General features: G+C 39.5%; 1 protein-coding gene across 5 annotated transcripts; it reads left to right on the top strand.

Annotated features, from left to right (window-relative positions):
* The first annotated feature begins 14,476 nt into the window (after positions 1–14,476).
* Positions 14,477–634,658, top strand: PPARGC1A (PPARG coactivator 1 alpha). Of its 5 annotated transcripts, XM_036921007.2 has the most exons (14): positions 14,477–14,776; positions 198,804–198,868; positions 541,542–541,721; positions 590,054–590,248; positions 592,039–592,161; positions 593,018–593,222; positions 597,177–597,222; positions 597,332–597,405; positions 613,968–614,886; positions 615,427–615,531; positions 615,676–615,796; positions 625,022–625,143; positions 625,476–625,627; positions 630,782–634,658. In XM_036921007.2, exons 2-14 carry the CDS (start codon positions 198,851–198,853, stop codon positions 630,883–630,885), a joined length of 2,364 nt encoding a protein of 787 aa, XP_036776902.1. In that variant the 5' UTR covers positions 14,477–14,776; positions 198,804–198,850; the 3' UTR covers positions 630,886–634,658. The 5 variants fall into 5 exon arrangements, with proteins under 5 accessions (XP_036776902.1, XP_057358116.1, XP_057358117.1 ...); XM_057502133.1 differs by lacking the exons at positions 198,804–198,868; positions 625,476–625,627 and adding an exon at positions 344,892–345,059; XM_036921005.2 differs by lacking the exons at positions 14,477–14,776; positions 198,804–198,868 and adding an exon at positions 523,669–523,795.
* The last annotated feature ends 345,611 nt before the right edge of the window (positions 634,659–980,269 follow it).

Genomic DNA, 980,269 nt, shown 5'->3' with positions numbered 1-980,269 from the left:
ACTGAGTAACCCTTTAAGTAAACTTTTCTTTTTTCAGGGGTATTGAAATATAATTGACATACAGCATTATAGAAGTTTACGGTGTGAGGCATAATGACTTGACACACACACACATATATATTGTGACATGGTTATCACAATAAATTTAGTTAACACCCATCATATAGTTACCAAAAAGATTTTTCCTCCTTGTGATGAAAACTTTTAGGATGTACTTACTCTCTTAGCAACTTTAAAATATACCAGACAGCAGTGTTAACTATAGTCATCGTGTTCCACATTACATCCTTGGTACTTATTTGTTGTGTAACTGGTAGTTTGTATTTTTTGACCACCTTCCTTCAGTTTCCCCTCCCTGCTAACTCCTACCTCTGGCAGCCACAATTCTATTTTCTTCATTTTTTAGATTCCACATTTAAGTGAGATCATATGGCATTTGTCTTTCTCTGACTTATTTCACTTAGTATGATGTCCTCAAGATCTGTCCATTTTGTCACAAGTGGCAGGATTTCTTTTTCGTGGCTACATAATATTTCATGGTGTGCATGAATGCGTGCACACACATGTATGTGTGCTGCATTTTCTTTATCCATTCATCTGTTGATGGATGCTGAGGCTATTTCCATGTCTTGGCTATTGTAAATAATGCTGCAAGCACTGTACTTTTCTAAACCATTTTAATGTAGAACCACAGCAAAACCTCTGAACATAGCAATTTCACGAATAAACTTGCATTCCATGCTAAGATCTTTGCTGTGACCATGAACTAATAAAATACAGATTTTGTACGCTGGGGTGTGAAACAACTTTGTTGTCATTTTATTTTGTCTTCTGGATCATACTGGGGAGTCATCCTGAATGCTGAGATGGTTTTGCATATCATAAAGACTTCAGGTTTCCTTGTGTTTGCTTTTGTTTCGTAATTCATACTTTCTGTAAGTATTTGGCTTGGACACATTTTCCTCATGTCTTTAAGACATCTATGTTGCTTGATTATTCAATTATGTGGAGTCCCATTTCTTAATTTTCATTATGTTTCTTATTTACCAAAACCAGCATTTCTAAAAGTGAACATTAATAGATGTCACACACATACATATACATATAAACCCTAACATCAAATAGTCTGGGGAAATGCAGACTATCTTGAAGTCGAACAAACAGGGTTCTTTACTTCAGAACTTCTCAGAGCCTTTAAAAAACTAATGTGTACTTTGTATTTCAGATGGAATAGTGAAGCCACATTTTATGGACTTATATGACCCTAGCCCCCTTTTAGAGAGCAATTCTCAGGACTTATGTTCCATGCAACACACTTTGGGAAGGGTAGGCCTAAGCCTATGCTCCTGTTTTGTGGAAGATGCACATGACCCACTCTTTTGACAGTGTCCACATTTCAAGTGCCTGCATAACTTCCCTTTTCTCTCTTTTTCCTCTCCTGGGATCCTAGGGGCAGCCTGGTAGAGTAAGAGAAATCTGGGTTATGTGGCAGTTTCTTCTCTTAGCTCTGTGATCCTGGGCAAGTTAGCTCGGATTTCTCAGGTCTAATATGGATTAATGCAGCATCCTGAGCCCGGGCAGTTGAAGGCTTATAGAGGGTAATGCACACAGAGATGGGGCTAGACTAGCAGGTGCCCTGTTACACACTCCCTTTCCCTTCTGGTTCTGGGACTGATCCACCGCAGGGAACAACGAGTGAGCGCGCTCGCCCCCTAGTGGGCACTTCTGCCTCTGCCACCTAAGTTGACCCATCCTTAAAAGAGGACTAGATGGTTTCTGTTGTTAGCTGGTTAGCAACTGTTTTGAACAGGTGTGTGGAAAATTCGTTTTAGACTAACAAGTCAAGAAATTATTTGAATGAAGGTGATGGACTTGAGAAGAGATGTTGTGGGTTCTTTTCCCAGAAGAGACAACATACTGTTGCCGTTTTACAGATGCTGTCCTTGAGGTTGCACAGTGACAAGGTGACACTGGGAGTCATGGATGGGCCATTTCCACACAGCCGAGTGCTCGTGTAGACAACGAGGAACAAGATCGTATCACCTTGATCATGTGAGGTCCTTACTGTTGAGCGGGGGAGAGGGAGGATTTGCCTGGCTCCTTCTGGGATTCAAGGCAGTCTCAATGTCTTAAAGTCCTACAAACAGTAGACAGCCCAGTAACAGCTGAAGTCACTGTTCACTGAGACCTTGTTCTGCCAGGAACCACCCAAAGGGCTTTACCTGTTTAATCCTTGCAATAAACCTTGGAAAATGGTAGAATGACTCTCTTGCCCGTTCTAGAGCTGAGGAAATGCAAGCACAGAGCATTTGAGTGACTTGCTTAAGGTCACACGGCTTCCATGGGCTAAAACCAGCACTGAAACTCACATAGTCAGATTTCATGCCTATGGATATAACCAGCACACCATCCTGCCTTTCTAAAAGCTGCTTGTTGACCACCTTGGTCGCAACAAGTATTTATTTAACAAGTGCTGTGTGCCCACCCTTGTGCCAGGAGCTGTGGAGGCTACATAAGATTCATGAGACTATTTGGTATCTATGATTGCTCCAAAATTGGGTTTGACTTCTTAATAAAGGGCAAAATCCCCGAGGAAAAAAACTGAATGATGAAATTTAAAAGAGCAAGTTTTTCAAAGTAGGAAGAAACTGGTTAATAGCAGGCTGAAGGGCAAACGTGTTTAAAAAAAGACCCAACGCAGGGAAAACCAACACTGTATTAGTGACACATATGATTTGTATGCCTGGGAAAATGTGAAAGGGAGAGAGAGTTGTCTTCTTGAGGAAATGAAACATAGAAGTTCATTAGGACTCTGAAGAAGTGTTAAAAGAGGAAACCCCGCCTAAAGAGCATCAGTGGTTGTCATATAAACTATGTCAGGTAGGTGCAAATTGGAAACTGGAGATGCAAAGGCACGATCTGAGGAACACATTTATAAAAATATCAGATAAATAATAAATTATTAAATATGTTAAAAGCTAAAAGGATCTTCATGTCTGCCAGGCTCTTAAATTCAAGAGAAGAAAATGCCAGCCTGGTCTGGTCTGAGGGGGTGAAGGGAAGAGCATGGAGACGGTCTGGCTGGCTTAGTCCTTCCTCTGAAGACACCGGAAAACACCCTGGGTCCAGCTTCCACAGGAAATCATTAGGCCTAGGCCACATGCAAATCCCCTGGGGAACTGAGGGAACAAGTTAAAATCCCAGGGCATCTGAGAGATGGAGCTCCCCATCTCTCCTCCTGTGCCCAGAACCCGGAGCCCGGCGGGAGATCAGCTGCCCAGTACAGGGAGGTCTGGGCCACCAATGGCTCTCTCTCCCCTTCCCAGGAGGGCTCTTCAGCCTCTCTGCTGCCACATGGCCTCTCCCAGCTGCTCAGGACAGCCGGGCTGAGGTGGAAATCGGCAGGCTTCTGTGGGCAAGGCTGGGGAGGGGGTGTGAAGATGTGCCTACCTTGGGAGATTTCCTCTTAAGCTCTTGCAATCTCCCTGCCACCTCTCCCACCTGGATTGGGGGTGTTTTACCCTACACACAAGAAGGAAAGGCCATGTGGCCAGTGGAGTGGAAAGTGGGTGTGAGCACAGGATCTGGAGCCAGTCTTAGCCTGGCCTCTTAACCAGCTGGAAGACCTTGGATAAGCAACCCAGCCGCTCACTGGCACTGGGAGAATGGTGGCCATCGTAGTTCCTCACTGACTTCTACAGAGCTAATTCACTCTGAATTTTGTATGTAAAGACACTTCTGAGTACCATTCCCTAGAGTTACCATTAAGCTTTTGTTTTATGTTGAGAGATTTAAATACATCTGATTTGAGATTACTGTGTGATTACCTCCCCCTCATCATTTGTGTATCGTTTCAAATCAAACCTCCACCCCAGCTTCCTAAATTATCACTGCCACTCCCATTTTTCATACCTCAGGTGGAATTGTTTCTTTGGCACTTATGAGATCATCTTGTTTATATATTTGCCTACTTATTTTGTGGAATGGTTCAACTCACTAGGCAGAAGTTCTGCAACAGGAAGAGTCATATTACCCCATTCTCCACTGAGACCAGTAACTCCCCTGTGTGTGGTGGGCGCCCGTGGCCCCTGTTTCTGAGAGCATGGCCAGGTGGACAGAACTCAGGCTTCTGGGAAGGTCACGGTTGTTCCTCTGCCCACCCAAAACTAAGCCTCGCTTTTCTCATCTGTAAAATGGAGATACCAGAAAAATGGAACACAACGCAGCCACCAAAAATGATGTACAAAAATATGCCTTGGCAAGGATGGATAATCGCGATGTGGTAAGTGGGACAGAATCAGCAACAGGAGAGCAGGTGAGGATGAGCCTGTGGAGGGCATGGGGCATAGAAATCAAATGCTCAGGCTGTGTTTCCAGGCTGCCTGGTTGCCACCCTGAATTCCCCAGTTACTAGTGTGTGACCTGGGTAATTCCACTCTCTATGCCTTGGTTGACTTGTCTATAAAAGAAGGAGGGTAAAAGTCCATGTCAAAGTGTTGCTGTGAAAATTAATGAGTCATGGCGCTTACTGGGTGTGAGGGGGTGTTTTGCACATAGTTGGAGCCCAATGAGGGGAGCTGCTGTTACTGATATTACTATCACTGCTTCCAGTGCTGCTGTGATGTGTCAAGTGGAAATAAGAGATTACAAAACGGTGTGTGCGATATAGTTCCATTATTGAAAATAATGTGTATATATGACTGCCGGTATATAGACCCAAATGCCATGTGATCTCTCTGGTAGATATACTTTTTCTCATTTCATTTTGTTCTTTTTTCCTCCCTCCGTCTATCCCCTCCTTTTTAGCTCCCTTCCCATCTTCCTCCCTTTCTTTCTTCAGGCAAACATGAATTAGTTTGTGTAATGAAACAATAAAACCAAGAAAAGTCATTTAATACTAAAAGTAATGAAATAATAAAACGAGCCAGGCACAGTTTCCAGGGATGGGGGGAGGTGGGCTGTGGTCTAATTCTGTCACTTTCGATAAAGGGGGCCTGTGAACCAGGTAACAATAAGCAACACTTACCAAGTGCTTTTATAACACTCCAGGCATTGCACTCAGCCCCTCTCATGCATTACACAATTTAGTCCTCTCAGCAGACCTGCCTGATAGATGCTATCATTGCTGTTACACAGATGAGGAAGCAGGGTCCAGAGATGCCAAGTAATTTATCCAAGTGCCCAGCTACCAAGGAGGCAGCTCCCACCAGACTTATCTGACTTGGAGCCTGAGGTCTAAAGCCTTATTGCTCAAATTGAGGGGCTCTGACTAGCAGCATCAGCAACCTCTAGGAGCTTGCTAAAAAATGCAGAATCTCACCCAGCCCTACAAAGCCAGAATCTGTATTGTGATGAGATACCCAGGGGGTTCATGAGCAGGGTTAAGCTCAAGAAGCCCTGGTTGAGCCACCGTGCCGCATGTCTCTCTCAGGCTTTCCCCACCACCTACCTTCCCTCTTGCCTGGCCCTAAAGTGCTCTTACTCTTTGCTGGGATCTCACCTCCAGATCTCAGCAGGGGTGGCCAGTAGAAGTGGCCTCCAAATCCCTCTCTGTTAGTCACCACTTAGCAGCTCTGAGGCAAACGATTGAAGAAAAAAAGATGTTTGAATCCGTAGACCTAATGTGGGAATTATTTATGGAGTGTTTGTCCATTTCCAAACAGTGGACTGTGAATGGATACTTAGGTTATTTCAACAAAACTAAATACTGCAGGCTTCATAAGCAGAGGCCCTTCTGATGTGCTTAATGCGGTTCAGGATGCCCTGATTTAAGGATCTAGCGATAGAACAGCAGAGGTGAATTATCCTGGCCTGTGGGTGTTTATATATGATGATGGAATGCAAACAAGCGTTATTTGGCTCTGAAAGCAGAACCTGAGAAAACTTCATCTAGGTATTTAATTATACAGGGCAGAGTGGATATGGTCTTTTGTTTCCTTACTGACCTATGGTTGGAAACCCATAAGTCACTTTAAATCAAAAAGCACAGCAGTGTTTAAGAAGGAACTGGAACATGACGTTTGGCAGAAGTTTTCTGCATTTCTGGTTGTGCTGTTCACTGCTAAGGCTTTTGCACGGTGTAATTCATGTATGGAGCTGCATAATATGGTCGGGGCATGTGCATCTGCACGGTCACACACACACACACACACACACACACACGTGCTTTAGGGTTTACATGAGGAAACAAAATGATCAAACAGTAATTTGCTGTTTAATTCTGCTTAAATGAAAGAAGGTCTGGAAATGAACACTTTTCCTGTCTGTGTGTTTATATAGTTTTCACAACCAGATAAAGTCAAGCTACTGGGCCATAGCTTTTGTTTTTGCCAGTTTCTTATGAAATATCAGGGCTTTTTCCACTGGTGTTAGAGCCAAGGCAGAGAACAAGAAAGATAAATGATTTAATTCAGGCTGTCAGGTTCTGTTTGCTTGGAAGCAAGGATTCACAAGGAGAAAAGCACATTAATTGAGGTCTCCAGGTGGTAGTAGAACACATTTTCTTTATTACTGCTTTTTGTGTAGGGGGATTGCTTTTTTTTTTTTTTTTAAGTTTATTCGGTCTTGTTCAGTCAACTTTTATCGAGTAGATCCTGTGCAAGGTGGGGAAAATCAAAGTAAATAAGACCAGTTGTGGGCAATGGCCTCCAGGAGTGGTAGAAACAGGCAGAAGAAAGACACGTGGACCTTCCTCTGAGGCCTTTATAAAAGGGCTTTCCCCAAAAAGGTTACTTCAAGCTCAAGAAGTTCTTTGCCAGGCAGAAAGGGTAGGAAAAGCATTCCAGGCAGATGGAACAGGAGGGGCAAGCTATACTGATGTGGAAGAATCTGATGCTTCTGGAACTTTAGGGTGTTGGCAACACTGAGGCCCCATGTGGCTGGGAGACCCACAAGAAGGAGCAGAGGAGAATGGTCCTGGAGATGAGACTGGAGAGGTACATGGTAGGAATCCGAACACGAGAGGACTTGTGGCTTCTTAGTCCACATGGGATCACAGAAAATGATGTCAGACTTGGGATGGGGAGCAGATAGCTAGATTGGAGATATTGGACAGGGTTGTTTTAAGGATTTGGGCTTTGACCCAAAGAGTAATGGAAGCCACTGAATGGAAGCCATGATTACATTTGTGCTTTGAAAAGATTCTTCTATTTGCAAGGTGGAGGAAGGCTAGTAGAGGGCAAGAATGGATGCAAAAAAACCTAGCAGGAGTCTACTATTAGGCCCTGTCAAGACAGGAAAGTGGTCTGGCCTAGGGTGGTAGAGTGGAAATGGAGAGAAGTGAGAGTATTTAAGGGGAAGAAACACTGCATATGGGTGTTGAAGGGAATCTTCTTACGAAATGGTCCCAACTTCCTCCTGATTGCCTCCCACAGGCAAACACCGCATGCCATCGTCTGTCTTCAAGGCGCACAGCACCCACAGGTATGATCCAAAGGTGGTTGTGTGTATCCGTTTCTGTGGATGTCTTACCCCCTGGAATCTGGATCCTCTAATGTTTAGGTCAATGTCGGCACCAAGACAGATGAACCAGTGTGACAGATGCTCAGATCTTGAGTCCAGCCTTCATTATGTTCTCTTCCACTGAACTCCTATAATCTGCTCTGTGGCAGATATTGTCGGTTAACTCACTTGAGAACCACTGCAACATCTCCTAATTAACCTTTTGGTACCTAGAGGTCAGAAAGCTGGAAACTACACTTCCCAGACTCCTTTGCGGTTAAGAGAGTGCATGTATGTAATCAAATTGCCCCGAGCAAACACACCTGCTCCAGACTGCCAGAAGGAAGTGAGCAAAGTGCCGTGGCTGCTAAGTGCAGGAGATCAGATATTCCGGCCGTTGAGGCGGCAAAGGCTCCTTGTTCTTCCACGGCAGTGCGTGGTGAGTTTCTGGTGTCCAGTCCCCACGGTCTCGGAGCTTCTTTTTTTCCGTTTGCTTTGTTCCTATTTGTAGCTTCCAAACCCAATTCCCTGGCCCTCTCGGGAATTATATGAGTTACCTCAGACTATCTGCTTACAGTAGTGAGGTGAATTCTGTTGCCTACAAAGAAGAACCTGCATTTATAATTTATTATTATACATTTTCTTTGTTGTTCTACTTGTAGTGTTATTTTTTCTAAAAGTAGTACGAGCTCCTTAAACCTGAGGAGGCGGTCATGTGTCCTCTGTCATGTCCACCAGTATGGATGACTGCCATTTTTTGCCTGCTTCACAGCCAATCAGCATTCTTCCAGAAATAGGAAATTACCAGATAGTGCCCCGTTTCCAGAGGGGAACCACATCTTCTCCAGTCTCAGTTCGCATGCTTTGGTGTTGACTCCACCAATAAGGCAAGGATGGGCATGAGACTCAAGTCTGGTCAAAGCATTGCATCCCACTGGCTACCATAATTAGTGTAGAGATGGGACGTGGCCCAATCAGAGCTAATGATTTGGAATATCAGCGTTTTTGCTGGGACTCTTGAGAGACAGAGGCATCTACATACTCTGTTTCTGTTTGGACCACTGTTAAAAAGGAAGAGGTGAGCTAGGCACTGCTGGGGGCTCCATGTGGGACTCAGAATGAGGTCAATCCAAAGGCAAGCAAAACCAAGGAGCTGTGTTGATGCTGATCGAGCCTTGCATAGATACAGCCCTCTCTGAAGGCAGCCCTACTCTTGGCCTCTTAGGGAAACCAATAAGGCACTTTTTTTTTCTTTCTTCAGCTGGAGAAGTGGGATTTTTGTGTTTTGCAACTAAGAGTCCTGACTAAAATGGAAGGTGTCCATAAATACCTCCTGAATGGCTCATCAAAACAAAAAAAACAGAACCAACACCAACAAAACACTGAAGGTCTTAATTCCCTATTTTCATTCTCCTTTAAAAGTTTCTGTCACTTCTATTCTAGCCCTTCTTCAGGTGACCATCACTAAGACTGCACTTTTAGTGATTTGATGGAACAAATTCAAATAAAGCTGAGATGCACCCTGATCCATTATCCTCTTAAACAGATTGGCAGCTGTTTATGGAAGGAAAAAAACTCCAAGTGAGGGCCAGGCCATGAGAAGAGTAATGTAGCTGTGAGCTCTATCCTGAGGTAGATGCTAATTGCAACTGTAAAGTATGACTGGTAAAACCATGGACCATCGTGCCATATGGAATTAGGGCTACTTGGGTTTGGGTATTACTTCTACACTCATTAGATGTGTGATCTTGGCTGAGTTGCTTAATTTCTATGAATTAAGGCTAAAGTGCTTTAGAATTAAAGAGTTTACTGGCTTATGTGCTTGGAAAGTCCAGGGAGGTGTCTAGCTTCAGGTTGGGCTGGATCCAGTTGCTCAAAAGATGTAAGTCAGGAATCTGTGGTGCTTTCTTTCAGTGCTGGCTTTTCAGGCTGGATTTCCTCCAGGCTGACTTGATTCTCAAGGACTTAGGTTCTTCTTGTACCTATGGCTTGGAAGAGCTCCAGGTGTATGTCCTCCCAGTTTTGCTCTCCCAACAGAAAGAGCACACCTCTTGGCCTATAGCTCCAGTGACAATCTGAGGGACAGCTATTATGAGGTCAGCTTGCATCCCCTGCACATCCCTAGAGTGAGGGAGTTAGGTCAGATCACTGAGACAGAGAAGGAAATTTTCTCAAAGGAAAAGCAGGGGGCTGGTACCAGAAGAGGGAACTTATACTAACTCAGTAAAAACAACAGCTGCCACTTCTTACTCTCCTAGACTTTACTTTCTTGGGGAAAAGGGGAATATAATATTTCCCACTTCATAACGTTTCTGGAAAATGAAATGTGTTAATGTTTGGGTAGCAGGTGCTCTTGATGGCCTACTCACATCCGCGCAGCCCTAACCATTGCCCATATACATGGATCCAGATGCTGACATCAATCTCTGCATCCCTCAGCCTGGACACTTTTTCTGGATGCCAGAACCTGCTTTGTGCTTGCCGCAGGTCAGACGTGCTGGGAAGTAACAATGCCTGGGAGCAGCCTCCAGTTGTGGAGTTGGAGCATCAATGCCCCAGCCTTGTGAATGGGGTGATTCTCCACTGCCTCCCAGAGGTTTGTTTCCAGGTAACATTAAGCTCCTGTTTGCCATAGTTGAATCCTTTGATGCATCCTTCACTTCCTTTTTTCACTTCTCATACTTCACCTGTGTTCCCTAGGATCTCCTCCAAGTAAACAACTTGTGTTCCAATCCTTGTTTCAGAGAAGCCCAAAGTAAGATTGTCCTGTGCTTAAGATCATGCCTGAAATATTATAAGCATTCAGTACATATGTTATTATTATTGTCATACTTACTTTGAGGCTCATTTTCAGCCTTAGTTTCTTTCTGCATTGACTGTCCTTGTCTTTCTGCACTTTCACAGGGTATCGTCTCCTCTGCCCTCTCAGCTTCTCCTTGTCTCACTACTTCTTAATTTTAACCTTTTCCCAGGATAATTATAATTGATGAGAGGATGTATATTTTTAAGCAATTACAAAGAAAAATTGGCAACTAAAACTGATAGAGCAAACAACATTTACTGGAGACTGTAAACTTCTTGAAGGCAGGAGTGCATAGAATTAACATATGAGTTTGTATTCAGAGGGCTTTTTAAAATAAGACAAATTAGCAGACTTTATTTTAATAAAGGAAAGAAACTGAATGAAATCTACTTCCTCTGTACATTACATCTGCTTCCCATCTGCAGTTTTAGCCAAAACGATCATTTTTTATCCACATCCACAACAATTTGGCCTCTCGCATCTGCAGAGCAGAGCAGCCATTCACTAAATGATACTCTAGTGGTCTGAGAGTGTTAATGCACCTCATTTATAAACAAGGAAAACACCCCAGCATCATCTGGACTATTAACCAATTTCCAATATGAGGTTAATGCAAAACTTATTTCTTGGGGGGAAAGTGTTTATGAATAAAGATGGATTTTCTCATCAATGGAATGATATCCGTTCAACAAATCACATATTTTCAGTGTGACAAACTGTGTCTTGGCACTATGACAGAGGAGTGCATGCAGAAGAAAGTTCAGTTTGTCTTGAGAGAACCAAGTATGGTGTATTTGGAAATCAAAAGCTTTCCATTTGGGGTTTCTGTCTTCAGATTTCTGAACACTGCACAGCAAGGAGTTGGCAAGGTGGCTGGGGTGATCTTTTCTCAATGAGTTTGCAGCTTCCTCTGCTTCCCAAGGGGTTGTCTCCATCTGTTCAGGGCCCCATTGGGGGTAAAGGGGGGTGGTGGCTTGTTTCTATGTTGTTGGGAACGAGCAAACAAACCTCCATGTTACTGTGCTAATGCCAGGTGAGCGAACCTGCTGAGGAAGAATTCTTTCAGGGGGGGCAGGGCCTCCCCAGGAGAGGAGCAAGTTAAGCAAAGCAGGAGGCATTTGATCAAAGTCTGTCCAGGTGGCCCTCCTTGGGCCTTCCCTGTTTAAAAAAGAAAGAGGAGGAGATCTTAGGGGAGCCAAATGTTTGTGGCTGGAGGCCAAACTTCATTTATACAAATGTTCCTGTTTGTTGCTCAGAGGAGATTCTTCCCACCTGTTTCTGCCTCTCTCTCCCTGGAGATCTTTGCAGGTCCTGGGCCTGCTGCGTGAATCCATGAACCTATTTTACTGTATGTTTGGAGATGGGAAAGACCCATTTTCAGGGAAGGAGAAGTCACAAGCCCAAAATCTTTGGTTCAAGACCAAGTTCTACCACTTACTAGTTGTGGGTAGAATGGGGAGTTGCGAGTCTTTCCCCAAGCCTCAGTTTCCTCATCTATAAAACGATAACAACAGCAGCCTCCTAACAGGGTCCTTGTGAAGAGTGGATGAACTAGTGAACTTGCAATCAGTTTTTAAGTGCACACATCTCACTAATGTACATTTATCACCAATTTGGGCAGTTAAAGGATGGAACCACTGACTGTTCTTGGGGGCATACGTGAAATCGTCACATAAGAGCACTGTTGTCCAGTTATATGTGGTAGAGAGAGAGAGGTGGAGTCACAAAGTTGGTTCAATTCCTACTACTTTGTAGCTGGGTGACCTTGGGCAGGTTATTTAGCAGCCCTGAGCCTATTTCCATTTCTGTGAAATGGGGATGAAGACTCCTGATTCTTCCAGGACTACCGTGGGGAAATACATCCATTCACTCAACAAATGAAAAAGGAGATCATGGGGACAGAATTAACTTCCTTTGGGAGCTGAAGCCAGGGTAGCAGTAAGTGGCTGCAGGCACAGCTTGTAAACTTGAGCTAAAATATATGTGAAAAGCACTTTACAGTTTGGATTTCTGTAGTGCTTGGTAGAAATACTATCTAAAGGACCTTATTTAGACAGGAAGCCTAAGAAACTCTAGGCATTGGGCCTAATTTTTTATTTTCTGGTCCCTTTACATTTAATATTTATAGGAGTGGGCCTGCAGGAGGATTAAAATGGGGGCAGCATGAACAATGCGTCCCTCTTTCTTCCAGCCTGGAGATATAGAAAACAATAGAAGGAATGATGGAGAGAAGGCCCTCTATTCAATGTTGGTGAGATCAGCACTAATTTTGATAACTGAATATAATTTCTGTGGGTCTAATACTTCTTAAAAACTATTGTATTTTTGAAGCCAGGTCAGTCAGTATTATTTGGGTCTGAAGTTAGTGCATTAAATTTCATCTCTCAATGTTCTTTCTGACATCATTTTTTAGAAAAAAATCATTTTCTTTATTAAAATCTATAGTGGCCAGCGTGGTTAGGGACTACCGATTTGAAACACCATTCTTCACAAGCCCAGAAAAGGGGATGGTGATCTATTAAAAAAAAAATCATTTTACATCTTTTTGAAAAATAAGTCAATCTCAGAAAAAAAAAAACAGGTGATTAGCCAGAAATCTAGTATGTTTTCTGAATCTGTACCAGGAGTGATATTAATTACAAGAATACAGAAGCTGTCTTTCTAGAGAGATCCTTCTCTCCTGCTTTATTTCCCCTCTGAAATCATGAGCCCATGTTTGTGACATCACTGGGTTGCTGTGGAAATGTTTACTTCACAGAGGGTTTCCAGCTCAAGTGGGGAATTGTGAGAGGAAGTGTGAAGTCCTGGAAAAACACAATTGGTTGGAATAAAAATGGGGAGCATTTGGAAAAAGGATTCAGAAAGGAAATAATATAAATTGCCTGTAACAGGTTGTTCCAAGTTCTCCTGGAAGGATTCAAATACTTGTAAGAACTTCTTACACCGAAATGCCTTTTTTAATTGGAATTGTACTTGCTATAAATATCGAGTATGAAGAGTTGGGCGGAGCAGGTAAGGAATAGCTTTCAGGAAAAAAAATTTTTCAGCTACTCAAATCTTAAAATTGAGAGAAGAGTTGGGCCCTAAAATACCATCTTGAGGTGTGTGTATAGGGGATTATATCCGCCTACGTTTTTATAACATACAATAAACTTAAGAGAATATAGCTCCATTTAAAAAATTGTGACTCAAGAGGCTTGAGTTTTAGTGCAGAAGCTACAAAATTCTTCTGCATTTTGAACTGTTAAATCAACAGAATGCCAACCTAGAGCCTTTCTTCCTGCTGGGGCAGTATTGTCCCCTAAATCCACTTTCCAGTTTTCTTAGCCTAGCCTAGTTTGATGTAGCATTGACTTAGCTTAACTACAGGAGCCGGCTAAAGGAAGTGGTTTTGCATTTGGGATGGGAGGAGGCGGCCACGGGTGTGTGTGTGTGTGTGTGTGTGTGTGTGTGCCTGCGTGTGCGCGCGCGCGCGGGGTACGAGGGGCACCGGGGAAGAAAAAAAATCGAGACATAGCAACTGTGTGAAAATGATTTCCCAGAGACGGGAAGAGGGGTCTATGCACGGGAAAGCATTTTGAGGAATTAAGGGGAAAAAATCTTCAACGAGGCTGGGAAGAAGCCTTTGCCAGGAGGGTGCGGGGCGTAGCGGGAGACCTGTGCGTCTCCGTGGGCATCTTTCTTTCCCTTCCCGGGCGCGGGTCGACCCCTCCCCGCCCAGCCACCTGCGCGCGGCCGCTCCCGCGCCCCCTGCCGTCCCGGGCACGCACGGCCCAGCCGGGAGGGCCGCCGGCCGGCCGAGGCGGGGCAGCCCAGGTCTGGCGGCGCGGGCTGATTTAGTGGCCGGGGCTGTAGTACAGGCTGTCCCCGGCAGCCGGCGGAGTCAGCGCGCCCACGTGACGGCCCCGGCTCACCGGTGAGCTCCCCAAACAGACGCACCCCCGGCCACACGCGCGCACACACACACACACACGCACGCACCCCCGCGCACCCGCCCGCCCGCCCGCTCTGCCTCTGCGCCCTCCATCCCGGCTCGCTCATTCTCTCGCCCTCTCGCTTCCCCTGCGGTCTCTCGCTCTGCGCGCACACACCACACACACGCACACGCACACACACGCGCGCACACACGCAGCCGGCACAGGCGGCGGCGGCGGCTGCCCAAGTCAGGACGAACCTCTCTAGGTACCGTCTTGAGAAGGCGGCGGCGGCGGCGGCGGCGGCGGCGGCGGCGGCGGCGGCGGCAGCCCGAGCATCCCTCCTCACCCGGAGAGGGAGCACCGCCGAGAGTTTCCGTTCCCTTGGCCGTTCCCTTCCCCCTCCTTTCTTTATTTTCGAGAGAATTTCTCTTCGCTTACTGGTTTAATTTGATTTAGAAAATTTTGGGTTGCTTTTGTGTGTGCTTTTTTTTTTTTTTTTCCTTTTCCTCATTTTATTTGCATCCAGAGCATGGCGGGCTGCGGGCTGTCGGAAGACACCTTCTTCTCTTCCTTCTTTTACAACTACGGCTCCTCCTGGGAAACCCCTTCCAACCAGGTAAGGGGTGGCTCGGTGCCGGGCGGCGTCGCGCCGTGTGCCCCCCGCCGCGCGCTCACTTGGCACTCGGCGGGGAGGCACAGGCTTGGGAGGGGGTGGGGAGGCCGGGGGGCCAAGTGGGTCGCCCTGTCTGGGTCAGTGCCAACCGGCGAGATGAGGTGCCCCCCTTTCCCAGTACTAGCTCTCCAGTGTCCAGGAGCTGTCCTCCTGTGCCCAATCTGCCATCGACACCACCCCCACCCCCCACCTTCCAACCCAGCGGGTACCCGAGAAAGAGGCAGGAGCTGGCACGTTACCCCGAGCAACTCCAGGCAAAACCGGGGAACTCGAGCGCAACCTTCCCCAAGTCGCCGCGGGCGCCGCGCCCCTGTGCGCCCGGCGCCTGCCCGCCCTCCGGTTGCGCCGAGGGGCTGCGGAGCTACGAGTCCCTCGCGACGTGCTGTTTTCCCCTCCACTCCCCTTGGGCCCCAAGCAACCTCTTTCCCTAAAATGGCTGCAATCTCAAGTGGAGGCGTCCCCTGACCCCGCGGCAGGAGGGGGGCAGAGTGGATGCTCCTGTGCCCATGACCCGGCGCCTCCCCTGGCGCGCACAGGCACCCCACAAACACACACACTTAACTTTGATGACTGTGCAATGCAGTCCGGCTGCATCGTGCCCTCGACGCTCCCCGCCGCTGGCCTCTAGGTGTGCATGTCGGTGTGACTCGCGGGTGGGGGGTGGGCAGGAGAAGCTGGAGGTAGACGCCGGAAGGGGGGGGCGTGGAAGGAGATGGGTGTTAGTGGGCCACTGATAACCTGGAGAGACAGGCGTGTGCTCAGGGTCGAGGGGTGCAAAAGCTATTCTGGGAGCCAGAGCGAGAGAGAGGAAAAATGCCTTTTAATTAAATAACTGTTGTAGTCTGCTGCCCCCACCGCTTGTTTGGTGAAAGTCTACAGGCATCTGTCATCTCCAAACTACACGGGGAAGTGGAGCTGGAGTCGAGGGAGAGGAGAGAGGTGTGTGTGCGTGTGTGTGTGCGTGTGCGTGTGTGTGTACGCGCGGGTGTCCAAGCTGGGGAAAGTTGGGGCCGGAGGCGAGCCGAAGGGGCAATGGGGGAAATGCAGCAGCAACTCGGTGGGCTGCCCAGGGCGCGGGGGATTCCTGGGCCCGGCGGAGCGCGCGCCGGTGTGGAGCGGGCAGGCCGGCTGGAGGGTGTGGAGGAAAGAGATCGGTTCGGCCCGGCTCGCCGGCAGCCGCGGCGTCTCTTCTCCCCAGCCCGCCCTCCAGCCTCGGCCGCTCGCGGGGCTGCCCGCCGCGCTCGCCGGCTCCGGCGCGCTCCCTCGGGGCCGGAGGGGCAGCGCGCTCCTGTGAGCTCCGGTCAGAAAAGCCAAACCCCCAATGCAAAACAACCGAAAAATACGCATCACCCCCAGTTTCCAAGAAACTGAAATGCCAAACTAGTAGTTGCCCGGCGAAGACCTCGCGTTTCCGGCGTGGGCTTTCCAGAACGCGCCGCGGCCATCGGAGTGAATAATACATAAGGGCGGCCCGCGAGCCTTGGAGAGGCTCCTGCCGCGGCGGCAGCAGCTGCGGGGACGGCGGCGAGCTCCGGCCAGACTGCCGGGCGGCCGCCGCGGGTGGGGGCATCTGGGCCCTCCCCGGGAAGCGCGCCGGCCTCCCGCGGGGCGCGGAGCTGCGGGTGGGGCGAGAGGGCAGCCCTGGCGCTCGGACTGGGGGTTCGGAGCGAGGCAGCGGGGAAACGCGAGGCCGGCTGTGAGTAGAAACTTGCAGGAACTGCCGGGTGGTCGGGCCGGCGCCGGAGTTAGGGACTCAGGGGTTCCCCGGCTGTGTGTGGCCGGCGCTGGGGGCTTTCTTTAGGCCACCCAGCCCCGTCTGGCGGGCTCCGGGTGCTCCCCATGCCTTCTCCGACTCCTCCGGATTGCAGAGAGCCAACGGCTCCTCTGGCTCGGCAAACTCCAGCTCTCCAGGAGCGGGCGTCCGCGCGCCTCTATGTGTGTGTGTGTGTGTGTGTGTGTGAGTGATTGTCGATGACTCAGAAACCAACCCCAGCTCGCCTTTAAGGACCGATGCGAGTAGGAAAGGCTTGAACCACACACCCAGCACAGGCCCGGCGTGGATTCGGGGTTCGGGATTCCTGGGCAGCGCCGCGCTCCTCAGTCCTGGTATCAGATGCGTTCTAAGTTTCCAGCACCTGCACCTCGAGGCTGCAAAACTCGGGCACTTTCTTTCCCTCCTAAGGAAGAGAGAAAGGAGACCCGAGTGTAAGGAAGCATGTAGTGAGTGATGCAGCTTTACAGCGATGGGAGGCTTGGCAACATCTTCAATGAGATAGGAAACAAGTCGTTTAAGAGCGTTTAAAAGCGAAGGGCTGAGGCCCGATTTTTTAAGACAGGCAATCACGTGCAAACTCCTTGGAAACCAAAGGAGGTGGGCGAGAGGGATGGGTGCGGGGCAGGGTTGGAGTAAAGGAAGGAGAGAACTAGAGAAGGGGGGTGGGGGAGAATTAAAAAGAGGAAAACTATCGGCTACTTCCGATAAAGTTAGTTTAACTTGACTTGGGAGAGCCTTTTCCCAAAAGGCAAGATCTTTCTACTAGAAAGGGAGACTCATTTTGCTAAGAAAATCGAAAGGATTTCTGATAAAGCAGCTGGCGCTGCTCTGTGGAGGATGGTTAGCTGACAGGCTGGTATTGGGTGGCGTGCCACTCAGTGCTGTGGGATTGTATGGTGGGGAAAGGGAGATTATCTGAAATATTGATTTCTTCTAGTGGTGCGGCATAAACTTTAAGACAAAGTACAGAAGCAAATGAGAGATGTACACCGTTAGAGAAAGGTGCCCTCAAGTGCTACCGAAGCTTTAATCTCTGGTGGTAAATGCAGGCAGGCAGTGCGTCTTACCAGGATTTGCAGTTTCCAAGGCCGCCGTATCACAGTTTTCAGGGAAGAATATAATGTGCATAGGATCTAGGTTCTTACCTCCAGTTTGCCTTTTCAGCGTTTGAGCATGGGCAAGTGACTGAGAAACCTAATTCTAAATGTTCCTTCGGAGAAAAAGCATTAAACAAAGGCAACAGTAAATCTCGTCTTGGGCTGTAAATCCCATAGCAGGGCTGCTATGGGGAGGCCTGGGCCAAATTTGAAAGAGTGAGACTTATTCATGATTTTTACCTGAATTGCTGCCAAAAAGCTTACAAATTCTCCATTCCCTAAAAATAGCAATGCTCTTCAAATATAATTTGTTTACTCTACCTCAATTAAAAATAAAACCCTCTTCCTAGTGTTATAAAGTGCTTATGAAGGTAAGGGTTGACTGAACTAAAAAAAAAAAATCAAGCTTTTTATTTCTAGATCAATATGATGTGCTCTCAACATCTAATACCATGTAAAAGGAGCCTTTTTACAACATCAATAGCAGGCAGGCATGTCTCCTAAGAAGCTCTTTTCCTGGAATCACAAGGCATTTTGATTACTTTCATTTTCACAAGAAACATGATTATGACACCTCTGGTTATAAACAAGCAAGTAAAAAAAAATGAGGATGGGGGTTCTTTATATAGAGACCTGGAAATCTGGAACCAACTGGGGCATTTATGCATTACTGAAAACAAAAACAAAAACAAAAACCCCAACTAGGAATCCTGTTGACCGGAAGGTTTTTAGTTGTTTTGTGACATTTTATTACTAAAGCTGGGGGTGGAGTGGATTGGCGTGATTTTTTTTTTTGGAGAGAGCCCAATGTGTATTAGAGCCGAAACTGCATCTGTTACCATTTAAAAACTGGGAAATTCTATCCTATATCTGAATAGACCATGTTTCAGATATTTTGCACCCACTTGCCAATGTGCAAAACATACCACAGTGAGAGTGTGTGTGCGGGGGGAAAGCATCTGCTTAGGTGGAATTTATTTCTTCAATTAGAATGAAAACCCCAATTAAAGTGTGTATGTGAAATGTCTCTGATTTGGCTCAATGCAGCAGACAACAGACCATTCTTTAATTTACAGTTTCACGCCTAGGGATGGCAGTAGTGCAAGCTTCCAAAACCCAGCGTTATCTTTTTATACTGTGCTTTTCATCCCCCTCGTCTCTCCTGTAGTTGTTTAAGCTTTCTGTCTCCATCGTGAAGCTGCCCACGGAGTGGTCATTACAGCTTGCAGTTTAGACCTGGGTCACCTTATTCGTTGTCACTATGTAAGCCCAGATCGAAGCAGGCCAGGTCTGTATGATATTGAATCAATCAATTGAAAGTGAAAAATGGAGCCAATTAGCTGACTGCTTGGGTGTCCATAAGGCCAAACATCATGACTTTATTCACCGATTGACCAGTTTTTGGTTCCTGGGTAGCTTAACCTGAGTTTGTGAAAAAAGACATTACCTCCAGGCTTGACTAGGTTTTTTTTACTTTTTCTTTTCCCACCCTGCCACTCCCTCAGAATTTTCAGATTAGAAATATACAATAGCATCCTTATAATGACATGCACTGTCAAGAGTAGGAAGTGACTGTTTTGAATTCAACCCTGTACTTTTGTTGGCCCGTACCTGTAATTCTGTGTACTCACTCTATCTTTCCATGCAGGATGCAAGTTTCAATGCAGAATTGTTAGTGGATGTGGGTGAGTTGTTGAAAGCTTGTGCTGACTGCCTTTTTTTTTTTTTGGCTTGGCATGACTTCTGTGAATCTGGATAGCCAAAGCAGAATCGAGCAGCTCATTGAGGAACACTTCTTTTCCACTCAGCTCCAAGTACTTCAAGAATTCAGTATTTCTTTCCCCTCTTTTCTGGGTATTTCATAATTCTTCAAGTGGTAACAATGTTTGGATCCACAGAGATGAGCCAAGACTTGGGAATGTCCTCCATTTACAAGGTTGTTAGAAAACCAATATCTTAAAGTCCAAAAAAAAATAATAAACTGGGTTTCTACACATTTTAAACATTTTATTTTCATGTGGATACGTGTATGAGTTGCAAAATAGTTTTTAGGTACATTTCTGTATATTTATCTGAAATCAATTTTAGAAATGCACCCATAAATCCAGCTCATGTAACCCAAGTTTTTCCAAAGTTGGGTTTCTCCTAAGTAAAATACAAAAGTGAAAGGGACTTGTCATTACTTGGGTTTGTTGTAGATCTTCCAGAAAGGCTCACTTCCTTTTTTTCACTCAGCTTGAAAATATTGCTTGCTTTTCTTTATAAAGTTCTGTTGACCTAAACCTTGGGAACCAAAGACTAGTGACAGTAGCTACTGTTTATTAATGCTGTTCCAAATGTTTTGCATGTATTTAACATACTTAGTTTCCATGTCAACATATGAGTTAGGTGTTTTTATTATTATTCCCATTTTATAGATGGGGGAAAATAAGGCACAGAGAGTTAAGTACCTTGCCTAAGATCTCAGTGTTCTCTACTTACTCTGCAGCACAACATAAAGACATCTTGTGGTCACATGTACATTTCTAGCAACTTCGTAGTGATGATGTTCATTTGCCAGCTTCATGAAATAGGGGAGATCTCCTTTCTTTGTCCAAGTTTGTCCATTTTTCTAGTTACTTATATAACCAGGTATAATTCTCATTGGGAAATGAAGTTTTCTGTTCTGGTGAAATCAACCATAACTACCTGTTGCTTTCTTTTTTTCTTGGTGATGGCCTGTTTGAGTTTACCATTCTTTTTGGTTTGAATGGTTGGTCCAGTTTGAAACACAGACTACGTCTTCAGATTGCCAGCTCCTGACATCATAAATAATTATGATTTAGTGGAGGACTCATTCCAAATGTACGCATCAGTAAAATAACACTTTACAGAAAAAATGTAATTTTAAGATACATGAATAGAATATTTGATAATCATTCAGATGCATCAAAACCCTATCATTCATATGTATGTATATGTACATATATAAAACAGAAATATATATATGAAAAATACATACATATAAAACATATCATTTATAATATGTATTTACATACATTTTATATACACATAAAACACATATATATAAAACATATATATTTGCATAAATCCACTCTTATAAAATCCATATTATTTGGGTTTGTACTGTATATGTACATATGTTTGCAGTTTAGTCTGGTTTTCTCATCATGGCTGTGTTGGAGCAGGTGTCTTCTGTATCAGATCACGCTCCTAACCTTTATGTCCATCATGAACTAATGCCTTTTAGTGGTTCATCCCTTGTATTGTGATCTTCCAAAACATAGTTGTGGGAAAGGGAGGAGGGAGAACATTAAATGTCAGTAGTTACAGCACGACAGTCTCTAGGAAGAGGGCAAAGAGTTTCTGGCTGCTTTCACTTTCCTGTGGCCCTAGCGGAAATGTAAAAGAGCAGGGTTTGCATTGGAATGAGAATGGGGTCACCCACCCTTTGTAGTCATCGTCAAGGAAGCAGAACTTCCTTCCAGAGAGACCATAGGAAATCGATGATCACACTTAGCCAGTGAAGAGGTAACCGGACAGCACGGCACTAAATGAAAGGGCAGCAGAAAAGTGGTTTACCCCAGAAGGCAGGGTGACTTTTTCGTCTTTTCAAAGAATTCACATTTTTGATACAATAATTTTATTTGAATATTTCTTTCTTTTGGGTTATATGCTTTTTTAAAAAAGGAAAGGAGAAAATGCCATTAGGTGATGTTACCATCTTTTTAGTTAATTTTTTAAGGAAAGCAGACTATGAATATGGTACCAGAATCCCCCATTCCCTTACTTTTTTTAAATACAAATTGACCTAATTTATTAAAGCTACCAGATTTCTGTTTGTTTGTTTGTTTCCTGTTGTCTCAATGCAGAGGGGGAGCTCTCCATGGGGGAAGGCCCGCCTTGACAAGATGTAGCCGAGAGATCCTCATACAAGGAGAGGTGTGGAGGGGGTGGAGGGTGATCGCTGATGTAAAGGGAGCCGTAGGTGTGGAAGCTTAATGAAATGTGGAAAAGCAGGTGTGCGGTTCTAATATGCGTCCTCTCTTTAGTGTGCACTGCTGATTGCTTTGCAAGCACTCTTCTTGGAGGTTTGAAATATAGAGAACTTCAGGTAATAGCTAAGGAGAAAAGTGAATGTCTGGCGTACATCTGGGTGAAGACAAAACATCCATGTAATCTCTTGCCTGAAAGAGTATAACAAAGTGTGTTAGTTGTGTAACAGCAAAACAAGAAGAAAAGGCACAAAGAGAAAGAAAGCTCTAACCAACACCCCCTACCACATTTTGCTCCAATTTATTATTTCCAGTAGCAGTTTAGTCCCTAATGTTAACAATGAATGATTATGATTCTGTAGTTTTGTTTACAGCATGAATTAGCATTTTGTTTTCTGTTACGGCTTTTGAATGAAGAATTATAATGTATAATTTGCTGAAAATAGATGTTATCATCTCTTAGGATGGGAACAACCACATAAACTTGAACAAATGATAAAAATGGAATCAATTACATTTCGAATGGAAGTAGTTTACAAATCTCCAAATACAAAGTGGCAATAGTAGCTGGTTATTGTAACAAATAATTAGTTTTTTTAAACAACATTTATTGAATTCCATTGACAATTTGGTAATTGTTCACAGTCGACTGTAGCCCTCCCTCTTCCAAAATGAAATGCGGCGTGGAATGACTGCATTTTATGAATTGCAGTTTGCCTCATTATTTAGCGTTGCAACCAGAATGTATATTTATTTGTGTATGTAACCCTTTCTGAGCAATTGCAACACTTAGCCAGTGAAGAGGTAACTGTGGACAGCACGGCACTAAATGAAAGGGCAGCAGAAAAGTGGTTTACCCCCAGAAGGCAGGGTGACTTTTTCGTCTCTTCAAAGAATTCACATTTTTGATACAATAATTTTATTTAAATATTTCTCTTTTGGGTCATATGCTTTTTAAAAAAGGAAAGGAGAAAATGCCATTAGGTGATGTTACCATCTTTTTAGTTAATTTTTTAAGGAAAGCAGACTATGAATATGGTACCAGAATCCCCCGTTCCCTTGAATTGAATTAAATGGTGTCACCAAGCCTAGTTGGTAGCTTACGATAAATACCCAAAAGGTTGACGATCAAGAGTGTTTTCAGGTTTCAAAAAAGAAAGGAAATAAGTAGTCGAGATGGGTATGTGTGAGTGTATGTTGAAGGGGGAAAGATTTTAAATGATTTATCAAATAGGCGAATCATATTTTAACTTCAGCAAGAATTAATTTTTCCTTCCCAGTGCCATCGCTCTCCTTCCTAAAGCCCTTTCTGTCTTGCATTGTTGTTGAAGTGTAAGTCATACCCTCATCCTACTCCAGAAGCTCCTTTCTGGGAAGGAGCCCTGCTTTCCTCTTTGCCGGATCCCTCTTCATGTCTGCTTGTAGTAGCCAGACAGAGCACATGCGTTGGATAAATGGCTGACATCTTAGAAAACAACTTTATACCATTATATGTGTCACTTTATTTATTGCTTTTTGTCCCATTTCTTAGGATGCTGGGGACAATTCTGCAATGTCATTTTTGAAAATGGGAATCTGACTTGCAGAATAAATGAATCCTGCCTTCATTTAAACATCTTCAGGGAAGAACATGATTGGTTTACCATAGGCTCACTAGACCTCTTAATTTTTAAAAAGAAAAATTATGAAGTATATACTTAAATTAATAAATTCTGAAAGGATAAAGGAGGAAAAGTGGGAATCTGAGGGTTTTTAATCTTTTTTTTTTTCTTGGTAACTGCTACATGCTGAGTGGATCATTCATTTTTGATTATTTCTAAAAGATTAATCTATTTCTTTAAAGTTAATATGCAAAGAAATATGTTCTACATCACTTTATTTTTAGATCCCACGATTTAGTCTGAAACAAATCAGTGGTGCATTATAAACACACAAGAATGTATCTAATGACAGGAGTCAGGCTGAACAGATGCTAAAAAAGATGCTTCGTGTGAAGTCGAGGAGCTGCAGGAGGGAATGGGAAAAAAAATCTCTAGAAGTTGGAGGGCTTGTGAGGTGAACACTAGAGAGACTTTTCACCCACCAAATATGTGCTTGTTGCAGTTCAGAGCAGAAAGGACTGCATTTGCTCCTGCATAAAAGTAAGAAAGATGTCATCCATCCCCTAGAATTGTTGTGAAGATTTAATGAGACCTTGGACCTGGAAAGACTAATAAAGTGTTAGGTCTTATCAGTCAGTCCTCAGATCTTACAGAGTACCTGCTTTGTGACAGCCTAGCAGAATGTGTCTGGCACGTAGTAGATTCTCAATAAATTATAGTGAGTCAATAATAATGGAATCCATGTATTGGACACTTAGTATAACATTTCAGAAAACATAAAGTGCTGTATATGAATTAACTCAGTTAGTCATCAAAGTCACCCCAAGAGGTGGACACTATCAGCAGTATTACTTGGTATCTTAACTAAGATCATGCAGCTGGTAAGCGGTACAATCAGAATTGGTATCCATAGTGTCGAGCTTCCAAATCTAGGTTTTAGCCCCCATGCAAGGCTGCCTTCAGATGAATGAATTAAAGGATGGCGGAGGGGAATCAAAGATGAATAGAACATGCTCCTTGAGGTATGAGCGTGGGTTACAAGTGGAGTCTCACCTCTATGCAGAGAAGGTCAGAAAAGGGCTAGTGCGTTAAGGAAGGAGCATCTAACAGTACTATGGTCATTTGGGTGAGGGGGAGTTTACTTTGCACTAGAAGAATCACAGAAGGTTTTGAGATGGTAATTTGGGCAGGTGAGTACAAGGGTGAGAATGGAGCAGTGGGGGCATTCCAGCAGAAAGGAAGGGAGGAGGAATTTGTCCAGTATTTGCCAAAGCTTGTGGTTTTGGGTTTTTTTGGTCAATTTTTTCATTCAACAAGATTTACTGAGCACCTGAAATGTGCTTGTCCCTTTCCTCAAGGAGCATTAATTTAGTAGGAAGGATATAGATCACATGACATATATGATATATCTATATATATATAAGCATTATATATATATATAAATCCTTTTGTGTCTGTATTCATATATATACATGTATCATCAATCTGTCATCTGTCTACCCTTCCTTCCATTCATCCATCCATCAGTCAATGATCATCTCCTTTAAACTGTGTGAAGTACCAAGAAAACCATGGTACACGGAGAGAAGAATGGGTAAGGGGGCAGGGTCTGCCCTGTTCACTGTTTCAACTTTGGAAATTTGCAAGTAGGGACTTCTGAGAGTGAATCTGCAGTCCACCCGCAGGCCCTCCCTCTCTCTTACTTAGCAAAGGAAAGGAGCGAGCAGAGTTGGGATCCTGTGAGTTAATAATTTAGATAGGACAGTTGTTTTCCACCGTTATTTTCCATCTGTCACAAGCTTGCAAAAAATCTTTCGATCTTAGCTGAAAGTTAACATCTTTGCATCATTTAAAAATCTCTGTTGACAATGTCAAGAGAACAGTTTAAATTAGTAAATCAAATGTAAAGTTTTATTTTGGATCTTATTGCACTTTAATAGATGATTAAAGTTTTCCTGGGTTAAAATTAGTCACCCAAGTTAGAGAGTGATGCAACATCTAAAGTTGGAGATGCACTCTGAGGCCCACTCAGCAGTGCTAATGAAATCCTTTGCTTCTTTGTGTGATGTCAAACTAAAAGGGTTACATAGCTTTGTGAAAAGAGCCAAAAAAATTGTTAAAAGGAATGGAAACATCTCCACAATGTTTATCAAAGGCTTGTTATTTTAGGAAGTAGGACTCTATTGGTAATTGATTTTTTGACCCTGCCAGTAACAGTTGCATTAGAAATAATTTTAAAATTGTCTTAGAGAACATGTTGCTAAAACACAATGGGTTGATTTTTACATGCACTAAAATAAATGCTGGCTCATCTTTCCAAAATTTTGGTCATATCCATTCTTTTACTGTACTTGTGTAATCAAATATGATGATGGTTTGGGGAGTGTTTGTAAACTGTTAAGTGCCCTCATAGTCATCGTCATGGTGGAAAGGGAATTTGCCTTCTTGAAAGAGAAACTATCTTTGTAGTACAGTAGTATTAAATACAGACCCAGAAGTAAAGTATATGTTAAATAAACAAATATATGCATTATTCTCACTTAGGTAGATATTTTTAAAATGCTCGTTTACAATGATATTCAACATTTGTATTGTGGGATCTCACTCCAGGAGCAACGACTAAATCCGTATGCAATGTCTGCGTCTTCTGCCACAGACTCTGTCAGCTGACCTCTCAAAGCATCCCAACGAGCATTGACTGAGGTCATTTCAGGCTAATGAGTCTTCTCCAAGAATTACTTCGTTGTTTAAATAAAGTAATTAGACAATGTCCTGTAACATAAGTGCCTTCGAAAATACTTAAAGACACCCTTTTCCCAGAGAATTTTGGGAAAATGCCTCATCTTGTATTTGGGCATATAGAGTATTTAAGAAGGCTTCTAAAACAGTAAGCACTGCTTGAATGCTGGTGGTAATTATTACTTCTTTATGCTGATACTGTATTTAGAATAAATAGCCACAGTTTTTTTCTTAGTTGATTTATAAATGCCTTTTTTTAAAAAACATTATTCATACCACCCAAGACATGAGATACAGTGGGATACAGAAAAGATTGGGTATTTTAGTTGTTGACTAACATCTTTACTGACCATCTGAATAGCAAAACCACCTTTGACTCATTCTAGAAATTTAAAGAGATCAGCCCCTAATTCAAAGCGGGTCAGAAAACAGAAGGGCAGGCATGTTCCTTTAAGCACCAACTCCAAAAGACATTTGCTAAAAAGGGAGTTTCCCTTCAATACTAGGATGAATAGCTCTTTTGTCCTGCATTTTCAAGTATAGGGAATACTTTCCTTGTATGTTAGCACTTAATTTAAAAAATATATTTAAATTGGATTTTCTAGGGCACTGTTTTTGAATATCATATGCCAGAAAACTGATGAAAGAATATTATTGATTTTTTTATTACAGATGTGATTCATTTTTGTTTTGGAAATGTTTTTAGGAAAGTTCAGCAAAAAGAGGCAAATCAAGAGCATACATAATACATACACTAAAGATAATCACAGATTAATATTTTAATGTATATACTTCCAATGTTTGTTCTAGGCCTTTGTATTTCATTTTTTAAACTGGTATCCTATATAAGTATAACCTGATTTTAGCTCTGTAAATCATTACCAACATGCTATGTGGTATTTCATATGCCTCGATATCCCCTTTAATGGTCTGTAGCATTCTATTGTGTGAATATAGGATCATTTATTTAAGCAGCCTCCTAAAGGTGGATATTTAGGACGTCACCAATTATGACTAAACCTGGTGCCTATCTATGATGATTTCTGTAGGATAATACCCAGTAGTCAGAACTGCTGGGTGAAAGGGCATGAAATTTTAAGACTTTTTTGTTAAATGTCTCTCAATAAATGTACCAGCTAACACTCCCAGTAGCTGCTTGTCAGGCTCCCTGGGGAGGCTATTAGGAAATGAATCCTCATATTACAGTGTTTTCTTTGTCCTTATGAAAACTTCAACACAAACCTTTTTAATGGCCATATCCGTCAAGAGGTCATATTTATAACCATGATGCCCTTCTTTTGTCTTCAGTTGCAGCGAATCCTTTGGGCTGCTAGAAAAAAATGTGGCGCCCGTCACCCAAGGAAGCAGTTGATATCAAGAGTTTAACTCTGGTTATCAGATGAGCATTTTCTTTCTTTCTCCAGGGCAGATCTCTGTAAACACCTATCAGCTTATGTTTCTGTTGAGATCTACAGAGAGAAAAATCTTTCTTGTTTCACTCACTGAATCACTTAAACTTCCAAACCAGGAATAAGTCTGGACTCTGAGCAGTATCTCTTACCATTCCTGAAGTAATTCCAATGGAAGGGGAATATCGACGCTATACTCATGGGTCATTATTTTTGGTATTGGAAGTATTTGTGGCCATGAAAACTCTTGTACTAAAGTAGAAATGATTGCATTCCACCATGAAGGTCACTGTCATTTCTCTCTGGCGTGCTCCACTTGCTTCCTCAGGTGACCGCCTCACAGCTTGGTCAGTTGTGCTTTTGGACCCTTAGTCCATTAAAAGTATAACTGCCTTTTCCCAGATCTTGCCTTTACTACAATCTGATGCCTCCCTAAGAAAGTGAATTTTTGAGGTACAGTGGCAGTCCATTTGCTCACAGCCCTGCAGCCCAGAGGGGCTGTGGACATTGTTGTTTCTGGAACATTACTTTACCATTAGCAGGTAACACTGTATGATCCCTGTCGCCCCTGGGGAAGTCTGTGTAGACATATCATATCCTTCTTCCTGGCCATCTTATCATCTCACTGTTACTGTACCTTGTCCCCTGAGGGCTCAGACACCTGGCTCATGTCTCCTCTCTGCCCCAGCTGCCCCTGCCAGGGTGATTAGCATCTGTGCATGTGGGTGGTACCCATGGCTTGGCTCATAAATTACAACACTTCACCCTCTGCTATTCTTTGGCAGCCCAGTCACATTGCTCACACCCTGGCCTCATCCTTTGGAATGGCTGTATGTCTGGAACCTTTAACTCCAGGGTAATCATTATGATTATAGCCTAAAAGCCTTTCTGCTCCCTCACCCATTTATTTCCAAAATGGCTGGTCCCTGTAATCCTCTCCCTTTTCCCCAGCTCATCCCCGTGCTTTCCCCATCGCTCCTTTTTAGCCAGCCAGTCTTCGTGATACATCACTTTAACCACTCTTTTGGCAAAACCACAAAGTCCTTCATCTCTTGCTCTTTTCTATTGGTCCACAAAATGGATCAGTCCAACCAATTGCCTTGCTTCCTTCTGCATGCAAGCTGTTGCCCACTGCTGGAAAAACCCAGTCATGCTAGAGAATGCCATTATAATTTTATTGTCCCCAGCCTCAGTGCCATTAAATGAGCGTTGTACAGGTCATTAAGCTCATATCTTCAACTCCAGACACTGCTGTTGTCCTCTACTCCCCGGCCCAGCATGAGCTCCCTTCCCAGGTGAGGATTTGTGGTCACCCACGGTAAATTCCCTCAACCTTTCGTCTCATGTCTGGAAATCTCCATCTTTCCACCCCTACTTTCTTGCACTTGTAGATATTATCCCTCCCCTATGTATGTAGATATAACCCCTCAGCTATGATTTTGTGACTCCATACACTTAGAAATACATGTTCTAAAGTCTCTACCAACTTGAAAAATTCCTCCATCAACCTTTCACTTCCCTTTAGAGGTTTCCTGTCTCCTCTTGTTGAATGGCACAAAAGGCCCCGTTGACGTTGGGGCTATACATTCTAATGACACAAATATGCATGACTCTTAAGGTTGGTTTCCCACAGTTGCTCACACATTCCTGGACCGAGGAGGCTGACAGTGGTCCAGGGCAAGTGACTTACCTACCAAACTCAGCTAGAGACTTGTAGGTGCTCATTGTTGCCATGTGCTCCCCTCCCATTCACTTTTTAATAACCTCCGATAATTGTTTAGCTTTCACACTTCGCCAAAACTCTTCTGGCAATGATTTTGTAATTCCCAAATGCTGGGGACTCTTATGAGTTCTGTGTATGTTTTTTTTTTTAAGACATTTCTGCAACTTTGGTTCTGTCAAGAAATTTCCTTTTACTTCGGTGGCATCTTCCTGTCTTTCATTGTGTCTCCTCCTCTCCTTCCTTGACTCCCTCGTGTTGCTTTACCTTAAATGTGATGCTCCTTGGGTCCCAACCTCCATCTCTTCTTTTTTCACTCTGTTTTTGCTCTCCTGTGCAATCTACCTGCACGGGAAAATCAGTCACATGCCTGCCTTTCAGATTTGTATTTCCAAGCAAAATCTCCCTCCTAAGCTCCAGAATTTTTTTAATCAACTGGCCACTTGACAGTCCCATTGATATTTCAAGCACAGTAGGTCAAAAGTAGAATTCCTTATCCAGAATGCATTGCTCTTGAATTCCTTATCCGGGTGAAAGGCAACAATACTTATCCTAACTTTTGCAGTATATCAAATCTTATGGCTTCAAAACAACCATTCATAAGTGCAAAATTATATAGGTCAGGGATGTGGGTTGAGATCAGCCAGGTACTTCTTCTGCTGGATTCAGCTGGGTTCACCTAGGTCCACAGTCAGCTGGCAGCTCATGGCCTTCCTCATATGTCTGGCAGATGGCTGGCTTTTGGCTGGGTGTATGGGACTAACTGAGCTATGTTTCCATCCTCCAGCACGCTAGCCCAGGCTCATTCACAGAGTAGTGATCACAGGATTCCCAAGGAAAGCAAGAGAGAGGAAGCTGCAAGGTCTTTAGAAGCCTTGTCTTGGATGTAAAACATCACTTCTGTCTTATGCTTTTGGTCAGAACAAGTCACACGGCCCACCCAGATTCAGGGTGTGGAGGCACAGATTCTACCTCTGGTAGGGGGAGTTGCAGAGCCATGCATGTGTGTGGTGGGAGACAATCAGTGGTCACATTGACAGTTTCCTATACCCATAACTCATGTCAGCCTGTATCTCTTGCCTTCCTTCTCCTTTCACTTCTAGTCAACCATTAGGTCAGACTGATTAGCTTTTATGGTAACCCTCTTAATTGGGCCTACCTTCAACAAGTAGTCCACATAATTCTTAAGTTTAACCTCTGTATTGGCCAAGTCTGCTGTATAAAATACCACAAAATGGGTGGCTTAAACAACAGAAAATTATTGTCTCAGTTTTAGAAGTCCAAGGTCAAGGCGTGAGCAGTGCTGATTCCTCCTGAGGGCCATGAGGGAAGGATCCATTCCAGGCCTCTCTCCCAGGCTTCCACGAGGCCATTTCTTTCTGTGTCTCTTCATGTGGTCTTGTCTCTGTGTCTGTATCCAAATTTTCCTCTTATAAGGACACCAGTCATAATGGATTAGGGCCCACACTAATGACCTCATTTTAATGTAATTGCTTCTGCAAAGACCCTATCTCCAAATAGAGTCACATTATGAGGGGCTGGTGGTTAGGATTTCCACGTGAATTTTTTTGGGAGAACACAGGTCAGCCTGTAACAATCTCCCCCCCACCATTTTCTACCTTGCAGCATTATTATAATGATAGGGTTGAAATCTCATGCCCTTTGTTAGGTTTGTTAATGCCAAGTGATATTATATTTTTTGCCGTTTTTTCATCTCCCTCACTAGAGTGTAAGCTCCATGAGGGTAACATACTATGTCTTCTATCTCCAGTGCCTGACAGTACACCTCCAATAAATAGTGGTTAATTTAGATGAATGATTGCCTGCTTGTGAAAAAATTAGTAAAATTAACAACCCTTGGTGATGGTCTTCAGTGATCTCAGGCTTTGTCATTTAGCAGTGAGTGGTGAATGTGGCCTTATGCCTGTTGGCTGACCATAAACAAGGTAGTAAGATGATTCTAGCTGTCACATTCTTTTAGCTAGAGAAGGAACTGAGACTGCAAATGACAGCTACGTTGGACTTCTCTGAAACAGCCTGTATTGGACTTTTCCAGAGGAACAGAAGAAACAATGTGTGTGTGTGTGTGTGTGTGTGTGTGTGAGTGTGTGTGTGTGTGTAGAGACACAGAAAGAGAGGAAAGACAGAGAGAGAGAGATTGATTTTAAGCAATTGGTTCATGCACTTGTAGAGGCATGGTAGGTCCAAAATCTGCAGAGCAGGTTGGCGGACTGGACACCAATGGAATAATTGCCATTAGAGTCAGAAGGCCATCTGCTGGCAGAATTCTTGCTCAGGAGAGGCCAGTCTTTGTTCTATTAAGGCCTTCAACTGATTGGAGAGGCCCACCCACATTATGGAGGGCAATCTGCTTTATTCACATTAACCAATTTAAATGTTAATCTCATTCAAAAAACACCTTCACAGAAACATCTAGAATAATGTTTGACCAACTGTCCAGGCACCATGGCCCAGGCAAGTTGACACAAGAGGTTATCCATAACACAATCCAGTTCTCCTGGTTTCATGAGGCACTTCATGGTATCAAGTGCAATGATGGCAATGTACGCAGAAGGATTGGGATACAATTAATAAGTGGTCTATGTGCACATGTAGAAGAGACTTTTGTTGAAAATGCCATTAGGGTCATGCCTGATATAGATATTAACCAGCATTTAAAAAGGTATTCTATAGTCTAAAAAGGAATAGTCATATGCTTTTCTGTAGCTAGAGTAGAAAATATGATGAGCCCTGAGTATTTAAGAAAAGCTTAAAATCTTTATTTGGTGGTGAATTTAATTCCAGTCAGTAAGATGCAATACAAATATAGATGCTGGAGTCATTTTTATGCAAACATGAAATCAAAGTTTATGGTATATGCTGGGAAGGGGTATTACAGATTAAACAAAATCATGAAAGTCAAAGAATTATTTGATTAGGAACCCAAGCTGAAATGCTGATTTCATAGCTTAGTTATCTTCCACTACTATTACTCTTAGAGCTATTTGTGATTCTAATCAAATTTCCTGTAATTTCTTGTCTTTGAGCAGACTCAAGAAGAGTTATGAAAATAAATAATTGTTTTCTTAGACAGTTTTTGGATTCTGAGAAAATCTTTTATAACAGAAGAGGCCCTTGTGGGGTCATTTAAAGGGCAATAACCTGGTGCTACATTTCCATTAAGCCTTAAAAACATTTATAAGGGTGAGGAATTTGGTGCAAGCTATGTTTTTTTCCTTCAAATGGTCAGATAGTCAGATGATGAAATACTGTCTTCAAAGATGTTTGTAGGCATCTGGTCCAGACTTAATATGCAGTGTTTATGAAATCAAGAGAAGAGAGAAAGGTTGCTTATAATGAATTCAACACAGTGATTATTAATACTGCCATCATTTTTACTAGTGAGTATAATTCAGGCTTCAGGTTCTTCCATTTTTACTGGGAAGAAAAGAATCTCTGAAACATTTATCTCTTCCCAGGTAGGTTTGCATTAGAATTCTACACTGCTTTTAGTTTCTACCTCTCCATATTGAAATTTATCCAAAGAGAAATTCTAGAAGAAAATACAAGAATAGTGTGATAGTGAAGGTCTGGTATTCTATAACTAGGTCTGTAAGTCTAACCTTCAGTTTTCTGATCTGTATATGGATTTTGTAATATCTACTTATTGAGGTTATTGCTAAGAGTTAAGTGAGATAATACATCTGTAAAGCTCAGGGCAGGGCTTGGCATGTGGATGCAAACAGAAGCAACAACAATGATGTTGATATAAAAAGAGAGGGAGACAGATGTGGCACATGTGGCCAGACTCTTATCAGGTACACAAGAGACAACTTTAGGGAAACCATAATATCAGTTTAACCTTATTTTTCTCTGTCTCCCTCTGGATTTGTTCCCACAGACCATGTTGGTGATGAGGTAAGTTTCCATAAAGTATTGTCTAGGAACAAGCACTTTTATTCCTTTGTTGAGAAGCCTTGTGCTCTAATACACACCAGTCAGTTCATTTCCAGAAGGTCTGTTGTCTACTTCAGATTTTAATATTTTTTTCCCTTGATTTGCAAACAAAATGGAAAAAACTGCCCATTTATTTGCAGGGAATAAGAACATGTAATACCATAGAAAATTAGAAGGTAAAACTCTAGAATAACATGATTCTTCAGTAAAATACAGTCCAATTACAGGAGACAGGTAATACCCAGTTCTTTTTGGTTGACCTATAATAAATGCAGATTCCTTAGGTATTTAACATAGAGTGGTATTTCAAAACCAAATGGTGACTATATTTCCATTATCTGTGGAAAAAATAATGTTAAGATAGAAAATCGTACTTTGGGCTTTAAAAATGGGGAATAAATATTTTGAACAAAATTCCCTGAAAAATTGTGAATCTTTCAATCTCATGTTAAAGGGTTATTCTTTCAACAAATATTTTGGGAGGCTGTCATGTTCTAGGCACTGTTTTAGAACCTGAATATAGAGCAGTGAGCAAGAAAGAAAGGCCCTGACTTTGGTGGAATGTATAATCTGATGGGAAGAGAGAGAATGAAGACCATGAAATTGAATGCTGGTTTATTTCTGAAATTAATTTTGGAAAGTAGTAAGTGCTATGAAGATTATGAAAGAGGACTGTGATGGGACCAACAGTGATGGGATGGGGTGTGTGTGAGGCAGAGGGGATGGTCAGGTGGCAGGGGGGGACAGGGTGGATTGCCGGAAGAAATCCCTGTGGGGTCTCATTGGAGCTTCTTTGGGGTGGCATGGCCTAGCCAGAAGTGGATGGCACTGGCCATGTGGCTGCAGTTGGATGAGCTAGGTGATGTGACTGAGATAGGGATGGAGGTAACAGGTCAGACCCCCTGAGACTGCAGGTGCCATGGGAGGAGTTTAGAATTCATTCTCAGTGATGGGGGATCCACTGGACATTTTTGTGCAGGTGAGGGACGTGGGCTGATTATGTTTACAAAAAGATTGATCTGGCTGCTTCAAGGAGGATGGGCCCTAGCAGAGGCACGAATGAATAAGGGGGCAAGAATGAGCAGTTGGGGGCTCCTATGTAAAGCAGGTGAGAGACATGATGGAAGCAGGGACTGAAAATGGACATCATTACTGTAAGTGGAAAAGAATTTGGGCAGCTGTCTCTGTTCACCATTGTCAGTCATTTGAGTTTGGGTACGAAATGCCAATGGCAGACCTGCTGTGGGCTCATCAAACACTGGACAGTGGACAAAGAGTTCAGGTCCAAGGCACAGCCTGCTGTTTGGTGAAGTGGGGTTATTGTAAAGTGTTGAAAAATGATGTATCCAGTTATATAGGAAAGTAATGTCTGGGTTAAAGGAGAACTTTCAGAAAATTTAACAGTAGGCACTCTAAGCACCCTTGCCCACCCTCTGGTCTTCCTAGAAAATGCTCTAAATGTCTAAATGAGCAGACCTCTGGGTGCTTGGTTGCTGTAAAGAAGGCTTGCTCTGTTAGAAGAACAGCTTGGTGCTGAAGTCTCTTGGGGCTGCCGGTCATTGCCTTGGTGACCTCAGTTCTGTGGGGACGGATGTCCTCTGGGCCTGTTTCATGCCAGTGGTCTTCCTTTTGATTGCAAGGAAGAAAACCCACACAACAAACACACACATATGGCTTTGGTGCATAGCAAATGTAGGGTGAGGATTCAGACACATCATTCAAGGGATTCAAGGTAGGAAAGTGAAGTGAAGCCACATCTCACAGGAAGCAGGACCAGACACTGCAGAGCCAGAACAAAGGCTGCCTGCCCTCACCATCTTAGCAGCCCTTTCAACTCTGATTCACGTGGCCTAAGATTCAGCCCAGAGGCTGCCAGTCCTGATGCTGCATCACCACCTCGGCTCTGGTGCTGCATCCTGGCTGAGGTCCCTTCTCTGCCTTTCTTCGCTCAGTTTTTCAGATGGCAGTTCTGTTTGGCTCAGGCCCTGGACTTACCTGTCTGGCCTGGTTTGTGGTGGCCTGGGGCTGGTTAATGTGGCCCCTCATCCATGCACTGGTGCTGGGATGGATCCCCCTTAGCTGTTCTATGAAGAAAAGCCATGTTCGGTTTCTCCACAGCCTTGGGGCCACTTGCAGCGGGGAAGGAGGGTGCCTCTGTCCTGTCGTGGAGAGGGTGAGAAGGCCCTGTTGATGCAGAGAATGTGGGTCATCTCTAGGCAGGACAGGAGGAAGGTGTGCGGTGGGGGAGCGGTAGTCAGATAGGAGCTGCTGCTGGCGGCTGAAGGGCCTGCTCTAGAAGGGTGTGTTCTAGATGCAGTGGTCTGCATCTTATACTTGTGAAATAAGCAGAAGAATGAGACAGTTCTCCAGTAAATTCCACCTTTACCTATCAGTCTTAGTGAGTTTTGGCTGCTCTAACAACATGCCATGTACTGGATGACTTTCAAACAGCAGAAACCTATTTCTTAGAGTTCTTCAAGCTGGAAGTCCAGTATCAGGATGCCAGCATGGCTGGGTTCTGGTGAGGCCCTCTTCTGGGTTGCAGGCAGCTGGTTCTCACTGTATCCTCATGTGCCTGGACGGGAAGACCTCTGGTCTCTTCCTGTGGTTATAAGGGCACAGATCCCATCGTGGAGGCCACTCCCTCATGACGTAAGCACCTCCCAATGGCCCCATCTCCTAATTCCATTCATTGGGGATTAGATTTCAGCATATGAATTGGGGTGGCACAGTCATTCAGTCCATAACACCACCTGAAATAATGAAAGTTTCACTTTTTATCTAGCAATAAGGCCTTTCCTTGGCATCTTTCTGTGTTATAAGTGTCTTTGTCTCTGTCTTAACCTTGAGGGAACTATAATATATAAGGGACATGTACAACTCTGTAGCAAAAAAACTAATAACCAGATTTAAAAAATGGGCTAAAGATGAATAGAGGCTTCACTAAAGAAGACATACAAATTGTCAGTGGGTCTATGAAAAGATACTCAACAGCACTAATCATCAGGGAAATGCAAATCAAAATCACAATTAGATATCACCTCAGACCTGCTGGGATGACTAGTATCAAAAAACTAAAGAGCATGTATTTGTGAAGATGTGGAGAAGTTCAACTGTCCCTTTCCTTATCCTGGCTTTGCTCTACTCTGATTTCCAGAACAAGGTTCAGCTGGGAAATAGAAGATGTGTTGGGACAATCCTGCATCACCACTCTCTTAGCTTGGCTGCTATAACAAAAATACCTCAGACTGGGAGGCTTAAACAACTTTTATTTCTCACTGTTCTGGAGGCTGGAAGTCTAAGATCAAGGTGCTGGCAGATTGGTGTCTGATGAGACCCTGTTTCCTGGTTCACAGATGGCTGTCTTCTCACCATGTCCCCCTCACATGGCAGAAGGGGTGAGAGAGCTCTCTGGGGTCTTTTTCTCAGTGGCACTAATCCCATTCATGAGAGTTTCACCCTTATGACCTAGTCACCTCCCCAAAGCACCAGCTCCTACTATCATCCCATTGAGTGTTAGGATCTTGACATATGCCTTTAGAGGGGATGCAAACACCCAAACCATAACAATATGGACAGAATCATTTCAATGATATTGAATGAGTATCTTTTGCCCAATAAAGTTCTCCAGATTCTCAGAATATATTTGCCAAAGGTGGGCACTGCCTTTCCAATAAACTCAGAAATGCGTAATTGTGAAATTTGGGAATCGTTTTCATCTCTCCCACGCCCTGACAGATTTGAGGACTTCAGAGGGGCTACAGACATGACCCTAACTAAACCTCTGAAATGCTTTAAGTTCAAAGCTTAAGAAATACCAACACATTTTTTGAGAGGCTTGGAAGAATGGAGCCCTATGGATACAGTTGTTACTATTTTATAATGTTAAAACGCACTGCTGGTACTCTGAACAGGGCCCCTATAAAACACATCCAGTACTGACAATCTGGTTGTGTCATTGTAGACAAAAAGGAATTGTGAAGATATTGATTTTATATCAACCTGGGCCTATTGAAACATGATTTAGGAAACATTTAAATGAAAGACCAGTCAGAGAAAGAAGATTATATAAATCTTCAAGACAGATCATCAGTCTTGAGATCTTACTTAATGTTCACACCTGTGAATGCTGCTGACTGGATAGGGTTGGTCCTAGAAAATAGGGGAAAATGTCTTAATATTTCTGGGTTTTTGTACAGAGCTGGTCATTTAGTCATGGGGGTGTTTTCTGGAGGGAGGATTAGTTGAAGACTCGCTGAGTGACTACTTCAATGTGAAACTACTCTGTGCAGTCAGGCTGGTCAGAGCAAGCAGTGGCCCTCTCTCTTTTTCTCCAAAACTGACACAGACTAGCTGCTCACCAGATATTCACCAAGGCCACTGTCTCCTGAATCACTTCTTCCCAAGTATAAGTCTCATCTTCTCAAGGGAGTCACTCTGACTTTCTGATTTACACCGATCTCATCCTCCGTGATGTCCACACAGCATTTGATTGTGAATGACCTTGTGCCTTTCTCTGTTTTCCTGCATTTTATTTCATTCATCTTCCAATCTAGATGGTAGGCTCTTGAGGGTAGAAACAACTCTCAAAACTGACCTTTCCTCTTGGCTACAACTTTGGCTCACATTTTCATCAATTTTTGCTTGGATGAATACAGTAGATTCTTAATTGTTGAGCCACTAGAACTGCCTAGAAATGAAGTTTCTAAAACACAAGTGTGGCTGTGGTCATCCCTTGTTAAAGAACCCTTCAGAGTCCCATTGTCTTTCGCTCACCTTGGTATGGTCCTCTCTGACCTGTCAGGTAGCCAGCTCTTCCTGGTATCACCTCTTAGAGCCTTCACACCTTCCCTTCCCCACCACCAGACCTGTTTCTTGGTGTTGGAGTGCGATGAGATCTCTCATTCCACTGAGCCGTTTCTCCTACTCATCCCTTATCCAGACCTTCCTTTCCAACTCCTACAGTTCTGTGATTGTAGCTTATTATAAAAAACAATGTACATATTTTGGACTAAAATAGTGACAGTAAAACTGTAGGAAGAGAGGCAAAGAATGTATGTAATAATGAACATTATTTGACCAACCAGACAAACATATAATTTGTGCAGGTTAAAAAAGCATATTAATAACTTCTTGAGGTTAACCAATTTAGGACTCAATTAGAAATGTGATCCCAGGAACTACGTACAAATTATTATAATTATGGTGACAGGAAATGGCACTCCTAGGAAATGGTAGGAGGTAGAAATTTAAAAGGGGAATATATTATTTAAAAGTCAGGCAGCTTGTCTTTGTGGCCCTACAAGTTGAATTGGGAAAATTAAAGATCTCAGATCATAAAACTACCAGCAGAATGAAGTACTAAGCTAATCCACTCAACAAAAAGCAGTTCACCACTATAATTGGAAATACAGGCTTGTGGTTAGTTAATAGAAGTGAACATTTAATCATGTCAGGGCCACTGTGTGCCATAGATTTAACATACCATCCCTAACATATTTTGCAACTTGGACAATTAATTCCACACCTGTACTGTCCCGTATCCAGCTTTATAAAACATGTCCTCCCCATAAAAATAAATGTATGTGGCAAATAGCCCTCTCTCTTGTTTGCCAAATAACAGATTACTATCAGGAAGGTCGAATTATCACCTGCTGTCAACAAATGGATTACCCAAGTTAAGGTCATTATCATTGCTGTCATTATCTTACGTATTAAAGCTGTTATGTATGAACACAGGGGTGAAATGGATGATCTTGAATTTATCTAGGGTTTCTATTAGACCTTTGTGAACTTCATTTTGCATGCTTGTAAGATTATGAATTAAAACTACCCATGCAGCCCCACATTTTTTAAAAAGAGAGACTGCCTCTTTAAATGAATTTTTTTCCTTACTGCTAAAGGTTTTAGATTAACTCAGCATCCCATGAACCTTTTCATGGTGTCATCTACTGACATTTTTCTTTCTGGATTTTTAGAAGTATAATACAAGATAAAAATGCATTTGGAGGTGAATCAGCAAGAGGTAGAGATAATAAGAATATTTATTTGGTTTACTCTTCTGCTTTTGTTTTTCCCTCATGACTAATGTAATTTCTGATCCTACTTTTTTTAACCCCTAAAGTCTGTTTCAGCTAGCTTTGATTTCCAGGATTGTATTTTTTTAAATTAACTTTGTGAGGACTTTTCCCCAGTCCATTTAAATGAAACACAACTGAGGAGAGTAGATACAAACATCTTTGCATAACGGTCACATTGAAAAATGCATGACCACTTAAATGCCACAACTCGGTGAAACATTTCTTTTTCATTCTCATGCTATTGAATTTTAAGGACAAGCTGAAATTTGCATTTGTACCTTTGCTAAACTCAGGTCCTACCATATTCTTGGGCTAAGAATCATCTCCACGATGAGCTGGTTGTTGAGATCCCAAAGAGATTCTCCCTTCCCTCTCCTCCCTCTCTCCTTTCTCTCTCTTTTCCTTGTTCTTCTTCCTCCCTCCCTCCCTCCCCCGACTCCTTTCTTCCTTTCTTCCCTCCTTCCCTCCTCCCTTCTTCTTTCTTTCTTTCTTTCTTTTCTTTGGCAAGTAGCCAGGGCTGTGGGCCTGACGGATGTGAGGCCAGCCTTGGGCCGAGGCAGCAAAGTCCGCAGTTGGGGCAGCTGCCCCACCTCCTCCATCCGGCGCCTCCAGGGCCTCTTCCTGAGTGAGGCTTCAGTGCTGCCAGGTCCAGCAAGCCTTGGGAATTAATTTTGCTTTGGGTGGTAGCTCTTCCCTGACCACACTTGCTCATTCAGTTGCTCTTTAGCAGTCAGGCTGCGGTAGCTTGGACTCCAAGAATGAGGTAAGGTCTGATTCAAATGTCCTACCAGCAGGATCCCATGGGTGGAAAGGGGCAGGGAATACAAATCTGAAAAGGAATGAAAGGACACAGAAACAATTAGGTTATTATGAGACAAAAAAAAAAATCAGAGCTAGAAGAGTGTAAGGGCACAGGAACTGGGTCAGGAAACTACCATTCATTGAGCACCTATCAGGGGCAAGACACAAATGACTATAGGAGCTACGCAGGGAAGGACACGAATGGATTACACTGGGAGGGTGGGGACTGTGGCATGTCCTTGTCAGTTTGTCACAGTCTCCACCATTCCATAATGTCTAATAAACAAGTGATAATTGTTTTTAAGGAACAGGAATTTTTATGCTGTTTCAAATCTTAACTTACTATTGCATTAGACTGCTTGGGAATGGTGAGGACACTGTGAACCAGAAAATCTGTGCTTCTCTGGAGAAGACAGCTCCTTCTCCACTTGTGTCAGTTGTTGCCATGTAAGAATACATATGGAGTGAAAAGCTCTGGTTTTTCAACTGAAGTGGATGTGCTAGGTTTGTGTGTGTGTGTGTGTGTGTGTGTGTGTGTGTGTGTGTGTGTGTGTGAAATCACCTGATTTTTAATGTTGACAATGAAATAAAAACTTTAACAATAACAACACCATCAAATAAACATATCTGTGAGTTGAATGTGTCTGGAGCTGGTGGTTTGTGACTTGTGGCCTGAGCTGTACATGAACTAGCTGACTCACTCTGCTGCCGAGCCCTGGAAGGTGTGGATGGCTACTGCCTTTCACAGGAGTGAAAGGCAACTGACAATGAACTTGGAAGAAAACTGAATTCACCTAATCTCTCCTGGCACCTACCATGTGCCAAATGCCATATTGTTCCCTGTGGGAAGACGTACAAGAGTTCCTGCCCTGTAGACACTGCGGGTCTACCTGGAGATACCAGAAGGATATATGAGAAGTTAACCACCGCTGCGATATTTAAATAACAGTTCAGAGCAACAGTGCAAGACCTTCCAAGATAAACTGTCAGATGATTCTCACAGACCATCATTGTTACAGGAACTCCTGGGAGAAAGAGAAGGAAGAGAGACAGACCTCTCTTTGATTTTGAAAGAGGGCAAGGAATTTGAACAGAGACGAAAAGATTAGGAATATTCTCCAACAGATTGGTTAAGGGGGAGAGAAAGAGTGAGAGACTGAGGAAGCCACTCTTTTGGAAGAATTCCTTCTGGTGAAAATGTCTCCTTGGAGTTATGAGATTTTGCCCAGACGTTTAGGTCACTTGCCCATGACTAGACAGCAAATGGCAAATCCGAGAAACTTAGAGGCTGTTTCCATAAAGGGGTCATTTTGTTGGAGTAGATCTTGGGTCTTTGATGGGCAAAGATCAGAACATTAATAGCAGGAGTCTCTAAAGAGTGGACACGGAGTCCCTGTGCCTGCTGGTTAGAAGCTATCTAATGCTGCCTTGGATTTTTCTTACTTTCTTATGGAAATCTTTTTTCAAGTGAAAGCAGTGGGCCTAGCCCCTAGATGGTGGCCATATAGTTCCTAGGTATGAGAGTCTGCCCCAAACCAGCTGAACATGTATAAATAGCCATTGGGGGCTGCTTTAATGACTTCTAGCCTGGAAGAAGTAAAAAAGAGAAATAACAGGAAAAAATTACAGCAAGTGTAGAGAATGGAAAGGAGCATGCAGATACATTCTGGCTGGCATAAATAAGCAGTCCTAGCTGCTCTGTAGTGATTTTTCAAACTTGATTTTATTAATACAAACCTTTTGTTCAATTGAACTTCTCACTGAAAAAACCCCCAAATTTAAAGCAGATGAACATGGTCCCCCCACACCCGCTGTACCTAAGTCTTCCCTTAGGGTGATGCATTTAGCCCTAGGGGTGGGAAATCCATTATTGAATCAGTTCACTCAGAACATGAGAAAGATGGCTAAGAGTCTGAGGTGAGGGAGGGATCGGGGTCAGAGAAGGACCACGGTCTAGGAGCTTCTCTCCCAACTGCCAGGCATTTGCCCAGGAGGTGTGCAAGGACGATGGGAGAAGGATGGAGATAATAGAATTTCTGAGTCTTTTTCTTTTGTATCACATCCTCTCCGGATTTTTTGGTTTCTGTGTTATATGATATATTAGTGCAGTAGAAGTAATTTCTATACTTATAAATTAAAAAAACACATTCTCGGGGTATGTGCCCAATTTTATTTTTATTTTACTCATGAGGTAAGGATCAAAAACGTCTGGAGACCACTATCCTAGACCATGACTTTCAATGTTTAGTACTTCAGTTGTCTTCTACGAAAGGATCTAGAGGCCACCGTGATAAACAAGAAGCCCAGCTTTTCCAAGGGTTCGAGAACCAAACTGCTCACAGACATTCTGTAATTTGTCATTTGTGGCAGGTTTTGAGGACATTAACATTGCAGTGGTATTTTCGGGAGGGAGTTTTTATCATTATAGTTCCAAAACATCACCAACAGAAACAATAATTTCATTAGCAGCTGAAAATTGTAATAATGCTGTTGAATATAAATTTCACTGCTATGGTAATTTTAAAACAAGGATGATGAATAAAAAATTGCAGCAGTGTTATTGGGAATAAACTTTATTGCCATGAGTAAGACACAATTAGGAGGATTGATGGAGACTAAAATTGGGGGTGATTGTTTTCAGTCAGTGGGATAGTATTACCAGTAGGAATATGTATGTTTGTCCAGTATTGGACCCTCACCGCTGGTGGAAAATCCTCGCTCCGTGGAGAATGGGATAGGGCTCCCTTCACTCCAACATGACTCACATCTGTTTCTTACTCATTCTTTTATTATCTCAGTAATTCTCCCCTTTACTTACACCAAAACCAAAGGTCATCTTCTCTTTCCCTGTTTCCAACACCAAAGCCATCGCCAAGAGTGACTGGTTCTATCCTGGTTCAAGTCCCTTTCCACCTTCTCTGCCACCCCTGGTCCAGCTCTGGACATCACAGTCTTCTCTTACTGGACCTACTGATTCCCTGTACTGCTCCCTTCCATACAGTTCACCACCCAGGACCTGAGTGAGGATCGCCCTATGGTCACTGACTCAGCTGCCTGCCAGCTAAAGCCTTCCTGGAGCTTTGCCTTACTTACAGATTTCAACACCAACTCCACACTGTGGTCTTCAAAGCCCTGCAGGATGGCCAGCCTCATATCCTGCAGGCCTGCCTCTGGGTCACTATGTCTAGCTATTCACATCTCCTTCCTAATTCTTGGATGCTGCTATGGGCTCAGTTGTGACCCCGCCAAATTCCTGTGTTGAAGCTCTAAGCCCCCCAGTGTGTGGGTGGTGTTTGAAGGTGGGGCCTGTGGGAGGTAATTAGGCTTAGATGAGGTCACGAGGTTGGAGCCCTCACGATGAAATTAGTGCTGCCGTAGGGAGAGGCGCCAGAGAGTTTGCGTCTGTCTCTCTGGACGTGAGGGTACAGCAAGAAGACGGCCTGCTGGAAGCCGGGACGCGAGCTCTCACCTGGAACTGAACCCGCCAGTTTACTTAACCCGACTTCTCAGCCTCCAGAGCTGTGAGCAATAAATGCCTGTTGCTTAAGCCACCCGGTCTATGATGTTTTGTTATGGCGGCTCTAGGACACTCCTGTTCCCCCATCTCTTAGCTGGCTCGTGCCCACCCTCCAAGTTCTCAGCTGTTGGTCCCTTCCTTAGAGAGCTGTCCCCCACCACCCCAGCAAGAGCAGCCCTTGTGGGCCTGTTTTATCTCCACACCAGAGCTGTGGCCTCCGCTTCTCCAGGGGGTGCTGTTCACATGGAGGGGGTGGGGTGGGGAGGCACTCCTGCCGCTGTGCAATGAAGCTGTCCTTCCTCTTCTTTCCTTCACCGACATTATCCCCAGCTGACGTTACCTTGCACATTTGTTTGTTAGCTATTGCTTGGATAGACAAAAACCAAGTCTTTAAAGAAAAGGAGATGTGTGACTTTCAGTGTAGTTCCCACACTGGCAGACAAAGTACGCACGTGTTCATGTTGCTCTGCTGAGTTCTCCACAGAGCATGCCAGACAGAAATTCCTCCCTGGGCTGGTGTATGCGCTGGGTGGCGACTAGGTGTCGACTTGTCTGCCACCTCTGCTCATCCGTGAGAATTGCATGGAACAGTTCCTCCCGGAGCCACACTGCAGCCTGAGGCAGGGGAAAAATCAGGAAGACCCACTCTGTTTTAAATTTTTGACATTTTGCTCATCATCAATCTTTTCCTTGTCAATTTTTTTTTAACATATTGCATTAAAAATATTACCTTGAGTACTGAGATTTTGGGGTTACTTCCCTCAAGCGCATCACCTGCCCCACCCTAGTTCTGGCCCTGGCTGGGAACCTTAACTGATCAGGATTATAGAAGGAGGATATAAGGAACCAGAGGCCTTATTTTGGCTCGGGGCAATGAGTGACTGATTAGGGATGTGGGTGGTGGTGTGTGTGGAGCTGGGTACTGCAACCTGGTTGCCCACCCTGCTGAGCTGACAGACAAAAACTGTGCTTGTCAAGGGCTAAGAAACTTCTCACTGTTATTTTCCACCAGTCCCGCACTGACTGAAGACTGAGAGCAGGGTCATAATAAAATGATGGGAAGAGTGGAACTTGGGAGTCTCATGGCCTTGGGCCCAATTTGCTTTTGCCAACTGCTTAGCCTGTGGTTTGGGGCATGTGGCTTACCTTCTTTGAGCCCTAGCATCCTCCTTAGTAAAATGGAGACTTAAAAATAACCCCACTTTCGTCAGGTTGTTGTGAATGGTAAATGAGATCATCGAATCACTCACTGCATCCCCACTGGGTGCCCACAGTGTGCCAGCTCTGTGCGTGGTGCAGGATCCAGTGATGAGGACCAGAAAGGGGGAGGCCATCTGGTCCCGCCTGGAGTTTGCAGACCAGAGGGGAGGTGGACAGTACCCTGAGTCATGAATGTGATGAGTATCTGTGCTATGGCAGGGGTAGTTGCCCTCATCAGAGAGGCTAGGATGGAGCAATGATGTTGGTGAGATCTGGAGAGAAAAGAGTTGTTCACGAGGCACAGCCAGTAGAAATGGCTTCCAAGTAAAGAGTTTGTGCAAAGACCCAGTTTTGGGGAAAAGGGCATGGCCTGCGTGCAGATGTGAACACATGCCCACGTGGCTGCAGGGCAAAGCTTTAATTTATGTTGTTTTTCCACCATCATCAGCCATTCTGCTGGGCTCTAGGCAAAATGGAGAGGATAGGATCCAGAAGGTTCACTGAGCTACTCATGACCACCACAGGAAGGACAGCTCTGACCCCAAAGGCAGGAACTGAGTCTACATAGCAGGCTGTATTCCTGTATTGGAGATGTTCCTTCTCCTGTATTGGAGAAGTTTCCAATAGGGGTCAGAGAAACCCAACAGGCTGAAGAAAGAGGGAAAGAGTCATACCCAAAAGAGCCAAACTTAGGATGGACAGTGGATAAACAAGAAAGGACGTTTCTGTGTCACCAGCCATATTTCTTTGGAAATAAAAATTATTTTTCCAGAAATAACTTAAGTATTCAGCAAGACAAGGTCCTGAACTGTGAAGCACCAGGGCTGAGAAAATTCGCTGGCGTGTTAGCAGTGCTGAGCAGAATGTACGGGGAGCCGTCCCTGATGCTGCCCCTTTCCCCCGTGAGCTAGTTGAGTTCTGGGGGAACCATAAACATTTCAGCTGCCAGCATGTTTCCACAGGCCTGTCATGAGTGGACAAAATTTGGAGAGAGGGAGTATAAAACTGTTGAAGTTTTAAAAGTAATTTAAAAAATGTGTTGAGTAATTTACGTTTGTGAATGTTCTGATGTCCCCTGGAGGTCACAGAACAGGTGGAAAAGGGCCGCTAATTCTGTCCCTCAGCCTCATACTTTCCCAAGCCCGGCATGACCTCAGAGAGTGTGAGTTTCCAAGCTCTTCCTTGAGACACTGTGCAGTGAGTGTTTGTCACTCCAGTGCCATTTGTGGCAGCTGATAACGCCTGGAAACTTTCCCAGGGTCCACCGGAAGATAATGGTTTTTTGTGGCCTTTTGCATTTGAACTAGTGACCCAGAGGTGAGAAATTCTATATTCCATTACCAACTCCCTCAGCAATCCCAGGCAGCCTGATATAGCCGTGACACTTAGAGTCATGTGTGGCATGTTGCATCGGCTCATGATGTAAAGCTACACCACCCTGAAAGCAGATCCTCCATGCAAGTTCCACAATGCCAGCTTAGCCATTAACAGCTCTGACTTTGCTGGGGTGGGGGTGGGGCTGCCTAAAACTTAACCATTGCCAAGTAGTACAAAATCCCAAAAAGAGGGGTTGTGAGTTCATAGCAAAACCCCATCTGTAGTCTGTTGTTTATGCCCCTCATTAGCTTCTGTGCTTTCTTTCCTTTTTGGGGGAGAGGGGGGCAGTTCTAATCAGTGCCCTGCAAGGGGTCAGAGGGACTCAAGTGAAGATTCAGGGCAACTCAGAGGTCACAAAATGTTTTGACAATGATGACAAGAAAAGCAATCAACAGGTTGTCCTCCACATCTAGGGGCTTCCGTGGGTTGGAAAAAAGCAGTCATTATGGAGGCCAGTGAGGCTTGGTGTCATTTTGTTAATAAAGGCTTTATAAGAACTAGGAGAGCACCATCTGGTCCTGGGGCTCTGCCAGGTTGAGGAGACTTTAATAGCTTCTTGAGTTTCAGCAGTAAAAATTGGGCTATCCAGGGAACAGAACATGTGCTCAGGAATGGTGAGAGTTAGAGCTTATTTAAAAAGTGAGGGAGGCCTAGGATAACCCTTTACATTGGTGCAGGTGAGAGATGCGCTGTGTGGCCTGAGCAGCTGCTCCGGTGATGCAGAAAGGAACAGTTTGTGGCTGCAACTTAGCATCCCAGAAAACCCCGTGGTCTGGGATCTGTGAACCAATATGAGGAAGGGACTCATTATGTAAAAGTCTGTCCAGTCATCCTTTAGGCAAGAGACGTCATTCATAAACTCAATGCCCAGAGAAAGGAGCTTTTAAGGTGAGGTATCCGTTTTGCAGATAATGGTAATTAGCATTGGTTAAAGGAGATGTGGATTTTTCTAGTTTATGAAACTTGTAGGCTAAACTAAAATCCAGTGACCTATTTCATGAAGCAAACTGTCTAAGAGGTGACAGTCACTCTCCAGAGAATAGCTCATCCCCCTCAGAACAAAGAAAGACAATATTTATTCATGGTATTAAAAAATTTCAATGAAATCATCTGGAAGCAGCCTCCTGAGAAAAAAGGAAACACATATAGGGACACTGGTTAGAAATGTTGCTATAGATTCAGATGATGGAGGCAATTAATATGGGAAAAAGTCAGTCTAGCAAAGTAAGAAATAGAAATATTTATATCAAAAGTGAAAAAAATCCTATTAGCTATCGCCCAGGTGGACACATCTCCATGTAATTATGGAGTCCGCTAGCAAAAGCAAATTTCTCTCTCCTTGGTTGCCTCTCTAAGGCATTAGAGTTGGCAAAGGTTCTTTTCATGAGGAAGTAATTTAAATAGATACTGAATGAGTTAAGGGTCTCCCCTGTAAATTGTTCTTAGTCTATAGGTAAAAAATGTGACTCCCATGGGGCAAGGAGAGTAGTAAGAGAGAAGGAGACAGCCAGGTGTCTAGTAGGATTCAGTATGTCTTCCCAGAACTGTATTATAAAATATGGCAGAAAACTGGTTTGGGGAATGGTAAGTAATTGAGTAGTGTTGGAGAAAGTCATTCAAGTGGATTGTCTTATTTGAGCCCCAGCACAAGCCAGTGTGACCAGAGCTATTACGGGATCCCACCTTACACGCAGTTTCACTTTCTGCAATATCAGTTACCCATGGTCAACCGCAGTCTAGAAGCAGATGATCCTCCTTCTGATGTATTGTCAGGAGGTTAATGGTAACCTAACACTAACGGTGTCACCATGCCTATGTCATTCACCTCATTTCATCTCTTCATGTAGGCATTTTGTCATCTCACATCATGATGAGAAAAAGGGTGAGGACAGGACACTAAGGTATTTTGAGAAATAGAGGAACCACATTCACATAACTTTTATAGTATGTTGTTTTAGTTGTTCTATTTTGTTATTAGTTATTGTTGTTAATCCCTTGCTGTGCCTAATTTGTAACAGGTATGTACATATAAGAAAGTATGTAGTGTTTGTAGGGTTTGGTACTGTCTGCTGGTTCGGGCATCCACTGGGCATCTCCGGAACCCCTGTGGATAGGGGGGGCTACTGTCAATCCACAGTTGTAGGTAAAATCTCATAGAAGTATGATGACACACTCAAGATCCTACAGCCTTGAAGGGATGGAGGGGCTAAAACTGGGGCTACTTGCTCCTACTGGTAGAGAAGAAGGGTGGGTAGGCTTTCTTCCAGGGCAGTTCTCAGTGGACCATGCTAGGAATGTGTGGTGAGTTCGATTCCTGCGGCCCCCCGACCCCCCAACGTCTCCTGCTCTGGGGCTATAAGCATTCTAAGGGCAGTTCCATGACTATGCTGATGGGCACCACCACAAAGGTACCCAGTTTTGGTTGGATCTTCAGTGCTTCTTGAAATCCCTTTGCTTTCCTCTAGTTAGCCACCTTTCCCACGTGAAAGGAGCTACTCTTTATCTTATGCAAATTACATAGATGATCTTGCCTTATCTTTCATAGAGAAAAAAGAGTCAATCACTTGGAGATTCCCTCATTTTCCTTGAATATACCTGAACATTTGCCCATGGTGACCCATATCTTTTCCTCTCCTTTTATGTAACAGACAGAGCTTATTTAGGTCAGCTTCTGCTATGCTCTGAATATTGGTGTCCACCCAAAATTCCTATGTGGAAATCCTAACCCCCAATGTGATGGTGTTAGGAGGTGGGGCCTTTGGGAGGTGATTAGGTCATGAGGATGGAGCCCCCAGGGGTGGGATTAGTCCCATATAAAAAGGGACCCCCAGGGAGTCTCCCTGCTCTTTTAACTCTGTGGGGACACAGCCAGAAGGTACTGTTTTTTACTGAGTCAGAAAGTGGACCCTCACCAGTCACTGAACTTACTTGTGCCTTGATCTTAAGCTTCAGAACAAATATATCTGTAGTTTGATTTAAAATGTATGTCTTATCTATGTAGCACCAGAGCAGTTAAAAAAGTGCTGCCATCTAAGGTGTAATTAAATGCTTTTGCTTGGTGTATAAGTCCTGCCAGAGTCTTCCTCAATAGGTTCTTACACAGGGTCCAGGGCAGGAAAGCTCTCCAGGTCACACGTGAAATAATCTCGCCATCGCTGAGCATGTCTGTTTCTGTCTCGATGCACCTTTGCCTGTGCTGCTTTCTGAACTTCTCTTCTTTTCTGCAGGCAAACCTCTCCTTGCTTTTCACGTCTCAGCTTCAGGGTCACTTCTCCAGACCCTCCCTCCCTGCCTTCACTGGGAGATCCCCAAGCTTCCTGGCCTCCCAGCATGGCTCTGGTCTCTTTGGAATGTGATTTACCTGGTGACACTGTCTCGTTTCGCTTATTAGGTGTAGAGGATGAACGTGAGGCCAATTCGTCTTTGATCTTTGGTATCTAGCATGGGGCCTGGTGTACAAAAAAGCTCAGGAACTGTAGGAAAATGTGAATGTGCCTAAGAAGAAGTACATTTGTTTCACAGCACTTACAAGTGGGTGCGCGTGTGTGTGTATGCAGCTCACCTTTGAGACCCTGGATTACTTTTATATATTTGCACCCTGGGCTGTGTTTCCCCGAGGCCAGACACTGACAGCAGTGTACTATGCCACTGTCCCAGGCTGAAGAGACAGGAGATTGGCATGAGATCCACTTGCATTTTGCCATGTGTCGGCAGCGATAGGACACCAGTCTCTGCCCTTACGTTGGTTCCCTCATCACTTACTGGGGTCAGTGGCTTGCAGTATTGGGCCCAATGTCAATTATGCTCTGCCCTCAAAAAGCCTGAGATTCTCCTCTGGCTGGAGGCTCTTCAGGCATTTGTATAGCTGATGTTAGGAAAGATACAATTGCTGTTTCAGCCTCGGAGTGAATTCGGCTTGCAGTCACCACAGGAAAGAGTCGGGGGTGTTGGTCTGAAGGGAAGTTTTCCTCCCGTTACATGAGTCTTACTCCTCAACTACTCATGAATATTTTTCAATTTGTTTTAGACCACGAGTCAGACACCTCCTTGACGTCTGATCAAATAAGGGCCCAAAGTGTCCGTCCTTGACCTTTACTTGGCCCCAGGGCTGGATGCATGATTTGGTTTCACCTTTATTATAATTTAGTAACTTGGGTGGCCTTTGAAAAATTTCTTACATTCTGGGAGCTTTTGCTTCACCATTTCTCTTATAAGGTTGTTTGGAAGGTGTGTCCATTCAACTGCTCTGGAAACTATTAAGGACTCTCCAGATGTAGCCTTTCAAAGGGCAAAGAGAAAAGTAAAAGTGCTCAGTGGGGGAGCGCAAAGCACATGGGGAAAGAGACAAAAAGAAGAAAACAGGTCATCAGGTGGGAAGGGAAAGACTGGGCCCAATTCTTGGCTCTCTGGCCTTTGGTGGTTCTCCGCCAGCACTGGTTAAGGGCCTTGTACACTAGGCACTGGGGAGGTGCTGGGGATGCCTGCGTGTATCAGGGAGACATCTGTCCTAAACAGTCAGGAATATAGACCAGGGAGTCTAAGCTTTGGCACTGTTGACATTTGGGGCTGGATAATTATTTGTTGAGGGAGGAGGGCTTTCCTGTGTGTTTCTTGGCCTTTACCCACAAGGTGACAGTAGTCTACCCTGCTCTGCTCCCCTAAATGATAACCCAGATTGTCTCCAGACATTAACAATGCCCCCTGGGGGGCAAAATCACCCCCACTGAGAACTGCTGTTCTGGACAGGTATTTGCCCACATACCTACGGCCTGGTCGGCTGTGATGCTGCTCTAATATTGTTGGGTGGATCGCCACAGGCATGTAGACCCTGAGCTCTGCACCTGGAAAAGCCAAGTAAACGAAGGCGTGAAAGAATGTTGACTTTCAGCTTCCATGATAAAGACCCTAGCAAAAACCAGTTATGTGAAATTGTTTTCCATATGGGCAAGGAGAGTCAGAAAGCCAGGAACAAAGAGGGCCTTGTGTTTATTTAGTGAGCTGTTCCACACTTCAGGCCAGAAACTTGGACCCAAGGCATGAGGACCTGGGTTTAATGGTGGCTCGAAGGAACCCTGGCAGATGCCTGCTCTGGGTGACTAGCTCCCTGGAGGCAGCAAAGAAGAGGTGGGAGGGCTGGTGTCAGTGTTCTCCTTCTTACGTGTCAGACAAATGAAAAAAAAAATTCTTGTTTTCACTGCTTTCATTTCATCTGTTTTCTAGGAAGGGCCCAATTTTCTGTGCTCCACTCACTATTGCTTTGCCAAGAAATAACCAGTATGCTTCTTCAAGAGCTGGTAATTCTTGATAAAGCAAGTGGACCTCTTCTCTCAAGTCTCAGGGTGGAGTATCTAAGAAGGCTTTCAGTAACTGCTCCCGGACTGTGCAGTTCCTTCCTGCTTCTCAAGAGATGCATTAGAAAAGCTTACTTCACGTAAAAAAAAAAAATTGGTTGAGCAGAAAAATTACAAAGAAGAAATAGATGCAACATTCCCTGTGTATTTGAAGAAAACATTTAAAAATATACAAGATTCCCTAGTTTACAGGAGGCAGGAAAGAAATACAAATAGAACTGTGATGCAGGTATTCAAAAGTGATGAAAAATTTCCCTTAATGCAGGAGGTCCAGCCTACCCAGCAAAGTAGTTAATTCTTAGCACCAAGACCTTGCTTTCTCCTGGGCAGGTCATTTGGCTCACCAGTTCTTTACTGTTTGGACCTGCAAAATGGGAATATAGATATTATGCCATTTTGCAGAGGTGGTGCATATATTAACTAAGTTCCTTGCAGCTTTCCTGACGGCTGAGGCTTAAAAAGGTTAAAATGTTTCTCCCTGAGTCTTTGTGTTATAAAAACATCTACCTGCTTCATGGAAACCTGATTTCTGTGCGTGTTTTCGATTCCATCGGCCTGGGTGTTTATCTTTGCTGTCTAGCACTATTACCCTAAGATACATATTTTTTAGATCATTATAAGATTCCTGGTGTGATAACACTAGAGAGGGAAAAATCCATGCATGCAAGCCAGCCTTGGAACAGTTTGAGCATTTACAGCCAGATTGTGTTGCTTCTTTCTAAGCTACACATCTGCCATGAGCGCTAGACCATACTTAAACCATAATGTACGGTTTGAAGGTCACTGCCGGTTATTATCTGACCGGTAATGACCGCAGAAGTATACATTATTGCTATTAGGAGCCATTTTTGTACTATTTTCAGTTTTCCTCTTTATTGAGTAGCTTCTGACACCCCCCCGAGTTCCACAGAGTGAGATTACAGTAGCTGAAATGCTCAGTCGTTTCACTGGGTTTGTTTGGGGGAGAGGCGGGTATATCGCTGCTGTTTTTGTTCATATGCTGTCAAGGGGATGAAAGTTTATTGGAAATGTTCCTTTTATTTTGAAATGGCATTTGGGACTTCCCACCCTGAAAATCCATATATTTTCCCCCTTTAAATTAGAGACTAAGGCTGGAGGAGGAGTTGGATTTGTTTGTTTTCTTCCTCTTTCTAAATAATTAGTTATTATGTCTCAGAAATAATCACAATGTTAATAAAATATACTCTGGGATCATAAAGCCGTATATTAGGGGCTTTACCTCTCGGAGTCCAACGTTAACTGATTGTGTTTCCCCAGAGGTGTAATTTTGAATCATATTTATGATTGTGTGACTGGTTTTACTGAGAAAGCACTTGTGCTGGAGTTGGAACTAGTAAGATCTTTATTTTTCCAATGTGTAAGCATCCTGTTAGAGCAGACACCACAGAGTGTAAAAGCTCCTTATTTTGTGGCTCGCTTTAGCCAACTTGAGTTATCTGTGCCGATTCAAACAATTATTTGGAAAGTAATACAAGGGGAAGGAATCAGAAAGGCGGCACCATTGCCAGCTGGATCTCAGATGTGAATTCTCTCCCTAAAAGTGCACAAATGATACGAAAGGTTTTATTCAGCTGAGCAGTTGGACATAAAGGTCTTAATAATGAAACCTCATTTTGACAGCTTTTACTGTTGGACAGCAGGCTTCATTATATTTGCCATGTCGATTTATTACTTTCAACATCTTTTACATATGTATGCATGCTCTGTAGCACTTTCATCTGTATCTCTTCTACCCATCGCTGTGTGGCCTTATGAAGGGATGTATTACCATTTTTAATGGGGAATTTTATGTAGGAATAAGAAACACAAACGAACATTAATTATTATACTTGTCTAAAATAGAGAAGACTCTTTACCATGTATCTTTGTCTATTTATGTAAGTGTCTAATGGTGGATAAATTATACCCCAGTTGCTGCAATAAATTAAAAAATAATAATAACCCAAGCTAGAGAAGCAGTTGTATAAATCTATGGTTCTCCAGAAATATTTCAGGAAGTGATGAAGTTTCCCCAAGACTTTGTTATTGTGCCATGCACAGACCTTTGCTAATGGGTATCATTGTGGTCTAGCTATTGGGACAAAAATGATGGCCTGTGATATTTTACGGTATCTTTTATAATCTTATCATCATAGTTTTTTCTTCTGTAAGAGAAATGAGATGGGTGGAAAGTTATGCTCCGCCTGATTCTTTGCCCAACTGGAGCATTTTTGAGTGTTTGGTTGGTAACAGAATGATCTCTTTTATATCCTTAAATGCACAATCCCAAGAAGGCTTAAATCAATGTGTTAATTGGTAAGTGATACTGTAATTATATGCATAATCAGGGAAATTTTGAATCCAGATTATTTACTTGCTCTCAGGAAATTAATCTGCAGAGGTCATATATTAGATTGCTTGTTTATTAAGTGGAACCCCTGTAGTTAAAAAGTGTCGACTGGCTCTGCCCTCCATGAAACATTCTTCTAGATGTTCCCAGCAGGTGTCAACGGCACAGAGCCTCGAGTACTTATTGATCCAGATTCAAACAGTTCATTAATCTAAGCACACATTATATAGATTTTTCAATGTGATTTTGAAAGGGTTGGAAAACTATATTGAATGATGAGAGATAATACTCAAATTATGCTTTTTATAGCGCCATCTCCCTTGGGATTGTGGCATTCTAACTGGGATGCTCCTGGAACACAGAGTATATAGTTCCCTCTGGTTTTAATATGTCCTCAACTGCCCTATTACTAGTTGGTTATTTAAACAGTTTGTCCAGCATTACTCTGTATAGTTTCTTTTCCGTTTCCTATTTAGCATAATCAGGGAGGTTTCCCCCAAAAGTGACAAAAAAGTCACCCATGGTCATGTGAATGCTGAAAAAAAATCATATAGGGGCCAAAACATTTTTTAGTATGTTTTTGTCTTTTACATGAGCACAGTAAAATTTTCCTTGATGTTTTTCATTTCTTCCCAAGATCTTTGCTTTTATACATATGCATGATAGTTTCAAATAGTATGTTACTATGCTCTGAAATAAAGAAAGTGACTGTAAGATCTGGAAGGGATGCTAAAAATAGTCACTGCAAGTTTTTCAATCCCCACCATCACTGCTGCCATTTTGTACATCTCTAATTAAGCCAACGTGACATTCAATCCAAACAGGCTTGACATAGTTGGTAGTGTTTGACTCTTCCTTGGCCTGTTACACAGGTTGCCAGTTCCTTTAATTTGGGATAATGCCTTTACAGCCTCTGTTAGAACTGAAGCTGGGAGAGGTAACTAGTTATCTTATTCATACTAATGTGCAAATGACTGATACTTGCTTATTTCTTAAGAGAAAAGGGAGCAGTAATAGGCCTATAATAAGAAATCGATGGGAAGAGAAAACGTACAAAAGAAGGAAGGCTTGAGGTCATTGAAAGGCCCCCTCTTCTGTCAGAACTCATTATGTTTCTTACCTCGATAGTTATAACTTGTCAATCAAACTGGATTATGAAGAGAATGTTTCCTTTGAATTACAGAAATATTTACTTAGCTTTGCTTTATTCTGCTAGTTTAATAGAAATGTGTGGTCATGTTCTTGGATCTCATTTGGAACAACTTCGGGAGTTTCATCCCTTCTTTTAGTCAAGACATATCAAGCCCTATCATGTGTTAGGCACTGGAGAAAGCAAGTCAAACATAGGCCTTGATTTAGAGGCAACCAGGTCACTGATCTGTCACCAGGTACGTGATTATGGCAAGTTGGTGGGTATTGGCCTTTCAAGAGCAACCAGAGTCTACAGATATTCAGAGGGAGGGGCAACAAATTTTGTCTGGGCCAGTGTGGAAAGGTTTAACAAGGAGATGACATTGAGCTAGAAGTCACACATGCACACAAACACATACATATGGTATTTTCCAAGGCAGGGGAACTCTAGAAATCTTCATTATCTGTAACAGCACAGTAGGGGCTATATTTTAATTTTATTTTAAATCTGACGTGTCTGTGTCTTCTCTTCTTAGTGAATTGGCTTGAGATACTGCAATGATGCTGACCTGTTGGATTAGAATGCTGTCATGCTTAGGGATGCTTAACTAGTGGAATGCAATTATGCTTACTCAGACATTTGCAGTTGATTAGAGCTTTATTTTCCAGACCTTACCCATTGTTTCAGAAGTATTTGTGCATGATTATGGAAGTCATTCTGTTACCTACGTATGCTAACTTTCACATATTCTGAACTAAAGTATTCAGTTGTTGAATTAACAGACTTGCTTTATATGGCTATAGTTCTCTGTAAGAACGGATTATTTTTTCATTTTTAAGGAAAATACAGGGCATGTTGGTGTATTTCACTTAGCATTACCTAGTTCAGGGTGTAGCTGGGTCTGAGTTAATAAAGGGAAGGATTACTGGAAGAAGCAGATATTATTCCAAATCTAAGTTTGAGAATGAAGGAGGGACAGCCTCAGCAGATCTAGGCATGGGGCACAGGTCAATCAAAAGAATCTGAAATGGGAAACGGAGGTCCATGTCAGCTTTGGGCTTTATTGTGTCATGTTTTCACTCTGTCCAAAAAAATCTCTGTCATGGGGACTTTCAAAGTTCTGTCTTTTCCTTTGACTGTATTGGATAAATGGTACTTTAGCACAGGGAGCAACAAACTGTTTTTTTGCAAAGAGCCCGAGAATAAATATTTTAGACCTTGTGAACCATGTGGTTTCTTTTGCAACTACTCAACTCTGCTGTTTTTGCATGAAAGCCACCATAGGCAACACAAAAATGAATGCTTGTGGCTGTGTCCCAATAAAACCTGACTTGCAAAAACAAGCAGTGGGCTGAATTTGGCCAGTGGGCCCAAGTTTGCTGACCCCTGCTCTTGCTCATTGTTTTCTAAACTTTAGTCCTTTTGTTACCACTGTCTTGATATTGTTACTCTGAGTAGTGTCTGCATTATCATTTACTTAATTTTATCCCTTTTATGGATCTACCTTCAAAGAATGAACACTTAAAATTATTTTTAAGAGAATTCTGTATCATTAACAGAAATGGAAATACAGCAGTATTATGTGTTCTTACTAAGGGATCATCGAAAAATAAATACAATGAAAACAAAACAATAATACAAAACAACATAATAATGTACTGCTAATTATAGGCACACCATGTTTTAGGACCCACTGACTGAGGCTATTGTCAGTAATGAACAAGGCAGCTTAAAATTAGTTCCTCAATTTGATGATTGTTCGCTTAGATATGTTAAAAGAGTATAAACATGTATGCTCATGTGAAACCTTCATAAGGTTATGTATCAATTACCTTATGAAGGTTAATTGATACCTTAATAATAATAAAAAAAGAGTGTGAACAGATAGGCTTCATCAGGGAGGCGAAAGACCAGGTCATTCTGTGACCCCCCCAAGAGGCCTCTAGGCTGAGGTTGTCAGATGAAATACAAAATAACCATTACATCTGAACTTTAGGTAAACAGCAAATACTTTTTTAGTATAAGTCTGCCCCATGTAATAGTTATGACTTGCTTATGCTAAACATTTACTTGTTGTATGTCTGAAATTCAAATTTAACAGGGTGTCTTACCCTTTCTATTTTTTATTTTTCTAAATCTGGCAACCCTACCCTGGCCCAACAACAAGGGATCAGTGCAAGGACGTGTGAGTGGTGGGGGGTCGGGGATGCTGGTGGGCGTGGAAGGGATGCAGGAAAGCAGCAACTCAGCCTACTTAAAATGTAGTCTGTGGTAGGTCTCAGCAGGGGACAGTAAGTTGGCCTGACCAGGAGGTGTGGGTCAGAAATTAAGTCAGCTTCTTGTGACTTGAAGTCCCAGCCAGGTGTCTGTACACAATCCATTTCTGCCCCAGAAAACCACTGGAGGGTTATAAAGAAGGACATGTGTGATAGGACAGAAAATAATCTTTCAAAGAACTTTACTGTTAGCCTATTTATGTTCTTATATCTTGACTTCAGTGTGCTGAAAAAATAATCAAAGGAGAATTTAGAACTGTTCTCAGATTGTCAGTTTTTCATCTAAAAATGTTAATGTACATTAAACTTTTAATTAAAAAAAGCATATCCCATCACAAACTATTTTTAATATGGAATATTTAGCGGTGGTGCACACATTCTGTTCTGCACTCCATCAGGCTATTAACCAGAATAATCTGGATCTTAAAATGAACTGAATTAGGTGGTACACCTCCAGGTTAAGTCCAAAATAAAGTACATTTTTTAATATTGCCATCCTTACAATATACAGGTGTGTTTTTGGTTCTATGCAGGATAAAGTTGCAATTCAGTTGTGAGTTTCTGATGGCATCAGAAATCTCAGCAGTTGACAGAACCATTTGTGGAAAGGAGAAAAGAGGAATCTCATTTCAGGTCTTTAGACTTATTTTCCATCATCCTTTTTGTTTTAGAATGATTTCATGTATATAATTGCAGGCCTTGAAGACGTTAAAGGTCACATAGTTGCCTGGATTTAGACTAAATAGTTGTGCAAGTTTGTGAGTTTGTATGAGGATGCATTTGGACATGAAAATCTAATGCTGGCAGGAATTTTCTATTCTCTTGTCTCTTCCCGGTGATTTGGGTGTGATTATAATCAGGAAATAGTTTGAATGTGATAGAACCCTGGTGATTCCTAATTCTAGCCATCATGTGCACCAGCCACTTCTGTTTCTCTTTGGAAAGGATCAAGGAGTCAGCGGGTAAAAGTTAGTTTTTCAGACTGATGAGAATGAGCACATGCCTAGGCCACCTGGTCACTAGGTGGCGCTGCATGCATAAGGAAGTGTGGTCCCAGTTACACAGTTTGGCTGTGGCATTAAGGAAGTTCTCCAAGGCTGGAATTGGGAGAGGATGGCTTTTTGTATCTCTGGCTTCTCTGGATTCCGCTGCATGCTTTGTGTTTTTAGGCTGTTGTTGAAAGAGGAGAGGATTATTTGATTAGAATGTGATGCTTCCTGTGTTTGCACTGTAATATACACACACACACACACACACGCGCACACACACACGCAGCTGAAGATAAGCTAGAGATTGGTGTTGGTTGGGGAGTGGGAAGTGAAGGAAAATATCACACTACTAGAATTTCTAAGCAGGGTGGTCTGTTTCAACTGAACAACAATATTGTCCTGATCTGTGGCCTCCGAGTGAAGAGGGAATGCCCTTGTCTTTGTGTTTATCTGCTGGAGAAGGTTGGGGACAGTGTGCTCTTACATGGCATGACCAAATTTCTGGACGATGGTAGGTCTCACAGCATCTCTTTCTCTGCCAGCCTCTTCTTTTAGCTGTTTTTTTTCTGTTTTTAACCATTGAGAAAAAAATCAGTGTCCAAAAACATATTTTTTGTTTTTCCTTTCTGAACAGAAGCCAAAAATTTGAAACCTAGACACCCCACTGTCACCACAAAGAAGAGAAATCAAGCAAGCATCTTGTACGAGTGGCAAAAAGTGAAAACTGAATCACAGCACTCAAAGATGCTGTCCAAATATAAGAATTCTGGCAAATTAACAAAACTATCTCCTAACTAGTGAAAGATGTGGTATTGATTGAAATTGAAGTGTGCCTGGTAGAATAAAATTTACTAACAAATGACTTAAGTATTTGTGGAGGTCATATTGGGAGTTTAATCAGCAAACAATGAGATTCATGCTGAAATGATAGATGCTATGCTTATTGAGGTCCTACTATGTGCCAAGTCCTGTGCAAGATTCTTTTATAGAGTTGTTTAACCTTTCAAACAGGCTTCTGAAGAGGATATTATCACCATATTTGGGACATAAAGAAATGGTGGGATTGATAGATTAAGTACCTGAATTGGGTTCTAACATCTTTAAGAGATTTAATTAGAATTAGATCTGTTAGGTTCCAACACTGTGTCTTGGTGTTTAGGGAATGACTTGTTAATGGAACTTAACATGGAGATAATGTCTGTATTGCTTCTCATTGTATCTCCAGGACCTGCACAGTGCCTGGCTCACAGTAGGACATCAGTATCATTTATTCAACCAATAGGTAAAGGTCAGAGGACTAAAAGTATTCCATGGTGTTAAATTAGAAAACTGGTTATCCCTTCCAGTACAGAATGGACAAATAGCTTCATACTTAGGTGGCCTTTTACAGTTTAGAACTGTTTTGTTTCTAAACCTTGGTAGTTCCTAGATAAAATCTGAAATTGGCCCAATACACGGAGGGTAAGGAGAGACCAAGAAAGAGCAGGCCACTTCAGATTGGCAGGTGGTAGGTTCAGTATGCAAGGGGTCTCACAGATGAGGCTTGTCTTGGATGGCCACAAGATGAGTATATTTCCATACCTGCCCCAGATTCTTGAGTTTATCTAGAGGCTTTAGCTGTCATGTAATCAGTCTAGAGAGTGCCAACTACACGTTATTGTCTCAAAGTAATGTCCTTGAAGCAACTCCTAGTGTGGAAATGGTGGACTGAATGCACATTTTGAGGACAAAGGAGGGGTAAGGAGCTGCCAATTGCCTGGGTTCAGCTCGTGGGTCAACCAGTGGTGATGCCCTCTTGATGACATCCTCCAACAGCCTGGCACATACTTTATTTTATATAACTAACCTCAGACCTTGAGTTTACTGGAGTGGGAAGTATTGAATTTTACAAAATAAAGAAGTTGGAACTCTTCTGGGGTGAAGGAACTTTCTCAAGTTCAGGTTTCCTGATTATAGAGTGAAGGATCTTTTACTGCAGCCCTACACCCCATGGATGGCCACATGATTTTGTAAATCAAAATTATGTATGACAAATAACATTCCTAATATTTTTTATTATGTATATATAATAAGCATTCCTACAGAAAACTTAAAATACGTAGTCTGGGGTAAGTGGGGTAGGATTTTAGCCATATAGAGGCTATTTCACTTAAAAAATAGCTGTTTTTTAAAACCTTTACCTGTAATAAATACTTATTCTAGAAAACTTAGAAAATACAGAGAAACAAAATAAAATATAATGAAAATCATCCCTCATTTCTCTACTTTAGAAACAGAGACATTTCTGTCATCTATACTTTTTTCTATGCATATGGTTTTTGAAAAGACATGTTCTAATAATTTGCTTTTGAAGTTTAATATTCTGCATACATCTTTAGGTGTCTTTATGTGTAAATGATTTCAGTACCATAACTTCTAATGGTTGCAAGGTGATCTGCTATATGAACACACCATAATTTATTTAACCAATCCTTTATTTTTGGACATTTGGGTTGTTTATAAATTTTTACTATAATGAAGCAGACTATACATCTTTGTGCAGTTAATCTTGACCCATCACTTTATAGATGAACCTTCAGAGATCCTGAGAGGTATGAATTTATCTGAGAGGCAGAATTTAAACACGACTTAAAGGCTTTTGGGTCCATGAACAGCTCTTTTCCTGTTACATCAGTGGAGGCCACTGACCTTGTCTGTTGGCTGTGGCAATGCCCTCCTGTGAAAAAGGAGGGATTCATGGCTTGTGCTTCCACCATTAGAGCTAGGCTACCCCCAGAAAAGAAGTCAAGTTAAAAAAACACAGGTACGGTTATGTTATTGCTTTAACACTGTTAGTACAACTCGTTCCTTAAACTGTTTCTTCTTTTTCTTCTATAACATTATATATTCCCTAATTTCCTTCCTGCTTTTCTGATTGACTTTCGCTTCCCTCTCTCCCTCTCTCCCTTCCTTCCTTCTGTCCATCCACCAATTGTTGATTTCACTCAAGTTTCTATCTCAGATTTCTTTCCTCTCTACTCTTTTCTATTTTAATGGCTTCATCTATCACTTCTAGTCAAATGAATCCCAGATATGAGACTCCACTCGTGATGTCTCTCCCACCCGCCAGTTCTATACTTCTTAACCCACTATTAGAATCTCATGTGCCTGGAACCAGGACTTCTAATGAACGCCACTCATTTCCTCTGGCTAGAACCCTGAGCCATCTGATTCCTCCCTTGCCTTTGTCCAATCTCTCACATCTTTTCTTCAGGTCAGTTCTGTTTCTGGCCTTTAGCTTTCCTCTGCATTCCCACTTCTGCTCCAGTTCTGATGTGCATTACCTCTTGCCTGGACCATTGTGAGTGACCTCTCACATGGTCGCCTGCCCCCTTCTCTCCTTAGCCAATGCATCTTGCTGGAGTTTGGCAAATTAATCATCTGAGGTCTCTACTGTGATCCACTGTCTACTGAATAGATTCCAAAGCTAATAGCCTGGCCTTTAAGACTGTAATTTGACACGGAACTACCTTTCCAGCTTCATCTCCTCTCTTTCTCTAGCATAGACACTGTGCTTCAGTCAAACTGGACTCCTTGATGCTCTCCTAACCCACCCAGCTCTGAGTCTTGGTCAGGCTAGTTCCTGGGCCTCAAGGGCCTGTCCCACTGGCATTTTGAGATTTTAAAACATGAATGCCATCTCTTCCATGAAGCATTCCCTGGTTCCTTAAGCCAAAGGTGATCTGATCTTGTCCTTCTTTGGTTAACCACAGCCCTTTTCTGTCAATACTAAGATCCACTGTGGCTAATAGTGTACATGTTTTATGTCCCACTCAGATTTTAAACTCCTTGTGACTAGGAACATGCGTCTTTCTCAAATCCCTGGAATCCTATCCTTCTCCTCTTAACATAAGTGTGTCCCCCATACTAGTTCTTAAGTAGTATTTGTTGAGGAAATAAATTAAAATAATTTGGGATTTATAACATTTTATTTAAATTTATCAGGAATACAACCATTGCATAAACCATTTTTAAGGGCTTGTTCTTTTGGCAAAACAAACTTTACATGTATTCATAATAGCTGTTATTATCAAATCTTCTTGCTCAATGTTCTGGCAATACATATGAATGGAATAAAAAAAATAGCTGGTCAAGTCAGTAGAATTGTCTGGGACGACCTGCTTTTGTAAATGAGAATCCTTTTCTCTATCTTTAAAATATACTCTGCCCCATTACCTCTAAGAGAAAGGTTGTAGGACTAGAGCCAGAATATTCGGCCTCTGTTACTTATCAACTATGGTACTCTGGGGTAATTGTTCTCATTTGTAGCATAGTAATGTCTACTGTATTACCAAAGAATTGCATTGGCTATTGGTAACAGACATTTGATATGGTTCCTTGAAAAAAGAAAGATGTATTTTTCTTTCTTGTAAATAAAGTCTATAGTTGGTGCACAGCTGTACATCTATCATGATCCCAACTCTTACTTTGTTTTCCCTCTTGTGTGGTTTTCATCTTCAAGGTATCCTCAAAGACCAAGATGGCTGCTTGAGCTCCAGCCATCATGTCAGCATTTCCATCCAGAAGGAGGAGTGCTGAGCCACCTACTCTTAGCGGTGTAAGCACCCTTTAAGCAGTTCAAAAGAGTTTTTCCAAATGTTCAACGCAACAATTTTGACTTAGAGCTGGTGCATATCTCCCACATTGCCCACATTCTCAGTCCCAGCTGCATATTTGAAACACATGAAGGCTTTACAAGAGCAGCTGTACTTGGGCCTTACTGCAAATGAATTAAATCAGAACCTCTATGCTTGGGAAAAGGACAGGATTTTGTAATTATCCCAGGGGATCCGATTGTATAACCAAAGGTGAGGACCACCAAGCTAGGGTGACCATATAACTGATAACTCTTGAGTCAGTGAAAGACTCTTGAGAGTGAAAGAGGGACAACTGGCTTAAACCTGGCCTGCCTCAGGCAAACCCAGAGGTCTAGTGACCCAGTGCACTTCATCCTCTAGCCCTAGCTATAAGGTGGTGAGGCACATAATTTTCTAGTGCTCTGGAAGAAGAAGAAAGATGGGGACAAAAAGATACTGGTTAGGCACTCAGCATTTCCCTTCCCTTCCTATTCAAGCCTTTGGGTAAGATTAATTGAGATAAATGTACATGAAATCACTTTGTAGTCTTTCAAAGATGTGTTTACAAATTAGATTATCATAATTTAGTATAAATAAGTACACTAAATGGCCAGAGGAACCCAGTTCGGATCACTTAGTACATGCTTGATTAATCTGGTTCCTTAAGGTCATTTTCTTCACAACTTCTCACTCAGAGAGGGTGCCTCATGTTAATTTCAGAGTGTGGACTTTGGAGGCTGATAAAATCACTCTGGGTTAGAATCCCAGCTTCTTACCAGCGCTGCTTTTTGACTTCTCTACGTCTCTTCAAAATCTGCTAAGCTCAAAAGGGGTGTTACAAAGATTAAAGAAGTTAACATGTGGAAAGGATTCAATCTGGGGCCGGGCTCATGGTAAATGTTCAATAATTGGCCCCTCTATTATTCATAAGATTACTTTGGGAGATGGCAAAAAAGGGTAATTTTTTTTCTGCCTCTTAAGAGTCTGAAGTAACCTGGGTGTTTTCAGGCTGCCACTGGCTGGGAGCCCTTTCTCTGTGCCTTCTGGTTGGGAAGTGAGCAGTGGAAAGAAGGAATTGCAATTGCAGATTCAAAATGTCTTCTGATCCCCAGTGGCCCCTTGTCCTACCTGAACCCCCAGCAAAGGTCTGGCTTGAAATACCAGTGGGGAATCCCAGTAGGCTAAAGAAGCTAATAGCCAGAATTAAGTGTATTATTTCAGTGACTTGATTCACATGTTGGGAGATTTGTTCATTTGAAATAACCTTTGCCTGCGGCAATATTGTCTCCAGTGATTCTTCCTTCTGGCCACTGTGTTCTGCTGTAATCTTCCTTTCCATCCACTCAGCTGCTAACTTGTAAACTTTCTTCCCTGGGGCTTGCTCCTCTAATCTTGCCTTCTCCGTTTTTTGCTGTAGTCTTGTCTTCCTTTATTCATTCTGCATTGCTTTTATCTCCTTACCTTTCCTCCTGCTGAGTGTAAACAAACCTTAAGGCAAAAAAAATTGAAGCCAGGGAGGATGCTGCCTAGCTCCCTTGAAGGGGAAAACACAGTCTAAATCTTAGAGACGGTGCACTTTACAGTTGGCAGTCAAAATTCGATACTTTCCACTTGTAGCATCACTGACTATGCGATGCTAAGATACCTGGAAAGAGTAAGGAGCAGAGTTCTGTGGGGAGAAGAGCCACATAAAGAAACTGCTTTTGAACAAATTTTCAAGTTTGTTGATAGAAAACCACTCCAAGAGTCTCAAAGCACCTTCAAAGAAATGTTATTTCTAATTGGGGCTGATTCTTCTGTGTAGGGGTTTGGCAGACTTTTTCCATAAGGGGCCAGTTAGTATTTCAGGCTTGCAGGCCATGCTCTCTTTGGTGACTACTCAGCTCTGCTAGCTCAGTGCAAAAGAGCCATAGATCGTGGCAAACAATGAGCATGTCTGTGTACCAATAAAACTTTCTGTATAGATGCTGAAATTTGAATCTCATGTAATTTTCACAGATCATTATGTTTATTCTTCTTTTGACTTTCTTCTCCCCTGACTAGATACAAATATGAAAACCGTTCTAAGCTCACAGGTTGTAGAATGATAGGTGGTGGGCGAGATTCGGCTGCTGGGGTTAGTTTTCAGACTTGTTCCTAAGGAGAAGGAGCACATGATTATAGTTAGAAAGCCTTGCTGCCAGTCACTTCATTCGGAGTCTAGACTCAGTTCCCTCATTTAGAATATCATGTTAAGTTGTGACACCACGTTCTAGAGAGGATACGGAGCAATGAGAACTCTCCTTCATTGCCTGTGGGAATGCAAATGGGACAGCCATTTAGGAAGACAGTTTGGCAGTTTCTTACAAAGCTAAACCTACTCTGACCATATGATCCAGCAAATTACCTTCTCTGGTATCTTCTCAAATGAGTTGAAGACTTATGTTTATGTAAAACCCTGCCCACAGATGTTTATAGCAGCTTTATTCATAATTGAAAAACTTGGAAGCAGCCAGGATGTCCTTCGGTAGGTGAATGGATAAATAAACTGGTACATCCAGACAATGGAATATTACTCAGTACTAAAAAGAAATGAGCTATGAAAAGATATGGAGGAAACTTAAATGCATATTACTGACTGAGAGAAGCCAGTCTGAAAAAACTACAGATTGTAGGATTCCAGCTACAAGACATTTTGGAAAAGGCAAAAGTATGGAAACAGTGGTTGCCGAAGGTTGTGGGGGGACGGGAGGGGTGAATAGGTGGAGCACAGGGGATTTTTAGGGCAGAGAAATTACTCTGTATGGTACTACAATGGTGAATACATGCCATTATACATTTATCAAAGCCCATAGGATGTATAACACCAAAAGCCACCCCTAATAAAAACTGTAGACTTTGGCTGATAACGATGTGTCAGTGTAGGTCCATCTAATGTACCAAAGATAATGCTCTGTTGATAGCGGGGGAATCTGTGTGCATGTATGTGCGATAGGGAATATATGGGAACGCTCTATTTTCTGCTCACTTTTTCTGTTAACTGAACGTAGCTCTAAACAAAGCATCCATTAAAAAAAACAAGGTTATTGATACGTGCTCCATCTAACTCACAGCGGGCTAGCAGATTTGATGAGTTGGCCGTAAAGCACTGAGTAAACAGGAAGTTGCCACCCTGAATATTAGTTCCTGAGTCGAAGTCAGCTCCCCTTCTTCCCTTTGAGGTGTTCGAAGTAACATGAATCTGCAGAGAGGTCTTCTGAATAAAACGTTTCTGAGTACTTCTTAGAAAACCATAATGTAGGCATGAACTTCTGAGTGGGCGTTGTCATTATGAACAACTGCCACCCAGTGCGTGAGCCTGATTGACCCAGCAGTTCCCAGACACATGCATGACTTCGGAGGCCCTTAGCAACACAACACCATTTAAGGTAGTGGGGATGGGGGTCTGCAGATTTCCCACGGAAATTCTAGTCTGAGCATCTCAGTTAATGCCATAGAAAAGGGAAACATGCAAGAAACTTACCTTCAGTGAGCTGCAAATCTAGTAGTGACAGGCAAGGACTTGTCTTATACCGATATTTGTTTTACTGGTATTTGATGTTACCTATCATGTTGTTATATTTTACTAGAAAATTATGAGCCATTAGCAAATGTGTGGATCTAAGCTGCCTTTTTTTTTTTTTTTGAGAGGGCATCTCTCATATTTATTGATCAAATGGTTGTTAACAGTTAACAACAATAAAATTCTGTACAGGGGACTCAATGCACAATCATTAATCCACCCCAAGCCTAATTCTCATCAGTCTCCAATCTTCTGAAGCATAACAGACAAGTTCTTACATGGTGAACAAATTCTTACACAGTGAATAAGTTCTTACATGGTGAACAGTACAAGGGCAGTCATCACAGAAACTTTCGGTTTTGATCACGCATTATGAACTATAAACAATCAGGTCAGATATGAATATTCGTTTGATTTTTATACTTGATTTATATGTGAATCCCACCTTTCTCCCTTATTATTATTATTATTATTATTATTTTTCATAAAATGCTGAAGTGGTAGGTAGATGCAAGATAAAGGTAGAAAACATAGTTTAGTGCTGTAAGAGGGCAAATGTAGATGATCAGGTGTGTGCCTATAGGCTAAGTATTAATCCAAGCTAGACAAGGGCAACAAAACATCCATGGATGCAGAAGATTTCTCTCAAAATGGGGAATGAGGTTCTAAGCCTCACCTCTGTTGATCTCCAATTTCTCACCTGATGGCCCCCCTGTGACTGTGCCTTTCTTAGGTTGTTCCTCCCTTGAGGAATCTTACCCGTCTCTGGCTAACCAGTCATCTTCCAGGGCCATACAGGGAAATGTAAAGTTGGTAAGTGACAGAGGAGAAATATTGTTTGAAAAGGTTAGCTTTTTACTTCTTTGCAGATTTATGCCCTGTGGGTTTTATGCCCAGCATTTGTCTTGAGGTATCTTTACCACTTGGAAGAATTATGATACTCAGTAAATTCGATATGAGGCACGAATTCTATTTAAGAGTTGTAATTAGGAAGGAAGAAGAAAAGCTATAGAAGTAGCAGACAGAAGAAAACATGGGAAGATTCGTTATTTCTTTGACATATCTTCTTGTAGAGTAACTTCAGCATGTATAGGTTTTAAACTACTAATTAAATTGCACACACACATTAACATAATAGGAGTATTGTTACATAACCAAAGCAGACCTACAATTACCAGCCATCTCCAGTGAAACCAAGAAAACCAGTTAGGCACCCTAAGCATTTGTGGAAACTTATCTATGATATGATGGATATTGTCTAACTGAATTTGAAGTTTGAGAAAAATCAGACAATTTAAAACAACACATTCCTGGAAACTGTTCACATCCCATATGTTCTTTTAACAGTAGATAGTCTGTAGTCTCAAGATTTTGGAACGCTGCAACTTGCACTTCTCCTAATTCTTGGTTGAGTTCCAACAGTATAGAACCAGTCCAATTTGTTATTTTACTGTATGCACAGGCCAGCTTAGATATCTCCTTCTTCATTCCAATGGCAATTCCAGGAACCAGTGGGATGAATGCAGCTACAACTGCAACAGTGCCAGGATCTTTGTTGACGTTTTTTGATGATCATCTTCTGGAATGACTTAAGCTGCCTTTTTAAGTTTGATTATTTTATTAGTTTTTTTCACAATTTATTTCAATAGTCACAGATCACTGAAATGGAAAGGCAAGTTAATGGAGGAATCTGCTTCAGTTACAGATACTTGGTTTTCTCTTTACTCACTGTGTCAAGATATGGACATGGAATTTTAGTTCTCAATATAGCAGCACACATATTAGGGGATTAATTAAATTTCATAGTGAAGTTAATGACTTGTTAGACTGTTTGGTGTTGTTTGGGGGAACAATCAACTATCCTAAAACAGACGCATGTCTGAGTTGCTTATTCTGCAGGATGCTATGCAAATGAGAGGTCTACCAAACATAGCATCTCATTTCTGATACCCTGGGTAATGAGTGACTATGTCTTCAGGAATACCCCCACTCCCAAATGAAACTTATATACATACATGGCTTATATTTTAACCAGGCCATCCCAAATGCATCCTACAGCATGAAGGAAGATCTGTCTAGCACGTGAATGTGGTGTGATACAAGAACAGAAATTTAATATAATTTGCACTGGTAGGCAGATATAATATCACCAGGGCCTTGAGAATAAATGGTTTCTTTTCTGTTACAGCTTGCAGCAATAATATATATATATATATATATATTTATAGTACTTAAGAGCATGTATTGCCCCTTTAACTGTTTAAGAGTTGGGCAACTTCATCAGGAAAACAAAACACTGCACATGAAGCAGTGAAGCCCAGAGACATTGAAGAACATGCCCAAGGACTCCCAGCTAGAAAGAGGTGAGTTGAGATTTAAATTCCACTCTCAATTCCAGGTTCTTTCAACTCTATTTGCTGCCTTCTCAGAGATGGATGTCCTGTGGTTGGACAGGTAATAATGAACTTATCAATACTATACATTTAAATGACATCTGTGATGCCTACTTCATAGAATCACCTGATTGCTAATCTTTTTCCTGTAGTCTTGAAACTGTGTCTTGATAAATCCAATGCTTTTACAAAAAACATTTATTAGAAAACATTTAAAAAATATTCAAGAGAAGATTACAGTGTATAAATACTCCCTATGATTCAGTTTCCCAGTTCTAACAATTAGCAGCACATGGGCAAGCTGGTTTCAACTATACCCCCCACCTCAACTGGATTAATTTGAAAATCCCAGATATCATACCATTTCTTCTGTAAATGCTTAAGGATATGCCCCAAGAGATAATATTTTCCGATTGTTTTTGCTGCATAATAGAGTACCTCCAAACTTAGTGGCTTAAAACAATAGTGTGTTGTTATTTCTCATGGTTCTGTGGGCTGACTGGGCTCAGCCAGGCAGTTTTCATTTGGGGCATCTAATATGATTATAAGCAGATTTCAGCTGGGGCTGCCGTCGGCTGAGGCTATGACTGGGCTGGATACAAGGTGGGTCACTCATGACTCTCATCTGGGAACTTAGGTGGGGCTGTTGACAATTTAGTCCCTACAGGTGGTTTATTGATGGGGCTTGGGCTTCTCCAAGCATGGCTGCTGGGTTCCAGTTCCAAGACGGGATGTCACAAGAGCATGAGAGCTAAGGCACTTGGGTAGAAGCTATAAGGCTTCTCATGACCTAGTCCTGGAGCTTATGACCTTCGCGTCCATGACATTCCGTTGCGGGAGGGAGTCACTAGGGCCGCCCCAGAGTCTAAGGGGAATTAGACTCCACCTCTCAGGTAAAAAAATTAAGAATAATTCCTTAATATCACACATATCCAGTTAGTGTTCAATTTTGCCTTATTTGAACTATTGGTATTGTATTTTACATTTGGTGTGTTCAAAGTAGGATCAAAATGAGGTCCACAGATTTCGTCCAGTGGAGATGACTTCTGTTTCTTTTAATCTAAGATATTCCCTGTCTCGTTACCCTTTCCTTGAAATTTATTTGTTGAAGAAGCAGGTCATTTGTCCTTTGAATTTCCCAGTCTGGATTTTGTGGTTTGCATCCCTTATGTTCCTCTGCCCCCTTTACAGTTCCTCGAATAACAGGTTTGAACTTCACGGGTCCACTTATATGTGGATTTCTTTTCAATAAATATATTGGAAAAATTTTTTGGAGGTTTCCGACAATTTGAAAAAAATATTTTCTTTTCCCTAGGTTACTTTATGGATAGAATACAGTATATAATACATGTAACATACAAAATATGTGTTAATAGACAAAATATATGTTCTTTGTAGGGCTTCCAATCAATGGTAGGCTATACTAGTTAAGTTTTCAGAGAGTCAAAATTTATATGTGGATTTTCAATGGCAAGGGAGGCGGGGCCAGTGCCCCTAATTCCCACGTTGTTCAAGGGTCAACTGTATTTTTCTCTTGCAAACTTGTAGATGCAGAAGCTTGATCAAGTTCAGGACTACAATTTTGGTAAAAACCCTTCAAGGATTGAATGTTGTATGTACTGAATCACACCAGGAGGCACAAAACCAGTTTGTCTCTCTTTGATGATGCTCATATTGATTTGTGGGTTCAGTGTTGAATCAGAGCTCCTTACTTCAGTTGAGCCTTTTTAGAAAAAGCTTTTAAATTGTTGCCTTTTGTTTCGCAGGCTCAGGAAATGGAGTGAAGTCTATATTTATATATATCTGTGTCTGAATTTACTGTGTGCTAATCATGTGCCGGACGTCATATCAGATACTTTACATCAATCAACTGATTTATTTTTTATAACAACCCAATCAAAGAGGTATTATGATTTTCCCCATTTTATAGAGAAGAAACTGGGGCAAACTCACCCTGTTCCTGGCAGCCAGACAGGAGATGCTTTCTGATGAATTCTCACTTACAAAAGGGATTAATTTTCATTTTCAAAATTCCTGGAGGACACTAAGTTAGGTCCCTGAGAAAGGGAACAAGCCAGGTGGTGGTGGTGGTCGTGGGCTGGGGGGGAACAACATGAGGGATTCATACATTTAGTTGTCTCCTCTTAAAATCCAGAGTCCACTGAATGCAGAGGCTTGTGAGGCAGGTTCTGCCCCACCTTCCCAACGTAGGAGAATGAGTTATTTAATGATAGCATTCCCCCCTCTGCAGTATTCATTGCATAACAGGGTCAGCAGGACGTGGCCTGTTGCCTCGCAGAAGATGTGGGGGATGCTCTGTTTTACATTTGTGCTATTTGCTTTACTCAGACACTGGGTGCTAGCAGGAGGCTCAGAAATGACAATTTTATTTTAAAGAAAATATTTTCAAATGCAATTTGCAGTTTATACATGAAGAGTAATGAGCAAAATGGATGCAGCTGTCTTTTAAATTAACCCTGCAGTGCCACCCTGGTTTGCTTTCCTACCAAAGTGATAATGTACACAGCTTTTGGGTCTTTCTCCAGGACTGTGGAGCCCTCCGGCATTTCAGAGAGCGGAGGCGGGCTAAAAGACAGGTGCATGCCAGGTGGTAACTGGTATCTAGGGCTGCCATAGCTGCAAAAGAAAGGCTTCGGAAGAATAGAACCCCAGAGCACAATGAAATTGTTTCTACTTGAGAATGAGCAGCAAGGGCCAGATAGTGGAGCCCTGAGGATGCATCTGGTAGCAGAAATGCATCCCTTTCTCTGGGGAGCATTACTGAAGGACATAACAGCATTTCTTGCATCTCTGTGGAGCTATTTAGACCTCTCTTGGTGCTGGATGTCCAGTTTCAAGTGGTCTACAGCAGATTCCATGCTTTGTCAATGTCATGAGGTTGTTCTCTGCCTTCTCGTGAGAGTACTTCTGCATTGTCGGGGCTGACTGGAGCCAGCGCTCTCATCCCAGCGGGACTCAGCATTCTGGAGAACCGGATCTTCACCTGTGGTCATGTGTACCCGGCTGGATGGGCCTCTAGGCTTATAGGCCTGGCACACTGACAAAGCCAATTTCTTCATAGTGCTTGAAAGGGGGAGACTAGTTCTAGTTTAGAAGATGCCATTTTTTAGCATTACTACAATTTGCTCTTAGTTATTTTAAAGGACACTGGATGACAACGCAGGGTAAGTCTACACCCTATTACAAGGAGAGAGACACATGCAGACATCCACACAACTTATTTTTTCGATATCCTGATGTCCATCCCTCCAAGCACGCCTCAGTTGTGATGCAGGGATACAGTTTCCCAAGAAGTTTCATAGTCCAATAAAAGAGACAGGATTCATTGGAGGCATATAATGGTTTATGGAATTGCACCCTATTTTTTTTTTTTTTTTTTTTTGGTGGGGTGATGGCTGTGGCCGCCACATGGAGCCTCCAGGTTAACTTGAACATATTAGTCATGCAGGACATTTTTAATGACCAAGCAGTTGCCTCCTTAAGAGCACGAGGCAATTTCATGCAAAGCATTGTGGTGGTTACTTCTTAAAATACTTTTCTGTGGCATGTGCCTTTTTTCATGGGCAAAGAGCCCTGGGATGCATTTTCTTGCCTGGTGTCTTGTGACTTGGGAATCGAGCCTTGTACTCTGTATAAGAAAAGGAGGGGAGGAAGGAATGATGGAAGGAAGGGAAAAGGGAAGAAAGGAGGAATAAATGAGTCAGGAGGAGGAAGGAAAAACAGGCGGAAGACTTATAATAACTGAGACTGGGCAGTTCATTGGAGTTGACTTGAATAAATCATTTTTGAAAGGTTTGTTTTCCTCACCTGTCTTTTTCCTAAGTGAAGAGGATTGGCTGCATTGGCCAGTCGGAGGCCGCCGTGAACTCTGTCTCCATCCTGGGGTGTTGATGGGAAGTCTCAGGCAGGGGAGAATCTCCAGCCATGATGTCAGGATAGTCTCTACCTCACGCTTGTGTGTCATGCACGCAAGTGGAGCATCATGGGAGCTGGACTAGATTGATGTCCCCTCCAAGAATAGCACTGATTATAGAACAGATTTTCCCATATACAGAGCCATTTTTAATTCACTGCCTACCACAGCTGCCAGCCTGCGGAGATAATTCCTTCTAGCAGAATAGCTCTAGATTATTATAGGGAAATCAAATTTGCATAAAAGCTCACGCTCTCTCTCTTTTCCTCTCTAAGTTGCTAAAGAGACACTGTCAGTTACTTTTGTTGGAAAAGCTTTTTTATGGGGAGGGGAAAATACACTTTTTTGGGGGGGAAAAATTCCGCATAAAAACTTTCAATACAACTTTTAAAATATTTTGAGGACTAGAATATTGTGTGATACTTCACATTTGTTAGATGTTTCACTGTTTTCAGAGTGCTTTTCAGTTCATCAAACTTTTATATCTAGTTTATTTTGATAGAGCACAGGCCCTAGGGACATAAAGATGAATGGCCCTTGCTTTTATGAACTTAATTTTATTTAATTTGGGAACATTTATGTGAAATAAACAAGGCAGATCTCTTAGGTCCTTTAGGCCTATTTTGTAGATGACTAAACTGAGATTCAGAGCAATTTCAGACCTTTTGAAAATGTATATAACGAGTAAGTGAAGGTGGAGAATCCAGGTGTTCAGAGGCTTGACTGGGTTTGGTGTGGGGTAATGTCAACTGTCATGTCATTCAGGAGGGGAAAGATTGCATTGGAAATTGGCAGCTTACAGTTGCCTGGCCAAACCTTTTAATTTAACATTAAAAAATCAGAGTGTTTATTTCTCCTATTCCCACCCAAAAAGAAAGGACTTCTGGCTTTTTAAAATAACATACATAAAATATGGCAACACCAAGCCTGTGTTCCATCAAAGTGAGACCGACCACTCCATCAGACCGAGACACAGCCAGTGGCCCCCACACCCCACATCCCGATATCCGAGGCACTCATTTAAGTCACCAGCTTTTGGTCCAGATGGCTGCTGAGTCTGGGAGAGAATAGGGATGCGGGTGTTTTGTCCTGGGAGCAAGATCCTTGCACTGTTTTTTAAAATAATCTTTTAGTTTTTCCATTGCCAAAATTTTTAGGCTTTAAAAAAACTTGGCAATTTTTCAGCTTTAAAAAAAAAGATCGTCCCCCGTGGCTTCCCAATCCTGATAATTCAGGATTTGGAGACTCATGTGAGATTTTTACTTTACTAGCCACCATAGGCTAATATCCTACTTGTGTTCTTAAAAAGGCTTTCGAGGCTATTATTTTATTTAATTGCTTTCTTTTTTCTGATCTGTCTTGAGCCGCCTTTTGGGGGAGGAATAGTGTGAAGGCAGAAGTCTGTGTTGCCCTCACTTTTGCGTTTGGCTTCAATTTACTGATATTGTTGAGTAGATTCCTATGCTGAATATAGGTTCTTCATATTAGGAAAATGAAGAAAAGGCTACTATAAAAGATGAAGAGAGAGATGATCATGGTGTTGAAAACTCCTTAGATACAAGGTGTTGTTAAGTTCTTAGTTAGTGAGGAAGCTTAATTAAATCATTTGATTTAACCAGGGAGTAACAAGTTAGGTGGGTCACCCAGGAATCGAAAACCAGCCCTGGAGCATAAGAGATTTTCTGGCAAGGGATTGAATGCAACAGGCTGTGTATATGCAGTGGGTTCTGAGCCCCATCTCTGGCATACCTTGTCCTGAAGTTGTGCTGTCACTTTTTTTGTTCCATCAGAGTCGAAGTGACAATCTGTTGATGGTCCTGCCTTGGGTAGAAGTTTGTTCTGGGAGCCCACCCTATAATATTGCGACTCTGCAATCCCAAATCTGGGGATTCTGTTTACCACCTACCTCCTGAGAAGGTGGCTAGGTGCATGCAGTATGGCTGGATTTTAAAGCTGGTGACAGGGACAGACTTCTTGTCCCCCAGATACCCCCATTTCTTCTCAGTGATTAAAATTCCACATAAGTTGTGCTGTTTTGGCTTTAGGCTTTGATTTTGTGTTAAAAATCAGTTGTCAGCCTTTCCAAGCACAGACCTTGCAAAACACACCCATATACCTTATCCTAGTTGATCTGCACAATAGCCCTGTGAGGTAGAACGGCATGTTCTCCTTTTGGGAAAAAGAAATACACAGCAAAGTGTATGATTTGGGAGCTAGAGAGGCTTGGTTTGAGTCCCAGCTCTAACCCATTAACTGTGTGACCTTGAACAGGGAATATGACCTCTCTGAACTTAATTTTTATATATATAGAAGATAAAATTGAGTACTTGTAAGGATTAGAGAGAATGTTTTCATTCATTTATTCATCCACCCATTCAGTCATCATTTATTTATTTTACAAATATTTATTTAGCCCCTATTGAGAGGTAGGCACTGCGCTAGGCTCCGGAGATACGTCAGTAAATGCGACAGACCCTTTCCTGTCCTCATGGAGCTTGCAGTCCAGCACTGAGCAGTGTTGAGAACATGGTAGTTCCTCAATAAATGGTGACCCCAAACCACTTGATGAGGGCCAAGCAAAGAAGGAGGGGCATTCAGATGTTGGTAACTTCAGCTCCAAAGTCTTTGATTCAGTGGGCAAGAAGAGCTTATTGTCATTGCCACCTGAGCCACTTTCTTCCAACCATCATGTCTGGTGCACAGGAGAGTGTGTTAGTCCGCTCAGGCTGCTGTAACAGAATTCCATACACTGGGTGGCTCAGACAATAGACATTTATTTCTCACAGATCTGGAGGCTGGGAATTCCAAGGTCAAGTCACCAGCAGATTGGTTGTTCGGTAAGAGCTCACTTCCTAGTTCATGGAGAGCTCTTCTGGTTCTGTCCTCACCTGGCAGAAGGGGTGAGGGAGCCCTCTGAAGTCTCCTTTGTAATTTCCTCATGAGTGCTCTATGCTCATGACCTCCCAAAGGCCCCACCTCTTAACACCACCAGGTTTCCACAATGAATCTGGGGCTGGGGGACACAAATATTCAGTCTACAGCAGAGAGCCGAGTTAGATGGATTAGACCCAGCTCTGGGCTGAGCTGGGCTCTGCTGTTTACCTGCGTGCCCTTGGGCAATTTAATTGAGCTCATGAATCCTCAAATTGCTCATCTGCAGAGAGGGCAGAGTGACAGCACCTGCCTCAGTGGTTGTCACGTGGGGATCAGATGGAGACATTCCTGGCAAGTGCCCACCACAGTGCTTGGCACATCATGAAGTGTTCGTTCAATGGCAGCTGTGGCTGTTGCTGGTTGGACTCTCAAACAGTGTACATGTTGGTGGGGAAGACATATCTGCTCCTGCTGTTCATTACTGGTTGCCTTTTCTGTGTGGCCTTTTCTGTGGCACTGCAGCAGGTGCCGAGTTGTGGCTTATCTCTCTTCTCCCAGACTCAGCTGTTGGTCTACATCCTCCTTGGCACTGTGCTGGACCAAGGCGGGTCACGGCGTGGGGCAGGCTCAGAGGACAGGCCTTCCTTGGTATATTCTGGTTCCCTCTAAACCAGCTAGAACTCCATTTGGCAGTCCTACCCTTGCCTGGGGTTGGGGGAGACCACTACGTTGGAGGAAGAGGTTTCAGAGCTGCCGTGGAGAGGGTGCTGTGTGTCTGCTTCACATCAAGCGCCTGAAGTCAGGCCGCCTGGGTTCAAGTACCAGCTCTGCCTCTTTTGGACCAGGTAATTTGATTTCTTTAAGCCCCAGTTCTTCATCTGAAAGGCAGGGATAATAATAGCTAAGGCTTACATAAATTTACTATGTTCTAGGCGCTTCACGTATATCATTTCACTTGTCCCACCTCAGCTCTGTAAGGTAGTTACTATTTTTAGGCCCATCTGTAAATTAGGAGACTGAGGCATAGAAAGATGAAGCAGCTTTGCTCAAGGCCAGTTACAGAGCTGGGATTCTGAGCCAGGCTCACAGATTCTAGGGACCCACGTTCCTAACCACTGTGCTGTCTCCTTCGCTAATGGAGTGGGCTAATGGACGTCAGTCAAGCTCAGCACATAGATGTGCTTAGCAAGTATACATCTTTTTTTAATGAACATTTTTGATTTTGTGTTATCAAATATTTACTTCTTTCTTTACAATTTCTCCCTATCATTTATACTTAGAAATCCATCACCCTTTTACATTTCAACTCTATTTATTCTTTTTTCCTAATGTTTTAATCATTTGAATTTTTATACTTCATTATTTCAGCCACAAAAAGTATATATTGAAATAAAAAAAATCTATTTGCCACTTTATGGTGTTAAGAGCACTTAATGCAAGATCTACCCTCTTAACAAACTTTAAAGTGAACAAGTTTTTGACAATAGGTCCAAAGCTGCAGAGCAGATCTCTAGAGCTTATTATTCATCTTCTTGAATATTATTCATCTGAAACTTTGTTCCTGTTGGTTAGTGTCTCCCTGTTTCCCTTACCCTGAGCCCTTGGTAATAGGACGTGCTCACTAAATAATAACTGTCATTCTCAGTTGTGAAGGTGGGTGTGGAGCTCTCTTTCTGGAAGTGTAAGCAGCAGGGTCTTAGAACACTAGTTGTGATCTTCAGAAATCTCCGACTCATGGGTACACATGTCCATCTTGGCTTCATGCTGGAAGTTTGAAACCTAATGCTCATGAGTTGTCCAATAATAATACTGTGATACCCTTGTGGCAATAGTAATATTTACTGTAAATATGAAATATTTATTAAGTACTTACTTAGATCTGATACATTTTCTGATGCTCCGGATACAAGTCAACAGCCCTGAATCATGCCCCTCTGGAGTTTTAAGTCCAAAAAAGAAGGCTGCATTTGTTCTCCACTGATTTTACTTTTCAGTGACTTGGCATATGTACCTTACATTTTATGTAGATGCTTTTAAAAATCATCATCATCATCTTCATTATTGTCATCTTCTCTGCCATCATCATAAAAAGCTTTTACTATGTGCTAAGTGCCATGCACTTTGCCTGAACCATCTCATTTAATTCTCACATTAGAACATAAAATGAAGATCTCTGCAAATTAGTCACCTACAAATTAAAGCAAATTCTCTGTAAATATCATTGCTAACAATAGTTACAACAGAGGAGGGTGAGGAAAGTATATCTCAGCTCTTTGAGTATTTACGAATTGCTCTATAGAATATTCAGAGATTCCTTTGGTGTAAATGTCTGTATGCTTAGAATAATAGGATATGCTGAATATAAAAAATTGACAAAACTCTGCTGGTATGCATTTCCAGAGTACTGCCTGGTAGACACGGGTATTTTAATTTTGTTAATATAAATGTTTAATGAACACCTACTATGTTCTGGTACCTCAGTGTTTTCCCACACCCCACTTTCTCTGCTCACCTGTGGAAGTTCTGGACTTATATATGACGTCCTCACACTCTGGTAGTGAATCAACAGTTAGTCTCAGTGAGGTGTAGGGAATTTCCTAGAGCGACCTCTCAGTGCTGAATGATTTTTAGTGATAGAAAAAGCAAACTGTCAGGAAAGTTTTTGGATAGTCAACTAGCAAGACTCACTATTTTATAGGGATTGGTTCTTTTGTACTTAAAATTTTCTGATTATAAAAGTTAACATCAATCCCAATTTCCAATTATGGCTATATGGTGGGTAGATGAGATACTCTAATAAATCTTCCTGTTCAAATAAACTAAGAATGCTGGATAAAGTATAACTAACATATTTTATCATTATCTGCAAAAAAGTGAGTGCAACTTCCAGAGGAAAAAAATCAATATGAATAGGAAGCTAGGAGGTGGGTATGAAGCATGAGCTGAGGCTCTGCCCTGAGGGTGTTTGCTCATAGCAGAAACTTAGGTTCTTAAGCTTTACCTTGTGCTAGAGACCAGAAGCCAGGCTTTGGTCCTTGAAAAATGGGAAGCTGAAATGGGGATCCTAATGTAAAGCTCAAGCCCTCAAGTGGTTATACCCTTCATGAAAAAGTGAGTTTGAAAAAAATTCCTCTGTTGGCCAGGACAGATATCTTCACTTTAGCCTTAGCTCCATTGGGGAAAAATGTCTCTTTCCCAGAATTTTAACACAGCCCTGCACTCAGTGGCTTTACAGGTTGAATTTATACTACCTGAGTAATCTAGATGAGATACTAACTTTAGAGATCCTGGATTGGTGGTGTTCAGAGTGCCTAGAAGCTGCAGATGCAAATGTTCTCTGGAGAAGTGCATCTTTTCCCAGGTCCTAAGGCATCCCTACAGTTTTAAAACTAGTCTCATATAATCTCATAATCCAGGATTACAAACACACAAAGAATTTAGTTGTCATGTATTTAAGAGTCAAGGGAAACAACAAATAGCAGAATGAGACCCTCAAGTACTTCCTATATTAGAGTTATGATGATACAGAAGAGATACAGAAATAGGTAAGTTAAAAGGTTCAATGAAATAATAGAACTGAAAGCATGTGCAAAGGAATTGACTAATTCCAAATAATATATATACCAAAAGTCTATGAAAAGGCATAGATTTGATTAAGTCCCAAGTAGAACAACTAGAAATAAAAATAGAATTGGAATAGAAAGTTAAATATTCTGTTTATAAAAAAATGTGGAAAGAATAAAGAAGCCCCATAAATTAACCATTATCCTATAAGTAAGGATCAAGAAATATTTCTGTGTTATACAATTCATTCAAGTCTTTTTTTCTATGCATTTTTATAAAGTAGATATTATATTCTATGTATAATTTTTGTTATGATTTTTTCTAATAATCATTTCTCATCATATATGCTGTATGTGAAAATAAATACCATATTGTAGATGTTCCCCTATAATTCGATTTATTCATTTAGTTACTACTATTTATTTATTTATTGCAAAGAACATCTTAGCAAAGCTGCTAGACCTTCTTATGCTTAGGCTAGCAACTGGCACAATTTTACTTTATCCATATTCCACTGGTTTAAGTCAGTCCTATGGCAAGCTCAGACTCAGTGTAGGAAGGGACTATATTATAAAGGTATGGATAATAGGAGGCATGGTTCTTTAGGGACCTAATAACCACAAAAATAGTGCTTTTCTTTTACCTTTTTTAATATAATAATAACATACACTGTTCTGCATCTTTTTTCAATAAAATATTTTGTAGAACATTCAGTATTAATATGTATATTATTTAGGATTAGGATTGGCTGCAAGTCTAACTCCCATTAGAGTGGCTTAAATTAAATAGTTTGTCTTCTGAATTTAAGAAATTTGGAAGTAGTTGGTCTAGTTGTTTCTGTTTTGTTGCTCCACCTCCTGTGACTTCTGTTCTCAAATTACCTCAATATCCAAGATGGATGCTGGAGTTCTAGCCATCCAGCTACCTTCCATCCAGCACAAAAGAAGGAGAAAGAGGGAAGAAAGTTTAGTCTTTAAGGATACCAACTGGATTTTACACTGCAGCAATCATTCCTATTTGCATTCCATAGCAACATAATCACAGGACCATACCTAGCTGCAAGAGAGGCTAGGAAATACAATTTTTGTTACAATTGGACATGTGTCTAGCTAAAAAAAACTGGGGACTCCTTTTCTGAAGAGGAAGTAGAAAATGGATGTTGGGGGACCATGGTACATTATGAATTTCCTCATGTTTTGTACATATGTCCAAAAACAAGACTTTTGACATATTCTATGTTCTTTTTAGGAAGATTGTACCAATTAAAGAGTACTAAAATGTCTGTCTTATGTCACACTCATCAGCATTGAGATAATGAATTTTATAATGATAGTAGTTAGAATTTTGTCATGTTTTAATATATTCTTCTTTAATTACTAGTGTGAATTGATATTTTATTTGATTTTTTCTTAGCCTTTTATATTTTATCTTCTGTGAACTTTTCATGTCCCATGTCTGTTGAGTAATTGGACTTATTTGCCTTTCTCAATTGTTTACTAGTCACTTTATATTAAGATTTTGACCCTTTATTGTGTTAATTATAAAGCAGAAATAATGTTTCTGAGAGTCCTGAAATAGGGGATATAAGAGAATCCCATTTTGTAACTGTGATGAGTAGTGACGAACTCTCTTCATCATACTATAAAGAGACGACTAAGATTTGTGCAAGTTCCATGTTTGCATTAATAGGGTTCCTCTGTAGTGTTTTAATCGCAGAAATTAGAATATCTTTCTGTGAAAGAATCAGAAGACTCAGGGCATGGAGAAAGGGGTTCCATGCAAAGGTCCATGTGTGTTTGAAGCATGAACTGTGGGGACCAATGCAGTGGTCTTACTCTAAACTAATTGCCAGGGCTTCCTGAATCCTGCTTTGTCAGGTCTCAGAAGGAAGAGATAACTTATTTCAAGATACGAATTCTCTCATTCTTTCAAGATAGAGTCGGTTGTAATGATACCACCTACCCATTAGAGGGTGCTCTAGAGACAGCCATCTTGGCTCTCTAGCAGTTGGGAGTATTTTATAGTCACTGTTTTATTTAATTTGCACTGGCACTCCCTCCACAGTAAGAATACTGTCAGAGCTCTTTAGCCCTGGAATCTAAAGGTCAAGAGTCAACAACTGTTAAAGAGAGGTCTGCCCTTCGACATGACTAGCTCAAACTCCTCACTTAACAGGCAGGGGAAGCAACTTGCCTAACATTCCCCAGAAGCAAATCTAGAATTCTCACTTCCACTCTTATATGAGGCCACCACACTTTACGTGCCTAGCTGCCTCTGAACCTCCTGTGCCTGCACTAAGGGTCTGGACCACACACACCCTGGAGTAGCCCACCTTCCTGGATCACTCAAAAAATGCAGGCACAGCTGGATACTGTGTCGGCCGGCCCCCTTGTGACTGTACCTGAGAACAGCACGCTCCTGGCCTTCCCAAGGTACCAGTTCTACTCAGCCCAGAAAGTGCAGAAACAATGATAGATACCCGGAGTGTCCCAGAAACTTGTTTCATCTCAAGAACAAAGAGGTGGGCGAGAGATTATGAGTTAGTGTGAAAGCTTGGAGGACCAGCCATACACCAAAAATGAGAAGGTAGATAGTAGTGCTGATGAAGAACAAAATGGTGTATTTACTTTCTGTTTGTCTGTTTTTTTGATGTTTTTGTGATGTGAAAGCATGGAGTCTGTAGGATGAGCACCACAATGAGTCCACATTTGGGCTTCCTCCCAAGCCCTATTATATACAATGGTGTGACCTTGTACAAGCCCCTTAGTGACCTCTCTGAATCTCAATTTATTCTTCCATGAGTTGCAGCAATGCCAGGAGGTCCTAGCCTAACACCCAGCCTTGGTATGAGGTACCAATTGTGTTATAGCTTTGAAAGCATTGGGTAAAGTAATAACCCAGAACCAAAAGAGATGTTTGCTTTGCCAATAGGAGGAACAGCTTTTCTTCCCAACAGGTGTACTGGAGTAGATTATTCCCCATTTTCTCTTCAGGACAATTCACATTTACAGACTTGTTAGTGTCTAGGAGGAGCTATGGAACAGAAAATCATAAGGAACTTGAATCTGGGATTATAAATTAATCAACCCAAATGACTCCACCTATAGAGGACATAATTCTGTGCTTGACCAGTCCTCCTATACTATCCTATGTAAGTGAGTATCAATAAATTAAATTAAATGAGCAGGCAATATCATCCAAAGCCAGTTGGCACTGTGGTTCTTTGGGTTGTCAAAAGTAAAAGAGAAAAAAATTACTAACTATAATACCATAAAGGATCATTAGTGTTCATTAAAAATCATTTCTGACAAATCTGGTCAGAAAAATTCTCAGAATTCTCATTTTAAGTTTTCCACTGGGGGTTTATGTTTAAACATTGAAAAATACAAAGAGCATTTTACAGATGAACCAACTGAAACTTTCAGGGTTTGTTATTCACTTTGCATGCCTTATCTAGTGAGAGCAGTAGGACTTGAACCCAGGGTCTTCCTGGCTGTGCTCTGAATCACTGTTTTATATTGTCTTGTCTCAAAAGGATGACAATTTACTGTTCTAGTTATCAAGTAGGACATTGTAGCAGATATGCTTTTTCATTTTCTTCTGAAAACCAATTTACTTCCAAGCTCTATGTTATTTGCTTTTAAGCAATAGTGATTAATAATGTGTCTCATTGATTCCAAGACAAGCATTTTTTCCTACATTATAGCGTCTCTGAAATTGGATGCTTCTTACAAGTGATGGTGTATCATCATTTAATTGGCAGCAGTTTTCTTTCTTAGTGGCATATAAAATAATGGTGCATCTCACAACTGATAGTATCTTAGATTTGATGAGATGCAGCAATAATGACTTGTTCATATGAAGGATGAAGTAGTATGGAGAAACATGCAGATAAACACAGGGCATAGTGGGATGCCATTGGGGAGCGTTACCCATTTCCCAACCTTTCCCTGTTGTTCTAGTGAAGACCCTTGGCTTCTCTTAAATGAACCGTCATCTCAGTTTTTCATCTCCTCTCTGTCCAGTTATTTTTTGTGCCACAGTCTTCTTGAGGAACTACCTGTAGTGATTTCCCGATACCTCATAGGAAGGCCAAATACTTGGTGTGAACTTCAGGGCCCATATAAGTCTCAAATCTATTTTCTTCCTTATGTTCCACTATATCTTTCTCTGAATCTCATTTCAGAGATTTGCAGTTAGTGGCAGGGACCACTTTTCAGTCCATCTCCATGACTTGATCTATTCCAGTGTTTCCCAGAGTGAAAGATGATGATTCAAAATGACTTTAGGTGGTACACTAACATGACATTGAATAACCTTGAGTCACCCCATGAGGGATTGATGCAGTTTAGAATTCTCTTTCAACCCTTCAGGAAACATTGAGGAGAAAGTCTTCAACATCTTGCCACACTAGCGTCACTTTGTAACAAAGAGAGGGCAGGCTCAGACAACAGTATTTAGCTAGAATTTCATTGTTTTGTTTTCATTTATTTACTCGTATAGTTATCTTATACCTGGGGCAAGTGGCACTGGATTTCCATTTATAGTAGTGAAACAAAATTCCATTAAAAAAAATAAATTTATTTCTGAAAAATGGAGTCAGTTAAAAAGAATATTAAGCAAATACTAGTACAGAGGATATACAGATATGGCAAGAATTATGAATGTGATGCTCACATGACAAGTAATGTGGGCAGCAGTGATCTGTGCCAAGCACTTCACTTCTCTGTGTGCATGCTATTCCTTAATTCTAGGTGCTCTTTTCTTTACTCACTAATAATTGAATGCCTTTGCTTCCTCCTTGAAGCTTTCCATGATTTCTCTATTCTGAATTAATTGTGCATGCTCATAGGACACTGCTTAAAATTTGATTTAGTGCTTTCATTATTCTAATCTTATCATAGAAAAAATATTCACATTCTCATATATATTGTGATTAGAAGCCTTTATGGGCAGGGATCACTTCCCAATCCATCTCCATGGCTTTTGCAATGTCATATGTGGCTGCAGGAAAGAATGAATGGATGGATTTGAAATTCATATTAGGAATTATTTTGTACAATTTCCCCCATTTTGCAGAAATCTAGCCTGATTTTAGACAGCTCATTTGCTTGGCTTACATTTTAGCTTCAGTGTAAGTAGTAGTTACTGAGGCATTTGTAGAACCTGCATTGTTCTACAGCATAAATATTTTTCAAAGAAGGTCATAGAATCATCTGAGACCATTCATGAGGAAGTTAACCTTAGGGTAAAGCCAAAGAAAAGGACAGAAGGAGGTGTGCATGCAGGTGCATGCATGTGTGTGTGTGTGTGTGTGTGTATGTGAGTGGCAGAGCTGGGGCGGGGAGCTGATGGGGCAGTAATCCATTGGGGTTAGAGCTGTGCCTTCTGGTTGACTTGCTCTTCATTTGAAGCCCAAAAGACAAAATTCATTGACCAAAGATAATGGTAATCTAAGCAGAAAGAAAGAGAGATAAATAAAATACTTGCAGTTTTTATACTTGAGCAGTCCTGTTATCCTTTTCAGAGTCTTAGATAAGGAGCTTTGCTCAGCCTGCATGAGCTGAGGCAATGGGAGAGTGTGCAGAATTGCAAAGATAGGTGCTGTTTCTGGAAAGAAGTTCAATTCTGCTACCAATGTTGTCCTCTGAAAAGACAAAGCAGAGAAAGAACTGGTACCACTACACCATCAGTTAAGTTGGATTAATGGCATTCTAAACAACTCCTAATAAAGCCCACTGTTTACTATCTTATCTCTACTAAGGAGGAATGGTGTCAGGCTGCACCCAAGGTTGGGGAGGTGATAAAAATGGGAGGCAGCTTTATGGGACTGCACCTCTTATCTTCTTAAAAGACTTTCAAAGCGTATCTGGCTGCTTTCTATCAAAAATAGTGCTTCTCAGCTCATAGTATCTTCTTAAAAGTATGATAGCAACTGGCATAAGGTGTCATGGTTAGTCATCTAGTTTTTCTTTGCCTCCTTTTAGGATTCAACTGCATTGAGGTGCACTCAACATGATAGTTTAATTGTACTCCAAGGAATGCTCTAGTACAATCAAGACTGACACATGATGGTCTGTGGAGTGAGAATCTTTATTAAAAAAAAAAAATCTTTGCTTAGTTGTCAGTCATTTACAAAATGAGAGTCTGGTTTTAATGATTGATGGCAATTGGACACATCTAACTGTCCATCCCGTGCTGAATTTTTCTTGGATTTTAGTTGGCAGATTTAGGGGAGGAGGGAATGGCAATAAAAATAAAGATAAAACTCAGGTTTTCCTAGGATATCCTGAGTGCTTTGGTAAACTAAATCGGAATAATTTATTTTATCAATTTGACATTAAACACTAATTTCTGCTTGTATCTTTTGTATCCTTTTTTAGAGTACAACCCTGTGGTCTGCTAATCTGTAAAAGAATATAGTGTATCTGTTTCAGAGTCCATTGAAAGCAATTTAATCTTCACATGTTAAATATATGGGACAGTTGGTCTTGCTGCAGCAATACAATTATTCTGGAAAAGAATTTTAAATAATGAAAATGAAAAAATTAAAAATAGTCATAATTTACTGCTCCAGAGTGCCAGGCGGCTGTTTTCTGCCTCGATCTGTATTCTAATAAGTCTTTTAAATGAAGAGATTTATGAGATTATTTTAATTTTGATGTCTTTTTAATGCTTCATGCATTTTAAATACAACCTTTTAATAGTTTTTGAGATTGAAGAATTTAATTTTGTTTTATACTGCAGAAATAAATGTATTCTCAGGAGGCCACACCATTATTGTAGTTCTTTCTTTCTATTTTAAAATCAGCGTGTCTACCACGTACAGTCAATTGCCAACCAGAACCAGTGAAATCTTTCTTTAGTTGCAGAGCCAGCAAATTAGAAGAAAAGTGCTCAATGTTGTGTTAGAATATAACTGGTGCTAATAGAATTTCTTGGGGGGGTTTAAATATGTATTTACCCCCAGTGGGGGAAACAATTCTTGATGAAGATGACTCAACCTTATTTAAATGAGTATGGATGTGAATGGAATATATATGTAATGCATCACTTGTGAATGAAGAATGGCCAAGTCAAACTCAAATTATAGATCATTGTTGTGTGTATATAACCATAAATTGGTTTTGAAACAAATTATGGACAATATTTACCCAGAAACATATTTTAGAAAAGTAATAGCAGTGTGGCACAATTAATTTTTTAAGGCATTGAAGAAGTCATAGAAATGGGTTGAGAAGTAGTCTCTGCCTGTTGAAGGCTTCCAATCACAACAGATATTACATGTGAACTTCATAATAATATTTCACATTTACCTTCATTTTTATAGGCAGGGAAAAAACCATAAAGCTAAGGAAAGCTGTTTTAGCCAAAAGGTTGGGAGTACTCAAAACAGTTCTGTTCACATGCAAATACAAAGAATTACCCCTGACTAAAAGCTTTCCCTAATATTTTAAGGCAAATTTAATTACATTCCTGATTTGGTTTAGACAACTTTTCATGTGTTAATCGGAGTTTTCAGGGGGTCATGAAACTTAGATCTCCATGGCATGTCAGAGGTTTGAAATGCATACAATTCTTGAATCTATGCACTTGAATCCAAAACCTAAGAAGTCACTAAAAATACCATTTCAAACAATGTTAAATAACACAGGAAATGCTCCTAATGTAATAATGTTAACTGAAAAGTGAGCAAGAGAAAACTGTAAATACAGTATTCCAGTGATGAGAGGGAGCGGTTTTTGTATGACATGAAGACAGTTACAATCCACACAAAGTTAGAAATAAAATGTTATATTGGGGGCCTGTGAATAAGTGGATGTGCACATATGCATATCACACATATATATAAAACATCACAACACTAAAAGAATGTATTTTAAAGTTGTAGAATTTAGGATGATTTTTTTCACAATTTTCCACAAAAACATGTTTTTATGTAGTACCAAAACCTAATGAACATACATCTAGTTGTGTCAAGTAATGCATAAATGGAGGCAGAATTTATTACATAAGTTGCTGAAAATCCTACCTGCTTGTTGCAAGTGTAGGTGTTTTCAAATAGCATTCTCCTTATTTGTACCTGAGGATAAAAGAACGCTTCCTGTCTTGTGAGTGATCTATTTTGAAGCTGGAAACATGGACTTGTCTGAGGAGTAATCATATTCCATGAACTTTTAGGGTAGTCATGCTGACTTAGTTTTCACTGTTGCATTTTGCAGAATTTTTCTATCATTTTTCCTGAAAAAATAAGTTACTTTCAGTTCCTACTCTGATTACTGATTACTTGAGTTCTACTATCCTATTTAAAACCCAAACCCATCTAAATTGCTTTGTCAGCAAAAAGGCAGCCTAAACCCTCAATCTGTGTTTTATCCCCTCAGTCATATCCTTTGCTCTAGTCTGCAGCTTTAGGAAAAAACCCTACCAACGCCCTTAACTAGTATCCCTATTTGTGGGCAATTTAGTCAATGCATTGTTCTCCTGGGCCTCAGTTTCTTGAGGTATATAATGGATCTAAAATTGGTATTACAGAGTATATGAAATCAGAAGAGGTAATGCATGGAAATGATGGCATGCATGTAAGAGGTTTATCTTTGTTTTTGTCATTATTATTATTATTATTATTTTTTTTTTAATAATTATTTTTTATTGAAGTGTAGTTGAACACAGTATTACATTACATGAGTTTCAAGTGTACAACACAGTGGTAGAACATTTATATACATAATTCTAGGTTCCAGCTATCACCCTACCAGGCTGTTACAATATCTTGACTATATTCCTTATGCTATACATTACATCCCGGTTACTAATTTATTTTACCATTGGAAGTCTGTCCTTTTTTTTTTTTTTTTTTTTTTTTTGTGAGGGCATCTCTCATATTGATTGATCAAATGGTTGTTAACGACAATAAAATTCTGTATAGGGGAGTCAATGCTCAATGCACAATCATTATTCCACCCCAAGCCTAATTTTTGTCAGTCTCCAATCTTCTGAGGCATAACAAACAAGTTTTTACATGTAGAACAAATTCTTACATAATGAATAAGTTACATAGTGAACAGTACAAGGGCAGTCATCACAGAAACTTTCGGTTTTGCTCATACATTATGAACTATAAACAGTCAGTTCAAATATGAATACTGATTTGGTTTTTATACTTGATTTATATGTGGATACCACATTTCTCTCTTTATTATTATTATTTTTAATAAAATGCTGAAGTGGTAGGTAGATACAAGATAAAGGTAGAAAACATAGTTTAGTGTTGTAAGAGAGCACATGTAGATGATCAGGTGTGTGCCTGTAGACTATGTGTTAATCCAAGCTAGACCAGGGCAATAAAACATCCACGTATGCAGAAGATTTCTCTCAGAACAGGGGGGGTGAGGTTCTAAGCCTCACCTCTGTTGATCCCCAATTTCTCACCTGATGGCCCCCCTGCGACTGTGCCTGTCTTAGGTTGTTCCTCCCTTGAGGAATCTTACCCGTCTCTGGCTAACCAGTCATCTTCCGGGGCCATACAGGGAAATGTGAAGTTGGTAAGTGAGAGAGAAGCCTTATTGTTTGAAAAAGTTAGCTTTTTACTTCTTTGCATATTTATGCCCTGTGGCTTCTATGCCCAGCATTTGTCTTGAGATATCTTTACCACTTGTAAGAATTATGATACTCGGTAAATTTGATATGAGGCACGAATTCTATTTAAGGGTTGTAATTAGGAAGGAAGAAGAAAAGCTATAGAAGTAGCAGGCGGAAGAAAACATGGGAAGATTGATTATTTCTTTGATATATCTTCTTGTAGAGTAACTTCAGCATGTATAGGTTTTAAGCTACTACTTAAATTGCACACACACATTAACATAATAGGAGTATAGTTACATAACCAAAGCATATCTGTAATTACCAGCCATCTGCAGTGAAACCAAGAAAACCAGTTAGGCACCTTAGGCATTTGTGAAAACTTATCTATGATATGGTGGATATTGTCCAAATGAACTTGAACAGTCTGAGAGAAATCAGACAAATTAAAACAACCCATTCCTGGGGACTGTTCACATGCCATATGTTCTTTTAACAATAAATAGTTTGTAGTTGTAAGACTTTGGAGCGCTACAATTTGCACTTCTCCAAATTCTTGGTTGAGTTCCAACAGTATAGATCCAGTCCAATTTTGTTGTTTTACTGTATGCACAGGCCAGCTTAGATATCTCCGTCCTCATTCCCATGGCAGGTCCAGGAACCGGTGGGACGAGTGCATCCACAGCTGTAGCAGTGCGTGGATCTTTGTTGGGGTTTTTTGATGATCATCTTCTGGCATGAGTCTTCCAGAGGGTGCAGATGTTGGAAGTTCTTTTTCATATCATATCTTAGTTCATTTTCGGGGTAGCCCAATTAGGCTTTGATCCTCTGTATAAACACAAACAGACCCTTTGCCTACACTTTTATATGCCCTTTATACCCTTGTGTAGAACTCGTTGGAGGTTACCACACAGGAACTGCCCTTTTTTTTTTTTTTTTTTTTTTTTTGCTATCACTAATCTACACTTACATGACGAATAACTCTCCCCTATACCAGGTCTCCCCTATAAACCCCTTTACAGTCACTGTCCATCAGCATAGCAAAATGTTGTAGAATCACTACTTGCCTTCTCTGTGTTGTACAGCCCTCCCTTTTCTCCTACCCCCCATGCATGTTAATCTTAATACCCCCCTACTTCTCCCCCCCTTATCCCTCCCTACCCACCCATCCTCCCCAGTCCCTTTCCCTTTGGTACCTGTTAGTCCATTCTTGAGTTCTGTGATTCTGCTGCTGTTTTGTTCCTTCAGTTTTTCCTTTGTTCTTATATTCCACAGATAAGTGAAATCATTTGGTATTTCTCTTTCTCCGCTTGGCTTGTTTCACTGAGCATAATACCCTCCAGCTCCATCCATGTTGCTGCAAATGATTGGATTTGCCCTTTTCTTATAGCTGAGTAGTATCCCATTGTGTATATGTACCACATCTTCTTTATCCATTCATCTATTGATGGACATTTAGGTTGCTTCCAATTCTTGGCTATTGTAAATAGTGCTGCAATAAACATAGGGGTGCATCTGTCTTTCTCAAACTTGATTGCTGCATTCTTAGGGTAAATTCCTAGGAGTGCAATTCCTGGGTCAAATGGTAAGTCTGTTTTGAGCATTTTGATGTACCTCCATACTGCTTTCCACAATGGTTGAACTAACTTACATTCCCACCAGCAGTGTAGGAGGGTTCCCCTTTCTCCACAGCCTCGCCAACATTTGTTGTTGTTTGTCTTTTGGATGGCAGCCATCCTTACTGGTGTGAGGTGATACCTCATTGTAGTTTTAATTTGCATTTCTCTGATAATTAGCGATGTGGAGCATCTTTTCATGTGTCTGTTGGCCATCTGTATTTCTTTTTTGGAGAACTGTCTGTTCAGTTCCTCTGCCCATTTTTTAATTGGGTTATTTGTTTTTTGTTTGTTGAGGCGTGAGAGCTCCTTATATATTCTGGACGTCAAGCCTTTATCGGATGTGTCATTTTCAAATATATTCTCCCATACTGTAGGGATCCTTCTTGTTCTATTGATGGTGTCTTTTGCTGTACAGAAGCTTTTCAGCTTAATATAGTCCCACTTACTCATTTTTGCTGTTGTTTTCCTTGCCCGGGGAGATATGTTCAAGAAGAGGTCACTCATGTTTATGTCTAAGAGGTTTTCGCCTATGTTTTCTTCCAGGAGTTTAATGGTTTCATGACTTACATTCAGGTCTTTGATCCATTTTGAGTTTACTTTTGTATATGGGGTTAGACAATGGTCCAGTTTCATTCTCCTACATGTAGCTGTCCAGTTTTGCCAGCACCACCTGTTGAAGAGACTGTCATTTCGCCATTGTATGTCCATGGCTCCTTTATCAAATATTAATTGACCATATATGTCTGGGTTAATGTCTGGATTCTCTAGTCTGTTCCATTGGTCTGTGGCTCTGCTCTTGTGCCAGTACCAAATTGTCTTGATTACTATGGCTTTATAGTAGAGCTTGAAGTTGGGGAGTGAGATCCCCCCTACTTTATTCTTCTTTCTCAGGATTGCTTTGGCTATTCGGGGTCTTTGGTGTTTCCATATGAATTTTTGAATTATTTGTTCCAGTTCATTGAAGAATGTTGCTGGTAGTTTCATAGGGATTGCATCAAATCTGTATATTGCTTTGGGCAGGATGGCCATTTTAACGATATTAATTCTTCCTAGCCACGAGCATGGGATGAGTTTCCATCTGTTAGTGTCCCCTTTAATTTCTCTTAAGAGTGACTTGTAGTTTTCAGAGTATAAGTCTTTCACTTCTTTGGTTAGGTTTATTCCTAGGTATTTTATTTTTTTTGATGCAATTGTGAATGGAGTTGTTTTCCTGATTTCTCTCTCTGTTGGTTCATTGTTAGTATATAGGAAAGCCACAGATTTCTGTGTGTTGATTTTGTATCCTGCAACTTTGCTGTATTCCGATATCAGTTCTAGTAGTTTTGGGGTGGAGTCTTTAGGGTTTTTTATGTACAGTATCATGTCATCTGCAAATAGTGACAGTTTAACTTCTTCTTTACCAATCCGGATTCCTTGTATTTCTTTATTTTGTCTGATTGCCGTGGCTAGGACCTCCAGTACTATGTTAAATAACAGTGGAGAGAGTGGGCATCCCTGTCTAGTTCCCGATCTCAGAGGAAATGCTTTCAGCTTCTCGCTGTTCAGTATAATGTTGGCTGTGGGTTTATCATAGATGGCCTTTATTATGTTGAGGTACTTGCCCTCTATTCCCATTTTGCTGAGAGTTTTTAACATGAATGGATGTTGAACTTTGTCAAATGCTTTTTCAGCATCTATGGAGATGATCATGTGGTTTTTGTCTTTCTTTTTGTTGATGTGGTGGATGATGTTGATGGACTTTCGAATGTTGTACCATCCTTGCATCCCTGGGATGAATCCCACTTGGTCATGGTGTATGATCCTTTTGATGTATTTTTGAATTCGGTTTGCTAATATTTTGTTGAGTATTTTTGCATCTACGTTCATCAGGGATATTGGTCTGTAGTTTTCTTTTTTGGTGGGGTCTTTGCCTGGTTTTGGTATTAGGGTGATGTTAGCTTCATAGAATGAGTTTGGGAGTATCCCCTCCTCCTCTATTTTTTGGAAAACTTGAAGGAGAATGGGTATTATGTCTTCCCTGTATGTCTGATAAAATTCCGAGGTAAATCCATCTGGCCCGGGGGTTTTGTTCTTTGGTAGTTTTTTGATTACCTCTTCAATTTCTTTGCTGGTAATTGGTCTGTTTAGATTTTCTGTTTCTTCCTGGGTCAATCTTGGAAGGTTATATTTTTCTAGGAAGTTGTCCATTTCTCCTAGGTTTCCCAGCTTGTTAGCATATAGGTTTTCATAGTATTCTCCAATAATTCTTTGCATTTCCGTGGGGTCCGTCGTGATTTTTCCTTTCTCGTTTCTGATACTGTTGATTTGTGTTGACTCTCTTTTCTTCTTAATAAGTCTGGCTAGAGGCTTATCTATTTTGTTTATTTTCTCGAAGAACCAGCTCTTGGTTTCATTGATTTTTGCTATTGTTTTATTCTTCTCAATTTTATTTATTTCTTCTCTAATCTTTATTATGTCCCTCCTTCTGCTGACCTTAGGCCTCATCTGTTCTTCTTTTTCCAATTTCGATAATTGTGACATTAGACCATTCATTTGGGATTGCTCTTCCTTTTTTAAATATGCTTGGATTGCTATATACTTTCCTCTTAAGACTGCTTTTGCTGTGTCCCACAGAAGTTGGGGCTTAGTGTTGTTGTTGTCATTTGTTTCCATATATTGCTGGATCTCCATTTTGATTTGGTCATTGATCCATTGATTATTTAGGAGCGTGTTGTTAAGCCTCCATGTGTTCGTGAGCCTCTTTGCTTTCTTTGTACAGTTTATTTCTAGTTTTATGCCTTTGTGGTCTGAAAAGTTGGTTGGTAGGATTTCAATCTTTTGGAATTTTCTGAGGCTCTTTTTGTGGCCTAGTATGTGGTCTATTCTGGAGAATGTTCCATGTGCACTTGAGAAGAATGTATATCCCGCTGCTTTTGGATGTAGAGTTCTATAGATGTCTATTAGGTCCATCTGCTCTACTGTGTTGTTCAGTGCTTCCGTGTCCTTACTTATTTTCTGCCCAGTGGATCTATCCTTTGGGGTGAGTGGTGTGTTGAAGTCTCCTAGAATGAATGCATTGCAGTCTATATCCCCCTTTAGTTCTGTTAGTATTTGTTTCACATATGCTGGTGCTCCTGTGTTGGGTGCATATATATTTAGAATGGTTATATCCTCTTGTTTGACTGAGCCCTTTATCATTATGTAGTGTCCTTCTTTATCTCTTGTTACTTTCTTTGTTTTGAAGTCTATTTTGTCTGATATTAGTACTGCAACCCCTGCTTTCTTCTCACTGTTGTTTGCTTGAAATATGTTTTTCCATCCCTTGACTTTTAGTCTGTACATGTCTTTGGGTTTGAGGTGAGTTTCTTGTAAGCAGCATATAGATGGGTCTTGCTTTTTTATCCATTCTGTTACTCTGTGTCTTTTGATTGGTGCATTCAACCCATTAACATTTAGGGTGACTATTGAAAGATATGTACTTATTGCCATTGCAGGCTTTAAATTCGTGGTTACCAAAGGTTCAAGGTTAGCCTCTTTACTATCTTACTGCCTAACTTAGCTCGCTTCTTGAGCTGTTATATACACTGTCTGGAGATTCTTTTCTTCTCTCCCTTCTTGTTCCTCCTCCTCGATTCTTCATATGTTGGGTGTTTTGTGCTGTGCTCTTTCTAGGAGTGCTCCCATCTAGAGCAGTCCCTGTAAGATGTTCTGTAGAGGTGGTTTGTGGAAAGCAAATTCCCTCAGCTTTTGTTTGTCTGGGAATTGTTTAATCCCACCGTCATATTTGAATGATAGTCGTGCTGGATACAGTATCCTTGGTTCAAGGCCCTTCTGTTTCATTGTATTAAATATATCATGCCATTCTCTTCTGGCCTGTAGGGTTTCTGTTGAGAAATCTGACGTTAGCCTGATGGGTTTCCCTTTATAGGTGACCTTTTTCTCTCTAGCTGCCTTTAACACTCTTTCCTTGTCCTTGATCTTTGCCATTTTAATTATTATGTGTCTTGGTGTTGCCCTTCTTGGATCCTTTCTGTTGGGGGTTCTGTGTATTTCCGTGGTCTGTTTGATTACTTCCTCCCCCAGTGTGGGGAAGTTTTCAGCAATTATTTCTTCTAAGATACTTTCCATCTCTTTGCCTCTCTCTTCTTCTTCTGGGACCCCTATAATACGGATATTGCTCCTTTTAGATTGGTCACACAGTTCTCTTAATATTGTTTCATTCCTGGAGATCCTTTTGTCTCTCTCTATGTCAGCTTCCATGCGTTCCTGTTCTCTGATTTCAATTCCATCAATGGCCTCTTGCATTCTATCCATTCTGCTTATAAACCCTTCCAGAGTTTGTTTCATTTCTGCGATCTCCTTTCTGGCATCTGTGATCTCTTTCCGGACTTCATCCCATTTTTCTTGCGTATTTCTCTGCATCTCTGTCAGCATGTTTATGATTCTTATTTTGAATTCTTTGTCAGGAAGACTGGTTAGGTCTGTCTCCTTCTCTGGTGTTGTCTCTGTGATCTTTGTCTGCCTGTAGCTTTGCCTTTTCATGGTGATAGAAATAGTCTGCAGAACTGGGACGAGTGACGGCTGGAAGGACTTCCTTTCTTGTTGGTTTGTGGCCCTCCTCTCCTGGGAGAACAGCGGCCTCTAGTGGCTTGTGCTGCGCAGCTGCGCGCAGACAGGGTTTCTGCTTCCTGCCCGGCTGCTATGGAGTTAATCTCCGCTGTTGCTGTGGGCGTGGCCTGGCTCAGGCAGCTACTCCAAAATGGTGGAGTCGCGTTGGAGCAGGAGCTGCTGGGAGGCTATTTATCTCTGTAAGGGGCCTCCCTGCTCCCTGCAGCCCAGGGGTTAGGGTGCCCAGAGATCCCGGATTCCCTACCTCTGGATTAAGTGGCCCGCCCTGCCCCTTTAAGACTTCCAAAAAGCACCCGCCAAAACAAAACAACAACCACAAAAAAAAACAAGAAAAAAAATTTTTTTAATTAAAAAAAAAAAAAATTTTTAATTAAAAAAAGAAAAGGTGGTCGTTCGTTTTTCTTTATTCTCCGGTGCCAGCCTCAGGCCTCTGCTCACCGGTCTTTCTGCCCTGTTTCCCTAATATTGGGGTCCCTGTCCCTTTAAGACTTCCAAAAAGCGCTCACCAAAACAAAGCAGCAAAAAAGCAAAAAAAAAAAAAAAAAAAAAAATGGTCGCGTGCTTTTCTTATGTCCTCTGTCGCCCAGCCTCCAGTGCCTGCTCACTGTTCTTGCTGCCCTGTTTTCCCAGTATCGAGGGCCCTGCACTCTGGCCCGGATGGCTGGGGCTGGGTGTTCGGCAGCCCTGGGCTCCGTCTCCCTCCCGCTCCGCCTGCTCTTCTCCCGCCGGGAGCTGGGGGGAGGGGCGCCCGGCTCCCGCGGGGCCGGGGCTTGTATCTTACCCCCTTCGCGAGGCGCTGGGTTCTCTCAGGTGTGGATGTGGTCTGGATATTGTCCTGTGTCCTCTGGTCTTTATTCTAGGAAGGGTTGTCTTTGTTATATTTTCATAGATATATGTTGTTTTGGGAGGAGATTTCCGCTGCTCTACTCACGCCGCCATCTTCCGCCCCGCCTCCTATTATTAATAGTGATAAATGTAGTCCCCTCCAGGCTAGCGCTCCCATGCTTCCGTGTATCCTTGCAACATTTAATAATAATAATAACTAACATGAGCTGTTATGCTTATTATGTTCCAGGAATATTGCTCAGTACTCAACATACATTTAATCTCCCTTAACAAGACCTCATGAGGTAGACACTGCAATTATCCCCATTTTGCAAATGTGGAACCAGGGGCACAGAGCATTCCTGTAACTCATTGAAAAGCTCCATGCAAATAATGTTGGGGCTCCCATGCAAACCCTGCTGATGCTGGAGTCACTCTTTTAACCATTACTGACCCTTAAAATTGTAAGCAAAATAAATAATTGTTATGTGAAGCATTATTTTAGGTGGGAAGGAGTTCAGTTCTCATGGAAATGTTGGGAAATAGCCTCTGTTAATCTAAATCGCTTAAAATTGAAGCAAGGCCTGTTAGCCGCAGGGTGACCCAACTCTGCCTTAGTGTTGTTATTTAAGCATATTCCAACTTTTACTGAAAATATTTTAAAAATAAAATGAAGTTTGTGGTAAATAGTATTCAAGTAAAAATGCAGAGAAACTTCGTGACTTTAGCACTGCACGAGCAGTTCACTTACACTGGAATTGTCTACCATCTTTGTTGCTTTGTTTCCAGTAAAATAGGTAAAAAAAAAAGTGTTTATATTTACAGATGCTGACTTTAGAGATAACAGGGTATTGTCAGTAGCATTTAAGTGATTCATACTTGCAAACGGATGACTCCATCTAACCTTGTATCAGTTGTAGGCAGGGCTTCAGAATCTGGAAATGAGTCACAGTCCACAAATAGTCTGCAGACATGTGGAGATACATTTCAGAGTTCCTGTTTTCTTACTTAGGACTTTTCTTTCCACTGGTTTTGATCTCCAGTTACTTGCCTCCCTTCTTTGTAATTTCTGAAAGTTCTCGTGAGAACATTACAGGAGAATTTGAAAAAAAAAGAAACAAAACACTTCCTGATTCCTTCCACACAGCTTTTTTTTTTTTTTTGAGTTTGTGTGTTAGATTACCTTTATGATTTTTTGGTTTGCACATACAGTGTATGATTGTGGTCAAAGTGAAAAAAGAATTTTATTCATGCGATTGATGATTATATATGCTATTCCATTAAGTAGCTGTCCATAATTCATGCAGTTTTCTTCTTGTTGGATTTTTGGGTTGTTTCTATGTTCTAGTTCTTCTAGATAATGTTGTAGTGAGCATGTTGGTGTATATAGCATTTTTCTCCTATTTATCATCTGACAAATGCCTAAAAGCAGAATTTATTGGGTCAGAAATGATGAATCTTTTTATGGATCATACACATAGGATGAATTTTATCTTTCTAGGTGAACTGAAAGAAAGATTGGTATAGACTTTAACTCCAATGTGGGCTAAAGTTCCTACCACTAAGTTAAATAGCCAGTGAGAACCACAACACGAATGAAGTTTCTTAAATTTCATGCAAACTTCTTCAAATGGTGTATATTACACAAGTGAATTTTTATCAAATCAGCCTCAGGTCTACTTAGTGTTGAGTTATCCAGCTAATTTAAAACATCTTGGCCATTCAATAGATGATTTTAGCCCAAATTTAATTCATTCCTGGTTCTGCATTATTTATAGTTATAAATTGTATCCTTTATATCAGTCAACTCTTTCAATTACCTGAGTAACAGAAAAATTTAAGGTGAGACTGGAAATGGGATTTTAGGATATTTTTTACTTTGATGAAAGACCTTCGAGGGTGCATTTTGGTTGAGTAAGGATGATGTTTTAAGAGCAAACATTTGGATGAGTGCTGTCATATCTTTGTTTAGTGACTGTGTGACTATATTTTTATTACATGAAAACAGGTGACTTCATTTCTTTGGTTAATCATTACTGCAATCACAGCGAAGCATATATTAATAAACAATCAGTGCCCTTCTTTCTTAGTCCTGTGTTCACCTCTGATTTTGGCAGCCTCATTGTTCTCTGTTCATAGTCAAGTTTGTGAAAGGAGTTGCTACACTCACTCTTTCCTCAAATCTGAATTATTCCTCTATCTGTCATAAGCTTCTGTCCAGACTGCCCACTCGAAGTGCTCCAGCAATGGTCAAATCAGGAATTTTACTATTAAACCTAAATGATGAATTTTGACCTTTTCTTATTTGACTTCTGTAGCCTTGCACAGTTTTGATCTTGCCCTTCTTGAAATCTCTGTTCCTTGACTTCCATGACCTGTTCTTTCTGACGATTCCATCTTGGTTGCTTTTATTAGCTCTGCATGCCTGTCCCCAAATGCTGATGTTTCACTGATTTCTAGGTTTCTCACCTTAGTCAATCTTCTAGGATGGTTCCATCTATTCCTATTTTCTTAAGCACGTAGCTATGTGCTGAGTATTCTCAAGTCTGATTTTCTATCCTTTATCTATGACTTGCATACAAACGCATGCAGCATCCCGTTCATTCTTATCTGGATGTCCAGAGTCCTCTTTAATTCTGCATGTCCAAAATCAAATTCACTGGCTTTTTGCCCAGATTGGCTTCATTTAAGTTATGGAACCACTTTCCACCCAGTTATTCCATCTTGAAATCTGAAACTTCCCTTGGACTTTTTCTCATGCACCCACATCTAGCTGGCCACTAAGCTATGTGGATTCTATCTCCAAACTATCTCTGTAACTCCTCTCCTTGCTGCTTCCGTCCAGGGATAAAAGTATAAGAATCTCCCACCTGCAGCATCTCTGACTGCAGTCTTGCTCTCCAATAATCCTCTGCTTGCTGTAGTCAGTAATCTAAATAATTCATGTATTCTTTTCTTAATTGACATATCATTGATATCCAATCTTTTATTGGTTTCAAGTATACAACAGAGTGGTTCAACAGTTACCCATATTATTAAATCCTCACCCTCACTAGTGCAGTTAATGTCAACATAGGAAGATGTTACAGAATCTTTGGCTGTATTCTCTGTGTTGTACTACTGTCCCCATGACCAGCTTATATTGATTGAGAATTTTTTGCCCCTTTATTGCCACCCACCCACCCCAGCCCCTCCACCATAGTAAGTACCAATCACTTCTCAGAGGCTATGAATTTACTGCTGTTTTGTTCATTTTGTTTTGTTTTATTTTTATGTTCCACAAATAAATGAAATCATATGGTATATGTCTTTTTCTACCAGGCTAATTTCACTTAGCATAATACCCTCTAGTTCCATTCATGGTGTTGCAAATGGCAGGATTTCCCCTTTTTTGGCTGAATAATATTCCATTGTGTATATGTACCATATCTTCTTTATCCATTCATCTACTGATAGACACTTAGGTTGCCTCCATATCTTGGCTATTATAAATAATGTGGTGATAAACATAGGGGTCCATGTATCTCTTTGAATCAGGGATTTTATTTTCTTTTGTTAATTTCCTAGAAGTGGAATTGCTGGTTCAAATGGTATTTCTATTTTTAGTTTTCTGAGGAACCTCATGCTGCTTTCCACAATGGTTGAACTAATTTATATTCCCACCAACAGTGTAGATTTCTTCCCATCCTCACCAACATTTGTTATTTCCTGTCTCTTGAATAGTAGCCATTCTAACTGGTGTGAGGTGATATCTTATTGTGGTTTTGATTTGTGTTTCCCTGATGATTTGCGATGTGGAGCATCTTTTCATGTGCCTGTTGGCCATCTGTGTTTCTTTAGAGAAATGTCTGTTCAGGTCACCTTCCCACTTTTTAATCAGGTTGTTTTTTTTGGCGTTGAAGCATATAAGTTCTTTATGTATTTTGGATGTTAACCCCTTATTGGATAAGTCATTTATGAATATATTCTCCGATACTGTAGGTTGCCTTTTGGCTCTGCTGATGGTGTCCTTTGCTGTACAGAAGCTTCTTAGTTTGATATAGTCCCACTTGTTCATTTTTTACTTTGTTTCCTTTGCCTGAGGAGATGTGTCCAGGAAAAAATTGCTTGTGCTTATGTTCAAGAGATTTTTGCCTATGTTTTCTTCTAAGAGTTTATGGTTTCATGTCTTACATTTAGGTGTTTGATCCTTGCATATTATCTGTGGAGTTTTCCCAGCACCAGTTATTGAAGAGGATGTATTTTCCCCACTGCATATTCATGGCTCCTTTATCATATATAATTGATCATATATGCATGGGCTTATATCTGGACTCTATTCTGTTCCATTGATCGATGGGTCTGTTATTGTGCCAGTACGATATAGTTTTGATTACTATGGATTTATACTCTAGCTTGAAGTCAGACAGTGTAATACCCCCAGCTTTGTTCTTCTTTCTCTGGATTACTTTGGCTGTTCTCGGTCCTTTGTGGCTCCATATGAATTCTAGAATTATTTGCTCTAGTTTATTGAAAAATGACATTGGAATTTTGATAGGGATTGCATTAAACCTGTAAATTGCTTTGGTCAGGATGGTCATTTTGAGCCCATGACAGATTTCCATTTATTTGTGTCTTCTTTAATTTCTCTGATGAGTGCCTTATAGTTTTCAGAGAACAGGTTTTTCACCTCCTTGATAACTCATCTATTCTTATTAGTTTCTTGATCTAATCCATCTTCATGTTTCCTTCCCCAGCAAGCTCTACCCATCATGCATAAAGATGGAAGTTGGATTCTTTTCCACAGTACTCAAGGTCTTCTGTGAGCTGGCATCTTCTGCGATGCCTGGCCATATTCTTTGACCCACTGAAGCATTCATTTTTCCTGTTGCTTCCATGTCTCATGATTCTGTGCCTTTGCATATGCTCTGTCTAGCCTGCTCTCTGGTATTATTGAATACCTGCTTACTTTGAAAGGCCAAGTTCAAGGTTCTCCTCCTTTTATTCTGAACTTCTATCTTGGGTTACTCCCATGGTACTCTGACCTCCCTATTCTCAAAGAGATTATCACACTGTTTGAAGTTTTCAACCTCTCCCATAGAGTGTGAGTTCTTGAAGGTAAGGACTGTGGTTTTGATTTCCTTTACATAACATTTTTATCCCATGATTAAAAAAATTTATTTCATCAAGAATTTAAATAATAAGTTCAAAGAAGGAAATAAAATCATAGCACCCTCATCACTCATATTTATTTCATCCAACTTGCTTGTGTGCTTATATTTATTTCTTCTATAAAATTAGTATGATAGGGTATAGGTAGTCTTAAAACCTTTTTGAAAAACTAGTATCATGTTGTACAAATATCATTATTTCCTAAAAACATTATTTTTAATGGCTATATTATATTTGATAATATGTCATAAAGATATGCCATAATTTAACCATTCCCCATGATGCATGTTTGATTTTTCAATTTTATTATGACAAAACTTTGTTAAGCATCCCTTTTTATTTTTATTTAAAAGCTTTCATGAGTTAGAAGAAGAGGACAAAGATGATCTATAATACAAGTCTAATTTCCTCAAGCTTTAGAAATTTAGTCAAAGGGAGATTTTTATGAATAGTAAAAACTGTCTGGTATAAGTAAAAGCTCTGTTTACCCTTTGGACAGTTTTGTTAACAGTACTGAGAATTAAACATGTTTTTAAAACATAACCTTTCTTGTAGATTAAACATATATGGTGTGTGAGAATGACTGTTGCTAAGAGAACCTCAGCTTTCCCATTTTCTGATTTTGCAGTAATATCACTTTTTATGAAACTAGTTCATGTTTGTGAAGTGCTTTGAAGATGAAAGCTATTATGTAAGGGCAAAATCACTTCATAAAAATGTCACATATAAAATACAAAAATCCATAGACAGACTTTAAGATTTTCAAAGTAACATAAACTCTTTCATGTAATCACTTAAAACCACCATCTTTAGACTAGTAATCCAGGATTCATTTGTAGATTATTCTTGGAATATTTTAGTGTTACTGTTATGATGAAATTGTTTTTATAGTGAAAGGCTGTGGTAAGGAATGATGTTATACTTTTTAACCATGGCTATTGAAGTTGTAGCATAACTTTTCAATGGGTGAGGATAAATAAAAATTGGCCATAAATATAAATCTTTCTTTCTGCCATTCAACATTGCAACCACACAGATTGGTATTTTAAAGAAATAGATTTCATCATGTGTTGTTTATATTTTAAAGTTGTAGCAATCGTGAATTACAGATCATCTGATTTCTGTAGCATATTTAAAGGAAGAGTGTACAGACTGTGTGAGTAATGGGCCTGGGGAATTAGCCAGATGTGAAAATAAGGATTTTCCCTTTGTGCATCTCTAAACAGTATTCTACATGAACAATGAGTAATGCCTAAAGGTATTCTGATGTTAACATTTGACTTTTTTATTTACATAGTAATTTTCACTTTAAAATATTTCCTTTAGAGTTTCTCTGGATTTTCCACATCCCTTCCTACATACATATGACTAAAATAAAGTTTGACTGCTGTGTCCTAAAACTGAAGCTACGTATTTTCAGTGATGACTTTTAAGGACAGTAGCTCTCTTCACAGAGACACATCTCAACCGACTGACTTTAGATGCCCACCAAACCATCCCATGATTCATGCTCTTTATGGCCAGAATTGGAACTCAGTTATGGTGAACTTAAGAACAGGAGTCCAGGATTGTAATAGCCTAAGGAACCAAGAATCAGGCCAAACTTTGGTCACACTGGGCATGTCATGGTTGAAGTCCAGTAATTTTGCTTTTGCTTTTATGCCTTTCAGCTGGTGTTGATGTACATTTATGCAATATGACTTCAAGTTTGGAAATTAAAAATGAGTGGACTCTTCTGTCTTTTTTTTTTCCCTCTGAGTTCTTACTTCTTCATATTCTGGGCCCTTCCTCACTAGTTTTCCCCTTCATCCTTACCCCTGCTCCAACCTGGGCCTGGTTGGTGTCTAGGGGTATTTAAGCATACATGAAGTATGAGAAAATTAAAGTTTTTCTAGAAATCTTTTTTTTTTTTGGTTTCTAACCTTTTTGTGCACTTGAAATTGCATTTAATATTTCATTACTACAGGTCTTTCCATTTAATTTCCTGAACTTTTTTCCACTTGAAAAAAAACCTACAAATTTGGTTTTGCAGTACTGAATTACAGGATCTAATAATTCTCTAGCCTATGACAGTTCAGTAACTGGTGCCCTCTAGCATTTTTATTGCACACAATTTTATTGCTGAAAGGTTAGGTCGTTTGACCATTTTTTTAAGACTTATCCATCAAACATTGCTCAGAGAGAACTAAAATCATGCACAATTTAAAATGTAACCAACATTTAGTCATTTCTTTGGTATCCTTAAATTCATTATGAGAAGAACCCAAACTACAAACATAACAGATGGGTTCATGAACATAGAAGGGTGGGTAAGGATGTAGTACAGGTATGACTAGTACTTCATGCAGCTAACCATGTAATAGTGAAGGGCAAGAATAAGTATTTCTGTAATGCTCTTCCCCTTTTAGTTACCCACAAATATTTCTAGAACACTGACCTTTAGTCAAATGGTGAATTTTTTCATCCTGATATGACAAGGAAAGATCAGTGAGCTAGTTAGGAAAACTCACTTGCAATTCACTTTATCTTCTGAATGGCTTAAAAATGATCAAGAGAACTATAAGATTGGAATTTTACCAAGTTTGTAGCTTTTCTGGTTATTGGGAAAGGGAAGGGTGCTTTGTATCATTCAGCACATCCTTTTGTGTCCCTAAGGATTGACTTCTATTCAGGTAACCGAATGGGTATATCCTGAATGTGAACAGCTTTTATGGAGAGCTGACCACTTCTGCAGTCCCTCCTCTTCACCCTGTCCTCTTGACCCACCACGGGCTGAAGTGCCCAAGTACCATTTCCTCCATAGGACATGCAGTGAATACCTGGTTGCTTTTGGAATTAACTGACATGTTGGAAGGCTCTTCCACTCTTTTTGGTGAGAAATTTGTATGCTTCTGTGCGCTAAATGCATTGAAGAACTCTGTATCACACTTAAAAGTGAAGTTGATGATCATATTGAATGATAATTTCCAAAGGAAACTAACATGCATGAGCTGTTAGGTATTATTTCATGTGTAAATGGAAAGCCCTTAAAGAGAAGAAAGGCAAGATGTGCAGTTTTCATTCAGGTGTAACATCCTTCATGTTGTACAAATTACACAAATGATTTCTGACAGCGTTACTCTTGACACTGCCAGTAACCGTCTGGCATTGCAGGTCATGGAGAGCTTGCGCTGTCCCTCCTCCTCATCCCTGGACACCTGTCTGTCCATGTCCATGGTGGGTCCCACTTAGGATCTCGAGGTTTGCTCTTTCTCTTGTGTAGGACACTCCCTCTTGGCTCTTAATATGGCCACCTCCATCCCATCCTTCCATCTCAACCTAAGTATCTCCTGAGAAGACTTCCCTGCAACCCCTTCTTTATTTTCTATGTCTCAACATCCTTTTAGTTCCATGGTGTCTCTAATCTCAGTTTTTAATGATTTTATTTCATTATTCCCTCAGCCCCCCACCACAATATAAGCTCTACGAGGACAAAGACTTTGCCTTGCGATGTGCATGTCACTAGCTTCCCTTCTGGACCCAAAAGAGTGTAGATGCTCAGTGAATATTTGCTGAATGAATGATTAGGTCCACAAATGACCAGTTTAAGCACAATTCCTGCTTCGACTAGTTGACATGACATTTTCCTTTTTAACGGTCTTTTTGGACTAGCCCATGTCCAATTCTTAAATAAGCTGACTGATTTTGATAAAACTTGGTATATTGCTCATGTAAGTCTCATCTTGAATTGAATTTATAACCCAGTCTGTCATCATGAATCCAAATGGTGGCAGATAAAACTTGACAAATGGGACTTGGAGCAGATTTCAGGACTCTTTGGTACATGGGTCAATGTACCATTTAATTGAAATATGTGTAGTCTGAGTTTCATAAACCCTTAATCCTGACCTTAACCTACCCCAACTTTATTTTCCTTTTTAATGATACTGCTTTCTTCAAAACCTAACACTTGTGGCTAGATTAAAAGTGTATTGGGAGGTGAAAATCCATGAGTTTTAATGCTGGGTATTTAGCTGTTTTCTCTAAAAGTCCCTACATTGCCTAATCTGACAGGGTTGATGATAGACACAGATTTCTTCATGACTTCTGGCAGCCAGATCACATGGGAAGGCTTCTAAAGCTAGCATAGTAGGGGTTTGGGTAGATTGTTCTCTAACTTTCCCTGAGTGGGTCTATGTTACCAGGACAGCGATAGATATAGACGGAAGAAAATAAATACTGACCTGGGGTTAGTAAAGCAAGGCTTTCCCATATGGAGAATATATCCCTCCACTGGGGTATTAACCATCATTTTTGCCACAGGAAACATTTTGAATGTTGTTGGAAAATTTTAATTCAAATCTGGGATCACCTCTTAGAAATACATGACATCCTGTATGAGGTTGCATGTATTTTTAGGTTGGAAAAATACTGACTAGTGATGTCTTGCAAAATATAAGCTCCTCCTTGGTGGTTGTGTTTTGGTTTCTGTATGCCTTTGCTCAATGCTGGGTTCTTTGGCTTGAGAATTTGCATCAGTGTTCCTCCATGATTTATTTGTGTTTGCTATCACATAGCAATTCCCAGGCTCCAAAACATTGGAAAAGCCAGTGTCAACACTGCAGGCAGAAAGGTTAAAATATGGACTGCAGACTTATTTGCTATTTGCAGTGGCAAATTCTGACCCAGTCTCCTAGAAAACATGGTCTCATGAATGGTTAACCCACCAAATTCTCATTTGATCTCTTCTTAAACACACAGCTCTCTTCTTTTGGTATCTTAATCGTACATTCTTTGCCACCCCCACCACGTGCCTCTTTCCTTCTATCCCTCTTCTCTCATTTGTAAACTTGTATGACATGCTTCATTATTCCTTTCATTTTTTTCCCTGGTAATAAAAGGCATTCATATTCATTATAGATTTGCAATCTGCAGACATGTATGTCGAAGAGACTAGAAATGACTCACTAATTTATTACCAAGGCAAACCATGTTAGCATTTTAGCATGTTTCCTATTTTTAGCATGTTTAGTTTTTTGCCTATACTTATGCATGGAGAGCATAAAGCTGATTTTTAACAGCAGTCTTACAGCCATGCAGAACATTTTCCTTGCTGCTTATTCTCAGTGGTCGGAGATATTCACTGCATGGCCCTGCCAAAGCTAGGAAGGGCAAATATCTTTTATTTTCTCATCTTTTCCCTCTTCCATCTGTTGCAGACAGCTCTTTGCCTCAGTATCACTAGACTCCACTGTTCCCTCATTAGCTTCCTTTGACCGTTTGCCTCTCTCTTCCTGTGCTCTTGGCCGCAGGAGTCCAGGACTGGCCTACTTATCTCGTGGCCTGCAGTTCTGTTAGTTCACACTTGTAGCTTCTCCCTTCCAGGGCGTAGAACTGGATTGTATTTCTGCTTCTCTGCAGCTGACAGGAGGCAGGACGCTGCTGCTCATGGTAGGGCGGCAGAGCTTTGATGCTCTGAGTGTGTCTCTGGCTACTGTTGATCTGCTCCGCCAAAGGCTGCCCTTCCTCCAGCTCTTTTCTCTGTGAGCAGAGATTCCTCCCCGCCCTGCCTTACAGATTGTAGGAAGGGCGTCGTAACTAACATTTGTTCTACATTGTACATACAATGTACTTTAATACATTCATTCCTCACAGTGATCCATGAAATAAGTGTTATTCCCCTTTTAGAGATGGGAAAGCTGAGGCTTAGAGAGAATAAGATGTTTGCTCAAGGCTAGGATTCAAAACCAGGTCTACATAGCTACAAAGCCTGTTTTATCACCAACCTATAAAGTCCCCTTTGGAAGAAGAATAAATTTTAACTCAGGTGTGGGTAGTTCTCCAGTTAAAGCTAAGAACTGCAATTGTAGCAAAGATAAAAGTATTTGCAGATAGACTGGGTAGAGCAAATGGAAACAAAAAAGGGCCACCAGCTCTGAAGTGAGGTTCAGAGACTCAAAGAATGTTCAAACTGGACAGGCCCTTAGAGATCATCTATGCTGGGAGCTTCAAACCTGGCAGCACAGTAGAACCACCTGGGAAGCTTTAAAAATACAAATGCCCAGCATGTGCTAACCTATGAAACAGTTCTAGAGGTGGGGCGCACCTTAGGCAAGATAAAGCTCTTGCTTTATCTTGAGATTCAGTTCTAGTGTGGACCCAACTTTGTGAACCACTGATTTAAGCCAATGCCCTTTATTGGCAGTTACATGAACCCAAAGCCAACAAGTTAAGTGACAAGCCCAAAGTCACAAGTTGAGAAGGGGATTGTAGCCCGTGGAATTTCCTGTAGCTGCTGCCTCAGGGTAAGTAGAATAAGCCTGGAGCTCTGTATTAAAACTTGATCAAATCATAAATGCACATACTTCTCCCAAACTCTAGAGGCCAAGAGAGATATATCTTTTTTTTACGTGGCCTTTCCGTAAGTTGTACCAGCCAGTTTCTAAAGACAGGCAACCTTACATAAAAATGAATGCATCATATACTAGCTTTCCATGCTCTCTGTTGGAGGGTGAAGGAAGTTAATTTTTTATTATCTTATTTTATTTATTTATTAAGTTTATTCTGGGTCCTAGAGACAGAAAAGTGTGTAAGGCTTGGAGGCAGGATGAAATTGTTCCTGATAGATTAAAGGTGGCCCATGTGTTTCACATGTGGTATAACATATCTTACATAATGGTGATGAGAAAAAGCAAGAGAAAGCTGATGAAAGCAAGCAGAGTGGGGTGTCCTGTGATCTTGTTTTTACTCCCTGGCTCAATTGTGTAATGAACTGGGGTACATGCTTCTCCTTTGTGGCTGGCCATGGGCCTCAGTGAGGGCCAGTCTAAGTGAACCCAAAATTCCTTTGACTGGATCAAGAGTCTAATTGTCATGGGCTAAGGGTATGGCTATTGTAGAATGAGATTCCAATTTAATACAATGATGGTCCCAATAACAAGGCTTCTCAAACTGAAGTCATTTATCTATTATAATTTTGGGGGAGGTCATATCTAAATATGTTTATATTTATCATCTCTTTCTCTATAAATATATCTATACGTTCTGTCATTATCAATATACTGTCACTATAATTTACCACTCTTGTATCATGAATCTATCCCTTAGGCCAAATCATATGAAAGTGCCAAGTTTTGATAATTTTTGATCTAAAAAGCACTGCCACTGGTTTCACACTGTTCAACCTAAAATATTTATCTCACCTTTTTTCACCTCCAGCAATTTATTCATAGCAGAAATTTTACTTTACCATTTTAAATGGAAAACCAGTATTACTTCTCTAAGTAGGATACCTAAAAAAGTTAAAAGAACACCAAAAAGTTAATATATCTAGCTAGACACTGTTGCTTGCTGAAGGCTATGAGCCTGCGATCTGTTTCTCTGTCGTTAAAAAGGGGGTATTAACAAGACAGGGAGGGCTAAGGGAGGTGGTAAAGGTTTATTATCTCCAAGACAAGGCTTTCTCTTTGATGGAATCACAGTGATTGAAAACAGGATTGAAGAGAGAGAGCACGGCATTTAATGCTGTGCTTGTCTCCCTAACATCATCCACTTTCCTGGGGAAACCATTGCACACAGTGGGTGAAGGGAGCGGTGGTTCTTGGCTGTGCCTTACTAAGTCCTTGCTGATTCGGTGGGTGGGTGGGCACAGAAGTCTTGGCTGCCTGTCTTCATTGTGCCTGAGTCGAATGTGTTGACAGGGCACTTGTGCCTTCTTGAATAATTATGCAACAGCAAATATGCCAAAATTCTTCTTGCTGCATTTATAGCTACAGCTTTGCAGGGTGTTAAAAAAGCATGGCTTGCTCCCAGTTAGATGTTTTTAAAAAGTGAATGAGTTTGATGTTTTATGCTTCTTTCTCTGTGTGACCCTGAGCAGTTTTTCTCTTCCCCTCACAGCTTCAGTTTTCTCATGTAGAAATTGGGGATCACACTCTCTCTTTACCTACTTCCTAGGATATAATAAGGACAAATGAGACAGTGACCGGAAAGTGTGTTTGGGATGGAAAGTGTTGCTATTATTCTAATTCAAATGAATTTATTTGTGAATTTACATGTCGCTGGAATGTTCCCCTCACCTCTTGCCCTTAGCAGTGAAAATGAACTGTTAGAAGGAAAATGTTTCCTTGAACATGAGGTGGGAAGCTGTTAGATTTTAATTTTGTTTTTAAGAAATAACTTTGATGGCTTTTTGTCTCATGTTAAGTGATGTGCATGTTCAATGAAGACATTTACAAAACAGAAATAGGCAAAAAGAAGGAAATAATGATTACTCACTTTCTCACCATACCCTTCCAGTCTTATTTATCATTAATACTGATGCCATTTTACATATATCTTTAAATTCAGTGGCCTTAGGAAGAGATAATACGCTTGCCCAGACTTCAGTCCTCTTCTGAAACGGTGCTTGTCAGGCCAGCTGGGGTGCTCGCAGGGGGTTGAAGATACTGCAGAGTGAGGACAGGATTACAGGCTTAGTCTCCATCCCACTGTCAGAAGGGTTTGCATGTCTTCTCGTTTCAAAGGAGAGAATAAAACAGTTTGAAAGAAACTGAGTTAACAGGCCACGAGAAAATCGCCACCTCCTGATTGTTTCCTCTCTGTTTTTTTATGCATCCCCTGGTCGTTATGCCTTTCTCTAGTTTTTGTTTCAGGAAAGTTCTGCCTTTCATGCATGCTAAGTTTCAACTACCTGCCTTTAGCGTGGTGCTTAAGAAATTAATTAAAATACTAATCATTTTATTGCACAGCCTAGTGGGAACAGGACACTTAAAGGTCTTTTTCACATTTTGTGTGGTATAAATTATATGATACAAATGGAGAGAGTAATGTATTGATATTTTAAAAGCCCTTGTTCAGAGGATCTGCCTTAAAGTGACTAAGCTCCATCTGGAAGACAGAAACCCCCAAATTAGGTTCCATTATTGTTGGGATCTTAGTTATCCAGCTTCAAGTGAGAATATAGAAAGAAAAAAAACTGGAAGTGATATCGGAGATGGGGAGAGAAGATTTAAAAAAAGTGTTCTAAATTTGCATGCAGGTTACCATGACTACAAAATATCTTTATCACTTATTGAAAGTATCTGTTAACCTTCTATGGCTGTCCCATCCACAGCTATATTTCAGGATGGCTACCCTAAAAGTGTAGAATTCTTCCAAACCACTCCTCTAACAGATTGCTGAGCCTGGGTTGGAGTTGCCCACGTGTCATGTAATTGGAGCTCAGAACTTACTCCTGACGGCAGTTTCCAGCTCACCTTTGACCTAGATGTTAAAGACGACTCGTGTCTGACATCTTAACATACAGCAAAGCATTTCAGTTGCTGTGACTTGAAAGTGAATTAGAAATATCTCAGTCATTTTGGCAAGTTGGGGGAAGGTATTTTTAGAAAACCTTACTTATATAATTTTGATGTCTTTTCCCTTCTCTCTTCTCCATGTAGAAACCACAAGTGCGTGCATGAAGTGTTGTATTTTGGAGGGTGAAGATGTAGGTGTCCCTTCAATAAAAGGTTGAAATCCAAGTCACAGTCCTTGAAGGGCTGGAATGGTCGTGGTGATTATCCCTGTTTATAAGAGTGTTTTACATTTTCTGGTCGTGTCAAGTTGTTCCAAAGCACCACCTACCTCTTCAAGCACAAAAGGAGCCTGAATGTGACTCGATTTGCCTTCTTGTTTTCCTAGAACAACGAAGAAACAACAATGCCTTCATTAAGGCAGTATAGCTATTAATATGTGTCTACTCAATAACCATGTTTATAAAATTAACTTCTATTTCCAAGCCAGCAAGAGAGGAAAAGGCTTCTTTCCAGGCATTTTAAGGTGTCCCTGACATCTTCCCACTGTTTCCTCTAAATTGCTTATTATTTGCCTTAATCTGGAATTGCAATCTTCTTTCATAAATTGAAGCCCCTGGAGTTGTTTGAAGCCAGGGGTGGCTTAGCTGACCAGATTCCTCACATATTTGCTCGTTGCAAAGCCCATTTTCATTTGGAATTTTCTACTATGTGAACCTACTCTACTTAAGCTGTTAAATAAGTGCCTTTTAAATCAAGACAGATGTTGAGGATCAGAACTTTTCTTTCTGTGTCTGCGCTTTCAACCTTGATTCTAAACAAAACCATATGATTCTCATGACTAATGTGGCCTAATTATGGCTATTTTGTGTTCGTCTCCCTGCTGCTGGAAACTTGGGCTTATCCTTTTCCTTTGTGGTTTTCCCGAGGACCCCATTTTTCCTCCCGATTTCTTTCTCAGGCACCCACTTTTCCTTCCACAGAATGGTTACTAACCTGTAGACCCCTGCCACTGACTGTCAGCCATTAACCCAAATGCTTCTTTGACAGCAATTGCTTTCCTAAAGGACTAAGGCCACATGTCAACAATTTTATCCGTTGTGACCTGTTTTGAGCATACACACTGGAAGAGAAAAAGGGTCTAAAATCACACAGCCTTGCAGTTCCTCCACAGGTGTGAGCATCAAATAATGATCCCTCCCTCAGGCTCTTCTCCCCTCCTAAAATGTTCCTGGATGAAATCCCGATGTAGTTGTCATCTTGTGAGCATGATCGGAGTTGGAAGGTAGCAGAAAAGGGAGGAAAATACTTATTTTTATTTCTGAGAACAAAAAGCCCTACGCCTGGCTGGTATCTTTGGAATTCTTCCGCGAATGACGTCGGAGAAGGGCCTGCCCAAGTTAGGGTCTGCTGGCTCCACATTCATCACGGTGGAGTGTTGACTGAAAATAGCCCAAGAATTTAGATCTTGGAGAGAGAGGGCAGAGTAGACTGCCTTTGACCAAGGTCGTCTTTTGAGTAGTGTCTGTCTGGACAGGCACGGCTTCTGGCACTTTCATAACATCGAACGCTGCTGGCTGAATTGGTATGAGTTCCGTGTCACCCAGTTCTTCTGAAGCAGGAGAAACATGTTTACTGTTGTCCTGGTGTGAGGGGGTTTAAAATAGTAGATAAAGTCAGTAGGGGGAAAAAAAGAAGAAAGAAGGAAAACAACCCAAACTCCTTTTCTTAGCTAGATCACTGGTAGTTGAGTCAAATATTAGAGTTTAAAGTCATCAACCAATCCCTTCCAGAATGGAAAGGCTTCAGGTAAATATCAGCTCTCACATAAATTGTACAGAGTCAATAAAATTGGCCTAATCATTTCGATAAACATGACATGATTTCTTTTCTCATTAAAGATTTAAGGAGCAATGCTACATAAACTATAACTCTCTTCAGTGAATGAAACTGAATAAAATATGTCAGAAGACTATTTTGGCTGGCTCTAGGAAGGAGAGGCTGGTGTGTTGGTTTAAGTGCTGAAGAATCATATTTTCGACTTAATATTTTGATGGTGTGAATTTCAACTCTTTCCAACTGGTTTAAGCCCAGTGGTTTTCATCCAGGAGATCAGAGAGTGAGGAAATATTCAGATCCTCTCCCTCCCTTATTCTCTTTCCCTCCCAAGTTGATGATTATGAGAGAAGCCAAAATTGGAAAAGTGTAGCATACTAAGTGATCTGGCTGTTCTGAATTTTTCACTGTATATTCTCTAATTTTGAACCTGTCAAGTATTATCTGTCAATCATCCGCATATAGCTTGTTAAGATTACAGAGTCATGAATGTGCATAGGAGACTGACTTAATCCTGTGATTAGCAACAAAACTTATAAGGAAAAAGTTGAAGCACACATTACAAAAATAGAAAACCTATTGCCAATAAAGACTTCGATGTTTACTTATGAAAAATAGAAAATAAGTGTTGGGGGAAAAAAGGTATTTTGGAGAAGGCAGCACAATTGGAATTTATCTGATGTACACTTAATAATATATTAACAATGCTGCCGTACGCGTGATGCTTAAGAACAAGAGGGATTATTAGATTTGTGCATGGAAAGTAAAACACTGCAAAGAATTGCTTTGGGGAATATACAAGATACAGGAAATGAAATGAAATAAAATAAATACAGGGCAGATGACTGGTTTCTCTGTACTTTTGGGTAGATTTAATTAATTGCTAATATAGCACTGAGCCATGAATTACTCAATCACTGCTATTGTTCAATTTGGAATTTTCCTTTTAAGTACGGATTCATTAGAAAAGAAGAAAATGTCACCGGGCAGGGAATAAGTCTATCATTTCGAATGCTAACTTTTCACAGTCAGCTGTAAACTGTGGAGATATTTTTAAATAATTTGGATGATTTTTTTTCCTTTATGTTGGTGGGAGGCTTTATTGTCTTCAGAAGTCCCATTGAAATCTGAAGTAAATCCATGCACTTTTTAATTATTCAGTGCTATCTCTGTGTAAGTTTGTTCTTATAGGTATTTGAGAATCAGCAGGCTACAGGGAAAAGGGCCAGGGTTTTAGATTCAAACAGATCTAGTTTAAATCTGAGATTTAGTGTTTGTCAGAAATGTGACCCTGGGCAAACCACATAAGTTCTCTGAGCCTTAGTCTCCTGCTATGTATAGGCATATTGTGAGCATTAGCAATAATTTATTCATCTGCTATTGTTGAGAACTGACAGTATACTGAGCACTGGGCTAAATTCTCTAGCTATAACTCAATGATCAGAATTGTAACTAGCACTTATTGAGAGCTTATTAAGTATTAGCTGTCACTCTACTCATTTCATGTATATTATCTAATTCAATCCTCACAGCAAAGCTATAATATATACACTATATAGGTATACACATACACCCTCACATATGTATATACACACCAAAAATATGTATATATATAAATAATTGCATACTATGAGTGGAATAATTTGCTCTCTGGAATGATCAGTTTCCTCCTCAGAGGCTAGTTTAAAAGTCTTTGATTTTTTTCTTCTTTTCTTATTCTTAGAAAGAAGAAAGGCTCAAATATTACAAAGTTGAACAATTACAGAAAAAATAATGTAAGAACATGGTGTCAAGAGTGTGAAGGAGAAGCCCAAGACCTTCATCTCTTCTAGAGCTGGGTGGGGGCGGGCCTTTGAGGCAACTTCCCTGGAAGTGACATGACAAGAATATGTGGCTAAGTGCTTGTGACTATTAATGTACCACTCTGTGTCTGAACATCACTTCTGCTGAGGGGTCTGCCATTTGAAAAGTCATGCCACTAAAGTTTGCCATGTATGCATTCATAGAGAAAAGGGACGATGTAATTGCCACAGGAAATCCATTATGGAATTTGAATGTCTTTATATAAATAAGCCTCAAGTACTTTAACTGGACATACTTTACATTCACCCGAATGGCCTGCTTCTCTTTACTTTCTTGAAAGCAGAGACCTATGGATCAGACACTGCTGATGTTTGCAAGCCGTTGATTTTTGCAGTTGTAGCTGTTGTTAATAGAGGTGGACTTATTCTGGCGATCTTGGGCATCTAAAGCTTAATCTCATAAGAAAATCTTTAGCCAAGTCAGGGTTTTAATCGCTGTGTTAGTCATCCTACTGATTACATAAGGAACACTGTAGGAGCATTTCAAATGCCATCAGGTCTTGGCAGCAGAATGACAATGAGGATGAAGTATTAAAAATGAGGTCCCCATAAAGGCAGACCTGGAGAGAAGGCCTCCAACTCCCTGCTCCTGAATATGCCTCTACATTCATTCTGCTCCTTTATAAGAAAACTCCCTGGAAGAAAAACATAATTTGAATTAATTATTTGCACATATGGTGTGTTCCTGATGTCAGCAAATGCTACATTAAGGACAGACGTGCTGGGCACTCATTAAATAATCAAGTAAATATTTGTATTGTTTATGATAAACTGGTTCTTTCTGTGGGTATTTTCCAAGCCTTTGTAAACATTCCTTTAGTAGATGGACTTTGTTTGCTGGGGTTTCATAGCAGGCTTAAATCTGACAAAGAGCGCTGTTTAAATTCCAAATCCGACAAAGAAACCTCACACCAACTGTGTTTTTAGGAGCTAAATGAATATTTAGTGACTCTTTAATATAATAGCCGGATCATTATTTTATATTACTGAACTGAATGCTATGTTAATAACATTAATCACACAGACTTATTCTTGTCCTAGCCTGAATGTTGTAAGTTACTGCTATATGATTTCCACTATAACTCAATAGTAATTAGTGATACAATTACTTCAAGCTGGCATCAAATGTTTATATTGAACCAACATGAATGTTAGGTCTCAACATGTAAGTGAGGCCAGCCTCTGAATAAAAGCCTGGGGCCGAGGTAAGTCAACCTAATTCTTTGGGAGAATGTGTTATAGAACTGAACTGGACACAAGGCTTATAAATGCTCTGAGTACATGAAGGGGATAGATTTTCACGCTAGTCCCCCGCGGGTCACACCCTCTTAGGGGAATACATGAAAGGATCATCTGTGGGCACATTTTTCTGAAAACAATCCAGTGTTTGGGAAAAGCTCAAGGTGAGACTGGGAGAGAATGACATCTAATTGAGGAGATGACTTAGGATTCTGTACTTGGCAGTTGTCTAAATATAAATTCCTAATGCTTGTTGGGGCCTTCTGGAATAAGGTTCTTATAATTGTTCTTTTTTGATGAGCTTGAGGACATCTTGATTTTTTTGGCAGATTTGATATTTCAAAGGGCCTCTGTACATGTTCTTGAATGCCCCTTTTTGTATCCTAAAAGGAAGGTTATCATATGCTCAGCATTGTTCTACTTAAATCTGGAAGTGAGTGGCAGTGCTTAACCAGGATACTTGGGAACAAATGGTGCCTGACTATGTCAGCTAATGGAGATTAGTTTAACTGTTTGGATAAACAGACTTGCAAACAACCTCCTGACATTTCTTGGAAAGTCAGAGGCAAGGATCTCATTCCTTTTCTGAAAGTGAGGTGAATGGGCCAATAAATACTTCTATTTACTGTAAGACAATGTGGCTTCTAATTGGCTACTTCTTGGCTTAGAGTTTAATTTGTGGAGGACAAACAATCTAATCATTTTACCCTCTGTACCATGCTTTGAAAAAAATAACAAACAAACCTCTAAGTGAATTGACTTCTGTAACCCCAATGGCAGATCTCTGATCTCTTAGTAAGTGAATCTGTTCATTCATTCATTCACTTGTTCAACAAACTTTTATTGACTGCTTACTAGGTCTCAGGAATTGTGCTCGATGCTGGAGTTGGTGCAGAACCTGAAACTTCTCTTTTGGGGCAGTCAAATGAAATGTTGGGAGACATGTTTTTTAAAAAAGGAGGATGGTCACATTAGTATTTGAGGTGGGTATGCTTCTGAGAGGGCAGGCACGAGGAACTTGGAGACCATGACTGGAGTCCGTCTCTTCAGAATAGGACACCAGGGGCAGGAATGTGAGGAATATCCTGGATAAATTGCCACACTGAAGGGAAAGGAGTCTTGCACAGGACTTAGTGTTCTATTCTTGAAGTTACATTATTTATTATGACAGAAATGCTCCCCCTGAATGTCTGAATTGTGCTGAAGTTCTGTTTATCTCTCTCTGTCTTTATTCCCTCTGTGGAAAACCCATCTGGACAATGCATTTGTGTTTTAGGAGACTTTTTGGTCCAAGGAAAGGAACATGCTTTATGTTGTTCTTGCCTGAAGACTGTCCTTTTCCCTCTGCTGCCTCTTGGACTTTCTAGATGTCAGGAGGTGGGTTCTTTAGCTGATCATGCCATCTTTTCCTGCTCAGCAACAGAAGGTGGACATTGTTAGGAATGCAGCTTCTTTCTTTGTGTCGAGGTCCTGAGTGTACATTCCTGTAGCCTTCACCTGGGTCTCTTGCACTTAAAAATAACTCTAGATTTTTCTAAGCTAAAAAAGCTAAAACAGAGACATTCCAACACTAGATTATCAAACTAAGGGTGTTACATATACAACCTGTCTGTAGAAAGGAGATTGAGAGACAGAGAGAGACAAAGACAAAATCACAAACAGACAGACAGACACGCACAGACACACACGGACACACACACACACAGGCAGAGAGAATGAATTAATCTCCTTTGGAAGAAGCTCCTAAATTTCTTGCAAATAGTGGTTGGGAAAGAAAAATATTCCGCATTTCAGGGCTTACTGACTGTATTTCTATAGAAACTTAGTTATACTCTCCAAGGTAAACTAGGAGTTTGAGGTTTTCACCAAATCCCTGATGTATTTTATATGTGCTGTTTTCCTGTCTGTCATTTAAGTCAGATCTGTCTTTCCCCATCCCCTGGAAAACCTTCTGGGATCTGGCCTCTGCCGCATCTCTCGGCTGTCTCTGAGGCCCTGTCTCCCTTGCTTTTCCTTCTCTTCCATGTCCCTGTGCAGCTGCCACCTTCACTAATCCACGCTAGTGGTCCAGCTACACTAATCAGAAGCAAATGGTTGTGTGTATACCGTACAAGTCCCTGCCTCATTATTTGCTCTTATCCACCTGTAGATTTCTGTTCTCCTTACCCTCCAAGAGCTAGTTCAAGGTACACTTTCCTTGTGAAGTTTTCTCATTTTATTGAAATTTTACCATGCTGTAAACCCTGGACACTAGACACTCCTTACCTTCATTTAAACTCTATTTAGGCTATATACCTATATATCCATGTTTAAGCTCTATAGTATAGGTGATTCAAACTATGCTATGTTATGGTATATATAAGCATTGCATTACTCCAGGGGAGAGATGCTACTACTGCTCACCTTTGGAGATGCAAAATAAAACTGAGCCCTAAGGTAGAATTATTCACTGCCCCTTTGGCACCACAGCTACTGTGTATGTGCTCCCCAGTGCTTCATTATTTCAACGGATACACTGAAGGTCTTTGACCAGCTGGGTACTGTTCTAGTGCTTAGCAAACAGTGGTGTTGAGACATCGCACCCCGTTCTCCTGGAGCTCTTATTCTAGGGAGGGAGACCAAGAATACAGAGGCAGATGCATGACATGCCAGGCAGTGGTGGTGATAGGTTCTAAGAAGACACACAAACAGAATAAGGGAGAGTGAAGAGGGGTGCCATACAGACAGACTCGGATCAGATGGGAGGTCAGTGTGGCTGGAACAGGGTGAGGGATGGACAGAGGCCAAGGATGAGTTCAGGGAGGGGAGATGAGGCTGTAAGAGGAAGGGCTTTGAAGCTGTGGTATGGAATTTGGATTTAATTCTGCAACCAGAGGATGGCTGAGCAAGGAGTGGAATAATCTGGTCTAGGTTTTTAAGAACACATGCCAGCAGTTGTGTGGAGCATGGTCTGCAGCTGGCTGAGGGTGGCAGCTCGGAGACCCGTTAGGAGGTTTCCGCTACGACCTAGGGAGAGTGGACGGTGGCTTGAGCAAGTGGGAGCTGTGCACCTGAACGCTGAGCTCATGATGTTTCTTGATGGACTGAGTGTGAGCTGTAAGAGTAGAGAAGTGGCAAATTGGCCACTTCTCCAATTCTGTTCTTCTTCTGGTGGCCATTTTTTTAAAGAGGAAAATGGGTTTACTTTCTACCCTGATGGAAAGTGTAGGTGTGGGGGGATGCATTCGTTTCCTAGGACTCCTGTAACAAATTACCACAAACTTGGATGGCTTAAAACAACAGAAATGTATTGGCTCATGGTTCTAGAAGTGTCAGAATTAAGATGTCAGCAAAGCTACATTTTCTCTGAAATCCCAAGGAAAGAATCCTTCTTGCCTCTTGTAGCTTCTGGTAGTTGCAATCCTTGGCATTCCTTGGCTTGTAGACACAGTACTCCAATCTCTGCCTCTGTCATCATGTAGCATTCTCTCTGTGTCTGTGTCTAATTGCCCTCTTCTTATAAAGACACCAGTCATTGGATTAGGGGGCACCCTAATCCAGTGTGACCTCATCTTAACTTGGTTACATCTGCAAAGACCCTATTTCCAAATAAAGTCACATTTATAGGTACTGGGAGCTAGGACTTGAGATACCGTTTTGGAAGACACAGTTCAACCCCCAACAGGGGGATCAAGAATTTGGTTTTAGTCAGGTTAAGTTTAAGATGCCATTGAACACCCAAGGAGAGATGGCAGTGCACAGCAGAACACAGGGGTGTGGAGTCGGCAGGGTCTGGGCTGGAGGTACAAAGGGGCACCATCTGCACAGAGCTGCTAGTTCAAGCTGCAGGACCCGATGGGACTTGTAGAAGAGTGTATTTTCTGAAAGACGCAGTATAGGGGCTGAGTGGGGAATGCTCCAGTGTTGAGATGTCAGGAGAGGGAGAGGAGGAGGATCTGTCTGGAGCTTCTTTGGCCATGTCAGTCTCTCCTACAAGCTCTGTGCTCCTGGAGAGCAGCGACCGTCATTATATTCCCAGCTCCTGGCACTGGCACTGCCATAGAGAGGCTTTCCGTAGATTATTATGAAATAAATGGATAGTGAAATTTCTCTGTTTTTTAAACCATAAATAAATGTACAACCTTAGTGGAAAGATAATATGTGACAATTGAGCAGTGGCCTGTTTGTAGCCAAGCCAACGTGTTTGCAGCTATCTGTGCTCTTCCGTGTTGTCTGCCTGGTGTGGATGAAGAATGTATGTGTGAAAGTGGGGGCGGGACAAGAGGAGAACATCTCTCCTTTGCTGAGCTTCTCTGTGGGAGTGCCAAAAAAGGCCAAGCCACCCTTAGGAGTCACTAAGCCATCAGGGGATGAGACGTCATCTTCATTTTGTGCTGTGCAGTCGTCCTGCCATGCCTGGAGGATGTCGGGTCTGAGAAATGGGCAGTTGGGATGGGGTTTCCATAGCACTTGGATGATATGGCAAAAGGTTCTCAAGTCAAGTTGTTTTAGAGAAAAACACAATCACCGTCTTTGACCACTTATAGTTTTATCAAGGGGAAAGGGATGAGACTGGTTTTGTATTCTGGAAGCCAAAACTAAGAACAATGGGCAGAAGTGACACGGAGGACATCTGAGTGGAGCGTAAGGATTTGTGTCAGAATAGAGCATCATGGTAAAGAGAATCAACAAAAAGTGGTGTTTGAGAGTCTGACTAGAAACCAGTGTGCCTCTGTTTGACTCTGACCTCTGCCATTTACTACATGACCTTGGCAAGTTATTTAATCTCTCTGTGCCTCTGTTTTCACATCTATAAAATGAGGACTATGATAGTATCTATTTCATAAGGTTATTTTAAAGAATAAATAAGTTAGTATTTTAATATCTTGGGGGAGTACCTGGCACATGTAAGCACTACTTTTTGCACAGCACAAAAGAGCTTGGACTTTGGGGTCAGAAAGACCTAGATTTCAATTCTGACTCAGCCACATACTAACTGCATGACCTTGAGAAGGTTACCATCCTCAGTTTACTCATCTGTAAAATGGGATAATAACTCCTTCAATGTGCTATTGTGAGGATTAGTGAGATGACACCCGGGGACATCTCTTGATATTGTGAACACTCATAAATGTTAGCTTTCTACTAACAGGAAGGACTCAACCATCTCTAGAGATAGCTCAGACGATAGGATGGCTATATCAGTGAGGTAGCAATGGATTGGTTGCATTAGGAGGAAGGTCAGGGTTAATGCCTTTTACAGCCTTCCACCCAGACTATTTTAATAAGTCCAGTTGCTGGAAACAACATAGGCAGAAAGAAAATAAAATGGAAATATGGAAAAGCCTAATTCCAATTTATCACTTGAATGCATTGACTAAATATGATGCCAGATATAGGATGGTGAATTTTTGATAAAGACACCATGCAGCACACGATGAAAAGAGACAGTGTAATCTCATCTAGATGAGGGCAAGAGTGTGGACTTTAGCATCAGCCAGCCTGTGTTTGGTTTCTGTTGTGCCATTTGTTGGTGACCCAGTTTTGGGCAAGTATTGTAGGTTGGCCTGTCCTAGAAGCTGACTCTGAGTCTTAGACTTTCAGTTTCTCATTCAGGTGCAAATTTATTTGGCTGCTCCTGATCAGCTTGGGGAAGAGGGTCAGGAAGCCAGTACAAGGTGTGTCATGTGCAGGTTACTGCTGTGGGCAATGAACCCCATTGTTCTGGGACCTGTGGGTGGCCTTGTGGACCTGCCTCAGCCTGGTCCCACTCGAGAGGAGAGGAAGTTTAAGTATTATCTACCAACTCCCATCTGTCATTATTGGAGGGCTGCTCCTGACTTAGGGAAGAACAACTCCTTGGCACTTCCACACCACCCCACTCACGGGCCCAGGTGCTCCTCTGAGCAGAGAAAGTCCTCAGGCAAAGAGAGTAGGTGTGTGGAGAGAGCTAAGTGCGGATGCTAACTTGTAAGGGTGGAGGGTGTCTTAGTCAGCTTTGGCTGCTATAATAAAGTACCATAGACTAGGTGCCTTATAAATAACAGAAATTTACTTCTCAGAGTTCTAGAGCCTAGAAGTCTGAGATCAGGGTGGTTCTGATGAGAATCCTCTCTGGGTTGCCGACTTCTTTTATCATATGGTGGAGAGAGGCTGAGAGAGCTCTCTGGGGTCCCCTTTACAAGGGAAGTAATCTCATTCATCTGGCCTCCACCCTCATGACCCCCTGAGAGCCCTATGTATGAATATCATCACCTTGGAGGTCAGTATTTCAACATTTGACTTTTGTGGGGACACAAATATTCAGTCCCTTGCAGAGGAGATATGGGTGGGCACTAGCAATATCTGCCAAGACACGTCACTTGAACTCTCTAAACTTTGTTTCCTCCTCTCTAAAATAGCTTTAATAATAATATAGATCTTATAGGTCTCTGTGAGGCAAAGGGATATAATGAAGATACAGTGTTTAGCTTATACTACTTGGCCTATGGTAAGCCAGCAATGGTAGCTACTATTGTTATCAGAGAGAAATGTATCAACAAGGAGATTGTGCCTTTCAAAGAGTAGTGCCTATAGACTCTACTGAGGAACTAAATTATTAGAGGCAGTTTGTTCCATTTAATTTATTTAGAGAAGTGCCCATAATAGAATCTTATATATTTGGTCACTTAAAATAATTATGTGTGGCTGACACACTAAAGTCATATTTATCCACTTGGACAGAAGGTTCATCTTGCGTATAGAGCCTGTAATTTACTTACAGGTATATATACAGGTTAATGTCCATGAACAGAGACTAACAATTAGCAAGTTAATTAGGGTCCTGATTTTAGTAGCAAAGGATAATCATTTATTAGCTTAGGTCAGACCCTGGGCCTTCCCGTGAAGTGACTTCCTATGAAAATATTGACTGAGAGGGTCTCCCTGTAGCTTCCCTAGTACAGTTCACACATGCTTTGGAACTCATTACCTCTTACAGAGATACTGGTGAGGATTACAGTAAATTTAGGAGGCCTGGCTTCAGCTGGCCTGTTCTGAGTTGATGGCCAAAATATCAATAGGATTCTAATATAACAGTAGAAATATTGGTTCTTCCTCAGCCACCCATGCTCTTCAGGGGCTGCTCTGCTGCTCTGGGACTGCTGTGTGCTAGCACTTTGCTCTTTTCCAGCCAACAATTTCAGATAAATTAACACTATTATTTCAACTGAGGCATTTGTTGAAAAAAAGTAAAAAGGCACCATTGTGCCTTAGGCCTAACAAGCATGAGGAAGTGGTAAGCGTTTCCTTTTTCTTCTTTTTCACAGTGACAGCCATTGACCTGTCCCTGGGATTCCATATAAGAGGCTGGAGATTATAAATCCAATTTAGAGAAGGGGAGAGGGCATGGATTGAAGGGGCATCTTGCCATGAATGAAGATATACCCAACGGCCATCTTTTTGTTAATAAAAGCTGTGGGGTCCATGGTGTTGGTTTTGTCTTCTTGCTTTTTCTTGGCTCTGGTCCCTGCTTAGTGTGGTTGAAAAGTTACTTAGAATGTCTCCTGCCTAATAAGGTGGAGGCTTGGCCATGCCTCATAAGCTATCGAAAGGATGTTGGACAAGGCTTTTAAAATCTGTGTGGCTCCTGTTTCCTATGCCATCCATCATGAATTGTAAAAGTGAATTGTTTCTGTTTGTAAAATAGGACCAAGGATGAGGTCATGAAGAATGTGGCTTTGGTAATGTGGCTTCAGCTTTCTGATGGAAGGTGAGCACGCCTTGCTGGGGGCAGATTACCTCAACCGTTTTCCCATTTTTGTTTGAGATGAACCTGCCAGACAGAGAAAATGCTTACTATTAAAAGTCCAAGCCAACAACTTGGAGGGGTGGTTTTAAATGCTATGTCACTGTTCTTAACATTATGTAGGTGAACTAGTTAATAAAACAGACTAAATGGTGGAAATATTACACATTTCATTTTTCACTGCCCAGGTCCCAGCATTCTAGGTGTAGACTGGTGCACCTTTTTATGAATTGCTAACATTTAACAAGTATTCTTGTGTGGTAGGCAAAACAGTGCTCCCATCTGCTCCAAAATGTCTACTGCCTGATTCCCCAGAGCCTGGGAATGTTACCTGACCTGGGCACAATGCACTTTGTAGATATAATTAAGGTTATGGACCTTGAGATAGAGAGATTCCCTTGGATTCTCTGAGTGGACCCAGTCTAATCACATGAGTCCATAAAGTGGGAGAACTTTACCTGGCTGTGGTGAGAGAGCAAAATGGCAGCATTTGATGCCCCATTGCTGATTCTGAGGTGTAGGGGCTGTGTGCATGGAGCTAAATTCTGCCAACAACCTTAATGAGTGAGGAGATGATCCTCCCCTTGAGCCTCCAGAGAGGAAATCAGTCCTGCCAGTGCCTTGATTTTAGCCCAGTGAGACCTGTGTCAGAATTCTGACAGATGGAACTATGAGATGATAAAGTTGTTTTTCTTTAAGCCAAAGAATTTGAGGTAATTTGTTGTAGCAGCAATAGCAAGCCACTACATCTCAGTTTCTCTGGTCTAGAATTTTCCTAATGATAAAGTGGTTTCTGAACCCAGCCTGTGCTCTGCAATCAGGAAGGGCTGAATCATTGCCTATCAAAATAAAAAACTCTGTCTCCAATGTTTTAGAGAATTCCAACCTGTGGTCCTGCATTGCTAGAGTGTCAGAAAGCTTGGGTGGCAGAGAACCAAGAGGAAATTAGTGAGTATTAATGGAGCATCCGCCATGTGCCAGGGGTGTTCATGATTTCACTTAACCCTGTAAAACTCTGTGAGGTGGAGATGATCATACTTTCCAGATGAGGAACTGGTTCTTAAAGGTTAAATGGCTTTCCTGAGTTTATAGAACTAGTAAGTGACATAGCAAGATTCTGAACCTCCAAAAGACACATTCTTTCTATCTTCTACACCATTCTTGCATCCTTTTTAGTAAACCTCAGGAATCAAGACATCAAAAGTGTAGTGACTGAGTCTTCTGCTATAGAAAAAAAAATAGAATCACTTGTCAGTCTCTTCTTAATGTTTCTTCAGTTGATAAAATATTGATGAAGATGGAAGACATAGCCCCTGCCTTTTATTTTCAAAACCCACAGTGGGAGAGGGAACCCAGATGTATTGGCCTATCTCTCAATCTCCATTCAAGTTTCCTTCTATGTACATGGCTTCCTGATTGCTAATCAGCAGTGCTTTGTGGCTTGCACAATAAGCACCTAGTTTGTTAGCAGAGGAATCAGGTTGGTATTTAAGACGAAAGAGGATTTGGAAAAGTGATTGATTATTTTAAAGGGTCACTTGGGACTGGCTTTGCAGATCCTACTGCATTAAGCTAGATTTTGGTTTGATTGCTGGCAGCGCCGGGTGGATTAGATGTGTGCAACATGCCCCTAAAATCCCAAGACCTTCTGCCAGCCATTAAACAGTCCTACACATTGTCCAGAGAGTAGATTGACTCTCAGCTAACGAACTCCAGCTCCCACTCCCCGCCCCCTGCTGGAAGACAGGCTTCTTTAAATTCTGCTGTAATGCTGACAGAGACCTCCAGACAAGATTCGTTTAATGGGCGGTTTTAGAGCATTCACTCTGCAGCATTAAGTTCCACGAGAGTGGGAAGGATGCATAAAAAGTACTACCTGCTTCTGAGGAGCATCTGGATTAGAGGAAGTGAGAAGGCTGCTTAAAAAGATGAACAGGTTTTGGTAAACAAATAGTCCTGTGCTCCTTGGGTGGGGAGGAAACCCAGAGGTCACCTGGGTACATGCCAGGTTTGGGGCAGGCAGTTGGATGATGGTGGCATGTGTTTGCTCCTGGTTGGTGGGTGAAGACGCTTAAAGCTGCCCGGCATCCTCTGTGGCTTGAGAATCAAGTCCTTAGACCTTGGCCAGGGGTTGATGGCTGGATTTGCTGTTCTAGAGTCCTGTGTCCACCTACACCCCACCCTTGATATCTGGGGAGTGAGTTTGCTCAGAAGGATGTTGAATACTAGCTAGTCCATTAACTTTTGTAAATTCCCTTCCCTAAGCTGGATCATGCTTCTAGAACCTTCTCTTCTGTCAACTGCTAGAGTTCTGCCCACTCATGTTGGCCATTCCTGTCCTAGATGCCTCCTTAGCTAGCTTTTGGCTGGAACCAGTGCCTCATATCTCAGTGCTATCTCTTGGGTTGATGTCTTTGTGCTCTTTGCCCCAGCTTGCAACTTGCTCTTCAGACTCAGAGCTCTCTCTCCTTACCCATCCCTGCCTCTGGGTTACTTTCTATCTCTCCATGCCCCTCATACCCCAGGCTTTTTCTGGCCTCTCTCCTCCCACTCTCTGGTGGCCTGTATTGTCAAAGTTCCAATGTGCCTCATTTGGGAGTTGGAATAGCAACAGAATGAACCTCAAATTCAACCCTGTGGGGCCTCCTTGATTTATGCCCATCAGCTTTATAACTCCCCTGTGAGCCTTTAGCTGTGAGTCTAGAGCCCAACCAACATATACTCAGCTCTGCAAAATTTCACAGAAACTGCTGCACAGGATAGAATAAAATCTTACAGAAGTAAAAAAAAGAAAAATCTGAAAACTCCTTTCTCCTTTGTCTACTGCAGGAAATCATTTTTTAGAAGACCATATTAAAAAAAAAACTCTTTGGTTTTCTTGTTTTTGTTAGAAAATAATTTCAGAGTACACCTGACCCCAAATCAGGATGCTGTATATTTTCTGTACCATGAAATCATTTTTCCCATCAGCTCAACTGGTAAAATAAATAATTTTAAATACTTTAGACTAAACACATCTTATATTGCTTAGTTAGGGTCTTTTTGGGAAGTGTTTTGGGTTATATCTGGGTTTATTTTTGTGAACAATTTTTTTTATATTGAAATTTTTAATGTGCATTTTAATGGTTTTTCATAAGTACTCCACATTCAGCTAAATATCTATAAGAAGAATAATCTGCCTTAAGCACTGATTTTAGCATATCACAATTCTGCTCAGAAATTTTGGATTGTTCCCTAATTTCTTTTTTCCTCTCACCTAAGTTTGAGTTTCCAAATTTCTAGGTCGACTATCACCTCACCCCACCTGGACCTTTCTTTTCCAACAGTTCTTTTTCTTGTTCTTTCCTCGTGTTCTGCTCATAAAGAATGAGAGGCTGAAGACCCTGAGCCAGAGTTCCAGGTTCAAGTCTATTAGCCGATGACTTTGGCAGGTTGCTTAACTTGCCTGCTTCAATTTCCTCCTCTGTAAAATGGGGTAACAGTATGACATACCTTACAGGTTTGATATGAAGATTAAATGTGTTCTGGTGAAAACCTGAAAGTATGTTTCTAGCACACAGTAAGTGTTCAGTATGTGTGAGCTACTATTTTATACCCTTTCATGAAGGGATGGGTGATTTCAGTAAGGGAGTTATTTATACCTGTTTCTCCTTTCCCTTATACCTCAGTGTAGGCATCCTTGCACTTGGTTTAACCTGAACTTGGAATTCCATTTGGCACATTTAATTGTTTTCTATTCTTTATTTTTTTAGGTATAAGGCAGATTTCAGGGCAGCTTTGCTCATTCAGATTGTACTGACTAAAGGATTTTCTGAGAAATAACACATACACTGATGCTCTACCGGCACCCCTAACCACTTGCATATGCATACAAGGTGTTACCTTGACTCCAGAAAATCAAATAAGTTGTAGATTTGGGTTGTGTTTTCTTCACTGCCATATCATTGAGACTAGCTTAGGAGGCATGTGTGAGAGTCATTCATCTCTGAATAAGGGTTTGGCTTAAATGAGGATTACTTTTAAATCAGCGGAATGTTTTAGTGGTGGTTTTTGCTCTTCTGAAGCTTCTTATTCTGGTTCTCCAGCCCCTTCCCTCCAAATAAACCCCACAAATCAACTGACTTTCAGAGTTTAGGTTGGAGCTCATTGAGAACATCAGAAAATGAGAATGCCACAGTGAGTCAGATCATTACTCTCCCTAACCCAGTTTTCTGTCATCAGTGTGGTGGGTGGGGGAAGCATTGGCTTTTAGGAAAAATCATAGATCTATGATAAAATTATCTTCAGGAAGTCAGGACTCACTCTAGCTGCTGGCAAAACAGAGCACCCAGTGGGTCAGATCGGGTTGGACACCACTGATGGAACCTACAAAAGAGGTCAAAGGCTCAAAGTCAGACTGTAAAGTTTTGAATTGTTCCAAAACAGTTGAATTAAAAGAAAGTATACTTGTTTTTTATCACTACACCCATTTAAAGAACATTTCTGTTTAAAAAATATTTTACACCATGAATTTAAGTCTTGGTAATACAATAAAGGAAAGACTGCTTTTTTTATCATTTGGTAGCCATTATACATTTGACCCTTGACAACACCTGGGGTGGAGTCGCTGACCCCTCTTGCAGTTAAAAACCTGTGTATAACTTTTGACTCCACCCAAAATTAATTACTAATAGCCTACTGTTGACCAGAAGCTTTACTGATAACATAAACAGTCGATTAACACACAGTTTTATGCTGTATGTGTTATATACTGTATTCTTACAATAAAATAAGCCAGAGAAAAGAAAATTTTTCAAGTTTTCCAATTGTCTCAAATCTCTAAAAAATATTCCCATGTATTTGTTAAAAAAAATTCAGTGGAAAAATGGATACAAAAGAAAGAAATCCTGCCATTTGCAACAACATGGATGGACCTAGAGGGTATTATACTCAGTGAAATAAGCCAGGCAGAGAAAGACAAATATAATATGATTTCTCTTATTTGTGGAATCTAAAAACAAAACAAAATGAACAAAATAGCAGTAGACTTCCAGACACTGAGAAGTGACTGGTGGTTACCATGGAGGAGGGAGTGGGGTTGGTGATAAAAAGGCACAAAAATTCTCAATCATAATATAGGCTGGTCATACAGATGATAGTGTAGTGTGGAGAATATAGCCAATGATTCTGTAACATTTTTCTAAGTTGACAGATAGTAACTGCACTAGTGGGGATGAGGATTTAATAATATGCCTAACTGTTGAACCACTTGAAACCACTCTAAGATTGTCTATCAACTATACTTAGTTAAAAAAGTCTGCATATAAGTGGACCTGTGCAGTTCAAACCTGTATTGTTTGAGGGTTAACTATGTATTTTTCTCTGAAAGAGAAATCAATGGGGTTCTTATCTTTATATCTTAGTTGAGGGAGGGATCATGGTGTAATAGATAAGAGAACAGATTCTAGGGGTAAAAGATGTGGTAATTGTCAGCAATATAATCTTGGGTAAGTTCCCTGGTTAGTTTTCTCATTGTACTTGAAACCAAAAAAATAAAAAAATATACTCTTTCCCTCACCTCTCTCTCATTCTGTCTCTTACAAGTAGACATATACACACACATACTCACTACATATTTTTTTTGAAAAACTTGAATGAACCATTGTGTACAAAGTGTCTATGATACTAACTGGCTCATGCTAAGGACTCAGTAATTGGAAGTTCAATCAATAAGTGCTCAAGTACCTTTATATTCATGCCTATGAAAGGCACAGGGGCCACAAAAATGAGTTAAGAAATGACTTCTGACTTTGAGAATCTTACAATAAAGATACAAGGCTTAGGAAGTCTGTGAGTTTAGTCAAAAGAGAGACATTGGGTGTGGGTTTGTTGGGTGCTGTGGAAAGATGATAGATCTACCTTCAAATGGCAGCAGGGCCTTCCACGCAGCGGCTTTGGCCTGTGTGAACAGCCTCCTCTTAAGGTGCTCCTCTGTGTGCTTGCTGAACTCCAGCTGCACTGGCCACGTCTACTCACTCAGCGACTGTTTAGTAGATATTTAGTGAGCATCTTCTTTTTTTAATAGTTGATATACAATTGTTGTGATTCAACAGTTACCCATATCATTAAATCCTCCCCACCACTAGTGCAGTTATTATCTGTCAACATAGGAAGATGTTACAGAATCACTGAGTATACTCTCCATGCTGCACTACTCTCCCTGTGACTAACATTATGATTGAGAATTTTTGTGCCCCTTAATCCCGCTCAGCCTGTCCAGTTCCTCCCTCACGGTAACTGCCAGTCACTTCTCAGTGCCTGTGAGTCTACTGCTGTCCTGTTTAGTTTAGTTCATTCCGTGAGCATCTTCTATGAATGGGTGGTAATGAAGCAGATCAGAACCCTGCTCTCCTGGAATGTATGTGCTCTGCTGTCTGAAATGCAGGGCCTTTACTCATGCGTTTTCTCTACCTAGAATGTTCTTTCTTTGATGCCTTCTTCATACTAACTTCCATACATCCTTTATGGCTTCAATTTTCCTTCCTCAGATGAGCCTTGCTGATCTCCTTCCCCAAATCCAATCCAAATTAAATTCTGTTATCTTTTCTCAAAGTATCCTTAACTTTTATTTCAAAACACTTATCAGAGTTTATTTGTATCATTGTTTACTGCCTCGTCTACTAGACTGTAAGCTCCATGAGTTCACAGACTGTGCTCTTTGTTTATTGTTTTATCTATCACCTCTAGGACTTAATATGATTCAAAATGGGTTCTTAAAATATGTTTGCTTATTAATAAAAGGATCAACTTCATATTAAAATATATTTTCATTTTATAAGCACTGATGGAAAATGTGTGTAGATTTTTATGATAATAACACATGAAGATTGGAAGGTTTACTTTGGTTCTATCAGCTGATTGTATGTGTATATGTATATGTAATTTTTTAAATTGCCAAGTTGTGGTCCTGGGGAGCTACTCTTTATATTTGAAAAGCTTTCAAACAGTTTTCTTTTCTTCCCCACAGGATTAGCTTTTAGAGTGAATTTTTCTTGGGATTTTGTCATGTTCTTTAATCTTGATAATAGCATGGGTCACTCAGTATGAAAGTCCTTGGGTGTTTCAGAGGCTCATTCTTCAGATGGAGAATGTAAATCTGCTCCCTTGATTGCCTGTGCTGTCAGTGTAAAACCCCATCTCTGGAGATAGTGTTTAGAAGAAAATGAAGAAATGGATATTTCACCAAACAAATCTTACCCTGGTGCCTGCTGGAGTAGGGAGGACATGGGACAGGAAGTAGGGTGGTCTTAGCTGATATTAGTTTGAAGTTTTGGCAAACAGAAACCTCCCTGTTTGGTGGAGTTGACTGAAGCCAGGACTCCATGTTCCCCCACTTCTGAGAAGTGTTAGTGCAAGCTCCAGTACTGCTTCGGAAAAAAAATCTGCCATCACTGCAAATGATAATGTTGGGTGTGGATGGAAACCCCATAAAATTGTATGGGTGATATTAATTTAGTCACCTAGGGCTTAATAGTCATTTTATGGACATTAAGAAAAAAAGTTTTGTAGCCATAATGTTTTATCTATCTTTATGGTCTCTTATGCTGTGTTTAATCAGTGTAATTATGGGAGAAGATAATTAAATATAGTACTATACAGTTCTTAAGATTTTAATGCTGTTATTACTAATTTAACCACAAAAAGATATGGAAAATCTAAGCCATTCTTAAAGAGAAATATCCAGTCAGAATTTTCAGTAAGCAGTGTAAATAATAGAGGTGCCATTGTGCTTTCTTTTTTTTTTTTGCCAGTTTATTTATGTCATTTAATATATTTTTACTTTATAACTGAGAAGGAAAATCAGGAGGAGCATATTTGTATGATTCTTTGAACAAAAGTGATCTCTCTTTAGCTCAAAATGGTTATATGAGAAATAGTCTATTGCCCCAAAAGGCGGTTTAGGGCTACATTTTAAAACTGAGATTATACATGCAGTACATTTCATTGTATATGTGTACTCAATACATATAAGCCATATTAGTATTTTTTTCCTGGGCATAAATAAAAAAACATTTCTGTTTTTTTTTTTTTCTCATTTTAACAGAAAGAGGGATCGTCAAAAAGTTGACGAATGTATCCTGAGCTATCTTGCTTTAGTGAAGGCAGCCCTGGAGCTTCCATTTGCTGTTTGGAAAGCATACAGTTCACAGCTGGCCTGGCTGGTTGTAGGGTGCCTTGCACAGAGTGGAGCTGAGTAGATCTCTCTTGATCTATGCTCATGTAGATCTCTGTGGTGGAGCAGGCATTGAATTAAGCTCATAGGACAGCTAGGATTTGATTAGAGAAAGCAGGGTGGCAGGGTGTGCTGGGATGGAAAGCCCGTATGAGCAAACGCCAAAAGGCTTGAAATTTCTGGGAAAGAAGCAACTGCTGTCTTTAGTTTCTCCGCCCTAGGGCATGCAGTGCTAGAGGAAGCAAAAACACCAAGCCAGATTGTAGAGGCATAAAATGTCACTCAACAAATATTGAACTGAGGATAATGAAATATTATTCAGCCTTAAAAAGGAGTGAAATTCTCACACCTGCACAAGATGGATGAACCTTGAAGATATTAAGCTAAGTGAAATAAGCCGTTCACAGAAAGACAAATATTGTATGGTTCCACTTATAGGGGAGACCTAGAATAGTCAAATTTATGGAGCAAAAAGTAGAACAGAACTTTCCAGGGGCTGGGAGCAGGGGGAATGGGGAGTTATTTTTGAGGGGGTACAGAATAGTACTGATGGTCATATGGCCATGCGAATGTACATAATGCTACTGAACTGCATGCTTAAACATGGTGAAAATGGTTAATTTTATGTTACATATATATTTTACTACCATAAGGAAAACTTTAAAAGTACTGTTCTGGATTGTATACACAGTGGGAGGCATTGAAGATTCTTGTGGAAGGGAAGATAAGACCCAAGTGGTATCTGTGGAATTAAGCATTTTTTTTTTTTTTTAGTTTTGTGTTTCTGTTGACAGACTATGTCTGAGACTATCTTGTTTGCTGTCACATAGGAAGATGGGTCCTCAGTCTCTATAATTTCATAAGAAAACACTTAGGGTCAGTGGACGGGAGTTTCTAATGGAGAATGTATGGTTGAGATCCTAATTGGGGCAACAAAAAAATGACTTGAAACTGCAGTTGGTATCCCGTATTTAAAAGACTTCTTAGCAAACCCAAAGAAATTTTGATTTGCCTGTGTGCTTCTAGGAAGCTTGAGTTGGATGAAGCACTGAGGCTTAATGTTGAAAGTTTATCAGCCTGGAATTAATGAAAAATGTGAGAGCAGGCCCTTAGGTTTTAGCGAGGTTTTGCGCACGAAATTGATGTTGTGTTCTTTTTAATTCTCAAGCAAATATCTTCCTATTGCATGCTCTGAGGAAATGATTAAAAAACATCATTAAAATACTTCTTCCCCTTTCTTCTTCATTGGAAGAGGCCACGAGTGTCTGCTTTTTTCAATTGGAACCAAACCCTCGCCTTTGTGTTCTAATAGAAGCTCTAAATGCTGATGGTGTGGTTCAGTGGCTTGGGGGATTTTACACCATGAGACTTGCAAAGGGACTCATACATCATCATTTATGATCTTTTTGCTTAAAGAGTGAAAAGCTGGGGCCCAGAGAGTTATCATTGATCTCTTAAAATTCCATCAATTTTCTGGCAGTTAGAATGAATTTATACTGAATGGCAAGACTAAGCAACTCCAGGCATGTCAGGTGCACCAAGCTCAAGAGAAAAGGAAAGTCTACCATGGGTGATGAGAGAGCCAAGGAGTGAAGCCACCCCTTGCAGGACAAAGCAAGGGGGGTGACCTGGAGGAGGCATGTCTGCAGTGAAGGCACCTCTGTCATCCCAGCTGGAACTGGGGAGTCGGAGCTCAGGCCTTGGGGAGCTTTATCTGGGCTGATGGAGCCTCATTGTGGGCCTGGGAAGAGTTGGATGTACAGCTTTGAAGTTAGATCAGGGTTACCTTTGGCTTCACCCTTTATTAGCTTTGTGATTTTTGGACAAGTTATTTATTTCACCAAAGCTCAGTTTCTCATTTGTAGAAGGGCAATAATGTCTCCTTAATGGAGGTGTTCTGGGGATAAATGAAGCAATACTTGTAAGTACAGAGTAAGTGCTCAGAAAGAGTAACTAGTATTATATCCTCAGGGGGATGGTCGAGCATCATCTGCACTGGGAGGGTTTTCTGACTCCCCTCCCACCCTTATAAATGCCCTTCTAGACATGCTGGATGTATCTGGCACACCCAGGCCTCCCTCTGTGGAGCTCTTGTCTCCAGGTGCTGTCATTTGTTTATGTGTCTGTCTGCCCCACACCGCCAGTGTTCCCATAGGTTAGGGATAATACCCTCCTCGTCTTTGTATCCTCAGCACCCGGCAACAGGGCTTGGAAAGCTAACTGCTCAACGGCTGCTCTGCTGGCTTCACTTGACTTGTCTTGCAAAAAGGAGGGACAAACTCGGAGGGCAGCAGGTGCTGGCCTTCTGGATGTGCCAAGGGAGAAGGATGTGAGAGTCAGAGTAAAGACAGATCGCAGTTTTTCTGGCCTTCTTACGAGTGGCATATCAGGAGGTGACTATTTGCTTTGTAAAACTCCCTTATAAAATTTATAAAAAGACCCTTTGCTAGATAAGGGATTTGGAGAGAGTATAAACTTTTTGGAATATGCGATTTAACAATTTAAAGAAACTTAAAAGTGCTTAAAAGAATCTTCCAAGTGATAACCTGTGATCCAATAATTTTATTTTTGAAATTATTTCCTAAGGAAATAATTGAAAATTGCAAGATGAACTTTTTCCATGAAGTTGTTCACAGTAGCATTATTTATAATAGAAAAAAATTGAAAAAAAAAATGCCAGCTGCTTACCAAAAGCAATATGAGTCTGTATTTTGGTATAATCACACATTGGAATAAGATGCAGCCATTAAAAATGATGTTGATGAGAATTATAGTAACATGGACAATATATGGAAATATGTAAAATTCATGATGTATGCAAATTTACTATATATGTTAAAATATAAGAATAAAATCATGCATACTTAGTAGTAATTGCTTCTATACTGCAATAATAATGGGTGATTTCTTTCTTTTTTCATATTTTTCTATCTTTTTAGTCAACATTTATTATTTCTATAATTAGAAAGAAATCCCTGAAAATATCCATAATCCATTTAAAAAGAGACACTGGGGACAATTTTCAGTGAGCATTTCAGGAGGAACTATCCTTGCTTGAGGGGCCCTGGCACCATCCTTATCTCCTCCTAGGAGCAGGGGAGGCTGATAGGATCAATGTGTCTGAACTGACACGGTGACACAAAGCCCTTGCCAACAGGAAGGTGGAAATGCTGTCAGGCTGATAGCTCCCCTTGGAACCAGACACAAAATGCCAGGGAAAAGGTGCTCTGGAGACAAAGGACCAAAGACTCCTTGAAGAGAGGGATAAAAATTGAGATTTGTCCCTTTCATTGCTCTGGGCCTCCATTATATTCTGATCAAAATAATAAATGGAGATGTTTGACTTTGATTTATTTACTTCCCTTTACTTAGCCATGGTATCATCAGGCAATACAGACATACTTCGGTTTCATGGGACGCTGATGACACTGTGTTTTTTACCCATTGAAAGTTGGAGGCAACCCTGAATCACTCAAATTTATTGGTGCCATTTTTTCAGCAGCATTTGCTCCTTTCATGTCTCGTGTCTGTCACATTTTGGTAATTCTCACAAAATTTCAAGCTTTTTCATTACTATTGCTTTTGTTATAAATGGTCTGTGATCAGTGATTATGACTTGTTGAAAGCTTGGATAATAATATTTTTTAGATGTATTTTTAAATTAAGGTTGTGCACATTGTTTTTTAGACATTATGCTATCGCCCACTTAGTGGACTACAGCATAGTGTAACCATAACTTTTATGTGCACTGGAAACAAAAGAATTCATTTGGCTCCTTTTGTTGGGATATTTGCTTTATTGTGGTGGTCTGAACAAAATCGACAGTATCTCCGAGGTATGCTTGTAAACAAATGGGCATATCCACCTGCCTTCTGTCTCCAGGAAGGATTTGTAATTCAAATTGGAAGCAAGACCATTTTTTCCTCCCATGTATGTATCTCTGTCACCTTGAGCAGCTGGTTCATGCTGTGCTGGGAATCTCGACCCTGGGTGATGAACTGTCATGTGACTATTGTCTACCCACAAACACTTTGTTTTCCTAAATAAAGGATCCTCTGAAGTGTACCCTGGTGCTTATAGCTGAGGCTTGAGGGATAGATTTAGGAATGTGTTTCGTATTTTATTCCAAGACCTCTAAGAGGTGTCTTGGAGGAATCGCTTTTTCCTACTCTGAACCAATCCATAAAATGGGAATACCTTGCCAACATTTGTCATTGGCTGACATTTATAAAGGCTTCTGGTATCTGCGAAAAGAACCTGAGAGAGGAGGGAAGACAAAAAGGAAAGAAGGAAAGAAGCAAGGAGGGAAACAGCGTAGTGTAGTGGGAAGAAAATTGCTTTTGGCATCAAGGACCTATGGGGCTGGCATCTTACCTCACCTACTTTCCTAATGACCTGGTAAACATCACTTAAGCTTTTATGAGTCTCAGTCTCCTCATCTATAAATGAAGATAGGCATACCTAATTTAGGGGTTATTATGAAGACTAAATGACATAATATGTGCAAACACCTAACACTTACTAGATGGTCATTTACATGACTCCCTGTTCCATTTATTGACTGCCTACCTTATGCCAAGAATTATACTAAGTGATTTCCAGGGCTCCTGCCTAGTAATTTAGACAGACAATTCCCATTATTTCCTCCGAACGTAATAAAGTTGTTTTGAGTATATCCTGATAAGTAATTGCTTCCCTTAATGATACTCTAGTGGAATACAATATGGAAACCTCTGAAGGTTTTTATTCTTGAAACGAATGTTTAGGTACAAGTGCTACAATTAGTATTGCCTCGGTGTGATATACAGCATACCAAAAACGCCCTGGGTTTCTAAATACAGAAATCAAAATACCTTGAATCCTCTGAAAGCCAGATCAGAAGGGGAGGATTCGCTCATATTATTCTCCAACATAACTATATATCACAACATAGGGAACATTAGCTATTCTGTTAATAAGTATCTCAGAAACAGACTACTCGATTTGCTATTAACTAACCCCCATCCGGCCCCTACGCCCAGAATACTCATTACAGCACATGAGGGAATTTCTTGGAAAAACAACCCCTGTATTGAAAAAAAAACAACAAAAAAACCCCAAAACCTGTGGTTAGTAAGCTTGGATGGTGGAATACTTTGCCAAGCTGGTGGTTAAAAATTTCCATGCAAATAGAAAAATGACAAAAGTATGAACATGTGCTCGGTGAGATTCCTGGAATTGTCCCTCAGTTAGTTATCCTCCAGCCTGTTGAGTCCAAGCGAGAGAAGAGCTTCTGGGGTCTGCACCTGCTTCTGACTTTGCTAAGCACTCTTTAGACATCATGTCTTTTTAACCTTCACAAGATCTCTGACAGTATTTTTTCACTGACTGAGAAAAATGGGCCACAGAGAGGTTAATTGACCTTCTGAAGGCTATACCGATTTAGTTAATCTGAAAGCTGGAATTAGAGCCCATCTTATGATACTTGGGGCCTCATTTTCCCAATGAATAAAATGGCTGTAGTAATACTTCGTTCACAGGACTGTTGGGGGAAAATCGAAAGAGTTAATGTATAAGAAGGTGGAATGTTGGTGCTCAAAGTGAGGCCCTTAGACCAGCAGCATCAGCGTCACCTGGGAACTTGGGAGTAACGCAAAGTCCTGGGCCCCATCCCAGACCTTCTGAATCAGCAACTCTGGGGCTGAAGTGCAGTACTCTGTCTTTAACAAGCCCTCTAGGTGATTCTGACGCCCTGCCTGCCCCTTCTTGAGAACGATGAGGCCAGTTTCCTTTGTGCTGACTTTTATTTCTGTCACTACTGTGTAGGCCTGGTGGTTTTGGCTCTACTAATATAATCCACAGACCAAATGCTCAAGAATTTTGATTTTTATTCTGCCAGTCTACCTTCTGCCTCTGATAAGATCTCTATGTCACAGGATCCTTTGTTAAAAAACAGGGAGAATGGAGTCAAAATATTGGGGAAGAATTATAAAATGATGGAGAAAAATTTTGCGTATGGGACATTTTGAGTAAGCATGTAATAGTCATTTGTGAATGCACCATGAAATTTAGAGATGATGAAACATATTAAATTGATTTTTAATATTTCAAATGTATTTTAAGGCTTTGAAATGTCAGAAAGATGGCAAGATAGAAAATGTCAATCAGCTCATATCCTTACCCCACTCTTAACTCTGCAAAATATTTACTCACCTATTATTTTATTTTTGACTCATGATTATTTCAGGTTGGTAGATAGGCAAGAGATTGTCTTCACTGTAAAAATGAGGAAACTGAGGTTCAGTGAAACTGAGCAAGTTTCTGCAGTTCACAGTGAGAAAATTAATTGATGTTAAGAGTGTTACATCTACTAACCCCCCAGCCTATAGACTTTCCTCTGTGGACTTTAATGCTTGCACATTATCTATGCTGGGGAGCATAGGGGTTCATTTATATTTCAGTTTTGCCTTGTGCCAGTTGGTGTAAATGATTTTACAACTCTTTAGCTACTATTTCTTGGTAAGTTTTCACATATACAAAATGAGAGATGTGCTCTGGGTTCTTGTACATATTGAAATGGTAAGTGGCAAATGATAAGATACAAGACCAAGATGTTTCATTCATGCCACGAATTTTTATTGAGGGTTTACTCTGTTCCAGATATTGGGTTGAATCTCTGTGTTCACAGGAGTGAGAAAAACTGACCTCCATTAGATTTCATGCTGCCATTTCATCATCTCCAGCTAGGTGGCCTTTATTAACGCATGAAGTGGTATGAAGTAGGACAGTTCAGCCTTCCTCTTTCTTTGAGATCATCCTAGAAACATCTCCGAGGATCAGCTTTAAAACTACCTATCTCCAGAGAATTTCAGTCATAAAGGATATTCAGTGGCGGTTTGAGCAACACACCCACATGTGAACTACTGCCCAACACCAACCAACTGGCTAATCATAGATTTTCCCTTAGGGCCCAGTATAGGTGTTTGTCCCTTAGAAATGGAAGGTTGTACATTAAAACAGAGATACAGCTGACATGTTAGAGGAAAATGCTTTAGATACATTAGGAAGCCTGCTCTGTGTTAGAACTTCTTATGAAATGAAGATTCAATGAGCAAATAGTCATTCATTTATTCAGCAAATATTTTTCAAGAAGGTGCAGTAGGACAGAAACTGTCCTAGGAACTGGAACTACAGCAATGAGCAACGTGGGTAGGTTCACTATCCTATGGAACTTCTTTTCCAGATAAGGAAATAAATAAATAAGTAAATAATAGAATGCAGGGTAAGGAGGTAGTGAGTGACTGTCTAGGAGTGGGGAAGGGTAGTTTGTTTAGACAGGGTGCCTGGGGAAGCCTCTTGGAGGAGGGGAGGTTGAGCTGAGATGGGAATGCTGTGAACGAGTGGCTCAGGCTGACAGCTAAGAAAGAATATTCCAGGGAAAGGGAACTGTGAATGTTGAGGCTCCAAGAAGGGACGTGCTTGGCTAGTGTGGCTGAAGAGTGTATTTACTGAATGTACAGCATTGTGCTGGGCAGTGTGGGGCTGGGCAAGGTTCTCCTGAGAGGTAGACAAAAACAAAATAAAAGATTTGTTCTCAGTCTTCAAGAAGTTAGTATGTGGCATGAAGAGTAATACCAGAATGGGTAAAGGGGAGACTGCATGCCTATTTCTAAATGCGCTAAAGAATTTCAAGGAGGAGACATGGGTGGAGGATGCAGAGAGTGGATTATGACAGAGGTGAGAAATTAGAAGGAAAGGGAAGAGGACACTTCCAGAGGTGGCAGCATCTGGAGAAAGTAGATCCAGGAGTCAGCTGGAGAAGATGGTCCTCCATGGAGTGGTATGGCAGCATGAGGGGGAGAACCTCTGTTCTCAAACCAGGCTGCCTGTGTTGGACTCCCACGTCCACCCCTTACCACCTGTGCAGATGTGGGCCTTCTCAGTTTCCTCATTTGTAAAGTAAGGGTGCTAATAGTGCCTATGTACTCTGATTATCTATTGCCACATAGCAACCCTTCCCAAAATTGGTGGTTTAAAGCATCAATTTATTATTCTCTCTCACAATTTTGTGGGTTAAGTGGGATCAGCTGAGTGGCCTTGCATGGGAAATCTCATGGAGTTACAGTTACATGTCGACTGGGGCTGGAGTCAACTGAAGGCTCTAATGGGATGGCCTGTGCAAGATGGCGTCTTTACTTACACAGCTGACACCTGGGCAGGGTGGATGCAACGGCTGGGGGCTCGCCAGGCATCCTCTCCCTGGGGCTAGCTGGGGCTTCCTGTCTGCACAGCCATCTCAGGGGAGTCTGACCTCTCACATGACAGCTGGCTTCCCCCAGAGCCAGCGTTCTGGGACAGAAAACGAACATGTGCATAATGTGATTCCCAGTGTACTCTTCTGGTCAAAGCTGTGTCATGCCAGCTCAGATACAAAGGGAGGGGACCAATAACACACCCCTCAATGAGAGGAGCATAAAAGAATTTGTACTTCTGTGACCATTTTATTCTGCCACACTATTTAATGGGTTTGTAGTGGGGATTGAATAAGCTAGAACACACATCAATGCACGTGGAACATAGAACACATTCAATAATGTTAACTGGTATGATGATGGTGATAAAGGAGGGTCTTGAAAGCCAGGCCAGAGATTTGATAGGACAACCCTGGTGGGTTGGCACGGTTGTCTGAAATCCTTGTTGGAATGGTGGGAAGGAGGGGTTGCAGAGAAAACTCTTTCCCTTGTTTGTGCACATTTAAAATGGAGTCTTGGTTCTATTGGATTTGCTTTGTTAGGCTCTCTCATAGGCCATCCGTGTCTCTCGTGTACCTGCTTCATTCATTCATTCATTTGATTGGCCTTGGTGGGCATTCAAACCTCAGGCATTCCAATGCTTGGCATTGCCCGGAGTGCTAGGTGCACAGACACTGTCCCTGCCAGTGGGGCCGTGAATTTTAAAGTAATAGTCACCAATAATTCTTTGTGATTGTCTGAAGGACTGTGAAGAATGAATACACAGGGCCCCAAAAGATTGTAACAGGGGATTTAGCCAAGTATCTGCAGATGACATTCAAACCGGAACAAGAAAGTTGAGGAGGAAGTGCTGGGTAAAAAGCCCCAGGAGGAGAGCTTGGCACAAGCAAAGGCTGAAGGTGGAGAGGAGGAGCGGTGGCACCTGGGGTTGTGCAGGGGGCCGTGGGGCCGGTGGCAGGGGCTGGGGCTGCTGAGGCAGGTGGGACGCCATCGGGGCCTTGAACGCTAGTTAAGGATTGCAGAGTTTATCCTGAGGGTAATGGGGCTCACTGGGATGGTGGTATGTGAAGAGTTCCCAGAGTTATTCAGTCTTTCGCCTGAAGAAGAAGAAGAAAAATATCTTAAAGTGATGGGAGATGGTGTTGAGGGATGAACTTGGCTGGTTTCACTTGAACAAATAAATCACCAGGTGCCATTTATCCGCAATCAGCAATAATCCCAGCAGTCACACTGGGTCGGGGGTGGGGTGGGGGGACGCAAGCTGCCCACTCTGCTCCTTTCCACATTTGTCAGCCTGTAATAACATCCTTATCTTAGGAGATCTCTAGATTGGTCCCTAACATAAACTGTTTGCTGGGCAGCCAGGTCAGCTGTGCCTGCTAAGCTTGCAGAGTGACCTAGGTGCCCCACTGGAACGGCAGAGGGTTATACGGAATTGAAGTGGCCGGTCTGAGGCTGTGATGTTTACTGATAGAGGTTTGGGTCTTGGACGGTAATTTCCCGGCACCTGTGAAAACCACCCACACGAACCAGTTCATAGGCTGCCTGGCCAAGCAATGTGTGCAGCCAGACGGGACGTCGCTTCCCCTCCTCCATCCCCCCACCTCTTGCCCTTGGAGAATCAGACCATTGAAAACAAGCTCCATTCATACAAGGAGGGGGATTTCTCGCAGACTGGCGTGGGTGGTGTGGGAAAAACCCCTCAAATGACAAAACAAAACACAAGATAAAATACGCATGGCCTTTATTTATTCATTTTTTTTGTGTGTGTGTGTGTGCCAGCATTGAAACAAAAATAGCCTCCCTTGGAAAGGGAGGTGATTTTAGTTGGTAAACTGTATCCACTAGATAGAGCTTAAATGCTTGAAGTTTTTTTAACGAGACGTTTGGGCTGAAAAAGTCCTCCTTGCCCAAAGGGGTTAAAAATGTGGAACATGTTTCTGAGTGCCTCTTTTCTTTTGTTAATGGGAACTGACATTCCCTACAATCAAATGGGACTGAGCCTAATCATATTCTCCATGACAGAAGAAATTAAGGTCTGTGGTTGAAGACATTATAATCCTGACAGAATTTTCATGCTCTCCAAAAGCCCAAATTACTCTGTTTACTAAAATCACATGTTGGAGGATCTTTGTTTTAATGCTCTGATTTAGGGGCCTGCTAATTTCCATTTTGTGGGGAGGGGGTAGTCTTCAGTGCTGTCAGTAGCTTCCCATCATTTATCTTTAGATGTGCTTGAGCAGATAAGTGGCTCCATCCTACAATCTTTGACTAGAAAATCTCCCCCACGCTGTATGACTTCAGGGTGTGGGCTGGCCAAGGGCAGCAGTAGGAACTGACTCATTTTGTTTTTCTCTAAGGCCCAGCATGGTTTCTTCCTTCCCAAATGATCTGTTTGGGATCTACCAGCGGTTGAGCTGTAGAATTTATTCAGCTGAGTACCTGAGGTCTAACCCCAGGCTCAAAAAAAAAAAATTATGTATATATATATATATGATGATGAATGATATGGTAGTTTATACCGCTTTCAATTACTGCATCCAAAGAAAAGTAGGCATTGCAATTAGATAATTTGGTTACACAGGTAGGAAGGTGGTATCCAAAATATTACACATGAGCAGTCAAAGTGGATACTGCAGCCAATCAGGATGAATGCCTGTGTAAACAACTGGTATAGCAGTAGTCAGTGGTCGGCTGGCACATGTTTAACAACCGACTGTCTAAGAAACAAAGCAAAACCACGTAAAGCCGTAAGTCCTGACTTGTAGTGCATGCCAATTTAAGTGGTGTAAATATTCCCAACACAGTCAATTTCAAGCTGCCAGTGTGATGTCAACTGGCTTGCAAAATTCCTGCAGATTTCACACTCAGCCTTTGTAGAGCCAGTATGAGCAGGTACATGCCACTTTGATATTATCCTTGCACACGCAGGCAGATATACAGGCATCCAAGAGACACTTCTCTCCCTCCAAAAAATGTGAAGTTAAAAATGACATATAGGAATAACTCAGCTGGGAATAAAGTATCTGAAGTGTTACCAGATGACCCACAGGGTTGTCAAGAGGAAAGCTATAGTTTGATTATTTTGTGCTTCTCTGTTGTAGTGAAGCTACAACTCAAGCTTCATTTTCAAAATGCATTTCTCACCATTTTTTTTTTAATACACTTCATCTGAGGGGAGAAAATAATTTTGTACCCTGGCCACCAGTGAAGCTAGCTCAGAAGTCATCAACTTAAAGAACCATTTTCAGATGTGGTATGTGGGCAAAAGAAGTGGACAAAATAATGAGAGAATCCTGCATAACGGCAAATGGATTTGAGCTGATTTTAACTCGGTAGGTAATGATTTCTACAACATCATTTGAAATAATTCCTTACAAGCCTTCTTGGGGCAGCTATACTCTAAAAAAGGTTGATACTTCTGTAGGGCAGTGTTTTCCATTAATCCATGATCTATTTTAGAAGGAAAAACCATCCCAAACAGCCGTTGTGATTTTTGATTTGAACACTTTGGTCAGAGGCCGATTATTTCTCCTTTCTGGACAAGTCCAGAGCTGTTCCTCGTAAGAGCAGTCCTTACGAAGAATTCTAATAGGCATCCTGCTGGGTGTTGTCTGTTCTTAAGTCTCTTTTCAATTAAATTGGAGAGAAACAGCAGTCAGTTGAAATACTGGTCTCTTTGGCACTGGCCTTTGCAGAGCTAAACAATACAAACCAACGTCCATCATCACCCATTACGACTAAATCATTTCAGCCAAGTTGCATAGAGCAGATAGATGGAGATTTTTGCACTGTACAGCTTCTGACACATATTTATCCATCCACAAACATCTCTATTGGTGCCTCTCTGGGTTCTGGCAAAGTGGTTCCAGCCAGATACTGCTATGAAGAAATTAAAGTCGGAGAAATACTTGTATTACCCTTTTTGTGTTGATTTCTTTGCATACTGAGATTAGTGTCTGATTTCCACTTGGGAGAAAATAATACAGCAGCTCCTAGTGGAAAACTTGCCTTCAGTTATATTTAGCAGGGAAATGAGTCAAACTATTGAGGGGCTGCCAGCTTTATCATTATGGGATTACGCATTTTAATGGGACACAAGTTCGAAGGCCTTTGGGTTTAATAGTGGCGTCATACACATTTTATTTTCCCAAGGATTCTGAGGCCTGGAATCTACCTAGTTCTTAAAAGCCAGGTGTTGGGTGACCTCTGTTTCTTTTTGCTTCATTTTAGTCACTTGATCCTCCTTACATGGCATCATTTAGTATGAGGGAATCGACACTAGCACATTTAATTCAAAGGGCACCTCTATTTTGGAAGCTTTACATGATGACTTAGCAGAGAAATGTATTTCCTTCTCTTTGGAGCTCGCTTGGGTAATTCAGGCCTACTCTAAGAGGAGTCAGGCCCTACATGTAGCAATTCTTCATGAGTACAGCTGGGACTAGGTGAGAGAAAATAGGGGCCTGTTATCTTCATGGCCTTGTAAGGCTGATTTCCTGCAACTGCTGGAATGGTGGTGTGGTTTCAGAGGACTGTTAGGGCTCACTTTTTGGGAGTCATTTTCTGGCTACTGATCTTGTTTACACAAGTGCAATCTTTATCCAAATAACAAGCAGGTATTCTGAAGTTTATTACCTCGCTCCTGTGGCTGTCTGTGTGTTTCTCTTGGCTGAAATCTGTAAATCTGGTTGATCTTCATGATGCGTTGAGAAGTGATCTTATGTAAAGCCTTTACATAGATTGCCAGGAGCTTTTCCGGGCTTTTTGCAAGGGGCACACCTGTTTACTGGCTTAGGCATCAAAGTCTCTCTGTTTTTATATACGGATGTCCATTGCTTCCAAAGGACATTCATTACCTGGCAAAATATTTTTTTGTTGCTCAAGCTATTTAATACATTATTCCTAAAGCTTAAATATATCTGAAAATGTCAAAAAGAGTGAAAACCAAGTCTTCAATTTAAGTGCAATGCTTTATGGCAAAAAGGGAGAAAGGAGGAGTATATATGTCATGACTAATGAATGTTAAGTCTGTTTACTTTCCTTTGGGTCTTACCACATAAATGGAAATCTAGTAGAACAGAATCTGTGAGGCATATTACTAATGGTGGTGCTTATTTTCTGTGAAGAAAATATATTATTTATTCTAGAATAAAGAAAGATGTAACATTTCCTTCCTTCCTTTCTTTTTAAGATATAGAAGATAGAGGATAGAGGATAATTTCAGAAAACATTGCTTAAACCTGCAGGAAACAAAATGCCTCAAGAAGGTTTAAGAGAGTTTGTGGCAGTGGTTCACAGCAAGGAAAATTTTTCTAAGGAAATCCACTATTTAGAAACTTAAGTTTACCAATAGAAATTGCCTCCAGTGTTCCCTGAAGTGGTGCCCTCTCCTGGAGTGCTCAAAATTCAATGTTAGCTATTCTAGTTGTCTTGAACATGGGCATTTTCTAGAGGCCTTGTCTTATATAATGTGAGATACACCCACGTCCAGAATGACTCTTTGAGAGCAATTGTCTTTCTTTGTGGTGAGTCAGTTTTTGGGCAACAAACATGAAGAAGTAACCCCCACCCCCCGCCCCCACCAAAAAAAAAATTACTATGAAATCAGAGATATCCCTGTGGACAGAAACAGGTGCTTTAGAGAAAAGTAACATATCCTTATAGTGCATTCAACTCATTCTGCAACAATTTAATGGAAGGAAAACATTTCTTCTGGACCCCAGATGTCTGCCTTGAGTTATGAGTATCAATAACATTAGCCATAACTGCAGATAGAACTGTTACTTGTATGAACATCTAATCCTATTAAAAATAAAGCTCACTAAGCTACTTGGGAAAACAGTTTCTATTGCAGTGAATCCCAAAAGTTAATTATGTTATGTTAAAAGCATTTCCTCAACTCATCTCTTTTTTTTCTCCCTTGAATTTTATGGAGTGGACCCTTGGTCTCGCCTGTGGCACAAGGTAACTAAGAATGTTCACCTGGTATATTCCTGGACCTTCATGTATTAATTACTTCATTCCTAGTTTTTATCTTTCTTGATACTTCTCTGTTTTCACAAAGTAGTAACTCTCATCTCAGGACAAACTAGGTCTTTTGTCAAATGAATGGCTTCATTTCTGATCTCCTCTTACTTCTCCCCTCCCAAGTGATTCGTTTCCTTCTTCTCTGACTCTGGAATGATCTCCCTGTTCCTCTCCATCCCCAGGAAGAGTACTTACCCTCAAAGGTGACACTCACCCCCTGTCTTGTCTGGGTTGTTCTTCAAACTTCATTGGCTGAGTTATGAATGTGACACAGGCAGAAACACTTAGTTCTCTTTAGTGTTTGTAAATTCACTGACCAGATTGCAGATTGTCCAGGGAAGGGATTCAGGGGCTCCCCAAATGACACACCCTAGGCTTAATTAGTATTTGTTGTTTGGTAGTAGAGACTATTCTGGCAATATCAGAGACAATATTAGGACATAAGGCTGACTTAGGTCAAAGCCTAAAAATACTTTCTGTGTATTTTTCAGTGCTTTAAAAAAAAAGCTGCATACGGTTTATTGGCACTTTTGAGGATGCCAGAGGAAGAATGGATATTCTCATGCAGCTGTCCGCTGCCACGTTCACAGCTTTCTCTGAAGAAGTTACCTCTCATTCTGAACCAATCGAGACACACAAAATTAGGAGGGTGGAATGTCTCCTTCACCTTTTCTTACGCTCCTTTTGTTCACAGACCGTTCAGGTTTTATTCCTTCTGTTTCTACCTTTATTTCAAGTTGGAGAGTTTTCACTATTTTCACAGAATGTCTAGGAGCTCTATCTCCTGTGATCCTGTCATTTTACAGATAAGTAAGTCGAGGCACAGAGAAACGCACTAATGCGTCCAGGCTGGGGCAGGTTCCCTGATCCTCTGCCAGCCCAAAGCTTTCTCCCATATACCATCTCCTGTCATCAGCTACCTGTGTTTTTCTATTTACTGTCCTTCATTTGACAAATCATTAAAAATAGATAGCACAACATTGGCCTCAGGACTAATCTTCGAGCAGCCCCATTATTTTTAGCTTCCCATGTAGAGAATTGGCTATTTATTCCTGCTCTTGGTTCCCTCTCGGTTAAGAAGCCTTTAATCATGACAGAACTTTACCTTTCACCCTGTAGTTACCGACCTGCCTGCCTGCCTGGCCTTAATAGCCTCCTATGAGAGAGACCTTCTCAACAGCCTTTAGAAAGTCTAAATAAATTATGCCCACAGATTCCTTTTTATCTGCTGTTTTTAGAACACAATTTTCCCAAACAAAAAGCCAGGCCAGAGTGCACGTTCGTCTTGGTAGGTGCCTTGAAAGGCCTTTCTGTGGAATTTATTCTTTTCTTGTGTTTAGGTAAAGATGGATGCTTGTCCGTGTCTGGCTGGGGCTGTGGAGTGCAGCAGGCAGCTCGGAAGTGACGGATCCAGCCAGACACCTGGTTTCTCTGTCTGCGAGATGCCACATAGCCAGTCTGGCTGCACAGTTTTCAGGGATGGCCTTTGGTGTTTGTTCTTTCCTCTTCTTGCTTAAGTCCTCCTGAAACTGGACTCTTCAGTGTCCCTCCTGCTCTGAAGCCTTTTTGAACCCCATTCTTTAATCCTCTTCCCTCCTTCAGTGCCCAAAGCACGTAGGGCTTCCACTGGCTTGGGGTTCCCTGGTTTCCCTGATGCACTTCCACCATGGAGCCCCACTGCTTTGACATTCCCTTATTTACCCGTCAGTGTCACCCCACCGAACTGGCCATATTCCCTGGCTGAATGCAGGGCCTAGCACGGAGACTGACAGACAGTGAGTACTCAGCCCCTACCTGCTGAAAGAATGTCTTCTGTATTCCAGGTGACTGGCCTAGGGTTAGAATATAGCTAGACTTCAACAAATGTTTGTTAATCAATGTATAAATGGATGAACTAATGAATAGGCTTGGGTAGCCATGGTTAAAGGTAGCATGTTCCCCAACTAGCTGAGTGACCACAGGTAAGATACTTGCTTAACCATTTAAAGCCTCATTTTCCTCATCTTCATAATGGAAATAATAATGTTACCTACTACTTGGGTAATGGTGAGGATTAAGCCATAGGTGCTTAGAGCAGTCCTCAGCTACAGTTTGACACCTTCATTTTGATTTTTAGTTATGGATCAAAATAAAGTAATTGTCTTCTTCCTCCACATGTACATGCAGAAGAAATCATCGTGGGCTCTGTTGGAGGAATGGTAGAAATGTTTGTAGTCATGACTGGACTGAGTTGGCCTGAGACATGATGGCTTAATGATACTTACCTTGCCAAATGGCTATTAAAAATTAATTTCCAGTTTTAGACTTCTTACAATATGCCAGGCAAGTTACATGTGTGATTTCAATTCTCAAAACCAGCCACTAAGGTAGGCATTATTATCCCATTTCACAGAGTGAAACAGAAACTCACAAAGTCAAAGGCAAGATCTTTCATGAGTGAATGGCACAGCCACGTGTGACCGGAAAGACATTGTTCCAAAAACTGACACGGAGGACTCTGAGAAAGTGTTCTCAGATTCCTGTTTGAGGAACAAGTTCACTTGCAGCTAAGGCCTCTCAGCTGTATAATCACACCTTTTTATTTTTACTTCAAGAGGCTGCTAGGACTACAGGCTGTTGAATTACAGCCCATGAAATAATAAGCATTGAAAAGAAAGCATTTGGAGTTTGTGCTGAGTGCTCAGAATCTCGATGTGGACCCTAGACTGACTCAGCAGCCACAGAGGTGTGGTGGGTTCCTTTGGCCCCGGTCTCTGTCTCTCCTTAGCCCTGGTGCCCAAGACAGAACTGCTGGGACAGGTACGTTTGGTCTTGACAAATACAGCACTGCTTTGGCTGGCCCCTGGCACCGGGAGAAACTGTGATCTTCCAGCTAGACCATGATGGATGAGAGCATTAATGATCCTGAAAATTGTTCTGGAATCAAAGAGAACAGCCAAATTGAGCAGAGCCCCCAGCCCACAAAGGTCACCATGAAAAGTGCTGGGTTCAGAAGTGGCTCCCTTGGCCTGACTTCTGTGGGCATGGGGTGCATGCCAGCCCATGGTTCTTCATGAAGGTCAGAGCCCTGGGCTATGAAGTGTCCTTTCTGAAGAGGAGGCACAGAATGGAACCTTTAGATTTTCCCCACATGATCTAGTTTTGGGCTACAGAGTTACTTCAGGGGCTGTCCTACATTGCACTGTAGGATGTTTACCAGAATCCTGGGCCTCTACCCACTCGATGCCAGTAGCATTGCCCTAGTTGTGACAACCAGAATGTCTGCAGATATTGCTAAGTGTCCCTTGGGAACCCCTTGCTGCAGGGTCACTGGCATGTGAGTCCTGGCCCTGGGCAGAACTAGTCAGCGAAGACTTGGTTTATTGATGTATTTCATATCCCAGGAGTGATTTGGAATGTGCAGCAGCTACCACTGTCTCTTCCTCTTGGACGGAATTCTGTAAGATGTTTGGAGACTAAAAATATAAAACACTATGCATTTTCAGGTTTTGCATATCAAAGAAGGCCATTTCTTCAAGTGGCTAAACCTGGGATGGCAGATCTATGGCCTACAACCTCCCCACCCCCACTCCTTGCTCATGGCAGGCACTGAGAATCCATCAAGATCCTCTTTCCTACTGACTTTAGTGGCTTCGGCATCCTTTCAACATGGGCTGTGGGGTTGTCTATCATTGTTCACAGTTAGTAAGCAAGATGTAACCTATTTGTTTACTATGGGCTGGACCCCATTAAATAAATTCAAAGAGAATTGCCAAATACTGAGATTGTGGTGGGAAGAGGGGAAGATGGTCTTCTTGACATAAGATGATCTGGACGCTTGATTTCTTTTTTTTTTTTCTTTTTTCTTTTTCTTTCCTTAATATTCACAATCTAAGTTGTTTGTTTTTTAAAATGGAATCAAATTTTCCTGGCAGAAAAAGGAGTGTCTTAGGAACTGTTAATTATTCCTCATGGATTCTTAGATGATGGAACGCAGGCAACCTTAGGGACTGAAGGCATACTGTCTATGTTATGATCTAAGTTAGCAGGAGAAATTGTTTCTGCCACCACTCTGAAGTTTTCAAGGTAAGTTTTGAGTTTGTATTAATAATAGCTCTCAGTACATTCACTAATAATCAATTTAATAAAGCTAAGTTTTGTTCCCAGGTGATGGATAGTTTTTTTTTTTTGAAAATTAGGAACAAATGGAATCTTAATCATAATATAAATTACTCATGGGGATGAAAGTATAGCACAGAGAATATAGTCAATAGTTCTGTAATATCTTTCTATGTTCACAATAACTATACTAGCCGGGGTGAGGATTTGATAATGTATATAACTGTTGTACCACTACGTTATATACTTGAAACCAATATAATATTGTATATCAACTATATTTCAATAAAAACATATCAAAAACAAAATAAAGGAAATGAAAGAAAAAAAAAACAGATGAGAAAATAAAGTACTATAACAGAAACTCTATTACAACCACCCAGAATTGGTAATTGCTTAATATTTTGTCATATCTGCCTCAAATATTCTCTTAAAATTAAGTAAATAGACCTTCACAAAGAAAGTGGAATATTCAATTCATCTGTGGTTCCATGCCCTTCCCAATATTTTCAGAGGCATTCCATAATACGAATTTGTTTTATATCCTACGAGTGTATTTTATTTTTACATACATATGAATCTATTAACTATGGATTCCATTATTTTAGATGTTATTGCAAAGCTTTTACATAAAGTTTTTCATGCAGTTTGTCTCCTGTTGGTTTGCTTTTTTCATTCGGTGTTGCGATGTTGATGCCTGTGCAAAGTTGGGGCAGATAGACCTAGTTAATTAGGGGTTGAAAACTTTTTGTATTTCATTGTATGAACATATTTCACTTATCCATCCCTCCATTTTATGGACATTTTTGTTACCAATTTTTTTACCTCTACAAATAATCTTGCAGGGAACAATCTTGTAATTCTCGTAGTTTCTTTAGTATGAGTACCTCTCTGTAAAATCAGTGGTTCATTTGGCATACACATTTTGAACTTCACTAGGTATTACAAATGTTCTCTAAAGCTGGTGGTCCCAGATTATACTCCCACTGGCAACATAGGAGAATCTCCATTTCCATATATTCTCAGAAGGGCTGGACTAAAGCCACCTTCTCTTTGAACTTTAGATCAACCAGCCAGTTGGGTTATAATATATTGGCTGGATGTTTTGCAGTATGGAGATCATTCTACCATAGAAACTGAGTAAATATTCCAACTGTGGTGGAATATCACCTGCTTCCAGCCCACCACAGTACGAAGCCTTTTAAATGGCAAATGATAAAGCTATAAGGAATCAGAGATTACAGGCATTCTGAGCTTCTGGATTCTGCAGTGAATGCCTCCTGCTCTGGCTGAAACATGGTAATACCTCCTTTCACCATTTCATTGATGTCTCAATCTGGGCTGGGCGTCTCTCTCACATAATAACGTTTCCCTTCCTTTCCTCTATTGCTGTATTCTCCAGTGTGAAAACTGATGCAAATACATTATTTAGTTTCCCTGCAATCTCCTTATCCTTTTCAGTATCTCCTTTGTGCCTGCTTGTCTACCCGACTCACTGATCCCTTTGCAGCAGTCTTATTTCTGATGTACTTAAAGAATTTAATATTATTTGTTGTGTTATCATTGGCTGTTTGTTTTCAAACACCATTTTTAATCCTCTCTAATCTGCACTTTACATCTCACCTGCTAAAGTTTATTCTTCTGTAAGCCTCACACTGGAATGGATTTCAATTTTTTGAAAGATCCTTTTTCTTTGGTCTCAATAAGCTTCTGAACCTTGCTGGTTTTCTGAGCGTTTTTGGCCACTGTTTTAGTTTTTGGTTCTGATGTGACTTCTTTTCTGATTATAGATGGAAATTTGGAATCTCTCTTTTTCAGGGGACTTTTCATGATAGAATTCCTGGAAGACACACAGTTTCTTTGTGGAATGAAGCAGTAAACATACCAACAAAAAACTTCTAGGAAAGGAAATTTCTTTATGTTTTAACAAATCACTGCCCTTTATGCTATTGGTTAGGTATTAGTAACAGATAGAGGTATTCACAGTGGGTCAGTAAGTTGCACCTTAATTTTTTTAGTAGATGAAAATGTCCCCTCACTACCCACTTTTTTGGTGGCTGGATTTGCAGAAGATGAAAAAACAAAACATTATAGGTGATTTTCTGATGAATGAAAAGAATTAAAGAATTCCTTCTCCATTTTCTTTGTCGACTCTTTCTTTGGTAGAACCCCTTAATATTGCAATGTTCCAGGGTGTGGTCCTCCAACCCTCCTCTTCTCTGTCTGCATAGGTGGTCTTATCTAACATTTCTAATTATATGTAGGTTAGATCTTTTGAAATTGCCCCATAGGTTACTGAGGCTCTGATCATTTTCAATCATTTTTTGCATTCTTCAAATTGTGTAGTATCTATTGATCTATATTCAAGGTCATTGAATCATTTCTCTGTTATCTCTTTTCTGCTGTTAAGCTCAATCTGATGATTTTTGTTTTAAAAGAATTTCAGACATTCTATTTTTGGTTCTGGAAATCCCACTGGGTTTCTTTTGTTTTGTTTTAGTAGTACTTATTTTGATTTGGGAGATGTCCTATCTTCTGATTCATTACCAGCATGTTTTCTCTAACCTCACTGAGCAAATTTCTAATGGTTGCTCTAAAGTCATAGTCTATTAGTTCCAACATCTGGGTGATTTTGTGGTTGATTTCCATTGATAGTTTTTCACGTACTGGGTCACACTTGCCTAGATTTTTTGTATGTTGAGTAATCTTAGATTGTATCCCAGATCTTAGGAATTTTATGTTGTAGAGATTCTGGTCCTCAGAGAGTGTTGATATTTTTTGTTTTCATAGAAAATTAACTTGGTTGCATGTAGACAGAAAATGGTATTTCTTGGCTGGCAGGAGCTGAAATCTCAGTTGAGATATTTTATCTTCAGCTAAGCTGCTTTCTGCCGGCTCCACGCAATTGGGGTTCAGAATCACAGAGATTTGCTATCCTCTGAGTCTCTAGGCCAGGAAGACAAGGATTTTTTCCTAAATAAGCTATAAACCATAAAATTGGGAAACTCATCTATGACAATATCTTTTTCCAAGTATAAGTCCCTCTCCAGTAGCTGCCTGCTTTTATTTACTTTTCAGAGCCTTTATGTAGCTGTTCTGGTATTTTGTCCAGAGTTTATTGTTATCTGTGGGATGGTCAATCTAATAGGAACATTTTCAGCCATATTAGAGATAGCTCTTGCCCCCAATTTCATATTTCAAAATACCATTTTCATGTTATAAATGCCTCATTTTCAACTCTAGCTGTGAATACTCTCTTGATTTCTATGTGTATATAGCCAATGGCCTATTCCACTTGGGTATCTAATATCTCCATTTGGATATCTAACAGTCATCTCGACTACAATATACCTAAAATGGGTTTTTTGCCTTCTCTATGTAAAGTGTCCCTCCCCCATTCTCAGTAAGTGGAAAGCCATCCTCTTTGATATTCAAATAGGAGCCACTCTTGACCCACTTTTCCTCACTACTCCTCCCCATTCAGTCTTTCAGCAAATCCTATTGGCTTTACATGCAGCATATCCTTTGAATTCATCCACTTCTCTCCATGTCTAATATTATCACCTTTACCACCATTATCTCTTTCCTTGATTAATGTACTAGCCTGTCAATACTTGTGCTCATCATACCTACTCCGTATCCCCTACGAACTGATCATCACACATCAGCCAGAGCATTTTCTTGAAATACAAATCAGATTATGTGACTTCTTGGCTAAAAACTCTTCAGTGGTCTGGATTTGTTGCTCTTAGAATAAAATCCAAATTTATTAGCATGGCCAATATGACCATGTGTGATCTGGTTTCTGTCCACCTCTCCAACCTTATCTGTGACAGGTTCCAGCCACACTGTCCCCCTTTTTATTTCTTGAATAGGTCCCAATCTTTCTTGCTGCTGAGATTTTGCACTGACAGTTCTTTTTATCCGGAATGCTTTCCCTGCACTTTTTACCTTACTGGCTCCTTCTCTTCCCTCTGCTTAAACTCAAACACCACCTCCTTAAAGTGACCTTCCCTAACCAATCAGGAGAATTACCTTCTCTCTCATTACCTTGTTTATTTCCCTGATGATGTGTATCACATTATCACATCTGTAATTATTTTACTTATTCATTGGTTTGTAATCTTGTTTTTCTGCCACACTGGATTGTGAGCTCTGTGAAGGCAAAGTCCTTTTCCATTTTAACTGCTGTTCTTCCTCAGTGCTTGACACATCTTCTGGTGTATAGAAGGTACTCAGTAATATTTGTTGAGTAAATGAATGAAACCCAGGGTACAGAACTTTTCTTTCTTAAACATAGTAACTCCTTAACTCATTTAAGCAGTTTCCCTTTTCTGACACCTCAGACTCAGAAAAAAAATAATTGATATGACAATGATTTTCTCTATTTGTATCCACCCCTTTTGAGATTTTATCCTCATTACATTGCCAATTAAATGGATGATCCTGGGTTCGTCTCCCATCTTCTTGGGATCTAGTTTTCTCTACTGTGAAGTAAGAAAGTAAAATGAGAACAAGTGGTTTTCAATTATTTTTTAAGTAGCAGGAAACCTTCCCCTCTTTCAGTTCCAATGAAGTCTTATGCAGAACCTCAAAGAGCTCCATTTAAAGTGCGATGGGAGGCCTGGCGCCCTTGTTCTCACCCTCACACTGGACTCCTGAGGCTCTGTAGAGCCTAAGGTCTTCAGAATGCAGCCTGAAAATCATGGTCCCTTCAGCTTAAGCAGCCTCTGACCCTATAACACGATCAATGTTCTGAGATGAACTATAGGTGAGTAAATCCCTCACTGTCCACCTTAGTAAAGAGTATAATTATTCCCTCTGCTACATAATAAGAAAAAAACATTTGCACTTGTTAAAAATGAAGGCAAGAAAAAATGACCTCAAATCTAGCAAACTAATAAATGTTAACTTGACTTAAATGTACCTCAGAGAAGACATGTTTTTAAAGCTGCTTTTCCCCCCTTTCCTCCTGAGAGCCTCGCTGTACTTCCTGTTGGGAAAGACAGGATGTTTGGGTGTCAGAGCTCTGGAGCCAGGCCTGTCCCTGCGCACTCTCTAAAGGGAGAGGCAGAGAATATCTCCGCAGTTGTACTGTCTTGGGTATTCATTAAAGCAGGCAGGGCCGGCTGGGGGAAAGAGCCAGGACTTGACATGAGGGTGGGCTCATGGGTCAGCTGGGATTCTGGTTACTGTTAATTAACGGCTCAAGCAACTTGTTCTTTTCAACCAGCTCCTCTGCTGGTACTATATCAAGACTTTCCTTTGTATGTATATGTATATACATACACACCTACACCTGAGCTCCTCCGAGAATCTGCCTTTATCAACACATGCTAATTTTTAGTCTTTAACAATGACTCTTCACAAAGACCTTAACTCTCCTGATTCTTTTGGATTGTGTCTGGTAGCAAAATATAAGTGTTTTCAGCTTCTTCCTTGCTTTCCCTTATTTTGGGGGAAAGTATAAGCTTCTTGAAGCCAAGGAAGGGGTATTAGAACTGCTTCAAATTTACAAGAACACCTAGCACAATGCCAGGCATATAGCTTGTGCCTTTGACATTGTTCAGTTCAAATAAATGTTTAGAAAACTGTATTTTCCTCTTTACTAAAATAATATTTATTTTAGCATGTTTCATATAAGCAGAAAGAAAGAAGAGTATTCAAGTGTCAATGGAGAGAGCTGTCTCCAAGGACTTGTAGTGGTGACACCCCACTGCACCACTGGTGGGGCCCTTTTCATGGCACTGCTGTCTTCAGAACAGGGAGCTACCTTATGGCTGTCTTCCTGCTTTGGACTACATAGACCTGGAAGTGAACTTCTTGTCCTTTGACTCAATTCTCTCTCCACTTTTCAACCAACCCACCAACCCACCTACATCCATGCATGCAAGAGATTTATATATAGCAAACTTTATTTAAGGTTTGGGAGATGAAAGAGGTTTATGTCAGAGCAAAACAACCTGAAAGTGAATATTAGACATGCCTATTTGTCAGAGCCATTTGACATCCTTGCCATATTGCTTGGCCATTTTTTTTCTTCTCCAACAAGCCTCCTCCATTCCCCTTTGCTTCCTTCCCCACATGCAAATTTCTGTTAGTTTTTCCAATACAGAGCACATTTAACTCTTTTCTTTGTTTTGTTTTGATTTTGTTTTTTAAAATGTGGACCCTATCACAGGGGTAATCTAAAATGGGTTTTTCAAAATGGAGTCATGAAATAAATTTTTATTATTTGATGAGGCAGGGTGAGGCGTGACAGAGTAGAAAGTTTTCTTGAAACTTTCATTTCAGGTGTGTGTGTGTGTGTGTGTGTGTGTGTGTGTGTGTGTGTGTGTGTGTGTGTGTATGTACTGGGTCACTGACCAGCCAGGGACCCAAGAAGATAAGGAAGACACTTAAGTTAGAATATTTTGAACAAGGTTTAATAGACTGTTTACCAGAGTGGAGATTAGGGAAGCCATTGATGCAGGACCCAGGGGCTAGTGGCAGCAAAGTTGTTGTTAACTAGTTCTTTTTTTGGGGTGGGGGTGGGGGTTCTTGCTGGGGCATCCCCACCTCTTTGCCCTAAGAGACTTATCTAGGAATAGGACTAAATTAAAACAATTCTCTTTTTAAAGGGAATCTTGAAAAGATTTTTTCTACCTTGCTGCAGAAAAAAATAAACACCCCACAGAATACCACCACTAGAATAGCCACTATTAACATTTTGGTGTAGGTTTTCGTTTTTTGTTCTTCTTCTGTATTTTTTCTTTCAAAGAGAAAGCACAAATTTTAAGCACCTCCTATATGTAAGTGGCTGAAGTGTTCGTTTTATAGTATGGAAAGGTGAGTGAGGCAGTGCTGGAAAGCAGCTTTGGTGTACTGGGTGCAGAACTGAGTGGAAACAGTGATGACAGAAACCTGAAAATCATTTGGCAGGTGCCATTGTACTAGTTTCCTATTGTTGCTGTACAAGTTACCGTAACTTGATGGCTTAGGACAATGCAAACCGATCTTGCAGTTGTGGAGAGCAGAAGTCTGAGATGGGTCTCAGTGCTAAAACCAAGGCATTGGTGGGACTGTGTTCCTTCTGAGGCTCTAGTGCAGAATCTGCTGCTGTGCCTTTTCAAGCTTCCAGAAGCTGTCTGCATGACTTGGTTTGTGACCTCGTCCATCTTGCAGCAACATTATTAAGCTCAGTCCTCATGCTGCCGTACTTCTGGTTCTGTCTTCTAAATCCCTTTTCCGCTGTGATTAGTGATTAGGCACATTTGGATAATCCAGGATAATCTCTCTTTTTAAGGTCAATTTATTAGCAATGTTAATTCCATCTACAACTTTAATTTCCCTTTGCCATGTAACCTAACATAGTCACAGGTTCTGGCAAATAAAATGTAGACAACACCTGGGGGGACATTTTCCGCTACACAGCTGCAGTCACAGCTATTGGACAAGACTCTAAGGGACACATCTTGGATATTACAGCAACCAGAAGCTGCAGCATGTGATGAGCATCAGGTGGGGAAGAAGGTGGCTCTTTAAAAGGAAAAGCAATAGAATTTGAATTCTGGACCAACGTCCTGATTTGCATAAGGATGATGATGAAAGGATAGACTTATTGCTTGGTGCAGGTAGTGGGCAAAGAGGATGCTAATCGCCTCATTTCTGTTTACTTTTGTGATCAAAGGTAGTGACCTTCACACTGAATCTGGTTGCTCAGTGGTAATGAAACTGGGGTGATTATGGATGTGACCCAGCCACTGAGCCACCCCACAGTACAACAGGGACCTGGGGATGTGTTGCTGGACCACTGTGGGTGGTTGTAGGCATATGTCATAGAAAGGGAGTCAGGCCAGAGGACTGGAAATTTGTCGATGAATTAATTTTTTTAAAGAGAAAGTATCATGTGGGTTTTGGAAAGCCCACAAGCCTGTGGCTATTCTGTCAATCCTCCTAAAAAAATCCTAGTAAAATTCTGGAGAATTAAATAGCTGGCTATTGAACACAGAGAAAAAAGGAAAGATCACTAAGGTCAGTGAAAAGGAAGCCAAGCTCACCTGATTTCTTTTCCGTTTGTCTATTAAACTGATAAATCAGGACATGCTGAAGATTGCTTGAATACTGACTTCAACAGCGTGTTTGACCAAGACTCTTAAGATTTTTTTTTTCAGTTGGGAGATTAGTAGCTGAGGTGAAGAACTGAACTGGAGGGTGACACTTAGAAGAATTTATTGCTGATCAACAAATATGTCCTTCATATTTGTTACCCCTCACCCCTTAAACCTTCTCTGGTTCATGTCATCATCGTCCTTCTAGATGCTAAGGCTTAACACTGTAGGGGCTAATTCAGGGTAAACTTCCTTCTTATCGTCTACATGAAACCCCCTCATTCTAATTCTAATTCTAATATGTTTTGACTCTGTACTCTGCAACATCGCTGCCACCATACTGGTTTATGTTCCTGTTTCTTTTTACCTAGATTAACAATTTCCTTGTTCTTAGGCTTGCCTCCCTCCTGTATTATACCTAAACGTATTACTTCCTTAATACTGATCTGATCATTTCACATCCATTCTCAAAAACATTAGCTAACTTCTCATTCCCTACAGTTTGGGTCTTTCTCACCTGTTTATTGCTAGTGCTAAGTCCTGCTGACTTTTCTCTCCTCTTTCTTCTATCATGAACCTGAAAATACCTACTACCCAAAGCAGTGCCCCTGGGATCTTCCAAAATAGACCTTCGATTTATTAGCCATTCATTCATTCCCCTACTCACTTATTTATTTGTTAAGTCCATGATTTTTATTGATCACACTGAGTTGAGTGTTGGGGAGATGATAATAAGACATAGGCCTAGTTTTCAGCAATATTGCCAACTGACCTCAAATTTACTGCCTTTGATTGATTCTGTGCTATAATGACAGATTTGAGTAGTTGCAACAGAGACTGTATAGCCTGCTAAGCCTAAACTGTTTACCATCAAGTCCTTTTAGAAGATGTTTGCTATCCTCTTGCATAGGTCATCACTGAGAATTTGCAGAAAGGAGAACTAGTATCTGGATGTTGACTGTGGTCTTAGGGGATCTGAACCATGTTGACTGTGGTCTTAGGGGAAATCTATGACCCCACCAAGAACCCTGCAAGCATATTGACCTTATTCTCTTAGTTATCTGTTTCTGTGAATCCTTTTCTCTTAAGTTATAGGCACAGACTGTTCCTTACTTCCTCCATTTTTGGTTTCATTCAGATTTCTTCCACAGGACAAGGACATATCCCTAATCTCACTATGCTTATCTGCTTCAGGCTACCTTCAACTGTTGTACAAATTTAGCCTTTCAGTTCTGTAGACCTTCTGGATTTTGAATCTATACAGGACATGAGGACACAGACATCCCAGTAATGATAATGGCCATCATCTTTAAGCAGAGGCAAACTTTGTGCTAGGCATGTAATATACATTATCTACAATTCTCAGTACCACTTTGCAATGAAGATATTATTATTCACACTTCATAGATAAAGAGATGGAGATTCAGAGTGGTTAACTAATGTGCCCCAAATCATACCGATAGTAAATGAGAAAGGCCAAGTTAAAAATCCAGTTCTATTTCACTTCCAAATGCAAGTCCTTTCCACTATAATGCCCTGCTTCATAGCAGCCTCAGACAGCCATACTGTGTATATTATCTCATTTAATTGATTTTGAGTCCCTCAACAACCCACTAGAAGGTAAGCTTCAAGAGTATAAGGACCTTGTCAGACTAATTCTTAGCCATAATTTTAGTACCTGGCACAGTATTTGACACTAGCAGGTGTTTAATAATATTTTTTTGATTGAGTCGCCTCACCTTCACTCTACTCTTTCATCAAGGCCAATAACACATGACTTTTGCTTAGGTCTTCCTTTATTATTCAAATGCTATCACATGTGTGTCTTTATAATTAAGGGGGCTACATTTTCCTATTTGCCAGGGACAGTTTCCGTTTGCTCCTGCTGTCTTGGCAATTATTAATAGATCCCCTTTCACTCTCAGAAGCATCCTGATGTAGTTATTCAATCATATGGTCATCCACATAAAACTCTTAAAACATTGTTGAGCTTAGGAGAGTTGAATCTGGAAGGCTGGTGGAGAGGCGATTTTAAGTACAGACCTCTCCATGCTTCCATTCCCTTACAGAGATAAGACTAAGACCTACCTTGTAGGGTTGCTGGTGAGGATTAAAATAAATTTTTACCCAAAGTACTTAACAACAGCACCTGTGTCATAGTTAGGGATCTAAGTGATAGCTATTAGGTACTCCATCCTTTAACAAGTTATAAGTTTGGGGGCCATTTCTGGAATCTCTTTCCTTTAGCATATTCATTAGAAGTCAAAGAAAATGTGTAAAGCTCCCCATCCAAAAGGCTGCCCCATTGCAAAACAAGCTGGTAACCAGCAAGCATTTATTAGATCAAAATACCCTTGCACTGAGTGAGCAATTTACTGCAAGCTTTCCCAGTCATTCTGGGTTCATCAGCTTGTCCTCTGGTTGATCGAATCTTCCAGAACAGAAACTTGTCTTTCCAGATTCTCCTTACATTTCAAAGGAATTGAAGCAGGGTCTTGTTGAAGAGTGTCCCCTTTCAAGGTCCGCCACGGAAGTTGATTCATAGTCTCTATGTAAATTTCTTGTTGGGACTAACACCACAGTAGAAAGAATTTCCCTGCTACATTTTCCCCCGTTTCTGGCATTTGCTTTTAAAGTGAAAGTATCTGAGCAACACAGAGTTCAGTTAAGCTGGACACGAGGAGTCTCTCTGGTTTAAAAGGCACCAGAAATGAACAACAACCAATTTCAGTTTTTCTCTCCTTTTTCTGTAACAACACTGGTTATTAGACCAGATGATGTACTCAACTCCAAAACATTCATATTGAAAAAAAAAATTGAAGAATTGTGATTAAAATTGATTTTTTTCCCTTTGGGAAGTTGGAATCAAAAATGGTTACCTGCTCATTTATGAAACAGATTTATTCTGTTGACATGAAGGCTTGTTTGAAATGTAATTGAATTTCTGTTACCTAATGGAAAGTGACAGTTAACAGTATTTATTTTCCATTTGTGTCTCAGTAGATAACATAACACAATTTTGATTTGTAGTTAGCTTCGGAATCTGAGATTGTTCTATCTCTGTAATTGAAAAGATGGGAGTGTGATGGCCCCAATACAATCCTTTTTTGTTTTTATACAACCAGTAAAGGTAGCTTAATACAGTAAGCAGCCTCTCTTCCATGATGCTAATGGTTATATTCAGATGTACTGTGTGCAGCATGTCTTTCTTATTAGACTCTAACACATCTTTCTATGTTGATAATCTCTCCATTTAGAGTCCTATTTTTTTCTCTTTGCAGCTAATTTCTGTAAATAACCTCTCCTCTGTCTTTTCTCCCTTCCTTTTATGCAAAAATAACTTCTATCCTAGAAATAAAGTGAATATTCTCCATGAGGATTTTAACTGTTCCAGTCTAGCTAACATTTCTGGGAGCTCTGTGTACAGTATACAGGAGCTGGATGTTGTGGAGAAGGGGGACTTTTGAATGTAGTGGTAATTCAACACATGGGCCTGAGTTTTCGCATTAGGGAGAGGAATGCTCCTTTTGACATGATATACATTTCCCTTTGAGTCTAGATCAAGAGGTACAAGAATATAATGACTTCTAAAGTAGACTGAAAATGGGAAAGAATGTTCATTAAGGTGATCGTCTTCATTTAGTGAAGCTGGAAGCAGATCATGAGTGTATCTGCTCAGCAGAGATTCATGTATCTTCCTATACCTTTATTCCTTGGACCCCCTGCTTTCCCAGGAACCCTTCTAGATGGATAATTCCTGACTGCCATTTGGGAAGCATTGAGTGTGCATGACAAATGGCAGAAAAAGAGGCTTCAGGGCCGTTGGACTTGATTAAGGAATGCCCTGCCTGGCCCTTGACTTGCTAAGTGACCATGGGGTGTTTCCTTCACTCACCTGCTGTAAACAAGGGCCTCAAAGGCCTTCGACAGTGGTTGGATGAAAGGTCTTCAGCAAAGCTACAATGTTTTGATTCAATAAAACCAGCCTTCTGCCTCAGGGCCACCTCCATCAAATACCCTGTCAAAGTGCCCAAGTTTAAGACAAGCAGCCAAGATGGCCTGAAGAGCAGGGCCGAAGAAGAAATTGGCCAGATGCCGACCATTTGTAACAGGAGCCTGCAAGGGGAGAACAGACATTTCGGTCCTTACTAATTTAAAAGTTGCTCATCAGTCTCTATGGGCAGCATAGCTCTCTTCTAGAAATACAGTATTCCAGCAGGGATATTACTAAGGACATATATATGTACACATAAATATTTTTTGGTACATGGTTTTTGTAAATAGTTATGTGATCATAAAATCAAACTTTTTATACATCAGATATTCTAGCCATCACTTATTATTCTATTATCAAACCAATTCCTGTTCATGTTGAAAAATGAGTCAACAAAGAAGATGGATTTTTGAAGGTGGCTTGAAACCGGAGTGGCAAAGGATTCATGAGAATGCAAAGCATCTGCCTGGAGAGGGACAACTTAAGGGGGATGACGAAGAGAATAGGAAGTGGATGCCCCAGTGCAGGAACAGTGTTATTCCCAAGTGAATATTGAATTTCAGAAACAACGTGCTCCACAGGGTGATTTTAGAAAACGGCTAGTCATCCAGTAAACATGTATTGGGCATTGATCACATGCCCAGCACTGTGCTAGGTTAAGGGCAAATAATAAAAGACCTCAGAGAGGATTTTTGCATTAGCGGGAGTCACTGGTTTTAAGAACCAAGAAACCTAAAACATATGCTTCCTCTGAAAACGCATACACACACACACTTTTTAAAAAATTTTATCATGGGGTTGAGGAGGGTGATTTTAATCTTCTCATTAAATGCTGACCCTTAAAGAATCCACTTTGATGGCCCTAGAAGCTAACTTCAATCTCAACTGATCTTACTATTCACTACATAGACCCCAGGCTACTTAATGACTTGATGACTCAGTTTCTCTGTCAATAAAATTATGTCATCAATTTTACCTACCCCGTAGGGCTATTTGCAATTTGCTACAAATTTCAGGGATGAAAGGCTCTAAATCACTACTGGTGTTATTATTTACTTAACAGCTAGAGTTCAATTCTCATCAACATGAACCTCATTAACCCTGGACTTAGATGGTTTTGCCAGATAAAATCTTTCCAAAATGGGGTCTGAAGGATCTGTTGTTTCTTTTTATGATAATTATTGAAAAAAAAGCTTTTATTAAGGCAAAATCTGAATTACAGTCATTTATTCACCATTAATGGGCTCATAAATGATTGTTTTGACTTTTAATGTGATATCCTTCTTACACACTGAATTAATAGCAAATAAACAAATTAGGGGTTGATTTTTTTTCTGTTAATGAATGAAGACTGGAAATAGGCACTTTAACACTGGTCTAATAGCTCCAAAAATTTATTAGGGACCCAAGGTTTCTTTCTTTCTGTTGTTTCATTTGTAGTGTTTGGGCTTTCAGCCATTATTTCCATATTTCAGACAGGAAGACGAGGGGTGAAGGGCAAAAAAGGGTGAGTTCCAATCTTGTGTCATCGTTTAAGGAGTTTCTTGGACATCCCAGTCAATGACCTCTGCTTGCATTTCATTGGCAAGAACTTACCCACCTCTGCACGTAGCTGCAAGAGAAGTTATAAAATGTAGGATCAACCAGGCACATGGGTGCTTCAAATTAAATTGGGGCTTTGTTGTTAAGGAGAAGGGAAAATGAATATTAGGTAAGCGGTCTACCAAGTAGATATTAGGTAGATATTCTCTGTGGTATACATGTACCAGTTTATATGCCGAGGGGTCAATTTAATAACAAGTTTATTGTGGATGTCGATTTACTGCCAGATGCCAAAGGTAAGTAAGTTTGTCTAGCTGGAAATCTATATTATGCATTCGTAGTTCAGTATGTGAGTCTATACATACTTTTTCTCACACAGTCATGTATTTTGATATATGCTGATGCAATGCTTTCATCTTATGCCAATGTGCCTATATCATGTATATTTTTAATATGCAAAAATGCTATAATTTGGAAAAATACCCTTGCTTGGAAAAAAAAAAGGAGTAATATGGTGGTTTTGCCTTATTTCTAGACCATGACGTCCTATATATCAAAATGTGGCAAATTGAAGAGTGAAGGAACTGATGCAAACTGTTTCTGCAAAGAAAGCTGAGCATTGATAACAGAGGCAGGAATGCCAGAGTTCTTATGTTTATTTCATGCTTCCCTCATCTGATCAGACCTGACCTTTAGAAGGCCTCAATGAATGGGACCCTCATCAGATTGGAAATGATGAATTAAGTCAATGCTTATATTGCAAATATAGAAACGTTTAATTTGTGCATCATAAATAAAAAGCCACATGATTTTTTGATGCAGACTGTCATTTCAACATGCATGGCTCTTATAGATGAGGTTGACTAATACAAAAATTTTATATTTCTCAAAAAGGGGCTTTCTTGCCTGAACTTTCTGGCCTGGATGTTGGCTCTGATGATGATGCTCATATTGTAGTGTAAGATGGGCTTTTCCTGAAGGATCCAAACAGCTTAGCTAAATGTTCTTCTTGTGGTAGTCCCTAACATAACTAAATATTAGTTATTTATGTATTAGGAGTTGACATGTCCTTAGTTTGCTATGCTCTGTGCCACAGAGATTTAACTGGATATCAGTCCATGTCTACATAGCCATTTAAATAAGAGTCATATTTTTACCTATGTGGAGAGGAGTTAAACTGTAGCCCACATATGTGAGACTCCAAGCAGTGAACAAGCTCTTCAGCTTTACCAGGGCTGAGCTAGGTGGTTAACCATTTCAGGCCCACAAAGAGGCCTTAGTAAATTACTGCTAAAGGGTGCTCTGCACCTTAAAAAGTCTGTATACTAACTTCCATGGACCAGCCTACGTCTCAGATAGAACTCAGTCCCTTCTGTCACAACTGCTTAGGCAATAATGCTTATGCACAGGACATGGACTTTGGACATTGCGACGTCAATACATCTTTATTACACTGAAAACTATGGCTTTGGTGGATAATTTTTCATATCAAAGTCCCATTCATCAACTAGGTTCTGTGGTCGGCTGTGGCGATCCATGCTGACAAATGAGGAAATCAGTGACTGAATTTAAAATCGGGTCCTTAGAGAAGTTGTATAATAAACAGCATGAAAATTTCACCGCAGCTGTTCTTTGTGTTCAATCTGTGTATTTGGCTGTGACTTTTGGCAGCATTTGTGCATCGGTTTTGGTATAGAATATTTTATCCTCTTCTTGATAATGAGACCTATGGATTTAGTTGACTCCATTCTGTACTTCTTTTTACTGCTCAGTTCCACCAGTGGCCTATTAGCTGTTATACTACTGCAGTGAGAGGAGTTGTTTAGGTGCTTATCATTAAACATTTAGTAAGCACATTTATTAAACACATATGTAGTACAAATGCTATCTCACAGAAGAGAGGCATAGGTGTTTCTAGATGTTTGCCTTTTGAGAAGAGTATATTTGTGTGGCAGATACCTATAAAACCCAAGAACTTTATAGGAACATGTCTCTTGGACATCTGTTTCTAGCTTTTGTTTTTGATGTAGAGTTGAACGTAGTAAAAGCAGTGTTTTATGGAGAAGCTTCACACTTTATACTACATTTTAAGCTCAGACAGTTCCTTTTTCTATGAGTGTTCAATGCCTAACCCAGAATCTGGTAAGTGCTTAGTATGTATTGGTTAAAATGAGCTTAATTGTCATGATGGTAAAATATCAAATTAGTTAGGATAGGGTAGGTTGTGATACATCAACAAATACTCTGCAAATCATGGCAGTCAGTGGTGATCATATCATATAATCAATAAGAATGATGACCAACATTTATTAAGTATTTACAACATAGTAGACACTATTCTAAATAGTTTGTACAGATTAACTCTTTTAATTCTCACAACTAAATTATATGTGGGCTATTATTATTATTCCCATTTTATAGATAAGAATGCAGAGGCACAGAGAGGTTAAACAACTTATCCAAGGTTATTCAGTAAATCTCAGAGCCAGGATCCTAATCTTGGTAGTTGATTTCAGAATCTAAGACTGTAACCACTATACCATATTTTTGTAACCATTTAATATTTTTGTCTGCTAAAGCATCTATCCTTCCCACCCTCCCTCTATTTGGTTATAGCAGCTGAATTTTGCTTTTCCTTCAGCTGTCTATGTGATTAAGATTAGGCCAAGCAGTTTCTCTCCCAGGAATTGGAATACTGACTACAATTGGAACTAAACTGTGTTTCTGTGGAGGTGGTTAGTAAGAAGGTCTGTTATTTCCTGTCATCTAGGTCTCTGTCCTTTCTGAAACCTGACTCTACCATCTTTTCTTGTGTACCATGGGTTACCATGACTACTTATTTTCTCTTTGTAAAAAAGTATTTGGGTTTGCATTGCCAAAGATGGTTTCTGTTGCTTATAACCAAAGAACTCTGGCTGACCCAGAGCATAGATGGCAGGAAAGTTGTCACATCTTAGTGACACCTGTCTCTTCTGTCTCCATCTTTCTAGGTATGGAGCAATAGAGGCTTTGGATATTGGCAAACTAGGTTGTTTCAGCCACTTTTATCTTGTGTACAAATGGGATACTCATCTGATGGTGACTGAGTTGAATTATAGTATGAGGGGATCTTACTTTTACCTCCCTCAAAGCTCATGATGAGCTCCAGATATAAAGTTACTGTCTGACTCCTGGGATGGGAACAAATAATCGAAGTTGGCTTTTGTTGACCTTTTGGTAATATATCTTTTTTTTTTTGCAGTTACTCTTTTCTTCTAGATATAAAGGCTACATATGGTTAAACGAAATCTGTTCATTGGCTTTTGTGGAGTATTATACATCTCCACAATGGCCCATGAAGGTAAATTGTGTGTTTGTGTTATTCGAGGTGAGCTGAAGGCTATAAGCACCTGGGCAGAAAGGAGATGATCTTTCAAGTACACGTTTGAGAAGAATGTATTCAAATCATCACAGCCTAGGGTTCAGAATAAGGGATTTATGGGAGAGGGATCACAGCACTCCTAGCTCTACTATGTGGTATCGCTGGGAAAGCTATTTTCTCTGCCTCACTTCTCCATTTGTGCTAGGAAGGTTGTAATGCCTACCTGAGCCTGGTATATAGTAGGTGTTTATTAAACGATGCTCATTATTTGTAATATTGATTTGATGTCCAGCATCCTTTCTACTTTCAAGTGGGAGTCATTTTGACACTTCTTTACTGTCTCTTATTTTTGTGCTTCAGTGTGTTTATCTTGTTTTCTTAATACTTATGCCCTTGATGTCTTCTTCCTTCACTTTCCACCTGCATCAATCCCCAGTGTCTAACACAGTCCTCCATACATTACACATTTACAGCTGAAAAAAATAATGTGTTGATTTGAATGGTGAGATGGGAGGACACACACCTGGGGGTAGGACCGACCTTGGTATGCATCCTGGCACCTCCATTTACCAGCTTTGTGACTCTGGACAGTTTCTGCAGCTTGCTAAGTGGCAATGAATACAGGCTTCAGAGAAATCTGAGGATTAAATGAGCTCGAGTTATAAGGGCCTAGCACAGAGGCTGGGCACAAAAATTGATATATTCTTGATAATACCACTTTCTGCTTGAAACGTGATTGGGTCCCTACTTTAAAGGATGTAGTACAAACAATGCTGAAGTAGTAAAATTCACAAAGGTGGTGGCCACGGACCATGTTGCCATGAAGGCGACGTCCTGAATAATTCAAGCAAATATTCTGCCAGTCAAATTGATTCAGATGAAGTGGCCAGACTTTGAGCTAGTTTACCAATAGGACTTAACTCCTGATTTTCTCAGAACCAGTTTAAGTTCTTCAGGGCTAGGTTTGCCAGAGAAAATACTGGACAACCAGTTAATAAAAAATTCCAGATAAACAATGAACACTTTTTAGTATGAGCATCTTCCATTCAGTATTTGTGACATATTTATACTAAACAATTATTTGTTATTGGCATTCAAATTCAATTGAACATACTATATTTTTATTATCTAAATCTGGCAACCCTCTGTGGGGTCATAGAGCAACTTCTATTAATCTTGCTAGTAAAGGCAAAGCAGGCCTTCAAGATACAGGCAGGTTTCTGTCTCCACTGTCTGGTGCCCTGGATTCTAGCAAAAGGCTCTTTCTGATGCTTTTCCCACAAACTCCAATAGGACCCTGTTTTACCTTAATTTTGTCCTTATCTATTTTAATTTGTTTTAGCAGATGAATAGTATTAACTCATCCTATTTATATATAATCTATTTATAAGCACTGAAAAAAAGAGGGCATATTTGGCAGGAAAAACAACTTCTATTTAGCAATTGGCAAAAGTCAGGAGAGGTTTTGGCTTCGATAAACATCTCTGAAGTTGTGATGGAGGGGATGAAATTATTACCACCCTCTTCCTTTTGGATAAACTTAAAAGATGAAAACAAACACACAAAAACATCTCGTGATAAGAAATGGAAAGAGGTTTTGCTTTTACCCTTCTAGAATTTTCTTTGAGGCTACTTCTCAGTCCCAGCTCTCAAGGCACTAACTTAATAGCTTTGCATTAATTGGAGAAGCAGCTGGGTTGAAAGCAGCAATTGGTGCCTCTGATTGACCATGGCATGGCCAGTCGCCCATGAAACTGCCTCCGTAGAAGCCTCCCCATGGGCTTGCCGGTGCAGGGTGGCCTGAATGGGGCAAGGGGCCCCAGGGCTGTGCCGTGTTACGGCACAGCCTCTGAAGCCAGAGCTGCCACCCTCAAAAAAGCCTGAGGAGTATCTTCCAGAGTCACAGACGTGATGGTGCCGAAGAACTGGGAGCTCCTGCTTGTCATTGCAACACTGTGGGATCACGGGGAAAAAAAGACAAGGAAATCCTGTGCCTGGTTTCTTATCTTTCAAAGGGAGATACTAAATTTGACTGCATAGTGATTTGGTAATCCACGGATGAAGAGACCCCTGTGAATGCTGACTCTTGTTAGAAATCTGCAAAGGCCAATGATTCTTTTCCCGCAGAAACCTTGCTCTGGGGGCGGGTGTGTGTGTGCATGTGGTAAGGCTTCCCTAGGTTTTTTTGGTGGTAACTTAGCTTGTTTGTGCTCATTCTCACTGATATTTAAATTTGTAACCTAACCGTGCTGCTGCATTTGCTTCCTGTTTATTTTAAAAAAGAGAATTTGTGGCAATAGATATGCAATATTTATTCCCTGAGGGAGACTTCAGAAATGAAAGCTCATAAAAATTAAGCCGTCCATAAAGAAACTATAATATGCATTTTAGGGACATTACCTGTGTATTAATAGACAGTGAGGCATCACCGAAGTTTATTTTTTGAGCATCAACTATGTACCAGGCAAGGCACTATAGCTATTAAAATAACAATAATAATAATAACTAGCCTTTATATAGGTTTTTCTACCTGCCAAATTCTATTCTAGAAGTTTTATGCATTCATATATTTATCTCTCTCCTCATTCTCACCCTGGAAATAGCCTGAGCTTTGGCCCCAGCCTTCTCTAAGGAAATGAAGTAGGGAAGAAATACAGAAAACATAATTTCTGTACAAAAGACCTGGATTTAAATTCAAAAGAAAAGGCATGTGTATCTGTAACAATAAGAAATCTGTCTAGTGTGACTCATAATACCAGAAATCAGGACCAGGGGAGGAAGGCTCTTGGGGACTAAGATCATTCGAGAAAGCACTGAGGAGAACTCTGACCCCTGAGTTAGGCCTTGAAGAAGGGTTGGGTTCTGAAGTGATGGCAACATAGGAAGAGCATAGGCACGTGGGGGGTGGGACAGGAGGCAGGGCAGGCTTGACTGGGTGACATTTCTGAAGCTTCCCTGGGAAAGAGCACATCGAGGAGGTGTATCATCAGGCCCTGGCTGCGTGCTCATTTGTACCTGACATTTTCCACAGAACAGGAGACAGCAGTCCTGACCTCTTACCTCTTCATAGCCCTTCTCTTCTTGAAAGTGACCAGAATTGATAAAATCAGGCAATTAAAAGCAATTCATAACAGTTCCCTCTTTCTGGGCAGGGAGTGTTTGTTGAGTGGCTATTTTGTCCCTGGAGATTAATAAGTGTTCTCCAGGGGGATCATCTGTATTCAGGCATGAGGAGAGCGCACAGATTCTGAGGACCGTCCCCAGGTGACTGGGGCGTATCAGAGAGCCCTGTGTGCTGACGGATCTGTCCAGTCGCCCTCCTCCTCCTTGGCCTCTGCCTCCTCCTCCTTCACCCACTTTCTGTCTCTGAGGAAGCACGGGCTCTCTCACCAGTTTTCGGTGCTTGCTACGGCCTCATCTCCAAGGTGATGACCCTTTTTGTTCTGTGTCCACAGGAGTCCTAATTATTTTTTTCCAGCTGCTGCAGCCATTTTCTCCTCAAATCCACATATGTCTTCATTTCTCACATTCTCCAATGAATTCTCTTTCCAGCTCCTCCACTCTTCACTGATTTCATGCCAGATGTTTCTCTCTGACTTACTGCTTTCTTCATGCTCCTTTTCTCTTTTAATCTATTTATTTATTCTACATGTTCTGGTCTCCACCCCAGGCACCCCAGCCCCTGAGCTTAGCTGAAACGTTCTGGCTGGTCAAGTGCGCGGGCATCGGGACCAGCTGGACTTGGGATAGAAGCCAGTTCTGCTGCCTCAGTAGCTGTGTGTCCCGGGACAAGCTGCTCAGCTCTCTGAGCCTCAGGCCTCTCATACGTGGGGATAAGACTCCACGCCTTTTATGGGTTTTGTGAAGATTACATGCAATACTGCAGGATTTCAGCAACATGCCTGGCGGAAAGCAAGAGCCCGGTGAATAGCAACCATGTCTATTATTCACGGTTTAATGCCATCCTAATTCAAGTTCAAGGAGTACTTTTTAATATTTACATCATACATGCATTGATATAAAATGGCTGTACTTGACCTCTTGTCCACTACAAAACCAAGATTGGGGAAATGGTGGGAAGAAGTTAATTTACTATGTCATTAAGAAATACTGAGACAGAGAGGGAGAATTTTAAATAGGCAGTTTTGCCAGGCTTAGGAGTTTGGACTTGTTATAAGAAGCAAAGGGGACAAACTTCTTAAATGAAAGAGTGATACTTGGGCACCTATTTCCAGGGGATTCATCTGGCAGTTGGGTGGAATATTTTAGGAAGACTGGAGACTGGGGAATCACTTAGGAGGCCACACTGATAATTTGAGATAGAAAATGGGATGAAAACCCATATTAAATTGACAGCAGAGAGGAAAGGTGAATGGGTACACAAGACAGTAGGGATGCAATGGAGGGGAGGAGAGAGAGGGTGTCGTGAAAATGTTTCCAAATCAATAAAAATGAGGACATTGCAAAGGGGAATCAGTAGGAAAAGAGACATTCAATTAAATTTTAGGCAGACTATTGATTCTAATGTCATTTCAAATGGATCTCAAAATCAAAATCAGATTCAGAAATCAGGGTCTGTATTTTAGACTCATTTGTATTGAGTCATTAGCTGAAATGTTTCACTTCGTTAGTTCAACATATAGTTAAATTTGACATTCCATACCTACTGTGTGCAAGTTCTATGAGCTAGAGGCTTAGGTGAACAAGCAAAGTCCTACCCCGCCAGGACCTTACATTCCAATGCAAGACGGGGGTGGACATTCAAGAAAATCATGATCTTAAATCCCACTGTCTTTGAGATGGCACTTTGGGATGGGATGGCTCAGCACTTTACTTGGATTATTTATACTATTTATTTCTCAAGATAACTCAATGAGATAGAAGCTACTATAATGTCCATTCTATAGATGAGGAAATACAGGTTTAGAGAGGCTAATGCAGGAGGAAAAGTAGAAGGTACAAGACTGAGTTTTGCAGGATATTGACCAATAGAGCTAGTGGGAGAAATGGAAGATAAGGAAGAAGGCCAAGATGGAGTCAGAGAAGTGGGGGAGAAATCAGAAGTGACTGGCTGGTTGCAGTGATCAGTGTCAAGTGCCCTGGGAAGTTAAGGAAAATAAAAAATGAGAAAAGTTCTAGGATTTAGCTGGAAAGATACTACAGATGGCTTCCCAGGGTTAGTCTCCCCAAGTAGTACAAGTAGATGCCAAATGTCACATTTCTCCTCAGATTGAGGAATGTCTAGTGAGAAAGTGGACATAGACCACTCATCCCACGAGTCAGGAAGATACGTGAAATAAAATAGCAGTTAACAATCAGGGAGAGCTGAAGTTACTTTCTATGTGAAGACCACTTCCTTCGCGGGGAGGGGCAGTAGAGAAAGTAAGATGCTGGTGAAGTAAAGCGGAGGAAGGGGCTCCAGGTGCCTGGAGGAGATGGGATGGGGAGCAGCGGTTCAGGGTCCAGCTTTTTGGGGAGGGCTTACCTCTTGAAGAGCGCAGGGGAGGATGGGCACGGAGATGCAAGGCCTGAATTTGCCAAGATGGAGCAACGAGTAGGGGGGACTCATACTTTGGAGAACTTTTTCTTCCAACAGTAAGACTCTATGTTATCAAGCCTTGGTCAGCAGAAAGGACTGGGGATTACGAAGAGGGAGGCATATTTTCAGTCATCTTTCAGGGGAATTCATCTGAGTGGATTTAGTATTCAGTTGGTTGTATTACGGATGTCTACTACTGTTTATTTATTTATTTTGGATTTTAAAATAGCTGTTCCTCTTATCCTGTTGGCGCATGTCTTGTTCTTGTAGAAAAACGCTGGTGATATTTAAAGGAAATTTGTATTTGCACTTTTGTTAGTCTTTCACATCCTCTTCCTGTCAACTTTATTAGTGTGAAATGCCATTAATCATTACAGTGCCATGAAACACATTTTACAATAATGTTATTTCCCCCCAAGGTTTATTTCTACCATTCTGAGAGATATTTGTGTTGGAAATAGCTTTCATTGTGAGCCTTTCATCTTGAACTCCATTAGTTATTCCTGGGACTACTGCCCCTTAGTTGATAATTGGTTTCAGAAGCCTGCTACAGACTTTGTAATCTCCTGAGGGAGCTCTGTAAAGGGATGGGTGAGGCCACGAGAAAGACCCTTTGTTTTTGAGCAAAAATCATCATGTGGTTTTTTCCTAGGACCATGCGTTCAAAGCCTCAGGGATTGGAAAACACAGCCGGGGTCATCATAAGATCCAAAGGAGCTCTTTGTTTCGGGGAGACTGTAAAGAATGGTCAGCTCCTGCAGGATCTGAAGAATGAAAACCAGGGGTGTTTGTAAATTGAATGGGCTTATATAGCTCAGGTTTGGGGATGCAACAGTAAGGTCAGCCAGAGAACGGGAATGACTGGAGGAGGAATCCAAGAGTCGTTAGGTCCCTGAAGAGCACTTAACTTGGAAGGTGCCCCAAAAAGGTGGAGGTCATGTGTGTGTGGTGAGCAGGCACAAATATGAGAGGAGATGCTGCGGGATCAGCTGATTGCTGTCCTCCTTTGCTGTGTGGGCTGCTCTGAAGTCTTTGCAATGGTAGATATCTCTTCTCCATCTCATCTCTGTACCCAGACTGGTCAGGAGCAGTCTTTTTCTGAGCATGTGATGTTTACTACATGCTTCAGGAACCCCGAATTGGTGTAATATGGTCATTCCTGTTCTGAAAGTGACAGCATTTTTTTTATTATTCTCTTTTATGTTCTGACACTTGTGTCTTCTCCAACCAATGAAAGTGCAAAGGATGGGAGCAGTTGATGACTTCCCTTTAGAAAGGTGTGTGTGTATTTGTATATGGTGAACATTTTTTTGGTCTGAAATGGAAGATATTGATTGGTTCTTTCCCAGGACACTAGCCCTGAGTCATTTCATGATAAGCACAGTGCTTTGCTTGACTTTTTACTTAGCACTCTTGAAAGACGGGAAAAGTAGCAGTTATCTTAGGTAAAGTAAGTGGCTAGTCCCTTTGTAAAAGTTAGGGAGCTTCAAATAACTGAAGGACCAACTTTAAATGGCTTGACCATTGAAGAAGTTGATTATGATATAAAGCAAGATGTGATATGTAGCCTCCAAGATGGCTCCCAGTGATCCTGGCTTCTTGTTGTTCATGCCTTTGAGTAACCCTCTCTTCTTGTTGTGGGCTAGATTTGGTGACTCAGGGTAAGTCAGTGGTTCTCAAAGGGGGATGATTATTCCCCAGGGGACATTTGACCATGTCTGGTGACTTCATTTTTTGTTACAACTGGTGTGGTGGTGGTAATTCTGGCCTCCAGTGCATAGAGGCTAGGTGTGCTGCTGGCTACCCTACAGTTCATAGGACAGCCCCCCACAGCAAAGAATCATCCAACCCAACATGTCAGTGGTGCCAAGTTTGAGAATTTCTGCATTAAAATAATAATAGAATATAGCCGAGAATAATAGGATGCCTCTTCTAATATTAGGTTATAGAAAAGACTGTGGCTTCCACGTTATGTCCTCCCCCTCGCTCTCTTTCGGATCACTTCTCTGGGGGAAGCCACCTGCCAGGTCGTGAGGCAGCCCTCTGTTGGGGCCTGAGTGAAGGAGCTTAAACTGGTCTTCTGAGGACCCGAAGCTGCTACATGAGGAAGAAAATCCTTCCGCTGTTGAAGCTTGAGATAACTGCAGTCTCGGCCAGCACCTTGACTGTAGCCTTGTGGAAGACCCCAGCCCAGAACACTTACCTACACCACTCTCAGGTTCCAGATCCACCGACATTGTGAGAAAATGTCTGTTATTTGAAGTTGCTGAGCTTTGGATGCAGCAATAGAGAACTGAGACCCAAGAAATCTGGAGGCAGGGTGATCCTGGAATTGGATCAGAGATTCAGGGATCATCCCAGCCCAGGCTCTGCCTGTGTCTTTACCAGCCACCTTCTCAAGGGCTGGTCCCTGGGCTTTCCCTTCATGATCACGAGAGGGGTGCTGTAGGCATCCTACGTTCACATCCAAGGGCAAGGCAAGTTCCTTCATGCCCATCTCTATTAGGGGCGAGAGCTTCTCTCAGAAGCCACCATAGGACTCTCCCCTCAGATCTCTGTGGTGGTGGTCAAGCCATATACCAACGTCTCTGTCATATGGCAGGCTGGGAAAATGAATATTAGGCTTTTTGACCTTTATGATGGGAATGGTCTCTATGAGAAAAAGAAAAAGCAAGGCTGCAGGATGACAATTCTGAATGTTTCCCTAGTGAACAGAAGAAGCCTGTAGCTTTGGGCAACTTTCCTCTGGTGGCGGTAGTCATAGCCTCAGTGCAGGATTCCATTTAGGTCTCTGGGCACTGATTTCTTGGGTAATTATATGTCCCATTCATCCCATCCCTTTGTGTAGCCAATATTTTCCCACTGAGACATACTTGTGCGCAGGGAGCTGGTAAGGGGGGAGAGAAGACACGGACTGGTTCAGGTATTCTGCTCTTGGCTGGAATCTCAGGGGACGGCTGCTGTAATAGGAGGCATTGTTTCCTCTGAAAGTTTGGGCAGAGTTGTTGAGGAAGGACAAACTGTGTTCTAATAGTTCTTCTTTTCCTTAAGCTTCACTGCAACCCCTTTTGCTTCTGACTGTGCCCATAACCTTCTAAAAGAGAGATTATGGAGGGAAATAAAATCACACATTTAATCCTCATGGCTGCATTGGAGGTGGTGGGCAGATGAAGAATACCTACGAGGGGGGAATGTCTGTAAACACGATGACCTGCAAAGATCATTTGAGCATGAATTCTAGTTCAGAAAAGAGCCACAGTCATATGTGAGTTGCAAAAGCATGTAGTTTAATATAGAAATGCACAGGGTGTGGGATTTGGAGATGTGTTCAAATCTCAACTCTGCTTCTCTGCTGTGTGATCGTAGGCAAGTCATTTAACCTCCTGAGCCTCAAGGCCATAATCCAGAGTGTGTGGAAAGCACCCAATGTAGTAAGCACTGCATTTCCTTTTCCCTCATGTGAAGTCAAATCAAGTTACTTCAGTTTGATAGACTCTTGAAGCTTATTGTTTCCCATCCCCCAGCCTCTTTTTCAGAGTCCCCTGTCACCTTTTCATTGCTCATTCTTCCCTGAGGGCATCCATGTGCCTGTATCTCACCCTGTGGAAAAGGTATCTAAGGAACACAGGCATCAGTGGGGGGGGTGGGGGGTGGAATTTGATTTCTTACCCATTGCAGATATTTGCATTTTGAAAGGAGGCCTGTGTGGATACAGGTTAAATGGAAAGCTCAGAATAGCAGGGCATCAGTAGGTAAACATTTTTTGGAAAGCTGCATCTTTCTTTGGCATCTTAAATCACACAATTTAGGCACAGTCTCTCCTGCTCTGCCCAAGACCAACGTGAGAAATGCAGAGTTCCCGTTAGAGTGACAGGGCTGTGCACAGCATGGCTTATCCCCAATTTCCCTCTGTGGATGATTTGTTACTTTTTTTTCTTTCCCTTCTAAGGGGGATAAACAGGTCTGTCACCTCCCATTTCCAGGCAGGAACAGACTGGGAGAGTTCCTGCCTCCTTCGTGAAGGGTTGGAGGGGATGGGGCAGAGCTGTTCCCGGGGGTCTCATGCTTTGGGAGCCCCTTCTCTGCTGGTCCTCTGGAGACCCCGGGAAGTGCACCTCCCTCCAATCTTGTCAGGGCTTCGGGCTGTCCTTGTGGTGCCTTCCCTTTCAAAGTATTTATTTTCGACAGATTTCATAAGACTAAGGAGAACTATGGCCCCAGAAACTCCCAGCTAAAAACTGATGCCAAGAAGAAACTAATGAAGTGGTTAAGAACTTGACTTTGAAGTTAGACCGCCAAGGTTCAAATCCCTGCGCTTCCACTCAGTAGTCACGACCTTGATCATGTCATTTCATTAAACTCCCAAAGCTTCAGTTTCTTCTTCTGTAAAGCTGGGTTATTAATAGTAATGATATACAATGCTTACCTGAGCATGTATCACATGTCCAGACCTAATACTTCGTATGAATTGACTCATTTAACACAGCAGTCTTAAGAGTTGAGAGTCATTATCCCGAGTCTGTGTGTACAGAGCTGAGGCAGGGCAAGGTTAAGTGACTTGCTCAAGGTCACTCAGTCAGTGGAAGAACCATGAGTTCAGCTTTAGTATGGGTTCAGAGCCCCTGCTCCTAACCACTCCTGTCCTGATTTCATTGTCAACCTTTGAGGTCACACTGAGATGAGATAGGCAAAGTGTTACACTGGCTTCTTGGTGCTTGTTGTTTTCTATTTATTGGGTTACTTTCCAAAAAAAAAAATCTGAAGTGGGTTCTTAAATGTTGATGAGGTTAAAGAGTTATCAGTTAGAAGTTGCCAGAGAAAAATTTCAATGATGACTTGTTCCTTCTTTTGTTCCCTCTTTCAAGTTCAAATGCTACCAGCCAGAAGGAGAACTTTAGTATTTTAAATATCTGAAGGTGGACAGGTGGATTTTATGAGCCCTGTTTTAAACAGGAAAAGGGGAAGCAGTATGGATCACATGGCTAGTTAGTAGTGCTGCAAGGATCCAGGTAACCTCTTGCTGGACCCCAGAGGAAGGCTGTTGTGGGTATGGTAGGAAAGTAATTAATAGAATCTCAGTTGAGAACAATCATATGTGATGGTAGATAATGATCATTTTGGATTTACTACCAATACCACATCTTTATCACTATATAATGAGTGTCACAAGGGGGTGGCTTGTGGAGGAGTCAGTCTTATGTCTTGGCCTTAAAACTGCTGTAAAGGAGGAGTCAAGGCCAACAGCCGAGTTGGTTCGTAAGGATCATGGGAAGTAACAGCCATATTATTGAAGCTAACCTTCTGCTTAAACTTGTAGCTATTTCATCAATCACCCACCGGTTGGGTCTCCTGAAGGTCAGTCAAATGATTCCGTTAAAAGCCCACTCATTCTCAGGTTCTTGCTTCAGAAGTAATAAATTTTTAAAACTTTTTAAAAAATGAAAAGTTGGGTGACAGGTGTGTATGGAAGAAAAATAATCAGATGGAAGAACAGTCATTTCAGGGCAGGCAGTCAGAGCGAGTGCTGGAAAAAGGCAAAAGTTTTCCACAGCTGAGGAAGACCACACTGACTCGCAGGATTGTGCGGGGGTGAGCATGGTCCTCCAGAGATGGGACCAGGGCCTTCATTTAGCCAGGCTGTGTCATCAGCGCCACTCAGTTCTGACCACTTGGCATCAAGTGTTTCCAATACTAAGGAATGTCCAGAGCCTTGGGTGGGGACGTTCATCACAAAATTAACCACGCAGATAAGATCCTCATCAGGGACAAGCTGTGATGCACAGGCTCCCTTGAAATCAAAGAGCTAGCGGCCCGACCCACTTCTCACTCTTTATCTAAAATATCAGCCTTTCTTTTGTTATAAAAATTATTGGGGAAAACAACACACACACATAGACCCATAAGGAAATATATTTACTTTATTATAAACAAGTTTCTTTGTGTGCAAAAATAGATGCTATTATTGATAATGTGAGGGAAATGGGGCCACTGAATGAAAACACTGAGCAGGGAATTGCTTGGTCATGTGGATTAAAAGACTCCAGTTGTTTCAAGATCACAGGCCTCCATGTTGGCAAGACCTGAGTTGGGTCCTCATTCTGCCCAACCAGCTGTGTGACCTTGGGCAAGTTACTAAAGCACTCTGAGTCTCTGTTTCCTAATTTGTAGATAAGGATAGTCGTATTTATTCCTCAAATTTGTTTTAATGCTTACATGAGCACCTTCATTTGTTCAAAAAGTGTTTATTGGTACAATAAACATCTTGTGATAGCATAGAGATTAAAAGCAGAGATTCTGGAAGCAGAATATCTGTGTTTGAATTCTGGTTTCTCCACTTACTTGGACACATTGCCTAAGGCCTCTGAGTCTTATCTTTGCATCTGTTAAAAAATAGGGATAATAACAGTGTCTATCTCATGGGATTGTTGTGAGGATTTGATGGATTTCTATATGTGCCACCCTTAGAACAGTGCCTAGCACCTAGTTAGTGCTGTGTAAATGTTAGTCATTATTATGTGGTGTGGACAATGGCAAAAGAAAAACAGGGATAAGATCTTTGCCATTTACGGAACTCCTAGTTTATTGGGAAAAGACAAAACACATAACGTGCTATATAGGACAGGGCCTGGCATTTAAGTAATCAGTAGATAGCTGCTATAAGCATCATTATTATTACAGAATTTACTTGGCTTGAGCCACCAAAAGCCAGAATCTGAAAGGCAGAGATGAGCTGTAAGTCACATCTAGTCCATATGTCATATGTCATGCGTGCACCTCCTTCTAGTTGCATATGGGATGGATGTATCCTTTGAGACAGGCAGGGAAATAGAGGTGGCTGCCTGACAGCCCACTTATAAAGTATGTTTTTACCCATGAGGAGCAATGTTGGGCTTCTCCAACTTTGGTTGGTTGATTCAGCTGTGCGTTACCTGTGCTCAAGAGAGCCCAGAGTGCAGCATGCCAGAGTGTCTTGAGTGATGAACTCCATAATCCTTCAGCACGAAGTTGCTGTTGAGAAACATGTCCCTTGAGGCCAGAGGGCCAGGAGCAGTAAAAGGGCCTGCCTGGCAATGTCTTCATGTATGCAATGGACACTCACCTGAAAAGTTGAGGATGAAGTGGAATGAAATCTGCTTTCTCATTAACTTTCACTGCATGATTAGAGATGAAGTCCATTGAAAAGAATTAACTCCAAAATCTCTAATTTCCATAGAAATGCATGCTCTAAGAAATAATAAGACTGTGTATTGTCCTCCAGCCAACATTTTTACTTATTAATTGGAGCACAAATAATAGGAAAAGCTTTGTTATCTCTCCTTCATTCCCCGCCTTTCTTTCTCCCTCCCTCCCTCCCTGCCTGCCTGCATGCTTTCCTCCTGCCCTCCTGCCTTCCCCTCCCCTAGGGGTAAGAGAGCATATAAGACGACAGAGAACAGAGACACACGGAAGCTGCCAGGGCGCAGCTCCGAAGCAGGTCACAGCATATTTCTGAGAACAAAAGCTGTGATCTCCTGCCCTTTCCGCTTCCTGGGAAGTTGGTTTCTTTATTTGGCATTTGTTTAGCATTTATTTACAAAGTTTAGAGAGCAGCTGCGACTTCAGCAGGTACACTGAGAGAAGAGCTAGCAGGTTGCCAAATTCCACGAGGACAAATCAAACGTACTGCGGTGTTCTGTGAGTTCTCGGCATTATGTGAAATTAAACTTTGGACCGTCAAGTTGCTACATGAGAAGGGATGCTTCCACTGATCTCTGCAAGCCAGTGGTCAACATTAAAGATGAGATGTGTGTCTGGCTGGGAAGCACTGGGGCAGTCCTATTTGGGAGGGGGTGGGACTTGTGGGGCATTGTGGCTGGGGGAGAACGGAAGGGCTAGAAATTGGCTTTCTGGTTGAATTGGGCTGGGCCTCTCTAATAATAGCTCTCCGAGGGAAAGGCCAGTTTGCTCTCCTGCTGTTTTCTAGAATGCTTAAATTCCTTTTTCTCTGTGGCCCAGTTATGTACCTTAAGCATATGGGAACTCCAGCAACTATCTGCCCCAAATCACATATCCCGAGCACATTTCTAACAATGTGCCATTTTGATGGGGAACAGAGAGAAGGAGAAGGGGAGGCAGAGATTGCCACTTGGCAGCTGAGAGGGGGAGCAGTCAGCTTCCCTTGCAGACGGCTTGCAGAGGAAGTTTCAGGGTCTGCGGGCCCCGCGTGTCGGTGGGGCTTTGCCACCATCTGCGGTGCGAGCGGGAGTGAGGAGACCATGTGTGAATCCGGGCAGGAGAGTCTGCCTGGGTCTGGCTGGTGAACTGTTTGTTTGTTTGATTCTGCTTTCTTTGGTTTAGAGAGATAGACACAATGATAGCAAATGCTTGGCCTAACTCTACAGAATAGAAAGATTATTTTTTCTCTCTCTCGTTCCTTCTTTCTCTATCCTCTTGACCATTTCCAAGTTCTCTTTCTCCAGTTTCAAACTTCCCTCCAAGTGACTCAAGGTTGGGGACACTTGAGTAGATTTACCTTCTTTCTTTCTCAAGATGCCTGTGAAATCACTCAGCCTTGCTTCGCTCTTTGCCTGACATTTGGTCAATTCAAAACTTCTTGTTCCTCTGCACCATATATTTGTAGGGAAAAAAAAGTGAGAGCAACAGGCTATGGGTGTGCCCAAGCCAAAGACCATTTTACTGTGCAAGCACGTTGGAAGAGAGTGGAATGTGGTCAGGTCGCAGAAGTATAGCCCTGGAAGGCCAAACGGATCAGATGGCTGGACCAGCACCAATGTTTGCTGGCCAGTTGGAGTGAAAATGCTAACACCAGCATTTTTCTCAGCCTTGTAAGCTTTTCTTCTTGTTCTAGGAACAGTGTCTATTTGCCATTTTTTGCTGTGGGAATATATCTGGAACTCAGCTGCTTAAGCTCAGGGACAGCCTTTCTGGTCACCAGGAGTGACCTGAGGGTGTGGGAAGGATGTCAGTAGTGAGGCTTTGTGTTCTAATACTCACAGGTGCAGTTTGACTGCTATGTGCAGACAGACTCTCTTCTGGTGAGAGAGGGAAGTAAAAAGATCACCACGACTTTGTCCCTTTCCTTGTAAAGCTCACAGTGTAGGGATCTGTCACTTTGTTAAATCACAATTGCAACACATTGTGGAAATTCAGAGACTGATCCTCACTCAGGAGCTAAGACAACCCAGGGAGGAGCTGAAGGTCTCTGAGGGCTTCCGAGGGGACTGACACACTTCTTCAAGATGCATGAAGGACTCAGAGGACTGAGCCTATGTGTAATATATGAAGTTTCAGAAAAAAAATTAATATTTTCCCCACCACCTGTTTTGTCCTGGTATGTCACCATGTTGGTATAATAACCTTTTAAAATTGTTGAGCCTGGAAAATTCTCAGGACAAAGCCCAGCACATAGTTGGTGCTCCATAAATGTCAGTTGAATGAATGAAAACATACTATGGGCCATCACTTGGACTTGGAAGAAAGTATGGAGTTTTTTGGTGGGGGGGTGGGTAGCCAATTCTTTTCTCTTTTGTTGTTGTTATTAATAACATTAAAATGTTATTAAGAGGAATTTTAAAGGTAGAGATGTGCTGTATGCAATAGTTACCATCTTGAGCTCCTAATGTATTGGTATAGTATATCAAATTTGATCTCAGAGCAGCCAGGCAAAGGAGTTTATTATACTTATTTAAGAGATGACAAAACTGAGGCTCCCAGAGGAATAGTTGTGTGGGTGAGACATAGCTGGTGAGTGGCACAGGGACTGTTTGTGCTCCTGTCTGCCTGACCTGCAGCCTGTGCTCTGGCCCTGTCCCCCTGTCATCTCATGGTAATGCTCATAGCCGATTGGAAAATCAGTCTTTTAAACAAGGGAATAAATGAAATGAGGGAATTTTATTTCCCATCAGATTTCATGTCTCTGAGAGAGATTTATGTCCCTGGACTGTATTTCATGGAACCTTTTTATGGGTAGCTAGATTTATAGGTAATAATCAATAGAGTGCTGAGCTGGGTTTCTGTTGCACATGTATACCTTTCACAAAGAGCCCATGAAATGGTTCAGGGAAGAGATGGTCTTCACAGTCCCCAAGCATCCTAACTGCGCTGACATCAGTGGAGGGATGGGTGAGGGAGGTGGATTCTACAGTAGGAAGGATGCTCTGGAAACAGTGGGGGTCCAGTTGCATGTTTGCAAAAGGCAGAGGAGGCCCATCTGTCAGGAGAGAGCATAACTGTCACACCAAAGTCTCCATGTGTTTATTTTTGAAAATGGATACCCATGAAGGAATGCCCATTTGGAACTGAACTCATCCTTGAACACTTTAGGGGCCTGAATGTGAACTCCTTCTGATGTTAGACTGTACTCAGCAGAACTAGATGAAGCCAGGACACCTGACCCTTGATACCATGCATTTTGCTCAGAGGTTATCTGTGATCACATAACCCATGTGTGTTTATGTGTGTAGGACTGAGTCTATTGCTGTGTCTTGATATTTTCCTTCTGTGGGTCATTTTCGTGCCCTTTTGGGGATGGCTCATTTAATTTTCGCAGGGTATTAGTTTCTTACATGACATCAGTGGGTAAGAGTACCTAGGCTATTTCTTCTTTTAGGTATATTTGAGTTTAATTGCAGTACCCTTGGAGATCAGAACACCTTTAAAAGGCAGAAGAATGAATTACTGATTATGAGATTCCAGGGTACTGAGATAGCAGTGTTATAATAATTTCCAGGGCAAAGGACTGCTCCCAGATGCCTTTCAAATTTGATCACAGAGGCCACTGGTTCCTAAACTTTGATGTATATCAGAATAACCTGGGAGCTTCTTGAAAATACAGGAGGTCTAGAGGAGGGCTCATAATCCACACCTGCAGTTTTGAAACAGGCCCCAAGAATTTCAGTGTTTGAGACCCTGCAGTGCCCAGATCTGCTTACTATCTTTCTTGTGGGGATTGGAAGTCACCAGCATGAGTATGGGTGTCGTGTGCCTGCGTCAGTGGGCACCTGGATGCACACCTACCTCGGGACCTCTAGCCAAGGTGACTTCCGGCGTGCTGCCACCTAAGCTGTAAACAAGGCCTCTGTCTCAAGGAAAAACAAGAAGTAGGCATTTCTCTTATGTACTGAAGGGATTCAGGCCCTGCTGCCCTTTCTGAGTCTTGGGACTCTCCTGTAGATGTGCTGTGGAGCCCCACTAGACTTTGATCAAGTCATCCCCTGCTTCTTGGATGGCTAGGAGCACCCAGAAGTAGCAGATAATTCTCACCTCAAAGTGTTTTTATATTTATACTCCTATGGCTTTGCTTCTTCAAATGTCAGAATATCTTCCTTCACTCCTTTCTTTCTGTCTTTCCTTTCTCTCTTCTTAGCTTTTTTCCCTCCTGTCCTCTCTCTTTTCTTTCCTCTTTCCCTCCCTCCCTTTCTTCCTTTTGTCTTAAGATAAGGTAATCAGTACGAAACTTACTATTCTGAGAACATCTCTACGTTTCTTTCCATTAGCCTGCGTGTATTATATATGTGCGCCCCAGTCGTTCATCTGTTTGGCAGTGCATGCTTGTAAATGCTGCCATAAACTCAGTTCTTCCATCCAGGATGGGAATGGAGTTGTTAAAGACAGTTGATGAGGTGGCATCTGTTGGCCAACAGTTTTATGCTGCAGTAGTTCTGAGCAGATAACATTAATAGGAATCACATTTTAAAGTTGTAAATTTGATGTAAAATACTAAATTCGACAATAATTGCAGTATAAAGCAAGAACTGTATTTAGTAAAGGGCTCCCGTCTCTCCTTTGTGTGAGAGGCTCTGAAATTCTTGCTCATACCTGCCCCTAGCAATTATCATGCCTTCTCTAAAGTTCTGTTTTATTTTTCCATTTTCATAACAACTACATTATGATGTGACATATTTTTTTCCAGATATTTTGCTTGAATAAATAAATAGGATATTAAATTCAACTGGGGTATTAGATTATAAATTAGTTCTGTAATAGGCGTCATAATGTTATTTAGATTTTCAGTTTACACAGACCTTGTAGCAACTCCCCAGAGCTATGCTACAGAATTAGAAGTAGATAGAAGTTGATGTAAGAAAATTGGTTTTTGTAATATGCTGATGTCAGTAGAGTTGTGCTGTGTGTAAAGGTATTTAAATGGAGCATTCCTACTTCCTTCCTTGTACAGACAAAAGACGGATAATGAGTTCAGTGGCAGAGTCCTTGGTGCTGATATTGGCCACATAGGGAACTAAAATTTTTCTTTCCAAAATTAAAGCAGTATTTACATATAAAATCTAAAAATACATTAGTAGAACTTAGATCAGCTGGCCCATGGATGGATGTTTTGCTTTCATCCAACCAGCATAAGAATGCCATAAAACCACAACATTTTCTTGGTGACCAAGTTAATCCTTTCAGTTATGCTCCACATCAAGGAAGATAACCCATCTGGCAACACTGTGTGATTATTCAAGTCACCAGCAAGCAGGACAAAACCTTACTGAACTAATAATATCCATTGCACACCAATGGAAAAACATGCACATTGAATAAAAAATGTGGATTAGCCCAGCGAGTGCCTATAGTAAGTTATAAAAAGAACACTTGGGTAGCAAAAGGAATTTTTCATTGTAGTGGAGCTTTCTTAACTCTAAACCAGGGCTAGACAAGCCATGACAGGGGCCAGACAAATCCAGCCCACAGCCTGCGTTTGTAGAGCTCATGAGTGAAGAATGGTTTTTGCATTTTTAAATGGCTGAATAAAAATTGAAAGAAGAATAATGCTCCATGATACGTGCAACTAATATGGTGTCCAATTTCAATGTAGAGGAATAAAGTTTTATTGGAACACAGCCATGCTCATTTGTTGATGTAACGTCTATGGCTGCTTTTGCCTGGTAGCGGCAGAACTGAATAGTTCAGACAGAGGCCAAATGGCCTGCGAAGCCTAAAATCATCCCTATTTTTACATAACCTTTTACAGAAAAAGTTCACTGACTCCTGCTTTAAACCCAAACCTGGGTAGACTACTGTGTTGTCACTGTCTCAGATAGCCCTGCACTCGGTGTGGGGTGCAGATTGAGCTAAGAGGTGGGTACCTTCTACTTGGGAACTCTGCTCACTAGTGAATGGAGGTGCTTTACCTGAGAGGGAGAAACTGAGTTAACAAGTGAGGATTGTACTCATGAGCCTTGGTTAAAAAAATGCCGAATATAAAATCAATTCAGCTAACTTCTGTTGTGTGGTTAAAAATATCCTATTGGGTCAAGCTCACTTCTGTTTTCTGGAAATTTTATCTAAATACCAGAAGGTTGGTGCCCCTTGGGACTTAGGAAAGTGCTCCAACAGCGCAAAGTCTATTTTAGAGCCTTGTCAACCGTATGGCGCGAGTGGATGGCAGCTGTGGGGTGGCCAGGCCAGACCTGGGCCTGGGTGTCTCTCTCACTCACCAGCCCTGACATTTTGGAAAAAATTTTGTTCTTTTTCAGGCTTCAGTCTCTTCATCTCTAAGCTAAGGTGGCTCGTCTCAGTGACCTCTAAAGCCCCATTTGGCTCTGAGATGATGTAGTATCTCTGATAATGGGAACTTTCACTAGCATAGAAGGTCCCAGGAAAGGAGCTTTTTCTTTCCGGCATCTTTGTAGCTTCCTCTTGCCTCTGAAGTGCTGCATTTCATTAAGGGTTCACAAGTCTTGACATGTTTGTAAAGAAAGACATGGCAGGAATTCATATGCCTTGCCTTATAACAAACATGTTGCGAATAACCTATATTTGGAATACAATTTGTCATAGGGATGCAGGCAGAGTTTTAAATTTGAGCAGCTTCTGAAATGCGGCATTTTATTCTTCTCAAGCAGATCCCTGAGCTCTTGCACTTTACACCTTGAAGGGACTCTTTATTGGAGAAGCTGCTCTCCATTTCCGAAGAATGGGAACATTTGCATTAAACGATGCAAGAGATGCCATTGTAATTTCATGAGAATTACCCTTTCCAATGAATGTTAGATTAAGAACCAAGTAAAATCCCTTGAAAGTGGCTGGAAGATAAATTAAAGCTGAGCTGCAGTTAGGTAGAACTAAATTTTATTCCTTCCCTTTAAAATGGTTTTTAATTGATTTGGCATACTTTTTAAGTTAATAATGAATACTGTACCTGGGTCTGCATGATCACTCCTGTGAATTAGATCTATTGCACTCGATACAGCTTTCCCTTACAGAAGACAGTGATTTTAATGAAGAGTCTTTACTTATTGCACCGATGGAAATGTGGTTCCTGGTGGCTTCAGACAATTCTCTAATTAGTAGTCCGGTCTGTTCTCCTGAATATTTTACCTGAAACAGTATGGAAATGTAGACAGGAAAGGTGCTTTATCATAATGCTGGGAGTTCTTCCCCACTTTGCCGGACACCATGTAATGGATGGAGATCTTGGAGCTGGAAGAGTTCTGAAAAGATGTTGCAAAGCCCAGAGATCTTTACAAGGGATGGAAATACGTAATTCTGAATAAACAAATGGTTTTTATGTTAGAATAACAATTTTGTTCTTTTTGCAGGCTGGAGGGCACCCAAAGGGAGGGAAGGGCATTGTTGTGCTGAATTAGGAGCTAGTCAAGTATGTCAGGTATGTCAAGGTGTAATGCAGGTGGAGGTGGGAATCTCCTGGCTGTTACCCCCCTTGTTGGGAAAGGGAGTTTCTGTGTATCTCCAGGGTTATCATTAATAGAGCATAGTTCGGTGGGGTAGGTAAGCTGGAACCATGTTTACAGGACATGGTTAAAGTCCACATGGAGAGACCAGAAAAGGATGAGCCAAAGAAATGAAAATATAAAGAACAAGGTCTTTCCATTGACTTATGACATAGAGTGAGTGAAAAGAAAGGGAGAAAGCATGGAAGGAGAAAAGAAAGGAGAAAGACTACATTTTGCAGAATATGGTGTCCTGAGAGACAGCTAAAAATGGGCACATTCCTATTTTAAATAGAACATATGGTCCTTGTTTTAAGATCATGGTCTTAAAAATTTGGGGAGAATGGTTGATACGAATATTAATATTAAATGCTGATAACAACCCCTACTATGTATTGAAAACTTCACCATGTTCTAGGTGCTAGGCAAAGCATTTTTACCCACAGAATGATCTAATTTAGCTGCTATTATCACTCTCTGAGGTAGGTATTACTATGTTTCCCATTTTAAAGATGAGAAAACTGAGGCACAGAGAAATTCCTATTAGCCAAATTCATATGGCTATAAAGTGCTAGAACAGGGATTTAAATCCTGGAAGAACAACTCCAAACCCTGCGATAATACTGATTCTGCGGAAGGAACTAGGTTTGCTATTTAAAGGTAGAGAAAGAATTATGCTTTTCCTGAACTCCAACCACGGGAGTCAGATCTGAGGCTACACTGAGGAGCTGCTGGGTTCCCATAATGCACTGAGAGCCAGGGCCCGCTGCTTGCTCTCTCGCTACCCAACTGTAATTAAAATTATCATACAGTATAATGATTTCTAATACATTTCAGAACAAATCACCATCTTATATCTGACATGTTGTTAATGTTTACTACCATAATTACTAATCTGAAATATAAGGCAGCGATTTTTATTAGTGTTTGGTTATGTGTAATTATATCAAATATGAGACTGCAATTTAGGTTGAACTGTGTTAGCAGTGATCATACAAAATGACTATACTGTATACTTGACACCCTAGATGTTTATGTATGTTTCTAAAGATTTTTTTTCCCTCCAAACCATAAAGAATTATTTAAAGATCATCTAAAGATTATTTATAATGCTTTTCATTTAAAGAGTTTTAGAGCATGGGAATATACGTACTGAAAATGGAATATACTGAATCATGGTTTAACAGAAAGGAATGGAAGCTCAAGTCCTTGTTCTTCTCGTACTAACTGGTGCAAATGTGGATGATGCACCTAATAGAACTTACTTAATGAGATGATATAGAACAAAGGACCAGCATAATGTGGTCCTTTGTTCTATATTGAGGAAAATGTCTAATGTGCCAGACCCTCTCCCAGGCACATTGCACAACTAATTTCTAATTTTCACAACGGGTATGCTATTTTCCTAACCAGAAACCAGGGCTCAGAGAATTTGAGATGTTATCCATCCGGTGAATGGTGGAATTGAAATTCAAGTTCATGATCATTCTGGGAGTTTCTTCCTGTGTGGTTAAAAAAGAGATCATTTTATGGTAGATTATTTTTGCAATGTGCTTTCCTATAAAATTGGTAGCATCCTGTATTTAATGAGATGATTTATGTGCTGGTCCTTTGTTCTATATTATCTCATTAAGTAAGTTCTGCTAGGTCCATCATCCACGTTTGCACCAGTTAGTACGAGGAGAGCAAGGACGTGAACTGAGGACTGCTGCCCTAAATTCTAGTGTTTTCTCAGGAGAGGTTGTGGCCGACTTCCTTTGCGGTCACTGCCAGGATGCTGTGCGGCTGCTCTGTATCACCGCAGACCTTGCACTCTTTGTGGTGATGTTGCTGTGATGTGACCTGATGATGCAGGTGGCCAGCAGTGATCACGCAAGCTATTTACATTTCTTACACTCATTTAATTCTTGTGATGACCCTTTTTATGGATAGCGAAACAAATGTAGAGAGGTTCTCACTACACAGTGGTGGAGCCAGGACTGGAAAACAGACCTTGTCTGATTCCAGAGTTCACTTTCTAACATGTTCATTTCCCACAGAGATAATGATCAAGTTAGTTCTTGGGATAAATGACCTTGATGCTGTATCCTTCCCTAAGAAGGCCCATTTTCCACCCCTGAATATGTTTTTGCTGTGTTGATCTCATGAACATTCTCTATTTTATGAACATATTTCAAAAATTCCATGATCAGATTTTCTTTGAGTGTTAACATTTCAGTGACCCCAAAAATAAACATACAAACAAACAAAAATAGAAGACAAAAATCCAAATCCAGAAAAATTACTTCCTGGACCTGCTATGTACCCAAATTATTTAAAGGACATAAATGTTTTAGATTTTAAAGGCAATTAAACTGTTGCTTTTTTATTAGAGAGGAAAATAGGGTAACCACAAACCTTAATTCAGTCACTAATATGTGGTGATTTTCCCCTCAACTGCTCATTCACGCATACTTTTTAAAAAAGACAGTAAGCTTCATGAGGACAGGGACTAAGCCTGTTCTCTTCACTGTACCTAATTCAGTACCTGCAATATGATAGGACTCCATGAACATGTACAAATTAGAGAACCAATCAGTGAAATATAAATATTAGTTTGTGTTGCTTTATGATTTTGTTGGTTAGTATGTCATACACATTTTTAATCATAATCCTTTTAAATTTTGCTTGACATTAAATTTACGAAGTAACCGATTATTAGTGGAGAAATTTGCATTTTAACCAAGAGTGAGATTTTTGTCTTTGATTGATACTTTCAAACTGCACCTTGCTCTTTTGGATGAACTGGAATAATAGGCCTTTGTAAAACCAAAGGCTGTTCTCTCTCAGGTCCAGTTTGGTAGTCACAGAAACCCTTGAAGCAATCTCCATGTTTTGTCACTCATCTATGAAATCTGGGCCCACTGGAAGGGCATCTATTATGAATTCTTATTCCATCGGCAGAGAAGGGTTTGCTGGCCGATTCCTCCTAGCACGACTAGCCGGCGCTGGGCCAGTGACTGGCCCTTGCGAGGCCAGCTTTAAGATCCAGACAAGGCAGGGTTTGACCATATGTCATAACTGAGTGAGCTGGCTGGATCCTGATTGCTCTCATCGCAGTGACCGTGACTAATACTGGGTTCTGTCTGAGCCATAGGGCATCACATCAGATCACACTGAAAACGAACCTGCTCTTTCAGCCAAAAGGGAAACAAGAAAATATTTTGTCTATGACTCATCCTGCTGGATTAAAAAATGTGCATGTCAAGATCCAGAATCTCGCATTTTAATAAATCGAAATTATATTTTGTTGTTGTTTTCTTTGTTTCCAGTGTTTTCAACATCACCGAGATGTGTGAATAAATCCTTTCACCCAATTCTAAAATTGATCCCCTAAGAAAAGTTAAATATCACCGTTGTTTGTAGATTGCCAGATCACCGCAAAGATAATTCTTTTATAAATACAGATGGTGCCCTTATGGAAATAACATGACAGTAAGTAGATGCCAATAGAAAAAAATGACACATTGATTAGCTAATAAAATGGTGTTCAGTAGAATTATGCTTCTTTGTCTAATTTATGGCTTATTGAACTTGTGATGCCCTGTTTTCATTTTGGCTTTTACTGAGTGTTCCTTTAAAAACTTTTAAAATGTGAAATAATATGAATTTGATGGTCTTGAGCATCAAATGCTAATCATCGATTAGCAGTGAATCATGGCTATGAAGTTTCCACCTCCTTACCCCCTTCTCACTCCAAGACATTCTTATGAACTGATGAAGCTCAATCAATTGTCAGCAGGCTGAAAACACAGCACTAGACTGACAATTATAAGGAAAGAGCCAATGACTATATTATTGGCAAATTATTGATATAAAAATCAATACTCAGGGTTTTGTCAGGAAAGGGGGAGGGGGAATGGTGAAAGGAACCTATCATTACAGAGTTCTTCGTGTCTGTCAAATCATAGAAAGAATCTCACGTTTGGGACCATGTGGTGCCTTTTCTTCCCTCCTAGCTGAGCCGTGTTGTGCCAAAATAACCACACCCCCTTTCCTTTTTTTAACATTAGTTGAAAAAGAGTGCAGAGGAATTTTATTATGGCGTCAGGACAAGGAGGGCATTTGAATATTAGCATTACATTTTCCACTTTCACTGCTCTGTTTGTTGGTAGGTGGAATGTTGAGAAATGTTGCCCAACTGCTTTGAAACGAACGTGAATAATCCCGTAATCAGTGTAATGTATTCTGTTATGGGAGTAATCAAGTCATTCAGCTTTGAAGTAAGATCCAATTTTTAAAAAGTGGCTGATGAATGCAGTTTCAGGTCTTCAGAGGAGGCTGATGTACCTGGACTATTTGGGTCTCTAGTTGAACAGGGGTAAACAGTACCTGGGGAAACTGAAGTGGACTGTTCTAAAATTATCTGAGTTTCAGGATGTATTTTCCTAGCGGGCATAGTATGCATGCAATTTAAGATGTTAAAATTAAGCATGTCTGTGTGCTTTTGAATTTAGTATTGCTGAAAGCATCAGTATGGAGTGAGGCACGAAGGTGGGCTAAACTGTCCCAGGGAAGGCCGGTCGCTGTTCTTGCCTTGGATCTTTGCAGGGTGGGGTCCTCCTTATTATTCAAATCCTGGTTTACATGCTCCTTCTTCAGAGATGCCTTCCCAAGCATGTTTTCCATGCCCTGGAAGCACAGTTTCTTTCTCTCTCTCTCTCTCTCTCTCTCTCTCTCCCTCTTTCCTTTTTGATTTCCTTCATGGCTCTTATAACCAATAGAAATTTTTATTTACTTGCTGGCTGTCCCTTGTCCTCCTGGAGAGTGTAAGCATCTTGAGAACAGGGACTTTGTATTATTCATCGTGGTGTCCGTGAGACCCCAAACGGTTTCTGGACACTTTGGAGGCACTGATGAAAGACTTGATTGAAAGGGTGAATGCTTGATTCTAGAACAATGGCTCCAGGATTCCGAGGCTCAGAGGGCCCCCTCCATGTGTCTTACACAATGATTCCACGGAGCAGCTCATTCTCCCTGCACAGCACAGACCAGCTCCTCGGGGCACACCCTGGGTTCAAGCTCACCCAGTGGATCCTGTCCCAGGTGGAAGGCTACTGCTAATCGGCAGCTCCCCTTCCCAGCCAGGCCACAAGCCGGCAGCAGTCATGCAAAATGCTGCCAGCGTCTCTGCTAGTTAAGCTTCCTATTACTTAAGACATCCATTTCAAAAATAACTTCGGCATCTATGGTTGTGTTCTGTACTGGGTTTGCAGGGTTTTAGCAGTCCAAATCCCATTCACGCCAGAGCCCTTGTGCAAAGCCTTTTGTATTGACTTGGGTCGACTTAATCTGTGGGCTTGTGTTCCCCTCCCCCACCGTAGTTAGGCTTTTCAACAACTCTTACCCCTCTCTCTTGCTTGCTTGCTTATTCTTTCTTTCTCTCTTCCTTTCTCTTTTCTTTTTCTTCTTCTTTCTCCTTCCCTCCCTCTCTCTTTCTTCTATCTCTCCCCTTCCTTCTTCCCTTTCTCCCCTTCCCTGCCCCCATCCCCCTTTCCGCATCCCTTTCTCCTCTCTTTTGCCTCAGAGAATGTGGGTGAGTAATACAACTTCTCTCTGCTTGTGATTCAATTCTAAGCCCTAGAGGAACAAGTGGTGTCCTCCTTGCCTACCCCTTTCTCTTCATATTTATCCAGCGCTCTAATATTAAGATCTTCATAAAAGCCCCATATAAAAAATCTTCATGTGCAAATAGGCAATTTTTGAACTAATCATTAGTGTATCAACACATCCCTATAGAATTTCTTTTCTTTTTTTTCTACCATTGATTTTCTGTTTATGAAAGTAATGCACGCTCACTGTGAAGTGTTCAGATAATAAAGAAAACCCAGGTTGACTTTAAGCAGCAGGTTTCCCCACCGTAGCCAGAAGAGGATTTGGCTTTCAAGAGAGTAATTAACAAAGCTCGTTTTAAGAGCCCATTTATAGCAGAAAATAGGGGAATTACCTGTCTAAGGGAATGAGAAGTGTTCAAATGTTGCCGACATTTCCCCCCAATGCATTGCGGTCCCAGAATAATGACTTATTTTATAGGAAAAGGAGGAGAAGTTGCTGTGGTCCAGTGAATAGGAAGCACAGCTACTAGGCTTTCTCCGTTTACAGAAAATATGCCCAAGCCTGCCTTTTTCAAAGAAAGCCATCAGACCACATCAGAACCAAATAGGGTGTACTTACCTCATCTTTTGATTCATTTGTTCTTATAGCAAACTCACATTTCCCAGAGTCTGTTCCATTGAACAACTGTCACGTGTGATTTTCCATGCCAAAGGGTTCCACAGTCAAATTAGCTGGGAAGTATTCGCCCATTGTCCACATTCTTGGAGATCTGTGATGCACATTAGCATGTTAAAGAATAGGAAGGCCAGAAGCAAAGAGAGACCTGTGTTATCATTTCATTCGTTGTTTCTACACCTTATTTGACTGTGGCTTTTTTTTTAAGTAACACCTATTAATATTCTCTAGAACAATTTGATTAAAAAACAAACAGATAAGCAGCTATTGTATACTACCTCAGGGCACATAGTCTTTCGGACTTTTGCATTTCTGGTACCTTTTTTTTTCCTGGACGGGAAGCTGGGTGAGGCAAGGAATTGGTTATCGATTGCCTAGTGCCAGGCGTTGTGCTGGGCACTTCCTTGCATTATTGTATTTGAATCCCACAGCAGCTTGTGATCATTTTGTAGATGAGGATCTTAAAGCTTGAAGAGGCAAGGTGACTTGCTTAAGGTCACTCAGCCGGGTTCATGGTGGAGCTGAGTGCAGACCATACTTGCTGACCGCTTGCCAGGGCTCTTGGATGCTCTGAGCACTCATGCCCTTCAGTAGAGCACACACAGACCCCACTGTGCCCTTCCCACTTTGGGACCCATCCATGGCATTCACTGGTCATGCGTTTAAAAAGCTGCTGTCAGCAGCGTGTCATCACACACAGATCCCTCTTGGTGAAGACTGCATACCTCACAAGCAAATAACTTGCAATCAGGTGTGTGATGTGTTTATATCCACTTCTGTTTCCCTCTCTCCCTCCCTCTCTCTCTTTCTCTACATATATATATATATATATATATATATATATACATACACACACACACACACATACCACCCACCCACCCTCACCCCAAGCACACACATACCTATTTCCCAGAATCTGTTCCAGGATGTAAAACATAGTAGGAGCTTACTGATGAATATTTATTGACATGAAATGGGGAAATAAATGCTATGTGTATGAAATATGAGTTCATGTCATTATGCTGCTTAGCCTCCTCTGCTTTGTTTTTCTCCATAGCATTTATCACCATTGGACATATATTTACTTATTTATTTGTTTTACATTTACTTGTTTATCTGCTTACAGGGTGTCTCCCCATATTTGGATGTGAACTCCTTGGGGGGAATGCTCTTTTGGTCATTTATCAACACTGTGAACCCAGAGTAGGTGCTCAGTAAATATTTGGTGAAAGAATAAGTGGTCAAATACAAGTTTTTCCATCACTTCTACTCCTCCAAACTCCTCAAATTGCTTTCTTTATTCATCTACTTCTCTCTCAGGAGTAGTTAAAATCTACTTAGGGCTGTAAATAAAGGAAGTCTACATTCTTAGCTATTCCAGTGTAGCAAATATTGAAGGGCTCTGGGTTAATGGGCATGGGGCTGTTTGCAAGGCAGAAAAAACTACAAAGTCTAGCGTACAGGAAGATGCATAGTCGCAGGGACAGTATATAAAGTCGCCACTTAATGCCTTTTTGCTATATCCCATCACTCTCATGGCACAAATTTCTTCTTCTCAGGTTAAAAAAAAAATCCAGACAGCAGCTCTATATTCTGTCCCCTAAAACCACACCCTGCTGGGCTCCTTAACCTGGGATGGAAACATGTTTCAAAATAATGAATCTCCTTTTAAACCATTGTTTTCAGATGGGGTTCCATAGATTTCATCACATAGCCAAAGGGATCTGGAAAGGGTAAGAACCCCTGAGAAACCCTGACTAATAGACTCGGTGAGATATCTTGGTTGGTGCTTAGGTATGGCAAAAGGTTGAAAAATGTGTTTCCTTTAATTGTTGAAGTTAAAAAATATCCATGTGTTTGTTCAGAATTTGCTCACGCCCGGCCCCTTCCTGCCTGTCCGTGGGGACAGTCAGAGTGTCTTTCCACTCTTTGTGGCAGTAGTGTTTCTCATATCCCTCGGTTCAGGCAGACACCCCTTCACTTCTGCGGAGCACGGCCATGAGGAATGCAGAGTGTCATTGAAAGGCATCCTGCCAACATATTTTCCACCCAATGGTAGAGACTGAAGCATGTCCAGCCCTGATTGGATTACCAAGCACTTTAATCTCAAAGTGCTGCTCCTTGGCGTGGGGGGAGCCGGGGTGCTGGGGAGGCAGTGACTGCGATGCGCTCTGCGGGCTCAGCTGTTGGAAGCTGGAGTCCCTAGCCCTGGGGCTGGCGCTGGGGATAGGAAACCGCTTGCCACAGAGGTAGAGCAAGCGATTCCTAAGTACGGGTCTGCTGATACCTTCCCTTTAATTTGGATTCCGTTGTATAAAACCTTTGTCTAAACATGCTTTTAGCACACACAGCCTGGTGGTGGTAGATTGTGTATCAGTAGCTGGTTGTGTTCAGGGAACAAACCAAAGCTTTAAATAGGGATGCACTTACATAAACGGTGTGTGTTGCGGGCTAGGGAGGTGAAGGAAAATAAATAGCTGGATTGTGAAGAAAGAAGGGACCCTTTCATAGCCAGAAACAGCAAAGTAGAAGGAGAAAGGAATGGAACAGAGCATGAATGCAATAGAATAACCAGAAAAATGCTGTCACTGAAATGAATGGTGTTCATCCGATTATAGTCATATTGAACGTTAAAATAGTTGAAAAAATTTTAAAGCCCTGATTTGAAGCACATTTATTTTCTTAGGCCACACTGAGTAGAGCGAATCATAGTAGGTTGTGATGAGTTACACCCAGAGTTACAAATGAGAATGAGCTGGGCTTTCCGCTCATGTAGGGCCCAGAGCCCATACAGGAGGAAGGGGTCCTGTGCTTAGAGGCGAGAGGGACCAGGTGACCTCGGGGAAGGGCGGGGGTGGGGGCTGAGGATACAGAGGCTTGTGGGCATCTCGAGAGGTCAAGGCTCTGAAGGTCATTTGCACTTTAGGCTGAGGCAAGCCAGGGCAGGGCTTCAGGAATGTGGTCTGAGGGGAGGTAAAGATAGATTTGCCTGGCATTGGCATTTTAAATGGACTGTGGTGATGAGAGATGAGGGCTGGAAAATGGAAGGCAGAAGAGTACCACTGGAAACATTCCCTATGACTCAGAGGCTTTCCCAGGAGGGTGGAAAACAAAGGGGGGAGAGCTGGTTTCTAGAGTGATACTTATGAAGACAGGGTAGGAAAATTGACAAGAAGGCAAGCATAGAGCTCACCGGAATAGGAATGCCGTGTCTTTCTGTGTACGAGGGAAGTATGAACTCACGTGCATGCAAGTAAGTGGCAAAAGTTATTGGGGAAGCGTCAAGGTGGAAATTCATAGCTATTATTTTTGTGGCCTCTAGCAACAAGAGCTAACAGGTGAAGCTAGTCTAGAGACCCGAAGTGGGAAAAAATGACATTTTAACATTTTTGTCAGGCAGGCAATTTAAAAATAAACTTGAATTCAATATATACCATTCATGCTAGAGGTTCTGTTATAACGATGCAAAAATGCCTTCTTTTAGATAGCAGTTAAAAAAAAAAAGTATGTCATAGGGTGCTGGGAACCATATATAGAAGTGGCGTATGTAACTGTGACAGCGGCCCCACAAAGCTATTGACAACATACTATGAGTCTGCCCTCCAGAATTACCACCATAACCTATGTTGGGGACTCACTATTATCCTAATATCTGCTTTTGGATTCTGTCCAGTCCCATTAGCAATTCCCATGTTGATTGCTCTGTTACTCATGAATGTTAATTGCTTCTAAATCTCTTTGGATGTTCAGATGCTTGGGAAAAAAAAATTCAGACTGGCGAAGGTGCGAGTTTTATTAACGTGCATATACACAAGAAATCTGTTTAGAGACCTCAGCGAGGTGTCTGTGACTCAAGATGTCATAACCAGCTGACGTGGCATCTTTCTTTGCATTTGCGTGCCTGTCCTCTATTGGTGGTATGGTGGTGGCAGGTAGTTGAGGGGGCAGCTTTTCAGGGCTATCTGTGGTGTTTGTCCAAAATCGGCATGCTTATAAATAATCAAATCTTTTCCTTTGGGATTCCTACTTGCTTAGTATGAAATGACCTTGCTACTTTTGAGATAAGCTTATACTTAGTGTGATTAAATCAGAAGATGTAAAAATGTGAATGTAGTTGTACCCATCACCTATATATGTTGATCTCCATGGTTTCTGAACCAGAAGGAACCTTGGAATAAGCTTCTTAAGCTTCCTTATTTGTCCACTGGGAAACAAAGGCCCAGGGTGTGAAGTCAGGGCCACCGAGCAGCTCACAGTAGCGCCGGACAGAAAGCAAGGTTACCCGACTCGGGGTAGGGCTTGAGCCATCAAGAGAAGGGAAAATGATAAAACCTGGTGTCTACTATATTTTTCAGAAGCATTTCACTGACTGTGAGGTTTTTGTTTTTTGTTTTCCTTTGGATGGAAAAATCTATTACCATCCACTATTGAAATCCATTTATTAGTAATTATTAGTGTCCCAGTGAGAGTAAAAGGAAATATGAGAGGCTGGAGCACCCAGTTCAGCATTGTGAGTCATTCATTCAGCCAATATTTTGGAGTGTCTTGACCCTGGGATATAGCGGTGAACAGAAAGGCTCCTGCTGTTACGGAGCTTGCCACCTGGTGGTGGGGAGGGGCACAGGAAGACAGAGCTGGACCGCATCCCGTGAGGGTGTGTGAGCATGATGAAGAAAGAGAGCGTGAGGGGACAGAGTGTGATGAGTTGCGGCTGTTTTAGATAGGTGTGCAGGGGAGACTGAGGAGGTATGTGAGCAGAGATCATGGGAACACCCGTACCGAGATGGTCGCATGCAATGGAAGCAACTGGAAGGCAAACGTCCTGAAGTGGGAATGTGCCTGTGTGCCTGAGTTGAACAGAGAAGGCAGTGTGACTGCAGAGAGAGGATGGTGGCAGAGCATGGCTCTCAGATCAGAGGCTGTGGGAAGACTCCGGGAAGACTTCTAGGAGACACATCTCTTAGCATTTCTGTAATAACAAATAGCAGAGCTCATAAACGATCCCAAAGTCATCTTTACTGAGAATGTTCCCCAAAGGAGCTGTCCATCTGGGCCTGGTGTTTATGACTCACCAGGAGTGTCCAGAAACGATCTTTCTGGAGGATTTTGGATCAGGGGGGTTGTCACTCTGCTCTAAAATCACTGAACCATAAAGTGTTAAGTTTCTTGATGGTGGGACTGTGTCAGACACATTTTTGTGTCTTCCAGGAAACCACATGCAGTGCTAGATTTACTCATTCCACACCGTTAAGAACTCACTAAGTATTGATTATTTGTTCAATGCATGAATAAATGGCCTGAGAGTGGTAGAAAGGAGGGGTGTCCTAGAAAGGGTCGTTAAATATACACCCTTCTAAAAATGCTGTTAGTGAGATTACTTTTCAACTGTTCTGATTTCCTTGGAATAATTTTTAAAGACAAGTCCATATGCTGTCATGTGAACATAAGTATATAACAAACTGAACAGTAGTAATGTTATTTTCAGGCCAAATGGTAGTTGGCTGGTTGTATTTTGTCAATTTAAGTTTTTTGCATGTTTTAAACTGAATGTGGGAAATTTTTCTCACCTTTCTCTCATGTTAAAGGAATACTGGTATCTGGGTTCATAAGACCAGAGGGTAACACTCAGCACTGTCTTATTCTGGGTAAAATTTGTTTCGTACATTGAAAGTGTAGTGGAAATTTCATGGGAAGTATCAGTCCCTATGGGAAGGATGGGTGGTCAAGTTGCATGGTGATGGGGAAGATAAAAGTTGTAATTCTTATCTTCTATTACTGAATTTTCTCACTATAATGGACCAAATATTTATTCTCCTGTTGCATTTCAATATCCCCATCTGCAAAGTGGGGGTAACACAAACTTACCCTCTGCCTTTCAGGTTTTTTGCGAAAATCAGTGAACTAAAATTGGTAAAATTGGAGCCCCATGGATGAAGGGTACTTTGTAAGTATAACACATTATTGTCATGTTATGTTCTGTTACTCTAAATTGCAAATACCAGCTGTCTGCTCTTGCCATATTAGGAGACTAGTAGCACCAAGTTCCACATTCAAATATTGATAATATGACTTCCTTTCAGGAATTTCGTATTTCTGGACTCTCAAATGTTTGTCATCATGTTGGATGTCGAAAATCCTGACCCACCTCATAAAAATATTCAAGCAACGTTTACTAGACAATTTGGAAAAAATACATGTTTGCCTATTGCATAAAAATGTTGATATCAACCCTGGATATAAATGCAAGGTGTCTTTATTTCTCTCTCTCTACCTCTCTTCCTTTCTTTTTGATTTGCATGTAAGTCTGTGTTGAGCAGTCAGTTTGTGTGTCAAAGAAATGGTTGGTTTCAAGGAGAGACTGAATGTTTCACTTAAGTGAGTGATGTTTGGTTAGTGATGCAACTAAATTAGACATCCCTAGACAGGCTGCTAAGTATTGTACTTCTAGACCTGGGGTGGAGGAAGAAGGCCACCTAGAAAGGTGAGCTAAGTGTGGATCACTCCTGTACATGCTACAGCCTAGGGCACTTGGGAGTGGCCTCCTGCCCAGGGAATGGCCAAGGACTGCAAGTCACAAAGCCAAAGAGCAGGCAGAAAGTGTACAGTCCTAAAGCAACTGCTTCAGCGGCCTTTCCTCACTGAATGGCACATTTTTTTTTTTATTTCACTAGGTCAATCAGTGCCATTGCCTTGTTTGAATAACCTAGCCTGGTGATGTGCTAGTGCTTAATCCATGGTGTTCCTTTTCTTTTTAAAAGAATGGCTGTTACCCTTTAAAAACTTCAGACATAGAGAAGTTTAAAAAGTTTGTGACTGCGTACTGAAGCCCATTTTAGCAAGTCACCCTGAGGTTCACGGGACTGTAGGAGCTTAGGTCTGGAAGGGAACTTACATGTCCCATTTAGTCCTTTTCCTTGGCAAGTTCTAAAGATTCCAATTGCTGGGAGCTCGAGAACCTCTAAAGGCAGATTTACTACTTTGAGAGGTAACTCTTCAATTACAGCATTTTTTCTAGAGTTGAACCCAATCTACCATCTATGTATCTTTCACCCTTGGGTCCTAATTTTACTATCCATGCCTACAAAGAACAAGTCTTCCTCCCCCAAAGTGACACCCTTTTATGTATTTGGTGGCATTCATTGGGTCCCCTTAAAGTGGTCTCTTTGTCAGTTTCAGCCCCCTTAATAAGCAGACCTTGAAGGCCAAGACTTCCAACTTCAGCCCTCTGGAAAGGTTCTCATTTGTCTGTATCTTTCTTAACAAGCAGCACTGAGAATCTCCCTTCTCCAGGCCCTATTCTGCATCTCAGAGGCAAGAGATCTAACCAAAGGTCCAGCAGAGAATGACCTCGAAGAAATCGTCTGGAATCATGTGCTCCTCTGGATTGGCCTGAATAATGAGACAGCAAAGCCCACATCCCTCTGTGAGGTGCATATGATTGACAGGGAGAAAGTTGTTTTGGTTAATAATACAATCTACTTGCCTCCTGGAGACACAGCAGTAGCCTACTAATTCGTTAGAAGTGAATTAAGGTTGTTTACCAATGTTTTAAAGTAACTGTCAGAGTAAAAAAAAAGTTCGTACTAGATGAGAGCACTCACCTACTTGGGAGTTGCTGTTTATTTTAAGCTGAGTGCATAAATAATATATTGAGATAGGAAGGGTGATTTCAAGCATTAGAATACGAAGCCTCCTGTTTACTAACTGTCATTGGGCTGAAGAGAATTTAAACAGCCCTGAACCTTTTTGTCTGTGAATGCAAGGCATGAAATTAACTTTCATTTCATAGTTAGCAGAAATCATGATTAAGGCAGTCTTGTTGATGTGTCTTCTGCCGATCTGGGTCTCTTTTGCTATGCAAGACGGGCCTTGGCAACAGAACGCTTCGCACGTCATGTTTGAAACAGACCCCCTCCCGCTCAAATAAGCAGGGATCTGTCTGGGGCACGGAGTCAGTTTGTTTTGGATATAAGGATAAATAGAGAAAGAATACTAGACTAGGTTCCAGGGGGTCTAGTCCTGACTGCCAGTAGCCTTCTCCGAATCTCACTCTCTTCACCTGTAGAATGAGGATTATAGCACCTGCTCCCGCTGCTTCACAGGAAGACCCGAGACCCTACTGAGGTCACTGCTTGTGAAATGGCTTTGGAAGGCATCAGGTGCCATATTTGGGGAGGACACGATAACAACAGTGAATGCTATTAAGGCTGTGTTCTACGTGACTTACATCTGTTAACTCATTTCACCCACCTGGTGGCCCTGTGAGATAGGGACTGGTCTGATCCAATTTCACTGCTACAAAAACTGAAGTCCAGGGAAGTGAAGGAACCTGCCTCATCATCTCACAACCACAAGGTGGCAAATCGGGTTTCAAACACCAGGCTGTTGGGCTCCAGTGTTCGTGTTCTTAACTATTTCTTACTGATCTGGGAGAAGGGGCCAGGTTTTCCTACATATGATGGTGCCTTTCAGTCATGCTTAAGTAAATGAAACATCATTCTTAAGAGCCTGGACCAATTTAGCTTGAGAAAGGGAGGTATGGCTTCTCCACGAGTGATCCTCAGCAAGGAGGATTCCCGTTGGGTTGGGATATAGCAGACTGTATGGATTAATTACATTTTATGTGTAAAGGGCCTGGTGATTCTTAGATGAAAAGCCCTAAGTGAAAAAACCTATTACTTGTAATGCTTTCAGAAACAAGGAGTTTGATTCACTTTTTATCCCTGTAAACTTGAAAGTGTGATAGCCTATTTTGGAGTATAGGGAGAATGTTAGAGAGTGAATAGAAAATGTATGAAATGTTTAATTTTGCATGATTATATTTCATATTTGCAGAGGTAACTGGGGCAAATAGAATGCATGATAATATCGTATCGTACCTATTTTTGATGTTTTGATGAAGTACTCTGGATTTTCCAGCCTGCTACATGAACACTTTGAGATAAATCCTTATGGAGCACGTGGATGATAATGTATTTGTGTTCACATTATTGAAAATACGTAATTTGTGTAACTGCTTTTTAATTTACATTTACGTTATATTTATTTGGATTTCAGAAAAGGAAAGAGCCTGAAGTGATTAATGAAAACAAAAAAAAAATGCTGTGCTTTCACAGACTTTTTCCCCTGACACATGCTCGGGCTGGAGTAGAGTCATGCCGGTGTAGCAAAAGTGGGTGTCTGGTTTGTTTTGGATTCCTGAATGAAGCAGTTAAAAAATAGGATCATTTCCATAATCCCAGAAAAATGGACGGACTCATGACAAGTAATCAGCTGAGGGAAAAAATAAATTCTGCACTCCCCACGTTGCAGAAATCTCAGCGATTGCTGGTGTGTTCTAGCACTTGTTAATACAATAAGATAATTGCATAATTAAATACACTATGGAATTTCAATAATTGGAAACTTTGTTTTCTCATCACAATGAGACTTGCTGATGTGGAAAGCATCGCAGGCCTTTCCGGGGGCCGGGAGCTCTCTCTCGCATCATGTCCTCTGCACTGTTCTGCGGCTCCTCTGGCGGTTCTGAGACACTTCCCTTTCGGGTTATTTTTAGTTGGTTATATTTAGACAAGGTGAAATTAAGCAGGAAGTCCCCCAAAGTCTGACTTGCCTGCCCAGGTCCTGGGATTTGAGGATCATCTTACTAAAAGTGTCCCCGGTGCCCTCTAGCACTTTCTAGGTAATAGTGGGTGAAAAGCAAGCTGAGGATGAGAGCTGTGTGGAGCTGGGGAGCCCCTTGTTGGGCCATATTAGTGAGGGAGAGTCGCTGGGGGTGTAGGTGGCAGAGCTGGGCTCCTGAATTCAAATCCTGGCATGACGTCTTGCCTGCTCTGTGACCCCAGGAAAGAGACTCAGTCCCTCCTGTTTGCTTTTCTGTGAAAGGAGAATCTTAGCTTTGGTGCAAGATTTTAGTTAATATTGAGAAGAGCTTAGAAAACACAGGGGCAGGTTGAAGCACCCAGTAAAGGTTAGTTAGTGTTGTTAGGCAATCCAGTAGGAAGTTTCAGATTCTTCTGAACATGGCAAATCTTTGAGGAAGAGCAAATAAGTAGATTTATGGTTTTGTCTATTCAAGAAATATTTACTGAATACTTTATCTACCACCATCCTGGATGTCGAAGAAACACAGATGAATAATACCCATTCCCTGCCCTGGAATAGTTCAATTGAAATGGTAAAATAGACGCGTAAATAGATGATGGTGATGATAAAAATAATAGTATTAAACAGTGTCTGACAGATAATAAGCTATTTTTTGCAGGGACTGGCCTGTCATCATAGTATCTCCAGTACTGAATACACAGATGCATAAATGAATGACAGGAATTTGGTCTAAGATTATTTTGCCTGTCTAAGATTATTATTTACCCTAGCACAGAGTGGGTTCCTAGCTGGATAGTGACTTAGCATGTAGCTGGGATTTAGTATATGCTTCGAGAATAAATGAGTGAATGAATATGTGGATAAAGTTGATTTTAAGCTGCTTCTCCTTAGGACTACTACAGTCAGCTCGAGAAAACAGGTGTGAATTTGCTGTTGTTTAATATTAGGGCCCACTCAAAGGTGAAACAATTGAGTTACCTACTGTGCAGAATTTAAGAAGGTGATCATCTCTCAGAGTTGTGCCTATGCTGAAGAGGCACTCACTCTCTGGTCCTAAGGGAGCTTCCTTAAATTTTGCACCATAGATGCTTCACCTTCCTCACCCTCCTTCAGGCCTGTTGATTACATTAGTCTTACAAGTAGGATTGTGCTTTATTTGCACATTGTTTGAAAATTGCCCTCAGATTTTATTTCAAGAAATTTCAAAGCTACAGAAGAGTTGAAAGTCTAGTATGAAGAACACTCTGATTACCTTTTACCTAATTCATTAATTGTCAATATTTGGCCACATCGACTATGTCCCTCTCTATAGATGTAACTTTGAACCTTGTCCTAATTCACCAGAGAAATCATGCACCCTCTGCTTAACATCATCCTCCCACCTCTAGTGCATGGAACACATAAATGAATAAATGAATGAGAGAAATTTGGTCTAAGATTATTGTCTGAGTCAAAACAGTTCACGAGCATAGAGTGGCTTCGTAGCTGGGTTAAATTTTCTTCCTAAATCCTGTGTCTCAAAATTATAAATTCTGGATGAGAAAGTAAAAAAGAGGATGAAGAGAACTTCGCTTAAATATTTTTTTTCAAGTTTAAAAATTGCTGCTTAAAGCTAATTTTTAGATTATTAATATACTAATGTACTTAGAACATGGCCAATATAGGATGTCTAAAATTGTAAAGGTTAGAAAGTTTTTCTGAATGCTTCGACGTTCTCTTTCACAGAGGAGAGAATTTTTTCAAAAAGGCAAATTCCCTTGACCATTTTTTTTTTTCCCCTGAGAGCTTTCAAAAGTATATGGTAGTCCAATTACTAATACAATGAGATCATTGTTTTCCCTGTTAGGAATATTCACTGTAAGGTGTGATTTTGCAAATGTAATTAGGGGCTATTTATGAATCTGGTGATATGCTCTCAAATAAAAAGGACTATACACTTAGCTTTGGACTACACTGACAAACTTTTGTGAAAATTATCCTTTTTTGATAATCTTGAATGTATATAAAAATATGGCATCTGTCACCATACAAGAGTGGCAAGATCTGCCAGAAGGTTACAATATTGCAGTGTTTTTGCAAATGCTTTCTGTGAAGTCGAGGGTACCTGGGAAGAGGCCTCAGGGCCACATAGAAGGTGGGGATGGGCAGCAGAGGGAAGGGAGGGAGGCCAGTGCTGGAATCCAGGTCACTCACTCATGTTGATCTGAATAGCTCTGATTTTATGTGTGTTATGTTGGCATCTGCCAGGCATCAGTGCTCAGGAAAGTTCTGAAGTTAAAAAGGAGTTGGGAGACCACAGCGCTGACGGCTAGAAGATAAAACAGAAAAAATTCATGCAGCAACGTGGCTTGGCAGTGAGAAATGAGAGCTGTCGAGTTGCAGGGTGGAAGAGGTCAGAAACACCATGAAAAGCAGACCCAAGAACTAAAATGCAGTGTCCAGGAGTGCTGGGCAGGGTCAAATGCCCATACATAGCCCAAGGCAGTGATTCTGCTACTTAAGGCACTCCTGGTTCTTAACGCAGAGATTCTCATTCAACAGATCCAGGGAGGGGCTCAGGTGTCTTACTTTTTAACAGTCACCCTGTGCCACATAGAGAAAAATTGCCTTAAAGTCACATTTATATCATAGAACCTTACAGTATTTGGTATTGATAAAGGTGACTGGAGTTGTAAAGAAAATATTAAATTCAGCCCAGTATAGTGTAACCCTTTTTCAAATTCAGGGACATTTTAGAATGACTTCCTTCCAAAATGCTTAAAAGAGAAAAGATTATCCTGAATAATGGAGAGGAGAGAGACAAACAGGTCAATAATTTTATTAAAAAGTGGTTACTAAGTCCAGTGGGAGGTGTGCACATAGCGGGAGGGGAAAGCAAGCTTGTCAGAGGGACCCGGGTTTGAATCCTGACTAATTCTGACTTTCCCATTTACCAGTAGTAGTAGGACCTTATGAAAATTGTCTAATTGCTTGAAGCCTGGGTCTTCCTCCTAAGGAAGAATGCAGATTGACTTACATGATGTGGTTAAAGTTCTGACCACAGTGCCTGAAAAATAAGGTGCTCAATAAGTGAATATAATTACTATTATTACCTATTCAGGATAGACCTTAAGATGGGTAGGTTTCCAAGAGGGCAGGGATGAAGAGGGTGTCATCTGTTGGTTTTGTGTTTGGTTTTTAGATGGGATGGGGGTGGAGAGTAGCAGAACATCTTGAGGAAGAGGAACAGTATAAGCAAGCTTGAGGTAAGACATGCTGTATGAAGGGTTCATGTAGAAGGTTCCAGATGGCACAAATGTTTTACAAATATTACTATTTTAATTCTTATAGTGACTCTATGAATTAGTGTTGTTATTTAACAGACCATGAAGCTGGGGCACAGAGAGGTTAAGTAACTTGCCCAAGCTCACACAGCCAGTAGTAGCAGAGCCAGGATTTCAATACCATCAGCATCTGTACTTCTAACCACTGTGCTATAATGATGATTTATGTTAATGTGGATTAGCAAAATACAACCAACAGCATAAAAACTGTGGTTTTACAGACATTATTGCCTAGAACAATCGTAAAATTTTTAAAGGTAACATGATTTATATGAGTTATATAAAAGAAATAATAGGGGTGGCATCTAGTATGATGCAAATCCTGTAGGTAATTCCTAGAGGATGTTGGCCTGAGAAGTTCTGGGACAAGGATAGATTAAGCTTCCTTGGGGGACTGTTCCCCCCTAATAATTTCCCCATACCCTTCCCTTCCTTTGCCTTCTCTTTTATGTTCTTTTCTTTTTAAATTATTTATTTCCTATTTATTCATTTAATTTTAAATTTTCTTATTGAAGTATAGTTGATTTACAATCTTATATTGGTTTCAAGTATACAACACAGTGATTCAACAATTACCACATTATTAAATCCTCAGCCCACTAGTGCAGTTACTGTTGGTCAACATAGAAAGATGTTACAGAACCGTTGACTATATTCTCCATGCTGCACTTCCATCCCTGTGACCAGCTTACATTATGATTGAGGATTTTTGTGCCTCTTTATATCCCCCACACCTACCTCACCAACCTGCTCCAATTCTTCTCTGTTGGTGGCCACTGGTCACTTATCAGTGTCTATGAGTCTGCTGCTATTTTTCTCACCTTGTTTTGTTTTTGTATTTTACAAATAAGTGAAATCATATGGTATTTGTTTTTCTCTGCTTGACTTGTTTCACTTAGCATAATACCCTCTAGGTCCATCCATGTTGTCGCAAATGGCAGTTCTTTCTTTTTTATGGCTGAATAATACTCCATTGTGCATATGTACATCTTCTTCTTTATCCATTGGTTGCTTCCATATCTTGGCTATTATAAATAATGTGTCAATAAACATAGGGGTGCATATATCTTTTCAAATAAGAGATTTTATTTTCTTTGGGTAAATTCCTAAAAGTGGATTATGGCTGTATGGGATTTCTATTTTAAGTTTTTTGAGGAACCTCTATACTGCTTTCCGCAGAGGCTGTACCAACTTACATTCCCACCAACAGTGTAGAAGGGTTCCCTTTTCTCCACATCCTCGCCATGCCTTCTCTTTTTCTCTCTCTATGTGTTCCCCTTTCCTTCTTTGTATTGTGCATGAGGACAGATTTCAAAGAGGCCATGCCCCAAGAATGCAAATGGGTAATGCAATTCAATAGAAAAAGAGTTTAATATTCTGCATGGCATTTTAATTTACCTTCAGCTTTCCAGGATGACATTTTTGTATGCCCCTACATCTCTCCTTTAGATGTGGTCAGAAAAATCTAAAAGCCAAGATAATCCTAAACCAATCCATGCTTAGGCTTTTATATCTGCAGCAGATTTGCCTTCCAAACAACCTGTTTGAGGCTAATGCCAAAATGAGTTTGCATTCTCTGGGCAAATGAGCACAGGAGTTTGTCTGTAAGTTGCAGGAAACCAGAATATATCCAGCCAGCTTGGGGCAAGGGCATTGATGGATAATTCCACCATCTCCCAAACTTACATTTGGGGTGCCTGCCCTTTAGGCTTCAGGTCTGGGTCTCATATGTGCAGACGAGTAATGTCTTTATCCAGTCCTGTGCATTTCCTATATCTTATTGGGGGTACAAGTGTTATAATTGATTCTTCTTACCTCTCTATCCCCACCATTTAGTGCTTGGCATACAGTATGCTTTTAACACATTAACTTCTGCCCAGATTAGTGAATGATACCAATAATTCAGTATTTCTTGTTTCAGAAATATTTATTGTTTTCAATAATTATTAGTGAATATCTGTTCTCACAAATGTTTATTGAGCAGTTACTCTGTGATAGGCATTGTGCCAGGGGTTTCCATGCTAATTGATGCTCACCACAGCCTTCTTCACCTTGCTGATCATGGGGAAATCGAGGCTCAGAGAGGCCAAAGAATTTTACCAAGCTCAGATATCCCGATTTTTAAGCTCAGTTTTCTGTTTTCCTTCTGCTCCTCTCCTGGGCCTTGGAGACATTGAGCAGGTTTCCCCACCACCTATTAAACTGAAATTTCCTCACGGCCAATTCCCCAGGATCTCAATAATCAACCCACAAGTGGAAGGAATGTTTCTTCCTCTCTGACTGTAAATAAAGAATCTTCATGCCATGAGACCCTGAGTGCCATCAAATGCCACCGCCCCCAGTGAGTCCAGGAGCAGAAGCTGCTCTTTCTTGCAGGGGATGCACGTGGAAGCACCACAGATGAGGCCAGTGTGCTTGCCCCCAACACAGTTTCACAGATGGAAATAGTTGTCACAGTGGCCAAAAAATTGAATTGGTTAAACCTCCTGGTTTTAGATTGTTTTTGGAGAGTAACTCTATGATTTTTACTTGTCACAGGCTAAAAGGAAAAAAAAAAAAGTAAGAGTGAAACTTCGTAGCTATTTTTCTTCCCTGTACGTTCATAGTGGTTATTTATATCTGGGAAGTTTCCATTGGGATTTAGTTCAGGATATAGACTTGGCAGGGTGGCTTCAGCACTCTGTGGTGACGTTTGACAGACTGCAGGCAAAGCGGGATGGATTTCTAATATCTAGATGGATGGATTTGGGGGCAAAGCATTGGGATCGTACTGTATTATGAAATGGATTTATTGATCTGAATCCAAAAGGGGCCCATTGCCTGTCAATACCAGATCTGTATCAATACATTTGATAAATTAGGGCTCCCAACCCTTTGCTTTGTTTGCTTTATCAACTCCACTTGGCAATAACAATAAAAGACTCCAGGTGGCATATTGCAAATGGTTTACTGCATTCGTCGTGTGTGTTACTGACCTTAGGGCCCAGTTTTGCAATACTGCATGTGTTATAACCACCCAGAAGTGCACTGCTGTGCCTGACTTCCTCCCTCAAATTAGACATTTCCCCACAATGTTGCATTTCAATATCAGCCTCATGCATTAACCTTGAAACACTGTGCCCAGGCTGTAGGTAGCATCTTCATTTTCCACATGAAGAAATTAAGAGACTTTGAGGTTAAATGAGCTGCCCAAGGCCACACAGTAAATCTCTAAAACAGCTGGGACCCAGGCAGAGGTGTCATGATTCCTGGGTGAGGGTAGGACACTTTCCTTCTCTGTGGTTACAAGGTAAAAGGATCTGAATTTGCAAAAAGCTTGCTGATAATATACTTTCTCCCCAGGTGTGGTGAGGCTGCCATCTTATTTTTGAGTCTTTTGGGGAAGAAATCCATGTCCCTGTGTAGCAAGCAGAGGGTTCAAAATATGCTTTATTTGGTCTTCAGAGCCACAGACCGAGGTTGGATGCCAACACTCAGAGGATGGTTTTTATCATGACACATTGTAACTCCGGGTGAAAATCCTGGGGCAAAGTACCTGTGAAACCGAAATAAGTCAAAGGGAGAAATAAAATTTATTTCTTACAAGCAGTTGTCCACTTCTGCTCCCCCATGTCTCTTGTGACCAGGAAGTAGCCCCCACCCAACCTCTCAGGTCCAGATAAGCCCTTGCTCGCCCTTGTAACTACCTACTAATGTGGAGATGGCTACTCCTCTCCACCCCCAGAAATACCCATTGTATGGAGATGCACTGAAGCCAGGCAAGAGATTCTGGAAATATTGCAATTTTATCCACACATGTGTATCTGATCAGATATTGATGGGGGTACATAGAAGACACAGTTCTTTCTCCTAAAGTGCTTACACTTTAGTTTGGTGGAAGTGACTGGATTCTAGTCTGTATTCCCATATCTTGTCAGTTGTGGGCTGGTAGAGGTTCTTGGTAGGTGGAACAGGCCCTCTGACTTCATTCATATGACCACAGCCACATATACAATCATAATGAATGATTACACTGTGTAAAGTAAACACAACTGACCCACTGCTTGGCCAGTCCTGGCAACTACCTAGAATAAGGTTAACAAAGGTGTTTGAAGTTGGCAGTCCCTCTGTGTGCCATGTGGGGTTCAGCTATAATTTTGAATATATAGCTGACCTTGTTAGTCTAAATTATGTTACTCTTACTAGTTAGACTTATCTGGAATTTTGAATTCAAGGCACTTTACTTTGTCGTCACAATGATGATAAGTTGAAATAGAAAACCAAAGCTAATTATCTAGCAAAATATTGCAAATTCTTTAAGAACTAGAATGCTTGGGAGGTAAATAGAATTTTATCTAGGACAACTTTTTTTTTAAACCTTTTTTTGGTTACAAATTCTTCTAATGTTTATCATGGAAACATGCTCGTATCTCTGTTTTCATGTCTTACTATAAATGATAACGCTCATTTTTTCTCTTTGTAGAGCTTCAGGATTATCATTCTGAAGACTGGATTTGTTTTGTGGATTGAGAGGATATAGGACATTAGCCAACTGATGATCTTTGGCACAAAATTTTGGACATTAGTTTATTTCAAATGCAGTGAGTTAACGAGGGCATTTTCCACCATCTCATTTACTTCTCTTGTTCCACGGAATATTGTCTAATAGTATGATTTTGCTTTCTCTCCTCTACCCCTCAATCCATATTCCTCAAGACTCAAAGAAGAGAGCCAGTTTTCACTCGCACATATTGTGAGAAGTACAGATTTCCCCAGTGATACACATTTAATCTCTTTGGAGTAATATCTAGGAAATCTCCATTTCTAATACGCACGTTGTGCCTTTCTAACAAGCATCCTGACAAACTTATGAGGACCTTTATTTCTAATAAGCAGGTGTTCTGAGGCCCATGTTTTGAGAAACAGTGTTAGAGGCAGAGGGGTTGGTTCCCGAGGAGACTCCAAGTGGAGTGGGAGAGAAGATGTATGTATTAGAGGATAGTGTTCCTTTTCCTGAAAGCTGGCTTCATGGATGATTTGGTGGTGGCTTTTAGTCAATGACCAATTAGTTGTAGAATCTTGTAGGAAATTCAGACCATGCCTTTTACCCCAAATTCAAGTTTACAAACACTTATTGAAGACATTCTCTTGGGATCCCAGAATCTGAATGAGGAATAGTGATCACTGGGAAATATATTTATTATGGGAGCTGGGTTTTTTTTTATAGTAGGGATAATTTATTTCATACAGAGAATATACTATTTGATTGATATCAGATTACAGGAAGTCTATGAGAAAAGAAACACTAGCAAATTATCACATTAGAGTTATTCATCCAGCCATTTGTATACCATATGAATAAGTGCTCTTTGGAATCTTTTGTTATTCTATCAAATAGAGAAATTATGCACAGAGAACATTTTCATTACTTTCAAAGCAACACTAGTATGACTGAGCATAAGTGTGCATGTGTGTACGTTTATGTGCATGCATGCACACACACTCTGAACTAATAATAAAGCAACAAATTAGCAACAATTTAATTAAGCACAATTTAAGTCAAAGTATCGGAATAGGGATATGATCACATAATTGCATGTAAAAATTTGAGGGAAAGAATAGACAATTTTTTTTCTTATATTTAAATCCACATTCCACCATTGTCAGGCAGCTGTTTTTTGAGCTGCCCAGCTGGGTCACGACTTGGGCCAAACCTTTTCCAAGGGAATGGTGTTTATGAGCTGGAGGGCTGTCAAGCTGTGTGTGGTCCTTGTACCAGCAAATGAGTAAATCAGTTATAAGTTGCAAATGGGCCTCAAATTAACTTCTGCCTGGTAGGGAATGAGCTTAGCAGAATTTCCAGTCCAGCTCAGTGACAGCCTTCTCTTGTGGCAGCTGAATCAAGGAGATGATGGAAAATGAAGGCATGGTGGGCCATGGAGCATCCGCAGGGCATGGACTCAGTGTACTGTGCTTGAAATGTCACATTCCAAGAGGTCCTGGAATTAGCAGGCTCAGTGTCATATCGCGCTGTGGCTCTGTTCACATGATACAAGCCTTTGCTTATCTGACCTGGCCTAAAATAAGACTCTGCGATCTTTATTTATGAGCTCCGGGCCACCCAGGCCCGGGCTGTAAGCAGCCTTGGGGTCCACAGCATTTGATCACTTCTATTCTCATTAACTACCTGTTTCTAAATGGGGAAAAGCATTTACCCAGCACATTGCGTTATTCATGAAGACACAAAAGCAGCCTGTTGTGCTGTCCCTGGGACTGATTTCCATGTAATGTGATCCAGCTGTTGAATACTGCAGTGAAGGTTTCTAATGTTAGTTTTCTCCTTCTCTTTTTCTTTTTCTTTCTCTCCCTCCTTTCTTTTTCCTCCTCTTCCTTTTCTTCATTTTTAAAAAGAATTGGGCAATTCCAGACTGTTAAGCACATAACCATATATATCAAGAAGTTACAGGCTGTGCCTCCTTTTGACACAGGAGGTCATAACTTGGTGGCAGAGAACCCATTTTACATAATAATGGGAGCATCTGGTGCAAATTCTCAACTTTGACACAATTAATATTTCAGACCTGATCGTTTTTTGTTGCGGGGGCTGTCCTATAAACTATACGCTGTTTGGGGGCATCCCTGACCTCTTCATGAGGTGCCTGTAGCACCTACCTATTTGTGACAACCAGAAATATCTCTGGACATTCCCAAATGTCCCTTTGGAAGTGAAATAGCCCTTGGTTGGTATAGTGTGACAGTTAACTGGGTCTTTGTTAATGAAAAAGCTCACTGACTCTGAGATTGTACAGATATGGTTATGTGGTTATCAGATCTGGATTTGGAGGTAGAAAACTAACTGGCACTAATCAGTGTGATTTTTGGGCAAAATATTTAGCTTAGCAAAGTCTTAAATTCTTCACCTATTAAATAAGGATAATACTTATAAGGTAACTGAAAATCAGTAAACTAATATGTATGAAGAATATGGCAAAATTTGATCTCATTATATGACCCAGTGTATGAAATCTTGTTGTCAACTTAGATATACAGTGAAAGAAAAGGCATCCCGTGAGCCCCTTTAATCCTGTGTTGCTCAATTCTGGTTTCGTCCTTCTCTTTCCTTCACTTCCATCCCCCAGCTTTTCTTACATTCCAGAAACTGACTAATTATGGCCAAAGATATGAAACTGGGAAAATGGAAAGAAAAATGGCAGGGTGAGGAAGAGAACAGTTTCCCAGTGGGATCCTTCTATTAGGAAGACCCCGTGCAGAGGCGTGGGCAAATCTTTAACTTCTTGAATGGGAAAATATAGAAAGATTGTAAAAAACAAAGAAACCCTCAACATGCCCTTTTAATCTGAACCTCTCTTCCCTCAACAAATGCCAAACCCACCTTGTGGTTTTCGCTTCAAGAGAAAGTGAAATCGCTTTCTTTATTCGGGAACGTGGGTGACAAATGTTAAATCTGTTTTCTTAGGAAACAGCTGAGAAAACAGTCAAAATGATTCCTTGTGACTAGCACCGTTTTCTGCCTGGGTTCTTCAAAGTCTGGGTCCCTTTTGAGCTGTAACTAAATCTAGAAATAAGGTTCCGGCTAAAAATGAGGGAGTAGACATCAGACAGGGAGTTAAAACTGTAATCTTTGATATCTCTCTTTCAGCCATCACATGCATATTTTGCAGAGCCTCTAAAGTCTGCTACCTCTCAGCAATTAAGAAGACCATGGCAAAAAATAACCCAAACAAACCGTACTCTTCCCATTTGTTCTGAAACTCTCCTTTCTGGGGATATTGCAGTTTCACTCATGTTCTGTAGATCTCTCTTCTTTCTAATCCTTTCTAGTCAAACTGTAGAACACAAGGGTTGGAAAGGATATGAGAGACCACCAAATCCATTGGTTGAATTGCTTCTAGACCATTCCTGCCATGTTCTATCTGACCTCTCCCTGAATAATTCCAGAGATGGGGAGCTCATTATTATGCGAAGGAGGCTGCTTAAATGCTGAACCACTCACTCTACTTGCTAGAGGAATAGAAATCTGCCTCTCTGTAACTGAACTCAATATTCCCTCAAACAAGGACATCCTGAAGACCCACTGTGTGCCAGGACCCAAATAAGATATAGCTTCTGCTCTAAAGGAGCAAATTTTGGTCATGGTGATATGTTGTATGGCTGTAATTCATTTATTTATTCATTTGACAAACATTTGTGAGCAGTTATGATGAACCAGGTATGTTGCTAGGGGCTGAAGACACAATGGAGCAAGAACACCATCTCTACTCTCAATGGATCTTGCAGTCTAAGGGAAGAGAAAGGCATTAATCAAAAGTTCACTTTATTGAATATATGATTGCACTGACCTAAGTGCAGTGAGAGAAAGGAGTGTGTTTCATTTGTATGTAACCATGACAGCAGACTCAAATTGGGTGGGAAGGGGGATTGGGAAATGTTTCCCCACCAAGCAGTCTGTTTTCTCTGAGCTGTGAAGGATGAGTGGGAATGAATAAGGCTGTGTGGTTGGCCAGGGAGGGGTGGGCTTAGCATCCCAAGGAGGAGGATGGCAAATGCTGCAGCCTGGAGCAAACACAGGGACCGGGGAGTGGTGGAGCCAGCAGGACTGGAGTCCTGACAGCAGGGGTGCATAGGGTCAGTGGGCTTCAGGGGCTATAGATTTTGGTCTTTATCTTTAGATCAAGGCTGTTGAAGGGATTTTAAGAGCTCTTTAGGGGGTAAAATAGAGAAAGTTAGTTGTGCTTAGATAGGGGCCAGATCAGATCAGTGGGTAGAAAGGGCACTCTGAGAAAAATGCCATGGGAGCACTTAGGATGGGACAGCTGACCCTGCTGGTGAGGCTGTGAGCACACTTTATGCAGACAGTAACCTCTGAATCCTTGTGAAATAAGAGTGCATGTCTTTCAAACTGGTGGTCCAGGTGGGAAATGGCAACCACATACATAGGCAGGCCTGAAGATTTACAGGAATATTCCAGAACACAGCAAGTTATCATTTATAGGCTGGAGAGCACAGGGCCAGTGTCTGTGGTGAGCCTCAGGCCGTGAGCTGGAAGTGGGGCATGGCCAGCTGGCCAAGAGCCTTGCAGTCTGTGTGGAGATGGTGAGCTTTGTCCTGAAGAAGAGGCTTTGGGGAGCTTTGAGAGGAAGATTGAGATCCTCAGTGGCAGTTTTAGAACAGTCACTTGGCTGCTGTGTGGAGGTGGAAACTGGAAGCTGGGACATCCAATGGAAGGGCTATGCAGTGGGTCAGGGAAAGGAATAAAGATCTTTTGCCAGGGCAGCAGCGGTGGGCTGGAGCTATTAAAGAAAGAGAATCAATGTATGACTTAGTGTTGGGGCTCTAGAAGGCCACAGATACCCTGACTATTGCTTCCCTACTAGCTGGGGAAATGCTGGCTAATGCTACCATTACTCTGGACAAATGTAGCTTGGAAGAAAACTTTACAGCAGAGCAAATGACAAGAATAAAATATTTCCACACGTACAGAAACAACAGTGAGTAGTTCCCATTTTATCTGCTCCTTTGGATTGTTCACGCACCTGTTCATTTTCTTTGTCAAAGGCAGAGTATTATTTATAAAGTGCTGTTCCTCCCCCCTCACCCCCCTCTGTGAACATCTGGATGTTTGGAGTTGTACCAATAAAACACCTGGATTTAGGCCTGAAGTTTTGCCTCTTCTTCCAGATGTTTGGTGTCCCATTGACAAAGCCCATGAGTCTTTGTGAAGAGCCATCTCATAAAACTAGGTGCTAAATACAGCTTGAGCCTGTAGATGAATTTTAAGGAGTACATGAATAAACCCCCTGTAAATGTGCTATAAGTAACCAAGCTAACTAAGAATCTGAGGGAAGTCAGAATTTTTCTGGATGACCAAAAGGGATACAAAATAGGGTCTGAAGCCTTTTTGGGAATATATTTTCAGGTGAGTATTTGCTATGAACAACTGGGGGTGGGGAGGTTGGGGGGGCTGAAATGTTATGCATTTGGAGGGGTTCTCCAGCTGAATTAAAGTCTATCATTTAACTTGGCTGGTCCACAAAGAGCCAAAGAACTTGAAGGTTGAACTTATTCTTTCCTAAATAGCACATTTTGTTATAAAAGTATTTTTTAGACTTTTTGATTAACCCCTTGCAATCTCTGTAAAAGAGTGCTCCACAAAGGGTTTGTGCAATTATTTCAATACTGGAATTATACACAAACTTTAGAAAAGTACAGCTCCATTGTAATATCTGGGCAGGAGAAATCACATGAGAGGATATGCAAACTGTGTCAATACACTGTGAGCAAACTCTCTGGGTTGTTTCTGGAACTAGAGGTAGGTTAGTTCAGTTTGTACCCCCTCCCGGCATCCCTTAGCATCACACTTTCTCTTGTATCCTCAAATGCTTTTAGCTTTGGATGGGAACAGAGATGACAGTGACAGCTTACGCGTTGGATGGTTCCAGAGTCCCATGAGGCTGCTCCATGGACTGGGGAGATGCCCCTTCCTCTCTCACCCTACCTTGTGTGTGTCCCTCCTGAGAAATGTCTCTGCTAAAACACCACTTCCCCTCTCCAGATGGAGAAGTGCCTTAAGGCCACGGGTGTATCTGACTGGGGACATTCCTGGGCTGGAACCGCCTCCATTTGAACTACTGTCAAGGCAAAATTGCTTTATTTTCTAATTTTGATGATATTAGCAAATACATGTAATGGGAAATAAAATTAATCAGTTTGTGCTTGTGAAATTGCCTCCTGTTTACCTCAGCCTTGTAGCGATTTTTCCCCCTCCTACAGGGGTTATTTTAATTAACAGCGTGAATTTTTGGTAGTTTAATTTATTTTATGATTGCGTAAAAATACTCCTTTGTAAGGGTTTATATATAACTAGCCAGCTAATTAGCAGTAATATTTTAACAACAGCTGTAGAGGCAGGGAGTCCCATGAAACATGGCTTCTCCCTTCAGACCGCCAAGATATTTATTGGTGTCTTTCCTTATCAGCTCTAGCTGAAGGCAACAAAGGAGGGTAGTGTGAGCATCAGATAATTAAAAGAGAAGTAAGCATTCAAGTCCTCCTCTCACCTGACACACAGAACTTCCTAAGGAATTCTGTGTCTCTAAGCCTCTGATTTAAGACTGTCTCCTTGGCTTCTAGTTCTTCCAAAGTCTGTTATATATTCCTTGTGGGCCTCAGCATAAGACATATCTTTCTGTAAAATTACAGGGAGTCTTTTAACTTTTAATGGCACTAACTTGAACTAGTACCAGTCACTGGCATTTGTACTACACTTTCCACTGATGCAAAGCATTTTAACATAAAGTGAAGTCCACCTCCCTTTCAAGTGTAAAACTAAGGAACTGAGTAGGGGTGCAGGGACTGGGGGAGAGGCTTTGAGAGGGATGATGCAGAGAAACAGACATGGAGAGGCAGAGAGAGAAAAGGCCAGACACACAGAGACAACCCTTCCTTCTTTAGCCAACACGGACCCAACAGTCTGCTCCCCGCCACTTGCCATGGTCACCAAGCACCTCTTTGGCTGTTTTGGTCTGAGTTTGAGGACAGGGTGCTGGAGTGGTGGAGAAGGCCAAGTGTGTTCAAGATTGTGCAAATGGAGATGCACCGGGGACCCAGCAGACTCAGGGGTCTCCACTGCACTTCATTACAGGGTGTGTCCTCACTGGCCACACCGGGTGAGATTCCAGAATTCAAAGAAAAATGGTTTGTTTTTCACACCACAGTTTTACTCTCAAAGGCAAGCCAATCACTTCCTCTGGAGCTCAGCATGAATTCTATCTGCACAGCTCTTTTTCCCTTATATCTGTGGATTTTAGATTCTGACTCCTGCACAAGTGTGTGATCCTTATAACCATGTGAGGGTGGGTGTTCTGAACCTTAATTTATACCCCTAACCTTGTTTTAGAGATAGGGCCACTAAGGGCTAGCAAAGTCAAGTGACTTGCCCAAGACCACATGCAAAGTTAGCAGTAAAGAGGCAACTGACACTATGCCCAGGCATTAAATAAGCATGTGTGCTGTGTTCTTAGGTAATGCTTGGAAGCCTTGCCCTTCGCCTCACAGGGAGCACACTTACCTTTTCCCTGCATGTCCCAGTGCTTCGGCTCAATGATAGCACCATCCCAATTTGCTTGCTGTGGTCCATGGGCTTGTTTGTTCCCCTCATTGGACTGTGAGCTCCATGTGAGCAGAAGCTCTGTGTCTGCCTTGGTGCTTGTCTGCAGTAGATGCTCAGTAAATAATTACCACCTGGATGAAAAATTCATAAGGAGTTGAATCTGATCTTCCAGTGTAAACATCTTGAGAGTAAGGAATCTACATTTCTGATTAAGTTCTTGATATTCAACTCCTTATACCCATACTGTATCTATAATACTCCTTGTGCCATGGTGGCACAGTGCCTGCAACACAGTAAGGGCTCAAATGCCAGCTATCATTATTTCCTTAACTTAGTAAATTAGAGGGAAAGTGTCTATAGAAAGTACAAGGTAAATATTTCCAAAGAGGGTCCAAATCAATAAAACGTGGGTAATCAGTGACCACATACACAAATGCCCACACACACAACCATGATTTGATCAGATTCACGAAAGCCATCTGCCAGAGAGGGACAATGCTAAGTGGCAGGGTAAGTCAAAGTTTCCTAAGCAGTGGAAACCTGATTGTACTATATGATCACTCCAGTGACCAGTATGATGAGTGACATCTGCAGAGCACTTTATATTTCACATACGTGTGGAGAAAACAGTCATGGAGAGTCAGAGAAAGAAAACAGCAGCCAGCCAGAGAAAACCTCTGCCTCAGTAACTAACACAGGCCCACAGTCTGCTCCCTGCCACTCCTCCATTGTCACCAAGCACCTATTTTGCTTTGTGTCCTGGAGAGGGCATAGGAGCTACTGCTCCTGCACACCCAGCACTTCAACAGTGCCTGACACATAGTAGGTTCTCAGTATATATTTGATGAATGGCTGAGTGATCTTATTTGGCTTTCACCATAGCCATTTGGGGTGGGTATTGTGATTATCTCTATTTGGCCAATGAGGAACTCTCAGAGAGGTTATTGGTCCTGGTAACAGTTTCCTAGCTAATCAGTGACAGAGCCAGAAATTAGACCCCTGCCTTTTCAATTCAAAGTCTATGCTTTATTTTTTTGTAAAGTAACATCACCAATGATGTATTTATTTAGGTGGATCTATAATAACTCAGTATAAGGGCAGCTCATGGTAAAATTGAGAAGATAGTGGTTAGAAGAAGGTTCTGCAATTAGACATGCTTGTCTTTAAATCTTGATGCTGCCACTTACTATCTGTGTGTCTTTGCGTGAATTACCCAACCTCCCTGTGCATCAGTTTCCTCACCTTTAAAATAGAAGAAGTATTAGCACCTGTGGCATGAGGTTGCCTTGAGGATTATGGGAGATGATGCCACTGGCTGAGTGTTGGGCTCAGTCAGGGCTCACTACCTAAGACATAGGTGGCAGGTCCTGACTTCTCTCCCTAGCTGCTGTGTGATCTTCCTAGCAGAGTCATACTGTTCTCATCTGGAAGACGAGGGGCTGGATGACATGATCTCTAAGGCCCCTCCCAATTCTAAAGTCAGTGATCTGAGCATAATTTTGCGATGTCTCACATGTGATTCCCCTCAGTATTTCTAAAACATTTTCATTCTCTGATGAAGAGAGAAAATAATAGCATGAAGTGGAAAGAGAGAGGAGAAAAGAGGAATTGTAAGAGCATCGGTAAGGGATGGAGGAAGGAGTGGGTGTCATATGCCAAGCAGTGAAATTGACCATTACAGGTATTGAACTCCATGTGGTGTGTAATAGTTGGTGAGCACTTGGCCATATGAAACTCATATCTATATATCAACTTTCCCCAAACACCGCCTCCATTAATGAGCACTGAATGAGGAATGGAGATGTGGCTGGGCAGAGATAACAGTAGAAAATATGAGAAATATAAGTATAATAGTATAATTAAAGAAAAACCGATGTGACTTATGGCCTGCATCTCAATTCTTTTCTCTTTGTCATGCAGCATAAAGCAAGAACTATTATGGAAAGCAGGTAGAGGAAGAGACATTTCTTTAAAAGTCTAAAAAAAAAAAAAAAATCCAAACTTGGGATTTCTTTTGATGGGGAAACAATAAAGTGTTAGATAATTTTGAGGTTCTCACTGCAAGAAAACAATAATTGTATTTTGTATTTTATTATAATAATAGGTTCCCGGCTAAATGCACAAATCTAATAAAACCATGATACCAAGCTACAATGGGCTTCATGAATTGGAAATCGAGTGAATTTAAATGTTTTTGGCACCTGCCACCCAGTTCCCCTATAATAAGATCTATAATTTCCTGATAAGGGCATGCACCACTCTTGTGAATTTAGCTCTGTAGAAGGACCAAAGGCTGTTCTCAGTGTTCGCGTTAATATCTTACTGGTCTTGCCAGGCCCACTCCTTCATGGCTAAGCCTTTTGCTGTTGAAAAGCCTTGGGAGTGTTGAGAGAGATTTTGTGACTTTTAAAGGGATTTTTGAACATATAATTAGCTGTACGGGACCAGAAAATGATGAGTCATTCTGGGCTTATTTAAGAGTGTTTCAAAAGCACTGGGTGTCACTTATACACACTTAAAGAACAGTGTGTTTGCAAATGGAGCAGGAAATGTTAATATGTGTTGGGAAGGCTCAGGGCGCAGCGGAAGAGAGCTGCGGCTGCTTTGATCTGAGCGTCCGCTGTGAAGAGTTCAGTGCAGTTTCCCTAGGGCCGGATACAGGTGTGACCAGAGACTGATGTGGACGTGGTGAGTGGGTTAAGGGAGATAGGATTTCGTTTCTTTGCTCAGGTTCATGGTCCCTGACAAGGTCTCTGGGCTAAAAGCAGATGCTGCTTGGGGCCATGACCCACAGCATATCCGTGTACAACCTGAGGGAATCCCCTGGGGCAGACTTCAAGTTGGACCCCATTTTATGACTATCTTCATACCAGGTCCACAGGGAATACAGGAAAAAGCCGCCAGGAGCGTCATTTGCCTTTAGATCTCTCGTTTACCCCTTCCAGACTCACATGGCCCCACGTGCTGATGGTCTGACTCAAGACTCTGGGAACTGCAGTCTGCTTAGAAAGCTTCCTGGTACATGAAAGATTTTAAAACTGGTGGCTTTCCACTAGACATACTCCCCACCTCTTTGCCTCCAGCCACGAGCTCATCTGCACCCCACAGCAAGCATTTTGTTCCTTCAGGCTCATGCTGACCCTTTGGGTGTTGATGGTGACTTAATTTCTGGTGGTGAGAGTTTAATGTATTTATTAAATTTACATATTACATACAGTACCAGGACGAGGGAAAACACACCTTTGAAAAACTTGCCGTTTCCCCCTCTGCCTCTCAACTCCGTAAAGCATTCTGCCCTCCCTCCCAGCGAGGAACACGCAGTTCAGTAGAGCTGAGTCACCTGCCTCTGATCACTTCCTTATCAGCTGCGGATGAGTCTACCTTGACTTTGCCCCCAGTCTCATTTAATTAGATATAAACCTACCTCAAAGTCAATTCATTCTGTTTCTTAACATTGACCGCAGTTTCTCTTTTGGCTAACTCCTTGCCTTTCTCTGTGATTGAAGCAGTGGAGGTTGATAATTCATTTTGTTCCGCCATTATTGATTTGGTGGCTCTGGTCCAAAATTTGAAAATTTCTCTCCAGGTTGTTCTTGCCCTTCGTTTTTACAAAGACATTGCATAAAATGAAGGGTGTAGGTAAGAAATAGAAGCATCAGTGCTACTTTAGGGTATGAGGGTCCACTTTCAATTGTGAAAGAGGCTTATTGTTAATTACAGAGATTTCCAAGGGCATCACACACTTCTCATGTGGTGGCTGGGAAAAAATCCTCCTTACAAATGCTTTCTAAACTGAGAATGGATTTGAAAGACCATTGTCTGCTCTAGCTCAGAAATTATTCCCTCATAAAGGACTTGTGTAAAGGTTTTCAAGATGCCTTTATGTGAAAGATAAACTATATTAAGGGTCCAAGAGCTTCTGCTCACCACATTTTTACTGAAGGTTTCCTTTCTTGATTCTTATAAATGTCAGTTTCACCTAAGAGTTTCTTAAAGTCACCACCTCTCTTGGATTAAGGATTCTGAACCTGAAAGTGGATGCTTCTCTGACATCCTTTCTTTTTATTCTGGGTATCTTGGTGGGGGTTAAGTGGCCAGTGGAGTTTTTCTTGATGGGACATAATAAGATTATTGGTGGGCTCTGCTGTTGCCTTAACAAAAGTCTTCTTAAATGAGCATTGCTGAAACCCCAGGAACCAAGAATTTGTATTGTGGGGCTCTTGTAGAAGCTTACATTTCTCCATTGTTCCTCTAGCCTGTGATGTTTTATTTTCATGCTGCAAATAGTTGTAATAAAAGCCTAGCCCTTAAAAAAAAATGGGGGTGGGGGGAAACCCTCTCTTTCTTTGTTTCATTTTCCCCAATTAGTATGGCAAGCTGAGTCAGGGACCCCAAGGGTCTATTTATTGGATTGTATGAAAGAGCAGTGAAAATGAACAGAATGCATTATTTTCTTCAGGTAACTTCACTTCCAGATGAAGATGGGTCTTTTGAATTAGCTCATAGCCACAGTTGTGTGTAAGCATCTTGCTTTCCTCCCCTGAGTTTTGTGTGTAAGCATCTTGCTTTCCTCCCCTGAGTTTTTTAAAGAGACAGTACCCATGACATTGTCTTGTATCTTTAGAAAACTGGTAGTAGATGCCTTCCAGAGACACTTATTCTAAATAAACTAAATTCTTCCCTCTCTTCCTTTCCATCTAATTTGATATCGTGGGTCTCTATAAATAAAACAAGCCTCTCATGCCAGTTTATCATTGGCTTAGAGATCAACTTCAGCCTTGACCTCAATGTCTGTAATAAACTCAGTTTCCTGTGATCAGATAGTGAAATCATAACCCAAAACATGTATTTTCCTGAAGCTAGACAGAGAACCCAAAGATGAAACCACCATCTAAGGACTTTTAAAATATTTCCCTTCTGTCATTCATGACTATTAGGAAATAGGAAGTGCAAAGATGTTTGTAAGCCTCGCTGGCTGTCAGCTACCAAAGCATCCAGCCAAAATTGGGGAAAACTCTTACTGCGTTAAGCATTCTGGCTCCATGCAGCAAAACCCAAATCTGCCCATTGTGCTTCATTTCAATAGGCCCTCTAGATTCTTAATTACAACACGGGCTAATTATGCAGTCAAAGTTCTAAATCACAAGCACTAGATTTGCACAGCACGTTTTCCCTTCTCTCCTTCTCCCTGGCATCATTGTATTGGTTTTCCCAACCCTGTCAGACTGAGATTTAAATCCTTAACCTGACATTCATTGTGTTCTGCGTATCAGCCTTTCCTGCCTTTCTGAATTACGTGCCCAATAAAGTTCTCATTTCTGTCATAGGTCAGGACTTGGTCTTTTATAAATTCTTAAGCTGGGGCCATTTAAATCTGTTTTTGATTTTATCCTGCCTCTTCAAATTATTTGCCTTGTAAGCGCTTTAAGTTTTTGGTCTTTAGCCCCAGCTTCTGAGGCTATTAATTTTTTTTTTTTAAACTTGTGTGACCATTGAAGCAAATTTATAGAAAATCTCATCGACAGTGAGGTAGCTTCATTCCGGACAGAGAAGAGAAATGTTTGGAAGGTCTTCAGTGGGAGTATTTGCCAAGCCTGGTGTGTGTCTTTGTCCCCAGGGCAGGTCACCCAGGGAATCTCTAGCTGTTAGCCTCCTGAGAGTGGCACGGATAGGATATTCATCTGTGCATTTCCTCCGACCACTTCTTTGGGTGTTTGGTTGAAGTTTCACTGGGACAATGGCTTCATTGTCTCTGAAGACAGCTGAGAGAGAAAGAGGGAGAGGGAGACAGGGAGAGGACAGGAAGGGGAAGAGGGGCGAGAGTGCGCCCTCTCCAGGACTATGTGTACTGTGACGGGCATGTGATAATGAACAGATCAACCTCTCACATCATGTTGGCTTGGTTATTGGGTGACTTCCGGGGATGTTTTGGTTTCTTTGTTTTGAGCTGGAGGGGAAATTTTCCAATCTCATTTTATTTGTATGAACCTCTGAGTGAGACTCTGGGCTGTGCCTACATATTCCAACCATACTTCGGAGACACATTGTTTCTAGGCTTCCTACAAGAAGAGTGGGGGCCCAAGGCACCTCTATGGAAAGGCGGGCAATGCTGGGAGTCTCCCGCCCCAGGGCCTGGCTGCAGCCTGGGGGCACCTCTTGTTAGGTATTTCAGCCACCACTGGACAGTCTCTGTCCATTCTACCTGCCCTGCATTCCCTCTCCATCTATCTCCTTACCGCACGTACCTGTCTCTGACCCCTGTCCTTGAGGATTTGCTTTTAGCTAGCTAGATCAATAAACATATCCATGCAAAAATTTTGGAAGCTCCAAAGTATTCAGTAGTTATCCCTTCTAAATAAAATATTTTCATTTTAACAGAATCCTTCTAGGCACAATGCCCTAGGTCAAAAAGATAGTACTCATGGTAGGAATTTCATTTGTCCTGTGGATATTTCCCCATCAGGCCAGGCTGAGAGTCAGCATCTGTGCACTAGCACAAGGACTAAGCCAATTCTACTTAGTAGCATCGAGTCTTTGTGGATTTTTTAAAAAGCATATTCCTATTTTATATACATATGTTTAAGTGTGTGCATATATATACATATATATATTTTTCTGGGTGGACAGCTTATTGATCCCAGGAGCTGTTGAATTTTCATATGCCATTTATGAATGTTCCTGTGATAGAGTGAAATATTCAATGCAAATGTGATCAGTGTTTCCTAAAAAGGTCAAGTACTTCTATATAACTTGTGTCTGAAGACATTCGAAGGTGTTCCCTGCCAGTCCAAAGGGAGCTGGACAGGTAGAGGTAACTAATGGAGTCACAAATTGGAGGCTGGCAAGGTGGTAACAGAGGATTTTAAGCAAACCTAGTTCTGCATCAGTAGTTCTACTGACCTGAGATCTCTCAGAGAAAGGAACAATGTAATTCCACTGCATAACTTCACTTGTACAAATCATCAGGTTTGATTCTGTTCCAGGCCTTTTTTCCAGTGATTTCCCACCCCCCCATCTCAGGAAGTAAAGAATGGAGTATGATAAGGAGGCAGTTGGTCAGCTACAGCCTAATTCAGTCATGTCACAGGCTGAACTGTCTGGTAATTTCATTGTCACGCTGAAAGACAGATTGAGACGTATTTCAAAAATGTGTTTCATGGTGACCTGAGAGGTTACATATTTGAAGATGGCCACAGAAAAGCAGACCGTGTATACCATTTTGGGTGAATTTGAAAAGTTTTTCTCTTAAATTGAGGGGAAAGCAGGAAAAAAAAAATGACCAAATGCAGGGCTATTTTCTTTGCTAGAATAGTTGTTACTTTTTTTTTCCTCTGGAAAATAAATAGGTTACTATCTAGGTCTTATGTTTCTCTTCCTCAACTTTATTGTATGTCTTGTCAGTTTCACTCTGGCAGTATTATATTTGACAAGAAGGGGACTGGATTTTGAGTTGGCAGAAAATAAAAAATTAAAAGTGCATGCCCCAAATACCCAAATAGTGTTTAGTGGCACACTCATTCTTTGTGTTCCCTTATGGAAATATAATTTCTTCCTGAGTGGAAGTTTCTGGAAATAGGTATTTGACCTCCCTTACAAACTGCCACTTGACAGCTAATTTGGGGAGGATTACAACTCCATTACAGGTCTTGGTCGCTGGGGTAAAATCCCCAAATGGGAATTCTGCCTCCTATGTTTTCTGGTATTGAGTTCTTTAGGATGGGCCATTCTCGTTGTCTTAGGGAATCCTTTTATACTGGGAACCCTTAGGAGAGAGAGAGGACCAGACTGGAGAATGTTTTATATCTGTTTGGAATGTTAGATATGGGAATTCTGAATGGTCTGGAATATTTAGTGGAATTCACAGGTCCAGATCTCAAGAGATATGATGTGCAGGGAAATAAAGTTGCCACCCTGGTGTCACAAAACAAAGGAATGGTGGAACCTGATTGTCAACCCTGACACTATTGCTCCTGACCCCCTTCATTAGTGCTATAGTCCACAGCTGCAGAGAGGATTTTGGTTGTGGAGTGTGAGGTTAAGGAGACAGGCAGCGGCTGAGTCACAAAGGGACTTCGGTTTTAGGCTATGGACTTCAGACTTTCTCTTGAAAACACTGCAGACAGAGCCTTTTTCCTATAACTGCTCAACTATGCCTTGCTTTAGATTGTTTGCTATTTGTTCTCTGTTCCTCTTCCATATCTGAGGAGAGCTTTCAATTAAAAGTTGCAGAGACATCATCCCTTGTCAAACAATAACACTTTTTCTTCTTTTCTGTAAATTTGATGAGCTGTTTCCTTACCCTCCCTGAGAGTTTCAGCCTCTTGATCAACACGCCCCCTCCCTATTTCTGTATCATATTTTGAAATCCATACTGAGCTGATTTACTTGACATGTACAGTTGGCAGTTGTCTCTGTCAAGCCTAACCACACTTGTCTTAAGATACCAAGATACAAAGAGCCTTCTTTGATTTCTTCCACTTTTCAGTTCTTTCCTAATGTCAACTTTGAGCTCTTTCTCTTCTCACACTGGCCAGAGTTATTCTACTCTGAACCTGGTCTACTGTTCCCAGATTTCCTCTCTTCTTTTGGAGTGTTCCAGTTAGAGACCAAATTTTGGAACAAAGAAGGTGCTGTATGGACTGGGTCCAGATAGGGAGCAAGAAAGAGTGTGGTCTACTCACTTCTCCACTAGGAACCACCTGAGGACCTTAGGTAAATTAATTTATGTCTCTTACCCTCACATTCCTCATCTTTAAAAATGGAGCAGTCCATATAAGGTGGGAACTGACTTCTATTAATCTTTGTCTCAGATCTTTGCCTAATACCATGGCTTTCCCCTAAAGGAAAATCCACAAGATCAAGAGAAGAATCCCTGAAGTGGGGGAATTTACTGTTTTGGGTTCATTTCATAGGCAAGTTAGGGATTTGAAGATGATCCTTCTTAGCCCAAAATATGTGTTAGTTTAATTACCAGGACTTGTTTATACACATGTAGTCATGCAAGAATGACTAAGGATGATAAAATTGGAACATGTTGCTAAGAGCAGCATTGCAATCAACAGGATTGCAATGGTAGTAACGACAGTATGTCTGGTTAAAGAGATGTAAATTGCACTTCATCTAAAAGCAACTTTGAACCACAGTGGGGCAAGGTGGGATGAGGAACCATGGAGTGGTTCTCTTTGATGCTGGCACTGGGACTTGGAGATTCTGGTTGGCATTTCTCAAAATGCCTTCAGCTACCATGTTGTCTGCTGCAGAGGAATAGCCACTCCAGAGACTAGGAGGTGTCCAGTGACCAGAAAGCCTTTCTAGCATCAACTACCACCATAACATATGTTTTCAAGAAAGATTTCTTTTGAGGGGATGAACCTATGGGTCTCACATAGGCTACATATTAGAATCACCTAGGGGGCTTTTAAAGGTCCAGATAGCCAGGCTTTATCCCTAACCAATTAAATCTGAATGTTTGGGAGTGGAACCCAGGTAATCAGTATTTTTAAAAGCTTTCTGGTTATTCCAATGTGTAGCCAAGCTTAAGAACCATCAGTTATAGACCTTGTTTCCCAAAGTGTGAGAATACCTTGGGGTGCTTGTAAAAGATACAATTACCGGTCAGAATTCCAGGGGTTGGAGCCTGGACATTGGGATTTTCAGCAGATTCCCCAGGCGACACTGACACAACAGGAGCTGGAAGGTCTACTGGCAAACCAAGAGGTGAACTTTGGTGAGCAGTATCTACTTTCGATGATATGAATAATCATTGTCTTCATTGGTTAGTGATAATTCTTGTTAATTGTGATGGGTGCAGTTAGGCAGCATTAGATCAAAGACCAGGATGGATTTTATTGCTGGGGGTCTCTGAGGGTGGCCTACTTTTATTCTTCTGTTGAGTTTTGAGCAGATTGAGAAATACAGCAGTCAAAATGGGGGCCACATCTCATCGTTATTTCCCCTGGAGCTGATGCTCAGTTTAGCCAAGAGAGGCAAAAAGCCCTGTAACCCTGGATGAGGTAGATTTCTTTGTCTCTTTATCACAGGGTGTTCCCACCCTGCTGGTGCCTGCTGGAATTAGCAGGAATGCCAGCTTCCTGCGGGTCGCTCCTGGCCAAGATGAGAAGGATGGAGCTGAGCTGAACTCGGCTTACTTGGTTGTTCTTCCCAAATTCAAGCAAATGAATCATTGCATGGTCCCATTGTAGGAAGGCAGCTATTTCTTAGGCAAGTTTTTTCCTCTTTGTTAACAGGGAGAAGGGAAAAGATAGTTCAGTCATTAGGCAACCCTGTAAGTTATTTTTGGCTTGCATCCCCATTTTGTACTTTCACGGTTTAGGGGCTCACTGCCTTCCTCTCTGGGATTCTCCCTTAGATTTTTCATTCACGTCCAATTTCCTCTCCCAGATATGGAAGATCCTGGAGTGCTAGAACCAGGCTGAGGATTGGAGTTCTGGAGCCTGAGCTACTGTGGGGATGCTGGGGACTCTTCTGTCACTGGAGTAGCCAACCAACCAAGTCCCCACCGTTTACATCCCCAGAGTGAGCTTTGTTTCTGTGGCTGGCTTGTGACTGACAGAGTTGGTCCTTTACAGTTATCATCTTATTTAATCTTCCCAGCAGCACGGACATCTTTGCTTTATTCTATATCCAATTTATAGTTGAGTCCAGGGAGATATAAAAAGGTTAAATAATTTGCCTCAGGTTAGATTTCTAGAAGCATTGGAAACAAGAATTCAAATCCAGTTCTGGCTGAATGCAGAGGATATGGTTTTCCCACTGTTGCATGGTCCACTCCCTTGCACAGAATAGAGAGCCAGGATGGGGGTTTTCTCTTTTTGCTAAAGATCCTGTAAGAAATTCCACTCCAAGAAGGTGTGCGAGGGTGACCGAGCACATCTGTTTCTAGCACACACCCCTAAACTCCTGCCCTTGTGCATTTCACTGTCTATAAACATCACACAAGCATAGGCCTTATGCTGGAAGGGCCTGAGCCAGATCATCTGGCCAGGCATCTTGCCTCCTGGCAGGGAACCGCTAATTATCTTTACTTTTCCAAATGAGACTGCTGAGCAGGGAGGTTGTGTGACTTGCCCAAGATGATACAGCGAGGAGGTGACAGTTCGGGCTCAGACCCTGGGACATCTTGGGGTGACTTCAGCTCTCTCCAAATATAGACCCAGAAAAATCAACCCAAAAGGAAAGGCTGCGGGATAGTTTTTCCCAGTTCATTCTAGGGGAGCTAGTTCTCTGCTTTGCCTTAGGCTTCCCATCTAACTCTGAAGACAGGAATAAGGAAAGCTGCTGCCCAGGGAGAGTCCTTCCCCATCTATCCCTCTTCTGCCCATGTCTTACTTCTGCCTAATCCTCCATATTAATGGTGAGCAGCCTTTCCCAACCTGCCTACACCAGGAGTGCAGAGGAAGGACCTTGGAGAAATCTCTTTTCCGCTGCAAACAGGTATTAAGACTCAAGCTGAGTTGACAACAGGTGATGCACAAGGCGGGATGCTTCTGCCTTATGACCAAATTTCCAATTTCCAAGGATCCTACAGCCTGGCTGGAATGAGCACATTTCAGACAAACGTGTGGGAAATCATCCTGTCACTGGTACTTAGAGTGTCAGACAACAGGCGGATTCAGACACATGAGCATTACTTAGCAGGAGTGGCAAAAGCAGGGGTGGGAGGAAACTGGGGCCTTCACAGATGGGACAGGTGCATCACAACCTGCTCTCTCTGCTCCTCGCTCAGCCTTCCCTGCTGTGTAAGCTGATTCCTCCTCTTTGTTTCCCTCTCTCTTATTTTATTATCATTTATCTTTTTCCCTCCTTTCTGCCCCATTCTTGGTTTTAATTTTCTGTTTTTCTGCTCTTTGACCACTTGTTCAGATATTGGCATAACCTGGACAATTCTGTGAGAATATCTAGCAATTTCCCAAACTGGATAGTGGACCCCAAAGTGGGCTCCTGATCTGCTCCATCCAAAGCTACTGCTGCACAGACTTTCCCATCTCAGCACATGGAAGCTGTGTTTTCCATTGGCTCAGACCAAAATGCCTGGGCTCATCCTTGACCTCTCTCTTTCTGTCACACACCATATCCAATCCATTTTTGCAAATCCCATAAGATCCATCTTCAGAGTATCCCCAGAATCTAATCACTGTTTAGTGCATTTCAATTATCACCTTGGTCCAAGTTTCTTAGCTGGATTATGAAAATAGGCTTGAAACTGGTCTCCCTGATTCTTTTCTTTTCCCTAAGGACTATTCTCAACACAGCCGTAGACCCTGTTAAAATCGGACAGACCGTGTCACCCTTCTGCTCCGGACTCTTCATTGGATCCCCATCTCACTCAGAATAAAAGCTGCAGTCTTAAGAGGGTCTCTAAGATTCTCAGCTGCTCTACTTCCTCTCTGAGCTCATTGCTGCTCCATCTATTCTGGCCACCTTGCTGATCTTTGAACATGCTCTGCATACTCCTACCTCAGGGCCTTTTCATGTGCTATTTCCTCTCCTTTCCTCAGATATCCACAGGGCTTACACTTGTAGTTCCTTCAAGTCTTTTCTCAGATATCACCTTCTCAGTGAGGTCTTTTGGAGCACTCAAAGTCCCAAGCCTGTCTCTCACTCCCGTCTACTTGAATTCTTGCATTGCCTCCACAGCACACATTATAATCTAGTGTCTGGTATGCATCACTTAGTTGTTTACCATAATCACTCATCTCTACAGACCCTTTGCTCTGCCCCATCCGCACCCTAATGTAAGCTCCTAGAGAGCATGGATTTCTGTCTGTTTGGCTTTATCTCCCTTGCCTAGACAATTGCCTGCCGCATAGCAGATGCTTAGTAAATACTGTTAAATAAGTGAATTAATTATTGAGCATGCACCATGGGCCAGGGATGGATATTGGACATATCTGAGTCATTCCTTTACTTCATTCTTTTAACAAATACTTGTTGAGGACCTGTATGACGTGTCTTTGAGGATGTTCTGGTACATTCTCTTTTTTCTCATTAACTTACTTTTCCTCCCAGGGCTCTCTGTTTTCCTGGCTCCACATCAGCTCCTGAAATCTTTCTTATATTTGACTGCTTGCCCTATTCCTACCTCCTTATCTTCATTCTCCTCCTCTTTTATGGAGCCCAACTGCCTTTGGTCTGATGTGGCAGTAGGTATACAGTCTGAACAGTCGCATATCTACCTTAGGGGTTTGGTTTTAGGCTTTCTCCCAACCCATGCCACTCCCGGGGTGAATGTCCTTAGTGATGACACTGCCTCTCTCCTCTGCCTCCCTGCTCCCAGACAGCCTCCACTGGAGGGTAAGGAGGAGGCAAGGATCACAAACTCTTATGCTTCTGGTTCTACAGTGAACAGGGCATTTAGGTGACCTTTCACTCCCGTCTTGTTTATAATATTTCTGCTGTGATTTCGTGGGAATAAGAGCTCAAAAAGGATATCTCTTTCTTAAAAGACAAATAAACAAAACCAAAGAATAATGTTAACATATGTATAATATAATAGTAACATTAATGGAACTCTAAGTGAAAGGAAGAAAAACATTACTAGTAAATCAAACTGTACTTGTCCACATTTCCTTTCTGGTCTAGTTCCCAATCATACAAAATTTAATGTGGTTGTATCCTATGTTTTCATGTTTTCACATAACTCTATAGTTACTGTTTTTAATGACTGCATACTGCTACATTCTTCTGATTATAAGATGCTACTGATTTTAAGATGCACCACTGCTTCCATAACAGCTTTTCAAAGAAAAAAAGAAATATTACCACTTTAAATATATACATTGAATACAAGATGCAGTCCAATTCCAGGCTGAAAATTTACTAAAAAATGTATCTTAAAATTGAGAAAAATAAGATAGTTCATAATGTGTATGCTTATTTTGCATTTATATTTTCATAATATACTTCATTACAATAACCCTTTTGTAACAGTTTTTGTGCCTATAGCTTTTATCTTTTGAATCATTTCCTTGGTATAAATTAATAGGGATACAAATATTTTTATGGTTTTGAATCATATTGCCATGATGTTTTTCAAAGGGTTAAAACATTTTAGCCTGTTACCCAAAATGTGTGCTTGAATATATGTGCTTAATTGCAACTCTACCAGCATTAGGTTTTATAGTTTTTGTTTTGTTTTGTTTTTTTTGTTAATTTTATGTATGTAGACTGTATTTGCATTGTTATGAGTTTTGAGAAGTGGTGTAAGATATATTAGTAACAAATTTAGTGATGTGTTTGAACTGCAAGCAAAAGGTGTTGCTATTGACATGGTGATATAACATTATTTTATTTAGGTGCAGAGACTAGAATTTGTTCTTCAAAGTTCTGGCCTTTGGCTGGGGTGGAGGAGAAGATTCAATTAATAGAATTATTGAAAAAGAAAATCAATTTCTGTTTCTGAGAACAAATCTAATTAGACTTTTGCCATTTCTCAAGGACCTTTAAAAGAAGGTACTACAGTCTAACCTTGGAATTTTTAAGAATTTCTGTTGGGAACTTTGTTGCTTGTTTCTGTTACAGAATCTGTAAGAAGGGATTCAGTTTACTAACTTGGAACACATGATAATAATAGCAATAAATATTTACATATAGCATTTATCATTTTCTGGACAAAGTTCCATTCACTGTCTGTACTCGTTGAATTCTCACAATGACCCTGTGAGATAGGTATTACCATTATCATTCCCACTGATGGATGAGGAAATTGAGATACAGAGAAGTTGATATATCAAGCAAGGTAAAATACTGGGAAACCAAGCCAAGCAGTTTGGCTTCGAGCCTACTTAGTTAACCACCTCAAGGTACTGCCTTCTATGGGCATAACACACTGCAGTGTAGACAGGAGGCTGAGGAAGTTAATGGACGGGCTTGATCCTTTTTGCTAACTAGCTCACTTTCCACATCTAGGGTGGGAGGATGAGATTTATTTTCTTGCCAACTGGAAGCACATTTTCTAGCTGCCTCTGCCTTTCCACTGAAGTCTAGAGCCAAACACCCTGACGATATCTTTTACCCTTGGAGATAATCCTTGAATTTTACCCTTGCCTTGTACCCTTTACCTACCCCCCTGAGTTATCAATGGGTGTCTTTCAGTGAGGCAGATGTTCAGAACACTGGGACTTGCTAAAATTAATGCAAACGTTCCAAATGCTGCAGCATCTGGGATGTTTCTAGAACATTTTTTTCTCTACCAGACAGAATGGCGAACTTTGAGCAAAGAAAGGTCTTATTGGAACAAATAAATCATTTCAACTAGCTAATTTAATTACAACTCTTCCATTGCTCTTCAGAACTTACCATTTTATGCATTTCCTCTGCTTTTATTTCACATGCAAATATGTCCTCTGTGTTGGGTTGTCAAGAATTAATAATATGTTTTATTTATATGAAATTTGATTCTTGATTGGATAATTTAGCCCAGTGATTTAAAGCTTAGGTTTTGAAGTCAGAAAGACCTGCCTTCTCTCTTTCTGTGACCTTAGACAAGTTGTCCAATTTCCTTAGGTAAGCAATGAGGATGATACCATCCTACCTGATGGGCTTGCTCTGATGATTAAATAAAATTAATGCTTATAAAATGCACAGGTAGTACATGGTACATATGAAATGTTTAGTAAATTAGTTGTAAAAATATATATGTAATACAATTTCAGTAAAATGTAATAAACATTTGGGTAATGTCCAAACTCAATTTTTTTCAGGGAAATGTTTCATTTTTTTCTGGCTTCCTTTTTTCCAAGTCAATGACTCCCAGTCTCTCTCACTTTCATTTTTCCTATGAAAGTAAGAATTCAAAAATTTCCCCTCTGAAAATTTCCTATGAAAAGAAGAAGAATTAAGACTTGTTTTATCTATGCAATTAAAAAAAATATTTAGCATGGAGAATATAGCCAGTGATTCTGCAACATCTTTCTATGTTGACAGATAGTAACTGCACTAACTGGGCTAAGGATTTAAAATGGCATAACTGTGGAAATAGTGTGTTGTATACTTGAAACCAATATAAGATTATATATCAATGATACTTCCATAAAAAAAATAATGCTGTAGTTTTTTAGTGAGCACTGGAGACATCCTTTTACTCTTCTTCCCCTGAATTTGGGAGTAGGATGTGCTGTTTCTTTTAGAGGACTTATTTCCAAGGAGTGAATTTTTCAAACCTGTCCAAAGAGAGAAATCACTTCTCCTTAAAGGTGGGGCACTATTACTGGGTATTATCATTAGGAAGGAATGGAGCCTCTCAACAGGTGACATGGGCAGTGGAGGTGTGAGTCTCAGACTGTGGCAATGACTTTTGTATTGGCTCATGTGTCAGAATGGTCTCCAGTGCCAGGTCCAGGGTACCACTCACAGAACATCAAATAGCAGAGCATCGCCCCTACCTCCACATTTTTTACTAGTCTCAAAAGCATCCATATTTGGGGGGTGGGGGAAGTGGGCCTCTGGAGTCTAACCAGTGTCTGAAGGTGATTAGTGAAGACAGGTAAGAGTTAAGGGAGTAATGGAGACAACTCATTGAGATCGTTAACTCAGCAGGACCCTTTCCCTGAGGCTTTATCTTGACAGTGGCTCTCATGGGGTGGAGGCAGTGATGCAGGTAGTAATAGAAAAATTCCTCTATCGCTGAACAGTTTAGGGCAGGTAAGAGCCCAGGATGGTGGAGCAGATAACCTGGTTACTCTTTGTGAGATTCTGCCTGGGAATGGAGCAATCCCAGCCTGTGGGCCTTGGTCTGGCAGCTGATCTGAGTGTTGGAAAGAGACTCTGGATGGTTGCCGCCAGACAACAAGAGTTCAGAGCATGCTGGTCCAGGTGTGACTGCCCCCAGTGGGATTCTGGCACTGGCAGAAAAGCATAGCAGTCTCCCTGGCTCCATTTCCAAGGGTCATGGGGCTGTGAAACATCTCCAGGACATTTGGCCTAGTACCACTCACACTTTCTAATGCTCAACTTTCTGCCATCCCTACTTATAAATCAGCTGAAAAGTTGAACTGTAAGGGGAATGTAAGTACCCTTCTCTTAACTCCATCCAAAGAGCACTACAGTTGTTTTAATTGGAAGAGGATTGTGTGTTCCCATCTTGGACTTGGTCATTGTGGAGGGACAGGACTGACTTTGTGAAGGTGCATCTCAGCCAAAGCACGTTCCAGCTGGGCCACCAGGCAGGTCACTGGGACCCCAATCTTGAAGGGACATTAAAACGGCACTGGGAGTGAAAGGGAAAAAAATGTTAAGTTTCTTAGAACTCTACTGGGGTAAAGACTAAAATGTGGATGGAAGGAATGGCACGATTGTGCTGCTTGGGGAGAGGACTTGGTCTTCTCAAGGGGCACAGCTGAGTAACCATGGATGTTTCTGGAACTGCCTTCTGAGGAGGATGGAGGCAGTCACCTGGTTTGCTGAGTTGGATGTGAGAGTTTGGGCCAGAGCTGAACTGCTGGGGACATTATAGGGAAGAGCCAGTACTTCCACCTCTTGCGTCCTTCCTTTTGAAACTCTTCTAAATATTTGACCAACATCTTACTACCTTTTTGAAAAGATGACAGATTACAAGTCTGTTTGCAGGATGCCATGACTTGGTCCAGCCCTTCATCCTGGCTGGCGCCACCTCCTCCTTTCCTTCCTGGCTGCCTCCTTGACTCACGGCTCATTCACCTGTCAGTTTCTCTGTGAATGCCCCTAATGCCCTCCCAAAGTGTGAAGACATTTGTGTGCTTGTTTTTACTCAAGATTTTGCAAACTCATTATGAATCTCTTTTTCCTGCAACAATCATTACTACTTAGTCTTTTGTGTACCAGGCTTTGTAAGAGTCTGGTCTAGCTGCTTTATCTGGTGCTCCTTAATTCTCAGAAAAGATGGTCTGGGCCATTTATTTATTCTTTCAACAAGCATTTATTGAGCATTTGATATGTGTCACTCGCTGTGTGCCCTACCAACATTTCAGATTCAATATGCCTCTGAAGAAAATCACCATTCTCCAATCCCTATTCTGGAAAACCTGTTTATCTTGATTTTTTAAAGTTTGTATGAATTCTGTTAGCGTTCTCTAATACTGCCTTTGCATCTCTGCTCGTTAAAGCAGGGATATAGTTCTTTAATTAACTTAAGAACTTACTGTTTCTTATGAATGTGAAGGTGCTGCAAGCCAGCTGAAATTTTGCTTGAGATCTCTGGGAGAAAGTACCTAAGGGACAAGTAAACTCTTCATTTCCATAGATCCTTAATGTAGGCTTCTCCCTGCTTCCACATTTTACATGCTATATTCACACACTTTATCTCCATTCCAGACTATGGACCTGCTACAATGAGGACCTACTGTGTGTGAGGCACTTTGTATGTGTTATCTCTTATGTGGTCTTTACTAGTATTTATATAATTTAGTTCTCTTTCAAGATGATGGAGAAGCATGGAGAGCTTAAACAATGTGCCCAGGGTCACAGTTTCAAAACCAGGTCTTGATGTCTGATGAACCATCCCTTCTCAGGGAGAATCCTGGGGGATCAGAAAATCTAAGGGGCATTTCCCAACTTAATTCTTTCCTAGGTAAGATTTCCTTCCTACCCCTTTTCTGGTAGTAGTTTGTTTGTAGGTTTTGGAAACTTATCTCTTTCAACCCACTCAAGTATTTGAATCAAAAGAAGCTGGGACTCCTGAATTATTTTTTTAAATCTATGTGTCATGGAAAAAACAATTTGGGCCAGGAAAAAGACTGAAGGGCAAAAGAAGTTCCTAGTAGTTCTTTTCAAATATTGAAGAACCTATTGTCTCCTCCTAAAGAAAAGCTGGTTTTGAGGAAGTCAGCTACATGACATACCATCTTACAAGAAGTTAGCTGCAAAATGGATGGGCCTGTTCTGTGAGGCAGCTCTCCTCCAGCAGGAAGGCCTGCTCAGACTGGATGAATAATGCCACGTGAAAATACCTGCCTCGGAGGTTTATACACAAATTTAAACAGAAGCTGGGACAAAGTTGATTGATTTGCACTGTCCACAGCACCTACCACCATGCTAAGGACTTTTGCTTACCTTGCTTTTTCTGGCCTAGGGTAAATTACAAGAATGATAAGACATCTGCCCTTTCCATATAAAGCAGATTCTCACTGACATATCCCAATGAATGAAAATCCAACCTGCTCAGTACAGTAAATGCTCATTTATGTTTCTTACATTATTTCAATGTGGATGCTGCCCCACTATGGCTGTCTTGGTCATTCCCCCTGTACCTGCAGGAGAGAGGAGAAACACGTGTTCACGTGGCATTATTTCATTTTTCTCTCCTGCCTCTTTCCTGTCAAACCTTTCTAAGTTTGCTTCAAAGCTTCTTCATTCATATCTTTTTTTTCCGGTAATAAATGTAGCATTATTTTAAAGTTGCACATAAACTCCTTTAAAAAGATACCAACCTTCATTGATAAAAAAGTAAACTTAAGTCTGATAAGATCAAGGAAGTGGTCATTAGCAAAGGCAAGATTCACTACCAGGATGGTCTGATTTCAAATACTATTTTTTCCTCTGTCAAGAAGGACCTTAGTAAATTCTTCCAAAGATCATTTAATGAGGCCAACAAGCCGTTACCTCAGTGAGTGAAATTCAGCTCCGTTTTCTTAAACCTATCAGATACCAGCATCCTCTATGTCTCATGCGAGCCATTCTCTCTGCATGTGGCTCTCTGATTCTCTGTTCCTGTGCTACGTATGAGCTGGGGAGATACTGGTGGAGATGCTGGTAGAGTCACAGGAAGGTCTGAAGCCATTTAATTATTTATAGCCTGGGCATATCCTGGGGAGACCGACCCCTTCTCTCCCCAGACTAGAGCCAGCGCCTTTGGGGCGGAGAGCCAGGGCGGTCGTGGCATTTCCTTATCCTCTGGCTCTTGGGTTTGCTGCTCACAGAAAGTACATTTAGAGCTCCCTGTAATGTGACTGTGATTGTTTTTTTTCTTCTGAATCTCTCACTTGAAGCCACCAATTTGAAGACCCATGATTCAGAGCCATTCAAGTATGCTGCTTACAAAGAGTGAGGGGCAGCATGGTTGGTGTGCATAAATGCTGAGTACCCAGCCTCTCCTGTGCAATTTCTGCCATTTAGGTACTTTGCCTTCTCACTTCTGCTCTCAGGGTAGGCATTGCTTTTCTGCTTTCAAGCTTTACCTCCTTTGGAGTGAGTTTCATTGACAGCAGGAGAACTAAGGATTAGCGTTCTGCAGTTTACGCTCTCTCCCTTCAGCACTCCTGCTCCTTGTCCTGCGGCAGACAGAAACGGACTGGAGGGGCCATCCACACACTAAAGACAGCCTGCAAGGCTTGGAGAGTGAGACCAAGGACGCAGCACACTCTTGTCAAGGGAGTGCTCGCCGAGAGTCTGGGGATCTTTGTCTTCACTGTTGTGTAGCTGTCAGTTGGGGTCCATCTTACGCCTTGTGTCTCTCACATGGTAATATTACCCATTTCTTAGATGCTCATGTTCACTTTCTCCTCTCTGTTGCCAAAATCCTCCAAAGGCCTTTTTAGAACCCTTTTCTGTAATTCCTTCTGCTCAACTTTTCTACACAGGGCAAGGTTTTAAAGGAGTGTGTAAAACCCCTCTACCCACTCCAGCTTTCCTAAATCCTTAGGAAAATAATGTGAAATAATGCTGTTGTTTTTGAGGAAGCATGTCATTTGTTTTCCCGGTCTGTAGTTGATTAATTTGCAAATGATATTCCCAATAAAGTGCTTAGAAGTAGATAATTACAACTATATTAACAGTTCCCGGGGAAGCAGATGGCATTCTGAGGAGCTGCCATGTAGCATTAGTGCTGACGCTCCACTGTAATGTACCATCTACCCCAGAAAACCACAGACAACAAGCGCAAATCCTGCTGATATTCCAGATTGGGAGGAAATTGTGCTTTTGCCTCACATTCCACTCTTATCGGAATTTTTATGTGTGTTTTCTTGATCGCTACAGTGCTCAGTGAACTGGTACATTTTATGTTGAGTCCCATAACTCTCCAACTCTGTAATTCTGAATTAGCCCCGTATTAAGCCTGCATGAAGCAAGTTTTCAACTGCTCATCAGTGTTCCTCCTACCATGCCAGATAGTTTTAAGTATAGATTATCTCTGTGCAAACATATAATTTCAATTTCCTAAATTACCTGAGCCAACACGCCATGTTGGATAATCAATTAAGAATTTTTGGATGCAGAGGAATCTCTTCCTCTTCTTTTCTCTTTCTGTGTCATGTGCACACCTACACATGTGCATGCACACACATACACATGTGTGCACACACAGGCACTGTTTTTAGTTAGCATCATATCTTATTAGGCTATCTGATTAAGAAAAAAGAGTCTACATGTCAGGAGTTGTTCCTCTTAAGTAGTCTGGGGCTATAGAAGTGTTAATGCCTGCCAGGGCATGGGGGGGGTAGAGTCAAGCACTCAATGGTGTCCTGGTCAGCTGAGGCCTGGAGGGCCATGGAGGAGAGACTGCGGATCACCAAGAGCAAGATGCAAGTGTGACATGAGCCCTCCTTGCTGACCTCTGCTGGATCTTTGCTCTTGCTCAGGCTAGCAGGAGGCCACCAGCAAGGACTGGCCTTGTCATGTCAGCAGTCTACCTTTAGTTGCTATCATCTCTGAATCACTGCTGGCCTGGAGAGGCTAAACCCAGACCATTGCAGTTGACCTGGCATGAGCACTCTTATACTTGTTCAAGTCCGTAGTCATTTCCTCTAAAAGAGTAGGACAGGATGGTAAGCTTTCTCCACTTTTCTTGGGTGACAGTGGGCTAGGAGAATATGTGTGGGTTGCTGAGTGCTTTGTGCTTATTTAAAGCTGCCTCAGAGCATATGCTCACTGGCTTTTCTAGAAGCATGCCTTGTGGTTCTTTCTGGGGGCTACGCATTAGGGGGCTTAGTTTGATATGCAAGTAGTCTCCAGGATTCCCAACAAGTTGCCCAATTATCACCATAAGCCTTTTTACTGTTGATGTACACTAGCTTTTAGTTTTAGCTGCCACGTTTTCAGTGTACCATGTACCAGGCACTGTGAGAAATACTTTGAATGCATCATTCCATTTAATTCTCACAATATTCAGTAAAATGGATGAGAGCTGCATGTCACCAAAGAAGAAATAGAGGCTCAGAGAGGTTAAGCAACTTGTCTGGGGTGACAGAGCTAATAAAGGATCAGAGTTGAGATTGAAACTCTAATCTGCCTGCTGTCAAAGCCCAGGCCCTTGTGACATTATTAATTATTCAGTTATTTTATGAAGTTAATTCAATGGACATTAAAAAGATTCCCCTAGAATGGTTTTATAGTTCTGTGCAGGTGCATGGATAGGCAAATAATGCACATCTATGATTTTACATAAGCTGTGCTCAAGGACCAAGGAAGCAGAACAGGGGGAGGGTGCGAGAGATGTTGCTTGGATGAGGATAGGTCTTGATAGTCATATGAAGGGGTCTGCATCTTATAGGTTGTGGAGAAGCCATGGACATTCAGGCTAGGGAGTCACATTATCAGATGAGAATTTGAGAACGAGGGTGCTTTGGGAAAAGGTGGGACAGTGCACAGACAATCTAGGAAGACTTTGGAACAATCTAGCTGAGGAAAGCAAAGGTGCTGGTTGGCATAGATGATGAAGCAGTGGGAAATAGCATCATGGGGAATATGCCAATGCGAGAATAAGAATAGCTAATATTTGTTGGTCTGTGGCCATGTACCTATCATTATTGTAAGGCTTTAAAAAATGTATAAAATCACTTAATCCTTGCAACGTGCCTACAAAGAGAGCTACATTATTTTCCCCATTTTATAGATGAGGAGATGGAGAAATCAAGGTGACATCATTTGTAAGTGGCTGAGCTGGATTCAGTCTCAGCCCCTCTCACTTCAGGTCTTGAGATCTGGCAAGCATGGTGTCAGACCTGGACTGAGGTGAGGTCTCAGGGTCCCACTCATCTTTTCCTAGACATGCCAGCCATCCATGCACATAAGGACACATCAGGACACAGTGCATGTAGGATACAGGGGAAGGGAATTGGCATTAATGAGTTTGACAGCTCTGTTTGTGTCCCTGTTGGTGTTCTGACAGCTCTTTCAAGCCTATACTCAGGGGAGCAACATTCAGCTTTCTTTTTATTTATCTCACATAGGTAGGAAATACCTTCTATATTGGAATCTCTTGTGAAACTGAAATCAGAGGATCTGGGTTCAGGACTGTCTCTGTAACTTCGAAAAGCATGATTTTGGGCACATGAGTTAAGGTCTCTGAGTGTCAGGCTTCTGATGGTTAAGGTGCAGATGATATTCACTCACCCGGTATGCTTTGAAGGAATAGCTACTGAGCACTAGCTCTGAGCTATGCACGTGCAGGGAAGCATCGGGGATACCAGCACATGAAAAAAAATCACAGTGCATGCCCTTAAGGGGTTCAGAGTCTACTGGCCGATACAAGTAAGTAAATAAATAAGCAATTGCAGATCAAAGATTCAAGGAGATAATATTCATTACAGCTTTTAAAAATCTAAATGCTTTAAAATGATGTGCTATTATTGTTATTAACTCTATTAGGGAAAGTGAGAGGGGAAAGTCAGAAAATGCCAGAGAAATCTAGGTTGGAATTGAGCTCCCTGTGTCTCCAAGGCTCCCACTGGGAGAGGTTCCAAGTATGCAGCCCCTCTGATGAGGGTGCTGTGGCTTCTACCTGCTTTTGACCTTTGTGGAGAGTGCTTGTGTGAAGACACTTCATTTTCAAAAGTTTAAAAATATGCACTTGGAATGGTAGGTGATCCAGCATGAATCCCAGGCCGTGAGTGTTTGGGAGAGTTGTGCTGATCTGGAGGCATGCAGAGCCACGTGCCCCTGCACTTTGACGTCAGCAGGGCCAGCAGGCACACAGCATCTAGGCCCTCTGTGTGGTCATTCTGTGATGCAATGTGTTTCCACAGCCTGTGAATCAATTGCATCTAGGAAAAGAAAAGAAAAAAACAAACAAACATTATGCTGATTAACTGGATATTCTACTGTTGACATTCCTGATTTTGCAATATTTAAGCACTTTCCCAGCAAACATGATGAGTAGAGTAAGCAGAAAATAAAAAGCCACATGGACATTAGATTCAAGCCCTTTCCTTTTTGAATGTTGACCTTTGAGTCTCCAAATTGAGCGAAGGCGTAATTATCAGGAATATCTTGATAAAAGGTTGTATGATCGCAATTTAGAAAAACAACTTTATATTTATAAATCCTCATTTTTTGTTCACTTTAATATCAGTTATCTAATTTAAACCTTCATGCCAACTCTGTAGAGTAGATGGAGCATTCATAATGGGACTATAGATGAAGACTCTCAAGACAGAATCTGTGACCTGTGGAAGGCCCTTACACCTAGGACAAAGGGGAGAGGAGAGAGGGTAAAGTAAATGAATATTTATTGAATAGCTGCTATGCGCTAGGTGCTTAGTACACAACTGAATTTAATTTGTCACATAATCCTGGGGAATGAGTATTCTTATTCCCATTTTACAGATGGTTAAACCAAGACCATACATTTAATAATTAGAGGCTGAGTTGGATATTGGATCTCAGATTGCCTTGATTCCAAATCAGTAGCTCTTTCTTTACATTCCTAACATTCTCTGATTATATCAGTAAACTGTTCTGAGCATTTACTTCCAATAAATATGTATTTGTTTACATATAAATTATTTGTTCGTACTATTGAACTACTACATTGTGAACATTGTAAAACATACACAGAAAATGAAAATATAAAGATGCATGAATATGAACAGAAGACTTATGTTTCTGCTCCCAGTTTGAAGCCTGCCATTAAGGCTATGCTCCTTTTTTTTTTTTTTTGGCAAGTTAGGAGCAAAAGTTCATTTCTGTGGCTCATTCTTTTAGAGAAATCCACTTGACCACATAGGGACACTTTAGGGTAGGGCTTCTCAGCGGTGGCACTATCAGCATTTTAGACCAGATAATTCTTTGTTGTGAGGGGCTGTGTGTTGTAGGATGGTTAGAGGCATCCTTGGCCTCTCTTCACTAGATCCCAGGTGTACTGCTTCCCCAGTATGACAACCACAAATGTCTCGAGACATTGCCAAAGGTCCCCTGTTGGTGAGGGTGGGGAGCAAAATCACCCTCAGTTGAGAACCACTATTTTAGGACAATCAGTAGGAATGTTCTCCTTCTTGCTGATGCCCAAAGAAGCTGACATCAGGCAGCACGAGTTTGGAAGATGTTTTTATTTGCCCATTTAAGTTCATCCAGAGGACTCTTGGGCTCAGTTCCAACCTGTGTCCAGCAACTCCTGAGACTGGCCAGCCAGCGCAAGGTCGAGCTGCCGAGTGATGATATCAGCCTCAGGATGGCTCCTACCCCTGTGAATATCACGTCTGATTTTAACATTTTGTGCTTCACTGAGAATAGACTTTGACAAAGCCCAGTGTGGAAGACCATGGTACTCCCGTGTGGGGCATTGTAGTTTATAGAGCATGGGCTTTGGAATCAGGGAGACCTGTGTTCAAATCTGTGTTACTCCATTGCTATCTGTGACCTAGCACAATCCCCTCGACCTCTCTAAGCTGGTCTTTCCTCTTGACGGTAAGACATAAAGGAGGAATGTCTTAACTTAGGGTCACACTGTTTAGCACAGTGACAGTTACTGGCTTTTAATAAACAGTAGGACCTATTGGATTGTGGTGATTATATAAAACACTTAGGCTTTTGCCTGGCACATAGTAAGCACTCAATGAATGATACATATTATCATTATGTGTAATATAAATATATGCTTCTGAGTTTGGTGAGTTTGATTACATATTCCATGAAATAGGGGTGGACTTGTCTGATTTGTCACTTGCTCCCCATCGCCTTAGTTCAGCTGCCCTGTACTAGGTAGCCAGTAGTTGTGAATCCATGTGCATGTGCTCTTCCTTGTAAGCCATCAAAAATTGATCAGTATCTTTTTTGGTCTGCTTTAGTATGGCGCATGATGGCCCTGGCTGGGTAATGTGCTCAGAAGCTCTGCTCACTTCACCGAGTACAGCTTAATGTGAATAAATATGTTTGGTTCGACCATGGAAGGAAGAGAGGGAAGGCATTTCAGACTTTTCTTTCTTATGACTTGAAGTTCAAGAAGAGGGAATTCTTCCTAATTTTATCTAGTCATTGGAAATGCAGAGACTTAGTCATCAGGTTTGTCTAGTTGTTCCCTTACGTTTGACTGAGGTGCTTGCTGTCATGGTACATCTCTGAATTCATAATGCGAGTTTGCTTATCTGGTTTCAGGTTTTTGATTTATTCTTTGTTTCCTCTGCCTAGTTTTAGAGAAATTAAAACTCTTTTGGGCTTTACAAAAAAATAATGAACGAGGTTGGGGACAATTTTTTTATTGGAAATGTATCAAAAATCATCAATAAATCAGACATAACAATGCCTGAAAAATTTAGAAGATTGATTGCAGCAGCAATAGCTGATTTAAACTAATGCCTGATTGCGTCATTACTCAAACAAACACAGGCGCTGCATCAGTTTTAATTTCTGTCTTGTTTAAAAATGAGCAAATTTCTTTTCAGCAAATGACTGTTGATGATCTGTATCTTTACATTAAAAAGGGGGGAAATTTTCCACCATTTTCTGAGTTGTTGATGTTGTATGTTCTTCAAATGTTCAGCACCTCAAACCTATAATTTTCAGAATATGTTTTATAAAAGCGGAATTAGCAGTATGGGCTCATTTTTGTGTTTGTATGGGTACTGGGAGTGTGTTAGAGAGGTGTGTACATAAGTATGCATGTGGTTTTTGTTGTTTAACCTAAATGAGATATGCAAGTGGAATGTTCCTTTTGTTCAAAAGGCATGTATTCAAAAAATGTATTGCCTCTCAACTTCATTGAGTTACTTCTCTTTAGGTATTAATGGAATGAGTGAATAGAAGCTTCCATTTTGCCTTGTCTAGTATCCCTCAAAGACTGATTTTATGTTAAATTATATGTAATTGCTTAGCCACATCAAAATATTAAAGAAAAAAAAATTGAGAGCAAGAGTAGCCAGCCCCATTATTCCCACTGTGTCTAGGAAAGGGTGTTGAGATTTAAAAGAAGTAGCAACTAAGAAACTGGGGTTTTCACGTTCCTTTTTTACTCCTCAATTATGATGTCTGTGAAAAATGCAGGAAAAAAATTAAAAAATTCAAAGGAAATATTCAAAAGTTGTAGAAAATGCTGCCATCTAATCTCAACCACTGTGAGCACTTTTACCTCTGGTCTTTGGCACTTTTCTGTACATGGGTTCAAATAAAAGAGTTGACAATACTGCACATACATTTTTTTGTTTCCTGATTTTTCTTTCATGTCACTTATAGTCATGTGTTCGTGTGTTTACAAATTTATAGCAGTTTAATACCTTGATTGGTGAATAAACTGTAATTGACTTACCTGTTGCTCCTCTATTAGATATTTAGGTTGTTTCAATTATTTTTGTTACACAAAATTGTGGGCTTCTTAGTTAGCTGAGGGTGCTCTGGCCCAGGTATTTATTTATTCTCCTTTTCATACTTTTGTGATTTGCTTATACCTGTTGCTGTGGTATCTTGACTTGGCTTTTTACCTAAGCCAAGTGGCTTGGTCTATTTGGCCTGCTCTCTTTTTAATAAAATGTCCACGTCTTTAACAGGGGTGGTCTTAGACATCAGGGACCCAGAACCCAAACTGCGATTGATTTTTCAAGTCTTAACTCCAGTATGGAAACACTATTGCCCTGAGCCCAAGGCATGGAGCTGTAATTGCTTTCAGCTAAGAGAAGAACTTGGCTGGACTTGACCTTGCCTCTTAAAGCCGAGTTTTAATAATTTAAGGTGTGCTTCCCCCCAAAATCTACCTTAAGTCTTGAACTGTCAGAAGTTTCTTATGTTTAGCTATATATTGCTCTTACTGAGCACGAGTTACTTTGTACAGAAAATGTATGGCTTATCAATAGTAATGGGCTTTGCAATATGAAGCTGCAGCAGAATGAGTCCTAAATATCCCAGCTCTGACTTTAGTGTTTTCTACAGAGGTATTGTGTTTAGAGAAAAAGCACAGTACACTGTATCATACACTGATTATGCTTCTGTGGAGAAAATTTCAGTTGTTCTTACCTAGGTTGGAAGCATAGAATCACATCCGTATGTGTAGATCTAGTGTGTAGAGAGGTCGGGATAAGCATTTTGAGCATCTGCTTCTTTAAGTTACATATTTTCCTAATTCTGCATTATAATTTTCATGACAGATATCATTTACTAAATGTCTGTGTGTTACATTAAATCTATATCTGTATGCATGAATCACAAAATGGAAGGTAGTTCCATTTTTTAGCCAAAGTTCTCACTGCTTAATGTCTTCCTTTTGGGCTTGTTGACTACCTTGATCACACTGGTGATGACTATTGCTAGTCTGTAAGGACATTTTCATGCATTTAAAAGGTATGTATTGAGCTCTTTCAATGTTCTAAGGGATGGCAAGTATGAAGGAAATAATTAGTATGGTATATGAAGGGTGGGTGATGCCTTTAAGATGCTCCAGATCAATATTACTAGATATACACATGGCCAAAGCCATCAAAAAATAAGACAAAAACTCTATGTCCTGGAGTTCTCTGCCATTAATATTCAGTTCTGAACTCCCGAGGCCGATGTATATGTCTCTGTCAGGCCCCATTCATCCGTAAGCAGGATCAGGTAAGTAAACTCATAAACCGCTAATAAGGCACAGAGTAGTGGTAGGTGCTAGAGAGGAGTTGGGAACAAAATGCTATTGCTTTGCCGAGGGGAGTGGTGAATTTGGTGTCCAGACCCTGATGTGCACAGCCCTCCTGCCACCTCTGATTTTCTGCTTCCATCTTTCAGGATGTTGAGGGGTAGGTGGCTATGCGAAGGAATAGTTTTCAGGAAAAGTATCCCAGGAGGCCTATTCATGGAGGTACACACACAGTCATCCCTATTTTCGTTTCTTTGAGCTCTTCCTTCCTTCCTCCCTTCCTTCCTTTCTCTCATTTATTATGTGATGTATTCAACAATACTTAAAGCAGCTATTATTGGCCAGGATGGAGACCCAGTGGTGATGAATATGACAAGGCTCCTGCCCTCACAAAGCTTATATCCACTGGATCAGCCTATTGGTGCTGAGTGAAGGAGTACGTTACAGTGCTCCAGACGTAAATGCTTCTGCTGCAATCAAACCATGCTGTCTTAGCAGAAAAGCTCCGTTTGGCCCTTCAAGTCCTTTAACTCTTTGCTGGCCCAGTGTGAATTTTATTAACATCATGCTGTGCTTATGGTAGGCCTTCATTAAGTACTTGTTGATCAGCACTTGGCTGATTCTGCAAGTTTCCAAATCAATATTCTAGTTTTCCTTTAAAATTTCATTTTCTACATCTTTGACTTATCTCATTTCCAGGTGGAATCTCTGCAGGAATTGGCTCAATGATGGTTTCAGTTCTACATCTATAATAAGCAAATCCCTTAAACATTTATTTTTAGAGGTCATGCTCTACTCCAGCAACTTAATTTCATAATAACGATGAACAGTACATTTTCCAATGAGCACATCAAAGCACCCATAGCCATAGAGTCAAGTTCACTGCATTCAAGTAATCCAGAATTTAACCCCCTCCAAGTCAGTCCTTTTTCTTTCAAAGAGCTCGGAGCAACTTGCCTGCTTCATCTCCTTGATCTTCACATTAACCATCAGATGTTCATGAAAGGTTTCATCACTGCCACATCCTGTGAGTCTGCAGGCAAAAGGAGAGATTTTTGTATTCAAGATATTTTGTGCTTTTGCATTTTAAAGCCACACTCACAAATACTTCATTCTTTCTTTGTTTTCTTTTTCTTTCTCTTTAGTTTTTCTTCCTTAACTTTGAATAGTTCCTGTTTTAAAAGGATGAATCTCAAGTATTGTCCATTCTTAGTGAAAAGCAGCCACGGGGGTGGGGTGGGGAGTGGATTTCTGTGCTCCCACTGGTCAGTGATCCATTACCTCCCATCACGAAGTCTTCCTGTGTATGGACCACTAGTTGGAGTTTAAAAGCCGTGCCCGGCTAAATTGATAATGGTTCACTTTCAGAGATGCCTCTGTGGGTATGGATCCCCAGTCTCTCTTGTAAGCCCTTTCCAGGGCCACAAACCTTTTTCTGGAGAGAGGGCTGACACCTCCCCAACCTCCTCCCTGCTGATTTGATGACTTGGCTTCTCAAAAGGTCACGCACACAGTGGCTTCTTTAAAGCTTGTTTATCTGGGAGAGGGCTTTAGAAGGGAGATTGAATCCCTGCTGTCAATGACTCTCCTGAAACAGGGCCAGGGAGATAAGGAGAGTTCATGTTGCCAGGTAATGACCTTGCCTGGACCCACTTGAGAGAGGAGCCCGGCAGGCATCTTGTTTGCCGGGGCCTGGCAGAATGATGAGTGGGCTGACCACCTGCCCAGGGGTGAAAGGGCTGGTGTTCTCTCTGCCTCCAAAGGGCCAAGGAGGGAGAGAGTTGACTCGCAGGGAGAGTTTTCTAACTTTCTGGCACAATGCTTTTGTGTAGGCAAGCTGTTAGGGTCATTTGATATTTATTAAAGTGTCTACTATGCATGAGATGCTAGTCGTCAGCTTTCACCCCAGCATATCCCACTCAGCAGCTGGCTTGAGATGGGAGGGGCACCGGGGTCACAACTGTACTTAATTTGTGAGCCTCTCTTGTACCTTGAGTGTATATATCCTTTATCTCTTGACAAATTATATACTCATTGAAGTTGGGGATTTTGTCTTCTGAGCTCATAGGTATCCCCTACAGTTATGTAGAATGGTAGGTTTTTACATAATGAATGGAATAGTCTATGACTTTTTGTTTTAATATAGAAAACAGAGTCAATTCAGTACAAATGAGGCATTGGACTGAAAACTATGTAAAATAAGTCTGCCTTTCAGGAGAAGTTCCTTTGGCCATTAAAAAAAATATGGAATCTTTTTGAATAGTAAGGAGACTCATCTAACAAATGCCTAAGAAATACCCATGTATCTAGTATTCATATTTAACAAATGCCCACACTATGTCATGTTTGCATCAGACTTATTTTTTTGGCCTAAGAAGGAACACATTTCAGTTACATTAAAGCTCCATTTGTCACCGTTCCGCATCCCATTAGCCTATCTTACCTCTCTTAGGTAACCACTATAGGATGCTCTTCCTGTTTTTGTACTTTTACTTTTTATGTAAGAGTACACTTCACAAGCAGTCTAGAGTTTTGTAAGCCTTAACATTTACATAATAGTATCATGATGCATGTACCCTCCTGTGATTTTTCTTTTGTCAGTATTATAACAGAGCTTTCTTCAGGTTGATAACAGAGATCCAGTTCATTCATTTTAACTCCCCTATAAATAAGTTCCATGATTTATTTATTGCCTACTGATAGATGATAGATACCTATTCCCCTATTGATGGAGACCTAGGTTTCCCCCCACTTTGTCACAATTATCAATAGCACCGTTAATGACATCCCCATGGGTGTCCCCTTTTACTTGTGAGTGTGTTCCTCTTGTGCCTGTAACTAGAAGTGAAATAGCTCAACTGGTGAGTGTGCATGGGAAATTGTATTTTCATCTTTACTAGATATCAGTAACTTGCCCTCCAAAAAGGTTCTCTTCATTGGTATTCCCACCAGCAGTGTGAGAGAATGCCTGTTTCTGTACATTTTCACTAACATGCTGTATCAGAGAGAATCTCTCAGTTTTGGTGTTTTAAGGGAGCTTGTTTCTGGCTGATGAGGGCTCTGATACAAAGTTCAACCCCTGCCAATGTGCTTTGAGTTCCAGGCTTGTGTAAGGTCACATAGCTAATTTAACTTTCTAAAAGCCATCCCCTTTGCCAGGCAAAAAAAAAAAAATTATTTATTGCTTTTAAGTATCAAACTCTTACTCATTCTTCAAGTCCCAATTACAACGTCCCTGCTTCCATAGTACTTGCTCTGATTCCCCCAGATCATTGGTTGTTCCCTCTCCTTGCTCTCATAGATCTTACTTGTTGTACTTAAGATGTATATTGTTATTACTTTCTGTGGCTATTTCCATCACTGAACTGGGAGACTCTGCAGGGCAAAGATTATTGACGTGGGGCTCAACTCATGACCTAGGTCTGCGTTCACTTCCATGGAACCACAGCAGTAAAATCCACAACCTAGTCTCTCCCTCCTGTGAAAAGGGAGCATCATATTAGGGCCCAAGGCAGAGATTTATGAAGCATCTAGAAAACAGTGCCTTCTGTGTTGACCTAAGTTTCTGTCACCCTAGCCTTTAGCCCAGGTGTAGCTCAGTCAATGTTGACTTACATAAATACTTGAGCAAATAAATGAATACATTAATTCATCCAACAAAATCTTCTAAGCATTTTCTAGGTGTTGGGAATATGGTAGAGAGCCTATCTGTTAACTCTGTGCTCTCATTCAGCTTACCTGTATGCCTCCACCCAGAGCACTGGGCAGAGCTCTTTATATAGTGACTCAGTCAATAATAATACTTCATTGCCTGTGGGTGTGGAAGCATCAGCCTAGCAGTAGGCCAGTTACATCATTAAGTAGTGTAGGATCAGGTGAGGATCCTGGCCATAGGAACTCCAATTTCTGCCACAGCTGGGTTCCATAGAAGTTTCTTCATGGTAGCACCTTCCTGCTTCATTGCTGGGATTTTTGAAAGAGGCATTTAAGGTATTTATTTATTGCTCTCTTGAAAAATGAACACTCTGATTGAATCATGGAATGAGATGACTCAAGGAAAGGATTTCCCTTTTTATTTAAGTCTTAGGAGCAAAATGGTCTAGTGGGGTAGGAATACAGAAAGAATGTAGAATTACTCAGACCAAGTGGTAAAGATGTGGGCATTAAGCTGTGACCCAGAGGCAGGAGGATGATGAAAGTTCTAAAGAGAGAAATGCCCCTTTCCCTTGTGGAGACTCAGGAATGAATAATCCCACACTAATCGGAGTTCCTCTGGATCTCCCATTCATTTGCTCTGTGTGCATTAAATTTATCATTCAGTGGCATTGCTGGAAAATGGAGGTCAAATTTCATTTTGGCCTGTAACATGATAAAAATGACCTGCAAAAGGTAGATGGCAAGTAGTTATTTTATGCCCTGGAAAATAGCAAAGATCAGATAGTGCTTCCCTTGTGTCCTATTTTTTTTTTCTTCTTCTTGAATGGCTGATACCAAATTTCCTTTGTGATGCATCATAAATGCACATTCAGATTTGTTAGAAGGGTGGTCAAGGTTTAAAACAAAAACAATCTATTTCTAACTAGCAATTTCAATCAGTACAGGTTGACTAGGCACCCTTCTCTGTGTGAGTTCTTTACAGAACCACTGACAAGTCATAAAAATATCCAGAGCACAAGCATGACATTCATACACAGTGTCTTTTCTGCTTATAGTTCGTTGACTCCCAGAAGTCATCTGTTTTTAGTGATTAATGATTTCTAAGCAATTAAATCCCCCTGTTTCAACAACTATTATGTTGTAGGATAAATCCTTCACCACAGAGATGCGTGTGGCAGGCCATTTCAGATCTGGAAATTGAGGCCAAAGTCGGGATGGTGCAACAGGAGAAGAAATCTTTTACTCTATCACTAGAGGTTGGTAGGATTCACATCAAATAAGGAATATCAAGAATTGTCTTTACCTCAGTAATATGTTAAATTTAGGAAGTGCTTAACCTCCACCTAGCCTTGCCTTGAAGGATGCGAGCAATAGCACCTACCTGTCACTGTTCCAAGGGACAGTCTGGCTACTGCACTGCAGCCTTCTCCACTGGAGGTCCTTCATGAGTCAGGACTATGTGTGCTGCGCTCTGCTTTGTGAAGATCATTGCAAGGGCTTATCTTGGGTAATTGTTATTACTACCATCTGCATTATGGTGTAATTACCTTTTCAAAATGCTAGATCTCTTTAGCTGATGTTTAAAGATAAGTAAGAGTCAAATAATTGCAAAGCCTTTGGATGCAGAGCAGGAGCTCTCCAGTAAGAGGTGGGCTGTGTTTACAGCATGTACTTCTCTCTCCCAAGTGTACTGTTCCTTCCTTCCCTGGGAGTGGTAGATGGGTGACTGATTTTCCTCCCTGGCTCTCCTTTATTTTTACACAGACTGATGACTAAGTCAATGTTACAGAATTTGTCCTTATCCCAATCTGACATACACCCAACACAACCAGCGAGATGCGGATTGTGGCATTCAATAAAGTTAACTTTCGTGTAGCAGAAAATCATGGTGGGGAAAGTCTCTCTCTATTCCTGGGAACTGAAAGCAAAGAAAGCAGATGAGATGGATTAGAGAGAATTGCCACGACTTCCTTCAGGTCAGGCAGGCAGATTTGGTATATCTTTTTCCTGACTCCTTAACTTTTAAATAAACTGTTAATTGGAACTTCTTTCTTTGTGATCCCTGATGCTCTGAGGGTCAGGCTACACTTTGGTGATTGAACCTTGAGCATATATTTTTATTAGCATAATCAATCAGCAGAACCTTAGCTACATATGAACCTGGTGCTTCTGCTATAAATCCTTGAGTATCTAAGATGTGAAACTATGGATGGTGGGCATAAAAATGAAGAGAATGAGGAAAATGAAGAAAATGAGGTGAAAAATATGAATTAATTGATAAGTCAGGGAGGAAAAACATTGGCAATATCATGGTGGTTTGTATAGGAAACAATAAGGAACTTACGGTTTTAAAATTTCTACTTTAAATTCTTACTGCTGTTTGACAATTTTGTTGTTCTGGAAATTCATTCAGTTAAGCATATCTGGTCCAAATATTTACCTCCCTAAATCCTTAAACAGCCTTAAGGCAGATGATTATTTTGAACCATGTGGATTAAAGGAGTAGGTGCCATGTGCCCACAAAATTTAGAGTAAGTACTACCTTATAAAATACTATCAGTTCCCAAACTCATCTTTTCAAAGAAAACTTATGGCAGACATTATTATTATTATTATTATTATTATGAAGATACTTAAAAATTGGAACTATGTCACTTTGTGCAATCACCTGTAGTAGGCTTTTTATTAGCAGTCTCTCATTTAATCTACACAACAGTCCTGTGAGTTAAATTATAATCTTTTCAATTTTACAGATGAGAAAACTAAGCTTTAGAGAGTCAAATAACTTGTCTAAAATCACTTTAGTTAGCAGAATTGGGATTTGAATCCAGGTCTATCTAAGAGTCTGTGCTGTTAATTACTTACATATGGCATATGTACTCTCCTTATCTAGCAGAATAGATATCTATATATTCATAACTATATATCTATATGGTTATAAATAAACACAAAATATAGCTGTGCTTGTATAGTCTATTGGATATCTTAGTGATTAGTGTGGTATAAGCCAGGATTTATATTGTACAAGTCAGAAAGGATGCTAGTTTTTAATCTCAACAGCTAACCATATTCTCCATTCCAGCAGAGAAAATATGCTATAGAAGATTTTGGTGTCTTGGTATAAAAAGATAAACCGATACCCAGTTGAAACACCATCCCCTTTCTTGTTGTTCACACCAACCAATTAAACAATGTATAGCCCCATTTTAAGAAATATCTGCACCCATCAGAGCTGACAAACAGGCAAACCATGTAGCCTGCTGGCTGTGCTTGTGTGCATGTGCATGTGTGTGTGTGTGTGTGTGTGTGTGTGTGTGTGTGTGTGTGTGTATGAATGTGTGTTTTAAGGCAAACTAAACACACACCTCTCTCCCTAAAATACATACCTGGCCAACCAGTGTCTGAAATTCCTCTGTTAGAGCTTGGTTCCTTCGGCATAGCATTTTATTCCATGTTCAAGGACAAAACTCCTGGACAGGGTGCTTTGGGAAATCCTGCCACTTATCGTAAGTGATTTTATCAGATGTTTTCTCAAGGAGCAGACTTGGATGAAGGCAGGTTAAGAAAGCATGAGGAGCATGGAAATCTTGTGGGAGCTGGTGGGGGCAGTGGGTTGGAGATTAGAAAAGGAATGTTAAGCGATACTAAGGTAAACTCCATCTTCTTTCCCATTTTTCATTAAACCAACTCTAATTTTGGTTATTTAATTGGATTAAGCAAGGAAAGAAGTTGAATTGGTATTGGCTGCTCTAATGCAAGTTTCCATGCTTTGCACTGAAAACACGCATTCTTCCTAGTAGAGGGTTGTCTTGTCTGGCTTATGGCCTTTCTTCTTCTTTACTGTTGTTTATTGGTGTGCTGTGGAGAGTCTGCTTTGTAGGAGTCACTGTGCCTCCCTGGAGCACGAACAGGGAAAAGGCCCTGTGCCTGCCCACATGGAGCAACTAGGTGGGGCTCATGGGTCACACACTATGAATTAAGATGCCCCAGACTTCAGAAAGCTCAGACAGGGAGTTACTTGGCCTAGCGTTGTTGGGATAGTTTTTATAGACGTTATTGAACTCATGAATGGCATCCCCATGTGTGGAAAGGAGGCAGGGTGTGGAAACTTCTCAGGAAATAATCATTCTGGAGTCAGAATTTTCAGGCCCTGATGAAGCCACAGATGGTTTGCAATTAGTAGGCATAAAACACATCAGTCTCCATGGGGTTTCATTTCAGGACTGTCCGCACCAGCATTCTCTTCCCTGGAAACCTGGGGAGAGGTGAGCTGTGGCTGAGCTGAGTCCTGTGTCCCTTTTCCGTGCATTCCTGCAGCATCTCTGGAATTGATGCTAACTGAATTTCAAAGCAGAAGTATCACTCCTCTGTTACTGGGGTGGATATCCCAGTCATTGAAAACTGGCATCACCTTATGTACCTTCCTAGCCTTGTCTCCTGCTATCTGTTTGGGAGTTATAGCCCGGGTAAAGACAAATTCACCCCAACCAGATAGGTTAATTCATTTTAAACAAGGAGAACCAGGAAGACCTATAAATCACTGAAAAACCAAAGAGTTCAATATTTTTGAGAAAAGTTACTAAACACTCTTAAATTACATTACAACTTAACTATGCTAAAGCTTTTGCATTTATAGAGTCAGTATTCGATCTAGATCTCTTTTCTTGCTTTCTCTTTTCTAATGTTCTGGTGCTCAGAAAAACAGCATTTCTAATTTACATGTCCAAATTAGTTTCAACTTACTTATATTGAATGATAATAGGTTCCTTTTTCTTATAATTAATGTTGTCTGAAAACATAATACAGATTTAACTTATCATTGTAAAGATCTTAAGATTTTAATATTTTTGCAGAGGCATAAATACAGTGTAGCTATAATTATTTCATTATGTATGTATAAAAATAGGATACGGCAAAAAGTACATGCTTTCCTTCACTGATTACTCTTAATGTCTCCCAAATTTCCTGATTTACAATATTCTCTAAGGATGTAGATTTTTCTAATTGAAGTACAGTAATTTGCATATTTTTAGACCTTGTTGACACAGTTAATTGATATGTCATTACTTATATCATGCTGAATGTAATTTACACTCTTTATTCGTGGCAGACTTACAGTGCTGTCCTTTTGGGGAAGAATTCACAAAGTCGTGCTCTTTGTCTTGCTTTTCTCTTCTGCTTAGCCAGCTTGGTCCAAGGAAAACCAAAAGGAATAATGGCCAATTGGCAGGGTTTCCTGTTCAGTTAAATATTAAGCATTCACTTGATAATCGAATCAATCTTAGCACTTGTGGTAAAAATGTACATTTTTCTAGCAGCTTGCTGTTTTCAAAGAACTTTCACTTATTATCTCAATTAACCGTCCCCTAATTCTTGAGAGAGGGATCGTTACATTTCCTTCACCCATGAGTGAACGGAGGCTCAGATAGACCTGCATGCTGGTCTCACAGCTGGAAGGCTGCGGAGCTGGGACGGGACACAGTTCTTCTGTCTCCAGGACGTTTTCCCACCGCGCTGCACATTCCTCCAGAGAGAAAAAGAAACAGGACTAGAGGGGTGTGAAAGAAAGGACAGGAAAGCAAGGAAGAAATTCGAGGGCAGCCGTGGGCCAGACATGTAAGCTTAGAGACGGGGGATAAAAGTTCACCTCAGTGGTGTCTAAGGAGGTGCGTCTGAAAAATTTAATGCTGCTTGTTACGCTTGCCCGTTTCCCACTCTTGCTGAGAACTCTGAATGGGAGGGTTTTGTACACCCCACAGGTCGGGCCCAAGCTTTTTGCTCCTTTGTCACTCCCACAGCGCTTTGCTATGTTCAAAGGAGGCACTCAAAAATAATTGTTGAATGAGTGAATGGCATTCTTCAGAAGCTGGAGTTATGAACTCATTGTTCTCCTGATGGGCTGTGACTGTATCTGTGCCCCTTCGGCCACCCACACCCATCCAAACCCCACGGGCCTCCTCTGTGAGGAAGAATGACTTTTTGCTGTTCTCCTTTTCTTTCCTTTTTTTTTTAAAGCCTTATTACTCAGGCTGGAGAGTTCTCTTGTTAAAAAGATGGTTGGAATTTGGCCTAGGGTTTACATGGCTTGCTAAAGATGTAGAATCTGCTTTTGGTGGATTTCCAAGTGTGCAGTCCATCCAAGCAGCTGAAAATGACAACAAATAGAGTTCAGAAAGCATGCAAAGGTGAGACATTATTGTGTAATGGAAAAAACATCAGCCTGGGAGTGAGACAGACTCAGGCATACATTCCAAATCTGCCGTTTGCTAGCCATGTAACCTTTTGCAAACCACCTCCCTGAGCCTCAGTTTACTTTTCTGGACAACAAGACTCTAGTTAATGCTTTCCTCTGAAGGCGGTCCAGAGGTAAGGTATGTAAAATGCCTGGCCAGTACCTGCTGCCCAGTGGGTGTTAACTTCCCTTCCCTCATTCATGTTTCAGCTGATGTTGACCACCATTGAGTTGTTAGCTTCTGCTCAAAAAACATACACAGCTCAGTTCTTCATTCATGTTGCAGGATCATGTGACTTTTTCATGCCTCGTTCATGTCTCAGGTTTGTGTTGAGAACAGTGGAGCCCTGCCACTAGGAACACAAATAAAGGGGCCGCCGCTTTCTTTCCCAGGTGGCTGTGGGGGCCATTCATCTCACAGAATCGGGGGTGGGAGAGGTCACTGAGCTGCCCTGTTCTGCAGAAGAGGGCAGTGTTTGGGAGCTGGGTAGGACTGTCCTCCTCTTCACTGGAAAGCTCTTTTTCTGATGGAAAGGCTAGTCTTCCTCCCGAGGGTTGCAGTGGGAAGTATGCTGGGTGTGAGGTGAGTGTGGCGCCTGGCCACTGGTTGTAGTTTTCCATTGTATCTAGAGGAATGAGGTGGTAGAGAGAATCCAAGTTACGGAGACCCGCATCTGAGTTCCGACTTTGGATTTCAACTGTATGACATGCAGAAGTCATTTCATCTCTTTGAGGCTGTTTTCCTTTTGTAAAGTGGGGCTAATAAAGCCTAATATATATGACTTTGAGATGATTAGAACCTGGGAATTAATAGGGTTTGAGGAAATCATGGAGATCAATATTTGTATTGTTTTCATAAGATTACTTACAGCCCAGTTGTGTCTATGAGTGGAGTTGACTGATTTTACTAAAGACCAATCTGCAGCAGAGGACCCCACTACTGGCCAGGGGTTCACAATTTTTATAAGTCCTCTGTACCTCTGGACATTTTGATTGGGTTATGGTATGAGGCTACCTGGTCGGGAGCCTCCTTGGCTAAATACCTTGTTAGCAAGGATTTCTTTGTTGGGTCAACCAATTCCCATCCCTTGTGACTTAGCAGGAAGTAGCAGAGACAGAATACGTGCTTGGGAAGAGGATGCTGGGAAATGGCAGGAGGAACAGTGCTGCTCAGTGAAATCCTTTGGTGGGGAGCTCAGGGCAGTCTGGTAGGGGTGGAGCATTAGGCGATTGAAGAGAGTTAGGGCTACCCATGATTAAATCCATTAAACTAAGTGCATGACAAGTGAGGGTCTCCTCTGTGCCGGGTGCTAACAAGGAGACCTTTGACTAAGTCAGCTCTGTTCTCAAGACGTTTGCCACCTAGTGAACAAACTGTGAATGCAAGTCAGAGAGATAACCACCCTAAGTAAGATAACATAAATTACAGGTACAATGCAAGAACTATAGGTAGTCAAAGGAGTGAGTTCTCACTTATAGCAGGGACAATTAGAGAAGGCTTCCTGGAAGAGGTGATGTTAGAAAGACCTTAAAGTCCAAAGAGGACAAATTGCCAGCTGCTTATTTCATAGTCTTGCCAGAAGGCAGGCTACAGCACCTTGTTAGGGAGTTTTCTCAGGGGTTCAGCAGAACTTCCGGGTGGGTTTGATTCTGTCCAGATACACAAAGTGAAATGGAGAATCCAGGCAGCTCTTTGGACCATTCACGTCAGTTTTCAGGCAGTTTTGGAGACTCTACTTGAATGATCCAGGTAGTTGTTCATGTTTTCCTTCTTAACTCTATTTCCCCCAGCACTGTCCCTGTGGGTGGAGAGAATAATATAGGTAAATGTTGTCAAAGCATTAATGGTGCTGGGGGTTCCTTAAGAGTTAGTGCCTTTGCCTGATCCCCCAATTCACCTTCCCTTTCCTTATAGAAAGCCTGACATTGAGATGGAGGCCTTGGAGATGGGGACAGGAGACACTTTTCTCCTGTGGCAGTTATTTGAGTCCTAATGTAGCCTCAGGATATGGACACGGAAGGACAAAGACACCAATGATCTGAGCCTTGCCTGCCTCACAGCTATCTCTGGGTAGTACGCTTCTCCCCTGCACACTATGTCTTAGCTGCATAGCCTTTTCTCAGTTTCTGGAATGCACCATATTCATTCCCACCTCAGGCCTTTGCACATGCCCTTCTCTCAACCTGAAATGCCTTCCTTGCACACTTGAACCAACTTCTACTCATTCTGCAGTCCTTATTTTAAACAGCACATCCTCAAAAGATCCCTCAATCTAAATCAGGTTCTTCATGTTATTCTCTTCCACAGAACCCTGGTACTTGTCCTTTAGGAAGCTTATAAAATTTGTGATTATGTATTTACTTGTGTGCTTATTTAACATTATCTCCTCTGCTAGACTCTGAGCTGCAGAAAAGAGGGAAACATCTTTTTTTCCCCACCCCTGTTGCTTAAGGACTATTATACTGCCTACAACATAGAAGATGCATAATCCCCAATTACTGTTTACTAGATGAATGAATAAATCATAAAATTGTTGATCTGGAAGAGACCTTAGCACACATCAAATGTAAGAGCTTCTCCTTTTTAGAGAAAGATACTGAAACCACAGATGCAAAGTGACTTAAGCCAGGTTAGGTTAAGCCGATGAAAAGATGGCTGGGCAGAACCAGGACCAATCTAGGTTTCCCTGAATTCCAAACCTGTGATTTTTCTATCAGACAATTTTAGAGGTTGCCTAGTGTGGTAATTAAGAGTGAAGATCCTGGAGTGACTAGTTGTAGGACCATGAGAAAAGTACCTAATTGCTTAGCATCTCAGTTTCCCTATCTGTATAAATGGGTACAAATAAAGACTCCCCAACTCATAGGGTGGTCATGAAAGATAAAAGAGACAATCTAGGTAAAGCACTTGGAGAAATACCAGCCCATGTGGAGTGCTCAATAAATGTTAACCATCACCTTTACCTCACTGCTGTCATCACCATCATCATCATCGTCTTCAGTCTGTGAGGGCATTTGCAGATGACGAGTGGCATCATCTTAAGTTGCATAGACAAAGAGGACTAGTATGCATGGCATTTTATTGCCCTAAGACCCAAAACCCCTAAAGAGACAATGCCAGTGGTTAGCACTGAAGTTATATGGTCCTTGCCATGGGTGGTGCAGTGTTTGGCCGTGTTTGAGTCCTAATGTAGCCTCAGGATATGGACACGGCCGTGAAAAAAACAAGTGTATTTAAAGAAAAGGCACACCTAATTTTACTACAAATAGATGTTCATCCTGAAAATGCTCCAGGCTGCACAGGTAGAAGCAGCCTCAGTGGTCACAGCAGTTATATGCTTTTTTTTTTTTGCTGGCTATCAGCTGCTGTCTTTCCTTGGCAGGCCTGCCCGCAGGTCTGGTGACCTGCAGCACAGAATAAGTTAGAAGAGCAATCCTGTCCCCATGCAAAGGAGCACATGCTCCAAGTGGCTCTAACTGGGTCTCAACCTTTTTTGCAACCTACCTGCAGAGACTACAATGCGATAATAAGCTGTGAGTAGCAGCTGCGGATGTTTACGGAGTCCTTCTTATCACATGCCCAGCACCATTCTAAACGCTTTACCTGAATTCACACTCACTTAATCATTCCAACAACAAAATATTAGCTGGGCCCCGTTTACAGACACCAATGCCACGGAGACCCTGAGAGTGTGTGGCCTGAACATGTGGCAAGTTATAGATCTGAACCTATGTGGTCTGACCCAGGAGCACCCTGATCTTAATAACTGGGTGATCCTGCCTCATGAGGCACAGCTCTAGTTGGTGGCAGATGGACTTGTTTGAAGCCCAGATACTCACTCTGAAGTGGCTTGAGTGTAAATGGTTTCACAGAAGGTTCCTCTTTGCATTCTGGGACATTTGGCTCTGTGTGTGCCTGTCTCCATCCTTCTGTCTGTCTCTTTGTCTCTATTTATGTGTATGTGTCTCTCTTATCTCTTGCTCTCCCTATCTCTCCCTCCATCCTCTTTCCCCTATGCTCTCTCTGCCTTGTACAGGGCTAAAGTCTCCAATTTGCACACAGTCTGATAATTGACATGTTCAGCAGAGGTATCACCATGCCACAAATTTATGAACATTCAAACTGAACTTGCTGTACATGAGTGACTGAAGATTAGTTTAAGAAATTTTTTCTCCCCTTTTTTACCCTTCCTCCTCCCAAATATCTGTAAATAGAATCTGGCCCAGGGATGCTTCTTCACAGATATAATGCTTTTGCTGCTTTAAAGGAGAAAAAAAGGTAAAAATTCCAAAGCCCTTAAAGAAAGCAATATTCTCAACTAAAAAAAAAAAAAAAAAAATCTGTTCTCTCCAGCTATAAACATGCAATAAATCACCCATACAAAGGGCCTAATCTTTAAACTGAGAGTTGGCAGCTTTTCTAACTTGCTTCTTGGACTGGTGAGGGGAGAAATACAACGTCAATGTCACTAACTTTGAGAAGGATTGGTGGGGCTACATGTTGATTGTGTCCATTCAGAACACAGCAGTTTCACAGATGAGCATTCCCGGGGTTCTGGAGGCATGCTTATCTTAGGTTTTATTGGAGAATTCTAAGGTTTGCTTTGTAAATATGAGCCTGATTTAGCCCTCAGTTTTAAGATGAAAAAATCATCCACCTCTTGGTTTCTCAGGTATATGACTTAAGAATTTTAATGATTCTGGAGTTACATTGTGACAGGCTGAGTTCTTTTTTGTGGAGGGCGGTGAAGGACGTAATTACCCAAGTTTCAGGAAATATCTGGTATTTCAGGAGGGAAAATGTCAACATTTGGTACATCTGATGATTTCATTTTATATGTGTGAAAACAGAGGCAAATGTCTGTATTTGAGAAGAGTAATTGTATAGATCAGTGTCTGTACTTTTCTCGAACACACTGTTAAAATAATAATTAAGCCTCCACACCTGTTAGACTGTGAACAAAATCCTCTTCTCAGAAAACAGTGCCTTTCAAGAAGCCCACAGTAACACTGAGCTGGGGACAGAGGGGCTGCTTTGCTCTCCGGGTCCTGGTGCCTTTTTTGCCACCTGTCTCCTTTTGTCTATTCTTTCTCCTTCTTCTGCCTCTTCTCATCACTGTCTCCTTCTTCCTTGTCATTTCTTTTCTGGGGAAAGCTATTTCCTGACCCTGAGAATGATTTTAGCTGGGATATCTCTGAGCTGGGCTGGGATTCAGCACTTCCTTCTATGTTTCTTGAGCCAAGCGGCATGTCAGGTGGGCTCTGAAGGACAAAACAGGGTAGGTGAAGGAGGAGAGAAACCATCACGAGTACTGAGCCTGGGATCCTCATTTTCATCTGCCCCAAGCTGACAGGGACACTAATCAGTCAGCAGGTATTTACTGGGCACCTACTATGTGCAAGGCACTCAGCTAGGTCTGAGGGGAAAACATTTTTGCCCTTGGAGACCTGATGCAATTGATTTTTGCAAAACAACACTACTTCCCACTGTACCAGGCATGGGTTCAGCACTGGGTAAGGCACTGGTGAATTAATTTCTCAAACCGCCTTCAGTGTTACTTTCAGAGTTCCCAAAAGACCTGTGGGAGGTCAGAAAGAAAAATATAGTTCAGTGCTCACCATTAGACCATCCCTTGTCTCACCCAAAAATAGATTCCTTCTTCTCTTTTTTCCAGTAAATTTACATAATCTCCTTAAAAAGTCAGTTTCTAAACTGGGGGTACTAGAAGTACCAAATTCCAAGTGAAATACTTAGAACAGTGCCAAACATGTTGTGATGTTCAGTAATTGTTAGCTCCTATTATTATTAGTCCATAGGTTTCCTAGAATTTGCAGCACCTATGCTGGGTAGCTCAGTAATAATTTTACAAAATCAACTTCATCTAATGCTATCAGAGGACAGAAGTACAACTAAAAAAGTTGGACACCAGATGTTAAGTGCATTTTTTTTGTAGGAATGTAGCAGAGAAAGATTCAGCAGGTATTTCTTTTCTTCTTCTTCTTTTTCTTTTTTTGTAGGCAAGTATTTTTCACACCAAGCCTGTGTACATAGAGTTTGATACCTTTTCTAACTGATCTTTTCCCAGGAGCTAGACTTCTATAACATTTCATTAAAAAACATCTCCACCAGGCGAGACACTAAGTCGCGTCTTGCATTTTTCCTCTTATCACAAGCAGATCCTTCTCAAGATCTAATGTTCCTGATATGGGAAACAAAGTCATTGAAGGGTGAGTGAAAGGGTGGGTAAGGAATGAGAACCAATGCACACATAAGATTATTTTATATCATGGAATGCTTGTGAGTCTGTGCTGAATATTAACGTGTTGTTTACACCACAATCTAGTGCCTAGCAGAGTGTTGGAAACATGCCAGGTGTTCAATGACCATTTGTATATTGATATTCACAATACTTTTTTTCAACACCTTAAAGAAACTTCCCAACTTTGATTCTATTTCTGGTCCCTGGTCCACCTCAGGACATAGACTCTCCCTTTCAATGAGGTGACGTTTCAGAACTTGGAAGGCATAGAAGCAAAGAGCCTAGGCTTTGAAGCCTGGATCTCACTAGCTGATAACTATTATGATTGTAGGCAATTTACTAAATGCTCTGTGCCCCAGTGTCTTCATCTGTAAAATGGGGTAATGAGGATTCCGACCTGACAAAGACGACTTAATATATGTAAAGTACTTAGAGCAGTGTCCAGCCCTCAGTGAGTGCTGTAGAAGTATTTGCTCATGTTATTGTTGTTACTACTGCTAAAAATCAGGTCTTACTAATATGCCAGGCACTTCGATAAATGCTTTGTATCTAATATATTTTAGCAGTTCCATTGGGTGTTCTTCTTCTTTTCTGTGAACAACTGTCAAGGTAGCAGAGGTCCAGACATGAGGCTGGAGGAGTAAGGCAGTGGGCACCTTACCTGCAAGCACCACCCCTCCATGACCTTGGGGGAGGGGAGAAAAGCAAATGGAAGCCCTACCTCTATTGTGGGTGAGTAAACAGTGTCATCTTTCTGTATAAAGCTTACATCCTTAAGCGTTTGTTCTATGCGTGTTCTAGATCTTTTGCAAGGTTATAACCTAGGAATGGGACTGTCTTCTCAAGGAAGCAAGGTCTTTTATATATTTGTAAATGTCCTTAGACAGGTCATCTGGGATCACTGGGCCATTGTGATGGTCACATGGTCTTTATATCATTGCCGCTTGGACACATCTACCTAGAAAGGCATTGCATAAGCTGTTTTATCTTCCTTGCTGCACTTCTCAGGGTCCAGAGTCGTTTATATTGTTTCATTGATTATGTGTGTATTGTGTGACTCTCTGCACTGGGGTGTACGTTTATTGAGGGCAGAGGTACTGCCTGTCTTGTTCACCATGTGATCCCTGGTGCCCAGAACAGCCTGACATGTAGTGGGTACTCATGAATACTGATGGATTGACTTGGTTCTCCTGCCGGTGGCACCATCTCTAAGACTGTTAGCTGCTTCTCAGGTGGCTTGGTTTCTCCACTCTCTCCAACCTGCTGTTCACCATATTCCCCTTAAAACATAAGGACTGAGCAGCATATATCGGATGTGATCTTGTCAGGCTGAAGGGCTGTGGAAGCATTCCTTCCCAGAAAATGGGGCTTCGTTTGGTGTTCTCAGAGTGCGATTCCATTAGCTTTTTCATTTCTTTTTCTGCCAGGTAGCACACATTTGCTACTGGCCAACTAGACTTCATGAAGAAGGTTTCCTTGCACAATTGGAGTTGACCATGCAGGACTTTAGTTCTATTCTCAAGTTTTCTTTTGTGCAGAAGGTTCTGCTTGTCAAGGTTCCCGTCTTTCACCTATTGCATGAGCTCTCTCTCTGTTGTCTTCATGTTTTATGATTTATGTTAATCAGTATGATTTATCCATGTTCCTTCAAGGAACTGGCAGACATGTGGAGCTGGATAGAGTCTGTGACACCCAAAGTAGACACCCTATATGGACATAGAAAAGAAATAATCAAAATTACCTGTGACAGTAATAGCTAATGTTAATTTGGTGCTTTGCAAAGGAAAGGTTTTGTTCAAAGGGTTTTAAATGAATTAGCTCATTTAACCCTCACAAGAACCCTGCAAAGTAACTTCCATTGTTATCACCATATATACATGGAGAAAATAAATAATGAATGAAAGAGAATAATTTACCCAACATTCCCAGAGGTGGGATTCAACCTGGCAAGGATTTAAATCTGTGTTTTTCACTCTAACACAACTACCCTATATTACTCTTGTAGATACTAATTCATTCATCAGTATTTCCTGGTTATAGTGATTTTTAGCTATTACTAATTCGTTTAAGTCTAGCATCTTATTCTCAAAAAAGCCATGGAGCATTTTATCCAATGTTTTGATTAAGTTAAGATTTACTCTGTTTATGGCATTTCCTTCATATTGTTTGTGGGCAGTAATTGAAGGGGCAAAAATATGTTTTCAAGGCTGGAAACTGTTTTTATTGTGAACTGGCAACTATCTACTTGGATGAGGCAGAGTTACTTCTTTGGACCAGAGAGGTCATTTTTTGAGTTTTGATTTTATAAATGACACAGGAATGATGGCTTTAAATGCTTCTCCTTAAAGGTTTATGTTGAGGATCAAACATATTAAAAATTGGTGTGGAGCACTGGGAAAAGTCTAGCAGCTTTGCACATCCATTTTCTAGTCCATGTGGATGGGAATAAAGAGTTTCGTAGCCTCAAAGCAATCTGATGACCTATTGATATTTACCATGCCCAACCTCAACCTGCTTATTCAGATCATGAGTGCTGAGAAGAGTAAAAACTCAACTGGATCCTAATAAATAGTGTCTGATTGTTAGATCCAGGGCTAGAACACTTGTGTACGGTTCTTCAGATGGCAGAGTGTTGCTCAAGGAAGTGAACAAAGGAATTATCATCTCTATCAGAGTTCTCTTTGACCTGTTAAAGCCTTGTAAGTTGCCCTTCCCTTACAGCTGATACTCAAAGGTAAAGAGTTGAAGAAAATCAAATATAGATAATGCAGTGTTTCTCAGAGTAGAATAAGCAGGATGATTTTTTAGGTGGTTCATAGATGAATATATGCATTTTTAAGTTATATAGAAAAATAAATAAATAGTTTATAAAACAAGTGATCTGTTATTTCTTAGATTAGGCAAAGTAAAAAATTGTGGGTCCACTGAATTTCATTTAAAGAAAAATAGTCAGTAAATAACAATATAGATAGTTTGCAGATTAGCAAAAATTGTAGAAGTGATATGTAAATGAATAAGCTTTGGGGAGTATCGGGGCTAATGCAATGTTAATTAAAAACATAATGTTATGTTTGTAAATGCCACTAAAAGATTTTCATGCTCATTATATTTTCAGACTCAAATTGGGTATGTAGTCACAGTGGATGCAGTCATTCTTTGAAGGAAAAGGTATTGAAAGATTGCAGAAGTAAGGTAAATGATGGTAAATCCTAGAGCGACATTATTCTTTGTCAGCAATAGAATGGTGGGTAGGATCTGGTGATGAAACACATAATTAGCCCTTTCTCATTGTTTAAATAAAATAATTCCATGTTTTTGTCTTTTCATGTTGCTTTACTCATCCCATCCATAACATTTGCTTTTTAATTACGAAGTAATCTACTTTTTCTCTAACAAAAGAAAATCATACCAGCTGAGACAGCCATGACTGTCATCTGTCTCCTGCCATGCCACTGTGGTGGTCAGCTCTTGCTGTGTAACAAACTGCCCCCAAACTTAGTGGCAAAAATAACAAACATTTTTTTTTTTAGCTCACAGTTCTGTGGTTCTGCAATTTGGGCTGTCTCATGTAGGTTCATACACATATTTATAGTGTGCTGATGGCTAGCTAGGCACCTTTGATTTGGGGCCAGCAGCCTCTCACCTGAGGCAATGAGGGTGGCTGGGTCACATGTTTCTCATCATCCATCAGGCTAGCATGGGCTTGTTCTCTTGACAGAGTGAGCATAGAAGAGTGCAAGACCTTTTGAACCTGAGAACTGGCCCATTACCACTTCTAACACATTGGGTTGCTCAAAGCAAGTCCCAGGGCTTGTTCAGATTCAAGGGGAAAGAGACTCTACCTCTTGATGGGAGGAGCTGCAAAGTTACCCTGCAAAGGCAAGTGGTTTCAGGAAAGGGAAGCATTGTGGTCATTTTTTGTCTATTACAACCACTTGGCAAACATTTCACCCTAGATAAGTCACTTCAGTTCTCCGGGTCATGATATCCTTGTGTCTAAAAAGGAGATAAGCATTCAGAGTTGTATCCAGGTCACACACATCAGACTGTTGTTGTCAAAACAATTTGAAAATTACATAGTTCCTTAAAAAGGTGTGATTCTGTGCTTACTTTGTACAAATTCCTCTGTACAACAGGACATCATGATAGAACTTGCCTCATAAAGAGAAACAAAGAGTCAATAAGATGATGACCTCAAACTGCTTAGCCCAGTCCTGGCACAAAGAAGGATTCCATAAATGACAATGGCTCATTTTTTTTTATTATTAATAAAAGAAAAATGAAGGTAAGCTAAAGGTGGAGAATACTGGGTAGGTTGCGATTACAAAAGAAACAAAAACATAAGACAAAACAAGCCCATTGTAGTGAAATATGAGCTTCCCCCCAAATCTCCAACCGCTTTACTCTAAAATGTATTTGTTCATCACCAGTTGATGGCTTTTGAAATTATTTATTTTCATTGTCTAACAAAGGGCACTTTGTTGAGTGCTTCATTATCTGTAAGAACGCTTTAACATTTGCACCAAAACCCCATGCTCAAATGCTGGCACCACAATACCTCTTAGTGATAATTTTCGAGTTAAGTATTATGCATCAGGTAAATGATTGTGCATATAAACGGTCATTTTAGATTGTGCATTAGCACGTAGAAATGAACCATCTTTTCTAAGAAATAGTCAACTTTTTTTCCTCCCATAGTTAACTGCTTCAAGCAAGATTTTAGAGCATGCTGTATTGTTGTACAAAGTCTGATTAAAATGAATAACAATAGAGATCTTAAAATTGTTCGGTAGCTCTTCCAAGAAAGGAGTTGGTACATTTGCTGTTTTTCTTTTTTCTGCTGTACAGCTTCGTATCTGTTTACCATGTTACTTGAGAAATGTGAATTTAGTACACTAATAGCAATGTGCTGTTTAAGACTTGTGGCTCCTACTCATCATAGGCAATGTTTTAAAGTACAGACACTAAGTATCATAATAGTACACACCCCCTCTAGTGAAAGTGCTTCTTGCTTGCTGTTTCCAGCATTGTATGGCTCTGGAAGCCATGGGTGGATTTTACTTAAATCCCAGTGAGTTGCAAATCCTAGGTGCTAAATAAATATGTATTAAAATGAATATTTCAGGTGCCATTGTGAGACTGTTCACTCACATTTCTCCAACCTTTTTGATCCAATCCTGCTTTTTTGGCTTCTAACAAAACAGCCTGATGAATAAAGAGATGTATTTCAGTTGGAAAAAATAAGTTATTAATGAATGGTGGTGGTTTATGGAGAACATGAAATATTCTCAAAGGCCATTGTTTAACCAATTCTCACATCGTTTATTAAAGACACAAGAATACATCCCACTGAGGATGTTTTCAGTTCTACTCTTTTCGCTCATGCTGTTTGCAGGAGTATGCCTCTATAAGATAATCGGTATATGACATACAGAGAAATCAATTCTCCAATTCTCAGGCAATCTAATTTAATTTAAGTGACCCGTGTTCCTGTCGGGCCCTTTCCTTAGGTGATGGACTCCTTGCAGACAGAGCAACTGTGCTTGGTCACCTGTGTGAGTCAGCTCTCAGCATGCCTCGTATGTGCTAGGCACTAAGAATTCCAAGACTCTTCAGGCCTGAGGATATTGCCCAAGCCCTCCCCTAAAGGAGCTTCCCATTGGCTGTGGAGGCAGCAGAGTCATAAAGATTGAATTTTAAGACCTGTTTCCAAAAATCATGAGGATCTTTAACTGAATTCTGGGCAAAATGTGTAAAGTAGAGCAAACTGGCATGACAGCAGGGGTTTGAGGTGCGTTGCTTATCCTCCTCACCTCTGGAGTGCTCTTTCTTCTTTGGCTCTGCCTCCTCATTTTTTCCATGTGGTTCTCTGAGTCGGCATTATTATTATTAGTATTTTTCCTAATCTGGGGTTGTGCTTCTCTGAGGACATAGGCAATTGGGAGGGTTGCGGGGCCTTGGCTAAGAAGTGATAACTGTTCACAGGGGTGTGTCGAGCACAGGGCTTTGCATACTCCACATGTTCAGGAAATATATTTTAAGTGTCTAAATCAACTCCATCTCCTGTTTTTAGGTGTCTTCTAGTTGCTCATGACCCCGCTCTGTTGTTATGTTCGTGACCTTCTGCTTCCTTTGAACGACATCTCATTGCTCTCCTTTGCCCCACGCTACATTCAAAGGTGATTCTTTTGTTATAGCCCCATTCCCCTTTTCCCATTACACTTTTTTGTTGTCTGTCAGAACAATGCAAGGCGTCGGAGGCTCAAGAAATAAAGGCCGTATAAGAAAGCAGTTGAGGGATGTTCCAAAAGGGGGAAAAAAAATCAACAGCTAAAAAGGTACTTGTATTCTGTGTCAGCACTGGGACAAACAGTGAATAACAGTGACTGAGTTACAGGATATTAGAGATGGAAGAAGGGACCTCCTTATATAGCCCATGTTTATTGCATATCCTCAGAATGCCAGAAACTGTGGTAGAGCTCAGGGCTGCAGCCATACTCCAGCCTAAGGCTCTAAAGAGGGGCTTTCTGGGGAGGAGGTGAAGTCCCAGCCCAGTGATCCTCAAGATCTGAGATGACTGGAGTGGAGGTTAAGTCGTTGTTATTCACTGTGTTTCTAGTAGGAATCCCCAGAGTGGTTGCTTTTGAGGGTGGGTCAGTTGACTGTGTGCCCATCCCTCTAAGCTTTGAAAGTCCCTGTGAGATGAGAGATGCCATATGCTGCCTGTTTAAGTGGTCATTACTGTCGTCGTCTAATAAATGAGATTTCTGAGGGTTTTGTACTCCCTTCTGCTAAATAAAGCTATGAATGGGATCACAAGGAATGTTTTAGGTATTTTATTATTTATGGTTGGCTTGGAGCCATTAGTTATATGTAAAATAAATGCAACAAAAGGATTTTTAAAATGTCCCAGAAATCAGAGTAGGCTCAATGGTTGTTTTCACAAAGTGGGATCATCTCTTTATCATGGAGAGCAGGGCTGGACCTTCATGCCTCCCAGGGCAGCATTCCATTTTCTCTAGTAAATAATATACAGGGTTCCCCCATAATTACCTGATAGACTGGAATAGCTCCTTGGGATCCGTTTCAGTCTATTGAGTAAATGATATGTTTTCTAATGGCATTTTTACCCAACAGTGAAGCTTGTGAACTAATGATATATATAGTCAGGCCTCTGTAGGGAGCCACGTAGAGGAAGGCGTTACTTTTATAAAGTTATACATAGGCCCCAAGCTACCAGATTCCAGGGAGACAACATTTGTATTTAGTATTACCAGAGAAAGTAAACATTTTGCAGGAGCATTCTTAGAGCATTTTCGCAGGATGTCTAAAGAGGCCATGCACTGGGCAGGGTGCCATTTCCAGCCAGTGACATCCCATTTGCAATGCAGCTGCTGTTTGCTGCTATGAAAGACATGTCAGAATTAGTCTAGGACAATCCCATGACTAGTCCCATATGGCTGCCTGGATCATCAGTCTTGGAGCTGTTGATAGAGGAGTGATTTAGATTACTGAGGCAACCATGAGATCATGGAAAAAGGCCTCCAGTGGCAGTCATAAGATGCGGGTTGGCATCCCAGCTCTAACACTTACAGGGCAAGCTACTTACCTCTCTCAGTTTCAGTGTCTGCCTTTAAAATGGGGATAACCATTAGTACATGACACAGGATGCACAGTCTGAGGACAGAGGCATGCCTCATGTACAATACTGTAGGAAGGTTCAGGCTCTTAATGAGTGCTTTCTGGCAAACCAAACCACTGATAAATGGCTTGGCATTAAAACAAGTATTCTCCAAACTTGACTGCTCCCATGAATCACCTGGGGTGCTTGTTATCATACAGATTCCTATGCCTTTCTAACTGACCTATTAACTGAGATGCTCCAGAATAAAGGCCTGGGGACCTGCATTTAATAAGCATCCCAGCTGATTCTTATGGTCAGACTAGGAGAAAAAATAGGAAGATAAAGAAACTGTGATGGGCTCATGTGATGGATTTTTTGTTATCCATAGGGCTGAATCAGACACATGATTTGGCTGTCTATCCCATTCCCATGGCCCTTGATTGCCACAGGTAGCAATAGAACTGACCATTATGGTTAGTTATATGTTGACTCAGTTATATGTGTGCAGACGTGGCCCATGACTCTATGGTGACCATCTCAGGGCGGCCGAGCTGCATTTCTTTGACAGAATGAAATTTTTCTTTTTGCACATTTCCAAATCGCAAGGCACATAAATATATTCTAAACTTCGAGTGAGTATTAGTCCAAGAAGCATGATTTTCCAAAGAGATGGAAATCGGAGTGGCAAGTCTGTGCAGCCCTCTCAGCGCTGACCCAGCCCACTCCATGCTGGTTGTCTGACAGGGCACAGCGATCACTGACATGCTCTCCCTGAAGTGGTAATGAACCTTTTGAGGAGTTTGCTTAGCCACACATCTTTACAAGATGCCTCAGAGGTGCCCCATGCGTTAGAGCTACGGTTTAGTCAGCCTGGCATTTTATCTGGGCTGCACATCTCGTACAGTTTCTTGGGCATTGGACAATCCTTTTCCATGCCGATGATCTAGAAAACTAGATACTTTAGTGGAATAAGAATGAACAATAATGAGGCACCACATCTGGGAGGATTCATGTGTGTGTGAGGGACTTTTAAAATGTTTCCCCATTAAATCTTCCTAACATTTAATATTACCCCATTAAATCTTCCTAACAACCCTCTGAGTTGTTCCCATTTTACAGATGAGAAAATTGACGTTCAGAACTTGCACAAGGTTGCTGAGCTGCTATAGTGCATGGCAGAAGTGAAGCTGGGGCCCCGTTTCAGCCTCAAACTTTCAGCCGTCGTGCTGGGATATTCTCCTCACAATGTACCAGACTTTTCCAGCTGCTATGTACAGATGTAGCCCCATTGATATTAACATACCCAGGCTCCATTTCCTTGACTTCTGTTTGTCTGGTCTTTGATAATCTGTCTCTCTCCAGATGTTTAAGACAACTTCTGCAGAGAGGGGTCTCATTTGCCCAGTCCAATACTGACCACTGCTCTTTTGCTTTTATAATATCTTATGGATCTGTCAGCCCCATTTTGAATAACAGAATTGCAGAATTAGAAGGGGCTTTACTGGTCTTTTAGACCAACCCTTGAACCATGTCAGAATCTTGACTCTATTATCTCTGACACACAGTGAGCCCCGTGTCTGAATGCCTCAAGGATAAAGAACTTGTTACCAACACAGGCATCTGTGGCCACTCTGTTCATGTTTACTGCCATAGACAGTCTTCTGTTGGGCTGATGCAGAAGCTCAGAGGTGCTAAAACACAATGTATAGTACGTAGTGGTCCACTGAATGCAGGACACAGGGTCCCCAGGTTTTGGAATAGTCACCTTCCTTGGATAAATGACAAGCAGCTTCACCGCAGAGCTGAGGAGAATGGTAAGTCGGCAAAAACCGAAGAGGCTTTTATGTTACCAAGGGGACTCGTGTAAAAGAAACACTGTGGTGTTTTCAGGATTGAAGGGAGAGAGTCTAAACCAGCAAGGGTGAAGTGCCATGTTTGCATTTTATTGATTTCCTACCTATTGATTTCAGTGGATGAACTGTCTACCGGAGAGAAAGAGACTGACAGGGAAGCAGAAACCCAGACAGCCGGGCCTTCAAGGGAGGGAGAGAATCACACTGAAAACACCCCAGACACTCACTGCTTTCATGGCCAACCGGGAGCACATTCCAGGGCTTTAATCCTCTTCTCGGAGGAAGGGAGATTTGCGGACTTGCCAAGCCTCCTCTGTGATCCTCCCTGGAATCTCAGTTTTAGGGAAAGAGGACGAGGGATTCTCATTTGGGTCTTAGTGAGCTTCTGGTGGCAGGATCAGAACTATTCTGGGCTTCCTTGTGTCTGATGCATCTGTGTGTCCCCATCACCTAGCAAGTGATTGCACAATAGGCTGTGTGCAAATTAGGTGCTCAATAAACAAGAGGTTTGGAAAATGAATGAATGGATGCTTGCTGAATTGTTCCCTTTCTTTGGGGCTTAGGTATGAGAATGTCCTAAGCTAGGAGTTTATCTAAACATCTCATTCCCTCCAGTCAGGAAATACCCAGAGGGGTGGGGCCCACTCTTAAGCTTCTTTTTCAGTGCTCTGCTGTGATACTCTAATACATCTGGGAGGACTTGGGGTTCAGTATCAGTCTCTTTTCCTTTGATAAGACTAGACGTAGTTTTTGCCCAATCAGGACTGCTGTTGGAGGGTGTTCTTCCTATGCCTCTGTCCTCTGTATTGACTTGAAATAGGAAGATTGCCCCTGACTGGTTCCTTTTTTCTTTTTCATTTTAAAATATCTATATTGAAGTACACTTAACATTTAATAAAATTCATCTGTTTTCAGCATACAGTAATAAATTACAGAATTGTGCAACCATTGCCCCAGATTTCAAATATCTTTATCACCCAGAAAGATTCTCCTGACCATTTGCAGTCAATCCTCATTCCCACCCACAGTTCCAGGCAATCACTAATTTATGTCTCTATAGATCTGCCTTTTCTGATTGTTTATATAAGGAAATCCTATAGTGTGTGACTTTTGCTGCTTTCATGTAGCAGAATGTTTCAAAGGTTCATCCATGTTGCAGTATTATCCATAGAAAATTTCTTTTTATTGCTGAATAATTTTCCATTGTATGGACACACCACACTTTGTTTTTCCATTTACTACCTGATGGACATTTTGTATTTTCAAGTGATGTGATTAGATGGCAGAAGAGCATTCCAGGTAGAAGAAAAAACAAGTGCAAAGGCCCTGTGGTAGGAGTGTGCACAGTGTGCATAAACAATAGTAGCGAGGTCAGATGACTGGAGTGGAGGGAGTAAGACATGATATCAAAGAAATGGAATCCCGGAGAGGCAGTGATGCACTCAAAACATGCCTAGAAAGGTTGTGAGGTTCTCCTACAAAGGAGAGGCTGAAGGAATCCTTGGCAGGGAGCCTGTGGTGATGGATTAGGTGCCAAATGATCAGCTGGATACAATAGCTTTTCAGGTTCCTTGCAATAGTGAGGCAACCCCATGATTCTTTGAGATAGAAAATGGCTTTTCTCTACTAAACAGGTAGGATGTCTGAGTGTGTGAGATTCCAGTTCCAGAGCCTCCACTCTGTCAGCGAGTTGATAGGATCTTGCCCTGCTGTTTGCTGTAGATGGGTGATGTGAACAACATCTCATTTCACTCCCTGGAGCCTTGCTTGGGCCTCCTCCTTGCCATGGCATTGCCACTTAGCTCAATTTAAAAATCAAGAATTATTTTTTCCTCTCAGTAGATTATACCTTCTTGGTGTGTAGTTAGGATGGAAGATAATTCAGTTGTGAGGCTCCAACAGGTAGTTTATAGTACATTAATGTCTACTAAGCTGCCACATGGATTGCTCTGTCAATACCCAAAGCATTTAAAGATGCAATTTAGGATGTCTTTCACACTGGGTCCAGACCATCTCAAGCTGAAGTTGTTGCCTTTTACTTCCCCAATTATGAGTGACTCCCTGCGTTTTCACCCTTCACCACCACTCAGCAGAGGATTGCTGGGGTTGGAACCAGACAGCACAGGTGGTACCACACCTGCCACACTTTTTTATTTTAAAGCTTCCCTTGTTTCTATAGCAGCTGTTGCCTCAGGTCTGTCACTAGTGTGCTGCATGGTAAGGAAGGATGGACCGTAGATTCTGGATGAGCTTATGATTTGTTAACATTCATCATTAAACATTTAGGAGGCTGAAGCATTTGGGCTGCCATGGGGCCAATGTATAGAGAGAGATTCCTTGTTTACTCTGAATTAGGGTCCACACTTTGATCATGGTGGTGGGTCATGTGTATGTATGCCTTTGGTGCAGAGGTTATCTCTTTTTAAAATAAACATTAAATTTTAGGACAGTTTTAGATTTATATAAAAATTGTAAAGATAATATGAAGTTCCTATAAACCCTGCACTAGTTTCCTCTTTATTAACATCGTACATTAGTATGGTACATTTGATACAATCAATGAATCAATATTGATATTTTACCAGTAACAGAAGTCCATACTTTATTGAGAGTTCCTTGATATTTTTACCTCATGTCCTTCTCTTCCAGGATCCCATCCCGGCACCACATTGCACTGAGGTGTCGCATCTTGTTAGGCTCCTCTTGGCCGTGACAGTTCCTCAGAATTTCTTTGTTTTTGATGACCTGGGCAGTTCTGAGGAGGACTGGTCAGGCCTCTTGTAGAATGTCCCTCAATCGGGATTTGTCCTATGTTTTCCTCATGATTAGATTAGGCTTACACTTTCTTTGTGAAGAAGACTTTGGGGCAAATCACATCAGACCGAGTGAATACTATCAATATGACTTACCACTGCAAATGTTGAGCTTGATCATCTAGTAGAAGTGGTGTTTTTCAGGTTCTGCCACTGTAAAGTTACTCTATTCTTTTCTCTTTTCCCACATTATACTTTTTGGAAGGAAATCATAATGTGAAACTCACACTTGAAAAGTTAGAGTTACACTCCACCTCTTTGAGGGTGGCATATGTACAGAAATTATTTGGCCTTTCACTGCATTGGAGATTTGTTTCTTTTTCTCTCTTTTTATTTGTTTAAATCACTTACTTTTATCTGTATGGACTCATAAATGTGTGTTTTATACTTTGAGCTATAGTCCAGTACTATGTTATTCACCTTTTTCCAGTTTTGGCGATTGGGAGCTCTTCCAGGTGCTGCCTGAGTCCCTTTGCCATGCTCCCATCATTGTGTGTGTGTGTGTGTATGTGTGTGTGTGTGTGTGTTTGAGCATTTCTTTACTTTCTGGCAGTGCAAGATACTCCAGAGTTATTTTTTATGTTTCTTGCCTCAGTCCAAGAATCAGCCATTTCTGTAAGGAGCCGTGGTTTCTCCAATGGTATTAGAAACCAAAAACTAGGTGCTGGGAGTTCTCATCACTAGTGGGATGTCATCTCTTCTATGCCTGGAGGGTTGGCTTTGACACAAACATTGTTTTTGAGGAGACAAAGTTGTAAAATGGTAGAAGGGGTTCAAAGAACACAAAGTTGCTATCTGAGGTTCTGGCTTACATTCATCCATGTAAGAACTGTGTGTGTGAATGCTATCAAACTATCTTGTGAGCCTCATTTTCTTCTGTGATATATAAAATGGGGACATTTGGAGTCTTGCACACCTCATTTCCAGGTTTCAGTAAAGATCCATAAAGTTCATATCATTTGAAAATATTTTGTAAATTGAGTTTTTATACAAAGATTTATTTTCATCACCCTAATACTTTTGTATATATTGTACCTTTTTGTCATAATTTTAGTTTGACTAAATTTTGCACCTTTTCAAGTACAAGTTCCTCAATACCAGCATTCACTTATTTTTTAAAATGAAAAATAGGTAGTTTTTAGCCTTAGAATTTATTTGATAATTTGTCCATGAGAAATTTCTGTTATGAAAAGAAGCTTCTAATATTTTACTTAAACTGTTGAACTTTCCTCAAATGTTCTCATGTATTAAGAGGTTTAAAAGGAGTCAGATAAATCAGATACTAAGAGATAATGCTGATAGTTGTGTCAGAGTAGCTTGGAGGGATTTCAAAGCTTCAGCCTTGGCAGGCTCCCCTCCCATACCAAGTGAGTGTGCTAAGCTGAAACATTGCACTTGCCATTCCAAGTGTGACATTGAGACAGGTCCCTTCGCCCCCGACTCCCCTGCTTGCCCACCTCTGCCCTCTTACAGAAATTCTGGGTTTGCCAATGTGGATAGCCGGAAGGTTTATTTACCCTCCAATCTGTGCTCTAGGAACAGAGAAAAGACTAAATCATGCTTTCCCAATGTTCTGCAAACTGAAGGCTGTACATTGTACGTAATGTGTGGAGCTCACAGTAATTTAAAAAAATAGATCTTCCAAGGCCACTAATTTGAATGAGTACAATGAAATCAAATCAACTTTTTCTATTTGATGTCCCTTGTGTAAACCAACTAGATGGCGCACACACACATGGCACCATGGAGATACAGCCCGAGTTTGAGGATGGGAGGCTCAGCTCAAAGCTGTCAGTCTCTGGGTATTGGTCCCTGGCCTGGCGACCCTGTGGAATAACCCCCAGCTGTGGCCCATAAATGATGTAGAAGAGGCAGTGAGCCATCTCAGCATGAAGGGAGACACATTTTGCTGGCACTGCTGTGTTTGTGCTGCTTATTGGAATTTTAAAACATGGTCTTATCCTGAAAAAGGATCCCCTGCTCATCCCACAATCGACGATACTGAGATTTTGCTTCTGTGCTCGGTGCCAGCTTGACTCTGCTACTGCCTGACTCAACTTTGTTTTCCTCTGCATGGAGCTCAGCTTGCTCACAACACCTGTTTAAATCAGTTTATTTGTCTTTCCTTTTCATTAAGAGCTAATGTCAGGGAGAGAGAAGAAATAAACATGCAAGATAGTTGTCTGTTGTACTATGGACACAGTACAGAGATATTCATTTTGAAAATGCGAATTATTTAGTGCAAGCAGGTTTTCATTTTGCTGTAAATAAACTAGCCTAAAGTGAAATGACCAAGGAAAGACAGGGCAGGGCGATGGAAATCCAGTCTGCTTGCAAATGTGTCTGTTTAAATGAACAGTCATGTTGTCTCAAGTCTGATGTGGGAAGGAGGGCTTCTCTTTGGTTTGGGAAAAGCTCCCTGTGGGCTGCTCATCTCAAACATAGCCTAACGGAGTGCTGCTTAATGAGAGTGATGTAGATCTCAAATTCAATTTTGTTTCTAACTGGTTAAAGCCTGTATTTAACTTTGATCTGTAAGTAGGAATCAAGAGCATGATTGGCTAATGTTTATTTCCAGTTGGCCTAATGAGACTTTATAAATATCAATATTGCTACAGCACCATAATGTATTTGTTGGCTTTTTGTGGCAGTGAAAAAATACTGCTATTAGTCAAATAACTTGGTTTCATAATGCCACAATAATTATTTCAATTTCCCTTTGGTGAGTGTGGGACAACTGCTTCTTAATATTTGGGGAGGTCAGCATATTTTTTAAATTGATGCTTAGTTTGACTACATCTAATGTCAGTCAACTGTTGTTAATAGGCTCTATTATAACACAAAAGTGCTGATATTTTAAACATGGTTGATGAACCCCAACAGGGCTGGTGCATTCAGGACCGCTCTCCAAGGTTGCATTAGTCATTCAGCAGTGGTGCTGAATTTATGTTGTTAAATTCATTTCAGCCATTGAAACTTGACAACTAATTTTGGATAAGAATGATTGGAATTGATAAACTCTCTTATTTTTGGAAGTGGCTGTTTTTCAAAACAAATCTTTTATCTAGTATGGCACATAATTTAGTGGAAACATACACAAATCGGCATTGCTGTTGATCATGGGGGCAGGGGAAGCATTCAAATCATTAAATCCTTTATTTCTTCAGAAGAAATAAAGAATATTGGATGAGGGCCACGATGCTCCCCCCACACAGTACACATACACCAATAGTTTGTAAATTATTCATTTTTAGAAAGGGAGTTGGAAAAAAATACACTTGGTTTCTGTTTTCCATAAATCTCGTATTACTACATTTAGGAAAAAAAACTCTCAGACATGGCCGAAAACCCCAGTAAGAAGGAAATACAGAAAGTCGATTCCATGAGTGCTTTCTCCTGTAGGAAAGGCTTGTTATGTATGTATTCCACTTAATCTTTACAAGAATTCTGAGAGGTAGCTAATATTAACCTCATTTTGCAGCTAAGGAAATAACTTTGGTGAGATTGAATCACTTGCCCAAGACCAATTTCTAGAATATGGCTGAGCTGGAAGTCACTCCCAGAGGGGCCTGGCTCCAAAACCCATTTCTTTTCATTAAAATGGAAGCTTCATGAGCGAATGGGTTGTATCATTTTTGCTCACCTCTGCATCTCCCAATGCCCTATAGAGTGATTGGCACTCAGTGACACGAGAACTTCCGGCCCACCCCTTCCTCGACCACCAACTGTACCATCTGAGCCTCTGCAAACTGCCTCTTCCCCTTAGCTACTCCTTTGTATTTTATCCTCAGTTAAGTCCAAATGTCCTTGAAGTGCTGATTTATAATTGCTTCCTGTCCAACCATCCTTCCTCTTTCTAATAAACTTCTCATGTTTTCTTACTGCAATCCAAGGCATAAGACAGGTTCTGTCAGCTTCATTTTCCAGGTAAGGAAACTGGCTCAGGGGAGTTAAGTGACATATGTACACATCTCATAAGGATGAAGATGATATCAGATTCCAGATATTTCCTACTCCAAAGCCTGGGCTCCTTTTGCATTGAATCCTAGCTGGGGCTTGAAGGCAGGCATAGAACTGTGTGGATTTGGATCTTCTAGGTGGGAACATGCTAGAATTAATAAGTGTGAGTGAAAGCTCAGAGGTGTGAGAACACGCAGCCGGTCCTGAGAAGAGGAACCCTTGAATAAAGTCATTGGGATTCTGGTGTTTTAGATTTGTTTGCTAAGGGGCGACCCGGGTCATTTAACAATGCTGTGTTCTTCCTTCCTGACCGTTGCAATCCTGAATCATGCCCTTCCTTATTTCAGACCAGCCTGATCTGGGAACCATTAGCTGGAGGGTAGCTCTATCTGTTTGACAAATTCCTTTTCTGATTGCTCATCCTCTAGCTGCCTCCCTCATGTTGGAGGGACCCACACCCACATCTTTCCTGTTATTGCCTTCTAGGCAGATAGGAAGATTAGGCTCAGTACCCATTTTGAGTTTTCACTCCATAAAGGTGCACTGGTTAAAAGATCTTTGCTCTCTCCTACCATGGCTTCCACAGTAACTCTGCCTAGTGAACACCTGGGTTTTGGCATTAAGTGGGAGAACATTTGACAGAGCCAGAGATTCTCAAAAGCACATTCCTGATGAAACAGTTTTGCTTTTTCTCCCCTCATTCTGTGGTTTAAGTTCAGGGTTCTTTCTAGGGATCCTCTTGAAGTTAAGAAATTAGACCACAAACAGTGTTGCCACTGAGCTTCCATGACAAAGTGGTGTAATATGAAAGACCAGTGATCTCAAGCTTATCAAATGTTTATTTTAGATCATGCAACAAAGGGAAACCCTTAGCTGTTCAGGTCTTGCATTGCTAGGATGAGGAAAGCAGGGGAGTCCTGATTTTCCAAATCTTTTTACCTGACAAAGGCATCTTGCGTTGGCCATTTTGTCCACGCTTAAAGTTACTCACCTTCTTCTCTCTGTCCTGCTGCTTCCTCAGTGTCATGAGAATCAGAGGCCTTGACTGTTGTCTTGGCAAACAATCCATTGTCTGCTCACGACTGAGGAAGCAAGGCTGGCTAGGAGCACATTTTTGCTGCTTGTCCTCTTATGCAATGCCTCTCCCACCAGTGCCTTGAAATACAAAAGAAGGCACATCCTAGCTGTCCAGTGCCTTTCACAAAATTAGCACCTGTTACATGCTAGGCTGTGGTCTGGATCTGGGGATGCAGCAAAAAGATAGATAAGGCCCTTGCCCTTCTTGACCTTTCAGTTTATTATTCCTGTGGGGGCTCTTGCCAATTCAAGACAGTTTTATACACTCTAGAGCTACTCCATTGCTATTCTTTAGAGCATTGGGTAGCATCATGAACTCTTTTTGCCCTTTTATTCAATCAACTCAACAGTTCATTAACCTGAAGAGTTTGTTTTGCTCAGCAGAGCTGGAGAATTGGGTGCATACTTCTATTTAGATCATTTATAAAAACATTAAAGACCAATACCAGCACAGCCACCAGCACCTCTTATAGTCATATTATCTTTCAGCTGGCTCAGCTGACAGAGGTCAGCTAGACTGTAGGTGTTCAATAAATGTCTTATTGATTCATTGATCCTCTTTCCTTGTCAGGCTATTCCCACAAATTCCAGGGTGACTCAATGTTTTAATGGCCCTGAATTTGAAGTATTGTCAGAAGTTTTTTTTTGAGGCTAAATAAACCATGTGAATTCATTTATTCTCATTCCCATACTTACCTTCTCAGAGGAGGTACATGCTTAAGCAGACCCAAATTCACTGCCTCCTACCTCAATTCCATTCCTATTCTCCCACTGGGTTTGTTGTCATCAGTGTTCATTGATCTGAAAACTTTGATTCTAAGAGTTTGCAGGTCTCAGAATGGAATGAGTGATTTGTCTTTCAAGGGTCTGGACACTAGCCCCCATAGCCTTCTGCCAGTCGTGTCTCACATTGGCTACTGGCAGGAAGAGTTTCAGTGTTTTGTCCAGGATGTCAACATGTTAATAAGTTGTGGTTGATATCACTGATGCTCATTCATGCAACTGTTAAGGGCCAGGACTTGTTTAGGTACAGAGAGCAAGGGTCCCATGCTTGGGGAGCTCAACATTCTAGTAGAGGATAGGAAAATGTATAAGCAAAAACATTTAAAAAATAAGAATTTCAGACAATGATGAAGCCAATAACTAAGGTGACGTGATTGAGACATGAGGCCAGACAGGGAGGAAGGGGATGGATTAGAGAGCATCTCAAGAGGTCACATTGGATTGATGAGGCATGATGAGGCAGACATGATAAAGAAAGGTCTTTGCAGAGGAGACCTACATGAGGACTTGAGGTGGGAGCAGGTTGTGCTTTATGAAGAATTCCTGGGCAAATTTCATCTGAAACACCAGCACCAGTCAAAATATCTGATGTGAATACTTCTACATAATAGTTTTAATAGTGACTACTATTTATGAATCACCAAATGACAAGCTAGATGCTTCACATCCATCAGCATTAGTTGCTGAAATATAAGCCAAATGTTGGCAGGGAAATTTATCTGTTTTGTTCAATGATGTATCCCAAATGCACATAGAAAATGCTCAGTAAATATTTGTGAACTAAACAAATCCTTACCAGAAGCCTTCAGAGGAGGTAGCACCTTGCCTAATTTAGAGATTAGAAGACTAAGGTCCAGAGATATTAAGAAGGAGAGTAGGGTTCTGAATCTGAGACTGTCAGGCTCGAAACCAATGCATTTCTCACTGTGCCGTATCGCCATGCTAATTCTAGTATATTCAACCCACCTGCTTCCAAAGTTTAATCTAGTTAGCATTCCTCTGAGTCAAGACTGAGGCAGGGAGTTAATTTGGTTGTTCTGTTCCCTTCTGTTCATCAGGGAGTGGTCCTCTGGCAGCCTGATCATTATATGGTCCCACTGATTTCTGAGCTAACTTGCTGTCTTTGATATTGGCTCAGATCTTTTCAAAAAGCCAGACCTCAAATTCTGACTGCCAAAGCTTGCCCTCTAAGAGGTTTTACATAAATCATGGAGTCAGAGCGTGGTTCATGCTCTTATATTCAGGCAAATGAAGGGAGCAGGAAGGAAGAGAAACTCACATCAACTGAACACCTGCTCTGTGACTCATTTGTGATGGGCATTTTGTTTTTCTCTGTACAGGACCTAATTTAATTTAATAATTAATAGTTATTATAGCAGAATGGTGACAAGAATTGGTTTGGGGATCAGACAGATCTGGATTAAATTCTGAGATTAAGCACTTAGCTGTCTGACTTTAGAAACGTTATTTAACCTCTCTGTTCCTTAGTTTCTTACTTATAAAATAGGTGTAATGTTACCTATCCGGTAGGCTTACTGTCAGGATTAATAAGGTAACATTTGCAAACTTTCCCAGAGCCAGCATTCAATGGTTATAATACCTTGCTATGCTTTATTGAGTGTAAGATGCCATATATTAAGTACCATTATTTTAGATGCCTCTAAGAAAAGATGCTACCAATTTACCTATCATGCACTAATCAATTGTAAGATACATTCTGATATCAGAGATGGAATGTGGGAAAATGTGCGTCTTAGAATGGATGAAATATTGTGTATGTTATAGGTTATAGAAGCCATTAATAATGACAATAAATGAATGAATTACTGAGCATCTAAAGCAAATCACCCAGTATTGTTTGTCAGATGCTTTAGCAATCAACTGCTGCCACCTTTCTTTACAGCCTCTCTCAATTATTCATGACTCTCAAAATCAAAAAGATTTTCCTTACATCAAATCGAGCTGTCCCACAACAATTTCGGCCAGCTTCTGCTTGTTTATTCCACTCTGCAGATAATAAACAAGTGGTCAGTGTCCTCAGAACACTCATTTATCTGCTTGTTAACTTACAACTTAAGTGCCTTTCTTTCAGACTAATTACAATATAATTATCTAGGCCTGCAGAACATCTCTTCAGTGTAATGTGGATGAGTTAGGGAATTAAGAGAGATCTGAAATGTTTGTTCTTCATTCATTCATTCATTCATTCATTCAACAAATACCTATCTAGAGTATAATGTGTGCCCGATCTTTTTTAAATATTAGAAATAGGACTGTGAACTAGATAAGGTGCCTGCTCTCATGGGATTTGGGGGAAGACAGATAATAAGCAAGAAACAAAGAAATATTATTTCTAGTAGTGATGAGGTCTATAACAAAAATAAAGCAGGATAATGAGCTAGAAAGTGACTGATGCTGAGGCCTTTGTGGGTAGAACACTAGGGAGACTTCTCTGGGGAGGTGACTACTTACTGAACAGAGACCTGGAAGGGAGGGAGAACATTCTGCTCCAAGGCAACAGGTATTGCGAAGACCCCTAAGGTAGAAATTAACTTGGTTTATTTACAAAACAGAAATATGAGGAGAGTGTAGTAAATGTAGAGGAGAGCACGGGAAGGAAAGTGGAGAGGTCGGCAAGGGTTAGATCTTGATGGGCACTGGCAAGACCAGGATAAGAGAGAGGAGCTTATTCTAAATGTAACAGGAAACTGGTGGGGATGGTGGGGGTGGGGGTGGTGACATTCAATTGGGGAGTGATAAGATCTCATTTATTTTTAATGTTTTTCTGATTTCTCTGGCTACAGAAGAGAGAAAATTGTGGGGTAGGGGATAAGGGACAAGAATAGAAGCAGGGAGGCCGGTTAGATGGATGTCAGAGATTGAGAGCCATTCTCAAAGGGCAGGGACCGCAATGGGAGATGTGATCAGATCAGGGCAGAGTTTGGGGGTGGAGTTCTAGGGGTGTGGATCTGGGAGGGGTAAGGAAAGAGAATCATCAAGGTTGACTCCTGTGCTTTGGGACTGAGCCACAGAATGGATGGTCATGCCACTTCCTGAGGCAGGAAGGGATGGGGAGGTGGGCATTCAGGGGGACATCTGCAGTCAGGTTACCCCTGAGATGTCTGTTAGTCATCTAAGGACAGGGGGACAGGAGGCAGATATGTGAGTCAGAAGTTTAGGTGAAAGTCCCCGTTAAAGTTATAAATTTGAAGTATTATTTAAAGCTCAGATGAATTTTCTAGGTAAGGAGATACAGTTGAGAAGATGTTTGTTTAGAGAAAGAGGAGAAGTAGCCTGGGAAGCAGACTCAGAAAGAAGCCCGATGGAGGGTGGTGCTATGAGTAGAGTCTTGGAGATCAACTGAGAGAAGTAAAATAAGCAAAGGATTAAGGACACTGAAGGCTGGATCATGTTTGCAGAGTGTTGGACCTGTTTTGGGCTGGAAGTCTGGAAGAGAGACTTTTCCTAGGAACGATAACTGATGGTGACCAATGGGGCAAGCTACCTCTCATTTTGCAGAAACTGAAGCACAGAAGGGTTAATTGACTTGGCCAATGGGATGAAGGGATAGAGCTGGAATTTGAATACTTAGATCTTGGCTCTACTACCATCCATCTACATTCTTAACCACCAGACATGTTGCTCCTGTGTGGGGTCCTTGACGATGTTTCACCGAGGAAAATAAAGAAGAAGGTTGTATACCTCAAAGGAGCAGCAGAATGGGAACTGTGGATTGCCTTAGTGAAAAGGTATTTCAGATCCCTTTGCCATTTGGGTCACAGTGCCATTTTGAAAGAGGCCAGAAGAAACAGACGTAGTAAAAATAAATGTTGTTTGGAACACAGACAGCAGACAGGCTTCATTTTCTCTTTTTCCTTTCAGGTAGTTCTGAGCAATAAGGGCCACCAACTACTATTCATATCTGATTAAACAGAAGTTAAAAAAAAAAAGCAGAGGAAAGACTGCAAGTGCAAGTGGCAAGCTTAATCTTTGGTATTTAGAATGATGAAGAGAAGCAATATGTGAAATCCACTTAAAATATGATTTCATGTTCTAATATACATTTTGAATTTATGGGGAACTGACTTCTGCCATTTATTCAGAGAGCAAAAAAAATGCATATGCTCTGCAGCTGAACTTATCATACCATAATGGGACACCTAGCATTTTTCACAAGTGATTGATCTTCCCCACCCCTTAGCGGTTCTTTCCTAACTGTTACAAAAAAATGGAATACATTTCAAGCTTCTCTTGAGTTGAATTGAGCAGAAAACCAAAGAAGCCACTAACATTTGCCAGCTTTAGTAAGAAAAAAAGGAAAAAAAAAAAAAGAGGTAGGGGGTAGGGAGAGTGTCTTCTTCACTTTATTAAAAAGGAAGAAAATTTCAACTGGGAGAAACATCCTGGGGGTGAATATGTTAATTGGGATATTCCCCACTAAGGTTAAATAGAACTGAAACACTGTTTGAAGCCTATGTTATATATCCCAAAATACATACTGAACCAGGAGGTAAAGAAACTGGGTTTTATTTCCAGCTGTGTCGTTGATTTGAACAAGTTGTTTAACCTGTCTGTGGAGCTCAGTTTATCCATCTTCAAAATGAGAAAAACAGTTTCTGCCTATACCTAGCAGAACCTGAAAGCTGGGTTTCATATTCAAAGCTCAGGGTCCTATTTAAATTTGAGTTTTAAGGCGAGTGTATATTTGAAAAAAAAAAGGTTCAGAATTCTGAGAATAAGAAGAAAGAGAAACAGCTGGATATAGGGTCTAAAAAGTCCTTCTTTTGCACAGATATGCCTCCAATTATACAGATCCTACTGCTTCTTCCTTTCTTGGAACTCTTGTGGAACTTGTAACTTGGGCTCATCCACTAGGGTGTCCAACTCGTGATGATTTGCCCAGGACTTGCCTGGTTTTTTATCACCAAAACTTGCTCAGTCTGTGTCAAACCCGGATGATCGGTGTCCCTAGTATCCACTGAGCCCTGGGCCACACCTGCCTCGGTGTTCATATGTTTATAACAAGACTATAAGATTCATGGAGGCACAGGAAGTGAAATATACTGATGGTCCTATTCCCCTGGTATTTTGGCAGTGAGTGTGAGTGAGGTCCATAGTATGTCCTTCTTGAAAATTCTTCATTGATTGATTGGTTTCCCCAATGCTCCCTAAGATCTTTAGCGCCTGCCTTCTGCAGAATGCTTTGCCAGGCAATTTCAAAGACAACATCATTTAATATAAGAGTCCATTGAAGTTAGCCCTGAACTTCCTACCTATAGATAAATAAACTGGGGTACAAAGAGCAGAGTGATTCACACAGTCCATCTGTTTTATAAGTGGCTGACCTTAAACTAGCACCTAGATCTTCACTGATCAAAGCCAGACTCTTTCACTACATCATGCTGGTTTGAGGTCTGGAACAACCTTGCCATCCACTTGGTGGGTGGGTATCTAATATGTTTCTCAAGGGTTAGCTTAAGACTTAGCAACTATTCCAAAGGACTTTCCCCCATATTCTGACCTGTTAGAATGTCTGTTTTTTTTTTTTTGAGTCAATATCATTCTTTTTTCCATTGAGACTTAATCTTATCCTGTCTTTTGTAATATTGGTTTTCATATTTGTGTCATGCTTCGTGTTTCCTGGGTGACCTTGTGCTTTGTGAGGGCAGGGATGAGAGCTTCACCCACTTTTGAATTCCTAGCTCCCAAGTGCCTGCTTACTCATTCATTCACTCATTCATTCAAGGTTTGATGACTGTTTATCAATATCTTGATTGCAAAGGAAATGGGTGTACATTTCACCTGGCTTGAAGTCAGTGGGAAAACTGGATACCAGAAAGTAGAGGATGACTTTAATCAGGTTAGCTGGTCATTTATTTTAAATTTTAGTCAAGTGCCAGACCACCATGACTTGCAAAAGCTTCTTCCATAGCATTTGCCCCAAGTCTTTTGGCAATGTTTCAAGCTCTGCCAGTCAGACAACAAAAATATTCAGATTTTATGAATATTAGGAAAAGGTCACTTGCTTGATTAATGTTTTTGATTGGCATTTCTTGAGCATCTGCTGTGTGTGGGATGTTATGTCCAAGTCCTGTGTGGGATTTGAAGAGTGTGAAGTTCAGTTCCTGCCATCCAGAAGTTTGCAGGAGAGCCAAACAGACACATTAAACAGTGTGTAGAAAGCAGCTTATGAGTTCATAGGATGAGGGGAAACACATCACATAGGTAGTGACACTGGATAACTTTCTGGAGAAGATGGGACTCAAATTTGGCCTTGAAATTAATGAAATTAAAAGCAATAGTGATCATCAATCTCAAGCATCTCAATGGGAAAGGTGGCTCCTGAGTTTGGGTTTGTGAGTTCCCTGTCTTTGCCACGTGGTCCACTATCTTTCCTGGTGAGAAAATCTGGCCATCCTGAGCCAATTGTCCTGTTTTCTCTTCTCCCTCCCCTCCTTTTCACTTATGTTCCCTACTGTTTTGTGTCCCCCACCCCCTTTATCATTTGGTGGAAACTTTTTGTTTGGCAAGCCCAGCACTCCTCTGGGGCCAATGGCCCATCCCAGGCTGGTTTCTCTCAGACTTTGTTTCCGTGTTTGTGGTGACGGACATGCTACAGCGCAGCCCATAAAAATGAGATCTCACCACCTCCATTCATCGTCAGAGTCACCGTCAGCCTCCATTAATATGGCAGAGGAAATAATATTAGGTTTTCGTGTGAATGAAGAACATGGGGAAATGTTTACAGCATTTTAGGAGACTTTTATGGGCTAAGTAGTGATTGACATGTTAATAAACAGTAGAATTATATTTTGGTTTGCTTTCTAGTTAGCCTCAAATTTCCTATTGGAAACCTGTTTTCCATTGGCGTATGTCTTCATGGCCAGTGTACATATGTCTGCTTGTAATTGCTATTTTTACTTCATTTATAAAGAAATCCTGAAGGAACTTTGGAACACCAATCTGCACCATCTAGTTTCTTTTTTTTTTTTCAGATTAAATCTTCTGTTGCTGAAGGAGGCAACTGCTAATGTTTGATACTGTTTACAAAGCATGCCAGTTTTTTGTGATGTTTATTATTTAAATTATTATTATTTCTGAGTGCTGAGAGCCTGGCAAAAATAATTGAATTGTCAGAGTTTGGTACAAATTCTAATATCCACTGACTAGGTTCTTTTCAGTTTATCGGTTTTCCTGATTCTCTTCCATGTGACCATATAAACAGAGTGATCATGTGATCTGTGTTCCCAACACTCTTTGCTCCTCTTCAGTACCTTCTCCATATTTTAGCTCATTTTGCCTTCTGTATCCAAAGTGTCTTCCTAAAATCAGAGTCAGTGCTATTATTACTGTTGCTAACAATAGCTCCTGTCCGCAGCAGGGAAGAACAATTAACAAATTCATGAATTGTGTTTGTTTACATGTCTGAGCTCAAGGCTAATTATTTAATTAATGTCTTCTGTCTTGAGCAGAAGTGTTAGCACATGGAAGTGTTGCTGAGTGACAAGGTGAGGTTTGAGAAATTTCACCATATTTGTGATACATAAATAGACATTTCTGCATTGAAGACCTAGAATTAGGGTAGGAGTGTTTAATAGGTAGGAGTGCTTAAATTTCAACAGTTAACTTTAGGAAGGCTTGGTGAAGAGTTGATTAATGAACTTAGCTAATGCCTTTTGTAGTCACTAGACGATAGTTCATCGCTGACTCATCATCCTCATAATCATAATAAATGGCAAACTATTCAAATATTTCGACAAAGGCTTTGTCACATTTCATGTTGTAGTATTAGACAAATGTAGCTACTGATTATTCTCAACCACTAAGCCCAATTGGATCTCTGACTTTTCTGTGCACTTCCGTAACTTCTTACTTATATTTTGCATATAGTGGTGTACTTTGCCTCATGGGAAGAGCCACCCTCGCTCTCTGTGGGTGCTGACTCACATCGTGATGGCCCACGACCACTCACAGCATTTCACACACTTCGAGTGCTCCATAAATGTTTGCATGAGCAGAAGGCTGATTTTCAACGTTTCACTGAGTTTACTACCAACCAAAGAAATAGTTTACCCTTGGGGAGGCTTCTTTTTTAAAGATGTTAAGTACAGATAGAAAAGGGAGACAGTTACCAGGACTTTGTAGTTAATAAAAAGCTTCTTTTAAAGTTTATCTGGTTTGGGTGGAAGTGGCTTAAAAAGGAAAAAACAGCAGCTTGAAGCGTCCAGGAGTCCTCTTGTTGAGGAGCAGTGCCTTTCTTCCTTGGTTTCCTCCCCAAAAGATGAGCTCTGGCACCAGGGCCTTGTTGTTTAAACAAATGAACCAGAGGCTTCCTGGTCCTGCAGTTGCTGCGTTTTGTTGAATTTGATTATTCCAACCGCTGTGCAATTATTTATTTGTTTCTGCCTATGCCTGAGGCGCGCTGCTGGGGGCCTTTGCAGAGGCATTGGCGTACGTGGGTACGCCACCATGTCAAAGCTGAGAGTGTGACCTCTGGAGCTGTGAGGCCTGTGCTGTTCATTTGTTAGCTCTGCAGTGTATGGGCTGCCTTACTCATCCCCCTGTGCCTTCGCATTCCCATCTGTAGGACGGGGATAGTTCTCATAAGAGATAATAACCCTATTCATAGGACTATTGTGGTAAATAAGTGAATGAATTCATCTAATTAGTATAAAGAGCTTGGCACAAAAATATGTGCATGAAAAAGATACAGCTAGATGCTGTGGACTGAATGTGTTCCTCCAGAATTCACAGGCTGAAGGGCCTAATCTCCAATGTGATGGTATTTGGAAGGTGAAACCTTTGGGAAGAGATTAGGCTTAGATGAAGTTGTGACGGTAGAGGCCCTGTGATGGAATTAGTGTCCTTAAGGGAAGAGGAAGAGACTAGTGGCCTCTCTCTCTCCACCATGTGAGGACACAGCAGGAAGGCTGCCCTCTGCAAACCAGGAGGAGGGCCCTCACCAAGAACTGAATCTGTAACACCTGGATCTTGGACTTCCTAGCCTACAGAACTATGAGAAATAAATTTCTGTTGTTAAGCCCTCTGGTCTATGGCATTTTGTTATAACAGCCCAAGCTGACTAAGATGTTAGGTGCACAGTTGCTGCCCTCTGGCAACATGCAGTTTGTGATGGGGAGGAGGGACAAGGTACAGAAATGTGAAAGGGTGACTGACATTAGATCCGTAGAAATGCCATGTTGGCAGGAACATGAGGCAATAGGAATTTAGGGGAGACAGTGCTTACAGCAGAATCTTGAGGAGTGGTAGATTTTAAAGAGTGGAGGGGATTCCAGAAATGGGGAATTACAAAGGGAAAACTGCAAGTGGCAAAGCATAAGGCATAATAGGTAAATAAAGGAGATAAGTGACAATCAAGAGAAGGAGAAGGTGGGTGGGGAGGCAGTGGAAAATTAGGGTGGGCAAACTGTGGCTTGTAGTACCCAGCCACAGAGGATGCATAAGGGAATGGGCTTTGGAATTATCCTGCTTGATGTGATTCCCAACCTTGCCTTATTCAGTTGTGTGACCTTGAGCCTGTTGATACCACACCTTTCTGAGTGTTAAGAGTCCTCATCTATATACCAAGCCCAGTTTATAACCCTAATGCTCCAGGTACTCAAAAGATGGCTGCAAGTACCTGTCTCGTGTGTGCAGTACACACTGGGGTTTTTGCAGTTGAGGAGTTACACTCCAGCACCAGCCTTTTAGAGTTAACTGGCACAAGAAAAGAAAGGATCTCCTGGTTGGAATATTTCAAAGGAATTGGACTAATTGGGGTGGGTCAAGCCCTCTAGTTTTAATGTGGAGGGTTTAGTCTATGTTGATAGGTTTTCTTCTGAACGTGATTTAATCAAAAGCTAAAGCAAGAGGTCTCATTCTTACTCCCACGAGAAGCACAGAGGCTTCAAAGCCACCAAAATACTTGTTAAAGGAAGTTTGTAGAAGAATAATACATTCATTGACATTTGTGTAGAGTACCCTTTTATGTTCCACCCGCTTGTCCTTTCTGCATTGCAAATCCCACAGCCAGTTGGTCTCCACTGACCTCTTCTTACTCAACAGTTCACCAGTACACCATCCTGGGAGCAATTTTTAATCACGGAACACAGCCTGGTGTATCGCTTCAGTTCGTGACTGAAGATGAAATAAGGTTCTCTCCTCTTGTTTGCACTGCTGATTTGTTAGCTCTCTATTGATTAAAGATTGCAATGCACAATTTGTTTTTCATCTTAAGTAAGGATATTCTGTATCTGTCATCCTGTCTATGAGTTATTGATTGACTATGATCTGTAAAAACTTGTTTTGTCCCCAAAGTTGGGGGCATGCCACCTTCTTGAAGGGTTTTGGAAGGATAGTCATCCATCCTATTCCAAATCAATGAAGTTCAACTTCTCCCGTGAGGTTTGCTGTTAAAGAAAAATCAGATTTAGATTTAGATGAAAAGAGTCAAGGTGAAGAAGGCCCCTCTTAATTTCTATTATTTCACAACTGGCTTATGGTGGGAGGATCTATAAGTATATAGAGCTGCTGAGCATAGCTTTGACACTTCTCAGTACTTTTTTTCCCCCTTTCCTGAGGGCAGTAGGCATCATGGCATTTCCATTCTGTTTGTAAGTGCATTTTAAGAACATGCGCATCTATTGGACCATTGGAGGATAGCTTGTCTGAACTCTTACAAACTGCATAACTCATTCACATCAGGAAATGTGTGTAAATTGTAAAATATATGAAACCCAAGCCTTTAATGGCAGCAAATTGATTCTCCAAATGAACAAAACAAATTAGTAATAAAAATGGTAACACAATAGGCCTTTTTGCTTTAACCCCAGCCCAATTCTGTAGAAATAGGTTCTGTCTTTTCACTGCCAACCTCTTTTTTTATTAGCAGATTGTCATAAAAGATGCTAGATATTAAAATATTTTTAAAACTTCTATATCCAACAACTCATTAATACTGCTTACCTTGGTTTTATCTTTTAGAAATATTGGCTTTAGGGGCAAATAATGAGTTATGGAAATATATACAGGTGGCATATCATCGTTATTCTTGATTTATCATGCAAGACAGAGAGCTGATAATAACTGTACTCATATAGAAAGCACTTGATCAGAACTACTTTATCCTTTAATTCCGTGCCATCGTGAGCATTCTCTTTGTATTTTACCAGTTATTTTTTTGCCATTCATTTCTCTGTGCTTCTCCCCTACCCCACATTTAAAGATAAGTGCAGTAATAATTGTAATGGGCATGTTGAAAGGGAAGACCAATCCGAGATTAATATTTGGATACAGCATGATTTGAATGCAGTCTTTGATGCTATTGAACATGTCAGAGTTTTGACTGATAAATCAAGCACACGTGTTTACACTGCATTTAGAGAGGCATTTATTCTTATGTTATTAATGGATTGTCTCAGCTACTCTTTGTGAATATTCTTAGTTATGAAGAGGAAGTATTTTTCATCTGTCGTGACAAACGTATCATGTCCGTGTCTACATGACAGAAGCATTTCTAGGCACATATTTGTCTGTGTTGTACACACATCTTTAGCTTTGATATGGTGATACGGTGAGCTACTAATCTTTATCCTAACTTGGCCACTTTGAACTTTGGATTCATTACAGATACAGTGGCACCTGTTCTGACCCTGAACCTGTGCAGGAGACCTCAGACCTCTCAGCCCATTTGTTGCTTTGTTTAGTTCTTAACACTTGGTGCTGTAATTTATGTTGATGTGCTGGTTTCTTTTCATCCTGCCAGGAGCTCATGGAGACCTTATCTCCCCCGTCATCACATATCCAGAACCTGACAGAGCACATAGTAGATGCTCAACATGCAGGGAAGGAATCTCAGTAGTTGCCACATGGAGCTGGTGATCATGACTGAGTTTGCAGGGGGTGTGGTCACTCTACTGGGACTCAAAATAGCCTTTAAAAGCAGGTAGGATTAGAGCAGGGCCATGAAAACACAGTTTTTATGGATAGCTCTGAGTACACAGGTAAAGGAGCAAGATGTCAAATGTAAATTCAATGCATTGACCCAAAGTGGGTGTGTATTTGATTGTGAGGTAGGAAAATCCACGCAGGTAGTTTAAGTAAAGGGGGTGTATGTGGTGGGGTGGGAAGCAAAATCACACAGGCAGGAGGTGAAAACTGCTCAGACCTCAGGTGAGTCAGAATCAGGCATCTGTCAGGAGTGAAGAACGTGTCTCACACCTCCAAGAGGGTGGGCCTGGCTTTTCAAGTTTCTGAACTACTAAGCCACTTAGTGTCTTGCTCCAGCTTCTCTCTGACTCTACTGGATTTGGATTGGTTGTTTTGATGGGTCAGTGTGGCTGCACACCCTGATTTGCTGAAACCTCATAATTTTATCACCCATAATCAGTAGATGGTGGGTCTCTGTGGCTTGTAGATATTCTCTTAGGAAAATTTGAGCTGACTGGCTCCAGTGGGTTGGTTGGCTGTGACCTTGTGGCTATTTCTCATCCAGTTGGCCAAGACTGGGTAAAGGGTCAGGTAAACCCTAGCAGGGTGTTGGGGTGATACAGGATCTTCAGAAGGAGCTATGTTAGGGCAGGGATTCCATGTGCCTAATGGAAGCAAGAGCACAGGGAGGAGGCCTCTCAGGTGTCAAAAGGCTTTGCCATGCCCGCTGTGGCAGAGAACAGGTACAAATGCTTGGCCTTCTTTATCCTTACGCAGAGAGCTGGGAAACAGCTCCTCTTTCCTGATACAAGTTGCCATCAAGTCCTTCTTAAAGAGCCTGACCTCTGGTTAGAGCATGAGCCCAAGACATGTGATGTCTGCGTCTACCCAGACCTCTGCCTCCTTCACCGTAGGCCCCTTGTTCTTTACTTCTCTTGCCCTGGGTCAGGCTGTGACTGATAGGACTGTAAGGACGAGAGACAATTGTGTCTCAACACAGGACAGGAAATTAAAACCCAGGACTGTCACCTGCCAAGGCAGGGTAGCTGGCCATCTGAATCAAAATTTCCTAAAAGCATGACATTCATTCAATGTTCAACAAGTACTTACTAAGTGAAGACTGTGTGGCAAGAAGTGTTCCAGGCCTGCCTGGGGGCTATGATGGTGAATGTGACAGATATGCCCCTGACCTCATAGAACTTAGTTGGGGGGTAGGCAGATAATAAAGAAGAAAAACAGCAAGATAATATTAGAGAGTAAGTGCTGTAGAAGACAACAGGGAAATGGCACTGTGAGTGCTTCATTGGATGAGGTGGTCAGGGAGGACCTTCTCCGATGGGGGACACTGTCGAAGGTGCTCAGGTCTGTTGCATGAGAATGCCCAAGTGCCCCGTCCCACTTAGCCTCATTCTGAGCTGCTGTTAAGGTCCGGTGTTGGTCATTGTATTGCTTGTATCTTTCAGGCCTCATTTAGGTTTGTCTTTGGGGAAATGCTAATCTGACCAGGAGCTCTACTTCATCCTCCTAAAAGGATCTACAGATGCTGTGCTTACCTAGTCGTGGGCAAAGACACTGTGGACCCAAGTGTAGGGATACTCGAGGCTATGTGAAACTTCTGTGCACACTGACACTGGGAAAACACTCATGCAGAGTTTTGGGGTTCTTTGTTGAAACTTCAACACTAACTTCAGTGAGTTCTTTTCAATTAGGACTTCACATTTGCAGAAATGTGCATTCTCAGTAACACATAAATCATCAGGAATACCAATGCATGAGGACAGAAAGGCATGCATATGGCTAATGCTAAGTGATAAACCAATGCATGCTCTGTTTATACTTCGTTATGATGTAAATACTGATTTTTGCTCTAGCTCTTTGATTCAACATCCATTACACTAGTGTCTGAATGGATCAGGAAAGTCCTCTTTGAAGATTTCTTTGATCAATATTCAGAAGATCTGACCAAGTGCTTCCCATCTTGGAGAGTCAGAGGACACATTAACATCTTATTCCATGAGAGAGATTTTGAGGTAAAATGAATCTATTTAATTCTCTTTAATTCACATACCCAAACTTGTTTGGCCACTAGGCTACTTTCTGGGGCATAAGACCAAATAGTTCTAGGCATACATATGAAAATATTCACTGGACCTGCATTCCAAATGTAAGGCACAGAGAAAGCTTCTTGTACTTGTGGAAGTTTTAAGCACATTATCACTCACTTACAGGCACTAATGACTCCGATAATGTAGTGAAGTTTAGCATAAATAGGCTCATCATTAAAGTTGATGGCAGAAGTATAAACAAGGCCCACACTATTAAATTTGCTATTTGTTCGTTATGCATCTGGAATTATCTTCCTGTCTCTGGCTGTCTCCTACTGGGTGTTTCTAAACCTAAAAAGAATGCAGTATTATTTTGTTTTTCTGTGAGTGAGCTGATTTTTTTAAACATCTTTCCTACAAACGGGATTAGCAAATCTGGGAAGGATAGATTTTTGTCTTTTCCAAGGTGGTGATGTGTGCCATTCTGGTTATAAGGTCTTTTAAATGTTGTGATTTTATAGAAAAAAGCTCATCAGTAGATTCAGGGAAGAGGGTGTGACCTTGGCAAGACACTTAGGCTTGTTGTGTCTCTGCACCATTCTCTGTTGGTAGAGATGATAAATGCAGCATAATCTACCGTAAAGGGTGGCACAAGGCACTGTGCTGTCACAGGCTCGGGGGGTGGGGTGGGGGGTTTGGAGCCAGGATGGCTGGTTGTGGCCGCTGGTATTGGCTGAGTGACGCTGGGCAAGGTACTTCACCTCTTATAGATGGAGATGATAATAAGGGAATTGTGAGGGTTAAATGTGTAAAAACGTATAATGTATTTAGGCCTGTGCCTGTCTATATATATATATATAATATATATACATACACATGCACATAGCATTTATTTGAATATATATACTTAAAAAACACCAGCTTTTACATAACAAGATGTACTTGAAAGAGTGAAAAAATGTGGAGTCATGCAAGATGTTAATTATTCCTGGTTCCCGAGGATCCAGAGACTAAAAAGAAAACTGGAAACAGGTTTATTACCCTCCCAGAGCTTGGGAGTGTGTATGCACTGGCTGACATACAAAATAACACTTCGGTTATTTCACCAAGTGTCGACATCGGAGGAGGGCTAACATATATTTGAACAGTGCGTCCATTTCATGGGGTTGCTGGCTCTGTTCTTCTAATGTCTGGTTGACGTGACGATGAGGGTACAAAGGAGGCCAGAGCGAAAGGGAGGAAGTGGACGGAGAGGAGACAGCCTGGTGAGGCATAAAGGAGGAATTTCCTAGTAACTCTGTCTCTGCCTTCATCTGATCATTTGACCTAAACCCAGATTTCTCTTCTGTGCAGTTCTCTAAAGTGAGGAGTAGGCTTCCCTTGGTGAATACCTAAGGCCAGCAGTGGTCTGGAGAAGGGCCCAGGGGTGGCTGCGAGCGTCAGCTTATACATCCATAAGTGGGAGCTCCAGGCCTCTATCTAACTCCTGCTTTCTTTTAAAACTCAGTTTCAGTATCACTTTCCCCAGGAAGTTATCCTTAAATGTATCAAGTAGAGTTGTACCTATTTCTTAATCACAGATCTGTGTATACGTCCATGTATGTATTCTTTAGATGACCAAGTGTCTTAATAATAATAATAATATGCACCTTTGGGAACTGACATATATGCTGGCACTGGTGAGGGCTTTGAATACTTATGACTTTAAGGTAATCAAAAGAGTTAATATCTGTCCATTCTATTTGCTAAAATACATGTTAATCATCACAGGCTAAATGTACAGACACCTTGGGAAGCTCTGTATACTGTAATTGTTTGCCTATCTCGTGGAATAGGCTGCAAGCTCTGTCGGGGGAAACTTTCTTCCACCTCTATGCTTTAACCTCTTAGCACTGTGTCAGCGTAGAACATGTCGTCAATAGGGCTGGTTGAATGTGAATAATTAAAAAACACATATACTCATTATTCAGTTAAAAGCATGCTTAAGAAAACCAGTTCAGCTGCTATTTTTACTTGAAGCTTGCAGCAAACTTGGAGTTTAGACTGCCAGGTTCCTGAAATTTGTCACTGGCTCCTCCCGGTTTGCTGTAATGCCATGGGGGAGTTGTGCTATCTGTTTTTGCCTCTGATTTGACTTCAGCCTGCCTGAGAGCTGGGACCATGTCTGTGTTATTTACAACACTATTCCCAGCTTACCTATAATAGATGTTCAATAAGTGCTTGTTGAATGAATGAGTGATCAAAATAAAACAAAACATTGTCATCATCATATGACCATGTAAGACTATATATACACAGGTTTCCCCTGCTATTTAAAAGCAGAGTGCTCCTATGAAACCATTTGTAAGCCACAATGGTGTAAAGTGGAGCAGCAGTTATCATTAATTTATATGGAAAAATTTTGAGCATTCCCAGATCCCTCAGAGTCACCTCTCTTAGGCTTTTCTGATTCCTTAGGACATATCTTGCTAACAGATGTGTAAAACAAACAAGATAAAGCACGCATGCTCACAGACACAGTGCAGAGCTCTGATGGGTTGATGCTGAGATGCTGATGTGGTTCCTGGGGAAGGAGCTTGGCGGCACCACTCTCTTGGCTCTGGGTGCGAGATGCCTGTATAAGACTTGCTGCAAAACAAATGCTGAGCATTATTTTTGCTTTTCCCATTTTTTTCATAAAAGCAAAAATCCTCTTAGGATTTTTTTTGATTAGTGAAAACAGATAGTAATATAAGAAGTAGCATAGTGTGAACTTTCAAAAAGCTGGGGATAACTTTATACATATTTCAGGGGATAACTTTATGCATATTTATATATATACACATTATAAATCACAAACATTGTATTATACATATGTTTTATAAGTATCTCTATCTCTATAAAAGCTATTCATATTCACATCTTCTCATGCTTTTCTAATTTACATTTCTTCATTTATTATACCTTTACTCTAGTTCCTCAATCACACCTCTTTCCTGCCTCAGGGCCTTTGCATATGCTAGTCCCTTATTTAGAAAGCTCTTTTAGCTACTCTTGCATGCTCAGCTCTTTCTAATCCATTGGTTGAGCCTCCTCACTGAGACCTTCCCATACCACTGCCTCCCAAACCTGTTACTCTCTCTCTCAGTGGTGTTTGATGCTTAATAGCACATGCCACAACTTGCAATACTTTTGCCCATCTCCTGTTTATATTGCCCCTCTCCCCTATTAGAGTATCATTTCAGGAGGGAAAATCCTCTGTCCATTCACCATTATATCTTCATGTCTGGTACACAGTACTTGCTGCATAAACATTGGCTGAACAAACAATTGAAGGAATCTAAAAGAAGGGAACAAAAATCACTCTTAGTCTTCATAATTCTTTCCCCCCAAAATAACCACTGTTAACATTTTTGCTATATATTCTCCTATTTTTAAAAGATACATATTACACATGTATTTTTAAATAAATAATGTTTCACCCTTTGCTGACAATTTTCTTGCCTTCTTCCTCACATAATAAATGTTAATTATGCATAGTCATAATAATTGCTATATTTTGCCCCTTTCTGTGTTCCTATTACTAGCACTTCATTATAGTCAAAGTGGCCTGTTTCTTGCTTGACCATCCCAGGCACACTCTAGCCTCAGGGCCATTGCACATCCCACGTCATCTGTCTGGAAACCAATGTCTTTGGATTTCCACATGACCAATGCCCTTATCTCCTTTAGGTCTTGTTCAACTATCTCTTTCTCTGTGTAGTCTTCCATGACCAGCCCCTTCCTCTGCTTCAGTTGAATTGTGGTATATTTCTTTCTCTCCTCTTTGCTTTGTTTTTCTCTATAGTATTTACTGCTGTCTGATATCATACATATTTTACTTATTTATTAGAGCTTAATTTCTACCCCTTCTAAAAGGTATGCTCCAAAAGAGCAGAGAATTTTGTCATTTTTCTTCTTTGCTGTATCTTCAGGCCTTAGAACAGTACCTGGAATACTTCATTGATGCTAGTCTCCATAAATCTTTGTTGAATGAATTACCCCCACAACACCATCATTTTAGGTGGTTGAACTGTGTGGGCCATGATGATTTAATTTGTTGAGTGAATGTAATGCTACATGCTGACTCTCTGAGAATAGAATAATAATATAATGGAAGTTAAAGAATTCTTTGAGCATCTCAGAAAAGGATCATAAATTAGTTTCATGGGTGATCATTTTTAGCATGATGCCAGGGTTTTGAGCCACTGTTTGGTAGCAGATTTTGTGCTCTAATTAGAAGCGTGGTTGCTTTTCTTGTTAACTGTTCTTGACCCTCTCGACCTGCAGTGTCCTATTTTCACTGAAAGAAACTGAGTGTTTCTTTCTTTGCTTCAGATGGTCACATCTTTAGCTCCTGAGACAAGAGATGCAGTCCGTTCTCTCAGGAGCCCAAATGCAGCAACAGATTTTGCCTACAAGCAAGTACATTATGCCATAAAAACAAGCAACTTACCCTCTCCAGCCCATCTCTCATTTGAATTTTCGATGTCTCGGTGGTCACTTCGAGATGATAGCTAGTAGTAGTGAAGTCTCTGCAATGGAAGGGGGAACATGTACCATTTTTCCAAGGGCCTCATGCTTTTGCTTGATAAAGTAATTCCTTTGATTCCATATTCTCTGCCTCTAGCCACTTTACCTGGAGTCTCTGCTGGTTCCTCTGAGAAATGCATAATTTGGCATAGCCAGTGAGCAAACCCCAGGTCCGGGGTCAGAGTCTCAGTAGCCCAGCATTTCTTGAGGACAGGGCCAACCCTGAGGGTGTTGGCGAGACTTGACAGCTGCCTATGACAGCTATCTAGATGCTTCTAGAAATGCATTTGCTGAAGGGTGGGCAAGCTCAGGATAGATAGGGGACTGACTGTGGACTCTGAGGCCAGCTGACCCTTGTCTTACTCTCTGTGCCTCTTTAACATGCTTGCTGTCTTGTGAACCACAGAAGGCATTTCGTCAAAGCTGTGTTGAAGCTCTTCTGGAGGGAGGGATTTTGCCTGCTTCTCACTTCCCTACTTCTCTCCCCAACTCACCGCTCTAAGGATCCTGGACCAGCATCCTCTGGTGCCTCGAATGGCTGTGAAGCCTGTGTTTAGTGATCAAGCACTTCCTAGAGTTCTCCCAACTCCTATTCGTCCTTTTGTTATCTGGACAACTCTTCAGGACAGTTTGGAGGAGGAAGGACAGAACTGCCGAGAGCACCCTACATCATTTTTGGGTGGCACTATCTCTTTGCTTCCTTTTGGGGAGCTCCTGGGTGGGAAGGAGGCGATGTCTCACAGGGGTCTGAAAGAGCTAGTGTTTCTCAGTGGATTTGGAGGATAAATACATTCCTCAAGAACTGGGGTCTGAAAGAATCCTACTAAGTCACGTGTCTCTCAGGTAGGTGAGGATAAAGACAAAGATCCACCTCTTTTTGTCTCCCTTTTCCTCAGCAGAATCTTATTTTTAGGTCCTTGGCATATAACACAGCTTCCCTTAAAGCAGGGTCCTGGCATTCCTTTAAGGAATTTCTGGAGTCCTTAATAGAATGTGACTAAGTTGAGGGCAGAGTGTATTGTCTCTGTCCTCTCCTGGCAGTACATACATTTGAGGAGCGTGCTATTTTCAGAAGCTTTCCAGGGTGGCGCTGGCCGATGATCAGGCCACGAAATCACAGTTCCTAGGCATTGTTATGAACAAAAGAAATTCTTGTTCCTGTTTCAGGGCAGTGTGATTACAGGGCCCGTGATCAGATGGGTGACCCAAGATGCATGCCTTCCCGAACGTGAGGCAAGTTTATCTCTACCTGTCCTACCTTTATCTCTGCATGTGTCCTTTGCATTTGATGATGGTGTGGCTGTTGGATTTATTTTCAGGCCTGCCTGCACCATGCCTTGTGCTTACCCTTGGTGCTGTGCTGAGGGTGAATCACTCTCTCGCCCATGGCTCTGTGGCCTGGTGTCACACACAGACAGATGGCAGGCAGGCGTGGAGGGCCATTTGGCTACTGACCCGGTGACGCTCTCTATAGGACCTCTGCAGTGGCGACTCTTTGCGTGTTACCTGGATATACCCCAGTGCTTCCCCATTCTCCCCTGGAAGGTGCAAGCCTTGTTTTTGATTGTTGTTCAGAGCGGCTTCCAGTTGGGCCTTCAGATGAACTTGTTCAGAGATGTTGCCTTTTAGATTTAATCCTGTGGATGACTGAGCCGTGATGGACCAGTTTTACAGACCTCCTTTTCTGAGTGTTCAGTTCCAGCATTTAAGCTTACAATTGAGCACTTCCCCTGTGAGTCACTGAGTGTGCAGTTTGCTTGGTGTCCATGCTGAACTGCTTATCAACGTGTAGAAAGGAGGAAGTATATCCTCAGGTGGGACATGCACAGGATCCTACAGGCACTGTTAAGAGTCCTCGGGTAGCCCCAGGGCCATGAGAATGGGAAGCAAGTCAGGGTGTCAGCGATGATCTTCATCTAGAGATTTTGTTTATTTCTCACTAAACGGGATCATTTGGATGATATTTCATCAATTAAGAGCAAAAGTCTGTTTTTCTCTCCACATAACACTCTGTAAGAGAAAGTGCTGTTTACTCAAGCAATCTGTGTATTTCACACTTAGAGTCATTAATGTCAGTTGATTTTTTTAAAATAACTATTTAGCAAAAATTCACTAGTAAACATATGTAATTAAAAGTTGCTGATGGTTGAGAAAAACAGCTTACTATCTTGCTTCTTTTGAAATAGCTTAACCCACTTTGCATCCACCATTGATTCAAAGGAAGAAAAACTACACTGGAGAACTCCACAGTTTACAAGGAGATATTACTCATGGAAACAGGCATCCCTCGGTAGATCACAATATATGGCCCAAAACACAGAAGTTCAAAGTGGTGCTGGATGGACGCTACAAAGTGCCTTGTAGGTTAAAGGAACAAGTCTCCAAATCAATACTCTTGCTTAACAGACAGTTCCTGTCGTGTTTTCAAGCAACATGAAATGTATTCATATGCACATGTAGGATCTTGGCATTCCTGTGGGTTTTCCTTGATGTTTCTAGTTGAACTGAGTCGGTGGTCTAATGGTAGAGCTGACCATTTGAATGACCAAAGGCCTTCACTGTCGTGGAGAAGAAAGACAATACTACTCTTTTGCTTCTTAACAGGAACAAGCAGGAACTGAATCCTGTTAGGCCTGGTAAGACTTCAGAGATTTGCAGAAGCGAATGCATCTCATGTGACGGAGCTGGTTATTCCCAGGCACGTATTTTGGGATTTCACCAGGAACAACCAGAGGCCCCAAAACAAACAGCCCTAAAGGATTTGTGAACAGGAAGTGTTCCTTCCCTTGTTGACCTTAACTTATATGTTGAGTAAACAAGTCCCTGTTCTGTATACCCTGGTGTATCTAAGGCAGCTTCTAATTTCACTGGTATTGGACTGTGTCCAATTGTCCCATTGGTTCTGGTTCTTAAAACTGCCAAGAATTGGAGGTTAAGAGAGAGACCCGGTTTAACTAGAGAAACGAAATCGGATCAGGCTGTGTATGGGTGTGCATGTTTCTCAGGTGGTGTGTGAGGTGTCTGACCTTCAGCGGGGATTAAGAGGGGCAGCACATGACTTGGTGGCCCAGACTGGCTGCAGCTCAGCTGTAAACTTGGCAGTGTGTTCGGAGCTCTAACTTTTAGGTATGTTGTAGCTGGTTTAATCTGGTAATTATACAGACCAGGGGTGTGGGTTGTATGCTCAGAATCTTGAGTTCAGCTCTACATCTGGCCTCCTGGTGCCCTGGTTTGCTCTTTGGCATGGAGGTATTCAGATGCTTGCATGACAGTCTGTGTACACGAGTGAGACAGGTTTTCACAATCATGTTAGATGGGTTTTTTTTTGGGGGGGGTGGTAGTCAGAAAAAATCGTCAGGTATTTTAGTCTGTATAGAAGGGGAAAAAGTGGGTTAGACATTTCTCTTGTTTGGCTGGCACTTCAGAGAAGGGATTTTTGAAAAAGCTGTTTACTTGTATGTAGGGTCTCCCGCTGACCCCTTGTTTGTGGCTGAGAAACACTGAAGTTACATTGAGATATGAATCTGCCCTTGGCCGGAAGTCGCAATGTCATCTAGGCCCTTTGTTTGATGAGATTCCCTGGGCCCACTCTGCTTCCATTTCTTATGGGAGGCAGTTAAGGTCCAGTAGCCCAGGCGTGGACTGGGAGTCTGGGTCTCTGAATTTTGGAAGGTGACTTCCTCCTTTATCACCAACTCTACCGCCTTTAGACAACTCATCTTAATTGGTCTGTTTGTATTTGTTAATCTGTATAATGGGTTGGGGAGAGTAGAAAGGGAGCTCCTGTTTTCTGACGGCGTGTGCTACCTGACCCTCTATGGTATGTGATGGCACTGGAGACTCAGACCAATCTGTATTCGTTTGCTAGGTCTGCCAAAACACGGCATCACAGACTGGGTGACTTAAACAACAGATCTTTCCTTCCTCACCGTTCTGGAGGCTAGAAGTCTTAAGCCAAGGTGTTGGCAGGCTGACTTCATCCTGAGGCCTCTCTCCTTGGCTTGCAGATGGCCATCTTCTCCCTGTGTCTTCACATGGTCTTTCCTCTGGATGGGTCTGTATCCAGTTCCCTTTTTCTCATAAGGATGGCACTCATATTGTGTTTGGTCTCCCGTATGTCTTCCTTTTACCTTAATTACCCCTTTGAAGGATTTGTCTCCAAATACAGTCACATTCTGAGGTCCAGGGGATCCAGCATCTGAACCTGTTAGGGGGTGCAGTGGGGGGGAGGACACAGTTCAGCCTATAACATGGCCTTTCTGAGGTAAGTCTAATATTATAGTGTTTAGGTGAGAAAGCAGGCTAGAAAAGGCTGTTTAACTTGACACAGAGAGAGGCAGATCCCAGACTCGAGTCCCTCTCTGATTCTACATTGTTTGCTCTGTTTTGTTTCTCTGCTTCTGTGTAAGGAGACCTCCCTCCTGGGGGCAGTTGGTCCAATGACTGCACAAGTCCAGCATTTCCCTAGCACAGCTCTCACGGTTCTTCACCTCTGATTCTGACATCCCAGAGAGAGTTGGATAACTTCAAGTCTGCTTAGCTTACACTCGAGCCATGAGATCTTATTACACCTGTTCACATGTTTAGTACCACGCTGTAACTCATAGTTTTCCTGTGCTCCATCAAAAATCCATCTACAGAAACATGGATTCTGGGATTTAAAAGATCATTCTTTGTGAAAATGACAATTGGTATTACCTTTGAATCACCTCTTCATAGCCTGAGTTCACAGAATGAACACTCATTGACCCAGTTGACTATACCCTTCATAATCTTGAAACAGTTCAATTAAGTGCCTGTACAGTGACTCCATATGTTGGCTGGATGTGAGGTGCCAATATTTCGACACTGTTCTCTCATTAAAATGATCAGGGCATAAACCTGGAAGATTCTAGTGTGTGCCTCACCTGGGACCTCCCCAAGGGAAACGTGCCTGCCAAGCAAACCAGAAATAGTGTCAGAGAGGAAGCACACCCCCTCCATCGGCTCCCCTCTTGGATGGAGTCATTAATGAGCACTTTTTACCCTTGGCAGGACCAGGTAAGTTTGAGAAGTGTACCTCCTGTGGCGTTTAAACACATTCCAGTTACTCCCACGGTAGCAATGCATGAAGAATCAACATTTGACCCCCCCAGAGTATATATTAAATTCTGAAGGATTAATCAAAACTGCACCATGTTGTGTGCAATTAAACCCTTGAAAGGCAAAATAAATTTGCTGGAGCAGTAGCAGCTCGCATACCACTTCTAGCTGGAATGAGGCATTTTTCAGTTCTATTACTAACAGATGAGTTTTTGCTCAGGCGCATTTTTCAGGACGTGGGAAGGGCCAGAAGGAGGCATCTGCAAAACATTTTACGGATGGGAGGAGAGCAGGGAGTCAAGCTCTTCAGCACTACCTTTTGGAACTGGGTAAATACCAAGCAAAATCCAGCCACTGGAAGGAGCACTGGATTGTGTCATTTTTTTTTATTAAAGGAGAAAAATGCCAAAGAATTGTCTCAGAAATACTGGAGGGAGGAGTACCTCAACTGTCTGCCAAGGCCCTCAGTGGTGATGGGTGTGCCCCGGAAGCAGGGCCATGGGGAGGGTTACTCTGCTCACTTAACCTGGCTCTTATCCTTCATGAAGATGACAATTGGGTATGCATTTCCAAATCAGGTGACATCTTGGAGAAAACTCCTTTTGGAGAAAAAAAAAAAAAGAGTCCTGGAGAAAACAGAGGTACCTCGGCACTTCCATTTAAATGTTGCAGTGGTTCCAAATTGCAACATTATGTAGCCATTTTCGTTTATTGCATTTTATAAAAAGTCAATTAGATTTTGTTGCAAAGAGTGGGAAGCTGTATATTCAGTTCACCAAGGAGTGAACGAGGTAAAGGTTGGCAGGGGATTGCTCTGGAGTGACACATTATAGCCACAGGGTCACAGAAATAGTACTCCCCAGCTAGCGCTGTGTGCTGAAGGAGAATCAGAACAGTGTGAGGTCTACAGGTAGGGAGTTAGTTAAGAAGTGAAAATAGTCTTAATAAAGGCATGAATGAGACCAAGTTTACATTTTTCTTTGTCCACTTTGGGCAATAAATTTCCTGTGCCAGCCAGAGTGCCAAGGCTCAAGAGAGACCCGTGAGGATGGAGAGGATAGCACCCTGCTAATGGTACAAATTTGCCCCCATGTCTCCTGTTCTACCCGAACAAGAAAAATCAGCAAATCAAGATGCCTAAGTTGCTCCCATAAATAATCCAAAATTATATTCATTGCAAGAAAAAAATATTATGTAGAATGATGTGAAATTCTTGAATTAATAAAGTCAGAAGCCCTCACTGTTAAATAGAGCGATTAGGAAAATAAGGATAATGTGCTTAATTCATACAAAGTACATTTGTGTTTTTTTTCAAAGTTCGGAAATAAATTTTATTGGGAGATGCATCGAAAACTCTTATGACATCTGGAATATGGAGATTTAATTGCTGATTCAATGGCATTGCGAACACGCAAACATATTTCCTTGGTGAAATGTCAAAAAGGCAGCAATCAAAATGAAGCGTTTAAGCATTAAAATGAAGAAATGATGACTGGGTTGATTTGTAAACATCTATCTCTAAACTTACTTTGTGAAAAAGAAGGAATAAGTTTAGGAGCATGATGGTAAATTTTTGCACATTCTAAATCCTCGGCATGGTGAGGGCATGGAAGTCTCAAGATGCGTGGTGGATTCACTCACAATTTGTATTTCCCTGAATTCTGACAACCCCACTTCGCTTTCTGTGGGGGGTTTATTGCACTTTAATGAGCAGCAAGAGGTTGCAAGGGGGTTAGGGAAGGAGTAGGTTTATTTTCACCTCCAGCTTAGTTATTGTGAGACACAACCTTTCTGTATCTTTGAAATAATCACTTTTTAATGTGTTAAGGAGTCATTTACTTGTCCTGTGATATTGGTTGATGACAATGTCTGCTTTCACTTGTGTTACTGAGTGAGGTTGGGAGCTTCTGGTCCTGGCTTCATCAGACTTTGGCCTGACTGTGTAACCTTGATTGCTTCTTAGAGCTAATCATTCTGAGGGCTAGCATTTGTTCAATTTCATTATATTTGAATAGAATATAGGAACAGAACAAGAGGCAGAATATGATTTCAGGATATGTCTCAAGTTTGCTGCTGCTGATAGAAGCACCTAACAACTGTTAACTGGGATATTAACTATAAAACCAAAACGTGTCAAGCCACCTTCCAGAGAAGGCCAAGTAAACCTGTTGCTGAAGCATGCTCCTTTGTGCTTGTCTATATGCAAAGCAGCTCTATCTTCTAGGGCACTCCAGAAAGAAATTCCCACGAAGGGGGGGAATTATTAAGTCAACAAAATGCTCCATTTAGGGAGGGACTTAACAGTTATCTTGGCCACTAATTGAATAACCCACCCCAAATGAATATATTTTCAGGGTCCCAAATTCTGCCAGTATACATATACAATGAAATCGCTCTCTAACGAAGACCCGATAAAGAAATAAAATCTGCTGGAGGAGTGACGTCACCTTCCACAGAGGCAGTGCCTTTGTAAGGTCTCTACTGTATTGTGCTTGCAAATAACATTTATTTCTGTAGTGTAAATATGCAAGAGTTCATTTTAATAAAGAGTAAGTCCTAAAATAAGATAAAACCCATGACTAGACTTGCATTTGAAGATTTAGAGTGTATTCATCTGCCGGTTTTCAGTATAAATATTCATTGGTTTTGAGCTCTCAGGTGTTGGAACTTTTAATCTGCATTCAGATAGAGGTACTTTAATCAGAGAGTTCATAAAAGTCTGCAACTTTTCCCCCCCAAGAAAAAGAAAAACAGAGTAACAGAATAGAGGGTGCTAGGGCTTCAAAATAACCCACCAAAGCTGAACTGTATTGCTAGAGGGGGGAAAATAAACACCAAATGCCATTTTGTACCATAATATCAATATTCTATTAAAAATAAATCTCTTGCTGTTAGACTGAAAAGTCTCAAAAACCTGTCACTTGACTGCAGTCTTCAGAGATGACTGATAATGGGTAAAAAATCCCATAGCATCTGTTTACCATGTACTCACACAAACTGTTAGGAATGTTTTTAAATGTCAGCAGTAATGTATGCTGTGTATTAGCTCTCACAGAGCACCAGGGACACCACCAAGACGGCACCAGGGACAGCTCTAAATTAGGTAGGTCAAATGAAGAAGGTACCAGAGGAACTCTTTGAAGGGATGCTATTTGTCTGGAAAAAAAAAAAAAGCCTGAACTGCAAATGGTAATACATGAATACCTGGGAAATCCCCTACCAGATTTTAGGTCAAGCTTTCAATCACAGGAAAGCTTATCAAGACTCCAGTGCTAAGGTCAGTTTGGGCAGAGCAGAGGGTGGAGGGAAAACATTTTGCATTAGATATATTTTGCATTAGCAGGCACTCAGATTTCTCTTGGTAACCTAAGCACATTGTCAAGAGAAGAAAGTCATTGAGGTACAAATGCTGACTAAACAATATAATGGTGACAGTGTTGTTAGCAGCTGCTGTATTGCTTGAGAATTCTGCACTGTTTAACTGCTTAAAAGGGGACACTGCATATTGTCCCAGCAAAGTCATTGGGACTCCAAGCAGTCTTCAAAATGAGCTTTGCAGCAGTTCTCTCTTTCTTCAAAGAATAAAAAAGGCTTGGTAACGATTTTGATAATGGATTTTATTTTTTCTGATGTGGCAGAATCCCACAAAAGTGATATGGCGTAATGGTAACAGGAGGATGGAGGAGTCAGAAAGAAGAGAGGATGAATTTTGATTCCACCACTTGCAAGAGCGTCATGTTGGATATGTTTAATGGCAGATATGTTTAATGCTTTTGCCTCAAGTTTCTTCCTTGTCAAAATAATGCCATACACTCATGGGGATGTCTATGGACTCAGTCAGATAATGCATACAAAATGTCTTCCTCAGCCCTCAATAAATGCTCCAGACCAATTCAGAGGAAGGCCAGCGTGCATTTGTGAAAAACCTAAACTATGCCATGTTTAACATAAATGTGGGTTTGATATTTTCAAGTGTGTCTGAGAATTATTCTATGCTGTCTAGAGAGTTTTGCCTTTCATGATCTGGTGGCAGGATTCGTAATTCACATATAAGAGCTGCTGGCCTCTGCTAACATGAGAGGTGTGTCTGTATACAAACTGGTTCCTGCTGCAGGGTTTCTAAGAGGTGACTTCCTTTCTGGTCTTGTTTTCAACATTAGTTGACTTACTAAATTCTTTTTCCAAGAAAAGAACCAAGGTTACCTTTAGAATACCTCACATTCAGCTTTATATTTTAAATTGTGGTGTTTTAATGAATGTGTTTTCTTTTGGTTTGGTTAATCATATAAATTGCAGAAGGGAAAAGAAAACAGAGAATCAATATAGGTGGTTTCTTTCCTTTTGTCCAATCTAATTAGTTGGGGAAGTATTCAGAAAGATGCTTAACCTTCTGTTTTTTGTGGCCCAGTATAAAATTCCTCTCATACCATATATCTTATCTCAGTATAGTTACTGATGTACACTACACATATTTGTCTTCCCAGCTAGCATATGATTTCTGCCGGGGCAGGGACCAGACCTTATTTTTTATATCTCTATACAGTCTCAGAACAATGCTCGGCACTTCAAAGAAACTCATTTATCATTTGTTGACTGATCAGAGTTGTAATGGTAGAGTGGTAATGGAATTAGTGAAGTAAGTTCTTAATACTTTTAGAGCCACAAACAGATTGTGCTTGGGTAATAGACATAACCTTGGTGTTCAGATGAAAACTGTTTACATTTCCTCAGACTACAAGTTTATCCCCTGCTCATTCAAGAGACATTTTTCCACCAGGCCCTATGTGCATGGCACTGTGCTACGTAATAAAGATAGACATAGTCTCTGACTGCCTCTGAGAGAGGTGGACATATCAGTCAAGAAATGCAATAAAGTGCAAGAGGTTCTGTGACAGAGGGAGGACAGGGCTGGAGATGAGGAAGCAGTCAGTTCTCTTTGAAAGGCACAGGAAACATTTTCAGCAGTAAGTGAGTGGGAAAATCCCAGCAGGTTTTTGCTGGGCAAAGAGTGCTTGGTGGGGAAAGAACATTCTAGGCTGAGGGAACATGGTGCAGACCACATTGCTCAGCAGGCTGGAATTGGGTGGGTGTTTGAGACATGAGTCTAGATTGCAGAGCAGAGCCCATCACCTGTACTAAGGAGGCTGGACTGCACCTTACAGGTAGTGGGTAGTTTCTGATGGGTCTCTAGTAGGTTGTGGTGTGAGTTGATTTTCATTTATAGAAGCATCAAATGATAGAGCTAGAGGTGGATTAGAAAATATTTTAGAACACATGTATTCTAAATCCACCTATTTTACAGAAGAGAAAATTCAGGCCTGGAGACATGAAGCATTTTGGGTTTCATTCTGCATAATAGGGAGATTGGGGGTGCTTCTATGGGGACAGTTTGTGGTCAATATTGAGTTTAGCCATCTTATTAATTTGCATTTCATCCAATAAATCATGTAATCTCTCTGAGCCTCAGTTTTTCCATCTTTAAAATGGAGATCTTAAGTTGACCTGCCCTACAGTTATGTAGGCAGGTATTGTTGTGAGTCTCAGTTGAGGCAGTGCATGTGTAGACCAATGAGAGCCTGATGGGCATGAACAATGTGAATGTTACTCATTGGAAGCCTATGGACTTTGGCCTCAGGTTGCCTGGATTTGAACTTTGGCTCCTCCAACTAATTGGACAACATTGGCCAAGCATCTTAACCTCTCTGTTTCTGGGTTATACATGGAGAGGATAATAGTACCTACCTCGTTGGTTGTTGTGAGTATTAAATGACAATGCATATAAAATGCAGTTCCCCGCCCATTAACAAACTCTTAATAAATGCTATGCATTATTAATTTATTGTTTTAATTATTATTAGTCTAATAATCTTTCCAATACACTCTGCTGCTTTCCTTTGATGCTCTGCAAGACAGCTTTAAAGCCACAGAGATTGTGGAATTGATCAGATGTATGTTCTGGACATTATGACGAGCTGCTTGCTAGGAGATGGCATGTTGGCTTTGGCTATTCAGTCCTAACCCATGGAACTCTGGGTGCCATCTAGAGATCTCCACCCATGAGTTCATGGAGGCCTTTGGGTGATCCTAGCTAATGGGTTATCTAACATTGCCCTCATCACCTAGGTGCACCATCTAGGTCTCAGTGGTTGAAATCTGGAAGATTAGATCTTCCACCTGCCACTCCCATTACCATTACTTAGATGCAGTCTTATCCTATTATATGTATTTGCTTTATAATATCTATGTATGCTTCAGATGACTAGAGCACCCCGATAAGTTCATTTTAACCTTAGTATGAAAAGTAGGAGTCCTTAAAATACAGAGTTGCTTTTAAAAGTCTTGTCACGCTAACATGATACACTTCTGTCATTTGCCGTCCTGTGACTCCTTATTGAAGTGTTCTGCTCTTCCTGGGGAAGTACTCTGGGTGGCCCACCTGCCTAGAGAGGGAAGAGTGTTCTGTCACTTTCTGCAGTCACTTACTGGGTGAGGCTTCAGCAGGTGTTAAGGGGGACATTGCTTCATCTTACCCCAGACTTCAGATCCTTTTCTTAAATGAGAGGTGAGTAGCGTCCTATTTGGGATGGAGAGAATATGTCTGGCTTCTCACCTACCCAGACTGAAGTGTTTTTGAAAGGGGATGGGGAAGATAATTGCTTCTGTTTTTCTAATTGCTATGCATCTAGCATAATGTTTTTAAAATAAAGGTAGAAATCATCTATAACCCCACACCCACGCTTATACTGGTTTTGGATTTGCTTATTCCCTTCCTATCATTGTACACACACACACACACACACACACACACACACACACACACACACATTGACACAGTATGACAGCCTTAAACATTAATTTTGGCTCTGGGAGCTGAGATTAACTTTTGTTCTTTCTTTTAATTGATATGCAACTTCTCAGGACTGTATCCATGATTCACTCTTGCAACCTTATAATAGTAATAATAATAATAATAATGATAATAATAGTAATAGTCAGCTATTTTGTACTTAGTACTTATGAGGCATTATTCCAAGAGCTTTATACATTTACTAATTCATTTAATTTTCACAATGCCCCATATGTGATATGTCCTGTTATTATCATCTCCATTATAACGAAGAAATAAAAAAGGAGTCATAGTGAAGCTAAGTGGTGGACCAGAGCTGGGAAGTTGGAGAGCCAGGATTTGGACTAGGTTCTCGAGCGGCACACTAGCCTGCCAGGCGGTGGTGGGCCTGAGCACACCTCACAGAAGAGGCTGTGCCAGAGGGCGGAAGCCCGGCCTCTTCCGACTGACTGTCCCTAGGACACTAACGGAACTCATTCCAATGAGATGCAGACACACAATGACTCGGGTGCGCGGAAGTTTAAGAACAGTGCTCAGCATTTGTGTTGTGTGCGCACACTAGTTACACAGCTATCACAGGCACAGAAAAAAACTGGGAAACTAGTCTCTGTCTGATTCTATTTTGGGGGACTCATTGGTCTTTCGTGGCTTCTTATTTACCTTAGGGCTGGATTTTTATGCACTCCTTATCTTAAGTTTTTTTCTATACGGCACCCTTCCTGTTGTACTGATGTCCTAGTTATGTTGCTGTAACTCCTTCCACACATACTGATGTTTGTGTAGCCCAGTTTGCATCCTGGATTATGGACAATTTCTCCTGGAAAAAATGGAAAGTTGCCATAGAACTTGAGTTTTTATGAAGTTGAATCACTGTGTATATATATTGTGTGTGTGCATATATAATAAATATATATATACACACACACATTTATATACATAATGTCATATACAGTTGAAATGTATTTATCATCTGATTCTTGAGAATTATTGTACTGAAATTCTAATAGCCAAAGGATGATCCACCCCTATCTCCATCCTTTTCCCTACCAGATAAAAATGTTTCCAAACAAAGGCTTTGATGTGATTGAACTTCTTCAAATTTGAAATAAAACTTTGGTGTTCTGGTTTATACTGTTGAAAGGTTTCTGATCCCTCCACCGCTGTCCCAGTTTTTATCAGTTGAATTTTCTAAGTGCAGGGCACCTCTGTAATTTTCCAAATACTCTGGCCATGGCAGCTAATGGTTGGCGGTGCCGTGGTTAGGAAGTTTCTCAAGGCTAACCATTTTTCAAAGGGTGAAAATAAAAACAAAGAACCAGGTAGACTGATAAAAAGGGCATAGTGTTCTTGCTGAGGCAGGCAAAATCTCAAGGCCTGGCTCATCCCCTCTTCTAATTATCCAGTTCGTTTAGTCAGCTGTGACCCAGGACTTGGGGAGGTCACCCACAGCGCAGAGGGAAGGCATTGCAGCTACTGACCCACAGTTTGGTTTCGGGATGGGAAATGGCTGCCTAGGCTGCCTCGTGCTTTTACAAATGGAACCTGCAGAGAAGGACTCCGGTGTGATGTGTGGTGCGGAGAAGTCCTCCAGATGCTCTGAGCTTCCTTGCGCCGCATCATAAAAAAGTAATTGTATGTGAAACACCAGCTTTTGTGATGGCCCATTCACTTGAACAGCACACCTCCAGAATTGAAAGTTAACAGATAATGTGACTGGGATGCAGCCCTCGGGCAGTCGTAATTAATGTCAGTGCTGCTGTCAGACCCCTGAGGGCTGCCCCCCATCTTTTCCCCACCTCTGTGGTTATTTGATATACATGGGGCAACCTTTTGGGGCTTCCTACCATCACGGCTAGACAGCCTCTGAGATGTCATCTTCAGGCAGGGGGAAGTGGCCAGGAAAACTCACCCCATTCCCGCCTCGTTGTCTCCGACATGCACCTGTCCCAGGGTGACGAAGGTGCTCATCTCATCCTGCTACTGGGCTGCTGCTCAGTCCCCTGGAGGTCACACATCCCAGTTAAACCACCCACTGTCTCAGAGCCGCGTGAAGTGTGTTTCATCTGAGAAACTAGAGAAAAGAGTTTATCCCTTGTGTATCTTCAGACTGCCAAGGGCATTGCATTACTGATTAGTTCACTTGAAGCACCTTTACAGTCAGTTTACCCATGTAAAAAATGATTGTGTCTGTGTGTGGTGAGAAGCCAGGCCCAGCCGATAATTTGCATCACTACGTGAACACTCACCAATGGGAGAGAAGTTAGTCACTGTCAAGTGGTGCACTGCTGGCATCTCTACTGGGTGGGTCTGGCCCGGAGTCTGATACTGTCACTTACAGTGAATGGGTAGGCACTGCCCTCTGCTCGCCACTTGACCTTTTTGATCCTCAATTTTCTTTTCCTTATCTGTAAAGTGGGGATGATGACTACCTCACAAAGTCATTGTGAAGATTCCAGAGTGACCTTCATTTTACGGACGGCCAAGGCTTTAAAAAATTACTCTTTTGAGTTCATCCTCTCCCGGTTTGGTTTCAGTCTCATGGGGGCGAGGAAAGGTGTTCACTGATTTATCAGGAGCCCTGTGTGATCCCTCTAGAGAAGTGGGTGGGTCAGATAGATATATAAGCCACAACCCCTCACCCCAAGGAACCGAGGAGCCAATTGCCCTGCTGTAGAAATATGCCACATTTAGTAAATTTGGGGTGTGAGGCCTTTCTTCTCATGTGAACTGCTAATATTCTATAAAGCTTTCAGCAACTTTGCAGATTTGAGGTCATTATTTGTGAATTGCTGGCCTCTCCTACAGAGATAATCACACATAAAGGGGATTAGGATGTAGGGAAGGAGAAGAGAGGAGGGTGGAGTCATTCTCTGCTGAAACCTGATGGCCTCACTCATGACAGGTTGCTGGGCTTGCTGAGCTGTTTCTGTGAGGAGAGGGTGGCCAACCAGGTATCTTTGAAACTAATGGAAGATGCTATGCGGGTGTGTGTGGCTTCTCTGGAAGACTCAGAGTCCGCGTGTCCACACTCCATATCTTATAATCACAGAGGCAGTTGAAATTTGCCTGGAGACCATCCTGGAGAAGGCGATGGGGAGGAAACCTTTTTGGGTCTGTGATAAAAATGCCTTTATAAGTATTTTGTTGGCACTCTAGCAGAGGAGGACCTGGCAAGCTTCTCAAAAGCCCCGAATGATAATGGTAAGTGGGAGTTAATTATGTGATCCCCATCGCGATTAATTTAAGATGTGTAACATACCATTTTTGGACTCTCTCTAGCAGGGGATAATTATTCTGCAGGCCATTTGTTTGGTCATAAAACATATTTTGAGAACTTTTCACAGTGCTGCCCTCACCTCAGCCTGTCTAATCTAATAGTTTCTACAAAGCCTTAGGTTCCTGACTGTGAATTTCAGGAGTTTCTGGACTAACCTGTATCCCATGTTTTCATTCTTTGTGGTGGTGGCAGGGGGGAATATAAAGTATTTACTCTGAGAAATTGCAAGACCTAAGGAGGTTTCCTGAAATTCTTGTGCTCTCCTGTGTTCACCATAAATCAGAGACAGTGATGCAATCACACGTTTATTTATGTCTGAATACAAAACATAAATACAGTTGAAACAGAGCAGTCTCTCACTCTGGCATCTTGGATCACAGGTTGAACATGCCTCTTCCAACCAAGGTGGGCAGTCACTCGCACCATCAGGTATTGATTAGTCATTTAGTATGTAGTAAATTATTCTCTGGACTAACATTTGCATCCCTTCCCTAAAAAAAAATTCCCCAATTCTTTCTACCTTCAGTTCCCTCTCCAATATCATTTGAAGACTGCATCTGGCCAGCAAGTGAGGGCTCCCTCCTCCCTGACTTTCCAGAAAACAAGTCACTTCTGGCAAAGACTTGTGACTCGGGGTTTCCGTGCTGCTCTGGAGTGACACCCGCATTGCAGGCCATGCCGTGGACTGTCAATGTAAGGTGTTTGCTGGCATCAATAGGATGACTCTTCAGGAAGTGATAACTTTAAAAATGTATTATGAGTACCACTGAATTAAGACAGATGGGCTGATTTGTGTTATTCCTAAAATAACTGGCAAGTAGGTGTTTATCTCATTTTACAACAGGACAGAATTGCTTTTGGAGTGATTCATTTGCGATCCCAGCTAAGCTGTACTATTAATTTACTTGACTTCTGACTGGTGTGTTTGCCTCAGTGTTTATTGTGTTTCCCATCAGTATTGTCAAACCGTGTAGCTGCTGTGACACCTCGACATTTGCATTTAGATTGTGGGGTTATGGGTTAGTATTGTAAGACAGTGCACACAGCTACAGTGTGGTTACTGAAGGTATATTCATAGCCGTTTCTGACAACTTTCTTTGGGTTCTGCATGTGGAGCCTTGATGATTATTGTAACCCTCCAGTAGGTTCTCCTGACTCCAATCTCTCCCCATTCCTAGCACCCATTCTGGACACCATTGCTGGAGTGAATTTTTTTGACATGCAAATTTGACTCTTTCAGCTCCTTCTTTTAAAAGCAAACCTGGACTCCTGCAGGGAGCCAGCTAACCAAAGGCATGACTCTGACAAGGTGTGGTGGGGCCTGTGAGGACTAGGGGAGCATCCCCTCCTAAAAGAGCAATGCTATTCCAGCTCATGGAAAAGTCAGCCCAGCCTCTTAAGGGAAGTCAGAAATCCAGGTTCATGCAGAATGTCTTGATTCTGAAGACCTTGCATAGGCTGAACAAATTGCATCTGTGCCCAGCCTCAACCTCTAATGCCTGGCTTATAGTCACTTGCTAGAGTCTGCACTGGACCTCATGATAAGGTCCAGGCTCTCACACAAATACACAACTCTTAATAAATTGGGCTTTGTTTCCATGTTTATCTTTCTACGTTGCACTTCATTCCTACTAATCTCTATGCTAGTCACACTGAACCATTTATAGAGTAAATACAATAGTGGGTTTCCAAAAAGTTAACTGTGTAGAATGAGAGGGGCAGGGGTATAGGCTAGGAGGTGGGTGAAATGACTGGGGGAAGCCTATGCAGCTAGGGAATATACTGCAAGAGCCAAATTCATTCCAGCCCCATCTGTAGTTTGCCACATGGCAGGAGAGGTCTGTTGCGGCCTAGATATTGATAGGAACTGTTCTGGTTGGCTAGAACTTTCAGGATAGTGGCAGTGATTCCAGAAATCTCTAGCTAGTTGTCATCTGTTGTGGTGGACTGCTCTGGAGCAACTGGGATGAGAGATAACGTGGTAGGCAGGTCTCAGTGTCAGTCTCCCTTTGTGTGCATGAACACACGTGTGTGTTCATGTACACATGCACCCAGCACCCTGAGAGGCACACATGTACATGCACAGAGCAAAGAACTCGAGCTGCCCCCATCTGAGAACTGGGGCTGGTTAGAGGAGCCGATTCTTAATTATGTCCAAATTACAGCATTGCGTGACATGTTATCCTGGGGTTTTCCTGTACCTATAGTTCCTCAAATGCCAGCACAAAGCTGTGTTTAGCCTCTGGGCCTTTGTAAGGACTGTTATCTCTGGTGCTGTCACTCTCCTTAGCTTCTCTTAATCTTTGAGATTCAATTTTTATTCAGCCACCTCTCTGAAGACCTCTCTGCACCCCTAGGAGTCAGGCTCTTTCTCTTCACAATTCTTGGTACATCTGCACAACTCATCACATCTTGGCAACTGTTTCATTCTACTCTGGGTCCCAGGCTAGCCCTGCATTGCTCAGGGACAGGGACCATGTCCTCCATACCTTTTCTTTTCCCACTACTTTGTGCCTAGCAAGTATTCACTAAATGTTTGCCAGGTGTCAGGAAGAATGGAAATAAAATGCAGCCAAATGGCTGCAGACAAGTTTGCCAAGCAGGAATGAAGCAATTTTGTTTGAAATATATATATATATAAATATATTAACCTATTTTATATACAAATACATTTATTTTTATTATTTGTATTGATATCATCTCTATTTATAATATGTCCTGGCTCCTACAGAGTTGCTGAGAAGTTAGCCTACCTTCCTCTCCGCCCCTCCACTAGGGACATTATTCCATGTTTTAGTTTTGCTCTAAACTTCCTGGCCCAGAACGAAGGTCTCCATGAGTGAGGCCTTTCTTGCTGCTTCCTGGCTTGGCCCAAAGTCAGGTGCAGCAGAAAGGAGCCTCACAAATAGGTCTGCTCTTGCCAGGTCGCCAGCCAAAGTGAGAGGACTTGATATGCTCGTTGAAGTTCTAAGCACACCATCACACCGACCCCAAACTCTCTCTGCCCGTCCTCGTGCCTTCCTCCCCATTGCGAGTATTAATGTGCTTTGGTTCATTTCCTTATCCCTCAACTTTTCCACTCCCTTTGAGTCAGCGTCAGTGACGTGCTCTTCGAGCCTTGAGTCTTGCTAAAATGAGGTTCTCAGGAACAAAAGGAACTCAAGTTCAGGGTTAAGATGCTAAAATCAGATTGTTCTCCTCTGGCAGTAAATTGGTATGCCACTCTCACCACTGCCGCAGATAAAATTAACCATGCGTTGAAATCATTGCAATAGGCAGTGTCATCAAAGCTTATTTGTAATGAAAATATGATGTTTCAAACCTAAACTCAGGAGTATAATGAATGTGGGACCATATGTTCCCCTCCTACGTAGGGCTGCAGAGAGGAGATGCTATTTAAAATATATAGCTGTGGATGGGCTCATGGTTTTCTCTGCGTGCCTCACCCCTGGCCACCAGAAAGAGTGGGAAGCAGATCACAGGTGCCCAGGCCTGGCAGGTGGTGCCAGAGGGGTCTCTCACTTGCTCAGCTTCCCTCATTCAGTGGCAATTGTCTCAGTCTTAGTGATCTTTCTCTGGTTGCCATAGGGGTTGTGCTTAGGTGACTGTTGTAAGGAGGAGGTAAACACTAGTGAGTGGGACCCTTGAGACCAATGACGATGCTTAGAGGTTCCTGAGGGGGGTGTTGGTTGGTGTTCTAACTTGTCTGAAACTCAGGGGTGGAGAAAGAAGTCTTCACTCTGCTAGCCAGAAGCCCGTGTTCTCTCTCGTCAGCCTTTTCCTGGCTGGAGCTGGCTCTCAGAAGGGGCTGACTCTGCCACGTAACCGAGAGCTTCAGCCACCCACGTGCTTGGGCTTCTGATGCAGCCCCACTGGAGGTCCTGGATGTAACCTTGAACGCTCGTGGTAACCCTGACTGGCTGTCATTACCACCCCTGTTTTTCAGATGGGGAAACAGGATAAGAGAGATGATGTCACTTGCTGGAATGATGACCAGTAGGCTGAATTATCTCTTGCTTTAGGAGCAGGAGACAGTAGAGAAGCCTGTTTGCCTGGTTTGAATCCTGGCTTTGTCATTTAACAGCTGGATGTAAGATGTTGGGCAAGTGACTTAGTCTTAACCTTTTCATCTTTACAATGGGAGCATCATGTATCTCAAAAAGTCTTTATAGGGATTAAATGAAGAGATTGCATGTAATGGACAGGAATCAATCCATAGTAAGTGCTCAGTAAATCTTGTTTCTGAATATCCTGCTTTTGTCTCTGCCAGCATCCCTGGAGTGACTATCTGCTGTCTGTGAGCCATCCCTTTCCACACCCCTACTGGCCGGCTTTGCTGGGGTGGGACCAGATGGTTAAATCTCTACTTCAAAAGAGTGTATTTTGCAAAGATTAAGTGAGATAATATCTGTAATGCTCCTTGCGCATAGCAGGCATTCCACCCCTGTGAGATTTTTCCCTGACCACACTCAGCTGCCTTCCTCTCAGGCCCCTTGTAGTGTCATCCATCCTGGGTATCCTTGTAACCCAAGAAAGGACAGAGGACCAGAAAACCTTTTAAGACTCAAGGCATATGTTTCTGGTGGAGGAATTTCAGTCCTGTTCTACAAATACAAGAAGGTGATTTTGAATGTGTTTAAGAGTGAGCGAAGAGGGGGTGGGTTTCTGAGGGTTTGTGGGGCCAAGGATGGCTCAAGCAGTCATTCATGTCTCCCCAACTCATGCCAGATTAATGGAAATGGATAAAAACATTCATTTCTTCTTTCTTCCTCTCTCTACTAAAACAATGCACCATAGTATCCAAATTCAAACCCTCCAACCAGTTGTTATTTGTGATTTTTTTTTTCACCAGGTGTGCATATACGGTGTTATTGCGAAGTTGGGCAGGCCTTGCCTTTCTGGTAGGCTTGTTAGAATAATGAGGTGCAAATGAAGTGCTCGGCTAGGGTTAGTTCCCTAGATGCTACTTTGATCTCCTGACAGTTTGCTCAGTGGCCACAGAGGAACTCCTGTGTCTTTTGGCCCTTCAGTTTTTACAGCTGAAAAATTTGGCTGGGCACATTTCTGCCCTCTAAACCTTCAGCTCTAGTGGTGGCACAGCTAATTTGGGGGGAACATTCTGGGTGCTTCTGAGGAAGTGGCGGCATTGACAGTCAAAGGGGCCCTGCTTTGTTTGGACTGGACTCTTAGCTCTCACACTGAGGTCTTGTTACCCGGCTGGGGCAAGGGGCAGGATGAGGGGGGCATCATTTGGAGGTGGGAGGAAGAAAATGTCTCTGTCTCCTCTACTTGGTTTTGATCAAACGTCTTTTAGAAAAAGGTTTCCTGACAAAAGCGCCTCCCTCAAGCCGTCAGGGAAAGCAGGCTTGGCATTCCATTTAATGTTGAGACAATGCAAAACAAAATCCCTCCCCAGTGACTGCCTGATAAAGGAATAAATTGACTGTACAAGGTGATGCGTTTGATAGGTCATTCTCACCGATGCACCAGAAACTCCTTCTATTAAGAACAAAATGAGGACAAATTTGTTATGCACCTTTTGTTATTTTTAGATTGCATTGACTTTTTTTTTTTTTTCAGGTTGGAGCCTATTATCCTGAACTTCCTCATAAACAGGAGTGACTTAGGAAATGTTTCATTGTGTTGACCTTTACTTAATTTTCTATGCTAGTGAAAAAACTATTCTCAACACTTTAAATATCCCATGTGTGTATATTATGCTTATAAATAGATGTGAGTAGGGCTTTTGAGTATATTTTTATCAGCTTGGGTAAGGGTAAAGGGCTTATTTAAAAAAATTATATATGTATGTGTGTGTGTGTGTGTCTATATTTATCTGTTTCTGAGAATGGGGTAAAATGGTTCATTTAGGACCATTGTGGGTCTACAGATCACGTGGCTGCTAAAATGTTAAAACCGGTAGTGTTCTAAAAATAATAATATTCCGCTGTGGCTTGCCTTTGGTAAGAGCTCTGTGTAGGACAATTAGACACAAACGATATTCTGTGGCTGATTTCCTCTTTAGCAGAAAGCAGTGGCCAGCAGTGGAATTAAAAGTTGTTGGCAGGGTCAGAGAAACATCACAAGAAGCAGCACAGGGTGGGAGCGGCACCTTGTAACATTTGGGGATTTTTCTGTTAATTTTCTTCAAGCGTTCAAACTGTAGGGGGGGTGGGTAATGCAGCTGTTCTTTGTAGCTCCTCTCCTGGCAGCCCGACAAGAAAATCAGAGAGCTGCTGGAGTCCCTGACTTGGCTCATAAATAGCGGCAAAGTGCTCGGTTTTGAAATGCCTGCGTAGCTCATTGACCGCGCGCGATGGCTGGGATGCTAATGGTTTATGTGGCCTGCAGGTGACAGGAAGATTTCTGCAGGCAGGGCTTTGTTGTAAATTCAGTCTCCTGCGCCGCCTCCCACCATCAGAGGTGGTTTCCGAGTGATCACAGGCTTTTTTGAGTTATGGCGAGGGACGCCAAGATGAATGATGGGGAGGCCTAACACAGCTGTTGCTCCCGTCATGTGGGATTCCAGAGGACGTGGAAATAGAGATTGTGCCGTGGAGATGGGGGAATTCGAAATGAGGCCCAACTTGTGCGACCCAGCAGCGACTTTTGTGATGACACTCTAAAAATTGCTTAGGACTTTGAGGTTACTGTTCCAGAACTGCAGTGGGTGTGAAGATAACTCATGCAACACATATTGATCTTCCTTATTATTACTGTTTATTAGGAATAGCAATTATTCTTGTTCGTCTAAAGGACTTCAGTTCCACAGTGTCCTTATATCTGTCATCTCATTTTATCCTCAAACCAAGTGGCAGAAATTTATAGAGGGGAGGAGTTCTTTCTGGGGGAGCCACTGGGCTTCTTTGAAGACTGTTGTGGGCCAGGTGCTGCTGAAAGTTAATTAAAAAGACACATTCTTTGCCCACTAGGCACTTCTAGGCAAGAGAGATGAGAAAACTGCAAATGCTAAACATGGAAGTGCCAACCTCCAAAACCTACCACAATCTTGATGGACTTGCTCTTAAAGGGATAATGATAAACAACACCACACCAGGGACATTAGTATGCTCGTGGCCCTTTGCTAGCTGGCCTTTGCATGGATTCCCTCATTAAACACTCAGAGCAACCAGACAATGTTGGTCCCACTCTTAGCTCTGTTTTACCAGAGGAAACTGCAGCATAGAATGAGCCCAAGGCCATGCAGCTAGTAAAGGAAGGCATTGGCAGAACTTGCATCCAGGCCGTTTGGTCTTCTTGGAAATGTATAAAGCTCTCTATTTATGGGGATATTATTACTTTATGGTTCTAGAGAGCCTTCTGGGAATCCCCTTGCTCAGTCGAGATGTAATCCTTTCAGAGGAATCAAAACCATTTATTTCCCAGGACTATTTACCAACTTCACTGCATAGTCATCAATTTTTTTTTTTTTTGAACTTTGTGACGGGCAGAAGAAAACTGCAGTGGGGAACGCAGCACAGCTCTGAAGGGGGGCTCCCAAGGGCCAGCCTGAACTCTATACAAAAGGATGGGACATGGGACACAATCTTTTAACCTACTAACAGCAGGGTTCTGGTTTGGGGGACAAATAGGATTATGAATCTGAAGGTCTGAGTTTGAGACTCCAGGAGTATTTGGGACTATCACACTGCTTTTGCCCATTCCGTTATGTTCTTTGCTCCTACTGAGCTAATTCTCCTCTCTGAGCCTTTGTATGTGCTATTGCTTCTGCCAGGAGTGCCCTTCCCAAATCTTTGCATTGGCTGATTGTCTCTTGTCATGCTCACAAGTCAGCCTCCAGAAAAGTCTTCCTTTGATCACGTTACTGAAGTGGCAGCTCTCTGCTCTTGAGTTTCTATTGCATTAATATCTTTCATATTTTTATTATGCTTAGTATATTATCAATATACTTACTGCTTTTAGAAATGGGCTTTTTATTTGCTTACTTGTTGATTGTCCATGACCCCAAATGCACTAGTGTCAGCTCCTGAAAGCAGGGACCGGGACCATCTTGTTACCTATGTAATTTCAGTGGCTAGAACTGTGCCTGGTGCAGAGAGGTCACCTCAGTAAATATTTATTGCAAGACTGAACGAACAAATGACCAAGTCAGTTATCTAGTTGGAGGGTTATTTGCAATAAAGTAAGTGAATATCATATAAACAAATTATTGTAAATATCAAAACAAGGGAGCAGATCTGCTTAGGGTGTTTAGATGCAGCCAGGTGCTCTACCAGGAAACTTGCCTAGGTGGCTGCCTAAGGGCTATTCTCTCCTCTGCTTGTGTCAGGTCCAATCACTGGAATGCAAGAGAACAAAAAACTTAGAACTAAAAAGCTTCTTCCCCCCACTATTCTTATCTTCGTGTTGGAATCGAGTAAGTAAATTTCTTGGATGTATTCTTGATTGGAATTGAATAAGAATCAATGCAAAGTGAAGCCCAAAGCCTTCCTTTAGATCTTCCTTCAGACGAAGTTTCATGTCTCTGATCTTATCAGGAAGGACAGTCAACGGGGGATGCGTAGGGTCGGTCTTTGGATAAAAAGGGGACTCAAGAATAGCCATTAATGATTTTCTAATACTTGGTCAGCATTAAAGCATCATTGTTATATAAAAACGATTGCATTTCTGGTAGCCATACCGAGTTCTCGTTTTACTGGGACCTGTTGGGGAACCTCTTAGGTGCACTGCCATTTGCGTTGTGTTTGAACTGGAATAATATGAATCCTCGTGGATAATGTTTGGAATCAGAAAACCCTCCAAATATGACATACACTTTCAAAAAAGATTGAAACTGAGATACTTGTCTCCACAGAGCACGTGGGCAGAATGATGAATGCCACGATATTCAGTTTTTTGCAAGCCACAGGCTTTTTTCCTAAGCATGTATGGCTGTCTTTGCCACCTACCCTTTACCAGAAAAATGTTTATTTAAATATTGTACCATCCCCACAAGCACTTTTATTATTTACTGATTTAAAAAAATGACATCGTTACTTTTCTTCTGAATTTTTTAAAGCGACAATTGTGCAATTAAATTACTGAATTCATTTATATTTAATTGTACTTTTGGTTTTAATGTGCTATTGGACGACATTTCTTTCTGAGGCTGTTAGTTTTCCACGCAACACGGAGAATCTAAGGCTATATCAAGGAAATATATTACATGGGCAAGACAAAGTCTCATTAGTGTTATTTATAGCATGCCGAAACCTCATTAGGGGAAGGTATGCTGGATTCAAAAATGCATTACCGGGAATGCTTTATTTTTTGTACCGGAGAAATTGCTTTTAGTGTGTTTCTTTGTCACAAGCATAGTGGCTACTGGACATTTTGGTTTCTTAAAGTATGAAATAAATTAAGTTAGAAGAAAAGAGTAATTAATCCACTAGCAAGTATAGCCTCATCATATTAGCAGAATGGCCTCCACATGGTTCTAAGGAATTTCTATTTACCCACACACCTTACCCTCCAACCAACCATTAATTTATAACTTGTTTCACCTCAGGTAAAAAGCAATATTTTTCAGGGCAGTAGTTTGCATCTTAAACAGTAATAATGTGCTTTTAGTGCATTTCAAATCAGGGATGAGTGAAACTTGAGGTGTAAAGTCACAAATTGCCCAATTTAGGAAGTCCTATTTGTTCTAATGTGAGCCATATATTCAACCCTGCGTAAATACTGTCCAGGAGGCATGCCAGAGGACTGTGATTGGAGGCGAATGGGAACAAAAGAATGAGTCCCTGAGTTGTCAGTCTCAGGAATGAAACTCCTTTGGAGTGTGTGGTTGCTTGATGAAATGGAGCAAGTAGACATCTTACTACTGCAGTTACATTCTGCTTCTTTCCGAAACTTCCCCTTGCTGAAGGGCGGGATAGTGGAAGTAATTCAGACCCAGCCACTGATTTCTCTGCTCCATTATCATCCTGATTGGGGTGGTTTGTCGTCATCTGTCTTTGGGTGAAAGGCTATATTCAGTAGAGATTCAGAAAATTTAACTAACAGTTGTTTACCACATTAAATATGTTTATTATTTACTTAACAGGAGAGATGGATGTTCTCGGGGTTTGTTCGGTAGCTCAGCCATGTCGTAAGAATCCAGATTCTTTCCATTCCTTTTCTCTGTTGTTCTCAACCTTTCTCCTCATGTTTATTGCCACATGGTCTCAAGATAGCTGCCACAGCATCAAGTATCACATCCTCACACTAAATGTTACAAACAAAAGCGTATGGCAGGAGCAAAAGTCTTTAATTTTGTTGTTGATGTTGTTTGTTTCCATAGAAAAGAAGCTCCTTGCTCAAACTCTTCAGGCTTCCCCTTAGGGTTCATTAATCAGAACTGGTCCACTTGACCCTTTCCTTCCCCAAACAAATTACTAATGATTGATAAAATTACCTGGATTGGACTGAGGCATTGAGAGGAATCCCTGTTTCCTGAGGTCAAGGGTTCTCCCTGCAAGAAGAAAGTAGAGTTATGGTTACTGGGTAATAAATACCCTCTTTGTTGTCTCCCACAGGCAATTTATAAGACTTTTTTGCACAGTGAGTATTTCTACCAGTCACACTTGAGGTCATACTCTCTGGGCTAAGAGAGGTTTTCTCATCCTTCTTCTTTCTCTCTAGCTATCCATCTACTCACTATCCACCTACTAAATATATGTGCTTACTGCACATATTAATTGCACTGTGGGATAGAGAGATAAACCAGGCATGAATTATGCTCTAAATGGAACCTTGATATATTCTGGAAATTAGACAAATGTCCATGTAATTGTAATTAAAGTTAGAAAGTATGACTTGACTTGAGAGTTCAGAGGTGGGAGAAACAGGGAAGCTTTCTGGAAAAAGGTAGCATTTGAGCATTTTGTATCTATCTAACATCCATATTAAACATAGCAGCCCTCTCTACAACTTTCTCATTGGAAAAAATTTCCATGATTCTCTCAGGAGTTGTTTTTGACTGCTTTGCTTGCCCCAGCTTCCTGTAGCTGCCAGTGACACATCTACGGGCGGCATGGTCTCTGGTTAAGAAAGAAGGAGTGACAAGACAGAGATGGGTCTTGAAGTTCCTTTGCCTCACTTGATAATGAGTGCATTTGAATTTGTGGATGAATTGGGTGGCTGGTTTTGATGAGATTGCTATTGGAATTATGTCACCAGTGACTCCAAGTAATGCATCCAGGGCAAGATCACTACAGCAAAATCCACGAAAAGAAATAGAAACCATCAGCCACATTAACAGTGATGAATGATCATGGCATTGACATGGTCTTTCTTGGAAGCAGACAGCCCTTCACCTGACTACATTTCCAAGACCTAATGACATAAATAGCTCCTAGGTATGCATCTACAAATGGCCTACCTGCCAACTTAGACTTGAAGACTTGAAGTCATAAACCATTTAGGGCAGAAGGACAAGCTTGAGGCTTGTGGGTCAAATTCAGCTTGTGGTCGTATTTTGTTGGGTATAGACGGTGTTTAAAAAAAAATCATGAAATAAAAAAAATAATAATTCAGGTTTGGGGCCTCTCTTAAAAAAATGGTAAGATATAGAAATTCTGGGTCCACATCCCACATGGCAACAATTGCCTGTTAAGTTCCAACTGCTTTAATGAGGGCATGCCCTCAGCAGTTTGCCACAATACCTACTATTCCCTATTGCCTCACACTGGACCTACCTGATTCACTTATATTCCCTGGTGGATGATGGAAATTTTGGAATTTGCCATCCCTGATTTATTTGTTGTAGTTCGGATTTAGGCAACACAGAACAGATACACTCCATCCAAAATCATTCTGCTTATCTTCCAAAGGCTTCAGAGAAAGCTTACTACTATCATCTAATGGTTTTATTGTTTATTTGTTTATTTTGTCTAAAGTCATGAATAGCTGCATATTTGAATTGCTAATAGCCCTCTTTACAATGTGTTGACATTTCAGTTGGTTTTAAATGAAGTAAAACTATCTGGGCCGCGTTAATCTAGCTAAGTGTAAATTAATATGTTTCTTTAGTGCTATATACTATAGATATATATGCAGTATAGAACATCTCCGCTGGGAGGCATTTTGGAAGACAATTAACTCTTTCAAGAACTATTATTACATTATCCCAGGTGGCTTGGAAGAATTAACCTACCTCCTAAAATATGCAATTAACTTCTTTGGGGCACTGCAAATTACAATCCTGGAAAATTTGGTTGAGTTATTGTGGTTGTTACTATTGCTGTTAAATAGTAGTAACAATAGATTTATGTAGTACCTTGACACCACAGAGCTAAAAACAATTATGTTTAAATATCAATTTAATTTAATGTGAAACCATGTTTTGTCTAATCATTGTAGCTAATTGCCATCCTCTAGAAGCAGTTTCCACAACATTTTTATTAATGGTCTGCTAGCAAGTAAAGCTGTTTGAAAGTTTCTTACATGAAGTATCATGCAGTGTGAATTTATGTGTGTCAAACATATCTTTTTAAATGTATTTACTAGCTGATGTGTACATAATGTATGACCTCTTGAAGATTAGAAATGTCAGTGGAGTGAACATGTCTTTGAATCAAATATGTCTGGAGAATGTTCATGAGGATAAGATGAAGGCCTCAAATAATGAAGTCAATTATACAAAGCAATGAAAAAAGAAGGTTGGCCCTCCTCTGTTTGTCCATGAGGAAACCCTATTAACAATCAATATTAACAGTTGATTAACAATCAATAATTGTTCAATGAACATCAGAGATACAGTATTGTAATAAATAATGTTTGCATTAGTCTCCCTGGGGCACTGCACGATGTGTGATGTCAGAATAACACCAAAGAAAATTAAACACTAAATGCTTTTTTCTTTAAGCCCCTAAAACAAGAGATGATGAAAAAGTCAAAGTCAGTGGGAAATTAAAAAAAGAAAAAGTTGCATTTATATAACAACCAGACAGAAGGGCTTAAACATCAGAAGATCTAGTTTTCAGATCTGATGCTTCCACTTTTTTGAAGTTGTTAGATATTTCTGAGCCTTTTTAATTTTACCTTTTTTAATGAAGATAGATATTACAAATATCTCACAGAGTTTTTGAGAAGTTGAAGAAGGTGGTTTCTGATGTAAGATGAATTGTGCACCTTGTGTGTTAGGAATTTTCCAGAAAGAGTCAGTATTATTGGATTGAGTTCATGAGAATGATCTCATTATTGCTATCTGCATTTTGTGCCTCGTCTGAAAATGCCTATCTGGCTACCTACCAACACGTGGACCACCTTTCCTGCTGGTTATTTTCCTGATGACTGCTGATTCTTGTTGCTGAGATGGGGAAGGAGTTAGTTGGTTTGCAGCTGAGACTTTAAGTCCCATCCTACCAAATTAAGTGATTTAGACAGGTGTTTGTTTAGAACATACAGTTCAGGCAATGTAACAGCATCTACTTGATTCCACATTCAGGTCAACCTCTTCCTAAAAGCCAAAGGGATGAGATATTTGTAAATGAAGTGGGGGCATATCAAGCTCTTAAGTTAAAATTTGGTGTTTTTTTTTATACCCATACTTGGGTCATCTCTATATAAATGTGCTCGCTGGTCTTCCTACCTATGGCTAAGTCATGTGGTAGAGAAGGGAAGGATAGGTCAGGTGGCCCAGTTGCTCAGGCTTGCTGGGCCAACAACAGGAACACTGGGTGAGCAGAGAAGTGGTGTGGAAGAAACTGCAGTCTGGTTGCCACCTGGAAAAGGATGGAGAGCTCAGAGGACAGAGTTGGAGCCTCCTGCTGGGAGATGGTTGCTGGGAGTCCCACCTCCCCTCATGCCTCACCTCTCTAGGCCCCTGGGGCTGCTTCTTTCTCCTCCTCCTCTGTGGAGATGCTGAACTCATCTATAGCACCTGGAGGGGAGGATCTCTGGCTTTGTGCCACCGCTTCTAGGGAGGCAAAAGTAGAAGAGGGAATGGAGTTTCAGCTACAAGGGCTCCATGTGCCTCCTTTCCCACCCCTTCCCACCTCTTCCCCTGTCTCCCACATCCTTGAATTTGTTCCTCCCTCCCACCCCATGGCTCACATCTGTTGTGGAAGTGTAGAAAGGAAAAGAACTGTGGGTTACACCACTTCTCAGCATCTGTTTTCAAAGTTGATTTTGGGAATCAATAATTGAACAGTGAGTTTCAAATATGAAGTGCCATATAAATGCTAAATAGACTTGTAATTGATGGGGACTCTAATGTTGCAGATACCAGAAGTTGGGATGGCAATGAATAAATAGAAAGGCTTATTCCGTAAGTGTCATGGACAAAGGAACACATTCATATGCTCAGCAAATATTTATTGAATGCCTGAGTGTCTTCTAGGAGCCAGACATTATGGTAGGTGTTAAAGATACAGAATGAACAACCACAAAATCTACAATAAACTTTCCCCTCCATCTCTGCCCAAGGAACCTATGTACTGATCAGGAGAGATAGGTGATAAGCAAAGGGAAAAGATACATAGCAACACAACATAGTGTTAAACGCTACAGAGAAAAAATAAAGCAGAGAGGTGGATAAGAATTTGAGGAGAGGTGCAGTTTTAAATGGGATGGACTGGATTATTATATTTTAGTAATTCTTATCAAGGAGTTTAGATTTCCAAATTAAATCTATTTCAACTTACAGTAAAGAATGCCATTTCCATTATGTAGCTATCATTTCTAGAAATGGCATTTATGGTTGCAGGGGTCCGTGTATGTGTGTGTGTGTGTGTGTGTGTGTGTGTGTGTGTGTGTGCTTATGATTTTTTACTGCTCCAGAGTCAGAATTCTGTTTTCACCAATACTTCCAGCCTCCACTAACTCACTAATCCTTTTTTTCAAACTCTTCCCAGTTCTTTCAACTTTTCTTTCCCCATCTTCTTGATATATCCATTCTTTTCCCTAAGTTTAGTAGCATCTTCTGGCCATAGTCACCCCTCTTTGTGCTCCCAGAAATTCAAATTCAGAGGCCCTTGGGAACCCATGGGTGAGCCCAAGGCTCTGCTGGGTGTGCACAGTGGTGGCACTGTGGTCCAAAGCCCAGGCACTGCAGTCAGCACTTGGAAAGTTATTTGATCTTTCTGGGCCTTAGTATCCTCATTTGCAGAATGAGGATAATGATTCTTCCTTCGGAGAGGTGGGGTGTGAATTAAATGAGAGAGCCCAAGGGAAGTGTGTAGCACATTGCCTGACCTATAATATACTCAGGAGGTGTTAAGTGCTCATCTCCTGATTTTTCCTCATTCTAAGTTTTAGAAGATAATTAGGAGAGTATTTTCATCTTAGAGTTAGGATAGATCATGGAAACCATCTGCTTGAATGTTTTTCAAATTGTTATCTTTCAAATCATAGAAGGAACCCTATTTTTTGCAGATGAAATCTGGCATGGAACCTCAGTACATCAGGAAGGTAAATGGGATTAAACTTGTTGAATTGGGAGCTGGAAGGCTGGATCCTGCCCACTCAGCGAGTGCCTCTTGAGACCTCAACATTCTCTTCTTTCCCAACGACAGCCTCTAAGGCATTTCTGAAAACTCTAGGGTTTCTTTGTTCTTTTAGACCAACTGAAGTGTTTATCAGAGGGAGGCAGACTCTAATCTTCCTTCAAACACTCTGCATCCTTAAATTCTCTTTGTAAACAATCAGCCAACCTTGCCTCCTCCCTAGAAATATTTGGTATAGGAACTGGCAGTTTGAGTTTCCCATGTACCTGCACCATCTCTTTCTCCTTTGTATCCTACTGACTTTTCCTTTCCAAGGTCACTAGAGGCTGTCTAGTTGGCAAACCCAGTGGATTTTTCATTCTGTTTTAACTCCATGCAGCACCTGCTACCGACCATCTCATCCTTCCTGAAACTCCATCAGCCTGGGGCCTCCATGATCCTTCAGTAAGAATCTGCGTCCTCTCAAGAATGATAGATTTAATTATGTCACTCCCTTCCTCAGATGCCCTCCATGGCTCCCATTGTCTGGAGACTCAAGTAAACACTCAGCAACTAAAATGCAAGGCCTTTCATCATCCATCTGATGTAAAACTTCCTTTTTAACCTTAAATTTTATGACTGTTTTGGATTGTCACCTGAACCTGCTCTAGACCTCCCAAACTGTGTTTTTAGAGTTGAGCAAGTTTACTTACAGCTGAAGAAAGAAAAGTTAATCATGGGATTAGGGAAGACATAAAGGAGAAAGGACCCTTCATCTGAACCTGGTAAGATGAATGAATTTAATATGGTGGCAGTGACAGCAAGAGTGTGACATGCTTCCCGCTGTGCATTAGCAGTGAGTGGGCACCTTGGTTGTCCTTACTAGGTGGGAGCAGTTTGAAATCAGGGACTCATGTGTTATTTGTCTTTGGAGTCCACATACTATACTGGACACACAGACCTGCTTATCATAATCCTCACCAAACAAATGCACAAAAGAAGGAATAACTGACTGAGTTTGAAGTCTAGCAAACTTAAAAAATTTGTACAAGTTAATAGAGCCTGTTAATGAATAGACTAAACCCTTTGAAAAATGAAAACTAATATAGAAATATGTTTTTATTATCTAATTCCCTAATGTGTTTTTGTTTTCATTTTATAAATGATGCAATTACATTATTACAATGTATTTGTGTTCATTAATAATTTTGTCAGAGAAGAGCCAGGGTCTTGTTGGAATTATTTGTATACCTGGACTTTTATCACAGCTTTTCCAAAGGTGGCTCTATCAGGTTTTTTTTTCTCCCCCCAAATAATGTCATACAAAGCACTCCAAAACTTAGTGGCTTGAAGCAACCTCTACTTTTATTTCTCTTGAGTCGATGGGTCACCCGTGCAGTTCTGCTGGTTTAAGCCAGGCTCCGATGATCTCAGCTGGGTTCACCCTCATGCCTGGGCCAGCTGGGGGTTCAGCTGAGGGTTGGCAGCTTGGAGGACTACCTTGGCTCTGCTCTAAGTGGTCTCAAGCTAGCCCAGGTTTGTTCTCTTAGTGAAGGGAGAGGAAAAAGAGAATGAGCAGATGCATGGAAGTCCAGTAGGCTCAGGTCACATTCACACTGTCACTTCTATCACATTCCACCAGCTGAACATGGCAAAGGGTGGGGGGATGGCATGGGGATGCGAAGAGAACTGGGGACATCTATCTTTGCAGTCAGTCTACCACAGAACATACATGCTTTGTCAGTTTTTCTTGAGATTAAGAAGGGGATCAGGGAATATGCACATTATTCTTGCTTGAAAGACCATGGGCTTCCTTTTGCTCCCTTGATACTCAAGCTGCTACTTGAAGGTGCTCAGAGGATTACCGTTCAATCTGCCCCTGAAGCTGATTTAATTCTTTAAAGGCTAATTCTATATTCTGTCCTTTTCATGCCCTCTTAGTTTCTTATCTTCTAACACAGGAAATGATAGATCAGTTGATTTGTTGCCTTTGTAACTATAATGAGCGGAGAAAATAAAAGACCCTGGGACGTTCCTAGGAAGTAGACACATGGAGAAATGTAAAGAGCTGTCTTTGGTTTGCCTCTCTCTTGGCCTGTATTTTAAAAACAAAATCTGGAAGAAAGTAGAGTGAAGTCCTGGTGGATATTTTTTGGTTTGGGCAGGATCTAACTAGGTGTGCAAGGGCATCTGTGTGGGGGGAGTGAATGGAAGTGCTGATCTGGAGTATTGGAAGGCATGAGAAAGAAGGAACTGATCAATAGCTATTTTTCAAGCGCGGAACATAATTTGTGTCAGGCTGCTGAAATGAGTTAGTGCTTCATAGTTAATGGCTGTGAGCACATTCCTTTATCGCAGCACTCTCCAAAATGTTTGCCATCAACAATTCTAAAAGGCTGTGAGTGACTCACAGCTGCCCTGGAGCTTTGTGAGCTGGGGCATCTTTTCCGAAAAGCCTTCTCCCTGGACATCGTGTATCTGTATTTACATCTCTGGCTTGGCTCTCCCTCAGATCATCTAAGTACTCTTACCATCTTTTTTGGACAGTACTGTTTTTCAAGTTGCCCTTCTCCTGGTTCCCCCACTCAATTCTTTCTTGACCCCTAAGGAAATACCATTCTCTTGCTATTCAGTGTGATCCGTGGACCAATAGCACAGATCCCACCTGGGACTTTCAGGCTCCCCTCCAGACCTACTAAATCAAAGCCTGCATCTGAACAACATCCCTAGAGGATTTGTGTGCACAAAAGTTTGAGAAGCACTGCACCACTCCACAAGCATTGATTTCCACCTTTGCTGTCTGTGTTCCCTCACTGCTAACCTCCCCAAGGCTCTTTTTTGTTTCTTACCTTATGTTAGAAAATGCTTCTCAACTTTTCACTGATCTCTGTATGAGTGATTCTCAAGTGTCGTGAGCTACACTAGCATGGATTGAAATTAAAGTCCCATTAAAATATTTTCTTTTAAGTTTGCATATTTACTGTGGTAATTGGAAACTAGCAGTAGCTGTGGGGTCTTCTTCCTCCTGGAGTATGAGCCATGAAGTAGGCTGAAAATTAGATTTACAAAAGCAAAGTCATGCCATTTTAATCTTGCCTGACCCCCAATATTAATCAAGACATTCTGCCAGAAGAGTGGGTACTATGTGTGATTAGAAATAGGACTCAATTTAAATGGTTCCCACTTGGGTGAGTGACATCCTTTCACTGAATGTTTTGCTTGAACCACATGTGACACACAGAGCCAAGTGGTCTATATTCATGATGAGATTTAACCAACACATCAGCCCAGTGGCTGATTACTCTATCCTCTATGATCCCCATTGTACAGATGGTGAAAGTGAGCCAGGGAAGGGAAGGAAATTGTTACACAGCTGGTGAATTGCAGGGCTTGAAAGAGGCTGCATTCTTAAGTTCTATGGGATTTCTTCAACTGGAAACTCCTTTTTCTGTTCTAAAAGGTGTTTTGCTCTGGGTTTACCAGATGTGTATTTTTGAGAACAGGTATTACACTAAGCTAATTCTGGACCTTCTTCCACACCTGGGCTCAGGTATTTTGAGCCCTGGATCCCCAACCTTGTCTCTATTGCCTGATTCGGATAAGCCACCTCCAGCATGATGTTCATCCTGATACTTCCTATGGGATGTCACCTCTCTATTCGAATCATGTTGCCTCTGGTCCTCCAGAAGCTTTACTGACAGGTGGAATTACCTGCACTTTCTCTAATAAGGACGATCCATCCTTGGCTCCCCTCTATACCCTTTGTCCTGCCTGGCACTATGCCTACACATCACAGACAACACACATTTGTTCAGTGAATTGAATCTGAACTGAATTCTCCCTGACAAGGACCCAGGGCATGTCAGAGAACTCTGGGTGGAGGAAAGGTTGTAAACAGAGGAGAATTTCTCTACACAGACTATTTCACACTTTTTGCCAAGGGCCAGTCCAGATTTCTCTTAAGTCCACAAAGAACCGAGGCTGAGGGGTTGACGAACCGAAGTCTGTTACAGTACCCCAATAGCCACTCTGGCTGCCTTCCTAGGAAGGGGGAGCCCCCTCAACTTCTTTAGCCCCTTAAATATCTCACCGAGAAAGAAAGCAGAAAACATTTAAAACTTCCTCTTGGAAAGCTATTCTGCCTTTGATTTTTTTTTTTTTTCAGAATGTCTTCAAGTGATTTGGGTCTATTTTTAATACCCGTGAGACATGATGTTGTAAGGAGAGCTAAATATAGGGGCCACATCCCCCTTTCTTTTATTCCTTGGCCTTAATCTTCCTAGGAAGAAAAGAAAACACGTACGGTATTTCACCACGGAGTTGTGACGTTTGCCCTGAGGGGCCCTGTGGAAAGGATATTCATAAACACGGTGTTGGAAATAAAGATAATGAATGGATTCTTTTTGGAGAAACATTAAGTGGGAGTTTTTTTATGTTCAGCCTCCCCTGTGTGCTGAAGGCTATGAGATAGTTCCTCTTGTTTTCCTTGGGGTCCTTTGGGGAGAGCAGTCAGCCTGTGTTACTAGAACAAGCTTCAGCACCCTACCACCGGAATCCAGAAGAGCAGGACACCCAGCCAAAAATAACACACAGCCTCAGAGCAGCAGCTATAATTCCAGTTCATTATATACTTATGAGGCTTCTTGTTATTATTTTTTTTCCTTTTTTGTAAAGAAGGCACTAAGCCCACGCTAAAAACACACAACTTTGTGAGTACCCATCAGACCAGAAGGAGAGACCGCAGCTGCGTGCACTGACCGTCGCCCTGGGGATCTGTGGTGGAGGGCTCCGCTCTCTGTCTTAGTGTTCTTTCACATCTTTGCATTTCCCACACACCTTCACGATCCATCCATTTGTTGTGGGTGGAGCCCTGTATTATCAGCATCTGTGGTGTGGCGTGGAAAAGCCCCCTGGGTGAGTCTTCAATCTGGTGCAGGGTGCCACACTGCCTTTAGCTGTTGTGGAGGCTGATTTAGAAGGGGAGACAGGAGGGAGGGTGGCTAACAAAATGGGCTCTGGAATCACCAGCTTGGTGCCCCTTCTACCCCTTAAAGGTCATAAGAACTTTGGAAGGTCATTGAACTTTTCCATGCTTCCGTTTCCTCATCTGTAAAAGAAAGATAATAGTAATACCTCACAGAATTGATGGAAAGATTGAAATATGGCACATCACACAGGCTAAGCACTCAACAGCCTTTAGCCTCCAAGTCTGCCATTGTAACAAAGGGAGGGGTCAGTGAATCTTCTAGATAAGTGACATGTTACAAGCCCCTGGTTCGATATATTTACTATGTCTTAACAACCATCTGCAGGACCATCTTGGCTTAACTGGGTTTCTAAATCTGACTCCCAGTGCCGTTTTAGGTCAGGTAGCAGTGTCAGCTTTAGATGAGAAGTTGCGCTTGCAAGTGTTGAATCTATGCTCTGTGCGGCTGCCTCTTGGAGAGAGCATTCTCTGCCTCCTCTGCTGTTCCTCGATAAACAAGAGCAGCGCCGTAACCCCCGTCTGAGAGAGGGGATGCAGCTGGATTTCTTCCAATGAGGTAGAAATCAAAAGGTCCTAGAGACCACTCTTTCTGCCCAAGGCCAAGAAATCCAGTCCCCACCAACTCCCTGAAACTTCCCACCCAAACTGACCTTTTGAATTTCTTTGCTCCTGTGTACTCCCGTCCCTCTGTCTTTAAGGAATGCAGCTCTCCAAAGGAAGAGACATCTTTGTAAAATGCCATTCAAAAGACCATTAAAGTCTCTGCTGATCTCAGATTGGTCTGCTTCTGAAGAGGACCTTTGAAGAAACAGGGCATTGGAGCTACTAGGTCAGGAGGACCCTTGTCCTCATATTACTCTGTTTATACAAATCGTTGACTGGAATCTGGCAGAGAAGAGTTATTTTTTCTTTGTGGACATCAGTGTGTTGTAGGTCTCCATGGGTATTGGGAATTTGGAAGTGAATTTAATAAGAAAAAAGAATCCATATGTCAAAGTACTGTGAAGTCCTGGTGCTGTGGCTCATATTGCCATAGGAAGATTTCAGTAATGATGTTACTTAAAAACACTGACACCAAAACCCTTAAACCTAGATTTTGTGCTTCAGGTTGGGGCAGGGTCTCCATATTGCTAGAGCTGAGCTATACTGGGGCCTGTCATTTGGATGGGATGGATCTTGGGGTAGTGGGACCATATTGCCTTCTCCATAGCTCAGATATTACTTGTGGATGAGATTTGTCTGCTTGGCTGTCTGCTGCCCAGGATGGTGAGGACACGGATATGTTTACTCATCTCTCAATGACTAGTACCCAACACCATTCTTAGCATAGTTGGTGTCTAAAAGCTTTTAGAATCTCTGCACAAAAAAGTGATTCAAAAACGTGACTTTGCATCTGTTTACTTATGAAGAAAGACATTTATCTTGATTTCTTTTACAGGACTGGATTTATCTCTGATGCCAGCTGAGAACTCAGAAAAATATTTGAATTTGAATTCTGACATTTGGTCTGTCTATAAATTTATGGTTTATTTGATAGTTCTGAGAAGCACATTTAACATACAGAATTAAGGGAATTAAACACATTGTAGAATTTGTCTCCATCCTCCTACATCCAAAGACTGGAAGTGTTAAATAAATGGGTGCATAGTTCCGTGGTTGCTATCTTAATACATGATCTGCATCTTCAAATTGGATTCATCTGTTGTAGAACCTTAAACAATTATGGCTGTTCAACAGAGGCTCGAAAGTATGAATTCGGCTCTCATTTTGTAGTTTGTCATAATGCTTTTCTGGAAAAAAAGAGTTTGTTACAAGTGACCTTACCTGTAAATTACAGGTGGTTCAGGTGGTTGGTCCCCTACTTAAAATGGTTCCAGTTAAGCCTTTTTTGCAATGGTGTGAAAGCAATGCACATTCAGTAGAAAACCATACTTCAAAGTTTGAATTTTGATCTTCTCCTGGGCTAGTGATACGTGATACATACTCTACCGTGATGTCACAGCTTCTGGTCATGATTATGAGAGTTAACAAGCAATAGATCCACTTACAACCATCTGTACTCACATGTCCTTTCTCTTTTTCATATTCTGTACAGCATTCAATAAGATACATGAGATATTCAATACTTCATTATAAAATAGGTTTTGTGTTAGGTGACTTTGATAAACTGTAGGCTAATATAAGTGTTCTGAGCACATTTAAGGTCGGCTAGTTAAGCTACGATGTTCAATTTAGCTTAGTTGTAGGTTAGATGTATTAAATGCATTTTCAACTTAGGATATTTTCAATTTCTGATGAGCTTATCTGGGCATAACCCCATCATAAGTTGAGGAAGAGCTGTTGAAATTTTTTTGTGTGGTTTTTAGCCAGATCCATGATGTTATTTTAACTTGTTTTTTATGGTTTAATTTATTTTAGTTGGTAAAGATTATTCATCACTCATTTAATTCCAGGGTTATCTATTGATTCTTTTCTCCTCATTTGGTATTTTCTGACATTTTGTGGCACTCAAAATTGATTTATACAAGATCAGTCATCTAAATGTCCAGAGGAGGCATCGTTCACATGTCATCAGCTGTTTTTCTGAACTCGTAAATGGGATAGTCATGTATATCGAAGGTGTTGAGGAATTCAAGGGCCTGGGTCCTGCCCTTCACACCACTGGATCATGCTTATAAAAATACTTGCAGATATTACTGCAAAGTTCTCCAGTGGTAGAAACAAGCAGTTTCTTGGGGGTGGGGGTGGGGTGGGGGGGCTAAAGTCTTCCCTGTAATATTTATCAGTCATTCTGTCCCTAAGCTGCTCTAAACCTACACTCCAAAAGAAATTATAATAAAGCTTTCTATGCAAATAGATATTTCAGGTAAGTCTCCCTTGCCCACAGTTTCTTAAACTTCATGAATCAGCCTTGTTGAAATGCAAACGAAGTTCTTTAGATCTAGAGTGGGACCCGAGATTCTGCATTTCCACCAAGCTCCTAGGCAATGCTGGTCTGGACACTTTGAGTAATAAGTGCTCAGCCCACCTTCCGAGTTTGTACCCTAATTCCCTCCATTTTGAAAATTTCAAGTGGTCTGAGGTTCCTCTTGCATTAAGACGTTAGTATTGGGAGCAAATGTAGAGGGAAGAGATGTTCCCCCACCTCAACTTGCATGTTATAGCACGTTGTGAGAACCTAGGGATGTGTTACAAGTATGTAAATCAATTGGGCAGTTTTTAATAATCTTCAATCAAAAGAACTTGACAGTTGATGAAGTCCAAATTCATGACTCTTTGAATTCATATTTCCTAAGTTTACTTGTGCCTGAAGGACTTTGAGAATCCCTCACCTCTGTGTCTCTCTTCTGAGGTTCTGCTTGTCCCCCATCCTTTTTCTTTGCCTGGTTGCAAAGTGTCTTACTCCCCAAGCTGAACTGAAAAGTAACTGTGACACTGTTAGGAGATAAAGCTTCTGGTCACTCCTCCTAGGGGTATTTGCAAGTTCATAGAGAGTGACAGAAAAGTTTTTGAACCGAAAGATGTGACTGGTGGAATTTTTAGCCCCAGAAGAGACTACTGGAGGGAGGGCTTTTGTTTTTTTTTTATGGGGGTGTGTGGGAAGAGAATAAAGAGGGAAAGAAGTTTCCAGCCTGCCATATAGCCTATTTCTCATTTGGTCCGCTCATAAATTCTACCTTTCCCACTGCTCATCAGTCCATTGGTTATTATTTCTGAAGCTTAGGATTTCAGATGGTATTTAAAATAAACTCTTTTAGGAAAGTATTTTGTAATTCGTCTCTGCTGTGCTTAACATGTGCTAAGGCAATGATCTGTGTCTCTGGGCTTTCTTGATGTCCAGGATATCACCAAATCAGGAACAGTCTATAAGCATACTGGAAAGGAAAATATTATTTTTATATTGAATTGGGAAGGGTGATGTATGGAACATTTTCACCTGGTCGGACTTAAATTTGATTCTTCTCAAATCAGTGACGGATTCATATGTAGAGAAAAATTGAGGTTCTCATCTATATGTTGTTTTTTATTACATTATTTTGCTTCAAGCTCAAACATATCGAAGTAATTCAGACACTGTGGGCGAAATCATCTGATTTCCATCAATAAATGTCTACTAAATCCTTCCGATTATAGGCATTTGGTATTATTACATAGTTATAGAAAGACATGGTAATGCTATGCAGTAATTAATCGGAGTCTACATGGTTCAGATTTATGCAACGTTTAATGTTTATAGTTATAGCAAAGCTATTCCTCACTTAAGTGTTATAAGTAGGCTTAGGTATTGAGATGGTTTCCAATTTTTGGTTTGATTTGAGTCTATTGCTTTCTATCTCTGTTCATTATGTGTAGGTTAAAAAAAAGTCCTTCCTGGTTTAGCATTTTCTTTTTTATCATTGAAGTCTTTTTATTCCATATGATTGAAAATGGTCACTGACTGATTAATCACGTAAGTTGGTTAAGTTGGGGAAGCATACGTGATGTAAGTACACAAAGCATTTGATTTTTGCTTAAAATTCACAAATGCCTGTGAATTCAACACTCTGTTGCTGTGGATCCAAGGCCTTTTCTGCAAGTAGGCATCCACAGAGTGGAATTCAGAGCCCTTTATGTGTCAACTATAGTGTCTGAAGGAACCTCTACAGATTCAGTTGCAGTTTCTTTAAGGTGAATTAAGAATTTGAAGATAATGAACAGCAACTTGAGTAGAGAGTCTGTGTAGATTTCTATGATCCCTGTCCCACACAGCAATTTTTTTAAAAGCAATTTTTCTTTAATGGATCTTTCCAAAGTATTTGACTAGTTTCATGGAAGCAACAACTTCCTTTCCATTGAAACTTCTATTTTGGAGATATATTATTTAATTAAATTATGCAATTATATTAACAGACACAGCCGGCATAAATAGGACTGGGGACAAATGCAAGCGAATGTTGGCAGCATACAACTCAGCTACACGGGAGGATCCGAAGGACCTGGGTATCTGAGAGTAACCTACCAACGTAGTGGCCACAGTCGTGAGGGCATCACTGTAGCTCAGTTCAGCTGTTTTACAGGGGGAATGGTAAGCATTAATTACTCTGGCAGAACAGTGAGCTGGATCCCAATGCTCTGTATTTTCTTCCTTTCTGAAATACCGCTACAGTATCCAACTTCATCCTTTTCATATTTAACAGTCTCATGACATCTATTTTTGTTTTGTTAGAGTTAATACACAGACGTCTCTGGTGTTGCGGGCTGGATACATTATTACAGTTTTTTGGTGAAGCAAATTTCTGAAGATAAACATCTTACTACTAGCTTCCGATTAAAAAGGCAAAAACAAAAGTAAAAGTTTGTGCGAAATGTCTTGGAAAATTTCATTGAGAATGGATTTCACATGAGAGCGTATAATAAGATGGGCGATAGCAGCTCATAAAATTCTAGCCCAGGTTTTAAGCAAAAGTATGTACAAAATCCTATCTGTGGGTAAAAGACCATCACATTTCTTCCATGCCTGGGGACTCTTGGCTCTGTGCTTCTTTTCAATCAATGTCCCCCTCTGCCCCCACCCTGAGCCTCCTTTCATTTTCTTTTCTAGGCTGAATATCTGCATCTAATAGAACAGACTAAAGTGCCATATTCTACTATCATGGAACACTGCGGAATGCATGGTTTAGCTCACTTGGGAAACTCTTTATTTCCTAGTCTTCTGATTCTTAAAGTGAATACATTTTTACTGTATAATATAAGTTAAAAGAATTTTCCTTAAAATCAAGGGAGGACTGACTGATGATGCATTTCGTATAGATTTTCCTTTTTTTCTTTTTATATAGGACTTTCCCATAAGGAAAATGTTATACATTCTAAAACTCTTTCTGTTTCTTGTTAGTCAGCATATTTTTAATAAGTGGCATATCTTGAGGGAAAAGTAGTGATTTGCCGCCAATGCTCAGCATTCCTTGACTTGCAGATGAATCAGCTTCGTCTCTGCCTCCATCTTCACATGGCGTTCTTCCCGTGTGTGTCTGGCTTTGTGTCCACGTTTCATCCTTTGTTAAGGACACTGATCATATTGGATTAAAGCCCACCCTAATTATTTTGTTTTAGCTTGATTAACTTTGTAAAATCCTTATGTCCAAAAGGGATCCCATTCTATGGTACTAGGGATTAGGACTCCAACATTTCTCTTTGGGAGAACACAATTCAACAGATGATACAACAGTTATTAAAAACCATTAAAAAAAAACCCCAAAACCCTCCTAGTTGTGTCCCAGAACATGTTTGAGTTTGTGCCTTTTAATGTCAGTGCTATGATCTGGCCAGGATGTTATCAATACTTTCCTTACACTTTATTTTCATAGTTGAACCTTCCTTTAATGAAAATATTAAACCAAGACAGAAACAATAGTGATTCTGTTTTGACTGCTTGATTTAAGAATAGTGAATAAAAGCTATGCTATTTAATAAGCTCCCATATTCATGTATGTTCTCATTATGTTTACATTTTGGAGACATGTACCTTCCTTATTTTATCAGGAGTGAATTCATACTGAGCTCCATTTATTATTTGATGCTTCATTTTGCTTTCACTAATTTCTTTGCTAATTGATAAGTAGCTTTAAAGTCATGCTATTCTGAGTTTTCATTCTGAGACAGAGTGACGCTGCATTATTGAACACTTTTACCCTTTCTTTTTAAAATTCATATTTTACAACATCTATGGAAATTGCTACACTTAATGGGACTGAATTATGAGCAGGAAAAACCCAGGCTGTAAAGGAAGGGGAAATAGCAGAGTATGCGGGACATGAGTAAAACAGACTTGGCTTGTAACAGAATCTATTGAAAATAATTTTGCAGACTTAACTGGAGGCTTGTGGTGAATGCTCTAGCTCTGGTGCTTCATGTTATTCTTGTAATGACTCTGTATAGTAAGGACAGTGGTTTGGTCAAGGCAGGCAGGGTTATTCTGAGGGAACAAACAACCCTGAAAGTTTATTTTTTGTTCTCACAATATCTGTGGCTGGTCCAGGTGACACTCTAAGGCAACTCTTCTCCTTGATGTTAAGGCATGTCTTATCAACACATGCTTCACCTTCGCTGTAGCAGGGGGAGAGTGGGCTGAGAGACAAGTACTAGTGAGTAAGGCGCCCCTTCCCCAGAAGTGATGCCCATCATTTTTCTTACACTTCATTGGCCAAAACAAGTCATGTGGTTATGGCTAATTTTAAGGGGCTTAAGGAAATGCAGTGTGTCTAAAACAGAGGCGCATCAGATATTGATGAAAAATAGTATGCCTAATTGAGACAATAATACCTAATTTTTACTGATGTGGAAACTAGGGTTCAGAGAGGTTAGATGACCAGCCCAGGGGCATAGGGCTAGATATTAATGAAGCTACTAATCAAACCTAGATCTCTGTGACCTCAGAGACTACTTTCAACCACTTTGTATACTGTTTCCTATGAAAACTGCTTCATCTACCTTGAACATGATGTGAGTCAAATGTTAAAACTGATTGCTCCATTGCTCCCAGATTTTTGATGGAGTCCTAGTGACTAGAATTTGGAGGAAATGGAGAAGAGCTGATGATTGGTGGGGCATGCACTGAGTCTGATCTCTGGAGAAGTTTTCTGGACGTGTGCTCCTTCAGCCTTTCTCCCTTATACCTCAGGATAACTTCTGAAGAAGTGTCTGAATATTCTCAATAAAAAAGAGAAGCCAAGAATGTAAAGGAGGAATTTGCATTTATCTGCTTTGCTAGAGGTGAGGTGGAAGGTATAGTCAGTCTTGTAATTATTAGAAGGATTATAATGGCAAGGCAATCTACAAAACATGTTCCCATATAATCTGAAGATGAGAGCAAACCCATGTACACTGACTGTGACATCATATCAGTGAGGTGGGATTGTCAGAACAGCTGGTGGGACCTGAGACTGCACCGGTGAAAGGCCATCGATGAGCATGAAGTAGGGATGAAGAACACAGGCCTTGGAGTCAGATCTGGGGTATTTTCTGGCCCATCACTAGGCAAATGTCTTTGTATCTCTTGGTTTCTTCATCTGTAAATCAGGGGCATAATGAAGACTTCATAGAGTGTTTATAAAGAATAAATAAATGTTTATAAAGCATAAATAAATCCTGGGTATGCATAAATGTTAATGAAGCACCGCACCCAGTGCCAGGTCCCTAGGTCCATGCTCAGTAAATGCTGGCTGCTTTTATTATTATTGTGGTGGTTGTTACTGTGAGGATTTTTCAAGTAAGATGTGATCATTAGGCTCCCTGTGCAGATCTCCATAGCGACATATTATAGTCGGTTCTAGAATATTACAATCACTATCACTAGAGAATGTGGAATATATTTGGAAGCCAGCAGCCAGGATAGAGAAATTACTTGAAACCGTATACACGGTTTGCAAAAACAACTTGCAAGATCTAACCTGGAAAAGTGAAACTTTAACAGACTTGGGGACATGGACCACTACTGGCTTTGGATTTCTGAAGGGTTGTCCTACAGAATAGGGTTTTGTCTTATTCCTCATGGAATTAAGAAACAGTGTAGCCGTGGGAGTTTCAGGAAGAAGGATATTGATTTATTTTGAGGCAAAGCTGTCAGCCACGGGACAAGCTGTGCTGGGAGGCAGAAAGTCTGCCGTCATTGGTGGCATAAGCATTGTTTGGATGTATATTGGCATGTGCAGGGTGGGAGTAGGGGTTCAAGCATCAGATGAATAGATTAGAGAAACCTTAAATCCTTAAATGATACTCAGTACTGATCTTTGTGATTCTAATCCTAGCCACTCAGTAGAATCCTTCAGAATCATCTACATCCAGTGAGATTCAAAACAAAAAGAAAAGCAAAAAACAGTGTCTTTGGCCCCACCGTAGACCATTAAGTAGCGATCCCTGGGATGAATCCTCAGGTAACAGTATTTTTACAAAGCTTCCCAGTTGATTCTATTGTTCAGCCAAGTTTGACAACCATTGTTCTAATTGAAAAGAAGTAAGTGCCATTGACAGTAGCCCCAGCTAGTATCTCAAAACCATAGGTAATCGATTCTGGACAGCAGGGAAGAGTATTGCTCTATGTGAGAAAAAGTAATGAGGCAGGACAGAGTTCGGTTGAATCTGTCTTGGTTGGGCCCTAAATTTAGAGGAATCCATCCAAATTAAGCCTTTGATCATTTTGGATAATGTTTCAGAAAAAAGTTGAGGTCCACAGTCAGGTTGAATGTTGGCTGCAGAACATCCTATGGAGTGAAAACAGGGACTATTGAGATTCAACTATAGGAATGAGTCTCTTTTCACCCAAACGAGCTCACTATTATTCAAGTTACTGGCTGCTGAGTGATTCATAGAGTGTTGGGGGAGATGTGTTCAAATGAAATGTGTTGCTTTTATGTAAGAACCTTATTTCTTCGAGGACACTCCAAAACACTGATGCAACTCTGCAGAACAATGCAAATTGCAAATTCTGGTGTGAGCTTGTGTGTGTGTGTGTGTGTGTGTGTGTGTGTGTGTAGTGTGGCAAAGGGAAGATAGAGCACACATGGAAATGCATATTTCTAGGGCACAGAGCATGCCTTCCCACTTCCCTCTGACCTTTATGCCAGAAGCATAAGAATGACCCATTGTGCACTGGCCCTGGAACTTAGTTGTTCCTAATCTCTGGATGCTCAGTGGCTGAGCTGGCCTCCCGCCTGGCCAGTTGGCAGCTGTCAGGATAGCCCCATGTATCCCAAATTTGTTCCCATGTGGCTTCTTCCTGCCTGATCCCTCATCCTCTGGCATGGCATTTTCTCCATGACAGTCTGCCCCTGAGCTGCCCTCGCTGCCGCTTTGGTAAAGGCTTGCAACGAAAGGGAGTAACAGCTACTGGCGAATCCAGTTTGTGCAAGCAGCATCGGCAATGGATGAGACCTCCCCCAGGCTGGAAGAAGACTGGAGAAAAGGACTTCAGCGAGAAGCGAGCTGGCCGGTAAGTGATGTCCTCAGCTTCAGACAGACCCAGATCTCTGTCTCATCTCTTTTGGCAAGTTTAGATAGTTTACCCCAGTCTATTTGCAGAAGTGTATTATCTGCAGGCACATCCACTTGGGAAAAAAATCATCATTAGTTTCCATTTCTTTGTAAACCATGCAAATAAGACTCCAAGTGTATTTACTCTAGATTCTTGAGCAAGCTAATAGGGTTTTAAAAATCTATAGATGTTGCTAAATTTATACTTTCTTAATAAAGGCCCTTGAATTAACAAGTTGCAGGTGTTTATCAAAGGAAACATGCAGATTTGGTCTGTGTGAGTACAAGTTCATTGTAATATAAAAATTTAATACAACACCTGTCATCGGACTTACTTTATGGTGTTATAGTGGCTTGGAACAAGGGGCTTGGTTTTAACCTATTTTAATGAGGTGACCCTTCTTTTAATGCAGCCTGTGTGCCTTTCTTATTTATGCTGAACTCATAATAGGTAGAAGCTCTGTGGTATGCAGAAAGTTCAAGCTAAAAGATTCATTTTGGTATAGAGGCAGTTTCATTAAAATATGCAAAGCAGTAATGTTTATACATTACAATACCTATTTCAAATTAGCAAAATTATATGCTCCTGTCTTGTAAGCTGCCAACTGAAATCCCTTCCTAAATCCTGTTGAATGGCTTTGATTACTCTTCTTCACATTACACATTACACACCTCTAATGCATATTTTTACGCATCCACTCCATTGCCATTTAATTAGACAACAGTATTGAAGAGGGATGCCAGAGGTTTTTTGTTGTTGTTGTTGTTGTTGTTTTGATAGTACTGCTGCCTTATGGAAAGAGGATGCGTCCATCCATGAAAAATTTCTTATGGGTGGTGTTGGACAAAGCAAAACTGTGATTTTCCATTTGGTCTATAGCAGAAAGTTTCATATAAAAATGGTGATTTGGAATTAGTTGCCTTTCAACATCAATTTACAAAAATAATTCTCCCTTTTTTATAATAAGAGGCACTCTTTCATAAAATACCTCCTCTGCAATAGACATTTTAGTGAAATGTAATACTGATATTGACAGGTATGTTCTGTTCTAAGCAATGTGATGTTAAGTAAGGAGCTTCAGAAAAAAACATCCCCCAGGCTGTCATGAAATTGGAATCCTTCCACTTTGAGTGGGAGCATTATTTTGGAAGTAGGAAGGGATACAAAATAAACCTCTGCATGCTGTTTTAAGGACGTCATGCGGTGGTCTCTAGGGGGTAAACAAATATTCAGATGTTTTATGGTAAGTGGATATGAATTTTGGATTTTTGACTTTTGATTATATGTTTTCCTTTAGAAAGTTGGCATCTTAAAGATAGTCTTCATTTCAAAGGAGTTAGAAGGAAGGAAGGATGTGAAGAGATGACTCAAAGATCTCTATGGACAACATATTTAAACTAGAAACATGAAATCTAAATGTTTATGTAAAAAAGCATGTGTCCCATCAATGTTAGCATCCCATGAACCTTTAGCTTAGTAATTTCCCAAAAAGTAAGTAATCAAAATGTTCTCCATGCTACTTGCCTCCAAATATGTGATCCTGCACAGCTGGTCAAGCCCTGGTGTTTCTATTGTGATAACTGAAGCTCTCTCTATAGCTAGTGGAGGGAGTGGTTATGAAAACGGCATCCTAGTCTCTGATTTGGTCTCCCTGACTCTAGGTAATGCATGCCGTTGAGTGCAAAGGATGTTAAATGTGTCACCTCCAACTTTACCTGCTTCTGGCCCTCTGCTTCCCCAGTAAGGGCTGCCAGGTGCCCCCACTCTCCAGTTATCTGTATTGCCATACTGGGTTCCCACATACACAGAGTCACCCAACTTCAGCTGAAACTCAAGCTGACCCAAAGGGAAGAAGTCAAATCTAATGGTGCCGGATGCAGAGCTTTGTCATGAGAGCGACTCCTTTTGGCCATCCACTGTAGTGATAGAGTTGGGGAAAGTCTTAAAAGCAAGTTGTGACTGATTGTAGCTCTGGAGAGAAAGGGGTTCCTGGTCTGGAGCAAGTTACCTGTGAATCTGAGGAAACCAGAGGAGGACAAGGAGAAGGGCAGGTTAGGAGAAGGAGTTTTTGTTGCTCACAGCTTGCTTGGGTTCGCTAGCCATGCCTTGCTCCAGCCATCCCCTCTGGCCCTGGCCTGCACTCCCTTCCCTCATCCACCTCTTTTGGGAGGAACTCCATGGGCGGGTCCTTAGTGACTGGTGAGCGCCAGACCAATTACATACCAGGAATGGAGGGGAGGAGAGAACGGCTGTTTTCTCTCCACCCCTTGCCCAGGCTGCTGTGTGGCTGTGGCCTATTGATATGAAAATAGGGGAGGAAATTCTGGGTTCAAATTTCTATTTACCCCACACTGATACTGAAGCTTTAGTTTAACCAAGTACTGTATTTCTTACCAAAAATGATCCAGTACTTCCTACCTACCCACTATTGACTAATCACAGGGCTAGGGTGTGTGTGTGTGTGTGTGTGTGTGTGAGAGACAGAGAGAGAGAGAGAGAGAGACAGAGAGAGACAGAGAGAGAGAGAGGGAACAAACACATACACACACTTTCTAATCTTCATGAAAAGACTAGAAGGTATATAGGATGGCCCCCATCTTTTAGATGAAAAAAATTAAATTAATTCTCAGTGAGGTTACATAACCAGTTCCCAGCCATCTAGGGTTCAAGACCAGGCCTGTTTGACTCCAGTGCCAATCCCACTTTTGTTACTATGTTAACTGAACTGAATTTCATCTCATTTTTTAATCTCATGGAATAATAGTTTATGAGCAGCTGGGATGTGGGCAGGCAGGAAGCAAGGGGAAGAAAGGGAAAAAAGCATGACAATCTCCTAATGGAATAATCAATCTCTGAATCATTAAGACTTTAATAAAATGTTTTTTAATAGTTTGTTTTTTAACCCTTACTCTATACCAGGTCATAAGCTACATTTTTAATTCCTACAAGTCCTCTCACAGACAAATATTATTTATTCCTATTATACAGATGGAGAAGCTGAGACTCAGTGGTGTGAGGAAGCATCCCAAGGTCCCACAACTACTGGGGCGCTGAAAAGGGGTCTGTACTCTTATACAAAGCTGCCTCTCAGAGCGTTTGTTCAAATTATATTTTGATTATACTTATTTTAGTTATCTCATCTCACAATGCTGTGATGGGATTTGGTCTTGGAGAAGTTTCCTTCAAAGTTTTCTTTTGTTTTTTTTTTAAATAAATTAAGAGGTGGGCAAAAACGCTTGCCCACTCACTTCCTCAGAATGTTTTTTGATTGGATGCTGTTTGCCTTAAATGAAGCAGCTTAACCATGGAGTTTGAAATGAACTAGACGCAGTTCCTAGTATCAACTTCAAATCTGAAAATCCATTGAAGCATATAAACTATCCTGAAAAGCCGGTAGCAACTGTGTTAAAGTTTATGCCCCTGTCTTCCATAGCCCAGCTGTGAGGGAAACTTGGAAACAGAGATGGCAGAACTTATGCCACCAGGTGACCATCTGACCACGGGCAAAGTGACTTGAGGCAGTGCCTGGGCTTCCTCACTTGTAAACCAAGGTGACTATGCCGAGTGGGGCCTTGGAGGGAGATGGCAGGAGGCTTGTGGCTGCTCTATTATTCTGGGCAATTGTCGGTTGAAAGACGTTATGGAGCTGCAAATGACTCATTTCTGGATAGCATTTTATCTCGGGGTGGTTCCCTTGAAAATAACCCATGTGAGTGAAGTGTGGCCAGTTTGAACTAGACCATGGAGTTCATATTGTCTGTGTGTATTGTCTGTCTGGGCCAGTCCCCCTATCAGAAGATCCTCAAGGGCAGAGATGCTCCTTGTTTGTCTCTGTGTCTCTGCACTTAGCACTGAGCCCAGCACACACCCACCCTGATGATGTTCACTGAAATAAGGCAATTACGAATTTGAGCTGGAAGGAAGCCGAGGCATGATCTAGCCCTGATTTCACACTTGAAGAACCGAGGCTGAGGGAGGCTGAGTGGCTGCCCTGAGGTGCCCTAACAGCTAGTGAGGAGTAAGGATTATTTCTCTATTTAGCTTCTTCCTTCTCCCTGGACTGCTTCTCCATAAACTTCCTATACCTCAACTTTCTCATTTGTAAAATTGGAACTAGAGCAATCACCTGTGTGTATTTAGCTGTCTTGATTTATTATGGTTCCCCTATCTGGGCAGGTGCTATAGTGTAAAGGTCAAGAACACGGGATCTAGAGCCAGGCCTCTGGGTTCAAACCTTGGTGTCATCAATTCCTAACTATGTAACGCTGGTAAAATTTTAACTTCTCTGTGCTTCAGTTTCATTTTTCATTATTTCACAAAATGGAGATAACTATCCTAGCCACATTATAACATTGTTGTGAGGATTAAATGAGTTATTTTATGGAAAATGCTAAGAACACTTCCATAAGTACTGTTTAGTGACCCACAGTGTGCATTATATATGCCAACTACTATTTATTATCTATGTAATGAGATCAGCAATTCAGTGTTTCCTTGAATACCTACTATGTGCAAAGCACATTCATACTTAGGGGGATGAGGAAATGACCCAAGATATTGCCCTTGAGTTTGGGGTCATGGTGGGGCAAGTACAGTGTGTCATCATAATTATAGGATAGCCACAAAATGCTGCATGTATCATGGAAGCACTAAGGAGCAGCCCCCAGTCTACCTAAAGGGTTGCATGTAGGAGGTCATCCTTGAGCTAATTAAACACAGAGAAAGAGTTAATTCAGACAAAGAACTGGGAAGAGGATTGAGGCCATGAAAGAGAACATGTCAGAGACAGGAAGAGGAGAGACTCCAAAGCATATGTTGAGCAGCTAGTTTTCCTGTGGTCCTAGCCTCTCAAGGGTAGGCAGGAGTGGAGGGAGATGCGTCTAGAGAGGTAAGGAGGAGAAAGGTCCTGTGTGCCTGGACCAACTGCTTCAAGGGGCCGTGGCGAGCAATTGACAGGTTGTAAACAGAGGCATGACATGGGGATCAAAACATTCTTTTAAAGAAAGATCATTCTAGCTTCAGTGTGGAGGATAAATTGGGATGTGACAATACTACAGGCCAGAAACCCAGTTAAGAAGTTGCTTAACTCACTTTAAGTGAGGGTTGGCTGGACTGTGGAAACAAAAATGGAGATGGAGAGGTGGAATCAGAAATATCTAGAAGATACCAACCTCAGTATTTGGTTATTGATTGATGCAAGGCGTCTAAGGGTGAGGGAAGAGCCAAATGGACCCTAGATTTCCCTTTAGGGTAGCTAGCTGGATGTGGGTGCCATCATCTGAAAAGGAATGACCAGAGAAGATGGTCTCTGGGCTTGTGCTACAGTGAATGATAGCTAACAAAGTGGTGGAGAGTCTACAATAAATATGAGTAATATAGTATTTTAGTAATACTATTGAGGATAAACAAAACCCTGTGAGGACTTGGAAAACTCCAAGGAGTTAATCATATCAGGAATAGTTGCATTGATCAAGAGCTTACTTTTTGCAGAGAGCTCTTTTAAGCATATTCCTTATAGTAACTCTTAGCATCCTTACCACATGGCATTAGGGAGACTGATAGGAGTTGCATCCTCATTTTGCAGATTAGGAGGTTTCAGAGAGGTTAAGATCACTTAACTAGTACTTGGGACCTGGGCCAAAGTAGTCCAGATCTAGAATCTGTAAGCAACCCAGAATTATGTCCATCTACATTGAGCTAGGGGGCCAGGGATGCTTCACTGGGTAGATGGCATTTGAGCCAGGTTTTTATGGAGGAGTGCAATTTTCAAGTAGTGAAGACCTGACTTAGAATCCAGGTTCTTCTACTTCACTGCTGGGAGATATGCTGTACTTGGGGCAGATAGAACAGTTTCTTGCACATGTCTCCAGGCTCAGCAGGTCTCCTAAGGTCATTCACCTAGTTGAGTTTCTCAGAGTGGTGCAGGCCAACTCCATAGCTCTCAGCAGAGGTTGCACATGGTGAAGGAGGCCTCTGGTAAGGCTGGCCCAGTGCCCAACAGGCCGTGGTGTATGACAGTCCTGGAGAACAGAGGCCTTGACTGGGAAAGGTCTCCTGATCCTAGATATGTGACCTGAGGCAAGTCCCTCACCTCTCTGAGCTGTTTCCTCCTCTGTAAGATGGAAAGCAAAATAACCACCTCCCAGGTGAAAATTCAGTGAAATAATATGCATTTAAAAGAACTTTGTCTGCTGTCAAGCATTATACACATGTAAGATTTTATTTCTATTAACTGAGAATAAGGCAGAACCATATCTTTGAAATAATACCAAATACAAAAATAGTTTTGTGTACTCCCTCTTTCCCTTCCAATTCCATTACTATTTTGTGTTTCCATTTCCATGTAGGGAGGAAAATAAGTAGGTTTGATGTCGTTTCCTGCTTTCAGGAAAGGATTCATTTCTTCATGTTTAAAGCACCTTACACTGGAGTCAATGGAATAGTGGTTCATGTTTAGAGAAATCTGCTGCACAATACTAATGTCATCTATCAAGTGAGTAAAGCTTGACGATGGGTCAAAACCAGCACCTGAGGATGTAGACTGACAAGTTCTAACTTTATGATGGACATAGCAAGAAATGGTTTGAATGTAGAGGCTGTAAGAGTTTAGGTTCATCAGAAAACAAGTTCCATTTTTTCTTCTATTGTTACATTTCTGGCACAATGGTATGTTTGAGAAGATCACTTTTCTTGCTGGTTATAATTTTTTTGTTGTTACCTTTTAAATTCTGTGGGACTCAATTATGCATTCATTTGGTCAAGGAAGGCAAAGTGTTTGATTTCTGAGATCCAAACACCATGGTTACATAAGGCTAGAAGAGCCCTTGGGATGACATGTCATTGTTTGTTTCATGCTCCTCATTCTGTGCAGAAGCAAGTCCAAAAGGCTGGGGACAGGTGACCTTACATAGCTTCTCTCCGTAACTCCTCCCTAGGTCTAACAGATAATTCTTAGGCTAAGCAAACGCTCCCTTATGGAGGATTTAAACTGTGCCCACTGCAGCTTAGGACCAGTTCTGCTTCTTCATCCTCCCTGTAGGTGGAGAAAAACAGCTCAGTCACTGTCCTCGGGTATCAACCCTTCGAGCCTTGAAGATAATTATGAAAGCAGCCCTCAGCTTTTACTTCTCAGGCTGAGCAACTTAAATCCTTAGATATGATTCTTCATTTCCATCTTCATGAGTTTCTCTGAACCTTCTCAAAGTCTGCTCATTACCCTTAACTTCAATAGCCTGGGACTCTTCAAGAGGATCTAGTTAGGGCTAACCAGTCATGATAGTCTGCTCATTCATTTAATCAGCGAATACACTTTCATTGAGCTCCACATTTTAAATAGTAGGCCCCTGGGCAAAGCCCTGAGGGCACAAAGATAAGTAAGAACAGCACAGTGCAGCACTTAAGAGTCCAGTTCATATCATGGATCACTGCTTACCAGCTGTGTGATTGTGAGCATGTTACTCAAACCCTCACTGTCTCACTTCCTACACGGGCAAAATAAGATAATCATAGCATCTATCTCAGGGTTGTTGTGAGGATTCAATGGATAAATATATGTAAGGTACTTGGAATAGTGGTTGACACATAGTTATGGCCATGTGACTATTTGTTAAATAAAATATAAATTAGATCTGATGCAGGTTTGAGCTGTACCTACTCTCCTTAGAAGGATACACTAATAAATACACAACCAATTACACTTCATTATGTTCAGTGCCCCAGTAACAGTCTCAGCCCGTGGGACCAAAGTTCACAGGACCAAGAGGAATTATGTTTCAGGCCATCAAGAATGGCTTTCTGGGTTCCAGAAAGGCAAACTATTTCATGTACCTGTTAAATTCACATATCATTGACTTAATAGGACTGGGAAAGGCCTTGGGATGACATCTCATTGTTCACTTCCACCCTATAGATCACTAAGCTGGGTCTTAGAAGAGTAAGGGCTTTCTAGGCGGTGGCGGGGATGAAGAGGCCTTCTAGTCAGAGGGAGCCTTGTGAACGAAGAACAAGAAGAGTGAATGTTCGGCATATGTTTGAAAAATGGTCAGCAGCTCGCTGTGTCATGGGGTGTCATGGGCAGTGAGCCTGGGAAGAGGTTCTCTTATCTGAGTGGCATCAGACTGAGTGGAGCTGGGTGCCTTGCTAAGGCCTTGGCCTTACCCTTAACTCCATTCGTGCACACAGGGCTTTATTTTAAGCTGCAGATCAGTTAGGGAAGCTGCCAAAATATTTGATGTTTCTCTTCTAGTAGTTTTCTTACTCTTTCTTGGATCAGAGTTATGTGTCAATCCCTGGAGGCCAGAATCTGAATCTTATTCATTTTCCTATTTCTCTCAGGGGTTAGCATAGTATCTACCAGGCATGACGTTGGCTTAAGTCATGTGTATTGAAATCAAGTTTGCCGTGTATAACCACTGCCCTCATCTGCCTGTTTGAGGACAACCAATTGTGCTTATGCATGAATGAACAAATGCAAATAAATGAATCCAGGGATTTTACAGTTTTCAAATTTGACTCAATTTCAAGCACCTCTTGGGAAGGGAACAGTTTTGTGTAAAACCCAAAAAACCAGTATGAGAAGCAAATACTCCCTGTGGTGTCTTAGTCTTTTCCATTCAGCTTCCTGTACTCCTGTGCACTGCATTCATGGCTCATTATTCTGATTGGGGCCTGATGAACCTTGAGTGAGTTTAAGACTTACACTGTTCCCTTCTCGGATTCCTTCTTGAGCAATAACTTACGTAGGTCACAGTGCGCACTGATGGTGGCTAAAGAACATTCAAGATTGGAGGGCAGCTTTTAAAAGAAGCTTGAGGGGAAACAGCAGCTCTAACTTACCTAAAGAGACAGATATATTTTACATCAGTTTTCCCTGTTGAAAAAAATGTCAAAAGAAGTAAGAAATACTCAAATTGTAGCAGCTGGTGGAATACAGTGATTCTCTCACTTATGGCACAAAAGCTGCAATTTTCTAACTAATTCACTACTCAATCATTCCATGGCCCCGGTCTCAAGCTCAATTTAAGCTCAGTCCCCAGTACGCAGAGCCACTATACAGTGTATAAAGAAATGACTGGCCGAAGGGACTGAGGGGAGGAAGGAACCATGTGGAGACCCAAAGTTTGAGTTACCAAGTAGTCCTGGGATCACGTGGCATCTCTCTCCAATGCTTCTCATAAAATCCATGCAAAATAGGTCGTTTCTCCTTTAGCCTTTAAATTGTGATTATCACCGCCTGATGAGATAATATGACCAGGCATAGCCTGATGCTTCTGTTCAAATGCTCACCACATGTATTGGGGAGAAAGACAAATTTACTGGAGACTCATAGGTAGTGCCTGGATTGAAAGTTTGCTGCCTCAAGGGCTTTGAATTGAAATGGAAACAGGCTGGCTCTGCAGAACTCCATTATGGTTGATGACTATTTGTCTTTTTCAGAGGAGTTTGGGTGAGCAATAAATATGACTGCTCTTTAGGGAGCGTGTCCTGGAAACTGTTGGATCTTTTCTTACACATGTCAAGTGTATTTCAGTTTTCAGAAACACTTTTCCATTTATTTTACTCCTTTTTCAATCTCATAGAAGCCCTGTTGAAGGAAATAGCAGCAATATTATTATTACCAATTGTCAAATGAATAAATTGAGGACTGACAGGTTAAGAGCTTTGCCCAGCAGGACGAGGACTAGAACCGGGGTCTGAAATGCAATCCCGTGCTTGTTCATTCGGATTGAGTTGCCTCTTTGTTCAGTGGTCAAATGTCAACTCTCCTAAAGATTGAAAAAGTTGTGTTATTAAATGAAGACCTGATTAGCCCCGATCAATTGTCATCTTTCTGGAAAAGTATCACATTTAAGGCCAAAATCTTTGATGTAATTGTTTCTGGAGAAGGGCTTCTCCCCCCAACCCCAGCAATGAAATTTTCTGGTGGAAAAGCAAGATATTCATGTTTTTTTCTTTGCTGATCATAATGCTTCAGGCACAGGCTTCTTGCAGTGGTGGGAGTCCAGCAGGGCTATTACACAGTCAGTAATCCGGGGATGTGCTGCCGAAATACATAATTTTGCGTAACACTCTAAGAGACTTTATTTTTAGCATTGCTGGATTGCTTTTTCACCCTGCGAAAGGAGGCACACCATCTCCTGCAACTCAGCTCCTTGCCAAGATGTGACTTAAATAGCATGAATCAAAGTTTCAGTGAATCAAAGATCTGAACTAATGAGATCAAAATGTTTTCTCGAGAAGTTTTTGGAAACTGAAATGGCTGAGAGGTTGCATGATACAGCATTGTTATTTGTGGGGGAATACTAATAAGCTCTTAGATGCATTGGTCTTTGAAATATACTGTTTTCCTTTGTAATTGATCTTGGTGTTCACGTATAACTTGAGGAAATACGAGGAAGCATCCTACGGTGTACTTGTCTTGCATCATTGATGTACTCTTCATGTCTGTGTTTCATCTGCCTAGAATCAATTTACTCTTCTCTCTCCCATCTCCTTCACAACTCCCAAAATGCAAAAGACCTCACAGTTATCCTTAAAGTCTCCTATCATCAACTCATACTTTCTTGAAATTCTAGAATATTATACCAGTTGTATTACTTACAAGCATAATCTCTGTAGTCAAACCAATGTGAGATAGAATGCTGCTTTTCCATTAGTTAGTTGGATAACTTTGGATTTATTTCTGCCTTAAAGCTTCAGTTTCATTACCTTTAAAATGGGATTACAAGAGGAAGTTTCTTCTAAGGTTATATGAAGATTAGAGGGAATTATATACCCAAATCCCTTGGTAAATGGTTAGCATATAGAAAGCACTGAACACAAATGAGCAGTTATTCTCATTGTAAATGTGTTTTCATTAAGACCAGGATCATGACAATGCTTTTCATAATCCCATTCATGCAACCTACTAATACATGGGACACAAAAGATATAGAAAAGAAGAGAAAATAATTATATTATGAGATAAAATTATGATCTACCTAGGAAAACAAATTTATTTAGAAAAACTGAAAAGTTATTAGAAAAAATTGAAAGTTGAGTTTGTTGATTCAATATAAAATAAATATACAAAAATTAACTTTCTAGTATTATAGTGACAACCAGCTAGAAAATATGAAGATAAAAATTCCAAATATCACCAAAATATAAACTAATAATAAACTTCTTGAGTAACAACACACACTGTATATGAAGAAAACAATAAAACTAACACAAAACATAAGAATTAGATATTTGGAAGTAGGTGTCATCTGCCTAGAAAGGAGGAATGAATACTGTCCACCCTTAATATTTCTCAAATGAATACACATCTTTAATGTAGTGCTAACCGAGCTCATGTTGCTACTGTTGTTTTCTGGAAACTTGACCAAATAGTCTAAAGTTCATCTTGAATGATAAATGGAATGAAAGAGCTAAAAAACTATTTAAAAAGAAGAGCAGTAAAGCAGGTTTTTCCTCTGGTAACTATTGTAATGTTTTTTATTATTATAAAGTTATGGTAATTAAAATAGGATGTTTTGGAGTAAGAATCAACAGACAAATGGAGTTAAAATAGCTCAGAGGAGACTTTAATAGAGATAAGAGTTTAAGATGTGGATGTGGTCAAGGTTAGATTTCATATCAGTTGAGGAACTGACAACTATGCAATACATGGGGTTCAGTCACCTGGGGAACTGACTGGGAGAAAGTAGTACAAACAAAATTCCAGACTGAAAGCATAAAATGGGAAAAATTCAAAATACATAAATAAAAGGAAAAAATACAGAATAATATTTATCTAATCTTGGAATGGGGAGACTATCTGAATAAAGGAAAAGTGATCATTTTGATTATGTAAAAATTTAAAAATTATCTATGTCAGAAATGTAATAAACAAAAATCAACAAATAATAAAGTAGAAATTTTTTTTGACAAATCTGGTCTAAAAGGCATGGTATCTTTACCAAATTAAGAGTTCATACAAATAAGAAATAACTTAATATTTCACAGGGAAAAAAGGACTTTGGTCTTTGAGCAATTAATAGGAGATATGTATTACCAATAAACACATGAAAAAGACTTGCAGTCATATTTTTCAGCAGATATATACAAATTAAAAGAATAATGGGACACAACTGGTAAAGCTTTTGAGAAGCAATCATGTTGGTGATGATGTTGATGCTAATAGGATGACTCTCATGCAGGTACTGTCTCTGCCTTTTGAGGAGAAGGGTGAAATTATAACCACCTTTCTAGAAATTAACTGATAATATGTATCAGTAGCTTAAAGTTAAAAAAAACTTGACTTAATATTACTCTAGAAATGGATCTTAAAGTTATCAGAAACAAAACTTCTTGTAAAGAGATTCTTATTTTGATGTTCACAATAATAAAAATTGAACTTGTCCAAAATTTCCATTTATAGATTAATGATATGATAGAGCCATAAAAATAGTGTTTTTGATATTTGATATAGGGGAGTATGTTTTTGATATAATATTAAGTGAAAAGAGAAGAAAATGTACTTTGGATTAAATATGGTACCTGAAAATCAACAAAAGACAGCTAAGACCTAAAAAAAGTTTAAATCCCAAAGGACAAAGGGAATGAAAGAGGAGATGACATTGGTGAAGAAATGTCAACTACATTTTGAAAGCTCCAAAGAGAATAAACAAATGATAACTGATTGGACACAGCATTAAAATATTAGTGAAATTTAAGTTGGTAGGGGGAGGAATCAAAGTACAGAGTTTTTTACGCTGCCAGGTACTGGAAGTACTCAGAAATTGGATGTGCCAAGTATCTTTGAAGGTGAAGATGTGAGATAGGATAGAAAATAGGTGAATAGGCTGGAGGTATACAGAAAGAGATGACCATATATCCTTTTTTTCCACTGGACCAATGCAGAAAACAAATAGTTCATATCCTAACAAAGTTGAATTAGGAAACATCTGGGTTTGAGGATAATCAGGTATATACAGTAATGAAAATAATGAGGTTCCAAGTGAAAATCTGCTTACTGAACTTACTAGACCCCAGTTCTCTCATCTCTCCAAAGTGTTGGCAGCTTGCTTTATTTTCTGCCAGACAAGACAGTGAAGGAGTTCTTTGTAGAGTAAGTGACCAGTCCAATAGAAAAGGCCTCCTATGTAAAGGTCAACAACTCTTGTCCATGTCATACTGCAGTAACACCCACCACTTGTAACTCCTTCCCATGCTCCTGGGACTTCCAGTTAGCCTTGGATATTTCACTCTCAAATGGAGCAGATAACCAGATATTACTGGATGACCTCTAATATGAAAGAAAAACTAAAAGAGAAACAAAAAATACTTGGAGTAAACTAAGGCATTGCAGAACAGATGAAAACATTAAAAAATATTAATTTATTTTGAAGGTAAGAGAACATATTGCATTCGTGAAACAAGAACAGACAATGGGAAGGAACACTCAAAAAACCAGAATGAGCTCTTGGAAATGAAAAATATGAAAGCAGAAATTAAATTTAATAGAAGTGTTGGAAACTACATTTGAGAAAAATCTCTGAGAAATGAGGTAAAAGACACAAATAGATGGAAAATAAAAGAAGGAAAAATCCAAGATAATTCGAGGAGCAGTCCAGGAAATCCAACATTACAAAAATAGGAATTTCAGAAAGAAATACCAGATAAAATGAAAAAAAAGGTTGCTGTTAAAGAAATAATACAAAAGAATTCCCTTGAACTGAATGACATGAGTTTACAGATACAAGGGCCCACTCATTTAATGCAGTATAGTGAATACAACACATACACACACATACATACCCACCCCACCCCATCCCATTACTTACCCAGAAACATCACTGAAAAATGTTAGAACATTTGAAATAAAGAAAACTTACTAAATGATGCCAGGAAGACCAAAAAATAAAGCCAAATGCAAAGGATTAAGAATCAAATTGGAAAACACCACCTGAACTTCGAAGAGACTAGGTTCTATTTACAATTTTAACTGAATCTCAACCTAGAAGTCAATATCCTGCCACTGCCTCTCACTGACAAGGGAATAAAAATAGCAGGTATTTCATATTATTAACTAAGATAATGAATGCAAAGTCGATCACATTTTGGAGTAGAATAACATTTTCAGATTATAAGATCTTTACAGTTTTCAGAAAGTTACTAAAGATTGCACTCCATAAAAACAAGAGAGTAAACCTAGAAGAAGGTATAGACTCTAGGAAGTAAGAAATCTAAACCCAAAGAGAGGCAAAGGATATTCCTTGGATGATGGTAAAAGGGAGCTTTGGGATATCAGCTATGCTGAATTCCTGAAGGGAAGCCAGTTCAGATCAGAGCAAGAATAATAAGGACTCCTCCTGGAGGGATGCTTCCTAGAAAAAATGGAATGAAACAGTTGTCTGATGTGAACATATTGAGCAGTATTTTTCAGCTCTGACAAAGAGCCATATCAAAAAAAAAAAGGGAAATAAAAAATATAGACAGTTACTGATTCCAGAGGAATAAAAAGTATGTAAAAAAAGAAAATTTAATTATGAGAAACTACATAGTTCAGCAGTGAACAAAATTTAATTACAATGACATAAACATAATGTAATTAACAAAAACTAAGAAATATTGGGAGAGGAAGTGTGTGTGTAAGTAGCGATGGTGTAAGACCTAATCTTCCTCTTCCATGTAGAAAAGTCAGTAGATGATACCTGGTGTAACAACCTGGTTAGATGGACTATTATAATTTACAAAAAGAGAAATGAACCCAAGGGTTGGATGATTTGTTCAAGGTTTCACAGCAAGCCTGCGGTAGAGCCAGAACTAGAACCTAGCTGTCTGGTCCCCCAGGCGTGGTGCTGAACTATATGGCAGGATGGTTGCTCAAAACACATCCTTTGCCTTTCTCTGGCTCTTCTCATGCTTCCAAGTTGAATGAATCAATAGAAATTCCTCCCTCCATATACTTGGATTGAATTAAAATAGATAACCAATTATTTTTAATATGTATTCCATTTGAGTTTGATTCTAAGACGCAGGAATGGAGCTGTTAAGAAAATGTTTAGTAGGAATAGGAGAATTTATATATAAATTGGTTTGAGTGAGCTGGCTTTGTTGTTACTCTGGGTTTGAGGGCTGACTTCCTTTTACTGATTAGCTGACTGACCTCGGGCAACCTACTTCATCCACCCATGCTTTGGTTTTCTCTTCTGCAAAATGGGAATAAAAGTAATAGGCATCTCATAGGGTTAAACCAGTTAATAAATGGAATAAACAAAGTGCCTGCCTCGTAGAAGAGCTTATAGCATGTGAATAATTGTGGCAGCCGTAGGAGTGTAGTTATGGGGTAGAGAGCAGGAGAGCAGTTGACCCCAGTAACCCATTAGAAATATTCCTTTGGAACATAGTTGCAATGTTAAAATTATATTACGTGGCTCTTGGAAACTATGACATAAAAATGTGAAAGGAACCTGGAGATATGTAGTGAAATGAGTCAAACTGGCATGGTACCAATTTTAGGTCTCATGTCTTCACCAGCCACTTGTATGGATTAAACTTCAGCTCTGGTAGTGGTATTTAATAACTGGAGTGGAACAAGTAAGAGTCATATATTACAAGCTTTGTTATTTCTCCCAGTTAGCCACAGAATATGAACATGGTTTCATGGGACATCTCAGAATATGAAAATGGTCTGAAGAATTATTTGAAAATTTCATGGGTGATTGTTCTGAGAAATTGCTACTCTAAATTGAGATTCTTGACCTTGATTCCTGCTTTTAGAGGTAGTCCTGGTGGTCAGACATTTTTACAGGGAAACTGAATGGACCACTAGGTTGCTTGGTCTACAGTGTGAAGCCTACTTGGCAATTTCCTTATTTTTAAGAAACACACCAGTCATGGTACAGAGTATTTTCAAAACATGGTGTATTATTCAATGACAAGCCCTGTTCTCTGACATATGAGATGGAGATGGACTAATATAAACCTGAAGAGGGGAGTGTTTGTTTTTCCCTCTAGGGAAATCATGCATTTGTTTCTCTCACCTGGGACTGCTACTTGGCTTCTGGGACTTGAAGGGAAGGAAGGGGAGGCTTAGGGCTCACCTCAAATCTCTGCAGCAAAGAGCTAGAATCTCTGAGGGGTGCCAGGAGGATTTCCCTTCTGCTTTCAGGAAAGTACTCTGTGGCTTAGGGAAGGTAGGAGTTTCCCATTCACTGTACTCTGTGTTTGTGGTTCAAAAACCCCAATACCTCTCTGTGCAGAGTTAGGGATGTACGAAACACTTGGTCAGGCAGATGCTTAAGGGCCAATGCATCCAATTATTTGCATCTCACTGCATGGAGCAAGGGTTTGCAGTCAGTGGGGGTTCCCACAGGGAGAACACTTTGTCCAGAGTTGCAGAGAATTCTATGATGGAATGAAAGAGTGAGGCTGGTTTCACAGTAGAAAGATTAGGGGGTGTAAGGGAAAGAAAAGGGTCATGTGGGAGAAATGACTTCCACTGAGAAAGGTGATATAAAGAAGGAAATCATCAGGGAATTGGGGGAAGACATTTTAGGTAATAGGCTGCTGATGCATATGTGGTAATTTACATGTAATCTTCACAGCAAACCTGCATATATAATTTTATAATTACTCCCATTCACAGATGAGTTGAAGGTGGAGAAGTTGGTTCTCTGTAGGGTGCCCAAGCTAACACAGGTAGACTTTTTAACCTCATTTTCCTTCCTCATGTCAGAAGGAAGTTAATTCTTTTACTTCCAGGTATTTTACAGGTACTGGAAATCCTCTTTGCTGGGACCCTTCCCTCCCAGTGTCTGCTGGGCCGATCCACTTTTCCTTCTGGTAATGATTTGCGGTTTTGGAAAACCTCTGCGCGGGTGAGGAGGAGCCACTGGGCATCCAGGCTGGGAGCTGTTGCCATGTCTCCCTGGGCGTGGTGCTGGGCGCCCACCAGGAGCCGGAAATGGGGCCAAAGGCATCAGAGCTCCCTCCGCCCTCTCCCCTCCACCCCAACACATCCACAGGCCACAGACTGAGACACACAGTGGGTAGGGAGTTCCTCGTGATTGACTCTAAAGAGGAGAGACCAGTTTAATGCTCATCAGCAAATTAAAAGGTCCAAATCCTGGCTTTCCCGCTAGTAGCTGTGAGAACTTGGCAATTAATGTAACCTTTTGTTGCTAGCCCCTGTGTCTCCCCGTTTGTAAATTGGTGGTAATTACGGTAGCTGTCTCACAGGGTTGCCGTGATGATTAAACAAGACAGTCTCACCTTCACCATCATTATTGTCATCATCACTACCACCCCCAAAAAGCCTGTACAGAGAAGGTGCTCAGGGCATGTTGGCCCTTTCCCCCTGAGATTGGTTTCAGCTATTGAAAGTTTGAATTTGCAGGAATAGGGGTGATCGAAGGGAGGGGTCAGGGCTTAAGGGAAAGAGAAGCAGAACTAGGAACAGTGCTTGTGAACAGAAGCTCCTTCTGAGGCATGTTTCTCCTCTTGACTCCTATGAACTGTCCACCCACCTCCCTCACACATAAAGACATATGCACACTTGCTTCTCTCCATTTTTATTATGGATAAAATCTACCATTCACCAGCATACTCTGAAACCTGTTTCTGAGAAAAACTAGAAGTTTTCTGGATTACCTTTCTATATTGAATCAAAGAAGATGCCAGGGAACATTTAAAAAGACATCTGGGCCCCCATGCTATCCTTAGAACTACTACTATTCTTGCATATCTTTAATGCACCTCTAGCTGAACTTAAATTTGCAACTAAATACATATTAGTCATGTGACTCTGAGTGCCTTGAGGCACTTCTACCCAATGACTTCCCTTTAGCAAGTCTCACTTGGCCTGCAATTCCTGGCCTATGTTTCTACCTGGTTTTGTCTCCCTGGTGCCAGTAGTTTTTTCCAGGAGTCACTGAATTGCTCTAGCATCTCTGAGCAAGGCCAAGAAACCCTCAGCCTTTTAAAATACCAACAACCTTTCAGACAGTTATGGTTCAAAATATTGAGGCTGTTTGGGGTTGCCTGAAGTCTGTGTGTGCATTTCAAGAAGGGTAGTTGAGACATCTTTGATCATCGGGTGCACCGGGACTGCAGATTACTACCGAAGGGATGACAGTGTACCAGGGAAATAGCTAAGCCATTAAGAATTAACTCTCTCTTTTTGTGTGTGTGTTTGAATTCCTAATTTTTAGATTTATAAGAGCAAATAATTATATCACCAATTAAATGAGTGAAAAAAAAAATCTATAAAACTAAAGAAACGCTATTCTTGTTGAATAATATATGTACATAAAATCGGAGCAATCCACAAATGTGGAATTCTAATGCTCTATTAGATAGTTGCAACTTCAGAGCCTGCATTCATATTTCCATTACTGCTCTGTTTTCCTTCAGTTTGAGGAAATGTTTCCTTTAACAAAAAACTCTAATGCTTTATTTTGGCCTAAAGGGATAAACCTCATACAAGATCTGTTTTAAATGATATTTTGAAGTTTTGAAGAAATAAAATAGTTTTATCTTAATCTCATTATTTTGTTTTTCTTTTTGTTCTGGGAAGACTCAGACATAAATGAACTTTAAAAGTTAAAACTTCCCACCTGCTTAGGTCCCAGTGAAGAGATTGCTTATGAATTGCGAACCATCCAGAGAGAAAATGAGGGAATTAAGAGGAGGCAGAAATACAGAAATCTGTCATTGGAAGGGACTTTAGGTTCATTTAGCTCCACTTGGTCCTCTCTGTGATCCTTGGAAAATGTGTGTAAAAGCAATGCACATGTCTAAAGTTCAGTAGTATATCTAGCCCATCGATTAAGATATGAATTGGAAGTAAAGTCCCTTCTAACTTTAATTTAAAAAAAAATAAATCACAATAATATGTGGTTGTGACATTTTCTTTAAAAAAAATCCAGTGGTTCAAAGGGACTTGTAATAAAAACAATTGGCTCTCCTCTCCCCACTTTGAGCCCTACTCCCTGGAGTCAAATACCATGTCCCTTCCTGCCTCTCAGGCCATAATAACAACATAAAACCAACCTTAAATACTCTGAAACTGCCACTTGATATTTCAAATTCTCATATGATGCTGAAGTGGGATGCTGAATAAGTAATTAGAATTGATAGGTGAGTTATCTTCATATAAGTATGGGATGTGATAATGAGAATATGATCTAAACTAGCTCCCTTATATCATAAATGTAGAAAACTGTCTATAGAGATATTGTCCAAGATCAAACCATTAATTTGTGACACTCTATGAAATAAAACCTAGATCTGCTGCCCTTTCCTTTCTACCATACTGCTTCTCAAAATGTGTTCTGACACAGTTCAGGCACACACCAAAGAATGTTCTGACAAACTAGGTCTCTTCTTTAGACAGATTATTTTCAAATGCTAGTTAACGTGACTGCAATGGGAGTGATGCATATGCCATATAAAGATGAGTGCAAAGTATAACGTATCTATAAAAACTATAATGTACCTGTAAAACAAACCCAGTTTGGCAGGAAAACAAGAAAGAAATGGGCAATTTGGAACGGGAAAAAGCATTATTGATACAGGGAACTATGTAATATCAGGAAGTATAACTGGTAGCAGCTTGCCAGTATTAATGTTAAGTTCAGTAAGATCTTTCCACACTTGATGTTTCCTTCAGTTTGTCATTAGATTAGGAAACAGAGTACCGGTGGTCTGGGGATTATGGAAGACAATGTAATAGCAAGCAGAGGAAATCTGAGAATATAAAGACTGGGAAAATAGAAATCAGAATTTTGGGTGTGTGTGTGTGTGGGAGAAGCTGTGTAAAGTACATGGAGATGGTGATGGTAAATTAGAACAAGAGGCAAGAGAGGGCTCCTGCAGTTCTAGAACCATCTTTGACAGAGGCTGACACATTTGAAAATCTAGTCTTAAGGTCAGAAAGAGTTTGATCAGGTGGTAGCTAGGCCAGTTAGGTCAGTTTCACAGACTGAAAGAAAACATAACTGGCCTAGACAAGGGGTTAGCAAAATGATCCGGAAAGGGCCAGAGTGTAAATATTTTGGGCTTTGCTGGCCGTAAGGTCTCCGTGGCTGTTACTCAACTCTGCTGTTGTAGCCCCGAAGTGGCCACAGACAGAATGTGAACAAATGGTCATGGCAGTGGTCCAACAAAACTTTACTTACGTTCACAGACATTCGAATTTTATATGATTTCCATAGGTCACAAGATATTATTCTTCCTTTGATATTGTTTTCAACCATTTGAAAGAATAAAAACCATCTCAGCTCATGAGCTATATAAAAAATGGATGATTGGCTAGATTTGGTCCCCAGATCATAGTGTGCTGACCACTGGGCTAGACAAACTCAAGGTTAGGGTCGATTATTTAAGAAATGACTCGGCTGTCCCAGCAAACAAGTAGAGAAGAGCTGCCTCCTTTCTTTCTCCATGCTTTGTGGTTTCCGGAACTTAAGTGTTCTCTGTTTTGCTTTGCTTTCTGTAGACCAGCAGTCTTGCCAGAAGACAGAGTAGGATCTGTGTGTGATCTTTTCACTCTAATACCCATTTCCTGATCCACAAAGCATTCCAGTGGAGAAAACAAAGAGGGTTCTTTACTGCATTGTACAGACCTTTGGCGAATAGGTTTGCCATCGTGACTAAGGTATAGCACTTTTATTAAAGATTTTTGTTATTCTGAAGTGCATTCTGATACAGTTCTATATAGGATATTAACTGGTGGGAAAACCTTTCCATGTGTTCCTTGGGTTCTAACTTCCTCCCGTGTCAGAGGGGCTCTGCTTTGTCAGCAAACCTCGGAGGTACACTTAGTGAAGAGTGCCTGGTTACCTCCCTCACTGGTTACTGACGTCCCTCACTTGGCAGAATTTGTATTTCTAATCCCTATGCTTTTGACTGGTTGCTGGCCCTTCTTATGACAGTAGTACCGTATACTAATGGTGTGCTTTCAAGGTGACATGTTTCTTCCTTTCAAAAACTATGATACAGAGGGAAAAGTGATACTCAGGGAAGTCACAGACAGAAAGTGGCAGAACTATAGCTCAAAGCCAAATGGGATTCCAGATGCATTGTTCCTTCTGCTCAGCCATGCAGCTTGCCTCTCATTTAGTTTATAGGGTTTGGGATCTAAAGCCACTTGTAAAGTTTGGTTTGATGAGGTCAATTATTCTTAAAATTTATTGCTAGTAGAGAGTGTTTATGCATTTTATTAATGTGTTTGTTTCCTCCTAAGTGAAAGTCATTGACTTGAGTGTAGGAGGGGATCTTATGCCTTAGAAAGTGAAAATGGATACTCATCTCCAAATTTGTTAAGCAATTAGCTCCTTTTGACCTGGGGATTTTTGCTTTTGGACATTAAGAGAAAATGAATACATAAGGAGAAAAGAGAATTTAAATAAAAGATTAAAACATACCTTGAAAATTAACTTTCTTAAATTTAAAGGATGGATGGAGATAGGTGCAAATTCCTCCTATCTCAACTAATTTATAAATGACTTGATTGCCTTCCCAACATGTATTTATTCTACATGTGGATCCCTACACATAATCACTGATTCTTCTGCCAATCCACTTTGAAAACCCGTGCCCTTAGCAATACCCTGGCTCCTGGTGAAGATACTGGGGAAGACAAGATTTGATTATTGGCTGAAGAAACATGCAGTCATGTTGGAAGAATCAAAAAAGCTTGAAATAATTCAATAAAAATATGAAACTATATGACCAGTGTCAATGTGAAAAGTAGATATGCTAAGCTGGAGAGGATTTCAAAAGAGGCACATATCAATTTAGGCACAATGTCTGGAAAAGACTTCATAAAAAAGTACATATTTGAAAAGGAAATGGGTGGGATTGGGAGAGACAGAGAAAATCAATATTCCATGAGTGCGTACTGTGCTGAGTACTGAAGTTACTCATTTAATCTTTACCAAACATCAATATCACTCTATCTACTTTGAAGTTGAGGAAGCCAAGACACCCAAGAGAAGTAGGGTGGCTTAGGGGTTACATCTCCTTGGGGTGGCTCTAAACACTACTATTTGACTAGCTATGACCAGTGCAAGGCACTGTACCCTTCTTTGCCTTAGTTTCTTTCTTTGCAGAGTGGAGATCATAAAAGTACCTTCCTTGTAGTGTTATTATGAAGTTTGAATGAGTTAACACATGTCAAGTGCCTGGCACATATTAGATGCTCCATAGATGCCAGGTATGGTTATTACTATCAGTACCAAGCATTGCACCCAGCAGCAAGGCCAAGATTAGGGTGCAGGTCTGACCCTAATTCTGTGCTCATTTCTCTAAAGCCCAGGTGTGGAAGGTGGTCCTACTGGAATCAGCACCAGCAAAAGCCTGGAAAGCAGAGGGAGGTACCACGGTGGTACCATGAGGTCCATGGGAAGGGGCCAGTGATGAAGGAGAGGATTTGGGGTGATGAATGGCAGGAGAGAAAGTTGGGTGTGCAGGAGAAGTACTAGTGTTGCTCTCTAGGGCAGGATACATTGCTCACATAGGCAGTTTGGCCAGGCTATGACTAGGTAAACATTGCTACATACCGTTTCCTGTGACTTCAATTCAGGCCAGGTCTGTGTGTGTTATGTTCTGATACCACACTCCTTCTACAGTATAAGTACATGTGCTTCCATTCACACACACAGTGGTGCTGGGCATAGTCCAAATCCTAAGTGTGATGGGGACTGAGCTGTGCATATGTCTCCAGCCTTCCCTCTTTATCATCCCCCCCACTGTGCTCCAGTAACACAGAACGAATTTGCAATTCCCAGAAGTCTTTTGGAATGCAAGCCCTGCAAAGGCAGGACCATATCTGTCACACACCACTGTAACCCTACCACATGGGTAGTGCCTAGTACATAGTACATGCTCAGTGAATGACTGGCAAAAAAGGGAAGGGAAGGCAGAGTAAATGAGGGTTCTCTTGCACCTCTGGACTTCTGCATATATTGTTCGCTCTCCCTAAAACTGTCTTCCCACTTTTCCTTACTTGTCTGTTTTGCCAGTCACCTCTTCCAGGAGGCATGCCCTACTTCTTTCCCCATTAGTCATTCCTTTCTTGGCATTTCTCACACTGTACTGCAATTTCCTCTTTGTTAGTCTGTTTCTCTCATTAAACTGTAGCTTCTGGAGGGTGAGGTGGAGGATTTCTTACTCAGCAACACATGCCCTGGGCCTAGCAGATTGTCAGAATCACAGGAGGGCCTGGGACCTGTCTGCAAACATAGGGAGCACGCACGCCCTGTGCACACGCACACAGATCCTTTCAGGAGCTGTTTGGGTCTGGCCCCTCTGGGAGAATGAGTCACCAAGGTAAGTAACAGGTGAGTCAGGACAGTGGCAGATGTCTCTCTCCTTTGCTGGCAGCAGGAGAAAGCGCAGCTCAGCCTCCACAGTTACTGTGGCAGTTGGGATTCGGTGAAATCAGCAGCTGACAGCACAAGTGAAGTGGTGGAGACGGGAAGCCCGTAATCAGCCTTGGGACTTTTAATGAGTGTTCTCTAGAGCAGAGTCACTAACAAACCATCCTGGACTCCCCTGATCAGTTTAATTGGAGGACAGACGGTCTTAAACATTTTAAAAAGCTGACAGAAGGATCTATTCCCAAGGCTTCCCCTTGAGCTAAACCTGGGCCTCCAAAGCTCACTTTCTTGGACATGGGCAATTCTTGCATTTTGACCTCTAGTGGATTCTAGATCGCTGTGTTTCCAGCCCTGTTTCTGAGCATGATCTTAAGTTTGTTCTTTTGCGCACACACAGCATGATACCAAACTCTCTCTTAATTCTGATGTGTTGCTCCTGGGAATGTATTTGCGAGAGGGATCACTGTGAGGGCATTTCAGTGCTTGGGTACACCACAGATTTTTGTTGATCTGTTTTTATAAAGCATATTTAAAGCTAACTCTGTTTTTACTCCCTGCCTGTTTAGGAATTATTAGAGAATTTCCTAGTAACCAAGATGCTTCTTTGCATTAAATGTGTTTTGTTTTCTTAACAAATTTAAATACTTGGAAAATTGAATTTTCATATTAATAAATTTTGTATTATAGAAGCTGATAAATGTGAGATTAATGGACAAAAAGAGACATTTCAGATGGATAATTTAGATTTTTATCATTTATTAATCATGGAAAATAAACCTGCTGTATAAGTAATTTTAGTTTTATCAAGAAGATAAATTGTTCTGGCTAATGAATGTATAGATATTCTATGCCAAAGGCATTTGGAGTAATCTGTTAATCATTTAACTGTGTCAGGGCATATGCTATGTCTCCATAAAGCAATTAAAACAGAACTTTCTCCACTGAAATGTGTGTTGGCCTTTATGGCCTAAAGCAAATACAAATGGCATTTGTCTTAGGCTCGGTTTTGGTGGTACAATACCTAAAGGCAAAAAGCATGGGAGGCTATAGATGTCATGGCAAAGAAAGACTAGTTCAACCTCTCATTCTTTGGGTGAGGTTGCATATCACTCCTGGAGTGGAGCCGTACTAAAGAGGAAGGACTTTTTGGCCCCCAAGTACCTACCACAGTAGATGAATTCTTGGCAGAAACTCCCGGGGGACCTCGTCCTCTACCAGTGCCTGGGGATTTACATCTGTAGCTCCCATTAGCATTAATGGGTGCTCCCCACATGCAAACTGTCCTCTCACTGATGGAGGAGCAGACCTCTGCATAATATGCTTGCTCCATTTATCTGGTGTTTGGAGATGGACAGAAGGCTGCATTAACAGGGCCTTGATAGCATCGTGGTGCCATTATGCTAATAGAGATTTGTGTCAGCTTCTTTTTGGAGGGTCATAATTCTGCGTTTTAAACTCTTTAGACTGAAACAAATTTTTAAATATTAATATTTGTTTTTTTTCAAACAAACAATCACTACTACCAAGAAATAAATGGCTATTTTCCTCACTCAGCGATAGCTTATGAAAGGCAATTTGCACTCCACTTGTTTTCCAGACATCCTTCTGCCCGATTTGCCCCGAGCTCAGGGCTCAGCTTCAGTCACCCTCAGCTGTGGGGCTCTGTCAGTAATGAGTCTTAGAGGACCCCCACGAGGGAGGCACATGGCGGAAAGCTTTGGTTGGCCCCTGAGGAGACCAAAGGCAGAGAGGTGAAGTAGTAGCTTGAGATTTTGTTTAGGCTGGAGGCTGAGACCCACTTGCATTGGAAATCAGATTTCCAACCCTGCCACTCAGGGTTGGTGGGAACCCACAGTCTGGCTTCATCATCTTACCATGGGCCTGGTGCAGTAGCTTCTCAGTAAATGAGTAATGAGCCAGCAGATGTAGGGATGGACATCTGAACTTGAAATTGGCTTTTGTCCTTCTCTTCCTGTCTTCATAACCCCCTGGATCTTAGTTTCCTCGCCTGTAACCTAGGGAAGGGGGTCTGCTCAGACCTCACAGTACCTTCCTGAGCAGTCAAAACACATAAAGGCTTTAGCTCAAGGCCCAGCCTGAGGAGACACCCCATTAGTGGTTCACTTTGGAGCAGTTCTTCCTTCTGGTGTTTCTTCTTCAGACTGAGGGCCATTCGAAACAGGGGCAAACCGTAATACAAAATTGGCCTGCCAGCAATCCAACTCTGGTAATGGATTCTACTAAAGGCACTACTTTTCTTAGGGCACGGCACAACAGACAAGCTGGGCTGCATTGGGGTTTTGTGGGGTCGCTTCTTCACCTGAGTTAGGTGGGGATGAGAGGTGATCAACTAAAGATCAGGGTGTGTGCAATTATTGGTAAAAGCTTGAATGAAGAAGGCAGCATAGATCTATGAGGAAGGGTCTGCACACCAGAAACGAATTGACTGCCAACACTGGCAGAGCAAGACTCTTGCATTGGGGAGCAGATGCAGTAGGCAGGTCCCGATGCGAGGACCCAAAGGAACTGACCTATGCCCACTGGCTTTCTTCTTCCAAACCCACCAATCAAGTAGATCCCTTCCCCAACCCTGGAAAGGAGGGAGGCATGGGGTGGAAAGAGCAAATACAAATGGCATTTGTCTTAGGCATTTGTTGCTCTAAATAACACCTCCCCCCCCCCCAGAAACAAGCTCACAACTTCTTAACAATATTCTAGGACAAAGTCCCCCAAACCTGTACATTATAGAGTGATAGTCTGTTTTTCCATATTTGTTTTGAACCCCACCATCCACTAACCTGGACTGTCTGTGAGGCCCATGAGGGGCAGCTGTGAAAGGGAAAGAGGGAAGGGCAGTCATTTCATAGTTAGCAAGTCATTACATGTTAGCACTTAAAAAATCCAGTAAGGACAGTGTTTTATGTAGATGAAATCAGAAAAAAAAAAAAAGGAGGTACAGAGGGCAGTTGGAAGGAGAGAGTTGTTTCGAAAGGACAAGGGGCAGTGGAGGGGTGCAGGGGAGAGGACAGCTGCCTGGTGACTATGTAGGAGAGCATCTTGAGCTGGCCTTTTGTCACATTTCCTGGCAGAGACCAGCTCTGCAGCTTCTCCTGCAAACCCTGGCTTCTGCCTTCTGCTCCCTGACAGCTCTAACCAGGTCCAGTTGTCCTGGACTGTCAGCCCAAGGGTCAGCTCTGACTCCCCAGTGCATATCCAGGTGTGGAGGAGGAACCCCTCCTGTTCCCTCCCTTCCTGGACTCTCTCTCCCTGTTAGCCTGTAGCCATGTCCCAGGCAGTGTAACTGTTGCAACTAGCCACCGTCTCATTGCCTCTGAGCCTACACAGTAGCATCCCTGTGGGTCCAGCCAAGCCTTGGGAGACCCTCTGAGCACGTGGGAGAGTGAATGGAACGGTCCCTGCCTTGTTATAGAGCCAGGGTACCTCGTTGTTACAACACCCCTCTCCTCCTTTCTTATTGCCACTGAATTATCTTCCCAATTCTTTGTCCTAATTGGCTTCCTCTTCTAACTTTTTAAGCCCCAAATAAACCCAGCTTCTTTTCTGGTCACGGAGGTCTGTGTGCAGCAGTGTTCACTCCTGTTTGGTGCCTGGGAGCCTGGGAGGCCTCTCCTGGGAGGGGAAGGGGAGAGGGAGTTGCTGCTCGGGCCGGGCCATTCAGATGTGGGCGCCTGGCCAGCTCTGGAAGGCTGGCCCACTCCAGAGTCTCGAACACAGATTCCCTCCTGAGTAGCATGTTGATGCCAGCAGACTGCCAGGTGGGTCACCCGATGTTTGCAATACACAGATCCATATCGGCGTTATGAGGTTCCATATTAATATGATGCTAAATAGGGATTCCAACACATGCAAAGGGGGAATGGGGAAGCGTCAAAGGAGGTCACCAGTAAAAATGAAAGCCCTGAGACTGGAAGAGCTGCAGACTTTCAGGTGACTGTCGAGATGCATTAGCATCAGGGGGAAGCTTGAACAGCATCTGCCTGCATTATTCTTGGTTCCAGCCCAGTGCCCCCTCTCTCCTCTTTCTCATTGAATTTGATGCTTTATGGGAGCTGCAACGTCATAAAAATAACACTCTGCTGCATCCTTCACCCCAGGATCTCAAAGCCCTCTATGGATATTAATATTTATCGCTAGGAACCTGGGATGTCGGTTGAGAAATATTATCTCAATTTTACAGATGAGGAACTTGAGATTGGGCGGTTAAGTGACTTGGCAGAAGTCAGTCCCTACCTACTGAGTGGTGGGGCCATGCCCTGGGCCAGATCCCAGAAAAATATTCTGAGCCTTTGGCAGAATGGGAGAATGCCCTTTGTTTAAATGAAAGAAAACAGACTGTGCCCTGAACAAGCTGGAGGAAGGTGGGACAAGGGGTCTCACCTCCTCTCTTGACTTTGGTTCCTGCCTTGTCAGGCTTGAGGGAGTCCATGCTCGTGGGCTGTGTAGTCAGCACTTCTCTGCTAACCTTTCCCTTTAAACCTGCCAGCTTGGAATCTATGGCTGGAGCGTGGTGGGTAGTTTCAGTTACAGAACTTTCAGGACGTATGAAAGGGCCTGCTTAGAAGAAGGACATCTATAATGGTTAAGAAGAAGGTGGACCTGCCATGGAACCGCAATAAACCCACCAACCCCTCTGAAAGGACGGAAGCCGAGAGGAGAATAACACCCAAGTTAAAGGAGTCTTGCGGACTTCAGAGAGGGTGGACCATTGGTAGGAGGCCCAGAATCCTAGAACTATGGGCACATTTTCTTCTTTACCTTGCAGTTGTTCAAGAGGAATAAAGGGTAGATCTATATTTTTCTGTGTACACGTAAGGACTTTTTTGAAAAACAGATCACTTTAAAAAAATGGCTTAAAGACACTTGTAATTGAGGCATCCATTTTGAAGGCAATGTCTGGCTATTTGGGTGGATACCAGGAGACAATGCTGCAGTTTTAGCTTCCAGCACTTAGTGTCTGGCTACAGAAGAAAACTGTAATAGTGGGTGGGATGGTGCTTTCCTAAGCATTTGCTAAGCATCTGTAAAGCTCTGACAGTGGGCCATAGACTGCAAGGCACCAGCGATACAGAACCGCCTAGAATGGAGCTTCTCCCCTGCCAATGGGGGCCCCCAGGCTAGCTGGGAGAGGCAGATGTGCAAATGAATAATCGTGGAGTTGTGGGCTGAGCTGCTGCAGGGACTGGTAGGCTGGGCTATGCGAGCACAGAGGAAGAGGTGATGCATGTCAGGGAAATTATATTCTTCCCAAACTGGCTTCGATGAGGCTGGCACATTCTACCTATTAGGAATTGAATGGTGACCACCTGGTTCATTTTATGGGTAAACAAAAGCTGTTCTGAAACACTTGATCTGGTTGAGTATTAGTCATGTCCTGTGGAATTTTAGGAGGCATCAAGAGTTCCCTGAAGAGTCCCCATGAGAATTGTGCTCTTGTCACCTGTAGCACATCCTGAGTACCACTGGGTAAGGACGTCAGTGTTGTTCTCTTAGGGTGAAGCCATGCTATTTCCTTGTTTCTCAGGTTTTTATTGGTAATGTTAGAACAATATCCTAGGATCAAGTCTGCAAAGGGCTTTGTTTATTGCTCAGAGTGCAAATAGGTAGTGGCATCTGTTTTGTGGCATGGTGTGTTTGGTAGAATCCAGGGTCCTGTGTGCTAAAGTGCTGTAGCCATGATAATTTCTTTCCATGAACTGCCAGAAGATTATATAGATGATGAAGTAAAGGACATCATATTAAATTAAAAACTGAGGCTGTGCCCCCCACCCACCCCTCAAACTCTGTGGAACCCAAGCTTTGGTCAGCTGGCTGGGCCAAGAGAAGGTGGCTGAGGTTACCTCTACTCACACTGGGGAGACCTAAGTGGTGCCCTTTCTTCTGGTTTCTATTTCAACCCTAAGCCTGTCCTCACTGATGTATGTGAGCATCAGTTTAGAACAGCAGTTCTGAGGGAAAGGCCATGGAGACTAGGACGCCTGATGCCTGGGTCCAAAGGGGCCACAGCACCTGTCTGAGCAGCTTGGAGCCTCCCCCTTCATCACACCTTCCTGTGCTGCCATGGCTCAGCGTGTGGTCTCATCCTGACGCTTCTCTGAAGGAGAAGCCAACTGGTCCACAAGTATTTATTGTGTGGAGGACAGTACTTGCGGCTTGGAGGGATAGAGGATCTCCATCTTACTCTGGTGGTTGCTGTGGGCCCCAAGGAAATAGAAATGGGATGGTTCTTGCCCTGAAATTTGTGAGGTTTCTAAGATACTTGTCCAGGTTCCCTTGGGCTGAACTTCCTAGGTCAGTGTACACAGCCTCTCCCAAGTGGCCTGTGTGAGTGGAATCCAGTCACCAGGCCAAACCTGGATCCCAGCCAAGGCCACTGTTTGTCACCCATTTAAGCCTGAGCAGTGAAAACTGGGTCAGTCTGTAGAGCAAGTTTATCAGCACCATGTTAGCACGGCAGTTAACAGGTGGATTCTAGAAGGAGGTGGCTCTGAATTGAATGCCTGTGTGAGGTTTGACACATCCTGTGACTCTTTGATCTTCTTTCTCTTCATTTTTCAGAACAAATAAAGTTGTTTATGCCTTGAGGATAATTATGAGAGTTGCAAGGACTAAAGTAATAATGTATGTAAAATATTTAGTATTGTGCCTGGTATACGGTAGGTACCTTCCAGTCCTCATCTGTAAAATCAGGTTACACATAATACAGACCCCGTAGGATTTTTGTTAGGATTAAACAGGTGGAATGTAATGATCACTCAATAAATGTTATTTTTACTGATGTGTCATCCTGGTATTATTTTTATTTATTTATGTAAAGATCTCCACGGAAGACCTCATGAAACACTGCCCTTTTCCCCTCACCGGGCAGAAAGAAAAATTTGATTTGAAAAGTCCAAGTGGCCACTGGTCCAAGTGGACATTGTGATCAACTGACAACCTGAAAGCATTTTCCTAAAATCTCCTTTTTAAAAATAATGTCTTTCCTCAACCATAAAAAGGCTTAAATATTAAAAGGCAGTGCTAGGGTGCTTTTGCTTTTTCATAGGGACATTTTTGCTTTTGTTGTTCCACAAAAGTATCTTTAAAAATAGCACAACCCAATATTAGACAAAGGTTTGTCTGATTATATAGGCACATCAACCAAGAGACCATAATGAGGTAGAGTTACCAGAAATTCTAAATGTGAAAAACAGGCATATTAAAATGAATGAAAAATTACAGGTATTACTTTGGTAAGCTGCTTGTAATATTCCTTAACAGCATATATTTCCTGAAATTGTACTGTGTCGTGGTTGGCTTACATAAATGAAGGAAAGCTGCTTTGCAAGGTCTGCTTGTGTGGCAGTACGTGTAACCAGCAAATGCTAGCAACTTCTGTGTTTGTTTATTTTTTATTTTTATTTTTTGTTCATTTTTTTTACCTTTCTGAGCTTTAGTTGGATGAAGTTCAGTCTTTCTCTATTTGGATCTTCAGAGCTTAAAGCCACGTGCTGCTGGTAAACTCAGGAGTCTGGAAACAATAGCTTTGCGATGAGCCCTTCTGGAAAGCAGAGGCTCGCTGCTCCCCGGTGCCAGGCTCAGAGGCAGAGTTTAAATTGTTCTGGTGCGTAGTGGGGTGGAGGGGCAGAGAGGAGACCCCAATATTCACTTCTAGGGTCGTGAGAGATGGGACCCACAGGGCTTTGGGATTTCTTATAGCTTTGAAGGAAATGATCATTTTAGGCCACATTGCCCGGATCTTGGAGGCTACTGGGAATAACATGGAGAAAAGAGATCTTTGTTATAAGGGCTTAAGAAAGCTGGGGGACCCATAGGGCATGCTAGGAGACTTCACATAGGATACCAAACCCAGATCGTGAGCACAGTGCGGGGAACTGGCAACATTTGGCTACTGTTCAACACTGGAGCTTGTCTGGAAGATGCTATTAAACTTTGCGGGGAAGTGACCACTGTCAAGAGTGTGAGACAGCCACAGCTGTGCCCAGGATGGGGAGCTGGGGAATGGAGAGTGCGGGTATAGAGTCAAATGCAGCTGGCACTTTGGAAGAGGAAAAATCACTATGGCTGTTCTTCCTTTTCTCTCTCTCCCACCAAAGAACACCTTCTGAGAGACTTGGGGCTTGTCAGTAAGATGAATTGCTAAGTATGAAGTTGACTGGCTGTTCAGAGTAATGTTCAAAAGCAGTTTGCTCAGCCTTGTCACGGGGACAGTGCATTCCGAGGCACACCTGGGTGAGCCTAAAGCCTCTTACATTGCAGTTCCCACCTAACTGACTGATACTTGGAGTGGATTTGCACCGAAACGTTGGATAAATTCTGAGGGAAGTCCTCTAATCCGAAAGTCTGGTGAGGCCAGCTGCTGCTCTCCTTGGAAAGGTCAGGATAGCATTGCATTAAAAGCACAGTTTTACTTTTTGCTCTTGGTAACTCATTATGCATTTTGTTCAGATATTTCCCCCCGTCGGAGAGCCACGGTATTGGCATGCTCTCTTTGGTTAACACAGTGGGGCTTGATTGACATAAACAAGGAAAAGAGCTCAGGAAGAGATCTTTTGATAGACTTTATTGGTAAAATACAATAAAAAACCATTTCCAACACCACTACCCCCACCACACAACACATACAGCTATTTTTCCTTCTTTTGGGTCAACTGTATCCTAGAAATTCACAGTCCTCAGTTCATACTCGAATCTGTAGTTTTCTATGTTTTTCCTCTCAGCCATACTTTTCACCAATCGCCTTGGGCTCATCCTTTTTGTCTCCCTTTCCAAATTCATCGGTATGGCGCGAACAGGAGGAGGGGGCTGCCAAATCAATGTCTGCTGGGTATGTGGTGGACAGAGGGGCCCCTGATTCAGGGTGGGCCGCAGGAGTAAATGAGCTTGCAGATTTCAGGAAAGCCTGTTACCAGGGTCCTCTGCCAGGGCTCATGCCGAGTGCCAATTACAATTGATTTCTCAATAAAATTGTGTTCAAACTTACCCAGCGTAAGCCGTGACAGAGCTGACAGAGAATTGTAGAGAACTGTCTCCCTTTAAAAATTTTATTCTTTGCAGTCGGTTTTGTTCTTGGAGGTTTATTATTGTTATTAGCCTTGGACCAAGAAACACTCACCTCACTGGCCTTCGTAGATGTCACAAAACAGGCCAAGTATGTGGAGGAAGTGTGGGAGCGATGCTCCAGGCCCCCAGGCTATCCCTTGGGGCCAGGGCTTGACACTGGGTACCACAGGAAGATGCCACTGGCTCCTAAAATCCAGAAGTGCAGGAGTTTGCACTCTACATTTGGAATCACATGCTCAGAGCCTAAAGGGCTGTTTAGAGCAGATCGGTTCCCTTCTTCCACTCAGTTGCTCTCCTCTCTCCCTTAGTCTCTCTTTCTCTCATGCATGTGCAGCTCAACACAGACATGACCACCCTCTGCTTTCCATTCAGAGCCCATTACTTTGAGAACCACCAACCAACCAACCTATTAAAACACGTTTTTGCAGTTGCTGGAGCAATTCCCCCAATGCTGAACCTTTCCACCACCACACTGGGCGCCCTCAGTTCTCCACCTATGTTAAGCTCTCAGAGAGGCCCATCTTGTGCACAAGATGTTAGTCTATTCAGTGTTGCTTTGTATTCTGAGGTTTAAAGCATGCATCTTTCTCTCAGGAAGCCAACCTATTCTAAGGGGGAGAGATGTATGCACACTTCATTAATATCCCAGCACTGCCTCCACCAACTCACCGCCACCTTTCCTACCATCTTTGCAAGAGGTTCTGCATTCATCGAACAGTTCCAGTGAGCCAGTACTATTTTTCCTTTTTTCATTTCAGGCATTTGGATTTATGTTATTGCTCCCCTTCCTCTAAGCTGGCCATCCCCCTGGTTTATTTTTTAAATTATTTTTACTATGTTAACCATTTTTAATGTGTCTTCTGTGGTATTAAGGAGAATCACAACATTGTGCAACCATCACCACCATCCATCTCCAGATATGAGATGAATCCCATAAAACTGAAACTGTGTACCTATTAAACAATAATTTCCCACTTTCCCCTCATTCACCCACTGGCAACCACCACTGTACTTTCTGTCTCTATGAATTTGACTCCTTTTAGTATCTTGTGCAGGTGGAACCATACAATATTTGTCTTTTTGTGACTGGCTTATTTGACTTAGCATGATGTCCTCTGAGTTCATCCATGGTGCCGTGCATGTCAGAATTTCCATCCTTTTTAAGGCCAAATAATATTCCATCACATGTGCCTACCACTTTGCTTCCTCTTTCATCCATGGATGGACACTTGTGTTGCTTCTGTCTCTTGGCTGTGAAGAGTAAAGCTGCTATGAACATGGGAATAAAATAAGTCTTTGAGGTCCTGTTTTCAATTCTTTTGAGCATATGTTCAGAAGTGGAATTACTGGACCACACAATGATTCTATTTTTAATTTCTTCAGGGACTGCCATACTGTTTTCCACAGCAGTGGAACCATTTTACATTTTCACCAAGAGAGCCCAAAAGTTCCAGTTTCTCCACATCTTGGTCAACACTTGTTATCTTTTTGGTAGTAGCCATCCTCATGGGGGCAAGGCAGTCCTCTCAAGTACTTCATGTGCCTCACAATTACCCTATGCAGGAGACAGTATCATTTTCCTCATTTTAAAGATCAGGAAATTGAACTTAAATGTTTCACGCACACAAAAATGTAAATACAGGAGGTGATGTATGTGTTAGTTAACTCAGTGGGGGGAGTTCTTTCACACTGTAAATATATACCGAATCATCATGCTGTATACTTTAAATGTCTTACAATTTTATTTGTCAATTATACCTCAATAAAGCTGGAAAGAAAAAGATCAATAAATTGAGGTTTAGGTATGCCAAATAAATTGTTCAAGGCTACACAGCTGGTTACACATTTTTAGCTGGCTCTAGAGCCCTTCTAAGGAAAATAGGGTCTCTATTCTATAACGTCTGTTGTGCTGGCTGTATTGACAGTGTATCAGCAAAGAATTGGAGGCTTTTCATTTTCCATTTAATGACTAAAATTGCTGTACACCTTCTCAGGGTAACAGAGCTCTGCACATTGCATATGAGCACAAAGAAGACATTGTTCCTTTGTTAGTCTAAGAAAAGCAAAAGGAAACATAAGCTAAACAACAATGGGCAATTTATTCGCTATGCCATAATAACTCTCCTAATTGGCCAGGTAAGAACCGACCTGGTGACCCCTCCTAGGGTTGGAAGGAGAATGGCTATTTTCTGTCAGCCTAAGAAGAACATGCCTTTGTGAAGAAGAATTGGTGGCATGGAGGGTAAGTACTATCCTAGATCTAAGGGGAAAGGCATAGACACATGAATGTATGCATTTCATTGATGCCAGTGAAATTTCTGTGCAGCAATTCTATAGCTGAGCCCTAAATCTACGAACTTCTAGCTAAGTAAGTTTAGGCCAATTTATTCATCTCTTTCAACTTTAGTGTTTTCATCCATTAAATCAGAATAAAAAATATCTAGCTCATAGCATCTGTTCTCTTCTGCCTAAAGAAAGAGTGAGAACAAATAAAATCTTTTATGAATGTTAGGAAGTCATCCTGGTACCCACCACTGTCCCTTTAGTTCAGTGTGACAAGGGGAATCCCTGATTCAGATGAACGGCTTTGTCACTAATCAACCCTAGATGTTTCAGCGGAGATGTGGTCTCGTGTCAGACACCAGTGGGCAAGCAAGAAGGCAGAGCAAAAATGGCCTCTCTGGACTGGATGCCAACGTGCAGACGTGGGCAGAGGGAATGAGTAGATTGGTCCAGTCTCATATTAGCATAAATGTGTGGCTTGGGGCATGGCATTGAAGCTCTCCCAACAAAAGTACTCTAATCTGCAAGACAAAGAGCTGACTTTTGCTAATAAGTCAATCTAGTTTTCTTAATTTTCTGTAAGTTAACGAAGCTCTTTTGATCTCATTTGTAGCTCTTTGTCTGAAGTCTGCTCTGATGAGACGAGTTCTTACATGTAAGAAACTCAGCACTTTTGCTGGGACTCTGTAGTTGTTAATTAAATATATTCTCTTGCCTTTCTCTTCTACCTCCCTCCTATTTACGCTCCAGAAATGAGCCAGGTTCTCAAGTAATGGCTATGGAACCCAGAATCACTTTCCTGATGCCTAGTCAGTTTATTTTCCATCACTACTCAGACCTAATTCATAGATACTTCTTGGATGAAACTGGCTGGTCATATTCTTGGAACTCATGAGATGGGTTCTTCAGGACAATATTTGCCTGAAGGACATGGGGGCCTCTGTATAAAGAACTGTGGTCTCAGAATCAGACATAGATTAGAATCCAAGCTTACCTTTCTTGTAGTCATGCAAGGGAGATGCATTCTAGAGAAGTATTAAAAATCTCAAATTCTTATGTCTTTCTTGGTTTAAATTCTAGTTCTGCCACTTCGATAGCTGTGTGATGTGGAGCAATACTCAACCTCGTAACTGTGCCTCAACTTCCCCTTTCTGGAAAAAGGAATAGCAGTAGAACTTAATTCAGAGGTGTGTGAGGATCAAATGTGATAAAACACATAAGACACATTTAGAACAATGCCTGGTGCAATTTAGTAACATGGTGACTATTAACTACTACTATAATTAGTGTTCACTGTTTTTACAGTCACTACCACCGCTATGATGGAATCACCTGACTACTTAACAGCACTACTTATTTCATGACTCTTTCTCAGATTAAGGTATAGCTCATGCAATCTACCTTAAGGCACAATTGCTAGGTGTTATGTACTGATTTCAAGTTCCAAAGGGATTACATTTCTTTACTTAAGTAGGATGTCTCATATTGTTGATACAGTATGTTAATAGTAACTCATTTGCCAGTTCAATGAGATTATGTTTTTACCATGAGAGTTAAATATGTATGTGAAATGTAAATTATGTAAAAATTTTACTCCATTGCAAAGGTATCTTCAAGCACCCACCACACACTACAGAGTAACTTTTTCCAGAGCACGAATAAGACTAGTGACAAAGAGAAGAGGGTAACATTTAAAAACTCTAAATAGACATATGCAAAACATAAAGTTGAAAATTCAAGTGCAGTGAACTCCAAAAAACTCTCCTTTTTCACAAGGCATCAGTAATAGGCTATTACCTCAGATAGGTTATTTCTTCTCACAAACATGTGTTCTAAGCGCCTATATAGTGTTTTTTTTAATAAAAGATTATATTAAGGGGAAACACATTTCATTCTTTTCCAGAAACCACCTATCTCAGCGGCAAATAATACTGTACATATAAGAATGAGTATTTCTTTTCTCCTTAGGATATCTCTTCTTAAAATCACATTCAGATTCTAATTCCAATACTTTTAACAGCTGGTCTGTCCTCTAATCCTTTCTCCATTAGAAAATTCAACACTATTTTGAGCAACACTGGTTAGCTGATGACCCAAATCTCCTTAATCCAGAGCAGCCTTAATGCTAGACCAGTAACTAGTGTATGTTTTTCTAATTTACTCCACACATTTTCTGTTCCCTTCATGTCTTCATAGTGTTCTCATGATGGACGCAGTGTCACATAGAGAGGCTTGTTGGCTGAGGCTGATATGATAGGGAGAATGGGGTTGAAGGAGTGAGTTTCAGATTTCTTTAGATTCACCTCAGTACCTAGCATGGTATTATAATGTTTCAAATAATACCTGGGGTTTACTGAGACATTTACTGTGCCCCAGTCAGATGTTAAAAGTTTAAGCCCATTACGTTGTCATTTTATCCTCACAACTAACCTGAGGCTTTATCTCCATATTACAAATGAGGAAACTGAGGCAGAGAATGAAGCATCTGTTACCGCATCATTCAGTTAATGGCAAGATGGCTGAAACTCAAACCCAGATCTGTCTGGTTTCAAAACCTTCATTCTTATTCACTGTAAATACAGTGTTTGGATGGATGGGTGGCTACATCTAAAATTCCATTATTAATGGCTTCAGAGGGCTAGGATTGATGAACCCTGAATTATCTTGTTGCTCCTCATCTTTTATCTTTCATTTGAGCTATTCCTAGGATCGCAGTGGCCCTGTGTCGTCAGAGCTGTGCCCTAGCTTTTCATGAACATGACCATTTCCTCTCCTGTTGGGCCCTTTCCATGTGTCCTATATGTCCAGTGCATGACATAAGACTAACTCCTTAGGTTATTGGGGTAGCCCTTTGGGCCCCTATTTGACTTAAATTCTGATGTAGTTTAAAAACCTTATGTTAAATGGATTGATATTGTGGTTGGGTCTTTTAGTTATGAGAGAACTTGGAGAATAAAAAGTCTTTCTGATTAAAAAAAAAAATTCTGGCAGCATTCAAAAAATTCCGACAGGAGACTTTCCTTGGAATCACTTCTGTAAATCTGAAAGTTTACTTCATTATCTAAAATAACTCAGAGGACGAATTTAAAGAGAATGTGGAGAAAGGGAGGAACCATCAGTCTGCTTGGCTACAATAAGGGCAAGTTAAAAAAATAAAGAAAGGGTACAGGGAATGCAGATTGTTCCAGGGACGAGTCTATGGGATCTGATTCTACCTGGGAGGCTCTGCCATCCCCTCAAGCTCAGCTTTTCTAAAACACTTCGTTTATTCATTCATTCTCTCAGTCATTCATTCATCCTTTTGTTCACTGTGAGAACATTGGAGGGCCTAACCCCTACTATTTTGTCAAGCTCAAATGGACGACTGTTCCTGACTTGTATGTTTTTCAATAATAGTAGTATTAGTTATCAGCCTCGGAACCTAAAAAACATTGTTCCCACCCTCCAACAAAGTCTGATATCCTTATTTCACCCATTGTTTTTCTGTAATACCCATTCTCCACACTCTATTATTATCCCACCCATTGAGTATGGGTATTTTCTTCTAGACTTCAGGTTTTCAGTTTTCAGTTTGTTGTACATTGCACCCTGTCGCTGAGTATAGCTGCCCCTAGTTAACATGCTCACCAAGTTTCTCCCCTGCTCAAAGCCTCCAGCACCTTCTCCTTCTCTTCTGGTTTCAATGCTCACTGTGGAACCTGGCTTCCCACAGAACGCCGAGGCCACTCCCTTGGCCTGCATGTCCACTCCATGCTTCCATTGCTCCCTGACTAAAACTTGTTTAAGCCACCCTGCTGTCTTCCCAGCCCCTCTTTTTACTACAGTTCACCAGGCATGGACTGTGTGCCTATATACCCATGCTCATTGGACATTTTTAGACTTAAGAATGCAGACACTGTAGATAGGAATTCTGGGTCTTCCACTAGTGAGTTGTATGATTTGGGCTAGTGCCTTAATTTCCATTATCCTCAATTCTCTTATCTGTAAAATGGAGATAACAACAGCAATTAATTTATAGTATCAAAATAATGAACGTGAAGTCCTTAGCACAGAAAGAACCCACATCGAGTAAGGGCAAAATGAATAGCTGCCATTATTATTGCTTCTACTTATGATAGAACATGGCCTTTAAAAAAAAAATGTGTTCCATTTTTCTCAAATGCAAAAATATTTCCTTTGAAACCCTTTTCCAGATGACCATATCTCTCATTATAATGAACCGTATCTTTTACTATATTCCCCGCTCTTCATATACTACCTGGCATCAATAAAATATTTGAATGAGTGCATGATGTTCTATGAAGAGACTAGAGTCTAAATAAAATGTTAATTGGATTTGGTAGCAAGGCTGATAAAACTGCTTTTGAAATAAGCTGGTTGTCAATGAGTATTTAAGGATTAGACTTGCCTCAGACAATCTACACTTTGCAGAGATAGATTCCACAATGCCCAAACAACCACAACTGAAATGTTTTTTCTAAGAAATCACATTAGAAAGTGAAGGAAACAAGAGGCCAGAGAGGCCGCTTCATGAGAAGAAGGAAGCCAGACTACTAGAGAACTGTGATATGAAGGGATTAATTGACAATTACTTGGCCTAACCCTTTAACTAAATTGTGGAGAGGAGAAGCTTAGAGGAGTCAAAAAGTCAAAGAGATTTTTGGTAAAAGTGTCAGAAAGCTACATCTGAGACTAAATTAAAAAAACTCTAGCCACTAAACTCTATCATATAAATCAACAAGATCATATAATCTATTCTAAGCATTCTTAAAGCTAACAAGGAAGTAGTTGCCAACAAAATCTTCAGAAAAATAACAGAATACACACAAGCAACCATGGAAATACATAGTTCTCCACAAAGTCATTCCTTGATTAAGCACACTAATGGAGGAGGATTCAGATAAATCAAATTTGTGGATAATTCTCAAACTATTAGTTTGGCTTTGAAGTGCTTGTACACTCCTCCCCTGCACAGAGAATGAACCTTCTAACTGCATTTGCTAATGTCATTCTGAAATCCTTTGATGTGCAGTTAGCTAAGTAAGGGCCAGTAAGTCAAAAGGACATGCAAAGGTTGAAGTGGGCAGTTCTGGATTTGGGAAGGTGAAACCAACCTGTGTGGCATTGGGTAATGGAAAGGTGAATAATCTAACCTTTATAAAGCCAAAACCTCTCCTAGAATAGTCTTGGTGAGGATCAAGTCAAAGGAACATAGTCATTGCCAGTGATCTAACTTTTCATTGTTATCTCTCCAACAAATGCTCAGGAGGTAGGACATGAATAACATCCACAGCATTTCTCCCCTGTTCCTACCTTGTCTTTCAGATAGACAACAGCCATTCCTTCAGTCTTCACTCTCCTCTTCATTCTCTCCCAGAATTTACCCAAAATTCACTCTAGGAAGCTATTGATTTATTCTTCTACCTCATACATGAACTTTTTATTTTTCACCTTTTTTCAGAATAAATCCCATTTTTAGGCCTTTTTAGGTTCTCCCCTTCGCTCTTTACCCTAACGTATGTATTCTGGCCTGGGACCCCATAGGAAGAGAACACACCAAGACTAGAATTTTTCTGGGGGATGGGACAAGGGAAAAGGCTGTAAAAATGTGTTGTCCCTGTAATAAGTATATGGATAATGGGAAGTTCCCTACAGGAAGCAATACATAAAGAAGAATATCATCTCCATTTTACACACAAAGAAATTATGGTTCGGAGATGTCATATGTTGACTAATAATAGGAAGATTTTTCCTTAATTTCCATTAATTAGAATTAGTTTATTACACTAATTTACTGAGTTTGGAATAGGTTGGTGTCTAGGATTCAAGTGTGAGCTCTGGATGATTGGGGGGAAAATATGATCTGTGGACAGCATAGGAGAAATTATAAAAAAGCATGAGAATAACAATGCAGTATTTTTCTCCCCTACATAAATTCCCTAGGCTCAGATTGGGGAATAGACAACATTCTTTCAGGCACCATTTGGGGTAAGATACAATTCAAAGGCTGGCTTGTACCCTGTCTGAAACCTGATCCTCACAGGTGCTGCAGCTGTCCATTGATCATTGCTTATCCTCATACTCTTTGGAATTCTCGAGTTTTAAAAATCTAGACCATAAGATGTGTTTGCTTATTTACATCTTTGCAAATCAAATAGCCACTTGTGACCATTGATGGTAACTGGGCAAAAATGAGAGACAAATCTAGGTAGAGAAGTTAGGTACTGACCAAGGGGTAGAGCCATGGAAGAGACAAGCCAACAATTATATCAACTGTTATCAAGGGAAAATTCTGATGCAAAGGCTCATTCTGGGATGCCTGAGATTGTGGAGTGCATGTCTGAGTATATGTGTGTTTGTTAGAGCACCATTTTGCTTTTAAAAAAAGATAAAGAGGGAATACTGCAGCAAGGAAGACGAGAATGATAAATGGATTAGAGGGCATGACTTGCTGTAGGAAGAGAGATTGAAGTAATTTAGCATAGATAGCCTAGAGAAAAAAAATAGCAAAGGAAAAGGGAAATTGTTAATACTTTAAAGCACCTGAGAGGTTGGAACATGAGTGACATTCATTTTGGAACTTGAGCACATCAAAAAACATGCTTAGTGTGTCCTGGAGATGCACATTTGCCCATTTACGCACTAAGTTCAATGGCAGTGAACCAGAAAAGGAAGTAAGTGAAGTGTAAAGTCTGAAGACTTGGAAAGCAAACCTTTTAAGTGTTTACATTACCTTCAACGAATGATATTATTAACTTTCTACTCTGTAAGATTAAGAGTGGCATTAAGCATGGGAGATTGCATAGTTTTCTGTGTGTGTTCATGAATAGAATCTCTGGAAGGCATCTGAGCCTTCAAAGTGGCTTGGGATAGACCTGGTGACTTTTGGACCCTGAATACTTTCCTGCTATTAAATGAGAAGGTCTCCTTACAAAGCATCTATTAAGTCAAGAACTAGTAGTTAAGTTCTGTATCCATCTGCTTGGGTTCAATTTCTGACTCAGTTTGACACTAGCTGGCAATCTGGCAAGGAACTTAACTCCTCTAAGAATTAAGTGTCCTTATAGGTAAAATGAGAATAAAGAATAGTCTATTTCTTATGGTTTTTCTGAGATATGTATTATCTTTATATGTACTAAGTAAGGGCCTACGTACATACATAATCTCTCTCATTCTATCATCTATCTATCTATCTATCTATCTCCTCTGTTAGCACAGTGTCAGGCACATGGTAAACACTTGAAATTATTACTTGTTATTCACTCATTTATTCAAGAAACATTCAAGGGTTTACTTTAGACGTGGTTAATCAAGGTGCTGGGGATGCAGAGTGAAGTGATTAAAGTTCCTATTCAAGGGGCTTAATTTTTAGTGGGAAAGAGAGAATGGAGAAATGTATACATAATATATCAAGTAGTGATAAGTATGATGAGGAAAAATAAATCAGGCAAAGAAATGGGACAGCGTACTATTCTGAGAGCATAACTCTAGCAAAGTCAAGAAGGAAATAATGAGTTTGGAGAACGATAATAGTTCATTGAGGAATAAAGATGAAATGGGATGGAAAAGAGTAATGAATGAATGAATGATGAGATGGAAGAGGTAGGTAGGGCCAGAAAAATGAGAGCTCCAAATGATGTGTTGGTCAGAGTAGGCTAATTGCTATAATAAACAACCATCACAACTCAGTGACTTAATACAGTGAAATGAGTATCTCACTCATTTAGCAGTTAGCTTTCAGTATTAATCCAGAAATCCAGATTCCTTCCATCTGTGGTTCTACCATTTCCTAAAGCCCCAGAGCCCTGTAACCATCTCTGCATCTAGCAGAAGACTGGAGGAAGGAGCTGAAATCTTTATGGACTGGGTTAGATATAGCACATGTCATTTGTTTCAGTTCCACTGGCTAGAAATGCGCTCACAGGGTCACACCTAACTGCAAGGTTGGCTAGGCAGTGAACTCCAGCTGTGTGCCACTTAGGATAAGAGGAAATGAGTTTGATGACTACGTAGCCAGCAATGTCCACCACACATGGTATACCAAAGATCTTGAGGTTAATCTGGAAAGCAATTGACAGTCACTGAGGTAATTTAAGCCAGTGAATGATCAAGTTTGCATTTCAGAAAGATCAGTCTGGTAGAAGGACTGGAGGAGCCAAAATTTAAGTTAACAAAGTGAATAATCTGAGACACAATGAGTTCTCAACCAAGGGAATGATGTGGAGGTGGGGAAGAGGAGATCGAAGAAATGTGGAAGGGTTTGAATGAACAGCGTTACAGATTCGTGGATGGAAGTGAAGAGGATAGGAATTGCTGTAGAAGGATCAAGAACACCCAGCTATGATTAACTAAGAGAAGAAACATAGGAGGAGAATGAGGGGAAATGAGTTTGAAGAACAAAACATTCCCCTCTATTTTCTTCTGATTCTTATATTTTTGTGATCCTGTTTTCCAGACCAATATTAGAAAGTTGTGAGGCCAGCAAATTTATAATCAGGATTATTTAAAAATATCCAGGTTGTACTATTACTCTAGATCTACTCTTCTCCATAATTCATATGTTCATCCATTCACAATATTTGTTCATTTGATATTTATTGAGATCTTAGTATGTGCCAGGAAGAGTGCTTGGCACCTACAATTAAATCATGGCTGTTATTGCCCTGTGAATCAGCCAGAACAAATAATTGCATTGCTTGGTGATTGACACTAAAGAATAGGGTTTTTTTTTTTTTATTGGTTTATGTGATATAGCCTTTGGTAGTTGTATTGTTTTTAGACTGTGAGGTCAAGAGATGCCTGGTGTGCTTGTTATGGACTTGTATCACCCCCAAAAGATAGGGTGAAGTCTTAACCCTAGAACCTGTGGATGTGACCTGATTTGGAAATAGAGTCTTTGAATATTTAATCAGTTTAAAATGAGGTTATATTAGATCAGGGTGGTCTCTAATCCAGTTAGTGGTGTCCTTACAAGAAGGGAGAAATATGCATACAGACACACAGGGAAGAATGCCACGTGAAGGAGGTGAAGATCAGATGAACGCATCTAGGGCAAGGAAGGCCAGAGATCGCTGACAACCATCAGAAGCTAGAAGAAACAAGAAAGCTTTCTATATCCACATTTATATAGAGATTTATTATAAGGAATCAGCTCTTGAGATTATGGAGGCTGAGAAGTCCCAGAGTTTTCTGTTTTGAAGCTGGAGAGCCAAGCTGGTGGTGTAGTTCTCATCCGAGTCCAGTGGCCTAAGAACCAGAACTGGTGGTGTAAGTTTCAGTTCAAACCCGAAGGCCCGAGGACCAGGACTGATGATGTAAGTCCCAGTTTGAGGGCAGGAGAAGACTGATGTCCCCACTTGGTCAGGCAGAAGGAGCAAATTCTCTCTTCCTTTGTCTTTTTGTTCTATGTAGGCCCTCAACGGTTTGGATGATTGCCCACCCACAATGGGGAGGGCCATCTGCTTTCCTCAGTCTTCCAACTCAAGTACTAATCTATCCAGAAACACCCTCACGGATACATCCAGAAATAATGTTTAACCAAATATTGGGATTCCTTGTGGCCCTGTCAAGTTGTGTCACAAAATTCATCATCACAGAAGAACTCCTCTCCTAGAAGCTTAAGAAAGGGCATGGCCTTGATTTTGGACTTCTAGCCCCCATAACTGTGACAGAATACATTTCTGTTGTTTGAAGCCGCCCAGTTTGTGGCACTCTGTTATGGCAGCCTCAGGGAGCTAATGCAATGGTATCTAACAGCACCAAACAGAAAAGGTATTTTGACAGAGAGGTATGGCATATCTTTGCTCAGTAGATGATTAAAACATATTTTTATATTACTAAATTATAAAATAATTTTTATACATATTCTCATATCATATAATTTTTACTATAAAGAAGCAGCTAAGGCTCAGTGAGTTAAGGAACTTGCCCCAGTTTACATAGCTAGTGAGTGGTCTCGAGGTCCTCTGGCTTTAGCATTCATCCCTGGAACTAGTGTGATCCCTTCTGTGCAAGAATTAAGATGTGGGCTCTTGCTGAGTCATCAGGTACCATCTAGGGAAATTAGGAAGCAGTGACCCTGCAGGCTGTGGGTAGTTCTCCTGAGAACTTCTGTGCTCAGTAGGGCTTAAAATACTTGCCTGTGCAGAAAGGCTTACCTTTCCCCCTCTGTGAGCACCGCCTGCGAAGTACAAAAGACAAGTGCAAATAAGGAGCTGTTCTTGGTTGCCATTTGAGCTGTATGCAAGGAGTTTTTGACTCTTGTCCACTTACAAGGTTTCTTTGGGTGTTGTCCAAGTGGCCTTCCAGCTGCTAGAGAGTGAAGTGTGTTTTCCAGTGACCAGCCTCGCCAATTAAGTGGGTGGCCGGTGCTCTGGTGACACTCCATGTCACTGGATGTTATTTTGAGAGGCACCCAGCACTCTCTTGGCTCAGAGGTTCTGCAAGCTGAGTGTGCATGATGCCTAAAATGTCTCAGAGCAGTTGACTGTGCCTCAGCTTAGATTTTCCACTCCAAATTCTGGGCAACACAACCAATCTTATGACAGAATGAAACATGCTAATGCTTGGTGGAGAGTTATGAGGTACGTATTCCTTATGAAAACAAACCTAAAATGGCCATTCTGATCATACGTGAGGTTTCTGTGAGGTGGCCATGATCTTGACTGATGAGATGGTATTTCTCAGCTATTTATGCTGTGCCTGCAGGCACAAGAGGGCTTCTCTTAGGAAACTCTTCACAGTGCCACTCAGATTAGAATCTGACCTCAAGGTCTTTTCAAAGAGGAAGCCCTCGTGAGAAACTGCAGACCAAAGTGGCATCCCATTTGCATTCTATGTAAGTAAGCGCTCGGGAAAGCTGCAAGGGAGGCAGTGGTTCCCGCTCAGAGACATACTCCATTCCTTTGGTAAAAGCAGCAGAGGTCCTTGTTACAGTCAACAGCCATCTTGTTCAAAGAGCTTCCTCCTAGGAGTTACGGTTGACATCTTTTAGAATCCAATTAGTGATAGTGCAGTGACCCAATTTAACACTCTTTGTTAAGTGAAATCCAGTGTACACATATAGCATTTTCAGGCCAAAGTGATCTACAGAGATGATATCTCAGAATCTGTAGCTGTTGGCTCTTGCCTTGCCCCAGAATTGAGAACATGTAGTTTCTTTCCTGCAGCCTTCCTCTGTTCCTTCCTAAGTTATTTACAGGGGCAGTGGGAGACACAAAATTAAGAATATCCAGTTCAATTTTCAAGCTACTTACTATATAGTAACTAGTTTAAGATAAAAGCGATAACCATAGCAACCAGCACAAAAGCCGTATCTGTGCTTTAAGTATTTTATATGTTAAATCCTCATAATTATTTATTATTATTGACCCCATTTTATAAATAGGCAAACTTGGTCTGGTAGATTACAAGTAGTAGTTTACAAATAGGTGAACTACTATGGGATAAATCTGGGGTTGGGCTGGAGAGCAGTGGGTAGGAAAGCATAGAAAAGATGTCATAACAGGTTACAAATGAGGTAATATGCGAACTGTCTTAGTAAAGCCATTTTCTATTGGTAGAGGGAAAAGATGAACAAAGTCATGGTAGTTAAGTAGATGTTACCTCCAGGGAATGGTGATGTCATTCATTTGGAACCCCTAGTAACATAAAGCAGGGAAGTGGAAGTCAGAGTAAAGGCAGTGCCAGATTATTAAGGGCTCTGAATCCCAGGCTATGGAATTCAAACAATTCCTCCTTTCAGTAGGAAAAGCCTTTGAAGGGTTTGGGACAGGATGGTGGGGAACAATCAAAGCTGTGCTCTTAGGGAGAGTAATGTGGCAGCAGTGTGTTTGATGGGATCAGGGGCAGGGTGAGGGGGCGACAAGGAGAGAGTTCTCCTTTGGACTTCTGAATCTGGTTGTCTGTTCATTCTTTTAAGATTCAACAGAAGTCATCTCCTGATTTAGTAGGAGAGGATCCATGTAGTGAAAAGATGAAGGGAAGATACCACAGTCTGCTGACTCCAGACAGATGCCTACAAGATTGGTAGCTTCACGGCAGATTATGAAATCATGAGGGACAACATCACATTTTCAGATAGACTGCTTTCTCTGTACTGCTGCTGACTGATGTTAAAGGTAGTCAGCAAAGAATGTGACTTCAAAATCTTTTGCCCCATTAAAGTACTGAAAACCACATAAGATCTCAAAATTTATCTAGAGATCCATAAAATCTAAAGTAGGTAAATAGAAAGAAGATGACCATGGTCGACTCTTTTAATAAAAATATGCATTATTAAGGACACTTTTTTTTCAAATGAAAATATATAATCTGAGAGAGAACCAAGGAATCTTGGGGTCAATTCCAAACACAAAGGGGTTGTGATATGATATTTTATTATAATAAAAATAAAAGTACTCTCAAGAAGTATGTGTATGCACCTGGGAATATTGAGACATAAAAGATTGCCCAGTAGTAAACGCACTAGTGGGGGTGAGGATTTCACAATATGGGTAAATGTTGAACCACTGTGTTGTATATTGAAAACCAATATAAGATTGTATTTCGATACTTTAATAAAAAAAAAAAAACAGTTGATAATAGAAAAAAACAGTCACCAAAGTCATGAAGGAAATTTTTGTTAAAAAAACTAACATGGGATAATAAAGAGAAGCACTCTAGTACTAATAAGCTATAGGAACTATGGAGTTTATATCCCACATCATCTTTAAAATTAGGAACACCAAAGGTATCTTTTATGCTAATCTTATTTTTTGGAGCTAAAAAAAGAATAATTTATATACTCATAGGACATATATGAGTTTATATACAGTATATCATGGTATTTAAACAAGTTTATAAAAAAAGGGTGACTTTTAAAAACAGGGTCATTAAGATGACTGACAGAAGGAAAACATTAACTAGGGTTTCTTCCCCATGGTCCTTGGTTGACATTTATTTGGTCTGGTGTCTGTTGCATGGTTCTCTGGTCCCCCCAAAAACACACAGAATAACCTAAGCCGCCAATAGCTTCAGGAATGTGGAAGAAGGAGCTATGTTTTCTGGAATCAAGGATTATGCAGTGCACTTTAAATTTTAATAGCCACTGATAGAGACCTTAACAGATTTAAGCATGCTGGAGTGTTGGACTTCAGATTTTATTTATTTATTTTTTATAGAAATAAAACCATGGGGAAGGCATACAGGCAGAGAGGGTGACTCTTTGAAGTGGAATTTATTTTTCATCACAATTCATGTATGTTTTCTATTGGGGTAACTTGGTGTATACATTTTTAATATTATGAAGCCACTAGTGTTAATAAAAAAACCAGCTGAATACATATCAGCATCCTTGGAGATCAGGCTTTGGAATGCTGAGTGGGTCTGGTAGATTGTAAAACTTAAGAAATCTCTTCCAGAGCTTTTTAAAGACATTTACTTATCAGTAGTCCAGATGGCACTTGAAATGATGACTAATAAACTTTACAAGTAGGTAAAACATTGGGTGTTGGAAAAACATTCTAAGGGTGTATGTGATAAATACTTAAATGATATGAAAAATAAAGTAAGAAATAAAATGAAAGATGCCATGTAGAGTATTATCTTTTATATCTATTCGTTATTTGGGGATGTTCTTAGGGGTGAGGTGCTTTCTCATCTCTTCATATTCCACAATCCAGTATCTAAAGCAGAACTCTTTAATGAACAACATGGTACCCATATAATTAATTTCTGAAAATAAAAACAATTTTCTTAAAAATCACTTTGCCAGATTAGGGATTCATACTTTGGGACCCATGGTTGTGCTTCAAGGTATTGGCCAACTCTTTGAAATTGTAACAGAAAAATCACATGCATATGACTGTGTGCATTTTGGCCGAGAAAGGTCACTACTTTTCTTTTTCCACTTAGGTTTTCAAAGGAGTTTGTAACCTCCAACAGGCAGAGAACTACTGGGCTAATGGAAGGTAGACCTACCAGTCAGGATTCTAGTAGGTAACAGATGGCACACTGAGATGGAATTAGAATTTAATGAAGGAACGATTTGTAAGGGTGTGGGAAGGTTTAAAGGGAATCCACAAGTGATGAATCCCCAGGACTGGCAGCACTGGAAGGCCAGGATGACACCGAGACCTGAAGGTGCCTGGGCAGGAAGCTTGCTCTGGAGCCCAGGTAGCGGTGCTGAAGCTCACAAACAGGCCACCTCCCCAGTGTCCAGCCTTTGGGGGAGTAATGCAGTGCCTTTCAACCTGTGCCCAGCAGGGAGGGAGTTAGAGGGAAAATGCTCACCTCATTTTTTACCTGGCTTTGAATCTGTTGTTGGTGCCTCCCAGTATCTCAGTCTAATCAGAGGTTGAGTGCAAGGAAGCCCATGGATGCAATCTTTCAAGGTCAGTCTCTGGGGCACAAGGTAGTAGAGAAGGGCGAATCATAGACCTAGAGGAGCAGATAGAGAATGTTCAGTCCAATGAAACATAGCTAGCACACCTTAGTATAATCCCAGGGTCTGTTTTCCTATATTTCCTGCCAATATGAACTGAAGCCAAATTCTGTTATAATAGCTTTTTCATTTTAAAAATATTCACAACCTAGATCAATGCAGTTTTATTTCTGGTCATTTTTTTTTTTCTATCTTCTACTTCTTAAGGATGGTTTCTAATTGAGCCATGCAAACACTAGAGGGTTAGCAGCTTAAAATTAATTTTATGTTGAGATGAGTATTATGGATGTTGGGAAATTTTTAAATCAGGTAGATACCATGTGAGCATATTTTGCTAGGCTGCAAACAAAGAGGACAACAGTCACTTATTCTCTCTTAGTAAAACAAAACTATGATTGAACTATATTCAACAGAATTTGTACTTTGTTTTTATTTCAGTGAGATACTCAGACCTGTAAGCTCCAGTATTGCATTAACTCATTGTACAGAGTTCATTATTGTAATTAGACTGCTTTTTAAGATTATTAGTGGACTCACTAATGTACTTTTAAAAAGCTTTATTTGGAGGAAAGTCAATATCCAAAGCCAATAGAACTGAGGAGATTGTGCCACATGCTCTGGGCTGAAAATCATGTTATCAATGTTCACGTGACTGTTAATCAATTAGACCGACAGAGAGATGATTTGAAGTCAATTTTCTGTTTATTGCTAAATTAGCATTTGATCACGTGTGCTTATTTTGGGTTTCAAAGAAGCTATGGTTTCCTTTGTCAAGAGAAGAATGGAGGTCCATGATGGGAATAATCATTCATGAGTTAAAAATATCTGCATGTTAGGATATAGAGTCTACAACTGTTAGCTATAGAGTTAAAATGGCACGTCTGTGGGTGTGTTTGAGTTGGGACAGCAAGCACAGGAAGTACCTGAGGCAAACATGCCTAATCAGCACATCACCCAGGAAATGAATCAAATATTGGATGTTTGGTGGTTGCTTAGCATGTTTTCCTCAAACTGAACAAGGATCCAGTTTTTCAAATGGGAGAAGAAGTAGGCTATTAGATACACTGTCTTCGGGGTAAGATGCAGGGATATTCTGGCTATTGGGAAACAATAACCATGCTATGCTGTGGCCAAAGGGTTGGTTAGATATTGAGAATATTGGTAGGAAATAATAAGGGACTAAGAAATGATCCAGTGGTTAGCATAGGATGTGATAGTGATGCTGGTGGTGGTGGGGGCAGCTCGTATCTTATTGAGTACTTAGCATGAGCCTAACACTATGCTGAAAGTTTTAGAAAACATGCTCTGTCAGCAGCTCTAGGAATTGCTCTCTGTTTGTTGCTAGCTGCTTTTAGGAGCTATCTCTATTTAACAGAGGAAGCTTTTTTTTTTTTTTAAACTAGGTAACAGTCTATCTAATTGCTCTGGTAGTTACATCTTTAAGAAGAAGAAAGACATAGGAAGGTAAAGTGCTTTGTATATTAACAAGGTTGAACTCTGTCTAACTCCAGAGGTTGTAAGTTTGACCATACTGCTAGATTTTCTGAAATGGAACCAGAAGGTCTCTTTTTGAGGACCCCCTTGCACTCTATGTTGACTGATCCTTTAGCCTCCATTTCCTCATACATAAAACAAGGCGTTAAGCAAGATGAGCTCTAAAGTCTCTGTAGTCCTAAATATTCAGATTCTAGAACTATCCAGAAGGGAGCAATTCCTCTCAAATGTAGAATATTATGCCAATACTCCAATTATAAATCAAATACTAGGGAATCTGGAATGCAGACATTATATTTCTCATAAGAATTTCAACTCCTTGTAATTGCGTATTTTCAATTACTCAGTAGTGTAATTGAAACACTAAAGTATGGCTCCTTAATTTATGTTGGATAACAGGTGGACAAGTTTACTATCAGAAGTGTTGCACATTCTGACTTTTCTTTCTTTAAGATATGCTTCCAATTGGAAAGCAGAATAAATTACTGAGGATTTGTTGATGATTCACAGTTATGGAGGGAACAATAAAGCTTTGGGATGACAGAATGTATTTTGTACATATATTTGGACAAGTGAAGTTGGGTTTAAATTACTTATCATAATATTTAATGGTGGGCCAGTAAATGCACTGTTGTCTATTTCGTGAGTGTAATTAAATTGTGTAACACAAGACCTCACTGTGGCTCTTAGCTATTAAATCTCTGGAGCAACATGAGGTGAGACTGTCAGGATTCAGCCTAAGGAGTTAAGAGGGAGGGTTTGCTAGCTTCTGTTGTATATCACTTGTTCTATTTGGATTCTGGAATGGCCATCTCAGTGCAGTGTCTGGGGTGCACTTACAAGGTTTAAATAGAAATTAAATTAGAGATCAGTCCATTGCCAAAAATAGCCATTTGCCTTCATAAACACAACTACAGGGAGAGAAAAAAATGAAAGAACCAAAAGGAAAACTGTAAGCAGCAGCCCATAGAGAAAAACTCTTCTTTTTCTCTGAGGGTCCCACAGGGAATAAGATTCTCAGGGAGAGCATTTGGGATGGTGTCAGAATTTGGGATGGATTTGGAATGTTCTTGCTATGGACTCACTGGGAAAGAATTAGAAGAGCAAACTGGACCCAAAAGACCTTGGATGATGAGAATCAGGAGAGGCAGTTACTCTAGCCCCTGGTCCCTGAATTACAAGCATCACTTAATAGCATTTTAGTTCAACTTTGAATTAACTACTTTGGCTTGGTACACACTTGGGTTATGGAGAATGGGTGTTACTGGGCATCCAGTTAAAGGAAAGTGTGAGCAACCAGGACTGCATCCAGGTCAACCTCTGCATTACTCAGACACCCTTTGAGTTACAGTAATCTTATTTGGAAGTGACAAAGACATCCAGATTAGGTTTACAGAGAGGACTGCAGGTAATCATGAACAAGAGAGTTGTGCTCAGTAATGCCATAGGCACTCTGTGTTGTTTTGTTCTACAAGGTCATCATGTTCTCTTGGTCATGAACTTATGTTTGGGCAGATTGTTTACTGCCTAAGGGGACATGGTTTGAGGGGACCGGAGGGGGGCTGAAATCCAGTCCATTCTCAGCTTGCTCAGCTTTGTGTCCTGGTATGGGACTGTTTGTGCTGGAAGAAAGGGGTAACTTTGATTTTTAAAAAAAGCTGCCATTTAGGCTACCAGCAGCCTGGATCATTCTAGACATTTAGGTCAGCACAAAATCGTTGAGTACCTACTTTGTACCAGGCACCATGCTAAGCTCTGGTGGGTATGAGATGAGCAAGCTGTGGCGTCTGCTTTTTAGTAGTTTTTGGTCTAGTGGCGATGGCAGCCGGGTACATGGATAAAGGGGCTGTCTTGCAATATATGCAGTGATAAAAGTACATAGACACAGCATGTCATAGATACAAAGATGAGAGAGGCATAAGTGGTTTGGCAAGGTTGAGGAAGATACATACACAAATATACACTCACATGCACAGAATCCTATGCTGATTTTTCCCTTTAAGGTCATTGGAAAATCTGTCAGTAATCAAGAGACGAATGCAAACGTACAGCTAGGGACACCATGCTTTCTCTGCTGGTAATAGAGATAATACTTAAAAATAAAATCATAATTGACTGCCATATTGACAGGTTTTCACTAGCATGTCTGTAAATAAATTGGAGTTGATACTCTTATGTGATCTTGAAAGATCATTTAGCCTTTCTTAGATGAAGCGTACATAAACATTTTGAAATGATTCAGATGAAGGTTAACCTGGGAACGTAGCTAACTCAATTGTAATTAATGTCTCTAAAATATTCAGCTTTAGCCCTGATTATTTTTTATCTGAAATTAAAGGTTAAATCAATCTATTAATAGTCATAGTAGCTGACTTGATAAGCATCTCAATCTTATGAAGCAGCTTCTATTATCAACTGTATATTAAAGATAAAGAAACTGAGACTCTGGGATGTTAAAGCACATTGTCATGGCTTGTAAATGGCAGAACCAAGAATCAAAGGCACGTTTATTTGACTTAAGAGGCTGTATGCTTACTTGCTAGGGCATGATGATGCTTCCAGAGTAGTGACTGCGACTAGTTAACCATTCTCTTCAAATAATGTGGCCCCTCTCGTTAGGATGAGACTGTATAACTTTGGTACCATTGTAGCACATATAGGCTCTGAAGAAATGCTTATAGACTCTGAAATGAATCTAGAAGATAAGAGTAAGTATTAATAATAGCAAACACTTCCAGAGGGCTCACCATGTATCTGACATTGTTCTAAATACTTTTCCTTTAACTTTACTTTTGATGAATGTATAAAAATATGGTGAAGCATGTAAAGTTCTTTAATCTCAAGTGTACAGCTCAATAGATACTTAAATGTGCATACAGTGTTTCCAACACTCCAGAAGTTTCCATTGTGCTTTTTTCAAGTCACTACCCTACACAAGAGGTTACTACTTCCAGAGATTATATGTATCATTATATTGGTTTTTATACTTCATATAAATGGAATCACACATCATTTATTCTTTTGTTCCTATCTTCTTTAGGTCAACAAAATGTCTTAGGATTTACCCATGTTGTTACACTTATTAGTAATTCCTTATTTTTATTGCTGTGTAGCATTTCAATTTAATAATTACCACAATTTGTTTAGTCCTTCTGCTGTTCAAGGACAATTTGAATTGTTTCCAGTTTGGGGCTGGTATAATTAAAAGTGCTAGAAACATTTTCATCCTTGACTTTGTTAGACATATATACCCAGTCCTTTTGGATGTAAATTTAGGAGTAGAATTTCAGGGCCATAGAGTAAGCATGTATTTAGCTTTAATAGCTACTGATAGATATTTTTCCAGAGTAGTTTAATCAAGTTACACTCTCAGCAGCAATATATGAGAATTCTAGTCACTCTATAACTGTGCAAACACTTGGTATTGTCAATCATTTTAATGTTAGCCGTTATGGTGAATTAAATAGTGGTATCTCATTTTTTTCTTCTAACACTTTACATTTAATCCACACAGTAACCCCTAGAGATAGTCACTGTCATTATCCCCATTTTGTAGATGAGGAAACAGGGCCACAGAGAGGTTAACTAACTTGCTCAAGGTCACACAGCTAGTCAGTAGCTAAGCCAGTATTCAAACAAAGGCAGTGTCATTCTGCAGTTTGTATTTTAAAACACTTTACTATATAATAGGGCACTTAGGAGGAGTAAACAGGTAGTTGCTTTCTGGGATTCTCCCATTTTAAGTCTCTGAATGATACCTTCAAACATTTTGCCATGGTTATTTACCAATAATACAAATATTTATGTAATTTTATTTAAAACATAATCATAGCCTCATCCTCAACTACTGCATCTGTGTGAACACCAATTGCTTTCATCTTAATAAATATTAAAAGGAAATTTATAACTCCTAAATAAAAATTGTTTGTGGACCATATAAAGTCACTTTGCATAATTACTGTTTTGGTACTCACACTTTGGAAACAGATTTAAGTTATGTGATGATCTGACTACCCAAATCCGCCATTTCCTAGAAATTAAAAAAAAAACTTTCTTGCTATATATAATGATGAAAAAATTACTATTAAATTTAATTTATTGGCCCTACAGAGACACAAACACTGTCTCAATAGTTTCAATAAGTGTTTTTCACACATTTCCTAAGTCCTAGATATTATGTGAGGCTGAGTGATAAGCAAGACCCAGTCTCCGGTCATGGAGATCACAATCTAATGGAAGAGGAGGGGAGAGAATTTGATATGGCCACACTTTACAGGACTGGAAGTCAGAATATATCACTTGCTATAGAACTGTTCTCCAGGTCATTGTCTCTAGAACACTTCTGCCTGTCTTTAAAGCATTGTCTTTAAAACATCATTCAGATGCTTTCCAGTGTCCTGTTGAGACAACAGGTGATGATTTTATGTTCCACTTTTTGATCAGAGGGAGAAAAAGCCATTCTTTCTTCATCCTCAATCACTTTCTTTTGAAATATTTATTCTTGTTCCTATCAAATGAATTAATTTTATTTCTTATCATTAAACATATAAAAATGTAAAGAATAAATAGTACTTACTTGTGTAGTATAATAGTATAATGGATCACTGTGTACCTGTTACCAGCTTCAACAATTAGCAATTCACGGTTAGTCTTGTATCTTTAATACCTTCATCCACTTCCTTCTCCCATACTCCTTTGAAGAGTTCCAAGGTGTTATTTCTCCTATAAATACTGCATTATGTATGTTCAAAGCAAAGCAATCACAATGCCATTAGCACATCAAAAATTTACAATAATTCTTCTTATAAAATATACAGTCAGTGTTAAAACTTCCTATTATTTTATGAATACTGTGTTTTAGCAATTTATCTGAATAAGGATTTAAATAAATGGTCCATGTGTTGTTATTTGTTGACCTGTGTTTTAAGTTTCATTTTCTCTCTAGCGCCTCTCCATCCTTTTGTTTTACCATGTAATTCACTTATTGAATCACTTCCAACTTCTGAGTTTAGAGTAACAAAATGAAATATGCATATTGAATTTTCTTTTCTCTCTATCTCAAGTTTCTTGAAAGAAAAAGACCTTAGGACTGACTTCTGAGTTAGGCCTTGGGAGAAATAATGAGGCTTCTTTACTTGTTTAGAAATACATTTTGTGCATGTCCAGCAGATATCTATGTAATTATTTATTTATGATGCTATGGCACCACTAACCTGAAGCTCTGCTCACCCACGTGTTTAGGAGATGAAGGCAAAATGAATCACTCAGCATCCTGAGGCTTCAGAGCCAGAACTTGGTCATTTTGATGTGAAAGGTATTTTTGAGGGAAAATCGACTTGAACATAGCTTAAATGTAGCAGTAAATGAATATGAGTTGGAGTTAAGCATCCCATCAACTGGCTCCACATAACCCATCTCTTCAGCCATCTGAAGCCATTTCTGCAGAACTCCGCCTAGTCAGTTTCACACAGGGTAGCATCATGACACAGGAATAACCGCTTTTGTATGTCTGTGCATGTGCCTCTTCCCCTCTATCATCCACTCGAAGGCATTTTGGAATAGTGTTTTTTTTTTTTAACAGCTTATAAAGCTAAATTGAATTCAGTGCTAGTAAAAAGGGTAGCTTATGTTGGAGACAGGGATGTGTTCTTTCAACTCTAAATGGAATAGCAAAAACCTGAATTCAAGGTGTTATTTCCTGTGGGGCAAGGAAAGATTATTTCCCTCTGTGATACTTCTCTGTACCACTATTGATTCACTCTTATATACTACTGTTATCTAATTGGAGTGTGTGTGTGTGTGTGTGCATGTGTGTGTATTTTGTTTATTCATCCTCTCTTTTATTATGAAAATAGTAAGTGTTATATATGTATTAGCTATAATGTGCCAGTCAATGTTTAAAGTATTTTATTTAGATTGAATCATTGGTCTTCACAATAACTTTTTGAAATAGGTATTCTCTTACCTAAATTATACAGATGAGGAAACTGAGGCAGAGAGAAGTTACTGGTCCTGGATCACACAGATAGTATGTGTTGGGCCAGGGATGTGAACCCAGAAGTCTGGCTCCTGTGGTTTTAACCACTACTCTGTTTAGCCTTTTTGTAGTTGTATATATATTCACTTTGGACCATATGCTCCATCTGGACTATTGCTGGGGCAATTCTACATACAAGCTGTGTGACTTTAAACAAATCCTTTAAAAATCTCTGCTTCTAGTTATTATCATTAAAATGGAGGTATAGCTTACAGAAGGCTTTTGTGAGATCAAATAGCAGTGCAGGTAGTTCCAGAGCAGGTAGTCCATCAATTCAATGTGGTTTCTCAAGCATTAGTTGAGCATGTGTTCTGTGCAAGGCAAAGAGGATACAAGAATGACCAGCACAGACATGGTCCATACCTTCTTGAAGCTTCCTGTCTAGTGGAAGAGATGGACAAAATCAACAAACAATGACCAATTTTGAGAAATACTGAGAAAGAAATTATTATCTTCTTTAGACATGCTTAGTCTTAAGCTTGGCCCATAGAAAAAGCTCAGCAAATACTTGCTAGATAGATGGACTACATTCAGCTTCTGAAGACTGTCACCAAATGTGGCTGACAAATGCCAGTGTCAGATGAGAGGGGTATCTGAAAGTGCAGAAGGCAGAGCAGGGCTGACTCAGGTAGACCACAACCAACAAACACATCAGAAGAGTGTTAGGGCCCTGGAGCAGGGTGAGCCCTGAAGACACATGACAAGTAAAAGACTAGAGGCTCAAAAGCTAGGGACTCTGAGTAAGCCCTGTTTCTGCTATTGGCCTGTTCTTGAGCCATGGGCATGATTTTTAGCCTTTAGCCTCTGCTCCTCATTTGTAAAAATGGAGCTAGTAATATGGACTTTGCAGGACTGCTGTGATTGTCATATTAAAAGGTTATGGGAAAATGCAAAAAGGTTCTTAGAAAAGTATCTGGTGCATTGCTATTGCTTAGTGAACATTTGTTTTTATTATTATTGTTAGTAGTAGTAGTATTTTAACTTTATTATTGTAAGATAGTATCTATATTGCTGCTAAATCAATGTTAGTTTCCTTCCTTTTGAGATGCCTCAATAGAGAATGTCACATAGAATCATGGTGTGGTAGCAAGATTCTTGTTTGAGTAACAAGAAAGATACTCTTCTGGGATTTTTTCTACCACCATTGGCCATGGGCTTTTGGACAGCCATTTCTTCTCTCTGGGCTTCAGTTTCTTCACAGGCAATCTGAGTTGGGCTGGATAAGCTCTGAGGTCATTTTTAATAGTGGCATTCTGTGATGATTTTCTGACATTGCATATGGACCAGCAGTGAATTACCAACGAACCTATCATCTATTGTGGTTTTTGCTTGCGGGGTTATTTTGGCTGCTCCCCACCCAGGAATATGTGGCCATGTCTAGAAACACTTGATTATCATAACTAGGAAGTACTGCTGACATCTGGTGGGTAGAGGTCAGGAATGTTGCTGAACATCTAACAGTGCACAGGACAGACCTCTACAATAGAGAATGATTTGGGCCAATGTGTTAATAGTATGATAAATCCTTGCTTTCTTTGTGGTTTTGGAACATTGGGGCTGAGCCACAACTGCACATGCATGGATGCCCCATTTACAGTTGTATTATTAGGTATCTTGGTCATTTGAAAAGGCTGCTTACAAATTTTGTGATTCAGTAGACTTTTCTTCCTGTTCTCTTCTGCCTCTTTGTGACAGGCATTTGGGAACAAAGATGAGGTATCATATGACCTAAGAAATGGAATCAGGGATACCTTAGAGTGGAGAGCATGAACCAGCTTTTGGGCAAAGGGGCCATAAAGGAAATGGAAATAGGTCACAGATCTATCTCACTAAGGGGCTGATGGGTAGTGAGCAATTAGACTCTCTGTGACATTTACTACGCATGGAGTACCTTTTGCATGCAAGCTGCTGAGGGTATAGCAAAGAGCAAAATGGACAAGTCTCTTTAATATGAGATTTCCTGTGCCTTGCCCCTTTCCATTTCCCAGGCAAGTCCTACTAATCCTTCCAGACCCAGCTCAGAGAAGCTTGCATTCCTGACTCTTTCCTGGTGAGCTAGGTACCTTCCTCTCTCTTCCCACTGAGACCTGCACTTACCTCTCAGGTCCTGGCAGAGGTCAGGTCTTCTCTGTATCCTGAACATCTCACCTCATGCTTGGCTATGAGCAGGTACTCACAAACTGTTGAAATGAGTGAGAGAGTAAATGAATTACAGAATGAATGAGGCAAGGCTTCAAAGGCCAGTCTTCATGCAGTTTTTAAGGCTTTTCTCTTTCACCTTCCACCCCAATCTGTGTGTCCTAAATGAGAGAGAGGAGAGAGGTGGGGAGGACAGCTTTCTGGCCGAGGTCTCACTAAGGTGCATAAAGGTGACTGTCACATGCAGAGAGGGAGACTAATGGGATCTAAGGGCAATTTTAACACAAGTGAGAATTGTGGGTGAGCTGGTATTGTGGGTCAAGCATGAAGGTGATCAAAGGAAATAATGGGAGTGGCAACTGCTCTATTAGGGGGAAATATTAATGATCTCCATAAAGATGGTATATGGCTTAAAAGGTATTATTTTTAATAGATGTCTTGGAGTTGTATGAATTAATAAGCAGCAGCTTGGGTAGTAGAACCCATTAACTTCTCAAATCTAACTTACACTGAATGTAAACCTCTCTCAGACTGGTGGAATCAGCCATTATAAATGATGGTCCCCAGTGTGAACTGTATTTTCTGGTACAGATTGTATTTCTGTCATAGGGCAGGGGGAGGGGAGGGAGTTTTCCAGATGCCCTGGATACCTTTGTATAGGTGACTTCATCTTCTCTTACTGGAAATCCTCACTGAAAACAAAAGTTCAATGAGGTTTCTGTGAAGACATTTGTGACCAATCAGAGTGATCGTGTTTGTTAAACTCTATTGTGTAGCAGTTAATTCAGTTCTGTTAGAATCGCTTAAGTTGGTCAATGGTCTGTTGTCCTTGTCAATAGGTTATTAGTGTTAATTTACAGTACTGTCCCTCCCTTTTACTTCACCAGCAAAAGCACTGTGTTTGCATGGTGGGTGGCTGACTGTTGAATGAGGAGCCTCTATCCCATATTGGTTTCTCCCTGTAAACCCTTTTTCTGTCCAACATGCCTCCTCTATTGAGAATCCTTGGCAGCCTGTGCTTTCCCCAGAAATTATTAACAGAGGACATTTCTCTCAGGTGCTCGGTCAAATGGCCTTATTTACTGAAACTATTTTTTTTTCTGGCAATGGAATGAAAGTGTTGTCTTTCATATTACTATTATTTTTCCTGTGGCCCAACAGACATTTTGGAGCCTTGGCTTTAATTAAAGAAGAGTGAAGCGACTCTATCCAAGTAGGTCTCAGACTTTATCATGTCCCTCTCCCCATTTACCTTTACTACCTGCTGCATCACCTGCTTTACAAGGGAGAATGGAGCAGGGAAATCGAGTCTGCTGGATGTTTTCAATATGGTGTCCACTCCGACTGTTTCTCTAAGGTAGGCCTTGTCACTCCAGTCATTCAGATGGGGAACTCAGAGTTCTGAGACAGTAGGTCATGCAGCTGGGATCTCAGTGAAGAACTGGGATTTCCAATCCAGATTTATATTTGCTCCAACCTTCTGGTAAGTCCCATCAAATACCATCCATAGGAGGAAGGAGAGGACCCTCAGAACATCCTCATAGATTCCTCCTAGTTCAGGAGCCAGGGCTTAGAAAGAGTCAAACTCAATCTCTGGTCAGCAAAGTTACCAGCATCGATGTCTCAGAATTTATCTTCTTGATGCTGCTTGAATTTTTGACTCCCTTTGTTGTGAGTGGAAGGACAGAGTAGCAAATAATTATCACTAATGCTAACATTTATTGAGAACTTTATGTAACAGGCAAGCATCTAATCTAGTGCTTCTCAAACCAATTGTGGGGAAGGGACCCCCTTCTTTTTTTTTTCTTAAAAAATTCCAATCTGTCATGGACTGTTGCCCTATTAAAATATGATAAAAGTTAAAGAAAAATGAAATTGTAAAATGGCATAGGAAATACAAGCCCCATTGTTCTATTATTATTGGAATCAATGGATATAACAATTACCCTCTCAAATGGGTGATTTCAGTATTTATCTGATCGTGGATTGGTGACATACGGGATACAGACTGCTGTGGTCCCCGGGCCATACTTGGAGTAGCTTTTCTTAAGCAACTTACATGCAGTCCTTCTTGGGAGGCTTATTTACCCCATTGGGCAGGAGAAGGCACAGAGTTACCGAGACTAACTTCCCTAGACTACAGAGCAAGAGCCACAAGGACCCACCTTGGAAGTAGGCAGCTGGTTCCAGGACCTTCCTGGCTAACCTCTCTGTATTCTGTCTCGACTCATCATGCACGGGGTTTGGGCTTAGAACAGGATGGACTGACTCCAGGCAAGTCCTGACTGGGTCATTTAGCACCTGTATGACATTAGGATTAAATGACACCTCAAAGGCTCATAGATAGCCTCTGGCATGGCGTAGGTGCTCAACAAATAGAAGTCATTTATTTTGACAAGAACAAAATTCCAAATGGCACTTTGATAATGATTTAGGGTGGATTATTTGATTTGGTGTAGTCAATATTCCATATGCCAATGTGCCTCAACTGCCATGTTTGTCAGAAAACACTGTGTCAGAAAGTTTTTTTTTCTGTGAAATTAAGTTTGACTTTATCATGTTAATATCTCTGCCCATTTATTTCTAAACCTTGTGGCAGAAACAGCCAGCTACAAAACTTACTAGGATAATAGATTTTGTTTCCTCAGAGTCAGTTAAACAACTGTGGGACTGACGCCTGGTTTTAAATTCCAGCTTTTCCAATAATTAGCCATGCGCCCTTGACTGAGTTTACTTTCCCAATACTCAGTCTCCTCTTCTATAAAATGGGGATCATACTAATAAGATCTATTTCAGAGTGTTGTTATGACGATTCAATGAATCAATACATGCAATGCACTTGGCACAGTGCCTAGTGGATAATAGGCACTTAGCAAATGTTAGTCATTATTGCTGGGGCTGATTTGTGAGAAAAGGGTGAGATTCCAAGATATCACCCACGTACTAGATGTGGCCTTTAACTGGAAAGTTTGCAAAAATTACTGATAATATTAATGGTTAATCATTAGAACTATTTTTCCTGAAGCACCTGTACATGCCAGACCTAGTGCTAGTCATTTGCACACACATTATTCATGTAATTCTCTCAGCATTTTACTGACCAGTAATTAAATCTCAGGGTGGTCAAGTTATTTGCTCATTGTCCCTTAATCCGTGCAGAGAGGTCCCCCTGCAAGTTGAACCCAGGATTCACCTGGCTGCATCTCACACTGTTTTTCGGTTAATTTCTAGAAGCAAAACTGATAATAAATAATGAGTTAGCATTTACTTTGGTCTGTGTTGGGCCCTGCTCCAAGTACTTTACATGAGTCATCTCATTTTATTCTCCCACAATGCTATGAGATAAGTACTGCCATTCATATTTTTTTATTTATCACTGTATTTATATAAAACAGGTTTTTATAGATGAAAATCTATAGATTTTTACAGATGAAACAAAGTCAAGGGAAATCGGGGACTAAGGTAGTAAGAATGAGACCAAGCTTTGAATGAAACTGTCAGAGTCTAGAGTCTGAGCTATTCTCTAAATGGGTGGGGGGTGGGTGTGGTTAGAATACACACACACACACACACACACACACACACACACACACACACACTTCAACCTGTGGCAGGTATGCATTATTGCCCTATTTCTTGGGTTTAATGTTTTCCTTTCTCTGTAAAATGAAAGGGTTGCATTAGGGCATCTTTAAAGTTCCTTCTGCCACTAACAACCTATGGCTCTGTTAGTAGAAGGACAAAATAAAGCTTTCCTTGTATGGTTCCACTGTATTACTGACCATTAGAAAATGGCCATCACATGGGTGGCTTAATTTATACTTAGGCCCTATTTATGCAATTCTGGGTAAAGAAGTCAGGATGAAGGCTCAACAGAGCAATTTAGAACACGCTGTCATCTTCTCACTTGGGATTTAGTCCTGGAGTGCTGTTTCTCTTGTGACACACATCCAACTACATTGTGGACCAAGAGATTTCTCAGGTTGTATTTCTTATCCCACAGCTTTCTCCCATACACCCAGCTCCTTAGAGAAACTGCAGACAATTGCCCATTGTGCAAAGTGGACCCTCTGTGGCTCAGAGTGGAGGACAGGTGATTATTTGGTGGAAGTGTGCATCTAAAGATTTGCCAATTTTCCCCATGGAGTCTTTGAATGTGCCATTGGTAATGGCTCATTGGTTGGTCTATAAAATAAAAAAAAATGTTTTCTGAAACTGCACATTCTTTATTCTATGGACAAAAAAGAAGCTGAAGATCAGAGGGGTGACTTGGCTCGGCTCAAGAAGCTCTGGATAATGGATAATCTATACCAAGGGTTCTACCCACCTCTGAAGCTTTATAATGAATTTTATATGTATAAACATTTCTCAGAAGAAAAATTTTATTAGGAAGTGTCAAAAACCCATGGGGCCACAGATCATGCAGAAGAGTAGCAGTCAGGTGGAGGGTAGTTGGGGCTGGTGAGGAGTGTGGCCAACTGTATACCACACTGTATATCACAGTCCCCATTGTAGGAAAAAGTGGCTACTCAGCATCAGCCAATTGTTACCACAGGGTAATGCTGGCCTAGTAATGCAGACCTTTGAACTTTTCAAGAGAAGCAAATTTTCTAGGACTTACCTAAAAATTTAAGTTTTGTAGCATCAGCTCATTCAAAGATTTTAAAACTCATACAGATCAAGCATAATATGATATTGAGTTAGACACCAACCATGGCTCACACATTGGCAAACAGAATTATAACTTTCATAAGATTCTCAAAAGAGACCATGATCCAGAAAACATGGGGAAATGTTTTCCTAGTGACAGTTACTGGACTAGGACACAAGTTTCCTCCTGTTTCTGTTACAATTGCATTGTATGATGATTTAAAAAACAATCACCTAAGCCTCAAGTTATAGTTAAGTCAGTTGAGAGCAACTCCTTTACTGAACATTACATATATGTATGATAATGTCTCTCAGTCCTTTTCCCTCTGTCCGTTGTACTGGGAGCCTGGCAGAGCTCTCTACCACCATTATTAATATCCATAGCTTCTTTCCTGGTGACAAAGACCCATCTTTAAGGGGTGACACACTGGAAAGAGGCGACTGGAAGCTCTAAATAAGCAATAGAAACATGTCAAACTCAGTAAAATAAGAGAGGTTAGAAGTTGGAGGGGGGTGGCACTGAGGACAGGGACAGATGTGTGATTCTTGGAGAGGGAGGGAGAGTATTCCTTCAAGAAAGATGAGGCAAATGACTGTGAATTGAGAGAAACTGGAGATTTTATCACTGCAGATAAATCTCTACTGCTCTCTCCAAATCCAGGGCCTTTGCTGTGACATAAAGATGATGGTGTGTAGTCAAGTGTAGTGAAACTCCCACAGATGTTTATTTGAAGGTTCAGAGTTAATAAAATACATAGATGCATCTCTTTAATTCTCTTTTCCTCACGCTCCCCCCCACTCCTCCTTGTTAATTTATCCCCTTTAGCACCTGAAGAAATCGCCTTTTCAGAAAAGGCGTTGCAGAACTCGTCACTCTGGGTGTATCCTCTATTTAAGGTCGTCCAGGAATGCTCTGTCTGCGACTAGGAATCATTTTCACCTTTACGAAAGGAAATCCTGGGTTTAGGGACAGGGACATTTTGAATTGCAACTTTGTAACAAAGTAAATTTTCAGCTCACTTGTCAAAAGGACTTAATCAGTCTTAAAAGTACTAAGTAACTTGTTACTTCTATAACAGTAGGAGATAATTAAATCCTACATGCTTTAAGGAATCAAGCCAGGGTCAGTGCTGTTTTGCATACAGCATGCACAGATTAGGTGAACATAGCCTGTTTAAGCTGTCACTTGATATTATATTAGCTATTAGATAAGTGGTACAAAACTGTGGAGCGCAGCAGAGATTTGGCAGCACCTGTCCATCCTTGTATTGGGCCATGGCGTGAGCTAGTACTTGCTTACTTGGGGATAACTTGATACACTTAGACAGTAAGAGAGCTTGCCCACTAGATGGTCAATTTAAATTGCCATTAAACACTGTAATGCATGGTGCTTTTCATTTTCCAGGGAACCCTCGAAGTTGGTCTTTGAGAAGGATCTGGGCAGAATGAAGTGGATCTAATTTGCAGACTGTCAGAATTTGGGGACTGTCATGATGGTTTGTGGGCAGCAAGGTGACCATACTGTTGATAAACAGCAAACCAGAAACTGAGTTAAGTGGGAGGACGTGGGTGAACAGGGAGGGTGGAGATGGGAGCTGCTTCTTGTGAACCATGCTAGGGAAGGGCTGGTTGCTGATGCACAGTAAATGGAGTGGATTGGGAATCTGGCTCCATTGTTTACCTGCTCTGTGACTTGACTTAACCTCTTAGCGTCAGTTTCCTTATATATAATTGGGCTTATGCAAGGTACCTGGATCAGGGCTTAGCATGCTGGTCCTGGCAGGATTGTAAGGTGCCCATTAGTGAGTTCAGTTTGAATGCTGATCAAACACAGAGAGGATATTTGTCCTTTCTTATTCTAGTTTGCCTCGTAGGTATGGGTTGCCGATGGCCCCCAACTATTGAGATTATACCCAAAGGACAGGCAGAAATAAGTGAGCATACCACTGTTTGTGACATGGACATCATAGGATAGCATTTTAGCTATAAACTGTCATATAAGTCAGTTGCACTTTGGAGTACACTCCAAAGAGAAGCTTAGATTCCACATGCTTTGAAGGTTTGTAACAAAACAACCCTAACCATTTACTGTCAGAGATGTCACTGCCTCATGTTCACCCCTCATACTTTATTTTTAATTTTATGTGCCACTTAGTGTTTCTATCTTTGGACACAGTGTTTGGGGGGTTTTAAATCTCCTCTAGACCCAATCCTTGTATGGTCCAGATTTGATGCATCCAGAGTATCCAGTACAAGCCCTCCCCATGACAAGAGCTCAACAAATGTTTATTGAATGAATAAAGAGGTTGCTGAAAGGTTTGAGGATGATATCACTGATTTGTTTTAGTTTCTCTTGGCTAATAATTATTATATTATCTGTAAGTGTCCAAGGGCAATAAGACTTAAGTCAGTGGCCTCAGGGGAATATATTTCCTGTGATATCAACTCCCAGAGCCTTGGTTATCATGGCTAGAAAATGCTGGACTCTAGAGATAAGAGTTTCCTGAGCAGTAGGGCAGGAAGCCCCAGGTGCAGTGCCAATGGGCACTGGTCTCCATCTTTCACCACTTCTTAGTGAGGGGCTCAATGGGTCCTATCTGTTCTTCTCTAAACCCATTTTCTTTGTTGACTTAGACTTCAGAAACTAAAACAAGTGGGACACTTGACCTGAGTCACAGCAGAATGGAGTGATCATGTGGGCTATGACACACCCCTGCTTATGGGGCTTTGTCTACTCCAATGTGAGGCAACTGGTGATACCAACTTCCAACGTGGTGTTCCAGATCCTCCCTAGAGAGGCTTCCTGCATCCCTGCCTCACCTCCTTTCCCGGGCCAGCCCGTCTCCTTCTCCACCATAACTACAAATGCAGGCGTCACTGAAGAGTGATTACCACGTGCCAAGCACTTTGCTGGGTGCCTGGAAAATATCAGTGAGCACACAGGCAGAAAACCTCAGCCCTGTGGCACTTGAATCTTATTGGGCAGGGAAGGGGGTCCAACAAGATAAACTGAAAAATAAAATTATAGAAAGGTTGGGAGGTAGGACATGTTGTGGGAAAGGGGAACAGGGTAAAGGGGGAGACCCAAAGGGGAGGATAGACAGAAACAGAGCTGGAGATAGAGAAGGTTGGGGAGGTATTGCCATGCATGGTGAGGGACAGATACCAGAGACAAGCCAGAAAGAAGAAAGAGAGAAACTTTGAGGGTCAGTGATGAGATGCACAGGAAGAGTTAGGACACAGGGGAGCCAGGCAGGAAGACAGCGATGGCTCCACCTCCTGTGCCCTCGCCAACCCACCTGCTCCTTAGTCTTCTAACCTCTCCCGTACAGCCCTACTGTCTCATCTGGGTGCCTTCTCACCCCACTGCCATAGCCATCTTTGTCCCCATCACAATCCTGCCTGAAGGTCACCCAGACCCCTTGCTGCCCGTGGGGTACTTGTGCCCCTAGCACTGGCCACTCCTTACCTCTGTGGTCTCAACTCTCCTTCACCCCACCTGGGCTGCATTGCAGTAAGTGGCCTTTCTCAGGAGGGAGCTTTGCATCTGCTCTAAAAGGGCTCCTTTGAGTACCCCAGTCGAGTCAGGGAGGGGGACCCACTTTAATGCCCCCCTCTTCTTGTCTCAATTCCTGGTGAACTGGGACATGGGATCCTAATTCTGATGCCCTCCTAGGATGCATATGGAGGACCACACACTGTGCTGAGCTCTCCTGTACTAGCTTGTTTAATCCTCCCAACAATCCTTGAAGGGAGATTCTATGATTACCTTCACTTTAGAGATGATGATTCTGTGGCACAGCGAAGTTTAGGGACTTGCCTGAGGTAACCCGTCTTATAAATGGAAGAACCTACTCTTCTGACCTAACTATATAAATGTGTACATGTTGCCCTTTATCCTAACACTAGCTTTATCACCATTTTTGTAATGTGTCCATGTTTGCCCTTGTCTCCCCACCCTCCCACCCCCACAGATAATATAGACTGCCGGACTGTGAGCTGCTTGAAGACAGGATAGGTATCACTGGTGCAAAGCTTAGCACCTGGTAGAGTCAGGTCTAAATACATCCCTGTGGCGGGGGAGGAAAGGATGCCTCGCTGTTGGAACATGCATACAGGAGAGGGGCTGGCCAGGGACTTGGGTTCCCCTCAGCCATGGCTCTGGAAGACCTGAGTGACATTGTCCAGGAGAAGCCTGTCTTAGGTAGCACAGAATGGCAGAGGAGGGATCTTCCTGGGCATGGAGGTCTTTGGAAGCGGATGGCCCATGCCCCCTGGAGGCAGCTGCCCAGCCAGCAGACTCTCTGTGAGTCCTCGTGAGCCCGGAGGCAGGGTCAGATGAAGGGAAACTTACCTCCAATGGGTCAAGAAGCCCGCCTCCAAGCTCCCATTTTCAGCGGCCCTGATGCCTCGCAGACTGTGCAGATCTTTGCCAAGGAGCCTGGGCAGTGACTGGAATCCCTCTTGGTTTTGCAGCCTCAGTACTGTCAGCCCAACCCCTGGAGGCAGGAAGGATGACCAGGCCCCTCAGGCCTGCGCAGAGCCTCGGAGGCTGCGTTTTAGCTCTTGTCAGTGTCTTGGGTGGTGTTTTCATGGGGATTGTTGAAAGAATAGAGAGTTTCTGAGACAGCCTGAAACCACACCCACAGTACTGACGTTGCCCATGGGAAAAAAATTCATGCCTAGGTGGATACCTGCTCCATGGAGGTTTCCCAGAAATCAGGGGTGTGAGGAATCGAGCTCTGGCTGCAGAAGAAGAGAAAGGGGTGTTGGTGTAACTCCTCTGTTCCCTCTTCCGTTTCCTATCCCAGCTCTCAGCACCCACTCCCCACCCTCAGGCCAGGGGACCTGTGAAATCACAGCATTTAAAAATTAGTCACATATCCTGGCCCGTCTGGAAAGATAATGAGAGCCCATCAACTTACACACATCAGAGTGACTTTCCCTAGTAGCCAATTGCTTTAAACCTGTGAAGTATTATCTTGTAGGGGGAGAGAACATTGAAGGCAGAAGGAAAACATAAAATAAATAAGAGCTTCTAAGACAGTCCGTATTGATATTATACTTATAAAACCTAAAAGCCCCTGCTGACTGTGGAAAATTAATGCTAGGTACAGTCGATATTAATTGTCCCTCCAAAAAGCAGGGGGGAAAAAGCTTCCAAAATGAGGATCAATATAATCCCCTTGCCAGTACCGTATTGAGCCTTTCTTCCAAAAATAAATATATATTTTTAAACCATTGACAGGATTATTTAGGAAAGCGTTTACTTAGTTCTGCTAATGGAAAACCATGATAATGATCTTTGAACAATAGGTTTTAGAAGCATCAGCTCTTGGGTGGTAGACTGGCTTCCCACCCAGTCAATGCAGCAGTTTTTCTTTGAAAGAGAGCAGCCGGGCTCACGGTTGGAAGGGGTTTGGATACCTGATCTCCCCTGTAGAGCTGTGTGTGTGTGTGTGTGTGTGTGTGTTTTCTTCTTTCTTTCTTTTTCTTTCTTTTTTTTTTTTGGCATTACCCATGATACCTGATCTCCCCTGTAGAGCTGTGTGTGTGTGTGTGTGTGTGTGTGTGTGTGTTTTCTTCTTTCTTTCTTTTTCTTTCTTTTTTTTTTGGCATTACCCATGAATTGTTAAATGCAAATCCAGCAATGCAAGAGAGGAAAAAGCAGTTGATCTCCCTTTGAGTTCACTGATTGGCCAGTTGCTCAGTTCTGGGGGGACCCCATGTGTTTCTAGTTCCTATATTCATGTGCAGACATGGAGCATGATCCTTACCGCATCTCAAGTGAATGATTTGTCGATCAGCCTGTTGTTCCTTTGTGGTATTCCTTTTGCAGTCTTATGTGGGTGATGTGAAGCAAAGGTTTAAGAGGTTTTGGGCAATTTATGTGGTTTGGTGAGGCTGTTTGTCAGGAAACAATATGTGTAACAACTTTTATGTCCAATTTGAGTCTGAGGTCTTTTGCTTATTTTTATAGCACCATTTTCTAAGGTGTTAAAACAAACTTAAAACTGTGTTTAAATGGTGGTGTTGGTGTTGGTGAAGTGTTCAGGAGGGGGCTGGACGAGCTGAGAACACCATGCCCGGAAAACATTAGAGACAATGAACATTGGTGCAACTGGAGAGCTGTTTGTTGAGTCTCATCAACTCTGAAACATAAATATTTTGTTTGAGCTGAAAAGTTGACCCCAAGAATGGTAGAATAGGGTGGGTGGGTTGGAATCCAACCAGATCTGGGAATACTACTTCCTAAGACAAGTTACTATTCCTCATCGTCATATCTCAGTTTCTAGCCTATTAAACTGGGGTTGGTACAGAGATTAAATGACATAGTACATGTGAGTCCTCAATAAATATTATTCTCTCTGTTATTGTTGTTGCAGCTGCTGTTAGGAATCTAGTCTAAGACATGTACAAAGATATGGATATGTACAAAGATTTAGTTAGAAAGATGTTCCTCACAGTGTTTATAATAATGACTGGATTGACTAAATATATTATGGCAGATAAATAAATGGCTATTGTGTTAATTGACTATTAAGAGCCATGTGGTTGAAATGTACTGATAGAACAGTACCCAAATATTTTAAGTGAAATGTTAGGTTGCAAAATAGTATTATCCTTTCATTTGGTCAAACAGAACAAGCATAAAATATACTCATACACCAAAAAAAAGTATTTCGAGATGGGTCCTGGGTGAGGGAATACAATTTTTTATCTTTTAATTAGTTTTATTTTTTGGCTTATCTGAATTTGTTTTTACAACATCTGCATGCTATTTTTGATTCAAATGTATTTTTGTTTGGAGAAAAGAAAAGCTTAAAATGGAGTGAGTCTCCCACTTGGGGGATATTGTTCTTAAAGGTTAAAAAAAGTCGCAGTGTCAGCATGGCTTTACCAGAGATTTTGGGATGTGAATTTGGGCATGCTAGAGGTTTTGTCACTCCATCAGGAAACATAAGTAAGGGATGAAAGATCAGGAACATTTGAAAATGAGATCACGAAGAATGAGAACTATACTGTCGCTTGGCCCCATATATATTTTTTAATGGAAGACTTACTGACATTTGAAAAATGGAGACCTGTGCCTCTGACTTGAAGTTGATTGGCATTTATGGGCAGTATAAGGCATTATTTGCCCCCTTTTCACCACTCCCACCCCACATCCAAACCCTCACACATCCACCCTTTGAATTAAATTGGATAAGCTATAAAACTTTCTAAAATTGCTATGTGCAGAAAGACTAGTTGTCGTTTTCAAAATATGACTTATCTGGATAGAAATCTGAAAAAGTAACTTGTGACATTTTAAACACTTTTACTGACTCTTGTTAAAAGAGAAAAAAAAATAGAGAAAAAAGAAAATCGTACCTGTTCAGAGAAAAAAACAGAACTGAGAACAGTTTCATATCACATCTTTATTGAAATAGTTGACTCTAAATCCAACAGACTTTGTCAAAATTGAAATAATGTTTGGAAGGAGCACATGATTGCTATAAATACCTATTTATATTCATACCTCAGGAGTAGGATAGGTCCCTTCATTTTCTTTATAAGTGGGAAATTATTTTCACAAATGAAGGTTTATCATTTGTGTGATGCTACAACTTGACCCTTATTGTTCTGGGATTTTCCAGGCTTCCAGTTGAATATATGTTTGAGAGATGGGGTGCATATATGTTCACATGTAAGACAGTGGTGGAAGGCTTATGAACTCTCCTTTTTTCCTTCAAAGGGTTAAAGCACAGTTATGAATATTTGTATCCTTTTAACTGCAAGGTTCTTTTTTTTGAAGGGACACTTATATTTGTCTTAAAACCATTAGATTCTCAAATATGTGTATAAACATATTTTTCTATCTGTTAAATATTTCATTCCAGTAATAACAAGCTTTCTTCTGGGGTGCTACTCATCTTCAACACAACCCAAACATTGAGCATCACCAAGTATGCTGAATGCCATGCAATTGGTGACATTATTGTTGATAAAAAATTCTAAAAACTGTTTTGCTAGTGAGACTGTTCTAAGTGAAAATTTAGAGGGATTGTATTTAGATCCTTCAAATGCCTGTTTCCGCCTTTGTTCCTGTGTGTCTGATCTTTCCCCACCCCTGCTTCTCTCTCTCCTTCCATTCCCCTTCTCTCTGTATCTCTTGCTGTCTCTCTCTGTCTCTGTTTATCTGGTTTGTCTCTCTGGTGTCCACCATTTTTATGTGCACCCCACCTACTTTCCTCCAATCCGTTCACTTGCCCAGGAGAGCTTAGCTTTCCCAGTAAGATTCACCCTCATCATTCGCATTTCCTCAGGGCCCTTTTTGTTACCGAGAATTATATCATTATATCATTATAATTTCATGCAGAGAATCAGGAGTTGAAAATGTCTTCATGTTTTACAGCCTGCTATCGAGGCCACAACTGGCTACCTGGTTGCTTTCTTTGATACAAGTGCTGTTTACGTTTCTTAATTGGTTGCTGGGGCTTTAAGATTTTACATGAAACTTTGGATTTTCTTTAAAAAAAAATCAGAAGATTGAACCATCTTGTGTGCCTTACCTCATGGCAATAGTGAGCTGAAACAGAGAGGCAGCCCTCCCTTTTCTCCAATGAGTCACAGTTTGTCACCATACCCTTGGGGGTCTTTATTCATCTGTGTCTTTGCCCCGATCTCTGCAGGCATTTGATGTTGCCATCTCTGTCCTCTTCCTTCCTGCTCCTACAGTTTCCCCTCATGGAACGCCGATTCCCTTCCACCAAAAGAAACAGGAGCAATGGGAATTATACTTATGATGGCTGGGCCAGTGCCTTTGATTATCCCTCAAAAGACTCCTCAGCTTATGTATAAGGCTGAGCCCAAGACAGAGCACATCCGTAGAAGAGTTCCTATGAATGCCACCGGGGTCACTGATATCTGAGCCCGTCAACCATTTATATTAGTTGGCGTAGTTCATTCTCTGTGATCTCTCAGGTGTGTTATTCATTCTTTCTTTGAGCTTAAATATATTTATCACAGTTTGAACAGTATCAAAAGTTGAAAGGACTTAAGAATTCTATTGGTGCAAATCTAGCCCCCAATAATATGCATATATTCATGGTTCTTCTGGTATTGGAAGGGGTCTTTCATGGGGTCCTATCTGAGTTTTCCTTTTTTCTCCACAAATGTTTGATAACTTCTCCCTGGTGTTGCCCCATCTGGCTGTGCCGATCTCTCTTAAAATGCCAAGTACACCAGTGCCTCGCCTCTGCTTAGCATAAAATGATGTTTATTAAATGGATGCACATTTTTACATACGTGTGTGAAACTGAGGCCGAAGGAGGAGAAACAACTGCCTTTGGTCATATCATGAAGTCACTGAGAACTGGGGTTAGATTTGGCTGTTAAGCCCCAACATTTGTCTAAGTGAGAAAATGTTGCCTTTCTCTGGTTTCTTCCCATCACACCAACACTATAACCCAGATTTTTAGCAAATGTTGAATTTTCCCTTACCATAAACCCTTGAAATGGTCATGTCCTGGTGATTCTGATTCTAATTCATGCTTCCAACAGAATTGCTCTCAAATAATGGTTTCCAATTTCCAGAACATTTACAAACTTTTTCCTTGCTTAGATAATTGGCAGAATCCTCGTATTTTGGGTTCAGAATTTCCTATTCACTTTGCAAACATTGCAGCCTGTGGTACTACTGTTGGCAGTGATTTTATCAACCAAAATACATGTAATCATGTATTTGTGCATGTCTTATCAACCTGCAAACAACTCATGCCTTTGTGCTTTTGGGCTTGTCCCTGGAAATCAATCCTACCTCTTTGAGCAACTCTTGGCATTGAACCCAGCATGTTTATTTCAAGTTCGTATATGATGTCTTCTTGCAGTTTTCCTCCCTACAAAATGAACATTAGTTTAGTTTAGTTTCACTTTGTTTTCCTGCTTCGGGCAAGACTTTCTCTGTGCAGCCTTTGTATGAGTTGTATATGTTGCCTGTTAGACCCAATTTAATTCATCTGTCAAAAATGACATACACTTTGGAGGGATTTCCTGTTGGAGTCTCCCCATATATGTACACATGAGCACACCACACTCATACACACGCAGATACACACATATGCCACTGTGAACTGAGAATAGTTCTGAGATGCTCAAGATCTAGGCAGCTGTGAAGAAAGCTTTGCTTAGAAATGAGACCCCTCATCTAGAATGAATTTGCACTTATTTCTTCCTTACCTGGGGCTCCCTGGTTGCTAAAAAAATTAAGGTGAAGATGAAGAAGAAGATCTTTAGAATGGAGAGTAAATAATAACTATTTTACCCATAAAACCACTGAAATCTCAGCTTCAAGACACATGATATGCACCAAATGGAAAAGAGTATTCATGGGTACCCCAGGGGCAGAGCGGTTTGGAAGACCTCACTTTATGAAAGGAGGTGGATCCCATCTCCATCTCTATCTCTATCTATCTGTATCTCTATCATCTAAACCTGTGCCTGTATCTAATGTATATATGTATATGAATATGTACATGCACATATGTATGTACATACATGTAGATACATACACACACATGTAAATTTCATCCACTGTATATAGTCTGTTTCTGTTGGTCCAAAAAGATGAAATACTGATGATTTCATATGGTCCAGCCCAGTAACTTTACCAGAGATTGGGTTCTTGGCTCCTTTTCTTGATTTCCCTACCCCTTTTCTCTATTTCCTTCCATGCTAGAGAAATGACCAGGATCTAGAAATGTCAAGAGAGAACTGCAACCTTGTGGTAGCCAGAATTTCACCATGGCCCCCAAGAGTTCTACCCCTTGGTGCACATGTGCCTGTAATCCCATCCTCTTGAGTGTGGTGAGGCCTTATGCATGGGACGCTGTATCATTTCTGTGATCAGGTTGCATTATAAAGCAAAGGTGAAGGGATGTTACAGATGTAATTACAGTCCCAAATCAGTTGATTTTTGAGTTAATCAAAAGAGAGCTCATTCTGGGCAGGTCTGACTTATCAGGTGAGAGTCTTTGAAAGAGGGCCTGGTTCCTTCCTGAGGAGAGGGACATTCCCCTCATGGCTGTGATGAAGCAAGCAGCCACACTGTGACCTGCCTATGGAGAGGCGTGGCGCCTCGGTCCTGGAAATCTCAGTCTTACAATTTCAAAGAGTAGAGGACTGCCAACAATCTGAGTGAATTTGGAGAAAGACCTTGAGCTACAGATGAGGACACAGCATGGTCAACACCTTGATTGCAGCCTTGTAAGACCCTGACAGGGGGCCCAGCCAAGATCTGCCCAACTTCTAGCACACAGAAACCATGAGATGATGAGTGCTGTTTTAAGCCAGTAAAGTTTTGGTAATCGGTTATGCAACAATAGAAAATGAATACAAACATCAAAAGATCCACATGTTTAGATAGTGGGTCTGGTGGCACCTGTTCCTGCTGCCACCTGCCTCTTTAGCATCTTGCTTCATCTGCCTCCACCCACGAGCTGAACCAAAGAAGGGATCTAGGTGAGAGTCTGAATTCCGGAGACAGCCGTGTGTTTGTTCTGGCTCCAGTTGGTGTTTCTGCACCTGTATCTGTGAACTCAGCTTCCTTCTTATTTGCTTTAATCTGTTACTGCAACAGGGAGAAGTTCTCTTTTCAGAAAAAAGTACTTAGCTTGCTCTTGGTTTGAAAACATCAGACATTGGAGGCGAGGAATGGGGTCTTGGACTGTTCCGTGCAGGCACATCACCCTATAGCACTGTTTGCAGGAGAAGGCATGTGGCTGCCATAATATACTTCTTTTATTTCCCTACTTTGTTTTGAAATGATCATGCGTGTTAAGGTTTCTCAACTTTTTCTTCCTTCCCTTTGTGGGGTGGTATCCACCTTGAATGTTGATGAGGGAAACTTGGTTCCTCCCCAAGAACTTATTTGGGGGTAATTAATTCTTGGCACCATAGCAGTGCTTCACATATGTGACTTTCTTAGGTACGAATTGACTGACTAAATGTCCAGGTATAGGATATGTGCAATTACTGCGTTTCCTTTTGCCAAAAATTAATTGTTTGTTGAAGTAGTGAGGATGGAAATGGTGATTGTGTGGGAGACAGTAAGGACAGAATTCACATGACGACAGTGACGGAATCCATGAGAACATGGGCTTCTCTCTGAAGTCATTTCCTTTATAATTTTATATTCTGGAGCTCTGCCAGAGGGCCAATCTAGGAAACTGAACCATGCCTCAGGGAGATTACAGTCTCTTAGGACAGCACGCATGCAAAGAATGATCACTCAAAAAAAGATTTGATGGACTGTGCAGCCAAGACCATAAAGATATGAAAGAGAAGAGGAGATAAAACTGTGCTTGGTGATGTAGGGAAGGCACCTGAGAAGTGGTGTTTAGCTAGAGTTGGGTAAGGGGAATTTGGCCAGAAGAAGAGGAGTATGTGTGTGGTGCTGATGAATTTATTGATTTTTCAGCACACATTGAACTTGTACTTAAAAGTGGGTGTAACTTTAGGGAAAATTTGTACTACCCCCTACGTGGCACAATAAAAATGAATTACCTTAAAGTCGGCTAGTTTAGAATTTGTGGGAATTTGCGGTATAAATTCTGCCAGGGCACGAGTCATCTCCATCTTATTCTTTGTTGCATCTGTGATGCCCACCAGAGTTCTGCGAAGAGTGGGTGCTCAAACACAGTTGGGGGGATGAATCTCACCACTGAATAACCTGTTAACAGGCTTTCTAATAAGATTTCATTTAAAAAAAAACGGGAAGAACAAACTCTTTACATTTAAATGATTGCTCAATCGCAAAACATTGTTTCCCAGTCAATAAAGCAGATCTCCAAAGGAAAGCTGGAAGTGAATGTGTTGGTAGTTCAGTGGGATTCACTGTATATTTTGAATGCACGAAAAACCTCTTTCTAAAAAAACAGTATCTGTGTCATTAGTCTTCCTTTCTGTCTCACCTTCTGAATTAGTAAAGATTTCATGAGGTTTTGGCAGGTTCTCCTTTTTGATATTTTACCAGGTATAGGGACAGTAATGGGCTTAAGAGGCTAGGTAGTCAGTCAGGTCTGACTTCAAGACAAATGTTCCAGATCTAGAAAGTGCTACAAAACAGGATCTCAGAGCAGATGAGCAGCTCAGTACCAGATAGGCCATAAAGAACCTGGGGCAGAGGAAAGAGTCCAATCTAGAAGGGCTGGCAATGGTCATAGAACAGTTCAAACATAGAGGTCCAGGTAGATACTGTCTGTGGATGGGAGGCTAAGAGTGAACTGCAGAAATCATATGTCCAGTCTGATCAATGGATCAGGGTTGTCAAAAGTTCAGGTCAACCGTTAAGAACTGAACTGTACTTCTTGAGAATAAACTCCCCTAGTATCACCATCCTCACCTAGCAATTAACCAACTCTGTGGTTGCCCAGTGAGGGCAGCTGGTCTGCATTATACTTTTTCTCTGACAAGGATCATCTCTATGTATTTGGGGAATTTTAGCTTTAACCCCTTTGGAAACTTGTCACAAAAATATTTCCTGCTTTGGATACACGATGGAAGCTCCATTTTGCAAAGAGAAGCTCTATCACTATTTTCTCAGTGAATATCGTACATGCTCCCGTGAGGGGGCTGGGAGTATGAAAGGTATAATATCAACCCAGGTTTCTATTTTAGGGAGCAAGGGGTTATGTGCACTAAAGGCCTTTTGCTGGATTGCATGTTAGATACCTCATTTACTTAAAAACAGAATTTGAATGTAAATTATAACCCTGGTTATTACTCATAATAGCAGTTCAGATGATAAGTTGGCAGTTTTCCCATACCTTCATAACCAGTAACCTCCAGAATAAATCACACAGTGCACCTAATACCAATCGTCCTCAAAGAGGCGATACTTGTTCACAATGGTATAGGTTGCCACAGGTTCCACATGAAGCTGCTCTCACAAGCTTGTGGTAGTTTATTCTCTGTCTCCCCTTTCCCTCTGGGCTCTGAGCAGACTGAATTCAGTTCTTAAGCATGCTAGAGTGTTATCTTTGGTTTTAGTGACTGTGGGTCGGAAAAGTTTGATGAGAAGGAAATTCCAGGACCTGGTGGACATTTAACAGCAGTTTCTGTGCAGCTTGTAGGTGATTTCAGATGATTCTCCCCACAGCCTACAGAATAGAAAGCCTTGGGGTTCTGACACATCCCCTTTGGGGCTCAAATTGCCATGTTTATTCTCCAAGATGGTGAAATGTTCTATAAGCTCCTTGAATTAGACTCTCCATTATGTGTGTGTGTGTGTGTGTGTGTGTGCATGAGTCCATGAATGTATAATTGATGCTACTTTGTTTCCAACAAGACTTCAAAGTGGGAAGCAAATATTCTGATGGCGGATGGATACATACCTCTCCATGGATTCATGTGCCTAACAGCCCCAGAGAGGAGGGATAGAAAGTTTTGACCTTTCTAAAAAGGAGATGATCCTACTTTAAAATCTATTATTATTCAGTTTACTTAGTTCACAGTCACAGAAAGAAGGGGTGGTAGCCTGGAGTTTTACAGGTAGCAGGCAGGCTGATGGTGATCGCTTCCATTTGTTCTTGAGACTGCAGTGTCCTGCTTCTGCTACGAGTTCTTCATACGTCCCAGCATTCTCCCCAAAGAAACCCACTACCCCTCATTACCAGAGCTGAACAGATGGTTCAGAGCAGTTCTCCGGATTTCTCTAGGATGCCAAGTGAAAATTAACACTCATGGAGACTCTCTGTTATTCTAAAACCAAGATCTTAGTTCTGGTATTTGGAGACCCCATCCCAGCCTGTATGGACCAGCACTCACAATTTTCAGCACTTCTGTGCCTCTTTGGCAAATGTTAAGGGGGTGCAGCCTGCTCTGAGGAGGCTCTGGGGACAGTTGTAATTTCTTATCTCTCTCCATTTCTTGATGTTTTAGGTACATGCTTATCAAAAATTGTCCTTTGTCCAGAAAAATTGTTGTATTGGCTCAGTGATTTGTAGAAAATAGTCATAAATAAATATACACTAAGTGATCAAATGAATGAATAATTACTTTGCATTGTTACTTTGATGTCTTGAAAGTTAATATTTTTTTAGTGTTCCACTGTGTTCTAGGTACTGGGATAAGTAGTCTGTTGATACACAGATGAGTCCCTTTTTTTTATAATTCTCTGAGGTATGTATAATGAATAAATACCCATCTTATAAATGAGGCAACTAAAGTTTACAGAGGTTAAAGACTTACCTAAGAACACGGTACTAACAAGACAGTTGCCCGTGATAGGACTCCATGCCTGGTTAACTCCAGAACCACCTCTTGAACTGCTAGCACTTTCCGGTGTCTTTCTTTGATTTGTTTATTCAGCCAACAAATCAAGTCACCTACTCTTATTGGGGGCATTCTACATATCAGGTACCACTTTGGGTTTCTGGAGACATAGTTTCTGCCTTTTCCACATACGAAGGAGGAGAGGGAGTCGGGGCAGGGACTGGGGGAGGAGGTGTAGTGGGTCAGCTTGCACTAGTAGGATGAACTGACAAGTTTCAGCAAATTTGCTTCTCGGATATTTCTGATGGAGGGGGTGATGCACAGGGATATGCCCCAAAGCTGGGCCGGAGTAGGAGTAGAGTGACACTCAGTTTATGAGACATGGCCACTGCTTCCGAAACACACTCAAGGGTTGTGTTCTGAAATGAACCGCTGACTTGTCTGTTTCCATCCAGTCAAGTTAAACCCAGAGCTGTTCCTTAAAATATTGACCCAAGTCTGTGTTCCCTACTTCACTTCCTCTCCGAATGGGAGTTCACAGAGAGTTGTTCGTAGTTACAAGGAGAGTGAGAAGGAAGCTAGCAATATATCGCCAGCCTGGAAATGTGCAGCTTCTTACTGCTTATCATCCTAATGGGCTGATGGACTCTTCAGGGCCACTTACTGGTTTTCATTTAGGGCTGTATTATTTTACTGTCGCTCGCATTGCTTCATAATCCTCATGCCACCACCGGCAGACACCCCTGGCAAGAGCAGGGTCGGACCCTGATCTCAGGATGAAGCCTATGGAAGAAACTTGACCACCTTCCTTCTTGTTTCCTTCCCTTGCAGACAGTTTCAGAATGTTTACTTTCATTTACTAAAGCCTGGCTGAGCGGGAGGGGCTCTGAGCTTCACGATCAAACTCTCAATTAATTATGTCTAATTCTTGTAAAATAGTGAAGAATCATCAGCAGTGTTTTACCTTCCAGTTTTTCCTTCCCTGTATTTTTTTTTTTTTTAAGAGGCTGCAGGACAAATTGCAGCAAATGTTTCACACGGGAGTTTGTGCCACTGTAATAATTAATGCCAGAAAGTTATGTGAAGGTCTTCCTGTATTAAGTAAACTGGCCCTTGCTGAGAATAGAAAGATAAATGGTGGGAGAGTTGAGAAGAAAGCTGCTGTAAAAATGACCTAAGATTTAAGATATATAAACTGCGGGAAAAGAACCCACATATTTTTATCTTTGTCGAGAAAGGTTACTATTTTTCTAAGACAGTAACAGAATAATAACATCTTCAGTTAGCAAATAATTGTACAACTGTGTGATCAGATGCTTATAGATGTTGCAAAGAAAAAAAAAATGAACAGGGAACTGTGCTTTGCCCAGCTTTTGTTTGCTGCCCTTCTAGTGATTAGATTCTGTCAATCAAAGAGTGTTTTTATATAAAAAGCCATTAGGAGTTAGGTCTTCAGTACTTCTGAAGGGCACCCAAACTCAAATGCAGCCAGAGACAGCAGTGACTCGATGGCTAATGTTATCATGGAGTGAATTATAGGTATTGGCAGTTAGCTTTGTAAACTGTGCTTACCTGAGGATTTTAATAAACCATGGATTGAAGTTTTATGTTTTCCCTTCCTAAGAACATACAGAATTTTTACACTGAGACTTTATTAGTGGTTCATATGGCTTCATCAAATCACAGTTCATAGGGTAGATGTTCAAGGACTGGAAATAGATATATTCCAACCAGCAGAATAAGATCGGTGTGTAAGTCAGTATCTGTCAAGAAAAAAAAAGCTCCTAAGCACTCTTTGTGTTCCTGTTGAATAAAGAGCTCTTTTTCTACCTTTATCTCCCCTCAGTTGGTTATGAGATATTCAGTGCATCTAATGCGGGCCAAGCCAGAGGTACTTTCTAAGCACTGGACTGCTCGTTGGGGGGGGGTGGGTGCGGGCTCATCATGTAACTTCCCGGCTGGGCTAGACCCGGCCGACCACATGGGCCACGCCCGTTCTCTCCTTGTGTCCCCTTCTCTGTCATGCTCTGTTCCTGGGGCTCTCCCATTTGCAGTAGGAAACTTCACTGAATATTCTGACCTCATTCTCTGGGTACTGCTCCCAGGATGTCACTGCAAGGTTTTATAAAAAGAAGAGGCGATGGAAAGGACTGCACTGCAGCACTGAGGTCCGCGTGGCTGAGCTGCTGAAGAGGGCAGCCCTGAGTTTATATTTATCCACCCATTCTTGTCTGGACCGCTAGAATGGTCTCCTAACCTGTACCCTCCAGTGGACCCCACGTGGCATCGAATATGCCGTTTTTGTTCTGAGCACCTTACCTTTTGCACCACTTCCCCTTGGTTTTATCTTTTCAGTGCCTTCAAATTCTCTGAAGAAAAAGGCAGAGCCCTGCCATAGTCTGACTAATGTGCCATTCCACCCATGTTTGTGTCCACCCTCCTTGTCCTCTGGACTCCGGCAATGTGGCCTTCTCAAAGCCTTACTTTCATCTACCAAAGGACCTTCTGATAGGAAACTCCCTCTGCGCAGAGACTCTGTCTTCAACCTTCACCTTTACTTCTTAAGCATGACAGCCTATTCTTCATTCCTCAGGGAAGTCTTCCCAACTAGGTCATCACACTGTCCTGTACTCCTTCGCAACACCCATGCACCCTGCCTTTCAAGCACTTTATTATTCTTGCAGCTCTGTTTGTTTTTGTGTTCTTTGATCAGTGTCTGCCTCTCCCGAGTAGATGATAAACTTCACGTGGGCAGGGCCATTTCTGTTTTTGCTTGTCTCCAGCACCCGGTGTGTGCCTGTTATAGAGGAGGTACTTGATAAATCTTAGTTAAAATAAGAAAAAGATGAGAGAATGAGAGAGAGAGAGTGATAGTGATAAAGCATATGCGCACACACAAAGGGTAAAGAAAAGGAGAGCGAGAGAGAGAGAGAGAGTTAGAAATGGGCAGGTCATTCTCCTGTAGCCTGTGGAATATAGTGATGAAAGGCCCTCCAGTCTGCGTTGGATACTGTGTTTCCTTGTCTAAGTTGGCATAATGGTGTGATACACAATTACTTTATATATCACACACACAAGAAAAACATTGTCAATTCAACTATGACATGTTATTGCTTATAAAATACCTCCTAATATTAGGCCTCAAAACTTTGGATGGGAAGGTGTGAAAAGATGTGCATCTTAGAACCAATGCACAATGGAATTAGATTACATTAATCCAGGATAAACAAGCTAAATGCACAGGAAATGGATATAGGTTGACAAATGATAGCCATGAGAATTGGTGCTAATGCACACAAATTTTGAATATCCACATACCACTGCTGACCTCAGGAGCTTCTCTTCTTTTACGGTAATATGACATGGATAGAGGCACATATGTCTAAATCACAAAGGCATGCTTTGGTAATCTGGTGAGAAGTAGTATTCAAGTTTAAGGTGGCTGGGATTATGAAGGGCAGTTAACAGTGTGGCAAGAGAAAGACATTATGGCTGTCAGAGGTATGCACTAACCAACAGACTAGCAAGTTACAAAAAGGATGGAAAGCAATCCAAAGAGGTGCCCAGGCATATTTTCCTGCTCAGCTCCTACAGAGTAGCAGAGTGATGCATCTCTCTGAGACTGTTTCAGTACCATGCTACTCTGAAGAGGAATGATGGGTTAACTGGATTGTACCAACTATTAGAGGCAAACCTATACATCGCAAAGCCATCACTCACTCTTGTTTCCCAACATTTCCTCACATGGGCAGGGCAGCTTTTCTCTATTAACCAGACTGTAGAATTCCCAGTGGAAAGACTGACTGGTCAATAGTCAAGAATCTTGGTCCTGATCCTGGGCCTGTAACTACCTGAGTGACCTTGGCAGGTAATGTCACCCCTGTGAACCTCAGTGGGTTCACATGTCTCCAAAACTCTTCCAATCCCTAGTCTTAATCTGAGCCTCCTCCCCCGGCCATGTGATAATTCAATTCTAAGATTCTGGGTTTGGTGTAAGTGTGCACTCTCTTCCCTACACTCCCCCACTGATTCCTCTGCATCTTACTTTTTAACCGGCCAACACATATTCAGGGCCTGTTACTATGCCATGGCGAGAACTTTGCTTTTCTTCCCTGTGGTTGTGTTTTTGTCCTCACTCCAGGTATTTGTTCTTTTCACAGGTCCAGCCTTGGGTCCTTTCCATCGGCTTAGGTGTAGCACCTCAAATCCAGAAACCTCCAGTTGTGTTTAGAAATGAATATGTGAGTCATGTGGCATGTAACACTGCTGTCTAGTTCCTGTAATTTTAGGGCCAGAGCCATATATGAATGCTGGGTCTGACAGGATCTGTAGGGATTATCTTAGCTAATTAGCTCACTTAACAGATGAGCAGACTCTCAGGGGGACAGGGGAATGATTTACCAAAGGTTACCCAGCTGGTAGTGGTAGACACAGGACCTGACTCTTTACGCTGCCATCTCATGCTCTCTCTGATATACAAAACTGACTTCACTCTAAACAGTACCAAGGATAATAGATTCCTGTACCCTACTTTACGTTTCTATTTACTTTGTCTTCTGAGTTTTGCAAACCTTCTGAGTTTTGAAAAAGAATCTTATCTTTTTTTTCAAAAGCTCTTCTTTTATTTCACATTAAAAAAATATGAATGTGAACTTTCTTACAAGTATAGTGCTTATAATTTTCTTTAAACCACCAGCTTCAAGATTCTTTGTTGCTGCTTTCGGAATTTAAATCCTTTCTTAGGAATACCTAGGGATCCAGGACATTTCTTCATTTCTTCAGGATCCTGCCTTAAGGATTCTCATTCCCTGGATACCTTGTCTCTGTTTGTAACGAGATTGTCTTAGCTCAGGCAGTTATAACAAAACTACCATGGCTGGATGGCTTAAAGAACAGACATTTATTTCTTACAGTTTTAGAGGCTGGGTCTAAGATCAAGGAGCTGGCAGATTTGGTGTCTGATGAGGGCTAGCCTCCTAGATCATGGTGGAAGGGGCAAGGGAGTTCTCGGGGACCTCTTTTATAGGGCCACTAATCCCCTTCCCAAGAACTCCATCCTCATAATCCAATCACTTCCCAAAGACCCCACATCCAAATACGATCACATTGGGAATTAGGTTTCAATATATGAATTTTTTTTTTGCAAGAGGGTAGTGCACAAACACTCAGTCTGTAGCCAAATGGTCTTTTTAAGTCATGAATGCTGCTGGAAAACCCTCAATGGAGATAAGGATGGGCAAGCTGGCATGGGATGAACATTTCTTGTGTACTTATTTTGTGCTTACAAATATATCCTCATTTTAACCTTCCCAACAATCAGCTGTTAATATGACTTTCATTTTCATGAATAAAAAACTGAGACACAAAGAGGTAAAAATAATGGATCAGCAAGTCACCCAAGTAGAAAGTAGTAGAACCAGAATTCAAACCCAAATCTGTCTCTTTATGAAACCTGGTATACTTGCTAAGCATTTGCTTTTTCAGAACCAAGAATGTGAATTTTTCATAATGTGTGGCCGGTGTGGTTCTTGAGCTGTTGACTTAATTATTCATCTTTTACTGAAGACCAGTAACACAATCAGTGATTTCCTTAAAGGGATTTATAACTGTCCCTTTTATTTTCCATCTTACCTGAACATCCCTGGGAATTTATTGCCAACAGGCAGCACTTTAGAGGTAGAATCTGCCCTGTGTGTAGTCACTACCTAAACTGAATGGAGATTGGCAAAATGAAATTAATCAGTTTGAATTTAGTGGTGGTGCAGGACATCCTAGTCTTTCATTGCAGGAACATACCAGTTGTGTTTTAATCATCCCAACTCATCTAAACCTCGATCCCCACAGTCATGATCAGCTCTTCTCAGAGGCTGCGTTTCTGTCCCTCAAATCGCTCATGCCACTTCTTTTAAAAGCAAGAAGATCTTTGGGCTCTTCTTCATAGACATGTATTGTTTCACCCCACATTTAACTTGGAAAGCTTAGGTGACAGAAGTCTGACATGGTTACAGCTTGGGGCACCAGAGACTTGCCTAGGTTAGAGTTTGGGTTTTCTTAATCTGCATCATCAGCAACACAGATGGCTTGAATTCCAATGAGGACACAAGCCAATGATGCCCAACAGCAGTTTCATCTTGCTGTGCTTCAAAGATCTATGACACAGTGTTTCAGAACATGGTCAAACCACATACTTTTGGCCAGTGTCGAAGGTTAAGACAGTTTGTGAAAAATATCATTGCATTATTCTTTTTGAAAATTGTGATGCTGTTTATGTAATGACAGTCACTGCTTCCATTTAGATTTCACCTTAACATTTTTTTTCAAAAGGGCTTTCATGTATGTTATCTCAAGCCTACAATCCATTCTTCACACTGTAGCCAAAGTAATCTTTAAAAGAAAAAAAAAAATATCCATCTGATTATATCACTTCTTTGCTTAAAACCCTCCATTCACTTTCTGTTACCATCAAAACAAATGCCAAATTCCTTTCCATGGTTTAAAAGTTCCTACAGCAGCCGGACCCTGCTGACCTCTCTACTCCATCTCCTACTTACTCAATTGCATCCATGTTGGTCTTTTTCCTATTCCTGTAATTCCCTTCTGCTGCAGGGGCTTTGCACTTGCTATTTTCGAGGCCTAGAAAACTTTCTTTGAAGTTGTCCATGTGACTGGCTCCTTGACACCTGAAATAGGTGTCAGATGGATTAATCCTCATGGTCTTGGGAATATTCTCCGATGTATTTACTAACTTGAGAGCCCAAATGTTCATCTTCTTCCTCACTGGAATCTTCTTCAATTGTGTATTTTCTATCCTAATTCTGTTCTTTCATCTACTGGACATCTGTTTTAGGCCTTTAAGTACTTTGAAAATGTATTCAACTGTGTTCTCAGAGGCTGAAGGAGCATATCTTTGATTTCTTTGCAATTTCCCCCTGCAGTGCTGTTCACTTGAAGGTAAGAAGCTATGAGCTTCCACAGCCTGGTGGAGGGAATATTGGACTTCGAGTTAGGGGATATATGTTCTAGACAGACCCACTGGCTAAGTAGCTGTGCTGTGTTGGTCACCTACTCACCTTTCTAGGTCTTAGAGTGTCCTCTTTTGGAAAATGTGATGCTTTTGATTCCATCTCATTCTTCTTATTCATGAACAGAGTTTTTAAACATGACCACGATTCCTTGTGTGATCATAAAAATGGATTTCTCTGCGGTAATCAAGAGAGGATCAGACTAAATAAATCCAACAAGGTTGAAATGAACATTGGAATAAAATTTCAAATTATTTCTGTGTTTTGGAAAAGATTCAAGGCCCTTTGAGGTGGACCTAGTCCCATTTAATGCAGGTCCATTTTCCCCAGTAGGTCTGACTGGGACAAATCAGAGCAACAGAAGTTAGGACAATTGTGGGTATGTGTGGCGTGTCAGGTAGCTGGATGCAGACTGTGAGAGAGTTGCATACGAGGAAGGCCACTATGAGGTACATTTTCTAGTTCTGTATCTGGAGGTTTCTATGGAGAATTACCAATTCAGTATTGTGTCTAGTTCTTTTTGTTTGTGTTTTTGTGGAAAACAAAGATAGGAAAATATTGTCATGATTGTTTAAAAAAAAGCAGCCTGCACTTTTGAGAGCCATAATTAACACTGGGATTATGCCAGGATATCTTGGTTGATTTTTGCAAAACCCTTTCCATGGCCTTAATGGCAAATTGCAAGGAGATCTGTGACTTCTGCTTTCTGGAAATGATGAATCAGGTCAACCTAAATTTTTAAAGCACAGGAGAATGTTCCAAATTTCCAGGCATTCCTAGACATGTTTGTCAAGTTCTCTTTCTTTCTTTCTTTTTTTAAAATCATCCATTTGTGTGAAACAGAACAACTAAATAGCAAACCACATCAAATGACCCCCTTCTTGATGGTCATGACATTTGGCTGATTGCATGCCTCCCCCTCCTTCACTTCTTGGTGTGCTTGTGATAGATGTATGATTCAGCTGATTATATCTCTTACTTCTTGAACTAATAGATTCATTATATCTCTTTGGATACTTGAAGAGCGTTTATTTCGGAGCCACACTCTAATTAAATGCTGGTGCCCAGCTGTAGGAGTTTACAGTTCTTTAACAGCTTTTCTTGTGTTGTCACACAGAGTTAGCTCTCTGAAGACAGGCTGAGTTTTGCAGCAGTTAAGGCTCTTGAAGGAGATTACCGTAATTACCAGTGATCAGGTTTAATGCCTCTCCACCCCACCTCACCTTTGCCCCTTTACAAGAGAGGCTGGAGAAGAAAAAAAATAATCAGTGAGAGCAACAGTATAGAGAGCTTGATTTAGTTTACAAGAAAACAGATTTGGTTTGGCTTTTAAAATATAGATAGGCTCAACTGTTTCTGAGTATTCTCTGGGAAGTCAGTTACTAGATTGTTACTATATTTTTACACGATGGATCAGGTGTCTTTTGAAGAGATACTATGTTCTCACTTAAATAAATTACTGGGACAAAAAAGTCATTTGATTTCCTCCTCTCTGTTTCTAACAAGGGCATTGTATATAGTTCAGTAGGAGAGGCTGTGATTGGTTTGAGTGTTAGCAAAGCGTTCGAGGTACTGCAAAGATTCAACACGAAAAAGATCAAGGTCCGTCTTGGAGAGATGGATCATCCCCCTCTCCCCCCTACCAACTACTGCTAATTAATAGCATATTATAACAAAGGAAATCATTAAAATGTGAAGGTATGCTTTTTCAAGTCACATTTATCAAGCATGGTAAAGTAGTCTTGAGCTCTATTAGTCCCTGTGTATTCTTAACATGATATATGGATTTTCCTTTTCTATTGTTCAAATGTGAAAATGTTTTAAAAAGAAAAACATGCTTTTATTGCCATTTTTTAAAGTATTGAAGGGGATAAAAAGGAAAATGTAATAAGAGCAGTATATTTTTATGTCAAAAGTAACCTTTCTATGGGACTCTTCAGATAAAACTGAATATTGGGAAAGAAAAGGAAGATAAGTAGTTCCCCTATTCATCTTAGTCCAAAATCTATTTTACTCACTGCTGGTTGTTGGCATTGCGTGATGGTGTGACATGGTACCAGATCAGATTATCAGAAAAGGAGATTCTCAATTTAATAGTTACTCACTGAAATTTTCCCCTTATCTCTACATCACAGAAAAATAAGTAGTTGTTAAATTTCAAATCCTGCAGTCTTTCTGATTTATCATCAAATTGTGGATGCACTTAGCTGCCTAGCGTCAGGGAATCCAATAAGTTCTGTCACATAAGAAGAAAGGAAAAAAATCCCATTGGATAGTGGGTTACATTCTCCCCCACAGTGATTTATTTCTGTCCCAAGACTTAATTTTATCATAAGGCAGATGCTCTGTCTGTATCAATGTATTCATTTCTGCATTTATCTGCTTCATTAAAAAAAAAGCACCCGCTGCATTTGAGGACTGTATTTTGCTTCTTTTTTATATGCCCCAACGACCTGCTCATGCACTACTTAATCACATCTTTAATTTCCACTTTTTTATGATCTGAAAATTCCTCAGCTATTTTATAAAGTGAGTCTGATGTGAAGGGGTGCCACGGCAAATGCAACTGCATGGGGTAACCGTTGCAGTGACAGAAGGTGTTACCATCTGAGCTCTCTGGTACCAAGTCTCTGAGATTCATGTCAGAGGCAATAACCAGAGCTTATCGGGGTTATCAGGCAATACCTGGGATGAAAGCGGTGACGGCCTCTGTTATGAATTAATTTTGCTGGCCTGCATGTGGAGGACAGCGTTGCCATTCACCAAATGTGCCAGATAGACTTAAATATACGTATGAAAGAAAAAAGAAAGTGGCAATGAAGGGAGAAGAGAAAGAAAAGAATAAAGGAAGGAAGAAGGAAGAAAAAAGCAAGCAGGCAAGAAACTTAAAGAAAAACTCATCATTTTTATTTGGTCTGAGTCACTACACTTCACCAGAGAACATTTTAATGACGTGCTTGTGTCTCATCAGCTCGACCCTCCCTCCAATCTGCCACTTAATATAGCTTCTGCTCCTATGAATAATCATCCTTGTTCTTAGGGCAGCTGAGGTCTACAGGTTGGAATCCTTCGCCAACTGTCACCATTCCAGAGGAGCAGTTTCATCTGCCTCTCCACATTGCTCCGTGCTGCAGTGTCTTCATTGCGGAGTGCCTTTTTTCCCTGCAGTGCAAGGAGGTCCCAGGGAGAGACTGTCAGACAGCTGAACTGTTCAATAAGCTTAGGAACCTGCAGTTCCCATTTGACGTTCAGCCCAAAGGACTGTCCTGTTGTCATCTTCCAGTGACAAGTGACAAGACAAACTGTGACTTCTAGGAAGTTTCCCAAATCCCTTCTTTACCTTCTTAGGGCATCTCTTCTTTCCATTCCTCCTTCCTCATCTGATTTCCCTTAGAAAACAAGACAAAAAAAAATCAGCCCAGACCATTCACATTCGGGCTTTTTTTTGGCATCAAAGAGAGCACAGAGGTTGAGGTAGACTGTGATTCTGAGTTCCCCAGATTTGCATTTTAGTGGGATCGCTGCAAGAAAGCTAATAGACAGGAAAGGAGACCAAGTTAATGACAATTCTCTAAACAGCTGTTGTACGATTCAGCTTCACTACTTCAGTTAATTAATCAGCACCTTGCTGGCAACTCTGGGGGAGAGACTCGTTAGATACTGGTAGCGAACAGACAATGCTTTCATATCAAATATGTTCAACAACATCGAATACAGCAATAACGTCCACGGAAGAGGGTAGGGAATACCGTGACTTATAAAGGCACTCGGAAAGAGGTCCTTGGTATTCTTGTAGATATGTGCTTCCTAGAAGTGCTACATATGCTGTTTTCTTTGTTGTCTGTAACCAGCCCCAATAAAACATGGGCAAAAGAATCTCCAGTGTTCCCTGTTATCCTAGATGCCTCTTTTTATTGTCATAAATGTATATGTATTCGTAGGTTGATTGCAATGTTGATGATACATAATAAATCAAGCATCTTCATTTCTGATTTTAGTCACAGCATCCCATTTAGTATTTTAATCATTGAAATAGTCCTTAAATTTGACAACGAGGGGAGATCAAAACAATCACAAACAGGCCAACTCACCAAGCTACCACAGCATTTAGTATGAGAGCTATTGACTCTTACGTTTCTCCCTGACTTTTTATATTTGAAAGGGAAGCAATGTCTTCTAGGAAGTCAATAAAGCCATACATATTTTATGAATGATAATGCACAGAAATCTTAAACAGACAAAATTATATCCATATCTGGCCAATGTACTCCACATTTTCTTACTCTTCCAAAAAAATTGTCAGTAAAATCAGTACTGAGTTTAGTGTACAAGTTCCCTTATTCTAAATTTCCTGTTATCCCATGGCCTTCTCATTGAATAATTAAGATAGCAGTTTGCATAGTTCTTACTCTTTTCTCTTTGTAATTCTCTGTCTTTACCTTGATATTATACAGGCATAAGGTAGACATATGATAGCAAGAAAACAAAAGACGCTTTTGTTGCCACCAAATGATACTTTTCCAGTTAGATTGAAATTTCCCATTATTGATAATAATGAGGAAGATAATATTGGTTACAATAAATAATAAGCATAATGGTTACGTAAATCTTAAGACTACATGTGTATGTGTCTTATATAGGTGTATGATCTTAACCATTTTATCATTTTCCTTCTTTAGGAATAAAATTATGGAGTAGAAAATGTCTTATGTGTGTAAAGATGATCATGCTCCAAAAAATCCCTTTTAATTCCTTTCTCTGATATTCTTACAAGTAAAATTCAGCCTTGGGTTTCCCCACCTGCTAGGGGTCAGGTGGAGAACTTCATACCAAAGATGTGAGGTTGTACTAACTGATTCATTTGGATGATGTATCCAGCTGGCTCGTATATACTGATGTAGACAATTACAGAAGGAATCCTACTGTTATGGCAGAAGAATATCATAGGGTCTATAATACTCCAGGGAACTATAAAGAGAAATGTCCCTTTTAAATTAGTTTTATGGCACTGAAGCTTTATGTATTTACTTGCAAGTTCAATATTAACTCAAAGTATGATACTTGAACTGTTGTTATTGTTGACAACATGGCTCATAGAAAGGGCTTTCTTGGCAGTTATTAATGGTGAGTCTGTTTAAAAAAGAAAAACAATTCCCATCTGCTACAGTTGTTTTTGCTACAAAGAGAGCAGGATGCTTTCTTAATCCTAGGTAATCTGACATATACAAACCTTAGATAAAAAAAGAACTTTTGCCTAATCCAACTTCTCAAAGTGTGATTTACTTTTAGATTTTGTCTATAGATAGAACTTTTTGACTTTTTCTTTTTCCAAACATAGGTTCCTGATTTGTGCCCCATTTGGAATAGAAGCAAGATAAAATTCACCAGGGAAAGAGGCAGTAGCAGAGTGGTGGTCTGGTGGTCACTCGGCTTTGGTGGGTCTTGGGCTACTTGAACCCTATACATTGTTTCATGGCCTCTTTTAAACTCCCTTGTGCATGCAAAGCTTAACCAAGGATGGCAAATATGACACATGTACCACCGTGATTTTTCTGACAATTAGAGCAGACATCTATAATTGATTGTAGCAACTTTTCTACTGAGCCCATAGATAATCTTAGAATCTTTGTGGGCACCAAACTCCAGGAAGCCAATTTATTGCTCAAAACTGGCACCTGGGATGAGATGTGTTTAATGATCTTGACCTAGACCAGGGGTTCACAAACTGTAACCTCTGGGCCAAGTATGGCTGGACACTTGTTTGGAAAATCAAGTTTTATTGGAATACTTCCATGTTCATTCATTGACGAATCACCTATGGTCGCTCTCGGGCTACGGTGGCAGAGTTGAAGAGTTGTGACAGAGACCGTATCACTCTCAAAGCCTTAAAGTATTTACACTTTGGCCCTTTGCTGAAAAATTTTGTTGACCTCTGGCCCAGATCTCCATAGGTTTCCTGTGTCCAGGCTGTCCTTCTTCTGCAGAAACAGAACACGCTAGGGAACTTTCACAAGGGAAATACACTGGGAAGGAGGGAAAGAGAGGAGAGAATGAAGCAGATGGGGAAGTCTCCCACCCCGCTGAGCTTTGTGGGCTAATCTTTCAGGCTTTGATCAGGCCTGGGTGGCACTGGGAATGAGAAACAGTGAGTTTGCTTCTGCAATTCTGCCTGGGAAATACTTCTGAAAGCACGAGAAAGACCATGCTTTCTCCTTAGCATCTCCAAGAGCTAGACTTTGACATTTTTTTTCTAGCCTTTAAGGATCTTTGGATTCAGCTCAAAGTCAGGCTACCTTTGGAAGGCTAACTAGGATTTCCCCCACCTTTTCAAGCATTCTGTATTGCTAAAGGGAGTCTTCATTGTCTCATTTAGCTAATCATGTAAAACTCAATATGACTCATTTCCTCCCCACAGTCTAGCAGAGGAAAAGGTACATAAATGACATTGAAGATGAGGAGGAAGGGTTGGGCCCCTGGGGATGCTCCAGGAGGGTCTGCTCCTTCCTGGGGAAGTCATTTCCCCACAGAAGGGACTCTTCAGCAGAATCTTGACATGCAGAGAATAATGAGAATATGCAAAGGGGTGTGGTGAGGATTTCAAGCCTGTGTACAATAAGGAGGCAAACATATAAAAATCAAAGTGTGAGGAGGTCCCTGCAGTGGGGTACTGCTGGATAGTGGTAGGAGGCAGTTGTGGAGAGAATCAAAAAAATCTTTATGCATGAAGCTAAAGGAATTTGAACTCTATCTGCCCTGCCAGGGAAGGCCACTGAAGGATATTACAGGACAGTGACATGATCAAATGGTGAATAGGTCCTCAAAAGAGTTATTTTGGAGGTCAGGGAGGAAGTGCACACGGAAATGTGACACCTGGAAGGAGAATAAGCCCCTGAAAAGATGAAAAAGTCCAAACGTGTGTGTGTTAGTTTCCTTTGCAAGGAGTCAGTCTACATGACTTGCTGACGTTATTTTCTTCTTTGCAGCCCAGGATGTGGAGAGATCAACAAGAACCTGCCCGTCCTTGTTTGGATACTCTATGTCTCTGCATATTTTACTCAGACCTGAGGAGTTTAGATATAATCAATACCATTGGGGTTTTTTAACTGGAACTTGTCACGAAAAGAGATTGATTATATAATAATGATTTAGTCTCACATTAAATTATATTGAAGTGCTAACTTAGGTAGGCCACAATCAATTTGGAACATACTGTAGTAAATGTGAGTTTCTTTTTGGTCAGCAATCCTTCATGCAGGAGATTGGTAAATATTTAAAGTCTGGGATGCTCTCATTCCTGGTCTGCTGATTGTTGCTTCTATCAGTCACCTTTTATGTATGTTGCAGTGACCAGATCCATTCCTTGGTAATGTCTCGTCACTGTCATGTCTGATAGGACTCAGCGGTGGCTACCCTTTTCTGCAAAGCCTGACCAACCTCCTTTCTAAGCTTTCAGGCTTCTTACTTTATTATGATATTTTATGCATTTTGAAATACATCCTCCTGCCTTTTGCATCCTTTTAGAGTCCTGCTGAAGTCCTGGTTTTGAGACAGTGGGGCATGCTAGGAGGAAATGGACTTTGAAATCTGACAAACTTGAGGAGGAAATCTGAAAGTGTCGCTTAGTATCTTCGTGACCTGGCAACAACTTTGCTTAAGTTCTCTCATTTTCCCTTTCTTCATCCATAAAAATGAAATGACTAGCACGCAGATCCTTGTCAGGTTTAGATTGGGCGTGAGGAATACATCTAGCATGTACCTGCTGCAACTCACAGATGGAGAAAATGATGGTGGTAGGGCTTTATTAGTAGTTCCCCTTCTCTCTCCAATCTGAGTGAACGTTTACATCCATCATGAAAGCCTATTTCATTAGGAGGAAGACCGACTTCCCTGCAGATCACTTCTCTCCTCAGCCCCCTGGAAGACTTGCGCCCCAGGAAACAAAACAGCCCTTTTCTGTAGTACTTTCTGACTGGTATACTTTAAAGTCTCTCTGTTGAATCTTCCAGGCAAGATCAAAAGAACTCTGAGCTCCTGGAGCTTCAGAACGTTTTAAATCTGCTCGGAGCCTTTAACTGGTTACTGCCTACACACAGGGATTACATAGATGGGGAGGGATGGGTTTGAGCCCAGACAGAGGAAAAATGGCCAGAGTGGCAGTACAAAGAGGGTTTGCCTGGAAATGAGGTGACCAAGTTCTAATCCTCAGCTTATTACTAAGCTCATGACATCTGAGTGGATGTGGGTATTTTACCTCCAATTCACGTTATCTGGAGACTTCAACTCTTTCCCCCCACTTCTTTTGGCCCAACAGAAATTGTCAAATCCAAGTGACCACTGTTTTAAATCTGAACTTCCTTTAGGAAGAAAAAAGTATCCAATACCTCTAGGATACCACTGAGAAAATTACTCTTAAGGGCACTAAATGGCATCCTAGTCATTCAAGAACTTACTATGCCTTTGCTGTGCTGTTTAGAAAAAAGCAATCCATTTTCTTTCCTCTATCATCTAAATGCTTGCTGACTTTTCAATAGCCCAGAGACGACATAGGAAGGTAACCAGCAGTCATGAGAGCCTTTTACCTTAGTGGTCAAGAGCTTGGACTTGGGAACTTGGTCTAAACTCTGCTCCAGTCCTGATGAGCTCTGTGTCCTTGGGCAAATTACTTACCCTTTTCAAGCCTCAGTTTTAGTATCTGAAAATGGGGCTGATGACTAGAGTCCTTGGCTCACAGAAGTAAACTATTAACAGAATCTATTAAGCCCCCGAAATAGGCAGAGCATGGTTAATTTCAAACACGCCACTGCAAAGGTGAATTTATTTTTTGACCATCACTCCTTCTTCATGGAGGAAGTTGGCAAACATTTTCTGACTGGGGGACATTAGATGTTAGGGTTTCATTCCTGCTCTGTTGGTCGGTAAATTTTCTCCTCTGCCCCTATTTGTTATCTTCTCTATATTTTGCAGGGGTTAAATCTACTCCTTTTGCAGTGATTTGGTGTCTGACATGATTCAATGCTGAAGGAAGAAATAATCTGTGTGAGACACTTGGTGTGTTACCTGGCACATAAAATGTACTTAATAATTGTTAAATGCCCTCATTATTCCTGTTAGCTTCTATAATGCAGTAACGCAGAGTAGTGCTTTTTTTTGTTTTTTTATTACTATGTACACTGAGTTTACTCTTTTGTTTTGTCTTGCTTTGTTTGTTCATTTACGTGTTTTTCTCAGTAGCTCCTGTTTTTGAAGGGAGACAGAGTCCAGCCAATTCCCTTCAGATGCTAGGATTAGGGGATGAGGTTAATTTGTCATCAAAAGGGGATACAATTAAACTTAAGTAATAATTTAGCTACTAAGAGGATCTGATTAAAAGCACCTAAGGCTCTTTGAATTTTTTAGGAAGTGCTGTGTGAATTAAATATTGTTAATTGAAAATTAGTGTGCTTTCATTGGCTCTTCAAATGCTGAATTATTTGGCTAGAAGGAGCCTCCAGACTTCATTCTGACACATGCACATAGAGGGCCAGAGTGACCGAGGGAAGGAGACGAGTTTAAAATGGAAGCAGAAGAGCTGCAAAGGGAATTGAAGAGATTTTGATACAAGTGGGTATAAAATTAATGGGCTGTATCGAGCCTTTCAATCACTTTTAAAATGGGAACATGTAGGTTGTCAAAGGTACGATCAACAGTCACAGAGCCGGGCATCCTCCATTTAGCTGTGATTAAGAAAGTGGTCCTTGGTGTCAAACCGACTTGAGTTCAAATCCCAATGCTGCTCTTCTCTGGGTGTGCAAACTTGGTAGGCAAGTTATGCAATCTCTCAGGCTCTCAGTTTTCTTAATTTTTAACTGGAAACGTATAATACCTCTTTTATAGGATTGTTTTGTGGATTAAATGAAACAGTGTACTCAGTGCATGGAACAATACCTAACACACAATAAGAATGGAACATAAAAGTAATAATATTACCTGATGGTAATCATAATATTAACAGCAATACAATGAGGTGTATTCCTGGCCTCGGTACTAGCACAGTGGCATAAATGAAACTGCTGAGAGAGTTCTAGTTTCCTTTTGACAAATGCGGGGAAATATGATTGAAACTTCCCTTCTCTAGGACTTGAAAGGATGGGAGAAAAATCACCAAGCAGTAGTTGATGCAAGAATCATTTATTATATTGTTCAATGCATGTTATAAAAAGAATCCCAAATTCCTTCCAAAGTGCAGTGCCTGGAAACCATTTTATTCTGTTGAACTGAGATCTTGCCTAGTATGAGACAGGGAAAACTTGCTAGATTTGAGGAAATTCAGTGCCAGTGATTTTTGCACTCCTATCTTATATCATTTCTCAGCTCAGATTTCTTGCTGTGTTTTATTTTTTTTCCATGCCTTTTTCTTTATAGCTTGGCTTTTGACCTTTGTCACATGTTGAAGTTTTAGTCTAGTTGCTAAAATGCCTCAGTGTAGAGGAGAGAATGTGGTAATGGGCTTCAGAAGCCTGTCTTCCCATCTCTGCTCTGCCTTCTGTTAGTAGGAATTTTTGAGCTGCTGATTTAAGCTGTCTGTGTCTCAGTTTTCTCCTGAGGTAAAATGAAACTCTTAAACAAGACTCCATAGGGTAGTTGGGGAATAAGCCCAGATGATGTGGGGTAAGCTTCCAGAGCAGGATTTGACCCACTGTAGGCTCAGGTATGGACACCTAGTTTTTCCTTTCGTGTTCTTGCTGAAGCTTTTGTAGGAAGGGAGAAGGTGCTTTCTAGATGGGATCAGAATTGAGGAAGCCCCAGGCTTGAGGAAAAGCAACAGACTGCGTTTGTTTGAGTACATTCTCAGGTCAGATGCTTCTCTGACCTGGTTAGTTTTTGTTAATTCTGAAGTAATCAACTGTTTCATTCATTCAACAAATATTTATTGAGCAGCATTGTGCTTGGCTTTGGGAGTTCCGAGAGTGGAGAAGACATAGTTCCTAATTCTGTGGAACTTTCATTGTAGTCCTACATCTTTCTTGTCCAAACAACCAAGCTGTCTGCCTGCCCATCTCTCTTAAGTGGTCTTGTGCCTGGAGGAATGACCATCACTTCTAAAAACTGTCATGGCCCTATCATTTGTGAATAACATTTGGGGGCTGGGTTTAGGAAGGGCTGTCCTTCCAGGTCAATGATGTGATTCTGTAGAGCTCTTTATCTCTCACTCTAAATGGATATGGGAAAACTAAATTTAAACAAGGCTCCTACTTAAAAGGATACTTTGATTGCAGCTGCCAAACTCTCACAGGGTGAGATGTTCAGATACTTTCATTTTATTGTAGCGTTTTGGGATGCAGTTTTAGCAACAGATGCCAATTTCTGTATCAGATGGTGGTGTTTCTTTCTGTCTCCTCCCTGACTTGATTTTTACTTTGTCAAGTGGTCATGCTTTATTCCCCCCAATTACAGAAACCGATTAAAAATCGTGCCTAACTGTACAGTGCTCTTGCCTTACTGTTGATCATCTCGGAGTTAGTGATGCCTGCAAGAAGTTCTGGAAGTCCATTTAGCAGATTTCACCTCTGAGCGGGACCTGAGCACAGTAACTCAATTCTCCAGTGATCACGAAGTGCTGAGTTTCTCAGGGAGAACTTATTCTTCAAAGAGTCCAGCAGAGTTCTTCCCACAATGAAACAGGAGATGGATATTGTTCCTTATGCATCTTGAAAGCACTTGGCAGTTTTCTCACGGAGAATGTGGTATCTTAGGAATTACTGTAGGGAAATGACCTATCCTAAAGTGTATGGGTTCTGCTTACTACAATCTTCAGTGCACTACTGTTGGTCAGGCAAGGCTGTGTAACTAATACATACATGGTACATAGTATAGTGAATGTGATATTTCTATAACATAATTTACTATTATTGGTATTGTTATTCTGTGCATCCAGGATACCTGTTAAATTATCAACTAGGAGGCTCAATACTTTTTTATTGTTACTATCTGTGAAATGAATATATTAGAAGTGAGCATTTCTGGTTGGGACAATTTATTTAAGCTAATTAAAAAAATCTTTAAAATGTTTGCCTTTTGGGGTAGGGATAAAACTCCCTAATTGTCTGTTTTCAATATGTGTAATTACTTTAAATAATTTTTAATCTTGTCAAGGAGTAGTTGAGGACAGAAGATTTCATACATTAGGAAGTCCAGTGAGACTGAGGGTCAGGAAATTAGAGTTGAGGTCCTATTCAGACAGATCATTTTAATACTCATTCATTCGTCCACTCACTAATTCATTATTTAATTCACTAAATATTTAGTGAGTAACTACCATGCTGGGGATAAAACAAGTGATGAGAAAAAGGCAGATAATGTCTTTATTCTCATGGAATTTATGCTCTTAGGTAAGTTACACAACTTTTCTACATTTTGGTTTCTGCAGTTCTGTGTAGAATAGTTGTCATGAATTTCTCTTGCCTGTCTCTTTCTCTAACCCCAATTTCCTTGAAGGATTGTTGTGTCTGTGAAACGGGATAGTATGTAAGAATGCTTAAGAGCACAAGTTAAAAATGTAAAGGCCTCATGCCACATGCCTGTTCCCTTACCTACTTGCAAGTTATGAAGACAAAGCATACATTTAAAAAAATGTGTCAAGGAAGTGATGCAGTGTTGAACTGCTACAGAAACCATTAATTATTGACATGACCTCTTGTTAACCGAGGATTGAAATGTGCATTATTAAAAGAAAACTCCACCCAAAATTCTAAAGCCATTAATCTGAAAGTTAGGAAGGTATTAGATCTTATAATGACAGGGACATTAGGAACACTTTGATAAATATATACTTGCTGGCAACCTATCCAACCTTGCTTTTCTGAAAAACTGTGTCTGTTCAAAAGTAAGATTTGTTCCCTAGAGGTCAAAGAATTAGAAGACTACTTTATATATGTGCACATACACACATACATACACACAAACACATAAACTTATGGTACAAATTTTTATTTTTCTGGTTAAAACATTTTATGTGTTATATATAATATCTACTATGCATAAATATATGTAGACCATGTATATAAATATTCATAGACATATAATTTTCTGTGTATATGATTTTCACTATAGTAAGCAGTAAAGTCATTTGTACTATTGGGATGATTTCTACCAATACAAAACATAAATATGTCCTAAGTACTTAAGAGAGCAAGAAAAATTATTAATCTTCAGTATGCTGTATTTTGACCAAATTTGTCTTTCAAAAAGAATGGCATTTGCATTTGAGTATTTCCAATAATATTGGACCCCAGAGCTATTCATTTGCATTTGTTTAATAAGTATTTATAGGTAACCTATAATGTGCCGCCATTGAGCCAGGAACTGTGGATACCAGAGTATACAAACTAAGATTCTACTCTCACGGGGCATATTGTGGAGTAGGGCAATCGGTCAAAGAACATGTGGGTATAACTTAGAAGTATATGTGAGAGAACATAGAGGTAATGAGATGCCCTGGGAACATATAGGAGAGGCACCTATATTCCTGATCATGGTAGGTGAGGTTAGGAAAGGCTTCAAGGAAGTAGTGACACACTGACATGTAAAGGAAGAGTGTTAGGTGGGCAGTGGGAGAGAAGCATAGGGTTGTCTGGGCTGAATGAACAGTATCTGTTAAGCCTCAGAGGCAAGGATAGCATGATGGGTTTAGGGAGCCAAAAGTTGCTCTTAAAGGATACAATGGACTTGGGAGGGCAGAACAGTGAGGAGAAAGTGTTAATAAGCAGACCAAGGTTAGAGTCTATAGTGGAAGAAATCACTTCCTGCAGTCCTTTAGCTTTGCAAAGCATTGTGTGTTCTTTGTGGCTTTAGTGCAGACCTACCTATAAAGGATGGAGGTGGACAGACTCAGTGTTCTTAATATTGCTTTCAGCAAGTGATTTAGTTATTCTGTGCCTTTGGTTTGCTATTTCTGCCATATGGGCTACTGTAAGGAAGATTCCATTTTACATCCAGCAAATACTTATAATGCACACCATAGGAAGTATTACAGAACTTTATAGTTGAAAGTAGACCTAGCTATGTTGGGGTTCACTTTTACAACAATTTGTGTGTTCATTGTGGTGGTGGAATTCCTACTGGAATGCTTCAGCAACCTGTAGTTGCCAAGTTGTATTGGAGAATTCAAAGATAAGGAGACACAATATTCTTGATGATGTTTGATATACATTTTGTGAGTTTCTTTTTAATCCCCTCTCTGAACATGTCACTTATTTATCATGGAGGCCCAATTATGCCATGTTGTTTACTAATCTACCCCAGAGAAGTGATAGCATATGATGGAGAGAACTGGCCTGCCTGAATTTGAATTCTGTTTTTGCTGGATTCTAGCTAGTGACTCAGGGCTAATATGACTGTTTGTCAGCCTCAGTTTCATTATCTGTAAGATGATCCTATCAACTGTTGCTGTGCTATTAAGACAGTGAAATGAGGTCCTAATGTAGGCTAGGTTTCTGTAGGCTTTTGCTGTAAAAGTTGCCCCTACTTCCTGAAGGGAAATTCAGTTGCTCTGAGCTTGTTGAGAAACTGCAGAGCTGTGTTCACTTGATAAATACTATTCCGCTAGCCTTGCAAGCAGAGCCTTATTAACTATTACTTTTAACTGAATGTTACCTGGGGTCATATACAAATCATTTTAATTTGAGAACTTGAGTCAAAATGTCATTACATTTAAGTTTAATTGACGAAGAATGCTGTGAACCAAAGAAAGGTAAAATCTTCTTTCTATTTTTCCCTAGCTAATCTCTATTAAGTGTATGTAAATATTTTAGACTTTTTTTTACTCTGCCTTGAGGCATTTCAATTAATACTAAGATGCATCTCAGTGAACACTTTACTTTCCAAGTTTTTACTAGAAATTCTCTAATTTTCAGATTGACATGAAGGAGGCCTTCAGTACATAACTTACCTTTAAAAACTCTTCAGAGATTTAAAATCAGGTCACCTGAGAAAGGCATTGGGCAGTGCCAGATCAAGTGTTCTCACAGAAACTGAGGTCTAGCGAGATGAGGGGTCTTTGTCCAAGTTCATATAGCTGGACACTTCGGTGTTGACTTAGATTTAGTCTCAGAATTAAGGCTGGAGAAACAAGTCTTCTGATTTCTTGACCAGCATCTTTCAAATTAGTTTATCATTTTCTATTATAATTTCCTCATTAAAACTTGGTTGCAGTGTGATAGCTAACATGCTTTCGGCATGATTGGCCTGCATGAGTAATAATCCCCAAAACAACCATTCTATTTTCTTCTTCTCCATTAACTTGAAGATGAACTAGAAATGTCTAAATTGTCTCTTATTCTTTCTGTAATCTCTGAGATTTGTGACTTGTGTATGATTTTATATTTAGGTTTTTCTTTTGAACTTCATTCTCAAATTTGAAAACACCTCCTACTCAGACAAGTAGTTGGTCAAAATCACCCTACTTATAGCTGTGCATTTACCTCTGCTTCCTACCTGTCTGTTTAGTCAAAATATTTGCTTTTAAAAACTGAGCATCAACATCTGCAGTTCAGAAATGGTCAGCAGGAAAAATTGCAGAGATGAACCTAATTTTCCTTGCCTTTTCTGCTTTGTGCATAGCAGCCACCTCTGAAAGACCTGGCAGGATATGCCTCTTGCATTGAATTTCCACCAGAATGAACAATGTTAGGTGAGCCCTCTCCTCTCCCTGCAGCATCAGGGAATGAGGCACCATACACGGGTGAGTACTGTGGTCTAACAACCATGTTGTTCACCCAGTCATCTATGTAGTACATGGAGAGTCCTCCTCATATAATTTAAAGCTATTTACCATTTTCTTGGTCATCTTTGGAACTGAAGAACAGCTGGCTACCCAGCCTTCATGTAATAAACACTGATGGCCTTGAAGGCTGTATGTAACTCATCTCTCAGTTTCTGTCTTTTCAACTTTCACTGCAGCTCTGTAATCTTTCTTCATTTTAATTCCCAGGGCTTTAATTATTTCCATTTCTGTTTTCTGGCCACTCTGAAATGTTTGTCAGCGTGATATGGCATTGCATATAGTGGATTTTTTGACAGCTCTAATTCATGTCTTCCCGAGGGCATCGAGACTTTCCCACGGCCTGGGCTTGCTCACCACATCCTGCCTAACGGTGGGTAGTGTGGCTGCACAGGGGAGACTTGGGTTGAGTGCTTATTCTGCTACCAGCTAGCTGTGTGGCTTTAGGAAAATCACTCTAACTCTCTGAGTTTCAGTTCCCCCCTCTGAAAAAGGGGGACAAAAATCCCTGACCTCATCACCTTGAAGAGGTGTTGGGAGAATCTGATATGATTACAGATAGAAAAGGCTTTTTGAAAAATGATGATGCCCCTGGAGTGTGATATGTGATTATTCACCTGGCTTTATCTTATCAGCTGCCTTCTTGATAAGGCAGTTCTTATTTTCTAAATTTAACCTTTCAGGCATTTTTAACATCCATTTCTTTTATAGAATAGTTTCGTGTATTCATTTAATCAATATTTGGTAAGATCTATCATATGTCAAAGTACAAATGATTAGGACACCCTGGTAAGTAAAACAGACACGATCTCTCCTCTCATGAGAGGAGGGAACCGACATTTGAACAGATATTAGAATTGGTGATGCGGTGGGGTTGGCAGGGAGAAAGGGAGAAAGACACTAGTTGAATGACTACAAATGAGCATATAAATTAAACTGTGGTAAGTGCCGTGAAGGAGAAGTAAGAGTTCTAAGAGCAAAGAACAGGCCCTTCATGGTGTGAAGGTTCTCTGAAGGAGTGACCCATCCATGAGACCTGAAGTAAAATGAGTCAGGGGGCAGAGGCTGGGGAGAGAAATTCAGGTCTGCATGTCCACGGGGTGGGGGGAAATATTAAAACTTAGCTTTGTAATAACTTTTTATCTAGCCTTTAAATTTCTATTTTTGGTATTTCTTTTAGAATCACCAATTCTAAATGTATTTGAATATTCACTTATTTCAGTGGATGTTAAAATGTTTTCACTAATAGAAACATAAGCTCAAACTGGTAAAAGAATCCTTTTTGGCCACCTAGAACAGAATGACAAAAGGTCTCATAAAGGAAAGAAGAATATGGACAATTTTAAGAAACATCTAGAGGAGCAGTATGGTTAGAGAGCAGAAGATGAGGGACTGGTAGGATGTGATGAGCCACAGGGGAACAAAGGATGGGCCAAGAAAGAATCTTCTTACAGTAAGAACATTGGAAAGACACATTACAGGCTTCCTCTCTTCTTCCCTCCCTCCTCTTTATTCTTTGCATTTAATAAATATTTCTATGGGTGAAGCTTTCTTCTTGTATATTCTCTGTTTCTAGAAACTCTTGGCTTAGATCTTACACCTTCCCTTTCAAAACTTTATATGTTTTGGCCACATTTAGATAAGAACTTCTCTTCATGTGTACATGGATGCTGTTTTTCCTACTTGCGTTTCAGGATGTACAGTTTCCCCTGACGTAACTAGCATGAGGTGGCGTGCCGCAGGTGGTTGTGCCAATGTTTTAAAGGCACTGCATCTGAGTTTAATGTGTGAGCACATCAAAAAGAGAGATTCGATTTTGTCCCATGATATCTTGCACGCATTTAGTAGTGTTTTTGTAGGACCAATGGTGACCATATGTCAAGGAAATTAAAACAAGAGTAAAGGTTAAAGAATGTTTACAGTGTGTTTGGTGATATGCTAGGTACTTTATATAAATTATTTCTCTTATTTTTTACAATAATGTTATGAAATAGAAAACATGACTTATTTGCAATTGAGGAATCAGCATGTACGACTTGGCAAAAGAAAGATTTGGTTGACTTTATACATCAGAGATTGGCCAAGTTTTTTCTTAAAGGTGTCAGAGAGTAAATGTTTTAGGCTTTGTAGGCCATACGGTTTCTGTCTCAACTACCCAACTCTGCCATTGTAGTGTGACAGCAGTTGTGGACAATATGTAAACAAATGGGCTGTGTTCCAGTAAAACTTTATTTACAAAAACAGATGGTGGGCCAGATTTGGCCCTCAAGCCATAGTTTGCTAACCTCCATTTAAAATTATAACAATAAAATATTATTAACTGTTGTTTATCAATTGCCAAGTCTGTGGGTCAAGTGCTTTACATGTATTATCCCACTGAATCTTTATAAATCTGTGTGATTAGTATAGTATCTTCACTGTATAGATGAGAAAACTGAGACTTAACTAGAATAAGTAACTGACTTGAAATTAAACAGCTGGTCAGTGATAGTGCCAGTATTTGATTCCAGGTCTTTTTTATTTCTAGGCTTTTGGCAAACACTGCTGGGTGTCCCCAATATCTATCATTTCTTCCTTGAGTATAGGAGCTCTGAGTTTCAGCTGAGCCCCAACTGCCCAGTTACCAACTACATTTCCTTGACTCTCTTGAAGTACAGTGACATGTGACAGCTCTAGTCAGTGAGTCAATGCAAAGTGAGTGAGATTGGTGTATTCAGCTTCCAGGCCCAGCCCACAAAATAGAAGGAGCATGCCTACTACCTTGTTTTGTTCCTCGTCTGGCTGACTGGAATGCTGTTGTGATGGCAGGAGCTAGTGTAGCTCTCTGGATCATGAATTGGAAGCAGTGCTGAGAATGGCTGAAAAATAAGTATTTAAGCTGCATACCTAAATTGGACCTAGCATTTCAGCCTAGGATTGTATGTTATTTGAACTACAATGTAAAGCAAATTTAATCTTGTTTAAACCACTGTTATTTTGAGGATCTTTGTTATATATAGCAGTAAATCTGTTTCCTTACTAATATAAAAAATCATGTTAGGGGAAGGGGCTACATTCTGAAGTATTATCTCAGGAATATCTTTTGCTTATGGGTAGGACTGGGTATACTTTCAGTGTGTGAGGAGAAATGAGCTGAAAAGGGGTCCCTTTCTCCATGTGTCTAAGTCAAAACATCTTGCTCTTTGGCTAGTTCTGGGCCCCTCTCTGTCGTACATTTTCTTCCTTGCCTCAGGGCCCATTTGTCCTACTGCCTCTTATGCTTCCCTTTCCTTTCATTCACTCCCCTCCTCCCATCTCTGAGCTTTCCCTTCCCACCAAGCCAGCATATCCTTACCTTCCCACTCTTTGTGTCCTCACTGCCCGTCACTTTGTGATCAAACAAACCAAAGTAAGACAAACAATATACAACAAAGTAAAACCAAAACCAAGCAGGGAATAATAATCATGTTTTAAAAAGGTGCTATGAAGAAATCACAAAGCTTATGATGTTCCTGCATTCGGGGCCTTGGTTTCTGGTTGTTGAGGGCCTGCTCTTACTTCTTCTGTTCTGTGAAATTGCCTTCCTTCTCCTGACCCCTTCTCTTTGATAGATGAGACTGATCCCTTTTTCTGGCAATGCTCTGTTTGCAGTCCACACCTAATTTCCCTCAAGCTGCCAATTGGCTCGAGTGGCTATGAGAGCCTTAGAGGGGAACTTTCTGCAGCAATGGTGTCCTTGAAACATTTCATCCTCCTCCTCCTTGGGAATGGGACGCCCTACGGTGAGTGTGCTGTTTGACTTGGTTCTCTGAGTTCAGAAGGAGAGAACACACATGCAAAGTCGTTCGTGCTCTTCTAGGTATAAGGCCAGCAATTTGAGATAATGGACACCAAGGAACATAGTTCCTGACTTCTCCCCTTGTGCATTTACTGAGGATTATAAGTAGCGTACATAGTAAGTAGGAAGCTGGGCAAGTCATTCATCTTTACCAAAACTTCACGGCTTCTTCTATGAAAGGAGACTGCTAGGTCCCAACTGACAGAGTGTTGGGAAGATCAAAAGAGATGATACGTGTGGAAATGCTTTGCAAATCATAATGTAGTGTAAATGTGTTTAATCAAGCTGACCATCTGAGATGCAGATAATAAGTTAAAAGGAGTTCAGAGACAAGGGAGAATATTACATACATTAAAAAAAAAAGACTTGAAGAAGGTCTTACGGAGGAGGTAGACTCATAACAGCTGGTATAGCAGATGTCTGCCAAGTTCATGGTCACCCATGTGACCTCCCTGAAGGACAAAGGCTGAACCTTCTTATGAGATTCTTTTTTAAGGTGCAGGCATGTGCTCTTAAGTTCTACATGAGATTTCAGTTTGGAAAGAAATTATGGGAAAGAGTAGGCTGCTCTGAACCTGCCACCAGAGGCAGCAGTGGGTGGGAATCGAGGGGAAGCCTTCCTTGCCTGCCTCTGTCTGAGGTAGTGAGAAATCTCTGGCCGGCCTCGAATGCCCTGGGGTGCTGTTTGAGCATTGCTCTTGACTGCTTAGCCTCCAGCCTGATGCTCTTGGAGTTGCTGGGATAATTTTTTTTTCAGCTTAAACTGGCACAGATGGGTTCAGTTGTTTCCAATTAAGAATCACTGCTGATAAAGATTGGGAGATTTGTTAAGTAGAATGGCCAAGAGAACATATATATGCTCAGAATAGAGTGTTAAGCAAGGAAAATGAATTCACTCAAGCAATGAATTCATTGTAGTGGGAAGGAGTTAAGTTTGGATTGACAGGCTGGGACCAGGTGACAAGTGCCTTAACTGCCTTGCAGAGGCATGAGGACCTTCAACCATGGAGAAAGGGAGCTACTGAAGGTGTTTGAGCAGGTAAACGACATCACCATGCATGGAGGAAAGTGAAGACCAAGCCCCTCATCTCCCCTTTTCTCCTGACTGGGAATTTGAATTCAAGCTGCAGAAAGTGATGCTGGCTAAATTAACTAAAACAGAAAAGAAAGGCTACGGAGTAGCTTACTGAATCCGAGGAAAACCTGAAGAACCAGGTTTCAGCAAATGAGGACCAGAACATTCCTGAGGCACAGATACTAGGAATCATAAAACAGTTTCAGTGGGCTGATTGATGCCTGTGCTTGCCTGTGGCTAGAGGGAGCCATGTACCCTCATTCATGGTCCCAGTCAGACCGCCCATGGAGAGACAGGTGGTTCTCCTGGGAGATCAGGCACTATGAGCAAATGAAAGAGGAGATGTCCACTACACCTGCCTTCTGTGATAGCCCTAAAGCCATTGAACATAGAGGTACAAAGCATGTCTCAGTCTGAGTAAAGGTGAAGCAAAATCATCAGGGTGGTATTTTCCCTCCCTGTACAGCAAGGACCCTTGGCAACATCCCTCAATAGGTTTACAGCAGCTTCTTGTCCCCCCTGCAGGGTTGTGAATTGGGATCATTAAGTTTTAAGTTGTTCTTCTGCTTCCGTGTAAGTGATCATGTAAATATCGGGATGCTGGATGGGGGAAGCAAGTAACGGCATGACTCTCAAGATCCTGGATTATTGCTTATTAACTTACATCCAGAAAAACTTAAGAATAGCACCCCATCCCCCAAATCATAAGCAGAGCATACTTAATGAGTGCTGCGTTAGGAAGGCAAAGCTAATAATTGTAACGATGTAGATGCAGAAACCATTAATGTTTCTCATGCCCTGTGGTAGGAAGAAATATATTAAAAATTGATTTTTGGTTTCTGCCTTTGTCTGTGTAACATTTATAATAAAGGATACAGGAGAAAGTATTCTTTAAAATTGATATTTCAAAGCATTTTGGGCTTGGTGTTAAAATAAATTTTTATTAATGGTTTCATATAGCATAGTAAAAGGTCATCATCTGAATATGACAATTTTATCTTCTTAAAAAAAACACGGTGCTAGCATTCTTCCATAATTACATATAAGCCAGACTTTTGCTCCACGACTGGGTTAAACCACTTTTAGTCATGAAATTATTCTTTGAATGTGATGTGGGCTAATTGTAGTAAAATGTGGGGCTTTTATTTCTTCTTCCATTCTCTCTTTTTTTTACTCTTTTCCTGTCTCTTTCTATGTGCAATAAGGTGTAACTCGTTTCCATGCTCTATGTACGGTAAGCGGTGAGTCATGTGTCCATAGTACTTCTTTGTCTCTGGGATTCTATTATCAGTTTACTCTTTTATAATTGAAGAAGCTTTTGTACATCTGCGAAAAAGCACATTTCATTTCATCTTGTTCCTGTTTAAGCTTCTTGGACATGATATGGTGAATATACAATCCTGAGGGCGGCTTCCCCACCCCGAGTCACTTTAAATAAAATATACTTCTAAAAAGCCTATCCCATTTGTTCTGAATGTTTTAGAATGTATCTTAGCTGTAATTCCCCAGAAACGAAATGGCATGGTTCACTTTCTGATGGGCTTTCACTAATCTGGTATCGTTTTGCTGCTGATTTGAGTTTATCAAATAGGGTTAAAACCTGATAGAAATCACACTGTCAAATGCTTGGATTTATCGTTTGTTTTGGAATTCCATAGGTGATGTGGGCAAGATGGATCCATATCAGAAAACAGCCTTTGATTCAGAAGAGATGCAAAGGTTTGATGTGTTAATTGCCCAACTACATTAAGTGTATAAAGAATGACATCTTATGCTACCTCATTCATCATATTTTTCGAAGACTATGTGATTGATTAATAAACATAGGAAATATTCTATGCAAACCAAATGTTTATAATAGATGAAGCATAATCTAACTGTTTCACAATAAAATGAATTAAAATAGTCTCTACCCAAGTAAAATCAAACAGAATAGAGTAGGATGGTTAGGGGACCTTAACAGGAGAGCATTTTACCATTGAATATATAATTTCCTTCCAAATGGTCCTCTCCTGTCAGGTTGGAGTGGGTTCAAAGTAACACTGGAGTCTTCTTTAGCTGGAAAGTAGGCAAAACTCAATGCAAATTGGATGGCCAAAGGCTGGGGATTGGGTGCTAATCTGGCCACTCGTACATGAATGACATCCTGCTCTAAGTACCAACTGAAAAGTACTGTCATTTTGATGTGATCCTCTGCCTTATTGTATATTGTAGTAGTTGTTTTTAAAACTTGGAATCTAGTTTGACCGTTAGTACATTCAAAGAGACGGTAAACTAATATAAATTTAATATAATTGTGGTGAGAATATGTCAGGAGGCTTACAATATAGACATGCCTCAAATACTGTAAACCTTTATTTTTGCAAACAGGTTCCATGTTAGCCTTCCAAGTTGGAGAGGAAGGGGTGATGATGATACAAGTTGGAAGAAAGTGCAAACATGCTTTCCTCTATCCTATTTTTGTTCATTTTAGAACTGCCCATTTCTTAGATCCTGTCTTCACTCATTGCAGCCACATATAAGGTAGACAGCTTCTCTGAGATTTTACTTATTTTATGTTTTTTTTTTTTTTTTTTTTACCAGTGAGAAGTTTTAAAGATAGCAAAGCTCCCATTCTGTGCTTCTCTTTAGGGTAACGGTGCCTTTATTTACAATATAATTTTGCTCTGGGCTCCATTTCAGTGAAGACAGTGACCAGGAAAGTTACTGGATGACCAGTCCTCGTGGGTTGAGTGCACATGCAGAAAAAGCTAGAATCTGGGTGGCACCTTCGTGGGGCTGAGGAGTGTGGAGAGGCCAACTCACCCTCCGTGAGGATCCTGGGAAGATTTTTCAGCAGTGATTTTATATGTGGTCCAGGCTAGATACCGAGACACTTGTTCTTCTCCTTCTCCTGCACCTCCTCCTTCTCTTCTTTCTCCTCCTACAATTCTCTCTACCTTTGCTCTTTCTCCTTCTTCAACAGTTAAGCAGAGGAACTTCACTCAACCTGCAAGTTCTTATAGCTACTATATTCGTTTGCTTGGGCCGCCATAATACGATCCTGTAGACTGGGCGGCTAGACAAGAGAATTTTACTTCCTCATATTTCTGGAGGCTGGAGGTCCGAGATCAAGGTGACAGCGGGTGGCTTCTGAGGCTTCTCTTCTTGGCCTTCAGGTGACTACCTTCTCCCTGTCTTCACAGGGTCTTTCCTCTTCATACATGCATTTCTGGTATTTCTTCTTCTTGTACATGAATGACATTAAAACAATAGAATTAAGGCTTCACTCTTATGATTATATTTAACCTTAACTATCTCCTGAAAGGTCCTATGTCCAAATACAATCACAATGGGGGTTAGGGCTTCAGCAAAGGAATTTTGGGGAGACACAGTTCAGTCCATAGCAGCTACCATAAAGGCTGTCTTCATAAAAGGTCTGTTTAGATCATTATATGAGAAGTCACCTTAGACCATTTTGTGGCAGTAAAAATTGTGTATCTCACATCCAAGAGCAAACTATCTATGAAGGAGTCAGTACCCCCTCTGACCTCTACAGCCCCTTTTAATATCTCACTTCTCCTTTTCAGACCAAATATCCTCCTCTTCAGGGTTCCAAACCTCTACTGCTGTTGGGGTGTTTTTAGCAGAGCCACTAGATTTTAGGAACTGTCTTTATTTAATGACTAAATGAAAGTCCCATGGTTCCTCTTTCCTGCCCTACATCAAAGCTGAGCTCCCTTCACATTCACTCATTCCAAATTGTGCCCTTCATATGTCTGGATGCCTCATATCTGCTAAATCAGAACTGATTGACTTGTATGGTGAGAGTTTCAACCCCCCAGTAGCTGGCAGATAAAGGACCACCATCATCCATGTCACTGCTGTTGCATCAGCATTACTGGCATTTATTGGGCAGACTTTGCTTTAAGTATATTAACTTATTTGATCCTCATTCAATCATATGCTGCAGTTAGTTATCTCCATTCATATTTACAGACGTAGAAACTAAGAATATTAGGTTATTATCTGCATATCAGAAATTAGACACAAATGCCTTAACAGGTTAAGTGACTTGCCCAAGATTACACAGCTTGTAACTGAGCAAGAATTTGAACTCAGGAAGCCTCGGTCTAGCACCTGTACTGTTAACTGTTCTGGGGTTAGGAGTAAACAACCTGGAAGAGACCCTAGGAATCTCCCGTAGCTCGACTCAGTTATGTAAACTGATGAAGATGCCAGGATCCCAAATTGTTCTTATTTCCATTCAGTCCTACAGTGAGATGCCCCTCAACAATCTCTAGGCAACTGGGATTGCTTTTTTTATTACAAATAATAAAAATATCCTTTACAGTGTTGTGTACTTAAATCCCACTTTATCTACACAATCTCAGATTTTCACAGTGGAATAAGATAGATTTCAATTCCCCCATTTCACAGGTAAAGAAATTGAGGTCAGTAAAGAGATTAACCTACAGGTAGGGTGTAATGGACTCCAAACTCAAACCAGGTGGCTTTTTGTGTTCTAGCTAAATTCTTTCTTCTCCCTTGTCTTTGTTTGTGCCTGCAGCCTTGGCTCCAAATCCTGAGCACCCCCCATGCCCCTTGCAAACTTTACAAAGAAAGATTATGTGTGTACCTGTCCCCTTTCAGGCAGTATTGCAGATGGTCCTGGGTGCAAGCCAGCCTCTGAAACTAACTGTGTAGTTTCTTAACCTCTTCAAGGTTCTCTGGGACTCCATTTTTTCATATGTAAAAGAGGAAAAATAATGGTAACCACATCAAGGCAATGTTTATTAATTCAATATATATTTACTTAGCACCATGAGTAGACACAGGGTTTTATGTGACCATGAAGATTAGACATGAGCTTTGGCCTCAGAGGTCACTGTGGGAATTAGATTAAGTGTTACATGCAAGGACTTAGCAGGTTCTGGTACACAGTAGGTACTCAACAAATGTTATGAGGTGGTATGATGATGGTTACTGTATTATTGTGGGTCCCATGGCAGATGTCTGTTCTACTTGCATAGTCACAGATGTTCTGTGGGAAAATGCATATACACACGCACACACACTCTTAAACAGAGAACATTTTTTTCCCCATGTTATCACTGGCTCCTAAAATTAATGGATCATTATTAGATAAATAGTGGGCCTGATGCAGCTAATTCTTACCTCTCAATCTATCCAGTACTTGGGCTGCTGTCTATGGCTTTGTAGTCCTTCTCCCTTTCCATCTTGCTAGTCCACTAGAAGCCTCTCTTTTTGATCTCCACTAGCTTTCATGGAAGCTGGAGAAATCGTTTTTACCCCTTGAGCCACTGTTTCCTCCTCCAAAGCCACCATATGCTGCCCTTTCTGTGACTTGGTGATGAAGTACCTCAAAAGTTACCAACCATTCCTGGCACCCATCAATTTGTTTTGTTTTATGGATATTGGTGTCCTTTACCAATGATGTTCTGTGCTTTTGATTGCATTTCAGAAGTAGATCCCATATATTCAATTAGGAACACTTAAAAAACTTTCTACTGGTTTATAGTCCCATCTGGAGGAAGGAAGTCACTCTGCAGAATAAATTGAGTGTGAAATTTGGCTATGCAATAAGAATTCACTTCCGTTAAGGCAAAGAGAAGAGATGCATAAAATTCAAATCAGGCATAGAATAAATGCTGTATCTTTAAGAAACATATAAATAGACATAAAGCACCATACAAACATAGAGGATTTCCTCTCTCTCTCATGTCTCTCGGTCTCTGTATCTCTCTTTTTAGAAATAAATTTCTGTGCAATTTCACAGCAAAAACTTTTCAGGAAAAGATAATGCATGCCCAATGCTGATAAGACTGCCCAAATATAAATTTTATGATGCACTTCCTTTAGGATTCCATCTTTCTCCCAGTATAATCAAAGAAAGGAAAATAAAGTTTGAAAGCCTTTGGAGTACCAAGTGTAGGCACCACAGGAAATCAAGGAAGAATTGAAACCCTGATATTGTAGCTAATGTGTAACGTTTTTGCTAAGGCTGCTCGCCTTAGAAGAAGGCACTTGCTCTAAATATTCTTTCCTTCTTTATGCCCAGGACTGCCCTTCCTGCTAACACTTGCCAGTGATAAAATTCAGGGTAGGAAGTGAGGGGATAAAGCAATTAGGGAAGTTTGCAAGCACATCCTGAGCCCAGGAAGACCACAAAGGACTGATCCTGCAGGGAACTGGCAGTACGTAGAATCCCTAAAACTGAATAATAATGCAATTAATCTGCTTAATCAGCAGCTGGAGGGCCCTCTAAGTAACATCACTGCGACAGGTAGGGAGTCACGGGTGAAAGCCTGAGAGGGGCCAGCCTTTGAGGTCCTGAGGGTCAGACACCCAAAATATGCACAGAAAATTTATTCCAAAAATCTCTCAATAGCAAAATAATAGCTTATATTTTTCTAAGGTGACATTTCCCAAATTGTAACACATGAAACTGGTTTGTGTGCTCAGGTAGATTTGGGAAATACTGATTAAAGAAAGAAAGAATAGAGTGTTTTTGTTGCAGGACTTTTCAGAGCCTTTAAGAGACTCATGGGCATTGCACATATTTAAGAGAGAAACACACTGTGACATAGTAGTTTAACTTTTCACTGAATGTCTCACTAAGGTCTCTGATACACTTGAAGTTACCTGTTGTATAGTGCTTCACAGAGCACTTCCATACAGGTTATGTCTGAAAAGTGAGCACAAGTATATTCCATAGAGAATGTGCTAAATTATGGTCTGTCAGTTTAATAAAATCTGTTACCTGAGGGGTTGCAATTCTCATCTGTAATCACACAGAGTCACAAAAAAGTCATACTTTGACCATTCCTATCTACAAGCCTCCGAAGCTCTCTGGCTTGTACATCTGTGCTTTCTATATTTAGAAACTGCTGTTTATTTGCAGGAAATATTAAATTCATCTTCCTAGACTAGGTTTATTCTGCTGGCAAGAGATTTCAGATTTTCATTTTTATCATTATCTCTTTAAACCTGATTGTGTTTAACTTCTTACAGTTTCATTATTCCTAAGCAGCACCTCTGACGTTTTACATTTCAAATTTTACTTCATTTCTTTAAATGTCTGTGCCTTTATTCTTGGGTCATTTGGGGAGGGTGAATTTCCTCTTTTCCATCCTGCTTAACCAACTTCATCAGAGATAAGCAACTTGGCAGCCATAACATGCTGTTTCTAAGTATATATGATGATCCAGAGGACAGATTTCATATTAGTATTTGGGGAAAAAGTGCTGTTTTCTGCTGAAAATATGAATGAGAGAAGCTTGACCACTAGTCCAAATGCCTAAAAAACAGGTTGAAGGTGCCATCTCCATATCGTTTAGGGAGGTGACCTTTACTTCAGGCCGTTTTCCTGCAGAAGTAGATTAACCTTCTGTAAATGGTAATTAAGTAATTCTGAATACACTCTGTCATGTCCACATCGATTAGATGAATTATTGCTATAATATCTTAAATTTATATGGAACTTTACCTTCAAAAAAAATCTCTAAATTTTCTTGCACTTCTAATTCCATCTTGGGATAATATTTGTAATACATAACTGCAGATTCAATTCGGCAAAGACCAATCAGAATGGACCCAGGTCCAGCCTAGAGCAGGACCCTGGAGCCCCCGGCTGTGCTGGACTAGCACGTCCCTCTCGGGTGTTGGATCCTAGGGCAGTCTGACAAATCATGGGGTGAGCACTGGAGTACCCGGGCATCGCCAGCATGGAAGTGTTTTCATATTTTAACAACTGATGCAGCTCTCCTCTGCCAAATATCAGGCTGGAATATATCATGAGAAGGATATGTACTGGGAAATAGACGGAAGTGGGTACCATTTTTCTTACTTTAGAAAAATTGCAAAGGGAAAAAACATCTGGGGTATAAAGGCCTTTTGAACTTGAACCCAAATCACAGTCACTGACACTATGAGAATAGTTACCAACCTAGTATTCTCTCCATTGAGGAAGGAAGAGAGGATGTCAAGTGGTGACCTGAGGTTCCTCAGCTGCAGGCACCACGTTTTGTGTGGATGAGCAAGTAGTCGTGAGATTAAATTGATTGAGGCAAAGATCATAGCATATGACCCCATGAATGGTATCCACCATTCTCTGAGGATGAAATTCAAGCTTGTTAATTGTGCTAAACCTCCAGGCAGTGCTTTCCCGTAGTTACCTACCCCCTTCAATAACCACGTGTTACAGTGTCTGTACCAGACATAAGCAGCCAAGCATGTAAGTCATGATTTGAAAAATTGGAGGGGTAGACTGGGACATGTGGCTGACATCTTGTTTCCTGCTAAGCTGCAGAACAGCAGGGGTTGCAAGGTTCATCTGACTTCACAGCCTACCGTTAACTCATTCCGCCTAAGCTCCAGGAGCAAAGCCCAAGGAGGATGCCACCTGAGTGCCTCAGCCCTTTGCAGTGGTGGGGAAAGGTTTGTGTGTATCGTTTGTTTCCTGTCTTATCCAATGGTTGCTACTATGGTGAGCTGGAATTCGTTGCACTCAGGCCTTTCCTCCAGTCCGTCCCATACTGACACAGGCATTCTTAGATCCAGAAATAAAGGGTATTTCATAAAATAAGTCTGTCTAAATGTTAGTAAATCCACATTACTTTCGGTAAATGAGAAGAGGGGTAGTGACATACTAAACCATCCCATAAAGTGTCACAGTAACTGGTGTGAAATTACATCTCGGGTCACTGTATTGCTGTGTTTTGTTTGCTTTTGGAATGTGGAGAATTGTTCCTGCATCTCTGTGGGAACAGATAAAAGGAACAGAAGAATTCCCTCCCCTCATGCAAGGAGAAAAGGTGGACATAATGGGACATTTTGAGTAAGTAGTATTGAAGTTGCCTCCTGCTAAGAATGTGTAATTCATGCTCAGCAGCTGCCCTTGAGGCAGGCACATGTCTAGGAGTCCCAGTGTGGGTGGGCCCCGATGATGACCCAATGGCAGAAAGACACCAAATAACAGAATGCCCACAGGCCTAGCAGTGGGACTGAATATAAAAAGATACTAGAGAAATTTGATTAATAGACAGTTGTGATCATTACAGGAGCTTTGGAAAAAAAATAAACAATCAAAGCCTTCCAACTTTCTAAGATACTTATACTTCTGATGATAAAGTAAACTGTTATAATAGTAATAAATAAGTATTCATTGAGACTTGCCTAAGAATTGGTGGTTTCTAATGCTATAGTAAATAGTCCCTCTGCTCACATGATGTTCCTAAGGCACAACTTACCCTCAGTAAGTACAGAGCTTATGTAGACAGTTAGAACTGCACCACCACCATGCAGGACGTAGCCCTCCTCAGGTGCTGAGATATACACACTACCTACCATTTTCTCCAATATCAGCAAAAATACTATTATGATTCCTTTTGTACAGATGCGGATAAGGAGGCTTAGAAAGGTGAAATCCTTGCTGGGTGACATGTGGCTATATTCATTGTCTTCTTCTAAGTACTAGAGGATTATCATCAAGTGAAGAGAAATTCCATCCTCAAGAGAGGCAATATGAATAGTGGTTATGGATATGGGCCATGGAGTTGGCCTAGGTGTAGTTCACAGTTTAGTGACGTCCCCCTCACCACGTCATAAACTATCTAACTTCTCTATGACTCAGTTTCCTTGTCCATAAAAAGCACACAATTGTAGTCCCTGTTTCAAAGGATTATTGTGAGGTCAATGTGCTTCATACATATATAACACTTTTAGAACAGCATGCGTAGTAAACACTCGGTAAATGTTAGTCATTTTATGAAGACTCTCACCAGACACTTGGTGTTGTGCCTATAAGGCTTGGGTCCCAACCTCGGCTCAACTCTGAAGCAGTTGTGTGGCCTCAGACACGCCACTTAGCTTCCCGGCCTCTCGGAGGCACAGTGCACTGTCAGTAAAATGAAGATTTTAATGCTGGTCCTCCGGTCTCAGGGGATTATTCTGCAGATCTCTGTAGGAGTCCCTCTGGTGAAAGCCCTTTGCAAGATCCAGAGTTCTAGGCAAGACCAAAGTATCCGCCATTGTTTTTTTAATAAGGCATTTATGATTAAGAGTAAGTTGTTGTGATCTAGTTGCAAAAATAAGGTGTACAGAAGAAAAAAGTGGCTATGACTATGTACGAAGGCTGAACAGTGAGTGCATGGGAAGCACAGAGTGCTAAGCTACTCCAGGTGAAGGCAGGCTCTCCAGAGTGATCTGAGGGGGCTGGCTGGGTGTGGTGGGATCAGCATTGTGACTTGAAGGAAGGGAAGGCCCTAGACCAGCTGATAGGGGACAGTGAGACCCCGTTCAGTGAGGAGGGTGATGATGATGATGATAAGCCCAAAGCCCCCCACCTGGCATGGACGTAACCCTCCTCGGGTGCTGAGATACACACACTACCTACCATTTTCTCCAATACTGGCAAAAATACTACTATGATTCCCTTTGTGCAGATGTGGACAAGGAGGCTTAGGAAGGTGGAGTCCTTGCTGGGTGACATGTGGCTACCAGTGGTGCTTTAGGGATTTAGGGGCTATTCTGCCTTCTGCATGATTCCTGGGTTTGGGGGGGAGGCTTTCTGCCAACGGGCTCCACTGCCTTCTCCCAAGGGGGGCAGAGCTGGGAACCTGCTGCCCTGGCGAGCGACAGTGCCACGTGGCTCCACTTCTGGTTCTTCTCTTCTGCTGTCCCCGTGGCCTGAAGCAGTGTCTTCCTTCATCCACTTGACTCTCTTCTGCTCCTCCTTTGATATAACTTCTGGGAAGTTTTTCTCGATAGTCTTCCTTCCCATCTCTGGGCTGCGGGTCCCTATGTACTTTCTTACCTAGCCCTTGTCGTACTGTTGGGTCACACTGTTTCTGTGTCTACAGCCTTCAGCTGGACTCTGAGCCCTTTGAGCGTAGGGGCAGGGTTGGCTGTATTCTTTGTGGTATTCCCAATGCAAGGAAGGATGGAGGATGGAAGGAACGAAGAGGGAGGGTTTATATAATAAAAAAAAAATTAGCCTAGTAAATGTCTTTAGAGGTTCAGATTGTGGAAAAATTTTTAGAAGCCTCTTTAGTGCAGAATTCTTGTACGCCTCTCCCGGCACATGCACACATATGGGAAATACATTAAACTTTCCCTTGAACCTGAAGCTCTCCAGAGCCACTAAGAGTCTGGTTCCGGGTAGGCTGACTCAAGCCATCAGAACTTGAGCCGCTGTTGTCTGCTCACATCTGTTTTACCTGCCTAGCTGACATGTGGGCCCCATTGCTCAGAGCCATTGCAGCCAATTTGGTCAATAATCTGCAAATTAAAAATTCAATAAGTAGTTCCCAGAATCATTTTCAAAAGCTGGGATATAGAAATTAACATGTTAATAATCTGTGCACGGTGGGGTGGATTTTCTGCTGTGGCTTGTCATTGCTTTAATTTGGTATTACAAAAAGGCCACGGGATGCGTTCCTTTAATTTTGCTGCACAGAATATAGGCTTTTAGGGGTGTTTGTTAAGTATTGATGTGGGTAATGATATTGCACATGGATTTTGTGGCAACTTAGGCAGGAAATAAATAGGGTATGGTAGGATTCATCAGAATTTCCTTTAATAACAAGGTCTTAGATCTGTGCAGCACTTTTGCTGTTTAGCACATCCTCGAGTGATCTTGCCTATGTTCCCAACAAGTCTGAGAGGCAGGCAGGGGCCGACGTGTCTTCCTGCACACACATGTGAAGAGATGTGTCTGCAAATGCATGGCATCATGCCACCTGGTAGTGAGTGGTAAGGTGTGAAGAGAAACTAGATCTTTCCAATCCTATTTGAGTTGAAGATATATGGAACAATGTATATGAAATGGAAGATGTATCAGGCAATCTTTTCTGTGTTGGCCATATGGTAGCCATTAGCCCCATGTGACTATTTAATGCAAATTGATTCCACTTAAAATTAAAAATCTAGTTACTCTGCCTTATTATTCACATGTCAAGTGTCCAGTAACCACATGGAGCTAGAGGCTACCATATTGAGCCATGTAGATACAGAACATTTCCATTACTTCAGAAAGTCCTATTGGATATTGCTGCCTTAAGAGAAATGACCTCTTAAGGGAACGGGTAGGGAGATGTCATGCAAAGTCTAGAGTCCACTTTGCCACATGAAGAGGTGATGGGCCAGTGGGTGGCCCACCGTCCTGTTGTTTGACGGCCTTGTTTACACTGGGACTATGCAAATCATGCGTGAGGAGTATAGCACAGCGCATCGTCTAGGCCCACTCCAAAACATCCTGCTGATAACTGTGTGGAGCGCTGCGAATGGTGGGTAATTTCCTCTCAGGTGCCTGTTCTACACGCTTGTTTGGCATGCTTTATTGCTGGGTGGATTTACACTCTGCATTTGCCATAAAAACTGTTTCCAAAAGAAACAAGAAGCGTGGCAAGATAAAAAGTGATATAAAAAGGGTATTTTATGATTTATTTATGTCAAATTTATGGGAGATGACAGGAGGCATTACAGTTCCAAAATTAGTTGTCACAGTCAGGCTATAGATCCTGCAGGACAGGAGTTAAAGGGGTGGGTTGGGAACTGGGACCCCTGAGTCTATGAGGGGCCCATGGGAAGTCCAAACAAAATAAGGGATTTCTAAAGACACTCCACAGAGAGGCTTGGCCAGCCTTCGAGCTGAGAAGCTGGCACTTAATAGCTAGTGAGTATTAGATGCTTACTGTATTTTAAGCATGTTCCATGTATAATCTCACTTAATTCCTACCAGCTCTATTTTACAGGTGTTGAAACTCAGTTCTCTATCTCTGCACCAAGAGGTACAGGGAGTAGGGATGAAGCCAGAGTGAAGGTGGAGGCTGACTTGAATGCACCTGGTATGCCTCACCAAGGATTTAAATTCTTACATGGTCCAAAGCATTTATCTTACATTCCCTGCATGCCAGACAGTGCCATGCAGTAGTGGTACAGAGAGAATAAGATAAGGTCCCTGCCATCAATGAATTTTTGGTCTAGCAAGAGATATGCACACAACTGTGGTATCAGTCAGACTGAAAAAAATGATACGATTTGGATATATATATATATATATGGAATTCTCTAGGACTCTCTAGGGGAACATGGTTTCAGTTCCAACTAGAGTGTGTGGAAGAGCTTCCTGGAGGAGGTAGTCTTTGAGATGAAGACTAGTTGGGTCCGTGACAGTCAGAGATGAGGAGAAGGACGAGCCGGCTGACCTCCCCTTAGCCAGCGCTAAGTTCCCTTATTTTCTCAGGAAATGAGCTGGCACAGCACTGATCCTTCTACACTGTCTTAAATTCCCTTAGTTGGCTGGGGAATGGTATTCTGAAAAGGTAGGGGGAGGAAGATAAAATACTTCCCCCAGTTAGAAAAATATAGTTTCAGACCAGTTGAGACACTCTTGTCTCTGGGCTTCCATCAGGCATTCTCCTTGGGCCACTCCTTGCTCTCTGTTTAAGGTCCTTTTTTGTTCAACCCTTAAATGTTGGTCTCTCCTTCTTCCCCAGAGGGTTTCTCTTTAGCATTCTTCCTTTCTCGCTCCTTACACTGTGAGTGTGATCTTACCCACTCATGTGACTCCCTTTCCCAAGTGTTCTAACACCAGCCCTCACTTCTCTCTTGAGAGCTCCGTATGTCCACCTGCCTCTTACAGGTGTACCTGGGTATTCTGCAGATACATCACACTTGCTCAGCACATCCCACACAGGCTCCTCTTTCTGGCCCCCCACTGCTATGAGAGATGCCACGGACCATCTCTTAAGTCAAAACTCCTTAACGAGTCCCAGTCATCCCTTCTTCTCATCATCTGTGCATCCTGCTGTGAACCCAGTCCTTAATATTTCTTGAATCTGTCTCCATGGCCTTAGGAAATGCTAGTAGCTATTATTTGAGTGATAGGAGCATAGATTCTGGATTCAGTGCATGGGGTTGAATCCTGGCTCCATAACTTAAATTACTACTCTTCTCTGTATCTTAGTTTCCTTATCTGTAAAATGGAGGCAATATGTGATGCCTCTTATAACTCTGGAGTTTTTTTGAAGATTTAATGAATAATAGACAAGTGCCAGGCATACATAAGCACTGTTTGAGTTTTTACAATAGAACATTTATCGTACTGCATATTGCTTTGAGCAATTTACATTTTTTTTCTTACAGAATCTACACAACAGTATGGGGGTTTTTGTTAGTCCTGTTTTACAGATGAGCCTTTAAGAAGGGAACTAAATTGCCCACATATCTATCTGGTGAGTACCAAAGCCAGCATTTTCACCCATAACTGGCTGGTGCCAAAAGTCAGGCCCTTAGCCCTTACCCTTTTCACATTCACCCTATAAAGACTCCTAACTGGCTTTCTGGCCTCCAGTTTTGCTTCCCTCTCATGTCTCCTGCACATGACTGCTTGACTATGTTAAAAAGAACACTTATAAGAAGATTAAGACATCAAAAACTTCAATATTTCCTCTCTGGCTGCCATCATGCCAGCCCACTCCAGCACTCTCATTTTCCATCCCTTTGATCAACTTTCCACGAGCACCAGGAGTGAAGGCAGGACTGCCAGGGTTCCTAAGTGCAATTATGTATTTAGCAGAGACTTAATATTATGTGCACACATTTGTGGACCGTTAAGTTGCCTGGAGGGGGTTGGGAAATGTATTGACCTTCTAGGGCTTGAGTCAAGACTCTGCCTCCATGTGGACCCTCAGTCCTTCCCAGGTTCTCTACCTCTGTAAAGGGAAGATACCTCTTATTTCAAATAGACTGTGAGGTTTGACTAATGATCATGAATAGCTTACAGGTGCCAGAAGACAAAAGCATTACTTCAATACACACGTAATATAAATCTTATGTGGATAAAAAGAGACAAGTAAATTAGATCAACCAAAGGTCACTCATTTACTCAGCTGGGCATTCTAAAAGTTCATCCAGGATTGTCTCTTGCCAGGAGTGAATGGATTTGAAAGTAAAAATTTTCAATGGTATTTTGTTCACAGAAGGTTCCTGCAGAGGGTAAAGAATCGTGTTGCTCATGGTAATAGCAAGAAGAGAAGCTACTGAGGGAGAATAATTTGAAAAATGAGTGTCTCTTGCTATTTTCCTTTGATGAACCATCATAAAAGATCTAGGTTTAACAGTAGGTCCCAGTTTCTTGAGCCTATGTTTTAGAAACTGATTGATTGCAGCTTTTCACTGGGTCTGCACCAAGTCCGGATCACAAAATGTCATTTTGCAATTAGATGGCCCCCATCTGAAAGGCACCGGCAGATGCCAACTGCAATTCAAAAATCTCAATTTTCAAATATACCTTACAGTTTATTCCTGGTGAGAAACACTTTCCCCCCTTCATGGGCACACTAACTGAGGTGCTGAGAAAAAAGGTGGAGAGTGTTCTTTTGAATGAAAGGAAATTTGTAGCTAGGAGCTCAAGTCCCTGGAGCGTAAGAAGCATTCCTGCTTTTAGTGTTTCTTGCTGTGCAGCTTTCCCTTGGGCTCAGGTAAGAGCCAGAGACAAGTGAAATGGGAAAGGCAAAAGGCAAAGACTAATGGCGGTTGTTGTTTATCACCTTCTCTACTCGGGCTACAGTCAAGGTTATAATCTATACATGCAGGTACCCAGCAGGCTCTGTGCTCCCAGTGGACCGAGTTCATGCCGCAAGCCCTTGGCAAACAGGAGTCCTGTATTGACATTTGGGGTTGCTCAGACTAGGACAAATACCTTCCTGGCTAGGGGGAGCAAACCCCAAGTTCTAATACCCAGTCTGGATGTGGGAGTTGGGAAGCGCTGATTGCTGTGTGCTGTCCGATTGTCTTGGGCAGCCTTGAACACAGAGAGGGGAGACTCAAGAGCCGTCTTTTTAGCCATGGATCTGCAATAGTGGAGCAGAGAAGCCAGTGACAGGATAAAGTAGGAAGTTTTGCCTCCTGGAAGTCTTGTTAGAGAATTGTTTGAGCAAGCCATTCACCCTCTCTGCCCCTCACCTTTCTCTTTGAAGTGAAGGTGTTGGACCAGGTGACCTCATGGACCTACATGCTATACTTAGGTGACTAACCTACATTTATTCTTTTTCAGTGATGCTCTGCATTCACCCATACTATACAACAGAATTGGACAATTATTGCCGAATGGCTGTCCAGGCTCTTCTGTCCCACTATATTTTATCCAGAAGGAAAACTGCCCCTTGCTACTTCTGCTTTCTTTTTGGTGTTACTAAAGACAATGAGAGACGTTGTGGAAGATGGACGCGTCTCAGCAGATTTCTCAGCAGATTTGCTATCTGATTTTTTTCCTAGCCTTTTTCTTACTGGCCAGAAAAGTTTGATTGAGTTGGAAATGGCACCTAACAGTGCAAATGCTCATTATCTTTGTTGGTCATGATCCTCACACCCTATTTCTTTGTCCAAAGCTCTCCAAACAGCCTATTAGTTAACGAACTTAACTTGGACACCTTTAGGGCTGGTGTCGCCATGTAGAGAAAAGGATGATTTCAAAAGAGTCTTCAGCGATGAGCATCTCATCACTGCATAACAAGCACAGGATCCTTGCGATAGGCAGAGAATATGGCCACTTGAGGCCTGTCGCAGTTGCCAGAGTGAAAAAAGCTAGCTCTTGCATCATGTGCTTCTCATGCGATACCGGAAGGTCAGCGGGGGTGGGAGAGCATGTGTCCATGTCAGTCCAGTTGTCGTGTGCTGCTCTGGGAATTGATTCATGCTGAGATTACCCACAGGTTTCCTAACCTTTTATAAGAAGTGTAATGTGGGGGTCAGCCAGGGAGATGAGCCCACTAAGTTTTGAAGGTACAACTGAGCATGCAGAGAACTTTCCAGGACCAGCTGGTTTCAAAAAGGATACACGATGTCATATACTTTAGCTGCATCCCTGGAATCCTCCACAAGTGGAACTGCCATGACCTGGGCTTCAAGTTAAGAGAATCTGTCCTCCTTTTGAGTTTGATGAAATTTTGATCGAAGGGAAATTAAATCTAAGTCACTGTCCTATCATCAGCCTTTCTGCTCTGGTGGCAGATCATTTAGGGAGAGTATTGTTCTAAGATGAATAAAGGAAAATGGTGTAACTGCACCTCTCCTGGCATTATTAGTAACTGCCTAGATGTGTGATTGTTTTTCTTTTTTTTTAAGAAAGCTATTTAGGAAAACTAGACACACATACACATAAACACACACACACACACACACACACAGCCTTTTAGCCATCTTTTGGCTTTTCCTGCCAACATGTAGACTTAGCTAAATTAAAATTGGAGACATGATGCAACTATTCACAGGTTATTTCCTTGATAACTCTAATTAAATGAGAGCACTCACTGATCAGGGGGATTAATCTAAGTACTGTTTTTTTTCCATGTGTGTATAAGCCCGTTTGTCCATTAGGTTCCCAGAGAAATTGGAAAGACTTACTTTAGTAATGTTTAATTTTGTTATGAGTTTGGGCAGATTAAGGGGAGCTTGAAGCCTCAGGCCCTGTAACTATGTGATGACTTTCATCCTAGGCAGAGGTAATAGAGCTAATTGAGCATGCTTGTTAAATCCTACCCTTCTGCAGGACACACTGTACAATTCAAGATGGTGAGTCTCTCTGCCAGAAGTAATGATGATGTTACTCCTTTTTCCTTTTAGTCATTTTCATAGGGCAAGGGAATCATGCCCGACAGGACTCCATACAGGCTTTACTGGACTGAGGCATTCCCAGTGGACGTCAAGTATTCTTGAAGGTTTTGCTCATTCCTGTCCCTCAAATTGGAGCTAGAGGTTGCTAGTTCACTTATGTTGGCCAAACTAGCTATGAATTACCTAATTTTGTAGCTCTAGAGGTTTTCTTGGTTATACTTCAGTACTATTGATACTTCAGGCCAGATAATTCCTTGTGGCTGGTTGGGGCAAGGGGCCACCTGTCTGGTGTATGTAGGATATCTGGCAGCTCTCTAACCTCTATCTATTACATATGAGGAGTATTCCTGCCTGCCCCGCCCCCCATGTGGTTACAACTGCAAGTATATCCTGACATTGCCAAACGTCTCCTGGGGGACAAAATCACTACTGTTCTGGAGATATTTCTGACACAAAAGGATGAGAATTTAGGCCTTCATATCTAAAATAGAGGCTGAATCTATATGGCCACCTTATTGGGAGGTTCCAAATCAGTTTTTAAAGGTTAGCCTAGATTGCTCCCTGATTCAACTCAGCAGGACAAATCATACCATGTTGTGTGTGAAGTGACTATAATTTATTAGCTCATTAGTCTGGCCTTGAAATCACCATTTGAGCACTTGCCCAGGCTGACCATGCTTACAGGCTGAGTTGCTTTTTTATAGACTCGAGGTTTCCTCTCTGTTCTTGGGCACTTGTTGCAGGAGCTTGCTGAGCTTAACCATGGCCTGGTGCACTTACTGATGAGCAGCCTTTACTTGTGGATCCAACAATTTGGAATCTGCTGTTACCATTACCTTCTCAGCTGACGTATGAGAAGTAGAAAGGAGTGTGGATCAGAGAGTTAAGAAAGGGAAAGACTGACCTGTCCCATACACTCTTTTCCTTCCACCTTCATAGGAGAGAACAAGCTCTCACAGCCTTTTGAAGGTTCAAAAGGGTAGCAAGGGTCACTACGCTCACTGCTGGCGTCTTACCAAATGGCCAAGAAGAAGGTAGGGTGACTGATTTTCCCCAAAGCTGCATTGTGCTGCTAGGTCCCCACTGAAGAAATGGGAAGGATGCTCAATACCTAATCTCACTCTGTTCACCATATCTTATCACCTGCTGTGGAGTTAAAAATCATACTGGCCAATAGAGGAGATTTTCCCATTCAGAGGTATGTTGTACACATTCTACCATGATAATAGTTACTGAAATATGCAAGAGGGGCACATTTCATTTTACCTTGGACTTGATGTCTGCAAATAATTTGGAGACTGGGCAGCCAATTCAAATATCCTGATGGATTTTTATCTGACCAGGTGTTCATTTTGTTCCCTGCTTAGTTTTCCATCAGCAAAGAGCCCCTCCTCATGTTGACTCCATCGAGGAGGGCCATATGGTGGGCAATGCCTCCCCTCAATCAATGTGAGCACAATTACATTCATTCTCTGATGAGACAGTAAAGGGGAGACACCTTTCCTATGCTGGGAACCTTGTGCTTGGAGAACAACTGAACATAGAGGAATGGAGGCTTCTTTTTCGTGTGTGGATGTGCATGAAAGAAATTAAGGGTATTAGCTAACGTCATTTATTTGCACACTAAAAGCTCTAGGGTTCTAAATTCCACTCTTCCTGTCAAAATGAACAAACCCTCTGGAGAGAAATCACACTAATACACATACTCTTTAAAGAATTAAGGCAACTAAGATTCTTTTTGGGTGTATCTCCACCATTTTTTTAGCCTTTCTTAATAGGATGAAAATATTACTCTATTTTTATTCTATGATTCTATGCTAAAGACAGTTCTGTTTCATTCATACATTTAGGCACTTTGTAAAAGTAATTTTACTATAAATATTATAAGTACAAAATCTGTTTTCTATTAGCTATTTTCCATTAAGTATGCTTTATTATTTTCCATTAAGTATGTTTCTATAAGAAAACATATTTCTATAAGAAACATTTCATATTTCTAGATTCTATGTTTTCTTGTAGAAAGTACAAGGAGTTACATTCACAAACATAAGTATGTATTGATATCCACATAAGACCATTTCTTTGGAAACTACCCTTCTACTTAAGCAAAATTGATACCATTAAGGTTAAATGAATTGTCAGAGTAGATTACAGTTGATGCAGATACATTTACTTAAAGTAAGCAGAATTTTAAACAAGGTAAAGAAAATTTTCAGTTCTGAACTTGAAAACTATGTTTAAGCCCATGGGTTCATATCTATTTCTTTGCTATGAATTTGTGGTTGGTCTGAAGCCATTATCAGCTATTTTTAATCTCAATATACCCATTTACAGGATTATCTTATCAGGGCTTTATGAAAATTTTATAATAATATTCAGGTTATTTTTTTATATAGTGTACTTATACTATTTCTAATGTAACTGTAATTATACATACCGTAAAATGACTAGTGAAGTTAAATCATTTGTGCTTTTCATATGCAACTAAACAGGTATAACTTCCATTGTTCCAAAAGATGACTGTTTCTTAAACAATGGAACTTTGTTGTTTCACATCTTTCCACTTTGCTTATTTGCAGTGTACTTATTTAACTGCACACCCAGGAATGGGCTGCTAGCAACCAAATGGGTTAGTTGCAAAATATAATTTTTAGGCTCCAAACAGGCAATATAATCAGCCTAAACTCAGGTGTCCCTCTATCCTTTTGTCAACACTCCTAGTTTTTGCCATATTGGTCATATGTATTGTTTAAAGACCAGAAGGATCTGATTCTTGTTTGTACACATAGGAGCTGATTAATAACATTATAAATATTACCTATAAATAGCTTTCTATTTGTGATGTGCATGTGGATAGCTATCTAAAAGAATGTCCCTTTAGTCAGCTTTTTTCCCTCTATGGCATTCATCACTGCCCCATTCTCTCTCTCTCTCTCATCAGACTGTAAAAGGCACAAGGACAGGGATTTACTTTCTTTGCTATTGTGTGCTTAGGACCTAGAATCATGCCTGGCATGCAGTAGACACTTAATAAATATGGGAGGAAATGAATGAATGCATGCATGATGGATGTTGATGGGAACAATTTAGAATTGATCTGATTCAATCCCTTCTTAATACAGATGTGGACATTAGGCTAAGAATGGCTTGTCAAATTGATTTCCTATCCATTCATTTATTACTCAATCTTTTTGTTCATCAGATATTTATTTAACAGCTACTACCTGCAAAGCATAGTATTACCTGATGTCTAGACCAGAAGAAATAAAACAAAGACCCTGTTAGGGTCAACATTAGTAGGAGAAATCAACACAGAAAGAAATAATGAATCTGCCTTTATGCATCTTTATACGTTGAGGGGAGGAAAGATGTGGCAGCATGATTTGGTAATGAGAGAGGAGGAAGATGCAGAGAAGGATATAGGATGAGCAACTGCAAAGGCTTGGGGGTAGGAAATGCATAGCCTGGGTCAGGGACTCAGTAATTAAGTATGATGAGCACATGAAATGACTTTGGGAGAGAGTGACAACTTAGTGGTTGGGTTCTGTGCTTTGGAGTCTGAGGACCTGGGTCCAAATCCTTGCTCTGTTGTTTAGGAGCTCCGTAATTTTGGGCAACTTACACACTTTTTGTCTTAGTTTCCTTATGTGTAAAATGGAAATAGTAGAAATTATATATAAAATATATATGAAAAATTATAAAAAATATATGAAATAGATATAAAATCTACTTTATACAGTAGTATGAAGCAAAGATGAAGAGAAATGCAAGTGTGCCTTATACATAGTGAGAGCTTTACAAAAGTTTGGACTGTTGTTATCATGATTATATTTAAGAAATAGTACAAGCCAACATTGGCAATGTTGGTTAGGTAAGACTATAAGACTAAAAAACTTAGCATTTGAATTTTATTTTGTATGTATGGGCCACCACTGAGATGATTATGAGTCAGGGAGGCAAATATATTTGGATTATAGTTTATAGAGAAAGAAGTCTCAGATTGCCAAAGAGGAAAGACCTCCAAGAGGAGAGACAAAGACTTAAGACCTGTTCGGAGGTTGTTATTGGACACTGGCACTGGGGATGACGAGGCAGAGTCTTTAGAGGTTTAATTCAGAGGTGAGACAGTAAGGAAAGTGGAAGGGGCTTTATGGTTCCCAGCTTGGACAACCATGTTCTTAAATAAGGTCATTAAACAAAACTGGATAGAGGAAAATCAGTATCTTTAGCAATTGCTTAGGATAGCATTACAGTCAGATCTTTGATCTTTAGAGCATGGCCCATGGACCAGCAGCATCAGTATCTCCTGGGGGATTGTCAGGCATTCAGAACTTCCAGACTCCACACTAGACCTCCTGAATCAAAATCTGCATGTGAAGCAGCCTCAGGTGATACATACGTACATTAAAGTTAGACAACAAGAGTCCAGAGCAGGTATTACAACTATAGCCACCTGACCAAATCTAGCCCACTGTTGGTTTTGGTTTTTTGCTGGTCGCTAAGAATTTTATTTACATTTTTAAATGCTTGAGGAAAAGTTAAAGGAAAAATAATACTTGGTGACACATAAAAATTATGTGAAGTTTGAATTTCAGTGTCCTTAAGAAAAGTTTTCCTGGAATATGGCAACATTTGCTTTTCAATGACAGAGTTGAATAGTTGCCACAGAGAATGTATGATCCACTAAACCAAATATTTTTACTATCTGGCTCTTCACAGAAAGTTTCCTGGCCTGTGATCTAGGGAAAGGGCTTGGAAATTAGAAAGACATAGGTTCTGGTCCTAGCATTGCTATTTGCCAATGTGTAGTTAGTTATTTAAGTCTTGTGCCTTGATTTTTCCCACTTGTAAAATGAAGATATAATGTCTACCCCATGGGATCATAAGAATGTTCAGGAATAATGCCTCTATTGTACTTATCTTAAAGATTAGCATGCATTAAGTGCTCGGTACATATTGGCTGTTATTCTTATTACTCAATAAAGACATTAATACATGACTGCAGCACATCCCTGGTCCTTAGCTTTTTAATCCTGCATGTTTCCTACTGATGCATCTGTCTCTCTGAGCAGTCACTCTGAGTTACCTTGATTTCTGCTCTTGTCCAACTAACTGATTTTAGAGGAATGCCTGGTAATAAAGAAAATTGCTCCTTTACATCAGTAGTTAAGCCTGTCATGAATAATGATATTAATAACTAATAGCCTACAATGTGGTGTAGAGACGAGGGAGTAATTTATTTTGATATTTTTATGCCATCATAATGAATTTGTTTGTTATTCATTATAACTCTACTTTCAAGGCATAAATCAATGTTGTTTTATATTCTCGGCAGATGCTGTGTGTATTTCCAGAGGTTTTCCAGGGTAAAGAATTAGAATTTATTAATAGTAACACAAGCATGGGGTGTTTTCAACACATTTTACAGGCATAGATAAAAAAATCACTGCCGTGGATGTTTTTCCCAATTTGAGGGAATGCTGCAAATCACCATGCTGGTATTTAATACTAGGACCTTGATTTGAACTTAAATTGAATGTAGATAAACATTTTGGTTATCTCTTCAATTTAAGTATAATTTTTCCTCAAAAGAAAGATAGTGTTTCAAGAAAAATGGAGTGTTTCAGCCTTTTTACCTCTGCCTTTTCTTACTAGCTACATTCTGATATCTCTTCTAGAAAATAGTGATATCCAGGGATGCTTAGTGCAAAGAGCAAGACAACAGCAAAAACAGAATTTATGGGCTATTTCCTGGTTGTCAATATAATATTTGGGATGCAGTATTAAGTATCAGATAATTTCTTTAGATTGTCAATTATTGTAACTGTTTTTTCTTAGTACAGCCTTTAAGAGTTAGGAAATAGAGAAATTGACTCAGATTTCTAACAAGTTAAAATCATTACAAATAAACAAGAACAGACTCATTTGCCTCAGTATGAAACAGTTTATTTCTTTACAGCTTTGGGGAAACAAAGACATATGTTTTCTGGTTATGTTCTTATTCTCCATCTCATTTTGCTTTGTTAATCAATGAACATTGTATTTTCAGATTGGCATCTACTAGAATTCTAGTAAAATTATGTTACATACTACTGAGACTGTTTTAAACTTTCATTTAAACTTCTTCAAATTAAACATTTTCATGTAAGATCTCAAGTTGTAAAACAGAATGAAAGGATTTTCCACAGTGATTTTAAATATTAAAAATTATATATTACATTTAAATTACAGAGGTGCAAAATTTTCCATAAAGCCCTTAAAATGTCAGTTGCTTAAAATAACTATGTATTTGGTTACTAACACATGCCTGGGACTAGCCTATTAGTAAGTGTGCAATATGCACAAGCTGTGGATATTCCCACAGTTAGCATTCCTAAATTGCTAGTGGAAAAACAAAGTATGCTTGTTTTCTGTATTGTATTTAGTATGGTTAATTTGTTATGGATAAGATCTTACTCTCCTATGCCTTATCTTTCCATCCTAGAAACACTAATGTGGTAATATAAATTTCAAGCTGGTTGAGAAAGGTAGTCAGCATCCATAAGAATCTATTACCATATTACTGAGGTTTTGAAATTGCTATGAACATTTAAAAAAAAAAAAAGAAAACCTGACTGTAGGAAGTTAGGTGGATAAGTGATGATCTGGAGGGAAAAAGCCATGTTTCAAGGAAATTTAACTGAGTATTTCTTACTGGACTGTGTAGTCTTATGAAAACTCTTAGTAACAATGGGTGCACTGTTCTGATTTGAAGCACTTTTGTCATACGAGGTGCCTGGAATACCACTGTTTATTTCCACATGTGACAATGTGGCCTTGTGTTTTCTTTTTGGCACATAGCTCTTAGAGTTTCTAACTTTGGAAGGTGAAGTTGTTTGACAACTTGAATCAGTTATAAAATGGTCATCATTTCTTTTGTTACTGAGTATTTGTGAACATTAATAATGACATGGTTCTGAAAACTGAAAAGAAACAATCATGCAATACACTATTTCAGACTTAGTCTGAGTCTGTTTTGAATTCTCAGGGAAATGAAACCCTGGCTACCTCACTGGGGATATTACTCTTTAATCTAGTGATTGCATAATCTTGAATGCACACCCTAGACATTACAGTAAAGGCAAGGAGCTGATCATTGAAACATTTGCATCAAATACCTGCAGAATTCTGTGTTCTGTATGGTTAGAGCCAAACTAACATGGCTCCATAATAAAGTTCTTCTGTTTCTGTAACATAATAATACTTTGTTCTGGATGGCTTCTAAGAGGTTTATTCAAAAGAAGCAGCAGGGAGTGATTTAGAAATGCTAGAACCTGCCTGCAATTACAGCTACTAAAAATCGTAGTTGACCAAATGTGTTTGAAAAGATACCATCATATTTTATGAATTTAACAAGTGTATACCCAATACATTTAGCTTGTGACTGGCTTGGAAAGGCTCCTAAGAGAGTAAAATACCTCCTTCTATTCCTGCCTGGTTTTATTTTTTTACTTACTGCTTTTAGAAAGAAAGCTGAGACTCAAAAGTTAGACTAAGCTGTAGCAAATTTAGTGTTTCCTAGGAAGGGAGGCAATAGGAGAAGCAAACAAGGTTGTTTAGCACATCTTCACACCACATGCTAGAATAGGCTCAGAAATAAGGATTTCTGAGGACATGGGATCTACACAGATTGCTTAAATGCAGACATTTTTATAAAGATGTGACCATGTGAAGAGAAAAAGAGAACACACAGGCATGTTGGGGCATCAGAGGCTACCAACACCGGCAGTCTTTAGCAGAGAGGGGACTTCCTACGAAGCTGATCAAGGTCAGGCTTTATGGTCCCTCACATTGAACAGAACCTTCCCAAGGCCCCGAGAGGGGCCATCAATGTGTTTGCATGGGCCATATTATTTCAAATAAAATTTATAAGTTTAATTATACAAGTTTGGGCTCCCTAAAACCTGGATATGCCTCTGACCTTTAACTCTCCTTTGACTGAAGAGGAGACTGACATGGAGAAGCCACGGTGTTTCGTGAGCCTCTAGAGAACTGGCGTCACAGGTTAAGGCGAGGAGGGGAGCTACCCAGTAGGATGTGATGCTGTAGAGACACAGATGCTTCTAGGAGGGCAACCCAGAAACAGGGAGGGAGCAGGAAGGAAATCCTTGGAATCTTCTCTTATCCCATTTTTTGGTTCCTGGTGATGTTTTCCAATGGCTAAATCCAATGGGCAGGAGCTGGGTGAGGCTGTCCAAGGGCATCTTAAGGTGCAGAGTGGAGAGACAGATGAGAATGAACTAGAGGGGTTGGGGTGCAGGGAAGGCAGAAGAGGCAGCAGAATAGTGAAAATATCAACACTGTAACCCATTTTCTGATTTGGATGGTTTAAATGTACAATTGGGTGCTTTGGAGTCTCTTAGAGAGCTCCGCGAGCCTGTGAATCGGAGGGTGGGGCTTTGTTATGGTAGATTCTGAAAAGCATAAAATGCAATACAGTGTTAGAGTTGTACTGCAGCCTTTGTTTTGTACAACAGCTTCGGTCAGAACAAGGAACAGCACACCTGGAGTGACTGTGGGCCAGTGTGTTGTCCCCCGCGGGAAGTTGTGATGGGGAATCGGAAGGAAATGACCATGAGTTATAAACAAAAGTATTCAATCTACGGATACTTTCCAGATGAACAACTAACTTTTAGCCTGAGCTTTCGTTAATAACTGTTCAAATATTTACACATATCACTGATGAATGGATGTGAATGTTAGACTCCTGAGGAGCTGCCTTGGACCTGAAGATAATGGCTTTCTGCTAGAGCAAAAGGGAAAGAACTTATTTTTCACAAATGGGTTCTAGAGAGACTACAAATTATTCAAGTCAGTAAAAAGCAAGATTGTTAAGCTCCATGGTTTTCCTTCTCACTTCTGAGGTAGAGTTTATTTTTGTAATTTTTCAATCATTTGGAGTCAGCTTTCCAGTTTCCCTTTGACTGTTGTCTCCATCACTGTACACATCCCACTGTTCCTTATTTGGGTAACAGATGTTTTCTTCAGAATCTGTCTTAAGCCTATGTTTTGTAAACTGGAATGTATTTTGCTTGTATATCTTGATCTTTACTTTAAGAAAAACTATGTGATATGTATCAGTGGTAAATAACCCTTTTATAATGTAGGGCACCATATCCCATATTATTAAGTTATCTGTTTATCATATACCCTAGCTTCATATTCCAGACCTTACTCTTTTTTTATATTTGTTTTCCAGTAAAAAAGAACAGCATGTAGGCCCCATAAGGTTTTGTTTGTGCTGTTCCCTGTTCCTGACATACCCTTCCTGCTTTTAGTCATTCAACTAACTCTTACTCATCTTAACCTGAATCTTGATCTGATATCCCTTATAAGAAACCATCCCCCAATCTCTGTGTACCTTTATTTCATCATTCACATGGCATATGTCATATCAAATCTGTGTGTTTGACTCTGCCTCCTAGACTATACAGTTTTCAGAGTGAGGGAAAAGATCTACTTCCAATTAATATTGAGAGTATTCAGAATCTGTCATGAAACAGGTCATCTATAAGTATTTGTTGAACTGAACAATTGTATAATTGTAAAAATTCATTTTCCCCAAAGTTGGAAACACTGTGTAATCCTCAAGGTAGCTCTAGTGTCCTAGTTAAAACTTAGTCCAATGTGTAAAATTTAATTATCTCTCTCTGATTAATTGGCTCCTGAGATGACTTTTGGATTTTCCCTGTGCTTGGGGTAAAATTAGACCAGTAAGTGTCTGCTTCATTGTACTAAGCTACCTGCTAGAGCAAGCTGTATTTTATGTTAAGATTAAATTGCAGATTAGGAATATCTTTTATGTGAAGTATTAGAGAAGGGAACTAACCCTGATCATCACTGTCATGTCAAGTCCACGGTGAATAAGGTGGCAGAAACAATGGCCATTATCACACTGGATTCTCATGCACCCTCCATAATTTGGAGAAAATAGGGATCTTACCCTCATTTTTTAGCCAAGAGAGATCACATAATTTTCCCAAGGTTACCATTCTGGAGGAAGCATAATTTAAACACTGGCCTTTTTGAAATAGGTCCAGTGTTTTCTGTCCTTTATTCCAAGATGTCTCTCAGCCCTGAGAAAAGGCTCCATCACAATCAGGTATTATTTTAACTTCTGACCAATACTTACTCCCACATATGGCTTCGATGAGGATCTGGTCTCTCCTTTAAGGCCATCTTGGGCATTGGGAAAATGAAAATATACATTTTCATCCATCTATTGAAAGTTGCCTTTAAGGTGGTGTTGGAGAGAAAGGGAGTCTATGAAGAAGTAGATAAAGAAATGTTAGAGATTGATGATATGTTGAGCATGTGACTTTTCTTAGGGCAAGAAAACAGACTTTTGATTTCAGAGAATAGTTGTATTGGTATTCTTTAAGACGTATGAAATATATACTTTAGTAGGAGGTGGATTAAAAATCTACTTTGAGTCTTATGCCTTTGATAAGTCAATTTGCCAATGAAGTGGTTGAGGGTTGGACTATTTCCTATCTGCTTTCCTAAGTACACAACTATTTTATACCTTGCTAGGCATCATCCATTTCAGAGGAGAGCACTTTTGAAATGGTTTTCCCTCTAAACTCAATCACATTTTTAGTGCACTGTGAAGTTCATTTGAATAATAGGCTTTATTTTCTATGTGCTTTCAGCAGAATTGTGGGCACGGAAAGAAAACAAGGCAGATTTGTAGGGGTAGCCACAAACTGAAAAATATGCATTTAAGTGGTGATGGCATATGATTGTTTTTATTCCCACACCTCTTATGGATAATTTCCCAGGGTTTTATGGATTGGGAGAAGGGGTAACTCTTGTCCTTGAATTCACATCGGGACACCATGACACTTTACAATATAGATTCTAGGAAAGGAAAAACAAAACAAAACATCTTGAGCTCTGCAGAGTCTAAAGAGGTCCCGCAAAATAGAATCTATTTGCTTAAAATGGTAGGGAGTTTGTTTACTGGATTAAGTGTGAAGTATGTTGATAACAGATGGAACCTCTGATCACATGACATATTTAAATAGTCTAAGGATAACCTCTGTGTCCTGGTCAATGTTCCTTCTCTCGATTAACGCCAGTGCTAATTAACTGGCACAAGTGTTTCTAGCCATATGGGGGATGTTGCTGAAAGCCGGCTGGCAGCCTATATCCAGCCACTACCTGTACGTAATTTAGTGTCCTGCTTGGTGCTTTGGGACTTCCATAATGGAACAGCCCAGCACAGAGAGAGCCGATGGTTGCAAGTGTCATGATGCTTTCTTTATTTCTTTAGTGCACCTCATTCCAAACGTGGTTGACAAATTAGAAATTGCAGTGACTTTCTGCAGGATAAGTGAGGCTGTACTTGGCCCATATCTGCATGAGGGCTTCTTGAATTTTTGAGTGGTATTAGCTGATCTTTATTCTGATTTCCTAATAATGGGCAGCTAATTCAGAAATGATCTTCATTGAACTTGTACTGTGCCACTCAGCTATTTGCCTTATGACTTGAAATATGAGGGAAAGAAATAGTTTAGACCAACAAGGGGTTATGTGCCTTGAGAAATAGGTCAAAAGTCCATATGCAGCTATAATTCTCATAGGAAGCAGGTGTACTGGGAGAAGAATGTCACTTGCATTGGTCCCCAGTCTTTCCACCCTGGGAGCTTCCGTGAACTGGCTTGGGAAACAGAAGCTTTAGGTTTAACAATGTCAGCCTTCTCTAAGCCAACCCTAATAAGAATAAAATCAAAGTAAAACTAGAATGACCATAAAACTGATCATCAAAATGGATCACTTGAAAGTGAAAAGAGGAGTTTATAATAATCACTTAGCATTCACAGGCATAAAGAGGGTCTCGCCTGGGCACACCAGGATGTGTGGTGTCTGTAAGTAAGGGCAATGTGCTCACTTCGCAAATGCAGCTTCAAGACGAGCCCCATAGAGCTCATAAAGCTCAGATAGCCCAGGAAGCTGCTTCTCAGAACTGTAGAAGGGATTAAATGAGATGTGTGTAGAGCCTCTACAAGAGGGACAGTCCCCCTGGAGTTGCCCCTTGGTAAATGTCTCTGTTCTCCTTCCCCCTCCTCCCTTCCTTAGGTAGAAAATTGTACTATTTTGAAGAAAATAAGTAAACATTTTCAAAGGGACCATAGTTTGATATTCCTTACTAACTGCTGAAGTCTTTGAAGTTAGCCACAAAAGGCTTATGAATCATTTATCCTGACCACATGGTGCCTGGACGGAGTAGTGCTCAGCAAACATTTGTTGGATAGATGAATGCATTAAAGAGTAAAAGAATAGCCAACCTTCCATAGCAGGGGTTTTGCAGACAAAGAGGAATGTGGTTGTATTCTGGGCTGATAAGAATTCAGGAAGCACGAGAACCTAAAGTGGTCTTTCCCAAATGGTAATTTAGGCTGAGTGGCACAGTAAGAACGCTCTTCACGAGGCTTTGTTGTAAGCAAGGAAGAGTTGGGCCCTCCTGTCCCTACTTGGCTCCCCAGTTCCTGCTGAGTTTCTGAGATGGAGAGGAAGCAAATATGGAGCCCAGCACAGCAGGGAGGGAGAAACACATGTAATTCCCTTGCGCCCACGCTCTGCCTCCCACACCAGCAATTATGTAGCTCTTCTCTTCTAAGGGCCGTTCTAACAGGCTGCCGCATGCCCAGGGTGCAGTGGACAGACCCAGCAGCCTGAGAATGACAGCTCTTCTGCTGGACCTGGGAGGTGCTAGAGCTCCACACGTTATGTCTGTGAAATCTGATGGGTCCTGTCTCGACTCAGCGGCTTTTGTTTCCTGCCTGCACTAAGGGATAGTAAGCAAGCTTTGGGAAATGGGGCATGAGCAGATATTCTTGAGGAAAATATGGATATGATCTGAGCAGTGGACCAGAGCGCAAGCTCTGGGGGCATCCTGTCCAGGTTCAAATCCCACCTCCACTAATCAGTCGTAGTGTGACCATGGGCAAACTGATCAAATTCTTTAAGTCTCCATTTTTACATCTATCAAACAGTGCTAAAAATTATATCTACTTTAAAAAATTGTTTTGAAGAAAAAAATCAGATAATCTATGCTTGGAACATACAATAATTATTAGCTGCCATTTTTCTTCTTAGTACTAGTAAGATCATCACCATCAGCTTCGTTACCGATGGGTTCTGAACCTAACCCTTCGTTATATAAAATTATCTCAATGAGGTGATTGCTCCCAGTTAGCAGGCATCAGGGATCCTCTGGGGGAAAAGCAGATATTGTAAGACAGGGAATTGTCACATCAATATATTACATGCTCCAACAGCCAGAGGCTGATTAGTACAAATTGAATTTTGCACTAACCTACCAGAGGCAGAGTGAACAACTGGGCTCCAGGTTCAGTTTGATTGTTGTAAGGCAGCATTTACACCAGAGGTGTCATGTGAATATTAAAAAATACTATAGCAGTTTATAGTTTGTAGTAATTGATAACAATACATACATACATACATACATACATATATTTAAAAATATTTTTTACTTCCCCACCAAGAAAGAAATATATCTATCTGAAAACTACTCTTAGACTTGAAATCTGAAAGCCAAGATCTGCCCTAGGGGGAAAACCAAAAAAAATTAAAAGAAAAGAATTAATCCTCTATACTTTTAGAGCAGGCTTTGTCGACGTCTACTTCCCATTCTTGCATGTCTGGGTTGCACTGTGCCTTTGCTCTCCCTACTAATATTATTCTACTGTCAAGTTCCTGGCACGCCAAAGTAGGAAAGAATTTTTCTGTACTTTGAGCTTGATCTGGGCCCTGGGAAATCCTCCTGTCCTGGATTTGTAGCCTCCTGATGCTGTTCTTCAAGCTGAAGCCACTCTGCCCTTGCGCCTGGCATCTTGGCAATTGTTAGAGGCAGCCCTGCTTTGGTTCATGAGGGGCTCCACTTGATGCAGACGAAAAGTGAATTTCTCCTTTGTGCTTCCATTTGTGGCTCAAGCACGGTGAAAATAGAACCTGCTTTAATCTTGCTGAGCCTGACAAAGAGATAGCTCCCAGACTGTAAGTCAGCATTTGCCCATACGATTGTTTAGCAAAATCTATTTTTAAAAGTCCATAAATTCTACTGGTGGACAAAATGGGTACTCTTTTTTGGGGGAATGGGAGGGAACACATACCCCATTATGATCTGTCAAGGAATGAAGCAAGAGCCATTGCCCACCTCTCCTCACACACTCTCTCTCCGGGAGCGTGGCATCCTGATGCTCTCCATGCCAAGTTATGATATGGAGGGCATTGATGCTGCCCCGGGGAGGCGGGAGGGGCCGGCCTGTCATTCTGTGACCGCCTCCAGCTGTGCTGGGTTGTGCCGGTTCTGCATCTCCAGCCGTTGGTGACTCACATCTGCAGGTCACATGAGGCTGACCGTGATGACATGTGCGTCACTGGTGTTGGAAATACAAACTCAGAAATCAGGTTAGGCTTCTTTTGGTCTTTTGTTCCTCTTTCTATGCAATGTGAGCAAATCAGGAAGGCTTAATGAGGGTTTTATTAATCAGGAGTTTAAAAAAAACAAACTTGGGGACTTGGTGACAATGAAAGGACCCAGACTGTTGTAAAGATATAAAGGGCAGGCTTTATGTTTGTCACATGCGTATGTCCAGAGCTTCCCTGACCCCGTGCTTTGCTCACGCTGGCCCTCCTGCTAGGACCACTCTCCGTCCCTCCTCCATCCCCAGCTGTCATCTTACAACTTCATCCTTACCTCTCTCTTAAATGCCGTCCTAATGACTGCGCGTTCTGGTCACTTGCCTGCTCCCCAGAGATCACTTTAGTATATCTATTACTCTGCTGAACTGGGTGGTTTGCAACTTTTCAGCAGCTTTTTTGTCCCTTGTCTCTTTCTCTAGACTGTAAATTATTTGCAGGACAGGATAATTTCCTGTGTATCTTTGCTATGTATCATCTGTGTATGTAGGCATGTTTACTTATTTTTTATTAATATTTCAATAAGTATGATATATTTTCATTGTCTAAAATTATGAATAGACATAGACAAAAATAAATTTAAAATAATTGAAAGTATACATCTTAAAATGGCAAACATTGTTCACTTTCTGTTATAGCTTCTAATATATACATCTATCCATATATATATCTATAATATACACACATACATATAATATATATATATATATATAATGTTGATATATATGTATATATATTTAATCACTCCATCTGGGTGATAGAGACAGGAAGAGAAGTGGGGGAAAAGCAATGTATTTTCTGCATTAACTCCTGAATCTTAGGAACAAACCTATGGGATATGTGCAATGGTCACTTCTTTAGAGATGAAGAAACTGAGGTTCAGAGCTGTGAAGTGACTTCCTAAGGTCATATAGCTAATAAATGATAGAGCATGATATACATAGTATTTTCTAATCTACTTTTTTATTTCACTTGACAACATAGGAACCCATTCATTTATTTAACAGATATTTAGTAAGTACTTGGTATGTGCCATACATAGTGTTAAGAGAATTTTGCACAGAATCGAATTTAGCCTGCTCTGAAGAAGGGAGATGGGACAAATGAAAAATCAGATAATGTGGGCTGTGCTCCATGGTAAGAGAAGTTCAGGGTACTGTGGGGGTAGGGGGCATGGCAACACCTGACCTGGAAGTGGTGCACATACTTATTTATCATCATTATTCATGACTGCATAATTTCAATGTAACTTTTTATTTAAGAAGAGTTTTAGATTTATGGAAAAGTTGTAAAGCTTGTTCAGAGAATTCCTGTACACCTTATACCCAGTTTCACCTAATTTAATATCTTACATTACTGTGGCATGCCTGTCACAACTAACGAGCCCATATTGATACATTACTATTAACTAAACCCACTCTTTAATCAGATTTCATTAGTTTTCCCTAATGCCCTTTTTCTGTTCCAGGATCCCACCCAGGATAACACATTACATCATGTCTCCTCACACTTTTCTAGGCTATGATAATTTCTAAGGATCTCCTTATTTTTGATGATTTTTGACAATTTTGAAGACTACTAATTAGATATAGGATGTGTATATCACATTTTATAATACTCAGTTGGCTGTACCTAATGCTTTTCTCATGGTCAGACTGAGGTCATGGGTTTTGGGGAGGAAGCCCACAGAGGTGAAGTACCATTCTCAACAGTCATGTCAAGGGTACATGCTAGCACCATGAAGTATCATGATGTTAATCTTGATCACTTTTCTAAGGTTTGTGGGTCAGACTGCTGCCTTGCACCCTACATTTCATGTTGCACTCTTTGGAAACAAGTCACTAAGTATAACCCACACTTGAGGGGTGTGGAGTTATGTTCCACTTCCTTGGCAGGAAGCGTGATTGCAATTTTACACTGCATGGATATTCCACAACTGAATTCTCCAACCCCCTACTGATAGACATTGAGGTTTTTCCACTGGTATCAACTGCTTAAAGCAATGCCATGTGAATATCCTTTGCAAATACCTGAACCCCTCAAGTTCTTTTCTTTAGAATAAACTCCTCTACACCAACTTTGGTAGGCATTTTCAAAAGTCTTTAAACTTATATTGGTAAATTACTCTCTAGAAAGCTAATACCTGTTTCAACTGGTGAGTGCTAGCTTCCCCAAACCATAGTGATGTTGTGGATTATCCCTTTCCATCCTTGATGATTAGGTAAGTAGAGAATTTAAGCATGTAGTATAAATACAATTAGAAGAGGGATATAGAGTCAAAGTCCTATTTTGACTGTGAAGTCATAATCACTTCCTTATTTTATGATGGAACAAACTCAGTTTGACTAAAAACTTAATTTAGTGGGTATTTGCTGGACCATTTCTGGATAGGTAAATAGTTCCTACTCCCAAGGATATTTTAGTCTAGTGATGAAAGCAACATGAAGAAGCTCAACTTTGCCTTGCAACTTGAAAAATACCTACAGTTCAAATTGTACTTACATTTAGTCCATTAAAAAATCACAAAATATCTCTTTAGACTGTCTACATGACTTTTCATGCTGAAACAATGGTGAAGATTGCTTGAATATTTCTGTAGTGCTAAAATTTACTTAACATGACATTTAGAGGCCTACATAGATGGAGTTATTATTGGTGCATGAAGGCACCTATACTCCAAACAGAAATTGTTTATGAAAATATTGGACTCTAAACAGGTCTTCAGTGAGGAAACCTGGCTTTGTGAGTTCACAGATGCCAAATGGGAGGTGATTATGAAAGAGTGATGAATTCGAAGATTCAGGGCTACATTGCCTAAGTTTAGATTCCCAAAGGGACCAATTTATTAATACCAAGTGTAGGAGTGATAAATGGGATATGGTGAAACAGAGCTTCAGATTCAGTAAATTTGGAAGTGAATTTTCAATAATTATCAGCAATGTGGGCTTTTGAAAAGTTGAGATTTTATTTCCCTAAACCCTATTTATTATTTGGGATGAACTTAATGTAGTACATCTAGATTGGTTACCAGAGCAACAGGAAAAAAAATCCAGGAATATTAACAGCAAAATCCACTGGTTCTGTTGAATCTGATGATGCAGAACTGATAAGACACTGGGAATCACTTAGTTAACAAAGTCTAAATATTGATACAAATTCCTTTCCCAGAGGGACATTTTCAACTTTTCTTTGGTCAATTCAATTATTTCTTCCTCTCACTGCTCATGGGTTTCTGTGTGTCCCAATGAGGACTGCACTGTAGATGGTGCTGTTTTAGAGCACACTTGGGTCAGCATGGCAAGAAGTGAAATCTGAAAATCCTTTCATTAGGTTGAAAAACCATGAAATTATAGTTCTTTTCCCTCCCCCTCATTCTTCTTCCTGTGCTCTTTGGAAACACCTTGACTTCTGCATTGTGAAAATTATATCGGCTTATATTATGTGGTGTTCTTGGATGATGAATTTAGGAGCTAAATTTTTTCCCCCAAGCTTAGAGTAGGGAGGGCAAAGAGCTCTGGCCACGCTCTGAAACAATGGCAGTTTTTTAGTTTCCAAATCCAATTAAAATAATTCTTAGTAGTAGTACAGGCAAGCAGGAAAAGGAAAGATATTATAGTCATTCTTTATAATGTAATTGTAGCGGTGGTCAGCATTGTGACTTGGGTTCATGCGGTGCATTTTTTTTTAGTGATGGTGCCCAACATGTATCCAGGGAAATAATACCTAAAAGGATCGATGGACATGGAGCCCAGTTAGTGGTGACACTCTGCCCTAGGACTGTACATGGCCCCCATAAAGCTAGAACAGTCTCGCATCAGAATTCCTACACCAAAAGCAACACTAGGTGCCCTCTGACATGGAAATCCATCACCAGAGTCATTCTCCTTTCTAAAATGAGTATGTGTAAAATGGAATATATATCCTATCTGTGGAGTTTATAAGTCCCTTCAGGGACAAGGTTAAAGGTGGGTCCTTATTTCCATTTTAGAAGGTAATACCGATATTCTTTGTTTGTATCAGTATATCCGATCCAGTCTGATGGGTATCACGCTCTAATCTACAAGTTGGATTTTTACTTTCTCTCTTACAAAGTGATGTGGATTGGGTAATCCATTTTAGACATAAGGCATTGAAGACATCTACTTCCAGTGATTCAGAGTTCCGTTTTTACCAAGGTCGCTGTTTAACAAACATTAATTCTATAAGACATTCTAGCTAAAGCTACATTTTCATCTATGTTTTGGGGACACTACTTTACCTCTGAGACTTAAAAGTTGATCTGTTTCATACAGAACTAAGTTGTGTTCTAGACTCTGGAGGGGAGTAGTCTTATGCTGGGGCTTTTAAGTATCAGTCAACCAAGAAAGACCCAGGCAAATTGGAATCAGATCTTATAAGCTGACTTTCTGTGAGGTCCAGGTCAAGTTTGTCAGAAAGCCCACAAAATGAGACAATTCCATGAACTAACTACAAAACAAAAACAAAAACAATGAGAACGTGCAGACGTGCTTGAATTTATGAGATAAAAACGTCTCATGGATTAATTTTGTTGATGTCTTTTAGTTTTATGATGCTGGTACTACTGACCATACAATTACTATTCATTTGATATTATCATAAGTATGGAGAGTCAGTGGTTCAGTAAAGATTAGGTATTTCTTTTTTACTTCTTTTTAATTCAAGAGTGGGAAACATAGCATATTGTCAAATGGAAATCTAGAATATGCTGCAACTTGTCTTCCTTCCTTTGACAATTGCCTGTTGAGGTCACCTGAAAAATTTCAACTTATCTTTTAAGACTTAAATGAAATGCTACCTCCTTCTGGAAGTTTCCCTGAAGCTAATGGAAGAGTTGGCACTTTCCACCATGTTCCGTGTGATGCCTTCCATACTACTCTGTTATAAAATGGAATTTGTTACATTGCTGTAACTCTTTGTTACATGTCTCTTGAGTTCTTCAAGGCAGGAATGGTATTCTTCCACCTCTGTAGATAAACAGAGAAGCAGAAGGCAAAAGGCAAAAGAAGACACTTAATTAGTTTGGTAATTTAATTACTAAATAAAAAGAGACCCACACAGTTTTGATAGGTTTTGGTAAATCACCGATTACATTTTAGAAAGTTGGACCAATAAGGTGAAGCTTAAGAACTTGGAGTTCTAGGGAAGATTTTAGGGATGCAAAAGGTTAAAATATATTTGCAAATCCATATTACTATTAATATGCAGTACCTGACCACTTCCAAGAGGGAAGATAAAAGAAAGCTTAAATTCATGGTGATTTTTTTTCCTTATTAAGAGGTAACATTTTTTTTTTTTTAATCAGACTTTGAAGGTTCTTATTGGGACCTTTCCTTACAAACTTGTTTTGATGTTCTTGACCCTGTGTTCTCACAGGCAAAACTATACTAATATCAACTTTTAGAGTAATTTTGAGGGTTAAGTTACGATGTTGCATGCAAAATTCCCAGCATTAGTGTCTTCTGCAAGTAGTTGGTTAAATGGTAGTCATTATTATTGCTCAAGTGAGGATCTCTAACTCCTAGGTTTTTGGCATAATATTAGTGAGCTATCTTCTACTTTTAACTCTAATTTTCAAACAGGATATAAATTCATTCATTCCCTATAGAAAGTTTACATGTAGTGCAAAGACAGCAAAATTTCTGAAAGTCCCTAGCACCACCAAATCCCGTGACCATGATCATCTTTGAAATGTGCTTTGAATTCTTAAGGAAAGTTTATAAATAAAAAATAAAATAGATGTTATTTTTTAAATGTTCTTTGACCTAGAGGGCAATAAGATGAAACACACATTTCTGAGGATGTTCGTTGCATTTATACATTATTTTTGCCCATCTGTCAATGAATTAGTCTTTAATTGGGGCTGAGCCATTTTGGTATTTCAAAACAAACAAACATTTTGAAACAGCACAGAAAAAAGTCATTATGGATTTGAATATGTTTACTATGTTTTATTTTGAGGGATTTTGATATGCAAAATTCCTACTGAAATTCAGAGGACGTTGCCACCATTGATTCGAGTACTAAAAATAAGATGTAGTCATGTTCTTTTTTTTTTTTTTTTCCTTATTTGAGTAATTGTATGGTACAGAGCTAAATGACAAGGAAAACAGAATGCTAAAAAGTAACACTGGGTGAGCTGCCCCGGCCAGGCAACCATCACCATGGACCCCGTCCAGCCCAAAATAGCCTTGATGAGCTTCTGAGCAAGAGCAGCTGTGGAGGCTTCTCCTGACTCCAGGAGGGCACCTGCCGGGGCAGCCACAGGATGCCTGCCAGCCGCCAAAGGCTGACCTTGGCTGGGCAGCAGACTCACCGTCCTCTTGCAAGTCTTATTTTCCTGCACAGCTGTAACGTCTTATAGGGCTGGAAGGAAGATTCACTTGCTTGACATTGTCTCTCACTACTTCTCTAGCCTTTGTTTCTAACCTTTTCACTCAACCCTCTTTTTTTTTTTTTTTTTGGAGCTCTACCTAATGAAAGGGGTCATGGTAATACCACTCCCTCAAGTGTCCCTCTCTCACTCCTTTGCCTTGTGCTGTATTCATTGTTCACAGCGCTTTCCACATCGTATCTTCAAGGAGGCCTTCCTTCTCCTGTTCAGAGTTAATCATTTCCTCCTCTCTGTACCCTTAGCATTGTGCATTTTAATCAGACTTTAAGAGCCTGTTTTTCTTACTTTACTGCAGGTTCCTTGAAGGCACGTCTTATTTGTCATTATATCTTCCAATGACTGCCTAGCAAAACATATGACACTTACTAAGTGTGAGATAATTTAGTGAAAGGGTGAATAAATGAATGACACGGAGAGTTTTTGGACCATGAAAACGTGTATTTCTTTTGAACTGAAGAATTCTCACTTGGTACCTCTGCCATCCAAGGAAGGACTTTTCAAGGTTCCTCGGATTTTCTCTTAGTAGTTCTTAATCAGGATACTCAAAGGTACTGCTATTAGACCCCCTGACGAGAACCGGAGGGTGTATTTAATGAAAACCTATTTTTTTTGCTGGTTTTCCTGTCTCTGCGCAACTCTTCTACTTCCTCAGTTCACTTATTTTTGTAACCTCTTGAGAGCCCTGACTTGGGATCTCTTAGGACCCATTTGAGCCATTCTGAGCCTCCCATGGGTCACTACACTGGTTTCTTTTGGACCTGACTCCAAGCACAATTGTGCTTATGCATAATATTCTGACTTTGCAAACTTCTATTGAGATGAATGGGATGTTTGTCAAGGCACTTCCCTTTGGGACACTGTGAAAAGGGACTAATCCTAAATAACAAGAAGTTGTATAATAGAATGGACTGTGATGATGAGGCAGAAAATATTACCACACAACAGTTCTGCTCTTCCTTCTGGGGAGAGAGACAGAGAGATTGTTTCTGTCCTGGTAGAGGCCTGTTAACCTTTTCAGAATTGCAGGGTATCAAGTGGGATAATGAGGACCCAACAAGTGAATTTATGATCAATGATTGGACACTCAGCAGTGCCATCCCACTTCTCTGGAAGAAGTAGACCTGCTGAGAACAGGTAGACATTTAGCTTGAATGTTGAAGAGAATCAATAGAGTTTCTGTCTGGGTTAACCTCTTTTTTCTCCAGTGAAAAGACTAGGAAAGTTGTGGGCTGGGAATTGGGACTTTTGGGTATGACCGACAATTCTACCTCTGGCTTGGTGCCAAGTTTTACTTTGGGCAGAAATGGTGGAACTTTCTGAGCCAGGTTCCTGGCTCAGAATGGGATTAACAACAGTTTTGAATACATCAGCATATATTGCATGAGTACCTTAGAGAGGAAGACATTAAATAAATGAGATATGAATTTTACTTGTAAAATTACCATAGAGACAGCGAATGTGGGATGAATGAGTAGAAGTGACATAGGGACCTTGGGGATATTGTAATCTAAAGGTACCTCCTGTCCTCTCTTCCCCTCTTTTCTATGTAAAGATGTGTGACTGAAAGAGTTTCACCATCTGTGGATCAGGAAGCGTGTGCTTTTCTTCTCTGGCAACTGCCCTTCACGATATCACTCCTGGTCTCTTGCCATCTTAGTGATTTTGCATAGACAGTGCTTTGTCATTATGCATATTATCAAGAAGTCTATGCTTTTGATGTCTCATACATGCAGGAGCTGGTGCTTTATCCTGTACTGGGAACCTGTTTCTTTCTTGTTTTTGTATGATTGCCCTTCTTAACTACTTCTGCTGCTTTCCATATCCTATTGATTACCATCCTCCAGGTTGTTGCATCAGTAGGGTAGAACCCAGAGCCAGTTTACTGGTTCATATTCTGGCCCCCTAACATAACTGTGTAAAGTAGGACTAATTATAGTACCTACATTGTAACGGTGTTTGCTGGATGAGACATGCCATGGAAATGACTTAGAACAGTAGCTAACACATAGTAGGTACTCAATATGTGCTAGTTTTTATTGTTAGCTCTTGAAATCATTTTGGTGAACCAGTTATATCAAATGCTTTGTTATGACACTGGCTTATCATTTAAAATTAAATGCATTTGATTAAATTTTGTTCTGGATGTGGGCAGGATTTAATATACAGTAATGTCAATACTTAATAGTTACTAAACATATGTACTAAAAAAGACTTACATGGTAAGAGGACAAAAAAATTTAATCCATTTGCCTTTTTGTCTTCTTGAAAAAATAGAATTATAGGTCTACTTATAAAAATATATATTTAGATACTATCCAACTTTGCAATTCTTTTTTAAAGGTTCATATCAAACTGTTATACTAGGGCATAATTAAGATAGTGTAATAGTTAACAATTTAACAATAGTTAAACTTTGTACTCAGATAGTCCTGAGTTTGAATCCTGCTTCTCTAACTTACTAGTTGTTATCATAGGCAAATCATTTAAACTCAAAACCCTTTGGTTTCCTTCTCTATAAAACAGAGATACTAATGCCTGTCATATAGCTTGTTATTATAATAAAATGAGATACTGCATGTATATCATTTTGTTGCCTGGCATAAAGAAAGTATTCTATAGAAACAGTCATATTGCACACCTCTGGGAGGCACTCTTCACATTATATATATCTCATGTAAATGGCATCCCTCTGAATTGTGCAGTAAGTAGCTCCAATACAAAAATTGTTATCTATTAACATTATCATTGTGAGGATGCAACTAGGAAAACTACCTGTGAGCCAGAAATACATGATAATCTGCTCTTTCTTTGCCAAATGTCTAAGCAGGAAAAAAATGGCCAAAATTGGTACATTATATATGACCAGATGTTACCTCTCTTTAATGTTACCAAGTCATATCTGGGAGATTTTCTTAATGTGTGTTGTATTTTTTTCAATAATCAAGTCTGTGATTCTTATGAAACTTAATGGGTGAAGGAGTGAGTGTAATCTTTTCTTGCTGGAGGTTCTGTCTGCCAGGGCTTGATCCTGGCCACCCCACCTCCTGGCATGCGGGTATTACAGACAGCTTTTTCAGGAGGTGGTACAGGGACACCAGTAGTATTTTGCAAGAAGGATCCTTGGGTTTGTCTGTGGAGAGGAGAATGTGATCCCTAAGCTGGAAGCCAAACCACAAGCATGTGAGAGGAGCCTTGAGCTTGGTGTCTGCCCAAGTACATGTAGGGGAGTGGAAAAGACAGGGAACCTTTGTGAAAATGATGCGGCCTCACATGCAGAAACAATTCCACAACGTCTGTGGGATATGTCACCTTTGTTCCAAGGGAGAGAAGTTGTTTCCTGTTTACCTAGAATCATCTCCGTTGGAAAGAGAACCTGTTCACCCACTTCCTGGGTCTGGGGTTTTAGGTGAGCCATTTAACCTAAATGAGCCTCAGTTTCCTCATTTATAAATTGGGACTAGTAATAACTTGTCTGCCTATATCATAGAGTCTGGCCCAGACCTGTTGCTAAATTAATATTTGTCATAAATGTAACCGGTGTGATTGGCTTGGCCAGCATGAGCCGCACGATCATGTTTCTTATTAATCAACAGTGTATTTCAGGTGGTGTTGTTGCAGGAAGTTGAAATTGTCCTGCTGAACTCTCTCCATCGTCTTCAGATCTCAATCCTAATTATTTCAGATAAGTTGTTTTTGTTTTTGTTTTTTAAACACCAGGGTAGCAGGACCAGCGCCCAACATGGTCTTTCTAGCAGCACCGCTACTTTGGTTGCCACCACACGGTGTCACTGTTGAATGGCGATCCTGCACGGCACAGTGGAGGCTGTCCCCCTGTCCCCCAAGGGACTTTGTTGCTGCACAAAAGACCCAGTGAGAGGCCCTGACTAGGGCCCCAGGTTGCCACATGCCCTTACAGCATTATACCAAGACAGGCTCTGAGCGGATTGCCAGTCTCAGCCAAATCTGTCTTTCCTCATGTCAACCGGTTAGGCTGCCTCCCCTTCTTGTAGGTCCTCTTTGGGACCCTCACTGAGACCGCTTCATCTTAATAAAGGGAATCCAATAACATTGAACCTCCCAGTGAGATTCAGTGAGACCTCTCAGTTTTTCTTTCTAGGTGTCTCCTCATGTCTTACGACAATGTGTTCACCTCTCCCTGGTGGACAGTTCTGCTTAGCAAAGCATAGTGGGAGACACCTTTGTTAGACCACACAGGATACATTACCATCTTTCCTGGAAGCAACTGGTGCTCATGGGCCTCATCTTTTCATAACTAAAGAAAGCCTTGCTTTGCCCACCCCATGCCAGTACCCAGTGTCACATGTGTGATTAAGTAATATATGTGAAAAGGTCTTCTAAACGAAAGCACTCTCTATTAAAGTAAGCCATTATGATTATGATGATGATTAAATGGTCAGGGATGATTTATGCATGTAGCATAGGCCAGACTAGCACTCATGAACTTCAAGCGATAGCCAGAAAGCTGTTTGAAACGCTTTCCAGTGCCTCAAGAGTGCTGGGCCAGTAGGCTATTTTCCTTAATGTTGAATCATTTCTTCTGCTGTTTTCCTCTGTCATCCATGTTCCTGTTAGTTTCATAAGCCTCCAACCAGTATGAGGGGAGCAGGTGAGAGTTTCTTCAGCCAGCAAACCAAACTTGGGCATGGCGAGTGGGGAAGAGGACGCTGCAAACACGTGCTCCGAGAAGCAAGGAGAAAATAATAGTATTAATGATCTGTGATATGCCAGGCACCTCCATGCTATCTGTCTCATCTGAACCTCCAAACAATCCTGAGAACTTTCTTGTTACACCTGAGGAAAAAGGGATGAAGGTAGCAAACTTTAGGGACAGGCCCAAGCCACACAGCTCTGCAATGGCAAAAGGAAGTTTTGTCCCATGCATTTATTGCCTTGCTATTTATTTAGTTGCTAATGTTTCTCTACTTATATGGAATCTTTGTTATGCTTTTTTCCTAAAAGACCCTAGTAGGGGTACTAGCCACAGGTCAGGCCCCTTTATGCTTCTTATGAAATGTGTGACCCTAGAAAAGTCATTACAGATCTCTAAGCTTCAAACTCTAAAATAGGAAGGATACCATATTACCAGGCTGAAGGCAGAAGGAGGGTGGACTAGGTGATTTCCAGCTCAAGGGACGATTGGTCCCATGGAGGGCATTCTCTGACGCTCTCTGTCTTGTCATGCATCTGGGTCCTCTTAAAAACCTTTCTATCTTTATGAATCCTTACCTGTGGTGTTTAGTTACCTGCTCCCAGTACTTCTGCATAATTGCTACTTTTACTTGTACTTCTTGCCCTTTCGATTTCCTAAATAAAGGAATGGGTTAGCCTTCTTTTCTACCTTTGTACTTACCTACCTACCTATTCACCATCACTACTACTACAACCACTCTCACTATCTGCCGAGTACCTACTACCTGCCTGACTTTGTGCTAAGTGTTAAACATTACCTCCATAATCCCTTTGAACAACTTCGACAGTTGGGGGTTATTATCCCCATTCCATAGATAAGGAGACTGAGGCTCAGCAAAATGAAATAATGTGCCTGACGTCACATGCTAATGAATGGTGGATCCAGAATTTGGGCCTGGGTATCTCTGATTTCAAAGATTATCATAGCTTCTGTAGCTTCCCAGGAGCTGCTATTAATCCAGCACCTACCACACATTGGCCATATATACAGTATATTTCCCCTGTTGTATCCTCACAGCAATGTTGCAAATTAAGTAGTAGTATTCCATTTTACTGCTGAGAATAATACAGCTTAGAGAGAGATGTTAGGTAAGTTCACCAGAGGCACACAGCCAATAAATGTTCTCAAATCCAATGTCAGATGGCCTTCCTTCTCCTTCCCTTTCTGCTCTCTTGCTTTGTGAATGAATCAGTGAGTGAATGGGTCACCTTCCTTTCTTCCTCTTTTTCACTATACTTTGCTTCCCTTATTCTCCTTCTTGAAAAAAAAAGAAAAGAAAATATGACTTTACTTTTCAAATTAAAAATCTAAAACATGCTGGAGGCAAAAAAAGAGAGAGACAGAGAGAGGGTGAGGGCAACAGCAAAGCACAAACAGAGCTGGTTCTAATAACCTTCCACCCAGAGGTAAGCGCTTTCATTTTTTTTTCTCCTGCCTCCCCTTCCCTTCCCTTTGTGTCCCCTTAGCCAGGAGTCACATTCCTTCTGTACCTCCTCCAGCACAAACTCCCTTTGGGGGTCCGAGTTTCCCTGCTGCAGCTCTTGGCATAACGTGCACCACACACATTTGCAAAATTAATCAAGTGTGGAAGGGACAGGGAGTCCCAGCACAAGCTCACAGAGGCAGTGGCTGCCGTGACAGCAGATTCCTTTTCTCTGGCCCCCAAGGTGAGGGTGAGCCGGTGACTCCCTGTAACACAGCCTCACAGCCTCAGCTGCCCCTCACCGGGACAGAGAAGCAGCAGAGGCCCTGGCAGCGGAAAATGCCACCGGACACTCCAGGTGGCGGCATGTGCAGGGCCGCCCCGGGAGCCTTTCGTTCTAAGCCAAAGTTCAACTGAAGGGCAGTAGCCAAGCCAGAAAGTCATGTGGCTCTCATGTTGGTTAGTGTGTCACTTTGAACAGCTCTTATCTGATATTATTATGACTAACCCAGTGCTGACAGCATGGGACAGATTATAGGGGCCATGTGATGATTATTTAAGGCCTCACTGAGAGCACTGTGCAGCTTATATTAACCCGTTCTTCCCAGGATCCCTCTCCTACATGAATTCACTCCCCTGAGAGTCTGGGTAGGCAGTGGAAGGAAAAGAAATAAAAAAGTCCAGTGAACCTTGAAGGGTCTGGCTGGGTCCCATTTGGATGGCCTCTCAGCAACATTTCATTTTTGTCCCCATAGCATGAGTGGTACTATGCTCTTTGGCTTAAAAAAAATCAATGAGGATGGTTGTTCATATTTCAAAACCTTTCTTTTCTTACACCTTGTACAGGTAAAATTCTATGCCTTTGTTGTTGTCACTAAGGTTGATCTTCAAGATATTAGAGAACTGTATTGAAGTCCCAGCTACAGAAATAGTCCTTCGGCGTTGTACCTAAATGTCAGCAGTGAGAAAGTGTTACTCCCCACGATATGATTGGCCTTGATGGTGCAAAGCAAACACAAGAAATGCTGTTATTTATTATTTATATGCTGCCCCGAGTGTACACAGAATGGCACAGTGGTCTGCAGCTGCATAGGGCTGCCACACCAAAAATCAAATTCACAACCACTCACCCAGCAGAGAGGAATTTTGTCTTGCTTGAAGACATGTGAAGCAATGCAAGTGATCTTCATGTTGGAGTAAAAAGGAATTTCAAACCTTATTTGAGGACTTAAGAGTAAATAAAACAGAGTGTTCATATCAAAATTGAGATGACATCAATGGAAAGATGTCTCAGGTGCTAAACTATAAATATGTTCCGTGGTGTACCCAGAGTGACAAGCAATGGGGTCTGCAAAGCCATAGGGAACACTGGACAACAGCCATGCTTTGAGGATTCCCTTGGTCAGTTCAGGCCTGTCAACATTCAACAATAAATTGGAATAATAACAGAACCTTCCCATAGGATTGTTAAAAATATTAATGAGAAGTGGCTTGGAAAGGCAGCCTAGGGCACAACGACTGCTTAGTGAAAGGTGGCAGGTGTTATTCTAGTTATGATTCTTGTTGTTGTTATTGTTTGCATGCTCAGCAGCAGAAAGCAGAAACCTTTGAGCACAGACACATATTTATTGACATTTCCAGGATGATTTTAACCTTGGGACCACTTCAACCTTCTCCCTCTGAGCGTGAAGCCATTTCCAACCTCCCCCAGCCCTAATTTCCCATGTCCGTAATGAATGCTACACTTGTTCTGCTCAATAAATTGTCTATTACTGTTTTAGTCACTGATGTTCAACTGTGGTCACATGTGGTTACTGCAGAGGGACCAAGACCGCTTCCCTAAACATGATGGACAGAGTGGGAGGGGTTGCTGGAGGCAGCGTCAGCCTTACACCTGTTGCCCAAGCAATTCAGCTCTTCCCGCAAACTCACATATGTCGCTTAACCATACAAAATGCCTGTGGGTAACTGGGCCTACAACCTTAGTTGGTAGTTTAAAGAGCATCTACCATGCTGTGAGGACATACTTGGGGTATCCATTCTTCCATTTCGAGCAATTTATCAAAGTTTTCCCTCTTCCACATAAAGCACATTCTGCCTCATCTTGTCTACAACAGCGCTTTATGGATTGGTGTGTACTTCCTCAGTTGACCTAATATTTAATCCAGCTCTGGTGAGTTACTTGTCATTTATTTAACAGTTCTTACTGAGTGCTTGCTTTGTGCCAGATACACTTCTAGGGCCTGGAGATACAGGAGAAAAGAGAGCCTAGGAGCCCAGAATAATTTTGCTTCCTCTGTGTTTCCACCAGAAATTGTGGGTTTCCCTTCTAAGGAAATTCTACTCCATGGTAGTGGTGTCCAAGGATGATGGCCCTTGGGAGAGTAAAACATCAAATACTGAGAATTGGCCAGCCACTTTGTACTGATATGATACTTTATTCCAGTGGCTCAGATCAAGGTCGCTATTCAGCTGATATTCTGGCTGTACTGGCTGTCAAAATACTGAAATGTGAATGGGTAAATAGCTGCTGCCTCAGCCCTCTGAGTGCTCAGTGCCGACACCGTGGCTCCTGCTCTTAGAACCCTTTGGCTCCTCAAGATCCAGGAACCAAAGGATTAACTGTGATAGCAGGGGCCTCTAGGCTGAGTTCTGATTGGCTGGTGCCTATTTCCATGTTGGTTGTTACAACAGCACAATTCTGCTCCATGATGTATAAGCCAATCATCATGAGCTAATATTGATTGAAGGCAGTGTAGTACATGATCAAAGAGCCTGGGTTGCATCAAGATCCCATCCCTTCTGATTCATGTGGCTTTAGATGAGTTATTCTTTATTTAGGCTTTAGTTTCTCTTTGTGAAGATGGGAAGAATAGTAATGCCTAGACCCCAGGCTGCCTAGGGTGGCTGCAAGGATAAACTAACTCAGACATACAAAGCACCTCACACAGTGTTTCAGCAATGGTAAATGCGCATGGATTATTATTTATCATTGCTGTTATAGGAAGTTTGGCAAAAAGGCACAAATTTGATTAATTTTGAGAAAAGGTTAAAGGGTTCCAAGTACCCTTTTCCCTAACTATAAAACCAAACCACACCAAACCAAGAAAAACAAGAAAACTTTCCTTCATGTGAGTGAAGTAATAGCCTTTTATAAAGTTCTGTTTTTACTGACATGATAAAATAATAGTATTTTTTAAATTTCTATGTGTTGGATATATGTGTATATGTGTTTGTGAGGGAGATCATGTACTTAATATTTGTTGTTATGTACATGGTAGACATAGCGATGAGTAACAGAGAGCCCCTGCTGTCAGTGAGCCCATTGTCTATTGGGGGAAACAGGTATATAAACCAATGATTATAAAGTACTAGATGCAATAGTAGACAAGTACACTAGGTACTCAGGGTTGAGCAGAAGGCTTCCTAACTTAGCCTTAAGGGGTCATCAAGGCCCCCTGGGAGAGCTGACATCATAGCTAATTTTTGAAGGATGAAGAGATGTTAGATAAGGAAAGAAGGTCCAGAAAGAGATTTCAGGTAGAGTTTGAGCAAAAGCATGAAAAAGGGCACTCTTTTGGAAGTTGGAAGCAGGAGGTGATAGAAGTCAGGCTGGAGGCAAGCACAGGGGGCCCCTCAGAGGCCTCCCTGCCATGTGGAAGAGCTCCCTGTAGGTCAATGTGGAGGCACTGAAATAATGGACACTGAGGTGCAATGCGTCCAGAGTCATGTTTTAGAAAGATCATTGGGGTGAGCTTGATAGGGGCCTGAACTAGGGCATTGAGAGTGGAATGGAAAAGAAGGAGCAGATATAAGAGTGATGGAGAATTAAAAGTGATAACTCTATATTTTTTATTTTGGTGCATCTTGTTGCTACTTTCCAGGTGATGCAAAACTTAGAGAAGCAGCTGGGTTGGGGAAGGGATGGTAAGGTCCATTTTGGGTACTTTGTTTCCCTACACCTGCATTGGCAGCCTGTAGCCAGCAGACTGAGAGGCTGAGAGGGGCATTCTGGGCTGCAGACATTGATGTGGGCATCATTACTGGTGGGCTGGTAGTTAAACCTGACATCATCCAAGAAGAGGGGGAAAAAAAATGGGTTGAGGGCAGAATTAGAGGGAACTCCAGCACGAAAGGGCTATAACACTGAGAACCTGCATTTAGAGAGGCAGGAAAACCAGAAATGCAGTGTGACTAAAATAAAATCCAAGAAGGTCAGACAGATAGACAGTCATGCACAATTAATACTATTCTCTTAACATACTTCCTTGGTAACATTTTAGGTTTGAAGTTTTATAGAAACTGTCCTGATTGCTTTGACTGAAGTTTTTTTTTTTCCTTTTTGGTATTTTTCTTAAGTATCATGTTTCATAACAGGTAACTATTTAGCACCGAAGTGATTTTTTTCTTTTTGCCTGTAGACTGAAACCAAAGTATTAAGTGGGACATAAAAACAATCCTCCTATATCCCCTTGTGTCTCACCCCCTTCCAGTGACAACCAGACTCATAAAACCTTTCATTGGAGTCCTGGCCTCAGTTTGGATCAATTTATTATTTTTTTTAAACTGAATCTATTCCATTTCCTTTCATCATCCTCAAAATATGTTCCCTTCACTGCTTCTCACATCCTTTTATGAAATGTTTGTCCTAAATCTCTTTTATTTTGAGTGGCACTTATAAACTAGACTCTAGCATGGAGCAGATGTATTCATTTAATAGTTTGCTTTGATGGATCCTTTAAGAGGCTTTATAATCTTTATATTTTACCATTGGGTTTGGAATTTTATGCTCCTTTAACAGGTGTATTACCTTCATCAGATGTTTTCATTTTAAGCTGTTGACTTATAAACACATGGCCTGCAGGGATTGATGTGCAGAAAATTTATTCACTTACAGATTTATTCTCCTATTCATTTTTGTATTTAGTACAGGGATATACAAAGAACCTTAGATTGATTGATAATGACAGTCCGTTGGTAGAAGGGAATCTTCCGGTGACCAAAATAATTATTTTCTCCAGCTGACAATGGGTTGGTGAAAGATCACTGGTATTGACAGGATTTTTAGAAAAATTAATTAAAAATAAATTCTTTCAGGCTCATGTTTAGATCTCCAGGTTTGCATTTTAGGAGAAAATGGTGCTTACACATCTTTTCTGAGGACACTTGAAGATTTGTCTTTTAAAGTAACTAATTGTTCAAGTAGTTCTTACTTTTCTAAACATAATGTGTTTTGCTTGAAACTGATGTGGTCTTATCTTAGGATCATGAACCCATCATGCTTCCATAGAAGAGGAGAAAGGGGGAGAAAACAAATCTCCTTCTGTCTGGTGTATGAACAAAGATGGAACAAGAGAGTATTAAAAAAAACAATCTGTACAACTAAGATGCTGTGACAGGTGGCCACGTCCCTTACACATTTTGATGATGTGGATGAGGGAGGAATTCAGTGAGTGACTATGGGAGGAAGTGAGTCCTGCCTGTACTTGGTGTTGCATGGAAGGTTGTATATGCAAAAGGAAAACTGTCCAGCCTCATGCTTGGAGTCCTAAAAGAAAGAACAGATTAAAAGACTCTTCCTTTACTTCTGGTCTTTGAACCTTGGACATCTACTGTGGGCCTTAATTGAGCAAGCCTTCTTCCAAACAACACTGACTGTCCCCAAAAGTTGAATAGGGAACCTCATAGGATGGGTAGGGCAAAGTCTACACAGAGAGGGAAGCTTAGAGCTTAAAGACAGGGGCCATCTGGTGTTCCCCTGTTTTGCAGATTGTGAAATAGAGTTGGTGGTTAAATCAATCTCTTGTGACTGGTTATCTGCATCAAAAAACCACTGTGATTCTACATAGTTCAGTATCATTTCTTCCTGTGCCCAGGAGAGGCCAGGACTGAACCAGCAGGCAGATTGATTATTTGGGCCCCCAGACTCAGAAACAATATCCCTTCTTAGAAAAGACTGAGAGAGTAGGCCAGCCCTGGGACCAGATCTCATGATTTCTCCTTGTACCCTGGGTCGTGGTCCTCTCAAAGAAAGCTACATGGCTTCAACAAGAACAAAAAGAATGAAAATATGAAGAAGGTGTTCGGGTGGGAGTAGGTTTGAGGAAAATTAGGTTGACAAATTATCCTGATACTGAATATTTTTGGAAACATCTTATTTCAGAGGAAAGGTGGGGGGCACATAAAGCCTCTCTCTTTCCCATCTCAGGAGGTCAAGGTAAAATTTTACTTCAGTACGCTGGGAGTATTTTGGGAATCTGTTTCTAAATATATGCAGATCAGGTCATACCCCCTTCCTTCCTTCTTACTCTGACAACTCTTTGAAGCACTTCTTTTCTGGCAGCCATTTCATTCTCTTTTTTTATGCCTCAGAACTATTTTCTGTTGACATGCATTTTCCCTACAGGACTGAGGATTTGAGAAGAGTACCCATATTCACTTTTTTGTTTCTATCCCTAGCCTCCCACCACTGTGCAGGATCTTTCTCCGGCTAAATGCTCATTTGCTGAATGAATGAGTATGTGAATAAATCAAGGAATGATAGGGCAAGTAAAGAAGCTATGGCAGGATGTATATAGAATAGAATTGTTTTCAAGAGGGCAAGTCGAACATAGCCACAGTCCTCAGCTGCATCTGCTGACCTGCATATGATTTAAGACTGACTTAATTCCACACCTCAGTCCGCCCATCTATGCAGTGTCTTGAAAAATACTTCTTGAACACTTGAAACCATGGTGAGACTCAGCTGTTAGAGCTAAGGAGCCCTGATATCCTTGTGCCAAAAAAAAAAAAAAAAAAAAACCCACTGTGCTGGAGGCTCTATTACTTTCAGAAAAAAAAATAGCCTAGCATTGTACAGCACCAGAGGAGCTAACGGCAGCTAACAAAATGAAAACCAAAAGCTCCCGGGGAAAAGTCAAGAATGAGAAAATGCAATAGTTGGCTGATAAAATGTCTGCTTCAGTCTTGGCCAACTTCTTTGAACCTTGCCCCATTGCAGTGGCCCCGAGTTGAAGTGGCAAAGAGGTGTCAGTGATAAATCACCCTGCCATGAAACAGCACAAACTTTAGTAAATTACTTGTGGAAGCCAGAGAGGGCACAGTAATGGTGGAGCATGGATGCGCCAGCAGGCCCTGGTGGGGTTGAATATTGATCCCTCCTTAGCCACGGGATGCCTTCTGTTCATTCATAGATGGAAAATGAGTTGGGCATTTTTCATTGAAGCATTTCTGTTGTATCTGTCGGGGGTAAACCAAACACACACACACACACACACACACACACACACACACACACACACACACGGCTAAAATGACCCTCCACCTCAGACTCAGAGAGTTAATTCCTTCCCATGGAGTACTGAGGTCAGCTCCTGCATTCACTCTTGGTTTGTTTTTAACATTAAAAAAAATCAGAGAAAGGTGAACTACCTGAATCAAGTTAATCCTCTTAAAACATGACAGAGTTAAAAAACAATGAAGCTTAGCCATTGTGTGAACACGGCTACTCCCCTGCTCTTCTTGGGGGAAAGGAAGGCGGGAAAACCCCTTGATAGCTATAGAAATTCAGACCACGCATGGATGTGTACCTGCATATCTTGGCAAGAAAGTGACGTTGTCTTAGAGATGCTCCTTTCTTGATGTGATGGGATGTTGAGGGCTCCCTGTCTTCTGTCGGATACTGAGGCCCAGCAATATACTTTGCCCCTGCTGGAGTCAATTTCTCTTTGAGTGCCAAACACCCATCCATTAGGGGCCAGTTCCTGACATGCCTGACATTTCTCTCTTGCACCGAAAGATCTTTGGTGTTTGTGTATTGTTTCCCCTATCGGACTGCAGATTCCATAAGGTCAAAATCCAGTTCTGATTCTCTGGGTATCCTCCTCTGCTCTGCCCAGCTTGCAGCATCATAGGGATTGTGGATGCTCAGTGACTCTCTGTGAGATGAATGCTCTTATTCTCTGTGGATGGGGAAGAAAGAAGGCCTAAATTTGTAGAAAGTGTTCTTTAACATTTCCAGCACCACATTATAATTTGGGGATTGGCTGAGGCATTCCATTTAGGTGAATGCCTGTGTTTTCCTTGAAACCACAGGATTATTATGATTTTTCCTTTCAGACTGAGCTTCTTTTTGAAAGCTGAATCCGCATAGGTTTTCCTTCTAACTAATTCACAAAATTAGCACCAGTATAAAATCTCGCTTGCATTCAGTAGGCTCCATGAGCCTTTTATGATAAACACCAGAAGAGCTCCCAAAAAAGTGTCCTTGTCTTGTTAACCCCTCCCCTGTCACCTGCCTGTGTTTGATGGGATCTTAGCATCTTCAGACAGTTCTGTCGCCAGTGAAATGTCAAGCAAAATGGTGTTCGGTATGCTCAGGGGCTTTACACGAGGAGCTGCCTGGCACCCTGGCGTCTGCATGCAATGCCATGTGTGTTACTGTAAGGGCAGCCAAATCAAATGCCATGCCTGCCTGGCCTGGCTCAGGCTGAGAAATGGAGATTGGAGAGAAATGTAGTTTTAAATTGCAAGGTGTTTCACTCACATACACTTCTCTTTGTGGAGACTTTCTCAGGAACTGAAGAATCCCTTCTCATTCAGTTCAGTTCCTTACACCCTCCACCCCCCCACCTCTGCCCACACACGCACACACACGCACACGCACACACACACACACGCACACACACGCACACACACACACACACAGTTGGTTATCTGAGGACAAGAGCTGGGTTGTTTACCATTTTCCCAGAGTACAAAGTCTTGAGGAGTTTAATTGTGAATGTAATCTGAAGAATCAAAGTCTGCCCCATTCCTCAGAAGAATGTGACCAGTGGGAGAGAGAATTGTTCTGGGCTCAGCACTCAGAGTGGTTACTCCACTTTGAGGCGCTGGTAGGAGGGATATGGGTGGGTGGATCAGGGGACTCAATGGTCCTTTATATCGAAGCATCCCCAGTCCTTTGGGCTGTGCCCCCTGGCCGCTTGCTGTTCCCTTGGCGGGCAAGCCCGGCCTGGGGTGTGTGGCTGGTGTATCCTCAGCAGCGACCATGTTTTGGCTGGGACAGCCTCCCTGTTACTGGAACTGGTTTGAAGAACAGGAGAAACCCCTCTGTATCTTCCAAACAGGGACATGAATCTGGCCTGGCTCTGGCAATTTCAGTAGCAGGGCAAAAAAAGCTGAGTGATGATATTGTAGGACATGGGAGACTACGTAAAAGAATTCCAGCAAGACTTTCTCCAAATTTCCCTTTTCTGAGGTTGGGTTGGAGAGTTGAGAGGGGGAAAGGCAGGGTGGGAAGAGGAAGGGACAAGAAGAATAATTTCAGTGTTCTTATAGACATTTTAGGGTTTCAGGGAGAATGAAGCTTTGGGGTGTCCACAGACTACTTAAGCAAAAGGATTAGGATATTTATGCCTGCATCAAATCACCCAGGGGCAGGAGGCACTGCTTGCCTCCTCTTGGGTCCCATTTGCTTCAGTGCCTCACCAAGCCACTGGCCAGATCGTGCGTTCTGCAGTTGAACAGTTTAGTGTTAAGGGATGGCAGATTGAAGGCTTGACCACAGTATAAACAAACTACCATTATGAGGACCAGTATTAGATATTAACCTCCGTTCTATTTTTGTCATCTTAAAATTCAGATAGATCAAGTCAGAGTAGCCAGCAGCCTCTTTCTTGGTAAAAGACCTGGTAGATGCCTGAATTAGTTCATCACCTGCCGTGGCAGGTTGTAGTCCCACCGGCTGAAGCTTCTCTGCGCTTGTTCTTAACCCATACCATTATCTTTATGATGCTCCTTTGAACATTTTATGATTGATCTTTTAAGATCAATAGATAGTTTTTGACAGATTATGACTGAATTTCTTTCTGCATACCACTCATCTGGCTGAGTTAAAAACGATAGTCGCTAACATGATTTCATTTACATTTGATCCTAGGTAGACCTCAAGGGTCAAACAGGGCAAGTCAGATATTTGGATCTTTGCTCTTCCCTTAGCCTCTCACCCACCACTGCTGATTCTTGCTTTCTTATTCCCATCATCTTGTTGAACGTTGGCTTCTGTTATATCCTCTTAGCAGGGTCTCTTATTAGCAAGGACCTTACAGTGCAGACTCTATTCTTCCAATCTGACTCAAGTTTCAGATACTTCTTTGTCTTCCATTTACTCTCTATGCACTCCACTAAGCTACCTTATCAGCACGTGAAAAGGGTGAACATTCTGTCAATAACAATATTTTATCTAGGGCTCCTGACCAATTAGTGTAAGAGCCATCACTCAAATCCTATTTTCTATTAGTAAGAGGGTGGATTCTTTTTAAGGGCTGAAGTAACAGGAGAGAATCACCATTCATTTATTGAAAACTTAGAATAGAGAGTGAAAGCTGAGCTGCCTCTCAAAAGAATTCACAATTCACTTCTTTTTCAAAGAAAAAAAACCTCTTGTTGTATTAGATGAAAAGAGAAATTTCAAACTGCAAAATTCCTCCTTGAAGCAGAGTATCCTATGAGATATGTAGAATCATTGACTGCAGGTTGATTTGGGGCCCTAGTGTTTTTCTATTGCTACCTCTCTATTTTAGAGATGGGGAAACTGAGGCCCAAAATAGTGATACAAATGTATATAAAGTCATGCATGTGGTAAGTGGAGAACTAGTACATGAAGCCAGGTTTTCAGGGCTGTGAGACTGATCCTTTCTCCATGCCATCATATAAAAAGTATTGGTTGAGTATATCAAAAAAGAATTTTTTGTTATGTCAGAAGTATAATTTGATATAACTATATCAAAAGCTTTTTGATATAGCTAGCAGTGTGCTTAGTGCTATAGAGACTAACAAGAATGAGGATGAAAAGTTGCTGCCCTCAAGGAGCTTTATGATTGTATTTTAAAAGTAAGACAAACAAATGAAGAAACTAAAGAAGGATGAAGCTTGCCGTATAATCAAGTGCTGGATGACACAGTGTGGATGGGGCACCACTCAGTATTAACCATGCTGGGTCACGGTTTATGAAATCGGTGGGTCCTCAAATAATTCATGAAGAACCAATAGGATAGAGTTATTCAGAGAGAACAGCACAGGACAGAGGGCAGGGTCAGTATGAAACATATAATAGGAATGGCAAATTCTGGACACACAGGCCAATCGTCCTACTCTTTAGTTATGGCAGACATCACTCATTGCTTGCAGAACTTTTCCCAGTGTTCATGCTCAAGTTTCTTTGAACAATGAATTCCTTATAGCCATTATGAAATCTTTGGAACAGGCAAGAGACAATGAAATCTATTTGCTAACTTCCATGTTAGGATACAAAGATCTTCCTGGTGAGTGTATTGATTTCCTATTTTAATATGAGGAGATAAAAATATATAAGCTCTGCCTTTGATAGTCATGATTAATGTATTTGTCAGGAAAACCCATTGTTAAGAGATCTCAAATGTTTATGTATAATCTATTCGTATTTAAATTATTATTTTTTGTCAGGTTGGCCCTCCCCAAATCTCATGCTTACTGTACTGTCTAGTACAGGTTAGGTATGCAGGAAATATTTGTTGAATGAATGAAACTCACAGAGAAGTTAATTGTAGTCTTGAATAGGTGAAAGGCCAGAGTTTTATAAGCTGAATCCATCCGACTCATGCTGGGACCTGAGCCAGGAAGTAGTATGTCTGCAATATATCTCAATGCACACACCATCTTCTTCTGTAATATTGGTATCAGCAGGGCCCTCTGTGTCCTGCCATGCACATTTACTCTAAGTCACAACATTAATTAATAGAGAAAAATTATGGTAAAAAAAGAGTAGCAATTCTAAAGTACTTGTTTTCATGCATTTGGATACCCTACCCAATTCCATCCTACCAGAAGTAATATGGAAGATTTTATTTTCAGGAAATACGTTTGTACTTTTAATTTCAGTTATTAATCTTTGAGATTATAAAATACTTGAGATCAAGAACTTCAGACATTCTTTCAACTGCTCACTCACAGGTGAACAACATTTATTAAGCATCTTCTCTTGTGAGACATGCTATTAGGTAAAGTCAAGGCTCCAGAGAAGCACAGGAAGTGGTTTCTAATCTGCAAGATCTCAGAATGTAGGAGGGGCAGTGATGTGAGTTAACAGAGATGCAAAATCTGCCACTTACATGTGTACCTTGCATGGTAGCTGCACGTTTCATTCTTAAATCCTCAAAATGGGGTGAGCAAATACCTTCATCTCTCTGCTTGTTCCAGTTGTTTCATAATGGTTACTTGGAATTTATTGTCAGAAAAGATTCTGAAGCCATGGGCAGATTCTGTCAATAGTGGTGATCAGAGAGTGAAGCCGGTGCATAAGCAAAGGAGAGTGAAGGTGGTGTCATGTGCCAGGAAAAAGTACACAGTCTTTGTACTAAGAAATGGGCTCTTGGAAATATTTCTCAACACCTTTCCCTAGTTCTGATTTATTAGTTCATATGCCTTCCCTGTTCAGATGTGGAATCCCTAAATGCCATGCTTTTTGAATGATGGTGTGAATACAATTAGATCGAAGCATCATTTCCAGGGAGTTAAAGAAATAGTGAAAGAAGACCTTTCAAGAGTTTAATGGCAATGTCTAGATATTTATTTTAAAAATAATGGTGATGATAGCTAACATTTGTATATTACTTTGTAGTTTACAAAGCACTTTCATAAATTGGAAACAACCTAACTGTCTGTGAATGGAGTATTGGCTAAATAAATCAAGGCACTTTCATAGACTGGAATACCAGGGCAGGTATTTTATAGAATGATGTAAATCTTTATTTGCTGGTATGAGATAACGTGCATGATAAGTTTTTTAAAAAGCAGGTTTCAGAGCAGTATATTGTGTCTAAGTCTGTTTAAAAACTATATTTTCATAAACACATATGTGGATATAGTATAGAAAGAAATCTGGAAATTTATCCAAGAAAATGCTAATAGTGGTTGTCACTGTTTACTGGGATATAGGAGATTTTTACTTTCACTTTTCTATCTTTCTGCATTTTTGAAAAACTTATGATGAACATATGCTACTTCCATGAAAATAAAAAACAAATCATGCATTAAAAAACTTAAGCACATTAACGTATATGCCAAGGGTAGTCATTATCCATGTTTTGCAAATAAGAGGCACAAGTTCAAATTAACTGCCAGTACTTAATTTTACTATGTGCCAGGCAATGTTTTAGTTGATTTACAGATATAAACTCATTTAATTCTTACAGTAATCTTTTGAGGTAGGTCCTGTTATTATCCACATTTTAAAGATGAAGAAACTGAGGCACAGAGAGGCTAAGTAAATTGTCAAAGGTCACACAGCTTATAAACTTATGGAAACAGATTTAAAACCAGGCTGCTTGACTCTAGAATCTGTATGACCCACCAGTATGCCTTGCTGCCTGATAGAAAGTACAGAGTGGTGGGGAGGTGGACTTGATACCTAAACCTATCTCTTCTGGCTCCAAATTCTTTTCCCTTGTTACTACACATTTTCATGTGCCTCTTAGTTTATGCTGGTCACAGATTGTCAGGCCATTATCTCCCCACTCCAACATAGCCTCATAGTCTGGTGTAATTTATTTAGGGGACCTCATGATAAATTTCTCCCAGAATTTAGTATTGAGAATGAAATCTCTCCTTACTACTATATGTGTGTGTTTGTGTGTGTGTGTGTGTAAAATCTACCATGTGCCAGGCACTGTTCTAGATACTTGAAATAAAACAGTAAACGAAAAAAGACTCCTGTTCTCATGAACTTTATGTTCTAGTGGAGACAGAAAAATAATCAAAAGATATATAATTTAGTGAATTGATAAATGCTATAAAGAAAAACATAGAAGAAAAAGAGGTATTGGTGTCTGAGCACCAGGAGTTGGGGGCAGGCATACAGTTGAACTACAGAAGTCAGGAAGTCCTGTTTCCTTTTGTTGGGTAACAAATATTTATTTAACCCAACACATTTGCTTTTTGCCCAAACAGCCAGGAAACTCAGAGCTAAATTCAGAGCTCAGTTACAAAAAAGCAGTACATTCCAAGTATATACTAACATGACTTCCTTGTTCTTTTTAGCCCGATTTGATCTGGTTTTCATTTTCATTGTCTTCTTTCATATGTCTAACTTTGTATGTCATCCGGAATTCCATTTTTGGAAATAGATAGGATATACATTTTAAACATCAAAAAAATAGAGTCATGAAAAGTACCAAAGAAACCAAACAACCTATTGTACTTTAGTCCAGAGGAATCTTTCCTATTTACCCATATTGCCTGTTGAGTTAATCTCACCTCCGGTTCGATTTGAGAGTCTAGCTTTCCTTTGTTGCTTTCTCCCAGTGTGCACAGCTCCCTCCCCAACTCTTCCATTCTCTCTCTCTCTCTCTCTGACTCTTTATCTCTCTCTCTCCGTCTCATAATTTTCACTTCCAAGGTATAGGTTTTTATTTCCTGGCTAGAAGTGGTCTTTTTCTTTAAAGGTACAAAATGTTTACTCATTGCTGGAAACTTTTTGAGTGACTGTGGAACCTCCTAGGACCATGGTCAGACTTAGCAGGAGTCATGAAGGTAGGTGGATGTTACAGTTTTCTCCAGTAATTAAAACTACAGTTATATATAGGGCTTCATTTAGAAATTGTCAAAATATGTAGTTGCTGCTAATCAATGACAAATTCATGCTATTTATCAATGAGGCAAGATCATTGTATCAGCATTGTTTTGGTTTTGGTTGCTTTTTAGCATTGAGATCTTGAGAAATAATGTTTTGTGCTGGCATGAGTGCCTGGAAGGTAACTGAAAACACTAATGTTGACTGACACCCAGGTCCTGTGTTAGGTTTAGACCATGTTGAGCTGCAATTAACATGGTGTCTACTCCTTACTTATGAAAAAGACATTTGCTTTAAATACAATTTTTAACTTCTATTTATCATGCATATCAATAATATTTCTCTTTGGTTATTTTCCTTGTGTAAGGATAGGCCAGAACACTCAACACATTTCTGTCGGCTGTGTTCAAAATCATATTCCCAAGTGGAGAAGTTTTGGGGATGGCATATTTATACTTAAGACAAGGCCTTTGTAAGAATGTGAGAGTCATAGCCTGAAACTGTAGTTATTTGTAGATATGTCTGTCTCTTCCAGTAGATTTAAGGACAGAGATTATGTATTAATTAAATTGGTGCCTAACAGTGTGCCTTTTAGACAGTAGGTGATCAATAACTCTTTGAAGAGTAGGTATGCGAATTCATGCCTGTATGATTGTCTTATGGGAAAGGATATGGATGATACATATCAGATTCCCAATGGTGTGAAGGCAGCTAATAAATAAATGTAAAGGGCTTAGAACAATGCCTGAAATATAGTAAACACTCAATAAAATTTAGCCATTATTAATACTGTTTATTAACTGTCTATTCCCAGCACATAGCATGGTGCTTGGCACAGAGTTCACCTTAATAAAGATTCATTTAGGAAATAAATGCATGAATGAATGAATGACTGAATCCTGTCCAGAAGAGGGTAGGTGTCCATTCTTGGAACTTCTTTGGCATCTTCTGAATCACTTTGCTCCAGTATATTCTATGAGCATAGTTAGACTTGTTCATTCATTGCTTACTTACTAGCCTTACTTTTGTCTTTCCACAGTGTGAAGGCTAGAACAACCTGCAGAATGCAGCAGATCATTGTTTGTGGATGGATGGCTGCACAGAGGGATAAATGAATGCATGCCTTCTCCATGATGCTCTGTTAGCTCAGAAGTAAAATGGTGTAGATTGATACTAAATAATAGGGAAAAAATTTCCTTCCTTCTTCTACATAGCTGTAGAATTCTAATACTCTTTCATTTTCAGTGCATATTTATTGAGTTGTTCCATCACTATTTTAGACCTATGGACATAGTTGTAAACAAGGCAATTTATTTGTCTTCATGTAGATTATGCTCTAAACATCTTTAAGCCTCATTTTATTCATGTTTCCCCTCACCTGAGAATCCCTCATTTACTTTTGAAATTACTAAAAATTACATTCCTGGGTTTTTTGGACATTTTGCTGGTCAATCTACTCCTGATAAAGGACCTACATTCTATATACTCATTTATTACATAGGAATGGGAGAAAGCAAGAGAGAAAGGACAAGAAGAGAGAGAGTATGTAATCTGGAGAAACTGGCTCTCAGGGTTGTGAGGGCTGGCAAGTCTGAAATCTGTAGATCTGTAGGGCAGGCTGGCTTGCAGGCCAGAAACTCAGGCAGGATTTCTAGGTTACAATCTTGAGGCAGAATTCCTCAGTATAACCTCAGTTTTTGGCCCAATGGTATACAACTATTTGGATGAGGCCCATCCACATTACGGAAATCTGCTTTACATACGTCAACAGATTGTAGATGTTAATTACATTTACAAAAGACCTTCACAGCAACGTCTACATTAGTGTTTGAACAAACAAGTAGGCACCATAGCCTATTAGTTGACATATAAGCAATCAGTTGCATTATCTTTTACGATCCTTATGGAATCCTTGTGAGACCCTAAGAAGTAGGCACAGTGAATCTATTCTACAGGTAAGAAAACCTGTAAGACTCAGAGAGCCTTCACGTCTTTTCTCAGGCCATATGGCTCTGAGCCAGGGTCAGTGTCAGAGTCAAGGGTATGAGGCTCTGCTTTGTATCATGCTGCCTCTCAGCCTGGTCTGGCAAACCTATCGGAGCCAGAAACCTACCTGCTTTTGAAAATTTCTTCACTGGGACTTCTCTCTCTCATTTCTTAAAAACTTTTTCTAAGTTATTTTCCTTGCTAAAAAATGAGTTTCTCACTGGTATCTTTGCAAACGGACCCTTATGACTAATGACTTCTTTGTGGTCCATCTTTTTATTTTGTGATTATTCAGTTTATAATTAGTTATATTTGGGGACATGTAGTTCCTGAACAGCCCCAGGATCACATTTCTTTTAAAATGGGTGCTTTTTAGAAGCAACTGATATGCATGTTAGTACATAGTTCTTGAAATAATTCACAGTCACGTATCATGATTTCTTTAGTCCACAGTAGACACTGTCAAGTTTTTTTGCAATTGGAAAGTTATTGACTAATTATAGTGTAACATGTGTTTCTTTGTTAAACTCATGATCATTTATCTCAGTTTATCAACAGTTAACATCAGATACTATCAGACTGGTAGGCCATAGGAAGATCATCAGGTAACTATCAAAATTTATTGGTGTGATCATATCAGGATCTTATTTGTATATCATACCTGTCATCTCAAGATTTCAGGTCATCACCACAATCTATGTGAACTTATATTAGAATTATTTGAGTTCATGTCTCTGTCCCTGTAAGATCATAAACTCCTTGAGATGATAGATTCTATTTTATTCATATTGGTAAGATCAGTGGAAAATACCATTATCTTGATAATGCAAAGATGACAAACAGTGATTTCCACTGAGAATGCCCCATGCTATTCTAGGAACTATAGAATGGTTTAAAAAAAAAGGGAGGTGGGAGAAAGGCTCAGCTCTGAAGTACCTGCTTCTCCTTCCTCACTCTCTTCCATGCAGCCTGGAGTTCTCTGTTCTTTGTGTTACCCTCACTATGTTCTACAGATTACTTTGTTACTCCAGACTCATGTATTCTTTTGTCCCCCATTAAACTTTGGGCTTTGTGAGACCAGGAGCCAGATGTCATTCAACTGTGTAGCTATAGTGTTTCATCCAAAATTTGGCCATAGTTTAGTGAGTAAAGGTTTAAAATTTTGTCAGGTGGCAGAGGGAAGCATTTTAGTGGGAGAGGGTGTTAAGGGCATGCACTCTGGAACCAGGCTGCCCAGGTTTGAGTCCCAACCTTATCACTTATTAGATCTGTAAACTTGGGAAAGTTCCTTAACTCTTTGTGTTTGTTTCTGCACCTGAAAAAATTAAAGGAGTATAATATTTCCTATTTCATAAGATAATATGTATAAAGCCTTGAAATAGTAATGGGTACATGGTGGACATTATATGTTGCACTGTATCTTTTAAAATCCACCTATTTCCATTCTAAACTACTTTTGATTTTGTATCTTTGGTCCTCAAATGACTTCCTGGAAGTTCATGGGTTAAAGACTGATTTTCAGTAATATCACATAAGCAGTGGATCCCATAAACCAGGTGATGGCCAAATTTTGGCTCTCACTACCTTTTGTATTTCTTTGTATTTCCCTTAGAAGCCAACAATGGACATTGTATGATTCATCATTTGTCACCAGGAGTTTTTATTTTCTAGTCCCCTCGGTACTGAGAAAAACTAACATTTACCAAATATCTACCAGGTGCCAAGCTAGGTATCTGACCCTTATATTCTCCATGAGGACAATGGTTTTATCTCTATTTTATGGAAGCCCAGGAAAATTAAGTATCTGGACCCATTTCAGAGAGTCACAAAGTGTCAGAACCTGGTTCTACCCCCAGACTGGTCTTATCTCAAAGGAAATTCTCTTATCCTTCTGGGGTCTCAGCAGGCACCCCTAAAAGCTTGAGGAATCCATATGTTATTTTCCAGCCATATGCAACCCTTTGTTCTGGATCCCAGAACTATCACTGGATGGTCCATGAATGAATGGGCAAGGTCCTGACAAACCACATCTCTGTTTTCCTATTTCCATTATTTGAATGTTGGCACCCACAGAGGATTACCCAATGCTGCAGTAAACTAGTGAGCAGGGCACATAGCAAAGCCCTGCAGGGACACCAAAGTTTTTCCTCTGAAAAACTATTACATTTGATCACTTAAAGTAATCATTAAAGCAACTATTGTGACAATGATTAAAACTCTGTTGGTCTTCTCTATACATATGTGATTTAGTAATGAGTATAGTTTTTATTTTAAATTATATATGGAACAGGGGCTTCTAAAAGTCTTCATAGGGCCTTTCTGTCATTCTCATTCTAGGCTGTTTATAAGGTTAATGAGATCTATTTTCAATCTCCTAACTGATCCCAATCTCTTCTCCCTTAACACACTTGCTGTTGTTTTGTTCACATGTGTAGTATGTTGACTGATCGTGAGTTTGACCTTCCACTCACTATTAAACTCTAGTACTTTTAGTGCAGAACATTATAAAATATTATATGAGTTAAACACGTAGTAGATTTTTGTTGATTTGCTGACTCATAATAGCTGGCTGTTTCCTCTTTTATCTTGTGGTTCTACACATTTGCAGGTATTTTCCCACATATGTGGCTAGGTTTAGAGAGATTTGTGATATGTGTTTTTCTCTTTGCCTTAGCATCATGGAGCTAAAATAGTTCTTTGACTCCAATAGGATCTTTTATGAAGGAGTTTTAGTTTCAATTTTATTTTTTAGGATCAGCTTTATTTACCTTTACAAGATAGGAAGACTGAATAGTTAATACTTACTAGGCAGAGTTCATGTAGAGAAAAAAGTCCATTCTACAGCCTTTGACAACTCTAAAGTTACTGTCTGAGTGCCATAGATACACAGATGTTATATGTGAATGGCACAGTAACCACAAAGAAATGATACTTCTGGTAAATATGTGAAAGAAAAAGCATAAAAGAATCTAAACATAACACTAAAGAAAGCAATCAAACCATAACAGAATAGAAAAAGAGAAGAAAAAAAACACAGTAGAAACACAAAACAGCCAGAAAACAATTTAAAAAATGGCATTAAGTATATACCTATCAATAATTATTTTAAATGTAAATGGACTAAATTTTCCAATCAAAAGACATAGGGTGGCTGAATAGATTTTAAAAAAAAGCAAGATTCTTCTATCTGCTGCCTGCAGGATAGAACTTAAACTTAAAGATACTCACAGACTAAGGGATATTTTTCTTCTGTCCCTTAAAGTGAAAGGACGGAAAAAAAATATACAATGCAAATGTAAATAAAAAGACAGCTGGGGTAGGAATACTTAAAATCAGGAATACTTAAAATCTTCCATCTGCTGCCTGCAGGAGACTCACTTTAAACTTAAAGATACTCACAGACTAAGGACTTTTTCTGTCCCTTAAAGTGAAGGGACAGATAAAAGATGTATCATGCAAATGTAAATAAGAAGACAGCTGCAGTAGCAATACTTAAAATCAGGTAAGATAGACTTTAAACAAAGACTGTAACAAAAGACAAAAAGCACATTACAGAATGATAAATAGGCCAATCCAACAAGAGGATAAAACATTTGTAAATATTAATGCACCCAACATAGGAACACCTAAATATATAAAAGCAAATATTAGCAGAAATAAAGGGAGAAATAGAGAACAATATAACAATAGTAGGAGACTTTAACATCTCACAATAGTAGATACAACAGGTTGAAATTCAATAAGGAAATATTAGCTGTAAATGACACATTACACCAGATGGACTTAATAGATATATACAGAACATTACATCCAAAAACAGCAGAATACATATTCTTTTCAAGTGCACATGAAACATTGTCCAGGATAGATCATATGCTAGGTCATGAAACAAGTCTCAATAAATTTAATATTATTTAAATCATATCAAGCATCTTTTCTGATTACCAGGGTAAAAATACTAGAGATCAGTTATAAGAAGAAAACTGGAAAAAAAAGACACATGGAGACTAAACAGTATGCTATTTAAAAAAAACAGTGGGTCAATGAGAAAATTAAAGAGGAAATAAAAAATACCTTGAGACAAATAAAAATGGAAACACAATATCCTGAAATCTTTGGGATTCAGCAAAAGTAACTCTGAAAGGGAAATTGTTAATGATGCAGGCCTACCTCAAGAAACAAGACAAATCTCAAATAAATAATCTAACTTTGTGTTTAAAGGTACTAGAAAAAGAAGACCAAAGCCCAAAGTTAGTAGAGAGAAGGAAATAATAAAGATCAAAGCAGAAATAAATGAAATAGAGACTAAAAAATATAAAAGGTGGTTCTTTGAAATAATGAACAAAATAGAAAAACCTTTAGCCAGATTCATTAAGAAAAGAGAGAGAGCCCCAATAAATAACATTTAAAATGAAAGAAGAAAAATTACAATCAATACCACAGAAATATAAATGATTATAAGGGAATACCACAAAAAGTTATATGCAAACAAATTAGACAACTTAGAAGAAATGGATAAAATCCTAAAAATATACAGCCTTCCAAGAATCATGAAGGAATAGACAATTTCAGTAGACCAATTCCTAGGAATGGAATTGAATCAATATCAAAATACTCCCCCAAAACAAATATCCATATCCATATGGTTTCACAGGTGAATTCTACCAAATATTTAAAGAAGGGCTAATACTTATCCTTCTCATATTTTTAAAAATGTTATAAAGAAAGGAAAACATAAATTCATTTTACAAGGCCATCATTACCCTAATCCCAAAACCTGACAGAGACAATGCAAAAAAAGAAAATTATGGGCCAATATCCCTGAAAGGATCATATACCATGACTAAGTAGGAGTCATTCTAGAGATTCAAGGATGGTTAAACATCTGCAAATCAACATGATACACCAAATTAAAACAAAAAGGATAAAAATCATATGATCATCTCAATAGATGCAGAAAAACATTTGACAGAATTCAACATCCATTTATAATAAAAACTCTGAATATACCTTAACATAATAAAGGCCATATATGACAGCTTATCATAATCAACAGTGAAAAGCTTTACCTCTAAGACAATGGAACAAGACAAGGATGCCTACTCTGTCCACTATTATTCAACATAGCATTAGAAGTCCTAGCTATAGCAATTATGCAAGAAAAAAATATATAGACCTTAAAGATTCCACCAAAAAATTATTAGAATTAATAAACTCCATAAAGTTGCAGGGTACAAATTAATATACAGAAACCTGTTGTGTTGTGTTTGTATACACTAATAATGAACTATCAGGAGAAATTCAGAAAACTATCCCATTTACAATTGTATTAGAAGGAATAAAATACCTAGGAATAAATTTAGCCAAGGAGGTGAAAGATACATACTCTGAAGACTAAAAGACATTGATGAAAGAAATTGAAAATGACACAAAGAAGTGAAAAAATATTCTATATTTATGAATTATAAGAAGTAATATGGTTAAATGTCTATACTACCCAAAGCAATCCATGTTTAATGCCATCCCTGTCAAAATACCAATGACAATTTTCACAGAACTAGAGCAAATAATCTTAGAATTTGTATGATTCACAGAAGGCTCTAAATAACCAAAGCAATCTTGAAAAAGAAGAACAAAGCTGACATTATCACAATTCCTGATTTCAAGCTACACTAAAAAAGCTATAATTATCAAAACAGTATGGTATTGGCACAATAACAGACACATAGAACAATGGAACAGAATAGAGAGAACAGAAATAAACCCATGTTTTTATGGTCAACTAATCTATGAAAAAGGAGGCAAAAACATGCAGTGGGGAAAAGACAGTCTCTTCAGTAAATTATTTTAGGAAAACTAGACATCTACATGCAAAAGATTGAAACTGGGCCACTTTCTTATACCATATACAAAAATAAACTCAGAATAAATGAAAGACTTAGATGTAAGATCTGAAACCACAAAACTTGTAGAAGAAAACATAAGCAGCAGATCTTCAACACTGATCTTAGGAATATCTTTTTGGGTTTGTCTCCTCACACAAGGGCAATAAAAGCAAAAATAATCAAGGGGACTGCATAAAAATAAAACCTTTTCCACAGTGAAGGAAACTATGAACAAAATGAAAAGGCAACCTACTGAATGGGAGAAGATACATGGGGGCAATCTATCTGATAGGGATTGATATCCAAAATATTATAAGAACTCATACAATGCAATAACAGAACTATGTACATAAATAACCTGATTAAAAAATGAACAAAGGATTGCACTGCAGCATTATTACAATAGCCAAGATAATGGAAGCATCCTGAGTGTCCATTGATAAGTGAGTGATAAAGAACATGTGGCACACACACACAGTGGAATATTACTCAGCCATTAAAAATGAAATCTTTACATTTGCAACTACAGGGAAGGACCTAGATGGTATTATGCTAAGTGAAATAAGTCAGAGAAAGACACATATCAAATGATTTCACTTATTTATGTAGAATCTAAAAACACAAAACAAATGAACAAAACAAAACAGAAACAGACTCACAGGTACAGAGAACAGCTGGGAGTTGCCAGAGGGTAAGTGGGTGGGGGGATGGGCAAAATAGGTGAAGGGGATTAAGAAATACAAACTTCCAGTTATAAAATAAATAAATCATATGGATGTAATGTACAGCATAAGAAATATAATCAATAATATTGTAATAAATTTATATGGTGACAGGTGGTAACTAGACCTGTTGTGATCATTTGGAAAGTAAAAAAATACCAAGTTGCTATCTTGTATACAAATACATACCAATAATATATATCAATTGTAATTCAATAGAAAGAGTTATTGCTGAGACTATAAATAATGACTGTAGACCAGAATTGAAGAGATGGATTTTTTGAGGGTAATTTTCCAAGAGGTATGATGTTTTCTTTACTGTTCTCCTTTCAAGTAGTATTGTTTACTGATAATATATCAAAAAACAATATATGGGTTCTGAGAGTATATTTTTTCTCTCCTGAATCACAAGTTTAATTTGTTGTACTTAGTTTAAACTCTAGACATTTCTAGACTGTTTTGATGATGCAGATATTCAAAGAAAGTTTAGAGCTGTGCAGCATATAGTGGTTAGCATAGCTGCCTTCCAAAGAAAGCTTGGGGACATATGAATAATGTAACTTTCAGGTTTTCTTTGCTTTTCTTTTCTAAGTGGGAAATTACTGCATTCACCTGTTTTTGAGTTTTCAGAATTTCAATTTTTCGTATTTAGTCCTTGATCATTTTTGGCTTTAAATACCTGAAGTAGTGCTTGTGTTGGAAAATGTACACATTATCTGTCACTGGTGTATTTAATGAAAGATACATTTCGTGGCAATTTGCACTGAATCTTCCCTCATACATTTGTCCAAATTTGCAATGACTAAGCATTGGCAGTAAATCCCAAAATCATTTCCTTTTCTATTTCAGTTTTCAAGATTTTTCTTTCACATGAACCTTTGATCTTTAAAAATGCCTGTCTTTCACATTTTATGAGGCTCACTTTATGCTCTGAGCAGAGATGTCCTTCCTTCACCCCTCTATATGTGGGCAAGGCACCCACAGAGAGGAAACATGAGCCCTGGTTCCCATACATGTTTGTATATTCATAAATCTTAATGTCTATTCTATAGGATAAAAGGTACAGAAATCTTATTACGTATATTTTATTTTAAAATGCTGTAGAAAGGGAGGGAGAGGAAAGGTTAGGGGGTGAGAGAAATAGCTGGAGCTGAGAAACTTGCAACATGAAGGCAATGGCATTTGTGTAGTGTCCACTGCAGTGAGGCACCCTGTAAGGCTCTTACCTACATGCCTTCAGTTCATGCTGTTGAATCCTCATGCTAAGCCCATTTTCTAGGTGGAAAAATGAAGACTCAGAAATTAAGTAGCTTACCTGGTGGCATTGAGGTAGAGTGTATTAAAATGGCTTCCCAGTCATGTTTGTGTCCTTGGTACTCTTTGCTGAGTGCAAGGCCTTCACAGCCAATGTATCCCACGTCCATCTGAATTCTGATTCTGCTCTGAGCTGTTCATTCCTAGTAGCATAATTTGCATACCTAGAAAAGGATCATGAATGTGAGCTTGGCTTAATAGTCTTTTAGGAAGTGAGTTTCTTTTTTCAAAGTCATTACCTTTGGATCAGACCTCAAAAACTTACCTAATCAAAAGCATGCGACTACTCAGTTATAATCAGTGTGGCTTTGATTTTTTTTTTGTAGGTGCGGTGGTGTTGATGGGCCTGGGGTTTGCAGAATTAGTAATTGCATGCCTACTTCTTCAAATGGCCATAGGCCATCACTGTTTGTCTTTGTACCTCTAGGCTCCAGAAGGTGTGAGGGTGTCAGAGGAGGCGGCCTATTCTGACTGTATTCTGGGCCATTCGGCCATATTGAATGATAGCCCTTCAGTTCACCAGGTGACCCAGGTGCTGTGGACTTCAGTAATAATTGTTTGAAGACCAGAGGCACAAAGTTCTCAAAGCTTAAATTTTTTGGAACTGCAGTCCATGGAGTTTGTTTTATTTATGTTTCCCAAATCACATATTTTAGCCCCTCTTTCAGAAACTTGTACCACAATGAGTTTTGAATGGCACTACCTTATGTGACCTTTTCATAGTTTACCATGCTTCTAAGCAAAGGCTATGCAATATGTAGTAGAAGTTGATTCAGTTATTAGTATTAAGAGTCAAGGTTAAACTCTATTTGTGGAGCTCTGTTCTAGAGTGAGATAAACACATTATATGGTAATAGACTTGAATGGAAACACATTGGTGGCATGGAAAACACCTTTGCCATGTGGTCTGCCATGTGGTCTTCAGATGTGTTCTAACCTGGCCTTTATTTGCATTACCCATCTTCAGAAGATGTCTTACTTCTGTTTGGGAAGAAGGTGGCATTATAATAAGGGCCCCTTCTCCAAGAGTGCTCTTCAATGGTCTAAGTCAGACACCCCATGTTAGCTTGAGAGGTTGGTCCACAAAGAAAGGTAGATTCTTTTACATGGTATGCCCAGTCACCTTCATAGACACTTGTAGTATGGCTTCTTTGGACCAGAGCAGGGTGACCAGTATTGGCTGCATTCCTGATGGAATCCTGCCTTTTCTTAATTACCCTAGTGATTTTAGTTAGATGTGTGATTTTTCACTTTGCTTCTGAACATGAAGTTGTGGTTCCTGTCTGATTTGTGGGGCGACCCTTAGATGTCTAAGTATGTGACTGTTGAGCACAAAAATGCCAGGAGTCAGACAAGACTGACTTCACATCCCAGGGCTCCCACGTACCAGCTTTTTGCCTTTGGAAAAGTTAGCCACATTAAGCTTCAGTGAGCTTAACTCTAGAACTGACACAGTAATCGTCCTTGCTTCTACTGGGAGTGTAAGAATTAAATGAGGTAATCCACATAACTAACTACTCCGCACAGTGCTTGGCATGTAGGAAATATTCACCAAATGTGGGATATAATTTCATTATTGCTATTACTTTACTCTAGCTCAAAGAGCTAAGAACTTTTGAAGTACAGAAGACCTTGTTCTTCAAAAGTTGAAGAAAGGGGGAAACAGGAGTATGTTGCTTCATTTCCCATTCTTCAGACTTGTTTATTACAGTGGTAAGTTACTATGGCAACTTTCAGGATTAAGATGGCATTATTGAGTTAAGCATTCAGTGACCACCTTGGAGGAAAAAAGCTGTAACACGTATGCCTGCAGTTAAGTCATTTTCAAGTGAAAGGGTTATTGGGGGTTTGAAGAGGGGCTGGCAGCTACTGACTTTTGCTTGTCTCACAGAGTTTCCTGAGTCCTCTGCGAGAATTATGATCAAGAGTCAGAACTGTGATCCTCACCCTGTGCTTGCCCCTTTGCAGACCATTCCATAAAGTTGTCAGTAGTGTAGCCAGAATTTCAAAATGGGAAGCCGCTCTTTACGTACCAGGGAGTGTGGCTTTCCAAAATAGATTCTGAAGTCGAAAAGAACTCCGAGTGTTTTTTGAGAAGGGTTGACCTCCTTTCATGCCACTTACTGTGAATTAAAGCTGCGAGGGAGAACTAGTTTGGGCATGTGGTACAGCACTTGGAGCCGCCGCTGCCAGGGAACAAGATTTGTGTTTCTAAGGAGATACAACAAAAAGGAGAATGCTTTAAGAGCCAGCGGCTGTCAGAGTGTAAAAGTATCTATGCTCAGAAAGGGAAATAGAAGTTGGATTAAGTAATTTTATAAACATGTTACAGGGTGCCCTTCTGCTAGTGATTCTTAAATGCAAAAGCAAATAGTTGTGGCCACAAAAGGCTTAGTACTTCTCAGCTGATTTTAGTTCTCAGACTCAAACTGGATATGATTGGTATTGACCTGCTCCACGCATGTGATTTTAAGATGGTCTGACTCGCGTCTGTCATTTTGTTGGGTTGTATTAGTAACAGGGGACGAGGGTGACATGTTCCAGCAGAGGTTTGAGCAGCCACCTGACAGCCGTTCTGCATAAATGAGAGGAGGAAAACCCCAGGGCTGCCAACTGGAGCAGCAGAATCCTCTACCAGTATTGGCAATGCCAGTTTCAGCCAGTTTGCAAATGTTTAGTCGGTTGTTAGTAAGGAAGAATGTCCTGAATGGGTTTGTTGGATAAAGTATCATCACAGGGCAGAAATCACAGGAAGAGTGCACCAAGGAAAAATTACAGTACAGCTATATTTACTTAGTGCCTCTGCAATAGGGTTTTATTTTCCACAGTTGGAAAGGGAACCACCTGTCTCTACTGCTGATGTCAGAGAGCTCCCTCGAGACATAGAGCTGTTGGAAAGCACATGATACTGTATATATATTTGCTCTTACGTCCCTATCTGGCTGAGATTGGGTTTCAGATTTGTGCCCTATTGTGGAGTTCATTGAGCAGTGACTCCCAGGTGCCCTCCACGTCATCATGCCCTTATGAATTAAAAAGTAGCGCGTGTAGCCCCTGTCGTGAGTGTTCCCCCAACTTGCAATGCAAGTATGCACACTGCAGAATGGAATGCGTCTGGAGGTGATCATGGACACGGCTTCCGAAGTGAGTACCTAGAGGCATCATCCTGCACCTGGGAGTCAGTGTGCTGGTGGTCTGGTTTTTGTTTTATTTCTAATGACCAGGACTTATTAAAAAAGATATATTAGATTGGGAGGTTTTGTGTGTAGATTGTTAAAGAGGCAAAGAAAAAAAAGAGAAAAAGAGTGGTATGTACCTGTCTTATTTATTTATTTAATTTATTTATTTATTGCTGGTAGCATGCCCACGTGGGGAAATTGTTGTAAAGGGTGAATGAAATGCCTAATGCCTGATTTGGAAAGACTAGACATTATGACCATGCGTTTCAAGGGACCTATTGCATTATTATTATTTTTTAAAAGATTTTCAGAGCTGTATCATCACTGCTCCAGTTCAGTTCTTTGTGCCTGAGGGAGAATTAGGCCTTGTAAACATAGTTCCTTATGGAAATGTGAGGGCACAACTGCAGGGGACACCATTTATGTCACAGTCAAGGACCATGCTTGAACGATCCCGCTGACTATATGTCCAAGTCCAGAAAATATGATGCTATCAGCATTGCTCAAACATTACATAATAATGGAATTGTTACCAACAATTGCAGAAGACTTGCTATTACTAAAGTTGTTCATTATGTTAATAGTGCCATGCATCTCAGTTTAAATATCTTTACCAACTTGCAAATTATATGGTTGTTACACAAAATAGGTGGAAAACAGTCTTTGAGAGTGTAAATTACACTCTTGGTACACATCAAATCAATGTCCTATGAGGGATCAGAACCACGGATCTCAATTCCCAGACTTCCCATGATGCACACCTTCAATTAAATTAATATATGAAATAATGCTTAGTATTTTTTTCTCAAATCCTAAAAATAGAGTAAATAAGACAGGCTAAGACCCCTTGGTTCATCCAATCTTTCCCCTCAGTGTAGGATTTTCCTCTGAACCATTAAAAGTGTTATAATGTATGATTGATATTAATTAGTTTTCTGTAAAGTACTGCACTCCTTAACATGAACTGAACTAGAAATAAATATATTACCATGAATTAAGATTTTATTAGGTGCAAAGAAGAATCGGATGAAGGCACCTACGTGAAATCCTAAGTACAAGCGTCAAACTGAATTAATGCCAGCACTGCCTTGAGATTAATTTGAGTACTGAATAAGAAATAGGATACCATAACCTAACTGTGTTTACTGAATCATTTTGGCATCAAAAACTAAAGCTACATTATGGATGCGACAACAGGCTTTTCTCCCTTGGAAGAGAGAGGAGGTGCATTTTGTAATTAAAGTGAATGTTACCCTCTGAAAAATGCCTCTAGTCTCCAGGAAGAAAACAGTCATCTTGAGAACATTGCATCCCTGTATACATCTTGGACTTCGCATACGTTGTGTGGCTCTGGCCTTCTTCTGCATCCTATTAGAGTTTTGGAATATGATCAACTCTATTTTCTACCCTCCCAATCTAGAGTACTGGGTAGACCTCACTTTATAACTTTGCAGCTCATTATTACATATATGTTTTTTGGGTTTTTTTTACGTATATGTTTTGAAAAGGTGTGAAAGGTGTTGAAAAGATGTATGGGGTTGCCTCAGGGATATTCTGGCAGGCATCCTGATTACATAGGGAGGGTGGATTATGCAGCATTTAATACAGGGCTGTGCAAGCTGAATACTGAAAAGCTTCAGGGATCAGTCTTCACAGACTGGGGTGTGAATGATGCTCCCTGGAGTTGTGTATGCTGTGGCCCTGCTCTAATACCCCTTTTCATTTTGAGGTTCTCCGATTCTATAATTCATTAATTTTATTTGTGTGTGTACTATCATTTACCTGAGGGTAAGTACAAAACTTTAGACCAGCACTGTCAAGCAGGAAGATTATGCACATCACATATGTAATTTTAGATCTTCTAGTGGCCACATTTAGAAGAGTAAATTTGATTTTAATGAGGTTTTTAATTTTTCCCAAAATATTAAAAATATTATAAAAACATACAGTCAATATAAATTATTAATGAGGTATTTTCCATTCTATCTTTCATGCTAAAACTTTGAAATCCTCTATATAGTTTACATTTATAGCATATCTCAATTTTGACTAGACATACTTCATGCTCAGTAGCCATATGTGGGTAGTGGCTGCTATACTGGACAGCAGTTTTCAGTTTATATGCTAGCTTGTCAGCATTTCATTACAGAGAATGATTACTTGCAAGGAAAAAACCTTAAATATCTAAGACAAAATATTACGTATCCTTTATGTTATTTCATCAGTTAAAAAAGTGATTGTATGATTGATCACAAACTTGCAAGAAGAGAATGAATGCTAAGATGATTTAGTTGATAGGCCACTGGTGGCAAAATCGACTTTATATTGAATTGTTTTGCTCCTGGGGCTTTGTTTTCCATTCTTCCCCCATAGTTACCATCATTTTAAGACACAATTGGATATTTTGTGGTTTGCATTTGCAAACTCATCGTATCTTGTCAGTTTTCATGCACCATATGGATGTCTTGTTTCTTAACAAAGAAACTCTTGAAAGACTTTTGGCTCAAATAACTTTTGTGGACAGCATAATGGAAACAAAAACTGTTTTCTGCACTTGCTGCTTCTGGTGTCTTTAGAGGCTGAACCAGGTCAGGACCAGTATGAAGCTGGTTTTGCTTTCCTTCAGGTAAGCAGAGAAGCCAACAGACACTTGGCATCCTGATGGCTCAGGTGATGGTTCTGTGTGGGCACTTACAGAAAGCCAGCTTAGAGGAAGCCTTCAAAAGGGAGTCTGCTCTCCTTTATTTCTAGATCTTTCTTCAGATGAGGAAACCAGCAAGGACCAAAGTTAATGAATATACCCTAATGTTGTTTGATGTTGAGTTGAGTTTTAAGGATTCATTTATGATTAACAGGTATTATTATTAGAGTACTTACTATATGCCAAGCACTGGGCTCATATACATCTCTTTAGCACTGACACCAACCATGTAAAATATTTTATTGCCATTTTCATAGATGAGAATATGAAGTGAAGTACTTTGGGTAGCTCTCTTGGGTAGCTCTCACAGATAGATATTAAGTGGTAGGTCTGCACGGGCTGAGTCCACAGGTCGTGTCCTAAGAGAGAGGGGCCATGTTTTCAAACCAAGTCAATGACACTCTTCAATAATTAATTTTAATCCAAGGGCAAAATATTAAAATTTTAGAGCTGAGAGTTTCTTTCACATTCCTTTAAGACATACATTCAGAGAATACCTAATCCTATCCCATCTTTTGATAGAAAAGACATCCAGAAAGTTGAAGTGGCTTTGTCCAAGGTCAAACAAACAAACCTAGACATCAGGTCCCTTGATTCCTACCCTACGACTGTTTATGTGATTTAAAGGCCTCTCTACAGAGACACAGTGAGCATTCAGAATTTTTTTTTTTAACAGGTAGAAACTTTAAAACTTATAATTTAGGAAGACTCCTTTCTCTTTCTTCTCTTTGCATTTTAAACTTTTTATTGACATATAATATGAAACTGAAAAGTGCATATATCACAAGGGCTCAGCTGTACGAATTTTCACTCACTAAATATACCCATGTAACCCACACTGACAGCAAGAAATAAACTATAACTGGCTTTCTGTGGCCCTGTTCCCACAGTCATCCCCCTTGTGGTCCCAGCCACAAGAAAAGGCACCCTCTCTCCTGACTTCCAGGTTCATAGTTAGGTAGATACTTGTGTCTACACTTATTTATATGAAGAATTGAATAAAGCTTGTACTTTTTTTGGTGTGTCTGCTTCTTTTCCTTCACATTATGTTTGTGGGAATTTATCAACATTTTCATGTATAATAGTTCATTCATTCATCATCATTGATGTGTTTGGCTATACTTTTGAAGTATAAAAGCCCCAACAACCATAGTAGTTTAAATGGAATTAATAGGTTTATTGATCATTAATTTTTATGCACATTGCTCTTTTTTCAGAACATGATTAGTTGCAGTTTCATTTGCTTCAGCCTAAAACAAGTAACAAAGCTCAACTATGGTACCTTAGCAGCTGCGATGCAAAGGTACTTCTCAGCAAAGCACTCTTGTCCTGTGTCTTTATGTAATAGCCGACATAGGTTAAACCATAGAGAAGACAGAGCAGTCTGAAAATACCCACAGCAGAGTGCTGAGGTGGAGTTCCCACTCACTTGCTTTGCACGGCTGTGTAAAAGGTTAGATGTGGACTATGTTTAGGTTCCTTCATGGAAATGGATTGACTAAGATGGATAGTAGAAAGTTAGACCTCAGGAGTTGTCAGAGATTTGTGTTTTAAAAAGAGGCAGGAAAAGAATCCTTTCTGATCATCCATTTGGGCAAAGCCCAACCTGAGCTCCTTGAAGAATAATACAGCTTTTGGTGTGTTTAAAAGGAAAACTTGTAAACTGCCTTTTGGAGGTTGTTTCACAGGCACAGAAATCCAACTTTCTTATGTTAGTTTTTTTGTTGTTTCTTTTCTCTGGGTGCAGGAAAATGTGAAGTTAAATATGTTGTGCTAGTGAATACTGCTTGAACATCCAACACTGTATGAGAGTAGCTGGTGGCTTATCAAGGCTTTGTCCTTACCAAGGTTTGTCATTTACCTGGTCTTACTTGGCTTATTCCATTGCCAACAGGGCTCTCTCTATAAATTTTCTACTAGGGAATTTAGCGTGCCTATGGCTATTCATTCAGCCCTATAGGAAAATCTCCAAGCTGGGTGTTATTAGATAGCTCTGAAGCACAAATCATCTACTTCCTGCTAAATAGGGTTGTATATACAAAGAAAACAGCTGAATAGAAAACCATGTAACTCCCAGTAGTATATCCACTATTTATCCTGTGATATAGTCTTGGTTTAATACATTTGCTAATAATGCCATGATAAAATATTTTAGGCATATGACCCTCTTCTCTCCCACCAGCCCTACAGCAAGATCTCAGCTGATTTATATCAATTATAAAGAAGTAAATCTCCTTTTACAAAATATGATGAGCTTTTTATTTAGGAGGGGAGTACTCCCATATTAGGAGGCAAAGTTACTTTAAGCTATTCTCTTAGATGATACAGGCTTTATTCCTATTTACAAAACCCTAAATTTAAGGCACATCTTCTTTTCTAAATTTTCTTTTTCTGGGTAACACCATTTTTTACCAGTTGTAAAACCCAATCACATGTTAGTGTGTTGAATTGCATTGACATGCAGGTCTAAGCAAACAGTCACTATAACATCAGTTGTGTGTTTTCCATCCTTAGCACGCACATAGGAACTTGGTCTTACACGTGACTTGTGCTACTTAATAGAAGTAATGATAAGCAAGGTGAAAGCTTGTTGTTTCTCTGGAGTTTGTAAGAAACCCAGGTTCATGGAAGCTGGTCTTCTCACAGCCAAAATGTGTTCTTTTGGATTCTTTTTCTGGAATGATTAGAAGTTACATGTCCATACTGGAAGGAAAGTGATCAAGCTGTGCTCTTTGAGTGAAGTTGAGCACTGGTTACTTTTCTTGTACATCCTCCCCAATTTCTGGTGCCTCCGTATAGCACAAGAATTGGATTCACCCTGTGCAAAGAAGTATTCCCAAGTTGCTTGTCTCTGTCAAGGCAGACATATCATTGCATTGGAGAGGTGGCAGGGGTCTTAGGTATAACTGAATCTGGCCATCTCCTTTGACAGGTAAGGAAACCAGGGCTCAGAATCAGTAAGTGAACTGCTCAGAGTTGAATTGTGGGCTAGTGCACAGTTGAATGAAGACCCATGTTCTTTCTGCCATCCTGTTCTTCCCACCATGGTCTTCCTCTCGTCATCTTCTTTCCATTTGCTGATAAATATCTATCAGATAGACTTGAGCCCCTGGTAATCACTTTCAATCTCATGAAGATGTCCTTGGTTCCAGCCACATTACTCGCCTTCTCATCCTTAATGGTCAAAATAATGATCACCCAAGTGTAGGAGGAGTGATTTACAGGAAAGGCCCCTGCAACTGTGAGCACTCTTACTCTAAGTGGTCAGTAGCAAAGTTTTCATTCTTATGGAGATAGTCTTCCAATGGAAGGAGAAAGGTCAATCTCTTATATAATATTTGGAGGGCCCAGAAGGAGCTTCTTGCCTAAGAACAGGGCTAAGTGACCCAGGTGGCACCACATTTGGGAACAGGCTGTGCTCCACAAGTTCAGTTGCAAGTCACTGGCTTGAAACCTGGACTGTGGTTTCCTCATCCTGCCTCATCCTGTCAGTTTCAGTTATCTCCAGTAGAAGCCACATCTCCAACAGGTCCTCCCTAAGCCTTTAGGACTGCCCTTTCCTAGTCCCCAGTCAGTACAAATCTCTTCTTGAGAGATTTTCTTAATAGTTTAGTCATACCATTCGGAAAACAGTTACTACTTTTTTTCCCTTCATATGTGCTTCTGAATTCTATGAGATGCTAGAAGGGAAGAAAAAATATGATTAACAAATAGGTGCCTTTGTGTAAATAACTGAAGCTCCCTAAACCCTTCTGAAGATAATTACATTTTTGAGTGGAAGGTTTGTTTAAATTAACTGATGAAATTTCAGGTTGAGAAACAAAATGAAAATGGTAGTGGCATCTTGGGGCCCACCTCTGAGGCAAGCTCATAGTAGTTGAGAGCTTCCTCTCCTTGTAACTCAGGGTTCAGGAGATTTCTCAGAGTACTAGGCACTACGTTCTCCCAAGGTTACTCAAAAACCTTGCATCCTGAGTGGAGTAGCTATTAGAAGATAGACAGAAATGGCTTCTTTTTAAATATATGATGAATTTTTGAGACTTAAATTGTATGTCAGGGGCTATTTCTATTAGCTAGATTCCTGTATGTTAAAAAGGCATAAGTGTTAAGTCTGAATCTCTGTATTTCTTTTAAAAATGAATGGTTTTCATTCTTCTTTGAATATAAAAGTTATACATGTTTATCACAGAAAATTTAAAAATGATAGAGAGGCACATACATCTACACAAAGAACATTTAACACAAAATGTTGTGAGCCACTGTTAACCACTTGTTATATATTCTCCTTGTTCCCCTTTCTCTTCTCTTCCTTCTTTCTGTGTATACTTTTATGTAAGTTTGTTGTGATTATAGTTTTTTCAAACATAATTTCAAATTTAGAACATTTTGAACATTTGCTCATTAAGCCATTAATATTTTACATCAGTTTTTAGCATAGCATTGAATGTATGTATATACATTCAATGTATATGTATATGACTATATATTTATATACATGAATATATGTATGTGACTATATACTTATAATTTATTTAACTAGGCCATTTCCATTGGACATTTGTGCTGCTTTCAAGTTTTCAATAATGTAAATACTGTAGCATTGACTATCCTTTCACCAAAAACTTTTGCACACATCCCTCTGTTATTTCCTTAAACTCAGTTTCTAGAAGTAGAATTTCTGGGTCTCTAGGGATGCCCATTTTTAACATTTTTGATATATGTTGTCTGCTTGTCCTCTAGAAAAGTTTGTACCCATTTATAATCCTACCAGTTGCATTTGACATCTATTTTTGATTGAGCTGCTAAATGTGGAGGTCAGTCTTAGTCACTCTTGGTTAAAAATGTTTCTTCAAAAATCCTGTTTTTGGCCCACAAAGGTAAAATAAGGTTTCATATAAGTCATCTCAAAATTTAGCTTAGACCTTAAGCTAATTGCTTTTTAAGCTGAGAATTCCTTTCTTCTACATCCCCACAATTTTAGGATATACATACACATTAGCTTTGCAGAGTGAAATTCAAATATCAAAGCACTGAAAAAAAATCTAGAACAGAAACAAAAGCAAAATAATCAAAATCTTTCCAAGGTTTATCTGGAGAGATAAGAAAAAAGAAAAAGAAATGAAGAATCTTCACTTATTTAATTCTTCTATCTTGAGACTAATTGAAAATACAGTTTTCTTTCCTAAAATCAAGGAAAGTTAAGCTCATTAGGACCCATGCTCTAGAAATAAGTACCAGGGGAAACTGTTTGACTAATAGTTTTTTTTCCCTTCAATTTAATAATTTGTGTACTTTAGTTTTCTCTGGCCCTCACTAACTTCATTAGAGGATAGAATATCTTTCTTACTAAGTGAACTATTAAGTCATTGAGGTTTTAAGCTTTTAAATAGTACCAAATTTAATAAATATGATGTGCTTTATTTTGTTTCAGTAAAAATATTGCAAAATAATCCTATTGAACATTTGTTATTTAACCAATAACTCACTGTATTATAGACGAATTAACCTGAAATAATTAAGGTAAATGAAAATGTCTGTAGATGCACAAATATGGCAGAATTAAGCATCAGACAAAACAGATTTAACCATTCTTTTGTTGTCTAATAAGCATGTTTCTTGCTTTGTGTTCAAATTAGTCCAAATGACTGTGACTTGGATTAATTTTTAATGTTTTTTTTTTTTTTTTGGTTTGTTTTAATGTGAAAAATGCCAGGGGCAGATTTTAAAGCCCGTGTTAAAATCTAGGCTGGCTCAGTTGCGTAGAGCCGGTCTACAGAACGTTTTCTTAGAAATGAGAGGTGTGTTGCTGAGGTAGTATATCACTTCTAGTATATTAACAAAGTAAATAAATAAACGAATGCTAGGAGGCATTAAAGCCATCCAGTGACTTTCCTGTTTGTTTCCCCCGAGGTGCTTTGTTCACTACTACCAACTTTTGTGCCCTGTACAGTCTCAGCTTCAAATACGTCCCAGGGTCTGGAGTGTGTGCTCAGTAACTGACGTGGGGTACTGGGATCAATTAGCCCCTCCAGGAATTCAAAGCAAGCAATTGAATGCCTGTGAGCAATGATTAACTTTTAAAAATATTAGCAATTCTGGGCAGATCCCTTTCCTTTCTGGAAGAATGCTCTAGGCAGGCAGCATTCCCAGGAATGTTGGCTTCCGGTCATGTAGACACTCTCTTGGATATAAAGTTACCTCTGGGGTCTTTGCTGTGCTGTTCATTTGGGAGTGCCTATTATTTTTACATATGAAACTTTGGGTCTTCCTAGAAGGGTTTCCAGATATCTGTATGCTCTTTTTCGCTACTACCTAAACTTGTACTCAGTCTTGGTCTTCTCAGTTATATAATGGGTACACTAATACATTGTTATTGGGTAGTTTTGAGGACTAAATTGCTTGGCATGTGGTACATACAATGCTGGTCTTAATGCCTAGCCCATGGGAGCTTTGCTGTATATGTTTTCTTCTCCATTTTTCTTTCTTGAAAGGTTTCAGCTTTTAATTTATTCTTACATAGTTTATTGTAAGCTTATAAAAAGCAAATGGGCAAAGGTCTCACTTGCATATAATAATGACGTCAAAACCAATTATCTTTGGTAGTGTGTGATTGGGTATTTGAGTTTGTGTTTATTTATTAGAAATGGCAGCTGTCTGAAACAGGGAAGTAGGAAAAGCCTTAATTTGGGGCAGACAAGGGGAAGAAAATCCAAATGTTATGTGCTTACTCAAGTATTTTTGTCACGGAATTGAATTATTCTCTTGAAGTTCTATTTTTCTCTTTTTATAAACTCTAAGGATAGATTCTTTTGTTCCATTAATGCTGGAGCCTTGAGAAAGGTTGACAGAACTACTGAGGGGAGAAATTCCAGTGGTGTGGAATCTAGGCTCTGTGTAGATATGGAAACACTGCGGGCACTCAACAGATGTTAATAAATACCTCTTTCTATTGTTGAGACAAAATGGGGTTGATTTGGGTGTGAATTGTAATGGTTAGTGAATGGACCTTGTACCTAAAAAGGGTGTGTTTGAAGGAGAAGGGGAATCTGGATACGGAGCAAAGTAACACTGTTTTTGTCATATCAAATCAGTCTCCATTTTTAAGGGCTGTCATCCCCCTAAAATTGTGAGCGCCCTTGTGTCCATGTCATATGCTTGCCTGGCAGTCCTTGCAACACATTGCTGTGGACATAGTGAGGTTTCAATAGGTCCTTGTTGATTGAAACCCAACATTTGGAAACCTTGGAGGCAGAGTTGAGGAATCGGTGAAAGGCGGGCTGCAGGGAGAGAGGAAGAGACACAGTCAAGGCAGAGAGAGAATTAAATATAGAAACCACCCGGGAAGCCAGAAAAGAGCAAGGCTGGTGAGCAACTAACAATTTATGTTCTCCTGAGAAAAGAAAAAACTGGACAGAAGAGAATTTTTAATCTGAAGAGCTAATTAACCAAATTGTAAGACCTCTAAAATATCCCTCTCATTAGAGTAGTGATTTTGAGACTAAAAAACATACAGTGGAAGGTCCTCTAATTTTCCCCAAGAATCTATTTAATGGTTTATATAATAGAAACTTGAAGGGAAAAAATGCTGTAGTTTATAAATCACTTCAATGTTTTGATTCCTACTAACCCTCTTTGCAATGTTGAGGAAAAAAAAAAAAGCATATAAAACCACCTCTGATTTCAGTGGATGTGCTGATTTGATTAAGAAAAAGTGGAATTAGGTGTCAAAAAGACAAAACAAGAAAACCCCAACACCACCCTGTGAGCAGGTTAAAATATCAAAAACAGTAATACAAAGTGTTCCAGTGTAAAGAATGTCTCTAACAGGTGTGAAAAGGATTTAAAAATATGTATAATGGATGCCTAGCATTTGATGAGCACAATTAAGAGTATCAGAGAATATCCAGACACAGGGATTACCTGATAATAATTAATAAATGTCAACTCTTCTTGGTCAAGTGACCAAAATTATTTCACAGTTGACTGTGTTGAGAGTACAGCCAATAACCTTTGCCCTGAATTTTAATAATTTACTATAGTTTTACATTAAATCAGAATATAATTGGGAAGAAAATTACTGTTTCTTTGTGGAGAGTGCCGAGTAATGCCACTAATTGCATGTGTAAAAGCCTTCCCAAGGTTGTATTTTCCTGTTCTTTCTTGATTTAGAAAATTAAAACTACAGTAATTTTCCACTATTTGTAGGTGGGAAAATGTGCCATTAAAATGTATTCAGCTAACTTAAAATATCAAAGCTTTGGGCAATCATTTTTTTTCCAGTAATGACAAACTGTCAATTTCATCACATTATTTAGGCATTTACTAGGTACTTGTTGCAGATATCAGAGTAGAAAACCTTTTATAATACATATGGTCTGAAAGAAGAAAAACAAATTGTTTTTCTCATTCTTTCACTTTACTATTAGAGCAACTTTTTATTGAAGATGTGTTAGAGCAAATCACCACTTTTTTTTTTCTTCATAAAGTGATGGATAATAGAGAACACATTACATGAATCTTACTTGAATAGGAGATTAAATTAATCGTGCTTTAAAATTATTTTTTAGATGCCTGGGGAATTTTGTGAGATAAGTTATGATCGAATAAAAGGATTGAGCTGATGTTAAAAGTATATTGGGTTTAAAATTTTATAAAAGCATATGTATGCACAAACATGTGTACCTGTGTACATGTCTCTGGAACTTGGAAGGGTTAAATCAGACCACTGTAGTGTTATGGGAAGTGTTTTTCGGTGGTGTCTAATACCTTGAGTTTGTTATGTATTCAGTATGTAGTGTCATCATAAAACAGTTGCACCTGCATTTAGTCCTCATTGTCCCAGGGTAAAAGCTGAAAAATAAAAAACTGAAAAAGCTCAAGAAATGAATATTTCTTCTAATAGTGTGTCAGTATTTTTCCCTTACTCCACGAACATTCCTGATCTCAAATGCAAACTGCACAATCCAGGGCACTAGAGTTGGAATCCAGTGTTTATTTTTAAAAAGCACCCTAAGGCAGTTAGGAAATATTACAGGTATGAAAAAAAAAAAAGGCAGTAGGAAACTAAGCTGATCTGGACACGGCAGCAGTGATCGTATTTACCAACACTTGTTTTCTGGGAGCCTATGAAAGAAATGGAAATAATTACAAGGAGCCTGAAAGGATGGTGTTTTGTGGCTTGTTCTCCTTATATGGAGCAAAGCAAACCGCAGTGACACTTCGGAAGCTGGTATTCCCTACTGCCGCCCGGACAGCCGATTCCTGGGTGGAACAGTTTGTTTAGACCTTAACAAATACAAGCTTTTCTGCTGATTAAACAAGCAAAAAAGAACGTCCCATTCTCTGCTTTCAAACATTTCTCTCAATCAGAAATTGTCTCATAAAAATGTATCATGTGAAACGCTCTTGCTTTAGTCCCAAATCGAACTAGAGTACACTTAGGTCTTAGAATTCAAGTCCTTGGGGAGTACACATTTTAGCAAAGAATACAGTTACTCTGCCATGAAACAGGAGCTTTGCCACTTACTTGTTTTAGAAGGAAAATACATTAAGAAAAGATTGCAGGGGATTTTAGTTATTATATGGCCAGGGATCCGTTTAGAGTCTGAGGCTTTCAAAGCTGGCTTTAATCACAGCATGATGCTTGAAGCCTCCAAAAGTCCAAGTGTTTCCTTTCTTTCTTTCTTCTTTCTGTTTTTTTTTTTTTAAAGCGTTACTTCACTGAGGCAGAGGACTGCCTTTGAGTGACGTCACGAGTTTGAGCAGCAAGCTGCACAGGAGAAGGGAGGCTGGGTGAGTGACAGCCCAGCCTACTTTTTAATAGCTTTGTCATGTGACTGGGGACTGTAGTAAGACAGGTGCCTTCAGTTCACTCTCAGTAAGGGGCTGGTCGCCTGCATGAGTGTGTGCTCTGTGTCACTGTGGATTGGAGTTGAAAAAGCTTGACTAGCGTCATTCAGGAGCTGGATGGCGTGGGACATGTGCAACCAGGACTCTGTATGGAGTGACATCGAGGTGAGCTGGGGCTGGGCTCGGCACTGCAGCCAGGATTGAGGCTTTCCTCGCGATGCAATTATTCCTGAAATGGGGGAAGGGCTTGGGTGAGGAGAGGAGGCAGAAAAGTAGTCCCGGCAGGAGCTTTTGGAAGGGAATCTCAATCTTATCTTAACTCCAATAAGTTTGCTATTTTAAGGTGACTCAGAGATGCCTTGAGCAAATCAAAGCTTAGCTGCTGTCATGCATATCTGTTGCAGTTGGAAACTCTTTCCATGTGCCTTTGGCTCTGTTTCTACTCATATGCAATATTTATGCTCTAAGATATTGATATGAATCAGAAGCTGAAGTCTTTCCAGTGGTGTTTAGTGGCCTGGTTGGAAAAATGCCATTTCTATTTATAATAAGATGAAGATAGAAATATTAAAATGGATGTGCTCAAATATAGTCAGTTTTGACTCTAGTCCGGATTCCCACCCCCACCCCCCCTTCCTTCCCCCGCTCTGTTCATCAGACAGAGAACTCACAAAATCCTAAATAATCCTGCTGGGCTATTTTAGATTGCTTTTCCCACGGAGCAGAAAACAACGAAGCTGATTCCTCTCCTCTATGTGTTTGAAAGATTGGGCCAGCAAATGAAAAAAATGTGCCTTACAATGCAAGGTTTTCCATTAGCGTTGGTGGCAGGGAAGCCAATGGTTAAATCTCTCTGTACCACGGAGAGCTGCCTGAAGCCGGAGAGAGAATAGAGTTTATGCAGGACTGTGTGTGGAGCTGCTTGCTGCTTGTGTAAAAATAGACGGCAATACATCAATTCCACGGTCTCTGCTGGCTACAATTCATGCAGAGGGGAAAAAGCAAGCCGTTTCCTCGTAATCTCTGGAGCCTAGAGTGACTAGCGGAGGAACAGAGGACCTCGGCATGTTTGCATTCAACACAATGGAATGTTCTCGGAAAGTTTGGGCAACTTGGGAAACAAGCGAAACTTTCTGTGGACTGTGATGAGATGGACCCGAGTTGAATTGCACGGAGGTTCTGAGCGGCTAACAATGAATCTGGCAAAGGACTGCAAGTGCTTCCTCTGGGCAGCTGGGGGCACGTAGGGTAAGGGGGAGGATCAAGTGCCACACGTGATTTGATTAAATAAGATGTTCATGTGGTGCAGCGATACACATCTAAAGTGAAAATAATTTGGCCAAGGCCGCCTGTGAATGCATTTTTCCTATCTAGCGAGGCATGCCCTGGATTCTTAACTCTTTGCTGGGTTTGCAAATGTTGGCTCTGATTGCCCTCTCCTGCCTTGGCAGATTGTATTTGCGGACTGTGATTGTTCTTACCTTGTTGTGATTTCTTGGTAAGGTGGAATGGATATGGATAATTCCTATGTCCTGTAGCTGTTCTGAGTCAGGGTTGTGAGTGGCTTCAGAGTCCTCACTGCCTCGGAGTAGCCGGAGAGTCCTGTGGGTGGCTGTCTGGCTGGCACTGTGGGTCTCAGCTGCTGTAGTTTCATTTTTCCATCATGTATTATTCCTGATGCTGCTAGAAGTTGATTGAGGAACTAGATCATATGGAAATATGGAAGATTTATTTTAATCCTTGGAATTCCTGCAGTCATTTTCAAATAAGTGTCAGAGCCACTTACAGCAGGTGGCCCTTTTATTTTTTTCTTCAGGAGGTTAGGTCTCGGGTTAATTGTCCAGCCGTGGATTGAGTTGTCGGTCGGTCAGCTAAGACCGGCCAGTGGCTTCTCTGGTGCTCTGTAGGCAGCAAGCTTCTCGAAGCTCTGCGTTTGTCGCGGCAGCTCTGGGAATCACCTCCGCCTGTCTAAAATATTCTGAGCAGCAGGTAGCATAGGCAGCTTTCATTTTTTGAATCATTAATGTTTGCTGTCATCCTAAAACGTATTATGCCCTTTTGCACATAATGACAGGACAGCACATTGGTTAATAAAGGCCACTATCACTATAGCTACTCAGAGTCCCCGGTGTTTCACAGTTTAATGAAGGTGATGTACAATAAGGTTACTAAGATTGATAGAGACAATTCACATGACATACGCTGCACTAAGACCGTCATTCTTTACTGCCCCCCCGCCCTCCTCCCTTGTCCCCTGTCTTGACTAATTTTTTTTCCAAGAAGTAAGATTCTTTTTTCATTAATATAATTAATGTGGCCAAGTCCACTCTTTCTTCTCTCTCTCTCTTTAAAATTTACCATCAATGGCACAAAAACCTCCAAAAGGTTAATGGGGAATTATACTTAATTATAATGATTCATTATCATCAGTGCAGTTAAGCTAATTTATTGTCTGCTCCTTAACTAAGAGAAAAGTCTGTTGGGGTGAAATAACGTACAATAATTAGCCTTTTGTGTTTAGTGACTGCTTTATCCTCTTAAATCTTATTATAAAATTAAGGCTACTGTTGTGAAATAGCTGTCATAGTTGCAAAAAGGCAGTAGAATGTGTCTCTGTAATTGCGATAAAGCACACCTGTTACTGATGTATAGGGAAGCAGTAAATATCAGCATGTCAGATGAGGACAGTTACAGGGCTCGGACTGTTAAGTCTGGCATCATCCAAAGGCCAAATATAAATTAATAACAGGAACACCTGCTGCCACTAATGTGTTTTAGATTATCAGGATAATGCTGCATTCCCAAGTACTGATTTTATTAGCATGTCAACATGGGCAAGAGCACGTGCACATTTTTCAACCATAACATAAAAGCAAAAATGAGAGAAAGAGAAAGGAAAGGAAAGAAATGCAAAGGCATATGTGAATGACAGTGTAGCAAAACACAAAAAATGTGTCTGGTCTTTTCAGTGGTTTTCAAAAGTTACTTAAGAATATGTATTTCTGAAAGGTTAAAGGGCTTTGAGCAAGCCGTGTCTGGAGAGGAGAGTTCACGAGAGAGATGGCCAGAGTTGCTCGCGCACTGGGACGGCACTTGAGCATGCCAAGCCACAGTTTTCTAAGTTACACTTTCCACAAACAGGACCTGAAGCCAGATGTAGAGCTCCTGTTGTCTAACTTATTTTTGATTTTTGTTGCTGTTGTTTGCTGTTCATGCTGCTTTTCTTGAAAGGACTATCCCCCAGTGAAATCCTACTAGTTTTCGCACCATTGAAAAAGTTGTCTCCTCGCCACTGAATTGGTCGTGTTGTGGAAGAGTTATCACTGTGTGTTGGTGCTCGCAGGATAAGCAGCGTGGGCAAGCACGGAAAGTGGGAGGCATTACACCCATAACCAAACATCAACACTGCACAGAACAAAATCTTCTCTACCGCTCAACTTCTGCTTACTTATAAACCGAATCAAGTATAGTGATCTCTAACTTTGGGCTTACTCAGATAATAAAAAAGGAAAGATAAAATAAAATGATAAGGAAAGAGTTTAGGTGGAAAGGATTGCCCTTTCTTTGCACTACCTCTGTGCCTGCAGTGTGGGACCTGGTGGTCTTCGGGAAGAACTGCACTGATTTTCAGGCCCCTCCTGGTCTCCCCTTACCAACTGCTGACTCCATTACCCAGTGGCTTCTTCTCAGTGTGAAGCTTGTGATCACGCTGCTGCATATGACCCGTGTAATGTAGCCTGCCAGGGATGACAGGGGTACTTGAGAAAAAAAAATCCGCATAAAACTTATTTTATTCAAAACCTAAATGTCAAGCAGGATCTTCAGCTTCATGCCCAACTGCTGCCTGGATGTGAACAACGCCACAGCATGTCTCCGGATCTTGGTAGGGCCACAGTGACACCACTTTGGAGTGTGCACTTGCTAAGTTAGACACCTTGGTTTACAGGTGGATAAAGTCCTTAGGGCTCTGGAATCACCAGACCTTGGCAAAAGGAAGTTTCTGCGGGTTCTTCACGACATACAGTGAGGAATCAAGCAGGCAGATTACCAATTCCAAGTTAGAAGACCACCTCTTTGGTAAAGAGGTCCACTTCCCTCAAAAAGCCACAGCGAGGGACATTTAAAAGACCCTAGATGTGCTCCCATCTAGGAGGTGAAAGACTTGCCAGTCTAAAATAACCTCGGTGACAGGCAGCCCAGCCATAGTGTAGGACATTTTAAGTGCTCAATATATTGAAATCATTTTAAAACTCCAAAGAGAAGTAGTTCTATAAGACACTTAGACAATAGTTTAGGAATGCATAAATGATGAAAACAACATAGTTGCAGTGTGCTATAGTGATTTTTCTTTCCAGACATCAGGTGATCCCCAGCATAGTCCTACATACACAAATATAGGCACACACACACACACACACACACACCAACACACATGACTTGCAAGTTACACATAGTGAAAGATAAAAAGATAATTTAAAAAAACTGTGATATTTGTCCTTCATCTCAAGGAACTTGATTTTGCCTGCTCAAGATAAAGTTCACAAGCTCATGAAAAATCAAATAAGAGTAGAAGTTTTACATAACAGTTCAAGAGAACCAAAGACAAGTTGAAGGGCTTGCATCATTAGTTGCTAAATGACTTATGTGGTTTATAATGGTTAAAAGCCTCAGTGGAGAAATTTTCCTAGTAGGGTTCTTATCTTCTGTTTTGCACTTATTAGTTGCTTGTTTTGTCTCTATTATGTTTGATGGCAATTCCCAGGTAAGAATCAAAGTTGTCTCTTTTTCTCAAGGAATTATACTCGAAAGGTAGAGGGAAACTTTGCATGTAGCTAACCAGAAACAATTTGAAGCTTGGTAAGGGCAAACTATCAGAAGGTACAAAGAAAGCCAGTTGATTTCCAGCTGGAAGAATCAGAGAAGGCTTCGTGGAAGCATGGCATTTGCCATGAATTTGGAGAGGTCGATTTTTGGATTGAATGGGTGCAAAGTGAGTAAAAGAATTTAGGATGCTTTTTCTGGTGACTGAAACCCTGGAAACCAGCTTGAGTGGTTTCTTTGAATTACCGAGGCTTAACTCCTATCACATGCTATTGCGGTTTAATAAATTCCTGCAGTTGATGAAAGCTGGGTTTTTTTTCTTTCCCCCTGCCTCCTGCAGTGTGCTGCTCTGGTTGGTGAAGACCAGCCTCTTTGCCCAGATCTTCCTGAACTTGACCTTTCTGAACTAGACGTGAATGACTTGGATACAGACAGCTTTCTGGGTGGACTCAAGTGGTGCAGTGACCAATCAGAAATAATATCCAATCAGTACAACAATGAGCCTTCGAACATATTTGAGGTAAGGGCATTCTTTGGTGAAAATTCATTTCTCACTGAATTTGGTTTAGGCCACACTTAACATGATTATTGGCCTGAAAGCCTTATGGATTCTTACTTGATTGTCATCAAAAGATTTTATCACAGTTAGGTGCTTCCTATTTTGTGGAAAAGCAATGTTTGAAAAACTTTTTTTTTTTTTGAGAATGAGACCCAACCAGAGTGCATTACAGTGTGTTGAAATACTAAAGGATTGTGAAAGAATTAGTGACAAAGAAGAGCAAAAGTCTAAACCTGTTTATTCTTGTCTATTTCCCACAGAAAATGATGCCTAATATAAATTAATGTAAAATGTAAAAGAATGCATTTCTTTTTAACCAAGGGATTAGATTTCTCCCTTTGTTTTGCAAAGTAAGTGAGCAGTTTTTTTTGTGTGTGATAGTGATTTTATTTGGTTTGGATATATATCCAGAAATGAAATTGCTGGATCAGTGGTTGTCATGTTATTTGTTTTTACCACAATTTTAAAAGACTTTTTTTTTTTTTTTTTTAATTGAAGGGTAGTTGACATACAGTATTACATTACATTAGTTTCAGGTGTACAACATAGTGATTCAACATTTATATACATGACAATTCTAGGTACCAGCTATCACCATACCAAGCTGTTACAATATCTTGACTGTATTTATTACATCCCGGTTACTTATTATTTTACCATTGGAAGTGTATACTTTTTTTTTTTGTGAGGGCATCTCTCATATTTATTGATCAAATGGTTGTTAACAACAATAAAATTCTGTATAGGGGAGTCAATGCTCAATGCACAATCATTAATCCACCCCAAGCCTAATTTTCATCAGTCTCCAATCTTCTGAGGCATAACAAACAAGTTCTTACATGGAGAACAAATTCTTACATAGTGAATAAGTTACATGGTGAACAGTACAAGGGCAGTCATCACAGAAGCTTTCGGTTTTGATCACGCATTATGAACTATAAACAGTCAGTTCAAATATGAATACTCATTTGATTTTTATACTTGATTTATATGTGGATACCACATTTCTCTTTATTATTATTATTTTTAATAAAATGCTGAAGTGGTAGGTAGATACAAGATAAAGGTAGAAAACAGAGTTTAGTGTTGTAAGAGAGCAAATGTAGATGATCAGGTGTGTGCCTGTAGACTATGTGTTAATCCAAGCTAGACAAGGCCAATAAAACATCCACGTATGCAGAAGATTTCAAGTGAGCAGTTTTTATAATTATTATTATATTTTTTTATTGTACCTCTGATTTCTCTGTATTGTAGAAATCTCTAAACCCATGTCTATATTTACTTAAAAATTAGTCAAAATTCACTTAACTTTAAGTAGTGAGAATTACCTACCAGACTCTAAACCCTTTATTATAAGCCTCCCTTGTAATAAAGAATGTTAACCTACTCCTATTAAAGTGTTGCTTTGAGAAAAGACATTCTTTCTCGCAAGAGCAGTACTTACTTACTTGAGAATAAATGGTTTCTTATAGGTACAAACATTAAGTGGTACTCTGGCAAGTGAATTGAATAAGGATTGTCAAATCAACTAGTTTTCAATATCACGACCATGAGCACCGTCAACATATCTAATATTTTCTCCCTAATATGTGGCAGGCTCCATACAAAGCATTTAAATCTGTTTTTTATCCACCAACAGAGACATTTCTTATACTTCAGGGTTATATGGTTGAAACCTTGAGCCATTAAGAAAGCCAATTTTACAATATTTATTGAGTTTTTCCAGCACCCAGCCCATAAAAGGCATCGAATAAATGTTTATAGAGTCATTAAGAAAACCAATTTTACTGTATTTACTGGGTTTTTCCAGCACCCAGCACATAGAAGGTGTTAAATAAATGTTTTGAATAATGGGTGAATGATGAATATAGTAATACTTATAACTGTAATAGTAATAATAGTGGTTGATATTTTGGCTCACTCACGCCTCCAATTAACACCTTGTTTCTGTACCATCATTATGATTCCTATTATATATATGCAGACAGTCTCAGAGCTTAAGTCACAGAGAGGGTGAGTGATTTCCCCCAAATCACACAGTTGACAAAGACTTGGGGTTTGAACCCAAAACTGATCTGATTCAAAGTCTATATCATTGATTAAAAATAGAGTAACAGTGGGTTTGGGTGACAGCTATTCTTTACAAAGACATATCAAGCTGCTTCTTCACTCAATATATTTAAAAATAGAACATAATCTTTCCTTTCAGTGTTAGTTGACATGGAAGCAGGGATAGCTGATGATCTGAGGTGGCTGTAGGGTCTGTCAATGACTGAGATTTTATAGTCTATCTGGAGCATTGAACGGGTCTTGGAAGATAGTGAGGTTAGGGCTGGGAGAAGGCAGAGGGGAAGGAAATCTTGAAAGTCTGTGGTTTGTTCTACTTTCCCAGGCTACTCAGCCGGGTCTTAGAAAGTTCATGTGAGGACTTGGCTGGTTAGAACTGGTAAACTGAACATTCCTCATTCAGTACACTTGTCAGGTTACAGGCCCATTTTAAGTCATGCTGCATTAAATAAACAGCACTTTAAAAAATGTCCATCTCTATAGACCTCTTATCTAAAAATCTCCTATTCCATGTTGGGTGGATGCCATGCATTTTGTGATGATGGTGAGGGGGTGGCTGAAAGGTTGGGGGAGACTGAAAGTTTTGTAGTCAGTGCCTTCCTGGTGGGCCAGATACAGAACAGACAACTTTCTCCATGACCCTGTGTCCCCATATTTTGTGTTGCGGCACCTGCATGAGGGGCTTCTCGTTTATACCTTCGGGAGACTTTGTTTAGTTATGTAGAGATGCTCATTTACACAAATACACCCTTTTGTGTCCTTCTATAACTTTTTACCATTGATAGAATTGTTTTCAATGCTCTAAAACACAAGGGGTTCATTTCATTTAGTCTCTCATTAAATCATTTTCAAAGAGTGACTCTCAACTGGAGGCATTTTCACACCCCTGGGGACATTAAGCCATGTCTGGAGCTGCGTCTGATTGTTAGGACTGGGGGCAAGAGGTTGCTCCTGGCATTTAGTGGGTGGAGACCGGGACTGCTGCTGAATACCTGACAATATGCTGGACAGCCCCCACAGCAAAGAACTGTTTGGCCCCAAATAACAATTGTGCTGAAGCTGAGGAACCCTATTTGCAAGAAAGTCACTGAAATTACCCTTTATAAAACACTAAGGAAGACGTCAGCTTTCTGAGAGCAAATATAGTGAAGGTACAGAATATGAAGAACCAGAAGGTACACAGAATTATCAGGATGCTCAGGGCCTCGGGACTGATATGTCAGGAATTCACGTAGTGACAGATAGCAAAAGTGACTGTTTAGATAAGTCCTCATAACAGTTTTTCTGGTGTCACAACACCCATTTTTCTTTGTCTTTGCAAAGGGTAAGGCCTTCCGTGGCAATACTGTGACAAACAGAGGCAGCTTCCTGAGCATTTGCATACGGGGAGGATACTCTACTTTTTGCCCTCTAGCGTTAAGCTCAGACAGCTTTTCTATAATGGGAAAAAGAGTGTGCTTTGAACATAGGTGCAATTCTCAAATTGTGTCTCCCCTTGTGAAGAAGGTCCATGTGCAAGAAAATAACCCTTGAATGGCTACAGTTTTGTGTTGCTTCTACCACAGCTGCATTTCCCTGAAGCCATTTCCCAGAGCCTGTGCCTTTAAACCTCTCCCAGTGGACTTTCACCGGCGCTCACTTCCAGGTCTCAAAGCCCTACCTCATCACGTTTGGGACAGCCTTGTACTTGAGCAGGCCAAACAGTCACGGTTTCTGCCACCTCTGATCTGCCAATATCAAGCATTATCTCCCTCAGATTCCCAGAATAAAATAAGGCACCGATAGTTAAACACTTTTCCCTGACTCAAGTAGAACGTTGGAAACTGGCCACAGGTTTTCTGAATTCTAATCAATGCAGAAAGAAAGTGGTGTTTAGAGCTGCAGACAGTACAGCAGAATGTTAAAATGTGGGAAGTTAATCGAAATGTCTTCCTTTGGCCTCTTCTATACATTTGAATCTAAGTTTAATTTTAATTAACTGTGGATGAAAAAAGAAAAGAGTACAATTGAATGTTACAGTTCGGCGACGAGTGAATTCCTCTGTGGGCACAAGGTGTGCGAACACACAGTTGTCCATGCTGGTTGAGTAACTGGACACACAAACACAATCTCTGCTTGCACAACCTATGTTTGGATGTGTAAATGCAGGTGACCAGGTATTATTCAGGAGCCACTTAGAAAAACAGGACACAGGTTTATAGGTGCAGCCTCTAGTGGATCTGATCCATGTGTCAGGAAAACAGGATGCTGTCCCTGGACTGGCTGGTAGCAAGATTTATGTTTCAGAATATTGCAACATAACTTCCTTCCCTCTCTTGCCTTTGTGCATTGTTTGAAGGAGGAGAATAAAGGGCTACTTTTACAGCATGGCAGTGTGTAAAGATGGGTGGCATGGAGTTAGTTTAAATAGCACATTGGCCCTTGTGGGCCGCTGTGGGCCACCCTGTCCCTGCTTTATCTTAACGTCTGCTTTAATGGCTCTGTAATACAACCTGATGGGCGTCTTTCATTCATCTGTCTGTTGCGTCTAAATGCAGCTACTTGGGGTTCTGTAGGACAGAGCAGGTGAGAATGTAGTTGTCTTGGAGTCATTACTCATAATATCTTCTGAGGCCTGCTTTTGCTGATGGGGAGAGAAGGGCTCACAGCTGTAAGCCAGCATTCATGTTGGGTAATTACTGGAACTCTTGAAGGTCTGATACTGTTAAGTTTCCTAGGAGAAAAAGGGTGGGGGAGGTTTCCTGCTCTGTCTATAAAGCGTACTGCTATATGCCCCCAGAGGAATGGGGGATGGAAGCCTTCAAGATTACTTGATTATTTGGGTGGGCATGTAGATGATTCTGTACTTCTTTTTGACTTTCAGTTGTATTGTACTTTTTTCTGAAATATGGGCATATATTATGTACTTACAATTAAGTTAAAAAATCAAATCTTGACTGCTCAAAAGACTGTAAGATTTTAGAAGCAGGGAACCTGCTTGTCTGGTTCAATGAAGTTTTTCTAGATGTTTTCTTAGGAAACAGAAGAAACTAAGTGCTCAATAAATACATGCAATACAATGAATGAACTGACCACTTCATATTTATTGATGCAGTGAACTATGTTAGGTAACGTGAGGATGACATATAAAACACAGAAGATGTGTTTCCTAAATACTGTAAACCTAATTTGGAAAATTAAATAAAGAAATGTGAAACAATTAGCAAGCAATGAAAGACTGTGTATACAGATATACATACCTATGTATATATTCACATATGTTAGCAGTGGGTGAACAATGTAAGACTGTGTGCATACATGTAAATATGTACATGTATATTTATATACATGGGGTTATATATGTTATATATATTAGCAACTGGCAAATATTGCAAGACTATGTGTACACATGTGTATAGGCAGGTATGTGTATACATGTATATGTGTATCCTAGCTACAGAGGGAGTCAGCAAGAAAAGCACCACCAAGGCTGTTAAGAGAATCAGAGTAAAGTGTTCTTATAGAGGCATTATGAAGGTGAGGAACTTGGTATGCTCAAAGCAAATACCTATTGATGGAAACAAGAGTGGGAAAAATAAGTTTGGCTTTAGGGTGACCACAAAATTAAGGCAGGCCAGAGAACACAGTTGGAGGTGGTTAGAGTTTATGCGGTAGGAATTAGGGTGGCACAGAAGATTTCTAACAGGAGAGCCATGTAATGGAGATGGAACTTAAGCGTGATCATTCTGATAGCCCTAAGAGCTATGGGCAGGCAGGAAGTAGGGGAGATCTGACAGCAGGTCCCACTGCGTTCCGAACCCCATGCGATGCACATGCAGCGAGGGGCCAAGGTGACAGCAGAGGGGACAGCGTCCAGGGAACAGAAACTTGAAGCACCTTCAAGGAAAATTCCATCAGCTCTGATGAATATGGGTTCGGTTAACAGGGAGGTGGTGAAGAATGCTAACTCAAAAATATTCCACAGAGAATTAGAACTTCTTGGATCTCCTCCTAGTTGAGTTTCTGCTCACCTTTAGGAGCTGAAGTGCTTTCTGAGACTTGAGTCATTTTACAAAGGGGCTCTCCATCTCCCTGCTGCCTCAGGGGCAGAACATATTTAACCCAATCCACAAATTTACGTGGTGTCTGCTTTCTTTCACTTGTCTCCTTGGAGGAAATTCTGCAGCCTTCCATGGTAATGAATTTCTGCTTCTGACTGTGTCTGTGGTCAGGCAGACTTTTCTATGAATGGCAAACCTCTTAGAATTTTAACAAAACAAACAGAAAAAAAACTGTGTCAAAACAACCTCACCTTAATTTAATCATCAGAGAATAAATTCTCCTTTGTTATGTGGAGAGGCTGAATTACTTCGCAATAATCACTTCTTCAAGATTTCTGGAATTTTCAATTTGCAATCAATAGATGTTTGTCATTTAAATTAAATTTATGGCCCACAACCAGATTTTTGCCACACTTGGTAATGACACTTATGGAGAACATAGACTTCAAGTAAGAAAATAATAGCCATTTAAGTGGGGAGATAATTGGCTGTAACATAAGAACATTGAAGAATGTTGAAACTCGTGGAGACTTATGGAGTATTTTAAAAATTTATGTTGTACTTATCTTTGCATTTGCAGTCTACCACAGAATTCCAAATTCTGGGTATAAATCAGCTAGATGTTCATCTCAGAAAGTCACAAATCAGGAAGCAACAATCTGACCCAGCCTGTGTGTTGCTTTATTTCCAACTTCTACTGTCAGCTTATCTTGCAGGGCAACTAAATAGTGTTGTGTGTGTGTGTTTTCATCTGCACACCTCAGTTAAAGACTAAAATATTTTAGACTTCTTGCCTTGATAACATCTAGTTTATCTTGGGAACATCTGTGTTTTATCACCCTCTTTCCTCCCTGCCATTATACTGACCACTGGAAAAATATGGCTCAGGAGTTCTTCCCCCCAGGGCTATGTCTACTGGCATCAACCCCTACTAATAAATAGCAAGTCACAGGATGCTGGTTACATGACAGACTTTTACCATCACCAACTTCCCTGGTGGTTGCTTTTGTTAATGTAAGTTATGGTTACAAGAGATGAGGTTGGCTGCTGTTTTTCATGGAAGTCGATCCGGTTCTTAGCCATTTGCAATTTGGAAAGTGAGAATCTATATGTTTAATTAGGCACAGTGATTGTAGAATGTACTGTTTAGTGTTTTTCTGGGTAGAGATCCACTATTTCACGTTGGATAATCGGGCACTCCAAGAAGTAGGTAAGACATATTCTGGGTGTATTTTAGGCTTTTTCTACCTCCTGGACTCTTAAGTATGCCATTTAACTAAAAATTACTTCACCTGGACTTCCTCAGAGCTAGAAAAGTGGAGACCCATATTCACAAAGAGGAAAACTTGGAGGGGAGTCAGGAAAAAGTGGCTCATTGCTGCTTAGATTTACTCTAATGATATTAGTCTAGGTTAAAGTAATCAAGATTCAGGATGCCACACTGGACAAACTGTCTATTTGTATAGCAGCTATGTGTGCTTGTGTAGTAACCTTACACATGTCAATGTCTGTTTGTCCACATCCCCGTATCTCTGTGTGATGTCGTGGAAACAGCCCAGCAGATGGCTCACCTCTGAATGAGATCAGCCCACAAAGCAGATAAAACGATGAACTTTAAAGAACACGTTGTTAAACGGAGAGCCAAATTGTGCTTCTAGTGCTCCCTACCCCAGACTTCACATTTTTAACAAGGTTAATTTGTCTCTATAATTATGTGCCTATTCTTTTAGCAATGAAAACTTTTATTGTGGGTTTTATAAAATGAACTGCCTGTGATGTAAAACAATTTTGTAAAGACTGGTTTTTTTTCTTCTTCTTCTTTAACCTCTGAGGTTACTTTCAAGATTGTGAGCTCTGAGGTATAGTTTGAAAGCAAAGCAGAATACTGTTTTCCTGTAGCCTGCCAAAGATGCTGAATTACAAGTAGCTAGAATGAAAGCAAGGGAAAAGGGGTGAGAGAGACACAATGAAATACACACTGTTATTCTTGGCAAGGGCAAAATTTTATGAAGATAAATGACTTCTTATCCGTTTGCCATTTGTCCCAAAACAATGATAGGAGATACTTGTGTGCCTTTTCTGTTCCAATATGATAGAATAATTTGCATAGTTTTGGATTCTAAACACTAATACTTTGTAGACCTGCCCATCTCCATTACTATTGCAAGTTATTCATTCAAGGTCTATGGCCGGATGGATTAATGAGTTACCAGATCTTGCGTAAAATGACTTGGCCTGACTTTTAAACAACTAACCTTTTTTTTTCCTCCTTTTTTCTTTTGGCCGGTATTGTGATTGGTGCTAATGGGCTCTAGAAATCAAGCTCCTTATAATTTTTTTTTTTTTTTCCCAGAAATAACTTCGTTAAGTATTTCCCCCACTTTTTCATTTTCTCCCAAACTTCTGCTCAGAGGCAGTCGGCTCAAGGAGGTTCAGCAGGCTGGTGCGGCAGGGAGAAGGTAGAAGACGCAGCAGCCAAATCCTACGTGGGCAGTGCCCTTCCCCTGTGCCCAGTCAGCAGTGATTTCTCAGAGCCTGGTCTTCAGCACAACGGTGTTGAGAGGGACTTCTTGGTGTTCCTCCCACAGTATGCATAGCTGGAGCTCTGAACTTTGAAGGAAAGCCTCTAAGCTATTTGCAAAGTGCTGGTGCTTAGTGAATACTAAATTACATTTAGGAAATAGTCTACTGCTACCAGTTACACTTCATTTTTATTCTTGACACAGACACCTAAATCAGAGAACAGTAACATTTCAGAGATTATGGAAGCAGTTTGGGTATGTTCCAACACTATAATAGGATCAGAATTTTAAGGCCTTTTGTATTATTACCAATAGTCACTTAGTTTCTACTGCAGTGTACTTTGTAGGGAATTACAGCTTTTACTAAAAAGATTAAAATGCTATTATGCAAATGATTGCAGTATGTTATTATGTTTACAAATTAACATCCATGGCTCAACACACAAATTAACTAACTCTTCTATCTATGTTATTAAGGATTTAATAAAGTAACTATTAATAAAAATGGGTAGCTTGGAACACTTAATAGGAAACAATTGTGATTTAGCACAGAACTCGAGCATTGTGTTTAATGTTCTAGGTGATATAATGGTAAAATAAAGTTGAGCAAAGCACACAGAAGAACTGGGGCTGTGTGCACTGCAGAGCTGCTCGTCTGAGATGCTGATGACCGTGAACTAAATAGCTTCAGGCTACAATGTACAGTGGGCGGCATATCAATAAATCTGAGCAAAGCACAGACCATCTTCTATTAATAAATAGTTCATTGAAATGATAATTGCCCTCCATTACATGTTTGATATGTTCCATACACAAGGAGAATACTTACATTACTCTAAAATAGTGCTTGGAGCATATTTTGCTGTGGCGAATGGGATTTAGCTGCAGAATATCACTGTGTGATAAAAGAGGAGAAGGCTAGGTTCAGACAAAGATGGCTTTACAAACAGGCTGCAAATTGCCATTCCTGGCTGTTCATAAGAGATCATAAAAGCAAGGAGATAAGAACCACCAAGGTCCCTGAGAAATGAATGTATGTGATTGTGTTATCTTGTGGGTTGGATTCACTAGACAGACCGACAATGCTTTCACTTCAGTCCAACAGGAAGAGTAAAAAGTGATGTTGATTTTAGACAGCAAACTTCGTTAGAGTGGAAGTCCCAAAACACTCTAATTAAAATGTTTCCAAAGACATCCAGGATTCTAGTCACTGATCTTTTGCTAGATCTCAAACCAAGAGCTAGGGGTTGGTACCTAATATGAAGCGGATAAACTAATAAAAAGGAAACAAAATGATTACTAGAAAATCCTGAAACCACTTAATTTATATTTCAGATGTTTGGGATTTATTTTTTAACAGTCCAGTAAAGATGTTGAAGACTCCTATGTAAGCAATAGCCTTTTTAGGTTGACCTAAAAACAAATGATTAAATTAAATAACAAATAAATAAATAAACAGCCACCTTTTCAGGTCTATCTACAGAGGGCCACTGCATGGAACTTCTTAGCAGGAGTATCTGGGTGCACTTAAGAAGCATATGAGCAGGGAAGCAACCACAAACTCGGTCAAGGTTTGTACCCCTGCATACAATACAAGCAATTTATTTTGTTCCGAATAGCACTTCTGTTGTTGGAAAGCTTCTTATGCAAATTTTTGGTATCTAGCTTTAGCAAGGCGCCTGGTTCCTTCTTTTCCTTCCACATTTGGATAAATTGTGTTGTTCTTCACTCTTCCAAATTTGTCCTTGTGGAAGCCAACACTTGCAAATCGGTTGAAGCTTGCTAAGAGAAAGAAAGGGAGGGGAGAGAGAAGAGGAGGAAAAATACCTGACCAAAAACAGTTGCTGGGGCAGGTTATGATATGAGAGTTTGTGGTCTTTGTCTCGTTCCCAGGCACCTGATCGAGAAAGTGGTACAATCCTGTTACGCAGGCATTCTAGAACTCATGCCAACATTCACCTGACATGACCAAGGTTTAAAGTATTTGCTGTAACTTTACCCAGTGCAGTGGAAATGTGTGCCTGCCTGTGTGTGTGCACACATTCACATGCCTTTTTTTTTTAGGGAAAAAAAAGTGATACTTGCCACAGAAGGGTGGTAAAATAATCAGTCCGGTAGACAAATGTCTTGGCCCATGTTTAAACAGAGCTTTAAGGACACAGTGTTCTCAGGAGTCACATATCTAAATACAAACCAGTGTCAGCTGCCATGCAGACCAAAATGTAATAGCCTGCTTTCACGTAGGTCATCGTCAACCCATTTTGGTCGCAGTCACACCGCACATCTGTTTCTGCGCGCTGCTGCTTCTTAAGGTGGCATTTGGACTTCCTAAGAACACAAACAACCAAGCTATAAATTCCCACTGCTGGAGTTATTTTGAATAAGTGTATACTGTTTCATATTTATAATGGTGAGGCTTCATAATATTCACAGTGAATATATAACGCCGATCAGTTCAACAAGCATGAAATTGTATGTTGTCAACTTGTCACATAAATAGAGTCATATTCAGGCTTGCAGTAATGTTGAGCTCAGGTTCCCCCGCCCCCGCCGCCACCCCCCCAGAATTGTCTAGAGGGTCACAAAAAAGTGGGGAGGTAGCACTTCCTTTGGATAGACAGTCAGGTGATGGTAAAGTTGACTGTCTATTACTGATTTCCTTTCCTTCCCTCTCTCCAAAGTGCTTGTGTTTTGGTGGGTGGGGGGGCAATGCTAATGGGCTAATCGGGTGCGTTTCTTCTGTCATCCAATGGTGTTTTCAGCCAGTGCTAGAAGGCTTTTTCTGGGTTGTGTATGTCTGAGTAGCTTTTTTTGTTCTCCTTTAAAGCAGTTTTATTTGTTGTTTTATTTTTTCCCCCTATTGTAGCGCAAATCATTGCTAATTGTTGTGAAATTCTCTAACTGTATTCTGGCAAGCTTTCTCATTGCCTCTGTACCCAGTTAACTCTTCATTCCCAGCATGCTGGGTAATAGTGAAAGCTGGACGTTCTGCTCAAACTTTCCCACACTAGGGAATTTAGAGAGATGCAGAAAAGAAATTATTGAACCAAAGTTGCAACTTACTGAAAGCAGAAAGGAAGACAAATGCAGTGTCCTCACCAGAAGAGGCCAGTTACCGCGGCTGATATTTCTGCACCAGAAGCATGAGTAGAAACTGATGCAAAGTACTTTTTCACTTTTGAGAAATTCTTAGATATGGGCAATCCTCCCCATCTTCCTAAAATGATCTGAAGATGGGAAGTGTCGCATTAGGTCTGTGCCATCGTGTTGATTCACCTGGTTAAGTTGCAAACTGTAAAACCTCAGGACAGTGCATGTGCGGTACTGATTATTACTAATGCTGGGCTTTTTATCCCATATCACTTTTAGTATGGATTGTCACATTTACTCATATCGTTTCCAAGGTTTGCATATTTTCACATTCCTTCCTGCTTTTTGTTTTGAAAGTTCCTCTATTTTCTCCCTTATTCACCCAACCCATTCATCAACAAATGATTATCTTTAACCATTAGCATGCTCATCTCCTTGTCAGTTTCCAGGATGCAGTGCTTAAGAGTAGACACAATCCATGGCACCATGAACCTCATGATTAGGAATGAAGACAAGCCTTTAAAATCACGTGAGCTAAGCTGTCAGACAGAAGAGGCAGAGCAGAGACTTTCTCCACCTGCCTGGTCATCACTAGTAGATGAATTCTGCCCTTTTCTGAATTAGCACACTTAGCATCTTCAGAAATTCCTTCACCTTGAAGCGGAATTTTGCTGGAAAGCACTTCTTCTAGCCATTGGGAACTTCTGTTCCAAACCATGAGCTCAGGTATAGGGTCCAACAAATGCAGGGCAGTGGGACAGAAACTTGAATTTGGGACACCTGGGACTTAGCAGTGTTCAACACATAGCATGTTAAGGAAAAAAGCAGTTTGCTTATTGGAATTGCTGGGGGAAGACAAGAGGAAGCCAGCCTAGGGAAAGAGAGCAGGGCTGTCAGCAGAAGTTCCTTACCCAGTGTGCAAGGCTGACGTGACTAGGATGCTGTGCCCCTGGCAATGTATGTGGGGCTCCTTTGGATGAACAGCGTTTTGTACCATTTTAGGATGGTTGACCTTTCTCTCTGAGAATGATATCTCAGTCCAGCTGGAAGGGCTGACATGCTTTTTGCCTATATGTGTCATCCTGAATATGTGGCTTTTCTATCTCCTGGAGCCTTCTTTTCATTGTCTCATGGGGTCATCCAGCAGGGACTATGCTGTTCCCTTGATGAGGCGTGCACAAGAAGAATGCCACCTAACCCTGTCCTTTCTTTCCAGGGGTACCAAGCATTGCATTTCTGCTGAGTATTATTCTCTCAGATCTCTTTCACTTTCTTATAATATTTTGGCTTAAATCTCTTCTCCCCAGTCTTTTCTGAGAAGTGTGTTTCTGCTTTTGAATGGTGCTTACATAGGGAAAAAGTGCCTCTATTACAGGAATGCCCTTGGTTTTTCCACAGGCTCTTGGTCTAAGGACATTAGCTTCCCTGGGTGCCATCTCATTTGTTCAAATGTGAAGTTGGAGCTTCTGAATCCCAGACATAGTTCTCCTGGGTGTCCAGGGATCCTCGCCAACTCAGATTTTGTCCAGAAATGTTCTCATGTCAGGATCCTCTTGTGTCTTGCCAGCACATGCTTAGTGGGGACACCCTGCACTCCTCTGAGCTGTATTTGCAGCCTGGCCTTTTCTTTTAGGCAGTGCCACCTGATGGGCAGGCTTACCTCCTGTTCCCACTGGAGAGGAGTCTGAGCACATGCCTGAGCATTTGAACGTAGCAACACCGCACGGGATAAGTGAATTCTTTCCCCTGCTGGTCCCCAAATCCAGGGCTCTGTAAGCAGCAGATTTGAGAGTTACATTAGGTCACAATGCCACTTTCTAGCTCCTTTAATCCTATCAGCTGGCAATCTCAGCAGTACAGCTGGGGTGGCTGCCCCTGTCCTAAAGGAATTTGTGTCTACATCTCCTGGGACAAATCCAGTCTGGATTGCTTTACAATATGTGTTCCAACTAAAAATTTTGAGAAAGACATTTTGTCCATACAGAACCAAAGAATTTCTGTGCTTAGATGCTTTTGGAGGTAACTGCATGTTGCCTGGTCTTGGTAGATAGCTGAGTCTGGTGATCTATGTAGCTTGACTTGTCTGTGAGTGGCAAATGTGTTTCTTCTGAGTCAGCAGAAGGCATGACGCCCTCCAACAGTCCTGGTGACCTCACGGCTGCTTTTGTGGTGCAGCAAAACTAAACACTGATCCCATGTTTTCCCCTTGGTTGTGGCCTCATTTTTATTTCTAGTTCCATGTTTCATATCAAAAAGAGAAGATATGTGCTCTGTACATAGGATGCATTTTTACTTCATCACAGGAGTTATTTTTATAATTCATATCAGCAATCCTCATTTCTTTGACCATTATTAACATAGTATTTTTCATTGTCTGAAACATAGCTGAAAATGCACCCTTTGTAAAAATGGCTCCGAGAAGCCAAACCAGATGCAGAGAAAACATGCTTTCAAACTAAATGCATTTTATTCCCAGATAACCTTCTCCAACTTTCACTTATCACTCACTTCCTTTTGTTTTACTTACAATTTAAACCAGCCCAGTCATCTGTTTTCTGAGCACATGGGAGATTAGGAAAAGTTATTTGCAAAGTTAACAAGCTGGTAGAGGCAAGAAGACCATAGCAGCAGGGGGGTGGGGTGGGGGCTGACCGCAAGGACAAGATTACAAACTATAAAAGGTAGATAAATACTCAGAATATGATTGTCTGTCTGGGGCCATTTAGTTTGAAGCCAAATAGCCCTGGTTTTCTCAGGGCCATATTTCTAAGTAGCTCCCAACAGTCATTTTGCAATACCACACAATGCTACAAAAAATCAATTCTCATAATTTTTAAGAGGGGGGAAACATGTAAATGCTTTGGAAATCTTTCCATTAAATGCTTTAATAAAGAAGTTGGAGCTTAAGCAAATCAAGTTCTTGATTCGTCTGTGCAAGTGCCATGAGGATTAATGCCTGATGATGAGTGATAAATGAGGCATATATACAAACACACATATGTATTTTTAGATCTAGAAGAGTTTCATGGAGTCTTGATGTCATCCTCTAAATCTAAATAAGAGAGCACTACATGGAATGTTCAACTTCATTATGTGATCAGATTTCTTTCTCCCTTAAAAAAAAAATACGACTATTGAAATTTCATCTCATAAAGACACTACCGATTTTTTTTTTTTTGTCAATGTAAAGTCGTTGGCTATAAGGCCACTGGTCCAGACAAACTCAGCTCAGCAGAGTTATCCTTAAATAATTCCTCACATTGCTGTACAATGAAATTACTTATACTTTCCCCCTCTGTTGCTTCCCTACCCAGTCCCCAAATAAACAGTCACTCCAGTGACGCATATTTACGTGTGTATATTCATTTGGAGCACACTAATTGTAGTATTGGCACTATGCGTAGTTTCCCCTTTCATCCCCATTTTATTTGGAAATACTTAGAAATAAATCAGCAGACTTAGGGCTTGAAAAACAATCACTCAAATGTACTGCTTGGTTTTGGATAAAGGATTTCAAGTAATGTACAGAACTGAGTTCCCTAAATCTAATTTCTGGCTAAAACCCCGAGGAATATTAAACCTGCATCTTCTTCATCCAAACTCCCTCACCCAGTTCTGCCACCTTTCACCTAAGGTGAGAGAATGGACAGCGTGGGTTTCTCCACATGGACCCTGAGCTTTGGTTAGGTCATGAACCCCTCATTAATATTCAAACTTTGGCAATTTCAAAGAATGCTGTCCACTCAGACTACTGTGTGCAGCCCAGCTCCCCTGGTACTTACTCACGCTCATCCTTTGTAGAAAGGCATTTGTGTCTCTCTTCATGTCCCTTTCAGGAGTAATTCTTCCCTTGTTCCATTTTCCCTTTTCTCTTTATGGCTGTCATAATAGCCCCTGATACCATCAGGCAGCAGTGACCCTGTCCATCTCTCACCTGCAAGCTATTCTTGAACTAGCGGACAGTCCCTGAATGACCAGATTAATTGTGCCAGTGGTGGGCCTTTCCAGCGACCTTTCATCCAGCTGCATAAAAGCTGACTGCGCTGTGTGCAAGGATCACTACCCTGCCATCTCTGTGCTCTCCATGGAGCCAAGTAGTGGAAAGGAGAGTACCCATGCAAATTAAGTACACAGGTAGGCGTAGAAAAAGGTGTGCAGTTGGGAGGGTAGCAGAAATTAAATCACCAGTAGAAATGAGTCTTCAAGAGTGAGAGTCCAAAGGAAATTTCCCATGACACAATTTCCATAAACTGCACTATAATAGTGTGCTATTCTAAAGGTTGGTTGTTTTGGTCTGTTCTCAGTTGGAGCCTTTACCAGGCACAGGATAAAACCATTAAGTCCCTAAATATAGGAAAGTATTTGTGACCCTTTTGGGCACAGAGTTTTTATTGTCACGTGTGCAGAAATGTGCCTTCTCCTTTCGTGCGGGCCTTGAGTTACGGCTCTCACTGGCTAGGTGAGAACTCTGACACGGCCCCTCAGGCTGGCCTATAAAGTGCATGAGGGGAAGGATGTGCTGTACGTTGGTGCCTTATCGCTTCTCAGTGCCCAGCACAGAGACATACACATATGGAATTCTATCTCTGATGTCTGTTGATGGATGGATTTACAGTGGTTCTACCGAATTCAGAGAGACTGAAAGACAGAATAAAATGACCTTTCCAGCCATTCAGACCAATCATGCTAAAAATAAGACATATCAAAGATCTGAGAGCATGTTTTGTAAACAGAGCCAATGTTGACAGCAGTATGTTGTGTGCCTGCCAGAGTGGCTGTGAATTTACCTTCTAATTTATTGAGAAGACTTGGTGCTCAGATCAAGATACATGAGTGGCTTTAATGGCAGTTGGGAGACTTATGGCTGGCTGTGCTAAACCAGTGTACATTGGCACATAAGGACAGTGTTATGTGCCTACAATGGACGTTGGCTATTCACTCCTTTCCCCTATAGGAGAGGAGCTATTTCTCTCACTCAATGAAGGGATAAAGAATTAGTACCTTAACAGGGTTCCAGAGCATCTGTGTAACTCTGCCTGTGTACAACGAGCCAGCTGTGACTTGGGAGCTCACGAACACGCACAGCTGCAGGTGTCTAACACACTGCTTCCCACACTGGACCCATATTTCCTGGCCTGCTTCAACTCTCTTAACAGAGACTTCAAGGTTCTGCAAATATTTTGTTGATGTTACAGTTTCCTTATCAAAAATAACAATGAAGAGAATTTCCTTCTTGCAGAAAAGTGATCGTAGGATTACACAAATTTACTGTACAAAGATGTCTGGCAGTTACCTGATTTCATGGAAGGAACATACACAGAGGCTAAAAAGAAATGGTGGGATGGTGAAAGTAGCTATTTTCCCAAGGTATGTGGGCTTCTCAGGAGTTGTAAATGGTTTTGGCCCTGCTTTCATTTATGGGCTGTGCTCATAGAATCCAGGGCACAAAAAGAACAAAGAGAGGGCATCCCTTTAACTTGGAATTTCTTAGTGGTTTGTATAGAGCAATTGAACTTGTGGGTGTCTTTGCTATTTTAGCAAAGGCCTTGGTGAGCTAGAAGGGAAACCTTTTACCTGGTCCAGGGCTTTAGGCTGCTCCAGGTGTTGAAATTCTTATATGGGAAGCTCTGATGCAGAAACCAATTTCATTTATTTATCAGTGCCAGCCTGTAATTTAGGTACTCATAATACAAAGATGTATTATATACATAATGCTTAAGACACAGGTGTTGGTTATCTAATGAAAAAAGCTTAAGCAACTAATTATAAGATACTGGGATGAATTCTGTGGTAAAGTTAGAAATGAAGTGTCATGAAGGTACAAAGAGTAAAAAATGTCTCCTAAGAGTGTGAGAAGAGAGGAAAACTGGGAAGTGTCAGTAGATTATTTACTCTTAAGACATTATCATACACATCGTAAGTTATTTATTTACCACATCCTACTTTTATTTACTTATAAAATACAGGAAATTGCATGCCTCACCTCTTAGGAGTGAAACAATGGTCCAGAAAAGGATGCACATAGTAGGTCCTTAGTAGCATTTTTTGATGAATTTACCTTCTAACAACGGCTGTCTACACTGTACTCAGCAGTTCAATAGCTCATTAGATTTTAACAAAAAAGGCAGAGCTAAATAAGAATTCTTCAGTCAGGCACCCGGGGCAGTATCTCTGGGAGCAACTGTGACAAATAGAATGAGAAATGAATAAAATAGTCAGCTACAGCAAGCCAAGTTAAAAAAAAGCCCCGAAATGGCCCAAAATGGAAACATATTACAGTTATCTGCATTCACAGTACAGAACAAGTTTGGTCGTATTTAAGATAATTCTCTAGTGCCTGCTATTTTTAGACCAAGGGTAAGCTCCTCTAAGAGTCTTTCGGCATTGCATCCTTTTAACCTGGCCTAACAAACTAAGCCAATAAGCTGTGTGATTTTCCTCGTCTGTCCGGGAGGAAGAGAGATAGCTAAAACAAACCATTTGCGGGGAAAATGTTCAGCCTATCTTGTATTAAGAGCCTTTTTTCATATAGATTTTTAAAACATCCCAATATTAAGTGTTGCCTGTCAGAGACCAAAATGTCAAGCTTTGCTGTTTTGAAATTGTAGGCTCATGGTTATAAAAAGAGGATTTTATAGGCCTAGTCTAATGGAAATAAACATTACTCCATTACCTTCAGTAAAACCAAATCTTTACAGTTCAAGCTATCATTATTAATGTCTATGAGAAGAAAGAAACGTTTCCAGGGTTTTTTAAAATTTATTTATTTATTTTTTAGGCACAGAAAGACCAGAGAGCTGTACAAATGAAAGTTTTCTTAAAGCTTTCTCCTCAGTGACTTTGCAGGGTGTAATTTAAAAGCAAAGAGCAAAGAAAATGCAGTTTTAAAACACTAGGCTGGCGATTCCTGGTATCTTTCTTCCTTACATATTAACAACCCTCTCTGAGACTGTTGCTCTGTCAGTTCTTGTCTGTCTGTTTCTATAGAGCATATACAAATGACTTTTATCAGCTCTTTATTGTTCACAACTTTCTTCTTTGTGTGTGTGCATGTGTGTGTGTGTGTGTGTGTGTGTGTGTGTGTGTGTGTGTGTCTGGAGGCATAGGTGTGAGTTTGTCTCAGTTGAAATTGTAAGAAGCCAACATGTGTGCATCACATCACTTAATGATGTATTATCTTTTACTCCGTTCCCCAGAAACAATGCTAGTAATCATCAAAAGCTTGATATTCTACCAAGGTTTAACAGTTCACTGAAATTTAGAAGACTGAATTTGCCAATTCAGTCTGCGGTAGATTTTAGCCACCATTGCTACCTGTCAAGCAACCAATAGCCAGATACTTATTGAGCTCATCTTATGTGCAAGGTGTTATGGCAGGTATGGCAGAATAGGTGTTTAAAGCAGGATGAGGAGACTTGTCACCAAGTGGCAGAAATAAGATACCCATGCCCACATAGCGGCAGTGAAAATGTTTAGGACATTTACAGAGATCTACTACTTCCCAGACACCATGCCTGTCTTCTCTCTTATAGAGTGAGCCCACCTCAATTAACAGCCTTCTTATGGACATTTCACTGGGCCCCTGCTAAATACCCTATCACTACCCTTGGTTATGCATGATTTCTGTTTTCCCACAGATTAGGAATTTAGGAGTTAGTATTTAACAAGAACTCAAATTTGCTAGCTTCCACTGCTTTACCTCAGTGTCGGTAGGATGGAATTGCCATTTTCTATGAGGAACTCTCAGAAACGTAGGCCAGTCTCTTAGTCATGTCCAAGGATATATTTGCTTCATTGAGATGCTCTATGGACTGTTCGATGACCAAATGGGGCCTATTCTGGCAGTGCACTGGGGGGATATGGGCACTGGTCTCCCTGCAGTTGCAGCGGGCCGCCAATGAGGTATTTTGTGATTTGCAAACTGGCTCCTGATCTTTCGTCCCCTCTAAGACTGGCTGTTAATCTTTAGCACAGGCTGACTCTGCAACACAGTGCACACCAGGTTGCCTAACTTCTTGTTTATGTACTCCTAGGGATCAGAAACCAGTTTGCTGTTTTTTCCCCCAGACCACAAGCCTTGGAGTCACCGCCTCTGTCTCTCTGTCCTTTGCTCTTCATGTTCAGTCTGTTGCTGAAGACTTCCTCTTTGTTCTTAGCTGAAGTCACCATCTTCCTCCATCATTTCTATTTAACTCTCACTAACTTGTCCTTAAGGAGTCATAGCCTCCTTTACTGCCTCTCTCTTCCTTGTCCATGCTATTCCCAGCTACTCCTGAAGGGATCACATCCCACACATGCTAAACTGATCATGAGACTCATAATAACGTTTCTGCTTCTGCTGTGTGCCTAGGACTTTGCTAGAAACTAGGTACATATGAAAGAGGTCTAAGGACTTTAGGGATGCTCTTCCTTTGGGGATGCACAGCTTTATGAGGACACAAGACCAACCCATGTGACACAGTCAATGGGTGAAATGTGCACGGTCATTCAAAAAAGCCCTATTCTAGGCACCATGTGGAAGGTCTGAATCAGTGACCTAGCACCTGCCTTCAGTCTCCTTTAAAAACTAATTGCCCCATTAGGAAACATATGATCCTTGGCCTGATATGAGCACTGGATATTGTTGGATGAAGATACTCTAGGAGTCTTGGAGGTGGGAAGAGATCCACAAGACCTGTGGGGGAAGAGATAAGTGGGGCTGGTGGTGGCCGCCTCTGAAACAGATCTTAGATGGAGAGAGTTCCATTGGTAGAGAGGAAAGGGAAGCACTTCAGACAGCAGCCATTATCTATTATTTCCTTAACACATACTTATTTATCACCTACTATGTGCCAGGATTTATGCTAGGTGTCTGCATAACAAACTGGCTCAGACAAGAGTATGAGCAAAGTCATGTGGTGCAGAAACACAAGAGGTGGTTGGAAGTAAGGACTAATCTCAAATGGGCAGGAGACAAAGACACAAGTGATAGAATCTTAGAATTGTACCAACATCATATGAGGTGAGATCACCAATAGGGAAACTGAGGTCTCGGCATGATGATTTCCATAATAGATGTCAGCGTCAAGTGAGGACAGACAGGGAGAAGGCAGATGATAGGGTTCATTATCATGGAAGAGGGGTTATCTTGGACAGAGATTGCAGGCAGGATCACACTGAGGAAGCCATTGTAGTTTCCAGCTTGAGAAAATAGGGCTTGAATTCGGGGGTAACAGTGACAATGGAAGTGATGCATGTGGGAGACTAGAGATTAAGGACTCCATGAAGGTGTTTATCACATGACTTGATGAGTTCACTGCTGCAGGGGGAGGAAAGGGAGTCAAAACAGCTGTGGTTTCAAGCCTCTGTAATTTGCAGAATGGGGGATCACTTAAGGAAAATATGAGCATTGGGGGAGAATATGATTCGGGGAAGCGGCCAAGAGGAAGGATGTAGAATGTGATGTGTGTAGACGAGAAAGCACATAGGGTGGCTGCGGTGGGAAGTCTGGGCCCAAAATATAATAATGACCGAGCTCAGGAGTAGTTCTGGAAGTCATTACGAGGAATGGTGTCTTCAAGGAAATATTTATTTGGCAGACACAGTGGAAGGAGGATTTCAGGGTTCCCCTTGGTCTGAACATATTAAAGACTTTTCATTTCTGTTTTGAGGTTGATAATTTGCCAGACTTTTTCTTGCCAATAACAATAGTAACTTTGGGTATTTTATGTACCAGACAAGGGGGTTAAGCATTTTTTAACATGATTTTAATGTAAAAAAAAATAGTTTTATAAAGTTTAATTTACTACATTAAAAATAAGTGATCTCCTAAGATTCTCATAATCACCATGATGGGCTTGAAAGTGTTACCTCATTTTACAGTTCAGAAAGGAGGTTTAGATGAGTAATTTGCCCTGGGGCTAAGTTATAAAAAGTAGCCAGAAGAACTAAGATTGTCTAACTCCAAAACTTAACATTTTTACCAATCCCTTATATTGCCTCTTACTCAGTACCTCTATTGCCAGGATCTAAGCCCGTCATCCCCTCCTACTCCAAGTTTTTTTTTTCCCTAATTTTCCAAACGCCTGGAATTATTTCTGTCCTTCTCTTTTCAATCCTCCTGAATTTTAAAATCACAGGAACCTCTCCAGTGCAGGAAGTGTTCCCTGATTAATTCCACCTCTACGTAACAGCTAGCAGAACCCAGACCTGGTCTTGCTGGAGTAGATTTCATGTTATTCAGTGGAGAGATCAGCATGAATCCATCCTGCCACAGGCTGGCCAACGCCTCAGAGGTCATACCCTACTGCCTGTGGGTTTTCATTTGCAGGGAATTCCACTTGACAGCATATATTAAAATTCTAAGCCCAGGAACTGTTTGCGATATTCTTTGTCCCCAGTGTGTATATTCTTGATACTTGTTGACTGATTGACCAAGATCGGTGTGGGCATTTGGTTGAGAATGTAGGCAATTACAAACTATTGATAATGCGTCCTACACTTGGCTTTCAAGTCCTTTACTGAACTCTTCATAAACAAGATTTGGTAGAATATGCCTGTAAGATAAGTATCCCAAAAGACAAGTTTAGTGGGGGAATATAACTCTTTTAAAATGCAATTGAAATTAGGCGTATTCCCCGTAATAAGCCATTTCTTACAAATTGCACTTCGCTCAGATCATTCTTCTTCTTTAGTACAAGATCACTGAAAATGAATCATTTTGCAGTTCTACCTGTGTATTTTTTTCTTCTTAATAGTTAGGCTTTCTATTGCTCCTGTGTGAAGGAGTCAAACTGTGCCATATGCACCTTTTCCTTATACGAAATGCCTTGTCTGTAACAAGAACCCACTGTAACAAGATGTAAGACCACTTGTTATTCCCTCAGATTATTTTTAAGTATGGATAATGGTTTTTCTTTCTGTTGGTTCCTATATTCTCCGAGCAGTTCTTCAGTTCCCAATTCAAAATTCTGTACACGAAAGGTATTCAGTGCTGCCTAATGAATGAATGAATGAATGAATGAACGGCATTTAACTCGTGATCTTCTAAACCGCCCTAGAAATATTTTTAGGGGACTGGGAAAATTACCTGCGTAACAAGATCTGTTGAGTAGCTGCCAGGGTCTGGTGACTGTATCAAAACCTTTGGTCAGACCAATGATTCCATTTCAGCTTGTTCATTCTTTGTTTCAAATAATACAGGTTTTTGTGCATTGATGTCTAAGATAAAGCAGTGCCCATTTTGCATTTCTGGTTGTGTTTACAAAACAGCATTTTATTGCTGTCTAAACATAAGAGCGCTCACAGCCACTCCCACTGCAGCGCACTGAGAAAGGACTGTTATGTGTACTTGCCCTTCATTTCAAATACGCTGTATTTAAAGGTCATAGTGTTCTGGTTTGGGTAGCAAATTATTGATCAGGGTATTATGGTAACAGCTATACTGCTTTTGGGTGAAGATAAATACCCAAGAATGCAACTGGTATTACCTGGCAATATTGTTTTTCCGGAAGCCTGGTTATCCCCAGAAAGCTAAGAATGGTCAGTGGGTGAGTATCATCAGGCAGTGTGGAAGCCAGGGGTACCCAGTGGCCACCAAGCACCGCTGCTTAGATGCTGGCCCTTATTTTGTCCTGAATTTGTTTTTGTTTTTTTTACTCTTTATTTATAATTCCTCGACTTCTTAGAATTTTTCTGTTGTTTCCAACTTCTTTGTCTTTTTTCTTTAAACCCACTTTCTTAAATTCGTTTTTTGAAGGATTATGAGGACACAATATCAACACATATACTTCCCTCCCTCCCTCTTTGAGTTTAAGGGTACATCCTCTGAAATCATCAGGGATTTTTAATTGCCTAATATAAAAGCCCTTTTTAGGTCCTCATTCTTCTGGAATTTCCTGTGCTAGTTGACTATTCCCCATGGACCAGTGTGTAGTGAAACTCTTTGCTCCTTGGTGTTTTATTTCAAATGTTTTAGTTTTGTCAATATTCCCTTTTGCAGCCTCCTAATTTTCTTCCTTCTTCTTTGAAGACTTCTTTTCCCTTTTTTGCTAGAAGTTCCTAAAGGTACTCTCCCTCACACTTTAAGCAGCCAGTCAGACCAGGGCTAATTGGACAGGTTCATCAGTGGCTCAGTGTTGACTGTGCTGACATCATTTCTGAGTTGAGCTTTGTCTTTGTCTGACTCTGGGAATGGAATTTTAAACAATACCCCTCTTCCCTAATTAACAGAGGCAACCCAAGGAAGAATGCTTTATGAAATGATCCTTGAGCAGTCTTCTAATATAACTTCATTCCCTGGGAAGTCCAGGGAATCCAATGGAGTAGATAATTCACTCAAACAGTATATTAGAATGAGATGTTATTAGAAGTTTATAATAATACCTTAATTTATATCTTTATTTATGTTATATGAATCTATATTTGTATTGCCTTAATTTGTATTTATAATACATCTTATAAAATATAAACATAAATTTATTTCAATTTATATAATTTATATCATTATATATATATTTACCTTAATTTATATTTATAATTCACCTCACAGAGTCAGTCCACACTGCTTTCATTAATTCTCCCTGCCTTCCTAAAATAACTGGAGGGCAGGTGTTGTGCAGTGTGGGACTCAGTCTCAGAATTAAGAAGCTTGCCACTCCACCAACTGGCACTGACCGAGGTTTCTCTCCCAATGTTAATGTATTGCTTCTACATGACAATTTCCATATGTACGAGGAGGCTATGGGAAGCCTCTAAAAGCCAGCTGAAGGACATCTTTCCACTTCATGATGAGGAAACCAGCAATCAGAGGGGCTTGCCCAAGCTCCTGGACGTCAGCCAGCCTCTCCTTGTTTGCATCCCCAAAACCTGAAGGCATAGCAAGATGGTTAAGAAATTGGGCACTGGAGTCAGACAGACCTGGGTTTTAAATCCTCTTTCCACCATTTACTTGCAGTGGGACCACGGGTACATTATTTAACTTCTCTGAGTTTCAATTTCTAGTTTAGTTTAACAGCACCTACCTCAGCAGATTATTCATTCATACAGCAAACACTTACTGATCATCTACTGTGTGTGAAGAACCTTCTAGACACTGGGGATTCAGTACTGAACAAGGGAATAACAAAATCCTGCCCTTCTAGAGCTTATGTTCTAGTGGATTGTTGCTGGGATCAAATGAGATACTGCATTGAAAGTGATTTGCACAATGCAGAACATGGTGGGTATGGAATAAATATTTTTGGACAAAATATCAGCTGGAGGGGATGATATTTGCCCTTCATCCATAAGTGTATCTATAATGATAGTAAATGTAATATTTAAAAAGCTTTCTCCAAGAACCTATCTATTCCTGGAAACCATTCACAATTTAGCTATAGTAGTTGAAATTTATAATTTAGAGTTCTTTGTCTGCAAACAACAGAATAAAAGAAATGGAATCTTTAACTTCCTCATGCAGAATAGCCAAAGGATATCAGAGGCGATTGGAATTGAAGAGAGGGTGTTGAACTGGGCTTGGAAACCCTGGAACAAAACTATAGGAGAATTGTGATCACAATTCAGATTTTTGCAGGTTTCCCTATGGGTTCTGGACCAGCCCTGAGTGGTGAGCCAGGAGTGGGGCTCTTGCTGTTCGGCTTCAGTGTGTATCAAGTAGAGAAGGAGCAATTTTGTAAAAGGAAATTGAGGTGCTGTTATAAACATCCTGGGCAGCCAAGAAACAGCACATGAAAGTGGTAGGGTCCTAAAGGTGTCTGGAGGATCTTGTCTGTGTAATGTGCTTGACGTTAAGAAAAAGTATGGGGTTCCTGCTCCCAAGTAAATAGTGGGAATTCTACCACCCTGTGACTATCCTCTGGGATTCCATGAATTGAAAATTGGGCTTCTATTTTAATTATTTGTGCCTTTAAAATATACATGTATCTTCATACATGTGTGTATGTGCACATACACACATACTCAGTCCATTTTATGCAGCCTTGCCTCTGACCTTATTTGCCAAAGGTAAGCTCTCCATCTTGTGGTCTGTGCATCTCACTGGCATTTGGCATTGTGCTCTCATTGCTGTCACAGTGATCCAGCAATTCTAGACACAGGCACGGAGCATCAGCAGTGAGCACCTTCTGTGAGCCCAGTGGTGGGCTGGCTCTGGGAATGTGGAGGGATGTGTTACATTCGATTCTATAATCAAATATATTTGCTATCCCTGAGGAATCGTTTATGTGTCTCTGCCAAGAAATATTAGTCTTTTCATTTAAAAAAATGTTCAAGTAATATGTGTAGAAATAATGTAAGGGACATGCATAGTTCAGTGCTTGTACGTAATTGGTAGTCAGTAAATGGCAATTTGTAGGAACATTCACTACCCCCAGCTTCCTGGATAGCTCTGTAAAATCAAGAGTCCTTGGGATCAAAACTGCAGGAGAAGTCTGGGCAAGATTCAAAATCCGGTGAGGGATTGTCCAATAACCTGCCGCTGGGCTCTGGGCCAGCCCCTCAGTGATGGGGGGAAAGTGGTGCTTTTGCTCACTGGCTTCCTAGTTTGTAGCTAGTAAGTACCTTCAATATTAAGGTCCATTCCATGAGGGGGAGGGGCTGTGTGTCTTTTATTCATCACTGTACCCTGCACTTAGCTCCCCTCTTAGCGCATGGTACGCACCTAGGTATTTGTTGGAGAAATGACCAAACTGGGAAGCTCTAGACAGAGGCCAAAGGGAAATGACTAAGCTACTTGCTTGAGTGGCTATCATTAGTGCATAATTTTCAAAAGCAATCTTAGCATGGGCAAGATGTTTAATCTCTGTCATGAAATGTAACCTTTGGAGGGAAGACAAGCAACCACAGTGTGACTTCGCGGAGTGCCCTGCAGCTTTGAGCATGGCCTGGGCCTCTCTCTGATGTGGCTGATGAGAGGCAACAGCAAAGACATTTTGTATGTTAAAGTGAAGCACATTTAGTCAATGATGTTTGCAATGACTAATGAGTCCAGGGTAAACAGAAACCAAGAAGCAGTGGCCTACACTACAGAAAATATCGACACAGAAAATCCTTGCTCAGAATACTGTTTGCAAAAGTTCAGCGTTTGGCATTTTCAGCAACTGCTGTTTGATTTTCTTCACAGTTGTAGAGACACATTGTGGGAAGGCAGTGAGCTCTAATATATATTGTGTGAGTCATCGGGGGTAGGGCTAGGGATAAAAATGTTTTTTTGTTTTATATTATAACTGACAACAAATTTCCAAATGCCATACTTGATTTCAGTGCAAGATGGGAGAACCCTGTGGTGGTTAAATGTCAGATGGTTCCCATAACATATGCATAACCATTCACTTATTCAGTGACTGCTGTATGACAGGTCTGGTGCCACTTTGGGTTTTCCTATGTGTGAGTTATACCTAGTTTTGTTTAGATGTAGCATGCTTCTTTAATCCATCTTGTTGCTTGTATAATTCCTTATTATCATCAAGATTTCCCTTGTACATCACTCCTCAACTATCTTTCTCTGGTATCCTAAGACATCTAGGTGCCTCTACTGCATGCCCTTAGAGCTGCACCTTACCCCATGGTTCCTCAATTGGTCTGTTTCTGATCTATTCTCCTGGCTCACTGGATGGGAAGCTCTCTGAGGGTCTGAGTGATGATTTTCACTAACAGTCCCATTACCTAATTCAGTGTCTGAAGTATAGTAAGTTCTTATTAAGTCTATATTGGAAGACTAAAGAATTAAATAAATCAGAAATACTTTTTTGACTACATTATGCAAATACACAATGCTATGTCTTTGGAGAGCCATCCAGCCTGAGTAGGTACTTGCTTGTCTTAAGGGAGCTTCCAGTTAACTCAACTATTCTCATATCTTTAACAAGTGCTTTTTAATACTATAGGTCACCATCAATTTGAAAGTAAAGGTGTGTATTTTAAAAGATAACTAAAATTAAGTGTTCTTTGTCTTGAGTCTAAATGGTAGGTCCAATGTCTAGCACAAGTGTCTAAGTGGTCGGCTCCAGTAAGTCAATGAGAAGTGAAGAAGGCTATGGGTAGGAAGATCACTTAGAGAGGTTGGTAAAATATTTCGACCTATGTTATTTTGAAATAGACTTTTCTTTCTTTTCCCTCCTATTTTTCTTCTTTATATCCATTCATTCATTCATTCATTCATCTCAGATTTATTCAATATCTGCTGTATTAGTACTCAGAATAAATGGCACCTCCCTCCCTAGGAAATATACACAGTTAAACTTTTTTAAAGGTGAACCCTGCCTTTGAGGCAAACATTTTAACACAGTGCATATTAACAGTATTAAAATGCACCTTTATTGCTAACATTCAGATAATGAGCCAAAAAGCATAAATGATAGCAAAAAATATGTGTTGAAGTATTTTATTGTTGTTGGTAAATGCCAATATGTGAAGCTTTCTATTTGGAGTTGACAGCCTTCTGTTACATACATAATATCAAAGAAATCATGTTTTTTTTTTTTGAATTGTGACTTTCCATTTTAATTTTAGCCTATCCCTAACTTGTATACATCCTTCTGACTTTACTGGGTTCATAATTGCAAAATATGTAAATGAAACTCTACTCCTACAGTTGAATAAAGGTAAATAGATTGTTAAGAAGATCAATAATAATACTCATCTTTGTGGGACAAGGATGTCTTTGTTTACAGAGTTTTCGTGCCTTCTCCAACCTATGTTTCTTTGCTAGGCCTGTGGAATTATTTGACTTTATGGCCTCTGGTAAGGACAGACCAGTTGGGAGGTCACTGGAAACTTGTACATGCTTTGTGTAATTGGATAGGTCCATAATCAAGGTTTGTGTGAAGTCTCAATGTGCTCATGTTGTGCCTTCATTCTCCAGGCCACAGGGAAAACCTGCATGTGTTAACACATGTAAACCATAGGAGAGGTCTGTTTGTAATAGTGCTGAAGGGATTTCCATAACCAAAATAATGTTGTATCCTGAAAATTCCACGACTTGATAAGAAATCCCTTACCTAGATACCTGGCAATGTTTTTTTTTTTCCCTGTAGAATTCTTTACCTTTATTTTGGCAAAATCCCTATGTTGTTATAATCAAAATATTTTTGTATTCTAAAAACAAGATCTAGTCACAGTAATGATTGAAGTAGTAAAAATACTGTAATTGTATTCCAACTATACATTATTTGAATAATTTTCAAAAAGTTGTAAATTAAAGTAAATGTAAAAGTAAAACACAAAATGCATATTATATGATTCTACTTACATAAAAGTCTAGAAAGCGCAAACTGATCTACAGTGACAGAAATATTGTGATAGAAATATTCATTACCTTGATTGTGGGAATGGCTGCACAAGAAATCCTGCTATTTGCAACAACAAGGATGGATCTAGAGGGTACAATGCTCAGTGAAATAAGCCAGGCAGAGGAAGACAAATACCATATGATTTCACTTATTTGTAGAATCTAAAAACAAAGCAAAACAGAATGAACAAACAACGTAGACTCATAGACACTGAGAAGGGACTAATGGTTACCATGGGGGAGGGGTTGGGGTGGGTAAGTTAGGTGGGTGCAGAAGCTAAAGGAGCACAAATTTCTCAATGATATAGTTGGTCATGAGGATAGTAATACAACATGGAGAATATAGCCAATGATTCTATAACATTTTTCTGGCAAGGTTACTTAAAACTAAAAGTGATTCTCCCTTCTTAGAAGTAACCCTCAGTATCTGAATGACTTATCTGACACTTGTCATGCATTCATGCAGTTAGTTATATTTTCATTGTGCTTGTACTATTTCCTTGACTGATTATAAACTCAGAGGATAACAAAAATAACATTTAATGGTAATTAATATTTATTGAAGGCCTCTCTATGTGCAGGGCAGTACTCTAAGCACTGTGCATGTTGTAATCCATTTAATCTTGACAACAACCTTGAAATCAATATTTCATAATTGTCTTCACTGTAGATGGGAAACTGAGTCCCAGAGAGGTTCAGCAGCTTGCCCAAGGTCCCCAGCTCTAGGAGGCAGCACAGTTAGGATCCATGCCCATGCATTCTGACTCCAAACGCTTTACCCTTAACTACTTCATCATATGACTTCCCAGGATATCTCATGCTCTTGACTAGAAGGGGCTCCAAAAATATTTAATGATTGACTTATCAAATAATTTTCCAAATGTTTCAGGATTTTATCAAGTTTTGATATAAAAATATCCTTCTGGATAGGAGATAGAGGGCAGTTTTTATTACCTTAATATTCTCAGTAAGAGTTTAAAAAAGGAACAGGAATTGTTTCAGGTGTAGCTTAAGAATTTCCTGCAGAAATCCCTCCTCATTATCACTACTGAAAATTCGCAGTAACCAAGTGCTCATCAGGTTCAAATACGGAACAGCCATGTCTGACTCCCAAATCTGAGATTCATGCAGTACACTGTCCCTGCTTCAAAACAGATGTCATTTTTCTGAGATATAACTTAGGAAATTTTCTTTTCACCTGTTAAATAAATAATAATTCCTTGGCTTATTGTAATAGAGCATACAAAGTATTATGACCCTAATGCAAATACTGCTCTTATGCTGAATTTTCTGGACCAACATTCTTTCTGGCATGCCTCTCACTTTCCCTACTCTAAGAGATGTTTACGAGAGTGCCTACCACTAAAAATGATCCCTTTCTACTGTAGTTCCTACTGTACTTACCTTCAATCAAGCTATGAAGTTCTAAGTTATTAAAAAGTTTGACTATATCTTCACTTTCTATAACCAAAACCTTCTCCTAATACAGAAAAGTAATATCCTAAGTGCTAGAGGCTTAAATGGAAACAAAAAGCCTTTACAAATCCCTTAAACAAAAAGGAAAACCTGTGAAAAGAGATCTCATAGTTGCAGAATAAAATCAGCAAACTTTGCTTGTCATTACTTCATGTGGATCTTCTTGTTAACCTGTGACTTGTTAACACTTTGTAACTTCCCCAAGGACTGTAACAATCTAGTTGAAAGTTGAGGTAATTGGTACAGTGTGAATGCACACACACACACATGCATATCTTAGTCATGTATCTTGTACATACCTATTTTACTACATAAAAAATATAGTGTAAGCATAAAACTGTATAAGAATAAAACATAATTTGATGTGTTAAAGTACTTTAAAAGGGTTAAGTTGGTGTGCCTAAACAATGTTTAATGGGACAGAAAAGATCCAACAGGGTCTTAAGCCAGACTTAGGATTTCTATGAGAAAGAAACAAAACAAAACTGGGAAAAGCATCTTTCAGAGATACCAAATAAGGAGGCAGGAAAATGAAGAATAAAACAAAAACACGGGGAGAGAGTGGCTCCAGTCCCAGTGGGAAATATAATGAGGACGGCCCTGGAAACTCAAGGTCAGGGCTGAGAGGAGTGATCAGGGTTGGAGAATGGGATCAGTTGCTTTTCAGACCCTGTGATCTTCTGATTTCTTTGGGGAAAAATCAGAAATTTCAGAGGAAATTTTCAGTTTAGTAAATATTATTAACTAATCTGTGTTTAAAACCTTTTGTAGGTGAACACCATGTTATCCAAACAAAACATATGTGTGGGCTAGTTCTGGTCTCAAGGCCTCCAGTTTGCAACCTGAACTAGAATGAGTGAAATGATACAAATCTAAGTCGTAATTCAAAATGTTATGACCTGCCTGTCCAGTGGGGATTACTTGTCATGAAACAGAACTTTTCTGTCCTTCACAATGGGGGCAAGTACTATAGAAAATGGGTGGAGTTGATGAAGAAAACTGGAGTCTTGTTACTCAAACTGTGGTCCGTGGGCCAACAGCATGAACATTGTCCAAAAGGCTGTTAGAACCTCGGGCCTCATCCTAGACTCCTTGAATCATAACCTGCATTTTACCAACATTGTCCAGTGATTTGCATGCAATGAGTGCTTGAAAAGCACCCAATTTAGCATACTTAATGTTCTTGCTTTTAAATAGACCCCTGCAAGACAAATCACAGCAAAATTTGAGCAGAGAGCAACATTTTTGAGAGCCTTTAGTTTTACTCAAAGAACATGGAGCCCAGAAAGTTCACTTTCACTGAAGCTTGAAGAGAGCAGTTAATATGGTAATGTTGACATATTTAGTAATGCTCTCACAGTGTTAAGTTCTTTACAACAACTTAGTGAGCCAAGTACAAGGCTCAACACAGGTATTGCATTTATTTGGTAATCAGTAAATTAGCTTACATAGTCAGTAAATGTTGAATCCTGAACAACTTAAGATCTTTAACTTTCATGTGTTTTTTGCAATATTGTGCTCAGCCTCAAGTATAAATTGAATAGAGTGACCTTTTGATACTCTATGAAATTGACTGCATTTCCGAAGATTCTGTGGTTTCAATTACCATACATTTTTTTATATTTGGTCCACAGCCATCGCATTGGCCCCAGCATAACAATATCTTATCATTGGTTCTCATAATGCAGTCCACCAGCATGTTGCTACTAATGTGTGTATGAGCACATGTGGGTGTGTTCCCAGGCCGAATTTCATGTCAAGTCCAGAAACAATTTACAATTTACCCAATTCTAATCTAACCACTAAATGGATTGCAAAATGTGAATGATTTTGGTTCAATGATGGAAATTGTGTTCTAGGGTGCTAGCTAGATCTTGAATTTGTGAGATGGATTAAGTCAATTAATGGTTCCTCAGTTTATTAGCAACTTAATTGTCAGAATGTAATAGAAACTTCTGAACTGCAACAACTCATTAGAAGCAATGAAACATGTGACATTTTTTTCTAGAATATTCAGTGAGCTGTGTTTTTTTTCCCCATAGAGATCCTGAAAATAAAATTAACAATTAAGTTTAAGTGCACACCTGTGAAGGTATAAAAGGTTTGAATCCTACCACTGGAAAAATGCTCTGGAAAAGTTAGGCATGATGAAGAGAGGGGGAACCCGGATTCATATTTTTACTCTGGGAGGCTAGATTCTTAGCCTCCTCAAACTTCAGTTTCTTTATCTCTAAAAGGCTGATAAAATGGGTATCTCCAAGGATTGTTATGCAGACAAAAGGAAATAGCATGGGCACAGACATCTCTACCACATAGCAAGAGCTCAAAGACTACTATTCTCTTTTGTCAACGTAGATATTTTTCTTCACTTGCCCTTTATCTTGAAATAAGTTCAATTTTAGAGCAACCTTATTTTTTTTCAAGATTAAAGATATAATCATTAAGAAGCTTGTAGCCATTGTATCATCTGCTAGAAATAAAGCTTTATCTTGCTGTCATGTTTGTACTTTACAGAAATTGACAGTTTCTGCCAAAACAGGAGTTTACTTTTTTAGTTCCCTGGTGGATTGTGGTTTGATTTTATTTGCCCTTTATGGCAATAATACTCTGATCACTGTCACAGAAGCTCAAAGAAAAAAATCTTGTTTCTCCTCTAATGTCTTATTATAGCTATAGCTCCCAAAGAAGGACTTAGCAATGTTTAAGAATAAAGAGCAGTTGAAGAGTTGTGTGTGGTGATTAAACTTTAATTCACAGTTCAAAGATCGTCATTATTTTCTGAAGCCCACAGCCCGAATGAAAGTATAATATGAAAAGAGTATTACATTTTCAACTAAAAGTGATGATAAAATTATGGATTATTCCATTTTTCTAATTCCCCTGTGTCTGATTTTCATATTTCTTTTTATCCGTATTTTCATTTTTTATTCTACCTTTTTCTCAATGTAAAATTTAAATAATTATGATATTACATACGAATGACTGCTGGGTAGCTAGGATGCTGTAAACATCACATGGACATGGGCTGTGGCTTTTAGAACCACTGCTCTGTGGCTAAGAAACCTGCCATCCGAAAAATGTTTTCCAAATCTACAAATGGATAACAGAAGGAATGAATGAATAAAGCCAAAAAAATCCAAAACAAAACAAAACAAAACAAAAACATGACCATAGACTTGAAGCAGCTGAAATATGTACTGAGGCCTTCTTTCCATTTTTTAAAAAGATATTATAAAGAATTTCAGTAAAATTCCTGCTGTATTTACTTAAGGCTATTTTACCTGGTCTTATTTTTAAATAATGTGAATTCATTATTTCCTCCCCTTATCATTGTCAAACACAGCACACTTTTTTTCCCCATATATATTCCCTATTTATATTTCCTATGACTCAGTGGCACTTGATTTTTTTAAATGATATTTTTGTTCTAGTTCAACTATTCCAAATTGAAGGCAGTATCTGTAAGGTTTTATCAGTTACTAAACCCAATTTATTATGTAAGTAGAAAGGCTATGTAATCAGGGCTAAACATTGTGGAATGGCTCATTTTTAGTAATAGATTAAGTTCTTATTTCATAGGGTTTCTGAGAATTTCCTCTTAAGTTTTGCTCTTTTACTGACAGGGTAATATTCTGAAAATGATTTTTAAAAAGGAACATCATTAGAGAAATAGGAAGAAATGCTCTTTACACCTGTATTTCATTAAACCCTTACTACAATGTTGTGAAGCAGCTATCTCCGTTTTATAGTTGATAGCAGTGAGGTCTCAGGGCCTGAATGCCTTCTCCAAGACATAGGCTAGTATGTAACAGAATTAGAACTTGAACCCCATTCTGGGAAGGCCAAATCCTATAAGATTTTGACTACTACTTTGGAAATATTCACAGCGGACATGATATCAATAGGAACAGAAGCAAAATGAGACATCTTGGTTAATGTTTCAGAAATACTGAACTACCCACTGAATGTTCTTCTTTCAGGGGCAAATTGAGCAGCAATTGAGGCTGTAATGGCACAGAACTATTTTGCTATCAATTGCTAAAGCCTGCTGTTTTCATATTGTGACTAGAGGTGAAAGGATCTGCTCCAGGGCCACCCTTAGCTGATAGCATCAGATCTTTCAGCCCCAGACAGATGACAGCTGGCTGGTATCATCCCGACAAACAGACCTGCATAGTTTGTCTACAGCCATTGATGTTAACTGGGACAATGGGGATTCCAGAGAGAGGCAGTGAGGGTGGCTCCTCATCTCCTGCAGGGCTTTCCTGGGGAGCTTGCTGTCATCTGCTTGCGAGTGAGCAGTGTTGTGAAGAAGAAACATATTTAGATATACAACTAGTATGTATAACTCACATTCAGTAAATATTCTTTGATTCTATCTGAGATGCATACATCTATCTTTAGCACAACATTTTTGTGGAATGCTTCTTAACACCTTCTCAAAGAATAATGGTATTGTGCTATTTTTACTTCCAGAAACCTTAGGGGAGAGCCAGGCCAGATTTCACTGCAGCCATTTTACAGAAGAGAAAATTAGGGCCCAAGGAAGGCAATTCTAAGCCAGAGCCACAAAGCTGAGTAAATCAGGCTGACCTTGAGTAATGTGTTAATCACGCTTAAACTTTTTCTTGTCCTTTTTGTCATGCATTAGACATGCTTTTTATCTTTGCATTTTTATTTCCTCAATACAAAAACATTCATTATAGAAAGTTTAGAAAAGAACCAGTTGAAGTAAAATCATCAGAGGTCTCACTTCCTTATAATATTCCAGGGTTGATTCTATCAGAGGTTTCCCAGGATACATACTGATCTAATAATATTTCATGGATATGTTTCATTTTAATCATATACGTCTGATCATCATCTTCATGTATGGAGCATGTCACTGTGGGGCACATGTCAAGTTTTCATGGCCTGCCTAGCCTATGGGCAGAGGTCACATCTCATGTCATCTGTGATGATTCTTTTTAAAGAGGAATCGAATTTGATGGCTGCAGACATAGCAATGAGCCTCTTGGTTGGTAGGTGTCCCTGCCATATGCCAAAGATCTACTGATGGACCTATGAGTCTTGAAGAAGGGTCCAGGACTGGGGAAAGATACTGACAGGAACTAACCAAGAGGTTCTAAGACTGGACCTTTGCTTGGTAGTGTGACGTGTAGATTCTGCGTGGGTTACTGAGGGAAGAACTGGGAAAGTAAGCCCCCTCCGCAGAAGGGTGAATTGGAGCTGCACTGCATGAAGGTGGAGCCTGCCCACTCTGTGCAAGTCGGGAGGTGTTCACAGCATCCCACTCTGAGGCGGAAGCCTTCTCTGCTTCAGCCCCTGAGAGAGATCATAGCAGGTATGTTCTCCTTCCGTCGGAGGCTCTACCATTCAGTCTTCTCTAAGGGTAATTCTCAGGCCTGGTTTCCATTAGAATCCCACCAGGGGAATTTTTAAAAAATGCTAACTCCCACCTCCAAAGGTACTGACTTAATTGCTCTGGGCTGGGACAAGCATAAATATATAGTTTTAATGATCACATGATTCTAATATAGAACCAGAATTGAGATTCATGGCCTTACAGGCATTTTTCACCTTGTGTGAAAGATGGCCAGCAGGAAACCTTTTTTGAGTAAAGTTTTAGTACTAAGAATTATATTTTCAACATTTTTAGAGATTTAAATGTTTCTATGGTATTCCCTACTAAGCCTGTTCTAAGAAATACACCCATGCTGTGTTTTTGTAAATAAATCTGATTTTTAAAAATATTTGGTAGAATTCTTATTGTTTATTCATTCATCTATTCCTCATAGCAATTTTGTTTAGAGCCGTTTATTTTGTTGGCCATATCCTCCTGCGATAGAGTAAGCTCTGTGAGGGCAGGGAATTTTTGTTGTTGTTCATTGCTATACCCCGGGTGTCAAGAATGCCTGGTCCATAGTTGATACTCAAAACTATTTGTTAACAGTTTTTGATACTCAATTTGCCACACACGTCATGATTCCTATTCCTAAGGAGCTTACAATATATTGAAAAGCACAGACATGGAACTTAACCGCAGTTCAGTATTACTACAGAGGTTTGCACTGGGAACTTCTCATTTATAATATTTTGAACAATTTTGAAGCCTGAAGAAGAAAAATGGCAAGATTAAAAGAAAGGTACTTTTGTTCTCCTGAGAAGCAACATGGTATAGTAGAAAAACTAAGGAGCCCATTAGCCCCAGAGAAATATGTAGATGTAGATCAGCTTCTGACTGACCTTAAGAAAGTCTGTTTAAGCCTTTAGGTATCAGACTTCTCATCCCCAAAATCACCCAGCTGGGTGAGTTGACTCTGTTTAGCCTGTACTATTGGGTATTTCTGTTACTTCATTCTATCATGATGTGAGCCCATTGTTAAGTGACTTGTTTTTTCCTTTTCTTGTTTTGTAACTATTGAATTTTTATAGTTTGGTTTGTACTTCTTTTGCCATTTTTGCATGTTGTTACAGGTGCATATGCTTTTTTAATCCAGTTATTGAGGTATAAAAGGATGTCCCCTTTGGTGGTGTTAGCCACTTTGCCTAACTGGATGGCATAAGCTGTTCTATGTGCATGCTCACCACATATGCACTTGAATCACTGATAATCATGAATGATACTGCATCTAGAACCAATTTAGTATAAAGTATTTAAAGATTCTTCATGAGAGGTGCACTCACTGTGGCATTAAAAGAAACTCAGTGTCTAAATCCTATGAGATTGCAGACTTATTCACATGTTAACCTAAACCTATGTGGAATACTTAAGATAGGAAGTCATTGTGAAGATAAACTTCTTGTATTGTATTTATCCAGCAAGTACTGATTGACAACCTACTACTCTGTGCAGAACACTTTGGTGGAAAGTGAAAGTTCCTCAGTGAATCCAAGACCCAAACCTAGGCTCTAAATGGCCTCTGTTCTCTTGAAGGAAAAAGCAGGAGGAGCACAGAACATTACCAGGAGTACACTTGGATTTCCTTCACCCTGAGTGACCCCACAGAGACGATGGCCTTGCCTCTGAATAGTTTCTTACCACCCTGAGACAATTCTCTCTCATTTTAACGCTATTGCCAGAATATTGCAGCAATCAGATCATTTGACATCACCTCTATCTTGGCGTCCCCAACCTTCACATGCCACATGGATCCAGGTGCCAGGGATCTGCGGCTGCAAGGTTTGCACATGCATCTGGTGGTGCTAAGTCATTAAGGACAGATAGCACTGATGTAAGGATGCCTTCTAAGCACTCTTTTGAGCAGAAAATTTACTATCCTATGGAAAACTTATTGGTGGTGATGGAAAAATATTATATACATTTCTTTCAGAGTCAGTCCAAAAAAAACATTGTTATACCCAAGGTTAATATAATCTGCTGATTTGCCACAATAAGATTTTATGAGTCTTTTATAGTAGGCCTCTTTTCTGAAGTCCTGGTACTGCTCTTCTGATTGAACAATGCTTATGTGTAGTATTTATTAAATGTTTTCAGTATCACCTCCCTCCTGCTTATACCAATAAGTTAACTACAGAAAAAAATTATTCACTGTAAGTTCTCACCTCAAGACCTTTGTACTTTTTTCTCTGCCTAGAACATTTCTTTCTCAGCTGTTATGACTTGCTGGTATACATACACACACACACACACACACACACACACACACTATTGGATATGTATTTATACTGCCAATATATATAATGATAGTATATCTATATATATTTTATACTATCACTCTATACATATTATCTCTCTCTACATATATATATATATATATTCTATGTATATGTGTGTACATGTATATATTCCCTATATATATGTGTGTGTGTACTCTATATATGTTTATATATTCTATCTATCTTTGGAAAGGGCTTGTTGTTATCTGCCACCCTCTCTCCACCAAACTAAAATGCAAGCTCCTAGAGAAGAGATGATAGCACACAGTAGGCACTCAATAACTATGTATAAATAATAAAAAGATGTGTACTTGACAGTAGGCATGGTATAGGTCTGCATGTGTGTGCATGAATGGAGGATATGTCAAACGTAGATCTCATAGTTCAGCTTGGTATGGATTTCAGATGATCACTTGCTGCAATAAGCATGAAAGTGGCCTTATGCTTATACTTATAAAAACTGCAGAACTGTTTTGGACTGTTCCTCTAAAACTATCATTCTCAACTGGAGGCAATGTTGCCTCCCAGAAAATATTTGGAAATACCCAGAGACATTTTTGATTGTCACAACTGGGAGGTGCTACTGGCATCTAATGGCTCAAGGCTGTGAAACCCTAACGTGCACAGGACAGCCCCCCACCACAAGGAATTTTCTGGCCTCAGATGTCGATACTGCCAAAGTAAAAAACCCTGATCTGTGATTTTGATTTAGTGGTTTGCTCTGGAGCCCAGAAATCTGTATTTCTATCCAGGGATCCAGGTTGATCTTATAAAGGCTTTAGGGAGTTTGAAATATCAGTGTGAGGTGGATTTGTTGAAAAACATCCCATCAAAGAGGGAACACTTAAAGTAGGCTGTGAGTTGGATTAGGATATGAACAAATGAAGGGAAAAGGGAAAAACATTCTCATAGAAAGACAAATCACACCCAGTGGGATTAAGATAGGCTATGCAGTAACACTGGACCAGCAATGAATACTGAGAAGCCATCTCCAAGCAACCTCTTCCTTCTTCATGGAAGGCCAGCTCTGCGTCATGGGATGTAATGCATTTTCTGCCTGTGTTCTTATCTTTTTATAGTTAACTGATATGCCTTTCTGACTCATTATGCATCTTCTAACATGAATATTGATTAGACTAGCCCATGCCCACTCTCACTTATTGTTCTAATAATATCTTCCACAAAATTCCCACATATAAAAAAAGGGATTGAGTATAAGCTTTTATCAGATATGTCTGGTTTGATATGTCTTTGCCTCTTATTAGCCTCATGAATTTGGGGTTAATGATAGGGTAAATGAGTTTAAATGAAATAACATGTATAAAGAAATTAACTCAGCACCAGACATGTAGAAAGCACTCAGTAAAGGTTTGCTACTATTTACTATTATTTTTAAATTAAAATAGCATTTTTCTGTCACAGTATTTATGAAACTACTTCAGTGAACAGAATAAAAGTGATGTTGGGGCTTATGATCAGTATCTTATATCAATCTTAGCTGCTGATTATTTTGTACTTTGTTTTGATCAAAGAGGATTGAGAAAATCTGGCTTCATTGAAATAAGTATTTGTAAATAGCTCCAGGTTTTAAACTGCTCATCCTCACTTCTCAAGATACTTTTTAAATCTTGAGATCAACACAACATAATTCAGCTTGGCAGGTTAATGCAGCAGTGGTCTGTACTCTATTTATGAAAAGAGAAATAACACATTTGAGTATGCATGTTGCTTTTAAAAAACAAGTTATATTGGCATATGAGTTCCACTATATAAATATATAAAATATCACATATCATAATATTTATAATCAATCCTTGCAGAAATTGGACTGATGTCCAGGATTCCATGGGACACAGTTTGAAAAAAAATCTCTGGCTAGGAATAATATATACTTCCAGCTTGAAGACGAGTGTGTTTTCCAATATGGAATAAAGCAGCTCACTCGAGCCCAAATGGATTATTATGGCAGTTGTTTTCTCTGATCAGTAAACTTGATGTTCCTGCATGGGCAGATAGTAAGTAAGTCTGACATGATTTTTTTCTTCACAAATCATCTCGGCTCTTTTGAGATATTTATAAATTAATTGCTTGATGATGTATTCTAGTGTCCTCCCAAACACCAGAGTCGGAGGGAATTGATCTCTTGCATTTACAGCATCTATCCCAGACCCTTGCCTTGCAAATGGTGGGCATTACATTGACTTACAGATTCGGTGCTTTGGGTTAATTTCAGAATGAGCTCCTCTGTAGTTGTCTCTGTTCATATTTCCTTCTTTCCCACTAAGAATATATTGGCTGCTTGCCTAGCCTATCAGCTGGTATATGAGAATTGAATGCAAGCTAATTTTCAATCATAACTGAAGATAAGCATTATTAATAAGATAAATCTCCTGGGGGTGGAAAGAAGTGGGAACTACAGAGCAAATAACAATGACAACAAAAGGAGAATGAAAAGTCCCATAATATTCTTAGGACTGGTTAGACTTTTTATTTATTATTCTTCATTTTTATTAAACATCTACTATATGGCAAGTGTCCTGATGGTAATGAGACAGGCCTCTCAGGGCTTCTATTTTAGATTGACCCTGAATAAGTTAGGTCAATAAATAAATATATGTGTGTGTGTGTGCACATACATACTTAAATATTTACATATTTGTTTCATATAATATATAATGTTATATGAATAAATGTATATTGAGTTACATATATATTGAGTTATGGAAATAGGGGCCAAAGGGAAATACAAACCAGAAAGGTGGATAGACTTTATCTGGAGTAGTTGGGAAGCCTCACTGAGAAAATGACTTTTGAGTAAATGAAGGGATGAAGGGGGAAGCCATGTGGCCATCGGGCACTAGAGCTTCTATTAAAGGGAATAGCAGGTGTAATGGCCTTGGGGTAAGAGAATTACTGGCTTATTTGTGGACTAGTGAGGAGGTCTGAGTGGTTGGAAGGATTCAGACAGATAAGTGTGGGTCACTGAGAGGGTCAGATGAGATAGGTCTAGCATAGGGCAACCAACCAAAATCTCAGTTAGCCAGAGAGAGTCTGGATTAACAACTGAATGGTTGATTATTTATAATATTTATTTATACCCCTGTGATTCTCAGAAGTGTTCTGATTTGGATGAAAATTAGATGTTGACTCTAGGGCAATGCTTAGAATTTCAGCTTTTACCCTTAGAAACATGGTAAGCCTTGGAGGGCTTAGTCAAAAGAGGGGTAAGAGATGAATTAGGTTTGATCAGGATCACATGGTCTTAAGTGTTGGGAATGGACTATTGGGATAGGATGGCGAGTGGCAGAGGTGAAAGCAGGGAACCCGATTAGGAAACTGTGGGATTATTGTTCTAGCTTGTGCAGTGCAGCCAGAGTTGAGTTGTTTCGCTTGAGGCCATGCAGTTAGCTAGTGGTGCAAATGGGACTGGGATCATTTCTCTTGACCTCCAGTCTGGCGTTCTTTCCATGGTGCCCAGTTTCTCTCACAGATTAAACCTGAAGACAAATGGAGTGTCCGGCTGACTCTTTACAGGTCTAGTAAGTGTCCTGTTTGGTGGCACAACTTAGTTCCTTCCTCTTCACACTGTAAAAAGTAGACGTGAAACATCCTCTCTGTCCCCACTGAAATAGCTCATTTTGAGAGCATTGCCTAGGATTTCCTTAGGTCCTTCTCTTGAACGTCTGTATTTACCCTTTTGGCCCCTGTACCTCTTCAGAATAATGAATTCCACATGTTCATTAACTCATGTTTATTAACTCATGAGTGAGTGGTTTAAGCTAATAATTCAGAATGGAGCCTTAGTACAGATGTGAACATACATTTTATGCCTACTTAAATAGAAGCGTAAGTATTAACAAGAATTAAATGGACTCCCACAGGTGTAAATATGTCTATGGAAGGAACTCTTTAGTTCTGCTTGTATTTCTTCCACTTGCTTCTTATTTTAACTGTAGGAATTCCAGTTTTTGATTATTGCTTTCCTCATTAGAGTGGATAATTGAAAGAGTACATGTGCTGATTATACTCTTGTATAGTCAACTACAATTGCACATGTACAAATACACATGAGATGCACACGTACAGAGTCTGTTTTAAAAATGTGTATTTGAGATGCAAACGTGTATACACTGAGGAAACATGGTATATATAGACACATTTATATTCATATTTTAAGCAGTCTGTATATCCATGGGGAGTTACCCAAATAGTGGAATTAAGATTTGTATTCTTTTTACTAGCAACTATATCAGCACAACCTTAAATTCCAGTAACTTTGGTGTCCAACAGAGCAAACACAGCATCCCAAAATGTGCTTATCTTGTCTCTCCTGGGAATAAAATATGGGAATAAGCTAACTCTCAGGGCATCTGGAAGAAATGAATAGATACAAAAGTATTTTTTATAAGGAAAGTTTGATGCAGTGTAAAGCAGTCTCTATTGTCTTGATTATTTTTCTGTTGCATATTTATGCTAGAAATGTCTTAAGTCTTTTTTTCTCCTCAAGTTCCCATCCCTTTTCCAAAGCCTTCCCATATGCTGAACAAAAAGTGGTTTATTTTTGGGACTGAATAGGATAGGAGTTAGTGAACTATATGGAGGGATTCTGCCCATTTTCTGTAGGGGTGTGAGCAGGTGGGGAGACATGCTATTACTACCTATCCGTGGGTATAAGAGTATCAAGAAAAATCAAAGTGGATTGTAGAGAATTCAAGGAGAGAAAGAGACGAGAAGGAGAAGAAGAAGAAAAAGAGTTGCTTGGAAATGGGCATTCAGAATATTTAACAACCTGTTCATCAAAGGCTTGTGACCATTCAGAGTGGGCATGTGCAATAAACAATTGCTGACGTGGCTTAAAGGAAAAAGCTAGTAACCTCACATTCTGTTTTAGTGGTCTTGCGTCTAGTCTGAATTGTTATTTTTCATTTCATTTCCAAAACAAGTTCATCTTTTCTTTGTTTTGAATTCATCTTCTTGAAACTCTTAAACTTCATACGTCAAAACCAAAATCTATACATGCAGAAGTTTTCACCTTATCACACATGAAACTCAGATACATAACTTTATGTATGTAGATTCAGAAAAGGGACTCTTACAATCAGTTGTATTCCTTATTTGAACCCCTGATTCTATCATAAAAGTCACTTTCTAATTTATTTACTTCAACTCCTGGTGGGGTCTGGTGGAACAAATAATACCAAATAGTGGATAATCCAAAAAATGTCATTTATATTTGGCTTCAGAATACATTACCAGATGTTACTCTAGCAGATTTCCCTTTCTAATTAGGCCTCTCTTAAAGTAGGAGTTAATTTTGTCTTCATTAGCTGCTTCCAAATCAGCAGGATGGGGTGAGGAGGGAGCCCAAGGCATGCTGGGTATTGGGAGGAAGCTGGCCTACTGCTCAACATGGGCAGCAGATCACGCTCAAAGGATGAAATGCAAATGCAGGTGATCAAGATGATGGGCATTCACACTGGGAAAGATTTTTGAGCATCTTTTTGAAGCATTATCAGGCCTTTCTCAACTCCTTATTTCCCTATTAATCATGAGTGCAGAAAAACTTTGTAGTAGGAATTAGTTAAAAACCTTAAACTTTATATAGAAAAAGATAGGGATTCAGAGAGGTCAAGTGACCTCTCACAGAAACTGACCCCTGAGTAAACAGTACCTAAGCTACCAAAACTGATTAATGAATGATAAGATGACCCCCACTGTTTCCTTCTTATTGATGATTTGAATAATGAGAAAGCAAGAATTCTCTTGGCCTAATTCACATTAAGAGAGCTAAGATAATGAAGCTGTGATTAAATGGCTATTAAACTATTTTTATCAAACAGAGATCAAGCAAGTGTGAGAATCTGGGGATGCAGAGTGTAATTGCAACTCTCTAAGATGTGGAAAAAATTACTATCATAAGCAGGGCATGGTCCTTCCATAATAGCCTCTATTTAAAAATATTTGGGATGCCACATGCAGTTTTCACTCTGCGTTTCTCCCTTCAGGTGTCAGTTAGTATCGCAGTCCCTTGTCTCTTTCTTAATTCAGTGGATTTATTCTCTTCCTGTGCGCACGTGGGTGAGTTGAGTGCAGTTGCCCCACTATGTGTAACTGTTAGAAGATCCTTGTGCCTCCTATTCTCAAAGGAAGAAGGTCCAGATACACTCTGGATCCCAAATTTCAAATCTTGAGGTAACTCTGGGCACCTGAAGCAGCAGAATCTACCTTCCTTTAACCTTGACTTTTGAATAATATTACACTTAATGCAGCAAACATGGGGACCCAGCAGTCGCAAAGAGCAGCAGTGAGCTTTCTGGCTGTATTGAGTGTTCTGAACTATCATTTACTAATGACATGGCATTACTTTGGAATTGTTGCACGTTCTAAATTTTGTTTAGCATACATGTATGTGTATCATTGATCACTGGAAAGCTTTTACACACTGAGTGAGTTTTTGTTGATGTGCCTTCTTTATTCCTGGAGAGCCCTCAGAGGAGGAAATATTAGAGTCACATGGACCTTTTTTTTAGATCTGAAGAACAGAAGCAGACTTGCCATGTGTGAAGAGAGCCTGAGGTTGAAACCCACCATGGGAAATGTTGCTTGTTAGCCACAGAGCTCCACTGTGGAAATGCCTGTTGGTCTGTTCCCTACCTTGCACCTACCACCTGCAAGACTGAGCTCAGTTGGTGTCTCTGCAGATCACTACCCAATTGATGATCTGCTCTCTGTTGTTCACCTCTTTGCACTTCTTTTCTTAACTTATATGGAGCTAATAAATACATTTTTGTAAAAATAGTAATTTTGAACAATTAAAAAGCAGTATCAGAGCTGAGTCTTTGCAAGGTTATCTTGTAATGTCGTTTTACTGACTAAGGTGTTTCCATGGCCTGTCACCTGTGAACAGACATGTATTAGTAGGCCTGTGTGCTTCATCTGCAGTGACTTTGATTTATTTGCTCTTTAAATTGGGCTGGAGCAATAATGGAAAGTGACATTAATTGTTTAACAGAGTCCTTTTTGTCACATCCACTGCCTTCTCTGGAGTGTTTGGCTGTTGAAACTCATGCTAAACTAACTGAAATTGCCACAGTGAGGGACATTGTCCATTCAGCTTTACATATAGGAGTATCTGGTGAGCTTCAACACAAAAATGTCATCAGTAAATATCACACTTTATTTCATCTTCTATGATTAAAGAAAACATAGAAAACTTGAAAAATAACATTCTCTTCTTCCATAATTCAAGAACAGCTCTACTAAAATAAATTGTCTTGGAGCATCTCTCTGAGTCATCCACATACAGGGATGATAACAAAAAGGATTAATAATAATTACTAATGGAAATTGACTATAAATAATGATTACGGCCCTGCTGGTCCATACTCTTTGAATACCAGCCTTCCCTACCCACATAATCCAAAACACACACACACAAACAATGCCAATTTCCATTCCACAACCCTTTCCTCCCACTGTAGTTTCAGGAGAGAGGAGAATTTAAATAGTTGGTTTAATCAGATCTTGTAAATTAATTATGACATTGTCAAGCTCCAGTATTTCTGCCTTTGTATTTGGTGTACATTCATTCAGGCTTACTAAAGAAATTGGAGAAAACTAGTTAATTTAAGTGTTCTTTGTCATTGTGACTTGATTGGAATTATTACAGTTTGTTTACACAAAGGATAGAGCTGGGGTGCTATTGTATTATGTGATTGAAAGCAAATACAGGCTTGTAGTATTGCTGGAAAGCCAAACAAAAAACTTTAATCAGGGTAAACAAAATTACTCATTTATTGGTAAACATTCTTAACATTTTCTTGTGCTATTTTTGAACTTCAGTAAAGTAATCCTTCCTGAAAATTGGAGTACCTGGAAAAAATGTCCAATTTACTGAAAATTTGTGTATGTGTATGTATATGCACGAGATAGTTTCAAAGATTATTTTCATCAGATAATGTGGACATATTTATACTAAGGTAAATATCATGATTTTGAGATGATTTAAAATAATATATATTGCATTTAAATATGTTTTACTTAGAATAGTTTAATAACCTGAATTCAGTTTTTGGTGGATGTTAGAGTATCTAGATTGAGATAAAAAGGGGAAGATTAGAATCTTTGGATACCAGATTATGATCCTGGTCAGAAAATCAGGAAAAAAATCACTTTGGTAACTTTACTGTTAAGATTACATGGGTAAGTTCAGAAGCATTAAGGGGGAGGGGGATAGTCAATAAGATTTTGTTACTGAATTGCACGATTTGGATTTTAAAGAATCAATCAGTTTATGGAAGAAAGTGGTGCCATTTTGAAATTCCCTTTCATCGCTTTTGATTTGGATTTACCTTGTGCATTAGTGTCTTAAAAAACTCCACCTTGTGTTCCCAAAACCACTTGACTCTCAACGTGAAGTCCAGGGAGACACATTGTGCAAAAGTAAAAAATGCTGAGTAATGTCTACTGTGAGTCCAAATGGCTCTTCTTAGATTCTGAGATCCAAACGAGAAAGAGTTTGTAATTTTACTCCAGGTTGGAGACTCATCAGTAATAAGGGAAAACAATTTTTATGTGAAAATAGAATGTATACATGATAAAGGCCTGCCTAATTTCTCTAGTAATACAATTTGATTTTCTGATTAGCTGTCTTATTCTATGATTCTTGTAATTTTGTCAGGTCAATTAACTGGAGTTCAGTGCTAGAGAGAAAGGACGTGTGGGCACTGCTGGCTTCATTAGATGTCAGCAGCTTAGGTGCATTTTGTAATAGAATTTGTATGGGATAATTTAGCCAATATTGTTAATGTCATAGCACACAGAACTTAAAAAAAAAGACTTATGAGGCAGGTCAAATTAGACAAACAATATGAAGTGCCAAAGGTAGGAAAAGAAAATGATCTACACAACATATATTCTAGGCAATAAATGCAGATAAATGAATTATTCAGCAAGTAATCAATGACTGTACTGTATGCCCAGAATTGGCATTGGTACATAGAATATATAAGAAAGACATTGCTCTTAAACAACGTATAAGCTCCAGGGTGGGAGGTCTTGAAAGTTTTTGTACAGACTACTGAAATAAATATTATCCTTTTAATAAATTATTTACAAGTTTTTCCATTCTGCTGGAGGGTTTATGGAGGGGCAGAGTTTTGTCTTGTTTCTCTTTGTATCTTCAACACCCAGCACAGCCCTGGCACAGTAGGTGTTCAAAAATGTTTGTGGAATGAATAACTGGAGGTTAGCTTTCTAAGGGTGTGCTGTGGGAATGAACATGGCAGAAGAGAAAACAAGTTAAGATACGTTTTCAGGAGCCCTGTTAGAAATAACGATGCACTGGAATAGTATGAAGGCTACAAGATATGAATGCATTTAAGAGATGTTACAAAGTAAGACTCTACTTAGTGACTGGCCAGATCAAAGAGAACTCACGGCACTTTCAGAGTTTAAATTGGAAGAATTGTTACCCAACTCAGGAAGTCAAGAGAAAGAGCACTTTTGTTGTAACAGGTTTGAAGTTTGAGTTTTGGAGATGAGGGAGTGGTTATCAGGTGGAAATGTCCAGTATGCAGTGATAGATTTATAACGGAAGTTGGGAAAGATGTCAGGGAGAGAAATCAATGACTGTGGAGTGTTCAATGATGAGATTGTAATTGAAATCATGAAAGTGTACAGTTTCTCTTGGTATAGTTGCCGTTTCTGGTGGTCTAAACATTTTTTTGGGTATGCTGTACAGGAGACTGAAACTGTGTCTGGAGGTGAAATAGATGAGAGATTTAGAGACTCTCTCAAGCTTTGAGATTCTCTAAATCTTCTCTTTTAGTTAGGGAAATAAGACGTAAACATGTGGAAAATGACCAAGAGCAAGACAGAATCATACACAGCAATATTAAGCAGTGACATAATAAATTGTTAAATTGGGATGTTTATCAGTGATTGGTATGGTAAAGGTATTGATTAATGTTGTGACTAAGACCAAAAGTAACTTTGGAGTCTGAAGAAGGCATGACCTTTGTATAATAGTGGAAGAATTAAAAATGTCACATATGCTTTACTCAATTGGCTAAACAAGGTCAGTCTATGCCAATGGACAGGTTTTTCCATCTCCCAATGTCAACTGGCTCTCATCTTCTTCTGTTTTTGCAGAAGATAGATGAAGAGAATGAGGCGAACTTGCTAGCTGTCCTCACAGAGACCCTGGACAGTCTCCCTGTGGATGAAGACGGATTGCCCTCATTTGATGCGCTGACAGATGGAGATGTGACTACCGAGAATGAGGCTAGTCCTTCCTCCATGCCTGACGGCACCCCTCCGCCTCAGGAGGCAGAAGAGCAGTCTCTAGTAAGAACCCTTCCTACTGTTTAACAGGAATTGGAGTTGCCTCTGGCTACCCGCTGCATGGGTATGATGTAGTAAAAATAAGGTTTGGATTTTTAATTTAGACTGATGCCAAAACAGTTCCAAGCACACTTGGGGTTGCAAGTTCTATGATTCTGGGTTTCAAAATGTCGAAAATACAGTTTTCATTGTGGTCCTTACTGCAGTTTTTTAATTTCAAAACTATCTTTGGCTCTTTATATGTGTGCATTTTTATTTCTTAGTGTTATTTATGCTCATGAAGAGACTTAGAAAATGCAGATAACCAAAGAAAAAAAGAAAAAAGTCAAGAATTCACCTGTAATTTCAAATAATCTCTAATATTAAAATGATTAAAATTTCTTGTCTTAAGATATATCATCAGCATGTTTGTGAATTTTACATATATGCATAATTTTTAATGGTTATATAGTATTTTATTGTTGGGAGATGCCCTAATTTATTGAGTGATCCCTTATGGTTGGATACGTAGTTTTTTTTCCTATTTTTCACAATCACAAATTATATAATTGACATATTTGTAGTTTTATTCTTATGCATATAATTCTAGAATTGGAAGGTAGATCAAGGGGTATGCAATATTTTAAGGCTTTAGGTCCATAATTCTTATGAAGATTGAAAAATAATAGCAATTTGCAACCTAAGTTACCTAAATTTATGGTAGGCAATGAAGAATGAATGTGTTGGCATGAAGAGTGAGTTTTCTTTTCAGTGTGTTGTTTGACCAGAATTTTAGTAGCTCTAAGACCCAGTTTACCTTCTCGTCTATCGTAGGCATTTGTCATTTGCCATAAATCTGATGTAAGAAAACACTGTGTAAATTATGGAATGCCATCCTCAAACCTTTAATAATGTGTGTTGGCAATCCATTTAGAGGTTTTTTTCTCTCCCATCTCTAAGTTTTTATATGTTAAAAGCACTCCATGTGAATATATGTACATCTACTTGTATTCATTTGTGTTTGAGATTTCTGGTCTAGAGGTCTACTTATTTATTCCCCAATTTCTCCATATGTCATCGTCACTGGCTTCTCTGTCTCTGATGAGTACTTTGATTTCTTTACGCTAATATCAGATGATTTTTATGTACACAGTTTGACTGGAAGGGGTTGTTGCCTCAGAGTCACTTGGCAGGTCCAGGCAGAGAGGGGTCCTGGAAGGCCATCGAGTCAAATGAAGATACAGATATCAAGACACGGTCAAGGCTTTGCCTGACTGTACGCTTTGTCACATCTCCTGACTCTACTTATAAATCCTTTACAGTGATAGCCACTCTTTTATCCCAAATAGTCCTGGAATCAGTAAAGTTTTATACCTTGATTGTGAAAGCATTATAGAATCTTTCGTTTATTGCCACTGATTCTTTTGGGTTATTAGGGGAAGATGTACATATATTCCCTCCCTAGCCCTCATGTTCTCATTTAGAAAGGAGGCTTTTCTCACCTCGTTGGTATTTGGAAATCTTTTCAGGAAGATTATTTTGCCTTATTTTACCTAAAAGAAAATCAAAGTAGACAATACTGTCTGGAATGTAGGAAAAGGAAATCCTTTCACAGTTGGTAGTAAAATGCCAAACTTCTTACCTTTTAAAAAATATGTTTTCTTTAGCACTATTGTGTTGAGGTGTGATATAATTTAAGAGTGCAGAATAAACTTTTATAATTATAATTAAAGTTTAAAATTTCAATAACTGATTCTAATGCTTACAAGATGCATAACTGTTCTTGCTTTTCCCCTTCTCTGGTATGTTTCTAGCTTAAGAAGCTCTTACTGGCACCAGCCAACACTCAGCTGAGTTATAATGAATGCAGTGGTCTCAGTACCCAGAACCATGCAAACCATAATCACAGGATCAGAACAAACCCTGCAGTTGTTAAGGTACGATGTAAACTTTTTGATACAGGAGGAAAATGAACAAAAGGTATTTGCTTGAAGCTGTACAAGAAAGGATAGGTTTATTTATATTTATTACATCAGCTGGGATCCTGCAGGTGCTTCACAATGGTAAAACATTATGAAATAGGTTTCTGAATTTCACTACGTTAAACAAGGCAGAGTTCATTTACACGTTGTCTTTGGATGATTGCAACGAAAACTCCACTGTCTGTTACTCCTTTGCCCACTTTATTAATACGTGCAGCAATGAGGGCTACAATAAAATTTGCTGATAGGCTGCTACTAGTGATGAGTGACTTTAAGATGCAGGATTGCCATTTTGCCAGCTGTCTAACCTGAGAAAGACTGTTCGGAGTCACCACAAAAGATCTATCTCTGCCATTAATTGGATGGAATGCTGGCAATGACATAATTCGGTTAGCGGTCTGTATTAAACAATGTTTGTCTTGCCATTCACTGAGAGTGAAAACAGAGCGTTAAGGGGTACTTAAGAGAATAGTGAATACTGGGCTCCAGCAATCAGTGGCAAATTAAGGTTTAAACCAGCTTATTTTTTTTTTATTCACAGTAAAGGCGCTATAGGGTCTTGTTAGTTACATGTTGCTGAGTAGGAACATTGAAATGTAGGAGAAATGAAATAAAAAGCTGCATAAATGTCATTTAGGAATTTTAAATGTAATTTTCTTTCCTTGTTCTGCAAACAATTATTCACAGCTCATAGATCTAGTACACTTAGACTGAACACTTCATTGAAAATCTCATCTCTTCAGAAAACCTATATCCATTCTGATAAGGTTCAGTTCACTAATTTTAGCTTGCTTTATGCCTTGTTTTTAAGACCGAGAATTCATGGAGCAATAAAGCGAAGAGCATTTGTCAACAGCAAAAGCCACAAAGACGTCCCTGCTCAGAGCTTCTCAAGTATCTGACCACAAATGATGACCCTCCTCACACCAAACCCACAGAGAACAGGCACAGCAGCAGAGATAAATGCACCTCCAAAAAGAAGAGCCACACATCATCGCAGTCGCAACATTTACAAGGTAGGCTGGGGACAGGCAGCAGGCTGAGAACACTCACACTTCAGTTTCCGCCCCACTGGTGTCTCTCTGTAAAGAGAATTCACCACTTTCTTACAGTTGCAGGGGCAACAAAAATCTCTGCTTAGCCACAGGTTGAACATATCCTATTCAGCTGATATGCAGCCTAATTCACAATCACCAAAAGACACCTGAAATGCTAGCTGGGTGCGGAGGGGTAGGGGACGGAAGAGGGAATTGCAGCATCAGATAATCTGAATCTCTGAACTGCTGAGATAATGCAAGTTCTGTGCAAGCTAGGTTACCAACTCATTAAAGAGCTTTATTTATTTTTTCTTTCCAATAATGGAAAAAAATGAAGCATTGCTGATTTGCTCTGTATACTTTAAGAAACGTATACAGTATTTATGCAGCCTCTTGCTGTTAAAGTGCATCCTTCTTTTTTTTTTTAGATGATGTGGTATGCTCACAGATTTTATTTTGTAAATAAGAATTTGAAAATTCTTGGTGTTTTTAAAATTTGCTTTTTTTAAAAAAAATAAATTGCCTAGATTGAACTAAACATCTGGGTTGATTTTTATGATCCCCATATATTGCTAGAAGGCTGACATATCTGAGGCAGATTAGGTTGATATGGGGAAAAACTCTCTTCCCAGAGATATAATTTTCTTTTTGACTCCTTCCCTCAAAATATTCTCATTCTAGAGGCCCAAAGAAAGTTGGTTAAAAGCTGCTCTTCCTTTAAAATATCCCAGCTTCCATGTGACTCAACCTCTAACCTTGTAGAGGAAGTAGGCATTTTCTAAGCTGACAATTTTAAACATCCATTCTTTTGTTCCTTTTGCTTCCCCGACTTGCCCTTCCAGCTGCACAGTGACAGTCCCCAATCCCTGTTTTGAACCATGATCATTTCATCTAGGTAGGCTGGTGTTCCTGCTCTTCATAAGTTTTCCTTTCCAGTGTTTTGAATTTCCTCTCTTATCCCTTACCTCACCATAAACCCAGGATTTTTAGGAACCTTTCTTTAATATTTAAATTGGCTCACAGTTAGGTTTTCCCTGGTGGAGATCTAAAAAATCACTGTCCATTCCTTTTGTCAGCTCAGGGAAATATATTTATTGAAACGGATCAGATTCTTCAACAGCTGGCTTTCCCCTGATCAGCCCCTCATTAAGCACGTTCTGGAGCAGTTCTCCTAACACGGAACCAGCAGTGCTGTCGGGTTCACCCCTGTTGAAGGCCTCAGGTGAAGGAAGCCAGCGGGGCTCAAGTCAGCACGCGAACTGAAAAATTCACTGGGCTACTTACTCCCCCTCCCGCGAGTGTCCCAGTCATATGTTCACTTTCGGGACCTGAATTTGATGCCCCGTGCTTGATAAAACCCTATAGGCAGTGCACCCAGCCCAACGGCCCATGTTTTAAAGACCATTTTTATTTTTAATTGTTTTAAAATTTTGTTTGCTCCTTTGGACTTGCAAATGTTTTTTTTTTTTTTCTGTAATCTCCTTACCACTAAATATTACTGTCAACTTTTACAAACCATGGCAGTGAGTTTTGTTGGCTGTGGAGGAAATATTCTTTAGATGAGACCTGACAGATGTGGATTATTTTCAAAGGTATATATATATTGTGGCAAAGCATAAAAAAGCTTATCCCAGAACAAAGCCTGTTGACAGAAACCAAAGCCAAAAACCAAAGAAAACTCCTGTAGTTATTAAAGGCCTAAAAGGAAATGAGCATGGCTGGCTGCTGACCAACAGGAAATCATGCTCAGCTGCAGGGATTATTTAGGTTATTACTCAAAACTTAAAAGGAGAAAGTATATGAACACTCAGAGATGATAACTAGGAGGATCTGTGGGGTTTTACCTTTCTTAATGTATTGTAAGTTTTCCTCACTGAACTTCACATGTGTTCTCTGTGACATTCTGGGGTCAAATTCTCTTCACTTCCTTCGGATAATGGGGATCTGGCCTTTAGCTCCTATGGGTGTCCCATTTATTCATTCATATGCTGATGAATTCATTCATCAAAAATACCATAATCTGCCTGAAAAAGATGCCTTCCTGCCCTCAAGGATTTTAAAGTCTCTATTCTTGCAGCCATTGGAACAGTGTGGATGCAACTCCCAGGAAGCCAAATCAATGCTCTCTCTTCTAGTGATAGCTTTTGTTGAGTGTGGGTTTATTCAGGGATTAGGTTCTGTATGTGGTTTAGGGCTATATTCATCCATGGCCCTTATTTCTTGTTTGCCTTTGGTCCCATTAATATGGCCACTGCCTATTCCCCTCCTTCTATTGCTCTTGGACTTTACTGGTACCCAACTCTTAGGTTTTTGGGGTTCTTCCTTTGAGCATATCAGACAGCCTACCTTATACCTGAAAACTGAAATGCCAGTGACTGATTCTCAGTGTACACTTAATGTGTGACATAGCACAGAGCTCATATCTGGTGATATTTTCTTTAGAACCTGTGTGTATTATCTTAATTATTAGTTGAACACCATAAAAATTGGTAAAGTTCCTTCGTGTGTTCATCTTGAAAGCCTCATTATACCAGACATGCTAAAAAAAATTAATGTAAAACCAGTTCATTTATCTATGTACATGAAAAGGCCAATCAATCAATGTACCTAATTTGTAGAAGACAACATGAGCTTCATATTTTTGGATGCACATCGGAGAGATGACTTAAACCATTCAATTGTTTAAAAACTAAATCTAAATCCACAAATTAAATATGTAAATACTATTTGTCCAAGTAAAGTACCTAATTTCATCCTATTTTGGACATTAATAATATTTTCACATTTCAAAGGACCTTAATTACTGAGAGTGACTAATTTACTTTAGTATTTATTGAATGCAATTCCTTTTGATAACAGAAGAAAGGAAACATATTCTGAGCTGGCTTTGCCAGTAACTAGTTTTATGGCCCTGGAAATATCATTTAGCATCTTTAGATCTCAGGGTTTTCATCCATTAAATAAGAAAGTTTATTCTAAAGACCTTTTCAATTTCAAGTCTATGATTTTCATTACATAAATGACTACCTCTTGACCTTTTGAAAGCAGTCATTTTAATGATAAAAATGGACATAAACCTACAAACATATAAACATCTCTTTATAGACAAGCATATATATATATATATATATATGTAGTATGTGGATGTATATCCCAAGTACGTTTCTCATCATGTTTTCCCCTCCTTCTGTTCAAAACACAAGACTGCCAAGGAGAAGCAATTGCAATTTTGGAGTGAGAAGATTCTTACTCCATCCTTCCTAATGGGAAATGCCTCCTGTAGGAGGTAAGATTTAGGAAGCATAAAAGGAAGTGGATGAACTCTCTGCAAGTCTCTGGGTCTTTGAACCGATCTGTAGTATCTTCCTTTACTTGTTCATAAGATAAAGGGGATCTGAGCCCCTTTTAAACCATTTGGGCAATGGCCACCATTTGTCATAATCCCTCAGTTAATTTTCAGTGAATGGAATGGTTATTGCTTGAGCTTTGGCCTCATAGAAACAACCTATTCTCAGGGCTAGATATAAAATTATACATTTTAGGAGAAAAAGCAGCTGAATATTCATAACGTTCTGTTGTCTTGTAGTTACTCTGCTGTTTTCTTGTCTAAACAAATCGTGTACTGTATTCCAAATTAAAATAGAAAACATTATTTCTCTCTGATGGTAAGATGCAAATTTTGTATCCTTAACAGGGATGCTACATTTTTGGAAGAATTCTGTTTTTGTATGTGTTTTCAAATGATAGTTTACTGAGGCAAGTGTTTGGAATTTATTTTCGCATAATGGACTGTTGTCTGACTTTGATCCAATGCCCAGGGATTTCCTTGCTTTAGTTTTCCAGTTTCCAGTTTCCAACCTGACTGTAGTAGAAAGAAAAAAATTTTAAAAAACACTCAATATTTCATAATTAGTTTCCTTTTTTTCCCTTTAGCCAAACCAACAACTTTATCTCTTCCTCTGACCCCAGAGTCACCAAAGTAAGTATTAAGAAATGTAACCATTTTCAGAAAGGGAAGGGGGTTCTTATACATTTGGCTACAGCAACTCCATTTCAGTTTGTTTTTATAAATGTGCCATATCTTCCAGTGACCCCAAGGGTTCCCCATTTGAGAACAAGACTATTGAACGAACCTTAAGTGTGGAACTCTCTGGAACTGCAGGTAAGCCTTACATTTCACTTGAAACTGTGTGTGTATGTGTGTGTTCGTGTGATATATATTAAATGAGAGTATACTCGCTATGTGATTTATGAAGTCAGCAAAGAGTACAAACAATCCTGTATATGAATTTGTCTTTACATATTTTCAGTTGTTTATTTATTTTATGAGCATACATTTATTATATGCCAGACCTTGACTAGAACCTCTGTTGTTGATTATTGCTTTAGATCCTCAAAGAACCTTATTTCAGATTAAGACACCAAAGTTTGAGTAGGAGGAGAAATTCACATTTATCTGTCTCCCACCCAATAAATGTGCCAGGTGTATAAGTGGTTTGGGTTAATTTCACAATGACCTCTGGAAGATAGTTGTAGTTTTTGCATTTCAAGATGAGGAAATAAAGTTCAGAGATGTTAAGTAACTTGTTTCTGATCACAGATAGAAAACAAGGAGCAAAGTTTTGAATCCAGGCTCATTAATTATCAATGCTCCACTTGGAATATTTTCTCACTCTCCATTACACAGAACAGGATAAGGATCTCCTATATATGATACCATTTTTTATATCTTTCCAGCAAAGGTGAAAAATGAAAATTTCCCTCTCACTGAAACTAAATATTCTTATGTATTTTTAAACAAGGGCAATTTCCTTCAACATTTGTACTTTTGAAATCATTTAGCCAGTCTTGCTTTAAATACTGAAGAGGAAGGAGGTTTAAAAACTAGGACTAACTTCTGAGAAATTTGTTAATCCAAGGAGTTCTTCAGCAGACTTCTGAGTTGGTTGTAAATGGTAGCTTTGCCCTAAGTGCTTTAGGGTCAGGTACTTGAACCCCACAGAAAGTGAATCCTAGGATGTCTGTAACAAGAAGTTCCTTGGCTCTGGCCATTGCTGATAAGGGTAAAGGAACAGTAAGTTAAACAAGATGCTTTCAACCAGAACTATGGTGCCTACATGCACCACTGTCATTGTCACTAAGTTTAATTTCACACTTTGAGTTTGCTAAATTACCTCCTTATGAAAGGTCTATCGCATGATTGCATGATTTGGTTAGGCAATAGAGTAGTTAATTTCATGGTATTTATAGCTATATAAATTTGTGTGTGCATGTACATATATAAACGTATCTTTATGTCCATACATATACACACACATATTCACTTATATGCATATACATAATTTCTTAAATTAATAATTTACATATATGATTAAAAGTAACTCTTATGTGTATATATATAATGTGCAAAAGACACCTTCTTAACTGACCAATGAGAATGAGTATTTGGTGGTTTTATCTAAAAAGTTGACTAAAGTACATGCAGTTTTGTCATTTTACTTTTGCCTTAAACATATAAATAAATATTCAAATATCAAATTTTGGGTATTAGATGAAAGGAAAGGAGTGACACACAGCAGCAATTCACCGGAGAATTCCGCTTTATTAGGGAAAGGTGCTGGGTTATATAGGAAGGGGCAGGAGCTGATTGAGGTGTCACTTCTATGGGGCTGGTGGCTATTGGCTAGGTGTTGGGATTAGGGGGGCAAGGGGTGATTAGGGTTCAGGTGGCGCCGGCGGGAAGCGAGGACCCGGAAGAGAAGCAGGAGGTTCGCCATCTTATGGGTGGGGGTCCTTCATTCCCCCCTTTCTCCTCTGTGGGGTTGTGGACGTTGCTTTCTCTCTGACTGCTTCCTGCTGAACGGGGGCGGAGAAGGGAGTGAAGGTTTGAGGACCGGGAGGAAAGGGTTGATAGGACTCCCCACAGTAAGGACGAGTAGATGTGGACTTCTTCAGGTTGGAAATCAGTGAAGGTTCCCTGTAACTATAGGTCGAGGACTTGTTGATTTTAATGGTGCCAAGAGGATACGGGTGCCAGAAGCCAGGCGTCTGTGGCCATTGTTTCCAGAAACAGTTTCCAGCGGAGAGAGGGGTCCGTCTCAGCGTGTGGTGAGCAGGTTACGTGAGGGTGAGGGATCTTCTGTGGCTAAAAGCTGGTAGTTCCTGAGTAAAAGCTGGTTGAAAGTTTGATTAGAGATTTTACTAACTTGGGATCAAGGGCAAGGGAGGTTGGAGCTCAAGGAATTCTGCCATGCTGTAAAGTGTAAGCTGTGGGATTAGGGTGACGAGAATGCAGGGTATGCTGGAGTTGGGAGGCAGTGAGTTGAAAAGACTGCCATTACACCAAAAGAAGTGACCTGGTTGCGTAAAAGTCTTAGAGCCGGAGGTAGGGGTGTAGATAGAGAGACAGTGAAGTGCGCTGGAGTGGGGAGGGGTTGGGCCTACACAGTGCTGGATGGTGAGATTATCTGCGTATTCTGGTTCCCATAGGGGTATGTCTGCCAGGGGACGGAAGGGTTGTCCTTCTGCATGGAAGGAGTAGTTGGAAATATTAAGGGGCACGGCAGCCAGCAGTGGGTGCTGTAGTGATGCGCATAAGAAACAATTGGCGGTGTTGAGGGTGTGGTTGAGAAAGATGGTGGTGTCTTGAATGAGCTGTAACCAAGAGTAGGAGCGAGGGTAAGAAGATGAAGAGGTGCCGTCAAGAGTTTGGACAATGACTTTTTCGGAATGTCTGATGTCTGATGCAACTTGAGAGATCTGGGAATGAGAGGGAACATACTCTCGAGAGATATGAAGGGTACCTTGGAAAGTGGAGGTATAAAGGCTCGGAGCAGCCTTTCAGAGGGAAGTCTGATGTGGCAATGAGGGCAGTAATTTTTGTTTGATGCTGTGTGTAATTCTGTCTGACTTTGAATCGCCATACAGAGGAGGCTGGGGTGGCGGGGAAGACAATAGGAATAAGGAAAAAAAGCGAGAGAGAACAAGGGAGCAGTAAAGGAGGAAAAAGTCATGATTCGGGTATGGATGGCAAAGGGGGTGAATGGGATTTTGAAGGAAAGAGGACAGTAAGGTCAGGAGTCTGGAGGGAGGGAGAGTCTGTAAACTTTTGTAGGTTAAGAGATCCTTTAGGTGATGTGGGGACAGAATGGTAAGGGGTGCCCCGAATGTCAGTTTATGAGCTTCCTTCTGCAAGAGCTGTCCAGAGGCTAATGCCCGTAGGCAGGGGGCTCATCCCTGAACTGTGGGGTCTAATTGCTTGGAAAGATAAGCTACTGGGGCAAAGGATGGGCCATAATGTTGGCCTAGGACTCCTAGAGCTTGACTGGACCTCTCATGAATGTATAATGAGAAGGGCTTCGACAGATCAGGAAGATGGAGAGCTGGGGCTTCCACAAGGGCTCGATGGAGCTTAATGAAGGAGTGTCGGGGTGAGGAGGATAATGGTTCTTCAGGGGGACCCTTGCTGAGGTCATATAGGGGTCTTGCCAACAGGGAGAAGTTAGGGATCCACGCTCTAAAATACCCAGCCAGGCCTAGAGAGGAAAGGATTTCTGTCTTGGTTTTGGGAATGGGCAGGTCAGAGAGGAGCTGTTTTCTGTCTAAGGTAATGGACTTTCTTTGTTGAGATAGAAGGAATCCGAGGTAAGTGACAGAAGGGGAAGAGATTTGAGCTTTGACGGGGGATACCCGGTAACCTCTGGAAGCTAGAAGGTTAAGTAGGGAGGCAGTGTCAAGTTGAGACTGTTCCCACGAGGGACTGCAGAGTAGAAGATCGTCCACGTATTGTAATAAGGTGGACTCGGAGTGATCATGATGAAACTGTTTGAGGTCCTGAGCTAGGACCTGTCCAAAAATATGGGGACTATCTCGGAAACCTTGTGGCAAAACTGTCCAAGTGAGTTGTTCAGAATGTCTTGTGTATGGGTCCATCCAGGTGAAGGTGAAAAAATCTTGGGAGGAGGGATCCAGAGGGATAGAAAAAAATGCATCCTTGAGATCTAGGACTGAGAAGTGGGAGGCCGAGGCAGGGATCTGCGATAAAAGGGTGTATGGATTTGGGACTAAGGGATGGATAGGGACGATGGCCATGTTGATGAGGCGAAGGTCTTGGACGAGGCGGAAAGATCCGTTGGTTTTTTTAACAGCTAATATGGGGATATTAAATGGGGAGTGAGTGGGTCTGAGGTAATTTTTGTTTAAAAGATCTTGAATGATGGGTTGGAGGCCTATGAGGGCTGAAGTGTTTAGGGGGTATTGGGCCTGACAGATATACTGAGAGGGGTCACGTAATTTGATAGAGGCAGGAGGACATAGAGCCATAGAGGGGCTTGTAATGTCCCAAACTTTGGGATTTACAGGGTGTATGAGGGCGGAACTGGAGCTTTCATTGGGTAGAGGGGGGTCGTCGGCTATGAGGGCCATCAGAAAGGGGGTACTGGGGGTGTGGGAGTGGATGTAGTTATGGAAACATGGAGGAGAGAAAGGATGTCCCGTCCTAGTAAAGGGATGGGACACTGGGGCATAACCAGGAAGGAGTGGGAGAAAGGTATGGGATTGTCCTGGATTGTGCATAAAAGGGGGGGTGTTTAATGGGAAAATCTGTTTACCTCCTACCCCGACTATAGGAGTAATGGCAGGCGTGGTAGGGCCCCGGTATTCTCGCAAGACTGAGAAGGTGGCTCCTGTATCTAGGAGGAAGGAGATGGGGCGACCGTCTACTATTAGAGTAACCCTGGGCTCCTGTTTGTTGATGGAAATGGTCGGGCGAGAAGCCCCCGGGCCCCGTCAATCTTCTGCCAGCCCCACTACGGCAGGCTTAGGATGGGGGTTGTTCGTCCAGCCTCCCCTTCGGGTGGCTGGGCAATCAGACCCCCAGTGGCCCTTTTTGTGGCATCTGGGGCATGGGGTGGTAGGAGATCTGGGTGAGGGGCATGCCCTTGACCAATGTCCTTCTTGTCCGCACTTGAAACAAGCTCCTGGGGGGGGCTTGTTTGCAGAGGGGCGCCCAGGTTGTGGTTTTATCAGCTGGGCCAACATTTGGAAATTGGCCTGATCAGCCTTTTTTTTATGGCGTTCTTTCTCCTCCTCCTGGTTATGGAGACTTTAAAGGCCACTGTTAGGCTCTCAGTCTGTGGGGTAGCAGGGCCCTGTTCTAACTTTTTGAGTTTAGCTTTAATGTCGGGGTAGCTCTGAGCCAGGAAGTATGTCATAAGGACGTGTCTCCCGTCAGGCGTTTCTGGGTCCAGGCTGGTAACTGTAATAGGGCTTGAGTGAGTCTGTCTAAGAACTCGGAAGGAGTCTCCTCCCTCTTTGAATTATGTCTTGGAGCTTTTGAAAATTGACTACTTTACGAGCTGCCTTTTTCAGACCTGCTATTAAGCAGCAGGCGAAGAAATCTCAAGAGTGGAGACCCACGGCGGTGGGGGACTGACGGGTTCTGGCTCAGTCTGTGGGGGAGAAACAGGTGATGGGGGCAAAGACGGAGGAGGCTCCTGAGACTTAGTTAGAGGGGGGCTGAAAGGCTCAGGCTTGATCTGCAGGGGGGTGAGGTGGGGAGGAGATGGTGGGGGAGGAAGGGGGAGGGGCTGTGGTAGGAGAGGAGGGGGAGGGGAGTGGGTGGGAGGCTTCTGCGGGGGAGACGGCTTGCAGGCTGGGAGAACTTGGGGGAGGCGTGGGGAGGAGGCGGAAAGCTTCGGTGTAGGGAATCTCCTTCCATTTTTTCAGGCACTGGCAGTAGTTAAAGAGATCGCGATTGATGTTAGGATCAAGAGCTCCCCCTGGGGGCCATTGGTTGTGATTGTCTAGGGGGTATGTCGGCCAATCTTGGGAGCAGTATTTACGGAGAAGTTTTGGTTTTATATCAGGCGTCAGGGAGAGGGTGGCTAGACGCTTGAGCAGGCATTCAAGAGGTGAGCTTCCAGGGAGGGATGAGGAGGCTCCCATGGCTAAAGGACAGAGAAGGAGACAAACAGGGGAAGACGAACGGAGACCCTCGGACTGGGAGCAGACGGCAAGGAGACAAAGGGCGTCCCCGATGATCCTTGATCTGCGGAAACTCGTATACGAGTCGGTTTCTCAGGAAGTGTGGGTCGTCACCCAGACTCCTCTAAGAAGGCAGAGTGCCGGGGTCCGAGGTACCTGTACTAGGAGTTTTCGGCGGAAGGAACGGAAGGAGGAGGGGGGTGAAGGGAGCGTTCTCATCCCCAAGGAGTCACCTCGTGTATGGCTGTTGGAGGGGGGCCTGGGGGTCCGCCGCAGCCGTGAAGGCCTGAGGCGGGGAGAGTTCCCTCCTCGTCGGGGAAGAGCGGCCCACTCCGGGGGAAAACTTACCCAAAGGCCAGAGAGCAGTGGTGAGTGTGAGGAGCCAGCGCCGGGAAAAGAGGACGAGGGCAAGCTGCTGCTGGTGTCGGGGGGAAGACGGGGCCCAGTTGGGGTGTCCCGTCTCCCAGGTTTCGGCACCAATGAAAGGAAAGGGGCGACACACAGCAGCAATTCACCGGAGAATTCTGCTTTATTAGGGAAAGGTGCTGGGTTATATAGGAAGGGGCATGGGGTGATTGTGGTGGCACTTCTACGGGGCTGGTGGCTATTGGCTAAGTGCTGGGATTAGGGGGGCGAGGGGTGATTGGGGTTCAGGTGGTGCCAGTGGGAACCGCGGACTCGGAAGAGAAGCAGGAGGTTCGCCATCTTATGAGTGGGGGCCCTTCACTAGACAAGAGACCTTTGCCTTGAACTTAAATGTGCTGAGGATCCATTTATCTTTTTCGCACAAGCTGCATTAATAATGCATCATAGATGGTATCCACTTTTTGTTTCTTACTCTTTGAAGGAAAATAATAAGGGATATTTGTGTGGTAGTCTTAGTACAAAATTGTTCTAGATTTTTATGATTTTTGTATAAATCATAATCATAATCCCCCATGTTTTCCTAATGTTTTCTGATATCACCCACCTGCAACTAATTTGATGGCCATTCTTTTAGACCTTAATTTGTCATACTGTTATTGGGTCTTTTTATAGAAACAACTTTTCTTACTCAGATTTCATTTATTTACATAATACTTTATTATCATACATAATTTCAGTCACCAGTATAATGGACATTAACTGGTTTGGGAAAACACTGTTATGACTCATGGTAACAACTCAACTGAAAGGAATCTATTAACTAGGAGTGCTCAGAATACTGTGGGTTATTGGTCAGTTACTTTGTTTTAGAGGATAATGGGAAAGCTTCTGCTATATATACTGATACTAAGCATTCTGGTAAAGAAAGGTTTTTATTATTCTCTGATTATAAATAATATAAGCTTACTATAAAATGTCAAAAATATAAACTAGTGCAAAAAAATATTCATAGTTCTAAGATGTAAAGTGATCAATAGCACTGTTTCCCATGGAAATTTTCATACATCTGTGATCATTCTGTATATAGATATATAATTTTGCATTCCGAATTTTCAATTAACATTTTAACAAGGAATTTTTGTATCATCACAGTCCCTTTATTATCAGGCTTTTAGCATGCTGTATAACATTAGTTTGAGTAGGTACATGAAAATTTATTTAATCACACTCCTATTGTTATATATTTAGGTTGCTTGAAAGTGTTACTGTTTTGAAATAACACTGCAGTGGAATGTTTGTTCATAAAATTTTTAATTTTATTTACTCAAAATAAATCCTTAGTAGTTATTAATACTGAATATAAGGATATAAATGTATTGGGAACTTCTGGTGAATATTGCCACATTGTTTTCTGAAAGGGGTGTTTCCATTTATGGTCTTACTGGCACTATATGGATATACTTAATTTATTACATCCTTGCTACCACTGAGTAGCTCCATTTTTAAAATGTTTTTAAAATGTTTTGCTAGTGAAATTACAGTGTTACAACGAAAGCAGTTATTTTTATTTTCTTCTTGCCAGAATTTTTATTTTTTTTAAATTTTCTTCTTGCCTAATTCTAAATAATGTAGTTATAATTTTGAAAGCTTAGTAGTGTACACTATTGAACAGCAGGTAGAAATTTATGGAAGATACTTTTAAAATATTCTGAGAATCCTTAACATTGTACACAAGTGTTTATTTCTGTCAGTGACCTAGAATTCATCTTACTAGTTTCAATCCCTTTTACCTGGTGCTTTGAAAGATTATTGGATATAATAAAATTCAATTTACCAACATATTTTTAATACCTGTTTTATGTTTGCAATAAGCTAGGTCTTGGTGAATGTACAGTACGTGTAAGGCAGAGAGACTGATCCATCACAGATGAGTAAAGCATAGAGCATAATGCCTGGCATTGTACTTTTGTTTAAGATGTAAGTTTACAGTCTGTTGGGAAAATAGCATACATCACACATGTAGCATGAAGGGAAAATATTACTTATCATTTATGTTTTGTTACCTTCTGGTGGCCCAGAAGGTGGTTTTTACTTTGCTGAGCATGGGGTTTTGTAAGTACGAAGATGAAAATGAGAGAGGCTGAGGTAGGGCCAAATTACATTACATAAGAGAAGTTATTTAGAGCTAAAGGGAAACAAGGGGTGAGGAGGAACTTGGGGCATGACGAAGGAGGCTGGAAGGAAAATTCTGGAACTTGTCTGGAAGGTGGTGTGTGGAGGAGGAGATTGGGAGAGGTTTTTTGATAGAGATATCGTGAGTTTGAAATGCTGTGTGTCATGTAGGTGATCTCCATCCCCTTTAACAATCTTTAGTAAAATTTGTTGTGTCAGTAGTGTTTGGAGGCTGTGAAAAATGCTGATTGTGCCTCAAGAGAATCACCAAAGGGAGAAAAGAAGTTTTCAAACGGACCCCTGTATCATGGCTTCAAGTTAAATACAATGATTGCACAGAAGATTGGAAAGAATGGTAAAGACAGCTCAGACTGAAAGAAGCATTAAGGCAATACCGTTGTACGCTGAATGACAGAGGTGATCCCTGGAAAGGAGGCTGGAGGAAACTGAGCTCTCCACAGGCTAACCTGACTTGAGAAGCCTGAAGGGAGAGAAATATTTGTACCGTATTTTGAAGTGTACTGGTGGAAAGGGAGGAAGATAATGAGAGAGCAGATTCAAGAAGGCAGGACATCACAGAGATGTTTAGGGAGCAGTGAGTTTGGCATGGACAGTGAAATCCACAAGGAAATAGAGGACGGGACACATGCTTTCCCTCCTTCACATTCTCTTTGCTAAGACTTTTTTCTATATCCTTCATCTCTAAGTCTCAGTTTCCTCAATTTTAAAGTCATATTTATAATTCTCAAATGAAATTACTGTCTGACTCAAAGGACTAAAATAAAGACTGAAACATAAATTTGTCAGTATTCAACCATTTTGACATGCAAAATGGCAATTTTATATGCTTCACCCTGAGTTAAAAAAAAACTTTATAAGCAGCAAAGCTCCAAATGAAAGCAGAGTATTATAGTGTTTTAAAAGCAGACAGCATAGCTTCGTGAAATTGTGCAAAACCTTGGCTCTGACACTGAACAAACCCAAGTTCAAATTCTGAATCTATCCCCATTTAGCTGTATGGCCTTTGGTCAATTCAATTAACTTATGCACAGCTTAGGATCCTTATGCTTCAAATGAAGATAATAATAGTACCTGCATCTCATCGAGTCTCTGTGAAGATTAAGTGAGAGAAAACATGAAAAAAGACTAAATCCAGTGCCAGCAAATATAAGTATTCAATAAATATTAGATATTTAATTATGAAATCTGTATTAATTTCTTTTACTGAGGTCACTGTACATTGTTACTCAACTTTTCAACTTTTGATTATCTTTATCTGTGCCCTTTCACTGACCTTAATGCTGCATCTTCTTTGGTATTCTCATATATGAAGTTTTCTGTGGGAAAGTCTCCTTAACTCCCAACAAAACTGAACATCTACTTCTTTTGGTGTAGGTGTGGATTTAGCAAATCAAGGTAGAAGAATCTCTGAACAATAGCCTCTTCTACTATTACTACACATTTTGGATGTTAGGCACCCCTAGTAGGCATGTCACATGTCTTATCTTCTTGATTCTCCGGCTATTTCATTGTTGAGGAAAAACCTGTATGTTGACACTAGCTCTGGGGTAGATCCTGGGTTCAAAGCAGTTCTGACTAGAGATCCTATCTCTTTCCTGAAGCCTGGATTTTAAAGATAGTAGTCAACATCTGTTATGTTAAATAGGCTTCATCTCACTTGCCAAGTGTCATTGATTGGGATTGGCTGCCAGGAGCATTGTGTTGAGGAGGATTCTAAGGCCAAGTCTGTACTCAGTGGGAATGTCATGATCAATTAGTGATGTCTGCCAGAGGTGCAGCAGCGGGTGGACAGGGTGAAACCGTATTCATGTTGTTGATTTGTTTATCCTTCATTTACATGCTTATTACTTTTGGTTGCAGCAGAGGAAATGGATCAAGCTGTTGCTGGGCCTTCCTGGTATCTTTTTTTACTCTACGCTCACAAATTTAGTGAAATTTCCCAAGCACTTACGAGGCGAAATGTAAAGAGTCAACAAAATTCTAAGACCTCCGGAATAATCCCTCTGCCCCATCTGCAGAGGGTTCGGGAGACAGGAGGGCTGAGATAGGAAGTGTGCTTTATTAGGTATCGCCAGCTGGTCTGACTTTGTGATTGTCCTAAACTAGCTCATTTTGGCTGATAAAAAAAAGGCTTCTCTTTTACAGGTGTAAAAACTAATTTGATTTCAAAATAGCTGTTAGTAAAGCAAGATGAGAGAAAAGAGAATGCTCTTTTGGCAGAAGGCATTTAAATCTATTGCATATGGAGATTTTCAGAATGCTAGGCTTTTTTGTTCCGAAATGGGAATGGTAAAGCAATGTCAGCTCAAGAAGACGATGGGTTTGGCCACAAGACATGACAGAATGTGATTAGGGGCCAAAGCGACTTATCCCCAAATTGCATGTATATGTGTATGTAAATTGTTGTTATTGTTAGCACTGTAAAAGTAATAAAAAGCAATGTAACTATTTGATAACTAATCAGGGAAATGAGGAGTACAAAATAATCAGCCATCTCATCACCCTAATACTCTAGGTCTTTGCAATGTGTTTCTCCATTGATTTGTGTCTTTTCCCCCTGGTTTTGATGACAGTGGGCATATGATTTGGTGTCATTTTCCACTTACTGTTTTCCCTTGGTTTAAACTGGCAGTCATTCAAATTGCACTTAAGTGGACTTGCTTTAAAAAAAAAAACCTCATTAACCAATCAATCTGTAATTTCTTATTCTTTTATGTAGAGCTTTATGCCATCTGTTTTGGATTTCACATTTAAAATTTCATTTTTTTTCTGGATGGAACATTGGCAAACAGCATAAATTTGCTGTACCTTTTTGGCATATACCACTTTTGCATGTGACTTATCTTTGAGGAAATAGACCCAAGCAAAATACGAGCAGTAGCTGGTAGTTTTAAAAGGAAAACCGTAGCATCAGAGAACTGGAAAGTGATTTTGACAGGTCATATAATCCATTTTTGTGCCCTAAAGATCCAGGAAAGGGATACCCAGCAAATCCTCTTTACAGCTCATTGCAATGTTTGGCAACTTTTACTGTCAGGAATTTCTTCCTTATTTCAGCCATATCCTTGATATTCTGTTTTTTATCACATTCTACTTGACCCAATGTCTGGAAAGATCATTCCTTTGGTCCTCAGTGTTATTTTCTGGAAATGGTAATATCCAATTTCTTGATCCTAAGCAATTTGCGGTCCCCCATCAGCCTGGGGGCTTTGCTTGTAGACAGCCAGAAGGAAAGGTTCCCCTCTCCCCCTCTCTGCTCCCTCTCCTGCCCCAGCTCTGTGAGAAAGAGCACAGAGGCCTACTAATAATGTCTTCATCTTCCACAAGCAAAAGCTGGGGAATTACGCACGTGTCACAGGAATGTTCTGCAGTTTTTCTGCAAGTCCAGTTTGTTCCCCAGTAATCAGAGGTGATAGAGGAAATACTTAAAAAACAGTAAAGAAAGAAACACTCCCAGAGCAGGTGAGACTGATGCCAGCTAGGGAACAGGAACACAGGGTGGGAGGCCCCTCTGTGCCCAGAGTTAACACTTTGGTTGCTGGTTCCTGTGTGCTCCAGTGAGTCCGGGGAATGCTGGGGGTGGGGAAGGCCCTGGAGGGGCTACTATCACAGAATATTCTAACAACTGGTGGAGCAGGATTCAGTTCACTACTGAATATATCAGCCCTTCCTAGGCTCACTTGACACCTACTCCAAGTTCTTGAGACCTAAAATAATGTGAGTAGGATAAGTTGCACACCTCTCTCTGCCCAGTCCTCCTTTTTTGGTGAGGTTTTAAGCAAATTAGAAACTCATCTTCTCATTGTTTTTTCTAAAGGAATATCTGAAATGGCATGTGACGTAAAAAAAATCCCACTGTCAGATTAACTCCAGAGCAGGTACAGGTTTAGCACTAGATTCTGCAAAGTGTGATAAAGTATTACAAAAAAAAATCCTGCCAAAGTCATTGGGTGGATAGTGGAGCACAAAAAAATCAGAGAGGAGCCATCACCATCTATCAGAATCATTCAATTAAACAAACAAACCCAAAAGAGAGCTCCTCAAAGAAAACTGTTTTACAGTGCATAATGAAAAGCAAAACAAAACTTGTCTCTGACTTTTTTTAATAAAAGGGCTGTTTAAAAAGATGACTGTAGAGTGTGTACCACTTCTCCAAGATTTGTTGTGCAGAAGTGCATAAGTGTGAGTGATGTAGAGGTACTTGTTTATTATAGAACACATTTCAATGCAGTAATCATAAATATTGCTAAGGTTGTGCTCTGTTGAAATATGACCTACATACTCTTGATTGTTTGTGTTACGTGATTTGTCTGACACCCATTACATTCTGGGTAATAGCAGCCATTTGTTGCTCTGCACAGCAGGCTCTTTTGACAAAAGAAAATAGGCGGTAATAAAAAAGCTATAGTCTGAATTACATTCTGCACAGTGCTGCACTGCTGAGAGTTTGCGCAAGGGTGTTAACAATGCTCTGAACTGCCTCTTGTCAGCCTTCAGCCTGTAATGGCCATCTGTCCTCACATAAATCTGTCAAAACCTGCTAAGTTCAAGAGAACATGGAATATACCTTGTACTGTCAACACCAAAATGTACACATTCCCCAGAAAATCAACACACAGGAAATAATCCGGAGGTTATGGAAGGCATTAGTACTGTTGACTCAGGCTTGTGGGGTGAAATGGAGAGCCCTACGGTTAGAGGGAAGATGAGCAAAGCTAGCAGCATTGAGGAATTGATTATTGACTGCCCTCCTACCACAGGGGAAAAAATTTCTGGGTAGGGGAGATGGGGTTAGAGAAATCCAATTAGTTCAGGAGCAGCAAGGGGTTCCTGTCCCATCAGCAGCTCTGAAAAGTTTGACACTATGTTAAAAGAAAAGAAAAATGCTTCTTGTACTTTTGTTTTGTTTTGGTTCTCAGCTCTCTCTGGAAATAGACTTCCAATTAGGCTCCAGTAGCTTGATCCTTGAGATTTCTCAAGTCTTGCTGGGAGGTATTCTCTGAATAAAGATGTTTCATTAAACAGGTAAAAAGTTGAGGGAATTATTAGAATTACTCTCTCCTACCCACCTACTCAGTAATCCTAAAATAACTTCCATCCACTAAGCAAGTATTGTTATTTTTTTTTAACAAGTAGTGCCAACAGAAATTTGTATCCCTGATATTTTCACTTCCAGGGTACATTTGATCATCTCAGAAAGTTTATGTTAATCTTAAGCAGATATACATGAAAATATACTTACTTCAAATTTTAAAGAATTGCCTCTTTATTAAAATGAACCATGAATTCAGGTCCCTGGGACTGGCTCTCTGAAATACCAGCATCTGGTGTGTTATTGAGTACATAGTAGGTGTTTAGTAAATGTCTACTTAACTGCCACAGGCCATCCAATAGGCAAAGAAGATAAAAAGGCTCTGTTTTTAAGTCAAAGAAACTACAATCAAGGTGTCACCACTCCCAGGAGCAACTTGAGAATCAGTTATTTAAGCGATAATGAGCTTAGGTAGTAGGACAAGGGTTTCAAACGTTCAAGACTAAAAAGAATTTCTATATTTAAAATCCCTAGATAGCTGGGCTATTTTTAGAACTAGTCTCTCTTTAATAGTGGCCTAATTTGGTGTTTCTGAAGTTTAGAGTTTCTTTTTATAAGTCTACAATGTCAGTCAAATACATAAACCTGAGAACAACGTGATATGCTACCTAGACCTGACAGGACAGTGGCTCTCTATATGTGGTCTATGAACTGTCTCATTAAAAATGTTTGACCAGCTTCCCAAGTGATTCTTGGGCCTCAGAAATGTGAAACCCACTACTAAAGAAAGACCTAGAAAAATAAAAATAAAAATGAGTAAAAGGTTTTGCAAAAATAAGCCCAAGCAACATTGCGCTAAGAGTTTATAATCTATTTGGAGAGACAAGATATAATTCACATTCAAAAAGATTTAAGCAAAAATATATAACAATATCTGATAAGTATCAAGTGAGTGTTCCTGGCACTAAATTATTGGAAAAGTAAAAATTACCTTAATTTGGTAATCATGAAAAGATTTATAGATTTGGATTTTAGGATGTTGAATGTCATTTTCCCCAACCCAAGAGCTATGTCATTTGGAATATTTTACCATTATTTACCCAGCAGAGAGATTATCCATCATTATTTCTTTGAGCATCTTAGGCTCCAATGAGAAATATTTGAGAGCCTGACATTTCCTTGCTGGGTGTTATTATCTTGTATCTTTAAATTTGTTATCATGGTAATTGAAGGTAGCATGGGGTAGAAATCATTGTATTAGGAATGGGGAATTCAACATGTAAAAAGAATAAGGAAAAGAGAAAGAAGAAAAGATTGATCATATAGGCATTTCTTAGATTGAGAAAAAGACATACCTGTCCATGAAAGTGAGCACAAAAGGAGGGTGTGCTTCAGTGACACAGATGTTTTGTTCAATAATAAGCCACCTCTCTAATGTCTTCAAGCAAAGAGTGGGATCAGCATACAGTAATAAATGGTCATGCTAATAAAAGTGGCTGCTCATAGAAAGAGATTTTTGGAGACTCAAAGGTGTCACTTCTCTCTGTGTTTGCATTTTTCCATCATTTTGAACTTTTCTGGGATGTATTTCCAGTCAAACTACCTCATATTTTTATATCTTTTATTCCCTCATTTAGGGAGCATTAGCTGTGCATTAATACAAATTGCCAAATATTAGTGTAAAACATTTCATTTTAGGGAAAATACTAATTTCTTCCCTTTATTGTAAAATAAGAGAAGGAGACAGCATCTTCCTGTCCATGCCAAAACTTCATGTGGCTTTCTTTCTGTGACCTACTTGGTTCTTTATTTATATATATATATGTATGAATATAATTTTTGTTTCTTTTTCTCCAGCAAGGTAGGATTTCTCTGTCTTCCCTTGGAATGTACAGTTGCCTTAAGTCTAACCCCAGGCTTGTTAGCGGGCTTGAAGTTCTTTTTTGCTGAATAGTGTTAACCCGTCCTCCTAAATAGAAAGTTTATTGTAAACTGAAATGTTCCCTTGTAAGCATAAAGTCATTTGAACGCTAACCTGCCCTTCTTCAAAGTCCCTTGGACTCTGGGGCCATTTCATAAGTGTTCTTTCTCAGCATAAAGGGATGAGCAGAACTTACTCAGGAGTGAACCTTAATGGGGGCAACTGCCCTTCATAGGTTCTTCCACGATGACTCCTGATGGAATTTCCTGTCCTTCTGTAGAAAAGCACAAAAGGCAACAAATGATGGCTTTCCACCCTTATTGCTTTATTTTTTATTTTTTTTTAATTAGTTGCTGAAGGTTGGATTTGTTTCAGCCCTTCAGCCTCCAAAAATAAAGCTCTAAATAAAATGGTCTGCTGGCACTGCAATATTTAATGTTACTGTTCACTTAGGTTTCTGTTGCAGAACCATATTTTAGACAGAATGTATTAGTTATGCTTACAAGAAAGTATCATACCTACATTAGCTGTGGTTTACTAAGTTAATGAACTGTGAAGATAAAGAGTCATTGCTGTCAAGTTGTAGTATTGTCTGATTCCCTGCATTTGTGTGTTGCATTTTTCTGAACTTTGAAGTTGCCTATATCATGGCAACCCCACCCCACATTTGCTGCCATCCCACTTTCTTTTTTTTAAAAGTTTCCTAAGTCTTGGGCTCTATGGATAGATATCCAGGATTGGACAAAAATTTCAGAGCCACATGCATCCTCAGCCACATTCTTTGTAGATAAACACTAACAATGTTATTCTGTGATTGCCCTGAAAACCACCGTGCTAATTTTCCACAATGCAGGTTCTATGATGCCCTTGAACATATGTAAGTTTTGGTAATGCCTGGTGCTTTGGAGGCCAGTAGTGATGCGGTAATGTTCCTGGGAAGCAGGATCTGGTAGCATTGGCGTTTGAAATACAAAATATCACAGATCTCACTGCTGACCCGGCTTTGTGGATCCATCTTTTCTTGGTAACAAAGGCTTAGGGAGAGTCACTTTTTCAGGTCTTGTCATGAATTTAGCTTCCTTCTTTTTCCCTCAGTTTTAACCATTGTCTGAAATCATGGAAAAGTTAAGAAACTGTATCCTAGCATTTAACAACCTTATCTCTTGTCTCTTTTTTCTCTTTCTCTCCCTAATTTTTTTTCTTGCATTTTTGTATATTTTTGCCTTAGGCCTAACTCCACCCACAACTCCTCCTCATAAAGCCAACCAAGATAATCCTTTCAGGACTTCTCCAAAGCTGAAGTCCTCTTGCAAGACTGTGGTACCTCCGCCATCGAAGAAGTCCCGGTACAGTGAGTCTTCTGGTACCCAAGGCAATAACTCCACCAGGAAAGGGCCCGAGCAGTCTGAGTTATACGCCCAGCTCAGCAAGACCTCAGGGCTCACCAGTGGACACGAGGAAAGGAAGGTCAAGCGGCCCAGTCTGCGGCTGTTTGGTGACCATGACTATTGCCAGTCAATTAATTCCAAAACGGAAATACTCATTAATGTATCACAGGAGCTCCAAGACTCTAGACAACTAGAAAATAAAAATGCCTCCTCCCATTGGCAGGGGCAGATTTGTTCTTCCACCGATTCAGACCAGTGCTACCTGAGAGAGACCCCGGAGGTGAGCAAGCAGGTCTCTCCTTGCAGCACCAGAAAACAGCTCCAAGACCAGGAAATCCGAGCCGAGCTGAACAAGCACTTTGGCCATCCCAGTCAAGCTGTTTTTGACGACGAAGCAGACAAGACCAGTGAACTGAGGGACAGTGATTTCAGTAATGAACAATTCTCCAAACTACCTATGTTTATAAATTCAGGACTAGCCATGGATGGCCTGTTTGATGACAGCGAAGATGAAAGTGATAAACTGAATTACCCTTGGGATGGCACGCAATCCTACTCATTGTTCGATGTGTCGCCTTCTGGCTCTTCTTTTAACTCTCCATGTAGAGATTCTGTATCACCACCCAAATCCTTATTTTCTCAAAGACCCCAAAAGATAATCTCTCGTTCAAGGTCCTTTTCTCGACACAGGTCGTGTTCCCGATCACCGTATTGTTCAAGGTCAAGATCGAGGTCCCCAGGCAGTAGATCCTCTTCAAGGTAAACCTTGTCAAAACCCACTGAAAGCAAGGTATTCCAGAAAGTCAGAGAATGCATGCAAAACCCACAGGCAGCCCAGTCCCTCACCACTGAGTTCCCAGGACTGCAGGAACTAATGAGATTGCTGTTACACATACATTTCTCCCCATCTTCTCTTAAATCTGTCAGCCTTGAGCACAGTGCCTTGAGCCAGTCAGATCAGTGAGAGCAATTTGTAAGAAACTTGCTCATCTAACTTTTTCCATTACCTGGAGAGCTGCCCTGTACCAGGATAGTTGAGATCCATGCAAGATAAAGCTGACAGTGTACCAGACTGGCGCTCAGTGTTAACATCAATAAGAGATGCTGGGAAGGAACACATCACTCCCAGACCTCTAAGCTGACTAAATGATCACCAACTGTCACTGGGAAATCTCACTAGAAGCTAGGAAGAAAAAGCTGGCTTATGTAATACGGTGTCCCAGGGGATGTTCAGTCATGACGATAAACTAGGGTTAAGTGGTAGTTGCAAATGCTTTTTGTTTTTCTTCTTTCTCCCAGGTCTTGTTATTACTACGAGTCAAGCCACTGCAGACACCGCGCGCACCGAAATTCTCCCCTGTGTGCAAGATCACGTTCAAGATCACCCTACAGCCGTAGGCCCAGGTGAGGGTGCATCATTTTCCCTCCTTCTCTTCCCATCCTCAACAGGACGTCATCTAAAATCCTATCCATCCCCTGTTTACTATTCATTTTGCTTGTTTGGGAAAATGGAGGTGGTTGACTTAATGATGAAGTTATGTTTCTCAGGTATGACAGCTACGAGGAATATCAGCACGAAAGACTCAAGAGGGAAGAATACCGCAAAGAGCATGAGAAGCGGGAGTCCGAAAGGGCCAAGCAGAGGGAGAGGCAGAGGCAGAAGGCAATTGTAAGCAGCTTGGAGCTCACTTTAATTTTAAAGGAGAGCTTCTTTCTCCTTTCCTTTTCCTTTTCCTTTCCTTCCCCACTCTCTCTCTTTCTGTAGATTAGAAAATAAACTAAAGCTAAGACTTTGTTAGAATATGCGATATTCAGCCTTTTGGTTTGGAAACATCACTGAGTCCCCAATCCCTCTGAACACAGATTATTGGAACACAACATGGTCATTCAGTACCTTTATCATTTTTACTTCAAATTTCTCATTCATCTGGAAGCTCATTACTATTTTCAATTTTTGTTTTCAAAAGTGGAGGGGGTAAAGATTTACTCCTATACTGGTTTCAGCTGGTCAGAGGGTGAATTTTTTTTTTTTTTTTTTTTACTGTTCACTGCTCCTTTTTTCTCTGAGTAGAAAATGAGGGGATGTCCCTGTTTGGTTTCTATTTTCATTGTTTTGGACATGAGGATTGGGTTGTCCATGAAGAGACTGGGTTCAAGTTAGATTTAAAGGTGGCAGTAGAGGAAGATTTGCTGAGGAAGTCATCATTTCTTGCTTGTGTGGGGTTTGCACCTGACTGGATAGCTGATGCATCCACATTTCTTAGGAACTGCTTTGAAGTAAGCCAGTATGTATTTCAACACCACTGACTGTAGGGTATTGCATTCACTTGATGTATAGATAGTACAGACCCTTAGGTGTAAAGACCCATGTGATATTAAGCTTGTTCATACTCTGCCAGTCTGTTTTAGCAGCTGCCTGCTAATGGGTAGGCTTTACTCTAGCTCCCTCCCAGTGTTTTTCATCCTAGACCTTGGATGGCAAAAACAGAGGCACTCCAATTGTCAGTATTGTCCATGGCAGACATTTCTAATCGATTATAGAACTCTTTCCCACTGAGCCCCCTTGAACTCTTTGGGTCTTTCCCAACATGGTGCTCCACGGAGCCCTGACTAATCGATCAGAAATAGCAATGATCTTGTTTACTGCAGCTGCTTGTCTGTGCTGGCTTCTAAGAGACATTTCGATGAAGACCAGCTTTTGATGTATTTTGCATGTGAGTTAACTGAGGCTTAGGGAAATGATTTTTAACTGTAAAGATGAGATTTCTATGATACCTCTAAGAAAACCTACTACCATCAACAAAATCTTGACAATACATAAAAGAACGGACTAATAAAGTAAAAAATCAAGCAGTGGCTAATAGTTATCAGCTAGAAAAAAAGTTAACCGAGAAGTTTGGTAACTGCAGGTGCTCATGGAAAAAGAAGGAAGAAGTAATTGAATACTTAAACTAAAGGTTTAAGGTGTTTGCTGCCATTTAACTGTGAATCTACCTAGGACTGTACCAAAATGCTTTGTTCAAATTATAGAAGTTTTCTTCATTTTTCTCAACTTTCAAATGAGCTGTGATATTAAGTTCTGCCAGAGTATCATTAGTTAACACTTAAGACTAATGAAAAGTGAAAATTCAATTTTTCTAATTTTGCTGTATTTAATTAATGGCCTATTCAATAATTATAATAGCTCACATTTATATAGTGCCATATAGTTTACAAAGCCTTTTAATATGACACATTACAGTTAATCTTAACAAAAGAAAATCATGTTGAGCAAGCATGTAGGAAAATAGTTAGCCCAGTGTTTGCAAATTCATATCTTTTAAAATCCTTCATGTTTCTTCCCAAAGGTATGACATTAAAGAGAAAGATTAATAGTTCCATCACGTATTTGCTCATTTGGGAAAAATACACCATCATTATAACCAAAGCTGTGCAGCTAAATGTAGCTAAATGACATGTGCTTATTTTATTCCTTCTAAAGATGACATAGTGCCAGATACTTAACTAGAGTGCATAAAGAAAAGGAGGTGTCTTTTCATTTGTCTGTCTCTTTGCAAGAAGTCAAATAGGTGATTGGTCTACATTTCATAGTTGTTCCTGAGCTAAAAGTACTTTTGAGGTCACTAGCCTCAGACTGAAGGCAGATACCCCTTGCTTCCCCTTTTACAAATGTTGACCAGTTCCTTAGCTAATTTTTGACTAGGACAATCTTTATCAATTCTATTTGAAAGATGGCTTATATAGTACAAATATCAACTTGGATTACCTTAAATCATTATAAATTAACTAGACATTTGCATGATTTTGGCTTTGAGATTTGTTTTTGTTTTGAAAAGCAGATTTTAAAAAACTAGCACATAGACATTATTTACATTACCAACACAGCTATATACAGGTAAAGAAAGTTTTGAGGCTGTGAAGATTCAGGACTTACTGTTAAACCAAATCCTTCTTAGACATTAATGTGCTGTTATTGATAGTGTTATATGCTATTTCTGCTTAACATAAATTAAAACTCATGACTGTTTATGTGACAAACATTTGCTACATACTTGCAGTACAAAATTAGGTAAGACCTGGTCCCCACATCCAGGGAGCTCCAAGTCTACTGACAGGTAAAGATATGCAAAAAGGCATGAGTGTGATAATTGCTCTTTTAGAAGGTATATTTGAGGTACTGTGGTGGAGTAGAGGTGGACACCCAGACTTGGGAATGAGGGAGGGAATCCCTAGAGAGCATGAGATGTGAAATCTAAAGGAACAGAGGGCACAGGTAACCTATGCTGTCCAATATGGTTGTCATTAGCTGTACAGCAAACTTAGCTAGTCCTGAATTAAGATGCCCTATAAGTATGATTGGTTTTTGAAGACTTAATACAATCAGTGTGCAATACCTTGTTAATATTTTTTATATCAATGCCAAGTCAAAAATGATAATATTTTGGCTATATTGAACTAAATAAAATATATTATTAAACTAAAATTTCTTGTTTCTTTTTATATTTAAGAAAATGTGCTTCTTAGAAAACTTAAAATTATATAGCTGTATTATATTTTTATTGGACATTGCTGTTCTAGGCAGAGGCTCTAACTCATATTGAGTCTCTGGAAAAGAACAAGGTGTAATGGGAAATTGTTAGTTGTTTAACTAGAACACTGGGGCATAGAGCAGCAAGAAATATTCTGAGGGGCTGTGAGGAAGCCAGATCCTTAAAGGTCCTGTAAGTCATGATAAGGATTGTGAAGTCTCTCCTGTAGGCATGGGCAAACTATTGAATGAGTTTACCCACAGGAAGATTTTCTGATTGATGTCCTTCCTCAAAACGATCTCTTTTCTTATGCCAGAATGTGTTTGTAAAGTGTATTTTTATGGACTTGGGCACAGAGATACGTCTGCCACAATTTTTCACTCATTTGAGTGGATTAGCTCGAGGAGTCATTCATGAAAGAACTAAAGGAGCCAGGATCACCTGCCTATGTTGGTCGCATAGCTGGTTTCCATTCATATTTTGGTGTACCCTTAAAGTAATGAGTACATAGCAAATTACTTTTGGAATATCTTGGGTGCAGTCCTGGATTAGCCATTAATTCAGACAATGTTATAATTAGGGGTTCAGGAAATGAAAGAAATAATATTCAAATAATTTAATAATTAATGTTTTATAAAATTAAAGTCATCTTTGCTGTGTGGTCTATATTGCTTTCGAGTTCTATAAGGAGATAGTTTAGGGGTCTGTAAACATTTCTTTGCTTATGCCTCTAAAAATCTTTCTCCACACCAACCTGAGTGCATCAAATCAGAGCTAAGAGAACACTAATAATTAGTAATTCCTAATACAGAATCACATATTGTGGTTGAATATTACCATTAATGTGCTACTTTCCTCCAATTTTCACCCAAACTCCTTCTCAAAAACCAGTTCGCTCTCTGCCTTTCTCAGTTTCACTGACTTGAAATAATTCAGGTTATATTGGAACTCTGCATGGCAGCGTTTAGTACTTAATGTCTAAACCGTCACTGCTCTAATTTCTTGTAGAGTTCTAAGTCCGACTCCATTTGCAATCTGTACAGTTTTCTGCCAGAAAACATGATAATGGGATGTTAATTTAAAGGGCAAATCGGGACATTATGATATGGCTCAGTGCTTAAAACCAGAACCAGATGTGTTTAGGCAGTGACTGCCATTTCATTTCTTTTTCCATTGGCTAGTGCAGCCCAGGAGCCATGAATAGTGCTTCATCACTGATAATTATCAGCTTTTTCAGGTGAAAAAAACAAAAAATAGTTACATTATTTCTCATAGTCACTCTTTTTGGAGGAAATAATTTTCTCTTCAATCGTTTTTCAAGATACATTGCATGTGAATGAATATATATATTATGAATCTAAGCTCACTATTTAGAAATTATAGGTTGGATTAAAAGTAGTTAGACATATTCTCGGTCTATAGTTTTCATGTTTTCTGACTTACCAGTGTGTTTACCAGTATCTTAGCTCTTGCTTGCATATTAGCTCTTAAGCAAACTAACCTGGAGTTATTCACATTTACCCAACCTTAGACATGAACGCAGTCATGTGGTAGTTCCCTGAGTAGTGCTTGGATGGGGGTAACTTTGGAAAGCTAAGTGCTATAGTTTTGTTTCTCCCCTAAGAGTGCCCCCTAGTGGTAGGCACTTACTGATTGCTGCCAGGTTAGATAAAGATAAGCGTAATCAATATGATGGGCAAGAGAGAAGAACCTTTTTTGGTATTTCGTTCAAGTTTTGGCATTTTCTTTTTGTCCAAAAATGCTTGGCCATTCATCCTTCTCACTTTATCATTCAGATAGAGGACCTAGCTACAGCAGTCACTCTAGAAATGCCATGGGTTTTATCCATTCATCTCATCTGAAGTATTTGTAATATCTTTGGCGTTTTTGAGGAAGTCAGGTTATAGCTAATCTGGAAATGAACACAGATCTAATTTACATACAGTTTCCTTAGCATTGGAGGAAGAATTTTTACATTATCTTGACTTTGAAATGTAGAATAAAAGTTCTGAGAACGAAAGTCTAAATCATATTAGGCTGTTCCTTGTTGTTACGTAGCACTGTGGAATATTTTAGTGAGTTAACCTATAAAACATCAAGCATAGTATTTTGCATATATTAGAATTCAATAAATGTTACTCTCCCTACTAATTTCTTTTATTACTTAGTCAAACCCCTTTTATCAGGAGTAGCTTATTTGATGAAAACAATCATTGTATGTTTTCCCCAGCCAACTGAGAGACACTATTGAGACTCCTTTTGATAAAGATTTTGATAATACAAAGGTAGTTAATTCAGTGAGGTTTTTTTTTCTTTATCCTCTGTATTTTGATATAATGATGATTTACTATACCTGTTAATACAACATAAATCTTCAATTTTATTATCCACCCCATCAGCAAAGTAGCTTTTGTGAAAATTGAAGCTAAAAGATACTTGATAAATGTTCCATCCTCCCCAATAGTGAAAACTAGTCTGAAAATCATTTTTCAGGGACCTTTTTCCAAAGGTTTAGAGTTCCTCCAAGCCTTTACGAAGTTGGAAATATTATTAAGCATTTTGATTTCTTTTCCTTTCATCTCCTGTTTAGAAATTAATGTCTTGAAAAATTGGCTGCAAATGTTAAGGTTTTTTAAAGCTAAAGAATCTATTCATCTGCCTAATAAAACTACAACATATTAAAATAATCAGTTCTTTGCTAGACATTTTGGCCAATCTTGGGAAGATATTTGCCTTTGCATTTTTAGACCTTCAGATGCCTTTCATTTTCATTTTTAGCACTAGAAAAACTGAGCACTCAAATCATTCTCACAAATGAGAATTTCAACATGTATTCAATCTCTAATCTTTGTAAGGAAGCAAGACATGGTCCCATTCCTGTGTTTCATAAAAGGTGATAATAGACAAGTAGATAATTTAAATGATCGTGGACCAACTCTTTAGATTTCTGTTTCTCCTGCTTAGGATGTGTCTTCTTTTTACTGCAGAATGTATCAGTATCCAAAAAGATCCTCTGGTTTATCTTCTTTGTGGGATCATTGTTGGGTACAGCCTTGTATAAAGAAGCAATTCAAAGACTGCATATGGACGTGCATATGGTCGATTTTAGCTTTAACTTCAAATTTCCTTGAATACGTAGACTGTGTGTATTCCCATAATGGTAGTTAAGCAATTTCTTTGTGATGGTTCAATTTCTTTCTCTCTGAGTTTCCCCCTTCTTTTCTTTTATACAGTAGTAACCTTCCTAAAAAGGCTCATTAAAAAAAAATCTGTAACACCCACGTAAGCAGGCGCCAGAAAGTTTAGATAAGAGTCCCATCACATTTGGCTGTTGGGCTGGTGCTGGCTGCATAAATAGAATGGAATGCGGTGTTATGACTCCCTTGCTCAAGTGCGCAGCACTGCCCCAGGAGGAGCCTCACCATCCATTTATATTTATTGACCTCCAGAATGGGCTAACTTCTCTGAAACAACCCAATTACTGCCTTCAATTGAGACATGCAATCTACATGGAAGTGAATCAAACAGGCTGTTCTTTTTGCTGTACTTCACCTGGTCAGTTATTTAGGTTCAATAGCTGGTGTCATAAGAATTGTGTTTTATTGACTATTTCAGTGGAGCTCCACCTCTGATTTTCAGAGGTGATTTTTAAGAGTGAGAGTCCTACAAATAACATAGCTGCCCTACACTTCTTACACTTAAACCTGCACAAGAAAATCACGGAGACCTTTGTTAATTCCCTCAGCTGAGCTACCTGGGCAAAGTTTTCCGATGATTTAGCACCAAAACTTACTTTCATTCTCCATTATTTTAGAGTCTCAGAGAGTAAGAACCACACTTAGGCGTCTTTGATATAATGAAGGGTATGAGAGTTAAGTGTTAAAAGTGATTAATTGGGGAGTGATTGATTTTTCAACATATTGATTGATTTTTCATTGAGACTCTGATACTTCGAGTACCCGCAGAATATAGTGGTCACTAGGACAGATATGGTTTCTGTTTTCATTGTACGGAAAGATAGACATTAAACACTGAATAAACTATTAATTATTTAATTATAATGGGACATAGAACTACAATGGAGAAATAGAGTGTGCTATAAGAACAGCTAATAGGAAGCTTGACCTCATCTTAAGTCTCAGAAAGGAAATGATTATTGAGTTAAGTGTAATTCTAGATGGCATATGTATGTTGGTGGAGGGGAGTGAGAGGTAGTATGTGAAGTATATTCCAAGTAGCAGGGGAAAGGTCAAAGGCCCTGGGAGAGGAAGGAGCACAGTCCTTCCAAGGACTGATAAAGGCTCAATGTGGCTGGAAAAGAGTAAAGGAAAGAATGGAATGTGGGTGACAAAGGCCATGGTGGACACAGGCCCAGACTATGCAGGGCCTGTAGGTCCTGTTAATATCTTAGGTCTTCCCTTGAAAGTTATGAGAAGTCATTGAAATGTTTTAGACAGTAATTGACATGATCAGATTCCTGTTCCCTTAGCAAAGACTATGCTGATTGAAGTGAATAAATTGCTTGGAGGAGGGTAAATACAGATATGGGATCCAAGTTAAGAAGCTATTGTGCTAGTCCAGAAAGAGATGCTAGCAGCTTTGTTTAGGGAAGCTGAAATCAAGGAGACAGACTAGAGAGAGACTTAGGAGGTAAAAATCAAGAGGACTTAATGAGTGACTGGATAGGTGGAGGGGACTCAGAGGGAAGAGCCAAGGAAGATACTCAGGTTTTGTCCTGAATAACTGGCTACATAAAGTTAAACTTAAACAAGAACATTGGAGAAATACCTGCCGTGAAGAGGGCAGAACTTGAGAGTTTGGTTTGGGTAATGTTGGTCTAGATTGAAGTGCCTAGGGAACATCCAACCTGAGATGTCAAATAGATAGTTGTCCATGTAAGTCTGAAGTTCAGAGGAACTTCCTTGATGAAAATAGAAATATGAATGTTGCATATGGTGAAAAAACATAAGGCATGGATGACCAGATTACCTAGGAGGACATGTGTTATAGAGGCTGTGAATTGTTCACTTACATTCTGCAAGTACTTAATAAGTGCCCATTTCTTGCCAGATCCTTTGCTAAATACTGGCATATGAAAAGGAAAGACACTCAATAAGTAATACAGGGCATCTCTTTGACCTAAACTAAATTACTGTTTGCATCATCAAGGACAGGATACTCTAAGTACATCCAGAGAAAACTCTTAGGCAAGTTAGATCTATACCTTGGTCCTTTGCTTCCTCTTCTTTGCTTCCATCTAACTTAAATCCTGTAAGCTTAAGTTCATTTCATTCTTGTTTGTTCTTGATGGACGTATGGATTAGTTGGTAAGCACATTCTTGACGTTAACTCTTCATATTTTTGTAAAAGTTCTCTTTTGAGAGACACCATCACTTTTAGCCTTGTCTCCTTTGAACAAGAGGTATAGGATTGTTTTTTACACCAAGTGTTTCTTAGTGTTTTGTTAAAACCATAAAATCCATCCTCAGGCTGTAAGATATTCTCCCCATATTTTGTAGGTTATAAATTGCTGATGACTTTCGTATTATGATGATATTGACTCCACTTGTGAAAATCAGGCCACACCTTTCTAGTCTGTTTCTAAAATAAGATTCATTGGAAAAGTGAAATTTATAGCCTCTTTTATAGCTCTTATTCTTTAGAGACTCATGCCCTGAAATAGACTACCTTCTTAGACTGCATTTTTCAAATTATTGTCTTTGGACCACCTGCTTCAGAATCCCTGGTGTATGCTTGTTAAAAAATGAAGATCATTGAAACCTGTCTTTCAGTTCTTTAAAAGAAATACAGATGAGTTAAATCCCCCAAATTTGCATTTTTAATAAACACCCAAGGTAATGTTCATTTATCCTAGAGTTTAAGAATCATTATTTTGAGGGATGTTGACATCTGTACCTCTCATTATTAGAGTTAATGAGAAGTTAAACAGTTTGCAAACCAGGTTAGGTTCTTACCAAGTTTGAGGGTTAATAATCAAGTCACAGGTGTTAAAAATATTTAATAGGTATCGGTCAGCTATTCAGTGATAACAAGTCCACATTACACATATTTCTTTTCTAACCATCAAGTTCCTGTGAGAGAAGAACAGAGATGGATAGAAAAAGTAGAGAATGAGTTGCAGAAGAAAGCGCAGGTGAGAAAGTGCTATTGAAGAGGTGGAAAATAAAACTTGGTTTAACGTAGTCTTCCCTTCAGCTTTACTGTATATTTTGCTTTAATTGCCAGTTCAATCTGTTCTTGTTTTGCACGATTGTGCATTTATGAATGTTTCTAGAGGTTCAATCCTATCTTCAGAACTAGCGAAAGTCTCTCTTCCTCCCCCCTCCCCTTGCCCCCGCCCCCAGGAAGAACGCCGTGTGATTTATGTTGGTAAAATCAGACCTGACACAACACGAACAGAACTGAGGGACCGTTTTGAAGTTTTTGGTGAAATCGAGGAGTGCACAGTTAATCTGCGGGAGAATGGGTAAGAATCTCCCAGATTATTTCTTGTTTAGAAGCTGACATATGTAAAAACTTATGGCCATAATATTACTAGGATGGGAATGCTTTGACAGATGACATGCTGAGTTCGGGATCTTATTTATTTTCTTTTATCCCTATTTATTAATCTTTCTAGCTGAGATTTCCTGTCCCAGAAGTAACTATTTAGCGACTTGACAGGACAATCACACTGATAAATGGATGCAGTGGTTCAGACGCTGGCACCAGTGAAGTGTCCTCAAGTAGAAAGGGTTACAGTCGTATATGCTAATGCTTCTTCACTGGCTTTGAACTTCTCTTCTTTGTCCGCTTCAGAGACAGCTATGGTTTCATTACCTACCGGTATACCTGTGACGCTTTTGCTGCTCTTGAAAACGGATACACTTTACGCAGGTCGAATGAAACTGACTTCGAGCTGTACTTTTGTGGACGCAAGCAATTTTTCAAGTCTAACTATGCAGACCTAGGTATGGATTTTTCTGTACATGGGATGAGGAATCCATGACGTAGGGCTCAGAGTGGAAACAAATGTGAACTGTAGGCCCATTGGGCTGGACATCACTTTGCTTTACCAGAGAGAATATTTGAATACAGATTTTATCTTATGGTTTACTTTTTAATGTACACAAGTTTCAGAAACAATGGGCTTAGGTTTTGGCAACAAAGGAGAGAAGTAAATTTTTGGTACTCTCTGCCCACATGCTAAACTCCTTTATTATTTGTATGTGTGTGTCAGCATGTGTTTATTATTTATGTCGTGTGTGTGTGTGTGTGTGTGTGTGTGCACTTGTGATCTGCTATTGCTTTCCATGCCTACCCTGAATCCTATTCTGTAATATGATGACCAGCACATTGTCAGCATTGTCTAGGGAATAGAATATGCAAACGTCTTGCTCTTTTTTCCTTATTATTGTGCAAACTCCTAGAAATCTTAACATTTTCTACAAATTACAACTTTAGAGGAGCAAATAAGATTTCATATGCTATACTTTAAGACAAAAGAAGAGAAAAACTTTTTTTGTTTGAGTGCTTCCAAATGCTAGACGCTGTGCCAGGAGCTTGTAAGCATTTTCTCATTTAATTAATAGAACAATTTAGGAGATGGATATTATTATTTGCATCCGATTTTACAGATAAGGAAACTGAAGTATACATAAGTACTCATTTTTGCTGTTATAAAAGCTATACAGACTCAAGGAGTAAAATTTGGAAAACATAAAAAAGTAGTAAGAAAAATAATAAGATCACCTGTCAGCCTTGGAGATAACCACTATTACCCAGTGTGTGATTTGCAGTCTGATATTTTGTCTTAAAACTCAAATTTCTTATAGTTGAGGACATTTTATATGTATATAAATGTTTAAATCCTACTTTTCTCAATTAATATAAATTGATTTTCTGCTATGATTCAAGGACTGAAAGAACTTATCAATATGTTTTAAGGGCTATATAGTATTCTGCTGGGGGAATGGTACTTTTATATTTAATCATTCTATGATAGCTAAATATGTATTTAATTTCAATATTTTGATATTATAAATAATGCCAAAATGGACATCTTAATTTCCTTTCTAATTTCAGTTTGGCTCCTTTGCATGTCATTCCCTGTCTAATGTGTGTATTGTAAGCCTTTAAATTCTTTGATGAAGGAAGGAGAATGGTAAATGTGCATATGATAAAATTATTTTAAATCAATTTATAATAATCATAAAATTAACTCATAAATCTATTCCTAAGTGTTATTATGTATCTGTCTGCAATTGCATTGGCTTTGGTATAAAGAAAGAAGTGAATGTCAAATACAGGGATATTTTTTCTCCCTTCCACTGAAGGGATGTCTTCCTAGAGTAATTGATAGAGGTGGTGTGCATTGTTCATAGAGGGAATATGCTATAATTCACTTCAGGAGCTAAACAGATAGGATGTAGCAGGAGAGAGGCAGCTGACTGTTAGAGAGATAGAGGCTAGGGATGAAAATATAAAAGGTGGCAAGTCATTTGTTCAAATGTTGGCTGATAAAACCAGTCAAGACAGATTGAAGTCTTGAGTTGATTTGACTTACTTTCTTCAGTGATGAAGGCCAGGGTGTTTCTAGTCTCTCAAAGCATCTAGAGTTTAAAATAAGCTACCTAGAGGGACCTTAGATCACAATTCATCACTGGTAGAGGGAGGATTGGATGGTATTTCCTAATGGCACTGGAGCCTCCCTGAAATATTTTTAAGAATGCTTGCCCTCTTGTTATCTCTCTGCCTAGCCAGCAGCAGTAGAGACTTTGCCATTGCTACGTTAGCTCTGTGTTTTCTCACGAGTGTGTTTGACGTGCACTGTAGTAGCATATGGGTTTTGCCCGTTTCCTCAAGACCTACAGTTGCATGCAGGTAGTCGATCTGAAAGTAGGCATGATGTGGTTAAAAGAGCTCTGACTTTGGAATCTTGCAGACCTGGTTTTGAAACCTGACTTAGCTTCTGACCTTGAGCAAAACAGTTAAACTCCCTCTGCTTCTGATTCTTCATTTGCAAACTACTTTATGATGCTGCTGTGAAGATTAAATAAATGTATGTGAAGCTCTGGCATAGAAGAGGTGCTCAATAAATAGCTATAATTAAAACTGGTGGGAATGAGAAGTTGGAAATTTCAAGTTATTTTAAAATGGAAGAATCAATATCAGGGGCTAGCTTTGGAAATGAACAGCATTTATATGTGTCTTGTCTTTGTCCCCTGAAGAATTCAAGTTAAATGCTTCAGGGTATGGCCACTGGATATAGTGAACAAAAGATTGTACGGGACTCATAGAGGGACTGGGAGCTTACATGTGTGTCAAGAATAAAGTGAAAATGATGTGATACAGATTAAGTTTAGCAAGAATGAAGTGACCCTTTAGCAAGAGTATTTGTTTGACAGATCTAACTTTTTTTTTTTTCTGGTTTTATTTGCTCCTGCAAATTAAGTTAGTTCACACATTCTGTTTCTCTACTACTGAGGCCTCATATGGTTACCACAATACTATTAGTGCAAAACATAATGATTCCAATTACTATTCTTGAGCCAGTTTTATAAATGAGACTTGGAATTTAAAAGAACAATCAAAATTACCATTATGAAACCAGGATTTAAATCCATGAATCTGTAATCTGTGTCTTTGTATTTACTGTCTTATAAACATGTGGATCTTTCTGAAAGATAGGAAACATAGAAATTAAATGAGGAATTTAGGACCAGAATAGGAGAATGGGTCATTATTACAAATACAATAATAATTTTTTGATCAGGAATTAGTTATGGTGTAGAACTTAAGTATCTGAGAAAAATGAAATAACATATCACAAACTCTTTATTAACTCAAAGAAATGCATTACTTTATCAGCATCTTGTATATATGCATAACTTAACTTCCACCCTAGCCATTCATTGATAAGCCATTCCCAGATCCCAACAAAAATATTTTCAACCACAGTTTTTAATAGGCTGGTGTTGAAGATTAATACATTCATTCAACAACAAGTCATTTTAGTACCTACTTTGTGCCAACAGATTTCTAGATACTAAAAATGGATGTGTTTCTCTTTCTACAGTGTCATTATTTCTAACAACTAATTTTTAAAAATAATTAAGAGTGGCTTTCAGTTTACTCCAATGAAAATTTTATTATCTTACTCATTTTGCAATAACCTTCCTTTAGTGGGAAGAATGGGGTCGATTAGATGTTATCGTCTCAGGAATTGCATGTAACCACAATCTATCTTCATGCAAAAAAAAGATTTTGTGGGTGCTTCTACTATATGACACAGTAGGCCTATATAAGTGCTTATATGCTTGTAAATACCAGGCATGATAGTTCATAGTGAAGAAACTCTTGAGAACCACTGTTTCAAAATACTTTTTGCCAATGAAAATCCACAAACACTGAAATTCTGGGTTTCATATGCCTTTTCCAACATTAAGGCATTTTAAACATTCTCAAAATTCCCTCCCAGGAAGGATTCACAGGTATGTTTTTGATAGGTCTGTGCTGACCTTCCTGTCACACATACTCCCATTATCAGGAGGCTCTTCCGTCGTCCTCCAACACGTCAGTGGGATTCTGACCTCATCGCTCTCTAGCAGTGAGCAGGACTTCCTTTCTTGTCTGTTTCTAGGGAAAAGACTTTGATTTGAGCAATAGTGGTGTGTGAGGCTTTAATAATACAAGCAAACTACTCATTAGGCTATGAAGAAAAGGGTGGAAGCCAGTGTAATTTAAGAATTGACTATGTAAGATGTTAGTGAGGGAAGACTGGCCATTTTTGTCCTTCCTCTTATGTCCTAGGCCAACTGTAAATGCTGTTACCTGGAAAAAAAACTTGCTTGAAAAAAAAAAGTCAAGACAAAGGATGATAAGAAGGAAAGAAAAAAAGAAGTGAGGGAAATTCCTTGTCTTGAAATCTAAGATGGGTAACACAGATTGAAGTTTAGGGGTAAAAGTCAGGTCAGTGCTGGAGAGCTTGAGGGATTACAACCTTTTCAGCAAGACAGCTTGTGTGGGCGATGATTATGCCTCCATATTATCTAGCGTTACACTCTTCTGTCCCTTTGGATATTTCTATTTTGTAACTTATTCTGGGCAAAACACAGAAATGTTCATATTTGAGTAGGATTGTTAATGTTTCCCAAAAAGGTTTCATGTCCCTTCAAATAAGTGCTTTCAAAAGAATGAATGTATTTGCAAAAGGCTGTCTACTATGTTTCCAAGATATCCTTTCTCACCTAAAAGACCAGCAGTTATACCTGACTTGTTTATAAATGTCAGTGGAGAAAAATAAAAAATATTTAACGAAATTTCACTTTATATCCAACATTGTGGAAGCAGATCAGTTTTGTTAAGGGCTATCAGACCTAGCATGTGGAACTTTGCACAAAAGCCGAGCTGGACTAGCATAAGGTCTAAGAAAAACCGTGGCTTTATTTATACTTGCATATTTTTCCTCTCCTCTTGATGAGCAAAGAGGCTGAATTTGTCCTCTTTGGATATGAAGTACATCCCTAAACCTTCCAATTTGGGGAGAGTTTGTGCCAGTCTTGCTGGAATGCCCCAAGGTACTGGGGTCAATGACTGTATCATATGTCCCTCCTGCATAAAAGGGGAGCAGCAGGGTGGTGAGTGGGTGAAGGTCGGATGACTGTCTCTCCCACTTAACTGGCTTTTATGTTCAATGAAATCAATCGTATTGAATAGTAAAATTAGTTTCAACATCTACTCTCTCCTCCTCATCTAGGTTGTTGAGGAACCCTGGGTAAGCCATTTAACACTTCAGGAAGGGGATGATGGTTCTTTTAAAAAGTATATTGATTGGATATGTTGTTATTGAATAGAGATATTAGGTATGTTCTGATTACTCCCTAGGAATGTTTAAGACTGACACCAGTCAAGAGAGTAGTGTTTTGAATGCTCATCAGTCGTTATTCTCTGCAAATATAAACATACTTCTACATATAAATTGAACATTTCCTATAAATTTGGGCATATTTTTAAAAGTCTATCAGTTGGATAAGTTGCTGCCAAATCAGGCAATGTTGAATTGGATGATTGAGTTAATGACCACCAGAAGAGGGTGCGTCTAACCCAACCTGGGTTTCTTCCAGATTCCAACTCAGATGACTTTGACCCCGCCTCCACCAAGAGCAAGTATGACTCCCTGGATTTCGATAGTTTACTGAGAGAAGCTCAAAGAAGCTTGCGCAGGTAACATGTTCCCTGGCTGAGGATGACAGAGGGACGGTGAATACCTCATGGGACAGCGCGTCCTTCCCTAACAGACTATTACAAGTCATACTAAGGAATTTCTCCTACTTTACACTCTGTATAAAAACAAAACAAAACAACAACAATACAACAAGAACAACAACAATGGTTTACATGAACACAGCTGCTGAGGAGACAAGAGACAGAATGGATATCGAGTAAGCACATGTTTATTTGTGGGTGTCAGCTTTGTTTCCCTGGAGTCTCTTGGTGACGGAGTGTGTGTGTGTGTGTGTGTGTGTGTGTGTGTGTGTGTGTGTGCACATGCACGCCTGGTTTGGGGAAATATGCACGTACAGTTGGGGGACTGGGGGCACCTGACCAGAGTGTGCCAGGGCAAACCACTTCAAATGGCAGCAGTTCCATGAAGACAAACTTAAAACCTAGAACTTCAAAATGTTCATATTCTATTCAAAAGGAAAAAAAAAAGAAATGCACACATTCAAAAGGGAAGAAGACCAACCAACCATAAACCACCTGAAAATGACAGCCACTGATATCTGGGCATCTGCCTCCGTACTCTGGTTTTTCAGAAAGTGCAAATTCAACGTGAAGCAAGCTTTCTCTCATAACGTATTATATGACAATCCCGAAGAAAACACAGGTTCTGAATAGGACTAATATCCTTTCTCGCTCTCTTTTTCTCCTTTTTTTCTTTTTTCCTGTCGCTATGGAATCTGTGTGGGAGAGGATACTGCGGGTACCACAGCGCTAAGCTCTCCTAACATTTTGAAGTTTCTGTAGTTCACCCTCTATTCTGACACCCATGTAAATGTCCAAATGTTGATCTTCCATTGCAAATTTCAAAAGCCTTGTCATTGGTCAAACGTGCAGCTTGTTCAGCGGTTCGTGCTGAGGAGCGGGCGTGGCGTTACAGTACTAACGAGAGTTGGGGAGGACTCTCTGGGATGTGTTCAGATAGTGTAATTGCTACATTCTCTGATGTAGTTAAGTATTTACAGATGTTAAATGGAGTATTTTTATTTTGTGTATATACTATACAACAATGTTCTTTTTTTGTTACAGCTATGCACTGTAAATGCAGCCTTCTTTTCAAAACTGCTAAATTTTTCTTAATCAAGAATATTCAAATGTAATTATGAGGTGAAACAATTATTGTACACTAACCTATTTAGAAGCTGAACTTACTGCTTATTATATATTTGATTGTAAAAAAAAAAAACACAAAAAGACAGTGTGTGTGTCCGTCGAGTGCAATAACAAAATGATGCTTTATGCACATCCATCCCTTCTTAGGTGAGCTTCAATCTAAGCATCTTGTCAAGAAATATCCTAGCCCCCTACAGGTATTAACCACTTATGCGATATTTTTCCACATTTTCTTGTTGCTTGTTTTTCTTTGAAGTTTTATACACTGGATTTGTTAGGGGAATGAAATTTTCTCATCTAAAATTTTTCTAGAAGATATCATGATTTTATGTAAAGTCTCTCAATGGGTAACCATTAAGAAATGTTTTTATTTTCTCTATCAACAGTAGTTTTGAAACTAGAGGTCAAAAATCTTTTTAAAATGCTGTTTTGTTTTAATTTTTGTGATTTTAATTTGATACAAAATGCTGAGGTAATAATTACAGTATGATTTTTACAATAATTAATGTGTGTCTGAAGACTCTCTTTGAAGCCAGTATCTCTTTCCCTTGGCAGAGTATGATGATGGTATTTATCTGTATTTTTTACAGTTCTGCATCCTGTATAGATACTGATATTTCATTCCTTTGTTTACTAAAGAGACATATTTATCAGTTGCAGATAGCCTATTTATTATAAATTATGAGATGATGAAAATAATAAAGCCAGTGGAAATTTTCTACCTAGGATGCATGACAATTGTCAGGTTGGAGTTGTGGTGTTTCATTTGGGAAATACAGCTTCTGCGGAAGCCCCGTTTCTACTTGCACTAGCATGGCCTCTGACGTTGTTGTTCTTGATGACCTTGCTTCTGCTAAATTCAATAAAAACTTCAGAAAAACCTCCATGTTGAGCATCAGGATTTCATCTGAGGGTGGAGCCCCTGGAATGGAAATCAGTAAAGTTTGGAGTGTGTATTCAAGTTTCTAAATTGAGATTCAATTACAGTTTGGCCGACGTGACTTTTCTGGAAGACATGATCTACCTACTACTTAATTGTTCTTTTCCTTTCTCTCGCCCAACACAATCTTATAACATGGATTTCACCCCCAGGCCAATGCAGCTAATTTTGATGGCTGTATTCATTTATCACCAGCATATTGTGTTCTGAGTGAATCCACTGTCTGTCCTGTCGGATGCTTGCTTGATTTTTGGCTTCTTATTTCTAAGTAGATAGAAAGCAATAAAATACTATGAAATAAAAGAACTTGTTCACAGGTTCTGCGTTACAACAGTAACACATCTTTAATCTGCCTAATTCTTGTTGTTCTGTAGGCTAAATGCAGGTATTTTAACTCTGTGTGAACGCCAAACTAAAGTTTACAGTCTTTCTTTCTGAATTTTGAGTATCTTCTGTTGTAGAATAATAATAATAGAAAAGACTATTAAGAGCAATAAATTATTTTTAAGAAATCAATATTTAGTAAATCATATTATGTGTTCAAGGACCAGACGCGTTCTCTATTTTGCCTTTAAATTTTTTGTGATCCAGTTTTAAATACATTCTCCTTTGCCCTGGATTGTTGACATGAGTAAAACACTTGGTTTCATTTCTTACTTATCAAAAGACAGCACTGCAGATTTCATGTCTAGGATTAATTTATCCCCCCTCTGGCCTGACAAATATTGTTACCGTGAAGATAGTTTTTCTCCATGGACTTCAAATTGCATCTAAAATTAGTGCAAAGAGAGAATTAGTAAACCATCGGAATAGAGCTTTTGTGTCTTATGCAGACACTGTGGGTAGCCTATCAAAATGTAAACTGTGTTCCTTTTATTTTTATTTTTAATTTTTTTTGGAAAGAATATTTCAAATGAACACATGCACCCCTGTCATCACTGGAGGCAAATTTCAGCATAGATCTGTAGGATTTTTAGATGACCGCGGGCCATTGCCTTCGTGCTGTGGTAAGTACCACATCTACAATCTTGGTAACTGAACTGGTGCTTTAGAAATGTGGGTTATTTTATTTTTTTAAAAAGAGATGTAGCAGAATAATTCTTCCAGTACAACAAAATCAATCTGTGCTCAAAGACGCTGAGAGCAACGCAGTTGGGCTGTCAACATTCAAAGCAGCAGAGGGGAGTTTTGCACTATTGGGGTATGATGGTTGGGTCCGTTGATAAAAGGAAACCTTTTCATGCCTTTAGATGTGAGCTTACAGTAGGTAATGATTATGTGTCCTTTTCTGATGGCTGTAACGAGAACTTCAATCACTGTAGTCTAAGACCTGATCTATAGATGACCTAGAATAGCCATGTAATATAATGTGATGATTCTAAATTTGTACCTATGTGACAGACATTTTCAATAATGTGAACTGCTGATTTGATGGAGCTACTTTAAGATTTGTAGGTGAAAGTGTAATACTGTTGGTTGAACTATGCTGAAGAGGGAAAGTGAGCGATTAGTTCTGCCCTTGCCGGGCTGTTTTTCCACCTGCCAATTCTACATGTATTGTTGTGGTTTTATTCATTGTATGAAAATTCCTGTGATTTTTTTTTTTTAATGTGCAGTACACATCAGCCTCACTGAGCTAATAAAGGGAAACGAATGTTTCAAATCTACTTCTGCTCTTCTTATTTATTGTAACCACACTGCTGGCCTGTTTCATAGAGATCAGTACGCCTTACTGGCTTATTATCATTCTATTTCCTCTCTGTATCTCCCTCCTTTCTCCCTGCTTTTCCATATTCATGGATGGATTTCAGCTCTAAGGTAACATGCACCTTCTGTATTTTACCTTGTCTCCTTTCAAATGACAAAGGCAGAACTGATAATCTCTATAATGAGAGGTGATGTGGAACATGGTCAAATGGATTAGCTCTGTTTTTGTACTTAACCCCAGAAAGTGTGTTTCTGTGTACAAGCCATTTCCCCTAGTGAGAAACCTGCTGAATATTCAGCTTAGGAAGCAGTTCTACTCTAGATAGACTGAATATTTCTCAGAGACTTGTAGCAGGATGCAGCCCCCCATCAGATGCAAGTTGTCAGGTTAAATGTGAGACAAGCTGATAGCTGGGGACATGGCTTGTTGTCAAGGTGTCCTCTGTGCCTTTCAGCTGTTTGGTGGTCTTAGCGATGGAGATGACGGGGAATGTATTATTAGTGCTCTGCCCTCTCCCGATTTCCGATGGTCATCCCACTCCCAACCACTGGTATTTGGTATGGCAAGATGCAAAATAAACATAGTATATCCTAAATATATCCCAGCTCCTGCCCCACCACCTCATGGAGATAAAAAGATATATTTGTAGTTATTGGTAATGTGATACAGCGATCAATAGTGCATTGACATCTGCTCAAGAACACAAGAAGCACTTTCAATGGTTCTCTTTCTATTTCATGCCACTGTAAGATTGGCCAATTATTTTATCAAAATAGAAAATAAGAACATTATTTTAGCCAAATATGACATTTGTTTACAACTGTGGATACCAAGCACTACTAAGATTTGCTGAATGAACCTCAGATCCTGACTTTTCTCCATTGATTCTTAGATTGTATGATGCAATTTTTAATCTTCTGGCTGGTCTCAGGAAAGACATTAGAATAATGCAAGTCTTTCTTTACAGGGTTAGCTTTTTTACCTTTAAAAACCTTTTGAGGGTAATGGGAGACTTTGAAGAAATAGCAGCAGTAGCTGCTACTCTGGTAGGGGGACATTCTGATTGGAGATAAAGGATTCATTGCATGTTGTCCTCAAAACATTAAATCACTTCCATCCTTGATGACACTAATGGCAAAATAATTATTGAAGCCAAAATTAGGCTGATAAAAATAAATGAACACTGGACAGGAATAGTTTATTTAAAAGGAGCTTGTCTAAATTCAGAAGTCCTCCATACTAAATCTCTCTAAACTGTACAATGTGATATTGATTCAAAATTTATTTCCAGCATCGCAGTTTTCTCTTCATTGTAGCATTATTTAGCTAATCATTGGGTATAATTTACAGCCCTAACAACATTATTATACTCATTTGACATTGGTGTTACTAGCTACACAGTCGTAACTCAGTATTAATTATAGCATATTTTAGCCAAAGTGTACTTTTTGCAATATTTGCTTTATATTAATCTTATATTTTGCAATTCTCATTGCTCTTCCTTGTTTTCAAACACATTATACACCATTATAAATCAATCTTCGTACTTTATCAAACAGCAGAGAGTAATAAAGAAAGTCACAATTCATAGAGAGTTCCTTGGAGGTTTGTAACATCATGATTTAAATCTCAGAAAGATTTAATCAAAAGCTGAATTAATCCCTGGGGTAAAAGATGCTATATAGATTCTATTGATGGGCACAAAGCAGCCTATTTCTTTTTCTTTGGTCTCTGTTAACACATTGCAGAAAAGAAACATAGTTTTTCTGCAAAAAACAAAATGAGATTTCCTTGGTGGGGGAGGGATAATATGTAATGACCTTTATGCCAAAGTTCTTTTTCATTCAAAGGGGCCTGTTTGATTCTATTTACTGTGGCATTATTATCTGTTCTTTTCGTGCATAGTTAAGTTAAATGCCCTACACCCTCCTTGTCCCCTAAATATATCCCATGTGAGTCCAGTAATTCTGCAAAGTCCCAAAGGCTCCACTCCAGTCAAGCATGTGGAATGTCTGGATCACATGAGTTGGTTTCCAAGTCTTCTGCTATAATCAGGTGACTGCCCCTGGGCAATTTCTCAGTGTTTGGGGACACTGGAAATTTGCAGGAGGAAATGATCATAAAATGTAGATATTTCTAGAACCAGGTTCTATTGAAAAGCCTAACATTGTTCCACAACTAGGAGGTATACTAAGGACAAGAGACTAACACCTTCCCGTCTGCCTTTTTTCTGTCCATAATTTTGTAGGAATCTGTAGGAGTGTGACCATATTCCTTAAAGCTCAAAAACCATTACTTACCGTCAGCTGACTTATAGAAGGAGCAAAGTGGAATTAATTAATCGAAAAAAGTGAGAGAACTTTTAGAGGAGAAAAACCAAATGATCCTATAATATTTTCATGATTAAATTAAATGAGCATAATTATACATGCACATATGCACACCGAGACATTATTATAATCAAGAACCTTAAAATATTGTATTGTTTCAAATTTATGCACAAAGCACTTACTGAAGGCAAGTAGCTGGTGTGATATTTGAATTTGCATATTGACCATTTTCATATATTTTCATATATTAGTTTCTAGTAGGAAGAAGCTGAAGTATTAGGAAAAATCCTGGGGTAATTTAGAAAAAATATTGTGCTTCTGCTCGTTTTTGAACATCAGGGCACTTAGGAACATTATCTTTTTTTTTCCACATAGTTTTCTGTGATGGATTTTCAACAAGATGACATCCAAGTGAAAGCTGAAATTAAATGGGAAGGAAAGAATGTTAAGTGGTAAAATCCTAAATAGCTTATTAGACTACTTAATTGGAGGGGATTTATTTTTGCTGCTGTTAGGAGCTCTATAGTCAAGCCTCTCTTTAACAACACTAATTGATGAAAAAAGTAGCTATAGTAATATAGTTACCACACAATACCCTCCAGCAAGTCATTTAAGGGAATTCACAGGTACTTTCCTTTGATTGACTTTGGTGTTGTTGAAAATCAAGTCCTGTCTTCACTCATACTATTGTTTTCTCACTTCATTTCTAACCAGGTCTCTTGCTTATTCCTACTAGAGCTTCAGAGGGCACTTAAAACAGACTTGAAAGAAAATGAGGCCTTGCTTGTTCCTGATTTAACCATTTAGCAGGTTTGCAGCTTGATCACTAGACCCTTTAATCAAATGACTAATGTTTTATAGTGCTCAGACGTATTGCCCTCTGCAAGCACTTCACTCTCTGTTGGCAGGAATATGTGTACACTATCCTGGAATGATGATTAATTACTCTGTTTCCTAGAGAAGGATAAGTTAGTAAACCAGTCACAAAGCATGGGATGTGGCCATGTTACTTTCATGTCAGGCAACTTAATAATCAAATGCAATGCATGGCCTAATTTCCCTCCAGTTATCTGGCTATGTGGGGAAAACATCCTGCTACCTATTGAATGAACTGCCTTTCCCAGGGTCATTCAACAATCTGAATTGAGTTCAGACTGTCCAACAAGGAAACAGTTGGAGGGAAAGCAAAAATTGGAGTTCACCATCCAATGTTTGGCCCCAGTGTCTGAGGGTGGGAAGTACTGGTATGTTGGAGTTGACACGTTCCCATTTTTGATGGCAGGCATGGTGGCATCAAGGGAGTGCCAGGGCATGCACCTGATGAATGAAACAATTCATAGAGCGCTCATAAGAGTTCCTTTGTCACATGGTGCCAGGGGCTCATTTGAGAGCCACCTCTGCCATGGCACAGCATGGCAAAGACTAAGACTAGAAAGGTCAGCTGAAGGAAAGAGAAGAAATAAATAAGAGGTTAAGCAAACACATTTGAACTTCAGGTACATAGCAAGGTTTAGGCAAAGGTTCTTCACAGTTTCTTAATTGCCTTTATGCCGACTTATTCTATGGGATTATATACACAAAAGAGGCAATTGTACACCTAAAGCATAGAGCTGTGAAAGAAAGAATGGAACCTACACCCCTCGTTCCGTGTGTGTGAGTGCTTCTGTGCGGCTAGAAAGCTATTGACCCTCACAACCTGTATTTGCTTACAGTTGTTGAAAATCCTGTTCAATGCCTTGGCTACTAGACTGGTAGGAGGTTCCTAGGGATTTCCATAGCCAGTCTTTTGGATAGAACTTTTCAGCTTTAATTTTGTGGAATGGTAAGACAATGCCAACTGTGTGCACACAATAAACAGTGCCCTTCCCATTGAGGAAGACCCTCTTTTCATTTGCAATTGATTCAGTTTTACCATTCTTTAGCCATCTGCAACAAGGTTATTTGGTTTTTCTCACACTCTTAAAAACTTAGGCTTACTAACTCCATTTGGAAACCTGATCAACACGGAGTCTTCCTTTCTTGGAATCAACTCTTCGTAACACACCTGGTTATCTTGTCGCTCAACAATTCCACCTCAGTTGATGATGTTACCTAATCTGACCCATTTCCGCTGACATCTTCATTTTAAATTAGACTTATCTTCCTACTGCAGTAAGAAGGCTAAAATGAAAGGCTGTCTTCTTTATAAAAGTCAAGTAGATTCAGGATATGATTAAAACAGTGAAGAGAATGATATTAACAAGGATGGGCTGAGCTAACATTTATTGTGGGCTTACTATCTTCTAGTCACTTTGCTTGGCTCTTTATGGGATATTTCTTGATTAACCCTCCTAACTAAAGGATGAGGTGGATATTCAACTATTTCCATTTTAAAGAAGAGGAAATGGAGATATAGAAAAGTTAAGCAACTGCCAATGTAAATTCCAGTTCACCCCAAAATTTATTTAATTGGCTATCTTGCTATGTAGAATGCCTCCACAAATAAAATATTGACTTCCAAAAGAAAACATTTTTCCACCGGAGGAAATTGAAAAGTTTGTGTAGTTTTGTTGTTACCATCTGGTTGTTGCCAAACTTAGCATATATTATGCTCATTCATTTCATATTCATTGAGCTCTTCCAATGGGCCAGAAACCACACTAGACACTAAGAGTAGAAATACAGATTACATATGGATCCTACCTTACATTTTAGCTGGCAATATAGTAAGAGAAAATTTAAATGTGTACTTACTAATAGCATAACAGCACTCTTTTGCCAGGACCGTTGGTGTGAATTGTGTGCATGTGTTTTCTGGAATTTATATGACTGAATAACCAGTGTCTGTGAAAGTCAAAGCCAGAGATTCTCATACCCAATGGGCAGGAATGTCTAAGTGCTACAATCTCATGGCACACAATTAGATTTAAAAGGACTGGTAATCAACTTAAAAAAAAAAAAAGGTAGACCTCCTCAATACGTTAAAATGGATTTGGAAATTTAAGTTGGCCCAGTATTATCACTTAAGCATTCAATAACAAAAATTAGATTGTATAACTCTTTATGATTTTACAACACTAACATTTTCTGGTTTGAGGCTGGGATATGTGCGAGTGACAGGCGTATGGGCAAGCCACCTTTGGCTTGATGCTTCCTCATTCATGTGGTTCTATTTCATTGTTTTCTTGAATATCAGGAGTTCATGAGAGAGGACTTTACAATTTCTTAGGTGTATTTGTCTGGATTTCTCTCTACAGTGGTAACCTTTCTGCATTTAGGTCTTAGGATTACTGTGGAAATCTATCATTAGACACGCTCCCAGTTTATGGATGGCCTTTTTGGGACCATGTCCTTGTTATACCTGACACCAGTGGCAGAAAAAAGAGGGTTCAGTACCTAACACTGAAATATCTGGGTCCCATTTCACATTCAGTGGCCAAGCCAATGAGGTCGGTTAAAATTATGAAGTGGGAAGAAGGGGTAGTTGATCATGGAGTTTGGTCTTTGGAGTTGTATGAACCTTGAAAAAATTAGGCTAGGGCTTGTGTTCTCCACGGTGAGAGAACACTGTTCAAGAAATGACTAGTTGAACAATGGCTACAAAGTGGGTATTGTCACAGATTCTTTGAAAATATTTTAAACTTTTAATTGAAAGCATTTCAAACAAACATGTAAGTGCATAAAATAATAGAACAGAGCCCCATGTCTGTACTTCCTAGATTTATGAGCTCTCAACATTTTACCTTGTATACTTGAGATCTCTCTTAAATCACATACACATCCTTCTTTCTTCTGGGTAGTAACCTGTCTCTTGTGGTTGGTGTGTGTTATTCCCATCCATTTCTTTTTAACTGTATTTCCATATATCTAAAATTAAGATGCAGCATTATTTTGTGTCTTTTGGAAATTTACATAATGTTTTCCCACTGTATGTATCCTTTTTGCAATTTGCCAGTGGTGTCTTTTAATGCAAATGCAATTAAAACAATTCAGCCTTGGTGGGAGCCAGAAGGAAACCCTTCTTTCCAGGTGTGTGGAGTTGCCTTAGCAGCTGCTCCAACTGTCCCAGCTCATCATTCTTCCAGTGTTCCTGACATTTTTGGCTTCCTATTTATCACTTTGGCTCATGGTTAAGTGCGGTTATGCAATATCTTTAAAAGTCTTTGACCCTTGATCCACACCTTCATCTTGCTTATTGAGTGGTTATAAAGTTATTTCAAAGGAACATGAGGTCATAAAATCACCCTAGGAGATGAAAACCCACACCTGGGGGTATTTTGGGTTTTTCTTTCTTTTGGATTCTTTCATTTTTCTTCTTTAAGTCAGAGATTTTTGCCAGTTTCCTAACCTTCCCATCCACATGTACCTAAGAATGGCCATGCCCTCACTAGGGAAGTCATTGAGGAGCTCCAGCATTGAAGAAATTATTTCTTGTAATAGTAACCGATTAAACTAGTTACCAGCTGGGGAGCATGTTTCAGCACTTAAGTTAATTGAACTGTTGCAAACTAAATATGATTCTAAATTGTTTCAGTATTCTAAAGCACTTCATGCATGCAGATAAAAATGAGAAAAAAATACCAAATCGGTTTGAAATGTGCAAATCAGGCATACAGTGCTGACATTTAGATCTATGACCTGATAACTCTGCAGTAGGTACCTTGAAAAATTTTGTGGGCTTTTTTTTTTTCCCTTCTTTTTCTTCTTATGCTGAACTCTCCTTTGAAACCCCTGAACCACTACTTGATGTGATATTCAATAAGTGGAAGTCAGGCTGCAATCAGAAGGGGAGCTGTCTGCATCAGGGTTTTTCCACCAATTTGCCCAGAAAATAATCTCTTCATGATTCATTTCATGAGCCAGGTAAGAAAGGAATTGTTGAAAGGAGGTTGAGCTTAATGGAGGAAAGGCAGTATTTTATCCTGGGGAATTCTGTCTGGAATTCAGTTTGTGAATCTGTTTGTAGTCATAGCTCTCCCTGAGGAGGTGGCCTTTCTGTATTTAGGACCACTGTACACAATCAGTGAATGTTTAGTTTCAAGAAGATGGTCCCAATGTCTGGATGACAGAAGAGGCCACTCCCTCATCTGATATGATCCTTCTTCATGTCTCCCTCATCACCGAACACATACATAGATGACATCCCATTTTCAAAGCATTCTGTTGCTGTGAATTTTCCTACCATCTACATGGATCAGTGCAACGGGCAGGATTGAATAGGTTGATAAGTGGCATGAATGAGCTGTGAACCCCTTGGCAGTCTAACAAACCATTAAGTAACAAGTTACACAAAATCCATGGTAATTCTAACATCCCTCCAAGGTCACCCACACCCTCCCAAAGGAGCCCTAAGAATGAGATGAAGTGAAATACCATATTGGTTGACTTCATGGATTCTATTTGAGAAAATGAATAAAATTCAAATGGTTATAGAATTAACAGCAGGATGAGGGTCCTAGAAGACACACACAATGATGCTCAGGGTCACAGAAGTTTTCTTGCTTCAGTTCATACAGTGATGGAGTCTAGTTTAGAATCCAGGCCACCACTGTTGTTTCAGTTACACCACAAGTTTCCAGGCACCACAGAGGATCAGAACATGAGCCAGCAACATACTGACAAGAACAAATTCGTGCAGAACAAAGAGTCCATAGGGCAACAGGGATATTGCTGAACATTCAGGTGTGGTCAAAAAAGGAGGCAGAATCAATCTTATTACAGATTAGGCACCTACATCCATTGAATGAGTTGAGAGGCCTGTGTGCAAATTCCTTTCCCCAAGATATTTTTTCTATGGCTTATAAAAAATACTGGAAACTCAATATTTGGCAACTGCAACATATTTTTTAAGTAAACTGAAAATACTCCTAGGAAATATAACAAACTATAACCATTATCAGTTCTAGTCCACTGTTGCTCAGATGATTTCAAGATGAGAACTAGTTGTGTGAGGACAAAAGTGAGAAGTCTGGGTATCTGAGTCCTCCCTGCTTGGCAGAAGGCAGGAAGGGCAAGCACATGGGTGATCAGAAGAAGGATATACAGTGAGTGTATCCTCAACTTCACTAGCAGGCTAAAGTTGTGAGCAGGCCTCTAGAAGATGTAATACTCACTCATATAACCAATATCTTATTTATGCATTCATTAAACATTAATTAAACACCTACTTTGAGCACTGTGCTAGACCTGGAAGGGATAAAGCATGTAGTTCCTACCTGTAAAAATCTCCTAATCAAGTGTGTGGAGACACATAGTATTTGACAAACTTTAGAAAGTCTATTATGTCTCAGACACTGTTTTAGGTACTGAAGTGTCAAAAATGAATTACTGAGAGACACTGTCCTCAAGCAATTTGCAGTCAAGTAGATGCATCAATGTTATGAGCATACAACTAAGAAATGTCCCAAGATCCATGGGAACAAATCTGCTACTCAGAAGGGTGGGTGGACAGTGAAGGCTCCATGGGGTCCTTATTGCCTGAGCTGACCCTGCTTTGTCGTACTCAGAAGTGGGAAAGTAGAAGTAGTATATCTCTCTTTTCCAAGATCTCCTCTGGAATGCAGAACATTCAAGATTTCCCTAATCTGTCTGTCTGTGAAAATGTGCCATCTTTCATTGACTTAGTTCAAGTGTTGCCTTCTCTACAAAAACTTTCCTGACCTAGCTCTCCCGACTTTCTGCCGCAGATTTGTAGAATAACTCCTTCATTTTTGTGTCTTCTGCATATACATCCATTACAGCAATGGTAATGTCATATTCTAATTTATTAATTTACCTTCCTTTGGCCCTCTGGTTCTGTGAGGGCACTAGCTGACTGGATGGATGGATGAAAATTGACAGAATTTTCAAGTGTAGCTAAACTAATCCCCAGATGCCATGGCTCTGAATTGTTTCCAGAATATCATTCTTTCTCAGCTCCTATAAAAATGGCAATTTGTGATTCTTGAGATGGAAAAATGATCCCTCAAGCTTTCTCTGAGAAGCTGGGTGTAAGGCATACTCATGTGACGGCATTTTCCCTCTCACGGTTCATTCAAAGAACCACTTTGTGACACCACAGCTTTGCTATAACAGAAACGTGATTTCTTCATGAGGAGCTTGTGCTACTTGGTTCATGCAAAACATGGGCTGTCCTTCCTCGGAGCTTTAGGAAATCTCCCTCCACAGGCTAGCTCTGGGGAAGCTATCTGCTGTGTCTTGGTCCTAAGCACCTTTTGCTTTTCTTTCCTAGTTGCATGGCTCTGAGATGTGACTCTTTGGATTACATATCACCTTGGCCAACCTTTTGGTTCTTAACCTAAGTGGGAATGTGGGTCAGGCAAGGGGCCTCTGATGACTGGGGCACAAAGCCAGCTTTTCCAGGAGCTGGCCATTATTTTAAGACTCTGGTTATATTTTAGGGGACTTCTCTGGGAGCCTAGAGAATTCTGCTGATCTTAAGGGCTTATGGATGCTTGAAACTTAGCACAAAAACCTCACCTGAGCTCAAATGGATGAAGCCAAGCGAAATTGCTCATGCCTTCAGAATATCTGGCCCAAAAGTCTCATTTCTTCTATTTCTGTGAATTGTCACATTCATGTGCATCTCTTACCCAGCAATCTGTTTATCAAGAAAGAGAAGTCTGTTGTCTCCCAATTTCTGCTTTCCAGGTGACTGATATTAATTAGTTTGCAGCAGGCACAATTTATCTCTAACTGAAACCAAAGCAGATGAAAATGCTGCCATGCAGTAAGATTTCTTTTCTTGAAACGATGAATGGGATGAAGATATTTATCTGGGAGAACAGGTTTCAGGTGGAGCTTCTATCAGCATCATTTTGAAATGCATTGTTAGACCATGGCTGATCTGGGTAAGGAATAAAAATTGCATGTCATATTTTGACTACACTAACTCATTTCCAATAAGAGGCCAAAGTCCCTGCAAACTGATAGACTTGCTCTGAAAGTAGAAAGCACCGACTTCGTTAATAACTCTGGAGTTAGTTCTCAATTATTGGCATTTCTTGAAAGATAGTGCCAGTTTCCCAAAGCTATAGCTCTACTTTATAATTCATCTCAGTCCCCTGATACAGAGAAAAAAGCTTTGAGATCAATGTACCCCCTTTTTGTTGTCATTAAGATCACTCCCCTGATGCTCTCCCTTCTGGGTAGTTTGCATATAGAATCAGCACTGAATCGCCAAGACAAACAGAAATAATCAGGACAACCTGACAATAAAATAGCTGCTTTCCTTAGCTGTGTGATCCTAGGAAATGTCTTTGCATCTCTGAGCCTGTTTCCTCAATAGAAAATGGGAGAATAAAGCCCATTGTGTGGTGTTGATATAGCATTTCCTGGGCTAATCTATGTAAAAGAATGTGGCAAATGATGAGCACACTCCCTTCTCTTAGTGGACCAGATGGGCAATTGAAATGCCTTTGGAAAAATGGAAAGTTGTGATGAAACTTGAGGTCAAAGGGATAAATTTTTCATGGATTTTTTTTTTCAGTTCCCATACACTATACTAGATATGAGACTAAAGGGAACAAAAACAAGCACAAAACAAAAGTCCTGGCCAAGGCTGGAAATACAAGATCTATGTCTTAGTTCTAGTTTGGAAAATTGACCACTTTTATGTTCTTTGCCAATGTGCCTTAACCCTTTAAGCACCACTTTCCACATCTCTGAAGTGAAGGGGGCAGCATAGCTTCTGATTCTAACTGGCTGTGGAAATAGAAAAATAGACTTGGTGTTTTAACCTCTCATCTTTCTACTTCCTGTTGTTAGCAATGCATTGTCTTCCTTCATCAGTCTCTTTTCTTCTACTTGTCTCATGTTGAATCATCATAAATCCTCCCTTCCTTTCTTCACCGTTTCTAATTTCACCAAATCTAAAATCACCAAGTCTTGCTTCTTTCAAAGTTCTGAAATGGATCCCTCTTCATTGCTCCAGTTATAACCAATTCCAGTTATAACCAATTCTACTATATCTTCTATTTAGTAGTCAAAAAATTGCTTCTAAACTTTGATTTTATCCTACCCTGCCTTTACTTAGAGCCCACTGATGGTTTCACATGGCTCTCTGGAACCAAAAGCCAAATCCTTAGTATTGAGTGTAGGTTCATCTATGAATGGGCCCTATCCTCCCTGCAAACATTATTTTCCCTCATGCTCTCAGCCCCATTGCTCCCTGTACTTCAGCTCCACTCTTACTCCATCCTTTGTAGCCTCTGGAACACGGTATACCATACTCTATTATATTTCTGAAACTTTGCAAAAGCTATTCTCTCCCCTTGTAATGACCTCCCTCGCTTCCTTATCAGAGAGACTGAGGGTATTTTTCCACGGTGGTTAAAAGCGTATGGTTCGGTGTAAGACATACCTGGGATCAAATCCCAGATCTAGTGCTTTTAAGCTCTGTAAGGTAGGCAGATTATTTATGCTCTCTAAATTTCAGTTATATCACCCTTAAAGTGGAAATAACAATACCTGTTACATAATGTCCTAAATATTAAACATGATGCATTTAGTTTCTACATATGGTTTCTGGCACACAGGACTTGTGACAACTGTTAACTAATGTTTGTCTTTTACAACTAAACTCTAAGTTATTAATTACATCCCCCCAAGTACACCCCTCTGTGTCCTGATGTGGAATTTAAGCTCAATGGAGTCAAGGACAGTCTGTTTCGTTCACTTTTATGCAGCATTTGCCTCTGTGTCTGACTTAACAGCAGGCCCACTGTAAAGTTGTCGTTTCCATCAAGATTAGACTCAAACACTGAGTTGAGTTTAGGAAGCATTCATTAAACCCTTCATCTGCCCTCACATTGGTTAAGTACTACTCTGAAGTAATATGCTCTGTTTATTTGCTATTAGAATGGTTTCTCTTTCTTCTCCAGACTTGAGTTTCTGGAGGACAAAGATGGTATCATTTATATCTTCGTATCCCCAACACCTTTCCCAGCTCCATTATAGCAGCACTCAAGGAAAGCTTTTTGAGTGTATGAATGGATAGATACATGGATTCTCTCTTTCATTCATATCACTTTCTCTCTTTTTTTCTTCTTACCATGCTCTTTTTAAATTATTTATTAAAATCAGACAGATAATATAGAAACCAGTGAATGTCAGGCAGGTGAGACCACTCCTTCACCCCAGAGTGGACATGTTTGCTAGCACCCTGGTGTTCTGCTAAAATAATCACTTGACAGCAGCACCTGGGTAGGGAAGATTTTCCTACCGTAGGGGTGTTAGACAAGCTTTTCCCTGAGCAAGGGCATGAGAACAGCCCCAGCGAGCTGCCGGGGATTGTGCAGGTCTCCCTGAAGGCAGTCTGAACATCTGGAGTGTCTTCTAGAGTCCACACTGTGACTCTACCCATAGGAGTTTAAATAAGGGTGTGGAGGACAGTGCATTTTTTTTTTCTTTTTTCTTTTTTTAAATTAAGGTATCATTAATATACACTCTTATATGGTTTTACATGAAAAACATTGTGGTTAGTACATTCACCCATATTACCAAGTTCCCCTGCACACCCCACTGCAGTCACTGTCCATCAGCATAATAAGATGCCACAGAGTCCCTACTTGTCTTCTCTGTGCTACACTAGGACAGTGCATTTCTAAATGCTCAGGTCTGAAAAGGAAGAGGAGCACTTCTCTACTTTCTTTGCTGGGCCGTGGCCTCCAAACCACCTTGTAGGCAAGGCAAAAAGCCGAGCTGACCCTTTTATGCGTTGAAAAAGCGTTTGTGTGCAAATCAGGGAAGAATTCTCTCAGCATCTACAGGACTGGTGCCAGGGAGTTAACATTTGGAAACCTCAGTTCGGTGCCAGGTCGTTGTTTGAAAAGCAGCAGATCTTGGAGCAAATGCCAGTGAGGTACAGAGGGGAAGAAGTGAGGACAAGGACTCCAGGAATTAGCTATTCAAGAATGTTCAAGAACCTGATAGCTCTTCTCCTTGTCAAAAGGAAAAAGAGAGAGAGAGAGAGAAAAGGACATTCAAAGGAGTGCTCATCGAAGCAGGCTGCTCGGGGTTTTCAGGGAATTGGGAGGGCAGATGCTACAAGGTTATTGGAGTCAGTGTCAAATGCGAGAACAAAGTGGCAGTGACATGAGCTAAGAAATGACTAAGCACTTGAGGCCTGGAGTAGCTAATAGACGGATCCAAATGCCAAGTGAAGCAGTTGTCTGAACTCATTTGAATACTTCTGAAGAGGTGATGATAAAATAGCAAGAGGGTTGGAACCTCTGCTGGAAAATCCCACCATTATAAGATAATAAGGCCGCACTCTTTTACTCCGTGATTGTGATTGATCAACGCCCCCTTTAGTCTCTTTCTCTGGAGTTTTAGAATGGAAGTTCCAAGACCAGAGCACACGGATTTTCCATTTGCAATGGGGGCCTTTATTCCCAAGGAGTCACTTCCTGTTTGCAAGGGCGGGACTCCCTCTCCCCCAGGAAGCTGCCCTGCACGAGCTTGAAGATCAAGGCTTGGTTTAACACTCAAGCAGTGAAACTTTTGGTTTACATTGAACTTCCTTCTCCCTCCCATTCCTGTTTTTCCTTTCTCACCAGCGTTTTTGTATTTTGGGGAGCCTGCAGAATTTGCATCTGAAGCATATGTGAAGTGAGGGGGGACTAAGGAAGACAACACTCATACCACCAGCGTTATCCTCTCTCAGGGAAAGTTTGTAAAGAGTTACTGAGTAAATGTGAGGCTCATGGTAAATGCTTGGTAGATATGCCTATCCTTGCTTCTACCTCCCCCTGTTTAGTGTCTTCTCTCCCTAGCCCCTCTTCATTTCTGTTTTTATAAGAGGGATAAAGATGGCTCTGAGAGAGTTACCGCTAGTGATAAAAACTACTAGTTACTGAATGCCTCTTCTACACTAGGCTCTGCTAGGCATTTTCATGACCTCAAGTATGCATCATTGCAACATGGAATAGGAGAGGAAACTATACCCACTTTACAGATGAATAAACTAAGCAAACACAAAGTAAGTCATTGCCCCTCTAACTAAAAGGTGAGGGAGCTGGAAGGCCAACTCAGGTTCTCCAGGTTCCAAAGCCATGCCTTTTTCTGATGCTACATTCCTTGCATACAAATGCATCTTTCTTGGAGCAAATTCATGGCACCCGTTTAGCACAGGGGCCAGGGCTTGTTAAGCAAATGAATGTGGCTCGGGTGGCCTCCTTTGATATGCTCCTCTGAATTCCCTCTGCTCCACCAGTGGCCAATCAAGACACCCTTTTGTTTAAGTGCTTTAGTTCATCTCCTGTAATGGGGCTCACCCACCCTGTCTCTTTGTCCTTTTGGGATGCTATGTCTCCATTAGCTAATTAAATACTCTGTGCTAATGGCTCTGAATTCCAAAGAAAATTGCCCTTTTAGATATCTGATACATAGCTAAAGATGGGAATTTCCCACAGATGGGAATTTCAACTCAAGCCTCTGGAGAGGTCCTAGGATGTTGGACATTTTCTATCTTTTTCATGGACACTTTTATAGCCTGTTGAACACTTAAGGAAGACACCCTTGAAAAGATCAAGTATCAAGTGGCTAGGAAAGAAAAAAAGATTAAGAAAAAAAGAGGGATATTAGTTTTAAACTGCCCATTTAGAATTACTAGTTTCAATCAATGACAATTTTAAGATATTAAATCCATTCTGGAGTAACTTGTCAAAAAAAAAAAAAAGAAAGAGAGAAAGGTGCCATTACTGATATTCTCTAAGGTTTTTCTAATAAGATCAGGGTCAGTGATGGGAAATAAGCTGGAAGATGAATAGGATGTCAGAATGCAATTGAGTTCCAAGGAGTTACTGCAACTTCCGAGTAAATGCAGCCTGAGCAACTTTGTTCAGAGACAAAGAGAAGTCTTTGGTGAAAATGGCTATAACAGCTGCTAATTTCTCATCACATAAGTAGTATTGGAACTTCTTGTACTTAACCTATTGAAAACATATTTTGGCATTCTCCTGTGAGTTAGGGGAAAGTGGCTGCCATGTGAGCCCTCACTGCTCCTCTGATTCCGTACTCATTTTTATTTTGACAGGAATCCTTGATAAAGTCTTCACATAGCCCAGTTTGGACCCAATCCTAGCTCCATCAGCTACTAGCTGTGTGGCTTTAGGCAAGCGTGTCACTCCTCTAAGCCTCAGCTTCTTTATCTGTAAGATGGGGATGATATTCATAGTGGCAAATCATAACACCAAACATCAAAGCGGTGATTGTTTCCCTGTTGAAGCCCAGCGGGAGATCCATCCCCTCATTGGAGGCTCTCAGTCAGTAGCTCTTCTGATAAAAAATCATGATCAATTCAGAAATCACTAAAGGTGACTTTTTTTAAAGAGTTCATTTTTTTTTAAATTGCAAATGACTGTGTAACTCCTGTGATAACTGTCTCTGCCAGGGAAGAATTTTCGTTATTTAATAAAAGGCATACTTGAGGACAGCTTCTGCTTTCAATTAGTGCCGCCTGCAACTTCTGCTCAGTCCTGTTGGGGTAGTAAGACATCTAGTTGACTGACAATATGTACTACTTAGTGAACAAGTGTGTTGAGTGTTTACATGCGGTGATGATTCTTGTTGAATGCAGTGTGAGAGAAAGGGAGGGAGTAAGTGTGTGTGTGTTTCCATATGCATCATTTGGCACCCTTGAAAGTGAAGCGGGAAATCAGTGTTGCCACCCGAGTTGCTGATTCTGTAACCTGCTCTATGCTTTGGTCTGGAAATTTCCCAACCTTGAAGAAGCCAGGGGATGCTTGGGTTTCATCTTCCCCGGGACCTTGGCAGGGTCTCCATTTCCAGGAGTTCAGCCCTGCAGAGAATGCATTCTTCTTGCACAAGGAAGGGAAGAATCCCTTCAGCTCTGCCATCTCTTCTCTCCAGCCCTGCTGGCCTCTAGTCTTTTCTCTGTTCCACTCTTGTTATGGAATCTGTGAGAAAAGAAAAATCAATTCTCTAGTTAAGGTCAGCTAGTAAAATTTGCTCATAGGTCCCCTAACCACAGCCTGATAAATCCAGCCACATTTCTCCTGGGTTACAATTCAATAAAGCCTCCTAATGGACTTTATCATGACTTCCCCTCACACAGGCCCTCAGCAGCCACCTTTCATGATCACTTTTAAACCCCCTTGTGGGGGTGATAATTTTCTCTTTTAGTTTTTCCCGATCATTTGGGGAGGTGAATTGGACTGGGACGTGGAGAGGGAGGGTTCAAAAACAACGCTCTGGGCTTCTGGCTACATCTAGTTATTCCAGCTAGGTTTGCAACAAAATATTAGACTAAGAAAGGGTAGCTTCAGACCATGTTGACTGGTAAAGAAAGGCTTGGGACAGCTACTTGCTGAATTTCACCTGCATCCTGAATCGTCACGCCACAGTTTTGGAATCACTCATTCATTCATGGCTGGCCCTGGGTGAGAAGCCTCTTGAGTCCCTACTACATGCAAAGTAACATGGCAACAGAGAAGGTGTGTTGGGCTGTGGCTCACACTCTCACAGGTGGGAACAGACAAGCGAACTAGTAAGTCAGAAAGCTCTTAATTGCTTTCCAATGGCAAGAAAAGCACTTATACTTTCTGTGGGGCAGAGGACATCAGAGGAAACCTTTCTTGGCAGGGTAGCAATGCATTGAGTCTTGAGTATCAGCTGTAAGTTAATTAGGTGAAGAAGCAAAGAAAGATAATGCTTTTGGATAGCAAATGGACTTCTATTAAAATCCCATGCCTACCACATATTATCAGTGTTACTTTAAACAAATAACTTATCCCTTCAAAATGAAGATTGTTGAAGTCTAAAATAGATGTAGCCTGCTTTGCAGGGATTTGATGAGAATTAACAAGATATATATAAATGCAAGACTATGTCTAACACTGAGAAGGAACTCAAGACATGGACTCTATTTTTGTTATTATGCTTTATATTATTATGAGTCTATCAAGGATTAACTCAATAACAATTAGAACTAGAACATGACCTATGGAGTAAATGAAAGAATTTCAGTTTGGCAATAGGTATGGCGGAGAGGGGCAGGAAGCCTGGGTAGGTGACAAATGTAGATGGTCAGGCAGAAGCCAGTTCATGAAGGGCCTATAGCCTTCACAAGTACTAGAGATTATTTTCTTGAAGGGGATTTGGAACCATTGAAAGTTAACCATTTTTTAAGAAAGGTTGTGTGGAAGCAACTAGACATCCCCGTGACATGACCCTTCTTGTCATCAGCTGTTTGATCTCAGCTCTCAAAGCCTTAGCTCATTTACCACCTAGCCATGGAAAATAAAATCTCAGGAACCACTTTGCCTCTGAATAAGTCTCAGCAATTTTTCAGAGTAAAACATTCTCAGTGAAATTCTTGAGGATTTCTCCCCCTCACTCTGAAATGCCCTGAATTTCAAGCAGCTTATAATGTTGCTGACTCACTTCTAGTTTCATAAGGATCTGGGTTGAGTTGTCATATGTTATAAATCTCTAGTTTACGGAATCTCTCCTATTGCTGTAAGGTAGATATGGAAGTGTGTCAAGGGAATTCAAGGTGGGCTAAACAAAATTGGAGCTTAAAAAGCGTTCTGTAATTTTGCTCATTTTTTTTTCAAAGAAAGGGGACTTTTCATGTTTTTGCAGAAAGTCATTATTTAGTTTTTGTCTTCAGGAAGAAATATCAAGGAGTGAACTTCCAAGATATATGCCTATGTAAGACTGATGTATTTAACATAAATTTCCCAGGGCTTCCTTTAATGCTTTGTGGAATCTCTCTACATCATTCAAGCCAAAAGTATATCACATCTCTGACAGGAGGGAAATTTCTCCTTTAGGGTTTTAGCTTTACTTTGTCTATCAATCATGGACAGGGACCTTGGAAATTTGGGATATTTGGGAAATTGGATTCCCAAGCCTATGTGTTAAACAAGAAATGCAAAGATGCAGCAAAAATGCAAAAAGAGGCTGGGCTGAAGACAACTATAGCTTATGTCATAGTTTTTCTCCCAAGAATCAGCTCTTTTGACAAAGCCTACAGAATAAGCTCCATGGGATTTGAGTATGATTTTGCAAACCAACTTGTATGGGGGAATCTCTTTCTAGGGGGGATAAACCTGTCTATGCTTTTGCATAATGCCTTGCTCTTCCTAGAATACATGGATGGATGAATGGGGATGGATAGATGGCCTAGAACTGTAGTCTTTGTCTGAAAATGTAACTTTTTAACTCATTGATATAGTTATTTTTTTTACTTTTAAAAATAATGTTATCTCTGAAAGTTTGTCCTTGAATATTGTTACTAATTTCTTTGAGATTTTTCTATTGCTACACTTTGACTTATTCCTGTCTTTTGTAGGTTTAACCCCCCAACTCTTGACATAAGGACAGGACCAGGGAGAACAACAGCCAACAGACTGTTAGTTCAAATTATATCTCCTGATCAAGAAATTGAGCTTCCACCCTTGGTTTCTTGTAGGAAGGGAGAGTGATTTATAAATAGGCATGAACATACATATGCACAAATACCGAATTTATCTTTTATGCTGATTTTTTTAGACAGCAGGTCTGTGGTATCTGAGAATCTGTCAAATACCGGGGCTTAACTTACCATAATTATATAATATAGAATGGCGTTATCTCTGTTTCCTTACTACACATCATCTCTCTTTCCATCACTAAAAATGTAAGCTGGATGAGGACAAGGATGTTGAGGCTTTGCTGACTGATGTGCACTCATCACCTGGAACAGTGCCCAGCACTAGTAGAAACTCACTAAACATTCAAATAAATGAATGAATGCAAAGTCAGATGCCCTTCTTCATTTGTTTATTGCCTTTGCTTTATCTGGGTTTTTGTTCCCTCCCTTGGGAGAGGGCTGACCGTGTCATGTACAATGAGAGAACTTAAACATTTTTCAAGATCATGCCATTTTATCACAGGGAGCTGGAATTTCCATGCCCATTCTTTCTCACTGACACCAGATGATTTTATGTCAACCTTTCTATATTTTTCTTCATATGTTCTTTGTACTTCTGGAGCTGCTTGTAGCAGAAGTATTTTTTTCTTATATTATTTTTTCATATAAATATACTATTTCTAATGTATTATTAGACTTAATTTTATGCTTATTTGGTTCCCCACCAGCTGTATTTTCTTTTCTTTGTACTTTCTCATTTGTTCTTCTCATATGTAATTCTTTCCTTCCAGATCACCAGACAGCAATCATCTGAGTTTCTTGATAACATCTCTCTCTATTTTGGTACCGCCTGTAGTATCTTTTAGCAATCTTTCCATATAGCCCAGATGGAATAAGTACATTCCATGTACTTGGCAGGAAAGTGTTAAGCATTAACTCCTAATAGTCCTTTCTTCTTTTTTTCCATCCTTGTTAAGTTGCCAGATAGATTTGAAGTAGGAAATGGAAAGTCACTCAAGCCAGGGTCTCTTTTCCTGTCTATGGGAAAAGCTGTTTCCAAAAGTCACTATCTAGAAGCAAGTCCCGTCCATTGAAAGCTATAGTTTGTCCAAAAGGGCAGATTAATAATCTTTTGTAAAAGGATGGCAGGGGCATCTTTTATATACAACAGTAAGTATACTTTGACCAGGTTTCAAATGTTCAAATGCAATGATGCAGGGATGGAGATATAAACAATTAATTATCAATCCAAAGGGCATAGATTGTTTACTAGTTATAAAAATGAGTACAAGGTCATGATAATGGAGCTTTGAATAAATTCAATGACATTCTGTGTATCTTCTTAAGTAGGTAGTCATGAAGATACAAGGTCAATTAGAACTTACGGAAAAAAAACAGGGTACAAAACAAAACCGAAACATTCAGTTGGTATGTCTGCTCCTCCCCCAAAAATGATATTATCAATTCCTGGTGAGCATGGATTATGTTTGGGTCATTAATCATACCTACATAATGTATGTATGCAATTTAAGAAATGCAGGTATTAAGTGGTATTTGTGAGAAAGTGTGCTATCAGCAGCAGCAATACCTACTGTGGGCATGGTGCTTGGAAGCACTAACTTGAGGTCTGTGAAATTTTCATTGTTGATTCATATCTAACTACTACTTCAGTTACATTTAGTTTTCTTCTGATAATTTTTTGGGAGATTTCTAAATTTATTATAAAATTTGCTTCTGGAAAGGTCGATGTATCATAATAGCTATCTGGCCCATGTATTACTTGTCCAGTTGGGGTTACTACAAAATTGTACCCTGACAGATTTCATAGCACAGAATAGATATCCTGTATGGACTTGAGGAAACAGGAATGTTGACTTAAGAAAGGGTAAAAATGTACAGTGCAAAATGCACCACTGCTTTCCCTAAGGTAACAATGTTAGAGATTTCAATTACGTTACAAAGGACTCTGTTAGCGAAGCTGTTTTCAGCTGCAAGCAACAGCAAACCCAGTCGACGGTGGTGTAAACTAATAAAGTAAGTTTTTCACTTAAGAATTAGGAGGTTGATTATTACTGATGTGCTCAATAGCATAATAGTATCAGGGCTTTCTCCTCTTGAACTCTCTTGGGACTTTTTTTTAATGGTTATCAGATGGATGCCCTATCACTTAGTCTCACATCTACCTTAAAGTTAGAAAAAATGGGGTAAGATAAAGAATCAATGATGTATGCTCATTTTTTCAGTGAAGACTTTCACACATCACCTCTGGCTTTCATGTCTTTTTGTTTAGAAATGTGTCATATGGCTCACCCTGGTTGTAAGGGAAGCTGGGAAAACACATTTAGCCTTTCTGGCCTCTGTGGTGGATGAGGCAAGAATGAAGAATGTTGGAGGTAAGTACTGAATTAACCTCTCAATGGTTACTGACAAAATCCACCCCTTAAGCTAGTGGGCATCCATGCATATCCTATATCATACATACATTTTTTTAAGAAATTACTCATCCCTCTTGCACATGAAGTACCCCCAAATATCATTCATTTTAGAATCTAGCTTGATGTACATCATCTCTGAGTGATATCTACTCCTCACTGTCACATCCAGATGTGGATTTTCTAGTCTAATGACTACTAGCTAAAAGACAAGTTATCTGTTCCTTTCATCCAACATGCAATGGTGGCCACTACAATAAAATCTCCATCTTGGAAAGGAAGAGTGGGAATCCAATACAAATTACTGGTTTACAACACATGTCAAATAGCAAGGACTTTGTGCTGGCAGTGGAGGAATCTTTTTAGACAATCTGCCTCTCCTTTTCTAGGAGGATCCCTAGTACCCATTATGACTATATCTGAAATAGACTTTGGAGAAGATGCTCTTCCTGAGGAATGTACAAACTTCCAAGTTTATCTCTTATTCATGAAGTTTTGAGTTCTTATAGGTTTTAACAGTCATGATTTTTGAGCACTATGACCCCCTTAAATACATAGTAATCTTGGGGGTGATTTTGCCTCAAGTAATTTCCATGTGGGACAACTAGAACTAAATATATGTGTAGACATTGTCTTTGTGAGAAATCCTGCTGCCTAATATCTAAGATTTTGGATTAGTCTAATGGTCAATGCCTTGTGAGACATGAAAAAAATAGGCTCGTGTTAAATGCCATCTTAGATAAAATCTTGTCTAAGGTATAGTTGTAGTAGTTGTTAAACACTGGAATGCTTTCATACTGCTCAGTAAATAGCTTCTTCTCCATATCCCCAGGCTGTACCCTCAGATCCAGCTACTAAAGAATTAATGCTTGACATAGAATAGTGGCCTTCCAAGACCCTTTTGCAGTCCTGTTGCCAGCATTCATTTTGATTCCTCAGTGCCTCTGCCTTGCCAGGTATTAAATAGTTTTTATATCACCTCTGGCTTATACCCAGTTAAGGCAACAGGTTCTGGGCCCAAGCCAAACATTTTCCTAGGGAATGTCCCATTAGGAGAATGCTAATCAAAGTCTTAAAAAGTAACATCAAGTTGAAAGGACAACTTGTAAGGAAGTAATAAAAATAAAGAGAAGGTCAAAAATCAGTTGGTTTGAGATAAAGTATGAATCGATTGAAAGAAGATTCAGGAAATAATTATGCTAATGTAGACCAACCACCGCGGCATCCTTCTCCTGTGGGTCTTGGCACAGTGCAGTGCCCAGGGGCATGTTCTTAAAACCATTGACCCACCCTGGATGCAAGTCAAACAACTAAGGGTCAGGAGCAGAAGCCCAATTAATCAGGTACCACCAGTGTAGACCAGCAAGGGACCAGAAAGTCAGCTAAGCAGAGGGAAGCAAGAAGATGTCAGGGCACAGGCAGGGTCCAGAGTCCATGAGGTTAGGAATCTGGCAGAAACAGCTCTAGTAATAAGGGTTTAACTTGGATCCTAGGGCAAAAAAGTGCTTCTTTGTACTCAATTGCTGCCTGCTGAATGTGGATGAATTGGGACCACAGATGCTGGGCATTGTCAGGAAGTCTCAAATGCTTTCTGTAATTAAGGGCAGGATAGAGATGGCAGCAAGAACTTACCTAAATTTTACTACTGAATTACCTTTTTTGGCTTTTAATTTTTATCCATTTATTTGTTATATTTCTTGAGAACATATATTACTATTAATAATAGCTGACTTTTTTCAGAGTGTTTATAACATGCCAGGTATAGTTCTAAATGCTTTACATCTAATAAATACTTCATTTAACCTGCACAGCTATAATATGAGGTTGGTATTCTTATCACATCCACTTTATAAAGCCTCCACCCACTTTTTTTTTTACCAAATTCTCTTCCAGATCTCATCCTCATCCATCCATCCGTCCAATCATTCATTCATTCAGCAAACTGACATGCAATTAATTTGTTGTATTAGGTGGTGGGAATGCAGTGGTGGACAAGATCAAAAAGCTCACTCCTTTGGAAGTTTCCAGTGGGAGAGTCAGACAGTTATATCATCACTTGTGATAAAGTGTGACTAGGTACAACAGTAAGATGCACTATACAATGTGAACTCATGGGGGGCACTTAATGTTGTTCATCAAGGAGTAGAAAAGCTCTGATGAATGATACTTAAAGTGAAAAACAAGTGGTCACCGAGAGTTCAGGGAGCAGCAGTAAAATGATGTTCAAGAATTAGAAACACACACATGTCCTAATTTGAACATAAAATGGGAGGGATTAGAACAGGAGAGATTAGGCAAGAAAGGAAGGCAGGAAGCCAGACTGCAAAGGGCATTCTGAAGTACTTGGACTTTATCTCAATGGCACTGGGAAGGCTTTGATGAGTGTTAAGTTAGGGGAGCGACATGATTTATTCATTTTGCATTCTAGAAGTATCACTCTGGCTACAGTGTGAAGGATGGATTGAATGGAGCAAGACTGTAGGCAGAATCATTTGGGATGGAGTCAGTTACAATCTCTGGGTGAGAGGTTATAATGGCCTGAACTATGACAGTAGCCATTGGGACAGAGAAAAGTGAATGGGATGGAGAGATATCTAAACAGGTGAGCTTGGCAGAATTTTCCAGAGGCCTTCCACACGGAAAGTGTGACGTAATGTATATATTGCTATTTATCTGGAGTAAATGTGACTTAAGATATTGTGCCTTATTTTTAACATCAAATTGAGGGACTGGGAGCTGATGGGAAACCTATGGCAGCAAAATGTACATTTTCGTATTTGGTAATATAGGAGTGAAGAACCTCTCATTTTCATGAAATAAGCCTGATTTTCTTGGCCAAATATGGGTTGTATTAGTGTACCCTTGAACTCTTTCCTGAAATCATGAAGATAAGTGGAAGTTCCACATGAGGCCTTAAAATAATAGGGCTCAGTGGAGACATTTGGGGGAGTCCTGCCTGACAGCAGTTATTTATTTCAAAAGAAGAGCATGGAAGAAACCATTCTGTCTCACCACGCTTAGACTAGACTCTTCCTTTCAGGTTACTTTTTATATAAAGAAGGACTTGAGGCCAGATTCTATGAAAACAAAATGACAGCAGCAATTTGGAAGAGCCTGAACTCAGCCCACATGCCCACGTGCGGCTGTGACATAAAACCAGAGAAGCCTCATTTGTCATCCATTTCATAACCAAAAAATACATGAATAGAAGCCCCCTTTTTTGGCTTTATATTGCCTCGCTATTGAATTTAACCTTTGTCCAATTGCAAAGACTCATATATTTTACTGCCAATCATCCCAGAAACCATTCAGCAGCCCACTGAGAGCAGTTTTTTCTTGCCTGGGGAACATACTCTTGTTTCATGCTGTATTCTGTGACCTGCTCTTATTTCTACGGTGTGGCTGGCCAAGGCCTAATCATCAGTATGTCATCATTTCTGAGCTTCAGCCCCTCACACCTTGTCTTGCGAAGGTTTCCATCACATATTTAGATTGGCATCTTGATGAAGCCAGATGCAGGGGCTTCTTCCTGCCTTCACTCCATAGCTCTGTTGTCATTTCCCAGGGAGGGAGGCAGGATGTTGGAGGCCCTCCAGTGCACAGCAGCGTTTCTTGATCCACGGCCCCAGAGCACATTCTTAGAGAAGAGCAGAGCCAGTGGAGTCCCTGCAATGCTCCCATCAGCTCTGGCCCAGATGGGTGCCACAGACCGCTCTCTGACCTCTCCACCGCACTCCCGCTGTCCTGCAAGCCATCTCCCTCCTGTAGCCAGTGTGATTTTATTAAACATGACCTGAGCTTCTCTGCCCCTTTCTTTAAGCCCTGGTTGATATTGCAGCCCTTCAGAATCTCACCTCCCACTAACTGTCCCTGGATTACTATGGCCTATATAGGCTGATCTTTAAATTTTGTGGATTGGCTGTGCTTTTCCTCCCACTCAGGTTGTTTACAGGAAATCTTCACTGCCTGGAATAGTTATGCAACCCTCCTGTCTATTCTTCAGGTCTTAACTCTCTTTTGTTCTGGAAATTTAATTACCCAGAAACTAGGTTTGATGCCCTTCTACTCCCATTTTACATAGTTTTCTCTGTTTCTCTTATCATATCACTAAGCACATCTCTTCTCTAACACTGCCATGTCTGTCTTTCCTAATAGAATATAAGCCCTTTGAAAGTAGGAATTGTATTTTTCACCATTAAATCCTCAGTACCTGCCATGGTGGCTACCAACTAGTAAGAACATGTAAGTATTTGTCGACTCTTCAGAGCTGCAGCAAAGAAATATTCTCAGTTTTACAAAAGAAACCTCCCTTATTAATCAATGGAAGTACCTAATATTAATTAATTAATTTATGCTTACACAGTAAATATTTTCAGCACCTATGAATATGCCAAGGGCTATGTTGAACACTGAAGATATGGAGACTAATAAGACACTTTTCTTTTCCTCAAGACATTCCAAGACTGGTGAAATAGACAAGTAAAGAGGTATAATATGATGTGATATCTGCTATAATAAATATATGCATATGTTGCTATTGGCCCTAGAAAATGTAGTGCTTCTCTACCTGAGTTTCTAAAGATATCCCACTTAAATGGATTTGATGAATTTGTAAGTGAGTGTCTGTCAGAGAAGAGGAAAGAAACAAATCTTAGGAGGGGCAACCAGCACAAGCAAAGGATCAGAAGCTGGTGAGAACATTGGCACATTCAGTGAGCTGACAGGTTAGTGGAGTGTCCAATGATGGTAACTTATTGAAGTTGTAGGGTAGTGAGACATTAAGTCATTATGTCTTTTGATACAGTTAAAAAACTTGAGGCTATTAATTGGTTTTAGGGATGAGAGAGAGATGGTCAGAGTGGCACTTTAGAAAGATCGTTCTAGAAGTGGTGCAGAAGATGGACTGGAGGAAGGTAATAGTAGAGGCCAATGAGACCTGTTAAGAAAACTTTTTAACTGTATTGCTAAAAAATATGATGGACCTGCCATCTGTAAGTTTCTAGCAGTATATCTGGAGAGAAAGGAAAAGAGTTAGGAGTGATTAAGGGGGCAGAACTGTATTGCCATGCATTGGAATAGGTTGCTCCTTCTTCTTGTATTATTGCCCTCTCCTTTCTTCAGCTAATTATCATCATGATCTTTTATCATGCAATGCAAGGGTTGCCTCTAGTAAGTTTTCTCTGACTTTTCCACCCCAGTCTGATTAAGATAGCTGTACCTTTAAGCTCTCATTGAATAGAGTATGTAGCCTCTGCAACATTAAATTGAAAGCCGTTTGAAAGCAAAAATAATGTCTGATTCAACCTGGCAAAAGGTTATCAGAGATTCTGGCACATGGTATATACCCAATTTATTGCATAGATGAATGTGTGAGTGACTGACTACCCATATATGGGAATTTTAGGAAAAATAAGTTAGTGTGACTCTTACTTTTCTGCTTGGATAAGAAGGGAAATGGTGGAGATAATCACTGAGACAGAGGTAAGAGGGGGAAAAACAAACTCGGAGAGTAGTTTGTGGGTGTTGACAATGATGACATTTATTTGGAACAAGCTAGGTTCAAATGGCTTATGAAAAGAACACTTGACATTTTTAGAAGAACTCCTAAAAGTGATCTGGAATGAGGTCAAGAGTTGTGATTCATTTATTTAGGTAGGTGGTGGTTGAAAATATGCAATTTGGTTATCCAGGAGTATGGTATCGATTGAGAATAAAAACAACTTAATGGAGGATCACTATCATAGTGGTACTTGTGAGGCAAAGAGGTCAGGGTGGCCCACACAAGTGGTTCGACACAACAGAGAAGCTTGGAGGGAGTATTGTAATAGAGGACAAGAGGGACATGATTTTCGGGAAATAGCCAATAGCAAATAATTCCAAAAGGGGAAGTATAATAATTGAAAATAACCAATTTATCTTTTGAAATTATACCACTTGTAAAGTTATTTATTACTTGTGAAGAGCAATTCTAAAGGAGTGTTGGGGAGGCTATAAAGTTTGTAGTGATTTGAGAAATAAAACCTATGAGAACAATGAGGGAAATATATTCTTCTCAGAAGCTTGGGTTTAAAAAAGAGAAATGGATGGGGTAGAGAATGGGATAAGTAAGAAGTGAGCTACACAGTTGAGGGAGCTTTATTTTCTTTCCAAAGGGAAAAAAAAGAACATGGTGAAATCCTGAGAATAAACAGCAATTTAAGAGTGAGGCATTAATAATGTAGGTGGAGGAAATGTTTGCAAGAACAAGGTCTGGGGTACAGTAGGATCAAGACCCCAAAGGAAGGTTTAGCACTGGCTGCAAGAAAGTCTCTTCCTGAGATTAGAGTGAAGAAAGGATGTTTACACATGCAAGTTTAAGTTAAGTGGGGAACTTATTCATACCTGATTTCCTCTGTTTCTCTAGGGAGTAGATAGCAGGACTATCTGCAGAGAATGAAGGGGATATAGGTGATAAAGAACATTTGTTGATAGTTTCTATGGGAATTAAACATAGAATTAAAGAGACTAATGAAATAATTATTGTGTGGCTGTGCAGACCTTACTCAAATGGATGAAAGTGTATCATCGGTGTATTAATTTGCACAGTTGTGTGATTTATACAGCATCATCCAAAAGCGTGTGTCCACCTAAGTTAAGGAAGAGAGAGAATTATAGTGACCCACATTGGCATTAATAAGGTGCACATATTAATTTCTAACCCGGGGTCCATGATCCATGGTTTATGCATAATTTCAGAAGTAGGTATCTTGTGGATCCCTAAAAGGCTATGAAAAAAGTTGCATATATACAGGTTTTTATGGGGAGAGAGTGGATAGTTTTCATATGACTTTCAAAGTAATCTGTGATTAGATTTTAAGAATGAAAGATTGAGGGAGAAGTATAATAATCATTAATGAATGATCCTCAAAAGGTGGTGAAAGAATGAGGAGGTGATTCTTTCTTTTGGGTTACACATTAATAAGGGAATTTTTAACATAAGGCAATAATTTTATAAAGTACAAATAACAGAATATATAAAGATCTCTCAAAATTCCATAATAAGGAAACAAATAACACAATAGAAAATAAACATTTGAACCTACAATTTACTTGAGAAGATATATAGATGACAAATAAACCTATGAAAAGTTGTTTAACAGCATTAATTATGAGAGAAATTCAAATTAAAACAAGAAAGAAATAGCACTACACAATTATTACAATGGCTTAAAATATTTTTTAATGGCAATCACAAATGTTAGTGATGATGTGGAGAGACTAGAACTCTACTATATTACTGGCGCAACTTCAAAACAATACAACCTTTTATAAGACAGTTTGGTAGTTTCTTATGAAATTAAACATATACTTACTATACAACTCATCCATAGATTCTTTGGTATTTACCAAAGAGAAATGAAGATGCATGTCTATGTAACAACCTATACATAAATATTTATAGTGGCTTTATTCATAATTGTTGCCAATTTGAAACAAGTCAAATATCCACCAGCTGGTGAATGGTGTAACAAACTGAGGTGTAGCACATCTTGAAGTACTACAGTAAATTTTTTATTCAGCAGTAAAAAAGGAATGAAAGGAAAACATGGAACGGAATGGATAATTCTCAAAAGCATTTGCTAATTGAAAGAAGCCAGACTCAAAAGGCTACCATACTGTATGATTCCCCTTCCTTAACATTCTGAGCAAAGAAAGGCTGAAACAGACTTCCAATCAGAAGTTGCCAGGGGCCAGGAGTGAGGAAAGGGGATTTCCACCAAAGGCACACAAGGGAATATCTTGGGCTGACAGAAATATTTTATGTCTTGATTTGTGTGTAGTTATATGGTTATATAAGTTTACCCAAATATGTTGAACTGTGCACCTAAGAAGAATGCGTTATATTGTATGCAAATTATATCTCAATATGTGTCGGAAAAAATAGAGAAAAACCTCTACAGAGAAGTGCTCTTGAAATAGCATAATGGTGCGGCTGTATAAATACATTAGGACTATTTTCTCCTCAGTGTCCCCTTTCACATGGAGTTTATTCTCTTTGATCCAGCTCCTTCCTCAATCACAGATGTTAAGCACAGAATCCTCCAAAGTTTCTACTAAGAACAGCTCTAGAAGGAGAATCTCCATGCAGGAGAGAGGATCCTACTAGTAAAATAAAAATCACTGGGAAACCTCTGGACCACTCTCCATCCAGAGTCTTCTTACTAACTTATTTTCTTTTCTAAAACTTTGAATTATATTAATAATGAACTCTATTGTCTCATAGATTATATGCAAAGGCAAACTTCTGCCCCAGGAAGAGGTAACCAAGTTAGTTCTTACCATTCCATTCCTATTTCACCTTACACAATAATAATCGAGATGAATTTATTAGATCTTTGTACACCAATGAAAGCTTGTCTTTCTTGGAATGCAAACAAGGGGAGGGTGTTGCTTAAAAATAATGATAGAAGAGTATGTTTCCAGAAGTCCAAGATCAGAATGGACACAATGTTATGAGGCTTGGCCCAATCAAGTCACAGTATGAAGGATTTGAATACATAGGAGATGGACACATATGGATGCTGAGCAAGAGGAAGTGAAATTGAGGTTGAAAAGGTGCTAAGAATAAAATGATAGTAACTTCTCATTATTGGATCTCACAATACCAAGTACCAAATGTGTACCATAAATGTCTTCAGATTTGAATTCAATTGAATGACTTGAGTTTAATTAAACTGAATGGTCTCAAATCAAGAGGAGAAAAAGGCTCTGAGTCATGGCCTCTGGAAAAGTGGGTTTTGCTTGTCATAGAAACTCAAGACCCCACCTCAGAAATGTCTCTGGCATTAAAACATAATTCAAAAGACTGGCCTCTAAAATTTTTTTCTCTTCAAAATATTGTTGATGATGGTGATGACAGGGTGCCTCATGGGCTAAAACACATCTTCTCATCCTCAGATATCTGCTATTTACACCAAAATGCTTTCAGGGCAGGAAGTTGTTCACAGCTGACATACACTATGAAGAATTCCTACAAAAAATCAGTAGCAGGAAATTGTAATTAATCCACCCAAAACTACACATATATTATTTTAACAATAATAGCCCCCAAGAAGCTACAGCCACTGTTAAACAGGATGTGACTCCTTCCAGTGTAGTTCCCCAAAGAAAATTACTCTTTCCACAAAAGAAGTGGAATGGAATTCTCTCCCACTATAATCTGTGCAATTATAGAACAGGAATGCTGATAGGAAAGATGATGGAAAGTGAGAAGGAGAAAGGAGAATATAAAGAAAGATGTGGAGATGAAGCCATTGTCTGGGAAAAAATAATACCTGGTCAGAATTTTTTAAAATATGTCAGAGGGAGAACAAACTTTAACAATACCATGGATAAAGAAGTAAATAGCCCAAGTGAAACTTAAACTACTAAAACTTTAATATACTGCAGATTGACTGAGAAAAACTAACTTGGATAGAATAATAGTTTAGATTTAAGAAAGAAACTAATTCAGACTACCATGAAAGAAGAGCAGCCCAGGCCTCACCATTAAAGATCAGCAGAACACAGCCCCAGCCAACAGAACCACAGTTTACACTGGACTGGGCTCACAGCCAGCAAGGGGTTGTCATCAATTTCTTGGGAAGGGAAAACTGGACATTAAAATGATAATTATATTTTACATGTAACTTGAGTTTGCTAAATATAATCCATTTACATTATGCATGTGGTTAAACAAAATGGAAGTTTTCGTTCCATCAAAGTCCTGGCAAATAAATGATGTACTCAAATTGAGTAATACAAAAAGTGTTTAATGAAGAAAGTGCTTTCAAAGATGTAGGGGAACCACAAGAAATAGAAAGTAGATACCAGGAACTATTAAAGGAGTTGGGAGTAACATTACCCTTTGTAGGCATAAAAGGTCAGAGAAAGACAATAGTTACTGGAACCCAAAGAAAACAAATACGAAGTGAGGACCACTTGGTAGGCCCTCTCAATTTCTGTTAAGAATGTAGCCAAACACTTTGACTTAATAGGGGGAGTGAGGAAAATAGTATGACTTCTTTCTCTTCTCAATATCTGGTTTCTTGCCAATGCCCCCCTTTGGGTGACCCCAGCAGGAACCCAGGTAGGTGAGAATTGACTGATGCAACATGTATGGGTCAACCCCCAGGTCACAGAGCAGGGTGTGGAAGAAGAAAGAGTGTATCTGGAGAGGCAAGGAGATTACCAGGAGCACAGCCAGCCCTTCTGGCTGTTCAACAACTGCTCTTGTCCTTCATCCATTACAAATCTTATGCAGGGGACAAAGTTGCTACTACATCATCATGAATTGATGTCAATTCCTTCATTCTTCTACCTGAAACTTAAGGCATTAGCCACTGGTCATCATATAAAATAGTAGAAAAAGAAAAAGTAAAGAATCATAACACTTAGCTGTTGTGTTGATAGCTGGTCATGAGGTCTAATTTGGTGATCATAGCTATCATCTCCTACCACGTAATTCAGGTTTCTCATACCTTTTGGCAGCTCCTTGGCTGGATGGTGGTGACCTGAACCTTCATTCCCATAGTTTTGCATCCTTAGGGATGTTATCTTTTGGGGAGAATATGAGGAGGCAGATGATTTAGTTTTTCATTCATTAGTACTACAGGGCAAGGGAGCATGAAGAAGCTTCCCAGGTGGCATCTTATATTCCATGGATGGTCCTCCTGGTACTCTTGGATAGAAGCACTCTGATGATGCAAGATCAGTCACCCCTGCAGGTGCCATGACCCTTCTCTGCCTGTTAGTGCAGCTGCATAAGCAACATGAAATGGCTGAGACAGAGAATCAGCTTCTATGTCAATAGAATCAGGACTAGCATCTTGTTCGAGATGTCTCTCCTTTGGCATTAGGATCTCCAAATCCATTTTGTATGGTCAAAGCAGTGAATGTCATAGGTATTAGCCCCCTGTTGGGTTGCCCTTCCCTTAAAAAGTGTCATCTAGTTGGAGGCTGTGTTCTCAGGCATACTCTATTAGTTTGCTAGGGCTGCTGTAACAAAATGCCACAAAATAAGTAGCTTGAACAACAGAAATTTCTTGTCTCACAGTTCTGGAGACCGCAAGTTCAAAATCCAGGTGTCATCAGGGCCCATACTCCCTCTGAAGGCTCCGGAATGGTATCTGTGCTAGCTGTCTCTTTCAGCTTCTGGAAATGCATTGGCTTGAGGCAGTATAACTCTAGTCTTCACATGACATTCTTCTGTGCATGTCTCTGTCTGTGTATCCACATTTTCCCTTTTTATAAGGACACCAGTCATATTGCATTAAAGGCCTGCCTTACTCCTCTGTGACCACATTTAAATGAACTAATTAGATAGGCAGTGACCAAGATCACATTTTGAGGCAGTGAGTGTTGAAACCTCACCTATATGAACTTGGAGGAGAAGGGATATAATTCGACTCATAACAGGGACCATGGAAATCAATATGGCGATTTCCCCTCCTATACAAAGGCAACAACCGAGTACTGCAGGAAGTTGTGCCCATTGGAAAACTTTTTGTCTTTCAGGAAGATGGAAGATATGCATCACAGTTCCTACTCCATGAGGTGAGGGCATTTTAAATAATCATTTTTTATTATCTTTATAAAGTCTTGAATTAAAGAAACTTTCCAGATACTCACTGTATATAAACACCCTGATTGAGTTGGCCGTAAGGCCGGATAAGTAGCTCCCTACTGAACATTGCTTTACAAAGTCTTCTTTCTGTCTCTCTGTGTTCTGTGCTGCACGTTTCCCACAAACATTGAAAATTTTGCTGAAACAGTTCTGCATGGATGAAGATAGACTCAAATAAAAGGAAAACCTGGCTTTTGATTAGATCCAGTCATTCTGCATTAGGACTGGTATTTTTTTTCTCATTGGGGGTAATTCTATAAATAGGTCTTCAAAGCCTTTACTTATTGTTTCTGTAATCATGTTTGATTTTAAATTTTTTCTAAGACCAGCATATAGCTATGTGTACACGTACACATAATATAAATAGCCATTTACACGATATATTATTTAAGTGGTAGTAAAAGACCCTTTTTCTTGTCACAAAGCCAACCACCCTTTCACCCACTTTGAGTTCCAGAATTATCACTATGTAGCTTCCTGTTACAATGTTCTATTTAGAAATCCATTGTCCTAAATTTTTTTCTTCAGACTAAGACACTCGGGTGCAGTGAAAAGATGACAGGCTTTGGAGTAGGGAAATATAGATAATATCTCAAGTCTTACCCTAATTGTCCATGTAGACATGATGAAATATAGCCATTTGATCCTTTCTTACCTCTATAAGAGATAAAGGTGTTAGATAAAATCAAGGTTTCTGGAAGCTAACAGCTCAAAATAAGCACAGGTTGTGTTTGTTGAATGATAATTTTCCAGGCCCACTCCAGACTAATCGTGCTGAATTCCCTGCAACAAGGACCAGCGCATGTTTTTGTACTTGCTCTGACCTCTCTACTCCACCCTAGTTGCCTATGAAGTGGCAACTTGGGGAAACGTCATATCCTGTCAGGTTATTTCTAAAGTACATAATTTCTCCAGTTATCTGTTGAAACTCAACACAAGCCACTGGACCAATGAACACATTAGCTCACTTTAATTCTTCACAGTTTTCCCATTATCATCAAGTAGAATAAGGTCTTGAAGAATAAGGCTTAGGATGGGTAACTTCTGATGAGCAGACAGTTTGGGGCAGCAGGAGGCCCAGATGTCAGATGTGACTGAGGAAACTTGGATAGCTGGAGGATAGAATGAGGGCTGCATGGATAAATTTGGGGATAAGAAAAAAAACTGTGAATGTGTATATTATCTATGAATATATATTATATATATGAATCAAGAAGAAACAGACTAAGTGTGCAAATTATGGATGCATTTATAGAGATTTCTAAAAATGGAAGTGTAGATCTATATTTATTGAAATGGAAAGATGCACAAGATGGATTTCTAAATGAAACATAGATATATCTCATAGGTTTCACTTTTTAAAAAATTATCTTTGAAGATTATCCATTTGAAGTATGGGTGAATTTCTGAGAAGTGCGAGTAGTTAATTTTTATGCCCTCTTACTTCCCTTTTTATATAACTGAAGAAAATTTTTACAATGAGAATTCAATATTTTACAGCCATAAACAGCAATAAAGCTATTTCCATTTCGACAATAAAAGAGAGCAGAGGTTGCGTAGGGAGGTGAGGATGGTGGTTGGTGCTGGATGCATGATGCACCAAACAGCAGGTGAGAGGATGAGTTGGATGGAAAGCAAGGAATCAGCAGGGCTTGGGGAGAAAAGAAAGGAAATGAGAGAGGAGGGCAAGAATGGCTGACCAGGTGAAGTCTCCATTCTACTACGCTCTTATCACTACTCTTGGTCTGCTGGCCCCACTTACAGTCCTGAACTTTGTTTCTTCCTGGGGCTAGTAAGGAAGCCATGGGTCAGTGCAGTGGGGATAATTGCTGTGCTCAGGCCATATTGGACTGTTTAAGATTTAACTCCTCTACTGCCAGTTATGAGCCTGTAAGGTTGCCTGGGGCCACCCTCTCCACAGACCAATGTATTTATTTCTGATGTGTGACTGAGGATTGCAGGGTTGACTAGCCACGTGGAGGGAAGGCAAGAGAGTTGAGGCTATTTATAGCAGAAGGCAGCAAAGGTTTCCTTTCTTTCTTCTACCAGAGTTGTATTTCTCTGAAACTCTGCCCATGTTGTGCAAAAAACAAAAGGACAAGAGAACAAGTTCCTTAGAGTTGGTTGGAAAGTTATGGGGCTCTGTTTTTAGAGCAAATCTGCCAGCTTCAGGGGAGGTTGCAACCACCCTCGGATTCTAAATCAGCTTGATGGCAGTGCAAATAGATGCAAATGAGGGTCAAATCAATTTCCATAATGAACAGCACAAGCAGAGCGGACTCCTCTCCACCTGACTCAAAATTACTAGAAAATCCAGTGAGGGGGAGAAAAGAGACAAAGGAAAAGGGAGTGCAAACATGTTAGTGACTTGAAGACTGTCACCTTTTGGATCTTGGGAATGAAAATTGTGAGTTCCAAGAATGATTCTGGATTTTATTCTGGGAGTTTGTCCAGGAATGGACAGGTCCATTACAGCTTTTCTGAGGATTTTGGTTGCAATCAGTCCTTTTGCTTTTTTTTTTTTTTTTTTTTGCCATCATTCACCTTTCCCCATTTCTAGGCTCTACTTAATACCAGACCCTGGTTGGCTTTTTTTTCCTTTACAACAGCCTTATTGAGATATAATTAACCTACCATAAAATTCATCCTTTTAAAGTGTACAATTCAGTAGAATTTAATATATTCCCAGAGTTTTACAATAATCACCATGATCTAATTTCGGGACACTTTCACCGTTCCAGAAAGAAACCTTGCTCCCATTAGCAGTCACTCCCCGTTAACCCGTCCCTCAATCCCGGGCAACCACTAATCTACTTTCTATCTCTATGGCTTTGCCTATTTTGGAGATTCCATAGAAATGGAATCATACAACATATGGCCTTTCATGGATGGCTTCTTCCACTAGGCATCATGGTTTAAGGTTTATCTATGTCATAGGATGTATCGATCCTCCATTCCTTTCCATGGTGGGTTGGCCTTTTTAAACAGAACCAACATCAGGGCTCCAAGCTCTGTGTCTCAGAGGACTGCAGTGAGCTCCATTTATTTTATGGGAAGCCACATGAACTTGGAGATAATAGTAACATGACCTGACCTTCTTACCTTTCCATTACGTCTTTGCCCACCGCATTTAGATCTTGATCTCGCTGTATTTCAGAAATTAACTTCACGTCATTCAACTAATACTGGGCCGAGTTGACTTACATTTATAATTAACAGGTACTTTTATGAGCCACAATGCAGAGGCATTCATTTTCAAAGACTATTTTGGTACTTCTGGCACAGCCTGTGTCACTGCATATGGTTGAGAGTTGCTAGAACTATCGTACATATGGGCCATTGACTGAACCATCTGAAGAATTTTTAATTGGTGTGAATATGGAATGCAATAATTTATATGGATCCATTACTTTTATATGCTTAAGTACATGGAGGGAACTAATCGAATGGGTTTTATTTTCTGGAAGGCCCTGAATGCCTTTGGATAACCCAACATTTCATCATATAAAGCTAGCCTTGCATGCAAGTCATTATCTTTAAGACACATTTATCAAATATTTCCCCTGTGTATGCCCATACTTTGAAGAAAAGTGGTTTCCATCAGTAATGACGCACAGGAAACCTCTGCTTTTGACTATTCAGCCAGTAGAACTTCACAATTAATTGGCAAATACACAGGCAGACGGTAGGATAAAAAAATTGAGGTTCCTGATGACGTCTCCCGGGCAGGGCTTAAACCTGTTGGGGCAGGGGCAGGGGAGTCAAGTTTAACCTTAAGTTGTGTTTATGGCTGGGATTCAGCCATGCCAGGGCATGTCTGACAAATGAGTGGGAAGAGTGTGCCAGAAATCTATTTTTCACCAAGTGCTAACAAAGGAGGAGTCTCCTGGGAGAAAACTCATTTGCTCCAAGGTTGATCTGGGATCCCAGCATAGGATACGAGTCCTATTGGGGTTGCCGTGGTATTCCAGAGGGCACCTAAGTCATAAAATGGACTAAAAATATCTGGAGAAAGAATGTCGTTATTTTACATTAACATAATGCTACAGAAAGCATGCCAAATTTATATGATTTCTTTTCTTAGATAAAAGATGAGACATCATAGAGATTTTGCTGTCATGTCAGGCCACTTTAAGCTCTGTTCCTAGATGCACAGGGTTCAAGTTCACTGTGCATAAAACTTGGGTGGGAAGTATGAGGAGTGCTAACTAGAGTGACTTTCTTTTCTACGGAAAGAGTAAAGCAAACAAATTGGTTGAGTTGAGTAATCTGACTGTTACTGGAAAGGGAATCAGACTGATTCAAACAAAAGAACACTTTCAGTCATTCAGATTTTACCCTAACCTACAACCATATCCTCCATGTCCCAGAAACTTAAACCCTTGTAAAATACTGAGCCTTAAGAAAAAAACTTTTTTGTGCCTACATCACAATTGTGACACAGCAGACCGCAGCAAAACATATTCTCCAGCTTGGCTCAAAACTGGAAGTACCCAAGACTCAGGTGGCAGGGAGACAGGGGTGGGAGTGCCTACAGGTAGCTCCCATTGTGGCAGTGCTCAGAGGGCAGAAGGGTGGTGGAGGATGGAAGGGGAGATGGCTACGTTTCTGGGATCAGTGAGATGAATAGGAGAGAGTTACACAGCTTCTTATGTGGATCTACTGTGGTCACATCCTTTCTTCACCAAGAGCGCCTATTTCTTCTCACTAAGTAGTTCCCTATTTGGTAAAAGCTGAGTGTCATGTTCACAGGCACAGTGAGGATGACTTGTGGGGGTGCTCAGAATAGGTGGGCGAGATTATCAGGGGCTGGAAGTCTGCAATAACAGGTTTGGGTGAAAGCCAGACAAATAATAATAATGACTGGAATCATAAAAATACTAGCTATGGAGTAGACTATGTAGTAGGCTCTGTGCTCAAGTGCTTTACTTCCTATCTTGTTCAGTCCTCACAATAACTCTTTAAGTTAAATATATTTATCCTGTCCTTGATACCATTGAGGAACCTGAAGCATCATAAGTTAGATTTTTCTTGAAAGGGATATAGTCAGAATTCAAAGTCAAGTTTATTCCTTACTCCTACCCAAGCTCTTCAGCCCTGTATTATATTACTTCTCAGGCATTACTATAATAAGACCCTATTTTTTTAGCCATTCATATATTGCACATTTGTACGAGTATTTAGCAACAATGATATATTTCTTGGGGATGCCATTTAAAAAGTTCAATTTATATGCATAAAGATATACCTATGCATTTTTGCTCTTATATGCTGCATTCACATGGATAAATAATTACAAAAGTAAAGGTCTAAGCTTTATAAAAGAGTGGTTTGAATGTGAATAAAGACTGGTATTGTAAAAGAAGCATTCTTATTAGCATTCAAGGGCCTGACAGTGAAGGAAAGCAGGAAGGAAGAAGTGTTTACTGAATATCCTGGTATATGGTGATTATTAGGATAACACTGGATCCTCACATCATCCTTGTATGGTTGATACTGCTGTATACATTCTATAGGTGATGGAAAGGAGGCTCCAAGTTAATTCACCTAAAATCTTAAGTCAAAAATGAGATTCGAAATCATGTCTGACTTAAGCCCATCCACAGTACCACTGAGGCCAACTTCTAGCAGGATGTTAAAGAATAGAAGGAATCATCATTTTCTTAGTCCTCAAACATGGTTAAACATGCAACACATTTGTTCTATTCTTCCAACAAATACTAGTGGAGTATCTATTATGTTTATGCTGGATACTGGGTGTTAAGTCTTAGCATTGACTTTGTGGGGAAATTCAATTACCAATGGAAGAGACACAATTTATGCAGATTGTTAATTAATATGCAAGAAATACTAGGTTCTATGGAAGGAAAAGGGAAGGAGAGCGTTCATAAGCTTGAAAGATTTAGGAAAAATTTTATAGAGGAGGCGAGGCTCATCCTCTCTCCTCTGGGAGGTTTCTCAAGTCTCTAGCTCCCTCCTTCAAACCCCTGGTCTCCTACAGCTCCTGTGAACCCCAGGCCAAGAGGATCCCCTAGCAGACACAAAATCTCAGTTCTTCAGATTCTGCCATACTCTCATATTTTTCCCCAAGCAGGGGAGATTGTTCTTTGCCTAAAGTTAAACTTTACAGAAATGTTGACTGCTTCCTCATTGGTTTGGCCCAAATGGGTCATAGTGGCAGAGCTTTGGATGTTTCCACCCTTCGAGGTAGTCTGATGAGATCTGAGATGGCGAGGGCTTGAAGCTGGTCACCTGGGGCCATAGGCATCATCATTCACTTACCCTCAGAATTCATACAGTTGTGCCGTTTTCTGTGTATACCACAATGTGGAAACACAACTGAGAAGAAATAGAAAGGCAAAATTGCTCCTGGGGGTTGAAGTAGGAAAAAAACAGTACAGACTTAGAGAAACATTCTTCATTTAACATTTCCCACATTAGACTGGAAACATTTCCAGAGATCTGAATTCTGCTTCTGGCTCTCTTTATAGCTTGCTTTATGACCTTGGCCAAGTCAATTAACCTTTCCATTCCTCAGGTTGACCTAAGTAAACTTAGCATAATATATCCCTGCCTGCTTGGCTCCCAGGCATGTGGGTTGAAAGGGTTAATGGGAGAAAGTTTAGCAAATGTTCAAAGCACTGGTTATCAGAGTCTGCGGTTAGTAGTGATAGGTAATCTATGAGTATATGTGCTAGATAGTAGAGTGTTATGAAACCTTGGTAAGAAAGATTATTGAGCACAGTTATCTTTTCTCCCTGAAAGCCCTCAACTTTCAGGTCAATAAGCATTTACGTACTGGGTGATATTTCAAGGTTAGAGGAAATACATGCCTTACTACTGTATTGTAACAAATCAGTTAATTACTGGGCAACCTGTTCTTAACAGCCCCTGAAGGCACTGCCTGACCTTGTACCAGGGCTGTGAAAAGACACTTTCCTGACAAGGAAATAACTGGACTTGTGAGGGCTCTCCATGTATTCAGGTATTTACAACAGTAGCTAAATACAGCACTTACAATTTCCTTTGAAAATCACCACACCTCCTCTCTCTCAGTGGTTTGTCAACTTAGCCCAGAAAGGACAGTAGCAAAGAGCAAGTGAGAATTTGCTTGGGAATTGCAATGACTTGATAATGGGAGGTCCACAAGGCAATAAGTTCCATATCATTGCTAATGCATAGATGAGGCTGAGTCCCAGCATAACCGGCAGATAGACTGGGGAAACAGAGAGAGGACCTGTTTCTAATGTCACATTCAATTCACATTGGCAACACATTTGAAAGAATGGAGTAAAGAAATATCAATTGGCACAGGCTGATCAGTACACATGATTTAGAAACCTACTTGTCAGTATCTGTTAAGATTAACCTTTCATGTACTCTATGACCTAGCAATTTCACGTCATAGCCCTACAGAAACAATCACATGTGTGTGGAGACCATGAATATGGAAAAATATTCTAGCACACTTTGTAATTTAAAAAGGAAGGGAGGGATGCCTTAAATATGAGGAATGGCTAAATTAACAATGGAGAATTTGTATTGTGGAATATGATACGATGATTTTAAGTTACATAGGAACATATGTCCAATCCACCAGCCAATCCTGTTCTTCTTCAAAAATGTACCGAGTCCTCACCAGTTCTCCCCAATTCCACCATAGGCATCCTCATCCAAGACGCCATCATCATGGATCCTGTGAAGTAGGACCTCAGAATAACGTCCTTACTGACCTCTTGGCTCCCTCTGTTGCCTCTTACAGTCTATTTTCTACTTAGAAATCAATGCTCCATTTAAAATTCAAATAGGGTCATATCGTTCTAAATTTCTCCTCACACTTGGAACAATACCTAAGGTTCGCTTAGAACAACACCTGCAAAGCCATGCATAATAAGTCTTGACTACCTCTTCAAATTAATTTTTACCATTATTTTTTCCCGTACCTACATCATGCCACATCATTGGTGCGTAGCAAAACATTGCTAAGTCAGTGAAAGATGGACTCTGTATGCACTAAAAGGAAAGATCAGCAAGACACACAAACTGAATAAACACATTGGCTACCAGTTTAAATGCCTATTTTCAAACCCTCATTTCATCCCAGTTTTCAGTTCTGTGACCTTACGCAAGTTCATAAATTCTATGTATTTTAAATTTCTTCTCTAAAAAAATGGGAATAATAATGCTATTTATCTCATAGAACTATTATGAGGATTAAATGACCAATTCATAGACAGCTCTTAGGGACATATCTTACTCATAGGAAATCTCAATTAACATTATTTTACAACTGTTTGGAGTCCCTATGACTTGCTGTTTTGCCTCGTATTTTCACCACATCACGTGTCATGAGTTCTGTTTCATATAGTGTGATCAGGAGGGATTTGTGGATAAGATGATTTTAGTAGAGAGCTGAAGGCAGTGTGGCTGAAGATCACATAGCTTTCTAGAGGAAAGAACATTTAGGCAGAGGAGATAGTTGGAGGCAATGCCCTGTGGTGGGTGCATTCCTCAGTATTTTATATAAAACAGTACCTATGATACATGATGCGGTGGAAATATAAAGAAAGAAGAAAAGACATAGAGGCTCCAGTACGTTATTGCAGTATTTATTAAGATTTACTGTGTGTAAAATACAGTTTAAAGTGCTTCACTCACACTTAATGCTCACAGTAGTTCTACGAAGTGGGAGCATTCCTGAATGTTCCAGATAGAGCAAGAAGGCCAGAGACAAGTGAATGAAGAAGAAAAGGAGCAGGAGAAGAATCACAGAAATGACAAGGTCGGGTGGGACATAAGACTAGGATGACCTTTGGTAGCCATGGAAAGGACTTTAGACGATACTCTGCATTAACTAGGTAGCTTGTATTTAGAGGATTAACACATTAGGAGAAACACCAGTTGGAAATGGGGATATGTCTGTGTGTAATAATCTGGGTAAAAGACGATGGCACCTTGCAAAGAGGGCACATATTTTGATGGTAGAACTGACAGGCTCTGCTCAAGAACTGCTAGTGGCGTGTGAGAGAAAGACGGAAGTCAAAAAGATGGCACTGAGACTTCTGCTTGAGCCATGATAGACTGGCTGCTTACTGATTTCCTGAAGGACTGTGGGAGAAACAATTTGGTAGCCTGGGAGCAGCAACAGGTTCAGTCAAGAATTTGATTTTGATGTACTATCGGAGATGTAAAGTCTCAAGTTCTGAGGGAAAGGCTGGGTCTATTGAAACCCATTTGAGTCTCTAGAACTCAAACTTGTGCGATACCTTTAGTGATTTTGTTGTCACTGAGACGTGTATGTTGAAGTGTGTGAGTAGAGATCTTTCTTGTTTCTTATTCTTCTCTAGGTATCAGTTCCAAGGGTTTCTGTTTGACTTGATTGTTCCCACCCATTGAAGGAAAGAAAAGAGATAAGCTGTTCTGTTTTGTTTTTTGTTTTTCAGTTTCCATTCAAAATCGTGCTGCTTTTGGAAAAAAACAGGATAGGAGCCAGATGACCACAGAAAGGGAGATCTAAACTGAGAATTGACAATGATCAGAAATATTTGATATGAGGAAGGAACAAAGAATGGTTCATACTGTAAGATCTCAGTAAGATGTGCTTAAGAAATTCTTGAATAGAAACTAAAGGTGGAAAAATACATTAGCTAAAATAATCGAGAATATTTGTTCTAATATTTTCAGATATACAAGTTATAATAGTCATATTCTTCTTAGCTACCATCATGTTCAATAGTTCTTGTTATCTTTCATTGCTTCCAAGAACCATATAGTATGTTGGGCGTCACACTTAATATACATTACCTTATTCTATCCTTATACTTTGCTATGATATTATTGGTGTCTCTGTTACTCAGATGAGAAAATTGAAAACATGCAATTCCTTTAATATAGATGGTCTTGGGCCAGGATTTCCCATTTATTTCACAGAATATCAAGTATTATGAAAAGAAAATAGTGCCCTCGAAGATTGAGAATTGTTAGGTGACATAAATAAACCATGCTTTAGAGGACTCCTTACGTCATTAATATGCTAATATTATATTATAACTCTCCTAAGGGAGGTATGACATGCAGCGTTTCTCACTTACTTAAGCACAGAATTGACTTTTTTTATCCTTGGAGGTTTTCACACTTCAGTATTAGGAAGAACACGTTTGGGGACCTGTCGCTTTAGGTCAACTTAACCCTGAGGAATGATGTATGTCCATAACTTCATTTTTCTAGGGATATTTTTCTCACAGTCTTTTTGGGCCTTCTGTGTCATGTTACTATAGGCATTTGGTGCTATCCTGTATTTCTGATCTCTCACTTTTGATTGATGTACTGTTGTTGGTCATGCAAACGTGATTTCGCTTTGAACATGATTTCAATTTGACGGATGCCCAGAGTGTTTGTTGTATGAATAGGGCAGGCGACACAGGGTTGTACTTCGTCCAACTTCAGCTTCAAACCATCACTCCAATGCTGCGGTCATCCCTTAGGCACTGGGTGACTCTTGCTGGGCTTGTTCTCTGTGGAATTGCCTCTGCTCGCCTCGGCTTCTCCCATTTTGGTCCATAGCTAACCCCATTCCTGAGTTCAGCCGCACCCCAGTTGATTTCATACCAACTCAGGCAGAGAGTGCTTACAGCTTTAAACATTTCCTTCATTGACTGGGGAGTAGTTTGAACCTTTTGCCATGGAAATAAGGGCATGTTGTTCCTTGCTGAGAATGAGGCCTCGCCACCTGGACATGAGATCTTAGGCCTGTGTTCCTACTGGGCACAGCCTTTGTATCTGCTCTGGTCCCACTTAGTGAGTTCCTGCATCACTATCCATTCAAAACTGTCCGTTATGCTTAAAGGATCCCATTTGGTCCTTGTCAATGTCCCTAGAGAATAACTATTTGACTGTTAACTTTATCCCATGTCTAGAGATCAGCTATCCATAGACAGATGCCTCACACAATGGTTTTCTTAGATGTATAAGCATCTCTTACCCGAGAGTCTCTGTAGTTGTGCCTTGCTCCTGTTGTTACACTGACACATTGATGACAACAGCAGAGGCTTCCATATTGTGAATGCTGACTATGTGCAGGCTCATGCTAAGCTCTTTATAAACATGATTTTAATTAGCCACATAATGAGATAAGTACACTTATCCCCATCTTCAGACAAAGGAATAAACTTGCCACTTGGTAGGGACAAGATTCAAGTCCAGGTTTTTATCCTTACACCTGCTTGCCAAGATAATGCTCCCTTCCCATGTACATTGAAGACATTTGATCACTATGCTTTACCTGAATTTGAGATGTTTTCCTTAATTTAAATTTATATAGTACTTACTATAGAAAGCAAAGTTACTTTGTATCGAATTTAATTAATTCATGTATTCATTTGCTAAGTAATCAAACATTTACTGAAGACAAACTGAGTGTTAGACATTGTGCTCGGTGACGGCAATGAGAATTTTTTTTTTTAAAAAGCATGCTTTGTGATTTCAAGGGGCTCCTGATTTTAAGGGACAGTAACATGTACATGTAGGGAATATGATGGCTACTATTACAAGCAGTCATACTTTTAATACTTATAATCCTTTAACTCAGTAGAATGATCAGTAGGACATTGCAAGCACCATTGCCTAGTGTTCCTAAAGCCAATATAGCTAAGAGCAAATAGTGCACATGCTTATTTTAAGTATGTTCTAGAAACTGTTCAGCAAGGTGCCTCAGTGAAATATCAAGGTGGCTCCTCTGGGTACATAGATGATGACGCTCCCTTTCATGAGTCATTGAGAAATCTCTAGATGTGTGAAGAATGAATGATAATCCAGAAGTAGAAGAATCAGGTTTCTCAAAGAGATCACAGGCAGAAACCCTCCTTATAAATTATTTATGCACCAGACTAGACCTCCCACCAGGCAACAGGAGCTGAGTAGGAAACAGAAAGTTTAGGCAGGGCCCTAAGTGCTGCAAGGTTTGAACCAGCAAATGTTGTCATTTAAGGCATTGACACTTATCCTCGGAAGGATATAGTAAATAAGTAGTTCTACGTGAGGGTGCTGGAAAGGCAAGACGGTGTCCTCAGGCAACATGGCTCACATCCAGGCTGGGGAGGAGGAACCCTAGGGACAGCTGTGCCAAACCCTTGCAAGAATGTATTTATGTCAGGAATAGGGAGTTGGGGGTGTGAATGCTCTTCGTTGCATTTCCTGGGATGTACAGAATCAGAAAAATACATTTGATATGGTGAACTGTATTATGGACTCTATAATTTTCATTGGTTCTGGTTATTTTCCCATAAAGTGTCTGGTCAAAATGTCAGCCTGTTTCAGTTATTCTAAGGAGAAATAAGAGATGCATTTGTATCCAGGGTTGGACCAGATAGAGAGAGAACTTCCCTGCTGAGATGGAAATTAGTAAGAGAGAGGGAATGTGCAACAGGAGAGATACAGATTCATGGTGTGCAGGGAATGCAGAACAGGGAATGTATAATGTCAGTGATTCCAAAACATCTGTCTTCTCAAAATGCAAAGATTTCAGTAAAGGATATTAGGTTACTAGAATTTTCTGGTAACCAAGGAACAGAAAAACCAACCCTGTTTTGATTGTGCTACATCAATCAATCTTATCAGCAAGTCTAGGATACAAAGGCCCCTGGATAAAGAGACACTGCTAGCATGGACAACAGCGAAGGTGGGAATTTGTTTGCTGTCTGCCCCATCAAGCAAGACTGTGCTGGTCTTTTAGAAATCTTAGAAGTCTTTTCTCTCCATCCTGTCCCTGCCTCCTCCCAATTCTGACAGCTCATTCCTGACATCCTAAGAGAGTACGTTTAGCTTTCCAAATCATGATGTGATAGGACTGCTAGAGCTTGGTGGAAGAATAATACTAAGTTTTAGCCAGAAGATAAATTGTTTGTTAAACTCTGTTTACAGAGATCCTTGTATCATTCTTACAGTTTGCTAAAAGAGAAAGGTAATGTATTTGATCACTCATTCACTCAAAACTATTGAGAACAAACTGAAGACAAGGAAGATGAGCAAGAAAATACTTTTAATATAGGAGCCTTATGTTTTGATAAGTTTAAGTGTCCGAAGCTCTAGAAGCACAGAATAGTGACAAATTACCCAATACTGGTGGCTGAGGGAGGCTTCTTAGAAAAGGCGACATTGATACAGAGGCCTTAAAAATGACTTAACGTATGGTTTAGACAAAGACCGTGGGCTAACACTGAACCAGCAAGATTTGGAGGGAACAAAGCTGAGTCTCTCTTTAAAGGTATAAGCAACTCTAGAAATTAGCATAATCACGAGACAGTTAATGATCATTATTAACTGTGATGTGTAATAGAGATAAGTTTATAGGTGGTCAGAGAGGGGAAAAGATCTTCATGGTTATCAGTATGACCAATTTATAAATGACTTCATTTGGATACTCACTCTGATACCTTGCCATCTGCTTTGAAAGAATTTCCTTCCATTATGTAAAACACCTGATCGTGGGGTGGTGCCTGTATTAATGGTTGCTTTTTCTTTTAGAAAACCTCATGTGCTCCATCTCAAGTTGAGCTCCAAAGTCAGATTGCATTAGATGTTCATGCTGTTTGCCACTTGGCAATTCTAATCTATCAACAGCTGTCTGGGTAGAGCACTTTTGTGCATAGGGTCTTTGGAAGAAGTCAGAGCTAAGGAAACTCACCAGCTCCTTTACAGACGAAAACTCACAAGGCACACACCTAATGGTCTAATCTTTATGGCTGAGCAGGAGACGCAAAGTATAATTTCAGACATTTTCTTGGCATGTGGAATCTTGTACTCCTGAAACTTCAAAATGTACATATATTCCCCAGATGAGATGTAATTCTGTTGAGTTAATTATCATACAATTATAGCAATGAAAAAGAAAACCCTAATCAAACGTGAACAGCTTGTCTAACTATTAACCAGGCCATGGTGAACCATTACTTAGCTCTGACTTGCATGATCCATCATAGACTTTTGGCCCTATGTGAACAAATGCTTAAATGAGTCCACAGTCATTTAAAACTGAGAGGCCTGGCCGCCTGGGATCCTGTGATTGTCTTTAAATTGTTTAGTCATTACATTTTACTGGCATGAAGTTATATAGCAACTTTCCTCCTTACTCCCATCTCTTCTGCATGATGGGAAGGAGTGGGCAGGACATGACATGAAAGGCATAGCTGCCCAGGACTCTGACCTACAGAAGTGGCAACTTGTTTTAAAATTTACCTACTTATATTCTTTAAACTGCTAAAAATTATTAGAAGTAAAATTCCTCTGGATAAGCTTCTTTCCTAAGAAGATCCTGAGTTCAAAGCATCAAATTGATTCAACTATGCAACTATTGCCTATATTCCAGACAGTCAAATATAAATAATCAGGATAGGGAAGGAAAAACAGGAGGGATAAAGCCAGTCAGATGGTCTGATGCTACCCTCAGGGTTAGGTAATGAGACTCAGGGTTCATTTTATGCCCAGGCACGTTAGAAGCCAGGCATAGAACCTAAGGAAAACCAACTATTTGTGCATCCTGACCCCTGTTACACTGTTCTTGCCTTGATATCAGCCACAGGAGCCTCCGAGCCATCAGCTGCTCCTCGGCAAAGGCAGGAACTGGCATTCCCTATGGGACTACATGGCATCGGGTATATAGCCAATAACAATGTTGACTGAACGTGGAGCAGATTCATCTGTCTTGGGCTTTGACAGGGCGTGGGGTGTTTAGAAATGGAAGCAAACGCTGACTCTAATTCTGCAGACACAGGCTTAATTACAGCCCATGAACTCTTCCATGACAAACAGGTCTACATGGCATTTTGGTCTTCTATCTTTTCCTGATAACTATGGTCTGGGCAAAGCGGGGAGGGAGATGTGGGGCAAAGACAGGGTGGAGGCGAGTCCCTGCTGATGGTGTTGTTAAAGCTGCCACAGCAACCACAAGTGGTAACCACCCCAAGGGCCCTACTGTAAACAAACAGGCTGTTCCCATGAAAACATCCGTCTCAAAAGACCAAGATCAGCAATCATACTGTGTCTTCCTTTTCTCCACTCCAGCCTTCTGCTAACAAGAGAAGGACAAACATCTCGGGAATAAGACTCAGTTGGGATGAATATTCCAGGATGCTTTGAATGTCAAGGCTTGCCTTCCAAGCTTACCTTACTCCTGTAAAGAGTTCTGAAAAACTGAAAATTAGCTTTGGAAGAGATCCCAAGTAGAAGTTTGCATGGGAAGAAAATGCCACTGAGAAGGAAGTGTATAAAAAAAGGGCCCAGGCCAACGCTAGGATGAAGTCAAACTAAGAAGAAGGAACAGAATAGGGATACGTTAATTTGCGGAGGTGTGTAGTGGCTGCAGCAAAGGAGAGTGAGAGGGAGGGAAAGCAAGGAGAGAGGAAGCAAAGAACCCCAGAAGAGGCAGAAAAAGTATTGGTTAACAGAGGGGTCCCTGCCTGTGGAGTAACAGTACCCAGGGATTCTAGGCTGTGTGCCAGGGTCATACTACAAAAGCTGTTTGGCATCAGAGTTCAGGCTGATGTCCCCAATCTTTATATTAGGTGGACTTTATTAAAGGTGATGAAGCCATTTTCTGTGCATACTTCATGAGAGCATTCCCTAGGGAAGATGGGGGTAGATGGTTTCTCTGTAGAGAAATAGGTTGGCTTGGTAGTGACCCACACATCTGTCTTCTACTTAGGAAATGAAATGACATCCAGGTTGTAGCAGGAGCTTACTTCTCAACGTTCTGGAGTCCATCACTGTCTTATTTCCATCAGTGGCACTTAGGTTTCTTGCCTCTGATAAAAGAGGGCTAAATTGAACTGGCTTATGTGCCCAGAAGATGTGGGAATGTGTGGATTATAGGAGCTTTGGGTGATTTCTAAACAGTTTTGTGGTCAATGTCAAATTTTTCTCCAAAAAACTACTGATCAGAATTGAGGAAACTGCTTTTTTTAAATAGGGTGTGATGCCCCTAGGCTAGCAGTGATGCAAGGATTTTGAACAATAGCAGAATGAGATTCTGAAAGAGAATTAAAAAGTTCCTGGGGTGGTCCATACCGCCAAAGCAGTTTTGGATGTCTGCTGCCCATTGGATTTCCCCAGTCGGTGTTAATTGGCACAAGCTTCAGTAAAAGTTTTGCTCTCTCATATTTTGAATAAATAATAACAGAAAATTCCATTGAACACAGGCAGGTAAGAGTCTTTCCCCTGATCAGCTGTTTGCTGTCTGGCTCTTAGCATAATGGAGGAGTCTACCTAATATTCCTGTTTTCTCAGTCGAGCTCCTTAAGTCTAGATGAGGGATGATTTGGGGGTTTAACCTTTTTCTTGTCCTGAATAAGCAATGTTTGTCCACTCTTATTCTGTTCTCATTTAATAATAAATAATATTGCTACTGAAGAATTCAATTGTTTCATTTACATTCTGTTAATTTCTAATAGTTTTGTATTAAAAGAGTAATGACAACAGCTACCATATATTGAGGACATGTTGTCCCAGGCAATATACTTTGTTTTCATATGCCATCTTGTTTAATCTTCACTGAAATTATGCAACGTAATTATTTTTATATTCATTTCACAAATGAGGAAATCTGGGAGTTAAACCTGAGTTTACACAGCTAGTAAGTGGCAGAGCAAAAAATTCAAACACAGAAAGAATCTATTCTAGAACCCAGAGGCATCATAACCATTAAGGTATATAACTTCCTTCGGGCATCTGATAAAAGTTTGTGATAGCCATTACTAAATAAATGCTTAAATAATTGAATTGAATTCAAAATTGAATGGAAATCCATCCCTCCCTAGACCTTGTCCTCAAGGCAATATGCTTCTGACACTTTATGGATGTGCCTTTTAGTATTATAACCAACCTGAGGTGTGTGGATTTAAGCCTGGATGGACCTGTTTTCCTCTGCCTCTACCTGTGTGCCCATGGCTGGATTTTTTTTGACCTTTCTGAATCTCAATATACTCATTTGAAAAATACTCCCCTTCGTAGAAAGGATTGATATACATAAAAATGCAGCGAGTTGGCATACATTAGACATATGAAATACTTTCCCTCTCTAACAGCCTCATGACACTATCTGCTTCTTAACCAGTCTGAAAACTTCCTTTGAGGATGTCAAAAACATCACTCTTTGGTCTTGAAATCCAGTTATTTCCTTTTAAGAACAAAAAATCATGTTACACTTGTGTAATATTCCTACTTTTTTATGTGATGTCTCACAAATGATGGTGGAGTTACCTACTCTTCTCTTTATTACATCTTTATCCATGACTAGGAACTGTCAACATCTCAATAAGTAACCACTATGTTCTGCAAGTGACAGAAGTTTATTTGGAAGTTGACACTATTGATTGCTGATGCCTTCTTTCCATCAGTAGACTTTGGTGTGACTGGTACTTACTGATCAAGGGCCATAGCACCAATCATGGGGCCATTACAGATGAGTTTGGATTTCATTGAAATCTGTAGAGCAGAGCTAATGGGATGTATTGTCATCCTGTAGACAGCACAAGAGCTGCTCTGGTTTCCTTAATTTGAAAGGACATTTTATAATTCTGGTTAAATTGGAATTCCAAGTCAGATGAAATTTAGGAGCAAATTACAGTGATCTTGCCCTCTAGAGGCTTTGAAAGAGTAAGTCTCTACTGCAGTTGGTAATGGCTTTGATGAAGTTCTTTCAGCTCAAGAAGGAAAGCTACTGTTTCAGGAGTTGAGAGTTTCTGGGGCCTAATGACAAAAATGATCAATTCCTCACAAACTAAAAAGACATGATTAAAAAGGGTAGGAAATATTAGTGTTCAATGAAGCAGGGTAAAATTATTTTTAGAAATATTTTAAGAGGGCGTAATGGCAAAGTAGGAATGTTAGAGCACCCAACGTTAGAGTTCTAATATCAAATTTAGAAGATAAAAAAATATTAAATGGTGGTATTAGGTAATTATTTTATGTCGGCAACTGTGTTAAAAACATAATTATGTCATCTAAGTCTTATAACCTTGTAAATAATATCTAAATTTAAAATCTCTGGCTTAGAAAGATAAAATAATTTGCCTTAGTGCATATAGCTATTACAGTGTATGACTTGGACTTGAATTCAGAATTTGTCAGATAAGTGCCTTCTCTTCCTACCATGTAAATTTTGTTGCCTGCCTCTGGGCTTGTAACCTTTCAGTATCACCCTATTGCCTGTTAGCCTCAAGGATGAGACTGGGCCTTCTGTTCATTTGTTGAAGGTATAAATAGCTTACCTTTAGTATTATATGAGGGATCAGCATTACCCAAGAAAGAGCTAAGGGGAAAATCTGAGATCAGTAACATATGAGTGGAAGAGATATTTGAGGAGCATATTTGAATTGCAGATAGTCCATAGGCCTACTGATAGACACACCTGAGACTCGTGCTCTGCATTATTTGGGTTTGTCCAGGCATGTTCACATACGCAAGAGGGAGATAACTATGTTGAGTATGAGCTAAGACATAATCTCAGTAACAATCATGAGGCAATAACCATTTATTGAACAGCTACTCTTTATCAGGTGCTATGCTAGCTGTTTTATCTCTAATCTACTTAATCTTTATAATTTTTATTTTTAGGATAAACTGGGAAAGTTTTGAAAGCTAGCACCAAGAGGGATCAAATAAGTTGTGTAGAATCACATACAGTTACATTTGCTCCACTTTAACCTAACTCATTGGTTAATTACCAACACTTAATGTACTGTGTGCTAAGCCTGGTTTTAGGGAATCTCAGATGACTAAGGAGCAACCCCTTCCTTTAGGGCTTTGTCTTTCATATTTTAGTCAATTTTATCATATTAGAAAGAAAGCTTCATAGCTCCTTGAACAGGACTGAGTCTTATTTTTTCCTCATCTGTTTAGCTCTACACAATATTAGGTAAGCAGTAAGCATCAGCAACACTACATATTTGTCTTATTTATCTCAAGACTTTGCTCATCCTACCACCGCCTACTTAGAGAGATGAATCAGGGTCATTCTAACCTTGAATCATGATCCCTCAAAGCTTTGAAAATTCCCAACCTTGTAATTCCTTTGCACTAGCACAATTAACAGAATTTTCTCTATTGACAGAAATGGAAATAAGAGTGCTTAAGGATATAATGCCAATTGGGCGTAAAAAGAAGCTGCAAACATCAGCAGAAAACAATATATCATAACCTCATAGGTCTTTTCCCTTTGGAATTTCAGTCAATTCTCTCCTACTGCCAGTTGCCACCATGCTTTTGCCCAGATCAATAGAGGAAGGTGAAAGGAAATAACCTGTGAATGGAAGTTTTATGTGATGGAATCTCATTCATCTTCTCTCCTTTCTCTGGGCTAAGGGATGGAGTGGGAATTCATGAACTACCAACTTCATAGCCTGGGCAACTGGACATCAGCTTCATCTTAGAGCCCTTCATCCCCAGAGCATTTAGAGTTCTTGAGAGATGCCACCTGTCTGCAATGATTCACAGAGAAAGGTGAAGTTTCTCCAAATCTGGCTTTTCTTTTAAGGCTTAGAAAAGCACATAATATATTTCTCTCTCTCTCTTTCCATCTCCCTCTCTTTTCTCTTTCCCTTATATTGCATAGATAGCAACATGATTTTAAAAAGTGAATAGTCTGTAAAGTAAGGGAGAGGACTCTCTTTACTGTCAACCAATAGTCCACAAGACTCTAGTTTTTGCTAAATTTAACAATTACTTTGACATATGGATACAAATAAACTAATATTGCTGGTCCACTCATTGTTTATCCAATCAATAAGTAGTAATTTATAGAGTGACTTCTATGTAAAAGGCGTGGTTTTAGGCCAAGAAAACAGTTGTGGATTAATAGACACAGTTACTGCCCTAAAAGACTTGACAATCTAATGAGACTAATTATCTTAAATACGAGAAAGACAAATACATAGACCATATTATTTTATATTAAATTATGAAAGGAAATGGCTAAGGTTCTGATCTCAAAGTAGTAAAAAATACATCTCCATTTTTTTCTCTTAATGTATTTAAATATTCTCCAGTTTATTTTGTTTTATTTCCCAAACCTCTGGCTTGTCCTGAACATAATATATAGGTAAAATAAGTACATGCTACCACAATGGCAAATATTTGTTGAGCACCTTCTATGTGTCTGTCACTGTAAAGGTGCTCCATCTATGTGTCACATTGTGCTATGAGCTTAATAGAATAAGAGCTAAAATTTAATGGGTACCTTTTATGGGTCAGTGATTTTCATGTAATATTTATTCACTTAATCTTCACAACATCCTTGTGTTATTCAGGGTTCTCCAGAGAAATAGAAGCAATAGGATAGCTACAGATAGAGATGATATAGAAAGAGGAGATTTACTACAGGAATTGGTTCACATGATTATGGAAGCTGAGAAGTCTGCAAGCTGGGAAAACAAGAAAGCCAGTATAATTCGGTCCTAGTTCAAATGGGGGGGTAGGGAGTGGGGTGATGGCTTAAATACTGTTGTGAGTCCAAAGGGCTGAAGAGCAGGGACACCAATGTCCAAGGGCACAAAAATGGATGTCTCATCTCAGGCTAAGTGAATTCACTTTTCCTTTACCTTTTTGTTCTATTAAGGCCCTCCAGGGATTAGAGGATGCCTGCTGGCTTTGGTGAGGTTGATCTTCTTTACTCAGTCTCCTGATTCAAATGCTAATCTCTCCTGCAGACACCCTCACAGATGCACCCAGAAATCATGTTTTACCAGCTATCTGGGCATCCCTGAGCCCAGGAAAGTTGACAAAATTAACCACCACAATTCTTATTAGGTTTTACTAGTATTATAGTTTAAGTAATTTTCAAAATTCATACAACTGATGAGTATCTGGACTCAGATATGATCCCAGCTGGTCTTCATCCATGGTGTGCACTCTAACCACAGTGCTAGAGGGTTCATAGCAACATAGTCTAAAAATACATTGGAACATATCTGAATGCACTGCATATATAAAAGAAAGTATTATTTGGAAACGTTTTGTCAGTTATAAATACTTACAGAGACCTAACAGATACATGTGCATAGAGTCAAAATGTAAGATTCATTTCTTATGTGCATCATGCTCAAAAAAGCTTCAAAAACCCTATTACTAAACCACAAGAAACTCTAACACGTGAGTGTATAGGAATCCACCATTCATCCCCAAAATGTCTGCTATTTAAAACAGGCCTTCCGGAGAAGTCAATACAACTTGAAAGTGGATGCACTGGGGCTGGGAGGTGGAGGAAATGGAGAGAGGATGGTAAAAGAGCACAAACTTGTAGTTGTAAATGAATGAAGTCTGAGATAAATATATCTATAGTTAGAGACTATAGTGGATAATACTGTATCATATAAATGAAATTTGCTAAGAGGTTAGAACTTAAATGTTCTCCTGCATATACACACAAGGGTAAATATGTGAGGTGTAGATGTAATAATTAACTCAATGGAAGGAATACTTTCACAATGCATATGTATATCAAATCATCATTGTACACTTTAAATACATTACAATTTTATTTGCCAATTATATCTCAATAAAGCTGGACAAAAAGTGGATGCATTTTTCGTGTTTCATGAGCTTATGGAGTCAAAGACAGCTGAGCTCACCTCCTAAGGCTGTAGCCAAGGATGTTGGGGATTTTGGATAAGTCCTATGTTTCACCAGTGAAAATGGGAATAATCAGATTTTTTTGGTATGGTTGTTATGCAGATTACATGAGATATCAAATTTAAATTGCTTGACATAATACTGATGCTTAACAAATATTCTGAGTGCCTTCTCTTTACCCAACCCCCTGCAATTCATACTCTCTAGGTCTTGGACCCTGCTCAAAGAAATTCCTAAAAATGTCATGAGTTAACTGTGTGGCCCCAGCTGTTTGGCACACTTATCATTTGTAACCATTTGCTTAGGCTATAATGACAGAGAAGAAGCAAGCCATCTATTCTTTTAGGAAATAAGTAATGGAGCAACCAGTCAAGGGAGCCAGGAGCCAAGATTCACAAATATACCCACCCAGATCTTACTCAAAGAATAAGACTATGATTAGGAAATATCCTGGGATAAAAAAATAAAGTAGAACTGGGCTTCTCCAGGTCTCTCTGCATCAGTACTGTTTTAGAAGGTAAAGCTGCTACGATAAGTCACATGTTGGAAGGATTCATGGAGACTCATTGAGCTTAGGGGTCTTTAAAAATTTGAGGACTGTAGAACCCCTTCCTGGGTTACAACACCCTGAGAACTCTGGAACCTGTATTTTTCCAGTTCTGCAAGGACTCTTGCTCTGAAATGAAAAAACAGATGCTCCTTGCAGCTGGTTTCACCTATTAGCTCTTTAATCTATCCTAGAAGAGAGCTCTGCTTCCGTAATAGCAATGTGTTCCATCTGGGTAGATGTGCAAGATGCCGGCCTGACAGCATTAAATTGCAGAGGAAATACCAGATACCAATTCTCTTTCTTTACTTCAATGAGTTTTCTCTCCTCCTCACCCCTGCTCCAAGCTCCTACCACTCTTGGCTATGAGTGGTACCCCTACCCCTGCCATCACTCTACCCCCTAACATCACCACCTTTGTAGTTGGACAGAGATGAATGGAGTGTGTTTCTAACTACTTAGTTTCAATCAATCCCCAGCTTTCTTAAGATATTGAAAGACTCTTTTCATGTTGTTTTCCTTAGCAACATTTGCTTTTATTTGACTTGCTGTTCCAATAATTGGGAAATGGAATCTTGACTGGGAAGGTGTAAGTAAATAGGACCTAATAGTTCCAATTCAGTTTTAGCTATAGGAAACTTTTGAGGGTTATAGCCCTTGTCAGAGTGAGACACTTGCTTTTATGAAAAGCATATATTTGAACAATTGCAGCTGAACACAGTCATCCTAACCCCTGCACCCATAAACAATGATTTTTAAATGGTAACCTTTAACAGAAAAAAACCGAAAGATTCTTAGATGTGGGGTTGACTAGGTTGAATGGCATTTTTGCAACAGCTTTTCAGATACGTGTGTGTGTATGCATGTGTGTGTGTGTGTGTATAGCATTGTATATATATATATTTTTTTATGTCTTATTTTTTAAATCTTTTTCTTCCTAGTTTACTCCTGAAATTTACCATTATTAACCTTCACTCTTGACTCATTTCTTTTACTTCACATCTGCTTCCTGTTGCCCAGGTTAAAAAAACATTCACCTTCAGCCATAGGCATCTACAGAAGCAAATACCAACTACAACATGACCAAAAGTCAATTGAAGGAGAAACAGAACAGATTGGCATTCCTTGTGGCCCCCCTCCTGGTTTCTTTTGGGCCCCAGGCAAGAGAGCATGTGCTAATTTGCATGGTTGAGTAAATGGCATGCTTAGACCCCAAATTTGCATCTCCAGTTGGGTTCAAAGTGGGTTCCGGAGCCAGTTTTCCCTTAGCTTCTGCATTACTTCCCACTCACAAGTTAAACCCCTTTGGGAGTACTGCTCACCAGGGTACAGCTTAGTGCAGAGAAACAGTAATTGGTTGGGCCCCATCCTGCCTCTAATGTGGGGTACAGCCAGCTGGTACTGATGCAATGGGATAGGATAAGGTAGAAGAGAGCAAGGGATGGGGAAGGGAAGGAGATTGTTTCTAAGGCAATCATACAGAAGGCACGAAGTGACGTGCTTTACTCTGCTTCCTTTCCAAGGGAAGAGGTTCACTATACTTAAAGGCCTTCCTAGCTTTCCATCCTCCTTTCACTCCAACCCCCCCCACATCAGTCCAGAATGGGGCGGAGAGGTTCAAGGCAAGCTGAGGAGCTTTATGCAGACCATATATTTCTCTGTGCCTCAATGTCCATACCTGTAAAATGGGAATCAGATACATGCCTGGTCTAATACACTGATTATAAGAAAGGTTCCAATATGTTTTGAGATTATTAAGCTTCAGGAATAAAATGTAAATTTCATCTTGCATACCGTGCTGTGAAAGCTTCTAGCGTAGGAGGAAGGAATGCCAAGATCAGCACTTAGTAACTGCCAAGGGGGGCGCAGCATAGCGTTCCCCCAGAGCTTCTGATCTGGTTCGCCTCTGTCATCTCACTGATGAGGAAATTAATACCCAGAGAGTTCAGGTAAGGCTACTACATATTTTTAAAATAATAAAGGATTTTATTAGGGTGCTATTTCAGTCTTTGTTTGGGAAAAAATTGAGCTGAGTAAGTAATTCCTTGGTGAGGGTTTCAGTTTAGTGACAAGTGTCAGAAACCTAACCCTACCAAGCTATTCTGAGAGGGCCATTTCATATTCTTATGCAATTTTATATTATTATATACGAATTTTATTCATTTCTTACACAAATGAGAGGAAGGGTCTTCGTGATTCTTACACAATCACGGCAGAGTTGCAAAGCAAACAAGGGCAAAAGCAGGGACCCAGTTGAGTTTCAGGAACATCAGGAATTGGAGGGGGCAGGGGACCACCTCATAGTCTCCCCCTAAGTCTCACAGCTCAATCTGTCTGCATTTCAACCTTATTATTATTATTTTTTTTTTTTTCACCTGATGCTGTTTCTGGGAGGCTTATGAAGAAATAAGATTCACATTTTTTGCTTTGGCCACAAGAGGGAGGCTGTATCACCCTCTCTGTCCTCTGACATTTAAAATACCTCAGGAAAGTGAAGCGATTGGTCCAGACTGGGGAAGCGAGTGAGCCTGCATAAAATCATGGCAGTCCCCGTCGGGAGCACAGGGAATAGGGAAGGAGCTCGTCCACAAAAAAAGAGTTTCCCTGGGCAGAAAACAAATGTGATGGAGTCGCTTTAAATGCATAGCTAATCACATAAAGACAACTACAGGTCCATCGGATGCCCAAGAGTTCTCTTTTATATCAAGACTTAAGAGAGATCGATCTGGTGTTGCCATCATCAATCTCAGCTTCCACACTGTGCTGAGATATATATTTTTCATACCCTATGTCTTTTCAATCCAAGCAAACTGCTTCCTCTGGAGAACAGAGCAAGTGCTGGAGCAAAAAAGGGCCTGCTTTGGGTCTGCTGTAAGGAAGACAGTGTGTGAGTCTCACTTACCCTGTCTTCCTTTCATTTGGTTTTCAAGAGTCATTTGACTTGATAGGTCATCATTTAGGACTCCAAAGTGAATCTCCAAGTAAGATGGGACTCCTGTGCTGACTGCAGCAGAGTTGACAGAGCTGGGCTGCAAGTTCCAGGCGAGATATCTTCATATTCTCTTTTATTCCTAGAGCATCACGTGCAGTATTGCAGCTTCTCTTGAGCTTGACAAGCTAATAAGTCACTTGTATTCTTCCATACGCCTAGTAATTAAACAAACCAACTAACCAAATGCTAAGTGAAAATATTAAAACCCACCCACAGCTCCTGGGTGGCTGCAAGGGCAACTGAGGTGACACAAACAAAGAAGTCCCAAAGCTTCTCTGAAGGCAGTTTTGATTTTGTAGCTAGGTATTACTAAGATTAGAAATGCAAGGTAATATCATAATTATAAGGAAATTACTTTGACCACCTCTAAAGTATAGCACTTTATAAATCAGTAAGTCATTGCTATGTTCCTGGAGAAAGGAGGCTTTCCAAATAAAATAAAACATCTCAGAATTTAATTGTATTTTTCTTCTAGTAAATAACATTTTTTTTTTTGCCTACAGATATGGCTGAATGCAAATCAAGGGGATGTTTTCATATTAATAATGGATTCTACATTTAACTGTACCACGGATTTAACCAGGCCAAAGAGTATAGAAGGAGGGTAACATTTATTATAAATCATTGCCAAATCATTCTATACCTAAAGTGGAGCTATGCATCCATCACATGGAAAGAAAACAAAACATTCCCATTGTATGAAATAACTAGAAGGAAATGTTATACAAATATTACTCATCAAGGAGTTAACATTTAGGTGATAATTTGCATGTACCACGCAGGATATATACAGGATATTTAAAAAATTCTCACAGCAACCCTGTGTGCTAGATTTTGTCTACTTACTAGGGATAGTAAAACTGGGATTGCATAACATTATTTGACACATTCAGAGTCACACAGATAATTGTCAGAGTGGCCTGGATTTCTCTTGCAATCTCTATATTGCCCACTGCATCATGCCCCCTCTATTTTGTTTGGGTAATGCTGATTCAAGAATGAATGAAACATGTTCAACCCTAGTAAATGCTATCATGTACTTCAAACTTCCAAAAGACATTATTATAGTTGGGATTTAAAAAAAAATCCCTTTTCAACTTCACATATTTATGAATGTGTCAATGAACACTTTAAGAATGTATCTATCAATATCAAATGCAGTTTTTAGCAGAAACCTTGAAAAAAATTGCAGAATTATCCTCTGAAATATTGCTGCTATTATTTTTTTAAATTGCAAGAAAATGTTCTGCCATTTCAGACCATTTATCTCTGTTAACAAGACACTTTTTTAGTTGGATGGATAATATACACCCATCTGGTCTGCAGTTTCTTCATTTACTCTGGTAATAATAAGTAAAGGCATCTCTCCATTGCTTTGGCAGTGCCCAGGCCAATCTTTTGCCCTTCCTGCTGTTGATGTGGGATGCAAAAAAAAAAAAAACAAGAAAAAAATTGGGACCTGGTCATAATACACAGGCAGTTCCCTTAGAATGTCAGTGTTGATGAGGGAACAGTGCCAAAGGGTTAATGGAAGCAAAACCTTATTTAAAACATTCCTGGCCATTCAAGAAAGACATAGGAACATTCCACAGAATACTTTTTGTGCTTTTAGTAGACACCACCCCATTCTTTTATCTTCTTTTTCACTAAGTTCTCCAATGTGAGGTTCACACATTTGTGAATATGTGTGTAATTCAGATTTTTTGCCTGAGTTATGCAGGCAGATAAAAGAATTACAAAGAACTGGACTAACTTATCTCTTGGCTTCATCTCTGTTTACAACACAATGAGAAGTGAGGCATTGACACAATTTTCTGAATAATTCAAAGTAAAGAAAATGAATTTGCTTTCATCTCCTTGATGTTCAGTAAAGACCATTCTTCAGTATCTACGTAGCTGCTTCATTTCTCCATTTTTTTCTTCTGTATTCACAGAGTTGGCATGTTGGCATAGAGTTGCCAGAGAATTCTAGAAGGGATTATTTTTTTTAAGTGTAAGAAAGGATGAATTTTGATCCTGAAGCTGCAAGCTCCAAATTCTCCCTTTTTCTTTTGTTTCCATCTCTTCTTATGTTTTCTCTCCATCCCATAGTTGTCTTTTCTCCTCATTATTCTTGAAGCTGCCTGACCCTCTGTTAATTGGTTTCATTGAATCTGGTCTACCAGAATGCAGTTGAATTCAGAGAAAATTATGTTTTGCTTCAATTTGACTGAATTGTTTTCTCTTTAACGAGTTGTTTTTGCTGTGCAGCAATACGGCTAAGGCGTGAGCTTATTCCAGGCCCTTCTTGGCAGGTAAATAGACCTGCCTCCTTCCACTCACAAGCTGGTAGCAGAGTTCTGCACCCCAGCTCCTAGCCAGCCTGCGGGGGGGGGGGGAGATGCAGAGGTGGAGAACGAAAAACTGGTCACTTTGCAAATGTTGCGTAACTATTCCTGCTGACTTCAAAAAGTTGTTAAAAAATTCAAATAGGTCAACAAAATTCAACTAGGAGTGACTTTATCTGAAGCAGTTTATTTGTGTATTCTTTTTTTTTTTTGAAAATCAGAGCTATAATGAAATTTGGTTAATATACAATAAACAGCACACATTTAAAGTGTGCAATTTTGTATGTTTTTACACACATATACCAGTGTCAGCCCTGAAATTCTAAAAAATTCTCATTCTTCCTTGCTTAAAATTGGCTATGCTTATTATAATGAGACAAGGCTCTTTTTATTTATATAAACAATTTTATGGTAGACCCTAGAATTGGAAGTAAGCAGACAAGAGATGATACAAGATGCATTCATTTTACAGATGAGGAAACTGCAGATCAAAGAAGTGAAATCTCTTAACAAGGTCAAAGATTATTTGTGATACAGCCCAGGCAGGTCTCCTGATTTTCAGTTCTGGGACAGTTATATATACCTATTTGTCACTTTTACTCTTGATGGTAGGAAAATAATTTTAGATATTTATAATTTATACATATTGCATATAGTTGTATTTTATCACATTATATATATATATATATATATCATACATACATAAGGAAAAAAGCTACTCTCAATTTAAAGTTAAAGCCTAATTGGAATGCAAATTTCCTTACTAAATTTGCTAGGGAGTAAATTAGAGAGGTGCTCTCAAATATTCCTTTAACGTGTGTCTGCACCCACACATGTATTTAGAAGGATATATTCCAAGAAACGAGGTCATGGGACACCCACACAGATATTGGCAGTAGCATTAAGAAAGATTTATCAGGTAGAACTTAGCCATTTTTTTTATATTTAATAAACTTGTGCTCACCGAGTTAAAGATACTCAGTTCTTCATGAAGCAAACCAACATATGAACTACAATGTGTAGATCCAGCACCGCTACTTTTCTTTTTTATTCTTATTCTGAGATGTTCTAGATTCTTTGTCAGGTTTTTCTGGTGACCCTTCCTCTTGGGATACGGAACCTGGGCTCAGGAGGTCACTCAAGGTTTTTAAAATCAACATTGGGTGCTTAACATGTTTAAACTATAAAGCAAGCGTTATAAAGAAGCATAAAAAGGAGGAAATAAAGGTCAACATATTAAATGTCTCCTTTCTGGCTAAAATTGAGCTGCTATATCTGAATGTCAGAAGTATGAAAAAGCACCATGTATATATTTAGTTGGAAAGTTTCCAACTCTGACATTAAACCAATAGGTATGAAATCAGAGGATCAATATTTTAGAATGTTGTACGCAAATTCCTTTCTCTTCTGTGTTTTGCAGCACACAAAATATGTTTTATTTGTCTTTTCTTTAATTTTTAGCTTAAATCTTTATCATCCTTGTAGCTGACACTGACAGTGTCAAAGCCATATGTATCCAAAGAAGCACTCACACATATTAATGCTAGAAAATAAGCATTCAAAGTAGTTTGAGAAAATATTTGAGGTAAGAAAAATGTCTTCAGTGATAAATACAAAATATGTTTTATGTACTATTAGAGTATAGCTTCCCAGACTTCTCTGTCCCTGATGCATCATCTTGTGAATTCCCTGAATATAGAGACCATGTCTTTCTTCTTTACTGTTACATATTCAGTGCCTAGTACTTTGCCTCAGTTGGGTCCTGAATGCCTTTAGTTAAATGAATGAATAGTCAGAGTAGATATTTCCCAGGTCACTCTTAACTTAATGGTGACCTAACTGAAAGATTAATCACTAGGGAGAATGACACATTAACTCAGTCTGGCCAGCATTCTGTCTTCCCTCTAGCTTATGCTACAAATATTAATCGAGCATCTGCTATGACCATGGAATGTTCTAGATATTGAGGTAAAACCATGTACTCTCTTAGATCCCTGTTCTCTTCAAGCTGGCATTCTACTTGCTAAACAAATTTACAAGTAATTCTAGAAAGTTCTATATAAAACTTAGAATAGTGAGATGGAGAGATAGATGGGGAGCGTGGGTCAGGAGGATGATTTGGGATAACCTGCCTCTGTAGGTCACATTTGAGTTGATGTCTGAATGAGGAGAGGAAGACAGCCTTGTGAAGCAATTGTGTCCTAATCAGAGGGAATAACAGGCGCAAAGGCTTGAGGCAGGAACAAGGTGAAAGTATACAAGGAACAAAGGAAAGGTCAGTGTAGCTGGAGTGGAGTGAGGGATGGGAGAGTCCTAGGAGGTCAGGCAGGAGAGAAGAGAGGAGGACCAGCCCACGGCAGGCCTAGGGAGTTCATTCCTGATTGCTTTCACTAGCTTTAAATGGGGCTTCTTTCATTAAGTACCAGAGCTCCCATTATTTAACAAATGTCTATGTCATAAGGATGGGATTTTACATTAAAATACCGACATTATTATTTTTTTACTTGGTATTTTTTGTTTACTTGTAAGTTTACTTTACATTTAAATCATTTTTTTTATCCAAGTATCATTAATATGAAATCTTACATGGGTTGCAAATATACAACGCAGTGGTTCAACAGTTCCCCATGTATTAAATCCTTACGCCGTCTAGTGCAGTTACTATCAGTTAACACTGAAAGATGTTACAGAGTCATTGGCTATATTTTCCATGCTGTACTGCTATCCCCACTGACCAACTTACATTATGAATGAGAATTTTTGTGCCGCTTTATCCCCCTCACCCTCCACTCCCATCCATCCCAACCCCTCCCCCAGGATTACCACCAGTCACTTCTCAGTGTAGCAACATGGATGGATCTAGAGGGTATTATGATTAGTGAAATAAGCTAGGTAGAGAAAGAAAAATACCACATGACTTTTCTTATTTGTGGAATATAAAAACAAGGCAAAACAGAGTGAACAAAGATACTGTTTTTAATGCTTCTTGAGGAATTATGGTGCTATGAGGTAGATTAGAGCACCTTGTTCCAATAATGCTTCACATTGCTTGGTGCGGTACTTAGGACTTGCCTCAGTGAGAAGGTGCTTGGTTTACAGAAAGGGTTGGAAATTATTTTTAAAGAGTCAAATGTCACATATTTTAGAGTTTGAGGGACAAGAGGCACAATTTAGGATGTTAGGTGGGTGCTTCCATAATTTGTGTGTGTGTTTGTTGTAATTACAGGTAACATAAAGCTTAACCATTTGAACCATTTTGACTGTACAACTCCTTATATAATTATTTATAATGTAACCATGTAAAAATGTAAAAACTACTCTTACTTCTTGCGCCACACAAGAACAGGCAGTGGGTCAGTTAGCTGTGAACCATCGTTTGCCAGTCCCTGGTTTACAGAAATGTAAGAAATACTTTTTTCGGCAGAATAATTGGAATCAACACACAAAAATGTATAACGCACTCCAAATTCAGGTAACTTTGAGTTGAAGCTGTAATATGGAAAGTAGTTTGATGATCCTTTTTAATTGAGCCCCGAGATTCCTGGTTTTGATGTGTCAATTTAAGAAATATTGTTTGATGAAGTCCGTGGCATATGTATCAACAAATAGAGTTGATGGTTAAATGTTATGTGACAAACTGGCTAGGTTATGGTGCCCAGCTGTTTGGTCAAACACTCATCTAAATGTGCTGTGGAGGTATTTTGCAGATGTGATTAACATCTACGATGAGAGGGAATGGCAATAAGGTGAGTGGATCTCATCCAGTTGGTCAACAGCCATAGAACAAAAACAGGTTTCCTGGACAACAAGGAATTCTACTTCAACATGGTAGCAAAAAAATGCTGCCTGAGTTTCCAGCCTGCCAGCCAGCCCTACAGATTTCAGACATGCCAGATCCTGCAACTGTATGAACCAATTCCTTAAAACAAATCGTATATACATATATGTGTGTGTGTATACATAAATATGATTTATATGTTATATATGTGCTTATCCTACATATGATTCATATACATATGTGATCAGAGTTAGCTGTGTCATTTGCCACAGCAAATATATATATAGATGCACATATATATGTTTATACAGATTTATAAATATATAAACATATTTATATGTATTATATATATATAATAAATCATATATATTTATAATAATATATATATTTGTTCTTCTGGAGAACCCTTGCTGGTACAATGCCCTTAGTGTTTTTTTGAACATGAGAAGATCAAAAGTTGCTGTGACTTTTTGGAATAAAATCCTACTATTCAGTTTTTAGTTTCCAAGTTTAAGCTTTATCATCAAAGACAACATAGACTTGGTCTACTGGGTGCAGAAGTCTCTGGCACTGAATTTAGGAAGCAGCCAATGATTTGGACAGTGACAAATCTTAAGATTTTTTTTCAAATCTGACAGACCACCTGTCTTCGATAAAGCCCTCCAGTCTATAAATAGAACGTACAAGTGCTCAGCAAATGTATTCACTCTATATGCAAGTCTCTATTTGCATGTTTCCTTGTTTGGCCTTGTAAATAATCCACATAAATTCAGCAAGTATAGTTTATGGGAGTTCCTACTCTCAATTAGTCATGGAATGCCAGCAAGTGGCTGTATCTGGTGCCGAGAGCACTCTTCTCTCCTCATTAACTCATCGCTTCGGAGAACTCTGGTGCCTAGGGGAACCCTTGTCTTGTATCAGGGTTTCAGGGTGTGATTTTTTTTCCCCAAGAATTGAATGATTGTGCTATTGGGGAAATAGCATCATCTGTGACAGATAACTTCTTTATTGGGAAAGATGAATAACAGTGACTGCAGCACTGATATCATACTTAAAAACCTAAGGAGGAAGAAAGGTGATAGTGGGTATCACCCAACACCTGTCCATAAAGCTGATGATTCATCACACCCAGACAATTCTGTGGGAATAATACATTCACTGTGTCATGGCCACCGAATCCTCCCATTTAATGGCTGCTGCAGACCCATGGTGCAGTAGACGCTGCTGAATTAAGATGATTCAGTAGGTTCCAATTCATCCTAAATAAGTGGCTGTCTAGATAAATGAAGTTCGTCAAATCGCAATGAATACCATATAACAACCTTGCTGGGTTTGCGTGCTCCTGGGACACAGACCGTGTCTAACTGTGTGCTCTGCAGAGACTCCTGGGCTAGGACTTTGCAGTCTATGTTCAATAACAACAATATGACAGTATGTTTGCCCTGAGTCATTTTATTTTTTATCAGCAAAGTTCATGCTTTAACTACATCACTTGAGTCACTTAAGTTCAACCAATTAATGAAATGCCCTTACGGAACGCCACTCTAGAATCATTTTTTAAAAGCAAACAAAACAAAACAAAAAAATCAGTATAAATTGCATCTCATTCAACTTATTTAAAAAAAAAAAAACCAATTAAGTTTTATTTTAGCTAATGATCTGTATTGAACCTCAGCTATGCAGGTTTCTCTTTGCCCAGTAACTTTCTTCTCTAACACACTGCAGGACACCAACTAGTGACAGCGTGATGAAAGGAACTGAATTGTTTTGGGGAGTAACCCTGGGGGCTCACCCTGGAATGCTTGGACACTGACTAATGGGGTGCCTCCCCTTCCCAACCCAGCATTTTCCCCAGGGAGAGAGAATGCACTCAAGTTCACCTTTCAGGAACAAGGGCTCCTTCTTTCCAGTAGGGAAACTGCAGGTTCTCATGGTGTCAGGGACTCCAGCGGCAGACATTGCTTATGGAAAACTGGTTCCCACGTCCAGACCATCTGGTGGCAAGAAGCCCATGCATTCTCCTAACACTGCCTTCTCACACTTGCCCATATTAAGGAGTGAGGAGTGAGGCAAGGTCCCTGCTCTGGAATGCAGACACGCACTGCATCACAGGCCTGGGTCTGGCCTACTTCTCCCTGAGATGATGGCAGGATCATCAGACCCTTATCTTTCCCTGTCTAGCTGCTCCTTGGCTGATGTAAAATTTCCCCGTTCTCCAAAAAATGCCTACTCCTTAACCTCTGTCAAGTGACGCTGTGGAATCCACCATGAATTTCACTGGCACGTGGGGGGGGGGGGGTGACCCACCTGGATGGACTCACCTTGAACACCACACAACCTGCACTGACTTTTTGAGCCCTCATTTCTAAGAATTGCTTCAGTTTCTATAGCCCAGCAATTTCATTTCTTTGAGATGAAGTGTGTCCCTGGCACCAGAGGAGGCCACCTCTTTAGTCTAATGGTTTTCTTCCAGGTGCCGCACTGCTTTGCCACTGGGAGTTGAGGGTGGAAATAGGCATCTGAAGCACTCCTTCTAACTCCCCATCAGCCAACTGTGCTTTACCTCCTGTACGGAGCACAACTGCTGAAGCTTCCTCCTCTGCTGGCTTCCCTGCTGTGGAAACAGGCTGGGCATCCTCATTTTGTTTTGCTGCCATGGTGCTACTCATGGACTTCAAGACATGGAACCCAAACTATACTTTCTGTCTTGACATTTCCAACAGAAACACGGAGTTTGGAAAAGGGAATATATCCCTTTCAGAGCCCAGACAACGATGGTAAAATATATTTACCTTTTACAAATTCTTTGGTGGCATGAAGGAAAAAACAGTGGATTTAGAGTTTGACTACAAGATGTGAATTCCCTTCTACTCTTTAGCGAGTCCCTCCATTGCCTTGGGGTGTTCAGTCCCATGTAGCACGTAGTGGGAAGTTGAGAGGGTGGAGCCTTACTGCTAAGCAACTTCTGGAGGGCTTGTGTAGGGAGCAGCTCTGTGGAGAGAACCTTATAACGTTCAGTGTGGTTAAAGAGGTGTTTGTTAGATGGTCTCTTGGGTAGGAGGAAGGAAGGGTATTATCACCACTTAAGATACAGTTATTGAGAAAGAGAAAAACGAATTGACTTGATCAAAGTCATGTGGCTAGTGAGTGACAGCTGGGAGTAGAACCCAGATTTTCCACCTGTGGTTTCTATTGCTTCCTCAATATACTTCCTTTTTATTTCCCTCAATAACATTGAAGATATGGTATGACTCATGCTTTGAAGAATAAAAACCTGGAACTCGTGAGATCCTCAAGTTCTGAGAAGTACTCATCCACTGATCACTTAGCCCACTGTAGGCAGCAGCCAGACAAGTTCAGTTGTTTTCACTTAATCATTTGATTTTGTTGTTATATGAGGTTCATAGAATATACTATCTGATGTCTCTAGGGATTTGGGGTAGAAAGCATAAGAGACTCTTTCAATCCATCTTTGTTCATGGTGAGTTGGATATTGTTCATAAACAATTTTATGCATGTCTGAACCCCAGACTGTTGTCATAGTTAACACCTCATTCCTTCTTATTAGGCATTTTCAGAGACCTTGCCTAGTCTTTAAAATGGTTGCAGCAGTACAAGAAACTTAGAACCCTGTATGTGACTCTCCAAAAGGCATTTGCCTATACAAATCACTGTCTGAAGGAGGTGTCCCCATTGCAGGAGATGGAGGTCCTGCCACTGAGTGGTTTTTATTTTTATGTCATGGGCCCAAGGTATCATCCTTTGTACATTAGAAACACTTAATTAGAGTAGGATTTTGATCAATTTTCTCTTCTTCCCAAGACCAGCCTGAGCCCAATGTTGGTGATCCACAGGGGTGGTTCTATCTGGTTTTCTTTTTTCTAGCTCTCACACCCCTTAACATCTGCAGTGAAAGATGATGCTGTCAAGACACAGAGCAGAAAGCTTTCTGAGTGAGGACTTTCCATGAGTGGCAAGAGCAGGAAAGACTCAGATCTGGCTTATTTCTCTGTAACTAAAGGACCAGAAGTCTACATCTCATCTGGCTCAGCACACCACATTCAATGGGCAATATATTATGTGCATTACCTGAAAGGAACATGAGGCATCTTGTTCTTACCACAACCAAGTTCTACTTTCAAGAAATACCCCTTTCTTCCTTAAGGTTAGTATATAATGTGATATTAAGCTCTTTCTTATGTTATTCAAATCACTAAGTGATGTCTTAATTTCTTCTTCTGTAAATATATCTAAGACAGGATATTAAGTGAACCGTGGTTATCAGCATTGATACTCAAACACCATCGACTCTGTCTCTCCTCTCTCATTCCAGGTACCAATTAGGCAAGGTCAGATGCCTTTAGCTAATCATCTGGTCCTTGCTAACACAAGTCAATAGAATATAAGAAGACATGAGGTGAATCTGGTAATATAAATCTTTAGGTAGTGGTTGAGTGGGCATGAAAAAATTATATCCAAGACCAGGTAGGAAAAGACAACATTGTGGCCATGAAATTACCTGTAAGAAATAAGCAAAGTATAATTACAATGGAAAATCTACATGAGTAGTGAAAAAATCTTTTTTTACACATATTTGGTACAGATATGCCTATGGAGGTGTCAGAGGTAGAGGTGACCCCCTACTTTGCTCTGACTTTTTATTCATGCAGTGAAAAGTTCCAGATCTAGGAGAGAAAGTGATATAACAAAGTAATTAGGTAAGGTTTTAAGAGTTAGACAGTCTGGGTTTGTTCTCTGGTTGCATGTCTTACTGGCTGTATTAGTCAGTTATTGCCACAACACTGCTGAGTAACAAATTGTTCCAAAACTCAGAGGCATACAAAAACTAGAATGTTTTCTTCTCTCAGGTACTTATGGGACAGCTGGGGCCTAGCTGATCCTTCGAGATGGTGTCAGATATGATCTAAATTGGGCTCATCTGGTCTTGGCATCAGACCATTGGTCAAGTTCAGGTGTACTCCATTTATCTTTTATTCTTCTGAGACTGACAGGTACTTGGGTCATTTTCTTGCAATAGTGAAGACACAGGTATAAGAGTTAAAGTTCAGCACATGCAAGCATATTTCATACTTTGCTTATGTCATATCTAATTACTCCTCATTGACTTAAGCAAGCCATAAGGCCAAGTCCTAAATAAAAGGGAACTAATCCTTCTATGAGGCCAAATGAAGTATCATGGCCCAGTCCAATATCAACAGGATGCAATCTTCTAATGGGTAGATGTGGTGAAGGGAGGAAGGTGAATATTTAAGTAACAATAATCTAATATAACATACTGGCTCTGAGCATTTTGCTTAACTTCTCTAAATTTTAGTTTACTCATCTCAAAAAGTGGGAAGTGAAGATACCCAGCTCAAATGGATGTAAGGATTTTATAGGATAATACATTTAAAGTGTTTATGTTTAGTACTATCCCATAGTAATCATTCAATAAATGTTAGTTATTCCTCATCTATCTTTCTGTCATCATCATCATCATCATTCACAAATCTCACTGTGTCATTTCCTTTCTAGACCCACACTTGGTCAATAATTTCTGATTGTTGTAATACTCAGTTTATTAGTCATGAGCAACAGAAATAACTCTGTTGGGTTTAATCAGAAAAGGAATTTAATGAAAGAAATAATGCAGAACCAAGCTCGGGAATGACCAGGATAGCAGCAGGTAGTTTCACTTTAAGACCATTCTTTACTTACAAGGATATAGCTGTCAGTGCCATTGCACCTGAGATAATACCACTGTTTTGCTGTTGCCTGTATACAGCTGGAATCTCCTGCTCCCATATAGCTCCACCTGGATAGCCATTCCGGGTTTTAGCGTTACTACTTCCTGGTAAGGGTCCCTAGTGCATGCATCCTATTGGCTGAGTGTAGGTCACATGTTCATGAGAAAGCTTTGAGAAAGTGACTCTTGACTTCTGTTTTTTTGACATTTCAAGCAGAGTTAAGCTGTCTCCCTTCAAGACTTGTTTCACTGGGTATGAGGCAGACCAAAATGTCAAAATCCATTGAAACTGTCATGTCTAGTTCCCAAATTCTGGTTCTGCCTCTAGATTATAACTTCCAGAAAGTTTACAAAAATAAATCAGTGCTACCTTGTGAGTCATGGATGGCTTTAATGTGAAATGTCTTCCCATGTGTTTTGTAGCCTTGTGTTTCTCTCATTAGTACTTATGCTAATTGTGGGTGATTTCAGTTTTCTCTGTTTTTTCTATCAAGGGTTTTATCAAACCGGGTTCAAACAACTAATTTGGTATCAGGCTTCTGAGTTTCACTTTTAAGCTTGTAGCCCTGTTTCGTGTGTTTCAAGGCATACATGTATATGTTAGTAAGAATTAGTAACTGAATCTTCGAACCTATCTGAGCCTACCAGACATTACTAAAAGGAGGTGCCTAGACTGATAGGTATCTAAACAGCATTGTCCGTATCATTCTTAGTTAGCCACATAACTAACTATAGTTTTATGTATATAGGTCCTTATGGCTATTGGTCTTCCTGAATCTGTCAGACAAGTACCCTTTTCTGGAAGAGTGGAAAATGCGTAACCTCGGATTGAATCTTGGTTCTTTAATTTGCTGGCTCTGTGTCCTTGGGGAAGTCACCTGACTTTTCTGAGCTTCATTTTTTGTTTCCCAGGAAAATACTAATTCTTACCATGAAGTTCTTACAAGCATTAGAGAAAATGTATTTTCACATTGGGCCACTTTTTTTCTTATCCATCTGCTCTAGCTAGGCTGTTATTGTTTTTTTTCTCTTGTTTGCATGAGACAAGTTCCTTCCTATCTCAGGGTCTTTTTCATGTTTTTTGATCACTTACGCTTCCCACCCCCTGCTAACAACATTCACTTATTCATTTATGTAACAGATATTTAGTGAGTGCCTACTCTGTGCCAAGCATTGTTCTAGGTACGAGGGTTTATCAGTGTACAAGACCACCAAGAATGCTTTCCTTTTTAAAGCCCACATTCCTGTTAGGAAAGGCAGTCTTAAATTAGTGGAAAAGACTAAAGAGAAAAGTAAGTCAGGGAAGGGGATGGGAAGGATTAGAGAGGGTTGGAGCTACAATTTTAATGAGATGATTTGGTACAGACTACTAATTTTCTGTCTCTAAAATTTCAGAAAATGTCCGGACTTTTGCATTTAGATGGGGCCATGCCACTGACTTAGACCAATGAGTTAGTAGGAAAAGTGATATGGTAACTTCCATTTAGGCCATTTAAGAGAAGCTGCACATTCTCCATGGCCATTCTTCCTTTGCCACTGAGGCCATGGGGACTGCATGTCATAGAAAATGCTGATGAAAGATGGCAGTCAACCTGGCCCCCTCATTGACTGTGTGGGGTACAGACCACTTGACCAACTCACTTTGGACACATAATATGGGTAAGAAATATATGTTGGTTGTGTTAAGTTAGTGATACGGTGTTAATTTGTTACCACCATATTACCTAATATATTCTATTACAGTTGGTTAGACAAAACTCACCAAGAAGATGACTTTTGAGTCACTATCTAAATGCAGGAAAGGAGTGAGCAGATTTTTCATCTTCAGAGGTTAGTTTCAACCTGCTTAATGCCACAAGGTCTTAAAACTCTGCAAGCTATGAGGATGTATTTTTTCTTATTTTTTAAAATGAATTTCCAACATTGTGGGAATTCAATACATCTTTGAAAAATGAATGAACAATATATAAATGACTGAATTACACAAAAAATTTTTAGGACACAAAAAATGGTAACTATTTTACTATTGTATTGAACATTTGATTTCCTCTTTTGCCTTTCTTGTTTATTTTTTCTTCAAATAAATATGATAATAGATACTTATTTAATTAAACTCTTATAATTATATATTAATTATAAGAAACATTTGGACATAGGGAAACAGGATTTATATTGGAGGTGTGAGTCTGCTTTATATGTCAATTTTATGGCTACTGAGGCATAGTTGATGATAGTAATGTCTAATATTTATTTATTGGAAAATCACTATGTGCCAGTAATGTACTAAGCCTTCACATGCACTAACTTATTTAATTGTCATAATGGCTCTAATAGTAGGTCCACTGTTTTGTCATTTCAAAAATGAAGAAACCAATGATGTCCAGAGGTTGAGTAATTTGCCCAAATTACCCCGGCCATTAAGTGACAGAACCAGGATCTAAGGCCAACTACTCTGGTCCCAGAGCTGTATCACTAACAATTCCACCACACAGCATCTTCCTGGACCATCCCACCTCTAGGTTATCTACTAGAAGTTGCAAAGGTCCTCAGCAGAAAAGTTCAGTGGTCTCAAACTTACACTTTGCCATTCATGTAACTCAGCTCCTCTTAATACATCTGGGTCTATTTGCTTCTTGCACCATGAACTCATTTATTCTTTATGTCTATAAATCTTTCTGAACTTTGCCACTTTGCTTACACTCGCTCAAAACTTCACTGGTCCTTCATGCCTTGGCCCTGCATTATGGCTTCTCCCTGTAAATCCCTTCAGTTTCAGTCCTTGTTACTGACTCCCTGATTTTTTCAGAACTCAAGCAAGAGTCCATTAGACTCCTGGAAGCAGGTCATATTTAGACACCAGGCCAGGTCATACTTTCCTAGCCACCTCATAGGTCACCTGTGTTGGGCCTGGATACCAATGGTATAATTATCTGTGGCCAAGGAGGCTAAGCCTTATGGCAGAAACAAAGTTGTCCAGGAATTTTCAGTTAGGTGCTTGACTGCTTACTTAGGAAAGTTTTAGAACATTGCAGGATTCCAATTAATACATATACCACGATTATCTCTGATGAGCCAGACATTACACAAGATGCTTAGACACATTGGATAATATAATTATGATGCTTAAAGGTGGGTATTATTATCATTTCCATTCTACAATGGCAGATACCGAGTCTCTAAACTTTTCCAAGGGCCCATGGCTAAAAAACATCAGAGCAGATATCAGTAAAAATCCCTTGGCATTTTTACTATACTAAGCCAGAAGTTTCCTTTGCACATGTTTATTTTTTTTTTAATTTCTGCTCCCTTTCCACCTGAAATAAACAGAACACTTGAAAGTCACCACTACTGTCAATATTAGAGAGATGTCAGATGCTGTGACTTAGCCAGAAAGCTGCTTTGGAGTAACTCTGTAATATGATACAACATGACAAGCTCTCGTCCACCATGGCAACATTAAAGCCAGGGGCATGTGGCTTGTGCAAAACGCCAAAGACCTTAGTCGAAATTCCAGGACCAGAAGGCTGGAGATTCACCGCTGAACCCAATATGCTCTCAGACCTGGAGAGCAGAGACCGCTCTGCATGGGTAGGTTATTTTCATTCAAGGCGAAATGTGTGCCAACATTCAACTTTCTGTTCTGGAGCTAGCTGGGCACGTTATCTTCTCAGTGTGGATTGGATGAGGGAAGTGAGAAGCAAAACAGCAAATTCTTGGCAGACAAAGACAGGCAGGCAACAGAGAGGAAGGGAGAAAAGCTGTCAGGGGACTGTGGAGGAGTCATTTGACTCATGTGATATTTTTGCCGTTTTTCTTCAGTCATCAGCCTGCTGGCTGCAGGCTTGATACTTATTTAATAAACTAAAGATGACAGGGAGTCATAAGAATGAAGAGACTGGATGAGGTCATAAATTTTTCTCCCTTCATCCAGATTGTCACCGCCATAGCCTGGTTTTTAGCAGTTCAGTACTTCCAGGAACAGGAACATCCACATTACAGAAAAACCCATTTACATGATAAAAAACACAAATAAATGATTTTTTTAAATTCATAATTCTACATAACTCTAAGACCCCCAGTTTAGACTTAAAGTTAGATTTGTTGCATTTATTTTTCTATGTTTGTATTGTTGAGTTGGCTTTATCTAAAGGTTGCTTTTCTTTCTGTTCATAATATGGCAGCCAGGAGTGTCCAGGCTACACGTGTCCTGGTTCTGGAGGAAAGAATACAGCGTCTTAGTAGTGCTCCCAGAAGAGCAAAGGAGATTCTCTTCCAAAGGCCCCAGCCCAGATATTCTTTGGCCTCATTTGCCCCACTTGAGTCACATGCCTGGTTTCAATCCAATTACTATGGCCCAGTGAGTGGACTTTGCTCATTAGCTTAAGTGGATTAAGAAATACCCTTGGGGCTGAGGATGAAGTCTCCACATTCAGACTGCAGACCTAAAGTGGGGGAAAGGCAGCTTTCCAGGAAGTCTGTGTACCACCAGCAGAGGAAATATATTCAGCAGAGCAGCAAGAGATTCCATGATGACTTTGTCAAATCGCGGCTAGATTATCTCAGCAAGTTTGTCTGTTGACCTCCTCACCTCTAGTCTTGTCCCCCTTGGTCCATCTTTAATACTGTGCCTGAGGGCGACCGACGACACTGAAGCAGCTCACATGGAACACAAAGTCTTTATGAACTACTTCCTAGCTGCCTTCAGTTTCTTTTTTATCCTCTCTCCACAGTGACCTGGGTGAAGCTCCTTAAATGTTTTTCCAAACTTCTCCACCTGACTAACTGTCATTCTTCAAGTTTTATCTCAACCATTTCCCTCTAGAGGACTCTCATGACCTTACTGTCTTGGGCTAGTTTCACCTGCTCTGTGCTTTGATGGTAATCTGAGTTTACCCTCCATCACAGAAATATCCTACTGTATTGATGTGTGTATCTTTTTCCTTATCGAGAGCATGAGCTTCATAAAGGAAAGGTCCACAGCTCTGTACCCTTAGATCCTGGGACTCCACATGGCATGATGTCACTTAATGCATGTTTACTGAGTGATTATGATTTGCTAGTAAACTCTACAAGGTGGTATGGGCACAGTGTGAGCAGAAAACAAATTCAGAGTCTATTCATTAAAAGAAAAAATAACAAAATGTGAGAAGGAGTATGAGGCATCTTCCAGCATTCAAGGAGATATATTGAAAAGAACATAAGACTGGTCTCTCTCTATGGGACCTCATTCTCTCTCTCTTCCTCTCTCCCTCTCTCACAGCATTTTCATCACCTATAAGGAGATCTCCAATGCTTAACATTCAAAAAAGTTAATTACAGTTTAACCTAGGGTTTTCCCTAAAAATGGGGGTGGGAGAAAGTTGTTTTCACCCTGAGATGTTCCTCCGGATACCTGAAGGAGCAGCAGTCATGCTAATTCCTTGTGAACATCCAGTTGCCAACCCCTTAAGCAAGTAAGTGTTCAACAGTGTAAAGCCCTTCCTTAGAGGACTGGTCGATTTTTCTTTGTTGATCATCAAGAAGCAGAATTATTACCAAGTACTGATGCCAAAGCCAAAAAAATAGAATATTGTATTAAGCGGGAATTTAGTGAATTTAGTAGCAAAGTGAATCTCACCTTGCTCTTCTGCCAATGCTTTATTTCAACTCCCTGCCAAATAAACTTTCACCTGATTTTTAACTAATATTTAATGTTGGAAAATGGTAGGGATATAATTTGCACTAATATCAATGATACATTAACCTAATTAATTAAAAACTAGCTTATAATTAAGAAAACAAATGAGCAAAAGATACTTTCGTGATGCAGTGGTCTCAATTTATTGTCATTTTCCCCCTTTTTTGCTCACTTGCTGATTCTCAGAATTCAATAATCTGCACTGGGTATCCCAGTCATTAGTATGAATTAGCAACCCTCCACTGTAATTCACTGTAATTCACCAGAGACAGACTTTTGATAAATGGAGAAAAGGTTTTAATGGAGATCAGTGTGGTGAAGCCAAATTATAGGAAAACTAGGTCCCTTTGGTAACTAGGCTTTTGTTTGTTTTCCTTATCCTGCACTTCCTTATGTCTTATAAAACAAAAAGATAAAATATATGGAATCTCGAAAAAAAAACCCTCTTAATCTGAACTAGGTTTTAATAAACTTAACATTAATAAAGAGCTTGCATGATTAAAGTAAGGACTTCTAATCAATCCAGACAGATAAGATCACAGTCATAATTGCATTGGCTGTTATTATTTCCTTTTCATTTACTTGTACCAAATGGAAAATAAAGTCTTGAGATGTCTACAAATGGAAATGAAAATAATGGTTTTCAGTGATAATTTGATAGGAAGTAATTGGCCACCTGACGAGAAAAACCCTTATCATGGAAATAATTACAAGTAATTGGTTACTACAAGATTGGACTACATTTGATACACTTAGTACAATAAATACTCTTAACTAAAGATGATAGCATGGAGGTTTGAGGGGTGTTAGCAGCCATGTAAACTGGAGACAATAAAACAGTTTATAGACTGAAAAGCCACAGTCCCACTTTGGCCCATGGATATGATTTATTGGCCAACAAAATTATTTTGAAATATATTTTAATTAGCTGTCAATACTTACTGATGCAAGTTTTACACAAAAACCAAGATTAATAGTTTCTCTTTTGAAAAATATAGAAATAACAGACAATCCTGGGTTCCTATTGCCACACTGGCAGCAATGCTGTGCAACTAGAGCAGACGCCAAGAGCGGCACCCAAGTCCAGCCCACCCACCTCACGTAGTTAGACTGCAACCTGGCCCTTGAAGATGTCTGAGTTTGTGACTCCAGCTCTAACATCCCATAGTAATATAAAACTGTGGAGTTTTACAGTAAGTTCACAGTTCTTAATTTGGTTCTTACAATAACTTTGTAGAATAAATAGAGTTTACAGAAAATAAACTGAGGCCTTATTTAAATGGCTCACCTAAGGGACAAGTCAGAAGCTAAGGAAGCCAGGACATGAATCCAAGTCTTTTAACTCTTCATCTCCTAACATTTCTAACTGAGCCCCGCTAACTCTTACCTGAGATCAATTATGAAATGTTTCATTGGAGGAAAAGGTGCGCTCAAGTGAAGTAAACATCCTTTCTTTGGTGCCTAAAGTATTAGCACTGCCAAATTAGATGAAACAGTTTGTTTAAGTGAGAAATTCTAAATGGCCAAGAAACAACATATGATTCCACATTTTTATTCATAAGAAAATTTTGAGAAAGTTTGAGAATTTTTGAGAATTTGTTTTGTTAGAAAAATAAGCCATTTCAGTTTCCCACCCCTAAACAGAGCGTATTAGGTTTATTACGTGGTAGGATGTATATCCTTTCCTTACTAGGTACTTGACTTTCTCCAACTTTGAGTTGTTTTTCAGAGACATCAGAACCTGGGGCAAAGTAAGTTAATGTTATAAGTGGAGCCTCCTGTAAATGAGAGTATGCAAAATATGACATAAAGTATATTTTGGAATCCTTAGGAACTTCTGAGAGTATTTACAGCAAACATTACTGAATAGAAGGAAAGTTGCATTGAACCATTTACATCTACATGGGTCTCTCGGCATTTTTTCAATGTCTGGTGCCACCACTTTTGTAGGAATTACTTGGGCATTAGCTCTACCATTACTTAATGGAATGTTTTCCTGATTCAACTTTATGATTCAGAAATAACACCTCAACAACAATTTCTCCACCTTTTTATTCATTTTAAGCCTGGCCAGCCCTGAATGAGCACCTCCAAAGCAAAATGGATATGAATAAGCAATTTTAGGTAAATGGACAGTAAGCATACTGAAAAAAATTCTATCTTACTAGACAAAAAGAAATACAAATATAAAGCACATAATTTAAGCAAAATAATAATGTATTATTAATTACTTACTAATAGGCAAGAACTTTAAAATTATCATACCCATTGTGTCCAAAATTCTGGGAAACTGGTATCCTTACACATGACTGGTATGAGTATAAACTGGTTCTGTTTGTCTGAACACGAAATAGTACTTGTATCAAAAGCCTTGAGAATGTGGAAACAGTTTAAACTGATGATACAATTGCATGGTTTTGAATTTATCCTTTAGAAATAATTAAAGATGAATACAAATATTTGCTTACATGGATGGATGACAGTTATCATACAGTATATTATCAAAATGTAATGATGATAATGATGATGATAATAATAATAATAAATTGGAAGCAAATTAAATTCCTAAGTATAGTGTATCAGATCAATTCTCAAATATTTCATATACTTGAATTGCCATGCAGCCAGTGATATTGTAGGAAAATATTTATGATATAGAAATATGTCCCCAGTGTATGAAAAAAGAAAAGTTTCTGAAGAGTATGCAACATATGATCCTATTTCTGTGTACATACAAACACCTAGATGTTAGACATGCATGGAAAAATGTACTATAAGCTGTTAATCACGCTTATCCAGATGGTGGAAATACGGATTTTCTTTTTGATGCTTATTTATATTTTTAAAATTTGTTTCAAAAGAATGTATATATCATTTGTAATTAACAAAAATAGAACTGAACATTCTTAAAACGAGTTGAATATTATTGTTTCATGGCAAATTCAATAAATCTCATTTAAGTCTCACAATCCTACATTATGTTGATTTAAAAGTATAGGGAATTATTCAAAGCCAGATTCTGTCACATCTTGCTTGGACCACTGCAGTAGATTCCTAATTGGTCATGTCAGTCCACAGCTTAAAACTCTTCAATGGCTTTCCACTGCATTCAGAATAAAATCCAAATTGTGTACAGAACCTTAACAGACAGGGGCCCTCCTCTGACTCTTTCACCTTCTCTCACATCACACCCTCCCTTCAATGCTAATCACATTTCTTCAACAAATTAAAAAGCTTTCTACTTTAGGGACATGGCAGCTGTTATTCCCCGCGCCTGGAATGTTCTCCCCTTTCTTTCCCTATTCCAGGCTCTTTCTCACTTTCTGTGTCTTACCTCAAATGTCACTAAGTGAGGAAGGAGCAAGCTCTCCTGAGAAAAAGTCCTGTTTTAAGGCCTTTCGAAATCTTTTCACTACATCAAAACTTCTGCTTAGATATTGTTTCACAGTTAAGCACTGGTTATTTCTATGAGATCAGTTTCTTTCTCCTTAAATGCTAGAAGAGGCCTGCTTGGTTTGTTCACTGTCACATCCCCAAGCAAAAGAAGGTGCTTTGTATGTTGAAGGTCTTTATAAAGATAAGAACACTTTGGCTCCAGAACAGGTTTTTCTGGGAAGTTACACATGTGTAGCCTCAGAAGCTAGCGCTGGGGATGTCTGCCCTTTGCTTGGGAGGCAATGCTGTTGGTCATTCTCTCCTTACTGGGTGTCTTTTCTGTCGACTGTTCTGCATCTTTATGCAGCTTGGGTCTCTGAAGCTCTTCTTGTTCTGCATATTTTCCTTTCTTCAGAGCTTCTGCTGACTCACTTGCCGTAATTTTGATTTGCATGTAACACCTCACAGAGATTTCCATAAAGCAAAATGGCCACGATAGCAGCCTGTATTTATTTCAGGTAATTTCAAAATACCTGAATTAACACCACTGTTAATTCCAGTGTTGTAATAAAAAGTAAAATATGATTGCTATCAACTTCTACACCAGTGCAACTTAATATAAATATAACGCAAGCCATATGCATAATTTAGAATTTTCTAGTAGTCATGTTTACAAAAGTAAAAAGAAACATGAAATGAATAATACTACACTTTATCTAAACAAATATTCCAAAATATTTTTTTAGCAGGTAATCTATACAAAGATATTTATGTATCTTTTATTTCATTTGTACTAAATTTTTGAAACTCTGTATGTACTTAACAGTTATGGCAGATCTCAATTTGGACTAGCCACACTTTAAGTGTTCAGTAACCACTTATGGTTGGGTATAATGCTTTTTTTTACATGTGGTAGTGGATTTTGTTACACCTGAGAGAAGACTAAAGTTATTCTGACCTTTCCGGTAGAGTAACCTCAGAGAAGATGATTGGGAAATATGGCCCTTGTTAAGATAAATAATAGTGTCCATACCCTGGAAGGATGGTAGCAATGAGATCCTAAGAAGTAGATTTGGTCTCATGAGGATAAAGAAACAGAAAAAAGAGGGAAACAAGCACTGGAAGAAGGGAGATAGGCTGTAGGGAAAAAGCTAGAAATTGGGCCTGGGAGAGTCTCTCCACTTTTTCCCTGTCTTCTTCTCTTGTCTCACCCTTCTAGTATTTTATTTAAACCATCTGCTGCTATTTGAAGCCAACCCTATCACTATGAACCCAAATCAATCCTGGTGTGTATGAAAAAAATTCGTAAACAAATAAAAAGATGCTTATCATGGAAAGAATGGAAAACATCCACAAGCTACCTGGGAAGGATTTTAAGTAAGGGAGGAATATGATCAGAACATTTTCAGAGTATCATGCGGTTCTACTCATCTTTCTGTGTAATTTTAGATCTTTTTTAAAATGGTGAATTAATGATATAATAGAAGAAAAAGTCTGGTATTTTTGTACTTAAAAGTATCATGGTGCCTTCAATGTGGGCTAATAAAACTGGTATTATCATTACTAATATCAGTTACCCTGGCCTTTTTCTTATCTCAACTCAACTCTTACTCCCATTGCATAAGGACAAATTCTCTCTGCACTTCTTCATTCAAATTCCTTAATGATAAAATCTTGTTCCATTATTTTTTTCTTTTTATGGATTTGGCCACATCACCATTTGTTGGTCTGTCTCTGGATGGTCGATTCTTGAGCCACGCCATCCAGTAGTTCTACCAGCTGTGGCCAGGAGAGTCAATTCTATCCCCATGTAGTTTTGGACAAGTTCAAATAGTAAATGATGCTTTTCAACACACTTGTGCATTGGGCAAGGTGGGTAGCCAGCTAGCTGGCTGCTAAGCTTTCCTTGAGGAAATACAGAGTAGTAGATGACATCATGGGTGAGTGGATCAGACTTCCTGGGTCCGAATATTGAAGCCACCAAAACCAGGTGAAAGTTCTGAGGCAACTTTCTTTACCTCTGCAACAAATCTTGCATCTATACCATGGGCATACTAATAATATCCACATCTTGGTTGTTTTGAGGATTAACTGAGAAAAACAATGAATTATGTGAATACAGCCTGGCTTATAGTTACTGCTATGTGGTATTGTTTTTTCTTCTTTCATTCATACAAGCCTAACCTTACCTAGACATGCTGTGCTTTATCTTGTTAATCTTTCCAACAACAATGAGCAATGACTGTTGTGATCACCAAGCCACCTATGAGGCAACAAGGCTAAGGAGCCTTAGGTAAGGCTCCATAGTTATTAGCCATTGCTCATTCGTTAAAACCACACAAATTAATAATCAGCAGGAGTGGGACCTAAAATAAAGGCTGACTGGTTTCAAAGGCCAAGTTCTTTGTTTTGCTACAACTATTTCTGTCTCAAGAGACCATATATACAGTAAAAGCTGACTGTCTAGAGTCAACATCCTTTGGGGGATTCTATTTCAATGATACATGGTTGATTATTTGAGAATACATTATCAGAATCTTATTTGATTTTCCATGAAGCCCCAATTCTAGCCCCATGTCCTGTTTATTTCTATGCTTAGGCTGCCAAAATGCAAAACCTTTCACTGAGGGCTCCTGCTCTGTACAGTTGGGTCCCTCTGCCATCGGGTCATCACTGATGTGTTGAAAAGGTGTGGTTCAGTTTGCTTTCCAGAGAATGAACTGATGTCCCTTTGGGCCAAGATCAGACACACTGTTCCAATAATTTGGCTGTAGAACCCAGTCAAAAGGTCTGGGCTCCTGTCCCAGTGACAAAACAGCAGGCAGCGCTCCAGCCCTCCTCTTCTTGTACCGTAGTCTTGAAATGGTTTGCATGACTGAGCTTGACCAGAAGCCTCTTGAGTTTGCAGAACATTTTCTGTCATGCTCTGGCTTTTTAAAAAGAGATCCAAGCTTTGAACTGTTCCTCCAAAGATAGACTTTGTCTTTGGAGATTTGGGGAAAAAAACACACACCTGTGTAGGAAAGCATGAATGTATCACATTTAAGGGTAGGGCCATTATAAACGTTTGTGCTGTTAAATTCTGAAAATCAGGACTTGGAAGGGAATGCCTCCTCTGCTGATTGCACTGTAACTGGTGTAGCTATAATAGGCTCCAGACACTACTAGAATAGCAGATATCCATGTGTGACTACAGAGGAATATATAAGAAAGAAAAAGACAGATGGTGTACTTAGGTGCACTTAAGCCTGATTGCATGAGTTGATAATGAATGTTTAAATATGGCACTCCCATAAAATCAGATACCTGTAGACAATACTGGAATAACTACAGACTTGCTAGGAGAGAAAAAAATGAAGTTGTGCATTCTGATTTTTGTTTTTGTCATTATTATGATTGTCTATTTAGTTGCGTGGGAATTTTCCTAACTTTCTTGGAGCCTAATCATAAAACAAAAAAACACAATCACCAGCGTAGGAAACAGATTCTTAGAAATGAGAGGAAACTTGAAGATCATGTCAGAGCTTTGGGAACTGATGGCTACAGAGATTAGATGGCAAAGGTCAGATAACTCTTGGTGACAGGTTGAGGATTAAAAGTCATATCGCATCTCTCCTTGCTCATTTCATCATTCTACCACAAAGCATCATTCTTTCTCTCCAAGAAGATTATATTAAAATATTATAAACCAAGCAAGATTCATAAACAAGACACAACCAACATTGTTGAAAGAGGGATGACCTTCTGCACTATGAACTACCTTGCTGTACAGATTTTGTTGGCTCCCCACCAAACCAAATTAAGAAAGATTTTCAAAAACCTTAATATAACTTGGATTTTATTGTAGCAAATATGCACTCCATTTTCCAAAGGGACTCTAATTTTAACATCTTTCCTGCATATGCTGAATATGTTCAAACACCCCTCTAGTTAGACTATCAAAATTCCAAAGAGGAAAAAGTCAGAGATCTTGCTTGGATCTGATCCCAGAATATGGCTATGGCACCAGGGGGTTGTGGAGAAGGTGCTCACTACACATGTGCATAAGGATGGCGAGGGGACTGAGAGAGGGAATCTGATCTGAAGTGCGTGCTCCACGTGGAAAGGTGACATCAATCAGAAGCTGTAAATAAATTGGACCTGGCACCTTAAGTACCTTAAATGTTTGGAGTTAAACTTAAATTGCATCCTTATTCTTAAAGGAAGCAGGTGAAACTCCCATCAAAGAGACTGGTGGCCTAATCAAGATGAGTAATGCTGCGGAATTCTGAAAGACTTCACGACCTGAGGAGGGAAGACTGTCCCTGGTGCAAGGAACACTAAAAGTCCTCATGCCACTTATCATGAGCAGGAATCTGGTTAGTGGATGATGCAGACAGTGCTGACATATATTGGAAACTTTTCGCAAGGTGTTGGAAACCAGGTCTCCATCAGGCTGCTAAAGATTTTGCTAGAACATAGAGGGGTTTGAAAATGACTTTTCAAAAAGCAAGGAAAAGGACAGCTCCACATACGACTTAAAATTACTTCACAATTCTTAATTTATACATTATACAATTGTATTAATACAGCTATAAAGTTACTTATAATTTCCATATGAATACGTACATTTAGTATAAAAATATGGTACAAATGCTACCACTCAAGCTTCCAAAAAGTTCCTTTTTTTCAAGCCATCAAAATGGCAAGATGACCATTCATTCCAATTTGCAAAGATGAGAAAAATACTACAAAACTTGTACACTTTTATAACAGACTAAATGGAGGAAGAGATGCCATCAGCAAAAGAGAAATTTTGAAGAATTCTGGAAGTCAGAAACCACCTGGAATCAGATTGATACATAAATTAGAATGGAGAAAATTACAACTGTGGGGATAAGAGGAGTTGATGCCAATGGGGACCAGAACACAGCTCAGCTCAGGAGTAAGGTGCAGAGACAGCACGAGTAGTCAGTGGGCCGATTGTGAGGGGTAAGTATTAAGGCTTGATTATGGAAGAGGTGGTCCAGCTACCCTCCTCCCACAAGATAACAGGGCCCCTTGCAGCACATGATTCTTAGCTAAAAATAAAATGTATCCCTGATAAGGGTGCCTAGCGGTGCGTCAGGCAGAGCTGGTAAGCCAGTGAGAGTATGTTATGATTTCAGACCTTTGTAGTGGATCTGGAAGGATAAAAATAATAATAATAAAGGAGAAAGAAACAGCAGCTGAACCCAATATTCAAAATGTGGAAGGCATTGAAACGTTTCTCTTGCAAAGGCACCTTTCTCTAGCAATTTGTGGGGAGGGGGAAAACTTCACCCGACTCCCCATCAATCCACAAAGGGAAGTCAGCTTGTCAGACCCAGCCTATTAAGTATAGCACCTAGCCAGTCATCATGTTCAAGGGAGAGAATAAAAGAGAGAAATCAGGAATAAATTCATTTTAAATGACAAAGTTGACATAGGCTACAGAGAAAAAGTTTACAAGTATGATTTTAAAATTGAGTTGAAATAGTTGATTTTTCTGGAGGAACATAAATGACCAAATTGATTCAAAAGGAGGAAAATAATCTTAGACTGAAATCATAGCAAAAAAAATGGAAAAAGTAGTCAAGATCTCAGTTTAATTCCCCATCCTCTACCAAAGGCAATAAATCAAGACAGTTTTGCAAGTGAGAGTCATCAATATCTTATAAGCAAACAAGCCCTTTATTTATGTGAAAATGATGCCAGATCTTAGGATAAAATACAGAGCTTCTTAACTTATTCTAGAAGCTACCATAATCCTTATATAAACACTGGGAAACAATAGATTTTTAAAAAGGTAAAAGAAAACTGTCCAAAACATACTTATAAATGTATAGGCAGAAATTCTAGATTAAAATTTGGCAAACTAGATCCAATAACTTATTAAATATATGTTTCATGATTCAGTTTTACATAAGCAAAGAGGTATATTCAAAACAGAAATATCCATTATATGTTAAGTAGCCAGCCTACGTGGTGTGCTATAAAAATATTGTTATTTTCTATGTTGTCTTGATGTAAAGATGTTCAAGATACCCTAGTTTAACTAAAAATGTTTGGTACATAATAATATGCAAAATGTAATTTCACTTAGGGTAAAAAAAAATGTGTGCTTGGCAGGTGAATTGTGTATGTTTAAAAACTGGAAATTATCTGGAAGGAAAATTGGATATCTGGATATCCAAAAGTATAGAAACAATTGTTACTCTGAGGAGAATCACTGTAGTTGTGCTAAATATATCTGCAAATATCACAGTCATCATCACATAGAAAGGTTCTATTTGTTAAACTGAGTACATAAATTGAGGTTGAAATGCAACTTTTTACTATAGGTATCTATATTGTTTAAATATTTTTAAATGAACATATATTTAGTTTATTAAAATGACATTATTAATAATTAATAAATTAATAAAATTGATTTAATTAATAAATTAAATATATTTAGTTTATTAAAATGACATTATTAATCATTAATAATAAATTAATAAAATTGATTTAATTAATAAATTAAATATATTTGGTTTATTAAAATGACATAATCAATCAATTAATTAATTAAATTAATTTAATCAATGAATTAAATATCTGTTCATTTAAAAATATTTAAACAATATAGATACCTATAGTAAAAAGTTGTATATACTTTCATTTATAAGTATGATTTGGACAGTTTTCTTTTAAAAACTTGTTATTTCTTTAAAACTTTCTTTTAAAAGTTGTATACTTTCATTTATAAGTGTGATTTGGACAGTTCTCTTTTACCTTTTTAAAATCCTTTTTTCCTTCTAGATATTTTCCTATCACTTGCAAATGTATAGTTATTATTTCCTAATGGTCATTCATTAACAAATACTTGTTGAAAAAGTATAATGTGCCAGGCACTGCACTAGAAGCTTAGCATCAATCATTGAGCAAAACCAACAACATAGATTTCAAATCCAATCACACATTTATTTATTTATTACATAACTATGATTATTTAATCATTTATTAACCCATCAAATTGATTGAGCACTTAATCTATTTCAGATATTCTGTTAGGGGAAATCTATTGAATCTTATAAAAATAAAAGTTCTCTTAATTATATTTTCCTATATGTATATGATGAAAATTAATAGGAATCAGTTAGGGAAATGAGTAATTACATTCATGTGCTTTCTTCATAACTGGGCAGATTTCACCAGCATGTATCCTAGGACTTTACGTGTGATAACAACATGAATTAATTCTAAGGAAGAAGGATAATAAACTGCTTATTATCTATGTAAGTTAAGCAAATGCAAAGTTTTCTAACAAAGGGGAAATAGATCATAAAAACATTGAGTTTGAAATCGGATTGATCTGATTGTAAATGCTGTATTGCATATGGACCTACTTTTGCAGTGCAGGATTGAACACTCTGCCAAGGTAAAGGACCCTGTGCTAACATGCTGCTAGGAGGGTTTTAAAAGCTAGGAGAAAGTTATGATGCACATCAAGTGAAGTAGAAATACCGTAACTCTCAAGGCACACCATGGAAGAAGAGTTCAAAAAGCTCCAAGAAGTGGGCATTTTAGAGTGGATGTAAGCCTGAAAACTCCACTGGGTGATTATGTTCCATGGAGAGTCCAGAGAACATTTTGTTTACCAAATTAATACAGAGTTTACTGGTGAAAAGGGCATCAGGGTCATTGAGAACCTCAGTGATGGTTTTCCTTGGACGCTTTGTCTCGATATTGGGAGATGTTACACAATTAGCTTCCTATAGCATTGGGGATAATAGGGTCTCAAAGAAAAGAGACCAGGTGGCAGTACTTAATTCTCAGAAGCAAGGGAGGTACAGTTATCATAACGAACAGCAGGATTGGTGTGGCAACAGGAGGGCTTGACCTAAAGAGAGCTATGGAGATTGTAAATAGAACAACAGCCAAAAGCATACAGTGTGCTCTTTATTAACAAAAGAAATCGTGATGGGATGATCAGGAGACAGACAGTAACCACCCGGTGAATGTCATGATCTCTTACTTAGGTTTTAGATGGAAGTCAGTTTTCACATCTGGAACCCACTGACTAGAGGAGAGGCCATATAGGGAGAAAAGAACCTAGAAAACTATGGCAAGGGTAGAGTAGTGTTTCCCTCTATAATTCCCGAAGGGACCTTCAATCATATGCAAGAGAGGAAGGGGAATAGTCATATATTTTAAGAAAAGAGGACCTACGTTAACATTGAAAACTGAGGATCCAGATTTCATGACTCTCCTGGTGAAGTTGAAGCATATAGAGACCAAGTAATATATGGTGTTCTGGCCCAGGTTTGGCTCACAATGTGTCCAGTGGACCTGAGGACCTACCTGGAGATTATGTCCCAGCCCCTTAATGTATGGTTGGAATAGACGTAATAGTTACATTCTATAGTGGTTCCTTTGCTTGTAGAATAAGAGCTATTATAGTGAATCCTTTGCTTATATAAGTGAAGCCTCTGAATCTGAACCTTTTCCTTTGGCCAAGATGGCCACTGAAAAAAATAATTAGCAGAAACTCACGCCACCTAAAGAACTAGAGGCTACAGTATAGTTAATTCACCAGTCCATGCCTTAAAATAGTCAGATGAATTCTGAAAAATAATACGTTACTGCCAACTTAATTGAGTTATATGCCAATTGCAGATGTAGTACCAGATGTGCATTTGCCAGAAAAGATAAACACAGCTTCAAGTACATGGTATTCAGCCACTGATCTGGCAAATGATTTTTATTTTTATTTTCGCATCCCCATCAAAGAGTGGATCAAAGTCTGTTTACATTCATATAAAAGAGATAACAATATACTTTTACAGCCTTGCCCCAGAGCTATGTGAAAACTCTCCCATGTTTTGTCAAAATATAGACTGAAGAGAGCTGGAATGTCTTGACATACCTCAAAACATCACATGAGTCCATTCTACAAACATATCATGCTAAGTGGTATGAGCTAGCCAGAAGTGCAAGTATGTTAGAGACCTCCACGTGACAGGTGTCCTTGAGAAAATAGGAGATGATGCAATAAAGATTGGTGACACCAATCTATCAGCAAAAAATTTTAAATTCCAGTGGTCTGGGACATGCTGGGACATACCTCCCAAATTAAAAAGGAAGTGATTATATTTCTTATCTGTGATGAAGGAAGCACAATATCTCACAGGTATCTTCAGGTTCTGGAGAGAGACAATACCACACTTGGGACCATTGCTCAAATCCATATCCTGGATGACCCAAATATCCAAGTGGGCCTCAGAGCAGAAAAGGGCTCTATAAAAAATTTGGGCTCCATGCAAATGGCCCTAGCTACGTCAGTCATATGACTCTGGCCGACTCCTAACTGGCATACAAGATTTTAGTGCTGGTAGAAGACACTGTGTGGAATTTTTGGCAAGGTTCAGGGATGGTGATTTGTCTCATTCCACACAGTAAGCCAGTCAGACCAGACAAAGGCTACTAGTCAAAATAGAGAAAAATTTAGAATGGGTAGTACAGGAAAGAAGTGACAATGTATTTCAGCAAGAGAGAAAGGATGATATACTTCAGAGTCATTTAAAATAAGTTTTTTTAAAAAGATTATTTTGAAAAAGTTAGAATCTCTCTGAATTTTAGTATACTTTCCTGGAACACGGTACTAATTTTGAAACACAAGGCTAACAGAAAGAACACACACAGCTTCCGGTGATAAAAGTCAGACAGAACCGTATATCCACAAAGATCCAAGTTAACCTCTATGCTGTGCTGTGTACCCACTTTATAGCACAAACTACCATATTATTTCATGTAAACCTCTGTAAGTGACTGGACAGAGATACAATGACTCCAATGAGCAAATATAGAATCCAAAGCTTCAGGAAATTAAGTAACTAGATAAATTCACCAAGTTGATACCATTTGAATGGCTAATTCTTTTGTTCATATAGTCGTTCAACACATTTTCCTGCTGAGAATTCATTCTTGATGACTGGAGAATGAACTGTGGTCATCAACTCACCACATATATGCTTGGCTTTGTATATTTCCAGCTCCACTGGTTCTTTTAAAATCACAGAAAAATAATAGCTTTATTTTCATCTACTTATTAACCAGAACACATTGGCTCTACTCCTAGATTTCTTTGTTTCTTGGTAATAATTCTATGGGAGGTTACTTTCAACAACAATAACAGTAGCAATAATAGTAACAATACAACTAAATGTGTTGAGTGTATTTTGTATCCAAGGGACTGTTCCAAGGAATTTTTGTATATAATTCGTTTAATCCTCACAATAGTTCTCAGAAGTAGGTGCAAGTATCCCACTTAGTATTTGTGAAAATTGAAAACAGATCTTAAAAAACTTATTTGAATCCATACATTCACAAAGTGATTGAAATAGGTTTGGAACTTATACTATCCAGCCACTTTGAGCATACTCTCAACCACATGCCATACAGCAGAAATGACTCCCAAATGGCATAAAATCCGAATCGATGGACCTCTGAATAAACTCTCGTTCTCTTCAACTGGTTGTTTGAAAAAAAGGCTTACCAACTATTGGAAAACAAGGATTTGGAGTGTTGTGAATGGTGATTGCAAAGAGAGCTTTCTCTTGACAATGAAACTAGAGCACGCTTTGCTTCTCAATGGGATCGCTAATTTCGAGTGGTAGGATCAGCATCATGCAGAAAGAAGATCAAGATGCTTGCACTTTATTCACAGTTTTGTCATCAATGTCTGTGGAACCATAATCAAGTCATTTAACCTCATGGGACTAAGTTTTCTCATGTGTAAATAGCTATCAATATTACTTCCTCATGAGACTGTTTTAATCATTAAATGGGCTAATGTGGTAAAGCACTTCGTGAAGTATCCCCATCCTGACAAAAACAAACAAGCAAGCATGAGTGATTTATAGGATTGTTGGAGTAACTGACTCTATGTCTGTTGGGTGATATAAAACTAACCTGAAATGATTGAACGTATCCATTGGGATTTCTGTCATCAGTAACATTTTAAACATCTCTGGATCAGTTATTGTATTCAGAAACAGACAAAAAAGGATTTAAATGTAGAGAGGGATTTTGCTGTCTACTTTTTATGGTCCTATGGAGTTTCCCAGAAGAGCTCTTTTCCTTTCAATTCTATACTGAATGAGATTTCAGACTTTTTGTCATTCATTTCATCTTCTGATAACAGCACCATAATTTTCCTTTAGAGAAACACCAATCAGATCCTCTTAGCACGTGCAGTTTGGGGGAAGAGAGGCTAATTTTGCTTTTAGCTCTGTGGGGGGCAATTTGAGTGGGCCCATGTCTGACCAATCAGAGAATTGCATTCCTTGGCCATCGTGATTGGTCCAGGGGTGGATGTAAGAACTGAAACAGGCCAATCTGAGGCAGTGAGACTGATGCCGAACTTCTTTTAAAACTACTGGGAAAGAAATACATTTTTTTTCCACTGAGGTTTCTAAGAGAATAAGATATTAATATAACCTTGGAGCTGCTGGAGGCTATCTTGCTCTCATGAGCGAAGACTCTGCCTGACAGTGGAACCAATCAGAGGAAAACGTAGTTAAGAGATGGATAAAGATTGAGTCCTAAGGATACCATTGATTTTCTGTAGATCCATCTATTTCTGAAGCCAGAATATGATCAAAATTTTCAGTTACCAGGGCCAACATGTTATCATTTTTTCCCTAAACTAGTAAAATTGGTACTACATCACTTGCCACTAAACAATACAAAGATAGTTATTCTCTTGACTTCCAAGTGCTGAAACTGCCAAACGCATTTACAATGCTCAGCACCATTGGCAACAAATATTCCAACCCTTTTACGCTGCACAGCTATGCTCTCTATGCCTGTCTCAATTGAGTGCTGACTCTCAGATCTAACCAGTGAGCCGCTTTGCCCAACTTCTTGTCTCGCCACTCTGTTCATCCCTTAAGAATCTAATATAGCATTTGTGCTCATAACAGAATGGCAAGATTGTTTTGCATAAACACACATGACTTCTTCCAAGTCATTCCCAAATGAGTCCTCTCCATCAGTGCATAGAGATGCCCATGGCATATGGCTCCAACTACACTATTACATTCACTCCCTATAGAGATTCTCTGGGTCAGCTCCTGGAGACAGTAATTACTCCTTACATGGAAGAAGTTGTTTATCACTCAGGGGCTTTTTAAATTGATGTTTCTTACACCAGTGTTTCTTTCTTTTTAGAGATGCCTCAGACAGCTGCAGACTAACTTATTTAGGTAAATTTTAGTTTTTCTTTCTTTATTTTTTTAAGCAAATATCATCTTATGATGAATTTGGTCCATTTATGTAAAGACTGAATCCATGTCAGATTCATTGCCTTGATAATGATAGATGACCTCTTGAAGTGAGTCACTAGGTATTTTGGAAAAAGGAATCATATTTAATTATTGACAACTGTGACTTTATCTCCTGAAATTGCAAAGTGACTCTAATATGAATAACAAAAAGTCTATGCTGTAGGCAAAGAACTTACTTGTTTGGACTTTGAAGACTCACCTTTTCATTTTTTAGGCAAATACCATGAAATCTAATACAAGGAAATGTCATTTGCTCCCATCTCTTTAGAATACAGAATTTAACATTCCACAGACTTAAGGCTCATAATAACTGTACAAGCTGAAATTATAAGGGCAACTTCTTAGTTGGCCTAATATAAGTATAGAAGAGGAAGTTTTAAGCATGTGCCTATCTGATAGAGGACCTTATTTGAAGAACATTATAGCTAAATTGAAGAGAGCATAGGGCAACAGAAATGATAAATGAAATGGAAGGGATTACTGAACATATGAGAGGAGATTAAGAAAAATGGTGTTGTTTAGTCTTGAAAGAAGATGAGTCTGAGGTGAATTGATTGAGGAATTTGAGCTAGCTGAGGGCCACGATGCAATTAAGTTTGATCCATTTGAAGGTGTACCTTTAAGCAGAAATGTATGAAAGGAGAATAAAAGGGCTCTTACTTTACAGAAAGTGTGGTGACAAGCAAAGAAGGGACTTGTAGGTACTAAGCTAGAATAAAATTGTATTATCATACTTAAGAAAACATTTGTACTGACTAATTGAAGATTTGCATAAGCAAAGGAGAAAGACAAGGGGAATAAGGATCCAAGGACTTGGCATGCTTTTTAGAAGCAAAAACATTTCTATTTACTGTTTTCTACTCATATTATATCAGAATTAAGATATTTGGTTTAAATTCTGACTTATTCACATGCTATCTAATTGATCCTGTTACTTAGTTTTATCATCTATTAAAGTAGCAGAGTTAATATTTGTACTATTTTAGTAGATATTCAATAACTAAATAAAATTTGTAACTCTGGAGTTTGAAGTATAAAATATTATATATGTATATATTATATTTACCAAAGATTTCTTCCCAGTGTAAATGTGGCCATGGATTTTAAGAAAGAATATATGTTGTAGAAAACACTTTGTTAAGAATTCAAATAATTTACTTGTCCTCCCTATCTTGTTCCAAAGCAACCTGAGGTAGCAGCCAAAAATATATAAAATGAACTAAAATATCCAAACTATGTGCAATAGGGAAAAAAACGTCACTAACATAAAATGTAGTGAGGAATCAGACTAAATCATATATCACACGGATTTTTAATATGGGTAGACTACAAACTCTTCTCTAAACTTTCAGCCAAATGGAAAAAAAAAAGCCAAAACCTGAGAGTTACACAGTATAGTAAATTAGGAATAAACACAGACTAACCAATATGACAAAGAACAACTATTCTTGGCATTACAGTCAAATGAGCATGTTTCTGAGGGCCATTCTAGGGATTACATTACTATAGTACACAAGTTCCTCAACAACATGTTTAACTACATGCAAATAATACTTTTCATAGTACTATTTATTTTAATGTTCAATGGTATAAACAGTTGGCATGAAATCAAAGCATAATGCAAATAAATACAGTTCCAGTGAGAATTGTATAAATTGATCAAAATATCCAGTCCTTTTTTGAACTCATAAATAATACGTTCTATTCATTCATTAATGTCCTCATTCTACCACTTCACGTTGAGAGTCAACTATTTTCCAACATTAAGTTAAATCTTTAAAACATATAGAAAGAAAGTGTGGTCCCTTAGTCACTTCTGCTTCCGGATTTAATGGAATAGCTGGTTTTAAGCTAAACCTCTTTCCATTGCTAAATTATAAAACATAAAAAATGGATAAAACACAAAAGAAAATAACCAGATTCTTAAAAATAATACAGAACAACCAAGGCAATCAGGATTTGAAAGACAAGATTTCAGGTATATATTTCTAAGAGAATTAAAAGCTAAATAAAAAAGTAAGCAGTTTTGTAGTGTTTGGAGACAAAATTGAAATTTAGGGCAAGGAAAAACTGCAAAAATGAAATTCAGGGCAAGGTTTTTGGAGAATCTGAAAGAGTTATATCCTGACAACAAGCATAAATGATAATAAACCAGCCTTGATGGACTAAAGTGATATGATTTATTCTAGTTTCTGACAAGAGCAACAACAAATCATCTAAAAGATAATATCATCAGGATCTTTAAAATTGTTCATATCAATATCTAGCATCAAATTAAATAAGTGCCATAAAACAACAAAACAACCAAAACAGAAGAAGAAACATAGAAAATAGAAAGAAAACAAAACCTTGAATGAAACAGCTGTTAGAGTTGCCCAACAGAAACTTTAGGATAAGCAAGAAAAACGTGTTAAAAATAGATAGAAAAATATGAAAAGTTGACATTAGACTTAAATACGTGAAAAGAAGCTGAATGGAAATTCTAGTACTAAAAAAGAAATTAGCAGATATTAAGAAGTCATTATATCCTTTTAATAGAAAATAAGGCACAATAGATAATAAGATTAAAGAATAGGATTATAGAGCTGTAGGAAATATCCAGCTTGAGGCATAGAGAAAAAAACACAATGCAAAATATGAAAAAGAGCATAGCAGACATCTAGAAAATAAAAAAAGGTGTCAAACATACTTGTAACTTGAGTCCCAGAAAAAAAGAAATAAAGAGAGAATGAAGCAAAAATATTTTTTCATAGATACTGACATTTTCCAAAAACAGCATGAGATTAAGCCAAAGAGTTAAAGCGCTTAGGGAAACCAAAATAGGGGAAATACAAAGAAAGCTGTATCTAGGTACATCACTGTAAAATTGCTATAAACCAAGGACAAACAGAAAACCTAAAAGCCAAAGAACAAAACATTATTTTCAAAGGAGCTGTAGAGATAAGAAAGCTGACTTTTAAGCAGAAATGATAAAAGGAAAAGATAATGGAATGGTTTTAAACTATAGAAGAAAATAATTGTCAACTTAGAATTCAAATGCAACCAAAAAATGTGCACTAATAATGAAGATGAAGTAAAGGCATTTCAAACTGTATTAACATTTTATTGCTGCCATATCAAATTGCCATGCATTTGGTGGCATAAACAATATAAATTGTTTTACAGTTTTATAAATTGAAAGTCCAACTCTAGTCTCACTAAACTATATCAAAGTGTAGGTAAGGCACTATTTCTTTCTGAAGTCTAGAGGAGAATCCACTTCTTTACCCTTTCAAGTTTCTAGAGGCCACCTGCATTTCTTGGTCCATGGCACTCTTGTTCCATCTTCGAAATCATCAATGGTGAACCAAATCTTTCTAACACTGCCTTTCCTAAAATGTTTCTCCATTTCTAAAGACACATGTGATTAGATTGCACCTGCTGGATAATCTAGGACAAGCTTCTTACATTAAGGTGTACAACCTTAGTCATATCTATGAAATCCCTTTTGTCGTGAAAGGTAACATACTGTAACATATTCAGAGGTTCTGAAGATTAGGGCATGAAAATATTTGAGGTCCATAATTCTCCCTGTCATACAGATGAACAAAAACTTTGAAAGTTGTGGTCAACATATCTTCACTAAAATCAATACCAAAGGGAGTTCTTCAGTACCAGGGAAAACGATTTATGCCATGATAATGCAGGAAGAAGCAAAAATCATCAAAAAGTGTAAATATATGGATAAGCATAACTATTTAAAATAATGATAATATCTTGAGAAATTGCAATATACATAGAATCTGATGATGTGCTAGAGCCAGCTAGCAAGAAAATTTGCAAGAAATTTTCAGTAATTCTGAAGTTAATTCTGTTGTTTTAACCATCATTTAAGTTAAATTGTATAATATCACAATAAAATATGATAAAAACAAAGGTAATAAATACTGAAAAGCCATCACTTCCTTATTATTTTACTACATTTCATTTTATCTATACCACTGAGATTATGTATGATGGAAATATTATACAATGGTGGACAAATACACATCTCTTTCCAATATACATTCAGTGATGTCACATTGTAACTTGGAGGTGGCTGTCAAGGGAGTATTGCACACCATGAAAATTGACAAATACTATGAATCAATGTTTGATATATTGTTTTTGTTAATTGTCTAGAAAGCAACCAAAATGTTAATTATGCAGATTAACTATTATCCAATTTTGCAAGAAGTTCCTCATTTCAATGTGTCAAGCTCTGACATTTATCTTCATTATCTTTGTTTCATTTTCATCATGAATGTTAATATAACTAAGATATAAACCCATTTATGTCATAATTATACTTATTGACCAAATTCAACTGTAGTTTGACTAAGGATGTAAGAGTGTCTGAAAATAAATCAATGTAAACATTCTGTGAGAATCAGTTGACTATATGGAATTTAGACTAGAGAGAATTGCATATTTTATTTTTCTTTACAATTTAGTATTATAAATTCTTTTTATCAAGAAGTATAATAAATACATTTATCCCAGGCAACTGGTTGCTAAACATTTACTGGTGTATATTTAAGTAGGCCAAAAAACACAGTAGTGCAAAAAGTGAAGTTGAAGTGTTACTGGCATTGTCTGAGAGACAGTTAAAGTTATCAATTTAAGGTCAAGAATACAAGTTGTAATTTCTAGGGTGGCCACTTAAAGAATAATAAATATCAACTTATTAGGATGGAAGAAGACAGCCACAATAGGCACTCTTATCTAGAATGAGTAAAGGTACTTCATCCATTTCCATTTCATGTGATTACTGATGTATTTGGAAATAAAAGAATGTCATTATATTTTTTTATTTAGACCATCTAATTTTATTCCTTTTCTCTTTTTACATTCTCTGTGTGTCTGGTTAGACTCTTAACAAAATTGTTAACATTTCTATATATAGATTTGTAGCCTGACTTTTCACTACATGTTATATTGCATGCCGTTAAATATTCTTTGAAACATCATTTTTAATGGCTACATAAAAATCTCATTATATGTACTATTATTTATCCTTTCTCTTACTGGTTGATATTTTCTTTTTTATGAGCTATTATAAAATAATGCTATGAGGAACAATCTTTTCCATACATTTCTTTAGCAAATCTCTGATTATTCTCATAGGGTAGATTCCTAGGAATAGAATAAAAAGGTATGAATTGTTTTAAGCACTTCATACATATTGCTAATTGACTTTCAGAAAGGTTGCTCTAATTTACATTCCCTCTAGTAGTTAAAGGATATTCCTTTCTCTCTATAGTTTCTTCAACATTAAATATTGTTATTTAAAAATATCTTTGCCAGTTTTAAAATTGAGAATACATATCTCTTTGCCATTTTGATTTACATTTCTTTGATTACTCTTTAAGCAAAATAGCTTTGTGATTTTCTTGGCCATTTATGTATTTTCCATGAATTGTTGGCTCATGTGTTTTGCCTTAATTCTTCCTTTTAAAAAATTGTTCCTATGTTTTCATGATGAGCAATTGATCCATGGAATTGCCTGTAACAATATGAATCCATTCATTAAATGTTTACTGAGAATTCCTAACTTTTAGACTTATGACAGATGCAAAAACATGTGATTACTCTAAGGAGCCCCCCCATAAAATTAGTGGATAGCTGTTGATTCATGTGATAACCTAACCCAATTCATAGTAGAGTTAGGAGTAAGGGCCAAGTGCATATCATAGGCAGTAAGTGTACCTGCCAGGAAATACTAGGAACTGGCAAATCTTTTTTATGGAATTGGAGTATACATTGAACATTGTAGGAAGGATAAGAAACATTTTGAGGGAAGCAAACTAAAAACAAAAAGAATGGAGACAGAATCTATGTGTGGGGATGAGTAGAAAGAGTGGGATTTGTTGGATAGTGCGTTCGGCAGATGAGTTGATGTGACACTAATTGAAATAATTGGTCCCATAGACATGTGACTTGATGTAGTACGTAGTAGCTTTTGCTCCCTTTCCAATCAAAATTTACTTCAAGAACCACTAGTGAGGTGAAAAACAATAATAACAGGAAGACTATGATGACAACGAGAGAGGAGGGCAGGTGCCCACCAGAGGGGGTGTCAAGGGCAAGTCACTTTAGTGTCAGCACTAAATAAGGAAGGATGAAGGGCACTCTTCCTGGATAGACACCACACCCAATAAGATGCTCTACAAATGTATAAATTAAGTAAGTGAGCGGATGTACCTCTCCCATCTAAGCATAAATGAGTCCTTAAGATTTTGAAAGACTTCTCTTGGGACAGTAAGTTTTTAGATTGCCTGAGCAGTTTAATCATTTTCTTCCCAACACCTCCTGTTCCCTTTAAAAACAAATAACAAAACACATATAAGCATCCAAACAATAAAAATAATTTTCAAGCTGGCCTGTGCATACAGTAAAACAAAAATTGGACTGGATCTATACTGTTGGAACTCAACCAAGAATTAGGAGAAGTGCAAATTGTAGCACTCCAAAATCTTACAACCACAGACTATTTATCGTTAAAAGAACATATGGGATATGAACAGTCCCCAGGAATGGGGTGTTCTAGTTTATCTGAATTCTCTCAGACTGTTTAAGTTCAGTCGGACAATATCCACCATATCATAGATAAGTTTTCACAAATGCCTAAGGTGCCTAACTGGTTTTCTTGGTTTCACTGGAGATGGCTGGTAATTACAGGTATGCTTTGGTTAGGTAACTATATTCCTATTATGTTAATGTGTGTGCACAATTTAATTAGTCGTTTAAAACCTATCCATGCTGAAGTTACTCTACAAGAAGATATGTCAAAGAAATAATCAATCTTCCCAGGTTTTCTTCTGCCTGCTACTTCTATAGATTTTCTTCTTCCTACCTAATCACAACCTTTAAATAGAACTCGTGCCACATGTCGAATTTACCGAGTATCATAATTCTTCCAAGTGGTAAAGATACCTCAAGACAAATGCTGGGCATAGAAGCCACAGGGCATAAATATGCAAAGAAGTAAAAAGCTAACCTTTTCAAACAATAAGGCTTCCCTCTCACTTACCAACTTAACATTTCCCTGTATGGCCCCGGAAGATGACTGGTTAGCCAGAGACGGGTAAGATTCCTCAAGGGAGGAACAACCTAAGACAGGCACAGTCGCAGGGGGCCATCTGGTGAGAAAATGGGGAGCAGCAGAGGTGAGGCTTAGAACCTCCCCCCTCATGTTCTGAGAGAAATCTTCTGCATACGTGGATGTTTCATTGCCCTTGTCTAGCTTGGATTAACACATAGTCTACAGGCACACACCTGATCATCTACATTTGCTCTCTTACAACACTAAACTCTGTTTTCTACCTTTATCTTGTATCTACCTATCACTTCAGCATTTTATTAAAAATAATAATAATAGAGAAATGTGGTATCCACATATAAATCAAGTTTAAAAATCAAATGAATATTCATATTTGAACTGACTGTGTATAGTTCATAATGCATGAGCAAAACCGAAAGCTTCTGTGATGACTGCCCTTGCACTGTTCACCATGTAACTTATTCACTATGTAAGAATTTGTTCTCCATGTAAGAATTTGTTCGTTATGCATCGGAAGATTGGAGACTGACGAAAATTAGGCTTGGGGTGGATTAATGATTGTGCATTGAGTATTGACCACCCTATACAGAAATTTATTGTGGTTAACAACTATTTAATCAATAAATACGAGAGATGCCCTCACACACACACACAAAATATATATATATATATAAACACACTTCCAATTGTAAAATAAATAAGTAACCGGGATGTAATGTATAGCATAAGGAATATAGTCAAAATATTGTAACAACTTGGTATGGTGATACCTGGTACCTAGAATTATCATGTATATAAATGTTGAATCACTGTGTTGTACACCTGAAACTAATGTAATGCAATGCTGTTGTCAACTACCCTTCAATAAAAATAAAAAATAAAAAATAAATAATAATTTTCATAAGCAAATCATTTTGGAGCTTCCCCTTAACTGGTACTGGGCTTGCCCTCGTGCTGTAAATAACAAGAAAATCAGTCAAAATGTGTGAAGCCCTGGGAAACAGGCAGCGGAGGATGGAAAGGGGAAACAAAAGGATGGGCGCCCTGCAAAGGGCTGAGGCCGCCCCCTGGAGGTGCTCTCGGGACTGCAGCACAAGGGGGGGCACTCGTGCCCGCGAGCAGAACACTCTACTCACCGGGAAGAAAAGAAAAAAACCAAAGGGCTTGTTAAAATACTAAGTCAAAAGTTGTCACATTTCTCCAGATAGCCCATCATGGCCTCCCAGCTCAGGAAGAAACCTTCCATTAGGCAATAAATCGTTCATTCCCCACCTTCACCTCCGTCACCCTGGTTCACTCGTCTTGAAGAATGCAGCACTTCTGACACTTCAGGCTTTGCCTCAAACAAACCAGGCTTTTTTCCTCCCTTTTCCATTTCCTTTTTCTTTGCTCTCCCTAAGGACACCCCTCCCCAACTTCCCTGCCACCATTTCCTATGGATTTTTTCCTTACTTCATTTAGGTTTCCACTCAATTCTCACCTGTGTAGATAGACCGTCTGCGGCCATTATATGTACTATAGCATACTTCCCCCAGCATCCAGTATCCCCTGCCATGCCCCTCACCTCCTGTTATTTTCCTCCATAACATGTATCAATGTATCACTCTTGTTTGTTTGGGTGTCTCTCTGTAACAATATTTGAGCTTCATGAGTCCAGAAATGTGTCTATTTTCTTTACTGCTCTGTGCTTAAGGCCTGATGCATGGTAAGTGCTAAATAAACAAGTATTGAATGAATAAAAGCCTAAAGAGAATTCCAGGCAAGGTGGGGGCAGTAAGTGTAGACTTTCTAGGGGACTTGAAAGATGCGGCTTTATTAAGCTGAACATGGAATGCCCAGAGTGATCAGTGTGCACAGCAACATGGCATGAGACACAAGGAAACAATTTCAGATCAGTGGGGCTGTGCGTGGGAATCTGAAGGAGGACATCAGAAGATAAATCAAGTGGAGGAGGAGAGCCTTAAATATCAATTGAGGTTTTCTGTTTGTTCACTTGATTTTTTTAATACCCCTGGAAATCCACAAGGGTAATTGGCATTGAGTACCTGTAAGTGGGGCTTTGATTTGTTTACAGTAGTATTTCCAGAGGATGACTTGGACAGCAGAAAGAAGGCAACTATCTGAAATAAAGGTAGCTCTGGAGGGTTGTGTGGGTCCAGTCAATTAACAGGGCAGCATGAGCAGTGGCTCGCTGTCACAGTAATATTGAGCTTCGGTGATCAAAAGGAAATCACTAAAATAGGACACTTTTTTATCTTGACTGTTGCTTGCCAAGCATTCTCTGTGGATTATCAAGGGCTACATACAAAGAAGGTTGAAATACATTAGTACCCTTGCAGGACACTATTATTGTGAACAATCGATTTCTCCTCCTCAACCCTTGGGGACAATGTGACCTCAATGCAGGGACCTAATAACAATTTCTGCAAAAGTGCTCCAAATCAATTCAGCTGAGTCTCTTAAAGGAGGAAGATGTTAAGTTAATGGCATTTGTGTTTTATTAGAACCAATTGCCTTTAACATGCAGATTCTCAACAATTAGTGATTGCTTTCACTACTTCACTATTTTTCAGACCCCTTTCTAAAATGCAGGTACCATTTTACAGATGGGGGAACTGAGGCCCACAGAAATTAATCAGTTTCCCTTAAATTCTTTACGAAGTCTGGGTCAAGCAGGAACTAGGGCATGGCAGTTCTTTATCTTTAGTCCATGATGTTATGTTGGCTTAGTTTTCTTATTAACTTAGACACTCCTGTGTATGTACTTGTACTAGAATATTGTACACATGATTTTCAAAAGAGACACCAACATTTGGTGACATCAAGTTATCAGTAATCAGAATTTATGTTATCTGGGACAATGAGAAGATGATAAAATAAAAGTCAATTATTTGATGCTTTTAATTTTCCAAACTTTCACATCAATTTCTTTCTTTTAATACTTACTGTATTATTATGATTTCAGGAAAGATAGTCATTCTTAACCCTATTTTAGCAGCATTTTAAAAAGACACAGTTCTGTTTGCTTCTCAAGTGTTTAGAATCCCATATACTATCCCTCCTTTATTCATTCAACAAGAAATTATTTTTTAATTTATTCAGTTAGTAAGTATTGTGAGTATCAACTATGTGCCAAACATCTGACAGGCTCTAGGCATATGATAATAAAAAAAATAGAAAATCCCAGGCTTTTTAGAATTCACATTCTAGTCGAGGAGACAGGAAATAATACCTGAACAAATGTGTCTTTGCAAATTGAGTGAAGGCTTTTTTCCTCACTTTTCCATTTCCTTTTCCTTTGCCCTTCCTAAGGATACCCCTCCCCAACTTCTCTGACACCATTTCCTATGGATTTTTTCCTTCATTTAGGAGGAAAAATGGGAGGGGGTTAGATGCAATATCAAAAAAATATCAGCAACAGTCCTTTGTTAAGGTAATAAAGGGAGACTTCTTCGAGAAAGTCATGTTTAAAGTTTATAATAACATGGGTAAGAGAACAGCTATTAGAATGATAGCACCAGTGGAGGATGAAGGAGTAGGCAGCAGCTGTAACAATCAAAGTTGGATGATGATAAGGAGTTAAGTTCATTCTAAGTAGCATAGGAAAACCATTGGAGGTTTTAAGCAGAAGTGTGATATGATGATAATTATGAGTTAAAAAAGAGCATGTTAGGAAGATGGTGGCATGAGCAGGGCAGAGGAAATCTCCTCCCAAAACCACATATATTTTTGAAAATACAACTATCCCTAAAAAAGAGACCAGAAGATACAGGACAACAGCCAGGCTACATCTATAACTGTGAGAACCCAGTGCCCCACGAAGGGGGTGAGATACAAACCACGGCCTGGGTGGGACCCGAGCGCCCCTCACCCCACCTCCCGGCGGGAGGAGAGGAGTCGGAACAGGGAGGGAGAGGGAGCCCGGGACTGCTGAATACCCAGCCCCAGCCATCCGCACTGGGAGCGCAGACACACAGTGCGTGCGGTGCTGGATACTAGGGATACGGGACAGTAAAACCTGCAAGCAGGTCCCCGCGGCTGGCGCCCCTGGGACATAGAAAAACGAGTGCTTTTTGAAAGTCTTAAAGGGACAGGGACCCCACAGCAAGATGGAGGCGTCCTGGGACACTTGGCCAAGAAGCTGGGAATCCCGGGGAACTCCGGGTGCCCTAACCCCCTGGGAAGCAGTGCAGCTCTGAGGCCCCTCACAGCGATAAACAGCCTCCCGCCTGTTCTCCCTCTGATGCAGCTGTTCCATAGCAGAGCAGCAGCCTGCGGCCGGCCAAGCCCACAGCAACGGCAGATCTTACTCCACAGCGGCTAGGCAAGAATCAGAGACCCCATCTGTGTGAAGCTGCCCAGCACAAGCTGCTAGGGGTCACTGTTCTCCCAGGAGAGGAAGGCCACAAACTAGCAAGAAGGGACATTCTACCAGTCAACACACGCAGCAGCTCCCCACAACTACCTCTATCACCATGAAAAGGCAGAAGAATTTGATCCAGACCAAAATCACAGAGACAACCCCTGAGAAGGAGCTTGGAGAGATAGACCTAACCAATCTCCCTGAAAAATATTTCAAAGTAAAGGTCATAACCATGCTGATGGTGCTGCAGAGAAAAATGCAAGAGTTAATGGACAAAGTAGGGATGGAGACTACAGAAATAAAACAATCTCTGGAAGGACTTAAAAGCAGAATGGATGAGATGCAAGAGGCCACTGATGGAATAGAAAGCAGAGAACAGGAATGCATAGAAACTGATGCAGAAAGAGATCAAAGGATCACCAAGAATGAAACAATATTAAGAGAACTGTGTTACCAATCCAAAAAGAACAATATCTGCATTATAGGGGTACCAGAAGAAGAAGAGAGAGAAAAAGGGATAGAAAGTGTATTTGAAGAAATAATTGCTGAAAACTTCCCCAAATCTGGGGAAGGAAATGGTCGCTCAGACTACAAAAGTACACAGAACTCCCAACAGAAGGGACCCAAGGAGGACAACAACAAGACACATAATAATTAAAATGGCAAACATTAAGGACAAGGACAGAGTTTTAAAGGCAGCAATAGAGAGGAAAAAGGTCACCCACAAAGGAAAACCCATCAGGCTATCATCAGACTTCTCAACAGAAACCTTAAAGGCCAGAAGAGAATGGCATGATATACTTCATGCAATGAAACAGAAGGACCTTGAACCAAGAATACTGTTTCCAGCATGATTATCATTTAAATATGAAGGAGTAGTTATATAATTCCAGGACAAGCAAAAGTTGAGGGAACTTGCCTCCCACAAACCACCTCTACATGGTATTTTAGAGGGACTGCTCTAGATGGAAGCACTCCTAAGGCAAATAGATGTCACCAGAGAAAATAAAATCACAGCAAAGAAAACAGAACAACCAAATACTAACTAAATGCAAAAAATAAAATCAACTACCCACAAAAGCAGTCAAAGGAAACACAAAAGAGCACAGAATAAAATGCCCAACATATAAAGAATGGAGGAGGAGAAATTAGAAGGGAGAGAAATAAAGAATCATCAGACAGTGTTTATAATAGCTCAATAAGCAAGTTAAGTTAGACAGTAAGATACTAAAGAAGCTAACCTTGAACCTTTGGTAACCACAAATCTAAAGCCTGGAATGGCAATAAGTACATATATTTCAATAAACACCCTAAATGTAAATGAACTGAATGCACCAATCAAAAGACACAGAGTAATAGAATGGATAAAAAGCAAGACCCATATATATGCTGCTTACAAGAGATTCAACTCAAACCCAAAGACATGCACAGACTGAAAGTCAAGGGATGGAAAAAGATATTTCATGCAAACAACAAGGAGAAAAAAGCAGGTGCTGCAGTACTAATATCAGACAAAATAGACTTCAAAACAAAGGAAGTAACAAGAGATAAAGAAGGACATTACATAATGATAAAGGGGTCAATCCAACAAGAGGATATAACCATTCTAAATACATATGCACTGAACACAGGAGCACCAGCATATGTGAAACAAATACTAACAGAATTAAAGGAGGAAATAGGTGCAATGCACTCATTTTAGGAGACTTCAACACACCACTCACTCCAAAGGATAGATCCACCAGACAGAAAATAAGTAAGGACACAGAGGCACTGACAACACACTAGAACAGATGGACCTAATAGACATCTATAGAACTTTACATCAAAAGCAACAGAATACAAATTTTTCTCAAGTGCACATGGAACATTCTCCAGAATAGACCACATGCTAGGCCACAGAAAGAGCCTCAGTAAATTCAAAAAGATTGAAATTCTACCAACCAACTTTCAGACCACAAAGGTATAAAAACTAGAAATAAACTGTACAAAGAAAGTAAAAAGGCTCACAAACACATGGAGGCTTAACAACATGCTCCTAAATAATCAATGGATCAATGACCAAATTAAAATAGAGATCAAACAATATATGAAAACAAATGACAACAACAACACAAAGCCCCAACTTCTGTGGTACGCAGCGAAAGCAGTCTTAAGAGGAAAGTATATAGCAATCCAGGCACACTTACAGAAGGAAGAACAATCCCAACTGAATAGTCTAATGTCACAGTTATTGAAATTGGAGAAAGAAGAACAAATGAGGCTTAAATTCAGCAGAAGGAGGGACATAATAGAGATCAGAGATGAAATAAATAAAATTGAGAAGAATAAAACAATAGAAAAAAATCAATGAAACCAAGAGCTGGTTCTTGGAGAAAACAAACAAAATAGATAAGCCTCTAGGTAGACTTTTTAAGAGTAAAAGGGAATCAACACACATCAACAGAATCATAAATGAGAAAGGAAATCATGACAGACCCCACAAAAATACAAGGAATTATTAGAGAATACTATGAAAACCTATATGCTAAGAAGCTGAAAAACCTAGAAGAAATGGACAACTTCCTAGAAAAATACAACCTTCCAAGACTGACCAAGGAAGAAACACAAAATCTAAACAAACCAATTACCAGCAAAGAAATTGAAGTGGTAATCAAAAAAGAACCCAGGAACAAACCTCCCGGGCCAGATGGATTTACCTTGGAATTTTATCAGACATAATACCCATTCTCCTTAAAGTTTTCCAAAAAATAGAAGAGGATGGAATACTCCCAAACTCATTCTATGAAGCCAGCATCACCCTAATACCAAAACCAGGCAAAGACCCCACCAAAAAGGAAAATTAGAGACAAATATCCCTGATGAATGTAGATGCAAAAATACTCAACAAAATATTAGTAAACCGAATTCAAAAAATACATCAAAAGTATCATACACCATGACCAAGTGGGATTCATCCCAGGGATGCAAGGATGGTAGAACATTCGAAAATCCATCAACATCATCCACCACATCAACAAAAAGGACAAAAACCACATGATCATCTCCATAGATGCTGAAAAAGCATTCGACAAAATTCAACATCCATTCATGATAAAAACTCTCAACAAAATGGGTGTAGAGGGGAAGTACCTCAACATAATAAAGGCCATATATGATAAACCCACAGCCAACATCATACTGAACAACAAGAAGCTGAAAGCTTTTCCTCTGCGATCAGGTACAAGACAGGGATGCCCACTCTCCCCACTGTTATTCAACATACTACTGGAGGTCCTAGCCACAGCAAATAGACAAAACAAAGAAATACATCCAATCCAAATTGGTAAAGAAGAAGTTAAACTGTTACTATTTGCAGATGACATGATACTGTACATAAAAAAACCATAAAGACTCCACTCCAAAACTACTAGAACTAATATAGGAATTCAGCAAAGCTGTGGAATACAAAATTAATACAAGAAATCTGTGGCTTTCCTATACACTAACAATGAACTAATAGAAAGAGAAATCAGGAAAACAATTCCATTCACAATTGCATCAAAAAGAATAAAATACCTAGGAATAAACCTAACCAAGGAAGTGAAAGACCTATACCCTAAAAACTATAAGACACTCAAGAGAAATTAAAGAGGACACTAACAAATGGAAACTCATCCCATGCTCTTGGCTAGGAAGAATTAATATCATCAAAATGGCCATCCTGCCCAAAACAATATACAGATTTGATGCAATACCTCTCAAATTACCAACAGCATTCTTCAACGAACTGGAACAAATAGTTCAAAAATTCATATAGAAACACCAAAGACCCCAAATAGCCAAAGCAATCCTGAGAAGGAAGAATAAAGTGGGGGGGATCTCATTCCCCAACTTCAAGCTCTACTACAAAGCCACAGTAATCAAGACCATTTGGTACTGGCACAAGAACAGAGCCACAGGCCATTGGAACAGAATAAAGACTCCAGGCATTAACCCAAACATATATGGTCAATTAATATATGATAAAGGAGCCATGGCCATACAATGGGGAAATGACAGTCTCTTCAACAGATGGTGCTGGCAAAACTGGGCAGCTACATGTAAGAGAATGAAACTGGATTACTGTCTAACCCCATACACAAAGTAAATTAGAAATGGATCAAAGACCTGAATGTAAGTCATGAAACCATAAAACTCTTAGAAAAAAACATAGGCAAAAATCTCTTGGACATAAACATGAGTGACTTCATGAACTTATCTCCCCGGGCAAGGGAAACAAAAGCAGAAATGAACAAGTGGGACTATATCAAGCTGAAAAGCTTCTGTACAGCCCATCAATAGAACAAAAAGGCACCCTACAGTATAGGAGGATATATTCATAAATGACTGATCTGATAAAGGATTGACATCCAAAATATATAAAGAGCTCACACACCTCAACCAACAAAAAGCAAAGAATCCAATTAAAAAATAGGCAGAGGAGCTGAACAGACAGTTCTCTAAAGAAGAAATCCAGATGGCCAACAGGCACATGAAAAGATGCTCCACATTGCTAATCATCAGAGAAATGCAAATTAAAACCACAATGAGATATCACCTCACACCAGTAAGGATGGCCACCATCCAAAAGACAAACAACAACCAATGTTGACGAGGTTGTGGAGAAAGGGGAACCCTTCCACACTGCTGGTGGGAATGTAAATTAGTTCAACCATTGTGGAAAGCAGTATGAAGGTTCCTCAAAAAGCTCAAAATAGACATACAATTTGACCCAGGAATTCTACTTCTAGGAATTTACCCTAAAAATGTAGCACTCCAGTTTGAAAAAGACAGATGCACCCCTATGTTTATCGCAGCACTATTTACAATAGCCAAGAAACGGAAGCAACCTAAGTGTCCATCAGTAGATGAATGGATAAAGAAGATGTGGTACATATACACAATGGAATATTATTCAGCCATAAGAAGAAAACAAATCCTACCATTTGAAACAACATGGATGGAGCTAGAGGGTATTATGCTCAGTGAAATAAGCCAGGCAGAGAAATACAAGTACCAAATGATTTCCCTCATATGTGGAGTATAAGAGCAAAGAAAACCTGAAGAACAAAACAGCAGCAGAATCACAGAACCCAAGAATGGACTAACAGTTACCAAAGGGAAAGGGAGTGGGAATGATGGGTGGGAAGGGAGGGATAAGGGTGGGGAAAAGAAGGAAGGCCTTATGATTAGCATGTATAATGTTGGGGGGTGGGCGTAGGGAGGGATGTGCAACACAGAGAAGACAAGTAGTGATTTTACAGCATCTTACTAAGCTGATGGACAGTGACTGTAATGGGGTTTTGTGGGGGGGACTTGGTGAAGGGGGAAGCATAGTAAACATAATGTTCTTCATGTAATTGTAGATTAATAATAACAAAATTAAGAAAAAAACAGAAAAAGAGCACGTTAGGTATATGTTTGGGAATAGATTGAGGCTTTACTGGGTTGGTCAGGAGAGGAGAGTGAAAGCACAGAAATACTAAGAGGAAAGCTCTCACAGTGATCTAGGTCAAGGCAGATAGCTGTGTGAATAGTGGAGAGGCAGACTCAAAATTTTTGCAAGTACCACCAGTAAGAATAAATGGATTTGATGTTGGGTAGGTAAAAAGCAATCATGGATGACCTCTAGTTTCTGGCATCAGCAACCGATAAATGGTAGAGCCTTTTCCCTCAACGTTGTGGGAAAGTCCAGGAGTTCATAGGGAAAAGATATTCTGGTTTTAGCAACAAGTTTGTGGGTGCCTTCACATATCTAAATGAGGGAAACAATTAATGCAGTTTGGTATACAGGTCTGGGACTCAAAGGGCTTTAATGTTGATAATTGAATTTGAGAGTTATCTCTGTAAGGGTAGTCTTCAAAGCCATAGGAATTGAGTAGATCATGTACTGAGAGAGTATAGGAATGAAAAAAGAGGGTTGAGACCTATGTCTTGAAAAAATTTCAGAATTAGCAAGTGAGTACAAGAGGAAAATCTTGCCAAGAAATATCATAAAAAAGTACAAGGAATGAGGCAGGAAGACAATCAGCTGCCTGCGTTTTCATTGAAGCAAGGAGAGTATTTCATTCACCCGTCTTTCTCATCCCTGTGGGCCTCCACCCAGATTTCAGCTCCTAGTATGGGTATGCTCTTCTGTAGGATGCCTTTCCTCATGAATCCCTTTAATTCCCATGCACTACTTTGATTGGTCTATGATTGTGTTACAAGAACAACTATTAATGTTTGCCACTTATTAAATTACACTTAAACTATACCAGTAGCCACACTGCATTTTACATGCATTTGTTATTTCTTATGCCATAATCATAATCTTAAGTAAAATTGATTACTTTTTTCCTCAACTTCAGTTGCAGTAAATATTATCTACTTTGGGACACTGTTCAGAAAAGAGAGATAAGAAGTTTCATGTTTGAGGAACAGAATCAATAGTAGGAAATTTTTTCCCTCCCATATTAAAATGCTTAATGCACTACAATTTACCAATTTACATTTTGTAATTTACAATTATAAATTCAAAACTTTGCAATTATAAATTTACAGTGTATAAATCTATCTCACTACAGACCATGAGCTCTTTAGGGAACAGATTATTGTCTATTCATCTGAAATTTCCAGTACCATGAACACTGGTGGGTAAGTTTTATGAGCACAAAGAGTTTTATGAAAGTATTAGTGTAATTTTATATTGCAAAGGTACAGATTTCAAATTCTAGATGTATGTGTTTGGTGGATATATGTAGCACCGTTATATTTTAGAGCATCTTTTAATTTCAGCATGAAAAATCACTATATTTTAATTGGGATTATTTGGCTTTAAATGCAGTTTTAATTGGTATATTTTGGAGAGATAGAAAGGAAGTAATGTATTCAAGATCTGGTATGCTGTGCTACAGATAACTTTCTTCCAACCTGACAAGTTTACAGAGCATCCTTGGAGGCAGGAAGTTATATCCTGGTTGAACTTCCTATTCAATTTTGAGATACCTGTGGTCCGTTTCCATTTATATAAAGGGCAGATATTGCTTCCTCTTCTTCATAGAAAGACTTAATACATTAAACTCTCAGTAGATTTATAAAGGAGCATTTTAATAGAGCGTTATCTTGATTAACAATCATGTGGTATAGCCTGCTATGCCTAGGCTTGTATCAATCTTCCATATCATATTTTAAATGTATATTTTCAAATCAATTTAATTTGCATCCTGTCCATTCTTTGATCCCAGAAAAAATAAAAATTCCCTAGGATAAAATCTAAATAACACATAGACATGGAAAACCAGAAGTCCTCAGGAAAATTTTTTTTAATTAATTTTTTTATTTTGGTGTAATTAACCTACAACTACATGAAGAACATTATGTTTACTAGGTTCCCCCCTTCACCAAGTCCCCCACACATACCCCTTCACAGTCACTGTCCATCAGCGTAGTAAGATGCTGTAAAATCACTACTTGTCTGCTCTGTGTTGCACAGCCCTCCCCGTGCCCCCCCCATACTATACATGCTAATCGTAATGCCCCCTTTATTTTTAAAGTGAAAAAAATTTTGAAATCACATCTGAAGCATCTCATCATGTAACAAACATGTTAGATATGTGAAAATAAATTAAAGACGACAGGATGAGCATAATGTTTCACTCCTGGATGTAGAATATTTTGGGTAAGCTGAGACACCATAGAGGCTGGCACAGACTGGCTTTGAGCAGCAAGAAATGTCAAGGCTTCGACCATCAGAGAAGTCAGTTCTCAGCAGAATAGATGCTTGGCTTCTCACCTGTCTTGAGCTCATTGAGCTCACTTGGATATTCTTTATATTAAAAGAGAAAACTGGTCACATCAACTGAAAATTTTAATAGTTTATAGTAAGTTCTGTTAGATATGTGCCATTTAACTCAGCTGTATTTTTGAGGTCAGGGATGGTTTGAGGACCTTGACTGGGTAAGGATAAAGTGAGACTCAGTCGCACAGGGAGTGGAGCTCCGGTGCGACGTGAGGTTGTCGGTTGCGCATACCACTTGGCAAATCAGAACATTTACTAATTGTAGCTTACAGAGTATCCTTGAAATGTTTTAATTGCTGTATCCCTAAAATAATTTAAGGAAAATATGTACATGCTTATACACTTTTCAGTTAGCAGCTGGTACTTTTCGTCATCTATTTAAATACTTTCAAAGATGTCACTTCCTGCATAACAGAAATAATAAAATTTTTAAAAACTATTAGATCATGCTTTCAATATCTCCAGTAGAATGTAAATATCATAATAACAAATACCCACCATGATTCATTTAAAACATATGAACAATTTTAAATAAAACATCATTATTAATACTCTTTGAACTAGTATTTTTTATTTTACTTCCTCCAGGAAAGTTTTATCCTAATTTAATATATTTTTGCTTAGAAGGACATTATTGATTACCTTAACATACTTTTCTACAATAAACCATGTATATAAATTAAGATTTAACTTTTAATACATTTCCTGTAACCATAAGACCATTAAGTGTTAAAATTATCTTCCATATCAATTTATTATAATTGTCATAAGTACACCATTGATCAAATCAACATATTGTATTTGAAATTTGAGTAATAGTTATTAAGCATTAAAGTAATATTTTATTGGAAAATCATCCCTTAATGAGATAAATGTCCTTTTATTCTTTCATTGGCTCATATATCTATGGGTGGTTATTTCTTATTGCTAGAATCACATAGTATATGAGTTCTGATGCTATTTTTGGTTTTTATAGATGTAAGCGTGGAAAAATCACATTCACATAAATAAATGGATGGGAATGGAAGGAGCAATGTCACTCAATTCTTTGATCTTCTTCAGAGAGGTATGCCAGAATTCACATAGTCATCTAGCCCCATAAATAATTTTTAATCTAGTAACTGACAACTTGATTAGGTCCTCTTCAATTTTGCTGGAATTGAAGAATTGGAAACCACCTGACTTTCAGAAAAGAATTGTCATCTCAACATTAAAGTCATTCAGTTCTTCAGCATCTCCACCAATATGCATCCCTTTGTTTGGTGTCACAGAGGTTTATATACCCCAGGGCATTTCACCAGAGGTGGATTCTAGGATTAGTAAAAGCTATGCAATTCTGTCTTAAAGTAGAATAAAAGAGGTTATGTTAGAGGATGTGGAAATAAAAAATCTGCATCATGTCTATATGGTTCTCAAAGAGACTAATTTTAAGAAAGAGCACCTAAGGAACTTGGAAACAAATACCCCTTGGAAAGTCTGCATTTACCAGCAGGGGTACATGATGCAGAGCACCCCCAACTGAAGCTCCAAGTATAGCCTCTTGCCATTAGCCTCATGTCATAACAGGCTCTTTAGGGAGTCTTCCACTGATTACTACTCACTTGATATATTCATATATTGGATGGGTGTTAGCCATCTATTAGATAGAAACACACATGGCATGTTGTAAAGGGGAGATGGTAGTAAGCATGGCAAACAGGACAACATGCTAACATGTCTTAAGAAGAGATGGTATTAGACAGTGGGGAATAGGGTAAAGAAAGTCTATAAGGATGGTAACTGACACATTTGATATAGATCTACATTGGGTATCTACTTTAATAAAAATGTGCCAAATAAGGATGATTGTTTTGCAAAACAAATATTTACTGCAATATTATTTACAAAGGTGATAAACTGAAATCAACCTAAATGCTAGTTCATGGTACATTGGTTTAATAAATATGATCCAATTCTTTAAGAAATATTTTCTGGACGTATTTATGCTTATCGAGATTATGAAATAATCTCAATTAATGTTGCTACATTAGTTAATTTGTACAAATTAGCTATTTAGTCTGCAAACCCTATGTCAAATACAATATAAACTATATGAAATAAATATATATTATGAAGGACTTGAGAAAAATACATGAAGGAAATAATTATCTTGGGTTGATGTCTGTGTTTTTCCCCCTTTTCCTCTAAATAGAGGAAATATAACTATTGAACATGAGATTATAGATTTCTTCTTTGAAGATCTGTATTTTTTCTTTGAAGATCTTTAGTTGTTACACACATATAGTTATACATAAATATGAGATGAGAGGTTATCTTTTCATATACCTTTTATTTTTATAAATACATAAAATATATTTTATTATTTGTATGATAACATATAACATATATCTTCTATAAAATATTTAGCAATTAATAGATACACATAATAAAATAGCCAAACAGATAAAACCTTCCAGTTCCTGTCTCCCATGTCTACTTTCTCCACACTAACTTCAGTTTGGTTCTATTTCTACTTTTCTTTTTTCTATTGGTTACTTGACACTCTTAAATTTTTTAAACCCTTATAAACAAATTTATATATTAAAATCTTATTTATGAAAGAAAGAGGGGAGAAGCACACATAAAATTCCTCCAACTTCATTTCTCCTTTTTACCTTGGGATTTGTATTAGTTATATAATAACTCCACATTGCCAGGATTAAAGAACATTTATATTGCATTTCACAATTGCCAAAGCTCCTTATTCTTAATTTTCATTTTAGTGCATTTTCTACCCATTTCCAGGATTAGGTCCTCCACTAATTGGTTTATGAGAGAGTCCACACCAATTATTTTTTCACTAAGATTTTATGGGTGCTGTATTCCTCAGAGTTCTTGAAAATTGTATAAAACCTTTGGTCATACTTCCTTAATCTGATGACTACATAAATATTGTTCTTCACACATTTCACACTGAGTTTTAAACTTCACAAAAATTTGAAGCAAGCCTGAATTTTCCACTCTCAGATATACATTGAATATTATCCCTAGATAACCTCCTTATTGTTTACTCTTTATTATTTATTAGTTTAATATATGCATAAAATTTTCTCAGGCACAGTTTTTCCTTTCATTCTTCAGATTCAGGTCTTCTTGCTGGGAACTTTTCTTTTATTATATTTTTTAGTATTTTCCTGTTTCACTCTTTGTACTTCAACTGGGATAGTAATTATGTACATGTTGCAGTCTTTTGACTATCTCCAAGATCTATTATTTACCCTGTAAGTCTTTTAAAACATTTTTTCCATTTTACGTTGTTGAATTTTCTGAAGCCTATCTCCTTGTCCATGACTATGTTTTAGCAATGTCAACTCTTGGTTATATTGCTTCTAACATAATTTTAATAACCAAAGTTGTTTGAAATTTTCTCTTCCAGTTATTTTGAAATGTGACTATCTTTTCATCTTGTTATCTCTCTATTTTTTATCACCATACTTTGAAGTCTTATTTTAATGATGACATTCATTTTTTGATTACTGTTATTTTCTTTAAAAAATACCTAACTTTGTTACTTTTTTGTTACAGTTGTTCTGATGATTGTGCATGCATTTATTTAAGTTTCTTTGATTTCCCTCCCCCTCCCCATAGCTGTGTTTCTGTGTAGTTCTAATATTGGTTATTTTCATATCAGTTTTTAAAAAACTGGCCATTCTTTCTGAGACTAAGTAGTTTGTGAAAGAAAATAGTAGTGTGGCCAGATAGTCTAGGGAAGGGTGTTAAACAGCTGGCGGCTTGGATTTTGGTCTGTGGACACTAACACTATGCCCAGGAACATGCTTCTACTCTGAGTCAACAGAAGGTCTGCCAAAAAACCTAATTTATTACAGCCATTGTTTTAGTGGGCTTATTGTTTTTGTTTTATTAACTGGCAAAATCATCAGATTCATATGTAAATGCCAGCTCTGATTTTTCATCCACTTTGCCATAGTCACCACCAGCTTGTTATAAAGTTATGTGTATATGCTTGTCTTCATATAGCCCCTCCTCCTCTGTGGCTGTGGTTTCAAAAGAAGCTCATTAAGTCTCTCACAGTGTCATGATTCACTTTGCAGTAAGTCAATAAATTTACCCCTCAAAATAAGCCATCCAACTATGAAGAACTCCATTAACTTCCCAAGTCCTGGGTATTTATCTGTTCTCAAAGTCTTCCCTCAATCTAGTCATATTTCACAATGTTTTAAAATGATTATTTACAGTTTATGAATTAGCAGAGTGGAAATGTTCTGTTTCCATCATGGAAGTCATTATCAGCCTCTTTGTTTTCTTTGTTGTTTTTAATTGGTCCAACTTAACTAGAAGCCCTTATATTACCTTTAAAAGTGAGAAAATACATAGTGAGTGATCAAAACAAGGTAAGAATTTTGTTGAGACCTGAAAATTATGTGGAGTTTATTATCAAATATGAGGTTATAGCTAGTATATATAACAAATTATAGATGCAAGAATTGCCCAGGGCATGTTTCAGGAGAAGGAATGGTTTGGCTGGAGTATTTTATAGACTAGTGGGAGGTAGGTCTTAAAAGACAGGTTGAAGGAAGATCACTGAGAATATAGGATATAGAGTTTATTTTTTATTCTTCAGGAAATTGGGAGCTGTTGCAGTTCTCTTAGCAGAAAGGAAAACAATCATAGTTCTTCTTCAGAAAGATTAATTTAGATGTAGTATAACAAATGATAAATTATATACAGGGAATTCACTAAGTGGGGTTACTGCAATAGTCTCTATTAGTTTTCTATTTTTGCATGACAAATTATACACAAATTTAGTAACTTAAAACAGCTTCTCTGGTTTGGGAGTTTGAGCACAGATTAGCTTAGTCTTCTGCCCAGGATCCTGAAGAACTGTGAAGAAAATGTTAACTGGCCCTGTAGTCTCATCTGAAATTTGGGCTTCTCTTCCAAGCTAACTCAGGTTTTTGGAAGAATTTATTTTCTTGCAGCAGTAGAACTCATGGCTACTTGCACCTAAAAGCCAGTAGGATTTGACCTCAAGGAAGTCCTAAGCATTTTTTAAAAGAGCTTTCTACTGATTAATTTAGGGCTGTCTATGGTAATCTTCCTTTTGATTATCAACTGATTTGGGACCTTAATTACACCTATAAAATTTCTCTACTTTGCCTAGATGTAACCTATAATGTTATCTAGTCAATGGTGAGACTCGATTCCCTATAAAACATATATATATATATATATGTTTTATATATTAAGTTATATAACATAACTTAATCATAAGCATAACACCAAAGGGTGGAATTCATAGAGTTATTTTTAGATTTTGCTTACCATAGTATTTATAAGGGATGTTGAGCAGAATAGGCATAGTACCTTGAAAGAGATACGTGAAAGGAATCCACAGGGTTCTAACTCATGCTGTTGTAAAAATAATTTAATATACAAACAGATACACAATTAAATACAGGTTGATAGATGCAAATATAAATGCATATGTAAGGTACCCTGGTAGTTCAGAAGAAGGAGCCCCTAGTTCTTTCTTGAAAGCAGAAAATCAGAGGGAGCTTCCTAGAAGTGTTTCTTGAAGAATGAGTGAAATTAATAAGATTAGTAAATACAGAACAGATACAGAAAGGGAGAGGAATGATTATCAGCAAATCAATAGTATCTTTGACATTTATAATGTATAATATTTTAATATCTTATTCATTGTGGACTTTCATATTTGTTTGATTTTTTAAAATACATATTAAAGTACTACCTATATTGATTACTGATTTCTTTTTTTATATCCTTTTAAGTTGCACTCCTGAAGCAAATGCCTCATCCTCCTCACCGTAGCCCTGGCCCTGAGCATCAAGTAGCACAACGATCCAGGGAACTGTGTTTAAGTATTGCTGAAGTCTAAGGTCAAGTGGAAGATTGCAGGGAGGAAAGCCAGAAAAAGTGGCTGGGGTAGGATCGTGAAAAGTGTTGTTCTGGTCTCTGAAGAACATCTCCAAAGATTTTACCCTGAGAACCCCGAGGAAGAGTCATGGCTTTAAACTGGAGAAGAACCAGATGAGACTGACATTTAGAAAGATCACACTGGCTAAAGTGTGGAGGCTGGTTTGGAAGGGTTTTCTCTTTTCCATGAAAGGAGAACAATTAGGAAGCTATTGTAGTGGTCATCACACAAGGTAAGTAATTATACTTATGTTACCCATAGTATTTGGCTCTCTGAGAAGTATTTTAATTTAGGGATTCACCAGCAGAAACTGAGAATTTCTTTTTGGAGAGTATGTTAGATGGCTTTTTTTATTCTCTGACTGGTAGACCTTTTGCTTAATGTGATTTTTTTTTATGGCAATCACATTTATGGCTGAAGCATTTCTGTAACTGTATACAGCTTATTTCACCTGAGAACTGGTTTTGATGAGATACAATGTTCTGATATGTGATGCCAGAATTGAGTCTGATCCTATAGTTTTTATTACATTTATATGCAGTGATGTTAGGTTAGGAGTAAGGCAAATGAATTCTCACCATACAAAATTGAACAACCCAGCTTTATAATTGCTTCAGGATAGCCTATTGCCTATTTTGTCTCTGCTCAAAGTACCCAAAGGAAATCTTCCTAGAGCCATTGAAAATATCAGAGCCTGCAGATGGAGATGTAAATGTATAGTACTGGCTGTATATTTAATATACAACTAGTGCAAATTGATTTAAGGGTTGGAGCCAGGATTACAATTGGATCCTTGATTAGAAGGGTTGATAGAGCCAAGAGGCCAATCTATAAAGGACTATTTTACATAGTGAAGAAATGGCATATTAAAAATGTATTTACTGCCTTGAAAAATTCTAAGTATGCACAACATAAATGCTGATAAAACCTTACAGTCCTTTATATGTCAAAGTTATTTAATATCTCTGATACTAGCCCCTATTCCAGTTCCAGGTCTCTGACTTTTAGAATTTTTTTTTTTTTTTGTCAAATTGCATAACCACTCTAGTCCCAGATTGTCTTCTTCTTTGTTGGTAGAAAATAAATATCCCATGAAGCTTCATTTATTTATTGGGGTATTTCTTTTTCAATTAGAACAGGACTTACACATTTTAGAGTTTCTTGTCATATGGAATATGGAAAGTGTCATGAAATTGATTCTTGAAATTGTGGCTAGAGTTCTTGTTGTAAGTTTAATTGGAAACTTTTGGAAACAAAGTGAACCCCCAAAATGTTACACCTCTTGCAGCTTGTAGTATCCATCGCTGAGTTACTCTGTTGTAGAGTTTCATGAATATTTAGAGCATGCAAGTTCAGAGGTACAGTCCCAGAAGGAAATTGCTCAAAGACTCAAACCAACAGCAAACAGGTGATGCTTCCATTGTTGGCATCATTTCAGCGCTCCAAAAAGTCTTCCTGTCTCCAAAATATGCTCCATATTTAAAATTCCAATACACAACACAATTTTTATTAGCTAATAGAATTTTAGAAACAAGGTTTAAAACATAAATCTTACTAGGAGAGTTTACATTTTAATTAAATTTTTATTAAAGTAAAAATTACTGATGGCTGAGCTTTTCCCAGGAGACTACTGTGATAAAAGTCCTGATATACTGAGTTAGAGGATGTTTTTTGGAGGGAAGGGAAGGAAATAGAAAAGAAGACACATCAACCACTGTCCCATTTTACCTTTATCATTTCGCTTAACAAAAATAACCACAAAATCTCAATTTCAAGTGAAAATGAAATAAGTTGATTTGCTGGAAATACTGAACAGTATTAAAGTATAGAAAATAAAGTGCAATGCTTACCTCTACTGCAGGTCTCCAGCTCTCTGGACCTCTCTCCAGAAGCAATCATTGTTAGGAAATTTTAAAATATATTTCCCCAGAAATATTCTCACACTGTATTAAATGTATGTGAGTATAATACACTAGCATAGATATACACTCTGTGTGTATGTGTGTGTACATGTTTATTCTCTTCAGTCACACAAATGAGAATAGATGGTGCCTTATTTCTCCTAAATGTACCCTCAAGATCACTCCTTGTCAGCACACACAGACACCCTCAGTCTCTCCAGTACCTGAAGAGCCAGGGTTTCTCATTCTCAGCACTATGGATATTTTGAGCCAGATAATTCTTTGCTTTGGAGGGCAGTGCAGAGAAAGTGAACTTTCTTGTGGCCAGGATTTTCACCTGGCCCTGGTTGGCTTGCTTGTTATCGACTCTACATAAAGAGTTCTGCCCACTGCTCTGGGCTGCTGCACAGCTGCAGGGTTGCAGGGCTGCAGGAGAGCAGAGACTAGAATGGTGGCAGCGCTGAGAACAGAGACTGAGACGGCTGTGGGGGCAGAGAGGCCCAGAGGCAGAGACCGGCTTGCTGCGTGCACACTTGCTGAGTGGACAGGATTCTAGTGACTGATCTGCCACCATGGAAATAAAGTTGGGTGTAAACCCTTTTACCTCAAGAATGTTCCATTGTCATTCTTTTGGTCTCCGAATCCATAGTGAATTTTTCTGGGACTAAAACCTACTGGCAAGACAGACAATCATGTGCAGGGGAGATTTTCAGCAGCACCTCTGGTTTCTATACACTAAATGCAGTAGTATTTTCCCTGGAAACCAAAAATATCTTCATAAATTGCCAAATGTTCCCTGAGGTACCAAAACACCCTTGGTTGAGAAATGCCAGTTTAGAGAATCCTATTGTATAAATATGTATTCCATTTTAATAAATATTTAAGTCATTCTCAACTTTTGTAGTCACAAAATAATATTGCATTGAGCATTCCAAATCCATCTGTCTCTGAGTAAATGTATACACCAATCTGTAGGATGAATTCCTAGATGAATTCTCATGTCAAAGAGTATGTGCACTTTACATTTGTATAGATATTGCCAAATTGAACTTTTTTAAAAACTATTTTGCCTTAAATCCACTCTCTCAGAATCTCTTGCTGTCTCTGGGTAGGGAAGAGGACACTCAATAAATGTTTAAATCATATATTAAAAAGCTCTAAAGAGGACAGCAGCAGTTGTTAATTGCATTGATCTAGACTATCCTAAAGGAGAAGATGACATGTTAAATATTTAGATTTCAAGACAAGGATGGGAGAGGAGCAAAGGCATCAAAGTAGGAGGGGATAAGAAAGAAAGCATTCATCGTATGTCTGCCTTTTATGTCCAGGTGTTGTGATGTGCACGTTATATATGTTATCTCCAGTGCATTAGGAATTATCATTATATTCCCCTCAGAGATTGGCTTCAGTCTCTGGGCACTAACCCAAAACAAGTGAGAAGGCTTAAGGAATAAACAGCACCAACATCCGTGCAGGTGCTATTTCCCTTGTGCAAAGATAAGAGCCACCTCCTCAATGGCTTAAAGATAGACTCAATTTTATAGCACATATATTTCATTGAAATAACCCATTCCTCCAGCCTTCCTAGGGTCCTGTGACAGATGCTTGTGTCATATTTTAACCTCAAAGTCACAAACCAATGGCTAGATGGTTAGACTGGCTGACTCACCTGAGTGTTTCAGTCCTGGGAAATTTTATTATGGATTCAGTGAGACCAAGAAATGACAATGGAACATTCTTGGGGAAAAGGGGTTTACACCTGGCTTTATTCTCATGGCTGTAGGTCGAGCACTAGGATCACATCTGGAACCATTAATTCACCTCCATCTCTGTGTCTGCCCAGGGTACTGGGTGGAGCTCTTTATATAGTGAATCAGTCAGTGACAGCTCATTGCCAGCTAGTATGGGAAAATTAGCCTAGCAGCAGGCCAACTACATCATCAAGTAATTTAGGGTCAGGTGAGGATCCTGGCCATAGGAATTTCCATTTTCCCCACCATGGCCCACAGATAAACTTTGGCCCCAATAGTGTTATACAAAAATTGAAAAATCGACAGATGTTACACAAAAACTCAAGTTCTGGTTTCTCTATTAAAAGAACTAAGATCTCCAAGAGTGGGTAGGCATTCCACCTTCAGCAAGTGGCATTAGCTGAGTAAGCAGCAGATGTTCCTTATGCTATGCATTTGCCCTCTGATTTATTCTAGTTCCCACCATATAGGGTTCCTTCATATAAAGGTCTAGGCTGAGTTTCTATTGAAATAATAGGCCTGATGTTTATCTTCCAGTTGAGAAGCTTCTTGCTATCAACATTCTTTAAATCTCAGATAAAGGAATTTTAGAAGGGAACCATATACAAATAGGAAAAAGGGAGAGAAGAGAAGCCTAGCTCAGTGGTTCTCAAATCTGTATGGATATTAGAATAACCTGAAAAGTCTTTAAAAATGATGAAGGCCTGAGTCTTACCTCCTCACCTTCATTGACTTGAAAAGGATCTCGGGCATCAGTAGTTTTTAAATGTCCCCAAGTGATACTAATGTAGAGAAAAAATTGATACATCTGTCTTAATCTAGATCATACTTGTGTAACCTGGCACCTGTTCAGTTTTTCAGCTTTAGATTCCCTACCCCAAGCCAATCTCATTAACCACAGGGCTTATACAGTTGTCACATCTAGTTTACCTCAGTAAGTGCATATTTAAGCAAAGCACACTACAGGACATAATAGACACTAAATATACTTCAATAGTTTCTTACCTTGAGTCTAGGTCATTGCTCCTCTTTTCTCACACTTTATCTGGCCAGCTCAGTACAGCCTATCTTCAGTGTACCATATCTATTCCTATTTACTGTGTCCACTTTTTCCTCTTGTTAACAATTTCAGTTTTCCAATGAAGATACTGGACCTCAAGAGCTCAATCAACTTAACGAAGATCATCCTTTCGATAAAAGGCAGATCCAATACTCAACCCAAATCTTTCTGATTCTAAAAATCCACACTGTATTGTCTCAGACTTAGGATGGAAAGTTATAGCCCTCCATTTCAGGGGCTGCCCATGGTGGGAGCCATCTATGAACCATGCATCTTCGGGTTTAGGGGCTCCTCCATTGCCTTTGCCTCCTTCAGAGCACCTTGCAGCGTTGCTGTCTTATGCTGCAAAGAATCCTTTACCTCCTCCACTGCACCTCACAGTCATGTTCTCGCATTGCCTCTTGTGCTTTTTGCAGGGATACATCCTTCTCCTTCATGGACTTTACCTCTCCCACAGAGCCTTGTGGCAACACCAGTCCGTCTTTTAACAAATGTTTTACTTCCTCTGCAGCACCTCGCAGCCAGCATTATTGTGCTGCCTCCTCTTGTATGAATACCATTTCAGTCTTCAGTGAGTCCACAGCCATTCACAACTCACATTCTCATGTCTCTTTCAGGAGCATGTTCTTCTCATCTTTAGGTTTTTTTTAATACTGTGAGAAACAGTCAACCCACAGATCCCACTGCCTCATGGGCACTCTGTTTCTCAAAGGACATCCTTATTATACCAAAGACCACCTCTATTGCCTCAGGTGTCACCTCCACTTGCCTCCAGTCCTGGGGTGGGGCCCATGCCTCTAGGAGGCAGGCCACCTTAGGCCACATGCCCACTGGGGGACAATCCACTATCTCTGCATTCATCGGGGCAGGCTACCCAAGCAACCCTCCCATGAGGGCAGTCTGCTCCATTCTTCAGTCTACAATGAATCCTGCTAACATCATCAATTGTCTTGCCAATGGGTTTCAGCCCCAGGCAAGTTCACTATGGGTTCAGTGAGACCAAGGAATGACAATGGAACATTCTTGGATTAAAAAGGGTTTATTATCCATTTTGTTCTCTTGGCAATAGATCAAGTACTAGAATCATATCTGCATCCAACACTCTATATATCTGTAATCCTCCTCTATTTCTGCCTCTACCCAGAGCACTGGGAAGAGCTCTTTATATAGTGACTCAGTCAGTAATAGCTTATGGCCTATGGGTGTGGAAGCAGTAGCCTAGCAGTAGGTCAATTACATCATCTAGTAGTTTAGGTTCAGGTGAGGATCCTGGCCATAGGCGTTTCAATTTTCCCAACAACCCATTGGCAATGAGCCATTATTGTCCATGTTACTACATAAAGAGCTCTGCCCCGTGCTCTGCCCAGAGGCAGAGACTGAGACAGGCTTGTTGCAAACAGACTGTCCTAGAGGCAGATATGGTTCCAGCACTTGACCTCCTGCCACTGTGAGAATAAAGCTTGGTATAAACTCTTTAACCTCTAACATTCTGTTGTTATTCAGTCTCACCGAATCCAGAGTGAACTTGTCCATGGGAAATTCCCCTCAGGTGAGACATGTGGTTTCTTTATTTTCTTATCCATTTATCTCAAAATTAATATCAAATGATAGATGCAACTTCTCTCTCACTTCATCACCTAGTGTTGCTATATTACAGATTCATTGAAATTCTTTGAAAGATTTCTAATGGCTGCAACATACTTTGTTGTGAAGAGCCACCTTAATTTATTTTACCAGTTTTAGCAGGGGATGCTAAAGATGAATTTTTAAAATGTAGGGGTATTTTACAAACAAGGGAACACAGGCCTTATGTGCCAGTTCTGTCTCAGTATTCACTGACCTGGTTTACTGCCCAAGAACCACAGCTGTAGCTGCTCTATGCTCATGGTTGACTATTTGATTTGGATTTGAACTGAATCTTTGGAGAGTTTGGATTATGTCAGTCTTTCAAGAAAAGGAAGATCAAACTTAGAAGAGAGAAAAAAAAAGAGGAAACAGATTCAAAAGGGAATTATTTTATTAAGTTGGAAATGCATAGGTGTTTTTCTTTACCTTTGAAACATCTACAAGAGGCATTTAGCACTTTAGACAGGGCATACATCGAGAAATAGAAGGTGAAGTTGTTAGTTGAATATCTTCCTGAACTAGCATTATCACTAATTATGAGATTTTAAACTGTAACATTTAAGTATTATTCACTGGACATATTTTCTGTGCCAAATACTAGACATTAAGGATTTAATGATGAGCAAGGGAGAAACATGATTTAATTTCTGATTGATTTGGAAGATAAAATAACAATATTTTTCAATTTACTTCCTCAATTATAAAATAAAGGGGTCTCTATAGCAGCTCCTTTCAATGATAAAGTATTATTTTCTCGTTTCATTCACTAATTTAAGAAACACTTATTAAATGATTACTATGTGGCAGGCAGTTTACTAGTTTTCGCTGATGCAAAGTTAGTTGCTTTTAAGAAACTCACTGTACAGTGAGAGTAGGTAATAGAAACATAATTTGCAATGAAGTGTGATGGCTTGCCATTATGGAAATATGCACCTGGTGATTAAAGTCATATAGAGGAAGCATGTTTTTTGAGAGGGAATGGGAAGTCCAGGACAGTGATTAAGAGAAGACAATGAATTGTTGCAGCAGCATAGGAGCAAAAGTTTTCCATGCAGAGAATCTGGGAAGGGGCATACAGTATATACAGCAGCATAGGAGCACAAGAGAACATTATACATTCAAGAAATGATTGAAATATAAGTAATATTTATTAACTTTTCCATTCCACAATCATTTGTTGCACATCTGGAGTGCTAGACATTACACTAAGCCCTGGGAAAGTAATGGAGATCCACAGAAATATGGGCCCTGACTCCAGAGCATTCAAAATTGCATGGTGGAGAGACACAATAGACAAAATATCACACAGATTAACATATAATTGCAAATAGTCACAAGGGCTGTGGAGGAGTTGCCACAGTAGGATTAAGAAGCTTAAAAATTATCTGGGGGAAAAAGTGGTGGAGATGCAAAACATTCAAAGTGGTAGAAATAATACATTCAAAATATCTCTTAAAGAAGTGGTGATTTAGTGGAATTTAGTGTCGTACAGCTGAAGCATGCAAGACAAAAATGATTGTTACAAGATGAATCTGAAGTAGAGATTAGGCCAAGTCGGATAAGACCAAGAGCCATTTTGGGCCATGAAAGGGACTGACTGAGATCTTTGATTATGCTTAGCTTTTAGTAATGTGGTCTTTAAGTCCTATGTTATCTGTACCTAGTTCCTGAGTTTCTACTTTTACTGTTTCTCCTCCCAGGTGGACCTCTGGGATTTTCTATGAGCTGCTTCTCTTTTAGGAACTGCTCATTCTCCATTCCCATGGTTACCTGCTACTCCCAGCTTCACCACACACATCAGTTCCTAGTGATTGGCTTCAGGGAGACACAACCCAATAGGGCCAATCAGTTGGTGGTACCCCTTGAGTCAGAGCGTAATATGTGGATCAAGAGGTTTTTCCAGTAAGTTTCTTCTTGGATTGTTTTTCTTGAAAATTGCAAAGGATATGTGATAACACATACCATGAGTTACACAGAGTGCTAGTAATATCATTTTTTTAAATTAGCAACTTAAGAGAAATAGTACAGGATCTCCCAAGACTGTAATTGTACCTGGGGTGTGCCTGGACTGTACCTGGAACTACCAATAGTGTACGCATTGGGCAAAAATATCCAGGAGAAAGACGCCACCTGCCTTCCCACCACACTGCATATTTATAGATTAACCTAAAGGAGGGTAGAAAAGATCTGGTATCTGTAAGTAGCAAAGAATGTGTCATGGGATCTCTGGACCCAAGAGAGACATAGTATGAATATCATGAGTCAGGTCTATACCCCAACATCTCTGAGAATAGCCTTGAGGATCTTCTTCATGCTGGTATCATCAATGTCAAAGGCCTTGGCATTTTTCTGTCAACCAGCAAAGTCCAGTTCCATGCTGAATCCCAAGAGAAAAAAGGGAAATAAAATTTGTCTCTCTTCATTTACTTAACCCTAAAAAGACATTGGCCCATGTTGGCACTTCAAAGCAAAAGAAGGCATAAAAATTTCAGTAATTTTGTTAATTCGAACCACAGTAATTTGAATAAAATACATGAAATCTCACAGATGGAGTCTCTTTCCTGGCACTTTTGGGGTTCTCTGGGTGGAACAGAAGTTCCAGAAAGAGACAAAAACTTCTTATAAATCTTGTCTAGAGAAAATTTCTCTATTATTCAAGAAGGCTATTCCCTCAAAACATATGTGAAAAGGACATACGCCTGGCTGTCCCCAATACAGACCACATGACAGGTGTCATAGCCAGGCCACCTTCACACACCCTAAGAAGTGGGATTTGCCATCTGTAATGCAGTCTTAAGGTTTCTACTTCTAAAAGGAGACTTTGAACTGTTACTCCATAAATGAATGAAGTGGCAGTTTGGAGGAGACAGTGAGGAAAGATGTGAACAAGCATAATGCAGAAAAAGCCCAAAATGAGTGTGTGGTTAATTAGTTTTAGTAAATACTGTGTTAAATATGTGCAGGACTTTTCAGAGCTTTTAATAAAACAATCTATATTGTGAATTTTCAAAGAGGTAAAACTATAATCATGACTTCCAATGTTTAGTTAGCTAAGGAAACCTTTTTCTACTCAGAATTTGTGAAGAACTAATTCTTATAATAATACCACTAATGCCAATTGAGCATTTAATATGTGTCAAGCACTTCAGTAATTAATTTATTCTAATTACTTAATACTCATGATGAGTCTAAGATGTACAATCTATTATTTCTCTCATTTTAAAGAAAGAAAAACTGAAGCTCTGTATATTTAGCATCTTCCCCCAAGCATACTGCTTGTATATGGATATGCTTTGATTTGACCAAGAAAGTATGACTCCCGAATTTGTTATGTTAACTGCCTGATATTCTCACCCTTCATTCCTTAGCATGCCATGAAGAAAAGTGACATAGAATATAGAACTTTTTATCAATGTTTGCCCTCTAAATGCATTGGTCTCTTATTAATTGGATGCATGTTGTTTTCGAATATGTAATTTCCCTGGAAATACACTAGCCTAAATAGAATTTGTGACCATAAGTCTTGTTTAGACGGATTCACCAATATTTCTGCAAGGAAATTTATCACACATTTTATTTTTAAAAGACTACATCATAGAAAGCCTAAGCTGTGCTTTCCTATTTTCCCCAACCATTAGCTGGCTGGATTTGTAATCCTTCCTTTTGAAAATGAATCTTTGGAGCCTATACATACCATTACTACAGTACAAAATACATTTGGATTCTTCATAAACTATTCCATCCTTTTTAGTTCACACTCTAGAGAGAACAAGCTTTATCCTGAGGTTCAGGAACTCTAGGTTTTATTGGAATAAAATCACACTAGAATCTCCAAAAAAGGCGTATCATCACATTTTTTCTGACTCTATACTAAAATCCCTGGCCTGTTGATAGTTACATGCTTCCTGACTCAACTGGCATATAGTTCCAGTACACTAAGGTGCCCTTAGTGATAACTAGTGGGATTACTTGGTTTATATATCTGTCCCTTGTGATGTTTTTTAATTGTATGGCACTATAACTGTTGTGATAACTCATCCTGAGCTCTGAAGATCCACTGATGGAAGATATTTTTTGGTAGAGGATCATCTTGAGAATATCCTTAATGTGTAACATGCTGAGGGAGATACAGTGAGTTGAGATGGGATTTCTCTTCATTATTTGCTATACTGCACTCCAGTTTTGATATTGGTAAAATCCTGAGACACAGACACATGTGATTCTGTCCAACCACAAATAAAGTTAAGCTGTCACTGGGTTGCCAGGAAAAGAAAGAGGACTTAATTTTGGTCAGAAACCCTTTGATGACAGCAATATTGGATTTTGCATAAACACAGCAAACTTTATTTGGACTCTGTACTTCATGTTATAATGCTAGACTTGTAGAAATGAGGTATATACTTAGGCGAGTTTTCTCTGGATACACTTTACCCACACCTCCAAAACAGATAGGCAGTTAGGAGAACCTTTGATTTGTAGATAGCTTTATATTTTGCAGAGCAATTTTATGTTTAATGACTTCATTTAATCTTCACAACACTCTGATACGTGTCCTCTATTTTGTGAATGAGGAAAGAGGCTTAAAGAGGTTATATGGCTTGCCTGAGCCACACAATTAACAAATAGACAAGCTAGACTTCAGAATTTGGTCCCTGCCTGGCCCTCTTTTCACTAGATCTTCCATTAACCCTCCACAGTTCACCTCCTTTCAGAGAAGTAGAAAACAAGGAAGCATAATTCAAATCAATAGAGATTCCATTTTGACCGTTCAATTATCAAATGTGTTTTTTTTTAAATTACAATATTCCAATCTGAAGGTAAGAGATTTGCTATTCACCTGCCTGCCTAATAGATTGGAAATCAAATAAGGTTGGCATGCAGCAGAGTTTTGAAAAGTTTCAGATCTTTTTATCTAATAATTCCATCTTAAGTAACCCATATTTAAGTTAAAATGTAAAAAAAAAGTTTATGTAGCAAGATGTTTGCTGATGTTTATTTTTAGTGATGATAAAATGCAACACTTTCCCAAAGAGTATAGTGAAAATGCTTCCTTGCTTACTTTTATGGACCTGAAGGAAAGTATTGTCAATATTCACAATGTAGTATGGTCGTCAGGGTATGTTTTAGTCAGTGTTCTGGATTGAAAGCAATGGAAACTGATTCTGGGTAAATTCAATGGAAGGGAATTTACCGGAAAGGTAAGAAGGAAGTCACAGAACTGATGGAAGCCTGGAGAACTAGGCTTACAAATGAATAAGCGACAAAGAGCTCCAAAGTATTAGGAGGAAGCATGGTAGTCATATCATAGCAGGAAATATTTGGTCACCTGGAAGTTAGCATTTTCAGTATCCGAATAAAATTAAAATAAAGGCTAACTGCTATAATGTAACACCTCACCCAGATGGTTCCAGTAAAAACATCAAAGGCTGCAATGTATCAACAATGCAAAGCATTGAAAAGTGTTTTAATGCCCTAAACACATTTTAGTATAATCTGAGTATTAATTCTCATAGAAGCCACTAGCGGTGGTCTCAGATCAAATGGTATTTCCCAGTGTGAAGCAGAAGACTGCAGTACATTGCAGGATGCTTGATACTGTTAGGAACCTGAATTTTTACAGTATCTTAGACACAGGACTATTATTACTATCACTATTTTGGTTGTTACTCTGGTGTTCTTCATGACCTTTTGTTGAGAAGGACATAGTCTTTGGCCAGGTGAAGCTGCCCTCAGTGCTCTGCAGGTAACCTGCTGACGCCTCAATTCCTTTGTAATTAAAATCTTTTGAAGTGGTGCGTTAGATCTGTAAGAACTCCCTCACGACAGCGGAACTGAGCGAGTCGTCAGCCTGTTTCCTCAGTCTTTTACATAATAACATTCCCCATGTAGACTAAGAATTCTTAAAGCAGCTTTCACTCAGTGAGGCAAGCATTCCCTTACGGGGTCCAGGAGCCAAAGAGGGTTTTCACGCAGGAAGTTGACACAACTGGCTTTCAGTTCTGTCCTAAAGGGAGATTTTGTCAGCTTTGGCTCTATTTACTTAACTAGTGCGGTTAACCAGGATGACAGGTTTGATTTGCAAATATATTTCTTCAAAAGAATACAAATAAAGCCTCATCCCTTCCAAAACAGTAGTGGGGCAGGAGGCTCCTGGTTGAGTGGGGGGCAGGGAGAGCTTGGTTTGCTTTTCCTTTCATTGACTTGTAGTTGGTGTCCCCCTCTCTGCATCGCCCTCCCCGTCAGTTACTGGGGTGAGACTGTCAGGACAGCTATAGCAGGAGGATGACACAGCCGTCCTGGACTCCGGTGAGCAGAAAGGCTCTGCGTCCTCCCGAGAGCCCAGGTAATGCCCCTTGTGTTGCCTCTTAGAATCTTGTCTAGTCCCAGGGATTATTCTTTCCCAGCCATGCAATGTTCTCCCCCAAACCTGGACTAGGTCGTCTCATTGTTTTCCACTAATGTTCAGTGATCATAACCTGCCATTCTGTGCCTTCTTTGCCCTCAGCTGGTTGCCACTGTTTTAGGTGGACAGGTTTCTTCCCTGTCCTGCTTTCCCTGCCATCTCCCTCAGAGGCAGCCCTTCAGCTGGGAGGCCCTTCTGGTTCTAATCATCACGGAAGTAAAATCTCCTTCACAGCCTTCCTTTTTTAGGTACAATTAAGGGTCCATTCTTAGTTGTTCTTTCCTTACTGCGGACCATGCGTTGTAATACAGCACTGCTGAAGTGACACCGCGACCTGCTCTCAGAGCTTACCATCTAGAAGAGAAACAGAAGAGTAATTGCAGCGCATAGGATAAGTGGTGGGTTGAATATGGGTGTTCTGGGGAAATCATAGCCTTTGGTGGTATTACTAGGTCCCTCTGGGAGAGGTGTTACGTTACAGAGGTTACCGTTGAGTTTTCATTTTATTTAGATACTGAGAATGCTTCCTCACTAAATTTTATGGACCTGAAGGAAAGTGTTCACTAATATTCCCAACGTAGAATGGTCCATCAATGTGTGTATTAGTGTTTTTGATTGAAAGCCATTAGTGTTTTTGATTGAAAGCTGGGATTTGGGATGTTTTCTTCCTTAATAAAGTAAATGAGCAGAGAGATTAAGTGAGAGTCAGCTAGGTGAAGTAGACACATGTACCAGCCGAGGAATCAGGTTTCTCTCATTGTTTTTATCAACTGTATGGTTGATTCACACACATCGTAAAATTTTTGGAAAATAGAAAAGGAAAAAAATAATTCCCTTAAGTAATTTACCACCCAACTATTGCTAGCCATTAAAATCATGGCACCTTTTCTTCTAACCTTGGGCATGTATGTGTCACTGGGGAGGTGAGAGGGTCAGGTGGAGATGAGCTAGATTTTGTATTTTTCAAGTTATTTACTGTATATGCACTTTTGATTACTGACTTTTTCACTTAAAATTGTATTATAAGCTTTGTTTCACTCCATTAAAGCCTTCAAAAACATTATTTTAATGGCTCATTTAGTCTTTCTAGATGAGTCCCTCCTGGTTTCTCTCACTCCCATGGTCACACCAGTAATCTCTCATGTTCATGACTCCAAATCAGACTTGCCTTATTAACATTCCCTTGGAATTGAGAATATTGGTCACATTTGTAATTTCCATCATTTGCATGCATTTAGAGTGGCCCAATGGCTCCAAATGTTTAGGGTGAATGTGCCTAAACAGGGGATATTTCAGGCAACTTAAACTACCTTTGGGATTCCCTTCTGTGTGGTCAGTAAATGTTCCTGAATAATCAAGTGATGTTCCTTTAAAACAAAGACCAGAATCAAAAGTTAACACACCTTAGCTGAATCTATTCTGAACCTTATTTGACTCCTTTCCTTGAGCAACATCTAAGTGCCTCACACTGTGAGTTATTGATTTTGTCAACCACCATTTGTCCTGTAAATTTCCCTTTAATCAGGGTCAGGGTAAGGGTTAGGGCATCATGTGCCAGGTATTTATATGCTTCCTGCCTTGCTGAAATAGTTAATTATTGGCAGCTGCTGTGCAAATCAATGCATGGGAGCCACCATTATTATATCTGTATCTCTAATATCATTATCGCCACTGTCAATATTGTCACTTTGACTGATACCATTCACAGTCTACTTCCTGTATGCCAGTCATTGTGCTTAGCATGTTATCCATATTATCCTATTTAAAATTTCAAAATAACCATCTGAGTTAAGTGCTGTTTGCATCCTTAAATCCAAGAATTTGAGAAGAAGATGAAGAAAAAGAAGAAAACAACTAGTAAAAATGGCTGGGTTGATGACTGAACCAGATTTGTTTGATTCCAGAATGGGTGATCTAAGGACAGGAGTATAAGAGAGAGAGAAAGAGAAAAAGAGAAAGAGAGAGAGAGAGAGAGAGAGAGAGAGAGAGAGAGAGAGAGAGAGAGAGAGAGACTGTGCTTGAGAAATGAGAGAAGAAAGAGAGGTGAGGTTGGGAGAGCAGAGAGAGGAGAGAGACCAGAGGATATCCTTACTTTAGGGGAGATTTGAGATAGCTCATTAGATTTACGTTTCTTATTTTCAAAAAGGACATCAGGCAAAGAAACAATGCCTATGTTAGCACTGAGAACCCAGACTTCAGTGGAAAAGAAAGGTGTTCATTTGCAGTCATGGGTTCTTTCCCTAAAAGTATTACTATTATATTGGCTGCTTTCTTTTCTGTACTAAATAAAGAGTTTCTGATCTTTTTTCCTTCCAGTCTCACTTAGTCCTGGAGTCAAAGAGAAAGCCAAGCTGCTGTTTTAGGCTCAGATGAGGAATAACATGGCCAATTTACCTACAGGCTTCTTGAAGTTATGTTCACATGCTTTTATTTCTGTTTACTTTTGTGTTTCTCTTCTTATTTTATCTTTCCCCTACCTGTATCCTGGGACAAATATAGTACAGAAAAAAACAGATGTCTTTTATTAATTGTATTTTTTTATTTTCTGTATATTATGATGTTTTGACATCCTAAAATACCTTTCTGGCTGGGAAGAAACTGCCCCTCTCTGAGTGGCCAGTTCTTACAGATAACATAGGGCCCAGCCTGGAGTGTGTCTTTGATATACAAACTAACCAATCCAGAGACATACCTTCTACATCTGGCCCAGTTACTCCCAGAGGCAATATTCCTCCGCCTGAATCATCCTAGGGTCAGGTGCCAGGCATCTAGAAACCATCCCTATAGCCCAAATGCAGCAGAAATTATTCACACTAGCCAGTCCTGAACTATTTATCCTGTCCTGACTTGTCTGTCCTGCAGAAACACAAATAAAGGCTCTGGCCTAAAACTTTCCCTTGTTTGTGCTTCTGCTTCCTGACTAAAACTTTGTGTTCTTCCTGTGGCCCTCTGTGGTGAGTCATACCCTCCGTTTCTGGGGTAACTGTGAGTAACATTACACCTTTATTTCAATGCATTGACTCTGCGTGTCACTCACACCTTTAAACATTAAGACCCAGGCACAGAACACATTTAAGGTGTGACATTTGTAGCAGAGAGATTCTAAGGTGTCCTCCATGATGTCTGTCTCCTGGTGTGCATGTCCCAGTAGTATCTCCTCCCCTGAGTGTGAGCAGGACAGATGACTTGCTTCTACCCAGTGGAATATGGCAAAAGTGACAGATGTCACTTTTGTAATTATATTGCATGAAGTAGGATTTCATCTTGTTAGGAGACTCACTGAGACTTTTCTTGCTGGCTTGGTGAAGGCAATGGTAGGAAAGCCTTCAGGGAAAGAAACTTCTGGGAACCTCTAGGGAGTTGAGGGTGGCCTCCAACCTACAGCCAGCATGCAGCTGAGGCCCTCAGGTCTTATGACTTCAAATAAACAAATTCTGAGAACAACCTAAGTGAGCCTGGAAATGAATTCCTTCTCATTTGAGCCACCAGATGAAAAGGCAGCCCACTGATGCACCTTATGAGACCCTAAGCAGGGGACTCAGCTACACTCTTTCCAAACTCCCACATAAACTATAGAATAATGTATGTGTGTTTCATTGAGCTATAAATTTATTGTAATTTATGTAGCAACAGGTAATGAATACAGCACTTGAATACAATCTAGTCTCTTTTCCTTTCCTTCCACTGATTCATTCTAGCAGAAGTTACCAGTGACCATCATCTCACCAATATAATGGATCCTTTTGGTCTTTATATTACAGGATCTTCCGTGACATTTCCACCAGCACCTTTTGAAACTCTACTTCAGTGCTGAGCCAGAAGCACAAATCAGAATCAGTGTGGGACTTTTTCAAAATACTCATGTCCAGACCCCTTGTAAGAGGGGTTGGGTCAGATTTGAAAAGCTAGAATAGAAGTAAGACCTGAGCCCATGTATTCTGAGAAGGCAACACAGGCAAATCAGTAGACATTCTTTGAAAGGAAGCCCTGTCCCAGTCCCATGCCTTCAAAAGATAACGTTCCATTTCAGGCTTCCAATTCTGACTCACCACCTTCCTTCCTTCCACATGTTTTCATTGGTCAATATAATCTACCTTTTCAGTTTTATGACTATGTCCACACTGATGACTCCTAAATGTCTGTCTTCATTCTTGATGTATACCTTAAGATGGATATACCTGGCAATTTACTGAAAATATACAGTTGAATGTTCTACAGCCTCCTCCAACGCAGCACACTGACAACTGAACTCACCATTCCATCCTTACTGCTCAGTCTGTTCTCTCCCTGCATTCTCTTGACCAGTAAGTGTCATCCCCCTTCCTTCAGACACTCAAAAAACCTGGAAATAGTGTTTTTTAAGCTTTAAATCCTTATATGACTCCTTATTACTGACAGAATGATTATAAATTCCTTAGTCTCCCAGAGGCTTCCCTGAACCATCACCAACCTACTGCTCTAGCTTTAATTCTTGCCCTCACCACTTTGTATTTGAGATGCATATACTGCTTAACTTCTTGAAGTCAGCTATGTTACAACATTCTGTCTCTCACTTTATTCCTTGCACACCTCTGTGAAAGGCTCTGCATGTCTATTTCCCTCTATTCTCATCTGTATGTTACCTCTTCTCCTTTTCTGAAATTTAAGGTTTACCCCAGATCTCCTCTTGTGTTATTACATGCATTATGTATACATCTTCTATTAGCTCTTATATTGATTCCTGTATTTATATGACTGCCTTTCTTTATTGGATGATACATGCCTTGAGGGCAGAGCTTGGGCCTAATTTCCTTCTTTTTTACGTCCAGTGCTGTGAAGTATGCTCAGTGTATTGCAAGTGCTCAACTGGACTGTACGTTTGTTTGAACTGACTGACAGCAGGTATAAGTTCACTGGTATATGAGGCGTGCTTAGCTCCTATAACACCTTGAAATGGCAGATATTGTATGGAGACTTGGGAGAGATGGAGGAGAGGAGGCAGCATACTATGCGAATCAAAGACTTCTAGCCACTCCAGTGGGTGACTTTGCTATTAGTGTGTTCTTGAGAATTCCTCTAAGGATTTGGTCAAAGCAGTTAATTGCTATTTTTATCAATTGTCTCTTTTATTTTCAAGCCCAACATCATTCAAGTTTCTGCAGTTATTTTAGTCATAGTCTCTGAGAGTCTTGGTACTATTTTCAAATAAATCAACCTAATGGGAATGGGGCAGTATGGGGCAGGGGTAGGTATGTGTAAGGGAAACTGAAGGGAAGAAAAATCATATAAAGATAAATGCATGCAGTTGCACACTGTGACTCCACAGTAACATTCCTATGCAGCCACAGCTTGCTTGCTCTGATTGTCTTTCTCTGAACTGTGTGCGGGAATGAAATTCATAAGAAAAGTCAGTGGTGCCAGGTGTGATTGGGGTTAGGCTAGGCATTGCAAAAGGTCCCTTAGTGGTTGTCAACAGGAACAAGTCAGGTCCTAAATTTACCCTTTTCCTTTATCTTTTAAATGTACAGGTAATTAGAGGGTATCTTGGTTGTTTTCCATTGATGTTTCCTAGCGTGTGGAAGGCTGTGTTGCACAAACAAAAAAGCTAGGAACAATAATGCTGCATGCTCACTTCCTCTGCTTTTTTTTCCCCAGTCCCCAAATACACCTAAGGCTCAGACTCTGGGAGCTAAATCCTGGTGTCACAAAGTCAACAAGGCACAGCAAAAACAGACTCTATATCTTCTTTCTGAAACGTTTTAAAATTTGGGCTTTATAGAAATCTGTGTTTGTGGAAGAATGTGACATGCAATTCATCCAGACAGATGCATTCAGTATGAATAGATGTATTGCAGGATGGCAGATGTGTCTGAGGAAGCCAGATGTACCAAAGCAGTTACATACACATGTATCCCCAGCCAAGAACTTGAAAGGAAGAGTGAAAGGTAACAGCAAATATACAAACAAATGTGGACAGTCACAAAGGTGATACCAACATTTAGGTTCAGTTATCCTTTGAGTATTAAATCATACAATCCACAAGAAGTGGATAAAAGAGAAATGTTCAAAACCACTGAAAGAGATGACAGTGCTGCCAAGTTAGTGCTAGCCACTGCCTTTTTATGTTTTTATTGTAAAATTCTAGATTCCTCTTCTATGCCTCCTATTAATAGTGTAAATTCTTTTGTTAGCCTTCACTTCTAAGAAATAAGATTTTATAGCTGTTTGCAAAATTAGCATTTTAAGCTTCAAACATAAGACTTACACATTCTCAGACTGAATCAGAAAACATTGGTAACAAGAATCACAAGACTAAAAACCTGTTCGAAGCACATTTAACCACATTTCCATTCTGGTCTGTGTCCTTGTTTTCTCTTTGCTGAAATGAAGATCTGATAAATTTTTCACACACCATAAGTAATGCAGGGAGGAAGAGGAGAAGGTAATTTATATGTACAAGCCCATGAATGAGTCATATTCAATGTCTCTTGCCACTTTCGAACCCCAGTGCTAGTGCTGGGAATTAGAGGGAAGGAACAGCATAGAAAATTGACCATTTAAAACCACAGAAAAGCAGGAATAACAGTTTACAAAGTAATAATATAACACTTTGCAAACTAATAAATACTAAACCCATGTCTTGCCCCCTCTCATTTATCCCCCCCTTGAGGACAACCATGATATAGGCTGCCCTTCAGGTACACCCAGGAGAAGCTGGAGGGAGTTATTCTCTAACTCAGGAAAATGTCTGACAGAATTAAAATTCCTCTTCTTATATGGGGTGATATAAAGGTGTATATAAATAAAGATATGTTTTATTTGAATTGAACATTGCGTTTCATCAGCATGCAGTGTTTGTTGTTCTACGGGTAGTGTTTGTCTGTTAAAAATGAAGTTTGTGTCATCATTCTAGGTTTTAAAATTCTGAAATAAAAGTTTGAGAGCAAAACCATGTGGCTTTCAGATGTGGTGTGTGGGGGTCTGGCAGTGGAACAGAGGGTATCGCTCGGTGATTTTCAACTGTGCCTTCCTATTAGATGAATCTGTAAGCTATTTACAAGTGCCAGTGTGGCAAAGCTTGAGTCCTACCCACAGAGATATGCTTGGGTGGGGCTCCGGCATCAGTGATCCCTCTAAGTTCCCCAGATGACTCGCATGTGCATCCAGATAGACAAACCCTGGAAGAGACAAACCAACGAGGCAGAGATGCAACGTATCGGCTAATATTGCCTAAGGAAGTGGGTTCCTGGGGCAAAAATGGACTTAACAAACCCTGTGAATTTAATTCCATTAAATGTTCACATCAGTCAATTTAGGCTTCCTGGCTCTGGTTCTATACTAACTGAGCACACTTTTGGTTATACTAATGTTGGTTTGACTACTAAGTTTGGGCCAATCATGTTAACACTGGAGTTATGGGTTATGAGTCAGTTGCATGTCTTACCTAGGCAACTGTGGTCTTTTTTTAAATACACTTTTGATTTTATATCAGTTTTAGGTTTACAGAAAAATTGGGATGATAGCACAAAGAGATGACACATGATTAACATTTTACATAAGTGTGGTGCATATGCTATAATTAATGAATAAATATTGATAGATTATTAACTGAAGTCAATACTTTTATTCTATTTCCTTAGTTTTTACATAACATTCTTTTTCTTTTAGGATTCCATCCCAAGACATCCAAGAATATTCCTGAATTTCATCCAATGTTTTTCTCATGATTAGACTGGGCTAATGACTTTTGAGCGAAGATCCCAGGATCAAAGAGACATTTCCAATGTATCATATCGAGGGCGCACAATGTTAACATGGCTGACACCCAAAAACTGTGGCTGTTGACCTTGATCACCTGGCTAAAGGAGTGGCATATGGTTTGGTGATTTTCTACAGGTTTCTCCACTGTAAAGTTTCTCTTCGCTGCCCCTTTCCATTCTTTCTACTTGGAAAGGGAGTCACCATGGGAGCCCACACTTAGGAGTGGGGAGTTATGGTCTACCTCCCGGAAGGGGAGTAATCACATAAATGATTTGAAATTCTTGTGCAAGGGAGATTTGTCTTTTCTCCCCCATTTATCATTTATTTACATCATTGGATACTAATTTTATATTCTAAGTTATAGTCCAATACTGCCTTATTTATTTTGTTGTTCAAATTGTTCCATCTTTGCTTACTGGCGGCTCTTTCAATGGACTCCTGGGTCCCTCTCACATGTCCCCATTATTGATCATTGTGTGCACATGTATGTATGCATATGTGTGTGTGTATTTAATTTATGTCATTACCATATGTTTCAAGCTCATCTTGAATATTCTTTGCCCTGGTTTTAGAATCAAACATATCTCCAAGGAATTCTGGTTCTGTTTACTGGAGAACAGAACTAGAAAACAAGATATGGGTTCTAGATGTTCTCGTTGCTCCTGGGCTGTTGTCACTTCTAGGCATGCTCAGCTGACAGAATGAGGAAATGCATGTTTGTGTATATTGACCAGTGTATATACACCCAGATCTATAAATGTTTCTATGTATAACCATCGGTATCTATATTAAGCTAAGCATAAATGCACACTGATGTCGCTGACTCTAATCCCCTACAACATAGATCATTCTAGTCTTTTGTACTTGCTTACCTATAACTTCTCATGCCACCAGTGAGAGATCTAGCTCCTATCATCTCCCATCGGTTTATTTAACTGTTCAATTACAGTATATAAGAATAGTGGTATCAGAGCTGTGAACCAGACTCCCATGGGAAACAACATTAACTGAAGTACAGTGCTTATGCATAATTTCTTGTGCCTTTAGACTGATAGATTACACTCATTTCCAAAGTGACTTAGATTAGCAACTCTCCCTCACCCCTTCAGTGAGGTTATTTTCATATACTTGTATCTGATTAGATGATTAGATTGTTTTGTCACATTCTGCATGCCATTCTAGGATTTAAATGATCTTTCAAAAAATTGCAGACAATGAGACAAAAAGACAATTGCATACACTCTTTGTGGTATAAAGACCATAGTGTATTTTTATCTCTATTTTTGTGAACTATTACTTGCACTTCATTGATTCATTAGTAAATAAAATCATGTATATAAACACTTCTGGTATGTGGTCTAGTGATTTTCTATAGAGTAAAACTTTCTAGAAAATTCTGTATTATTTATACATTTATATTTATTTATATCCATATGTTATTATATATGTTTATATATATAATTTATATCTATGTAACTTGTATAAAAATAAAATATTTTTCTCCTACATATTTGCTGCCATTACAGTTCTATTGTCAGAGATCTTGGTTACATGTTACAGAACATTAGTGTAAGCAAGTGAGAGCTCCTTAAGAGTTTGAGGGAAAAATTAACTTTTGGAAATGGAATTATCAACATTAGAAGCACGTTGTTCCTTCTTTACTTTTTTATGTTAATTAAATGTCTCTAGCATATTTTTAAGTAGAAAGAAAAGTACACTAAATCCCCACATAGCAGTTACTGTGATTTGACAGTTAATGTTGCTTCAAATTTGTTTCATTGTTCTCTTCCTTCAACTTTTACTTCATGAATTTTGAAGCAAATACCAGATAACAAGTCATCACCATATCTAACACAATAAACATTTCTTAATACCATCTAATAGTCTCTAGTCAGATTTCTCCGATTGTCTATAAAACCCTTTTACAGTTGGTTTGACTGAATTATAGGACAAATGCACTATTACATTTGTTTGTTGTAACTCTTCATGTTTTTAATCAAACGCACAGCCTTCTCACTTTGCTTTCCACACCATTGACTTGGTGCAGCAACCAATCAGTTGTCATGCAGAGTATAATACATGGTGTGTTTGTCTATTTCATTTTGTATTAAGCTGTCCCTTTTATTTCCTGGGTCATAATGCACTGATATTAGCTCTAGAAACTTGGTTACATTGAAATTCAACTTTTTGAAGAGGGTGCTCCATGGTTAGCTTCATATTGCATTAGACCAGGAGTCTAATGACTTCTGCTTTTCCCTACCTGCAGCGAGGCTAAGATTGATCAGTGGGTTTGGATGACAGCAATTTGATCGCTACAATGTATTCCCCATTTACTTTTCATTTAATGATCGCATCCACTGATGATTATTGCCTGAACCAGTCATTTCACTGGGCATGCACAATGTTGGTTTTCTAATATTGTCATTCCTCCCACCTTTATTAACTTGAAATCCTGCCAAAAAGTTTTCCCACTTATCTATGACTATTTGATTACTTTGCATTTCATGGTCTATGAAAAGGTGGGATTCAGACTAAATTCTTCTCTTTTAACTGCCAATATTCAGATAAAGGAATGAGACAGGAACCGGTTTCCAAATTTCTTCATGACTTCATGAGATGTCTATTGTATATATACACACATATGTGTATGTATTTTCATTTATTTATTTTACTATATGTATTTTAGTTCAATCACAAAGTCCTGTCTTTGGATAATATTTTATGCTTTTTAATCACTTACATAAATTATTCTTTTTGGTGCTCAAAATAAACAAGGGCTGACTAGGCCTTGTTAGCTTCTTGCTTTTGGTACAAACATATATGCCCAACTTCATTTTTTAAGGAGTCCTCGTTCCTTTTAGGGAGAGTGATATTTAGGGACAACAATCTAGTGATAGGCTCATTTTTTAAAAAATTACCATTGTCTCCAGTCTTTTCATTGGCTAGGGCTATATGGCACATATTTTTGGACAGAAGTATGATTACATACTAATGTTTCCAATCCAGATGTAGTATTATAGGCCTTTTACTTCTTTAAGTATATTCCTTCGTTTATTTTCTCATATTCTGTAAATCTTGATTTCTAGTAGCACTAAACAATTACTTATTTTTATTATTCTAAAATATAAATAAAATAATGAAATAATAGTACCAACATTGCTACAGACAATTAGATTAGTAAATATAATTTAAGACTTTTTTCACTTTTTAATGTTCTTCAAATGATACTGACCATGGAGAACAAACAATCAAAATATTGTGTTTCAATGTCACATTAATTCACATTTCTGTGATTATGTCATCACACATTCAAGTTTTCAAATCTTAGAGCTTGGCTTTTAAATGTAATTTTATTTTTGAGTATGTGAACACTTAGAAGTATGTAAGAAATAGAACTACATTCAGAAAAATCTAACTACTCTTCCAAAAAATACCCGACTCCTCCTTGTTTTCTATCTCTCCTATGATAAGTACTTTATTAGTTTTTGGTTTAACTTTACTATCTTTCTCTTTGTAAAAACAGTAAATGCATGTTTCTTTCCCTTTATTACTCAGAAGAATTACAGTGCACATCATACTCTAGACTTTATTTATTTCACGTAACAAATATCATAGAGATCACTCCATATATTGTGTAGAGATATTTACTATATATTTTTTTAATGGCTATTGGAGTTCCTTTGTGTGCATATACCATGGTTGGCTCAAGCAGTCCCCTATTGACAGATATTTGTCATTATAAATAATATCTCAATGTGTAACTTTATGTCTAAGTAATTAATGCATTAATCTTTTCATAATGTTTAACATATACTTTCTATATTTTGTTTATTTTTATACTTTTAAAGTCTTTTTACCTCTTAAATTTTAAGAACTTACTTTCTTTGGGAGACATAATTCTTTTATGATAGAATTTATAAAAGTTATTCAAACAAACGATCCAGCAAACTGTTAACTCCAGAAAAGGAGAAGTTGGCATTTTTATCGAGATTATATCATTTTCTGTTGCAAGGCTCATTCAAACCAGTTTCTTCAGCCAGCTTTCCCGACTCCGTCTCCCACATCAGGTCTCTCCTCTCTGGCCTATAGTTGCCTAGACTTCAGAAATGGCTCCAGTTGCTACTGAAATATTTTCTCCACAAAGACTGCAAATTCCCTGGATGAAGCGTTCTCTAAAAAGCTTTTCCTCCCCTTACCAGTGCTCTTCTGGACACATACTTAATCTCAATAACTATATATTGAATCAAGCTTCATAAATATCAATTTTAATGTTGGAAAGAAAGAGTCGTTTTAAATGGTCTGTCATTCAGACTTCCAAATAACTTGAGCTTCAGTATAGGTGCTGAAAGTGCAAACTTAAAATCTGGGTTTTAATATTCTATCTGTATTACCTAAAACATAATTATATGATATGTTTCATATTTATATTACATAACCTATTCTATTACACATAATAAATTTTGTATTATATATATTTGTATATAGTATATAATTATTATACTATGGTATATGTTATCATTATAGTACATATAATTATATGTAATTAACCTAATATAAATTATGTATTTTATCTACATACTATCTTATTCAGAGTTATATGTACTGACACAGTTAATGACTTTAAGACCAGTTTCCAGATTCCTGCATGTTGGAATCTAGGATCAGAAGCCTCCCTTACCAGATTATTGGGAGGATAATATGATCTCAGATTCCTGCTGGGAACCTAGCTCTCTCCATGGTCGGTTCCCTGTCTCTTTCTTGTCTTTCCCTTCACCGCTCACTCGGTTCCACCCAAGTTTGTTGACTGCTTTGTGCTTCCTTATAGGTCAAACTCATTCCTGCCTTAGGGTCTGAGCATTTGCTCTTCCCATTGGTCCTTGCATTTTTTACTTATTCTGCGATTCCCTTAAATTGTAAGCTCTAACACACTTTGTCATATGGCCTTTCCTGATCACTTCTGTACGCAATAGTTTGTATACAATAACTATTTTTCTTCATAGTACTTATTTATATCTGAAATGTATATATTGCATATTCATTATTTCACCCATTATCTTTTTCACTGAAATCTAAGCTTCCTGAGGAGTAAGATGTTGTCTCCTTCACTTCAATATTTCTGGCTTACAACAATGTGATAGATCTTTAGTAAATATTTGTTGAATGTTTAAATAAAATGACATAATGTGTGTAAAATGTTTGGCACATAATAGTTGTTTATTGAATGGTATCTTCTTTTTTTCATTTATTCAACAAGAGCAATTTTTTTTTTTGTAGCAACACTGAAGACATGTGTAAAACATTCCTTATTCCTTCCCCACATTCCTGAACTCAGGTTAATAAAGACAACTAATTTGATTTCATTTGAGAATTGCTTGTCCTGGGTATTGTTTTTCCCTAACCCCAGCCCTTCTGCACTTGACAAGAGGTCACCGCATGTTTAAATGCCCTTACTTGTCATTAGTCATGCTGATTTCTTGGGTTCTGGGTAGGCTCAGGTGTCCAGTTATATCTGGGATGTTTGCTTTCCAGGTCCCAGAAGCTACATACCCACATTTGCTTTTCACAATCAGATCTCCAGCCACAATGGTGTCTCTCTGGTGATTGTCATTTTGTCAGTCAGGACTTAATGGTGCTTTCAACTAAAACGGAAGACATTCAGGCCAGTTTGACTTATCCATTCTTTAAGTGGAAAGGACCTGGTATCACTGATTTTCTTTAAGATTTAACGGAGTAATAGTTTAAGATTGAGAAAGAAAATTGCATGTCCTACTGAAAGTTTAGAAAAATGTGCAGTTTGGGAAAGTTTCTGACCAAGTTTGACATTTCTCTGAACTGTCAAAGCCCTGGCACTCAGGATCAGGGCAAGGTGGAATTCATCCTCTGTGGTCATGGCTCTTTTGACAGACATGATGAGAGGATCTAATCACCAAAGGGAGACACTGAAAATGCTGAGGAACAGGGCAAGGATCAAAAGACTGAGAAAGGAACTAACATCACCATGTGTGCACTGTGTACATGGCACAACGCTGGGAGAGAGGTCAGGGGCACTTAAGTAACTCTCAGAGCCATAAATGCCTGGCAGCTCTATCCCGGTGCTGTCTTTGGACTATCCCACTGCTTTACCCCTTCAGCCCTGCTATGTCTGAATGTTTGCATCCCCACCGAAATTCAAATATTGAAACTTAATCCCCAGGCGATGACATCAGATGTCCTTCGGCAATGATAAGGTCAGAAAGGTGGAGCCCTCATTAACGGGATTAGTGCCCTTACAGAAGTAGCCAGGAAAGCCCCCTTCCCCCTTCCACCTTGTGGGTTTACATGAGAAGACAGCTGCAGGGAGAAAGTGGGCCCTCACCAGGTGCTGAATCTGCCGGTGCATTGATCTTGGACTTCCCAGCCTCCAGAAGTGTGAGAAATAAATGTTTGTTGTTTATAATCCACCCCTGTTTATGTTATTTTTGTTAGAGCAGCCTGGATGGACTAAGATAAGCCCTCCGTGACTACGTCTGGAGCGTGGTTCCCAAACTTCAGGCATTCAGGCACGCTGCCTCTATAGGTTTGGTCACATTTGAGCACCACATGTATTGTTATTTATTTTTAATTTTTTCCTAATGTCAACTTACTTTAAAAAAAATTTATATAAAAGAAGATGTTATACTGTTCATGAAAACATTGTCTTTCATCATAGAAAATAACTATTCATTAAAAATTATTGTTGTATCATCTAAAATTATATCACAAGTGGCCTGAGTCCCTACCTTATCTTAAGAAAGACTGGAATTCTTGACTTCGACTCCAAAATATCTGAATGACAAATTTGGGCTCTCATTTCTTGTCTTACCTTATTATGATAGTAGGTCACCCACTTGGTCTGAGCACCAAATTGTCTCTGGCCCCTTCAAGTTGTCTTCTATCTCTGCCACTACACATGCAAAGACCTTAGGGTTCCATTTTCCTCTCTTGTGGATTTAGTTTCCAAACAAAGCTGGGCATCTTTAGGTCTTCCCTTCTGGCACATGGAAACTATAAGGGGAAAAAAAAGAAGAAGCAAAATCATTTTTAAAATGTCAACTATGAACCAAATACAGTTCCCCATGCTCTATAAACCTGAATCCATTCAATACTTGCAAACCATTCACGGCATCCCCATTTTACAGGTAAGGAAGATGCACTAAAGAGAATGTAGGAAATTTGCAAAGGTAACATGGTAAAGCTGAGATGCAAACCAAGTTATTTCTGGCAATAAAGTATGTGCTTCTTCCAGTAAAAATCCTGAAAAGAGTCCACTGGCATTTCAAAGATATAAGCAGAGTTGATAATCTCTCTTAAACTGACAAAAACTCAATCATTTTTGTGATTCAAATAGCTACAAAATATATGTGTTTCTGATTCAAGTCGCACTTAAGGTGTGAAAAGACTGCTTTTTCAAAGAGCCATTTAATGTTCAAAAGCCTTTTAAATAGGATCAGGCGACTCAAGGTAGCTAACTGAGAAGATCTATTTCTTGTTTTAGTCTTAAATGTGCTGAAATGATATCCAATTCATAATGCTACTATTGATATGCCCAGAGGGCAGAATCCTGTGACTACTTAATCTCATGTTCCCTCAGAGCAGAGGACTGTGTAATCTTTCATTGTGTGAGGACACCATAATTCATTTGAGCATTTCTCTCTTTTGGGATATTTCGGTCAATTTCTTTGCTTATATGAGTAATCATGTTATTAGTTTTAAAGCCAATTTGATAGGTAAGGATATTTTACTTTTAAATGGATTTCTTTTATAGTTTATGAATTTAAAAGTTAGTATATGCGTATATTAGACACAAACTTTATTAAAATTTTCAGTTCATGTACATTCTGCTTTTCTCTATTTGTATGGCTGCCTTTTGCTCATTGTCCTGCAAGCTCCATGAGGAGAGGGACCTTGCTTGTGCTGCTCAGTGTTATATTCCCAGCTTCCAGAAGAGTACCAGGCACAAGATGCTAGATTAAATACAAAAGCTCCCCTATGGTTTACCTAGAAATCATTTCAATGATGTTAATAAGAACTGTCCTTAGAGTGAAAAAGCTGCACAAGGTAGCACAAAATTTCAATATCAAGTACATATTTCCTGAGTTCATGCTCCATGACTTCTTAGGTATCACATACATCTTACACAGCAGATATGTCTGAATTTCTACTTTCTTATTGTAAATTTTTAACTAAACTACAGAGAAACATAGATATCCAACACTCCCTTTTTGGGCCATGAAAAAATCCTCTAAAAATGAGTAGTAAGTAAGTGAATAAATATTTATTTAAAAATAAAGACAGTCCAAATGGCAAAATTGAATTTATGAGTTATGAAGGAGAGACAACTTAATGAGAAATTGTTATATAGGTCAACCATTTACATGAAATAAAAAAAGGAAAGAGAATATAAATATTTACATTGTGATGCAGTTTTGTTAAACTTCTCAAGTTTGAATGGTTTACTTCATAACCTATAGCCTCCTCTTTCCTGATTAACACTGTAGCCAGACTTGCAGCTCATTTTATATGGCTTATATAGTTTGTATTATAAATTTAATTAAGGACAGTATAAGAAAAGGAGGTAATAGGATTACTTTACTTACTAATGCCGATTTTTAAAAATATATGTATATTAGATTACATATTATATTGTAGTTCAGTAAATTTTATAAGCTTTATAAAATATATTATGATCCTTAAACTAGCTTTATCTCTAGAATGCAAGCTTGGCTTAACATCAGAAAGTCTACCAATATGATGATATATTATATTAATATAGGAGATAAAAATGATTATCTGAAAGATAAAAAAGAATATTTAATAGATTTAGCATGTGTTCATGATTATAAAATTATTGATAAACTTAAAACTTAAGAGCCGCTCTTATTTTACTGTTATTAGTGGGAAGCAGACCCTAAAACACATTTTCATGTAGTAAGTTAATTGAGGAATCCTCTCTCGAGCAATACTGGGGCTTGGGGAGCGTGAGAAAAGCAACACTGGACAAAAGAAGGTCAACCTCTGTGAAAACTGTAACAAGGCCTCACCTAGTCCTGTAAGGAGCATGGGAGCCAGCATGGCTGCACAGAGTTGAGCTCATTTGAAACAAGAGGGCCATAATTTTGTACAACCAGATCTACCCATTATTAGATACAGTATGTCCCTGGGAAAGAGCTGTGATCTTGAGCAAGAAGGGTCTCTTCAAGGAAGAACAAGTGTTGGAGGGACTTAACTGAGAGCTGTTGGTGAGCCACCCACTAGGAGAATGATAGCTTCAGTTTTGAAGGGGAGGATGTAGCCAGTGCACCGTGGTACTCACTACATTTGGTAAGTATATGTAACAGAGAAATTTGAACGTATTCTCTATAAGGCAACAAAGCCCACCATGATGGTTTTTAAGAATATAGTACAGGAGGTCCTGGAGAAAGTCCTTAGATAAGGAAAAGAAGTAACAGGTATAGGGATTGAATGGCAAGATCTACAACCATTGTTCTTCGCAGAAGATAGGAACATCTGCAAAGAAGAAATAATAGAAGTAGCAAACAATTATATCAAATGAGAAAGGTTAATAAAGGTATCATATATATGATCAATTACAGGTAATCTAAAGATCACAATAAACTAATGAAATTAAATGCAATTCATATAGCAACAGAAACTGTTCTGAATGTAGGAAACAACAAAGAATTTACAAGACAACTCTGGATATTATATTCCATCAGTGACATGACCTATTCTTTTTAACTGCCTACAAATTACTTTATAATCTTACATTTTAGGCACTAAGTAAGCACATTCTCAAATTTATATAGAAAAATAAAATTGCACACCATGTAGTAGGAGAATCGAAATAGAGGAATGTGGATCTAGTTTTATCTTGACTTAGTACTAAATTTTTATCATAAGGAAAATTTATTTAGGCATCCAAGTAAAAAGGCCAAGCCTACTTCCTAGGGTAAAAACTTCATATCAGCCTCAGACTTCTCAGAAAGTTATGGTAAAGATGACAAAATTCTAAGAAAAAGAAGGTTTTACCTGAAATTGTCATACAAACCAAGATATGCTCAAGCAAATAGGACAATAGACATACAATAGCAAAATACATATACATTTGAAAAAAAAATCAGAGAGGATATCATCCATAATCTCCTTAGAAAATACCTACTAAAAGATATCCAAGTAGATTAAAATAAAGAGCCTCCCAAATATGACAAGTATCTGTGAAATCACTGAATCCATTTAAGAGTTTATAAGATACAATTGCTGGGAGGATTGTGGTTACAAAGCATAATATAAATGCTAGAAAATTTGAAACAAAATATATGAATCAACAATGAAAATTAAGGGAGGGACAAAGTGTGAGGACATACTAAGTCAATTTCATATTTGATGGCAAGCAATCACTCAAGATTGTCTGCCTTAAATAATGCATTTAAATACATCATTCTGCAGCTTAATGTTTTTAATTTTTTTTTCCTTACGTAGAGAGGAATTTAAAGATTTCATTATCTCCTAATTGAAAAGCCAAATAAAAAACAATTAAGTAAAATATATTAATTCCTTTAAATTGACTACATTGGCTTTAATATTCTTTAAATCCAGATATAATTAAATTAAGTCTAGAATGTTAGCATGTCTTGATGTGCATGTACCTGTTCACCTCTACCAAATCTCACTAAATAGATTAGAAAATATGAGTTCTTACATGCATAAAGAAATCTTACTGCATATTAATGATTTCTGGCAAGTAAGATTATTTGGGATCATTTGTTGTGTTATTTATACTTGTTATTAATAATGGGCAGATATATTAGTAAAACAATAAAAAGATTATGCTTAATGAGATAAGTAAATATAATGAAATGAAAACCTATAAATAAGAAAATAGGAAATTCTATTAAGAAAATTTAGAAAAGAGACTGGTTGCAAAATTAAATATAAATTTAACAGGTTATTTACATATCAAATAACAGCTAACTAGAAAACATAATGAAGAAAAATTGCATTTCCAGGAATAATAAAAATCATTAAGATCCTGGGACAAATTTAACAAAAGATGTAAAATTTATATGAAGAAAACCAAAGATTCTACTGAAGGCCATGGAGAGGCATATGTTATTTGAAGGTAGGATGGCTTAATATTGTAAAGATATCAGTTTTTCTAAATTAATTTATGAATCCAAAGCTAGCTCAGCTGAAATCTTCAGATCATTAAAAAAAATTGAAAATACAGATACCAATTTCAAAATATGTTGAAATTCAGTATATGACATAGATCACATTTTATATCAGTGGTTAAAATAAAAATTAATTTAATTTTCAGAGGAAAAGCTGGTTCATCATCTAAAAACACATTGTATTTGTAAATAATTCTTTATAATACAATGCATTCTAAAGGGATTAAATTTTTAAATAAAATGATACCATAAAATATTGAGATAAAAACAGTGACTGCATTTATCATCTTGGAGCATAGATGATACTCCTAAGTGTGACGTGAAACCTAAAAGCTGTTTTAAAAAGATGACAAATTTGGAAAGATGACGGCGTGAGAGAGTGTGTATCAATAATACCTTAATAAAAAATTAAAAAATAAAATAAAATAAAAAAATCGAAAGATGACAAATTTGAAAACATAATATTTTAAATATTTCAGTGTGAAAAAAAACTGAACAAAACAAAATACCCACTGGTGGTAAGGCTGTGAGGAAATGGGCAACCTCATGCTTGTTAGAGAGGACCTTAAATTGGTCCAAATTTCAGGAAGTGAGTTTGTCAATCTTGCCAAGAGTTTAGTAATTCATTCTCTTTGATTCAGTAATTCCATTTAGTTCATATAACCATTATTATTGAAGATCTACTATGTCCCTGGCATTGTGGCAGATTCTGTCAAAAATAGGTGAATATAAGATTATGGTTCCTTTCTTCTTGGATTCAAAACATTTTCTTTTCTTTCCTTTTTTTTCAGTTTAAGAATTTATTTTATTATGGGATAAAGGGGATTCATAATCTGGAATGAAAGACTGGCTTAAAGGGATGAAGTATATACATATATATATATATATATGCACACACATATATACATATATACATATTTTAATTGAAGTATTGTTGATATATAATCTTATATTAGTTTCAAATGTACAATACAGTAGTTCAATGTTTGCCCATATTATTAAATTCTCACCCCTACTAGGGCAGTTACTATCAATGTAAAAAATGTATGTTACAGAATCATTAACCATATTCTCCATGTTGTACTAAGGAATGAGGAATATTTTTTTCATGATGGTAACAAAGCTTAAGCTTTAGAGTCCTTTATGCAAACAGTCCTTTTCTAAAGCCTTAGATGTTTTTATGCTTAAATTTGAGATTTATTTCTTAAAGATGGTATTTAAGCCCTCTAAAACCTGACTCTGGCCCTGCTTAGAATAAATACAAACTAATTTATAAAAATATCCACATAAAGATTTTTATCTATCATAGTTACATGGTTAGAAAAAGAAAGCATAATCTAAATATAGCACTAATAAAAAATATAAAATACTTATAGAGTCCTTACCATGCACTAAGCACTTGTCTAAGGTCTGTACACTTACTAACTCAATTTATCTTTAAGTAATCTGAGAGTAGTTTTCCTTAGTCCCATTACACAGATGAGAAAGCCAAGCCACAGAGAGCTTTAAATACAATCTAAGTGTCCACCAATAGACAATGCATTAAATAAATCATGACATAGCCATATAAGATGATGTGATGGGATCAACATGATAACTCTCTATTGGTTGACATGGAAGTACATCCAATACATTATTAAGTGAAAAAGTAAATATGTATATAACATTGGCTGTATGATTCACTTTTGTAAAAATTTCTCTGTATTTATTTATCTCTTCATCTATTTCTGTTCACCTTTAGTCAGATCCATAGCTAATCTGTATTGATAGGTTCCCATTCTGTATTGCTAGGTATCCACAAAGAGATACCAGGAAGAATGTTCTGTTAAGTGTTACTAACAGTTTACTTCTGGGTCAATGAAATTTGGGATGATTTAAATTTTTTTAAAATTCATAACAGTATGCATTGCTTGAATTTTTAACTGTGAATATATTTTGCTCTTTGAAAAAAATATGCTGCTTTTGAAGGGAAAATATATAGCACAGATATGGAAGAAAGATATATTGTAAAACACCATGTATGCTTTGTAGGTTTGTATGATCTAATAAATGTCCATTATAGTCTGTAATAATATATAGCATGGAGTTAGTAGTACGTATGTAATAAGGTTGGAGCTAACTTTGAAAATATTTTCTTGAATATCTGCATTTTTCAGTATTTACTCAAATGTGCATATTGTACTCATATGATAAGCAAGAATATTGACCTACAGACACATTAAAAACAAAAATATCCACCATATATATTTTATGTATTAAGTAATCTTTCTCAGTTGGCAAACTCATTGAACATATATTTTATCTGTCTTTCTTCAAAAGTAGGTTTCATGACTGCTTCTGAAAAACCAAGTATCCCTACACCTGACCTTTCTCCCTTTGCTCGTCATCCTATCATTAATGTCTGCATCTTCCAGTTTTTCTTCATTTTGCATTTCTTCTGCAGGTTCTAGGATTCAAACTCATCATCACTCATTCCATAGTATTAATTCTTTTCTTTATTGCTTTTAGTGCAAATTTCTAATATATTGCATTGTACTCTCCTTGTAATCATTCTTTATCATGTCAAATTCCTGTTTTTATTTCTACCAACTCCCTTCTTATCTCAACTTGTTTTCATATAATCTCATCTTTCATTTCTTTATTCAGAAACTGGAGTTTTTATTTCTATTAAGATTACAAAGCAGGCAATTTCTGCAATTTCATTTTCCTTTAGTGACTTTTAAACTATTCTTTTTCTTCATCTTGATTGCTCATTCCTCCTTTTAATGTGCAACATTTTCACTGGAACCATCTATTTTTCTGTTTTCAGTGGTGTCATCTTTAAACAGGGGGTTATCTATCGATGTTTGATGGAGGACTCTGTCATTCCTCTCCACTCAGCCCTTGCTTACTGTTAAAAGCCCCTCTTCAGATCTTAAGCAAAAAGGCTGGTTGATATACATGTCTCCATGCCACATTTATGGTGTCTATCTGTTATTTATCTAATGGTGATGTCGGTCTTAGGAGATACTCCTTACTCTTGAGGTATTGTTATATTACTATGAGGAATAATTAGGATGTTAGCAATATGCATTAAAATGGATCATTGAAATTCTGGGTCTTCCAGTTATTAGGAGAGTCATTTAACCTCCTTTACCACTTTATTTGTGAAATGGACAGTATAATAAACACACACCTCATTGTGTTATATGAGGACTGACACTGATACCAAACATATATTGGATTGAAGTACAGCAAAACTAACTCATGGAATCCTTCCAACTATTTGTGTTCCATTTTATAGATGAAGAAGGTGAGGCAGCAACCTGTTAACTAATTTGCTCAAGGTCATGTAGCCTATAAAATGTAGAACTAGGATTAGAATCTAGGCGACTAAGTTTCCAGTAAGGGCACTGTATGTAGCATCTGATAAATATTTACTGGTATTATTGCTAGGAGAGAAGATATATTTATGGATGATTGAAAGTAATGAATAGTTTTTTCTTTCCTAAAACAATCAAGGAAAACTCAGTGTTCCACTTATATACATATTTTTTCTTCTTATTAAATTCTAAGATGAAAATTTTCCATAGCTTAACTCCTTTGCCTCAGAGTGTATGAAATTTCTGATAATTGTAATTCCTGAAAATACTTAGAAGTCCAAACTTGGGAATCTGGGATGGAATGTAAGTGTGTGTGTGTGTGTGTGTGTGATCCTTTTTATCTGCTATGTATATATGCATACATACATATACACACACATATATCTCACACATGCACAGCCACTTTAAAATCTGTGTTCTATGTTCTATTTGGTAGAGCTGGGACCTTACAATCTCTGTGGTAAGCAGTTGTCACAGATTCTGCTTTCATAAGCCATGGCATAGGTAATTGTATTGATGTGCCTTTATTGTCCTTCACATTGGAAGTTTTGATCCCTTACAAGTGACAAGGTATGTGTTAATGTCACCTGACAAATGTGTTTCTCTTTCCACTCCATGAATATTATAATTAGAGGAAATTCCTCTAAGATTTTGGCAGTAGATTAGTTGTCAATCTTAGTTTCTTGTTTTTTTATTCACTCTCATCTCTTTCTGTATTTCCTTCATATTTTATGATGAAAATCACAGTCTGAGATGAGGAATGCTCTTCAGTTTCTTAAGCTGTGCTCTCCTCAATCCCGCCTCTGCTTTCCAACTGCACACACACACACACACACACACACACACAGTTGGAGATCTTAAACTATATTAATGCCAATGGCAATATAACAACAAGGAAAGGAATCATAACATTATATGAGAGAAAAAAATTAGCATAATCTCCTTAGGAATGCTTACTTTGTGTCCCTTACTCTGCGATAGCAGGAGGGTCCAAGTCAACACAGATATAAATGCAGATAGATTTGTGCACTGGAGGGCTTAAAATTTTCAGCAAGTGCCCTTTAATTGCCAGAACTGTCAGAAAAGAAGATATGAGGCTATTTATAGAAAGTGAGAGAGGTAAGAAGGGGCTTGAGCTACCAGAGATACCCGATAAAAGTTTGCAAAAGCTGCTGTTTGGAGTGGAGAAGAGTCATTGCTTATTTAAGATAAAGATCTCTCTGGTGTGGTATAACAAAGACAGAAATACCAGTATCTCAAACAAGGAAGATGCATATTTCCCCTTCATGTAACAAACTTAGCATAAACAACAAAGACTTATTTAGCAGCCGCATAGTCTTGGGGACCTAAACTCTTTCCGTTTGGTTGTTCTGTGTTATGTCCTCATCTGCATCATCCAGGATTACTTCCCACCATGTCCACCTTTCAAGCAAGAGGTGGGAGGGTAGAGGGCAGAAGGAGAGCTCATCTGCTGACGTTTTTAAGACCACTCATAAAAAGCTGAACTCATCGCTTTCTTTCACATTCCACTGTAAAAGTTCAGCATTTTCACACCCAGCTGCAAAGGAAGCTGGGAAGTTCTTGTAGTCCTCCACTGGGCAGCCCTACCCATAACTGAAGTTCAGTGGTTCTCTTATAAAGTAGGAAGGCAAGAGTGGAAATGGGAGGAGGCAGCATTCTATGCCATGTTCAACAAGGATCAGATATTACAGGTCCCAGCAAAAGGTGGGGAGTAAGCCAAGTTTCCTTTTGGAAGACCTCTTTCCAATTGCCCTCACTTCCAGTGTTTTCATGATTTTCACCAAATGCTTAATGACTTTTCCTGCTATGTGGGGCAGGAAATTATTATCTATCCCAGCTTTCCATCTATGCTATACTTTCAGGTTGTCAGCTGACTTCTACTCAGACAGTTCCAGAGCAAGAACTCAGGATTTCATTGGATTGTTGGAAGTTCAATCTGTAAAATTTTATTTTTTCAATTACTTCGGTGATGCTGTTATAAATTAAAATAGAGCAAAGCCTTTCGCATATTCAACATTTATCTCTTTTTATTTCCATGCTAACAAACTTCAATTTGTTCAGGTAGTAGTAGTATCCTTTGATTGCTTGGAATTTAGACTCTTATCCCAGAATACAACATGACTGATGTAATCCAGTCGTCAAAACATCATTCCCCCTTGGCCAGTAATGTTGCCCAGTTCTGAGTAATGAGACAACAGGAGAAATCAGGGAACTGATGAATGGAGAATTTTCTCCCTAACTTACAAAAAGAGAGAAGTGATTATACTGGCAACTGGTTAAAGAAATGCAGTTTGCTTTTAAAATTATGGAGGAAGAAAGTGGAATCAGCAAATGGCTCTCACAGAGGTTGAATATCACACACACTGATGCCATTCAATTAGCAATTTCTGCAGGAATTGACTGCAGCCAATCAGAATTGAAACTTAGAACTTGCTCGCAACCAAGAAATTTAAGGGTTAGTATATGAGGACAGGGCGCACACTTCTGCACTGAAGGGAGGAATTCCATACCTAGGAGCACAATGGTCCTAAAGAGCATGGAGAGGGTTAGCAGTCCAGACAGTTAATGCAGAGATGGCATGAAAGAGAGGTAAGGAAATGAAAGTTATCCAGCAAAGAGACAATAGGCCATCACCACTGGGTGATTCACAGGAGGCTGAAAGGCTTAAGCCACTGCATTTGTGAAATTTGAAGGTGGGCTTGCAGCCCTTAAGAGGCATCTTGAAGCTTATAAATAAATAAATATAGCAAGAGCAGCCAATGAAGCTGAAGTAGCAGGTTTACTAGATCAAACATACAGAAGGAATTTAGATATAGAAGAATTATTAGGGGGCATGGTTTTTGGAACCCAAGTGCTAAGAAAGTACATAATGTATTTGAACTAGGGTACAGAGACAGACTTTTTGGAGTTGACTTCTCTATTTTGGAAAATGATGATGTAGAAACATCATCCCCTTATTTTTCCTCACTCTCACTGCCTCTCATTTATTCCAGTGCCACCAGCTCCTGAATTCTGACTTCATTTCTTTGTTTTCCCTTTTTTGTTGCTGCCTCCTGGATTCAAAGCTTACATGTGACTGTCAGCATTCTCTAACACTTTACCTCCAACGTCCTTTAGCTCTTTGTATTGTTTGCTTGTTCTGTTTGTTTGTATTTTGCCCCCCTCCCCCCCCCTCCCGTTATTTAAAATCTCTAGCCTGGACATGGCTCTGTGCTCTGGCACCTTCTCTTGGCCTCGCTCAGTCCCAGCATGGGTGGGACTTGATAAAGGGTCAGGTAGGTTGTCACCGTCAAGTGTTGTCACTTCCCCCAGATGGGGAAAGGTATATCAAGAATCTGTTTCAGAGATAGGAAAGTCACCAAGTTGAAAGAGTGAGGGTCGCGGCTTGAGTGATAGGAAGCAATCAGGTAAAGACCAGTTGTTAGAACTGGTGTTAGAGCAAATGGCCTTCCAAGGACCTGGTGACTTGCTAAGGAGCCGTGGTTGCTTTGTTGAGATCCTCACCCTTGGCTGGACATTTTTCGCACTAGAGAGAGTTAATGTTTTATTTCCCTGATTATATTAGTTGAGACAACACCAGAGGCCGGCTACTCTACTTGGCATCTAGTTGTATCATCCTGTCTTGTTCTACTTGTCAAACAAGTTTGAAACTGTCACTAGATCCTGACCAATTCACCCTGCCTTGTATTTCTTGGCCCCAGACATCTGGAGAGTTGAGGCCCTGCCATCAGATCTCAGATTTTCACTCCCTCTCAGTCCCAGCAATGCATGTCCCTGGTTGAAAGGAAAATATATCGGATATACGATCATCCCATTGCTGAACTCCTAATTCTCAGCCACATTTCATTTTCTCCTTCAGAAATGATTAGGTGCTCTTCAAGAGACAGCCTGTGTGCTCTGACCTGGACTTTTTACTATGTTATCTGGCTTGACTACCTCATACTTTCTCTGTGTCTCCTTTGACATCAGTAAGTTATTCCTGTTCTCTTCCCTAGTATTCTCAATCTTGTCTTATTCTTTCTATATCTCATCCTCTGGCTCTCTTTTGTATATACTTCCATTCTCTAAAACTCTTTATATATCTTATATGGCAATTTTCCCCCAGTGGTGACAGGAAAGGGACAGATAAGCTATTGCAAGCTTTCTTTCTAAGATTTATAATTGCATTTTAACAACAGAAGATTTGTATTGATTGCTCAGCATTTTTCCCGGTCCTGGTGATAAAGTGATTAAAAAGACAACCCCTTCCCCCAGAGGAGCTCAGAGTCCTATTTTAAAGAACAGAGATGAACAAACAAATAATTATAATGCAGTGGGGTTAATACTATAGGACACATAGTCATACAAATCTGTAAGAATATAAACGATGGGACAATATACTCTGTCTATAAGGCAATATAAAGATATAGACTAAATCCAACAATTAAATGCCTTTTCCTCCTGTAAATACTCAAGGAACTTATTAAAAACTGAAAAATTCTAGAAATAAGGGTATTCTTTATTTTATCCATGAGAAAAAATATAGACCTTGAGAGGTTGAGTGGCTTGCCCAAAATCACTGAACATGTGTTGACACTGCCGAGGTCTTATGTGTTAGTCAGGATAATTAATACTAGCTACTACAATAAACAAAGCCTCACAATCTCAGTAGCTTAATACAACAAAAGAGTCCCTCCTTTCATTCAAAGCTGATGTGGACTAGGTGGTCTTCATGCAATTTATGGGTTTGTCATTCAACACATGGCCTCCAAAATTGTTCTAGCCAGGAAAGAAAGAAGAAAAAAAAAAAAGACTCTTAGCATGTAACTGCCTTGCCCTTGAAATGCCAGATCTCTCTCTCAAGTCATTAGCTTCCACAAGATTTATTGATCTAAATATGAGAAATGTGTAAGAATGCATGAAAATATTGGGTCCAAACTATCTTTGCCACATCTGACCTCCTTTGGGAATCTTGCTTCTCCTTTCAAAGGGTATTTATCAATGCATGCTGGTGGACGAGGTAGAGCATGAAGTATACGATTAAAGGGATGGATGGATGGATGGATGGATAAAGGAGAGGTACCTTCTATCAAATTGAACATCATTATTTCAGCTGGTCTTCTTAGATAAGCTGGTGTTTATTTTCTACCCTACTTTTCTTATTAGGGGACTCTGATGCTCTTCAGCTGAAGGGCATGACCATCCTTTTACCCAACAGAATTCAAGAGAATTTTGATAGTGCAGCATGGGACATCATTTGTTAATCATTTTGTGATGAGCACTGCAGAATAAAATGCCTGACATAGTAAATAATAGCATTAGATCTGTCTTGGAAAGAAAAGGTCAATATTATACCTGCTTGCTGATAGGAGAGATTAATACACTCTTGCTATTATTAATAATAGTAATTAGACTCTATTGCTTTAGCTGATCCTTAAGTCCCATTTATAGGAACAGCCTAATGTTCTTGCTGAGCATGACTTGGCAGATGTTAGCACATCATTGCAAGCATTCAAAATCAGTGCCAGGATCTTCTTTTCATTTTAGTAGCTTTTTTGACACTTGGATTTTGTATTTGTATTGGGGCTTCCTTTTCCACCACTGAAAGAGTTAACAGGGATTTTTATATGAAAAGCAGAAGACCTTTTCTTAATAGCATTTCTAATTGGGGGGCATAGCATAGATCTTTGTATATTTTGCACCATTCAGCACAGCTACTGTTGCAAATTAAGAGGACAGGCATCCTTGTCAGGCCAACTAACACTTGCAGCAGAAAACTCTTCTTAGCCATGGGGGTAAAAATTTAAATTGAGGTTGTCATACAGAGAAACCTTTTAGATATTAGAAACAGAAACAGGGGAGAGGAAAATGGAATGCTGGGTGTTTCGTGGCCAAATCATCAACCTGTTTTCTGTGACAATTTCTCTATCAAGATCATCTTTGAGGACTGTGCAGAGGGCTTGCAGAAATATAAAAATATGCCAGGATGAGTGATCCTTGTTTAAAGCCTAAACACATGGAAGGTAATTTTAGGAGATCCCTCACTCAAATGAATTCCCTCCCATGTGCTTTCCTCTGCCATAGAGTTTCACTAATAATACCAATTTTAGATTAAGTCACTATAGTCCTCTATTAAAATGAACCAGTGTTACCAAGCACGAGTAAAACACTGACTCTGTATCATTAATGTCTTACTGTGAATAATTAAAATGAAGTTTCGTCCCTCAGCTAAGCCTTAAGAAATAATAGTGCTAATGCTTAAAAACCTAAAATTCATGGCATGCTAGATTTCATAATGTCACCTGAGTTATTCTCCCATTTGTTTCTTATAACAATCACGTGAGATGAAATGGAAGGGAAGGTTATTCTTGTTTATCAGGTGAAGAGTTTGAAGTTCTGATTGGTGAGACAGTGGTCCAAGGGTTCACTAAAGGCCTAGATTATGAGTAAGTAGTAAGGAGGAGGAAGGAGGAAGTGGACACAGCATATGGTGGGGGCAGTTCTTACTGGCCCAGTGGGGAGAACAGCTAAGGTTTGCATGAGGGTTTGGAGGCTCTTGAGGGGGTTAGGTAACAGAGAAGGGCTACTATCAATAGTTGCATAGTCTACCTTTTCTTGAGTGTTTGTTATCTGTTACCTGCTAAGTACTGGACTAAATTCTTCCATATGCTGTTTCATTTCTTCCTCTCTATTATCCTGCAAAGTGGATTATATTCCACATTCATGAGCAAACAGGGGTTTGGAAAAATTAAAAATTTGCTCAAGGTTACTAAAAATATTTCCCTCTTCCGAAGTCCTGCATTCTTTCACAGCCACATGCTACCTTGAAGAAAGCAAAGAAAAGGTCACGGCAGGGACTTGAAAACAAATTTCTGTTTTTTCACATTTGTCTCAGGTTTGGCTTCTCTGCCCTTCACCTTTCATTAAGACTCTAATCCTGCAAATAACAGAAATTGGATCACACCCTGACTAAAGGGAGGGTTTAAAAATTTCTACTTGGACACTTTTTTTCAGCTTTCGAAGTTTCTCATTCTCCCTCCAGATTCATTATGTGGAACATTTTTTATATGTGTATTTCAGTAAATTTTCTATTGTGTTAAAATAGAATCATGAGTATTTTTGATGGTTCAGTTTTGTTTTTTTATAACAAGGCAGTGTTTTCTCTCTTTTTGAGCAATACAATAATCATGTGTTTTACTATTGCATCAGAATTTACCCCCAATTACCTTTAGGTGCAATGCAACCTATCAAAAATTTCTAACCAGATTTTTTTCCCAAGCAAGAAGTCATGAAGGGCAAAGAGTGAGCAATATAATGGAAGGCAGGCAGCTTAACTTCCCCTTAGCATTTGCTACCACAGTTGCTGTAAACTGGAATTACTGATTGAAAGGTGGCCACCTCTTGGGTGAAATGTGGCAGCTGCTTAACAGTGAACATCAATAAAACATGATTGTCTCAGAAGCAGCGAGTAATGATGAGCTATGCATTTAATTGACAAGACAGACAGAGGCTCAGCAGGCTCAGAGGTATTTTTTGAGTTTTCATCTCCCTGTTAAGCAACCTTGAGCTTAATTTCTCCATTACTCAGTCTCCTCATCTGTAAAATGGGGATAATAACACTTACCTAGCTCATGGAGACTTTGTCAGAATTAATTAACTTGGGCAAATTCCTCTGAGATCCCTGGATAAATGGTGCCACACAATTGCAAATGATTAGTATCCTTATTATTCTGACAGTTGCCCATAAGGCCTATCGATCAAATACTGTTCTAGCTGAACTGGACAGAGCGATGGATTGTGTGACTGCATTCAATGGCAGTTTGCCCTAAAGATAAAGTCTGTCACATACAATGTCTCCCCAGAGCAAGTTTAAGCTGGAAGCAGTATTGATGTAGGTGATCTGCCTGCCAGGATGCACACAGGCAATTTAACTAGAGCTAATTATGGCCAGCAATAATGCCAGAGCCAAGAATTCACCCCTGATTATGATGGGATGTTCAAAGAAACTATTTCTGAACCAGATAATCAGGCAGAATTTTCCACACCATTGGTATGGGGAGCATTCTGAAGGATGTCAGGACACCTCAAGTTTTAAAGGAAAGTGACTTGTAATGCTTTTCTAGGGGGGAAGATATCCAGAGATTTTTTATTTTTGAAAATTGCCTAGAGACTAGGATATGTTCATTACTATTTATTTTGGCCATTTTTCTAGTTGTTGTGCAAATACTATATGATTCTGAAGCTAAGAATAAAGTGATGGAGACAGTTGGCAAGCAAGAGAGGTGAGATGGAGCTCCCAATTTCCTCGGAGCTTTTGATCTAAGGAGAGCAAGATTAGATACGTATAAACCACACATACAAAGGAGAGGCAGTGGAATGTTGAGGTAGCTGCAAACCAATGCTGAATAGAGGTGCTCTGATGTGACGTGGTTGGTGATAGTGGTGATGACATACCAAACTACGTGTCAGTGCAAATATCCTTATTTCCATGACTACCATCTTGCGATTTGTGCAAATTATGCAAATTATGCATTCTTTGTGCAAATTATGATCACTTCTCCACTGGAAAACTGATAAACTTATGACTGGTGTCACCTGTCTCAACTCCTGTCCTCCTGTAGTCTATTCAACACACACCAGATCACTCAAAGTCACTCTTCTGCTTAAGTCTTTCAAGGCTTTCATCCCCATGGCACTTAGAATCAAATTCAAACTCTGTAATTGTTTCTTGTTTTTATTGACCAATTCTACACTAATCTCACTCCCAAATCCAGCTGTTCTCTAAGTTCCATGCACATTAGTATTTTTTCAGTACTCTGTAAGATAATGCTTTTCCTGCCCCAGGGACTTTGCATGTGCTCTTCTTGCCTGAAATGTTCTTCCCTAGATTGCCTTTCCCTGGTTAGACCTTAATCCTCAAAATGTTTCAAGTGTCACATATTCAAAAGGCCCTACATAAGTCATCATCTCCCCTACCATGCCGATATCCTATGTATTGCTGTTCCCCTTCATGGTAATTATTAAAATCTGTAATTATTCATTCACTCACTCATTCTTTCATTTACTTTTTAATGGGTTCTGCCCCCTACAGGTAAACTCTCAAAAAGAAAGAACTAACCCTCACCCCTTACTTATCAGTAGCCAGTACAACCCCTGATAAAAACAAATAGAGGATTTCTTAATGTTGTTGAGTAATTACTACCTTTTTTAAGCATCTACTGTATGTCATGCACTATACTTTATACTACAAATTCAAATCGCAATTGTTTTTATGCAACAACTTTCAGAGGTTGGTATCACTTAGCTATAATTTTCATACAATTAAATTAAGGTTCAGGATACTGCAACTTGCTGAAGATCACAGCTTGGCGTTAATGAAATTCATTTCAAGCACAATCTTCCCTGGCTCGACAGTCAGGGCTGGTCATATCGTTCCCTGACTTGGGTATAGCTGTATGAGCAATACAGCTGAAGGGTTCAAGCATAAACCCTCTCTCAATGGCGTTGAACGTGGATTGGCTTGAAAAGCATTTTTGGAAAATTGAATGTAAGGAAACCCCCAAATTGTTAAGGACTGAGAGCTAGGTGATGACTTTCTATGGAAAAATTAGTAAAAACCTTAGAAAGGGAATGCCAAAACAATGTTTTTCTGCCCTTTGTAGGAAATACTACCATTAATTTTCTAACTCCTTCTTACCTAGAGGCATCTCAATCTTTGGCTTCTGATTCCTGACTCCCAGAGGAAAGTCTCAGGAGTGTGAAAATCATTTCACTTTGGCTTCACTTCAATTTATGTAAGAATCTTGCACGTTTGAGAACCTAAATAAATAAGTAGCAAAAACCTATTGAACTAAAGTAGAAAACTGTAGATTTTCTTTTCTTAAATTTTGACCTTTACTATGTGGCATTTTGTTTGTGGTTGAAGCACTCTCATAACTAATACAAACAAACAAGGTAGCTTTTAAAAATGAGACACACATTCAAGTAAAAGTTTGGTGTTTTCTTTGATATAATTAAAAACAAATACTTTATATTCAAATGGAAGGATTTTCTATCATGATATGAATATTTTCCCAGAAAGATAGTTTTCTGTGGTTTTTCCTATTTGCTTTTTGTTTTTATTTTGTTTTGGTCTGGTGTTCTTGGTTTAAAGGATTGTTTCATTGAAAGGTTTCAAGTTGCCTGTGATGATAGTAAAAAGATGTTAAAAGAAAGCCATGTATGTATTTAAATCATCAAATCTCAACCAGAGCAATCAAAACAACCATAAAGACATAAGAAGATGAGATTTCAAATATTGTGGCACAGCTGTGGACTGCTGAGCAACAAAGAGCTAAACTAAAATCAGAAGTGTTATTTAAAATTGAATAATATATCTATGTCCCAGAGACTAGGATGTGTTCAGTACCAAGAGAAATACTGGGTGTTAAAGGATAAAACAGGTCCCTCTTGACTCTTAGGAACCAGTGGTGATGAAGGGAAAGCAATTGACAGATCACTGGAAGATGGTCAGCGTTAGGGAAGAAGTAGCCACAGGGTTGTATGGGAAGACAGAGGGTAGAGCCCTATATCAAGCCAGACTTCCTAGAGGAGGTGACACCCGAACTGAAATTGTCAAAACCATACCAGTGCATTAAGAGTACCTTAAGATTCCTTCTGATTGTCAGTTTATTCCTTCTTATTTCAACGGACTTTCTCTTCAGGCAGAGAATGTTACTGTCCCACTCAGTTTCCAGAGTCATATTTCTTCAGACAGGAAAGGATTCTCTCTTCCCAGCAACCATTTGAAAAACCCTAATGAAAGATTCTGATTTTTCCTTCATTGAATTTCCTCTCTAACCCTTAGTCTAATCAGTTGGGCCAAGGAAGTGGTGCTTTCTGGTTGATCTAGCTTTCAGCCATGCCACACTCCTTGTGTATTAGTTATGCAGGGTGGCAGTTTCCATTTAAAACCTGTGACTGTGGTATGATGAGAAAGGCTTTAAAAGGGAAGAAAAAAGAAACATTTACCATATATTAAAAAACAAAGTTCAACTGAATAGACTTAAGAAATATTGGCTTTATTCAGTGACTCATCATTAAGGCAGCACCCCATCTAGCAAACAGAAAGGGACCCCCTAGCACTGTACAGCATCAAAGACTTTTATAGGCAGAAATGGGTGGGACCAGGAAGTTACTGCTAAAGAGAAGACTGTCATGGCAAGTTCACCTTCCTTTAGGGGCTGGCACTAATGCTGGTCAGGTGATTCCAGATGGACTGGATTAAGATTCTACTCCTGGGAGAAGTTGAAAGTGTAATTAAATTAGGTATTAAGTCTTGGTTTGGTAATGTGGCCTTAGCACAAGCAATGCTATTTTAAGCTTGTTGTAGCTTAAAAAAAAAAAAAAAGAAGCATAAAGGATTATTAAGCAGATGAAATAGTTGATATTTCTAGGGACTGTTTTCCAACCTACCAATGGCTAAAGTAATGAAGCCACTGTGGCTACATTTTAGTTGGCATTTACCTACTGAGAGACTGTTCAGCAAGAAGAAACAGATATTTGCTAAGTTATTTTCTTTTCTAACCCTTTTTTGGGGTTTTACTTTCACTAGCTCATAGAAATTTTTACTATAGCCTTGAAGATAAGTATTAATTTAAGTTTGAGGAACAAAGAGGTTAAATAACTCTTAGACGATCACATGGATTAAGAATTCAGAGATTTAATTTATTTTTAATTAGCAATTCCAGGTTCCTTCACTACCCAATGTGAGATCTTTGGAAAATGAGATATGTAAAATAATGTATGATCTTCCAAATGGCCAGAGGTGTGCAAATAGGAGCATAGCTTTGTTTTCTTTTTTTGCTGACTTTATGATAAGATGGTCTTCTTCTTTCAGACTTTAATGTGCTGTGTCAGGAGAAAATACATAATGAGTGCTCTGGATTTTCTGTCTTTTGAGCTGATTCTGTAAGACATGTCACATGTCTCTTCCTCAGAGAGAGTAATTAATGGAGTGTGTTGTTATTTCCATATGATATGGTCTCTGGAAGAATTTCTTTTTGGGTACACAGTGCTGGGGTGGGGAGTGGGTGGGAGGGACCCTTGTAAATTTTTGCATTGATACTGAACATTTCCCAATCAGATGGCACGAGAAAGCACCAGTAATTAAACAGGAAATACCCTTTCATCTTTGTAGAGAGATCTTCCTATTAAGCTTGGGTGACAGCTCTTTAGGAATGGTCATTACCACTGGCTCTCCAGTTGTGGCCTGGCAGAATGTGCGGTGGGGAGAGGCGGGGTGACTGAAAAGAGAATGCTTGGATCATTCAGCACGAAGACAATAACTGCCCTTAGGCTGGCTCATTGCTTATTTCACCAACCATGCACAGGGTTCCCCAGGAAATTTTTTCTTCTCTCAGGTAAATAGTAGGCTGAGTTACAGAGCTGAAAAAGATGTATAAATAGAGGAGGGGGGAAGGTATATCTCATTTTATTACTCTTTTGTGTAATAGTAGTAAAAGTTTGTAGGGAGAATTGTATACAGTAAAACAATCATTTGTCAAAGGGTAAACTTACTGAACACCAATGCTCTGTTTTTAAAAGATCTCTTGTGTGTCATGAACTACACACTGTTCATAAACAGTTGTACTCCAGGGTCAGATAGTCTTTCTTCCTCAATTACTAGAGTTTTCAGAAGTCTCTCAAGGAAGAAGGATTAAACATTTATTGTCAGGAAGCACTGGGTTGCACTTTGTCCCACGCTTTGACACATTCATTAGCTTGGATTCTAAATTTTCAATTACTGAATCCATAAAGTGGCACTAAAAAAAAAATGTTAAAAGTAGTGAAGTAGAAAAAAAAAAAGAAAGCAGTAGGCAGGACTATGTACTGCAGTTTTGAAGACTTTTCCTGCCCTGTCATTTCAGTTTGTTCATTACAGGCAGTGTGTCCCTTTCACGAATGATATCTGAAGTTACTTTTGAGTCATTAACTGCTCTGATTATGTACTATTTGATATCATAAGAAAATATTTGCTACCTTTAATCTTTCATCTCTAGTGGAGAGTTGATATGACTCATGTAATAGATGAAGAACATGGAAGAAATTAAAAATTCCTCATGGCAAATTCGTAGGGCTAGAACATTGATAGATGCACATATAAGGAAAAATCACTAAGAGGGAGGTAAAAGCCAAATTCTATGGCATGGTCATTCAGAAATTCTAATTTGAGAGACTAGCATAAATTATACATGCAAAATTAAACAGAGTTTGAAAAATATAGACTGCTGGCTTCCTTTCTGGCAGGTAAAGTGATTGAAATTTGTCATCCCCAACCTTAAAATAAGAAAACGCTAGACAACCTGAAAACGAATGACTTTCCTTGATCCAGAGAATTCAGGTCTCAGGGTCAGTCACCACCCTGAAGCCTCTTGGGGCAGGTGCATCTGGACAGATACAGCCTGGATCTGTTTACCTGGGACAGAATTCCTAGAGCCAAAAACTGGCAGTAACACTTAAGTTGTAATTTTGATGAATTGCTTGAGGCTTAGGGTGGACTAGCATGAGACTGGGAAATGCCTGGTAGCCACAGTCTTGGGGACACACAATTATCTGGACTTTACCTCCAGGAACTCCAACAGGTTCTGAGGTAAAGATACAGATAAGATGCCTTCATGGCCCAGGAAAAGGGAAGGGAGGGGTAATCATCGGGAAATGCACCCAGAGCCTTCTCCTCAGCAAAAGCCTCCTCCTCTGGCAAAACAATTTGCCAGAGCCTAATCCCAGCTGGGGGAATGGAATGCCTCCCTCTCCAGCCCCCTTTAACCTTCTTTTCTTGGCTAAGGGGGATTTAGTGCTCCAAACAAAGAGATTGGGAACCTTGCATCTATAGAAGGGAGTAAAGGACTGGGAGAAAAGTTGCACCTGGCAGGAAACACTTATGAAAGTCACAGCCCTGAAAAAAAAAAAAAAAGACCCATTAAAGGACTTCAGTTTAGTGAGCTGATTATACAATACCCTGTCTTCCCCTCCTTTTACCCCTACCTAAACAGTGCTCCAGTATAACAGGGTGTACAGCTGAAAAAGCTATACATACAGACTCTGAGGAGCAACACATTAAAAAACGAAAACAAGAAGATAAGGACACTAGAGGAATTTGAAGGCTCTCACATCTACAGTTACAGCAAACATTAAACAATGTCGAACTCTTAGCCAGATCAACTGAAATGTACACACTGAAGGCCAATTCCTCAATTCATATTAGCCAATCAACATGTCTGGCTTTCAAGAGAAAAATTGCAAGATGTGCCAAAAGGTTGAAACAAACAATCACACAACGGAAACAGTACAAAGAGGCAAAGCAAAAATGAGAACCAGATTCAGATATAACACAGGAATTGTCAGACAGGGTGTCTAAAATGGCTGAAATTAACACGTGAAGCATTTTAATGAAAAAGCAAGTAGAAAATGTGGAAGAATAGTTGAAAGGTGAAAGTTGGAAGCCCTAAGAGAGAATCAGAGCATTCTATTAGAAATGCAGAGTGCTTTTTGATGTTTATCAATAGACCTGACATAGCCAGGAAAGAATCTGTGCACCTGAAGGTAGGTCAACAGTAACTTCCCAAGTAGAAATGCATTTTGTAAACAGAATGACAGTCAGAGAACGTGGGACGTTATCAACAAATGTGACATACACAGCATTGGAACAGAAGAAAAAGAGAGTTGAGCAGATTAAATATATGAAGTCGTAAAAGCTGAGAACTTCCAAAATAAAGCCAGCAAACCACAAGTCCAGGGAGATCAGGGAGCACAAAACAGGATAAATACACAAAATTACTATTTTTAGGCATATTATATTAAAACTGCAGGAAAAAATAAAATTAAATCTTGAGAGAAACTAGAGGGGAAGGAAAACAAAAAACTTACCCAGAGAAGGATAGGAATAATAATTGTTGCAGATTTCTCATCAGAAACTATACGAGCAAGAAGAGTATGGAATGAAATATTTAAAATAGTTACAGAATTGCGTCCCCTCATCTAGAATTCTACAGTCAGCAAAATCATTTTTCGAAAGTAAAAGAAATACGTTCTCAGACAAATAAAAACTAAGGCGATCTTTCTCCCACACACCTACTCTGCAAGAAATGTTAAAACAAGTTCTTCACGCAGTAAGTAAATGATGCTATGGACGGAGTCCTTGTGCCCCCACCTGCCCTGTTTGTAGCCTTAAACACCCTGTGTAGGTATATTTAGATATGGAGCCTTTAAAGAAGTATTTAAGGTTAAGTGAGGTTATGAAAGTGGGGAACTTATCTGATTGATTAGTGTCCCCATAAGAGATGCTACCAGACCATGTGTTCTCATACACACACACACACACACACACACACACACACACACACACACAGATAACACTAGGAGAAATGGATGATTTAAGACTGTAGGAGAAAATATACAATATAAGTCTGAATTTCTCATAGTGCCAGAAAGTAGGAAAGTTCTTGAAATAGAAAAAAGAAGAACAGCCCAGAATGTTGAGTGTATATCAAAGGGTCATGGGAGACTCCTGAATGAGCTACCAATAGCCAAATCTGGAACGATTCAGAGCAATACATAATTAAAGTAGTGTGGTGATTAATATTATGTGTCACCTTGGCTAGGCCATTGTACCCAGATATTTGGTCAAACATTATTTCAGATGTTCTGTAAAGATTTTTTTTAGATCCAACCTGTATCTGTCCAGATGCACCTTAATCATTAGACTTGAGTAAAGCAGAGTATTCTCCATAATACGGATGTGCCTCACCCAATCAGTTGAGGGTTTTAACAGATAAAAAGAGACATTTTCTGTTAAGGAAAAATTCTCCTGGGAAAAGGAGAATTCTTCCAGTAGCTTGCCTTTGAATTCCAGCTACAAATCTTCTGAGGTCTTCAGGCTTCCAATTGACCCTTAAGATTTTGGACTTATCAGCCTCCACAATCACATAAGTCAATTCCTTAAAGTCTATCTATCTATAACTATCTATAGCTATATCTATATCTACCTCTATCTCTGTCTCTTTATCAGTCTATGTCCTATTTATTCATTCAGTCTGTTTCTCTATAAAACCCGGACTAACAAAGGTAGTTAAGTATTGGATTATCATCCCACAAGTAAAAACTTCTTATACAAACAAATTCCAAATAATTTGTAGATAATGCCTTCTTAAGTAGGTGGAATTTAAATCCCCATCCCCTCTTAGCATGCTTTGTCCTTAGTGACTTGCTTTTAAAGATTAGTGTACAGAAAGAGAGAAAAATACAATTTTACATTGGAGAAATCTGTTTAACACTTCCTTGACCAAGTGACTGAAATTAACCTCAGGGTAAGTTAAGTTGATAGCATGCATTGTTAGTATGATTTGATGCAGACAATTCATTTCTGTGGTCTTCCTCCCCAAAACCCATAACCCCCGTCTACCCAAGAAAAAGACATAAGACAAACCTAGATTGATGGACCTTCTACAAAACACCTGAGCAGTACTCTCAAAGCTGTCAGGGTCACTAAAAACAGGCAAAGCTTGAGAAATTGTTACAGCCAAGAGAAACCTAAGAAGACATGATTATTAAATGTAATATGGAATCCCAGATGATATCCTGGAATAGAAATAGTTCACTTAAGAAGAAGCTGTGAAAATGTGAAAACGAAAATACAGCAAATAAAAATTTATCAATACTGATCCATTAATTCTGACAAATGTGTGTCATATTAATATAAGATGTCATGATAGAAGAAACCGATTGGATATATGGGAACTGTGTGCTATCTTCATAACTTTTCTGTAAGTTCAAATGTATTCTAAAATTTAAAGTTTATTAGAATATATACACACACACAAACACACTATGTGAGAATAATATTGAGTTAATAATGTAACTTTTATGGCCAAACATCAATTGCTTTTTTTTCATTTGAGGAAAGACTTGAACTTAAAAGGACTTTCAGTAGAGGCAGGACCTCTCAGGTATAGGACTCAAATATTTAGGATGTAGGATGATTGTCTATCTTGACAACTAGTATTGACTTGTGAAATTCAGATTTAAGATAATTACATGAGTTTTGCCATACTTTTCAGATATAAAGACTAACAAACACATTTGATTGCCTTTTCTTAAAATGCGTATTGAATATACCCATTAGTATACTTCCCATGCTTTGTGTTGATGGAAAAAATCCATCTTTGACCATAAAGCAATTGATTTTTGTATGCATCCTTTTCAAATATTACAGATTTGTATTCTGTAAAGCCCCTTATCACAGGACAGTTTGTTTGAGTGTAACCTGCTCCCTCCCTTGCTTGGGCTCTGGTTTATTCAAGTTACCAAAGGACAGAAATAGCTGCAGTTTGGGCAGTCTCCATTCTCTTCCTATAGGGAATACTCACTATTTAGCAAAGAGCATTTTCAAATGCAAATGACCCTCCAAATTAGGGCAGTCCTCCTTCTTAGAGCCACTACTAAGCCACCACCTGCATGTGTTCCTATTCAAAGCTGGCCTACTCAGCCCATATGCATCTCCTCCAGTGTTTTATTTGACAATCTGTTTCAGCTTCGCAAGGGAGCTAGCAAATTATGTATTGCTCATTTTGTCAAAGTCATCATTGATGACAATTCCGGCATCAAGAGGCTCATTTTATTCTGCAGATGTTTTTATCAAATAGAAGAAAAATCATGGTTCCCCATCTTGTTTTGTGTTGTACTTCTGGGGATAATGGAGGGCACAAATAAAAACCCTTTCATTAATAAAGACAGAGGGGAGTAGGCTCAAGAGGATCACAACACATGATTTTCAGTACACAGAGCACACACTGCTGAGAGATTATATTTCGCACCAATGTAACAGGGTTAGGGGTAGTGGTGTTGGGGAAGGTCATCTTAATTTTTCAGAGATTAACTTCCCCTCATTCTCTTGGGAATAGTGGGCCCAACTTCATATAGAGCAACATTCACCATAGCACCTCCTAGAAAGAAGCATTGTGAAATATTCCTGAAAAAATAATGACTAATTTCACTGGTAAATCACTGTGAAAGATTGCCTTGATGTTCTCATGAAATGTAGCTAGTATCTCTGTGATTTTTGACATAAGCACCAGGGATCTAATGGCCTGCTGAAGTCTATACTCAAATTTAGAATTCTCAAGGGGAAAGGAAGAAAAGCAAACAGATATGTGAATCTGTCTTCACCTTCGGCTATAAAGTATAGATATCTGAGGAAAGTAAAGCAAGACTCTTAAATAAAAAGAAATGTTTAATATAGGCTCACTATATGCCAGGCACCGGTACTCTTTTAGGATTCCATATGTGCAATTAAAATGGTCATACTTGCTTCATGAGAGTCCCTATAGTCTTTAGTGCAACATGGAGTTTGATGGGATTGAAATCAGGGCCTGGTATGGGAGTCATGAGAGGGGGATGAAAAAATCAGATGACAGCATTGTGAGAGGCAGCCCAAGATGGATATGGTTTGGGAAATGGTCTGTATGTTGGTAACAGGAAAGAGAAAATGTTGAGAAGTAGCTGACAATAGAAAGGGAAGCAGTTAATATGATTCTACATTTACTTCTATCATCACCATTTCCAGTGACATTAACCATGTGCCAGGCACAGCACTATGCACTTTATACATATGATTACTCTTTGTCTTCACAACTACATCTTGAGGTACTATCTTTTTCTATTTCAGTATGACAGGTGGAGGCTCACAAAGATTACACCCAAAACACAAAGCTAAACTTGGTGAATCATTTGGACAGCGGCTGAGAGCACAAGATTTGCATTCAAATGGTCTTGGGTTTGAATGTGGGCAAGTCAACATTTCTGATCATTGGAACCTCCATTGACTGGCATCATTCTTAACTGGGTGTGTGTATCACTAGGTAGCATCAATTTATTTATTCATATATTCTTCTACCACCTATTTATTGAAGATCTACTATCTAACAAGCCTTGTGCTGGGTTCAAACAACAGGAATAAAATATATTATCATCTTATCAAAAATAAAGAGAAAGGAATTGGTATAGCAACCTCTTATTTGTGGAGTTTCCATGGACACTTCCTTCTGAGACTCCAACCAGGGGCTCCAGGAAGCCATTAGATGTTTTGCATCAGTATTGCAGTTTATTATTTAAGGGAGAGATTCCTTCTTATTTCCCAAATGTTCTCCCATCAAGTCTGAATAAAACATAAACTGATCAGTATAGAAAGAATCCATAGAACCATATTTTCTGTGTGGATATTCCCCCCTTTTACCTCTGCTGCCATGTGATTTAACATTAAAGTGAAGGCAAGAACAACAACAACAAAAGAACAGGAAAAGCAAGTAAGACTTTAACAAGCTTTCAATAGGCTGGCAAAGGGGGATGGGAAACTAGAAACAGGAAAATAATAAGCAGTAACTCTGCCAAGAAATACAGCCTCCAAATGGATTCTGAATGAGAAATGCACTTATTTATTTGCATCTTTCAGTTCAGTTTTGCATTAACTATTTTTTCCCTCTTGTTTTGAAAATCATTTGGATTTATTGCATCTCCTTAAATTCTTTTGCATTTTTTGTTTGTTTTTCAACCTCCAATCTCCTTATTTTAACATCTCTTTATGTTCAGATTTTTCAGACACCATTTACTTTTTTTTCCCTACAAATAGAAATCATGGAATGAACAGTTAGAGTTATTGTTACTGCACAAATAGCTTAAGACAGATCGTAAAGTTCCCAGTGATCAAGGAACTATATAATGCTGACTGGCTCCAGCAGCGACAGCAAACATTTTCATAAGCCAGATGCTTAGCTTTCAGCTCAAACCCATCAACTTATCCTCACCATGTGAGAATCCCCCATTGCTTTCCCAAAAAAGTTTATTGTCTTTCTGACCCTTAAAGAAATTAAGTTTCTGAGGTCTTTCCCCAGTTTCATACAACTGTACAGAACTAAACATGGGAAAAGACAAGCATGTGTTAATTTTTAGCAGCCATAGCAAATTCAGAAGCAGAATTTTAAAATAGGATACTAAAGGCCTTTTGGATAAGATGCTGCCACTTGTAGTATGAGTTCTTAGAACCTTCTTGAAAGCATAGAAGGTGGATAAGGCACTTTCATTTCTTAAAGAGCAGGACGACTGGGTTGCTTAATGAGCTAACATTTTGGATATATCATGATTCAAATTACCATGACTTGGGGTACATGAATGTGACAGAATGTTAACTAACTTTTAAAGAAGTTTTCTGATCTCTTTAAACCACAAAAACCGTCTTAAGAGTCAGTGTTTAAAACAATAGGCAAGCTGTTAAATTTTCTACAAGTTTTTGTAATCTTCTGGGTATAACACCAAAATGGAGTCATTACATTTTTTAGAACTTTTCTCTCAGAAACATTAGGAAATTAAATCTCAGAAAAATTTTGTGCTGGCAACATCATCTGTGTAAATACAAGATGAAGAATTAACAAACCAGCCAGGAGGGTAACAAACAAAACCAGGGTCCCTTCGAACTAGTGGTTTTAGACATTTAGCTCAATGTGGGTCACCTATATGAGGCAGCCAACTGCTCTCTGGAGTGAATATGATACATGGCTGCATGAAGAAAATTAGGAAATCTAGAATATAGGAGATAATGGTTCTTAACTACTGAGAGCCTGTCAGGCCACACACATACACACAAGTGTGTGTGTGTGTATTAGTGACTCTAGGCTGTCATAACAAACTATTATAAACCAGGTGATTTATAACAACAGAAATTTGTTCTCTCAGGTCTGGAGGCTGGAATTCTGAAATCAGAGTATCAGAAAGACCATGCTCTCTCTGAGGAGTCTTGGGGAGGAGGATCCTTCCTTGCCTCTTCTAGCTTCTGATATTCCTTGGTTTGTAGATACAATACTTAAGTCTCTGCTTCTGTCTTCACATGGCATTTCTCTCTTATGTGTTTCTGTCTTTGTCCAAATTTCCCTCTTTTTATATGAACAGAAGTAATACTGCATTTAGAGTCCTACACTAATACAGTATGACCTTATCCTAAGTTGATTACATCTGCAAAGAACCTATTTCCAAATAAGGTAAAATTCAAAGGTCCCAGGTGGATGTGACTTTTGCGGGGACACTGTCCAACTCAGTACACTAAGATTCCAAGTTCCATCTCAGGTGATGCATATTTAAGAGGCATCTCTAACTTAACATGTCCAAATCCAAACTCCTGGTCTTGTCCCAGAATAATGTATGTTTTTTTCAGTGTCTTTTCCATCTGGTTTCAACAACAACTGCATTCTTCCACTTGCTTAGGCCTAGAAACTAAGAATTTTCCCTTTTAAGTTTCTTTTCATAGCCTACATCCATTGCACTAGAAAATTCTCTTGGTGATAGCTGCAAATTACATGTAGAATCCTCAGTGAGCTGCCATCATCTCACTTATATCATTTCAATTGTCCTCCAGTTGGTTTCCCCACTTCTACCTTTTTCATCTACAATATAATTTTAACACACCAGATGGAGTGATCCTTTTGAAACATGGATCAGATTATGTCACTCCTGCTAAAACCCCTCCACTGACTCCCCATTTCATTTAGAGTAAAATCCAAACCGTAACAAAGCCCAAAGTAACTCCGCCCACCAGCCTATCTGACCTCATCTTCCCACCTCCCTCTCTCTGCTCCCCTTACAGTTTGTGAAACATCCCAGTTATGCTCCATCTTAGGGTCCTTGCATGACTATTCCTTCTAACCAAAGCCAACTTTGAAGTCACTCAAGTCTCTACATTGCTGGAGTAGTCAAGGTAAGTTGGACAAAATCTTGTTCAAAATGATGTAAAATGAATCAATGTATCATTCCCAGTTCTCTGATCTAGAGCAAAGAAAACTTACAGGCTACAATAAAGAAATATCTTTCAATCATTTGAATGCTTACAACAATAGAGTTCTTTCAAAATACTTCCTTATTTGCACTGGACACTTTGTTAAAATGACTGTACATTGTAATGTGATCTATAAACTCTTAGAGAATCTTAGATCCATTAGGATATTGTAAAGATAACTTTCAAGTTGTGGCAAGGGAGAAAATAGTGTGTAATTATGTGATGGACAGAAAAACTCTCTTCCTGTTCCTTCTCCAGTATAAGATATCAATTCTGAACGCCTAATCCTGGTTCCGTAGACCCATCAGTAATTTATAGGGCAAGAACTGATTTATAGGAAGTCCAAGGCTCTTCCCAAAGTTTACCACCCAACATCCTTGGAACTGTCATGTGCATTTGTTTCCTTACAAAACATAATTTAATAAGAAAACATATCTCATAGACTAACAGAATTATCCAAGGACACACTAGATGACTTTAGATGCCTAAGTCTAAGGCTTAAAAAAATAACATTGTTTGTCTATTAAAACAAACAGAGAGCAAACCAAGGTGTCAAACAAAAGATACAAGGACGTAAAGAAGAAATTATAAAACAGAAGTCAGAGGTGAAAATTGAGCCAGCAGAGCTCAGGAAGGATAATGCAGAGAACAATGAAAACAGAACAGAGAGCAAAGACACATAAAAAGCAACAATAAGACATAACTTCAACAGAAAAAGCTTTCAGGAATATTGTGAATGGGCTTGAGGAAATTGCATAAAATGGAACAGAATAAGATAACATTTAAAATTGATTATAGAAAGTATTCTCGGGGTGGAAGACAGAAAAAAGGAAATGCAATACATTTAAAAATGTTGTTTCTGAAGATGAGAATAATGCCTATGGAATATAAAAAGTATTGAAATATACAATGAAAATAAAACTCTCTTGATATTTAGGAAAATGCTTGAATTTGCAGCTGAAAAAAAAGTACATCTCTCTCTAAACCATCCGAACCGAAACATACCTGCAAAATAGCTGAACTTCAAAAATACAGAGAAAACAGGGCTCCTATTTCAAAGAATAGGGTACCAGATTGTTTGGGTACATACTTTTGCCAAAAGTAACAAACTTGCTAGGTGATATTGTGACAAATATTCTTCAAAGAATTGGATATTGGAAAGTAGTGAGGAATTTGTGGAAACGGAGGATCCCAGAGGGGGAAGTGGTGTCCTGCCCTGAAATAAAGGGGTGCTTTCTATGAGGGCATCTGTCACTACTGGCAAACTTGGGCCTTTGGTTTGGCAAGGAGTGCCATCCAGTGCTGATGTCTCTACCCTAAGCTGGGAAGATAAAAGTGAACAAGAAGGAACTCTGTCCTCAGAGGACACAGGACAAAGCTGTGACATTGAATGGATAAAAGGTGGATAAGGAAAGAGAATTTAAAACCCCAGCAACTCTGGGAAGCTGTGGTGACTGCATGGCTACTGCACTGCTGTTGCGCAGATTTATAGTCTAGACTCAGGTTGCCTGGAGATTACAAGCAAAACCCAAGTTTTGATTAGGAGTGGCCATTGGTAGAAAGCAACTTCATCCTAAATCATAGAGAATTCATGCCTCAAAATATTTTTTCTAAGACAATGAGCAATACACAATGAGAAACATCCCAAAACAAAAAGGAAATAATAGAAGAATCAATAAACTAACAATTGAAACTGACTCGTGAAGACTGTAAGCACGGAAACTGTATGACACAGTTTATAAGTACACTGTACTTCCCATATGGTTTCCAAGAAGCTGTGGTTCCCCCACAGGAAAACAATGAAGGGAATTCTCAGGATGACAGATGTGCAACAAGTCTAGTGGACTTTAAATCTAGGGCAGAAGAAAAGGACAAAGAGTTCTTAGAGGAAATTATCCAGGAATAAAAGAATGATTTCATGAGCTGTTAGGAGTTTCTTTAGACTCTACGTGCTTAATAGCAAATAATGTAATATAAAGTAAAGGGCATTTGGAGCTTCCAAAGAGAAAAGTCTTATATAAAGAGGAAATGTTGGGTTCGGTAAACAATACGTATATGGTGATACTGATTTTATTTTCACCTTCTAGAATTAAACTGTTCAAAACTAAATTAAGGTCAAAAAATGAAGAAAATGAAATGATATAAACATGATAAATTAAGAAAAGATAATTTGATCTAGACATAAAATACTCTATTTTAAGTGGCATTTAGACTATGTACTTGGAAGTGTTAGAAGTGGAACACTTTATTATTTTTCATCTTTAACAACCAAACTTCAGGCAAAGCTGGACTGTATAATTATGGCTGCCGAATTCAGTTAAAATGTTACAAACCTTGACAGTGTAAAAGAAATAGTATTTCTGAGGGAACTTGATTGAATAGAGAAGAAATAAAGGTGGGATACCTGAAAAATACCTCATCATTCAAAGTAGATGTCAAAAGATAATTACTTACATTTGATAAATATGTATTTTGCACACTTAATAGTCCCCATTTGAGCTGAAATGAATGATTTACAGTAATTATCTGAAGATAGTGAGAATGGGTATAAGTCATTGGGCTAAAAGAAGTTCCTATTTTATATCTTCTGTATTTTGAAATTATTTTTTTATCATTTGCACTTACTATTCACATAACAATCTATTTTTATATATAATATTAGTTCATAAAGTATCTAGTAAGTAGTTTTCTCCTATAACCTGTCCAGGTGCCTTGGTTGGGAAAGCTTAAACCTCAAAGTACCCTCCACCCATTTCAATATCAGTAATAGCAGTATTAAATGCATCAAATCTGAAATCAGACAAACATTATTCTAAGTTCAACATTTATTACACTTCCTTAATTTAAGAAATTCAACTCAGTATTGTAGTGGCAGTTGCATGAGTATGTATTTGCATGTAGCACTTAGCACAGTGACTGGCACAAAATATGGGCCCAAACATAAGTGATGACAGGGTATTGGGTCACCCCTATTTAGAGATTTAGAGACCCCACTCTTGGTGGAAGCATCACTTCCTCTGAGAGGCAGTGGTGTGTGTGTGTGTGTGTGTGTGTGTGTGTAATTGTGTATTTTAAGGTTTTGTATTAGGTTACTTATGAAGACTGTCAAAGTTGAGTACTCTTCCCACACACACTTTTTATTCTATAAAAATATCAACAAAATAAAAACCAGTTTGGAGGCTTTTAAATTTGATGGTAAGAAGCTATGACTTGTGAAATAATCTTTTACAATTAAGCTATTTTCTTTAAAGCCCACTTACCAAAATTTAGATTTCCTCTGAATTCCTACTGTACTATACACCTGCTCTTTCATCATTCCATCTTATTGCCAGCGAGATTTCAGAGGCCCAAAGGATGGAATGTGAGAATGATCAGTTTGGCAGAAGAGACCGTGTTTCAAGATTCAGTGTTCTGAATTATCTCATCTTTGTGTATGGACGCTTTCTGTTAATATTAATAAAGATTACCAAATGACAGTTTCTTTTCCCCTATTCTTATTGAACATAAAGCAGATATTTAATTTAAAAAATGATGTTGCTCAATTAATTAATTACAGGCAGGACTCAAGTTGGCAAGGGGAAGTGAAACTGTTAATATAAGTTATTTATTCTTTTTCAGGATAAAAAAATGACACCAACCCTTATACCACAGGAAGAACCTGCATTTGGTTTAAAAAGAACCTTTTTGTTTCTTCACTAGCAAGTTCTAACAAGATGCATTGTGTAGGGGTATGAAAGAAATTCTGAAGGAACTTGTCTTTGGGGAGAACCTGATAACAGGTTCAAGCTCTGCTTTTACGATTTGACCACTATCTCCAACTGACCATCTCCTAGAACTTTATACTCTATAAATATTTAATATCTTTGGTGCCTCTCATCTTTGTTTGATGTAGACTCTTCCAATTCCAATTCAAATATAAATATTTTTTATCTCAAAACATTTATTTCTCTATCAAAACTCAGCTTAGTGCTCACCTTACCCAAGAATCTTTCCTCCACACTGTTGATCACCCCAACACTCTAACTGCTCCCAAAACCTTCCAGTCTCAGATCCTAAAACATGTTCCCTTTATTGCATTCAGTCCCTTCAGTGTGTGGTCAATGGCGTTTTTGCACATCTGCTTTTCTTCCTACATTAAAGTCAAGGGGTTAGGGAATGATTTGTATTCATTGGTATAATTCCAACATTGAGCTGTATCTTTTATAAACAATATATGTAATAAATCTGAATGACTGAGTGGGCCCCAACTCTAATCATTTTGATGGCTTATTTGTATGAATTTGCTAGTTGGCCCAGTATGTTTGATTTTTTAGCAGCTTTACTAAGCTTTCATTTATATACCATAATGCTCACACATCTGAACTGAACAATTTAATGATTTTCCCATATCTTCTAGGTTTGTTCTCCCCACAATTTTGGCAGAGAAATTTTCCTGGAAATCTTGCATGGGCCAACTAAATGGTTTTAACCTGAGGATAAACAACAAATGAAAAGAGACAAAAAAGAGGGAGGAAGAGAATGTGATATAATCATTTCAATATTTTCTACAACAATACTAGTTAAGGTGAAATATATGATATTAATCACTACTTTGAAGAGATTCATTTTTAAGTCAGATTTGCTAATTCATTTCTCCACTTCAAATTACAGGAGAGATTTTCCTTTAGCTAGTTATCACTCCAAAAGAATGAAGGGGTTCAGAACAAGCATCCCCAAAATGAACCACTTTGGCACGTGCATTACTTTGAGCTAAAGTCAATCAAGGACTAAAAGACTGAGGAAGAGTTTTTAATCTCTCCTGTCATTGCCCAAAAGAATTTAGGTAGAGGGCCTGGTCCAAGAAAAGAACTATCACTACATATAACTGCAAAGACTATGGGTGAGGTGTGGTAAACGGGGGGCGGATACTCAGCAGGGCCTGGAGAGGGAATTCCTTCCTGTGTCCCATTGTCTCTGGATGGCATGGCAAATACTTGTTTACCAAACCTTTGCTCTTCCATCTTCCTGCAAATTGTCTTTCTCCTCCTTGAAATTTCAAGCCCCTGCTCCTTCTGCTTAGCTCAGGATGGCATATAAGCCTCAGTTGCCAGAATGCCTGTGAGTCTTATATAATTAAATTCCTTTTTCTCCTGTTAATCTGTCTTTTATCAGTTTCCCAGACAAAGAACCTAGAAGGGTAGAAGAAATTCTATTCTTCCCAAACAGCTGGTGAGCCAGACAGAAGAAACTTCACTGGCTAGATATTGCTTATTCTGGTCTGCTACAGTTGAGAGATCCTGGGACCTGTGACAAGCACCAACACAAGGTAAGAATTCTTTCACATCATTCTCCTGGGTCTCTACCTACAGAGTCCAGTGGAAACAAGAGTAATGAACGTGTTTTTTTTTCCTTTTCTAAATTTTAATTAGCAGGAGAAAATACTTGTGGAACTAATTCCTTGTGTATAGCAACCCTGGTAAAGATTTATTATGAGTACTCTTGATTTTTTTATTGATCCTTTTCCTCACAGAGATAATCACTGTTTTTCTTTGTCTCTGTTGTGTCATTTTTCATAAGAAGGGAACCCTTAGGATGGGATGAAGGCATATGCCCTATTGGCTGGCTGTTCTAGCTGACCTTACAGACTGGTGAGCTCACAGTTCACACTTGACTGGCATCTATTTAAACAAACTTTGCTGTGGGTTAATGTGCATATGAGATAAAGGCTGTTGCTAAGGGACATCTTGCAAGATAGAGCTGCAAAGTTGGTGGGAACCGGTCAAGCACTTAAGAGCTCTTAGAGGCCTTGCTAACTATCCCAAAGACTCTTACATTACGAATAGTTGGTTACAGAATGGGTCAGATTGGTATTAGGTCACCAAACAACCTCAAGAAAACTTCCATGCAATAAGGTACTTTGTAAAACATCACACAGTCCCCAACCCAGTGTCACTTCTTTCTTAGGTTAGTTTGGCTCTGAAGGACTCACAGCTTAGCTAAAGCTGTTAATGTGCATATAAGAAAAAACAGATGAGATTTTCCTTTCATCTCGTCCTATGTCTTGTGAACTTGGCTTTGTGACCAGTGAGAATATTCTGGGGTTTAAAGACATGAAGTCAAAAGCAGCATTCTCTCTGGCCATGCCAGTCTTCGGAGGAGTCTGTCCTGACAGGGCCAGTCTTTAATGGGTCTTTGTCATTTCAACCTTCATTGTCTTGTTAGGGCTGAAAAAGTCCCATTCCGGTAGTGCCTGCTCAGTGTCACAGATTAGTGGGTCCACGAGTGGAGGCATGTCAGATTCCTGTGAGAGACTGGAGACAGTTTCGCTGCACAATTTTTACTTTTCTTTCGTAGGTCAACTCTGGGAGTGAAATTTCTAGATCTTGTGAGGGCTGCATCTTTAATACTCTTCTTTGAAGACAACTCTTGTGTCCTTGGTTAATTCATAAAAAGGCTCATTGATCTGAGTCACTATTGAGATTAATGTAAGATCCTATTCATCAATGGACAGATGATGGATCTTTTGAATTGGTTAAATTTGTGAAAAAAACAGTTTTTTAGAGAGCTGTCATCCTAAACTAGTGTCTCATTGGTACCTACAGAAAGACCAATCTAAACAAAAGTAGACACAAAGCTGTACAATGATTAGCCTTAGGGGTTCCTTAGAACGAAAATTAAAGTCTCCATCCAACATAAATTCCCCTTCTTAAAATCTGGCCCTGGCTCCTTAGCAAATTCCTTTAGCTCCCCAAATTTCTCTACATTCTCCAGAAAATCAGCTAACCCTAGCTGCATATTTTAGTTTCCCTTTCCCTCCAAGATTTACAGAGAGCATTCCAGCCTTATCTCTAAGCTCGGGATATACAGGTTACTCATGGAAATACTCAAGCCAGGAAGTAAATTTCACAGAGGCACCAAAGATGGACAATAAGTCTCAGGCATGAGGATCATTTTTCTGGGATCTATAATTAGGCCTTATCAGCTTCTGGCCTTCCTATGCAATGTCCCCTGCAGATATACACCTTAGAGTCTCACCTAAAGAATTCATGTCCTCCAGAGAGCAGCAGACCTTTTAAATTATAAAGCCCTTTTACCTTCACTTTCAGAGGACCCTACCAAGTTTAAAGAGGCATTAAAAAGGTTGATGGCCATTTACAACTTTATCCAGTATCTTTGAATGGCTACTACGGGGTTCTTCCTACCCAAGATTATATTATAGCTCTCAGACACGCCAGGCAGTCTCCTTAAACCACCTTCTCCCCAACAGGAAACAGATAACCAGAATTTCTTCCAGGTTCTTGTTAAATGATCAGTTGAAGGCTAATAGAGGAGTTTCCCCCTAAGGTGAAATAGTCCAAGAATGAATTGTACACTCAGAAAAAGGACTTTGTTAAAACACTTTATACACACTTTACAAAGGCATATTTAATTAAACCTTGAAAATGTTTGTTCCCCTGAGAATTTACAAGATATTTAAAAGAATTTTTAAAAATTGGAGATTAGCCAGTATGGAAGTTAATAGTCAGAGCCTGATGGAACTTTTTTGACTACCTCCCCTGAGTTAAAATGAAAGTATGTACCCAGAGGGAAAGATAAACCTTTTGAAACTTTGAAAAAGTATTTACCAAAAATAAATAAATAAATAATGAAAAGAGAGATAATGTAATTAGATTGGTGGATCAACCTTTGATATCATTTATGCTACAACCAAATTCTTTGAGGCATTGAGACCAGCTGTGGTTATCTTACGAATCTTTATAAAACTAGAAATAAAGCTCTAGGAGCTGTTCATAGTTCACCTATTACTGTTGACCAGTCTCCGTAGCTCCCATTTTTATCTCTAAAGACTTGTAAATATTGGCTATAAGAAACCAAATTTCTTCTTGAAGGAACTTGCATTCTTTCCTTGTGCCTTTGGGATGTATGCCTTACAAGATATCCTCTGATAACTCTTATCTAAACCATCTCCAATTCCTAGGTGAAGAAAGAAAAAGTGGAGCAAGAGGCCTTTTTAAATACAAACTACTAGAAAAGCTCCCTTGTCCAAACTCTAGACCATAGCCTCCTTTAGATTACTTGTCAAGAACAAACACAAATATTAAAAGTCATCCCCAATTATAAGCCAAAAAGAAATTCAAACATGTGACGACCTTAACTTGTTCCATCTGCCAGAAACATAATTATATATAAGCTACTGAGTTGACTATTATACCTAATTCATGGTTAAAGTTTTGGAATGAAAGCTATGAGATCTCTGTTTGCCTTTGTCTGTATGTTATGTATATAATTGCATGTGTACATGTGCATGTGTGTGTGTATTTGTGTTATAGATGTGTAGTATTTTCTACTTTGTGATTATAGTACTAAAATTAATTTGTAAAAGAGCTCTAATTGGATTAAATATAAGAATGTATATAAATGTGGTATTTATAAAAATTCTCAAAACTAAAATAGAAACTAACTCAAATGCTTTAAGGATCATGTGACTTGGAAAAATATTTAGTATTGAAGTTGGTTTAAGTTATTTGACTTAATTAATATAGACAAGTCTTTGGAGTAATCAGAATCATGTTTATTTTACCAAGGTTTACTAAAAGCCAATAAGCTCATGTTATCTCTGGTACAAAATTTGTTAGCAAGAGAAAATATAACTTAATATGATGGTTAACTCCTTTAATGGCCATTGAAATTTTCACGAATAATCTAAATATGATTGATAAGAAAAAATGAATTAAATAAATGTGAGGTAAGAGTTTTTAGGTGAACTTTTTTAGCAATAATTGTTTTATGATATGGCTACTTAACTTTCCCAAGTCTCTTTGGTAATGTATACACTTAAAATTTTGCCAAGTTAAATTAAATGATGGGAATTAATTAAATGTCTGGAATATTTCCAAATAAGATAAAATACTAAAACATTAGTTGGTAAACAAGTCTAGGTTTATCTACTTTTGACCTCTTATTACAGGGAAACTAAAGTCATTTGGGTCTGTTAGTAAATACGTCCTGTACCACATTAAAAAAAAACTGTGAAAGAGCATGTGCTTCTAGGTATAATGAAATGTATTCATAAATTTGCCAGTCTACATAATGCTGGTATCACAGATCATTCACAATTATTTATTCCTTAGTTAATTTTTTGCACAATTAAATATTCTAACATATGTAATTAAAACTACTAGAAAAATAAGGGAAGCATCTCCATATGTAAGAAGAGTAAGACGTGTTTTCAGAAAAAATAAAACAGTGGGGACAGATGAGGGATAGAAATGCATTTTTGTTGAGGGAAAAGCAATTTTTTCCTAAAATAAGGCTGGTTATTCCAATAATGGGAAAAACAGCAAGGAACAAATTAAATTGGACATGAAACATTGTAGAAAGTTTGTAGAAAAGGAATCTTGAGAAAGGAATTTTATGTGTGGTCAAGATGGCTAAGACTTAAATGGATTTAATTAAGTTTAAAAATATTGAATGAATTTTAGTATCAAAATTATACTAGTATAAAATTAGAATTTGTTTTTCTTTTCCTTAAAAGGACAAATTATTCTTAGATTATTTGTTCAACTCTTGATAAGATATTGTGAAAAGGTTTTACCTTTTAAGTAATCTCCCTAGAAAGCAAAGATTTTGTGTTTTGTCAAAATAATTTCTTCTACTGTTCTATGAGGTCTTGGATTACTTAAGAAAACTGAGCCTTTTACTAAAAGAGATTTATAACTTACAATTATTTAACTTTATGTATTTGTCTGAAAAGTCTTTGTTACTATGATTAAATGGAGAATTAAATATTGTTTCACAGTGACCTATTTTTTTATTTTACCAAATGTTTTAAAACCACTTTAATATTTTTGACAGACTTCCCCAAAATAAAATTCAAACTGAAGTCTTCTGAACTCAAACTAACTTCGGAATTTCTAACGGTTCCTGGAAAATCGAAAAGATTTGCTCTCTATCCTTTAAATAAAGAGGAGATACTAAACTAATGAGGCTTATTTGATATGTCAAATTACATGGGAACATTGTCAAATAAGAATATTAAGGCTTCTCATATCATCTTGCATAGTATATCTTACAACTGTTAGACAAATTGTATGAAATACCTAGAAATCTAGTATGTTCTGGTATAATGTTATCAGTCATAATTCCAATTATTACTTTAAATGTTCTATGTTGCAGAAATAGGCAAATTTCCCTGTTAATTGCATTGCATTGGACTCTTCATCAGATCTTTTTTTATTGTTTTACTCTGATGGTTTGCAAATGTGTTTGCAAAAATGCCTCATCATCAAGGAGACTCATAGGAAGTACTCTAGAATATAAGTTTCTGATAACTTTAAGATAAAAAATGAACTGCATGAGAATTTCCAGAGTTAATGGAAAATCTGGATTCAAACAGAATAATATTAATGAAGTGGGACTGACTGAACTGAGGAAAATGATTATAATGCTTTTATGATGTTTTTGTTCGAAACATAGCTGATTTTTAGAGTTTATTTACCCAGTTTAAGGAAAACTTACCTCTTTTTTCTTAAACTACCTATGGTTTAGAACAAAGATGAGACATTTATCTTTATCTTCCAACAGATCCCTCTAGAATTCAAAAACTCTCAAGTTGCATTCTTATACTCTCATGGCAATATATCTGTTTTCATAAGTTCAATAGGAACTTATGATGGAAAACAATTTGAAACACTGGTTGTATTACTAAGGCTTTGACTGGGATGTCATGATTGAGTGAGACATGTAGAGACTCAAACATTCAAACATGACCAGACAACTTTAAAGAACTAAGGTTGACTTTATAGAACCAACAAAGCTCTTTGGAAAAACTGGCTTGGAACCTTGCTTATACAGTTCCCAGCAGCCTTTCCAGAAGAGTACAGAAGGTCACTTCTTGGAAGGTGGAAAAACCTCAGGGTACTTTAGGGACCTCAAGAAGAGAGGAATTGACCCAAACATATAGACTTGCAAGTGAAGTGTGATAACAAGTCTTTGGCTTGGTTTCTCTGCCCGGAGAGTCTTTTAAAAGTCCAATCTGAGATTTCTTATAAAAAGTTCCAACAAAGCAGATTAAAAGATTCTGTATGGTCAATCACTGTTTTTGCAGCATTTATGTAAAAAATCAATTCAAGGTTATTGTAACTGACTTAATTTGCAAAAACAATTTGTTTTACTATGGTTATCTTTTGTAGAAATGGAGATGGGTAATTGCATAGAGAAAAATTATGTTTCAGTAGAAATTATAATATCTGTGGAGATTAGATTCTAGTTCTGCTAATTGTCTTCAAGGTTTTGTTTTCTCCCTAAACTGGACTAGAACCTTAATTCTTCTAGTTTCTTCCAATGTCTTGAAAACTCTCCCAACTAACATTTCCAAGTTTGCCCCACCCTTCCTTCTTGGAATTATTGAGAACTAAAAGTACCCTTTCTTTGGAGGCATACAAGTTAAAGCTAGACAATTTGATATAAACTTCAGAGAAATCACCACAACAGTTCAGAAACAATTTTTGTTCCTGTTGCTCTGTAGGCCACTCAGAAAGATCACCAGAGACATTCAAACCTCAATCTAGGAAAATCTATCAGACTGCCTTCTCTCACTGCATCTGAAGATCCTTTGAGCCAGACCTCTAGAAATCTTTGCTGGCTGCCTTCAGAATTCAAAAGATGAGACTTTAATCTGCTTCAATTGCTTTTATTTTTCCATAGAAATACATCTTATGAAGTATCTGATTGTTTGAACCATAGGCCTAATTTTACGAGTCCACCTGCATTATTGTCTCCTGCAATAAGACACTATTTTTTAAATGACTGTTCTCAGGACTAAGAGACTACTCAGTGAAATGGAGCAATCTACCAACTCAACTTCTGGACTGAAAGGATTCAGGATGAACCTCCTCTAAATAGGCCATTTTGGCATATAAATAACTTTGAGCTGTAATCAGTCAAGGTTCACAAGATCCAGGAAGACTTTTTTACCTCTCCTTCCACTCAGGAAGACCTTTTTTACATTCATTTAGATAGAGGGTCTGGTCCAGAAAGATAATTATCACCAAAGATAACTGTAAAAGGTAAGGGTGAGGTGTGGTAAACCAGGGGATGCTCAGCAAGGCCTAGTGAGAGTGTTTCTCTCTGTCCCATTGCCTCTGTATGGCATGGTAAACATTTATTTACAAACCTTTGCTCTTCCCATCTTCCTATAAATTGGCTTCCTCCCCTTGAAGTCTCAGGCCCCTACACTCTTCTCCTTAGCTCATGATAGCATATAAACCTCAATTGCCTGACTGCCTGTAAGTCTCATATTCTTGTGGGGCTCCAAATGTACATAATTAAATCATTTTTCTCCTGTTAATCTGTTTTATATCAATTTGGCAGCCAAAGAAACTGGAAGGGTAGAGGAAATTATTTCCCTCCCTAAAAGATGTGAGAATGTAGCCCTCTATTTATAAAGATCAATTCACCTACCCCCTACAATTTCTTGATGAGAGGTTGACAAGCTTTAAATAGTCCCAGGCAACTTCCCATTCATTCATTTTATGGTAGGAACTTCAAGAGAATTAAGTATTCAATTGAAATCCCAAGGATGTTTTAAGAAATAATTACCCAAGTGGAGGTACTAAAATAGCACCAGAAAAATAAGCCCACCCTCAATCTGCTCCACAACTCCCTGCACCCCACCCCCTTTTCCAAGGGAAAAAATACTGAATAAGAAAGTTAACTCATTAGCATAGTTATTTAAATCTTGTGAAACTACTTCCACACCCTTGGAGTTTGGAGGTCAGTCTAATTTCATGATTAGCTGAATGTATATTAAATTGGATCTCTTTGAATTTTGGGAGTTGTCCATCAATAATTAATCGCTTGTTAATTGTATGTAAATGTCTGTGTCTCTTAACCTGGCCATGTGTTATTTCTCACTCCTTTCATCTAGTGTTCACCATCCGTATTCCTCCTTTGTAGACACATTTTTTTTTTATTAAGTGCCCTTTTATTGGTATTCACAAGCATCTTAATAATCTTTTTATTGTACCACTAGCTGCATATCCATCTGCATTTCACATTCCTTGCCACCATTGCCAGATATAGTCTATTGATTGCAAGGCCATTTACCTTACAACTGCCTAGCAATGATCCTTTGTGAAAAGTCTTGTTTTACAGCAAAGTAATTCCCCCTGCAAAACAGCAAATAAGCAGGGTGCAGCATTATGTCCCTTTTCAGCAATAATTGGTTGCTTTGCAACTCTTTTGCCTGATGTTTCCTAATTTGTAATGCACAAGGCGCTGTTCAAAAGAATAACATATTTCGTTTCTGTTTACAGAACTAACACTTGATGCAAAAAGAGATAGAAAATAAGATTGTCCCTTTATTGGTGATAATTATACCAACAATACTGAGCAAGATATGGGAGGGTTAGATAAAAGCAAATGAACTAACTTTTTAAATTGAGTTTACTAGATGTAATCATATAACAAAGTACAAATCTTTTAGCTGTTCAATTAAAAGTACCTTATTTTTTACAATAATTTAGAGGTCCATTTTTATATTATTTTGCATAAGTATTTCAGCAATTTCCATAAATTTGCATTTTTGTTCAAAAAGCCCTAATGCCAATTATGTAAAATAAATGTAATTAATTTGTGCATTCCACAGCAACTGAATTCAAGCCTAGTCTGCAACAGTCAGAGACCTCAGAACAGCTGAGCACTGGGAACTGTGGGCTGGTAAACCAGTGAAAGTGAATCCCAAAGCCCCACAGCACTCTGAAAAGTGAGAATGGGGAATGCTTCCCAGAGAGGTTAAAATATATATCAGCTATGGGATGCCTAATATATATCAGCTATGGGATGCCTAAGAAGCTTCCTTTCAGTAAACCTCATTTAATGCATAAAAATAAATAACGAGGGAAAGGCCAACTTGTGCCAACCATTAGTTTTGTTATTTAATCATCAAGCCAGTCTGGCCAAGATAACCTCTAAGTATAGTTTGCTCTTTTGTAGCACATGCCTTTGCCAGACTTCTCTTAGGAAGAAGAGGACATGGCATGAATTACTCATGCTGTAACATGAAACTTTGTTTTCCAATTGAGTTAATTCAGGAAGCAACAGAAAAACATGTCATTGTCTTTGTAAGCACATGTAAGGGGATGTGTCTGTAATTCCTCATACTGTGATTTATGCTGGAAAGTTATGCCACCAGGTACATGTTTTGTGTGTTCACTAATAGGAAGCAAAGAAAACCTGTAGTGACAGCATTAGCTCTAGTTTAAAAATTATTTGGTACTTGTAAGCTTGGAAGTGACCCTCTCCCCATTTTAATCATCAGAATCTCCAATGATATTAGAAAACTATAATAATTGTCCCAACTGGATATGCCCATCAGGTTGCTTTAAGCTCAAGTCTATATATTTGGAAGCTTTAATGCAATGGGAATTGGGAAAGAAGTGAATGACTCACCTTCTTATCTAAATTTGAGTTGCATGTGAGGCATATCTTAGTTATTTCTTAAATTGATTCTTGCCTGAATGCTCCCTTAGGGTTTAAAATGTATTTTCATGTATTATAGTTTGATAAATATTCAGGAGGGCAAGCTGACCCTCTTTTGAAATCTTGGGAGGTCCTGCGTTGTTTGAACTTCTAGTCACACTGCTGGAGCCACCTTTCCATCTTATGTGTTTATTCAGTCAGTGTTGACAACATCCACAAGGGATCAGGTGGCTTTGGGATGGCCGTGGAGTGGGAAGGGAGCAGCCACATGATTGCCTGGGATCCTGCACTGATGGTCTTGTTTGGACTAATAACAGATGTTTGCACAGCCACCAGATTTAAATATACAAAAGACAGAGGAGTTTTAAGCATTACACAGACCTGCTGTGTGAGGCAAAGTTGAGGCTGTTAGGTTGGGGCAAAGTAATTGAAAGAAAAGATACCACTGGCCTACTTAGGAGTGCTTTCTGGTACGCTCTATGTAGGATTAAGTTTAACCAAAGTTTCTCGTCTTATTACCCATCATGAGACAGGAGTTTACCATAATTATTATTCCTTATAAAGCAACTTGTTCTTTAAATTTTTATTTTAGAGGTTTCTAAATGACTCACTTTCCTCTTTCTTATGTCAGTGCAGATAAGAGAGACATTGCACATATTTTCAACATAATAATGTATATTAGCACTACCAAGCCTGCACAGGATGAAACAGGTTGCTTGAGGCGATCCCTGATACACACCCCCCAGGGCAAGCAATGTAATGAGCTGTGACCAAAGCCCTGTGTCCAACAGCTGTGGAAGCTCTGACTGCTTGCCACCAAATCCAGTGACATAGAAAACCACATAGCTTTTGGCTTGTCCTTAGTTTTAATAGGATCTGATGTCATTCAGAAACTTAGAAACTTTTAAGAGTGAAAGGGAAGATCTGATATTCCAGATATAGCCCAACACTGTAAATGTCATCGATTTCCAACTGGATTTTAAATATTTCCTATGCTGAGGTTTGACCAGTTCTTCAGCAACTCAACACTTCTGGGTGGAGAGTGTGATTCTTCTGAAAGAGTAAACATTCCTGGAAAAAGGCCCCAAGGAGAGCAGGTGTTCTGAAACTAAAGGGGTGTGTGAGTGCGTGCATGCGTGTGTTTTCTTAGGAGAATGTTGTAATGGAGTCTTTTCAGTATCTGTTTAATGTGTTTGCCTCCCTGGCCCTGACTTTATCCTTCAAGACCCAGTTCCACTGAACAGACAGGGAAAGGTGACCATGGTATTTGACTATAACCTAGTGTGAGCCAACCTATCACTTTTGAATGAGAATATCATGTTACTCAATAGTGCTATAAAAGTACCAAACTTCATGAGCAAGGATTGCTACTTGGGAATTCCTGGTGATGACAACTTTGATATCTTCCTTGTCATGTACTTACCTTCACTTGGGTTTCTTCTGTGTAATAATTTAGGTAACAGATGACATCTTGGGATAAGATAATTTAAGGTGATCTTGTCAAACTACCACCTAGATGGGACTTTGTTTTCTTACGTATCTATACAAATGGAACACTTTACAGAACACATAGGTTATCTTCACAACAGACCTGTGAACGGAATAGGTCTGGTGTGGGTTGGAAAAAATAAAACTCAGAGAGGATATGAGACTTGCACAGACCCAAGGTAACTAAAAATTTTTAGGTACAGACTAATAGGGTCAGATATTTTCATTTTCAACAAAAACCTTCATTTATTGATCATTATCTGCTAAGGATGACGGACCCTGCTACCAGAAGATCCTCAATTAATGGAGAAGGGTGGTGGGTTAGATTAAAGCAAATTTGGAGACGTAATCCTTTTGCAGGGGGGAAAAAAAACAAGGAGTGGGTGAGAGGAAGGGAAGTGTCAAAGAAGATATTTGCTGGCAAGCCAGGAAATAGGACAAACATTGCCTGAGGAAAGGACAAACAAAGAGGCTCAAGAAAGGAGATATGTAGAAAATGCATAAATTAGGCTGATGTTTGGAGTATGCAATATACATACTTCTCCCTTACATAGCTTTGAGAAAATCTACATTGCTGACCAAGACATTGGTGTGCATAGATTTCAACGAGGTAATAAGATACGCTAGGTCAAAGATGATAGGAAGTGGAAATAGTGGTTTATGCTAGAATACCCTACACCTGGATTGCAGCATTATTTTGAAATCACTTATGTTTATTTACTAGGTGAGATTATAAATTACTCAAAAGTGATTTCTTCATTGTTTTATTTCTCATACCTATTTCCATATGAAATGTGACATGTAGTAAGTGCTTAGTACATTTTATTTAAAATTTTCTTGCTGTTGGAAACTTTCTTTCTAGTAACCCTATAGAATAATAACCAGAATTAATAGGATTAACAATAGCCCCACACCTGAAGGAATATATTATGCACAAAGCTTGTTTTTCTTCATAATTAAATATTATACTTATTTATATCCTACTTTATACTAGAAAGGATTTATGGTGGATATATCCTTTAGGATTTTGTTTTGTTTTGTTTGTTTGCTTGTTTGTTGTTGCAGTAATGGGTGACCTGAGCAAAAAAAAATTTACTGGAAATATATTGGATAGCTCACAAAATCAGTATGTTGACCAGGAAACTAGACCACACACATGCACACACAGTTTCAAACACATCAAGAACAATCAGGGCTGGAAAAACTATTCAGCCAAGGTATCAGGGTACCAGAGTTAGGATAAATGAACACCAGCTATGCTTCTTTTCAGTTCTTGAATCTCCCTTTTTGAGATTTAAAGTTCCAGGAGGAGGAATCTGGTTGGTTGAGCTTAAGTCTTATGGTAGCCCACCCATTGATTATACTGAATTGGAGAGAAAAGTTCTGGTTGGAAGAGACTGTGGTGTCACCATAGAGCCCTTCTGCTCCTATTGTGCAGAAAAGAAATGGTTTAAAGTCCCATCAAGACTGCAATCAATGGAGGAGAATTAATTCCATGAAAGGGAATATGAGGGCTTTTGGAAAGCACCCATGGATGCCAGGCAGCCAGTAAATTCCACAGCATTTGGGCATCTGCAATGGTTCGTTCCATCTTCAGAGAACAAAAACTGTGAAAGCAGTCCAAAGTGTTAACCTTTGTAGTTAAAGACCACGAGTAAGAGGCAAAAAGAAAATCACACACATGCACACATGCACACATGCACACAAACCATAAAATCACCAGGATTCACTGAGAAAGTTGAACAGAGAGGAGAATATTACCACTTCAGCAAAAGATGGGATTAAATATATTAAAGATATGAAACAAAGGAAGTCTCTTCTGGATTGGTTCTTGTTTTCTTTTGTGTTTGAATTGTTTTCTCCAGATGCCTTGAAGCTAAGCTTTCTTTCATTCATCAAAGAAATTGTAGTTTCCACCAAATGACAATATTCTTTCCCAATTTCCAACAGCTGTCTATCTTAAAGGGGTTATCTAGAGATTTAAGAGTATCTAAAAGAATGTTGAATCTTGGGTCTGAATGGCTAAGGAGAAACCAATATTGGGGAGTTGTGAAGACTGGCTAGTTTAGGAGCCCATCATTTCTATCTATCACTGACAAGTCACCAGGCCACTGTAATTCAAAAATCATTAGTCATGTCTTCTTGAAGCACAAAGGCAAAGCAATAGAAAAGCAGCAAGCACTGGAGTGTTTCAGGAGGATAGATACTTTTTTTCTATGCACTAGTCATATTCTGACGACCTTACAGATTTTTAAAAAATGACACATGCCAGCAATACCATACTAGATTTGTGCCAACCTATTTTAAGAATGCAGCAAAGCTGCAAATTTTGCTGATTCAGGATTCTACCTTAGGAAAAGGAATTCTGATAATCCTGTTGTGAGAATACTATTCAAAAGATTACCAAGAAAGACTTCATTTGTTACACTTTTGTAGGAAAGACTGGAAGGCTACTAAAGAAAGATTTTTAAATCTTGAAGAGATAAAAATATAATACGCCAAAATATCAAACAGAAGCAAAACTGCATTTGTTAAATACACACTTTGCAAAGCCAAACCATTGCCTGTTATACCATCTTACATGAATTGCCTGTAAACGGCTTTTAAAATGTGCAGAGCATTTAACAGATCACTGTAAACCTAAATACCAAAGAGTCCACTGAGGTGAGATATATTTAGCTATCCACTGTGCCCATGCCTACATTCACCATTTTTGCCTGCTGCTATGTCAAGGACTTTTAATGCAGCATTTTAAGAAATGCTCCTTTTGCAGGTAAAAAAAAAATCAAATCTTGATGCAAATATGCATTGGAGGGTGCAAACTTTTTCCCTGAAAATGTGCATTTATGCCTGGGGGTTAACCTCAGGCTCTGTCAAGAATACATCCTAAATGAGGAAGAAATAGTTTGTAGGACTAAAGGAATTTGGAACAGTGCCTTGTGAAAAATTATCTCTCCTCCCCTCACCCCATTAAATTATATAATTTTGCTTTAAAATGAAGAACTCCTATGAAAAAACTTATTCCACAAATGAACCTCATTTGAATGAGAGTAAACATGTGTCTCAGAAAGACAGCAGAGGTAACTTCCAGAAAGGTGACCTTGGAACATTCCAGAAACATGGTAGTTCTTACATTGGTTCTGGCCAGATGTCACTGAGAAACAGGAGGAGAAAGAAAAAAAGGTCTTTGGCAAGATCCCACTTATTTTGCTATCAAATATCTTTGTTCCCTCCAACTAGATGTAGTTTCATCACGTCAGTAGTATTTCAATATTGAGTAGACAGATGAACTTGTCTCATTCAATCACTGATATTGATTCCCTCTCCCAAAAATGAAACTTTGAGTTGTCTTGGCACTAAATGTGCTCTCCGTATGCAAAATTAAAGACAGTATTCACAGGTGCGCCAATCAAACCTTTTAGAATGGATTCAATAATGGCCCAGGTTCTATTACATTTCTTCTCTAAATATTATGGAATAACCTCTGCTCAAGTACAAATATTTCCAAATTAGTATTGGTGTTCCCAATATTGGTTAATATTGGAGATATTATCTAAATATTACATAATTCTATTTATACTGTGTTAAGCCAAAACTTTGTGTTGATCTAAAGGGTACAGTCCTGGGGGTAGTTTGGAGAGAAACCTGTCAACTTTCCAAACTGGCCTGTGAATGTTATGTTATATAGTGCAAGGTACCATAACATACATGGTCCCATTTCCTGCTAAAATCTGTTAATAATTATGTAAAGCAGAGTAAGGCACTCTAGACTTGCACATGTATTTAGAAAATTGCATCATAATATTTGAAGATAGATATTTTTAATATGTATACATTAGAATGCAAGATGGTTTTGAAACTTTTGAAAGATGGGTGGTTTTATATGGAGGTACTTCAGTAAGTGCTTTTATATCAGAAAGTTGTACTAGTAGTTGTTGTATTGCTCTCTGGGAACACTGAACTGTATAGAATAGATACTTGTCTTTTTGGAAGTATTAAAGTTGATCCTAGATGAAACAGAAAAGAGAGAAAGGGTGGGAGATAGCTTTGTTGAACAACTTGAGTTTTCTCTGCTCCTGGATGATGATATCATTATAGAAAGCTGTTTCTCAGTAATCAGATATACCTCTCCCCGTTATGTTGTGGTCCATGTGCATTGATATTATGTACATGGCCTGAATCTGATTTAGACATTATAATGTGCAGATTCTTACTGGTAGAAAACAGGCCACCCAAGAGGTTTGAAGAGGGTTTATCCTCAGAGCTGCTTATCCTCCACAAGCATGTTATTTGATTGCACCAACCATAAGTGTCTCTCACACAAACTATAGGGTGTATTTGTTTTTTAAACATTTACTTGAACGCAGGCTTTGAAATTCCACATGATTAGTTCTATAAATCTGATGAAGTTTCAGCTCTCTGTCCTGTTAGCTACTCTGACCATCAGCTTGCATGAAACATTCACTCAAGATAAATATAACAATAAGCCACAGGTAGCATTTGGTGGCCTTTATGGTCTCTGTCAGGCAACCAGAAACCTTCCTAACCAGTGACCTGGCAAGGAACTTTAGGAATTGCCTGCTAAAGGGCAGCATGGATTTGAACACCCTGTTAATGCTAGCATTAGAATTTCTCTAAAATATTTTCCCATACATATATTTTGAATATTTTTACCAATGAGAACTCATTTCTAATAGTAACCATGGTACTTAATGTCATACTAATTTTGACAGTTTCTTTTTCTGACAATCACCAATGTACTTTGTAAAGCATTGTTATTCATCTAGACATGGAAAACAGAAGCACAGGTAGGAGCTAATTCTAGAGTAAGAGTTTTATAATTAGAATGCCAGCTACACACCCCTGGAGTGTCAGTGCCTGATTTGAGTTCTGACATGTGGGTTCTAGCTTAACCAATCAACAAAACAGTAGTAACAGCATAACATAGAGGGCTATGCTGAAAGATTTTAAAGTCAATTCATTCATCTCACCAACAGCAAACAGTAATTGCCACTCTGGCTTTATGAATAACAGAAAAACAGTTACATTTTATTTTATTTTTTCACTGAATTTTTACATTGAAGTAAGTATATCAACAATTGTAGTTGATAACCTAACCAATTTTATATTAGTTTCAAGTATAAAACACAGTGGTTCACCAGTTACCCACATTATTAAATCCTCACCCCAAGTAATAAAGTTACTATCTGTCAACATGGAAAGATGTTACAGAATAGTTGGCTATATTCTCCATGATGTATTACCATGCCTGTGACCAACTTATACTATGACTGAGAATTTTTGTGCCCCTTTATCTCCCTTCCCCTCCTCCCCCACCTATCCCAACTCCTCCCCCACGGCAACCACCAGTCACTGCTCACTGTCTGTGAGTCTACTGCTATTTTATTCATTTTGTCTTGTTTTGTTTTTAGATTCCTCAAATAAGGGAAATCATATGGTGTTTGTCTTTCCCTGTCTGGTTTATTTAACTTTATGTATTACCCTCTAGGTTGATCCATGTTGCTGTAAATGGCAGGATTTTTTTAATGGCTGAATAATATTCCATTGTGTATATGTACCACATTTTCTTTAACCATTCATCTATTGATAGATACTTAGGTTGCTTGCATTATCTTCACTATTACAAATAATATAGCAATAATATAGGGGTGCATATGTCTTTTGGAATCAGGGCTTTTGTTTTCTTTGGGTAAATTTGTAGAACTAGAATTACTGAGTCATATGGTATTTATATTTTTTTGAGGAACCTCCATACTGCTTTCCATAATGGCTGCACCAATCTATATTCTCACGAGCAGTGTATGAGGGTCCCCTTTTCTCCACATCCTCTCTAAGACTTGTTATTTCTTGTCTTTTGGATAGCTGCCATTCGAACTGGGGGAGATGATATCTCATTATGGTTTTGATTTGCATTTTGCTGATGATTAGTGATGTGGATCATCTTTTCATGTGCCTGTCAGCCATCTGTATTTCTTTTGGAAAATGTCTGTTCAGGTCCTCTACCCATTTTTTAATCAGGTTATTTGCTTTTTTTCTGGTGTTGAGTCATATGTGTTCTGTATTTATTTTGGATGTTAACCTCTTATTGAGTAAATCATTTATGAATATATTCTCCCATACTGTAGGTTGTCTTCTTGTTCTGTTGATGGTATGTTTGCTTTACAGAAGCATTTTAGTTTGATGTAGTCCCACTAGTTCATTTTTTATTTTGTTTCCCTTGCCCAGGTAGATGTGCCCAGAAAAAAAATTGCTCATGCTTATGTTCAAGAGATTTTTGTCTATGTTTTCTTCTAAGAGTTTTATGGTTTCATGCCTTACATATAGGTCTTTAATCCATTTCTAGTTTACTTGTGTATGGAGTTAGAAAATAATCTAGTTTCATTCTCATGCATGTAACTATACAGTTTTCTCAACACCAGCTATTAAAAATATTGTCTTTTCCTCATTGTATTTTCATGGCTTCTTTATCATATATTAATTGACCATATATGTGTGGGTTTATGTCTGGGCTCTCTTTTCTGTTCCATTGAGTTAAGAGTCTGTTGTTGTGCCAGTACCATACTGTTTTGATTACTGTAGCTTTGTTGTATAGCTTAAAGTCAGGGAGTGTAATACCCCCATCTTTGTCCTTCTTTCTCAGAATTGCTTCATCTGTTTGGGGCTTTGTGGTTCCATAGGAATTCTAGGATTATTTGTTCTATTTCACTGAAAAATGTTGCTAGTATTTTGATAGGGATTGCATTGAATCTATAAATTACGTTGGGCAGGATGGCCATTTTGACGATATGAATCCTTCCTATTCATGACTGCAGGATAGATTTCCATTTACTGGTGTTTTCTTTAATTTCTCTCATGAGTGTCTTACAGTTTTCAGAGTATAAGTCTTTCACCTCCTTGGTATGTTCTATTCCTAGGTATTTTACTCTTTTAGACACAATTATAAATGGAATTGTTTTCCTGATTTTTCTTTCTTCTGGCTTGTTGTTAATATAGAGGAATGCAACAGATTTCTGTGTATTAAGTTTGTATCCAGCAACTTTGCTGAATCCAGTTACTAGTTCTAATAGTTTTTATGTGGAGTTTTTAGGGTTTTCTATATACTCTGTATATATCATATATATATATATATACTCTGTATCATATCATCTGCAAATAGTGACATTTTAACTTTTTCTTTACCAATTTGGCTGACTTGTATCTCTTTATCTTCTCTGATTGCTGTGGCTAAGACTTCTAGTACTATGTTGAATAAAAGTGGTAAAAGTAGATTTCCTTGTCATGTTCCTGATCTTAGAGGAAACACTTTCAGCTTTTCACCAATGAGTATGATGTTATCTGTGGCTTTGTTATATATGACCTTTATTATATTCAGGTACATCCCCTCTTTGCCCATTTTGTTGAGAGTTTTTATCATTAATGGATGTTGAATTTTGTCAAATGCTTTTTAAGCATCTATTAATATGATCATATGATTTTTATTCTTTTTGTTAATGTGGTATATCATATTGATTGATTTACATATATTGTACCATCCCTGCATCCCTGGAATAAATCACACTTGGTTGTGATGGACTATCCTTTTTATGCATTTTTGAATTTGGTTAGCTAATATTTTGTTGAGGATTTGGGCATCTATGTTCATCAGGGAAATTGGTCATAATTTTCTTTTCTGTAATCTTTGTCTGGGTTTGATATTAGAGTGATGCTTGGTTTCATAGAATAAGTTTGAAAGAATTTCCTCCTCTTCTTTTTGGAGTACTTTAAGAAGGATTGGTATAGCTCTTTAAAAGTTTGGTAGAATTCATCTGTGAAGCCATGTGATCTTGGACTTATGTTTATTGGGAGATTTTGATTACAAATTCAATTTTGTTACTAGTAATTGGTCTGTTTAGATTTTCTGTTTTGTTCTGAGTCAGTCTTGGAAGGTTGTGCTTTCTAGAAATTTTTTCATTTCATAGAATTCTCTAATAATTATTTGTATTTCTGTGGTGTCAGACATAACTATTCCTTTTTTGTTTCTTATTTGGTTTATCTGTATTCTCTTTTTTACTCTATAAATCTGGCTAGGGACTTATCTATTTTGTTTATCTTCTTAAAAAAACAGTTAGTGGCTTCATTTATTTTTTCTAATTGTTTTATTCTTCTCCATTTTACTTATTTTGCCTCTGATCTGTATTATGTCCCTCCTACTAACTTTGGGTTTCATTTGCTCTTCTTTCTCTAGCCTCTTTAGTTGTGAGTTTACACTGTTTTTGGGGATTGTTCTTGTTTCTTGAGGTAAGTCTGCATTGCCATGTACTAATGTTAATCCCTTTCCTCCAACACCAAATGCAATGGTGTATTTCTTTCCTACATATATGTATAACAGTAAAAATATTATACACAGAAGTAATAGTAGTATAACTCCATTCAGGTTCCTGGACCTGATTCCAATGTAAGTATGTGGGAGGATCTTCCCACACATACTAATGCCAAGCAATTCTTGACACCAGCAGGGTGTCCAAGAACTCAACTCAATTCTGATGCTATCTGCCCAGAGACAGCACCAGATTCCTCAGGTTAAGGGTTCCATCCTACAAGACTGCCCTCCATCCCCTACTCTGGCCTCCAGTCACAAGCCCCAGGCAGTTACCTGTGCTTTTGACCAACTGGCTACAGATTGGAAGTTCCTACAGCCACCCCCTTTGGTTTAGTTAATTTGCTAGAGCAGCTCACAGAACTCAGGAAAACACTTATGTTTACCAGTTTAATAAAGGATTCCATAAAAGATACAAGTTAACAGCCAGATGAAGAAGGACATAGTACAAAGTCCCAAATAAAGGAGCTTCTATCCTGGGGGAGTTTGGGGCCTGGCTCAGTGGTGCATGGAGGTGTTCTCGTTCCCCAAGCCTAGAAACTCTCCCCTCCTGAGAAGCAGGATCCAACTGAGCACAGCAGAGCAAAGCAGAGTGTGAGTGAGCTCATTGAATGGGTTTTTGTGAGGGCTTCATTGCATAGTCATAAATGACTAAATTATTGGTCATTGGCTGATTCAGCCTCCAGTCCCTGCCCTTGGGTGGGGGTCCAAAAGTTTCTGTTAACATGACAAAACCCCAAATTTCAACTTTAAGACTGCAGTGTTTTCAGCAACACTGGATGAAGACAACATATGCCTGGGAAATATATATTTGGTCATATGAATGACCAAATGTGTCTGTGGGGTTTTTTGATTTAAAATGTAATAAATTTTTAGTTTCATACCATTGTGATCTTAAAAAATGCTTGATATAATTTCAATGCTTTTGAATTTATTAATGCCCTTTTTGTCTCCTGATACATGATCTTTTATGGAGAACCTTCTGTGTGCACTTGAGGAAAGTGTATATTCTGATGCTTTGGGTTGAATGCTCTGTGTATTTCAGTTAAGTCCATCTGATCTAGCATGTTGCTCAGTGCCTCTCTTTCCTTATTTTTCTGTCTAGTTGATCAATCCATTGATGTAAGTAGTGTGTTAAAGTCCCCTAATAAGACTGAGCTGCAGTCTATTTCTCCCTTCAGTTCTGTTAGTATTTGTTTCACATATTTAGATTCTCCTTTGTTGGTTCCATAGATATTTATAATTCTTATATCTTCTTGTTGGATTGACCCCTTTATTATTATGTAATGTTCTTCTTTGTCTCTTGTTAATTTCTTCATTTTGAATCTATTTTGTCTGATAAAAGTACTGTTTACTCTTGCTTTTTCTCCTTTTTATTGGCATGAAATATTTTTTTCATCCCTTCATTTGCAGTCTATATATGTCTTTAAGACTGAAATGAGCCTCTTGTAGTCAGCATATAGATGGGTCTTGTTTCTTTATCCATTCTGCCACCTGTGTCTTTTGATTGGTGCATTCAGTATATTTACATGCATGGTAGTTATTGATAGGTATGTACTTACCGCCATTTAATTGTTTTCTGGTTGTTTTTGTAGTTCCTCTCTATTCTTTTTGTCCTCTCTTATACTCTTCTTTTGCAATTTGATGTTTTCTTTAGGGTTGTGATTGGGTTTCTTTTTAAAATCTTTTTATATATCTATTATAGGCTTTAGTTTTGTGGTTACCATAAGATTCATGGATAGTTACCTGAATATACAACAATCTGTGTTAAATTAATGGTCAATATTTCAAATACAACCTAAAAGTACTTCATTTTTATTCTTCTTCCTTCTCTGTACTTAATGTATTACATGCTATAATATGAATTTTTTGTGTGTATATCCTTTAACTGATTTTGTGTATAGCAGATTTACTACTTTTTTTTAAATTTCATAATCGCTTAGTAAATAATTGGTCTACTACCTGTACTGTGGATTTACTTTCATTGATGAAAAATATTTAAGCTTAAGAACATTTTCATCTACATTAAGTCCCTTTAACAAATCCTGTAAAACTGGTTTAGTGGTAGTGAATTATTTTAATTGTCATATACCTTGGAAAATTTTAATCTCTCCTTCAATTCTAAATGATACCTTTCTGGGTAGAGGATTCTTTGAAGGTCCTTCTGTTTCAACACATTAAATATTTTTTGCCACTCCCTTCTGGCCTGTAAAATCTTCTGATAGCCTTAAGAGGTTGTCCTTATAAGTAATTTTTTTGCCACTCTCTAGCTGCTTTAAATATCCTCTCTTTATCTCTAATCTTTGTTATTTTAATTGTTATATGTCTTGGTGTTGTCTCCCTGGTGTTCCTTTTATTAGGGGCTCTTTGTGATTCCAGGACCTGAGTATTTATTTCCTTTGCCAGATTAGGGAAGTTTTCAGCTATTATTTCTTCAAAGAGACTTTCTACCCCTTTGTCTCTCTCTTCTCATTCTGGCACCTTTATTATGTGAATATTGTTTCATTTGGAGTTGTCACACAGCTCTCTTAGCATCCTCTCAATTCTAGAGATTGTTTTATTTCATTCTGTTCCTCAGCTTCATTGTTCTCTAATTTCAATCTCATTGATTGTCTTCTCTACTTGCAACAATCTATTATTCATTCCCTCGATTGTATTTTTCATTTCAGTTACTGTATTCTTCAACTCTAATTTTTCATTTCAGTTACTGTATTCTTCAACTCTAAGTGGCTGTTTTCCAACTCTTTATGTCTATTAAAGTCCTCCCTGGGAAAGTCAATACCTCTCTGCAAATCAGTGAGCATATTTATGACTGTTAGTTTGAAATCATTATCAAGAAGATTTGTGATTTCCATTTCATTTAGCCCTGTTTCTGGTGTCTTATCCTGTTTTTTTTTTGGAACATGTTCCTCTGCCTCCTCCTTTTGTTTGGGTTTCTGTGTTCCTTCCTGTGTATTAGATACATTCACTATGTCTCCTGGTCTAGAAAGTAATGGCTTTATGAAGGAGTCCTGTGGTGCCCAGAATCCCAAGACTCTTTGCTCACTTGTGTCTAGTCCTCCTTTGCTGTGGAGCTGCATTTGCTGTTGGTGGTCTGTGGGTGGGGCTGCCTTTCTATCTGTCTGCAGGCAGTGGCTGTTCTCATTCAGCAGAAGCCCTTTGTGGTCCAAACATCTGTGCTTCTGCTGGGATTGTTGTGGGTGAGGCTACCCCTCTGACTATCTTGCCAGCAGTGGCTCATGTCAGTCAATTCATTATGAGCCATGCAGAGGCACCTCAGATGGGATTGTTGTAGGCAGGGCCACCTTTCAGCCTGTTTGATTTCAGTCAACCAGGGCTTACAGCTCACCCTCTGCCTTCCCTGCAGGGTGTGTGGAGCAGGTATTCAGGGGAGCATGGCATAGGGCTGCTCTGCCAATAAGGAGGAAGGAGTGTTTGGAAATGACTTCTGCAGATGCCTTCCCAATTGGGCTGAGAGGAGGGCCAGGAAAGCTGAGAAAACCTCCCTCTGCCAGACAGCAGCCTGACCACAGCTGGACTGAGTTAGGGGAGGGCAGGTGTGCAGAAGCACCTCAGGACTGAGCCACCAGTGAGGGGGATGGAGCATTTGGGGCTGGCTCTGCAAAATACCCAACCACTTTGGCTGAGGGAGAAGTGTAGTCCATCTGCTCTTCCTTCTGCAGAGAGAGCTCTACCCAACCCCCACCTCTCTGGCACTCTTCCTGCTGCCGGTCAATCTTTCAAACTGCTGCCTCTGAGTTGGGTTTCAGCAGGACCAATGCAGTATGCCTGTCATCCACAGTGGCAGAAGTCTTAGCCTCCTAGAGTGCTCCAACTCTCCCTGGTGTCCATCCCCATTAATCTCCAAAGCCTAGTACAATATGGACTTGTGTTCCCAGAGCATATCTCCAGGGCCAGGTGTGCAGACTTCCTGAGCAGTTATCCCCCCTTCACTCTGTTCTTCTCCCTCCCACTTGTGGGCTGGGATGGGGGACAGGCTTGGGTCCCACTCAGTAATGGCTCTGACACTTTAGCCTTTCTGTGTGGTCTTCTCTTCTTCACCAAGTGTAAATGATCTTTTCTGCAATCTTCAGGTCATTTTTAGGGTCAATTGTTTTTGCTGTATTTGCTTCCTTGGTGCATATGTGGGAGGAGTGATCTTTGCCTTCCAAGTCTGCAATCCTTTTCACCAGAAGTCAAAACCAGTTACATTTTTCACTCTTAGGTCTATAGACTTCTCAAGGTCTAGATACCATAGTAATTCATGATATTTCCCAATTTCTTAATGCTTATAAACAGTATTGAGTACTAACTCTACACAAGGCAATGATCAAAAGCAAAGCTGAATTCAAATATAGATAAGCTCCCCAGTCTTCAAGAGTTTGAAGTTAAAGATAGATACAATTTTTATTTCACTGTCTGAAATAATTCCTAACTAATAATAGTAAGTCCTTTGAGGGTGTTTATAATTATTTCACTCATCTTTGAGCAAAGAACAATGTCTTAAAGCCATTGACATATACAGATTCTACAGAGTACTATTCCCATGGCATATAATTAACTGATATCTGTTTATGGAGGCTGAACCATGACATTAACTCAGTGCCTTGACAAGAACTCACCTTAGAGTTGCATAAACAGTCTAATTTTCTTAGAGTTAAAAGGAAACTAAGTCCAAATACTACTGCTAAATAGCTGTATGGTCTGGATAACACTCTTACTCTCTATAAACCTCCAATTACTCATCTGCAAAAAAGGAATGAGGACCCTGTGTTTCATAGTCATTGTAAAATTTAAGTAAGAAGACATATAACATTCTTAATGACATGTTTCGCTCATTGAACTCACACAAATCTATGAACAAAATGAATTTATTACCTAATAAATAACTTGCCCTACAGTTTTTTTTCCTCCCCAGCAAAACTGTATAATAAATATAATTGCAGTGCTGGATTGGAGTACAGAATTGACTGGTGAATATAAACTGGTTACATTATATTGGTCTTTCATACATATAGTTGTTCTAAGTGTATCATTTTACCCCACAGAATATCCAAGTAACTGAAGCTATTATTTATTTTTAATCAGGTTTTAGGATATTTTATTTATATTAATTTTATAGATTATATGTGCTCAAAAACATTATTTTGTGTCCTCATGATTATTAAACAATTATGAAAATAAGTCACTATTTTCACTATATTAATTAGTGGAGTCTTTGATTTTAACTCATATAAGTTGAACTAAATTCCATAAAATTAATATGAAACCTCTGGACACATATTGATAATACTGAAAAAATCTTTTAAAATATTTTTGGTTATCTTCTGGGTTCTAGTATTAGAAAGCTGTGATGTAATTCAATCCTCTCATAAGCCCTTCAGGTAAAGTATTACTGTATCCATTTTATAGATGAGAAGCTGAATATCATAGATACCTGTATCCTTATTTCACATATAGTACAGCTCATTGTAATCAGACTTCTATTGTCATCTATCTAGTGAAAATTCACCAGAAAATGTCATTAATGATCTCCTTATATTAATGGATGAGCATTTTGAATTCGAATCTTACTTGACCTTGACAAAATTCAATACTGTGATCATTTTCTTTTGGAAATCCTTTCTGTTTCTTTTCCCTAACATTCATTCCTGGATTTCCTCCTACATCATTAGCCATTGTTTTACTGTTTTCTTTACAGATTCTTCTCTCTCTGTTTATCCTTTAAATATCAGAATTCTATGGGGGGAGGGTATCTATCCCTCTTCACTCTCTCTTTATGTATCACCCCTCCCCAATGTCATTTACTACAATGACTTCAATAATTGCCTCTATGCTGCCACTCCCATGTCAATTTCTCTAACCTAGATCACACCCCAGAATCCTGACCTATATTCCCATCTGCTTACTGGAAGCAAATATTCTACAGGCTCTTAAAATCTGATATCCCTAAATGAACTCTTCATTCTCTCAGAGACCAGCCTCCCACTCCCAGCTCCACCAGTCACACACCACACACACACACACATACACACACACACACACACACACACACACACACACCCCTTTACTCTGACATCTGTCATCTTCTTCTAGGTCCCACTTTAGTGAAAGGCATCACTACCCACCTGATTTTTTCCCAACAGAAGTTTTAACCAATAAATCTAATCATTGGCCAAAGTCCAACTATAATTTCTTACCTAGTGTCATACAAATCATTGCTTCTTCTCTATCATGACTGTTAGACTCAACCACCAGCTAATCATTCCAAAAAATTGCTTTCCCGCATAAACTCCTTCACTGCTTTTCACACATCTTCCGGATAAAATCATTAAGTATCAAATCAACACGAATATCAAATATACTCATGTTCTGAAACTTGCTTAATTATAAGAAGAAAATAAGTGCTTGCTAAATGTCCAGCTTCCTAAGTTAGACCTGGGAAGTCTAACAGTGGGTCTGGGAGAGAAGTGGGTTACTGTGAGTCTATACTTTGAACAAGCCCCTTGGATTCCATTGAAAAGACTAATTTGAGTAATAGTGGTATGCAATCCTTTTATAATCTGGTAGCTGCCCAGTATTTACTTTACATTTTATCATTATTTAGCAATCATCAATTTCTAACATCATGCCCTGCATTTTGCTGGATTAGTCAATGAATAAACTTTACAGGATAGAATTCAAACCCACAATCTTAGTTCTGACTTCAAAGACTATGATTTTAAGACATACTAGTCAGAGTAATAGAAGGAAAATGTACTGTAGAGGAAAAATATAGAGCCATTTAAATTTTAGTCCTTGGAAGCTGATAGTTGGTTCATATAGAACTACCACTCACTTTATTTCCATGGTGTAAGAGCATGATTCATTCATACATGCACAAAATATATTGATCATTGGCTATGTACTAGTTATTTAATAAGCACCTGAAAGAGCATTGATCAAGACAGACACATTCCCCATACTTATGGAGTTCCTATTCTATGAAGAAGATAGGAAATAAACCACTGAACAATGTGATTATCATTCAGTAAGTAGTCTGAAAAAAAGAGGATACTCTATAAGATACATCTGTGCATCCAGATTCTCTATGAATACAGGGAGTTATACTTCAAATAGCTGAAGGAAGTCTGACTGTGGAAGTGATATTTAAACTGACGGATGCATCACGTAAAGAACTGGAAAAAGGTTGGAGGTAGAGGAAATATCAGGGTCAAGATCTCTGAGCTAAAAAAGCTACATGTGTTCAAGGAGTCAGAGAAGCTCACTGTTTCTGAGCAAGGCAAGGGGTAACCTGACATGAGTATAGAAAGTAAAGTAGGTACAGATTATGTAAATCACACCAGGTACAGATGAAAAATTATTGAACAAAGGACTTGGGCATTTTTGGCTATTTCATTTATATTTAATCATCCATTTGATGCATAGATTTTTGTGCCAATGTTTCAACAAGAGATAGCCCACACTTCAGCATCTATTATGGAATTAAACAGAAGGAATCTTTTTGATATTTGTACTAGGGAAATGATTTGCATAGTGTAGTTAAGAGGATGCTAGTTCATGTTATTTGAAATATGTCATATGAGATGGTTATTAAAATAGGGGTTATCATTTTATGAAAACATCAAATTTGAAAACCATTGAATACCTAGATCAGCAAGTCACTAGAAGAGCAATAATGAAGTAAAATGAGAGTTATTCCTTAAAAATAGATTCTCAAAACACAGAGAAATAATTTTACAAACACATGGTTAAGAATTCGCCAAAAGAGAAATTCTCTTCACATTACAGGTGTTTGACAAAGGTATCAGTGCTTATATTTGATCAGAATTGGAGATGAATCCTCCTGAATAGTCATAACTTTTGCAGTGATAGGAAGAGTCCCAGCCTTTGTGAATATGTCTTCATAGTTTAAGGAAGAGAACAGTTTCATGGTCACAGGCAGGGACAGAAAGGGAAACAAGATATTATGTCAATGTGAAACTTTATCCAGAAATCACATTTTGAATTAAAAAAAACCTATTTGTAACAAATACATTTTAAAATATACAATATCTATCTCAGGAAGTTAAATTTTCAAAGGCAAATTTTACACCAAGAGTACTGAACAATTCTTTTAGTATTCACAAATGTTCTGGTATGATATAAATAATTTAAGACTATGACACATCAGTGCAATTTGTAGATGTTGACCACATAATGCCCCGACAACTTGATGCGAAAAAAAATCAGCCATTACAGACAGACTTTTGTTTTGTATCTGTAACATTCTGTTAAATATCAGAACCACCTGAAAAAAATAATACGACTTTAAAAAATAATTTAAAAGTCCCTTTCTTGTTTACTTAAGAGAACTCACAGGGCTCTATATATTAAATAAATTTTAAAGTTACTGTTTTCACTGGATGATCAACATTGGAGAAAAATTTCTTAAGTCACCAAAAGGAAAGAAAAAATAATCAATCAATAGGGATTTTTATAGTATTTATGGAGTGTTCAGCACTGGACTGGATGTCATGGAAAAAGGATGTGTTAAGACTGAATCACTGCCTTCAAGGAAATTGCAGTTTAATTGTGGGAGTGCATGAACGGGCTAGAGATGAGTTTGTCTCTATCTCTATTTAAACTCATACCTACTTTTACGTTGCTTTCTCTCCCTGTTTGTATCTAAACATAATACTATATCTTTATCTCTATATATCTTGTCTTTAAATATCTATTTCTATATGCCTATCTCTATAACTATTTCTATATGCACATGCATATCTCAATTTCTATCTCTATTTACCTATGTAAGAGTATTTCTAAATCTGTTTCTACATCTATATCTATACCTGTATCTACACTTACAAATATCTCTAAATCTATACCTATTCTTATATCTATATTCATCTCAAACACATCTCCACTGGAACCAACCTAGTCTAAGTCATTCATCTTCTCATACTTGGCTTACTGTGATGGTTTCCTATTGTTCCAACTTCTATTTTAGAACTCCTATAATCCTTTAAATATGTAAATCACTTCATGCTAATTTCAAAAGTTTCCAATGCCTCCCCTCACAGTAAAAATAGTATCCAAATTCCTGCCACAGCCTATTGTCTCTACTTTTCCTCTCTCATTCCCTTAGAGTCTCTCTCTCAATCTTCAAGTTCACTCCAGCCACAGTAGTCTTCACTCTTTTCTCAAATACATCAATCACATAAGCCTCAGGATTTTTGTACTTGCTCTCCCTTGCCGTGTACAGTCTGCTTTCAGAAGTTAGCATTTTAGTTTCTTCTTGTCATTCAAGACTCAATCCAAATGCCACCTCCTGAGGAGAGCCATCCTTGGTCGCTTGGGTCAGAGACCCTGTGATAGGTTGAAGATGGCCACGTGTGCTTCAGCGCTTCTCCCATTGAGAGGTCGGGTGCAAGTAGCATCTCTTTGAATCCAGGTGGTCTGTGACGGCTCATATGAAGAAGATATGGCAGAAGTGGGTTCTGGCCTTAAGACACTGGCAATTTTCATTTACACTTAAAAGCCAATCGTCATGAAATTGGTGTGATTCCCTTCCAAGTTCATACTCTCAGAAGCTGAAGCCACATGGAGAGACCTTGGAGAATGAAATGCCATGTGGAAAGAGAAAGTGAGCAGGAGGTTGGTGGAAAGAAAGAAAAAAGAGGGCGATTCTGAAGTGCTAGACCTGGGAATAAAATGGCTGCTTTTGAAAGTGGCTTTTCCGGTCCCAGCTGCCACTATTTGGATCACAGACAAACCACCCACCTGAATCTTTCCAGAATGCTCAACTCAAAAATTGCAGACAGAACACAATATTGTTTTAAGCTCCTAAGTTTTTGAGCAATGTATAGCATAACAATAATTAATCAGACACATACTAATCAAGGTTTATCACGTTACCTTTCAATTTTCTTACTAGTTATCATTGCGTAAAATGTCCTTCCTTACAAATTTTCTCCCTTCCCCTTTTCTTTCCTTATTTGTTTTTCTTTCTTTCCTTCTTTTTTTCTTTGTTACCTGGCTACTGTCTCAAAACTCTTAAGATTATGAGCACTATGTAAATAAGAAGTTTGTGTATCTGCTTCCCCACTGATCTCTGATATGCACAAGACTGCCTCACAAAGAGTTGGAATCAGTAAGTGACTGTGGAATGAATGAAATAAACCTATGCATTAATCATTTGCTTACACAAAGTTGGTAGTCCCTCTATCAAAATTCTGATATTCATCCTTTACGTAATAAACAAAACAGCCCTTCTAAAATATTTCCAAATGTAAATGTGGAAGGAATACTTGATATATGGCATTCTGTAGTTTTACAGTGAGGTGGCTTTCAGCGGAGCAGCGTGCTTGAATTAGCTGAAAACTTATACCTCTCTACTGCTCACTGAAGTATTAGACTTCAGTGGGATTACTATTGGTTAACTCAGTGCTGTAATGAGCTTCAAAGGGGGAAAATCCACAGATTTTGAAGTAGTTTAAAACACAGTGCTAGATCTTGTAGCTGGCAGAGTTCCAACCCCCTTTTCATCAGCTACATGATGACCCGGACGAGGCTCTGTGGATCCCAGCTACCCAGCTGCTTCTGATCTGAGGAGCTGACACAGAAATAACTTCCATTGCTCAAAGATGACTCTTCACAAGGGCAGAGTTAGTACTACTCTCCAAATACCAACTCAGGGCCATTTGATAATTCCTGCTGTGGAGAAGATGAGGTTTCAAGATATAAGGAGAGCACCTTTCACATCCTCACCTTCTGTGCTTAGTACAAAGAAAAAGGACACAGAGCCTTAGCAGAGATTCCTGTCACCCATACAGTAACTAAACTGAGCTAGACACTTCCTAGGGAGCCCATCCAGCCTGGTCCCCTAAAAATAAGAATAAGAGAATAAGAAATTCTCTCCAGCCTCCACAGAGCCAGGGGTGAGCTCTTGTCCTGCCTAGAATCCAGCCACCCCAGCCTTCTTTTGCCTTCTTCACTGTGTGGCATTGCTTCCAGGCTCAGGGCTTTTGCACGGGGTATTCACTCTGGAACTTTCTTAACACCCTCTTCACTTTATTCAAAATCAAGGCCCCAAATGTCACTTTCTCTAAGAAGGCTTTTCTATTTACTTAGGTGAGGTTATGTATCTTTGCTATACACCTTTATTGCATCCTACACAGTAGGATCACCTCTGTACTTGAACAGACAATTCACACCTACTTGTGTTCTCTGTGATTATCAATCAGTCCATAGCATTGAGTCTTTTCTGGTGTTAAGCAATAAGCAGGATAAAGGCAGAAATCAGGCCTGTTTTGTTCTTTTCTGTACTGGATGACTTAGCATGATTCCAGGCATAGATAGACATTCAGTAATAAGTCGTTGAATGAACAAATAGTTGATGGTGTATGGATTGCAGGAACAATACGTGTTATTTTTAGATTTGAAACAATATATGTGTCCCTAGTAAAGGTGATAGGCTTCATGCCTAAATTCTTTATTTCTGATCCTCAGGTTAGTGATCTGTTTGACTGAAGCTTTAATTGCTCCCTGTGTTCTGGACCAAATCTGACTTGAGTGAGGAAGTACATAAGAATTCCCATTCTCTTACTCATGGTTTCTTTTCTTTTTTTTATTGCAAAATTGTCTTTCTAACAAGGACTCTAAAGCCTCTGATGCTCAATTATGGGATTACAAGTATGTCTTTTTAGGGTGATCCATTGTGATAAAAGAAACCCAGCACACTTCCAAGCCTTAGGTTCTGCTGCATGTGATAATTATTGATACTTATTTCATTATTTAGCTCAGCCCTTGGCATATGGTAGGCACACAATAGTTGGTAGCCATCATTATCAAAGTAATATTGATTATAAGTCAATGTCCCAATCACATAAGAAGTCCCTCTCTCTGTCTGAGATCTGTGTTTACTCCCTTGATGTCTATCAACTCCCCTCAAATGTGTCCAGAAATATTCACCCTGACTACTGCATGAACTCACGGTTTCCTCTCCCTGATTATTTCTGATGTTACTAGCTTGTTTCTCTTCCTGCAACTATAGAGCATTTGTGTTGGCACTTTATTTATTGAAGCTCGGCTCATGTGTTGTAAACCCCTAGCTACTTTTTGAGTTGCTATCTTAGTAGATCATTTCAACTGAGATCAGATATTATTGGGACCCATAGATATCATCGCTACATTCCATGATTGGGAACACTTATTTTAGAATGACTTAATCTGATAACCCCTAATTTCTAATAGTTAAGAGCCTAGATTCTAGAGTTAAACAAGTTTTGAAGACAGTATCTTCCACTTATTAGCTGTGAAAACATGTATTACTTGATGGTGCACATGATTTCTTGGGTGCCAACATTTTAAGTACTAATTGAATCTGTTCTCTAGGATAGCCTGACTACAATAACAAATATTCTCTTGTGATTCTGTCACTTGCTTGTCAATCTCTCAAATAAATGGTACTGTGGATTTTTCATTCAAAATATAAATGAAATTATTACTTCCAAAGGTTCTCTTTAATGACTCCTTTTCTCTTTCTGGATGATAGAATAGATATAATTCCCTCATAATCCCACTAAGTACAACTAAGAATACTAGATAATACATATAAAACAAATGAAAGAAGATTCTGAAATACAGAGAGAAGAAGGCAGACCGGCAAAGAAATGTAGGATCTAAGGAATGATTTGGTGGTTAGTTATCTAGGTTTTCTTTTAACTTCATATAATCCAATTCAGAGCTGTTGAAGTCAGCAACCTGGAAACACCATCTGGCACAGAAAAAAGTAGCCATAACAAAAGCCCACTTTCTCTAGCCAGAGGGCTAGGAAAGGGGAAGCCTAACAATACAAAACACTTCAGATAATAACTGCTCTATTACAGCTAAACAACACAGAGAAGAGTCCAACTGCACCTTACCCATGCTAAGGCTAAGTTGGGACCCACTTGAGTCTGTAACAAGGAATTCCAATACCCCTATTGGACTGGGGTTAATGAAGGTTAGGTAGGGAGACAGAATTTTAATCACTGATGGCCAGTTCTAAACTTTTAATAAGTAATTACAAACATGCTTGTAACAAATGGAGAAATAGCCCCAATAAAGAAATAGAAAATCTGAGCAATGAAATAGAAGATGTAAAGAATAACCAAACAGAAAATTTTAAACTGAAATATACAACTACTGAAAGTAAAAGCTCAGTAAATAGGCTCAACTGCAGACTGTAAGGGACAGAGGAAATCATCAATGAATGGAAGATAGAATAATAAAAATAACCCAATCGGAACAGGAAGGAGAAAATAGATTGAAAAAGTTAATACAGTCTTAGAGATCTATGGTGCTATAATAAAAGACCTAACATTCTTGTTATTGGAGTTCAAGAAAAAGAGGAGAAAGATGAGAAGGCTGAAAAAGTTACACATGGAGATAATGGTCAAAAACTTTCCAAATTTTTCAAAAGAGATAAAGTTAAAAATTCCAAAAGCTGATAAACCCAAACAGGATAAACCCAAAGGAATCCAGGAAAGGCACATTAAAATTAAAAATTAAAACTAAAGACAACAAAAAAATGTTGAAAGTGGCCCTGACTTTTAGGGGAAAAACAATTCAAACGATAGCTGGTTTTCATGAGAAATAATGTAGAGCAGAAAGAAGTGGCACAATATTTTTCAAGTGGTGAAAGAGAACCATTGTCAATCTAGAAACTTATACCCAGCAAAAATATCATTCACCAATGAAAGTGAAAGATACTCTTAGATTAAGAAAAGCTAAGAATCTCTCACTCTCAGAACTGTTCTAAAAGAATGGGTTACATGATTTTCTAAACAGAAAGGAAAGTGTGAAATAAGGAATATTGGGATATTGAGGAAGAGGAAAGCACAAGATAAGGAAAATATCAAAAAATAAAATAGGCTTTCCTTCTTCACTTGAGTAATCTATTTTTGTGATGACTGAAGCAAAATTTTAACATTGTGTCATGTGGTTCTAAATGTATGCTGAGGAAATATTTTGGACAATTGTATTATAAATAGAGGTATGCAAAATAATCTAAAGGGAGAGAATGTTTCAATACTTTATTTGAATTTGTAAAATATGGACACTAGTAGATGTGAGACATACACACATACACATGTATAGTATAATACCCAGAATAATCAGAAAAGAAGTATATGAAGAAATATAATTAAAATGGTATGAATAAATTTAAATGGATTATAAAAATATTTTTGAGTAACCCATAGAAAGACAGGAAAATGAAAACAAAAAAATGAAAAACTAAAAGAACAAACAGAATAAAAATGAAATGGCAGGCTTAGCCCTTAACATATCAATAATTACACTAAATATAAATAGCATAAATGTGCCAGCTAAAAGAGATTGGCAGAGTAGATTATAAAACATGCCCCAACTATTTAAAAAATATATATATATATACACACACAAATACATGTGTCTCTATCTGTGTCATGTATCAATACCTATAATGCAAACATTAACCAAAAGAAAGCAGGAGTGAATATATTAATATAAGATAAAGTAGACATCAGAACAAAAAAAAAATTACATGAAAGAGTGACATTGCATAATTATAGAAAGCTAAAGCTACAAATAGACACAAAAGTTGTAGATGTGTATGTACTAAAAAACAGAGCTATAAAATGTAAGGGAGAAACTGAGACAGCTGAAATAAAAAATATACACCCACTATTTTACTTGGAGACTTTAGTGCCATTCCCTCAATAATTTAAAGAGCTAGACAGAAAATTAGCAAGGATAGGAAAAATTGAACATCATTAACCAACATTATCTACTCAATATTTTTAGAACACCCAACAACAGCAGGACACATTATTATCAAATGCCCAAGAATCATATTCTAAGTAGAAAGCCATAAAATTACCTAAAAAATGTTAATGAACTGGAATTATACATACTGCGTTTTCTGACCACAATGGAATCAGACAAGAAATCTTAACAGAATGATTACAGAAATATTTCCAAACAGTTTGGGGAACTAAGAATCATATTTTAAATAACCTACAGGTCTAAAAGGTAGTTTCAAGAGAAATAAAAAATGTTCCTTTAACTGAATGAAGATAAAAACACAAATTATTAAAATTTGTGGGACACAGCTCAGCTAACGCAGGGCTAAGAAGGGGATTTATAGAACTAAATTTGTACATTAGAAAAAATGTCTCAGATCAATAATCTAGGCTTCCACCTCAATAATGTAGGAAAAGAGGAACAAAGTAAACCCAAAGCCAACAGAAGGAAGAAAATAATAAACATAAGAGGAGAAATCAATGAACTTGGAAACAGACACAGAATTAAAAAATCAATGAAACCAAGAGCTGATTCTTCAAAAAAATCAAGAAAGCTGACAAACAGCTTGCAAGACAGAGAGAGACAAAATAAGTGAATAAAAAAATTAACAATATTAGAAATGAAGCAGGGGATACCACTACAGACCCTGTAGACATATGAACAAAATATATATATAAATACTACGAACAACTCTGCCCATATAAATTTGACAACTTAGAGGAAGACGATCACTTTCTTAAAAAACACATACTACTTCTATTCCCCCAATATGAAATAAGCTGTGAAATAGATGACAGCAATAGCTGTATAACCATTAAGGAATTTAAGGTCAGCTATCCAGGAATTGAGTTCCAAGTCCTTATAAAAAGTTAATACTATTTATTTCATACAGACTCAGCTAAGAACATAAGAAAAATCATAACAAAGATCGCTTCATGTCTTTAGTAATCTGATATTACATTCCAGGCTTGTTTCTTCTAAAAGTTTTATAGTATGATATTTACATTTAAATCTAGGGTATATATTTTGGGTTAATTTTTGTGTAGGTATAAGATTTATATTCTGTTTTTGACCAATCATTTAAGTATATATCACTACCAGCTAACAAATTATAAGTAAATAAATGAACAAATAAAAGGACCAAGTACACAGCTGATTTTCAGTTCAATAGAACTTGAGGTTCAGCTTTGATCATTTTAAGTACATTGTGGCTGTGACCTATGAAACAGGAGCTTGGTAAAATGAATCACACTTCTTCTCTTCGGTGAAAAGGACTCAGGATAGGGACTCTTAGTCTAATTTTGGTATATTTGCATCTAATTATCTGTCTTACCTTGGACCATCACTTAAATTCCTTGAGTAGGTAATTGGAAAAATTAACATGAGATTATTTTATGTTATTCTCCTTTTAACTATAACATTCCTTTGATTCAAATCCAGTGTGTCCATCAAAGCTAGATTAAGGGGCAGAGTAGCCAGCATATCTTCGGCAAATTGCATTTTCCTATCATGGGCACACCAATATGAATTCCATACCAATGCTATTTTTATAAGGTGATATTGATAATCCTCTCTTGAGAGATGAGGGCTCTGGTCCATCCCCTTAAACCTGGGTATGTATCTGCAGTTACTTCATCAATGAGAGTGTGGCAAAATTGGCACTTGCTTGACTTCTGAGGCTGGGTTACAAAAGGCAATATAGCTTCACCTGGAGCTCATGGTTTCCCTGTTTGTGTCTCTCTGTAAGAACTTGTGCATTGGGAGATCTAATCTCCCATATAAGTAGTTATGAATTTGCAATGCTGGAGATTGCACAAGATACCACATAAAGTTACATAAAGCTACATGAGGAGACCCTGCTGTTCCCAGGTGTCCAAGACTTCTGAGAGTCCCATGCGTGTGAGCGTGAAAGGCTTCATGACACTAGACTTAGCTACCATCACCCTGCAAATGCATGAAAGACCTTGAACCAGAGCTACAAAGTTGTAGCTGCTTTTAAATCTTTGATTTATATAGATCAACAGAGATAATAAATGAATATTGTTGTTTTAATTCACTAAACTTTGGTACTCTTTGTTACACAGCCACTGTTACTAAAGTTATGTCCACCTAATGATTCCTAAAACATCACTGGAAATGTAGCAAGATGGAGAAAATTGTGTTTCCTAGAATGCCTTGCAATAGGTGAATGTATACCCACATAATCTCAAGAGAATAAACATTTAAGGGGTATATATTTTGCATGTTTATGAAACCTAAAGTAAGAGGAATAGGGTGGTGGAAGTCAAGTAATTTGCTAATCATATCTAAAACCAATACATTAGGGTTAGTTCATTTTCAGATAGCCTACTGAGCAAGACTGAGAAAAGCAATAACCTTGAGGGAGCCCAGCATAGAAAAGGAACAAACACTTCCCCCTACAGAATGCAAGAGACAGCCTGAGGGCATGTGTTCCTTCTGCAGGGGTGCATGGTCATCCCTCTGTGCTGTCTTTGGTCGTAAATTCTCTATTTAGAGACTCTAGAACTCCAGTGAAAGTCCAGGCACTGGATTCAAGCCACAGGGGTGGCCTGGAGAGCAAACAGGGGAGTACTATAATCTGATAATATAACCTGACCGACATGATAGCCTTGTGTCAGGTTAAAATATTGTTCAAGATACCTCACTCCCATCTTTGTAAGAAGTTTATATAGCCTCATCTTTGTCATATAACTTGCAGTGTCACTGTGTAGGTGGCATACACTTTCCTGTCCCATTGCCCAGTGTATTCTGAATGAATATGATGTATGCCGTGTTGGACTAGAAGCTTTAAATATAATTTCATGATTCAACTTAATCTCTTGCTTCTGCTTTCTGTCCTGAGAACAGTAGGTTCCAGAGAGAGGTTGCTCCTCTAGCCTGGAAGTCTAATTGAGAAGACACGTGTTGCAGAGTCACTACTGGAGCAGAACTTTACTGGCCTAAAGCTTGCATGTAATACAAGCAAAAAATAAAGCTTTGTGTTATATGATATTGAGATATTGGAGTTTATTGTTATAGAAAAGCTACCAAGTACACCCACCTATAGGAACTCTAATAGGTGGGCACCCACCTAGAAGTTTGGAGTACTGTGGCCCTTTACCTTTATTCTAAAAGAGTATGTGTGTATGTATCTTAACAGGAAGTTTTGTCTAGATAATTAGATAATTTTATATTGGATAATTTAGTGATTTTGAGTAATTTGGAGAGGCTACCTATGGCTGATTTGTACTCATTCTATGGAAGCCAGAGGAGTGAATTTAATATACTATTTTAGATTTGACAATGCTTTCTATAGTCAGTATTATAAGCAAATGGAGGAAATATTCTGTTTTGAGTTGATAAAGGACTATGTTAATAAAACTTAATTTCAAATGGCAGAAACCTAAGTTATACTAGCTTAAGCAAAACAACAATAATAATAACATAAATTAAAAAATGTTTCTGTGTGTGCACGGTATGTATGTGTGTGTGTGTGTGTGTGTGTGTCTGTTTGTTAGAGTAGGCAGTTTAACTGGCTTGTGTAACTGAAAATATAGTTTAGGGCATGGCAGGATCTAAGATCTCAAACAATGTCATTAGTGTTTTTGGTCTGTCTTCTTTCCCTCTGTCTTTCCCCTCCCCTTCCTTATGTGCATCTTGCTCTGGTCCATCTCTCTCTGTCTCTGAGCTACATCTCATCTTGTTTTGGCTCTTTTCTTATACCTAAGGGTGGGAGTCCCTTCACAAGCCACACAGATTGTCATATGAGATGATATTGTCCAAAGGAAAATTAGGGTGTTATTATCAAAGAGAGAATAGATGCTTGGCAAGTAAGATATTTTTTTAAAAATCTATTACAGGGTTAAATCGCAAAGAGCATGCTCAGTATAACACTGTTGCTTGCTAAACTGCTTTTTATGAAGTGCAAAAAGAGTTAAATGCAAGTCACTTGTTTTGTTGAGTGGAGTTGCCTATATGGGGACAGAGCTGAATTGTTCAAGGATGCAACGGAGAGAAAAGAGGACCTCCTTGTTCCAAGTTCAGCAAACAAGCTCCTGCTAAAGGAACATTAAAAACAGCTACTTAGAAATATTAGTTTGTAAAGGGACCAGTGCCAACTTGTGTGCTTGGCAGGGGAGCTCAGCACTTATGCTTCAGCACTATCTCTAGAAACTTGGACTTCAAGCTCAACATTACTGAGTATTGATATTTAGGATTGCAGTGGAAGAATTAGAGCGTTCTGTATCAGCTAATGGTATCGGTAGGTCATGAACCTTTACTCACTTTAATTCTTTTGGTAGTATTTTGTGTGCTATGATAGCATGATTCAGTATCTTTGTCTTCATTTTTAAAAAATTCTCTGATATGTAAAAAGCTTCTCAAATACATTCTCCCAGGTGTCTGTTTCAGCCTCAAGCCCCTTTCCTTTCTTCTATTGTTCTCTTAATTGTTACTTCACAATTAGTTGGATATTCATATGCAAACATATGCAAATAAAAAGGGGCTCATATATGAGATTTTCCAATACTAGTTAATTTCTACTTTTGGGTCTCCTGATAAGATCTGAAAAGCTATTTTTTTGTACTCTTGCTCCTTGGGGCACAAAAGAGAAAGGATGGCAAGAAAACCACCTAAATATCTCAAAACTGCCATTGTTAAAATCCTTCTTTAGCTTGGAAAGTGTGTTCCTGAGTTGTTTTTTCCCTTGTCTCCCTTGCTCTCTCTCAGTGAGAATGTGTTGAAGCTTCCATTATTTGTTACTGACTAGCTATTCAGGATCTAGAATGGCATTTGGAGCATTACAGTCGATTCAGTAACGGGGCTGGGAAAGGACAGGAATAATCAGAAAAATAAATAGGATTTGATTGTTGAAACTACTGTTTTAAGACATCACAAAATATTTATTTCATATCAGGAATTCAAGGAAATCTGATGAATAAACTTAAAATACTTTTTAAGCTACTCAGAAACATCAGATAATTTCTGGGATGGGAGGGGTAGTTACAGTCTAACAATTATGGCTTTCTTTGAGGTAATAGGTTAAAGATGTCTGCAAAGTGTTTGTTGTTCTACTCTTAAGACAAGGTTTCTTTCCCTCCCCTTGAATGCCTTAAGCATGCCTTAAGTGATTTGCCTGACTAATGGATACAGAGAAAGTGATTTTGGGGGGACTTCTGAGGCTAGGTCGAAAGGTGTTTTCAGGCTTTCAGCTGAAAGAATACTCATTTTAGGAGCTCAGCTTCTCCATCCACTATAAGGAAGTCCAAGCAGCCTGTGGATAGGTGTTGATGGTCCATATGCAAGATGCCCTGACAAAAGACTAAACTCTTAGCCAACACGAGCACCAACTTTCTAGCCATGCTGTTGGGGGGACGAGTGCGTTCTCCTTGGTTCTTGCCCCTGCTGCAGCAAAGAATTGAAGGCAGGCACAGTAGTGAAGCAGATTCAAAATTTTATTTGAATACACTCTAAGGGAAGAAAGGGCCAGAGTCAAGGTAGGCAAAGTCGGGTTTACTTGAATGAGGCAGAGAGGAAGGAAAAACAGAGCGAGGAAAGGGAAGCTCATTGAACAGGAACTTGCAGCCCAAATCAGAGCTCTCAGTAGCCCCTCCCTACTTATCTGGAGTAGGACAGAGAGAGTGAAGACTTGGGCTTGAAGTCTGGAAAAGAGAATGGAATAGCAAAATGACAAAGACTCCTCTAGAAGAGCAGAGACTAAATGTAGCAAGTTGAGCAGTAAGAAGTCTTTTAAAAATGCACACTCCTGGAAAGGGGAGTGTGGCTGACCTCAGAGAGGATAAGGCATGCCCCGAAGCTGGGATTCTGTCTTTTAAGGCTTTCAGGAATGAGACAAAGCTAAAGGGTTGGGGACATAGGCTTGTCAGGTGGTCTCATCTCATGATTCTATCCCTGGTGAGAGACAATATGTCATTGTTGACAGCTAGTCCTCTAGGTAGTTCCGAAGGACAAACCTTTTCTTTCTCTCTAAGATAATGGCCACTTTTAAGTACTGGGAACGCATCAGTTAGGACTGCTTGCCTTGCCTTAAGATGAGTCATTAGCTGAATCTAACTTCCCAACTCTCTTGCAAAAGTGGAATCTTAGTCTTAAAATTAAGTCTTTCCTGTTCTTATTATGCTAATCCCAGCATTTTTTAAGGAAAATTAATCATAATGCTTGTCCTTTGTCACTGTCCTATCTCACCTGCATTATCTGGAACAAGTCTCAAGGTCAGCCCAGATTCAGAGCAGGTGGAATGAACTCACACCGCAAAGGACGAGAGTCCATTCCATCTGGATTAATCTGATTAACTTCCTGAGTTCTTGGTGGGCTCCACCCTCTTCTCATGGCGTCCCCCTCCGTCTTTCTGCTTAACGATGTGACGGAGCCGTCTTGGAAGTGAACGTGCTCACACCCAGTCAAGCTACTCCAGTTAACATCTCGCCCAGCAGAGATGAGATGCCACCTAAGCACGTCCCAAACTCCTCATCAAATCACGACCCAAATACATTGTTTTAAGCCACTACATTTTGGGGCAGTCTGTAACACATCAACAGGTAATAGGAACACTACACATGGATTAAAACAAACAAACCCAGCTGGTTTTATGAAAGCAGTCATAGTACTACATACACAATTACCTTTGTAAAGCTACACAGGTGATCTATTCATAGATGGTTTAAAAACAGAAAGCAATTAAATACAGTTTACAAATGCTAAAAAGAGCTTTTAATTGCTAAGGTTTCCTTCCTCACATTTAACCTTGGCTCCTTCAGTCTCTATTTGCCGGCGGAAACCCTGGCGGAGAGGGGGGCGGGCGTTGGTGAGGATAAATGTGCCGGCCAGGACTCCAGCGTCCTCTGCACAACCTACAGGTGCCTCAGTGACTAATCTTCATCTGCAGATAATTCAGAAACAGGGCAGATCCCTTGGATTTGAAAATGGGAACTAAAACTCATCCATCTTCGCCTGATGGCTAAACAGGCTATTATTAGCAGGCCAGATGATTTAATAGACCGGGGATGGAAAGGCACATGTTGATAATTAAACACTCCAGAGTTCCATTCCAAAGCAAGTGTCCTTTAATAACATGACTAAAGTTTGTTTGGTTTTTCACACCCTTTTCTTCCACTTCCAAGACTCTGGAATGTGGTCAGGCACCAATATAAACTTTTTTGATGGATAGAAAGGATGCATGCCAAGCCGGTGCTCAACTGTTCGGGTGATACGTTACACGGAGTTACTGGTCCGGAGTCAGTGTTGTGTATTTTTCCACATAGGAATTCTGAGTAGAAACTGAACTACTCCTTCAGCCAGTATGAACTGAGGTCTAGTAGGTTATAGTAGAGGGATGTAAGAACTATGTTTTAGTTCTGGCTCTGCCTAGCGGCTGTTTAACTTTGAACAAGTTAGAGCCTCTTTGATGCCTTAGCTTGATCATCTGAAACTGAAGAATACATGATTCTGTTTCCTGCAAGCACTAAAGTTTGTTCATTCTACAGATTTCATTATCAAACTGAATCCTCCTCTCAATTGAAAATTGGCTTAAGGGGGGTTTGAGTTCATAGGAAACACCATTATTTGCCTTAAACATCTATTTTCTCAGCCTTCTTTATTTTTACCTTATTGCCTAACATTCTTTTAAAAAATATTGTTATTTAAATAGTGAATATTTATTTTACTCATCACTATGTGCCAACCACTGTGTTAAAAGATTTTAAATATAATCTGATGTATTTCTTAGAAGAAGTCATTGAGGTAAGACATATTTAGACTGACTTTACAGATGAGATGGTTGGGTCTTAGTAAGACTTAGTATTGCACACATGAGTGGTGGAGTCAGTGCTCAAATCTAGGTCTGTATGATGCCAGAGCCCAAATCTGATGTATGTGTCCTACGATGGTTTATTTTAATACCTACAGTCAGCCTGAAGACCAACAGAGCCTTTTAAAACAAAAGAAACACACACACGCACACACACAATGCCAAAAATAATGCCAAAAAACAATGTGAACTTGAAGACTGCAATGTCAGCAAGCTCAGTGAGAAGGACTTTTTCACGTGGGATGCTGTTCACATTGATCTCCTGGGTGATTCTTTTCCATCCTCAGCTTGGAAGAGGTTTTAGGGAGAAATCGAACTGTGGTGCAGGGAAGGAAAATAAAATAGATTCTCCAGAGAAATATCCTTCCTGCTCTTTTGGGGTAAGGCTGCTTGGTATTATTTTCAGTGCATTGCAGTCCCAGGGAAGTATTAGGGAAGAGACTTTATTTTTTAAGCTGGAGATTTGCTATCTGGACATTGCTGTCTGTTTTTTGTTTCTTGAGTTGCAAACTCAGGTTCTTCTTTGACAATGGACTTCCATTGCTCTGAGTCATTACTATGACATTTCAGTTAAATAATTGTAGAACAAGTCCATACCTATTCTTCATAAGGGTGTGCTTCTGAGCTTTTTTTGACTGAATTAGGGCTTAAGGCGAGGTTGAGTAAGACTTTGGTGTGCCTCCTTGCACACAACGTAAAGAGTTGAGAGAGCTGGGAAATTTGCATAAATAAAAGGGTCTCCTGGACAAGTTCAGGAGTTTGCAAATATTTAGAATATATTTGACATATTAAAATGATCCTGATTGAGGCCAGCTATGAGGAAAAACCAGAAGCAGTCAAGGAAAGACCCACTGAAGCAGATATTATTGTCCATACTTCAAGCAGATCCACCTAACTCCTGTTATGAACTAAATGCTTATGTCCCTACTGGATCCTAACCCCCAGTATAATGGTGTTTGGAGTAGGGCCCTTGGGAGGTAATGGGATGATGTCTTGAGAGTGGGCCCTCAGGATGGGATTGGTTCTATTATGAAAGGAAAAAGCCCAATCTCTTTCTCTCTCCATGCATACACACATTGAGGAAAGGCCATGTGAAGATAGTGGAAAGTCAGTCTTCTGAAACCCAGAGAGACTTTACTGGAAACTGAATTAGGGGGCACCTTGATCTTGGATGTCTCAGTATCCAGGGACATGAGAAAATTAATTTCTGTTGTGGGATCCATCCAGTTTATTTTGCAGCTTGAACAGACTAAGCTGGCTGCCCTTCACCGTATCTTTGCCCTCCTCCCCTAGCTTCAGTGGTGTTTTGGCCTCCAATAGCGAGCTCTCTTCTTGGAGAATACTCTTGGGAGCTCTCCTGACCCCACTCAGATCAAGGCAACCCTAAGCCGTAGTTTATACTCCAGAGTTCTTTAGTGTCAGGATCGGCATATTTCGGCTTCTTATTTCCTATCCTTCCTCCACTTCTTGACAGTTTGTCCTTGGAGCATTTTCTTAATAGATCATTTGTACATGATTCCTTGTCTTGGGGTCTGCTTCTGGAGACCCTGACCTAAGATGCTTGTTATAAAAAAAAGGGATGCCTACACTGTTGACCTGACACCAACGGGCTTTAAGGTTTGAACTCAGGGAATAGCATCAAGTTCATGAGCAAACCCCTATTGTACTCTTATCCTCATGCTTAGCACAAAGGTGGAAGAGCTGGCAGAGAGTTAGAGATTTCCTTCAGCTATAAAATAACTAAACTGAGTAAACTGCTTTAACAGATATCTCCCAGGGTACCTGCCTCATCTGTAATTTATAGTCCCATCTCTGAGAAGGCCTCTCCTGCCTCTAAGATTACAGAGTTGTGCTGCCACCCTACCCATATTCCATCCACTCTGGCCTTCCTTCAACTTGCATGGGTGCTATATTTTTCAGTGGCAGGGTTTTGCACCTGCTATTTACTCTTTCACTTTGCCTGAAATTTTCTTATTGCTTACCCTTCCAACACAACATCTAGAGTAATCCATCTGAAATTTTAGAACTTACAGGTAATTGTGATGTATAACTAGTTGTTCAAGTCCTAGACCTTTATTTCAGTGGAAAAGAACAGTAATTTAATATTGCTACTTAACTCAAAAGAGGACATGATATTAGTCAAAGTGATAACATCTTACTTCACCATTCTGATTGTTTTGTGTTCATATTGTCAGCCTACCTCTTCTGTAAGCACCTGAAGGGAAATCACCCGGCTTCTACTTATTAAATTCTTAACAAATACAAACCGATTGATTAAATAAAATCTTGAATTCTTTACTTGTACCCCTCTGCTTCAATAACTACACAAATAAAAAATCAATACACGTACATTATTAATTATCTTCTGTGATAGAGAAATGCAAGCAACACATGTTGGAAATCTTCATGTGTCTAACCTCAGAGTCTAGGGTCTGAGCTGGGGCTAGCGAGGTAATAGAGACGCTGCAAGGCAAACTCAGGTGCTAACCCTCTATTTAGTAATTAACTTCTCTATTCTCTACCTCCCTTTTATACTCTGGCTGGCTAGTAAACAACTCTGATGTAACAAGCCAAAGTTTATTTGAGTGTTACTGTGAGATGTATCAGGATTGCAAAAGGGATCAAAAGAGATTTCTTCCCTTCATAGCTGGTTCATGGGTGTTAAAAGCTAAGGAAGGCATTCTCAGACCCCTGTCCCTTCCCTCTGCTCTTATCCTTTGTTTAAAAAAAAATTGGAATGTCAGGATCTTAGGAAATACATAATAAAAAGAATGATCTGAAAGCATAGGAACCAAGTCCCTGCCACCAAATCAGAGCAAAAACCACCCACACGCTACTATGTTCTGGAAAATACCAAGTTTTATATCTGTCCACCTATTATAGGAATTTCCTATTAAGCCTAGAACACCCTGATTTGTTTAGAGAGATAAATTCCACCCCCAGCATTTGTTTAATAATCCTTTTATACTTTCTTCTTATCTCTCTTCTTTCTGCTATTGTTTGATAGTGCCACTTAAACAGGTCTTACCACAAGGTTACTCAAATTAAACATTAGCCAGCTCAATAAGTAGCTACAGAAAACTACTGACGGTATCTCAGTAAGATAAACAGCCACACACCAAACTTTTGAGACTTCTTTATTTCTACCTTGATTGTCTCAAATGAATGTTTTTGAAAGACCACCTGACTTACGTTCTGCTGTGTTTCAGATAGTAGGCTTTCTGGTGCCAAATGAACTTTGTAGCATTGATAATTAGCTAGATTTTATTTCATTTGACTGATAGGAAACGATGTTTACATGGTCTGTGCTTGGATTCTAGAGACTGAGACTCTACACTTAGAGATTCATTTCTTTGAATTAAGCAATAGCTATTATTAAAGGAACAATATATCCGTTATCTGTGGTTCTGTAAGGCAAAAAAGCAACAAAAATCAAATCTAAAACACAAAACAAAAACCCCACCAACACGAAGAGCTTCTTGGCTAATACCTAAGTGACAATTAGTTTATCAGAGAGGGTCTGCTTGTAGGAAATTCAGATAAGCTAAGAGCACCAGATGCCTAAATAGTGGGGGACTGCATACTACAAAGGTGAGATAAAGCCTAGAAAAGGAAGATTACAGGTGGAATGTATCACAGGTAACCTTGGGCTGCTGCTCATCTAACCAAAGTCAACTCTGAGTAGCAAGCCCTGATCCAGGGCAGGAATCCTCTCTTCCCTGCTGTTGGGGAATCATGGACTGAGCACCAACTTTAGGTGCAGCCATGCTTCTGGGGAAATCCACCTGCCCATTACCAGTTGTGAAATCAGGATGATACGGAGCCTCATTAAGCTCAGGCTCATCATCTATAAAAGGTTCATAATAACTTACATTCAGCAGTGCTGTTGTGAAGACAAAACAAAATAATGGTTATTAAGTATTGCTTTGTGCAGAGGCCAAGTAAGTACTAGCCCACATCTGGCACAGCAATCTCCTTTGGCCTCACGTGCAATTTAGTTTTTGTCTTTTCTCTTGCCCCAGCATCCCTGAGAGAAAGGATGTGTCATTTTAGCAAGGCATAATAAAAACTGCATAAGAGTCAGCTGATCACTGGTAGCTACATAGTTGGCTCTGCTTATTTTCTCTCCCTGTGTCCTTCTCATGCTCCTCAAAGAACGTAAGTGCTTGGTTTGGGCTTTGAATTTATGGGATTGGCAATTTTCAAGAAAAACACTTTTAATAACAAAAAACTACTGAGAATTCCACTCATATTATTGTCTATAATATACACATGTAGATATTCAGAGACTCCTAGGATGTTCATCAGAAGAAAAGCAGATGTCCCTGGGTTTTATTATATTATATAATACAGAATAATATTATATTACTGTTATTCTGATAGTGTATAGTATGACAGTATATTATATATAGGGCATATAATATAATTTATTATTATATAGTATTATAGTTAATATACACTATTATTAATACTTTATTATATAGTAAATATACATATTAATCTATATTTACTGTATATTCCTCCAGAATACATGGTGAGGTCCCTTACACAACAGAAGCAGAAAACACACAGTTGGTACTAACAAGATGTTCATGAGTTCAGTTTTCAAAGAATGTGGAATTCCAGAAGAAATAAAGAAGTATTTTGTCGTGGGGTATGTGTGTGAATGTGTGTCTGTAAATAAGGGCAAACAGAAGAAAGAAGAGAGCAAATTCTAAAGGCTTCCAGTTGCTAAGAATCAATCTATGTGCCTCCTGAAATGCTCCAGGGTGACTGCTTAGGTGAGAGCAAAGAACATTTTCTTTTTATCTTTCAATCACTACCTTTGTAGGTATAAAATAAGAATATTGATTACTAGAAGGTGATAATGGTTTCTCAGTCAAAATGTTATTTGTTGTTGGAATTCATTTCCCTTTTGCTTGATTTTTATGTCACTCTCCACAGTCTTAAATCTTCTTCAGATGTGGTCAATGTACTGGCAGGTCTCAGGAAGATGTGATGGCTGGGGCATTCTTGAAAGAGACCCAGCCTAGCCAGGGGGGAAATCCTTCTAGGACTCACAGCTCAATTCCCAGTCCCCTCCTGCTTCCTACTGTTAGTATAAACCAGAAAAACCTCAACTTTTATTTCCTGACATGATTACAAATTAGCATAGTATGCATCTCTTCCCTGAAGCTTACTCTTCTGTGATCCAACACAGGAAAGAGAGAAGTGTGAAATACATAAAAGCAACTTAAAAATATCAACAACCTTGGAGAGACAGAATGAAATTTTAACTGATGAAAGGAGTGAATGACAGACCAGGGCAGGGGAAATCCCAATGTCACAACGTATAAAGAATAAAAATATGAATTAAAAGTAAAAATTTGAAGGGGATTCTCAAGATGGCAGCATGAATAGGGTGGCAGAAATCTCCTCCCAAAACCATATATATTTTGAAAATACAACAAATGCAACTATTCCTAAAAGAAAGACCAGAAGATACAGTACAATAGCCAGACTACATCTACATCTGCAAGAACTCAACAGCTCATGAAAAGGGTATGATACGAAGCCGTGACCCGGTGGGAATGAGCACTCCCCTCACCCCAGATCACTGGTGGGAGGAAAAGGATCAGAGTGGGGAGGGAGTGGAAGCAGAGGACTGCTAAATAACCAGTCCTAGTAATCTGCACTGGGAGCACAGACACACATTGCATGGTGTACTGGATATTAGAGAAATGGAAAATCATAATCCAAGACTAAGACTATGAACAGGTCCCCACAGCTGGCTGTCCTGGGACAAAAGAAAAGTGACCCTTTAAAAGTCTTAAAGGGACAAGGATTTAACAGGTGGACAAAATCATCCTGGCACACTCAGCCCAGCTTTATTCTCAAGGCAAACATACACTGCTTGCCTGCAACCCCTGCCAGTGCCCTAGGCCATCCCAAGGGCCAACTGACCAATGGCAGCTCAAGGGATCAACTCAGAGGCTGCCCCATGAACCCTGTTGACTGGCACAGGCAGAAGAAGCTGGCGGAGAGTCTGGAAGGCATGTAGGAGCTCTGTCCTTGTGGCAAACATTCACTGCTCACCTGCAACCCCGGCCAGTGCCCTAGGCCATCCCAAGGGCCGCCCTGCCCATGGCAGCTCAAGAGATCAAACCAGAGGCTATTCCCTGTGTGTGGTTGCCTGGCACAGGCAGCGGAGACTGGCACAGAGTCTGGAAAGCACAAAGGGGAGCCGTTCATGCAGGAGAACACACGTGCTCACCTGTGACCCCCACCAGTGCCCTAGACCATCTTGATGGCTGCCCCGCCCACAGCAGGTCACAGGACTAATCAGAGGCTGCTCCCTGTGTGTGGTTGACCAGCACAGGCAGCAGAAATGGGCAAGGTGGCCAGCAAGCAGGAAGGGACTTTGTCTTCCCAGCTGTCACACATGCAACTCCCAGGTGATCACTTCTATCACCATGAAAATGCAGAAGAACCGGGTTCACTCCCAAATCCCTCAAACACCAGAGAGAGGGCCTGATGAGATAGAAATCACCAATATTCCTGGAAAAGAGTCCAAATAAAAGTCATAAGCATGCTGATGGAGCTACAGAGAAATATGGAAGAGCTAAGGGATGAATTCTGGAGGGAGATAACAGAAATGAAACAAACAATGGAAGGATTTAAGAGCAGATTGGATGAAGTGGAAGAGACTGTTAATGGAATAGAAATTAGAGAGCAGGAATACAGAAAATCTGAGGCAGAAAGAGAAAAAAGGATCTCTAGGAATGAAGGAATATTAAGAGAACTGTGTGACCAATCCAAACAGAACAATATATGCATTATAGTGGTACCAGAAGAAGAAAAGAGAGAAAAAGGGATAGAAAGTGTCTTTGAAGAAATAATTGCTGAAAATTTCCCCAATCTGGCTAAGGAAATAGTCTCTCAGATCATGGAAGTCCACAGATCTCCCAACACAAGGGATCCAAGGAGGACAACACCAAGAAACATAATAATTAAAATGGCAAAGACCAAAGAAAAGGACAGGGTATTAAAAACAGCGAGAGCTAGATAAAACATCAGCTACAAAGGAAAACCCATAAGGCTATCATTAGACTTCTCAGAAGAAAGCTTACAGGCCAGAAGAGAATGGCATGATATATTTAATGCAATGAAACAGAAGGGCCTTGAGCCAAGAATACTGTACCAGCAAGATTATCATTTAACTTTGAAGGAGGGATTCAACAATTCCCAGATATGCAAAAGTTGAGGGTATTTACCTCCCACACACCACCCCTACAGTGTATTTTAAAGGGACTACTCTAGATGGAACTACTGCTAAGGCTAAATAGATGTCACCAGAGAAAACAAAATCACAGCAAAGAAAGTAGACCAATCAAATACTAACTAAAGGCAAAATAAAATCAGCTATCCACAAAAGCAGTCAAGGGAAACACAAAAGTGTACAGAATAAAATGCCTCACATATAAAGAGTGGAGGAGGAAGAAAAAGAAGGGAGAGAAATAAAGACTGTGTTTATAATAGCATAATAAGTGAGTTAAAGTTAGATGGTTAGATAGTAAAGAAACTACGCTACCCTGAAACCTTTGGTAATCACAAATCCAAAGCCTCCAATGGAAATAAGTACATATCTATCAATAATAACCCTAAATGTAAATGGACTGAATGCACCAATCAAAAGATACAGAGTAGTAGAATGGATAACAAAAGAATACCCATCTCTATGCTGCTTACAACAGACTCACCTCAAAGCCAAAGACATACATAGACTATAAGTGAAAGGATGGAAAAAGATATTTCATGCAAACAATAGGGAGAAAAAAGCAGATGTTGCAGTACTTGTATCAGACAAAATAGACTTCAAAAAAAAGAAAGTAACAAGAGATAAAGAAGGACATTACATAATTAAAAGGGGGTCAGTCCAACAGAGGATATAACCATTACAAATATATGTGCATCCAACACAGGAGCAACGACATATATGAAACAAACACTAACAGAATTACATGGGGAAATAGAATGCAACACATTCATTTTAGGAGTCTTTAACACACCACTCACTCCAAAGGACTGATCAACCAGACAGAAAATAAGTAAGGACACAGAGGCACTGAATAACACACTAGAGCAGATGGACCTAATAGACATCTATAGAACTGTACACCCAAAAGCAGCAGGATACACATTCTTCTCAAGTGCAAATGGAACATTTTCCAGAAGAGCCTCAGTAAATTCGAAAAGATTGAAATTCTGTGAATGAACTTCTTATATCACAAAGGTATAAAACTAGAAATAAATTGTACAAAGAAAACAAAAAGCCTCACAAACACATGGATGCTTAACAACATGCTCCTAAATAATCAATGGATCAATGACCAATAAAAATAGAGATCAAGCGATATGTGGAGACAAATGACAACAACAGCACAATTCCCAAATTTCTGTGGGAAGCAGCGAAGGTAGTTCTAAGAGGACAGTATATAGCAATCCAGGCCTATTTAAAGAAGGAAGAAAAATCCCAAATGAACAGTCTAAATTCACAATTACTGAAACTGGAAAAAGAAGAACAAATGAGGCCCAAAGTCAGCAGAAGGAGAGAAATAACAAAGATCAGAGATGAAATAAATAATCGAGAAGAATAAAATAATACAAAAAAAATCAATGAAACAAAGAGCTGGTTCTTTGAGAAAATAAACAAAATAGATAAGCCCCTAGCCAGACTTATTACAAGAAAAAGAGAATCTATACACATAAACAGAGTAAGAAATGAGAAAGGAAAAATCATGACAGACTCCACAGGAATACAAAGAATTATAAGACAATACTATGAAAATCTCTATGATAACAAACTGGATAACCTAGAAGAAATGGACAACTTTCTAGAAAAATACACCCTTCCAAGACTGACCAAGAGAGAAACAGAAAATCTAAACACCAATTACGAGCAACAAGATTGAATCGGTAATCAAAAACTACCCAAGGACCAAACTCCCAGGCAAGATGGATTCACCACTGAATTTTATCAGACATTTAGAGAAGACATTATACCCATTCTCCTTAAAGTTTTCCAAAAAGTAGAAGAGGAAGGAATACTTCCAAACTCATTCTGTGAAGCCAGCCATACTCTAATACCAAAACCAGGCAAAGACACCACAAAAAAAGAAAATTACAGACCAATATCCCTGATGAACATAGATGCAAAAATACTCAACAAAATATTAGCAAACTGAATTTAAAAATACATCAATAGGATCATACACCATGAACAAGTGGGATTCATCTCAGGGATGCAAGGATGGTACAACATTCGAAAATCCATCAACATCATTCATTACACCAACAAAAAGAAGGACAAAAACCACATGATTATCTCCATACATTCTGAAAAAGCATTTGACAAAATTCAACATCCATTCATGATAAAAACTCTCAACAAAATGGGTATAGAGGGCAAGTACCTCAACATAATAAAGTCCATATATGACAAACCCACAGCCAACATCATACTTAACAGTGAGAACCTGAAAGCTATTCTCCTAAGATTGGGAACAAGACAAGGATGTTCACTCTCCCTGCTTTTATTCAACATAGTACTGGAGGTTCTAGCCACGGCAATCAAACAAAACAAAGAAATAAAAGGCATCCAGATCGGTAAGGAAGAAATCAAACTCACAATCAAAGCAGATGACATGATATATATTGTACATAAAAAACCCTAAAGAATCCACTCCCAAACTACCAGAACTAATATCTGAATTCAGCAAAGTTGTGGGATACAAAATTAATACACAGAAATCTGTTGCATTCCTATACACTAACAATGAACTGACAGAAAGAGAAATCAGGAAAACAATTTCATTCACAATTGCATCAAAAAGAATAAAATACCTAGGAATAAACCTAACCAAGTAAGAGAAAGACCTATACCCTGAAAACTACAAGACACTTGTAAGAGAAATTAAAGAGGACACTAATAAATGGAAATTCATTCCATGCTCTTGGGTAGGAAGAATTAATATTGTCAAAATGGCCATCCTGCCTAAAGCAATCTACAGATTCAATGCAATCCCTATCAAAATATCAATAGCATTCTTCAACAAACTGGAACAAATAGTTCTAAAATTCATATGGAAACACAAAAGACCCCAAATAGCCAAAGCAATCCTGAGAAGGAAAAATAAAGCAGGGGGGATCTCGCTTCCCAACTTCAAGCTCTACTACAAAGCCATAGTATTCAAGACAATTTGGTACTGGCACAGAAACAGACCCATAGAGACCAGTAGAACAGAATAGAGTCTCCAGATATTAACCCAAATATATATGGTCAATTAATATATGATAAAGGAGCCATGGACATACAATGGGAAAATGACAGCCTTTTCAACAGCAGGTGTTGGCAAAACTGGACAGCTACATGTAAGAGAATGAAACTGGATCATTGTCTAAGCCCATACACAAAAGTAAACTCGAAATGGATCAAAGACCTGAATGAAAGTCATGAAATCATAAAACTCTTAGAAGAAAATATAGGCAAAACTCTGTTGAATATAAACATGAGTAACTTCTTCATGAACATATCTCCCTGGGCAAGGGAAACAAAAGCAAAAATGAACAAGTAGGACTATATCAAACTAAAAACCTTCTGTACAGCAAGGGACACCATTAGTAGAACAAATGGCATCCTACAGTATGGGAGAATATATTCATAACTGACATATCTGATAAGAGGTTGATATTGAAAATATACAAAGAGCTCATGCACCTCAACAAACAAAAAGCAAATATTTCAATTAAAAATTGAGCAGAGGATCTGAACAGACACTTCTCCAAAGAAGAAATTCAGATGGCCAACAGGCACATGAAAAGATGCTCCACATCCCTAATCATTAGAGAAATGCAAATTAAATCCACAATGAGGTATCACCTCATACCAGTTAGGATGGCCACCATCCAAAAGACAAACAACAACAAATGTTAGTGAGGATGTGGAGAAAGGGGAACCCCCCTACACTGCTGGTGGGAATGTAAACTAGCTCAACTATTGTGGAAAGCAATATGGAGGTTCCTCAAAAAACTAAAAATAGAAATACCATTTGACCCAGGAATTCCACTTCTAGGAATTTACCCTAAGAGTGCAGCAGCCCAGTTTGAAAAAGACAGATGCACCCCTATGTTTATCACAGCACTATTTACAATAGTCAAGAAATGCAAGCAACCTAAGTGTCCATCAGTAGATGAATGAATAAAGAAGATGTGGTACATATACACAATGGAATATTATTCAGCCATAAGAAGAAAACAAATCCTACCATTTGCAACAACATGGATGGAGCTAGAGGGTATTATGATCAGTGAAATAAGCTAGGCAGAGAAAGACAAGTATCAAATGATTTCACTAATCTGTAGAGTATATGAACAAAGCAAAACTGAAGGAACAAAACAGCAGCAGATTCACAGGACCCAAGAATGGACTAACAGTTACCAAAGGGAAAGGGACTGGGGAGGGTAGGTGAGAATGGAGGGATAAGGGGTGAAAAAGGGGCATTACAATTAGCATACATAATGTAGGGGGGCCACGGGGAGGGCTGTACAACACAGAGAATACAATTAGTGATTCTACAGCATCTTACTATGCTGATGGACAATGACTGTAATGGGGTATGTGGTGGGGACGTGATAAGGGCAGAGTCTAATAACCATAATGTTGCTCATGTAATTGTACATTAATGATACAAGAAAAAGTAAAAATTTAATATAAATGATAAATAACAAAACTTAAGAGCCAACAGGGATTACTTGCCTAGAATACAGAGTTTTAGGATGTTACCACAGACAATAGGAAGGCATAGAGAGATGAAAACAAACTTTAAATGAGTTGGAGTATATGGAAACAAATTAGCAGTTTAAAATTTTTATATGATTCCTTAAAGATAAAGAAGGTCAGAAGTGGAATGGAGTACACATTTTTAGAAATAAGGGCTAAGAATTTACTACAGTTTGGGGGTAATAAAAGGTCTCAATTTAAGAGGAATTATAGAGTGCCAAATAGTTAGATAATAAACCTACATGTAGAAAATTTATGGTGAATGCCAAAAATAAAAAATGGCAAAAATAGTATGCTGAAACTTCCTAGACAAAAAATGCAAATCACTGAACATTAAGCTTCTCAGCAGCAATAAGGAAAAATAATGGAGCAGTGTTTTCAAACTGTTCAAAAAAACACTAAAGTTAAAATTATTTAATAATCTAAGAAATTATTTAAGTACACATATAAAAATAAAGCTATTTTCAGTCTTAATAAGGTTTACGCTACATAGCCTTCTTTGAGAATATTTTTGGAGGAAGCACTTAGACAAGATGAGAAATCCTAGAGGAGATTATGTATATTATATAATATGCATGTGACACTAAGGTTGAGTAAATAATTCAATCAAGTTATAGTTTAAAGAAGCCAGTAGGGGAGAAGATACAGTTATTAATAAGTTTTAAATGATATATTAGTGGATATTTATAAGTTAGGCATAATTAACAGAAAACAAAAGTAGAATGTGTATAAGAAATAAGAAAGGAAATTAAAAACATACCAGGGTTAGCACTAAGTGACAATATAAATGCATTTCTAAGAGGGAAATAAATAAGCATCCAATGTAAAAAGTTGGAAAAAAGCAAACAAAACTAAAAACCAATTAAGCAAGAGAAGAGCTGATCCTAATGTTAGCTGCACCTGGAGATTAGCACTGACATGTAACCTCCATGAAGGCAGGGAGATTTCACCTCCTCTACTCGCTGCTACATCAGAGTACCTATAACCATGCCTGACACAGTACAAGCCCTCAATAAGTATTTAATAAATGAATGATTAAATAAACCTGATCAATATGTAGAGAATATTACCCTAAATGTGTTTTTCTAAAGGATCCATGCGGTAAAGCCATCACTGGCAAGAGTGAGTCTAGGAAAAAAATAGAAGAGAATTTACAAACCAACAAAATATAGAATGAAAGAGATATTATATATATATATATATATATATATATATATATATATATATAATATATACACAGATATATAAACTTTAAAAATAAGAATTTATTATAACAGCTATACACATTTGAAAACCTAGAAAGAAGAAAGAAATTTGTCTAAAAATATAAAGAGCCAGAGTTGGAGCAAAGAGAACAAAAATCTGAATAGACAAATAACCATGAGAGAAATTGAAATGATCATTTCCAGCTCTCTTCCAAAGTCTCAGGTCCAAATAGCTTCATATTGAGTTCTCCCATACTTTCAGGTGTAGATCGTTCTTATCTTATAAAAGACTTCTCAGAAAAATGAAAAAAGAGATAGACACCCAAGTTTTTATGAGGCAAGTGTAATATTGATTTCTAAATTGGATAAGTAGATAAGTAGAATACAAAATAAAGCATTTACAGATTCATTTCATCTTTCATCACATAAAGGACTAATCATACAACTATTTTAATAAGTAAAAAAAATTCATTTACTCAATTTCAATGTCTACTTGATCTAGACTCAGAAAATCACTTATAGAATGAAATTTTACTTTAAGTTAATAAAAGCCATATAATTCAAACCTACAACTTCTTATTTAAAGGAAAATCTTGAACTACATCCTTTCAAGTTTATGAATAAGATAATGATGTCTTTTATAACCACTCTTGTTTAACATAGGACTGGATTTGTTAAATCTATGCTATGAAAAACACCAAAGAAATAAGAAATGTAAAGATTAGAAGATTACAAAACAACATAAAATTTAGGTAATATGACAGTCTGCATAGAAAATCCAATATACTCCTAAAATAAAATATTAAATTTGAGTAATCTGTTAGGTTACCTAATACAAGATCAATTTATACAATTCAATCATGTTCCCTTTTAACCAAAAATTTGTATCTAGAAAACATATAACATTCATATAACGATAAAAACCGTATGTGAAGTGTCAGAAAATAATCTGACAATGCAAAATGCTTTTACAAGAAAACCCCTTAAATTCTGTTAATTGTCCTAAAAGAAAATCTAAAACAAATAGAAAGATTGCAATATACTCCTGAATGGTTAAATTTAATTTATAAGGTAAATAGTTTCCAAATTTCATCAGTTGACATAATATCCTTGAAAACATCAACTTAATATTCCAACAAAATTGAAACATTAATCCCAAATTTAAAAGAAACATGGAAAAGAAAGGAAAACTGGCTCAGTTTAGAGGGGAAGAAAAAAACATTGATCCCTTTCTTACATCATACAAAGAGAGCTTTCACCCCCTACCACAGGTGGCTTAAGCACTTAAATGTTAAAGATTAAGCTTTTAGATTTAAAAAAAAAAGAAAAAGAAAAGAAAAAGTAAAACAGGAGAAAACTTTGACTCTGGGTAGTATGAAGAACTTCTTAGAAAAAAATGGAAAAAGTGAAACAAAAGGAGAAAAATTGCCAACTATGACTATCTAAAAATTAAGGATAGCTGCTCAGTGAAGGAAATCACTGATAAGATTAATGACAGATGATAGACTGAGAAAAAATTATTTTCAACATCAAAAACCAATGCAAGATTAATAATGAATATAAAAGGAACTCTTACAAATCAAGGAGAAAAGATAGGGGAAAATAACTATTTAAAAGTAGTTAAAACATGTGAGTGAGGAATTAACAGAAATGAAAATCAATATACCACTATTAGTAATAGCAGTACCAAAATCCTTTCTACAGTTACTGAGCCCGCTGACCAAGAGCTAGATGGAATATGGCACAGTAACTTGGAGAATGGAATAGAGTTGTGAATTGAGGGGCCGGAACTGTCCTCTCAATTTTTTCAGCATCTATGCATTTGAAATCTCAGATACTTCCTGCATGGCAGCTAGAACTAGATAATAGGAAAATGACAGATGATAATTAATAACCAAGGAGATGGTCCTCATGGCCATCTGTGAGACATTTTCTGTGGCTTTTCAGAAACAGTAAAACTGGGAAGGGGTCTTAAAAATTAGTACCTTAAGATTTTAACTGGATACTTTTTTTGCCATTTGTGTTAGTAGATATTTTATTTTCATTTAACATGGCTAATTTTCAGAATCCTGGTATCCCAGAGTTGACAGGGACCTTTAATCCCCCCAGTCCTCATCCATTAATGATACTTTTTCATGTTTAAACTGATAATATTTCACCATATAAAATATAACAATTTATCTAAATCCCAGATGTTTATGTTTACATAAGTTTACAAGATGATCTCAACATTTATATGGACATAGAAGGGACCTAGGACAGTCAAAATAATCTTGAAAGAGAACAAAGTTGAAGGACTCAGGTTTCCCAATTTCAAAACATTACAAAACCATAATCATCAAAACAGTGCAGTCTTGGCATACAGATAGACCTATAGATGAATGGAATAAAATTGAGAGTCTGGAAATAAACCTTTGCATAATTTGTCAATTTTTTTAAAACGATACCAAGACAATTCAAAAGGGCAAAGAACAGTGTTTTCAACAAATACCATAATGGTATACCACTTTACACATCCAAGCATGACTCCAGTCAAAAATACAGACAATAATAAATCATGACAAGGATGTGAAGAAATTGAAGAAATGTGGAGAAATGGAATCCTTACATATTGTTGGTTGGAATGTAAAATGCAGCCACTTGGGAAAACAGTTTGGTAGTTTTTCAGAAAGTTAAACATAGAGTTACCATACTATTTAGCAACTCCAAGTATATATACATCACACTTAAAGGAAAACATATATCCACAATAAAAGTTGTACATGAATATTCACAGCATTATTTGTGACACTCAAAAAAATGGGAAAAAACCTAAATGTCTATCAATTGATGAATGGAGAGACAAAATGTGGTATATTCATAAGATGGAATATTATTCAGCAATAGCAAGGAATGAAGTATAAATACATACTACAATATAGACATACCTTGAAAACATTATCTAAGTAAAAGAGTCCAGTCACAAATGCTATCTATTGTATGATTTCATTTTTATGAGCTGTCCATGAATTTGAGCCAGTAAATTAGTGATGGCTTAGAGCTGGGGATGGGAATGGGGAGAGGGAGTAATTGTGAATGAGTGTGGGATTTTATTTTGGAGTAATGAAAATGTTCTAAAATTAGATTTTCATGATGGCTTCACAAATCTGTGATTGTACTAAAAACCTGTGACATATACTTTAAACAGGTGAATTTTATGGTATGTGAATTATATCTCAATAAAGCTGTTAAAAGAAGTGGCATCATTTTAACTTGCTTACATTTTTGAGAGGTGTGATTTGATCATTTAATATATTTTCTATCCCTCCCAGTTAATGTCAACTGCATATGTGTTATGTATGCTGTGTTTCTTCATCCCAGTCATTGACTAATTTTGTAAACCAGAATAGAGACTTTAGTATTCTTTCTCTAGGCTGGTACTCATCACACTTCCTTGCTTGTGTCCATTCTGTAAGGAAAACCATTCATTTACTTGTTTGTGAGCACCTACTAAAGGCAGGCATTATATTCAGGATGTTTAATGCCTACCCCCTGCTGTTAAAGGGAAGACAGCGTGTAGTGTGAGCCAAACAGATAAGGGGTAAGTCCTAGAAGAGTGATACCTATTAGGATCTTTTTGGTTGTATTCATCAGAAATCAACTGTAGTTAATTTAATTAAAGATCATATTAGAAGGCTATGAAGTTGTTTCCAGAACTGAAGGAAAGGCTGAGTAATGAAGGTTTCCAAATGGACAGGAGCCAGAGGGACTCCATGATGGAAGTCAGGGACTATTCAGTGCATTTGTCAGGCTGCCAGCACTGGTATTAATCAGCACTAGCCACTCTCGGTTCTGTGTGTCTCCACTCAAAAGCTCAGTTTCCAAGAGACTAAGCTCAACTGGCCTTACTTTATCTCAGCTCCTGGGGAATGCACATCACTGGGGAAAGAAAATCAGGAAAGGAGGGCATGGATTCTGAGCAGACCAAAACCAGAAATGACCACTAGAAGAGCTTATGTCAGGAGAATGTAGAAATACATATTGTCAGCACCAGAATCACCGTGAAGGATTTAGGGAGTCTTCCTGTGGGAAGTGATGCTTGAACTGAAAATATGAAAAGAGATTATTTGTGTGAGGTAGGGAGCTTGGACTGGGAAATCAAGAGGTATTTCTAAACAGATGGAGTAATACGAGTCAAGGCACACACAGGTTTGAAAAACCATGATTCACTGAAGGAGTGGAGAATTATTTAGTCACAAAGAATCGAAGGGAGACTTTGGGATGAAGGACGTGCATACAGCTGAAGAAGTAGACACCAGTAAGACTATGAAAGTCTCATGCTTTCCTGGAATGAAGTCTGAACGTTTTAGAATTCAGGAGAATCAGCTGCTGGTGCTCAAGCAGGTGAGCGGCATAATGAGATCTGCAATTTAGAAACCCTGGCTATTGAATATAGTGATTTGAGGGCTGGAAAAGGCAGGCGGACGGGTGAGGAAGTTACTTTAAGGGTCCAGTTGATACTTGAAAAGAAGATGGATCAGAGAATGTCAGTGAGAATGCAAAAAATATGGGAGACACTGCAGAGGAAAGAAGCCTAGGGCTGGGTTGGTAATTGCATGTGGATTTGGGAGAGAGTTGTGTAAAAGAGGAAAGGTGTCAAAATTGTCACTTTGATTTTGGGTCTGGTGAATCCTTGAATTACTCAACAAGACTTTCCTCTGTTAGGGTTCCTAGAGTAGCCCCTCAGGGTGTCTAGAGTGTGACCGCCTTGTCTCTCAGATGACAGTGTGGAGCCTGCAAGCCCCTCCCATTTATCTCCAGGCACTCACGTTCTAGGGATCCCCATTCTGATCCGATCCTGTTTGTCTTGGAGTCCTCTAGAGTCCTTGGAGGTTAAAGCGCAGACAGTCTCATTTCCTGTGGCGCCGCAATGCTTTACTGCAGAAGCTTTGCCGCCTAAGCACCTGAAGTAAATCGAGAAGATGCTGCGGTTTGGTCATTCACGCAGCCCGAAAGGTTTTTTTGTCAAAGCAAGCTAGAACAATCTCAGCACCAACGAGGCTTAGCTTATTACTACTCTGGATAGAGCATCGGTCCCGGCTGCACTAGCAGCGTGGTGTCCTGTGGGTTGCTGCCAACAGGATGAAATTCAAACGGGCCACTCAGAACTGAAAGACTCTCTTGCAGTACGAATGCACTGATCCACAGGTGAGTTTTAACTTTCTAATCGATTCAACCAGACGATCTTTCATCTAACCTGGGATCACCAGGTTAGAAGGGACCCCGAGAGGGCATTTGGTCTAACCCATCTGCATCCAGGTAGGACCTCACATGAACCCATGGAAGAAGGTAAGTGCTTAGGTTTGTCCTAAAACATCCACTGAAGCAGTAATAAAGCTGCCAGTGGTGCAGCTTTGTGTAGCCAGGAAGGTTTTTTAAGGATACATTCAATTTTCTCCTCTGCCTCAAGTCACTTTTGTCTTGTTCTGGACTCAGAAGTGAGGGAATCTTCTTGTCACTCATACCTTTCTTCATATACTTCAAAGTATTATTAATTGCTTATTCAGCCTTTCTTTCTCTAGGCTAAATAAATTCTGCTCCTTTGGTTTTTCCTCAGAGGGAATAGTAGTCAAAACTTTAATCATTTTAGTTGCTTTCTTCTGGAGAGTTACCAAATCTTCCAGAGTGTTTTATCTAGAAGACCTGAAATGGAATGCAGCAGGGTAAAAATCTAATGAAATTAGATCCTGCCAATTTGAAATTTGTGACAATTCAGACAGGGATTTGCTTAACCAACCCTTTCTTCACTGATTGAGCAAGGTCAAGGGAAAGTGGATCAGGAGGAGTAGGAGAAGCAGTAGAAATTATGCAAAACTCTCACAGGAGTTAACCTTTTTCTAAGTGTATCAGTGGTACACTTTCCCATGGATCCACTTGTAGGCCAAGTGTTACCTGGACATTTCAGCAAGTTCCCTAAAGACCTACCCTAAGCTGCAGTACAAGATTAGATTGAGTTGTTACTGTGGCCATATATTCTCTCTCCTGTGAGCATGCTTATTGGGCCAAAGGCCTTAAATTTATGTCTGATACTGTTCCAAAATTCTGCTATAAATCACTATAATGTCTGTACATATCCTAAAATTACACAATTATATTTCAATTTGGTGTTGGGCTTTTAACCAACTCCAAGCAGCTATTCTTTCATGAATCTCTATGACCATGTTTTTTGTATGCAAAGATTGCATTTAAGTTCTAAATATGTTCACTTTGCAAGTGCAAGTGATTCATCCATTTATCTGCTGAATGAACATCTATTGCATGGCTACTTTGTGCTAGCTATTTTCAAAGAAGAGTTAGTGGCCCCTGACCTCAATACCTCTCAGCCTGGCAGTAAATATTACAGGTATCAATAAAGGTTCTTGATTGAGGACAGAAGAGGAGCCTACAGTGCTCCCTAGAGAGGCCAGGAAAGCTTCATGACAAAAGGGATTTCTGAAAAGGTAACCTCATCTCAAAGGGGGAGCAGGATTTTTCCAGATGTACAAGGTTGAGGAAAGAGCTTGTACAAATCAGAGAAGCCTGGGTTTCCAATTACACTGTAGTAATTTAATCATATTTCACTTATGGTTGTTACAGTGACAATGGTTTTGCTATGAAAATTCTGAAAAGGCAGACTTGCCCCCCTTGCTGTATACAACTTACTTGTTCTGAGGAGGACAAAGAATCCCACCTTGATTAGAACATATTGAGACACTGAATATATCAGGTGAAGAAATGTAGACCAAGATATCTTTGTCAATTGGTGAGATGGATGGATTGGAGGGTATAGCTCAGATAGTAGTAACACAGGTTTCCTAAGATTGCAGGATTTAACCCTCTGTACTGAGTACAGCTAGGAAACCATAGGCCGCATGACACAGAGGCAGGCCCTTTTGTCTAGTTTATGTGAAAGAGACCTATAGGTAGCCAGATACCAGGAGAGTCCAGAACTAGTTGAATCGAAATTGGGCTCAGCTCTTTATCCCAGATTTACCTATCAAGCAACTTATGGGGTCTGAGAGGCCAGAAGTGTTTCTCTACTTAGTATCCTTTGAAATAAATAACAAGAACTGTGCAATAAAGGTTTTAGTTGGGTTCATAACCTGCCCTGTTTTCCATAAGTGTGATTATAACCGTCTACAAAACCAAAGCAACTCCTGAATTTAATCAAGTGCATTATTGTTCTCTGTTCATTTAAAAATGAGGGGACAGAGCCTTAGGAATACAGGATCCACATCGATGAAACTTGGATCCTACTTCTGTCCCTTCTTAACTGAATGTCCTTGAACAAGTGACTTAACCCCTTGTGTAAATGTGGATAATAATAGTACCTACTTCACAGGGTTGCTGTGAGGCTTAAATCAATTAGCATCTGTAACATATTCCTATTGGAGTGGGCACATAGTGGGGGCTGGACAAGTTATTCCTCCTGTTACATGTGTTTCTGTCTAATGCTAAGGTGAATTGCAATATGGCAGGTTTTATTCATTCTTTCATCCATTTAAAATTAAGAAGCAACATGCACTATGTACAATGTGCAAGAAATTATTGCAAAACTTTTTAAAACTTTATGTGCTCATTGGTTACCTGGGAATTTTGTTCAAAAGCAAGGCATATTCAATGAGCCTGGAATGGAGCTTCAAGATTCTTTACTTCTTAAAGTTCCCAAATGATGCTAATACTGGTGGTGGGTGGCCACATGTTGTATAAAAGGGCATAGACACTGGTACCATGGATCTATAAATCCATTTGGATGTGTCTAAAGAAACAGGATTAAGTGCTGCTTCCAGATACAGACATCTGGGTTTGGCTACAATGGCATATTTCTTTATTTCTCTAAGTGCTTTCTCAATTACAACCTGTGTAATGCATTTGTGTCCTACTGCTTGTGATTTACAATTTATAGTCTTCTCATCACTTACTCTCTTAATTCTTACTCTAACTCCTTAATTAAGACAGAGCCAGAAAACATCCTTTGATCAATTCACCACTCTGACAAAACCTGGTGCTTGAGGACAGGTTAAATCAATAGAGATTTCCTTCTAGCATCGGTTTTCAAATTTTAGCATACATTGAATCACCTAGAAGACTTATTCAAGCACAGATTGCAGGACCCCATCCAGGAGGTTCTGATGCAGTAGGTTTGGGTTGAAGATTACAAATGAAGGTTTCTAGCAAGGGCCCAGGCAATGCTAATGTTGCTGGTCTGGCAACCACATGAGAACCATTGCAAGGTCTGGACACCTGTGAAGAGGAACCAACTCTTTTGGACAAGGGTGGCTGATCATAATTTGGTACTATGAAGTTGAAGAATAGCAGAGATACAAAACACATGTGACCATAGATTAAGGGAGCTTAGAGGAGGAAAAATTCTATTTAATAAGAACCCATAGCAGCTAATACCAGCCTACAGCATTCAAAGCTCTTATTTACCATCAACAGAGAGGGCTGCATGAACTTGAGGGAAATTATCATTTGTAAAGGCCAAATCTGTATTTCAAAACCAAGTGATTTTTTTTTTTTTTAGTTTTTTTTTTTGGATCATTAATCTACAATTACAGAAAGAACATTATGTTTACTAGGTTCCCCCCTTCACCAAGTCCCTCCCACATACCCCTTCACAGTCACTGTCCATCTGCGTAGTAAGATGCTGTAAAATCACTACTTGTCTTCTCTGTGTTGCACAGCCCTCCCCGTGCCCCCCACGCACTATACATGCTAATCGTAATGCCCCCTTTCTTTTTCCCTGCCCTTATCCCTCCCTTCCCACCCATCCTCCCCAGTCCCTTTCCCTTTGGTACCTGTTAGTCCATTCTTGGGTTCTGTGATTCTGCTGCTGTTTTGTTCCTTCAGTTTTCCTTTGTTCATATACTCCACATATGAGTGAAATCATTTGGTACTTGTCCTTCTCTGCTTGGCTTATTTCACTGAGCATAATACCCTCTAGCTCCATCCATGTTGTTGCGAATGGTAGGATCTGTTTTTTTCTTATAGCTGAGTAATATTCCATTGTGTATATGTACCACATCTTCTTTATCCATTCATCTACTGATGGACATTTAGGTTGTTTCCATATCTTGGCTATTGTAAACAGTGCAGCAATAAACATAGGGGTGCATCTGTCTTTTTCAAACTGGAGTGCTTCATTCTTAGGGTGAATTCCTAGAAGTGGAATTCCTGGGTCAAATGGTATTTCTATTTCGAGCATTCTGAGGAACCTCCATTCTGCTTTCCACAATGGTTGAACTAGTTTACATTCCCACCAGCAGTGTAAGAGGGTTCCCCTTTCTCCACAACCTCACCAACATTTGTTGCTGTTTGTCTTTTCCATGATGGCGATCCTTACTGGTGTGAGGTGATATCTCATTGTGGTTTTAATTTGCATTTCTCTGATGATTAGCAATGTGGAGCATCTTTTCATGTGCCTGTTGGCCATCTGAATTTCGTCTTTAGAGAACTGTCTATTCAGCTCCTCTGCCCATTTTTTAATTGGATTATTTGCTCTTTGTTTGTTGAGGTGTGTGAGCTCTTTATATATTTTGGATGTCAATCCTTTATCGGATCTGTCATTTATGAATATATTCTCCCATACTGTAGGATACCTTTTTGTTCTATTGATGGTGTCCTTTGCTGTACAGAAACTTTTTAGCTTGATATAGTCCTACTTGTTCATTTTTGCCTTGTTCATTGTTTCCCTTGCCCGGGGAGATATGTTCATGAAGAAGTCACTCATGTTTATGTCCATGAGATTTTTGCCTATGTTTTTTTCTAAGTGTTTTATGGTTTCATGACTTACATTCAGGTCTTTGATCCATTTGGAGTTTACTTTTATGTATGGGGTTAGACAGTGATCCAGTTTCATTCTCTTACATGTAGCTGTCCAGTTTTGCCAGCACCATCTGTTGAAGAGACTGTCATTTCCCCATTGTATGTCCATGGCTCTTTAATCAGATATTAATTGGCCACATATGTTTGGGTTAATGTCTGGAGTCTCTATTCTGTTCCACTGGTCTGTGGCTCTGTTCTTGTGCCAGTACCAAATTGTCTTGATTACTGTGGCCCTGTAGTAGAGCTTGAAGTTGGGGAGTGAGATCCCCCCCACTTTATTCTTCCTTCTCAGGATTGCTTTGGCTATTCGGGGTCTTTTGTGGTTCCATATGAATTTTTGAACTATTTGTTCCAGTTCATTGAAGAATGCTGTTGGTAGTTTGATAGGGATTGCATTGAATCTGTATATTGCTTTGGGCAGGATGGCCATTTTGATGATATTAATTCTTCCTGGCCAGGAGCATGGGATGAGTTTCCATTTGTTAGTGACCTCTTTAATTTCTCTTAAGAGTGTCTTGTAGTTTTCAGGGTATAGGTCTTTCACAACCAAGTGATTTTTGAGGCCCAGAAAATTTGCAAATTTTCATTGAAAAGTACCATGAAAGGATCCTGCTTTAGATCTCATTATGTGTGAAATACCAACAACATCTCCACCTCCTCTTAGAAGCTTTTTCTGGTAAATTTCCTCCACAGGGCTTTGTCGTATCCTTACTACCTTGGTAGTTATCCTGTTGATGTGTCTCAAGACTTGGAGCTCATGGAGGACAGTGATCATCCTCTAATCTCTCTATTTTCAGGGTCTATGACAGTATCATGTCATTGTAAGGATGGGATATTATATTTACATGAAAATATCATTTCTACCCTGCACAATCATTTCAGTAGCATAATTGATTCAGATATGATGAAAAATTAAAATGTATATAAAAAAATTTCCAAGTAAAGACATCAACTATTCATTAAAAGAAGAATTATTTATAAATGGGGTTTATTGATACCATGGAGTATTATACAGCAGTAAAAATATATAAAATGTAACTGCAGTCTATCGTTATTCATTGATTCAGTGGTTGCAAACATCCTATTCACTAAAATATATTTTAAGCTCTAAAAACCAATGCTTATGGCACTGTTGTGATCATTTATGGACATATGCAGAATGGAAAAAAATTTGTTGCTTCATGCACAAGATCTCTGCCTTATTTCAGCTTTAATACCATAAACAGTTTCCTTTTCACAGTATGTTTAGTGCCACATTTTTCTCACTTTTGTGCATTACATTGGTGACTTTAAAGGGTCTCCAACTGTAGTGCTGAAGTTCTGGCTATTGTTTCTAAGTTCAAGCAGGCTTTTATGACTTATAAGAGAAAATATATGTGTTAGACAAGCTCCAGCCAGGCTTGAGCTATAGTGCTGTTGGCTGTGAGGTCAATATTAATGAATCAACAATATATGTTAAATAAGATGTATTTAAAGAGAAATACACATAAAACATGGTTATGTATTGATTAGTCAATGAAAGTGTGACCAGAGGCTCATAGGAACCTAACCCTGTGTATCCCCTAGGAGCAATGGTTCTGTATTCAGCATTCACAGTAACTTTGTAGAACATAATTACTGCAAATAATGAAAGTCAACTATATGTACAGCTAGATAAAAAAAATCTTGACATAATATTGAGTGTAAAGAAGCACATTCTGGGAGACTACATGTTACCCTTCTTACAAAGTTCAAAAACAACTAAAATTAAACAGTTATTTGTTAAAAAAGGTACTTAAAGCAAAGGAAAACAAACTTCTGTGTAGCCATTAATTTGTGGGAGCACAGGGAATGGGATTGGGTAGAAGCAAGTTGCTACATCTAAGATATTGGGTCATGGGTTCATGAGTATTATTTATCTTCTTAAAATCTATAAATAAATAAATTGAGAGAGCCATGCATGAAAGACAACAGTGTGTCATAAATGAAGGATTATAATTAAACCAATTCTTTCCACTGTTACATTTGTACTTTTTTCGTATCCACAAATATATGCAGCAAATGAAGGAATAAGTATATGTATTTTCCCCCACAGAAGTAAGTGGTTTTTTTCCCTGATTTAGGGGTTTCTGAATAAAAACTCTTGGGAAAGGGATCCCCATGCAGATTGGGAGGGCACCCATCATAGAAGGAAATGATGAGTTCTCAAAGTTTGAGACAAGTACCCTGGATTTCTTGTCATTGATGATAGTTCAGACACTCACTGTATGGATGTGGCACTAACAGAAGGGTGTTCCATTGATCATAGCAGCACCCAGATACCCCTGTGCAATTCAGACTCATCCCTGACCCAGGTAGTCAAAACTGAAAGAATGGAGTTGGGAGAATCATTTGAACTGAGATAGCAAGCCGAGACCAGAAATGACTAGATGTAGTGTGTTCTTAAGCTGTAGTTTATAATTAACACAAGCTTTAAACTCCAGAATCCTGTGGAAGTGGGTGATACAGAGGTGCTTGCAATATTGAGAAAGATGCAGAAAATGTAAAAGGTCTGAAGTAGGAAATTTCTGCCAATTTGCCATGAGGGCTGTGTCTGAAAAATCCTGAAGGGAAACTAGTATGATTGAATTTTGGGAAAGGCCAGTATTGTAAGGCAACAAGGTGCTCCCTCTTCAATGAGAAATCAAGGTGTGTCCTCCTTGGAGGTTTTCCTTTAATATATGGATGTTCTGTTCTAGCAACCTGTTCCCTCACCATGGTCGGTAATTTACGGTGATTTGTATATGTGTCTTGCAAATGACACGACCTCTTCCTCTGGCTGTGCTACAGTGGAATCAGGCTGGAAAAACTGAAATGAAGGCCTGATATTCAAGCAGCATTTAATCACACATTTGGTTTGATTTACGAATGCTATTGTCTTTCCATTTACTGTTAAGAAATTATTAGCAGGAAGTAACTCGGCCTGAACGCCACAATATGTTGGATCAATTTAAGAGACAATATAGATCACTGGGATTTCTTTTGTCACATGAAACCATTAGACTTGCATATTAAAAAAACATATATTTCTGTTTCAAGTGTGTGATAGATTACTTACCATTATGTAAAAGACCCCCATGCAGACAAGAGGAAAGTTGTGGATGGATGACAGGGAGGGGATGGTAAATGTGTTATTGTATATGCAGCTTATATTTGACCATAGGCGTCTTGTTTTGTGCATTTTCCTATTACCTTCATTCCCAAGGCTCTGTCATCCAGGAACTCAGAGACAGAGTCCACATTCTATTCTTCACACAAACGTGTCACTATAAATATATTCTAACTATATCTAACTTCTCCTAGGGCCGCTCTTAAGTCTAAGTTTTTGATGTACACTCTGCTTGAACATCAGACTCAGGATATATTCTCTTTCCTTTTGTCATCATACAATGCATTTTCCACCAAAGCGTTTTTCTGTGTCACACCAGGTCTGTTTTTCAGTGTCCCACTGTCTTTTGCTAGACAGTGCGTGGACAGAACAGCTGAGTAATTATGTCAGTGTGACTGCAATTTTACCTTTGGGGCCCTCTTGCTATGCCTGCATGCAGGTGACTAAGCCAGGAATGGTGACATTCCTTGCCTGTGAGGGATTGGCCATGTGACTTTCAACCAGCAGCACAGCAGGCTGCTGAGTCACATCAGTTAACCTTATGGCTCGGCGATGTGCATCGGAGAAAGGCCGGTGAAACAGGACCGGAGGCACTTCGTCCCCAAAGAATCTGGCTCCAGATTGTGACTAAACAAACAAGATCTATAGAGACAGTGTGGACCAGGGAAAGAAGCCCTCTGGACTCTCACTCTCACCCTCTCTAACCCTGGACCAGGCACTTAATATTTTGGAGCATCCATTTTCTTATATTTAAAATGGTATTTCTTTTCTTCTTCTCATATACATGTATTATGAAAACCAGTAATAGTAATAGTAATAGTAGCAATTACTAAATGTAATGGTGTAACAAGAAGCTTCTTTTGTATGCCCTGGTAATTAGCCAAAAAGAAAAAAAGCGCAAAGGCACTGAGGCTGAATACACTTAAACAAAAGCAATTTGTATGGGAGCAATTTGAGCAACAAGAACAAACTGATACCAAACTAAATATTTTCTCTGTTATTTTTTTTTCCCTCATGTTGGCAAATGTGGGTATACTACAATACAGATTTATATAAGCTTTTTATGTTATTAAGTATTTTCCCATGTTCCAGGTTTTGTTGCTGTGATTTTCCTATGTTTTATTGTCTTCTCATTTCTAATTTACTTCTAGCTGAGTTTTTTCCTCTCTTTGCTATTAGCAGCCACAGAAAGATGCCTGTTTAGTTTGCTTTCAAGTAATATCTTATTTTTGGACATTTTGTTTGTTCTGATGAGTCCCTTGTTATTGTCATTTAAGTTGCTCCAGTTTATACACTTATTTGAAAGCTAGAATGGCTACTTCAGACCAGTGAACCAAGATTGGTACCATAATGACAATGGTCTCACACAGAAATCAACAATGAAGAGTAACCCTAGTCCCTCCCCAAAAATTATGTGTTACTTACAGGGAAAGCAGTACCTGAGTTGATAAACATGACAGTCATCACTTTAAACAAAAAATCAAAGTTAAAATTACCCCAAGTGGGACAAATCAATTGATATTCTGTGCTTCCTACAGTAAGGCACTGAGAACATGTCATTACACAGGGCATTCCTGCCTAAAAATTCATTCTTTAGATCCAATCATTAGAAAGCATTAGCCACACCAAACTGAGGAATATTCTATGGCAGGACTGGTCTGTATTCTTCAAGAATGTTTATATGATGAAAGGCAAAGAAAGGATAAGAAATGGTTGCAGATTAAAGGAGATCAAAGAGACATGACAAGTAAATTAAATGGATGACCTTGCCTTGAATCTTGACTCAGAAAAAACTTTCTCTAAAGAACCATTTGGAAAAACCTGAAGATTGGTTATAAATAAGAGAATTTAATAATGCTTCATTTCCTGGCTTGTATAACTTTAATGTGGTTACATCGTATAATGCTTTTATTCTAGAACAGTATAATGCTGTTCCTAGAAAATATATACTGAGATTTTCAGTAGTAGAGGCTTGATGAGAATGAGTTTTTCTCAAGGGGTTCACAATGAGAAAAATAGTGTGCTTACATATAAAGAGGAAGAAAATGATAAAGCATGTATGGCAAAAGGCTAACAATTTGTGCATCAAGGAGAAGGGACTATGAAAGTTCTCAGTATTTTTGTAACTTTTCTGAAAGTGTGAGATTATTTCAAAGTAAAAAAAAAAAGGTGAGAAAATGATGAAGTTTACCACCAAGTGAGTAATTAATGAGCACCTAGTGGGCACCAGGCCTGGGAGAGGTGGAGGTCCAGAACTATAAGACACAGTTCCTGGTTTCAAGTGGTTTCCAGTTTACCGTGAGATGGACGGATACCAGCACTCCCGTGACCCTGAAATCAGTGCAGCAGCAGGTCGAGGAGGGCGGTTGGTATACAGACAGCCCTTGGGTTGGAAAGTGAGGTCAAGAGGTAGATGGGTCATTTCACTATCTCTTCAAAACTCTCAAAGGCTTTTCAAAGGTTATTGCCTTCCAGGCCAAACCAAACAACTTTGAATGTGTGAGCTCAGTGGGTTTCATCCACTTTGCTGCATCCCATTAATTTGTACTGGCTCCTTGGGGTTGTTCTAAGGAGCATTCTGAGCTATGCCATGCACAAGGTTCAGGGACAACACCTGCCACGGCACCATGGACTTGGGGTCACTGCCCGTCTTAGTTGGCTAGGGCTGTCCCAACTAAGTACCACAAACGCTGGCTTTCACAGCAGAAATGTGTTGTTTCCCAGTTCTGTAGGCCGGCTGAGGGCGGGGTTGGTTCCTTCTGAAGGTCATGAAGGGAGAATCTGCTCCATGCCTCTCTCCTAGCTTTTTGGTGGTTGGCTGGCCGTCTTTGGCATTCCTTGGCTAAGAGATGCATCACTCTGATCTCTGCCTTCAGCTTCGCACGGCATTCTCCCTATCTGTGTCCAAAACTCCCCTTACATAGAGATACACAGTCACATTGGATGAGGCCCCATCCTAATGACCTTATCTTCACTTGATCACCTGCAATGACAATTTAAAATAAGGCCATTCACAGATACTGGGGGTTAGGATTTTAACCCCTTTTAGGGGGACACAAGTCAACCCACAACACTGCCTTATCATGACATTCTCACCTCTCAAAGAACTTCTCCCAAAATCTCTCTCCAATCTTATTTCACATACCTTCTTATAAAAATCCCAGTTCCAGATAAACAGCTCCAAGTGTCGTTGAAATACTTCGTGCCTAGATCTGATCATGGCTAGCACATTCTGCTTCCAGCCACAGTTCGACTGTTATGCAGAGTTACTCCCTAACATACCCTGTTGCTTGATTTCCTTTGTGGAATTTACACTTTGGCCCTGTTTGTGTGCTTATTTAGATCAGCAGCAGCATGAAGGCAAGGACCTTGCCTTCAGAATGACTCCTACAGCCGCAGTGCCAAGTTCAGTGTCTGGCACATAAATGCTCAGTAAATCTGCAAGTGCAAAGAGGACAGGGACCAGTGCAGTCTCCACAACTTCGTTTCTCTCTTATTTTGATCTCACAGTGATCATTTGCTCTCAATTATTCTACTTTTATTAGCTGGCATTCTGCTTTACCTTGTCCCAAATGTTTATTGATTCATCGGTTATCAGTATAGGCTATGTGTTCGCAGTTTATTCAATGGATTATAACATACTAGCATCTTTATTTATGTTGATGTTCAAATTGTCTCACGTTTGCCTCCTAGGAACCACTTGAAGCTGACTCGTTTACACTTTTTACACAACCTCATCATTTTGGGGGCACTTTTTATTTTCAGGAATAGCAAGACACTCCACTTTATCTTTTATTCTCTGTGCCCCTCTTTGGAATTAGCCATGTATCCAAGGAACCCTATTTCCTATCATGAGAAATGATTCCTTAGACACCAAAAGCTGGGCACAATGGGCTACGTTCATTGCTAACCAGGTCAAATCTCCACGTGAAGCTGAAGTTGGGTTCACCACTCTTTAGTGCTGTGTAACATTTGTCTGTGTAGATTTTCTTCTTCCCACTCTCAGGTCCTTTCTTATTTTCTGTGAAGAATGAGCTTCCCTGGGGATGAGGACTAACCTTTCCTCTCCATCTCACAGTGCTTTTGTCAACAGCCATGCCACACCCACTCTGAATCTTTCTTTGCCTTAGGTAGACTTTGATCTCCTTTTTTGTGTCTGGGAAAAAAGTATCCTTTGCCCTTTTTCAAGCTACTGTCACCACCTCTTGACTCCATTTCCTCCTGTCTCTTCAGGACCCCTTCTGTCTATTATTCCTTTTCCTTCTTACAGTTTTTTTCTCACGTCCTCTCATCTACGGCATAATTGTTAACCTGCAAGTTCTCAGGTCTCTTAGATATTAGGAAAATTTCTTATCCAGTCCTACAGCCCTTGGAGAAATGAGCCTAACTGTTTTGTTTCACTATCAAAGTGCTTCGAAGAATAATCTGAACTCTCTTCTTCCATTTTCACAGTGCACATAAGCCCTTTCAGGACTGGCGAAGATCTCAGCCCTTTACCTCAATTTGCTCTCTCAGAAGCCGTCCATGATCATAAAAAAACACCCGTTCTACCCTTCCACACGGGAGTTTATATGTTTTAGGAAAAGAAAATGATGTATGGAAAAATTGAGTATTGGTGTCAAAATGAGATGTTAGTAAACAGTGTTTAAAATGAGAATGTGAATCGGTGTTGGAAAACATGGTTTCTGCTTTTTCCCCATGTGGCAGAAAACTAAACTATGATATGTAGGATTTATTTTTTTCTTCAAAATGGGAAGAATGGATTCTTTCCTTATGGGAATATTTTAAGGACCAACTCTGTAAACTCTTAAGGAATCACATGAATGTTAGTATCTATTAATAGATAATCAAAAATGTGTATCATACTTTTACTTTTAAAATATAGGCAAAAGTCATTGTAATTATTAGAAGATTAAAAAACATGTCAGTACACTTATATGTCTTCTTACCTTTCTTTTCCGTCTCCTTCATAAATTTTACTTTCTTCTTGAGTCCTTAATTATATTGTAAGGCCATTCCCCTGCTTCTCTGTTTCTCTGCTTTCCTTCCCTTGACCTTTTTCTTTCTTAGACATGATACACTGTCACGGATCCAGCCTTGTTTGGAATGAATTTTCAATCACTATCTTCCATCTCAACCTCTTTCTAAAGCCTAGGCCATCCATTTCTCACTGCCTGCTGGACAAATTCACCAAGGAACTTCTGCCAGATTTGAGTTCATTTGAACTCAACCAATATTAACCTGTTCTCTTTCCTCCTAAATTCTGTTACTTATCTGATAAAAGTTCAAAGAGTTTCCACACAGGACAGTCAAGTCTTCCAAGAATGGTATAGCTAAGGTCTCCAGAGGAGAAGAGGTGGACTTTGCCTTGGGCATTTCACCATATTTTGTATTCCAGTCAGATTTGTATATTTTTGGAGAGAATTATCACTTTTTATTTGATATCACAGCATAAGAAAAATGTAATCTCCATTAGACTGTTAGTTTTTTTTATGTTTGTGGCAAAATATATGTAACATAAAATTTACCATCTTAATCGTTTTTAAGTGTATAGTTCAGTAACATTAAGTACATACACATTATTGTACAAATGATACCAAGAACTTTTCATCTTCCAAAACTGCAATGCTATACCTGCTAAACAACTCCTCATTTCTCCCTCTTAGTTTTTATGAGAGTATCAATGCCTGTCTTTTCAAAGTTTACAACTCCTAAAGGGACTATTGCAAGGCTTTTTTTACAGTGGATACTCAGGAGATTTGGCATCACCAAAATTCAGCAAGCATTTTATGATCACCTAATGTATGCCAGATTCTATACTAGGCAATGGGAGGGAAGGGTGTGGCACAAAACCAAAACAATACAACTAAGGCCCTCAAGGATATTCAGAATGATAAGAAATACAGATATCAAAACCAAGAATTAAAATGCACTACAATAGAAGTAACAATACATCTTGGTTAAAAATCATTGCTATACTAGAAGGTATAGATCAATACTGGGACATGGGAAATAATATTTCACAAAGGAGATAAGCATCATGGAAAGAGAAATCTTACCCCTTTTTCACTAAAATATCCCTAGAGCTTGAAATCATTCAATATTTATTAAATGATTAAATGAAGCCACATCTGAGCTGGGTTTTGCTGTAATAATAGGAGTTTGCTGATCAAACTCCTATTTTGCAAGCAAGGCAAGAGGCAAGTTTAGGAAAATGGAAGCACATGCAGAAATTAGAGACAGTTACATAAGGGTGATGTGGAAGCTAGGTCTGACAGTGCTCGTTAAAATATATGGAGGAGCAGAAGGGTGGCTCTGTCAGGAAGGGAGGAGGAAGGGAGGAAGGCAGAAAGAGAGCAGTGAGTGAACCCTCAGTGATGATATTAATTTCCACCCCTTCACAAAGGCGACAATGAAATTCTGTTTCTCAAGGTCTATTTGGAGGAGTTTGTTCAGGGTGCACCCAAGGGAAAGAGGATGGAGGGTGGTGGGCTTGGGATAGGAAGGTCAAAGCAATTAAACTCTAGAAGTCAGTGAGGGAAGCTTCCCAAAAGACTCTAAAAGTCACAGCTTTTATGACCTATGGGGACCTTCCCAGAGTCACTTTTTTTTAAAAAAAAACAAGTGTTCTTTTTTTTTAATTGAAGCATAATTTATATATTGGTTTCAGGTGTGCAACATAGTGATTCATCAATTATATACATTACAAAATGCCTGCCATGATAAATGCAGTTACCATCTGTCACCATACAAAGGTGCAAACTTTCGATTACAAAGTAAGTAAGTCCTGGAGTCACTTTTAACATCACCCTGAGGCTAAATGACCTTACAGACCTAGAGATGAAAAGGGCATTTCAGGAGGCTGGCTCAAGGCCCCCTCATTTTTATATCTTAGCAAGTGCTACCATGGCCAAGGGAGGCTTGAAGGCAAGATCCCTCCATCCCAATTTCAAGAAATTTAGAGGAATTCATCAATGACCATTTTAGCAAAGCAATGTAGACCAAAGTTGAGGGTTCTCTCTGAATTTTCTTATTTGCATTAGCTACCTGCTCCCCAAAAGGACTTATGTATTATGCTATGCACTGGATGGCAAAGGAAAACCCCTAAATGATTCCAAATGAGTTTCCAGGCAGCATGGATGGGTAAGGGTCTAAAGTAGATTATAGTTGGTTGGGACAAATAAAAGATACAGGGCAAATGTTTTCACACTTAACTATTTAATTAAATGCAAAACAAAACAGTTTTCTGAAGAAGGGATACTTCCATATGGAATTACAGTCTACACTTTTAAGCAGCCAATTAGCAGAGTTAGACATCAAGTTATTAAAGGAATTTCCAAATTGGAGACTGAAAGAATAAGAGTGGAGCTAGAAATTGTTCACGGAAGGTAAAGCTAAAGTAGTGTGGAAAGGAGAAAGGTGTAAACAAGGTAAGTTGGATGGTTTCATGCTTAGTTTTATGCATCACAGGAAGCTCAGATTAAATATTATTTCTGGGCATGTCTGTGAGAGCATCTCAGGGTGAGATTAGTATTTGAATTGGTAGACTCAGTAAAAGCAGACCGCCCTCACCAATGCGGGTGGGCATCATCCAATCCATTGAGGGCTTTCATAGAACAAAATATGGAGGAAGAAAACCGCCATGTTTCTCCTGCCTCGCTGCTTGAGATGGAACAGCCCATCTCCTGCCCTCAGACTGGATTTACCACCAGCTCTCTGGTTCTCAAACTTGTGGGTTCAGACTGAATCACACTACCAGTTTTCCTAGATCTCCAGTTCACAGACAGTCAGATCACAGAACTCCTCGACCTCTGCAACTACATGAGCTAATTTATCAAAGTCTCTCTCTCAGAGAGATAGGTTTCATATATATATGTATGTTCTGTTTCTGTGAAGAACACCGACTAATGCAGATGGCACCCGGAAGGCGTGCCTAATAGACAAGGCTCTCTCCGCTGCCTCACTTTGCCTCAGGCCGCGTTGTCAAGCTTCTTGGTGTTGGAGTGCTTTCAGTACCAAGAGCCTGGGGTTGGACTATTTAATGCCTTTTCTTCACTTTTAGGTTAAGAACCTTAAATATCTTTAGTACCATTTTTGTCATAACAATAAGATCATTTCCACAGGGGAGTGTCATGAGGCCTAATTAGTTCCTGTAGAGAAGTCTGTGATATTATCAGGAAAGGAGTGAAAAACACTATTCAACCTGAGAACCAAAAATGGATAAAGAAATTACTCAATTTAGTTAGAGCCATAGTCATCCAACGTATTGGAAGGAAATGGGGATGCTTCCATGGGGATGCTTCTCAAGGTCAAAATTTTGTAAAGTCTATGTTTCCCCATGGGAACAGTACGTTTTTATCTGAACAATTTGTGAGCTAGCCTGCTGCTGTGGAAAGCAAGATACACAAGAACTGGGTTCTAATTCAACTCAATCTGCCACTACCTAGCTATGCAAAAATTAATTGGTCAATTCACAGCTTTGGGTATAGTTTCTATATAAATTGAGTGTATTGAGCCAAATGACATCGAAAGTTCTTCTCTACTCCAGCATATTCATGGCTGAAATTCCTGGTTTACATTAGACAAATTCAGTTCAATTAAATATTGACCCAGTAGGTTCTGTATGGCAGGCATTATGGTAGTTTCTAGGCAAGGTGTGCCTCTTTGCACAACTTCAAAGGCACCATCCACATAGAAGACAGTGCTAATCATCACCCTCTAGTTGTGTGCAATGCATGACCCTGGAGACTCAATTAATGAAGCCCAGTCACTGAACAGGGAATACAGTGGTGAACTCAGTTTCATTGGTAGGGAGTAAACTAAAACTTCCCCATTGAGTTGCTGTCTGCATTGGAGATTAAAAGATGAATTAAAAGTGTGCTGGGAGGCAAAGTGGATTAGGGAGGCATTTGGGGAAAGCACTGTGGTAAGAAAGAAAAAAATATACAAAAGAATGAAACATAGTTGAAAATTTGCTATAAACTAAGCTTCAAGGGATTGTGGAGGTGATGATCCAATACACTCTTATATGATGATGTATTTCACTTTATAAGTATGATTTTTGTATCTTCCCAAGACCCAAAAAGCTGTGGTTATTTTTTTATATGCAGTCAAGATTTGTTCAAAATTTCTCTATCACAAAATCCAAAGAAGATGATTGAAGCTACCTAGAATGAAACACATGCAATGCAAGCTAAAGGCTGCTTTGCATTTTCTGAAATCTTTAAATAAGAAAAAGAATTCAGGATTCCCATGAAGGGGACTGTGGGTTAGCTACGGGAAATTCACAGTGTCTGCGCCTTGCTTCTTCCAGAGCTTGTCACAAAGAAGTGCAAATAAGGAGACTGGAGAAGCCAGCCAAGTCCTCTCTAAAATTATCCCTGTCATCAGAAACAATTAATACTATGTACAGCACAGTATTGTTCTAGGAATAGGAGCCAAAGAAGTTTAAGGAGATTTGCAGATCATATAATTCTGTAACTGGAGTTTATAGTTGGCACTCGTTGGTGTGTCAAAACTTAATTGGTGGGAGGATTCAAAGGGGTCCAAATGAAGCTTTTCAATGGGTTCAGACAACATTACTAGAGGAAGGAGATGGTTCATGTTTATCACATTCTTGGGAAATTTGTATCTTTCATTTCTATTTGGAGCTGAATTAAGTTGATCTGAATCAACGGTTCTCTACAGTGTGTCTGTGTGTGTGTGTGTGTGTGTGTGTGCGCGCGCGCACGCGCATGCACACTCATGAGTGCACATGTGAATGTGTGTGAGTTCTTTTTCCTTTCTGCAGGACATTCTGTGGGTTCTGAGAAAATGTCACACCAGCATACCCAGGCAACCTTTTCTGGTTGAATTAAGGGAACCTAAAATGAATTTACTTACACTCCTTTGTCCTTGTAAATCCTGAGTTCAGTCACACCTGACAGTCTTTAAACATTTTAACAAAAGCAAAGTCACATTGCAAGCAAAAGGCTTGCAGAGAAAGAAAAAGAAGACAAAATTTAAAAAGAAAATGTAAGAATCTGATAGGATAAGCTATAATTTTTTTCAATTAATATTAGATTATTTCTACTAGTCTAGCACATTCTTTTGTTATTGGGCAGGGAGAGAGATCCAATTTCTCCATTACTGATCTCTAATCTAAATAAAGTATTATGACTGGTTTCTCACAATAGTTTCAGTGTGTTCTTCATAAAGTGTGACTAAATATGCTTCATCCTGTCTATTGTGATGGAAAAGTACCAGCTTCATTATTTTTGTTGTTTATTTTTACATTTGAGGAAAAAGAGCATCGGAAGGAAGTCTAATTCATTAATAAATCTATCCCCTGGATCCTGGTTGACATTCAGTTTAATAAATGCTAAGTGTGCTATTTCTCAAGCTCATGAAGAAAAAGCAGAGAAATCAGTATTTGTATTTTTTGGTAATCATTAAAATTTGAAGCTTCTATAAGGTAGGCTAATGTTGAGGTCTGTTCAACTCCGGGAACTAAGTGAGAATTTCATAAATAATAAGAAAGTAGCAAACTCATACACAGATAAGGAAATGTTTTCCAAGCAGAATAAAGGTTTTCAGCAGCATATGTGCCTGCATAGTTAGAACCCAGCTCATCAAGTTGAATTTCTAGTTAGAGCAAAACAAAATTATAGTGTTCATGTTTAGATGGGACATAGGGGTTAAAAGAAACATCTTGTTTTCTGAAGAAAACTACAAACACCCCACACCTCCCCAAATAAACTATTCTACACTAGATTTCTTAATGGTCAAAAGAGGTCATGCTGTAAATTGCTCTGAAAGACAGACCGAAGCTCAGCATTGACAACAGGATTTGCAGGGAGGAAAGAGTGCCACCTACTGAATCACCACCTTTTAGATGTTTCTTTCAGCACTTTGATTTTCCTTGGAGTTCTACCAACTCTGGAGCATGACCTTGCTTAGAAATGAAATCTGACCTCATTATAATGCAAGCTTAGCTTTCTGCAGGCACATTACAGAATCAGCCCGAACCCCTCATCTGCAGATTTCCCCCCAAATAGTGCCATACTAAGAGATAGCCGCAAGAAAGATGAGCAAAGGAACAATGTGGAACCTAAACAGCAAGAACAGCTGCAAAAGGGGATCAGGCATCTGTGTAATGATATGTTTAGTCACTAAACACAAGTATTTTATCTTAAGATAGACTCAAAATCCACTACACATGTTTATGTAAAGTCATCTTATTCTCAGTCTGAGGGAAGTGCCTGACTAAATGTTTTGTTGGATTGAACTTAATTGTTGACATCTGGAATTGGTTAATGTTAATATTAACCAAAGCATTTACTAAATACAATGATATGGGAGAAAGATCGGTTTTGAACATTTATTATGTGATGTTAACATATGTAACTGTGCAGTTTAATTAAAAAAGACACTGCTAAATGAATAAATATTTAATAGATAGGTAATAATTGTGAAAAATATTGGTTTTTAACTTAGTTTAATCTTCAATATTATATTGTATTTTCTGAGTCGTATATGCAGGAAATACCATCCATATAAAAATCTATATTACAAAGATCCAAATATATTTATTGGATAATGGCTCATGGTTTGGCTCCTCAGCATATCCATTTATTATGACCCATGAAAAACTAAAAGGGATAAAAATGTAAAAATATCAACTATATGTGCTTTTACCATCTGATTCACATTGGAGTTTCCCATTATCCATTTGTAACATATAACTAATCTCTTATATGTACCTCATATTCCATCTCTCTCTGATTAGTTAAAAGGAAATATTTTGGGGACATTAATTTCTCTAAAGAATTGTACAACTAAATACAGAAATTTTCTGTCTAAAGGATTGATTTCACATTAATGTAAGGAAGGGCACATTTAGACACATTTGCTTGTTTTGTGGCAGATGCCATTGGTGTCTGTAACAGAACAAAAGAGTCAAAGAAATTATGTAGGTTGGCCTTGGGAAATTCAGAAGCTTCAGCAAGCCTAGAGCTAGACTGAAGAGAAACACTTTTAACAGAGCATCTTAGCCCAATTAAATAGCTTTCCCAGGCTAGACTAAGTAATTGAAACCAATGCCAAATGTTCTGCTTTCATAAAGGGCATAGTGTTAGAAAAACCTAAACATTTTTCAGTTGTTATTAGTTTTTCAAGTAAATGCTCAAAAATACTAGAAAGGAAGTGGTGGAAAAAATAAGTATGGAGTCATGTCAAAGAGACTTAGGAGCAAACTTGAAAGAGTAGTCCTGATGGCCAAACTTGAAAAATTTTAACAATAAAATAAGTAACCTTGAGCTATAACCCAAAGTATAAATAAACATATATGTCCATCCTGACATAAATGATTGAATAAACAAAGAAATGAAGGAGAAGAGACAAGTTTTCCTTGCAAAGTATTGATACAGGTGGATTGGACTTAGTGACTCACTTCCACTGAATACAGAAGTGGAAAAATGGTCACTTTGCTTATGAGCACTACCTGTGATAAAAATCCATATTATCAGTGATGTCATATGCTCCCTGATTTGGTGTGGTGAGAAGGGCACTTTGCCTGTGTGATGATCCCTCCCCAAAACCATAATGCCATTCTAAACATGAGAAGACATCAAACAAGCCACATTTGGGGAATATCCTACAAAATACCTGACCAGTACTGATCAAAATTCTTAATGGTATAAAAAACTAGGAAAGAGACAAAGAAAATCAAATCAGGAGATCTGGCAACTAAATGCAATGTAGTATTCCAGACCGGGTCCTAGAGCAGAAATAAGAGAATATTCTAAAAACTGGCAAAATCCAAATAAGGTTTGGAGTTTGAAAAGTTAATATACCAATGTTGATTTCTCAGTTTGGACAAAAAACAAATGTAAAAGGATAATGTAAGATTATAACACAATGAAACTGAGCATATAGTATGAAGCTATAATGCACACTATCTTTGCAACTTTTTTTTATAGCTAAAATTATTCCAAAATAAAAAGTTTCTTCAAAATGTTTGAAAAAAACATTCTTGTGGAAACTAAATTTGTCAAGTCTCTGGATATTAAGGTACACAGTCGTTGTGGCTGCTTTATACTTGTAAAATTATTTATTGGATTTTATTGCTATACATACTCTCCATTAAAATTAATTATTTGCAAAATTTCTGTTTAAAGAAGTTACAAATAGCAGCCTTACACTGTGTGCAGATAATATCCAGACTTTAAGTAAATAATATCTGGATAGAGATGGTGTTGATTGCAAAGGCAGTGGTAAAAAATTATTAGTTTCTTCTGTTAGTTCCAATGCAATATTTTGATTGTAGAAGGAATAGAATATTCTCTCATACCCACAGAGAGTATGAGGGGAAAACTGCTGATTCAATGACTTCCCCATGTATTTGAGGCTAAGAAACTGGAAGGATGGTGTTACCATTCATTGAGATGAAAAAGATTTCAAGAGGAACAGGTTTCTGAGAAGAGAAAATATAATCATGAGTCAGATTAAGATATACTGTCTTAATATATTAGGCTTAACATACCTATTTAAGCATATACCTAATATTTTAAAGATGTATTTTAGAGGAGACATGTGAGCTAGAGACATAAATTTGTGAGTCATTAGCACATAAATGAGAACAAGTCATAACAGCAAAGATGAGAATATGGAAAGACAAAAGAAGAGGTCCCTGGGTCCTCCAATATTAAGAGAGAAGGCAGACAAGGGGGCACAGAAGGACCAGTGAGGCAGAAGAAAAATAAGGCAAAAGTTTCCAGACCATGGTGCAGGGAGAGGTGGCAAGATTTCACATGGCAGATTTTCAAAGAAGAGAGAGTTTCACAGAGAAAATTCTGGATATGTATAGATGGTCCCCTTCCACATATTCATCAGAGTGAAAATCAGGATATAGACATGGGAAAACTAATAAATGGTGCAGAAAACCCTTCTGAAAGGATTAGAGGGGAGAGTGAATGACATTCACAAGAGGCTAGGACAAATATCTGTTTCTAACAACTAGGTTAAAGAAAAAAAACTTTAATATATAACTTTGGGTACATTGGACAGAGTACTCAGAAAAGTTTGTCCCAATAGTAGAGAATTATTGTTCCAAGACCAAATGCTTCTCTGGTTCTGACTAGTAAATTTAAAAGAAAGACTTGAAAGGTTTAAGCTTCTTCCAAATAAATAAATTGTGTTCTAATACAGAGTTCAAGAACATTTATAAAAGTACAAACACACACACACACTCACACACACAAACAAATTCAGTATCATCAAGATAAAATTCATAATGTCTGGCCCCCAGTCAAAAATTAGAAATCATATAAAAGAGCAGCAAAGCATGACCCATGATAAGGAGAAAAATCAATCATTTGAAACTGACACAGATGTGACACAGATGTTAGAATTAGCAGACAAGAATATTAAAACAATTATTATAACTGTACTCCGTATGTTCAGACAGCTGAAGGAAGCATTGAACATGTTATGTAGAAGTGTAGAATATGCATTAAAACAAACTCTAGAGATGTGTGAGATTAAAAATGCACTGTAGGAGAGAGGGGCGGAAGATGGCAGCGTGAGTAGAGCAGCGGAAATCTCCTCCCAAAACAACATATATCTATGAAAATATAACAAAGACAACCCTTCCTAGAATAAAGACCAGAGGACACAGGACAATATCCAGACCACATCCGCACCTGAGAGAACCCAGCGCCTCGCGAAGGGGGTAAGATACAAGCCCCGGCCCCGCGGGAGCCGAGCGCCCCTCCCCCCAGCTCCCGGCGGGAGAAGAGCAGGCAGAGCGGGAGGGAGACGGAGCGCAGGGCTGCCGAACACCCAGCCCCAGCCATCCGGGTCAGAGCGCAGGGCGCTCGATACTAGGGAAACAGGGCAGCAAGAATAGTGAGCAGGCACTGGAGGCTGGGCGACAGAGGACATAAGAAAAGCGCGCGACCATTTTTTTTTTTTTGCTTTTTTGCTGCTTTGTTTTGGCGAGCGCTTTTTGGAAGTCTTAAAGGGACAGGGACCCCAATACTAGGGAAACAGGGCAGAAAGACCGGTGAGCAGAGGCCTGAGGCTGGCACCGGAGAATAAAGAAAAACGAACGACCACCTTTTTTTTTTTAATTAAAAATTTTTTTTTTTTTTTTTTTTAATTAAAAAAATTTTTTTTTCTTGTTTTTTTTTGTGGTCGTTGTTTTGTTTTGGCGGGTGCTTTTTGGAAGTCTTAAAGGGGCAGGGCGGGTCACTTAATCCAGAGGTAGGGAATCCGGGATCTCTGGGCACCATAACCCCTGGGCTGCAGGGAGCAGGGAGGCCCCTTACGGAGATAAATAGCCTCCCAGCAGCTCCCGCTCCAACGCGACTCCACCATTTTGGAGTAGCTGCCCGAGCCAGGCCACGCCCACAGCAACAGCGGAGATTAACTCCATAGCAGCCGGGCAGGAAGCAGAAGCCCTGTCTGCGCGCAGCTGCGCAGCACAAGCCACTAGAGGTCGCTGTTCTCCCAGGAGAGGAGGGCCACAAACCAACAAGAAAGGAAGTCCTTCCAGCCGTCACTCGTCCCAGTTCTGCAGACTATTCCTATCACCATGAAAAGGCAAAGCTACAGGCAGACAAAGATCACAGAGACAACACCAGAGAAGGAGACAGACCTAACCAGTCTTCCTGAAAAAGAATTCAAAATAAGAATCATAAACATGCTGACAGAGATGCAGAGTAATACGCAAGAAAAATGGGATGAAGTCCGGAAAGAGATCACAGATACCAGAAAGGAGATCGCAGAAATGAAACAAACTCTGGAAGGGTTTATAAGCAGAATGGATAGAATGCAAGAGGCCATTGATGGAATTGAAATCAGAGAACAGGAACGCATAGAAGCTGACATAGAGAGAGACAAAAGGATCTCCAGGAATGAAACAATATTAAGAGAACTGTGTGACCAATCTAAAAGGAACAATATCCGTATTATAGGGGTCCCAGAAGAAGAAGAGAGAGGAAAAGAGATGGAAAGTATCTTAGAAGAAATAATTGCTGAAAACTTCCCCACACTGGGGGAGGAAGTAATCAAACAGACCACGGAAATACACAGAACCCCCAACAGAAAGGATCCAAGAAGGGCAACACCAAGACACATAATAATTAAAATGGCAAAGATCAAGGACAAGGAAAGAGTGTTAAAGGCAGCTAGAGAGAAAAAGGTCACCTATAAAGGGAAACCCATCAGGCTAATGTCAGATTTCTCAACAGAAACCCTACAGGCCAGAAGAAAATGGCATGATATATTTAATACAATGAAACAGAAGGGCCTTGAACCAAGGATACTGTATCCAGCACGACTATCATTCAAATATGACGGTGGGATTAAACAATTCCCAGACAAACAAAAGCTGAGGGAATTTGCTTTCCACAAACCACCTCTACAGAACATCTTACAGGGACTGCTCTAGATGGGAGCACTCCTAGAAGGAGCACAGCACAAAACACCCAACATATGAAGAATCGAGGAGGAGGAACAAGAAGGGAGAGAAGAAAAGAATCTCCAGACAGTGTATATAACAGCTCAATAAGCGAGCTAAGTTAGGCAGTAAGATACTAAAGAGGCTAACATTGAACCTTTGGTAACCACGAATTTAAAGCCTGCAATGGCAATAAGTACATATCTTTCAATAGTCACCCTAAATGTTAATGGGTTGAATGCACCAATCAAAAGACACAGAGTAACAGAATGGATAAAAAAGCAAGACCCATCTATATGCTGCTTACAAGAAACTCACCTCAAACCCAAAGACATGTACAGACTAAAAGTCAAGGGATGGAAAAACATATTTCAAGCAAACAACAGTGAGAAGAAAGCAGGGGTTGCAGTACTAATATCAGACAAAATAGACTTCAAAACAAAGAAAGTAACAAGAGATAAAGAAGGACACTACATAATGATAAAGGGCTCAGTCAAACAAGAGGATATAACCATTCTAAATATATATGCACCCAACACAGGAGCACCAGCATATGTGAAACAAATACTAACAGAACTAAAGGGGGATATAGACTGCAATGCATTCATTCTAGGAGACTTCAACACACCACTCACCCCAAAGGATAGATCCACTGGGCAGAAAATAAGTAAGGACACGGAAGCACTGAACAACACAGTAGAGCAGATGGACCTAATAGAAATCTATAGAACTCTACATCCAAAAGCAGCGGGATATACATTCTTCTCAAGTGCACATGGAACATTCTCCAGAATAGACCACATACTAGGCCACAAAAAGAGCCTCAGAAAATTCCAAAAGATTGAAATCCTACCAACCAACTTTTCAGACCACAAAGGCATAAAACTAGAAATAAACTGTACAAAGAAAGCAAAGAGGCTCACAAACACATGGAGGCTTAACAACACGCTCCTAAATAATCAATGGATCAATGACCAAATCAAAATGGAGATCCAGCAATATATGGAAACAAATGAAAACAACAACACTAAGCCCCAACTTCTGTGGGACACAGCAAAAGCAGTCTTAAGAGGAAAGTATATAGCAATCCAAGCATATTTAAAAAAGGAAGAGCAATCCCAAATTAATGGTCTAATGTCACAATTATCAAAATTGGAAAAAGAAGAACAGATGAGGCCTAAGGTCAGCAGAAGGAGGGACATAATAAAGATCAGAGAAGAAATAAATAAAATTGAGAAGAATAAAACAATAGCAAAAATCAATGAAACCAAGAGCTGGTTCTTTGAGAAAATAAACAAAATAGATAAGCCTCTAGCCAGACTTATTAAGAAGAAAAGAGAGTCAACACAAATCAACAGTATCAGAAACGAGAAAGGAAAAATCACGACGGACCCCACGGAAATGCAAAGAATTATTGGAGAATACTATGAAAACCTATATGCTAACAAGCTGGGAAACCTAGGAGAAATGGACAACTTCCTAGAAAAATATAACCTTCCAAGATTGACCCAGGAAGAAACAGAAAATCTAAACAGACCAATTACCAGCAACGAAATTGAAGAGGTAATCCAAAAACTACCAAAGAACAAAACCCCCGGGCCAGATGGATTTACCTTGGAATTTTATCAGACATACAGGGAAGACATAATACCCATTCTCTTTAAAGTTTTCCAAAAAATAGAGGAGGAGGGGATACTCCCAAACTCATTCTATGAAGCTAACATCACCCTAATACCAAAACCAGGCAAAGACCCCACCAAAAAAGAAAACTACAGACCAATATCCCTGATGAACGTAGATGCAAAAATACTCAACAAAATATTAGCAAACCGAATTCAAAAATACATCAAAAGGATCATACACCATGACCAAGTGGGATTCATTCTAGGGATGCAAGGATGGTACAACATTCGAAAGTCCATCAACATCATCCACCACATCAACAAAAAGAAAGACAAAAACCACATGATCATCTCAATAGATGCTGAAAAAGCATTTGACAAAGTTCAACATCCATTCATGTTAAAAACTCTCAGCAAAATGGGAATAGAGGGCAAGTACCTCAACATAATAAAGGCCATCTATGATAAACCCACAGCCAACATTATATTGAACAGCGAGAAGCTGAAAGCATTTCCTCTGAGATCGGGAACTAGACAGGCATGCCCACTTTCTCCACTGTTATTTAACATAGTACTGGAGGTCCTAGCCACGGCAATCAGACAAAATAAAGAAATACAAGGAATCCAGATTGGTAAAGAAGAAGTTAAACTGTCACTATTTGCAGATGACATGATACTGTACATAAAAAACCCTAAAGACTCCACCCCAAAACTACTAGAACTGATATCGGAATACAGTAAAGTTGCAGGATACAAAATCAACACACAGAAATCTATGGCTTTCCTATATACTAACAATGAACCAACAGAAAGAGAAATCAGGAACACAACTCCATTCACAATTGCATCTAAAAAAATAAAATACCTAGGAATAAACCTAACCAAAGAAGTGAAAGACTTATACTCTGAAAACTACAAGTCACTCTTAAGAGAAATTAAAGGGGACACTAACAGATGGAAACTCATCCCATGCTCATGGCTAGGAAGAATTAATATCGTCAAAATGGCCATCCTGCCCAAAGCAATATACAGATTTGATGCAATCCCTATGAAACTACCAGCAACATTCTTCAATGAACTGGAACAAATAATTCAAAAATTCATATGGAAACACCAAAGACCCCGAATAGCCAAAGCAATCCTGAGAAAGAAGAATAAAGTAGGGGGGATCTCACTCCCCAACTTCAAGCTCTACTATAAAGCCATAGTAATCAACACAATTTGGTACTGGCACAAGAGCAGAGCCACAGACCAATGGAACAGACTAGAGAATCCAGACATTAACCCAGACATATATGGTCAATTAATATTTGATAAAGGAGCCATGGACATACAATGGCGAAATGACAGTCTCTTCAACAGGTGGTGCTGGCAAAACTGGACAGCTACATGTAGGAGAATGAAACTGGACCATTGTCTAACCCCATATACAAAAGTAAACTCAAAATGGATCAAAGACCTGAATGTAAGCCATGAAACCATTAAACTCTTGGAAGAAAACAAAGGCAAAAACCTCTTAGACATAAACATGAGTGACCTCTTCTTGAACATATCTCCCCGGGCAAGGAAAACAACAGCAAAAATGAGTAAGTGGGACTATATGAAGCTGAAAAGCTTCTGTACAGCAAAAGACACCATCAATAGAACAAGAAGGATCCCTACAGTATGGGAGAATATATTTGAAAATGACACATCCGATAAAGGCTTGACGTCCAGAATATATAAGAAGCTCTCACGCCTCAACAAACAAAAAACAAATAACCCAATTAAAAAATGGGCAGAGGAACTGAACAGACAGTTCTCCAAAAAAGAAATACAGACGGCCAACAGACACATGAAAAGATGCTCCACATCGCTAATTATCAGAGAAATGCAAATTAAAACTACAATGAGGTATCACCTCACACCAGTAAGGATGGCTGCCATCCAAAAGACAAACAACAACAAATGTTGGCGAGGCTGTGGAGAAAGGGGAACCCTCCTACACTGCTGGTGGGAATGTAAGTTAGTTCAACCATTGTGGAAAGCAGTATGGAGGTACATCAAAATGCTCAAAACAGACTTACCATTTGACCCAGGAATTGCACTCCTGGGAATTTACCCTAAGAACGCAGCAATCAAGTTTGAGAAAGACAGATGCACCCCTATGTTTATTGCAGCACTATTTACAATAGACAAGAATTGGAAGCAACCTAAATGTCCATCAATAGATGAATGGATAAAGAAGATGTGGTACATATACACAATGGAATACTACTCAGCCATAAGAAAAGGGCAAATCCAATTATTTGCAGCAACATGGATGGAGCTGGAGGGTATTATGCTCAGTGAAACAAGCCAAGTGGAGAAAGAGAAATACCAAATGATTTCACTTATCTGTGGAATATAAGAACAAAGGAAAAACTGAAGGAACAAAACAGCAGCAGAATCACAGAACTCAAGAATGGACTAACAGGTACCAAAGGGAAAGGGACTGGGGAGGATGGGTGGGTAGGGAGGGATAAGGGGGGGAGAAGTAGTGGGGTATTAAGATTAACATGCATGGGGGGGTAGGAGAAAAGGGAGGGCTGTACAACACAGAGAAGGCAAGTAGTGATTCTACAACATTTTGCTATGCTGATGGACAGTGACTGTAAAGGGGTTTATAGGGGAGACCTGGTATAGGGGAGAGCCTAGTAAACATAATATTCATCATGTAAGTGTAGATTAGTGATAGCAAAAAAAAAAAAAAAAAAAGGGCAGTTCCTGTGTGGTAACCTCCAACGAGTTCTACACAAGGGTATAAAGGGCATATAAAAGTGTAGGCAAAGGGTCTGTTTGTGTTTATACAGAGGATCAAAGCCTAATTGGGCTACCCCGAAAATGAACTAAGATACGATATGAAAAAGAACTTCCAACATCTGCACTCTCTGGAAGACTCATGCCAGAAGATGATCATCAAAAAACCCCAACAAAGATCCACGCACTGCTACAGCTGTAGATGCACTCATCCCACCAGTTCCTGGACTTGCCATGGGAATGAGGAAGGAGATATCTAAGCTGGCCTGTGCATACAGTAAAACAACAAAATTGGACTGGATCTATACTATTGGAACTCAACCAAGAATTTGGAGAAGTGCAAATTGTAGCGCTCCAAAGTCTTACAACTACAAACTATTTACTGTTAAAAGAACATATGGCATGTGAACAGTCCCCAGGAATGGGTTGTTTTAATTTGTCTGATTTCTCTCAGACTGTTCACGTTTAGTTGGACAATATCCACCATATCATAGATAAGTTTTCACAAATGCCTAAGGTGCCTAACTGGTTTTCTTGGTTTCACTGGAGATGGCTGGTAATTACAGATATGCTTTGGTTATGTAACTATACTCCTGTTATGTTAATGTGTGTGCGCAATTTAAGTAGTAGCTTAAAACCTATACATGCTGAAGTTACTCTTCAAGAAGATATATCAAAGAAATAATCAATCTTCCCATGTTTTCTTCCGCCTGCTACTTCTATAGCTTTTCTTCTTCCTTCCTAATTACAACCCTTAAATAGAATTCGTGCCTCATATCAAATTTACCGAGTATCATAATTCTTCCAAGTGGTAAAGATACCTCAAGACAAATGCTGGGCATAGAAGCCACAGGGCATAAATATGCAAAGAAGTAAAAAGCTAACTTTTTCAAACAATAAGGCTTCTCTCTCACTTACCAACTTTACATTTCCCTGTATGGCCCCGGAAGATGACTGGTTAGCCAGAGACGGGTAAGATTCCTCAAGGGAGGAACAACCTAAGAAAGGCACAGTCGCAGGGGGGCCATCAGGTGAGAAATTGGGGATCAACAGAGGTGAGGCTTAGAACCTCACCCCCCCATTCTGAGAGAAATCTTCTGCATACGTGGATGTTTTATTGCCCTGGTCTAGCTTGGATTAACACATAGTCTACAGGCACACACCTGATCATCTACACGTGCTCTCTTACAACACTAAACTATGTTTTCTACCTTTATCTTGTATCTACCTACCACTTCAGCATTTTATTAAAAATAATAATAATAAAGAGAGAAATGTGGTATCCACACATAAATCAAGTATAAAAACCAAATGAGTTTTCATATTTGAACTGACTGTTTAGAGTTCATAATGCATGAGCAAAACTGAAAGTTTCTGTGATGGCTGCCCTTGTACTGTTCACTATGTAACTTATTCATTGTGTAAGAATTTGTTCTACATGTAAAAACTTGTTTGTTATGCCTCAGAAGATTGGAGACTGAGAAAAATTAGGCTTGGGGTGGATTAATGATTGTGCATTGAGCATTGACTCCCCTATACAGAATTTTATTGTCGTTAACAACCATTTGATCAATAAATATGAGAGATGCCCTCACAAAAAAAAAAAAAAAAAGACAGACTTCCAATGGTAAAATAAATTAGTAACCGGGATGTAATGTATAGCATAAGGAATATAGTCAAGATATTGTAACAGCCTGGTAGGGTGATAGCTGGAACCTAGAATTATGTATATAAATGTTATACCACTGTGTTGTACACTTGAAACTCATGTAATGTAATACTGTGTGTCAACTACCCTTCAATAAAAAATAATTATTTAAAAAAAAAAATGCACTGTACAGGATTAATGGAAAACTAGACCCAGAAAAAAAAAGAATAGTGGACTTAAAGATCCAGCAATAAAATTATTCAGAAGGAACACACAGAGAAAAATAAAGTGGAAAGATGAACACCAATCAGCCCTGTAAGCTTTCATTTGTGAGCACTTGCACTGGAGTCCCTGAAAGAGAGGAGGGGCACAAAAAATCATTTGTGACAATTAACAACTACAAATTTTCCAAATTTGAAGGTAACTGTAAAGAACATACAGGAGGCTTAACAAACCCCAAATAAAAAAATAATTAAAAACGTGAAGAAAATTATACCCAAAATACATCATAATCAAATTGGTCAAAATTAGGGTAAATGAGAAATTTTAAAATAGGTGAGAGAGGGAAAAAAGCAAGACATGAACTATCAGTGCCCAGAGAAAACTAAGGAGAAATAATAACTAAATAGAATGTGATATCCTGGATGCAATCCTCAAATAGAAACCAAGACATTAAGTGGATTCTCAAGATGGTGGCATGAGTAGGGTGGCAGAAATATCCTCCCAAAACCATATATATTTTGAAAATACAGTAAATACAACTATTCCTAAAAGAGTGACCAGAAGATACAGTGCATGAGCTAGGCTATATTTGTGAGAACCCAACATCTCATGGAAAAGGGTAAGATAAAAATCCGTGACCCAGCAGGATATGAGCACTCCCTCCACCCCAGCTCACTGGTGGGAGGAAAGGAATCAGAGCAGGGAGAGGGAGTGGAAACACAAGACTGCTAAATAACCAGCCCCAGTAAGCTGCCCCAGGAGCACAGACACACATTAGATGGTGCTCTGGGTATGAGAGGAGCACAAAAGCAAAATCTGAGATTAAGACTGCAAACAGGTTCCCACAGGCGGCTGCCCAGGCACAAAAGAAAAGCAGGCACTTTAAAAGTCTTAAAGGGACAAAGGTTTAACAGGTGGACAAAATTGTCCTGGCACACTCAGCCCAGCAGGCTGGGAACTTTAAGGAACTTCAAGCACCCTAACCCCCTGGGTGGCAATGCAACTCCAAAGCCCCTGCTGTCCCTTCCCCCGGCCGGCACTACAAGCAAACCGGCTGACCTGCCATTGCTGTAGAACAGCAGGGAGGAGCCCTGCCTACAGGAACCACACACCTTAACACAGAGGCTTTTCCCTGCACATGTGCCTAACCTGCCCAGACCCAGAGGCTGCTCCCTGTACACGGATAACCAACACAGAGAGCAGAGAAGGGAACACAGTCCAGGAGGTACAAAGGGGCTTTGTTCTCATGGTGAACACACCCCACTTACCTGCGACCCCAACCAGTACCCTCCCTAGGACATTCCAAGGGACGTCCTGCCCACGGCAGCTCAGGGGATTAACCCAGAGGATGCTCCCTGTGTGTGGCTGACTGGCACAGACAATGGAGAAAGGCAAGGCAACCGGAAAGCAGGAAAGGACATTGTTCTCCCAGATGATACATGTGTCACTTGGCAGAGACCACTCCCATTGCCATGAAAAGGCAGAAGAACCTTGTTCAGTCCAAAATCCCTCAAACACCAGAGAGAGAGCTTGGTAAGACTAAAATCACCAATCTTTCTGAAAAAGAATTCAAAATAAAAGTCAAAAGCTGATGGAGCTACAGAGATATATTCAAGTGCTCAGGGATGAATTCAGGAGGGAGATAACAGAAATGAAATAAAAATGGAAGAATTTAAGAGCAGACTGGATGAGGTGGATGAGACTGTTAATGAAATAGAAATCAAAGAACAGGAATACAGAGAAGCTGAGGCAGAGAGAGATAAAAGGAATGAAAGAATATTAAGAGAACTGTGTGACCAATCCAAATGGAACAATATTCGCATTATAGGGGTACCAGAAGAAGAATAGAGAGAAAAAGGGATAGAAAGTGTCTTTGAAGAAATAATTGCTGAAAACTTCCCCAGCTGGGGAAGGAAATAGTGTCTCAGACCATGTAAGCCCATAGATCTCCCAACACAAAGGACCCAAGGAGGACAACACCAAGACATATAAATAATTAAAATGGTGAAGATCAAAGACAAGGATGGAGCATTAAAAGCAGCCAGAGAGAGAAAAAAAGATTATCCACAAAAGAAAACCCATCAGGCTATCATCAGACTTCTCAGCAGAAACCTTACAGGCCAGAAGGGAATGGCATGATATATTCAATGCAATGAAACAGAAGAGCCTCAAACCAAGAATACTGTATCCAGTAAGATTATCATTTAAATTTGAAGGAGGGATTAAACAATTCCCATATAAGCAAAAGTTGAGGAAATTGACCTCCCACAAACCATCTCTACAATGTATTTTAATGAGACTGCTCTAGATGGAAATAGGCCTAAGGCTAAATAGCTGTCACCAGAGAAAATAAAACCACAGTAAAGAAAATAGACCAGACAAAGACTAAGTAAGAGCAAAATGAAATCAGCTATCCACAAAATCAGTCAAAGGAAACACAAAGAGTACAGAATAAAGCATCTAATATATAAAGAGTGGAGGAGGAAGAAAAAGAAGGGAGAGAAATAAAGAATCATCAGATGGCATTTATAACAGTGTAATAAGTAAGTTAAGTTAGCTGGTTAGACAGTAAAGAAGCTGCCCTTGAAAGTTTGATAACCATGAATTCAAAGCCTGCAATGGCAAAATGTACATGTCTATTGCTAATCACCCTAAATGTAAATGGACTGAATGCACCAATCAAAAGACACAGAATAATGGAGTGGATAAAAAAGCAAGACCTATCTATATGCTGCCTACAAGATACTCACTTCAAATCTAAAGATATACATAAACTAAAAGTGAAGGGATGGAAAAAAGATATTTTATGTACTTAATAGGGAGAAAAAAGCAGGTGTTGCAGTACTTGTAACAGACAAAATAGACTTGAAAAAAAAGAAAATCACAAGAGGCAAAGAAGGAAATTACATAATGATAAAAGGGTCAATCCAACAAGAGGATCTAACCATTATAAATATCTATGCACCCAACACAGGAGCACCGACATATGTGAAACAAATACTGACAGAATGAAAGGAGGAAATAGAATGCAGTGCATTCATTCTAGGAGAATTCAACACACCACTCACTCCAAAGGACAGATCCACCAGACAGAAAATAAGTAAGGACACAGAGGCAATGAACAACACACTAGAACAGATGGACCTAATAGACATCTACAGAACTCTACATCCAAAAGCAACAGGATACACATTCTTCTCAAGTGCACATGGAACATTTTCCAGAACAGACCACATACTAGGCCACAAAAAGAGCCTCAGTAAATTCAAAAAGATAAAAATTGTACCAGTTTCTCAGATCACAAAGTTATAAAACTAGAAATAAATTGTACAAAGAAAACAAAAAGCCTCACAAACACATGGATGCTTGTAATAATCATGCTCGTAAACATGATTCTGTTTATATAAAACAACATGCTCGTAAATAATCAATAAATCAGTGACCAAATTAAAACAGAGATCAAGCAATATATGGAGACAATTAAAGACAACAGCACAATGCCCCAACTTCCATGGGACACAGCGTAGGCACTTCTAAGAGGAAAGTATACAGCAATCCAAGCCTATTTAAAGAAGGAAGAACAATCCCAAGTGAATAGTCTAAATTCAAAACTGAAACTGTAAAAAGAAGAACAATTAGGCCCAAAGTCAGCAGAAGGAGGGACATAAGAAATATCAGAGAAGAAATAAATAAAATTGAGAAGAATAAAACAATAGAAAAAAATTAATATAACCAAGAGCCGGTTCTTTGAGAAAAAAAAATGAAATAGATAAACCCTTAGCCAGACTTATTAGTAAAAAAAAGAGAATCTACACACATAAACAGAATCAGAAATGAGAATGGAAAAATCATGATGGGCATCACAGAATACAAAGAATTATTAGAGAAAACTGTGAAAAACTATATGCTAACAAACTGGATAACCTAGAAGAAATGGACAACTTTCTAGAAAAATTCAACTTTCCAAGACTGACCCAGGAATAAACAGAAAATCTAAACAGACCAATTACCAGCAATGAAATTGAACTGGTAATCAAAAAACTACCCAAGAATAAAACTCCCATACCAGACTGATTCACCACTGAATTTTATCAGACATTTAGAGAAGACATAACACCATTCTCTTTAAAGTTTTCCAGAAAAATAGAAGAGTAGGAAGTACTTCCAAACTCATTCTATAAAGCCAGCATCACTCTAACACCAAAACCAGGCTAAGACACCACAAAAAAAGAACATTACAGACCAATGTCCCTGATGAACGTAGATGCAAAAATACTCAACATCATATTAGCAAACTGAATTCAAAATACATCAAGAGGATCATACACCATAATCAAATGGGATTCATCCCAGGGATGTAAGGAGAGTACAACATTCAAAAATCCATCATCATCCAACACATGAACAAAAAGGACAAAAACCACATGATCATCTCTGTACATGCTGAAAAAGCATTCAACAAAATTCAACATCCATTCATGATAAAAACTCTCAACAAAATGGGTATAGAGGGCAAGTACCCCAACATAACAAAGGCCATATACAACAAACTCACAGCCAATATCATACTTAACAGAGAAATACTGGAAGCATTTCCCCTAAGATCAGGAACAAGAGTAGGATGCCCACTCTCCCTGCTTTTATTCAACACAGTACTGCATGTCCTATCCACTGCAATCAGACAACACAAAGAAATAAAAGGCATCAGATTGGTAAGGAAGAAGCCAAACTGTTATTGTTTGCAGATGACATGTACTGTACATAAAAAACCCTAAAGAATCCACTCCAAAACTACTAGAACTAATATCTGAATTCAGCCAAGTTGCAGGATACAAAATCAATACACAGAAATCTGTTGCATTCCTATACAATAATGATGAACTAACAGAAAGAGAAATCAGGAAAACAATTCTATTCACAATTGCATCAAAAAGAATAAAATACCTAGGAATAAACCTAACCAAGCAAGTGAAAGACCTATACCCTGAAAACTACAAGACACTCGTAAGAGAGATTAAAGAGGACACTAATAAATGGAAATTCACCCCATGCTCTTGGGTAGGAAGAATTAATATTGTTAAAATGGCAGTCCTGCCTAATTAAATCTACAGATTCAATGCAATCCCTATCAAAATATCAACAGCATTCTCCAATGAACTGGAACAAATAGTTCTAAAATTCATATGGAACTACAAAAGACCCCGAATAACCAACACAATCCTGAGAAGGAAGAATAAAGCAGGGGCGATCTTGCTTTCCAACTTCAAACTCTACTACAAAGCCACAGTAATCAAGACAATTTGGTATTGGCACAAGAACAGACACACAAACCAGTGAAACAGAATAAAGAATCCAGATATTAACCCAATGGTCAATTAATATATGATAAAGGAGTCACGGATATACAATGAGGAAATAACCTCTTCAACAGCTGGTGTTGGCAAAACTGGACAGCTACATGTAGGAGAATGAAACTGGATTATTGTCTAACTCCATACACAAAAGTAAACTCAAAATGGATTAAAGACCTGCATGTAAGTCATGAAACCATAAAACTCTTAGAAGAAAATATAGGCAAAACTCTCTCGAATATAAACATGAGCAACTTCTTCATGAACATATCTCCACAGGCAATGGAAACAAAAGCAAAAATGAACAAGTAGGACTATATCAAACTAAAAAGCTTCTGTTCAGGAAAGGACATCATTAGTAGAATAAAAAGGCATCCTACAGTATGGAAGAATATATTCATAAATGACATATCCGATAAGGTGTTGACATCTAAAATATACAATGAGCTCATGCACCTCAACAAACAAAAAGCAAATAATCCAATTAAAAAGTGGGCAGAAGATCTGAACAGACAGTTCTCCAAAGAAGAAATTCAGATGGCTAACAGGCACATGAAATGGTGCTCCACATTGCTAATCATCAGAGAAATGCAAATTAAAACCACTATGAGATATCACCTCACACCAGTTAGGATCGCCACCATGCAAAAGACAAACAAATTAAATGTTGGTGACGATGTGGAGAAAGGGGAACCCTCCTACACTGCTGGTGGGAATGTAAATTAGTTCAACCATTGTGGAAAGCAATATGGAGGTTCCTCAAAAAACTCAAAATAGAAATACCACTTGACCTAGGAATTCCACTCTTAGGGATTTACCCTAAGAATGCACCAGCCCAATTTGAAAAAGACAGATGCACCCCTATGTTTATTGCAGCACTATTTACAATAGCCAAGAAATGGAAGCAATCTAAGTGTCCATCAGTAGATGAATGGATAAAGAAGATGTGGTACATATACACAATGGAATATTATTCAGCCATAAGAAGAAAACAAATCCTACCATTTGCAGCAACATGGATGGAGCTAGAGGGTATTATGCTCAGTGAAATAAGCCAGGCAGAGAAAGGGAAGTATCAAATGATATTACTCATCTGTGGAGTATAAGAACAAAGAAAAACCTGAAGGAACAAAACAGCAGTGGACTCACAGAACCCAAGAATGGACTAACAGTTACCAAAAGGAAAGGGACTGTGGAAGATGGGTGGGAAGGGAGGGATAAGGGGAAAAAGGGGCATTATGATTAGCACACATAATGTAGCGTGGGTCATGGGGAAGGCAGTACAACACAGAGAAGACAACTAGTGATTTTATAGCATCTTATTACACTGATGGACAGTGACTGTAATGGGGTATGTGGTGGGCACTTGATAATGGGGGAATCTAGTAATCATAATTTTGCTCATATAATTGTATATTAGTGATACCAAAATTAAAAATTAAAAAACCTGTAAAAACAAAAAAAAAGACATTTAGTAAAAACTAATGAAATGTCAATAAAGTATTGACTTAAGTTAATAACAATGTATCAGTATTAGTTCAGCATTTGTTACAAATGTATTCTACTAATGTAAGGTGCTAATAATTAAGGAAACTGAGTGCACAGGACTTGGAAACTCTGTACTAATGCAGCAATTTTTTGTGAAGTCTAAAAATAAGTTTAATTTTAACAAAGTATGTATCAGAACAAAGTAAGGATAATAGCAGATTTCTCGTTGGAAACGATGTGAGAAGAACAGAGAATAATCTTCAATATATTGAATGAAAACTATCAACCTAGAATTCAGTAAACAGTATAACAGCTTTCAAAAAATGAACATAAAATAGAGAATTTTTAGTCATACAAAAACTGAAATACTTCAACACTACCAGACTACTTCATAACCAAGCGGGGTTATCCCAGAAATGAAAAGATGGGTTTATCATTTGAAAATCAATGTAAATCACCATTTTAACAAAGTAAAAATGAAAACCATACAGTCATCTAGATATATTTTAAAAAATCATTTGACAGGTTCCAACATCCATTACTGATTCAGAAAAACATCTCCGCATTGAAGGGAACCTCTTGTGTCTGGTAAAGGGCGTCTAAGAAAAATGCCTAGCTAACATCACAATTCATATTGAAAGGCTAGATGTTCTGCCTCTAAGATTAGGAGCAGACAAAGGTGTTCACTTCCTACTCAATATGTCCTTGTGGATCTGAGCTGGTATAATACAGCAATAGAAAAAAGGGATAGGGAATCCAGACTGGAAAAGGAAGAGCAAACAGCTTTCTCACCTTTGGCATGATCAGCTACGTAGAGAACAAACATGAACTACCAAAAGCTTACTAGAACCATAAGTGAGTTTAACAAAGTGCATTGTATACAACCAAGAAACATCAATTGTATTTGAATATATAAGCACCAATCAAAATTTAAATATAAAAATCAACATCATTTAAATAGGATGAACACATTAAATATATAGGGATATATTAAAATTTGTGTAACAACTGCACATGATAATTACATGAGATAAATTAAGGATGCCTTAAATTAAAGCTCTCACTCACTTTCCAGAAGTCCATGTTATGCCATTTGGTGTTTATGAAAGACCTACGTTAGTATGAAAATGGCTTCTTTTGTAAGAGCAAAATCCTTACAAGATTTCTTTTGGTTAGTGAAAACAGGTACTCATGGAGGTCTTTCATAAATACAAAGTAGTGTAACCTCAACTTGCAGAAAGTTTTACACCATTTCATCTTAATGAAAGTTTTCAGAGGAATACTCTGCTTTCACAGTAGTGAGAACCTGTTTATGCTATGTTCATGATTCTAAAGAATTAATATGGTGACAATATTAATTTTCCCCAAATTGAACAATAGATTCTATATAATCTCAAGCAAATCCCAGTAGGCTAACTTGTAGAAATTGAGAAGTTAATTTTAAAATTCTGATGTAGTATAAAGACCTATGTAATAAAATATAATGTAAAAAATAACCAAGAAAACTTTGAAAGGGAGATTAAAACTTATTATAAAACTATAGTAATCAAGACATCTTTTTTCATTAGGAACATTCAAATTAAAATCATGAGATAGAGACAACTGCACATCCATTAGAATGGAGAAAGTGTAAAAGACTGACCAAATGAAATGTGAGGATGCAGAGCAAATGGAAAGTTCATATACTGCTGTTGAGAATGTAAAATGCTAGAAACAGTTTGGAAAAAATGTTGTATTTTCTTAAAAAGTAAATATACATCTACTATATGGTCATTCTACTGCTAGGCTTTTACCTAAGATAATTAAAAGTATCAGTTCATACAAAGACTTGTACTTGAATGTTCATAGCATTTTTATTTATTATAGTTAAAGACTGGAATTAACCCAAATGTCCATCATAGATGAATGGATAAACAAATAGTGGCATATCCATACAATGGGCTATAATGATGGTATATCCATACAATAATAAAAAACGACTGAGCTTTTGAGACCATAAAAACATGGATGAATTGCAAAGGAAAATAAAGAAGTCAAAGTAGAGAGACAAAAAGTACTAAATACTGTATTAGTCATACAAATAAATAAAACTCTAGAAAATGTCCTCTTTATTGACAGATAGCAGATCATTGGTTGCCTGATGATGGGAGTGGGATGAAATGACATGCTCACAAGGAAACTTGTAAATGATGGATTTGCTTATTATCCATATACCTTTCATTGGTATATGTCAAAATTTTCAAATTATGCTCTTTTTAAAATATGTAGTTTATTGTTTGTCAATCATATAAATCACTAAAGCTGTTAAAGACAATACCAAACACATGGTAATCACACAGTAAGTATAGTTGAATAAATACAAAACTGTCAGTGCGTGAATTAATTATGGATAGATCAGCACTATTTGAAGAACAGTTAATGCATGTGAGAAACAACCAGATCACATAACAAATGATTCTTGAGAAATCATCAAATGCCCCCTCCTTTAAAAAAATCTGATAAACAGTGTCTAAATAAATGGAAAACACACATTTTTTTCTTTTGAACAGTATGAATGTTGATGCAAAATATAGAACTATGAAGTAGCAAGAGAAAGAAAATAGATTATTTTAGTGTTAAAAGAAAAATGTTACTTTAGTGTTAAGAGAAATATATTAATTCTTAAAAACTAAACAATTTTTGTGTTCACATACTTTCATTAATAAGTATATGAATTATCAGTTAAAGAAAATCTCCTGTTTGCCAACTATTTAAAATAATAGTTTCCTGTTTCTGAAAATCTGCAATAACTGGGGAGGATCATTTTTATTTCAGAGAGATTGTTCACTTTACAAGAAAGTTCACAGAGGAATTACTGAAATAGCAGAGCTTACCAGAGCATTCAGCTATTCATTATCAGATCATTAACTACTTTATAGGATGAGGTTAAGCTGGAGAGAAAATGAAGTTAATACCTAAGAATGGAGTATTGGAACTACTTTGAATTGACTATACACCAGAAACAAGACCTGAAGATCTTGGAAAAAAAGACAGTGTAACACAGAGAAGGCAAGTAGTGACTCTCTGGCCCCTCGCTACACTGATGGACAGTGACTGAAGTGGAGTATGGGGGGGACTTGATAATATGGGTGAATGTAATAACCACATTGTTTTTCATGTGAAACCTTCATAAGAAAGTATATCAATGATACCTTAATAATAAAATAGAAAAAAAGAAAAAAGTAAAAACAAAAATTCAGATTACGGTACCCTTTAAGTAGTGGAATATAGTATGATTGAGGTACATGTGTAGGGGATGCTTGAACCAAAGATACAAGTGAGCTGAGATTTGGCAAATTGAATACATAGCCTATTTAGTTGAACATCAGGCATGCCTCTCATACCACAAGCAGGCACATCAAGGAAATCTTGAGCAGCATCTCAAACCTAACTACATTTTTCTAGTCCTTCTAGGCCACCTTGCCTTGGGAAGTGTGTCTCCATGGAACCAGGGGAAACTGCAGTTGATGAGCCAGGGACATTTCTTTCATCCTCATTTGCTATTGTGGCCCAAGCTAAGTGATGTGGGAAATTATGCTGAGTGTGGCTCTGTGAGCTCAGTGTCTGTAAAACTATGATGTGTGAGTATAGTTTTCCATTAGCATACAAGTCAGAGAGCCAGACTAGCCCAGGCCTTTTATTTCATTTGGGAAAAAGTGAGATATAGCTATGTAGTAACCATTTTGCTGGATCATACAGCTCCTCTATTCTGCTACAACGATCCCAGTATGGATTACTAAGAAGAGCCAGGAGGAATCTCTTCTGTGTTCACAGATAACTCTTGCAGAAACCACAGATTAATATGTTCACGGGGCAGTGCTGACATTTTTATTGATTGTATTCACTCCCAACACACACTGATGATGAACCATCAGGGGTACACAGTGGTAGTCCCACTGTGTGCTACCAGCTTTCAGTGGACTCTGCCACATACCACAGGGCACGGACCTTCCATATCAGGCATCGCTGTCTTTTCTGTTGTGCCTCATCTTTCACATCCCTTTGCTCATGCATCGTGGTTTGGAAGGGTTAGTGCAGTGTTGTGTTTTGCTCATCCAGGTGATCACCATTTAGAGAGCCTTCCAGTAGGTGACAAGGATCCAATGGTTAACTAAATTAAATAGTCCTCGTTCTTACGGGCTTTCAGTAGGGGGATACCAGCATTCTAGGAGAGGGCCTTGACTCATCTGTAAGGGGGAAAAGGTAGTGTGGAGCTGGACTGTGCAAAGCTGTACTCAAAGCATTGGGAAGTCATTAAAGTAGTATGGGGAATATATGGTCACATTTGCTTGTGTAAAAAGTCTGTCTGGTGGCAGTGAGGAAGAAATAATAAACATATAGGAGGTAGTTGTATGGTTCATATAAGGCAAAGAGAAGTGCATCAATCTGAGCATTTCAGAGGGAAACAAAATCAGAAAGACTGGTGATAGATGGCATTTGGGTAATAAAGGATTGCAACGGGTTAGGGGTAACCCCCAGGTTTCCCACTTCCTCTGACAAAGGAAAGGAGAAGCACTTGGGTTGTCACAGCTCTTACAGGGTCCCAGAGCAGTGCTCTCGAGCCATAAATACAAAGTTTTTTAAAAAGAAACTACTATTGTTGATTTCTTCTTAAATGTCAACATAGCCTTACATTTCTTAATGTGCAATATTTTCTCTAAATGATTCTCTGAGCTAGGTACTTATCATCCTTCTAACCTAGTAAGAAAAAGTGAAGACCGAACAGTATGTTGATGTGTCCAAGGCTGTTTAGCTGGGACAGGGCACTGCTGGGGTGGGTAGCTTGACAGCCTAATTCCTGAGGCCTCATTCTTAAAAGGGCTGAGCTGAACTGGTGTGACTGTTTTCTCAGTCTGTATTTGTTATCTGTTTACAAAATGCAGCTATACATTCATGACAGGGCTGTGTCCGTGTGTGTGTTTCCTTTGTGCCTGGAGTTATCTGTGAGGTACATACATGTCACATGTGTATTATTATGCACATATGTTTAAATACATGTGTGTGTGTTCTTGTGTACAGATGCATATTTGTGTGAGACACTAAGGGACCTCTATGAGGTGCTTATGTTATGTGTTAGTGTGTGTATGTGTGTGTGTGTTGGTGTATATGTTATGTTAGTGTGGGTATATATGTTTGTGTATATGTTATATGTTAGTGTTTGTATATGTTTGTAGATATGTTATGTGTGTGTGTGTGTGTGTGTGTGTGTGTGTGTGTATGTATGCACCTGCTAGGCTAAGAGATAAATCATTTTACTCTGACAAGGAAGCTTTTTATCCCAAGTAGATTTGTTGCTCTGATCCTTTTTTCATTAACATGATCTTTTTTCCATCTGGAATAAAGTGGAAATTATTTTAAAGGAGATAATTTCTCAGGTCTCTAGTATTACACTAAGTTATTTTTGTTATACTTGTCTTGGATATTTATATGTTTAAAGATCTTATAAATGAAAGCAAAAATAAGTTTATAAACTAAATGTAAACAGAAAAAAATATCTAAAAGTAACAGTATTAATGTACCATGATGATAATCTCTTCATGAAACTAATTTCCAATATATGAATATGGCATGGACATGCTATGGCACAGTTTTGTCTTTCCTTTTAAAGCAGCATTTATAAAATTCCCCCACTGTTTCCATTCTTCACAATATCTTGATCTCTTTTCTCATTTGATGAGGCTTGATATAATTTGGCCTATGCTTTGTGTCAAAGCAACACTTATATATTAAATCATTTTCTCCCTTTTTCTTTTCATTAGCACACAATAATTAAAATAGTATTATATAAAATCTAATACTGGAACTAAAAATTATTTTATTAACTAGATATAAGTTGTGTTCCTAAACCATATTATACTTATTTATATTATCAAGGTGAAATATAAAACCTGAAAAAATAAGCTCTTAGACTTTTGAAGCCCTGCTTGAGAAATACTGTCACAGGATTTTGTGACCCCATAGAGGTCCCTTAGTGTCTCATACAAGTAAGCTTCTCTTTGACAGTCCCACCATTCTGCAAATATACTCAGATCCTTGAGAATCTCAGGAATACAGCTTGGCCTTCCCCTACCTATTGCCCCCACCCCCACTACTACTAATTTATAGATGTCCAAATTATTCCTTCTTTATACAGGTATAGCAGCTATGATCACTGTCTGTATAATCTTCCATTGAAGGGGAAAAATGTTCATTCATGCATTACTTCCACAAGCATATGCACTTTAGGCCTTTGCTTGGCCCTGGGAACACAAAGGTGGATGGAATAAAGTTTCCGTTTCAAGGAGCTTAGACCATCACCTGGTGTAAGAGGTTCAGACACCAAATAGTCTCATTGTCCAGGGAGAGTTTCCTGGAAGACATAATCTGTGAGCTAAGTTCTGAAAGAAAAGCAGAAATCAGAGAAACAGGGTTGGGTCAGCATTAAAACTTATAAAAGCTATAGTAATAGAAGCACAGCATTTTTCATTAGGTACATTCAAATTAAAACCATGAGATAGAGGGGAATTTTCAGGAGCAGAAGCAGCATGTGAGAAGGGAACTCAGAGTAGCTGAGCTTATCTGGGGAAGGGAGTAAGGAGGCGGGGGGGGGATGGAAAAGCCATGTCATGAAGTGCCTAGCTCACCAAGTTTAGAAGTTTGAACTTTTGTCCTGAAATCCATGGAAAGAAAGCCTCTGCTGAGTATCAATCATATCAGCAGCATATATAATAGTACTTTGAAAGTTCAAGAAGAAAAGTTATGAAAGATAAATGGAGGTGGGGGTGCAGCATGGACAGGATTAGGAAGGCCAATTAGAAGGATAAAATAGAAATATGACAGTAGCCTCAACTACGTAGAGGTAACGAAGGCTAGAATTTATGAGACTGAAGATTTGCCACAGGATGAAGTTTCGTTTGAACTTGCTAAAGAGGTTGAAATGTCTTATTGTTTTTGAGTCAAAGATGAGGCCCTCTTTTCTAGCTTGGGTATCCGTGTGCGATGGAGAGTGACGAACATTCAGTGATTAATGTATGCCAGATAGAAGAATGAGAATTTTACACTTATCATCTCATTTCATCTTCACACTCCTTTAAGGCTGACGCTGTTCCTCCCTTTTTTTTTGTTTTAGGTTAAAGATCCTGATGACTCAAAGTGTTTTCACAACCGCCAGTTTTGAATCTCTTTCACTGAGCTAGAAAACACGAGAGAAGCAGTGGTCGTTTGGGTAATGGAAGATGAGTTTGATTTGGACAAGTTGACTTTGAACCATACATGAAGAAAGACAGAGAGCTCCACCTCCAGGGAGTGCCATTCACATAGGCTATGACCAGTGCCCCCTGGAGGTCTGCTGTGTCACATGCCTGCAAGTGCGTACATTTAGTATGCAGCTGTATATGTATGTCTGAAGTTCAGCGTAAAGCACTAGGGTGTAGACTTAACATTTGGAACATCGGGTTATAGTCTCTGGAAGAAAAAACACACTCAATAAATATTTATTGGATGGATGTCAAAGAGCATGAGTGAGATCATTCCAGAAGCACGTATAGAGAAGAGGGTTATATTATATAAAAATTTCAGGGCTGGGAAATAGAAGAAATGCCATGAAGGAAATTGTGAAGAATTAGCTAGAGCAGTAGAATGAACTCCAGGAAGGTTGTGTTTCAGAAATTGAAGTGGGGAAGTTTTTATATGGAGAATCTGGTCACTAGGATCAAATGCTGTTAGAAGAAAAAAGAAAAAAGGGAAGATGAAGCCTGGAAAGTGGACCTAGGATTCAGAGGCAAGAAGGCCTGAAAACAGTTTGATGCATGAAAAGGAGCCTCGACTAAGGAGCAGTTGGAAGACTACATGTTAGGGACTTGTTAAAATTCAGCATTTTTTTCACTTGTTTCAGATCATAAGTGATTCTAGGGAGACTTAACTACTTGGAAACTTTCTGTCAAGTCAGGCCCTTGGGGGTTCCATCACCGTAGAAATTTGTCACAGACAACCTCACTCTTTGAGATAAAAATTGGACTAAATTTATAATGATACAGTTTCAGACTCTACCATAGTCACGTATTTGAAAAATAAGTAAATAAATAAAGAGATGTGAAAATCCCAGCAATTCCATAGTCTGATGTCATTATCTTCAAAAGAAATTTCAGCTCAAAGAGTTCCATCCCAAGTATTGCACCTAGCCTGGTGCTGTTTTCTCTATACCATACTCTTTACTGGGTTCAAATACTTGTTGTATTTAAACGTTGTTCAAGGCAACTTCCGTCTTTCTGGAAATAATCTAAGAATATATAATGTTTTAGTAACTGATAAACATATTCAGAAGCACAAAATGAAGGGAAGACCAACATTTTTGAAAAACACCACCTAGACAGGCTTCAGGGATCACAGTAACAACTCTAGCCCAGTTTTTGCAACATGTCTTGCTCAGATACACTTTCCCTTCCCCAGCCAGTTGTCAGCAAGAACTGGAGCCTTAAAGGTCTTCTGCTCACATAATGAATGAATGAATCAAAGTTCATTTTTATAATCAAAGAAATTTTAAATTGATAAAAAGATACAAAATTGTTGGATGGTTGTACTAGTAACTTATATGGCAAATTATCACCTTATTCATCTTCCCATTTGAGACAGACAGAGAACAGCTGGAGATCCAAGAACCTTGCCCGAACACTCAGACCCAGATATGACCAAGGCCTCAACCCTGAAGCTGAAGTTTGGCCTCCGGGCTGAATGACCTACACCTTGGCCCCAGGATTTCCACTGGACTCAGTCTAAAGAATCCAGCCACTCAAGGCAGCTAATACTAACTTTCCCAAATTAGTCTTGGAAAGCCTAGTAACTAGCTTCTTGCCTACATTTTGCTAAGAGTGATATTTGGCAGCTGTGTAGGATTTCTAAATTTTTATCACCTTTTCCTCCCATTACCCAATTTCTCAACATTATTTTTCTCTGTGATAGATGAGGAAACAAGATGAGGGAGATTAAGAGATATGTTCAAAGTTACACAGTTAATATGTGGCAGAGCCAAGTTTATAATCCATCTCTCTGCACTTTTTAAAGTGGATCAGGCAGCTACACATTGCAGGGAAGCATAGCTAAGACAGCAGAATTCTTCCTGACGATTTTCAGAAGTCTAGAGAATTAAGACAGAGATCTTTTTTCACTTATGGGGAAGACAGAAGGTGGATGCTGATTCTCTGTAACTCAAATCATTGAGAGGTGAAGTCTGTTTTTCCTTTCTGTGAATGCGGGATGCCCTTAGTAGATGGCTTGAATGAGAGAATGTGGTAAAAGTGAACATTCTGGACATCTGATTGGGTCATAAGAACCCATGCATCTTCTATCTATGCCTCTTGGAATGTGCATCCCAGGAGAAGCCAGTTGCCATGTGAGAAGTCCTGTGAGTATCATCCTTCAGGAGAACCCAAGCTAGCTACACGGAGAGGCCGCATGGAGAGAAAGGGATCAAGAGCCAGCCCCACTTCTATCAGCCATTCCAACCTAGGCACCTGACTTCTGGATTAAAATGACTTCTTGGGTATGCTAGCCCCAGGAGACAAAATATGGAGAAGAATAAAATAATTCACCTGATAAAAAAAGAATTCCTTAACATATGCTCACCCTGCCCCCCACTGAGCTGTCCCAGCTAAATCCAGCCACTTGATCCATGCCTGTTAACTCTCAGTCTTCAGGAAGCATGAATAAGACATTCTTGTTCTAAACTGTCTGAATTGTAAGCAAAATAAAATGGATGTTGTATACAATGGAATTTTCAGTTTTTTTCTTAATGAACAACAGATAAAGAGAACATTTAGGTAAAGCTTTGATATGCTTCATGATTGAGTGCCCTTCAAAATCAGAATTGTTAGTCATGGAACAACACAGTAAAATCCAGTTATCCTAAACTCTTGGGGAATGGAATGATGGTACTTCGCAAGATATAAGTGATCAATCTTTTAAATGCTAATGATATTGTGTTTTAACTCTTTAATATGAATAGTTATACAATCAGTTATACATTAAAAATATATATACTGAACACATACTATGAGCCAGACTCTACACTAAACATTTGGTAAGAGTCTTGTACTGAAAAGACACAGCCTTTTCTCTCCACAGATTTACAGATTAGTGGGGGAGGCTGAGATATCAAGTAATTTACCCGAAGTTACAAAGAAGGTAAATTTATAGAGCCAGGTTTCTAACATAGGTGGGTCTGACTCCCAAGTTCATGGGAATAGATTTTGCAAGATGGAACGGCTGAGGCCAGTGGGCCAGTCTCATGCTTTTGTCTTTATCCCCTCTTTTATCATCATTTTAAGTATTATCTCTCTGAAAAATAGTTGCACTGAAAAATTTAATATTTATTTCTGTGTACCATCTTCTAAATAAGACAAGCTGAGCTACATTGTAGGAATGAATTTTGCTTGTGTTTCTTTATGGTCATAGCTGGGATTTAATCAGATAACCCAAGTGAAGCACACTGTTTGCAGTCATTTAAGATGGCATCAGTAATAATAATGATTCCTTAAACTTTTATGGTACCTTCATTTGAGCATTGCAAAAGGATTTACAAACATTTGTTAAGCCTTACAGGATTTCAATGAAGTCATGAAACAGTTTAATTACTGTAATATATTCAGATTTTAAATAAAGAAGAAGCAACTTCAGAATCACATTTTGAAGCACTCCCTTTTGCTTGTGGTGGCATTGGACCCAGGAGTTTGGGAATGACTTCTGTGTTCCTTCATTTGTTTCTCAGGTTTTAAGAAATTGTGACACCATAGCATGTCCCTTTTCCATATTAGAAGACATAGGAAATAATGTTTTATATCTCATGGGAATTAATTGATTAACCAACATACATTTCACACTCAGTAAGTACCAGACACCGTCCTATCTACTCAAGAGAGCAGAGAATATAATGCCTATCCTCAAAGAGCTCTCAACTCAGTGGGAAGATATACAAATAAAATACAAAGACTGGAACAAGTGATAAAACTATGCAAGATGTATTATTCACATGTGAAAGTGTATCTAAATCTGAAAGATAATTGTTAATACCAAATAGATCTTATGACATTTCACCCTTCCAAGACTTCACATATGTTAACTGCCTAATATATAGCCACTACTATTTTCCTATCTTTAATAGACAAGGAAACTGAGTCTCAGATAGCATGAATACCTTGACCAAATTCACTCGGATGTGTACTAGAAAGTTCAATGACATTAAACATTGCTAAAGTGAGAGTTCAGGATAAAATGAACTGAAAGGAAAGGAGGTATATTTTATATAGAGAAATACTGACAGAGTGGGAAAGAAAGGTAGACAGTTACTGGTATAAACCTCTGAATATGACCATACCAGAAGCTGAAGTGATGTGGAAGAAGATATTTTTGGTGGAGGACATAGAAGATATGGGAGTCCAGCATGTGGGTTGAATCTGCTCTGTTCATGCTGAATTCCAAAAATGATGACCAGAGTGGTGGTAAGGAGAAATGTCCATCTATAAATGTGAAGGAACCACTGAATAATCAAAGGCAACACCAAAAAGCCAAAGAAGATGATGTCTGATAATATGAACTTTAAAAAGTTAGGATCTTTGAAGGAAGAAAAGGGTTTAAAAGAAGTAATGGGGAGTTAGTTAAAACAGGTATCATTTAAGGGTCACAAATTATGTAGAATACAGTGCAGTCTAGCCTGTGATTGAGGGATGAGGAGAAGCAGAGTTTTCAAAGAACATCTATATTTCAATTAGAGACAAAAAGTGAAGGGAGCATGCATAGAAAAGTTGAGGATGTAAGTAGGACATTTTTTTGATGGTGGATTGCCATTGCCCAGGGACAGTGTGACAGGGCGTGGGAGGGCATGGAGATGAATTGGTTTTAGGGATGGAGGGAATGTCTCAAAGGATGAGAATGAGATTCTGGGTGAGGGACTCTGGAGTACCTAAGGCGGGATGAAGAGTGATTTGTGATGAGATTCCAGGATTATCAGCACCTGAAGACTTCAGAGCTGCTGAATCTGACTTGGAGAGCTTGAGCATAGACCTCTTGATGGTTCCACACTACAGTTCCCATCCACCTCAGTGTACTTGTGGCAGGCAGGACACGCCAAGTGGGAAGAACTGTTTGGCTCACTGTCTATATTTTCACAAAGAGTTGTCACCATAAAAAAATAGCTCCACCTCTTATTCCTCCTCTATATATTTAACCTTTTCCCCATAGAATGACAAGAGTCATTGAGCTATAATTCTCTTTCAAGTAAGACAATCCATCCAATGACTGAAATACTTTGGAGTCATTCTCCTTTCCTCCCTGTTGCCCTAAAACATTGGGAGGCATCAGTCCCAGCAAGTATATGTACTTTGAAGGCACTATCCCTCAACTAGGCTGACCCAATATCTCTACAAATCATGGTATATGAGAAGATGAGCCTGGGACAGAGAGCTATAGAAACCTATTTGTTTGCAAATACCATCAGAGTCCTGCAGTCTGGTTTTTTACTCAATAGTGAAGCTCAGAATTTGATTCCCATCTTTCTGTGTCTATTGGTTCCAAATCTTGGTAAGAAATAGGCATTCTATGTTTTGATTCTATCCCCTCACAGCCATAATAGAAGACGTGGGCCCATGTCAAAGAACAGGGGTGTCATGATCATCTAGAATGTGTAATTTAGGGCAGCTGCTTATACTGTCCAGAGTAAAGGCTGAGAAATATATTCAAGTTAACTAGCATGTACTTGACACAGAATAGGTGTTTAATATATGTAAGTCTTTTCTCTCTTTAAAAAAGAGAGGCCTTTGAGTTGATTGTTGATGATAACCAGTTCTGTAAGTGATGTGTAGGTATTAAGAATACCAAAGACTTCTGAATCATCATGTGAATTTAGCAGCCCAAGTTTGGTAGAATTGTGACTTCCAGAGACATACCAAGGATTATCATGGAGTCATCTTTCATGGCAGTAGAAATGGGACTGGAGCTTCTGTGCCAATATCTAGCTAGCATTGCCTTATCCTAATCAGTTTATATGGGATGGTCGGGTTGTCTCTACTCAGAAAGGAATTTGCAGGACCTTTGAAGAGTACAATTTCCAAATAAAAGCAATGAGTCAGCAGGATGATGTATTCCTTTCTTGGGAGATCGCTGATAAGCTTTGGCACCCGACTCAGCTTGGAATCTCCTGTGGTTAAATCTTTCCACTCCCAAGTCATGATGTTTGAAAAAATATAACTGTCCCACTTAGACAAGCAAATATGAAAACAGGGAGAAAACTCTTGACATAGTCAATCATTAGATCGAGTCATTCCTGACAACAGCTTCATCTTTGCCCTTGGCTGAAATTTGATAATATGAGTCAATAAATTTCTTTCTTAACTGAATTCATTCAAATTGTGCACCTTCTGGTTTGCAATGGCATGTTCTTAGGAATATGAGAAGTTTCTATTTCTTCTTTTCCTTTCCTTTTCCATTTGGTTTATCATTGCTTTATCAATTTTTAATAAGGGATAGGTATTCTTTCATAAACAGGAATATTAGAAATCTATGGTATAATTGAAAAGAAGGTAGAAGAAAAGGAAGTTCTGACACCAGCAAGTCCTGAAAATCAATTTGGCCAGGGAATACTAAATGCAAGCAATGTGTCAGGGGCCAAAATGATTCTCTCGCCTGCTGGAGAAGATCTACAGATGTGCTGGGGGCTCAGCATTAGCCTGTTGTCTTTATTTGTATAGATTGAACAGTCTGGATATAAAAAAAAATCAAAATTTGACTTGGATTATCTAATAATGTTTATTATAATCTATGCTTGAAAACTTACACAGAAGAGAAATTTGTCTATGATTATGGAGAAGTTCAAAAGAGTATGTTTAGAATAGGATGAGAGCCAGAACCACTTCAGGGATGTAGAGAACATTGGCTAATAATTTCACAATGACAGATAGGATGAATCAGCTCTTATCTTTTTTGTTGTTTTTTTGGTAATTATTTTACTTTACACTTCCCTACAGAATAGTAGCTTGAATACAACCAGACTGCTAACACATACATTTTTTCAGGACTTCAAAGGTGAGTGTCCCAAGAGAACCAGGGATAGCCTGCTTCCTTTGTGACCTAGACTCAAAGTCATGTAGCATCATTTTTACCAGTCAGAACTGAGAAACCCCACCATTTAAACAGAAGAGCGTCAAAATCACATTGAAAGAAGAGCATGTGTGTTGGGAGATATTGTTGGAAAATACAATCTGCCACTTTGGGAAAATACAATCTGCCACAAATATGGACCCAAAACAGACTAAACTCGGGATGAGAAGCCTGGTGATGGCTGGAAGTCATCATATTGCTTCCCTCCTCTGCTACCTGCCCCTCTACCCCATGTTGAGGGCCTAGAGCAGGCAGGATAAATGCTAGCACAACTCACTGCCTGGTATTGTTAATACACACTTCACAGAACAAGGGTGAAGTTGAAAATGAAGTAAAATCAATTCCAACAAATTAATTACTTTTTCATAATAGTTATATGAATATGAAGAATATTATTTTCACAGGGCTAGCTTGAACACCTCAATCATAAAAGAAGTCAGTTCTTTTTTGAGGAAATGTTAAAAGACTTTTGTGTTTTTGGCAGAGAATTTTTCATAATTGAAAGGATATTTATGTGCAGCAAATGTGCCAAGCATTATTCTTGGTGATGGGGATGTAGCAAACAAAACAAACAAAAATCCCAGCTGCCGTGGAGGTTACCTGAATACATTATTCACTTGGGAAAAGGGCACTGTCTATGTATCTAATGTATATATATTTAATATCTTCCACCACTATTGGATAAGCACCCCCAGGGTAGAAACTGTATCATTTTCCCCACTGTATTCCCAGCCTAGCACAGTGCCTGGAGAAGATTAAGAATTCAATAAATATTTATTGAGTTAATGTACAGATGTGAAAGAATTCAGGCCATCTGCTGAAAAGAAAGGGCTTTCCTGAGGAAGGAGTCAGCATGCCATCCTCTTAAAGGACTGACTCAAGACTAGCTTGAGGAGAGAGCTGAACTCTATCCTTAGCAATAAAGGTTGTACAGAAATTGGGGCAGGAGCAGGTACTGGCTCTCTGTTACATTCTCAGTAAGAGAATAAGAAATCTGTAAGATTTCTTAAGCTTTGTAATTCCCTGGTGTTTGTTATTCTTGCTTTTCTCTGTTTTCCTCTGACAATTAATAGTAATTTTTTTTTTTTTAGATGTCATGTGTACTTGTCTTTGGGGACTGGAAGGAAGGAGGAAGCCAGAGAGATGATTACTCTCTGCAAGGAAGCTCGAGGGGAGAGGATCCTCAAGGGATAGAGCTGGTGTTGGCAACCCTGGAGGACAGGGAGTAGGTGGAGTCCCTGGGGCCTGCTCTGAGGAAAGACGGGAGCAGCAAGCCCGAGCCGCATAGGGTCCTGAAACTCAAGAGAGCAAAGGCCTGTGCGGTTACTTGTCCAATCCTTGCCCAATCTTTCCTTGTATAGAATTAAAAACAAATGAATGCTGTTCTAATACTTCAACTTTTGCATTCTTTGTGTCAGTTAAACATGCCACATCCACATGAGGAATCTTTCTGAGGCTCTTCCGTGCTTTTCTCATGCTTCATTTATAATCACTCACTTGGGCCTATCATTTCTGCCTGCAAATGTGTTCAAAATCAGTCCCCTTATTTTCATCCTTGCTGATTCTGTCTGTGCTAAGATCTGGATCATGATAGCTGCCCACAGCTGGTCTCTCATAGGAGAGCCCTTTACCCCATTCCACAACACTAACTTTTTCTTAAAAGCAAATGTGTTTATTTCCTTCTCTGTTTAACTCTCAGTTATGATGGCCTACCACCCCTAAGAAAAAGCCCCAAACCATAGGATATGTGGCCTCTGCTCTTCATCTAACTTTTAGTCTTATTTTCTGTGCCCAAACATATCCTACATTCCAGGCATACGGGTTTGCTCACTGGAGCCCACATGTGCCATGCTATTCCAAATGACTGATTCACATATTTTGCATATAATGTTCACTTTATCCAGATTTTACTTGCTTTTCTCTACAATAGGTAGATTCCTCACCAACTTTCAAGACCTAGATGAAGTATCATTTCCACTCAGTCAAGTCTTTTTTGTTTTTTACCCCCCTTAGGGCACTAAAGGCATCCAGAGTCTATGTACGTGTTCTTGTTCTAGGTGAGTTTTCTCACCAGATGGTGACTTCCTTGAGGGGGTGTCTGTGTTAATCAACACAGTATCACAAGCACCTAGAATAGTGCACATTGTAAAATTGGTAAATAACACATATGAGGTAAATGAATGTGAGAAGTCATGGATAGTTTTGGCCCTCAGAGGCCAAAAATGTGGCAGTACAAGTCCAGGTAGATGTGGCAGTGGCTTCCCTGTTACATCCCTGAGTGTATTTGAAAAATTGCCTTTTTATTGCCAGGAGTATAAAGAAGTTAAGCCAGGAAACTCAAATACAGCCAGTCAGTCTCTTAACAGATAGAAAACCTTAATTCTATGAAGGATATGCCATTATGTTCTTGGATGAAAGAAAAACACCACCTTTGAACAAAGAAGGTTCATAAGATAGTATATACAGCTGTATCTGAAGGGGTGCCCACAGTGTTCACTCTTTTTGTGGCAAATAGTGTCTACTTTCAGATGTCCTGTGTGTGGCTAGCTAATCTCTTCTACAAGTAATGATTTTAGCCAGGTATTAGATTCCAAAGAGACAAATAATTCTTCTTGCGTATTAGTGCAAAAAGAGAATTTGTAGGGATCCTTAAAGAGCCAGTATCTTTGTCTGCTCAGGTTACTATAACAAAATACCACATCCTGGGTATTAGACAACAAAGAATTATTTCATATAGTTCAGTGCTGAGAAGTCCAAGATCAAGGTGTCTCTAGATTCAGTGTTTGGGGAAAGCTGGCTTCCTGGATTGCAGACAGTTGCCTTCTTTTGGTGATGGCTTATGGAGAGAGAGAGACAGAGAGACAAAGACAGAATGAGAAAGAGACACAGAGGGAAAGGGAAAGGGAGAGAGAAAATGACAAAGAGGGAGATAGTTCCTGTGTCTGCCTCTTATAAGGTCACAAATCCCATTATGAGGGCACCACCCTCATGACCTCATCTAAACTTAGGCCCCCCTCCAAATATGACCACATTTGGGTTAGAGCTTTAACAGTTAGAATTCTGGAAAAAACAAACATTCTGAAATTCTAGAAAAAACACTCAGTCCATAAAAGCTGCAGGTTTTCTTTTAAGGGTCATGTGGAGAAGACGAGAAATGGTCTTGGACCCATACAAAGTACAGCACCATGACTTTAACACTTAAGTCTGAGGTTTGTGAAAGGGATACTCCCTCAGATAAAGAGGGAATTAGAAAAAAAGATGCCATTTGAAGGGAGAAAGCAAAAGGAACCTGTCACTCCCAGTCTTTAGTTTTAGTTAAGATAAAATTTAAAAAGCTGTCTCAAAGTTCTTAACTACAAATTAGTCATCATGTAAGTTGATAATTAGGATCTACAGTAGCTAAAAATCCTGAATCAAGAAATTATGTAAATATTTCCGGGCTAACGTCCCTCAAGGGTCTACCAGAAACAAATGCCAGTTTTCTCTCCAGAAATGTTTTCTCAGCCAAGATGTTATAGAATTCTATAGATAAAACTCCAAAGGGATATAAACTTAGAGAAAAATTAAAAATAAACTCACGAAGAAATAAGGCATATGGTTTCTGGTCCAAAATATAAAGAGCTAGCAAGTCATCACTCTCTTCTCACAAGAAAAAAGCTGAACAAACTGAAAATCACCAGCTCCCTTTAGATCCATCAGAGAATTGAGGTAATAGGGCAAATCGATGACCCCAAAACTGGAGAGAGAAGTGGATACCAAAAATTGCATTATGCTTTGCTCGCCTAGAGCAGAAACCCAAAACAGAAGACTGCCACTAGAGCTACTGTCTCCTCACAAGGCCAAGTGAAAGGTGACAGTTGAATTACCAGAGGCCAAATGTGAACTAGCTTGAGAGTTAAAAGCTCCAGGGGTGTGGCCTTTTGGGGGAACCCACACTTTGTGAATTTTACCTCCAGAGACCCTACAAGGTTTTCAGGGTGGATATTAGGGAAAACTCCCCTTCTACTTCTGGCAGGGAATTTTGAAACACTCCCAAAGCATTCTCTTCTCCTCAACAAAGGGTTGTCCTCAATCCTCCAAAGAAACTATCTGACCATGACCTAACCAAGTTGGGTTTTACCAGAGCCTAACTGACCCGGAGAAGGGGAGAGAGCGCCTAACTCCGGCCACATCTAACTTTTTTGTCTCACCTAAGAGAGAGGGAAAAACAGTTAAAAAGTACTTTTGAGGGTCACAGCCAAGGATCACAGACTCACTAAAAGACAGAGATCTAGTAATAGGGTTATAGAATGAATGCTTCCTCTCCTCCCACACCTTACCATCAGTCAAGCTTCTGTATAATAACAGTGGATTTCAACTAAAGCATTAGATCCTCCTCAAGAAAGAGTCTCTAGACAACCCCATGACATCAGAGGAGATAGAGGAAATTTTAGATTCTGGTACTTAGAGCTACAGCCTAACTCCTAGACAAATTAACATAAGACCTCTCAGTGAAGGCCTATTTTCTTAGCTCCTCTTACGTGATCCTTTCTGGCTTTCGACAAAAATAACAAGGCATGATAGACAGCCAAAACATAGTTTTTAAAAAAACAAAGTGAGCATCAAAACCAAACTAGATATGACAAATATTTTGGAATTACCAGACCAGAAATTTAAGCTATCTTCTATTAGAATGCTAAGGACAATAATGGATACATGGACAGCATGTAAAAACAGTAATACAGAGAGAAATAGAAACTCTGAGAAAGAATCCAAAGGAAATGCTGGAAATCAAGAATACTGTAACAGAAATGAAGAATGCTTTTGATGGGCCCATCAATAGACTGGACACGGCTGAGAAAATAATCAGTGAGTTTACAGATTTGTCTATGGAAACTCCTAAAACAAATGCAAAAAAGGAAAAAATAATTATTAAAAATGGAACAGGATATCTAAGAACTGTGGGACTATTACAGGAAATGAAACATATGTGTATTGGAATACTAGGAGAAAAAAGATCAGAAGAAATGTTTGAAGTAAGAATAACTAAGAATTTCCCCAAATCGATAGATACCAAATCATAAGATCCAAGAAGCTCAGAGAATACCAAGTAGGATATATACCCAAAAAAAAAATTACAATTAAAAAAAATCTACACCTAGGCATATCATATTCAAACTGAAGCAATAAAAGACAAAGAGAAAAATCTTGAAAGGAGCAAGAGAAAAAAAGAAATGAGGCAAAAGGAAGGTCAATACAAAAATGCTATAGATTCAGATAAGTAAAGACTTCATTCAGAACTTGGAATTACAGCATAATAAATGCTGACCATTTTAAAAATATTTAAAAATATACAACATTAAATATATTAAGCATATTCATTATACATATATTTTTAATTATATTATGTGTATTATGTCTTTAAAGAGAAAACAGAATCAAACTGATTAAGCAGATTTTGAAAAATAATCTGATATAATTCTATAAATAAGAAGAAAGGAACAGAAAAAAATTAAAACTCTTGTAATAGGGTTCTTCAGAGATATGTAGAAACAGTAGGATAGGATACATATGTGTGTGTAAGAGAAGAGAATTTATTTGAAGAAGTCAACTCACATAATTAAGGAGTCCAAAATCTGTGGACTAAGCCAGCAGGCTGGAGACAAGGTAAAAGCTGATGTGGCAATCCAAGTCCTAACACCATCTGCTAGCAGATTGCCTTCCTACTCAGGAAAGTCAGCCTTTTTCTATTCAGATCTTTGACTGATTGGATAAGGCCCACCTCCATTATAGAAGTGTGTATGTTTTAGTCAAAGCCCATAGATTTCATTGTGAATCTCATCTAAAACACCCTCACAGAAGTATCCAGAATAGTGTTTGACCAAGTATCTGGGCACCAGGGATCAGCCAAAATTGACCATAAAATGGACCATCACACAGGGAACTTAGTATAGCTTCTATTCTAAGGTGGAAGTAAGGGGGGCCACATCTAAATTCAGGCCTTAAGAATTTTTTTGTGTTTCCATTGGTCCCCTATATTCCTGCCATAATTATTTATAAAATACGTCAGGAATGAGAACCACATGGAGCATAGTCATACCAATTGAATTGACCCAGTCAAGCTAACCCTGGATCTCCCAAGCCCCAGGGAATCTACATGTCATCTGGGATCAGCAGAGTTTTGAGTTGAGTTCAGCCCACGTTGTCCCATCTCGATATAATCCATGGACTTGTGGGTGACAATAAGTGAACACTGGTTTAAAGTAATTGAGTTTTGGATTGTTTTTTTGTAGTAATAGTTAACAAATATAAAGAGTTAAACATAAGTGAAAAGAGAATTAATGAATTAGAGAATGATTTGGAGTAAAACACTTGAAATGTAGGGCAGATGAAGAGCAAAAATACAAAAGGAGGGTCCAAACTATGAATGATGGTAGAGATGGTCTAAAATGAGAATTTGAATTTGCAAGTGAGAATCAATAGGAGAACAGATATATACATTTTGGTCTTTGTTGATACAAGAATGGTAATGAATAGAAACTACTCATAATATATATAAGAATATGTATTATGAAACTACATAAATTTTTGGAATGTATAAAACTAAGAGTATATATATTTAAAGGTATAAACAGGTTTTTAAAACTCTAAAGACAAACATTTGTATACAGTAATTCAGAGAAGACTATGGTCTACTTTAATGTGGAGAAAAGATCTTTGATGTGAATTTGCTATTGTTTTGTTAATTTTCCATTTTAGGAGTGCTTGATACATTATTCTATGTATCTGAGCAACAGTTTAAAGCAACTTGCCTTGACCAGTTCCACCTGTTTACAGTTAAAGATGTTAAGGACCAGAGAGGTAAGTGCCAAGTAGTTTACTGTTAACAGAGATGAGTCCAGGTCACCTGGCTTTCCATGCTACTTCCGACCTAGCCTACGAAATCATGTTAAGTGGGGTGTAGTAAAAATGTGGCTGGGGATCTTGAACCCATTCATGATATAGCCATAGGGTAGGATAGTGAGAAGGAGCCATGGCAGTAACAGGTGTGATTAAGAATGTGAGTGTGGGAGAGATTCAGTATCCTCCCCACAGGCCAATAAACAAAGCACCCCGCTGGGGCATCTTTACTTGACAAAATCTCAGCCATTAGGAAGCGGCACAGTGGACTCTACCAGGATCTCAATCCAAACACGGGGATATTATTGAAATTCTCTGTAATGTCTTTAAGTAACATAGGGGAAGGCTTTTAATGAGCCATTTCGGAAATTTGGAATGTTGCCGTTTGCCTTTGCTCATCATGTTCAATGGCTGAGAATTTTTAAATAGTATTTTTTTTTCTTTGTCAACCTTGTAGGCTCAACAGTAGAAATATGTTTCTAGTTTCCTTGATACATATTCACGCTAGAAGAAATGTAATGCCAGTGAAAGCTAGCCAGCATTCAATACTAAGAATTATCTTATATAGTGTAATATTAATGTTGGAACTTAAAAGACATAAAACGTTAAGATTTAGGAAAAGAGAGTGAGTATTTGAAGAAGATATACAGAGGAGGTAAGATTAATTAAGTGTGAGGTGTTCTTACACCCTTGGGATGATGGGAAAGATTTTAAAGGTTTTTTTTTTTTTTTTCCAAAGGTAGAAAAGGATGATATTAAATCTTGGCCAGTATAAAGATAAAGGTGACAGATGATTACTTTTATATATTGGTACCTAAATGTGCCTCTATGACCGGCTTTATCAGAATATCCTATTTCTTTTTACTGAAATATCATTGATACACAATCTTATATTGGTTTCAAATGTACAGCACAGTCGTTCAGCAGTTACTCATATTATTAAATCCCCACCCCACTCTAGTGCAGTTACTATCTATGAAGAATATCCTATTTTTAAATAAATACAGGTTCATGAAAAATTTCCAAGTAGTATCATTTATTTGGGCTGAAGATGGGGCTCAGTGATTTACATTAATAATTTTTAAAAATGGACTTCCCAGATGGTTTTGATGGGAAGTTAATACTGAAAATTACTCTTATTGGTAATTTTAAAATCATGAAAATATTTAATCACTAGGAATGGAGTTGGGTGTGGTACCTTAATATCTTGGTAGAGAAATGGGATTGCTCTGCCTGCAGGAGATGGTAAAAGAGACCTTACACCCCTTAGGCTCCCTGAATCAGAACTGGGAGAGTGAGAACTTGTAATTTATGTACACTGTGCTTAGTGTCTACCTCCTCTCTGACCATACTCTTGACTCTATCATGGATACAAAGCCCCCAGGGTGCTGGTCAATGCTCTCAAGTTTGGATGAAAGCAAAAACCACAATTAGTGAAGCCAACTAGTTTTTTTCAGTGATTCTAATGATAGATCATATTTCTGAAGACTTGAAAGATTTATAATACTCACAGTACACCTAGTGCATTCCAGATGAGAGGACTTTGCGTGCTCAGAAGTGAGAGGGAAGATGTGCTGCATTGAATTTTATTGATTTTCCTCTTCGCTTGTATAGTTTTATGATGTTCCATTTTCTCTTTCTCTTGGTTTGGAAATTGTGGCCTCAGTTATTTATTTTCTCCCTTCGTTTTACATTTAAAATGTGTAAGTAACACTGCATCAATTTTCATGCCCACAGGTGAAAGGCTGGGTGAATTGTCTGGCCAAGAAAAGATGGTCTAGTGATAGAGGAGTTAATCATTTTCCTTCTTAAGAACATTCCTCTTAAGTTCTCTTCCATTTTCATTTTCTCACATTTTTGGAATGCATTTATAATTTGCTTTTTCATCTCATCACTTCCTCATTTAGCACTGAGATCTCACTTTCAGAGATTACATATTGATAGCTCTGAATTTTTTCCATTTGAATTCTAGAGAAGTACCCTTGGTTGTGAACAATTTCCTCATACAACTTCGTGATATAATTCATCCAGCAATAAGACTAAACATCTGAATTATAACAGAAATAAGGCTTTTGTTTATTGAAGCTTAGTAGTTGAGGAGGATCAACTTTGCTAACAAATTTGTTTTTTTCTCTGGTCTTCATTCAGTTCACCCTGTGGTTTAACTGGAATATTAGTCCTTTTGTTTTATAAAGTAATTTTCTCTCAATAATCTCAAAGTGTTGTGTATGAAAGCCAATTATATACTGAAGTTATTTTAGGGCTCATGGCACATGGCACAGAGTTCAACCTCTAATTTTGCTAGTTCTCAATATCTAGTGAATTAATATGCTAGATGAGAGCATGAGAGCATATGGGTCATTGCTGGCTCCAAGGCTAGAATCAAAGTGGTCATCACTATCCTTGTTAAAAAAATTATGTGAACACACACAAACAAGGCTTAAAGAAGTGGTTCTCCTTATCAACTGTTAACCAAATGAGCTCCTGTCAAAGGTATTTATTATTATATTGGTATTCCCAAATTTCAGACATTCTCCTAACATCATCACAGATTTTCTCCTATCACATACTACTTCCATGTCATCACTAAGTTGAACCACATAATATTGCCATTTCTGTACATCAAAATAGGTGTGCAGAGAACTTCATATAATTTAACCCGAGTATTTTCTATTGATTCAATTCAATTTTTAACTGACATGCTGTTTTTAAAATTAAAAAAAAAATCACTGCCACAGAAGGAAAACTTTTTCCCCTTGTGATAATTCAAATATAACATGACAAAAACGCAATAAGGACAAAACAATAGAAAAGGGCAATGCCATTTAATTGGAGCTAGATACTGCAGCCTGCCAAATGCTCAGAGCTGGAAGTCTGCATGTTGTTAAGGAAAGGGATTAGCAAGTAAAAAGGTGTCTCAAAAAAAAAAAAAAACTCTTAACAAAAATTAAGCCATGATTTTCTTTTAAGATAATGAGTTTTGAAAGAAACTCTTAAAAGGGAATACACGTTCGGTCTGTGGTTCAATATTATTTAATTCCATACACTGGAATCGCATTCCTACAATTTTGGAAAATACAATTTAGGTCATTTATTTTGCCCAGTTTTCCCTTTTGCATTCGGAGATCACTTCTAGGAATGCAAGAAATGGCACAGTTATTCATGTGCCAAAGTCTAGGGCTGAATTAATTTCATAAATTATGTCAAATGAAGCAGATGATATCTTGCAGAGAGTCCACAATTCTCTTAACATTATTTATTATAGCATATGGTTTAATTTAATAAAAAATTTTCATTTATATTCTGTTTCTCTTTTCTAGTGTCTGTGAATTCAGAATCTTCTTTCCTTCTTGGGTTAATGCTAAAATAACCAAATAAATTAGGTAGAAGTAAATATCTGAACCAACAACTACAAGAAAAGAAATGATAAAAAGTGATATTTACAAAGGAAACATTTAGTCTAATCCATTATCATTTCTACAGTCTTCAGCTTCTGAATGATTGAACTGGTATGTAACACATTGAGGTGAATGCACCTGTTGCTCACTTAACTCCTCAGTTGGATTACTGATTTCTGAAAATGGGATATTTTGGTGCTTAGAGGTATGTTTTGGTGTGCTGGTAAGTATGGGGAACCACAAGATTAAATGGAAGCAACTTTCCAGTCACTGATTTCACTATATGAAGAGTATTTAAAACTTTGTAGATAATATTTGCTAGGAGCACAAAATCACATGAATTTGAAAAGAAAAAGAAAAAAAAATACTTTACACAAAAGTTTATATACATTTTCCTTCCACAAAGGAGGAAAAATTATTTGTTCTGAATCAACTCCCCTGATGATAGCAACAGATAAAACTGGACAAATTACATACGTTAAAAAAAAAAATGACCTAAAAGTGCAACAAGCTTATCAAGGCAGTGAGAATCTTCAGGACCAAAATTTTGAAAATAAAGGAAGTCCAGAGAGGTAAATCCAGAATTTGGAGCATATTTCTCTTTGGCTTATCACCAATTCTAAGAGCCAAAATGATGGCTGAAGGCTGAGAAGCATGCCTACATCCTAGTGGTAACGTGAAACAGAGTAAAACAGGCAATAAGACTGAAGCCAGATTTCTTGCCACTTCAATTATTAATTGAGTTAAGGTGATTTTCTCTTAATATATCAGCTAGACAGAAAAAAGCATAAATTTTACTGGGAAGAATGTCAAGTCATCCAAAATAGTATTTTTACTATAACTTTTTAATGTGTTATCTGATATATAAAAAGACAATAATTCACTGAGAACTCAAGAGAATAAATGAGAAATGGAAATAGATCCATGGGAGACACACAAATTCAAGTTATTAGACACAGACTTTAAAATATCTATGATTATGAGGTTTAAGTAAATATACAACAAGAGAGAGAACTATGGCAGGAAAAATAAAAGTATAATTACAAATAAAGTAAAAATTACAGAAGTGAAATGAGAGTAATTGAAATTAAGAATTCTGGATGCTTTGAAAGGTTTAAAGACAGCTGAAGAGAAAATCTGTGAACTTGAATACAAGTCAGAAGAAAATACACAAACTGAAGTGTGGAGACAAATGGATGGAAAATAGAAAAAAGATACTAAAGACAAGTGTGATACTATGAAAAGTTCTAATATACATGTAATTGGGATATCAGAAGAAGAAAACTGAAGTAGAAGCAATATTTAAAGACTAAGAATCTTGAAAAGATACGATCCACAGATGGAAGAATTACAAACCTCAAACAGGATGAATGCAAAAAATCAAAAACCACACACACAGTGAGGCATATCATGGTGAAATTGTTGAAGACCAAAGGCAAAACTTTAAAAGAAGCCAGAGAAAAATGAATATAATGGCAGACCTATAAATTCAAAATTCAGAAATTTTACTTAAAAACTGAGATATTTCAAGCAAAATCCAAAATAATTGACTGCCATTATCACCCAATAAAGGAAATGCTAAAAGTCAGACAGATGAAAATTTCCCAAGAATAAATAAAAGTGAGTAAAATGCTCTAAAACTTTATAAATTCAAATATATGTATACTATGTTAAATGACAGTAATTATTGCTGGCTCACACAGATAGAATTAAAACATATGACAACATTAGCCCATAAATCAGGAGGGGGAGAAAGTATAATTAAAATATTTTAAAGCATTTGTATTGTCTTGGAAGTGGTAAAAGTACTAATTTATATTAGACTGTATTAAGACATCTATAACCTGGCTATTAAGACAGTCTATAATAAGAAAGTCATGTTAAAATCTCAAGGAGAACCACAAAAATAGTAGCAAAATTAGTACATAAATGTGTGTGTATGTATAAAATACATTTGGAAAAAACATTTGATATCTATTAGTAAACTAAAAATTCTGGGAAGAAAAGCAATGTGATGATCATGGTAAATAAAGACGGTTAATGTTTATTTAGCACTGAGCATTTCCTGGCATTATGCCAAGGAAATAAAAGACAAGCATTATCTCATCTCATTCTTTAAAAAAAAATGTAGTAGGAGCATTATCACCTACATTTTTCAGATGAGAAATCCAATGTTTAGATTAGTGGAACGATTTGCTTAGACTAATGCTGCCTGGGAGTGGGGAGATGGATGCCAGAACACAAGATTCATGACTGTAGATTTCACGCTCAAGCATCTGCTATTACTATATGTCTAAAAATTGGCTTCAAAAATTAAAAACTCACTTCTGATTTTTAAAAATAAAAAAACCCATTTAAAATTAAATATAGAAATACTAAGCAAGATATAGTCTATCCTAAACTAAAACAAACGTTATGTTTAAAGGTGAACCAATAGAGTAGTCGCATCTCAAAGTCAATATAGGGGAATTTTATGATCCCACCCCTACACCTACACCACAACATCGAACATTCTTCTAAGAGGTGCTTTTCAATTTAATAAGCTCAAACATAAAATTTGTTATATATACTGAACATTTAAGCAAAATAATTATTTGTAGACATGATTATGTATCTTTAAGACAAAAGGAAATCAAATCATTATTTGAATTAATAAGTTTACATCTATAATACGAACAATTATAAAATATTAAAAGAACAAGTGCTTTCCTAGATACTAATATTGCAAGGTAGAAAATATTCTGAGGACAAAATAGCCTATTCAAATAGTGAAAGAAAGCATAAGTCTCTAGAGATTAAAGTAAAGAGATATATGGTGCCCTTCTGAGATTATTATAAAATTAATGAAGATCATAAAGTAGATGATTAAATGAATACATAATTCTCAATTAACTTATATACTTAGTGTCAATCAGAAGCTTAGTAGTATTATTTTTTGAGAAAACTATATATAAATTTCATCTGGAAGAGAAAATATTCACAACTAGTGAAAACAAAGTTTAAAAAGGAGGAATAAGAAAAGGTTTTCTTTACCAGATATTAAAATAGATGCTAAAGCTGGGATAATTATTTTCCAATTGCAGGGGTTAGCAATGTGTTACTATTAAATTCTAATACATTAGAAATGTCAGGAAAAAACAAACACATTTACTAAGTATGATAAACCTGATAACAGTAATGAATGATGCCGAATAACTGCCTGATTCTTTGGAATAAATTTTATCCCTAACACACACCTTACATTAAAAAAAAAAAACTAGTAGCATGAAAGATATAAAGTATACAAACAAACAGTGTTTTTTTCTATTTAAAGACTTTGAAATGTTGTCATGTCAAGTGGGGCAGTAAAGACAGAAATAATTGAACTTAAAATAAGATGCATACAATACTCATTCAAGTTGACTACAGAAAATTAAACTTTTTGGAAGCAATATTTGAATTCAAGTCAAATAGAATGGTGAATTTTCATTTTTCAAATCTTTATCCATTAAACACAGTTAACTATTTATAATATACTAATATATTGTGAAAAAAATATAGCCATACTAAAACACTAAATACCCTTTCAAAAGAACTCAGAAGGACTAACATTGTGGATGTGCCGACCTCAGAGCACAGGAGAAAGCAGAAATGACAATTAGACTTCCCTTTGTGTTGGAGACCATCTCAAGTCCCACTGCTTGAAATTGGTGGCTTGGAGTTTAGCTCCTCTAATAAAGAACTGAAACTAAAAAATTAGTGGGACTTACTAATCTAGCTACCACTTACATAAGCACCGTGTCTGGAGCAGAGACAGGCAGCACAGAAACCAAGGTTCTTTCAATCTGCCTGATGTCCCAGTGACTCAGTCCATTATATCTCTCATTATCATTGGAGAGCATCTCAGAGTGGATACATGACACCTCACTTTTGCATGGGGTTACTACAACACCAGTATGAACCCGTGGAACTACTATAAAGAGAAGGTTAAGCAAAGACAGAAGAAGAATTTTTAAAAGAGTCTCACATAAGTTTGGAAATTTAAATTTGGAAGTTCTGGGAGAATTTTCTTTGAAGCTGAGAAAAACATCAGGAATTAAAACCACTCTCAAAAGGAAAATAAAGAGCAACCTTAAAATGCCTTAAAAATAACTGGGGTAAGATCTTCAGAGAAATAAAATAAAAATATCACTAAAGAAAAAAATAATATATAACAAAGCTTCCATAAATGAGTTGTGAATAGGTATATGAAAAAATATTGAAATGGAAATACAGTCACTGAAATTTTTTAATCTCAAAATATGGCATCCATTCTGGTTTGACACTGTTAAAGAGAAATTTAATCAAATGAAATGTGATTGAAATGAAAATTTTGAATAATTCATTTAAAATTCAAATCAGAAAGGTAAAGAAATGAAAATGTGAATGAGTAGTTAAAAATGAGGAAAAAGCAATGAAATTTACTTGTAATAAAAATAAATGTAACTTATTCAAATTACTATATTCAGATATCACTGTAGGTTATTTTTTTATCAGAATTTAAGTAAAAGATAATCTTTTTAAATAAAATATTTCAGAGACTAGGCAAAAGGGATAACTTTGTATAAGTTAGTATAACTCATAGATAACAAAACTAGGCAAGGAGAGTAAATGGAAATATATAGAGAGAACAATCACATTCATGCATTTAGTTTCAGGAATCCTACAAACATTTGTTAATCAATCATATCCAGAAGTGTACACAACCCATTAAACACTGATATATAGAGATGCAAGCTAATGAAGTGTATCTCTAAAAGAATATAACAAATATACTTATTGACCATAGTCAGGAATTAAACAAATGTCGGGAATAAGACAAAAATGTCTTTTCTGATCACTAATAAATTGTATAATGGTTGAAATGAAAAGACAGTATATATACACATACATATGTGTGTATATATATATGTATATTTATGTATATATTATGCAATATATGATTGCAAGATATGATTCAATTAAGGTATGACTGCAAACATTAAAAATCTAGGAAAATCTTCAAGCTATCAGAATTGTTTTTAATTACTTTTATTGCTTTCTTGGATTTTTAGGCATAAAACATTATTTACAAATTGTGATACCTTTATTTCTTATTCTGCAAAATCTATACCTCTAAATTTTTTTCTTGTGTTAGAGTTGGCTAAAACTTCAAAATTAATGCTATGTAGCAGCAGTGTAAGGGGACATCCATATCTGCAATCACTTCTAGCATTTCTTCACTCAGCATGTTACTGTATTTGGATTGAAGTTGGTAAGTTTTTATTGTATTATGGTACTCCTCTCATTACCATATCCAATCACCTTTCCTTAGTCTTCTTAGTCTCAGTTTTTCAGGCGATGTTTGAAATGTTTTGCCACCTACTTTTTTGTATTAATTGGGCTCATCAAGAAGCCAACACATCACAGCTCACTTCCTCACCTAGTATTTAAAAAATGAAAAATCAGAAAATAATGGGAGATTGATACAAATATATTATCTTAACGATTGATAAAAGCTAGTTGTGAGAGCCCAAAGGACCTGTACGCTGAGGTCCAGAAATCCAAGGCTCACCCACCCACGTGGCCAGGGGAGACTTACCGAAGAGTCACCTGTGAGGGCACACGCCCAAGAAAAAAATAGAGCTAAACCAAAACACTCTGCTTGTACTTCTTAAATACATAAAGCGAACAAGGCATTCCTCTCCCAGGAAGCATGAGCAAGGGTTGAAAGAGGCCACGGACAGTTAGGGAAAACCTTCCCTATTCGTTTTTTTATTGCTGCTGCAACAAATTACCACACAGGAGCTTAAACAGCATAAATCTATTACTGTACATATCTGGAAGTTAAACATCTATTTCAGAATAGCATGGGGTTAAATCAAGGTGTCAGCAGGGCTACAGTCCTCCTAGCAGCCCGAGGGGAGAGTCTGTTTTCTTGTCTTTCTCATTTAGAAGATCCTGGCATTTCTTGACTGTGGCCCCCGCTTAGCAGTCACCTCCCTCCAACCCTGCTTCCATTAGCTCATCTATTCCTCTGACTGACACTGGCTTTCCTGCCTCCCTCTTTCACTGTAAGAACTCCTGTGATTATATTGGACTCACCCAAATAATCCAGGATAATCTTCCCATTTCACAATTCTTCACTAAATGACCTAAAAAGTCGTTTTTGCCATGTAAGGTAATGTACTCACATGCTCTGAGGACTAATAGGAGGACCTCTTTGGGGATGAGGGGGTCAGTATTCTACTTAACACAACTCATTTTATGGAAACCAGGAGTGGGAGAGTGGACAAGATGGGCTCTTCCCTAAAATTCCCCAGCTTTTTGTTCTGTTTGCCCACTGTGCTTAGCCTTCCAGCCTATGGCCATTTAAAGATGTGGCCGTCTGCTCCACAGGAGTCTGGCCTTTACCAAGATTATTCTGCTCTTGTGCCCCGTGAAGTCGCTCCTTCTGAAACAACCAGAACTCTTTGGGGTTTTATCCTTGGATCAGTTGTGAATAAGTTCAAACTATCTTCATAAAAGTATGAAATGGGTCAGAATTTTATGTCATACAAGCAATTCAAGGTCAATCTTTAACCAGAGTTGAAAATTTACTTCCTACTCTTATCTGAATTTTCAGCCACATTGTTCAACAGAGCATATCATAAATTCATCAATCAAATTAGTTGACAACAATTAAGATACCCCAGTAGGAAATTATATAAGAAGAGTACAATAGAACAACTCCAAAACCAGAATCGTCTAAATTTGAATTTAAACCCCACCCCATCAATAGATTTATGAAAGAATATAAAGCTACAAATAGAGCAATCTTTTGCAAGTTAAAGACCAAAAGTAATTAAGCCAAAAAATCAAATTCTCTTTCTCTGTGTGTCTAAAGTTCAGAGAATTTTGTTTCCCGCAGTTTCATATTCTGCATGGTCTGAGTGATATTTCCAATGGCTGGTGGCATTGAGGTTTTAGCAGCAGCTGTAACCTGGATTGTCTTTCAAAAAGATCTGTGTACTTTCTCCAGAGTCTCAGAAGAAGTGTTAACTTATTTCCAGGGCTCTGATGTTTCTAACCTTTAAAGATTACAGAGAATTAATAGGACACATGAGATTTCCACAGCTCTGGCCTCACAGCCATCATGTTGGAGAACGAGCCAATGCCTTTCCTCAAGGGCAGTTAGCCCGGGCAAAATCACATTATAGAACCCAAATCTCTGTTGCCAGAGACTGTAGCAGACTTGGTGGCATTGGGGTAAATCAATGCTGGTTAGTTGTCTTTTTTTCTCTGTAAACTTGTACACTCAGATTGGAGACATAGCTAAACAAAAGATTAATTTCGGCACAGCCGATTTATCCTATCTCCGATGGGGGTAGACCTAAAGTGTACATAATGAATCTTCTCCCAGAGAAGGTCATTTTCCTCTTTTATTTCTCTTTCCAATTTTTTTTTCCAAATTTCAGCAATTCGCAATGTTGATGGCCTCAGTCTCTGGGACTTGTCTAAAGTGTCTTTCTTCTTCATCCAGCCTATTCAAAACCTCTCAATTTCCATTTTATATTTTCATTGCCCCACAAGGGTCTTTCCAGTGATGATTGGACCACTCTCTCTGATAGCAGACAGTTTTCATCTTGTTTCCATCAATTCTTGTTAAAGAATTATTAAGTGTAGAACACCTGCCTCTTTAAGAAGGTTTCTCTTTAAGTATTAACCAGTTCAGAGCCAATATAAGACCCTTTGGTGGAGTCTGACTTAGGTCTGTGGAAAGGCACATCACCCTCTTTGGTTCTTCCTTCTTGCTGACTCCAGAGAGCATTGTCTAAGAATTTCTCCTTCACCATTTAATCTTTTTGCTGTCGATAACCCATATAACTCTATGGCTTCAACCATTAGCTTTTTGCAAATTTATCTTTCTTTGCTCAGACCACCCATTTATGCACCAATAGTGTAATTTCAGTTTTAGTGAACATAGTCTCTGGCTTCTTACCATCATCTTAAATTCAACATGTCCAAAGTGAAATTAATCATTGCTTCCTTTCCTACCAACAAGTTGGTGTCCAAATTGTTTCCTCAGCTTTTTCAAGTGATGCCGCTATACTTCTGTCACTCAGACTTGACATTTCAGCATCAGTTTTGACTATTATTGATCTATGCAAAGCTTATCCATCCTCTTAAGCCTGTTTCAGCTTATATATCTTTCATGAAGAGTTTTCTTCCAATTAATGTGTGTGTGCACACATATTCATATGCATATATACACATATATATACAAATACATATACATTGCATTATATATGTACCTACACACACACACACACACACAGAAGAGAGAAGTTAATCGTGAGTGAACTCTCTTAACTTTCATTCCCTTTCCATATCCTAGTTTGTCCAAGTTCTCATCCACCATTACATCCTTTTCTCCTTTATAAATCAATTGTCCCTCATCCATTGCCAAAGCTCATAGTTATGCCTGGGCTCTTGCACCTGTATTCTCTTACCTTTTTTTAGGTGTTTAGTCCATTGGGTATCTTCTCTATTGCACATATTGTATTTTCTATTTAATCTATAAACATATTTAGTCTGAAACTTGATCCTGCATTTTATGTTGGGTAATGATATCACCATTGACCAAATTCTTCAAACCACAAACAAAGAAATTATCCTTGACGACCTTCAGTTTTACAACTATATCCAAAGAGTTGTGAAGCCCTACCGTCTACAGAATTCTCCAACTTATTTCTCTACTGTCACTGCCATAGTTTATCTCTTTTTGCTCATATGGATTATTTCAGGTTACCCAGCTGGTAGTCCTGACCTCAAATACTCCCCTGTACTTCAATTAATTCCTCACACTACTGACAGATTTGTTATTCCAAAATAAAACTATGATCATGTTGCATCACTTCCTTGCTTAAAATATTTCAGTGGCTCCCTAGCCTACTGGCTGAAGTCCAAATTCTGTAAGGTGACGTGCAGGGACTTGGAAGACCTGCTGCTAACCTTACCTCGTGCTACTCCCTCCCATCCTCCAACTAGATAAGCTCTTTTGTAATGTACCACGATATTTCCCTCTCCCCCACTTGTATACATATTGTTATCCCAGCACATATATGTTGCTTCAATCTGATTCGCCTTTTCTCTCTTCTCAAACACTTCAAAATCATATATTTTTTTGGCATCCTTTGTTTTTTTTTACTTTCTTTGGCATCCTAAGAAATATTAGACATTTCTTCTTTTGGGTTCTGATTTTTTTCAAAGGGCTCTTGTTCATTTCATTGGAACATAATTATTGTATTATTTTAGTAATAAGTGGCTTTCCTTTGCTCTTACTTCTTTGTGCTTCCCACATTAAGAATAAAATTCAAATGTCTTTTAATGGTCTGTAAGCCACGATCTCACCTTTGGCTTCTTCCCTGACCTCATTTCCTTCCACTTTCTCCCCAGCTGACTTTGCTCCAGCAACACTGGCCTCCTTTCTATTTCCATACACATCCCCATATTTGGTCTTTTGTGCTTTCTGTGTCTTCTGCTTCTTGATCTTCTCCCCAGATATTTGTATGGCTGGTGCTCTTGTTCCACACAGGTTTCCACTGAAGCATTGCTTCCCTCTGAAGGTTATTTTTCCTGAGTGTGAAATTTAGGACGACCTATGCCTGATAGCCCGGGCATCTTGAATTACATTCACCATAATAATATACTCCCACCCTTTGACTTGTCCGTAAGGGTATATGTACAGCTCGTTCGTGTTGTAAACATTCTGGCCCTGGTAAAGTATGGCTGATGTTGGTGTTTTCTTTTGAAAATAATACTACAGCCAATTTTTCATTTGAAGGTCATGATTAAGGATTAACTTAGACTTGAAAAGCCTTTTGGAATACTTGGCTTCTGTTAATAAGGATGGCATGTTTATCTGGGCTTATTGCATAAGTGAACATACCTTAAGGCTATTCAGAACCTATGCACACTGTTTTTTCAACAAGTCCCACAATGTGCATAGCTTTCTATGCTACACAATTTATAATATGATAGTCATAACTAAGTTGAGTTTTGCATTAAATGGTGGATTAATACTGTTGTACTCAATAAATTTTATCCAAAAATGAGGTTTAGCATCAGGAGTAGCTTATAGTTTGGATTAACAACTATCTGCCTTGAACTTAAGAACACCAGACAAACCTTATTCTCAAACTGAATGTTGGCTTGGACTGACCAGCATACCAAGTGTGTAACCAGGGATTATCCCAACATCTGTTTAAAACAGACAGATGTTGTCATTTCAACCCTTCACCCATGTGCTCCTTCATAGTTAAAAAGAATGATTCTCAGGTACTGAGCTCATAAAAACAAGCAAAAGTGGATGTCTGCAGAATGTTTTGAATAGGAGATTTCAAGACCAGAAGAGGAAAGAAGAAAACAGAACAGGGATGTAGCATGTGTGGCAGTGGAGTAGGGAGGGTGGTGGTGAAAGAAAGTATTGTAGAAGTCGTAAGCTACATAAAAAGCCTTTTGTATAGTTTGTCTTATGTGGAATTTTATAACCATATAAACTCCAGTGTGCCTGTTTCATTGCAAGCAGGAGGATGCTATATAAAAAAAAAAGAGCTAGAGAACCAGCATGCAACTCATAAAAGACATGCAGTTTGAATTTACGCATGCATCCTTCAAGGGGTAGTGTGCACCAAGAGGCAGACCAAGATATTTAATAGGAATAGAAGGTGGTGCTTCCTTCTCTGTCGCAAAGGCTTTTCAGTCTTAGGCAAGCAGCTGACACACATAGGCATCTCCAAGGAGACTGACTTTTCAGGACAATAAATAGCAGTTGATGTTATGATTCAACAAACGGACAAAGCAGGCAGCTGTAGCCTCACCATGGATGAGAAAAGTACGGTCTGTATATAAGGGAAAATCTTTTCACGCAGGTGACATTTAGTCTTTTCCCACATCTTGCCTCTTTGCCTGTGTCTTGAGAGTAACAGGTGGCCAAAGTTTTATGCCAAGTTCATTCTTGACCAGAGCTGTGTCTGGTGAGTTTTGTGATTCAAGGTCCTTGGAAGAAGTAAAGGGGATAGCTATCAACTGGTCACTGACATTAAAAATTAACATCAGCATGTGAATCTCCAGGCTTTCCCTTGGAGGTTGGCTTTGGCCCAAAACCACTTCTATCTACTGATAACAGGTTGTGATATTTGTGCTCCAGTTCCATTGATCAAGGCTGCCAGCAAGGTTCATCTTACTTAGATTTTATCCATGTGACAAAGAGAGGGGCAGATGGACTTGACACTGTGATTTGTTGGGGTCCTTGACCCTGCCTAGGTATGGTGCCTTCTAGCAGTTCAATATTTTGTGCTCTTAGGTTAATAACCGGGTCCTAATCCTGCAGCTGCATTAAGGGCAACTTCCTTAACGCAGCTTCTGTCAAGCCAACCTCACAGTTGAATGCTCTTAAACCGGAGACCAGAAAGGACATACCAAACCATTTATTCACACAGTCCTCCTTTTTCAGAAAGACTGCTATAAACACACTTCCTAAAGACAGACTAATTACACAGATTAAGATTGTGGTTTGGTGATTTTCAGGGAAATCTAAAAGCTACAGAAAATCCAAATGGCTTTGTAAGTCTTTAGAATGCACACTTACACCAGCATAAATGAGGGCTTCTCTCCCATTAGGGAACTGGAGTCTGTTACATTATCCCCATTGACTTTCCTAATGGCCCTGGCTCAGCACCATATGCAACAGATGCAAAGGGTCACTGGTGAAGGGCAAAATATTTTGTGAAGATAATAGAGCTGTGATATCTACATTGCCAGGTTTTCCCACTCTGCACTTTGAGTGCTATCACCTTGTTTTCATAGAGTGATTTTCTTTTTATTTGCTGGAGTTTATTTTGTTGAATATGGCAGAAAGACAAAAAAGAAAGAGGAAAAGAAAGACAAAGTCTTTGTTTTTTCTCCAAGTATTAACCAAACACTGGCCAGAGCCTGCTTCACATGGGCTTTGTCATCCTAAGGCCTTGTGTTTGTTTTACCTGTTCCTGAACCTGAGTGATTCACTTAGCTAATCAATCTTCAATAATACGTAACTGGTAGGAAAAAAAAAAAACAGTCACTAAAATATAGAAATGGCTACAGCTGTTTTCTGCAATATAGGAGAACAGCTGAAGTCATCTCTGGAGTAGATGTGCTTCTGTTTAAGAAAACTTACTGGTGGGAGAGGAGCAAGAAGAATTTTGCTTTTGTACTCTGCTGGTTTTGGAGATGGGGGAGCGGGATAGTAGTATATTCTAAAACTAGGAGCAGATAGAAATAGAGACACATATTATATACACACACTCACACACAGACACACACAGACATTAGGAAATTATGACCATCTGGATTCTGAGTAGAAAGATGTGTGAGAAATTTATTCGAGTGGAGATGGCTTAAAAATTCTAAGAGTCATGTATGTATCAGTCTTAGGTTGTTTCCCATTACGGTATGATACTCCCTTTCAAGTACCTCTGTATAGTTCCTCAAATCTTCAGTTAAAATATGTTTTATTTTATACTACCTTGAATGAGTGGTTTTTCCAGGAGTGAAGGGGTTGGGGCTGTGTCTACACATGGAGCTAGGTAGTACCTGGAGAGTTCAGAAAATACAGAAGTAAATGCAAATTGAAAAAGCAAAAATATGCAAAGAAATCCAGAAGCAAGAAGAAGGTGAGAATGCCAGACTTAGGAGGTGTGCCGTGGAATGTCAGCACTCCCACCTCTGCGAACCTCAGGAAATGAAGATGGGGGTAGGCTTCCTCACAGCTGAGATGGGTCACTTTTATTTTTAGATACAAAAAGGAAGTATAGCCATAGCAGGTTGCTATCCTTCTATAAATAGAACTAGTCAAAGCATCTTTTGCTGCCCCATATCTGAACCCCATGATTTAAGCCAGTGTCTGCTGTCCTTTTTCTACTCTCTCCAAATGCTATCTATAACCATTCCATTTTCTGACTTTCTGCCAAGCCATTTTCCCCTAACAGAAAAGCCCCTGGGTTCTGTCCTCTGCTTATTTACATTCTACCCATTCTTTAAGCTGACTTAAAATTCCACCTTTTTTGTGAAGTTAAACCTAACTCATGGAGCCTAGAAATGTCCCTTTTCTGAAATCCTATAGCTCTTCTCTCAGAAAAGGCATGAGACAGCAATGGCATAGTAATTTATGTTCTGTTTCTTCTATCTTGATTAATTTTGTTTTCCCCAAGCAATAATGGATATTCCTAGGGTAAAGGAAAGGTGTCCGTTATTTCTCCTATATTTCTCAACTCCATCTAGCCTATTTCTGGATACCTACTAACTTCTCAATTAGCATTTGGTTAATGGGCAAGGAGTTGACTCAGTCTTTAAAATAAGCATTTATTATTCACTAGTGGGAAGCATTACTGATGCCTTAGTGAATTCAGTCAAACATTGTATCCCTAGCTGATGATGCTTCTGTGGGCAACTATATAGTAAATTAAATTCTCAGAATGAAAAATTGTAAGATCTCCTGATTTCTGCATTTCTTTATGTGATATTCAATCCATTGCAATATTTTCACCTGTTTCTACTTATAAATGGTATGTTGTTTCCAATATAAGATCATTAAGAGAAGCCAAAATCAAATAAAACTGAACAAGTTCCTTTAGCCAAACAGTGATTCAACTTGGGAGAACTTAAAGAACCATTTAATAATTATTTAAATGTTCAGAATACAATTAGCTTAATGAGAGACTAATATTTCAAACCTCAGATCAACTTGAGTACTGCAAGTTAAGACATTAATGCACAACCACAGACACAAATAAAGTGCATACTTTAAACAATTCTATTTGCTACATGAGTCAAGGGTTCCAGAAGGCTCACCAATTTCATTTTGCATGCCCATTTTCATTGTTGGTTCCCTTTTAATGTTTTTCACTCATTGTGTTTTTTTTCTCTTGTACTCTTTTTCTTTGTTCCAAGCTTTTTCCTTTCTAGATATTGTTTTGCATCTGATGTTCTTGGTGGCTTCTTACAACTCTCTGTTGTTTATGATCTGTGTTGGGCTATGATCAGCAAAAAAAAACCCTCCATCCATGAGCACATCAGGAAGCAAAATGAAGGTGTCGCTCATATGAGGGTGAGTCTAAGGTCAGAGCATCAATAAGGAGAAAACTGCATATTATTGAATTATCCTTGAAATGACCTTTGGTAGGTGATAGATAGGAGATCTTCTCTAAACCAAGAAAGTTAAGTTTTTCTCCCAGCATTGGAATCATTCACTCTTTATTCAGTGGAACCACGGACAAAGTAGTTGGCTTCCTTATACAGGCCATGTTGAGCCCAAAATGAGATTCTTTAAATGTACATATGGGATGAAATGCTTTGGCTCTGAGAGACACATGGAAACCAAGACAACAGAAGAAGGCAAATCATCAGCTTCCAATCTGAACTATTCGCACATTGAATGGCTATATAGGTTGCATATTCAGAATCAATTAAATGAATATTTCTCTTCTTCTCTGTTTCTTTTCCTCTTTTTTCCCTCCTTTTCTCACATCCAAATACATATGTTGAAATTCCATTGAGCTGAATTTGTGTATGATGTGACTCTACCCTTGTATCAGGATGAAAGTTCCCACAGCCCTGGAAACAAAGTCGCATTTCTGTAGTGCTCTTGATCATTCACTTGAGAATAATTAAGGCCATACACAAAGCTTGTGGACATCAAATGTTGCAACCTACAGGATCTGACAGATGGGTTCTTGGTGTTAACTCTTAACTGTCTCTTCTGTTCAAAACATGCTAATAGATCTGGTTAAGCAGAAAAATTGGGGTAAATATTTTGGCATCATTGAAATATCTTTATCTTGCACTGACATTACATGAGGAGCCTTCTGGCCTGTTGTTCCCCCTCAGTCAAGAAGCAAGAACTAAGAAGACAGTGAACCTCATCATGACACTGCAGATGGAAGTCATGTGGTTTCATCTCTCCTTGTAGCTCTCTGTAAAAACTTTATTTTTTATAACAGCTTTATTGAAATACAATTAATGTACTATATAATTCATCCATTTAAAGTGTACAATGCAAAGATTTTTTATATATTCATAGAATCATGCAGCCATGACAGAAATCAAATGTAGAACATTCTCATCACCCCAGAAAGAAACCCCATGCCCTTTAGCTATCATATCCCAGATATCCCAGCCCTATTCTTCCCCAGCCTTAGGCGACCACTGTTGTACTCTCTATGTCTACAGATTTGTCTATTCTGGATATTTAATACAAATGGAATGTGAGTGAGGGGTCAAGGGACACAGTATTGAGAGTCTGGCAGGGCTTACCTAAGACAGAAGAAAACACTATGTCTATCTGTGTATTTCAAATCAGTTTAGATGACTCCATGGATTGGTTTTCAGGAGTAAAAATTATGTCTCAGCATTCAATTGTGTTATGCAGCCTATCTGGAGCAGGCACTGAAAATAAACCAGGAAGCTCCTAAAATATACCCTTTGGTAGTAGATCAGCATCAGGTGTATATCAATATCATCTCAATGACAGTATTAAATTTACTGACACATCAAAGTATACCAGACAGTTCTTTTCATTTGTCTCCTATTTGGCAGATTTGGGGAAAATTTTGTGACCTTTATTTAATTCATTTATTTCAAGTGATGGCTTTACTAAGTTCATTGAAAAAAAAAAGATTACTCAATGGAGATAAGGTTTTCCCCAATATAAAAATGAAACTTGTGAGTAAAATGCTGCCTTGCCAATCATTTTCCTAATTGTATCTCAAAGAAATTTCATCTATTTTAAAATTGAAAATGATAAATAACTTTAACTGATTTACCTTAAGTTTTATTTGTTAATTCATACATATATGTTAGCAGGATATAGGTTTAGTCACAGCGGTAGCAGTATAAGATGTAATCACTGGCCTGAGGAGCAAACAATATATACACTTTATACCTTTAAGCATATCTCAATTTGTATTTGTAGTAATTGGAAACTCTCAAAACCCAGATGGCCATAGAAGGGATAGGAAAGAGGTGCTCCTTTTAAGTAATCGTTTAATCATGACGATGGCGCCATTTGCCAAGTGCCTCTTATAGGGCAGATGATAAAATATTATCACATTGATCTTCACAACATCCCTGTGAGGTTAAGGGAGTTACCCTGCACTTTTTACCAAAGCTCTGTGTATCAGGAAAGCAGTTTCAACTTACTCAGCCTGCTGGTGGCAAATCCAATTATCATAATTGGTTTGAATTTCTTTCCATACTTTCTGCTCCCTCTTGAGCTTGGAGTTAACTCTTCAATTTCTCAAATCTAAAACAATAAAACACTCCCCATGTCAGGCATGGTGCTAATCTAGACCAGGCATCTAAGTCAGAGAGAAATGAACTGCTCTTTGGTAAAGTGTTGGTACTGGCCCAAATAGGCTGGTTACTATCACTCACATCCAAGACTGGAAAAACTTGCCAACTAGGAAGATTCCGACATTGATATACTTTTCTATTGTCAGATCTCTAGGAAAATGTAGTGTTCTTTGTTGTTGTTTTTTCACTAAAATTATTAAAGAATCCTGATCTGGCCACTCTTCGTAATGGGTCTTTACATGACCTTTAGATGCATTTCCCCCCTTCTTTGGATGTGTTTTCTTAAAACAACTTTTATTTTCCAGTGGTTTTCTAGAAAGAGACTATGTCACAGGGATATGAAGCATTTAGACTCTGAAATATGAGGCAGTAAGTGATTAGTGATTAGCCACTATGGGGATGTTATAGAGTACTGAAAAAAAATCATGCAAAATTAATCTTACTGTTAAAGAACCTTCCAACAAGCTGAGGAGGCATGCATATTCGTGAAATGAATAACACTGAAACACTGTATAGCTAATGGAAAATGACTAGTACAGAAAGTAAGGACAACCCTAAATCTTGTGAAATTTCCAATTAAGAAACCTAGTTAAAATGAAGTTTTCTCCATAATATAAGAAGCAATTAGTGTCAGGAAGATATTTATAAAATTTTCAGGCATCATAACATTAAATACACAATCACTGGACTTAGACAGCCTGAATTCAAATCTGCCACTGATCTGCCTTTGTCAGTTGTGTGATTTTTAGAAAAGCACTTAAACTCTCTGTGTATCACTTCCTCATATGTAAACTGGGGGTCTGTTTTTCATAGCTTAGACTATTTATGTGGTATGAGTGATACTCATATTTGCTATGCTGTCCTAAGGTTAAATATGCTAAGAGTTGATTCAGACAGTTGCTGTCAGTTAAACAGTTAGCAGGTGCCATTAGATATTCATAGACTTTGACTAAATAATTCTACTCATATGTACTTATTATAAACAGAGCAACAGGGGGTAGGGTCAATGCACATTAGTTCAGATTACTGGATGAAGTCCACAGCATGTTTTTAAAATCTAATCCCAATGAAAACTGTGATGCCAGCCTTTTGCAGCCCACAGAGATCAAATTAATTTACTGATAAATAAGGAGTGAATTTAGCTTTCAACTCACACCTGTGTGACACAACACCAGTCATGCCATAGTAGAAACACATTTCTAGTTACACAAATAAGTATATGATATGTAATCTATTACAGTAAAAATATATGGAAATAATTTAAATAGCCAATATCAAAGAACTAGATTAAAGATGCTAAACAGTAAAATGAAGTTATTAAAATTATAATTTATTATAATTATGTATCTATAAAGAACATAATGAAATAATATGTAATTAGTAAAATTACATAGAATATGTAAATATGGATGGTATATGCTAACACAAAATTAATGGCATGCATTATATATAATTTAAATTTAGACTATATTGCTTTTTTACATGAAACTTCTGAAGACAGAAATTTAAAGATAATTTATTAATATATGCATTATTGAAGGTCATTAATTTCTTTATAAAATTAGCTTAAAAATATATAAAATTACTACTTGTTGCTAGTTACTGGGGTTATTTTCATGTATAAAATGAAAAGATAAAGTCATTTCACAGAAAAACTTGCAGTCAACTGAATTCAGTAAAGGCATTTATACTTTCAAAATATATTTTCCATTTAGAAAAATAATCTGGATATGTATAAAATTATTTCCTTCCTCCAAATAGAAATCTAACTGATTCAAATATATAAGTACAAAATGAGATAAATTTTAAAAATAGGGGAACATTTGTCATATAAACTTGGAGTATATAATACATTTTAAGATAAATAATCCTAACACCATAAAAGAAATTACTGACAGATTCAACTATATGAAAATATTTTTTTGTGGCAAAACTTCCCATAAATTTTTGAATTACCATTAAAAAAATATAATAAACAGGACCAGAGAATAACATCTGTTATATATAGGTCCTATTGGTTTATTAATAATATTGAACAAATTTTAAGGGATTGTCAGAGAATTAGAAAACAGGGCCAATGTATTACAGCATAGAAACATAGAGGTGTATATATACATATATTTTTAAAATTAGCTCTATTTAGAATATCAGAAGGAGAATGGAGAAAATGGGGCAAAGTCTCTTCTAATCAAAGAGACAATGTCTGAAAATTTTCTTGAATTGGGGGCTATGGGAACGTTGGGGTTCTTATGGCCAGGATCTTCACAGAACTTAAACCACCTGATGATGTAACTGGCCTATTGCTAGTCTACTGCTTCCACACCTTTAGGCAATAAGCTATTATTGCACTATATAGAGATCTTGGCCCAGTTCTCTGGGTGGAGGCAGAGATGCTAGTGTTTGACCCAACACTGGGAGAACAAGCCAGGCAATAAACCCTCTCACCTTAAAGAACATATGCTATAATTTTCTTTGGTCACATTGAATCCATAGCAAACTTGCCTGGGGCTGAAACCCATTGGCAAAACAAATGGCATAGTCAGCAGGATTCATTGTTGACCAAGGAAAAAGACAGGGTGCCCTTATGGGAGGGGTGCTTCAGTGGGCTGCCCCTGTGAATGGGGAGACAGTGGATTATCCCCCAGTGGGTATGTGACCTGAGATGGCTGGCCTCCTAGAGGACTGGGCCCCACCCCAGAACTGGAGGCAAGTGGAGGTGATAACTGAGACAGTAGGGATAGCCATTGGTATAGTAAGTAGGTCATTTGAGAGACAGAGTGTCCATAAGGCAGCAGGGAATGTGGGTTGGCTGCTTCTCACAGTATTAAAAAAGTCTACAGAAGAGAAGGACATGCTCCTGAAAAATACCCAAGAAATGGTGCCATGAGAATGTGAGCTGCAAACTTCTGTGAATTCCCGGAAGAAGGAAATGGCATTAATGTGAGAGGAGGCAGCATGAGAATGCTGGCAGCGAGGTGCTGTTGAAGAGGTAAAAGATTCTTTACAGAAAAAGACGGCAGTGCTGCCAAGTGCTCTGAAGGAGGAAAAGGCCATCAAGGAAAAAGACAAACTCCTGAGGGAAGCACAGGTGAAGGTGGCATGAGAATGCCACCTGCAAAGCACTGAGGTGAAGGTAAGAGAGATGAAGATTGAGCTAGCATTGCTGTGAGGCATGGTAGAAAAGTAAAGGTTGTAGCAGAAGAGACACTCAGGGGAGGGGAGAGAAAAGTGCCATCAACTCTGGAAATGGAGGAGCTGGGGAAGGATGAAGGGGTGGTGCTCGAGGCACTGACCCCTCCTGTATTGAAAGCTTGCCCAGTGGTTGTAAAGAAAATAAAGACCCAGCAGCTGAAAGTTCCCCAAGGAGAGGAGAAGCTCCCTCCCCAGGTCGTGGAGCACTCTGTGATCCACCCCTATACTCAGGCTGAGCTGGTGGATTTAGGCTCCTAGTTTAGGCAGAAGCCCTCAGAGTCAATATCAGCTTGGCTCCTGTGTCTGTGGGACTTGAGGTGGATGGAATTGTTCTGCCAGGATCAGAGATGGGAAGGCTGGCTTCCCTGACAGTGCAGCCCACCTTGAGGCAGCGATTACAAAATATACATCAGACCCCAGGGAGTCACTCCATCCTCGATTGGCTTATGGCTACACTTCGTGCTGTGTGGCCCAAAAAGGGTGATCTACCATCCTCTCCTGTTAGATGACAGGTGTATTCTGAGCTCCAAGAGGTGTTATGAGAGCTGGCACAAGAAATGCCATCTATAGTCCAGAGAATTATGGCCAAGAGGAAGAGATTTTCACTACTGGGATGAGAAATATTGTGCTTCAAACAGCTTCCACATCTCTCTTTGGGTCTCGAGTGGCCATTCTTTGCCCTCACTTAGGGCAGCCCGTAAGTGAGGTGACATGTACAGCAGCAGACTTAGGAGAGGCTGAAGCAATGAGAACCCAGAAAGAAATAAGATCTGCTACTCACAAGAATAATTTAAAGGGACCCATGAAGATTATGAGGACCCACATGTGGTTTGATTTAATATAGGCAGGAGCAGATGGAAAGAAATTAGATGAAAATAGGATCTTACTGGAGCTATGGCAAAAACTGAAACCAGAGCAGCAGTTCCAGCCATTAAGACAAAAGAGACAGAGGTCAGAGACAGAGCCAAAGTCTGGGCTGTTTGTTTTCAAGAATTCCTGCTGAAGAGAGAGCCAACCTCACTTGAGCTCACACAGGAAGATAACTGGGGAAAATGGTTTGACTGAAGGGAAGGTCAAGGTATCTTCCCTGAGGGACCAGGGGGTACTGGAGGCCACACGTTGAAATAGCCATCCATTGGTCCCCAGTGAACATACAACATGTCCTGGTTCTGGTGGACACAGGGGCTGAATGTTCACTGATTCATGGTAACCCTGAGTGGCTCCCCGGGACCCCACTATCATAGATGGATATAGGGTAAGGCTATCAGAGTTAAACAAGCCCAAATCCCTTTGGGAATAGGGTGTCTATGCCCAAAAAAGTATACTGTGTATATATCTCCTATCCCTGAGTATATTTTGGGATTTATATCTTGCAGGGTCTACGGTTGCAGTCCATTGCAGGTGAGTTCAGACTGAGAGTACGTGTGTGTGGTGAAGGCAGTTCTGAGGGGACATGCTAGGCACCTGCTCATGGCTTTACCTGTACCTTGGCAGGTGACTAATATCAAACAATACAAACTGCCTGGAGGGCATAAAGAGATTGGAGAAACTCTCCAGGAGCTGGAAAAGGTGGGTATTATTATAAAGCCCACCCATAGTCCTTTCAATTCCCCAGTGTGGCCAATAAAAAAGCCAGATGGCTCCTGGCATATGACTGTGGATTACAGAGAACTGAATAAAGTCATACCCCCTATGCATGCTGCTGTCCCCTCTATTGCAGTCTTGATGGATACCTTCAACCATGAACTAGGAACATATCATTATGTGGCAGATCTTGCTAATGCCTTCTTTTCCATTGACATTGAGCAGGAAAGTCAGGAACAGTTTGCCTTCATGTGGGAAGGATGGCAATGGACTTTCACCATCCTTACACAGGGATACCTCCACAGACCCATCATCTGTCACAGATTTGCAGCCCGGGACTTGACGTGAGAGAAAGTGCCAATGGTGCGGCTGTACCATTATATTGATGATGTCATGCTCACGTATGATTCTCTTTCAGATCTAGAAGGTACAACACCTAGACTGCTGCAACATCTACAGGAGAAAGGATGGGCTGTGAACAGTACCAAGGTTCAAGGACCTGGCTTGTCTGTCAAATTCTTGGGAGTTGTCTGGTCAGGTAAGATCAAAGTGATACCAGACATAGTTACAGATAAAGTTCAGGCCTTTCCTACCCCCACAACTGTAGCATTGCTACAGGAGTTTTTGGGTCTCCTATGTACTGGAGAGTGTTTATCCCACACTTGGCACAAATTCTGAAGCCCTTATACTGGTTGGTATGAAAGGGCGTCAGGTGGGACTGGGATGAGACATGTGCATCTGCCTTTACTACAGCAAAATGGGCAGTCAAGACCATGCAGGCCTTGAGTGTGATAGACCCATCAAGGCCCTGTGAGCTGGATGTTCATGTGATTGAAGACAGTTATGGCTGGGGCTCTGGCAGAGGCTTGAACAAACTCACCAACCTATTGGATTCTGGTCACAACTCTGGAAAAGGGCAGAGGTACAATACACTTTGGTAGAAAAACAACTGGCTGCCATGTATCATGCCTTGCTGACTCCAGAACCAATCACTGGAATGGCCCTGATAAAGGTAATAACCACCTACCCCACCTTGGGGTGGGTATGAGGCTGGACCCAAAAGCCAAGGAATGATGTGGCACAAGCACCTACACTGGCCAAGTGGGGTGCTTACCTACAGCAGTGTAGTGTTCTCTCTAGTAGCCCCTTGAGTGAAGAACTCCAATGCTATTTGGGGCCAGTAACATATACTAGTGAAAAGCAGGAAGAACTTGCTTTTGAACCATTAGTAGCAGAAAGTCCCTATTGGGAGGGAAGAGCCCCTATACCCCAAAGATGCATGGTACACAGATGGCTCCAACAGTGGGCAGCCCCCAAAATGGAGGACCATAGCTTTTCATCCTAAGACTGAGACAATATGGATGGAAGATGGTTGGGGGAAGAGCAGCCAATGGGCAGAGTTGCAGGCTGTGTGGCATGTGATCAGCCAGGAGCCCTCCCCTATAGTTGTCTTCACTGACAGCTGGGCTGTCTATCAGAGCTTGACCCTGCGGCTACCAATCTGGTACCATGCCAACTGGCTGGTTAGTCACTGACCCCTTTGGGGATAAGAATTGTGGCAAGACTTATGGGCCTGTAGTCAGACTAAAATAATTACAGTATACCATGTGACAGGTCATTTGCCACTGGCATCCCAGGAAATGATGAAGCAGATAAATTGGCGCAGATATGTTTGTTAGAAGGAAAGCCTGCCTCTGATGTAGCCCAATGGTTATATCAGCATTTGTTGCATGCAGGGCAAAAGACAATGTGGGCTGTAGCCTATTGGTGGGGCTTGCCTTTGACCTTTGAAGAAGTTAGTAGAGCCTGGCAGGAGTGTGTGTGCTCCAAAAGGGACTTACACCGAGTCCCACAGAAACATGGGACAATAGCTAAGGGGCCTACACCCTTCTTTAGGTGACACATAGACTACATTGGGCCTCTGCCTGTGTCAGAAGGATATTGGTATGCCATGACTTGTGTGAACACAGATACTGGACCTCTGGTTGCTTTTCCTACCCATTGTACAGACCAGCAGATGACCAAAAGAGGCTTGGAGCGTCTCTTTGCTGCCTATAGCCAAGCACAGGTAATTGAGAGTGATTAGGGTACCCATTTTACTGGACATACACTGCAATAATGGGTGTGACAACTGGTAATCAAATGGAAGTTTCATGTGCCATACAATCATACTGCAGCAGGCATGACAGAGAGGCACAATGGCTTGTTAAAATCCAGACTAGAAAGTCAGATACTAATAGTTTGCAGGGGTGGTCAGTCCGTTTATGGACCATGCTACGGCATTTGAATGAGAGACCTTGAAAGGGAGCCCTGAGCCCCATAGACATGTTAACAAATATGGCTCCCTCCCCTATACAACTGCAAGTACAAACCAAGGGAGAATCACTGAAGCCAAGGTTCGGCCACCAGAATAACATCTTGCTGCCAGCACCAACTACACTGAACCCCAAAGATTCCATTGAGTGGACATGGCCTTGAACCTTTCGACACATGTATCAATGATGGCTGGCTCTCCTGGTACCTTGGGGACAAGGCCTGGAAGCTGGCCTCCTGTGTAGTCCTGGAATAATAGCAGAGTGGCCCCCAAAGATCACAGTAGTATATCCGGAATGGCCAGAGGGTAGGAGCCTCTTACCTGGGAGTTTTGTTTTATCATTATGGCCAGTGCATGCACCTCCAGTAGCTCTATATATAGACCCTTCAGTAAACCCGATGGGGAAAGGAGTAAAAGTATGGTATACTAGACCTGCAAGGGACCCCCTTCCTGCTACAGTCCTATCACAGGACCGCTCTCTTGCATGCGTCCTACCTGATGGACAAGATTTGCCTATGTTGGTGTCATTAAAACATGTGTCTTATCGCCCCTAAGGTCTTTGTGGATTGGGAACTTTCTCTGGCTTGAGGATTATTATAATTTTGTTGCAAAATCTTGTTGTACCTTAATTTTTGTTATTATCTCTAAGTTGTTATTATCCTCTGTTGCTGTTGTGGAATCTGGTTACAGTGCTCCAGCTTTCTCACACAGGGACCATGGCAGAAGACTGAAAGCATGTAGACTGTAAGGTGAGAATCCTGGTGGGGTGGAGTGTGGAGAAGTTGGGGTTCCTATGGCCAGGATCCTCACTGAACTTAAACCACCTGATGATGTAACTGGCCTGTTGCTAGGCTACCGCTCCACACCTTTAGGCCATAAGCTATTATTGCGCTGCATAGAGAGCTCGGCCCAGTGCTCTGGGAGGAGGCAGACACACTAGTGCTTGACCTACCACTGGGAGAACAAGCTGGGTAAAAAACACTTTCACCCCAAAGAACATTTGCTGTCATTTTCTTTGGTCACATTGACTCCATAGTGAAGTTGCCCAGGGCTGAATCCCATAGGCAAGACAGGGCCACACAGCAATGTTTAGTTTCAGGGGGAAAAACTCTCAGTCAAGATAAATAAAACGTAATCCATGCACAGAGAGATTTTTTTCAAACTGCAGTAGACCAAAGATAAACTGAAGGTCTTTCAAACATCCTGAAAAAACACACATCACCAAAAAGGAATAGACAAACAGTCACCTAATTTTTCAGGGTCTATTATGTAAGTCAGAACATAGTGAAATGATAACTTTAGATTTCTGGGATAGGAAGTACTAACAGTTACTCTAGTTTCAATCCTCCATACAATTCTATCTTTAGAAAGTGGTGGCCAAAGAAAAGATATTTCCAGAAACACACAAAAAAGATATTTCCAGAATGGATTACTGTTTAGGAATACAAGACATACATTTGGGAAGAAAGAAAATAGTTTTAGAAGGAAATTCAATATTCAAGAGGATCACAAAAACAAAAAACCAAATATGTAAGTAAATTAATCAAATGCTGGTTGTTAAAAAGAATAAGAATACTGTCCCATGAGTGTGGTTTAAAAAGTGAATCCAAATGATATGAAAATCCTAGCTAAAAACATGTCAGCTGGAAAGCAGTGATTACAGTTGACACATTCTGAGTTGTTTTAAATTATTTGTGTCATTAAAATTTCCAAAAGCTGATAAAAAATAAGTATATAAAGTATATAACCTTAAAGGGGAAAAAAAAATCTTGGGGGGTTATCCCACCAAAAATTAATCAAAAAAAAAAAACTGGGTAGAAAATAAATTTAAAAACAAATCAGAACAATTTAAAATACAAAAGAATTTCATAGAAAAAGAATCTCCCAGATATAGGAAAATGAAGTGTATAGGTTATTACAATCAAGGCTTGTAGACCCAGGGGTCAATAAAAGTCAAAGATTTTCTTACTAGATTACAAGAAGTTTTCTGATATGTTCTGTTAAACACAGTAAAAAGTTCATAAGGATGCAATATAATTATAAGTAAGTGATAGAAAAATTATAAACCCAAATCTAATCATAGACCATAGAGATATATTAATATAAGGCAAAATAATTTTAAGTCAAGAAGCTTTAGTAGACAAGTAGAATCAAAATATAACAATTTTCACTAAATGAAAAATATATAACAATTCTAAATTTACAATTCCTAGAAATGTACTTTAAAACAAAGAAATATTTACCAAAAACCCTCAAACATTTTGGCTAAAAAGCAAGGTCTGAGAAATTTTTAAAAATTTGATTCATTTGAAACATAATCTTTGATCAAGTACATTTACACTAGAAATAAAAACCAAAGATATTTCACATCACTTATCTATTGTTAGAAATTCAAAAAGATATTTTTAAAAATATACTTTTGAAAAAAATCAAAGAGAAATCGTAACAGAAATTTAAAATTACTTAAAATGATACCTGAAAATACTTTGCACCAAACTTTGTGAAAGGCAGCTAAATTCCACAGTAATTAGAGGGCAATAAATAAATAATTAAATAATTAAATAATTAAATAATAAATAAATAGAGGGCAATAAATAAATAATTAACACATTAAACATGTATCCTAGTTAAGGAAAAGAGGAAGAGAGTAAACTCCAAGGAAGAATAATTAAACAAATAATAAAAATTACAGCAGAAATGATGAAATAGGAAAAAAACATTATTATAAAACCATAAAAGTAGTTTATTTAAAAAGGTTAATATACATAAATATATATATAATGACAACCTAATTCAAGATTCAGTTGAGACTGAAAAGATAATGAAACGATATTAACTAAAAAATGGAGAAATGCACAATTAAAACTGCTGCAGAAAAAACAAAGAACTTGAGTCATCCTATTAAAGAATGAAGTAAATAGTTAAAATATGTTTTCATAAAGAAAACAAGTCCAAATATTTTTCTAAGTGAATTATGTCAAAAATTCAAGAAGTAAATACTTCCAATCTAATATAAGAACTGAAGATAATATTCACAAGGTATTTCAGAAAATAAAATAATAAGAAAAACATCCAACTCATTTTATGAGCTTTGTGTAATATCTAGAGAAAGACAGCATTTGAAAAGAAAATTACAGGCCTTATTTATGAATATAAATGGAAAAACGCTACACAACATATTAGCAATCCCAAATCTGGCAATATGTAAGGAAGATTCTACGTAATAACTAATCCACTTGCAAGGACGCAAATTGATTCAACACTAGAAAATTTACAATATAATTATCTACATTAGCAGATAAAAGAAAATCAAAATCATTTCAATAAAAGCCTAAGTAAGTCTGTGATAGAATTCAACAATTTATATATTTATATATAAAAAAATTTTCTAACAGACTAGGAATAAAAATAAACCTCAGTGTGATAAAGCAAATCAAAGATGTTCAAACAAATTTTTGGAATAAATAAAATTTAGCAGTGAATACTGATACAATTCAATTTTTTGTATATACAATACCATTTTCAGAAATACTATTGATACACAGATATAATATCAATACAGAAACTCAATTAAATACATAAAATTTGATTTAATAAAAACAAATACATACACTGAAAGGTATCTAGGAGGAAAATGTTTAAGAATTCAAAGGAAAAAATTATAAAAGTTTACAGAAAAAAAGGGACAAATTAAACATAAAACTAGTGGACATACATATACTGTGTTTGTGAATTAAAACAGTCAATATCTTAGAAATATCTTCCCAAAGTGATCCACAGATTAATAGATAATTAAAAAACTTATCTAATAGAATTATTGATAAGCTGAGTTTACAATATAAGTGGTAATGGGCCAAAAACAGCAAAGGACATTTTCTCACAGATTTAGCACCTGTTTCGGACACCCTGAACTAGTGAGCTGCTTGAGAGCAAGAACTATATCTTTTCTTCTTCAAATCCTTTAACTGTGAGTACAGACTAGGTTTCAAAGTGTGCTCAATAAAAGCTCAATTAATGATTCATTATCATTGGAAATGTTAGGATCGACATTTGGGGCCTATGTATTCACTTTCAGGCATAATGGCCAGAACAAGAGAGGAACATTTTAAATTACTCTATTTGATGATCTTACATATAGTAAATTGAGGCTTGAAATATTTAATTGGCATGTCCATGTCACTACATCCACAAAATTAAGTGGAAAATCCATCTTTGTATCTTTCTTCTCCAGGTCTTCCAATTCAACCATCTCCTCTTGTAGATTTGCCACTTCTTCTATGTGGAATTGGATAGAATCCAGTTTAAGAGTTTAATACTGATCTGTTGTCCAATCCATTCCCTGACTTAGGTGTTTTCCTTAGTGAACAGGGCTGAGGACATTTTCATTAATTTACTATGTCCCTTCAATTAGGGGACCCAATTAATAATTGAAATGGGTTTTTAATTGGGTTATATCCTCTAGGGTATCATATTAATAGCATAAATAAACTAACAGGTTTGCATTAAATTAGGATTCATCTATATGCATATTTGTTGACTCCCAATACATTATCTATTCTTAACCTCAAAAATTGAATGCAGCTTTTTAAACAAAGGCGTTCTGATGCACTAGCTTTTTGTTGTAATTGTTCCACTTTGAGGCAAGGTCATAGTATTTTCCAGTTGAGATAAAAATGTTGTTATTTCTGGTTTTGTCACTGGATTCCTGCTTCCCCTAGTTCTAGAGTCTGGTAATGTTGGAATCGCCTTTGAATTGTCTCTCTTCTCCAGCCTTCTATCTAATTATAGTCTTATGTACTATCACAGATAGGCAGATCATCAGCAATCATTTGTTTTTAGCCAATGAAATTAAAAACCAGAAATGTTATAGACGCTGCTCAAGTTCACACTACAGGTAATGAGGACAGTGATCTCTACTTAGACATCTTTACATTTTTCTCTCAAATGTCATTTATTTTGGGTCTTCATTCCCTTGTGGAATGTTACCACATAAGGCCACATTTGGATTGGTCTTCCCTTCTCTTGAGAACAACCAAATGATTTATCTTACTGAGAAAAAAATCAAATTTCCTTCTGTTTTTCCCAGCACTTAGCAAAATATCCAGGACATAGTGTCTCTGTTACAAGTTATTTGGAGTAAACTGCCCAAAGGCACCTAGCATTTTCTCCTGTCAATAGAATTAACTCCATGCACCCTCAGAAGAGGTTTCTAGTATAAACCACTCTGAACACTTGATCTAAACGTACTTGTTTGACCTTGTTGCTGATGTTTTCCTTACCCAAGTCCTCTTCTGTATGTAGCTACCTTCTTTTCCATCAAATCCCCCTGGCTTACTGTTTCTTCCTTGCTTGCTCTAGTCCTGGTTTCTCCAACTCAGTGGTTTTAAAATGTAGTCCTCAGACTATGATTTGGGAACCTGCTTCAAGTGCTAATTTTCTCCCTTCTGCCCACTGTCTCTGGGTGTGGGTCTAGCAGTCTGTTTTGACAGATGCTCCAGGCGACCCTTATGCAAACTGAAGCTTGAGGACCACTGCTCCGCCTTCTTGGATGAAGGAAGGATTCATAACCAAATCTCACATATTTTTGAAGGCTCCGTTTTTCCTAAATGAAATGAAATGAAACACAATTTGACACCCACACCTACATAAAACTCTTCCTTTAACAGAACCAGATTTTGTATATTTGGGGTGTACGCCTTATTTTTCTCGACTGAAAGCTGAGGGCAAGCATTCTGGCCCTTATTCCTAATTCTTCCACATAATGTCTCATACTCATTAGCACATCAGTACATGCTTTTGAGTCACTAGAGGCAGTAATAATAATGTTGACAATAATTGTCATAGTGGATATTTGTTCTGTTTGTAGTCCTATGGCATCTTTTCCACATTCTTTCTAAGTTTAGAAGTGTCTTGTATTATAGAATATATTTTCCTAAAATAAAAGGCCAAACACACCTAGTTTCTCTTACGGCTAGTGAAAGGCTTTACCAATCAGAGACCTTAAAGACCTAGTGACAGAAAGAAAGGGATGGAAAATTCCTTTCCTTTCTAATAGTGGTGGTGGTAGCAATGGCCATCTGTTGAATTACTAACAAAGAGGCATTGGTGTTAGAGTCACTCAGAATAAATTCAAGTTCCTCAGAAAGGGCAAGTTTGAGGAGGGCAGCTGACAGCTGTTTCCTTGCTTTATTCATCAGATCAGTTCCTCCAAGTTTAGCATTTTCTCTGGTTTGCCAGGATGTCCAATGATTCTGTGGGCTACCAAGTATCTTCTCAATAGATTTGTTTTCTTAATAAGCCAGAGCCAGCTTTCGTTGCATGCACCAGAGCACCCCTACTGATGCAATACTGATAATCATTGCTGCATTTGATTGAGTGGTTGATACATCCACTAAGCAGCCTCAGGGTCCCAAATACAGCATAATTGACTAGTCTGAAAAGACAAAATTTGAAAAGACAAAATTGCAAAGTAAATCATATCTCTTGATCTTCTATCAGGCCTCCATATACAAATACGAGAACCTGACATTATCTGACACTTCCATTGTGCAGAGGGACCACATGAGCTAACAACTAACACATTCTTTTATGTTGCAAACTACAGCATCGTTCCTCATCGGGGCAGCGGGCATTGCCACCCACCACATGTACTTGGGTGTGGTAAAGGTCATTCATTTGTCAGCTCACATTTCTAATCTTTAAGGTCAAGGTTCTCTGCTCTTGGCACATCTTGGATGGGTAAAAAGAAACATTCACATACCAAGATTCAGACAGCATGACTGGAAAATCATCTATCTGACCCAGAGGGACTATCTCCCTGGAAAATTACTGAATTATACCCAACTCAAAAAAATCTTTCTTTTAATTGTCTAACATGAATCTCATTTAATGCTCCCAAGTCTCTGAGGAGGGCATGGAGAGCATCCTCACTTTATACACGAGACTCAGAAAGGTGAAACCAAGGTCCTGAGTACACAGGCCAGTGTTAGCAGAACTAAGATAAAATCTCATGTTGATGTAATTCAACAGCCTTTATTCTTCCTGCTGGAAATGCTGTCTTGCAAAGAAGAGTTCCTCTCGGAGTTTTCTGAATACTCCTCTTTTCCTCCTCCTCAGATCCTATTGAATATATTCTCCTTTAAGTCTTATGTATACTTCAGTTACAATACACAGAAGAGTCTACCACTCATTTGTGTACAGGCATATCTCCCTATCTGAACTAGAAGCTCCTGAGAGCACAGATTATGCTTTATTCATCTTTGTTTTCCATGTTCCTAGCAAAGTGCATGGATCATAGCAGTCGCTCAATAAATATTTATTACATGAATGGATGGATGAGCAAAAGCAGAGGAGTAAAATCCAACTTCCTACAAGAAACCATGAAATTACTCACTTAGCATTTCCCCAAATCACACAACCCAAAGGGAGAAGAGCGCTCTGGCACTTCCCTTAAACCAGGATGAACACACTATGGTCCGCTTCAGAAAAAATAACTATGCTCTCCAAGATCGTTACTCATAAACCCCAACCCTGGAAAACATTCCAACACAGCTGGCATGCCGACAACTACGCGGATCCCTCCACGGTACCTCACACATGGCCGTTTGATTACTGACAAGGGGGCCATGGAGCCACACAAGTAAAGCTTTGTGTGGAGGCGGAAGTGGTAATATTAGCTTCTCCGTCGCCATTGAGGACTTCTCCCTCATCTGGGGCAGAACTTCTTGGCAGTGAACCGCGACTGACAGTCCTCATCAGGAGTAAAGGCACTTTTCAGGGCCTGCGAGTTACTCATTTGCCTTAGTTGGTGTCTGGGCTCTGGGGTCTGGCACGGAACGAGCGATGTATGCCGTGGCTATTCAGTGGATTGAAAGCTGTTGCCATTCCACTTATTGTCTCACTGCATTCCACTTGATGGAATCTCATTTGTAATTTGAGGGCAAGAAAAATGTTGTCTTTTCTTTCTACTTACTTATGTGTTGTTTCCTTTAAAGGAGGAAAGAATTGTCAGCTCACATTTCTCTGTGTGGAAGAGAAAGTACATAAGCTTTGGATTCTGAGAGACTAGGGTCTAATGTTGGCTTTCTGTCTGATTCATTGTTGACCTTTGGAAAGTTACTTCCGGTCCCTGGGACTCCAATTCCCCTTTTGCAAGATAAGTATTATAGTATCTCCCTCTTTGTTAGTAAAGATTAAATGAGATAATATGCATGAAGTGTCTGCTGCTTTACAGGAACTCACTCCACCTTGGGTTTTATGCTTTATTTCTTTCTTATTTACCACCAGTTTCTCAGCATCTTCCTTCCCACTTTACCTCAGCACAGATGTGCACGGCACTGTACTGGGAGAGGCCTGCAGGCTCTCTAACAGAGCACAGAAACCAAAGGAAAATGAGAAATTACCAGGTGTACAACTGCACCTTTCCTCCAAGGATAAACATTCCACAGGCAGGGGAAAGGAATCCATGTAGACCGAAGCTGACTGAAACAGCTGTACACTACCATTCATGCTTGGGAGGAGACATTTCCTTTAAAATGTTTCTGCATCTTCAAAGTGCCACACTGAAGAAGGCCAAATAATGTTGCCTTGGCTGAGTGATGCTGAGACACTGCATCAACCTCACACACATGGGAAAAGGGTTCTGATGAGTTGAGAGTGGCTTTGTAGGCAGTGACTTTCCCTTTGGTCCTGAGCCATCAGCACTTTGTGCAAAACAAATGAAACACACTATTTCATTTCTAATTTTCCTCTGTGTGGACTCCCTCTGGTACTAGTTGGTAAAGTAGTCTTGAAGTGAGGAAATTTACTTGAAGTGAGGAATTCAGGGACGATTCCATTTCTTCCCTCATGTACAGAAGGAACAGCATGATATCAGACCTTAAGGAAGGAGAGGAGGGGGCTTAGAAACCCCTTTTTATCTAAATCTCAAATAATTATCCAGCTGAATTTGAACTTGGATCTGTCAGCCATGTGCATCTCTAATAGGCACCTTTGGGGCTTCACTTGGGCAATCAACCCAATGAGCTGCCTCCTTGCTGAGCTTCCATTGGTGTTGGCAGCAAGAATTCTGGGGACAGCAAGCTCCCCAGGAGCAGAGCTGGGCTTTGAAATGCCATGGGAGGTGTCCTCATGCATACGGAGGCACAAGTGAGGCAGGGATCTGTGTCGTGCCTACTCTGAAATGCCACTGCCAATCCTGGGGACAATCCAAGAGTGGATCAGATTCCCAAGGCCCCAGCTGGCAGGTCTGTAGGAAAATCAGATTCCTGTGAGTCCTTAGAGGTCATGAGAGGGTGTATGGCTGCTCCCTGTCAGGCAGGGTGGCTCAGGCGGACACAGGGAGGAAGGGAATAGGGTGAAAAGAGAATGAATTGTTACCAGAAGAAATCGACTCGTCACTGTTTTTCCCATTTGGCAGTCCTAGAGGGTGCATGTTTCTGAGTAACACACCGAGAGGTGATCTTTAATTTCTGTAGCCACTATCACACATCCTCACAAACACACACACCCCTCATGCAAATGACTCAGTTGCCAATTTGTGAACCTTATCAAAAGTAGCAGCAGTAACTAATGACAGAGTGTGCACAGAAATGCCCCCCACACTCATGTATTTGCAGTACATTGGCTAGGCAGAACCTCAAATTCGAACCAATTACTAACCTTTTTTGTATTCACAGCCTTGGGGCCAAGAACTATAGTTGACACATGTTTATATTTCTCTAAGCACAATCCATAGCATCGTGTAGCAAATGTCAGTAGAATAAATTAGTAGAAGTAGAAGAAACTATTGGGTATATTACTTCTTAGGATTGAACGGTAGATGTGATAAAAAAAATCCTCCAAAAATCACATATGTCATAAATGGTAGCCAGATAGAACTGCTTAACATATTTCTAAATGAAGAACCCTAGGCATCTATGAGAGTTGAGAGCTTTTAGTTAAAGGCAAGTGAACTTAGTAAAATCCAGGAAATCATTAATTCCAGGACAGACTGCAAGATTAAAATACTGTAAAGTCATCTGTGTTATTTAGCATAACAATGATAACATTCTACTATTATTAGTTGGAGAAAAGTCTGCCTCTTCTATTAATCAGTGACTATTTGAAGGTAATAGATCTATATCGCTCATGGCCGTAGCCCTGTTGCCTGGTAGGATGAGTCAGATATACCATAAGGGATCCTTAGGCTTTGATTAAAGTACAGAGAATTGTAAATATTGACAAAAATCTCTATGAAATGTATGTTTACTCCAACATCACATATGTGCCTCTTCCAATTGACCTTGTAAATGGAATGTTTTGCATTTGAAGGGGACTAGAATGTGTACAGAGTTTTTCCAGTGTTTATTTTTACATTGAACATCAACTAGGCCCCAAGGCTAATGCTATTGACCTGTAACGTGCATAGGGATATGGCAGAGCAACTGGTCACTTGGTCAGCAAGCTGAAAGGCCAAGAGGATCCTGTCCTCAATGGGACACTGCCATCTGGTGTATGCCCCAGGGTTGACAGCCAGGGAAGGGATGTAGTCCAGGGTCAGGAAAGGTGGGGAGGCAGGACTAGTACTTGAATACACATATGGCAAAAATGCTCTGAAGACCAGAATGCTCACCTACTGGGTTGGGATCTTGAAGCTGAAAGCTTAAACTATCTAGAGATGGGATGGAAAGGATGCTAAGTAGGAAGGAAAAAACATTCTTCAGTGTCTGCTATAGGTTGGACATTTCACATTGGTCATTGCACTTAATCCTCAGAGTCAATATTAAAAGTAAACATAATATTGAAGGTAAATATTAAAATGGTCATGTCACAGGTAAGGAAATGGAGCACCATAAAAGTGTAGTAACTTGCCTGAGATTGCACAGGTAGAACTAATAGTCAAACTACTGCTCTTTTCCCTATACTTTGCTGACTCTAAGAGTTTTTCATTTCAATAAATGCCTCTTTAGAAGAGAGATGTTCTCTCTTTGTCCAAATATAGTTTTAAATAGGACTGAACAGTCTTCAGTGATCAATAATCTATTGTAATACAGAAGTACAACCAGAGTTCTTGAATTCTCATAACTTGCCATCTAGGTGGGCAAAGAGAATCACATATTAAATTAACAATTAAAAATTAGTGCAACACCAAGGCACAAATAATAGAAGTATATGTTCACCATTGAACTACAAATACATGCAGGAATTGAGAAAAATCAATAATACTAATCCTGTCCTTACTTAAAATTTTGATGTTTTGTTCATTATTTATGTTTGTATTAATTTTTATTAAATTTTGCTTTGCAAATACATTTTTCCAGTCTTATTGAGGTATAACTGACATGGAACATTTTGTAAGTTTAAGATGTACAATGAATTGATTTGATACATTTACTTATTGCAAAATGAATATTACCATAGTGTTAGCTACCACCTCCATTAGGTTGTATATTAGCTTTCCTTCTTTTGTGTAAAAAAATTTCAGTACTCTCTTAGCAATTTTCAAGTATGTATTACAGAATTACTCACTATAATCACTGTGCTTTACATTAGAGTCCCAGAACTTCTTTACCTTAAAACTGAAAGGTAAATACTCTTTGACCAACATCTCCCTATTTCTCCCATTCCCCGACCCCATGATGATTTTAGTCTCCGTATCTATGAGTTCAGCATTTTAAGATAATACATATAAGTGATATCATATAGTATTTGTCTTTATTTGCTTACTTCACTTAGCAAAATACCCTCAAGATCTATCCATATTGTCACAAATGGCATGGGTTTCCCTCTTTCTCATGACTAAATGATATTCTATTCTCTCTGTCTCTCTCTCTCTGTATACATATATACACATCTTCTTTGTCCATTCAGTCATTAATGGACACCTGAGTTGTTCCCTTATCTTGAATAATGCTGCAATGAACACGGCAGTGCAGATATCTTTATAACATCCTGATTTCAGTTCCTTTGGATATACACCCAGAAGTGATTTGCTGAATCATGGTTCTATTTTTAATTTTTGAGAAACCACCATACTTTTTCCACAGTAGCTGCACCAAAATTTTGATTTTTTAAACGTTATTTACCCTGATTACTGAGTAGCGTGGGGTTTATCAGGGGTTGTTTGTAGCCTCCTTAATTTAAGCATTGTGCCTGGCGGGAGAGCCTGGCTAGTTCTGGTCCTGAGGGACTTACAGTTGAAAGTAGGGCAACAGTCTAGAGAAAACTCTTAATCCATGCTGACTGTCAAAGAGATTGGGTTTGCTTATTATTATTACACCCCATTTTCACATGTGGAAAAATTTATATTATTATAACAATTTTATTAATGGTAAGATATTGGTAGAAACATAATATGATCATTAATATAAACCCTATATATCTCAGTGTTTATTTGTTTTATATGAATAACAAATGTTTTCTCTGTAGTCAGGTTAACTGGAAAATTAGATGAGCTATTAGATGTAACATTTCCATTTCAAAGCAGGCTACTTGTGGGTTAAGGTGGTTAATCATAGCAGTACAGATATTTGATATGATGGGCACCTCAAGAGAGATTTTCTTGTGTGTGTACATAGTGTTAATGCAGATATGCTTTTGTATCTGATTTTCACATTAAGCAATAAATATCACAAGGGGAATGATTTTTTTCTATCACCATGCTTCAAATTTAGAGTAAGTAAAGTACTGGCCTGAAGGTTTGCACTAAAAACAGGCTGATGGCGAAAAGTCACATTAAGTAGGACAAAGTCCTCTCTAAGAGGAGATGTGTGGGACACCTTTCATGCAACAATAAGTCAAGAATATCCTTAAGCTATCAGCCATCCCAAATAGGACCTTGCAAAGTCTCAGATGCAGATTGAAAATATTTCCAAACAATATCATATCCCCAGAAAAATTCCCTATTGATGTTTGGGGATTTTGACCAGAGGGCACAAATCATACAGCACTAAAGAGATACTGTCAAGGTTTCTGTTTAAGTTAAGGTTTAGTACTGCTCAACTCAAGTTTTATTAATTGTATTTCAACTCATAGCAAGCAGAAATTAAGAAGGATGTATTATAAACACCCCCATTCCCTAATACAATGTCACAATCTAGATCTTCTGAGATGATTTAGTTGAAACTTCCATCCCACACCTCCTGGTAAGAATACCATCTAATGTTCCATTAGCAAAGTAGAGCATTTGAAACACATAATGAAGAAAACTCTCAGAAGAATTCAAAGAAGACTTGAGGGAGGGCCCTGTTTTTGTATTAATCTTGTGGCTAAGTCAGAGTAGGGCTAAAGTTGTACAAATCCCTTTGTAATTTATCTGGCAAAATAAGTTCAGTCCAACAAGGTACTAACAATTGAGAATGCAGCTTCTCTCCAGCCATAAAGCATGCTAATTGGAAAGCTCTGGGCAGAATTTGTGCCAAAAAGCAGGGAATCTACTCAAATATTAATGATGCCCTCCTGCCAAACTTTTGGATGCTGTCCTGAATCTGGTGGCTTACAGTTTGATGTCACTTCCATCTTCCTGTTGGTGCAACCTGAAGAAACAATACTGTCCTGTGGTGGAGCTATGAGACACAGTGTAGAAATTTCTGAGTGAGTGAGTGAGTGAGTGTGTGTGTGTGTGTGTGTGTGTGTGTGTGTGTGTGTGTGTGTGTGTAACTCCGGTGGGGTATTCCCAGGGCAAAATACCTTCGAAACTGAAATCAGTCAAAGGGAGAAATAAAGTGGGAGAAACCCATTTATTTCTTACAAGCAGTCCACTTCTGATCTCCTGTGTCTCTCATGACCCGGCTGCAGAAGGGAGCCCACCCAACCTCTCCCATCCAGATATGTCCCCCTTGGCCCTTGTAATTACCTATTGATATGGAGATGGACTACTTCTCTCCACCCCTGGAAACACCTGTTGGAGATGCACTAAAGCCAGGCAAGAGATTCTGGGAATATTGTAATTTTACCCACAGTATGCATGTAATGTGGCCCAGTGTCTTTGCAAGTGGACACATACAAAACTGAACCAGGTGTCAAAGAGTAAGTTTAGGAGTCATCCCAAGCTTCACAGGGAATTTAAATTGTTCTAAACTGAGAGAATGTGGCTGACATTGATAACAGACCAGAGAATCGAGTAATTCACTTGAAGATTTTAACATAGCAAATTATCACGTAGGAGAATCAAGAAGTCTTCCAACTGTGTTGGGGATGATTCTTAAGGGGAGGGTAACATTAGCTGTAAGATGTAGCTGACTGATCATAGGAGCAGCGCATAGGAGGCTGAAGTGTTCCTAACTTATTCTTGAGCAGCTTCACAAAATTAATGCTTCTTCAGATGCCTAATGTACTCCGCAGAAGTGGTTTCCACCTTGAATCTCAACCAGAAGTTGATTTGGCAGCTGGCATGCCCCCTTGGCAACCAAGAACAGCAGCAATGAGGAAAGAGCCTGCAACCTTCCCTTCTGCAGAGGAAGAGGTCAGAACCTTGGCACAGCATTTTGGGAAGATTGCCAGCCTTTGGGTTTAAACAGCCCATTTAAATGCTTTATCTGAACGGCCTATTACTTCACAGCTAAGGGCCTCTCCATTTAGCCAAAGTGGTCAGACAGACACTTGTTGAGTATTTGGGTTGTTATGCCAAAGTCATTTTTAGGCTCTGTTTTTGAACACTTGTGAGAGCAAATGTCAAATCAATTCCTTGAGTAATTCACTGCAAAGAGGGTTTCTGTAGATGAGAACTTGAAGTTCTTATAAAGGTATTCCAGGGAAGAAATTTCCATGTGGAATAATGGTATAAGAAGAGGTATAATAAATCCTCACATTTACGTAGCACTTTGTAGTTTAACATAATGGTTAAGAGCACAGGCATTAAAGTTAGACTGAATTAGGTTTTTGAGTTATGTTAACTCCTATGAAAATCAATTGCTGAGATTCAGATTCCATAATTTCTTAAAGGCTTTGCCACCTCCTATCTGTGTAGCTTCAGGCAAATATTCTAACCTCTCCACTGACCTTGTTGGTGAAATAGGAATAATGATGCCTATGTAATAAGGCTGGTTTGAGGATTCAAAAATATGCTATATGCAATACAATATGTGTAAATATAATTTTATATTGTAGCTCCTTGTGAGTGAGTAATCAATAGTAGATAACAGGTCTATTTTATATATCATGAAGAGCTTCACATCAACTTTTTAGAGTCAAGAATGGAGTTTTATCAGGATCGTCCAGGCAAACTGGTCAAGTTAGCCACACTATTTAAGCTATCCTAACATGTAAACAAATAAACATATAAGTGAACTCTGGTGTCCATTGATAAAGGATGCCATTATACCCCAGCTGTTGGAGCATACATTAGTCATCCACTCCACAGCATAATTCTAGATCAAGAGTGCAATTATGTATTCCTTATTCCACTTGAAGTGTGGTGTCGTGGCAAAGTGTGGGTTTATGGTATCAGGTAGACCTAATTTGCATCGTTGTTTGACTGTTTACTGACAGTGTGAGCTTGGCAAAATAATCTAGCTTTTCTTATCATCATCTATAAACTGGGAGTAGTAATAGTTCCTAACTCACAGGATTGAGACAATTCACTGAAACAATGCTTATAAAATGCTTAGCACTGAGCCTAGGATACGGTAGCAACACAATAAATATTAATCATTAATACATCAAAAGAATAAAAGAGGACAGGAAGCAAAACAAAAATGTACCGAGTGCTGACTTTATGTAGGACACTCTTCCAGATTCTTTATGTATATTACCCTTTTTTATCCTGGCAGCTCCTCTGGAAGATGGGCAGTGAGGTTCTCATATTCAAAATGAAGGATCTGAGGCTCGGAGGCTATGGAAGAGAGGCGTTAAACACAACAACTGTTCTGCATTGCTTTGAAAAACATGTACTGATGCCTACTCTTTGCCAGGAGCTGTTTTAGGTACTGTGGACACCCCTATTTTCTGTCTTCATGGAGTTTATCTGTAATCAGTGGAGAGAGCTGAGTTCAAAGAAGTATTGCGAGGCTAAAGAAGGGAGGTGCACGTCGATGGTGAGAATTGTGTAGGTCATTGTGAGGATCTTGACTTTGACTCTTAGGAGAATGGGACCTGCAGAACTTTTGAAGTTGATTTAATGCTATGTGAGTATTTCGTATATATTTTTAAAAGAATAATCTTATTGGCTTTAATGTTAAAATCCTGGTTCAGGGTCTGTAACCTGGAACCATGAAGGGGTATTAGAAGACCATAGCAGGCAGCCACTGTGCTGGAAGCCCTGGCATGTATTCTGGGCAGGCAACAGTGCTACACTGGGTACTTCTCCACAATGAAAGTTGTCTCAAGACACCCAAGAGTCTCCTCTGCCAGTTTGGTTATCCCAGTGAAACAGGCAGTGGTCATGATAAACCACAGGAAGCATGGCATAGGACCTGACTTTGACTCTTTGACTGATGTGACTTTTCTTTTCATGACTTTCAACCTTCCTTCCGCTAACTTGGATTCCTCTGTGCTTTGTGCACTGGGATGCCTCAGACGGAGTCCCTGCCTCCACCAAACCTAAGATAACCAATTAGCATCTCTTCCAGACATTCAACTTCCACAGTGGAAAATTAATAAATCACGTTCAATAAGGAAATAAGTAATGCTTGAATAAGTGAGTGGTTGAATAACTGCATCCTTCCTATTATCAATCAAAACTTACCTGCTATGTGCAATTTCCATTAAGTGGACTACTTAGATTCTCCAGTTTACTCAATAATGTCCACAAAGACACAACTCTTAATGCCTTGACTTTATAGGAGACACATACCACTAGGCATTCTAAAAAAAAAAAAAAATTGCTACACCCTAAAGGCATGATGACGCTCAAGATGGAAATTATAGGCATCATGGAAGGCTAGTCAGAAAAATGGATATTTATGAACATAAATATATCTTTAAGTCATTTTTGGAATTTTACCATAAAATTTTCTTTAACAGGTGCTTTCAAAAATGTTCTTTAATACAAGAGGGTCTCCTATATTCTCTGAGTCTCTAAAATGAAAATACTTTGAACAGGAAATTAATAGCTTGTCATTTGGTCCAGCTTAGTTGCCAATTCAGAGCACTGCAGACTAAATGTATAAAAATTAATGGGAAGAACAATTAGACTGGCACATAAAATGGGGGTTCTGGCAATACATCCAGATGCAGCCTTGTTCTCAATCCTTCCTCTCTAAAAGGGAAGAAAAGACGACTTGAAGCATTAGTCAGTCATCGTGGCGTGATAGTGTTGCTCTCCTAGCTTTATAAATTAAACGTGAGTGGCAGTAAAAGTACCTAAAATATACATGTGTATTCAACACACAGGCACATGCACTCACACTCACATATCCGATATGCAAACTGAGAATTCTGTTTGCAGCCAGGAAAATAATTGATTTCTCCATGTGAATAAGTGACCTTCACTGAACCTTCCAGGTGCCTTCCTTTCCCAAACATCTGAACCTTCTTCCCTCCCTTGAAAACCTCCAGCATTAATGCAATGCTTTTCATTAAGTATGGAGAATGTTCCTTTGGGCATAGTAAAAGTAAAGCTATATAATCTGCATGGCAATGGGTAGGTTTCCTTGCTAACAGGTTTTTCCCTGCTGCCTATGGAAGGAGTTTAACCCGTATCCCCTTTCCAAGAGATGATGATCCCGCACTGTGCATAAACACAAAAACAATTTTATGGAGTGTGACAATTCCTGTAGGTCTCTGGAAATATTAACCAGAGTCCTCTGTTATCTAGACTTAAAGCTTCCATGAATTGAGGAACATGTAACAACCTTTTCAACATAACCATTGAGTCCGACATCTGCTGTGACTGCAGAAATGAAGCAGAATCCATACAATTTCCTTTTAAAGGTTACTGAGCAATACCACTAACATCACAAAGAATGACTGTGATTTCTATAACTCTATCATCTGTCTCTCTTCTATCTGTCTATGTATCTATGCATCTACCTATCTACCTACCTACCGAGTGCAAGACATTCAGAAAAGTTTTTATGCAATGTGAAATCTGCCTTCCCAAGAACCTCAGATTCATTGCAAACTTGGGCATTTGTAGCAATTCAAATGTGTGTCTAGAAGAGTCCCTAACCTGCTCAGCCTCAATTTTTCTATCAGAAAAAAAGAGAGGGGAGAGATAACTGCTTTCACCCTGTCTTTCAAACCAGATTATGGGATAAAACCAACAGTGTGAAAGTACTTGGAGACATGAAACACATCTCACCTAGACAGGGGTTGGAGGATTAGAATGTAAGAATGTAAATGTCCACAGCATATTTGCATGAGCTTCAATTTAGTAGTACCTTTAAAGAGAAATGTGTGCATCTCCACCCATAATTCTTAAAATTACATTCTGCAGCTTGGTATTTGGTGCATTATAAATGAGGTAGGACTATTGCACAGCTGGACTTTATAGCATGGCAGTACTTAGAATATTTTTGTGGCTAATGCAGTCCTTTTAAAGATTCCTCTCCTTAAATTTTGAAAAATAAATGATCAAAGTATGATTTCTCCATTCCCAACAAATACTAAGTTGGTTTAGGACATATTTGAAGTAATGCTAAAAGTCCCATATTCCCTTTCACATTTATACTGAGACCTGCACAGAGATTAAAACACCAGTTCACACAGGTCCTAATTTAAGGAGTCCCAGAGGAAAATCTTGAAGAATAATGCAAGAAAATAATCTAGTTTTTCATTCAGAAGAAGATGCTAAAACATTTAGAAAAGTTAGAAATATTTATGTAAGTAAACCCTGATTCAGCAAAATGTCAGCTTGAGATTCACAACTCAGTGAGAGTGGAGAGACCAGGTAATAACCCTGCCATGTTTCTTGGGAAAAGGGCTTTCCCCAAATAATCTTCTCAAATATCTGTTTGTAGGTGATATCATTCCTACTTTTCAAGTAAGAAAATCAAGGGTCAAACAGTTACGTGATCATCAACCTATATATTAATTTTAATTTATATCTGCCCTTATACCAGAAATAATTTAAGAAAGCCAAGTACATACGAATATCCATGTCTCAATCACTTTACTAACAAAAGAGCTTCTTGCTTGTCAGTGTTTCTGCTTCTACTTCCTTAATCCCAAGGCAGAAGAGCAAGCCACTTTGTGGCTATCTTAAATGGCCAGATTGTAAATTATTGCAGGTTTGCAGGATACACCAACTCTGTTGCAACTATCCAATTCTGCCATTGTATCATGACTGTGATCCCATAAAACTCTATGTACAAAAATAGCCAACAAGCCAGATTTGGTCTAGCTGACTGATCCTTGGTCTCAGGTATCTTGCAAACGTCAGGAATTCTCTTCTTCCACATTCCATCTGAAGCTCACCTCTACCAAGTGGAAAGAAGCTTACTTCTGAGTACCTTTAACCAATAATCAGTCCAATATATCAAGAAATGCCACATTCCCACATGTTTTATAAACATTTTGGGTGATTTTGTGTACATGTTCTGTGTTTTATCGCCCATTTTACAAAATATTTTAGAATGTATTCTCTTTTCCTTTTTAGGCTGCATTTTCTTTAAAGACAAAGGACCTGTCAGAGGACAGAAGAATGTGTGCATTTGTACTGAGATTGCTCATATAATAGATCAGTTATGTTGATTGGTGTCCAATAAATGTGCTTGGATACTGAAAGGGGAATAAAGGGAGTTCAATTGTTGAATTAAATTTAAATAAAAATAGGAATATAAAACTTTCATGGGAAGAATAACAGGAAATCTTCTTTAGAAATCTGAAAATATTGTAATGTATGTATTGTCATTTTCTTAAAACTCCTTGATCTGGGCAAAGGTCCACAAATGTTATTTTATTTTGGAGAGAATTGTTCTTTGTCCGGTAATAACAGTCATTGTGTCATTTCATCGCCACCTCCAAGGCACACACCTTGGAGAATGCAGTTCATACTGCATTCTTTGTACAACTCTATAGTAGAAACTGCTGGTCCATGTGCTTTTCTGTTCTAGATTGTTTCTCTGTTTTGGCCTTCATCAATTGCCAATAATGATACACCATGCTGAATCCTATAAATAAAAATGTACTTGGGTCAGTTTGACTATAGCTCTTGGGGTCTGTCAATTTGATTCAACTTCAATTTCAATAACTCCATTGTCATGACAAGGTAAACATGAGCTCAAGAGTTGCCAAAGTTAGTAAGTCAATACTTGGGCCGGGAGATAACGTCCGTGCTGTTTTTCTCACTGTTTTGAGTGAGGGATAGACCAACTGGCACATGTTTAGAAAGGCTCTTTTGACCTTGTATAAAAATAACCTACAAGTACTAATGCTCTCCTTCAGGCCAGTGTAGAAGAATGCCCTTATTTGTCAGGTTTGCTTTTACGGGCCAATCAGCTAAGGATTTTGTTGCCATTGACAACTCTGTGTGACAGAACTAAGAAGAATAGTTTTTCCTGTGCATTATACTTAAAAGTTATGAGTATTACTATGGTTGTTACTCGCCATTGTACAGACCAGAAGTTGGCAAAATTTTTATTAAAGGGCCAGATAGTAACTATTTTAGGCTTGCAACTCTTAGCAGTTTCTATCACAACTATTCAACTGTGCCATTGCAGAAGGAAGGTACCCGTAGATAGAACTTAAAAGAATGGACAGAGATGGCTTCCAATAACAATTACTTACAAGAACATGAAGCTCCCCACAACTTTAGTTTGCCAGCCCCTGCGACAGACTTTTCACCGTAAGTTGTTCTAAGCAGTTTACACATTTATCACTCTTTACTGTCTGAACCACATTTTGGACTCCCATAAAACTTCTTACATTCACTTTGGTAACACAAGTCACACTTATAATTACTTGGTTCATGTCAGGATTACTGGTGTCAGTAACCTTACTGTCTTCCACCATCTCTGGTACATAATAGGTACACCACAAATATGTATGGAAAAAAGTAGTTGCCTGGTGTATATAGTATATAATATAAAGTACATCAGTGAAGAATAAAAGGACATCTTAGGATGCTGGGAATCCTAGAATAAATGAATAAATATTGATCCTAGAATAAATAAATAAATAAATAAATTAATTAATTAATTAATATCCTGCCATGCTTGATACATGGTAGAATTTCATCATGTGGAAAGGATTAAATTAATTATTAAGTGATAAACATTATCACTACTCTACTCACCAACTATTTCCATCTCTCTTCCAGGCACGTGGTCAGAGTTAGGCATGACCATGTGACTTGCTTTAACCCAGGAAATATGAGCCTATGTCACTTCTTGACAGAAACTCTAACATACAGTGTGCAATTTATGTAATTCACCACATTATCTTGGTGAATATGCATGTCAAGGGAAAGCCTCTCTTGTACCCAGTCCCCGAGTGACTATAGGAGAAAAAGCTTTCCTGCTCATGGTGGGCATGTAGTGTGAGTAAGAAACAAACTCCTTTTAGCCACTGAGATTTGGGTTATTTCGTTCTGGCACAATAACCTGAATCATTTTTATTATTTCTTCACCTATAGATCATCTTCCCTATCCACTATCCCAATAATCTTATGATATTTTGACCAGCCCTAAAAGGTTTGTATATTCCTCAGTAAACAGAAATAGGAAAACCCTCACGCAGTTTCCCTAAATCAATTGGACAAAGAGAATATTATACATAGAAGTTGGTGAACACTATAGACTCTAAAGTGCTATCATCCTTGTGCTTATCAATCCTGCTAGGAAGGTTGACAGTTATATCAGGCAGAACTGTGTAGAAGTCTTAGCTGTATTGGGGGGCCTTTTGTGAGTGAAATGAACATGCATGGAGATAATGGAGGGTGTTTCTGTTCCCTGAAGATCACAGTGTATAATTAATATTAATATGAATTCCAAAAATAATTACTCCATAGTACAATTAGAGCTTTAAAATAGCTCTTGTCATATGGCATGCTATTTAACAAAGCTTTATTAATAATTGCTATCC

Source organism: Manis pentadactyla, chromosome 5, assembly GCF_030020395.1.
Source record: "Manis pentadactyla isolate mManPen7 chromosome 5, mManPen7.hap1, whole genome shotgun sequence".
Taxonomy (NCBI): domain Eukaryota; kingdom Metazoa; phylum Chordata; class Mammalia; order Pholidota; family Manidae; genus Manis; species Manis pentadactyla.
The sequence above is the reverse complement of the archived record's forward strand: the minus strand, read 5'-3'. Positions and strand labels throughout refer to the sequence as shown.

Excerpts from the sequence above, each read along its gene's own strand:
- PPARGC1A (XM_036921005.2), top strand. The coding sequence starts at position 523,733 with ATGCAAGTATGCACACTGCAGAATGGAATGCGTCTGGAGGTGATCATG. Across the intron at positions 590,249-592,038 it reads AGGCAGAAGAGCAGTCTCTA|CTTAAGAAGCTCTTACTGGC; the intron begins GTAAGAACCCTT and ends GTATGTTTCTAG. Across the intron at positions 593,223-597,176 it reads GCAGTCGCAACATTTACAAG|CCAAACCAACAACTTTATCT; the intron begins GTAGGCTGGGGA and ends TTTTCCCTTTAG.